General features: G+C 43.3%; 3 protein-coding genes across 6 annotated transcripts; 2 read left to right on the plus strand and 1 right to left on the minus strand.

Annotated features, from left to right (window-relative positions):
• The first annotated feature begins 57481 nt into the window (after positions 1-57481).
• On the plus strand, positions 57482-729694 carry CPNE4 (copine 4). Of its 2 annotated transcripts, none has more exons than XM_068236266.1 (16): positions 57482-57828; positions 221649-221840; positions 464810-464989; positions 478694-478765; positions 497150-497224; positions 507700-507783; positions 514803-514892; positions 591492-591590; positions 606520-606606; positions 615482-615541; positions 636713-636846; positions 645177-645231; positions 656610-656661; positions 681194-681327; positions 690795-691031; positions 718338-729694. In XM_068236266.1, exons 2-16 carry the CDS (start codon positions 221670-221672, stop codon positions 718467-718469), a joined length of 1662 nt encoding a protein of 553 aa, XP_068092367.1. In that variant the 5' UTR covers positions 57482-57828; positions 221649-221669; the 3' UTR covers positions 718470-729694. The 2 variants fall into 2 exon arrangements, with proteins under 2 accessions (XP_068092367.1, XP_068092368.1); XM_068236267.1 differs by lacking the exon at positions 57482-57828 and adding an exon at positions 214713-214852.
• LOC137519328 (piggyBac transposable element-derived protein 4-like) lies at positions 95971-98958 on the minus strand. Its single transcript, XM_068238281.1, has 2 exons — positions 98937-98958; positions 95971-97550 (listed from the first exon to the last, which is right to left on the minus strand). Exons 1-2 carry the CDS (start codon positions 98956-98958, stop codon positions 95971-95973), a joined length of 1602 nt encoding a protein of 533 aa, XP_068094382.1.
• A 48880-nt stretch (positions 729695-778574) lies between the features above and the next one.
• On the plus strand, positions 778575-919450 carry MRPL3 (mitochondrial ribosomal protein L3). 3 transcript variants are annotated; one of them, XM_068234486.1, is made up of 11 exons: positions 778598-778749; positions 790470-790619; positions 791565-791746; positions 798716-798807; positions 815018-815116; positions 818398-818497; positions 820935-820995; positions 875221-875329; positions 888396-888473; positions 889906-889983; positions 909424-909627. In XM_068234486.1, the coding sequence occupies exons 3-11, from the start codon at positions 791569-791571 to the stop codon at positions 909589-909591; spliced, it is 963 nt and encodes a 320-aa protein (XP_068090587.1). In that variant the 5' UTR covers positions 778598-778749; positions 790470-790619; positions 791565-791568; the 3' UTR covers positions 909592-909627. The 3 variants fall into 3 exon arrangements, with proteins under 3 accessions (XP_068090586.1, XP_068090585.1, XP_068090587.1); XM_068234485.1 differs by lacking the exons at positions 790470-790619; positions 909424-909627 and adding an exon at positions 919007-919450 and having other exon boundaries at positions 778575-778749; XM_068234484.1 differs by lacking the exon at positions 790470-790619 and having other exon boundaries at positions 778575-778749; positions 909424-909626.
• The last annotated feature ends 99373 nt before the right edge of the window (positions 919451-1018823 follow it).

A 1018823-nucleotide genomic window follows, 5' to 3' on the forward strand; every position in this document is an offset into this window, starting at 1 on the left:
TGCCGTATTAAAAGCAAACACAGATGCCATGATCCCTCTAGAGGAATTGATAATTATTTCTGAGGCAGAAGTCACTAGAGGCAAAATAAAAGCATAGATTTGTTTTTACAACCTGTAATAACAACATGTTTTCTTTACTGTTGCTGATCTGTCTGCTGCTGCTGTGACTGATCTCCAGGCATCATGTAACAACACCCAGTAGTGCTGTAATGTTTATAAATGTACTCCAAATAATAGCGGGTATATCATCCTCTGGCATGGCATATGACAGAACACTAGAGGCTTGATTTACTGACGCTGTCATGCATTCCTTGGTGCTTAGTAGTAATCTAACAAAACTGACAATCACCACTTTAAATACAGTGGGTTACTGGCTTTTGCCAGTCAGCACAGTAGTCTGATATGACCCAAGTTATGATGTTGCTTTAGAACTATGCATTATGCATAGAAGATCTTTTTGTATACATTGCCACAGACTATGTATTTTAATATGTATATCTCAATATTTGTACGTTTTAAAAAGCGCCATTATAAATTGGTTTACGTATTCTATGCACTTTCTGCAAGCTTTCTTTTTTTACAGTAGCATTTTATCATTAAAATTGATTTGTGTAAGTATCATTTTTATTATTAAAGCACCACTTTTATATTTCTTCGAAACTAGTTCTTTTGTGCAATGCACTGGATACTACACATAAAGAAGTCATTTATTATAGCATAAATGTTTGATTTTGCAGCATGTGAACTGCATAAATCAAACATATCAATATTAATAGGGATGCTCAATGAAATTTCCACAATTCTAATCGTAATTCGGCATTTATGATCAGAAAACGAAATTGGATTTCTGCTGAAATATTGCATTACCACTACTAGATAAGTGTAGCCCAGTCATAGAACTCAGAAGAATTGGACCAACCAGAGAATGCAGAGTCAACTTGGAACTATTAACCATTTCAGCCCGCGGGGATTTTTCACCTTATGCATCAGAGCAATTTTCACCTCCCATTCATTCGCTAATAACTTTATCACTACTTAACACAATTTATTGATCTATATCTTATTTTTTTCCGCCACTAATTAGGCTTTCTTTGGGTGGTACATTTTGCTAAGAATTATTTTTTATAAATGCATTTTAACAGGATTAATAAGAAAAAAATTGAAAAAATTCATTATTTCTCAGAAAGACTAAAGCCTCTAGTAAGAGAGCTTGCACGGGGGCACGCCCGCGATCGCTCGCGGGAGTGCACCGAAGCATGGCACTGCAGCAGAGCAGCAGCCTGGACGTGAGGATCAAGTCCGGGTGGCTGAAATGCCAATCAGAGAATGCAAAAAAAAAATTTTGAAAACCTTAGCCAAGCAATAATCCTGGCTAGGGATGACGGAACACATTTGCTAGCAACGATTCCCGTTCCCATTCTCATGTGCTTCTTGGCGGCCATTTTCATTCTTCTGCACTAGTCAGTGTAGGGAGAGGAGCTGCTACTGCAGAGGGACAGTGAGAGAGTTAAGCTGTTTTTGTGATGTATGTGATTATTGTGCTGTGTAGCTGCTTCCTAGGTGCTCTGCTACTTGCAGTTCCCCAGCTAGGGACTCCCCCCCCCCCCAATTGTTGTTTTGAGGACTCTTCCTGACCACAAAAGTCCTTTTGAGGACTGACATTGACATCGACCACAATAGATAAATGGGTTAACTTACAAGGTAGGACATACAATGAGCTCACAACAAAAACAAGATCATGCAAATATCTTTGATAACAATAGTTTGATAGTAGTTACACCAGGCCTCATGTCCACTATGGCCACAGGCACAGCTGTCCGGCACCACCCCCAGCATGGCACCCAGTATCTTATTTGGTCATACTTCAATTGGCTGTACCCAAACAAAAATATATATTATTACACTGGCATATGCCTGTTACTCCAGACCTCATGCCTGCCCTGGCCACAGGCACAGAAATCCTGTACCACCACCAGCATGGTACACAGTATGCCATTTGTTCCTACTTAGATTAGCTGTACCCAAAACAAATAAATGATATTATTACACTGGTGCATGCTAGCTACTCCAGGCCTCATGCCTGCCCTGGCCACAAGCACAGCTATCTTGCACAACCTCCAGCATGGCACAAGTATGTAATCTGGTCCTACTTCCGGTGGTTGTAGGCCCAAAAAAATTATTACCCTGGCGCATGCCTGTTACTTCTGGCCTTATGTCTGCCCTGGTCATAGGCACAGCTATCTGGCACCACCACCAGCATGGCATCTAGTATGTAATTTAGTCCTAATTCGATTGGCTTTCTCCCCCCAAAAGTATTAATAGTATTAGTTTCCCTGGTGCATGCCAGTTACTTCAGGCCTCTGTCTCATGCAGAGGATTACATTCTGATATTTATTTGGCAGGTAATTGTCTCTGTCTCATACAGAGGCTAAAATTAAGATATTCGTCAGGTAATTGCCCAATTTGTATGGCTTCTGTATCATACAGAGGCTGAAATTCAAATATTTATGCAGCAAGTAATTGCCCAATTTTTAAGGCCTCCATTGTGGCTGTGAGAACAATGTTTTAGGCAGGTAGTTGCCCAATGTTTCAGGCCTCACATACTCGGACTGCAATTTAAAATGTTTAGGCAGATAAATGCTACATTTTTCAGGCATTTCAGACACTGGCTGCACATAACAATGTTTAGGCAGACACACAAGGTGGCCATTCTAAGAACATTTATTTGAGAAACCATGAAACTATATGGGATTTTTGTAATTACGCATGAAAACAATCCTCTAAATAAAATACGTATTTTGGAGGAACATTTTGCCCTTTACCCTCCACTGTTGATAAAATTATAATGTTGAAATATTTATACTCATCATTCAATTATTCTTCCCCTGATGATGATGGATAAAATTAATACAACTTGTTCTTTGATGACCTTGTTACACATTTGCATGTGGCACTTTATAAATCTATTTATTAATAATAATAATAATAATAATAATAATAATTATACACGAAGACTGCTGCCAATTTAGTTCCTGTGTCACCTGCTAAAATCACCAGCAAGGTTGCTCTCATGAGTGATGATTACCCGTGAATCAAATGAGGCTGAATTGCTGCAGGTGTGCGATGGAGATACAAGGGGTTATTTACCCATAATCCCGCCGTCCGCCCTGTGTTCCAATCATCTTGCATGTGTTTTATTGGTCACGTTGCAAGCCTCGCACCAGTTCACTTCCTCCTTCTGGCTTGACCAGCCGGTGTGAGTATTGCAACGCGACCAATAGGACGCATGCAAGCTGTTTGGGACGCAGGGCGGGTGGAGGAATTATGGGTAAATAACCCCTTGTGTCCCCGCATCAAACCTGAGCGAATTAAGCCTCATTTGAATCACGATTACTTGTCAGAGTAACCCTGATCACCAACAACCACTAAGTTCAAAAATAAAGAGTGTACTCTCTGGTAGCTACTTCAGCTGTAAACCAAATGGCACAATAAGAGATACTGTATGCATGTGCTATAGGTGACAATGGCCCATATCCTAATATAACTTTTAAGCTCCCGCCATGAACAAAAATAGATAAAACAAGTTTGAAATGTACTTTTACCTACTTTTTAACACTTTTTTAATTGCTAAGTATTGAATTTGTGATAAAAAAATATGAAAAATTATCTCCTGGGAGAAAAAGTGAATTGGATCAGGGCCAATAAGTATTATTCTCTATAGCAACAAATCAGTTTTCTGCTGTCATGTATACAGTCCAGGTCTGAAAGTAGATCAGTGCCTCTGAGCAGTTGATGGAGCATCAAGAAATGTGTAGCTCTCTTTTTCTCACAAAAAAAAGTATTATTATTGTAGAGAACAACATGTCAATAAACATTACAATAATACAACATCATAGAAATGCGAAAATAACAGGTACAGTCAATTTCCACACACAATGGAGAAATTTCACAAAAATACTAACTGGATGTTACTAGCACTTAGGGCCTGTTTCCACTAAACGTAGATTGGATGCAGAAAAACTGACTCCAATGAATGCCTATGGGAAAATCTTCATCAGAAAAATCGTGTTTAGTGGCATTCATTGGAGTCAGTTTTTCTGCATTCATTCTGCATCCAATCTGCGGGTAGTGGAAACAGGCCCTAAGCCTCTAATACCAACACCCTAACATAGTCCACATATAATCTATAAATAGTGCTCATACTTAGTGCCACCATGCAGAATCTGGACTGGACTATAAGCACCAGAGTCGGATCTGGACTATAAGTACCTAAAGTCGTAACGTTCAATTGGCTAGAAAATATGGGACATTCCATATAGTAAACGTATGTGTTTAAACCATTGAACCACTTACACCAAACAAGTCAAAATAGTACAATTCAATTAGGATATATCCCACCTCGAGAAAACACAAAAGAAGAAAAAGGAAGAAGGATAATATGTAGCAATAGACTAGAAAGAGAGAAAGAGTAAGAACGGAAGGGAAAAGTAAAAGAAAAGAGGGGAGAACAAGAAAGGTAGTCAATAGCCGGCCTGCTGCAGTTTCGTAGGTTTAGTTCTCTTTTTCTAAAAACACAGAATAGCAGTTAACTGCAGAGCAAAAAAATGTTCAATTCAAGGAGCACTACAAGGGGTCTTGTTATTATTTTTGGTATTCCACAAACACTCCCCAACAAATAAAGGAAACAACTTTTATAAGAGCCTATAAAAAAGAGTCTATGATACATACACCTGTCTCCTAACAGAGTAATTGAGACTGGATGAGCCACAGATGGGAGTTGCTGTACTACTTATTCAGTACACGGTGGACAGATATACTGAAACCAGTGCAAGGAAGATTGAAAAAAACTGAGCTAATTGCGTAGCAGCGACTTGGAGCATCCATTCACAATCCTTGAAAAAAACACAAAACGCTCACAAAATCGCTTTGTACAGCAAATGCGTTTGCGTTTTTAAGAATAAATACATTGTATTTATTATTTTCTGGGTCAAAGAGTTCACTTCCTGACTTGCGTCAGGGAGTGAATTACAAAACCGTTCTGGAAAAGCGCTTAGAAAAGCTCTTTTCCCAGAAAAGCAGCACGCAGTGGAGTGACGGGAGGGGGAAAAGAGAAGCGAACAAAAATGTAAAACGCTTGCGATTGCATTTTCGATTTTAGGTGTGAATGAGGCCTGACAAAGGCTTTGCATAATCACTCAGTATTGTCTTACATGCCCTTCAATGAGAGTTTATGTAGAAATCCATACAGTTTTCCTATATGGTTAAAATTGAAAAAGGAACCCTCAGAGTTAATCCCCCAAATAATTTTTTTCTTTTGCAAAACGAGTTTTTCTTGAAACATATTATCATACATATATCTGTTGGAAAGGAATCTGCATGTAAGTATCACCATGTTCTTAAGAAGTAACTTTTATTATCAGATATTAAAGCCCGCAGTGCCATTGAAAAATGTAATAGAACTATCTCTTTGCCACTAGATATATCATCGACCCTAAATTTGCTATTAAGCAGCAGTTCTATGGTATAAAGGTGGTGAAGATTCATTTTTCTCTCGCTACCCTCAAACCTTTTTCCAGCTTTTGAACTAATTTAAAAAGTTTGTGACTGTATTAAAATGTGAAATTAACCTTGTAATGTAGACTAGGAGCTACTAAGGCTAGCAAGCCGGAAGGATTCCTCATAGCCAAGGGTTTAATTTATGCCCCGCTTCAAAATATTGTAGGTCAGAATTTTATTAAGAACATTTTGTAGCAGCTGTGGTCTGGTCCCAGAGCTAAAATGGCACATGACAGATGAAGGTTATCCCCAGCACGCTGATGCAGAGTACTCTGCGTTCCTGTAAAGAGAGGCAATGTGCATACCAAGCTGGCAGGCCCTGTATGCGTGGCAGCCTTACAATATGTATAGTATATTTTGTCCTCAGGGAAGCCTGAACCTTAGTGTGTGAAATTATACTAGTCTATTAGAAAACTACATCTTGCACATACATGGAGCTAAAGGGTAATTTTACCTAAGGGCACTCGTGGCTCAAATCATTTTTTAAGGAAACCTGTAGAGATGTAGGATGTCAACTGTTGGCAAGGTGACATAGTTGGGCACACAAGAGTTTGTTTGTGATAGCAGCCAGTGCTGTTGAGTGCCAGTGCAGATCAACATAAGCAGTAACTGCTTCATGTGGCATCTCATGGCCAAGGCTCCTCTCACTCCTTTGTTGTTTTTCTTGGGCATCAGGATAATACATTGCCTCTTCTTCCCTTCGTTTTCAATGATCTGCACCATTATTTCGACATATGAAGCGGGATTGGAGTAGGATGATCATGGGAAACCACAGTTTCTCACTTAAAGCAGCTTAAATACCTTCTGTGTTAAGGAGGTAAATTATACTCAGAGTAGAACAACTGTAACGGTTATGAGATTCTACTCCTTATTAGTTACAGATAGTAGTGGTGATGCCAATGCCAGATTTATACTTTTTGTGCCCCTAGGCCAAGTATGTTGTGTCTTCCCTTTCATGTGCAGCAAACCCCTCCCCTTCTATATACAGCCCCCTCTTCCATGTGTATCATTCATGTACTGCACCCCATTCTTTCATCAACAGTTCCCTTGAGCATCAGTTTCCCCTTTTCATGTATTGATCCCCATTTTTCAGCATTTGGCCAGTTGATATCAGCCAGTGAGGTGACTGAAGACTGTCAGCTGGACAAGGTTACCCAGTCAATTATTGCTGCTGCTGCTATGGCTGTATGGATCTGTGGTACATTTCTTTGGCATCAGCAGTGGCACTTGGAGTGCAGTATGAGTTTCCCCTTGGCCTCTTCCAAAAGCAGTGTTGTTAGACTTGCCTCTGTTTCAAATTATTTTATCTACAAGGTTTGAAGGACACTGATGTAGAAGCAAACCACTGGCCTGCAGTGTACACTAATGTAATATATCACTTTAAATTATGTACAGATCTCTGGGAAATGATGGTATATACCAGGGCAAAAAGAAACAATTAGCTATAGAATGTAAAGTAAATACACTAATCACTCTGTGCAAAGGCTGGCAAACATCTGGTAGGCTGGGAGTACACAGTAATGTAATATATCATTTGTGCCCATGGTATGTTCCAGTGCAAAAAGAGTCATTTATTATTAAAATACAGAAATAGAGATAAACAAATCTGTTTAGATTTGTGATTTTTTTTGTGTGCGCAAAACTTCTGCATTTTTGCAAGTAATTTGCCATGAAGAAAATATAGCAAGTCTATAATTGTCTATAAAGTCTATTAATTGCACCGCTCCCATCCATGCTATTGTCCCAAAATTTACTATAGATGTCACTGTCACTGGGGGAAACATATTACAAATTTTTTTTTAAACATTTTGGGGGGAAAAGGTATGTAAGGGAACATGAAGTGAGAGTCATATGATGGCTTCTGTATTTATTTTCTTTTATACAATGCTGGTTGTCTGGCAGTGCTACTGATCTCTTTGGCTGCAGTAGTGTACATTACACACCTGGAACAAGCATGCAGCTAATCTAGTCAGATTTCAGTCAGAACACCTGATCTGCTAGTTTAGGGTCTGTGGCCTAATGTATTAGTGGCAGATAATCAACAGGACAGCCAGGCAATTTGCATTGTTTAAAAAGAGATACATATGTTAGCATCCATATTCCTCTCGTTTCAGTTGTGCTTTAACTCATGAGAAGCCTTAAAGGTCCCTCAGTTTCACCCTGTTGTGCTCTGCGGATCAGCTGAGCCCCTCCAAAAGATTGCAGACAGTTGGGAGCAACTGCGCAGGCGCATGGCATGGCACAAGTGGGGCCTGCACAGTAGCCAATGACAGATGACCTTTAGGAGGGGCACAGCTTAGCAGCGGAGTACAATCGGAGGAAACCGAGGGACCTGTAAAGTTTTGTGGGAAGAAGCCCCAGGTAAGTAAATTAAAACGTTTTCTCCCATCACAGGTTTACTTTACAACACACAAACTCTTGAAAATCTGTGTTTTGTTTACAGGTTTAGTTTAACATTAAAAAACAAAACAAAACAAACAAAAAAAAAAGACAGCACAGCATCCCCCTCCTGAGCACTGTTAACTCCTTTTCCTCCATGTAAGCTGGCATCACTTAGGGAATCTAATAAAGCTTCTAAAGACCCTGACATATGTGGCTAATTTGATGATGATGATGATGATGATAGCATATTTGGGGGCTTCAAAATGAGCCAAAAATAGTTTTTCTCAAAATATACAGGAGGGCAATGTAATGTTTTACATGTGTGCTCTTTAATACACAGTAATACTAAACTAATGGCATTTAAAATACAGGGCAGATTAGTTAAAATGAAAATAAGGTGTTAATGTTAGAATTACATTATTGTCACAAAATGCATCTGCTGGCAAATTTCCTGAACTATTGATGAACTTCCTCCATTTCGCCAGCAGATGTCCTCTGTGTCCTCAGTGTTTGAAACTGCTTGAAGTATTCTCTGCCACCAGCAGAGGTCTCACTCATATGAAGTGTTATTGCAGATTTAATGAGGGCAGCTCTGTGTTCACCTGGACTTTGTCATCTGACTTTCTTGCACACTGTATAAGCTGCTTTAACAGACCACCCTGTGCTAGCTCATCAATGTCAGTTCCTGGTCCTGAGTCCTAGCCTTCCTGTCTTGCTCAGCCTTGTATCTGCTCTTACCGTGTTTGACCTGTTTGCTGTATTTTTTGACTAACCCTTTGCCTAAGCGATTGTATCTTGATTGTTCCTCTGGTTTGACCCTGCATGTATGACGTTCCATTGCCTGCCGATTATATTCTGTTACTTTGCCTATGTATATAGTGTATATAATTCCTAAGTGTATATATCAGTCAGGTTCATGGTTCAGTGTGCACACTATTGTTATGCTTGGGATTCCTTTGCATATTATCCTATATGCAGGGGGCCCATAGAATATATACAATCCCTGATAGGTTCTGCTACTGTGTCAGTTTCCAGTTGCACCATTGCTTATACTAATAGCCTGACGTTTGTATGATTCTCTGCATAAACTTAATGCTATTGTTTATGCGTCCTGGTTGTAGGATTCTCTGCATAAACTTAATGCTAATTGTTTATGCGTCCTAATTGTATGATTCTCTGCAGAAACTTAATGCTAATTGTTTGTGTAAGCTGTTTGACAGTTTAGTTGCATACTCTGTACATGAGCTTAATGTACAACATTTATGCTGTTTATCTTTTGAGTGTGTTTGCAATAAATCTTTATATTCATTCCTTTAATTCCAGTCTCAGTGTTTCTTGCATAGTGACAGAACAATCTTCCTTGCGATTCCCTTGCATTGCATACCAATGCATTAGAATCATGACAATTATCTATGAAAACAAGTAATCACACAACAATAGAAGGGAACTGGCACCCCTGGTCAGTAAAAAAAAATAAAAACATTATATATATATATATATATATATATATATATATATATATATACACACACACACACACATAGTATATAAACTGGACATCATTTTTCAAATACATAATTACTTCTAGATGGCCAAAGCTACCAAAGCTATGACCTTTTAGTTCAGTTTGGTAGTAATATAGTAAGTAGTGTAGTAATATCATATAAAGCTCTGCATAGGCTATCCCCTTCATAACCATCACTTCTTCCAAGAGACCCTCTTGTTGTCCGACTCCATTTTGGTCACCTCCTCTCACTCTCGCATCCAGGACTTCTCACAAGTGTCCCCTCTCCCTTCTCACAAGTCTCCCCTCTCTACCAAAGCCGATCCTTCATGCTCCAAGTTTGGTAACCCTGGTACCCGTCAAGACACCTTTTCAGACAAGCTTATAATTTGCTATAGATACAACTTAAAGCTCACTGCCTCATCTGCTAACCCCTTTGTATTCTCTCCCAATGTCTCAACCCCACTACCCTTTAGATTGTAAGCTTGCAAGGGCAGGGACTTCCCCCTTTTGTATCCTGTTTCAGTGCAATTTATCAAATGAATGTCTAGCAGTTTTGGTGGTGATGTTATTCCAACTACACATTATTTGTATGTATTGGTACCTGTGTCACTGGTTGTCCTGATTGTGCAGTAGGTTGAAATGCTCATGTATCCATGCTTCCCATAGTTGTATGTTTTGCACGTTCTACAGCGCTACTAAATATGTTGGCGCTCCATAAATAAAAATAATAATATTTGGCAAAAATATTTTAACATTTTGACTGTATTTCAACCAGTTCGGCCAGATTTGCTAAGGCATTTCCAAAGATCTCCAAGCATCATATCAGAATCAGAATCAGAATCCTTTATTTCGCCAAGCATAACAGGGTTATACTCGGAATTGGATTTGGCACGATACATCGCTCAAAAAAAAAGAAAGAAGACATACATAAAGGGTACACAGCATGCAGGAAATGATCCTGCAAAATTGGACGGAATTAATTAACAGTTTCCTGCTATTAAGATGTTAAGATTTGACACCCTATCTTGGGTTGTATAAAATCATAGTCAACAGTGCAGTTTCTAGGCTAAATTTCTTCCAGGGCGAGTTTCAAAAAATGCGCCCCCCTCCTCTATTACACATTCTTCATTCACAATCTGAACATGGATCAGGCCCTAGGCAATGTAACTGTGGGTACATGTAAGAGTAATGTGCAGGTGCTCTGCAGGGGAATGAGGGGATTCCTCCTCTATTACACATTCTTCATGCACATAGATCAGGCCCTAGGCAATGTGTCCCCTCCGTAGCAGCCACCGAACTAACAATGTTGGCGGCTTCTGTGCTTGCACGCGTCCACATTGCTCGCGGTCATGCTTCCTTAGCTGGGAGCATTCTGCGCAGGTGCATATTACTGGAGCTGCGCACTTGTGCAGGCGCCACTGACGCTGCAAGGGGGGGGGGGACCCCAGGACACTGGCTGGGAGCAGAGCTGCGGCGAGGGACACATAGGCTGCCAGGGGCTGGGGGAAGCACCAGGTAAATAGAGCTATTTTTTTTAAATGCCTGATGTTTCCTTTGCACCCATTTAAATAAATTACAGCTCCTGTAAAATAAGGACCCTTTTGTATTGCTCCCTCCCCACATTTTGACTCCAGGTACCACAAAATTGCTCCATTGCCTCAAATACCTCTCAGCCAGAGAACCCCACCACCCCCTATCCCTTCCCAGTACAGGTGGTGTATGATATTTCAACTCTAGCTTAGGGGCCTGCCAGTCACAGTGCCATTGTGACCTGCACTTAGTAGGGCTCTCTGGCTGAGGGGGAGTTAGAGGACCTGCAAGTGTCACTTGGGGGGGGGGGGCTCTCTAGCTATGGGAGGTTTGTTGGCCTGTCAGAGCCACTGTCTGTAACCACCACTGAGTGGAGGTCTCTGGCTGAGGGGGTCCCAGGTGGTAGTTACAATACCGACCACACGCACCCTCAGCCAGACCCCCACTCAGTGCAGGTTTCAAAGGCACTGATAGGCCAACAAACCTCCTTTAGCTAGAGAGTCCCCCCCCTCCCAAGTGGCACAGGTCCTCCAACACCCGCTCAGCCAGAGGGACCCCTCCTTCTTCCCCACCCCCCCAAAAAAAGTAATTGTGGCAGCCACCCAAGCACCCAATCTGACACATCAGCCAGATCAGGGAGTCACAACACAAATAATTATTACAATAGAGAGCTGTAACGATCGGTGTAACACAGAGAAGGTCTGATTACCAGTGATCTGCAGTATCACCGAGAATACAGATATATACCCGATTATTGATGATCTGCAGTATCACCGATAATCAGATATATCTCTAACCTCTGGACACCTGAGTAATAAGAGTATTTGGTGCAACAGAAATACTTTGAGGACTGCACCTGAGGAGCAGGTGCACAGCAGTAAGGAGTACTGCACAGTAACACGTTCCTTCCGTAAGCCTGAGACTCTCCCAAGGGAGGGGTCAGGCTAGGAATAGGAAGGACAGAGTGTGAGTGACACCAAGGAAGGGTGTCACCCCCAGGTCTGTGAGCTATCTCTAAACTGGGGAGATAGTTCTCAAGGTCGGACAAGCCGGGTCGGCAACAGACAGACAGATCAGGGACAGAGACAGGAGACAGATACGGAAATCTAAGACAAGCAGAGATCGGCAACGGAATATCAGATATAGCGAAGTGCCTAATCAGAGATCAGAAGAGTAGTCAGGAAAGCAGAAGGTCATAACAAATAATCAACAATGCCTAGTCTTGGGTGTGAGCTCCTTGATCATCAACACCCTGGAACTAATCTAGGTAATAACACAGATAATATACAGTTTTCCCTAGTCTGAGGTGTGAGGTCCTTGATCGTCAACACCCAGGAACTGGTCTAGATAATAACACAGATAATATCACAGATACTGGCAAGGTCTAAGTGCTACCACGTAGCAGACAACCAGAGAATGACCAGCACCCAGTATATATAGCAAGGCGCTCTCCCGCGCCTCCCCTAAGTGCTGGACCAATGGGAAATGGTGGAATTGTCAGCTGACTGGCTTGGTCAGCTGACTCCCTTCTGGCTGTCATAAAAGCTCTGCCTCTCAGCGCGTGCGCGCGTCCTTCTAAACCTGTGTGGACTTTCAGTCCCAGCCACACCAGACCTATGCTGTAAACCATCCGCTGTGCTGGGCGCGGAACCAGCCGCACCGCTATCAGAGCATGCGGCGGTTCCTCCGCGTTCCGCCATACTGTCAGATGTAGGCCTATGCGTGCAAACTGCCGTGTCAGACGTGGAATCCGCCGCCTTGTTCTCAGGACATGCAGCGGTTTTTCCGCGTTCAATCATGCCAGCAGATGCAGGCCCATGCGCGCAACCTGCCGCGTTGGACACGGAATCAGCCGCCTTGCTCTGAACACTCGCGGCGGCTTTTCCGTGTTTTCTCACAAGAGCGCAACCCCGCCACCCCCCACTAAATCGGAGGACAGAGGCAAAGCCAGTCAGGACAGCCTGAGCCTGGTGACAGCCGGCAGGTCACAAGTAGAGAGCATTCTACTTACTGTGACCACCAGCCTAAGAAACGCCCATCCAGGGGAGAAAGCATGCATGGGTCACCAGGCAGGGGAACACAGACTGACAGGCGCGCAGCATGGCATGTGAAGAGAGCCAGGAGGAGTCATCAGCGCCACGCTCAGCCTGACCCGCAGATGTCAAGTTTCATCACGTGACGTACTTGACGTCAAACTGGAAGTAGAAAGCCGCAGGACGCCAGGAGGAGTGTGGGTAGGACGGTGATCGCGCTGGCATACTTTTGTTTGCCTGCAACGCGCATCAACGCGCATGCGCCCCCCGTCCTTCACCTGCCAGGCTGCGCTCTGTGCGGTCGCCCGGCCCGCACGGTGCAAAAAACGGCCATGATAGTCAAGGCTGGTGAGAGGTTGGTGAGTAGACAGTTGTGTGATTAAAACTGCATGCATCCTCCTAAACATGAGGGCTTTTTTTTAATTGTTATTGAGATTCCATGGTAAGGGCCTATTTCCACTACACACAGTTTTTCTGATGCAGATTTTCCCATAGGCATTCATTGGAGTCAGTTTTTCTGCATCCATTCTGCATCCAATCTGTGTGTAGTGAAAATAGGCCCTAAATCTGTCCAGTTGACTGCTGCCAAGAATGATTCCTTCCTGAACCGACTCTACATAGGCTAATAAGCTATTTGCCTGAATAAGGGCCATAAAAGTCTCCAAGCTATATTTTGTAGTAAGCTGTCGTGAAGCCATCAGCCTATGGGATTTTTATTGTTCCTTCAAATTTCAGAAGGCTAATTTCATATTATAGATTTCCGAATAGAGAAATCTTCCACTCAAAAATAGTATGCTTACCTGTCCTGAGCTCTTACAAAATGTTTATTACATGGTCATGGCATATGTTTTCTGTACTCCCCAAAAATATCTTTAAAATTATTTTGTGCTATTAGTTAATTTTGTTCTTGTTAAATCTCTTATTTATTTCAAGTAACATAAACCACAACCATAACACAGTGGAGGAGAAATTACAATTTAACATACATTAAAAAAATGGGACAGTATACTATGATCATAGAATCATGACAAAGACATGAACAATCTAGTTGTTATAAAAAGACAGAAGAGAAAAAATGAAGAAATAAAGGCAGAAGAAGAGAGGAAAGTAAGGAAAGAATAAAGGAATAAAAAGAAAGAGAATTAAGAGGAAAAAAAACAACCACAGCAGAGTGAGCCGGACAATAAACAGCCCCACCCAGAGTCGGGAGGAAAAAGGAAGGAAAAGAAAAGGAGAAAGGAGGAAAAATAGTAAAGAGAGACAGCAGGAAAAAGCCATAAAAAAGAGAACAAAACCTTAAGACCCCAATGCATAAATATGAAAAAAAGATGTATTAACTATAAAATGTACAAACAATAATAAAAATATTCTGCAGTATCATACACTATTATAAACCGTTATATCGTCATAAACCTTGTTAGTTAATCTTGTTCTATCTTTAGATGCTTTAGAATTGACGAGATGATCCATTTTTTCTCTGTCAACTCTTATTTTGCTGCCTCACATCTTGCATGCTTGGATGATTGAAGCATTCACTTTAATTAAAAAAAAATAAAATTGTTCAGCAGATAGATTATGCCAGTACTTCTTATATCTATACACTATGCCTGTATTGTAAATACACTATATATATATATTAATAATATCACCACTGCTTCTCTTGTATTTCTAGCTTATAATTTAGGTTAAGTAATTCTTTAATATATGTTGCTTCCTCCATTCAATTAAGTTTCAGCTGCACTTTTCATTACAGATCAGTGGTTGGTAAACAGGTTCTTGACCGGGTGTAAAATCTTTTATAGTGCTCTCCAAGTCTCTTAAGTGCACTTAAAACTGTGTTCCCCCACGCCGCGCACATCTGATCATTACACACTAAAGGTTTATTAGGCTTCTTTTCATTACTTTCTAATGTTGTTTAATGTGCTCCTTGTAATTGGTCAAGAATGTTCAGCAGAATATACAAACTTAAGGTGTTCCTCATGGAAAGCCTTAGTATGATTACTCATCACCAGCATATTAGCGATGGGGAGCATAAAAGTCACATTACACCTAGCAAAGCATTACAAAACTAAAGCCCGCAAAGTGTGTGTTTATATATATCTGGTCCATTGAGGCATGAACTACTCAAGGTGTCTTGCAGTATCTAGCTTTTGACACCCACTGGCAGCAGATCTATTTAGTCCTCTCCTAGGAAGAGTTGTATGTGGTGTACAATAATCCTTAGGTAGGTGGTGCGTGTCAGAGTGCTGTGCTGAATATGCACGTCTCTATATGCATAATATACTGTATATGCCTTCATTACAGACACTTAAAATGTAGTGTCTAACCTCTACCTGTATCACCAACAACTGTGAACCTCAGCCATGGCTGGAAGAAACAAGACTCACGTGACCCGATGGATCCTAGCAGGATAACAAGATGGATCAATCTTTTGGCCGCCGCTTAGTGTACGCTTCCATGTGCATAATCATCCGCAATAGCTGTATGCATGTGGCTCGTGCCTCAGCCGCTCTTCTTCCCTCCATACAGGGGCAGGTGGTGGTGAGGGAGGCAGACCGGATGAGGCACGAGCTTGGGCTCCTCCAGCCCCCCACTGCCTGCGAGGTCCCTTGGTGTGCTCTGTGTGTGCTCTGTGTACCCTCCGTTCTCCTGCTGGCAGCTTCGCCATGAGTTATGAGCAACTGCTCATGCACAGCCTGTCTGTGTGCCCAGCTTGATCATGCGCCGTTTTGCGCATACGTGGTTCTCGAAATAATTAAACTCACTTACGCAGAACGCTTAAGGTGATGGGAGTGTGATCGAGCCTGGGGTGCGGACTGCGGACAGGCCATGCATGTGCTGTTGCCCACGACTCCCGGTGAAGTTGCACGCCTTCCGGAGCTACCAGCGGGAGAATGGAAGGGACCCAGAGGCAGCAGAGAGACCTTGTGAGCTACAGGGGGGCTGAAGTAAGCCCCAGATAATGTCAGATTCCATTTTTATTGTCTGTTCAGGGTCACTTTAATAATAAAGTTCAAAATGCAAAGCAATTATTTTTTTCCTTTGAACTCAGCTCAGTACTCACCCAACTGGAAGGGAATAAAGAGGACTTTATCCTGATGCTGCTTTGTTGGGTCTCTATTTGCATAATTTGTTCAAAGTTACGTTTTGAAATTATCATACTATCCTTATTTATTTGATAAGTGTGTTACTTTATAATTGATCAAGAAAGAAAAGAAAAGAAGGACAAAAAAATGTACATATGTCAAAATACCTCTGTGACGGTTCTCATACAACCAAACCAAGAAACACAGTGTACAGCGGCAGATTAAACAAAACCCAACTGGGGGACATTTATTGGGCACACAATTTACACAAAATGTCCATAATATTGTTATACAATCGACAAGTGAGTATCACAGATTCCACTAACAAGGAAATACTTTTCTCGTCCATGTCCTTGCAATCCCCTCAAACGTAACTCCCAATGTTAAATTTAATCAAAGTCCTACATGAGTCCTTAGGTAAGACCTAGCATCCCTTTTTTTTTTTTTTAAACCCTCTTCCCTATGTAAAATAACTTTCCCCAAAACACTAATTAATGTAAATTAAAAAAAAAAACTAACTCCCCCCCACCACCACCACCAACACCACCGCCACAGGTCTTGGCAACCCTCCTCCTCATTCATCTCTCCAACGTCCAAATAAAAATTGAAAAGAATCCCACAATACTCACCTAATGAAGCAGTCCAGCTCTGAAGTCCCTGGTGCTGGGATGACTTATCCACAATGCCCTGGTGTCACAACAAAAAGGTCTGATATTAATACAAATATTACAATGGTTTGCAATCTCAGTGCCAGTAACCTTAGCACAGTTGTAAGCTAGCTAGCTATGTGCATGTGCCTATGTTGTCTGGACACAGTTGCGTTAGTGCAAGATTCAGGTGAATAATGCACTGGCTTCCAGACATTCACACTGCACTGAAGCTACGTCAGCACTGGATTCACTTCTTCCTGATTTGCAAGGTTCTGCTTACATCATTCCTGGAAAAATAAACTTGTCCTTTGGATTTGTGGGGCATTTTATGAAATATAAATATATTTTATTCTTATAACACAACAGTGCTGTATCCAAAAGACACATGTAACTCAACCAGATGAGCTTTCTGCCTGCCTAATTCTGAATGTTGATTATTACCAAAGGAACCTTATTGATCATCATGGTATGTTACACAGCTACATAAATCAGTGTAATTGTGCTGTTGAGTGACTTTAATTGCTATAGAAGAGTATATATTGAATAATGGAAACATATAGGATTACAGAGCAAACCAGGTCAGATAGCACACAGGATCTTTGGAAACACAGCAATTAAGCCTCCCCCATCTATAAAGCAATGCCTTCATATTGGTCCTGAGGTATTACTGAAGTCATTAGGGTTCCATTAATCAACTTGTCTAGTGGGATAGGAGTGGCAATATCTTTCTCTTGCTAGGTTTAATGTAATAATATTGCTTTGTTGTTGTGGGTGATTTATTTTTTTGACTACATGGGAAAGTTACAGAGAGACACATGAGGGATTTTTACTATAAGATTGATACATATAATAAAAAGTATTTGAGATGGGTAATGTAATAAATTGTCAAAATAAATATCCCTCAACTGGGAGAAAAGCGCAGGGGAGACACATTTCAGTATAGCTGTTCTCTTGATTACAGTAACGGTGGCAATACATCTAGTGATTTAATGGCCCAACCAATCTGATGATTTTATCGAAAGAAAATTGGTGCTGCATCAACCATGCCAGATTGATGATTTGACCGATTTCTGGCTCAAATCTATAGATCAAGCAAAAGCCTATTCCAAAGAGATTTCATGCTGAAATCGATCAGTAATCGGCCTGCGGTGTATGGGCAGCCACCAGATCTCTCTGATCGGATTAGATCAGAGAGAAAAATCTCTCTCTCTGAACAAATCTGCCCATACATCCCTAGATGTATGGGCAGCTTAAAGAAAACCTGAACTGAAAATTAAAGTCAAAATAAACATACACAAGTCATACTTACCTCCTGTGTAGTCTACTCCTCAATCTCTTTTTCCTCTCCTGCATCCTGTTTGTCCACTGTGACCAAGGGAATTTCCCGTCCCCCATTTTGAAAATGGCAATTACCCCATAACAGCTTCCTGGTCAGCACACTGTTAAACTGTAACATTGCCCGCTTGAGCCATAGGGAAACATGGACATTACCTGGTACATCAGTTTTCCTCTCAGCTATAACTAACAACAACTGATAAATAACTGACAGCAAATGATAAATAACTGACAGCAACTGATATATTTCAATTCTGACAAAATGTTGTCAGAACTGGAAGGGATTATTGTCAGAAGAAAATGGTGAGCTTCTGAGAGGAACTGATGGCAAGGTAACTATGTAATGTTCATTTGAAGTTACCTCATGTGTTTATTTTAAATAATTTTACTCAGTACAGGTTCTCTTTAAAGAAAACCTGTAACTAAAAAAAGTTCCCCTGAGGGGTACTCACCTTGGTAGGGGGAAGCCTCCGGATCCTATCAAGACTTCCCCCGTCCTCCTGTGTCCCACGGCGGTCTCACTGTGCCCCTCCGAACAGCGGGGGTGTAAATATTTACCTTCCCGGCTCCAGCGCAGGCGCAATATCGGCTCTCCGATCTGAGATAGGCGGAAATATCCGATCGCTGTCGGTCCGCTCTACTGCGCAGGTGCAAGTCTCCTGCGCCTGCGTAGTAGAGTGGACTCGACAGCGATCGGCTATTTCCACCTACCTCCATGCTGAGAGCCACAACATCGCCTCCGCTGGAGCCAGGGAAGGTAAATATATCAAGCCTTGCCAGGCTTGTCGAGCCAGGATCGCGGGACGCTTCGGGGGAGCCAGCGCTGGATTGCATGCAGCTACAGGGGAGGGGGAAGCCTCATTGGGACCCTGAGGCTTCCCCCTCCCGAGGTGAGTACCCCCCAGGGGAACTGAAGAGAGAGGTATATGGAGGCTGCCACGATTATTACCTCTTAAGCAATACCAGTTGCCCGGCAGCCCTGCTGACCCTCTAATACTTTCAGCCATAGACCCTGAACAAGCATGCAGCAGATCAGGTGTTTCAGAAATTATTGTCAGATCTGACAGATTAGCTGCATGCTTGTTTCTGGCGTTATTCAGACACTTCTGCTGTTAAACAGACCAACAGGGCTGCCGGGCAACTGGTATTTTTTAAAAGGAAATAAACATGGCAGCCTCCATAGTCTTCTCACTTCAGTTGCCCTTTAAAACAATTAAGAGTAATAAACATTAAGATATGATGGAATATTTCCCGGTTTGTTTCCATTACATTTCTGAAAACAGAAAATGTTATTGCATTAAATTTAGATTTAAAAAAATTAGAAATGCATTAGCATTTACACAGGGGCTTGCAATTACTGCCTAAACCGCACAAGACATGGCATTAAAGTGAACCTGAGGTGAGAGTGATATGGAGGATGCCATATTTATTTCCTTTTAAACAATACCAGTTCCCTGGCAGCCCTGTTGATCTGTTTGGCTGCAGCAGTGTCTGAATCACACCAGAAACAAGCATGCAGCTAACAATAATGTCAGAAACACCTGATCTGTTGAATGCTTGTTCAGGGTCTATGGCTGAAAGTATTAAAGGCACAGTATTAGCAGGACAGCCAGGCAACTGGTATAGCTTAAAAGTAAATAAATATGGCAGCCTCCATTTCACTCTCACCTTGGGTTATACATGAGGCATACGTTATCTTGTGGCGATCTCTCCTTCCCTCCGCTCCTTCACTTCTTCCATTAGTTCACTGTAGTCCTGCAGCCGGCCAATCACCATGTGGTTTCAGTCTCCGCATGGTGATTGGCCGGTTGCAGGACTACAGCAAACAAACTAGGAAGTGAAGGAGCGAAGGGAAGGAGCGATCCGCGGCCTGGGACATGGTAATGTATGCCTCTGCACACATCCGATGCCTATGCCCTCCATTGTCCCGCTGCCTCTCCCTCCCAACCCCCGCTGCCTTTACTAACAGCCCCCTGCATTTTTTCACCACTCTACAATAAATGTATCATAAAACAAAATATACCGTTTTATTGTATTTACATTGAAACGGTAAATAGCGTTTTATGATACATTTATCGGCAGAACAGTGCACCAATTTTTCTCCCTGCGCCATTTTCAGATGGACCGTAGTCTGGGCACTCTTGCCATGTTGTCCTCCGCCTCTATGACCCGGCGCGTGTTTACAATTAACCACTTGAGGACCACAGTCTTTTCGCCCCTTAAGGACCAGAGCCTTTTTTCCATTCAGACCACTGCAGCTTTCATGGTTTATTGCTCGCTCATACAACCTACCACCTAAATGAATTTTACCTCCTTTTCTTGTCACTAATACAGCTTTCTTTTGGTGCTATTTGATTGCTGCTGCGAGTTTTACTTTTTATTATATTCATCAAAAAAGACATGAATTTTGTCAAAAAAATTACTTTTTTAACTTTCGGTGCTGACATTTTTCAAATAAAGTTAAATTTCCTATACATTTGAGCGCGAAAGTTATTCTGCTACATGTCTTTGATAAAAAAAAACCATTCAGTGTATATTTATTGGATTGGGTAAAAGTTATAGCGTTTACAAACTATGGTGCCAAAAGTGAACTTTCCCATTTTGAAGCATCTCTGCCTTTTCTAACCACCTGTCATGTTTCATGAGGTACTAAAATTCCAGGATAGTATAAATACCCCCCAAATGACCCCATTTTGGAAAGAAGACATCCCAAAGTATTCAGTGAGAGGCATGGTGAGTTCATAGAAGTTTTTTTTTTTTGTCACAAGTTAGCGGAAAATGACACTTTGTGACAAAAAAAAAAGTTTCCATTTCTTCTAACTTGCGACAAAAAAAAAATGAAATCTGCCACGGACTCGCTATGCTCCTCTCTGAATACCTTGAAGTGTCTACTTTCCAAAATGGCGTCATTTGTGGGGTGTGTTCACTGTCCTGGCATTTTGGGGGGTGCCTAATTGTAAGCACCCCTGTAAAGCCTAAAGATGCTCATTGGACTTTGGGCCCCTTAGCGCAGTTAGGCTGCAAAAAAGTGCCACACATGTGGTATTGCCGTACTCAGGAGAAGTAGTATAATGTGTTTTGGGGTGTATTTTTACACATACCAATGCTGGGTGGGAGAAATATCTCCGTAAATGACAATTTTTTATTTTTTTACACACAATTGTCTATTTACAGAGATATTTCTCCCACTCAGCATGGGTATGTGTAAAAATACACCCCAAAACACATTATACTACTTCTCCTGAGTACGGAGATACCACATGTGTGGCACTTTTTTGCACCCTAACTGCGCTAAGGGGCCCAAAGTCCAATTAGTACCTTTAGGATTTCACAGGTCATTTTGCGACATTTGGTTTCAAGACTACTCCTCACGGTTTAGGGCCCCTAAAATGCCAGGGCAGTATAGGAACCCCACAAATGACCCCATTTTAGAAAGAAGACACCCCAAGGTATTCCGTTAGGAGTATGGTGAGTTCATAGAAGATTTTTTTTTTGTCACAAGTTAGCGGAAATTGATTTTAATTGTGTTTTTTCACAAAGTGTCATTTTCCGCTAACTTGTGACAAAAAATAAAATCTTCTATGAACTCACCATACTCCTAACGGAATACCTTTGGGTTTCTTCTTTCTAAAATGGGGTAATTCGTGGGGTTCCTATACTGCCCTAGCATTTTAGGGGCCCTAAACCGTGAGGAGTAGTCTTGAAACCAAATGTCGCAAAATGACCTGTGAAATCCTAAAGGTACTCATTGGACTTTGGGCCCCTTAGCGCACTTAGGGTGCAAAAAAGTGCCACACATGTGGTACCGCCATTCTCAGGAGAAGTAGTATAATGTGTTTTGTGGTGTATTTTTACACATACAGATGCTGGGCGGGAGAAATATCTCTGTAAATGACAATTGTTTGATTTTTTTTACACACAATTGTCCATTTACAGAGAGATTTCTCCCACCCAGCATGGGTATGTATAAAAATACACCCCAAAACACATTATACTACTTCTTCTGAGTACGGCGATACCACATGTGTGACACTTTTTTGCAACCTAGGTGCGCTAAGGGGCCTAACGTCCTATTCACAGGTCATTTTGAGGCATTTGGATTCTAGACTACTCCTCACGGTTTAGGGCCCCTAAAATGCCAGGGCAGTATAGGAACCCTACAAGTGACCCCATTTTAGAAAGAAGACACCCCAAGGTATTCTGTTAGGAGTATGGTGAGTTCATAGAAGATTTTATTTTTGTCACAAGTTAGCGGAAAATGACACTTTGCAGGGGCGTTTCTAGGGTCCCTGGAGATCAGTGGCACCTGTGGGCACCAGGAGGGGAGGTGCCGCGGCAAAAAATGGGCGTGGCCATGCGGTGAGTGGGCGTGGCCATGGGTGGGGCCAAATGTACATGAACTTAGCAGCGGTGTAAGCTACGGATAACGGGCCTGCCCATCGAAATATTGGACGGAGCCCCCTGTCCTTTATTTCGATCATTTACAATCAGTATAGGCATAGATCAAAGATGTATACGCACATACAATTTTGATTGGTCAATCACTGACCCCCAATTTCCCACCCCCGTGCAGTAAGTGGGCCAACAGACAATGAATTTTATGAACAGAGCTAAAATTGGCTAATCAAAATTGTATGTGTGTACCAGGCTTTACAGCTAATACTGTACATACTGAAAGTAGCAGGGATCAGCATACAATACAGCTGGTTTACAATCAATAAAGGCACAGAGTAACACCTTACACTGTACACACTGGAGGTAAATCAGCACACAGTGCAAGCACTAGAGAACAGCGTATACTGTACATACTGTAGGCAGCAGAATTCAGCACACTGCAGCTAGCGTGCCAAAAATATGACGATCACGTTGTGTGGCGTGCTTATCGCGCCGCACCAAAAAATGGGTGGGCCATGGACCAGAATATAGGTGTGGTAACGGGTGGAGACAAATTTACATGAACCTAGCAATGGTGGGACATCAGATTAGGACAGTGGTGGCGAACCTTTTGGAGGCCGAGTGCCCAAACTGCAACCCAAAAGTCACTTACCGGTATCTATCGCAAAGTGGCAACAGCAATTTAAACTAAATACTGTACAAACGTTTTAACTCATACATGAACATTATGGAAAATTCAAGTTGAAAATAAACTGTGAAGATAAACAATTTCATCCATCCTACTCCTGAAAAATGTATTCATTTTTTAGAACCTCCCAGTTTTATTTTCTGTTTTAAAACGCTAAAAAAGTAGGTTTAATGCTATTGTCTCATATGATAAGGATTCAGCTTTTCCCATAGTCTCGCAGTTAGCAATCATGTGACCCCCAACAAGACATATTCAGCAATCATGAGGCCCCCAACAAATCAGGAGGCCCCCAACAAGACAAATTCAGCAATCATGAGGCCTCCAACAAATCATGAGGCCCCCAACAAGACAAATTCAGCAATCATGAGGCCCCCAACAAGACAAATTCAGCAATCATGAGGCCCCCAACAAATCATGAGGCCCCCAACAAGACAAATTCAGCAATCATGAGGCCCCCAACAAATCATAAGGCTCCCAACAAGACACATTCAGCAGTCATGAGGCACATAAATAGACAGCATTTCACATAAATAGGCAGAATGCCCCCTTAATATGGTAGCCCCCCCAAGTTAGGTAGTGAGTGACAGGGACCCCCAGGTTAGCTAGTGAGTGACAGGCGCCTCCAGTTAGGTAGTGAGTGACAGGGACCCCGATAGTGAGTGACAGGGAGCACCTTTAGGTAGTGAGTGAGTGCCAGGGAGCCCCTTTAGGCAGTGAGTGAGTGCCAGGAAGCCCCTTTAGGCAGTGAGTGAGTGCCAGGGAGCCCCTTTAGGCAGTGAGTGAGTGACAGGAAGCCCCTTTAGGCAGTGAGTGAGTGACAGGAAGCCCCTTTAGGCAGTGAGTGAGTGACAGGGAGCCCCTTTAGGCAGTGAGTGAGTGACAGGGAGCCCCTTTAGGCAGTGAGTGAGTGACAGGGAGCCCCTTTAGGGAGTGAGTGAGTGACAGGGAGCCCCTTTAGGGAGTGAGTGAGTGCCAGGGAGCCCCTTTAGGGAGTGAGTGAGTGCCAGGGAGCCCCTTTAGGGAGTGAGTGCGTGCCAGGGAGCCCCTTTAGGGAGTGAGTGAGTGACAGGGAGCCCCTTTAGGGAGTGAGTGAGTGACAGGGAGCCCCTTTAGGGAGTGAGTGAGTGACAGGGAGCCCCTTTAGGGAGTGAGTGAGTGACAGGTAGCCCCTTTAGGGAGTGAGTGAGTGCCAGGGAGCCCCTTTAGGGAGTGAGTGCGTGCCAGGGAGCCCCTTTAGGGAGTGAGTGCGTGCCAGGGAGCCCCTTTAGTGAGTGAGTGAGTGAGTGACAGGGAGGCCCCCTCTCTAGCCGCCGCCGCTCCCCCCCTACCTCTCAGCAGACCTCAGGATCAGCGGCGACCCGACCAGATGTACGAGCGGGCGCTGGACGCACCCGCTCGATATGCGGAAGTGATGTCACTTCCGCATATCAGTGCGGGCGCTGGGTCCTAGCGCCCGCACGATTGGTCGCCGGCTCGCCGCCTGATCCTGAGGTCTGAGACTGTCAGTGACGCGGCGGCTGGAGGGAGCCGCTGAGTCTGACAGAGGGGGCGGCCGGGCGGAGATCCGTGGCACCCCAGGAAAGATTGGGGGCACGTGCCCCCCTAAAACAGGGCTAGCGACGCCCCTGACACTTTGTGAAAAAAAAGCCAATACAAATCAATTTCCGCTAACTTGTGACAAAAAATAAAATCTTCTATGAACTCATCATACACCTAACGGAATACCTTGGGGTGTCTTCTTTCTAAAATGGGGTCACTTGTGGGGTTCCTATACTGCCCTGGCATTTTAGGGGCCCTAAACCGTGAGGAGTAGTCTGGAAACTAAATCCCGAAAATGACCCTTGAAATCCTAAAGGTACTCATTGGACTTTGGGCCCCTTAGCGCAGTTAGGGTGCAAAAAAGTGTCACACATGTGGTATCTCCGTACTCAGGAGAAGTAGTATAATGTGTTTTGTGGTGTATTTTTACATATAACCATTTTTTTTTACACACAATTGTCCATTTACAGAGAGATTTCTCCCACCCAGCATGGGTATGTGTAAAAATACACCACAAAACACATTATACTACTTCTCCTGAGTACGGCGATACCACATGTGTGACACTTTTTTGCAGCCTAGGTGCGCTAAGGGGCCCAACGTCCTATTCACAGGTCATTTTGAGGCATTTGTTTTCTAGACTACTCCTCACGGTTTAGGGCCCCTAAAATGCCAGGGCAGTATAGGAACCCCACAAGTGACCCCATTTTAGAAAGAAGACACCCCAAGGTATTCCGTTAGGTGTATGGTGAGTTCATAGAAGATTTAATTTTTTGTCACAAGTTAGTGAAAAATGACACTTTGTGAAAAAACAAAATCAATTTCCGCTAACTGTTGACAAAAAATAAAATCTTCTATGAACTCATCATACACCTAACAGAATACCTTGGGGTCTTTTTTCTAAAATGGGGTCATTTGTGGGGTTCTTATACTGTCCTGGCCTTATACTGCCCTGCCCTGGCCCAAAACCGTGAGACCAAACCAAATTTCTCAAAATGACTGTTCAGGGGTATAAGCATCTGCAAATTTTGATGACAGGTGGTCTATGAGGGGGCAAACTTTGTGGAACAGGTCATAAGCAGGGTGGCCTCTTAGATGACAGGTTGTATTGGTCCTGATCTGATGGATAGGAGTGCTAGAGGGGGTGACAGGAAGTGATTGATGGATGTCTCAGGGGGTGGTTAGAGGGGAAAATAGATGCAATTAATGCACTGGGGAGGTGATCGGAAGGGGGTCTGAGGAGGGTCTGAGGGTTTGGCCGAGTGATCAAGAGCCCACACGGGGCAAATTAGGGCCTGATCTGAAGGGTAGGTGTGCTAGGGGGTGACAGGAGGTGATTGATGGGTGTCTCAAGATGTGATTAGAGGGGGGAAATAGATGCAAGCAATGCACTGGCGAAGTGATCAGGGCTGGGGTCTGAGGGCGTTCTGAGGGTGTGGGCGGGTGATTGGGTGCCCTAGGGGCAGATAGGGGTCTAATCTGATGGGTATCAGTGACAGGGGCTGATTGATGGGTGATCAGTGGGTGATTAGATGGCAGAACAGATGTAAACAATGCACTTTGGAGGTGATCTGAGGGTAGGTCTGGGGCAATCTGATGGTGTGGGTGGGTGATCAGATTGCCCGCAAGGGGCAGGTTAGGGGCTGATTGATGGGTGGCAGTGACAGGGGGTGATTGATGGGAGATTGATAGGTGATTGACAGGTGATTGACAGGTGATCAGTGGGTTATTACAAGGAAAAACATATGTAAATAATGCACTGGCGAATTGATAAGGGGGGGTCTGAGGGCAATCTGAGCGTGTGGGGCGGGTGATTGGGTGCCCGCAAGGGGCAGATTAGGGTCTATTCTGATCTGTAACAGTGACAATAGGGGGTGATTGATGGGTAATTAGTGGGTGTTTAGAGTAGAGAACAGATGTAAACACTGCACTTGGGAGGAGATCTGATGTCGGATCTGCGGGCGATCTATTGGTGTGGGTGGGTGATCAGATTGCCCGCAAGGGGCAGGTTAGGGGCTGATTGATGGGTGGCAGTGACAGGGGGTGATTGATGGGTGATTGACAGGTGATCAGTGGGATATTACAGGGGGGATAGAGGCATACAGTACACAGGGGGGGGGGGGGGGGGTCTGGGGAGAATATGAGGGGTGGGGGGTGATCAGGAGGGAGCAGGGGGCAGTTTAGGGTTAAAAAAAAATAGCGTTGACAGAAAGTGACAAGGAGTGATTGATGGGTGATTAGGGGGGTGATTGGGTGCTAAAATGGTCTGGGGGGTGGGCAGGGGGGGGGGTCTGAGGGGTGCTGTGGGCGATCAGGGGGCAGGGGGGGGGAAATCAGTGTGCTCGGGTGCAGACTAGGGTGGCTGCAGCCTGCCCTGGTGTTCCCTCGGACACTGGGACCACCAGGGCAGGAGGCAGCCTTTATGATAGGCTTTGTATACATTACAAAGCCTATTATACATACGTGCAGCGGCGACCCGGGTGCTAGTAACCCGCCGGCGCTTCCGAACGGCCGGCGGGTTACAGCGCGGTGGGGGGGGGCGAGCCAGTCGCCGGCGGCTGATCGCGTCACGAATGACGCGATCGCCGCATAACCACGCCTGCCGCCGCCTCCGCCGATGGGCGTATTGCGGTCGTTTAGGCCCAGTCTTTGCCGCCGCCCATCGACTGGGGGCGGTCGGCAAGTGGTTAAACAAATTCCTGCAGGTTGTGCTACTTAGCTGCCATGACTTTCTCTTTAACTAGTTAACGACCGCCCCACGCCAACTTGCGTGACCGCGGCGGAAGCCCCAGGACCGTTTAATGCCAATTGGCGTGCAGTCTTGGGGGCGTGTTTTGCAGGAGATCGCGCGCACCGATGTGCACACATCTCCGCTTGAATGATGGAGCTCCAGCCGCGATTGCCGCTAGGAGACTGTTAGACGCCGAAACCTCCGTCTATTTACACTGTACAGCGCTGCGATCCAAGGCAGCAGTGTACTGGGGACAGTTGTGTCACTTGGCTGTCCCCTTCAGAGGCACAAAGGCTGATGCCTAATTGCCTATGACAGCCGATCACACTGATTGGCTGGCGGGGGAAGGGAGGAAAAAAATATTTATATTAAAATAAATAAACATCCTGCGAGCGATCACAGGCCACCATCAGAAAGCTCTGTTGGTGGGCAGACAAGGTGGGGGGTGGGGGGGGGGGTGGGATCACTTGTGTACTGAGTTGTGCGGCCCTGCAGCGAACCCTTAAAGCTCCAGTGGCAGCTGGTCACTAGGGTAGTTTAAGACCGTGGTCCTCAAGAGGTTAAACTGTATTGCTGTTGACAATTTGGTTGCTATTTTGGAGAGCCGATCATCTAACGCTTTTTTTCTCCACTTTAGAGACTTCAACTTTGCGAAGCGTTTCTTTTAAACTCAATTTCATTATTGCTATAATGGTGCTCATCAATGAGAGGCCAGACAGGAAAAAGTAAACAATGGAGTGGCACATTCAGATAATATTCTGTCTGTGTAGGTTTTCTCAAAGCACTCCAGTTTCCTCTCACATCCAAAAAACATGCAGACAGTTTAATTGCCCCCCCCCCCCCTAAATTGGCCCTAGACTATGATACATACACTATATGATACATGCATAGACATATGACTGTAGTAGAGATTAGATTGTGAGCGCCTTTTAGCGACAGTTAGTGACAAGACTACAGTGGCTTGCAAAAGTATTCGGCTCCCTTGAAATTTTCCACATTTTGTCACATAACTACCACAAACATGAATCAATTTTATTGGAATTCCACGTGAAAGACCAATACAAAGTGGTGTACACATGAGAGGTGGAACTAAAATCGTACATGATTCCAAACATTTTTTACAAATAAATAACTGCAAAGTGGGGAGTGCGTAATTATTTGGCCCTTTTTGGTCTGAGTGCAGTCAGTTGCCCATAGACATTGCCTGATGAGTGCTAATGACTAAATAGAGTGCACCTGTGTGTAATCTAATGTCAGTACAAATACAGCTGCTTTGCGACTGCCTCAGAGGTTGTCTAAGAGAATATTGGGAACAACAACACCATGAAGTCCAAAGAACACACCAGACAGGTCAGGGATAAAGTTATTGAGAAATTTAAAGCAGGCTTAGGCTACAAAAAGTTTTCCAAAGCCTTGAACATCCCACGTAGCACTGTTAAGCGAGCATTCAGAAATGGAAGGGGTATGGCACAACTGTAAACCTACCAAGACAAGGCCGTCCACTTAAATTTACAGGCCGAACAAGGAGAGCGCTGATCAGAAATGCAGTCAAGAGGCCCATGGTGACTCAGGACGAGCTACAGAGATCTACAGCTCAGGTGGGGGAATCTGTCCATAGGACAACTATTAGTCGTGCACTGCACAAAGTTGGTCTTTATGGAAGAGTGGCAAGAAGAAAGCCATTGTTAACAGAAAAGGATAAGAAGTCCCATTTGCAGTTTGCCACAAGCCATGTGAGGGACACAGCAAACATGTTGAAGAAGGTGCTCTGGTCAGATGAGACCAAAATGGAACGTTTTGGCCAAAATGCAAAACGCTATGTGTGATGGAAAATGAACACTGCACATCTCTCTGAACATACCATCCCCACTGTCAAATATGGTGGTGGCAGCATCATGCTCTGGGGGTGCTTCTCTTCAGCAGGGACAGGGAAGCTAGTCAGGGATGATAGGAAGATGGATGGGCCGAATACTTTTGCAAGCCACTGTATATACTCTGTAAAGTAGTGCGGAAGATTTTGGCGCTATATAAATACATAATTATAATAATCTCCTTAGAAGCGTATAGTGTAGCTTACATATAAAAAGGATATTTCCCCCTATGTATCAACCAGCGTGAGTGGGTTTCCAATCGAGGACCAAGAACCTGTAAGATATCTTAGTACAACCGCCATTCTTATGTGCAATATTTTCCAAAGATAAGCTGATGTTCATAAGCCTTTTCCACTTAAGTATGGGGGAAAGTAGCACACTTTTTTCAATTTTTTCCGATTCTGCAAAAGGACCTCCTGTGTTTATCACATATTCAGTTGTTCCTCTTCTCTTATAAAGTTATAATCACCTTCTTCTCGGGAATCAGGCCCAGGACTCCAGGTCTGATGACTTCCGGCATGTAACCCTGCCCTACGCTTGAGTAGAGAAAACGCAATGGCATTCTTCATCGGGGGGCAGGGTTGCGTGTCGGAAGCCGGCAGACAGAGCCCAGGGACTGAGTGATTCCAAAGAAGAAGACCTGGCAGGTGATTATAGCTTGATAGGAGAAGAGGAAAAATGGAATACTGTATGTAATAAACACTGGAGGTCTACTTCAACGGGATTGATCTGTATTACCAAAAGATCTCATTGCCTTCTTTTAATGTGGAAATATATGTTACACTTCATAAGGTCCAGGCAGGGCATACCTAGAGGGGAGCAATCCCTGCATCTACAGCAGGGCCCAGAGCTATAAGGTGGCTCCAATTACTACTTCGCCCCCTCTGATAATGGGATACATCCTGCAGATCAGGTGTTTTGGGGGCAACACTTGTTATGGATGTGAAGATTACGATGTCCACATTTGCTTTAGGATCCTTGCAAGATGGGTCCCCAGGCTGTGTCACCTGGGGGGGGGGGCAAGGGAAAGGGTGTCAGTATTGGAGCGCCCCATCAAAGTTTTGCTGGTGAGCCCTATGATTTGTAGTTACGACCCTAGTTCCAGGACACAGGACAGGAGTCTAAGAAATATATTTATTGCTTACTCTTTAATCTTTTGAGTTTGACAATAAGTAGAATTATCTTTAATCAAATCTTTCTGCATGTAATGTACACCACAGCAGTTAGATGTCACTGGTCAGTATGCTTTAGTTATTCTAGTCTTATGACTCATCTTACCTCCAGGAATAGGAAAATAGTCTATTTAATAACCCTGATTTAGCCTAAACAAATACAAAGTTGCTATTTTTCTTTTCTGTCTTATAAATAGGTGTGACTCATAAGGCCACTTACCTAAGCGTCCTCCATTTTTGATGTCATGTCTATTTATTAAGTAAGCAGAGTACAGATATAATACGAAACTCCCCGGATCGTGATACAGTGATTTGTTAATACAGCAGCCTCTGGGGATTTCACATTTCTCTACAATGAACTAGATACATTTTTGCAAATGCTACAGGCTTTAAATATTAAACGACTATTTAAATCCCTTAGAAATCGTCACTCATCTGTGTGGATTAAGCATTCACATCTGGTGCTGCTGTTGTCTTCTTCATAAACATTTGCCTGCACACGATGTACATATGGTCACACTGTAGAAAAAGCAAAATACACCATTGTGGATTTTATTCCTCTAAATTGTTTTTTTTATACTTCCATTTGTTTAGATTTACAGCAAACCTATGGAATGTAGTAAAGGAATGGACCAAATAGTTCAAAGATAACTATTACAAAACTAAATGTAATGTTGAGTGAAAGAGCCACTAATGACTTTTTAAGAAAATTATGTGTTAACCTCTTAAGGACCACGGTGTTAAACCCCCCTAAAGACCAGGCCTTTTTTGTGTAATTGGCCACTGCAGATTTAAGGCCAAGCTGCAGGGCCGCACGACACAGCACACTAGTGATTCCCCCCTTTTCTCCCAACAAACAGAGCTCTCTGTTGGTGGGGTCTTATCCCCCCCCCCCCAGTTATTTGTTTGTTTATTTATAAACATTGATGTGTATTTTTTTATTAAAAATTGTTTTTTTTTAAAATTTACATTCCCTCCCCCCTCCCTCCCTCCCCCAGCCAGCCTATCACAGCGGATCGCTCCTGTGTCCCACGGGGGAGCTGTGTCACACGGCTGTCCCCAGTACAGCGCTGCTGTAGATCGCAGCACTGTACAGGTAAATAGATGGCGAAATTGTCGTCTAACAGTCTCCCGAGCGGCGATTGCCGCTCGGAGACTGAAGGCGGAGCTCTGCTCCGCCCATCAAGCAGAAGATGAGCGCACAGCCTGCACGCGATCTCCTGCAAAACAGAGCCCCAGGACTTTACGTGGCATTAGGCGGTCCTGGGGCTGCCGCCGCGGCCACACCCATCGGCGCGCCCAAGCGATGAAGATATCTCATTGACATTCAACCACAGTCTTTGAGAATGACTATAAAAGGCAGCAAGGTGGCGTAGTGGCTAGCACAGCACAGAGTTTTTATGTTCTCCCCGTGTCTGCGTGGGTTTCCTCCAGACACTTAAATTTCCTCCCACATCCCAAAAACATACAGATAAGCTAATTGGCTTCCCTCTAAATTGGCCCTAGACTACGATACATACACTACACAATACATATAGACATTTGACTAGGGTAGTGATTAGCTTGTGAGCCCCCCTGAGGGAGAGTTAACCACTCGAGGACCGCGGTTTTAAACGCCCCTAGTGACCAGGCCATTTTTAGCTAAAGAGGCCACTGCAGCTTTAAGGGCTTGCTGCAGGGCTGCACAACTCAGCACACAAGTGATTCCCCCCCCCCTCCCCTTTTCTCCTTTTCTCCCCACCAACAGAGCTTTCTGTTGGTGGGGTCTGAACGCTCCCCCAATGTTTCTTTATTTATTTGCCAAATACTTTTTTTTTGTGAATTTTTTTTTTTTATTTCCCTCTCCCTCCCTCCCCCTGTCAGCCTATCACTGCTGATCGCTTCTGTGTCCACCAGGGGGACAGACGTGTCACACGCAGGGCCGGATTTCTACTTTTTACCGCCCAAGGCCCACTGTAAACAGCCACCCCCTGATCAAACAGCATCTCAACCAATGACCCCCTCTCCCACCCCTGCATTAGGGGGACAGGAGCACCAGATCTGGGGGCCACAGTATGGGTAAGGGACCACTTGAGAAGAGCACATGAATGGGACCGTGCATGCGCAGTAGGAGAGCTTGGAATTCCAATCAACAAACTTACAGAGGACCAGGATAGAATGGGAGGCATACTTGAGGAGGCCGCGTGAATGGGACTGTGCATGCGCAGTCGGAGTGCCTGGAGTCCCAGTCACCAAACTTACAGAGCCGCAAGTGGGAGAATGGAGGGGGACCAGAGATTGCTGTGTGACCTCACAGACTATGTAAGTAAGCAGGGCCGGATTTGTACTCTTTACCGCCCAAGGCCACTGTCACCAGCCTCCCCCCTCCAGTATAGGTAGTGCGATGACCCCTCCCCAATTCTCTCCTGTATAGGTAGCCAGATGACCCCTCCCCCCTTCCCTCTAGTATAGTATCCCTTATTCACTCCTTTTCCCATTTTCCCCCTTTCAGTATAGGTAGCCAGCTTGCCTTCACACCGCAGCAGCCATCAGTGTCACTCATTTCTCAGCTCATCTCCAGTGCAGAAGCTTCCTTTTCTCCTCTGTCTCCAATGCTGCCCAAGTCCATACCCGCTGGCCACAATGCAAGTGTGTACAGAGAGCAAGGTGGCTGCTGCACAGGCGGCTGACAGCAGAGTACCACGGTCAGGTGCTCACCTGATCTCCCTGCATTGCAACATTTGCAAATGCTGTATAAGTTCAGCCTGCTGCTTTGGTGCCCTTGCTCCTGTGGTGCCCTAGGCCATGGCCTAGGTGGCCTTGTCCTAAATCCGGCCCTGTAAGTAAGTAAAGTAAGTAAGTAAGTAAGTAGAGTAAGTAAAAGTGCATAGTTTTAAGCACAGCTTAGGTGTGATTTAAAGAATGAAAAAAAAAATTCCAGAAAAACAGAACTAGGCAGAAACAAAACTGGATTTACACATACCTGGTGCTCCTTTCAGCAGGAGGGAGGGGGGGGGGGCAGGAATACTGCTTCTGGACCCTCAGTTCCTTTACATTCCTCTCAGTCTGCTGCAGCCACACTTCAAGAGCTGCAACTGGCCCTCAGTCGCAGCTATGGTACATGCAATCTCCTCCATTATGCTTCCAAGTGTCTGCACATGCATAGTTCGGAAATAATGCAAATCGCACATGCACACAACTTTACTGGCTGGCTACTGCGCACAGTCACTGGGAAGCATGACTGAGGAGGTTCTGTGTACATAGTACATACATGCATGTGTCACAGCTGTGACTGTGCCCAGTGTGGCAGCTTTTTAAGAGGGGTGACAGCTATATGATAGGAGTCCTAAGGAGCTGAGGGGCAAGAACGCTATGGGGGTGAGGGACTGGAAGAAGCTAGGAATGTGTAAATCCTGTTTGTGGCTTTTTTTGTTTGTTTGTTTTTTTAGGCTTTAGGTCTCATTCAAAACACATCCAGTACATCTTTATAAACTTACACTGTCCCAGGTCCCCTCCTCCACTGAATCATAATGTGCCCTCTCACTCTTACAGCTGAATGTGAGGCCTGGACTCGGTCACTCGGAGCACCGGCAGCTATTCAATTCCTGCAGGTTCAGCCATGTGGAAAAGAGGGATAGGAGTGGAGCCTCCTGTCACTTTCATGTTGGCTGAACTAAGAGCTTCTCTTGCGTGCTTAAAAATTGCCGGGCACACAAGCAAGGAGGAGGAAGTGGGGGCGGGGCAGCCTTACGATTTGACTTCTAATCTAAGAGAATGACAGCGAGCAGGGCTTCAGGGATACAGCCGCTGCTCCTGTCACACAGCCACACACTCAAGTAAGCTGCCCGCTCTGTCCCTGTCAATAGCCACTGCTGCTGCACACACAGACATGCTACTGTGTGCAGAGCAAAGCGGGGCGGCTGTGCACAAACATTGTACAGGTACTAGCAATACATCATAGTAGAGAATGGAGTCGGCAGCTTTGGGGACTCCGTTTGGAAGGTTGACTGCTTGTTTGTCAACCCGCCCCTTCCTTGTCTCCGCCCTAGGCATGGGCCTATGGAAGCCTTCCCACAAATCCGGCCCTGGTCACACAGCTGTCCCCAGTACAGGGCTGCCTTAGATCACAGTGCAGTACAGCCCTATTAGACGGCGGCCTCGCAGTCTAACAGTCTCCGAGCGGCGACCGCTGCTGGGAGACTGAACATCGGCGCGCGCACTCTCCTGCTAGCCCCATAGAAAGCCATTCATTCCAATTGGCGTGGAGCGGTCTTGGGGCTGCCGCCGCATTCATGCCAATTGGTGTGGCACGGTTGGCAAGGAGTCAAGTGACAAGGCAATATACTACTCTGTACAGCTCTGTGGAAGAAGTCAGTGTTAAACAAATACTAAATAATAATAATATATCTGCATGGTTGTCTATGGCCAGCTCACAGAGAGGCATAAAACCGTCAGTGCAGAGATGCTTAGTATTGTTTTGCTGGATCCCTGTGAGTACTGTGCTTGGAATTCAGTTGTCAAATCACAATTGTTTTTTTGCATGTCAACAACAGAGGTGTAATCTGCAGAAGCTTATGAAGTTAATAAACCTATTGCATATGTATATCGAGTCTTCTCTTCACAAAGACAGCGTCTGAGACACTATTGCTAGGAAAAATTCAGTTCACATGATGGCAGCATTGTGTTCCAATAATATATGGCACATAGTTTCACTGGGCATTGCAAGATTGTCTTCATTCAGTTCTCTGTTAATTATCCTTTGTCTACACCTAATTACTTAGATTTTAATGTAATTATATTTTTTTATCACTAACTGTCATATTTCATTCAGCATCTTCAGTCTGCTAGTTCAGTGTTAAGCTTGGAGGTGTAATCTCCACCGTCAGCATGCAACACATAAGCTGACGTGAAGGAGGTACACACACCAGCACAAGGAATCAGGATATCCCCAGTTTAGTGGAGGAGAGGACTGACTCCAATAGGAGATTGTGGTGCACAGAGCCGGTGCAGATCCGAACAGCCACAAACAACACTTTCGTAATAACGTCTCAGCGCAAGTAGTGCTGAGACGCATAAACCAGGACTGAGGAGATCAGGACAGGTAGACAGAATGAACGCTTGCTTAACTAGCCACTACTTAGTGACAGCAAGCGTCCACAATAAAACAGACTGGAATGAGGTAGCCAATGCGTTTGCAGCGATGGCGTGCCTCACCAAGACAGGACAGGATAGTCAGGAAATAGCAGGATCAAGATAGATGAACGTAACACAGATAAATATACAATAAGTATGATTTCCTAGCGTATTACAATTACAGCTATCAATGAAACTATTTGTAACGTCTGACTAACATATGTATATATCGGCAATGAACCGATATATGACATAAGCAGGAACTCTGACTAAGACTGGAGTAATACAGGGAACAGGACTCAGAAGGATTCGCTATCTCTTCGCAGAGATGAACGCAATCCACAAACAGGACCAGGAACAGGATAACTAGCTCAGCGTGCTGGAACGCTGACTAACGGAACACAGGATATAAACAGTTCGTGTACGTATATATCAGCGACACTGATGTATCAACGTAACACGAATACAAGGAAAATAATAAACGTGCAAGTATGCGTATATATTGGCGATGAACCAATATATGACACAAGACAAGCAAAGTAACAACTTCTAGAAACAAGAGCAGAACTAGGAGGACTCGCTGACCCCTTCGCAGGAGTCAGCGCAGTCCACACGGACTAGGAACGAGGTGGGGCACGGGCAGAGTAACAGACAGGATCTGAGACTATGGTAGCCCATGAGGCATTGCAGGAAGCAGTTCTTTATACTGAGGTCATCCAATGGGAGCAGACCTGCAGATTCCCACACAAGTGAATGGTAATTAATCACAGGCTGATAGCAGGAAAAGGCAGACAATGATATGCAGCCTGCAGGAAAGGGATTGCCCCTCCATTGCAGCAGACAATGTTAGTTTACACAAAAGCATATTAAACTGTCATTAACTTCAGAGCGACTGCAGATGGAATCAGCAACTAGTTTAAGTGCAAACCAAACTATGCAAGCAAATGCATGTAATGACATTAGAACTGCTTGGTTTGCAATACCACTGCAGTCAGCAGTAAACGCTGCAGAAGCGATCATAACAGTACCCCCTCCCTTAAACGCGGCCTCTGGACGCCTATGAAAACTGACATATTTCTCCTGAACCACCCAAACCAAAAAATCAGAAGTGGGAAATCCAGCAAACTGATCTGACTGAAAATTCATGAAGGTCGGATCAGCCAGACAAAACCAAATTCCCGAATCAGTCTCACCAAAACTAGACCAATTGGAACCAGAACCTACCGAACCATGCCCGTCAGCACTACAAGCCTCAGTGTGACACCCATCAGAACCACGACTTCCAGAAAACAACCCCAAGAAACTCTCTGAGCGATACCCACCGCCTTCCAAGGACTGTCCAAAAACGCCAAAGCCTTTGCAATGCCCACCGGAACTGTCCTTACCAACACAAAACCCACTGTTGAACCAGTCCAAGGTACCAGGACAAGTTTCCTCAGAGATCTCCCAGAACACTTGGAAGCTCCAAAGAGATCCCCACAGGTCAGAACGCCCCTTAGGCTCACATGGAGAACTATCAAGAACCCCTATGGAACCCAGGGCAACTCCAGAGTCAGGGTCACAAGGACAAACATCAAGATCAGGGCTTTTAGGGACCAGAACCATCTCCGGGCATGCAGGCCAACCGGCAACATCAGAACATGTCTCCACTAGGGAAGCACGTGAGCACGCTAACACAGACACATCTGGGCACTCTGGCATACGAAGCACATCTGGGCACACCGGCACAAGAGAAACCTCTGGGCATGTCAAGGAACTGCGAACCTCAAAGTCAGTCAAGACAGGACCGAAACCAGAACTGGGCAAAAAAAATTCATCATGACTAGACTTCACAGTTACTGGATTCTCACTAAAAACTGCAGGATCAGACTTAGATGTCGCTGATTCCAGCAGGGTTATTAACAAATCATGTTCAGGGGCATTTACAAGACAGGGCAAATCTTCTGATGTATGCACTGAACTAGACAGGGTTCCCATAGCTTCTTCTGGACTAGACAGAGACTCATCAAATACACTGGACTGGAGCTCATGAAGGGCTGCAAAACAAGTCAATATTGCAGCAATCCCCACTGAACTAGGCAAAACTGAGAAACTCACTGGACAGGAAGGGGACTCTGGAACTACTGCCACACCGGGCAGAAAACCAGAATTTTCCAGGATACAGGGCTGGGTTTCAGAAACACTCATTAACCCGGACTGAAATTCTGAGATTTCTACTATTTTTTCCAGCGAGTCAGAATTATCCATGTTACAGGGCAAGACTTCTGAAACATTCAGAGGACAGGGCTGGAGTTCCTCGGCTGTTACAACACTGGAGAGGGACTCAACAATATTGGTTAAATCAGACTGTGTACAGGGCAAGGTATCTAACACACTTGCTGACGAGGACAATATTTCAATGGCTTCTGCTTTGCTGGGCATAAATTCATCAAGTTTTATTAGAGCAGACTGTAATTCCAAAACAGCTGCTAGACAAGTGAATATTACTGCAGCACCAACTGAGGTAAGCAGTGCCTCAGACTCCTCTGCTAGAGGGTTTGAAGTATCCAAAGTACTGGGTGAAGCATAAGACTCTGCGACCACAGCTTCACTGGACAGGATCACTGAACAGTCCATATTGCAGGGCAAAACCATGGAAGCACCTGCTGGACAGCATAATGATTCTGTGACCTGAGTTTCATTGGAGAAATCTACTGCACAATTCATGGTACAGGGCAAATTCACTGGAACATTTTCTGAACAAGGTAATAATTCTACGATTTCAGGTTCACATAGCAGATGCTCTGAGCTATTCACGAAACTAGAGCAAGGTGTAGAGACAGGAAGATCAAGACACAAAGTTTGTGCATCTGAAGCACTATTCAATTGTAAAATTGGAAAATTCAGATGCTGGGGTTCTGAGGTTTCTAGACAGGATTGCTGGGACTCAGAAACTAATGTAGTGCATCTATTGGCATCTGCTGGATCAGACAGGAGTTGAACTTTATTAACACAGGTAAATTCTACAGAAGTGTTTGCAGAGGCAGGCAAAGATTTTCTAATGTCTGTTTCACTGAACAAAGACTCATGAGTACTGGCTAGGCTGGACTCAGAAGTCAGCAGGACCTCTGGATTCTCTGCTGAGAAATTTGTGCAGGGCAAAGTTAAGAAAGTATCAGTGGCTTCTGTTTTACTGGGAAGTAACACTGAGTTATCCATGGTACAGGGTGGAGTTACAGGAACATTCACAAGACATGGCAGGGACTCAGTAACTGGAGAAGTGGGACAGTCTCCAATTGACAGTGTGTCTTCCCTGGTATCAACTGATTGAATCGCATAAAAATCGTCCAAAATCATCTTCCACACATCGATCAATGGAGCCACAAAGTCATACCCACACACACCAGTTTTTATTAGGTTATAGGCAGACTTAATGCATGCATTCAATACTAATTCACTTTTTGCACTGTAAAACTGACAAAATGAACTTGCATCTTTCTTCCATTCATAGACCAGGGCTTCCATCTCTTCTTTCTTAAATGGAGGACCCCATGCATATTTAACAGCTGAGCATTCCGGCTGATCATAGTTTGCAAATGTGTTAGTGGCAGAAACATACATTGGGTTATTTAGCAGGTGATTGGCCGATTTCTTATTCCTAAGGATCTCCAATACCTGTAGCAAGTGTTGAACTGTAGTGTATGCAAATTTCCCTTGCTGCACGAATAAATTGATCTGTTCAATACTCTGTAATAATAATAATAATCCGAACATTTGTATAGCACTTTTCTCCTGTCGGACTCAAAGCGCTCAAGAGCTGCAGCCACTGGGACGCGCTCAGGAGGCCACCCTGCAGTGTTAGGGAGTCTTGCCTTGAACTCCTTACTGAATAGGTACTTGACCTAGCCAGGATTCGACCCCTGGTCTCCCATGTCAAAGGCGGAACCCTTAACCAGTACACTATCCAGCCACTACTGTAATATATCTTCATAATCATATTCAGATAATTCATTTAAACAAGAACTTTTATTTTCCCTGGCTAGCAATGAAAGTTCATTAGTAGTTTCATAGGTCCATTTGACTCCCCTGAATGGTGACTGAATTTCATTATCTGCTACTGGCGGAGTCTCATTACAGATCTGATGCGCAGTCGCCAAGGGCAACGACTCCGCTGATTGTAACGCTTTTCTTTTGGAGCGTTTACGTTTGGCTTTAGACCCTGCTGCCTTAGCAGTAGAAAAGTTATCAGAACAATTATCTGCTTGCTGATTATTTTTGTAGGCAGTAGAAGGAGCAGCTGATTGACAAGCTGCCAGGAGCTTATCAAAAGGGCTAGGCAAATCGGTTTTGCGCAGCCAGTTATGGATCACAAACGCTAGAAATTCCAGTGGTCTCTCTTTTAAATTGGTATGATCCAAGACATCGTAGGCCCACTGAAACAATCTTCCCTTAAATAAAACATAAACTAGCTGGGGGGCCCACGTTGAAACAGGAGTAGCCTGGAGCTCGGGATTGGCCAGGAACCTGGTACATTCAGAAAAAAACTCATTTTCTGTTTCAGAATTGAGTTTCTCAAATTTCTTAAAGTACCAGGAACCATAACAAACAGTGTCATTTTTGCTGGGAAACCCCCCCCCCCCCCCCACAATGGGGATTGGTAAGGGGGCTACCATAATGTTAAGCTTGGAGGTGTAATCTCCACCGTCAGCATTCAACACATAAGCTGACGTGAAGGAGGTACACACACCAGCACAAGGAATCAGGATATCCCCAGTTTAGTGGAGGAGAGGACTGACTCCAATAGGAGATTGTGGTGCACAGAGCCGGTGCAGATCCGAACAGCCACAAACAACACTTTCGTAATAACGTCTCAGCGCAAGTAGTGCTGAGACGCATAAACCAGGACTGAGGAGATCAGGACAGGTAGACAGAATGAACGCTTGCTTAACTAGCCACTACTTAGTGACAGCAAGCGTCCACAATAAAACAGACTGGAATGAGGTAGCCAATGCGTTTGCAGCGATGGCGTGCCTCACCAAGACAGGACAGGATAGTCAGGAAATAGCAGGATCAAGATAGATGAACGTAACACAGATAAATATACAATAAGCATGATTTCCTAGCGTATTACAATTACAGCTATCAATGAAACTATTTGTAACGTCTGACTAACATATGTATATATCGGCAATGAACCGATATATGACATAAGCAGGAACTCTGACTAAGACTGGAGTAATACAGGGAACAGTACTCAGAAGGATTCGCTATCTCTTCGCAGAGATGAACGCAATCCACAAACAGGACCAGGAACAGGATAACTAGCTCAGCGTGCTGGAACGCTGACTAACGGAACACAGGATATAAACAGTTCGTGTACGTATATATCAGCGACACTGATGTATCAACGTAACACGAATACAAGGAAAATAATAAACGTGCAAGTATGCGTATATATTGGCGATGAACCAATATATGACACAAGACAAGCAAAGTAACAACTTCTAGAAACAAGAGCAGAACTAGGAGGACTCGCTGACCCCTTCGCAGGAGTCAGCGCAGTCCACACGGACTAGGAACGAGGTGGGGCACGGGCAGAGTAACAGACAGGATCTGAGACTATGGTAGCCCATGAGGCATTGCAGGAAGCAGTTCTTTATACTGAGGTCATCCAATGGGAGCAGACCTGCAGATTCCCACACAAGTGAATGGTAATTAATCACAGGCTGATAGCAGGAAAAGGCAGACAATGATATGCAGCCTGCAGGAAAGGGATTGCCCCTCCATTGCAGCAGACAATGTTTGTTTACACAAAAGCATATTAAACTGTCATTAACTTCAGAGCGACTGCAGATGGAATCAGCAACTAGTTTAAGTGCAAACCAAACTATGCAAGCAAATGCATGTAATGACATTAGAACTGCTTGGTTTGCAATACCACTGCAGTCAGCAGTAAACGCTGCAGAAGCGATCATAACATTCAGTCTGTAAGACCCGGGGCAGACTACAGCACTTTGCACGTGCAGTTATTTGCAATTCAATACCGCAATTTTCTGCGAGATTCCAAGAGCTCTCTTTCTTGAAGGAATGTGATTTGCCTCATTCCTATGCTCTGAAAATGCTGCATGCAGCACTGCAGTGGGACCCCCCTTATAGGTTTCCATTGTTGCAGCACTGTGCTGGTTGCCAGCAATCAGGAAGCCCTGTAAAATCACTCATAGTGGGCCCCAGCCCATATTCAACTGAGTTTGGCCATCTATGGCATTTTCCAATTCCTAGATCTTTGCCCTTGCTCCACTTGCAACCCTTCATGTAATGTGAATTTTGTTACTGGCTACTGTCTTGTGATTGTTGATAGTTTGATACTGAGTTTGTCCTTTTGCTGCATTTTGTGCTACTTCTTACACTCAATTCAGTATTGATTGTATGTACACTACTGCATTAATGGAGAACTGAAGTCACAATTTTAAATAGAACAATCATAAGTCGGTATGTTCCTTTAAAGCGGAATATAAGCCAGAATTTCTTCTTTGCTCTAAAAGATTATGTACAGCATATAATATACTAACACAATGTTATTTTTAGTAAAACAGCATTCAAAGGGTTACATCACAAGGCTGACTCTTTCTTCTGCAGGGAGAACCCGCATCCGAACTGCTGTTAAGCTTATCTTGTGTACACATTCCAGGGATGCTGTCACAAGTAGATTCGAGTGGCCTAAGCACTCGAACTCGTGATTCAAATGAGCAATAATTAATGCAGGTGTGGAGCGAGACATAAGGGGTTATTTACCCATAAGGCTGTGTGTTCCCTGCGCTCCAAATAGGATCCACACGCATCCTATTCTTTGCGTTACAAGCCTCGCTGCAGGCACTGCGGGCACTTCCTCCTTCAAGCAGGGAGCACGCAGCCTTATGGGTAAATAACCCCTTATGTCCCGCTCCTCACCTGCATTAATTATTGCTCATTTGAATCACGAGTTTGAGTGCTTAGGCCACTCGAATCTACTCGTGACAGCATCCCTGACACATTCTTTACTTGATACATTTATGTAAACATTCTCTGGCTGTGCAGGACTTCAGCTGATGAGTCCTGGGGTGAAAGACAGGTCAGAAATCACTGGCGGCTGCATTCACAACAGAATTACAACAGTTATGAATACAATGCACCAGCAGCTTTAAAAATAAATTAAATGAACTTTGGGAAGTTATAATGTCTAAATGAATAATAATACTTGTGCACAAAAGCAAATATGATAATTGTATGGTTTATAAAAAGTAGGAAAACACATTTTTGTTGAAAATTTTGTCAGAGTTTTAAACCGCTTTAACCTCCCTAGCGTTCTAAACGAGCTGAGCGCGTCCAGAGACGCGGGAGGTCACCGCTCAGGCCCTGCTGGGCCGATTTGAATAATTTTTTTTTCAAACACGCAGCTAGCACTTTGCTAGCTGCATGTTTGCTGCGATTGCCGCCGATCCGCCGCTACCCGACGCGAAAGAGGGGCCCCCCGCAGACCCCGTGCGCAGCCTGGCCAATCAGTGTCAGGTAGCGCTGAGGGGTGGATCGGGACTCCCTATGACGTCACAACATCGATGACGTCACAACATCGATGACGTCGATAATGTCATTCTGTTCGTCTCCGTAGCAACGGGGAAAGCCCTGAAGGAAATCCCATTCAGAACGGGATTTCCTGATGGGCATAGGCGGAAGGGTGGGTGGGAATCGGAAGGGAGGGGGGTATCATGTAGCTAGCGCTAGGCTAGTTACATAATTTTTTAAAAAATTAGGTTTAAAAAAACCATGCGCAGCCATGCGGCTGCGCATAATCAAAACGCCAGGGAGGTTAATAGAGACCCACCGCTTTTTGCCTAGGTCTTCTCGTTAAATTGTTAAAAATGTGTTCAGTATTCTCAGCATTTATCATTCATCAATAAAGTCAAATCAGTGTAGTAAAGGAAGAGGCCGATCTTCTACTTATGACCTGCCCCCGCTCCACCCATTTACGCCCGCTGCTGCTCTGTCAGCAAAGACACCATTCCCCCTTGTGCGCTCGTATATGTGACAGCGCAGTGCACTAAAGGGCATACAATGCACACCCAAGGCTGATGTCCTCTCCTGAATGCCAGTATGTATGAGTGTACGAGCTCTGCGAGCACCGTGATGAACCGGAAGTACTTCCAGTGTCACACCCTTAAAAAATAGTTTTAAAAAGTTGATTTTTTTACATGAAGAGAGCTGGTGAGAGCAGTGAAATAAGGTCTGGGAGATTAGAGCACAAGGACAATGGTGATATTATGTTTTTTTAATTAACATAATACACCAATTCAGATCTACTTTAAAGGGACTCCGAGCAGTGCAGAAACTATGGAAAGATGCATATCATTTTAAAGCTCTCTTTCTCCTCTTTCCAATGATATATAAACCACTGCCCTACGCCTTTTAGTTTTTGTGATTTTCGCGATTGAAATTGCTGCGGACGCGATTTCAATCGCGAAAATAGAGAAAACTAAAAGGCGTAGAGCGACGATTTAGGTGTCGTCAGAAAGAGGAGAAAGAGAGCTTTAAAATGATATCCATCTTTCCATAGTTACATTGTATTACACAGGGCGACTTTTTCTGCTGAATGGAGCTGCTGACTTTGAGAAAAAGTCGCCCTGTGTAATACACTGTAACTATGGAAAGATGCATATCATTTTAAAGTTCTCTTTCTCCTCTTTCTGACGACCCCTAAATCGTCGCTCTACGTCTTTTAGCTTTCTTTATTTTCGCGATTGAAATCGCGGCCGCGGCAATTTCAATCGCGAAAATCGCGAAAACTAAAAGGCGTAGGGCGGCGGTTTATATATCATTGGAAAGAGGAGAAAGAGAGCTTTAAAATGATATCCATCTTTCCATAGTTTCCATACTGCTCGGAGTCCCTTTAAGAACATGTCTTGTCCCCACTTTTGGGCTGCGTGCAACACAGATTGCCATTGCAACGCACGGCACTTGCATTGCTATGTGATTTTTCACAACGTAATCCCATTCACTATTATGAATGAAATTGCACTGCATTGCACAAAAAGTGCATGTAACTATGTGTTGAGATTCCATGCTGAATTGCTACACATTTATGAAAACAGTCTATGTACTTCTGATGTCCTTGCGGATCGCATACCCTGTGTGCAAACACTGTGCGTTGCTGAAAAGCCGATCAGCAATTCAAAGATGGCGAGGAGGCCTTACACCTATTTGGGCAACTTGCTTGTAGAACCCCACTAAAGACTTGCCAGCACAATTCCCTTACTACTTCTGTTCTGTAGGTATAATGGTAGACCTTGTCAGTAAATTCTGTTAAGTACTTAAGCTTTACAACTGAGCTGAAAAAGCTTAATTTAATATCTATAAAATATTATAAACACGTAGGTGGGAACTTCTATATAAAGTTATGGAGCAGAAATTTATTTCTTACAGGGAAAATGTCATGCTTTAGTTTTGAGGTTACTATGACAAAACAGTGTAGCTCATCTGAGGATATAATTACATTTTCTAACTATGATATGAATAAATATATCTATAAATAAGCATAATGTGTAATTGCAATAAAAAAAGTTAGCAAACACTAAATCTGGTTTTAAAATTGGGTGTACATATCATAGCCTATGCTGTTAGCAATGAATAAAAATGCCAACAAAACAAATCAGCGGAATATAACTAGCATACAGTGTCCTGTTCTCTGTTCTAATTATCTTAATAGTAGAATTATTGTACCAGATTTACTGGAATTAAACTTTTGAACAAAAAATAAATAAGATTATTTGTGTTAATGTCCTCGATGGCAATTAACCTGGTTATTACTCTGTTTTTCGGAGTAGGCCATTGTAACTGTATGCAGGAGACATGAAAACCAATTCAGTACTAAGGATCATTTACATTAGTATACTAGTAATAAATGCCATCATGATATGAGTCATGTTAAGCGGGAATTTACATTTGTTTTGTTATAAACTGAATGTGTTATCTAGTATGTTTATCTGTATGTTTTTAGGGGATTTTTCTCTTGAAAATTATGGAAAAAATATGTGTTTTTTTTAATCCATTGTTGATATACTGTACATGCACAATATCATATTTATGAGAATATAGTTACTATATTATTACATATTTTTGAGAAATGAAATTTGTTTTAGATACATGTCATATTATGAAAACAACATTTTGCATCCTATAACCTTTTTTTGTCCAGATTCCGAAGCATGAGAAAAATGATGTTCGGTCCCATTCTATCTTTATAGCACAGTTTTTCACAGGATATTTTCATGTAAACCCATTTTGCAAAAGACTTACAACACTAAACCTGATGCGATGTTTAATGAAATCCACTGAAAGCACTAATATTGCCCATAAACTCCTACTTAAAAAAAACCTACAATATATTCTCTCCAATGTTCTTGTAGCACTTGCACAAAAATATAGGGTTGGGTGAAGGGGATGAGCCTTCTTAAGCTACTTTCATTATTCTCATTGTGTTTTCTAGCTGCCTGGTTATTGCTTGGAATACAGATTAAAACATTTTTAAGATAATGTATTCTCAACCATATCTTAGCATTCATTATAGTACCGTATATACTTGCGTGCAGACAAGCCAACAGGTTTATACTCAAAAATAGGGCTTAAACGGGGGTTGTCTTTTGCATGAGTGAAGACCCAGATTTGGTTTATGTGTGAGGATCCACCTTGCAGAGTGCACATTGGAAGCATAGGAAGCAAAGATGGGAGATGCAGATTGTGACTACAGAAGTATAATGCATTACCTGTTTTCAGTGGAGCTACACGTCCTCCTCACTCCTCTCCCGTACAGTCTATCTCCTTGCGGCCTCCGTCCCTGCATGTCATGTGTGGTGCACTAGGCACCGCATAGAGTTAGAATATACAGTGCAACTGAATACAGGAATGAGGATGACATGTACCTTGCTGAAAGCAGTTAATGTATATTACTTCTGGAGTGCTGGTCATCTGGGCGCCGGGCAGTTCGGCACAGGGCAAACCGAATGATGGCTCTCCCTGTTGCCGTTAAGCTCCCTGGGAGTGTTAAATACTATTCCCCTCAGAGTTGTTGCAACTAGGAGGGAGATGTAATCCAGGGTCTGGCAAGCCCAGAACTACCTTTACGCGGGGCGCGCAGCATAGCATTGCTGCTATGATGGCGCCCAGCCGAAGTGCCTGCCGCTTAGAGCCGCATGCCAAAATGAACTGCTTCGTTACTTCTGTACTATACTAATAGTTACTTCTGTACTATACTAATTTGAGGTAGGGGTTAATGTAGGAAACACCAGCCAAAATTTTGATCCTGGGGAGTTGCTCAGGGAGGGGCCAGCTCATGTCACTATGTGTACATGCTACAGAGTATGCAATGGAACAGTGCCTCTAACCATCTCTGGCAGCAGCTCTCACATCTCCCCTGCACTTTTAAACTTAAAACAAAAGAAACCTGGGGCTCACTGCCATGTGACTGCAGTGAAACCATGAAGCTCTGAAACCTTGAAGTTTTGGCGGAAAGCTTGAAGCTGAAGAGATAATGCAGGAAATGTTGATGGCAGAGCTGGGAGAAGTGTATTGGAAGCATGCTCAGAGCATTGCATGAGGAAACTAGGAGAACACATGGGGAGGTAGGACTGTTTTTCATGAATTTTTAACAAAAGTTGGTGGATGTGCTTATTCACAGATGGGCCTATTCACAAGCATATACAGTAAATGTATAGAACGGCTACATGGATGTCTATATTGAGTTGACCCTAAATGATGTGGAATGGCTAAACGAAGGCCAAAAGCCAAAAGGGACAGCCCTAAAAAAGATATAATGGAGACAGAACAAATTTGCTAACGGAAAGGAAAACATTCTTAAAACAGCCCTTATGAATTTTTGCATAGATGGTCAAGACTTGGAATCAACAGACAGTAGGACAGAACTGAAATGTATTTGCTTATAAGGAAAGTATTATTAGTGTACTTCTGTCTAATGTGTACATCTGAGTAGGGATGCTCATTCGGATTCTGTGGAAATGCAATTTACAAAATTCCGATCGGAAATTATAAGTGCGGTATGCGGTATCCGAAACTTCTGCCGGAAATCGCGGAAATTCCACCCGACTTTAACATCGATTTTCTCAAAAACTATAAGGTCTTTTTGAAAACTTTTTTTGCATCTTGTTCACAAGATTCAGTTTAAAAAACCCTGAAAATTTGGTGTTAATAGGACTTACGGGGGCTTTGTTATTAACCGCTAAATCGGATTTTTACTGTAATGTAAAATGCAGAAAATCTGCATCTGCCTATTTTCTGCATTTTACATTACAGTAAAAATCCACAGACTTTAGCAGTTAATAGCAAAGCCCCCGTAAGTCCTAGAAACACCACATGTTCAGGGTTTATTAAACAGAATCTTCTGAACAAGATGCAGAAAAAAGTTTTCAAAAACACCTTATAGTTTTTGAGAAAATCGATGTTAAAGTCGGGCGGAATTTACACGATTTCCTGCGGAAATTCCGCATTGAAATGCGGAAATTGGTAGCGGAAAGCAGAATCGGTAATTGGCAATGGCGGAATGCAGATTTACCGCAAATTAGCATTTCCGACCATCTCTACATCTGAGTACAATGTTACACTGTAGCAGCACTATGACACATGAGACCATAAGTGTGTGACTTAGTTTGTGCCAATTTTATAAGTTTGTGACTTAAACAACCCAGCAAACAATAAGGCCTCTTTCACATTAGACAACGTGTGCCGGAACCGTTTCCTGCACGCGTTGAATAGGCTGTGGCGTGTCGTCGGGAATCTGCGGTGAGACGCTGAGTAGCGGCGGTAGTAATTAATTTACCCGACAGGAAAATGCCGATTCCCGGCGATAAAATGCTCCCGGGTGCGTCGTACCACAACGCATCGAAACGCAGCGTCGGGTGTGAAAGGTAAAATGAAAGTCTATAGACTTTCATTTTACCTTGGTCAACGCAAAGTTTCGACTTGGCATTGAAACGCTGAAGAAGGGCTGTAGTGTGAAAGAACCTTTATGGATATTAGGGCAGAGGAGTGGCTCAGCAAATATAGTGGTAGAATGTCACACTGGAACATCAGTGGTTATTTTATATGGCTTGCTAGATCAAAGGAGGGACTTAATTGAAAATATGCCAGTTTATAAACAGTGTCAGCATGGAAGAAAAGCCAGAGATTTTTTTTTTTATTTTTATTTTTTTTTTTACAGTGAAACTCTGTAGTGTTGGTGTTTGATTTCAGGACTACTTGGTTCGGAACCCAAATAGCTGCATTCAGCACCAATTCAGTACTGGACAGAAGGGTGGTGTGTATTTCATTTAGCTCTGATACTTCCTGATTCCAAGCTGGAAGGAGGAAGTATCAGAGCTAAATGGAACGGACCCAGTACTACTGGCTGGTGCTAAAAGGGTGCTGAATCCAGCTTTTTTAAATCATGTGGTCCCAAATTCAAACACCAACACTATTATTTGGAAATATATTGAATGGCTTCTAGTTGAAGAGAGGAGCTTGACTGATTAAAATATGCCAGTTCCAATGAAGCATTGCAATAAAGAAACAGGGCTAGAGGATTGCTTTTTCACAGTGTTAGATATTAACTTGGACCAAGAGGACTCACTTAGACTAAAATCTTTGTATACTTTTCAATAGTCCAATACTTTTATTGATTATTTGGGGATAAGGTTGATTTCATTCTCCATCTATCAATCACTATTTAAGCATAATTTACTTTTCATTCCATGATGAAAACAGTAATGAAATGGCTAACAGGCCGGACCACTTATAACCTTTTTGGGTTGGGCTGCATCAATTCTTTAAAAATGACACTGTTGCCCAAAGTTTTATATTTATTTCCGGATTCTCCCGGTCAAAGTTCCATTATACTTTTCGGGCCCCTTTTACACTTGGATTGCAAGTGTGCATCGCGTTACCCTGTTTTCAGCAGGGTAATGCAATGTCAATGTAAGGCAATAGGCCCTAGCACACTTACCTTGTTGTGCGGAATTGCCCAATCTGCCGCCGAACTGGACTTCTGTGCCAGTATAAGTAATGAAAGTCACTCACTGGGTGATGCAAACCTTTTTGCGGCGGGAATCAGGGCCGGGCCGAGGCATAGGCTGGAGAGGCTCCAGCCTCAGGGCGCAGTGTAGGAGGGGGCGCACAATTCATTCAGCTGTCATTCCTAATTGTGTTTGAAGCAGAAATAAATAAGAAAATGGGATACATGGCAGTGACTGCAAGCCAGATAACTAGATATTAAGGTGTTTTGGAGGTTGTGGGCCCATGGGGGCCTGTTAGTCTAATAGCAATCAGTGTGTGATGGCTGGGGTGGCAGGGATGGAGGGGCGCACTTTGGTGTCTCAGCCTTGGGTGCTGGAGGACCTTGTCCCGGCTCTGGCGGGAATGCACGGAACAACAAAATACGTCGGGGATCCCTGGGAATCCCGGTGATGTATTTCCTGTCCAACAGGGAATATATGATGTATTTAAGTTAGAGAGCAGCAGATACAGCATAGATTATACTTACCCCAGTCCCAAACTGGTTAATCTCTTCCGCAAAATTAGTATATTATTATTAGTAGTAGTACATAAGGTTTGAATCTGAACCTTTTTAACCTGTAAGGAGGCCCAAAGTGTGGATCTGGAGTGCACAAGAGTAGGCGTCAGACATGGATGATCAGATGCGAATATTCCCGGTTCACATGCAAGTTGTAAGCAGCTTGGAATGCAATTAAACAAATGACTGAACGGCAGCATTTATTTGGCTGAATTCCAAGCAGCATGCAAATTTGCATCTAACTGAACATCTCTAGTCGGCATATGTTCATCAAAGATCGCTGCGGAGTATCACAGGAAGGAAACAATCAATAACCAGGGCTTGTTCTATCCAAAGAAAGAAAGAAAGTCGTGTATGCAGAAGACGTGGCCCTGTGTACAATGTTACACAATAGTGATGAGAGCACAAATTTTGCATAATCGTAATTTCACATCATAATTTGCAGTTACAATGCTAAATTGTAATGCAAAATTTCCGGAAAAATTGTAATTAATTTAATTTAGAAACAGAATCAGGAGCCGTAATTTCACAATTTCACGTAATTTTTGCATAATTTCGTACCGACTTTAGCCATTTTTGAGAAAATTGACTTAAAAATTCAAAAGAAAAATGTTTTTAAAACTGATCAAAAACTACTTTTTTTTCAAAAATGTCAGTCTTTTTGAAAAAAATTTTTTTGTATGTATTCCCACTATTCTCCTCAACATACGTAGCAATTTTGGTTAGCATTTATGGGGCTTGATTCACAAAGCGGTGCTAACCTACTTAGCACATCTAGGGCTTGATTCACAAAGCGGTGCTAACTGTTAGCACGCCTGTGAAAACCCCCTTAGCACATCTAAACAAGCTTTTCGCGTGCAAAACTTTCTGCGTGTAAAACTTTACGCGCGCACTGCACAGAGCGCAGGGTGCTCCGCGTGAAGTGCCCATTAAAGCTTATGGGACTTAGCGCGCGCATAGGACTTTGCGTGCACAAAACTGTGCGCGCGGTACTTAACGCGCGATCTGATTGAGAAAACCGGTGCTAACCTACTTAGCACCCTGGTTAGTGCGCCTAAAGACTTTAGACGTGCTAAGTAGGTTAGCACCGCATAGTAAATCAAGCCCCTAAAGTCTTTAGACGTGCTAACCAGGGTGCTAAGTAGGTTAGCACCGGATTTATCAATCAGTTCGCGCGTAAAGCTCGTTTAGACGTGCTATGGGGGTTTTCACAGGCGTGCTAACAGTTAGCACTGCTTTGTGAATCAAGCCCATGGGGGCTTTGCTATTAGCCACTAAAGTCAGCACTAAATTACGCAAATTTACAAATAGATTACACAAAATAATGCAAAATTACAGATGAATTACAAAAAATCTATTGAATGTCCAAATTGTTGTTACATATGGTGGTTTTTGCAAAGACATTTCACATAATTGTAATTAGCAGATTACTATTATCCTCACTATTACACAACAGGAACCATAATTACACTGATTTAAATGAGAGTGATTCTCTGCAGCAGATAAGGTCATTTACAATCCAATGTATTGTATGTCAGGAAAGAGATTGCTATCTCCCTGATATTGATTGTTTGCCTTATATGCCACATTGAACCACTCAATATCTGATAAGGTTTCAACCGAACTGATATATATCGATTGCCCTGCTGTTTATGAAGTACAACACACTCCATTCCCATCTAGGAACATGTCTCTTACCACAGGAAAATGTCTTACCACATCTATACAGTGTAAAGATACAATTAACATATAATGAATTCACATATAATGTCTTGAATAGGTTATGAAGGTAGGCTTTCATGCAAAGATGCTGTAAAGATGGCCACACACTGTTCGATATTTTTCATCAATATTTAGCTGCTTTGATAATTTGATCGAATATGCTAGAAAGCGATGCCACAAACGATTCACAATCATTTTTTGGCCAAAAGCAATCTGGTGGCAGGCCTGGAGTATATCACTACTAGCGGCGTTCTATTTCGGGATAACCAATACAGCAGCAGTGCTTACTCTCACCTATCTGCCGGTGCTTCAACCTGCTCTCTGTCTCTTCTATCCCAGGGCACCTTTGTCATGTGACAAAGACTAGAGGCCTCTAGTGGTCCCATAAGGTACATGTCACAGTGGCTCTAGAGCAGGGCTAGGCAAACTATCGCAGGCCAGGTTCGGCCAATGGCCGCTATGAACCCCAGCAATAGAGGGCAGGATTTTGCTCCTCTTCTCTCTCCCACAATTAATTCAATAATACATGCATCGCACGTACCAGGGAAGGACTTACCCAACTGCACTCTCCAGCGGAGGTCTCCATGGCAACAAAGGTGCCACCATGTAACCTGCCGTCAGTACATACCGGTGTGTCACATGACACCACCTTCGCTATGTAGATCGCAGCTGGAAAGGGGGATAGGATGAGTTACCACCCAATCGCCCCCTGCGCACACTTTCTCTGGAGGGATGGAGGGAGGTGGACACTGTTACTGTGGGCCGCATTCTGGATGAAATCAAAGAAGAGTTTGCTCACCCTAAAGGTGGCCACACACCATACAATTTTTTAAATATCTGTTCAATTTAAGAATTTCAATCAATTTTTCTGACAGATTGTAACATTTCAAAAATATGACAAATGTACCACACACCTATGTTCAATTTCTCCCCAATTATGATAAAAATGATTGGAAACTCTGACAAAATTGCTAGGGTGTGTATATTAATAAATTGACAATCTAACACACACCATACAATCTTGAGAAAGATTGAAGAAAAATATCTGGCATTCCGAATCTAAAAAATTCGAAGAAAACAGGAAATCCGATCGGATTTTTCAGTCAAATGAAAAAAAAATCTTTCGATTTTTACGGGAGATCCGATCATTTTTATCAAATTGCTGTAAAATCGGATCATTTTATTGTATCGTGTGGGGCCACCTTTACTCTAAAGTTTAGCCTCTAGCATAGCTTCTAGCATTTAGTGACGAGATAGAGACACCATGGGAGAGAAGAGACAGGGAGAAGTCGGCGCTGGACACAAGACATGTGCTGGCGGCCAGGTGAGTGTAAGCTCTGCTGCCTACACTCTGCACGGGGGATGGGGGCAAAGATGGGAAGACCCGGCAGGCAGTGCACCCAGATTTTCGATAGATTTCAGCATGAAAATCAGTGTGGAGGGATTCAATCAGATACAGTAGATCCCTCTCTCATAAGATAATGATCTGAGAGGGATCTATCTGTCGGCCACATCAACCTGTGTATGGCCACCTTAAGATTGAACAAAATGGCTATATTTTATTTTTAAACTATCTTTGAACAGTTCATCAACTCTAACAGTCACATCAGCTTACTCAGGAAGTGATACTAACTGATAAGCTGTAGGAAGCACATAAATAAATGCATGATCAGTGCGCAGCAATGTTAGCATGTAATCTGACCCACTTTTGTAAGGAGGCTGTCAGTCATGCTGTGTATTCTGCATCTGCCCCTATGCAAATTCATCCTGGCAATCAGCATCTGGAGAAATCTATACATTGTAAACACACAATTATTAGTGTTACATTTAACGGAACAAGATTCCTAATATCAGGTTTAAACATCAATGTTAATGTAGCCTTTCATCTAGGCTAGACTTGTCAGAAAACCTGCTCATTCTATTAAATAAAATAATTATGTATAAAAGTCACAAAGTCGAGTATAAATACAGCAGCTGTCCTGCATGGCTTTACCCATCTGCCATGACTCGACTCTTTAAAGCAAACCTGAAGTGAAAATAAACAGATGAGATAACCAACTGTATTTATAGTCCATATGTATCATGTTTCACAGGTTTTCGCTTTTTCCCACTGAATGAAATATTACTGCTTGGCTGCTGCTTGTTTCCCATGTAGTATTTTTGTTGAAATCATAATGAAAGTACCCTTGAAAAGTTACCTATACAGTTCCCTGGTGCCATTTACCTTTTTTTTTTTTTTTTTACCTAAAACAAAGTAATGAAGCCCATAGTGGGTTAGATTACCTCTTTCTAGTGTCCTGATGCTGCTTATGTTGTCTTCCAACCCCCTAATGCTAGGCCTAATGCAAGGGTAATTCATGGTTCCGGAAATCACTGGGCCCCGTTACTTCTCCCTCCGAGTTGCTATGACTTGGAGGGGGGATAGTATTTTGCACCGCCGCAAATTTAAGTGGCAGCAGGGCTCAATTTGAGCGGCAGCAGGGCTCACCCTGAGCCCCACCCTTGGCGGCATATTTATATACGTACGCCCCCCCCCCTTTTTTCCCCATTCCTGGTCCTCAAAATATTCAACAGAATCCTCCAGTCAAATACTTAAAGAGACACTGAAGCGAAAAAAAAATTATGATATTATGATTTGTATGTGTAGTACAGCTAAGGAATAAAACATTAAGATCAGATACATCAGTCTAATTGTTTCCAGTACAGGAAGAGTTGAGAAACTCCAGTTGTTATCTCTATGCAAACAAGCCATTAAGCTCTCCGACCAAGTTAGTCGTGGAGAGGGCTGTTATCTGACTTTTATTATCTCAACTGTTCCCGGACTATTTACTTTTCCTCTGCCAGAGGAGATGTCATTACTTCACAGACTGCGCTGAAAGAATCATTTTGAATGCTGAGTGTTGTGTAATCTGCACATATTATAGAATGATGCAATGCTAGAAAAAACACTATATACCTGAAAATAAAAGTATGGCCTGGGGCACACCAGAGGAGTTTTTCTGAGCGTTTTAAGTTTTTAAATCTGCTGCTAATGTTATCCTATGTGTCTGTGCACACTGCAGCAATGAGGTTTTGTAAAAAAAACCCATAGCATTACATTGGGAAGAGCTTTTAGAGGTTTCAAAAGCTCTTCCCAATGTAATGCTATGGGTTTTTTTTACAAAACCTCATTACTCCAGTGTGCACAGACACATAGGATAACATTAGCAGCAGATTTAAAAACTCAAAACGCTCAGAAAAACTCCTCTGGTGTGCACCAGGCCTATGAGAATATTTTCTTTGCTGCTAATCTTCTAGTAATTATTCATAGTACACAACCAATTCATTATATCATTTTTTTTTTCGCTTCAGGAAGTTCCCCTATGCAACGCCATGTGATTTTACAACTTTGTGGTTGCAGTTCCAAACCACACTCGTTCATCCACAAACACTTTCTTTCACTGTGCATACACAAAACTCACACCTGTAAACTCTGAGAACAACAAGCAATGTCAGGGCAACAAGCAAGAGGTAATCTAGTCCACCATGGGCTTCATTCAATAGATTTTTCCCCTGTTCAGTGATTCTTTAAGCCTTGGGCACATGCTAGACAGTTCGCGGCTGAGGTGGCTGGTTGGTGCTGCCTCTGTGAAGAATCTAGCATGTGTAACCAGGCAACACAAGGGGGGACTGGAACTGACACACAAAGGGGAGGGGGGTAACTTATTTGTAGCTGTTTGGAGGTCGGGATGCTTTAGGCTGGTTTATGTGTCAACATGTATGGCTCAATTGTTCGTGAGCCACTTGCACTGTTCGTTTTTTTTTTCTGTTTAACAAAAACTTTCAATAAAAAAATCACCTTTTAAAAAAATACTCTGCATATTGCTTTTACAAACAGCATTATTAATCTGACAGCTGTAATCATAATGACAGGTTATTAAGCTACTACATACATCTTCTGAGGGATTCTCCGGATTTCCTTTACAAAAGCACTGCCTGCCAAGGATTTCTCTGAAGATGCTGGCCAGCCTGCCATGCATGCTATTCTGGCAATTAAGACTTCTGTCCAGGGAATGCATTGTAAATAAAATATAATTCACCTGTGAGGAGTTGGACTAGTCCAAAACCCTACCTTATCCTTGGGCAGATATTGTGTAATCTGACACACCATCAGGTGTGTACAACGTCATTCAAATTACATTTCGTCATATAAGTTCCAGTGCATGGAAAGTCCACAGGCTTCCCCGATCTACCTACAACCCTCATGCTCTGGGACCCTTTAAGAAATCTATATTCATTTTAAAGATTGTTTGTGGCCATGCTTCCCTCCGTGTACAAGCGCGGCCACACTGCGCGTGCGCAAAGTACGATCCATGGCTGTGTAGTGGCATGGAACCACTCATGCACTGCTTTTTTCCCCATGTGAGAGCGACTCCGTGCTACTGCATAGGCATGAATCTCCTGGCGCCTGCACATTGAGGCCACGCTCATATACACCCTCTGCTATGAATAAGAGGGTATTGCCTGGTGGCGGAGGGGTTGTGGTGGATTACAGACGTAAATATGTAACTTTCTTCCTTATTACAGATTTAGTTTAAGTCAAATAAAAACCATTTAAAACCAAACCCCCCAAAAAATTGCGTTCATTGCCAATCGGTATGAAAAATGTAGCTTAACGACACTGAACAACAATGAAATATGGCCAATATCATGTACTGAAGCTGATTCAACAGGCAGACCGATTCTGATTATTATTGGGCAGATATCGTGTAGTTTGATGGTGTGTACAATGTCGTTTAAATGATCTTCCATCATACTAGTTCCAAAGCATGGGTAAAAAGCGCTGTCTACTATGCAGTATTCGAATGACAAATCTTTGGAATTTTAGTGGAATATTGGTATGAGTGTACAATGTCATTTTATGTCTGTCGATGTTGACATTACTATTTGTGTGTGCAGATTTAGCTGCATAGTGTTTACATATTACACAGCTATTTGATGACTACACATGACCATTAACACATCTCTCTACCTATTTGGGCTTTTTCCGCTGAAAATCACACTACGCATTGCAAATATTCTGATCATAATTTTCTTCTTTTAAAACAAATGTATTTTTAGTGCCGATTTGAGACGGATATTGAAAAATGATTACAGGCCAATCGCAAATGGACAAAAAAATATGCAGCATGTACAGCGTTTGCGATTTGGTGATTACTTGCGGTAAGCAAAATGCGAGCCGCGATAACTGGATCGTGGGGTAGCCAGAGAAAAAGGGCCCTTAATGAACTTCCAATATTTAATTCCAACCACAGCCATATAGACATTAGTTTCAAAGTACCTACATTCAAACAGAAAACTTGTAACAGATAGTTAAATCTACGATTCTGCTGAAAAAAAACACCTGTGACACCATTTTCCCTGTAAGTGTTTTTTCCTCCCTTGAAGCAGCTGACGCTTCAGGAGCTAGAAGTCACAGACTACAGTATGTATACGAAAACGTTCAATAAGCACCCTTGGGACTTGCAGTGAATATTTGTCGTGATATATAAAAGAGCCACTAGAGGGCGCCCGTGTTCAGCGTTCAGTGGAATAGAAGGCTCTTCTAGCTTGAGAACGGTGATGAGCCGAAGAAGGTGGATAATTCTCATTGTGTGTGCCGTCTTCAGTCACAAACCTCTCACTCCTTTCATTCCACTTTCAGCACTCTACATCTCCTTCTTCCTCTTGACTGACTAGCACTCCAGCACAGTGATAAGATCTGGGAACAGCACCACACCCCCGGGCATCCCTTTAACTTCCTCGGGCACAGAACAGAGATGGGATTTCCAGAGGTATCCTCAAACTCGTCTGCTTACAAGATTATTATCTTCCTTATATAACTACAGCCAAAGGAACTGGGAGAGGTCTATGTGAAGGGAACTTTATGAAAGCATCTGGAGCAGTCATACCTGCAGTGAAATTCTACCTTGAGGTAGGTTAATCTCAAACACCTGAATAGCTTTTATTATCATATTAAATGCTAATGAATCACCATTGAAACATATGCATGGTTATCCTTTTAACTTTATTTTTTACAAGTGATATTGCCTGACCATTTTGCTGTAAGGACACATAGGTAGAACATAACTGATTGCATCCCAGACAAGGCTGGTAATATGATGCTTAACATAACCTCGTCAGCATCAGCACCAAATCTCAGTTTGATAACTGCTGTACTTTCAGTTCTCAGTATTGTACAACTACAACCAAACTATGGATAGACAGGCAGTGTTAAGACTTCAAGACAACACTTTATAGAAGCACACACATCTGTAGATGAATAGGATAGGTATAAAGCAACTCTGCATGTCATTATTATATCACACTTCTGCAAGCTTGAGCAGGCTGGTCATTCCTTTCAATAATTAAAACTGGCGGTGATGTTAAATGACAGCTGACGTTTACTATGCAGCAGAAAGGATACTTGTCAAAAATGATTAACAGCTATGTGTCAGTCTATAAACATTTTCTAAAGCAATTAAGGTGCAAAATCAGAGGAGACCCATGGGAAAAAATCACATTGGAGAGAAAAAGTTACCCCACTGTACTGTAATGCAAAATTAAAGTGATATAGCTGTCATCCAAAATATCCCGTTTGACGAGTTCCAGAGTGGGGGTGGGGGGTCCCCAAGTAGTGTAACTGCTTGTGATAATAGAGTCATATGCCTGTGATATGTCATTTATCTGTGAGCAATGAGCACAGCCCAAATGTGCCATGTGACAAATGTGAGATCGATCTTGTCTGATTTATATGTGATGAGCTGACAGATCTGAAGGTATTATATTTAAAAAAAGAAAAACTCTGTGCAAAAAAAAGGGGACTAAAATGAATATCTAATGCATATAAACTGGAATTAACCTAATTCGCAATAAAACCACCATTAGCGGTGAAACAAACAGCTGAAACAGATTAATATATAATGTGCGTGGAAACCCTGAGTGCATTATGTCAATCACATGTAGTACGTCGAGCAGCGCGGTCTGTTCCAGCACAAGGATGAGTGTAATGCCATTTACACACTGTTTGACTGTAATGGGGGCTTTCATTTGGAATAACTGCCAGCTTAAATTGAGTTTAGCAAATTTTACAGACTAGATAACAAGAGTGACTAAACTTTGTTGAAAATATGAAACAGCTTTAGTGTTGATTCCCTGCTCCACTGATTTAATTATGCAGTCGCTAGCGTTCGCGCTGAACGCTAGCGATTGCTGAATCGCAAAATGTAAAAAATGACCGGCGATTTCCCGACGTTTGCGGCCGCGATTTTGCTATGCTAAGCACTGCATAGCAAAATCGCGGCAATAATCGCTCCGCCGCGCGATCGCGATCAGGTCAAAAACGAATCGCGGTAGTGGAAATGACCTACCGCGATTCCTATGTTAAAAGCAAACTGTAGCGATTTGTAAAATCACTAGCGGTTTGCGGTTTTGCGATTCAGCCATCGCAAACGCCGTAGTGGAAAAGGGCCCTCAGGATAGTTTTCATGCATGCATTACCTTTTGATAGCTCATTTTAGGTCTAAAGACTGCCACTAATGATACAATTTGCCTAACGATCGTTTATGAACGATTTTTCATTTAAACAATTGACAATGATCAATGGGACCACTAATGGATGAAAATCTCCTAACCAATCTGATCAGATTAATGAAATTGATCTGAGTTTTGGATCGATTTCATTAATGGTGGCCACTAATGATACAATCTTTTTTCATCCAATCTTACTATTTCTATGTAATACAAGGGACTGCCTAAATTATCTATTCAATATAATTACTCAATTTACCCTTCTGCTACATAGATTTGTTAAAATTGGATGAAAAAGATTGGATCATTAGTGGCCTCCATCTGATCGGATTGGTTAGGAGATTTTTATCCATTAGTGGTCCCAAACAAGCATTTTCGATCATTCATATGAAGAATCGTTCATAAAGGATCGTTCTACAAATTGTATCGTTAGTGGCCACTTCTAAAGAGAACAGTAGCCCATTGTCTATTTTATTGCCTAAACAGTTGATTTCAGCATATAGCTGTAAGCTATACTTCTTTAAGTATCTTTATAATCCATTATAAAGGTTTTTATTAGAAACATTGTCTGATTATCTTATACACATAGAGATTTGGATTGTTTGCTTCACTTCTCAGTCAGTCATGTCACACACTATCCCTTCTATTGACAGATATTGATTTTTTTTTTCACTTTAAGCAATCAAATTCATCTATCTTGGTCCATTACATATATCTCTTGGCTGTGCTACGAGTTCTTGACAGGCGTCTGCATAATTCAAGTTAATTGTACTCAATTGTTCAACCCAACTGGAGCCTATATTTCAGCACTGATGCTATTTCATACATAATAACCACTGAACTGGTGTTTGGTTTAGACACCCACTTGGGTTAAAGGAAATTAAAAAATATAAATTACAACTTTATTTTACAGGACAACTGAAGTGAGGGGGATATGGAGGCTGCCATGTTTACAGTATTTCCTTTTAAGCCATGCCAGTTGCCCGGCTATCCTGCTGGTTCTCTGCCTCTAATACTTTTAGCCTTAGACCCAGAACAAGCATGCAGCAGATGGGGTGTTTCTGACATTAGTGTCCGATCTGACAAGATTAACTGCATGCTTGTTTCTGGTGTGATTCTGACACTACTGCATCCAAATAGACCAGCAGGACTGCCAGGCAACTGGTATTGTTTAAAAGGAAATAAATAGGGCAGCCTCCATATTCTTCTCAATTCAGTTTTTACTGGACTGGGCGTCTGAGTACCGGCTTAGATACTTTTACAAATGTTGACTGACTAATATCAAAGCTTTCTGGCTGGTCTGATAAGATAAATCATTAATAAGTTCCTATCAACTTTGAGTGTCTGACTGATTGTACTATTTGGTATCATATAACTCCCATCACTGATCAGCAAAATTATTGCTTTTATTGACAGCAGCAGAGGTGTAACTACAAATAATGGAGCCCCTCAGCAAAACTTGTATGTGGCCCCAATGGTCACACCCTTTCCCTTGCCTCCCCTCATAGTCTGGGGTCAATCTCACAAGGTTCATTCAATGTGGACTTCATAACCATCAGATTCATAACAAGTGTAGCCACACAACCCCCCCCCCCCCCCCTATGAAGGATGGACCCCATTTGTTGGAGGGAGGGAGGTAATACAGCTCTGGGCCCCCATGCAGTCGCAGGGGATGCTCCCCTGTAGTTATGCCCCTTCACAGTAGTGATCAAACTGCTTGGGAATTGAATTATCAATTGCCAAGTTAAAGGGAGCCTGAGATGGGGGGAATTTTAAAAAATGATACACACCTGGGCTTTTCTCCAGCCCCCTCCAGGCTGATCGCTTCCTCGCCGTTCTCCTGCGCTGCCTGGATCCTCCACAATTCGTTCCGAAAAGTCCTTTTGTCTGGGGCATACTACACATGTGTGGCCCGGCCGTGTGCGTGCCCCCATCCTGCTCCTACTATAATAGTAGTGCACAATACTAATGCGCAGGTGCAGAAAGCTCCCGACAACTGGAGCGCATTGGGGAAGTGCGCGCGGCCGGACTGTGCTGACTGCTCCCGAAAGAAGGACTATTGGGGCTGAATTGTGGAGGATCCAGGTGGAGCAAGAGGACGGTGAGGGAGCGAATAGCCTGGAGGGAGCTGGAGGAAGCCCCAGCTAAAGTCTCAGGTGCACTTTAACTGTAAAAAATGTTTTGCTCTCTGATGTACCGGTGCTGTACACATTCTAGGCAGCAGTCGTCAGAAAGAAACGATGTACGAAGGGTCGGACAATAATTGTTTAGAAGTAATGCCCCAATGACAGTAAAAGACAGCAATCATCATCCATGTAGCGTGGCAAATTTTTCACATCCGGGTCCTCATTTTCATGCTTCCGATAACAATCCGATCGGCAGACCGTGTGCCAATTCAAATGTGCAGTGAAGCCATTCGCTCCTCATGACCATCATACCATGGTATAGCAGGTGTACAGAGCTTCAACAAGTTGGAGAGTTTTTATTTGCTATTTACCTATGATATACTGTAGTATTTGATACGTGTGATGGCTTTAACCTGGATCAAAACAATACATCAATTCAATTTTAATAATCTATATATGATATTTAATTGCACTCAAAATGACAGATTTATCACAACAGATTCCAAGTAAACTGAAGAAGCGTTATTTAACAGTTTGAACCTGATTGGCTGTTCTGAGCAATAGTTCCTTTTATGATTCTCTTTTCTTTGCATCTCTCTTGATATTTAAATCCCTTATCCCACTGTTCTTTTATATTACGGCAAAAATAAATCATACCCTGAGCTGTACAGGGATACAAATTAGTCACTTGCACTATACTTTCTGAAAATTGCACTACATACATAGAAGAGCATTAGACCTCAACAGCTAATAGAAAAATAACTGATACATATGTTCAAACTGCATAAGCAGCCAACGTGTTGAATGCGACAGTTCAGCTAGTGTATAAAACTCTAGCAGTGTTCCACAATAAAAGGACCACTTTGAGGAATTCCAGATGAAAGTTGGAAAATCATGCAGTCAATTTCAAGATCTAAAGGGATGTTTTGTAAAAAAAAAAAAAAAAAAAGTGCAAGGGGGGTGCAAACTAGACATCACTGGGCCCCCCCTGTGAAAATTTGGATGCCCCAGGTATAGGTCCCGAAGCAGGTGGTTTCAGAGCATGGAGCTTACCGCCAGGTGCCCCCAGTACAGATAGCCAGGTATAGGTGCCCCCAGTATAGCCAGGGATAGGTACCCTTCCCCAGTATAGCCAGGTATAGGTGCCCAGTAGAGTGGGGCCGAACCTCCGATTTTAGGTTCGCGAACCGGGTTCACGAACTTCCGCTTAAGGTTCGGTTTGCGTAAAAGTTCGCGAACCGCCATAGACTTCAATGGGGATGCGAACTTTAAAACAAAAAAAATTATGCAGGCCACAAAAGTGATGGAAAAGATGTTTCAAGGGGTCTAACACCTGGACCCCCAGGTGGAGGAGTGGGATACATGCCAAAAGTCCCCGGGAAAAATCTGGATTTGACGCAAAGCAGCGTTTTAAGGGCAGAAATCACATTGAATGCTAAATGACAGGCCTAAAGTGCTTTAAAACATCTTGCATGCGTATACATCAATCAGGTAGTGTAATTAAGGTACTGCTTCACACTGACACACCAAACTCAACGTGTAACGCACCGCAAACAGCTGTTTGTGTAGTGACGGCCGTGCTGGTCTGGTGCGCACCATGGCGAGAACAGGTATGCAGTGGCGGGTTCACTGAACAGAACAGGTATGCAGTGGCGGGTTCACTGAACAGAACAGGTATGCAGTGGCGGGTTCACTGAACAGAACAGGTATGCAGTGGCAGGTTCACTGAACAGGTATGCAGTGGTGGGTTCACTGAACAGGTATGCAGTGGTGGGTTCACAGAACATGTATGCAGTGGTGGGTTCACAGAACAGGTATGCAGTGGTGGGTTCACAGAACAGGTATGCAGTGGCAGGTTCACTGAACAGTTATGCAGTGGTGGGTTCACTGAACAGGTATGCAGTGGTGGGTTCACAGTACAGGTATGCAGTGGCAGGTTCACAGAACAGGTATGCAGTGGTGGGTTCACTGAACAGGTATGCAGTGGTGGGTTCACTGAACAGGTATGCAGTGGTGGGTTCACAGTACAGGTATGCAGTGGTGGGTTCACAGAACAGGTATGCAGTGGTGGGTTCACAGAACAGGTATGCAGTGGCAGGTTCACTGAACAGGTATGCAGTGGTGGGTTCACTTAACAGGTATGCAGTGGTGGGTTCACAGAACAGGTATGCAGTGGCAGGTTCACTGAACAGGTATGCAGTGGTGGGTTCACTGAACAGGTATGCAGTGGTGGGTTCACTGAACAGGTATGCAGTGGTGGGTTCACAGTACAGGTATGCAGTGGCAGGTTCACAGAACAGGTATGCAGTGGTGGGTTCACAGAACAGGTATGCAGTGGTGGGTTCACAGAACAGGTATGCAGTGGCAGGTTCACTGAACAGGTATGCAGGTACTGAATAGAACAGGTATGCAGCCAGGAACAAGCTAAGCCTAACTAATCTTTCCCTATGAGAGACAGTCTGCAGCAGCTCGCCCTACTCTCACTAACGCAGGCACACGAGTGAGCGTAATGGCCACCGCTGCCTGCCTTGTATTAGGGGGGGAGTGGCTCCAGGGGCTAGTGTAGCCTAATTGGCTACACTGGGCCTGCTGACTGTGATGTAGAGGGTCAAAGTTGACCCTCATGGTGCATTATGGGGCGAACCGAACTTCCGCAAAACTTCGCCTGCGGGACGCGAACGCGAACCACTGAAGTTCGCATGGAACCATTCGCAGGCGAACCGTTCGGCCCAACTCTAGTGCCCATGCCCAGTATAGTCAGATCTGTGCAGTGCCCTCAGTATAGCCATGTATAGGTGCCCCTAGTATAGCTAGGTAAAAGTGCCCCCAGTATAGCGAGGTATAGGTGCCCTCATTATAGCCGCCCCTAGTATAGCTAGGTTTAGGTGTCCCCAGTATTGCCAGGTATAGATGCCCACAGTATTGCTAGGCATGGGTGCCCATAGTCAGGCATGGGTGCCCACAGTATAGCCAGGCATAGATGCCTCCAGTATAGCCAGGCATGGGTGCCCCCACTATAGCCAGGTATGGGTGCCCCAGGGTCGCAGCGCATGAGGGGAGAGCATTGGCCACCCACATCGGCGGGGGGCACTGCCCCCCCCTCACCTCAGGCTATCCCTTCAGTGCTTCCCCCTCCAGCATTAATCAGTGGCAGCAGCGACGGGCAGGAACACAGACATACCTCCATGCATTCCTCTCACACAGGGAGGTATGTCCGTGTTCCTGCCCGCTGCTGCTGCCACTGATTAATGCTGGAGGGAGAAGCACTGAGGGGTGAGCCTGAGGCGAGGGGGGGGGGGTGGCCCTGGCCCCCTCCCCACCGATGTGGGTGGCCAATGCTCTCTCCTCATGCACTGTGACCCTTCCTGCCCCCCCCCCCCCCCCAAAAAAAAAAACAACAACAAACGAGCGTGTAAGGGGCTAAAAAGGACCAAAGAGCCCTCTTAATAAATCAATATGCAAAACAAAAGTTTGCCTTCTTAAAACAGAGGGTATTTGTGATTATTCAGGTTGGAGTGAGCATGTGTCTCCCATAATGCGTCACTGCTGAATGTTGGTTCTGGAGGTGTGTTTAACTCTCAGGGACCACAAATTAATACTTTGCAATATTCAGCAGTGATGCATTGTGGGAAACATCATATGCTCACTTCAACCTGAATAATCGCAAATACCTTCTGTTTTAAGAAGGCAAATTTCTGTTTTGTATAGCATTTTAGTAAGAGGGCTTTTTGGTCCTTTGTAGCCCCTTACACACTCTTAGGAGTTCTGGTTCACCATGAGCTGCTGGACTATCTATAACTCTGGGTGTTATTGTAACGATTGGTGTCAGCACACAGAGTGTATCTGATTATTGATGATCTTCAGTATCACCAATAATACAGATGTTATACCTGCTTATATGGTGATCTGCAGAATCACCAATAATACAAGTATAGCTTGACACAGGACACCTAATGTAATGTGAGTGTTTGGTGCAACAGTAAGAAAGGTTATCTCCCGAGGAGCGGGAGATACAGACACTACTACAGCAAAGGATGCCCTGAAGAGCAGGGAATTGGACTGCGCTGCAGCCAGTGGACATCTGAGGTGCAGGTGACCTCTGACTGTGTAGACACTAACCTCCTTAAGAGGAGGAGATGGAGATTGTACTGCAGCCAGGGATTCCCTGATGGATCGGGAATCAGACTGTACTGCAGCCAAGGATTCCCTGATGGGCTGGGAATCAGACTGTACTGCAGCCAGTGGACTCCTAAAGGTAAAGTCCCCTGACTGGACTGTAAGAAGGACTTCCTGAGGAGCAGGCAGTCTTACAGCTAATGGACACCTATAGAGTTGGTGTCACAAGGAGGACAGAGTGACTGTTCACCCAAAGGACGGTTGACAGCCAGAGAGGTCAGCAAAGCCAGGGATCATAACAGGTATCAATAAAGCACAATCCTAGTCTGAGGTGTGAGGTCCTTGGTCTCAACACCTGGGAACTAGTCTGAAGTATAACAGTAATAACACAGTAATCTCCTAAAGCGGAATCTGGCTAAGTGTGAATTCCCAGTTCCAACTGGTTCTAACACACTGTAAGATCTGACTGAGGTCTGAGTGCTCACACGTGAGTATTCGCAATGGCAGACAACCAGCAACTGACAAGCAAGTCCTATATATACTTACAGCGCTCCGAAGCGCCGCCCCTGTCACTCAGCCAATCCAGAGTCCAGCTGGGATCAGCTAATCAGCCTGATCAGCTGATTCCCCTTCTGCTGGCATAAAGGTCCTGTCGCCTGGCGCGCGGGTAGCTCTCCATCTGTGTGCACTAGAAGGACCAGGTAAACCAGAGACATGTTGCTGCGCGAAAACGGCCGCCGGCTTGAACGCGGAGACAGCCGCCCTGCCGCTTGTCCGCGCCGCGGCATCTCCGCTATTCATTACAGTTATCCTATCGCTTAGTCTAGGTGAACACTTAGCAGAAACTCTAGCGTTGTGGAAAATGCTGCGTTTTTGCAGCTAATGGAAGTCTATGGGCCGCAGGAAAAAACGCATATAAAAAACACATATGCATTTTCTATGCGTGCGTTTTCAAAAACGCTGGTTTTGTTGTATAGTATGCAAAAGCACATCAAAAAACGCACATAATGAAAGTCAATGAAAACGCAATGGTATGCGTTTTTCTTGCGTTTTCCGTGTGTATTTGTACAAAAAAAAATGTTTTGTAAAGTATTTCCACTTCCTCTTGTCTTCCTACTTATTCGCATAAAACACAATAGTAAAACGCATGAACCGCAAACGCATTAAAACGCACGCAAAACCCTTGAAAAAACACATCTGCAGTTAAAAATGCTATCGCAAATGCACTACAAAACGCAGTAAAAATGCACCAAAAACGCACACACAAATAAACGCACATGACTTAAATCGCAGCCTTTCATGTTATGTTATGTGTGCACCTACCCTTAGAGCCACATTAATCCATGCCATGCACTAATGAGGACCAACCAGTCTGAAATAGTCTGTATGCATGTATTGGACCAACCAGTCTGAAATAGTCTGCATGCATGTTGGAATATTGTGGCTCTACAAGCTGACACATCATTGCATTCCAGCAGTTCTGGAGGTGTGTTTAGCTTTCAGGGACAAAACAGGGACAATTTGCATATTCAGCAGTGATGCATTCTGGGAAACATGAAAATCGGAATAATTGCGAATACCTTCTGTTTTAAGAAGGTACATTTCTGTTTTGCTATACTGCTTTGTGTTGCTTTTTTCATCAGCTTTGATGAAGTCTCTAGGTATAAGCTAATGCCTAGGTTCTCAACGTGTGGCACGCATACCCCAGGGGGTACTTCTGATGGTTCCAGGGGGTACTCAGGCTTGATATACTTAACCAAGCATAACAAATTTAGAGTTTTAGAAAATGATAAATCTTATTTAAACAACACCAAATTAGTGTTTTAGCTATTTATAAGCAATATTACATTCTTGGAAATTGTTTAGAACCAATTATCATGTACTTTGCTTAAATATTTATTTGTCAAGGGGTACTTGTGATAATGTTTACTATGCTAGGGGGTACTTAGTAAATACAGGGTTTTAAAAGGGGTACTTAACAATAAAATGTTGAGAAACACTGAGCTAATGCATTGTAGAGTGTTCAGCACTGTAGTCAAAGTTAATTGCCAGTGCTCTGCTTACTACTGTTGTGTAACTTATGTAGCGTGTTGTGCAATGCAGTTGATGATGAGCAATATCTTTTTATGTTAAAAGGCAGAAATAACTTGTTGTATATGTTTTGTAAGTAAGATCCCGTCACAGCATAGTGCCATATCTCACACCTCCCACCCTCCCGAGAGAAGAAGAAAGTTATCTAAGTGTAGTGTGATCAGGGGCTACAAATAGAAAGTGTACATGTCTGGAGTGAATCATGGATTAGGGACTGGGGATGTGTGAGATGGAGAGTGAGAGCAGAGTAGGATCCAGGTAGGTGAATCAGACTGCTGTATGTCTGGGCTGCACAGATATCACACAGACACTCAGCCAGCACAGCCTGCCTCACTCTGTCTTCTCTAGCAGCACTCAGTGCTCAGCGATAGGAATTGTGCTTAGCATTTATTTTGGAGACCTCAGGTTGGAGATCTGTGTGTACATTCAACCCCATAGACTAGAATCATTAAAATGATGTATAGGAAACCTGTGTTTTGTTCAAGAAATAGATCTAAAAAAAAATGGAAATTTCATAAGTAAAATGCATTTGCTTGTTTCTGGGGACAGGCACGGAACTCTGAAAGAAAAAGTGTGTTTATGGTGCTTAATGGTATCATCCTGATTTAAATCATCCTGATTTAAAACTTCTTGCATTTACTGATGGCTAACACGGTACAATACCCTACTGCTACTACAATGAAAATCTAGTTTGTCTTGAAAAAAACAATATATATTTTATTTGGGTGTCATAACTCATAAGTAGGTATCAAGTTATTGCTAATTAAATAGGGACATGGCTAAAATATCAAAATTGCTCTGGTCCAAAAGGTGAAAACAAGGTCTGGATGAGAAGTGGTTAAATAGGTTTTATAGGTTATCTATCCATCTATCTATCTATATTTTTATATACAGTATATATATGCACAGTACAGTCCCAGTTATCTGAAACTTATCTAACAAGCAGTCTCAACCGACCAGCACAAATCACTGGCAGTTCTCACAGTAGTGAAGGCCAAATTATTAGGCTATTTATGGGCTCTGTAGCTTAACTTACTAAGCCACATTTTAAAATATTAAAACATAACAAAAGACTATTTCTCAGGAATATTTGAATCTTGATCCAGCACCTGGGAAGAGACCAGCGCAAAATGAGTGGTTACAACTTGGTTATTTTGACTTTGGCCGAAATTAGCTAAAGTAAAAAGTACAGAGAGTGGTAAGGTATACTTACCTTGTAGTCCACCAAAATGTGCAAATGCTTGTACTATAACTTCAATGAGAGAACAGGGTTGCTACTTTGCAGCAGAGAAAGCACCAGGGCATGCTGCTGGGCAATTTCTAGTACAATTTCTGATAAAGTAAACTTCTGATATAGTAAACCACTTTTCATGGTCCCTCGGAGCTTACTGTAATGAGATTATACTGTATAGACATTTAAGTGGTTACTTGGCAGAGTTTAGCACTTTGGATCCATGACATGCCAGCAGATAAAACAACCTGAAGATGGTTTGACTCTGCTTATTAATCTTCATCTTTCTCAGTGCAAGTGGGAGGATTAGTTCTGACTCAAGGAATAAAATATATTCTTAGTGGAACTGATAATTTATCTGTTATCACTCATGGAATCAAAGCTGCTTTACTGATTTTCTGTAGTCTGTAACTTATAAATCTACAGATTTTATGCAATAAAGGCAGAGTAATAAAAAGGCATGGAAACAATGTGACAATCTCACTTGCAATTTCTTAGAGGTAAGACATTTAGTCCACACTCATTTAACATACACTGTAGTTCCCATTTACAATACTTTTTAAATTACGCTGATTTTTACAGACAAGTTTGTTTCAAACATTTTCAAACTGCCCCTCTAATGTAGCTACTCTGACAACATAGCATTTTCTTTAGTGAAATATCAAGCTGAGCCTCCCAATTATGCTTGAACGGATAGTGGGTTTAGGTGTGTCAATCAATCAAAAGATCTTAATAGAAAGAGGAGAGGAGATGTCCCTGGGATTTTCCAATCAAATATTCTCCCAATCACAGGGTGAGACAAAAAGCTTTCAATTGTAAATATGAGCAAGGAGACAACTGAAACTCCTGAAGGGAATTCAATCTGTCTCGTGTTATCAACCCAGTTTGGTCTACCAGACAGGGCCGGATTTGTACTTTTTACCACCCAAGGCCCACTGGCATCAACAACCGCCCCCTTTCTCCGGCAAACCACACTTAGGGCTCATTCACACTTTGTGCGCTTCTGTCCGCTTTTTTTCAGCACGTCATGTTACAGATACATGTTGCTGAAAAAAAGCAGACAAACGCACTGGTGTGAATGAGCCCTTAATCTGGATTTTTGCAGTGGGCTCCATGCAAAATACATAGATAAGTCTTCACTGCTATTGTCTATAGTTTTACCTGTTTTGTACCCCTTCCTTCTGCTCCGACCAACTAAAACGTTTGGGGCAGATCATTACCTCTCTCACGCATCCCAAGGAATCCTCCTCCAGTGCCGCCCTGCAGCTCAGTTAAAATTGCAGAGTAGCATGCTATTTTCAATAACTGAGTGGTGGGTCAGGTTCACACTCCTCTCCTCTTCACTGCAGTGGGGTGCTATGCTGCAGCATACCTCTTGATGGCACATGACATGCAAGAACACCTAGAAGCTGTACAGAAGTACACAAAATTAAAATGCCTCACTGCAATGAAGAACAGGAGAGTTTAGATCTGACCGGCCACTGGACCATTGTAGTCCCTTACACACTCCAATGAGTTCTGGGTCACCATGAGCTTGCTGGTTAGTCTGTGCCTCTTGGAGTAGATAAAATACTTTGCTCCACTGTGCTATTCTGATTGAAGGGAGATGGTGTCAGTGGTGGAGAGTGTCATGTCACACACTGGTTTTCAAAGGCATTTGCGCCAGGTACATGTTATGCCAAGGTATATATATCAGGCTGGGAAACACAGAACATTTACAGAAGTTAATATATACAGAATATTTACAGAAGTAAATGTAACTTTTTACTAGCACCTGAGCAGTGTGCTGTCCTGTCAGCCCCCCCTCCTGCTTAGAAGATTAAACATACTTTTTCTTTCATGGAGGTCTGCATCTCTGCCCTGGGATTCCATTTGTCACTCCCACCACTATTACTGAGGAGGAAGTGCTGCTGGAGTGCAGATGCCAGTGTTAATAATGGGAGAAAAGGGAATGCCAGCGTGACTAGACACACAAAAGCAGGGGAGTGTTTGTAGCAATACATTACAGACACGTTCCAGACACGAAGAGAATGTACATCTATAAAGGCAGACCATACCTCTTTGCAGCTTTCACTTACCTACCAGCTTTGGAGGTTAAAAAGCGTGCTTGAACCATCTCCTGTAACCCTGCCCCTCCGAATTTGCGATTGGCAGGAGCAAGGAGGAGGGCGGGATACAATGGGTTGCACTTTTGCTATTCCTCCGGCCAGGCTTCCGGAGGAACTATTGAGTGACAGCAGGCACGGCTGCAATGATGCAGACACTGTTCCTGTCACAATAGCAGAGATGCTCGCTCTGTCCTTGTCTGTAGCTGCTGCTGCACACACAGGTATGTTACTTTGTGTGCAGAGCAAAGTGAGGGACGGCCGCTGACAAAGGCAATCATTATTGTGAGAGATATCATGGGCAGCTGTTGGGACACTGTTAACCTGCCCTTCCCCAGACTTCCCCCTAGTCCTCGGCCTATGGGCCCTGCCCACAAATCCAGCCCTGCTACCAGGTCCATCAATATGAATTGGTGATCAGGAGGACATTGCTTGAAGAAGAACTTAGAAGGAACTCCAGGTTATCTTGAAGTTAGTGGCCCCGGAATGGTGGAAACTGCAGATTCCCACAAATGTGCCTGAAACCTTTAAGCACTGCCTGAATCAATGATATATCTGAGATACAAATTTAAGAGAAATAAAATGGAAAACAGCGATTAGTTAGCCATAGAAACCACTTCCAAGTGTCCTTCCACCACCCCAAAATCCACATTCACCAGGCATTTGTGTGGGTATGGCAATGCCAATCAGCTATAGGAGCCATATTAGAGGCATGGTAGTACCTCCATATGTCAGGTAGGCCGATCCAACCTTGGTCTATTGGGCAAGTGAGGCTATGGGCTTGATTCACAAAAGAGTGGTAACTGTTAGCACAGGCTTTTTTCACGAATTTTCGCGCACAATTAAACGGTTTCGCACAAAATCGTTATTGTTTGCGTGCGAAAACGATAACGATTTTGCGTGAAAATGTTTAATTGCGCACGAACGTGGAAATTCGCGCGAAAATGTCCGTGCTAACAGTTAGCACTCATTTGTAAATCAAGCCCTATGTCTGTTAAAGAGAAACTGTAACAAAAAAGATCCCCTGGGGGTACTTACCTTGGGAGGGAGGAGCCTCTGAGTCCTTAAGCAGCTTACCCCTTCCTCCTCAGTAGAGGGGATCCAGTGCTGGGACTCCCCAAAGATCTCCTTGTTGGCCACTTGTCGGCATGAGCACATGTGCAGTAGCGGCTCTTGAGCGGAAATAGCCGAGCCTGAATGGGTCTGATCTACTGCGCAGGCAGGAGCCGTATGCGCTTGTGCAGTAGAGCAGATTCAATTATGCTCGGCCATTTCCGCCGGAGCCTGAGAGAGGAGAGCCACTATTGTGCATGTGTGCAGCGGCAATTGTAAATAGTATTGCCGCTCTGTGTCCGGGGTAGCCAGCACTGGATCAAGATGGCTGAGCAGCACAGAGGGAGCCTCTTTAGGAACCAGAGGCTTCCCCCCACAGAGGTAAGAACACCCCATGGGCTTTTTTGTTACAGATTCTCTTTAGTCTGGAGTTTTTCCTCCATACAAAATGTACCAGCTGCTATTGAAGTGCCTGGACACAGTCATCTTCATGGCAGCTCCTCTGCCAATTGCCAAACCATGAGAGACATTTCCCTTCCCAGTTTGTCAAATTCTGTGATTTTCTTTTCCAAGTATCCGTAGTTAAGACAGTTGGTAAATAAGATACACTGAAGAATTCCACGGGACATCATTTAACATTGAATGCCTATTTACAGTATGAAATGTTATATCATCCAGGGATTCTCTGGAATTCCCAGAATCAGGTAATGCTAAAAATGTAATGTGCCTATCTATACACATTTAAAAAAAAGAATTAAAAAAAGGCAATATGAACCTTCATTTGGAGTTGCTAATTAGGAAAATAAAGGCTGTGGACCACTAACGGGCTCATTTCTGATTCGTTAATCACTTGCGAATAGAGAAGAACCAGGTTTTTTAGTGTGATTCCAAGGAGTGATCACAGTTTGCCCCTAATGCCCTTGAATTCGGTTGCTCCGAGACTATGGCAAAAATGCAGCACGCAGTGCTTTTGTGATCGCTCCGCAATAGCAACGCTGCTGTGCAACTACCCTCATAGGGTTCCACTGCTGCAACGCTTTTCTGATTGCCGGTGATTGGAAATTGCTGCTAAAGTGCCACTAATGACCCTCTGGCCTAAGAGCCAACTTAGCCATGCCAGCCCAAAATGCTTTTTGATGCTGGTGAGGCAAAACCTCATAGCCCCCTTTCTTGGGAGTGATCAGACATCTACCTGTTCCCAGGGTAAGGAATACTAAGTACCTCTTGCCCATTTCCACGCAAGGCTAAAAGTGAAAAAACAAAACAAAAGAAAAACATTGATTTAAAATGCTTTATTTAAAAAAATGCATGTCTCTATTTTAGAAAAAAATTTTTTATAGCTCTTGTAAATGTACATCAATCATGTCATACAGTCATGTATCCAATGTTCAAGCTGTCCAGCAATGTAATCCTCACCAGTCACAATGTCATCTTCCTTGATTGTGGAATTGCTGCCTGCCAATCTGGACCAGCGACAGCTCTGACACTAAATTATGCGTCCCTTGCAGTCAATTTAAACTTGCCATCAGGGATCCCCAAGAGACATCATCAAAATAGCTCATCACCACATATGGCTTTTGTAGTGTCCAGATTCAGGTAGAAACCATAACTGTTTGGTGAATAGGACCCAAATCTAACACAGCCATGGTTTAGCAACACTGTTCATGTTACCCTGTTGTCAGATAATATCAGATAATCATTATTCTGCTGATAAAATATGGAATCATTTCACCATTTTGTCATATGTTACTGAATTACCGCTTCTTGGGAACTGCATTCAAGAAATCCTTTTCAGTATTAGTTACAGAGAAATATAGCTCGCTTTTCCTATTGTTATACTTTTTTTTTTTGTAGACAAAAGATAATTCCTTAAAGCAGTAAAAATGGTTTCAGTTTTACAGTGTAAGCCTTGGATCTTGTACATTATGCATGAGTCTGACGATCTCTCGGTCCATTATACAATACACAATGACATCCATCACTAAAAGAAAGCATGTAGGCTAACAAAGATTGTTTACTAGAAATTAGATGTTCCATTGCATTTCAGCTTGAAAAGATTATTTGCCTATCTTTCATGGGTAAACTGGGGTCCATGGGAAGACCACATCAGCTTCTGAGTTTAGTCAGACTGCTGAACTGGAGCGTCAGTTGGATAAATTGCTTCTTTAGATCCTTGCATGGTTTTATGAATGTCTATGGCATAACTTTTTCTGACAAGCAGTCCGTCTCCAGCATAGTGGATTCCGGAAAGGTGTTAAGCAGTCAACTCTCCAGAAGACTTGCTTATTGCAAAAGTTAAATTAGTAGGACAAACCAAATCATAAAGTGTGTTTGAAATCTGTAACAGTTATGGTTGCCTCTATACTCACCCAGCTCTGCCCTAGTAAAAAGCACACTGCAGGTTATCAACCAATCAACTGGTAAAGAAATACTTTAACTTACTTAGGAACTCAACTGCAGCAGTTATGACTTGTTCCATATGGTAAGAAGTACTAATCCGTAGATCAACAAGTGAGTAAGATATGTATATCCTATTTATGACAGGGTCAGTGTGGCTTCACAATGTATTTACATAACGTGATGTGTCAGGCTGTGGTAAATTATAAGATGCCCCATTCGGGATTGCCTCCCTACTTTGCCCATATACTCCAACATGATAGAATCTCTGTTGTTACTGTAGCTTCTTTTTCTATTACACAGAAGATGCAGAAGAAGAATTGATGACCGTCGGTGATCCCAGGAGCCCAAATTACACCTCCCCCCTAGTTGCGACGACTCAGAAGGGGAATAGTATTTAACACCGCCGGGGAGTCTAGCGGCAGCAGGTAGAGCCATCATTCCGCTCGCCCTGTGCCCAACTCACCAACGGCGTACTAATACGTCCGATCCCTGGGGCCCTCCATGGTCATCATAATTTTCTCAACCATAACAAGCATCATGACAAAAACACCAGATCTGAAGTATAGTCCCCTGCATCGAAGAAAGGGAAGGTTATTAGTAGGAGCCTCAAAACAGCTCTGGGTCCCCCTGCAACCTCCTGCAGGGGCTGTTCCCCTCTAGTTACCCTCCCCCCTCCCCCAGGGACATCGATGTCCATTCAACACCCAAACAATTATTTTAACAGGTTTTACATTTAAAAGAGTGAGTCAATCCCTAAAATGTTTCAAACTGACAGGGCCGGTGCTCTCATGAAGCAAGGTGAAAAATTTGCATCAGGCACAGAGAGGGCAGCATTTTTGTACTGTGTTGACGCTAACAGCATGCAGTTAGCATAGAAGGAGAAGCGAAAGAAGAGCGAGGTAAAGAGTTCATCATTGGGGAAAAGCAGCTTGTTGTGCTGTGTGAGGAGTATGATAGAGAGTGAGGAGGGGGGAGTCAGGAGAGCAGCAGTGTTTCATTTGACTTGCACAGTAGAAGGGAGGATGTGGCACTGCTGTCCTGACTGAGGAGGAATGGAGTGGCTGAGGGTGAGTAGTTTGTTTTTCACAGACTCAAAGCTAGCGTGTTATTGTGTTCAGCTGCATGTCATGTGAGAACATTAAATGAAGCAGAGTAAATTGTTGGGTGCTCCACGAACATTCCAAATCGGGGTGAGGGGTGAGGGGGGGGGGCACATCCTCACAAGTTTGCCTCAGGTAGCAAAAAGTCTAGAACCGGCCCTGCATACTGAGATATACTGGCAGAGTTGGTTTATCAATTAGTAGAAGATCAAAATAGTTCAGAAAGTGCTTTATTCTCCAAAAACACCAATCCAAAGGTAATATAGTGCTGCTTAGAGAAATGTTCCTGTTGTCAGGGCTACTGTGCACAGATCATAGTTTCACTCGGAGCTTAACAATAGCCATGATATCATTGCACATTAGCGGTCACATTCATGTCTAACACTTACTCTTATTAAGTGCAATCTGAAAACTCCTTAAACCTTTAGACTGTAGGGCCTTTTGGCCAGGGCTCTCTTCCCCTTCTGTCTCACAATGCGGTGTAATGGGTGTACTGTACATACCTCCAGACAGGGGAGGACTGAGACCTTTTGGCCAGGAGGGAAAACACAAACTCGAGGCCTGTTTTCATGGCAGCCTCAGCTCAAATGATGTCACACACGCGCCCCATGTGCTATATGCCGATAGTTACGTGGGGTGCCAATGCAGAAATACAGCAAGGACATTTGAGGGACAGCATGACAGGTAACGTATAATGCACTGGCAATGGGAAGCACATAATACATTTTGAGAGACAACGGCTGGGGTTTCCTTCACGTTCATCATTCGTGATTATTGTACTTGATCACCAACATCAACCTGAGATTTCCCAGCATTTAAGACCAATACATTCAACTAATTTCCACCCAAAATCAGTCAAAACGTTGATTGAGCATGCTTGTGGTGCCACAGATTTTCATCTGATTTGATAATAATTATCGAAACGGTTGGTAGATCGGCCAGCCCTAAATCATTAAATTAGAGGCAGCCTGGGGGGAAATCTCCCCCCTTCCCCCCTGGCCAGTCCTCCCCTGCCTCCAGAGCCATGACAAGGTCCTCCAGCACCCAAGCTGAGACACCAAAGTGCGCCCCTTCATCCCTCCCACCCCAGCCATCATGCACTGATTGCTATTAGACTAAGAGGCGCTCCAGGGCCCCCAACTCCTTAATCTCTAGTTATCTGGCTTGCAGTCATTGCCATCTTTCCCCTTTTCTTATTTCTCTCTGCTGCAAACACAATAGGGGAATGATAGCTGAGTGAGTTGTGTGTCCCCTCCTAAAGTGCGCCCTGAGGCTCGAGCCTCTCTTGCCTTTGCCTCGGCCCGGCTTTGCATACCTCCCACCCCTGTGTAAAAATATGTAGTTAATTTGTTCACTGCATTAGCTGTTAACCAGTCTTATCTTGTATTAACTGTTGTATTGTTTATTTTGTATTGTTATACCCTGTATGCTGTTGTACAGCGCCACGGAAGATGCTGGCGCTATATAAATCAATACTAATAGTAAGGCCGTGACTCCATCTTAAGGTGGACCCAAACTCTTACACAAACAATGAAAAGTCAAGGATAACTTGTTTCATAGCTGAATGCTGCTTTATCAGGTCAATATAGTGCTAGATCTGGAGAACAGTGGAACCTGGAGCACTTTTGTCATGTGTAGAATAGTATTCTACACATTTTTATGAATTTTTCTTCTGAAACGAGTAGTAGGCATCACCAACTCCATGGACTTTAACATCATCAGGTGCAGGAAGGCAATATCTGGTTTAATTTGTGTAAAGCAGAGGTTGCCACTTAAAGGGAACCTGAACTGAGTAAAATTATTTAAAATAAATAGACACATGAAGTAACTTCAAAAGAACAATACATTGCCATCAGTTCCACTCAGAAGCTCAACATTTTCTTCTGACAATGATCCCTTCTAGTTTTGACAACATTTTGTCAGAACTGAAATATATGAGATTCTGTCAGTTATATATCAGTTGCTGTCAGTTATAGCTGAGAGGACAGTTGATGTGCCAGGTAATGCCCATGTTTCCCTATGGCTCAAGCGGGTGAGGTTACAGTTTAACAGTGTACTCATCAGAAAGCTGTTATGGGGTATTGGCCATTTTCAAAATGGAGGACGGAGAATTCCATTGATCACAGTGGACAAACAGGACGCAGGGAGGAGAAAGAGATTGAGGAGTAGCCTACACTGGAGGTAAGTATGACTTGTGTATGTTTATTTTGAATTTGAATTTTCAGTACAGGTTCTCTTTAAAGAGACACTGAAGCGAAAAAAAATTATGATATAATGAATTGGTTGTGTAGTACGGATAATTACTAGAAGATTAGTAGCAAAGAAAGACAGATCTCTCTGCAACTTTGAAAGTCATGGAGCTAAATGGCTTTTTTGCATAGATAACAACTGGAGTTTCTTAACCCTTCCTGTACTGGAAACAATATCAGACTTATGTCTCTGCTCCTAATGCTTTATTTCTTAGCTGTACTACACATACAAACAGGGCCGGATTTACAGCTCAGGAGCCTATAGGCACTCAAGCGCTGGCGCCCTAAACCCGCCCCTTAACACAGGCCACACCCCCTCAAATCACACCCCCTTTTCATATTAAATAAAACCACGCTAAGTAATGTAGAAAGTAGGTGGGGTGGTTAGTGTTAGGAATAAGTGGGGGTTAGGGCACACAGTCATCAGGATACAGGGGGCTCACACACAAACACACACACACATCAGGACACAGGGTGATCGCTCACATACAGACCCCAGGACACAGGGGGCACACACACACACACACACACACACCAGGACGCAGGGGGCTCACACACAGACCCCAGGACACAGGGGGCTCACACACACAGAAAGACACCAGGGGGCACACACACACACACACACACAGATAGACACCAGGACGCAGGGGGCTCACACACACAGATAGACACCAGGACGCAGGGGGCTCACACACACAGACAGACACCAGGATGCAGGGGGCTCACACACACACAGACAGACACCAGGACGCAGGGGGCTCACACACACACAGATAGACACCAGGACACAGGGAGCTCACACACACACGCACACACACACGCACACACACACAGACAGACACCAGGACGCAGGGGGCTCACACACACACAGACAGACACCAGGACGCAGGGGGCTCACACACACACACAGACAGACCCCAGGACGCAGGGAGCTCACACACACACACACACACACACACACACACACACACACACACAGACAGACACCAGGACGCAGGGGGCTCACACACACACAGACAGACACCAGGACGCAGGGGGCTCACACACACACAGACAGACCCCAGGACGCAGGGGGCTCACACACACACAGACAGACACCAAGACGCAGGGGGCTCACACACACACAGACACCAGGACGCAGGGGGCTCACACACACACACACACACACACACACAGACAGACACCAGGACGCAGGGGGCTCACACACACACAGACAGACACCAGGACGCAGGGGGCTCACACACACACAGACAGACACCAGGACGCAGGGGGCTCACACACACACAGACAGACACCAGGACGCAGGGGGCTCACACACACACACACAGACAGACACCAGGACGCAGGGGGCTCACACACACACAGACAGACACCAGGACGCAGGGGGCTCACACACACACAGACAGACACCAGGACGCAGGGGGCTCACACACACACAGACAGACACCAGGATGCAGGGGGCTCACACACACACAGACAGACACCAGGACGCAGGGGGCTCACACACACACAGACAGACACCAGGACGCAGGGGGCTCACACACACACAGACAGACACTAGGACGCAGGGGGCTCACACACACACAGATAGACAACAGGATGCAGGGGGTTCACACACACACACAGATAAACACACGGGGGACTCACACACACACCTATCCCTTATCCAGGAAGCAAAGATCAGCGGGTTGGAGCAGAGAGGCAGAGAAGAAACATTAAGCTGTGGGGGGTGGGCTCCAGCAGCAGGAGGCTAGTGAACCACCGCTGCATTTGTCTGGAGATAAGAAAGAGAGAGAGAGAGACACATTTACATGGCAAGGGAACACGGGGAGAGAGGGATAGTGCAATGGAAGCATTCACCTACCAAAAGCCTCACTGTCCTCAGCTGTCTTGTCTTCCTGGCTGACATCCCATGCAGCATTGCCGCTGCAAAGTTTCAATCTCCGCCTCCGCCTACTTTTCCCCTGGCAGATCCTGGGGTGGCACATGATTGGCCAGTGAGACAAGGCCATGTGAGAACGGGGAGCGAGCATTTTCTGTCCCCCCTTCCACAGCCCCCATGTTGATCCGTTCCCCCCTGGTTCCTGGTGGCCAGAGCAGGAAGAAAACAAATAGATGTCAGCGCGCACCGCCCCCTGCTGACTACGCTGGAGTGTATGACTACGGTTGCTGGGGACGCTGGCTGTGCGGCTGGGCTGATGAGCGGCGGTGAGTCACACTGCGAACTCACATCACTCTGCATAGGCAGGCACACATTCGGGGAAGAAGGAGAGCCGCCCTTGGAATGTTTGGCGCCTGTAGGCACGTGCCTACAGTGCCTTATGGTAAATCCGGCCCTGCATACAAATCATTAAATCATCATTTTTTTTTCTCGCTTCAGTGTCTCTTTAAGGATTGATATGGTCCTCAATGGCTAATAGTGTGTTCCCTTCTAGAGGGGTGTATTTTGTTTTTATGTGTTTTTGAGAGGACATATATCTACCCAAGAATATGCCATGTTATGAAACCTACTCTTTGTATTTAGTGCATAGTAGTATTTAATATACTCCAGCGATGGAGATCTAATAATAATAAATCATTTTCAGTGATCATGGAACTTTATGGTATGTTTTTGTTTAAACTCTCAGCAGTTGAAGATAGTTTACATATTTATGTGGCAAAACATCATCATTATTACACCATAGAGAAGATTCATGTGTTCATCAAGTCAACTATTTCATTCTTGAAGTGCATTTTCTCAGCATCTAATTGGAAGTCTGTTCCCTGAGCCAGCAATTACGCTCTGCTCCCATAGATTACATGTATTTACTGAGCCTAGCATTCAAAAGAACACTTTTTTTCTCTTAAGAATGGTAAAAGAATCTGTATATGTTAATTTACATCCTATGGCTGTTTACATTCAATACACAGTTTTGACATGAAACCTTGCATTCAAGTAGTATAGCGTAGTTTTTCCATGAAGAAAATGGTTATTCTGTGAATCAGAAGTCTGAATTAAGTGTTTTGTAAAATGATTATGGTATATATCCTCCATTGTGCTCAAGTGCAGCAATCTTAGCAACTCGCTGTAGGAATCTGATTATTTTCTTCTCTGGTATAATATGACTGATCACATCTAATTGCTGATTGGTTGCTGTTGTGACTGGAGGTAAGCAAGGTGGATTGTAGTAATACCTTGCATGGTGGAGTGAAAATATTTTAGATACTATTAAAATATAGAATATACTTATTCTACACGAAAGGAAAATAGTGCCTGGAAAATGATAAGCAGGCTTAAAGTGGATCCGAGATGAACTTTTACTCATTGCATAATTGTGTTCCTTTTCTATTGTTTAGAGGGCATTCCCCAAGCCAAATACTTTGTTGTTTTAAAACTCTAATTCCCTATAAACTAAAAATGCCCCACCCACAGTTTTTCAGAGAACCTTGGCAGTAGCAAGGGCTCATGGGAGCTCAGTCTGGGCAGGAGGAGGGGGAGGTATTACTAGCCAGAGATTTCAGAGGCAGAGGGGAGGAGAGGGAAGTAGGTTTTTTTCAGTCTGAGTGCTGACAGTGCAGATAAGCCTGCCTCTGTGTAATGTTTGCAAACAACATGGCTGCTGTCATTGTATCACAGGAAGAAATAATCATATTCTATTAAAGCTGTTTGCAGATAGATGTGCTGTGTAAACTATCTAAACTTTAGATAAGATATATAGACAAGTTACTGGTTATAGTTAGTTTTTCATCTCAAATCCGCTTTAAAGAGACTCAGAGATGAAATAAGTGCAAGATTTTTTACTTACCCGGGGCTTCCTCCAGCCCATAAGCACAGATGAGTCCCTCGCCATCCTCACACGGTCTCCCATTCAGCCCCAGTAACTGGCTCATGCAGCTTCAGTCTCGGTCTTCTGCGCATGTCCGGAGCTCCTGCGCATGCGCAGAAGACCCCGGCTGACGTCACTGAGCCATATACTGGGACTGATTGTGTCTGAACGGCAGACCACGGGAGGAATGCATCCGTGCTTATGGGCTGGAGGAAGCCCCGGGTAAGTAAAAAAGCTTGCACTTATTTCATCTCTAAATCTTTTTAAAGCAGATCTAGGACCATAAGCAATTTACTTTCTCTCAAATTGTCATCTTCTGCTTAAAATAACTTTTTAGCACTCTGCAATTAAAATAGTACTAAAAAGTCTGTGAAAAAGTACTGTCACAATACTCTGAGTATTGTATTGCTTGGTGGTGGCTGAAAAGGCATTTTATTGACAAGGTGTCCATAAATAATAAAATAAGGCGTGAAATATCATCTAGGAGAAAACTTAGGAGAAAAAGCAAACTGCATATGGCACCTAAAGTCTAAATATTTCTTTGCCACTTACCCCCCCCTAGTTATTGTAAAACAAGAAAACTCCCTTTACCATTCCATAGTGTGAGTGCCAGAAGGGAGTGCCAGGATGCAGTGATCATCTTCATTTGGCAACCTGTATTTCCCTATATTTAATTATCATAAGTTCTGTTTTGTTGCTCAAGGTGTTATCAAGTTATCATAAAAGAGCCCCGCAGTCTCCTCTGCCTGTAAAATAAAACAGTTGACCTACCATATAATCAGAAAAGGGTTGCTAAGATGGTAGCCAGATATTTGGAAATGTATGTCACTAAGCTGAAATTGCTTACATTAAGTTAGAGTGGGAGCCCTTCTTTATGTATTTTCACTAGTCCACATAAGTGTGGTGGAACATGATGAGAGAAGAGGCAGCAGTATAATGCTTGATTGAGGTTTTTTTTCCCCTTTTCCAGGTAAAGTAGTCAGTTAGTGACTTTACATGCTATTTTGTTATGTTTGCCTACACGTTTCAGATTAAGTTACACTGACCATATAGAGGGACACATGAACAACAAATCATTACACTGACACCACGTAGTAGGACACAGAAACAGCTAATCATTACATTGACCACATAGGGAAACACAGGAATAGTCAATGGCTGTTCCTGTGTCCCCCATGTGGTCAGTGTAATAAAGTACAGTACACACTTTCAGGTGAACCAAGTAATTTGTCTGGAACTGACTGCAATTTAATTTTAAGTAACATGGGTGCATATGATGGCACTAAAACTGGTGGCAAATTATAGCGGAATGTGGTGGGGGAATGGGATCGGTTAGGGTTTGGCATTGATTGGGGGGTTAGTTAGGCATTTTCTGGCTGGGGAATCAGTTAGGGCTAGGCATCAGTAGAGGGAGGGCTCTTGTGAAAACAGAATTAGGTTAGGTGTTAGTAAAATATGGGTGAAAATTACCAATATTTGCTTTCAGAATTAAGTAGTGGAATATTGGTAATTTTACCAATATTTCACTACACCTTGAATGTACACCTTTCAGCAAGCACTTAAACAATTGGCATCCGCATAACAATGTTAATTAATCTGACTATTTCCTGAAATAAGTAAATGATCTCATCTTATAAAAGCTCCTTCACTAGTTACCCTGGAGAAGCGACGGTCGGAGAGCATTCATCTAAAATACCATCTAAAAGCTTAGTACAGTAACAGATGTTCTCAGATGTTCTTAGACATTACTTAGACATTGTTTTGTGAAAGCAAGGCCAGCTTTCAGTAAAGGCCACAAAGGCCCGGGCCTTGGGAGGCTGCAGCCCAAGGGGGCACCTGGATGTGAAATAGGGGTTGCTACATGTGAAAGCGAAGGCTGCAAATGGGGAGAAACACATGAAAAGGGGAAGCCGTTGCCCAGGAGAGCTGTGCATAAAAGAGAGGGGCTGCAGTAAATGGATGATGCACATGAAAGAAGGGGCTACACAGAAGCGTTTCTATCCCCCAAAGAAGCACAAGCCCTGGATCTATTCTGGGGTGCCTCGGATGTCCCCCAGGCAGAGTCAGCTATGGTGCCTCAATGGCGGGCATGCTGGGAGCTGCGGTGCAACAAACGGGAATGCTGGGTGCTGTGGTGCCTCTATGTAGGCAAACTGGGTACTGTGATGCCATGCTGGGTGCTGCGATGCCTTTATGAGGGGGATGCAGGGAGCTATGGTTCTTCTATGAGGCATGCTGGGAGTTGTGGTGCCTTAATGGGAGGCCCGTGGGAGCATGGGAGGGGGTTCACTAAAAGGTAAGGGAATGCTATGGGAGGACTGCCAGATAACCTTGCAGCAGAAAGCCAGACCAGCCAGCACAGCACATTGCCTATTTATGTGATATATTCCATTTTTGGAGGGAGTTTTCTTTGAATTAACGACGAGGTGGCTTCATCCAACACTTTGCTGGACAGGCCTACTTAGACCGCTGTTCATGTAAATTTGGCTCCACCCATGACCACACCCACATTCTGATGCATGGCCACACCAATTTCCGGCTGGAGTGTCCAAAAGTGCCCCATATACATTAGGATCCTAGCAACGCTCCAGGGGCATTGCGAGGATCCTAAGATATATGGGGCACTTTTGGACACTCCAGCCGGAAATTGGAATGAATGGGCGCTGCTGCACATTGCAGTGGAACCTCAACATCCTTGGCCTGGAGGCGAAAGTATAAATCCAGCCTTGCGCGAAATGAGATTTCCACACAATTTTGGTCATGTGACCAAACCTACTTGGTTTGCACAATTCACTGTTCGTGCTGCATGGGGGTAACATTTGGATCTGTAAGGTTCAGGCTATAGCAATGGCAGTACAGTATTTACATTTATTGTAACCACTTCAGTGAAAGAGGAATTCTTCTGAATCCTGGTTGGCATTGATAGTTATCCTCCTACTCTGTATTTAGAGGTAATTAGTCCTCACATCACATGCACAGTTAGTCTAATGCAGTCCATGCATGGGAATGTTTTAGAAACATCTAATAAATGATGTATTTTCTTTGCAGTCTTTAAGAAAGGAAAAAATATTTTTTTTTAAGTCATGTAAATATTTCTTGATTTTCTATTTTAATTTACGTCATAGAAATGTCTAACATGGCAGATACTGATTGTTTCTCATCATCATGCGGGGGCAAGGGATTACTCTCAACTTCTTGATGTTCTTGTCATTTCATTAAAAATAGCTTACAGCATAAACTTAAAGCTGTTGGAGACACAGCTATTCACTGTTGTCTCAACATTTTCTATTTTATTCTGGTGTTTTATGCCACTGATATTACACAGACTGTATAAACCCATTCTGAAAGTAATGTTCAGCCTGATCTCCCCATTATCTCTGTCCTAGGCAGTGGAGTAGCAATAGGGAATGCAGAGGTAGCAACCACACCAAGGACATTGGACCAGACAGGCCCATCTTCAACCGCTTTCTTAGCTCTTAGTGCTGCTCAGCTGGCAATAGTCATGCTTTGATTAGTTGTAACCATTAATAGACTGTTCTCAACCCCAGTGGACACCTCTCTGACACTGTAGCTGTCCTTGGCAGGTTTTGGTGCCCCATATGAATTTTATAGAGCACTTAAGGGTGCCAAATGTAAAACTGGTACTGGGGCCAAGAGTAGTGTTGGGCGAACATCTAGATGTTCGGGTTCGGGCCGAACAGGCCGAACATGGCCGCGATGTTCGGGTGTTCGACCCGAACTCCGAACATAATGGAAGTCAATGGGGACCCGAACTTTTGTGGTTTGTAAAGCCTCCTTACATGCTACATACCCCAAATTTACAGGGTATGTGCACCTTGGGAGTGGGTACAAGAGGAAAAAAAAATTAGCAAAAAGAGCTTATAGTTTTTGAGAAAATCGATTTTAAAGTTTCAAAGGGAAAACTGTCTTTTAAATGCGGGAAATGTCTGTTTTCTTTGCACAGGTAACATGTTTTTTGTCGGCATGCAGTCATAAATGTAATACATATAAGAGGTTCCAGGAAAAGGGACCGGTAACGCTAACCCAGCAGCAGCACACGTGATGGAACAGGAGGAGGGTGGCGCAGGAGGAGAAGAAGGCCACGCTTTGTGAGACACAACAACCCCGGCCTTGCATGAGGGCAAGAAGCGTGCGGATAGCATGCTTTGTACCGCCATGCAGTCATAAATGTAATAAAGATAAGTGGTTCAATAAACAGGGACCACGCGGCAACGCTAACCCAGCAGCAGCAGACGTGATGGAACAGGAGCAGGCGCAGGAGGAGAAGGCCACGCTTTGTGAGACACAACAACCCAGGCCTTGCATGAGGGCAAGAAGCGTGCGGATAGCATGCTTTGTACCGCCATGCAGTCATAAATGTAATAAAGATAAGTGGTTCAATAAACAGGGACCACGCGGCAACGCTAACCCAGCAGCAGCAGACGTGATGGAACAGGAGCAGGCGCAGGAGGAGAAGGCCACGCTTTGTGAGACACAACAACCCAGGCCTTGCATGTGGACAAAAAGCGTGCGGATATAGCAGCAATGCTTTTTGCCGCCATGCAGTCATAATTGTAATACAGATGAGAGGTTCAATAAACAGGGCCCGGAAACGCAACACCATCCCAGATGTTCATTGGTCATGTTACTTGGTTGGGGTCCTGGAGTGTTGCGTAGTCATTTCCAATCCAGGATTGATTCATTTTAATTTGAGTCAGACGGTCTGCATTTTCTGTAGAGAGGCGGATACGCCGATCTGTGACGATGCCTCCGGCAGCACTGAAACAGCGTTCCGACATAACGCTGGCTGCCGGGCAAGCCAGCACCTCTATTGCGTACATTGCCAGTTCGTGCCAGGTGTCTAGCTTCGATACCCAATAGTTGAAGGGTGCAGATGGATGGTTCGACACAGCTACGCCATCTGACATGTAGTCCTTGACCATCTTCTCCAGGCGATCGGTGTTGGAGGTGGATCTGCACGCTTGCTGTTCAGTGGGCTGCGGCTGCATGGGTGTCAGAAAATTTTCCCACTCCAAGGACACTGCCGATACCATTCCCTTTTGGGTACTAGCTGCGGCTTGCGTTGTTTGCTGCCCTCCTGGTCGTCCTGGGTTTGCGGAAGTCAGTCTGTCTGCGTACAACTGGCTAGAGGAGGGGGAGGATGTCAATCTCCTCTCTAAAGTCTCCACAAGGGCCTGCTGGTATTCTTCCATTTTGACCTGTCTGACTCTTTCTTCAAGCAGTTTTGGAACATTGTGTTTGTACCGTGGATCCAGAAGGGTATAAACCCAGTAATTGGTGTTGTCCAGAATGCGCACAATGCGTGGGTCACGTTCAATGCAGTCTAGCATGAATTGAGCCATGTGTGCCAGAGTCCTACCAGAATCCTCATCATCCTCTTGTGAGCGTTGTGATAGTTGTTGTGATGCATCATAGTCGTCACCTTCCTCCTGGTCTGCTTCTGCTGACCATTCGCGTTGAATTGTGGAAGTCCAACGTGCACCGCTCTGGCCCTCGTCAGTGGTGGCATGAAATTCCTGCTCCAACTCCAGCTGTTCCTCCTCCTCTTCTTCGTCATAGCTGCTGGGGCCAGCGTTCCCTGAGGCGGATGGCCTGATGTTGGTACCATCACGCTGATCGTTTTCTCCTTCAGATTCCCCCAGTTGCATCATGACAGCTGTTTCCTTGATTTTTAACATCGACCTCTTCAGTAAACACAGCAGTGGTATGGTAATGCTGACTGAAGAGTTGTCACTGCTCACAAGCAACGTGGATTGCTCAAAATTTTGGAGGACTTGGCAGAGGTCCAACATGTTGGCCCAATCGGATCCACAGAAGCTTGGCAGCTGGCCGGATGCGCCTCGGTACTGCGCCGTCATGTACTGGACCACTGCACTCTTCTGCTCGCAAAAGCGGGCTAGCATGTGCAGCGTAGAATTCCAGCGCGTAGGGACATCACACAGCAAGCGATGGTGGGGGAGATTGAAGCGCTCCTGCATCTTGGCGAGTGCCCCCGAAGCAGTACTGGAATTTCTACAATGTTTGGACACTCGACGCACCTTCAACAGCAGATCGGGCACGCCTGGGTATGTCCTCAGGAACCGCTGAACTACTAGGTTCATCACGTGCGCCAGGCAAGGGATGTGTGTCAGCTTAGCCAACCTTAAAGCGCGAATGAGATTACTCCCATTATCACACACAACTATGCCCGGTTTCAGGTCCAGCGGTGCCAGCCACAAATCCGTCTGTTCCTTTATTCCCCTCCAAATTTCCTCCCCTGTGTGCTGCTTATCCCCAAGGCAGATTAGCTTCAGCAACGCTTGCTGACGCATGCCAACAGCTGTGCTGCACTGCTTCCACGATCCTACTGCTGCTGGGTTAGCGTTTCCGGATGAGGTACAGCTTTGAGATGCGTTGGAGGAGAAGGAGTCAGAGAGGTAGGTGCTGCTGTTATCCAGTGGGAGGGACGGCGGTGCAGCTGTTTGTGGCGTGGGCAACACCCGTGCCGTAGCAGGTGAGGAATCGCTGCCAGGCTCCACAAGGTTCACCCAGTGCGCGGTAAGGGAGATGTATCGACCCTGGCCGAACGCACTCGTCCAGGTGTCAGTGGTGAGGTGAACCTTGCAGGCAACGGCATTCTTCAAGCTTCGGGTTATTTTGCTGACCACGTGCTCATGCAACTCAGGCACTGCAGAGCGTGCAAAGTGGTAGCGGCTGGGAACCACGTAACGTGGGATGGCCACTGACATCATGCCCTTGAAGCTGTTTGTCTCCACCAATCGATATGGCAGCATTTCGCAGGCCAGAAGCTTGGCTATGCTGGCTGTTACTGCCACGGCCCGGGGGTCATTTGCTGGCAATTTCCTCTTGCGCTCAAACATCTCCGACACAGACAACTGAACCGTAGCGCTGCACACGGAAGGGCTGTTGGTTGTTGTGTTTGATGAACACTGGGAGACCTCAAGAGCACTACTCCGGAAAGTGACAGTGTCAGCGTCGTCTGATGTTTGTGAATGTTGTGAACCACGCAATGGCTGGGCTACTGCTGCTGCTGAGGCGGGTCTGGTGAACCCAAGGGAGGCAGTGTTGTTTCTGGTACCCTGTCCTGACGCGTTTGCCCAAAGAGTGGGATGTTTGGATAGCATGTGACGGCTCATGCTGGTGGTGGAGAGGTTGTTAATATTTTTCCCCCTGCTCAGGCGGGTCTTGCACACCTTGCAAATCGCCATGGTAACATCCTCAGTGCAGTCTTCAAAGAAAGCCCAGACTTTGGAGCACCTGCCTCCTTGCTGGCGATTTCTGTTTGCTCCTCTTTTGCCTCTCACTTGAACTTCCACGCTTGTGGTGCCTGAAATTGCGCGCCGCCTACCTTGTGGCACAAGGCGAACTCGTGCAGCAGTGTGTTCTTCAACAGACTCATCTGTGCTGCTGCTACGACGGCGATGTTCTCGTTCACAAACAAAATCTGGGTCTCTGTCCACATTGTCCATACCCTCCTCTTCCATTTCCTCAAACTCGTCATATGTCATTGTGGGCCACCGCCGTGGAGTAGAGCTCCCCACAACAACCTCTGCGCAGCACACTCCAACGTCGTCTTCCAGATCTTGTCGGCCGACCTCCTGCAATTGCAACCCCTCCTGCCCAAATTGCTCTGGGATTTGGGTTTCCGAGTCCTCTTCGGACGGTTGTGAATCCAGGCACAACATTTCTGGCTGTTCCTCCATTGACCTTTGAAAGGTGGAAGTTTGTTGGGCTGGGAATAGCTCCTGCGAATACCCCATTGTGTCCTGAGGTAATTCATCGGACTGGTTATCTGGCAGTTGTGTGCGTGGTGTCGCTGCCGGTTGTGTCAGCTTTGTGCCCACTGGCTCCTTGTAACTGGCTGAGGACTCGGACCTCGTGCGTGATGTGCTGGTGCTGCTTAACCCACTGCTGGACGCTTGAGAGGTCATCCAAGTAATTATCTGGTCCTGTTCTTTTGGATTTGTGAGGGTTGTTGTCCTGGACAACATGGGCGGTATTGAGTGGGTTTTCTTGGGTGCTCCCCTGTGGCCTGTACGTGAACCGTCAGGGGAAACACCTCTTCCCTTGCCCCTCCCTCTTTCACCGGATTTCTTCCTCATTTCTTCCTCATTTCACTTATCCTTACAGTACACGCTGACTGGCAGCAGTACAGTGGCAGTACAGAAATGCTATACAGTACCACTATTCCCAGCAGCGACACAGAGCACAATGCTATACAGTGACGGGTGAGCGGTGTACCACTATTCCCAGCAGCGACACAGAGCACAATGCTATACAGTGACGGGTGAGCGGTGTACCACTATTCCCAGCAGCGACACAGAGCACAATGCTATACAGTGGCGAACGAGCGGTGTACCACTATTCCCAGCAGACACAGAACAGTACACAGAATGCTATATAGTGTGGCTGAACGAGCGGTGTACCACTATTCCCAGCAGACACAGAACAGTACACAGAATGCTATATAGTGTGGCTGAACGAGCGGTGTACTACTGTTCCCAGCAGACACAGAACAGTACACAGAATGCTATATAGTGTGGCTGAACGAGCGGTGTACTACTGTTCCCAGCAGACACAGAACAGTACACAGAATGCTATATAGTGTGGCTGAACGAGCGGTGTACCACTGTTCCCAGCAGACACAGAACAGTACACAGAATGCTATATAGTGTGGCTGAACGAGCGGTGTACCACTATTCCCAGCAGACACAGAACAGTACACAGAATGCTATATAGTGTGGCTGAACGAGCGGTGTACTACTGTTCCCAGCAGACACAGAACAGTACACAGAATGCTATATAGTGTGGCTGAACGAGCGGTGTACCACTGTTCCCAGCAGACACAGAACAGTACACAGAATGCTATATAGTGTGGCTGAACGAGCGGTGTACCACTATTCCCAGCAGACACAGAACAGTACACAGAATGCTATATAGTGTGGCTGAACGAGCGGTGTACCACTATTCCCAGCAGACACAGAACAGTACACAGAATGCTATATAGTGTGGCTGAACGAGCGGTGTACTACTGTTCCCAGCAGACACAGAACAGTACACAGAATGCTATATAGTGTGGCTGAACGAGCGGTGTACTACTGTTCCCAGCAGACACAGAACAGTACACAGAATGCTATATAGTGTGGCTGAACGAGCGGTGTACCACTATTCCCAGCAGACACAGAACAGTACACAGAATGCTATATAGTGTGGCTGAACGAGCGGTGTACCACTATTCCCAGCAGACACAGAACAGTACACAGAATGCTATATAGTGTGGCTGAACGAGCGGTGTACCACTGTTCCCAGCAGACACAGAACAGTACACAGAATGCTATATAGTGTGGCTGAACGAGCGGTGTACTACTGTTCCCAGCAGACACAGAACAGTACACAGAATGCTATATAGTGTGGCTGAACGAGCGGTGTACTACTGTTCCCAGCAGACACAGAACAGTACACAGAATGCTATATAGTGTGGCTGAACGAGCGGTGTACTACTGTTCCCAGCAGACACAGAACAGTACACAGAATGCTATATAGTGTGGCTGAACGAGCGGTGTACTACTGTTCCCAGCAGACACAGAACAGTACACAGAATGCTATATAGTGTGGCTGAACGAGCGGTGTACTACTGTTCCCAGCAGACACAGAACAGTACACAGAATGCTATATAGTGTGGCTGAACGAGCGGTGTACTACTGTTTCCAGCAGACACAGAACAGTACACAGAATGCTATATAGTGTGGCTGAACGAGCGGTGTACTACTGTTCCCAGCAGTGACACACAATGACTGGGGGGGACCCTGGCTAGCGTGGCTGGAGCGCGAACTACCCTGCCTGCCTACCCAAAGCTAAACCCACAGACAAATGGCGGAGATATGACGTGGTTCGGGTATTTATTTACCCGAACCACGTGACAGTTCGGCCAATCAGAGCGCGTTCGGGTCCGAACCACGTGACCCGTTCGGCCAATCACAGCGCTAGCCGAACGTTCGGGGAACGTTCGGCCATGCGCTCTTAGTTCGGCCATATGGCCGAACGGTTTGGCCGAGCACCGTCAGGTGTTCGGCCGAACTCGAACATCACCCGAACAGGGTGATGTTCTGCAGAACCCGAACAGTGGCGAACACTGTTCGCCCAACACTAGCCAAGAGCTCCTAAGCTACACCACTGGTGCTAGCAGCTTACAGTCTAACATCCCTTACAATTTAATGTTTCTGCTGCACAGATTAAAAAAAGATGCTAGAATGGTTTGGGTCACCCACCAGGAAATCTCATAGGAGTAACATGATTGGTTGCTGTTTTCCAATGACAGCACTGAAATTTTAGTTTTCAGATAGGTTGTAGTAATAGTTAGGCCCGCACTGTTCGGCCAATTAAAAAAGGGTACTATGAAATGAGAATTATTCCCTGTGAGATTTCTCGGCAGGTCACCTAAGCCATACAAGCTCCAAAGAAAGCTCTTCATGCAGTTGGGGCAGGATCAGGGCAGGATCACCTACAAAACAACCTATGCAGGTTACTCAAGCCTAGTGGGTGTAAAGAGGCCCACCAAACACCTTCTCTGACCCCTCTCCACTTCAGCTTACCATTAGGACCATAAGAAGCGGCAAAGCTACTACCTTGCCTTGGGCTCCATTTCTTCTTAATCCTTCTCTGCATGCAGAAGAAGTGCCTGGCAGATTTTTAACTTAGGCAAGGTGAGAATGTTAACACCTTAGGCACCATGCAGCTCTAGCCTAGTTCTTGATTGACACAAGCAAATTAGATACAGCATCAGATTATCTGAGATTCTATACAGCCACCATTCTCTATAAAGTGGCATTGTGCTGCAAATGTGCATACCTCTCGCTTTACGCTAATGGACTATTTTTTGAAGTTATCCTAGCAAAGAGTTATCTCAGACATTGTTAACTATAGCAACCGATGAACATCTTTTTCCATTCTCCCATAATCCATTGAAGTACTTGGAAATCTTAGGTTGTTCCTACAATACAGACTTTCTGTGGTAATTCCCCATTCAGGTCATTTGATGTATGAGGATACAGGAAAAAAACATTATATTAGAATGAGAATTATTTGTTGCATTAAAATAGCCTGGACATCCTTTAAACCTTTTCCGTGTACTGTTAATAGGAACTAGAGGATGTATTATATCCCATTTGTTTTAGTGCTTGTTCTGTGTTGTGAAACTGCAGTGACCAGCCACCCACACACAATATACAGCAGTAAGAGTGTTCCATTAATAAACAAGGGGCACCAGAGCCAAAAAATGTGTAACTTCAGAGGTTGCCTTGTGTTTTTTTGTTTTATATACCTTCTTGACTGCAGTAACTCTGAAGGCTGACAATAGGACAGAAGGCTCAGCTCAACCAGTTTTCAGTTCAGACACTAGACTAGACTGCTGATAAGGGGTATTTCTCTCCCCAAGGCAATCAGAGATCTCTTTTAACTCTTTATGCGGGATCCAGTAGCCATGGAAACTTTATAAAGGTGATGATTAGGAGACAAACTAACATTAATGGTCCTAAGAAGTGTACTGTGATAGTAAGTGTTAAAGCGGATCCGAGATGAAAAACTAACTATAACAAGTAACTTGTCTATATATCTTATCTAAAGTTTAGATAGTTAGCAAATCTAGCTGCAAACAGCTTTAAAAGAATAAGAATATTTCTTCCTGTGATACAATGACAGCAGCCATGTTGTTTGTAAACATTACACAGAGGCAGGCTTATCTGCATCTTGAGCAAAGAAAACTAATCCCCCGTCCTCCTCCCTCCTCCCCTCTGCCTCTGAAATCTCTGGCTAGTAATACCTCCCCCTCCTCCTGCCCTGACTTCGCTCCCATGAGCCCTTGCTACTGTCTGAAAGTGCCTTGGCTCTCTGAAAACCTGTGGGAGTGGCTTATTTAGTTTATAGGGAATTAGAGCATTAAAACAAAAACAAAAAAGTATTTGGCTTGAGGAATGCCCTATAAACAATGGGAAAGGAATACAATTATGCAATGAGTAAAAGTTAATCTCAGATCCACTTTAAAATTAGGAGAGGAAAGAATCCTCGTCTTTGTATATTGTTTTATTGGGGTCACATGGGAACTCCAGTAGGACTTTCTTTAGCATCTTTGTTTTTAGGATATACTTATGAAAAAGCTACTTTGAGAATAGTGATGCAGCTGTGCTGAATGGAAAATGTTAAGCATGTATTTATATTATCCAAACTACTGTCCACTCTGAAGACTCTGCTTGTATATGTACTATGTATACAAGAAGAAACCAAGTCAGAGAAAGTATGTGACTAGGAATGCTTATTGGGATTTCTCGGAAATGAAATTTCGCCATTTCTGATCGGAAATTAGATTTCTGCGGGGAAATGCCGCATACCCGCAGTACCGAAATTTCCTTGCACTATTATTGATGAGTCTGATGTGGGGGCCCTGAACTGATGGCCAATTCACACCTGAGGGGCTTTGGCAGAGGTATGGAGCAGGGTGATCCAGCGCCAGCCATTGAGGGCCAAATCCATGCTAGGATTGTAAAATAAAGAGCCATTTTTCTTGTTGAACCATATCTTACCTCATTCTATTAATATGAACTGTAGTAAAAAACGACTGAAGATTTAGGCTGTCAAGATCTGGAGTTGGACAACCTGGTCCAGAGGAAGGATTTAGAAGTACACCTCTGTAGAGCGTGCCATTAGATTTGGATAATATAAAATATGCTTCTCCTTTCCCTTGAACACACAACTGCCTGTCCTTGTAAGTGACATTAATGTACCTGCATCATTATATAATGTGGTCAATGCATGAATGTCATTGCCAGGCTACCTCCCCAAACCTGTCACCATAGCTCCCAATTGTGCCTCTTTTGGAGGGACAGTCCCTCTTTGGGAGCCCTGTCCCTCTGTCCCTCTTTCCCCCTCATTTGTCCCTCTTTCAGGACTTTGTCCCTCTTTCTATGTAAATATATATATTTCTCTACTAAAAAATGTGTTTGATTGACTCTAAACTTTATTTCCATCCTTTCAATTGATACATCACTAAATTTAAAATTTTAATATGAAGGAAAATGAACCAGGATAGAAAGGACCAGTGTGGTTTGAATTAGAAAACAAAATATTTTTCTTATGAAATCTTTATGGTATGCGTGACTAGGGTGTGACAGGGTGTGTTCATGGGTGTGGCAGGGGCATGGCTTAAGTGTCCCTCTTTCTCATCTCAAAAAGTGGGGAGGTATGTATCATTATCACTAATAGCTGTATGGCCAGGACCCCAACACACACAATTACTGGTGACCTGCAGCTCAACCTAACTATGTATTTATACTTGTTGGTAATTTAATCCGCAGCACCAGGCATCAGAAGGGACCTACTAGATGCAACATTGTTAGAAAAGTCCAGGTTAAGAGGCTGGGTATGCTCGTAGCTGAAAACCCTTACTACAGACTAGGCCTGTAATTTACATTTGTACATATTTTATATCTTGTCTAACACTAACCAGGAGGTAACCTCTGTAGTACAACTCAATTTACTTTCACCTTAATTTAACTTTAAGGGAATTTTAGCCCATCTGTACTAATGAGTACAAAAAGTAGAAAAGGTGAGACTGCAGCGTATAATCCGAACAGCAGAAAACATAATTGGATGTAGCTTTCAAACTCTGCATGGTCTCTACGCCAGCAGGTGTAAAAAGAGAGTGACCAAGATTGCTTCTGACCCCTCTCACCCTACTCACTCCATCTTCCAGCTCTTGCCTTCAGGAGTAAGATTCTGGTCAATCGCAACTAAAACGTCTAGACACAGGAACAGCTTCTTACCTCAGGCAGTAGCTATGCTTAATGCAGAACTACGCTAGATCTTCTAGGACTTGAAATTGTTCATCACAAAACTGTAAATAAACACTTCTCACCCTATTCACTTCCACTAGAACTGAACTGACATACATTCCTTGACGTGTAATATATTTACTGTCTGTCCTTGTATTGTTCTGTTTGTGTCTATTAACCTCCTTGGCGGTGCATTTCTGTCAGGAATTAGGAGTCAAAAGCGGTACATTTTTTTTCATTAATTTTACGCCTCCGATTTTTAAGTCTTAACTCACCAAAATACATCAGAATAAAAGTGTGGTAGACATTCTGCATATAAATAAAAGTCAGGAACACAAAATTGTTGAAGTAAATAAATTTATCAATAATCTGAAATAAAATTGTATAAATAATGCAGCAGATTATGCAGTATGTACATATATACTCCTAATACACCTCCCGTGTGTGGTATATTTTAAAGCAAGGAATTGCACACAGGGCAACATCACAGTCTGGACAGTAGAATCGTGATTCTTTCCTGATTCTTTTCCCCTTCTCGTCGCTTTTGCTGCAGCACACATGACATGTCCTAGTTGGGGCATTTTTTTTGGGAGTTGGTGGAATGTATTCCATAAAATGACGGCCAGTGAGGCGCTCCGGATTAACCACATAAGAGGCACGGCGTCCAACTCTGGCATCCGATGCAGTCTGGTACCTTAGACAGATACATTCGCACAGTTTCCAGATGAAGTCAGCGTGCGTCACTGGCCTGTCACTTCCCTGCTTGTGCAGAATGTATGCATTCCAAATGCTTTGTTCCAGTAGGTGCCGGAAAATCTTCTTATAATACTTTTTCTGCTGTTTCCTGACAGCAGGATAAAAGGTCACCGCCTGGTCAGCTTTGTCCACACCACCCATGGTGTGGTTATAGTCCACCACGACCTGCGGTTTTACAATATCTTTTCCTCCTCTCGTTCTGGTGGGGACAGTGGAGGTGTCATGAACAGTAGAGAGGAGACAGACGTCTTTTTTGTCCCGCCACCGGAGGGCTAACATCTTCCCTTTCTGCCAAGCAGCTATGTCCCCAGTCTTCAGCTTCTGCTTGGCAAAGGCCGACGGCATCTCCCTCCTGTTAGGCCTAACAGTGCCATAGATGTCAGTCTTATGCTTTATAAGAATCTCAGACAGTTCAGGGGAGGTGTCGAAATTATCTGTGGTGAGACAGTAGCCTTTGTCCAACAAAGGCTCCAGAAGGGACAATACAGACGATGTCGCCACTCCAAACTCGCTAAACCTGGGACAAAATTTTGTGCCTTTTCCCGTATACAAAATAGTATTCCAGATGTATCCGGTACTTGACTCGCATAGCGTGTATGATTTTATCCCAAAGCGGGCCCGCTTTGAAGCAATATATTGGAGCCAGCTCAGCCTCCCCTTATAGGCCATCAGGCTCTCGTCCACGCTGATGTCCCTCTGTGGCACATACGTGGTCCTAAAATTTTCCACCACCATCTGGTAGACCTCCCAGATTTTTTTTAGTTTTGGAGCAGGGTGAGTCGACTCATCAAAAGTTTCATTGTTGGAAAAGTGGAGAAATTTCATTATAAGGGAAAAACGGTACTCGGACATAACTGTACCGAAGAAGGGGGTTGCAATGATCTTATTCGTGCTCCAGTACCATTTCTGCAGGGGCTTCCCCACCACTCCCTGCAGAATGATCAGGCCCAAAAACAGCCAAATATCCGCTGCTGTTACCGGCTCCCAGGTCCTGCTTCTGGAAAAGGGTCCTTGAGGAGTAGCCAATTGTTGGGTCGCATAGCGATTAGTCTCCTCCACTATCCTCTCAATAACCGCCTCCGAGAAGAAAAGCTGCAGGTATGCCAGGGGGTTGCACTCGCATTCCTTCTTCAGGCCAGGCTCCCCAGTAAAAGGGAAACGTGGGGGCGGTGGCGGAGCCTGAGAAAGGTCGATGGGGCACCAAACCCGGACATCACTAACTTCGCTGGTGATGGAGTCGCTGTCGCTATCTGGGTCGGATGACAGATCCCCAGGTGCGTCGCTGTCACTGGAGTCCGCCAGTGACTGCAGATCGCTGTCCTCAAACTCCGCCAGCGCTTCCGCGGTGAGACGCCTTCTGGAGGATGATGCCATAGTAAATCCAGGCAGAGGTCGGTGCAGGCAGCAGGCAAAGAGTAGTCCAAGTCCAGGCAAAAATCGTCAACAGGTAATCAATCAAATCCAGGCAGAAGGCAGAAAGAGTAGTCAAAGTCCAGGCAAAAATCGGCAACGGGTAATCAATCAAAATCCAGGCAGAAGGCAGAAAGAGTAGTCAAAGTCCAGGCAAAATCGGCAACGGGTAATCAATCAAATCCAGGCAGAAGGCAGAAAGAATAGTCAAAGTCCAGGCAAAAATCGGTAACAGGTAGGCAGAAATCAGATAAAATAAGCACTCACAAATCACAGCCAGCTCCTCTCCAGTTCAACAGCCACAACTCCTCTCAGCAATCCAGGAAGCAAAAGGCAACATTGCATTGGATACAAAATCCCATTGTATCCAATACAATGCTGTTTTGGGCCAATCAGAACTGTTTATTTTAAAAAAAAATTTTATACTCCCTCCCTCCCTCCCCTGTGACCCTACGCTGCCCCTACGTCACTTGCCGCTGATCGGCTGGGCTAATTGGCCGCCGGGTCCCCCAGGACCAGAGCAGTAATGGGGACTCCGGCCGGCCGGGTGGAAGAAGCCTGGGTCCCGCTGACAAGCGCTGATCGCGCGCGGGACCCAGGATTTGGCTGCAGGCACTTTTTCCAGCCACCCTCCCCGATGCCTTCTCGCCGCCCGCGACGTCACGACGCACCGCCGATCCTCCCAGCTAATGGCCGCCGGGTCCCGGAAGATCAAAAGGTAATGCGGACTCCGGCAGCCGGGGGGAAGAAGCCTGGGTCCCGCTGACAAGCGCTGATCGCGCGCGGGACCCAGGAATTAGCTGCAGACATTGTTTTTAGCCCACACGAGCAGAGCTCGGGCTTACCGCTCTTGACATGTGTCAGTCAGCCCGAGCTCTGCTCGTGAATACCGCCAAGGAGGTTAAGCAACTGACAAGTCAAATTCCTTGTAAGTGCAAACGTACTTGGCCAAATGAATTGATTATGGTTCTGATGAACATTGGGGGGCCTGGTGGGTGTGGTGCTTTGGGAAGAAGGAGAGGTGGATCTTGCTCATTCCCTGGACCATGTTGCTGTTCACAGTGCTCTGTACAGCACATGTCAGAATTATAAGCATGTGCAGTACACAGCACCGTCCCATGAATGGCTGAACAGAGCTTTCCAAGGCTGTGTCAGATCAAGTGCAGAAAGCCCTATAATATTTTAAAGGGAAGGTCCAAGCAAAATAAAAAATGAGTTTCACTTACCTGGGGCTTCTACCAACCCCATGCAGCCATCCTGTGCCCTTGTAGTAACTCACTGCTGCTCCAGTCCCCCGCTGGCAGCATGCCGACCTCGGCGAGCCACATTGCGTACATTTTTACGCATTCCCGCTAGTGCAGGAACATTAACAAATACATTTTTATGCGTTAGTGGTAAAGTGCGTAAATTTTTACGCATTGAACCACTAACGCGTAAAAATGTATGTGTTAATGTTCCTGCACTAGCGGGAATGCGTAAAAATGTACGCAATGCGGCCCGCCGACCTCCGAGTTCGGCAAGCTGCCAGCGGGGGACTGGAGCAGCAGTGAGTGACTATGAGGGCACAGGATGGCTACATGGGGCTGGTAGAAGCCCCAGGTAAGTGAAACTCATTTTTTTATTTTGCTTGGACCTTCCCTTTAAGGAGCAGGATGGCAAGTGGAAAACCGCATACAGTACATTTAAAAAAGCTGCACGTTAAAATGGGGGCGGATTAAGCAGCTTAGCACATTACCCCATCCCTACCTATACCTAACCCTAAATCCCCCTCCCCTCCCCCCCCCCCCCCGACACACACACCTATTTTACTTTATTCATTTGCACTCTAACAGTAGAAGAATATCAGTAAATTTACAGACATTCTACTACTGGCCTTTCTGAACATCCCAAAAGTGTACATGAAAGGAGGGCACCCAAAATTGGGGCACCCCTTTCTCATGTACACGTTGGGATGCTGATATTAGAGCTTTGACATTGGCACAGTTTTTGTTTTTTTCACGCAGACTCTATTTTTTCCATTTTTGTACATTAGTGCTGATGCTGAATTTCTTCCAGTTACACATTCCTTACAGTTATAAACTATATACCTAGCTATGGACTGGAGTGAGTACAGAAGAGAAGAAAGTCTTTACAGCCTTTTCTATCCCTTTCCATTCTCATGAGCTCCAGCAGCTCTGAGAGGTTTTCTGAAATGTCTTTCGAGTTGACAATGTTAAACTCCAATAGAGATCTGGTGTTAAAGAACAGAAGAATGGATTTGCCTCACTTTTAATGAAAAGCCAAGTCATATACGCGCCTCAGTAGATTACAATACTAGATTTCATAATGCACCCCTTTCACATGCCATTATCATAGTAGTTATATGATTAGGATGTTATAAAACTTATAATACATTATGTTAAAAAAAATCAGTAACCAATTTTTATCCAAAGGAAGGGAAAGCGGTAAAAGCTTTTTGCAGTGATTCTACAGAGTTAGGGCCTGATTCACAAAGCGGTGCAAAGTGTTTGCACACCAGTGAAAAGCCCCTTATCACGCCTAAACTCACTTTAGGCATGATAAGAAGCAACTCGCGCGAAGCTCCCATTAAGCCCTATGGGACTTTGCGCGCGCACGTACGCGCGGAAACGTCGCGCGAGTTAGAGCAAAAATCGGTGATAACTCAGTGGTGCAAAGGTTATCACGCCTAAAGTCTTTTAGGCGTGATAACTGAGTTATCACCGCTTTGTGAATCAAGCCCTTACTCTTAGTCAGCACTGTGTCACATTTCATACACTTTAATGTGAACCAAATTTTACCCAATATACTATATGTTTGATTTCTATATCAATACAAAGAATAATTCTCTTTTTCCCAAAGGTGAATGCATTTAAAGTTCAAGGACAACTTTCGTGAAAAAAATGTAAAATGCATATAAAGTGTACTTCTTCACAGGCCTTAGACTAGTTCATCTCCTCATGGGGAATTCCCAGTTATTTCTTTACTTATAAAAGCACTTACTGAACTGCTTTCATAATTAAAATAATATTGAGAATTCACCATGAGGAGATAAACAAATCCAAAATCTGTCAGATCTGTCAGACTTTTACTACCTATTGTAAGTGACTGCAACATGGGATAACATACATTTATAGTGCATATTACTCTTAGAGAAATGTACTTTTTATATGTATGTATTTTACATTTTAAAAATTTTTCATGATAGTTGTCCTTTAAAGAGACTCGGTAACAAAAATTGCATCCTGTTTTTTATCATCCTACAAGTTCCAAAAGCTATTCTAATGTGTTCTGGCTTACTGCAGCACGTTCTACTATCACCATCTCTGTAATAAATCAACTTATCTCTCTCTTGTCAGACTTGTCAGCCTGTGTCTGGAAGGCTGCCAAGTTCTTCAGTGTTGTGGTTCTGTGATGCATCTCCCCCCTCCAGGCCCCTCTGTGCACACTGCCTGTGTATTATTTAGATTAGGGAAGCTTCTCTCTTCTCTCTTATCTTTTACAAGCTGGATAAATCCTCCTCTGAGCTGGCTGGGCTTTCACATACTGAGGAATTACATACAGGCAGAGCTGTCTGCACTCTGCAGGAAGAAACAGCATAACACTTCAGTGGAAGATAGCTGCAGGGGGAAAGTAACACACAAATGATCTCTTGAGATTCAAAAGGAAGGGTGTATACAGCCTGCTTGTGTATGAATGTATTTTCTATGTGTGGACATACTGTACATCAACCTACTTCCTGTTTTGGTGGCCATTTTGTTTGTTTATAAACAAACTTTTAAAAACTGTTTTTAACCACTTTTAATGCGGCGAGGAGCGGCGAAATTGTGACAGAGGGTAATAGGAGATGTCCCCTAACGCACTGGTATGTTTACTTTTGTGCGATTTTAACAATACAGATTCTCTTTAAATCTTGCCTAAAATTGATAGTCAGAAGTGCAGTCTTCTCTTTTTTGTCACCTTTTTAACCGCATCCGGACTGCGTTTGTAGAAATCTACGTCCTGCAGGTGACTACGCAGCTCTGATAAAAAGTAGATTTCACCTTCCCCGCCGCGTGCTACTGCTGATCTCACTGCTCTGCACCCGCAGCAGTTCACTAGCCCTGCCGTTTATAAGATGGCAGAACTCTGTGCACCGGTCAGGAGACACTTTTATTGGCTCCTGACTGCCTGATCACTGTGAGCCAATCACATTGGCTTACATTGATGGACAGCGTCAGGAGCTAATGAAAGCGGCTCCTGACCGGTGCACAGAGTTCTGCCGTCATAGCCACAGAGAAAGGGGCATACGGCGATGGGAGAGTGTTGTGACCAGCGCCTTTTTCTGGTACAAGCAGTCTCTGGTCCTTAAGGGGCCAGAGACTGCTGGCTACGCAAGGGGTTAAAGCTTGTCTAATAAATAAATAAATAAATAAATAAATAAACCCCCCTATATGGTTTTCACACAGCTGGAGCCATTGGGCAGCAGAGTGATTTAGCTGGCTGTGTGAGCACATTCACTACACATGAACTGCTGCAGTAAATTCAGGGAATCATTGGAAAGACACATTTACACCATTTGCTCAGTACAGATAAAATAAAGATATGACAATCTTAACCACTTCTCTACCACAGGGTTTTTCACCTAAAAACCACAGCAATTTTCACATTTAAGGGAGGCAAGGGTTAATGGGCTTAATGGGGGTATCATTTATTTAAAAAAAAACCTCACTAATGCTGATCAGTCACTAATGCTGTGTTAGTTATCTGAGATCCTCTCACGAGTGATCTCAGTAACTGTAACAGCATAGAGACTGATGCAATGTTTACACACATTCTGCATGAATGAGCACCGTCATTGGCTTTGTGAACACATGTTCACATCAGCCAATCATGGACCAGCGGGTGCCCAACGCGTATGCAAATTCGCGGCACGCGGACGCGCACGCGAACGCGATCGCGCACAGCAGCAAAATAAACAGGAGATGCCTATCTACGCCCCTGTGACTCAGGTGAAGTTTAAAGGGGCGTAGATAAGCGTGGCAGAGGTTGTTAAGTGGTTTATTGTTACTGAGCAGTATAGAGGGCAGATTTTGTTTCCTAAATAAAAAGAAGATTTTTGATTTTTCACTGCTAGTCTGCTCAGCAACCTCTGATAGACAAGGGCTTGTGCATCTGTCACGGTGCGTCTCCTTTTCTATGGCAAGGGAAAAGAGAGGAGAAGCAGCAGAGCTCCCAGTGGGGGTAAAAACTAAAGACTCAATCGCAAAAATAATTCAATCTGGCCAGTTACAGTTTGCCAGATATAAATCTTCAAGGCAGAGAACAAAACTGTGCATCGCCCTGATGGTTGCAATGCAACACAGCAGAGTACAAATGCTTACACACTTCTTGGATAAAGGTAAAGCTATGTACCCATGTTATGATTTTGCAAGCAAATTTTCCCGTGACCGTCAATTTTTAGTGAATTTGTAACGTGGGTATATGTGCACGATTAAGCTGACAACGATTTGCAAAGCACGGCAATTACATCCATCACGGCAGATCAAATCTTTAAGATCCCTGACAACTCTCGCGCAAAGTGCCACAATCGTTAGACCTCTTCTTACCGCCCACCGTGTGCAGTCATGTGATGTTGCGTGTTCCTGCGGGTAGGAAGATGGATCAGGGAACGCTCATTCGTCAGGTCAATGTTGCTGATTGTTCCCCTGACCCATCTTCCAATGAATACAGACCTTAAGAATTGTGTACTGTTCAATGGAGGGGGCAGACAGGGCAGCACACCCCCGAGTGGCTTCTGGTGGGTGGGGCCAGTCATAACACGTTGTGCTCATCTGTTACTTCTTCGTGGGCACTGTCCAGTGTTCTGACATGCTGGATTGCTAAGCAGCATTGTGAGGCATCTGTCCAAATGCTAGATTCTCGGCCACCCTTCTCTAGTGTTCGGAAGTAGCTGTAGAGGATGCTTGTAATGATGAGGGATAAACACACTGCTTTCATGGAACTGCAAATTCCAACTCTTTCATTGGAATTTTACTAATTTTATTTGAAAGTCAGAGTCAAAATTCACAGAATTTCAATATCTATATTCTAAAAGTTCTTAAATTACGTTCATGTAATGCACAAACAATTTTTTCAACCAAAAATGAAAAAGGTCTTTTGAACATGCTCAAAGGACACAAATGTGAAATGTATACACAAAAATGTGAACATTTTATGCAAAGATTCAATGCAAAAATACAAAAATCGTTTTAACCTATGGTTGAAAATGTATTTGCAATAAGTTACAATTTTGTGACTTCGCAATGCAAAACTCAGAATCCACCAAATTCAGAATTTGTTCGGAATTTTGTGATACATTTTGGAGGATTTGAAGTTCTGCTAGAGCATGCCTGGGTAAACTATACGCGACCACGGCCACATGCTGCGGACCACGGGCCACATTCCTTTACAATACTTTACCTCCTTCCTCCCTCCCTGCAGAGTCTCGAGCTGGTGATAAGAGTGGGTTACAACTCACCCGATCACCGATTCCAGCGTCCCATCTCCATGGCCACAGGGCATCACGTGACACGCAGTGCAGACGTGCCAACCAGCGTATAATATGCTAGCACATCCTGATTGCATGTCACGTGATACCCTATCGCCCTGGAGATGCAACACTGGAATCTGCGATAAGGTGAGTTTTAACACACTCTTATCGCGCGCTCGTGACTCTGCATGGAGGGAGGGGGGAGGAGAGAAATTTACAGCGCAAGATCTGGGGGCCCTAGTTTTCCCAGCACTGGGCTAGGGATTAGTACGTATGACCGCAGACTGTTGCCTGAAATGGTACTTGGTAACTATTGTTTTTGCGAGTCTTTGTATGCCCTCAACTGAAGATTAAGTTACGTTTAGGCACCATTCATGAAGACTTATGACTGAGATAATTCCCAAAGCTAAAAAACTATAGAATCACAACTAGATATCACGCAGGACATGCTGTGCAGCATTTTACAACTGTGCAGAAATCACTGTTATTATAAGCCTTCTCTCATGAAGACAAAGAAAGCAGGGGGGCTCCTTGCCATGATATTCATATGTGACGCTAGCAGAAGCTGTTCTTCTTGTGTCCTGTCAGTAGGAACAATAGTTCACACGGTTTGCTACGAAATGTAACCTATAAATGACTATAGTTTATGCTTTTTATAAAAGACAACTGGCCACTGTTATTTTTTGAGGCTGTCAGAAATGAACTCTCCACAGGCTTAACCGCAGTTATCACAGAAAATAAAACAGACACATCTTGCAATGGTGGTTCAGTAGTTTTATTATTAAAGAATACCATTCGTCAAAACGGCTGTAGATGGAAGCAGGAAATCTGGGCACCTGCGGCAAAGGGACTAATGCAAACTATAGGCTGTTGGGTGCAGAAATTTGGGTGCCCGATAAATCGCGGACGCCAGGCTCATGCAACCAAAATTGTTATCGTTTTGAGAATTATCTTTTTGAAAATTATTGTTTTGAAATTCTTTTTGAGAATTATAATTTTTTGTAAATCATTGTTTTAAAATGTATAGTTTTAGAAAGGTATCATTTTTGTATTTACGTTATTTACGGTGCAGGAAGGGTGGTTTTAGGGTTAGGTGTCAGGAAGGAGGTGCCCAATATACAACAGTATTTATTGTTTACACTTATTTCAGCTTTACCCTGTGCCCTTATTTTACTATATTTATTAGTCTTATGGAGATATTCTTGAAAAAAAACAATAAAAACATTTTTATAAACAATATTTGGACATTTCGGATACACCCCGTGCCCTTTTTTCCTTTTTACCTCACCATTGCTGAAAGTCTAGTGGGTTAGTGGATAGCTGACAGTCTAGTACTACAGTGAATAGCTAATGAGGAGACAAAGCTTTTCCTGCAGACAGTAGTTTCCACATGGTGGAATTGTAAGTACAGTGCTGATTAGGAAGTACTGCTAATAATTTTTATTTCTTTCTGTTTGAACTGCGGATAATAGGAAAACATCAGTGAGTAAACAGACCCATAGGATAGACAGTTGGAAGAGAACTAAGGCCTCGTTCACATCTACCTAGCGCAGATGGCCATGCGATCCGAAAGCAACGCATACGATCGCACGCCATCTGCGCCGCTGCCCACTGCACTGCTGATCCCATCCATTGACAGTGATGGGATCAGCTCTGCGCTTCTGGGCAAAATGCAGGCAGCAGTATGCAAGCGCTTCCTAGCGCATCGTACTGCTGTGCAGCGCAGTAGATGTGAATGGTAGAAGGACTGTCTATGCCCTTCTGCCGTTCCTGCGTTTCAGCACATCATATGCGCTTCCAAATGCGCACGGAAGCGCGTATGATGTGAACGACGCCTGACAGTGGAAGTATACAGTGATCAGCAAGTCTGTTACTTCAACATGCAGAGAGTGTAACATTTTTACATTTATTAGAAGTATACTGTACATTAAGCACAGGTTTAGTTTAGGTTGTAAATTTACTCTGTAAAATAACGTGAAATATCACAAATTGAAATATCCCATCATCTCCCGGGGCACTTTATAGATTTATGGCAGCTATGCCTGCAACATTTCCTTTATGGTGTACCTGAACTGTGGATGTTTGTTATAAATAAAAGGTATTTGTATGTTCTCCTCTAAATCAAGATAAGATAAGGTAAATCATACCTTTACTTTATCTTTGTGAAGTCCCATTCCTCAGATAGTCTCACTTCCTGTCAATAGATTTATTCAAGCAGGAAGTGGGACGATCTGTAGAATAGGACTTAAAGATGAACTCTAGTAAAAATAATGTAATTTAAAAAGTGCTTCATTTTTACAATAATTATGTATAAATGATTTAGTCAGTGTTTGCACATTGTAAAATCTTTCCTCTCCCTGATTTACATTCTGAGATTTATCACATGGTGACATTTTTACTACTGGCAGGTGATGTCAGTGGAAGGAGATGCTGCTTGCTTTTTTGGCAATTGGAAACAGCTATAAACAGCTGTTATTTCCTACAATGCAACAAAGCTCCCACAATGTGATGTTAGGACCATGGTTTTGACATCACACTGTGGGAGGGTTTTCACCACAATATCAGCCAAACAGAGCCCCTGACGATCCGTTTGTGAAAAGGAAAAGATTTCTCATGGGAAAGGGGGTATCAGCTACAGCTACTGATTGGGATGAAGTTCAATTATTGGTTGAAGTTTCTCTTTAACCCTGTCCTGCACAAATTGCAGCTTCCATGTGCTTTTGCATGTACGCTCTCGCTTGTGCACTCAAGCACCCCCGTTGCGTGTGCCCATGCATGCTCATGCACACATTTTTATGTGTTAAAAAAATGTTAAGGAAAAAAAGTTTAAAAAAGGTTTTTTTTTTTTACAATTTATTAAAGTGAGAGTGTCACATTAAAAAATGTTTTTCCTGTATTGAAGTTTTAACCCTGACCAAGCTAATTAACCCCTTGTGTCACCTAAGATTGGCCTTAAAACCTGTTTACACCTGAAATGACTGTCACCCATAGCGATCAGATGCGATCGCTGGGGCGACAATTCTGGTACCCAACTCTGTATTATTCATCACTGTGTTCTTGCTTAGTGATGCATCTGAACAGCACTGGGGCCCTAAACTGTGCATGCATGGTATCATTTTAGTCGGGACAAGCCAAACAATATACTATGCCATGTTTTATAACTGTGGTACTTGTCATGTGACAATGAGCACATTGTTCTCCCCACTCACCACTCCCATGGCAAACTGCTCTGTTGAGCGCTGCTCTTTGTCCCCGCCCCTCCATAGCAACAGATGCATCGCTAGTCTGGAGGCTAGTGTTGCATCTGTACAGAATTGGCTATGCGCTGTCACCCGAGAGAACAAGTCTCAATCCCTGCTTGGGGACATTAACCCCTCGGTGTGTAAAAATCCTGAAAGTCCATACGAAATGCTGGCTCAGTGTTGACAGGCAGGGCTAATGTCAAGAATATCAAGACATGATTCTAATAACAATTCTAATGCTTTATTTGTACAGACAGCTTGTGCAGCAACAAAGAAATATTTCCATGTCCCTCAGATGTGTTCCTTGCAGTACTGGAGCCTGACTAGGGCATATGAACACTGCCTACAAAAGTAAAATGTCATTTATGGCTGTGGTCATGAGCGTAGCAATCACCCCTGCAACCTCTGCCATCACAGGGGGTCCAGGGGCCCTCCTTCTTCCTCTCCCCAACTGCAAGTGCAGCCAATTAGCAGAAAACCCTTGCCTTTTCTCACAATAAACGGCCATGCCAACTCCTCCCACTATACAGAGTAGCAAGTAGAGGGAGCGTCTGTAATTTTTTCCTGCTTCCAGATGCTGCTTCACAGCAGAACACTCTCTGCTGCCATACTCTGGCTCTCAATCATGTGCCTTTTATGGGGTTTGGGAACCATGCTATCATTTTTGCAAGGGGGCCCTATTAAGTCTAGTTACGCCACTGAGTGTGGTACCAGATTTTGCCACTAGGTGACACTGCAAATGAAGCCTGCAATAATAGTTTTCTTTTCCAGATGAATCCAGAACTGTAAGGGAAGGGTGTTGCTGCACATAGTGCCCTGAACTGGCATTTTCCAAGTCTCAAATTAAAACAGAATTTAAATGTTCTAGTGCAGTCCTCCCTGTAGCCTATTTTGTAGCCTTTTACCATTATCGATTTGGAAACAAAGGTAGAAAACCATTAATCTGGAATGACACTGAGGCGGACTGGATTTTGGACAGACTTTAAACATTAAAATGAGAACAGCACTGGTGTTTCAAGTTGGTATTGAATATAGGAAACAGCATAAGATAAAAAGTGACATTTCTTTGCATCATGAATATCATAAACCATCTCCTGTGTCTGCTTCCTATCTTAGTGATGCTAACAAGGAAAGTATTGTACCACTAGAGGGAGCTGTTACCTCACCCTTTATTTCAATAGACTATGCCTCTTATTAGGACATTACAGGCACTGTTATGAAAGGATGTGATTACTAAGGAAATAATACTAGATAATATGCAGGCAGATACTGCTAACGCATGAAAGTCAGGTGTTATTTGTTTAGCGTTCTCAGTGTGGCACTTTTATTGCCAAATGTCTGTCTTCATATTGCACCTCATGTGGTCACATTAAATTTGACATTAATAAACTCTGTCGTTTACAGTGGGATTCATTTTCATGATTGTATTTGTTTAGTTTATCTTAGCAAATTCTGAGGGAAAGAGCTAATCTGTGTTATATGGCGGTGAAAGGAGGAAGCTGAGGAAGCAAAAATAGAAAAAGCCAGCAGGACTAGTTGGTTTTATTTTTCAAGAAAAAAGCCACAATAAGAAGAACAGCAGCAACCAGCAGCACTCATACTCTGCTGTGCTGTCTCCACTGATGAACAAGCTGAAATGTGATTGGTTGCTATGGTTGCTATTGAATACTTGGCTGCATATCCCAGCTTTTCCTTAGCAATGAAGGAGCCATATGAGTTTTCTAGGGGTTCCATTCACAAAACAGCTGATTTTACTGACCATTTTGTAAAATATTAATTGCCTAGGGCTGTTACCACATGAAAAGCTAAATTACTGACTAGTGAGGTAAATTACAGACTTGTGTGGTAAATACCTTAAAGGACCACTATCGCAAAATTTATAAAAAATAAAACTAAAAATGATTTATACTGAAAAGAGAACTAGTAAAATGGATAGTAAAGTTAAAAAAAATCAATCACACTGCTGTTTACAAATTCATGACAGCCTGCATGTGAGTGGTCCTTTAGTGAGTGTCAGTTCATGAAGATTAGGGCATGCAAGATGTTCAGTATTTATCTCTAGCCTGGAACTGTCGGTTACTAACAAACAGCCATTCGCTAAGGTGATAGAAGGGAGGAATCAGAGCTGAATCACGTTGAAATGATAAAGGACAAGCACTGCTAAAAATGACACCGCCAATCCACCATAGGCGGCAATATTAAAAGCCACAATTAGCAGCTATGAACAGTATAATTACTATTCACTATGGCGGCAGAGGGGTAGTTTAGAGGGCTAAGGTTAGGCAGGAAGGATGGGGGGTATGGCATGGGGGTAGTTAAGTTTAGGCAGGGTAGGTGGTTAAGGGTTAGGCACCAGGGAGGGAGGTTAATTAAGGTTAGGTAGTGGGAGGGGGTTAAGGTTAGGCACCAGGTGGGGTCTTAGGATTAGGTATAGGTAGAGGGATGCTTCAGTGTGAGAGTAGGCAGGGGCGTAACTATATATTGCCTACTCCCGGGAATTGCATCTTCTCCGCTTCCTGGTTAGTGGTTAGTTTGCAAATGTCCAGCAGCCAGTCAATCACCATGTGGCTTCAGTCCCTGCATGGTGATTGGCTGGCTGCAGGGCACTTGCAAACTTACCAGGAAGCAATGCAGCAATAGACAAGCACAGCTATGAAACAGTTTTTAAATTTGAACGCAGTGCTAAATTAATACCGTACTACAAAACAAAATTGTGAAGCACTGTATATATCATTATTTTTTCTTTCTTTTCTTTTTTTTTTTTTTAATAAAGGTGAATTTCACTTAAAAGGTGCTTTCACATATGTGCAAGTGTGATTGACACGCAGCATAAGCCCAAACACAGTGCATCGCACCGCACTATTTCCTGTATTTTGTTCCCTGCGACAGACTGTGCCAATAGGGAAATCAGCATAACTCCATCCCCCACTCAGTAAAGAGCTACCTGCTGGACAGGAAGCAGTTCACATCAGTTTACCCGGTCTGCGCATGCTCGCCACATTGGTACAGCAACAATCTGCAAATACTGTTTGTGGGGCTGTGTACTCCTATAGAGTCATTCGCCGCTCGATACCGCAACGTGCTGCAGCTTTTGTGTCGGCCGCACCACTTCTGTTGCACCTCTCGCTTTGCAGGTACTATAGCCTGTCCCATAGAGACTAATGGCCACTGTGACGAGCTGTGACAGGAAAAGAGTACTGTGACGCGACATGTGGGCAGGGACCTTAAAGTGAACAATTTGGAGTTGGCCATAGCACTGTTGTAGGTCTCTTGCACACTGCAAGCAATTCAGATTCAGATTCCGCTTTTTAATCAGTTTTTACCTCCGATTCAGATTCAGATTTGCAGTGTGCAAAATGTTGGAGCAAACTGCAAAACTGAATCTGAATCGGAAGTAAAAACAGATTAAAAAGCGGAATCTGAATCTGAATTGCTTGCAGTGTGCAAGAGGCCGTAAATTGCATTAATCATATGTAGCGAATCAGGGATTAATCTGTTTTAATTTTGTGTCCATGATTCTTTGTTGGGTAAGTAGCAGGATAGACCAGATCTCCTCCTTGTAGAGAAAAAACTTTATGTAGCTGTAGACAGTCATGCTGCATTAACAGAATAATCACACGTTCCAGCAGCCGGAGGAAGAAACAAGATTTTCCTGCTGACATACAATTTGTTTCCGTCCAAACATTTTGCAGTGATTGAGAGAATTTGGATTGAGAGAAAGTAACAGTCACATCCTACATTTACCAATCCACAAATAAAGCTAATAGCAGTGCAGCGAGAAGCACACGGATATCTTTCTAGTCCTAGTTGACAGATTTCTCTATTGTGATTTCACTGTACGGAAACATTGATATGAGTTTTACAAACTTATTACAAGAGAAGCAGCTGGGGCAGGTTTGGGCTTCCTTGCTGTTTAGTGTTCATACTAGCAGCAAGCTTCTGGTGAACATTTTGCTTCACTGCACTATCTTTCATAACAATTATCCACCAGATGCTTAGATGGGACTGGTGATTTACTGTACACAAAGATAATTGCCCTGCTACAGTTTAAGGATTATGCTTTCTTCACCATGACATTCAACATGACACAGACAAAACATACACAAACAAACACACACACACACACACCTAAAAAAAAACCATTTACAACACTAAAGCAAACCTGTCACAAACCTTAGGAGCATAATCTGTAAATTTAGCATATGATGATAAAACACACAATTTGGAAGTTACTGTACTTTTGGTAGACACTGCCCACTATTCTTCAGAACTACTAGAATATTCTGGGAAAGTTGGCCACTGAAATCAAAGGCAAAGGATGAGTACATTGTGGGATGTTATTATTTTCTACTAGAGATGGTAGAGATAGTAGATGGTACAAGACACACATTTTCGTGTCTGGATAGAATGCAGAATCACAGCGTTCCAGCCAGCAGGAAGTGACAGGAAATTTCCTTTACAGTGGAATGACAATAAGTATTAATTATTGCTAATAAGACACTTAGATTGGCTTTGGGAACATATGTTCCCATTTACCAATTGGTGCACTACTGGTGGATGCAATGTACACGTTCTTGCATACACACAGCTTCTGATAGGGACGGATGAGTATCTACATCCCTGGGAGGTCAAGCGCAGATTTCAGGAATTAAGATATTTATCCCGTGGGAGGGCAAGTTGTTAGTAGCATTATGATTTACTCTGACTCATACTGAATTCATTTTATCTGGAGCTGCTTTTCATTTCATTCTAACTTTTGCTCTGTAGTTTCAGGGTTTCCTTAGCTGCAGTCTCCATTGCTAGAGGAATTTCAATGGCTGTCTTCAAAATAATGTTATCTTCTGTCAGCAACCTATTCGTATGCTATTACTCAAAACCAAGTCTGTCTCTTAAGCCAGGTACACATGCTAGATAACACTAAGGTGGCTTCCTGGACCATCTTGAGCTAGATTCTAGTATGTGTACAGGTGTCGCTGGTGTTGCATAATGATCTGGCATGTCAGATCTTTAGCAACAGCGTCTCCCCCCGAGCCCATTGTACTACCTTCTCATCCCACTTGCCGAAAGCTGTTCTGCATCACCCCTCCTCCATAATGCATGACCTTCAACACCATCCTCTACCGGTAAACTTCAACATAGCATGCATAGCTGGATTAAGGCCAGACAGGGCCCTAGGCAGAGTAACATCTTTGGGTGCCTTCTGCCTCTTAGTTTATTTACTGATAAGGGTGATCAGACATGTTGGAAAATCTGTCGACCAGGTGATGGGAGGCTGCAATGGCCACCCTGCATTATACTAGTTCTATGTAACTGTGTGCCCCAAGAATTGGTTAGCCATGTGCCTTCAAAATTAGATAGCTTTGGGCCTCCAGAATAAGTTGGTGGATGCACGTGGTGATCCAAGAATTAGGCAGCGATGTGCCCCCAGAATTAGGTAGTCGTGTGCGTGTGCCCCCTGTGTGAAGGGGCAGCATCTGTTGCCCCCATTACCAGTCAGCCATTGCTCCTCTAACGCAGAGTGAGCAGCGAGCAGTACAGGATGGATCAGTTCACTCACCACTCTTGCTGCTGTGTTCCCTTCTCCACTCATATCAGTGTGCCCAGGCCTCCTAAACTTCGAGCAGGCATCATGCCACTCTTACTGACCAGCATGTCTAACCCATCTCACATGCTGGAAGGTCATGGGACCAGTGACATGGCTGCACAGTGTCATGGAAAACAGAGATTTTATTAACCTACCAATAGCCTAGAAGTACTTTGTGAATTTAGATTTTACTACGAAACCCTAACTGCAAGAAGTCAAATTTAAATATGTTTCATATTTCCAATGTATCCACTTCTCTTATGTATTTTGAATTATAATGCAGTCAACACCACCATTAGTCCGAAGACATAGGTAGAGGAATACAGGCATGCTGCTTCTGTTTTAATAACTGATGCTTCCACCTCCAGGTTTATTAACTACATTATGGTTAATTTATGCATTTGCTACTGTTGAGTGGGAGAGGTTTTTTTTTTCAGATTACAAAGTAGATAAACTGTTGAACGAGGACATAGATTGTCGACCTTTCAGTGGGAAAATTAGTTATTCAATCCAGCCTATAATAAGATTTCTGCTTAATGATATGTAAAACATTTGCAATTTGTACGAAATGGGATTTGTATATAAAAGCAAACATCACTACACAACTATTTTTTATACATCTGGATCGGTTTAATTGATGTTAAGCTAATGTCATAAAATGTATTATTATGATATATTTACAGTATATAGCACTACATGTCCCACAGCATATCACTTTTCAGAGGAAATAGTTATGTTACTCACTGTCCCCAACTTATATGTATGTGTTTGGGATGTATAAGGAAATTGGAGTATCCAAAATTAACTCATACAAATCAACTGTGCCATTATATCTATAAAGGGTGATACATTTGCATTTCCTTCAGTCATCTGCTACATTTACATAGCTGGAAAATGTGCTGTAGTATTTGAATATTAAGGAAAATGGGCACAGACATATGTCTGAATGAGATCAATTCAAGGTCGGTCGGCACACCAATTCAAGTTTCCAAGTACATTTATTGAATGCACAGCATGACAATTGTTTCGGGGCCACGGAGGGTCCCCTTCATCAGATAAGTGCAGACATAGAGATATGTCTGCACTTATCTGATGAAGGGGACCCTCCGTGGCCCCGAAACAATTGTCATGCTGTGCATTCAATAAATGTACTTGGAAACTTGAATTGGTGTGCCGACCGACCTTGAATTGATCGTATTGAACTGATGTTGCTTCCACGTCAAGGTTGTGCACCCAACTACTCACGGCAAGGTGTGCCTTTCCTAAAATCGGTTACTGCATTGGAATATGTCTGAATGAGGAGACATTGCACCTCCCTCCTGTACATTCCCCATACAAGAAGTGGTTCAATATTTCCCCATTACTGCTCTGGGCTGCCAGACAAAACAGCAAATATGACAATACCTTCATCTTTAAAGCGGCATTACTCTATATTGCTCATGCAGTGTTTCTACTTGCTTTTGTCCCAGAGGAAATTCATCTGTAAAAAATGTCAATGATGACGTCATCATGAGAAGCGCATGTGAGGTGCGAAGTGGGAGAGGAGAGCAGTGTGATTCGGTGCTAGATCCAGGAAATGTGAGTTCCCAGTTGCCCAACTCTGCAGAACAGGAGGGGGCCATGGAGCAGCTAAACTAGGTGGGCAGGAGGGAGGCTATCTTACTATCTTTGGGGGGGGCAGGGGCGGAAGGAGCAGGGGTGGGTACCTCTGACTGTTTATACTGAGCTGGGGAGGGGAAGGAGCATATGACTATGTATACTGGGCTGGGGGAGGCAGGGGGAAAACATCTGACTATCTATACTGGGCTGGGGGGAGAGGAAGTGGAGGACATACTGTATGACTACTGTATGACTATACTGTGCTGGAGGACAAATTACTATCCGCGGCCTCGTGATTACAGGTAACCGTTGGTCACGAGCTTTGCTTCCTGATCACAAGGTCAGATTCCAAATTCGTGATCGCCTCTCGCTCACTGATCCAGTTCCGAATGCACTTGTGATCATGGTCCAAATCCGGCTCATGATCACGGATTTAGCCGTGATCACGGCCGTGATTATAACCTGAAAATCCACCAACTTTAACGGTTAATAGCATAGCCTCCTTACATGATATAAACAAACATTAAATTTGCAGGATATGTTAAGTAGGTTTTTTTTTTCAAAAAGACCTTATGGTTTTTGAGAAAATCAATTTTAAAGTTTCAAAGGAAAATAGTATACATTTAAATGCAGTAAATGACAGTTATTGTATTTACCGCATTTACATGTATACTTTTTTCCTTTGAAACTTCCTTTAAAACTTAAAAATCGATTTTCTCAAAAACTAAAAGGTCTTTTTGAGAAAAAAATGTCCCCTTGTTCCCACTGTTCTACTTTACATATCCTGCAAATTTGGTGTTTATATCATTTAACGAGGCTTTGCTATTAACCGTTAAAGTCGGCAGATTTCGGCGATTTTTAATCACAAATACTTTTTTCATTTGAAACTTTAAAATCGATTTTCTCAAAAACTATAAAGCCTTTTTGAAAAAAAAATTTTTTAGTTGTAGTCACTGATCACCTTTATAATCAGGGATGAGCAGAAACTACGCCAGTGCGAATTTACGCATCGTAATTCGCATCTACGCATCGAAGTTCATAGGAGAAGTTTCAAACCTACGCTTACGAATTTACGCGTAGCGAAGTACCACTACGCGTAGCTTACGCCCACTATGCGTAGTTAACATGTGTATTGCGTAGTGCATACAAATTTACGCATTGGAAAGGGGAATGTACGCATAGAAGGGTTCCCAATATATGCATTTCTAAAGAAATTAATGCGTACAATTTTCTGCATACGGGCATAAGTATCCGCATACACTACGCTTCGCACTACGCGTAATTGCGTATTTTAACGTGTATTCTACGAAATGCATACGAAGCGAATATTTGTTTTCGAAGCCGTAGTTTGGCGAAGCGTAATTGCGTAAAACTACGCGTATTTCCAGCGTAGCGAAGTTGGCTGACTACGACCATCCCTGTTTATAATCCATGCAATTTTGGTGATTGTAGTATGTATAGGGGCTTTGCTATTAACGTTAAAGTCAAATCTATGATCACGGCCGTGATCACGGATTCTACATGTAATCACGGCTAAAATCCGAGTCAGATACAGAGCTCCGATTCAAATCTGGATCACTATCATGGCATATCCGGATTTCGATTCTTCCATGGCCAGATTTACTCGAATTCGTGATTGGGGGTATCCGAGCATCACTAATTACTACCTAAACTGGGCTAGGCTCTACCCACGTTCTGTAATGGCCATGGCCTATTTTTCGCTGTGGTACATTTTGCATGCTGCTCTCTTGGATAGGGGTGGCCAAAAATGATCTGCTGCTAGGGGCCATAAAAATCTTAATCTTAATAGCAGCCACTATAAGCTAACACTATGATTTTATCTATCTTTTGTGATTGATATAAGTAATAATGCTCCAACTATACCTAGATACACATTTTACCATTGTGTCTTTACATAGTGCTTGTATATTTCACAGATCTTTTCAAAGTACATAGACAAGTCACTAACTGTCCCTCAGAGGAGCTCACAATCTAAACCCCTTAGTAGCTGTGATCTATTGTCCCTATCATAGCCTAATGTCAGTTTTGGGGGGAACCAATTGACTTATTGGTATGTTTTGGGGATTTGTATTGTTAGGGAGCTGCTATTGGGAACAGGCATCAACTTTTATACTTGGTTTCTTCCAGCTGACAAATCTTGTAATTGACATAAGTTCTCTGTACAACACTGCTATCCTTTCATTTACAGCTGTAAATTGATGAAAATTGATGAAATTAACAAGTTTGGTGGATGAAGTGGGATACATGTCTCTATCAGCAGCCCTCCTGATTGTTCAGCATCTGCTGGACATTAAAAAGTGTCATTTCTAAGCATTTTTTAATACAAGGTGTAAACAAAGCAGGTTGTAAGTGGAAACATATAAGCAATGGGAAAAAATAAGGTATGTAGCATATGCTCATGTTTCAAATAGAATGTACCAAGAGTTTTTTGGAGTTCAGGTACACTTTAAATCTGACTTTTTTCTGTTCTGTGCTTTCATACTTGTTGGCAGGGAAATAAATGGGCAAGCTTAAAGCGGAATATAACCCTGCATTTCAACTTTGCTCTAAAACATTATTTACAGCATATTATATGCAAAAAGCATTTTTTTTTTACTAGACCAGCATTGGAAGGGTTAAACACAGAGGTTTTAAGTTCCGTGCAGACATTCAGATGGTTACATTCTATTTAGTTAGTGTGTAACTGTTTATCAATAGATACATCTCTTTGGCTGTCCTCCAAGCTCTTTCTCAGTGAGAGAGATGAGTCATAATAAACACATATTTGTAAACAAAAAGTATCTAACTCAAGTTCGGATTCGGTTGCAGAAATCTCTAGGGACTTTAAAGCCCTGTGTAACCCTTCCAATGCTGGTCTAGTAAAAAAAAAAATGCTGGTTGCATATAATATGCTGTAAATAATGTTTTAGAGCAAAGTTGAAATGCAGGGTTGTATTCCGCTTTAATCAGTATAAAGAGGGAAGAAGTCCAGTGTGGTGCACAAGCCCTATGTGATCAGTCACTAGTCAGTGGGCAGTAATCATGAGCTGTTAGCAGCGCAGGTTCTCTCATGAAGCAAGGTAAAACATTTGCATCAGGCGCAGAGATTTCAGAGGCATCATTTTTGTACTGTGTGTACCTTCCTGAGGAGAAATGGAGTGGCTGGGGGTGAGCAGTTTGTTTGTCACAGACTCACAGCCAGCCAGTGTGCTATTGTGTTGAGCTGCAGCATGTCATGTGAGAACATTAGATTAAGCAGAGTAAATTGTTGGGTGCTGTGCGATAATAAAAATCGGGGGTTGGGGGCGCATTCTCACAAGTTTGCTTCAGATAGCAAAAAGTCTAGAACCGGCCCTGATTGGTAGAGCTGTCTTGGCCTGGCAATAGCACATGCTCAGTGCTAATTGAAGGAGGAAATGGAGATTCTTCCTGACAGCTTATTCCTCCTCACTGACACTATGGACAGAAGTAGAAGCCGTATATTTCCATAGACTGACCGGGAATTGTTGTCACTGACAAGCGTGAAACACTAGGGCCTGTTTCCACTAGACGCAGATTGGATGCAGAATTGATGCAGAAAAACTGACTCCATTGAAAGCCTATGGGCCTATTTCCACTAAACGCAATTTTTTCTGATGCAGATTTTCCCATAGGCATTCATTGGAGTCAGTTTTCCTGCATCCATTCTGCATCCAATCTGCGTGTAATGGAAACAGGCCCTAACAGAAATGCGCTATGAAGAGCAGTAAATGTTTGGTGTGCTATCGCAACTATCCAGTCATTTGCAGAGAAGCACATTTTGTTTAAATTCTGAGCTGGGGGGTTGAATATATTAATTTTGAAAAAAAAGGGAAACATCACAGTTCCTCTACTTTAGTGAATCACCCACAGTGACACTTTTGCTGACAGTTTAATGAATGTCACATGCAGCATGATTTCTCTTAGAACCATCAAGCATCACTGACAAGCATGTCCCTTCAGCTAGCAGCTGCCTCTGTCATGGACGTGTTTACAAGTACCGAGTGATTTATGAAAATGGAGGAAAGAAAGATGAAAGGGAACACGGCAACGAAGCAGACTCCATGTTTCATATTAGCAGTCCAGGTAACAGCCTGGCAACCAAAAGTGAATTGTTTTTTGAGTGTAGAACCTATGTTTCAGTTTTCTCTGCTTGTCACAAAGAACGAGATGCACTATCCTTGGGAGTGCCAGTGCCACATGCGGAATACTATCAGAAATATGGGCCTTGGTGTAGTGGCAGAGAATTTTAAAAACAAACCTTTATGGTTACATGGGTAACACTCACATTGGTATAGTAACGTGTGTTAAGTTACTCACGTAATATATGTTACCAAAGAAAGTAATCAAAAATTACCAATGTACAGTGGCGGCTCCAGGAATTTTTTTTAGGGGGTGCTATGCAGGTGCTGGACCAATTAATGGGGGAGCTGACGACCTATGTCACGCAAAGCACGCCACGTCAAAAATGGGTGTGACTACAACCTGCGGCGAGAAAATAGGCGTGGTCATGACCGGATGAGGGCGGGGCTAACTGTAATTTACAGTGAATCCAGGGTGAGAGTGATATGGTGGCTGCCATATTTATTTCCTTTTTAAACAATTCTAGTTGCCTGGAGTAGTGAACTGAATTACACCAGAAACAAGCATGCAGCTAATCTTGTCAGTTCTGACAATATTGTCAGAAACCCCTGACCTGCTGCATGCTTGTTCAGGGTCTATGGTTGAAAGAATTAGAGGCAGAGGACCAACACGGCAGCCAGGCAGCTGGTATTACTTAAAAGGAGATAAATATGGCAGCCTCAATATTATTCTCACCTCGGGTTCCCTTTAAAAGTGCAACGCAAAGACAGAATGCCCAAGTTTTGGTGACCCTTTCCCCAGAAAATTCACATAATTGTGCAGATTTTCTCAAGAAAATACACGTAATGTGAGCAGGTTTTCTCAAGAAAATACACGTAATGTGAGCAGGTTTTCTCAAGAAAATACGCGTAATGTGAGCAGATTTGAACAAAAAACACGTTCAATGACCCCAATATGCACAATCGTTATCAGATATGACCCCAATATGCACAATCGTTATCAGATATGACCCCAATATGCACAATCGTTATCAGATATGACACCAATATGCACAATCGTTATCAGATATGACCCCAATATGCACAATCGTTATCAGATATGACCCCAATATGCACAATCGTTATCAGATATGACCTCAATATGCACAATCGTTATCAGATATGACCCCAATATGCACAATCGTTATCAGATATGACCCCAATATGCACAATCGGTATCAGATATGACCCCAATATGCACAATCGTTATCAGATATGACCCCAATATGCACAATCGTTATCAGATATGACCCCAATATGCACAATCGTTATCAGATATGACCCCAATATGCACAATCGTTATCAGATATGACCCCAATATGCACAATCGCTATCAGATATGACCCCAATATGCACAATCGTTATCAGATATGACCCCAATATGCACACTCGTTATCAGATATGACCCCAATAAGCACAATCGTTATCAGATATGACCCCAATAAGCACAATCGTTATCAGATATGACCCCAATATGCACAACCGTTATCAGATATGACCCCAATATGCACAACCGTTATCAGATCTGACCCCAATATGCACAATCCTTATCAGATCTGACCCCAATCAGCAGCACCACCTGAAAAAGAAAAGAAAAACCCATTCACTCACCTAGTCAGAAGACCTCCTGTTCCGACCTCCTCCTCTTCCGACCTCCTTGTGGCGCGCAGCTCAGCTCCCACGATCCTCTTCCTTCCTGCAGCAGCCTGCATTACCCGGCGAGCAGGGCTACGGGAAAATGGCCGCCCGAAGCCCTGCACTGCAGACTCCAAGTCTGCAGAGCAGGGCTTTAGGTGGCCATCTTACCGTTGCCCTGCCTGCTGCTCCGGGCTGCTGCTGTGAACTGACTCGGCGTCTCTTAGACGCCTGAAGTCAGTTCACGCCAGGGGGTGCTTTGGGGGTGCTTGGACAAATTTAGGGGGTGCTTGAGCACCCCCAAGCATCCCCCTGGCGCCGCCACTGCCAATGTAACACAAGGTGTGCTGCGGATCTCTGATCGTTTTCCAGTTTCCAAGTTCCGATTTCCGGGTAGTGTTTTTTGGCCATTTTTTGCATTCTCTAATTGGCCAAATACTCCTGAGTTAACTCTGCAATCTCTGATTGGTCCAATGCTTCCGAGTTCTGTGATTGGGCTAAAATCACTTAGTGGTAATGCAGTATTTCCGCGTCAAATGCAGATTTTCGATCACAAATGCTTAAACTTCAATTCTGCGAAATCCGAATAAGCTTCCCTAGAAGATAGTGTGAGATTAGGGTTACAGTGGGCAGGGGCAAACCCAGGATTTTCAAAGAGGGGATTCCTGAAAGCTCTCCCTCATGCATGCACAATACAGTATAATAATATGGTAGGACATCATGCTGGGTACACATAATGCAATTTCCCGTCCGGCTGAAAGGATCTGACAATTATTTCCTAAATGTCCAATCTGCTCCCGATCAATAATGCGACCGATCAGGAGCAGTTTGGATACAGATAATAATGAGCCAACATTGGTAATGAAGGGGAAAGTGAAGCATTCACACAGCAGGGCACAGGGCTGTGCCTTAACCTCCTGAGCGGTATGGACGAGCTCAGCTCGTCCATCACCGCCGGAGGCTGCCGCTCAGGCCCTGCTGGGCCGATTTTTATCAAATAAAGTGCAGCACACGCAGCCGGCACTTTGCCAGCCGCGTGTGCTGCCTGATCGCCGCCGCTCTGCGGCGATTCGCCGCGAGCAGCGGCGAAAGAGGGCCCCCCTAGCCGCCTGAGCCCTGCGCAGCCGGAACAAAAAGTTCCGGCCAGCGCTAAGGGCTGGATCGGAGGCGGCTGACGTCAGGACGTCGGCTGACGTCCATGACGTCACTCCGCTCGTCGCCATGGCGACGATCTAAGCAAAACAAGGAAGGCCGCTCATTGCGGCCTTCCTTGTTTATTATGGGCGCCGGAGGCGATCGGAAGAACGCCTCCGGAGCGCCCTCTAGTGGGCTTTCATGCAGCCAACTTTCAGTTGGCTGCATGAAATAGTTTTTTTTTAATTAAAAAAAAACCCTCCCGCAGCCTCCCTGGCGATCTCAATAGAACGCCGAGGAGGTTAAAGAGAAACCATAACCGTAAAAAGAACTGAACTTCATCCCAATCAGTAGCTGATACCCCCTTTCCCATGAGAAATCTATTCCTTTTCTCAAACTGATCATTACAGGGCTCTGTATGGCTGATATTGTGGTGAAACCCCTCCCACAAATTTTGTAAGCGCTTCACAGCACAGAGGTATTGTCATCACACTGTGGGAGCCTTGTTGCATTCTGGGAAATAACAGCTGTTTATGACTGCCAAAAAAGCAAGCAACATCTCCTTCCAGTGACATCACTTGTCAGCAGTAAAAATGGCACCATGTGATAGATTTCATAGTGTAAATCAGGGAGAGGAAAGATTTTACAATGAGCAAACACTGACTAAATAATTTATCCATAATTATTGTAAAATTAAGTACTTTATTTTTTACAGTATTTTCACTGGAGTTCCTCTTTCAGTTCCCCAGAGCTGCTCCATGCACTGTACACACACTGCTGCTCCATGCTCTGTACGCACGCTGCTGCTGCACCATACTCTGTACACACGCTGCTGCACCATACACTGTACATGCGCTGCTGCTCCATCCAAAGTCAACTGTAGCTGGGAAAGAGGGGCAGTACTGTGAGCTGCAGGATGCTTGCAGATATTCTGGTGTCTCAACTTTTGCCTGTCCCCAGACACTACACCGGCCCATTTTCATCTTGCAGGTCAGCCCAAGATAGGAACTGATCTATAAATACCAAGTAGGAGTTTTGATGAATAACGTTAATGCCAAACCAGGCAACTTCCCGTTTGCTAAAATCTGCACTGAAATACCTTCAAAGATATATTGAAATTGCAAGGGACACAGGTTTCAATTATCAAATTAAATTGTATATTCTTCTAAATCTATCTTCGCAAAATAATATGATGTGTCCGGCACAATCCACCAGGTATATCTGATAAAGGATGGATTGCGGCTGGAACACCATACTGTTTTCCTTTGACATGACATTCCTGGAAGAATACATGGGTAATTTCATAAACGAAGTTGAGTTCTTGGCAGTTTCAATATACTTGGCTGCATTTCACACTTATAGTGGATTTGGGTATGCCTGGTTAACTCTTCACTGAAAAGTCATTTAAGTTGGCTCTTGTTCCTACTTCTGCTAAATCCATAGTTGCCCAAGCAACCGAACAAGGATTAGCCAGATCCTTCCCTATAAAGAACAGAGGGGGTCTGTAGTATATACAGTTTGCTGCTATTTTCTAGTGATCAAGGACAGATAGGGAGAACGGTTTTGTGACAGAGCGATAGAATATAAATGAATCAATAAAATTCCTTATTCATTCCAATTCCATTCCAAAATTTCAATATTCATTTGTAAATTAATTAGGCAATGTTTGCCCATTGTAACATTTTTCCTAATCTCGATTTACATTCTGAAATGTATCACAGGCAGCTACATCTTTACTGCTGGCAAAGTCACAGTGCAGCAGTAACGAGAAATAACAACTGGTCTCCTAGAGTGCACTGGGAGTAGAAGGCTTCATGACATCATAGCCTAAGCTAAACATCACTAGGAGGGCGGGGTTACTTAGCAATACAGCAACATATAGATATACATTAATAATAATAATATAGGAAGTATTTGTGACGCTGAAACATCAGCAAAATTAATGTAGCATTGGGTATCCTGAATAGTGGATTAAGTTCTACGTTATGCATTAGGGTGCCTTTTTAAGAATTTTCCATTTGTGTTTATTGCATATTACAGCTGTAACATATAAGCACTAAGGATGGTGCTCTCAAACCGATTGTTCCCGCTGTGCCCCACTGACTTTAATGGCAGGTGAACTTCTGAAACCTTCAGGGCATCTCTACAGTCTACAGCTACAATTTATTTAAAAAAGGAGTACTAAATGTACAAAACCCCAGAATCTATGAAATGAAGGTCTTCAGAAAGGCTGCCGTGGTTACCTGCCTAAAAATTGTTATCTGCAGCCACTTTAGCAGAGACCAGAAATTTGTGTCAAATTCATTTATTACATTTTGAAACTTTTTGTGTTTCAACTGAACGTGCCACATTGCCAACGACTCCACCCTAAAGCCACACCATCCTTCCTGCCAACATAAAAGAACGCCAGTACTCAGAGAGGCCTAAAATATGTGTCATTCCAATTTATGTATTACATTTTTTAAAAATTGTATGTCATCAACATTTTAAGGTTTAAATATGTCATGTCAAATGGTGTAAAATATTTCAATTGCACCCACTGTACGAGAAGCCTGAAATAAGTGGCGCATGCCACGTTACCAACTACTCCACCCCACAGCCACCCCATCTATCCTGCCAGATTAGAAAAGAACAGCAGTCTATAGAGATGCCTGATATATGCAATTCCAAATTTATGTATTACATTTTGTAAAAATTGTATGTCATCAAAATGTTTCCATTATAATGACACATTAGTTGCAGGCACTGTAGCATGGGCCTGGAGAAGGTGGCACTAGGAGGCGGCAACCTAAACATCTTAATTTTCTGCACTGTATGAGAGGCCAGAAATATCCGGAATTGTATACTAAAGTTTTACATTTATTTTATGAAATTTTTTAGCTTTTAAATGTTTCAGCGTTTATGCCATGTTAGTTGAAGACACTGTAGCACACTAGTAACATAAAACAAAAATAATAATAGCTGTTTGAAGTTTACTGAACTTTACACCCCTGTGTTGCTATCAGCAGAATTTTCGCAGCCAAACAGAAGTGTTTTTTTGTTTACCTTTCTGGAAAGCTGGAGCGGGGTTTGACTGCTGTTTGACTGTCCAATTTGCATAGATTAAAGCACTAGTTTCTTTTTAAAACTTTGGCACTGCAAAAAAAAAAAACAGAAAGGGACCTTAGGTAAGTTATTACACTATAGCCCATATTACACTATGGCCCATATGCAATCAACTCTTTTGCCCAAGTTATCTACTAGGAGATAATCTTCATCTTCTCTTTAAACTACAGTAACTTTTCAGCATTTTACAATTGCAAAAGTACCCCAAAAGTGGTTGAAAAAGTACTATGAAATGTACTTTGAGTATTTTATTGCTTGCTGATGTCTTAAAGGGCATTTTATGACAAGTTGTGAAAATATAACCTTGGAGAAAAATTGAATTGTATATGGGCCCATTATCATGTCACATGGCAGTTCAGATACACTTTAACATTTAGAGGTGCTTTCGTAAATATCTTATGAGCTTTTGACCAATAATGTAGTATATTTGCATTGTTTTAATAGCAAGATGTCACTCCTAGTGTTTCACATACAAAAATGACACCTAGCTGATAGTTTTGCCTGCTTCTTTAAGCACTCAGAGAATGCATGTGATAAGTCTGTGATAGGTGTGTTAGGCAGCCTATACACCTATCCATGCAAATTCCACATGCAAATTTCAAAGCTTTGTCCTATTCAGTGTTTTGCTATTTTTCAAGTTTTGTCCTTTGAGGTTTTTCCTCGGCGATTATGTGATTTTTGTTAACGTTTTCATGCGGTTTTTCAGAGTGTGATTTTTTTTTTGTGTGCATACCAATGAAGAGATGCAATCTTTTTACATAAAACTGCTATTTCCTGCACTTTATTGACTTGCACTGAATGCAATGTGCATATTGTACATGGAAAAAAAGCAACACTTAAAAATTAAAAAAAATCACAAAATGCAAAAACACACAGAAATGAAAAAAAGGAAAAATGCATGTAAAGCCATGATAAATGTAAACAAGGCCTAAGGCTCTGGTTTACTGGTTAAGATCATGTGCTAAAGAAATTGCTTGCATCTTAGCATGGAACTAGAATAAATAGTATAAGCAGGCTGCATAACTGATCTGGGCCTATTTTACACTGACTTACACTTTATTTTTTCTATAAATTTTAATGTTATTATCATTAATTCATAGTATAATAGAGTAAATTGTTAACACAAGGCAGCACACCAAATACAAAAACATCTCCTTCTATAGCTTAATAAGATCATGCATTCTCGTCTTTTTCCCTATTCTGTCCCTGAGTATTATAATGGTCTTACCGTGTTGCAGAGTGACACTCACGTTTTTAAATAATAAATGTAGTCAAAAGATAGCTGCAGAAGCAGCTTTTCAGTGACGGTGTGTAGGCAGACCATCAAACATAGGAACTACTGTTCTAAATATTAATTTGCAAAATTAGTAAATTCTCAAGCATAAAGGCTTGCAAGACAATGTGTAGCAAGGCAATGGTATGTGTACTGTATAGGCAGAGCATTACCCAGAAAATCCCCCCCCCCCCCCCCATGGGCTCGAACAAAAGAAAAATTGTATACTTACCTTTTCCTTTCCTGGTGCAACTCCATGTCAGCATATGAATTGGAAGTTCCTCCTCCTATTTTTATGATGTCATGGAGGCAACAGGGAAACAGGAAAATTGTATACAAAGCAATTTTCCTTTCCTGGTGCAACTCCATGACAGCATACGAATTGGAGGAGGAACTGCCTATTTGTATGATGTCATGGAGGCACCAGGGAAATGTTATTTACGATGCAATATTTATAGGCCCCCCCGTATAAGTAGCAAGGTATAGGTGCCCCAGTGTAGTTAAGCCAGCCATAGGTGCCCAATTATAGGTTAGCCAGCCATAGGTGGTCCAGTATAGGTAGCCAGCCATAGGTGGCCCTGTATAGGTTAGCCAGCCATAAGTTCCTCAGTAAAGATTACCCACCTTCAGGCCGGGCTCCAGATGGCGTTTATGTGCCCACGGGCTGTTCTGTACACCATCGCTCACAGGAAGTAGACTATTACTTCCTGTGAGCCGCACTGTACAGAGCTGCCCAGTGGCACATGAGCATCGCCTGGAGCCCAGAAGGTGAGTATTTGCTAACACCCCACTGCCGGATATGGAGGGTGGAGCATAGAGGGGGACCCAAGGAGAGGGAGGGAGGAGTCTCTTTCGGTGGCTAAGTCCCATTGTACTGCTGCTCCCTCTATTTTATTGTGCCTCCCTCCCTCACTGCTCTCCGGGCGGTCACCCGTCCCACTCCCCTGTAAAAACGGGCCTGACTAGAGTTTACAAAAATGTGTAAGGTATGTGGGTGAGGAGGGAATTAGTGGAATCTAAAACACGGGAGACGAGGTCTCTGGACTTTAAGAGACAAAGGCTTTGTCAAGAACTGGGTTATAATCAACATTCAAATAAACAATATAAAAAAACAAAAATGTCCTCCTCCTAATTTGTTTAGTTACCTCCAACTCTTTGTGACCATATGAACTTTTTCCCCATAACTTTTTCTCCTAAGTCTTCTCTTAGAAGATAATTTTACATGTTCAATTTAAAATAACTTCCCATCATTTTACAATTGAAAAAGTACCAAAAATTAGGTTAACAAGTACTATCAAAATGATGTTGAGTATTTTCTTGCTTGCTTGTGGTTTATAAGGTATTTTATTGTCAAGTTTAAAAATAACGCCTAAGAGAGAACTCAGGAGAAAAAAAAATAATTTCATATATATTCCAATATGTGTCTGTCAATCATTGCTTCTCTCAGCTGTTGCATAGGCATGTTCATAGCTTCACATATTGGCCCATATGCAATTCACTTTTTCTCCTGAGTTTTCTCCTAGGTGATAATTTTTCATCTTGTTTTTAAAATAGCTTTCCAGCACTTTTCAACTGAAAAAGTACTGAGAAGTAAGTACAAAAGTATTATCAAATTTATTTTTAGTATTTTCTTGCTTGCTGGTGGCTTAGCATGCATTTTATTGACAATTTAAAAAAATATCTCCTAGGAGAAAACTCAGGTGAAAAAGTGAATTGCATATGGCCCATAATGTCTATCCATCTTAGCCACTGCTGTCCTCTTCTTTTTTCCTTGTTTTTTCCTAGCATCAAGGATTTCTCCAAAGAATCTAGTCTTCTCATTATGGGCCATATGCAATTCCCTTTTTCTCCTGAGTTTACTCCTAGGAGATAATTTTTCATGTTCGATCTAAAATAACTTTTTGGCACTTTGCAATGGAAAAAGTACCAAAAAGTAGGTGAAAAAGTACTATCAGAATTATTTTGAGTATTTGTCGGCTGTTGGTTTAAAATGCATTTTATTTACGAGTTGTGTAAAGATCACCTAGGAGAAAACTAAGATGAAAAAGAAAATTGCATATGGGCCTATGTGACCAAAGTGTATGAGTTTTAATAGTAAAAGAATATTTGCTCCTCTCTTAATTGTGTACTTATGCATTTAGCCACGCCCATCACCAAAATCCTTCCAGTTTCTAGCAACAGACTGGATTTTCATTGTTCTATGTTCCTAACCCCTTACTTACCTAAATATGAGTCATACAGGAATGTGTCTGCTAAAGCCAGAATTCTCACACCCTCTGGGAAATGCATAACATTTTTCACATGCTGGCTCACACCTTTATATAAATAAATTACATTATACAGTATATATGTTATTATGACAGCTCGAAAAAAAAATCGTAAAGCAAAAATCATAGTATATCATGAAAAATAATGCAATATTTTTTGAAAGTTCAGGGGAATAGACAGGCTTAGTGTACGGTGCAGCACTGGTACAGGAGTGGCCGCTGCTAGACTTGCAAATCAAATATTTATGGTATTATTTTTTATAAAGAATGGTTTACAAATGTTGTGTTGTTGCATGTTATTAGATATACAGTGTGTATCAAATAGTCATATTTGCTGAAATCGTGATGTAATGTGTGTAATGATACTAGTGTGTAAGTACCGCTTTCAGAATTTATAGAGCTGCATCCCACAATCAGTCCTGAACAAGAGTAGAAGGAGTGCGTGAATCCCATGCCTTTGCATCATGCTTCTCTTTTGGCCTAGATGCTCCATATGTTTCTTTGTCTTGCATAGGGATCTTGTGATGCTGGCAATGACAGGCAGTTTCCAGCATTGCAGGATCTCAATGTGATGCAAGGGATCTCAGCTTCAGCCCTGGAGTTGCTTTCATTCTCACGCAGTGAATGCATCAGAACAGAAGACACCAATGTATTCTCCTCTTTTTTTCTTTTTTTTTTTATGAAACAACTTGAGTTTATTTTGTTTATGTTGGTTGAATGTTGTTATTGAAAGATACACTGTATATAACTACTTGATTATAAGACCGGAAAATGCGCTGGAACTTTTGATTTGAAAAAATAAAAATAATAATGCCATTTATCATGCTTGCTAGGCAGCAGCTATGTTGATTTTTCTTATTATGTTTTTGTTTATTTTTGTACAAAATATGACATATTGCAGCGGCCACACCGACTTTCTGATCTAATTTGATAGACACAGGGGTGTATCTATAAAGGAGCAGCCCCTACAACCGTTGGAGGGCGTCCTTGTGATCTCGCCGCCGGGAGACTTGGGCGCAGGATACAGCTGGTATATGGCTTATCCTGCTGCTGCACAAGTTCCCGGCGACGTTAAATACTATTCCCCCTCTAGGTCCACGTGGATAGTGGGGAATGATGTAATTCGGCTTCCAGCTGGAGGCCGAATTACAGTGTATTAAATGTAACTGCAGCTCCGACTTCTGACGGCACCGAAATGACGCACTGTGTGCCACTATAGCCGTAATTCCTATTACGGTCTATGGTGGCGCCAGCTGTGCCCAAATCTCCTGCGTTATTGTTACAGCGCTTGGCTGGAGGGCCCAGAGCTGTAGGGGCCTCCAACTACTAACCTATCTTCCCTGAGATAAGGGTCCATCCTCCAGATCAGGTGTTTTGTGGCTACAATTGTTATAGGTGTGAAAGTCATGATGACACAATCAAGTTAGAAAAGAGCAGGCTGGCACTTGCAGATTCCAAAAGTATAAAACAGCTTTATTTTGTCCGGCTGATACATTAAAAAGTGCATAAATATATAGCATATATTCTGTTTCCTACCCTGACTCTGTTGGCTGTGGGGTGAGGTGGGGGGCAGCGGTGCCGCCTAACGAACGTTTCACTCACTTGAGCGTCTTCAGAGGCTTCTGCGCACGCCGAGGCACCGATCTCCGGTGGCACGCCGAGGCACCGATCATTGCGGGGCTTAGATCAACGAATGGGAATGGATTTTCCCATTCATTGATCTCCGAACAGGCGGCGGCGTGCACTAGCGTGGGGGCAGCGGATATCTCCGTCCCTGGGGGTGAAAGGATGAAAAAAGGGACGGAGATATCCGTACAGCTGGGGGTAAAGTGGTTAAAAATGCAGAGGACCGCATCTTTTACAGCAAAGTAATAGATTTTGAGAGTGGGGGGCCGGTAAAAAAGCCTCAGGGGGCCACATTCGGCCTGCGGGCCTTAGTTTGAGGACCACTGGTTTAGTGTAACTAGACACATTTTAGAGGCAGCTCAGCTGCTGACAGAAGAGGTCTACGACTGATAGCATCAAACCCCACTGCAATTTGATGGGAGGGGTGCACTACCATCCGTTCTGTTTGCTGTTGTTGTGGCCTGTCTATCCTAGGGCATAAATACAAATCCTGCCCCCCCCTCCCCCGCAAATCTTTTGTGGGCTCCTCATTGTTCATACCTGTTCTCTTGCTCTCCCTGCTGACTCTCACAGCCTGGGGCCTCCTCTTTCTGACGACCCCTAAACCGCCGCCCTACGCCTTTTAGTTTTCTCTATTTTCGCTATCGAAATTGCAGCGCTATCGAAATTGCAGAGCTTTAAAATGATATGCATCTTCCCATAGTTTCTGCACTGCTCAGAGTCCCTTTAATGTCAGCTTTAGTTTTGGTGATATTTTAGATTCAGCTCACCCTGTCTTGATGCCAAATCTGACAGAAACAAGAAGTGGGGTTAAACCTCAGTAATAAAGACACAGGCAGCAATTCAAACCATTTTTGCTTTAACCATTCCTCATACTATTTGGAACTAAATAGAAATATTTTAGCTGAAGTTATAGTTCAATCTTAGACCTGCTTTAATGTCAATTATGTCCTATGAAGATTGCAATTCTCTGGACTACACCTGTAGATAACAAATTTGATTTTAAATTGCTTCACCCTGACGCAACCTATCTGGGTTACAGCACTGTGGTCATTTCCATTTAGCATTTCTCTGCTATGTGTCTGACAGTCAAAGAATAATTCCTGACTTTTGATCTGCCAGAAATATGATAGCACATCACAACCAAAGTGGCTGACCTCAGGTCGCATAAAACAAGTTCAGGCATTACAGGGGCCACACTGCTATTATAGAGACTGTGTTTGATGTGAAATAGAACATATGATAGTGAGGCATGCCTGGAGCCATTAGTATTTGAGGTAGAGAAAAGCATGTGAGGCAGGAATGAATTATGAACTTTGAGGATATTGTGCATTCACGTGAGTTTTCTCTACTGCATTGAGCTGATGCTTCCTAAATGCAATACTTGGAAACAGGCCCGGATTTACCTCACAGGAGCCTATAGGCACAGATATCCTGGCAACTTGGGTTTTGCCCTTGATGAACCTACAAACCACCACTCCCTTACTTCCCTTGCCCATCATAGGTAGCTACAGGTGCCCCTCAGTATAAGGTAACCAGAAGTACCCTCAGTACTAAGTAGCCAGTGGTGCTCCCAAGTATTAAGTAGCTAGAAGAAGCTCAGTATTAAATAGCTAGTGGTGCCCCTGGATGAAAGGAGATCTAGTCCGGGGAATGCAGGGTGAGCAACCTCTCATTTACATTTACATCAGGATCGTGCATAGGGAAGGAGTGAGCAGCCTTTCCATCATCAGGCGCCTGTAGTCACGTGCCTACAGTGCCTTATGGTAAATCTGGTCCTGCTTGGAAACATCAATTCTACCTATTGTATTTTGATGAGAACCTTATGTAGTAGAATTAACAGTGATACCATGAACAGGATCATACAGTTCTCAGCATGGAGCTTCCAGCTCCAAAAACAACTCCACTAGTAGCATTGTAATAAGAGATGACGTAGTATAAAGGGGAAGTGTTTGTATATAATAGTGAGTAGAAATATTTCCACTTTGCAAGAATATCTGCTTTAGTGTCAAAGTACACTGAAATCAATTACAGAAGTAAAATGTCTCCCACCCCTTCAGGGGCATAGTTAGAAATCACTGGGCCCCCCTGCAAAATGTTTGAATGGGGCCCCCCCATTATACGCTTGCTTTTAGCAGATGCGGTGGTATGCAGCATTTTTCACCCGCTGCAGGGGACATGGAAAAGAGATCCTGGAAGCAAGATTTTACTTCCAGGATCAGCAAAGCACTGGGCAGACAACGCGGAAAATAGGGGGAAAATATGCAGCCTTTTCACAAACCCAATGGTAGATGGTAGTATCGCTAAACGACAAACACCACCTCCTGCATATGCAATTCACTTTTTCACCTGAGTTTTCTCCTAGGTGATAATTTTCCATCTTTGATTTAAAATAACTTTCCAGCACTTTTCAAATAAAAGAGTACCAAAAAGTAGGTGCAAAAGTACTTTCAAAATTATTTTGAGTATTTTCTTGCTTTCTGGTGGTTTAAAATGCATTTTATTGACAAGTTTAAAATTATCACCCAGGAGAAAACTCAGTTGAAATAGTGAATTGCATATGGGCCTAAGACTGCTACCACATCACTTTAATATTTCCTTATTTTAAACTATACTGTGGGAATGGGGATGCAGGGCACAGCAGGGATGATCCATATCTTTTCACATGATGCTAAGCCTGCACAGTCTTCCCATTCCCTGAGTGCAGGAGATGAGAAGCTCCTGTCAGCTGTCAGCACTCCGTGGCCAACGAGAGAAGTCATCCACATTCTTCACTGAACGCTGCCCCAGACAGGACTGAGCTATCCCAGCAGCATCCAGCGGGCATCACAGAGCAGAGGAGCAGAAGCCATCGGCTCCAACAACAAGCAGGATGTAACTTCCTGTGAATAAGCATGTGAGTAGCTCTCTGATGCTGGCCCAATGCCTGCTGGGATATCTCTGTCCTGTCGGGGCAGCGATCAGCGCAAGGTGCAGGTTACTTCACTCACTGGATATGCATGCCGCTTGTACAATCTGGACGGACCCCAGACAGCTTTTCTCCCACTTCAGTCTGCTAAGATTTATCACCTTATTATGCAGGCAGCCAGCATGGAAGGCCCCTCCATGAGCCCCTGAGTCCTCCTGCCATTGCAAGGCCTGCAGGGTCTATAGTTACGCCACTGCACCCCTTCCCCAAAAGATTATCAGAGAGAATCATAAGACCTTCCTTGGAATGCCTAGTTCCCCTCCCCACTCATGAAGTGGCAATCACTCTGCTGATTAGTAGGTCTGAGTCACCTTAGCAGCAGCTGGCTAAAAATAGAAATGAAAGTTTTGGTTTCAATATACATCAGTCACCAGAAGATAGTGATGTATTTTCTGGTCTGTTAAAGAGAGCCCAAGGTGGGCTCAAAAAAATTAAAAAAGTAGGCTACCTGATCCGTGGGGCTGAGCGGATAAGGTAGCCCCAAAAACCGCCTCTCCACGCCGGTCCTGTGGGCAGCACTGGCTCACTTTCACTTTAGTGACCTATAGGGTCACAACACTGGGATGAGAGATGCATTCTCTCATCCAGCGTGTAGGGAGGAGAGGGAGCAGCAGGGGGCATGACCAGGGAGAGAGAGCTGCCCAATGGCAGCTCTGGAAATCTGGTAAGAACTCCCCTGGCGGGTGTTTTGAACAGGGCCTTTTCCTGTGTTTACCTTTGAGATGGCGACAAATAATATTGTCAATCTCGGGGGGCTATAGCGCAGCGGTGTAGGGGCAATGGGGGGGGGGGACATAGAGGCATGTTATGGGGCAGAGAACATGCCTCTGTGTCCCATCTGTTCTCTTTAATGGTAGCCATCCTGTCACTGACCCCTGAGCAGTGTTGCTTTGTATAATCAGCATCCTTTCTATAACTGTAATCCTAATTGGTGGGGGAACCATCTGAAACTGATTTCATACATTCCTGCTATAAATACATTTATAATTTAACCCCCAATTATTTCATTACACCAATCTTATAGTAAACCTATGGTGAAAAAAAAAGAAAGAGAAGTTACATAGGGGAAATGGATAGTTCAGAAGCTTCTCTGATCCTCCTCAATTCTACCGTTGCTCCCCGGGACCCTCTTCTTGTTCATGGCTGTGCACCCAATTGTGTATGCATGTGGCTGCACTAAACAGGTGCAAGTATGGCCCGTGCCTGCACAGTAGCATGGTGGAAAAAGTCATGCACAAACAGCTCCATGCAGCTGCAGTGTGGCTGCAGTCTTACATTGATGGGAGTGCAGCCATATGAACATATCGCAGAAACCCTTGTTGAATATGTTCAGAGGTCCAGTACTGGATCGGTGGGGTTAAGGAGGATAGGGGAAGCCTCTGGAGGCTTACAACCACTGAAGTAAGTTTTTTACATTGACACTTCTCTACTCCAAGATCTCACAATTCGGAGATTATCAATGATGTGCAACTGATCTGCTCTCATAGTACACTTGATTGATGGCTTAAGTCTCTACTCAAATAATAGCCCCAATGCTCCCATAGCCATCTTATGATCTTTAAAGAGGTTGATGCATCTTATTTATACTATAAAAGGTCTACTGATATTCTGATTAGGGAATATCATCAACTGGCTCTCTTGTAATTAAAACAGAAACGAGGAAAGCGCACTGTGGATATGTTTAGAAGTAACAACCTGCTATCATTTAGTTAATACCATATGGATTATTCTTGGCTTCCGTCCCACTTCTGAAGGTAAAGCTGTGGCTCTGTACAATATTCTGTCAGCTTAATATCTCTGCTTTTATTATGTGCGATGACATGTAACACCACAATATGCCTGAACGCATCAGATGGTGGACTGATTAAAGTCGGAACAAAATGTCATGTTTTGTTTACTGCCATTCAAAATAGATATTAAAACAGAGCTTAACTGTCGTGTAAAAGGGCAACCTACCATATAGCACAGTTACCATACTAATAATGTGAAAAAATGTATTTACAACATTTTGTAGATAGCATAAACAGGTATCAAAAGAACTTGTCTGTTTCATTGAAAGTGCAGTTCTAAATAGATTCTACATATGCTGCTGCTGGGTCAGTCTGTGCAACACGCTAGAGAGCAATAAGTATTTTATATGTATATCCAAAGTAGTATAACTCACTAGGGCTATTTAGCAAACCATAATCATACAAAAAAAAGGAAGCCCATGTGGGTCCACACAAATCAATAAAAACTAGTCACATGCCAATAATTGGTGAAAACAATGTCCAAAAAAAAATATTTGTGGACTTGTCCAGTGACTTAAAACTAATAAAAACATTTAAAATCTCCCCAAGAACTGATCGTTATCAGAACACTCACAGTGTCCAGATATGTATATGTCACAATACAGGTCAAGGCAAGAATGTAATCAAACATGAGGGCCAGCAATAGTAATCATTTGCATAAATGTGTATTAACAACAAACCAATCAAAAAGTGTTTCAAAAAACCTCATACTAAAAACATATAAAAAACAGGCAACGCAAAAAACATCAGTCAATTTGCAAAAAGAAAGTGTCCTGTGCATTCATTTGGTGCATGTATATGGACATGTGTATATCAGTTTGTGATAAAAGCAGTACAGATAAAGTGCAATAGATAAGGTGCTAATGTGCTTAAGTGCAGGAGTGCAGATGAGCTGACACTTGTGGAGAGGCAGGGAGACAGCCCAGTCCCTGTTCCTAACTGTACCAATGTTAACCTTGGTGTTTCCTATTAAAGTAATCCTGAAAATAAAAATAAAACAAGAAATAGACACTTAACTAAGTAGTGGGAAGTGAAATAACAGTCCTGCAGTCATAGTGGGCTTGTTACCAGATGTGTAGCTATGGAGGGGCAGAGGGGACAAATGTTCCTGGGCCCTGGGACTAGAGAGCGCTGAGCCATCCTTGCTTTCTCCCAAGGGGCATCAGTTTTAAAACACAGATACTAAGAAGAGACAGCACGGAGGACAGCTACATGCTCCTTCCTCTTCCAACCCCTCCCCTCTATTGTGCTGCGTGATGATTGGATGAGTTACGCTGATGAGGGGAGGAAAAAGGAAGGAAGAAGAGTGGCATAAGCTTTTCATACAAGGAGCCAGCGTGGGGACAGGAGGAGGATGGGTGAGACTGGGGCTGCTGCTATTACTGGGATCTGAATTGAAAGGCAGGGCTGAAGGGCTGTTAATTCCCCCTCTTCTCTCCTCTGTGCAGCCTGCTGTGCGTGTGACAGGATCTGCAGACCGGGTCCAGTCAAAAATGGTGTGGGATAAAAAACGGCGCACGGAGACGCCGATAAAATGATTTAAAACGCCATTTATCGTTGTAATGAAAGTGCGCTGCAGCTTACCCCTCTTGCTTGTAGTATAGCACCGGCAGACTTTGCAGGATGATCGGCTCAGCAAGTGCCTGCAGCCGCGATGATTGCAGAGGCTGGGCTGTGCGCTGATAGCCCCATAGTTCCGGTGTTCCAACTAACTAGCATACATTGACAAAACAGCATACATTTAAAGTGATATACCCCTTTTTAGTATAATCAGTGTCCCCTTGCCCGCTCGCTTCGCTCGCTGGGCTGCGGGCTCGGTCCTCGAATGACTTTGCACATGCTCAGTAGCATTTGTATGCTATTTTGTCGGGTATGCTAAAATGTTGGAACACCGGTGCTGTTACTGCTCCTCTGCCTGACCAAAAATCATGGTGCACACACAGTGCAAGCTGGTCTGGCAGAGGAGCGGTAACAGCTCCGGAACTGTGGGGCTATCAGTGCACAGCCCAGCCTCTGCAATCATCGTGGCAGCAGGCACTTGTTGAGCCGATCATCCTGCAAAGTCTGCCGGTGCTATACTACAAGCAGGAGGGGTAAGCTGCAGCGCACTTTCATTACAACGATAAATAGCGTTGTAAATAACCTGCGCCATTTTGTAACAGTGAAAACGCTAAATAGCGTTTAATAAGGTAATTGAATGGGCGCCATTATTTTACCTGCGGTGCTGTGCGCCATTATTATCTGCTCCCCTGCAAGACCTATTCAGGGACACTGGCTGGCAATAGCACACAGGACACACAGGATTGCAAAGCCCTGACCCTGGTGACTGGTGAGAGGACTCCCTGACAGGCAGTATTTGTTCAATAAAATGATCATATATTTTGTGTGACCTATAGTGTAAACATTGTCTTCCTGATACAATCAGCCATATCTTTGCAATCCACAGCTGTTTTGTTTACTAATTGCAATACCTTTAAAGAAACTGTGCAAGCTTTGACCTGCTTGCTGTTTGACCTGCTAGGACTGTCTTTTGTATATATATATATATATATATATATATATATATATATATATATATATATATATATATATATATATATATATATAATTTATATATATATATATATATATATATATATATATATATACAGGGCCGGAGCTACCATAGGAAAAAATAGGCAGTTGCCCCAGGGCCCCAGAGCCTGTAGGGGCCCCCAAGGTGTCTTTTGTATATATATATATATATATATATATATATATATATATATATATATATATATATATATATAATATATATATATATATATATATATACAGGGCCGGAGCTACCATAGGAAAAAATAGGCAGTTGCCCCAGGGCCCCAGAGCCTGTAGGGGCCCCCAAGGTGTCCCTCCCCATCTTAAATGTTGCTCCCCAGGGCCTCTGCAGAGTCTGTTAAGTTGGGAGGTGATTGGGGGAGGGTCAGCAGCCAGCTCAGGGACCTAGGATGGAAATTTGGCTGCAAAAAAGGGCCTCTAATGGCACTCTTTGGTCGGGGGGTGTCTGTTGGGGGGCCCCAGGCTAATTTTGCCCTAGGGCCCAATTGTTACTTGAACCGGCCCTGTACATATATATATATACACGCGCCTGCTACCTGCATGCTTAGTTCTGCTTGCTGCTATACTTTCACATGCTAGGATTGTTTTTTTTTTTTTGCCTAAACGCTGATATAGGAAACCTCTGGATATAGTAATCTCAGTCCCTGGACTATACAATGCATGACCAATCATGATATACAATTGTAATCTTAGGTCCCGTACATGCGCCTGTATTACTGTACAATGGATGACCAATCCTGATATACAGTAGTAAACTCTGTCCTCAGGTCCCGACCATATGCCTGTATGAATATACAATGTATGAACAATCCTAATATAGTAATCTCAGTCCCTGGGTCCCGAAAATTAGTTTGTATGAATATACAATGTATGCCCAATTCTGATATAATAAACTACTTAGCCCCATCCCTTGTCTATAAAGTTCAGTATAAAGGGACTGTACTGTATATGGAGCCTGCTGTTATACAGATGGACTATGTATATTTCGCTCCACCTATGACCACACCCACATTCTGATGCATGACCATGGTCTTTGTCCCCCAAACCCAAGCTATGCCTCTGCTTGTTACAGAGAAATGTAATTCCAGAAGACCTAAAAGAGGATTGCAACCTTTTGCCATTTAACAACTGGCAATTTCTAGCAAATCCAGAATAATCCAAAATGCAGGTTTGCTGTATGGTTTAAAGTGTATCGGAGGAGAACCTCAGGCATGAAACACATACTTATCTAAGAAGAAGGAAGCCTCTGGATCTTATAGAGGCTTCCCATCCATCCTCCAGTCCCCCCTCCCTCAGCACGGACCGCCCAAAAAATTACAGACAAGGGCATCTTGGTAATCTCATTGGAGCAGTGCTCCCTTTCAGGCACAAATGCAGCCATACTGTGTGCATGGATCATATTCAAAATTGTTGACTGTTAGCAGTGGGGTGCCACAGGGTTAAGTACTGGGTCCAATACCCTTCAATGCATGTATTAATGGCCTGGTAAAAAAAAAGTAGAAAGTAATGTTGCTATTTTTGCAGATGTGACTCCCCACATGCCACTTTCCTGTGTGCACAAAAAATACTCTCCACATAGGGTAATACTGTTCAAGATTTGTGATAAGGTTCAGGGCTTTATTTTGGAGACATCATAAGCTCAGAATCCACCTGCAAGTATAGGTGGGCTACATCTGGTGAGCATTTTTTGCATGTAGTGTTGAGGGATTGGCACCAGCACAGAGTGAGATCACAAAAAGCACAGAGGTCATATATTGCATGGAATTTGCTGAAGTCTGAACAGTATTACCCTATGTGGAGAGTATTTTTTGTTGCAGAACCAGGAACAGGAGTGAGCTGTGTATGAGCAATGCCTATGATCCACCTGGAAACTGAGGTGGCTCATATCTGGTGAGCATCTAGTGAGAAGGGGACGAGGGTGCACACAGGAAAGTGGCGTGTGGGGAGTCACGAGACACACTGGCACTTGAGGGGTGCACTTGTGGAAGTATACTTTATTGAACGTTATTACCCTATGTGGAGCTTATGCATTGCAGGTTCTGGAGAGCGCAGCAGTGTTATTGAACTATTGTACGGACTATTGGATTTTCTGCAGCGATCCCAGTAACGGGTGAAGTGCAACAGCTATAGAACTCTTTGAACTGTGTCGCAATAACTGTATTTACCAGATGCCACCATGAAACACCCCCCGCCCGCACCCACCTCCTCCTGGGGGACCGGATTGTCAGCCACAAAATTACATTTAAACACTGCACTTTGTTTATAATGCTGCCAGGAATCTCACCTTACAGTGAAAGCTCTCCAACCTATTTAGACATGTCTCTGCTGTAATTATCTTATCTCAGTATACCAAGCTCTATTCTTAGCTCCAGTTAGTTCCGCTTAATGGTCACACCCATTTTCACCATGGTGTGCACACTCACCTCTTTCCTTTCTTACTTTTTTTTTTTTTGGGGGGGGGGGGGGGGGGCCGGATATAATCTGCAATCAAATACCCTAGCTATGCCACTGTAATGAGCTAGTGTATTTGCGCTCCCAACTTTCTGCCGACTCTGTCGAGTTGAGAGCTAATATGTAAACGCAGGAGTTTAACCATGTGCTCCCAGCGGGTCTATTAAAAATGGCGCCAGATACCGTTTTTAAAAAATGGCGCCCCATATAAATGCATTATTCAACGATATTTATCGTTTTTGAGTGTTAAAAAATGGCGCCGCCGGCCAAAACGTTATTTATCGTTTTTGTGTTAATTTGTTTATCGTTTTGAATGTTAGCCCTAACTAATCCGCTGCATTCCCGACGCTCTAATGTAACTAAATCCCCCCCTAAATCCCCGGGGGGCAATCTGGCTGCGTTTCCGAGTGAAGCAGGGCTATGAGCTGAAGCCCTGCCCCACAGGTGTCTGTCATCGGCGGATCTCCGCCTCTCCACGCCCCTTTCAGTCTTCCTCCTCTGAGAGGGGCGAGGGAGAGGCGGAGTTCCGCAGATGACAGACACCTGTGGGGCAGGGCTTCAGCTCATAGCCCTGTCTCACTCTGAAGCTAATACTGTCAGCAAAATCCACGACCGAGAAATTCGTGGATTTTGCAGGTGGACAGTGAGGGGGGAGTTTGGGGGGCTCTACATAGTTTCATGTGGCCGTTTTCTTAGGGCTATTAGGTAATATATGTATTTAAATAAAATTAGGTTTTTACACAATTTTTCTCATTAAAGCAATAAAATTAATTCATTTGTTTAATATAAATGGATATTTAACTTAATTGACAATTGTATATTCCATTTTAATTATTTTAATTAAAAAAAAAATCAGAACCTAGAGTCTCGAACTTAAAAAGTTGTGAGCCCATTCTTACACGCCCTTTCATCTACTCACTACGCTATTTTTTTTTCGCTGTTAACAGAGCTAGTAATGTTTTAGTTCTTTTGTTTTTACATACACATTAGTTCAATAGCGCCATCTAGCGATTACATTAAATTCAGACTGTTGTAAAGATAAATTAGCTGCTTATATTAATTTAATAATACTTGTAATAGACCAATATGTATGTATCAATATATCTTTATCTCTATATCTCTGTGTGTGTGTGTGTGAATATATATATATATATATATATATATAAATATATATATATTAATATTTATAAATATAATTTATGGAAGAGGGTTCATACATGTATTTATACATGTATTCATGTATATTTTTATCCCCTTCCCGACCGCCCACAGCCGATAGGCGGGGTGAAAGTGGTGTCTGCAACGACCACAATACGCCCTTCGTTGGCGGCTCGTTGCGTAGTAGCTGGCTGTGGATCGTGCGCTCGGATGCGCGTGCATCCGTCGGCAATAGGCTCCGCCTACCCACAACGTCAGCCCGCTGTCCGTTCGGCCGCGGGTTGTTAACCCCTTGATCAACGCATACAATGCGTATAATACGCTTTCTAATGTAAACAAAGCGTATTGTACAGGCTGCCTCCTTCCCTGGTGGTCCAAGTGACTGAGGGACCACCAGGGCAGGCTGCAACCCCCTATTATGCACCCAAACACACTGATCCTCCCCCCCTGCCCCCTGATCGCCCACAGCACTCCTCATACACCCCCCCCCCCCTGAACACCCTCTCAGACCGCTGTTTGCACCCAATCACCCCCCTACTCACCCATCAATCACTCCCTGTCACTATCATTCAACGCTATTTTTTAGATTAGGCCCTAAACTACCCCCTGGGTGCTCCTAAACACCTCTCACCCTCATATCCTCCACAGATCACCCCCTCCCCCCCCCCCCCCCCCCACCAGGTGTACTGTATACATCTATTCTCCCCTATAATCACCACTTATCACCTGTCAATCACCTGTCAATCACCCATCAATCACCCCCTGTCACCACCTGTCACTGCCACCCATCAGATCAGACCCTAACCTGCCCCTTATGGGCACCCTATCACCCGCCCACACCTTTAGATCGCCCTCAGACACCCCCCCTCCTGATCACCTCGCCAGTGCATTGCTTGCATCTATTCCCCCCCTCTTATCACCCCCTGAGACACCCTTCAATCACCTACTGTCAACACCTGTCACCACCTAGCACACATACCCATCAGATCATGCCTTATTTTGCCCCGTGTTTACTCCTGATCAATCAGCCAAACCCTCAGATCCCCTTCAGACCCCCTTCCGATCACCTACCCAGTGCATTGATTGCATCTATTCTCCTCTTTAATCACCCAAAGAGACAACCGTTAATCACCTCCTGTCATATCTGTCACCCCCTACCACTCCTATCCATCAGATCAGGCCGTAATCTTCCCCCTGCAGTCTTCTGATCACCCGGCCAAGCCCTCACCCGCCCCACCGCAGTGACAGAATTTTTTTTATGATCACTGCTGGTCAGTACGACTTCATTGTGGCTGAGACCAACCGTTAGGCCACACAATATGTAACTGCCAATCCAATAAGCTACCATTCCCAGTCTTTTCGGTGGAAACCACTCAAAGTTTCCGAACGTAACATTTTTGTGTGCCTTTTCCTTAACATGGGTGTAGTAAAAAAAGAATGTATTGTGGTCTTATAGGTCTACGCACCCAAAACATCACATGCCCATGTTCTCTGCTGCCATGTCCAGGTCACGATTTGAGAAAATCCTGCGCTTCCTGCACTTCAGTGCCAATACAACCTTTCAGTCATCTAAGAGGACACCCTGCTTATGACCGGTTCCACAACATTATGTCCCGCATAGACCATCTGTCATCAAAATTTTCAGATGCTTATACCCCAGAACAGTCATTTGGAGGCATTTGGTTTCCAGACTACTCATCAATATTTTGGCCCACTTAAATGCCATGGCAGTATAGGAACCCGTAAGTGACACAGTTTTAGAAAGAAGACACCCCAAGGTATTTCGTTCGGTGTATGGTCAGTTAATAGAAGAGTTCATTTTTTTGGCACAAGTCAGCGCAAAATGACACTTTGTGTAAAAAAAAAAAATATGAAAATCAATTTCCGCTAACTTGTGACAAAAAAAATTAACTCTTTATTAACTTACCATATACCGAACAAAAATACCTTGGGGTGTCTTCTTTCTAACATTGTGGACTTACGGGTTCCTATACTGCCATGGCATTTAAGTGGGCCAAAATATTGATGAGTAGTCTGGAAACCAAATGCCTCCAAATGACTGTTCTGGGGTATAAGCATCTGAAAATTTTGATGACAGATGGTCTATGCGGGACATAATGTTGTGGAACCGGTCATAAGCAGGGTGTCCTCTTAGATGACTGACATGTTGTATTGGCACTGAAGTGCAGGAAGCACAGGATTTTCTCAAATCGTGACCTGGACATGGCAGCAGAGAACATGGGCATGTGATGTTTTGGGTGCGTAGACCTATAAGACCACAATACATTCTTTTTTTACTACACCCATGTTAAGGAAAAGGCACACAAAAATGTTACGTTCGGAAACTTTGAGTGGTTTCCACCGAAAAGACTGGGCATGGTAGCTTATTGGATTGGCAGTTACATATTGTGTGGCCTAACGGTTGGTCTCAGCCACAATGAAGTCGTACTGACCAGCAGTGATCATAAAAAAAAATTCTGTCACTGCGGTGGGGCGGGTGAGGGCTTGGCCGGGTGATCAGAAGACCGCAGAGGGGAGATTACGGCCTGATCTGATGGATAGGAGTGCTAGGGGGTGACAGATATGACAGGAGGTGATTAATGGATGTCTCTTTGGGTGATTAAAGAGGAGAATAGATGCAATCAATGCACTGGGTAGGTGATCGGAAGGGGGTCTGAAGGGGATCTGAGGGTTTGGCTGATTGATCAGGAGTAAACACGGGGCAAAATAAGGCATGATCTGATGGGTATGTGTGCTAGGTGGTGACAGGTGTTGACAGTAGGTGATTGAAGGGTGTCTCAGGGGGTGATAAGAGGGGGGGGGGGGGGAATAGATACAAGCAATGCACTGGCGAGGTGATCAGGAGGGGGGGGTGTCTGAGGGCGATCTAAAGGTGTGGGCGGGTGATAGGGTGCCCATAAGGGGCAGGTTAGGGTCTGATCTGATGGGTGGCAGTGACAGGTGGTGACAGGGGGTGATTGATGGGTGATTGACAGGTGATAAGTGGTGATTATAGGGGAGAATAGATGTATACAGTACACCTGGTGGGGGGGAGGGGGTGTTCTGTGGAGGATATGAGGGTGAGAGGTGGTGATCAGGAGCACCCAGGGGGTAGTTTAGGGCCTAATCTAAAAAATAGCGTTGAATGATAGTGACAGGGAGTGATTGATGGGTGAGTAGGGGGGTGATTGGGTGCAAACAGGGGTCTGAGAGGGTGTTCAGGGGGGGGGGGTGTATGAGGAGTGCTGCAAGCGATCAGGGGGCAGGGGGGGAGGATCAGTGTGTTTGGGTGCATAATAGGGGGCTGCAGCCTGCCCTGGTGGTCCCTCAGTTACTTGGACCACCAGGGAAGGAGGCAGCCTGTACAATACGCTTTGTTTACATTAGAAAGCGTATTATACACATTGTATGCGTTGATCAAGGGGTTAACAACCCGCGGCCGAACGGACAGCGGGCTGACGTTGTGGGTGGGCGGAGCCTATTGCCAACGGATGCACGCGCATCCGAGCGCACGATCCACAGCCAGCTACTACGCAACGAGCCACCAACGAAGGGCGTATTGTGGTCGTTGCAGACACCACTTTCACCCCGCCTATCGGCTGTGGGCGGTCGGGAAGGGGATAAAAATATACGTGAATACATGTATAAATACATGTATGAACCCTCTTCCATAAATTATATTTATAAATATTTATATATATATATATATATATATATATATATATATTCACACACACACAGAGATATAGAGATAAAGATATATTGATACATACATATTGGTCTATTACAAGTATTATTAAATTAATATAAGCAGCTAATTTATCTTTACAACAGTCTGAATTTAATGTAATCGCTAGATGGCGCTATTGAACTAATGTGTATGTAAAAAAGAAAGAACTAAAACATTACTAGCTCTGTTAACAGTGAAAAAAAAAATAGCGTAGTGGGTAGATGAAAGGGCTTGTAGGAATGGGCTCACAACTTTTTAAGTTCGGGACTCAAGGTTCTGAATTTTTTTTTTATTAAAATAATTAAAATGGAATATACAATTGTCAATTAAGTTAAATATCCATTTATATTAAACAAATGAATTAATTTTATTGCTTTAATGAGAAAAATTGTGTAAAAACCTAATTTTATTTAAATACATATATTACCTAATAGCCCTAAGAAAACGGCCACATGAAACTATGTAGAGCCCCCCAAACTCCCCCCTCACTGTCCACCTGCAAAATCCACGAATTTCTCGGTCGTGGATTTTGCTGACAGTATTAGCTTTAGAGTGAGACAGGGCTATGAGCTGAAGCCCTGCCCCACAGGTGTCTGTCATCTGCGGAACTCCGCCTCTCCCCCGCCCCTCTCAGAGGAGGAAGACTGAAAGGGGCGGGGAGAGGCGGAGATCCGCCGATGACAGACACCTGTGGGGCAGGGCTTCAGCTCATAGCCCTGCTTCACTCGGAAACGCAGCCAGATTGCCCCCCGGGGATTTAGGGGGTATTTAGTTACATTAGAGCGTCAGGAATGCGGCGGATTAGTTAGGGCTAACATTCAAAACGATATATTTTGTGCAGAGCTATTCAAAACTATAATTATCGTTTTTATATAAAACGATAAATATCGTTTTAAAATATCGTTCTAAAAATGGCGCCATTATTCGGCTGGCGCCATTTTTAACTAGACGCGCTCCCAGCAGTAATTACACTGTAGCATCACTGAGGGAGCTCTATATGCTGTAACAAGGAATGTTTTTCTGTAAAGATTATTATGCTGTTGCTTATCTTTTAGAGCAAAGAGAACGTTTTGAGTTCAGGTCCACTTTAACGCTTTTGTAAGGCCGCATCTGGAATATGGAATACAGTTCTGGGCACTGTATATAAATGCTTTAAATTGTGAACTATTAGCATGCTTGCTGGCTAGAATGCTGCTGTCACTACTGCTAAGCAACGCTCACAAGCATCATAACTCATGTAGAAACAGGTGATCAGGTTAAACAAGTGATAGGTCCTCATTTTCTATGATCACTTAATCATGACAAGCAACACATGACAAGCAAATCAGAACCTTAGAAATGATCATCTGATCAAATGCCTCTCCATTGGTCTTGCTACACTGGCATCTGTTTCCTTTTAGAGAAAACGTTTAGCAGTGGATGTCTTGATTTGTGCACCAAAATGTTCAGAAAGGGTATTGATCTGATGTCTGTAGATATCAAGTCAGGACAAGGAAAATAAGTATCCAAAATATATTTTAAAAAAATAGACAAAGGACAAAGGACAGTAAGAATTCTATTTTAAAATAAAAACATATACCTAGGTTTATTTTCTCTGTCATAAATCATTCCGTGTTTTTATTTCTTATCATACTTTAACAATACCACGTCCCTTATGTATTTCTCAATATGTTTTATCTTTATACAGTTGTACAGTTATTTCAAGCCCATTGAGGGATGCTCAGTGTTATTGCTATTATTATCAAGATTAGACTCATTGCCTATTGCCCAATCAGAAACAGGATTTTGGTTGGCTCTGTGGGGCTTTGTGCTAGAAGGCTGCGAACACATTCGTGTTTGTGACTCACAATTAGTTTACTTTCCTCCAGGCACAAAGCTTCACATCCTGCCTTTTATTATAGAATCATGAAATGCAACCAGCAAGGAAAATGGTTGCTAAGCAGATCAAGGCCCCCGAGCATACAGCTTGATATGCATTGAATGATACCAACGTGTGTCTATACACTACTCACACACACACACACACGCACACACGCACACAAACACGCACACAAACACACACACACACACACGCGCGCGCGCACATACACACACACACGCGCGCGCGCACGCGCACATACACACACACACTCACACACACACACGCGCGCGCACATACACACACACGGACACGCGTGCACATACACACACACACACGCACACACACACGCACACGCGCACACATACACACACACTCACTGGTCACTTTATTAGGTTCATCTTCATCTCTAGTATTGAGTTGGAACCGCTTTTGCCTTTAGCACTGTCTTATTTCTTCATGATGAAGCTTCAACAAGATGTTGAAAACCTAAGGGCTGATTCACACTACAAGAGCTTTTTAAACGCTAGAGATTTGAAAAGCTCTTGCTAATGCAAAACTATGCGAGCTTTTTACTAAATCACATCACTCCAGTGTGAACACTCACATAGGATAACATTAGCAAGAGCTTTTAAAATCACAAAGTGCTTAGAAAAGCTCTTGCAGTGTGAACGTGCCCTTAGTGCTGGTTCACACTGCACAAGCTTTTCTGAGCGTTTTGTGATTTGAAAAGCTCTTGCTAATGTTATCCTATGTGTGTGTTCACACTGGAACGATGTGCTTTTCTAAAAATCCCCCATAGCATTGTATTAGCAAGAGCTTTTCAAATCACTAGCACTTAAAAAGCTCTTGCAGTGTGAACTAGGCCTGCAATTTTGGTCCATATCGACATGATAGCATTCCATAGCTGCTGCAGAGGCGTAGCTATGGGTGGGCAAGGGGGAGCGTTCAGAAGGCCGTTGCACCTCCACATGCATGAAAGGTGGCTCACTGGCTGCCCGAAGTGTCCCTGCTTCTCCCACTCCCTCTGCAGAGGAGTGCAGAAGCGTTAGCAGCAGAAAAAGGTTATTTAAAGGGGGCACATCTGGCTATCTAAAAGGGTTGGCTTTCTGAAAGGGTAAGGGGGCACATATGGCTATTTTAATAATGTTTGACTCCACCCATGACTACGACCACATTCTGATGTGTGGCTACACCCATTTTGTCCAGGGGGGCACAAAAACTGTCTTTGTCCCTGGGCGCTGAAAACCCTAGCTATGCCTCTGAGCTGCTGCAGCTTTGTCGGCTGCCGATTGATGAAGCGAATCTCCCATTCCACCATGTTCCAAAAGTGCTTTATTGGATAGAGGTCTGGTGACTGAGGAGGCCATTGCAGGTAGAGATGGCCCTAACGGTTCGCCGGCGAACGGTTCCCAGCGAACCTCCGTGGTTTGCGATCGCGGAGAACCGCAAACTATTCCGGAAGTTCGGTTCGCCCCCATAGTGCATCATGAGGGTCAACTTTGACCCTCTACATCACAGTCAGCAGGCACATTGGAGCCAATCAGGCTACACTCCCTCCCTAAGCCCCACCCCCCTTATAAAAGGTAGGCAGCGTCAGGCTCTTCACTCACTCGTGTGCCTGCAGTAATTAGTGAAGGGATAGCTGCTGCAGACTCTCATAGGGAAAGCTTAGTTAGGCTCTTGTAGGCTTCTTAGCTTGCTCCTTGCTGATTCTTATTGCTAAAAAAGCACCCCACAACAGCTCTTTTGAGAGCTAATCTTGTTCTTGTGATCTATTTCTTTGGTTTGTGTGTGTGTGCGTGTCCCAACACTGGTGTTAGACCCCTTGAAACATCTTTTCCATCACTTTTCTGGCCAGCATAAGTGTTTCTAGTTTTCAAAATTCGCCTCCCCATTGAAGTCTATTGCGGTTCGCGAACCGAACTTTTGCGGAAGTTCGCGAACCGAAAATCGGAGGTTTGGGCCATCTCTAATTGGAGGCCATTGGTTTAGAGGGATCACAAAATCTGATAGTACCTCATACTACATTGAGGTGGCAAAATTGGCCAGTCATTCACCAATCAAAATTTTTCACCTACTTTTTTGGTACTTTTTCAATTGCAGAGTGCTGAAAAGTTATTTTAAACAGAATATGTAAATGATATCCTAGGAGAAAGCTCCTTGGGTCTATTGTCTATTATAGTTGGGACAGACCAATGTGTTATACAGTTTTATGTTCAACACTTTTGGATGTCTTGTTTTGTGTCATGTTATGCTACACTTTATAAATGCATTTATTTTCCTAAGCTTAGCATTCCTGTATAATAACAAGTGAAATGGCTAAGGGAAAATGCTTTGAAGCACCTAGCAGGAACCTCCTGCTTACTAAGCAGCCTGGGTGCTCCCCATGTGGCTCTCCTATCCTGTATTACATCAAGCAAAGTGATTAATTATACTGTGCTTTCTAATTAGATAAAATCCTGGGAATTCCTAAGACAAAAATTCAAATTAGAAAGTGAGATTATAAATCTTTAACCCCCTCACAGCTGTAGTGGGAATAAGAATTAGCTTGTGGCATTTGTTTTAATTTATGGGTTTACCGAGCACTATCCATCAATTTACACCAATAAAAAAGTGACATTCTAAACCTTGATTGAAAACATGAAGGCTAAAAACAATATCACTGGACGTCACATCACATCACTGGACGACTGTTTGGTTCGAAATTCTTTATATGCTGCTTTTTGGCTATGGTGCACATTACTAACAATCATAAAATAGGTGTTAAGTCCTTATTTAATTAAAAAATAATAATTCTTACGTATTGACCAGTGCCGGCTGTGCATTTCCCCTACAGAAAAGCCTGGTGTCAGGCAGAATAGCAGCTGATTTATTACAAAACAAACAGCTAATTTATTCCACAGACGGCAGCTTAGTGCTACCCGAGGGTGCTGAGACCCAGCAGGAATTACCATCCATGCCACCAATTTTAATAAAGTTGTGAATGAGGGTCCTGATGTGTAATTTTAGAGTTTGTTTTGGGACTTACGGATAGTGTTTCCTGCTGGGTCTACGCACCCTCAGGCAGCACTAAGCTGTGGAATTGATCAGCTGTTTGTTCTGCTTCCATCCTGTCTGACACTAGACCTTTCTGTGCAGAAAATACAGAGTGGCCGCTGTATTTAGGGTCGATTGCCTCATATGTAAGTACCAAAAATCAGTTAAACAATTTCTCAATTCCCTGTGAATTTCTGATATTCCTGTAGGAAGTTGAAGAGAACTGACACGAGTGACAAAGCAAAATCGCAAAAAAAAGTTTAATCTTATAGCACATCTGAACTGGGTTTCCACTGGCAAAATAGGCATCCCCACAAAGAGCAAATCTCTTCCCCCAAAGTTGGACCTGACATTTTCACTTCTGGAATCTTTACAAGTGAGATGCTTTTAGCCTTTGAAAATGTATTCCTCAGTTTTAAAAATGGCGTAGACTCTGGCATAGCTTCTGTATCGGCACCATGTGCACATCATTGCGAGTGTTCAGTATCCTACACTGAGATGTGCGCGCAGAGAGAAGTGGGAGGGGAGGGAATTGCCATAAAGTAGGGCAAAAGTGAATTACACCAGGCATTTTCATGGATTCTAAATATGCCTACCAGATAGCCTTGAATTAATTGACAATAATGTATATTAAAGCGGACCTTTATACTACATGTCAGCCAGCCAACCTTGCAGGTCAATATAATATCCACATATCTTTTTACTTCAAATGTACAAATGTGGGCATTTCTGGAAAGGATTTGATGACTTCTCATACACAACTTGAAGTTGTGTATGTTGTATGTATCTATAAGTCAATCTAAATAAGTGTTCTAACTTGCAGCAGTGTATGTGCATGTCGGGCTATGTCCTGCCACTGGTGGTCCTTATACTGCTGCACTGGCAAAACATTTCTACAGCACACACATTCTTCTTCTTACAGATAGTAGATTAAAAGGATAACCAGACAGGGTCTATTGGTACTGCTTTTCACAGCTCATATTTATGGACTCACTCATTAATAATGCAATAATCCTACTGTTTTGTTCTTGTGTCCTGTTTGTGTTCTCTATACTGTAGTAGTATGTAAAAACCCTGGAAATTTACATTTATGACTTATAGCCCGAGAACGAGTGTTCTCAAAATCTTCCTTCTGGAAATGTATCTAATAAGTCAATACAAATATTTTGGCTTAAAGAATATTTTTTTTTCTCTCTCTGTCTAACACAGTATAACCACTCCTTTTTTCACACCAAACTATATTGAAAAATGATACTTAGAAAATTAAACTTCTACTCTGATTGTTAAAGAGACTCTGTAACAAAATTTTCAGCCTTATTTCTTCTATCCTATAAGTTCCTATACCTGTTCTAATGTGCTCTGGCTTACTGCAGCATTTCCTAGTTGCACAGTGGCTGTGTTATCTCTGTTATATAATCTAATCTTCTTTCCTCTGTCAGCTCTGTCGGGCTCAGGCACTCAGGCTGGAATGTGCAGGTCTGCTTGTGATAGGATAGAAGCTATACACACCTCTCCAGGCCCCCTCTAAGCTCTGTATGACTCACACAGTGAGCTACTCTCAGCCTATCACATGCTGTTAGCAGCCATGTCTTTTGTTAGTAAACACTGCCTAAAACTGGCAATTACAAGCCAGGATTGTAGCATGTTATTGCAGAAACAGCACAGAGGGGCCCAGGAGAACATAATGATTAGAATGGTATGCTTTATATTGTAAGAATTTTAGAGTACAGATTCTCTTTAAGAGTCAATAGAGCATGAAGGAGATATTTCATCCATCAGGTTTTTTTTTATAAAATGATATTTATATAATAGTAAGAGGTGTGCTGGACATAAGTAATCACTTATTTATTAAATGCAGGGCAACATTGGCTACAGATTTTGTTTATTTTACTAACATAAAGCAAGCACTCTGTTAGCACTATGTGTGTATTGAACAATTGCCTAAGTGCATTATTTAGGCCACAGGAGGCATCAGTGTACAAGCCACAGGCAGAGTATAAGCTTTGCTCTTTTAGCACAGAATTTCGATGTTTACCTTTACAGGACCTATGAAACAGTCTGTATTTTGTAAATATTCATAATGTAAACAGATGTAAAACCATATTTGTAAGAAAAATCTAAATCCTACAAAGGGCTTTGGTAAAATTATTTTATAATTTTTCTTCTTTGTGTAAAACTTCCTCTTCTGTAAATGTAGTGTAGAGTAAAGGAGCCTAAACCCCTGTGCTGGACAGAGGGAGCGATCTAAACAATACTGTGCAAGTCTGTGTAGTTGTCGTCAGATGGTGCTGCTCTCTTGGGTGCCACTCTAGATGATATGAAATCTAAAGGAGATGGGATAGGTGAAAATTCTGTAAATGTAGTTATAAAATGCACTATCCTAATTGATGTCACTCTGTCCCTTTGTTACTCTTCTCTATGCTCCTTTCCATGCACCTACATGGTTTAGAGATATAGTGGACAGCACAGGGAGTCCCTAACATGGCGTCGGGTCAGCGGTTCATATTGGCGGGCACTCGTAAGTCCCTGTGTTCGTACTATTAGACTCAGTTAATTTTTTCCCTTAGCTTTTGCTGGAGGAAAAGGGCGTCTTATAGTCCGAAAAATATGGTATCTTTTTTTGCATGTCATTTGGAGTCAGAAACCAATAATGTATTTTCCTATTTGATCCTAATTGGCAAATATTCATTTGTTTTGCCTTCCTTCTGCTCAGCTAAATATTCTGAGAGCTGAACTCGTCTTTTCCCAGCCATACTAATCTGTTGTTTGTCTTTTTTACTAAAACACTTTAACATTTGCTGTAGGTGTTTATTGTTTAAGTGTAACCCTTCTTGGTGATAGTGAATGGATAACTGCCTTTACAGGACCCCTCTACTTATATTTTTGGAATAGAGTTCCTGCTTGCCTCCTGGGCAGTGGGGAGGTGGGGGTGGGGGAGCAGGTACAACACACCACCACCCTTAACCCATTTAGTTACAGCCTCCTGTTTGGCACCAAAGTTTAACGATGAGTTAGGGTCTGTCCTCGCCAGTGTTTTGAGAAGTAGGGTATACTTACAAGGCACCTTCCTGATGCTAAAAGACATGTGCTCTGACCAACAGTGAGAAGCACACATTTGCTGGGTCTGTTTCTGTTGACCAACAGTCTGAATGCCTACAGGTTGGGCTGACTGACATCTACAAAAGGTGTTGCACACAAGCTACTTAATTCCTAATTCATTAAAATCTCCCTTGACATCCTGTGTAACAATAAAACCCACACTATCAGCTCAAGTAGCAGAAGTTATAACAGAGTAGTAAGGAAAACATGTTTAAAAACTGACCACTTGTGCCATAAAACACAGGTTCTGTTAGTCACGCCCACTTTCTGAAAAACTGTTATGGTAGTTTGCTGCATTTGCAAAGACTTAAGAGATTGTGTCAACTGTTGGTGGGAAGTGCCTCATAAAGCAGCCCAGTAGGGGTTGTCTGAGACCTATTGTTTCAACCTGTTCCACTCACTGAGACAGCCTACCGCAGAGAGGAGCAGTGAAGAGTGAAGTAATTCAGTGCCAGCCACTTTATGTCAAATTCCAGAGCGGCCATCGCACTTCACTTCTGCTTAAAGGGAACCTTAATTGAACGGGGGGTAAAGAGTTTCACTTACCTGGGGCTATTACCAGCCCCCTGCAGCAGTCCTGTGCCCTCGGAGCCACTCTGTAATCCTCTGGTCCCCCGCTGTTACTTAGTTTCGTTTTTGACGACTCACCAGTCGGCCGGCCTCCATGCGAATTATTGGACGCATTCCCTACTGCAATTAGCGCTGGTGCGGACCGTTGCCGTATTTCGCACGTGTAGATATGCGGCAACATGTATTTTTGTACGCGTTGCGGTCCGCAACAGCTCTTTACCCCCCGTTCAGTTAAGGTTCCCTTTAATGCAGAAGTCAGCTATTTCTGCTATAAGAGGGGACGATCATAAGTCTCATTCTGGCTCTCTCACTTTAGAATTTACAGCGGTGGTCCACTTTAATGCAGAGCTTCTGCTGGCAGTAGATGTCAGAAGTACAGCAGTCAGCTCTATGGAGAGTACTTGGCTCTGGTGAGCTCTATTTATGTCTCATGTTATGAGTGAATTTTAGGAAACCCAAGGAGAAATATCATATGATAATCAATGCTGCTGGAATAACATAATTTACAACTGTGAATGCATCAGCCCCATATCCCTTTTATAGTGAAACTCCATTCCCTCTCCCTGCTATAAACATGTATTTTAATGTTATTAAACATTACATTTCCAGTTCAATTTGAAGCCAGCTATCAATGTCCAAAATTGGCGATGTACATTTCACTTACTTTTAAGCCTGGAATCTGTAATCCATGGTTCACCTCAGTAATCCCAAGTATCCCCTTTAGAGCAGCATGAGCATAAATGATATATTCAGAGCAGCATAGTGGAAAAGCCACACCATGCATTACTGTTATGGTGCAACCATATACTGAGGCATGCATGACAATGAAAGTATACTTCACTGCCACTGTAAACGCAGACTTTTTCAATGCACGGCATGCTGGGCCTTGTTGTGTCAGAGCCTGCCGCACTACACAAGTTGTGTAAGGCCCCATAGGTAGTGATGAACATTTTGCATAGTCATCATTTTACAATGAAATTCGCAATTACGATGCAAAATGGTAATGCAAAAATTCAGGAAAAATAGTAATTTCTTCTGTAATTAAAATCAGGAACTGTAATTTTTGCATTTTCATGAAATATTTGTGTAATTCCGTGCCAACTTTAGTGGTAAATAGCAAAGCCCCCATACATGCTATTGTCACCAAAAGTGCTACATATGTTCAGAATAATAAATAGAGAATAGTGGGTACAAGTTCAAAAATAACTTTTCAAAAAGACCCTTGTAGTTTTTGAGAAGATGGATTTTAAATATGCAAAGGGAAAACGGTTTTTAAAGGGGCACTACAGCGAAAAATTGTAAAATTTTAAATATGTGCAAACATATACAAATAAGAAGTACGGTATGTTTTTTTCCAGAGTAAAATGAGCCATAAATTACTTTTCTCTTATGTTGCTGTCACTTACAGTAGGTAGTAGAAATCTGACAGAAGCAACAGGTTTTGGACTAGTCCATCTCTTTATAGGGGATTCTCAGCAAGGCTTTTATTCTTTATAAAGATATTCCCGAAAAAGGATTTAAACAATGATGCTGGCCAGCTTCCCTGCTTGCTACAGTTTTTTGGCAGTTGGACAGAGCAACTGCCATTCACTAAGTGCTTTTGAAAATAAATATATCCCTGAGAATCCCCTATAAAGAGATGGGCTAGTCCAAAACCTGTCACTTCTGTCAGATTTCTACTACCTACTGTAAGTGACAGCAACATAGGAGAAAAATAATTTATGGCTCATTTTACTCTGGAAAAAAATGTACTTCTTATTTGTATTGTATTTGTATTTTACATTTTACAGTTTCCCGCTGTAGTGCCCCTTTAAACTTAGAAAAATTACAGTTTAAGAACCATTTTTCTTTGCATTTTTAAAATCAGTTTTCTCAAAAACTACAAGGTCTTTTTGAAACATTAAAATATTTTTTCAACTTGTACACACTGTTCTCCTTATAGCATGTCTGATGGCTTTGCTGTCAGTACAAAATTACGCAAACATTGCGTAAAAATTATGAGAAATTCTTAATGGATTACCCGAAATCAATTTAATTTACAAATCCTAATTCCATATAGGCATAATTGCGAAAATTTACACAAAATTTTGTGTAATTGTAATTAACTGATTACGGTCATTACTACCCATAGGTATATCATTGCATTGTGTTGCAATGTGGTGATATTCTCCATTCAAAGCAATGGACTTCGTGTGGAAGGGCCCTAAAGGAACCCTGAAGTCCTCCAATACTTTTAGCCACGGACCAAGAACAAGCATGCAGATCAGATTTGACTAAAGTTTGACTGGATTTGCTGCATACTTGTTTCAGGTGTGTGACTCAGACAATACTTATGTATGAAAGAACAGCAGGGCTGCCAGACAACTGGTATTGTTCCAAATTCATAAATATGGCAGCTTCCATATCCCTCTCACTAGAAGGTTTCCTGATCTTCCTGGCTCACAGTTTCACAGATTTGGCATTCCAAGAATCTTTGCCCGCCCACAGTATTAACTTTACCTGAACTACAGTTTCCAGCAAAAACATGTAACACCACCACATTTTACGGAAAACCTGCTTATTCACACGTATTTGTGATTGGTGATGTGGTTGACCTCCACAAATGTTAAAAATTCAAAACAATTTCACACAGAACAGGTCCTCATTTCTCAGAAATAGTAGTGAAAGTAAATTTCTCCCTTTTGCTCATTTCCAGTGTTAACGGGAACATTCATAGTCTGAAATCTGCTGGTACAGAAAAGGATGGCAACTTTTGTTTTGGATGTAGATAAAGCTTATTTATAATGGAAGCTTTTTATTTGAGGATGTGCATATCATTTGCTATTTTTGAGCATAACCCTTTTTTTATTACTATTTGTAAAGCGATCTGTTATGAAAGCAAAGATCTTTTTATTCAGGTCTTCAGAGCCTGGTGTGAAACATTTATAAATTATAGGTCTTCTGTGATGAAGACCCCTATTCATGCTCTGTAATAATTATGGAGTGACTGTATGCTTTTTCTGTAGAAAAGTACATTTCATTTGCATTCACTTGCAAGCTATGATTTTTCCCCTCCAAGAACTATAATAATCTAGTCCATTCAGGAAAATAATAATGTTTCCTTGTGACTGTAATAACCAGGCACTAAGATCTGACAAGTGTACAATTCAGCTCCCATTATCTTTATTCTTGTAAAGTTACCTTATAATTATTTTTATTTGTGTTTTTTGTTTGCCTCTGAAAAGAATCAGGAGGTTACATGGTCTGTGCAGGTGCAACGGATGTTATGGATCATTTCTGGAAGATCAGGCTGTAAAAAAACCGAAAGAAAAGATTCTACTCTACAGATGAGTTCTCAGTCCTCCAGTTCTGTATAATATAAGTGTATTCTCTGGTTCTGATTTGATAATGGAGCTGTAGACCAATGTATATCCATGCAGCAAAAAGCCTGTAGCCTGATAGATTTAATCACTGGACCAGTTCCAAGTACAATAAACAAATGACAAATTCTCTAATCATGAAGGATTATCCATTGTATCTCAGTAAGTGCTTCCAGCCCCACTGTATCAACCAGACCTGTGATACACTCAGGGCACCTCAGTGGAATATTTTCAGAATTGTTTTTTATCCAGACAACGTTACTCACATTAGAGGATCCCAATCCACATAGGCCCTAAAATGGAAAATAGAGCTTCCCATACACAACTGGTACTACTTCCATAGACATAATTTGGCAGTTGCCCACTCTAAACCCAACCCAACCGGTTTCGACCTCTCGCCGTCCACAGGTCGCTTTGTTATGCTTAGCAAAAGTGACTCTCCCCCCCACTCACACCTTTTGTGATGGAGTTTTTTGACAAAGCTGGGAGAGACAGCGATGTAACCAGGGGCGTAACTAGACATCACTGGACCCCCCTGCGAAACTTTGGATGGGGCCCTCCACCCCCCTCGAAACTTTGGATGGGGCCCCCAACCCCCCTCGCTTTCTGCACAAGAAAACTGAGGACCAATGTGTTTTCCCCATGCAGATAAAAACACTTAGACTTAAAGGAAATGTCAGGCAATCTATGCTACCCCCAGATCTACTTACCCGGGGCTTCCTCCAGCCCCTTGCAGCTGACAAGTCCCTCGTTGCAGCTCTGCTTCCATTACATACATACACACACAGCTGTATTATTTTACTACATGAGAGCACATGCTATATGGAGGAACAACAATGACATGCTGAACATAAGATATAGTATTCACTGTAATGCTGGGTTTACACCGTGACCATACAATTTTCTGTTAGATTTACCTGCCAGATAGATAAAGTTCAACATGTTGGAAATTTATCTATCGTACAATCTATCTGCAGAGCAATTAGGCGTTGTTCTACTCAGCAGGAGATAAACAAAAGACAATGCACCAAAGATAATGACCATTCCCTACAGAAAATAATCTAATTATGCAGTCTAACAGAAAATCTAACAGAAAAATCTAACAAAAGGATGTAACAGAAAATTGTATGGTGTAAACCCAGCATAACTTTGGCAAAACATTTAGAATGTCACTGATTGATACTGTTATTACAAGTTCTTGGACCATGAGACAACAAGCTCTCAATGAAGCAGCAACAGTAAAGACATCAATCTCCACTCCATTGTGTTGTAAAAGTAATCCGAGGCCATAAGGTCAGCATGTGTGATAAGAATCTAGGAATGCTTTCAGAGTGAAAGCAAGGAGTTTAAGGGAAAGTGTACAACTTTTTTTCAAATTATGACTCGTTTGGTTTTAAGGTTGTACTTGAAATCATCAGAACTGTGTAGCAGTGAGAGACAGATGTTTTTTACGAACCCTAGGGAGCAGGGACAGTGTACAAATTCCAAAGTGTGTATGAGTCCTTATCTGTGTGGTGGACACATGCAGTCAAAATAACAATGGTGCGAGAGCAGAATACGTTCTTTTTCTCCATGCCCTTAGCTGTCATTCTCTCAAACCTTTCCCCCCACGGGCCCCCTGTGGCTTCTGGGCCCCCCTGCGGAGGCATCCCTTGCAGGGTCTATTGTTATGCCCCTGGACGTAACTACAAATCATGGGGCCTCTTGCAAAACTTTGATGGGGCCCCCAAATATTCACACCCTTTCCCTTGCCTACCACTTATGACCCTCACATCCTGGGGGCCCATCATACGAGGGTGAGAAAACAAGTGTAGAAATCATAATCTTCACACCCATAACAAGTGTAGCCACAAAAACACTGATCTGAAGGATGGACCCTTAATTGGAGGGAGTGAAGTAGTAGGTGGGGCCCCCTCACAGCTCTGCCCCCCCCAGGGTTGCAGGGGCTGCTCCCCTGTAGTTATGCCCCTGGGGAGAGGCCTGTCTTTCCACTCTCGGCTTCTGGAAAGGGAGGTTTACCCCAGGAACATAGAAGTAACTGAACAACCATGTCCCTAAAAAGTGTGGGAGGGAGCTTGGCTGACCAATCACTGCGGAGAAGGGGGAGGGGGGGGCACTGCTGCAGGTTTCTAGTGGTCAGAAAACCTAGTTGCCCATATTTTAAAACAACCATACTGCTACTTATTGTGTATGTGTGTGTATGTGTGTGTGTGTGTGTGTATGTGTGTGTGTGTGTGTGTATGTGTGTGTAAGTGTGTGTGGAAGTCTGTGTGTGTTTGGGTGGGGGATGCAGTGGATACTTTTCTTCCTTATAATGTTGCAAGTATGCTTCTGTATAATCAATAGTTTGGAGTACACAATTGGGGCATAGTGGTGTAGTTTTCAAATTTTTTGTAGCTCTGCCAATTGTCATTTTGTAAGCCTTTTTAATAGATGTGTTAAAATGTCTATACCTGTTGTTTTAAAGCCCTAGCTCACCTCCCTGGATTTTTCATTGAAAGAAAAAGGTGCATAGGAGACTATGTGATTATTCACACAATTGTCAAATTTGATGCAGCTGTTCCAGAGAAGTTCCCTTTGGGAATATGAGCCACATAACTCAGAGACCTGTGCACAGAGTATTGACCTAAACAGAGTGGGAGATTCTTCCTCAGCATAAAGCCATCACCTGATATAACACAGCTCCTCCTTCTGCTCCATGCTGTGCAGTACAGGGGGCAAATGGGCAGGGTCAGCTCTGTGTTCACAAGGAAACAAATTGAGTGATAATAAGGAATGGATACCTTAAAAAAAATCAGAGACAACAGATGGTGCAGTATGTTCAGGCAGTGGGAAACAAAAGGTTGAAAGGGGGGAGTACTCCCAAAATGAGATTGCTATAACGGGCAACCATCAAATTTGGCTTTTGGAGAATTACGATTTCCAGTTGAGTATAAAGATCTTTGCTGAACTTAAAGAGAAACTCCAACTTAGAATTGAACTTTATCCCAATCAGTAGCTGATACCCCCTTTTACATGAGAAATATAATGCATTTCACAAACAGACCATCAGGGGGCGCTGTATCACTGATTTTGTGCTAAAACCCCTCCCACAAGAAGCTCTGGGACCGCGGTACTTTTGGCAGTTTGTTACAATGTAACAAGGTTCACAGACAGGAAATAGCTGTTTACAGTTGTCTCTAACAGCCAAAACAGCTAGGAGCAGCTACATATCCTGCCCACAGTAAAAATGTCACCATGTAATAAATGTCAGAATGTAAATCAGGGAGAGGAAAGATTTTACAATGAGCAAACACTGACTAGATCATTTATACATAATTATGGTAAAACTGAAGCACTTTTTTTACTACATTATTTTCACTGGAGTTCCACTTTAAAGTGAACCTGAGGTGAGAATGATATGGAAGCTGCCATCTTTGTTTCCTTTTAAACAATACCAGTTGCCTGGCAGCCCCGCTGATCTATTTGGCTGCAGTAGTGTGTGAAGTACACAAGCCAAGCATGTAGCTAATCTTGTCAGTTCTGACAATATTGTCAGAAACACCTGATATGCAGCCTCAGCCTATCTGCCTTATGCCCCAGTCTTGGATCTAGAAATAAAAACAAACAAATATTTATGAGGAAGAATCAGAGGAGAGCTTTGCGGGAGTGATGCACATGTCCGGCAGGGTAGGGGTACAATGCTCTCGCCTGTCACTTGGCCAAAGTGATCTGCTAGGAAGGTTCACTGGCTGAATGGTCGAGAGGGGTTTGTGGCTGCTGTATATTCACTGGATTCTCAGCAGAGGTGGTCGTTATCGGATGCCTTGGCTGAGCTTCATCTGTGTACAGAGTTAAATTATTAGCAAGATGGGCAAATGTTAAAAATCATAAAGAAGGATCTCTACAAACCAAATCTTTAAATTTAGTTATTTGAAATACAGTTTTTGTTTTGTGAGTCTCAACACAACATACACAAGAAAACCTGCCAATTTGTAGCCAACTCGTCTACAAAAAACTAAAACAGATTGTGCTGCATTCGTTTTTTAGCTGCCAAACTTCAGATCTATTAGAGCATTCCTATCTCAACCAAAGCTAGGCTCCAGGCTCCAACAGGCAACCTTCCACGAAGATGCAGCCTATTTAATGATTCAAATAATTTGAGAATTTTAAAACATCCAGCCCCCACTCTTTCCCTGACACAATTCCTGCAGTAGATAGAAACACGCACTATTGGTTTGGGTTAAGGCATGGCTGGCTGTTTTCGATGTGTTGCTATTTACCATATCTCATTACCTATTAATAATATTGTCTTTTATTTTACACCATCAGAAGAAATGACCAGGTAGTTTTCTCTCTGCTGTCTGTTAGATGAAGATAGAGGAATATTTAGTGATTATTTATAAAAATAGGATTGTTGTCTGGATTTCCGCAAGATGCATTTACAGCAATATTCTTGTGAAGGTTCTTATTTGAGGATGTGCATAGGTATTACAGTATGGGAGTGGCACATTGTGTTTTGAAAGACTTTGTAAGATTTATGTAATCCTGGGTATTTTTATCTATGTTTTTGTGTAGGTGTTTGTTAATAGGTTTCTTGAGGAGAATGATCTAAAATTACATGTTTGTGTGTTGCAAAAATATGTGAACAGTTCAGTAACTGGTGTGACTCCCTTAGGCATCACTAACTGTCATTCATCTTCATACAACAGGTTCAACTCTTCCCTTAGGTTGTTCCATAAACATTTCCGTACAATTTGATGTAGTCATTCCAAAACCTTGAATAATTTTGCTTTTACAATTCTTTAAGAGATCAGTTTGTGTGCTAAGGGTTGTTGTATGATCCAATATTTTTCTCCAGCTTCAGCTGGTGTTACAATTTAGAATAGCTATTGACACATTTATACAAACACACAAATATATGCTCCCAAGTGATGAACTTTCCTAAACATAATTAGGGATGTGATCAGGAAGTCTACTGAGCAAGTGAGGTATGGTCTGATGACAGCCATTAAGCAGATCTTCCAACATCAAACCAACAAATGTTGATTTAGCTTTGCTGTAAAATTACTTGGCATCATATACAAACCAGTAAAAAGAGTCAGGAAGCAAAACAAGGAGGAGAGCAGGCCAATAAATTGGTGCACAAGACCTGCCTGACCTACATCTTTGAACTTGTCCACAAGCACACACTTGCCTGCCCCCTCTGCACCACACACTTCTCACTCCTACGTGCAACTGCAAGACTTCACTAGAGCTACCCCAACTCTCTGGAACTCGCTCACACCAGTCATCAGACTCACCCTCTCCTATAATTTCTTCAAAAGAGCTCCCAAACTCATTTTTTCATGCTCAAGTCAGAGTACCTGATCTGCTGCAGGCTTGTTCAGGGTCTATGGCTAAAAGTATCAGAGACACAGGATCAGGAGGACTGCCAGGCGATGATGTTGTTTAAAGGAAATAAATATGGCAGCCTCCATATACCTCTCACTTCGGGTTCTCTTTAAGAACTACTTGTAACGTTTGCGGAATAGTTTTCGTGGTCAGCGCACAAGATGCGCACTGACACAACGAAAAAACCCCACAAGTGTATAATTAAGGGAACCCAGGCTAGGTGCAATACACCAGCAGAGGGCAATTCCCACCGGCAGATGGCGTTGTGGAGTGCAGACGAGCACAATCGCTGCACGGCCACAGATGTCAGATGGGGATTGTACAGATCTAAGACACGCAGGGCTGAACAGCCCTTAAAGAGAAAGAGCACAGATATAGGATGAATGTGTATCCACCAATCTAGTCGCGACCCAGCGACGGTGAACACACATCAGCAGAAACCAAAGCAAGAACGCAATCGCAGAGAATGGCGATTGCCAAGAGACACCAGACAGGAAAAGGACAGGGCACGAGAGGAGCAAAGGCACAGCAAACAACAATGAGAAAACAACGAAAATAACAAACGCTAACTAAACGCGAACACCGCACTCATTTGCAACAGCGAACGTGTTTACAGCGCGGTCTCTGCGTGTTAAGCACAACAGAGACAAGCACGCCTAACTAACCACCGACAAACAAACACGAAACAGAGAACGCGAGCGCTTGCTTAAGGGTTACCTCACCGAGCCTACAGCAAGCGTTCGTATCAGACAAGACGGACAAACGGAAAAAAGGAATAAGCTAGGAAGGATCCACAGCCGCTACCGCTAGGGGCTAGTGCGATCCAAGCAAGACAGGCAGATGAGATAGCTGGTAGCAACCGCTGCTCCAGCTAAACTCCAAGAAAACAGAACAGAAGGATCCACAGCACTAGCGCAAGGCTAGTGCGATCCAGGCAAGACAGATCAGAAGGATCCACAGCACTACCGCAAGAGGCTAGTGCGATCCAGGAAAACAGAACAGAAGGATCCACAGCGCTAGCGCAAGACTAGTGCGATCCAGGCAAGACAGATCAGAAGGGACTACCGGTAGCAACCGCTGTCCCGGTTAGCACCCAGACAAACAGAACGATTTCCTGTCACCCACCGCTGGGACAGGACAATCGCAACAGACAGACAAAACAGATATGCAATCTAACTGCACTAGGGAAGCTGCGAACTGCAGTCCCAGGAATTACTCTAAGATAACTTCGACAAGAAATAGCATGGCTGACACTCTAGGAGTGTTTCAACAAACCCAGAAGGAATGACCAGCAAAGGATTGTGGGTGATCCCAACCTTTATACTGCCAGCAGCTAGATGATTTGCATAACCAATGTATGCAAATCTCTCAGCAGCAGAGCAGGTCTGGATTTTGCAAGACAGAGCCAGGTCTCTTATCCAGAGACCTGCATCCCTCAGACACAAGGAATGGTCAAACAGCTGTCTGCCTGTGCAGCCAGCTGAGCGGATCCTTACACTACTACTCCCAAAGTTATTTTGTTTCCTGTGCACTTAGAGATGGCTCGGTTTTGCCTTGCAGCAATGTTTAGGTACTGACTACTAAATATTGAGGACATGGCAATAATATGTGCCTATTTTAGGGTTGCTTTGAAAGTAATCCAACAAAAGTCCATATAAATATCAGCCTATTGTAAACAACATGTTGAAGTCAATGTAATTATAAGCCGATTGTAAACAACATGTTGAAGAGTGTGGACTGCAGAATGAGAAGACGATGTTTTGAATCTAATATTTTGATTTTGAACTGTGCTCTTATATTGAAGTATGTTTGATTCGATTGTCCATCTGCTATGTGTTACTAAACTGAAAAACATTGCTAAATCTACTCACCTTGTCACTGAAAGAAATACTTTTGTTCTGTATATGTGTGATTCTTTAATGTTCAACAGAGGCTATCTGCCAGTTTTCACTGTAGTGATGTCTTTGTGTGTACGCATTATTTAAAGCATAGGTGTTCTTATAAACACATAAGAGAATTTAGAGCAGACCTTACAACTGCATGAAGTTTCCATTAAGGGCTCTTTCACAAGAACATCTGACAACAGTACAACAACAACAAAACATTTGTAAAGCGCTTTTCGCCTGTAGGACCCAAAGCGCATAAGCTTGTCTCAGATGAGTACATAGTGATGTGTACAGAGGAAAACCTTATGTAATCATAAATGCCAGATTTAAACAGGTGGCTTTTCAGTTTTGATTTAAAGGTATCCAGGGGTGGAGCTGTCTTGGTTGTTTAACACTTAAAGAGGGGGGGGGGGGGGGGGGATAAATCAATACATTACAAAGTGAGAAATTAGAAAATAGACAATAGATCAAGAAATTGTGTTTTTTGCATCTTGTTTTTTTTTAATCACACTCAGTATGCAGGTCAGCATCTTTACTACTGCCAGACAAGAATAAACTCAGACAGCACCAGCTGCCATTATCTATAAACACACAAACTAACAGTATGATAGGCTAAAAAGTTGTTTTTTTAACACATACTGTATACATGCACAGAGGGAGATACTGCTTGCTTGGCAGGTGGAAACAGACATTATTTCCCACAATGCAACAAGGTTCACAGACATGTAACTGTCAGGGCCATGACCCATACATCACACTGTGGGAGGCGTATCGGCTATTGACTGGGATGAAGTTAATTCCTCTACAACTGTTTCTTCAGCGGCTCCTGTCTAAGGCCCAGTGCACACCAAAACCGCTAGCAGATCCACAAAATGCTAGCGGTTTTTAGTGCGGATTTCAGATAATTGGCCCAGTGCACACCGAGCGGATTTGGATGCGATGTGATGAGTGCTTGCACAGAATTATTGCACCATGGTCCATATGCAATTCTTTTTTTTCACCTGAGTTTTCTCCGAGGAGATAATCTTCATCTTCAATTAAAATTAACGTTTTATCACTTTGCAATGGAAAAAGTACCAAAAGGTAAATTAAAAAGTACTGTCAAAATTATTTTGAGTATTAGTTTGCTTGCTGGTGGTGTAAAAAGCATTTTATTTACGTTTTATTTAAGTTGTAAAAATATAACCTGGAAGAAAACTCAGGTGAAAAAGTGAATTGCATATGGGCTCATGTGTCACTGCTGACACACAGGTGCCTACAAATGCTCCCATTAGGTTGCATTATTCTGCAACCGATTACTCCCTGTAATTGGGTGGCAAAATGGAACATTAAACACATCTTTTTGCTGCCTGTGGGAAAGTGGCCTAAAAGCATGGGGTTAAACTGCCTCCAATTATCACAGTCTTTGAACCTCCTATTATCTGCAGCTCTGTATGTTGTAAATAAAATGTCTCTCTACCTTCCAAAAATAGATTAGCCATTGTTTTCAAGGGAGATACAGTAGCAACTGGACTGTAACTGGTCAGGCTACACAGGAAAGGAATTGGCTTCTCTCTGTTGCAGTTTTTAATGTTTGACATCAGTAGAATGCTTGTGCAGCAATGCTGATTTGATATTGCTTGAATGCTTCCTTTTTCCATTGATGTAAAAATGTTTCCCTGCTCCTGTGAATCAATTCCTATTTATTGTAGCATAAATACACTACCACTTTAATATTTCAACTTAAAATGATAGCACCATCTATAAGCTTGGCAGCTATACAGTGGTATTTTGCATATTTTATTATAGATTGTGTCTGATTATCCAGCAGGCTAAGATTAATAGAGACTCATTAGTAGGATTCAGGATCTTTATATTCTGTTCTTAGCGTTAAAGCAGGAGCTGCTAATTCTTCACCATTAACTTTTTGATTAAACTTTCATTTTAATTATATTCTGACCTATTAACGTACCTCTTCCTGTAAGTTAATTTTAGAAAGCTTAGGAAGCTGATCTTCCATGGCCACCGTTAACTATCTTACTCAAATTGCTCAATCCCATTAAGTTGCCTGTACCTATTTTTAATTATCAATTTAAATATCAATTAAGGATGCACTCATTTGTGGGCAATTATTTTACGCACATTGCTCATTGACAGAACTCTAAAATAGCCTGTAAATAGCCTGTAAATACATATTTCTTTTTTTTCCAGATAAATTAACTCTTGCTTATACATCTGGGGTTTTTTTTCAGATGTTAAATTTAGTCTGCTCTTTAAAATATTTCAAAGCGCAATAGCAGAAATAGAAATAAATTGCACGTGTCCCACAGAGTGCGCTGTCACCAGACCTAGGCAAGTCTTTCCAACATTAATACATTTATGTTAAGCTCACATCCTCCAATTTCCATAAACTTCTAGTCTTCTAAAACCATATTCACGATTTCCTGTGTCTTGCAGCTTTAAAAGTGACCTTCACATTGTTTATAGCCTACTCCCAAAGCTAATCAAATCTACCCCATCAAGGAATAATGAGCTCAGGTATTAACACCTCCTACGGTATTGTTCTTTGCCCTGCCAAATTAAACCAAACCAATCCAGCTGAATTTAATTCAACTGGTTGCCTACTGGTTAGGCTAGTACGATGCCCAAGGTGCGGGCAGTTCTAGTTCTAGTTATTGTTAATGTTATAATTTTATCCTGCATATGTGTAGAAGATGTTTCTCCTCCTGAACTTTTCCCTACTTCAGTGCTTATCATCAAGTTACTGGACACTTTTCTCAGCTTATTTCTGCGAAATAAATCCTCAGTCCATGGACTGTACTCTGGACTCTATTCTCATGGATAACTCCTCCAGACTAATCTACTGCAGAGTAGTAGTGTCTACCCTAGTGACGAACTTTAGATGATTATATACTCTGGGATTATGTCTTTGCATAATTCTCTGACTTTTGCACTGTATGTATGTACTTCTCCGTGATTGCATTCTTCAATAAAAAGAGTTAAAAAAAAAAAAAAAGTGACCTTCACCATAAGCACCTGACAGTAAACAGACTCACCAGACGTATTGGCCACTGTTAGACTGGCCAATCATGCACAAGTCCAGGAAGCCTAGGAACCTCAGGATCCTAGTGTCAACTTTGCCAAAGTGTCACTCTCCTCCTTCATATTCTCTATGCAATACCTCAGAAAACAACCTCACATAGCGTGATACTGTTACCACTAAAAAAGCTTTTATATTACACATTATCCACGCTTTCAACAAGGCACAGAGTTTTTCCACAGGCTTTCCCCCGTTGCCAAGCTGGGCGTGACATTTACTGGCTCCCACCACCTTCTAGCTGTTCATTTCTGCCTGTACCACCAGTCGAGGGTAGCTGCTCATTTCCTGGTATGTCCACCTCCGCCCGATCGATTTCGTCGCTTACTTACAACTCATCAGGGGCACGGAGATTGGACAAACACCAGGACATTTGTATCTTACAATGCGCGGCTATTGGCCGCCTCCATCCTCCCATCTGCCCCTGCTCCGATGCGCCTCCAATAGCCGTCCTAGCTGATGGTGTACGGCATCTGCCGCCTACAATTCCCAGCTGTCCCTGCTCGAATGCGCTGCATTAGCCAATGCACGGGGGAGAGCCCGTGGAAAAACTCTGTGCCTTGTTGAAGTTTATGGTAATTGGAGGATGTGCTCTTAACATAAATGTATTAAATTTAGTCTGTTGGTGGTAACTGTACAATCTCTTAACCTCCCTGGTGGTACGCAGTTTCAGAGGCTGCGTCTGCGGTAGAATTTTTTAAAATAAAATGTAATTTAAATGCTTAAGCTAGCACTTCGCTAGCTAACTATGCCCCCCAAGCCTCGCCGGGCCTAACAGAACCACCCGATCGCCGCTGGAAATATTTACCCCTCCGCGATCCCGCAAGAGCCACAGCTTCACCATTTAGCTTCACTCGTCGCTATGGCGACGATTGAACATGACGTCTGACGTCATCAACGTCATAATGTCATGCCCAGTCCCGATCCTCCCCATAACGAAGCCTGGAGCTGATTGGGAGGCTGCACAATTGTGGGATCCCTGGGGGTACGTATAACGGCGGCGATCGTGGAGGATCGGAGCAGAGCGGCGAAACTGGCCAAGTGCTAGCTTAACCATATAATGCACATTTTATTTAAAAAAAATCGTCCGGGGGCCATGTGATCCTCTCCAGCGGCTAGCCTGAGCATAGGTCGGGCTTACCGCCAGGGAGGGTAAAAGACCACTATCGTGAAAAAAGTAAAAATGCTAAATACATGTAAGCACATACATATTAAATGTATATTTCTCCTAAAGTAAAATGTACTTTAAATTACTTTTTCTTTCCTATGTGGCTGTCACTTACCAAAGATAGTAAAATATGACAGATCTGACAGACTTTAAACTAGTCCTTCTTCTCTTGGACTTTCCTTATTCTTTTCAAACACAGTTTCTGGAAAGGTTAAATACATCTTTGCCAGCACTCTACTAGTTTTTACATCTTGGCAGTTGGATTGAGCAACTGACATACAGTAAATGCTTTTGAAAATAAACAAAAAACCCTGGTAAGAATCCCCCATAAGGAGATGGACTAGTCCAAAACCTGTCAGCTAGGTCAGATTTTTACTACCTACAGTATAAACAGTAACATAAAAAAGAAATTCATAGTGCATTTTATTCTGGAACAAACCTAAATTTTATATGTATGGATACCAATGGATTTTAACCACTTCCTGCAAAATGGATGCTTATAAAGGATGCTTGTAAAAGTACATGTGCCATGGGACTGCGCGCATTTGATCCCCTCAGCTTATGGCATAAAGGGGTTACATTTTACAATATTTCTTGATAGTGGTCCTTTAAATATGATAGATAAATGGTTTTGTATCTAGTAAGTGGTTTTTAATCTAGTTAACTGCACATTATATTAAACATTACTTTTTTAATGAATAACAAAGAAATTCTAGTCATACGATACTATGTACAGGTTTTTTTTACTATGCTAGAGAACTAGTGCCAAGTTTTAATATTACTGAAGCACAACAGGATGACATCACCATGTTTTACAGTGACTGCACAGGGACACTACTGAATGAGCTGAACTATCCAACTGACAGCTCAGAGCACACAAGTCGACTCCCAACCTAGTTTCATGTGGCCTCCTGTGCCATCTCATATGCCTGCTTGCCTTGCTTTCTTCTTAGTGCATGGAATGAAACTCTGTTGTGGACCGATTCCCATAGAATCCCTGTGGTCTGTCTATTGTTATTACCATAGCAACAGAGATGCTTTCATAGAATGCCCTCAGCTCCATGCTGGCATGACAAAACTTATGTGAATGTGCTGGGAAGTTTTATGCAGAAAATATGACTTTTCTATTGTCATCAGGATTTCTAGGCAGATTTAGAACACCAAAATGTGCCTGAAAGTGAAGGCATTATTCAGATGAGTTGAATCTTTGCAGGTTAACCAAACAGTTACCTGTTTGCTTAAAGAGGACCTCCAGGTTGATGTACAAAAGTTACCTGCACTGTGATGTCCCGCAAAACCATCCTGAAGACTATGCATCACTCCAGTTACGTTGCCTGGCCCTGCCTCCCCTCTCTCCTTGGAAAAAAAAAGCCTGGCTATTTACTGCAGTAAGGCGGGGCCAAGCAACGGAAGTGGAGTTATGCGGCATCTTGAGAACGGCTTTGTGGGACATCACACCACAGTTTTCTTACAGCAAGGCTGCAGGTTTTTGTACATCAGCCTGGAGGTCCTTTTTAAGTGCAAATACTCCTTGCCTACTATGACTTTTTGCATTTATTTTTTTTTAAACATTTTTATTAGATTTTCTTTTTTATATTGGACAAGACAAAACATCACATAACAATGAAAACAGGTGAAAGGGCATACAAAACTATATACTTAATTCAACACAGAACACAGTAGGAACAATAAACACCCAAGAAAAACATCTAGGTCTTTTGAGTCAACCTATCACCCCCACCCCCCTTCCCCTCTACGCAGAATCATCAGAATACCTCACTCTCTTTTTCAAAGTTATATATCAATATTGAACATTTTTAGCCATTTTTTCCATGTTTTATATAACTTTTTTGTAGAGCCGCGCCCTTCATAGACCTTTTTATAAATTATAAGGTCTGCATTTACCTGAGCTTTGAAGTCAAAAATATTAGGTGCATCCCTTTTTTTCCATGCTATAGCGATTGCCCTTCTGGCATAGAATAATAATAGTTTAGTAAGGTACAATTTATGTTCATTAAGAGTAGTGTCTCCAAAGTGACTTAGGAGCATAGCTTCCGCTGTATATGGGATTTGTGGGCCCACAACCTCCACCAGCAGGTCATGAGTTTGCCACCAGAAATTACGAATTTATTGGCAAGCCCAAAAGATACGGAAAAAACCTGCCTTATCCATAGTACACCTCCAGCATGAGTCAGATGCATCCTGTTTCATTTTGGATATTCTCCGGGGGGGTAAAATAAGCTCTGTAGAGAAATGTAAGTGCACAGAATGGGACTTTCACAAAGTCAGCAGTTATCCCCTCCCAATTTGGAAGGTCTCTCCTCCAGGCTTCGAGTGGTTTACCAGGCTCAATTGTTGTGTGAGAAATCAGAATACTATATAATTGTGATGTGATTCCAGTGAAGCCTGAGTGCATCATCAGCTTCTCTATCTCACTAAAAGAGAATGTCTTAGATTGAGACGAGAATTGAGTAGTAAACGCATGGCGAAGTTGGAGATGCCTAAAATACATGGAGTTAGGGAGAGCGAAATGGGCCTTTAGCACGTCAAAAGAAAGGAGTTCCTGTTGATCAACTATATCCTTAAGTTTGTAGATACCTCTATGTGCCCATACCGCAGGATCAGGGATGGTAAGGAACTCTTTAAGTTTTACATTATTCCATAAGGGGGTAAATGGAAACCAGTGATTATTTTTGAGTTGACACTGATGAGCTATATCTCAAATTCTAGCAGTGGTTTTCATTGGAGTTGTCAAGGAGGGAAGTGCTTTAGGGCCTCTATATGGAGAGCTGATAGAGCCATACTGGAACCAAAGATCGAAGCTTCTAGAGCTGTAGCGGGATTGTATTCTGATTGTGCAAACCACCAGTAGACCGTACAGAGCACCGTTGCCCAATAAAAGAAATTAAAATTAGGCAAAGCAATACCCCTCCTGTCCACTGGAAGCTGGAGATTATGCATTTATTATTTAATATATCTGCCTGTCACGCACCTGCTCTACTCTATTAAAAAAAAGAGAGAAATCCATTTATTAATGGCTAATATTTGTGCCAGATGCTGTTAACAAGAATTTTATGCTTGAAGATCTCCATTGTAATATGCCAGCAGTGAAGGGGTTCTTATTGGTGTGGTTATGTTTACAAAAGAGGTGTAAAATAGGTTGCATGTTGTAGGGACAGGATATGTGCAAGTCTTCAGAGGCTTCCTAAGAAACTATGATAACAACAACAATGAAATATTTGTGAACTTACTTTCTCCTGCAGGACCCAAGCTTAAGCTTGTCTGAGATACATAGTGATGTGTACAGGTGAAAAAGTTATGTGATCATACATGCTATACTAAACAGGTGGCTTTTCAGCTTTGATTTAAACATATGCAGGGTTAGAGCTTTCTTGATTAAGTTTGGCAAAACATTCCACAGGGTAGTGGCAGCATGACAGAAAGCTCTTGCTCCAAAGTTTTTTAGTTGTATTCTGAAGGTTATCAAGTTATTGGATCCTTTTGATCTGGGGTTGTGGGGGACGTGTGAAACAGTTGCAACAACTCCATCAGGTATGCAGGGCTTAGGTCATGTAGGGATTTGAATGTTGGCATGACAATTTTATGGGTAGCCAGTGTAGGGAACAAAGGATTGGTGTTATGTGGCAGTGGTGGGGTTGGTTTATTAAAGTGGACCCAAATTAAAAATACAAGATTTGAGAAATAAAATCTATTTTCTAAATTATAATAATAAATAGCTGCTTTTTTCAGCTGCATGATGACAAATATAAAATATTTTACATTTATTGGAGGAACCCCTCCCTTCCTTTCATATTGCCGGGACAGAATCCGGCAAACTGGTGGAGTAGGTGGTGTGTGGCAATGGAGGAATTGCTGATGGCTGCCACCTGTATAACCCTAGTTATGAAAAGAGAAGGGTGAAAAGCATGCACTGAAATGCTCATAGGCTTGAAGGAGTGTTTATTTATCTTTGTATGTGTCAGAGTGGTGCAACGAAATATTTTTAATTAAATAATTGTTTGGTTTGGGTCCGATTAAACAGTCTAGCAGCAGCATTCTGTATCAGCTGCAGGTGGTGTAGGTCTTAATTTGGAAGGCCTGCATAGAGGGCACTGCAATAGTCCATCCGTAATGTGATGAAGGCGTGAATTAGGGTTGGAAGATCCTCTGAAGGAAAGGCTTTTTTTTCAATCAAAATTGTGAATGGCATTCCCAACTCACTGCAATGAAATCACATTTTTTTTTCTGTTTATACTGCGTGCGTTGCAGCATGATTACCTTGCTTTTGGTCGGGATACACTGTGCAGCTGCATTCATTATTTCTGACAGTGGGAAAAAAAACAAGTTAAAAACCTTTACATCGGTAGTTTGCAAGATGATCACAGAACACTCATTTGTTATGCAAATTTCTTGCACTCCCACTGACCAAAAATTATAGCATGGGCCCCCCTTGGGCCCTGAGACCCATGTGGCTCATGTGATCGGGAATCGGTGAATGGCAGCAGTGAGTGTTCTGCTGTGAAGTAGCGTCTGGAGGCAAGAAACAATTACACATGCTCCTGTGCACGGTTTTTGTGAGCAAACAGAGTTTTTATGTTAATTGGCTGCACTTGCGGTTGGGGAGAGAGAGAAGGGGTCCCCAAAGCCTCTGGGCACCCCTGTGATAGCAGGGATTGCAGAGGTGATTGTTACGCCCATGACGCCACTGCTGGTAAATACTGTATGCCCTGCATTTGAGGAAAATCAGATTGCACCTGTGGAAATAGGGCACTACAATTACTATATTAATCACGATTCCTTTGCGATTGGCAAATTGTGTGCAGTCCAAAAAATTGGATCAAAACACAGTCAATGGGAAAATGAGCATGAAATTATCCACATGGACAACAAAATGCTGATGCATAATTGCATATATTAAATTCAGTTTTCTATGCAGACAATGATCCTCTGAATGCCAATGCAAGGGATCCTAATTGCATTTTCTTATCATGGAATCTGGAAAGTCTGAAGATGTAACTTTTTCTGAATAAAGGGCATTTCTAAAGGAAAAATATTCCAGCTTCTTACAATGAGATTTCTATAATGTAATTTCTTTTTATCATTGCATCTATTTTTATGCTCACCACATAAGAGAGTTTAGATGACAACATTTTCAGATGAAGAAAAACATTTATCCTTGTGTAGGAGTAGCTCGGTAATGCGGATTTGTATGCTGATCCAAAAATAAATTCATTTAGAGCAAAATGATTATCAAACTCTAGGCTAGAGTGGGTGCTCATATGGGGAAGATTCCTGTCTAGTGAAAAAGCACACAAGAGAATCATTTCATTTACATTAGAAATGAAATAAACGCCACTTATTGGATTACTGAGGAGGGATGTGGCATGTCGCCGTTGGGGATTCGTACCCGATCTCTCGAGCCGAGGCTGACACAGGCATTGTTAGCCTGCAAGCTAGTGACCTGTTCTATTCCTATGTGTGTGTGGGGGAGCAGTGCATTAAGTGGACAGACCAATGCTCTCAGCTGTTAGTCGGCCGAAGCACCCAATAGGTGTCAGGGCTACACACACTGGATTTCTGGCACAGGTGGTCCGTAACACCACGGCTTAGTTTCATCTAGCGTGTGTATAGTCCTCCCCCGATTCAGTCCAGTTTTAAATTATGAAAAAGCCAAACCATTCAAGCACCTTGGAATTGTTTTAACGATCCTGATGACATCACCATTCTAGCCACACTACACTATCTTAGCATCGGGAGATTTTGGCAGGAATGAGTGCAGCCACCTTTGTCAACTAATTGTTAAATACGGAACTACCCTTCCCATGATCCCTAGAGCAGACTGGTAGCTACTACTATTATTATTATTTATTGTATTTATAAAGCGCCAATATATTACGCAGAGCTGGACAATAAATATATACAACAATACAAGGATGACAGACATAACAAGGTTATACAACATAGAACAAAGTTATACATGCAAATTGTTCAAAATACATAATCGTGTGATATGGGCTGGTTAGGTAGGCCCAGTAATACAAGTACAGGTTGTCATAGGACAGGAGCATATGATACTGTAGATTACACTAGGGAAGGGAGGACCCTGCCAGAGGCTTACAATTTACAATCTACTATTACACCATTCCTTGGGAGGCATGTCAGAGAGCAGTCAACGACTGACAGAGCAGTGGTGCTGGAGAGACAATGGCCACAATTCACTAAGATCATGCTGGTGATATTGAGGTAAGTGAAGACTTATCAGCACACAATCAGTATTGTAAGTGTTAATTCACTAAATAAGCTTGTCTTATTTACATGTAGTGATAAACTTCCACAGTGAGTGTTTTCTTATTACTTCAGTCCTTGAGTTATCACCTCTGTAGTTATTCGCTCATGAAATAGATAGGGAGGGGAGGAGCACACACAGGCAGGATGTAACTCCACCCCTTCTGCTGCCAAGACGATTACAGGTAGCCTGTGTAGGACAGCCAGGGTAGGAGAGAGAGAGAGCGAGAGAGGCTGAGTCTGTGTGTTACTGTGTCTCTTTATTTTCATATAACAATATACAGTATGCTGTTATTGTTTTTCTAAGAAACAGTACAATTCATTAGTAAAAAGCACCCAAAGTTTTTCATTAGATGATTTCTGAATAAAGCTAAGGGATTCGCTAAATTTTACTTAATATAACCAACTAGGTTTAGTGCAGCTCTGAAATAGATTTTTTTGTTTCTGTTTTGTTTTGCCCTTTTCCCACACCTCCTTATAATATAAGGGTTGGGTCATATATTGATTAAAAAGGTTAGGAAATACCATGCCCATTTTTAGGGCCGTGCGGCCCGTGCCACCGCCTTGGGCGCTGTTGGGAGGGGGGCGCTGTAATGGAGGGGGGAGCAGGAGCCGCGGGGAGGGCAGCCCGACCTCTCCCTCCCTCTCCCCGCGCCGCCCTCCGTGCTCCCCCCTCAGATGCAGAGTAATTAATTAGCGCAGCAGGAAGAGTACATAACTACTCACCTCCCTTTGTTCCACTGGCCGCTCACTCGCCGCTAATCTCCTCTCGGCATAGACACTGATACACACGCTGCTTTCTGTTTAGCCGGAAGCAGCGTGTGTATCAGCGTCTATGCCGAGAGGGGAAGATCAGCGGCGAGTGAGCGGCCAGTGGAACGCAGGGAGGTGAGTAGTTATGTATGCTTCCTGCTGCGCTAATTAATTACTCTGCATCTGATCTGAGGGGGGGCACGGAGGGCGGCCCGGGGAGAGGGAGGGAGAGGTCGGGCTGCCCTCCCCGCGGCTCCGGCTCCCCCCTCCATTATGGGGGGAAGCTGCCTATCTAACCTATATTGGGGGACACCTACCTAATCTCACCTATACTTGGGGGCAGCTACCTATCTCACCTATACTGGGGGGCAGCAACCTATCTAACCTATACTGGGGGGCACCTACCTAATCTAACCTATACTGGGGGGCACCTACCTAATCTAACCTATATTGGGGGACACCTACCTAATCTAACCTATACTGGGGGGCAGCTACCTATCTAACCTATACTGGGGGGCAGCTATGTAATCTAACCAATACTGGGGGGCACCTACCTAATCTAACCTATATTGGGGGACACCTACCTAATCTAACACCATCTAACACATAACACCAACCCTGTGCTCACTCCACTGGCTACCGATAAAATGGAGAATTCTGTTTAAGATTGGCTTACTGACATTCAAATCCGTGCACAATCTGGGCCCTGGATACCTGAAGGACTTGTTGCAACTGCATCACACCCCCCACAATCTTAGATCAAAAGGACGTAACACCTTGGTCACCCCCAGAGTCCACCTCAAAACCTTTGGAGACAGAGCCTTTTGTCATGCTGCCCCTACACTTTGGAACTCCCTGCCACACCCAATCAGAACAGCTCCATCCCTGGATGCATTTAAGTCTAAACTGAAAACCTACCTCTTCAGTCTGGCATTCATGAACATCTGACTATCTCCTCTGTAACACAACCCAGCCTGCAACCCTGTATTAATCTGAGACACAGCTATGCACTTTGAGTCCTATGGGAGAAAAGCGCTTTACAAATGTTATTGTTATTATTTTTATCTAACCTATACTGGGGGGCAGCTACCTATCTCACCTATACTGGGGGGCAGCTACCTAATCTAACCTATACTGGGGGGCACCTACCTAATGAAACCTATACGGGGGGCACCTACCTAATCTAACCTTTACTGGGGGGCAGCTACCTAATCTAACCTTTACTGGGGGGCACCTACCTAATCTAACCTATACTGGGGGGCACCTACCTATCTAACCTATACTGGGGGGCACCTACCTATCTAACCTATACTGGGGGGCACCTACCTATCTAACCTATACTGGGGGCACCTACCTATCTAACCTATACTGGGGGCACCTACCTACTTAGCCTATACAGGTGGCAACTATACTGGTTACCTATATTGCAGGCACCTACCTATCTAACCTATACTGGGGGGCACATACCTATCAAACCTATACTGGGGGCACTTACTTATCTAACCTGTATTGGGGGTACTTACCTATCTAACCTGTATTGGGGGCACCTACCTACCTAGTTAGCCTATACAGGTGGCAACTATACTGGCTACCTATATTGCAGGCACCTACCTAACTAACCTATACTGGGGGGCACATACCTATCAAACCTATACTGGGGGCACTTACTTATCTAACCTGTATTGGGGGCACTTACCTATCTAATCTGTATTGGGGGCACCTACCTACCTAGTTAGCCTATACAGGTGGCAACTATACTGGCTACCTATATTGCAGGCACCTACCTAACTAACCTATACCAGGGGCGCCTGCCTATCTAACCTATACTGGGGGCAACTATACTGGCTACCTATACTGGAGGCACCTACCTGGCTAACCTATACCGGGGGCAACTATACTGGCTCACCTATGCCTGGCTACCTATACTGGGGGACCTGGGGGAGGGGCGCAATTTTTACACTCTCGCCCTGGGTGCAGTTTAGCCTAGAAACTGCACTGGGAAATACCTATTATTAAAAGCAATGGGCTAGGCTGTACATTCTATATACTGGAGGAGTGGTGCTGCATTATTCACTTAGGGAATGTGTGTCCAGGACTGTCATATTCCTTAAAAGTGCAACAGCTTACATGGCTTCATATTAAAATAGGGTATACACCAAGATATTTTGCTTATAGAAGACCTTTACCTGATGAGTTGGGTAGATGGGGAATGCTAGTCTCCAAAAGAATATTGGACATGAATTTCGAAGTTGAGCATCATGTAGCTTTGAAGTTGAAATATGGCCTATGGGGCATAGTGGTTAGCACTCTTGCCTTGCAGTACTGGGTCCCTGGCTTGGATTGCAGCCAGAGCACTATCTGCACAGAGTTTGTTTGTTTTCCCTGCGTCTGTGTGGGTTTCCTCCGGGCACTCTGGTTTCATCCCAAAAACATATAGAGAAGTTATTTGACATCCACCTAAAATTGGCCCTAGACAATACAGTACACAATATAGACATATGACTGGGTAAGGATTCGACTGTGGGCCCCTCTGAGGGACAGTTAAATGACAAGACAATACACTCTGTACAGCGCTGAGAAAGATGTGACTGCTATATACTAAACAATAATAATGTTAATTAAATGTCATAATATTGGTAATTATTTCCAATCAGTGCTTTGATTTAGATAGCCAAACAACATGACACATCAAGTATAGCTAACTTGCAGCTGGACAACACAGTATTGGCAAAGCTCCTCCTTCATCTTACTGACTGAATACACAGGAATAGCAGTATCAATACACACACACACACACACACACACACACACACACACACACACACACACACACACACACACACACACACACACACACACACACACACACACACACACACACACACACTTTCACATCTTTATTTTATATAGTTTTAAATGCTCAGAAAGATTACCAATGCAGTATAACATTTCTTGGATGTCTGTTTTTGGTTCTTCCAAAGTTTAAAATCTCTATGTCACCTTTTCCATTTGTGCTATTCCTCTGTTCTAAAAGTATGGAGCTGTGCTAAAAGGTGTTGATTAATCTGCCAGACTTCAAAATGCTGCACCATAGTCATAGCTTTAGGGGATTTCGCTGATAGCGCACAGTTTTGTCATCTCTGTCACTTCTTTTCTCTAGCCTGTACACACATTTCCCACAAGTTAGAAAAAAACTCTCATTTTAGCACCGTGTAACAGTCTAAAAATATGCAGAATCAGACTTCAGCTGCTTGGATGGATGAGACAATTTAACACCGGAGAAAAATTAGAATGCTAAATTCACTCTGGTATATAATTTGCAAATATATCAAATACATTCTACACTAAACTGGGTGAGAGGAGGCACCCTAATTGTATGGATATATTGTAAATGTGTCATACAATGACTAAGGAACAGTCTTACCACAATTTAGAGGTTTAAAAGACACAAAGAGCGTTTTTATGTCTAATAAATCTTCTAAACCTCCAAATTGTGGTAAGATTGTTCCTTAGTCATTGTATGGCCAAATGTCCTCTAGTCATACAATAAGGATGCTTCCTTCCACCCAGTTTAACTAAAAAGTTTGGCCTACTACAAAAATGAGTGGTGCAGTTCTTTACTGTGATCATTGAATCCATCATGACATCATCTATGACTGTCTGGTTCAGCTCATGTTCCGTACGAGAAAAAGTGAGACTGCAGCGCATCATCCAATCAGCAGAAAGAATAATTGGCTTTGGCTACATGGGGGGGGGCTCTAGGGTTCTTCTTATTCTCCCAGATGCAGCGGCAGAAGATGGCGACGGATGTTCGGCGGGTGTGCGCATGTGTGGGGAGCGAGGCCGTGGTGCTGAAGGACAGAAGCACCACAGTGAAAAACCTCGCTCCCCATCACCCAGAAAAAGAGCATCGCTCAGGCTTTCGCCTGAGTAATGCTTCCTAATGTTCGGCCATGGCACGAGTGAAGCTGGCAATAGGATTTGCCGGTAATCTTCGTGCAATGGCAAGGAGAGATGGCTCGAACCTCTGATTTTAGGTTCGCGAACCTCGAACACGAACTTCCGCAAAAGTTCGGGTTTGCGCGCAATAGACTTCATTGGAGAGGTGCACTTTGAAAACTACAAACATTTATGCTGGCCACAAAAGTGATGGAAAAGATGTTTCAAGGGGTCTAACACCTGGAGGGGGGCATGGAAGAGTGGGATACACGCCAAAAGTCCCGGGGAAAAATAAAGATTTGATTCACAGCAGCATTTTAAGGGCAGAAATCACATTGCATGCTAAATTGGAGGCCTAAACTGCTTTAAAACATCTTGGATGTGTATATGTTACGGCCAGAACCCGAAGTTTGGCCAGAACTAGAAGTGGCCGGCCACTTCGGGTTCTGGCCGGCCAATGTGCGAACTGGCCGCTGCGCTGCGGCCAATGTGAGAAATGCAACAATTCCTGTAAGGTTAATGGGATGTTGTGGCCGCAGCGCAGCGGGCAAATGTATCACACATCTTTACTTTATTCAATGACATTAAGCCGCCCGGCTTTTTCTCTGCCTCTCTCCTCCCCCCCCCCCCCCCGCCTCTCTCTCCTCCCCCCGCCTCTCTCTCTTCTTCTCTTATGGGCAGCCGGGCGGGGGACACGCGTGTCCCTCCGGAGTCGTTCGTCGCGGCAGGGGAATCCTGCCGTTCTTGCAGAGCGGGTGCTGGCAGAAGCGATGTCTGCAGCCTCCCCGCTCTGCTCTCCTGCCGCGACGAACGACTCTCCTGGACACGCGTGTCCCCCGCCCGGCTGCCCATAAGAGAAGGAAGAGAGAGAGGCGAGGGGAGGAGAGAGAGGCGAGGGGAAGAGAGAAAGCGGGGAAAAAGCCGGTCGGCTTAATGTCATTGAATAAAGTAAAGATGTGTGATACATTTGCCCGCTGCGCTGCGGCCACAACATCCCATTAACTTTACAGGAATTGTTGCATTTCTCACATTGGCCGCAGCGCAGCGGCCAGTTCGCACATTGGCCGGCCAGAACCCGAAGTGGCCGGCCACTTCTAGTTCTGGCCAAACTTCGGGTTCTGGCCGTAACATATACATCAATCAGGTAGTGTAATTAGTTTACTGCTTCACACTGACAGACCAAACTCACTGTGTAACGCATCGCAAACAGCTGTTTGTGTAGTAACGGTCGTGCTGGACTGGTGCGCGCCATGGCGAGAGTGCAGGCGATAGCGGTTTTCAAGCCCATATGGTCACCGGGCTAAGGTAGCTCAATGATAGAACAACAGTGACTGTCCAGCTGATCGAATTTGGTCTGTCCACAATAAAGCAACTACCTTATTATCTTGGGTGTGCCCCCGACACACTCATATAGCCGACGGTCATTGCTTCATTGTGATACGCAAGCCCCTTCACCACGGCAAGGTAACGATCATGAAGGGGAATTGACACATGTACATGCCTTTTGTTTTGTTGTTGCAGCTGCTGTGCAGCCCGAAAAATTAGGCAGGCATGTACACACACCATAAAAAAATTGTTATTGGTTTTGTTAGCGGCCGCTGCTAGCAGCAGCCTTAAAAATTCAGGAATCCGCCTAGAGTCCTGAACCCTGTTGGTGGTGGCGGAGAAGGCAGAGATGCTGTGTAGGGACCGACTTAGTCTTGGGGCAGGCAGTCACACGGCGTGGAGGCAGAGATGCTGTGTGTGTGGGGATTGACTTAGTCTTTGTGCAGGCAGTAGCCCTCCGGGATCCATGCGTCATTCATTTTAATGAAGGTGAGGTACTGAACACTTTTTTTGACCTTGGCGACTTCTCTTCTCACTGACAATGCCTCCAGCTGCGCTGAAGGTCCTTTCTGACAGGACGCTTGAGGCAGGGCAAGCCAGAAGTTGGATGGCAAATTGTGACAGCTCTGGCCACAGGTCAAGCCTGCGCACCCAGTAGTCTGGTAGTTCATCGCTGCTCAGACTGTCAATGGTTCTTTCTCTACCATTGTTAAAGAAAGGGTACAGCCAGGGAATTAAGGTTCAATTCCGGTCCGGAGTGGGAGCCTGAGAAACTGCTACCACCACACATCCAAGGAAGGCAGCAAGCACGGAACGCAAGTCCCTCTTTCAAGGCCCTGTATAATGATGAGTACACTTGATTTAAATCCTTTAACGGGCTTATGATTACAGTCAAGATGTTAACTGAAGTACCACTGGAACCGACTAACGATGGACAATTTGAGACTATCCTGGTAAACCAGACGAAATATGTTATAGCCAGACACAACTGATGTGATATGCAAGTCCTCCTTGCACAGTCTATACGCTATGTAAACTTGAAAATTTTCAATAAAAATTTTGAAATAGAAATCCTTTAACGGGAATCTTTTATAGAGGGCAAGTCTGCCATTAATTCAACTGTGTGGTCAACTCTCTTTGGTACTTGCTGCACCATGGTGACCACGGGTAATGCCTGGGGAATCAGGGTTCGATTCCAGTCCGGAGTGGGAGCCTGAGAAACGGCTACCACCACACATGCAAGGAAGGACCCAATATGCTGTATAAGTAATGTACCTGCCCTGACCGTGCTTTGCAGACCAGGCATCTGTGGTCAGATGGACCCTTGACCCAATGCTGTGTGCCACAGATTACACCACTTGCCTTTAACGAGAATTTGTTATGGAGGGCAAGTCTGCCATCCATTCAAGTGAAAGGTATGCACTGACTCCCAGGTATAATACAATGTGCAGTGACAGATGCAGTGAAAGGTATTCAGTGACTGCTGGTATAACAATGTGCAGTCATACAGGTGCAGTGAACAGATATGCAGTGACTGGTATATAACACTGCATGCTGTCACACAGGTGCACTGAACAGGTATGTAGTGACTGGTATTACAAATGAGCAGCTGTCTCACACACAGGTGCAGTGAACAGTTATGCAGTGACTGGTATTACAAATGTGCAGCTGTCACACACACAGGTACCGTAAACAGGTATGCAGTGACTGGTATATAATATAACACTGCGTGCTGTCATGTAGGTGCACTGAACAGGTATGCAGTGACTGGTATCAATACAATGTGCAGTAGTCACACACACAGGTACTGTGAACAGGTATGCAGTGACTGGTATATATAACACTGTGTGCTGTGTGCTGTCACTCAGGTGCAGTAAACATGAACATGTATGCAGTGACAAATATTACAAATATGCAGCTGTCCCACACAGGTGCAGTGAAAAGGTAGTCACTGAACGTACTGGGCCTTGCACAGTATAGCAATTACCAAGGGCCAGCTGCGACTGACAGGGCTGTATATGCAAGTGTCAGTGGGACACACACACACACACAAAAAAAAACACTTCAAAAGAACAATAGCTCTCAAAAGAGTTGCTTTCGGGTGCTTCTTAGCAATAAGTATCAGCAAGGAGCAAGCTAAAAAGCCTAACAGCCTAACTAAGGAGGAGAACTGAGAGCCCAATACAGTGTAGTATGTTAAGACAACAGGTAAGTAGTTTCGTGAGAAAATGTATACTCACAAACATGGGTTACCACTTAGGCAACCACTGTATAGGCAGGAGAGGAGATTAGACCCGTCCTCACTCAGGATTAACCACTTGCCGACCGCACGCTTATACCGTGCGTCGGCAAAGTGGCAGCTGCAGGACCAGCGACGCAGTACTGCGTCGCCAGCTGCAGGCTGATTAATCAGGAAGCAGCCGCTCGCGCGAGCACCTTCTTCCTGTCAATTCACGGCGGGGGGCTCCGTGAATAGCCTGCGGGCCGCCGATGGCGGCTCGCAGGCTAAATGTAAACACAAGCGGAAATAATCCGCTTTTGTTTACATTGTACGGCGCTGCTGCGCAGCAGCGCCGTAAGGCAGATCGGCGATCCCCGGCCAATCAGCGGCTGGGGATCGCCGCCATGTGACAGGGGACGTCCTGTCACTGGCTGCACAGGACGGATAGCGTCCTGTGCAGCCCCGATCACCGGGGATGAGCAGGTAGGAGAGGGAGGGGGGAATTTCGCCGCGGAGGGGGGCTTTGAGGTGCCCCTCCCCCCCGCAACTAGCCTGCCCACCAGAGCGATCAGACCCCCCCTGCACACCATCCCCATAGGGGGGAAAAAAGGGGGGCGATCTGATCGCTCTGCATGAAACCTGATCTGTGCTGGGGGCTGCAGAGCCCACCCAGCACAGATCACAAAAAAGAGCGCTGGTCCTTAAGGGGGGGTAAAGGGTGGGTCCTCAAGTGGTTAAGAAGTCGCTCTCTGTAGTAAAGAAAAAGGGGGTAACACTCCCCTCCACCGGGAGTGGACACAGTGTACTTGTATATGGAACAGAGGCGCCAGCAGGATAAAAATTAATTAAAAACTTAAAAAATTGCTTGGAGGAAGTGGTGGGCTTGCCTCCCAAAAGCAGACACGAGATCCTGTCTTCATATAAATCAATACATTTATTATACGGTACCCCAAAATACAGTGCAACGCGTTTCGCAGGTCAAACCCGCTTCATTGGGCAAACAAAATGTGGACAACAGGATATCTGCAGTATTGAGTTTAGCGCCCCAATGTTGAAGAATAGGGTAATGGTAATAAAAAACAGTCTTACCTCAATATGGAGCTTTAAAAAATATTTATTGAACACCATTTATAAGACAACAGAGGCGCTGGTGTCACCTGGACATGTTACTGTTGTGTGCTCCTATATTTTATTGCCTGAGGAAGTGGATTTATACCTGTGAAACGCATTGCAACCCCCTTTGGAGTATGCCAATAAAATTTGTATCTATCTAAATAGACAGTTTGCAGTGTCTGCTTGCAGGAGGTAAGTCCACCACTGCCTCCTTAGCATTTTAACCTTTTTATCATTGTGGTTTTATTCTTTTGGCGTCTCTGTTTTCCTACATAGAGTTTATAAGACAACATGTTTCTCAGGATTCGCTCCCTTCCTAAGGTCAATAAACTAGTGTCTTTGCACGCAGCAGCACGGATTCATAGCTATTGAGCCTATATACCCAATATATAATTCTTCAACATTGGGGCACCTCCTTCCACCCTGTACAGCCAATTTCCAAGACTTTTTAGGGGTCAAGTAAAAGTTATTGTGCCAGGATCCTGATCCTAAAGTGACCATGTCCAGAGTCAGTATACCCAGACCTAAATATTTTTTTGAATCAACAAATCCAGATGAAGCTGGTTTTTCAGTTACCGATTATCCTGCAAAATGATTATATAAATTCTACAGCAACTCTGAGGGCCCTTTTCCACTAGCAGTCGCTAGCGTTCACGCTGAACGCTAGCGATTGCTGAATCAAAAAGCTAAAAAATTACCGGCGATTTCCAGGCGTTTGCGGCCACGATTTTGCTATGCTATGCACTGCATAGCAAAATCGTGGCAAATATCGCTCTGCCGGGCATTCGCGTTCCTGTAAAAAATGAATCGCGGTAGTGGAAATGACCTACTGCGATTCCTATGTTAAAAAGCAAACCGTAGCGATTGTAAAATCGCTAGCGGTTTGCGACTTTCCGATTCAGCCAGTGCAAACGCGCTAGTGGAAAAGGGCCCTCGCTACGGTTTGCTTTTTAACATAGGAATCGCGGTAGGTCATTTCCACTACCGCGATTCGTTTTTTACAGGAACGTGAACGCGCGGCGGAGCGATATTTGCCGCGATTTTGCTATGCAGTGCATAGCATAGCAAAATCGCGGCCGCAAACGTCGGGAAATCGACGGTAATTTTTTAGCTTTTCGATTCAGCAATCGCTAGCATTCAGCGTGAACGCTAGCGACTGCTAGTGGAAAAGGGCCCTAAGGGCTCATTTACTCTAGTCAGTGAGTTGAATGCATGAAAATGGATGAATAAAAAACGTGAATACGTTTGTGAGTTGCTGTGCATTTCCATGCATTTCCATGAGGTTTAACTCCCAACGAGTTGAAATGCACTGCACAGCAACTCACTGCTGTAGTGTGAATGATAAGTCTATGTGCAGTGAGTCAAAACTCCCTACAACTCACTCAGTGCGAATAATCCCTTACTGCACTTTCCCAGGGTAATGGACATGCATTTGATTGTCTAGAAAACAATTTAAAATCCGTTTAAATGTGAATACCATGTGTTTGGACTACTTTCCTGAAGATGATGCATGTATAATTTCAAAGAGAAAGCAAAGGGGAAAATGTGTTTCACAGCTCAAGGTGGAAGCAGGAGATTTGGGCGCATGAGACAAGTGGACAAAAAGGGCGCCCCATTCACTCCTATTATAAATATCGTTTACCGGGCGCCGAACAGGGAAAAAAAGGCGCCGGAGATTATTAACGTTTTAACAAACGGCGCCCGGAGATTTTTAAGGATTTATAACTATGTTTGTGATGATTTAACTTTACAAAATGAGCCCGTGACGAATAACGTTTATAAAGATACTAAATCACTATTTCTAAAACATTTCTAAAACATTTTTCGCCCAAAAAAATTAATTACATTTTTTTATTTACATTTTTTATTTATTAATGTCTGTAAAACATTATTATCCATAGGGGGTCTTAGGTTTAGGCACCAACAGGGGGGTCTTAGGTTTAGGCACCAACAGGGGGGTCTTAGGTTTAGGAACCAACTGGGGTGTCTTAGGTTTAGGCACCAACAGGGGGGTCTTAGGTTTAGGCACCAACAGGGGGTCTTAGGTTTAGGCACCAACTGGGGGGTCGTAGGTTTAGGCACCAACAGGGGGGTCTTAGGTTTAGGCACCAACAGGGGGGTCTTAGGTTTAGGCACCAACTGGGGGGTCTTAGGTTTAGGCACCAACAGGGGGGTCTTAGGTTTAGGCACCAACAGGGGGGTCTTAGGTTTAGGCACCAACAGGGGGGTCTTAGGTTTAGGCACCAACAGGGGGTCTAGGGGTTAGGGATAGGTACAGGGAGGGTTTTAACAAACGTAAATATAAGTTTCAGTTTACAAATACGGAAGATTAACGTTTTAAGAATTGCCGATCTCATACACATTATTTAGTGATTTATAAATTCTTAAAACACTATTTCTAAACGAAATTCTACAAAATATTTCAATAAACGATAATATTGTTTATCGTTTACACCACGCGCCCTTTTTTCCCGACGCCCTTTTTTGATGTACGCGCTCAAGGTTGCTTCATCAGGTCAGTACAGTGCCAGATAGGTTGAGTATTGGAGCTCCTTTGAAGGTAGGCTAGCATGTACCATCAGTCATTTATTAACAATTATTAAATTGTTTTAAGATTTTGAGGTGCCTCCAGCTATTTCTTTCTTTCAGTCATAGTTATCCCTGTTTGGTGGTTTTAATTTTATGACTTCATTATAAGGTTTACCCTTTTGGAGCAGCAACCACCTATTACTCACAAGGCTGAGTGGGGACGGTACTCCCCCACAAGCGGTACTTCCCAACTTCCCCACAAGCAGTACTTCCCCACAAGTGGTACTTCCCAACTTCCCCATAAGCAACCATCAATTACTCACAAGGCTGAGTGGGGGCAGTACTTCCCCACTTCCCCAAAAGCGGTACTTCTGAATTTCCCCACAAGCGGTACTTCCCCACTTACCCAAAAGCGGTACTTCCGAAATTCCCCACAAGTAGTACTTCCCCACAAGCGGTACTTCCCCACTTTCCCACAAGTAGTACTTCCCAACTTCCCCACAAGCGATAAATCCACACAAGCAAATTTTAGTGGTCGCTTTTCACAGCAACCCAGACTGATGAGCATTACATTTTTATGTTTAAATATTCTCCGGCCTAGATCCACTAACCATACTCCACTATATTGGGTTACTGGTGTTATTGAGCGCAGGGCTGATTCTGATTCCTGCAGGAAATTAAGATTAAAATTCAGGTGTCTTGGGGCATTGGACCTTGGGCTCAGTTGCAGACATTTGATTCTGTATACTTGAGAAACACAGTAACAAGCAGCTCTGGGTGACCCAAAACCACAAGGAGAGTATAGAGGACTAAAAGAGACCAAAAAGCCCTCCTACTAAAAAGCAATCCTTAGGTTTGTTTGCCTTCTTAAAACAGAAGGAATTACTGCATGTGGGGTTGATGTGACTGTGTAAAATTTACAGCTATAGGCTTGCTACACACCAGCAGTTCTGGCAGTTAGCCTGGCTTTTAGGGGCATAAGGAGATAATTTGTATATTCAGTAGCAGTGCATTGTGGGTAACCACAGATGTTCACTTAAAGAGAAACTCTGACCAAGAATTGAACTTCATCCCAATCAGTAGCTGATACCCCCTTTTACATGAGAAATCTATTCCTTTTCACAAACACACCATCAGGGGGTGGTGTATGGCTGATTTTGTGTTGAAACCCCTCCCACAAAGAAATTCTGAGTACATACTCTTGGCAGTTTCCTGTCTGTGAACCCTGTTGCATTGTGGGAAATAGCTGTTTAGAGCTGTTTCCAACTGCCAAAACAGCAAGCAGCAGCTACATCACTTGCCAGCAGTAAAAATGTCACCATGTGATAAATGTCAGACTATAAATCAGGGATTTAAAATATTTTACAATGGGCAAACACTGACTAAATCATGTATACATAATTATTGTAAAAATGAAGCACTTTTTTAATACATTATTTTCACTGGAGTTCCTCTTTAAGCTGAATTATTGTAAATTCCTTCTGTTTTAACGCAAACCAACCTTTACTTGAGAAAGAAACTATAAACTTTCTTTATCCTAACTTTTTTTTATAACATGAATATGTGTACAGTGGATTTGTGATTATTTTAGATGGATACCCTTTTGAATACATATGGGCAAGCAGAAAGAATTATTCTGTGAGGACCTTTAGGGAAGTTTGTACCATATGGCATGTTTTTGGCTTTGTCAATAGCCTGAATCTGTTCTTTGTTTACACATAGAGTGATTCCTGCTCATGACTTGGAGGGATTCACATATATCCTCAAGTCTCCGTCTGTCATGTGTCAGATCTCTTAATTTCTCCTCAGTACCATTTCCTCACATGTCCTTGTAACTGAACCAGCTGGTTGTATGATAATGAGGCCTCTAGGATTGTCAGCATCTGTATATTTCCAATTATACTGTTGCCACTTTGTTCTGTGACCTTCTGGGCCGCTGTCTGAATGCATTGCCTGCTTGAAGATATTTCTCAGATATGGATCCTTTTTTTTTACTCCATATACTCGAGGATCTTACTGTGCCTTTTTTCCCCCATGCTATATGGCTCAGCAGCTAATAAGCTGCCTCAATATTTCTCCACAGCTGTCATTTTTAATATTGCCTCCTAGTATTTATTAGAGTCAAAGGAGCTGGAAAATGAAAGAGCACTTTATATAGCTCATAGAATTCACCATCAGGTTTAAAGACCTGTTTCACAGGCAACTGGTATCAATTTTTTGCTTTCATAAATGTTCCTGTAGTGGATTTTATTAAGGATCTGTTGGTTTATAATACAACTAACAAGTCCTTTCCAACTTTCTTGTTGTAATCCATGTTAAAGAGGACTTGGAATGCCTTTGTACGCTTTTTTTTTTTTTTTTTACATATTTCCTTATTGTATTGCTGACTGAAGATTGATTCAGTTCAAAGAGTAAAAAACTCACTGCAAATAGACCAACAGTCTTGCATTGCACACACATTGTTGGATACTGTAATTTAATTGCTAATTTAAAGTTTATGTTGCATTTGCAAAGTTTGATCCATTTGTGCATTAAAATATGAGCTCAGCCATTAGGATGCTGCTTCAGGAGTATTGGGGGGCAATTGTACCCCCTCCCTAGCCTTTGTAAACCCTTGTCCCTCAGGAAGGCTGGTTTGTCCCATGATAGCAGAGCTCATAATATACTCTGGGAATACTAAAGGTGGCCATACACTTATAGATTTGCAGCAGAGTCATCCATCAGATAGATTTCTGTCAGATGCCTGTCAAGTCGAATCTGACAGGAATCTATCTGATGTGTGCCACATACTAGGAGAAGATTTCCAATAGATTTCAGAATGAAATCTATTGGAAATCTATCTAAATGCATTAGTGGACCATTAGATCCAACGCAACTCTATGTGCCATCGATCTGCCAGCAGCAGATCGACCTAGATCTTCCATCCTGTCAGATAGATCAAATCAATCGAAATCGATCGAAATCGGCCGCAAATTGATTGATCGATAGATTTGATAGAATCGATTTCCAATTGATTGATCAATGGCTGAAATCGAGCAGTGTATGGGCCCCTTAACTCTAATTGCTTATACTCAATAAATGATTTTTCAAATGATTTTGCGCGACAAATGATTTTATCACACAACATTGTTTAACAAAAATGAATTAAACGATGTTGCATGATGCATGCCACCCACTGTTATGTCCAATTAAGCCTTCGAGGGTCTTTCCGATCCTCATTGACTTTCGCGGGTTTTGCCGCAATTGTGTAAACAACAGGCAGATGGATCGGGAAATGATTGTTTGCTGGAGGAGATCCCCGATCCATCTGGCCGTGATGTGTCATTAGGTACTTAGCTTAAGAGGGGGCTGAAATCCTGAGTTCACTGCCTTTAATTGGTCTTCTATCAAAATTTAACAAAGACCCTTACAATGACTGGGACAGACCCGAACAGTTCGACCGCGAACTTATTCATGCAAACTTCGGTGGTTCGCGTTCGCGGTGAACCGCAAACTATATGCGAGTTCGAGCCGCCCCCTATACTACATCATTAGGGTCAACTTTAACCCTATACATCACAGTCAGCAGACACAGGGTAGCCAATCAGGCTACACTCCCTCCTGGAGTCCCCTCCCCCCCTTATAAAACGCAGGCAGCGTCAGCCTTTTTACTCACTCGTATGGCTGCAGTAATTAGAGAAGGGAGAGAACCTGCTGACATAGGGAAAGCTTAGTTAGCCTCTTGTGTTAGGCTTGTTAGGTTGCTCCTTCTTGCTGATACTTATTGCTAAAAAGCACTCCTCATCCTTCAAAGCTCTTTTGAGAGTTAATGTTGTTCTTGTGATCTATTTGTGTGTGTGTGTGTGTGTGTGTGTGTGTGTGTGTGTGTGTGTGTGTGTGTGTGTGTGTGTGTGTCACAGACACTTGTATTGCATATACAGCCCTGTCAGTCAGTCTTAGCTGCTGGACCTTGGCCCCTTGGTAATTCCCACTGTGCCACTGCCAGGCCCAGCACATTCAGTGACTACCTGTGTGTGTGACAGCTGCACATTTGTGAGCGCACACACTGTTATATACCAGTCAGTCGCTGCATCTGTATACGGTATTTGTGTGTGAGACAGCTGCACATTTGTAATACCAATCACTGCATACCCACCTGTTCAGAGCAACTACCTACCTACGAGAGCACACGCAGTGTCACTGCACCTGTTCACGTTACCTGTGTGTGTGACAGCTGCACATTTGTAATACCAATCACTGCATACCTACCTGTTCAGTGCACCTACCTAATTATGTGAGCGCATGCAGTGTTATATACCACCAGTCACTGCACCTGTTCACGATACCTGTGTGTGTGACAGCTGCACATTGTATTGATACCAGTCACTGCATACCTGTTCACTGCACCTGTGTGACGGCACATTGTATTAGTCAAGCCAGTGCACATACCTTTCACTTCACCCCCCCCCCCCCCCCCAATATGGGCAAAACAGGCAGAGGCAGGCCACCCAGCAGGTCTGTTCGAGGTCGTGCTGTTGTGATTTTGTGCGGCCCTGGACCAAAGTACAGTGTTCAGAAGGGGCTTGCCATCAACCCCCAAGATTGTCAGGACGTAGTTGACTATTTAACAGAGAACACCTCATCTTCCTCAGCTTCCGCACGGAAGTGTGACATATCTTCCTCCTCCTGCTCTGATTCTGGCACAACACTTAACACTCAGTCAGCCACCACCACCTAAGTGCCATCACCCCAGGGCTCAGCGGTGTTTATATTTTTTTGTGTGTCTGCTTCAGATGAGAGCAATGCCATCTGTACTCTCTGCCACCAAAAATTGAGCCATGCAAAGACCAAGACCCGCGTAGGGACAACTTCCTGACGAAGGCACATGATGACAAAGCACAAACTGCAATGGAATGACCACCTGAGGAAAAGCAGCACACAAAAGCAAAGCCACACACTATAGTGGAAGATACCAGGCTGCAATTATTTCTCCAAAAAGGTGATACCCAAACTGTACCATGATGTTGAAAGGCAAGTGGTGTCATCTCAGGCACACAGCATTGGGTCAAGGGTCCATCTGACCACGTGATCTGCAAAGCACGGTCAGGCCTGCCTGAAGACTAAGTCAGTCCCCACACACAGCATCTCTGCCTGCACGCCGTGTGAGTGCCTGCCCCAAGACTCCCCACACAGCATCTCTGCCTGCAGGCCGCTTGACTGCCTTCTCCGCCACCACCAACAGGGCCCAGGACTCCAGGCAGATTCCTGGATTTTTAAGGATGCTGCTAGCAGGGGCCGCTATAATAATTTTTCTGGTGCCTGTACATGCCTGCCTAATTTTTCTGGCTGCACTGCAGCTGCAACAACAAGACAAAAGGCATGTACATGTGCCAATTCCCCTTCGTGATTGTTACCTTGCCGCAGTGAAGGGGCTTGCGTATCACAATGAAGCACTGACCGAAGGCTATATGAGTGTCCTGGGGGGGGGGGGGGAGGAGGCACACCCAAGATAATAAGGTTGTTGCTTAATTGTGGACAGACCAAATTTGATCAGCTGGACAGTCACTGTTCTGTCATTGAGCTACCTCAGCGACCATGCGGGCTGGAAAGCCACCATCACCAGCCACTCTCGTCACAGTCTCCAGCTCGGCCGTCACTACACTATAGCCATTTATTTAGGAAAGTGTTCTTTACAGTAAGAGTGATTAAGATGTGGAATGCATTACCACAGGAAGTAGTTATGGCAAATTCTATACCTGCATTTAAAGGGGGCTTAAATGCTTTCCTTGCGTTGAAAGACATCCATGGCTACAATTACTAGGAATGCCCAATGATGTTGATCCAGGGATTTCATCTGATTGCCATCTGGAGTTGGGAAGGAATTTTTTTCTCTTTTGGGGATAATTGGACCATGCCTTGTAAGGGTTTTTCGTCTTCCTCTGGATCAACAGGGATATATGAGGGAGTCTGGTGTTTGGTGTACTTTGCTCTCTGGTTGAACTCGATGAACGTATGTCTTTTTTCAACCCAAGTTACTATATACCCTATTTTTCGCCGTATAAGACGCACTTTTTCTCCCCCAAAAATGGGGAGAAAAAGTCCCTGCGTCTTATACGGCAAAGGCAGGGAATCCCCGACTTCCACGCGCCCGCCGATAAGGCCCACCGACTCGACGCCATCGGGGATTCCCTGCCTGTGTCCCCCCAGCGTCCTCATGTGTCCCCGCTGGCCTGGCCTGTCCCCCGTTTATGTCTTCGGTCCCCCCCGCTTATGTCTCCGGGTCCCCTGCAGTCAGCGTCAGCAGCTTACCTCCTCCATCTTGCCCGCGGCGATTGAAGACATCCGGCTTCCCCGTGCGGCTTCCTCTAGTGCTGGCTTCTAATGACGCGTCATCAATGCTGCTGCCGCCGCTGACTGCAGGGGACCCGGAGACATAAGCGGGGGGGACCGGAGACATCAGCGGGGGGCAGGCCAGGCCAGCGGGGACACATGGAGGAGGTAAGCTGCCGCTGCCGCTGACTTCAGGGGACCCGGAGACATAAGCGGGGGGGACCGGAGACATAAGCGAGGGGCAGGCCAGGCCAGCGGGGACACATGAGGATGCTGGGAGGGGGGGGGCAAGAGGACACAGCAGGGCGACCACAGGGGACAGGAGGACACAGGAGGTGGACCACAGGGTACAGAGGGGACAAGAGGACACAGGGGGGCGACCACAGGGGGGACCAGATGACACAGGGGGGTGACCACAGGGTACAGGGGGGGCAAGAGGACACAGGAGGGGGACCAGAGGACACAGGGGGACCACAGAGTACAGGGGGGGGACAAGAGGACACGGGGGCAATCACAGGGGGGACCAGAGGACACGGGGGTGACCACAGGGGGGCAGAGGACACAGGGGGGCAACCGCAGGGGACAGGAGGGGACCAGAGGACAACCACAGGGCACAGGGGGGGACCAGAGGACACAGGGGAAACCACAGGGCACAGGGGGGACCAGAGGACACAGGGGGGCAACCACAGGGTACAAGGGAGACCACAGGGGGGTAACTACAGGGGGGGGACCAGAAGGCACAGGGGGGAGACCAGAGGACACGGGGGGACCAGAGGGCACAGGGGGGAGACCACAAGACACTTAGGGTAGACAGGGTGAGATAAGAGGGCACATGAGGTACACAGGAGGACACCATTTGGGGGAGGTCATGTATAAGACACTCCTGAAATATGGACGCACCAGGTTTAGTTTATATTTTTTTTTCCCTGTTTTTTACCCTCTAAACCTGGGTGCATCTTATATTCCGGAGCGTCTTATACGGCGCGAAATACGGAACAGCTGTGTGCGGTGCGTTACACAGTGCGTTTGGTCTGTCAGTGTGAAGCAGTACACTAATTACACTACCTGATTGATGTATACACATGCAAGATGTTTTAAAGCATTTTAGGTCTCCAATTTAGCATGCAATGTGATTTCTGCCCTTTAAATTCTGCTGTGCGTCAACTCCAGATTTTTCTCGGGGGCTTTTGGCATCTATCCCTCTTATCCATGCAAAACTCAAATGTTAGACCACTTGAAACATCTTTTCCATCACTTTTGTGGCCAGCATAAATGTTTCTAGTTTTCAAAGTTCACCTCCCCATTGAAGTCTATTGCGGTTCGAACTTTTTGCGGAGGTTCGCGTTTGAGGTTCGCGTACCTAAAATCGCAGGTTCGAGCCATCTCTAATCTTGGGTTATGACTAGAGAGTTAGTAAGTTATTTTCACATTGAAAGTTGCATTTTTGCCAGTGACAAAATGTTTTCTAAAACAAAATATACATATTTTCATGAAAATTTGTACTTTCTTGAAAATGTGTTTTCTCATGCCCGTTGGCTTCAATGTATTTGGAAAAAATGTGTTTTTGCATGCATGCCCATACATTTTTCCATATGTACTGATTTGTGTGGAAATGTTTTCATACGTCCAAAGACTTCAATGATTTGGTGAAAATCAGTTTTCTGATGCCCATATGTTTTGGTAAATATTCTCAATGTGAAAATGTGACATTATTGCCTATAATAAGGGAATCACTAGTTATGACTAATTTTATTTTGACTTCATTGCCTCTAACTATTCCTGGAGATGGGTAAGGGGTTCTTATGCAGCCTTGTACCCATTCCTTGGATCCTTGAGCACCTTGCCCAAGCCCAAGTCAGTGGGAGATAAAAGTTGGAGGATAGATAAATATATTGCTTATAGCATGTTCTGTCCACATTGATCTCTATATGGAGTTAAGGTCTGCCTCTGCCATTGCTAATATGGGCACTATAATAGGAGAATGCAATAATGTGGGAATACTGTAATGCATAAACACTATAATATTAATGTACTGTGATTACAGAACAATGTGATAATAGGCTCTATAACTGTGAGCACTATAATAGCTGAACAGTATAATGGGAACACTACAATGGAGAAACACAATCATGAGGGACACTGTAAAGAGAAGACTGTGATAGAGTCACATGGAATAGAGGCATGTGATAGGGGCACTGTAATGGACAGCATGCAATGGAGGCTGGTGGAATGATGGTGATTGCATTAGAAAAAGTGTTTAGTCATGTCTTATAATCATACAAGATTGAAAACTCCCAAACACCTCTGACATAAGTACAAACATAACCAGCTCTCTCCCTTATTAACTTCATCTTCCTTTATAACTGTTGTAAATGTTTCTGTATTATTGTTGATAGATTACATAGATTAACTCACTTAAAGGAAACCCAATGTAAAAATAAACAGAGATAAATATTTGTACCTATCCTTCTGTTCCCAAAAATTACCTTTTTTTTAGAATCTTGCAGTTTTCTGTTCTGTATATCAGCTAGGAAAATAATGTTTATTAGTATTGTGTAACGAATGGGGAATTATCTCCGTGGTCAGCGCAGAAGATGTGCGCTGACACTGCGGAAATCCTCCACAAGCGTTTCAATAACAGAACCCAGCCTTGGTGCAATGCACCTGTAGAGAGGAATTCCCACCGGCAGATGGAGCTGTAGAGTGCAGAGGAATAAACCCTCTGCACTGCCACAGGTGACATATGGAAATTGTACGATGTGAAACAATACAGGGCAAGATAGCCCCTAGAGAGAGAGTGAGCACAGAGACAGAATGTATGTATGTCCATCAATCCAGTCGCCACCCGGCGATGGTTGACATACAACAGCGAAAACCAAAGTGAGAAAGCAATTGCCAGAATGGCGATTGCTAATAGAGACACAAGACTGAATAAAACAGAGCGTGACTGAGTAGAGAAGACACAGCAAAGAACCACAATCTGAACGTCAAAGAAAATAACAAACAAACTACCTAAACGCACGATATGCGCAACAGAGACAAGCGCGTTAACGGTACGGTCAGCGCACGAACAGCGCAACAGTGACAAAACGTACCAACCCTAACTAACACATGAACCTAACAATGACGACAGACAAATAACGTGAACACTTGCTAATCGGTTGCCTCCCACCAGACAACAGCAAGCGTTTGTGCTAGACAAGACAGACTAAAGGAGTAACCAGTAGCAACCGCAGCTAAGGTTATACTCCAAGACAGACAAAGGAGATCCACCGCCTCTACCGCCAGGGCAAATGCGATCTAGGAACGAGACCAAACGATTTACTGCCAGCCGCCGCAGGCGACAGTACAATCGCAGGGACCAGACAAAACAGCACAGGAATAAACAGTACAAATAATACAAAGCCTGACTGCACTATAGAGAATGCAAGATGCACTCCCCAATAATTAACTACACTAGAATATTCGCAAACAATCAGCAGAGGGGCTGAAACTCAAGGTAAGTCCAGCAGAACCAAACCTTTATGACCAGCAGGGAATTCTGAGAGGACATGGTATTTATACTGCAAGCCTTCAAAGGAAGCAGATAAGCAATTTGCATGACAAGTGGATGCAAATCCCTCAGCAGAACAGCAGCTCTGAAACTTACAGAATGAAGACAGGTCTCCTTTCCAGGGACCTGCAGCATACAGACCTAAATGGTCAAAAAGCTGCCTGCCTGTGCAGACAGCAGAGCAGATCATTATATATTGTCTCATATGTTTCAAACTGTTACACTGCCATTCAGGGAAATGGTTGGCAGCCACGGCCACAGGATTCTTGCCCTTTCTTGTTTTTGTCCCTTTTTCCTAACAATTCACCTTGTTTTCCCCCCTGAAGGTGTGCAGTGTGGCCCGGTGCAGCCTGATGCGCTGGTGCGGGTTGTGGGGAGTTCGGGATCTGGAGTTTTCTCTGCCTTGCTGCCTCAGTCCATTGTCTGTGCAGGTACAGGCCACTGCTGCTACCCAGGCGGTCAGGACTCCACCAAGGTCGGAAGACACTGGCCTCACTGGATGCCGGCTCCATCTATCGGCTGCTGCGGCTACACCGTAACAGAAACCCCCTTGATTTAGCCACTCCATGATGCCAGCTGCTAGTCCGGAAGTAAGCGCCTCTACGAATGGACGTTTCTGTGACAGCCAGATTATCTTGACCAGCCCTGCTGAATGTTTCCCAGGACTAGGGACCCACCACAGAAATTAACACTACTTCTCCTTTTGAACTGGAACACCTTGGTCAGCACTGCTAGATGCCAGATATCAGCAATTGGGATCCTCAGCAGCATCAGCCATTACCGCCAGTTTCTTTCATGAAGAACTGGTCCATCACTGCTGAACCTTTGCCTTCCTCTGCTGCCTCCAAGCCCGCCCCTCCCCCCTGATGTCTCCTTGGGGTTAACAGATGATTGCCAAGTGTGACTGGTGGTGCCGTAGTATGGCAGCCTCGGCTCTTGGCTTTCGAATATTTTCCCCACTTACTCTCACCACCAACCCCCCCCCCCCCTCCTTCCAGAACCTGTATGAGCTAAAACTAAATCTGGGTACAACTCCTTTCCTTTGTACTTGCTTCGTACTTGATGAAATAAATGATTCCGATATAACAGTCTTTCAGTGTCCCACAATCAAAAATATCTGAACTATTGACCTTTTTCATTGATCCCTGCACTCAGAAGCCCATTCCAACAAGGAAAGAGTTTTATAGCTGTAATTCCTTATCATTGAGGGTTGAGCTGTAGTCTGACTAAGTTCTGACTTGAAAGAGTCTGGATTAGCAATGTACATACACGTCCATCTCTTCATGTCACCTGTCACTTCGGGTATCCTCTCAGTGCAAAAAGGCAGTATCCAAAGATAAGCAGTACATTTATTTTTACCTAGATAGAGCAGGTGAATTTTGCTCTCATTTGCCCTTGTTTTTTACATTTAAAAAGCCTTCATCAGACAGCACCAATTGAATCGAGTCTTTACAACTGCCAGCAATATTAGAAAATGATGTTTTCCCTGCAAAATAGATGCACAAGGTGCTTCCTTTTTAATTGAATTGAATCAGTCAAAAGGTACTTTTGCCAGCTATAGGCTATTGTTAGCCAATGGTTATATTTGATTCGGACACTTTAACTCACTTCCTACCATCTGTTAATGAGAGCTATACAAGATTGTGTGAGGATCTCACCCCTCCATAGCTGGAGCAAATCACACCTTACATACATATTACATACATATTACACCTTACAAACATATTTCTCCAAAGGGAAGAAATAGTTGGCCGAAAGTATACCTCAGCATATAATAGCATGGCAAGAAAACTAGGAAGGAACATTGACCAAGTGAAAATACACAGCTATCAAGATTTAATATGAATCCTGCTCTGTAACAGAGTGTGAAATTACTTGTTTACATCTCTTATCTGTGAGGATGCTGGATATGGGCAATTCTCAGGATGGCTTAAATATAAGCCAGGTTTGTGCTCAGTTGAATAAAGCCGTGTCCTCGACAGACTGGGAAATGCTTTTATGCCCTACTAGCAGCCAGAAGATTAAAGTCATTTCTCCAGTCAGCGCAGCAGCACTGGGTAATGTTTTGTCCCTTTATATCTGGCAAGAAGTTATAGCAACATATACTTGAAGCACAGAATCTTTTAAAGTACATGCCTGTCGTCATTTTCACTGCAAATATAAAATAGTTATTTGGCCAAAACTGCTTCTTGTGTTGGTCTGTAGGACAAGGGCTAGCAATATTTAAACACATGTGCTTGTTGGATCTATGGCTCTCTATTTCAACCACAGCTCTTAAAATCGTGGGCAAACGTGACAAATGATTTAAAAATTAATTGTGGATACATTTAGGTAAAACAGCATGTCAAAATAATTAGCTGTAACAGACATGGGTTCTTAACCACTTCGCATCCAGACCTTGTTTCCCCCTTATTGACCAGAGCAATTTTGACATTTTAGCTATGTCCCTTTTTAATCAGCCATAACTTTATCCCTACTCACGACACCTAAATGATCTAGGTATCATTTTTTTCAGGACAAACTACACTTTCATTGGCGGGTATTTTGTCAATACAACAAAAAAAAATTTCTATGCATTTTAATGGGAAAAAGAGGGGAAAAATGAAAAAAATTCATTTTTGCTCAGTTTTTATCAATTCCAGTTTAAAAATAAAAAGTGCCACAGAAGATAAAAACATGTCACCAGTATTATGTCCCCCAGTATAGATAGCAAAATGTGTCCCGAGGATCAGGCCCCCCCCTATAGCCCGATGTGTCCCCAATATCAATCACCCCCAGTATAGCCCGATGTGTCCTCTGTTTGGCACCTCCCAGTATAGATAGACAGATGTATCCCCAGGATTACTGCCCCTCATTATAACTAAATGTGTCCCCAGGAATAGTGTTCCCCCATTATAGCCAGATGCGCCCTCAGGATTAGCGGGTGCACCCTGGATTAGGGCCCCCACCATTATAGCCAGATCTGCCCCCAGTATAAAATTATACACATAAAATAAAATTGTATCCCCTCTTACTTTATCCTCCCCCCCAGCTGCACATTTTACCCCCCACCAGGGGTTCACACACCCCCATAAGGGCCAGCCAGATGCCCCCCCCCCCCCCCTGGCAGCCCCCTTGGTGGCCAGATCTGTTAAAAAAAAGGATTAGAAAGCAGCCTGACTCACCTTATCTAGTTCCTGCGATCAGCCTGCAGCCCGAGCCTCCGATCGCCGCTCTGCTCGCAGCCCTGTGATGCCGGTTACCGGGTCCCGGCTTGATGACGTCATCAAGCCGGGACCCGGCTATTCAGCATCACAGGGCTGCGTGCAGAGCGGGGATCGGAGCCTCGGGCTGCAGGCTGATTGCTGGAACAGGAAAAGGTGAGTCGGGCTGCTTTCTAATCCTTTTTTTTTAACAGATCTGGCCACCGAGGGGAGAGATGAAGGATTACCGCTGTTTGCTACAGCGGTAATCGTTCATCTGCAGGGGGGTTACTAATTGGCTACAAGGGAACATTTTCCCTTTCACCAATTAGTATTGCAGCTGTTAGTGCCGGGAGGTGCGCTCTAAAGCACACCTGTTCCTGCACAACAGGGCTGCAAGCAGGTCAGTATATCTACGTGGCTGTGGCTTGGAGAGAGCCACAGCTGACGTAGATATACTGTATCAAAGGACAAAGTGGTTAAAGTCAAAGCAAGTAAAAACCCCAAGCTTCGCTGTTGGCATGGGATGTGGAAGAATAATGAGAGAGGTCAACAGGGGGTCAGGACTTGGGAGGTGTAAGGATAGATTAGGAGTGGATGAGTACGTGAGGATCAGAAGATATAACACAGTATGGTGGTAGGATAAATGAAGGGGAAATGGGGGTGATGGTAGAGAGGTAGCATAGGGGGGAGGTTATATTAGAGGTTTTTGAGTAGGTGAGGGTCAGAAGAGGCAACATGGGTGGATGGGATTTTGATAAGAGGTGGGGAGGAGACATGGGTGGAGGCAAAGATGAAAGGTGAGAGTGTAGACAAGGGTCAATGGAGGTCAGAAGGTGGTAGGACTATAGATTAAGAGTGGTTAGATAGGATCAAGATATGTCACATGGAGTTAATGGGGATCAGAAAAGGACACATCGGAGTGCAAGAAGACATGAGAGGTGGGAGGGTAAAGGAGGGTCAAGGAAGGTAACATAGGTGATGGGAGGATAGATGAGATGTGTTTAGGTGAAGTTCAAGAAACATCAATGCGGGGTAAGTGAGGTTCAGTAGAGGAGACATGGGGGTAGAAGGATGGATGAGGAGTAGTTGGGGTGATGGAAGTGAGGGGAGGGAAGATAACAATTTGGAGCAAGAAAATAGATGAGGGGTGGGTATGTGGAAATGAGGAAAGGTGAAGAGGAGTAGCCCAATCTGAATTGAATTTTCATCCCGTTTTGAGGTCAGTTTGATGAATGTTGTTGAAATTTGACCAGCCGAACATAGTAAGGTGTCAAAATTACTGATTATTACTGATGGCCTTGTTTTTTGTACCACATTTTGATCTACTACTACTTTTAAATTGATGGGGAAACCTCCTTTGAACTATAAGGAAGAGGATGAATTTGGTAATTTCCTTCCATTTCTTATTGGTTTTATTTTTGTTCATGTAGTAATATTAGATAAATAGCTGAGTCCTGTCACCAAGAATGCTAACAAGCTTTTTCATTGATCATGATCCTTGTCACTTATCGTTTAAGTATAGCCAAGCTAAGCATTGATTCTTTGGATTTAATCTTTTTCATGTTCTTTATAACATTTATTACATTTTTGAATACTGCTTAGCGTTGTGTCACCTTGCTGGCCAGAGCTGCAGAATGTGCTGTCTCTGATTCATGGAGGCTGCCATCTTACTTTCTGAAAATTGTGAAAATGTTATTTTCTGTTTGTAAGGACAGTTTAGTAGATTTTTATAGTAGATTTTTTGGTAAATTTAATGATCTTATTTACAATATCTGAATGATTCATTTTCTTACTCTGTCTTTTAAGCTAAACACACATGCTAGATTAAACTCAGTCGGGGTGGCCATCAAGGACTGTTTAGGCTGGGAGTTTAGCATATGTACAAGAGCCCCACATCATTGCCTAAGTATCTGGTATGACAGATCACTAGCAACATTGATGCAGATCTCCAAGGGCATTGTTCTCCTTCTCATCCCGCCCTCCAGATACTGCTCCATCATGTGCCACGTATGTCCCTCCTCCCCCTCCATAGCAACAGATGCACTGCAAGCCTCTAGGTTAGGAATGGATCTATACTGCACTCAGCCCTGAACTATCACTCAAGGGATTAGTTCCCGATCCCTGCAGGTGTCAGCTCTCCTACATATGCATGATGCTTAAGAATCAAAATGACAAGGATGTAATGTCACTGCCTAAAGACTAAGCATATTATCTTACTGCCCAGTTGTCACATTTATGATTGGCTTAGGATTGAGAAGACCAGGAGGCACCAGGCTTATTAAAAGCACACTGGAGGTACTCCTTCTGTACGGTATTTTGACTGATGAAGTGGGGCAAGCCTGTGAAATGCGTGCAACTGTTAAGTATCTTAAATATCTATTTTTCTGAATAAAATTTTTTTGTGTGAAAAACACTGACAGTAGTTCTGATCTGGAGAGGTAATTCCATCCTTACCCAAATTACTACTACCCACTACTCAAATAACAAGGTATACTATGCAGTTGTAGTATGACCAAGGTGTTTTTCTCCAGGTGTGACAGAGCCCAACTTTCAAAACTTTTCCCAGCTTCAAGTGGAATTCAACCTTCCTCAGCATATGTATTCTAGATAATTTCTGCTAAGGCTTGCTTTGAATGCCCAGTTGCCCACTATGTATATCAGCCGCTGGAGATTTAACTGATTTCTTTTTTTATTGTATTTATAAAGCGCCAACATATTACATATTATGAATATGCTCTGGTTCTACTACTACAAAGTCACTTTTCTCCTTTATAGTCTAATTTGCCTAGGGCATCAATTTAATCTTAAATGTTTTAAATCCTATGGGAGACTGGCACTGGGAGAAAAGAGAGAAGAGTTATAACACTTGTATGTGCTCCAAAGCAAACATGTTACACTTATTTAGGTTTCTAAATCTGAAGCTAGCCACATGCCTCTGCCCAAAATACCAAGTAGAGTTGGAAACCTTAGTTTCGTCTTTTCTAGGCATGTCTTGTATTGCATGAATATTGGGAATACATTACGTAATTCCTTTCTGACGTATTGACATAATTGAAGCAAAACAATATCAAACTTTCCATTTTAAAGGGAACCGTAAAGAAAATATGAACTAAAAAATAAAAGTCAAAATAAATATACACAGGTCATACTTACCTCCTGTGTAGTCTACGCAACAATCTCTTTCTCCTCTCCTGCGTCCTGTTTGTGCACTGTGATTGATGGAATTTTGAATCCTAATTTTAAAAATGGTGATGACTTTGTAGCAGTTTCCTGGTCAGCAGCAGTGCGTTAACCTGTAATATCACCTACTTGAGCCATAGGGAAACATAGACATTACCTTGCACATCAGTTTTACTTTTAGTGTTAATTGACAGCGACTGATATAATGGAAAAAGGGTCCTAGGACTTTCAGCTTTCAGAAAGACAAGTATGACTAAATCTAGTCGGAACTGGAAAGAATCTTTGTTAGAAGAAAATTGTGAGCTTCTGAGAGGAACTACCAGCAAGGTAAGTATGTAATATTCATTTGCAGGTACATCATGTGTTTATGTTAACTGCTTCCCAGCCGCCTAACGCCGAAAGGCGTCAAGTCCTGGGCCAGGGTGTTTGCAGGGGATCACCACTTGAATGATGGAGCTCTGCTCCATCATCAGTCTCCCAGCGCCGATTGCGAAACCGCTGTCTATTTACATGGTACAGAGCTGCAATGTACTGCAGCGCTGTACTGGGGATAGCTGTGTCACTCGGCTGTCCCCTGGGGAGGCTCAGGAGCGATCAGCTCTCATAGGCTAATGCCTATGACAGCCGATCGCTGTGATTGGCTGGCGGGGGGAGGGGGGAAAACAAAAAGAAAAATGCAGCTGCAATCAGGCAGAAAAGGGGGAGGGATTGATTTGTGTGCTCAGTTGTATGGCTCTGCAGCGAGCCTTTAAAGCTGCAGAGCACAAAATTGTAAAAAATAGCCTGGTCACTAGGGGGGTGGTGTAAGCCTACGGTCCTCAAGCGGTTAAATAATTTTACTTGGTTCAAGTTTCCTTTACAGGAAACTTAAACTGAAGTAAATCAAAACAAGTTTAGTTTACCTTGGGCTTCTACTAGCTCCCTGCAGCCACCCTGTGCCATGCTGTCACAAAGTGTTCCTCCAGTCCCCCGCAGCGACCATCTTCCGGCGAGCCGGCTGGCGAGTTGACGGGCCACTGCGAATGCGTGGCCGTGCACATCCTCGATCCTCTAGATGCTGTGCATGTTCGGTAGATAATCTCCGCACTGTGCATGCACAGAGTGCTCCTGTCCACAGGAGTGCGATCAGGAGGGGCGCGGGCCAGGGCTTGGCATCCAAATCACAGAAGGTCGCTGCGGGAGACTGGAGGATCACTTTGTGATGGCGCAGGACAGCTGCAGGGGTCTGGTAGAAGCCCCAGGTAGGTTTTTTTTCTACGGTTACGGTTCACTTTAAGTGGCGTGTGAGAGGATGAGATAGACATGTGTATGTACAGTGTCGAGCATACAAATAACTATGCTGTGTTCATTTTACTTTTTCTCAAAGCAGTTCATTTCGAGCCCTGAAGCTGGGTGCCATCATAGCAGCAATGCTGTTCTGCGCGCTCCATGTAAAGGTGGCCACACATGATACAATAAAATGATTGGATTTTTCGGCAATTTGATAAATATGATCGGATCCCTCAAAAATATTCAAACCTTTTTTTCATTCAACTGAAAAATCTGATCAGATTTCCCGTTTTTTTCCATTTTTATCGATCTGGAATGCTGGAAATTTGGGGGGAGCGGCGGAGAGCGCACTTACAGATAAGGGGAGCTCGCTCACCCCCGCCCTCCAGCAGAGTGGCATCGGCCGGCCAGGACATGATCCTTAACTCTGCATGCCGCCGCCTGGTCTAGTGACGTCACTAGACCAGGCGGCGGCATGCAGAGTTAAGGATCACGTCCTGGGCCTAGCCAACAGCTGCCGCTCTGCTGGAGGGCGGGAGCGAGTCGGGAAAAGCCGGGAGACACACGAAGGAGCCGCTGGCAACTGCAGCCCAGCTACCAGGCCAGGAGCCAGCTCGCCCAGCCAGGTAGGTACCCAGTCAGCCCACTGCCCAGCCAGGTACCCAGCCAGCCCGCATGCCCAGCCAGGTACCCAGTCAGCCCGCATGCCCAGCCAGGTACCCAGCCAGCCCGCATGCCCAGCCAGGTACCCAGCCAGCCCGCATGCTCAGCCAGGTACCCAGCCAGCATGCCCAGCCAGGTACCCAGCCAGCCAGCATGCCCAGCCAGGTACCCAGCCAGCCTGCATGCCCAGCCAGGGACCCAGCCAGCCTGCATGCCCAGCCAGGTACCCAGCCCACATGCCCAGCCAGGTACCCAGCCCGCATACCCAGCCAGGTACCCAGCCAGCACGCATGCTGAGCCAGGTACCCAGCCAGCCCGCATGCTCAGCCAGGTACCCAGCCAGCCCGCATGCCCAGCCAGGTACCCAGCCAGCCCGCTGCCCAGCCAGGTACCCAGCCGGCCCGCACGCTGCCCAGCCAGCCCGCATGCCCAGCCAGGTACCCAGCCAGCCCGCTGCCCAGCCAGGTACCCAGCCGTCACTAGACGCCGCCTGGTCTAGTGACGTCACTAGACCAGGCGGCGGCATGCAGAGTTAAGGATCACGTCCTGGGCCTAGCCAACAGCTGCCGCTCTGCTGGAGGGCGAGAGCGAGTCGGGAAAAGCCGGGAGACACGCGAAGGAGCCGCTGGCAACTGCAGCCCAGCTACCCAGCCAGGAGCCAGCTCACCCAGCCAGGTAGGTACCCAGCCAGCCCACTGCCCAGCCAGGTACCCAGCCAGCCTGCTGCCCAGCCAGGTACCCAGCCAGCCCGCATGCCCAGCCAGGTACCCAGCCAGCCCGCATGCCCAGCCAGGTACCCAGCCAGCCCGTATGCCCAGCCAGGTACCCAGCCAGCCAGCATGCCCAGCCAGGGACTCAGCCAGCCAGCATGCCCAGCCTGGTACCCAGCCGGCCAGCATGCCCAGCCAGGGACCCAGCCGGCCCGCATGCCCAGCCAGGTACCCAGCTGGCCCGCATGCCCAGCCAGCCCGCATGCCCAGCCAGGTACCCAGCCAGCCCGCATGCTCAGCCAGGTACCCAGCCAGCCCGCATGCTCAGCCAGGTACCCAGCCAGCCCGCATGCCCAGCCAGGTACCCAGCCAGCCCGCTGCCCAGCCAGGTACCCAGCCAGCACGCTGCCCAGCCAGCCCGCATGCCCAGCCAGGTACCCAGCCAGCCCGCTGCCCAGCCAGGTACCCAGCCAGCCCACATGCCCAGCCAGGTACCCAGCCAGCACGCTGCCCAGCCAGGTACCCAGCCAGCACGCTGCCCAGCCAGCCTGCCTGCCCAGCCAGGTACCCAGCCAGCCCGCTGCCCAGCCAGGTACCCAGCCAGCCCGCTGCCCAGCCAGGTACCCAGCCAGCATGCCCAGCCAGGTACCCAGCCAGCCCGCATGCCCAGCCAGGTACCCAGCCAGCATGCTGCCCAGCCAGCCCGCATGCCCAGCCAGGTACCCAGCCAGCCCGCATGCCCAGCCAGGTACCCAGCCAGCCAGCATGCCCAGCCAGGAACCCAGCCAGCCAGCATGCCCAGCCAGGTACCCAGCCGGCCCGCATGCCCAGCCAGCCCGCATGCCCAGCCAGGTACCCAGCCAGCCCACATGCCCAGCCAGGTACCCAGCCAGCCCGCATGCCCAGCCAGGTACCCAGCCAGCCCGCATGCCCAGCTAGGTACCCAGCCAGCCCGCATGCCCAGCCAGGTCCCCAGCCAGCCCGCTGCCCAGCCTGGTACCCAGCCCACTGCCCGCTCGCTTAGCCAGGCAGTGGCTGGAAAGTATAATGGTTAAGGGCTCTGCCTCTGACACAGGAGACCTGGGTTCAAATCTCGGCTCTGCCTGTTCAGTAAGCCAGCACCTACTCAGTAAGAAGTTTCTTGGGCAAGTCTCCTTAACACTGCTACTGCCTACTGAGTGCGCTCTAGTGGCTGCCTCGCAAGTGCTTTGAGTCCAACAGGAGAAAGGCGCTATACAAATACTGCAATTAATTACTCAGCCAGCCCACTGCTTGCTCACCCAGCTACCCAGCCAGCCCACTACCCGCTCACCCAGCCAGGTACTCAGCCAGCCCACTGGTGTTATGCTGCCCACTGTGTGATTTACTGCTGAAATGCTGCCCACATTGTGATTATTTTCTGGTGAAATGTTGCCCACATTGCAATTATTCTCTGCTGAAATGTTGCACTCATTGCGATTATTTTCTGGTGAAATGTTGCCCACATTGCGATAATTTTCTGGTGAAATGTTGCCCACATTGCGATTATTCTCTGCTGAAATGTTGCACTCATTGCGATTATTTTCTGGTGAAATGTTGCCCACATTGCGATTATTTTCTGGTGAAATGTTGCCCACATTGCGATTATTCTTTGCTGAAATGTTGCACTCATTGCGATTATTTTCTGGTGAAATGTTGCCCACATTGCGATTATTTTCTGGTGAAATGTTGCCCACATTGCGATTATTCTCTGCTGAAATGTTGCACTCATTGCGATTATTTTCTGGTGAAATGTTGCCCACATTGAGATTATTTTCTGGTGAAATGTTGCCCACATTGCGATTATTTTCTGGTGAAATGTTGCCCACATTGCGATTATTCTCTGCTGAAATGTTGCACTCATTGCGATTATTCTTTGCTGAAATGTTGCCCACATTGCGATTATTTTCTGGTGAAATGTTGCCCACATTGCGATTATTCTTTGCTGAAATGTTGCACTTGTGATTATTCTCTGCTGAAATGCTGCACACATTGCGATTATTTATGGTGAAATGCTGCCCCATTATGATTATTTGGCACCTATGGGGGGGGGGGGGCATCCAAATTCTCGCAAGGGGGCCCAGTGATTTCTAGTTACGCCCCTGACTACTGATATCTATACTGGGGACACCTATAGTATGTCTACATTTGGACACCTATAGACCTGGCTACTGTACTTATACTAATTATTTATATAGCGCCAACATATTACGCAGCGCTGTACAGAGTATGTATTGGTTTGTCACATAACTGTCCCACAGAGGGGCTCACAATCTAATCCCTACCATAGTCATATGTCTATGTATGTATCGTAGTCTAGGGCCAATTTTTAGGGGAAGCCAATTAACATTATACTTATCTGTATCGTATGTTGTTGGGATGTGGGAGGAAACCAGAGTGTCTTAAGGAAAGCCACACAGACAAAGGGAGAACATACAAACTCCTTGCAGATGTTGACCTGGCTAGGATTCGAACCAGGAACCCAGCGCTGCAAGGCGAGAGCGCTAACCACTACGCCATCATGCTGCCATACCACTGTACTATATTGCACTTACATCTTCAGCAGTACTTCACGGAGTACGTAGTCATGTCACTGACTATCCTCTGAGGAGCTTACAATCTAATTCTCCCATAGTCTAATGTCCTACCATATTATTATGTATTTATATAGCATTGGCATCTCCTGCAGCACCTTACAGAGTACATAGTCATGTCACTGACTTTTCTCAGGGGAGCTCACACTCTAATACCTACCACTATTTTGTGCGAGAGAACACTGGCTAATGTGTGTGTGTGTGTGTGTGTGTGGGGGGGGGGGGGGGGCATTTCCTACTTACTTTTTTAAGGTCACTTTACTTATACCCAGGGAGAAACCATGCTCCCACTGACTTTGGGCTGCACTCTTACTAGGATATTTTAATTGGCCACACCCACTGTGTTATGGACATGCCCACTGCATTCTGTGGCCACGCCCATTTTCTCCTGAGGGGGCGCCGTAGGTTTGGGGTGCCTAGGGGAGCCCAAACCCTAAATACAGCCCTGTACACACCCTAGCAATTTTCTTGGAGTGTCCAATCATTTTTATCATAATTGGGGAAAATTTTAACGTGTGTGTGGTACATTGGTCAGATTTTTGAAATGCTACAATCAGTCAGAAAAATTGATTACAATTCTTAAATTGAACAAATATTTAAAAAATGGTATGGTGTGTGGCCACCTTTATGGTGGCCATACATGGTACAATTTTTTCATCCAATCTTACCATTTCTATGTAATATAAGGGAACTGCCTAAATTATCCTTTCAGTATATTCACTTAATTTACCCTTATACTACATAGAAATGGTAAGATTGGATGAAAAAATTGTACCATGTATGGCCACCATTAGGGTAATTTGGGGCTGTGGCCACCGCCAGACCCTGAATTACATCTCCCTCCGAGTTGCTACAACTCGGAGGGGGAATAGTATGTAATGCCGCCAGGGAGTTAGCGACAGCAGGGAGAGCCGTCATATGGCGCCGAACTGCCTGGTGCCTACAAACTATGTACTCCCTTTTTCTTCTCTGCCTGAAAGAGTTAACCATTCAGGCATGCAAGTGACAGTTTCTCTTGAGTCAGGACCCTTCTTGGGCTATAAGGTAGACCTCAATGATAAGGAAATACAGCCATAAAATATTTTTCAGGCAGAGAATGGCTTTTGAGTGCAGGGGATATAAAAATGGTCAATAGTTCATATATTTAGCTCTCTTGGACACAAAACACTTTATTATTGAGCAGAAACAATACAATAAAAACACTTTTTATAGTATTTGCAAAATTGATAGATGTATGGCCACCTTAAGTTAGCACAATGAAGATACTTGCAGCTCTTCACTGTAGACCTCAACAAAGATAAAACAAAAAAAAAGTGTGTTACCAGGACAGCTTGAGAGGTGCAAATTAAAGCCATGAGTGGAACTGTCTCTGTGAGCGGAATTTATCAATAGCCATTGTTTGCAAAAGTGTTCCTGGGTTTAGATACTCATTAAATAACTCTGTTTTAAGCAGTCAAATTTCCGCAATTTTGCAGTCACAAGCTTAGCAGGTGTGAATATGTTGTTGCACATATGATAAATAAACTCCACAGTGCAATAGGGGTGGGTAGAGGCTGGGTATTTATTGAGGATCAAACAACCTGGAATGAGATGGAGGGCATCCTTTGATTAGGGTAGGGACAGTGCAACTACATAAAATCTTACACAACACAACATTCTATTACATAACTCCCAAATTTTTGAGATGAGAAAGAGGGATATTTAAGCCACACCCCTACCATACCCCTGAGCACGCCCCCATCACATCCTTAGTCACACATACCATAAAGATTTCATAAGAAAAATATGTTGTTTTATAATGCAAACCACACTGGTCCTTTCTATCCTGGTTCATTTTCCTTCATATTCACATTTTAAAATGAGTAAAATATCAATTTAAAGGATGGGAATAAAGTTTAGAGTCAAACACATTTTTTAGAAGAGAAATATATATATGTTTACATAGAAAGAGAGGCGCTCATGCTTGCTATACAGCCATAGCAGTTAAGGCACCTGTTTTTTACACTGACCTGAGGAAGCGGGCAAGTACCCGCAAAATGCGTTGTCAATTTTATGTGCGCTAATAAAATACCTTTTTTCAATAAACTGGTCCAAATTCTTCAAGAGAGGTAAGATTCTCTTTCTGTTTATAAGATTAATAGCTAATTAGCCTATCCTTTATGCTTTGGGCGCCTCCACCCCTGTTTTAAGTACATAGAAAGAGGGACAAAGTCCTGAAAGAGGAACAAATGAGGAGGAAAGAGGGACATAGGGGCAGGGCTCCCAAAGAGGGAGTGTCCCTCCAAAAGAGGGACAGTTGGGAGCTATGTATTACTCAGAAATAACATCAATGCTAATACAGTGGCAGCATTATCACAGGTAACCGCATTATGCATAACGTGTCCATCATATCTGCCACATGCAATGCCCTAACAGCACTGCAATGAGTATCAGGTAAGCTGCTCTCATCTCTTTCTCTAGCACGAGAGATCAGGGAGATGTGTGACAAGTAAAGTTTAGTAAAGCTAAACCTTAGAAAAATAATCACCATACCTGGAATGACATGGAGGGTATCCTTTGATTAGGGGAGGGACCGTGCAACGAGGAAAAACTTCCCACCAACTAAGTAATACAAGTGGTTCCCCTACACAGGAAGTGCAGCAGGTAGGCTGGGGGGAATTTGTTTCCTCTCTGTAGAATCCCAGGAATGCAAATCTGGATCTATTATGATTATATCAATATATGAAACTATCAGTAAAACATTTATTTTGGGGGTGCCTGTTTTATACATGCCTTATAATGTACATAATCAAACTTTGTAAATTATTAGGATGAGGATTCAAAAAACTATGAAAAGAAAATGTGCATAAGTTTATTGGTAATAAACAATGTAATTATTTATACAGTATACTGCAGATAATTGTATACAAACATCCAGAAAGATGTGGTACATGGTACCCCTTTGTCCGTAGCCCCCAAAAATTACAAACTTGCTGTCCTTTAGAACATTTATGTATTTTGTTTCACCATGTACTTCGGCAGAATTGGCCTGGATTTTGAAAGGTGGGCAAAGTAAAAAATCACTTACCCAGAATGCATACAGGCGATTCATCATTGTTAGCCATTGTCAGTGCAGGTTATGAATGACATGGCATCCCTGATTTACGTGGTTCCGAAACAACAGTATGTCAAAAGACCTCCACTACCTGAAATGTACACAAGATGGGTAACTAACTGTATTCATAGGATTTATTATTTGTGTAACAGAAGTCCTGGATGCTGAGTTGACTTCTGGGGCGTAAAGGAATGGTTAGCATGACATCCGCATGCCACATCTAATGCAGTTTTGTATGCCATAACTGCGCAGTTTGAGGGTTTTTTTTATTATAGGCCCAGTGCACACCAAAAACCACTAGCAGATCCGCAAAACGCTAGAGGTTTTTGAAGCAGATTTCAGAGCAATTCTAGGCATGTTTAGAGACGTTTTCTAAACATGCTTAGCGTTTTTTGGGGAGTTTTTGTCTAGCAGATTACAAATATTGTTACAGTAAAGCTGTTACTGAACAGCTACTGTAACAAAAACGCCTGAAAAACCGCTCTGATCTAGAGTTTTTCAGAGCTGTCTTCCACTTTCCTATACTTTAACATTGAGGCAGAAACGCCTCAGAAATCTAAAAAATGCTGCAGCCCCCGAGTTTGCGTTTGTGGAAAAAACGAACTGCTCTGGTGTGCACCAGTCCACAGAGAGTGTATTGTCTGACAAATAGGGCTTTTCATATCCAACAGAAAAATAGTTCCTGATTCACCACTGGATTTACTCTCCTTGTTGTCCTGCTCCAAATCTAAGAATTTAAAAAATAGTATATAAACAAATATTTTTCTTATCTTGCTACATTTCTGTTTTGCTCCATGACATCTTGTGTAATGGTGCACAAAGCTGCATAAAGCTGCCAAACAAGTCATCTCTGCTTACCTTTTTGTTGCCTTATCTATAAATAAAAACTTTTCAGCACCTAAAAGGCAAAAAAGGTACCCAAAATAGGTTGTTTCTAATTAGCTTAACTTTCGTATTACTTTTCTCACATTATTTTTTACTACATTTTAGCTTGCAAGGTGTTGAAAAGATATTACATTTGTAAGGTGTGAAAGAGATAAGGGGGAGTTTGAAAAATAGTGGAGATCATTGAAGAATTTAAAGGAAACCTGAGGTGAGAAGGATATGGAGGCTGACATGTTTCTTTCCTTTTAAAATATGCACATTACCTGGCTGTACTGCTGATCCTCTGCCTCTAATACTATTAGCCATAGACCCTGAATAAGCATGCAGATTAGATGTCTATGACAAATCTGTCAAGATAAGCTGCATGCTTGTTTCAGATGTGTGATTTGTGGTACGTACACACCTGCGATAACGATCGTTCGTTAGGAACGATAGTTCCGCGACGAACGATAGCTGGCCGAGCAGAGCAGTAAATGCAAATTATGCAACTGAGAATGTAGCGCAGCGATTGTTATTGCAGAAACGAACGATCAGTGAAGAATGGTTGCGTGCGCACACGGATATGACGTAATTAATGTTTTACAAAACATTTGGATTAACATCAAGATTGATGTTTTTTGTTTTTTTTGTCAAAATTCTCACAGAACGATCGTTATGAAACACAATACACTGGAAATACGTAGGTTCCAGCTATATGCGCAGTTGCACACTACATTCTGTAACAATATAATAATACAATACAATAACATTTCTATAGCGCTTTTCTCCCATAGGACTCAAAGCGCTTAGGCTCTCTCAGATTTAGTAATTAGTAGGATGAAGTATTCACACAACAAAAGTTATATTTCTGCAAATGCCAGACTGAACAGGTGGGTTTTCAGTCTGGATTTAAACACGTCCAGGGATGGGGCTGTCCTGATCTGTTGAGGTAAGGAGTTCCAAAACGTAGGGGCAGCATGACAGAAGGCTCTGGGACCAAAAGTTTCCAAGTGGACTCTGGGTATGACTATATATTATTATTAGAACCTGTGGATCTGAGAATGCGGAGATTGCTACGCAGCTGTAACATATCTTTCATGTATCCAGGGCCTAGATTATTCAGGGATTTAAATGTCAGTAGGCCGATCTTGAATAGGACCCTCCATTCTATAGGTAGCCAGTGAAGGGAATGCAGGACTGGCGTTATGTGGCAGTGACGGGGTTGGTTGGTTAGCAGTCTGGCAGCAGTATTCTGTATCAGCTGTAGGCGGTACAAGACCTTTTTTGGAAGGCCAGTGTAGAGAGCATTGCAGTAGTCCAGTCGGGATGTGATGAAGGCGTGGACTAAGGTTGGCAGATCTTCTGGGGGTATGAGGTGCTTGATTTTTGCAATGTTCTTCAGGTGAAAATCGGATGATTTCACCACAGCAGAGATTTGAGTTCTGAAGTTTAAATCCCCATCAATTAGAACTCCCAGGCTACGCACATGATCAGAGCTGCGTAGATCCGTGCCTCCTATTCCCAGTGGTGAAGACTGCAAGTTAAGTTGTTTTGTTATCATGCTCTGCCCTCCAATCAGTTTTGTCTGCATTTAGTTTCAGCCAGTTGTCATTCAACGATCGTTCTCGCACGATTGCTGTACACACCTTTTTTTAACAGCGATGATCGCGCGATAGGATCCAACTTGTTGTAAAATTCGCTCGTGCAATGATTGCACTTTCCTCGCTCTCCTTAACGATCGCTTCTGATCACGACGGAAAGAACTTTATGCAATTGTCGGACGAGCGATCGTTAATTGGTGTTTACAAACGATCGTTATCTGGTCTACTGACCAGAAAGATCAGCAGGACTGCCAAGCAACTGGTATTGTTTAAAAGGAAATAAGTATGGCAGGCTTCATAGATCTCCCACTCCGGTTCCGTTTAAGTTACTATAACTTCTCTTATAGCAAACATGTTTTTTGGCCCGTACGTGATGCTGTTGCTGGCTATAGAAAACCGTGGGTGGCGCATGCATCATGCGTATGTGGGAAACCCATGGTTGGTTGCTCTCTTCAGGCTGTTTGCAGGTGAGTTGATGTCTAAAGGTGGCCACTAATGATCCAATCTTTTTCATCCAATCTTACCAAATCTATGTAGTAGAAGAGTAAACTGAGTGAATATATTGAATGAATACTATAGGCTGTCCCTTATATTACATAGAAATGGTAAAATTGGATGAAAAAGATTGGATCATTAGTGGCCACCTTAATAACATTTGTAAGACAAGAAGAAAGGCACCGGTGCTGGATATACAGTCCTGGACCAATAAGCAGCCGGGGAAAATGAGGAATAATGTGAATGTAAACAAAAACGTAGTGCAAAAGGAGGCAGTGTTGCCACTTTCACGTTGCAATCACCGATAAAAGTATTGTAACAGTCCGATCACAGGATTGTAGGCACTCTTGGGTATCTTTTCCCTTGTTAGGGATGAGGCTCCTGGTAGCGTGTGGAGCGCAGTACAGGCTACTTTCACTTGTAGTGCGGATCAGAGCGGGCTGTCTTGCTGCAAAACTAGGGAGAGTGAAGAGGAAAGTGCAATGTCCCACCCATGGAGGTATTGAAGCCACTCACATTACAGATGCTTATCATGATTGGCTGCATTCTGAAGATGGCTTCATGATTGGCCCAAGTATGAGCAGAAAGTTTTTCAGGACACATTTTGCAGGGCTGCAATTTTTAAGGTTTCTTGGATATTGCACCAGCGATTCGGCCAGCCTGGCAATACAGCCCTAAGGTACACTTAACCTTGTAGTCCACCAATTGTGGAAGTGCGTCTACTGTACCTCCAGTGGGACAGCAGAGAATGTACCAGGGCATGCTGGGTAATTTCTGGGGACAATGTCTGATATATACAACAAGACTCACAGTATATCTTGTTAAAATTTAAAATACATACAAATAGGAAGTACATTTTTCCCAGAGTTAAATGAACCATACATTTATTTTCTCCTATGTTTCTGTCACTTACAGGAAGTAGTAAAAATCTGACATTACAGACAGATTTTGGATTAGCCCATTTTCTCATAGGGGGGTGGAGGGGGGGGGGGTTCTCAGGGTTTTCTTTATTTTTAAAAGCACTTAGTAAATGGCAGTTGCTCCATCCAACTGCCAAATAGTGTAGTATGGAGGCTGGCCAGCATCTTTGTATTAATCATTTTCAGGGAATGTCTTTACAAAGAATAAAGGCCATGCAGAGAATCCCCCATGAAGAGATGGATTAGCCCAAAACTTGTCGTTAATATCAGAGTTCTACTGCCTAATGTAAGTGACAGCAACATAGGAGAAAAGTAATTTATGGCTCATTTTACTCTGGGAGAAATGTACTTCTTAGGCCACATACACACATCAGACCATAGTCTTTGGAAAATGAAAGATCACAGACCAATCTTACCACCCTTCCTGTAGTATAAGAGCTACTCTACACAGTCTTTTCTATGGAGCTGAACTCCCCATCAGAAAAAATCTTTGCAAGATGCTGCACACACAGATGCTGTACAGACACAAAAGATCAGTAGCTGCAAAAGATCTGTTCCTGCCAAAAATCCATTCCTGCAAATTGCAATGATAGTCTATGAGATATGCAGATCATCATACACACATGATTTAACTGACATTCATCTGCAGATCTGCAGATCTGAAAATCCATCCTGGTGGATCTGACCTGCAGATGAATGTCAGTTAAATCATGTGTGTATGATGATCTGCAGATCTCATAGACTATCATTGCAATTTCCAGGAATGGATTTTTGGTAGGAACAGATCTTTTGCAGCTACTGATCTTTTGCGTCTGTACAGCATCTGTGTGTGCAGCATCTTGCAAAGATTTTTTCTGATGGGGAGTTCAGCTCCATAGAAAAGACTGGGAAGGTATGGTTCTCATACTACATGAAGGGTGGTAAGATTGGTCTGTGATCTTTCATTTTCCAAAGACTATAGTCTGATGTGTGTATGTGGCCTTATATGTATGGTAGAGCAGCAAGGAGAACGCCAGCGCATACCACTAAGGCTGCATCTGAAATGACCACCAGCTCAGTGTGTAGCACCTATATAGACTTTCTGCACACTTCGCATTCAATTCAGATGCAAATCATATGCAAATCTGCTACTACTTATCATGCAAACAGGAAACTCAGGAGGAGGGGCTGGGAGCAGCTAACCTGACAGTTACATAGTTACAAAGTTAAGGAAGGTGGGGGGAAAAGGCTGCGCATCCCTAAACACATGTTGCAATTGAATAGTTAATCGCACAGGCATACACCGCCTCTGCCAGACTAAAAAATGCACGCCCTGCATCCAAGACATGTGCTAACATTAATTAAACTAGGAGGTGCTTTAGCTTCCAACATGGTTTGCATGCAAAGCAGTGGCGTAGCTACAAACCTCTGGGCCCCGATGCGGAATCTGGATGTGGGCCCCCCCCCCCACAGCAACAACAGCCCCCCTCCCCCGGCAACACCCGACGCACACACCACACATATCCGAATCCCTATAGCCAGCTATAGGTCCCCCCAGTATAGGTAGCCAGGCATAGGTACGCCAGTATAGTTGCCCCCGGTATAGGTTAGCCAGGTAGGTGCCTCCAGCATAGGTAGCCAGAACAGTTGCCCCCAGTATAGGTTAGATAGGCAGGCGCCGCCAGTATAAGTTAGATAGATAGGTGCCCCCAGTACAAGTTAGCTAGGTGGGTGCCTCTAATATAGGTAGCCAGAATAGTTGCCCCCAGCATAGGTTAGATAGGTAGGTGCCCCCAGTATAGGTTAGTTAGGTAGGTGCCTCCAATATAGGTAGCCAGTATAGTTGCCACCTGTATAGGCTAGCTAGGTGCCCCGAATACAGGTTAGACAAGTAAGTGCCCCCAGGTTAGATTAGGTAGCTGCCCCCCAGTATAGGTTAGATGAGGTAGGTGCCCCCAGTATTGGTTAGGTTAGGTAGCTGCCCCCCAGGATAGATTAGGTAGCTTTCCCCCAGGATAGGTTAGATTATGTAGCTGCCCCCAGGATAGGTTAGAGTAGGTAGCTGCCCCCCAGGATAGGTTAGGTAGGTAGCTGGCCCCCCAGGATAGGTTAGGTAGGTAGCTGGCCCCCCAGGATAGGTTAGGTAGGTAGCTGGCCCCCCAGGATAGGTTAGGTAGGTAGCTGGCCCCCCAGGATAGGTTAGGTAGGTAGCTGCCCCCCCAGGATAGGTTAGGTAGGTAGCTGGCCCCCCAGGATAGGTTAGGTAGGTAGCTGGCCCCCCAGGATAGGTTAGGTAGGTAGCTGGCCCCCCAGGATAGGTTAGGTAGGTAGCTGGCCCCCCAGGATAGGTTAGGTAGGTAGCTGCCCCCCAGGATAGGTTAGGTATGTAGCTGGCCCCCCAGGATAGGTTAGGTAGGTAGCTGGCCCCCCAGGATAGGTTAGGTAGGTAGCTGCCCCCCCAGGATAGGTTAGGTAGGTAGCTGGCCCCCCAGGATAGGTTAAGTAGGTAGCTGGCCCCCCAGGATAGGTTAGGTAGGTAGCTGGCCCCCCAGGATAGGTTAGGTAGGTAGCTGGCCCCCCAGGATAGGTTAGGTAGGTAGCTGGCCCCTCAGGATAGGTTAGGTAGGTAGCTGCCCTCCACCCGGCTGTACTGTACAGGCTGCGGAGTGCGGAGAGTGATGTCTCAGTCAGTCACTCACCACCGCAGTAGATTAGAGGCCAGCCAGCACCAGGGGGGAGAGAGCGAGTGACGTCATTAGTCACAGACAGTGACATGAGTCATCTCGCCAGACGCTCCGCCGGCCGCCGCTAATGACTGCTGTGCTGTTGTCACTGCTGTGACTGTCTCTGCTGCTGACGCTGGGGAGGTGGGAGAGACGGGGAGAGGGAGAGAATCTGCTGCACTCTGCTCTGCCGGAGCCGGCGCTGCCGCAATTAGTAAGGAATGGATGCCGGCGGCCCGGCAGCACACACCATTAGATTATGCAAACAGGGAGGGGGGGCCCGGCGGCCGGGCCCCCCCTCAAGGCTTCAGGTGGCGGGCCCCGTCGCCAATGCGACCTCTGCGACCTCTATTGCTACGCCCCTGATGCAAAGTATATTATACTAGACACTTGCGCCACGGTGAGGCAGACCTCCGGGCAAGTGACCTAACCTAAATGTAAAACCTCGGGAGCAGCTATGCAAAAAAAATGTGTAACTTACATTTGGTAAAGCAGCAAGGAGAACGCCAGCGCATACCACTAAGGCTGCATCTGAAATGACCACCAGCTCAGTGTGTAGCACCTATATAGACTTTCTGCACACTTCGCATTCAATTCAGATGCAAATCATATGCAAATCTGCTACTACTTATCATGCAAACAGGAAACTCAGGAGGAGGCGCTGGGAGCAGCTAACCTGACAGTGGGGGGAAAGGCTGCGCATCCCTAAACAGTGGGGGGAAAGGCTGCGCATCCCTAAACACATGTTGCAATTGAATGGTTAATCGCACAGGCATACACCGCCTCTGCCAGACTGAAAAATGCACGCCCTGCATCCAAGACAAGTGCTAACATTTATTAAACTAGGAGGTACTTTAGCTTCCAACATGGTTTGCATGCAAAGTATATTATACTAGACACTTGCGCCACGGTGAGGCAGACCTCCGGGCAAGTGACCTAACCTAAATTTAAAACCTCGGGAGCAGCTATGCAAAAAAAATGTGTAACTTACATTTGGTAGAGCAGCAAGGAGAACGCCAGCGCATACCATTAAAGAGAACCCGAGGTGTGTTTAAAGAATGTTATCTGCATACAGAGGCTGGATCTGCCTATACAGCCCAGCCTCTGTTGCTATCCCAAACCCCACTAAGGTCCCTCTGCACTCTGCAATCCCTGATAAATTACAGCCGTGCTTGGAGGCTTTGTTTACATCTGTAGTGTCAGTCTCAGCTGCTCCCCCGCCTCCTGCAGAGCTCCGGTCCCTGCCCTCGTCCCTTCCCTCCAATCAGCAGGGAGGGAAGGGATGCAGGCGGAGACTGGAGTTCTGCAGGAGGCGGGAAGAGCAGCAGACTGACACTATAGAGATAAACACAGCCAGCTCTGACAAGCTGTTTGTCAGCAGCGTGGCTGTGATTTATGAGGGATTGCAGAGTGCAGGGGGATCTTAGGGGGGTTTGGGATAGCAACAGAGGCTGGGCTGTATAGGCAGATCCAGCCTCTGTATGCAGATAATATTCTTCAAACCCACCTCGGGTTCTCTTTAAGGCTGCATCTGAAATGACCACCAGCTCAGTGTGTAGCACCTATATAGACTTTCTGCACACTTCGCATTCAATTCAGATGCAAATCATATGCAAATCTGCTACTACTTATCATGCAAACAGGAAACTCAGGAGGAGGGGCTGGGAGCAGCTAACCTGACAGTTACATAGTTACAAAGTTAAGGAAGGTGGGGGGAAAAGGCTGCGCATCCCTAAACACATGTTGCAATTGAATGGTTAATCGCACAGGCATACACCGCCTCTGCCAGACTGAAAAATGCACGCCCTGCATCCAAGACAAGTGCTAACATTTATTAAACTAGGAGGTACTTTAGCTTCCAACATGGTTTGCATGCAAAGTATATTATACTAGACACTTGCGCCACGGTGAGTTAGACCTCCGGGCAAGTGACCTAACCTAAATTTAAAACCTCGGGAGCAGCTATGCAAAAAAAATGTGTAACTTACATTTGGTAGAGCAGCAAGGAGACCGCCAGCGCATACCACTAAGGCTGCATCTGAAATGACCACCAGCTCAGTGTGTAGCACCTATATAGACTTTCTGCACACTTCGCATTTAATTCAGATGCAAATCATATGCAAATCTGCTACTACTTATCATGCAAACAGGAAACTCAGGAGGAGGGGCTGGGAGCAGCTAACCTGACAGTTACATAGTTACAAAGTTAAGGAAGGTGGGGGGAAAAGGCTGCGCATCCCTAAACACATGTTGCAATTGAATGGTTAATCGCACAGGCATACACCGCCTCTGCCAGACTGAAAAATGCATGCCCTGCATCCAAGACAAGTGCTAACATTTATTAAACTAGGAAGTACTTTAGCTTCCAACATGGTTTGCATGCAAAAGTACCTCCTAGTTTAATAAATGTTAGCACTTGTCTTGGATGCAGGGCGTGCATTTTTCAGTCTGGCAGAGGCGGTGTATGCCTGTGCGATTAACCATTCAATTGCAACATGTGTTTAGGGATGCGCAGCCTTTTCCCCCCACCTTCCTTAACTTTGTAACTATGTAACTGTCAGGTTAGCTGCTCCCAGCGTCTCCTCCTGAGTTTCCTGTTTGCATGATAAGTAGTAGCAGATTTGCATATGATTTGCATCTGAATTGAATGCGAAGTGTGCAGAAAGTCTATATAGGTGCTACACACTGAGCTGGTGGTCATTTCAGATGCAGCCTTAGTGGTATGCGCTGGCGTTCTCCTTGCTGCTCTACCAAATGTAAGTTACACATTTTTTTTGCATAGCTGCTCCCGAGGTTTTAAATTTAGGTTAGGTCACTTGCCCGGAGGTCTGCCTTACCGTGGCGCAAGTGTCTAGTATAATATACTTTGCATGCAAACCATGTTGGAAGCTAAAGTACCTCCTAGTTTAATAAATGTTAGCACTTGTCTTGGATGCAGGGCGTGCATTTTTCAGTCTGGCAGAGGCGGTGTATGCCTGTGCGATTAACCATTCAATTGCAACATGTGTTTAGGGATGCGCAGCCTTTTCCCCCCACCTTCTTATATGTATGGGTTTTAAATTTTAAGATTTTTGCGATAGTTCCTCTTTAAGCTCTTCGCAGTCTGCATGTCCGAAGGTGTAGCAGTGGTGTGACTGAAAGTGAGGCAGGTTTGTGAGGTGGCAACCTTGGTCATTCTTATGGTGGGGACATATGTTTTCTTTCTTATGATGTTGATAAATGTTCCTTTTCTCCTCTCTGGAAGTTGGCAAGTATGGCAGTGCACACTTCCTTACCTGAATAGAGTTAAAGCAAACCTGTACTGAAGAATAAAAGCGAAAATAAACATATACACATCATACTTACTTACTGCATAGTCTACTTTTAAGTCTCTTTCTCCTCTCACACATCCCGTTTGTCCACTGTAATCAAAGGAATTCTCTGTTCTCCATTTTGAAAATGGTGATGACCCCGTAAAAGCTTCCGAGTCAGCATACCGTTAGCTAGTAATATCGCTTGAGCCATAGGCAAACATGGACATTACCTAGCACATCAGTTGTCTTTTCATTATAACTGACAGCAACTGATGTAATTGCTGTGAGTTAAAGGTTTCAGCTTCTTGAGAGACAAATCTGGCAACATCTTGTCAGAAGTGGACGGAATTATTGTTAGAAGAAAGTAGAGAGCTTCTGAAAGGAACTGACAGCAAGGTAAGTATGTAATATTTATTTGCAGATACATCATGTGTTTAATTTAAATAATTTTACTCGGTTCAGATTCACTTTCTAGAAAACACTTTAAAACCACTGTAATAGGACATACTGTGATGTTGGGTTTAATAAATTCCACATAAAGCAACTCTTTCCAGAGGTAACTCTGTTTCCAAGATCTTTCTAAAATGTTTCAGAAACACATGCCAGCTGCAGACCTCAGATATCCATGAAGTCCTGAAAGGAATTTGACATTTCAAACTTTATTTAGTTATTTTATGTTATGTTAAATGGGAACATAGATTTACTATACTCAGCTTGAAAGCACAAAGTAAAAGTTCCATTTTTGTGACAGGCATAGAGCTCCATTAAGTATTTGATTGTTTTTTGATTGACATGTTGTTGGAATGTTGTTTTCTATACACTGTTCTCAAGGGAGAGGGCTCAGTACACGTGGCCCCTTCTGGGAGAATAAAAGGCGGCAGGATTGATTTGAAGGACTAAATCTCTTTAATATTGTGTTATAATGGCCATGAAGTGAGGGTGAAATAAATTGATGATTGAATCAATCTACTTCTTTGTCAGATGAAGAAGATTTAAAAATAGAAAACCTCATTAAACATGAAACATCCTTTTCATTTATTGAAAGAAAGGAATCTAATAGCAACTTATTTTTTTCCCTTTTATTTAGATTTAATACACTACTGTGAAGATGAGCAACATTTATGAATCAGCTGCCAACACTCTCGGGATTTTCAACAGCCCATGTCTGGCGAAGGTGGAACTTAGAGTATCCTGTAAAGGTATATCAGACAGAGACGCACTTTCCAAGCCTGATCCCTGCGTCATCCTGAAAATGCAGTCACACGGACAGTGGTTTGAGGTAAGACCAAAGAATCCAGTGCTCACTTGAGTGAAACTAAGTCATGTCTTTATAGTTTCTGGTTTGGTACAGAGATTATGTCATTGTCACTTAATCCAGAAGTCTAGCTTCAGGCAGTAGGCCTTAGAGCAAAGTAGTGGAACAAACTAGTAAAAAAACAGTGGTTTTATTACAACTGAGATCAAATAGTTCCATCAACAGAGTTTTTAACAAAATAATGTATGTTTAGTAAAAATTACAAGAAAAATAGGGCTTAGCAATATGAAGATGTTGATTTTGTAATGTAAGATTTATTTTTATATGGTAGTATGTTACTTTTCTGTTGTTTCTGTTAAATGTAACTGACGCAAATGTACTTTTTGTGGTCGATAAGAGGGCATTTCAAGCTTAGGCCATTTCATCAGGGGTACACTGGTTTAGATCACAGTATTTGTTTAGCTTTTTCCCTTGCTGGGCATTATGGGATATTGTCCGGGAGGAATGGTTCTTGTTTTACTCAGACACTTTTCACTGTTCTCCCAGAAATACTGGAGACACCACAACATAATGTTCCTTTGATGCTTGATACAGAAGAGTGTGATAATAATATGATACATGTGATGAAAGCTTCTGTTTAAACAATTAAACATAGTTACAAAAAATGTACAAAATGGTAATGATGATTCATTATATAAAATGCTCCAGTTTGATTGTCTATAATTTCATAAAGTTCAATCTTGAAAGTGTCTTCCCTACACCAGAATAAAACAGAGAACACAGAGGCTGCACCTGTTTTAATAATAGAAAACTCCAAAGTGCTATTTTGGATGCACAGTCTCAAACCATTCACTAAGTGGGATCGAAGGTCGAAAAAATCCAGTGAAAGGTTGTACTGGGTTAATGATCCTCACAGCCCACTCCACTGAAGACAACACCAAAAAGGAAAAGCTCCACATAGCATAAAACTGCATATATACTGAGAGTCACTTCCATCCTGTGATATCAGTCACCTTCACTGATCAGTGCCTGTTAGTGAGATCCATCAGCCACCCCCCACATCACAAACCAGGTGGATCTACTGTATTTTGTGTTCCAGTATAACTCCTAGTAAATCGCTTCGGTAGTGTGGACTCCAAAAGATTTTTTAATCAATCTCCATGAGGTAAAAGTTGACAGATTTTGCAGACAGGCAGAGGGAGAGCCCCTATTGGCTGTCTGCAACATCTGTCAGCTTGTAGGTGTTGTCTTCAGTGGAGAGCACGGTGAGTGAACACTTGTCATTGATCTGAATAAGTGGACGGCGTCTGCAAAAATGTGTTATCTCATTAGTGTCTGAGTTACTTATACAGGCTTTGGCCTCAATTCACTAAGCTTGTCCCCTGTCTTTAATAACTCTTCTAGAGTTGTTACCATGGTAATAAGGCATGTAGTATTCAGGAAACATTTTACCTCAGGCAAACCTAAAGTTAACTCTTCTGTCTTTAAGTTAACTCTTCAATCCTTAAAATAACTCCAGAGTTAAAGACAGGCTGTTAACTGCGTGTGAAAATAACTACAGAGGAGGTAAAATTAACTACAGAGGAGGTAAATTAACTACAGAGGAGGTAAAATACCTACAGAGGAGGTAACTTAACTACAGAGGAGGTAACTTAAGGAATGAAGAGATAAGATAACTCTCTCTTATGTGGAGGTAAGTTTTCTCTTGCCGTATTATCTCCTGCATGATCTTAGTGAATTGAGGCCTATGTCTTTTGGAGGTGAGCTTTTTAATTCATTCTATGAGAAGTGATGACTGCCACAATAGACTTTTGGGGCACCACCCCCTCTCCAGTTTTGGATTGGTAACAGTTCTAAACAGGTTTTTTTTACTGTAAAGCACACTGAGAAGTGTATTCACAAAACTATGACAACTTATACCAGAGTTTACGCAAACTGCACAAATGTTATGTACACAATGTGAGCATTACTTGTATAATGTAAGTTACGCTTTTTGTGGAACATGCATTATACTCTACAAGCTATGATTGCACTACGTACAGTGGCGGCTCCAGGATTTTTTTTTGGGGGGGGGTGCTATGCAGGTGCTGGAACAATTTGTGGGGTAGCTGATGACCCACAGTACGCAAAGCGCGCCACGGCAAAAAATGGGTGTGACTATAACCTGCGGCGCGTTAAATGGGCATGGCCCTGACCGGATGAGGGCAGAGCTTATTGTAATTTAAAGTGAACCCGAGGTGAGAGTGATATGGAGGCTGCCATATTTATTTCCTTTTAAGTTGCCTGGCAACTCTGCTGATCTATGTGGCTGCAGTCGTGAACTACACCAGAAACAAGCATCAGCTAAACTTGTCAGTTCTGACAATATTGTCAGAAACCCTTGACCTGCTGCATGCTTGTTCGGGGTCTATGGTTGAAAGAATTAAAGGCAGAGGACAAGCACGGCAGCCAGGCAACTGGTATTGCTTAAAAGGAGATAAATATGGCAGCCTCAATATTAATCTCACCTCGGGTTCCCTTTAAAAGTGCAACGCAAAGACAGTGGGCCCAAGTTTTGGTGACCCTTTCCCCAGAAAATTCACATAATCATGTGGCAGATTTGACCAGAAAATACGTTCAATCATGGCGGCAGATTTGACTAGAAAACACAATCATGTGGCAGACTTGCCCAGAAAACACTTCAATCATGTGGCAGACTTGACCAGAAAACACCTTCAATCATGTGGCAGACTTGCCCAGAAAATACATCTGTTGATAAATAATAATAAAAAAAAACATTTACTCACCTGCTGAGGAACTCCTGTCCCGGCCTCCGTCCGGCGTGCAGCTCCCACGATCCTCTGCCAGCCAGCAACTGAACCTCCCGCGCTGAGAGCAGGGCTACGGGAAAATGGCGCCCAAAGCCCTGCACTGCAGACTCGAAGTCTCCAGAGCAGGGCTTCAGATGCCATTTTACTGTAACCCTGCTCTGCCACTGCCAGAGCTGTGGGCTTCTGCTGCCGGTGAACTGACGCGGCGTCTATTAGACGCCGAAAGTCAGTTCATGCTGGGGGGTGCCAAAGCACCCCCCTGGCGCCACCACTGACTACGTATGTATCACAAGTTGCGTTATTTGCAGATAGCCCATTAAAGGGAAGATCCACGGAGTTGTTTAAAAAAATAAAAATACTAATCCACTTACCTGGGGCTTCCTTCAGCCCGTGGCAGGCAGGACGTGCCCTCGACGCTGCTCCGGAGGCTCCCAGTCTTCTCCGGTGGCTCACCCGACCTGGCCAAGCCGGCTTCCTGGTCGGGCTTCTCCTTGCGCTTCAACGTGTGTCTCACGCGGTTGCGTTTGCCTGTCCTACGGACTGTACTGCACAGGCGCAGAAGTACTGCACCTGCGCAGAACAGCCTGGAGGACGTCCGATGATGTCAGCGCGACCGAGTGAGACGCACGTTGGAGTGAACAAGAGCCCGACCTGGAAGCCGGCCTGGCCAGGTCGGGTGAGCCACCGGAGAAGACCGGGAGCCTCCACAGCGGCGTCGAGGGCACGTCCTGCCTGCCACTGGCTGGAGGAAGCCCCAGGTAAGTGGATTAGTATTTTTATTTCTCCATGAACCCTCCCTTTAAGTAGTCAATGTACACATATGTAAAATTTATGTGCACCGTGTTTCTGTAAATATTACCAGATTTTGTGAATCTGCCACTGTATTGCTTTTATTTGTTTTATCATAATTCATGTATGCAATTGTAGAGGGCACCTGCTGTTAATTAAATAAAAGAAATGAATACTGCTTAATATTGCTTCCTGTAGTATTTAAAGTGTAGTAACCTTCAACAATGGCCTCAATTCACTAAGCAGTTTAGACTAGTCTACAGATGTTTTTTACTCTACTGATGGTTGTAATGTACTGACCGGTGTAATGGTTTGGTGTAATGTTTTAGACCTGTTTTTAGACCTGGTCTAACATTCAGCAATTACACAATTCACAAAGGCAGGGATGGTCGTAGTCAGCCAACTTCGCTACACTGGAACTACGCGTATTTTTACGCAAATACGCTTCGCAATCTACGGCTCCGAAATCAGCAACTTTGCTACGTTAGCATACCGTAGACTACGCGTTAAAATACGCAAGCTTCACGTAGTGTGTAGTGTAGTTGATGCAACCGCTTATGCCCTTATGCCCTTATGCGGAAAAATTTCCGCAATAATCTGCTAACTATGCGCATTTATAAACTAATATAAGCATACATTCCACCATCCGATGCGGAATTGTATGCGTATAAAGGACAAAAAAATTTCTGTGCATGCGCAATGATCTATGTAGATACAGTTACCGCACGCGTAGTCTACTTCGCAATACATACGTCAACTACGCGTAGCGGGCGAAGCTTCGCATAGCGGGACTACGACTACGCGGAAATGCGTCTGTGTAGCTCTTAAACTTCGCCTACGAACTACGATGCGTAGTTGCGTACTACGATGCGTAGATTCGCGCTGGCGTAGTTTACGAGCAACCCTGCACAAAGGCAAACAAGGAGTAACCACGCCCACTTTTTCTGACAGAGATTAGACCAGCTGATTTCTTGTTGGTAAAGTAATTCTGTGAGGTATTTTAGATGTGAGGATGGAACCTTTTGAATTAATTATGCAGGAGTTTAATTGTATGCAGAGTAGAGCTTGTTTGTGAATTGCATCTTTTGATCATTTCCCCTGCTTTACTGACCTAATTACCAAATGGTTTAGACCAGGTCTAAAAACAGGTCTAAAACATTTGATAATAGTGAATTCCCCTTTGATGCAACTGACCAAACCATCAGTAGACTAAAAACCATCAATAGACTAGTCTAAATTGCTTAGTGAATTGAGGCCAATGAATCAAAAGCCACTTTACAATAATCATACTTCTATAAAGTGCAGTCTTATTGCGTGTGTTGGCATATTATCAGTGTTCTTTCTATTTCTTCAGACTAGCTTGATATTTATTTTAGCTTTCTCTTGGGTTTCATAAATGTTGACTCCGTAGGATAAGTCACTGAAAATATCTATGTACTGGATTTAGGCTTTTGTGGAATGGTGGCCGGTCCTCATGTGATAAGTAATATTATTTGTATTTACATATCATAGATGCATTTACTGGTGGTGGTTGGATGGTATTTAGATTCAGTCTGAGGTTCTTCTTTCCTTTTAGATCATCAAGATCTTTATTTCTGATAGCTGTAATAGATTTGATGCTATTTGCATCCACTGAATGTAACATTTTAATTGGTATACATTTGAAGCAGGCTGTGAGTCACACATCGCTGTGCGGATGAGTGGCATGCAAAAACATAAAGCAACGTTCATGGATTTCATTCTTTGGGTAAAGGTTGCGTTATGCATGTTTTGTGAAGTATGAAAATCTAAACATATACTGCATGCCCCACCAGTGATATATTGACTAGGCTACAACAGTGGTTTCTGCAGTAAAGCCAATGCAATTAATCTAGTGATGTGGCTACATTGAAGCAGGTAATGTGGGCACCAACTCTCCCTGATTTACTCTTTGAAGTTTATCATGGGTGGGATTAGTTCCCTGATATGGTATGACATCTTTAGTGCTGTCAGGTGCAGCTCTGCAGAATGTTTGTGTTCTGGAGTAAGTTGACAAAAATACCTGAGCCCAAATGCAATTCACTTTTCCTTCTGAGGTAAAATGCTTTTTAAACCACCAGCAAGCAAGAAAATACTTAAAATAATTTAAAGCATTTTACAAATGAAAAAGTAACCAAAAGTTGGTAAAAAAAAGTACATTTTACTTTTTCAATTGTAAAATGCTTAAAAGTTATTTTAAACAGAATGTGAAATGTATCTCTGAGGAGATAACTCAAGAGAAAACGTTAATTGCATATGGGCCCTGGTCTCCCAGAATGTTCTGGTAGGAGAATTTCACAAAGCTAAACAGCCTAGACTGTGACATCACTGGGAGGGCAGGGCAAACCAGAATAATTAACGTAAAAGTGGGTATCCTGAATCATTTACTATATTCTACTATACAGTATGTCACTAGGGTGCCTCTTTAACACAGTTTGTCATATTAAATATTGTGTTAATATTATCAGTAAAGGTGGCCACACACGATACAATGAAATGATCCGATTTTACAGTAATTCGATAAAAACGATCGTATCTCTCGAAAAAATCGAAAGCTTTTTTTTCATTCGACTGAAAAATCCGATCATATTTCCCGTTTTTTTCGATTTAAATCGATCCAGAATGCCAGATATTTCTCTTCAATTTCTACTAAAGATTGTATGGTGTGTGTTGGATTGTTAATCTATTAATATACACACCCTAGCAATTTTCTCTGAGTTTCCAGTCAGTTTTATCATAATTGAGGAAAAAATTGAACATAGGTGTGTGGTACATTGGTCATATTTTTGAAATGTTACAATTAGTCAGAAAAATTGATTTGCAATTCTTAAGTTGAACAGATATTTAAAAAAATTGTACGGTGTGTGGCCACCTTAAAGCTGGTTACAGGGTAATACTCTGTGTGACACTAGCCAATAGGAAAACCTGAGGACAGGGACGTCTGTAGTGCCTATGCCTTGATAATCTCATTCATTACATTACATGTATACTTTTCAGTTCTAGTTTGTCCTACTTGAAATCATAAAATGCAAGTATATGTATTTAAAATGGCAAATATTGATAAATGTTGATGATGCATAATTAATTCGAGTGGCAAGTTCTTGTGTGTTTTTTTTTTATTATTATTTTCTCAAGTAAAACGTGAATTAATTTCGATATGCCACTGATCTTTCCATCTCCAAAAATTATTAATTTTCTTCAAGCTGAATGAATTTTCATCTCTTTAATCAAAGATTCTTTTGTTCTCCGTACTTTTAAAAGTAATTATAACTTATGCATCTTGATTGAGTTTTGTTTTTAGTGTTCATTGTCTTCAAGGCATTTTAGTTTTGCTTTTCAGTATTCTCTATAAATGGTGCAACATTTCAATGTTAAGTTTGTTTTATGAAATATGAATGCAGAATTTACTAAATGTAAAGGACCAGAATCATTAAAAATGGTAAAAGTACAAAATACATTGGTTGGGTAATCCCCTCCATCCTGAGCCGCACGCGTCACTTCCGATCCGCGTCTTCGCTCCCGACATGCGGATTGGCTAGAAGAGTGTATATATATGAATGATGGACGCTTGAGGGCACGCCTTCTGATGACACCGTGAGATCGGCCAAACATGTAAAGGCGGTGTCCTTTGATGAGATGCTGTCCCGTCCCGCGGGCCACCTCGTTACACCTTCCATCCACTGGCCGCTCATACGTGTGACAGCAACTCTGATGGGAAACCTCCTTGAATACTGTCACAATTTGGCTTGCAGAGGACTCGGTTTGCGCTAAGCTGGTACACATCTGATACTTATCATCATACAGCGACAGCACAAGCAGTGTTTGTGGACCATCACATGCAGTGTGAACTAAGTTGAAGGGAACCCCGTGCAGCGCTTGGCTGACTGGCATGATAGCGCACACCACCTCAAGCTCCAGACATCGTGGTAAAACGACGGAGTGGGGAGATAACTGCTTTTTGCACTAAGTGTCTTTACCCTATGCTGGGAACTGTTCCGCTTGCTCATGCTGCTGTGAACTCTTTGCTGATCTGCTTTAAAGAGAATCTGTACTCTAAAATTTTTACAGCAAAAAGCATAGGGGATGGCCATCGAATGCTGTTTTTAGCTTTTACAGTCATGTATAGTTTCTGATATTTAATACATTTCTATTGTGTATTTTGGCTTAAGGCTTTCCCTGGCAGTTATTGGGTACACCTGTAACCTTTATCCCACTCCCAATTATTGCGGTTATTATAAAATACATGTGTTAGTATTCATATAAAATGTACATTTTTTCCCCTGGCTATAATGCATGATAAATGCTATGTTGCTTTTGTGGAGTGACATCAAACTGCAGTGTGCATACTGTACGTTTTATGTTTCTTTTGTTTTGTTTTGCTGCCTTACACTGCAGTAAATTGATGGTAACAGGAAGTCCCAGAATATTAAAACTTTTTCCTTACCAGGCCATATTTTCCATTTTAGCTCTGTGAATACATAGCTTATTATGTCTCATTATATATATATATATTTTTAGATTAAACTAGAACAAATGTGATGTTATCTGTTCTAGTTGGGAACATATATGTACTGTACATGGAGATGCTTACTTTTTATGTTTCAAGTTAAAAATATGTTTTATATAGTTATTACTCAGAAAATATGTACCGGTAATCATATTTTTTTTAATATTCCTTATAAATTAGTGCAATCATAATGATGCCCCTATAACAAGTGCAGCTTACCCCTGCCCTCTACCCATAGCAATCATAATGTCCTTACATAAAAAGTCTCACAACTATGTCCTCTTTGCATCAACTGTTGTCTTCATCTCCCCAACATGTGCAGGGCTAATATCACCCATAACAAGCCGAAGACTTAACAACAGAAGTTGTTTGGGTGATACCTTTAAAGAGACTCTGTAACAAAATTTTCAGCCTTATTTCTTCCATACTATAAGTTCCTATACATGTTCTAATGTGCTCTGTTTAACTGCAGCCTTTCCTAGTTGCACAGTGGCTGTATTATCTCTGTTATATGATCTAATCTTTCCTCTGTCGGCTCTGTCGGGCTCAGGCACTCAGGCTGAAATGTGCAGCTCTGCTTGTGACTGGATAGAAGCTATACACACCCTCTCCAGGCCCCCTGCAAGCTCTGTATGAGTCACAGACACTGCTTATCTGAGCCTATCACATGCTATGTCTTTTGTTTGTAAACACTGCCTAAAACTGGCAATTACAAGCCAGGATTGCAGCAGGGAGAGGCAGAAACAGCACAGAGGGGCCCAGGAGAACATAATGAATAGAATGGTATGCTTTTTATTGTAAGAATTTTAGAGTACAGATTCTCTTTAATGACTAACTGCACAAGATTTCTTTGCAAGCTTTCAGAAATTTAAGTTTCTTCTTCAGGCATGATAGAGAACTGGATCAGAACCGTTCTGATACGGTTCTGTATCATGCCTGAAGACGTTACAAAAGCTTGTAAAGAAATCTTGTCTAGTTAGTCATTAAAGGTATCACCTAAGCAACTTTCGTTATGTCTTCGTATTCTCTCTATGACTACTGCCGGACCACACGCAACTAGCTTTCCCATAACAGGCATATCCCATGTATAACAAATGTTGGCCTCCCAACAAGAGCTGTCTTGTCCATCCTCACCCCTGACACAAGTATAACAATAATGTATCTCCATCATTCAATGCAACCAGAATATCCTTTTGCAGCAGGTTCTCTCACATAATGCCAAGAGGGCAGGAACATAACTATAACCCCTGGGACCCCTGCCATGTAGGATTAGCTGCCCCTGCCAGCAGGGGTGTTGCTAGGATCCTAAGCGATCCGGGGCACTTGAGATGAAAAATGGTTGTGGCCACGCACCAGAATGTGGGTGTGGTCATGAGGGGAGCCAAATTTACATGAACTTGACAGCAGTCTAAGTAGGCCTGCCCAGCAAAATATTGGATGAAGCTCCCTCTACAGTAATACAAAAAATGCAGCATATCACATAAATAGGCAGTGTCACTAAAACCACTGGTCCCCAACCCTATCCTCAGGGCCCACCAACAGTGCATGTTTTGTGGAAATCCACAGAGGTAGTTAATCAGCTCTGCATGAGACTAGTTACCCCACCTGTGATTGTGTGTGGTTTTCTGCAAAACATGTACTGTTGATGGGCCTTGAGGACAGGGTTGGGGAACTTTAACTTAAACATAACTAGGCAGAGTTACCTGGCTTCTGTGCTGGCTGGTCTGGCTTTCTGCTGGGTGGGCTGGCCTGCTGCCAGGTTATCTGTCAGTTCCTAGATAGCATTCTTTGAGCTTCTACTTGAGCCCCTCCCATGCTCCCACGGACCTCCCATTTAGGCACCACAACTCCCAGCATCCCCCCATAGTAGAACCACAGCTCCCTGCATGCCCCCATAAAGGCATCATAGCACCACAGCACCCAGTATGCCCATATAGAGGCACCACAGCACCCAGCATAACCCTTATATATGCACCACAGCTCCTAGCATGCCTGCCATTGAGACACCACAGCTGACTCTGCCTGGGGGACATCCCAGAATAGATACGGGGCACGTGCCACTGATCTTTGGAGCTAGCAATGCCCCTGCCTGCCAGCAAACACAACCATCACTGACAGGGCCGGTCCGCCCATAAAGCGAACTGAAACATTTACCTCAGGCGGCACATCTTGGGGGCCGGCACCCACCTGTCCATGGGTGTGGGGGGGGGGGGGGCCGCTAAGCTGGAGGGGGTAGCGGGCAGGAAGGGGGTATAGGGGCCTAGCAGCGGGGAGGGGGGTCAGACCCCCCTCCCTCGCCTGGATCCCCCGATCTGCACTCCCCCTCCAGCTTTAAAAAGTAAAGTAGCAGCCGCTAGTAAGAGGCAACAGGCGGGGATCACTCACCTCTTCCACGTTCCAGCATGCGCTCCACTGTCGTTACTTCCTGCAATGCCGTCCACTTACAATACAGTGGGCGGCATTGCAGGAAAAGATGACAGTGGAACGCACGCTGGAACGCTGAAGAGGTGAGTGATCCCCACACGTTGCCTCTTACTAGCGGCTGCTACTTAACTTTTTAAAGCTGGAGGTGGAGCGCAGATCTGGGACCCAGGCGAAGGAGGGGTTTGCCCAATACCCCCTTCCTGCCCGCTACCCCCTCCAGCTCGGCGGCCCCCCACCCACGTCTTGAGGGGGGGTGTCGATTTTTTTCTAAGTTTGCCTCAGGCGACAAAAAGTCTAGGGCCGGCCCTGATCACTGAGTCAGGAAATAGTACACTGGGTTGCACTGTCAGGTGACCAGTGAAAGCTACCTCATTGTGGGAATGCACACGTGGCTATGCTGCCAGCCACAAGTAGTAGTTGTGGCAACCAGTTAAGGAAATTAGCTCCCTGGCATGGTGTTAATATACTCATAGCACTAAGATAGGAGTTGAAACGAAATCAGAAGATTGGTGTTGCTGCATTGTAAAAGGTGTTGTTGCTGCACTGTAAAATGAGTCTCAGTATCTGACATTGGGAGTTCACATCTATAGTATATTTTAATCTGACGCACATCCCTTAGAAAGACAGATGAATAGGAATGATAGATGGAAGTTTGGAATAACATCACATTAACGCTTGATGATTTTCCTTACGAGGGGTTAAGCGAAACAGTTCTTGAAAATCACACAATCCATCTACTTGTTGAAAATTGGTTTAGCGGCAGACCTGTCAGTCATAGGAAGAACATCAAGGATGCATTTCAGAAACAGACAGCAATGTCTGTGGCTGGAGGCAGAGATTGAAAACAACTTTGTAGCTCTGATTCTGTGGCTGTATAAAAGTCAATAACAGGAAGTCTAACATTTCCAACTCTGGGTCTGAAGCAAATATTAAATCTGTTTGTTATATGTCACAGTGTTATACCGTATATCTTTTATTGTAAGGACAATAAGTGTGAGTTTCATCATTTCATCATTTTATTAGTGGTTTGAGGGGATGAGCAATTCATTCCTTATTTAAGTAGAGATTTCATAGCTAGCTGACTCATTTTGATAAAAGATCAACACGAAGCAAAAACAAAAAGCACATGCATAGTAGCCGCTGACCTCCCCAGGTCGCTGGCTGCTACGGAGGGGACCCCTGAGAACTAGCTTGGAGTGGAGCTGTGGCAAGGCACACACAGCCTTCCAGGGGCTAGAGGAAGCCCCAGATAAGTAGATTGCATGTTCTTTAAATCCCCTGATGTTTCCTTTGAAGGACAATCTATTTGGCTGCTGTAGTGTCTGAATACTACCAGAAACAAGCATGCAGCTAATCTTATTAAATCTGACAATAATATCAGAAACACCTGACCTGCTGCATGCTTGTTCTGGGTCTAGGGGCTAAAAGTATTAGAGGCAGAAAGATCAGCAGGGCTGCCAGGCAACTGGTATTGAATAAAAAGAAATAAATATGGTAGCCTCCATATCCCTCTCACTTCAGTTGTCCTTTAAGCTCAGTGAATCAGGCTGCTCATGTCAGTTTTGTGACACCAGTGTAAAATGAAGTTCAGTTTAGATGCAAACAGTATTTGACATAGTTCTGTTAAACATTCTCCATATAAAGAAACCATCTCGATTTATCGTCTTCATTCTTTACATAAGAATTGTAAGTCTTTTCTGGAATAGCCTGGAAGACAGTGCTGCTTGCTTTTCTGCCATCTCTTTTGTCAGCACATGAAAATGTACATGTGGCAGCGATGTGCCTTTCAGGAGTCTCTGCTATCGGTCCTGGTTAGTGCATCCATTGTGGTAATAAAAAGAAACCGTATTTCTTTGTGGGAATTACAATTCCTGGAACCCAGTGGAGGATTTTAAGACCAAAGTGGATGGGAAGCCGGGGTGCATAATGTGCTTCATATCTTCTAGCTTCAATGGAATTTCAAGAGACATTTAAAAGACTCCAAGCTTTCATTGTTATGAAAAACGACCAATAATGTATGGTGCTAGATAGCAGGAACCGCAAGGCAAGGGTTGTTGTAATTCTGACAGCTGCATTTTATTACTAGCGGGAATCTGGGCAGTATCTTCTCTTTGAAGATCTTTCAAATCCATTCGATGACATTTAATTATAAACTCACAAATTTCACAATCTCTTGTCAAACTACTTTAACCATGTTATTGAGTATGATTCTCCATTTACCAGTTCATCCAGAGTGAATAATGATAATTCATATGGATAAGGCCGGTTAGTAATAAGGCTAGCAATAGGTAGCAGTGTACAATGGACAGGGTGGTGCAGGACGACTCCATTCCACAGATACAAAACACAAAGTTTTGCTCCACACTCAAAGCCCATGAACACAATGTTTTAATTAAAAACATCTAGAGCAAGCTGTTGAAGGTAGTTTGAGGATTACAATCCCAATATTCAGCATAACTGTGAACAGTACGTCACCACAAGAATATACACCTCATTCACTTCCCCCTAAGGGTTAATGACTCACAAGATGTCCTGGCCCAAATCAGGCAATTCAGCACGTGTGGAGTATTAGGCCACCTCCAAGCTTCTGCTCATAAACTGAATTAGGTAGGGAAAGGTAGATGGAGTTCTAACCGACAGACAGGTACAGTGTTCTACTCACTAATTGTCGGTCCACCAAAGTTATTGTTTATTGATAGTCAAATCCCATTTTCATCTTGACTATCAATAAACCATTTTTGCAATGACTTTGGTGTGCCGACAATTAGTTGATCTACTGAAGCACAGTGGAATTGTGCACCATCATCCTTTGGGGCCAGAGCTGGGACAAGGTCCTCCAGCACCCAAGGTTGAGACGCCAAAGTGCGCCCCTCCAATCTTCCCACCCCAGCTGTCACTCACTGATTGCTATTAGACTTAAGGGGCCAATACACGGGTCGATTTCAGCCATCGATTGACCAATCGATTGGCCGATCAATCGATTTGCGGCCGATTTCAATCGATTTCGATCGATTTGATCGATCTGACAGGATGGAAAATCTAGGTCGATCTGCTGCTGCCAGCAGATCGATGGCCAATAGAGTTGCATTGGCTCTAATGGTCCAATAATGCCTTTAGATCAATTTCCAATAGATTTCATTCTGAAATCTGTTGGAAATCTGTTCCTAGTTTGTGGCACACATCAGATAGATTCCTGTCAAATTCCGACTTGACAGACATCTGACAGAAATCTATCTGATGGTCGAATCTGCTGCAAATCTATAAGTGTATGGCCACCTTAAGAGGCGCCCCAGGGCCTCCAAACCCCCAACACCTTAATCTGTAGTTATTTGGCTTGCAGTCACTGCCATCTATCCCCTATTCTTATTTCTCTTTGCTTCAAACACAATAGGGGAATGATAGCTTTGAAATTTGGGCGCCAACTGGAAGCTATCAGAGCTGCAGTGCAGAGATCTAATACCATGTGCTGCTGCAAAGGAAAGGGCATTCTTCCATCACTGAAAAATAAATAAGGTATTAAAACGGTAGCAGGAAATTTCGGTACATTTGGGTGTCCAATAGGCGCTAATACAAATAATGACGTGCCATTAACTCACCTGCTACACTCCCGGAGTCTAGCGATGTCCGATATCCTCTCAGCGCTCAGCTCTCCCCCAGTGCTGGCATGTGCTCATCTCTCCCCCAGTCCTGCATATGTGTATTCACGTGATGCAGGAAGACACACCAGGCGCTAGGTTGAGAGCTGAACGGTGACAGGAGGACACATCGTGGACTCCGGTCGTGGAACAAGTGAGCTAATAGCACGCCGTGGCTTCCTTCCACTTGCAATACTCTGCAGTACTTATACTGGGGCAAGTATTCCAGGCTAGCTATACTGGGGGCAATTATTCCAGATTACCTATAATGGGGGCAACTATTCCAGGTTACCTATACTGGGGGCAACTATTGCATGCTACTTATACAGAGTGCCCCTATACCTGGCATTACCCACCGTGACACGCTTAGCATGCCACACTCACTACTTTCATTTTTTTGGGTGGAGGGTGTCATTTAACACCCAGCACTGGGTGTCAAATGCCGTAGGTACGCCACTGCACCTACAACACCGGAAATGAAAGTGCAGTGTGTAAACCTTATTATGCTATGTGGTCTGTATTTTATATTATATCAGAGGATACTGGTATATGAGTAGTGTATGAGCAGATTTGGAGACTAGAATAACGTGATCTGAGCTGTCTGCAACTAATCAGCCATTACTGTTGTTGAGCTCAATCTGTCCACCCTACGCTGATGTGGTCTGGACACAATTATTAGTCAAGAGCACAGATGAAGGAATATCATTAAGAGTGCGTGTGTTATATTGATTTGCAATACTTCACTATTGTGCGGGCTTTTGTTTATTTTTGAGTATATAAAAAAGCATTAAGAGGATTAAGAAGAAAGGACTGTAGAGTATATTTCTTGTGATGGACTCCTTAGAAACAAGTGGGGCTCTTTTACAGTGATCTGAATATTTTGCGATATTCTCGAACTGTTGAGCGCTTAAGGCCTTGTTCACATTATTCACACTGCTGTGCGCATTTCGGCAATGCGTATAATGTGGGACATGCAGGAACATCAGAAGTGCATACACTGCACTGTCTGATGTTCACACTACATGCGCTGTGCAGCAGTGCGATGTGTTATCACACTGCTGCATGCATTTTTCAGCAAAACGCAGCGCTGACCCATTCACTGTAGAGAATGGGATCAGCATCGCAATGCATGGAAGTGCAGATGGCAGTGCGATTGCGCATGTTGCGTTCCGATCACATTGCCATCTGCTTCTCACAGTGTAAAAGAGGCCTTACATAGCTTACCTCACATAATGTATTGCAATAGCATCGTATACAAATTAGCATATGAGATTTTTCTGCATTTCTAACTGAGGCAGCACGTCTGCAATTCTTAATTTAATGCAAGTGAGTAGGAATGCAAAAAAAATTGTGATTTGCACAAAACAAATGACTTGTGATGGGCAATACAATGTCTAGGATGGGATTCAGACCTAAGACTGCAGTATTGCAAGGTGGCGGTTCTATCTGCACAGTGATCATAGCAGAATATTGATTGCTACTGCTAGTATGTCTTTAATGCCAGGTTAACATCTCATTTGTCTAGCTATAAATATACATACACAAAACATAAATACACATATATAAAAACAGAGGTGTGAAGTGTGTGATTTTACAAGTCTGTCACAGCTCAGAGAAAACTGTCGTCACATTCACATTTGCTTGGACATCGTGAAGGAAACAGCACAACAGGGTCTGATTGCTGCTGGAAATTATAACAAAATACACATTCTGTCAAGATGGCATCCGAGGCTACAGAACACCAGACAAAGCAATAATGATAATTAACATTTATAACGTGCTGTGTTCTCTCTTTGGGTTATTCTTCTTTTACCTGAGATTACATATTAGGGTTACTAGTAATGGGCCATACTTATGCTAGGATAATTTCACAATTACTAGCACATAAGAACATAATGCGAGTTCACACAAGGGGATATTGTTATATGCAGTGACAATCACCAAAAATGCTTGCTTCAAAATGGTTTCTGAGTGCTTCTAACCCCCATCACCATCATTCTGAACTCATGCAACATTCATAATCACGTGTACACAGGAAAGTGATTATTACTTTTCCTGTGATGAAAGGAAGTAGCAAAAGTAACCCCTTGTTTAGGCTTTGTCCCTACCCATTCTGTACACTGCAGCACTGCCACTAGTCATAGTTCAGTCATTTGTGTCATTTAAGTATAACTGAATGTAAACCCTAAATATACATCAACTCCGGCAGCACGGTGGCATAGTGGTTAGCGCTCTTGCCTTGCAACACTGGGTCCCTGATTTGAATCCCAGCCAGGTCAACATCTGCAAGGAGTTTGTATGTTCTCCCCGTGTCTGTGTGGGGTTTCTCCGGGCACTTCAGTTTCCTCCCACATCACAAAAACATACAGATAAGTTAATTGGCTTCCCCTAAATTGGCCCTAGAATATGACACATACACTACATGATACATAGATTGACATATGACTATGGTAGGGAGTAGATTGTGAACCCCTCTGAGGGACAGTTACTGACAAGACAATATACTCTGTTCAGCACTGCGTAATATGTCGGCGCTATGTAAATACTAGAATAAATAAATAAACTCCAAGCTGTCTCCCAATCAGCTTCCTTCTGCTAGGAATACTCTGCATTTGGGGGACTGCAGGAGGTCTCCAGTGTCACCCCCCTGCCATGGTGACACCCGGAGCAGATCACTACTGCCGCCAGACTGTTGTACGCCACTGTGTAGGTGTTCACCACTGCACACTTCCCTTAATCCAGTGTTCACACGTTGCCCACATCTCTGCACTTAGCCATACACTATGCTCACCATAGACTATGGCTGACCCTCAGAAGACCAGCAGTCAGTGCTCAGTTCTTTTTAGGGATTTGCAGATGTCCGTTTTCCTCATGCTCTCTCTCTCAAAAAAAAAAAAAAAGAAAAAAGCCCTATAGTAAGGTTTATTATATAAAAGCTTAAAAATAACTGCACTAAGATATCTCTTGTAAAAATGTGCATATCATGCACGTCTCCCCTCTGCTCCGTCCAAGCTCCACCCAAGAGGCATTGTCACTTATTCTTCAGAGACCTTGGTGACCGCACAATTTGCCAAGCATTCCATTCCCAGAAGCGGGATGCTTCTATACAGTCTACTATTCCCATGATCCTTCGTGTCACTATAGCAATGCTACCTCAAACCCACTCACTACCTCATGCAGATTTACCATTATCAAGGTGATTATTGCATAGCCTTAATTTCCCAAAAAACCTCATTGGGCAAGGAAGAGGTGGAGCGCACACACACACTTCCCATATACATGTATATACATTTATATATGAAATACATTATGTGTGTGATGACCACATTTTTGAATAACCGCACATGAGTTTTACCAAGCGTGAACCCTACCTCAAGGGCGACTTTTACTAGGAAGCATGAAAGTATCCAGTAGCGTGTAATGAGAAGGAGGCTGCTGTAATCTTTACCACTACATCAGTATCACAAAAGGACCCTGCATATACACTATCTGGACCCCTCTAGCTATCAAGCTCTAGCTAGGGTTGCAGTTAAAGGAATACTATCGATACCCAAGTGTTCTAAAATGACAGTGTGCAAATAATGTCTAAGTAGCTGTGTAAACATTTTCCTACTTTTCATGTTAAATATCAGAGGCAAAAGCTGTAATTTATTGAGGGTAGGATTTAGCTATATTGGGACAAATCAATTGCAGAAGGGGTGTCTGCTTCAATGCACAGCCAGAGTTGCATATCAGACTACAGAAAGCAAATATCAAGCATATCAAACTCTGAAAGCAAAAACAGTATGAAAAGCTGTGAGAGTTATTTCCTCTGCTCTCTTCAGACACGCCAGTCAGAAACACAGGACACAGGAGCTGCAACTGTTGGGAGCTCTCTTCTCTGTCACACACAGAGCTACACATAGAGTTAACTGATCAAGTGTGAGGGGAATTTCCCCTCTCCTGGTGGCTCAGTCAGCCGTCAGTGTTGGCGTCAGTAAAGATTGAATCAATTGATGTAGAATAAGCGCAACAGGTAAGTGTTCAAACTGTATATAATATATATTTACAACTGTATAATGCTATGTATCAAAGTCCGCACGGATCACTTGCTCACATTGAAGCCAGTGTATAGCACATATGCAGAGGCTTTCTTAATGAATGTCCCAATCACATAAATTGTTTCAAACAGTGTATAAAAGTCTGTTCAATCACGCTCTTCATATATGTATGCGCTTCTTATTGGTGTCAGCTTCACCTTAATCTTGAACTCTCAGGGTATAAAAGACAGCGCTCCACACCAAACCTTTGATCTTATATAAGTGAAAACACTCACCAGATCCTATTGACCACTATGAGACTGGTCAAAAAACGCATTCAGCCATATCCTATTCGATCAATACACTTCTCCCCAGTTGATCAGTGGCTCCACCTGTCCTTCTTCCTTGATGTCAGCGTTGTATCAGTGCAGATTTACCTCATTAAAGAGGGCCCCTGATGAGTCACACGCTGTGACGAAACGCGTCGGGTGGAGCTACCACGGACTGTCAGGACACTACAAGCGCACAACGCGGAAGCGAGGGCAATAGCAACTACTGACTAGCGGCGGAGTTGGAGCGGCACCTGCGGGCCTGACCGGGAGGCACGGGGGAGAGCCCGTTCTTAAACTCTATGCGCTGTCTTTGATCCCACGCTTGTGAGTATTTTAAAGCAATAAATGTCGTTTTTTACAAACGGAGCTGTACTATGTGAGGTTCTCTTTAATGAGGTAAATCTGCACTGATACAACGCTGACATCAAGGAAGAAGGACAGGTGGAGCCACTGATCAACTGGGGAGAAGTGTATTGATCGAATAGGATATGGCTGAATGCGTTTTTTGACCAGTCTCATAGTGGTCAATAGGATCTGGTGAGTGTTTTCACTTATATAAGATCAAAGGATTTGTGTGGAGCGCTGTCTTTTATACCCTGAGAGTAAAGATTGAATGTATTTTGATAACAGTAAACAAAGAAGTTGCTACTAAAATGTATACACCAGTACTTAGCAGCACTTCCCAAACAATTCCTGTGTCAATTGAAAAAAATATGTGAATCGATAGTATTCCTTTAAGTGAATGGAACTAAGATGACCAAAACTGTGGGGTCCAGTGATTTAGAACAAGAGTTGCAACCTTAGCTATATTTTTATATCTACATATTAATATCCAATTTAGCTAAGGCAGGGGACACACTAGCCTTTCAGTTTTCTGCACACATTTTTCTGCATGCGTTTTCTGCACACCATGTGTGTTTCTATGCAGAAAAACCTGCACATTTTTTCAAAGTAGCTAATGTAATTGATAGAGAAAACTGAAAAAATGTTCAGAATTATCCTGCAGGATGTCAGCTTTTTTTCTGTGTACAAATATTGCATTAAGTGTGAACTAGCCTATTGATTAACATGAGTTCTCAGTTTTTCTGTGCAGAAAACGCGCACGAAAACAGTAAAGTGTATCCCCTGCTTATAGCCAGCATCAGCATAACTGCTACTAGAATTTCAATTTAGTAGTTTTTGGCAGTCAGGAGACCTAATGAAAATTAGAAGGAAAGATAAGTTATGTATTTAAGAAAATATGGATTTATAGGCAAGTAACTAAATCTAGACAAAACGGAATTTATGATCTTCCCACCCCGGCCATCCATGAATCTCCCAGATGGTCATGTCACTGTTAACCACACTACCATTCGCCATACCTCTCAAGCCCGCTGTCTGGGTGTCACCCTGGACTCCGCACTCTCCTTCACTCCCCACATCCAAAACCTCACAAAGTCCTGTAACTTCCAACTTCGTAACATCTGTAAGATTCGCCCTTTCCTGACCTCTGCCACCACCAAACTCCTCATCCATACCCTCATAATTTCCTGCCTTGACTACTGCAATGCTCTTCTGTCTGGTCTCCCTATGACCCGAACAGCCCCACTGCAGTCCATCATGAATGCGGCAGCCAGAATTATCCACTGCTCCCATCGCTCCACCACGGCGGATCCCCTCCTTGAATCCCTCCACTGGCTTCCTATCCAGTCCAGAATCAGATTCAAGATACTGTGTCTGACCTACAAATCTGTCCACAAAACCTGTCCAACCTACATTTCCGATCTTACTCAGAGGTACACACCTAGCCGCTCACTCCGCTCTTCCAATGAACTTCACCTGACCGCCCCCCGCATCACCCAGTCCCATGCACGCCTCCAGGACTTCTCAAGAGCTGCTTCAACACTATTGAACTCCCTACCTCCACCCAATAGGGCAGCCCTCTCCTTCAACATCTTCAAGAAGGCCCTCAAAACTCACCTTTTCACTCTGGTCTACTACTCCTCACAAGTGCTCTAATCCCACAGCTGAACTCTGGTCTCCTACCTTTCGTGTCCTTACCTCTCCCTCTAGATTGTAAGCCTTTGGGCAGGGTCCTCCTCCTTTTGTGTCCTACCTGATCATGCACCTCCATTACTGTGAACCCATGCTATGCATCTGAGTGAACCTAACTTGCCTAATCTCCATGCTCCCCTCCAGTGACTAGGCATTACCTTGTACTCATACTGTGCTGCATGATCTGGTCTTTCTTGTATTCCTGTATTGTCATTTTGCTGTATGTTACCCCTAAATATTGTCTGTAACCTAAACTAATGTCCAGCGCTGCGTAATATGTTGGCACTTTATAAATAAAATAAATAAATAAAAACTAAGAGCCCCTGTTGAGTTAGACAATGTTAGGTAATTAGATCTAGTGAAATGATACTCACAAAGCCGGGTTACCACTAAGGTAACCACTGTATAGACAGGTGGGGAGATTAAACCCAACCCCACTTGGGTTAAAATGTAGCTCTCTTTAGATATTGAAAAACAACAAAAAAGAGGGTAACCTCTTCCACCAAGGAAGGACTAATAGTAGTTAAATTGCTGGAACAGAGGTTCCTAAACAGAGTGAAATACACTAAAAGTATAAAAAGGGAGGCATTGGTGGACATACCTCCTCCAAAAGACTCAGAAAGTCAAGATTCAGCACAAATAAAACTTAAATCATAAGCTCCAAAGAGGCAACGCATTTCACAAGTATTCACCCACTTCTTCAGGCAATAAAAGAAAGCAAACTGCACACCCTATTCCTAGATATGCTGGTTACTAGATACATCTGCTTCTTATTTGGATTTTAAAGCAGGTAAGAAATGAAAGTTTTCATAAATTCAGGGATAACTATTTTTGTAGTTAATCATGAGATATCAGCAGGCACTCACGACACAAATATCTCCTGGTGATAATTGTTTATGCATAAATTATCATCTTAAGCACTCAATCACATTCATATGTACAGTCTAATGAAAAAGCAGAAAAATGCAACATTTTTTATCTTATTACGTTGAAGGGCAACACAAAATTTATGCAACATGGAATGCGAGCAGAATTAATTCAGAAATTCAAATCAAACAGAAATATACAGTGCTGAAAATATCTAGAATCATTTTTTTTTTTTTGTATTAAATTCCCAAATTAAGACCAATAGTTGTTATAGAAGTAACTGGGGTTCCAATGCTGAGCAGAGCTGGATTTTAGGTCATAGGAACAGCAATGGCTTTGTCCCCCAGATTTCATCCTCCCAGTTTATTGAGGCAGGGATGGTCAGAAATGCAGATTTTCTGTCCAGTGGTCATTTTGTGCATTCTCTGATTGGCTAAATACTTCTGAGTTGACTCTGCATTCTCTGATTGGTCCAATGCTTCTGAGTTCTGTGAATGGGCTAAAATTACCGAGTTGCACTAATGCAGTATTACCGCAGAAATCTGATTTCTGATTGGAAATGCAGAAATTACATTTCTGCGGAATCCGAATGAGCATCCCTACTGGTCAGACATGCTGGAAAATCTCAGCCAAGTGGGTGGAGAAAGACTGCAGTGCATTATGCTGCCACAGAGGCCGTTTGTCTGAAGTCCATGTTACAGTAGTTAGACTGCAGTGTTTCCTTCTGATTACAGAATTAAGCAGTTGGGTTCAGCAGATACAGATACCAGTATAGAGCCTTGTACCCCTTGATATCAGTATAAGATTGCCATGTGCCCCCGATATCAGCATTAGGTAGGCATGTGTGCTCCCAGTTATCAGTATTATGTAGTTGTGTACCAAAAGATGTCAGTTTTAGGTAAAGAATGTGCCCCCCAGATATTAGTATTACATGAAATGTGTGCCCCCATATACCGATATTAACCACTTGAGGACCCACCCTTTACCCCCCCTTAAGGACCAGCATTGAATTATGTGATCTGTGCTGGGTGGGCTCTACAGCCCCCAGCACAGATCAGGGTGCAGGCAGAGAGATCAGATCACCCCCCTTCTTTCCCCACTAGGGGGATGATGTGCTGGGGGGGGTCCGATCTCTCCTGCCTGCGTGTGGCTGGCGGGGGGGGGCACCTCAAAGCCCCCCTCCGCGGCGACATTCACCCCCCTCCCTCTCCTACCTGTCCCCCCAGTGATCGGGGCTGCACAGGATGCTATCCGTCCTGTGCAGCCTGTGACAGGACGTCCCCTGTCACATGGCGGCGATCCCCGGCCGCTGATTGGCCGGGGATCGCCGATCTGCCTTACAGCGCTGCTGCGCAGCAGCGCCGTACAATGTAAACAAAGCGGATTATTTCCGCTTGTGTTTACATTTAGCCTGCGAGCCGCCATCGGCGGCCCGCAGGCTATTCAAGGAGCCCCCCGCCGTGATTTGACAGGAAGCAGCCGCTCGTGCGAGCGGCTGCTTCCTTATTAATCAGCCTGCAGCTGGCGACGCAGTACTGCGTCGCTGGTCCTGCAGCTGCCACTTTGCCGACGCACGGTATAAGCGTGCGGTCGGCAAGTGGTTAAATAGCCATGCTGTTGCCCTGTAATGCAATGCAAGAAAGCACTAAGCAGGAGAACGTTTTTTACTTTCCTGCCACTGTGTTCCACAATCCAGGCCAATCACCAGCTTCCTGATGTTTAGATGCTGGAACTACATCATTGTTTCTGTCACTGCCGGCATGAACACATTTCTGTCACATGCCAACAGGTCACAGGAGTCATACAGCTGTGGGGTGCCATGGAGATCAAACATGCTGACTGGAAAGAAGGAAAAAAGAATGCACCAGCAGGACAAGTGAGTTGCCCACAGCTGGGCTTCCCAACCCTATCCTCAAGTACCATCAACAGTACATGTTTTGCAGAAAACCACGAACATTTACAGGTGAGGTAATTAGTGTCTCAGCAGAGCTGGTTAACGACCTCTGTGGATTTCCACAAATCATGTATTGTTGGTGGTACTTTAGGACAGCATTGGGAAGCCCTGACCTACAGGATGCTCTGCTTGCAATTCTGCATTTTCAGTTGACATTCTTTGCACAAGCACCTCTCCTACAATCCTCAAATGGACACGTATTACATTAATAGCACAGACCTATCAGCCAATAGGAAGCCTTAAAAGCAGATATAAGGTGCTGATTAGTGATCAGCTTTGGAAAAATAGTTTTTGCACCAGAAACAGACTACCTATCCTATGTGAATATGTGAGCGTATTTCCTGGTGAACTCAGAGAGGGAAGATAAACGACATAAAACGCAGGAGCCTTCTAAACAAAGTATTGAGTTTTTGTATATACCATCAGCATTAAAGAAAATAGGATCCTACTCACATTTGTAGTTTGCCAAGTTGTAACTTCAGAGATTATTTCTGGGTCCTGTCCTGGATGCTAGGACAAATCTGCATGCAATTGTGTGGTGCAATACACAGTGGTATGCTCTTCTGCCAGGTGCAAATCGCACCATAACATGTTAGCAACCAGCCTTAAAACTGACCTCTCTGACTCAATGGGAAAACAATGGGAGTTTAGTGTTATACTTACCTCCATTAACTGATAAGCTATTGTAATTCACCTTCAAGGAGAAAGTGATGATGTATATTCATTTGAGAATTACAATGTATTATTTTTAACAAAGTTTTAATAAACCCACTCTCCACTTATGGGCTTGGACTCCACAATTCTAGCAGGGATTACACCTAGGTAACTGGAGCTATGATGACTAAATAGTGCAGTACAGTGTGTCAGAACAGGAGTTGGATCCTTAGCTATATTTATATAACACAGTGCGGTATCAGTATCAGATAGTGTTTGCATGAAGTTGTGACCGTGCACCTTCATTCTCTGTACTCCTGATGTTTTCAGTAAGTCTACACAGAAAATCTGGCTTCTGCATGTGTTATAAGTGATTGTGATTGATATAAATTTGATCAGTCAGTGGTTTATTGCTAAATGTTTTGAATCAGGATGAGACCATTGAATGACTTATCGCACCATCTGTCTCTTTTTGAGTGACAGTGAGCTCAGTGGAAGAAGACCCAAGAGGGCTCCATGGTTAAAAGAAAATCATAAAAAAAAGCCAAAGTGAAAGTTGCTAAAATGTATAATGACAAGCCATGCTGCTTCTGGGAGAATGTCTTAGATGAAATAACTAAGGTTTTTTTGGCAAGTCACATCAGCTGTATGTCTGTAGACAAAGGAAAAACAACCAGCAAACTCCTCTCATGCCATTAATGACTCTTTACCGCCTGTTTTAAGCGTTTGGCTGCCTTCATATTATTTCCAGTTTTAGGAAGATTTTACAGCTTGAACAAACTTTTGAGTTAATTTAGCGCCTAATTATGCACATAAATTAATGCATTTGTGTAATTAGCAAATAAATGAATGTTCCTTGAGCTCTCAAGGGATTTACTGTATCTAACTTGGGCAGCGACTGCTATGTTCTGCTTTAGGACCTGGAATAGAAGAACGCATTCTGTGATAATTTACAGAGGACATAATAATGTCACTATCTGTCCTCCAGAGAAGTTACGTCATGCCACCTTTTTGGAGCCACACCTCCTCTGGCATGGGACAGGCATGAGATCAAAGGTGTAACTATATGGAAAGCAATCTCTTCAACAGGAGGCCCCAGAGTTGTGGGGGCCCCTATTAATTCACTCTGGTGCAGCCATCCATCCTGCAGATTAGGTCTTGATGTAATGAATCGAGGGGAGAGGGGGGAAGAGGAGTGTGAATGCTAGCAAGTAGGCTCATCAAAGTTTTGCTAGTGGGTTCCATAACTGAATCTCATTTTAAGTTTTTTGCACTGATCCCACTGATAGCAGCCGTAACTGCCTCTAGGTCAACGGTCCAATCATCTTTGCCCATTCTGTCCATGGTGTTTCATTTGCATTATTATTAGAAATATTAGAAATATTCTCTAAAGCAAAGTCAGATTTTTTGTTAAATCATTATTTCTGAGACAGCTATTGATTCTTTTTTCTCGTAAACAGTTACCAACACCTGTACTGAAAGTTCTCTCTTCCACCTTTGTAGGCTTTAGGACATAATACATGGTCCGGGAATTTGATAGGACCAGGATTTTGTATTGGAATATCTGTAGCGTACAGCCCAGAAGTGAGTATAAATAGAACTATTACACTTCTGTGATTCTTGGGCACACATCTGGCACTAATAACGTTTCTTAGTAGAAGAATGAACTACGGTATTTTATTATGTTTTGTGCAGGTTGTATAATCAGCCATTGTGTACCTGTGAAACATTTGTATGCAAGTGGAACTTTTTGTACCGCATTCAAAAAAGATTCTATGTGACATTTATGACTACAACGATTAGCCCACGTCAAGGCTGTTTTGCTCACATGTGAACTCTGTAAAGGCTGCATGCTGTCTATGAATAATGGGTGGACTTAAAAATATTTTGAATTATTTTGATTATTTATTTAGGGTTTGTTTGTTTTGTGGCCTCTGAATCCTTTTTATATACCAATAAAAATCATTTTCAGTTGTGGTAGTCAGGGGCGTAACTAGAAGTCACCAGGTCCCCCTGCAAGAATTTGTATGGGCCCCTGGGTGCCCGCTCAGAGCCGTTTTAGGGGGGCAGGAGGGGTCGCAGCATGAGGGGAGAGCATTGGACACCTCAGGCTCTCCTCTCAGTGCTCCCCCTCCAGCATTTATCATTGGCAGCAGCGGTGGCAGGCAGGACACATACCTCCATCCACCGCCGGAGGTTCCGATCTCTAAGAGCTTCATGCTACTTCCTGTTTAAACAGCACTTAGAGATCGGGGACCTCCGCGGTTTATGGAGGTATGTGTTGCTGCCGCAGCGGCTGCCAGTGATAGGTGCTGGAGGGGGAGCGCTGAGAGGGGAGCCTAAGGTGAGGGAGCGGGGACTGTCCCCCCTCCCCACTGATGTCCAATGCTCTCCCCTCATGCTGCGACCCCTCCTGCCCCCCCCCCCCCAAATGCCTCTGAACAGGCACCCGGGGAGCCCATACGAATTCTTGACTGTCCCCCCTCCCCGCAGATGTGCGATGCTCTCCCCTCATGCTGCAACCCCTCCTGCCCCCATCCCCTATTGTTACACCCCTGGTGGTAGTAGAGCTAAGAGCCATGAGCTTTCACTGTGTTAACCTTAAACATCTAGGCATGGGCAGAGAAGCCAGTATTTTTAAAATCTATGTGCACCTGGCTGGATGCTTCAAATGAACACAATGGATTTTTGTTACTATTATTGGACTTCTGTTTTTGTACATCATCATCTTAAAGGGAACCCGAGATGAGAGGGGTATGGAGGCTGACATATTATTCCCTTTTAAACAATACCAGTTGTCTGGCAGTCCTCCTGTTTCTTTAATACTTTTAGCTATAAACCCTAAACAGGTATGCAGAAGATCAGGTACTCCGAAACACCTTACTCAAGTTGTACTGTATTTGCCATAGGCTTGTTCAAGGGTTTTGACTCAGACACTACTTATGCCAGAAGGTGAACAGGGCTGCCAGGCAACTGGCATTGTTTACAAGGAAATAAATATGGCAACCTTCATAGCCCTCTTATAAGAAATATAACGATATTCTGGGCACTTTAGCAGATCTTCTTTTATAATGTTACATAAATAATATGAATCAAAAGATTTGTTTTAAAGTGCAAAACTGCATACAAGTATGTGCTAGTGACTAACTTTTGAAACACCTACAGTGGGTTGCAAAAGTATTCGGCCCCATTGAAGTTTTCCACATTTTGTCACATTACTGCCACAAACATGCATCAATTTTATTGGAATTCCACGTGAAAGACCAATACAAAGTGTTGTACACGTGAGAAGTGGATAGAAAATCCTACATCATTCCAAACATTTTTTACAAATAAATAACTGCAAAGTGCGGTGTGCGGTATTATTCGGCCCCCTGAGTCAATACTTTGTAGAACCACCTTTTGCTGCAATTACAGCTGCCAGTCTCTTAGGGTATGTCTCTACCAGCTTTGCACATCTAGAGACTGAAATCCTTGCCCATTCTTCTTTGCAAAACAGCTCCAGCTCAGTCTGATTAGAGGGACAGCGTTTGTGAACAGCAGTTTTCAGATCTTGCCACATATTCTCGATAGGATTTAGATCTGGACTTTGACTGGGCCATTCTAACACATAGATATGTTTTGTTTTAAACCATTCCGTTGTTGCCCTGGCTTTATGTTTAGGGTCATTGTCCTGCTGGAAGGTGAACCTCCGCCCCAGTCTCAAGTCTTTTGCAGTCTCCAAGAGGTTTTCTTCCAAGTTTGCCCTGTATTTGGCTCCATCCATCTTCCCATCAACTCTGACCAGCTTCCCTGTCCCTGCTGAAGAGAAGCACCCCCAGAACATGATGCTGCCACCACCATATTTGACAGTGTGGATGGTGTGTTCAGAATGATGTGCAGTGTTAGTTTTCTGCCACACATAGCATTTTGCATTTTGGTCTCATCTGACCAGAGCACCTTCTTCCACATGGTTGCTGTGTCCCCCACATGGCTTGTGGCAAACTGCAAACGGGACTTCTTATGCTTTTCTGTTAACAATGGCTTTCTTCTTGCCACTCTTCCATAAAGGCCAACTTTGTACAGTGCATGACTAATAGTTGTCCTATGGATAGAGTCTCCCACCTGAGCTGAGGCCCTCACAGAGCAGCTGTATTTGTACTGATATTAGATTACATACAGGTGCACTCTATTTAGTCATTAGCACTCATCAGGCAATGTCTATGGGCAACTGACTGCACTCAGATCAAAGGGGGCTGAATAATTATGCACACACCACCTTTGCAGTTATTTATTTGTAAAAAATGTTTGGAATCATGTAGGATTTCCGTTCCACTTCTCATGTGTACACCACTTTGTGTTGGTCTTTCATGTGGAATTCCAATAAAATTGATTCATGTTTGTGGCAGTAATATGACAAAATGTGGAAAACTTCAAGGGGGCCGAATACTTTTGCAACCCACTGTACATCCCAAATAATGTATGTTCAAATAATAGGAAGACAAACCCGTGGAACTTTAAATCAGGAAGTAATGCAGACAAGGATGTACTAACTGCCATAATAGTATTAAACAAAAAACTTTATTCACAAAGCCAATGCTCAACACAAGGGACACGGTGGAGATAGTTAGATAGTCCTCTATTATGTGTCTGTTAAGATAATGTATATATATTTCATACTCATAGGTAGGGTTCACAATAAAAATTTGAATGCGTTTTGCAAATGTGCGATAATGTGTTCGCCGCTCATCTTATAAAAGTCCATGGAGAATCACATTTCTGCTAAAATTAGAGTTTTTGTGTTCACGTTTTTGCATGTGGGAAAATTTGTGGTTTTTACAGCATACTGTAAATTTACACATTGCATGTGAATTCCCACTGACTTTCAGCCAATCAGAGTAGGACTAAATGAGATACTGGGCACCGTTCTGGTGGTGCAGGATCATTGTGCCTGTGGCTAGGGCAGACATGAGGCCTGGAGTAACTGGCATGCGTAAGGGTATAGGTAATAATATAATTTTTGTTTCGGATCCAGCCAATCAAAGTAGGACCAAATGAGATACTGGGTGGTGGGGGTGGGGTGTCATGCTGGTGGTGGTGCTTTGGAATAGCTGTGCCTGTGGCCAAGGTGGACATGAGGCCTGGAGTAACCAGCATACAACAGGGTAATAATATATTTTTGGGGGTTTGGGTACAGCCAATCAAATTAGGAACAAATGAGATACTGGGTGTCGTGCCGGTGGTGTTGCAGGATAGCTATGCCTGTGGCCAGACCCTGCACCAGGGTAATAATGCACAACATTCGAACCCTGGCCGAAGGATCAAACCCGGCATTAAAGGCAACAGACTTAACATGTACGGTAACTGACCATAAGCTAGTCTTCAGTGTTTGGCTCTGGCAACATTAAAGAGACTCTATAACAAAATTTTGAGCCTTATTTCTTCTATCCTATAAGTTCCTATGCCTGTTCTAATGTGGTCCGTCTTACTGCAACCTTTTCTAGTTACACTGTCTCTGTAATAAATCTTATCTTCTGTCGGCTCTGTCGGCTGAGGCTGGAATGTGTGGAATGTGCAGCACTGCTTGTCATTGGCATAAGCTTTACACACCCTCTCAAAGCTCTGCATGAGTCACACAGTAAGCTGTTCTCAGCCTATGATACTCTGGTTAGAAGCCATGTCTTTTGTTTGTAAACACTGCCTAAAACTGTTAATAACAAGGCAGGATTGCAGCAGGGAGTGGCAGAAAAAGCACAGAGGGGCCCAGGAGAACATAATGAAGAGAATGGTATGCTTTTTATCGTAAGAATTTTAGAGTACAGATTCTCTTTAAAAATGGCAACAGGATGATATACCTTTGGTGAAGGATTTTGCAGTTCCCACTGACATGTTGGTAGCTGCACTCTCTTACCCTCTGGCACAAGACAAGACAAGACAAATAACATTTATATTGTGCTTTTCTCCTGGCGGACTCAAAGCGCCAGAGCAGCAGCCACTAGGGCGCACTCTATAGGTAGTAACCATCACCATCCAGCCACTCTTCGTTGGAATGAGCAACTCCTCTTCCAGCATGCCAGCCCCAAAGGTAGCAAGAACATATCTGTATCAACAAGTAACTGTGCAGATGCACATTACATTAAGCGGATAAAGCAAAAGCTTTCACTAAATGCATGGCCTACTTTTTTATATTCTATGTTGCTACCCTGCCAAAGTCAGAAAGCTAAAATGTAAGCTAAAAGCAATTATTCTTACAATAAATGCCATTTTTTGTATGTTGTCTATTAGGGTTGGTGTTTGAATTCAGGTCAGCATTAAGTTCAACCTGAATATGGCTATTTGGATTCAGGCCTTGCCAGCCTAAAAAATTGTGATATACAGTGGACAAATTCAGCTTTTTTTTTGGCACCGTTCCCACAATGCCCAGTAGCCCAGATAGGCTCCTACATAATGTCTAGAGCACTCACCGGTACCATCCTCTCCTCCATCTTGGTGGTAGCATGAAGCCGATTGGCTATCGGACACCACAGCACCACAGACTACCATAGCCCTATATACAGTGGCTTGCAAAAGTATTCGTCCCCCTTGAAATTTTCCACATTTTGTAACATAACTGCCACAAACATGAATCAATTTTATTGGAATTCCACATGAAAGATTAATACAAAGTGGTGTACACGTGAGAAGTGGAACGAAAATCATACATGATTCCAAATTTTTTTTTTTACAAATAAATAACTGCAAAGTGGAGTGTGCGTAATTATTGGGCCCCTTTTGATCTGAGTGCAGTCAGTTGCCCATAGACATTGCCTGATGAGTGCTAATGACTAAATAGAGTGCACCTGTGTGTAATATAATATCAGTACAAATACAGCTGCTCTGTGATGGCCTCAGAGGTTGTCTAAGAGAATATTGGGAGGAACAACACCATGAAGTGTAAAGAACACACCAGACAGGTCAGGGACAAAGTTATTGAGACATTTAAAGCAGGCTTAGGCTACAAAAAGGTTTCCAAAGCCTTGAACATCCTACGGAGCACTGTTTAAGCGATCATTCAGAAATGGAAGGGGTATGGCACAACTGTAAACCTACCAAGACAAGGCCGTCCACCTAAATTTACAGGCCGAACAAGGAGAGCACTGATCAGAAATGCAGTCAAGAGGCCCATGGTGACTGAGGATGAGCTACAGAGATATACAGCTCAGGTGGGGGAATCTGTCCATAGGACAACTATTAGTCGTGCACTGCACAAAGTTGGCCTTTATGGAAGAGTGGCAAGAAGAAAGCCATTGTTAACAGAAAAGCATAAGAAGTCCTGTTTGCAGTTTGCCACAAGCCATGTGGGGGACACAGCAAACATGTTGAAGAAGGTGCTCTAGTCAGATGAGACCAAAATGGAACGTTTTGGCCAAGATGAAAAACGCTATGTGTGACGGAAAATGAACACTGCACATCTCTCTAAACACACCATCCCCACTGTCAAATATGATGGTGGCAGCATTATGCTCTGGGGGTGCTTCTCTTCAGCAGGGACAGGGAAGCTTGTCAGAGTTGATAGGAAGATGGATGGAGCCATATACAGTGCAATCTTGGAAGAAAACCTCTTGGAGTCTGCAAAAGACTTGAGACTGGGGTGGAGGTTCACCTTCCAGCAAGACAACGACCCTAAACATATATCCAGGGCAACAATGGAATGGTGTAAAACAAAACATATTCATGTGTTAGAATGGCCCAGTCAAAGTCCAGATCTAAATCAAATCGAGAATCTGTGGCAAGATCTGAAAACTGCTGTTCACAAACGCTGTCCATCTAATCTGACTGAGCTGGAGGTGTTTTGTAAAGAAGAATGGGCAAGGATTTCAGTCTCTAGATGTGCAAAGCTGGTAGAGACATACTCTAAAAGACTGGCAGCTGTAATTGCAGCAAAAGGTGGTTCTACAGAGTATTGACTCAGGGGGCTGAATAATTACACACACCCCACTTTGCAGTTATTTATTTGTAAAAAAAATGTTTGGAATGATGTATGATTTTCTATCCACTTCTCATGTGTACACCACTTTGTGTTGGTCTTTCACATGGAATTCCAATAAAATTGATTCATGTTTGTGGCAGTAATGTGACAAAATGTGGAAAACTTCAAGGGGACCGAATACTTTTGCAAGCCACTGTAATCAATGTAAACAACTATGCAGAAACATCCCAAATTTGTCAACTCTCTGTCAACACCCTAAAGACAAGAAGCAGAGTAAACAAGAAAAAAAACGAGTATATTGCACTGATAAGCAATAATGCAAAGAAGTTTACTGTTTCAACAATCAATCTAAAATTGCAGTCTTAGCAAACTTGAGAATTTAAATGCTAATAAAACAATTGAATTCCCTATACACCCAATTGAGGAGCCAGGCCACATGCACATATGTTGGTTTCTGTCTGATATAGCTGCTCAAAAAATAGAACACCATAAACACACCTTACAGAGTATCTGTTAACCTCCCTGGCGATCAGTTTTTGTTGGATTTCTGTGCAAAAAGTGATCCCATTAATGTTCATAACCTTTTTTCCTGTAAGTTACCAAAATGTGTCAAGCAAGGGTCTAGTATAGATTTTGAGTATAATAAAAGTTTGAAGCACAGAATCAAATCAAAACTAAATTTCAAAATGACTCTCCAAAATCTCTGACCATTTACACTTCCAAGCTGCAGCTGCTCAAACTGCACTAATATGAATGTAAAGGTAGGCATATATCTAGAGATGATGGGCAGATTCAACCAAGAGACAAATCTCTCTCTGATCATGTCTGATTAGAGAGAGATCTGTCAGCTGCCCGTACACCACAGGCCGATTCCTGATCAATTTCAGCATGAAATGGAATCATCCGCTGCCTCGCTGCTGCTCCCCAGTGTATAACTGTACCTCCATGTATGCATTCAAACATTACCAATCCTCTGTCACCCATCGCGTGGTGCCCATCTGTCCTCTGAAACTCCCGCAGTTTATTGTATTCATTACAAAAAATTGAATTCATAAGATTGCCGCCAGATGTTGATGAAACTGTGTGACCTTGGCGTCATCAACACTGATCGCCGGGAAACATGTCACACTCGGAGGTACATGGTGAGGGATGAGCACGCTAATGGTGAGTATAAGTACCCCCAGTATAAGTAGCCAAGTATAGGTGCCCCCAGTATTGTTTAGCCAGCAATAGGTGCCCCAGTACAGGTTAGGCAGCTCTAGGATCCCAAGCACAGGTTAGCCAGGTAAAGGTGCCCCAAGTATAGATAGCCAGGTATAGGTGCTCCAGTATAGGTAGCCAGGTATAGGTGCTCCAGTATAGATAGCCAGGTATAGGTACCACCGATATTGGTATCCAGGTATAGGTCTCCCCAGTATAGGTAGCCAAGTATATGTGCCCCCAATATAGGTAGCCAGGTATAGGTGCCACCAATATAGGTAACCAGCTATAGGTCCCCCTGTATATGTGGCACCAATATAGGTAGCCAGATATAGGGTAGCAAGGTATAGGTACCCCTAGTAAAGATAGCTAGTGCAGTGTACCCAGACTAATTTAGCATGGTATAAGGGTCCCCACTAAAGTTATCTAGCTATAGGTACTATTGTATAGGTGCCCCCCAGCCCCTTACCCCCCCTGCTGCAATCCCCAGCGCCATTTATCCCCAAGCCTCTCACCTCTGATTGTTGCATCCCAGACGAACACAGCCCCGGTCTTTTCTGTATGGCGCCTGGCGCAACGGGGGTGGCGTCACGGCATGATCAACCTCTTCCATCTCACTCCTATGGACATGGGTTTGACCAGGACCACCAGTCTCTGAGATAAATCAAGACATTGCTTGGTGATCGAAATTGAAATAAAAGACCCTGTAGGATTCACAGGTCTGTATTATTTAATTTGCTTTTTCTGGAGGGTGCTAAGGGGATGAAGGAACATTTGGCAGATATCAGATTTGCATGGAATTGGTCAATAATTGTGAATTCCAATAACCCACTGACCAAATAAGATATATCTTTAATTTGGAGGTGACAGGAGGAAGATTCCCTATTGGTTACAGCGGGTCACTGAACTATGCATATTGATCTCTGATTTCTAAAATAAGGTGCCTTGGAGAACATTGGAAAGGTGCCCATCAAACAACTATAACTCCAGCTTGCCTAATGCAATTCTTACCGGGAGAGCACCTCTTCTGCACCAGAACTGATTATTAAAGTAATGCTGAGTGATATTACATTCAAGTCGTACTACTGGCATCTCTGCAGCTGACTCTGATTTACATTGCCATGTCATCACCTTGATTTATTAAAATATAGAAACAGCAGTGACCTTAAAATAAGGAAGGTAATATATTCACTGTAAATTACAGCCTTTGGAATACCAGAGCTTTCAGAATTTGTAAAGGTTACAGGGATCTCTGATGTTATAAGAATGCTAATCCTTTTAAATTGCTTTAGCGTCGTGTTGTCATTGCACAGCAGTTCCTAAAGAGTAAAATGCATCTGTACAGATTCAGATGGAGCATCAGGGAAATGTTTAGAGGAATTTTAGGTTCTAACCTTGGAAGCAATAATAGTCATTTAAAAAATGTGTTTTATGTGCAGAGCACAGCAATATAGAACAGGCAGTCAGAGATCGTAAATCTAGCTCAACCAAGGCAAGAAATATAACCCATCTCCAGCCCTAGCATAACTGATACTGAACCTTTTTTTTTAGCATTCCCCAGTTCTCCCCATTTCTAGGCTGAACTAGCAGTACACAAATACTCAGTAATATATCCTCACAGACTAGCCACCAAAGCGCTACGCTATACATGACTATGCCATCCTCCCATATAGGCATACATGAAAAAGGGGCACAAGGAAAAAAGGGCGTGGGGTTTTGTTAATAAAAATATTAACCTCCCTGGCGGTAAGCCCGAGCTGAGCTCGGGCTATGCCGCGCAGGGGGAGATCTCAGCCCCTGGTGGGGCGATTTTTATTCTGTAAATTGCTGTGCGCGCAGCCAGCACTTTGCTAGCCGCGCGCACAGCTTGATCGCCGCCGCTCTGCGGCGATCGGCCGCACGCAGCGATCGGCCGCACGCAGCAGCGAAAGAGGGGCCCCCCCCGCCAGAGCCCTGCGCTGCCCGGACCAATGAGTTCCGGGCAGCGCTATGGGCTGGATCGGAGGTGTCTGACGTCAGGACGTCGGCTGACGTCCATGACGTCATCCCGATCGTCGCCATGGCGACAGGAGAAGCCAAACAGGGGAACGCGTTGTATACGCGTTCCCCTGTTTGCTATAGATGCCGGCGACGATCGCACTAGAGGGACACATGCGCCCTCTAGTGGTGTTTCATGTAGCTACCACTCTGGTAGCTTTACATGAAACAAAAAAAAAATAAAAAAAAAAAGTTTTTTTGCCAATTTGGCAAAAAAAATTAACCGCCAGGGAGGTTAATATCCATTTTGTTAATGAAAATATTGTTAATATCTACCAATATTCTTTGCAAAGTAATACAATAGTAGCAAATCTTACCAATCATTTACTACAGATTAACCTAACCCTACTATCATAGAGAACCCCCCTGGTGGTGCCTAACACTAAGACCCCACCTGGTGGTGCCTAACCCTTAGGAACCCCCCCCCCCGGTGGTACCTAACCCTAAAACCTCCCCAGGTGGTGTCTAACTCTATGACCCCCCTGGTGGTGCCTAACCCTAAGACACCCCCCGTGGTGCCAAGCCTTAAGATCCCCCTAGTGGTGCTTAACCCTAAGACCATCCCCCTCCATGGTGGTGCCTAAAGCTACCCCCCCCACACACACACACACACACTTACAAACTTAACATTTGTACATACAAACAAAATAATATTACAGAAACTATAATGTTGCAAGATTCAAAATGATAACATATTTCAAAAACTTGAATGTTCTAATGCTGAAAACCATATTTATTGGGTGACCAAATTTCTGTTTTGTGTGCCGCATTAATGATATTTGCATTAGTGCCTATGGGGTGCTTAAATCATCCATTAACCGTGGGCCCCCAAATTTCCTTCTACCCCCTATAGAGGTGAATAGATGGCTTTCATTATAAGCTTCAAGCAAAGCATTCCCATTCTAAAACTTAGGCTATGAACTTTTTTGACTATCATCATTATTAAAAAAATTAACATGACTAATGGGTGTGGGGTTTAAGGCGGGAAAAATATTTTGCCTACAGTGGAGTTGTATTGGTGTGATTGGCTGAAACAATGGTATGTTCCTACCTTCTGAAGATACCTCAAGCTGCTGTCAATGACTGTACCTAGCTATGCTACTTTTAATAGCCCCCATCACTGAAGCAGGCTCTTTTGTGGACGCCTTTCCACCCACCACATGAGTGTACTGCGTATGTCTGTTATTCTTTCATGTGCAGTACACTCGAGATGGGGACAGACACAGAGAGCCTGCTCAAGTGACTGGGCCTCAGAAGCTACACGTGAGAGACCTCCAGAAGATAGGAATGTACCACTATTCCTACCACATCTTTGAAGGGAGGAAAATTAATTTAAAAAATGGCAGTTATAATTGTTGTCCCCTACAAGTGAATGAGCTGAAAGCCAATCACGCTGATTGGCTGGCGGGGAGAGGGGGGGGGGGGGGGGGGGAGTGGGGAATATAAAATAAATTAAAAAATAGTTACATTTATTAACCTGCCTGGCGTTCTATTAAGATCGCCAGGCAGGCTGCGGGAGGGTTTTTTTTTAATAAAAAAAAAAACTATTTCATGCAGCCAACTGAAAGTTGGCTGCATGAAAGCCCACTAGAGGGCGCTCCGGAGGCGTTCTTCCGATCGCCTCCGGCGCCCAGAATAAACAAGGAAGGCCGCAATGAGCAGCCTTCCTTGTTTTGCTTACATCGTCGCCATAGCGACGAGCGGAGTGACGTCATCGACGTCAGCCGACGTCCTGACGTCAGCCGCCTCCGATCCAGCCCTTAGCGCTGGCCAGAACTTTTTGTTCCGGCTATGCTGGGCTCAGGCGGCTGGGGGGACCCTCTTTCGCCGCTGCTCGCGGCGGATCACCGCAGAGCGGCGGCGATCAGGCAGCACACGCGGCTGGCAAAGTGCCGGCTGCGTGTGCTGCTTTTTATTTGAGCCAAATCGGCCCAGCAGGGCCTGAGCGGCAGGCTCCGGCGGTACTGGACAAGCTGAGCTCGTCCAGACCGCCCAGCAGGTTAAAAAAATAATAGAATAAATATTTATATATAAAAAACAACAACTGGGAGCAATCAGACCCCACCAACATAGAGCTCTGCTGGTGGGGAGAAAGGGGGGGGGGGACCACTTCCGTGCTGAGTTGTGTGGCTCTGCAGCTAGGCCTTAAAGCTGCAGTGGCCCAATTAGTAAAAAATGGCCTGGTCACTAGGGGGTTTAACACCGCGGTCCTAAAGTGGTTAATGGCGACCTACAATTGGTGAGTACTGAGAGGGTCACAAAAGTTCTTGCCTTATTATTTTTTGTGTGTGGCTTCAACCAAAACTTTGCTATGAGGTCACATGGTTTCTAGCTCCGCCCCAGGGATTTATATTATGGCGAGGGCAGAGATCCCGCAGAAAGCTTGGAATCCAGAACTAAATTCTCACATACGTGACAGTCTGGATTTACTGTTACTTGAGTAAAAAGGGATTAAAAGGGCTCCTGCAATTATAGATGTGGCTAAATGGAAGTGCTTCAGCCAGCAAAACTATATGTTATGTTACATGTCTTGATAGCTGGACCAAGTTCAAGACAAGACATTTATATCGCGCTTTTCTCCTGGCGGACTCAAAGCGCCAGAGCTGCAGCCGCGCTCTATAGACAGTAGCAGTGTTAGGGAGAATTGCCTAAGGTCTCCTACTGAATAGGTGCTGGCTTACTGAACAGGCAGAGCCAAGATTCGAACCCTGGTCTCCTGTGTCAGAGGCAGAGCCCTTAACCATTACACATTCCAGTTGAATATAAAATGAATGAATGAATGAATGAATGAATGAATGAATGAATGAATGAAAATAGTGCAAATTCAAGACACAAAAATCATTGCTTTTTCTGAGGCCAAATGTGCACATTTGTCTTAAGAAGAAGCAACGATATTTGTATATATGCAGGGATGTGGGTTTTTTACAATATCACATCCCTGCATACCCAATTCTTGGTAACCCCATTTACTTTGTGTGCCTGCCATTCCTATAGTGTATTAAAATTAAAATAGAGTGTATTTAAGAAATGTTTCAGGAAAAAAAAAACATTTTGTTTTAATACAACATATAATACATTTGCTGTATTGTTCAAAATACTATAAGAGCTAACTTTGGGGTTGATTTAGCAAGCCTTGGTAAATTGTGATGCCTCAAGGACATTACTGAAGGGTACTGTAGCAGCTAACTGTACGCTGAACTCAAAAAACTAGCATAATCTTTACTGGTGCATTTTGACTAAGCACTGCTCGGATTGTGCTGAACTGTCTTGCTCAATGATTGGTGGTCAAGCAGCTGCTATCCATGGTGCTGAATATGTTCAGCTCCATAGAAAGCTATTCCTAAAGTTATGCCAACCCTAACCATGTCAGCAGTGGGGTTATAGCTCCAAAACAAAGGGTACTATAGGCTCCCTCTCTGTTCCAGGGCACTGGTGAGCACAAAAGCTCTTCAGGAAATTCCCAGTGGGGTGCTTGGTAATCAGAGTGAGAGTTTATGGCACTATCTGATCAGCCTGAAATTGGAGTGACTAGAGAAGTACTTATGCCCCAGCTCCAGATGAACCTTTCCCATTTGCCCAGTTTGTAATCATAGAGTCAGTAAAAAAAAACCATTAATTAGTAATACTGTATTACCCGTAACTTGCTAGAAGTCTTTGGGGTTCTTCAACAGAACCACCTTTCTTCAGCAGCACCTTTGATTGATTGTAGTATGGCTCATTTTTTGTTGATTTCAGTCTTTATTACATGTTGGTTGCTGTTTGGATCCTGTCCTGTTGATTGTCACTTTGCCAGCTTGCTTGAAGAGCCCGTGGATGAGATTTGTCCTCTTTGAGCTCTCTGTTCAACTAACTTCTAAAGGTTGTGCAACAAAATACAACTTAAATGTCCCATCATTTTTCTCCCATGCCATTTTCATTCTTGCTTTTATATAACATATCCTTCTGAATTAAGATTCTAAAACAAAGTCTTAGTCTTAGTTTGCTCTATTCGGTTCGCCCCTATAGTGCACCATTAGGGTCAACTTTGACCCTCTACATCACAGTCAGCAGGCACATTGTAGCCAATCAGGCTACACTCCCTCCTGGAGCCACTCCCCCCATTATAAAAGGAAGGCACCACCGGCCATTATATTCACTGGTGTGCCTGCAGTCAATAGAGAAGTGACAGCTGCTGCAGACTCTCTCATAGGGAAAGATTAGTTCGGCTCTTGTAGGCTTGTTAGCTTGCTCCTTGCTGATTCCTATTGCTAAAATAGCACCCCACAACAGCTATTTTGAGACCTAATCTTGTTCTTGTGATCTATTTTTTTTTTCTGTGTCCCCCACTGACACTTGTGTTGCATAGACAGCCTTGATAATACATACTGTGTGTGTGCCACTGCCAGGCCCAGCACATTTAGTGACTACCTGTGTGTGTGACAGGTGCACATTGTAATACCCATTACTACATATACCTACCTACCTGTTGTTCACAGTGCATCCACCCACCTACCTACGTGAGTTGAGCGCACGCAGTGTCACTGTGCCTGTCCGCTACCTGTCTGTGTGTGACAGGTGCACATTGTAATACCCAGTACTGCATATAACTACCTATCTGTTGTTCACAGTGCACCCACCCACCTACCTACGTGAGTTGAACGCATGCAGTGTCACTGTGCCTGTCCGCTACCTGTCTGTGTGTGACAGGTGTACATTGTAATACCCAGTACTGCATATACCTACCTACCTGTTGTTCACAGTGCACCCACCCACCTACCTACGTGAGTTGAACGCACGCAGTGTCACTGTGCCTGTCCGTTACCTGTCTGTGTGATGTCACAGCACAACGCAATAAAGGGACCACTGCCAATAATCCTCCTCCCATGTCCAAGCAGGCAAGGACAGGACGCTCCAGTGATCTCATGGTGATGTCGGACATGCGGACATTCTTTAGTCCAACGCCTCGCCTTATCGTTTCCGGTTCCACCCTCCACCAATGCCTGGACCGGCAGGTAGCCGACTACCTGGCCTTTAGTGGCGATGTAGACACTGTGAGCAGCGATGAACCCTTGGACTACTGGGTGCGCAGCCTTGACCTGTGGCCAGAGTTGTCCCAGTTTGCCATCCAACTTCTGTCTTGCCCTGCCTCAAGCGTCCTGTCAGAAAGGACCTTCAGCGCAGCTGGGGGCATTGTCACTGAGAAGAGAAGTCACAAAAGTGTTCAGTACCTGACCTTTATCAAAATGAATGAGGCATGGATCCCGGAGGGCTACTGCCCACCCGAAGACTAAGTCACTCTCCGCACAGCATCTCTGCCTGCAGGCCGCTTGCCTTCTCCGCCACCACCAACAGGGTCCAGGACTCCAGGCGGATTCCTTAATTTTTAAGGCTGCTGCTAGCAGCGGCCGCTATACAAATTTTTCTGGTGCGTGTACATGCCTGCCTAATTTTTCTTGCTGCACTGCAGCTGTAACAACAAAACAAAAGGCATGTACATGTGCCCATTCCCCTTCGTGATCATTACCTTGCCGTGGTGAAGGGGCTTGCATATCACAATGAAGCAATGACCGCCGGCTATATGAGTGTCTCGGGAGGTGGCACACCAAAGATAATAAGGTCGTTGCTTCATTGTGGACAGACCAAATTTGATCAGCTGGACAGTCACTGTTGTTCTATCATTCAGCTACCACAGCCCGGCGACCATATGGGCTTGAAAATCGCAAGGGCCTGCACTCTCGCCATGGTGCGCACCAGTCCAGCACAGCCGTCACTACGCAAACAGCAGTTTGCGGTGCGTTACACAGTGAGTTTGGTGTGTCAGTGTGAAGCAGTACTCTAATTACACTCCCTGATTGATGTATACACATGCAAAATGTTTTAAAGCACTTTAGGCCTGCAATGTAGCATTCAATGTGATTTCTGCCCTTAAAACGCTGCTTTGCGTGAAATACAGACTTTTGGCGTCTATCCCACTCATCCATGCAAAATCTCAGATGTTAGACCCCTTGAAACATCTTTTCCATCACTTTTGTGGCCAGCATAAATTTTTCTAGTTTTCAATGTTTGCCTCCTGACTGAAGTCTATTGCGGTTCGCAAAAGTTCACGCAAACCGAACTTTCGCGGGAGGTTTGTGAACCGAAAATCGGAGGTTCGGGCCATCTCTACTGCAGAGAGGGTTATTTGTTTTACACAACAAAAGCACATCTAGACAAGACATTAGTAATAAATGCTTGGAGTCTGCAGTTCTTCTTAATTTAGCCCATAAGGCATGCTACAAAGCTGGCTGAAAAGTTAATTTCATTGTTTGGTAATTGGTACTACAAATCAACTTAACTTATATGAAAATGATACAAGTATGTTAATTTATGCATATCATTAAACTCAAAATGAATGTAAAACTTTATTTATGGTTGTTGGGTTTGGAGATAATGTAAATGTAGCAAAATCCTGAAAATAGGCATTAAACAAGTGTTAGTGGCAACCGCAAAAGTTGCTGAGTCAGCTCCCTTGTTACTGCTTTCTATGTACTGAAAGCCTCTGCACTGTTTTTCATCTTTTTTTATGGAGGGATTAGAGTGGTACGGATTGTATAAGTTATCTTTGAGCTGCGTGGAGATAACCAAAGATTGACAAATATAACAAATGATGGCGAAAAACTAGCTTAAATTTATAAAAAAAAAAATATTTTAAGTATTTATATATCGCTGACATATTACGCAGCGCTGTACAGAGTATATTGTCTTGTCACTAACTGTCCCTCATAATCCAGACCAGCCTTTCTCAACCTTTCTACCCTGGAGGAACCCTGCAAATAACTTTGGGATATCAGGGAACCCCTGCAAACAATTTTTTGATCTCGAGGAACCCCCGCATTTATTTTGCAGGAGGCATGGTCTTTAAAAGTATGTGTGGCTGTTTATTTTACTACCCCCTATTACAGTGCCCCTCATTATACTGTCTCCTGAGCCCCCAATTTAGTGCTTCTTGTTGAAGTATCACCTATTATAATGTGCTCTATTATACTACCCCCACGATGGGGGAAAATGCCAAGGAACCCCTGCAGAGTCCTCTAGGAACCCTGGGGTTCCAGGGAACCCTGGTTGAGAAAGCCTGATCTAGACTCTACCATAGTCATATGTCTACAGTGCTGCCCATAATTATTCATACTCCTGGCAAATTTTGACTTAAAGTGAATTTTATTCAACCAGCAAGTACGTTTTTGACGGGAAATGACAGGTGTCTCTCAAAAGATAATAAGACGATGTACAAGAGGCATTGTTGAGGAAAAAATAAAATGTCTCTGCTTTTATTCACATTTGAGCAAAAAGTGTCCAGTCCAAAATTATTCATACCCTTCTCAATAATCAATAGAAAAGTCTTTACTGGCTATTACAGCAAACAAATGAGCTCCAAATCTTTCAGGTTGGAGGGTCTTCTTGCCATCACCCTGATCTTTAGCTCCCTCCACAGATTCTCAATTGGATTCAAGTCGGGACTCTGGCTGGGCCACTCCACAAGTTAATTTTGTCTGATAACCATTTCTTCACCACTTTTGCTGTGTATTTTGGGTCATTGTCATGCTGAAATGTCCACTGGTGCCCAAGGCCAAGTTTTTCTGCAGACTACTTGATGTTGTCGTTGAGAATCCTCAAGTCGCCTGCGCAGTAGAGCGGACCCGACGGAGACGGCTATTTCCGCACATCTCCGTCAGAAGAGCCGAAACAGCACCCCCACTGGAGCCTGGAAAGGTAAATATTGAACAGGCTGTCGGATTTGTCACGCCGGCTTTGAAGGGCTGCAGCGAGACCCCCGTGGGACAGAGGAGGACGGGAAAGCCTTATTAGGATCCTGAGGCTTCCCCCTCCCGTGGTGAGTACCCCCCAGAGGTTGTTTTTCTTTTTTTTTTAAACAAATTTTATTTTATTTTCTGTTACAAACATCCAGTATATCTAGAGATGAACATGAGAAATCGAACACATTTAGATACAGTTATATGGGATGGAATGCTTTAAGCTTCACATGTTAAACGCTCATTTATTCGTATATCGAAAACTATATATTTCTAGCATATTTCCCCCACCTTCCCCTCCTCCCCCCTTCCCCCTCTGTCATCTCTGTGTGTGTTTATTAATTGGCATTGCTCTTAGGAAATAGCCAACTTGCCCAATGTTCCTTGTAGGTGACTCGTCAGGTACCATTTAGTGTATTTAAAATGTTCCATTATGTTTTTGATCTCCGTGTCCGAAAAAGAGATTAAAATAAACATCTTCCATTTTTTGAAGAAGCCTGTTGTCTTTTTGTCTTTTTGGATGATTGCTTCCAATTTGTCCTGATTGAAAAGATGATACAGCTCTTCCTTGACGTCCCAGACCGTTGGGACATTGGGATAAATCCATTTATTGAAAATGACTTTGCGGGAGGCTATTATGATCAAATGTACTAGTTTGCTAGGATTAGATATTTGTGGACCTGGGTTTTCCCTTTCCTGAGGTTCGACATAATTGAACAATAGCATAAGTGGATCCAAAGTCAGCTGGGTTTTACACATATGTTTAACATAGATAATAATATCACTCCAGAATTTTACAATCATCGGGCAGGCCCACAAACAATGAAAGGTATCCGCATCTTGTAATGAGCATTTGGGGCATCTAGACGAGTAGTACGCCGGGGGAGTTTTATATTTGATGTTAAAAGCGTATTTTGCTCTGTGAATCAGCTTCAATTGCGATTCCCTCCATTGTTCCCCTGGTACTATTTTGTGTACTGTTCTAAACCCCTCTAAGATTTTCCTTTCAATATCGTCTATGGGCATGTCCTTTTTCCATTTTGATAGATTGTTCAGCGATTTATCTGCAATTGTTATTTCCTGAAGTCTGTGGTGGACTTCAGAAAGTGATACCTGATAAGTTTGTGGGGAGATAAATCTGTCAAATGCATTTGGCAACGCTATATCCTTGACATTAGCTATTTTGCTGTGTATGAAGGATTTTACCTGGCAATAGTAAAGAAAATGACTTTTGGGGATATTGAATTTAGCTCTTAATTCCTGGAATGATAGGATCCTCCCCCTACGCATATCACAGAGCTGTCCCAAACGCTCGATTCCCCTATCCAACCATGACAGGAACCCTCCATGGGCTATGCTGGCAGGAAACCCTGGTGTTCCCCAGAATGGCATGTATTTTGAGACCTGCTGCGGTACCCCATAGATTTTCCTTATCGCTCTCCATGCTTGAATGGTATCCTTGATGACTTTACTATTTTTTAGTTTTGGCGGCATATGTTTTTGGGGGGTATGCAGGAGGCCAGATAAGGACCACGGGTCCGCAAAGGCCGCTTCAAGTGAGTAGTTGGAGTAGATGCTGGTCTTATTGAGCCAGTCTCTCACGTGTCTAGCAAGACAAGCAAGGTTGTAACGGCGAATATCTGGAATTGCCAGGCCTCCCCATATTCTGGGAAGTGTTAGTTTGGTTAGAGCTATCCTGGGTTTCTTATTTCTCCACAGGAACCTGGAGAAGGCTCTGTTAAGTTCTTTTATATCTGTGTGTCTCAGCAGTAAAGGAATAGTCTGTAAGGGGTAGAGGAGTCTGCCAAACGTGACCGATTTTATCAGGGCTGCCCTGCCTGCCAAGTTAATAGGTAAGTTCTCCCACCTTATTAGTTGCCGTTTTAGGTCTCCGATCAAGGGACCATAGTTAAGGGTATATAACATGTTTGGGTCTTTATGAATTTTAATTCCTAGGTATGTAATGACCGATTTACAGAGGTTGTTTTTCTCGTTACAGTGTCTCTTTAAGTCCAAATTTGCCAGGGGTATGAATAATTATGGGCAGCACTGTATGTATGTTTCATGTAGTGCATGTATCATAGTCTAGGACCAATTTAGGGTAAGCCATTGAACTTATCTGTATGTTTTTTGGGATTTGAGAGGAAACCGGAAAGCCCGGAGGAAGCCCACGAGGAGGACATACGAACTCCTTGCAGATGTTGACATGGCTGGTATTCTAACGCTAACCCCCGTGCTGCCCATCTTTTGTGATTAGGTGACATTGGCAACCCTCCCCTGGATCATCTCAGTTTGTAGTCAGTATTACTGAAAGGATAGAATAAGCAGTTTGTGTTTCCCATTGTGTACACGGTCCAACAATAGAAACATTTATTATTAAATTCTGGATTTTGTGAATGTATTAACAGGAAATGATTCACTGAAGATGCATGCATGAGACTGTATACTGTAAGTGGTCACTAACCATTCTCCAACCCTTGATATGATCTAATATTTCTAGGCAGGGGCTTCAGATGCCTCACACCTGACAGTGGATGAAATTTATACTGTTTACAGACAAGTGTTGCAGCATTATTTCCTCTGATGATCTATGCCTCAGAGAGACATACCAAATTAGGCCCGTGGTGTTGTCATAAAGAGATTAACTTACAGTGCCGGATTAATTTTGCTGCCCAGGCTTGCCATCCTGTACATTCAGATAATCACCTGTGCTTTGTTTCTACTCACAAACCAGCATAGGTATTCAGCTCTGGCATTTGAACAAACATGACCCACAAAACAAATATCTTTCCAGCTGGGATCTGATAGGGAAAAGACAGCTGCATTCTGTGTGAAATAACAGAAATAAACCCATCCTCCAGGAACCAAAAGAGGGCTGTTGTTTTTCTGCAACCAAATCTTGGGATTTCACAACTGAATTCCAACAGTTTACTAAGGACAAGCTGGCAAAATATGCAAAATCTTGCCAAAGGAGAGATACATTGGCCATCATTCATAAAGCATTTCTGCATGCAGAAATGCTGAAAACAGCCGACTTTACCGAACACATAGCAAGATCTTCATTCATAAAGGCTCTTTCCGCATGGAAAGCCGACACTACCGAGCAGAGCGATAAATCACTGCCTTGTGTGGTGACTATCGTAACAAATGTAACAAAATGTTAATTCATAAAGATTTACGCAAGCGGTATGAGGACAGGAAATACTGCTCCCTTGGATGTGGCGATAACCATGTTAAGTTAATGGAGACACAGACCTCCCAGGCAGCTGCAGTAGAGCGGAACTGGGAGAAATGTAGAAACACGGAGAAACTCGGCAGCTTCCTGTGTCAAGCCTACCGCCTGCCTACCGCCAGCCTAGTTCGGGGAATCTCCGCACTGCTATCGCAACTGTGCACTTTTTTATGAATGACCACACAGAAGTGTAAAATACCGGCAGCTGTGTTTTCCCGCACTAATTTGCATTACCGACCACACTTTTATGAATGATAGCCATTGTGGGATGTGGGAGTCCCTGGAGGAAACCCATGGAAACATGGGGAGAACATACAAACTTCTTACAGATAGTGTCCCATCACACATGCAAACCAGTGACCATAGTGCTGCAATACGAGAATGCTATGCACTACACAACACAGAAACCTAGTGCACACCAGAGCGGTTCGGTCACGTTTTCAGATCCGATTGCGGATGTGGAAACGCTAGGGTAATGTATTTCATTACTCTAGCGTTTCTAGGGTAATGTATTTCAATGGGCTGGTGCACACCAGAGCGGGAGGCGTTTTGCAGAAACGCATACTCCCGGGCTGCTGCAGATTTTGGATTGCGGAGGCGTTTCTGCCTCCAATGTAAAGTATAGGAAAAACGCAAACCGCTCTGAAAAACGGCAGTTCAGAGCGGTTTTGCAGGCGTTTTTGTTACAGAAGCTGTTCAGTAACAGCTTTACTGTAACAATATATGAAATCTACTACACCAAAAACGCTTCCCAAAACCGCAAAATGCTAGGTGAAACGCTACAGAAAAATAAGAAAAAGCGTTTCAAAATCTGCTAGCATTTTGCGGATCTGCTAGCGGTTTTTGGTGTGCACTAGGCCATATTCATGCTTCATTGACTTGACAGTGCATATCATGAAAAATGTCCTTATCGCAAAAATGCAACATGCTTTGAATATGTTCACAAAAAAATGGCCGTATTCCCTCATCAATACAGTTCACCCTGAAATTGGTTCGGGCATATTTTTTTTGTAGCAATCAAAGAAACTACAGTAGAATAGTATATAGTATACTCCAAGGGACCAGGAAAAGTAGTTTACTATATCAGAATTGGTGGTCATACATTTTATATTTATATAGACGCAGTTGCTGGGACCTGAGGACTGTGTTTACTATATCCAGAGTTTACTATGACAAATTCTACTGTACTATAAACATGGGTAGCATTCTAAAAAAAAACATTTATACAGTAGTAAAAGTGATGCTGAGTTTTTCATTACACACTTCACTTCCTTAAGTTGAGGAATTCAGAAGATTGTAAAGTATAGGTGAGGATACTACTCACCCTCCCTCATTCAGAAGTCTTTACAGGAAACCTGGCCCACAGCAGACTCTCAATAATGAAACCTTTATTGCAATGTAACAGTAATGGCAGAAACTACTATTAATATATGTTGACTACAGAGAGTGGAAAATAGTGGAAGGTTATGTCTTTTCTCTCAAACAGACATCTGCAGAAAGAGAGTTAGTCATTCATCTGCGCTTGTTTGCCTGAAAGGTCGTATACTGCAGCATATTACAAATTACTATCTATTAATAGAACAAGGGATTGTTAAAAATAAGTACATCTTTTAAAGCAGAAATTAAGTGTAAATTCCTCACTTTCTTCTCTTCTGTTGTACTTCTTCCTTCTTTCTTCCTTTTCTTCATTTTTAATGTTCTCTTCCTATACTAGCTGAGCGTTCCATGGTTTATGTCAACAAACAGTTTACTTTTTGGGCTTTTTACCACCTATATAATGTTTTGCATATAAACGCATCTGTTATCTGATCTGTTATTAACTTTTGACGTATAGTATTCCATTTTCTGTTTGTTGACCACTGTAGGATATAATGTTGTATGTACTTAAAGTGACACTGAAGCAAAAAAATAAAATAAAAATGATATAATGAATTGGTTGTGTAGTACGGATAATTACTAGAGCATTAGTAGCAAAGAAAATATTCTCATATTTTTATTTTCAGTTATATAGCTTTTTTTTATAACATTGTATCATTCTCTAATATTTGCAGTTTACACATTACACTCAGCATTCTAAATGATTTCACAGCTGGCTAGTGAACCTTTGAACTTTCCTCTGCAGAAAAAAACAAAATACAGTGACAGGCACTTGAGATAATAAGCTTTAAAGAACAGAGCTCTCTGCAACTTTGAAAGTCAGAGAGATCAGTGGCTCTTTTGAATAGATAACTGGAGTTTCTTAACTTGTCCTGTGCTGGAAACAACATTAGACTCATATCACTGCTGCTAATGTTTGATTTCTTAGCTGTACTACACATACAAATCATTACATCATAAGTTTATTTTCACTACAGATTCCATTTAAAGAGAACCTGAGGCGGCTATTTGAACTCTTAAGAGACCACAGAGGCATGTCCTGTGCATAATGACATGCCTCTGGGTCTCGCTATTGCTGCCTCTTCCCCCCCCCCCCCCCCCCAGGGTTTCCTGTGCTCCTCTGTAAAAAGCGCCCGGCTAGCGACAGTCTCCTTGTCGCTAGCCATCTAATTACCTTCTGTATGTCATTCAATGCACGCTTCCCTGCCGCTGCCCGCCTCCTGTGAGCTCCTCCAAATCGGAAGCTAAGCTGAAACCCAAGAAGTACCTCCCAGGTTGTGACTTAGCTTTCGATTGGAGGAAGCTCACAGGAGGCGTACAGCGGCGGGGACAGAGGCAGGGGAGCACACATTGAATGACATACAGAAGGTAAGTAGATGCTAGCCGGGCACTTTTTACAGGGGGGCACAGGAGACCCTGGGGTGAGGGGGGGACTAGACGCGGCAATAGCGAGATCCAGAGGCATGTCGTTATGCACAGAACATGCCTCTGTGGTCTCTTAAGATTTCACATACCCGCCTCAGTGAGAAAATTTGCCTTACTGCAGGGCCAGGCCAAGGCAAAGGGGAGAGAGGCTCCAGCCTCAGGACACAGTGTAGAAGGAGCGCACAACTCAGTCAACCATCATTCCCCTATTGTGTTTGAAGCAGAGAGAAATAAGAAAAGGGGATACATGGCAGTGACTGCAAGCCAGATAACTAGAGATTAAGATGTTGGAAGCCCTGGGGAGCCTCTTAGTCTGATAGCAATCAGTGTGTGGCGGTTGGGGTGGGAGGGATGGGGGGGCACATTTTGGTGTCTCAGCTTTGGGTGCTGGAGGACCTTGTCCTGGCTCTGCCTTACTTTACCACATTATAGGAATGCTTTCATTGTTTTCTTTTAGCGTAGTTTGGATACAGAGGCGTCAAAAGGATAAAAGTATCTAAAAAGTTTAAAACATGAGGAGGCAGTGGCGGACTCCCCCAAGCAGACACAAAAATTGTCAATGTTATTGTCAAATAGAACAAGTGTATTTACATACTCTGGGGTAACGCGTTTCGCAGGTTTGATCCTGCTTCATCAGGCAATAACAACGGAGTAATAGCAAATGTGGTCAGTAGAAGAGCCAGGCACCTCTGATTAGACCTATTATCGTGATGGTTTTGTCCATTTACTCTAGTGGAAATATCAAATAACTTATACATTTCATTACATTATAACTAATTGCCTGTATTCCTAGAAATCAGAAGTCCTCCCTCTGACACTGTAAATCTCTCGCTAGGAGGCGATTGCTCAGGTACCTTCTAGTAAAAGAGCCCTTACATAAGTAGATCAAGTGCCTTCTCAGCAAGAAATAAGAATCTCGCTATGATCTATTGTTTGTGGCTTTTTAAAATGTGTTATCCTCCTTCCATTAAGTACATTCATCCCACAAGTGATGAACAAGAATGAGGAAAGCTTAATCTCAGGGTTTTTTCTTCCTGTCCCACAAGAATTTAGCCTAAGATAGCAGCAATCATTTCTTTTTGCTGACTGTGAAAGTAGGATATTGCAAAGAGCACTTTTGCCAAATTGTAGAAAGCACCGCTGGCAGCCTAGGGATTTGACAATATTAAATAATAATTAACAAACGAAAAGCCTTGTGGCTGACTTTGAAAGTCTGAAGTACCCAGTGGAGCCCAGTCATTTACATATGAAGCATGGAGTGGAAATTATATGAAGTTTGGGGACGTACGGTACAGTTTATATCTAATAAAAATAAATACAGTTAACAAGTCAATCAGTAGGAAAAGTGTGCTGACAGCTGTGTACATTGTGGAGACTTCTAAAATATATTTAAGACTGAATTCCAGGAATCCTAGTGTTCAGCTGATAGCTAGTCCACCCACTGACACACCGAAAGTACTTGTGCATTAATTTGAAAAATCAGATAAACACATGATGGAATCTGCAGCGATTGCTGCCTCTCAGCAATACACAAAGGTGCCAATTTCCAAGTTAAAGTAGAACTGTTGTCAACATTTCCCCCTGTTCTAGGATCAGAGCCGGGACAAGGTCCTCCAGCACCCAAGGCTGAGACACCACAGTGCGCACCCCTATCCCTTCCACTCCAGCTGTCACACACTGATTGCTATTAGACTAAGAGGTGCCCCAGGGCCCCCCAACCCCCCCCCCCACACACACACACACCTAAATCTCTAGTTATCTGGCTTGCAGTCACTGCCATGTTTCACCTTTTCTTATTTATCTCTGCTTCAAACTCAATAGGGGAATGATGGCCGAGTGAGTTGTGCGCCACCTCCTACACTGCGCCCCGAGACTGGGGCCTCTCTCGCCTCTGCCTCGGCAAAACTCAATGCTGAGGTTTAGAACTGTAATGTTATTGATCCACATTAACAAACCTCTCAAAGACAGTGGTGAAGCAATAGGGGTTGCAGAGGTAGCGACCGCATCAGGGTCCTTGGGCTCAAATACAGTATTAGTTCTTTATTGGTCCTGTGCAGATAATATTCACTTCTATACTTGATTTCAATAGTAGTGATCATTAACACACAGTTTCCCATCCCCTTCTTGCACCTCTGACACTGTGGTTGTCCTTGGTTGGTTTTGGAGTGTTGTATCAATTGTTATCTATAGCATGCTTGGGGGGCCCCAAAGCTAAACTTGCACTGGGGCCCAGGGCTTCTTAGCTACGCCACTGCTCATAGATTGCAGCACAATTCTCAGGACTGGATTCTCGCTTATTCAGGCATATACAGGGAGCAAAATCCCCAATGAGGCATAGTAGAGCCTAGCACTTTGTGTAGTCTAGAGGGCAAATCTTTTGTTATTTTGTTCATAACTACAGAGAGTAACTTTTTAACCTGAGTGGAGTTGTTGTTGTTGTTTTTTTCTCTCTACCATCCTATTGTGCCACTGCTGTGACACACAAATGGGAACATAGGAGTTGCAAGATGAAAGTAAAATATGCAGATTTACTTACCCGGGATCCCCACACGGTGTCTCACCAGGCTGTCCTCTACTGAGCCAGCGTGAGCGCCACTGTCAATAAAGTCCACGTTGTCTGGATTGTACTGCGCAGGTGCAGAACTAATGTGCCTGCACAGTACATTCTGGACAACATGGACTTGATTGACAGCTGTGCAGGTGCAGTAGAGGACGACCTCGAGGTCACCCTCTGCACTGGCAGGGAGTCAGGGCTGGCGGCTGAGAGCGGAGCTGCGGCGTGGGACATGTCAGCTGCAAGGGGCTGGAGGAAGCCCTAGGTAAGTAGATCGGGGAGTAGGGGAGATTGCTTTTGTCATTTTCTGGTTTACAGGATCTTCGAACAAAAAGGTAAAGAAGCAAGGCTTACCAGATTCCAACAACCCACATTATAAGGTTGTAAACGAGTTTGATAGATGGTCCGCAGAAGTTTCAAATGGTGTCGTTTCACCAGCGATGTTGCACACCACAGATTCCTCCGAAATATATTAGATATCCTGAGGTTGCAGAGACTCGCCAAAGAGGAGTCCAGTAGGATAGTGACATGAAAGAGATGTACGGCACATCTAAGTGTAAACCGTCTTTATTACATAACAAGTAAAACAATTTAAAAACAAGGATAGAAGAAACTCACATACGGGGCCCGTGCACTGGGAACCCCGAAAAAGTAGCGCACATAAAATGGTCAATAGAAGACCTCAAATAAAATAGTGCCGCCTGTCGCCTTCCCGACCGGTTTCGCAATCTTGCATCATCAGGGGCGCAAGATTGCGAAACCGGTCGGGAGGGCGACAGGCAGCACCATTTTATTTGAGGTCTTCTATTGACCATTTTATGCGTGCTACTTTTTCGGGGTTCCCAGTGCACGGGCCCCGTATGTGAGTTTCTTCTATCCTTGTTTTTAAATTGTTTTACTTGTTATGTAATAAAGACGGTTTACACTTACATGTGCCGTACATCTCTTTCATGTCACTATCCTACTGGACTCCTCTTTGGCGAGTCTCTGCAACCTCAGGATATCTAATATATTCCGGAGTAATCTGTGGTGTGCAACATCGCTGGTGAAACGACACCATTTGAAAGTTCTGCGGACCATCTATCAAACTCGTTTACAACCTTATAATGTGGGTTGTTGGAATCCGGTAAGCCTTGCTTCTTTACCTTTTTGTTCGAAGATCCTGTATACCAGAAAATGACGAAAGCTGTATTACTATAGACCTGCGCTGACTTTATATATTCATTGCTTGTGTGGACTTTTGGACATTGTCCTTCTCGGCTGCAGTCGCCTTCTGCCTTGGCGCTGACACTTGTTGTTTATTTAGGGGAGATTGCTTGATGACTTCTTTTAAGTGCCTGAAATGGTTATGGTTGTATATTTACCTTAATCTCCCACTGGTAGTTTTGTACTGCACTAGGCTTTCCAGACTGGACAGAGATGTTGTTGTTTCTCTGACTGTAGGAAATAAGGATGATAACTTTTGTGTGCAAGGTAACCTGAAAATCCTGTCTTGTAATTTTGATCATATAGACATAGGGAGGAGGAAGCAAGGATTTTGGGTGCAAGGGCTTCAATCGCAAATCATTGGTACAACGGAGCCCAATACACATTTGCGTCCATGGTGCATTTGGCTATCATATAGTCAAAATGCACACAAGGGTAGTGACACAGAATGGTTATGAGCTCGGCTACACTGTAGCCAGACTGATATGAGGTAGGGATACCACGTGAAATGAATTGTGAGTTTGGCTACAGTGTAATGGAACTCACGAAGCAGCATGGCCGGTGGGTTAGGGTGAGGGAATAGGAATTGGTTTAACTATGTGTAGCCAAACCCCAAGAGTTGGGTCACCGTTAGGCTCAGGTCAGATGGGTGTCCTGCAGTGTCTCGTTCAAATGCTGAGAGCTTTCAGCAGCTTCATGCATCGCTTCCCAGCAAGCGTCATTTTTAACTCCCACAGGGAGAGGTGTGGCACTTAGCAATCCTGAAAGCTGCAAGTTGCTTCCTGGATCACCTAAAACCATGAGGAAAATTGGTATCGGAATGCAGCATTCGTGCAAACCTCAGTAAGTGGCTGTAATCCATCACTGTCCATTCATTTAAATGGACAACAACGAGCGCCGTGGCCTGTCGTTTAGTGCTGCAGGCTCCCATGGTGAGGGAGGGTAGTGTTAGGAATGGAGAGGGAGTGTAGTAGTAGGCACAGAGAAGGGAGGTTAGAGATAGGTGTGGGATGGAGAGGTTAGTGTGAGGACGGGAGAAAGTGTTTTTACCAATATTTTAAATATCGGTTAGATCTCGCATCAAAATTCAGCCATGGTAGTTCTAATAAATGAACACAACGGGGGTTGTCCACAGACCTCAGGAATCACTCTGTTAATCTCGGGGAGTCACAGATCATCGTAGGAGGTCCGTCAAGCCTCCAATCATAATTCAGTCCATACACAATCAATCGATTCCGGACTCAACCCTTGCACGAATAATCTTCAGAATTTATTGTGATAATGTATGCGGTTATACAGCAGACAAAAAAGCACTTTTTGTCTGCTGTATAACCGCATACATTATCACAATAAATTCTGAAGATTATTCGTGCAAGGGTTGAGTCCGGAATCGATTGATTGTGTAAGTTCTAATAAATGTACATAGTAGAGGAGTTGAGAGGTTTTTTTTTCCAAATATGGTCAATGTTCAATGCTCTTTTCTCTGAAAAGATTGTAGCATGTATTCCAAACAGTCTGTGGTGCAGGAAACGGACCAGTCTTTGTTCGCTTACTAGGTACTTTAGAAAAGATTTGTTTGACATTAGCTAATCATGGAATTTATACGTAGAAAAGAAAGCAGATTCTGCAACTGAATGCCTACTCAGATATAATGAAAAAATTGGTACCTGGAGTGGGTCTTAAAATGCAAACTAAAATGCACATGGCATCATGAGACAATGATTTTCAGGACAGGAGATTGTATTGGATATTTAACTTCTGTCAACAGACGGAAATCCAAAAAGCGCAGATCTGTTAGGGCTATGTTGGGAGAAAAATGCTCAACATAAATATATAATTTTAACCACTTGAGGACCTAGGGCTTTCTACCCCTTAAGGACCGGCCACTTTTTTTCCATTCAGACCACTGCAGCTTTCACGGTTTATTGCTCGCTCATACAACCTACCACCTAAATGAATTTTGGCTCCTTTTCTTGTCACTAATAAAGCTTTCTTTTGGTGCTATTTGATTGCTCCTGCGATTTTTACTTTTTATTATATTCATCAAAAAAGACATGAATTTTGGCAAAAAAATGATTTTTTTAACTTTCTGTGCTGACATTTTTCAAATAAAGTAAAATTTCTGTATACATGCTGCGCGAAAAATGTGGACAAACATGTTTTTGATAAAAAAAAACCCATTCAGTGTATATTTATTGGTTTGGGTAAAAGTTATAGCATTTACAAACTATGGTGCAAAAAGTGAATTTTCCCATTTTCAAGCATCTCTGACTTTTCTGACCCCCTGTCATGTTTCATGAGGGGCTAGAATTCCAGGATAGTATAAATACCCCCCAAATGACCCCATTTTGGAAAGAAGACATCCCAAAGTATTCACTGAGAGGCATAGTGAGTTCATAGAAGATATTATTTTTTGTCACAAGTAAGCGGAAAATGACACTTTGTGAGGAAAAAAAAAAAAAAAAAAGTTTCCATTTCTTCTAACTTGCGACAAAAAAAAATGAAATCTGCCACGGACTCACCATGCCCCTCTCTGAATACCTTGAAGGGTCTACTTTCCAAAATGGGGTCATTTGTGGGGTGTGTTTACTGTCCTGACATTTTGGGGGGTGCTAAATTGTAAGCACCCCTGTAAAGCCTAAAGGTGCTCATTGGACTTTGGACCCCTTAGCGCAGTTAGGCTGCAAAAAAGTGCCACACATGTGGTATTGCCGTACTCAGGAGAAGTAGTATAATGTGTTTTGGGGTGTATTTTTACACATACCCATGCTGGGTGGGAGAAATATCTATGTAAATGACAATTTGTTAATTTTTTTTACACACAATTGTCCATTTACAGAGATATTTCTCCCACTCAGCATGGGTATGTGTAAAAATACATCACAAAACCCATTATACTACTTCTCCTGAGTACGGCGATACCGCATGTGTGGCACTTTTTTGCACCCTAACTGCGCTAAAGGGCCCAAAGTCCAATGAGTACCTTTAGGATTTCACAGGTCATTTTGAGAAATTTCGTTTCAAGACTACTCCTCACGGTTTAGGGCCCCTAAAATGCCAGGGCAGTATAGGAACCCCACAAATGACCCCATTTTAGAAAGAAGACACCCCAAGGTATTCCGTTAGGAGTATGGTGAGTTCATAGAAGATTTTATTTTTTGTCAAAAGTTAGCGGAAAATGACACTTTGTGAAAAAACACAATTAAAATCAATTTCCGCTAACTTTTGACAAAAAATAAAATCTTCTATGAACTCACCATACTCCTAACGGAATACCTTGGGGTGTCTTCTTTCTAAAATGGGGTAATTTGTGGGGTTCCGATACTGCCCTGGCATTTTAGGGCCCTAAACCGTGAGGAGTAGTCTTGAAACGAAATTTCTCAAAATGACCTGTGAAATCCTAAAGGTACTCATTGGACTTTGGGCCCTTTAGCGCAGTTAGGGTGCAAAAAAGTGCCACACATGTGGTATCGCCATACTCGGGAGAAGTAGTACAATGTGTTTTGTGGTGTATTTTTACACATACCCATGCTGGGTGGGAGAAATACCTCTGTAAATGGACAATTGTGTGTAAAAAAATCAAGATTGTCATTTACAGAGGTATTTCTCCCACCCAGCATGGGTATGTGTAAAAATACACCCCAAAACACATTGTACTACTTCTCCCGAGTACGGCGATACCACATGTGTGGCACTTTTTTGCACCCTAACTGCACTAAGGGGCCCAAAGTCCAATGAGTACCTTTAGGATTTCACAGGTCATTTTTGTTTCAAGACTACTCCTCACGGTTTAGGGCCCCTTAAATGCCAGGGCAGTATAGGAACCCCACTAATGACCCCATTTTAGAAAGAAGACACCCCAAGGTATTCCGTTAGGAGTATGGTGAGTTAATAGAAGTTTTTATTTATTTGTCACAAGTTAGCGGAAATTGATTTTAATAGTTTTTTTTCACAAAGTGTCATTTTCCGCTAACTTGTGACAAAAAATAAAATCTTCTATGAACTCACCATACTCCGTACGGAATATCTTTGGGTGTCTTCTTTCTAGAATGGGGTCATTTGTGGGGTTCCTATACTGCCCTGGCATTTTAGGGGCCCTAAACCGTGAGGAGTAGTCTTGAAACCAAATGTCGCAAAATGACCTGTGAAATCCTAAAGGTACTCATTGGACTTTGGGCCCCTTAGCGTACTTAGGGTGTAAAAAAGTGCCACACATGTGGTACCGCCGTACTCAGGAGAAGTAGTATAATGCGTTTTGGGGTGTATTTTTACACATACCCATGCTAAGTGGGAGAAATATCTCTGTAAATGACAATTGTTTGATTTTTTTACACACAATTGTCCATTTACATAGAAATTTCTCCCACCCAGCATGGGTATGTGTAAAAATACACCCCAAAACACATTATACTACTTTTCCTGAGTACGGCGGTACCACATGTGTGACACTTTTTTGCAGCCTAGGTGCGCTAAGGGGCCCAACGTCCTATTCACAGGTCATTTTGAAGCATTTGTTTTCTAGACTACTCCTCGCGGTTTAGGGCCCCTAAAATGCCAGGGCAGTATAGGAACCCCACAAGTGACCCCATTTTAGAAAGAGGACACCCCAAGGTATTCCGTTAGGTGTATGGCGAGTTCATAGAAGATTTTATTTTTTGTCACAAGTTAGTGAAAAATGACACTTTGTGAAAAAAAACCAATAAAAATTAATTTCCGCTAACTTTTGACAAAAAATAAAATCTTCTATGAACTCGTCATACACCTAACAGAATACCTTGGGGTGTCTTTTTTTCTAAAATGGGGTCACTTGTGGGGTTCCTATACCGCCCTGGCATTTTACAGGCCCAAAACCGTGAGTAGTCTGGAAACCAAATGTCTCAAAATGACTGTTCAGGGGTATAAGCATCTGCAAATGTTGATGACAGGTGGTCTATGGGGGGGTGAATTTTGTGGAACCGGTCATAAGCAGGGTGGCCTTTTAGATGACAGGTTGTATTGGGCCTGATCTGATGGATAGGAGTGCTAGGGGGGTGACAGGTGATTGATGGGTGTCTCAGGGGGTGGTTAGAGGGGAAAATAGATGCAATCAATGCACTGGGTAGGTGATCGGAAGGGGGTCTGAGGGGGATCTGAGGGTTTGGCCGAGTGATCAGGAGCCCACACGGGGCAAATTGGGGCCTGATCTGATGGGTAGGTGTGCTAGGGGGTGACAGGAGGTGATTGATGGGTGTCTCAAGGTGTGATTAGAGGGGGGAATAGATGCAAGCAATGCACTGGCGAGGTGATCAGGGCTGGGGTCTGAGGGCATTCTGAGGGTGTGGGCGGGTGATTGAGTGCCCTAGGGGCAGATAGGGGTCTAATCTGATAGGTAGCAGTGACAGGGAGTAATTGATGGGTAATTAGTGGGTGTTTAGGGTAGAGAATAGATGGAAACACTGCGCTTGGGTGGTGATCTGATGTCGGATCTGTGGGCGATCTATTGGTGTGGGTGGGTGATCAGTTTGCCCGCAAGGGGCAGGTTAGGGGCTGATTGATGGGTGGCAGTGACAGCGGGTGATTGATGGGTGGCAGTGACAGGGGGTGATTGATGGGTGATTGATAGGTGATTGACAGGTAATCAGTGGGTTATTACAGGGGAGAACAGATGTAAATATTGCACTGGCGAATTGATAAGGGGGGGTCTGAGGGCAATCTGAGCGTGTAGGCGGGCGATTGGGTGCCCGCAAGGGGCAGATTAGGGTCTGATCTGATGGGTAACAGTGACAGGTGGTGATAGGGGGTGATTGATGGGTGATTGATGGGTAATTAGTGGGTGTTTAGAGGAGAGAATAGATGGAAACACTGCGCTTGGGTGGTGATCTGATGTCGGATCTGCGGGCGATCTATTGGTGTGGGTGGGTGATCAGTTTGCCCGCAAGGGGCAGGTTAGGGGATGATTGTTGGGTGGCAGTGACAGGGGGTGATTGATGGGTGATAGGTGATTGGCAGGTGATTGACAGGTGATCAGTGGGTTATTACAGGGAAGGACAGATGTAAATATTGCACTGGCGAATTGATAAGGGGGGGTCTGAGGGCAATCTGAGCGTGTAGGCGGGTGATTGGGTGCCCGCAAGGGGCAGATTAGGGTCTGATCTGATAGGTAACAGTGACAGGTGGTGATAGGGAGTGATTGATGGGTAATTAGTGGGTGTTTAGAGGAGAGAATAGATGTAAACACTGCGCTTGGGTGGTGATCTGATGTCGGATCTGCGGGCGATCTATTGGTGTGGGTGGGTGATCAGATTGCCCGCAAGGGGCAGGTTAGGGGCTGATTGTTGGGTGGCAGTGACAGGGGGTGATTGATGGGTGATAGGTGATTGGCAGGTGATTGACAGGTGATCAGTGGGTTATTACAGGGAAGGACAGATGTAATTAATGCACTGGCGAATTGATAAGGGGGGGGGTCTGAGGGCAATCTGAGCGTGTGGGCGGGTGATTGGGTGCCCGCAAGGGGCAGATTAGGGTCTGATCTGATAGGTAACAGTGACAGGTGGTGATAGGGGGTGATTGATGGGTGATTGATGGGTAATTAGTGGGTGTTTAGAGAAGATAACAGATGTAAACGATACATTTGGGAGGTAATCTGACGGCGGGTTTGCGGGCGATCTAATGGTGTGGGTGGGTGATCAGATTGCCCGCAAGGGGCAGGTTAGGGGCTGATTGATGGGTGGCAGTGACAGGGGGTGACAGGGGGTGATTGATGGGTGATAGGTGATTGGCAGGTGATTGACAGGTGATCAGTGGGTTATTACAGGGAAGAACAGATGTAATTAATGCACTGGCGAATTGATAAGGGGGGGTCTGAGGGCAATCTGAGCGTGTAGGCGGGTGATTGGGTGCCCGCAAGGGGCAGATTAGGGTCTGATCTGATAGGTAACAGTGACAGGTGGTGATAGGGAGTGATTGATGGGTAATTAGTGGGTGTTTAGAGGAGAGAATAGATGTAAACACTGCGCTTGGGTGGTGATCTGATGTCGGATCTGCGGGCGATCTATTGGTGTGGGTGGGTGATCAGATTGCCCGCAAGGGGCAGGTTAGGGGCTGATTGTTGGGTGGCAGTGACAGGGGGTGATTGATGGGTGATAGGTGATTGGCAGGTGATTGACAGGTGATCAGTGGGTTATTACAGGGAAGGACAGATGTAATTAATGCACTGGCGAATTGATAAGGGGGGGGGGGGGGTCTGAGGGCAATCTGAGCGTGTGGGCGGGTGATTGGGTGCCCGCAAGGGGCAGATTAGGGTCTGATCTGATAGGTAAAAGTGACAGGTGGTGATAGGGGGTGATTGATGGGTGATTGATGGGTAATTAGTGGGTGTTTAGAGGAGAGAATAGATGTAAACAATGGATTTGGGAGGTGATCTGATGTCGGATCTGCGGGCGATCTATTGGTGTGGGGGGGTGATCAGATTGCCCGCAAGGGGCAGGTTAGGGGCTGATTGATGGGTGGCAGTGACAGGGGGTGATTGACGGGTGATTGACGGGTGATTGACGGGTGATTGACGGGTGATTGACAGGTGATTGACAGGTGATTGACAGGTGATCAGGGGGATAGATGCATACAGTAAACAGGGGGTGGTGGTCTGGGGGGGGGGGGGTCTGGGGAGAATCTGAGGGGTGGGGGGTGATCAGGAGGGGGGCAGGGAGCAGGGGGGGGATAAAAAAAAATAGCGTTGACAGATAGTGACAGGGAGTGATTGATGGGTGATTAGGGGGGTGATTGGGTGCAAACAGGGGTCTGGGGGGTGGGCAGGGGGGGGTTTGATGGGTGCTGTGGGCGATCTGGGGCAGGGGGGGGAGAAATCAGTGTGCTTGGGTGCAGACTAGGGTGGCTGCAGCCTGCCCTGGTGGTCCCTCGGACACTGGGACCACCAGGGCAGGAGGCAGCCTGTATAATACATTTTGTAAACATTACAAAGTGTATTATACACTTTGTATGCGGCGATCGCGGGGTTAACATCCCACCGGCGCTTCCGTATAGCCGGCGGGATGTTGCGGCGGGCGAACGGTGACAGGAGCCGGCGGAGGATCGCGTCACGGATGACGCGATCGCTCCGCCCATGCCCTTAGAAGGACCGCCGCCTCTGTGGGTGAGCCGGTCCTTCAGGGCTCCACTTCCCGGCCGCCTCTGTGCGTTAGGCGGTCGGGAAGTGGTTAAATATGCCACTTAGTGACTTTTGTGCTTTCCCTGATATTGTTCTACTTAAGGGCTCCCTATTGCTTTTTCACACATGGTGAGCTGAAGTTAGTTTTCTCATCCAAGATTTCGGCTTAGTGCGGCTGCACTCATCTTTTCAAATCAATGAGTCTGCTTCAAATCCAGGAGGAAAAAAACTCACTTGACAAGAGTATAAGTATCAGCACACATGCCATACACATCAATAGCTGATCCAAATGCATGTGATGTTGGTGCGATGCTAATATTAATTTATCTGCTGTGTTAATGTATTCCTGTTCAGCTTCAGGATGTTGTTTTTAGAGCGAACCTGAACTCAGAACTTCCTCTCTGTTTTGAAAAATAAGCAACAGCATAATAACTTTTAAATAAAAAATATTTCTTTATTACAGCCCACAGAACTCCTACAAAAAATCTGCAGTGTGTTTACGTCTTGCTTTCATGGAAGCAGACAAAGGGTTAACATCCTTTGTTTACAAATCTAGAAAGGAAGGGACACCGAGAGCCCAATATAGTGTAGTATGTACTGGTATTGGTTGATAAATGTAGAGTAAATAAGTAATACTCACAAACCAGGGTTACCTCCAAGGCAACGACTGTAAATGCAGGTAGAGAGATTAGACCTGTCCCCACTCAGGTTTAAGAAGTGTCTCTCTGTAGATCAGAAGAAAGAAGAGGGTAAAACACCCCTCCACCCGGGGTGGACGCCAGTATAGTAAACAGCATACAGAGGTGCCAAAAGAATACAAAATCACTAAAAGTTTTAAAAGGATAAGGAGGAAGTGGTGGACTTACCTCCTTGAAGCAGACTCATAGACTGTCAGATTCAAGAAAGACAAATTTATTGACATACTCCAAATACAATGTTGCAACGCATTTCACAGGCGTGATCCTGCTTCATCAGGAAATAAAAAGGGAGAGTATATAACTGTGAAAACCAGAGACAAATGGCTATATCAGACACATGGGTAAACGACTGATTGTGGATATGATGACAACTAAAATACGTGACATTAAATGTTTTATGAAGATAACTGAAATATGTGGCATTAATTGTTTCATAAGTCTTTCACAAGTAAATGAGCGTGTTTTTTTTTCTTGGGTAGCGTGAGGGAAAATGGGGGGGGGGGGGAAGAGAGGGTTTTAAGGAGGCAGAGGAGAAGGGGGAGAAAAAGAGAGGGTTAAGGGGCAGGGGGGGGGATGTGAATGAGGCAGTAAATCAAAAAGTAGCCTAAGGGGGGAAGTGTATAGAACCTTATGATCATATATGTATATCGGCTATCAGAGCGATTCAGTCACTATTGTATGGATAAGGGCCTGCATGCAGATTTGCATAGACAATACAAGTGAATAGGACTGTTTCCACTTGTCAGGATTTCTGAGCGTTTTTCTGTGCAGAAAAAAATCTGCACGGCAGAGCTATCAGAATTTGCATACCGCATACCGCTATGCGATTCGCATACAATGTATTTAATAGGAAATTTGCATGCGGTTTTGGTATGCGAATTTTCATGCGAATTCGCATACGAAATTATGGCACAGAGGTGCTAAGCGTATATTGGACCTGTGCGAGTGCAATACTTCCATTGTTGAATGCCTGATGAAGCGGGACTGTGCCCGTGAAACGCATTGCGATATTGTTCGTGGAGTATGTGAATAAATTGCTTGTATCTCAAGTGACAGATTTAAGTCCATTTTTGAGTGGTTGGTCCACCACCACCACCCGAATGTTTTAAACATTATATTTTTTACTCTATTGGCGCCTCTGTACATCTACAAGTCAAAGGAAATGCTACTGCTCTCCTGCCTTCCCCCTCCTCACTCACTGTCAGACTCCTCACACAGCACAACAGGCTGCTTTTCCCCAATGATTACCTCTTCACCTCGCTCGCTCTCCTCTTGCTTCTCCTTCTACTCTGACTGCATGCTGTAAGTGTAAACACACAGTACATACAAACATACTGCCCCTGTAATCTCTGCACCTGGTGCAAGTGTTTCACCTTGCTTCATGAGAGAACGGCCCTGCCTGGTGCCAGCGATGGTGACAATAGTTTCCACAGCAGCGCTATTAATTTCCACAACAGTTTGCATAACTGACGATTGCTTCCCTTCATACTGATAGCAGTTGTATGGCTATTCTTTCCAAATCCACTTGCTTTGTTTCTTTCTCTCCCAAAAGTGTAAACACAGTAAGGATGAAATTACAGTCAGGCTGTTGTATGCCATATTCTGGAAGCAGCCTCGGGTTTATTGTACAGGTGATTACTTCTTTGGAAAGTAACTTGCACATTCGCAGAGAGCTTTGTAGTACCTTTGTTCTTATTACAAGTTAATGATTAGGATGAATTGTGATTATAGTGAATACAAAACCTTACACTTAGCATTACCATGCATTTTAATAGGAATTGTGACCGTCAAACCCCCACAAATAAATATGTTGTATGTAGACTGGGAGACCGAGAGGAATCTTAGCATAAGTTTGTCTTTAGAAGTACTCTGTTGCACTATTTCTATAAAAACCTGCAGCATGGATGCTTCGCTTCAGATCTCCTGGGAGAGCTTGCTAGATTTGCCAACTGCTTCATTCCAGCCGCCTGGTGTGACACTTCAGTTTTCTAGGGCCTTGGTAGTTATGAGTCACCCTTTGCAGATTATATAAATTTCCATAGCAACCAAATGATCCAAGGGGAAAATGTGCCGGAAATAATAACTTCCTCTTTTTATGTACTGCCACTTAGGCTACTTTTATTTTAGATAGAAGTTGCTTGTTCTTTTGTGAACAGAGATACAGCTTTGGCCGCAATCCCAAGAGTTGCATTTTATTGCTGTAGTCTGAAGGTTTGATAATTACCTTTCTGATTATATCTTCAGGAGCTGTTTTTCTGCAGAAAGAAAGCTTTTGGTCCAATATAGCAACTGTTTATTCAGAAGGAACTGTAGTGTATTTTTAGTGAGCAGCTATTATTGCAGCGATGGTGACCTAAAATTGGTTTTTGAAGTAACCCTATCATTTTGACAAGTATAATCCATATATAATAATGTTATATGAAGACACATATCTTACTGGACTTAAAGAGAAACTCCGACCAAGAATTGAACTTTATCCCAATCAGTAGCTGATGCCCCCTTTTACATGAGAAATCTATTCCTTTTCACAAACAGACCATCAGGGGGCTCTGTATGGCTGCTATTGTGGTGAAACCCCTCCCACAAAGAAATTCTGAGTACGTACTCTTGGCAGTTTCCTGTCTGTGAACCTTGCTGCATTGTGGGAAATAACTGTTTACAGATGTTTCCAACTGCAAAAAAAGCATGCAGCAGCTACATCATCTGCCAACAGTAAAAATGTCACCATGTAATAAATGTCAGAATGTAAAGCAGAGATTTAAAAGATTTTACAATGGGCAAACACTGACTAAATCATTTATACATAATTATTGTAAATACGAAGCACTTTTTTTTATTACATTATTTTCACTGGAGTTTCTCTTTAAAGGATATGGTGGCTCTGCTTATTCATGCAAATCAGTTAGCTGTTTGCAACTCAGTTGTTCTGGAACCCCCAGCAGCCAACCCCCCCCCCCCCCCCCCCAGCCGCCTGTTATCATTAACTAATGTATCTGAGAACATGATAGCTTTCATAATGAAACATAGTAGCTTTCATAATGAAAGCTGTGCTACTGACATAGATGGGGATGACACAGGTTAAAGGATTACAATTACAAGTGTATGCTAGAGAGGGGGGGGGGGGGGAGGGTAGGGCATTGTGGCTGGCTCTCATTATTGGAACCTAATGGATAAGCACCTGCACAAACATTTAGACAGCGTTCTGGACTTGCCGTATCCACGGTAGCCAGCATGCATCTCTGCGACACACACTGGTACTTGCTGTGATGTGACAATGCATCCAAATTCCTCTAGCAGTTCCATGCATGGCTATAGAAATGTGCATGTGTGACACGATGTTTTGCGGCATGCTGTCTGTTTTTTTTCCCCACATCCAAATCAGATGGCAGTCTTTTGATTTCAATAAGCTGTGTTTCCTTGTCCAAATGCAATTTGGCCCAAGGATTGGTCCACACTATGACTGAAATTTCTTGTTAAAACTTTTGGGCCAGATCCAATTAACTTTTTCTCCTAAATCTTCTCCTAGGACATCATTTTTCATCTTGTGTTTAAAATAACCCAGCACTGCAATTAAAGGAGTTCTTTCACGGAAAAAAGTAGGCAGTTAAAAAATGTGACAGATGACATGTTTTGGGCCAGTCCATCTTTTTAAGGGGGATTCTCAGGGCTTTCTTTGTTTTCAACAGCATTTCCTGAACAACAGTTGCAAAATCTAACTGACATAATAGTGTGCAAGTGATTAGGGAGGCCGGCTGGTATCTTGCTATTTTTTCAGTTAAACTGTTGTTCAGGAAATGCTGTTGAAAACAAAGAAAGCCCTGAGAATCCCCCTTAAAAAGATGGACTGGCCCAAAACATGTCATCTGTCACATTTTTTAACTGCCTACTTTTTTTGCGAAAGAACCCCTTTAAAAAAGCACCAAAAAGTAAGCAAAAAAGTACTGATAAAATTATTCTCAATGGTCTTGGGGCCGGTGGGTTAAACATTGACACCTCCTCCGCACCGTTCTACTCTCAATTCAGGCATAACTCATGAGGTATTGCTGCAACGTGTGCTGTCCTATCTGAGGACTGATGTATGTAATTTTTTTGCGCAAAAGATGGATCAGCGCATCACCAGACCGCCTCCGAATGGCCTCCAATCAGAGGTGCGCTGAGCCCCCCCAGAAACTGCAAACGCACCTTGAACCCAAACAGAAGCTCTGCATGTACACCAAAAGCAAGGCTGTTAAGTGGGAGCAGCTGACCAAAAACGAATTAAATTAGTACATAGCAGGGAAATGAGCAGCGCTACTTAAAAACAGACAAGGGCCTACCTGCAAAAGAGTGCAAGCCCCACTTGTGGGGTAAAATACACGCCTAGCATACACACGACCTGTCTACCACTGGAGGATGTTGGTTTCCTGTAACATCTTGCATGCAACTTGTTAAGTACTCGTCCCTCCCACTGTGGAGAAATCATCCTCGGTGGGAGGGGACCTAACACTAACTAAAACCTAACCTATGCATATGCATAGCCTGGGTGCGCCACCAAGTAAAATTGAAAATTGCGCAAAAGGTGGATCAGCGCATCACCAGGCCGCCTACAAATGGCCTCCAATCAGAGGTGCGCTTTTCTTGCAAAAAAAATAAATAAAAGTCAAGTTTTATACCTCTATAGAGATGTGATGTGCCTGAACATTTTTGAGGGAATATTGGCATTCATCTTCATTTTGGTTTCGATGCGGCTCCATATTGTGGTCGGTTATCTCAGGAGGATCATAAATATTTGATGTGAGCAGCGCTTTGACACTTTCTATGTAGATATTTATGTATCAGATCAGTTTAGAAGCAGAAAGCCTATGATAGGGTCACTCTAAGTAGAAAAATAAAATATACATTTTTTCCTTGATTTCATTTTTTTAGGTAGAGGGGAGGAGGTGTATGGAGTTTGAAGTGAGGTGACCCATAGTGAATTATCTACTCTACTAAATCATCGTCAGGTTGTGCTTGAAATAGATGGCCGACACCACATTTAAGAAATGGCACACATGCTTTGCCTCTTTTAAGGTTCCAAGCCATATTGTAACTTGGTTGTGCTAATTGAGAAACCAATTTCCCCTAAATCCCTTGCCATCTCTATGCCTACTTCAGCTGCTCCTCCTGTTGGTCTTCCTACAAAATACATCTTATTATTTTGTGTTTGATGTGCAAGAAAAGTATGATAGCCTCCAAGAATTGTTCACTTAACTTATTGATTTTTTTTAACAGCAGTAAGCCTAATTTGTTATGTAAAGTCATATACAAGAGAAACGACTCCCTGGTTAGACTGTTTTGTTGCACTAAGTTGTGTTTTTTCTTTAATGATAACCCAAAGCTTTTATTATTAATAATATGCGCTAGTAACAGCACTACTTTCTTTAGACATATTCTTAAAGGAAAGGTCAGAAGTGATTAAAAAACAATAAATCTACTTACCTGGGGGTTCCTCCAGCCCCTAGCAGCTGTCCTGTGCCCTCTTGACAATACCAGTTGCCTGGCAGTCCTGCTGATCTCTTTGACTGTAGTAGTGTCTGAATCACACACCTGTGCAGACATGCAGCTAATCTTTTTGGCAGAAACATGCTATCTGCAGACTAGTTCTAGGTCTATGTCTAGAAGTATTAAGCCCCATACACACACTCAACAGCGGTCTTTTATGCAGCACAATTATCAAACAACTTTTGTTGTGAAACAAGTTGAACAACCAAAAAAAGTTGCTTGCTATTGTTCAAAGAACTAATAAGATGGATTAGAAGTCAATCCAACAGTTGGATTGATGGCTTATCAGTCTTGTCAGTTATGTGAACAATAGCAAGCAACTTTTTTTCGGTGGTTCAACTTGTTTCACAGCAAAAGTTGTTTGATAATTGTGCTGCGGCTTTAGAAGCAGTGGCAGCCTCCATATCCCTCTCACTTCAATTGTCCTGTAAAGTGATTGTGCTCAAAAGGAAGAGGGGTTGCTGCCAACACTCATTTCTGACTACCTCATATGGGTGATGATTGTATAGGGGAATGTGTTAGAGCAGTTTAAGGACTGCTGTTCACTCTAGCTGAAGCATCACCTGACATTGACACAGAAAGTCAGCCAGCTTATAATAAATTATGTAATTCACATAATATGCATTTAAAATGATGGCAAGATCTTATTTATAATAAAGTCAGTTCAGTTCTGGTGGATGTATGCAGCTGCAATCAAACAATTGCTGATCCACTAATCTATCAACAACCCATTGCTATGTACTGATTTGACCCAGGTAAGGGTTGGAAATATTTCCCCGCTTTATACATAACAGCAGCCATCATTTTATTATTATTTTGGATTGATATAGTGCCAGCATGTTCTGTGTCGATGTTCTTTAAACAAAAAAACCAAAACACTTTTATCGGGATCAGTTGAAAAGGGCGCCCGAGCTGCCTGTATGAAAAGGGCGCCGCCATAGACATCAATGTTATTTCTGGAAATATGGGCTACAAGGTGTAGAAAAGGGCGCCCGAGTTTTGATATAGGCTACAAGTGGGCTCCCCTTTGTAGCCCATATTTTTTCGGCTACAAGGTTTTCGGCTACAAGCGGGCTCCCCTTTGTAGCCCATATTTTTTTCGGCTACAGTAAGGTGCCCCTCTGTAGCCCATATTATTGACTTTTTTTTGTAGCCGAAGTTTTTATATGGGCTACAAGCACTGTAAGCCGAATTATTTCATTTCCCCACTATCCATGGCGGCCTGGAGGGGGAATAGTAATTAACACATCCCGGAGTTTTTTTCTAGCCGAAGTTTGTATATGGGCTACAAGCGCTGGAAGCCGAATTATTTCATTCCCCCACTATCCATGGCGGCCTGGAGGGGGAATAGTAATTAACACATCCCGGAGTTTTTTTGTAGCCTATGTTTTTATATGGGCTACAAGCACTGTAAGCCGAATTATTTCATTTCCCCACTATCCATGGCGGCCTGGAGGGGGAATAGTAATTAACACATCCCGGAGTTTTATTCTAGCCGAAGTTTGTATATGGGCTACAAGCGCTGGAAGCCGAATTATTTCATTCCCCCACTATCCATGGCGGCCTGGAGGGGGAATAGTAATTAACACATCCCGGAGTTTTTTTCTAGCCAAAGTTTTTATATGGGCTACAAGCGCTGGAAGCCGAATTATTTCATTCCCCCACTATCCATGGCGGCCTGGAGGGGGAATAGTAATTAACACATCCCGGAGTTTTTTTCTAGCCGAAGTTTTTATATGGGCTACACCAGGCGCCTTGGTTTTTTTGTAGCCGAAGTTTTTATATGGGCTACACCAAGCGTCTTTTTTGTAGCCGAACTTTATATGGGCTACACCAGGCACCTTTTTTGTAGCCGAAGTTGGTATATATATGGGCTCCACCAGGCGCCCTTTTTTACCGGCGCCCTTTTCATATAGACCCCTTTTATCCTTTATTGTTCTCCAGCTCTGGAGATTCTAAGTAAAAAAAAAAGTCCAAAGTTTCCAATGTCCTCATACTTTCTTTGCTATTTTTAAAGCACTTGCTAAATTATTGTATTAACATTTTTTTGCTTAAACTGTGAAATTGTGTTTTATCATCGTTTCCTTGGGCTTACAAAGCACCTATTTAAATATAGACTAGAAAGTCTATGAATCTATTTGTGCATTTGGTTGCTAGGGAGCTATACGAATACATTGAAATTTCCAACGCTGAATAAATTACTACTTCTCACTTACACTGAGCATTTAATTATGCATATTCATGAAGAACTGTGTTTGGCTCAAAAAATATCATGTGTACAATTTCCTGCAAGCTGTGTTCCCATGAACCTATTTCCGCAACTTGTCAAACTGCCCCCTTGGTCCTTAGATCATACACTGTATATACTACAGACAAGAGGGGAGCTTAGGGTAAATTCATAATCACTGCACAAATACAGATGATCTTCCATCAATGGCTATTCCTCCAAGTAGCTCAAATTGTTGAAAGTGAAGTTTAATGGTATTCTATTGTTTCTTGTCATGTCAGTGAGTATCGAGATAGTGTTTTGCTAGTATTACGCATCTGCTTGTCAGGGTTATGTTGACAGCCTATAAAATATGTAACTGACAATCTGAGAGCAAAGCTTGGGAAGAATTCTGAACAGCTGTTCACATTACATTAAAGTCAATGTTTGATAATCACTGAATACACAAAACAGATAAAACAAATTACTGTAAACAGAAAATAACATTGAGTAAAGTTAACCCACTGACCTCCTAACAATAAAATGACTGTACAGCACAAACGTGAATTCATTTAAATTCATTTGAAAGATATAAAAGTGGCGTACATTCAAAAGCACCGCAAAGCTAATTTGGGAGAGGGGTTTACTGGGAAAAAAAAGTTGCTTTAAAGGTGCAGGAGATAGCCTGCAGTAGAATATTGATAATATTTGCTGATATTACTCTGTGATCTAATCTCTCCCTACTCTTCCACATAGAGCACCCCTGGTTGTGACAAACCTTAACCTTCCTCTGGTGAGTGCCTAACCTTAACCTCCCCCCCCCCCCCCCCGGTGGGCACTGGGCACCAAACCTTAACCCCCCCGGTGGGCACCAAACATTAAGTCCCCCCCCCCCCCGATGGGTACCTAACTGTATCCCCTTTCCTAGTGGGGGCACCTAACTTCAATCCCCCCGGTGGGCAACTAACCTTTAACCCTTCTAGTGGGCAACTAACCGTAACCTGTGGCCACCTAACCTTAAAACCTCCTGCCTAACCTTACCACTAAATAGCGGACGCCAAGGCTGCTTGATATGCGAACTGAGATAACAAATAGTGGGCACAAAGCGCCCGCAATTAGTAGCTGAAGTTTACATTGCGGGTGGCCACTGTGCCTGCTATTTAGCGTGCACCTAAACTTTTTTTTGCGCTTTTTTAAGCTGTTCCGATAAAAGTGTGGTTTGAGAAAAATATTATTCTGTGAAGTTCTATTCAAGAAATATAAATGGGAAAATCTGCCATGGATTTAATGCTGTGATTGATGTGAAAGTCTTTGATTCTCTGGCCATGATCACACAATCTCTTCTGCTTCCTGTTTTAGCCTACACAGGAAGCAGAAGGAATGATGATGTCATCCTTACCAGCCAATAAGAGACTTTCAATGAAGTCCCCAGTTCAGATTAATCTCATACTTCTTCATACATTGTTCTATAATAAAGTGATTATCTCAAGGGAGGCACTGCACTAGTGTCCTCATTTTTAATAATCTTGAAGTCATGAATACAAATTAAATCAATAAACCTTCAAGACATCTATTGAGGGCAAGACATTTGCAAGCATATCTTTCCACAATCATCTGTTCTGTGTTCATAAAATAATTCTTAACGTGCTGCAATATACAGCTATTCAGGACACTAGAAAAAAATTAATAACTGCCTTTCCACTACAAGAAATCTGTCCAAGAGAGTATTACTCCAATGTAGCACATTTTCTGTAGTCCATTCCTTTGTAGTCTTAAGGTGCTCAGTCATTAATGGTACAATTTGTTGTGAGCAATCATATTTTCATTCAGATTATTCAGATTGCATTGTATGAAAACATAGAAGCCGGTGGGTGCAATCAATTGGGAACAATCGCATTATTGACCAGTTTCTTAAATAACTGGCTTATCATAGATACAATCACAACTGGTTTTGATATTGAAAATAGTTTGGATTCAATGCTCTGGATAGATTAGTAAATCCTTTTAATCTGAATGATCTTATTGAAAATACTATCATTCACTAAAAATTGCACCGTTAATAGACATTGTAAAGGGAATGTGAAGAGAGAGAAATATGGAGGCTGCCATTTTCATTCTTTAATAAACAATGCCAGTTGCCTGACTTCTGTGCTGATTTAGGGTACTTCCTCTTATACTTTTAAGAAGATTTTTTTTTTTACAAAACAAAAGAAAATAGAGTATGTTTTGAGAAGAGATAACCAAAAGAGTGAAAGCAAATCCTTTTACTTTGTCAGTGTCAATTAGAAAAAGTGCTTCATACAATATGGGAGGAATCAAATGTATTACTGGCATGCAGTGCTAGAGGTTTTTGTTCTACATTCCCTTTGTTGAAGACACGTCCCTTTTTTCCTTATATAGATACCCAAGTTTATCCAGATTGCATAGGGCCCTGTTTCACACTGAAAAAAAAACACCTCTATTTTTCCACAATTCTGTTTGTAATTCTCGTTCAGAGAGCGATTTTTGTTCCCTGAATGAGAATTGCAAATGCAATTGCAAAAAAATGTTGCCACAATTTTCAGTATGAAACAGACTGCTTTTCTCACTGTGTTATTTTCTGCTATTTTTCTGCTCTCCACAAGGCTTCTATGTCAGTGCTGTGTCTGATCTGGTGTTGCTGCTATTTCCCTGCGCTCCACTAGGTTGCTATGCTGAAAAATCATTTGCCAGTAAATTTTTTGATCTTAGTCAGTAAAAAATTATTGAAAAGGTTGGCAACAGTGGTTGATAGCGCTTATTCAGAGGTAGAACTACTGTGCAAAAAAAGGTAATTCACTGCTTGCACAATAACTGTGTATGTTGTCTCTGTAGAAGTACTGTCCATGTGAAGCTGTTAGGCACAGACCCCTACTGTCATCTGTTTTGTTCTTGGGTGTTGGGGTGCAAATAAACAGTTTCTCACATAATATTTAGTGCTCAGAGCTCCTTCTTCTCTGAGAGCATGGATGTTGGCTGAGGGGCCTGTGAACATAGATATTCTGCTGAGGGGCCTTCTTGCTGTATGGTTGCTTACACTTTACCCTCTGAGAGCACGGATGTTGGCTGAGGGGCCTGGGAGCATGGATGTACTGCTGGGGTGCCTTGGAACATGGATGTTCTGCTGGGGGGGCTTCTTGCTGTATGTTTGCTTACACTTTACCCTCTGAGAGCACGAATGTTGGCTGAGGGGCCTGGGAGCATGGATGTTCTGCTGGCAAGCCTGGGAGCATGGATGTTCTGCTGGCAAGCCTGGGAGCATGGATGTTCTGCTGGCAAGCCTGGGAACATGGATGTTCTGCTGGCAAGCCTGGGAACATGGATGTTCTGCTGGGGGGGGGGGGGCTTCTTGCTGGATGGTTGCTTACACTTTACCCTCTGAAAACATGGATGTTGACTGATGGGACTGGGAACATGGATGTTCTGCTGGGGTGCCTGGCAATTCTAAGTTAAACCCTTGCACCAGACCCCCATAAAGCCAAGTAGTAAATGTAACATGCCAGTGGAAGCATCAGCTTTATTTGTATTTTGCAGAGCAGGAAGAGACATTTACCCCTCTGTTATCTTATGAATTTATGCACAGTAGCGTGGCAACCATTCTTTCAGAGCTGGCCATGTACTAAAGTCATAACTGTGCTTCAACCTGATCTAATCTGCTTAGGGGTTCAGTTCTTTTAGGGCTCTTTCACATTAGGGCAGACTTTCTGCGTTAACGCAAACGGAAGCCGTTTGCGTTAACCAAGGTAAGATGAAAGTCCATAGACTTTCATTTTACCTTTCACACTTGACGCTGCGTTTCGATGCGTTGCGGTTCCGACGCACCCGGGCGCAGTTTTTCCTCCAACGCACCCGCGAGCCGGCGGTTTCCGTCGGGTTTAATTACCAGCTACCGCCGCTGATTGCGTCGCACCGCAGATACCCGACGACACGCCGCAGGCAGACAACGCGTGCAGGAGAACGGCTCCTGTTCGCGTTGTCTGATGTGAAAGAGCCCTTAGCGTAGTATACACTATGGGCCATCCTTCTCTGATACTGCTGTCTGCCTGACTTACACAGACATTGCAGTATAATGTGATTCCAATACAAAGCAATAACACTGCAATATTTCTGCAGAAGCTTTAGACAAATCACCTATATGATCCAAAAGAATATTTTCCTTCCCACAAAAAAGCTAAACTTAATGAACATAATTAGAAAGTTTTTCCCACACAATTAGACTGATGTATTAGGTGATTTGCCGATATCTCCCAATCCACTAACAAGAGGTTACTAGATACTACCCCATTACTGTGCTGAGGAAACCACCCAAACAAATGTCCAGAAGGTAAATACATGCTGTAACATCAATCAAATCATCTTGACAGCTTATTTATATTCATGAAGTGCTAACTAGTGTTATAGGGATGGTCGGAAATGCCAATTTCCGATTTCGCGGTAAATCCGCATTCCGCCATTGGCAATTACCGATTCCGCTTTCCGCTACCAATTTCCGCATTCCAATTCGGAATTTCCGCCGGAAATCGTGGAAATTCCACCCGACTTTAACATCGATTTTCTCAAAAACTATAGGATCTTTTTGAAAACTTTTTTTCTTGCATCTTGTTCACAAGATTCTGTTTAATAAACCGTGAAAATTTGGTGTTTCTAGGACTTACGGGGAATTTGCTATTACCCGCTCAATTCGGCGGATTTTTACTGTAATGTAAAATGCAGAAAATAGGCAGATGCAGATTTTTTGCATTTTACATTACAGTAAAAATCCGTCAACTTTAGCGGTTAATAGCAAAGCCCCCGTAAGTCCTAGAAACACCAAATTTTTAGGGTTTATTAAACTGAATCTTGTGAACAAGATGCAAAAAAAAAGTTTTCAAAAAGACCTTATAGTTTTTGAGAAAATCGATGTTAAAGTCGGGTGGAATTTCCGCAATTTCCGGCGGAAATTTCCGCAATTTCCGGCGGAAATCCGCCTACCGCATTTGCATTACCGATTTCCGCATTCCGATGCGGAAATACAATTTCCGATCGGAATTTCGGAAATTGCATTTCCGCGGAATCCGAATGAGCATCCCTATGTATTCACATCAGGAATAGAGAAGATATAGGAGATGCAAATATATGAGTTAATCATGCAAAGAGCATGCAACTTGGAAGTGAGCCAAACATGCGCTGCAGTTGCTGCATTTCTTTGACTCAGTTCCCAGCCACAAACTGTTAGCAAGCCAACCTGGAATATTTTTGTTATAAAGATGTTTATTATTGTTGCATACAAAAAGCTGCACATCAAAAATATCTCAGAGATTTCAGTAAAGAAAATAATATTTTATATACTTTTGGAGACAGAGCCTTCTGTTATGCTGCCCCTACACTTTGGAACTCCCTGACGCACCCAATCAGGACTTCTCCGATCCCTGGAGATATGTTGACTTGACTATCATATGTTGACTTGCCCTTGCAAGAAATCTTACAATGGCATGAAATAAGAAAAAGGATTTTAGAACATGCAGGTTATATTGCAGATGGAGCTGAGTCTAGCCCTATTTCCATGCACTTGCTGTCCCGCCATGGTGGAAATGAAAATTTACTTGGATTCAAGGGGGTTGGGAAACTTCAAAAGCCCATAAGATGGGCTTTTGACAACATACTCCTTAGAATTGAGAGCAGGTGGATGTTTCTATTGAAATGTATGGAGCTCATGGGGTTAAATTGTGATCTTGATCTAAAATGTTTTTTATTTGGGGGGGGGGGGGGGCAGGGGACATAGAGTGCATGTGGCTTTAATTGTAATAAAGCAATAATCATCTCTATCTATGTCGTCTTGTTGTATAACTGCCTTGGTGAGCTTCACTTTTAGTGCTGGAAGCCTTAAAGTTTACTTGATGGGGGCCCCGCAATAAAATATACATACCTGGGGCTTTCTCCAGCCCCCTCTGACCTGATCGCTCCCACGGCGTCCTCTTCTGCTTTCAATAAAATTTACATTAATTATACAACCAGACATATATCGATATGCAATCATTACTAAACCATACAAATTAGAACAAAGACAAAAAAAGTCACAATTTGCTGCATTAAGCCTAACTTAACCAATTAGAGATGGCAGGCTCTGGTCCCTTTAAAGGTCCACCGTCCCCAAAATTTTAAAATGTAACCACTTCAGGATCACAGGTTTTTTCCCTTAAAAACCAAAACAACTTTCACATTTCAGCGCTGATCTCATTTATTCAGCAATAACTTTATTGTTACTTATCACACTGAAATGATCTATATATTGTTATTTTCGCCACAAATTAGGCTTTCTTTGGGTGGTAGTTTTTGCTATGAATTATTTTATTTTATATGCATTGTAAAGGGAATAAGAAAGAAAAAATTATTATTTCTCAGTTTTCAGCCATTATAGTTTTAAAATAAAACATGCTTCCATACATAAAACCCACACGTTTTATTTGCCCATTTGTCCCGGTTATTACAACGTTTAAATTGTGTCCCTAGTACAATGTATGGTGATAATATTTTGTATGGAAATAAAGGAGCATTTTTCCATTTAGGGATTTTTTAATACTATTTCACTTATTACAATACTTTTTTTTTGCAAAATTAACAGTAATATAATCTCATGACATCCATATTAGGTAACTATTTATGTAAAAAAAATTAAATGATGTAATTTTTTTTCATTTTTTTTTAAACAAGTGTTTTATTTCTGTAACTGTGGGGCAGGGTTGGAAGGGGATAAAAGTGATAAAAAAAATAATAAACTTTCTATGTAAAACAGTATACTGGTATGCATAGGTGTATTTTACTTTTTGACCACAAGATGGTGCTACTGAGACCGTGTTTCTATTTATAGAACACGGAAGAACAGGGAAGTGTCAGGTCTGAGAGCTTGAGTGATGTTTTCAAGCTCTCCAAAGACACGGGAACAGTGATCGAGATTGAAAATCAAAAGATTCTCACATCCTGATCACAGATGGAGGGGGCTGCGACGGTGGATCGACGGAAAACAGCGCGGGGATGGTGAACGCGTTCGTAACATAGCAGTACGCATATCTACCCCCCTGATCCGCACATGAAGTTTAAAGGGGCGTAGATATGCTTACCAAGGATCCTAAAGTGGTTAAAATATATGTAAACATATACGGATAAGAAGTATGTTTCTTCCAGAGTAAAGCGAGCCATAAATAATTTTTCTCCTATGTTGCTGTCACTTAAAGTAAGTAGTAGAAATCTGACTAGCCCATCTCCTCATGGGGGATCTCAGGGTTTTCTTCATTTTCAAAAACACTTAGTGAATGGCAGTTGCTCTGTCAACTACCGAAAAAAAGTGTACGGTGAGCAGGGAGGCTGGCCAGCATCTTTGCATAAATCTTTTTCAGGGAATGTCTTTATAGAGAATAAAGACCATACTTAAAAATTCCCTATGGAGAGATGGACTAGGTCAGATTTCTACTACTTACTGTAAGTGACAGCAACATAGGAGCAAAGTAATCTCTGGCTCATTTTACTCTGGAAGAAACATACTTCCTATCTGTATATGTTTACATATACTTTAAATTTTAAGATTTTTGCGACAGTGGCGCTTTAAAGCGAACCAGAGACGATGTAATAACATATTTATACATACCTGGGGCTTCCTCTAGCTCCATCAGCCTGGATCGCTCCCACGCCGCCTTTCTGCGCTGCCTCTGTTGGCCGATAACGGGTCCCGTCATTTCGGTCAGTCGAGCCAGTCGACGCAAGTGCAGTGCACTCCCTCCACACTGCACAGGTGCATGCATAAAGAGCCGGAGGGAACCCCTGTGAATGCAGAAAACTGGCTGCATCCAGCGGAGGTGACGGGACCCAGTACCGGTGATAGAGGCAGAGGAGGATGGCGGCGTGGGAGCGATCCAAGCTTATGGGGCTGGAGGAAGCCCCAGGTATGTATAACATATTTTTTCATTTTGAAACGTTGTTCGTATCTGGTTCGCTTTAAGGACCAGAGCCTTTGTTTTATTTTACCTTCTGTGATTACTGAGATTGGCTCACATTGATCACTAGAGATGTTAGCAAACACTTCGCCAGCGAATAGCTATGGGCAGCCTAGCCCCTGTACTACTTTCGGGTTGCAATGACCCGCAGTAGTACGCATGCCCTGGGCCGGATGCGTCTTTGATTGCGCTCTTGTGGCCGGACATACTCTGCGCATGAGCGTGACATCACGAAGCGTGCCTGGCCACAGGCGCACAATCAAGGATGCGCACTGCTGAGCCACGGCATGCATACTAATTAAAACATTCGGCCCAGGGCATGCGTACTAATGCGGGCCATTATTGATTACATGGTAAGGAGTCAATAAAATGTCTCAGAAAGCCCGGGCATAGAATTGGAGAGCCGCAGATGCGCCGTAGATTCTATATCACTCCCCAGCTGTTTAGACTGTACAAAAAAGTAGAAATTACAGTTAAAACGGTAGGTCCAGTTTTCGAAATGTGTTTACACACTCATATAGTTATTACCTCTATAAGCAAGCCATTCCTCTCATATTGAGTAAAAATTATTTGTAAATTAGCATAGTGCATTATCTCCATTAGCATGATAACATCTACCCTCTACACCTTAAATGGGAACTGAACTCTCACAGAGCACCCAGTGAAAGGTTTTTATTTTACAAATAGTTGCTGAAGAAATTTACTTCTCTATGTTCTTTGCTTACTTAGGCAGAACAAAGTGTCTAATGAGGTCATACAGTATAAGCAACTGTGAACAGACTGCAGGAGCTTTGCCAAGGCAGCTCTCCATAGAGTAAACACTGAGCACCTTTCAGTGATCCCTGCAAAAGTGAAACCAAGTAAAACTTCAGTTTTTTTGTTTTTGTTTGTTTTTTTAAACATAAATTGTAATTAATATTTTTTCCCCATAAAGGTTATTATGCTGTGGCTAATCTTTTACAACAGAGAGAAAGCTCTGAGTTTGCATTGTTTAAAAATAAATAAATATTTTGGATTCCATATTTTGCTTCCCTCGGGTTCCCTTTAAAGCGGCCCTAACTTCATCTCAGCTCTAAAAGATAAACAGCATAATAAGCTTTAACCTCCCTGGCGGTACGCAGTTTATGAGGCTGCGTCCGCGGGAGGGATTTTTAGAATAAAACTTATTGTAATAGTTGTAGCCTAGCACTAAGCTAGCTACCTGTGGCCCCCAAGTCCCCCAGCACCTATCTGATCCCCCCGATTGCCGCCGGTAGTATTTACCCAGCCGCGATCCCGCGAGAGCCGCAGCTTCCCATTTAGCTTCAGTCGTCGCTAGGGCGACGATTGGACATGACATCATGACATCATCGATGTCATGACGTCATGCGCAGTCCAAATCCTCCCCATAGCAAAGCCTGGAGCTGATCGGGAGGCTGTGCCATCACGGGATCCCTGGGGGGTATGTATTGCGGCAGGTATCGGGGGGAGAGCGGAGGCACTTGAAGGGCAAAGGTAGCTAGCCAAGTGCTAGCTGAAGACTATTGAACTAATTCTATTTTTAAAAAATCCTCCCGGAACCATGCGATCCCCTGCGGCGGCTAGCCTGACACTGTGTTGGGCTTACCGCCAGGGAGGTTATAGAAAAACATTTCTTTGTTACAGCTGATACAAATCCTAAAATAAATCTGCAGTGTTTCTACTTCCTGCTCTCATGGAAACTGACATATTGGCCCATATGCAATTCACTTTTTCTCCTGAGTTTTCTTGTCTGTAATATTTTCACAACGTGTCATACCTTTTAAGCCAGCAGCAAGCAAGAAAATACTCAAAATAAATTTGATTGTACCTTTTCACTAACTTTTGGGTACTTTTTCAATTGTAAAATGCTGAAAATTTAGTTTAAAGATAAGTTGAAAATTATCTCCTAGGAGATAACTCAGGTGAAAGAGTTATTGCACATGGGCCATTGTTTCTATTTGTTGTTTCTAATTTGCTTTCAAATAAGCTTATCTGCCATCTCTGCCATTGGCAGTCAGCTGACTCAGGGGACAGATCAAATTACAACTTGTGATTAGTAACAGATAAGGGGGAATTAGACAGCCTAAACTCTCTAAATACATACACGGTGCATTTCTCTGTTTTCCATCTGTCCTGTTCAAGCGTTCAGGTCCACTTTAAGTTTAGAATACATCAAAGAATTCTGCTTTCCAACTTCTGGGAATGCCATACAATACAGTTTTGGAAAAAGTTAGTAAATTGTATGGCAACAAACCTATGAAATGATCTCTTCTATCATTCCAGACATTGTTCTATTAAATCTAACAGAAACTGACAATTTGAGAATTACAAGAGGCAGTAACAGATCTTTAAGTATTTCAGCTGTAGCTCAGTATACAGTTTTACAGATTCTGGATATTCCCTCTCTCCAACTTCAAAGCAATTCCTGGATCAACTGAGAATTTTTTTTATTCTTGTTATATATATCTGTACGATAAGTGCTTCTTAGGCAATTTTAAAGATTGGTTTATTCATTTCAGGCACTCGACAGATTAGACTTTACCTAGACATTTTATAGAATGCCTAGGAACCAGGCAAAGTATACATTTCTTCTAGGAAGAATGTTTCAGCTTCAACTTTTCAACACTCTGAAATGTAAAAAGTAGGTTCAAATCTACAGTCAAAATTATCACCTAGGCCAGAATGTTGGAGAAAATTGAATTGAATAAGAGCCATATTGTGAAAAAGTGAACTGATTATTAGATTTACTTACTGATTATCATGGTACCCTTTATGGTGTTAAATTCCTGGATTTCTGGTGGTCCATGTTGGTAAAATGTAATAAAATGAATGCATCATGGACTATCAGCAGAGGCTATTAAAGTGGGATGCAGCTGGACTTTGAAAACTCTTGTGCCCATTGCTAGGTACAAATGTATTAGTTTAACGTGGTTTCTTCCCATCACTTTGGCCCACAGCGTGTTATGGCCACCCGTAGCTATGCAGTTTAGGTCGGTGGATATACCCATCTGATACCAGTCTGTCAAGAGGTGCAGCATTTAACTGACTGACCAATCAATTGAAAAATGGTTGGAGACTGTTGGTGGTTTACCACCTTGAGGCAGGGAACACACTTGTCTTTCAGTTTTCTGCGCACGTTTTTCTGCATACTTTTTCTGCACACCAAGTGTGATTGTATGCAGGAAAACTCACGCGTTTTTTCACAGCAGCTGATGTAATTGGTAGAGAAAACTGACAAAATGTGCCATGAGTCATCATGCAAAGAAAAAAAAAATTCTGTGATTAGCATGAGTTCTCAGTTTTTCTGCGCAAGCATATTTATTTGTGTGCTTGGCACTGTACATACTCATGTCAATTGTCACTTAAGCTTCCCTTTAAGGCAATGTGCCTTTTTCAAGCAGAAAAATAAAGCAGCTATGGCAATAAGTGCAAAGGTGGGGAGAGGTTCAACATGAAGGAAAGGTCCAAGACACAACTTACATTTATCAGGTTCCACCATTCACTGCTTACTGTGAAACAAAAGCCTCATACACACGTACGAGGCATGTCACCCGGTGGGGATTGGTACCATATTCCTTAGGTCGGCATTGCAAGGTCGAGGAAGTACAAATGTATCGCTAGACTTCTGCTGTGTTCTGTTGCTATGAGAGTGGGGCGGAGGGCTGACAGAGCAGTGTAGGTGTACGCAAGAGCTAGGTGAGTGGGGAGAACAATTCACTCGGCCATCGCTCGGCAGAACAATCTGCCAAACTGGTCACCGAGGGTGGTTGGGGGCTGCTGTGCACTCGCTAGATTGTCAGCAGAAGTGGTCATTATCTAGTTTCATCTAGCGTGTGTAAACAGCTTTAGTTCAGCCAGTAGAGGGTATAAGAGGAGGAAAAAGATGATGAGATGCATAGCCAAACATGGAACCAGCAGGGTAAGGAGGAGAAGCAAGCTGCACAGCAGCAGCGTCATAGAAGGAGTTGGCATATAAAAAACAAAAGCATGTCTCTTTTTGAGGCATTTTTTATAGCTTAAACTTTGACAAACTATTGTCATCTGTGTTCAATGCTGTGCTGTAATTTTTGTGCTCAATGTATGAATTGAGACAAGCATATTAAGATCCTGGGCCTTTATGTCCATGTTTAACCATACAAAGAGCCATCACCAGGTTTAGTGGACAATGTGACCCAGAGAAAGTCTACAACTGCTAGCATTGATGTATTGCAAAGTATATACTACCGACTGTGAAGGATTGCGGAAAAGCCGCCGCGTGCTCTGATGGCGCGGCGGCTATTTCCGCGTTCAGCCCAGCGGTTTCTGCGCACCGACATGTGTCTGATGTTGTTCAGCCTTCCTGTGCACATAGGCTGAGGAATACGCGCGCGTGCGCCGAGAGGCAGCAGCTTTATGGGAAGCAGAAAGGGGTCAGCTGACTCTACTGGTCAGCTGATCCCAGAACGAACGGCGGTTGGCTGAAGGGGACTGGGCGGCGCTGATCTGCGCTGCACTATATAGCTGCTTGTCCTTCAGTCTCACGTTGTCTGCCGTTGCAAATGCTTATGTGTTGGCACACAGACCACAGTCAGATCCTACAGTGTGTTAAGAGCCAGGTGGACCTGGGGATTCACACTGAGCTAGATTACTATTGTGGCTTTACTGTTATGCTTTAGACCAGTTCCGGGGTGTTGTGACTACGGACCTCACACCCAAGACTAGGATACTGTGTCAGTTCTATGTTATGCTTTAGACCAGTTCCAGGGTGTTGTGACTACGGACCTCACACCCAAGACTAGGATACTGTGTCAGTTCTATGTTATGCATTAGCCCGGTTCCAGGGCATAGAGAATAGGCCCTCACACCTAGTTAGGGCAAGTCTGTTCATATTAGCAGCAGGGATTCCTGCAACCCAGCCTGGGTCCCTCTTCTAAGGAGTCCTCAGGCTACAGGAATATTCCCCACAGTCAGGGGAGTATTCCTCAAGTCACGCAGGCCACCGGGGTCCCTGGTGGTCTATGCTCAGAGTTGTACTGTTACACCAAACACTCACATTATACTGGTGTCCAGAGGTTAGACATACCCGGATTATTGGTGATACTGCAGATCATCCATAATCTGGTGTATATCTGCATTGCGGGTGATTCTGCAGATCACCAGTAATCAGATTCTCTCTGCGTGTTGACACCCATCGTTACACCGACACATGGGGCTTGCTTCACAAACCAGTGTTAACTGTTAGCACGGGCGTGCTAAACAGTTAGCACATGAAGTGCCGCTCGTGGACTTTTGCGCACGCAAAGCCCCATGATAGCGGACATTTGCATGCAATAACACTGACTTTTGCTCGAGATCGCATTATCGTGTGCAAATGTCCATGATCACAGGGCTTTGCGCGCACAAAGGTCCGCGAGTGGCACTTCACGTGCTAACTGTTTAGCACGCCCATGCTAACAGTTAGCACCGGTTTGTGAATCAAGCCCCTGGTGTCCCAAACAGCATGTATACCATTATGAGATCCTACAAAGCTGCAAAATGAAGGAGCTGTGTCTTTCCTATGTTGCCCTAATAGGCCACATAAAATAGCCCCTCAAATTATTACACTGACTTTTCCCATTTATTTCAGCAGCTTATCAGCTTATTCTCCAGTCTCACTAAATAATATGAACAGTGGCTAACAGTGGTCTGGACCACCTAGCCAGCACTTCTAAATTTATTAAGTAAATCCATCTGTTTTCAATCGGAGTCATAAACTGGTTTTGGTTCCTTATAATGTCCTGATAATTAAGTATTCTGCAAAATACATTTTATGAAGTGAAACATTTACAAGTCATATACAGTAGATTGCTATTGCTGTTATTATTAATTACTTACATTAGCAAACATTAGTTACATGTGCAGGTTTGGGATGCTTTGTTGTCTATGCCAGAGCAGCAGTCTTAGACGGTTTATTGTGATTAATGTGCCCTTCAGTAAAAGAATCGAATATTAAATTAGCCAGTTCCACAGATCAATGAAGACATTACTGTTTCTAGTCCTTGTGTGGGTGTTACTTTCAATGTATAAATGCAATCTTGATTTAACTTGTCTATGTACTTGGCAAGAATAGAAGTACTATATATATTATCTCTCAATGTCCTATCCTACATTAATTCTTACACTGTGCGGGGGAAATTTTAAGTATTTAATTCCGTGTTTAATTTAACTATTTACATGTATAGTATCTGGTTAAAAGAGCACTTCTAATACAGCAATGTTTTAAAGAGAATCTATAACAAACAAAAATAAATGCTCCCGGGGGGGGGGGGGTACTTACCTCAGGAGGGGAAAGCCTCTGAATCCTAAAGTAGAGAGTAGATCCTCCTCAGTAGAAAGGACCCAGCACTGGCACCCCCAATGCTCTCCTTGTCAGCGTGAGCACATGCACAGTAACCACTCCCAACTTTTCTCCAGAGGAAATAGCTGAGCCCGATTGGGTCTGCAGTCTGCTCTATTGCTCTATATTACTGCTGCTCTGTGTCCGGGGAGCCAGTGCTGGATCCAGATGGCTGAGTGGGATGGGGAAAGCCTATTTAGGATCCAGAGGCTCCCCCCCCCCCCAGTTAAGTACCCCTCAGGGGTTCTTTTTTTTGTTACAGATTCTCTTTAAAGTGACCCTGAGATGGTACACTTGGCTTTATTTATACTGACTTGGGGCTTCCTCCAGCCCCATGAGCACCGTGGCCTCCCTCAGCTTCCTCTTCAGGCCCTCCGTTCTCTTGAAAATGCTCTCAGTAGTCTGGCCGGCCACGCCCTTCTGTGCACGCACAGGCACAGAACGTTCCCAGGGACGGGAGCACCAAGGGGGCACACGCGGCTGAGTCACGCATGTGCAGAGGCTCATGACTCGTGGTGACTGAACGGATTACTGTTAGTCACAGCACCAGAATGGGGGGCCGAAGATTACGCAAAGGAGGCCACTGTGCTCATGGGGCTGGAGGAACCCCTAGGTAAGTATAAATAAAGCCCAGTGTATCATCTCAGGTACACTTTAAGCCAAACCCCAGTTACATTGTCATAGTCATTGAAATCTCTGAATGATCTAATTTTGTGCTTGTAGAACACATCTATGATAAGCCATTTTGAAAGGAAGCACTTTCAAAGCACCTGGTAACTTAATATGTGGGTACTCTGCTTATTAAGCTGTCAGATGGTGTATATAGATCTCTAGAGCATATGCGCAGTACAGAAAGCCGCTGGGATGGGAGGTGAGGCCAGGGAGCAGGGCGGCGGGTGCGCGCGCGGGCAGGCGGGTGCGCGCGCCGGGCGAGCGGCGATAATTTCACTACCTAGAGCCCGTTTTTATACGGGCTTAGGTAGACTAGTAATAATAATAAAATAATAATAATGCTTGATAGCAACAGGCAGCTGTATTACAGATTACACACAAAACAGTGGTAGAAATGTAAAAATGTAATCCCTTAACTACTTCCCGACCGCCGTATAGACAAATGGCGGCCGGGAAGCAGACGCCGCAAGGACCGCCGTATTGACAAAATGCGGCGGTCCTTGTTTGGGCATGGGCGGAGCGATCGCGTCATCCGTGACGCGATCCTCCGCCTCCGCCTGTCGCCGCTCACTCGCCACAACATCCCGCCGGCCATACGGAAGCGCCGGCGGGATGTTAACCCGACGATCGCCGCATACAAAGTGTATAATACACTTTGTAATGTTTACAAAGTGTATTATACAGGCTGCCTCCTGCCCTGGTGGTCCCAGTGTCCGAGGGACCACCAGGGCAGGCTGCAGCCACCCTAGTCTGCACCAAGCACACTGATTTTCTCCCCCCCGCCCCAGATCGCCCACAGCACCCATCAGACCCCCCCCTGCCCACCCCCCAGACCCCTGTTTGCACCCAATCACCCCCTAATCACCCATCAATCACTCCCTGTCACTATCTGTCAACGCTATTTTTTTTTATACCCCCCCCCCTGCCCCCTGCTCCCTCCTGATCACCCCCCCACCCCCCAGATTCTCCCCAGACCCCCCCCCAGACCCCCCCCCCCCATGTACTGTATGCATCTATCCCCCCTGATCACCTGTCAATCACCTGTCAATCACCTGTCAATCACCCGTCAATCACCCATCAATCACCCCCTGTCACTGCCACCCATCAATCAGCCCCTAACCTGCCCCTTGCGGGCAATCTGATCACCCCCCACACCAATAGATCGCCCGCAGATCCGACATCAGATCACCTCCCAAATCCATTGTTTACATCTATTCTCTCCTCTAAACACACACTAATTACCCATCAATCACCCATCAATCACCCCCTATCACCACCTGTCACTTTTACCTATCAGATCAGACCCTAATCTGCCCCTTGCGGGCACCCAATCACCCGCCCACACGCTCAGATTGCCCTCAGACCCCCCCCCTTATCAATTCACCAGTGCATTCATTACATCTGTTCTTCCCTGTAATAACCCACTGATCACCTGTCAATCACCTGCCAATCACCTATCACCCATCAATCACCCCCTGTCACTGCCACCCATCAATCAGCCCCTAACCTGCCCCTTGCGGGCAATCTGATCACCCACCCACACCATTAGATCGCCCGCAAACCCGCCGTCAGATTACCTCCCAAATGTATTGTTTACATCTGTTATCTTCTCTAAACACCCACTAATTACCCATCAATCACCCATCAATCACCCCCTATCACTGTTACCTATCAGATCAGACCCTAATCTGCCCCTTGCGGGCACCCAATCACCCGCCTACACGCTCAGATTACCCTCAGACCCCCTGTCACTGCCACCCAACAATCAGCCCCTAACCTGCCCCTTGCGGGCAATCTGATTACCCATCCACACCAATAGATCGCCCGCAGATCCGACATCAGATCACCACCCAAGCGCAGCGTTTACTCTCCTCTAAACACCCACTAATTACCCATCAATCACCCATCAATCACCCCCTATCACCACCTGTCACTGTTACCCATCAGATCAGACCCTAATCTGCCCCTTGCGGGCACCCAATCACCCGCCTACACGCTCAGATTACCCTCAGACCCCCCCTTATCAATTCGCCAGTGCAATATTTACATCTGTTCTCCCCTGTAATAACCCACTGATTACCTGTCAATCACCTGTCAATCACCTATCAATCACCCATCAATCACCCCCTGTCACTGCCACCCATCAATCACCCCCTGTCACTGCCACCCATCAATCACCCGCTGTCACTGCCACCCATCAATCAGCCCCTAACCTGCCCCTTGCGGGCAATCTGATCACCCACCCACACCAATAGATCGCTCGCAGATCCGACGTCCGATCACCTCCCAAGTGCAGTGTTTACATCTGTTCTCTACCCTAAACACCCACTAATTACCCATCAATCACCCCCTGTCACTGCTACCTATCAGATTAGACCCCTATCTGCCCCTAGGGCACTCAATCACCCGCCCACACCCTCAGAATGCCCTCAGACCCCAGCCCTGATCACCTCGCCAGTGCATTGCTTGCATCTATTCCCCCCTCTAATCACACCTTGAGACACCCATCAATCACCTCCTGTCACCCCCTAGCACACCTACCCATCAGATCAGGCCCTAATTTGCCCCGTGTGGGCTCCTGATCACTCGGCCAAACCCTCAGATCCCCCTCAGACCCCCTTCCGATCACCTCCCCAGTGCATTGATTGCATCTATTTTCCCCTCTAACCACCCCCTGAGACACCCATCAATCACCTCCTGTCACCCCCCTAGCACTCCTATCCATCAGATCAGGCCCAATACAACCTGTCATCTAAAAGGCCACCCTGCTTATGACCGGTTCCACAAAATTCGCCCCCTCATAGACCACCTGTCATCAAAATTTGCAGATGCTTATACCCCTGAACAGTCATTTTGAGACATTTGGTTTCCAGACTACTCACGGTTCTGGGCCCGTAAAATGCCAGGGCGGTATAGGAACCCCACAAGTGTCCCCATTTTAGAAAAAAAGACACCCCAAGGTATTCTGTTAGGTGTATGACGAGTTCATAGAAGATTTTATTTTTTGTCAAAAGTTAGCGGAAATTGATTTTTATTGTTTTTTTTCCACAAAGTGTCACTTTCTGCTAACTTTTGACAAAAAATAAAATCTTCTATGAACTCGTCATACACCTAACAGAATACCTTGGGGTGTCTTCTTTCTAAAATGGGGTCACTTGTGGGGTTCCTATACTGCCCTGGCATTTTAGGGGCCCTAAACCGCGACGAGTAGTCTAGAAAACAAATGCCTCAAAATGACCTGTGAATAGGACGTTGGGCCCCTTAGCGCACCTAGGCTGCAAAAAAGTGTCACACATGTGGTACCGCCGTACTCAGGAAAAGTAGTATAATGTGTTTTGGGGTGTATTTTTACACATACCCATGCTGGGTGGGAGAAATTTCTATGTAAATGGACAATTGTATGTAAAAAAATCAAACAATTGTCATTTACAGAGATATTTCTCCCACTTAGCATGGGTATGTGTAAAAATACACCCCAAAACGCATTATACTACTTCTCCTGAGTACGGTGGTACCACATGTGTGGCACTTTTTTACACCCTAAGTACGCTAAGGGGCCCAAAGTCCAATGAGTACCTTTTGGATTTCACAGGTCATTTTGCGACATTTGGTTTCAAGACTACTCCTCACGGTTTAGGGCCCCTAAAATGCAAGGGCAGTATAGGAACCCCACAAATGACCCCATTCTAGAAAGAAGACACCCAAAGGTATTCCGTACGGAGTATGGCGAGTTCATAGAAGATTTTATTTTTTGTCACAAGTTAGCGGAAAATGACACTTTGTGAAAAAAAACTATTAAAATCAATTTCCGCTAACTTGTGACAAAAAAATAAAAACTTCTATGAACTCACCATACTCCTAACGGAATACCTTGGGGTGTCTTCTTTCTAAAATGGGGTCATTAGTGGGGTTCCTATACTGCCCTGGCATTTTAGGGGCCCTAAACCGCGAGGAGTAGTCTTGAAACAAAAATGACCTGTGAAATCCTAAAGGTACTCATTGGACTTTGGGCCCCTTAGTGCAGTTAGGGTGCAAAAAAGTGCCACACATGTGGTATTGCCGTACTCGGGAGAAGTAGTATAATGTGTTTTGGGTTGTATTTTTACACATACCCATGCTGGGTGGGAGAAATACCTCTGTAAATGACAATCTTTTGATTTTTTTACACACAATTGTCCATTTCCCGAGGTATTTCTCCCACCCAGCATGGGTATGTGTAAAAATACACCCCAAAACACATTGTACTACTTCTCCCGAGTATGGCGATACCACATGTGTGGCACTTTTTTGCACCCTAACTGCGCTAAAGGGCCCAAAGTCCAATGAGTACCTTTAGGATTTCACAGGTCATTTTGAGAAATTTCGTTTCAAGACTACTCCTCACGGTTTAGGGCCCCTAAAATGCCAGGGCAGTATAGGAACCCCACAAATGACCCCATTTTAGAAAGAAGACACCCCAAGGTATTCCGTTAGTAGTATGGCGAGTTCATAGAAGATTTTATTTTTTGTCACAAGTTAGCGGAAATTGATTTTAATTGTGTTTTTTCACAAAGTGTCATTTTCCGCTAACTTTTGACAAAAAATAAAATCTTCTATGAACTCACCATACTCCTAACGGAATACCTTGGGGTGTCTTCTTTCTAAAATAGGGTCATTTGTGGGGTTCCTATACTGCCCTGGCATTTTAGGGGCCCTAAACCGTGAGGAGTAGTCTTGAAACGAAATTTCTCAAAATGACCTGTGAAATCCTAAAGGTACTCATTGGACTTTGGACCCTTTAGCGCAGTTAGGGTGCAAAAAAGTGCCACACATGTGGTATCGCCGTACTCAGGAGAAGTAGTATAATGTGTTTTGTGGTGTATTTTTACACATACCCATGCTGAGTGGGAGAAAGATCTCTGGAAATGGACAATTGTGTGTAAAAAAAAATTAACAAATTGTCATTTACAGAGATATTTCTCCCACCCAGCATGGGTATGTGTAAAAATACACCCCAAAACACATTATACTACTTCTCCTGAGTACGGCAATACCACATGTGTGGCACTTTTTTGCAGCCTAACTGCGCTAAGGGGTCCAAAGTCCAATGAGCACCTTTAGGCTTTACAGGGGTGCTTACAATTTAGCACCCCCCAAAATGTCAGGACAGTAAACACACCCCACAAATGACCCCATTTTGGAAAGTAGACCCTTCAAGGTATTCAGAGAGGGGCATGGTGAGTCCGTGGCAGATTTCATTTTTTTTTGTCGCAAGTTAGAAGAAATGGAAACTTTTTTTTTTTTTTTTTTTTCTCACAAAGTGTCATTTTCCGCTTACTTGTGACAAAAAATAATATCTTCTATGAACTCACTATGCCTCTCAGTGAATACTTTGGGATGTCTTCTTTCCAAAATGGGGTCATTTGGGGGGGTATTTATACTATCCTGGAATTCTAGCCCCTCATGAAACATGACAGGGGGTCAGAAAAGTCAGAGATGCTTGAAAATGGGAAAATTCACTTTTTGCACCATAGTTTGTAAACGCTATAACTTTTACCCAAACCAATAAATATACACTGAATGGGGTTTTTTTTTATCAAAAACATGTTTGTCCACATTTTTCGCGCTGCATGTATACAGAAATTTTACTTTATTTGAAAAATGTCAGCACAGAAAGTTAAAAAAATCATTTTTTTGCCAAAATTCATGTCTTTTTTGATGAATATAATAAAAAGTAAAAATCGCAGGAGCAATCAAATAGCATCAAAAGAAAGCTTTATTAGTGACAAGAAAAGGAGCCAAAATTCATTTACGTGGTAGGTTGTATGAGCGAGCAATAAACCGTGAAAGCTGCAGTGGTCTGAATGGAAAAAAAGTGGCCGGTCCTTAAGGGGTAGAAAGCCCTAGGTCCTCAAGTGGTTAAGGACCGTAGGCTTACACCTCCCTAGTGACCAGGTTCTTGTTACTGACCCCTGTGGCCAGGGTTTTAATCCAGTGCACTCCCTCCTTACTCTGTCTGTGTTTTTTGTCAGCATACACACAGCTTATGCTGGTGTTTGTGCATGGTGCGCATGGAACCATTACGTTAGCTCCCTTGTGCGATTGGTAAGATGCACTGTCCCAGGAGAGGACATCAGGATGTGTGCTCCTAATCCCTAGATAGGTTTAATGCAATGAATGTTTCCAAATTATAAGATCTGACTGGAGTTGATCATTTATTTGGGTGCTGACATGCATGCCACTATCTTTGTTGAGGTCAATCCAGTCCAAAGCTATACCTCAAGCACTTGACGTGAGCACCTGGTCAATGGATGACATGTCTCAATAAATATCGTATATGATAACATTATCATTCCGATATGCCTTTGTTTTATAGATGTTCTTATGATTTAATGTTTTGTTATGAATTTTTTGTTTTTAAAACATCTAACGCTGGTATGGTGATCTTTGCTCAATCTGGATGGCTAATTAGTCTTGATGGAAATAGAATGCTATCCAAAAGCCTGCCAGTTCAATCAGCTTTGGATACAAGTTCTGTATTCTGTTATTATACACTTAGTAAATATTTGGAGCTAGTTAATTTTTTCCTTAATGTCCTCTAACAGAAAACAGCTGTTATACATTAAAAATGTGTATGTTTGTATCCTTACTGCATCTCTGCTTTTCACTCAGGATAAAAAATGTTCAGCTCACTTCCACAATGCTAATATTTAATTTGGAGCCATCAATCTTAACATTCCTATTCCCGGCCCTTTTTAAATAATATAAATGAATAATGATTCATGCAGATGCCTTTGCCATGTCTCTGCTATGTGGGTGTTTTATTTATGGGTCTCTACAGTAATATATCCCAATTAAAAACAGTAATTGAAGTCTAACATCAAACATTCCCTTTCTTCATTATTATAATGTTTTTTTAATCATATGTGGCAAACATAAGTAGCAACTAAAATATCAAAATCTAGCAAAATATTAAAACAATACATTTGTATTTCATGTAGAGAGTTCTGTACAGCTAGATTGTCGCAACCTAGTTAGATCTCAGACCTTTTTTTAAAAAAAGTTGAAAGCAATGATTTCAAGCGAATCCGAGTTGAGAAGTATATGGGGGATGCCATATTTCTTTTAAACAATACCAGTTGCCTGGCAATCCTGTTTATCTGTTTGGCTGCAGTAGTGTCTGAATTACACCAGATACAAGCATGCAGCTAATCTTGTTACATCTGACAATAAAGTCGGAAACATCTGATTTGCTGCATGCTTGTTCAGGGTCTATGGCTAAAAGTATTCGAAGCAGAGGATCAGCAGGGCAGCCAGACACCTAGTATTGCTGAAAAGGAAATAAATAGCCTCCGTATCACTCTCACCTCAGGTTCACTATGAACTATGCAGTTTTAATTGGCTAATGATTGGCCAATTTTACTCCATACAGTATGAGGGCCAACAGATTTTCAATTCTATGAACAGAATGTACAGGAAAGCTTTCATACTACAAGGTAGTGGTAAATGTGGCCAATGATTGGTCAATCAATATTTGAAGTACAGTGGGATGCGAAAGTTTGGGTAACCTTGTTAATCGTCATGATTTTCCTGTATAAATCGTTGGTTGTTACGATAAAAAAATGTCAGTTAAATATATCATATAGGAGACACACACAGTGATTTTTGAAAAGTGAAATAAAGTTTATTGGATTTACAGAAAGTGAGCAATAATTGTTTAAACAAAATTAGGCAGGTGCATAAATTTGGGCACTACAAAAAATAAATGAAATCAATATTTAGTAGATTCTCCTTTTGCAGAAATTACAGCCTCTAAACGCTTCCTGTAGGTTCCAATGAGAGTCTGGATTCTGGTTGAAGGTATTTTTGACCATTCCTCTTTACAAAACATCTCTAGTTCATTCAGGTTTGATGGCTTCCGAGCATAGACAGCTCTCTTTAAGGCTTCTTGCACACCAAGACGTTGCATTAGGTGCCACGTTAAGGTCGCATAACGTGCACCTAACACAATGTATGGTGCTGCAAGAGCCGACGGTAGAGTGAGCCGCGTTAGGCGGCTCGATTCCTATAATGTCTCCCAGAGTGGCGCTGATTGGCCAGCGGGACCACGTGATGCGGAGCGAGACACTCCGCATCACGTGGTCCCGCCGGCCAATCAGCGCCCGCCAGTGCAGTGAATATTAAGTAACCATGTGCGCGGCTACTGTAGCTGGCTCTCCCTGCCTCCTCTCCGCCCCCCACTGCGCATGTGCAAACAGTCTAACGCGGCTATAGCCGCTCCAACGCCGTAGCATGCTGCACTTTGCGCAGAACGTGCAGCGTTACATGTAACGCAACGTGAGCTGTGTGAACAGCCCACTTGTGTTACATTGCTGTGCGTTGGGGGAGCGTTACAGGCGCACTAACGTGCGCCTGTAATGTCTTGGTGTGTAAGCAGCCTAACTCTCACACCACAGATTTTCAATTATATTCAGGTCTGGGGACTGAGATGGCCATTCCAGAATGCTGTACTTGTTCCTCTGCATGAATGCGTTAGTGGATTTTGAGCAGAGTTTAGGGTCGTTGTCTTGTTGAAAGATCCAGCCCCGGCACAGCTGCAGCTTTGTTACTGATTCCTGAAAATTGGTCTCCAGAATCTGCTGATACTGAGTGGAATCCATGCGTCCCTCAACTTTGACAAGATTCCCAGTCCCTGCACTAGCCACACAGCCCCACGGCATGATGGAACCACCACCATATTTTACTGTAGGTAGCAGGTGTTTTTCTTGGAATGCTGTGTTTTTCCTCCATGCATAACACCACTTGTTATGGCCAAATAACTCAATTTTAGTTTCAGCCGTCCACAGCACCTTATTCCAAAAAGAAGCTGGCTTGTCCAAATGTGGTTTAGCGGCTCTGTTTGTGCTGTGGGTGAAGAAAAGGCTTCCTCTGCATCACTCTCGCATATGGCATCTCCTTGTGTAAAGTGCGCCAAATGGTTCAACAATGCACAGTGACTACATCTGCAGCAAAATTATGTTGCAGGTCTTTGGTGCTGGTCTGTGGGTTGGCACTGACTGTTCTCACCATTCGTCACTTCTGTCTGACCGAGATTTTTCTTGGTCTGTCACTTTGAGCCTTAACTTGAACTGAGCCTATGGTCTTCCATTTCCTCAATATGTTCCTAACTGTGGAAACAGACAGCTGAAATCTCTGAGACAGCTTTCTGCATCCTTCCCCTAAACCATGATGGTGAACAATCTATGTCTTAAGGTCATTTGAGAGTTGTTTTGAGACCCCCCATGTTGCTTCTCTTCAGAGAAAATTAAAATAGGAGGGAAACTTACAATTGACTCCCTTAAATACTCTTTCTCATAATTGGATTCACCTGTGTATGTAGGTCAGGGGTCACTGAGCTTACCAAGCCAATTTGAGCTCCAATAATTAGTTCTAAAGGTTTTGGAATCAATAAAATGACAAATAAAGTGCCCAAATTTATGCACCTGCCTAATTTTATTTAAACAATTATTGTGCATGTGCACGTTCTGTAAATCCAATACATTTCATTTCACTTGATTGATTCAATGATTTATAGAGGAAAATTATGACAATAAACAAGGTTGCCCAAACTAACTGTTTTTTTTAAGATCATCTGTTGATCGGGTTTTGATCTTTTGTATTCCAAAGACTTTTATATCACGTGTGGTGAGGTGAGATGAAAAAGAAAGATGTCATTGATGCTATGTTAAAAATGTCTGCAATTTTCAAAAGTGCTCTTGCAAACATGCAAAGTGCTGCAGAAAAGTAGGTGTAACGGCGTCTGAAGTGTATAAAATAAAATATGATTAATGTTTTCAGGTAAATGCCATGGAAATGTCAGATCTCTATAAATCTGTAAAATAGATTACTACAAATAGTGATGGTCGTGTCTAGGAGGCATCCATCAAAAAAGGGCGCACGGAAATTCGGGTGCCTACAAAAGTTGATAGTAGAATATTGGTAAGAAATATAGATATTTTATTAAAATAACCCTATTTTCACATTCTCTACTGATGCCTAACCTTAGCCATCCCCCCACGGCTAGCCTTAACCACTTCCCCTCCTGCAGGATGAGACATCCCTTGAAACTTCCATTTAGTTCCCAGAGACATAAATACTGTATCTTCCCATATACGAGTGGCATACCCGCTGAGTCACACAGCAGTGCACAGATTGATGAATGGGAAAATATGTTCCCAAAGCCAGTCAACGTGTCTAATGAATGAATGATTACTGTTGCAATGAGCAAAACAAACTGTCACTTACTGCTAGTTAGAATGCTGTAATTCAGCATTCTAACCAGACAGGAGACTGTGTGGGGACATCTAGTGCCCAAACAAAATGACAATAAAAAAATATTACAAAACAAATTTCCTATAACAAGCCCTTTAACCCCTTCTGCCTCCTCACTGCTCCCATATAACATACTTTGGCAAAAAGAGCCAAAGTGATGGATTTAAAAGGCAATACATACATTATTACCTTAGGGACTTAGCTTTTTAAATATGTATGCCATGAGGGTATTTTACTGTTATTTTTTTGCAAATTAGAGCTTGTAATTATTGATAAGGTACAATGAGAAAACCAAAAACCTGGTTGTAATAACCAGGACAAATAAAATGTGTGGGTTTTATCTACAGTAGCACATTTTATTTTAAAACTGTAATAGTTGAAAACTGAGAAATTATGAATCTAATTTTTTCTATTTTTTTTTTCTTATTCCCTTTAAAATGCGTATACAATAAAATACTTCTTAGCAAAAAGTACCACTCAAAGAAAGTCTAATTTGTGTCAAAAACAACAGTGTATAGATCATTTAGGTGATAAAGTTATTGCCGAAGCAATGGAAGCAGCACTGAAAAGTGAAAATTACTCTAGATTTTAGGGGATTAAACCCTTAGTCGTGAAGTGGCTAACCAACCTTCCCCCCCTAACTTTAATCCCCACCTCCAAAGCTAATCTTAACCATCCCTATGCCTAACTTCCATGGCTAACCTTAACTGCCCCATTCAAATATGAGCATTCAGGGGAAATTTGGGTCATGTGCAATGCAAAATATGGCTACTAACAGCAGTTGCAAACATACAAATATACCAAATTAGTGGACATGCTGTCCTGAATAGCCATTGATGAGCACACATTTCCTCTAATATGCAAATTTCCAATGACCCAGGGAAATAATCAATGTAGTCAAAGACTTAAGCTGCAGGTCAAACACGGTCATTACTTGTTGTTCTATCCATCACACATTCAAATCCATTCACTACCAGTGTTTTACATTTTTTATTACTACTGTAAGGAAATTAAATAACTTGCTGGGAATTTTGTCAAGAAAGCAGTTTTCATGCACTTGTTAAATATATTGTTTTTCTGAAGTATCTTTTAAAACGTATTTAGGTAGAGTTGCCGTATCTTTACTACACAGCAGTGAAACAAACCCTGCTTGTACTTCTTAAGTTCAATCCAAAGTAAGTGTTGGCGTTCCCAAAACATCACATTTCCATTTGTTATATATATCATTTTCTGGCCAACAAAGATCTGTTTTAGACTTACCCCCCAAAAATAGATTTACCAAAGAAAAAAAAAAGTATTTATATAATTTTTTTAAGTTAGAAAATTGCTCCGGTGATGTAGTGTCTATTTTTTGCATTTCTTCTTGAGCTGAACACCCACATCTTTTATAAATATTACTTTCAAAAAAGATGAAGGTTGAGATGAGATCTTTAGAGCTATAGAAAGCATGTTTGTTATGTTGATCAAAGTTCATGATCAGAGATATTTCCTAACATAATAAGAAATCTTATTTCATTGAAGGTTTGCATGATTTCTCCCGGCAGCTCAGTTAATACCGAGAATAAGCACACCATGTTTCATACACCATGGACCTTTATAAGGGCATTTCCTACTAAAAAAAAAAAAACACACACAAAATGAACATAATTCAAAGGATCCTTTAGCAAGTACTCTTCAGGGAGCAGAATGGATACCTAGGCAGATCAAGGGCCACAAAAATCAATAGAATCCATAGGGAGCTCAGATGCTCCTTTTAATTACTTTGTATGGTCATGAATCCGCCATAATCCAGTATTCAGAGGAGTCACAAACAAACATGTTTCTGGCTAACTGCCCCTTACAAGAAAGAGTCCAATTGATTTGTATCCAGTCTGCTAATCTAGTGTATTTCTTTCCGGTTGAGTGCTTTACAAGGATCTTCTTGAGAAGACACAAACAGGGTTATATTTTATTTTGTTTTGTTTTTTTGTTCAAAGTAAATGTTGGACTTCTGTATGTGTGGGTGGGTTTGAGATTTGCCCATATACTTGTGAATATATATTGTGCTAAACCCACACTTTCAGTTTTTGTTGAGGCAGGTCAAGAGTCCATTATGAAGGACAACTGTGAGTCTGATCTGTAAGGGTCAATACTTAATTATTTTGAAAAGATATTGTGATTAAAATCTTCCACATGCATCTCCTTTACACAAATTAGTTGTGTATTATTTGGACCACAGATTACAATGAATGAATCGAAAGAATTGTTTGTGCATGTTTTGATATTTAGTGCATACACTGAAGAAGCAGACCTATGAATAGAGATGGCTTGAACTTCCGATTTTCGGTTCGCGAACCTACCGCGAAAGTTCGGTTTGCGCGAACTTTCGCGAACCGCAATAGACTTCAATGGGGAGGCGAACTTTCAAAACTAGAAAAAAATTATGCTGGTCAAAAAAGTGATGAAAAAGATGTTTCAAGGGGTCTAACACCTGGAGGGGGCCATAGCGGAGTGGGATACACGCCAAAAGTCCCGGGGAAAAATCCGGATTGGACGCAAAGCAGGGTTTTGAGGGCAGAAATCACATTGCATGCTAAATTGCAGGCCTAAAGTGCTTTAAAACATCTTACATGTGTATACATCAGTCAGGGAGTGTAATTAGAGTACTGCTTCACACTGACACACCAAACTCACTGTGTAACGCACTGCAAACTGCTGTCTTACGTAGTGACAGCCGTGCTGGACTGGTGCGCATCATGGCTAAAGTGCAGGCCGTGGCGGTTTTCAAGCCCATATGGTCGCCGGGCTGTGGTAGCTCAATGACAGAACAACAGTGACTGTCCAGCTGATCAAATTTGGTCTGTCCACAATGAAGCAACGACCTTATTATCTTTGGTGTGCCCCCCCCCGAGACACTCATATAGCCGGCAGTCATTGCTTCATTGTAATACGCTAGCCCCTTCACCGCGGCAAGATAATGATCACGAAGCGGAATGGGCACATGTACATGCCTTTTGTTTTGTTGTGAAGAAAGGATCCGCAAACCAGGGTTGGCTTAGTGAAAAAATGTCCATTCTTTATTAGAAAAATCCACATGACAGAAAATGTGCAATAAAATCACAGGAACATTGCACATTTTCTGTCATGTGGATTTTTCTAATAAAGAATGGACATTTTTTCACTAAGCCAACCCTGGTTTGCGGATCCTTTCTTCACTGTATTTGCTAAAAGACTGGCTCTCTAGATCCTGCACCGATTGGTATGTGTTGTCATGGGGGTTGAGCGTTTATGAACTTGTTCTCTGCTTGCCTTTTGTTTTGTTGTTGCAGACGCAATGCAGCTGGAAAAATTAGGCAGGCATGTACACGCACCAGAAAAATTATTATAAATTCAGGAATCCGCCTGGAGTCCTGGACCCTGCTGGTGGTGGCGGAGAAGGCAGTCAAGCGGCCTGCGGGCAGATATGCTGTGTGGGGAGCGACTTAGTCTTAGGGAGGCAGTCACACGGCGTGCAGGCAGAGATGCTGTGTGCGGGGACTGACATAGTCTTTGGGCAGGCCTGAGCGTGCTTAGCAGACCAGGCATCCGTGGTCAGATGGAACCTTGACCCAACGCTGTGTGCCAGAGATGTTACCACTTGCTTTTCAACATCACGATACAGTTTAGGTGTCACCTTTTTTGAGAAAAAATTGCAGCCTGGTATCTTCCACTGCGGTGTGTGGCTTTGCTTTTGTGGGCTGCTTTTCCTCAGGTGGTCATCCCATTGCAGTTTGTGCTTTGTAATCATGTGCCTTTGTAAGGTAGCTGTCCCTACGCAGGTCTTGGTCTTTCCACGGCTCAATTTTTGGTGGCAGAGAGAACAGATTGCATTGCTCTCATCTGAGGCAGACACACAAAAAAATTTCCACACTGCTGAGCCCTGGGGTGATGGCAATTTGGTGGTGGTGGCCGACTGAGTGTTAAGTGGGGTGCCAGAATCAGAGCAGGAGGAGGAAGATATGTCGTGCTTACGAGCAGAAGCTGAGAAAGATGAGTTGTTCTGTGTTAAATAGTCAACTACGTCCTGACAATATTGGGGGTTGAGGGCACGTGCCTTCTTCTGAACACTGTACTTTGGACGAGGGCCGCACGAAATCACGACAGCGGAACCTCGAACAGACCTGCCAGGTGGCCTGCCTCTGCCTTTTGTTTTGTCCATATTGGGGGGGATGAAGTGAAAGGTATGCACTGACTTGACTAATACAATGTGCAGTCACACAGGTGCAGTTAACAGGTATGCATGGGGTGGTATATCACACTGCGTGCACTCACATAGGTAGGTGCGTGCACTGAACACAGATAGATATATGCAGTGATGAGGTGAGTGCACTGAACACAACAGGTAAGTATATGCAGTTATGGGTATTACATTGTGCACCTGTCACACACAGACAGGTAGCGGACAGGCACAGTGACACTGTGTCTGCTCAGCTCACATAGGTAGGTGGGTGCACTGTGAACAACAGGTAGGCAGGTATATGTGGTACTGGGTATTACAATGTGCACCTGTCACACACACAGGTAGTCACTGAATGTGCTGGGCCTGGCAGTGGCACACACACAGTATGAATTATCAAGGCTGTCTATGCAACACAAATGTGGGACACACAGAAAAAAAAATAGATCACAAGAACAAGATTATCTCTCAAAAGAGCTGTTGTGGGGTGCTATTTTAGCAATAAGAATCAGCAAGGAGCAAGCTAACAAGCCTACAAGAGCCTAACTAATCTTTCCCTAAGAGAGTCTGCAGCAGCAGCAGCTGTCCCTTCTCTATTTACTGCAGGCACACAAGTGAGTAAAATGGCCGGCGATGCCTGCCTTTTATAAGGGGGGAGTGGCTCCAGGAGGGAGTGTAGCCTGATTGGCTACAATGTGCGTGCTGACTGTGATGTAGAGGGTCAAAGTTGACCCTAATGGTGAATTATGGGGGCGAACCGAACTTCCGGAAAAGTTCATGGTTCTCCGTGAACGCGAACCACGGAAGTTCGCCGGGAACCGTTCGAGCCATCTCTACCTATGAAACAAGCGTTAGGCTGGGTATTGGAGATGCTAATTGTTGTGGGCATCCATATTACCTTGTGTTAGCAAATGCCTGATATGTAACAACACCATTTTGACCCGTAAATGCAAATTAGCTGAATTTGCTGCACCACTGCTCAGCTATTTTAGGAGTTTGCTTTGGGAGGGACGTCACTGTCAGGTTATAGACAAGAGAATAACCAAGCAGCTCGGGGTGACCCAAAACCACTTGGAAAGTATAGGGGACCAAAAAGAGACCGAAAAGTCCTCATACTAAAAAGCAATGCTTAGTGTGTTTTGCCTTCTTAAAACAGAAGGTATTTGCGATAATTAAGCTTTAAATTAACATCTGTTAGGTTAATGCATTGCAACTAAATATGCAAATTATCACTATGCCCCTGAAGCCAGGCTTACATCCAGAACCACTAGTGTGCAGCAAGCCTATAGCTTTAAATTTTACAGAGCCACATCAACCCCACATGCAGACAGCCTGTTTCTGACTGGTCCTCCTCAGTGCATGGCAGGTATTTATATGGCTCTATAGGATAGGGCTTGCACCAGTACAACAGAGTAACTAAGCAGCTCGGGGTGACCTAAAACTACTAGGAATGTATAGGGGACTAAAAGAGACCGCAAAGCCCTCCTACTAAAAGACAATGCTTAGTGTGTTTTGCCTTCTTAAAACAGAAGGTACTTAAGCTGTGGCAAAAATCTGTGAGGACCTCGGCTCTTGAGGAGTGAGGGCTGGTGTTTGACATCTTTGATATAAGTGAATTATCAGAAATATTAAAATAATTTGATAGGCAAATGGTAGTTAAAAACATTATTTGCCAAGTGTTCCACCCCCCCCCCCCACATTCTCAAGAAAGTGGAGAGCCCCTGCAGAACACATGGCAAATAAAGTTTTTTAAATTCCATTTGCCTATTTCGTTAGGAGCTAGCCCTGCTGTGACACCTCTGCCCGCTCACTGCCGGTAAACCTGTTGGTACTAACCGTACGCATTCCACCTTTGCACACGGTCCAGTATACATCTCACCACTCCCGCAGCACAACAACTGATTGCAGACTTCCAGCCTTGGAGAACTGTGCAAGTCAGACCCAGATAACACCGACCACCTCCTCAAGTATCCAGTGAACTTCAAACCAAGTCCCTGGCCAAAGTGGGACACAAGCGTGACAGCTGGCAGCCCATAGTGGTACTCTAGCATCACCTAAACAGGTGATATCGTTCCTTGTGGGGCCCGTTCCCTCTTTGCTTTACAAGTGGTTATAGGGTGTGCTTTCTTTTTATTGTCTTTTTCCACAGAGCCACTGTTTATCCAACAGTGAGAAGCACCAACCACCCAGTAGTACGCTCACTGATCGCCACTAATGGTCTTCGACCCTAGAACAAACTCTGTAAAAATTAATTTGGGATAAAACAGGCATCAAAGGCACTAAGGAAGTTTAATTAACCACTTCCTGCCCCATGATGTGAAAATAAGTCTTTGCACTCCCCTCCCTACGAAATCCTAAATAACACTGTTCATTTATCTCTGAGCAGATAACATCGCTACACAGTTGTAAAGGTATGACGGTAAACCCCTCTCTTCCTCCCAGGGAATTCAATGGCAGGATTAATGTTTAAACAAGTGAAAAATAAACATTCCAGGAGCAGACAGATGTAACAAGAGAGTAGGGTATACACTGTTGCCAATGCATATTAAAGCAAATTAATTGTTTAGATAAACAGGAGAGATAGACAAATAAAATGTGTGGGTTTAATGTACAAAAGACGCTATTTACATTAAAGCTATAATGTATGAAAGTGAATTGTGTATTTTTTCACTTTTTTCCCTTATTTTCCATTTAAAATACATAGAAAATTAGGTCATTGCTAAAATCAAATATCAGCCACAAAAAGCCTAATTTGTCCTGAATAAAACAATATATTGATCATTTAGTTGTGATAAATATTTATAAAGTTATTTACAAAGTAATCAGAGCTGAGCTGAACTGTGAAAATGACCAGTGTAGAGAAGTGGTTTATAACACATGTGGCAAAATAATTTGTTCCCTCCTCTCAATGACTGAATAGAAGCTTGATGGGACTTTTAAAATAAGCAAGTCCAATTGGTATGTGCAAGTCTTGCCAGATTGCCAATCTTGAAGTGACTACAACTACAACATACATTTTATGCAGTATAATTGCAAACTCCCAGAACAGAATGCTGTGAAATAAAATGTATACATTACTTAATTCCCTTTTGAGGAGACTGGAAAATGCAGTTTTTCTTTCTGTGATTTTTATCTTTTATCTCAATTTTGTTGTAAGTAATATCAATGAAGGTCTCAAGCAACTGAATTTTAACAAACAGATTTATTGTAGTAGAGAAAACATAGCTTTTTCATTCCCCAGAGAGGAAGCTACTGAAAGCAGGGTTGGTATCTTGTCACATATGATTGTAGATGAATATATTGCTTCTAAGTGATCTGCAAACAGATTATTTTACTGTGAAGGTTCGGAGATGAAAGATGCAAGTTTAAAAAATGAATTCGGCCTCTTGCACACTGCAAGCGATTCAGATTCCGCTTTTTAATCTGTTTTTACTTCCGATTCAGATTCAGATTTGCAGTTTGCTCCTTGCACACTGCAAATCTGAATCTGAATCGGAGGTAAAAACTGATTAAAAAGCGGAATCTGAATCTAAATCGCTTGCAGTGTGCAAGAAGCCTTCCAGTGATATTTAAGCAAAGTTCCAGCATCTGAAAAAAAATTACACGTACCCAATACTCTTCAGATATGTCTTCCAAGATGGCCACCACCCACATTCTGCCACTTCCATTCATTTGCTCTGTAGGAAGGTAAGGGGAGCCAATTCAGCTGTCAGGTTCACCATCATCTTACCTTTCTCATAGTTCTAATCACCAGACGTGGCATTGTGGATGGCATTGAAGACTCAATCAATATTTATGATAAGTAGGAAAGATGTTGAAAGATGTTAAAGAGCAGCATGAGGATGATACACCGACAAAGTAAAGAAAAAGCTCAATAGCTATGTTTGCCTGGAGCAACACTTTAAAGTTATCAACAATTGTTAATAGAATAGAATCACTTTATTTGCCAAGTGCGCCGTTGGGCATACTTGGAATTGGTTGTGGTACACATGGCAATGGCAGAACAATACAGTGCAACACAGTACAAAAAGAACAGACATGGCATAGTCAATATGACAAAAGACAGACATTGTCAATATGTGAAATGTCCTCACAGTTCTCACAGCAAGCATTCAAAAGCAGGGTGGACAAACAAAACTTTTAACAGCATAGGAGTGGGGTAGAGTTCCGGAACAGGAGTGCTGGTGGTTAGAGGAGGGCTTTAGGTTAAGTGATGTGATGCTTCCCATAGGACTAGAGTGAGTTCAGGAGGACAGCCTGGGGGAAGAACGTGCACTTGCACCTGGTGGTCCTAGAGGGTATGACTCTGAAACATTGACTTGACAGGAGCAGTTAGAAGAAGCGACTGCCTGGATGGGAGGGTTCATACGAGATCCTGGTGGCCCTTGACCTTATTCTGATAGTCTGGAGGAGATCCAAGGGGGGCAGGGTGATCCTATGATCTTTTCCATAGCACTGATTATCCTGTGGAGTTTATGTTTGTCGCTGATGGATGCCCCTGCATACCAGACAATGAGGGAGGAGCAAAAAATGGATTCGACTGTGGCTGTGTAGAAGATGATATTATTACTGTTACAGCATTTCAGTTTATTAGTAATTAGTAGTTTCTAAATGTGGATCTGAGTGTTACATTACTGATTCCCTTTTGGGAGTGGCATGATATCTTTGTCAGTCTGAAAATTTGGGGAGAGGATCTAGTAAGGTAATGGGCATGTGAAGGTTATAGTTCTGTAGGGATAAGATACAGGGATGAGAGGCAGAATTCTGATATTCCAGTTTTAGGGATGGATTTTCAGGTTTCACTCAAAAATCTAAAACGTGCTGATAAAGTTCAGGCTCTAATTTTCTTTCGTTTGCATTGAAGTCTATGGCATCAAATTTTAAATTTAATTGTAAAACCCTCAAGCACAGTATTGGCACCAAATTTGCAGTGTGTGTGAGGGTCACTTGTGGCAACATGTCCACCTTGCAGTTTTATTTATTTATTTTTTAGCATGATGGTGTAGTGAATACTAGCACTCTAACCACCTCCTGGCATAAATCTGCATAAGTCTATACGTATGCATTGATTTCCCATGCTTGTGAAGGTTTTCACCTTCATCCCAAAAACATACAGATACGTTTATTAGCTTCCCGGACAATTTGGCCTTATGCCGGGAATACACGGTTGAGCCATTAGATGGCTCTATTGATAATTTCCGACATGTCCGATCAATTCCGCTCTCGGTACAGTGGGCAGGACAATGAAAAATGATAAGGAAAATGAGCAGAAGATAAGAGAATCGCCCGCAGGGACTAGCAGGAATCGATCCGATCGATGACAGCGCTATCTAAATGTAACGATTGAGGAACTTTCTCCGTGATCAGCGCACAACACGTGCGCTGATGCGGCAGAAATCCTCCACAAGCGTATAATTGCAGGAACCCAGCAAAAGGTGCTACGCACCCATAGAGGGAAATTCCTGTCGGCAGATGGCCCTGAGGAGTTCAGAGGAACCAATCCTCTGTACCTCCACAAATGCCAGACAGGAATTGTACGAAGCGCAGAACGAATGAGAACGAGCAAAGGGACAGGTTGTATGTGTGTGTGCCAATCTAGTCGCCACCCCGCGACAGCGCACACACAAAAGCAGATACGAAACAGAAACGCAACCGCAAGAAAGGCGATTGCCAAAAGTGACACAAGGCAGATCAGAACAGAATACGAGGATAGCAAAGGCACAGCAAATCATACAATGAGGAGATACGGAAAATAACAAACGCTAACTGAACGCGAACACCGCACTCATTCGCAACAGAGCATGCGTTCATGCGCGGTCTCCACGTGATAAGCACAATAGAGACAAGCACGCCTAACTAACCATCGACAGACAAACATGTAACAGAGGACGCGAGTGCTTGCTTAACGGTTACCTCACCGAGCCTCCAGCAAGCGTTCGTAGCAGACAAGACAGACACACGAAAACAGGGACAAGCGAGACATAGGATCCACAGCACTAGCAAAAGTGGCTAGCGCGATCCAGGTACAAAGTTGCAGGACAGAAGGATCCACAGCACTAGCGCTAGGCGAGTGCAATCCAGGTACAGAGTAGCAGAACAGAAGGATCCACAGCACTAGCGCTAGGCGAGTGCGATCCAGGCAGAAAAGAAGGATCCACAGCACTAGCGCAGGATGCGAGTGCGATCCAGGAAGGCAGAACAGAAGGATCCACAGCACTAGCGGAAAGTGGCTAGCGCGATCCAAGGAGACAGAACAGAAGGATCCACAGCGCTAGCGCAAGATGCTAGTGTGATCCAAGTGAGACAGATCAGAAGAGATAGCTGGTAGCAACCGCTGCACCAGCTATACTCCAAGAACAGAGATCAGAACCATTTCCTGTCGACCACCGCTGGGACAGGACAATCGCAACAGAACAAACAAACAAACAGATAAGCAATCCTAACTGCACTAAGGAAACCTGCCTAGTGCAGTTTTCCAGGAATTACTCTAAGCTGATCTTCAAACAGAGAGTAAGGCTGACACTCCTCCAGGAGTGTTTCTCAGGAAGAAATCCTTATGACCAGCCAAGCATTGTGGGAAACACATAGTACTTATAGTACACGCCTCCAATGAATGTGGCCAGGCAATTTGCATGACAACGTATGCAAATTCCTCAGCAAGCACAAGCTGCAAAACTGACAGAAGCTCTCCTTTCCAGAGTCCTGCAGCATGCAAACCTAAACAATGGTCAAAAAGCTGCCTGCCTACACAGGCAGCTGAGCAGATCATTACAGTACCCCCTCCTCCAGGGTCAAATTCCAGACGACCCTCAAAACTGCTATTAGCAAAAGACTCCAACCGAAGACTCATGAAGGTCGGGACAGCCCGACAAGGTCCAATTCCAGAGTCAGTCCACCCGAAACCGACCTCATCGGAAACAGAAGCCACCGAAACATGCCCATCAGCACTACAAGTCTCAGCATAACACCCATCAGGACTGTGGATACCAGAGAAGAAGCCATCGACACCCTCCAGACAATACCCACCACCTTCCAAGGAGCGTCCGAAAATACCAAATCTGCCACAAAACCTGTTCGAAGTGTCTCTTTCAAAACAAAAGCTGCTGTTGATAGTATTCAGGGTACCAAGCAAAACTTCTCTCGGAATCTCCCAGAACGCCTTGAAGCTCCGCAGAGATTCCAAGAAGCCAGAACGCTCACCAGGCCCACATGGAGAGCTACCAAGCACCCCCATGGAACCTATGACAGTTCCAGATTCAGAATTAGCAGGACACCCATCAAGATCAGGACTTTCAGGGACCACTTCTGGGCATGCAAGCAGGCAGGCTAAATCAGAACATGTCTCCACCGAGGAAGCATCTGAGTACGCTGGTAACCGAGGCACACTTGGGCTTTCTGGGTCACAGAGCACACTGGGGTACACCAGCACAGGAGAAACCTCAGGACACGTCGGGGAACTGCCAACCTCACAGCCCGGCACGACCAGAGCAAAACCAGGACCGGGCAGAAAATCATCACGAGTAGAGGTCACAGGTACTGGTATTTCAAAAGAAGACTCGGTCTCAAGCTTAGAGATCTCAATGACTGTAATGGTATCTGACAGAAATTCATCATTGACTACCCATGACTGAAGCTCCACCAGAGCTGAAAAGGTAGCCAGCAAGGCAGCATTCCCTACGGAAGAGGGCAACACCTCAGAAGGACTTGGGGGGCAGGAGACATCTCCTACAAGTTCTGCACCCTTTGGGAGGAACTCGGAGACCTCCAGAACATCAAACAAGACCTCAGGAACATCATTTTCCAGGTTTTCTAAGAAGGATTCTGAACTATCCATGTTACAGGTCAAGAGAATGCGTCCGCTACTCCCACAAAACCTGTAGTGTGCTGGGGTTTGCACAAAATTTGTAAAGGGGAAGAAAAAGACAACCCCTAAAATAGCACCACTCAGGACAATCAGAAATCTCAAAAATGTATAAATCTTTATTAGTAAATCAACATAATGTGAGCTACTATACTTCACAATTGATCCATGATATAAAAACAATTAAAATACGAAAAACAAACACATCAAAACCTCTGCCCCATCATAATAAATCCGCAATGCTTGGTAGGTACCTTCTCATGATAAAATATCAACTCCTCAAAGGGCTCAGTGAATGAGCCCTAATCGGACAGAACCCGGGTTCAGTAAACATAAGTGTTTTAGGATGAGAATCTCTCAAAGTGCATGAGTGTCAAAAATATATAATAATCATACAATTATCAACAGTGTACCCACAATAACAGTACAATAAGTTATTATAAAGTGCTAATAATAGATAGACAGGCAGGACCAGTGAATGTGCAGTACGCCCTATAGTGAAAGGAAAAAAAGGTAAATAGGATACTTAGCCGGATAGGTAGTGGAGGCAACAGGCAGAGCGGAGGCAGGGTGCGGCCAAGGACCCCTCAAACGGACCCACTAGTTTCGCGGGAGTGATCCCGCTTTTTCAAGGTAGGAGGGAGACGGCGTCTCCCTCCTACCTTGAAAAAGCGGGATCACTCCCGCGAAACTAGTGGGTCCGTTTGAGGGGTCCTTGGCCGCACCCTGCCTCCGCTCTGCCTGTTGCCTCCACTACCTATCCGGCTAAGTATCCTATTTACCTTTTTTTCCTTTCACTATAGGGCGTACTGCACATTCACTGGTCCTGCCTGTCTATCTATTATTAGCACTTTATAATAACTTATTGTACTGTTATTGTGGGTACACTGTTGATAATTGTATGATTATTATATATTTTTGACACTCATGCACTTTGAGAGATTCTCATCCTAAAACACTTATGTTTACTGAACCCGGGTTCTGTCCGATTAGGGCTCATTCACTGAGCCCTTTGAGGAGTTGATATTTTATCATGAGAAGGTACCTACCAAGCATTGCGGATTTATTATGATGGGGCAGAGGTTTTGATGTGTTTGTTTTTCGTATTTTAATTGTTTTTATATCATGGATCAATTGTGAAGTATAGTAGCTCACATTATGTTGATTTACTAATAAAGATTTATACATTTTTGAGATTTCTGATTGTCCTGAGTGGTGCTATTTTAGGGGTTGTCTTTTTCTTCCCCTTTACAAATATCCATGTTACAGGGCTGAACATTAAATACCTCCTGCAGGCAGGGCAGATGTCCCAGGAATGGTTCCACCATAACCTGAGACTGAACTTCATCATAATTACAGGATGTACAGGAATATTTACTGGAACACACACTGACTCCCTAACTTCATTCTCACTGTACCCAGAATTCTGTGTGGCAGTCAAACTAGCTTGTAACTCCCAAACTGCAGAAAAACAGGTGAGTATAGTGGCAATACCTAGACGAGCCTCTAGGGACACTGCAGGGGATTCTAAGCAAGGCCACATTGACTCATCCAGAGTACAGGGTGCAGAATCAGCACTTCCCTCAAAGCAAGAAAGGGGCTCACAAACGTCAGTGTGAAAGGAAAACATGTTTTCAATCATGGTACAGGGCAGGTTCAGAGAAAGCGTCTCTGAATAAGGCAAAGAAGGTTCAGTATCACATTCGCAAAACCGAAGCGCTGTCTCACTCTTAGATTCGGCTAACAATGTCGATTCCGAGGAGTCAGAACGCAAAACCTGCGAATCAAAAATCACTTTAGGTTGTGAAACTGACGCTTCCATAACGCAAACCTCCGCGATCTGCGGAGCAGACTGCAAGGTGTTCAGGACAGAAACACTGGAGCAACTGTCACCAAGCAACGGGCCCTTACAGGTGTGAACAGGGTGAGACAGAGACTCATCTGCAGAAGAAATAGCGACATCAACAGGAGAAAACTTTATTAGGCATATTAATTTTACTTTTGAAGCTGCATAGTCGAGAAATTTTCCCCATAGCAGGGTCACAGACGGAAGATCTCAAAGATCTGTTTCTAAATGACAAAGGATTCCACACATCCTTGAGGAAACCGGCAGACTCATGCCGATCACAATCTGCAGGAACATCCGAGAAACAGGCATCAGATCGCACAGATTCAAACTGCACACTGTCAGGAGCGAATCCTTCAGGATTCGCACAGGAATCAACCACAGCGGCACACTCATTCATTTCAGATTGCACAAAGTCAAGACTCACATGCTTTACCCCAGAAAGGCAGGAACAATCATCCGACAACGATGTCTCTTTATTGGAATCAATTGGTTGGTGTGTGTGCAACTCATCCAAAATCGTCTGCCACACATAAATCACCAGATCCACATCACCCTCGTCACATTCATCGGAATCAATCAAAAGGTACATAGAATCGAGACAAGCATTCAAGACAACTTCGCTTTTTGCGATGTAAAAATCGCAAAAGGCTTTCCAATCAAAATCGAATTCCTCCAGCAAGACCCCAACATCCCAGGAAGCAAATGGGGGTTCAAAGAGGCCAGTATCCAGATAATCTCCATAGGGGTGGAGTTCAGGAACAAGAACAGATTTTTTAACTGCTTTAATATAGTGTGCGATCCTACCTATAGTAGGATCCACATAAGCTTGGGATTGAGGCAAAAAAACAGGAGACAGATCAACATCATGGTAAACATCAATAGGGAGTGTTTTATTCCGATGCTTGCGTTTTTTAGTTTTTCTCTTTTTAGCCACTTTGCATGTCTGCTGTTTAAAACCTGAAGTGGCAGCAGACACATTGAACTGATTGTCATACTGAAAAGTTTTGCATGGAAGGGAAAGATCAGCTGACTTATCAGCAGCTACACATTCAATCAGAGCAGGTGGTAAGCCAGGCAGTTTAAACCAGTGAGAGAATATCACTGCAAGAAACTGATACATATTATCATTCCAAGAATTGTTTTTTAGCACATTATACGCCTAGGTGAACAAATCGTCTTTTAAGAGCACATAGGCAAACTGAAGAGCCGACGTAGACGGATCAGCAATCTGAAAGGTGGGATCCAGGCAAAACCTCACACATTCAGAGAGAAATTCCGCTTTGGTCTCTGAGTTTAGCCTTTTAAAGCTCTTAAAGACACAGGACCCATACTCGACAAAATCGTACAAATCAGAAATTCCCTCTACACTGGGAATTTTGGTTGGGCTGGTCATACTGTAACGATTGTGGAACTTTCTCCGTGATCAGCGCACAACGCGAGCGCTGATACGGCGGAAATCCTCCACAAGCGTATAGTTGCAGGAACCCAGCAAAAGGTGCTACGCACCCGTAGAGGGAAATTCCTGTCGGCAGATGGCGCTGAGGAGTGCAGAGGAACCAATCCTCTGTACCTCCACAAATGCCAGACAGGAATTGTACGAAGCGCAGAACGCAATCGCAAGAGAAGTGATTGCGAATGAGAACGAGCAAAGGGACAGGTTGTATGTGTGTGTGCCAATCTAGTCGCCACCCCACGACAGCGCACACACAACAGCAGATACGAAACAGAAACGCAACCGCAAGAAAGGCGATCGTCAAAAGTGACACAAGGCAGATCAGAACAGAATACGAGGATAGCAAAGGCACAGCAAATCATACAATGAGGAGATACGGAAAATAACAAACGCTAACTGAACGCGAACACCGCACTCATTCGCAACAGTGCACGCGTTCATGCGCGGTCTCCACGTGATAAGCACAATAGAAACAAGCACGCCTAACTAACCATCGACAGACAAACATGTAACAGAGGACACGAGCGCTTGCTTAACAGTTACCTCACCGAGCCTCCAGCAAGCGTTCGTAGCAGACAAGACAGACACACGAAAACAGGGACAAGCGAGAGATAGGATCCACAGGACTAGCGAAAGTGGCTAGCGCGATCCAGGTACAAAGTAGCAGAACAGAAGGATCCACAGCACTAGCGCTAGGCGAGTGCGATCCAGGTACAGAGTAGCAGAACAGAAGGATCCACAGCACTAGCGCTAGGCGAGTGCAATCCAGGCAGACAGAGTAGCAGAACAGAAGGATCCACAGCACTAGCGCAGGATGCGAGTGCGATCCAGGAAGGCAGAACAGAAGGATCCACAGCACTAGCGGAAAGTGGCTAGCGCGATCCAAGGAGACAGAACAGAAGGATCCACAGCGCTAGCGCAAGATGCTAGTGTGATCCAAGTGAGACAGATCAGAAGAGATAGCTGGTAGCAACCGCTGCACCAGCTATACTCCAAGAACAGAGATCAGAACCATTTCCTGTCGACCACCGCTGGGACAGGACAATCGCAACAGAACAAACAAACAAACAGATAAGCAATCTTAACTGCAATAAGGAAACCTGCCTAGTGCAGTTTTCTAGGAATTACTCTAAGCTGATCTTCAAACAGAGAGTAAGGCTGACACTCCTCCAGGAGTGTTTCTCAGGAAGGAATCCTTATGACCAGCCAAGCATTGTGGGAAACACATAGTACTTATAGTACACGCCTCCAATGAATGTGGCCAGGCAATTTGCATGACAACGTATGCAAATTCCTCAGCAAGCACAAGCTGCAAAACTGACAGAAGCTCTCCTTTCCAGAGTCCTGCAGCATGCAAACCTAAACAATGGTCAAAAAGCTGCCTGCCTGCACAGGCAGCTGAGCAGATCATTACACTAAATCATTAAAAAAATGTTTTTTTTTAAGAAAATCAATTTTAAAGTTTGTCTGATTAGCTAATGATTTTGAGAAAACATTTGCAAAAATGCATCATATTTTCACAATATGGTCAAAGGAAAAAAATGTTTTCTTTCCGATGCAAAAATTTGCGAAAAGCAAAAATGTGTTATTTTTACCATAAAAATGAGTGAAGAGAGCAAAAACATTTTTTTCTACGAAAATTCGCGAAAATGCGAACAATCACAAACTTTTTACAAAATGATTGTTAATGGCATTTTTGTTTGAGGTAGAATTTTTCATTTTTTTCACGAAAAATCAATGCGAAAAGAATATCATCATTTCTGCTAATCACTGATTGTTATTCCTAAGTGAATTTTTAGCTTATTAACATGGGACTCCACCCCCTTAGCAATACTAGCACACATAGGGCTTGATTTACTAAGAGGTGCTAACCTACTTAGCACGTCTAAAGTCTTAAGGCGCGCTAACCGCGCTAACCAGGGTGCTAAGTAGATTAGCACCAGTTTTCTCAATCAGATCGTGCACTAAGTACCGCACGCAAAACTCCTATGCACGTGCTAAGTCCCATAGGCTTTAGTGGGCACTTCGTGCGGAGCGCCCTGCGCTCTGTGCAGTGCGCGCGCAAAACTTTGCGCGCGGTACTTTGCGCACGATCACTACTTCTCACATTTCAACTGAGTTTAGACGTGCTAAGGGCCAGTGCTAAAGTTAGCACCGTTTTGTAAATCAAGCCCATAGTCTATAAGAGGCTTCCCTCTCCCTCTGCAAAGCACTCTTGTACAAAATTATGGACAATGGGCTCTCTTCCACCTCCAGCATAGCCAGTGCATGGTAGGTGGTGGGTGGTAGCCAGGAAAATAAGGTGGGGGGGGGGGGGGACTGTAGTGGAATATAGGAGCCACTTTTATTGTCCAGCTACCCCCTCCCCACACCACCACCAACACGCACGCGCGTGCACACACACACACACACACACAACATGGGTATAGGGGTGTATTAGCGAAAGAAAATATAAGCCCTATGTCATTCCATTTACAAAACTTAAAAATATATATTAAACTTTGGCAAGACTTACACTATAAAGGCCCAATGGTAAGTGCATTTGCACATTTCTATCTTTAAAAATATTCATATTCAGGCGTCAGCTTATATCTAAAGTATTGTTCAAAGAGGTATTACACTCATGGCTACTAATCTGAATTGGGTAGTTTAATAAGTGTGCAAAGGGATAGATAGATAGATAGATAGATAGATAGATAGATAGATAGATAGATAGATAGATAGATAGATAGATAGATAGAATAAATGTAAATATATGGACCTATTCTTTCAATTTATACGATAATGTTGCCCTTGAAGGCCATTGTTCCATTGAAGGTCTACATGATAAGAAAAATGACATACAAACAGGATTTATACATTGCAAACATTGCATGTTATGTTACAGAGAAGATAAACATTTTACAACAGTTCCTATAAAGACTTTGCAAACATCACAGTTGAAGAAATGGGGCTGTATAACACAGCTTGGTAATGGATGCTGCATTGTTTCCTAGCTTGCCAGACACAGCTCTCTGTTGATTGCACAAGGTGCTTCATGTACACAATTACCTTCATAATGGAACATCAAAGTCATAAACAACCAAAAAGTAATAATGTTAGATATGACTTTCTATTCCTCCGAAGAGTGTGAGAAGGCACTAAATATTATTTGTCAGAGTTAAATAAGAATTAAAGGGAGAAAAGGCTTTAAAGCGACACTTTCCCACACGATGACGTAAATTTACTTTCTGAAACAACTCATGGTGATTTTTTTTAGTATTCTTCCTGTTGTTTTCAAACTATTGTTCACTTTCCCACATACAAGGTAGTAAAGTCTTTCTACTGTGTATGCTTCATAATCTTGTCAGCTTGTAATTATAAGAACAAACTGTTTTTTCTTTTCCTTATTATTATGTATCTACAGTATATGGTGTGAACGTCTTCCAGTGGACCTTATCAGCTCCCAGAGTAAACCTAGGCTATCATAGGAAGAGCAAATAAATTACATGCAGATAATGTCCTGGGCTGGCCAGGGATCCAACATGGGACTCCACCGCTGCACGGCACATGTTTCATCCACCACACCATGATGTCCATCCATCATTATTTTAGGGGAAGGCATATAAGAATGTTTACAAACAGTTCAATAAGGCATAAATTAGGTCTCCTTGTGACACAGGGCCTGATGTGTAAATTGTTATTAACGGTGGGGGAGCACCGCGCACGTTAACCCTTTAATGCCATGGGCGTTAGCACAGTAATGCGTGTGTTGCTATGGTAACACGTGTTTCACAGCACCTTACCATAGCAACGCACATGTTATCCCAGTAAGGCCCATGTCGCTGAAGTGTTTGCGTGCGGTGCTCCCCTGACATTAATAACAATAAGATTTCCATGATAAACAAAGAGTGACAAGACACTTGCGTCAGGGAGTGAATTACAAAACTGCTCTGGAAAAGCGCTTAGGAAAGCGCTTTTTCCAGAAACACAGTGCGCAGGGGAGCGCCGGGAGGGGGGAAAAAAACAGCACACAAAAATGCAAAACGTTGGTGTTTGCACTTTTGTTTTTAGATGTGAATGAGGCCTAAGTGTCTATATTTGTTTTACAGAGGAACTGAAGTGCAAACAACATAGGGCTTGATTCACTAACTGGTGCTAAGTGTTAGCGCCGATGTGAAAAGCCACTTTCTGCCCCTAATGCGCGCAAAGCTACTTCGCGCACAGCCCCGCTCAGTGCGCGCACAGTGCTGTGCGCCTGTATTAGTGCACGGTGCAACGATAACGTCGCACCCACTGCTCTGTAAACGTTGCACCCGGTGCGACAAAAACGGCTCTGCGGGTGCCCCCCAAAACGGCACATCAATGCGCTGTTTTAGGGGCACCCGATGTGCCGTTTTCGTCGCACATTTACAGAGCAGTGGGTGCGACGATAACGTTGCACCGCGCACTATTGCCCGCGATGCGTGCTGCGTGCGCACTGAGCGGCGCTATACTTAGTGTGTGGGTGCAAACCACCTAATGCCCTGGTTTGCGCACACAAAGCGCCGGTTAGTGAATCAAGCTCATAATGTATAAAATTGCTTATTTATTACAATATTAATTTATAGATTATTCAGTCAATGTGTGCCCATTGTAAAATCTTTTCTCTCCTTGATTTCCATTCTGAAATTTATCACAGGTGGTGACATCTTTAGTTCTGTCTGGTGATCTGTACTGAATGTTCGTTACTGAGAGTTCTATGTACAGAGGGAGATACTGCTTGCTTGGCAGTTGGAAACAGCTGTCATTTCCCCCAATGCAATGAGGTTCACAGACAGCAAACTGTCAGGACCATGGTCATGACATCACACTGTGGGAGGGGTTATACTAAAGTATCAGCCATACAGATGAACCAGATGATCTATGTGAGAGAAAGTAAAGACTTCTTGTGGTAAAGAGGGTATCAGGTACTGTTTGGGATGAAGTTCAATCCTTGATTAAAGCTTCTATTTAAATCTTTTAAAAGATACCCCAACGTAGCTTTTCGGGTATAGCATCTGTCACTGCATTAAAACACTGCATTGCAGTAGCTGTAAATCTTTCAATTAACATTTGTCCATGTCATTTGTAAGTAATACAAAGACTGCAGTTTATTTCCTATGTAACGGGCAATGATTGAGTTTTGCCCTCTGTAATGGGCTTGCAGAGCTGTCACAGTTTGTTCCAATTTCACCAACTCCTTTATTTAAACACTTGTAAGACTATTCACAACATTTACACTGTAGAAAAAACCCAAAATGAAATCCTAGCCATCCGAATGCTAACTAACTTGAACAAAGAAAATGTCACTATCTAGCACACTAAAGGAAAAAAAAACTCTCAAACTGATGGCTCTAGCACAAGCAGCCCCAGGATGAGCATCTGCCCACCCAACATTTCCTCCATTTAACTGATCTCCCAGGTCAGACCCAGCTGATGCTGCCATGACCTTCTACCCGGCTGTCCGCAAGCAGCAAAAAAAAATACTATAAAAAAATTTCAGGCACCTCCTGGAACAGTGCATGTGGAATGCCTATGTCCTGTTCAAACAAAACAATGAAAGACCTGTTACACACCATGATTTCATTTGGCAGTTGTGCGAAAAGATTTACCTAAAGCACCCCCATACGACGGGGACCTGCGCGCCAAGTATTCTGGGAAGTTTCCCACTCATTAAATACGGCGAGAGCTGACATTATGGCGTGCGCATTGCCTCAGAAGACGCTCAGGAGAGCGAAACGGTCGTTAGGCGGCCCCCACCGCTTCCACCTCACCCCACAGCCACCATAGTAACGGGTAGGACCATTTTTATTATGGACTCTGTCATTATGCAATCTGCATGAAGCCTCAGAAATAAAGCTTTTTTAATGCTATCTTGCTTGCATGTGCCGACTATCTTCTCGCTTTCTACATACTATACTCTGCTGCAATCCAAGTCTGAGCACGCAAATTGAAGCATGACCTGTTACTATAACCTCTAGCAACCATCTATAGCTTTCAAGCACGCCATTTTCAAGCAGCTGCAGTGCAGGTTCTGTTGTGTTTACTTTTTCTTGTAGTAATATTGATCTGTTTAACCTGAGCACGCAAAATGCAAAGTTGTGCAAGAAATGATGATTTAAGCATATTGGAAGATGCGGAAGAGGATTATAGTTCAGACAGTGATAATGTGGTGGAAGAAGCCATAGAAGCTGGGAGAGCTGATGCTGACAACCTATTTGAGAATCCGGCCACATCCACTGTAAAGAACAAGGCTGTGGGGGCTAGAGTGGTGGAGTTGAAGTTAAGGAGGCTCTGCGAAAGAGAAATTAAGATATTCTGGACTGTAACTACCCTAAATAAATACAAAAACAAGCAGATAACAGCACGTGGGTTCAGACGTTACCAAGAGCCCGCAGAGTATCGAGATGATGCCAAATTTATGCAGAGATGGAAAGACGCCCATCAAGCACAGGCAATGATACTACAAACTATTGTCCTAGAAAGGACAGAAGAAGAGCACATTACACTGTCCAGGGAAATTAAAACCCTAAAAGAACAGTATAAAAATCTAGTAACAGAGGAGACTTATAATATAACTATGAAGAAAATACAAAGTAAATTGGTGCCTATACAGGAAGAAATTAAACAAAGAAAACTCCAGAAGTATCAGAGAGACACTGAGGACTACAAAACTGGACATCTCTTTACATGGGGTGTGAAAAAAACACAGTACGGCAGACCTAACGGCCACCCTAAGAAACCATATCACAAGAAGGTTGGACTACAGATACAGATTCAAGTGAAGAAGATGAAATTAAGAAGGGAGATGGAAAAAGCCCGAAAGAACCCAAACAAATACAGAAGAAGCCCCCTTTAGGAAAAGGATACGAAGGGGCAGGAGCAAGACCAAAAGACAAACAAAACAAACAAGTAAGCTGGAAAGGCCAGAAGGTGGAGAACGATCAGAGATCAAAAAAGAGGAAATACCACAAGGAAAACAACAAATAGAAGTGATTAATCTAACGGACAGCCCACTACCTCAAGAATGTGAAAATCTACTCAGAAAAGGCCTTAATTTCTCCTGTACCCAGGATTTCAATTTCTGTGACTTCAAAGTGGATCTATATAAAGGCGTAAGACGCATGAACATCAGGCAATTTTTTTACTAAAAGAGAACAACAACAAATATCAAGCAGCTTTACAGAGGAGATAGGCTCTATCGGCTTTATACCAGGAACAGAATGGACACAAACAGATGCAGATGTCTTAAAAAATCTGGAGGAACTGTGGCAAGAAATCAATCAAGACGATACCTCAGAGGGGAATCCCCCTGAAGAAAAGCAACAAATATCCTTCAGACCCTGTAAATCCATTAAACCATTCCCTGTAACACAGGGTTCAGCAATAGACATTTTTCAGTTACAGGTAGAGGAGGAGCTAAAGGCTCTGCAATATAAAAAAGTACACCCTAACCTCAGTAAAGAGGAAACAAAAGCATTAGCATGGCTAAAAGGGAGAACTGACCTTGTCGTGAAAAGAGCCGATAAGGGAGGAGCCATAGTAGTTATGACATCTGCATACTACAATGAAGAAGCAATGCGCCAACTACAAGATCAGGAAACATACAAATTATTGAACACTAACCCAACCATGAAATTCAAACGAGCTATGCAAACTCTCCTGAGGAAAGGAGTAGAATTAGGATTTTTGAAACAAAAAATGGCAGAAGATCTATTACCAGAGTACCCCAGGAAACCTATATGGTACCATCTACCTAAAGTCCACAAGTCCCGCTGCAGACCACCGGGACGTCCGATAGTCTCCGGTATTGGCTCTCTTACCGAGAGACTGTCTAAGTTCCTGGACCATCTCCTGAGGCCATTGCTCGTACACGTGCCATCCCACCTCCAGGACACGCTAGACGTACTGAACAGTGTGGAAAGCCAGTCCTGGAAGGAGGGAGATTCCATTGTCACGATTGACGTGGTCAGCCTCTATAATAGAATCCCCCACAAAGATGGGGTAGCTGCAATAAGATTTTTCCTAGAGAAAAATAATCATGATACTGCATATATCGATTATATATGCGATTGTCTTTTGTTCGTTTTAGAACACAATGTCTTTACGTACGACGGGAGGTGGTATTGGCAGGTGTCGGGCACAGCCATGGGGACGTCGATATCATGCACATATGCCAATCTTTTTTTGGCATGGTGGGAGAACCAATATGTGTATGGTCCCGCCGTTCCCCATGGCAAATGCCTCAGGAGATGGTCCAGATATGTGGACGATATCCTGGTGTTCTGGAGCGGGACTCGAGAAGCCTTCACAGAATTCTTTGATTATCTAAATAGTGGAAAACACAATATGCAGTTCACATATGAATTCAGCAATAAACAGGTACCTTACCTAGATTTAATTTTAGATATACAAGAAGGAAGGCTGATCTCTAAAGGCTATAAAAAACCGATATCAGGTAACTCCTTATTACACCGCCAAAGCTACCACCCGGAGCATACTTTTAGATCACTACCATATGGTCAATTTCTGAGATTAAGAAGGAATAACACAAAAGAAGAGGACTTTGAGCAACAAGCACAGGACTTGAAAATCGACCTGGAAAGGAGAGGATATGATGCGATAGAATTGGAACAATCTCTAGTTAGAGCTAGAACAGCAAATAGAATGGAGTTGCTCCACAGAAAAAGAAATACATTAAATACCAAGACCGGGGAGGAAAGAGCAACGTTCACATTTGAATATACCCCCATGCCTAGAGAAGTTAAAAAAAGTATTTTAAACAATTGGAAAGTCATCAGGAGAGACCCTATTTTAGGAGCTATATATAAACAGCCACCACTAATTTCATTTAAAAGAGCCCCAACCATAGGAGATAGAATTACCAATAATGAATATAAACCACCAAAAAGTAGTAACTGGTTAGAGGAGCTGCAACCAAAAGGAAACTACAGGTGTGGCCGCTGCTCAGTCTGTCCCCTCATGAAGCAATGCCCTCGTATACAATTAGGCCCAATTGATAAAAAATTCAATACCCTAATTACCTGTCAAACCAAATATGTAGTATATGTAATCTGGTGTCCCTGTCATCGATTTTATATAGGTATGACTACAAGAAAATTAAAAGAAAGAATTCAGGACCATGTAAGATCAATAGGCTCAGGTAAAGGCTCACCCCGGTTGATAGAACATGTAAGATCGGACCACCAGAGTAACCCAAATTGCTTAAGGTTTGTAGGTTTAGACCAAATTAATCTACCTTCAAGGGGAGGAAATAGAGAACAACTTCTATTAAGAAAAGAATCCCGCTGGATTATCCAGACTGATGCAATGGGAGCACTAGGTCTTAACGACCATATAGACATGGCCTGTTTTCTGGATCCCTAGACAGTGTATATGTATGTTGTACTATCTGCACAAATGAATAGGTAGTTTAATCGAGAATATATATTATGCTTCTATGTGTATATGACATCTTTGTACTCCTATTAATTATTTATGTAGATATGTGGTTATGTTGGGGTGAGAGAGGATCGAGTGTAAAGTAAAGGGAATGTGGAATAATAAAAGGTATATAAGGTATTATCCCATTTAATAGATGTTGAAACACATTACGTGAAATGAATAATATAAATTTATATTCTTTCTCCTCTCCCCCTCTTACCACTGTTCATCTAATACACCCCTTTGACAGTTAGTTTGAAGTAATGGTATACTGTTCAAGTTAGTAATAATCATAACAAGATCACCACATACTAGGAGATACTGTTAATAGTACACATGTAGCATAGTTTTTAATTCTGTTTTTAGAGTTAGCAAGACTCTATCAGCTGTCTGTTGCGTCCCAACACATGCAGAGATACAGTCTTGCTATTCCCTTTACTTTGCTGCCATCTAGTAGCTGCAATGCCAGCAGACGCACATGGTGATGTGCGTAGGTGGCTGCAACCAGCGTGGAACGCCCGAACTTCCGGGCGGAAGCTGTCAGAGGACGGCGACCGCCCGGAATGGAAGGGCATACGACGGGGACCTGCGCGCCAAGTATTCTGGGAAGACATTATGGCGTGCGCATTGCCTCAGAAGACGCTCAGGAGAGCGAAACGGTCGTTAGGCGGCCCCCACTGCTTCCACCTCACCCCACAGCCACCATAGTAACGGGTAGGACCATTTTATTATGGACTCTGTCATTATGCAATCTGCATGAAGCCTCAGAAATAAAGCTTTTTTAATGCTATCTTGCTTGCATGACTATCTTCTCGCTTTCTACTTCTACCCGGCTGTCCGCAAGCAGCAAAAAAAAATACTATAAAAAAAATTTCAGGCACCTCCTGGAACAGTGCATGTGGAATGCCTATGTCCTGTTCAAACAAAACAATGAAAGACCTGTTAAACACCATGATTTCATTTGGCAGTTGTGCGAAAAGATTTACCTAAAGCACCCCCCACCGGAGTCCAGTAGAGTGGGGCGCAGAGCCTCATATGTTGTAAATCCGGAGAGACTGACTGGATGCCACTTTCCTAAATGTTTGCCTCCGACCGCACAAAAGCTTCAACCTACAAAAAGGTGTGCTGCTCCAAAAAAGGCCCTGAAGGTAAAAAAGTGCGCAAGGAGACAGACACTTATTGCCCGTACTGTGACATTGCACTTTGTGCAATACCTTGTTTCAGGTATATCACACGAAGGAGGTATTTTGAGGTATATCATGCATTTGTTTCTCTACCTCCATTTATTTCTGCCTTTATTTTCAGCATATTACTGCATTTATTTATTTGTATTACTTATTATTTATTACTGCATTGATTAAAAATGCAAGCTATTTTTGTTTGTCATTAATACATTTTATTTTATTTTTGCCAAGAATTTGTGTTGGACACTTTTATTATACTCCTATTGTATATTAAACTCTTGCTTGACTCATTTTGGTAAGTTACAGGAACAAGGTTATGAAAATTAATTGTACCACTTTTTGCATGGAAATCCTGGGGAAATTGAATGCCAGGGTGGTTAAGGAGAACAGTGGGAACAAGGAGAAAAAAATTCAAAAACTACACAGTCTTTTTGAACGATTTTTCGCTTGTTCCCACTGTTCCCCTTAACATACATATCATATTCTAGCATGTATTGGGGCTTTGCTATTAACCACTAAAGTCAGTGGTGTTCTTCAATGCAAATTTGCTGAATTTGTGTCGTCAAGTCATGTGACGGGTTGAATATAAGGACAGCCAAATTTGAACACCAACACCACTGGTTAACAATGTAGAGAAAAAAATATTAGGATGTATAAATAGGCTCATTAAAGAGTCGTGCAAATAAATTAATGTCTCTGCAAAAATCACTTCTAGATTATGGAAAATAAATATATCCAGAGACACTATACCCCTTTTGAAAATGAACAATTTGTTCAGAGAGCTGTATAAAACACAGGGGGACATCAGCAGCATGTGAAGGACAGGGCATTTTATCAACAGCATAGGGAGCTTTTTTTCTTTATAGAAAAATGTTAAAGAGGTGAAACATTTTATTAGAGAAGGTGGTACCAGCAAATCATAACTGATCTTGATGGATGAGCGGTTAGTTTCTGACCTTGTAAGGACATGTTTGTATCTTCTCCTTCCATTCATATAAGTTTACACTAGACAAGGCAGTTAATTTTAGCAGGGGAATATGGGATATCGATAGTGGGGTGCTTTATTTTAAACAAATAAACACAGAACTTTTATATCGCGCTTTTCTCCTGGCGGACTCAAAGCGCCAGAGCTGCAGCCACAAGGACGCACTCTATAGGCAGTAGCAGTGTTAGGGAGTCTTGCCCAAGGTCTCCTATTGAATAGGTGCTAGTTTACTGAACAGGCAGAGCCAAAATTCGAACCCCTGGTCACCCATGTCAGAGGCAGAGCCCTTAACCATTACACTATCCAGCCACATTTGAGCATTCAACTACAATGTTGCCATAGCATAGGGAACTGAAGATGATGGCATTGCTAATGATAGCAGTGAAAGTGCTTTGCTTTCTTCCTTTTCAAGTCTAGAACCTGAGTTTGAATAAATCCAAAGAGACAATCAGCATGGAGCTTGAACGTTCATCCTACGCAACCTCAATGCCCGTCACCCAGCAGGGATGATGGCTCAATGCTTTGAGTGACAGTTTGTGGCCCAGTTCTGCAGTTCCTGCAGACAACCAATGCATCTGTTGCATTGGAGGGAGGAGGAGGGACGACAAGCAGAGTAAATAGGAGCGGCTTCATTCCCAGCGCTGTTAAAACAGCACAGGATATTTGGGCTCAGCTGGCGCCACCATAGGCTGTAATAGGAATTACGGCTATAACGGAGCACAGTGAGTAACTTCGGCGCAGTCAGAAGACGGAGCTTAACTTACTTTTAAAACACTGTAATTCGGCCACCAGCCATAGCTGGAAGCTGAATTGCTTCTTACCCCCATTATCCATGCCAGCCTGGAGGGGGTATATTAACGGCGTCGGGACTTGTACAGGAGCAGGGTAAGCCGTACATCGACCATATCCTGCGCCAAAGTCTCCCGGCGGCTATTTCATAGGTACGCCTTCCTTCAGGTATAGTAAGTGGGGAGAAAAATGCATCCATGGGTAGTTTGGGTGACAGGGGTCGATAAGGATCCAGCATGTCAGATCTTTAGGCGGTATTGGCCGACCACTGTATTCACACTAGATTCGTGCACTATTCTCACCCGAGGTGGTCTTTATCAGCCGCCATAACTGAGTGATCTGACCGACTAACTGGCCTGGTTGTGCCAGGGGTGCAACTACAGTGGGCTGGGCCCTCCCTGCATAGACCTGTCAGCCGCCCCCCAACTCCTGGATCCAGGAGCTAGGGGGGCCCAGACTTGTACATAACTGCAGAGGGTTATGCATTACCTGCTCCTGATGGTGATACACAAGATCCCCCTTCACTTCGGTTTGCAGGGGCCGTGCAGGCAGCCGATCACCTTGTGGCTAAACTGAAGAGGAGGCGAAGAGGACTTGTATTGCCGCTCAGAACAGGTAATATATAACACTCCGCTCCACTATCACTCTGCATTAAATATGTACAAGGCTGCACCCCTCCCCCCAGCTCCCTCTCCTGGGTGCCCCCATGATGGTGGGGACTATGGCTACACCCCTGGTGTGTGCAGTTCGTGATTGTGTATTTATGTATTCATGGTGTCTGTCTGCATTGTACAGTATGTGTGCAGGTAGAGTGTGTGGGTGTAGTTGATAGGATATTAAGCTGATGTAAATACCCATACATAGGGCTTGATTCACTAAGACAACTAGCATGTCATATCAACGTTAGCACGCCTTATCAAAGTTAACATGCCTTATCAGAGTAGCACAGCGAGCACTACAAACCCACAGGGGCTCAGGGCAGGACGTGTAGAGCACTAGTCATTGCCAATTAGCAGGCATAAGTTGGCTATGGTACTCTGATAAGGCGTGTTACCTTTGGTAAGGCGTGCTAACTTTGATAAGGCATGCTATTTGTCTTAGTGAATCAAGCCCATACTCTGAAAAGTGTGTCTAAATTGTTGTTGTGTCGGCAATATCCTGTCATATAACCCATGTTTTTGTACACATATAAGAGGATAACGTTTTGAATGACTGATTCGCTTGCAGGTTTTCAAGTCATATCAGCTGTCTTTGCCAGACATAGACCAGACTTTTTCCAATTTGAAAATATGTAGTTTAAAGTACTCAGTCGTTAAAAGGCATCCAGCTCTCTATATTTTGCTCTCTTCTCTTTCCCTCTGGCAGTGAATACAGTACAGCGCTTGACTACAATAGTGGGCTGACAGCTATGTTTTGTGTTGGAGATCTAGTATTGCAGTGTATGCAGTTCTTCTTGCTTTCTACGCTATTAGCAGCATGTATCCTACTGTAAGCAGTAATTAGATGACTTTCCAACAATGCTAACGTGCCAAACCCACCACTTTGTAGTGTAAATGCTGTTCAGCGGTCGAACCTGTAAGAAGATACAAAATTTATTATACGCCAGGGACCCATTACTGATTGACTTCAAACCATCCACTCTATCTATCCATCTGAGCTTTCTAAAATAATAACTTTCACTAGCCAGTGCATCCAAAGTAGTATATTGCCACAGAGTGAGAGACAACCTGATGATCAGCAAGTTGTTTCTTCAGTTCACTTGTCTAGTCCATATGGGCAGTGCTAGATTACTGATCAGGCAATCGAATCAATTGATTGGGGCAGCAGGAGGTCAAGGGGCCCCATAAAGATTTATTGCCTCTATTCATGTAGCCCTTAAAGAGGAACTCCGGTGAAAATAATGTAGTAATAAAAAGTGCTTCATTTTTTTACCATAATTATGTATAAATGATTTAGTCAGTGTTTGCTCATTGTAAAATATTTCCTCTCCCCGATTTACATTCTGACATTTATTACATGGTGACATTTTTACTGTGGGCAGGTTATGTAGCTGCTTCTAGCTGTTTTGGCTGTTAGAGACAGCTGTAAACAGTTAATTCCTGTCTGTGAACATTGTTACATTGTGGCAGTTTGCCCAGAGTACCGCGGTACTCAGAGCTTCTTGTGGGAGGGGTTTCAGCACAAAATCAATCATACAGCGCCCCTGGTCTGTTTGTGAAAATCATTATATTTCTCATGTAAAAGGAGGTATCAGCTACTGATTGGGATAAAGTTCAATTCTAGGTTGGAGTTTCTCTTTAAGTAACTCAGTCTGTAAAAAACAAGATATCTGCACCAAATTGTTTTGCTCTGCTTGGGGCCCTGTATGGTTATACTCCGACTCTGCATATGTGGGAGTAATGTCAACATTGTATGCAAGTGTCAACATTGTATGTAAGGCTATGTTCACATTATAAATTGCCAGCACTATCGCAAGCGCTGAGCAATTTATTGAGAGTTTTTTTAGACGCATTTCCCTGCGCTTTGCGCTTAGAAAGCGCTTTTCTAAGCTCTTTTGCAGAGCGATTACTTTTTCACTTCCTGACGTCAATCAGGAAGTGAACTTTTTCACCCAGAAATGAATAAATAAAATATAATCATTTATTGAAGCACTCAGGAAATCGCTATACAAAGTACGTCAAGGGCTTTGTGATTTCTCTGGATCAACAGGGATATGTGAGGGAGCAGGCTGGTGTTGTACTTTATACTGGTTGAACTCGATGGACGTATGTCTTTTTTCAACCAAAATAACTATGTAACTATGTAACTCTATATCTTCCATTGAGCCAAAGTGCTCAGAAAATGGAAACCGAAATCGAAACGCTTACATGTGAACACTCTCATAGGGAATCATTGCACAAATGCAGGGGCATAGCAATAGGGGTTGCAGAGTTAGCCACCGTATCGGGGCTCTTGGTCCAGAGGGGCCCGAAGGGCCCTCCCTCAACTACAATATTAGCTCTATATTGGTCCTGTGCTCATAATAATCACTTCTATATGTAATTGGAATAGTGGTAATTATTAACAAACTGTTCCCCATTCCCTTCTTACACCTTAGACACTGTAGTTGCCATTGGCAGGTTTTGGTGCGCCGTATCAATTGCTATGTATAGAGTGCTTGGGGAGCCCCATTGTAAAACTTGCATCGGGGCCCACAGCTCCTTAGCTACGCCACTGCACATATGCTTTTGATGGGGCGATTTCTAAAATCGCAATGGTAACAAAGTGGGAATAAAATGCCTATTTGACTTCATGAGATGAATCCATGTTCTGCATCAATCACTTATTAGAGGTTGTGTCCTAAAAGACAGTGAATAGCTGGTGTGTTCACTTGGGGCATACAGTATAGCACAGTGGATTAAAGAAAAATCATTATCTTCTAAGTGAATTTAGATGCACTCCACTACTCTTTAGTGTACTTTATCTTCATGTGAGAAAATCAATATCTTAGTGAAGCCACAGGGTAAGCGTGACAACTATGAAGCAAGCCACATCCTTGCTTTCCTGTAATACCCAACATTACGTACAAGTGTTTTGCTAGTCCTGAGCGGCCAGACAGTGACAGAGCTTGTTTCTTATTTGTGCATAAGATCCTTGATTAACTGATGTCAGATCAATCATATGCAATTTTCCTAGTCACATGTAGATATGGTCAATGGGATGCAAATAATAATGAGTTGATGCAAGATTATGCAAATTTCATATGCCAATTTATACAACTTCAAAATAGACCACATCAGTGTGATTGGATTGGTCTATTTTCAAGCTGAATATATTTGCGTAATCCTGAATGAACTTGGAACTACAGTATTTGCATCTCATTAACCATTCCTAGGCAGGGGCAAATCAGCACACAGAATAGTTGTAGATGACAAAGTTTTCAAAGACTTTGTCTGTGCCCTAACCCACTATATTCCCACTATATTCTGAGCAGCAGGATGAGCAGTGGCCAGCGCACATTTACATAGAGACCTTAGTAAGATTAGAACTATATGTATCCATGTTTACCTCTTATGTCACGTGTCACTTCACTTCAGGTACTCTGTAAACTGACCCTTTATTGACATGTATCTGGAAGCTGCCATTTACAAAGGTCCTCCAAAAAGTAACTGCCGTTATCAATTAATCAATTAAAGAAATATTTATTTTATTTTCAACACACTGTATCTTCTGATTATTTCGTCACATAATCACCTGCTTAATTTATTAATGTATTGTATTTTTTTCGAAGATTTTCTATGCCTATTGATAGAGAAACACCTCTCGACCTCCCTCACCTCGACCCAAAGTACTGGACTCCAGGTTGCAGGAGTTATAACTTTTTCAAAACAAAGTCTGCAGCACACTCCAGGATTAGAACAGTCCAAAACGCTTTATTAGGCAGATAGCAGGTAGAGAATAAAATTAGCCAATTTGATGCTGTACCCGCTATCTGCCTAATAAAGTATTTGGACTTCTCTAATCCTGGAGTGTGCGTACTTCATGATGAAAAAAATGTCTATACCTTTGTTGTAGTAACTTTACACTCCTCACCTATGGGTTGGGGAGTAGATTCAAGTTAATACTGCTGAAGTAATAGTTACTGGCATTCTCCAATCCTGTGACGAGGAGGTGTAGGGAGAAAAGAGGTTAACCTGACAGATGTAAGTTAAATTCCCCACTAAAATGTGTGGCAGATAAAAGAAAATGACTGTTACTTTCTGGGTAGCAGAAATCGAGGTGTGTGTGGGGGGGGGAGGGGCCTTAACAAACAGTTTCCTGTGCTCTACTGTCAGCACAGGACCCCATCTGTCAGATGGGGTTAGTCTGACAGATGTAAGTTAAAATAATACATTGCATGAATACCTTGCAATACCTTGACTAGTACAAGCAAGCGGCTGCTACTTTCTGGATGACCCTCATATATTTCCTTTTTTAAATAAAATGCCAATCGCCTAATTGTCCTGCTGGTCACTTTGGCATCAGTATTGTCTGAATCACACATCTGAAACAAGCTTACAGTCAGCTCCTGGAAACCTTAGTTAGAGCCAGCAGGGGCGTAGCAACAGGGGTTGCAGAGGTTGCGACCGCATCGGGGCCCTTGGGCCAGAGGGGCCTCAATGGGCCCTCCCTCAACTGCAGTATTAGCTCTCTATTGGTCCTGTTCTCATAATAATCACTTCTATAGATACTTTGAATAGTGGTAATCATTAACAAACTGTTCCCCATCCCCTTCTTGCACCTCTGACACCGTGGTTGCCATTGGCAGGTTTTGGTGCGCCGTATCAATAGTTATGCATACAGTGCTTGGGGCGCCCCATTGTAAAACTTGCATTGGGGCCCACAGTTCCTTAGCTACGCCACTGAGAGCCAGACATTGTTTAACAGAAAATAAATATGGCAGCCTCCATATTACTCTCACTGCATGGCCACTTTAACAAAGTGTGGATAACAGGATGCATAACTAGCATTGATGCTGACATCTTAAAGAGACTCTGAAGTTTCCCTAAAGTGAGGTTTAACTCATTATAGTCTGACCTAAAACGCTGCAGAACCGCAGCTGAAAACCCCCTCAATCACCCCAAACTCACGGGGTACAGGGCAGGCAAAGTCCCCGACTTTCTTGGTCGGGGATTTTGCTGCCACCTCTATGCGCGTCAATCAGCTTGTATCTCCGCCTCTCCCCCGCCCCTCTCAGTGAAGGAAGACTGAGAGGGGCGGGGGAGAAGCGGCAATCGGCACTGATTGACGCGCATAGAGGCAGAGCTGCACAGCCTCTATGCGGAAGTTGCCTCCGTGTACCCCCGTGAGTTTGGGGTGACCGAGGGGGTTTTCAGCCATGGTTCTGCTGCATTTTAGGTCGGACTATAATGTTAATAAGGTTTGTAAACTAAAAACCTCATTATAGGGAGACTTCAGAGTCTCTTTAACAAACAACCCCATTCAATGCGCTGTGGGGCTGATTCACAAAACTTCTTTGCTGAATTATCTAACCTTACTTCTTTACACACAATTTATCTCTCCTTAACCACCCTGGCGTTTAATTGTTTTGCGGCGCTCGCTCGGCCGCGGGTGGTTTTTTTCACATTTTTTTTCTTTTTTAAATTCCCCCCTCCCTGCGCTATCCCTCCCACCCCTCCGATCGCCGCCGGCGACCATACCCAACAGGAAATCACGCTCTGAACGGGATTTCCTGTTAGGGCTTCCCTCATCGTCATGGTGACAATCGAAATTATGTCATCGACGTCATGATGTCAAGGGGCGTCCCGATCCACCCTTAGCGCAGACTGGTGGTGATTGGCCAGACTGTGGAATGGGTCTGGGATGGCCCTCTTTTGCGGCGCGTAGCGGCGGATCGGCAGCAGCGATCGAGCAAACCACGCAGCTAGCAAAGTGCTAGCTACGTGTTTTACAAAAAAATTGTCAAAAAAGACCCACCAGGGGCTGAGATATTCAGCATGGCGGTACTGGCTTGGCGGTACCACCGCCAAGGTGGTTAAATGAATTAACATCCGAATTTATCTCTCCTTAACTGACTTAAAGAGAACCCGAAGTGGGTTCTAAGAATCCAATTAGCATACAGAGGCTTGGTCTGCATATAATACCCAGCCTCTGTTGCTATACCATCTCCCCCGGTCTCCCCCCCTGCGCTTTGCTATGCCCCATAAATCAATCGCCATGCTGGCGACGGCTGTTTACATGTGAAGTGTCAGTATGCCGCTCCCCCGCCTCCTCCATAGCGCTGGTCCTCGCCCACGTCTCTTCCCTCCCCGCTGATTGGAGGGAAGGGACGCGGGCGGGGACTGGTGGTATGGAGGAGGCAGGGGAGCGGCAGACTGACACTTCACATGTAAACAGCCGGCTGGCGACACTCTGCGTGTTGCCAACACGGCAATTGATTTATGGGGACAGCAGAGGGCAGAGGGGGCTGGGGTGAAACAGTATAGCAACAGAGGCTAATCATTGTATGCAGAACCAGCCTCTGTATGCTAATAGGATTCTTAGAACCCACCTCGGGTTCTCTTTAAAGGGAATCTGAAGTGAAAATAAACGTATGATATAAATATTTCAATGTGTTATCTGAAGTGAAAATAAACTTATGATATAATTATTTCAATGTGCTATGCAGCTAAAAAATAAAACATTATTAACACAGATGCAGTATGAGTCTGTATTGTTTCCAGTACTGTAAGAATTAAGAAACTTTACTTGTTATCTATGGAAAAGAGCTTCTGTGAGCTCTGCATCTTTATAAAGTCGTGGACAGCACTGTCTTTTGAAGCTCTCAACTCCCTTTGTTTCTTCTTTGTATATGGTTTTCCTGCAGAGAAAAGTTAAAAGGGGTATCAGCCTGCTCTGTGAAATCATTTAAAATGCTGAGTGTAGCGTGAAAACTGCAATTACTAGAGAATGATGCAATGTTATAAAAAAAAGCTATATACCTGAAAATAAAAATATGACACTATTTTCTTTGGTACTAATGTTCTGTTAATTATCCATATTACACAACCAATTCATTGTATCATGAGTTTTTAAATTCGCTTCAGTGTCACTTTAACTCATGGTTTATCTCTCCTTATTTGATTGAGGGCCTATTTCCACTGCTGCGAAATCCGCAGTGTTTCCGACCCAAAAGTGAGTGGGGAAAGCTGGCTTTCCCGCCAATAGCCGCGTCATACGAATCGCATGACGGAACGATTCGGACTGTATGCTGCATTTTTTTTTTAAAGAGACTTTTTTTTGAAATGTTATGCACATAAAAATACAAAAAACATCCCCATCCCAAGCCCCCACAAACCGCCCTATAACCGCCCTATATACCCAACAAACCAAGAACCCAACAGGGCCCATACACTGCAAAGCAATATACATTCCAGCAATTAGACAAAGCTGCTACATACATCATATCAGAAGGTAAACAATAGATGAAATTAAATTGACCAAAACAGTTGGAATCCTTTAGAGAATTGGGAGCTACAAGTGCAGATGTGACACACTGACCATAATATCCAAATTGTGAACAACAGACTTACCACTCTCTACCCACCTACACCAGACTTTGTCAAATGTAGTAGGATGACCACGGGTCTGATAGGTAAGACAATATAAGGGCAGGTTTGGATTAATCAGTTTTTTAAAATCATCCAGTGATGGAACGGTGGTAGATTTTTCTTGCATAGAAAAAGGCTATCCTGAGAAATAATTGTTTGTATTTACCACAGGTGGTATTACCAATTATACTCAACATTGAGGCTTTAAATGAAAGATCGATTGGTCTCTGCAGTACTTGAGCAAGGAAATGCGTCACGTGATTCCAAAATCTCTGAACAGGTTCGCAGTTCCACACACAGGGAATAAAATCTGCATCGGGGCATCCGCACTTATAACACCTAGAACTGACATCCCGACCCATTTTAGAAAGTTTCAAAGGAATATAATATATTTGGTGTAGCCATTTGATCTGGATTAATTTGTCATGGGCACTAATCACACTGGACATGTAATGTCCCTCCAATTCTGATCAATCAGATACCGTAAACTCGTAGGCCCCAGACTGCCATCTCGATTTAGCTTCAAATCTTTGGAAACCCAGTTTTTGTGACAAAGCTAGATAGTAACTAGAGATTTGTTTAGCAGTGTCTTTCTTCAATACTAATAGTTCCAGTTCAGAGGGTATAATGCGGATGCCCGAGGTACACATCTGAGATCTTATAGCATCACGAAGCTGGAAGTAGCAGAACAGAGAATGACGCGGAAGACCGCATTCAGGTTTAAGAGTGGCAAAAGATTTGAATTCACCCTACAAAAACATGGTTAACATATTTAACCCCATGATGAATCCACAATTGACTATCTTCCATCTTAAAGAGAACCTGAGGTGGGGTTCTGACAATGCTATCTGCACACAGAGGCTGGTTCTGCCTATACTGCGCAGCCTCTGTTGCTATACAGTTCCCCCTAAGGTCCCCCTGCGCTCTGCTGTCCTCCATAAATCACAGCCGCACTGTTGACACGCAGCGGGCTGTGTTTACATCTGCAGCTGTCACTCTTGCCTCTCCCCCGCCTCCTGCATAGCTCCGGTCCCCGCCCGCGTCCCTTCCCTCCAATCAGCGGGGAGAGAAGGGACGTGGGCGGGGACCGGAGCTATGCAGGAGGCGGGGGCAGTGTCGAGACTGACACTGAATAGGTAAACACAGCCCACTGTGTGTCGACAGCTCGGCTGCGATTTATGGGGGACAACATAGTGCAGCGGGAACTTAGGGGGGATTGAGATAGCAACAGAGGCTGGGCAGTATAGGCAAACCCAGCCTCTTTGTGCAGCTAGCATTGTCAGAACCCCACCTCGGGTTCTCTTTAAGGAGCTCAGGTAAGCGAGGATGCATGCTGCATTTTACCGCAGCATGCACCCAAATCCCTATAGTGATGCATGGCACAGCTACTGGTATCCGGATGCATTCTCTCATCACTGCAAGTGCCGGTGTGCATCCTGCAAGACGCACGCCAACACAGTGGAAACTGGCCTTTTAACTGATGATTTATCTGTCTTTGTCTGTTTAACTCATGCATTAGATCTACTTTTTAAGGAACAAGCGACACCCATGCTAACCTAGAAATAAAAAACACATATATAAGTAGATAAATACTACTTCTACTTACATAACAGATGTATTGTGCTATCCACGTAACGATTCCTGTGAATTTTATAAAGGAAAAGCAGAGAATCCTACTCTAGGCAGTGGCCATCTTGCCAAGCTTAATGCTGACATCATATCCTCCCTGACTTTGTTTTCCCCTCCCTCCATTCTCTTGCTCATTGTGAATTTATTAGCTGCCCTCCTCCCAGAGTCTTTTATTTATTTACACATCCAATCACTGAGTCACCTCAGCCTTGCTTGTAAACACAAGTGATCAGCTAGGCAGTGAAATAAATGGAAGAGGAGGAATATATTATAGATAAAAAAAAACTCCCAGCATTCAAAAGAACTCCCAGCATTCAACTTTTTGGCACTGTTTGGCACTAGGGCCAGTGCTCCTAAAGTATGTGATAACTGCAAACCATAACAGCAGAAAAAGTTTTGAATGCAGGATTAGCATCTTTATCACTTAATACACTCAGACCAGTTGCTGTTGAAATTTGATTTTTATGGTGACAATACCGCTTTAAGGTGAAAAATAAATAAGCTTTGTGAATCAGCACCTATATATGTAGAAGAGTTTACCAAGGGTGAAAAAAATGTATAGTACAGAGATATTTTACAATATACATTATTTTGAACAAATCCTATTGTGAATTTTTACCAACACTTTTTTCAAAGAAAATTGATTTTTTCTTTTCTTCAGTGTTAACAGATGCAGAATCTGGAATGGATATCAAGCTGAGAAACTACTTTTGAGATATTTCAATAAATTTGAATAGTCTATTTCTTGAACATGGCCAGCCTGGCAGCAATTAATAATAGATTTCCTTTTGATATGCCAAAGTTCTACTTGTCTTCCAGAAAATTACCAAGTCTCTTCTATTAACTAAAGTCCTTTTTGAACTATAAGTATGAATGCATAAATAGTACCTTTCAGATTCCCATAGTAATACATATATTAGGAGAGGAAAGCATAAAAGGGAAACATAACATAATTAACCATGATTTGGCAAATCAAAATGACAGCTAAAATGGTTGTTAAGCAGCCGATACCTTTACATCGTATTTAAAATATGAAATTATTTTACGGTGGCTGAACTTGGAAGAAAAAAAAAAGCTGCATATTAATTTAGAAGCGAAGGAGGAATGATTTCTTGATAAAAGAAGTCATTTTTTATTTCCTCTAAAATCTGGTTGACTCAAATGATTTAAATATAAATGAGGCATAAAGCAAATCATATCAGCAATAGCAGATGTTAGCTAAAGTTCTCCATGATCAGAACGGAATATGTTTTAATAATATTTCAGAGCATATCACTCATTTCAATAAAACATTTAAACTTTCAGCATTCTTATCATCAGAAAAAAGCATTCTCTCATTTTTCTATAATACCCTTTTCAGAGAATAATACTTTTAAAGTCATCTTCATGGAAAGCATTAAGCGTAGGCCCTGAAAGATGCTGTGAATATATTACACCACTGATTTGTCTCCTATAAGGAGATAGGAGAAGACAGCAGAGTCCCCCTTGTTACAACACAAAGCCTTGCCTGCATGCTTATATGTTATTTCAGACTAGCTGCATGGTGATGATGTTGGGCAGAAAGATCAAGCAAGTAATGGAACTTTTCACATCACTACCATTGCCTCCAGCATTATTGGCTCTTTCCTGGTATACACCTAAAATTTTGATTGGCCAATGATTGACCCATTTTACCACCTCCATGTAGTATAAGTGTCAACAGATTTTGAAAGCCATGAGAAGATTGTGTAGGTAAACTCTCAAACTACATGGTGGTCAAATTGGTCAGTGATTGGACAATAAAAATTGAAGGTGTGTACCAGGCTTTAGTTTTCACCTTTCTGTCCTTTTACTTACTGCAACCACCTAGCTGAACTGAAGGCTTCTGTTTAAGGAGTGGTCACACTATGACATGTTTACTACAGCAATCAAATGACCCCTACATGTAAAACAAATGTAGCAAACTAGCAATAGGCATTAAAGGCAAGTATCTAAAGGTGGGGCAGAGGTGGGCAAATCTGCCCAGCCTTAAGACCCCACCACCACCACCACCACCACTACCATCAGAACCACCTTTATTTCCTGCTGCTCTCACACCTGGAAGAATGTCAACATTGGTTAATATTTAGACAAGATGTGGGATTTTACATCACTCATTAAGCTATTGCACGGTGTGCATGGCACTGCCAGTGCAGTTCACCCACAGGGCAGACAACTGCCCCATCCTCTACCACCGTGTATGTCACAATGTTGCCTGCAGCTTCATTCATTGGTTGTGTGTTTCTGTCCTTTCGAAATGAACCTTGCATTGTATGTGTATGTGTGCATGGCTTGTGTGCATTCTGCATGTATGTAATAATGGCATATGGGATAATCCTGCGGCTTGGCTGCACTCTTATTTGGTGACTGCACATGTTGCATGGTAACATGTGAGAACCTATGGTATAGCACATACAGTGAATTACATAAATATTATTAGTATACAATGGCTTTTGTTGGTTTCCAAGTCTGAGACAATATCATGCTAGATGGATGTCCCCAGATGGGGATCAAGACCCTATCCTTTGGGGGACATCATTGGGTCAAGGTATGCAGACGTGTAGTCATCCTGCAGGCTAACAACGCATTCTGTTGCAAAAGCTCATGGGAAAGGGGGGAGGGGCGTAGGCCAATGGAGCAGTGCAGATGGGACATCAGCGGAGGGCAGAGAGAACCAAGCTACCAGTCATTGCTGTGCCGAGTTCATACCTCTGGCTGATCACTGGTTGGGCAGCAGTTGGGGGCTGCTGTACACACACTGGATTATTGGCAGAGGCGGTTGTTATCGACCGCCTCTGCACACTTTAATCCAGTGTGTGTATGGGGTTTTACAGTAGTTTCAGGGCCTGTTCACAAGGGCAGTGGATGCGCAAGTCTCAGAACTTCCTTGTCCTGAATGTGCGTTCCACAGTGCAAGTCTCTTTTCAAAGCCCATTTACAGAGGTGATGGATGGCGTTTTGGTGGGATGTAGTTGGGGGGTGTGGCAGAGACATGATATAAACTGCATGGCGTAAACTCTATAGTCTAGTCAATGGCAATACATGTTCAAGCAGTGGGTTATGCCCCAATGTGTACTGAGCCTTTCATATAAGTTTGAGTTCAACCTCAAATGAGTGGGGGGTACTTGGCACATTACAAGAATGTACAGCAGGAGACATTGGCAGCGTTTCCAAACAGAGGCTGCACCCGAATTGACTACCTGCAATAGATGTGCAGAGCTCCACAATTGTGGACTAAAATACACAACATGCATTCAAACCAGGTACAGCAAAGGAGGACGTTAGCTTCAGTATAAATAATATGTGCACAAATTATTCCCTACTAGACTTCCCCACGGCGGTGACGGGTCCTCTCGGGGAAGACCTACCGCTATTCTACTGATAAAAACACAATTTTTTTCCAAGTGCTGCTAGTCATAAAATGGTATACACATTTCTCTCAAACAGACATCAAACAAATGACAGCGCTCATAGGCTGCAACTGAATTGTAGACCAACAGAGGCATGCAGAGCCCCACAGGGCTAAATACATGCCTTGAATGCAAATCAGATGCAAATCATGTACTAGTCCTAATCTATAATTTGAATGCAAATTGATGCACATGGATGCAGCTAGCCATAAGTATACTTACATGAGTTTTGTACAGCAGGAGACATTGGCAGCGCTTCCAAACAGAGGCTGCACCCGAATTGACCACCTGCAATAGATGTGCATTACAAGAATGGTCACTGAACCAAGTGCAGAAACTAGGTGCCCCGTAGCATGGGGCGGGTAATACCCAGGCATGGTCGGAATAGCCGATTTCCGTTTCCGGCACAATTCCGCATTCCGACATATAGAAATTCCGTTACCGTTCCATTCCGACAGTATACCGGGTCAGTTCCGCGGAATTCCGATTTATACGGAATTCCGTCGGAAAAATTTCTCTCTCTCTCTCTCTCTCTCTCTCGCAGTAGGGAATTGCAGATTTTCAAAACAGCTTATATACCATAGCTGGGATTTGAACCCAGAACCTAGTGTGTAGTAGGTATGTGTCTTACCCTCTAGACCATGACCCACACTGCATGCTAAAGCTGCCGGTAGCATAAACCATACTTCCATTATGATCAATTCGATAGAAAAAGTAGCATGATTAAGGATATCTACTTTTTGAAAAGCATGCTTATTTATATACCATAGCTGGGATTTGAACCCAGGACCTAGTGTGTAGTAGGTATCTGTCTTACCCTCTATACCATGAGCCACACTGCATGGAAGTAGGTATCTGTCTTACCCACTAGTAAGGCTGAGGCTGGAGAGGCTGCAGCCTCAGGGCGCAGTGTAGGAGGGGGTGCACAATTCATTCAGCTGTCATTCCCAATTGTGTTTGAAGCAGAAAGAAATAAGAAAAGGTGATACATGGCAGCGACAGCAAGCCAGATAAGTAGAGATTAAGGTGTTGGGGGTGGGGGGGGGGAGGCCCTGGGGCACCTCTTAGTGTAATAGCAATCAGTGTGTGACAGCTGGGGTGGGAGGGATGGGGGGGCGCACTTTGCTGTCTCAGCCTTGGGTGCTGAAGGACCTTGTCCCACCTCTGACCACACTACATGCTAAAGCCTGGCCCTGAGTGTGGTTGATGGTCTAGAGCAGTGGTCCTCAAACTAAGGCCCGCGGGCCGAATGTGGCCCCCTAAGGCTTTCTTACCGGCCCCCCACACAGAAAATGTATTGCTTATAAATGCAGTCAGCTACATCTTTAAATATTGGTGGTCCACATATGGAATAGCAGTGCAGCACCCCCCATCCACATGGAAGCCAGAAAGCAGAAATTTTGCTGGTTTCCAATCAAATTCCACATCAGGTGACACTGCTGTCCAATTGGCTTGCAGATTGTCACCTGGGTATGCTTCACTGTCTGGTCCACAAAGACTTCTACATCATTTTATGTTTACTCCGGCCCACCAGTGGTCTAGAGGGTAAGACAGATACCTACTACACACTAGGTCCTGGGTTCAAATCCCAGCTATGGTATATAAGCATGCTTTTCAAAAAGTACAAATCCTTAATCATGCTACTTTTTCTATCGAATTGATCATAATGGAAGTATGGTTTATGCTACCGGCAGCTTTAGCATGCAGTGTGGGTCATGGTCTAGAGGGTAAGACACATACCTACTACACACTAGGTTCTGGGTTCAAATCCCAGCTATGGTATATAAGCTGTTTTGAAAATCTGCAATTCCCTAATGCATGAGATGGATGGATGGATGGAAGGAGGGAGGAGGGAGAGAGATTTTTATGCTATTGCTAACTTCAGAAACGTTATTGTATGATAAATTATAACATGAACACTGATGTTCATAATGTCCAAAGAAAACCCATAAACTGAAACAAGCAGGTGCAAACGACATGCTTCCTATATCCTCCACACATTGTATTATTGTGTTATAAACTGTTACATTTTAATGACTACTCTAATTATTCGGTGAATATGGAAAACAGGATAGTGTAGCCAATGCAGCAACTATGGAAAATGAACAGTGTCACTGAAAATTTTCTGGCAAAGCGAGAACTAAGATTTAAGTTGCACATTTTGTTTTTCAAAGTCATGCGTTCTTACAGAAGTAATACAATTACCCGTAAATAAGATTATGAATAAACATGTAAACGGAGAAATTAGCATGGTTGCCATTTTAAAAGAAAAGTGATTAGAATTCAAATAATTTACATGATATTTGTACTTCATCACTTAAGTGCACAAAAAGTCAGACTTAGCATTTTAATAATTCACATTCAAATCTTAACTAATAAACAATACTCCGCCTTTGAAATGGATAGACAATTTAGCATATTTGACTTTGGAACATTGTGTATTCTGCCAATTTGAGACTGAATCTTCATGCATACGTATTGCGGCAGGGGTTGTTAACTCCAAAACAATTAATTTGAAATGATAAAATGGCTGCTGCATAGACTGCAGCTACACAGTGCTTAGGGGGTCATTTAGGTGGCACCCAAGAAATATCACTGGGCTGTCAGCGCCCAATAATTACCCTATGCAGTGTTGAAGTTGGCGGTTGTATTAGCGCAGATTGTGACAGGAGGTGGTAGGTTAGTGTTAGGCATCATTATTGGTGGATATTGTGGTGAGGGAATGGTTAAGGTTAGGCACAGGGGGACGGGGGAGGTAGTTGGTTATTGTTTGGTAATGGCAGGGGTGTTATTTGGTGTTAAGCATCGAGAGGGAGGGCTCGTGTGAGAGTAAGGTTAGCAAGGGCCATAGTAGTATTCAGATTTATACAGAGATTAATTGTAGAATATTCTACAAGCAGCCATCTCCAGCACCCAGATTCCCGCAGTACCCATTCTAAATGTATGTGTTAACTCACCCTTGGTGCCCCCTCTGTACTTCCTCCTACATACTTCCTTCTTAACAAGGTAGTGTATGAAAAATGTCCCCCAGAGGGATCTAGAATCGAGACCTCTGGTGACAGTTAGTGGCCAAGGTATGTACAGGTGCGTCATAGTGATGTGGCTATCGAGGGAGAGGAGGGGCGACAATGCCGCGCATGACTGAGCAGCTTCACGTGGGAGTGGTAGGGAGGAGAACAATGCACTCAACCTGCACTCAGCTGAGATGATGGCTGGCACTTTAGATCTCATGGTGATGAATTGGAGGGGATGTACACATGCTAGATTCTAAGCATAGATGGCCCCAACTGGCCGCCTTGGTCAAGAACCTCTAGCATGTTTACAAGGCTTTAGCCTTTTGCCAACAAAGCTCGACTTGAAAATGGAAGTTCTTCATTTTGATCTGTTCCAGATTTACAGCATTGCACATCCCTACATTTTAGGAGCCACGTATTGCCATTTCCTGCCTGCTGGTGGCAGTATGGACTTTGACTGTCACTCACTATCCACCAGCAGGTGGCTTTATCCTGTTTCTGGCTGACCTGGACAATGTACCAGTAAGTGGCCCTTCAGTGATTTTTTTGGAGAACGTGCCGTTCCCTGTCTGGCCTGCGGACGGCTCCAAAAAACCCTTTCAGAACAATCACATGCCATCAGCTGCATAGGACTGCAGTTTCCTCCATTCAATTGCCAGAACTTTGTGCTGTGTAACCAGGATACGCCTGCATCTGTTCCTTGATCTTGATAAATACCTGTACTTGTACCTACAGTATATCTGCTGACCTGTTGCCAAACCTGTTATTCTGTCCTGACTTTACTTTTTGCCTGCCTCCATTGTACCGTTGCCTGATTGTGATTGTACAGTATATACTGTATGCTGTATATATTATGTGTATTGTATATATTCCCTGTGTGTTGAGTTAGAAAGATAGTTAGGGCTTGTGATTGTGTGTGCACACTGCATTTCTGTGTTCCCCTGTATATAGATTGATTGTACATATGTTTTGCATTGAATTTGCATTATGCTTTGATATTTTTCTATGCGTGCCTTTGCACGTTCTTGCCTTGCAATAAACACTATTGCACATTATTACCTTGTCTCAGTGTCTGCATTTCTGCAAACTGCGTCCTCCCCTGGTCTTCTGTCCAGTTTCATAACACTAACTATTAAGCATAGGCATACACTGTTAGATATAGACAGATATCAAGCTGATATCACTTGTTTTTTTCCTGGATTACCAGTTTGCATCTTTTGATTCTAATCAGATTTTAGCAGAAAAATAAGAAAATGTATTTTGGTATGCTGCCATTGCTAGATTTTTTTGTGCTGTGCACAATTTCTGTACTGCATTCTGGCTGGATAGTGTACCGGTTAAGGGCTCTGACTCTGACACAGGAGACTAGGGTTCGAATCTTGGCTCTTCCTGCTCCTATTCAGTAAGTCAGCAGGCAATCAAAGAGTACCCAAAGCTGGGGGGCGTGGCCAAGATGGCGCTGTGAGCGGACGCATATAACGAGAGCTCCGAACCCTGAACTTATCCTGCTGATATCCTGACGCTTCTTAGACCCACCTTGCACGGCAAGATCTGTACAGCAACCTCCCGACACCTTGGCGATACATGGCGGGTCAGCAAGGGAAGAATAAGACGGGCACTATGGACAAATTCCTGCAGGCCTCGGCTCTGGAGGCAGACGGCCTACCACGCCGCACCCGGTCACAAGCCCCGCAACAGTTGGCCGATGATTCCTCCTGCCCGGAGCCAATTTCCACGGATCCGGTATCCACTGAGCAGGCCACTGCTGAAGGAGACTGGGAAACATCCTCTAGTGTCTCGTTGTCAGACCAGCCGAGAGAACTAACACTTCAAGACTCCCACATGCAGCTCCTGGCCGCCATCATGGAAAGTCGTACAGCGGTAACAGGTATGATAGAGGAGGTCAAAATAGAAGTTGGGCTGCTTAGACAAGATGTCCAAAACCTGAGGGAAAGGACAAGGACTCTGGAAACAAGAGTCTCAGAGGCTGAGGATAGACTGACGCCATTGGAAAGAGATATGGGCCGCGTGTCAGGAGTCTCTGACGCAGCTAAATTTAAAATGGACGACATGGAGAACCGTCTTAGGCGGAACAACTTGAGAGTCATTGGAATACCAGAGAAAGCAGAGGGAAACAACCCTGAAGAATTCATTGAGAAATGGTTTAAAGATACCTTCACTAACGATGGTTTATCCGTGGCATTTACAGTGGAGAGAGCGCACCGTATCCCATCCAGGAACCCGCGGCCTGGTACCCTGCCGAGACCCTTTATCTTAAGAATCCTAAATAGCAGAGACAGAGACGCCATATTGCGGATGGCAAGGCTCAAGAAGGATCTCCGTATTGCAAACGCTACTGTTTCTATTTTTCCTGATTTTTCTCTGGACTTACAGAAGAAAAGGGCCACTTATATCGAGGTCAAGAAACGTCTGCGAAATGCAAACCTAGTTTATTCGCTTCAGTATCCGGCAAGGCTGCGGGTAGTGGATGGAGAAGAAACCATCTTTTTTGATACCTCCAAAGAAGCCTCGGACTGGCTTGATGCAAGACCACGCAATGCTTAAATATTCCTAAATACAGAGTAATGTGGTATGGTACTCTGCTGACCCTTCGATACGGAGGGGGTAATGTATATGGGAAACTGCCTAATGACTTATGCTAACCAAGCTTTTTTACAGGCGGACTAAGCTGCTTTAACTAAAAGAGACCCATTTAGGGTAACAAACCATCAGATATATATAATTAATGTCACTGGGCTGGCCCGTAGCTTAAGATTTCCCAAATGGATCAGTCTTTGTTCTATTTTTTCTCTATTACTTTTGATGTTTATATGCTATAATAGATGTTCTCTTCCTTTCCTGCACCACTAATTATTATGTTCCCCTGACGACTACTGGTCGGATAGACCCGCACTATGCAATACTACAAGATAAGGTGCTAGATCAAGGTTATAGGGATACAAATGGGTTATGCTTGGTGGGTGGAAGTGTTGTATTATAATTAATGCTCTTGTTGTACATGCTATACTGTACTTCTGTTATTGTAGTACTGTTATAAGAAGCTCACTGCTCTGTATGCCAAGCAGATTAGCTGCAAATTCAGAAACTGCTGAATTGTAGCCCCAGTGTGTTTTAGACAGTTTGGGATTCAAGCTCTGGTGGTACAGTTATGTTGTTGTTTAGCCACCAAGGCAGGGTTGTTCGGGTTATATACTGCTGTGTCTGTGCTGGTTTCTCCCTCCCCTGGATTCTTTACCGCCACCCCTCCCTGACAGATAGACCAACTTGCTGCGACATCTGTGTCTTATACTCCTTATACACACTTAAAAATGGGGAAACTTAAACTTACTATTTTATCATGGAATGTTAGGGGGCTAAATGATCCTATAAAAAGACGGTTAATTAATAATTATGTTAACAAAGTTAAACCAGACATTTTATGCCTTCAAGAGACCCACCTCATACCAGAAACCTGTGTGTGGCTTCATAAATCTTGGACAGCACACAGATTTCACAGCACACACTCTAGTTTCTCGAGTGGAGTTACCATATTAACCTGCTGAGCGGTCTGGACGAGCTCAGCTCGTCCAACACCGCCAGAGGCTGCCGCTCAGGCCCTGCTGGGCCGATTTTCGTCAAATAAAAAGCAGCACACGCAGCCGGCACTTTGCCAGCCGCGTGTGCTGCCTGATCGCCGCCGCTCTGCGGCGATCCGCCGCGAGCAGCGGCGAAAGAGGGTCCCCCCAGCCGCCTGAGCCCAGCGTAGCCGGAACAAAAAGTTCCGGCCAGCGCTAAGGGCTGGATCGGAGGCGGCTGACGTCAGGACGTCGGCTGACGTCGATGACGTCACTATGCTCGTCGCTATGGCGACGATGTAAGCAAAACAAGGAAGGCCGCTCATTGCGGCCTTCCTTGTTTATTCTGGGCACCGGAGGCGATCGGAAGAACGCCTCCGGAGCGCCCTCTAGTGGGCTTTCATGCAGCCAACTTTCAGTTGGCTGCATGAAATAGTTTTTTTTTAATTTAAAAAAACCCCTCCCGCAGCCACCCTGGCGATTTAATCAGAACGCCAGGGTGGTTAACACACAAAAGGTTAAATCTACAGATCAAACAAGTACAGATTGATGAACGTGGTAGATATGTGCTACTGGCGGTCACTCTGGAGCATATGCTTTTCGTACTAGCTGGAATTTATAATCCTCCTCCTGCATCAAAGGACATTTTAAACCGTATAGCCCTATTTACCTCTACATATCCAGAGGCCAATGTAATATGTATGGGAGATTTCAATATGTTAATGGATACCAGTAAAGACAAATTTCAAATGACACCTCTTAAAATTCACCCTACTACTTATATACACAGATTCATGAAAGAAATGGACTGGGTAGATGCATGGAGATATAGGAACCCTAATACTATATCTTTCTCATGTCATACAATACAGAAGCATATGCTCTCGAGAATAGACTATTTTTTTTCTAAATAGGAGGGTACTCCCAATGATAGAAAAAGTGGAATATATGCCTAGAGCGATATCTGACTATTCTCCCATGATTCTTAGCTTAGATTTAGGTGAGCAGCCGCAATCTATAAATTGGAGACTAAATTCCTTTTGGCTAGCACAACTGCCAGTCCCTGACCCAATCAACACCGAGCTAGAGTTATATACAAGCTCTGATCCAGGTGTTGAAGACCCCTATATTATTTGGGAAGCATTAAGATCCTTTTTAAGGGGAGCATTCAATAATGCTATTGCAGGCATCAAGAAGGCAAACAGACTAGAAGGGGAGCAATTAGCTATACAAGTCACCTTGACCGAAGCTACATACATACGTCAGCCTTCGGATGCGACTAAATTGGCCTGGAGATCAGCATGCAGGAAACTAGATAACCATCTTAAAACTCAGGTTCAGAGACAGCAATTTTTCTCTAAGCAAAAATTTTTTGAGCTGGGTAATCAATCTGCCAAGTTACTAGCGCAATTAGCCAACAATAACCGTGGTGCAACAGTAATTACAGAGATCAGGAACATGCAAAACACTGTTCGACACTCCACCCCAGAGATATCTAGCTGCTTTGTATCATACTATACTGATCTTTATAAATCACAACTTTTTAAATCTCAAGCAGAATTAGAAGCATATATCACAGATCCAACTCCCTTGTTTATCTGAGGAACAATCTACTGAACTAGATAAACCTTTTGACCTAGACGAAATCAAAACAGCCATACTCTCCCTAGCCAGTGGCAAATCCCCAGGCCCAGATGGCTTCCCAGTTGAAACCTATAAAAAATACCTTGACATAATTGCTCCAATTATGCTTCAAACCTTTCAAGCCCTTACTGATAGGGGATCGCTACCAGAATCCTTTTATGACGCAAATATTATACTCCTAGCTAAACCTGGGAAAGATCATCTGGACTGTTCTGCATACCGTCCTATTTCACTGCTTAACTGTGACTACAAAATCTTAGCTAAACTTCTGGCAAACAGAATACAAAAGGTTATCCTGGATCTGATCCATCCAGACCAGACTGGATTTATGCCTGGTAAATCCACTTCAATAAATATACGGAAAACGATGGTACATATGCAGTTAGACCATGATGATAAAGGAGATAGAGCTTTACTATCACTAGACACAGCCCGTGCGTTTGATACAGTAGAGTGGCCCTTGCTCTGGGCCGCCCTGCGTAAATTTGGTTTTAGTCCACAATTTATTGGCTGGATCCAAGCACTATATGCTAAGCCCAGAGCTCAGCTATTGATCAATGGTATACTCACAGATCCATTCCCGTTAAAAAGAGGAACCAGGCAGGGTTGCCCCCTTTCGCCATACCTATTTTCATTTACTATTGAACTGCTTGCAACACAGATCAGGTCCAATGTTCGCATCCGTGGGCTGAGGTTAAACTCCTTGACTGATAAAATCGCATTATATGCGGATGATATGATAGTATATCTAAATGATACAAATGATTCATTGTCAGAAACATTTGCTGTAATAGAGGTATTTTCTACATATTCTGGCCTAAAGATAAACTGGCAGAAGTCAGTAATTTACTGTCTGGATGGCCAAAATATACAGAAAACACACCTGGCAAACAAACTGCTTAAAGTTGACAGTTTTAAATATCTAGGAATACACATGGTAACATCTTCACATCAGTTCTTTGAACTAAATTTAAAACCATTATTGGAATTTATTAAAAATAAAGTCAGGATATGGTCTCACTTGCCCTTAAATGTCACTGGTCGAGTAAATCTTATTAAAATAATAATTTTACCCAAACTTCTTTATACCCTGGAGCATGCCTTAGCATATATCCCTAAATGGTTCTTCAACAAAATAGATAGTATACTAAGTTCTTTTGTATGGACAAAGTCCAGAGCAAGGGTAGGAATTAAAAAACTACAATGTCCCAAGGTGTTGGGTGGGTTGGCCTTGCCCAACTTTCGTCTCTACTACATTTCTGGGCAACTGAGATACTTTCAATCTTGGCTAACACAACAATCTGAGGTACCTATCTCTGAACAATTTCTAGCACAGTATGTTCGTGCACAAGATCTACACTCCTATCTGCAGACACCTAAACTACAGAGTCCTGGTACAGTGACTATATTACATACTCACGCTGTTAAAGTGTGGAACATAGTAAACCAGATATTAAAATTTGATGGTATTCTAGATAGTTGCTCATTGTGGTACAATAGGCGCTTTGAACATCTCAACAATTTTGTTGATGCAGAATTATGGGCCACAAAAGGTATTACCCAAATTGGGCAAGTGTTTGTAAATGGAATCTTCAGAGAATTTACTGACCTCCAACAAGCTTACCAGTTACCCCTACACTATTTCTATAGATACCTGCAATTTAGACATTGTATTAAAGCACAGTTTTTAATGTTAACCCTCTCCTTTACGGAACATCCATTAATTGGAGTACTAAAAACACAAGGAATGCAAGGTCTGATATCAAATCTACATGGCCGTTTCTACCCCCGTGCGGGGCGTGCCGCCGCCCGGGGCACTGCTGGGAGGGGGGCGCTGTGATGGAGGGGGGAGCCGCAGCCGCGGGGAGGGCAGCCCGACCTCTCCCTCCCTCTCCCTGGGCCGCCCTCCATGCGATCCCCCCTCGGACGGAGTGCAGAGTAATGCGCAGGGAAGCGCTACAGAAAACTACTCACCTCGCTGGCTCCAAGCGCTGCTCTCTCGCCGCCAGTCTCCTCTCTCTGCCTACACGCTGATACACACACACGCTGCTTCCTGTTTAGCAGCGTGTGTGTGTATCAGCGTGTAAGCAGAGATGAGACTGGCGGCGAGAGAGCAGCGCTTGGAGCCAGCGAGGTGAGTAGTTTTCTGTAGCGCTTCCCTGCGCATTACTCTGCACTCCGTCCGAGGGGGGATCGCATGGAGGGCGGCCCGGGGAGAGGGAGGGAGAGGTCGGGCTGCCCTCCCCGCAGCTGCGGCTCCCCCCTCCATCATGGGGGGCACCTACCTAACCTATACTGGGGCAGCTACCTATCTAACCTATCCTGGGGGGCACCTACCTATCTAACCTATCCTGGGGGGCACCTACCTAATCTAACCTATACTGGGGGCACCTACCTATCTAACCTATACTGGGGGGCAGCTACCTAATCTAACCTATACTGGGGGGCACCTACCTAATCTAACCTATACTGGGGGGCACCTACCTAATCTAACCTATACTGGGGGGCACCTACCTAATCTAACCTATACTGGGTGGCAGCTACCTAATCTAACCTATACTGAGGGGGCAGCTACCTTATCTAACCTATACTGGGGGGCACCTACCTATCTAACCTATACTGGGGGGCACCTACCTATCTAACCTATACTGGGGGGCAGCTACCTATCTAACCTATACTGGGGAGCAGCTACCTATCTAACCTATACTGGGGGAAGCTACCTATCTAACCTATCCTGGGGGGCACCTACCTAATCTAACCTATACTGGGTGGCAGCTACCTAATCTAACCTATACTGAGGGGGCAGCTACCTAATCTAACCTATACTGGGGGGCACCTACCTATCTAACCTATACTGGGGGGCAGCTACCTATCTAACCTATACTGGGGGCAGCTACCTATCTAACCTATACTGGGGCACCTACCTAACCTATACTGGGGGGCAGCTACCTATCTAACCTGGGGGGCAGCTACCTAATCTAACCTATACTGAGGGGGCAGCTACCTAATCTAACCTATACTGGGGGGCAGCTACCTATCTAACCTATACTGGGGGGCACCTACCTATCTAACCTATACTGGGGGGCAGCTACCTATCTAACCTATACTGGGGGGCACCTTCCTAACCTATACTGGGGGGCACCTTCCTATCTAACCTATAGTGGGAGCATTAACTTATCTAACCTGTATTGGGGGCACCTACTTACCTAGCTAGTCTATACAGGTGACAACTATACTGGCTACCTATATTGGAGGCACCTACCTAACTAACCTATACTGGGGGCATCTACCTATCTAACCTATGCGGTGGGGAACTATTCTGGCTAACTATATTAGAGGCACCCACCTAGCTAACCTGTAGTGGGGGCACCTAACTATCTAACTTATACCGGGGACGCCTGCCTATCTAACCTATACTGTGGGCAACTATACTGGCTACCTATACTGGAGGCACCTACCTGGCTAACCTATACCGGAGGCAACTATACTGACTCACCTATGCCTGGCTACTTATACTGGGGGGACCTATAGCTGGCTACCTATACTGGGGTACCTATTCTGGGGGAATCTATACTGAGTGCAACTAGACCTGGCTAACCTACACTGTGGGCACCCATACCTTGCTTCGGGGGGGGGGGGGGGGGGGGGCAATTTTTACACCCTCGCCCTGGGTGCATTTTAGCCTAGAAACTGCACTGCAAATCTATATACATCTATGATACAAGCTATATCTGAACCACCTGCAGATAAACTTAAGGAACTCTGGGATAGGTTTATACCTAACATAGATGAAGAAGAATGGGAAGATGCTTTGGTCTCCCCAACACAGGCATCCCCTGCGGCACAAAATAAGCTTATCCAATTCTATATTATACAACAAGCATACTTAACTCCAAATATCCTTTCTAGATTTGGAAGAGGCCCCTCCTCATGCTGCCCAAGATGCCAACTCATAGATGCCAATTTTTGGCACCTTATATGGGAATGTCCACCTATTCAGAACTATTGGAAACATATTATTAAAATACTAACGGAGATTCTTAAAATTCCAGTCTCCTTGGACCCCAAGCTCTGCATCCTGGGTATATGTGAGGAAGAAATGGGCAACAAATTTCAGAAGATATTTCTAAAAGAAACATTATTCATGGCCCGGAAGGCGGTTGTGCTGCACTGGATGGCTGGTACATGTCCTACTACCCAACAATGGATGGGACTGTTAAACCAGGTCCTACCATTTCATAAATTAATATATATGCACAGAGGATGTCCTGATAAATACATGGCAATCTGGTCTGAGTGGTTGAGGTCGCCTTTAACAGCTGGATCTGAATAAAAACCCTGACTACGCACGGATTTCTTTCCCCCTTTTTGAAATTTTGAAATTTTGAAGTTTTGAAATTTTAAAAATTTAAAAATTTAAAATAAAAAATACAAAGAAACCGACAGACCAAAGGAATCTTGTAAATATTGCAATATGGGCAGCACTAGATATACACCCTAGGTTGTTAAAATACGGTTGGGGGGTGGGGGGAGTGAGGGAGGCCAGCACAAAAAAGATACAAGGTTATACGTTATTTAGTTTTAAGTTTTATTTCAATATTTGTTTAATACTTGAACAATGTATGGATGGCTTAGATATCTTGCACAGAATAGATATAACATCTTCTGGATAATCAATAAGACAAATGTAAAATGTGATTTGTATTTAAAAAGAATAATAATCTATATGGATTAATTGTACACTATCTGATAGTCCGTCACTATGGATGCCACTGATATACCAAATGTACACCCTGTACTGGACTCTATAATCAATATTTGTAAATGATTGGAAAATGCGGCTTTTTGTATTATCCGTGCATTTGTTCAATAAACGTGTTTAAAAAAAGAGTACCCAAAGCTTGAGTACAAAATTAGATATTTACCTAAAGAGAGGAAAGCCTCAGGATGCTATTGAGGCTTCCCTCAGTGCTCTGATGTCCCCCTCACTGAGCACAGCCCCTGGAAGATTGGCGGCAAGGCACTGTTGGCAATCATATCAGTGCCGCACCCCTTCTCTTCTATCAGGATGGCCATGCCCACGCAGTAAGTTGGCACTACTGTGCATGTGCGGCCACACTCGTAACAGTGGAGGAGAGAGGTCCCGATGTGGAGGTAGACCGGGCTGATTAAGTGGGGTCATCGGAGCACAGATGGAAGCCTCAAAAGAATTCTGAGGCTTCCCTCTCTTCAGGTAAATAACTCTTTTTGAACCCGTGCTTCAGATTGGGTTCCCTTTAAGTTAATTAGCTTGGAAAAAAGACAACTGAGAGTTGACCTAATTAACATGTATAAATACATACAAGGGCGAAATAAAACCTTGACAGTTAAGCATTTTACCCATAGGTCTGTACCACCAGTGGGCAAAGGGGTTCTTCACAACTTAAATGTGAGATATGTTACCACAGGATGTAACAATGGAAAATTCTATACTTGCATGTAAAAAGGATTTTCTCTAGATTTGCCTCTGAAGAAGCTTTCTTAGCGAAACAGCTGTCAGGCATCCCCTCACCCCCACTGTGTACCCTGTTGTCTGTTACACTGTGGATTAAAGGTACTTTTCTTTGCTACCACAGTGCCTCCTTTTTCTCCTTCTCTCTATGCAAATGTATGTTTCTGAGAGCACGTCCTAGCATACAGTACAGGATCCGGTGCACCCAATGTTTTCCGCGCTCATCTAGTGCCAGTCTTTTGCCTGTCCATATTGTATAATCCATAACATGTAGAGGCTTTTTGAGAAGAGGTCAGAATACACCCCGCCCTCTTGCAGAGTCCCTTTTTCTTGTCGAGGAAACCTCTGTGTGTTAGAGGTGGACATATGTCAGCCCCCTTAAAAAGGAGGCTCCAGGTTCCACCATAAGTCACCTCAACTCATGAATCTATCTCCACAGGAGAAGAATTTGCTGCCTCCACCCACCTTAGCAGGAAGAGATGAGAATGATTACCCTTTTCATTGACCAGGAACATTTCCAGGGGAAGGAAACCTTTCTCTCCATTTGAGATGTCCCTCCTCCCCTATCATGCCATGGGCTATGTAAACTGGTATTGTTCAAATGAGGGAACCCGACACAGCTTGCCCCGGCTGTGCTGCCAATACCAGCCTACATGGGGGTCAACAGGATAAAAGGGGTGGGGTCACGCTGAATATTTTTAACTTGTAATAAAAAATGTTGAGGAAAATAAATGAAAACTATATTACAACCATAACAGTTAAGTGATACAGTGGACAATGACTGATGAGTGTGATGCCACAGTAAGCTCAGTGAAAGCAATAAACACCAATTAATATGCCTGAAAACAGCTCTCTGACACTGAAGATTATTAATCTAACACACTAGCTTATTTGCAAATCCAACAGGCAAGGCAATGCATATGCTAAACTAGCTGAATAAGCCAGTAAATTTAGTGTAATGCTAGGCAATAGGAAACTCACACACAGCCTTAAGGGTTATGCTTTCATTTGTGTTGCATTTATACTCCATAATGAACCTGGATACCTTCCCCAATGTGCAGCTGAAATTGCTGTCTGTACAACCCTTATTATAATTAGGGCCGGATTTAGGCCAAGGCCTCCTAGGCCATGGCCTAGGGCACCACAGGAGGAAGCACACCAGAGCAGCAGGCTAAACTGATGCAGCATTTGCAAACTTGCAAATACTGCAATGCAGGGAGATCATGCGAGCGCCTGACCATGGTACTCTGCTGCTAGCTGCCTGTGCAGCAGCCACCTTTTTCTCTGTGCACGTTTGCATTGTGGCCGGCAGCTATGGGCAGCATTGGAGACGGAAAGGAAGAGGAAGCTTCTGCACTGGAGTCGAGCGGAGAAATGAGTGACACAGACTGCTGCTGTGGTGTGAAGGCGTGCTGGCTATCTATACTGAAAAGGGGGGGGAGGCATTAAGGGAGTCATCTGGTTACCTATACTGGAGGGAAAGGGGGGGGAGTCATCTGGCTACATATACTAGAGGGAAGGAGGAGGGGTCATCTGTCTACCTATACTGGAAGGAAAGGGGAGGAGTCATCTGCCTACCTATACTGGGGGTGTCATCAGGCTACCTATACTAGAGGGAAGAGGGGAGGGGGTCATCTCGATAACTATACTGAAGGGGGCAGCTGATGACAAAGGCCTAGGGTGGTAAACAGTACAAATCCGGCCCAGATTATAATAACTCTACTACAGCTGCCACTGCTTCTCTACTCTAGCTCCTTACAACCTGTTACGTCTCTCTGTTTGGATGTCACACTTGTATTTAATCTGCCTAGACTGAGAGTCACATCTTAGGGATATATTTTTTTATAAGTTAGTTTTCAAGATATGAGATTAGCAGAGTATCCTTTCACAAAGTCTCTTTGATGTTTAAACATTCAGGTTAAGATTTAACTAGGTCTTTGCCTTTAGAAATGTATGGCATGAATAATGCTGACTAGGCTGCAAAAATGCTTAATAAAGGAAAGAATACGAAAAAGAATCCTGACAAAGCCATTGACGCAAATGTAGTAATTATATACAGGACTCAGGCGGCTAAGCATCTTTTAAACATTTCTTAATCATTTTCTGCCAGATATTTAATTGTAAAGGGTAACTAAAGTTTCATTAAACGTTTAATATAACCTACATTACTGATACACAAGCCATTCTGTAATTTAATGATATTTAAAACTATTTTTCCACTTGACACTGCAGACAGCTATGTTCCTTGGTGTTCTGAATTATTCTCTTTTTATTGTAGCTATGAAAACAGCACAACATTGGGCTGATGCTCACTCACTTCACTTGTCTCATAATTACTGTAAGATAATCAAGACATGACCTGTTGACTCCTATACCGGTGGTAGGTGTTGGTTCTGCCAAGGCTGGTCCTCAGCAGAGCACCCACTGAGCCACTACCCTTAGTAGGCAGTGGAGTACTTTGCTGCAAATGGCTTCCACCACCACCACCAGGAGACCGGATGGAAGAGCGGAAGTAGTGGGACAGGCTAAGATAAGAGCTGGCAGCAATCAAGATTAGGTCATAATACTAGTAAGGGTCGAGGCAGGTGGCAAACAAGCGAGATCAATAACAGAATTTTGTTTGAGGGCAGAAGTCCATACAACCTGGGTCATTCACAAATAAATCAATATGCAAAAAAAAAAGTTTTAAGAGGAACCAGAGTTGGTCAGAACTGTCAACAATAGTTGGAGGACTAGGCTCCTTTATATACCTTTTGACCAGAAGCGGTCAAAAGGGCAGACCAGAGAGCATAAGAAGGTACAGGAGCTAGGGGTGAGCAGGTAAAATTCCCGAACTTGATTTTGCAATGGAGAGTTAAAAATTAAATTAGAATGCACAGAGGGGAGTGGGGCCATGGGAACAATGTCCAACAAGCTCTTGTCACATATACTGTATGTTCGGAGGGACACTGCGCAGGAGTAGTGGGCTCCTGAATGGCCTCTGGACCAAACAGAGGTAAATATTAAATATTGGGGAAATATTGTTTTTGGGGAAGTTACATATTCAGTTTAATTGTACCACATTTTTGCACTATGAGGGCCTAAATAATCTGTTGAAAGTAGATATAATTTGTTGGCCCTTATTCTACCAGATAGCTGTAAGACTGAACAAGATAGTAACATGAAAACTGCATGGTGTATTGGGAACTTTAGAGTTACCAAATCAAACTTTCTAAATAGAAAAAAAGTTCACACATATGCCTGCACATTTTTAGTTATGTAGAATGTATTTGGTCCACTTTAAAATAGTTAATCAGTATTTTAAGTATAACACCAATAACAGCTACTCTTTATGTAAAGTGATTTTGAATGATCAATACTAATGTGCTGTGTAAACAGTACAAGACATGCACACATAAGTCTAACACTAACCCTCCACCTACGCCTAAAGGTGGCCACTAATGGTCCAATTTCTATCGAAAAATCGTTCGAGCGATCAGAAATTTTGATCGGATTGGTTGTAATTAATCTCAGTTGGTGGACTCAATCTATTATGAACGAGTGAAAAAAATGTCGGCCGAATGAATTTTCATCAAACCCAAATTTGGATTTTCTTGTTGGTTGTGATACATAGGAAGCAAAGAGTGGTTCGTTGATGGTGTAGTGAACAATGTATTGCAATATTTTACTTCCGATCAGAATTTCTGATCGCTCAAATGATTTTTCGCTAGAAATTGGATTGTTAGTGGCCACCTTAACTCTGACCTCCCTCTACATATGTCTTTCACTAACCCCCTCCCCCCTAAAGGCACCCAAGGAACCCCGAGTGCTGTCTACTCAGCCCCACTGCTATGTCCACTGGCATCCAGAGTTTGGCTGCATGAGAATGCTTTTATCTCAGGCAGGGAACACACTTGACTATTTTCGTGCGCGTTTTCTGCACAGAAAAACAGAACTCATGTTAATCAATGGACTAGTTCACACTTAATGTGTTTTCGCATGCAGAAAAAAAACTGACATTCTGCATGATGATTCTGCACATTTTGTCAGTTTTCTGTATCAATTACATCAGCTGCTGTGAAAAAACGCGCATGTTTTCCTGCATGGAAACACACTTGGTGTGCAGGAAAAGTATGCAGAAAAATACATACATGTAGGAATGTCTGGACTCACATTAAAATATCATGTTTTCACTGTACATTTGATTAAAGGCACGACAGAGGTGCCTTTAAACTCCAGTTTCAGTATATTTGCTGTTTTGAAAGAAGATGTTATAGTAAGCCAGAATGTAATCCCAGTCTGCATGACAAGTCTATTATTCAGAAAAAGAGAAAGGTAGTTTCTTTGTAACATGCTAGTGTTTATTCTCTCTAGAAATGTCATTTCTCTTCTATTGAAGTGAATATCATGTTGATATCCCAGAAGCCCCGGGATAGTGGTCCAATGCTGCTATCTGTAAAGCTAGATGAATAGCCGTTCTTATTGTGCTGATGTGTAGTTATTCTTATGAAACCATGCAAGCTTCCTTTAGGATGTGAACTATATTTAGTGAGGATAGATTTTCACAAATCCCTGCCAAATAGGTATCCACTACAGGGCAAAATCTATTTTTACCTATTTGTATTGATTTGTTCTGTTTCTGAGGAAGTCTGCATGTTAGCTGCAATCTGTGCTGCCTGAAACCTTTGTTTTAGACATTGATTGAGCTCAAAGTCTGCCAGTATGGCAGTGTATGGCATACCATCTTTGCCAGCCAGGCACTCTGCCACCATGGTGGCAAGTAAAAGGGTACTTATGCTATGTGTGTTGTGGTGTGTTATAACACATGCTATAGTCACACAGCAATGCAATGTAATGTGCTCACAATGGGCTTGATTCACAAAGCGATGCAAACTGTTTAGCACGCACGGGAGTGCTAAACAGTTAGCACGTGAAGTGCTTTTTGCGGACTTTTGCGCGCGCAAAGTGCCGCGATACGCGCGATTGCTGACTTTTGCGCGCCGCTTTGTGAATCAAGCCCATTGGATGCTTTCACATGGTACCTCGGCGATGCGTTGAATTCCGTTATTAGAATGTGAGCCATGCTGTATGCTACTGGCCACTGCACACATACACCCAGGTTGCAAAAGAATGTCAATGTTACCCTGTCTTGCGACATACACTTTACCGAAAGAGGATAATGTTGAAATATGTTGTTATGTACTGTGTGGGCATTGCAACAGATTTAGTGTGAATGCGGTGAACAAGCGCTTGCTGCGCGAAACGGACGTCCGCAGGGGGACATAGACCTGGCGCCCACCTCCCCGCATTTGCATCTGATCTCGCTGACTGTAAGTGTCTTTGCTTTATTTGACCAATAAATTACCCTAACTGCAGTGCTGGCTCTACCTCGTCTCTCCCTCCAATACATGAATGTAGATTATGCTAGCAATGGGCAGATACTTTGTAGTCATCCTTATGAAGTAAATCAAGTGCAATAGCTATAAAGTTCTGTTTATGGAAGAACATGCTAGGTTCTAGGAAGCAAAACTGATTTGTATCCTCTAAATTGGTAAAAAGTCTGTTTTGCACCTTGGTCCTAGAAGAAGCGAAAGGCAAAATAAACGTCGGCCGTGCGTCTCTCCCCTTACATCCACCTGCACTCGAACGTGGAATGTAATGCAAGTTGGGCATAACTGAATGTTTTGCAACTGCCATGTAAATTACAAGTAGACAAGACAAATAACATTTATATCGCGCTTTTCCCCTGGCGGACTCAAAGCGCCAGAGCAGCAGCCACTAGGGCGCGCTCTATAGGCAGTAGCAGTGTTAGGGAGACTTGCCAAAGGTCTCCTACTGAATAGGTGGTGGCTTACTGAACAGGCAGAGCCGAGATTCGAACCCTGGTCTCCTGTGTCAGAGGCAGAGCCCTTAACCACTACACCATCCAGGCCACAACTTATACCCTTTCTACCTGCCAGCTACAACCAACTGTAACCTCCAGTCATAGCTGCAAACTGAATTCCATAATTTTACAGTACTCTTAACCCCCCCCCCCCCCCCCCCCCCATTCTTTAAAGTGCAGTCTCTAGACCCTTGCACACTCTGATTTCCTGTCCAGAAATGGGGGGTGTCTGAACCACTTTTCTCTAGTTTTGGATTACATTTAGTGATGGGCTCATGGGTAGAAAAGTATCCGAATCTGTGATTCTAATGAGGCTTAATTGCCTCAGGTGTGTGCATGGGGGACAGGGGGTTAAATACCCAGATGTCCGGGCACTACTATGTGTATCAAACGCTCGCACGCGTCCAATGGGCTGCATTCCACGACTCAATACCGCACACTTCTTCCGGTCGAAGGAGGAAGTGCACGGTATTGAGTCATGGAATGCGTCTCGTTGGACGCGTGCGAGCATTTGATACACATAGAAGTGCCCGGACATCTGGGTAATTAACCCCCTGTCCCCCATGCACACACCTGAGGCAATTAAGCCTCATTAGAATCACGGATTCGGATACTTTTCTACCCGTGAGCCCATCACTAATTACATTTAAAGTGAACCTCCGGACTAAACATCTACTCCGCATAACTGAAAAGGCTTGGTGTTTCTTTAACAGTTTCACAGCATCAGAACTTTGTTTTTCTTACCAAAGCATCATTTTTAGCTGCATTTTTAGCTAAGCTCCACCCATCAAGGAAAACTGCACCGCCCTTTTTTTCCCTGATGCTGTGCAAAGCATGATGGGATTTCCTATGTTGTTATTCACGTTGCCTAGCAACTGGGAGGGGTGATCAGCACACGGGACAGTTGGAACTGTGTCTCATGCTCCTGTCACCTCCTTTCAACCAAAAAGGTGGCTGCTCTCATGAAATCAAACATTTGCCTGTTCTTTTATAACAAGGTGGGTAAGAGATTATATTACCTATCTATTTTAATTAACATAACTAATGTAACTTAATGACAGTATGTTTGTTAGGGCTGAAGTTCCTATTTAAAGTAACTGAGCCCACCCACTTGGGATTACAGTGGGAAATAGGTCGCATTGTGATGATATGCTATACTAACTGATAACTAAACTGCAATATATTCAAATATTGGATTGATAGTTTAAGGGGGCATCTGAAAATAACTGTTTCCTATGTTCTAAAGGAGAATGATAACTTAAAATGCTACAAATAAATGTTTCACTTTGTGAGGGGAACTCCTGCTGCTGGTTTGACTGATAACGTTTAACATAATGACTAAGGTAGAGATCACACGTGTGTCTGTGGGAATCACAGACAATCCCTTCCAAGCATTTTGCCCGACGATACATGCATTTTGTGTGCATTTTAACATATGTGTTTTTTACAGTAGCCAGTAATTGTATGGGGAAACCCAAGCACTGTGTGGAAAAGTAGGGCAGGTTATATTTTTTTTGAATGCTAAGTTGCCAAATCGCAGATGTCTCCTGAAAACACCGTGGCACCATAGACATTCTTGCATGCGTTTTCGCATGCGTTTTCCCAATGCAGCAAAAGACTCTTTATGGATGTAGAAGCCTCTAACATTACAGAAGAATATCCATAGTCAACGTATCCATAGACAGCGTAATTAATAACCTAAATCTGTTGTTATCTTTGGGAATATTTCATTTTTAATAAACAACAGGACTTTTTTTTTAATTTTCAAATCTTTCCAGTCAAACGGGTTCTGAACAAATATAAAATTTTCAACTGAGGCATTCCCTATTTCCTGAAAATAAAATAAAGAATGCTTTACATCCTCATTCTCTTTAATTTTTGTATGTGTGTTCTAATTCGCGTTGGAATAAATATATATGTTTGCTTCTGTGCTTTTCTTTTGTACAGAAGATCCAACAAATAATACCAGCGATGAAGTATTTTATTTTTGAATTCATTTTGTACTGTTAATTATAACAGCTAAAACAATGAAAAACGTGTTAAAGATTTCATTCCAATCAATTTACAGCACTTATTTGAAGAATTACTTCAGGAAAGCTGAACATATGTTCTACTGGCTCCCAACATAAATGTCTGAACAGAAAGTGACCTGAGAAGTGCTCCATTCTGAGACTCTTAAAATGTCAAGTCTATTATCTTTAATAGCATTTGAACTTTATTTTCAATTGTGCATGTAAATGATATTCCATTAGGTAGGATCCTGTGTCTAGGAATAAATGAGGGCTGGGTTTAGATACAGGGCCATTATGTTGGTGCATGGTAGATTTCAGACACGTTCACAGGGGTGTGCCACAATGCAGCATAATGGCCACTTTGTAACGCAGCATTATACGGCATATGGCATGGTAATGCACAGTGAAGCATACTTTTCATGTGATTCAAGGCACGTTTATTCATTAACCGACACTTTGATTGGCTCAGGAAACACTTGCTCCTCTTTACCAGTCGAGGACATGTAAATCCCGATGTGAACGAGCAGTGGGAGTACACGCATGCGCGTGCACCCACCCCAACCACGCTGGATGGATATCTCCATCCAGAATAATTTACAGCGGCTCAATCTGGATGCACATATCCATCCAGATAACTGGTTAAAATTGCAGCACAAACCACAAACGCAAAAAGTGAATTAACGCAAAAATGTGCAATTCCCAAGTGGGACATTGACTGTAATGCAACGTGAAACGTACCTGCCGGCCACAGAGGATGCTCTATATCATACGGGGAGTCCAGTGTAGTGAGAGGCCCATCACACCTCACAAACAAAGTCCAATCTGCAGTAACGATCCACACAGGACTCAACCCTTCAAGGAGTGATTTCCAGCAGAGTATTTATTATTTATACATAGCGGTCATACAGCATACAGATAAGCACAACGTTTCGGGCAGAGGCCCTTTCTCAAGTGCTCTAAGTAATCTGGTAACACCATGTGAAATATAAAACCAACCTTAACACACCACACCCAAATCATTGGGGGGCGGGCACATACTTAAAGGTACAATAACCCTTTTAGGGTCAGAGAGCGGCCAACAATATTCATAAGAAGCATCTGAGACTGAAGTCTTCGTTTAAGCCATAAGGTGACTGAGTACCCAGCCTCTCCATCCACCACGCCTCGCGTCTAAGCAGGGCAGTTCTGCGATCCTGGCCCTCATGTAATTGCACTATCTCCAAAACCAACCATCTCAGCTGGCTAACACTATGCCCTAAATCCCTGAAATGTCTTGCTAAAGGGGGGTCCCGATTTCTCTCCTCCTCCCCCCTTTTGTTTTTATTGGGGTTTTGAATGTTGCTTCTATGCTCATTTAATCGAGACCTAATATCTCTTTTAGTCTGACCTACATAGGCCAACCCACAGGGACATTTTATACAGTAAACCACCCCCTTAGTGTCACAAGTGGCATAGTCTCTTAGTTGTATTGGGGTTCCCTGCCGAGGATGTCTGACTTCGGCCCCCCTAATAATGCCATTGCAATTTTGGCAATGCAAACAAGGAAAGGTGCCTACTTTCGGTGGCCCCAAAAATCGTTGTACGGGCCCACTCGTTCTCCCAATATCTGCACGGACCAAATGGTCCCTGATGGACTTACTCTTTCTATATACAAATCTTGGGGGGGTCCTACATACAGGAGACAGCTGGGCGTCCGCCTCAATCACCGGCCAAAACTTCAACATCGTGTCGTGGCTTAAACGAAGACTTCAGTCTCAGATGCTTCTTATGAATATTGTTGGCCGCTCTCTGACCCTAAAAGGGTTATTGTACCTTTAAGTATGTGCCCGCCCCCCAATGATTTGGGTGTGGTGTGTTAAGGTTGGTTTTATATTTCACATGGTGTTACCAGATTACTTAGAGCACTTGAGAAAGGGCCTCTGCCCGAAACGTTGTGCTTATCTGTATGCTGTATGACCGCTATGCATAAATAATAAATACTCTGCTGGAAATCACTCCTTGAAGGGTTGAGTCCTGTGTGGATCGTTACTGCACATTGACTGTAATGGCCAGTTAGGAAGTGCTCATTTTTTCATGTGTGTCAAAACACACACAATTTTAACATGGGTGCTCCCTACTTTGTTGACATATCGGGGTGATTTTTAGATATGTGCAATCTGAAAAATATTTCAGTTGAGAATCGGATGGTTGCAAATTGCTAGAAATAAAATGTATTTATATTTTTACCCAGAAAGTTACTAATACATTTATTTATATCTTAACTAGTTAAATACCTCAACAGATATTTTCAAAGGAACGACAATAAAGAAGACATTCCCAGCATGCCTTACATACATCCTGACAACAGAGTTACAAGAGGAAGCTATAGAAGCAATCAAAATCCTTTTCTGCCTCCCAGAGTGTCATTATAATGGTGCTTATCCATATTTGCTGGAGGCACCTGACTCACAGGTTTTACAATGCTGTCTTCTATCTCTCTTCTTTTGAAAATTGCTTTCTTTTCTGGTCCACTGCTCGACTAAGGATTGTAAAACCCCGAGGTGTACATTATCACAAAGGTGAAAAGCCTAGTCACCACAATAGCCTGCTTTTAACAGCCTCCAAACATTGTACTGCTGCCAAATAGAGCTACTTAAGGCTGAAAAATGTGTGCAGCAGATTTCATTTATCCAAGGCTGAATCCCCCACCCTCTGCGCTTTGCTGTCTTCCTCATCTGTATCAAAAAATTACATTATTATTAAAGTTTATTAATATTATTGTTGTTATTATTATCCTCATAATTATAGATTATAGATAATAATTACATACTAATAAGTTGCGTACATGCCTTTCTGGCGCCCAGGGCTTTCAGTGCAGGGCGAGCTGAATGACGGCTCACCCTGCTGCTGCACAAATTCAGGGGAGGTGTTAAATACTGTTCCGACGACTCGCAGGGAGAAGTAATTTGAGGTCCAGCAATCGCTAGATCGCCGAATTACCCCATGCGTGGGGCGCAGACTTTAGCATTACTGCTATAGCCGCGCCAAGCTTCAGCACTACGCGACTTTGCGTCAGGCCTGCTTCGAATAATTTATACTGATAGTAAAGTAGGAAAAGAAAACACAAACTACATGAGCCTGATTTGGTGAAGGATGTTATCCTATATAATAAAACCGCTGGTGTCCCTGCGTCATCACTGTCTTTGTGTCCGTGTGTTTTTCTACTGCTCATGTGCGGGGCACGGACAGCCTAGGAGAGAAGCAGGATGTTTCAGGAGGATGGTGGGGTGGGCGGGTGCACGCGCAGCGGTCACGTGCGCGCACGGCAGGTGCGAGTGGCGGGCAAGTGTGCGGGCATGCGTGCTGGCATGTGGCGATGACTAGAGCCCTGTTTTTAAATGGGCAAAGGCCACTAGTGTTACAATAATGCCACAGACAGTAGACACCGTGAATAAATACTCACAAAGGTAGGTTGTTATTATGGAAACCACCAGTAGAATCATGTGGGGAAGTACCATCCCCACCCGACCTTTGAACTTGGGCTCTGGTTTCATAGTTCAAAAAAGTGTATTTTAAAATTGGAAAACAATTACAACTCTGGACCCATTGGAGTAATAGCAATGTTAAAGAAACACGAGAGGGGCCCATATATATTTTTTTCAATAAAATAAGAGATATGGTAAGTCTCCCCTTACCTTAGTGATTCCCTGAACGCTAGATTTAGACTTTTATTCAGCACAAAAAAATGACAATACGTTTCATGGCCAACAGCCGCTTCATCGGGTCAGTAAACAGTGCAGAGATTGCTGTACTGTAAAGTTCTAGCGTATTTTCAGTGAATCATTAAGGTAATCGGAGACTTACCATATCTCTTATATTAACAATTATTTTATTTAATCGAAAAAAAAAATATGGGTTTCTTTAACATAATAATTTAGGCTGCAATGCAACTTTCATGTTAATTTTATGCAGCTCAAATTGGTTTTCGCTAAACAAATCCAGTAGCTGATGATTATCACTGATCCCATTCCAGGCTGCATAAAAGTTAAATATTTTTTGCATCAACTCAAAATGATTGGCATCTTATTTACTTCTACTAAAGGTGGGTACACACGTCAGATAAAAGTCTTTGGAAAATGAAAGATCACAGACCAATTTTACCCCCTTCCATGTAGTATGAGAGCCACACTCTACACAGTCTTTTCTATGGAGCTGAACTCCCTATCAGATAAAAAATCTTTGCAAGATGCTGCACACACAGATGCTGTACACACGCAACAGATCAGTATCTGCAAAGATCAGTCCCTGCAAAAGATCCATTCCTGCAGAATGCATTCAAAGTCTATGACATCTGCATATTTCATACACACCTTGTTTAATGGACATTCATCTGCAGATCAGACAATTATCTGCCGATCTGAAGATCCAACCTGGTGGATCTGATCTACAGATAATTGTCCGTTAAACAAGGTGTGTATGAGATCTGCAGATATCATAGACTATGAATGCGTTTTGCAGGAATGGATCTTTTGCAGGAACAGATCTTTTGCAGATACTGATCTGTTGCGTGTGTACAGCATCTTTGTGTGCAGCATCTTGCAAAGATTTTTATCTGATGGGGAGTTCAGCTCCATAGAATAGACTGTGTAGAGTATGGCTCTCATACTACTTGAAAGGGGGTAAAATTGGTCTGTGATCTTTCATTTTCCAAAGACTTTTATCTGACGTGTGTATTGAAAGGCCTTATTCAGCTTCCAATGTTGATGCATATGATAGTAAATTAACAATGCCAATGCATACGGTTTTTCTGTGAATTGCAATATGTACTTTGTACAATCAGTGCATTTAAAGTGCATCTGAAGTGAGAGATATATGAAGGCTGACATATATATGTTCTTCACACTTTTTGTGTGTTTTTGTGCGTTTTGTGCACAGAACATATTTTACATTTGTTGGAGGAACCCCTCCCCTTCCTTTCATATTGCCGGGACAGAGTCCGGCAAACTGATGGAGTAGGTGGTGTTCTGCAAAGGAGGAATTGCTGATGGCTGCCACCTGTATAACCCTAGTTATAAAAAGAGAAGGGTGAAAGGTATGCACTGAAATGCTCATAGGCTTGAAGGAGTGTTTATTTATTTTTGTATGTGTCAGAGTAGTGCAACTAAATATTTTAAATCAAAAAAATGTTTGGTGTGGGTCCGCTTTAACAACTGGTATTGTTTAAAATGAAATAAGTATGTCAGCCCATCTCTTTAGGGGTCCTTTAAAATACCTGGTTGGCTGGGTCCTGTTGCTTTTTTTACTGATGAGATTACATCATTTTTTTATACATAAAAAAATGGGAGGTTGAAGGACTGTGTAAGTAACTGAAGCGTAACCTCACTAATGTCTCGGTTTTATTCTTATGTGCTCACTGCAGTGCTCACCATAAACTTCCACAAGGATATCAAGAATCCCTATCATGAGTTTCCCAGAGCAATGATTTTCACACTTCTGTTCTATTCCAGCAAACCAAATCAAATATGCCAAGGATGCTTTCCTTCATGGCTCGTATCACGTGACCCTGTGTTATATTACACCTCACAGTGCAGAGTTGCAAGAAATGTTGGGACGCACAGCTTCCTGTTTCTATAGCTGCCACATACTGTGCTGATCCAGAGGTCTCACTCGATGCAAGATAGATAGCTCATTGTATTTGGATAGAAAAGGACTAGAGAAGTTAAAGTATTGCTATTAACCAATCATGGTGTGATTGTCAGTGCTGTAAAAAATAATAATAATAAGTGTTGCTGTACCATTAACAATAAAGTACAAGATGATTGGCACACTAGGCATGGCTCCTTTTTTGACTGCACAGGTCACGCAAGCCAAAGGGCAGCGGCTGAAATGTCAGTCAGTATGAACTAGTACACAGAAGTACAAGAGATGTAGAGGTTCATGCAAAAAGGTCAGAAGAAATTCTACAGTAACATAACAAAAGCAGTGTTGAAAAGGAAAAAGATAAATATCTGCAGACAAACAAGGGACATACAGTGTACTTTCTTGCTTACCAAATTCAAGAATATCTATTTCCTACTATGAAGTTAAAGTGGACCCAAATTAAAAATACAAGATTTCAGAAATAAAATCCATTTCCTAACTTATAATAACAAATAGCAGCCTTTTTTTCAGCTGCATGATGACAAATATAAAATATTTTACATTTATTGGAGGAACCCCTCCCTTCCTTTCATATTGCCAGGAAATAATTCGGCAAACTGGTGGAGTAGATGGTGTCCAGCAATGGAGGAATTGCTAATGGCTGCCACCTGTATAACCCTAGTTATGAAAAGAGAAGGGTGAAAAGCATGCACTGAAATGCTCATAGGCTTGAAGGAGTGTTTATTTATCTTTGTATGTGTCAGAGTGGTGCAACTAAATATTTTAAATTAAAAAAAATGTTTGGTTTGGGCAGGGCCGGCCTTTGACCTAAGCGACCGGAGCGATTGCTCAGGGTGCCGGCTTCCAGGGGGCGCTCCTGCCACCCTGGCCGCATATGTTATGGAGCTGGCTGCAGCCTCCAGGCTCCGACTGTGTCCTTCTCGCATGGTAGCTCCGCCCCCTGGTGCCGCTGGGGGTGATGGGGGCGAAGACCAGGAAGAGAATTGTGACACTCATTGGATACATTGGACGCGCCACCACGCCCCCTTTCTTCCCGGCTGCTTTTGAAAGTAGCAGCATTCTGCGATTTCCCAGGCCAGGCTGCTAGAAGGTGAGTTTACAGATTGGTGAGTGTTCTTATCTATATAGGCAGGGGCGCCTCTAGCCATTTTGTCACTCCAGGTGAGAAAACCTGTGGTGCGCCCCCCCCCCCGATAAAACTCAGATAATGTGGCACCCATAAGTCAAAACAGACAACATGTCCTCCGCAGATCATATGCAGATAACAAGTCCCTCACAGGTAAAATGCATATACCATGCCCCCCGCACATCGAACGCAGTTACCATGATCCCCGCACATCAAACGCAGTTACCATGTCCCCTGCACATCAAATGCAGTTACCATGTCCCCTGCACATCAAACGCAGTTACCATGTCCCCTGCACATCAAACGCAGTTACCATGTCCCCCGCACATCAAACGCAGTTACCATGTCCCCCGCACATCAAACGCAGTTACCATGTCCCCCGCACATCAGACACAGATACCATGTCCCCCGCACATCAAACGCAGTTACCATGTCCCCCGCACATCAAACACAGATACAATGTCCCCCACACATCAAACGCAGATACCACGTCCCCCGCAGGTCATACGCAAATACCATGTCCCCCGCAGGTCATACGCAGATACCATGTCCCCCGCAGGTCATACGCAGATACCATGTCCCCCGCAGGTCATACGCAGATACCATGTCCCCCGCAGGTCATACGCAGAAACCATGTCCCCCGCAGGTCATACGCAGACACCATGTCCCCCGCAGATCATACGCAGATACCATGTCCCCCGCAGGTCATACGCAGATACCATGTCCCCCGCAGGTCATACGCAGATACCATGTCCTCCGCAGGTCAAAACGCAGATACCATGTCCCCCGCAGATCATATGCAGATACCATGTCCCCCGCAGGTCATACGCAGATACCATGTCCCCCGCAGGTCATACGCAGATACCATGTCCTCCGCAGGTCATACGCAGATACCATGTCCTACGCAGGTCGTAGATAGATAACAAGTCCCCTTCACATCAAACGCAGATAATATGTCCCCCACATGTGAAACACAGACAACATGCCCCCAACAGATCAAGTGCAAATTTTAAATCATTTTTACACATAGGATCAGTGCTGGTCGTAATGGAGAAAGCTACGCTTACGGATCATTACGCGTAATTTTACGCTATTACGCATTACGAAATTACGCTTACGGCATAGACATACAATTTCGTTACATGTCTATAATTACGCATAGCACTTACGCAATTACGCGTAAGTATACCGTAATTCAGGTTGTTACGTTATAGGATTACACGTAAAATCCTACTAGCAATTAATGCGTAAGGTCATGCTGCCAAGCGGAAAAGTTGACGCATGGATCAATGTTAGGTAGCCGCCGACTTTAAGGGTTAATAGCAAAGCCCCCTTAAGTGCTAAGAGCCTCAAATTTGGAGAATATATTAAGGAGATCAGAAGGAATAAGAGGAAAAAAAATTTTTTCAAAAAGACCTTATAGTTTTTGAGAAAATCGATGTTAAAGTTTCAAAGGAAAAATATATACATTTAAAAACCCGCCGACTTTAACGGTTAATAGCAAAGCCTGCTTAAAATTTAGGAACACCAAATTCACAGGGTATATTAAGGGGATCAGTGGGAATAAGAGGAAAACATTTTTTTTCAAAAAGACCTTATAGTTTTTGAGAAAATCGATTTTTAAGTTTCAAGGGCGAAAATGTCTTTTAAATGCGGAAAATGTCAGTTTTTTTTGCACAGGTAACAATAGTGTTTTATTTTCATAGATTCCCCCAAGTGGGAAGAGTTTTACTTACTTCGTTCTGAGTGTGGGAAATATAAAAAAAAAACGACGTGGGGTCCCCCCTCCCAGACCTCTTTAACCCCTTGTCCCCCATGCAGACTGGGATAGCCAGAATGCGGAGCACCGGCCGCGTGGGGCTCCACACCCTGACTATACCAGCCCGCATGGTCCATGGATTGGGGGGTCTCGGAAGGGGAGGGGCAGCCAAGCTTTCCCCTCCCCCTCCGAGCCCTTGTCCAATCCAAGGACAAGGGGCTCTTCTCCACCTCCGATGGGCGGTGGAGGTGGAGGCTGCGATTTCCTGGGGAGGGGTTCATGGTGGCATCTGGGAGTCCCCTTTAAAAAGGGGTCCCCCAGATGCCCACCCCCCTCCCAGGAGAAATGAGTATAGAGGTACTTGTAGTACCCCTTACCCATTTCCTTTAAGAGTTAAAAGTAAATAAACACACAAACACATAGAAAAAGTATTTTAATTGAACAAAAAACATAACCACGAAAAAAAGTCCTTTAATATTCTTAATTAACCATTAATACTTACCTGTCCCTTTAAAAGCCAGTTCCCACGCAATATCCTCGGAAATATACTAATCAGTTACAATGTAACAAAGTTATTACAATGTAACAACTTTGTTACTTTGTAACACCACCGCACCCGACGTCACTCGCCGCTCACCCGCCGGCCGCCGCATACACGCTAGTCCCCGCCGGCTCCCGCCGTCCACTCCGCCCACACCTGTCACTCATATACATGCTGGCACCCATGGGTGCCAGCATGTATATAGGTGACATGTGGGAGAGGCGGGGAGGGCAGCGGAGCCGGCGGGGACTTAGCGTCCCTTCACCCGACAGAGCTCTGAGCTATATTAGCTCAGAGCTCTCGAAAGCATCTTTGTATTTGGGCTCCAAGGAGCCCCATTGGTCCTTAGCAGACCAATGGGGTTCCTTCAAATCAGAAGGAACCCCATTGGTCTGCTAAGGACCAATGGGGCTCCTTGGAGCCCAAATACAAAGATGCTTAGAGAGCTCTGAGCTATAGCTCAGAGCTCTGTCGGGTCCTGCAGCACAGACGTGGAGGCGGCGGCGGCGGTGAGTGACGTCGGGTGCGGCGTAGTTACAATGTAACAAAGTTGTTACATTGTAATAACTTTGTTACATTGTAACTGATTAGTATATTTCCGAGGATATTGCGTGGGAACTGGCTTTTAAAGGGACAGGTAAGTATTAATGGTTAATTAAGAATATTAAAGGACTTTTTTCGTGGTTATGTTTTTTGTTCAATTAAAATACTTTTTCTGTGTGTTTGTGTGTTTATTTACTTTTAACTCTTAAAGGAAATGGGTAAGGGGTACTACAAGTACCTCTATACTCATTTCTCCTGGGAGGGGGGTGGGCATCTGGGGGACCCCTTTTTAAAGGGGACTCCCAGATGCCACCATGAACCCCTCCCCAGGAAATCGCGGCCTCCACCTCCACCGCCCATCGGAGGTGGAGAAGAGCCCCTTGTCCTTGGATTGGACAAGGGCTCGGAGGGGGAGGGGAAAGCTTGGCTGCCCCTCCCCTTCCGAGACCCCCCAATCCATGGAACATGCGGGCTGGTATAGTCAGGGTGCGGAGCCCCACGCGGCCGGTGCTCCGCATTCTGGCTATCCCAGTCTGCATGGGGGACAAGGGGTTAAAGAGGTCTGGGAGGGGGGACCCCACGTCGTTTTTTTTTTATATTTCCCACACTCAGAACGAAGTAAGTAAAACTCTTCCCACTTGGGGGAATCTATGAAAATAAAACATTATTGTTACCTGTGCAAAAAAACCTGACATTTTCCGCATTTAAAAGACATTTTCGCCCTTGAAACTTAAAAATCGATTTTCTCAAAAACTATAAGGTCTTTTTGAAAATTTTTTTTTCCTCTTATTCCCACTGATCCCCTTAATATACCCTGTGAATTTGGTGTTCCTAAATTTTAAGCAGGCTTTGCTATTAACCGTTAAAGTCGGCGGGTTTTTAAATGTATATATTTTTCCTTTGAAACTTTAAAGAGAATCTGTAACGTTAAAACGTCCCCTGGGGGGTACTCACCTCGGATGGGGGAAGCCTCAGGATCCTAATAAGGCTTCCCACGCCGTCTGCCGTCCCTCGGGGGTCTCGCTGTAGCCCTCCGTACAGCGGTGACGTAATATTTACCTTTGCAGGCTCCTGCGCAGGCGCTCTGGCTGCTTTCGCTCCGAAGGAGGCGGAAATACCCGATCTCAGTCGGGTCCGCTCTACTGCGCAGGCGCAAGTCTCCGGCGCCTGCGCAGTAGAGCGGACCCGACTGAGATCGGGTATTTCCGCCTCCTTCGGAGCGAAAGCAGCCACAGCGCCCCCGCTGGAGCCTGCAAAGGTAAATATTGAATTGAACAGTCGGCACAGTCGCCGGCTGTTCGGAGGGCTGCAGCGAGACCTCCGTGGGACAGAGGACGGCGTGGGAAGCCTCATTAGGATCCTGAGGCTTCCCCCACCCGAGGTGAGTACCCCCCAGGGGATCTTTTTGTCGTTACAGAGTCTCTTTAACATTGATTTTCTCAAAAACTATAAGGTCTTTTTGAAAAAAAAATTTTTCCTCTTATTCCTTCTGATCTCCTTAATATATTCTCCAAATTTGAGGCTCTTAGCACTTAAGGGGGCTTTGCTATTAACCCTTAAAGTCGGCGGCTTTTTTATATTATACGGGAGCGTAATATTACGCGATTACGGCAGACTGTGTAATATCAATGGGAGTTTACTGTCTTACGCGTAATTTGTTACGCGTAAAACGTAACCCTACGGTCTACGCGTAATTAATTACGCGTAATACCGTAACCTTACACGTAACGCTTACGGTGCATTTGTAGTGAATTACGATGCGTAATTACGCTAATGCGTAATTTCGGCCCAGCACTGCATAGGATACTTAATCATCCATGTAATCATGGATCAACTCCAACACAGATATCATAGTAACTTTACCAACAAATCCAACACTACCTCCCAGCAGAATGACAAGTTGTGGCTGCATCATGAATATTAAGGAGGCTAGGCTAATAACGTTCACAGCAAAAGCAGATAACTGTACCACACAGAGGAGTAGTAGCAGCAGCAGCAGCAGCACAATAACAACACACTTATAAGAGAGATCTTCGCTCACCACCTGCTCTGATCCTGTATTTCAGGACGTCACACCCCTCTGGCAGCTCTTTGATGAAATCAGCAGTGGGGGCTGGCCAGTGAATGCAGGAAGGAGATAGTGACTGTAGGATGTTGGAGGATCTGTGCAGACTCTGTCCGGAGCTGTGCCAGCCGCCCATCTGTTCTACTCGCTCTCCTCTCCCTCCAGCTGCTGTCCGTCAGTCCTCCTTGGCAGCACTGCTGCGCAGACAAGCAGTGCCAGGGGGCTCAGCAGGAGGGCACAGTTTCTGTCACACCGGCAATTAGCACTCGGAATCCGTCGGGCGGCGGAGAGTCAAGCTTGCGAGGGGGCGGAGCTAGAGGCGGCACCACGCACGAGGTAAACAGAGTACTCGTGCGGCTGCTACTATGGAGAGGGGGCCAGCCGGGCTACTAGAGGAGGAGAAAAGGGTGGGACTGGGAGGTGGCTAGCGTGCTAGGTCATGCCTATTGGCTGGGGGCATGCATAGAGGCGGCAGCAGCGGCGGAGCATGTGGTTACAAGTGTAAACAAACCACGGAGGGCTCCAAGTTGTCACAGACGGTGACTGTAGTAGCGGCGAATTCCCCCCTGCGGCGGCGCTTCCCCTTCCCTTGGCTCTCCAAGCCGCTGCCTAGAATGCCTGCAGCTAGGAGCGCCCCTGTATATAGGCATCGGGACCTGCTGCAGAGTGTGTCATCTCCAGACACTGCATAGAGCATCGGATTTCATCATGTCCAGTGACTGCTGCAGCCATACTATCTGTATTGCAGCCTGTCACGGATAATGATGATGACTGCCCATACTTGGAGAAGGTGACAGCAGGAGTCCTGATGCCTATTTAGATATGTTGATTTCCTACAGTTGCAGCCAGCTAGATTGTCCTTGTCCCGCGGACACCCCATGTGATTGCTGTAACCGTCTCTCTCCTCTCCCTTCCTCCTCTTCCTCTTGTTTTTTTCCCTAGTGCAGGCTGTCTGCCTGCTGTGTGTGACATGCCCCTGCTGCCCCTGCAGTGCCTGCACAGTACAGCTGACTAAAACTAAATTTATGTTGCTGTTGCTAAATTTCTCTCCCCTGCCTCCCCACCACAACACCCTCTCTCCCAATCCTCTCTCTCTTTGTCCTCTCTTCTATTTCCTATTTCCCTGTCCTCTCCTTTCCATAGCTCTGTGTGTCTCTATCTTCTTTCATCTCATGGTTTACTTTCTCCTTTCTTTCCCTCCCTCTCTATTCTGCCTTTCTGCCACACAGTCACTCTTCCCTTTACATTCTCTGCTTTCTTGCTCTCTCCTCCTCCCTGCTCCACTCTCTAGCTTTTGCCTTTAGATCTGCCTAAAAGCGGACCTGAACTCAGAACTTCCTCTCTGCTCTAAAAGCATAACCACCTTTACAGAAAAACCTTTCTTTGTTACAGCTGATACAATAAATCTGCAGTCTGTTTACTTCCTGCTTTCATGGAAGCAGTAATAATAGTAATATCCTGTGTTTTCAAATGAGATTATCTCATCTGTGAGATCAAATTACAACTTGTGATTACAATTGCGTTTGCGTTGGGTTTTTTTTTACGCTTTTTCCCCCCTTCCCGGCGATTTGTCTTTGATCCGGAAAAGAATAAATACAATTTATTTATTCTTAAAAACACAATCGCCGCACAAAGCGATTTTGTGAGCGTTTTGCGTTTTTCCTATACCTTCCATTGAGGCGGAATCACCTCAAAAATGGTCCATGCAGTGTTTCTCTGAGCAGATTGGAAATGAACTGTCTCATAGAGAATCATTGCACCAGCGATTTCAGGGTGATTTTAAAAAATCGCCAGCGTTTAAAAAGTCCAAAAGCGTCTCCAGTGTGAACGAGCCCTAAAGGGGATCTGACTATATGGGGGGGGCACCAAAATCTGGTTACGCTCAGGGCGCTGTGAAACCTAAGGCCGGCCCTGGGTTTGGGTCCGCTTTAAGGTACTGTCAAAAAGTAGAGGGTTTAGAGCACAGGTGTCGAACTCTTAGGCCTGGAGGGCCAGATCCATGCCAGTGTTTAGGATGGACTGAGAAAGAGAGGAATGTGTTCTACCTGATGGACCACCCCTTTCCTGATTCTGGTCTATCAATTAATTTGAGCTGTGTCGAAAATGTGTGAAGACCTCGGCCCTCGAAGGACCGGTTTGACATCCCTGGTTTAGAGGGAAAAGCACTGCGTGCATCAAAATTATGGGTGAAACTTGGAAAATTAGAATATTGTCCATTTATTTCAATAATTCAACTTAAAAGGTGAAAGTAATCTAAGAAATAGACTCATTACATGCAAAGCAAGATATTTTAAGCCTTTATTTGTTATAATGTTGATGATTATAGCTTACAGCTTATGAAAACCCCAAAGTCAAAATCTCAGACCTATAGAATATTCAATATTCTAGGCTCGAAGTGTCAGACTCTAATAAGTTAATTAATCCAAAACACCTGCAAAGGGTTCCTCTTTTATATATTAGTTTCACCTTTAAAGTTGAACTACTGAAATACATTTTTGCCTGATATTCACATTTTTCGAGTTTCACCTGTAAGTTTACTAATAAGACAAATTTTAAAAAGCTTTATTTGATAGCAGAAACATTATCAGTTTTACATTGAAACGTGGCAAAACTTTTTGCATGCTTTACTTGTATCTAAGACTTGTAGCCACCTACTAAATCTGAGACCCATGGGTGTGGCAGTTAAGTCAAGTGATTTATTTGGCCAAAGCTAATGGCCATTGGCCAGTGAGACCAACGCCATTCCTTGATTTACACGTCCATTAGCAAAGCCCTTGTTTGCAGTTGCCTCTCTATGAATAAGAAAGGATAAGGAGGTTTACAGAATGCTTGAGGTGCCACATTGAGGAGGAAGACCTATGCTTATTATTATGCTGATCATAATGGCCCTCAGCTATTGCATCATTAAGAAATTCTGTAAGACACCTTTAATGATTCAGATGCATTATAAAAATGCACTTGCAAATTATACGTCTGAGGAATGCTGTCTACATTAATTTGGTATAAAAGAAAGTAAACATCCACTCCTACAAAGTAAATGGTCCAGAGACTGGAAAATAAGGAGAACCCAGAGCTTAACAAGACCCACTTGGTTCATATTTGTATACACTGAGTGCAGTCTCTATTGTGTGTTGATATGCTGGTGGATTGTAGTGGGCACGGAGGGGGCTGGATTTGATGAAGCGTCATGTTTCTAAGGATTAGGTGTTCTGGTTTGAAGATAGTGAGACGGTGCAGAACTTATCCTCAGTTTTTGTTTGGTTAATAAGAGGTTCCAAGTCCAACATCGGTATAAGCTTTAGTTTACACTGACTGAACTTTAGTCAGATAAAAATATGGTAGTAATTTTAAATGTATCTACACAAAGGAAAATATATGGAAAGAATGTCTCTAAATAATGATCCTCCAGACTTTGCGGTGAGAGTAGGATTATACTAGAGTACCTGTAAAATGTAAATGTAATATTTAGTGCACTTTAAAGTTGTAGTTAAAATTCCAATTAGTAAATAATTTGCTCGTTGAAGCAGAGTATATACACAAACTGTATATATTTATGACTCTTCCTGTGATTGACTATATAAAAACATCAGCAAGATTGATAAACTGTCATCAGCGGAGCAATCATCGGAATCTTTACAACACTGTAAAAACTGATGCCAAGAGTCGGCGAATCACTACAGTCTTAAATACATTAATGAGTCCATTTACTGTGTGTTCTAAAGACAAGCAGTACATCAATTATTCAGTAAGGCGAGAGGAAATGTTGATGCTTCCAAAAGCAATGTGAAAATCGTTTTCAGCATTTGCATGATTACCATAAAATCTGATTGGTTGCTATGGGTCACAACACTTATCACTTCATGATTAAGACTGCTTTGTGGCACAGTGTTTGCTAATGGCTGTCTGATTCATCTACTCATAAACAGCAGTAATCACAGTGGAAAATGTTTGTCAGTGACTGTGTCTGCTGTATTTGGAATGATGCTGTGCTTTGTTCATTTTCAATGTATAAGTTAGGACTGAGTCTAGAGTTAGAGCTGGAGATAGGGTAGTTTAAGGCTGTGTCTAGAGCCAGTCACAGGGCAAAGACTGGTGTTAAAGGAGCACTATCGCAAAAAAAATTGTAACGAGTGACTAGATATGTCGTGAACGGTTCGCCTGCGAACGGTTCCAAGCGAACTTTGGGGGTTGGCGAACTTTTGCGGAAGTTCGATTTGCCCCATAATGCTCTATTGAGCAAATCTTTGACCCTCCATATCACTGTCAGCAGACACATTATTGCCAAACACACTGGTCTCACTGCTGTAAGCCCGCCCACCCTCCTAAGCAAGGTCCTTATACCATTTGACTCAGTTGTCTGCCTACACTAATTAGTTATGGGACAGCTGCTACACACTCTGCTAGGGAGATTTCAATTAGCCTCTTGTGGGTCTCCTCCCACCTCCCTCCTCCCCTTCTACCCTTCTACCTATTCCCTCCTCCCTCCTACCGGAGGGAGGAGGGTCTCATCTGCCAGGGAATTATCCTATTTCAAAAACCAGTATACATCATACCATGGCTGGGAATCTAACCCAGATCTCACTGTGTGGTGGGCAAGCACACTAACCACTGTACCACTACAGTAGTAACTGAAGCTGGCCTAAAATTTACCATTTATGCTCAATGCAATAGAAACATTAGGTTGCTTAAAGGTAACCTTAAATGAGAGTGATATGGATGTTTCCTGCAAACAATACCAGTTGCCTGGCAGTCCAGCTGATCTTTGTGACTGCAATAGTGGCTGAATCACACCCTGAAACAAGCATGCAGCTAATCCAGTCTGACTTCAGTCAGAGCACCTGATCTGCATGCTTGTTCAGAGGTTGTGGCTAAAAGTATTAGAGACACAGGATCAGCAGGCGATTCAGGCAACTGGTATTTTTTTAAAAGGAAAAATCCATATCCTTCTCCGTTTAGGTTCCCTTTAAGGATTTGTAGCATAAAAGCCAACTCACATTGGCTGGGATTTGAACCTGGGTCTCACTGTGTGGTGGGCAAGCACACTAACCACTGTACCACTACAGTAGTAACTGAAGCTGGCCTAATATTTCGAATCTCAGCTCTGTCTGTTCAGTAAGCCAGCACCTATTCAGTAGGAGACCTTAGGCAAGTCTTCCTAACACTGCTACTGCCTATAGAGCATGCCCTAGTGGCTGCAGCTCTGGTGCTTTGAGTCCGCCAGGAGAAAAGTGTGATATAAATGTTATTTGTCTTGTCTACTTTTTCTCTTGTATTGAGCATAAATGGTAATTTTTAGGCCAGCTTCAGTTACTACTGTAGTGGTACAGAACAGGGTTCGCGAACCTAAAATCGGAGGATCGCGACATCTCTACGAGTGACAGGAAAACGAGAAAATAAATTTATGGTGCATTTTAATAGCAGAGAAATGTACTTGTCATACATAATGAGAGAAATGTACTCTCTGTAAAATGTACTTGTGATAAATACGCTATCCTAACAATCAGGGCAGCTTCTAGTAACAATGGGGCCTCAGGGCAAAATGAGCTCAGGGGCCCCCCAACAGGCACCCCTCGACCAAAAAGCGGCATTATGGGCCCTTTGTTGCAGCCAAAATTTTCCTCCTGGGCCCCTGAGCCAGCTGCGGACCCTCCCTCCCAATCAACTCCCAACCTAACTGTGCTCCCCGGGGCCCCTGCAAAGTCTTTGGCAGTGCAGTGTCTCACCTGCCCACCACCACAGATGATATGCTACTCTGCCAAAGACTCTGCAGAGGCCCTGGGGAGCAAAGATTAAGATGGGAGGAGACACCTTGGGGGTCCCTACATGTTCTGGGGCTATGAGGCCCTGGGGCAATTGCCCCCTTTGCCTCTATGGTTGCTCCGGCCCCGCTAACAATGACGCATTAGGTTAGCATGCATGCATGTGTGGGGTGGAGCTAGAGCAAGCCAGCGAGCAAGTGCCTTCATAGATCACACATGTGGTATACCTCCACCCCACCCCCATAGCAGACTGAAACAACATAAATGCTGTGGCGAGGGAATTATCTACATAGAAAAGAGGAAAGGCTAAATAAGTTTTGCCTGGAAGTGGACTCCCTGGCCTATATGCAAATCATTCTTCACCTGAGTTTTCTCCTAGGTGGTATCTTCAAACTTGTTTTTAAACCACCAGCAAGCAAATACATACTCAAAATAATATTGTTAGTACTTTGCCACATACCTTTTGGTACTTTTTCCATTGCAAAATGCTAAAACGTTATCATAAATCTAAGATTAAAAATTGAGAAAACTCAATTGTATATGATACAATAATACATAACATTTGTAAAGAGCTTTCCTCCCATCGGACTCAAAGCGCATATGGCCCTATGAGCTTAATTCACTAAGACAAATAGCACACCTTATCAGCGTTAACACGCCTTATCAGAGTAGCATAGTGAGCGCTACAAACGTATGCCTGCTAATTGCCAATGACGAGAGCTCCACTCATCCTGCCCTTAGTCCCTGCAGGTCCAAGTCCTTTAAAGGACATTGTTCCCGCACTTTGATTGGCCCAATAGGCTGCCTGTCAAGTTTCCTGTCAAATGACAGGCAGCCTATTGGGACAATGATAAGGTGTGTTAACTCTGATAGGGCATGTTAACTCTGATAAGGCATGCTATTTGTCTTAGTGAATAAAGCCCATAGTTTTTAAATCCAGCATCCTGTTGTGCTGAAACATTGTTTTGATATGCAGTTTTAACTGAACATTACTTCAGATTATATACTGTACTTCCTAAACACGCTCTCACTTTCTACTGGGCAGACTTATGATTGATTGGTTTCCTTTAAGTGATCACATCATCCTAAGTCATTATAATGATAGTTTCAAATTCGCTAATGGTGTAATGTGCTACATTCTTTGAGAGAAAGTTGTTACAGATCTCTTACGTGTATAGAACTTTCTTTTATCTGCAGCATTTGTTCCTGCTGTCTGCTGTTTCATTTACAGCTTAGCACAGCAAGATAAAGCAGTGTGAACATGACAGAAGCCCATGTACAGTACAGTATAGTTTCCTTAAAATATCAGCTAAAAATAACCTAGGCTATTATGTTACTACATTGTTCCTGTATGAATAATAAAAAGCGAAGAGGCTAAACCCATCTTTTCACTTATTGTCATACAATCTCTGCAGCTTGTGGGACATTCAAATTATTCACACTGTGCAGTGTGCTATTTCTCTCATAATTAATATAGAGTTTGTGCACTATATGGGAAAGAATAGCTTTGTTCTATTTTAGTAAGCCATCTGTCTAAGGTGTCTGGTGATTCACCCACAGAAATATTTCATTGTTTTCCACCCATGTTTTCCGGCACACATTCATCTTATGCAGTTTATAAAAGTCCAATTAGGTGTTTGAATATTATTACATACTTGTGTATTTTTACATAACGAGCAGCTCATGAGCAGAAGGATTAATTTCCTTTGTAGGAAGAAACACAGATACTCACCTTCCCCACAGGGCACCTATTGGACACCAGACACCTTATTTATTTTGCATGTTTGTACACAAAATAAGGAGGATAATTGTATTTTCCAAGATGGTTTCCATGTCCTACCCTTTCCAGTAATTGTCAATATGGAAAGGTAAATAAAGGGAGGCACAGACATGGGCGTACGCAGAAAATGTTCCAGGGGGGGGCAAAAAAGGGGGGGGGGGACTCAGCAATCATGAGGCCCCCAACAAGACAAATTCAGCAATCGTGAGGCCCCCAACAAGACAAATTCAGCGATCTTGAGGCCCCCAACAAATCATGAGGCCCCCAACAAGACAAATTCAGCAGTCATGGGGCACATAAATAGACAGCATTTTACATAAATAGGCAGAATGCCCCCTTAATATGGTAGACACCTCTCACCTGGCAGCAGTTCCCCAAAATACACTCACTCTGACAGCAGTGGTTCCCAAAAAATAGGTAGCCCCAGGTCTATAGGTGTCCCCAGAGTAGGTGGCCAGCGGTATAGATGTCCCCAGAACAGGTAGCCAGGGGTAGAGATGTCCTCAGAACAGGTAGCCAGGGGTATATGTGCCCAGTATATGTAGGCAGGGGTATATGTGCCCAGTATATGTAGTCAGGGGTATATGTCCCCAGTATATGTAGCCAGTGGTATATTTCCCCAGTATATGTAGCCAGAGGTATAGATGACCCCAGTATATGTAGTCAGGGGTATATGTGCCCAGTATATGTAGCCAGGGGTATATGTGCCCAGTATATGTAGTCAGGTGTATATGTGCCCAGTATATGTAGTCAGGGGTATATGTGCCCAGTATATGTAGTCAGGGGTATATGTGCCAAGTATATGAAGCCAAGGGTATATGTACCCAGTATATGTAGCCAGGGGTATATGTGCCCCGTATATGTAGCCAGGGGTATATGTGCCCAGTATATGTAGTCAGCGGTATATGTCCCCAGTATATGTAGCCAGGGGTATATGTGCCCAGTATATGTAGCCAGGGGTATATGTGCCCAGTATATGTAGCCAGGGGTATATGTGCCCAGTATATGTAGCCAGGGGTATATGTGCCCAGTATATGTTGTCAGGGGTATATGTCCCCAGTATATGTAGTCAGGGTCATTTGTGCCCAGTATATGTAACCAGGGGTATATGTGCCCAGTATATGTAGCCAGGGGTATATGTGCCCAGTATATGTAGCCAGGGGTATATGTGCCCAATATACATAGCCAGGGGTATATGTGCCCAGTATATGTAGCCAGGGGTATATGTGTCCAGTATATAAAGCCAGAGGTATATGTCCCAGTATATGTAGCCAGGGGTATATGTGCCCAGCATATGTAGACAGGGGTATATGTGCCCAGTATATGTAGCCAGGGGTATATGTAGCCAGGGGTATATGTGCCCAATATATGTAGCCAGGGGTATATGTGCCCAGTATATGTAGGCAGGGTTATATGTGCCCAGTATATGTAGCCAGAGGTATATGTGCCCAGTATATGTAGTCAGGGGTATATGTGCCCAGTATATGTAGGCAGGGTTATATGTGCCCAGTATATGTAGTCAGGGGTATATGTTCCCAGTATATGTAGCCAGGGGTACATGTGCCCAGCATATGTAGGCAGGGTTATATGTGCCCAGTACATGTAGGCAGGAGAGGGGTATATGTCCCCAGAATAAGTAGCCAGGTGTGCCCCTAGCAGGAGGGGTGCAGCGCAGAGAAGAGGGAGAGCTATGAGCACAGTGGGGAAGGGCAGACGTCTCCCCCCCTTCCCTCTCCTTAGGGGGCTCTCCCTTCCTCGCTGTCCCCTCCGGAACAAAGTGTTGTGCAGCGCTGGGCAGCGGGCGGAACTTACCTCCATTTCGTTCAGGTGCCGGATGGATTTGCTGCTAGTCTGGTCTGGACCAGACCAGACAGCGGCACCAGAACTTCCGGTGCTTGGAGCGAGACGGAGGTGAGTTCCGCCCGCTGCCCAGCGCTGCACAGCACTTCATTCCGGAGGGGACAGCGAGCGAGGGAGAGCCCCCTAAGGTGAGGGAAGGGGGGGAGACGTCCGCCCTTCCCCACTGTGCCCATAGCTCTCCCTCTTCTCTGCGGTGCTCCTCTCCTGCTGGCCACACGAGCACGCGGCCAGGGAAGGAGGGGCAGCGGGCGGCCAGGGTCGGGCAGATGCCCAAATTTGCCATATATGCGGACGCCCATGGGCACAGCTTAACATATCTGCCTCCCTCTTACATTTTCCATAGTTCCAATGACTTTCGGTGGCAGGGTGAATAGCTCTGAAGATGAGGGACAGTGTAATCTCATTAAATAGAAGTGACCTAAAATGTAAACAGGAAGTGGACAGAAGACCAGTGGGGGCCTCTCCGTATGAAAACAATTTTTCTTCCTACAGGTGTATTTTAGTTGAATACACAGGTTTTTTTTTTACTTACACATTGTTTTGCTTTTCTAAGTACAGTATAAAGAACAATCAAATACAAATTAACATAGTAGTTATTTGAGGTTACAGTGACTTTTATACAGTAAGCATTTTCCTTAACCACTTGAGGACCCACCCTTTACCCCCCCTTAAGGACCAGCGCTGTTTTAGCTGATCTGTGCTGGGTGGGCTCTGCAGCCCCCAGCACAGATCAGGGTGCAGGCAGAGCGACCAGATCGCCCCCCTTTTTTCCCCACTAGGGGGATGATGTGCTGGGGGGGTCTGATCGCTCCTGCCTGCCGGGTGTTGCGGGGGGGGGGCACCTCAAAGCCCCCCTCCGTGGCGAAATCCCCCCCTCCCTCTCCTACCTGGCCCCCCCTGGTGAACCGGGCTGCACAGGACGCTATCCGTCCTGTGCAGCCAGTGACAGGCTGTCCCCTGTCACATGGCGGCGATCCCCGGCCGCTGATTGGCCGGGGATCGTCGATCTGCCTTACGGCGCTGCTGCGCAGCAGCGCCGTACAATGTAAACAAAGCGGATTATTTCCGCTTGTGTTTACATTTAGCCTGCGAGCCGCCATCGGCGGCCCGCAGGCTATTCACGGAGCCCCCCGCCGTGAATTGACAGGAAGCAGCCGCTCGCGCGAGCGGCTGCTTCCTGATTAATCAGCTTGCAGCTGGCGACGCAATACTGCGTCGCTGGTCCTGCAGCTGCCACTTTGCCGACGCACGGTATAAGCGTGCGGTCGGCAAGTGATTAAAGAGGAGCTGTTAGGCATAAGGTCTCAGAGAAGAAAAAAACATATATCAGTAGCTAAATATTGGCTGTACTTACATTACATATGCATTTCACTGTCCACGTTTGGATTTCACAGAATTTTTATATAGTGTTTGCAGAGAATGATGATCCTAACAGCTCATGGCAGGTTCCATGTTTGTCTGTCTTGTATGAAGCCAATTGTGATGTAATATCCTCCCTTACCTTGCTTCCTGATGATTACTCACAAAAAAGATCAGGATCAAAGATCCTAATGGTTCATGATGCGGACAACACTACTGTGCAGTGAATATTAATTAGCCATGTGGCTAGGAACAATAGCGGACTCATGCAGTATACTCTAACAGAACATGTGCCCTGTGAACAGCACATTGATTTTTCAGTGCTGTGAGCTGGGCTGCAAATTACAAGCTGCTGTAACATGAGCCTGTAACTTCTCACCGTGAAAGCAACCTTAGGGCGGGATAGGGAAATGAAGGAGAGGACCAAGGGAGTGCAGTGGGGAAAAGAAGCAGCCCCAGAATGCTCTGCAGTATCTGTTATGCATCCTGCCGGCCTCCTTAGGAGCTTGGGAATAAAGAGCCTTGCTGTTCAGTAAAAATCAAAGTAAACAGTTTAGAAGGAAGCCAAAAAGGCAATACTGAAGTTAAAAATCTCTCTTAACACAGGAGAATAGAGGTTTAAATTAGCTTTTGCAGCCTGACAGTTACTCTTTAAAACCCTCCATTGTGTTGTTGCTCTCCTGGGAAAGAACTGTGACTGGTACTTAAGTTGTGGCTACTGCACATGCGCAGTCCTGTCCGCACACCTCCTTGATCATGCTCCTAATGCTGGGGAGGTTCTGCGCATGCACATTTCTCAAAACAATTGTACCATGCATGAACAGAATGCAGTGGGAGCATGATTAAGGAGGCGCATGGACGGGACTGCTCATACACAGTAGCCATGACTGGAGTTCCAGTTGCAGATCTTGTGGAGGAGACAGTGACACAAGGAAGGGGAGCCGGAGGACACAGAGGAACATGACAGACTATGGCGGGCTAGAAGAAGCCCCAGGTAAGTGAAAAAAAAAGTTTTGTACCTATTCAGGTGTGCTTTAACTACATCCTTGTTTCAGGGTTGTAACTAGACTTTTTAAACCCCCCCCCCCCCCCCCCCGCAAAAATGTTAGCATGGGGCCCCCTTTGTACCCAAACCCCACGGACTGGGAGCCGGCAAATGGCAGCAGAGAGTGTTAGAGTGTTGGCTGCACTTGCGGTTAGGGAGACGGAGGTGGAAGGGCCCCAAAGCCTCTGGGCCCCCTGCCATGGCCCAGAGGCTCAAAGGGGAGCAGGGGTGATTGCTACGCCCATGTTCATATCCCTCTCGCTTCAGTTGTTTTGTTTTTTTGTAAGCTATCAGCAGGGTTTATTGCACTCCTACACAATATAAAAATCATACAATGCACCTTCAATCCTCTGTGCCCTCAAACACAAGGACATATTTTGATATCAAAGCTTACTCTATTTAACTATTCAAATGTAACAAACACAACCCCATATAAGATAAAAGCAAAAAAAGAAAACACATATTGAGGCTAGTGGCAGACTAGGCAGAATCACTAGCATGAAAGTCTATTGGCAACATAAACAATGCATATATGGTTCACAATGTGTGTTTTTCAAAACGCACAACTTGCTGCAAACTACTCAAAAACACATGTAAAATGCACATAATTTATTTCAAGGGAGACGTAGAGTACTGCATTTTTCCATGTGATTTTGATGCTTGTTTTATGAAAAAAAGCAGGTTACTGTATTTTACTCCATTCAAAAGGGAAAATATTGAAAAAATGCAAACTGAACAAAAATGCATGAAAAATGGAAATGCAAATTTCACACACAAAAAATGCACCAAAAAATTATAAAAATTCACTATGCAGAAAACACATGGTTTTCCGCACTGCCTAGTGTGCTGCTAGCCTCATAGTCTAAATAATAAGAGTTAAATGGACATCTGTAAAAAGCATCATGGTTTACAAAATTTAAATATTAAAAAAAAACGTTTAAAAGGTCAGCCTAAACCAAGAGCAATGTAGAGCACATCCTCATAGTAAATGAATGTCTATAAATAATGCAGAGGCATATAATAAAGAAAGCCATGCACACAACTAATGGCAAACTTTACTTAGAACATAGCCAAATACTCCTACATTTCTCCCAGTGGAAGCAGATTTCTACTACCTACTGTAAGTGACAGCAACATAGGAGAAAAGTAATTTATGGCTTATTTTACTCTGAAAAAAAGTACTTCTTATTAGTTTATGTTTGCACATATTTTAAATTTTACAATTTTTCGCCATAGTGCCCCTTTAATAGTATGGAGCTCAGCAAGATTAATCAAGTTGGATAGCTCTCTGCTAGCATCTTCTAACCATAGCTGAAGACTAAATATCAGGCTAGGCTAAAGAGAACCAGTTCTAGAATAGTTCTGTCTATATCTGCACACTCACAAATAAAGTATTTATTTTATTAAAGCACTAGGAACATCACAGTGGTCGTGACATTTCGGAAGTAATGCTTTACGTAGCATTTTCCAGACATTGCCATGGATATAGTCTGTGATAAACAGTAGTGGCGACCCACTAAGCAACCCACATCTCAATGATTAATCATTGAGTCTGAAAAGTGCACAATTGACCTGCAAATCTGAACAGTCTGAACAATGGACCTGCAAATAAGACATACAAAACACTTTTTTTAAAATCACAAGTACACTCTTTTTGGCTTTTGTGGAGAGAAACCAGCAGATTTTATTGTCCACACTCATTAAATTCTATGCCTCTTGGGAATTATTATAAAATGAACTAAATGGGGCCAAATAATAAATATAATAAAATATCTACAACAAGTATACATGAATTTCATACACTTGTACTATGCATATATATTTTATATAATCCTACTGCTCAAAAGTAAATAATTAATTAGCAGGTCACTAATTAGGAGCAAATCCTACCAGTGTATGAATCTCAAACAGCAAACCAGTATTTTTAAAGTGCCAGAGATTCCACATTTAGTATAATATTATATAAAGAAAATATCAGTTGTACCCCTTATTTAGAGTAGAACTGCCATTATTGCTTATACACTTGCTTTTTAAAAGAGGTGCGTGTTAATGGCTTCAGGATTGGCAATATTTTGAATATTGTTAATGATATTGTATTAACGGCTTAACATTGGAAATCAAGACCAATAAAAAAAATAGTTTTTATACACCCCACCTTGAGAAAGCTGGAAGACTTCTGGCAAAACATGTCAGATCCCTAACCATATGGGATTGTCCTTTCCAATGCACCCACCATGTCATCCACTGCATCGGCAACACAGTGAGTTGGCACCATAGCTCTGCTGGACTGTTTCCTTGGATGTGCAGAGGTGAGTCCTTGCGTTCTGTGGAACTGTTTGCCTGAGCGATTGCCGGATTTCTGGCTGGACTTCCTGGATGCTCGCTATATTGCCAACTGATTGCCTATATTTTTAGTGTGAATACTTTGGGATGCCTTTGGAGCTCTTTTGATGTTGAACTGCACTATCCAGATCGGAGGGTATTGTATATATCATCAGTGATGTTATTACAGACTGTGCACAACCAATAAGTTATTTAAACTGTCTCATATGCTTCTCTGTATGGCTTGCACAAGGCTGACCTGCTTGTTTTCATGCCGGCTTCATTGACCGTGCATATAGACTGGCATTCAGATCATTGAGAAACATCTCATCAGCAGCTCATGTGCACATTTTTTGAACTTATCCTTGTGTGTTTGGTGACAAGTGTTGATTGGTGTGGTGGTGCCATGTGTGCAAGGGATGGCCATTCTGCATTTTTTTAAATTGTATTCTGGATTTTGTTATTTTTTTATATTCATCTAATAAAATTATGATATTTTATATGTAACTTGTTTGCAAATTTCCTGATTTGTACTCCTCCATTTAGTTACCCTATCATTTGCTTTTGATTTTTAATACAGTAATATCAGCTTACTGAAAAGTATGTCCATGTACACTCTGAGTATTTGGTCAGGGTTCCTTTTGCATGAATTACTGCTTCAGTGCAATGTGGCATGGAGTCAATTAGCCTATGGCACTACTGAGATATTATGGAAGCCTTGGATGCATTGATAGCAGCCTTCAGCTCGTCCACATTTTTTGGGGTCTGGTGTCTCTCATCTTCCCCTTCAAAACACCCTATAGATTTCCTAGGGAATTTAGGTGAAGCGAGTTTGCTGGCCAATCAAACACAGTGATACTATGGTCATTAAACCCGTTATTGGTGCTTTTGACAGTGTAGGCAGGTGCCAGGTCCTAATGAAACATTAAATCAGCATCTCTATAAAGTTTGTCAGCAGTGCTCTTAAAATACCCGGTACATGGCTGTGCTGATTTTGACTTAGAAAATAGTGGGCCAACAACACCAGCAAATGGCATTGTTTAATGATTATATAAAGTCAGCGCAGGTCTATAGTAATACAGCTTTCGTCATTTTCTGGTATACAGAATCTTCGAACAAAAGGGTAAAGAAGCAAGGCTTACCAGATTCCAACAACCCACATTATAAGGTTGTAAACGAGATTGATAGATGGTCTGCAGAGCTTTCAAATGGTGTCGTTTCACCAGCGATGTTGCACACCACAACTTCCTCCGGAATATAGTAGATGTCCTGAGGTCGCAGAGACTCGCCAAAGGAGAGTCCAGTAGGATAGTGACATGAAAGAGATGTACGGCACATCTAAGTGTAAACCGTCTTTATTACATAACAAGTAAAACAATTTAAAAACAAGGATAAAAGAAACTCACATACGGGGCCCGTGCACTGGGAACCCCGAAAAAGTAGCGCGCATAAAATGGTCAATAGAAGACCTCAAATAAAATGGTGCCGCCTGTCGCCTTCCCGACCGGTTTCGCAGTCTTGCGTCATCAGTTTAATGATTGTGGAAACTTCACAATAGGCCTCAAGCAACTTGGATTCCGTGTCTGTCCACTCTTCCGCAAGAATTTAATTACAACCGAAAAATAGAACTTTGGCCAGCTGATCGGCAGTCAGTTTTTCTCCTTAGCCCAGGTAATATGCTTCTGATGTTGTGTCTGGTTCAGGAGTAGCTTCTCATATCCCGGATACATCTGTGTAAGGTGACTCTTGAAGCACTGACTCTAGCCGCAGTCTACAATATTGAACTTTTTCACAATATTCTAATTTTCTGAGATACTGAATTTAGGGTTTTCATTGCCTGTAGGTCAAAGCCATAATCAGCAATTAAAATAAATAAATCACCCTGTGTGTAATGAATCTCTATTATATAAGCAGTTCACTTTCCAAATTGAATTTCTAAAATAAATTAACTTTTCAATGATATTCTTATTTAATGAGATGCACTAGTATAACTGTTAGGAGAGGATTTTTTTTCATTACTATCTATTTATGTGTTTTTTCTGTCTTCGAGTGTCAAGCTACTCTATGACAGTTTTGATGTTTTGTTCAGTGTGATTTTGAGAATCTTTTTTTTACAATTCCCACTATTTATTAGCATGACTATTACAAAGCGCTTAAAAAAAAATCACATTCAGCTTTATTAATGAAAAAATGTCAGTACGAGAGTACGTAAACAGTAGAAGGCATATAACCAGGCACAATAAGCAAAGAAGCAAAAAGTTCCAGCATCTTTTGAAAGTCTTGTCTTCCTATCACCCTCCTTTCATAGTTTGAGATTGGATCCTGCATGTGGTATTGAAGTAGATTTACCTAGTGAATTTAAAAATCTCACCCCCTCTACTGAAAGCAACATGTCATTCCTAAGGCAGAAGTGAATAGCAGGTTATCCCTGCCAGCATATCCAGCACCAAAATGTATCACTTTAGGATAGGAGGCAAAGCCAGGGAAACATTCCATTAATAATGGGCAGAGCTTCCCATACTGTATACATGTAATGCACAGGGGCAGGAGCATAACTAGAAATCACTGGGTCCCCCTGCAAAACTTTGGATGGGGCCCCATAGACCCTGCTGAACACCGAATAGGGACTGTCCACAAATCTTTGTCTGCAAAACTTTGTATGATTCCTTATCAGTGGCTGAGCAGACATAGTCATTACAAAAATTCTGCAACTCACAGAAAGTGTTCTCTCTCCTTGCCCTTAGTTGTCAGTCTCTCAGGATTGTGCCCCCTGTGGCTTCCTTCCTCCCCCCCCCCCCCCCGTGGCTGCATTCCTTGCAAGGTCTATTGTTACACCCCTAAGGTTGCTTTTTATAGAAAGTGAAGAACAGAAAATTTTAGCTCTTCGATTTGAAAACCCAAATGCCACTTTCACAACACCATTCTTATAGTGGAAAGAGACTTATTACCTGTCTGTCAGGATTTCAACAGTGTCATAGTCTAATTGTAAGTATTAATGTTTACTGATAATTAATGGTCAATATGGCATTTAGAAGCTCCATTCCTTAAACTGTGTACGTTTTTGCCTTTTGTCACCATTTGTATTTTACCATACTTGTTATTTGGGAAGTAGCAGTATGTGGCTCATTGGCTTTAATTGTGTCTATATGCCACTATTTTCTAGTGTGACAATGATCTGTGGCACAAGTGGAGGTGTTTAAAACTATTAGGTCACCTCAATAGGTTTACGATCCTGTGCCTTATCCTTTTAACCCTCTATAATCTATACTTATAATTAAAAAACTTGCTTTTGAAGATCTGTGCCATGTTACTTTGTGTTATCGTCACTGTTATATGATATCTAACCAGTTCAGCTCATATGTGTAATCTGCAAATATGCCCTTTGTTAAGGGCTTGACCAACTGCATGTTTGTTTTTGTTGAAAATTTCTCAATAAAACGTTTGAAACTAAAACTATTAGATCTACATTTTTTTTTCAAAGGAGATCACCAGTATCAAAATGGAAATCTCCAATGGCCTATCCAATGTAGTGATCAGGTTTCCTCACTATTTTATACATGTCGCCAAAAGAGCTTTAAATAATGGTGAAGTAGCTGAAATGCAAACTGGTGACCATGCAGAAAAGTGGCTTTTGCCACTTAATAAATGTGGGAAGCATTCACCTGCAATGTTCTTTAGTTGTAAACTTTATTTTTTATACTACTCTATATTTAGCAAATTGAAACCGAGAAGCAGTATGACTTATCTACAAGATGAGCTGTTAGAGGCTGATCAATGAGACTATTGCAGAAGGCAGATTTGTGCACTAGCATACAGTCTCTGACACACTGGGGGATCTCTCCCACTTACGCGAAACCATGTGGGGATTTAACATAGTAAACAGTAAACCGTGATTGCAATACATGGCTTGCTGTTTGCTATATTAAATGTCCCTGTGGTCTGCAGTGTCCCAGTGTGTCAGACAGTGAATATCAGCACATAAATCCAGCTTCTAAATAAATAATTGATCAGGTTATGCTATCACATTTTTCTGCATAAGAGTCATACTGTTTCAACATAAATTTCAAACTCCAGATAGTCAAACTTTTAGTCTGGAAAAACAGAAGGTATAGATACTGACAAGCTTGATCACCTGTGGTCAGAAAACTCAAGGTTAAAACCTAAAGAAAATCTTAAGGGACAGAAAGTTATTCAATTAAACTTACCTGGGGCTTCCTCCAGCCCTTGTAATCCCTCATTGTCCTCCCGTTCCCTTGGTTGTGCCGCTGTCACCGAATGTGCTGTCCCAGCAGTTGCGCCATCTCGTTTTCCCTCCTGTAATCACATGTGTTCTGCACATGTGCAGTTCGTAGACCTTGCAATTGTGGCTGGAAGCGTGAATGAGGAGACGAGTGGACTAAGCCATGCATGCACAGTAGTCCGCAACTGAGCCAGTTGTGGACTTTCCCAGGGCTGACAGCAGCACAATGGTGTAGCCCGGGAGGATAATGAGGGACCTGAAGCACTATTGGGGGCATGAAGAAGCCCCAGGTTTGTTAAAATGAACTTCTCTCCCTCACTTACGATTTCCATTAATCTTTATTTTTATCTAACAATGAAAAGGAGGCCACTAGTGGATAAGGACTGGAATGGTGTTAGTGGATGTCTTAAGGTGGAACTAAACTCAGAACTTCCTCTCTGCTCTTAAAGATTAGCCACAGTGTGATGACTTTTTTTGGAGGGGGGGGGGGGATCATCATTACAGTTTATGGAAATCCTAAAAAATCTTAAGTTTTACTTGGTTTCACTTCACTCAAAGCACTGAAAGGGTTAAGCCTATGTTTACACAGGCCAGAGAGCTGCTGCAGCACAGCTTACAGCACTGATTCACAGCTGCTAATAAGACACTATGATCTAGCTCAGGCATGGGCAAGCTTGGCCCTCCAGCTGTTAAGGAACTACAAATCCCACAATGCATTTGCCTTTATGAGTCATGACTGTGGCTGTCAGACTCCTGCAATGCATTGTGGGACTTGTAGTTCCTCAACAGATGGAGGGCTAAGTTTGCCCATGCCTGATCTAGCTAAACAAGCACAGAGCACAGTCCAGTGAATTTATTCAGCAGCAACCAAACGTGAAATGAAGACTTAAATATTGGTACAGGTTTGAATGCAGGGAACAAATGTAAGGCCCAAGGGCCTATGCACAGTGTTGCATTGCTGAGCTGATTTCAGCAATGTGTCTCAGTGTATGATATGCAAGGATATCAGACAATGCATGGACAGCTCTGTCTAATGGGCACACTTATATGGTGCACAGCAGTGTGCTGAGACAACATTCTGCTGCTTGCTTTTCTGAGTGCAATGCAGACAGTGTAGTTGAATTAGGTCAGCGCTGCAAGAGAGAGCAATGAATGTGCCATGTATTTCTGTAAATTGCATGGCTACCTGTGTTGTCTTTACTATGCAACAGTGTCCCCAGGCTCTTAGCCTATCAAAGGGGTCCTATGCAACTCTTATGTTTCTCATGTGTATAATTACACCATATGAAGGCTTTTCTATACTTACTTGTAATCCATGAAGAAGGTGTTTTTCAAAGGTGCAAGATAAACTGCACCAGTGCTTTACTTGCAAAACCACAGGGGTGCACACAATCAAATCAAAACAAATCAAAGATAGCTTTATTGGCATGACCAAGATTCATTACAGGTATTGCCAAAGCAAGGGGAAATAGGGGACATGGGAGGGGGTGGGGTAGGGGGACAATGGCTAAGCAGTCTGTGGACATTTTTAGGTTTACAGTTCCGTTATGCTCCTCTCAGTCTGTGGCATGCTGTGACATAGTGTGCAGCGATTGTCACTGTGGATTTATCTTCTCCAGTAGAATATATATTTTTCTCTCATCTTCTAGTGTGAGAAAGTCTGGGAATAGTTCCAACAATTTCTTAAAGTAAGTGTCCCTGGTTGCAGTATATTTGGGGCAGTGCAATAGGAAGTGGCTTTCATCCTCTGTGTGCGTGTGTCACCCTTAGCAATCCTTCCTTGATCATTAAAGAGAAACTCCAATCTAGAATTGAACTTTATCCCAATCAGTAGCTGATACCCCCATTTACATGAGAAATATAATGATTTTCACAAACAGACCATCAGGGGGAGCTGTATGCCTGATTTTGTGCTGAAACCCCTCCCACAAGAAGCTCTGAGTACCGCGGTACTCTGGGCAAACTGCCACAATGTAACAATGTTCACAGACAGGAATTAGCTGTTTACAGCTGTCTCTAACAGCCAAAACAGCTAGGAGCAGCTACATAACCTGCCCACAGTAAAAATGTCACCATGTAATAAATGTCAAAATGTAAATCGGGGGGAGGAAAGATTTTACATTGAGCAAACACTGACTAAATCATTTATACATAATTATGGTAAAAAATGAAGCCGTTTTCAAAGTTCGCTTCCCCATTGAAGTCTATTGCGGTTCGCGAAAGTTCGCGAGAACCGAACTTTTGCACAAGTTCGCGAACCGAAAATCTGAGGTTCGGGCCATCTCTACAGGCCATTGGTTGATACCAGGAAATCTGAGAAACAGGTCAGGAAGAGGTACAGGTAACTAGATTTCACCAGCATTAAGGAGGAATGGCCAACATGTTTGCTGAGTGGAAATCAATTCCTACACAAGGAGTACTGAATGGAGGTCTAGCCCTACACAAGGGGGTAGTAGCTCAGTCCTATATGGGCAGCATGGTGGCGTAGTGGTTAGCACTCACGCCTTGCAGAACTGGGTCCCAGGTTCGAATCCCAGCCAGGGCTGTGAGAATCTGCTCAGCTGCCTGTGCAGACAGGCAGCTTTTTGACCACTGTTCAGGTCTGCATTCTGCAGGTCTCTTTAAGAGAGACTTTTTGTCAGTATTGCAAAAGTAGTACAGAGGCGCCAACAGGGTAAAAACAATATTTCTTTAAAATGGTTAAAATGAAGTAGGTAGCGGTGGACTTACCCCTCCAAAACAGACACAAAAATTGCTGTTTTAAGCAAAAATCAGTTTATTTACATACTCCAAACAAGATGCAATGCGTTTCGCGGGTATATCCCACTTCCTCAGGCAATAAATAGGAGCATATCACTGTTGACAGAAGACAGTATGCTAAGTACTCATACAGACAGCCAAGATATATAACAAAATTATTATACAAAAATTAATTTCAATTTTTTTTATATATAGAATATTTTCATAAAATGGCTAAAATCGGCTTTGAATTGAATATATATCTGTGTATATGCGTGCTCATATTTTTGTCTCTCACACATATTAACACAGGGGTATATAGTGTATTCCAAGTATAATAGGTTGTGGGGAAAGAAACTGGGGGGGGAATGTTGTGTTTTTTCTCTCGGGGGGGGGGGGGGGGGAAAGCGATCAATGTGTGGACTAGTAAGAGAAGCAATCCTATATGCATATGGGTCTTACATGTGCAAACATAGGGACTGGTGAGGTGTGTGGATAAAGAGTATTCTTACATACAACAAATTAAAATTAAGTGCTTAAAAAGGGGTTAAATAAAGTAATCAAAAGACTCACCCAATGCGGTCCGGTACATAGCCTGGCGCCTCTGTACCAAGCAATGTTGGAATGAGGCCTCTTATACTGTGTTAATCCCCTATTAGGGTGTAATTAGCCAATGGGAGGGAGAGTGTGGGTGTGCATCATCAGTGTGGGCCGTCGCTCTGTGTATGACATCACTCACATGTCTAATGCACTCCTCATAATAAGAGCTGGTGAGGGCAGGATTTTTGTGTCTGATGTTGTGGTGGCTGGATAGTGCACTGGTCAAGGGTTCCGTCTCTGACACAAGAGACCCGAGTTCGAATCCCGGCAGTTTCTTTAGTACCGTTAGGATTGCTTATCTGTTTGTTTGTCTGTTGCGACTGTCCTGTCCCAGCGGTGGTCGATAGGAAGTCGTTCGGTGTGTATGGGGGCTAACCGGAACAGCGGTTGTTACTGGTAGCCCCTTCTGATCTGTCTTCCCTGGATCGCACTCGCCTTGCGCTAGTGCTGTGGATCCTTCTGTTCTGTCTACCTGGATCGCACTAATCCGCCGCGTCAGCGCACGTCTGGTGCGCTGACCACGGAGACGATCCCACATTCGTTACAGAATGACCAGCCAAACCAAAATTCCCAGGGCAGAGGGAACCTTTGATTTGCTTCAGATGTCATTGACTGAGACAAAAGCGTATGTGGATCCTATTATAGGTAGGATCACACGCTATATTAAAGCAGTTAAAAAAATCTGTACTCGTTCCTGATCCCCACCCATATGGGGATTATCTAGATACCGGGTTTTTGAGCCACCATTCGCCTCATGGGAAATCGGGGCCTTGGTGGAAGAATTTGATTGTGATTGGAAAACCTTTTGCGATTTTTACATCGCAAAAAGCGAAGATGTCTTGAATGATTGTCTTGACTCTATGTACCTTTTGATTGATTCTGATGAATGTGACGAGTGTGTTGTGGATCTGGTGATGTTTGTATGGCAGACAATTTTGGATGAATTACACACACACCAATCAATTGATCCCAATAAAGAGGTAAAAGTTTCCCGTTCTGTTCCTGCTCCAGTTCCATCTGTAGACTGTGCGCACTATGATTGTTCATCCTTTGTTAAGTGTGCATGGGAGCCCCCGTTTGAGAAATGGGAGATCGAGCTCCTGGTCTATGAATTGGAAGGTGATTGGAGATCGTTTTGCAATCATTACCTTTCTAAAAATGAAGCAGTTTTGTATGCGTGCATTGAGTCTGCCTGCACTTTAATCAAGACTGGTGAATGTATCTCTGACTTTGTGACTCCGCTGTTTGACGTGTGGAGAATGATTTTGGATGAACTACATGCGCTTCAATCTGCTAATTCTTGTAAAAACACATTGTCAACGGACGATTGTCCCAATCCTCTGGATTTAAAGAAAGTGAGTTTTGAATGCATTTCCTTTCCCAAAGCAACTGAGTGTTTGAAGCCTGAGTGCAAGTCGTTCAGAGCAGTTGCTTGTGTGGAAGTTGAACCAGTGCGGTCTGATGTCGCCACCGCACGTATGGCTGCAAAAGGTTTGTGTGGTCCTTTGTCTAAGAAAGACAGATCTTTTCCCTCAGGTTCTCTGAGATCGTCCATTTATGAACCTGCTATGGGGAAAATTCCTAAGTTATGCAACTTTAAGAAAATTATTGATGTGTCTAATAAAGTATCTTCTGTTGTTGTCGCCACTTCTTTTGCAAATGAATCTATGTCTTATTCTGTTCACACCTGTGAAGGCCTGTTGTCTAATGACAGTTGCTCCAGTGTTTCTGTCCTAGATGCCTTGCAGTCTGCTCCGCAGATCGCGGAGGTTTGCGCTATGGAAGCATCAGTTTCGCAACCTAAAGCGGTCTTGGATCTGCAAATTTTGCGTTCTGTCTCCTCGGATTCGACATCGTTAGCCGAGTCTAAGAGTGAGACAGCACTTTGGTTTCACGAATCTGACTCTGAAGCATCTTTGCTAGTTGCCAGAGAAGGTTTCTCTGAGCCTGCCCTGTACCATGAATAACAATATGATGTCCAATCACACTGACATTTGGGAACCCCTTTCTTGCTTTGAAGAAAGTTCTGACTCTCCACTCTGTATTCTGGATGAGTCAATATTGCCTTGTACAATATCTCCTGCAGTGTCCCTAGAGGCTCGTCTAGGTATTGCTGCTATTTTCACCTGTTTTTCTGCACTTTTGGAATTGCAAGCTAGTTTGACTGCTACGCAGAATTCTGGGTACAGTGAGAATGAAGTTAGGGAGTCAGTGTGTGTTCCAGTAAATATTCCTGTACATCTCGCTAATTATGATGAAGTTCAGTCTCAGTTTATGGTGGAACCTTCCCTGGGACATCTGCCCTGTCCACAAAATAAAGTTCCAGTTTTGCCCTGTAACTTGGATAGTTCAGAATCCTTCTTAGAAAACCTGGAAAATGATGTTCTGAGGTCTTGTTTGATGTTCTGGAGGTCTCCAAATTCCTCCCAAAGGGAGCAGAACTTGTAGGAGATGTCTCCTGCCCCCCAAGTCCTTCTGAGGTGTTGCCCACTTCAGTAGGCATTGCTGTTGTGCTGACTACCTTTGCAGCTCTGGTGGAGCTTCACTCATATGTAGTCAATGATGATATTACAGTCACAGAAAATTCTGAATTTATGTCCGACTCTTCTTTTGAAATACCAGTACCTGTGACCTCTACTCGTGATGATTTTCTGCCCAGTCCTGGTTTTGGTCTGGTCGTGCCGGACTCTGAGGTTGGCAGTTCCCTGACATGTCCTGAGGTTTCTCCTGTGCTGGTGTACCCCAGTGTGCTCTGTGACCCAGAAAGCCCAAGTGTGCCTCGGTTACCAGCGTACTCAGATGCTTCCTCGGTGGAGACATGTTCTGATTTAGCCTGCCTGCTTGCATGCCCAGAAGTGGTCCCTGAAAGTCCTGATCTTGATGGGTGTCCTGCTAATTCTGAATCTGGAACTGTCATAGGTTCCATGGGGGTGCTTGGTAGCTCTCCATGTGAGCCTGGTGAGCGTTCTGGCTTCTTGGAATCTCTGCGGAGCTTCAAGGCGTTCTGGGAGATTCCGAGAGAAGTTTTGCTTGGTACCCCGAATACGATCAACAGCGGCTTTTGTTTTGAAAGAGACACTTCGAACAAGTTTTGTGGCAGATTTGGTATTTTCGGACGCTCCTTGGAAGGTGGTGGGTATTGTCTGGAGGGTGTCGATGGCTTCTTCTCTGGGATCCACAGTCCTGATGGGTGTTACGCTGAGACTTGTAGTGCTGATGGGCATGTTTCGGTGGCTTCTGTTTCCAATAAGACCTTGTCTTGCTGTCCCGACCTTCATGAGTCTTCTGTTAGAGTTGTTTGGAGATATCAGTTTTGAGGGTCGTCTGGAATTCGACCCTAGAAGGGGGGGGGGGGTACTGTGAGAATCTGCTCAGCTGCCTGTGCAGACAGGCAGCTTTTTGACCACTGCTCAGGTCTGCATTCTGCAGGTCTCTTTAAGAGAGACTTTTTGTCAGTACTGCAGCTTGCTGCTGAGGAATTTGCATACATTCGTTATGCAAATCCCCTACCTGCCTCCTGTGATGACTGGCAGTATAAAGGTTGGGATTACCCACAGTCCTTTGCTGGTCATTCCTTCAGGGTTTGTAGTAAACACTCCTAGAGAGTGTCAGCCATGCTACTTCTTATTGAAGTTATCTTAGAGTAATTCTGGGGACTGCACTAGGCAGTTTCTTTAGTACCGTTAGGATTGCTTATCTGTTTGTTTGTCTGTTGCGACTGTCCTGTCCCAGCGGTGGTCGATAGGAAGTCGTTCGGTGTGTCTGGGGGCTAACCGGAACAGCGGTTGTTACTGGTAGCCCCTTCTGATCTGTCTTCCCTGGATCGCACTCGCCTTGCGCTAGTGCTGTGGATCCTTCTGTTCTGTCTACCTGGATCGCACTCGCCTTGAGCTAGTGCTGTGGATCCTTCTGATCTGTGTTTCTGCTTGGATCACACTTGCTCTGACGGAAGAGCGGTGGATCCTTTCTGCCTAGTTCCTGTTTCACGTTTGTCTGTCTTGTCTGATACGAACACTTGCTGTAGGCTCGGTGAGGTAACCGTTAAGCAAGCACTCGCGTTCTCTGTTTCGTGTTTGTCTGTCTTTGGTTAGTTAGGCGTGCTTGTCTCTGTTGTGCGTAACACGCGGAGACCGCGCACGAACCCGTGCACTGTTGCGAATGAGTGCGGTGTTCACGTTCAGCTAGCGTTTGTTATTTTCCTTATCTTTCTCTTTGTATGATTTGCTGTGCCTTTGCTACCCTGGTGCTCTGTCCTGCTCAGTCTTGTGTCGCTATTGGCAATCGCCATTCTTGCGATTGCATTTCCTACTTCATTTCCGCCTTTGTGTGTTCGCCGTTGCTGGGTGGCGACTAGTTTGGTGGGCACACATTGGTTCTGTCCCTTTGCTCTGTTCCCTGTGGGCTATCCAGCCCTGCCTGATTGTACCTTGTCCTGGATCTGTACAATTCCCATTTGGCATCTGTGGCTGTGCAGCGGCTGTGTTCGCCTGCACTCCACAGCGCCATCTGCCGGTGGGAATTGCCCTCTGCGGGTGCATAGCACCTAGCCTGGGTGTCCTCAATTATACGCTTGTGGAGGAAATCCGCCGCGTCAGCGCACGTCTGGTGCGCTGACCACGGAGACGATCCCACATTCGTTACAAGGGCACTATCTGCATGGAGTGATAAACAGAAGAAAAAACCTTGATGCACACCTAATGATTGCTTCCTAAACCAAATCGATTCCAGTGCCACAGAATGTGCAACTTCCAGACAGAAACCAAATATTACGTAAAACTGCAGTAGAGAGAATCCAGGAGCACACGTCAAAACTCCTTTAATCAATCTTCTCTTAAAAAAACTGCTCTCAGCAATCAACAATGTAGAATGTAAAAAAAACATATACTTATCAGCCACATGACACAGATTTAGAGGTGTGGAGGATGGTTGTTGATTTTTCCGCCCAGTTTCTCAAGACTGTGTCTATCTGCATGGAGTTTCAATGTTGTCTGCCTGGGCTTCCTCCCACATTCCAAAAAACAAACATATAAGTTAATTGGCTTCCGTCTAAATTGGCCCTAGCCTACAATACATACACTACAGGATATAAACATAGACATATGACTACGGTAGGAATTAGATTGTGAGCCCCTCTAAGGCACAGTTAAGTGACAAGAAAGATACACTTTGTACAGCGCTGTGGAAGATGCCGGCACTATATAAATACTAAATAATAATCTTAATAAACCGGGAGAGCTGAATGGAAGTCCAATCATATATGGTGGTCAAACAGGTGTGTCTGTAGATGACAGGCAGGGATAAGCTCCGGATAAAATTCAGATGAAATCCGAATGAGTTGCATTCGGATTTAACCCTCTAAATACTGCAACTGAGCGGGTGTGTGTGGGGATGGGGGGGGGTAAAATTTACCCAGCAGCCTTTTTCTTTAGCCCATCCCACAGCGTGTCCCACACTGCGTTCCAAGCCGTGTCACGTGACTACTACGCTTCCTCCTTCAACTCGGAAGGATGAAATGTTTGTAGTCACAAGACCACGGCTTGGAACGCAGTGTGGGACGACCCGAAGAACGGGTTAAAGAAGAAGGCTGCTGGGTAAGTTTATGCCCCGCCCCCGCAACCACACACGCTCAGGTGCAGTAATAAGAGGATGAAATCAAAATTAAACTCATTCGGAGTTCATCAGAATTTTATCCAGAGCTCATCCCTGATGACAGGTCTTCAGTCCATAGAAGGTCTCTAACAATTATTTTGGTTTTATGTTGAAATGAATAATTTTGTAGTGTCTCAGATAGAAAGCGGGGAGCAGGAATGTCAAAGCTTGTCAGTCAATAGATTAGTTCAAGCGTTGAAACAAAGGGGTGTGTTCACTCAGAGTCGGTTCTAACTACAATTGGTCCCTGGGGAAAAAGTAATGGGGGGGGGGGGTCCCTGAAGACTTCATTCCAACCAAATCACTCTCAGGACCCCTGAGTCGGGAGCAGCAAGGCCCAATCCAACCCCCCCCCCCCTCTCCCCACTGGTCACTCAATATCATTAGGTGTTCATCATATGTCTCCTAAAAAGCATTTTGAGGGTTCCCATTATTCACCTCCTCCTTTTCATATACAGAGTAAACACACAGCATTTCTGCTCTCATGGCTCGCTGTAGCTGGAGGAGAGGAGAGGCACCTTGGGGGGCCCACACAAACTCTGGGGCCCTGGGGCTACTACTAGTATCTGTACATGTAAAATGGGTGGAATGGAAATTTGGGTGCCAGAAATAGCCACTAGTTGAATTATCACATGAGCCTTCCCTCTATCAATGCCTAACCCTAACCAACCTCCCCCCCAACACACACACCGTTACATAACCCTAACTAACCCCCCCACCCACCCACCCATGCCTAACCAAACCTACCCTCTACCTATGCCTAACCCTAACTGGACCCCCACCCAGCAAAGCCTAACCCTTATTACCAACTCCACCACCCATGCCCTACTCTAACTGTCCACCCCACTGAAAACTCGCCGATACTTGCACTGCTTTGACTGATGTATACAATCAATATCGGACACCCATGTTATGTGTGGCTATAAGTGGAAATGTGGGTGCCGGGGGAGCTCTTTAAAATAGTGTTTCTGATGTGTGATGTGTGTGTGTGATTCTGGTGTGTGTGTGTGTGTGTGTGTGTGTGTGTGTGTGTGTGTGTGTGTGTGTGTGTCTGTGTGTGTGTGTGTGTGTGTGTGTTTGACATCCACATTGATCTAGTTTTGATCCACTTCTGCATCATTCCATTTCAATTTTGAAAGTTTTTAAACTATCTACTGTCATTAAATGTATTATCTACAGCATCTTTCGAAATATTTACAAAAAGTTATGTTTCAAACCACTTATACCAGACCACACCTCGCTAGTAAGTTTTGGAAATTCTTAGCTGCGTCCAAATTAACATTAAATTACAAAAAGACTTCTGTGGAACTTTTATAATGAAAGCGGAATCTCCCTTTAATAACCAGTTGAAAAACTGTTATTAGTAAGAAATGCCATGATGATGAATCTGCACTGAAGCTTAAGAAGGATTACGTTTTAATATACAGAAAGTTCATGTTTGTACATGAAAGCAGTCAGAAGCATCAGTCAGATATATTGATATTTTGCAAAAGGAGAATAACGCTCGGCATCAGGATCAGGACTAGTAGGCTGATATTTTTTCTGTACTGCAGATGAAGCAAATGAAAAGGATTGCTCAGCTATAACCATCTGAAGGCTGAATTGCTTTGCATAGATCAGGGTGGCAGCGCCACAAAGCCACAACTGTGATTGAATGTCTTTTATTCTTCCTAATGCAGAGATGGGCAGAGCAGAATTCTTTGGTGATTTAATGAAATACTTTAGTGAATTAATATTTGGTTTTGATGATTTGGGATGAAAGGAAAAGTAGCAATTCATCATTCCGATGCACTGATTACATCTCTGGAAGGGAAATCAGACTTATATTCATATAGTCCAGGTTTCTACAGAGTTATTGTTTTGGAGGAATAGCTCACTAGGAATGGTTCTCTAGTCATGTGTGGCAGGCAGCTACCTCCCTATAAGGATACAGCAATATCTTAACTACTGTACATTTTTTGGAGCATAAAACTACCCATATAGGACAGTAGTCTGAATATACAAATGTCTAGCTTAAAGCCAACCTCCAGTGAATATCACATATTCACTGGATCCTCTTCTTCTACAAAGCTCTAATCACCTGCCATGTGTTCTTTTTGTACATTACCCCTGGGGCTGCATGTCCGCTGACTGCCATAGTAGTCTACCAAAGTTCATATACTCCAGAAAGTCTACTATATTAGTCATCTGTTTTATATCCTCTATAATAAAACCTAACTGTCTCTGCATCCCATCCCTGCACTTCCTGTTTGTGTGTGTGTGTCCCGTGTTTTACGCTACTGCGCATGTGCAGGGAGGGACGCAGAGACTGACGGCATGGGTGCGCGCGCGGCGGGCTCACGCATGCGCGGTGAGTGCGGCGTTCATGGGGAGAGTGAGAGGGGAGTGAAGGAGAGGGGAGGGGAAGCGAGGGGATTCAACACAGACCTAGAGCCTGTTTTGAAACGGGCTTAGGTCTACTAGTCTATAATATAATATCTGCATATATATAATCTTAGTTTGATATGTTTTGTTTGAACAGTTTAGCACTGCACTATGTTCTGACCTCTAAAACTATATTGCCAAGGCGCATCTCTTTATATACTTTATCATACAGTATATTGTATCTCCTTACCTTACATGAGACCAAATATACAATTGGCTGTGTATCATTGAGGATACACATTGAAGGATCGATCAATGCTTGTCTCATATCTAAAATGTCTTCTGCCTTCTTCATGTATGGTCCTAGACTTAATGCAAAGTTATAATTTTCACAACTGGCATGGTGTAAGGCACAAACAGCCTCCTGCATGGAGTTTAATACCCCTGTTTCAAAATTGTCCAGTGATCTTACAACACCCCCTCCTCTGGTACTTACGTATTATACCACCCAGCACATTTGGGAGCCTCCTGTTAAAAATATATTTACTTCTCTTGCGAGATTGAACCATCTTTAGGAAGCTGAATGTCTTGGCTTTCATTTGCACCAGGTTCCAAGTCGGTATGACTCACGGTTCCCGAATTAGTGGGTTTTGAAGGAGAGCTATCCACTGCATTTGGCTGTCGCTGTTGCCTTTAGAAGTCTTCGGTCTCTTTAGTGGGTGGCCAGTATCTTTAATGCCTAGTGCCAGTCAGGTTAATAAATGAGGAACTCCGGCTCCTGTTTATCATCCCTCGTCTTGTCCTCAGACTTGTTGACTCCAGCTCTTCCTGTATCGTCCCTCGACCCCCCCACCCCCATTGTTTCCTGCACTCTGCGTAGGGTCGCCGTGCAGAAAGCTGTTCTGTTTCTGCAAGTATATTACTTGCCCAGGCCCCTGGAAAACAGATCTTATCACTACACTCCACAGTTTCTGAGTTTGGGCTGCCGGGGTCACTGTGATTTGTTTCTGCAGGCAAGAAGAGGCCAGCCTCCAGCCGCCTAATATAGTGATTGGAGGCTTCTAATAGTAACAGTGACAGCCAAGTGTGGAGGGCACCTGTCTTTCAGCACCCACTTATTCAGAAACCGTGTGTCATGCCGACTTGGGACATAGTATAAATAAAAGCCAAGACATTCAGCTTTCTAAAGATGGTTCACCCTTGCAAGAAAAGTAAATATAATTTTAACAGGAGGCTTCCAAATGTGCTGGACGTTATAATATATATAATATGTAAGTACCCCTCTCTTTCCTCTTGCAACCTGTCTACCACTTTGTGATGCTGGTCCTGTTGTTGGTGTTGGTGGTGGACTGGAGACATTAATTTTGGTTGACTTGAGTTTGATGTGTCATCACTCGGTAAGGTCTACGGCATCTTCCTTATCTTCATGCTCTGAAACCTCCTTTTCAACAGGATAGTTGTCGTGTGTCTTATGAAAGGACAATATGGTGTTAACTACACAGAATTTGAAATGACCTATGACAGAAAATTACATCCTTCTTATAGAGAAACTCCTCCTTTTCTGTATTTGGTAGGAGTGTTATAGACCATAACTTTTGCATTTCTGCAACCACTGCTATACTGGGCATAACAGACCAAGAAGAAAGCAGGGAGAGCAGATTTTTGAAGGAAATAGGCACTTTAGTGGTTAAAAACATATTAGCGAAATATTGGAAAAGCTCAGAAGCCCCAGCCTTTTCTGAATGGCTTATGAGAATGGAAGATCTGTGTGAAAGCCCAGGGATGGATGTGGATGAGATTCACAGAGTTTCAAATCAATTCATAGCTATGAGAGAAATTTGGAGGGCGCTGAAACCCTAGAGAGGAGTAAGGAAAAATCAAAAGAGGGAGACCAAAGAGTAGAGTAGTGTATGTGTGCATGTGACTGTGATCTAAGTTTGAATGAAAAGTTGAATGTAGAATGCATGGATGTATGGATGTGTGTCAGTTGGAAGGGGCAAAAAAATAAGTGTGTGGTGCTGCCCGTGATTGTTTGTGTCCATGGTGGATCTTGACTTGGGGTTGCTTTCGGTCAGCTGGAGGGTGTTTTTGTCTTGTTTTGTTTTCTTTTGTCTGTTTTGACAGGGGGTGGTATGGGTGTCTCCCGGGGTGTGGTGGGTCGGTGTGCGGGAGGCACTGTTGAGCAGGGAGAGTATTTCTTGGCTTTTGTCTGCATTTGAGTGGAGAGTGTCCGGTCCGGGATTGTTTGCACCCTTCTCAATGGTCAATGGAGAGGCCTTTATTGGCTATGGTAGCGGCCAGACGCTTACTATGATAGCAGACCAGCTTTTTGCATGTGGTACAGGTATGTCTGCCCTTTTATCCCTGGTAATGAGCTTGAAATCTTCCAGGTTGGAGGGTCTTGCTGTTTGTTTTTGATTAATATGATGTTGAAATGTCCACTGGTGCCCAGGGCGGGGTTGCTCTGTAGATTGCCTGGTGGTTTCGTTGAGAGTCCCCACGTTTTGCTCTTTTTTCAGGCTGCCATTTGCTGGGGTTGGGTTCCCTGGTCCATTAGCTGAGGAGTAGCCTCGGGGCATTGGGTTTCCGCCTCCATGTTTGACAGTGGGGATGGTGTTCCTTAGATTTAAGACTTTCCCGCCTGGAACTTGGAGGCATTTGGGGACGGCCTTGTGGCCCTTTCCTGGCTGGGAACGATTGTGGTGTGCAGCCGCAGGTCCTCACTAGGCTGTTGTCATGGCCTGGGCTGACTGCTGACCGGCTGTGGAGAGCTGCTGCTTTGCACCTGTTGAGCTGGTTGACACAGCCTGGTTAGTCGCGGTGGTTGGGATGCTTCGGCACAGTTTGGAGTTTATGGAGAGGTGTGGAGCTTTGGATTGTCCCTTTGGATTGTCCCAATGTGGAAGTTTGTGGGGGGTGTGGATGATTTTGGGCTGGGCGCTTTCTGCTTGGATGTGGGTGGGAGCCGTTTGTCTGTTTAGCCATTTATTTTTCCTTCCCTGTGGTGCCTCTTGTGCATCGCCCTGTTGTCTCCCTGTGGGCGCTTGTATCTGTTATTGTCGGGAAGCAGCTTGCTGGCTGGACGGAGGTGACTTAAGGTCGGGGTTGCCGGGGAGGGGGTGATTGGGGACAGTACTGAATGGATGTGTGGATATGTAGTGCACTATTTATTGTAATATACAGCATAATCACTATATCACCTCATGTTGGCTGTTATTATTGGTATTTTCTTTTGATTATCATTAATAAAATACAACTCTTCAAACTGTGATGCAAACTTTACCCGACATGAGGAGCACTGCTGTGAAGCCTTAAAATCAGTCGGGATATACCCTGTAGGTATGCTGAGTTTGAAAGAAAAAAAAAAAAAAAGAGAAAATTACATCCTTCTTACCTTTACATGTAATGTAATAAAAAAATTATGTAAAAAAGTTATGTGATCTTTGAAAAGTCTGTAATTTATTACATTACTTTCAAAACATATTGGAGTAATTTTGTTATATGTTAGCCACACACAATGCATAAAATAAAGTCAAATGGGCCCAGATCCACTTCAACTCTCTTTTTTTCTAAAAAAAAATTACTTATCTACAGAAATTATTATGGACTTCCATCGTCTTTTAATATCTTGAACTGCAAAAATAAAGAAAAAATAGCATTTTTTTCAGACACAAGAGAAGTGCGCTTTTTTCGTATCTCTCTTGCGCAGACTGGCCGCGACTGGCTGAAGTTACGGGACCTGGTACCGGAGCAGTAGAAGGCTGAGGACGGCAGCGTGAGGGCGATCCGTGCGCATGGGGCTGGAGGAAGCCCCAGGTATGTATAAAAATGTTATCATTCATTTTTTATAATTAAGGCCACTGCAGATTCCCCCTCCCCCCTTTTCTGCCCACCAACAGAGCTTTCTGTTGGTGGGCTGTGATCGCTCCCACAATGTTTATTTATTTTTTTCTAAATATTTATTTTTTTATTTTTGTTACCCTCCCCCCACCAGCCAATCAGCGCGATCAGCTGTCATGGGCTTCTTTGCCGCCCAGGGGGACAGCCATGTCACACAGCTACCCCCAGTACAGTGCTGCCATAGATCGCTGTGCTGTACAAAGTAAATAGATGGCAGCTTCGCTGTCTAACAGTCTCCTAGCTGGGAGACTGATGATGGAGTGGAGATGCATGTGCATGGCGTGCGCGATCTTCTGCAAAACCCCGCACCAGGACTTCATGCCAATTGGCGTTGAGTGGTCCTGGGGCTGCCGCCGCGTTGGTGTGGAGCGGTCGCCAAGGGGTTAAGCTATCACATTCTCAGTAGTAAACCACTTTTTGCGGGGCATTTTTCTGATTTTATCTGTAGGAATTGATCTGTAAAAAGCTGTGGCCTGTTCTTCATCCAGGAGCGATCCAGGAGACAGGAAACAAAGTTACAGGCTGTTTTCAATGCATTATGGGTACAAAGAGAATTCTGGGTAATTCAAGGGCTTTAAAATTACATATAAATTGATTACAATACTGATTTCCGCATGCTTTGCCTGCGCTCCTATACTTTGCATTGAAGCAAAAAAGCTCACAAAGTGCTGCATGACTTGTGATTGCAATTTCTAAAATCGCATTAGCAAAGCATTTTTTAAAAGAGAGAGTGATTCTCCAAACTCCTAGTTCTCCCTATCCCTAAGTAGGAGGTAATACCACAATAACAGCAATGTATATCACCATCTCCCTGGTCAATAGGCTGTGATGTTTTGCGGTCTCCTTGTGTCCAATTCTGCATGTGTGACCCAGAGCCGGCCTTTGGGGGTGGCAAGTGGGGCAATCGCTCCAGGCCCCGCGTCTGAGGAGGCCCTGCACCCTCTGCAGTGCTGGGGAGAGCGGGAAAAACTCACGTGTCTCCGATGCTCACAGTTACCATCTATTTCCTCTCCCAGCATTTGTGTATTGGTAACAGCGCCCCCTATGATGACATGACTGCATGTCACCACAGGGGGGCACTGTTACCAATACACAGATGCGATGCTGGGAGAGGAAATAGATGGTAGCTGGAGCATCGGAGACACGTGAGTTTTAACAACTATGCCCGCTCTCCCCAGCACTGCAGCCACCTTATCTAACCTGTACTGGCACCTACGTATCTAATCTATACTGCAGGGCATCTACCTATCTAATCTATACTGCAGGGCATCGACATATATAATCTATACTACAGGCACCTATCTAACCTATACTGCAGGCACCTATCTAACCTATACTGCAGGCTGGCACCTACCTATATAATCTATACTACAGGCACCTATCTAACCTATACTGCAGGCACCTATCTAACCTATACTGCAGGCTGGCACACCTATCTAATCTATACTGCAGGCTGGCACCTATCTAACCTATACTGCAGGCTAATCTATACTGCAGGCACCTATCTAATCTATACTGCAGGCACCTATCTAATCTATACTGCAGGCACCTATCTAACCTATACTGCAGACTGGCACCTATCTAATCTATACTGCAGGCTGGCACCTATCTAACCTATACTGCAGGCACCTATCTAACCTATACTGCAGGTTGGCACCTATCTAATCTATACTGCAGGCTGGCACCTATCTAACCTATACTGCAGGCACCTATTTAACCTATACTGCAGACTGGCACCTATCTAATCTATACTGCAGGCACCTATCTAACCTATACTGCAGACTGGCACCTATCTAATCTATACTGCAGGCTGGCACCTATCTAATCTATACTGCAGGCTGGCACCTATCTAACCTATACTGCAGGCACCTATCTAACCTATACTGCAGGTTGGCACCTATCTAATCTATACTGCAGGCTGGCACCTATCTAATCTATACTGCAGGCACCTATTTAACCTATACTGCAGACTGGCACCTATCTAATCTATACTGCAGGCACCTATCTAACCTATACTGCAGACTGGCACCTATCTAACCTATACTGCAGACTAGCACCTATCTAATCTATACTGCAGGCTGGCACCTATATAACCTATACTGCAGGCACCTATCTAACCTATACTGCAGGTTGGCACCTATATAATCTATACTGCAGGCTGGCACCCATCTAATCTATACTGCAGGCACCTATTTAACCTATACTGCAAACTGGCACCTATCTAATCTATACTGCAGGCACCTATCTAACCTATACTGCAGACTGGCACCTATCTAATCTATACTGCAGGCTGGCACCTATCTAACCTATACTGCAGGCACCTATCTAACCTATACTGCAGGTTGGCACCTATCTAATCTATACTGCAGGCTGGCACCTATCTAACCTATACTGCAGGCACCTATTTAACCTATACTGCAGGCTGGCACCTATCTAATCTATACTGCAGGGCACCTATCTAATCTATACTGCAGGCACCTATCTAACCTATACTGCAGGCTGGCACCTATCTAATCTATACTGCAGGCTAGCACCTATCTAACCTATACTGCAGGCACCTATCTAACCTATACTGCAGGTTGGCACCTATCTAATCTATACTGCAGGCTGGCACCTATCTAACCTATACTGCAGGCACCTATTTAACCTATACTGCAGGCTGGCACCTATCTAATCTATACTGCAGGCACCTATCTAATCTATACTGCAGGCACCTACCTATCTAATCTATACTGCAGGCACCTATCTAACCTATACTGCAGACACCTATATATGTAATCTATACTGCAGGCACCTATTTAATCTATACTGCAGGCACCTATTTAATCTATACTGCAGGCACCTATCTATTCTATACTGCAGGCACCTATCTAATCTATACTGCAGCCACCTTCCTATCTAACCTATACTGCAGGCTCCTACCTATCTAATCTATACTGCAGCCACCTTCCTATCTAATCTATACTGCAGACACTTACCTATCTAATCTATACTACAGCCACCTTCCTATCTAATCTATACTGCAGGCTGGCACCTATCTAATCTATACTGCAGGCTGGCACCTATTTATCTAATCTATACTGCTGCACGGGCTGCACGGTGGCGTAGTGGTTAGCTCTCTCGCCTTGCAGCGCTGGGTCCCTGGTTCGAATCCCAGCCAGGGCACTATCTGCAAATAGTTTGTATGTTCTCTCCGTGTCTGCGTGGGTTTCCTCCGGGCACTCCGGTTTCCTCCCACATTCCAAAAACATACAGATAAGTTAATTGGCAACCTCTAAAAATTGGCCCTAGACTACAGTACTTACACTACATAATATAGACATATGGCAATGGTAGGGGTTAGATTGTGAGCTCCTTTGAGGGACAGTTAGTGACAAGATATATATATATATACACTGTACAGCGCTGCGTAATATGTCGGCGCTATATAAATAATAATAATAATAATAATACTGCAGGAACCTATCTAATCTGTACTGCAGGGCACCACCCTACCTACTCTATACTGCAGGCACCTATCTAATCTATACTGCGGGGTACCTACCTAACTAATCTATACTGCAGGCACCTTCCTATATAATCTGTACTGCAGGGCACCTACCTACCTATCTAATCTGTACTGCAGGGCACCTACCTGTCTAATCTATACTGCAGGGCACCTATCTATCTAATCTATATGGCAGGCACCTATCTAATCTATACTGCGGGGTACCTACCTAACTAATCTATACTGCAGGCACCTTCCTATCTAATCTGTACTGCAGGGTACCTACCTACCTATCTAATCTGTAATGCAGGGCACCTACCTGTCTAATCTATACTGCAGGGCACCTATCTATCTAATCTATATGGCAGGCACCTATCTAATCTATACTGTGGGGTACCTACCTAACTAATCTATACTTCAGGCAGCTTCCTATCTAATCTGTACTGCAGGGTACCTACCTACCTATCTAATCTGTAATGCGGGGCACCTACCTGTCTAATCTATACTGCAGGCACCTATCTAATCTATACTGCAGGGCACCTACCTATGTAATCTATACTGCGGGCACCTACCTATCTAACCTATACTGGAGGCACCTACCTATCTAACCTATACAGAGTGTGGGCTTCCACAACGTGTGTATCCACAGCATATATCTCTAGGCCCCGCATATGACACTCCCCCAGGCCCCGAGTACTCTAAGGCCACCTCTGGTGTGACCCCTTGCTGCTGATTGGAGCAAAGTGGAATGACAGCAAGGAACCACAAGGCCTACAGGGGGCTAGAGTAAGCCCCAAGTAACTTACACTGGCCACCTTTAGTTCATTTTAGGTGTCCTTTAAAGCCTTCTGTAGACCTAAGCAGCTGATCAGGAATTAAATGCCACTTCCTGTTTACCTTAGTCCTTACCTGAAACTGTTATATCTCTTCTGAATACATTAATCTAACCAATGACCAGGGCTCAAACACTCTCCCATTTTTATTGTATTACATAATAAACATAGAAGCTGGTGGGCCTGGTTAATCCTGAATGATCGCATTATCAACCATGATGAGAATGAGATAAACATGTATATGTACAGTGCCAAGCATACAAATAGCTATGTTGTGTTCCTTTTTCTTCTTTTTCTTCCTGAAAGAGTTTTTTAATAAATATGATCATGAACTAGTGGAGACATGATCAAAAGTTGAATTCTTTATTGGTGTGGCTCGATTAAGTATAATCTTTTCTGTCAATCGAAATGATCCAATTCAAAATCTGATCATTGCTGAAAACTTTACCAATAATGGCCACCTTTATGGTGCACACACAGGCACAATTACTGTCGCTTGCAAGGATCAGGACCCAATCCCTCAGGCAACAGTTCAGGGCAAAGTTCTGTACAGACACAGTGCTAGCCTACAGGCTAGTGAGGCATTATGTTGCTGTGGTGGAAGACGGAGCAACAATGGCGTGGCGGATGAGAGAGTGGCACAGTGTGAGAGAAGCACAAAAATAGCCTTGGCCTGTGCTTGGACGAGATGACCTGGTAGGCTGGATCACTCGCCAACGCATCGGGGCTACCCTGACTGGCTAGAGTGTGTGCAAGGCTTAAGGATGATTTGGAATGACCATATCAATATTTTTTAAAGACGCAGGAGAAAATTCCTGCAAACACAAAAAGAATACAAATTCCAAGTTGATATTTCTCTGCAAACATTTGAATTTGGGACTCAAATTATCTAGTGTGGCAGTGTACTGTCCAAAGCTGATAGTAACCAATAGTTCATTCTGTTTGTTTTTATCATTTATTTTTTAATGAGTACTTTTTTCAAATAAAAAAATGTTTACAGTAAACATGATATCAGGCATTACATTGTAATATATTGGTGAAAGCAGCTTGCATAGCAGCTGTTATAGCATATGCTGTGAGGTATCACTTATATTAGTGTGTCATCCTTATACAGGCTACAGAATAAAAGTGATCCAAGTGATGACAGCATCTCTGGTAAACCTGCAGGAAATGCACAATATATGCAACAGCTCTTGGAATTATTTAACTGTTCTCTTAAAGCAGAACTGTTATTCTGTTTATTTTTAAAATGTACTTGTGAAAGAGATCAGCTACATATATTCTAACAATGTAAATAAGACTTTTGAAAGCCTTATAGTGTACCCGAGGTAAAATAATAATAATAATAGTATTTGTATACACAAAAGAAACATGAAATGGGGCCATAGGCAAACAACTTTGGGCCCAACCTTGATAGTCACTTGTATTCTTTTTGGGTAAGATTTGTTCGGGGCTAGCATCAACTAGGTCCCTATTCTCTTTCCAGGCCCTAGACAACGGCCTATGTTGCCTTGTGGTGAATCTGGCTCTGAATATATACTCAGTATTCTAGAGCCAGTTCAGACCCCTCCAGGCTTCTTCTTTTGTCCCTTCTCTTATCCGTCTTACCACTGTATGCCACAAACCTGGTTTTAACTGGGACCAGTCAAAGACCGGTGAATGCGCAGTACACTCCGTGCGATCTCTTTCACAGCTGTGCACAGCAGCCATGGCCGAAAGCATCCTGGGCATGTGCAGTTTGGAAATTGGAATTACGCATTCCCAGGACACTCCTGGTAATGGCTGCCAGACTCACAGCCACATGACCAGAGTTTCAAACAGGGCATTCAGCGGCAAGACAGAGGGATGGCCAGACAAAAGTAGTAGTCTGGAGGGGTCTGAAGAGCTTATAGAACATTGAGGTAAGTATAAATTAATACTTTTATTTTTTATTATTATTATTATTATTTAGTATTTATATAGCCGACATATTACGCAGTGCTGTACAGTGTATATATATATATATATATATATATATATATATGTATATATATATATATATATATATATATATATATATATATATATATATATATATATATATATATATATATATATATATATATATATCTTGTCACTAACTGTCCCTCAAAGGAGCTCACAATCTAATCCCTACCATTGCCATATGTCTATATTATGTAGTATAAGTACTGTAGTCTAGGGCCATTTTTTTAGGGGGAGTCAATTAACTTATCCGTATGTTTTTGGAATGTGGGAGGAAACCGAAGTGCCGGAGGAAACCCACACAGACATGGAGAGAACATACAAACTCTTTGCAGATAGTGCCCTGGCTGGGATTCAAACCAGGGACCCAGCGCTGCAAGGCGAGAGAGCTAACCACTACGCCACCGTGCTATTTCACCTCAGGTTTACTTTAATACTCTATGCTTTTCAATTACATGAATGTACATTGGCCCAGCCATATTTAGATGTGCTTTACTCTCTGCCCTTTGCCTCTGCTAGAAGTCTAGCCTTCTATGTGTAATGATATGAAACACCCACAACAAAGCTTCTACACTTAGACAGAATATTCATCTCCAAGTAACTGTGCAGTTTCATCATGCTGACACATGTCTGAATGATTTGTGTAATATATCCAGAACACACTTTGGGCCCGATTAAATTCACTTTTTCTCCAAAGTATTTCTCTTAGAAAATTATTTTTCATCTTCTGCTTAAAGGATACCAGAGCCCCCAAATGAGAAACGGCTCCCCCCGTTCTCCTTTCTGCCCCCTCCTGTACCTGGAATTGCCCCGTGGCCCCGTCTTCCGTTTGGCTTGGTCAAGAAGCATTGCGTCTTTCTGGCAAGGTTGCATGCGAACAACAGCATGCAAACGCTGCCGGCATGCGTTTCACAGCACGCAACCGCAGCCAGGAGCGATTTGCACATGACGTCACACGCATATGCAGAACACTCCCAGCCACGGTTGTATGCTGTGATATGCATGCCGGCAGCGGTTGCATGCTGTAGTACACGTGCAGCCCAGCCAGAAAGATGCAATGCTTTCCAACCAAGCAGACTGGAAGACGGGACCACGGGGCAATTACAAGTGCAAAAGGGTGCAAAAAGGAGAATGGGGGGAGCAGTGAGCATCAGGACCGCTCACCATACATGCCTTCTCCTTCCGTTTCTCATTTTTTTGGAGCGCTGGTATCCTTTAACCAGTAGCTGCGGCAGTATATCTATGCCCCACGGGAGTACTCTTCCCATCCTAGGGGCGTAGATATTTGACCTCTGCTTGAAATGGGCACTGTGCATGCTCGCACCCGTGATAGCGATCGGCAGAGCAGTGATTGGTGAACCAGTATTCCCAAAGACAATCAAAGAGCCTGATTCATAAATGAACACTGCTGTAACCAACAGCAGTGTTCATTTGTTGAAAAGTCTGTATAAACATACAAACATTGACTTTCGCTTTGGATGCTCTGATCCAGCTTCCTAAGCTGTGATTCAGCTTCCTAAGCAGTAGGCGCCATCGTGTGTTGAAAATCATTATGGCACAATAATAAAAAAAAAATCATACACCAAAAAACTAAAAGCAAATTAACCCATGAAATGACACCATAAGCCCTATAATTACCCCCCAAAAACTGTAAAGTAACAGAAATTCAAAGATAATAAATAAATTGTTACGTTAGGGACCTAGCTTTTATTATATGTATGCTTTAAGGGTATATTATTGTTATTTTTTTTTTTTTTTTTTTTACAAATTAGGGCTTGTACAAACTAAGAACACCAACCAAGAAAATATTGTTGCCATACATTGTACTAGGGACATAATTTAAACAATGTAATAACCAGGAAAAATAGGCAAATTAAATGTGTGGGTTTTAATTACAGTAGCATGTATTATTTTAAACCTATAGAGTCTGAAAACTGAAAAATATATTTTTTTTAATTCTACTTATTTCCTTTAAAATGCATGTATAATAATATAATTCTTAGCAAAAAGTACCACCCAAACAAAACCTAATTGGTGGCAAACAAAACAAAACAAAACAAAACAAGATATAGACCATTTCGATGCAATAAGTAGTAATTAAGTTATTGGCAAATGAATGGAAGAAGCACTGCAAGGTAAAAATTGCTCTTGTCCATTAGTGAAGTGGTGAAGTGGTTAAAATAACTTTCCAGCACTTTGCAATTGAAAAAGTACCAAAAAGTAGGTGAAATGTACTGTCAAAATCTGAATATTTTCTTGCTTGCTGGTAGCTTAAAAGGCAGTAAGAAATGCCTTAGGAGGCAGCCGACACGACTTGACCCAACTTGACCCTATATTTACCCACCCTCCCCTACCTGTATTTCCTACCCCTTAAATTTCTACTTCGCTCCTTTATCCCTCCCCTTCCTTTTCTGCTCTACTGCTTTCTTTCTACTTTCTACAATCCTCCCTTACAAAATGGTTCTGGGGAACAAAGATACCCATTTTTAATGGTACATGATCCAGAGAATATGTCAAATCAATCAAAGCACAAAATTATGTCTCATGGAAACTATATACTTTGTAAACTGTTATGTCTACATGTCCATTTCTGCTGACTGTATTGACAATATAGTTGACCAATGTTTGTACCTTTTTCCTGTTTGAACTTAACAGAATAAAAAAAAAAAAAAGGAAATGCCTGAAGAGAAAACTGGATCAGGTGAGTGGCGTAGCAATAGGGGGTGCATGCAGAGGTAGCGATCGCACCGGGGCCCTTGGGCCAGAGGGGCTCACTGGGGCCCCCGTTCATCCATTTTATTAGCTTTTTATTGGTGCTATGCTGATAATGAACTCCTCTATATGTGCATTACATAGTGGTAATCCTTAATGAGAGCCCAAGGTGAAAAAAAAGTAGGCTACTTGACCTGGGGGGGGGGGGGGGGCTGAGTGGATCAAGTAGCCTCAAAAACCGCCACTCCCCGCCACTCCTGTGGACCTCAATGGCCTACTTTCACTTTCGTGACCTCTGGGTCATGACCCTGGAAAGAGAGATTCATTCTCTCAACAGCACGCAGGGAGGTGGGGGAGCAGCAGGGGCGTGGCTAGGGAAAGCTGCCCAATGGCAGTTCTGGAGACCCTTTAGGAACGCCCCTGGTGGGTGTTTTGAACAGGGAATCCCTCTCCACTGTGTTTACCTCCAAGATGGTGTCAAATAATGTTGCCAATCTCGGGGGGGGGGGGGGGGGGGGCTATAGTGCGGTGGTGGGGGGCAGAGAGTGGCGGTGTGGGGACACAGAGGCATGTCATGAGGCAAAGAATATGCCTCTGTGTCCCATCTGCCCCCCCAAGAACCACCTTAGGTTCTCTTTAACAAGCTATTTTCTTACTCTAAATACTCCTCTCTGCCACTGCAGCTGTCTTGAACGCATGCTGAGCCATATCTTCAGACTCCATGCTGTCATGCTGACAGCCGACAGCAAACATTGGCTTACTTGAATCATCATAATAAGGAAGTTACCTGCGTACTGTGGGTTCTTCATGTACTTCTAATTTGACATAACTGTGATTATTTGAATCCTGCTATGAAGCATACCTTTTACCTGACATTTTGATTAATTTCACCAATTACGTGATAGAATTTAGTCGGGAAATTCATTATTCCTGAAAAAGTGAATATAATATGGTGCAATGTTTCACGAAAGGCATCGAGAAAATTGATTGTTTACCTCGGCTTTACATAAACTAAGTGTTAAATATATGGATATATTTGTCCCAAAGAGAATTACCATGATACTTTTATAATGGTGGACATGATATATGGGACAATTTCCAGTTTCCTGGTACCCTTATCGGGAACTATGCATAATGTTAGTAAACTGTTTAATCATGACTTTGCTGTAATGGCTATGTGGATACTGTGTATCTGTATTTATGTCAATTTTTTTTAAAAGAGATGTATAATAAACTGATGTTTTCATTGGTTATTGAATGATTTGGGTCAATACTTACCTATTGAGGTTGATGACAAGGTTTTGTCTATAGTTCATCCCCATTAAGGTCCCTGTTTACCCACAAATAAGACTTACATCTTAAAGGGGGACACATAAGGGGGTCACTTCTACATATTCTAGTATGTCAACTTGACTAGTCCCCATTGGTCAAGTTTCTCTTGGGTAATTTGTTTCAAAACTGCAGCTGTTCTTGGTAGGTTTGGGGCTTCATATTAATAGAGTGCTCGGGGCCCCATGTAAAACTCAAACCAGGGCCCCATGCTCCTAAGCTACGCCTCTGGATCAGGCCCTTTTTCTCCTAAGGTTTCTCCTAGGTGATATTTTCACACCTAATCAGGAAAATGCTTTTTAAACCACCAACCAGCAAGAACATACCGTATATACTCGACTATAAGGCGACCCGCATATAAGCCAACCCCCCAACTTTTACCCCAAAATACATTAAAAAAATGGTTGATCCGCATATAAGCCAAGGGTAAGAAATGCTGGACTGGTGCAGATGGAAATGATAATCCAAGACTCAGGAAAATGCTAAAAGAGTGCTCCACTGTGCTGAATTTGTTGCAGGCTTTGGCAAAAGATGAGGAAGGAAGGTGCATTTATGGATTTCAGGACAGTCATTCGTGCCTCCCTCTCCTGATGCAACCCCCACTACAATACAGTATATGGTAAAAGACAAAGCTATGCTATGAAGGCTGCATGACCCCCCAGGTAGTGAACTCCGAGTGCAGCACCCATCACAATGTAAAAGAAAAAGCTATCTGCTGCCTGCTGCATGACCCCCCTCCCCTACTCATGTGCTTAGTGCTTCAGGTACAATTAGGTGGCCGTGTTACCCCCCCGCCCCCCCAGTGTGCCACCAAATAAGAATGTTTGGCAGCTTTGAAGTGCCCCCCCCCCCTGGAGTGTCTCCGCAGACTTATGCAAAGTGGTGTGGTTTATTTGTACAATCAGGTGGCCGTGTTACCCTCCCAGCATGCCACCAGACAATAATGTCTGGCAGCTTTGAAGTGTCCTGTTTGTGTCTCTCTGTCCCTCCTAGACTTTCCGCAGGCATAGCAAAGTGGTGCAGCTTCTTACCTCCGGGCCGCCCCCGCCAAGACTCGTTGATATGACCCTCTCTAGTGGCACCTTGTGTGATGTGGGGTGGGTATCATAGAGACGAGACTGTTATGGATTTCCGTTACGGAGGAGTCTCTGTGGCAGCCCGGAGGCAAGGAGCCACACCACTTTGCATAAGTTTGCGGAGACACTCGGGGGAGAGAGACGCAGCGGGCACTTCAAAGCAATCTTGTCTGGTGGCGCACTTAAGGGGAACACGGCCACCTGATTGTACCTCCAGCACACAGTAAGCACATGACAGGGTGGTTACGCTGCCGTCAGTGGACAGCTTTTTATTTTACATTGTGGTGGGTGTTGTACTCGGGGGGGGGGGGCTTTGGGGGGACCCACTACACACATGACTCCCATATAAATCGACCCCCCCACACACACACACACACACACACACTTTTGGGACTTTTTTTTCCAAAAATTCGGCTTATATGCGAGTATATACGGTACTCGGAATTATTTATTTGTCAAGTTATTTTGAATGAATCAAGTGCAGCATAGAAACACACATTTTTCTATTGCTCTCTATGGTGCAATACAGTGTGGACAAAGGCATTGATTTTATGAGAACTGCAGGTAAGTGCAGTCTTGTCTGAGCTCAGTCAATTGCTGCCATGAGTAATAACGTACAATACGTCTCTTTATTACTGTAATCAATTGCAAATATATTACCAGATCAGCTTAGTGACTGAACAGCATATCACTAAATTGCACTGGGACGTGTAATTTACCTATCTTGAGACTGTTCTTGCTAAGTCTGTTTTCTTTCTTTTTTTTTTCTATTATATAATTAGAGGTGAGCATAAATACTTTTTTATGAATGTTGATTTTATGCTATTGTCTCGGTTTTAGCAAATCTCTCTTCCAGAAAATGTAACACTTTATTACTAATGTGAGTCCGTCATTAACCTGTCTGTCACAGTCTGTCTGCTGAGGAATCCTTGCTGTTCTTAATGGACTCTAATAAAAGTTGATTTTAATTTGGCTGCATATGATTGAGTTCTGGGTGATGCAGGCTCATTATCTGTGCCATTAACCCAGACCTCATATGTGATACATGATTATTGCAGTTATGATATTGTTATATTGCAAAGGCAGCCCCTGGTTAATCATTTAGACCTATGCTCAGCTATCCGGGACTCATGTGAGAAGCAGATGCTCTCTTTATAGAAGAATGATTTGATCTCGAAAGAAATCAGAGAAAATCAAATGACCTATAAAGTCTGTTCATCCTCTTCAGTTTAACAAATATTACTGCTTACCATTTAGAAGAGGAGCAATATGGGAAGCGCTTGTGATTTTGAAATGCTCTTGCTAATTTAATGCATTAGCAAGAGTTTCCAAATCACTAGCGCTTAGAAAAGGCTGCTAGTGGGTTTGAGCCCTTAGAAAAGCAAACTATTGTATAATGAAGCTAGAAAACACAAGATAAATGCCTACACTGCTCGTGAAAACTGGAGATCTGAGTTCTAAGCATGAACAAGCAACATTTTCAAGTTCGAAATTGACAACCATTTTGGACCAAATTTCATATTGTTGCAAAATGCATTGGAGCTAATAGTGCCGACTGCTTTGGATAAATAGGAAAGACCCCACACATGCTGTCTTTGCCATATTTACTGGGTATGTTAAGAAAAATTGTGGGAAGAAGTAAGACATTTTTTTTTAAAAGATCTAGTAATTTTTTTTTAGAAATTTTATATTTACAATAAAATAAATATTTTAAATGTGGTTAAATGAAAAATAATATATCTTAAACATCGGTATTACAGCAGTACAGGGATCCCCAGCAAAAGCAGTGATTTTACTGCTGCCAAATTACAATGCTTTTGCCAGGGATCACTGTACAATACCAATGTATAAAGATACCTGGCAAATATACCATAAAATCCCTTTAAAATTGTAAACCCTGCAGTCAGAATCGTTTCAAATACTTCTGTAATCAGAGTCAAACGAATCTATGTGTGCTCTAGTCCTTCAACATTTACTATAAAAACTAAATTAAATGCTTTAGCTGAAGTTACTAGCATACAAAAGGTGGAAATCCAAGCAAACAGTACTTTACATTACTGTGAGGCTGGAAGCACACTAGACAGTTTCTACATTTTTCAGTGTGTTTTTGTATGCGTTTTTCATGCATTTTGGTGTGTTTGCATTTTCAATATTTCCCATTATCAACAGTATAAAATACAGTATCGAATTAAAACAAAAACGCAGTCATCTACTTCTTCACTAAAAGAAATGTCAGAGGAAAAAAAATTAAGTTAAACTTACCCGGGGCTTCCTCCAGCCCCTGGCAGCCGATATGTTGCCGCAGCTCTGGTGTCCAGGGGTCCCCTCCGTTGCAGATGCCGACCTCGCCAGGTTGGCATCTTCTGAACCTGTGCTAACATGGCCTGGAGCGTGGCCGCGTGCTCGTGCAGGCGGAAAAGATGCTGACCTGGGGAGGTCAGCATCTGCAGAGGAGGGGACCCTGGGACACCAGAGATGCGGCAAGGGACATATCAGCTGCCAGGGGCTGGAGGAAGCCCTAGGTAAGTAGAACTTCATTTTTTTCCTCTGACCTTCTCTTTAAGATACTGTTTAAGGTTTATTGCACGGCATTATTAGTGCAAGACGTTTCTAAAAACATAAATGCAAATTAAATGCAAACAACATGCAATCACACAATGCAAGAAAGATCGACCAAAGTGATACAGGGTCCACATGAACCCCAGACGCTAACTATTCTACTATATATATACAAAATATACATACAAATATACTACAGGCAGCAATACAGGAAGGAACAGACAAGCTCAAGGTCAGGACGTAATACTAGGTTCAGCAGCAGAATATCAGATTTGAGTGTAATACAAGGAAGCAAGCAGAGTAAGGCCCGGTTCACACTGGCACTAAAAAAATGGTCTGTCAGCAGATTGTAATAGAATGGATCCTGACAGATGCAAACGGATCCACTGTTAACCTATGGATCCGCTCACACATTGGTCCGTTCGAATGTGTCCGTTCTACACACTCCGCTGAACGGACCCCAAGTTTGGTGCTGCAGCAATTTGTCTGGACAGCAGAGCCCAGAGGAACGGAAACGGAGGCTGAAGCACTGCATGGGAGGCAATGAGAAACAGATCTTTCTCAACATGAACACATACAGTTTACACAGTACTGGAATTTTTCCTAGCAGCTATTCAGCAACTCCCATTGTAAAACAGATACCAACGGAACAGAAACGGAATGGAAACCGATCTGTTGGAATGGAAATCGGGTCCGTTCTCAGTGTGTATCGGCCCTAAGGACAAGAGTGTCCTGAATTGTCAGACCTGGGAGCACAAAGTTCTGGCAACTAACAGGAGGAAGAGGCAGCTCTTAAATAGTCCATGTAATTGGTAACAGGGAGTAGCTGTGGTGTGCTTCTGCAAACAGTGCTCCTAAATCACCCACTGGCCAGAATGGGAACTGGAAGTCCTTCTTAGTTACTGAAAGGACACCTGCTGGTGGATGGTGGAAATCCAGGGTTGCCAGGATCAAGATATAGCCACTTGCTAGTGGATAGTGGAAGTCCATGGCAATGAAAGTCAATACTGCCACCAGCGGGCAGGAAATAACAGTACATTATTCCTAAGGGCTCTTTTACACTTAATCAGTTGCTCTCAGTTAAAACGGAAAGAAAACTGATTTTCAAAGTAATGCCCATGTTTTCCTATGGCACCTTTCACACTTAACGCGTTTTAACTGAAATCTTTGTCACAATGCACTGCTATGGAAAAAACGCGTACTAACGCACACTAACGCACACCAACTGATTAAGTGTAAAAGGGGCCTGAGGGCAGTGGCTGGATAGTGTAATGGTTAAGGGCTCTGCCTCTGACACAGGAGACCTGGGTTCGAATCATGGCTCTGCCTGTTCAGTAAGCCAGCGCCTATTCAGTAAGGAGTTTCTTGGGCAAGTCTCCTTAACACTGCTACTGCCTACTGAGTGCGCTCTAGTGGCTGCCTTGCAAGCGCTTTGAGTCCGACAGGAGAAAGGCGCTATACAAATACTGCCATTACTGCCATTATTTCTGGAAACGCGATCTTAGGCCCAGGGCACACCAAAAACTTCTAGCAGATCTGCAAAACGCTAGAGGTTTTTGAAGCAGATTTCAGAGCGATTCTAGGCATGTTTTCTAAACATTCCTAGCGTTTTTTGGATCGTTATTGTGTAGCACATTTCAAATATTGTTACAGTAAATCTGTTACTGAGCAGCTTCTGTAACAAAGACGCCTGGAAAACCGCTCTAATCTAGCATTTTTCAGAGCGGTTTTCCACTTTCCTTTTCTTTAACATTGAGGCAGAAACGCCTCAGAAATCTAAAAAGTGCTGCAGCCCCCAAGTTTGCGTTTGTGGAAAAAACGAACCGCTCTGGTGTGCACCATCCCATTCACTTTCATTAGCCAAGCAGTTTTCCCCCTGCAATCGTTTTATAAAATGCTCCAGAACCGCTTTGGTGTGCACCAGCCCCTAGGGACACCAGAGAGAGCATAGACTGCACTGTCTAATGTTTTCATACATGCGCTGCGATTGCACCTGTGATCACATTCATTAGAATGAATGGGATCGCAAGCAATGCCTTGGGGAATCATGTGATGCAATGGAGAGCCGCACTGACGCGCAGCCACCTGCGTTGCAATGGAAACGAGCCCTTAACAGACACATTATGTGTGTTTTACATGTGTTTTTGAAAATAGTGTAGCAAGTTGTGCATTTTCAAAAATGCACTTTCTAAAATGCACATATATGCATTTTTACATGTGGTCCATAGACTTCCATTATTGGCAAAAATGCTAGCATTTTCCGCAAGGCTACCGTTTCTGCCTAGTGTGTTCCTGGCCTAAAGCTAGCTAGTTCTTGTGTTTGTGTGCACACAACTGGTGTTTCTGTATCATAGGCCAATGGACACATATGGTCTCAGAGCCACCGACAAATTCTAAAGGACAACTATCCTAAAATTGTAAAATTTAAAATACATATACATAGAATTCCTCCCAGAGTAAAATGTACTATTCTGAAGTTGTTCAGTGCAACTGCCAAAAGGAAACAAGTAGGGAATCTGGTCGGCATCTCTGCATAGATCCTTTCCAGAAACTTTTGTAAAGAACAAAGGTAATACTGAGAATCTCCCATGAGGAGATGAACTAGTTCAAAATCTGTCAGACATGCCAGGTTTTTCACTACCTACTGTGAGTGACAGCAACATAAAAATAGTAATGTATAGTGCATTTTACCCTGGGAAAAATGTATATTTTATATGTACAGTATTTATTTATCTGTGAACAGCTTTTACATTGACATTCATGCTTTGCATTTTGATACTGATCTAATACAAATTCATGTTACTGTTTTCCTGCCTCTGTTCTGTTAACGTATATGGAAGCCAGGTGCTCTAATAAGGAGGTAGCTTTAGCTGTCCTGCTATAAAATGCTGAATTGGTCCCTATCTGATTGTTGTGATTGTGTGTGTTACAATATATTATGGGCTGCATGTTCACTATGGGAAGAGGATATTATCCAACGTATCTGATTTGTATATTTAGGTATAATCAGATCATGGCAATATTTCTGTGATGCAACCCTCATGTCATTCCAAGAGGTAAATGCTGTTTAATGAGCACCAGCTGTCTTTTCTGGTTCATGAATATTTCTAGGGGACAAAATTAAGATGTGTAATAAAAATAAACAAATAAAAAAACATTTCACCTTTTAGCATGCTGGAATAAAAAAATATGCATTCTAAATGACTGAATAGAATGCCAATTATATGGAATTTTTAACCAGCTTCCCCCCACTGGCACATTTATCTACACCCCTGGAATCTTCACTTAACAACCAGGGACGTAGATACATGTTCCTGTTTGTTTACCTGTTTATCTCCGATCGCTGCCCTCGCAGACCCGCCATTCCACCGCAATCTCGCTTTTCCATGATCAGGGAATAAGAACAGCTTGTTCTCAAGCCCGATCACAGTGCCTGTAATGAATGAGAGCCTGCGGCAGTGAGACGCAGACTTTCCGTAATGATCCGCTCAGCTGCCTGCGCAGGCAGGCAGCTTTTTGACCACTGTTCAGGTCTGCATTCTGCAGGTCTCTGGAAAAGAGGCCTCTTGTCAGTTTTGCAGCTTGCTGCTGCTGAGGAATTTGCATACGTTTGTAATGCAAATTGCCTAGCCACATCCTTTGTATGCTTGCTCTATAAATACCATGTGATTCCACAGTACTTCGCTGGTCATAAGGGTTTGTCCTGTGTAACACTCCTGGAGTGTCAGCCATGCTTATCGTTTAAAGATTAGCTTAGAGTAATTCTCGGGACTGCACAAGGCATCCTTGCTAGAGCAGTCAGGATTGTATTATTTGTATTGCCTGTTCTGTCTGTCTGTGGGGTGCTAACCAGAGCAGCGGTTGTTACTGGTAGGCCCTTCTGTTCATCTGTCTGTCGTGCTTGGATCGCACTAGCCTCTAGCGGTAGCGGCTGTGGATCCTTCTGATCTACTACTCTCTTGCTGTACTTGGATCACACTTGCTCTGGCGGAAAGAGCAGTGGATCCAGCTCGCTCTGTTGCCTTACTTGGATCGCACTCGCTCTGGCGGAAGGAGCAGTGGATCGTATCTCTCACTTATTCCTGTTTTCGTGTATCTGTCTTGTCTGATACGAACGCTTGCTGGAGGCTCGGTGAGGTAACCGTTAAGCGTTCTTTGTTTCGTGTTTGTCTGTCGGTGGTTAGTTAGGCGTGCTTGTCTCTGTTGTGCTTAACACGCGGAGACCGCGCTGTAAACGCGTTCACTGTTGCGAATGAGTGCGGTGTTCGCGTTTAGTTAGCGTTTGTTATTTTCCTTATCTTCTCATTGTATGATTTGCTGTGCCTTTGCTACTCTCGTCCCCTGTCTTGCTTAAACCTTGTGTCACCTCTGGCAATCGCCTCTCTCGCGATTGCGTTCCTACTTTGTTTCAGCTGTTGTGTGTGCACCGTCGCGGGTTGGCGACTAGATTGGTGCACATATATACATTCTGTCCCTGTGCTCATTCTCATTCGCAATCGCTTCCCTTGCGATTGCGTTCTCACTTGGTTTCCTCTGTTGTGTGTCCACAGTCGCAGGTTGGCGGCTAAATTGGTGGGCATACATACATTCCTCATCTGTGCTTATTCGGTCTTGTGTCGCTGTTAGCGGTCGCCATCTCTTTCGATTGCCTTCTCACTTGATCTTCATGGTTGTGTGTTCATCATCGCAGGGTGGCGACTAGATTGGTGGACACACATACCCTCTGTCGCTTTGATCTCTCTCTTTCAGGGCTATCTTGTCCTGCGTTTCTTCCCTTCGTACAATTTCTGTCTGGCGTCAGTGGCAGGGCAGAGGAGCTGTTCCTCTGCACTCCACAGCTCCATCTGCCGACAGGAATTTCCCTCTACAGGTGCGTTGCACCTTTTGCTGGGTTCCCTCAAATTATACGCTTGTGGAGGATTTCCGCAGTGTCAGCGCACGTCCTGTGTGCTGATCACGGAGAGAATTCCACAATCGTTACACTTTCATTTACAAAACCCAAATGGTAAACACTACTTCCGTCTTCTATTAATAGAACACAGTTCAATGTAGTGCCATTTTGTGGCCAAAAAGTAAAATTCAGCCTAACACACCATTACATTCATAAAATACATTTACTTACATACATTTTTATGAATTTTTAACCACTTAAACCCCTACCCTATAGTTACCAAAATAAAACGCTTGTAAAATAAAATCAGATAAAAAAAATTACACATTTAAAATATAATAATACATAAATAGTTACCTTATGGACTTTTTAATATGTATGTCATGAGGGTATATCACTTTACTTTTGCAAATGAAGGCTCATAATTATTGTTATTATATTAAACAGAAAAAAATACATCTTTATTTCCAGATAATATTATCGCCATACATTGTACTATGGGCACAATTTAAACATTGTAATAACAGGGACAAATGGGCAAATAAAATAAAATGTAGGTTTTATGTAACGAAGCACATTTTATTTTAAAACTATAATGGCTGAAAACTGCGAAATAATGATTTTTTTCCTTTTTGTTCTTATTATCCCTTTAAAATGCATATAAAATAAAATAATTCTCAGCAAAAAGGACCACCCAAAGCCTAATTTGTGGCACATAAAACAAGATATTTTAGATGCGATAAATAGTGATAATGTTATTGGCGAATGAATGGGAAGAGCGTGATGTGAAAATCTCTTTGGTTTTTAGGGGGGAAAACCTGTGATTGGGAAGTGGTAAAAGGGCACCCAAACTGACAAAATACATTGCAGCTAGTTTTTTTATACTTTAATAGGTATGAGGTAGAGCTGTATGTGGCCGTCAGGGTCTCCTGTTCTGGCCATCTTTATTTCTGGGACTGGGTACAGGCCAACAGGAAGTGCACTAGGCATATGCAAATTCATGAACTACACATGCATAGTAAAAGGAGGTGTTTGTGTATATGCTCTTCCTTTTACTTGGCAGTTTGTGAACTGGAACTTATCCAGTTCAAATGGGCTGGTTTACAGCCACAGAGGTTTTCAGTCCAGCATCAGGAGAAAATAGGAGAAAATATGCTGAACCAGGGAAAACGGAACTGAGGAGCCCACAGACACCGCCAACTGAAGTTAGTGAGTTAGTAAGTCAATCAGATTGGGCACAATTTTATATAGGAAGATTTTAGTCAGTTCAGGTGTGCTTTAACAGAGGTAACATGATCCGCAGAGAAGGCTATTTATCACCATAAAAATTCACATGAATTCATTTCAAACTGCATAAAAATGGGCATATAGCAGTCTTTAAATAATAAGAACAAAGGCTCCATGTTAAATTATCTTGTGCCCAAGCTTAGTTTCTAGCAAATTAGCCACAGTGGAGTGTAGCAGTGAAGATATCAGTGGGCACAGCACGATAATGACGGTGGAGTTCCGCTATGGCACTTTTAACTCTTTCCGAATCACTGTCAGACTTATAAATATTACATGGGCACGTTTGGGCTCCCCCTGTCTGCCCGCCATTGGATCTATTCCAACACTATGTTAGGCCCCTCAGATCAAAGTGTCAGACTGGGTCTGACACCTTGATCTCCCTCGGCACCATGCCACTCTTAGTGATGGGTCACCTCATCGCATTAGTGCTAAGAGGTGGCGACCCCACCAGCTCTCCCTGGAACAGATCCCCGAAGTCACCCATGTCCCCCCGCACAGCAGATGAAAGGTAACTGTTTGGGGAGCTGAGTGATCTGCACTACACTGTTGCTAGGGAAATGTTTTTATTGTTGCAGCACAGAAAGAGACACTACAGTTTGCAACCCTTCCATTGGCTACCTATATATCGTATATGAATCTCCTTAGTACCTGTTGTAATAGTCCACCTGTGTGAGCATAATCCTAAACAAAACAATGGGCATTTGCAAGGCATTAACATAGCAGTTGGAAATAAAATGCATGTACAGGAACAAATTCCACCCAACAAAGTCAGGCAACACTTCAATTAAAACGTCCACTTTATTGATTAAGCATTAAAACAACAATAGGCAACAGGACAAAGTTGCAGCGTGGCTGCGGCCTGCTGTTTCTGGTCCTTTCCATTGCCCCAGGGGCTGCGAGTCGTGAACAAGGCAAAGGACCTGAAATGGCAGGCCATAGCCACACTGCAGCTATGTCCTGTTGCCTACTGTTTTATTTTAATGTTTCATCAATAAAGTGGACGTTTTAATTAAAGTGGTGCCAGACTTCAAGAGTGTCCTGGTGGTACACAGAACAGTTCCATAGCACACTTCTGCCCAGTGGCGTAGCTAAGGAGTTGTGAACCCCGACGCAAGTTTTACAATGGGGCCCCCAAGCACTCTATACATAGCAATTGATACGGCGCTCCAAAACCTGCCAATGGCAACTACAGTGTCTAAGGTGCAACTAGGGGATGGGGAACAGTTTGTTAATAATTACCACTGTTCAAAGTATCTATAGAAGTAATTAGCACAGGACCAATAGAGAGCTAATACTGTAGTTGAGGGAGGGCCCTTCAGGGCCCCTCTGGCCCAAGGGCCCAGATGTGGTGGCTACCTCTGCAACCCCGATTGCTACTCCCCTGCTTCTGCACGGTCATTTGAGTGCGGCTCGATCCCATTTGGTGACTGTACAGGAACTAAAACGGTAGTAAATTCCAGGTGCATATAGGAGCATTACCATAACACTTGCAGTCATTTTAATAGCATGGTAAGTAAAATGAAGAACAAATACCACCACCAAATGTCCAATCAAACTGTCCCTGGTTGTGTTACGGCCCTTGGTGTCATTGTAGTAACACAATGGAAAACTGTGATGGATTGCGGAGAAGCCGCCGTGCGCTCTGACAGTGAGGTGGCACTATCCGCGCACAGAGCGGCGGTTTCCCCGCAGCAACATGCGTCTGACTCGTCTGAACCTAGTAGTGTACACAGATGGGCCGCAAGACAGGCTCTTTATGCCAATAGGAGAAGGGTCAGCTGATCGAGGCGGTCAGCTGATCCCAGCTCAGCAGGTGATTGGTTGATGGGAGCTGGGTGGCGCTGTGGAGCGCTTTACTATATATATCTCTTGCTGTTCAGTTGCTGGTTGTCTGGCGTTGCAAATACATATGTGTTAGCACTCAGACCTTAGTCAGATCCTTCAGTGTGGTGGAACCAGGTGGACCTGGGAATCCACACTTAGCCAGTTTACTGTGTATCATCTGAGTTATTCTCTAGCATAGTTCCAGGGTGTAGAGACCACGGACCTCACACCTCAGGCTAGGAATACTGTGTATCATCTGTGTTATTCCTTAGACCAGTTCCAGGGTGTAGAGACCAGGGACCTCACACCCCAGACTAGGAATACTGTATATCATCTGTGTTATTCCTTAGACCAGTTCCAGGGTGTAGAGACCACGGATCTCACACCCCAGACTAGGAATACTGTATACCATCTGTGTTATTCCTTAGACCAGATCATGGGTGTGGGACCTCGGATCTCACACCCTAGACCAGGCATTATTGGTTATCTGTTTATGAGTATCCCCTGCCTGTCCCTGGTTACTAAATCAGTCTCCTGTCTCTGTACTTTACATGCTGGTGTGTGGCCGACCCGGCCTGCCCGAGCTGTTTGGCTGGCACCCTCTCCTGGGGTGCTCAGCCTTCCTGCAGGGGTCCCCTGCTCCTCAGAGGGGGCGCTGCTGCAATATAGTTAGGGACTCCCCCTCCTGGAGTCCTTGACCACAGTAGAGTCTCTCTCTACTTATTGGACCACCTGCTACCCCGGTGGCCCAATTTCTACCGTTACACCAAACACTTACACGCTTCAGGTGTCCAGAGGTTATCAATATATCTGTATTATCGGTGATTCTGCAGATCATCAATAATCAGGTATATATCTGTATTCTTGGTGATACTGCAGATCACCAATAATCAGATTCTCTCTGCGTGCTGACACCGATCGTTACAAAAACCACTAGGAAGGTGCATGTAGTGCTATCAATGTGTTGACAGACATACGGACCTGCATACACTGGAAGAGTCAGCACTTTTGTCTCTATATGCATTCAGCATGGCTTATCAATTTAAATGACTTTACTGCTAGTTCACTGCTATACAACTAATTGCCTTTTAATGCTGTCTAAATCATCAGATTTATTTGGTTGGTTTTGTAATTCTCAAAGGTTTACATGATCATCCAATAAAATTCTGTCACAAATGTCTGTTCCTGTGTCAAAGGGCTGCCAGGATAATTTATTTTATATCTCTATTTTCTATCTCTTGTATCAGTCATTACACTTTTTTCCTGTGCCAGTTAGACTGGATGCTCTGTTATTTATTGAGGTCAGCAGCTATTCTGCAGAAGGCCAGAGTCGCAGTCAGTGCGCTGTACAAAGCGAAAGATCTCTTGACTGAATCAGCCGTATAGCATGGATTCCGTATCTCTTGATCACCAAAATTCACTCATGTAGTTTAATTTAAGATCTTACTGATTGGCATGGTGATATAACATTGTGACATTACAGGTTCGGTAATCTGTGCTGCACAAGTGATTCAATTTTCTATCTTATATATAGCCAACAAGCTAAATATACCTTAAGGCATTGCTGGATTGACAAGTGACATGATGGCATAAACAAACATGTATACATATAATACCAATCTTACTAAGAAATTGCTTGTTCGATTTTTTTTAATTGCAAGGGTTAATAAGTCCAAGAAATATAGCCCCTCGCCCCCCAAAAAATACCTGTATTTTGTATATTGGTGTATACCATTGACTGCATTATTATGTACCCCATGTTTGTTTCTTCTTACTTGGCCACGGAATATGTCTGCACTTTTTAAATCAATAATAATAATAATAATAATAATACCATTAACAAACTGAAGCTCATAAGTCATATCTCGTATGTAAAAAGAGAAGTGTTAAACCTAATCTAAAAAATAAAAGGGACTATACTATAAAACAAGAAGTAGGTTCAACTTGTTGCTGCAGTTAGTTTACATTGTTTAAAGAGACTCTGTAACAAAATTTTCAGCCTGATTTCTTCTATACTACAAGTTCTAATGCGGTCTGGCTTACTGCAGCCTTTTCTTGTTGCACTGTCTCTATAATATATCTAGTCTTCTTTTCTTTGTCAAGCTTTGTGGACCCAGGGAGGAATGGGTTGCCTCTGTTGTAATGAATAAAAGTTATGCACGCCCCCTGCAGGCTCTGTGTGCTTTGTTTACTCCTCACAGACGCTGCTCTCAGTTACAGTTTCTGTGATGCAGTTTGTGAGGCTAAGGGGGGAGGGTGCTGATATATATATATATATATATATATATATATATATATATATATATATACACACACACACATTTAGTGTATGTGTGCACATGTGTGTGTGTGTGTGTGTGTGTGTGTGTGTGTGTGTGTGTGTGTGTGTGTGTGTGTGTATATATATATATATATATATATATATATGTATGTATATATATATATATATAGATATATATATATATATATGTATGTATATATATATATATATAGATATATATATATATATACATAGATAGATAGATAGATAGATAGATAGATAGATAGATAGATAGATAGATAGATAGATAGATATACACAAACACATAAACACAGACACAGACATCACTTCCTGGTTAGCAGCCATTTTTTTTTGTTTGTAAACACTGACTAAAACTGGCAATTAAAAGCCAGGATCGCGGTGGGGAGCAGCAGGAATGGCAAAGCGGGATCCAGGAGATCACAGTAACTAGATTGGTATGTTTTTTTTATTGTACAAATCGGACAGTACAGACTCTCTTTAAAGTAGGATTCAACTCCCAAAACTAAAACTGAATTACCTGCTCTCAGGTACATAAAAGAACATTTGAAAGCATTCCCTGTGTAAAAATGATTACTTTCAATGCAGAGAACGGTAACTGTTTGTACTGCTCTGCTAAACTATGTTATTCTGCAAATGTAATTATTGTTGGCCAGGGTAAGGTCTCTGCCCAGATCAACTTGTTTCGGCACAGGGCTGCGCTGATCATTTGGGTGCCGCTATAATAATAATTACGGATATATCAGTGCTCATTGACTAATTTGGGCACCAGCAATCACTGGAGCTCAAATAAGAAAAAAAAAATAATAAGTCGCAGAGAGCTCTGAGTTGTGTAGGTTGTTATCTCAATTGTCAGTCAAGGATTTTCTTTTTCTCTGCCAGAGGACAGGTCAATAGTTCACAGCATGCTCTGTAAAAACATTTAGAATGCTGAATGTTGTGTAAACTGCACATATTAGAGAATGATGCAATGTTACAAAAAAAAACACTATATAACTGAAAATAAAAATATGAGAATATTTTCTTTGCTACCAATGTTCTAGTAATTATCCACAATGCACAACCAATTCATTATATAATATTTTTTTTTTCAGCTTCAGTGTCACCACTACCTATGGGCGTCGGCAAAGTGGCACCCCCAGGACCGCGTAACGCCAAGCGGTGGCGGCTCCTGGGGGACTGAATTGCCGGGGATTGCGCGCAGTGATGCGCGTGCATCCGCCGGCATTAGGCTCCGCCCACCCACGATGTCAACCCGCCAGCCAATTAGCAGCACTGGCGGGTTGTTAACCCCCAATCTGCCGCATAGTAAGCGTATAATACGCTTTGTAATGTATACAAAACGTATTATACAGGCTGCCTCCTTCCCTGGTGGTCCCAGTGATCGAGGGACCACCAGGGCAGGAGGCAGCCCCCTATTAAGCACACACAAACACTGATCCTGCCTCCCCTGCCCCCTGATCGCCCACAGCACCCCTCAGACCCCCCCTGATCACCCCCTCAGACCACTTTTTGCAGCCAATCACCTCCCTGATCACCCATCAATCACTCCCTGTCACTATTTGTCAACGCTATATTTTAGATTAGGTCCTAAACTGCCCCCCTGGGGCTCCTGATCACCCCCCACACCCTCAGATCCTCCCCAGACCCCACCTGTGTACTGTATACATCTATCCTCCCCTGTACTCACCCACTGATCACCTGCCAATCACCCATCAATCCCCCCTTATCACCACCTGTCACTGCCACCCATCAGATCAGACCCTAACCTGCCCCTTGCGGGCACCTGATCACCCGCCCTTACCTGCAGATCACCCGCAGACCCGCCCTCAGATCACCTCCCAAGTGCATTGTTTACATCTGTTCTCCCCTCTAATCACCCACTGATCACCCATCAATCACCCATCAATCACCCCCTGTCACCACCTGTCACTGCTACCCATTAAATCAGACCCTAATCTGCCCCGTGCGGGCACCCAATTACCCGCCCACACCCTCAGATCACCCTCAGACCCCCCCGATAACCTCGCCAGTGCATTGCTTGCATCTATTCTCCCCTCTAATCACACCCTGATCACCTATCAATCACCCCGTCACCCCCTGTCACCACCTGTCACTGCTACCCATCAGATCAGACCCTAATCTGCCCCTTGCGGGCACCCAAAAACCCGCCCACACCCTCAGATTGTCCTCAGACGCCCCCTTATCACCTCCCCAGTACATTATTCACATCTGTTCTCCCCTCTAATCACCCACTGATCACCCATCAATCACCCCCTGTCACCATCTGTCACTGCTACCCCTCATATCCATCAGATCAGACCATCATCTGCCCCTTGCGGGCACCCAATCACCCGCCCACACCCTCAGACTGCCCTCAGACACCCCCCCCCCCCGATCACCTCGCCAGTGCATTGCTCACATCTATTCTCCCCTCTAATCACACCCTGATCACCTATCAATCACCCCGTCACCACCTGTCACTGCTACCCATCAAATCAGACCCTAATCTGCCCCGTGCGGGCACCCAATTACCCGCCCACACCCTCAGATCACCCTCAGACCCCCCCCCCCCCGATAACCTCGCCAGTGCATTGCTTGCATCTATTCTCCCCTCTAATCACACCCTGATCACCTATCAATCACCCCGTCACCCCCTGTCACCACCTGTCACTGCTACCCATCAGCTCAGACCCTAATCTGCCCCTTGCGGGCACCCAAACACCCACCCACACCCTCAGATTGTCCTCAGACGCCCCCTTATCACCTCCCCAGTACATTATTCACATCTGTTCTCCCCTCTAATCACCCACTGATCACCCATCAATCACCCCATGTCACCATCTGTCACTGCTACCCCTCATATCCATCAGATCAGACCCTCATCTGCCCCCTGCGGGCACCCAAACACCCGCCCACACCCTCAGATCGGCCTCAGAGCCCCCTGATCACTTCCCCAGTGCATAGTGCATTATTTACATCTGTTCTCCCCTCTAATCACCCACTGATCACCCATCAATCACCCATCAATCACCCCCTGTCACTGCTACCCATCATACCCATCAGATCAGACCCTCATCTGCCCCTTGCGGGCACCCAATCACCCACCCACACCCTCAGATCGCCCTCAGACCCCCCCCCCCCCGATCACCTCGCCAGTGCATTGCTTGCATCTATTCTCCCCTCTAATCACACCCTGATCACCTATCAATCACCCCGTCACCACCTGTCACTGCTACCCATCAGATCAGTCCCTAATCTGCCCCTTGCGGGCACCCAAACACCCACCCACACCCTCAGACCTCCCCGATCACCTCCCCAGTGCATTATTTACATCTGTTCTCCCCTCTAATTACCCACTGATCACCCATCAATCACCCATCAATCACCCCCTGTCACCACCCGTCACTGCTACCCATCAGATCAGACCCTAATCTGCCCCTTGCGGGCACCCAATTACACGCCCACACCCTCAGATCACCCTCAGACCCCCCTGATCACCTCCCAAGTGCATTGCTTGCATCTATTCCCCCTCTAATCACACCCTGAGACACCCATCAATCACCTCCTGTCACCACCTGTCACCCCCTAGCACACCTACCCATCAGATCAGGCCCTAATTTACCCCGTGTGGGCTCCTGATCACTCGGCCAAACCCTCAGATCCCCCTTAGACCCTCTTCCGATCACCTCCCCAGTGCATTGATTGCATCTATTCTCCCCTCTAATCACCCCCTGAGACACCCATCAATCACCTCCTGTCACCACCTGTCACCCCCTAGCACTCCTATCCATCAGATCAGGCCCTAATCTGCCCCCTGCGGGCTTCTGATTACCCGGCCAAACCCTCACCCGCCGCACCGCAGTGACAGATTTTTTTTTCTGATCATTGCTGGTCTCTACAACTTAATTGTGGCTGAGACCAACCGTTATGCCACACAATACGCAACCGCCAATCCAAGAAGCTACCATGCCCAGCCCAGGGGTGTATTTTTACACATACCCATGCTGGGTGGGATAAATATCTCTGTAAATGGACAATTGTGTGTAAAAAAAATCAAAAAAACCTAATTTACAGAGATTTCTCCCACCCAGCATGGGTAAGTGTAAAAATACACCCCAAAACACATTATACCATTTCTCCTGAGTACGGCGATACCACGTGTGACACTTTTTTGCAGCCTAGGTGCGCTAAGGGGCCCAAAGTCCTATGAGCACCCCAAGGTATTCCGTTAGGTGTATGATGAGTTCATAGAAGATTTTATTTTTTGTCACAAGTTAGTGGAAAAGGACACTTTGTGAAAAAAATAATAATAAAAATCAATTTCCGCTAACTTGTGACAAAAAAATAAAATCTTCTATGAACTCACCATACACCTAACGGAATACCTTGGGGTGTCTTCTTTCTAAAATGAGGTCACTTGTGGGGTTCCTAAACTGCCCTGGCATTTTAGGGGCCCTAAACCATGAGGAGTAGTCTAAAACCAAATGCCTCAAAATGACCTGTGAAATCCTAAAGGTACTCATAGGACTTTGGGCCCCTTAGCGCACCTAGGCTGCAAAAAAGTGTCACACATGTGGTATCGCCGTACGCAGGAGAAGTAGTATAATGTGTTTTGGGGAGTATTTTTACACATACTAAAATGCTAGGACAGTAAAACACCCCACAAATGACCCCATTTTAGAAAGTAGACACCCCAAAGTATTCAGAGAGGAACACGGTGAGTCCGTGGCAGATTTCATTTTTTTTTTGTCACAAGTTAGCTGAAATGGAAACTTTTTTTATTTTATTTTTTTGTCACAAAGTGTCATTTTCCGCTAACTTGTGACAAAAATAAAATCTTCTATGAACTCACAATGCCTCTTAGTTAATACTTTGGGATGTCTTCTTTCCAAAATGGGGTCATTTGGGGGGTATCAGATCCGCCATACACTCAATTTCTGCCCAAGGTGGTCTTTTGCTGCTGCCTCGGCTGAGTTTAATCTACAGTGTGTACGAACCTTTAGCCACTGGTTTCTCAGTTTTTTATAAATAGGACCCTCAGTTTCAAGCTCACTGATCCTTGAATAATTCTATCCAGGCTCCAGCATTGTATGTAATTTCAGTTTACTGATTTTACCGCAGACTTCAAGATAGCAGCAGGTAGGTATAAATAGTAAATACATTTTCATTTTAGAATGATCAGCCTATGCCTTTAATATTTTGTAAATGTATTTCTATTTAACCTATTTTGGTTCCTGGACGTAGAAACTACGTCCAGGAACCATGCGCGCTGCCGCGCGCTCCCGCGGCCGATCGCGCGCGTGCACACGCACTCCCGGCCGCAGATTCGGTAGCCAGGGAATCAATGTATCTGGCTATGGTGCCCGATCACTGATTCCTTTCCCCCGCTGAAAAAGCGACAGCTTCTCTCGGAAGCTGCGCCTTTTCTGGCCGTTGCCTCCCCGATGCGCCACTCTAAGCGTGTGTTACGCTTAGAGTGATGTCATGTAAACAAACTCATGGCCGCCATCTTGTGGCCAAAAAGTAATACTACAACTGAAAATAAAAATAAATTCAAATGAACACACATTTACATTATAAATCTATTGTTTACCCCCACCCTCCCAAAACTACCCAAATAAAATGTTTACTATAAAAAAAAAAAAAACATTACAATAAAAAAAACCATGTAAATATTTACCTAAGGGTCTAAACTTTTTAAATATCAATGTAAAGATGAAATATTTCTATATTTTTTTATTTTAAACTTGTTAATAGTGATAGAATCAAAATGGAAAAAATGCCCCTTTATTTCCAAATAAAATATTGTCGCCATACATTGTGATAGGGACATAATTTTAACGGTGTAATAACCGGGACATATGGGCAAATACAATACGTGAGTTTTAATTATGGAGGCATGTATTATTTTAAAACTATAATGGCTGAAAACTGAGAAATAATGAATTTTTCCATTTTTTCTTATTCTTCCTGTTAAAATGCGTTTACAGTCCCAACCCAATATAGAAGCACAATCTCACAAATTCTACTCTTCACTAGACAAGCAGTAGTCAGTAACTGGGGCACCAGCGACCTCCCCAATTACTTAAAACTCAAAATGAACTTGGAATATTTACAAGAAATGGAAGCCCATCTCCATAAGATCTAACCAATTTCAAAATAAATAGCCCCTATTGGTGTTAAATCTTATATTCCTCTCAAATATTCCCAGCCGAGACCTCCCCCCTTACCATCCAGCTCCTTACCCGAGATATCGAGAAAATGCCAGCCCTTTATTCTCTCTACACTCTTTTCCTTCTCTTTAGTAGTTTTAGTATCTCACTCCACCTGACTAGGAGATAGGACATGTTCAGCTGTACGAGATATCCATATAAGTGACAGCTCTGCCTAATTTATCCCCACATAGGAACACCTGCCCTATGGGCTCTGCTGGTGATTCCTCTTTAACCAAACTATCCCACCATTGGTCTAATACTCAATTCTCCACCCTCTGACTTATTAGTTCTGAACCAATCGACATATGATGGCCCTGCCTGTCGATGGTACAGACTAGATACCGAACTAGACCCACTCACGAGGCCTCCTTAATACCAAACCTAACAATGTCCCCTACAGCTGAACAATCTCAAAATCTGATGTAACAGGAAAAGAAGGTATTCCTTATTTAGTCAACCTCACTTCCATATAAGCACAGGCCCCCCTTGGGAGTCAGCTAAAGCTAAACAATCCGATCAAGACAAGTTATAACCACACCTCCTTTCACAGAAAGACAAAAGTTCCGTCCTATAGCACATGTTCTATGCTATGTACTATCTTTTGTATCTTATATGAAGCACATGTTTTGTAAAGCATAATGTTCATTATATATGCTGTACTTCTTACAAAATGTTTCAATACATTTTTAAATTGGAAAAAAAGAAAAAAAATGCGTTTACAATAAAGTGGCTCTTAGCAAAATGTACCCCCCAAAGAAAGCCTAATTGGTGGCGGAAAAAACAAGATATAGATCAGTTCATTGTGATAAGTAGTGATAAAGTTATAGGCTAATGAATGGGAGGTGAAAATTTCTCACGTGAAAACCACGGAACCTGAATGGGTTAATGAAACACCTGTTTTGGAATCAAGCCAAATTGCAAAAGGCTAGTGTTAGACAACTCTGCCAGAAGGCAATACCAATACTCCTGTCCTGTGTGTGGTGCTAAAATCCAGAGTTGGATCATCTGCAAGCAAACCAGGGCAGTTACCTAGGCCTGGAGAGAGTTTAGGGGCCTTGTGGATGCTAGCCTGAACCAAATATTACTAAAAAAGTCCAGGTAACCTTCAGTGGTAGGCAAAAACTTGCACAGAGCCCCATTTCATCTTTATCCTTTTCTGCTGAAATCTACTTTTCATAGACCTCAAATACTGAGGAAAATGTAATTTATTATAATACAGCAAAAACAACGTATTTTAAAAGACGCATTTGACAACTGTATTCCACACAGAGATGCAGTCATTTAACTTGTAACCTCTCACATATGAAGCACTCTTCAAATGACAAAGTGGCCACTTCAATCTAAAAAGTGGCATCTTTTTACAAAGCTGAACTGGGTTCTGAAATGTGCTTTTTAAATGAATTTTTGTGTTATGGCATTCCAATTATATTGTTTATGCAAAATGTATTATTGTTGCCATAGCAGTACTGCTGCAATTGCCTCTCGCACTATATTTTGTATGCTCTATGGAGAGGTATCAGACCTCAGGGAACAGTTTCTCAATAGATATAAGTTCAATATAATCATCTGAAGTTAAAAAGAATAGCAACAGACTTTTAAAAATAGAAAAAACAACTTTTGCATGGAAGTATTTTTTTTCTGCTCGAATTTAGCTGCAGTACTTTCTTGAACCACATATAACTAGGTCTCAAGAAAAGTCAATGACAGAAGTGCGACAAAAATCCCCGGGTCCCAAAGCAAAGTTATAATAATGGGGTACCCTGACCACACACACACACACACACACACACACACACACACACACACTTGAGCCGAAATTTTCGTAATTTCGCATTACTATAATTACGCATGCGAAATTTGCGATTACGATGCGAAATTACGGTAGCGTAATTGCCATTAAAATCGTAATTGAAAATACCGTAAGTGTAATTTTCAACGCGTAATTTCGCGTTTCGTTCATACCGTAATTTCGCATTAAACCGTAACGCTCCCGCATAAAAAAGCCGCCGACTTTAAGGGTTAATAGCAAAGCCCCCTTAAATGCTAAGAGCCTCAAATTTGGAGAATATATTAAGGAGATCAAAAGGAATAAGAGGAAAAAAAATTTTTCAAAAAGACTTTATAGTTTTTCAGAAAATCGATGTTAAAGTTTCAAAGGAAAAATGTATACATTTAAAAACCCGCCGACTTTAACGGTTAATAGCAAAGCCTGCTTAAAGTTTAGGAACACCAAATTCCCAGGGTATATTAAGGGGATCAGTGGGAATAAGAGGAAGAACATTTTTTCAAAAAGACCTTATAGTTTTTGAGAAAATCGATTTTTAAGTTTCAAGGGGGAAAATGTCTTTCAAATGCGGAAAATGTCAGTTTTTTTTTCTGCACAGGTAACAATAGTTTATTTTCATAGATTCCCCCAAGTGGGAAGAGTTTTACTTACTTTGTTCTGAGTGTGGGAAATATAAAAAAAAAATGACGTGGGGTCCCCCCTCCCAGACCTCTTTAACCCCTTGTCCCCCATGCAGGCTGGGATAGCCAGAATGCGGAGCACCGGCCGCGTGGGGCTCCGCACCCTGACTATACCAGCCCGCATGGTCCATGGATTGGGGGGTCTCGGAAGGGGAGGGGCAGCCAAGCTTTCCCCTCCCCCTCTGAGCCCTTGTCCAATCCAAGGACAAGGGGCTCTTCTCCACCTCCGATGGGCGATGGAGGTGGAGGCCGCGATTTCCAGGGGGGGGGATCATGGTGGCATCTGGGAGTCCCCTTTAAAAAGGGGTCCCCCAGATGCCCACCCCCCCTCCCAGGAGAAATGAGTATAGAGGTACTTGTACCCTTTACCCATTTCCTTTAAGAGTTAAAAGTAAATAAACACACAAACACATAGAAAAAGTATTTTAATTGAACAAAAAACATAACCACGAAAAAAGTCCTTTAATATTCTTAATTAACCATTAATACTTACCTGTCCCTTTAAATAAATGATCCCTCGCAATAGCCTCAGAAATGTTCTATCAGTTACAATGTAACAAAGTTATTACAATGTAACAACTTTGTTACATTGTAACTACGCCGCACCTGACGTCACTCGCCGCTTGTAACTTAAAAATCGATTTTCTCAAAAACTATAAGGTCTTTTTGAAAAAAAAAAATTCCTCTTATTCCCACTGATCCCCTTACTATACCCTGGGAATTTGGTGTTCCTAAACTTTAAGCAGGCTTTGCTATTAACCGTTAAAGTCGGCGGGTTTTTAAATGTATACATTTTTCCTTTGAAACTTTAAAATCGATTTTCTGAAAAACTATAAGGTCTTTTTGAAAAAAAAATTTTTCCTCTTATTCCTTCTGATCTCCTTAATATATTCTCCAAATTTGAGGCTCTTAGCATTTAAGGGGGCTTTGCTATTAACCCTTAAAGTCGGCGGCTACCTAACATTGATCCATGCGTCAACTTTTCCGCTTGGGAGCATGACCATACGCATTAATTTCGTAATACCCACTGTAATGCGAAAATTACACGAAAATTAAGCTTACGTGAAATTTCGCGAAATCCTTCTTCATTACGATTATGTACTTACGGCCATAATCGTAATTACACTAATTACGCGAAATTTCGCGAAATCGTAATTACGTCATTACGCTCATCTCTACACACACACACACACACACACACACACACACACACACACACACACACACACACACACACACACACACACACACACACACCCCTGCAGGTCAGTGAAGTAGCGCAGGAAGGAGTGTAATATTTACCTAACAGGAGCAAGAGGAGACCTGATGCAGCTCTGGAACAGGTAAGTATTACAATTCCCCCTGCGCTATTCTGCAAGGCTGGCGGGAGGCCCATAGCCCCTGGGCCTCCTGGACCCCCAGCCAAGAGGGCTATTGTTACGCTGGTGGTCAATGAGATGCAAATAGTTCTGAGTTGAAGCCAGGTTATGCAAATTTTGAAAGCAAATTAAGCTTTAAGAATTGCCAATCTAATTAAACGTTGGTGGGATTTTTCAAGCTGCAAATATTTGCATACCAAATTTGCATAATCCTACTTCAACTCATAATTCTTTGCCACTCATTTACTATACGTCTCATTGAGCATCCCACTAGATGACAGTCCACTCAAACCAGGTAAATTAAATTATGGCTGGGCTGAAATACCCAGTGCAGTGGTTTCTTATTTCTCCAACAGACTACAGTGTCAAAATATTTTCATCAGAGTGGTCTGTTTCCTTAAAGGAGAACTGTAGTGGGAGGTATATAGAGGCTGCCATATTGATTTCCTTTTAAGCAATACCAGTTGCCTGGCTATCCTGCTGATCATTTGCCTCTAATACTTTTTGCGGTACTTATCCGTTAGCCGGGCGCATCCGGCAGGTGGCGCTAATTACTATTCCCCCTCCAGGCCGCCATGGATAGTAGGGAAAGATGTAACTCTGGTGGAGTTTTGTCGCCACCTGCCGGATGCGCCCGGCTAACGGATAAGTACCCTTTTTGCACTAGACCCTGAACAAGCATGCTGCAGATCAGCTGTTTCTGATATTTTTGTCAGATCTGACAAGATTGGCTGCATGCTTGTTTCTGGTGTGATTCTGCTGGCAGATAGCTCAGCAGGGCTGCCAGGTAACTGGTATTGCTTAAAAGGAAATCAATATGGCAGCCTCCATATACCTCTCACTACAGTTCTCCTTTAATGGAATCTCACTCCTTCTGCTTCAGCGGGCAGTCTCACTTCTGCGATGTAACATAAAGTAAGAATGGAGCGGTGCTTGTGAGCAGAGGCTGTGGCAAGTGGATTAAGCTGGGGATTCAGATGCAGATATCCCCAATACAGGACTTTGTGGGGCGACTTAACTCAATAGGATTGCTGTGAAAGAATGAAAACAGCTTCCTTAAACCGGGATTTATTTAGTTTGCAGTTTTGTAAAAATGTCTGCAATTATGGACTACATATTACATTCATTTTGGAACACAATATGCAAAGCACAGAAACTACGCAGTGTTCAGCCAGCACTAGCTCTATAAATGTCCATCATTATCTCCAGTGACTAATTTCAAATTGTTTATATCTGGAACCCACACAGACAAACGTGGAAGAGAGGAATCATTTCCCGTTACAGGCTTCAGAACAGTGCATAATAATACAAAGAGCAGACACAGATAAAGACACAGTACCATGATTACAACTGAACTTTGTTTTGCCCAGACATTTTTGTAAAGGCAATGCACAATATATATGAGTATGTATACCGAGTCACCTATTCCTGGCTATCTATAATGAGGCACCTATGCCTGACTATCTATACTGAGGAGCTTATTCCTGGCTATGTATACTGAGACACCTATTCCTAGCTACCTATTGTGAGGAAACGCGGAAAAGCCGCCGCAAGTGCTCAGAGTGAGGCGGCTGTTTCCGCGTCTAACATGGAGGCACAACGCAAAGAAACCGCCACATGCCGCATGGGCAGAGCGGTGGAGTCCGCGTTGGATGCAGCGGATTGCGCGCATAGCAATACTACTGACATTGTGGTTGGACGCGGGGAAGCCGCCACTTGCTTGGAGAGCGGGGCGGCGGCCCCCGCGCCCGAATCAGCGGATACATTGCAAGACATGTCTGGTGTGGCTGGGACTGCTAGTCCACACAGGTTCAGAAGGACGCGCGCTGAGAGGCAGAGCTTATATGACAGCCAGAGAAGAGTCAGCTGACCAAGCGGGTCAGCTGACATTTTCACCACCTTCCATTGGTCCAGCACTTAGGGGTGGCGCTGGTGAGCGCTATAGTATATATACTGGGTGCTGGTCATTTCTCTGGTGTCTGGCGTTGCGATCACTACATGGTAGCACTCAGACCTTGTCTGTATCTGTGTTCTAGTATAGTTTCCAAAGGTGTTGATGATCAAGGAACTCACACCTTAGCATTAGGAATATTGATCTGTATTATTTGTTATGGCCTGACTATTCCGCTGAACTCTGATTCTGTACCTTACTATTTCTGATATCCTGTTGCCAAACTCTGCTCGTTCCTGGGCTCTGTATTTGCCTCCTGATTCTGTACCTTGCTATTCTGATACTCCGTTGCCAAACCCTGCCTGTTTATTGGATTCCGTATCTGTCTTCTAAAACTGTACCTTATCTGTCTGTGTGTTAACGACCTGGCTTGCCCGACCTCGAGAACTGGCCTTACTGTTAGAGACCCTCTCACTGGTGTCACTCACGCTCTGTCCTTCCTACTCTCAGCCTAGCTCCTCCCCCGGGAGAGTTTAGGCCATCAGAAGGAACTTACTTCTGTGCCGTACTCAAAGTATACTGTTGCATCTAACACTCACTTGCTACCTCAGGTGTCCAGAGGTTAGTAGATATATCTGATTATCGGTGATACTGCAGATCACCAATAATCGGGTATATTCTGTATTCTCGGTGATACTGCAGTTCACCGGTAATCAGACCTCTCTGTGTTACACCGATCGTTACACCTATACTGAGGCACCTATTCCTGAATACCTATACTGCATGCACCTATTCCTGGCTACCTATACCGAAGCACCTATTTCTTGCTATCTATACAGGGAGCATCTATTCCTGGCTACCTATACTAATACACCTATGCCTGGCTACCTATACTGAGGCATCTATTTCTGGCTACCTATACTGGGAGAACCTATTCCTGGGTTACCTATACTGGGGCCCCTATTCCTGGCTACCTATACTGGGGGCACCTTTTTCTGGCTACCTATACTGGGGCACTGATTTCTGGATACCTATATTAAGTCGCCTATACCTGGCTATTTAATGTAGGGTGGGGGACCCAGGTCCAAATTCCGCATCGGGGTCCCGAGGTTTGTAGCTATGCCACTGGTAAAAATCAATCTTATTGGCTCAGGGAACATATATTCCCTTTCAGCAATTGGTGCTTCATATGATAGTGCCAGAGGTTTTGCGCAGGAGCAAGCCCAATTGTGCATAGCTGTGCTTCAGCTATATCTATGTCCTCATGGCTTAGATGAAGCCCCAGAGAACATAGATATACTATAGTGGTGGAAAAAGTGGTTAAAATAGCTTCTTTTTACAAAGCAAAAAATGAATGAAATGATGAGTAGGTAAACAGAGGCACGAACACAATAAAATACACTAAAAACCATTTAAAATGGAGGCAGTGGTGGACTTCTCTAGAGGTAGAGGACAAATATGGTCTATTTCAAAAACAGCTTTATTCAGACAGTAAAACTCCACTTGCAATGCGTTTCAAAGGAGATTCGTGCTTCTTTGGGTAAAAAGTTATGAGAGAATTATTATTATTATTATTTTTTATTTATATAGCGCCAACATATTCCGCAGCGCTTTACAAAGCACAATAAGACGACAAGGGGAGCATACATACAACTAACAAATGTACAGCAGAGTTCCAAGCAGCACAAATATTGTTACAAAAACAGTAAACATTAGGAGGATGACCCTGCCCTTGCGAGCTTACAATCTAATGGGTTGTGGGGGACACACTAGGTAGGGGGTGGAGAATGGATGAGGCAGTGATCCTTTGCCTCTGATTACATTGTGACAAATAAGTAAATAAGGGCTATAGAATGTTATAAGCTTGTCTGAAAAGGGTGTGTTTTAAGAGTGTGTTTGAAGATGTCCAGGTTTGCCCAGAGATTAAGGTGTTGGGGGGAGGGGCTGGGCGCACTTTGGCGTCTCAGCCTTTGGTGCTGGAGGACCTTGTCCTGGCTCTGGTATTCATAAGACTGTTATTTATATCATTATATGCATCGATCAAAGGACAGTAAGGCTGGATTCACAGTTGTGGGGTTGCATAATGCATGTGTTATGAGTGCGATCTGCAACGTAGACTGGACATAGACTTTAATACAAAGCCTGCATGCAGCGAGTTAGAATAACGTAGCATTGTATGGGCAGTGAGTTGACATGCAGAATTATCCTGCAACGCGATTGATGACTGTGAACTAGGCCTTAAAGTTGAACATGATTTATACATTGTATTAGTGTCCTCTTATTAATGACTGTCAGCGGGAACCGGCCAACATGGACGTTTGGAAATAGCTATATGTGCTTTGCATTAAAGGGCAGGTTCCGCACTATTAATACTCATTAGATGTATCCTTGTATTACAAATTACTAAGCTACAGGCTAGAACAGACATGCAGGAAGGAAGGGTCAGGTCACCTGACCTGTGTATGCTTCTGCTCAGTGACTCACTAAGCAGCGAGGCAATAATGTATATACAGTGGGTTGCAAAAGTATTCGGCCTCCTTGAAGTTTTCCACATTTTGTCACATTACTGCCACAAACATGCATAGATTTTATTGGAATTCCACGTGAAAGACCAATACAAAGTGGTGTACACGTGGGAAGTGGAACGAAAATCATACATCATTCTAAACATTTTTTTCAAATAAATAACTGCAAAGTGGGGTGTGCGTAATTATTCGGCCCCGTGAGTCAATACTTTGTAGAACCACCTTTTGCTGCAATTACAGCTGCCAGTCTTTTAGAATATGTCTCTACCAGCTTTGCACATCTAGAGACTGAAATCCTTGCCCATTCTTCTTTGCAAAACAGCTCCAGCGCAGTCAGATTAGATGAACAGCGTTTGTGAACAGCAGTTTTTAGATCTTGCCACAGATTCTCGATTGGATTTAGATCTGGACTTTGACTGGGCCATTCTAACACATAGATATGTTTTGTTTTAAACCATTCAATTGTTGCCCTGGCTTTATGTTTAGGGTCATAGTCCTGCTGGAAGGTGAACCTCCGCCCCAGTCTCAAGTCTTTTGCAGTCTCCAAGAGGTTTTCTTCCAAGTTTTCCCTGTATTTGGCTCCATCCATCTTCCCATCACCTCTGACCAGCTTCCCTGTCCCCGCTGAGGAGATGCACCCCCGAGCATGATGCTGCCACCACCATATTTGACAGTGGGGATGGTGTGTTCAGAGTGATGTGCAGTGTTAGTTTTCTGACACACATAGCGTTTTGCATTTTGGCCAAAAAGTTCCATTTTGGTCTCATCTGACCAGAGCACCTTCTTCCACATGGTTGCTGTGTCCCCCACATGGCTTGTGGCAAACTGCAAACGGGACTTCTTATGCTTTAATGCCTTTCTTCTTGCCACTCTTCCATAAAGGTCAACTTTGTACAGTGCATGACTAATAGTTGTCCTATGGACAAAGTCTCCCACCTGAGCTGTAGATCTCTGCAGCTCGTCCAGAGTCACCATGGGCCTCTTGACTGCATTTCTGATCAGCGCTTTCCTTGTTCGGCCTGTGAGTTTAGGTGGATGGCCTTGTCTTGGTAGGTTTACAGTTGTGCCATACTCCTTCCATTTCTGAATGATCGCTTGAACAGTGCTCCATGGGATGTTCAAGGCTTTGGAAATCTTTTTGTAGCCTAAGCCTGCTTTAAATTTCTCAATAATTTGATCCCTGACCTGTCTTGTGTGTTCTTTGGACTTCACGGTGTAGTTGCTCCCAATATTCTCTTAGACAACTTCTGAGGCCCTCACAGAGCAGCTATATTTGTACTGACATTAGATTACACACAGGTGCACTCTATTTAGTCATTAGCACTCATCAGGCAATGTCTATAGGCAACTGACTGCATTTAGATCAAATGGGGCTGAATAATTATGCACACACCACTTTGCAGTTATTTATTTGTAAAAAATGTTTGGAATCATGTATAATTTTCGTTCCACTTCTCATGTGTACACCACTTTGTGTTGGTCTTTCATGTGGAATTCCAATAAAATTGATTCATGTTTGTGGCAGTAATATGACAAAATGTGGAAAACATTAAGGGGGCCGAATACTTTTGCAACCCACTGTAATAGCCTTAAGGTGGGCATTGTCAAACACAAGTCCTTTATTTACAGAAAAGGAATGAGACTGCTATATTCTGTTTGTATTTTATAGAATAGTTTTATAGCAATATTTAGCTGGAGAACTGTAGCTGCTTCAAGTCGCTATCCATGTATGACCATTGCCCATTGACATTGAATATACATTTCTGTTGCTAAGGTTTCTTGAATCTTTCTTCTGCAGGTGGATAGAACAGAGATCATCAGAACATGCATCAACCCCATCTTTTCCAAAGTTTTCACCGTCGACTTTTATTTTGAAGAAGTTCAGCGCCTACGTTTTGAAGTTCATGACATCAGCAGCAATCACAATGGCCTGAAAGATGCAGACTTCCTGGGTGGCATGGAGTGCACTTTGGGGCAGGTCAGTAAAAAATACATTTTTAACGAAGTTAAGATGAACTAAAGATTTGTGAAACATGTTATACTACTCCTGGAAAGTTAAAGCAAATTAAGATATTTTAGTATTTAATCTTTAAGCAGGATTAAACTCTGTTTTCCAATAATGGAATATTAATTCTTCATTTATTAAAATGTATATAAATCATATGTCTCTTTATAGGGGTCTTAGTTTACACAATACTAAGAGGGAATGATTAGCATGTATTTGACAGTGTTATATGAATTTATAAACTAAACAACTGCATAATATAAACATGACATGTACAAGATTAAGGGAACACTTTGAAAACACATCAGATCGCGATGGGTAAACAAATCATGCTGATATCTATACTGATATGGAGTGGGTAATGATTCTAAGAATCCTATTAGCACACAGAGGCTGGGTCTGCATATAATGCCCAGCCCCTGTTATTTAGGTGATACCTTTAATGACTAAGGGCTTGATTCACAAAGCGGTGCTAACTGTTAGCACGCCTGTGAAAACCCCCTTAGCACGTCTAAACTAGCTTTTCGCACGCAAAACTTTATGCGCGTAAAACTTTACGCGTGCACTGCACAGAGCGCAGGGCGCTCCGCGCGAAGTGCCCATTAAAGCCTATGGGACTTAGCACGCATAGAACTTTGCGCGTGTAAAACTTTGCGCGCGATCTGATTGAGAAATGCGGTGCTAACCTACTTAGCACCCAGGTTAGCACGTCTGAAGACTTTAGACGTGCTAAGTAGGTTATGTAACGATCGGTGTAACACAGAGAGGATCTGATTACCGGTGATCTGCAGTATCACCGAGAATACAGATATATACCCGATCATTGATGATCTGCAGTATCACCGATAATCAGATATATCTCTAACCTCTGGACACCTGAGTGATATGAGTGTTTGGTGCAACAGTAATACTTTGAGGAGGGTCCCCGTAAGGGGATACAAGACAGTATGGGATACTGCCCAAAGGACAGGCTCCTTCCTCGGCCTGAGGCTTCCAAAGGGGGGGAGTCAGGCTGAGTGAGGGAAGGACCAGAGTGTGAGTGACACCAAGGGTGGAGTGTCACTGACAGATCTGTGAACTATCTCTAAACAGAGGAGATAGTTCTCGAGGTCGGACTAGCCAGGTCGGCAACAGACAGACAGATAAGGTACAAAGACAGAAGGCTGATTCGGTATCCAAGACAGGCAGGGTTTGGCAACGTGATATCAGATATGCGTAGTACCGAATCAGAAAGCAGAGGGATGGTCAGGAAAGCAGAAGGTCATAACAGATAATATACAATGCCTAGTCTTGGTGTGAGCTCCGTGGTCATCAACACCCTGGAAGTAGTCTGAAGAATAACAGAATGATAACACAAGTCCCTAATCTGGATGTGAGGTCCTTGATCATCAACACCCTGGAACTAGTCTGAAGTATAACAGAATGATAACACAAGTCCCTAATCTGGGTGTGAGGTCCTTGATCATCAACACCCTGGAACTAGTCTGAAGTATAACAGAGATAACACAAGTCCCTAATCTGGGTGTGAGGTCCTTGATCATCAACACCCTGGAACTAGTCTGAAGTATAACAGAGATATAACAGAGAATCTGACAAAAGGTCTGAGTGCTTCCACGTAGTGATCGCAACGGCAGACAACCAGAGAATGACCAGCACCCAGTATATATAGCAAAGCGCTCTCCAACGCCTCCCCTAAGTGCTGGACCAATGGGAACTGGTTGAATCTTCAGCTGACCGGCTTGGTCAGCTGACTCCCTTCTGGCTGTCATAAAAGTTCTGCCCCTCTGCGCGCGCGTGCGTCCTTCTGAACCTGTGTGGACTATCAGTCCCAGCCACACCAGACATGTGTTGCAAATCACCCGCCGTGCTGGACGCGAAATCCGCCGCACTGCTATCAAGGCATGCGGCGGTTCATCCGCGTTCGGCCATCTTACTGGATGTAGGCCTATGCGTGCAAACCGCCGCGTTGGACGCGGAATCAGCCGCCCCGTTCTGAGTACACGCGGCGGCTTTTCTGCGTTTCCTCACAGTACCCCCCCCTCCCCCCCCCCCCCCCCGAGGAGTGGACTCCGGACAGCTCCTACCCGGTTTCTCAGGATGTAGGGCGTGGAATTCCTTCTTTAATTCATCCGCATGCATGCGGCAATCAGGTACCCATGTTCTTTCCTCAATACCATAACCCTTCCAGTGAACCAAATACTGTACTGAGTTCTGTACAATGCATGAATCTAAAATCTTTTCCACTTCATACTCAGGTTGGTCATCCACCATCACAGGGGGAGGAGGAGTGGAACCTACATGCACTGCTGGCTTAAGCAGGGATACATGGAACGATCTTACACCACGCATGCTGGCAGGAAGATCAATGGCATAAGTAACATTGTTGATTTTCCTGGTTACTGGGAAAGGGCCCACAAATCTGCAAATGGCAAGAACTTGACCCAATCATTTTGCGCATCCGCAACATAACACCTTAGAAATTGTTCCAGTGACTGATTAATTCTCTCGGTCTGACCATTCGTCCGTGGGTGGTAGCCCGATGAAAATGACAGTTCCATGCCCAATTGATGACAAAATGCCCTCCAAAATTTAGAAACAAATTGGACACTATATTTTCCGGGATGCCGTGTAGCCGGAAAATGTGCATGATGAAAAGATCGGCCAACTCCTGGGCCGAGGGGAGTCCTTTCAAGGGCACGAAATGGGCCATTTTGCTGAATCTGTCGACTACCACCCAAATGACCGACATGCCTTCAGACCTCGGGAGCTCACCCACAAAATCCATGGATAAGTGGGTCCATGGTTCACTTGGGGTGGGCAAAGGCTGCAATGTTCCCACAGGTGCCAGACGGGAGGGTTTGCTTTTCGCACACACTGCACATTCTCTCACATACTCCTTACAGTCAGTTGCCAATGAAGGCCACCAAGCACACCTAGCAACAAGGTCCTGTGTTCTGGAGGCCCCAGGGTGTCCAGCATTTTTGTGGGAGTGGAACATCTGCAATATCTGGAGATGAAACGGCAATGGTACAAACATGACCCCTTCAGGTTTTCCCTCAGGAACATCCTGCTGGAAGGGACTTAAAGTCTCCATCCAGTTCTTCCAGGTCTCTGTGGCTGCCAATACCACTTTCTGTGGGATAATAGTCTCTGGGTCTGAGGGCTGCGCTGTCTCTGGCTCAAAGCATCTGGATAAAGCATCTGCTTTAATGTTTTTACTACCCGGAGTATACGTAATTACAAATCTGAATCTCGAGAAAAATAGTGACCATCGAGCCTGACGGGGACTCAATCTCTTAGCCCCCTCAATGTATTCCAAATTTTTGTGATCAGTGTAAACTGTAATCGTATGTTCTGCTCCTTCTAGCCAATGACGCCATTCTTCAAAGGCCAATTTAATGGCTAGGAGCTCCCTGTTGCCTATATCGTAGTTTTTCTCCGCTGGTGAAAACCTACGAGAAAAATAGGCACACGGGTGTAATCTTCCCTGCAACCCAGATCGTTGAGACAGCACAGCCCCTACCCCAACCTCTGAGGTATCCACCTCTACAATAAAGGGATAGGATGTGTCGACGTGTCTCAAGATGGGTGCAGAACAAAACAGCTCTTTCAGAGTGAAGAAAGCAGCCAGAGCTTCGGGGGACCAGTGGTTGGTATCTGCCCCTTTCTTAGTGAGACTGGTGAGGGGTGCAATGACTGTGGAGTACCCCTTTATGAACCTTCTATAGTAATTTGCGAACCCTAAGAACCTCTGGAGGGCCTTCAATCCTACTGGCTGAGGCCACTCCAGGACAGCAGAGACTTTGGCAGGGTCCATAGAAAGACCCGAGGTGGAAATTATATACCCCAGAAAGGCGACAGATGTTAACTCAAAAATGCATTTCTCCAACTTAGCATAAAGCATGTCTTGTCTTAGCTTGTGCAACACAAATCTGACATGGGCCCTGTGCTCTGTGAGGTTAGCTGAGAAGATTAGTATATCATCTAGATATACCAGGACAAATTTACCTAAAACCTCCCTGAACACCTCATTGATGAGTTCCTGAAAGACGGCCGGGGCGTTACACAACCCGAAGGGCATCACCAGGTACTCGTAATGCCCATCGGGTGTGTTAAAGGCCGTCTTCCACTCATCGCCCTCTCTGATCCGTACCAGGTTGTATGCACCCCGCAAATCCAATTTTGAGAAAATCTTAGCATTGGTGACCTGAGTAAACAAATCGTCTTTTAAAGGTAATGGATAGCAATTTTTTACTGTGATTTTATTCAGACCCCGATAATCAATGCACGGTCGAAGGCCTCCATCTTTTTTTTTTCACAAAAAAGAAACCTGCTCCTGCAGGTGACCGGGAAGGGCGAATGAACCCCTTAGCTAAGTTCTCGCGGATATACTCCTGCATGGCCAATTTTTCCGGCCCAGATAAATTGTAGAGGTGACCTCTAGGGGGCATACAACCAGACCAGAGATCGAAGGGACAATCGAAAGGGCGATGTGGAGGAAGTTTATCGGCTGATCTAGGACAAAACACGTCTGAGAATTCTGAATACTGAACTGGTACTCCCTCCACGTGAATCTTGGTCTGGCCCAAGGTTACCTTCGCCAAACAGTGATGAAAGCAATGGGACGACCAGCTCGTTAGCTGACCCGTGGCCCAATTTATCTGAGGGGAGTGGAGTTGTAACCAAGGCATGCCCAGAATGATCGTGGAGGTTGTTATGTGTAACACAAAAAAATGCAAATCTTCTCTATGCAACACCCCAATAGCGACTCCCACCTCTGGAGTCTGCGACAGTGGACTGTTACCCTGCAGTGGGGAGTCATCCACTGCAGTAACTTGAATTGGTGGTTTAACCGGTGTGAGCGGAATTCCCAATTTCTTAGCAAATTCGTAATCCATAAAATTAGCCGCTGAGCCTGAGTCAATGAAGGCTTCAGTGACTTCAGACTTATCTTCCCATGAAATAGTACAAGGAAGAAGCAAACGTTTCTCATCTAGGGGTAAAAATTGTACGCCTAGTGTATTACCCCCAACTACACCTAGGCAGTAGAGTTCCCCGATTTCTTAGGGCAGTTCTGCACTCTATGACCCCTTTCTGCACAATACAGACAGAGCTGCTCTGATATTCTGCGTTTCCGCTCCACCTGAGACAATTTAGACCGACCAATCTGCATTGGCTCAGGGGGAGGTGATGCTGGGGGAGTAGGAGTTACTGGGGGTGCAGCATGGGACACCATTCTCACGTGGTTTTTACCCCGGGTCTGCTTCTGATAGCGCAGCCGACGATCTATTCTAATAGCTGATGAAATGGCCTCATCGATGGATTTGGGTTCAGGCTGACTTAACATAAGATCAGAGACCTCGTCTGACAACCCTGATAAAAAACAATCTAAAAGGGCAAAAGTATCCCACCTGGCCGATACCGACCATCTCCTAAATTCAGCAGCATAATCTTCAACCAGACCCTTGCCTTGACGCAAAAGTTTGAGCTTCCGCTCAGAAGTCGAGGCAATGTCTGGGTCGTCGTAAATTACAGCCATAGCTTGAAAATAATCTTCTACAGAGGCCAGGGCTGGGTGACCAATGGGGAGACTGTATGCCCAGGTCTGGGAATCGCCGGATAATAAAGTTTTGATAAATGTAACCCTTTGGGCCATAGTGCCTGAAGACTTAGGTCTTAACTCAAAGTATGATAACACTCTACTTCTAAAATTTTGGAAGTCAGATCTGTGACCAGAAAATCTTTCGAGTACAGGCATACGTATGTCTGTGCTAGGAGGAGATCGCACTTCATCCACAGCCGTCTGGAGGGTTTGTACAGATCCAGATAAGGCGTCTATTAACGTCCGGTGGCTACCCAGCACTTGGTTGATGTTATCCACCGAGGTGGTAAGTGTGCCCAGAAGGCTGGTGAGTGCGTCCATTTGTGTTTGGTGTGCCGTTCTGTAACGATCGGTGTAACACAGAGAGGATCTGATTACCGGTGATCTGCAGTATCACCGAGAATACAGATATATACCCGATCATTGATGATCTGCAGTATCACCGATAATCAGATATATCTCTAACCTCTGGACACCTGAGTGATATGAGTGTTTGGTGCAACAGTAATACTTTGAGGAGGGTCCCCGTAAGGGGATACAAGACAGTATGGGATACTGCCCAAAGGTAGAGTGACCAGACGTCCCGGATTGCCCGGGACACGTCCCGGATTCGGGGTCCACTGTCCCAGGCAGCATGAGGTCCCGGGAAACATCCCGCTTTCAGCAGCGGGACGTCCCGGCCTCGGGACTCTGGTCACTCTCCTCATGAACTGGCAGCGGCGTCTATAGACACTGTGCCAGTTCATTGCCCGCAGCCCCGCTCCAGCCTCCTCTTCCGGTGTCTGTTCCGACACCGGCAGGCAAGCAGGGCTACGGCAAGATGGCTGCCGGAGCCCTGTACTGGAGACTATTTGTGTCTTCAGTACAGGGCTTCGGGCGCCATCTTGCCGTAGCCCTGCTCTGCCAGTCAGCGTGGGAGACTTCAGGAGGAAGGTGGTCCCGGGAGCAGCGCGCCAGAGGCCGGAGACTTCTGCCAGGTGAGTAAATGCTTTCCTTTTCAGGTGAAATGTTTGCCCACATTGCGTTTTTATTTCCAGGTGAAATGTTTGCCCGCATTGCGTTTCTTGTGAAATGTTTGCCCGCATTGCGTTTCTTTTCTGGTGAAATGTTTGCCCGCATTGCGTTTTTTTTCCAGGTGAAATGTTTGCCCGCATTGCGTTTCTTTTCTGGTGAAATGTTTGCCCGCATTGCGTTTATTTTCTGGTGAAATGTTTGCCTGCATTGCGTTCATTTTCTGGTGAAATGTTTGCCCGCATTGCGTTTCTTTTCTGGTGAAATGTTTGCCTGCATTGCGTTTCTTTTCTGGTGCAATGTTTGCCCGCATTGCGTTTCTTTTCTGGTGAAATGTTTGCCCGCATTGCGTTTCTTTTCTGGTGAAATGTTTGCCCGCAATGCGTTTCTTTTCTGGTGAAATGTTTGCCCGCATTGCATTTATTTTGTACTGACATGTTGCCCGCATTGCATTTATTTTATACTGACATGTTGCCCGCATTTCGTTTATTTTGTGCTGACATGTTGCCCATTGTGTTTATTTTCTGGTGTCCGGGGTAACTGTTACTGCATTTATTATTCAATGGTCATAGATGGCTATGTTTGCTGCTTTGTGGTTACGGTATACTATTAACACTATTAGCATCACACAGTTTCTGCACACCCATGATGCAAAGTCTTGTTTGTCCACATCATGGTGCAAACACTGCTTTCTTATGCCTGGCTGTTACATCATTACGTTAGCTCCGCCCATACAACGGCATGGCCACGCCCATTTTTCGCTGCGGCAGCCCCCTCCCCAGTCTTCGTCGCTGCGCGTTCCTCAGTCCTCCCCACTTTACACCCCCCACGCCCCCCCTCCCCGTCCCAGGTTGGACCCACAAAAATCTGGTCACTCTACCAAAGGACAGGCTCCTTCCTCGGCCTGAGGCTCCCAAAGGGGGGGAGTCAGGCTAAGTGAGGGAAGGACCAGAGTGTGAGTGACACCAAGGGTGGAGTGTCACTAACAGATCTGTGTACTATCTCTAAACAGAGGAGATAGTTCTCGAGGTCGGCCTAGCCAGGTCGGCAACAGACAGACAGATAAGGTACAAAGACAGAAGGCTGATTCGGTATCCAAGACAGGCAGGGTTTGGCAACGTGATATCAGATATGCGTGGTACCGAATCAGAAAGCAGAGGGATGGTCAGGAAAGCAGAAGGTCATAACAGATAATATACAATGCCTAGTCTTGGTGTGAGCTCCGTGATCATCAACACCCTGGAACTAGTCTAAAGAATAACAGAATGATAACACAAGTCCCTAATCTGGGTGTGAGGTCCTTGATCATCAACACCCTGGAACTAGTCTGAAGTATAACAGAGATAACACAAGTCCCTAATCTGGGTGTGAGGTCCTTGATCATCAACACCCTGGAACTAGTCTGAAGTATAACAGAGATATAACAGAGAATCTGACAAAAGGTCTGAGTGCTTCCACGTAGTGATCGCAATGGCAGACAACCAGAGAATGACCAGCACCCAGTATATATAGCAAAGCGCTCTCCAGCGCCTCCCCTACGTGCTGGACCAATGGGAACTGGTTGAATCGTCAGCTGACCGGCTTGGTCAGCTGACTCCCTTCTGGCTGTCATAAAAGTTCTGCCTCTCTACGCGCGCGCGCGTCCTTCTGAACCTGTGTGGACTATCAGTCCCAGCCACACCAGACATGTGTTACAAATCACCCGCCGTGCTGGACGCGGAATCCGCCGCACCGCTATCAAGGCATGCGGCGGTTCCTCCGCGTTCGGCCATCTTACTAGATGTAGGCCTATGCGTGCAAATCACCGCGTTGGATGCGGAATCAGCCGCCCCGTTCTGAGTACACGCGGCGGCTTTTCCGCGTTTCCTCACAGGTTAGCACTGCTTTGTGAATCAAGCCCTAACTGTACAAGATTCCTTTGCAAACTTTCGAAACTTTAGGGTTCTTCTTCAGGCATGTTTCAGAGCTAGATCTGATCCAGCTCTGAAACATGCCTGAAGAAAAAACGTAAAGTTTCAAAAGCTTGCAAAGGAATCTTGTACAGTTCATCATCATAGGTATCACCTAAACAACTTTTGTTGCTATGTCTTCGGATTCTCTCCATGACTAATGCCGGACCACACACAACCAGCCTCTGTTACTATACTGTCTCCCCCAGGCCCCCCCCCTGCCCTCTGCTGGCCCCCATATATGAAACCGCCGTGCTAGCGACATGCAGCGTGTCGATAGCAGGCTGTTTACATCCACACTGTCACTCTCCGCCACTCCCCTGCCTCCTCTACAGTGGTGTGAAAAACTATTTGCCCCCTTCCTGATTTCTTATTCTTTCGCATGTTTGTCACACTTAAATGTTTCTGCTCATCAAAAACCGTTAACTATTAGTCAAAGATAACATAATTGAACACAAAATGCAGTTTTAAATGATGGTTTTTATTATTTAGTGAGAAAAATAACTCAAAACCTACATGGCCCTGTGTGAAAAAGAAATTGCCCCCTGAACCTAATAACTGGTTGGGCCACCCTTAGCAGCAATAACTGCAATCGAGCGTTTGCGATAACTTGCAACGAGTCTTTTACAGCGCTCTGGAGGAATTTTGGCCCACTCGTCTTTGCAGAATTGTTGTAATTCAGCTTTATTTGAGGGTTTTCTAGCATGAACCGCCTTTTTAAGGTCATGCCACAACATCTCAATAGGATTCAGGTCAGGACTTTGACTAGGCCACTCCAAAGTCTTCATTTTGTTTTTCTTCAGCCATTCAGAGGTGGATTTGCTGGTGTGTTTTGGGTCATTGTCCTGCTGCAGCACCCAAGATCGCTTCAGCTTGAGTTGACAATCAGATGGCCGGACATTCTCCTTCAGGATTTTTTGGTAGACAGTAGAATTCATGGTTCCATCTATCACAGCAAGCCTTCCAGGTCCTGAAGCAGCAAAACAACCCCAGACCATCACACTACCACCACCATATTTTACTGTTGGTATGATGTTCTTTTGCTGAAATGCTGTGTTACTTCTACGCCAGATGTAACGGGACACGCACCTTCCAAAAACTTTTGACTCGTCGGTCCACAAGGTATTTTCCCAAAAGTCTTGCCAATCATTGAGATTTTTTTTAGCAAAACTGAGACGAGCCTTAATGTTCTTTTTGCTTAAAAGTGGTTTGCGCCTTGGATATCTGCCATGCAGACCGTTTTTGCCCAGTCTCTTTCTTATGGTGGAGTCATGAACAATGACTTTAATTGAGGCAAGTGAGGTCTGCAGTTCTTTAGATGTTGTCCTGGGGTCTTTTGTGGCCTCTCGGATGAGTTTTCTCTGCGCTCTTGGGGTAATTTTGGTCGGCCAGCCACTCCTGGGAAGGTTCATCACTGTTCCATGTTTTTGCCATTTGTGGATAATGGCTCTCACTGTGGTTCGCTGGAGTCCCAAAGCTTTAGAAATGGCTTTATAACCTTTACCAGACTGATAGATCTCAATTACAGTACTTTGTTCTCATTTGTTCCTGAATTTCTTTGGATCTTGGCATGATGTCTAGCTTTTGAGGTGCTTTTGGTCTACTTCTCTGTGTCAGATAGCTCCTATTTAAAGGAATACTATCGATGTATGCATTTATTTTTAAATGCTGTATGTTGTAGCACACATTAGGGCAAGTACTAGGAGCAATTTGATTCCTCACACAGCTGTTCCTCTCAGCTGTAAAATCCTCCGTCAGTTTTGGCGTCAGTGTTGGATACAAAATGTATCTAATACTGAGCTCCCAGAGGGCTAGACCATATCTCTGCAAAGGGGAGATGCTATCAACTCCTCAGTTTATAGTTTAATTATCACCTTGCTGAAAGAATCTTGTTGATATGGTGGTAAGGGGTTAAAGATTCTAGCAATGTGTGCTTATTATCTTTGCTTCTCTTTACTGATAAATATACTAATAATGCTAATTGTAGACAGTGGTCTGCCCCTCTCAGCAGCTTGTAAAGTGGATGCAGCCTGGAGTGAATCGCCTCAAGCAGGCAGCCAGTCTGAGTGTAAACACAGACTAGTGTTATTTATCTTATATTCCAGCAATATTCCAGCTCATTTAGTTACCTGTTACCACCTCAGATCAGCCTATTTCTCCTCATGGCTGCTGCATGCTGTGAGTGACACAGTGAAATATATTTGTGAGCTGTGTGACAGAGTAACCAAGCAGCTCAGGGTGACCCAAACTACTATGAGCTGTGTGAGAAATGAATTTTTAAGCAGGGATAGTGAGAGAGAGACCTGGCTAAATAAATAAAGTGCCCCTAGCACTAGTGGTAATGTGTACACTAATATAGAGTATTAAAAAAAAAAGTCGTTTCAATCGATAGTACTCCTTTAAGTGATTTCTTGATTGAAACAGGTGTGGCAATAATCAGGCCTGGGGGTGACTACAGAAATTGAACTCAGGTGTGATAAACCACAGTTAAGTTATTTTTTAACAAGGGGGGCAATCACTTTTTCACACAGGGCCATGTAGATTTGGAGGTTTTTTTTCTCACTAAATAATAAAAACCATCATTTAAAACTGCATTTTGTGTTCAATTATGTTATCTTTGACTAATAGTTAACGGTTTTTGATGAGCAGAAACATTTAAGTGTGACAAACATGCAAAAGAATAAGAAATCAGGAAGGGGGCAAATAGTTTTTCACACCACTGTATATTGCCGCTCCCCGCCTGCGTCCCTTCCCTCTCCGCTGATTGGAGACAAGGGACGCAGGCGGGGAGCGGTGATATAGAGGAGGCGGGGGAGCAGTGGAGAGTGACAGTGTGGATGTAAACAGCCTGCTATCGACACGCTGCATGTCGCTAGCATGGCATTTTGATCTATGGGGACTAGCAGAGCGCTGGGGGGCCTGGGGGGAGACAGTATAGCAACAAAGGCTGGGCATTATAGCAGACCCAGCCTCAGTGTGCTAATAGGATGATTAGGACCCACCTTGGGTTCTCTTTAAGAGCAAAGGGATGCCAAATTGTTTGAGGCTGGTTTCACACTGTGCATTGGTGATAGCATTGCAGTGCAATCCGGAAACCGCACCACACTGCCAAAAACAACCCTTCGGGGATTACCATGTTAGTATGCGGTAATCCTCATCTGGCAGCAGGCCAAGCAGGAAGTGGCGCTCACTTCCTGTGGCCGAATCGATGATGTGCACAGAATCATATTGCTAAAACACGTTTCCGCATATGTGCAATGCGTAAAACTGCGGCTGTCTGTTTAAGACATGCGCGTTGCCATAGACTTACATGAATTTTGGTCCCCGTCCCAGGAGCCGCTCATGTTAGATAGGGTATTTCCAGTGCAGCGCACTGCACTGCAGGCAATGTGACCTACCCCATAGACTTTCATTGCACTAGCAGTAGGCTGCTGTAAAATGCCACACCACACCAGTGTGAAGGGGCCCTGAGGGAAATGCAAAAGGCTGAAGTCAAAGAGAACCCAAAAATCAAAGTAAAAACGTCCTATGGGAGAAAAGTACTTTACAAATGTTATTGCATTGTATATTGTATATATTGTATGTGCTTCTATACATGCCTGACAACATCGGGGCATACTCCTGATGAGATGATGACTGGAGTCCTGGGGGATCTCCTCCTAGATCTTGACCAGGGCATCACCGAGCTCCTGGGCAGTCTGAGGTGCAACCTGGTAGTGTAGATAGACCAAAACTTGATGTCCCAGAGGTGTTCCATTGGCTTTAGGTCAGATGAGCATGGGGGCCCCGGGCCAGTCAATGGTATCAATTTCTTCATCCTCCAGGAACTGCCTGCATACTCTCGCCACATGAAGCTGGGCATTGTTGTGCACCAGGAGATACTCAGGACTCACTGCACCAGAAGTAAAGGTCCGTTTACTGAAATCATGTCACATGACACTTTCCTTTTTTGACTACTTTTGTCTTCATATAAGCATCTTAGCATAAGCAACAGAGATGGTCAATGAGATGCTATTAATTCGGCCAAGCATGCAAGTTTAAGACAAATTGCATGCAGCTTACAAATGGGCCAGTCCAAAACAACAGGAAGCTGCATACAATTTGCATACATGTTTTATTATCGGTACTACACATACACTTCATTATCTTATCACTTAATTTTCAGTTCACGTTTGCTTTAAGATGTCCAACTCCATTCCTCAAGGGTCATGATCCTCACATATATTTGGTTCTGCTCAAACTAATTGAGACTGAATCAAGAAAGGTGTGCTTCATCAAGTACAACACGTCTCCATCTCTCTGCCCATCATAACAGGGCTGGTTCAAGTTCCAATGGTGCCCCAGGACAAAGGTAACCCCCCCCCCCCCCCCCCCCAGTCTGAATGAGGAAGTCCGATACTGAGTGGGTGAGGGAAAAAATTAACAGTGAAAGGGAGAGCAGCAGCCATTAGGTAGTCTGTGCTTTCAGAAAGTCACTCCCTGTAATATCCTCCTGTTGATGGATACGCTTGTTTCTTCTCCATTGATCTCTGATGCCGGGTGCCAGCAAGGTCTGACGAAGAGTCACTTACGGGAGGAAGTTGTGCTGCTGACAAGTGCACTGCACACTTGCTTCTCCTCAGCTCGCTGATTTTGGGTGGTAGCTGAGAACTGAAGGTCTGTCAGGGCAGCACACTGCAAGGATGTTTTTGCATCGAGGCAGACCTGCTCAGCTCCATTTGCTTTAGTGGTAGCACCGACCCTGCATCCTAAACACTGGCATGGATATGACCCTCGGAGACTAGCTTTGGATATCCCTGTTTTAAGTAAATCGGCCCACAGTCTCTGAACCTGCAGCATTTATCATATAATACGAACAGATCTGCACTAGACATCTCCTTCTATCTTTTTCTGCCACAGTGTTTGTAGAACATCATCAATATCCTGACAGAAATTCCATTTGACTGGTGAATCATGTGAACAATAGGAAACAATTCCATGTGAAGAGATGTTTTACATAAATCTGTTTGTTATCAAACTTTACAGCATCACAGCCCAAAACCATTACTTAGAAATGATGAGTATGCGCCTGTTTTGCATGAGTAGTCTGTTCTTATTTTATCTGTGTCTTCACAGATTGTATCACAAAGGAAGCTGTCAAAATCACTGCTGAAGCATGGAAACACAGCAGGGAAATCATCTATAACGGTAGGACTTCTGGAGAATTTCACACCTTGGCAAAGAGTGATGCTATTTATATCATCTATTCTGTAGTATGGCTAATAATTATTCTTATACTGGCCCAGGGCTGCTGTCTGCAAATATCTACCTGGGTTATGCTTTATTTGTCTTTAACCAGCTGTTGAATAGCGGGATGAGTCAAATTTATAATGAATATATTTAAACTTAATCTGTCATCAGTGTTGAAACTAAATGTGAAGTAAAAAAAAATAGATGCTGCCATTTGGATGCACAAAATAAAAAGTTTTAACTGAAAATTACAGTTTAATTTACCCGCTGGTATAAATTGTATTGAACTGTGGCATTAACAAAGGATCACACAACATTCTAGAGAGCAGAGTCTCCAGAAGGATCGGCACCACACAAATAGTATTTATAGCTCAAGTATTTATGACAGCAACGACAGCCCGCTGTTTCGGCCCATGTGGCCTTTCTCAAGTTTCTCAAATAGTCAAATGCCATTTGTGAGCAACTTGAGAAAGGCCACATGGGCCGAAACAACGGGCTGTTGTTGCTGTCATGTTCTATGACTGAATAAATACTTGAGCTATAAATACTATTTGTGTGGTGCCGATCCTTCTGGGGACTCTGCTGCATACGACCCCTTGGTACAGGGGTGAGGATCGAGGCACACACTTCAACTTTGACACCCAACAAGTGGGTGCTCCTGGAAGCAAGTTTCCAGCATTCTAGAGAGAACATAAATGCAGCTGCTGGAGAAGGGAACATGGGACGAAATCAATCTAAGCAGGTCCACACATTTCCGTTTCAACAATAGTTTATTGTCCTATAGTGCATGCAACCCTTTTCATCCAAACACCAGCAATAGTTATAGAGCCACAGTGTAATGCTGGGGGGTCATACTTTCTGACCACCCAGCACAACAAGGCTATGAGCTGGATAATGGAAGAGGTTACACAGGCTGCCCAGAGCAACTGCAGCTCTGGGCTTCCGATATCGCTATGAATAAAACACAATGGCAGCGCAGTGCGATGTTGCACTGCCTTAGTTTGCACTGTGCTGCCTTAGCGATAGCAAGTATTCAGTCATTCTCACAGTCACGTCCACAGAAGCAGAGCAAGCTGGCTAACAACAATCACCAGCAAGCATCCACTCGGGCAAGACTACAGTATAGAGCGTAACTAATAGCAACTGCAGCCTATAGTTACATTCCCAGAAACTTAAGTAGCAGGAATACTACCAGTCACCAACATGGTGATGGCAGAAACCAAGTTATCTGGATAATGGACTTCCCTGATCCACCGCAGATGCAGCGAACGTCCATCAAGCATGGAACTAGGCAATACACAATGATAAGAAAAATAACAAACAGCTCAACTAACGGATAAATATATATTAGCAAGTCTGCATATATATTTATCAAGAACTAGCTAAAGCACAAGTAATAAGGTTGCATAGAACTACAATAACAGAACTATACAGAATAACAAGGTGCCCAGTAGATCAGCGTAGTGACCACTATGATGGGCGGGGTATGAAATGGGAGGCAGACCTTTATGCTGGCATCTGCCAATGGATGCAGGTATGAAAATCGCCACACAGCTGAATGGTAATCACTCAATCCTGAGCTGGCTTGATTACCATTTGCTAGCTGGTTGTGAATGCAATTATGAATTATGTAACAACATGCATGCAGGAAATCCAGGCCTATCTGGCCGCAGCTCAGCTGCAACAAGCAATTGGTGGAATGAGGACAGCATCCTGAGCTGCCCAGAACTGCAGAGCAATTGCAAATGACAATGAGACCCATTGCAAATGCACAACCGAATGCAAGCAGATAAGCCAGAACTGTCTGTTTGCAGCTCCACTGCAACTGACAGAATACGCTACAGGAGGGATCCTTAAACACAGAAGGTTCCCCCCTAGCAGGGCCAGCCTTAGATTTCACAACACCCTGAAACCTGATGCCGCCCTGGATTTTGACCTCCATATGAATCATTAAACGATACCAACAAACATGTGACAAATGAGCACATTGGGGCATATTTACTAAACAGAGGTAAAATTGCCATGTGTATGAAGCCTCAGTTATGTAGCGCATGTTACACTAGCAACACGCACATTATTTAGATAGGTGCTAATATGCAACTGGCATGTGTAGCGCTGGGCATGGCAATTTTACCGCTATTTAGTGAATATGTCTTATTGCGCTTTTGCTTAACCAGATAAATAGTTGAAACGCATGTCTGTATAGCGGGCAGGCCCAAAACTGTTGCCCTAACAAACAATGTACGATTGTTAAGGACAACGGTTACTGTATGTCTGTGCACACCTTTATTGAGGGTCTGGGGAAAGAGTGAAGGCTGGTTAGAGGGTGCTGTGGAATGAGTGAGAACAAAGGGATCTGGTGAGAGATGGGGGGACTGCAGACTCAGGCACACTGTTGTGATGTGGCTGCTGGAGGTACTCCCCCAGTGTTAGGTAACATGCCCCCCCTCCCAGTAGTTGATAGCCAACAGTAGTCCGATATGACCACCCCATTAAAGTTGGCCGGAGAAGCCCACAGTATTATGTGGCAAGAGAGGGTGAACCCAATATAAGTATCCAGACAGCCCCCCAGTATAGGAGGTGATAGAGGGCCTTCAGCATTAAGTAGGCAGAAATGTGTCCCCCATGTATGGGGGATGGAGTTTCACACCCATGAGTGCCCTGAGTGACCAGCCCTGCCACCTATTCATGCCACCTAGTCAATATTCTGTCCAGTGCCATGGCAAAGGGGTACCTCTGTGGCCGTGAAAAGATTTCTGGTGATCAGATGAATATTCCTGTATGCACTATGATCTAAAGTGTCCATACCTGCTTGGATTAATTGAACTTTGGTTCTGTCATATGGAAACATTATGACTAAATTCTCACTATTTTCATAAAGGAGATTGACTTGGGAAAAAAAAGGAGGGTATAGAAAGTACTTGTTTCATATGTGTACTGATCCTGTTACAAAACAGTATCAGCACTGGACAGCTCCTACTGTGTATATGGAAAAAAAGGTGTTTGGTAATTTAGGTGCCCGAGGAAGCTGACAGTAAAATTCTGGTAATTGTACTGATATTCTACTATCAACTTCACTAACCCAACTCTCACATTACATTACCTCTTCCCTATCTATGCATAACATTAACTCCCTCCTTCCCTACTAACCTCAGCTACACTGTAGCTCAGTTCCTGGCTATCCTGCTACAGCAAAAACCCCAGGTATCCTCCCGTGCTTAGCTATACTATAACTAAACACCCATTGACAGCGTCCATTGTCATTGCTGGAGTCCCAGGGATAAATTAATAACAATTAGATGTATTGTTCCAGACAATATTTACATCCATGGTTGACTAGTAAAATAACAGTAGTTTAAGTGCACAGCTTACATTTTATGTTCCAGCCTGTTGGCAGAAGCTAACATAGAGCTATAGGCTGCATGACAGATGATGTAAATGGTAGGTGTCTCAGTATCAAAGTCTGGGAAATTTTGGTCAAAACCTTGCAGCATAATTTAAATTGTGCAATGTATTTGATTAATGCATACTGGTTCTTTTATGTTCACTTTAATTAAAAAAGATAGTTAATGTACTTTTAGTTTAGTGTGGCTACATGTGTAAAAATTAGGCTCTTAAGCTTGCATTACTGATTGCAGTTAAGTTAAAAACCACTAGACTAGTGATCCTTGTGACAATTTTCTCACAAGGTTTACTCAAAGAAATTACTCCGTACTTAACCTTCCTGGCGGTTTAATTTTTCTGCAAAACAGGCAGAAATCCTTTTTTTTTTTAATTTTTTTTTGTGTTTCATGTAAAGCTACCAGAGTGGTAGCTACATGAAACACCACTATAGGACGCATGTGTCCCTCTAGAGCGATCCTCGCCGGCATCAATAGCAAACAGGGGAATGCGTATATAACGCGCTCCCCTGTTTGGCTGCTCCTGTCGCCATGGCGACGATCGGAATGATGTCATGGACGTCAGCCGACATCCTGACGTCAGACGCCTCCGATCCAGCCCATAGCGCTGCCTGGAACTCATTGGTCCGTGCAGTGCAGGGCTCTGGCGGGGGCCCTCTTCCGCCGCTGCGTGCGGGCGATCGCCGCAGAGCGGCAGCGATCAAGCTGTACACGCGGCTAGCAAAGTGCTAGCTGCGCGTACAGCACGTTAAATGGACCAAATCGCCCCACCAGGGACTGAGATATCTTCCTGCGCGGCATAGCCCGAGCTCAGCTAGGGCTTACCGCCAGGAAGGTTAAAGGACACCTGAAATGAGAGGGATAAGAAGGCTGCCATATTTATTTCCTATTAACCCATGCAAATTGCCTGACTATCCTGTTTATCCTCTGCCTCTAATACTTTTAGTCACAGCCCCTGAACAAGTATGCAGATCTGATGTTTCTGACTGAAGTCTGACTGGATTACCCACATGCTTGTTTTAGGTGTGTGATTCAGACAATACTGCGGCCAAAGAGACCAGCAGGACTGCAAGTGGTATTGTTTAAAAGGAAATAAATATGGCAGCTTCCATATCCCTCTCGCTTCAGGTGTCCTTTAAGCCATGGACACATTTTCAATCACTGTCCCTCAAAATAATCTGTTAAGAACATTTCCATTTAAGGTTGTAGTTGCAGGGTTAGATTTCTGGAAAGGCCACAAAGGCTCTGGCCTTGGGCAGCTGCTACCCAAGGGGGGGGGGAGCTGAGCATGGATGAGGAGTGGCTTTATATGAAGGATTAGGCTCCAAATAGGCACAACACATAGAAGAAGGGGACAGCAGTACTTAAAAGAGAAGGACTGCTTCACATTGGTGTTACACATGTAAGAGGGAGCAGCACAAGAAATGGGAATGGGGCTGTTGCATGTATAAAGGGAGCCACAAGAAGGTTGGCCTACGTAGGGGAAAAATATAAATCTGGCCTTGTGTAGCTGTTTAGCTCCCGGCGCAGTACTGCCTGCCAGGCTAACAATCAGGGAAGCAGGAAGATGTGGAAGTTAATTTGTTTTTGTGCCGAGTTTATGGTGGGGTGGTGGTTAAAGTTAGGCCTTGGTGGGGAATTTTTGTAAGGTTAGGAACCGGTGAGGGGGCTTTAAAGGTTATGCATGTGTGGGGGGAAAGAGGGGGGGTTTAAGGTTAGGCATTGACCAGGGGATTGGTTAGAGTTAGATATTGGAGTGAGTTGATTAGGGTTAGGCATCAGCAGGGGGTTGGTTAGAGTTAGGCATCGGAAGGGGGCTGGTTAGGGTTAGGCAGCGTCAGAGGGTGGACTTTGTAGAGTTAGCTTTAGCTGTAGTAAAACATTGGTAACATTTACCTAGTTTTTATAAACCATATTAACACTGCAAAATAGTGAAATATCAATATTAACACTGCAAAATAGTAAAATTTCAATAAAGATACCGATATTCTTCTAGAGGCTATTTCTGGCACCAAAATTTCTGGGTCCCCTTTTTGGATGTACACGCCATCAATTCTATACTACTTTGCCCACTTGATCTCAATTAGATTTCAGCAGAAATTAAGTAGAAAATTGCACTGCTCATGTTTCTATTTAGCTCAATATCGTGCCATGCAGCATCTACCCCTTACCACTGCTCCATCTGCATGCTCCACAAAGATCTTCCAACATGCCCAGTCAATCTTTTGATAAACTGCCCAAAGTTGATAGAAGAATTGGTTGATCTGGCATGTTAGGGGCAAGAATTGTGATTCTACAACTAAGGTGGTGTTACAAAAATATTTAATATTCTTCCAAATAATTTTCTATTATGAACACAGGATTTCATTTTAAATGAAACCTTCTAACTGCTTCCACTGGAGAAACCTGGATCAATACAATCAATGAGACATTGCCCTTTTACTAATTAACCTTCCTAAGCAGACGGTGCAAGAATAAATATGATAATGTTTGATCACCGTGCTCAGAAGATATATTGACATTCCCTCTAGAGAAGCTTTAAACCTGTTTTAGTCTTAGGACAGTTTAGAACGTTATGTGTCAACTGAAACACAAGGGGAGAGATGTGGGCTGTGTACAAATTATATTATTGATAATAATTCTTCCTGTTTTTTTATTTTTTTTATTTAATCGTTTAATCACACAGTTGTGATTTGGGGAATTTAAATCAATGGAAAGTTTAGAGCAGCTGATAATATGTACTGCAGATACTACATCGGAGGAGGCAACTTTTGAAGGGTAATTTCATTAACCACAAAATTGCCATAAACATATGCTGGTGCCATACAAGTCTTTTTGAAATGAAAAGTTTTTGTTTGTTTTTTTTTTGTATTTTTTATCATTTTTGAATTTCAGCCAGATAATAATTTCCCAAACTGTCAGTAAGTTTGAATTGCTCTTCTGTGCAACAGTACTCTGTGGGGGACATTTATCAAGAGTGTCTGAGAAAAAATATTGGTAGTTTTTTTAGAAATCCATGCAGAACTGTCTCAGACATCTTAAGAAATCAGTAGATAGTGCAGATTCCTTCTAAAACTGTTATAAAATAGGAGGAGCTAGGACGGTCTCTCAGACAGTGCAGTGTGTGAAGGGAATTGCTGTTGCTGAGGTAACCAATACATCTGCTATATTGATACCAGCAGGCTCTGTGGAGGAATTCAGCAGGAGGGATCAGCACCTCACATATCATGTCTAACCTGCACTCTGCATTATCTGTAGAACTGCTATGAAGCACTTTTTAATCAGCAGCAGTTTAGGGATGGATTTGCACTTTTCTTAACTGTAGTGCTGCTTTGGAAATTCATGCTAAACTGCCACTATTACCTAGGATTTAAGAAGGTTCTTATTATCATGCAGAACTGTTTTCCCTGCTGGTTAGAACAGTTTAAGAAGAAAAATCTGTCAGTAATGCTTTGATAAATCTGGCCCTGTGTTCTTTGTTTGGAGTAGTGTTGCCATGACATTGTACAAAAAGTTCCACCATGCTGAAGGAGTGCAGCAGCCTTTGCATGAAAAATGCCAAGTATGATTGTACATTTGGGGTGTTTTGGCACATTTTCCAGCCTTTCTCATCATTTTTTGTGGGGTAATGGTGGGTGGTTGGGGGCCATTGTTTGTTGCTGAGATCGCACACCTTGACAAAGCCGTATAGATGAAACATGTTTGTTTTTAGCGCTTTGTACGGAACTCGTACTTTATCTGTTTACTCCTATTTGATGTTATAGTTACGACTTACAGAGCAGAGATCTTTTTTTCTGGAGCCTGTGCTACCATATTGAAGGCCTAGGGGCCGTTTTACCAACCCTCCAGACTAAAGTATATATGGAGCTTGGATCTGCCTTGTAGTTTCAATGTGATCTGCCCTATATGGGAGTGTATTATGTTAACAAGTTATATGTTTGTACCCTATCTTTTTAATATGAACAATTAAATTTAATATTTTATCCTGTCATAAGGGTTAATCCATTAGGGAACACATAAATAGGTTATATTTTCCCTGACAACCTTTGGATCAAGTTTTTCAATGTTTTTGGAAAAGAAGCTTTATTTTATTCATTTTTTATATATGAAGGTCACCCAGAAAGTACCCACCATTTTCATTGAATACATTAAAGGAATCATCAGGTTAAAAATAAAAAAACAGCTTTCCTTACCTGGGGCTTTCTCCAGCCCCTTGCAGCAGACTGTCCCATGCTGACGGCTCCGCTCTCCGGCGCCCTGCATGGTGCAGAGGACGACCTCGAGGCCGTCCTTACTGCGCCTGCGTGAAGCGCCGCTGTCACTGGCACAGTAGTTCAGCGTCTCAGTGCTTGTTTCGCAGCACTCTGCTGGCTTTTTTCCACTGCTAATGGGAATGAAGATTAAGAGATCGCTACTGGGTGGCCCAGTCAGGTACTGCCTCTGTCTGCTGTTGGTGTTGTATAATGGGCAGAAATGGATTAAGATGTAATGGGCCCTAGGCAAAGTAGTAGATTTTGGGCCCCCTTGTGGTCTTTTTGGTATTGCCCAGTTCTACTGCTTGTGCTTCTCACAAAGTTGTGTGCACTATGGGTCTGTGTAACACACCCCATCCTATCCAGCAGTGGTTCTCCTTGATTTGTTTCTGCCTCATGATTTTATCTGAAACATTTAAGAATATCAGAGGAAAAATGGGGTAACACTGTACCATGGAAATAAACGCATGAAAGAGGAATAGTTGGTAGAGAGCTGTCAACATGCTTGGTACAATGAAGTACAATAACTTGAAAAAAATGTAAAATGAACCCCATGTGGCTTCATGGAGTGAATGTCATGTGACTGGCAGCAAAGGCTTGCCTGAGTATTCCACAGAGTATAGAAAAATACTAGTGCTACTGTGTGGCTTCATGAAGTGAATGTCATGAAGTCCCCTACCTTTCGTGTCCTTACCTCTCCCTCTAGATTGTAAACCTTCGGGCAGGGTCCTTCTCTTTATGTCTCCTACCAATTCATGCACCTTCATTACCAATATCTGTAAAGGACCGGCACCACACAATGTATTATAGCCAGGGGCATCTCACCCACCAGGCAAGTATAGGCGGTTGCCTGGGGCGCCATGAGGTGGTCAGGCGCATTCCCCCACTGCTGCTACCGAGACCATATTTTTTTTAAAAAAAATATATAATATAACCTCCCGACTCCGGTGCTCGGCACGCTACCCCCATGTGCTCAGCAGTGCCTCCACCTCCATAGATGCCCCCTCCTTCTCCCCAGCCAATAAAGCAATTAATACTGCTCTTCTCCGCTAGGCTCCTCCTTTAAAGCCGCCCCCTTCTTCTCAGTAGCTACACGGGTAAAGTGTTTACCTCATGTGGCCCTGCGTTTAACTCCGCCCCCTGCCAGTCAAACCAGGAGCCAGCGGTCAGCCAGCTTATGCCCCCGACAGTCTGACCCCCTACCTTTGTCACTGGCTGCACACAGACACTGGAGCGAGACAGCAAGGGGGCAGATGCAGTCACAGAGAGAAGAATGTGAAGTGTCCTGTTGGAGCCCCACCCCCCGCACAAGACATCAACACAGCTCCGGGAGCCAGGAAGTTTCTGCTCCAGAGATGATAAGCTGCATGCACAGGCAGAAGAGGAGGTATGCTGAGAACACTTCCTGTCCTGTGTGCAGACTCCCATTACTGTTATAATTGGTAGAATGTGCCCTGCTCTTTTGATTCTAGAGTTTTCTTTAAAAGCTGGTTAGGCTGTAGGCTGGTAAAGCTGTAAACATGTGCTTTAGTGCTGCCTCTCCCTCTCCCCTCTCTGTTCCTCTACCCTCTCTTCCATCTTATGCTGTCTCTTTCCTTTCCCCTCTTTGTTCCTCTGGACTCTCTTCCATCTTATGCTGTCTCTCCCTCCCCCTCTTTGTTCCTCTGCCCCCCTCTTTCATCTTATGCTGCCACTCCCCCTCTTCTCTTTCCCTCTGCCCGGATTATGTGTATTTTCTGGTGAAAAGCTTCCGCATTACGATTATTTTCTGACATAACGTTTCCCCATTACAATTATTTTCTGGTGAAACGATTCCACATTACGATTATTTTCTGACAAAACGCTGCCGCCTTACGATTGAATTCTGGTGAAAAAATGCTGCTGCAATAAGTGTATTTTCTGGTGAAACACTGCCACATTACGATTATTTTCTGGTGAAACTAATCTGAATTACGATTATGTGGGGGCACCACAGGTTTTCTCGCCTGGAGTGACAAAATGGCTAGATGCACCCCTGATTATAGCTCAGTAGTAATTTATTGCAGCATCTCAGCAATCATCAGCAACGACAGTCCGCTGTTTCCGCCTTACGACCTTTGTCAAGTTGCACAAGAGATCATCTCTTGTGCAACTTGACATAGGCTGTAAGGACAAAACAGCAGGCTGTCGTTGCTGATGATTGCTGAGATGCTGCAATAAATTACTACTGAGCTATAATACATCATGTGATGCCGGTCCTTTACAGATATTGGACTATTGTGACCCCTTGGTACTGGGGTGAGGACCTTTGGCACACTGTACTTTTGACTTTTGGTTGGCGCTCCTGGAGTCTTGTTTCTACATGCACCATTATTATCGTGCACCCAAAGTATGGCAAAGCTCTGATAATCTGCAGAAACACTGACTGACAATCTTTACTACAGCTGTCTTTGAGTCTGACAAGTACAGTATCTCTCAGTGCTTTAACTGCAATGGCAGCACACAACAGCAAGCACAGTCTGCCTCCCGAATCCTCTCTGTCCCTTCAAAAGACTTTCAAATGAGCTAGATAACAAGAGATCATCTCTTGTGCAACTTGACAAAGGCCATAAGGCCGAAACAGCAGGCTGTCGTTGCTGATGATTGCTGAGATGCTGCAATAAATTACTACTGAGCTATAATACATCGTGTGATGCCGGTCCTTTACAGATATTGGACTATTGTGACCCCTTGGTACTGGGGTGAGGACCTTTGGCACACTGTACTTTTGACTTTTGGTTGGCGCTCCTGGAGTCTTGTTTCTACATGCACCTTCATTATCGTGCACCCATCCTATGGATCTGAGTGAACTCGACTTGCCTAATCACCACGCTCCCATCCAGTGACTGACTAAGCTTTACCATGTACTCATACTGTGCTACGTGATCTGGATTGCATGTATTCCTGTATTGTCATATTGCTGTATGTCACCTCTAAATATTGTCTGTAACCTTAACTAATGTCCAGCACTGCGTAATATGTTGGTGCTTTATAAATATATATAATAAATAAATAAATAAGTGAATGCCATGTGACTGGAAGCAAAGACTTGCCTGAGTATTCCACATAGCACAGAAAAATACTAGTGTTACAGTGTAAAGCCCAAAGTTTTGCAGGGAATGAGAGATTAACCTCAAAAACCCACTATGTTACTCATTAATCACTTTTCTGATAATTCTTCCACTACAGAAAAATGCTATATGTCTGATAAATACTGTAAAGAATGGGTACAAATAATGGAAAAATAATTAAACATTACAAAAAGACAGATAACTGAACATGACTGCAAGATTGATGGGAAAAAGTATGGCAAAGCTCTGATAATCTGCAGAAACACTGACTGACAATCTTTACTACAGCTGTCTTTGAGTCTGAGAAGTACAGTATCTCTCAGTGCTTTAACTGCAATGGCAGCACACAACAGCAAGCACAGTCTGCCTCCCGAATCCTCTCTGTCCCTTCAAAAGACTTTCAAATGAGCTAGATAACAGCAATTGTCTTTTTAAGCAATTGTTACTGACTTTCTGATTCACAGCACAGCAACTGACTCAGAATACAGAATGATCCTTGCCTAGACTTACAGTGCCTTATGTAGAGAGGAAAATGACTAATTAAAGTGGTATGAAACTCAGCATTTCTTCTTCTTTGCTCTAAACGATTATTTACAGCCTTAAAGAGAACCTGAGCCGGTTCGTGGGGGGGGGGGGGGGGGGGGATGGGACACAGCGGCATGTTCTCTGCCTCATGACAGCCGCCGCACTATGGCTCCCGGAGATTAGCAAAATTGTAATTATTTGTCGCTGTCTAGGAGGTAAACATGGGGGAGAGGGATTCCCTGCTCAAAACGCCCACTAGGGTCATTCCTGCAGGCTTTCCAGAGTTGCCATTGGGTAGCGCTCTCTCCCTGGCCACGACCCCCCCCCCCCCCCCCCCCCCCCTGCCTCCCTGCACACTGTGAATGAGAGACACAATTTCTCTTTCCAGCGTCGTGACCCAGAGGTCACAAAAGTGAAAGTGGGCCAGTGCGGCCCACAGGTGCGGCTAACAAGAGTGGCGGTTTTGAGGCTACTTGATTCGAACAGCCCCCCGAATTAGATAGCCTAGTGTTTTATTTTTTTATTTTATGAGCCCACCTCGAGCTCTCTTTCACCTCTTCCTGATGGCCTAACGCCGATGGGCGTCGGGAAGATGCCAGCCCCAAGACCACTTAACGCTGAAAGGCGTCAAGTCCTGGGGCGGGGTTTTACAGGGGATTGCCTGCGCCGATGCGCGCGCATCCCCACTTCAGTGACAGAGCTCTGCACCGTCATCAGTCTACCAGTGGCCAGACTATTAGACGGTCATCTATTTACATTGTTCAGCGCTGCGATCTACTGCAGCGCTGTACTGGAGACAGCCGTGTTACTCGGCTGTCCCCTAGAGAGGCTCCGATCACAATTCCCTCTCATAGACTGATATGTATAAGAGAGTATTGCTGTGACTGGCTGACGGGGGGAGGAAGGGAGGGGGGAAATAAAAGAAATACAAAAATGGCGAATTTTATAAAAAAAAAAAATTACAAATAAAGTAATAAAAAAAAAAAATAAACATGGCAACAGCGATCAGAGGAGCCCACCAACAGAAATCTCTGTTGATGGGCAGAAAAGGGGGGATTCACTTGTGTGCTAAGTTGTATGGCTCTGCAGCGAGCTATTAAAGCTGCAGAGCACAAAATTATAAAAAATAGCCTGGTCACTAAGGGGTGTAAGCCGATGGTCCTGAAGTGGTTAAACCTATTACTGCAACAAAAAAAAATTGTAGCAAAACAGCATTTGAACAGTTAAACAGAGGACTTTGTTCTTCCGTGGAAAGCTTCTTGCTTCAGTGTAAAGCCTTCTGGCTGCCTTCTGTCAGATTTCTACTACCTACTGTAAGTGACAGCAACATAGGAGAGAAGTCATTTATGGCTCATTTTACTCTGGAAGAAATGTACTTCCTATTTGTATGTGTTAACATGTATTCTAAATTTTCAAATTTTTTGCGATAGTGGTCCTTTAAATTCAAAGCACTTTAAAATCACCAGAAATCGCTTCTGGAAAATACTGCTAAAATTGCTACTAAAAGTGCTTAGTGATTGTGATTTCTAGTGGGCCCCAGCCCTAAGCCTCATACATATCTAGTAATGTGTCCGGAAAAGAAGATAAGATGTTTCAGAGACTGAGACCCTATTCCTCCGATGATGATCAGTCTCAAACTGACTCTGTGATTTCTCTATCTAACTGCAATCTATATTGTATATGAGATTGCTGAATTTATATTGTCCAGTGGTTCTGGCCAATAAGCACACAAAGCATTCTCAGGCTGTTTACTGCTGACTGGCCAAGCTCTGGTTATAAATAGAAGGCAGTATTATCATAATATCTTTTATATAAATAGCTGAGATGACAGTCGAAGAGAGTCATTTGGGAGCAGGGCCGGTTTAAGCAACAATGGGGCCCCGGGGCAAAATAAACCTGGGGGGCCCCCCCAACATATACCCCGGAACAAAAATCGGCATTAGGGGACCTTTTTTGCAGCTGGTATAGTCAGGGTGTGAAGTCCCAATCGGTCGGAGCTCCACATTCTGGCTATCCCAGCCTGCATGGGGGACAAGGGGTTAAAAAGTTTCAGGACGGGGGACCCCACATAATTTTTTTTTTTTTAAATTCCCACACTCTAAACATAAAAAAAAAATTGGGAAAATAGGAAAAAATGCCAGGGATCTTCATACAGCCATATTGCGGCTGCGTATAGACCCCCTGGAAACCTCATCAGGAAATTTATTGCGCTTTCGTTTGATGCATGTAAAATTACACTACCCTTGGGTTTGCTACTAAAAGTGACATTTACCGCATTTAAAAGTATACTTTTTTCCCTCGAAACTTTAAAAACGATTTTCTCAAAAATTATAAGGTCTTTTTGAAAAAAAATTTTTTCCTCTTATTCCTAATGATCTCCTTAAAGGGAAGGTTCAAGCAAAAAAAAAAAATGAGATTCACTTACCTGGGGCTTCTACCAGCCCCATGTAGCCATCCTGTGCCCTTGTAGTCACTCACTGCTGCTCCAGTTCCCCGCTGGCAGCTTTCTGACCTCGGAGGTCAGGGCCACATTGCATACATTTTTACGCATTCCAGCTAGTGCAGTAACAAAAATTTACGCGTTTCACCACTAACGCGTAAAAATGTATGTGTTAATGTTCCTGCACTAGCGGGAATGTGTAAAAATGTACGCAATTTGGCCCTGACCTCCGAGGTCAGAAAGCTGCCAGCGGGGGACTGGAGCAGCAGTGAGTGACTACGAGGGCACAGGATGGCTGCATGGGGCTGGTAGAAGCCCCAGGTAAGTGAATCTCATTTTTTTTTTTTGCTTGGACCTTCCCTTTAACATATCCTGCAAATTTAGGGTTTCTAGCATTTAAGATGGATTTGCTATTAACCATTAAAGTCAGCAAGTTTTTAAATGTGATTTTTTTTTTCCTTTGAAACTTTAAAATCGATTTTCTCAAAAACTATAAGGCCGATTTGAAATTTTTTTTCCTCTTGTAGCCACTGAGGGGCCCCTAAAAGCTCTGCGGCCCTGGGGCAGCTGCCTCCTTTGCCTCTATGGTAGCGCTGGCCCTGTTTGGGAGACACGATTCTAGTGTCTAATATATTTAATATGTCTTACAGTCAGAGCAGGATTATCCACTGGGCAAGCTATGCAGGTGCCTGGGGACTAGTGGGTGTCAAGGGGCCCACATGCCACCTTATGTCTGTCCTCTTTCCACTTCAGCTTGCCAAATACACCACAAGGGGACCCCACAACTACTATCTTGCCCCATTACATCTTAATCCATCTCTGCTTATAGTGTATGATGGCCTCAAGTTGATCTCACGTAATGGTTCTGATTGCTTTACTGGAGACCGCTAGATATCCACACAAGTGATGCCAGCAAAGTCATGAAACAAGTTACTTTATACTGCTAATCAGACAGCTTTGCTTTGTGGTGTCAAGCACAGCTACATCAGTAATAACAATGTAAACCGTAGATCTTCTTCCACAGCCAACAAAGAAAAAGGTACAAAAACAGCAGCTCATTTGTCCCTTCCAGACTTCTGCCTCTTGTCAGCTGGGTTCATCCCAGGGAATGTGAAAAACACCCAGACGAATGCTTAGCACTTGACCCTGCCAGCATGAGAGCAATCTGTTCACTGAGCTTTCAGTACAAGATGGCTTTCCGTATGATTCCTGAGTCAGTTTGTATTGATATATGACAAGCTTGGTGCCATTAATAGCTGATCTGATATCATACCACTTGCGGAAACAGAAGTGGGTTTAATATAGTTAGCAAATCATTAATGACGATGATAACAATCCGTGATCTTTTCATCTTTGGAAATGTGCTATTTAAATTTCAAGGGTGTACTCACATTATGGACAATTAAAGAGGAACTCCAGTGAAAATAATGTAGTAAAAAAGTGCTTCATTTTTACAATAATTATGTATAAATGATTTAGTCAGTGTTTGCTCATTGTAAAATCTTTCCTCTCCCCGATTTACATTCTGACATTTATTACATGGTGACATTTTTACTGTGGGCAGGTTATGTAGCTGCTCCTAGCTGTTTTGGCTTTTAGAGACAGCTGTAAACAGCTAATTCCTGTCTGTGAACATTGTTACATTGTGGCAGTTTGCCCAGAGTACTGTGGTACTCAGAGCTTCTTGTGAGAGGGGTTTCAGCACAAAATCAGTCATACAGCGCCCCCTGATGGTCTGTTTGTGAAAAGCATTTTATTTCTCATGTAAAAGGGGGTATCAGCTACTGATTGGGATAAAGTTCAATTCTAGGTTGGAGTTTCTCTTTAAGTATACACAAAACCATGCAAACATGTTTTCAAAAGGACAAAAAAATGCTGTTATTAAAATATGAGGATCTTCTGGAAAGTAACAGCTGTTTGCTTTTTTTATCTGTCACGGAAAATTTCCTTTCTGTGTAATGTAACTTGTATCCAGGTCCGGATTTGTACTCCTTACCACCTAAGGCCACTGTCACCAGCCGCCCCCCTTCAGTATAGGTAGCGAGATGACCCCTCCCCCCTTCCCTCCAGTATAGGTCGCCAGATGACCCCTCCCCCCTTTCCTTCCACTATAGGTAGCCAGATGACTCCCTTTATTTCTCCTTTTCCCACCCCCCTTTTCAGTATAAGTAGCCAGCTTGCCTTCACATCACAGCAGCCATCAGTGTCACTCATTTCTCCACTCATCTCCAGTGCAGAAGCTTCCTCTTCCTTTCTGTCTTCAATGCTGTCCAAGTCTATAGCCACTGGCCACAATGCAAATGTGCACAGAGAGCAAGGTGGCTGCTGCACTGGCGGCTAGCAGCAGAGTACCACGGTCAGGCGTTCGCCTGATCTTCCTGCATTGCAGCATTTGCAAGCTTGCAAATGCTGTACCAGTTTAGCCTGCTGCTTTGCTGCCCTTGCTTGTCTGGTGCCCTAAGCCATGGCCTAGGTGGCCTTGGCTTAAATCAAGCCTTGCTTGTATCCATGAAGTTAACCTCTCTGTGCCACTTGTTACATCACTGCAGAATGCCAGTAACTATTTGTTCAGCAGCATTAACATGTGGGGGAGGAGTGTGTAAAATAAAGAAAAAAATGTTTCCTTTTTTGATTAAATGAAATAAGTGTATTAAATGAAAATAGCTGTTACTTTCCCGATGACCCTTATATGTGATCCCATGCTTTCTGCAGTTACAAAAGTCCTAGAACCTCTAGGCGGATCATAATATTTGGAATTTACTGTTGTGACTACGTTATTCCTTAGCATATAAATTCATTCTTACAAACCCGTAAATCATGGAGAGAATGCTGGGCAGAAATAGATGGCTTTTAATGGATGTATCCTTTAATTAATAGGCACAGACAGCAATTAATGTACACACAATGGCAAGGCTGACAAAATGCTGAGTGTGCCTGTCAGTTGCAGATAAATACAGTGAAGGATAGACAGAGGATGACAGCCATTAATGGATAAATAAACCATAATTCATTCCCATCTCAAAAAGCGCTACCAAACTGTCCAATCGTCAGTGAGGTGTCAATCACCCATTGGGAGCCAGCCAAATCATGCCAGCAAAGGATAAGGCATCACACAGCACCACAAGAATAATTTACAAGTAATGGCACTTATTAGAAATTGTATGTGATAATTATAATTACTCATAAATAATGCATGTCTAAGCAAGTAGGAAAATAGTTCATGATTGATATATACATAAATAGAAGATAATAGCTGCGCTTCTGTTTGTGCTTGTGTTTCTTCCAGTATAGAACAATCAACGGGTAATACAACACCCCCCCCCCCCCCCCGGTCAGGTGGGGACTCACCGGATGGTGCGGCCTTCAGGGCCCGATGTCGTGTTTGGGGTATTGGCCACCCCACAGCCTCTCTGGCACCTCCCGTACGGTCCTTCAGGGACTCAAGTTCATCACCAGCTGTTTGTAATAACAATGGAGACTCCTCATCGCGTAAAAGTCTACTTATGGCTTTATTCGTTTTAAAATATGCATATATATGCAAGAATGATCAGCAAAAACGTAAAAAAGTTCCAGTAATAAGTGTTCCCAACATGGGATGGTAACAACTCAATCTGAGCAATTAGGGATCACTTAAAGCAAAGTAATGCACTTAGCTGGGGTGGTTAGAGCACCCAGGGACCACCTAACAGCCTGTCCGGTGTCCACAGATGTCACTCCCACTATCAGTGCTAATACTGCTCACTGGAAGGAATAAAAACAGCTCCTACGCGAATACCACCGGTCGCGTCCGACCAGACATTCGTGCTGACGTTACGCCGCGACTCCGTCCAACGTTTCGTTGCTATGGCAACTCTTCAGGGGCCCTCTGGGTGAGTCCGCATCCGGTGATTCCCCACCTGACGGGGGGGGGGGGTGTGGTGGTGTTGTATTACCCGTTGATTGTGTTATACCGGAAGAAACACAAGCACAAACAGAAGCGCAGCTATTATCTTCTATTTATGTCTATGAGTGGTAAACACTGAATAGCAGCACTCCACACCTGTTACATGATATAGGACTGTAGTGTGTATGTGGTGCTTGGACATGGACTTTTGCACAAATTCTTAACTGACTCACGGTACAATTTCCTTGAGGATTGAGGAGTCCTCTATATGAGTGCAGTTTTCCAAGTGTGATTTTATTCTATATTGTGTATATTGAATATAGCAGCACCCTATTGGTTATTTGGTGCTTGTACATGGACTTTAGCATGACATTGTAAATTGATTCACAGCATAAATTCCTTGAGGATTGAGTAGTCCCTTATATGAGCGCAGTGTTCCAAGTGTGATTTCATTCTATAAATTTATATATACATAACTGGATTTTCTTAACATATCCCCACATGACACATTTGTTTTCATACCTCAAGATAAAAGTATTTCTGGTTGTATTATGTAGGAAATATTGTTCTCCACACTCAGGGTCATGTGACCTTCTTACAAATCCCATTTATATATTGAGGTCAGATGAAGTCAAAGCTTTTCCTCAGACTCATAACTGCACTTAGCTCTGTACAAATTGGTTAAAGTGTGGCTAAGAGTGCATAACGCAAATAAATAAAAACGTTAATAATAAATAAAACTTTCTTGCAGGTGATTGCAGAAGAGCTATCTGGGAACGATGACTACGTTGAACTTTCCTTCAGTGCCCGGAAATTAGATGACAAGGTACTGCTCCATTCTTTAACCTTTCTGAAATGTGAAATTAAACTTGTGAAGAAGTCCCAGTAAGATTTCTCCTCAGACTCAGATGTTAGCTCAGCTTGATGTTGTGAATCAATTAAAAAGTCTAAATGCCTGTCAGTTTCTTCCATGGAATCTGTGGATATACACATACCACAAGAGTTTCACCAAGGAGTGTTTGCTGCAATGAATGGTTAAGAATTCCACAGAATATGCTATACTATACTATAAAGGGGACAGTGTCAGGTTGCTTACAATAACCAGTCCTATTCCATTTGTCACTTGAATTAAGTTATAAGTAATTATTCAGTAAAATATTTAAAGTTCTCTGATCATCTGATTTGTGACCCTATAGTAACTTGTCTTAAAGCGGAATATAACCCTGCATTTCAACTTTGCTCTAAAACATTATTTACAGCATATTATATGCAACCAGCATTTTTTTTTACTAGACCAGCATTGGAAGGGTTAAACACAGAGGTTTAAAGTTCCGTGGAGAGATATGCAGAAGTTCAGATAGATACATTTAACTAAATAGAATGTAACAAGTGATAAATGTTACACACTCTTTGGCTGTCCTCCAGCTCCTTCTCAGTCAGACAGAGTGAGTCACATGCCACACTTAGATACATTTTGTTTACATAAATGTATCTATGTCAGCTTCGGATGCGTCTGCAGTTCTGTCCAGGAACTTTAAAGCTCTGTGTAACCCTTCCAATGCTGGTCTAGTAAAAAAAAAAATGCTGGTTGCATATAATATACTGTAAATAATGTTTTAGAGCAAAGTTGAAATGCACGGTTATATTCCGCTTTAAAGTGGTCTGAAAGTTAGCATTTCTACTTTGCTTGAAAATATTCCTCACAGCTTGAAAGCTACTATCCCAGAATTTTTTTTAGCAGAACATCACTGAAATGGTTAAACAAAGCACTTTATCCTGGTATCAGCTTAAAATCCGCATCCAAACTGGAGATAACAGTATCGTTGTTTGCATTCCAATGTTGATACTTTTGTGTAAACACAGTGTAACAAGTGAAAACGAGCTCTATTTGAACCTCTCTGTGCTTCAAGCACACAAACAGCTCAGAACAGCCTGTATAGCTGATTCTGTTCTGATATACAAACTTCACTTTGCCTATGTTTTAATTAAAAACAAAAAGGATCCACTTGTACACTTCCGTGTTTGTGGCATTTCATCAATATTTTGCTAATGAGTTTTCAGAGTCAATTTAACATTGTTGAAGCAGCAGGTATAATCTCAAAGCATATTGCTTAAGCAGAAATCAGCACAGTCTGTAGCATGTCTAGTGTCAGTAGCAACAACACACTTATCCAAGTGACAAAGCTGTCTACCATCCAACTGATAGAGAGCTGTCTACTACTATCCAACTGACATAGCTGTCTACCATCTAACTGCCAGAGAGCAGTCTACTACTATCCAACTGACATAGCTGTCTACCATCCAACTGATAGAGAGCTGTCTACTACTATCCAACTGACATAGCTGTCTACCATCCAATTGACAGAGAGCTGTCTACTACTATCTAACTGGCATAGGTGTCTACCATCCAACTGACAGAGAGCTGTCTACTACTATCAAACTGACATAGCTATCTACCATCCAATTGACAGAGAGCTGTCTACTACTATCCAACTGACATAGCTGTCTACCAACCAACTGACAGAGAGCTGTCTACTACTATCTAACTGACATAGCTGTCTACTATCCAATTGACAGAGAGCTGTCTACTACTATCCAACGGATATAGCTGTCTACCATCCAACTGACAGAGATTTGTCTACTGCTATACAACTGACAGAGAGACGTCTACTGCTATCCAACTGTCATAGCTGTCTACCATCCAACTGACAGAGAGCTGCTCCACACTGTAAAAATAAGCAGTCATTACATAAGGTTGTCAACAGTGTGCAGGTCTGGACCAAGTAACATCTTGAGATTTAACTGCTTAGTGCACCAGGTGCAGTATAACCACGCCCTGGAAAACTTCACTTGAAGTCCCAGGGATACGATCAGAGCCGGATTTACCATAAGGCACTGTAGGCACATGCCTACAGGCGACTGATAATGGAAAGGCGGCTCACTCCCCTCCCAGAACGCCTCCCTCCTTCCTTCCTTATACAGTCTTGATGAGAGTGTAAATGAGAGGTTACTCACCTACCTAATACTTGGGGGCACCTCTAGCTACTTAGTATTAGGTAGCCAGGTGTACCCTCAATATTAATGGAAACCTGTAGCTACCTATGAGGGGCAAGGGAGGTGAGGGAGAAGTGACATCTGGGACAGCCAGCATACTTGCGGTGCGGTTTGGCGGGGTTTGTAGGTTCATGAAAGGTGAGATTGAAGGTGCCAGGACATCTGTGCCTATAGGCTCCTGAGAGGTAAATCCGGGCCTGGACGCGATAATTAGTCAATGAGAGCGCTACCGTTACCGCCGGTTAGCGAGGACATCAATGAATGGGAACGCAGTTTTAAAAGTCAAAATAAACATAAACACTCATACTTACCTTCTGTGTAGTCTACTCATCAATCCCTTTCTCCACTCCTGCATCCTGTTTGTCCACTGTGATCGATGGAATTCTCTGCCCTCCATTTTGAAAATGGCCATTACCCCATAGCAGCTTCCTGGTCAGCACACAGTTAAACTGTAATATTGCCCACTTGAGGTCCTGTTTCACTACACGCAGATTGGATGCAGAATGGATGCAGAAAAACTGACTCCAATGAAAGGTTATGGGACTGTTTCCACTAAATGCGATTTTTCTGATGCAGATTTTTCCATAGGCATTCATTGGAATCAGTTTTTCTGCATCCATTCTGCATCAATTCTGCATCCAATCTGCGCGTAGTGGAAATAGGCCCTAAGCCATAGGGAAACAGGGACATTACCTTGCATATTCAGTTGTAACTGACAGTAGCTGATATATAACTGACAGCAACTGGTATATTTTAGTTCTGACAAAATATTGTCAGAACTGGAAGGGATCACCGTAAGAAGAAAATGGTGAGCTTCTGAAAGGAACTGAGGGTGAGGTAAGAATGTAATATTCATCTGCAGCTACATCACGTAAATAATTTTACTCAGACAGGCAGACACAGAACATTTATATTGCGCTTTCCTCCTGGCGGACTCAAAGCGCCAGAACTGCAGCCACTAGGACGTGCTCTATAGGCAGTAGCTGTGTTAGGGAGACTTGCCTAAGGTCTCCTACTGAATAGGTGCAAGCTTACTGAACAGGCAGAGAGAGATTCGAACCCTAGTATCCTGTGTCAGAAGCAGAACCCTTAACCATTACACCATCCAGCCACACTTACTCAGTTACTCAGTTCAGGTTCCCTTAAAGGAACACTATCAATTAAAACAAATTTTTTAATACTCTATATTATGGTACACATTGCCACTAGTGTTAGGGGAACTTTACTTATTTACCCAGCTCTCTCTCGCTCTCACCCTGATTAAAAATCATCTTTCATTCCACACACAGCTTACAAATATACTTCACTGTGTCACAGCATGCAGGAGACATGAGGAGGAGGAGGCTGATCTGAGGTAACATGTAGCTAGATGTGCTGTAATATTGCTGTAATGTAACTAGCAGGGAGAAGTGTATACACTATTCCTGAGTGACTGTCTTGCTTGTGACTTTTCACTCCAGGCTGCATCTACTTTGTAGGCTGCTATGTGGTGCAGTGCTGAGAGGGAGAGATCAGGGGCGTAACTACAATTCAATGGGTCCCATAGCAAATTTTGTAGTTGCCCCCACCCCCTTCTTCCCTAGTACTATACATACTGGAGGAAGCAGAGATCAGAACACACTAGTTTACTCTCAGTACAGGCTCAGAGTAACTGCTTATACTGTACTTACTGGAGGTAGGAGAGCTCAGCAAGCACTGCAGATAGTTTACTGTCGTTACAGGCACAGAGTAACAGCTTATCCTGAACATACTGGAGGTAGCAAAGATCAGCACACACTGCAGTTAGTATAATATCAGTACAGGCGCAGAGTAACAGCTTATACTGTACATACTGGAGGTAACAGAGATCAGCACACACTGCAGCTAGTTTACTATCAGTACAGGCACAGAGTAACAGCTTATACTGTACATAATGGAGGTAGGAGAGCTCAGCAAGCACTGCAGCTAGTTTACTGTCATTACAGGCACAGAGTAACAGTTTATCCTGAACATACTGGAGGTAGCAGAGATCAGCACACACTGCAGCTAGTTTACTATCAGTACAGGCACATAGTAACAGCTCATGCTGTACATACTGAAGGCAGCAGAGATCAGCACACACTGCAGCTGGTTTACTATCCGTACAGGCACATAGTAACAGCTTATAGTGTACATACTGCAGGTAGCAAAGATCAACACTTTTTTTTCTCATAGGTACACTTGAAACACCATAAACAGCATAGATTTGCAGTTTATGACTGAACCCAATTTAAGTTAACCTGTGAATTCAGCAAAGAGAATAGTCAGATACTTACATCAGTAGATGGAAGCCTGTGGATCCTCCAGAGGCTTCCCACAGCCTACTTCAGACCACTGCTGCTGAGAAGTGGTGCTCTCACGAGTAATCACAAGCAATGACTCGTGATTAAAATGAGCTTTAGTTGGCGCGGGTGTGCGGTGGGATACTAGAGGTTAATTACCCATAATGCTGCTGTCTGCTCTGTGTTCCAAACAGCTTGCACGCGTCCTATTGGTCGTGTTGCAAGCCTCACCACAGCGCACTTCCTCCTTCAAGCCGGAAGGAAGATGTGCGCCAGTGTGAGGCTTGCAACACGACCAATAGGATGCGTGCAAGCTGTTTGGAACGCAGAGCAGACAGCAGCATTATGGGTAATTAACTCCTAGTATCCCACCGCACACCCGCGCCAATTAAAGCTCATTTTAATCACAAGTCATCGCTTGTGATTACTCGTGAGAGCACCACTGCTGCTGAGAGCGCGTTCATGAACAAGCACAGCCACAAAGTACAGACGCAGAATGGCTCCTGTCTGTGCAGTAGCACAGAGCCACTCAAGCGCTGCAGAAAAAACGGGCATGAGCAACTCCATGCTTTTGTGCAGGCGAAAGCTGCCTTAAATTTGCCCACGCGGCCCCACTGGAACACAGACAGGAGTGTTCTTTTCAACAAGCTTTTGTCAGTTTTGAGGGTGTACCAAATGCTGGGACAGCAAGGTGAAGGGGGAAGGGGGATGGGCGAAGCCTCTGGATTATTCAGAGGCTTCCCTGTACTGAGATACATATCAATTTCGTGCACTTGTTTCCACTACATGTACATAGCATTGCACGGCACATAAATGACCTGCATTGTTGTCTTGCTTCTCCAAGCTGACTGGCAGGCTGGCTTGCTTCTGGCAGGACACTTCAGATTTCCGGCTAGTGCAATCTCTGATGGGTATGGAAATGGAGACACATGTTCGCTCCAGCGTGCAGGAGGTGGAGGTACAAAAAGTCAAACCAAAAGCACTGCCTGTAACTTTCAAGCCCGCCCCCTACGAAGATTAGCACTGCCAGCAGCTAATAGCATTGCTGGCTGCTCTGCAGTGTCGGCGCAGCTGAGATGTACTGGAGTATGATACAGTTTTTGCGGGGATGCAGGCAAGGAGAATAATATTTAAATATCCTGTGCCGCCCATGGTGATGACGCTGCTAGCCGGGCACTATGAATCCTGTTAAGTTGCATGTGCGCAACTCTTTAAACATTTGGGGCACTGTGATTAGCTTTGGGGCCCTTAAGATTCGGAACCCGAGGGGCCCCTGTGCGGCTGCACGGCCCTATGTCCGCCACTGACCGGCTAGTCTCCCTGTCAGGTGGACCAAGCTAGGGGCTCCTCCAGCACTTTAGCAGGCAGCCTCTTCCGATCTGGCCAGGACGCCACTCCTCCTTCCCTCCCTGGCCGGAACTACAAAGTAATTGTCGGGTCTGGCAGCCGGCCAGGGAGGTATTCAGCCGCAAAAATAGTCCCCCCTCACCTGCTATTTTCGGGGACTGGGGGGTGGGAGGAGGGATGTAGGGAGGGTTATAAATATATAAAAGTAAGAAAAAACATCCTCTCAGCTGCGGGCCCCCTGTGGCGTAGGGCTGGGGGCGGGCCCCGTAGCATTGCTATGGTCGCTATGGCGATTTCTACGCCACTGGGAGAGATGCTGTTTACAAAGGCATTATCAGGATCTTTATCAGTCAGAGAAGCAAAGATATTAAACACACAATGCTGGAATCTTTAAAGCGGATCCTAGATGAAAAACTAACTATAACAATTAACTTGTCTTTAAATCTTATCTAAAGTTTAGATAGTTTACACAGCATATCTAGCTGCAAACAGCTTCAAAACTTTATGATTATTTATTCCTGTGATACAATGAAAGCAGCCATGTTGTTTGTCACATTGTCACAGGCTGAGGGCTGGAGATGCTATCAACTTGCCTGTGTGTAAATTCAGTCCCCTCTCCTCCTCCCTCCTCTCCTTATTGCATACCAAAAACTGTAATATGTTAAAGGAGGCACTCCACAGGCTGGAACTTTTGTTCTCTGGTTTATTGCAATGTCAGTACACCACATGTTTGAGGCTCCGCCCTTCATCAGTTGTGGAGCCCGAAACATGTAGTGTACTGACATTGCAATAAACAAGAGAACGAAAGTTCCAGCCTGTGGAGTCCTTCCTTTAAAGAGAGTCTGAAGTGTTTTTTTTCTTTTTTATTTATCAGTCATCTTTTGCATTACAAGCTGATTCGCTGCATACAAGTGCCAGAACGAGGTATTTATCCCCCTGAAATACCGTGGCAAAATTTTCCACGACTTTTTAAGTCGCAAATTTTGCTGCCTGGTAGAGGCTCTGGCTCTTATCCAGTTAATCTCCACTGATCTCCGTCTCTTCCTGCCGCTCTCAGTGAAAGAAGACTGAGAGCGGCAGGGAGAGGCGGAGATCTCCGGTAGCACAAAGCTCCGCCTCACGAAGAAAAATTCTGCAATCGTAGAATTTTGCTCCGGTATTTCGAGGGGATAAATACCTCGCTCTGGCGCAGGGATGCAGCGACTCAGCTTGTATCATAATGCTGAAGCTGGCTGATTAATAAAAAGAGAACAAAAAAACACTTCAAACTCTCTTTAACATATTATACTGTCATGTTATGGAGAGGGGGCGGTGAACCTACCTGGAGGAGTGCACTGTCTTTGCTGCTCTCCAAGAAAGGATAGAGCGGAGACAGGAGATAACAACCCATCCTCCAATAGATTGCATGCCAGAAACTGACATGGAGATATTTGTAAATGCAGGGCTCACAAGTTAATTTAGAAACAGTAATTCTAGGCTGAAAAAAAATGTTCCAATTGAATTCCATCAACATCACGCCAGCATAAAAATTGTATCCTTGTTCAAAAGCTCTGTCTACAGTTCTAAACCAATCTATACATTTGTCTCTCCTATTAGTCTCTATATGTGAATTGAAGTTACCCATTAGAACCGCAAATCTTGAAAATTGTTTTCCGTACTGGATTTCGGATGCGGAATCACAGCCTATTAAAATCAATAGGCTGCATCTGAAATCACATGCAGCCAAAATAAATAGTGCCAGCTGCAGTTTTCTGCAGGTCACATCTGAATCCTAATAGCAGTGCATGGCAGGGCTATAGCAATTTGGCTGCAGATTCTCAACGCTCATACACTCACGAGTTTGTCCTGTTTCTCCCACATAAATACCTTAGGAGCATTTTGCACACCTGATCAGGTGTACCAGATTAGTAGATCTACAGGGAAATGTGCCTTGTATTTTGTACTCCTGTTGTGAACCTAGTATTGATATCCTGTTAGTGGATGTCAGTGCTGGTGGTTAACAAGACTCTACTTAGCCTTCAAAAATCTAGCTATGGGCTTCACTGATAACTCCACCCGCTCCATCACCTGACTGCTGCCAGGCATTTGTGGACAAGCAAAGCTATAACACAGTGGCGTAGCTAAGAAGCTGTGGGCCCCGATGCAAGTTTTACAATGGGGCCCCCCAAGCACTCTATATATAACAATTGATACGGCGCACCAACACCTGCCAATGGCAACTACAGTGTCTGAGGTGCAAGAAGGGAATGGGGAACAGTTTGTTAATGATTACCACTATTCAAAGTATATATAGAAGTGATTATTATGAGCACAGGACAAATAGAGAGCTAATACTTCAGCTGAGGGAGGGCCCTTCGGGGCCCCTCTGGCTCAAGGGCCCCAATGTGGTCACTACCTCTGCAACCCCTATTGCTACGCCCCTGCTATAACATGATAAGAGGGTCAGGAGGTTGTGTGGTCAGTGCAAGAGAGGTGTGGTTTGAGCAGAGAGAAGATTGGTAGGGGATAGAAGCATTGCTGAATTTGCAGAACAGGCAACTACCAGAACGCACTGGAATTCAGGGCAGCCCATACGTCACGGCAGATTGTGCTGCTAAAGTGGTGATATTTTACAGCCTTACCATCAGTTGCCCATTATGTGGTCCTCTACAGCAGGGCATTTCAACCCTGTCCTCAAGAACCACCAACAGTGCATGTTTTGCAGAAAACCACAAACATTCACAGGTGAGGTAATTAGTGTCTCAGCAGAGCTGATTAACTGCCTGTGGATTTCCACAAAACATGCACTGTTGGTGGTACTTAAGGACAGGGTTGAAAAGCCCTGCTCTATAGGATCACTTTTAGTTTGGTTACGGTATGGAGGGTTGTAAGACATTTTCATATAATTATAAGGGTGAAAAATCTATCCCCGCATTTATGTGGAATCCATGAGGTTAATAACAGTTTAAAAACTTCTTCACAAATACATTTGTGGCTCAAGTATAAATGAAGCTATCAAAGGAAGGTAGGATAGAAAGGTGCTGGCACTGCATCTAGGGGTTCAGGGAGGGTTGCAGGGGTGCAGACCAAGTATCCGGTGCGATGCAGATAGACCAGCGTGCTCAGGCTCAGATAGACATCATATGCAGGCAGAGAAAAGGATGAGAAATGCCGGCACTGCTGTAAACTGCTTGTTTATTCATAACATATGGTGCAACATACGGCAGTTTCGCGCAGATGCGCTTCTACGCAGGCAGCCTCCATAGAAGCGCATCTGCCTGAAACGGCCGTAAGGCTCTCATCCCCCAGCACCCACCGCACAGCTTTACCAGCAAACCGGTATGTTACGTCTCAATATGCATGCAATTGAATCCCTGATGTTGCACCATATGTTATGAATAAACAAGCAGTTTACAGCAGTGCCGGCATTTCTCATCCTTTTCTCTGCCTGCATAAATGAAGCTATGTTTTGTGATCTCACCTCCTTCCGTTTCCATTCATTCACTTGTGCAGGGGTGGTGTCATGATTATAGTGTCCTGTTTGAATCTGGGCAAGGTTGAAAGACAGGCAGTGCTGGCTTGTCGGTTACCTATATAATCCAGGGCCAGTTCTACAGTGGCATCCTGAGCAAAAATTACATGGGGGGGTCCCTGACCCTCAAAACTCCCTTCCCTAGAAGCGACATGAGGGGGCTCCCAGATAGTATTGGGTGTACTCCTGGGGCAACAGAGCCAACTGGCGGTCCCTCAGGTCTACCCCAAAGGAATAGTGGTCCCCAGCGTCCCTGCAGATTAATCTTAGTGGAACAAACTCACCTTTCAAGCTGGCGCACTCCTCCATCAGTCTGTGTGCTTCCATCTCCACTCTGGTGGGCACTTCTTTTCCGTGACCATGTTACGTACCACTATTCAATTGAGGGGGAAGACCTGGGGGATGTCAGCTGGCTCTGGGGCCAGCTGAACCTGATGTAATCATATTCCATATTTGCAGTATATGCTTTGAATCTTGACAAACATTGTTTATCTGTTCTCTGATTATACATAGCAATACGGAATCAAAAATAAAATCCATTTTACTTTTTACTAATTTGTCCTACACTCTTTTTGATTGATATTAGTATCCTAGTTATAATCTTCAATAATTTATACTCTCTATTCCAATGAAATGTTGACTATCAACATGTCAGGATTTTTAAGGTAATTGTATCACGGCAGATCAGAAAATATTGTCCTCTGTAAATAGTAATTTTACAAATATGTGTCTATATACTAGCGTTGGCTGGATTTATCTACTGAACCAAGAGGTTTCGATTCGCTGAGTTTCCATTTATTCAACAACAGAGGATCGTTATTTGATTCGCAGATAAGCAGGAACACATGTCTTTGGCATGACTGTCTAAAATGAATGTGAATGACAGACAATGCTACAATATCGCATGTTTAAATCCCCAACTTGTAAAGCAGAGTTAAATTGAATAAACCTGTATATATTAAAGAAGCAAACAGTATAACAAATGTAAGAATGATTCAATCTGCCATTTCTATCAATCCAAACACAACAGACATAAACAGACAAAATGGAACCTGCCAGTTCAGTAAATTGAATTACATTACATTTCAGGACTTTTTCAGCAAATCCGACCCATTCTTGGAAACCTTCAGGATGAATGATGATGGCACACAGCAGCTGGTTCATAGGACTGAGGTAAGAGCCTCCAGTGTTTTGTGGATTTAGAAATGGATGCACAGAGTGTGTCTTAGCTCTGGCTCTCCCTAAGACAGTTCTTTAAACAAACGGGGATGTTTCATCATTTGCATTGTCAGGAACATATGGTATATTAAAATGATTCTGTTGTTCCCTCATTTAAAACAATTATATAACATAACATCTGTTTGGGACTTGAGGGAAGTTTTACGAGTAATACAAGTCCTTACAGAAAGTTGAAATAAAGCTTGTACTGTATTCTCTGCACATCCCAAATAAATAATACAGTAAGCGATTGATACTTCCATCCTAATGATAATCTACCTGTATATATGGATGGCAATATAGGAGCTGTTAGATCGCTTATATGCAATTGTGTAAGATTTCATGTAGGTGTCTTCACCCCATGAGAGCTAATGCAAATCAAACCAGAGATGACAGGAACCAAGGACAGCACAATTGTCAAAAGCTTGCATTTATTCATCTGCTCAGTAGTGATGGACGAACATCAAATTTTCATGTTCATGAACGCGTTTGTGAATTTACCACAATAATTTGTTGATTTTTCACTAAGGTCTTACCAAGAAAACAGCTTATCCAACCCATGGGTCATCCCAGTCATCCAGAGAATTGAAGGAAGCTTTTTGTTGAGCTTCAGTTCTCAATCATCTTGATAATAGACACTCTTTTTCCATTGAAGTTGATGCTTCCAAGCTTGGCTTAGGGGCGGTCCTTTCCCAGTATTTGTGGATTCCTCTAACTATGGATTCCTCCAACTATGGCAAGCTCCTGGATATTGGCTTTGATGTTTTGCTGGTTAAATGAGATCATTTATCTTTAGCTTCCAAACTTCTGCCATAATGAGTTGGTTTTGCCATTCACATCTATAGCTGTTTTACAGGCAACCAAGTAAATTTCAAAAATTATATTTAAGTAAATCTGTGAGGTTTTTTTTGGGTGGGGGGCACAGATACTTACATCCAGAAGGTGAAGCCGCGAAGCCTCTGGATCCTCCACAGGCATCCCCATTTTCCTCCATCAAACCATTCAGGAATAAGAACCTCCAAAGTGCATCCGCACTGTGTCTGCACAGTAGTACGGACATTCTTGGGCTTTGGAGGGAAAAGTCCAGCCTGATCTGGTCTGTGCTACTTACTGAACATGCGCAAGCTGTTTTCATGCAGTAACAGCGCTAGAATGGGCCGATGGAGGAGGATGGAAAAGCTACTAGACACATAATTCTGATTATGAGAAAATTCACATAATTTTTCATAATTACGGCCATACATACAATTACGATTTGGACATTTAATTGATTTTGTGTTATCCATTTGTGTAATTTTGTGCCAAATTTAGCTGACATTTTTTCTGAGTTTAAAAATAATTTTTCCTTTGCATTATCAAAATCGATTATCTCAAAAACTACAAAGTCTTTTTGAAAACTTATTTCTTTGACTTGCTCCTATTCTTCCCATACGATGCAATTCTGGTGACAACAGCATGTATGGGGGCTTGTCTATTACCACTAAATTCAGCAAATAATTATGCGAAATTACAAAAAATTGTGAAATGATGGTTCCTGATCATGTTTACAAACGAAATGAATTATGATTTTTCCTGAAATTTCTCATTCAATTTAGAATTGTAATAGCGATATACAATGCAAAATTACAATTATGCGAAATTCGTGCTTGTCACAATTTTTTTCCTTTAATGTTGCAAACATTAACAAAATGCCTTTATTTTAAATGATTTGAGAAATTTAAAGAAAATAACATAATGAAAAAAAAGTGCTTAATTTGTACAATAATTATGTATAAATGATTTAGTCAGTGTGTGCCCATTGTAAAATCTTTCCTCTCCCTGATTTGCATTCTGACATTTATCACACGGTGACATTTATACTGCTGGCAGGTGATGTCAGTAGAAGGAGATGCTACTTGCTTTTTTTGGCAGTTGGAAACGGCTGTTATTTCCCACAATGCAACAAGTCTCCCACAGTGTGATGTCAGAACCCTGATGCTCACATAACACTATGGGAGGGGTTTCACCACAATATCAGCCATACAGAGCCCCCTGATGATCCGTTTAAGGAAAGGAAAAGATTTCTCATGGGAAAGGGGGTATCAGCTACTGATTGGGATGAAGTTCAATTCTTGGTTATGATTTCTCTTTAATTCTTGTAAAATTCTTTGTTGAAAAGACATAGTAATATTCATGGATCGTTTCAAGAGTTTATTCTGATGGAACATTTAGATGCCGACACATACTTTATTGCTACTTTCTGAGATATGTCAATTATTTTATTTTGTCTTTACTGCGTACTGTTCTTTGCATGGAAGCAGATCATTTGCCCATCAATTATACACCCCATCCTTCACATTTTAAAATAAATAACTTTGGAAAGGAACCTCATAAGCATGGAGGACAATGCTTACACTGAGGTCTCAGAATTCTCATCAATATGTAAATATTGTGCTCCAGAGGGTGCAGCACACAGCTGTATGCCAGTTCACAGTGTGCCTGGAAAACTTAAAACTCTGACAACCTTCTACTGATTATTTTATCATGAGCTCATTCGCAGTTTATGTATTTTTCATATTTGCTTTAAGGAAAATCTTTATTAAACTATATCAATAGCTGAAAATAATTCTGGACTTCTAAGGGTCTTCTACCTCTGATTCCAGTTGTTGTTCTGTATGCCGATAATACATATTTAGCATAAACAGCTTTACATTTTATAAACAAAACTAACATTTAAAGGACACCTGAAGTAAGAGGGATATGGAGGCTGCCATGTTTATTTCTTTGTAAACAATACCAGTTGCCTGGCGTTCGGCTGATATTTCCTTCATCAGTAGTGTATTTATCATCCACCTCAAACAAGGATGTGGCAAATCCAGTCAAACTTTTTGTCAAACATCTGATCGGCATGCTTGTTCAGAGACTATGGCTCAAAGTATTAGAGGAAGATGATCAGCAAGACAGCCAGGCAACTGGCATTGTTTAAAAGGAAATAACAGTGTCCGTATCTGTTGTGTTCATGCTTCTGGCCTGTAGATGGCATTGTGAAATCACTGTGATGCTACTGTGATACTACATGATTGTTTGGAACCTTTCTATTCTGTTCTGGTGTTGTTATTTCCTGTTCCTGTCTGCCTGTCTGTGTGTGCTGGAGATGGAAAGCAAAGCATTGCTTGATGTTTTACAGAGCTGCAGTAACTTGTCAATAAACCTAGTTATCCTGCATCAGTGATTACTGAACACAATTGGCTACGAGGATGGCACTTCTGGCCCTACAACCACCTCCATGTTTCCTTTAATGGCCGGGTGAGCCTGGCTACAATGCACTTCACTGCTTGGATTAGAATGTTTGACAATTATGTACTTGCATTACATGAAAATTACTTTCTTGATGGCAGAAAGTGAGCTTTGCTAACTCACTGCTTAGGAGGAGAAGGTCACCACAACTTCAAGTGCTTCTAAAATCTTCAGTTACCAAGACAGTTAAATTGCATCAAGTTAAAGAAAGGCGGATACTGATCTGAAACTCAGTGCTACAGAATGTGACTTTCAGTCTGGATCTCTATTTAGAGTGAAAAGTCCTGAAATGTTGAAATAGGCACAGTACAAATTTCCTAACCTGCTTAGAGTGACAAGGCAACAATAACCTTACACCAATGAACTCTGATGGATGTATTTGGAATGCCAGTCATCTTGCACTTGTTCAGGACTTGTTTGATGCTTCATTTGATGAAATACATGGTTATATTGTGACTGATAAATGATGACCAAGTTGGAGAACTGGAAACAGAACTAACCAGATCTACTCAAAGAAGTAGAAGACCACCTGTGTGGACAAAGGATTATGTGATGTAGTTAACTTGCATAGTATTACTTTGTATTTTAAATGAATATCTGCATACTTGACATTCATTGAAAGAAGCTGGCAATTTCCATATCTGCGGTGTTCATGCTTCTGGCCTGTAGATGGCATTGTGAAATCACTGTGATGCTACTGTGATACTACATGATTGTTTGGAACCTTTCTATTCTGTTCTGGTGTTGTTATTTCCTGTTCCTGTCTGCCTGTCTGTGTGTGCTGGAGATGGAAAGCAAAGCATTGCTTGATGTTTTACAGAGCTGCAGTAACTTGTCAATAAACCTAGTTATCCTGCATCAGTGATTACTGAACACATTTGGCTATGAGGATGGCACTTCTGGCCCTACAACCACCTCCATGTTTCCTTTAATGGCCGGGTGAGCCTGGCTACAATGCATTTCACTGCTTGGATTAGAATGTTTGACAATTACATACTTGCATTACATGAAAATGACTTTCTTGATGGCAGAAAGTGAGCTTTGCTAACTCACTGCTTAGGAGCAGAAGGTCACCACAACTTCACAAGTGCTTCTAAAATCTTCAGTTACCAAGACAGTTAAATTGCATCAAGTTAAAGAAAGGTGGATACTGATCGGAAACTCAGTGCTACAGAATGTGACTTTCAGTCTGGATCTCTAGTTAGAGTTAAAAGTCCTGATATGTTGAAATAGGCAAAATACAAATTTCCTAACCTGCTTAGAGTGACAAGGCAACAATAACCTTACACCAATGAACTCTGATGGATGTATTTGGAATGCCAGTCATCTTGCACTTGTTCAGGACTTGTTTGATGCTTCATTTGATAAAATACATGGTTATATTGAGACTGATGATGACCAAGTTGGAGAACTGGAAACAGAACTAACCAGATCTACTCAAAGAAATAGAAGACCACCTGTGTGGACAAAGGACTATATGATGTAGTTAACTTGCATAGTATTGCTTTGTGTTTTAAATGAATATCTGCATACTTGACATTCATTGAAAGAAGCTGGCAATCTCCATATTTGTGGTGTTCATGCTTCTGGCCTGTAGATAGCCCTGTGAAATTACTGTGATGCTGCTGTGATACTACATGATTGTATTGGATCTTTCTATGCTGTTTTGGTGTTGTTTCCTGTTCCTGCCTGTCTTTGTGTGCTGGAGATGCAAAGCAATGCATGGATTAATGTTTTACAGAGCTGCAGAACCTTATAAATAAGCCAAGATCCAGTTATTCTGCATCAGTGATTGCTGAACACAACAATATCCCCCTCACTTCAACTGTACTTTAAAAGGCCATTTCATACCTTAGAACTTGCAAATTTAATTTCAGTACACTTTATGTAAAATAATAGGTTACAGTGGGTCTTTAGGTGACCTACAGTAGCTTTAGATGACTTGGTATATCTCTTCTTGACAAAGACTAACCAAGAGCTTCAAGCATGGAAAGTATATGCTCTTGTCTTGTTTCACATAGTTGTATTCCGTTTCTAGCTTTCAAATAAGCACTGTAAAACATTTGGAAGGTGCACAAAAAATAAATAAAATAAAGTATTCAAAACAGAAAAACAACCAAAATTCCGAATGTGCTAAAACTTCAAGGGAACCAAAGACCATTCTCACATACACTAAGGAACTCAAATGCACATAGTTGTATTCCATTTTTTGCTTTAAAACCAGCACTATAAAACATTTGGAAGGTGTAGAAAAAATAAATAAAATAACCTATCCAAAAGAACAAGAAGCAAAATTCCAACTTCAAGGGAACCAAAGACTTTTGTCACATACACTGCGGAACTCAGATCCAGAGGTACGCTTCCTCTAATCACATGTAAAAGTGAGGTGTTTGAAAAATGAATTTGACCACAAAAAAAGAAAACAGACGGTCGGCAAGTCAGTATAGTCACACATCATATGTATTCCTGTATGTAACTTACTTAGTTTTGTAGAAGTAAACAGAGGCACCAAAAGAATAAAAGTAGCAAAACTTTTAAAACAGGGAGTGTATAAATAAATCTCTTTGTTGATTTAATATCAACCTTTTCTGTGTCTGCTTGGAGTAGGTAAATTAACCACTCCCTCTCCCAGTTTATATAGTTTTAGCTACTTGTATCATTTTGGCGCCTCTGTTCACTTCTACATTGTACGAGTCCATCCCAAGTGGAGGGGTGTTAACCCCTTTTTTTCAGATCTACAGAGAGCAACTTCCTAATCCTGAGTGGGGACAGGTCTAATCTCCCCATCTGCATCTATATTGGTTGCCTCAGTGGTAACCCATGTTTGTTAGTATAACATAATATACTTAATGTATATACTCGAATATAACTCTAGAAATTTAGGTCTGATTCACTTCATAAAAGTATAGGGGTCGACTAATACACAAGTCACGGGCAACACCGAGCTCACTGACTAATGTGTGTACTAATAGTGACATTCCCATTTGCAGCAATTTACCCAGTGGTAAGTGATACTTTTAGGAAAGGAAATGCCAAGAAAACACAGTGAAATCCTGGCCACAACAATTAACAAGGAAAGGGCAGGGGGTAAATACTGGGCTGCACAAGGAGGAGTGAATAATTGCTGCACTTGGGAGCCTGGAGGAGTTACTGGCCGCATTTAAAGTGAACCTAAAGCCGGTTAAAAAAATGAGATTAACTCACCTGGGGCTTCCCTCAGCCCCCTGCAGCCGATCGGTGCCCTCACAGCCCTGCTCTGACGCTCCAGGACCCGCCGGCGAACACTTCCGGTTTCGCGGTCATCGGACGACAGGCATGGGAACGCGAGTGATTGTTCGCGTTCCCAGCCTGTATATCGCCCCCTATGCTGCTATTGCGGCCAAATTCTGGCTTAAGAGGGTTGATTATTGTAGTCGACTTATACACGAGGTCAATTTGTATACGAGTATATATTGTACCCTATCATAATTACACCACTCCAGTACATACTACACTATATCGGGCTCTCTGTGTTCTCTTCTGTTTTTTCATATCGTTACTTAGTTTTGTGCCCACTTTAACGTATTCTTTTCTTCCGGTTTACAGTGACTATGTTATAACATTAATGTTTGTGAAGACTAAAAATTCTTGCAGGAAAGCTGTGTTTTCAAACTGATGCTTGATGAACATCTCTGCTTTGTCCTGTAATTCTATCCTAGGTGGTCATGAATAATTTGAATCCAGCCTGGAAAACCTTTAAAGTCTCAGTAAACTCCCTGTGCAGTGGTGATCATGATCGAAAACTAAAGGTAGGACATCAGCATTTAGTCTACCTATGTGTTACATCTTAACAGTCCAAGACTGTTACTCTTAATTAACATGGCTTAGGATCACTGTATATATGGTCAATCACTGCAATGCAAAGTTTATGTCTGCACAATTTGATGAAGGGGACCCTCCGTGGCCACAAAACAATTGTCATACTCTGTGTTGTCTTGGACTGTTTGTTTTGCATTGGATGTGACTTGCATCCGGGCTATGCACCCAATCTTCTATGGTAAGGTGTGCCTTTTCCATAACGTTTTTTGCATACGTGTTACACCTTAGGAACTTTGGATCATCACACATTTTGCATTTGATAAGAACAGTACTTATACTAGTGCCACTGATTATATAATCATATAAAGTACAGTAGTTCTGGAGGCTAGCGATGAATCTGTTTAGCGTTGGCCCTGCACTGTTGCCTAAGGGATTGAGTCTCGATCCCTGCTAGGCGACTTGCCTCACACATGCGTCTGAAGCTTTACACTTGTAATTTCCCATGGTTTGCTGTGGAATCTGCTATATGGGCTTAGAAGAGTTTAGTCCATATGCTGTGCTTATGTTCTTGTACAAAATACCAGCCACTTGGTTGTGGTGTTCAGTGTATGCTGTTCCTGCCTGCATCTTACCGCCTGCCAGAATCAGAATCAGAATCAGAATTCTCTTTATTGTCGCCAAGTACACCGATTGGTGTGCCCGGAATTGCTTGTGGTTCACATGGCAAATGGCAGTTCGGGAACATATAACAACGCAAGGCAAACATACAAAGCAAACATTTAAAGCAACAGCAAACATATAAAGCAATAGCAGGATTGAGTCTTTGGAGGGTCAGAGTTTACAGCTATGAGGGAGGGTTTCCCTGAGGGCTAGAGTGTCTCAGTGGTCAGACCTGGTGGTGGTGGGGGGGGGGGGGTCTTGAGTTTAGCGAGTTCATCAGGAGGACCGCTTGGGGGAAGAAGGTGTTCATGCGCCTGGTGGTTTTTGGAGGGGATGGATCTGAAACGGCGTCCTAATGGTAGGGGCTCGAAGTAGCGCCTGCCTGGGTGGGAGGGATCGAGTAAGATCTTGGAGGCCCTTGCCTTCATTCTCATGGAGTGGAGGAAATCTAGCGAGGGTAGGTGGGCGCCAATGATCTTTTCTGCTGCGTTTAGCACTCTGTTAAGTTTGTATTTGTCCCTGGCGGTTGCTCCTGCATACCAGACGATGATGGAGTATATATCATGTATATATCATGCAAAGTTTTGTCTACTCCTGTGAATCTGGAGCTTAGTCACTTGCCAGCCAGAGTTCACGCCCTGTTGTTAGTGTTTGAGTCCAGTTCTTTCCAGCTATTGTAAAGATTCCCAGTATCAGCCACCTCAGCTATCTGTCAATGGTAAATCATATGCAGTGAATTGTCTTACCATGGCAATAACTCTACTTTGTGTTCCTTTCATATCTTTTCAGCCTAAGGCATTCTCTCAGCAGCTCATCTTTAAATGCTAGTTTATTAACGTACCCCTCGATTCTCTGGGTATCATCGAAGGCAGTAACTTTCACAATCACCAAACTTCTTTACAGTTGGTGTACACTTACTGATTGTACATCTCAACCTTGTTTGCAAACCCCCATACATTGTAAGGAGCTTCCAATTCTTCCCATCAGCAGCCTCCATGTCCTCCTTTGGCAAGATTACCATACCGGTGGATATCTGGTGACTGGCAGGGTGTGTATGTTGATAGAGTGGATCTTCTTCCTCTGACTTTGCTGGTTCTTTAGAATCTGTCTTATCCTTTGGTGTTACCTTGATGTTACCATCTTCCTTGCCTACTCACTGTGGTTCCAATATGGCCATGGGACACCAAGGTGATTAACTACCTTTAACTATATTTTCTCCAAACTACTAGCTGGCCTCCCTTCTATATATAGACAGTGCCACTATGAAGAAAGTAGATAGACCTTTGAAAAAAAAAACAAATTGCCACCACCCCTAACCTTCTAACTGACTATGCATTGTAAGCAGTGTGCAATTTACTTTACTGTAATAATATAGGTAGTGACATTACCAAATAAATAACAAAAACAGACAAATAAATGTTTAGTTTAAAGTTTAAAGCAACTCCGATACTCACCTATGTAGAGGGAAGGCTCTGGATCTCATAGAGCCTTCCTGGTTCTCTCTCCTTGCCCTCTTTCCACCACTGTCCCAGTGCCAAGCTGTGTTTTCGGGACACCGCGTACACACTTCGGAAGTACTTCTCTCCATGCCCTCTTTCGACCACTGTCCCAGTGCCAAGCTGTGTTTTCGGGACTCCGCATACACACTTCGGAAGTACTTCTGAGGACGGGTGCATCTGTACTGTGCATGTGCCAGCAGAGGTTCACGCGTTCACAATACACATCCGCTTGTCTTCAAAAGTACTCAGGGACGCAAGTACTTATGAAGCCCGCACCAGGAGGCCTGAAGAGTTATTCCACCAAGCTGGTTAATTAACTTCACCTGGGACACCAGTGGAACAAGGGGGTGGAGAGAGGACCGGGAAGGCTCCTTAGGATCCAGAACCTTCCCTTACCATATGTAAATATTTAACTCTTTTTTTTCCGCTTCAGAGTTGCTTTAAGGCAGACCTGTCTAGTTTGATTGTCAGTGAAGCACAAATTAAAACTGAACAGCAGAATTCTAGGGTTGCTTGCATATACTTTATTAGCTTTAATAGCCAAAGATCTTCAGACCAGAATTTGAACATTTGTACATTTGAAAATAGCTGGATTCAGTTGTGTAGCTGTAGCTCTGCTTGGACACGCTGCATCTGTAGTGCACCATACAGTGCACCATACAGTGCTTTTTACATTAAACACAGAGCTATTATATCTTCTAAATGTACTTTGAATGCAGCCCTTATACAATAGAAATGTACTTTCAAAATGCCAAAAATCTAAATATAGAGATGTGATATTTGTAATGTGGAATAACAGTGCAGAGTCTGACCGGGCGTTTCAGAATGTTCTGAAAAGAACGTATGAGAAGGAAGTGCAGCTGTGCTGATTAGGGTGCACTGACATATATTTCAGGAGATGTCATTTTCAAGCCATTAAAAGCATCCCAGCAAGGTCTGAGAAGTTCTAGTTTTTTATTGGCTGTTGTTGTGGTGATCATTTTTGCATCAATACATCGGGTATAAGTGGCTATTTTAGGAGCTTTTAGAATTGGCCTGCACTGCTGATTATGTGATGGACTGGGTGCTCATTCATGCTAACACTTCCAATGTGCTTATTCCATCCTTAGTTTTTCTAGTCTTTTTACATGGGTATTAAAAGTGTATTTTCATCTGACTGGACTAACTGGCATTAGCATACAGAAAATACAGAATAACAGAATGCACATAGGGCTTGATTCATTAAGCTGCACTGCTAAAGCAGTGCACCTTAATGTGAAGGAGCGGCCACTAATGCATGGCTTACATAGCAGCGTTTGCTGCTATGTAAGGAGCGTGCCTTCCTTAGGAGTGTGCCTTCCTTAGAGGAGAGTGCCTTCCTTAGGAGCGTGGCTTACTTAGAGAGGAGTGTGCCTTCCTTAGATAGTAACTATGTATAGTAAGGCACGCTCCTCTCTAAGTAAGGCACACGCCTTACATAGAAGAGCACTGCTACTTAAGGCATGCATTAGCGGCCGCTGCTTCACATTAAAGTGCACTGCTTAACAGTGCAGCTTAATGAATCAAGCCCATAGTCAGTTTAACCACTTCCCCACCGAGGGGATTTACCCCTGAAACACCAGAGCAATTTTCACCTTTCAGCGCTCCTTCCATTCATTCGTCTATAACTTTATTATTACTTATCACAATGAAATCAACTATATCTTGTTTTTTTCGCCACCAATTAGGCTTTCTTTAGGTGGGACATTATGCCAAGAATTATTTTATTAGAACACAAAAGAGTTTGTTAGCACCCCAAGTAATAATGACTGCGTGTGCTGGGGTAGAGCATGTATACATAGTACTAAAAAGAAAAGATACCCCTATACACAGCACCACTGCAGACCATATGTATCAATCAAAAAAATATATTTTTATTACAAGCTTTGCAAACACATATCAATGATACACAAAAATTTAAAAACATCTAAAAACAGCATAATATTGTATTTCCAGCCATATTTAACATAATGGGCCTGCTAGATATAATAATCTATTATGTTCAGTCTCAGTGGATGTACAACCTGTAACCACTGGGGGCTCAGAGAATGAGCCCCCTCGTGGATGAACCCGGGTTCAGTAAGAATTATAAAGTGCAAAAAATTGGAACCATGAAAGTGCATATAGTGCTACACAAACAAACAATCATTCAACATATGCAATAACTGTGCAACCTATCAGTCTAAAAGTGCAGTTTAAATACTGTCAGAGTCACTAATGACCAAGTGGAAGCAGCCTATTAGTCGTCACGGCTATCTACCTCACCTTTCAAAGCGGAGTGACGACCGCGGAGCATGTGGGCTATGTCCTGAGGGGATACTTCAGTCTTTCCAAGCCAGTCTGCCTGCCTTTCTATTCATACCCGGCTAAGTATCTTTTACTTATTCACTTCTTTGCAGATCCTAATAGGCTGCTTCCACTTGGTCATTAGTGACTCTGACAGTATTTAAACTGCACTTTTAGACTGATAGGTTGCACAGTTATTGCATATGTTGAATGATTGTTTGTTTGTGTAGCACTATATGCACTTTCATGGTTCCAATTTTTTGCACTTTATAATTCTTACTGAACCCGGGTTCATCCACGAGGGGGCTCATTATCTGAGCCCCCAGTGGTTACAGGTGTTACATCCACTGAGACTGAACATAATAGATTATTATATCTAGCAGGCCCATTATGTTGAATATGGCTGGAAATACAATATTATGCTGTTTTTAGATGTTTTTAAATTTTTGTGTATCATTGATATGTGTTTGCAAAGCTTGTAATAAAAATATATTTTTTTGATTGATACATATGGTCTGCAGTGGTGCTGTGTATAGGGGTATCTTTTCTTTTTAGTACTAAGAATTATTTTATTCTAAATGTGTTTTAATGGGAAAATAGGAAAAAATGTGGGGAAAAAATCCATATTTTTCAGTTTTCGGCCATTATAGTTTTTCAATAATGCATGCTACTGTAATTAAAACCCATCAAATGTATTTGCCCATTTGTCACGGTTATAAAACCATTTAAATTATGTCCCTAGCACAATGTTTGGCGCCAATATTTTATTTGGAAATAAAGGTGCATTTTTTTCAGTTTTGCATCCATCCCTAATTACAAGCCCATAGTATAACCGGTTCAGCGCCGCAGTGCCGAAAATCTCATGCATCCGAGCAACGTTCACCTCCCATTCATTCGCCTATAACTTTATTGCTACTTATCCCAATGAATTGATCTATATCTTGTTTTTTCCGCCACTAATTAGGCTTTCTTTGGGTACTACATTTTGCTAAGAATTATTTTTTTCTAAATCCATTTTAACAGGAAGATTAAGAAAGAAATTAAAAAAATTCATTATTTCTCAGTTTTTGGCCATTATAGTTTGAAATTAATATACGCTACCGTAATTAAAACCCATGTATTTTATTTGCCCATCTGTCCCGTTAATTACACCATTTAAACGATGTCCCTATCACAATTTATGGTGCCGATATTTCATTTAGAAATAAAAGTGCATTTTTTCAATTTGTGTCCATCACTATTTATAAGCTTATAATTTTAAATAATATAATAACATACTCTCTTGACATGTATATTTAAAAAGTTTAGACCCTTGGGTAACTATTTATGTTGTTTGTTTGTTTTTTATTGTATTTTTTTTTTTTTTTTATAAAAAATGTATGTGGGTAATTTTTGGTGTGGGAGGGAAACTGCTTATTTTACGTGTAAAATAAGCAAATTCTTTAATTAAAAATGTATGTGGGTGCAGTTTACTATTTGGCCACAAGTGAGAAAAGTCCTGGATGCGAACGATCTCGCATCCAGGAACCAAAATTCAGAGGAGTTGTTTCCTGGGGGCAGAAATACTGCGCTCTCTGGATAGAAAGCGTCGGTATTTCTGCGGGGAAGTTAGATCAGTGAATGGGAATTATATTCCCATTGACTGATCGGGGGGCTAGCGGCGGGCGGCGGGGGCGCGCGCCCGATCGCGCGCACCACGCATTGAAAGCAGCAGTGCCTTTCTGGACAAGAAAGCTCGTCCAGAAAGGCCGAACTGGTTATAAAGTAACAGTGTTATACCCTCTTGATATAAATATTTAAAAAGTTCAGTCCCTAAGGAAACTATTTATGTTTTTTTTATTGTATTTTTTTTTTATTACAAAAAAAAAAAATTGGGGAGTGTGGGAGGTAATGAGTTAATTTTATTGTGTAAAACTAATGTATTTGTATATGTAAAATGCTTTAGGGTGTAGTTTTACTATTTGGCCACAAGATGGCCACAGTGAGTATTTGTTCATGCGACCTGTAAGCGTCCGGAAGGACGCTTACAGGAAGCACTATGAGGCTGGGAAAATCACAATGATCGCGCTGTTTCTCATAGAAGCAGCAGATCATTGTGGGGGCTTAGATCAACGAACGGGAATGGATTTTCCTGTTCATTGATCTCCGGTCGAGCGGGCAGCAGGCGTGCACGAGTGGCGGAAGCGCGCGCACGAGTGGCGGGACCGCGGACAGAAGCGGTAGCGCGGGAAGTACGGATTTCTCCGTCCCTTGGTTTTATAAGGATGGAAAAAGGGACAGAGAAATCAGTACTGCGGGGGGTAAAGTGGTTAAGAGCCAGGAAATGAACGTGTCTAAAAAAATCAGAGGGTGTTGTGATGCCAATAAAGTTATGTTCACATGCTAGATTTTTGTCATTTGAAACAACCATTCCTGGTTGTTTGGGTAACAGCCTATTGGAAGAACGTGTATCCCCCGTTGATTGAGGTATCCCATTTCATAGTCCACTGAGATGTGTAATAACTAACTTTGAATGCACTGCATTGGGGCACCTTTTGCATATCGACCTCCCTCTTCATTCATAAGACAGAAAGGGCTGAGCAGCTCATTTGTCAACTTGTCATCCAAAGCAATCACAATAGGTAATTTCAGGTGACATTGGGGTTAATGCATGGCAATTTTACTAGTACAGTACCAGTTCAGAGTACTTAAACCTGTGATACCTATGTAATGCAAACGTTGCTCTGATAATGGACATTATGCAAGTAGCATAACACATGGTACCGTAGCAACAGTTGTAATATACTGGTACCATGGGTTGTGCTAATTGCGTCACATACGCTACTCTGCTGGCATCAGTACCGGTAAAATTGCTGAGCTCTGTTTGTGCATCTGGATGCGGTATCAAGGAGGCGCCCTAGGACTGGTATAGAGGCATAAAGATTTTACTATACAAAAAGAGGTACCTTACCTCTGCCACAAATTCATAAAAGGTATAAAAAGATTCTTTATATTTAAAAGGCACGTTTAATTGTAGACAATGCGTTTCACGGGTCTCAGTCCACTTCCTCAGGTTAATAACAACAGATACACCTACCCCACCACCAAGAAGTAAAGAGTTTGCTGCACTGACGATCGCATCTATCTCAAGGTGGGTAATGTCTCCCTTGTAGAGCGACACTTTGCCACACAGGCAGTTCACGTTCACATTTTGACTGTCATCCTCTGGTGAGCCACCTGCGTACTCATCCAACAAGATCGGGACTTTTTCCAGTAGAATATAATCCTTGTACTCTTGGCGCCTCTCTTCCAATGTCAAACTCAACAGCTACTCATGCAGCACATCTACTTCGAAGTGATTTTCTTACAGGTCCGCTGTGGTGACTGGAGGTGGGGGAGGTGTATCTGTTGTTATTGACCTGAGGAAGCGGGCTGAGATGCATGAAACGCGTTGTCTACAATTAAACCTGCTTTTTAGAAATAAAGAATCTTTTTATACCTATCATGAATTCGTGACAGAGGTAAGCTACCTCTTTTTATATAGTAAAATCTTTATGCCGCTATACCAGTCCTAGGGCGCCTCCTTGATACCACATACAGTTGTTACAGTACACCTCCTAGTGAGGTGAGAATCCCCTGTTATTTGCAGTCACATGCAGATAGACAGGAACACGCAAGGAGAGCGACCGCCCAGTTCCAGAAGGACCCGGGATACCGAGTGGGGACGGTTTATTCCCGCATGTGCATATTGTGGTTGCAGGACGGCAACCCGATCTTGTGAGTATAATCTCTCACAGAACTTTAGTCCACCCATAATAACGATACTGCACCGTCAGGCTCCTCTCTCCCTTCATTCTACAGGTTAAGGGACCCCCAATTACATTGAGGGAACATCCCAGGTTCCTGATTCATGCTTGTGCATGGCAATTTTACTGACTTTTAGTGAATCAGCTCCAGTATCACTTGTGTGTATTTAACTTCATACATGGAAACAGGTTAGATATCATGTGACAATACCAGATTTCTGAATGTGAAACCTGTTTGCCGTCTACATGAAGTACCATTTTAGTATTCATTGTTGTATTTATGTACCTTTTTATCATGTGTTCTCCATGGGGCACTTCTGTTTGGCTCAGTGGTTGCAGTCAGCTCATTATAATAAGTAGTAGTACTCAACTATGGAGTTCTACCAACAAATACCTGTATATACATGCCAAGGGGTATTCGAGATGACCTCACCAAGAACTTAGTAAGCAAAATTACAGTGTATAGATCTGCAGCAGCCCCTGTGCAAACTCACCACCCCAGGATTACCACTCCCAGCAACCTTTTCCTGTTACTTTGAACCTTGGGATAACAGCCAAGGAAAATAATAAGGGATTGACCTGTATTTTGTATCGACTTTGTATTTGTCGCCAACTATGTATTTTGTATATTGATGTACACCACTGTCTGTATTATTATGTACCCCATGTTTGTTTCTTACTGTGTATAGCACCACGGAATATGTTGGTACTTTATGAATCAATAATAATAATAAAATCACTATTAAATGTATTTATTTTATATTTAAATTTTACTATTCCACCACAAGATGGCGCTATTCCCTATCCCGGAAGTTACCAGGTAGTGTTTAATCCTAAGAATGAACATGGCTCCTGATAGGAATCATGTTTTTTCTTATACAAGGACTTTGATTGGCTCAGGGAACTCATGTTCCTTGAACTAATCCCTTGGCTGTAAGTCCCACCGTGAACAAGCAGCGGGAGCGTGCATGCTCCCGCCAGAGCAACACTGGACAGACATAAACACCCCAATTGAGTTAACTGGTTAAAGAAAACAAAATGATGGGAAAATGAGCAAAAAAAAAACATGATGGGGGGAGGTGTTACATTATTTTAAACTGTTTAAATTGTAAGAATATAGACTCAAACATGGGTGTGGATATAATATAAGAGATGACTGAACAGTATTTTCATTGTAGTAGCCCCCATGTTTAGTACTGTTCTGTCCTGTCTTTCATAGTGTTCTACTGTCTACATAGTCTTCCAATGCATGTCTTGCACTTGCAATGCTTCCATTATAGTGCCCACTGTTTTAGTGTTGCTTAATTATAGTGCTTCCACATAATGTCTCTGTCATAGACCGCACGGGCCGGTGCTTGATCGGATCAATTGCTCAGAGTTAGAAACTCGGTCTCGCTGTCGCTTTGCGCATAGATGCCTATATGTGGATTTGCAATCTATGAACCGACTAGCCGAGAGGAGCGTCCTGACTCCAAAGGATTCACCACACACGTACAATTCAAATACTTGCCACCACATGCGAGTCAGCACATGACTATAAATATATTAGCACACTGTCGAACACTGTAAGTTAACCCTTAGCTGTATGCAGGGATCGGTGCCAGGCCTGTCTATCCATGCCCGATTCAAGCATACGGGTTGTAAATACAAGATACTCTAAACACAAGGTAACGTTTTCGGAGGAGTAAGTACGATTGTGTATGTTCAGGAACAGGTCATAACCGTAAAACTATTTTTTAAACATTTTAATAACAAAAATGCATTACACACATTTACATACACTAATTAACATATACACACAAAGCTTAAAATAAAAGGGAATAATTGTGAAGTGTTTGCTTAGCCGAAATGCAGTCTGTGTGAGAATATTTCCTTCTGGGAAAAGAAATGCAAAGTCCTTGGTTTCAGAATCATAGGCCTTTAGGTATATTTTGTAATCCAAGCAGATGGTACAGTTCCAAGATGGCTGCTAACCACATGGTCCTCTGGTTAGCAGCAGCAGGCTCTCCTGAAGATGAGATTTGGAGGACTAAAGTCTGCCTGCTGGCAATGTGCTTTTGATGAAGCTGGTTTGGGGGTGAGGCAACGCCTGCCCCCTCTGAATTACCCACCAATGACAGTCCACCTCCTCCTAGGAGGATTTTGAGCTTAAATTGTAAAACACTGTAACTCATAAACTATACATGTCATATGTAGGTGGATAGCAGATTCACACAAATACCGATTAATATGACATCTTGCATGAGTGTGTTAGGCTGTCCTGTCCCCGAGAAGGGTCGTACACCAATAACCGGACGGGTTATGGTTAAGAATTTTATATCAGCACATTGGGCAGATTTTAACGAGTAAGATTATATTAATTTCATAGCTGTGCTATACACGGTTTTCATTTAACAGACCTAAATCATAAACTACATGCATTTAAATCTGTTCCCTAGCGGTGCCAATGTGTCTGAGATTGGCAGTGGACCCCTGTGGAGCTAGCTTCCTTTGGCTTCCCCTGGATGAAAGGACCTTTTGGTGCTCAATTAGCAGCTGAGTGTGACCAGCTAGAACAACCTTTGACATATTACACCAGGCTAGGGTTTCACACCCCTTGGCTAAATAACAAGTCACTGGGCAGGAAAGGGACACTGATTCAGTGTGGGTGATGGGTTTGCTTTCACTCAGAAGAGAAGGAAAAGACATCTGTTGTACATTTAAACAGAAAGTGACATTCTGCTCTGCTGTGCAGAATGCTACAGAATCGCTAATCATCTCGACATCTGTATCATTCATGACAGTCTCCATTTACAATGTCCACTATATAGTGTCCCACAGTAACAAGTTTACCATGCCTTTTTATAGCCAACATGAGGCTGCCTCTAATTTATAGTGCCCCCAATGTGGTTAATTTTGTATAATGCTTTCCATTCACAGTTGCTTCATGCATAATGCACCCAGTACATGTTAGCCTTCCCTGCCCACAGCACCTTAGCACCTTTTCAATAGAGTCCCTCCCATTTAATAGTGATTCATATGTAGTAGGGCCCAAGCAAATATCTTCTACAGAGTGCCCCTTATATAATGTACTATAATAGTGCTCCCTAGTGGACCATGGCTGTCTAGTAGAGCCATCCCAAGATCCTGACTGGAAGCAGTGCTAGTAAAAGTCTTTTAATCCCCACTTCTGCTTCCAGTCATAATTGTGTTGGACAGGTTCCTCTACTGTTTGTACTGACTCCCAGAATGATGATGTCGTCATTAGAAAACACTCGGGTCACCTTATGAGTGATAATGTTTATTAGATACTTGTAATCCAACATTTTGGGACCATGCAGGATTCCTTTATCAAGGCAAAGGCTCCACAGGCCAATTCTGTTCAAAGCATCTGTACCGCTCAGTGTGGGGATAGTTTACCCCTGGCATCAAGGCACCTCTGTACTAGTTCTACAGTGATGGGCACCCTGCCACAGCAGTCACCACTATTTTTCAGAGACATAACATAATATTTTTCATAACTCATTTTAAAAATGTACTTCCAAGTATAGCTTTATCATTTAGGGAAAATTATGAAAATAGCTTTTTTTTGCACTATTCTCTGATTTCTCCATTAAAATGTTATTTTATTGCCCAGAGAGTGTTCTAAACATAATTATGTGTTTAGGACAGGTTCCAAACATAGATGTGTGGTTCACAAACTAAATTCATTACCTGTCTTCAGATACACTCATTTTTTTCCTGAATTTGATAGCTTTGTAATTTGGCATATTTTTCTGATGTGTGGTGGAGTAAATAGTTTAAAATCTTTTTCAAATGTAGAAATTTTGGAAACTGCAGAACAGAGCTGGAAGAACATCGGGACTGTCAGGTCCCTGAAATGTATTAAGGTGAGGAGAGGGGTCCCCAGGATCGAGAAAAGAAGAAAGACGGGGCTAAGTGGGTAAAGCAGAGCATATTAGGGAGAGTTTACTGAGCTGAAAATCCTGTCCTATAGCTTGGGCAGCGCAACAGAGGGTGAGCAGCTTGTGTTTGTGTCAAGGACGAGCACAAAGGCTTGTGGTGTAGGTCTATAAGCAGTGGAAGAACCACACCTGCATGTTAGTCTGTTCTATGACTTAGGCAGCCAGTACAAAGGGTGACCAATATATGGAGTGGTGGGGCAACAAGAGTTGCATATATTCACCAGTGGAGTGCTTAAGGCTGCCTTTATTTATGGAGTACACTATGTGGTCGACTTATTTATTTTTGTCTCCAAGATGTATTGGAGTTAAAAGTGAAAAGAGAAACTTTGAGGATAAAATTAGATATGGGTTATTGTTTTTTTCTGAATAGCTTTAACAGCTTCCTATCTCCTGGCAGAGGAAATATTTCCTTATGTGATTTACAACAGCTAAAAGGGACTATGCTGCTTATAAGTTACAATAGGACTATCCGACTCAAATCCTTGGTGGCCCTATCCATGTCAGTGTTTAGGATGGACTGAGAGAATTGGATAAATGGGTTCTACTTGATGAACCACACCTGTTGAGGACCTTGTCCCTTGACAGCCCTGAATTTGAAGAAGCCGATGACCAGATATTTCAAATACGCAAGTACCAAGGGGAAAATAGTGTGAAGGACAAGCTGTAGGAAGGTGGGGACAGGACTATCAACTTTTTCCTACTGCAAAATACTATTTTAGTTATATATTTATTTATATGTATATTATTGTTTTACTGTTTTCTCTGCCTTTGTTTTCATTACAAGTACATTTGTCTCCCTTTCCTCACAAAGAACCATCAGGGAGCAGGCACATATGGCACCGTAGCAGCCTGGCCATGCATTCATAAATAAATCAGAATACTCTTAACCGGGTGCCACTATAATTTGGTCTTGAAGGAACCTTCAGGATTCAAGGCATTAAGCTTGGATAAGGAGGTAGAGGTGGAAAAATACAAAAAGGAGAGCAGAATATCTGCTGCAAGGCATTTCCATGTGTTTACCATGTCATAGCTGTGAAGCTAATCCAGTAGTGCTACTTAGTGTCCAATTATTATTTATGAAGTTTAGCAACTACTAAGATGTCAATTTTGTTAGTTTTAGAGTATCTTAAAACTATGTTTACAGACTTGTTGTACCTGTTACGGTATTTGCAAATTGCTTTCTTTTCAAATAGAACTTATAGATTAGAATTTGAAGAGAATTCATTATGAGAGGTTTTTTTTTTCCTTTTAATGCAGTACTATTACGGTTTACTATCATTACTCTGAATTATGTTATTTAGGTTACATTATATATTACTAAATTAAAAAAAAGAAAACTTTTTCATTTTGGCATTTGCACGCTGTGTTGTCTATCCAAAAGCCAGTGCCTGTAGGCTAGGCTTAATAAAAGCAGAGCAGAACAGAATTATTACCTACTCTGTGGCTAGGCAGCTGTTTCTCTGAAGTGGCTCAGTCCCTGCTGGAGACTATTGATGAATGTGGAATATTAATATGACATTGTGTTTACAACTTTACACCATCTTTATTCAAATTTATTGTATACTATATGGTATTTTACTATTATATTGTTATATTTTAAATTAAATATTTTTGATAAAGAGCTATAAACCGAAATACTTGGAATAATCTATCGAAATGCTGTGTTTTCTATCCAGAATCAGAATCAGAATCATTTTTATTTCGCCAAGCACGACTGGGTCGTGCCCGGAATTGGACTTGGCATATAGGGCTGAGAAAAACACAAAACACAGTGTAAATGTTAAACAAAACACAATCCAAACCCCACTGCCTGTAGGCTAGAAGTAAACAGGCAGGACAGAGCAGCATTATTACCTATTATTACCTATGCTAATGCCAAGCGGTAAGCTGAAATATTTTTTTAACTTGAAGCGTCTCAACTATAGCTAGAGACTATTGGTACATTCCAAATATTAATATCATTTTTTACAAAGAAATCAAATTAAGAAAAACATATTTCCTCTAAAGGGAACATGCATTACATTCATTGTTTCATTGAAACATGCCTTTATGTGTTATTTTTCAGTTGTTGTTTCATGCTTTGTCCTTTATTTGTGTTATTTTGTGTGAATAATCTTTTTATGTAGCCTGGCTTATTTGAAGCAGGAACATTTTGAGGCATGAAATAACACTTCTGGGTAGGCTGGAAACGTATCCATACAGAAAAGCACGAGTTTTAAGGCATGTGTGTCTGAAGTTTTCTCTGTATTTACATTTTGCATGTTTGCTTCCAGTGTGCGTATGTATGTATTTTTCATTTTTTGTGTTCATCATTCTGATTATGTAATTCCACTTCTGTTACATTTGATGGAGCTTTTGTTGTTTTTCTGTTGATCCATGACCATGTTGTTTACTTACCACAACTTTTCATGACATATCCATCTATGCCCCACTACTATGCAATGCTGTTATTAGAGGCAAGTCACACCTAATCCTTTATAAAATATATTACTCAGCCTTCCACCCCCATCTTAGTACTGGAGTGTGGCGCCTTCTCTCTTCCCTCAAGAACCACTGCCATTACCTAGTTCCTCTTTGTTCCTTCCCTTGCTGGCATCTTAGGGCCACTAAAATAAATGCAGCACACCCCTCTTTTCAATGTGCAAACCACCATTTTCAATGTGCAAACCTTAAAGAAAACCTGAACTGAAAATTAAAAGTCAAAATAAGCATACACAAGTCATACTTACCTTTCATGTAGTCTACTCCTCAGTGTCTTTCTCCTGTCCCGCATACTGTTTCTTCACTGTGATCAAGGGAATTTTCCGTGCTCCATTTCTGGTCAGCACACAGTTAAACTGTAACATCGCCCACTTGAGCCATAGGGAAACATGGACATTACCTGGTACATCAGTTTTCCTCTCAGCTATAACTGACAGCAACTGATATTTTACTGACAGCAACTGATATATTTCAGATCTGACAAAATATTGTCAGAACTGGAAGGTATTATTATCAGAAGAAAATGGTGAGCTTCTGAAAGGAACTGATGGCAAGATAACTATGTAATGTTCATTTGAAGTTACCTCATGTGTTTATTTTAAATATTTTTACTCAGTACAGGTTCTCTTTAAAGGCAATACTATGAATTAACAAGAAACATTAATACACCTATTTAATACAAACTGTTAATTGCCTTGGGGAGATACACCCCTTGAGATATCATGACAATCATGACCACACCATTGGAATTGAGTAACAACATCTTCAGTTTCTCGGTAATGAATTTAGAAAGAAGCCAATGCAGTCATAAATAATTTGTAGAAAAGGGAAAATTATGGGTGTTTTGTCAACATATTTGAATCTGTCTAAAACATCATTTAATTTCACACAAACACTGGTGCACATGACAGGTAAGGGAACCCGGGCTCTGCCACAACCTAGGACCCCCCAAACCCGCATGCAACACCAAAGGGGGAGCGTAGGTGAGCCCCGGAGCAGTCACCACCAGGGAATTCACCCATGCTACCCTTTCAAGCTGATTGCCAAACACAAGAGGAGCAAATGCTCACTCCCAGACAGCACTCTGCCATTTATATAGGTCTGCAGACTGCACCTTTTATTGGCTGACTGGCAAATAACTCACACCTATGTCTGCAATAAACAATTTGATTTGTGAAATAGTCCTAGTTCTTTAACACTTCAAAAAAAACAAAAAACTTTACTTTATAATTGTATATAACTTCTTAATGCTGCCTCTCTATTTGGTTAACATGTTCTACATAAGCAGACAGTTAACATTATGCTAGGTAACAAGCATTATTAAAAATATAGAAATTGGGCTCTTTATAATTCAAAACCTCTATCTTTAGAGATTTCTACATTACAGGGCAACTTTTAACACAAAAGCTCTAAAGCAGCCCTAACTGCAACTACAATTAATGAGGCAGTAATAATGTAGTTCTGATTTTGGCCCCTTGATGAGATCTGAGAGTCCCTTGGCTGCCATGCACTTGCATGTCCATCCCTTTCCCAGCATTCTGTGTACTCTACTGTTGTTTTAGCTACAGGATACTGGTTTGATAGGTTTGAGGTGCCCTGCACTGCTCTCTTCACTTCTCCCCACATTGGACATTAGCAAGAAAGATGTGGAGAAAGTTTCAAGGTAGGATGAAGCTCATGAGAAGTCCTGGATGCTAGAATAAGAGGAGGTGGATTGTAGGAGAGTTTTTGTATGCAGAGCAGAAGTTGCAGGAAGAATGGTTTCTTATAAATCAGTGAGCTAATATATGGAGAAGACAGTTTATAGAGAGCTTTGTCAGAGAGGGTTAGGCTTTTCATCAGCATTTTCAGGTTAATTGGCAGACAATGGACAGATTGGACAAGTGCTCCAGAGAAATGGTATTAGAGGTGGGTGGGATGAGAGGCAACGTTCAATAGGGATTGGACCAGTTTGTCTTTAGGTAGGCCACATTGGCTATCATTCATAAAAGTGTGTTCGGTAAAAAAAATCCAGGCGGGAAAATCCCCTTTTGGGTATGTTAGACTTCTGTGTGCTCATTCATAAAAATGTTTACAGTTGCGATAGCAGTGTGGTATTTTCCCGAACTAGGCAGGCTCTAGGCTAGTGGTAGGCTTGCGGAAACAGGAGAAGCTGCCTGAGTTGATACATTTTCTCCTCCAGACACAGCGTTACAATGGAAGAGGCAGCCCCAGCATCCCTTTAGATGTGCATTTTTTTTAAACTGCCTCTGTTTGCCCTGAATCTGTGCTGAATCTGTCCATTAGTCTTTCTAAACAATCTATTTAATTGCCACAGCTTAGAAGAACGTCAAGAAAGGTTACACATGCAGGATTTCTGATGTGAAATATATCTGAAAACAGGTACCCAAGGGGTTAAAAAACATAGCCTGGGCATTCTGGGATGCCTTTTTTTGTTTGTTCTCACTGCTGCTGCCTGGGAGGTCTGTCTCCATTAACTTAGCTGGTATCCACATGCTTATCACCACATCCAAGGGAGTGGTATTCTCCGTACTGATTCCACCTGCTCTAATCTTTATGAACTGACATATGGTGACATGTGTTGAGATAATCACCGCACAAGGCAGTAATTTATCGCTCTGCTCGGGAATGTCAGCTTTTCATGCGGAAACCGCTTTTATGAATAGACATTTTGCTAAGTGCTCAGTAAAGTCAGCTGTTTTCAGCATTTCCGCATATGGGAATGCTTTATGAATGATAGTCATAGTAGGATTTCCAGAAGCTGAGATGGCAAAAGATTAGGTCATGTACACGCATCTTAGGAGCCTCTTGTGTCTCTTGAGTGAAGGGGGGGGGGGGTAATTTAATTAAAGATATGAGGCTGAAATGAAATTTTGGTGTCAAATTTTACCAAAAGACTGCAGAAATTAAAGGACAATTGAAGAGAGAGGAATGTGGAGGCTGCCATATTGGTTTTCTTTCAAGCAACATCAGTTGCCTGGCTATCCTGCTAATCCTCTACCTCGAATACTTTTATCCATAAACCCTGAACAAGTATGCAGCAAATCAACTGTTTCTAACATTATTGTTAGATCTGAAAGAATAGCTTCATGCTTGTTTCGGGCATTATTGTAATGAATAGTGGAGATGCCGCCGCGTGGGCAAATGGCAGGGCGGCTATCTCCACGTTCCAGCCAGCGGCCTCTGCCGCGTGGCTACATGCTGCTGGTTCACCTGGTCCTTCTAGTGCACACAGGTTGAGAGCTACGTGCGCGCGGGCCAGGCGACAGGACCTTTATGTCAGTAGACGGGGAGTCAGCTGATCAGGCCAGTCAGCTGACTCCGGCTGTGCTCCGGATTGGCTGAGTGACTGGGGCGGGGCTGGTGAGAGCTCTGAGTATTTATAGGACTTGCTTGTCAGTTGCAGGTTGTCTGCCGTTGCGAATACTCATGTGTGAGCACTCAGACCTCAGTCAGATCCTACAGTGTGTTAGAACCAGTTGGAACTGGGAATTCACACTTAGCCAGATTCCGCTTTAGGAGATTACTATGTTATTACTGTGTTATACTTCAGACTAGTTCCCGGGTGTTGAGACCAAGGACCTCACACCCAAGTCTAGGATATTACTGCGGTATACTTCAGACTAGTTCCCGGGTGTTGAGACCAAGGACCTCACACCTAAGTCTAGGATATTGCTGTGTTATACTCCAGACTAGTTCTTGGGTGTTGAGACCAAGGACCTCCCACCCAAGTCTAGGATATTACTGTATTATATTCAGACTAGTTCCCGGGTGTCGAGACCAAGGACCTCACACCTCAGACTAGGATTGTGCTATATTGATACTTGTTATGATCTCTAGCTTTGCTGACCTCTCTTCTGCTTTCTGATTCGGTACCTCGCCTATCTGTCTACCCGTTGCCAACCTTGCCTGTACCCTGACACCGAATCAGCCTTCTGTCTCTGTACCTTATCTGCTCGTGTGTTGCCGACCTGGCTTGTATGACCTTTCTGGCTGTCACCCGTCCCTTGGGTGAACAGCCACTCTGTCATCCTTGTGGCACCAACTCTATAGGTGTCCATTAGCTGTAAGACTGCCTGCTCCTCAGGTAGTCCTCCTTACAGTGCAGTCAGGAGACTTTACCTATAGAAGTCCACTGGTTGTATTCAGTCTGATTCCCAGTCCATCAGGGAATCCTTGGCTGCAGTACAGTCTGATTCCCAGTCCATCAGGGAATCCTTGGCTGCAGTACAGTCTGATTCCCAATCCATCAGGGAACTCCTGGCTGCAGTACACTATCCACCTCTTCCTCTTAAGGAGGCGAGGATTTACACAGTCAGAGGTCACCTGCGCCATCTTTAAGGGGTTAAAGATTCTAGCAATGTGTGTTTATTATCTTTGCTTCTCTTGACTGATAAAGATACAAATACTGCTAATTGTAGACAGTGGTCAGCCCCTCTCAGCAGCTTGCAAAGTGAATGCAGCCTGGAGTGACTCACCACAAGCAGGCAGCCAGTCTGAGTGTAAACACAGACTAGTGTTATAGCTAGTTATATTCCAGCAATATTACAGCTCATTTAGTTACGTGTTACCTCCTCAGATCAGCCTATTTATCCTCATGTCTCCTGCATGCTGTGAGTGACACAGTGAAATATATTTGTGAGTTGTGTGACAGAGTAACCAAGCAGCTCAGGGTGACTATGAGCTGTGTGAGAAATGAATTTTTAGGCAGGGATAGCGAGAGAGAGACCTGGGTGAATAAATAAAGTGCCCCTAGCACTAGTGGTAATGTGTACACTAATATAGAGTATTAAAAAAAAAGTTGTTTCAATCGATAGTATCCCTTTAAGTAATGAAGAGATAAGATAACTCTCTCACTGTGTGGTGGCAAGTTTTCTCTTGCCTTATTATATCCAGCAGGATCTTAGTGAATTGAGGCCAATATCCATATCCAAACATAAATTTTGATTTACGCTGTTCAGTCAAGTAATTGTTTCTGTTGACTGTCCGCGGTACTTTATCTCTTATAAACAAGTTGTGCGGAAGGTACAGATGGGCCTGTCGCTTTTAGGTAAATAGTGATTATAAATTTTAATTTGAAGGCATTTTATTGCTTTGAAAAACAAATAAGGCTGGACTTGCTGAAATGATTTTCCTGGATGAATGATGTGAAATGCCTGTGTTCTGCAGATAATGCAATACTGTATTCATCTATTCTCAGCATTTACCTTGCTCTACTTGAAAATTCATCATTTCATATTCTAGTGGTGCTAGAATGAGTAATGTTTAATTAATTGTCTAAAGTCTATAAACAATGTCTAGAAAGTTCTTTGTACCTCTGTCACTATATAGAGAGTTGGTTAAACAACAAGGCAATCTATTGCCTCAATTATAATATCATTAAGACACATATCCCTCTAAAATAGAATTCTTCGTGATATTATTCATTTGTGCTGATGCTATTTGAATAAATATTTTGTCTGCAACAAAGAATATATGAACATATTTTACTAAAAAAAAAATAATGCTTACTGAAAATACTGATTAACACCATTCAGAACTATAAGCATAAAATATTCATTATTCCTTCTGACAAACATCTTAGCATCTTAGGCATGGATTGGCCAATATTACCACTTCCATGTAGTATGAGGTCCAACAGATTTTGTATACTTTGAAAAGATTGTGCAGGTAAGCTTTCATACTACATAGAATTCAATAAATTGGCCAATTGAGATTGGATGTGTATATGCATCTTTAGGCTGCTCATTGTAACCTAGAGTGTTTGCCTGCTGTTGTGATTGTTAGACAACTGCTGTACAGAAAAAATGAACTATTTGAAAATACAGATGTTTAATGAGATGTAAATACTGTAATTCCAATGTGATGTAGGATTATGCAAATTGCTTAAGAAAAGTCGTGTAGCTTAAAAATTGACCAATTAAATTCCACCTCGGTGATATCTGATTGGTCAATTTGCAAAGGGAATGAATTTGCATTAAAATTTGTATAGTCCTGCATCAACTCAGAATTATTTGCATCTCATTGACCACCCCTATTTGAAAAAAATATGCAGCTTGAGGATCCTCAGATCTTTTCAGGGGGCAACAATAGGAAATTGCACTATAATTGCATTGTTGACTAGAGGGCCTTGTGCGATGGGATTTAATATAATTATTTAAAGGTTTCATAAAATCTAGCTAGTTTTAAAATTGATACATGATAACAAACCTGATACATAGAACACAGACTCAAATCTAAATTTATCAGTTTAAGATCTAAATCCTAAACAGCAGCCATGACAATCTGACATAATATCTGCTTCATCCAGTTACAGAACAAACAGAAAAAATGACTCTTTGAACTTCTCAGCGAGAAAAAAAAAAAATTGCCACCTGAATCACGTGATTCAGGTGGCAGAATACAGGGGGCAGCGTTTGGACAAAACAGTTTGGGCCAGCTGGTGCCTGCTTTCTCTCCACTCTCCTGCCTGCTTTCCTGGCACACAGACTACCGTTCTCATCCACGCATTCCCAAATCCCCATCCAAATCCCCAAATTGCCGCGACCAGACAGACAGGGGTGCTGGCACCAGACTGGCCAATCACAGCTGCCCGCTACTCCTTTTGCTAACTGTTGCCAATGGTTTTGCTGGTGGAACTATGGCACCGTCATTGGCCAATCACTGCACTCAATCAGTAGCAGTGACATCATCCCCGTCTGAATGGGTACGTGCCAAAGCTTCCCCTCTGACTGGCCATGGTGATCTCTTGCTGGTGATGGGGTTTATATGGGGGTATATTTGACATGAGGTGTAGGATGGGAGGTTATATATATATATATATATATATATATATATATATATATATATATATATATATATATATATATATATATATATATATTTATATATATATATATATATATATACATATATATATATATATATATACATATATATATATATATATATACACATATATACATACATGTACAGTGGGTTGCAAAAGTATTCAGCCCCCTTGCCGGTTCCACATTTTGTCATTTTACTGCCACAAACATGAATCAATTTTATTGGAATTCCACATGAAAGACCAGCACAAAGTGGTGTACACGTGAGAAGTGGAACGAAAATCATACATGATTCCAAACATTTTTTACAAATAAATAACTGCAACGTGGTGTGTGCATAATTATTCGGCCCCCTTTGATCTGAGTGCAGTCAGTTGCCTATAGACATTGCCTGATGAGTGCTAATGACTAAATAGAGTGCACCTGTGTGTAATCTAATGTCAGTACAAATACAGCTGCTCTGTGAGGGTCTCAGAGGTTGTCTAAGAGAATATTGAGAGCAACAACACTGTGAAGTCAAAGAACACACAAGACAGGTCCAAGAAAGGTCAGGAACCAAGTTATTGAGAAATTTAAAGCAGGCTTAGGCTACAAAAAGATTTCCAAAGCCTTGAACATCCCAAGGAGCACTGTTCAAGCCATCATTTAGAAATGGAAGACGTATGGCACAACTGTAAACCTACCAAGAAAAGGCCGTCCACCTAAACTCATAGGCCGAACAAGGAGAGCACTGATTAGAAATGCAGTCAAGAGGCCCATGGTGACTCTGGACGAGCTGCAGAGATCTACAGATCAGGTGGGAGACTCTGTCCATAGGACAACTATTAGTCATGCACTGTACAAAGTTGGCCTTTATGGAAGAGTGGCAAGAAGAAAGGCATTGTTAACAGAAAGCATAAGAAGTCCCGTTTGCAGTTTGCCACAAGCCATGTGGGGGAAACAGCAACCATGTGGAAGAAGGTGCTCTGGTCAGATGAGACTAAAATGAAACTTTTTGGCCAAAATGCAAAACGCTATGTGTGGCAGAAAACTATCACTGCACATCACTCTGAACACACCATCCCCACTGTCAAATATGGTGGTGGCAGCATCATGCTCGGGGGGTGCATCTCTTCAGCAGGGACAGGGAAGCTGGTCAGAGTTGATTGGAAGATGGATGGAGCCAAATACAGGGCAAACTTGGAAGAAAACCTCTTGGAGACTGCAAAAGACTTGAGACTGGGTCGGAGGTTCACCTTCCAGCAGGACAATGACCCTAAACATAAAGCCAGGGCAACAATGGAATGGTTTAAAACAAAACATATCTTTGTGTTAGAATGGCCCAGTCAAAGTCCAGATCTAAATCCTCTGCCCCGGCTCCTGCTCCTCCCCCTGCCCCCCTCCTATTGACTTCTGGCAGCTGAGGACACACTCAATGCACCCAGGGTCACCGGTCGCGGCAGGAAAGCAGAGATTTGTGCCATTTGTTCCAGCAGAGCGGGTGCTGGCAGGAGCAATGTCTGCGGCGTTTCCACTGTGCTTCCTTGCCACAACGAACGACTCTGTCTGTGGGCATGTGTGTGTCCCTGGCTGCCTGGTGCATTGTGTGTGTCCCCGGGTGCCAGGAGTCAATAGGAGGGGGCAGGGGGAGGAGCCATGGGAGAGGAACGGAGCTGCCAGGAATCTATTCATTTTGGATGTTGGCCACAGTAAGACGGCAACTTCTAGTTTTGACCGGTGAAATTTCAAATAAAATGTCATGTCATTATTGAAAACTTTTGTTGTCTGGGTGGTATAACAGATCTTCTCAGGCTACGCCCATTATTTACAGTTTCATTTGCATTGCCACTAAAGCTAGCAGCTTTAGTGGCAATGCAATGCACTAGGGGTTATAAGGAACCCCTAGTGGTTCCTTATAACAATGCAGGGAAGCACTCATAAGGCATGAGCAGTGTTGCCAACTTATCCCTTTAATTACTGACACATCTAAGTTATACAGGTTCTGGAGCTATTAGCACATAATCAGTGCCTTAACTGCATCTACCTAGCCACAAAACCTGTATAATTCATATGTGTCAGTAATTAAAGGGATGAGTTGGCAACACTGGGCATGAGACAGCAACTATCATTGAGAAAGCTACTCTGTTATATTGTATTTTACTGATTTCCCTGTGTTGCTTCACATGCTACATGGAAAGACCAGTTGTATCAGACCATTCAGCCTACAAAATATTATTAATGTACACCGTGAATCAAATAAGACAACACTTTGCTGATGTAAAGTTTGAATTCACATTTCTTTTGGACACTTTATGTAAGAACAGAATGGACTGGGATGAATTTCAAGGAGCCATTGCAAGAGCAGAAAATTAAGCTTTTTTACCTTGATACTCTGAAATACCACTCCCCACTCATAGTTCTGCTATAGAACCGTATCAGTCAGTGCCTTGAAGGCTGAAACAGCCTGAAGCTTCTGTTTGTAAGCTGGATTTAATGGCCTTGTAAAATGAATAGGCTATAGGTTTGCAATCGATCAGCAGTTATGGGTGTAAAAAAAAAAACCACAGGCGTGTTTCCTAGCTGAATTATGCTACACTGCTTCAATGCAAGGCATCGACCAATGGTAAAGACCATGTTGGTTGGTTGGTAATGGCCAGGAATGAGGAGTCTTCTCCAACCATCCAAACTACAAAGTAAATAAATGGGCTAATAAGGCTTGGGGATGTGGGAGCTATACTGTTTTTTTTCTTAGCCTTTTTTGAACCGCATTGCTCTAGCCACTTAAGACATGACGAGACAAATAGCATTTATATTGCACTTTTCTATTGGCGGACTCAAATCACTTTCAGTAGGCAGTAGCAGTGTTAGGTAGTCGTGCCCAAGGATTCCTTACTGAATAGGGCCTGGTTTACTGAGCAGGAAGAGCCGAGATTTGAACCCTGGGCTCCCGTGTCTCAGGCAGTACACTATTCAGCCAATAAAGATCAGAGCTGGGTTTAGCAGTGATGGAAGTACAATGATAGTGAGAACACATGGAGCCTGGATATTAATATCAACACCCTGGAAAAGATTAGAAGGGTGCAAACAGGGGCATTTATTTCAATATGCTGAATCTGGAAGAGGTTAATAATACTTATTTGTCAATGTAATAGTAATTTCAGCTTGCAGGTACAGTATGTTTTATAAAACATTTTCCTGTAAACATTTTTAAAAATGTTATTAGCTGGTGATGGCTGCAGCCGTGTACTGATGTACTATTGCGAGTTGTGTGCTCAGTCTATTTTATTTAATGAGTCTGTGATTGGGGTTTGTTCACAATTACAGATTAACACTGCATACCCTGGGAATAGTAAATCAGGCTCATTCTGTTGCTGTCAGACATTTGAATGTATCAGTCAAATTCCCACAGACCTCTTTACAGATCTGACTAGACAGACAACATAAGGACTTTTCAATATTTTAGCAGTTGCTGACTTTTGAAAGATATTAACTTTAAAAAATAGACATGATAGATATTATTATATCTATAAGATATTTTTAAAGTGGAATTACAGGAAAATGTCCTCTCTGCATCATCACATTAGCCACACCATTATAACTTCCCAAGCTGCATTCACATCCTAACTTTTCATTGGTCAGTTCTTTTGTGACAAGATTGCTCTAGTGTGAGTACAGGTGTCCCCCGACACCATATGTTATTTGTCATGTTGGATCACTAATGACCAACATGTATTGTCCCTCAATTCTAGTCCCCACAATAGAGCACCACCCATTTATTCTCCTCCCTCCTCTCTCCATAGAACAGAACTGGCTGTCAAGCAGTACGTCTGTATAGTGATCACTCCCAGAATGTTCTCAGAACAATCTTTCAGCGTGGTATGTAACTTCAGAGAACAATTTTTTTTTTTAAATGCTTAAACAAAAACTTGGAATCCTATATTGTGAGAAATACATTGGTTCTGGCCACCATTTCTGCTGAATTACAGATGCCCTGTAGGTTCTTAAATCAAGGGCGCTCAAAACTCAGCTGCATTATAGTTTTGGCACGAATGCTTGACCTGAAGAAGTAGGTTGTGCCCACGAAATGCATCGCAATTGTCTGATAAAAAACGTTTTCACACTACCAGTAGTGTCATCAGTCGAGGTAAGCCACCTCTTCTTCAATTTATTATTGCTTATTATTTAGACCATATTAGACTAGGCAGGGAAGGACTACTTCTTCATTTTATATAACTGTTCTAAACCACTATCATTATTCATTACTATGTGCTCATTGCTATTGGTTTGCTATGTACTGTAGGGCTTACTTAACTTCATACAGACCATATTAGAATATGCGAGGAAGGACGGACTGCTGTAGATTTGTGCAGATTGTCCACATCGCTATGAGGTTCTTATTCAAGTGAATTTATACCGGTAGCAGGAAAAAGGGCGCCGGCTGAGGGTGGCCGGAAAGGGACCACAGACTTTACTGCAATTCTTGTTAATACGGCAAAAAAAAAAAGCAGAAAAAAAGATGCTGCGATAAATATCGTTAACAACATTTTTTAGCAGCTTGCAACGTTATTGTTTTTATCATACTATTTCGTTTGAATGTACATAATTTACGTTATCAAAGATATAATCCTTTCTATGTGGAAAAGGTTTTTTCTGCAGAGGGAGCGGTTAGTTTTAGGCAACACCAGGGGGGTGGTTAGGGATAGGCACCAGCAGGGGAGTGGTTAGTTTTACGTACCACCAGGGGAGGGTTCTGTGTGAGAGTAGAGTTTGATTAAGCTGTATTGTTGAATTACGTAACAATTTTTATCATTAATATCTTTTCGTTATTATTTCCTGTCTGTTTTAACAATGGTATTTATCGTTAACCAAGTTTGAAAACGATGTTTATCGTTATCAGATTTCGTTATCCACTGGTGCAATTTCATTATCCAGCCGGGCCTTTTTTTCACGGCGCCCTTTTTTCATGCACGCTTTATACCACATTTGAGCAGGAACATCAACAGTTGCCACATTTTAAACAATACATTTTTCCTCCTGGGGAAAAAGTGACACTTTGACATTGGTTGCTGATATTAAAGCAAAAACATTAAAATCTGTCATTAAATTACAACATTTTACAAGACTAATACATTCTTTCCTCAAGTGACACTGTGACATTGCTTGTGGCTTTCCACGCTTTTCACTGTTCTTGTTATCACTGTTCAAACAATAAGAAATAATTCTGAACATTTCAAAAATTTTAGAAGACTTTTATCTTACCAGCAACATGCTTTTAGGCATATATAAAGGGAAGTGACAGTGGTGGTAGGAGTTGGAGTTTAAGGAAAGTGCTGCACATCAAATATGAAATAGGAGTTCACAAATCCACAAGGTCAATCATTTTTGCTATTTCTTAATACGCATGGTGTTTGCAGAAACAGGAAATGTGGGTGAATGTTTGGGCGTCAGCATTGGCATATGTAAATAGTATGCCTATGGTGGCATGCAAAAATTTGCAGGTTTTTTTTTCAATGGATTGGTGTGTGTGGGGGGGGGGGGGGGGTCAGGAGAGGTTAGAGTTAGGTGTGGGGAAGAAAGGTTAAGGTTAGACGTGCAGGAAGGTTAAGGTTAGGCGAGGGTGGGCAGTAAAGGTTAGGTATTAATAGGGGAAATTTGAAGTTTGGCTTCAGGGTAGTTATGCTAGGTATTGGTAGAGGGAGGGTTCAATGTGAGGATATGGTTAGGTTTATCTAATACCAATCTTTTACAATCATCAATTAGCATTGTAAGACTAGCATATCTGTAAATTTACCAACATTATACTATTGGCTATTTCTGTGCGTCCAAATTTCCAGGTGCCCTTTTTTCATGTAAGCGTGGTTTGCTCTCTCATATACTCGCAACCTATTTATGTACCAGAGTGGATGACCAAGCATGGGTCCCCATGTATCCCCCCCTTTTTTCTCTTACGTGTACTCCATTTTCGAGTTCTTTTTAACAAGGAGACCGCCTCATCCACAACAAGTATTTGGCCCTTAATCAATTTACAGTTAATATATACAGTATTTCCCGCCATATAAGACACACTTTTTCTCTCCAAAGAATGGGGCGAAATAGTCCCTTTGTCTTATAAGGTGAATGCAGGGAACCCCTGACTTATTTATTTTTTGTATTTATTAAGCGCCAACATATTACGCAGCGCTGTACATTAAGATTACAGACAATATTTAGGGGTGACATACAGCAATAAGACAACACAGGAATACAAGAAAAAACAGATCATGCAGCACAGAATGAGTACAAGGTAAGGCTTAGTCAGTCACTGGATGGGAGCATGGAGATTACGCATGTCGAGCTCACTCTGATCCATAGTATGGGTGTAATGGAGGTGCGTGATCAGGTAGGAGACATAAGGAGGACCCTGCCTGAAGGCTTACAATCTAGAGACTGGACTTAGAACAATCGTTTGCTTCCAGCCTTGGGAGAAAACGGTCCTCACCCGGCCATCCGGGGACCAGTGTCCTCAGGTCCAGCGCCTGCCCACCTCCCGTGTCTCTTCTCCCCCCTACCCCCGCTAACCCAGTGTAATTAACAGTGTAGCAGCATGTGTCTTTGCTAAACCAGCAGCTCCTGTGGGGAACGCAGACCTCTCTTTCAGCTCCCCCAGTGGCTTCTACTGATGACGTGATCAGCAGAAGCCATCACTAGTGGAGCAGTGCAGGAGAGAAGAGAGGTCTGCGATTCCCACAGGAACTGCTGGATGAGACACTCCCACTACACTGTTAATTACACGGGGAGGAGCGGAGACACAAGGGGGAGCAGAGATGGGAGAGCAGACACACACGGGGGGGCACACTGGAGACAGAAGGGGAAATACTGGGGACAGAAAGGGACACTTGGGGACAGAAGGGGACACACTGGGAACAGAAGGGGACATTCGGGAATACAGGAGGACATATGGGGGACATAGGAGGGCACCCATTGGGGAGAACATCTACAAGACGCACCTAGAATATGTCGTCAAGGGACCATATACATCCAGACCCATTGGACTGGGATGTATTCCCATTGGTTGCTATGGACGCACTGTGCGTCATTAGCATTTCGTTGCCTGGAACGCCTTCTGCGTCATTGGCACGTGGCGTCTATTACGCTTGCCGGTGGGGGTGTGCGCGTCCATGTGGTTTCCATGGACGCGTGGCGCATCATAGGCATGCGACTAGAATTTCGCATGGAGTATGGTCGCGTCATTATGACGCTAACCAATCAGGAGGCGAGGATTACGATCTCCGCTCGCTCGTGACAGCAGCGGGCGGAATCATTTGCCCGTTGCTGATGGGACACATGACAACTAACGGCTGGAGGGGGCAGGTTAACATTCAAAAGTTACCTAAGGATTGGCAACAAGTGTAACCTGGCACAGTGCGGGCATCTCCATAAGGTATGGTCACAAGTCACAGTAGCACAGAGTGTACTGATAACATTACATTACTATAATGAATTATAGATCGTTATTATTTGCAGATCATCTAGTATGTTTACTACTGTCAATCATTGTTATGTGCTGATGAGGTCACTAAAAAAGGGTAACCACATGCCTTGATAAAGGGGGACCCTGTGTGGCCCCGAAACAATTGTTGGATTTCTTGTGGAAACTGGCACAATACAGTGCGTTTCATAACCCTTGGTGTGCTGGTAATATCTGCGAACTGTACTAATTGGTGGCACTGCCTATGCCACTTTACCAAGCACCCAGAAATAATAGATGGTGTGCCAGCTTTATCTTGTGACATTGCACCTAGAATATGGACGCACCAGGTGTAGTATATTTTATTTTCCTGTTTTTGGCCCTCTAAACCTAGGTGCGTCTTATATTTCGGAGCATCTTATCCGGCGCAAAATACAGTATTTTTTAAGCTCCACCATTTCCTCCATCTACAAAACATGTATGTTAATTGAAATTGTTTCCCAGGCATTGCACTGCGTATTCATAGTGTATTGCTTTCATAAACAGTGCAGGCCAATTGCAGCAGGAGCAATGCTTCAAACCCAGCACATCTATTTATCATTCTTTCTTCTTGTTTGCTAATACATATAAATGTCACCTGCATAAATTAAAATCATAAACTGGATTAGTCCTAACAAAGTAAGGCTCTACAATTCTAGCATGGTGGTTTTTCAGTGTTTTGATAAGCTTTGGAGGAATCAAAAGTGTATAGCTTTTAATCATAATTTAAAAAAAAGGAAACATATAAGTTGAACATCTCTTAAAATACAGGCCATAGAAAACATGATAATATCCAATTAAAAGGTTTTCAAAGCAGTAAACAGCAGAGGTGTATGATGCCTGATGCGTATTTGGTGGTACACGACTGCTGCTTCAGAGGACAATGGTATAGAATTGAGAATGCTGTTCTACAAGGCAATCCCATCTGATGGAAAGAAATACAAGAAAAAATTAACATTAGTCACAACGTGCTATTCTCTCATTACAATCGTCATGATAAATATATTATTTACTTGTAACACAGTATCTTAGATACTATACTGTTGGCCTCTGAAGAAGTGGTTGTGTACCGCAAAACATGCATCATGTAAATGTCTCTGTTTGCTGATGTAAAAGCCCTACACTGCAAATGATCATAGCCTCTGTGGATTGTATTATAAATAATGTATAACTTATACGTCACTTTCTGTGTTTATGATTTAAGGTGAATTTTAAAGATGCACTGTAAAAGCATATAGTAGAATGCACTAAATGATTTAGGATACACAATTTTACCTTTCATTAACCTGGTTTCAGCATCAGAAACACCTCCTGTACCTATATATTGCTGTATATTGGTTTGTAACCCCTCCTAGCCTAGGCTATTTAGTTATGCAGCTTTCTCCTCCCAGTGCACTCTGGGAGACCAGGGTCCGTATGCAATTATCTTTTTCTCCTGAATTTTCTCCTAGGAGATAATTTTCAACTTATTTTTAAAATAACTTTTCTGTACCTTCCAATTTAAAAAGGAACAAAAAGTAGACGAAAAAAGTACTATGAAAATTATTCTGAGTATTGTCTTGCTTGCTGGTGATTTAAAAAAGCATTTTATTGACTAGTTTAAAAATATCACCTAGTAGAAAGCTCAGGAGAAAAAGTTAATTGCATATGAGCCCAAGTGTTGTTTCTGCTTACTTTGGAATACATAACAATCAAACATTCTGCAGTAATGCACCTTTCCAGCACTAGAGATATTGCCACCACCTGTGATACATTTAAGAATGTAAATCAATGTGAGGAAAAATGTTACCTTGGGCAAGCACTGACTAAATAAGGTAATTTATAAATGAATACAGTCAAACATAAGCAATTTTAATCTTTTAGTTACATCCAGTAAAGTTCTTTAAAAGTCTTTCTTCCCCACACCCCATTACTATTATGGTATAAATCTGCATATAGTAACATAAATGCGTAATGTGGTTATATTATCATGATACTAGTAATAATTATGTCACACAGTCTTGTCAGATAGCTACACATCACTTCCAAGGTCTGGTATTGCACCTGACTCTGCATCTTTATGAGTAGACTCCGCATTTTTCAGTAGATGTCTCCTCTGTGTACAGAATGTGCAGTGTTGTACAGTTCCATGATCAACGTAGGTTACTCACTGAATCTGCAGGTAGCATGCATACTTCAATAATTAATTTTGCTATAAGTTATAGCAAGTTCTCTAAATATGTAGTTCTAACTCCAACTCCATTGTGTGTGTGACCTCCAACTGTGACTATGACTCCATCCACTCTATGTTTAATATACTGTACTAATACATTTTCCATGTTAATTAGAAGAACACAAAATACAAGTCATTTTATTATTGCTAAAGCTCAGGAATTATAAAGCTATATGCAAATGATGTTTCTTTTGTGGACAAACCAAACAACAACTGCCTAGGAGGCTGACACACTATCCTTCTGGCCATCCAAAATAGTGAATGAGGATCCTGTTTAAGTTTGGGATCCTGTTGGGATCCCACTTATCTAATTGCTCTGTAGTACAGTACTGCAAAAAGATATTCTTGAAGGACCACTATCGCAAAATTTATAAAAAATAAAACTAAAAATGATTTATACTGAAAAGAAAGCTAGTACAATGGATAATAAAGGGTTAAGAATTAGTTAAAAAATAAATCACACTGCTTTTTACAAATTTGTGGCAGCCTGAATGAGAGGGACTCTTAGGCCCGGTTCACACTTGCGGTGGCCCTCCGGAATCGCCATGCCGGAGCCGCACCGCTTGCAGAACGGACGGAACGGACGCACGGCATAGCAATGAAAGCCTATGCGTCTGTTCACATGCGTCCGTTCTGCCAAACCGGAGCCGGACCGGATCCGGGCCGGATCCGGACTCCGGCCTCCGTTCCAACATGCGCTATTTTTTCATCCGGGGCGGAGCCGGACTGCACCATCCGGCCAATACAAACCAATGGGAACCGGAGAGCGCACAACACACTGGCTGAGAAATCCGGATGTTCTACCCCACTTCCTATGGGGATTGTTGCGGCGATATTGGATGGGGACACATGGGCAAGCATTTTGGAGTGGAGCAGCACAGCTGGATCCGGATCCGGAGATGTTGGCAGCATGTCGGAGGTGGAGGTGAGTGCTAAACAGCAGAGGGCCTGATTCCACAGGTCCCCCTTCTGCTGACCTCCCAGACCCCAACTTTTTTTTTGTTTTTAACGAACTTTTGCCAAACGGATCCGGATCGCATCCTGATGGACACCTGATGCAACCTGACCGGATCCGGATCGGATCCGGATCAGAACCGTACGGTTCCGATCCGGATCAGGTCATCCGGTCCGTTTGGCAAACAACCGCTAATGTGAACCGGGCCTTATTGATGGAGGCTGTAATGGGGATGCTAGCTGCGAAACGGCATTTCAGCTAGTTGTAAAGCTGTCTCATGATTTTAGCCAGGCAGATACATGCAGCTGGAGTACAGCCTCCGGCGGAAAGAGTCCCTCTCATGCAGGCTGTCATGAATTTGTAAACAGCAGAGTGATTTAACACTAATTCTTAACCCTTTATTATCCATTGTACTAGCTTTCTTTTCAGTATAAATCATTTTTAGTTTTATTTTTTATAAATTTTGCGATAGCCGTCCTTTAAGTACAGCCTTGGATAGAAGGATATGTGGAGTGCCGACAAGCCCCCTGAGACTTGTTGGATCTAGGAAGGCACCTAGGTCACCTTGAGTAATCTGACTCGGGGGAACATCTGAAAGCAATATGTTCCTAAATGTAATCTGCAAGGGAAATAAAGGGACTGTTCCTCTATTCCATATTTTTCTCACACTAGTTGCACTGGGTTTGTGGTTGATGGACAATAACTCTACGTTCTACATGCACAATATTCTCAGTGGATTCACAAACGATCTGCAAGGAATGTAGATGAAGAACACAGTAGTAATGTTAATTCCTGATTAAATTATATACGGTAAACACAAAGACCAACTTTAATAACATATCAAATTAATGTATTTAAAACACCAAGGGTCATATGCAATTATTAATTAATTAACTTTTTCTCCTGAGTTTTCTACTAGTAGATATTTTTTTATCTTCTATTTAGAATAACTTTACAGCACCTTGCAATTGAAAACGTACCGAAAAGTAGGTGAAAATGTACTCTAAAAACTATTTTAATTATGTTCTTGCTTGCCGGTGATTTAAAAGGCATTTTATTGAAAAGTTTGATCATTTCACTTTGGAAAAAAACTCAGGAGAAAAAGTAAATTGCATATGGGCTGAAGCGTTGGTTTGGATGATCTTTGCTGCGGGGGCTCTTCAGCCCGCAGCACAGATCAGATAGCAGGCAGGGCGATCAGACTTCCCCCCCTTTTTTCCCCACTAGGGGGATGTCCTGCTGGGGGGTCTGATTGCCGCCGCGCTGCTGTGCCTCCTCAAAGCCCCCCCTCCGCAGCACTATTCCTCCCTCTGCCTCCTTCCCTCCCTCCCCCTTCATTAATGGGCTTCAGCCTATCAGATGCCGGCGATCCCCGGCCAATCAGAGGCCGGGGATCGCCGATCTCCTCTACTGCGCTGCTGCGCAGCAGCGCCGTATGTATGTAAACAGCGGGGAAGATCTTCCCCGCGTGTTTAGATTTACCCTGCGAGCGGCCGTTTCCATGGAAACCGCTTCAGGATTCAGGGGCGTACTTATGCGTACGCAGAATCCTGAAGTGGTTAAACTCATGTGGAACTGGTCCACGTGCTGGCAATAGTTAAATGCGTGTACACTCAAATGAACTTGTCCAAACATAGTACGGCTCAAATAAAGCAAAAACACCACTTGTAATTACTGCAATCCAGAACAAAGTTTATGGATGATTGTCAGGTTGCATAATAGCTTATCTGGATTTCACAAAAGTGAAACCATTACACTCTGACTTTATTCTTATAGCAGAGAAGTACTTAAGTAAAACTATTATTTGTGAAGTAGGACATTTTAACATATTGTATTTTTATAATGATTTAAAATTACTAGGAGTCAATATGTATAGAGTATTTTTGGCCAACTTAGTCAACTCGACTCCAACAGCCTTGCATAAATTTCATACTTGTATCCATACAAATGTAATCACCTTGTTAAATTAATTTAATGTTTATACACTGAAAAATGTATAAATGAAAGCCAGTAAATAATTGAAAGAGTAGTTTTCATGAGCTTGCAGGAATCTTGACCATATTTGGATCACAATATAAGATCCAACAATAAGCAGCTTGACATATCATGTGCGGCTCTGTGGTGATGTCAAGGTCCATACTTGAGTACCTCTTAATCTAGAAACTTTTCCGCTACACTATACACATGTTAATTGATCAAGTTGTATGATAACATTGTATTTTATGTTGATGATAAACAGTGTTGAACAGTGTTCCCAAATATGTAATTTACCAATTGCAATGTTCTCCTTAAAGGGGCACTACAGCGAAAAACTGTAAAATTTAAAATATGTGCAAACATATACAAATTAGAAGTACATTTTTTCCAGAGTAAAATGAGCCATAAATTATTTTTCTCCTATAATGCTGTCACTTACAGTAGGCAGTAGAAATTTGACAGAAGTGACAGGTTTTGGACCAGTCCATCTCTTCATAGGGGACTCTCAGCAAGGCTTTTATTCTTTATAAGGATATTCCCTAAAACGGATTTAAACAATGATGCTGGCCAGCTTCCCTGCTCCCTACACAGTTTTTTGGCAGCTGGACAGAGCAACTGCCATTCACTAAGTACTTTTGAAGATAAATGCATCCCTGAGAATCCCCTATAAAGAGATGGACTAGTCCAAAACCTGTCACTTCTGTCAGATTTCTACTACCTACTGTAAGTGACAGCAACATAGGAGAAAAGTAATTTATGGCTCATTTTACTCTGGAAAAAATTGTACTTCTTATTTGTAAATGTTTGCACATCTTTTAAATTTTACAGTTTTTCGCTGTAGTGCCCCTTTAAGTTCCTCCTTGAGTTGTAGATAGCCCTGTAAAGCAAACCCTCCTGTGCTGGACAATGCACTTACTCAGGGCTTCTTTGTCCCCCAAGTACAAATACTTGATGCCCTCAGTACACTGCTCTACATACACCAAATGGCTTTACTTGCGTTTGTGTGTTGGATCCTTTAGATGTTTACATTTCTGCCAGTCTGTTACTGGTCTTGAAGATGAAGAACACAATGCTATGATGGTCGTTAAATATCCACCTGCGTATTGCCAACACTGACAATTGTGACCTCTATTTCTATTGGTCTTAGTGTAATGGGGTTAAAACCCAGCTGTAAAGAAACAAAACTATTCTCATTTGGATGGCAAGGAATGAGATTATGACCTTTCTGGGGTTCTTTGACTTAATCTATGTCCTCACTGTGGATATTTTCCAATATTCCTGCGTCTGGAAACTGTGAACCTCCTTGTTGGTAGCTCCGAGCCTAGGTGAAAAAAAAAGATGCTAGGAGTGGTTATCCTGAGCCTAGCGCCATGGAGACGCAGCTGCGGTAATACTGTAACTCAGCTCCCCCAGGATCTGGACACTCACAACCCGTCTTCTTTCAGTCCTCAGAGGCTCTCGAACCCTTTGTTGAGATTACCATTTGGGTCACATGATAACAGACAGTGATCTCTCCATAGGGTAGAGCGCTACTTGGAGGACAGGAGGAAAAATCCCAGGTAGGCAAGTTCTGTGCAGGGGTCTCTGCGGATCTCTTTTGGAGTATAATTTTTTTCTGCTTTTAGGTTCTAAAAGCACATAAAAAATTGTACCACTTTTAGACCCTAAAATCAGGAAAGAATCAAACCTCCAGGGAGGTTAAAATGTATCCTGGTGGTCTCACTGAGCAGGATCATCCACAAAGGAACCTAGACAGGTGCCTGGTGCCCCGTAGGTGTCAGAAAGCCAAACTGACTTTCTCTGACCCTTTTCCCATCTCACATTACCAAAAAGTCCATAAGGGGGAGCCAAAGCTACTACCTTCCCTAGGGCCCCATTTCATCTTAATCCATCTCTGGGTCTCATGTACAGGTAATGACGGGCAGCAGTGGCTCCAACTCTTCTCCAGTCTGAAAAATATGGTTTGATCGATCAGGCCTAAACCAACACCCAATCCTAAGAACCCTCAGATACCGACTGCAGTCGAGTCGGACTCTTCTGTAGGTGCGTCGGCTCCGGCTGAGTCCCAAAGCTCAAGCTCACTTAATACTACCCCTATAAGTAATAATACTAGGAAGAAAAAACTAGAACAACAATTACGATCTAGAAGACCTACAGGTGGCAATAAAGGAAAAAAGGCACGAGAACCATATCAGGGCCAATACAATACTGCTCAGGAGGGCGACGACGACTGCTCAGGGGGGCGACGGATATTCAGCTTCAGGTGGATCATCGGGCTCATCATCCTTACAGTCTTTTTTTTAAGACCTGGCAAGAAGCCAGGGGGCGATATCGAAGAAATTACCCAAACCTCCCAGGGTCAGGACCTGCAGGTCATTAACTTGACAGATTCTATTTTACCAGACCCAGTAGTATCTTTGCTTTCAAAGGGCCTGGGCTTTTGTCCATTTTACAAAGCTAATATTTTGACTTGGTTACAGATTTAAATCTATTTGGGAGACATGTACTGTTACAATGTTTGGCCATTAAAGGCAAAATCCCCTCGTGAAAAGACATCTGGAAATGAGTGGACAGAGGAGGACCTTAAAGCATTGGAGGCCTTAGAAAGTCTCCAGAATGAGTCGTTAGACTCACAAATTACACAATCTGAGCATTTGGGGGCAGGAATATCCAAGTCTTTGGTTCGCCCCCCTTCTTTATCGGATTTAGGTTTATACAAAAGGCCCACATTCTTTCCATCCCTCTCCATGAATGCTAGCCTTAAAACCTTTATATCAGTGGTTGAAGATGAATTTACATCCCTTGGAACTAATCGACATAGACCCCCTTCGGTGACTAATCTGAAAGTGGATGAACTGGAAGCCCTTGAGTTTCTTAAAACTCAAGACCAATGGGTGATAAAACCCTCTGATAAGGGGGGTAATGTCGTTGTGATGACTGTGCCAGCATATAGAGACATGTGCCTTGATGTCCTGAGCAGGCGGGATTGCTATGTGCGGGCCTCTCCGTTGAGGGCCTCGCGGTGCCAGACTTTGCTTCTTACGATCATTGATGATGCCCTGGAACGTGGGGTGATAGATGGACACACTGCGGAGTTCTCAAAAAAGTCAGGGACACAGTTATGCCTACGTTCTATGCTTTACCTAAAATACATAAAAAACTTGAGAGACCCCCAGGGCACCCCATAGTATCAGGGTGCGGTTCTCTCATAGAAAAAGTTAGCGTATATCTTGACAGACATCTACAATCCCACGTCCAGGCACTCCCATCTTATACGAGGTATACTTCACATTTATTGCAGATTTTGAATGGTCTACAGGTGTTGGCACCGTGTTGGTGGCCCTTGATGTGGAGTCCCTATATTATAGTATTCCGTATGCGAAGGGCATTCGGGCTGTTGAGCTGTTTTTGAGTGAATTGGGCATTCAATTCATACCACATAATATCTTTTTGACGTCACTCTTAGAGTTTCTGCTGACAAATAACTTTTTTGTTTTTGAGGGGTCCCACTACCTCCAGGTGCAGGGGACGGCGATGGGGACAACGTGTGCCCCGTCATATGCTAACCTGTACCTGGGGGAGTGGGAAAGGGAGATTTTCTCCAATGAGGGCCTCTCTATGTACCTGTGCTACATTTTGTCATGGCACAGATACATAGATTACATCCTCATACTGTGGTCTGGTACCACATCCCTCCTTAAAGCCTTCATCGAACTCTTGAACATTAATGAACGGATTTTTCCTGTCGCAGTATCCCCTTTCTCGATTTGTTGATCTCGGTTGATGCCTCTGGAGTTGTAGCTACAACACTTTATAGGAAGAGTACTGCTACCAACTCTCTCATCCATCGCATACCATCAGGGGCATCCCCACTGGTCAATATTTTCGTATACGACAAAATTGCTCTGAAGAAGAAACCTTTCAGCAGCAAGCCAACCAACTTCGAACTCAATTCAGAGAGAGGGGATACGGTGATAAATGTTTGAGAAAGGCATATGAGAGAGTGCGGCATTGTAATAGGGATTCTTTGATTTGTAAGCCATCGGCTCAGAAGCAATCTCACGATAATACCTTAAGATTTGTAACCCGATTTTGTACTGAACATTCTGAAGTTTCTCTCTATCCTAAAATATTTTTGATTTTGATCGATCATTGTCTGTGTTCTTGCTGGAGAGAACAGGACAAGAAATAGAAAACTTCTCCCAAAATTCTCCAAAAAAGGGACACAGACCTCTAAAAATACAAATGAGTCTCTAATTCCTGTTAAAAAATAGAATAAGAAATGGTATATCTGGGGTTTTATTCTGGTGTAAATTTTAAAAAAAGTGACATCATTGATGTGGTTAATTATATTGACTGAAAGTCATGTAAGCATATTGACTCTGACTCAGATTTTAATGTGATGTATTGATGATAGCATTCTTGCCAGCACGTTAAAGCCAGCACTAATGTAAACATGCTGAATCTAGAAGTTGATATATTGACTAAGGCATTGATGTAGGTTTAACATTGGTTCTTAAGAAGTCAATTTCCAGTCCCACTGGCATCTATGCCGCTTTCTAGTATTTTAGTAGCCATTTACTCAGTTTATATTTCCTAATTATATTTATTGGATTTATAAAAAATAACTATTATATAACAAAGAAGCTTAAGCATGTGGTAGATCAAAATTGTTTTTATGTTACTCTAGCATAATTTACCAGAAGCTAACTGCTATTGATAAAACAGTAAAGAATTCGATGCTATAAACCTCAAAGCTGTTCTGTCAATGCCAAACAGGAATCTCTTGATGATTCCTTCAGTTCTGTAAGTAAAGATAATCAATTAAGAAAACTTATTTGGCATGGTATAGAATGGGGATGGTCAATGAGATGCAAATAATTTCAAGTTGATGCAGAATTATAAAAAAAAATTATGTAAATGTAGGCAGCTTGAAAATGGACCAATCGAATTTTACCTTATCAGGATTTGATTGGTTCATGTTCAAGCTGCATACATCTGTATACAAAATGTGCATAATGTTGCATCACCTCACAATTATTTGCATACCATTGACTATCCCTAGTATAGAATAGCAAGCTAATTTCCAGATTACATAATGTAATTATACAATCATTTCTTAAAGTGGACGTTTAGTCAAAATGTCCCCTCTGTTCCAACAGGTTACCTCCACCATGAAGCCTTACACACACAATGGTTGTTAATGTTCACACCTTAGTCTGATCAAAACCCTCTGGTGGGACCTGAGTATTTTAAGTCAAAATGACAGAGACTGTCAAGTGTAAATGATGGAGGATGGAGGGATTGCAGGGTTAAACACTCACTTGTCCTTGCGTCTTCCCTCCAGGCAGGTGATCGCTTTGCCTCCAACCCCCCTCCAAGAAGGGACCTGACAATTTTTTACACTGGCCTTCGAGGCCATTTGCAAGGCCGTGGCCCACCCCCAGATCAGCAGCCACAGCCTGATTGGTGGTTGCTGAGCTGGGGGCAGGCCAAGACCACGAAGAGCTCCAGCAGTCTTCAAAAACATGGTCACCGGCACACTGCTGAAGAGGGTGGTAGAGCACCCCCTTTGCCTCAAACAAGTCAGGACAGGTATGTATTTAGTCCCGCAACACACCCTCCCCCATCCATCCTTATTGTGGATGGATGGGGGAGGGTGATTGGGATGTTCTTCTCCATTTTGGCTTTATTTTTGTTCCGGCAATTGCCGGACCCAGAATTTCATCTCCCTCCAAGTTGTGACGATTCAGAGGGGGAATAGTAGTTAACCCTGCTGGGGATTTGAGTGGCAGCAGAGCAAGCTGTCATTCGACTCAACCTTCGCGGAGCTCACAGGCGGCGTACTAATGCATACGCCCATAGAGGAGATAAATGTGGCTTCATATCAGTTTTAATTTCTATGTTCAATTTGGTTACTGAAGCCACAAAGATGAATATCATGTGTCCTGTTTCATTTCCTTTTCCTGCCGCTATTTCCAGCCCCACTTTTCTACCTATGTATAAGTCCCGTTAATAATCAGTTAATAACACATGTGGGACACACAAATATGGTAACTCTGGACCTGTACAGAGGAGGAGGCAGCTAATGCAAAAGTCAGGCTGCAAAATGAAAATTAGTAAAATTATATTTCAAAATTGGGAGCACAGAGGTCAATGTGATTTGCTACATTGTATTCTTCAATACATAACCTACACTTCTTGTATTAAATAAATAACTGATGCTTGATGGATTGGTATTTCTGTATTTGCCAGTTTTTTTAGCATGTTCAATACATTAACTGGACAACTTGTAGAAAGCAAACAATGGTATTGCATTCGATACAATGGGATTTATTCAGCAAACTTTTCTGGTGATGCCACTTAAGCCAGTTTTAACTCCTGTTTTACAGATTGTACCGCCTTCTTCCGAATTCAAAAAGAGTGAACAACCATGAATAAAGTTTTGCATCAATTTAGTGCCTAATTATGTACTTATATTTACACATTTGAGTAATTTGCATTTTTTTAAATATCAAGTGATTCATTACTAATTGTGTACAGCCACTGCTGACATGAAGCTTAGGGGGTGAGTTAAAGGTAGCCATACACACACAGGTTTTTACCCAATGGTCATAAACAATCTATTCCTCACTGATCAAAATGCAGAGAAATTTAGCCTTGAAAAATAGAAGGACTCTTCAGCCTGGCTCCTGTCCTGTTGTTTGTCATCTAGTCAGCTTCCCTGTAAAGGGTCTAGAAGTTGGTCTGTCCTATTCAAGCTCTTCTGCTCAGCTAACAGCTTGTCATTGGCTCCTCCTCTTTTTATAGACCCAGGCCACTCAGTGTAGTTCATGGCTCTGCTAAGTATATAAATAGTAAGAAGAATGATTCTGTTGGAATTTAGATGGGTGGAAGATTTTAAAGAGTTCTGACCTCCTCCTGACCCTCTTCTGCAAGCGGACAAGTTATCAATGAGGAGAAGTTAATACATAGAAAATAAAATGTAAATATGCCAAAATCCATAAATTAACCAGCAGATAATATAAAGCTAATTATCAGTAAGCAGAGATAAAGGTATGAAAAAAAAGTTAGCATTAGCACAGTAGATTCTAAGTACGCATGTACTGTGTTTACCAGAACAGACCAAAGACTTGCATGAATTGTGTGCATGGTCTAGCCAGATTCCATATTACCAGGTCCAGATTTACCACAAGGCACTGTAGGTACGTGCCAACAGGCACCTCATGTTGGAAAGGCGGCTCACTCCACTCCCCGAGTGCCTCCCTCCCTCCATCCCTATGCAGAGTCCTGATGAGAGTACAAATGATAGGTTACTCACCCTATTCTTGGCATTCCACCGATGAGATTTCCCTTCAGTCAAGGGCACCTCTAGCTACTTAATACTGAGGTTCCTCTAGCTACCTAATACTTGGGGGCACCTCTAGCTACTTAACCACTTCGCCATATCTGGACGCATATATCCGTCCAGATAGGCAGTGGTGCTGCAGCCGTGTGGTGCGCGTGATCGGGCGCGCTCCCGCTGCCTCCCGCTGCCCCCCCCCCCCCGATCAGTGAATGGGAATATAATTCCCATTCACCGATCTAAGTCCCCGGCAGAAATACCGACGCTTTCTCATCAGAGAGCGTGGTATTTCTGCCCCCAGGAAACTTCTTCTCTTCATTTTAGTTCCTAGATGTGACATCGTTCACATCTAGGAATTTTTTGAATGTGGCCATCTTGTGGCCAAATAGTAAACTGCACCCACATACCTGTATTGAATAAAAAAATACATTATATTACATCTAAAATTGGCTATTTACCTCCCAAACTAAAATTACCCAAATACATTTTTGTATTAAAAAAAAAATAAAAAAAATTACAATTAAAAAAAAAAAACTACATAAATAGTTACCTAAGAGTCTGAACGTTTTAAATATACATGTCAAGAGAGTATCTTATTAAATTTTTTAAAATTATAAGCTTGTAAATAGTGATGGACGCAAATTGAAAAAATGCACCTTTATTTCTAAATAAAATATCGGCGCCATAAATTGTGATAGGGATGTAATTTAAATGGTGTAATAAGCGGGACAAATGGGCACATAAAATGCATGGGTTTTAATTACTGTAGCATGTATTAATTTTAAACTATAATGGCCAAAAACTGAGAAATAATGATTTTTTTCCATTTCTATCTTAATCTTCCTGTTAAAATGTATTTACAGTAAAGTGGCTCTTAGCAAAATGTACTACCTAAAGAAAGCCTAATTAGTGGCGGAAAAAACGAGATATAGATCAATTAATTTTGATAAGTAGCGATAAAGTTATTAGCGAATTAATGGAAGGTGAACATTGCTCGGATGCATAAGATTTTCGAAGCTGTAGGCTGAAGTGGTTAATATTGAGGGTACTTCTGGTTACCTAATACTAAGAGGCACCTGTAGCTACCTATGACGGCCAAGGGAAGCAACAGAGAAATGACAGCTGGGCCAGCCAGCACACTTGCGGTGCGATTCAGCAGGGGTTCGTAGGTTGATGGAGGGTTAAGTCTAAGGTGCCAGGACATCTGTGCCTATAGGCTCTTGTGAGGTAAATCCAGGCCTGCATATTACAGAAGAATATGACTATACTGAGTCTCAGTACTATAAGGTTGGTCTTCATACAACCCACTTATTACGCTTAAAGTAATGTATATAATTTATCCACTTGAATGATACTGACACGCGCTATATCCTAATTTTTTATTATTGTTATCTTCAAAACTTCAAAACTAATTTTCCTTAAAACATAGAAAGCACATACACTCACTCCAATATCTAAATGCAATCACATACACTCATCCCTAGAGAGGCCTCTCTTATATAAAAAAGGGAAAAAAAGGTTTTTCTATGGATCCTCATAAAATACAGTCTTAAAAAATCTTCCTTAAAAAATAGGTATTCATTCATCAATAAATTCTTATGGAAATAATCTCAAAGTCAAAATGTTAGAAAGATATGTGAAGTTCTGTATGTTATTTATGAATTTTGTATTGCCAAATTGCTCCTACCAATACATTTTATAGAGTCACATCTACTGTATATTGAATTATCTAATATTTATATAGTTTGTCATTTCACAGCCAATGAATAAATATTAATTAGAGCTAATGACTTGCTTATCTGAGCATATCATAACAAATTAATAACCTTTTAATTGCCCAGCTTAAGAAGGCAATCCTTAGACTGCCGCCTTATTTTTTTTTTAAAAAGCCACATGCCAGCGCTAGCAATGATTGTATTGTGTTTATTGAATCTCTTGCCCAAATTGACATGTACCAAAGTCCACACATTAGTAAGTTGGGATGTCATTGAGGTGCAGATGAATTTGAGATGATTGATAATTATGCAATAAGTATGATACAGAATGATGCTAATTATTATGCAAAGCTATAGTAAAAAGGACTTATCAAATCTTGCAGTGAAAACATTTGATTGGTTCATTTTCAAGCTGCATATATTTGCAGTAACATTTGCATAATTCTGCATCATCTTAGAATTATTGCAAATTTCAGGTAAGGGCCTTTCTTCACTCGTCACTCGTCAGTTTTTCTGTGCATTTTCTGCAAAGGAAAACCGCAACCAATGTTAATCAATGGGCTAGTTCACACTTCAGTGTGTTTCTCACATGCAGAAAAACAATTGACAGCAATGCAAAACTGGCACACAACTCATGCCGAAAAACTGACGCACAGAAAAACTGACGAGTGGAGACAGACCCTAAAGGAGAAAGTTGGCACTGAGCCAAAACTTTGTACTAAATGCTTTTTAGGGCTGGTGCACACCAGAGCGGTTCTGGAGTGTTTTTAACGACTTAAAGACCGCCCCACGCCAATGGGCATAGTTGCGGCGGCAGGCCCAGGACCGCCTAATGCCAATTGGCGTCAAGTCCTGGGGCTGCATTTTGTAGGAGATCGCGCGCAGGCTGCGCGCGCATCTCCTGCTCGGGGGGCGGACCTCCGCCCCCCTTCAGTCAACAAGTGGCAATCACCGCTCGGGAGACTGTTAGACGGCATGATCGCCGTCTATTTACATGTGCAGCGCTGCGATCGGCAGCAGTGCTGTACTGGGGACACTCGTGTGACACGGCTGTCCCCTTCTGAGGCTGCACAGTGATGGGCTGTCATAGGCTGAAGCCTATGACAGCTGATCACCCTGATTGGCTGGCGAGGGGAGGGAGGGAGGGAGCAGGGGAACACATATAAAAAAAGGCATTTTTATTTTTAAAAAATATATATTTATAAAAAAATACACAACTGTGGAGCAATCAGACCCCACCAACAGAGAGCTCTGTTGGTGGGGAGAAAAGGGGGGGGGGGGGGGGGGTAGGGTCCCTTGTGTGCTGTGTTGTGCGGCCCTGCAGCTTGGCCTTAAAGCTGCAGTGGCCAATTAACAATAAAAAGGCCTGGTCTTTAGGGGGGTTTAACACTGCAGTCCTCAAGTGGTTAAAAAACGCTAGCTGTTTGAAAACAGCTTGGGTAATATATTTCAATGGGATGGTGGGATTGCCATCTGCCTTGTAAGGGTTTTTTCGCCTTCCTCTGGATCAACAGGGATATGTGAGGGAGCAGGCTGGTGTTGTATTTTGTTCTCTGCTTGAACTCGATGGACGTATGTCTTTTTTCAACCAAAATAACTATGTAACTATGATGGTGCACAACAGAACGGTTTGTTTTTTCCACAAAAGCAAACTCGGAGGCTGCAGCATTTTTTAGATTTCTAGTATAGGGAAGTGGAAAACCGCTCTGAAAAACGCTAGATCAGAGCGGTTTTCCAAGTGTTTTTTTTTTGTTCAGTAACAGCTTTACTGTAACAATACATGAAATCTGCTACACAAAAACGCTCCAAAAAACGCTAGGCATGTTTAGAAAACCTCTCTACACATGACTAGAATCACTCTGAAAATCTGCTTCAAAAACCTCTAGCGTTAGCAGATCTGCTAGAGGTTTTTGGTGTGCACTGGCCTTTAGACATCCATGGCACAGTAATGTGGGGACCCCAAAAAAACAGTCCACATCAGGCAGAGGTAGTTTTGTAGTAAAATGTTTTTAGACATCCATGACGCATGGATGCGAAAACACAGAACATCAGTGAACATCTGTATTTGCTAAATATAGTCTTCCATTTCATAGGCAAACACTCATCTTTTTTTTAGTGATCAGCATACAGATACCATGGAATCCATTTTGTGGCAGAATATGTGTTTCCAGTACTGCAGGGTTACTAGGGAAAACACATTTAAAATATGCCAGGCAAATTTGCAAATTTTAAAATTCTGACATAATTTTGCCATATCTTTGCATGTACTGTAGGAAAAAGCCAGCTAGGACTGTGACATGTTGTATGCATTCAGTGTACTGTATCAAAATAACTGTGGATGTTTACAACATCTACAGAACACACAGCAGTGTAGGTTACTATCCTGCTGATCCTTTTCCCATAAGAAAACTGACCCTGCTCCTTAAAAAACTTATGTCTATTACTGAAATTGACAACAAATCCCACTTGTACAAGCTAATACAGTAAAATTCTAGTCACCTGCTAATCAAAGCAGCAGGTCTCTTAATGCTCTAGGTATTTTAGAAACACCACTGTTTTCCAAATGAAAAGCTGCATATATTTTATTATTTATATATTGAATTAAATATTACCATTACCATATATATGACATGGATTAGATTGTGAACTCATCTGAGGATAGTCAGTGACATGACTATGTATTTTGTAAAGTGCTGCATAAGATGCTAGTGCTTTAAATATATAATAATAATATGGTAGGACATTAGACTATGACTGTGGTAGGATTAGATTGTGAGCTCCACTGAGGACAGTCAATGACATGACTATGTACTTTGTAGAAAGCTGCAGAAGATAGCAGTGCTATATTAAAAAATTAGCAATAATGACAATAATAATATAGCACATTAGGCTACCTTTGGTAGAATAAAATAAATGACAAGTAATATCAAATGCCAGCAATCATGAGGCCTAAAAGTAATGTCAAATTCCAGCAATCGTGAGGCCTTGAAATAATGTAAAAATGCAGCTATCCGGAGACCTTCAAGTAATGAAAAATGCAGCAATCATGAGGCATTGAATGACAAATGCAGCAATCATGAGGTGTCTAGCTCCCCCATGTATTTCCCTGGTGTCTATTGGGCCCCTTCCTCTCATATGCAGTTCTCTGGTGTCTAGTTCCCCACCCCCCTACAGTTCCCTGGTGTCTGGTGCCCCCCATACAGTTTCTTGGAATCTTGTGGGGCTTCCTCCACTATATCATTCCCTGGTATCTAGTTCTACCCTCCCACCCTCATACTGTTCCCTTAATTAACAAACCAGTTGGTTCAGATCTAGATACAAATGAGACTATATTTAATCAGCAGGGAAAGTCCCCATATATTTCAACACATACTAATTTCACATGTGTAGGTCGTAGCACAACCTCTATCATAGAACCTAATAATCAAGTACCAGGTATAATGTGCAATACAAAATGTACATTTTATAAATGCAAATAATTAAAACAATTTAAAAACACTTTGCAGAGCCTGCCACACATCAGCAACAATAATGCAGACCACCATGCCAGACACGAACAATCAAAACTGCATCTGGGATCCCCCGCACTCTCTCTACCATGATGGGGCTGTCTGATGTGCGTTGATTAATCACATATAAAGGATTCCCTTAGTGTACGCCAGACAGCCCCATAGTGATATAGATATGCACTGAATGAGCTCTGCAAAGTGTTTTTAAATTATTCTAATTATCTGAATTAATAAAATGTACCTTTTTGTATTGCACATTATACCTGGGATTTGATTATTAGACTCCCCTATACAGTTCACTCATGTCTATTGGTTCCGCTCCCATACACATTTCCCTGAGGTTTAGTGGATCCTCTCCTTCCCCTCCCTGCATATCTCCCTGGTGTCTAGTGGACGCACTCCCTCCCATATACATTTCTAATCTGAGCCCCTCCTTCCTCTATAAACATCCATTGTGTCTAGTCCCCCCTCCTCTATACAGTTCCTTGGTGTCTAGTCCCCTATGGTCCCCCATGTGCTCCCCCCCCCCCGATATGCAGAGTTAAGCACAGGGGGTGGTATAAGATAGACACTCACCTCTTTAAGAATCCAGTCACTAAAGCTCCCACCTGTCTCCTGTAGCGCCTTCCACTCTCTACTTCCTGATTCTCAGGTCAGGAGGTAGGCAGTGGACGACAATGCTAAAGGCAGGTGGAGATGGGACCTCTAGTCCCTTAATCCTGCAGGAGGTGAGCATCACTGTCTAATTCCTGATCACTGCACTCTGCAATAGGGGAACAGAGGAGGGGAACCCGAGGAGAAGACAGAAGTTGGCCCAAAGAGCCCCTCCCCATGTCCCACAGACGCTGCCTCAACCCAAGCATGAGCTTCAGGAGTGGGGCCACCGGGAGGATGAACCGGCCCTTCCAGCAGCCCAGTATGACCCTGACTGCATGCATTCTAAAGCACCACTCTGCCACCAAGAATCCGCTGCATATAACCTCAAGCAGTGCACTTTCTCCCAGAATGCACTGCATATATTGTATTCTGAAGCTGTAGATTTCCCTAAGAACCTACTGCGTACATACAAAAGTATTGCTCTTCACATAAGAAGCCATTGAATGTACTTGGAATCAGTACTTTTTCTACAAGAAACTCCTGCATATATTCATATGCAACTGTGTTTCCCCATGGAAAAATTACATATAGTCACAAGTACTCTTACTAAATCACTGCATACTGTATATTCAGAAGCCATATATTCTTTCAATAAAATTTTTATTGAGTTTGCAAAAACACATATAATGTCAACATAACATTAAAACGAGGGTAAAAGGATAAATTGTCCATATGCAGGATACATTGAGATTAGTACAGCAATAAGAGTGCCAATGACATTTTCCATAAAGCAGAGCTAAACTCTAATATTGTTTAGTGTAGTTATTCAATACTATATGCTTAGATTGCGTGTCACTTATTTTGCTATATCTCAAAAAGGGGTTTGACGGGTATATAACATAAGGGTGCCATTGATTTGGGATGGCGTACCTGTCCAATCAGATAACCGATTTTGGGCTGGACAGGAATGCATCCCTTCTAAGTAAGGGGGGATAGCTACATTGACGCCTACCCTCCAGTGAGGGCAGGTAAAGGCTTTAGGTCATTACATTGCGAATGAGGGAAAATCCTGCAGTAGGAGTATCACCTTCAGATCACGTGCAATTAAAGAAGGGTGCGAAAAGGATGGAAAGAGAAAAGCTTAACTAAGCTTAGGAAGAAAGGAAGAAAAGAAAGAGGTAGTGACCAAGTTTTGGAACAGGGAGACCCCATGACCACACATTTGTTAATAAGAGTATTGTGATGCTAAGGACGCAATTCAAATTATAGTCTATTCACTCTAGCGCTACATTCCAGGCCTAGAAGATATTGCATGAAGGGTAGCCAAATTTTGTTAAATTTGTTAATTTTATCTAGCATCCTAGCTCGCAACTTTTCAAAGAATAATACGCGAGTCAGCCTGTTTCTAACCAACTCAAAAGATAAGGTGCGTGAGCGCCAGGCTGCTGCTATAGTTAATTTTGTGACTGTGAAGATGTGGGAGAGAAGTGAGTTCTGTGCTTTAGTTAAATCAGGGTAGGGAAGTCCTAACAAGACGTGTTTCGGGTCTCTAGGAACTGGCTTGGTTAGTAAAGAGGATGCCCATGTGCAAACTCTCAACCAAAGACGGCGGACTTTCGGACATTTCCACCAAATGTGATCGTGTGTTCCAAGGATGTTGCATCCCCTAAAAAAATATGGGGAGGTGGTTCGGCTGAATTTTGCTATGCGAGCAGGGACGTAGTACCACCTGAAGAGGAGTTTTTAGTTAACTTCAATTAGGTTGGCATTGACCGAAATTTTAGGGACATTGGCCCATATATCAGATAAGTCATCAGAGTCCAGTGTAATTCCAAGATCCCTTTCCCATGCTGTTATATACCCTGGCCTATAACGTGAAAATTCGTGGATAAGTGTTTTATACAGATGAGAAATGATGGCAGAGGAAAGGGGGTCAGAATAGCATATGTGTTCAAATGAGGTTCTAGTTAGTGGCGAGTCGGTGTATACCAGGTGGGCTTGAACAAAATGTGAAATCTGTAAATAACGAAATAATTCGGACCTAGGAAGATGTTTATGTTCACGTAGGGAAGCCAATGATTTCATTCCAGAGCCTGATGAGAGATCAAAGATTGTAGTGAGGTTTGCTCGAGACCACCAGTGGAAGCTGGCTGGGGAATCTAAGGCCGCTGGGAAGGAGGGGTTTCCTAGGAAAGATAACAAAGGCTTATGAGGGGATATAAGGGTCCCTGAGTATTTGTAATTGTCCCAGGTTGCGAGGGATGTTTTAATTATAGGATTGTTGATATGTTTCCTTAATGAAGGAGAAAGCCATAGGAGATTTGATAGGCTGATTGGCTTGACTAGTGACTCCTCTATTTCAACCCAACTGGGTTTATTGGAGTTGAGGTGCCACAAGGCTAGGGGAGCTATTTGTGCTGCTGCATAATAAAGTTTTAAATTTGGGGCTCCAAGACCTCCGTCATGTCGCAATCGGTAAAGATATAAATTGCGGAATCTAGGGTTTCTGGAGCCCCAAATAAATTCATTCATTTTCCTTTGTATATTAGCTAAGAAGGAGGAGGGCATTGGAATGGGAAGTAATCTAAAAGCATATAAAAGTTTTGGGAGAAAGGACATCTTGACTGCCGCAATCCTGCCCAACCATGAGATTGAGTATTTTTTCCAACATTCAAGTTGTGAGAGCAGTTCCTTTGCTAAGGCTGGGTAGTTATGAGAAAATAGTGTGTCGTGGGAGTTAGTAAGATACCCAGGTATGGGAGTTTGTTCTGATCTAATATAAATTCAAAGGTATCTTGCAAAGCTATCATGAGGTTATGAGGCAGGGAAATGTTTAATGCTCTAGATTTATTCGGATTCACCTTAAGTCCTGAGAAGTTGCCAAACTTATCCAGTAGTTTATTTAACGCTAAGATTGTACCTGTGGGGCGAGATATACAGAGTATAAGGTCATCAGCAAAAAGACTGAGTTTGTGAATTTTGTCCCCCTAATTAAATGCCTTGGATATCTGGGGAGTTCCTAATTTGGATGGCCAGGATCTCAATTGCTAGCGCAAATAGGAGTGGGGAAAGGGGGCAACCTTGTCGAGTACCTCTAGTAATTTTGAATGAGGAGGATTTAAAACCATTGTATTTTATGAAGGCCAATGGGGTAGAATATAGGGTTTTGATCCATGTGAGAAAATGGTCGCCAAAGCCCCATTTCTGTAATGCAGCAAACAGGAACTGCCATGAGATAGAATCAAATGCTTTAGTGATATCTAAAGAGAGTAACATTACTGGAATTTTACAGGAGTGGGCTTGGTGGATAAGGTGTAGCAAGCGTCTGACGCTATCGCCTGCATGTCTGTTTGGCATAAAGCCTACCTGATCATTATGGATGATTGAGGCGATTTCGACATTTAGGCGGGATACTAAAATTTTTGCTAGTAGTTTGACATCGATGTTAAGAAGTGATATGGGGCGGTAATTGGACCAGAGTGAATGGTTGGAATTGGGCTTGGGAAGCATACTGATCGTTGCTGAGGTGGAGTCCGTGTGAAAGGTAGCTCCTTTCCAGAAGCCATATATTCTAAATTTTCAGCTGAATATATGCAGAAGCAATACTTCTCTCCCCAGATGCAGATGCACAAACTTTAAAATGTAAAAACTTATCAGAGCACCTCTGGATGTGAATAGGTTAGCTGGCAGTGAATCTACTATAGATATACAGTTACATAAACCTTGTATTTTATTGGCCAGTTAACCCATTGTGTGTTTTTATGATTTTGTGGCTGTGAAAAAGCCCAAAATACCCTTTGCTGATTACACTGATTCTTCTAAATATCAGTTCTTTTTACCAGCATTCAGACAAGCACTCAGCACTTTTAGAGGCCCGACTTTTGAAATATGTGTCACTCCAAGTGTCAGGTGACATTAATGAAGAGTTTAATGTGTATCAACATAAATTTGCAAGCTTCAGAGGACCTCTTAGGGCTGGTAATAGTGAGGTCAAGGAAACGTATGTCTTTCCGAAAGGATACAGTTAGTAGACCCTTTAAATGAAATACAGGCACAGGATGACCCCTCTTTTGTTCAGCTCATTAGACTTAATACGACTTTGATCAATTGCAATTAAAATTCAGCCCAGAGCTCAGTAGTCTCAGCTCTGTTTAGAATTCTAATTCAAGGCAATTAGTGAGAGAAACTGTTAATCTCAGCTTTGTGTGTCCTCTAGGAAAACTCCCATGTGGTTTTCAAATTTATTGAGCTCTGGACAGAGTCCCTGCAGTCTTCGTATTCTTCACAGCTTTTCTACTATGATATTTCTAACCAGCAAGAAAGCATTTGATAAACAGAATGAGATTTTAACATTTTCATTCGTCATCTTACAAGAATGGCTTGGCATGACTGATCTGAGAACATGGCTCTAAAGTGACATGTCACGGGATAAGATAAATGCTGGTACATATAATACTAGCTCTAGTTAGAAATTATCTGAAGCTACTGTCTGTTTTCCAGTACAGCAAGAGTTTAAAAAAAAATTGCATTATCTATACAAAACAGCTTGTCGAATTCAGTCTTGTTTCCTGAAAAGTAAATAAAGGCTATAATAGCTTAGAGCCAATGAGATAAGGGTCCTAATGAGGTTGAAGTGCAAGAAAGTTCAGAGGGTAATTACTTCTCTTTCTCTTTTAGCTTAACCACTTGAGGACCACAGTCTTTTTGCCCCTTAAGGACCAGCGCCTTTTTTTCCATTCAGACCACTGCAGCTTTCACGGTTTAGTGCCTGGTCATACAACCTACCACCTAAATGAATTTTTCCTCCTTTTCTTGTCACTAATACAGCTTTCTTTTGGTGCTATTTGATTGCTGCTGCGAGTTTTAGTTTTTATTATATTGATCAAAAAAGACATGAATTTTGTCAAAAAAAATGACTTTTTTACTTTCTGGGCAGACAGTTTTCAAATAAAGTAAAATTTCGTATACATTTGAGCACGAAAGTTATTCTGCTACATGTCTTTGATAAAAAAAAACATTCAGTGTATATTTATTGGATTGGGTAAACGTTATAGCGTTTACAAACTATGGTGCCAAAAGTGAATTTTCCCATTTTGAAGCATCTCTGACTTTCTGACCACCTGTCATGTTTCATGAGGTGCTAAAATTCCAGGATAGTATAAATACCTCCCAAATGACCCCATTTTGGAAAGAAGACATCCCAAAGTATTCAGTGAGAGGCATGGTGAGTTCATAGAAGATTTTATTTTTTGTCACAAGTTAGCGGAAAATGACACTTTGTGAAAAAAAATGCCATTTCTTCTAACTTGCGACAAAAAAAATGAAATCTGCCACGGACTCACTATGCTCCTCTCTAAATACCTTGAAGTGTCTACTTTCCAAAATAGGGTCATTTGTGTGGTGTGTTCACTGTCCTGGCATTTTGGGGGGTGCCTAATTGTAAGCACCCCTGTAAAGCCTAAAGATGCTCATTGGACTTTGGGCCCCTTAGCGCAGTTAGGCTGCAAAAAAGTGCCACACATGTGGTATTGCGGTACTAAGGAGAAGTAGTATAATGTGTTTTGGGGTGTATTTTTACACATACCCATGCTGGGTGGGAGAAATATCTCCGTAAATGACAATTTTTTGTTTTTTTTTTACACACAATTGTCTATTTACAGAGATATTTCTCCCACTCAGCATGGGTATTTGTAAAAAATACACCCCAAAACACATTATACTACTTCTCCTGAGTACGGCGATACCACATGTGTGGCACTTTTTTGCACCCTAACTGCGCTAAGGGGCCCAAAGTCCAATGAGTAGCTTTAGGATTTCACAGGTCATTTTGCGACATTTGGTTTCAAGACTACTTCTCACGGTTTAGGGCCCCTAAAATGCCAGGGCAGTATAGGAACCCCACAAATGACCCCATTTTAGAAAGAAGACACCCCAAGGTATTCCGTTAGGAGTATGGTGAGTTCATAGAAGATTTTTTTTTGTCACAAGTTAGCGGAAATTGATTTTAATTGTTTTTTTTTTCATAAAGTGTCATTTTCCGCTAACTTGTGACAAAAATAAAATCTTCTATGAACTCACCATACTCCTTATAACAGAATACCTTGGGGTGTCTTCTTTCTAAAATGGGGTCATTTGTGGGGTTCTTATACTGCTCTGGCATTTTAGGGGCCCTAAACCGTGAGGAGTAGTCTTGAAACCAAATGTCGCAAAATGACCTGTGAAATCCTAAAGGTACTCATTGGACTTTGGGCTCCTTAGCGCACTTAGGGTGCAAAAAAGTGCCACACATGTGGTATCGCTGTACTCAAGAGAAGTAGTATAATGTGTTTTGTGGTGTATTTTTACACATACAGATGCTGGGTGGGAGAAATATCTCTGTAAATGACAATTATTTGATTTTTTTTACACACAATTGTCCATTTACAGAGAGATTTCTCCCACCCAGCATGGGTATGTATAAAAATACACCCCAAAACACATTATACTACTTATTCTGAGTACGGCGATACCACATGTGTGACACTTTTTTGCAACCTAGGTGCGCTAAGGGGCCTAACGTCCTATTCACAGGTCATTTTGAGGCATATGGATTCTAGACTACTCATCACGGTTTAGGGCCCTTAAAATGCCAGGGCAGTATAGGAACCCCACAAGTGACCCCATTTTAGAAAGAAGACACCCCAAGGTATTCTGTTAGGAGTATGGTGAGTTCATAGAAGATTTTTTTTTTGTCACAAGTTAGCGGAAAATGACACTTTGTGAAAAAAAAACAATAAAAATCAATTTCCGCTAACTTTTGACAAAAATAAAATCTTCTATGAACTCACCATACTCCTAACAGAATACCTTGGGGTGTCTTCTTTTTAAAATGGGGTCACTTGTGGGGTTCATATACTGCCCTGGCATTTTAGGGGCCCTAAACCGTGAGAAGTAGTCTTGAACCCAAATGTCTCAAAATGACCTGTGAAATCCTAAAGGTACTCATTGGACTTTGGGCCCCTTAGCACAGTTAGGCTGCAAAAAAGTTTCACACATGTGGTATCGCCGTACTCAGGAGAAGTAGTATAATGTGTTTTGTGGTGTATTTTTACATATAACCATGCTGGGTGGGAGAAATATCTCTGTAAATGACACATTTTTGATTTTTTTTTACACACAATTGTCCATTTACAGAGAGATTTCTCCCACCCAGCATGGGTATGTGTAAAAAATACACCACAAAACACATTATATTACTTCTCCTGAGTACGGCGATACCACATGTGTGACACTTTTTTTGCAGCCTAGGTGTGCTAAGGGGCCCAATGTCCTATTCACAGGTCATTTTGAGGCATTTGTTTTCTAGACTACTCCTCACTGTTTAGGGCCCCTAAAATGCCAGGGCAGTATAGGAACCCCACAAGTGACACCATTTTAGAAAGAAGACAAAAAATAAAATCTTCTATGAACTCGTCATACACCTAACAGAATACCTTGGGGTGTCTTTTTTCTAAAATGGGGTCACTTGTGGGGTTCCTATACTGCCCTGGCATTTTACGGGCCCTAAACCGTGAGTAGTCTGGAAACCAAATTTCTCAAAATGACTGTTCAGGGGTATAAGCATCTGCAAATTTTGATGACAGGTGGTCTATGAGGGGGCAAATTTTGTTGAACCGGTCATAAGCAGGGTGACCTTTTAGATGACAGGTTGTATTGGGCCTGATCTGATGGATAGGAGTGCTAGGGGGGTGACAGGAGGTGATTGATGGGTGTCTCAGGTGGTGGTTAGAGGGGAAAATAGATGCAATCAATGCACTGGGAAGGTGATTGGAAGGGGGTCTGAGGGGGATCTGAGGGTTTGGCCGGGTGATCAGGAGCCCACACGGGGCAAATTAGGGTCTGATCTGATGGGTAGCTGTGCTAGGGGGTGACAGGTGGTGATTGATGGGTGTCTCAAGGTGTGATTAGAGGGGGGAAATCGATGCAAGCAATGCACTGGCGAAGGGATCAGGGCTGGGGTCTGAGGGCGTTCTGAGGGTGTGGGCGGGTGATTGGGTGCCCTGGGGGCAAATTAGGGACTAATCTGATGGGTAACAGTGATAGGTGGTGATAGGGGGTGATTGATGGGTAATTAGTGGGTGTTTAGGGTAAAGAACAGATGTAAACACTGCACTTGGGAGGTGATCTGACGTTGGATCTGCGGGCGATCTATTGGTGTGGGTGGGTTATCAGATTGCCCGCAAGGGGCAGGTTAGGGGCTGATTGATGGGTGGCAGTGACAGGGGGTGATTGATGGGTGATTGACAGGTGATCAGTGGGTTATTATAGGGAAGAACAGATGTAAATAATGCACTGGCGAATCTGAGCGTGTGGATGAGTGATTGGGTGCCCGCAAGGGGCAGATTGGGGTCTAATCTTATGGGTAACAGTGACAGGTGGTGATAGGGGGTGATTGATGGGTGATTGATGGGTAATTAGTCGGTGTTTAGAGGAGAGAACAGATGTAAACACTGCACTTGGGAGGTGATCTGATGTCGGATCTGCGGGCGATCTATTGGTGTGGGTGGGTGATCAGATTGCCCGCAAGTGGCAGGTTAGGGGCTGATTGATGGGTGGCAGTGACAGGGGGTGATTGATGGGTGGCAGTGACAGGGGGTGATTGATGGGTGATTGATAGGTGATTGACAGGTGATCAGTGGGTTATTACAGGGAAGAACAGATGTAAATAATGCACTGGCAAATTGATAAGGGGGGGTCTGAGGGCAATCTGAGCGTGTGGGCGGGTGATTGGGTGCCCGCAAGGGGCAGATTAGGGTCTAATCTGATGGGTAACAGTGACAGGTGGTGATAGGGGTGATTGATGCGTGATTGATGGGTAATTAGTGGGTGTTTAGAGGAGAGAACAGATGTAAACACTGCACTTGGGAGGTGATCTGATGTCGGATCTGCGGGCGATCTATTGGTGTGGGTGGGTGATCAGACTGCCCGCAAGTGGCAGGTTAGGGGCTGATTGATGGGTGGCAGTGACAGGGGGTGATTGATGGGTGGCAGTGACAGGGGGTGATTGATGGGTGATTGATAGGTGATTGACAGGTGATCAGTGGGTTATTACAGGGAAGAACAGATGTAAATAATGCACTGGCGAATTGATAAGGGGGGGGGGGGGTCTGAGGGCAATCTGAGCGTGTGGGCGGGTGATTGGGTGCCCGCTAGGGGCAGATTAGGGTCTAATCTGATGGGTAACAGTGACAGGTGGTGATAGGGGGTGATTGATGGGGTGGGGGGGTGATCAGGAGGGAGCAGGGGGCAGTTTAGGGTTAAAAAAATAGCGTTGACAGATAGTGACAGGGAGTGATTGATGGATGATTAGGGGGGTGACTGGGTGCAAACAGTGGTCTGGGGGGTGGGCGGGGGGGGTCTGAGGGGTGCTGTGGGCGATCAGGGGGCAGGGGGGGGAATCAGTGTGCTTGGGTGCGACATAGGGTGGCTGCAGCTTGCCCTGGTGGTCCCTCGGACACTGGGACCACCAGGGCAGGAGGCAGCCTGTATAATAGGCTTTGTATACATTACAAAGCCTATTATACGTAATCCATGCGGCGATCCGGGTGCTAGTAACCTGCCGGCGCTTCCGAACGGCCGGCGGGTTACAGCGCGAGGGGGGGCGGAGCTAGTCACCGGCGGCTGATCGCGTCACGAATGACGCGATCGCCGCATAACCACGTCCGCCGCCGCCGCCGCCACCGCCGATGGGCGTATTGCGGTCGTTTGGGCCCAGCCCTTGCTGCCGCCCATCGGCTTAAGGCGGTCGGCAAGTGGTTAAAAGGCAGAGGCCCATATGCAATTCACTTTTTCTCCTGAGTTTTCTCCTAGGTGATAGTTTCACAACTTGTCACTTAATTGCCTTTTAAACCACTGGCAAGCAAGAAAATACTCAAAATAATTTTGACAATGTTCTTTCATCTACTTTTTGGTACTTTTTCAATTGCAGAGTGCTAAAAAGTTATTCAAAATAGAAGATGAAAAATTATCTCCTTGGAGAAAACTCAGGAGAAAAAGTGAATTGCATATGGGCCAGAGTGTGGATTCTAAACATCAACTGTGATAGTCTGATAACATCCTACAAGTTAAGCCAGTAAACTGAAAATACAAATATGAGACTCTTTTCTATGTTACTAATGGTCTATTTATCATCCATATTACACATAGAATTAATTGTCTAATATGTTAATTTTCACTTTAACTACCTAACGACCGCGTCACGCCAATGGGCATGAACGCGGCGGCAGCCCCAGGAGCGCCTAATGCCAATTGGCGTCAGGTCCTGGAGCCAGATACTGCAGGAGATCGCGCACAGGCTGCGCACGCATCTCCTGCTTGGGGGGCGGAGCTTCGCCCCGTCTTCAGTCTCCGAGCGGCAATCAGGACAGCCGTGTGGCACGGCTATTCCCCTGGGGGACAAGAGAGCTATCGGCTCTCATAGGCAGAAGCCTATGGCAGCCGATCGCCATGATTGGCTGGCTGGGGGGAGGGAGGGGTTTTGGAAAAAAAAATAAAAAAAGTAAAATTTATTAATAAAAAATTAATGTGAATATTTGGTAAAAAAAAAAAATACACTGTGGGGAGGATCAGACCCCACCAACAGAAAGCTCTGTTGGTGGGGGGAAAAGGGGGGGGGGAATCACTTGTGTGCTGTGTTGTGCACCCCTGCAGCTTGGCCTTAAAGCTGCAGTGGCCAATTTCAGGAAAAACAGCCTGGTCTTTAGGGGGGTTTAACACTGCATTCCTCAAGAGGTTAATGTGCCCATTTTCAGACATCTTTCCTCTTGCCAGCGCTCTGTGTCAGATTCTTCTTCTGTAGTGATAACATAGTAACCATAGCGAACAATAATAACATTGGAGTGGGATTTTGCCATGCACAATAGTAGAAAGTGGGATAACTTAAATCGTATTGATTCATTAGATCCCTGTACGGTGTCCAAGCTTTTATTGTAACAAGTGAGGATATACTGTATACTGAAATACAAGCTGGCTTTTTAAATAAAAGCAATAGACAATGATTATATGCAGAGCAAAGTAAACTGTAAAAGCTTTTATGGTCATATGAAATAGAGACAAGGAGGCTAATGTCATCATTATAGCATGTCTCTGTGATGTCATTAGTGTCAGAGTAAGAAACTGATAAAGCGTACAAATCTGTGCAAATCGCGAAATCAAATAAATAAAAAATTGCAGAGTAAAAATAAATATATTCGACTGATATATATATATATCAGTCGAATATATTTATTTTTACTCTGCAATTTCATATGACCATAAAAGCTTTTACAGTTTACTTTGCTTTTACTTTTGATATATATATATATATATATATATATATATATATATATATATATATATATATATATATATATATATATATATTAGTTTACTCATAAAATGTGTGTTTAAAAGCAACTACAGTTTCTTCAGCTAAATTGAAAGTTTTAGTGTTTTAGTGTGAGATGTATTTTGGCTTACTTGGCAGCTTATACTGCTTCAACTCCTTTCCTCCACACTGCGCAATCAATTGTGTTTCTCAGTAATGACAATTTTTTTCCAGAATTCCCTTATATATGATTGTTTTCTCCATTTCCCATCTTCTGTCTGTTGGTGCACTAATTAAAAAATATGTTGTGCTAAATGTTTTATACTACACCATCTTTGCTGGGTCTATTGTTTATGACCTAATGAGCGTTCTTGTCTCCTTAATGTGGCCTTAATGTACACGGTCCAATCTGACAGCTTGTTGTGGCAATTGGGACTAGAATCAAGCTCTTTAGAACTATCCTTGGAGGAGGGGGTGATGAGAACTCTTTACTGTTGGAAATACTCATTATAGCACAGACATTTTACAGCCTTTTAGATTCTTAGAGTAACAGACATTGATTCTCTGTGAGAATTGCTTAAAAGACAACTGAAGTGTGAGGGGTATGAAGGCTGCCATAATTATTTCCTTTTAAGCAATATCAGTTGCCTGGCTATCTTGCTGATCCTCTAGCACTAATACTTTTAGCCATAGACCCTGAACAAGCATGCAGCAGATCAGAGGTGTCTGACATTATCAGATCTGTCTTGGCTGCATGCTTGCTTCTGGCGTTATTCAGACACTACTGCAGACAGGTCAGCAGAGCTGGCCAGCAACTGGTATTGTTTAAAAGGAAGTAAATATGGCAACCTCCATATAGCTCCCAGTTCAGTTGTCCTTTAACTGTGTGCATGAGTGTGTGTGTGTGTGTGTGTGTGTGTGTGTGTGTGTGTGTGTGTGTGTGTGTGTGTGTGTGTGTGTGTGTGTGTGTGTATATGCAGAGGCGGCCTTTGGGGGGGGCAAGTGGGGCGACCGCCCCAGGCCCCGCACTTGAAGAGGGCCCCGCATGTCATGCCCACCATATAGGGTTGCCACGCAGCCGGTAAATCTTACACAAAGCCGGCACCAGTATTATATATTTTTACCGGCACAGAAAATTTCCATGCTCAGCTGCTGACTCCGAGACCCCCCACCTCACTTCCTAGATTGGCTTGCCTCTGGGTCAATTTCATCCATTCAGGAGAGAGTGTTGCCCCGCCCCCTGGCTGTTTGGGTATGGACGCAGGCTAGTGAGGACTGGGGTAGGAGGGGGATTTGAAAGGCTGCATTGCCCATCAGCAGCGTGTGCTGTTGCTGTACACGTCCCTGCAGGCTAGATAGCCAGGAAGGGAGAATGCAGAGATGCGCCATCAGCACAGCCAGCACGTAATTAATGTGCTGCTTCTGTGTGAGCTGGAATGTGTAGGAGAGGACCGGTGTGCCATCGTTTCTGCCTACATTGCGTGAATGACAGCGCTGAGCCAGCTCAGCCCCCCCAGGCAGCAGCCACCAGCAGTGTCATGTGTCAAGACAGGAGAGAGGTCCCCTAGACAACTTGTCACAGGTAGCAGAGTGGACACAGTGTGTGTGTGTGCGTGTCTCCCACCATCTCTCTCCTCCCCTCCACCCTCTCTTCTCTCCCTCCTCCTTTCTCTCGCCCCCCTTCTCTCTCCTTGTCTCTCTCCTCTTCTTTCTCTCCCCCTCTCTGTCTCACCCCCTCTCTCCACTCTTCCCCTCTCTCTCTCTCTCTCGCTCCCTACCCCTTTCCCCCCAACCCTACATCAGCCGATCGTTTCTGTGAAAATCAGGTAGAAACGATCGGTCACATCCATTAATGGCAGAATTACCACCAGCCAATTTGATGGGATCAATCCGAAACCTTTGATTCATTCAGCCTAGCACCCATCCCAGGCCAGCCTAGAACCCATCAGTTGGTTAAAGGCCACTAAATCAATATCAGAATTACAATACCTAATGTAATCAAATGGCAAATGGTAGTGCTATTGGCCATTTGATTACATTTTGTATTGTAATTGTTCCTATATTGGTTGGCTTAGTGTCCTTTAACACGTTTTAAAACAATAATAAGGCATACTGCATTAGAGGTGGACAAGCCCGTGAGTGTGGTGGTATAGTATATAGCCTACACTTATGGCTCTAGGCCCCGCATATGACACATGCCCCAGGCCCCGCATACTCTAAGGCCGCCTCTGTGTAAATGTATGTATATATATATATATATATATATATATATATATATATATATATATATATAAAGAAGCACAAGGAGTTGCAGCACACAGCTCTTTTCTTTATTGAGAGCAAAAACTTGCAAACAGCAACAGCAGACAGTTTCAGTCGTCCCCGACCTTTATCAATGCCAAATAACAAATGAATGCATGGTCATATATATACCCGCCCCAACAGGAAATGACATCATGGCAAAATGGGATCCACCCCTTAGTTTCATTACCAAGCAATGGGAAACAAAAAATACAGGAAGTGTCAATCATATACACTTATCTCCTTAATCATTAATCAGTCCATGATCCAAATCACGTAGTAATATTCTCTCAACCAGTGTACCAGTCAATTTCTTTATATAACCCTAAGAGAGGAAAAGATTATAAAAACAAGTGTAAGTCGAAATCCTTATTTAGGCCACCTGGATATAGACTACCTAATTTGTGAATCCACATGACTTCACAGCGTTTTAACATTAAGATCCTGTCACCCCCACGTCTAGGTTTTGGAATATGATCTATAACCATATATTTTAGGTCCACATCTCTATGTCCAGCTTCCTTCCAGTGTTTCGCGACTGGAAGATCAGAACTCACTGTCCTGACAGAGCTCCTACAAACACAGAGCACAGGAGAGGTCGCTTTAGCACCTCCAATAACACACGATCCACCGGAACGTCGGGTGACACGCAGCCAAAGACGATGACTGCCATAATGAACCTCTCGGATGCCCAATTATCGCAAGATGAGGTATGTGTCCTTGAAAAGGGACTTGGCTTTGCTCCTAACTTACACTTGTGTTTATAATCTTTTCCTCTCTTAGGGTTATATAAAGAAATTGACTGTTACACTGGTTGAGAGAATATTACTACGCGATTTGGATCATGGACTGATTAATGATTAAGGAGATAAGTGTATATGATTGACACTTCCTGTATTTTTTGTTTCCCATTGCTTGGTGATAAAACTAAGGGGTGGATCCTATTTTGCCATGATGTCATTTCCTGTTGCGTCGGGTATATATATGACCATGCATTCATTTGTTATTTGGCATTGATAAAGGTCGAGGAAGTCCGAAACTGTCTGCTGTTGCTGTTTGCAAGTTTTTGCTCTCAATAAAGAAAAGAGCTGTGTGCCACAACTCCTTGTGCTTCTTTGTATACCCTAAGGGGTTTGGGCACCCCCAGTTGCGAGCACCTTCAACCTCCAGCCTGTGATAGCTGCTGACCCCCCCTGGACTATATATATATATATATATATATATATATATATATATATATATATATATATATATATATATATATATATATATATATATATATACATATACACAGTGGGTTGCAAAAGTTTTCAGCCCCTTGAAGTTTTCCACATTTTGTCACATTACTGCCTCAAACATGCATCAATTTTATTGGAATTCCAAAGACCAATACAAAGTGGTGTACATGTGAGAAGTGGATCGAAAATCATACATCATTCCAAACATTTTTTACAAATAAATAACTGCAAAGTGGGGTGTGTGTAATTATTCGGCCCCCTGAGTCAATACTTTGTAGAACCACCTTTTGCTGCAATTACAGCTGCCAATCTTTTAGGGTATGTGTAATGATCGCTGCTGCAGCAGGCATTGCTGGAAGTAGTAGTGCTGCAGCTCAGGTAGTTCTGATCTCTTTTCATGCAAGCTGCATAGCTTTGTCTGCCTTTCCCTGCTGTCAGCTTGTGATTGATTATCATTCACCTGTGTGGGAATCTGCATGTCTGCTCCCATTGGATGACCTCAGTATAAAGATCTGCTTCCTGCAGGACTCCTCGGTTTTCATAGCTTCAGTTTAAGCTTGTCTTGCTGTCGCTTCAGCCCCCGATCGTGTTTCTTGTTCTAAAAGATACTTTGCTGGTTTTGCATCATATATTGGTTCATTGCCCATATATATGCATACCAGCACGTTTATTATTTTCCTTGTATTCGTGTTACGTTGATACATCAGTGTCGCTGATGTATACGTACACGAACTGTTTATATCCTGTGTGCAGTTAGTCAGCTTTCCAGCACGTTTTGGTAGGTTGCGCGTACCGTGACCACCCGTGCTGAGGTAGTTACCCTGCTCCTGGTTCTGTTTGTGGATTGCGTTCATCTCTGCGAAGAGATAATGAATCCTTCTGAATCCTGTTCTGTTACCGTTTGTGGATTGCGTTCATCTCTGCGAAGAGATAACGAATCCTTCTGAATCCTGTTCTGTTACCATTTGTGGATTGCGTTCATCTCTGCGAAGAGATAGCGAATCCTTCTGAGTCCTGTTCCCTGTATTGCTCCAGTCTAAGTCAGTGTTCCTGCTTATGTTATATATTGGTTCATTGCCGATATATACATATGTTAGTCAGACGTTACAAATAGTTTCATTGATAGCTGTAATTGTAATACGCTAGGAAAACATACTTATTGTATTTTTGTCTGTGTTACGTTCATCTATCTTGATCCTGCTATTTCCTGACTATCCTGTCCTGTCTTTGTGAGGCACGCCATCGCTGCTACGCATTGCTGCCTCATTCCAGTCTGTCTTGTTGTGGACGCTTGCTGTCACTAAGTAGCGGCAAGCTAGCAAGCGTTCATTCTGTCTACCTGTCCTGATCTCCTCAGTTCTGGTTTATGCGCTCAGCGCTACCTTGCGCTGAGACGTTATCGCAAAAGTATTGTTTGTGGCTGTCGGATCTGCACCGGCTCTGTGCGCCACAATCTCCTTCTGGAGTCAGTCCTCCCCTCCACTATACTAGGGATAGCCTGTTTCCTTGTGCTAGTGTGTGTACCTCCTCCGCGTCAGCTCATGCGTTGCATGCTGACTGTGGAGAATACACCACCAAGCCTCACATTATGAAAACCCCATTACCAATCCCCATTGTGGGGGGGATTCCCAGAAAGTATGACACTGTTAATTATGGTTCCTGTTCCTTTAAGAAATTTGAAGAACTTAACTCTGAAACAGAAAATGAGTTTTTCTCTGAATGTTCCAGGTTCCTGGCCAATCCCGATCTCCAAGCGACTCCTGTTTCAACCTGGGCACTCCAACTAAGTTATATTTTGTTTAAAGGGGAATTATTCCAGTGGGCATTTGATGTTCTCAATCATTCCGATTTGAAAGAGAGGCCGCTGGAATTTCTAGCGTTTGTGATCCATAACTGGTTGCGCATAGATCCATTGCCTTTTCCTCTTAATGAACTCCTGGCAGCAGGCCAATCAGCTTCTCCTTCAATTGCTTGCAAAAATGTTCAGCAAGCAGAAAGTGTTACTGATAATTTTCCTGCAGCCTTGAATAAATCACCAAAAACAGCAGGGTCTAAGGCAAAACGCAAACGTTCTAAGAAACGTGTCCGATCTGCAGAGTCGTTATCCTTAGCGACTGAGACCTATAATGAGATTCTGCCATTAACAGATAATGAAATGCAATTGTCTTTCAGGGGAGTTAAATGGACTTATGAAACTACTAATGAACTTTCCTCCCTGGCTAGGGAAAATAAAGATTTTTGTTTAAAAGAATTATCTGAGTATGATTATGAGGAGATATTACAGAGTATTGAACAAATCAACTTATTTGTGAAGCAAGGAAAGTTTGCATACACTACAGTTCAGCACTTGCTACAGGTATTGGAGATTCTTAGGAATAAGGAATCTGCCAATCACCTGCTAATTAACCCAATATATGTCCCTGCTACAATCATATCTGCAAACCATGATCTGCCTGTTAAGTATGCTTGGAATCCTCCATTTGAGAAAGGAGAGATGGAAGCTCTGGTCAATGAATGGAAGAATGATTCAAGTTCATTTTGTCAATTTTACAGTGCAAAAAGTGAATTAGTATTGAATGCATGCATTAAGTCTGCCTATAACCTAATAAAAACTGGTGTGTGTGGGTATGACTTTGTGGCTCCATTGATTGATGTGTGGGAACTGATTTTGGATGATTTTTATGTGACTCCGAATTCGCAAATTTGGCGTTCTGACCCGCCTGCTTCAGCACCTTTGGCTGATTCAGCAGGTGATTCGGAGCTCTTTTTGTGTGAAATTGAAGTTCCTGCAATTCCACCCTGTACCATGGATAACTCAGTGTTACTTACCAGTAAAACAGAAGCCACTGATACATTCTTAATCTTGCCCTGCGCAAATTTCTCAGCAGAGAATCCAGAGGTCCTGCTGACTTCCGAGTCCAGCCTAGCCAGTACTCATGACTCTTTGTTCAGTGAAACAGACACCAGAAAAATCTTGCCTGCCTCTGCAAACACTTCTGCAGAAATTACCTGTGTTAATAAAGTTCAACTCCTGTCTGATCCAGCAGATGCCAATAGATGCACTACATCAGTTTCCGAGTCCCAGCAATCCTGTCTAGAAACCTCAGAACCCCAGCATCTGAATTTTCCAATTTTACAAATGAATGGTGATTCAGATGCGCAAACATTGTGTCTTGATCTTCCTGTTTCTACACCTCGCTCTAGTTTTGTGAATAGCTCAGAGCATCTGCTATGTGAACCTGAAATCGTAGAATTATTACCTTGTTCAGAAAATGTTCCAGTAAATTTGCCCTGTACCATGAATTGTGCAGTAGATCTTTCCAATGAAACTCAGGTCACAGAATCATTATGCTGTCCAGCAGGTGCTTCCATGGTTTTGCCCTGCAATATGGACTGTTCAGTGATCCTGTCCAGTGAAGCTGGGGTCGCAGAGTCTTATGCTTCACCCAGTACTTTGGATACTTCAAACCCTCTAGCAGAGGAGTCTGAGGCACTGCTTACCTCAGTTGGTGTTGCAGTAATATTCACTTGTCTAGCAGCTGTTTTGGAATTACAGTCTGCTCTAATAAAACTTGATGAATTTCTGCCCAGCAAAGCAGAAGCCATTGAAATATTGTCCTCGTCAGCAAGTGTGTTAGATACCTTGCCCTGTACACAGTCTGATTTAACCAATGTTGTTGAGTCCCTCTCCAGTGTTGTAACAGCCGAGGAACTCCAGCCCTGTCCTCTGAATGTTTCAGAAGTCTTGCCCTGTAACATGGATAATTCTGATTCTCTGGTCAAAATAATAGAAATCTCAGAATTTCAATCCGGTCTGATGAGTGTTCCTGAAACCCAGCCCTGTATCCTGAAAGATTCTGGTTCTCTGGCCGCTGTGGCAGAGGTTCCAGAGTCCCCTTCCTGTCCAGGGAATTCCTCAGTTTTGCCTAGTCCAGTGGGGGCTGCTGCAATACTGACTTGTTCTGCAGCGCCTCATGAGCTCCAATCCAGTGTATTAGATGAGTCTCTGTCCAGTCCAGAGGTAGTTGTGGAGTCCCTATCTGGTTCAGTGCATACATCAGAAGATTTGTCCTGTCTTGTTAGTGCCCCTGAATCTGATTTGTTACTGACTTTGCTGGAATCAGCGACATCTAAGTCTGATCCTGCATTCTCGTGTAAAAGTCCAGTAGTTGCGAAGTCTAGTCATGATGATTTTTTTTTGGCCAGTCCTGGTTTTGGTCCTGTCTTGGCTGACCCTGAGGCTCACAGTTCCTTGACATGCCCAGAGGTTTCTCCTGTGCCAGTGTGCCCAGATGTTATTTGTGTGCCAGAATGCCCAAGTGTGTCTAAGGTGTTAGCGTGCTCTGATGCTTCCTTAGTGGGAACATGTTCTGATGTTGCCAGTCTGCCTGCATGCCCAGAGATGGTTCTGGTCCCTGAAAGCCCTGATCTTGATGTTTGTCCTTGTGGCCCTGACTCGGGAATTGCCCTAGGTTCCATAGGGGTTCTTGATAGTTCTCCATGTGAGCCTAAGGGGCGTTCTGACCTATGGGGATCTCTTTGGAGCTTCAAGGTGTTCTGGGAGGTCTCTGAGAAAACTTGTCCTGGTGCCTTGGACTGGTTCAACAGTGGGTTTTGTGTTGGTAAAGTCAGTCCCGGTGGGCATTGCAAAGGCTTTGGCGTTTTTGAACGGTTCCTGGAAGGCGGTGGGTATCGCTCAGGGAGTTTCGGAGGGCTTTCTTCTGGAAATCATGGTTCTGATGGGTGTCACACTGGGGCTTGTAGTACTGATGGGCATGGTTCTGTAGGTTCTGGTTCTGATGGGTCCAGTCTTGTGGGGACTGATTCTGGAATTCGGTCTTGCCGGGCTGTCCCGGTCATCATGAATTATCAGTCAGACTGTTTTGTTGGGAATTTCAGTTTTGAAAAGCGTCTGGAATCCGCTTTTAAGGGCGGGGGTACTGTAATGATCGCTGCTGCAGCAGGCATTGCTGGAAGTAGTAGTGCTGCAGCTCAGGTAGTTCTGATCTCTTTTCATGCAAGCTGCATAGCTTTGTCTGCCTTTCCCTGCTGTCAGCTTGTGATTGATTATCATTCACCTGTGTGGGAATCTGCATGTCTGCTCCCATTGGATGACCTCAGTATAAAGATCTGCTTCCTGCAGGACTCCTCGGGTTTTCATAGCTTCAGTTTAAGCTTGTCTTGCTGTCGCTTCAGCCCCCGATCGTGTTTCTTGTTCTAAAAGATACTTTGCTGGTTTTGCATCATATATTGGTTCATTGCCCATATATATGCATACCAGCACGTTTATTATTTTCCTTGTATTCGTGTTACGTTGATACATCAGTGTCGCTGATGTATACGTACACGAACTGTTTATATCCTGTGTGCAGTTAGTCAGCTTTCCAGCACGTTTTGGTAGGTTGCGCGTACCGTGACCACCCGTGCTGAGGTAGTTACCCTGCTCCTGGTTCTGTTTGTGGATTGCGTTCATCTCTGCGAAGAGATAATGAATCCTTCTGAATCCTGTTCTGTTACCGTTTGTGGATTGCGTTCATCTCTGCGAAGAGATAACGAATCCTTCTGAATCCTGTTCTGTTACCATTTGTGGATTGCGTTCATCTCTGCGAAGAGATAGCGAATCCTTCTGAGTCCTGTTCCCTGTATTGCTCCAGTCTAAGTCAGTGTTCCTGCTTATGTTATATATCGGTTCATTGCCGATATATACATATGTTAGTCAGACGTTACAAATAGTTTCATTGATAGCTGTAATTGTAATACGCTAGGAAAACATACTTATTGTATTTTTGTCTGTGTTACGTTCATCTATCTTGATCCTGCTATTTCCTGACTATCCTGTCCTGTCTTTGTGAGGCACGCCATCGCTGCTACGCATTGCTGCCTCATTCCAGTCTGTCTTGTTGTGGACGCTTGCTGTCACTAAGTAGCGGCTAGCTAGCAAGCGTTCATTCTGTCTACCTGTCCTGATCTCCTCAGTTCTGGTTTATGCGCTCAGCGCTACCTTGCGCTGAGACGTTATCGCAAAAGTATTGTTTGTGGCTGTCGGATCTGCACCGGCTCTGTGCGCCACAATCTCCTTCTGGAGTCAGTCCTCCCCTCCACTATACTAGGGATAGCCTGTTTCCTTGTGCTAGTGTGTGTACCTCCTCCACGTCAGCTCATGCGTTGCATGCTGACTGTGGAGAATACACCACCAAGCCTCACAGTATGTCTCTACCAGCTTTGCACATCTAGAGACTGAAATCCTTGCCCATTCTTCTTTGCAAAACAGCTCCAGCTCAGTTAGATTAGATGGACAGCGTTTGTGAACAGCAGTTTTCAGATCTTGCCACAGATTCTCGATTGGATTTAGATCTGGACTTTGACTGGGCCATTCTAACACATAGATATGTTTTTTTTAAACCATTCCATTGTTGCCCTGGCTTTATGTTTAGGGTCATTGTCCTGCTGGAAGGTGAACCTCCGCCCCAGTCTCAAGTCTTTTGCAGTCTCCAAGAGGTTTTCTTCCAAGTTTGCCCTGTATTTGGCTCCATCCATCTTCCCATCAACTCTGACCAGCTTCCCTGTCCCTGCTGAAGAGATGCACCCCCCAAGCATGATGCTGCCACCTCCATATTTGACAGTGGGGATGGTGTGTTCAGAGTGATGTGCAGTGTTAGTTTATTGCCACACATAGCGTTTTGCATTTTGGTCAAAAAGTTCGATTTTGGTCTCATCTGACCAGAGCACCTTCTTCCACATGGTTGCTGTGTCCCCCACATGGCTTGTGGCAAACTGCAAATGGGACTTCTTATGCTTTCTGTTAACAATGCCTTTCTTCTTGCCACTCTTCCATAAAGGCCAACTTTGTACAGTGCATGACTAATAGTTGTCCTATGGACAGAGTCTCCCAACTGAGCTGTGGATATCTGCAGCTCGTCCAGAGTCACCATGGGCCTCTTGACTGCATTTCTGATCAGCGCTCTCCTTGTTCGGCCTGTGAGTTTAGGTGGATGGCCTTGTCTTGGTAGGTTTACAGTTGTGCCATACTCCTTCCATTTCTGAATGATCGCTTGAACAGTGCTCCTTGGGATGTTCAAGGCTTTGGAAATCTTTTTGTAGCCTAAGCCTGCTTTAAATTTCTCAATAACTTTATCCCTGACCTGTCTTGGACCTGTCTTGTGTGTTCTTTGGACTTCACGGTGTTGTTGCTCCCAATATTCTCTTAGACAACCTCTGAGGCCCTCACAGAGCAGCTGTATTTGTACTGACGTTAGATTACACACAGGTGCACTCTATTTAGTCATTAGCACTCATCAGGCAATGTCTATAGGCAACTGACTGCACTCAGATCAAAGGGCGCCGAATATTTATGCACACACCACTTTGCAGTTATTTATTTGTAAAAAATGTTTGGAATCATTTATGATTTTTGTTTCCACTTCTCATGTGTACACCACTTTGTGTTGGTCTTTCATGTGGAATTCCAATAAAATTGATTCATGTTGTGGCAGTAATATGACAAAATGTGGAAAACTTCAAGGGGGCCGAATACTTTTGCAACCCACTGTGTATATATATATATATATATATATATATATATATATATATATATATATATATATATATATATATATATATATATACACACACATACAAATGAGATAGGCACTGTAGGCTTGTTCTTAACCTGAATCCATTCTTAAAGAGAAACTACGGTGAAAATAACATGATGAAAAATGTCCATAATTTTTTACAATAATTATTTATAAATGATTTAGTTATTGTTTGCCCATTGTAAAATCTTTCTTGCATGTTTTGCAGGCAACCTCACTCGTAGCAATATGTAGTATTGCAGTTTAGCCACTAGGGGCCATATTCTATTGCTGAACTCGAGTTCTTAACTTAGGCGATGGGGGCATCGCCTAATCTAATTAAACTTTAGACCCCCCCAGGCGGAAAAGAACTCGCTTGGGCGATTTAATCGCCCAGCGAGTTCTTAACACGGAATCCAATTACCCTTATCATGTCTCCGGGAAGCGATGCTTCCCGGCAGACATGAGCGTTAGCTTAGACCTGCAAAAAGCAGGTCTAAACTAGCTAACGCACGTCGTCGCCGCAGCATCTGGGGGTCTCCTTTAATAAGGAGACCCCCAGAGCTCCCCGTCGGGTCGCCGCACAGTTTAGAAGCCAGCGCGCAGCTCTGCCCGGCTCCTCTGTCATACGTACCGCCGCCGATCACCCGCCGCCTCTCGCCGCAAAATCCGTCACGTAATTACAGTGTATCTAACACTGTAATTACTGTGCGCATAGAAGGAGCCCGGGCAAAGCATCTTTGAATCTGCAGCCGGGCTCCCCATTGGTCTGCTGTGTGAGCTATTTTATTGGTTCAGACAGCAGACCAATGGGGAGCCCGGCTGCAGATTCAAAGATGCTTTGCCCGGGCTCCTTCTATGCGCACAGTAATTACAGTGTTAGATACACTGTAATTACGTGACGGATTTTGCGGCGAGAGGCGGCGGGTGATTGGCGGCGGTACGTATGACAGAGGAGCCCGGCAGAGCTGCGCGCTGGCTTCTAAACTGTGCGGCGACCCGACGGGGAGCTCTGGGGGTCTCCTTATTAAAGGAGACCCCCAGATGCTGCGCGGAAGATGTCGGCGATGTTCGGCGGACGAGTGCGCATGTGTGGGGAGTGAGGCCGTGGTGCTGATGGACAGCACCACAGCGTAAACCTCACTTCCCATCGCTCGGTAACAGGGAGCATCGCTCAGGCTTTCGCCTGAGTAATGCTCCCTAACGATCGGCCATCGCGCGAAGGATATGGGCAATAGGATTTGCCGGTAATCCTCGCGCGATGGCAAGGTGATAAGTAGCTCGCATCTGCAAGCTACTTATCACCTTGAATAGGATATGGCCCTAGGTGTCTCTCTACTATTATTAATGATTTCGTTTTGTTCAACTTGTTGGTTCCTCCCTGTGTGTGTAATAGACACAGTTCTTTGTGATAAGCATGATTAAAACCTACCAGTTATAATCTACCATGTGTGTTTGCAAATAGAAGCAACCTAGCAAAACAAACATGACCTATGCAGGTGGTGTAAATAGTGTCTCATCTACATGGAATCCACCTAGCTTAGACACTACTTACCCCACCTGTGCATAGGTGAGGTTGCCTGCAATATATGCACCATTGGGGAGTCATGAGGACATGTTTGAGAAGCACTCTATAGAGCCTTCCCGATCCTCTCTCCACACCCTCGGTCTATTGTTGTCCCCCAAAGTCCACGTCTTTGGTATTCCTCTGAAGGTTCACTCTCAAAGGCATGTTCGGCCACTTGGGGAGTCAATGGTGGACCCAGGGCGAGGACATGGGGAGTGGACTGGGAAGGCTCTATGGAACCCAGAGCCTTTCCTCTACATAGGTGAGTATATGACTTTCTTTCAGATTGGCTTAAGTTTTACTTTTATTTGGAAAATTTAGTTTAATGCCAATCTCAAATTATATGAATTCATGTTCTTCTTAATGTTTAAAAGTACTCTCATCCAGACAGTTTACTGAGCCCAGATGGTTTTTGAGATCGACCATTCGCTTTTGTTTGGAGCATTCCCCTTTGGAGCCAAACAACACCTATACGACCCATTCAACTTGCTCAGCTGCAACTTGAGACAAAGGGGCAGTTCCAAAAACAATTATTATAGTACAATAACATGTGATATTGTCCATCAGGAAGCTGAAAGAAAGCAAATAAACACATCCAGCAAATCTAGACCTCTCAGTATACCTCATAGAATGACCTGTGATACTTATTGATTCAGACGGATGGGCTACCTATATCATTCATTTCATAACATGTAATATAAGCTTGCAGGCACTGTAACAAATGTCAGCTGTCTTCATACAGCTGTCGTCTGATTTCACCAATGACAGAAAGAAAAAAATCATCTCTGGAGATTAAATGATTTTATGTGTACAGGTGTGTGAGCTTCTACAGATGCTTCTGATTAAAAATAGGATTTAAAATAGTCCTTTCTTCCATGTACTGTTCAAGCAAGAGAGAATGATCTGTACCTATCAATTGAGGATGTTCACATCATTGTGATTTAACTCTTTCATGATCCGGGTGAGATACTTAAAATTAACAAAAATAAAGTGCGGTTTGTAATTATGCCATTCAAACTTTTTTAACTGCTATTTAATATAATTCCTCTATTCGACTTTGTAGGATAAACCCAGGTGTGTCCATATCAAAACCATGACAGTGTTTTTCATCCTGTCATACTCTAGAGATGTCTGCTTGAAGTTAATGGATGTCTATACGATGTGAGGATGACAGTTGGTGCTTCTCAAGTATTATCATTGCATGTAAATGATACTACTGCATTTAACCTCACTGCTTTGAATTGTATCTGAACTTGGGAACTCTGAGGTAAACGAAAGCCATCACAGACATTATTCCACACAGCTTTTAGTTTTGCACACAAAGTGTAGCCAAACTCATAACCGTTATAGCTCTGGGCTATATTATAGCCAAGGTTCCATGTCCAAACTAAGCAATGCAGGTGGCCAAACTAAGCAATTGTCTATGTAGGTGTCGAGTTGTGAATAGCACAGCCGCACCAAAGCCACCTGCTTCAATCTGCCTGTAACAGTCCAGTATCTTTAAATGCCAGCTTCATTAAAGAGGCACTGTAACAACATAGATTGCAGTCCATTATCCAGGATACCCACTTAATTAAATACCCTGGTTTCAGCATCAGAAACACTTTCTGTAGCTATAAATTGCTGTATAATGGTATGTAGCCCGCCCTCCCACTGAGGCTGTTTATCCTGTGGAATTCTCCCCCAGAGCATTCTGGGAGATCAGCTATGTTTATGTACTGGTTTAGAGCTCTCAGTAATTGAACAATACTAAATACATTTCCGCCTGTGAGAAATTGCAGAAAAACACTGATAAAATAATTTATTAATGCATACAAAAAATGATTAATTATGTTATTTTGGTTACAATTCCTCTCCTTGGCATAGCTAAGGAGCAATGGACCCCAGTGCAAGTTTTATATTGCCCCCCCCCCCCCGTCCCCCAGCACTCTATACATAACAATTGATACGGTGCACTAAAATTACAGGGCAACCACAGTGTCAGAGGTGCAAGAGGGGGATGTGGAACAGCTTGTTTATGATTACTACTATTCAAAGCATCTATGGAAGTGATTATTATCAGCACAGGACTAATAAAGAGCTAATACTGAGGTTGAGGGAGGACCCTGCGGTGCCCCCCTGGCCCAAGGGACCCGGAGCGGTCCAGACCTCTGCAAACCCTATTGCTACGCCACTGGTTCCTTTATAAAAGTGAATGTGTCCCTAAGTAAAACAATTAATAGTAGCATTCCATTTAGGGCCCACTTCCACTAGCTGCGAATTCGCATCGCATTGTATCGCATCAAACCTGAAGCCAATCTATGTTAATGGAGTAGTTTCCATTACATGCAAATTTTGCAATGCGATGCGACCAGAGAAATTTATGGATGGCATGCTGCAGATATCCACAGCACACATCTGATTCCCCTAGGCAGAAACAGACGGCCGCATCCGTGGATAGCTGTGGAACGATGCGATCGGATCCGGGCAGAGGAAACGGGCTCTAAGTATCAATGAACTTGGAAGGAATTAAATAAGAACATTTTCATTATTTAACTAGGTATGTTTTTTTGTCCTTCAAAAGTTAAAAGGCTATTAGCAGCAAAACTTCTGAACAATGTTCATACTCCATCTTTAGTCAGAAGTCTGCTCCCCCTCCTTCCTAAGCTCCCACTTCCAGTTGTACTTTTATCAAGAGGGACGTCATTTGTAACATATTTTCATAAAAAATAATGGTTTATTAGAAATGTTGTATAGTGTATATAGAATACCTTAACACCTGCAAATTAGCCAAAGAGATATTTGGAGAGATATGTAAATTGGCTGATAGATCCACAATAGTAAAGCCTGGAAAAACATGATTATCTTACATTTGTTAATGAAGCAATGAGTATGAGTACCCAGATCACCCTTTGCAGTTCATCTACAGACAGCTCTAGTTTCTTTAAAGGTGCTCAGCCAAAGCACCTACCCCAGGATGGATTCTTTGTAAAAAAAAAAGTTAATTTTTTGTAAGTAAATTGGATCTTTTTTACCTCAAAATAAACTTGTTACTGCATAATTACTGCTATGGTGCCCAGTACGGTTTTAATGGTTCAGAATTGATGTAATATCATGCTAATTTTAGGGAAATGTATGGGGCTGGAAATTTTAAGTTTAATGATCTTCTCGTCGTATTAATGGGTGGCTTCAAATCGCGCAATGAAAGACTAATAAGAGAGACAAAGCTTATACATTGGTTCAAAACTGTAGATGAAGGTTTACAATGTCTAATGCAGATATGATGGGTTTTAAATCCCACTATTATTTTATTTTTCTTGTGCCCTAATTCTTTTTTAATTCTTGTGCTGGTGAGAAGGGTTTTAAATTCTACAATTCACTTTAGCCTACAACAAACATTGGCCTGATGCTATTCAAGGTGATAAGTAGCTTGCCAGATGCAAGCTACTTACCCCCTTGCCATTTCACGAGGATTACTGGCAAATCCTATTGCCAATTTCACTTGTGCGATGGCTGATCATTAGGGAGTATTACTCAGGCGAATGAGAAGCTAGGTTTTACCCGGTGGTGCTGTCCATCAGCACCACGGCCTCGCTCCCCACACATGCGCACACCCGCCGAACATCCGCCACCATCTTCCGTCGCTGCATCTGAAGGTCTCCTTTAATAAGGAGACCCCCAAAGCTCCCTGCCTGCCGCCGCTCGTCTCTGAAACCCCCCATTTAGCTGCACAGATACTGCTGAACACCCACCGCAAGTCCCCGACATGTAATTACAGTGTATGAGTCACTGTAATTACTCTCGCTATAGCAGAGTCCCGGCAAAGCATGAAAATGGCTCAGACTGTGAACCAATGGGGAGCCCAGGCGGCTGATTCAAAGATGCTTTGCCGGGACTCTGCTATACCGGGAGTAATTACAGTGACTCATACACTGTAATTACACGTCAGGGACTTGCGGTGGGTAGGAAATTGCTTCACAGTATCTGTGCAGCTACATGGGGGGTTGCAGAGATGAGCAGCAGGGTGAGAAGCTCTGGGGGCCTCCTTATTAAAGGAGACCCCCAGATGCAGCAGCGATGACGTGCGTTAGCATGTTTAGACCTGCTTTTTGCAGGTCTAAGCTAATGCTCATGTCTGCCGGGAAGCATCGATTCCCGGAGGCATGCAAAGTCTAATAGGATAGGGTGAAAGGAACTTGCTGGGCGATAACATCGCCCAAGCGAGTTTTTTTAACACCCTGCCTAGGGCTAAATGTAATTGGATCAGGCGACTTTATTGTCGCCTGATTATCGGACTCACCAGCGTTTAACGCTGGTGAGTCTGACAATTGCATCAGGCCCATTGTATGTAGTCTGACCAAGTTATGCTTGAATGAATTACATTGTCTCCTCACCACACTGTGGCCCATATGCAATTCACTTTTTTTTACCTGAGTTTTCTCCTAGGTGATATTTTTAAACTTGTCAAAAAAATGCCTTTTAAGCCACCAGAAAGCAAGAAAATACTCAACATAATTTTTATCTAACTTTTTCACCTACTTTTTGGTACTTTTTTGGTGAAAAAGTGCTGGAAAACTTTTTTAAATCGAAGATGAAACATTATCTCCCAGGTGAAAAAGTGAATTGCATATGGCCTTGAGTCTCTTGAATGTGATGTTTCAGCAGACAAGTGGTCCTATATTTTGGTCATAAATTAGCTAGCATCCCTGTGGGACCTTCTTGATGTTGTAATTAGGCATCCAATGACATGTATTGCAGAACAATGTATCTCCTTTTCAATGTCCAGTGTATATAAGCTGTGTTCTAAATTCTGTCAGTATACAGGAATCTGTCTGATGAAGGCTTCATAGCCGAAAGTTTACTGCGTTTCTTGTAAGTTAGCCAATAAATGGTATCATCCTGATTCAAAACTTCTTACATCTTTATGGTGACCTTTTTTTGTTACTATAAGAATTACCTATTCCCACATCTCTTTCTTATTGGCTAGGCCTCTCTTCAGGTTGGAGACACCCACTTCAAATCATAGCCTAGTCTCCAAGCCCATCGCCTTCCTCCTCAGGTGCAGATTCAGGTCTTGACCTAGGCTCTATTTCCCCCATAAACACCGCTGGTCTCTCCTCAAACTTACAAACTAAAGCAAACAGTTCAATTCCCTAACAAGTCTGCCAGACAGGTGTTTAGTCGGTCACATGGTAGTTTAGTAATACAACTGCAACTTATGAAAAATCTTTACAAGAATATTTAGTATTGCATGTACAGTCAATGCACGGCTCGCTCATTAATTTTCACTTTTATTTCATTTTTTTAGTGCATAGTGTGGGACTGGGACTCTAATGGAAAACACGACTTTATTGGAGAGTTTACATCGTCGTTTAAAGAAATGAGGGGAGCAATGGAAGGAAGACAGGTAAGAGAGCCCTTATTATAGTAAAACATTTACTACATATTAAAGCATACAATATAAATTACAGAAAGCAGTCAGTGTATCTTGTGAACCATCTCAGAAATCTACGCAGCTCTGATCATGTGCGTAGCCTGGGAGTTCTAATTGATGGGGATTTTAACTTTAGAACTCAAATCTCTGCTGTGGTGAAATCATCCTATTTTCACCTGAAGAACATTGCAAAAATCAAGCACCTCATCCCCCCCCAGAAGATCTGCCAACCTTAGTCCATGCCTTCATCACATCCCGACTGGACTACTGTAATGCTCTCTACATTGGCCTTCCAAAAAAGGTCTTGTACCGCCTACAGCTGATACAGAATACTGCTGCCAGACTGCTAACCAACCAACCCCGTCACTGCCACATAACGCCAGTCCTGCACTCCCTTCACTGGCTACCTATAGAATGGAGGGTCCTATTCAAGATAGGCCTACTGACATTTAAATCCCTGAATAATCTGGGCAGAGGATACATGAAAGATATGTTGCAGCTGCGTAGCAATCCCCGCATTCTCAGATCCACAGGTTCTAATAAGCTAGTCATACCCAGAGTCCACTTGGAAACTTTTGGTCCCAGAGCCTTCTGTCATGCTGCCCCCACGTTTTGGAACTCCTTACCTCAACAGATCAGGACAGCTCCATCCCTGGACGTGTTTAAATCCAGACTGAAAACCCACCTGTTCAGTTTGGCATTTGCAGAAATATAACTTTTGTTGTGTGAATACTTCATCCTACTACCAATTACTGAATCTGAGAGAGCCTAAGCGCTTTGAGCCCTATGGGAGAAAAGCGTTATAGAAATGTTATTGTATTGTATTATTGTATTGTATAATGATCTGTTTTTCCTGCAGTTTCCCATTTATTATTCCTAGTAGGTGCTAGCTGGACTCTAGTCCCAGAATAATAACAAAAACCGTGCCTAAAGTGTATGAGGTTTGGGGGGTCAGACTATGAATGGTGTACTATAAAGACTAGCTCACACTGGAATTGTCACTATTTCATATATACTACTACACCTAACTTGTTTTCAATGGCCTTATTTATACCAGTGTGGTGCAGTAGAGAATGCCAAATACAGTTCTGCAAATTGCATTCTTATACATTGTAGCTTTACATGTGGAAAGGAAACCTGAGACTTTTAACACACCAACAGCATTTATACATTTATACTTACCTGGGGCTTTCTCCAGGTAAGTATACCCTCTAGCCCCTCTCTCTCTCAGACAGGCACATACTTAAACTTCAGTTATAAATAGGAAGCCGCACACCACGTTTGGTACACACGTCAGATAAAAATATTTGCAAACAAAGCAATCAATCTGCCACAAAGATTTGTCAGGAAGGTTTGAATGACCAATCTTATTACAAACTTTTTTATAACGAGTGGCAGATGGATTGCTCATTTTACAAAGACTTTTATCTCACATGTATACACCGCTTCAGTAGCACTTTCTTCAGAGGCTTAAAGAGTTTTGGAATAGAAATTGATTAAAATTACAATCAGATGCCAAGTTGGGGCATCAATCTCAAACAGATTAGGTCACAGTGGTCGAACCTGCCAGGGAAAATTGATAAGTGTATAGGCACCCTTTAAAGGTGGCCACTAACGATACAATTAAGCGACCGATCATTTACGAATGATTACTCATTAATCCAATCAGATTAATGAAATAAATCTGATTTTCAAATCGATTCCGTCGATCTGATCAGATTGGTTAGTAGATTTTTGTCCATTAACCACTTGGGGACTGTGTACACCCCCCCCCCCCCCCCAGTGACCAGATCATTTTCACTTAATTGGCCCACTGCAGCTTTAAGGCAAACCTGCAGGGCCGCACAACAGAGCACACAAGTGATTCCCCCCTCCTTTTCCCCCCACCAACAGGGCTCTCTGTTGGTGGGGTCTGATCGCCCCCACATTGTTTATTTATTTTTTAATCAATATTTATATTAAAGATTTTTAAATAAATGTAACTTTTTTTTTGTTTTGCCCCATTCCCCTCCCTCACTCCCTCCCCCCAGCCAGCAAATCACGCGATCGGCTGTCATAGGCTTCAGGCTATGAGAGCCGATCGCTCTCCTGTGGGCCAGGGGGACAGCCCTGTCACACAGCTGTCCCCAGTACAGCGCTGCTGCAGATCGCAGTGCTGTACAAAGTAATTAGATGGCAAAACCACCGTCTAACAGTCTCCCAAGCGGCGATTGCTGCTCGGAGACTGAAGGCGGGGTGGAGCTTCGCCCCACAAGCAGGAGATGTGCGCGCATCGTTCGCACGATCTCCTGCTAGCCCCATAGAAGATCGTTCACGCCAATGGGCGTGGAGCGGTCCTGGGGCTGCCACACTGCTCACGCCGATTGGCGTGGAGCAGTCGGCAACAGGTTAATGGTCCCAATTAATCATTTCCGATCGTCCATATGAATAATCATTCATAAACAATCATTCTGCAAATTGTATAATTAGTGGCCACATTTAGCTTCAGTGATCATCTGCACTTACAGAAGTAGCGCATTTGGTAAATTCTGCCGATTGGCCAGATATTTGCAAGGTCAACTTACCAAATTATGTCCAGAATTATCAATAACCATATTAGCACCTCCCTTTCCTGCAGGTGTAACTATCTTTCATTCTTATATATGGCTTTATGTAGTACAATATAAAATAAAATAAAACAAACAAATGGTTATGTCCTTGCTCTGTTTCTTTGCATTGCATTATCCCTAAGGGCTGATGGTGATTATCAGCAATGCTAAAGTCGGGTACACACTTTTCATTGGCCAATCACTAGTCAATTTTATCACCTCCAAGTAGTATGAGGGCCAACAAATGTTGAATACTATGGTCAAATTGTGTAGGTAAGGTTAGTACTACAAGGAGGTGGTGGAATTAGCTGAACAATGGCCACTGAAAATTGGATGTGTGTACTGTATTAAGCCCCATCTACACGAAGGGACATTGCAGCGATCCGGCGGCTCGATTAGCCGCCGGATAGCCTCTTCCGCGTGCCCGCCGCGTCCCCGCTCGCCACGCATGCGCCGCATTCGATTCCCCGCTCGTGCCCGCTCGTCCCCGCCGGCGCCGCTTATCTCCCGCACGATTCCCTGCCATTGTCCCCTCGCGGGGATCGAGCAGGGAATCGGCGGTGCGGAGATCCGTCCTGTCGGATCTTATCAATCGAGCTGCATCAGCGGCTCGATTGATAAGCAGCATCGCGGCCGCATTTACTCGTGTAGATGCGGCTTAAGACTTTAGTGGCACAGTCACTTACCCTGAAACATCACGATGTAGGTTGCTCAACTAAAGTGTCCAGGCTTTAAGTTTTATGGGGAATAAATGAAGAATCCAGCAAGGTTGCAGTAACGGAATTGGTTGGCATAAAGCCTAGTAGAATAATCTATAGCTGGAGCTGGAGCAGAGCTAGAATTATTACTAGATATCTGTACCTTCTGTTACCTGCCAAATCTCTGCAGAATACTGATGGTTTAGTTTTCCAAGTGAACTTAAGCTGTAAAGAGAATGTATCATTATTTTTAGTGATTTTACATTGTTGATATATTTATTTTTATGTTAGTATTTATTTAAAAGTTTTTATTTTTTTTAAATTAGGAAAAAAATAAATATCGGAAATGACAATGTAATTTTATTATTGTGTTCCAGCAAAGATAAGACAGAGGAGAGCAAATTTTAGTTATCATTTACTAAAGGTGCCCATACACTATGCAATTGTCTCCAGTAGATTCAATCATTGAGATTGAATCTCCTGAGGACTGAGGCCCCAACATGACACCTGATCATGCCTGGCCAAAATTGACCAACATTAATAATTGGAAAGGACTTTTTTTGTGTGAATGTAAGGGGGCGGGCTGGGGTATACCAGGGACATGACGTTATCTATGCAAGTGGCCTAGATCCGCTGATAGGGCCTCCAGGTGTCCCCTCTGCTAACACTGCTCTTCCCAGTGCATTCATGTACGGGTCCTGGCGTGTCACTAGACCCACATCGGGTCACATGCATGCTTCGGGAGCTGTAAAGGAAGGATGCAGGAAAGCTGTTGGGAGCTGCATGTAGTGTAGAAGATAGCGGCAGTAGCTTTGGTAAGTTGCTTCTGCTGCACACAGATCTGCAAGGGGAGAGGTTAGTGTTATTTTAGGGCCGGTTGCTTGTCTTCTCAAGCAGCCAGCAAGAACACATATCTGGCAACAGGCACTCCTCGCCTGTGCTGGATAACAGGGATTCTACTGCAGTTGCTTCTCTAAAGAAGGGACACATTCAGGAAATATTTTCAAGATGGAAGTATCAGGAGGGGGTTAAGGTGGTAATCTGTGGTTTAAATGAAGGCTTTAAGGCAAATGCTATCCACAGACAATGAGCATTACATTTTCAGCGCTGCGTATTATGTTGCCTATTTACAAATGCAATAAATAATAATTTATGGTAATAACAGGTGAAGATAGCACAGAGAAAGTGGAACTAACACAGTCTCCATTTTACTCAAATTAAGTTTTAGGAAATGGGACATGAATGCAGAGACAGCAGATAGACAGTCAGGGACTCAAGATAATAGTGTAGAATGATTAGAAACTGAGAAATAGATATGGGTGTCATCAGCATAGAAATTATACTTGAAACCAAAAGAGTATATTAATTGTCTTAGGCAATAAGTGGGCATGTAAAGCAGTTCGTATTAGAGTAGGAGACAGTGAAAGAATTTCTAAACAGGTAAAGAGAAAATCCTCTAATGTGCCAGTTCCTTGATCCTTAGTGATGAGAAAATTTAGAGAAGCAGAGAATGATTGACAGTGCTAAAGGCAGAGAAAAGGTCGAAGAGTTGTAGTATGGAGAATTGGCCTTTGCATTTTGCAACCAGCACGTCATTAGTAACTTTAGTATGGACTGTTTCAGTGGAATGGAGCCAGACAGATTTGTGAGCTGTGCTTTAGGCCTCGTTTCCATCTATGCGCTTCTGTCCGCTTCTGTCCGCTTTTCAGCAACATGTATCAATCTGTAACATTGATGTGCTGATAAAAAGCGGATAGAAGCGGACAGATGGAAACAAGGCCTTAGGTATTAGCAAGGAAAAGTTCAGTTAAGGCAACAAAGGCTGTTACTGAGGGGGAGGTTAAAGTGAGAGGAGGAGGGGTAGTTTTGAATGGGTGAGCATTCAAGCAGGCAGGAGGAAGATGGAGGAGGTGCTTAGACTAGTGGATAGGGCTACATGTTAAATCAGTTACATATTGGATCAATTTTACTAGTAAAGTCTGATGCAAAGTCTTTAGCTGATATACATGTGGTTGGTGAAAGATTTGCGGGGAGGGGAGGGAGTTGTTTAGGATTGTGAGAAAAGGAGTAAGGAGAAGTATGGCTGCTTTGCAAGGGGAATGGCATCCCTGAGCTACTGCACAGCTTTTTTTGTAATTCTGACAGTCCTCTACAGTAGTGCTCATCCCCCTGCATCATTCTGACCAGCACCATTCTGCCACTCTGGAAAGCATTTTTAGTTATTTTATGGGTTAAGTCAGCCAGGACTGTCTGTTGATGTGTAGAGGGGCAGCTGAATGAATTACAGCTTAGACTAAGTTGGAGTAGTGAGTGGACACCCACGGTACTTGATAATTTCTGTGTGCAACTGGGAATAACAAGCTACAACAAAGATGGCGCCTAACGGCTGCCCCGGCACAGAGCTCCTGCTACTTTAATAGATTAGTTTGTTTCTTTTAGTGTTTTAGTCAGTTTCTTTTCTAGTTGTTAAGTTGTTAGCGGTCAGCTGTTAAGTTTAGCCAGCTCCGGCATCCCAACCTGGGTCCGGTCCTGCGGCAAGCCAGGCAGAAGGAACACAGAGCCGACCACCCATGTGGAGGACCCGAGGGGAACACGCTAGCCTAACAACCCTATCTACCTGCACTGCCTTACCTGGCCGACGGCACCACCTCCTTCACTGGCCCTGCAGATGAGCCTCGCAACCTGCGTCCTCCGTCTCCCTATGGTCTCCCGGCCCAAGCTCCATCACTGGCTAGCAGCAGCACGGGTCCCGCATCTGCCCTCCGTTCCGACCACGGACAGCCGCGGCCCACGTGCTTCCATCAGCGGCAAGAGAGGATTCTCGCACTACACCCGGGGACCACTGCAGCTACCGCCGCTCGGAAGCCCACTGCCGCCCCGGCTGCTCGGAAGTCTACTGCTGCCCCGGCTGCTCGGAAGTCTACTGCTGCCCCGTCTCTGCTGGCTGGCACATGCGCCTCACGTGGTCCTTCCACACTACTGAGCCTACGGAGGATTAAAGGCGCCCTCCACCACCGGCCTAGTACAACACCTGCCCCAGGAAGTGCAGGCCTGTTCACCGGGTCCCTGGACTACTGCTGCACACAGTTGGACTATCGGGTCCCTGGACTACCGCTGCACAAGCTGCCAAGCGTCTCCCCTGGGCATAGGAGTCAGCCTACCTGCACTAAGGCCACACCGCTGCCTGAAGCAACAGCTCAGCTGGTAAGAACCACTGGCCACATGTGCCCTTCCCATCCTGTCTGACCTGCATACTACTGGCTGTCTAAAACTCTTTCTGACCTGCACACTGTTGGCTCGCTAAAAACTCTTTCTGCACTCTCTGCTGCATTGCTCCCCTGCTGCATTGCTCCCCTGATGTGATCACTAGGCCTATTCCAAGCTACCTTTGTTCTACCTTTCCCTGCCACATCATTGGCATGCTCTATACTGGACTGATCTCCCTGCTGCCACACTGTGTGCACCCTGGGTGTACCTTGCTGGACCGTTATGCCAGGCTACGTCCAGATTGTCATGACACACTGATCTGACTCACCCTACCTGCAGCCTACGCACGGTAGCGCAGCTGCTTCCCCTATGCCCCCCCACATCCAGCACACCACCTACACCAGGTCACAGCTTCTGCAATGGGAGACTTACACCACCCACCCCGAGGACAGGCTGTTGTTCAACACCGTCCGGAAATATGCCCAACAACTCTCCGGCACTGCTCACGAACCCCTCGCAGGTTGGCGGAAGAGAGGTTGTCGTGCTGGGGCTCAAGTGAGACTTAGGAGGAAAGGACTGAGGTCGGCTGTCCCCTCAGTCCTCCTGGCAAATGTCCGCTCCCTCCCAAACAAGCTGGACGAACTCTGTCTCCTCAGCGACAAAAGGGAGCTCTGCAGCAATACCCCAATCCTCTGCTTCACAGAGACGTGGTTGCATGACGACATTCCAGACAATGCTCTTCACCTCCCTGGCTTCGGCCGTACTCGAGCAGACCGGGACACCATCCTCTCGGGTAAAAAGAAGGGTGGGGGCATCTGCTTTTACATCAGCCACTCGTGGTGCCCTAACACATCTGTACTGGCCAGGATCTGCTCCCCTGAGCTCGAACTCCTAATCGTCAATTGCAGGCCGATATACTCACCCAGAGAGTTCTCCTCCTACGTCCTTGTGGGAGTGTACATTCCACCCGACGCTGTAGTTAAACATGCCCTGCGTGACCTGAGTGACGCCATCATACAGTGGGAGTCATCCCTTCCTGACTCGCTGTTCATTGTACTGGGAGACTTCAATAGAGCCAACCTTCACCAGGAGCTGCCACGTTTTCACCAGCATATTACCTGCCCTACGAGGAACCTGAATACTCTCGACCATTGCTACACAGTGCTGAAAGATGCATATAAAGCGGTTCCTCGAGCAGCTCTAGGCTCCTCCGACCACTCTCTCATCCACCTGATCCCCACCTACAGGAGACGTCTGGAGTCAGCGAAACCAGCGCTAAAGTCCACCAAAGTGTGGTCGAGGGAGGCCAAACTCCAACTTCAAGCCTGCTTCGACTGCACAGACTGGACAGCCCTGGAAGCACCGAACCTGAATGAGTGGGCGGACAATGTCTCCTCGTACATCAGATTCTGTGAGGACTCCTGTATTCCATCCAAGTCCTTCAAGGTCTTTCCAAATAACAAACCGTGGTTCTCCAACAAACTACGGCAACTGAGGAGAAGCAAGGAAGCCGCGCACAAATCTGGCAACCAGGAGGACTTCAGGATGGCAAGAAACAACCTAAAGCATGAGCTGAGAGCCGCCAAGAGGAAGTATGCAGAGAAGATGCGACACAACCTTCACTCAAATGACCCTGGCACTGTCTGGAAGGGTCTAAAAGCTGCCACAAACTGCAAGCCTCCCCCACAACATGCGCCGCCTAGCATTGAGCTAGCCGAGAACCTCAGCAATTTCTATTGCAGGTTTGAGAACCAGGAGGCACTGGGGGGGCTAGCAACACCTACAGACACTCAGTCCTCAGCTGCTGAAGATAATGTCCGAGGGCTGAGCACACCACCTCCAGCTGTGAGCGAGGCAGATGTCTTACGCCACCTGACAACTCTGAACGCCAGGAAAGCCTCCGGCCCTGACGGTGTGTCACCAGCCTGCCTAAAAACCTGTTCACGGCAGCTCGCTCCCATTCTCTCCTCCATCTACACCAGGTCCCTCCAGGAAGGCAAAGTCCCTGTGTGCTTCAAAAGGTCCACCATCATCCCTGTCCCCAAGAAGCAGGGAATCTCTGACCTGAACAACTACAGGCCCGTGGCACTAACATCTGTCATCATGAAAACCTTCGAGAGGCTGGTCCTGTCCCACCTTAAGCTTTCTACCTCGGCCCTACTGGACCCGTTACAGTTTGCGTATAGAGCGAACAGATCCACTGATGATGCCATCAACATCTGCCTGGAGTTTACAAATAACCACCTGGACAAACCGAACACATATGTCAGAATCCTCCTGCTGGACTTTAGCTCAGCATTTAACACCATCTGCCCCCGCATACTCCAAAACAATCTCATGGCACTGAATGTCCATCCCACTCTTCACTTATGGATTACAGACTTCCTGACCAACAGGTCCCAAGCTGTCAAATTGGGGGATATCTCCTCTCATCCTAGGATAACAAACACAGGGGCCCCACAAGGCTGTGTCCTGTCACCGATCCTGTTCTCCCTCTATACGAACAACTGCAGATCCTCTGTGGACTCGGTAAAAGTCATCAAATTTGCTGATGATACCACCATTGTCGGACTAACAAACAATGATGAGCAGGACTATCGCCGTGAGGTTGACAGAGTTTGCCAGTGGTGTAAGGAGAACAGGCTGGTCCTCAATACAGCCAAGACTGTGGAGTTGATAGTGGACTTCAGGAAGCAGGCCCCCACCCCACCACCAATCTACATTGATGGCACAGAGGTTGAAAGAGTGGCTAGCGTCCGCCTTCTGGGCACTACCATCTCTAAGGACCTGAGATGGAAGGCAAACACTGCCTTGACCCAGAGGAAAGCCCAACAGAGGCTCTTTTTCCTCCGACAACTGAAGAAGTTTGGCATGGCTCAGGAGCTGCTGACGAACTTCTACACAGCCACCATTGAGTCCGTCCTCTGCTCATCCATCCTAGTCTGGTATGCTGGCTCCTCCAACAGCAACAGATACAAGCTACAGAGGGTCATTAGATCGGCGGAGAGAATCATTGGTAGACCTCTCCCCTCACTCGACCTCCTCCACAACTCCAGATTACGATCTAGAGCACTGAGGATTGCCAGCGACCCCTCACACCCGGGCCACTGCTTTTTCAGCCGGCTCCATTCAGGCCGCAGGTTCCGAGCCATTTACACCAGAACTTCGAGGCATAGAGACTCCTTCTTCCCCTCTGCCGTCAACCTCCTGAACTCCCTTCAGGCCATCCCATCTGTAGCTCTGTTCCCCCCCTAAAGTTGCAGTTGCTGACCTGAGGGACTGTCTAGTGTAAAACTGTTTAAACCGAACCCTGCAGTCTACCGTTATACCGCTGCACATCTAACTATTAATATGTACCACTGTTTATGTTGTATGATTGTAAGACTATGCTCTTTTCGTATGTTGTTACTACTTCTACTTCTCTCTCTGAGCAATTGAATGTGCCAAACCCAATTCCGGGCACGACCCAGTCGTGCTTGGCGATTAAAAGATTTCTGATTCTGATTCTGAATAAGACAGTGTGCCCAGGCCTTGAAGCTTTGTAATATTCTGTAACTTCCTATCAAAGAATGTGAAAATAAGTCATTGAACTATCTACAAAATCATAGATAACACTTATTCATCTCTGAGCTGGTAAAAAGGCTACAGAATGACAGCAAACCCCCCCCCCCCCCCCCCTCCCTCCAGGAAATCCAGAGGAAACTTGTAAAATAAACATTGCAGCAAAAGACAGAGGCTACTGTGACTAAAATATAGAGTCTGCGCCTGATACATAATGAACAAATTTATTGTTTTAATAAACTGGAGAAATAGACAAATAATCTGTATGGGTTTAATGTACAATAGAACTGTTTACATTAAAGTGATAATCGCTGAAAATGGTTAAATAGAGGGTTTTTTGTTTTGTTTTGTTTTGTTTTTTCATTTTGTAAGTTTCCCTTTAAAATGCATAGAAAATAAGGTTTTTATAAAATAAGGTATTATAAAATAAGTACAGTTGAATGTGAAAGTTTGGGCAACCTTGTTAATCGACATGATTTATTGTATAAATCGTTGGTTGTTACAATAAAAAATGTCAGTTAAATATATCATATAGGAGACACACACAGTGATATTTGAGAAGTGAAATAAAGTTTATTGGATTATCAGAAAGTGCACAATAATTGTTTAAATAAAATTAGGCAGGTGCATAAATTTGGGCACCACAAAAAAGAAATGAAATCAATATTTAGTAGATCCTCCTTTTGCAGAAATTACAGCCTCTAAACGCTTCCTGACGATTAACAAGGTTGCCCAAACTTTTGCATCCCACTGTATAGAAGGCAGTGATCTGCAAATCTGGCTCTCGAGCTGTTAACCTCCTTGGCGGTAACCCCGTGTGTGACATGGGGTAAGCCGCCGGAGGGTGCCGCTCAGGCCCTGCTGGGCCGATTTACATAATTTTTTTTTTCCAAACACTCAGCTAGCACTTTGCTAGCTGCGTGTTTGCTTTGATCGCCGCCGCCGATGCGCCGCTACCCGTCGCAGAAACAGGCCCCCCCACCGCATACCCCTTGCGCAGCCTGGCCAATCGCCGCCAGGCTGCGCTATGGGGTGGATCGGGACTCCCTGTGACGTCACGACGTCCATTCGTCGCCATGGCGACGGGGGAAGCCCTCAAGGAAATCCCGTTCAGAACGGGATTTCCTTATGGGCAAGCGGCGCCGTCGGCGATCGGAGGGGACGGGCGGACGCCGCGGGGAGGGGGGGAAGCATGTAGCTAGCGCTAGGCTAGCTACATGCTAAAAAAAAAAATGGCGAAAAAAACCCTCCCGCGGCTGCACAGTTATACCGCCAGGGGGGTTAAGGAACTACAAGTCCCACAATGCATTTGCCTTTATGAATCATCACTGTGGCTGTCAGACTCTTGCAATGCATTCAGGGGATTTGTAGTTCCTTAACAGCTGGAGAGCCAAGTTTGCAGATCACTGTAATAAGGTATTATTGAAAAAAAATATCTCCCACAAAAAGCCTAATTTGTCCTAAAAACATGATATAGATCATTTAGGTGTGATATGTAGTGATAAAGTTATTGCCAAAGTAATCAGAGCTGTGCCGAACTGTGAATAACAACCTCAGTAGCTAAGTGGTTGAGAAACATGTTTACTGGAACAATAGTGACTTTTCTTTAGCTTATAATATATTACCAAGTAGAGGTACACATGGACAGGGCCAGATTTGTACTCTTTACCGCCCTAGGCCCACTGCCACCAGCCGCCCCTGAGCAACAGCATCTTAACCAAAACTCCTGCCACTCCACCCCCCCCCCCCCCCATTGGTCTCCACCCCCTATACCTTTAGTATAGGTAGCCAGATGCCATTCTCTTTCCTCCCCTTCCAGCATATGTTCAATATTAGAAACACAGCTCAGCAGAAGCAGCCAGGAGACTCTGGGCTGGTCCCCAAGCTTGAAATGGGAACAGTGTCACTGTCCCTTAAACAGGTCCTAAACAATTTGAAAGGTATTCAAACTTGCAGCCTGCAACATTGTTGTCCCCTAGGTGGACAGACTATTTGAATGTAAATTACAATCACTCTGTGTGCTAACAGACAATTGTCCTAACGACTATGTGATAACTGTCACTCTGTGATGAAAGAAATCTGCAGCTGAGGGTGCAGTCTTCACAGTTCTTTTGTTTACTCAAGCTCACTTAGCAAACAACAACTCTAATCCCAAATGTAAATGCAGAGTTAAAAAAAAGCTTTCAAGTAGATCACACTCCAGCTGGCAATAGCCTGGAAGAAGTAAATACAATCACGGTCAGTACCTCCATAGCAGGATTACCTGATTTGCACAGAAGCTGTTGCAGGAAGTTCATCTTGACTCTGTGTTGCAGAAAGTCCGTGCTTGACATGTGCCTCCCTGCCTAACTGTATTTAGTGCCCGGGCTTTTTTCCTGTGTCCCTGTGCTGTCTGCTTGTTGTCTTAGCAGCAGAGGCACTCTCTTCACGTCTCTGCCAGGCTGAGGCTCCTGCACTGATACTTCATCCTCCCCGCTCTTCCAGCTCAGCAACGTTGCGACTCTCTCTCCAGCCAGCGTCTCTCAGATGTGACTCACCGGCACGTTACCGGCGAGTCACATGACAGTAATCACCGGAGAGAGAGGCGCAACATAGCTGAGCTAACAGAGCGGGGAGAATTAAGTATCGGCCCAGGAGCCTGGCAAATGGGTTAGTGCCTCTTCTGCTGCTGCTCATGAGCTCCACTCCTGCTGAGTTCGTAGCTGCCTGCAATGTGCGCAAAAAAAAAGCAGGGCAGTTGCGGACCAGCGGGAATCATGTACTGCGGCTTACACCTAATAATTCTGTAAGTGCTTGTCGCCCTTTCTTCTCATGCGCCCTAGTGCCCTAGGCAGTGACCTTGGTTGCCTTGCCACAAATCCGGCCCTGCACATGGAACACCAAAAGAAACACTGTTTTATAATATTTTAAACATTTCTAAGTTAAAATAAATATATACTGTATATTTTTTAAAATAGTATGATTATCTTCTGCTAAATATGGCAAATAAAATACTGTACTAAAAAGCTATATAACATATTACATTTAAGATATTGATTAATGTGTGATCTAATAAGATTTTGCAGAAAGCATCGGCTTATTGTACTGCTTTAATAAAAAGTGGCGTTATGAAGGTACAGCGATCCATCCTAAAGGTTAGACGAACAGCTGATACTTGCTCATCATGTCTGTCTGCTACCTCATTTAGAAAATCCATTACACTAGACTGATAATTGAGCTTTGGGGCAAAAGGAGAAATCAGCATCTGTGATCTCTGAGACAATAATATAGGACAAAATGTCCTTTTTAAAAACTAATTGACTTTCAGCATACCAGGTGTAGCAGGGGAATCCGAGACAGTGCAGAACAAATTGAATCACTAATGCCAATCTCTGAAATCAGCATCACAAACATTTTGACTATTTAGGGGACGTTAATGAAAATATTCAAAAGTTTTAAACTCAGCCGAGTTTTCTAAGTTTTCTACATATTGGTGGACATGCAATATGTGACTTGGCAAGCAATGCAATTGAGCTATTCTGAATCATTCATTACTAACAAATGAGGTAATTATTGCCCAATTTGTAACATATGTAGTAACTTATGCCCAAAGTTAATGAACACCTTTGCATGTACACCTATGTTGAATTAATAGAAAATAATCAAAAGATAACAAGGGGGGAGGTTAGTGTAGGCATCAAGTGAGAAAAGGTTACTTTTAGTGGTATTCTATTATCAGAATAAGCAACTGATCAACAGTAGAATATTGCTAGTTTACCAATATTCTGCTAGCGCTTAACTCTATCACTGCGTACTGTGCCCTGTCATGTGACACTCGCTACAATTACAAATGACGGCAGCACAAGTCCATGGAAACCACAGCTCTGTTCTGCAACACAAGTAACTTACCAGGACTAGTCTAATCAACCTATGGCCAGAAACATAAAGACCCTTTGACTACCTATGAGCGATTTAAGTTGAGAAATGTCTGTAATTTTCCTACTGCCATGAACAGTGTTGAGAACAGCACCTTCAGTGTCAGCGCCAAATCTACCATGCATTCTTTCCAACTGGTTCTAAGCTGAGATGACCTCTTTATAATTAATATAATGAAAGCAGTTAGTAGCGATGGGTTTCCGAGTAGGAAGCCATTCGAATTTGAAATTAAAATGAGGCCTAATTGCCTCAGGTGTGAGCACGCGGGACAGGGGGTTACTTACTCAGAAGTCCTTCGGCTTCTATGTGTCTCAATCCACCTCGCACGCAACCTATGGTATGCATTGCACGACTCACTTCCGGCTTGAAGGAGAAAGTGTGGTAGTGAGTTTGGGAACGCGTCCTACAGGTCGCGTGCATGTGAATTGAGAGGCATAGAAGCCGATGGACTCCTGAGTAAGTAAACCCTCTCTCATGACTGATGTCCTCTCCTTCAGGTGAAAAAGTACTGTCAAATTTATTTTCTTCCTTGCTGGTGGCATAAAAGGCATTTTATTGATTAGGTGTGAAAATATTACCTAGGAGAAAAAGTGAATTAAATAAGGGCCATTGTGTTTCACGATTGAAAGCAAGTAATAGCATCCACCAGCATTTCTGAGTACCAGTATTTGGTCTTTTCTACAGGGGTCTATATACCATTCTTTCCTCAGTACCTGCAAGCTCTAAGTGCACAAAGAGAGAAAAGTGAAATATTGCAATATCTTAGCTACATGACTAATTTAACAGAACTGTCCTAGGCACTAAATGGTACAAATGTATAATAAATGTAAAACAATTTGAACTCTTGGTTGATTCAGTTTAATGTCATATTTATGAATACAATTTACAATGTGATTTTTGCAATTATTTTGTCTTTGTTTGTATCTTATGCAGGTGCAATGGGAATGCATAAATCCAAAGTACAGAATGAAAAAGAAAAACTATAAAAATTCTGGCATTGTAATTCTCAACCAGTGTAAGGTAAGATGCTAGCCAGCAAAGTGTATATAAAAGCGTTCATTACAACAGCGTCATTATGGTGTCATTGGACTGCAATACAATGGCAATTTTAGCTCTGTTCAAGTATTCAAACACTAAACAAAAGTCTCAGAAAGGATTTGGAGAAACCCTCCTATGCTCCATTCAAAACATAAATGGATGAATCTTGTTGTTTGCTATGAACAACAAAAGGAGGCTGAGACTTGTACATGATCTCTGTGAAAGGAAGATAGCATTCCTCAACACCATGTCAACAAAAGAGAATTGTTAGTGCAGAAAAATGCTGTATATTATACAGCCTTATTTTTGAGATTACAATGCAGTGGCGTTGGCACTTCATTCCTTTGACTTGGACTCCTCAGTAGTTTATGATACCTCTGACTCCTCAACTTTTAATATACTCATGATTTTTCCATGTTGCCTTAAAGAGTCCAACACAAAAGGTAATTCATCATGAAGCAGTTAATTTTGGTGTGATGGGTATCATGGCGTCTCGCACCACTACAGACTGTAACATAAAAATATACATTTGTGGCAATGGGGCACATGGTGCTTTAGTTTGCCGCAAAAATCAGTATGAGTTGAAGTATTCTAGACAAACAAATATCCTGAAACAGTAAACACATTGGTAGGAGTTATGTTTACAATTAGGATGGATGATCGGTTAGCTGTATTGGTAGGAAGTTTAGTGTTAGGAGGCATATCAGCAACAAGTTAGCTGTTAGGTGTTTCAGTAGGAAGGTAATTGTTAAGTCTATAAGTAGGAGGATTTGTGTAAAAAAGGATAGGGTACGGGGTGTTTAGTTTAGTGCTTGGGGTGGGCCTTTTACGCATCCGACTCTTGGATAAAGTATAGCCAAAGGTAGTCTACTGGATACGTATTGTATAGGTCCTAGATAGTGTAATATTGGAAATATAATATTACATATACTATTACTATTGTGGCCAAATGCAGTAGCATCTATACAAAATGTACACATTTCATCACTGCAAAAGCTCAGCAGTTTTAAGGATATCTGCTTTTGGGAGCAAACCAGTGTCAGTGGCTAGACTGCTGAAATCTACTTGTCTTACAGTATGGATTTTTTTCTTCACTTTTCTTCATCTAGTTAACAAAAAAACAAAACTATATTTTGCAAAAAAAAGTGTTGAAATCCTTTTTCATAAATTGAACAAAAAAAATCCCTAAGGGCTCATTTTCACCAGTGGCAATTCAGAGCAATTCTCCACATGAATATTTGGATGGGAAAGCGCAGCCTATTAAAATGAATAGGCTGCTTCCAAATTTGTGTGCGGAGAAAACGAATGGTTGGCAGGATTTTTTTGCATTACACATGCAAAAATCCCCATAGACATGCATAACACGGGTAGAGGGATTCAGATGTGTAATTGCATCAGATCAAGTTCATTATGGAGATGGATGTCGGCACAAGTGGAAATGGGCCCTAATGGTTGCCATGGTTGACAGTGGTAACCATGGTTTCATGGGTGGATAATGGCTAGCATTATGATAGAATCAACCTAATGTACCAATAGTACGCAGCAATTAGTATGGTTACATTAGTGGACAATGGTTACTATACTAACAAAACTAGAACTACTAGTGGCTGAAAGGAGTAATGGTTAAGGGCTCTGCCTCTGACACAGGAGACCAGGGTTCGAATCTCGGCTCTGCCTGTTCAGTAAGCCAGCACCAATTCAGCAGGATACCTTGGGCAAGTCTCCCTAACACTGCTACTGCCTATAGAGCGCGTCCTAGTGGCTGCAGCTCTGGCGCTTTGAGTCCGGCAGGAGAAAAGCGTGATATAAGAGTTCTGTGTTTTAGATCTTGGTTACAGTAGTTAGTAACAATCACGAATATTACCACACTGAACAAGAGTGGAAAGTGGAAAATGTCTCCTGTGACAATCCCATCACAGAAACTTAGTCTACAAAATCAGCTGCAACTCTACGTAAATATATCTTAACCAGTTCACCCCATAGGGGTTTTTACCCTAACGGACTAGAGCAATTTTCCCCTGTCAGTGTTCCTCCCTTTTATTCCTTAATAACTTTATTACTACTTATCACAACAAAGTGATCTATACCTCGTTTTTTTCACCACCAATTAGGCTTTCTGTGGGTAGTACATTTTGCTAAGAATTTTTTTTATTCTAAATGCGTTTTAACAGGAAAAATAAGAAAATAATGGAAAAAATTAATTATTTCTCAGGCCATTATAGTTTTAAAATTAAACATTCTCATGTGGATAAAACCAACATATTTTATTTGCCCAGTTGTCCCTATCACAATGTATGGCGACAATATATTATTTGGAAGTAGAGGTGTTATTTTTCTGGGGTTTTTTTTCGTCCGGTCCATAATTACAAGCCACTATGTAGTTAAGTAAAAGTAATTTCCCCTCATAAAACATAGATTAACAAATCTAGCCCCTAAGGCAACTATTTATGTATATTTTTTTCACAAGTGTTTTTTTTTTGGGGGGGGGGGGGGGCTTTGGAAGTGTCAGTTATTAATTTTATTCATATTGTGTATGCTTGTATGTATACGAGTGGGATATCTACCTAAATTTATTACCTAAATTTATCCAAAGTCTCACCTATAAATATAGCTTAGAAACAATAGTAATGTTAGGGAGCCTCTATTGTCGTAGAAAAGGCACTTTATTTAAATACATGCAGAAAACCCCAAAATCCCTCCCTTTAAAAACACCTTTAAAAAGGCTGTAAACATTTGAGGTAAAGGACCTAATTTAAAGGAGTGCACTCCTAATGTTATTACGTGTATAGTTTATCTTCAGGGCCCTCTTGATAAAGTGACAGATGCAGTAAGTCGTTCCTCATAATGTTAGTGTCTGGCGACAATAGCTAATTCTCCAGGCAGCCAGTTAGTAAGCAGTAAAGCAAGCAGCAGTAGTAGCAATAGCCTGGCTTCTAATAGCTGGTCGTGTAGTTAGTAATACAGCTGAGCTTCTAATTCACCCCTCATTACATGCGTGGCTAATGAACCACTCGCATACCCGACTGCACAAGTCTCTGGATCGGCGTTCGTCAGGACTGACATGCCCATAGGGAAGTAGTTGCGCATTCCTGTTGGGGCGGGTACTGCCGGTGCTATCAGGCTGGCTAACCGGGTTCCCTGCGTGCCCCTTTGTAATGCGTCTCCAGGTGCCGCGCAGTATAGCGGTCTTCACAGTCGGGGAGTGAGCGGAGGCAATGGAGTTAGCGTGGTCACGTGACAACAGCCTGGAGAATTAGCTATTGTCGCCTGACACTAACATTATGAGGAACGACTTACTGCATCTGTCACTTTATCAAGGGGGCCCTGAAGATAAACTATATACGTATTAACATTAGGAGTGCACTCCTTTAAATTAGGTCCTTTACCTCAAATGTTTACAGCCTTTTTAAAGGTATTTTTAAAGGGAGGGATTTTGGGGTTTTCTGCATGTATTTAAATAAAGTGCCTTTTCTACGACAATAGAGGCTACCTAACATTACTATTGTTTGTATGCTTGTATGTGCCTGTATGTGTAATTTTACTTTTGGCCAGAAGATGGTGCTAGTGAACACTTTCCCGTTATAGGAAGTGTTCACATTTATTTTTTACATTTTACTAAGGGTGGCTACTAATGATTCAATCTTTTTCATCCAATCTTACCAAATCTATGTAGTAGAAGAGTAAACTGAGTGAATATATTGAATGAATACTATAGGCTGTCCCTTATATTACATAGAAATGGTAAGATTGGATGAAAAAGATTGGATCATTAGTGGCCACCTTAACTGTGACTGCTCGCTCCTCTTCCCCAATCACTGAACAGGGAATCCCAATGGAAACGGCGGTGGTAGCGGCGCACACACGTGCGGAGCGGCGCCGGGAACGCGCAACTTATTAAAACATCCTGTTGCCATTAACTGGCTCAAGCAGGACGTTTTAATAAGTCAGAATGCCATTAAATGGTTAATGGAGTTGCAAATAATGTTAATTAGTTATTAGCACTAGATTTTTGAGCTTAGCTTGCTCAGCAGTTAGCAAATAGTTGCTAGTGATTTAGCCTCTCCATGTGACATTGCCATTATTATGATTACAATTCTTACAATAGTGGATAATGGTTACAATGGTAACAGGAGAGGAGCTCTTACATGAGGATCATGATTCCCATTGTTACAGTAGTTAATCATGGTTATCATGGTATCACTAGGGACCAGGGTTTCTGTGGTTACATTAGTAGATCCAATATGCATTTGCACAGTAGTGAACCATAATTTATATGGTTATACTTTTGGCTAATGATTATCAGTGTTATTATTGTGGACAATGTTTACCATGCTCAAAGAAGTAAATACTGGTTACCGTGGTGACAATAGTAGACACTCGTTTCTATTATTGCTGAGAACTACCTTGGTACAGTAGTAAATAGTGATTATCATCATATTTTTGTATAATGGTTAGCATTGTTACAAAGGTGGACAATTATGTGCTTGGTAACAAATGAAACAAGGGCTTCAGCTGTAGATAATGGTTAATATTATATAGCAGTAGGACACTGCACAAATGGATACAATTAACCTGATAGTAATGGCTGTAGAATTAATATGACTATGGAAGAGGATAGTGGCTACTATTATTATTATTATTTAGTATTTATATAGCGCCGACATATTACGCAGCGCTGTACAGTGTATATATATATTGTCTTGTCACTAACTGTCCCTCAAAGGAGCTCATAATCTAATCCCTACCATTGCCATATGTCTATATTATGAAGTGTAAGTACTGTAGTCTAGGGCCAATTTTTAGGGGGAGCCAATTAACGTATCCGTATGTTTTTGGAATGTGGGAGGAAACCGGAGTACCCGGAGGAAACCCACACAGACACGGAGAGAACATACAAACTCTTTGCAGATAGTGCCCTAGCTGGGATTCGAACCAGGGACCCAGCGCTGCAAGGCGAGAGAGCTAACCACTACGCCACCGTGCTGCCCACTACGCCACCGTGCTGCCCCGTACTATTGTTTGGGAACAATGCTCCCAATAGTAAAAAAAAAATATTACCATGGTAACATTAGTGGACAGTGGTTACCATGATTACAAAAGTGAACATTGGTTACCAAGGTAACGAACATGGGCAATAGTTGCCTTGGTTTCTGTGTAGATGATTGTCACTAGTGACAAATAAACAAAATCTCTATTGATAGTGATGTTATAACGTCTTATGCAATACATTAAGGTGGACCCAAATTAAAAATACAAGATTTCAAATTATAATAATAAATAGCAGCCTTTTTTCAGCTGTATGATGACAAATATAAAATATTTTACATTTATTGGAGGAATCCCTACCTTCCTTTCATATTGCCGGGACATAATCCGGAAAACTGGTGGAGTAGATGATGTCCAGCAAAGGAGGAATTGCTAATGGCTGCCACTTTTATAACCCTAGTTATGGAAAGAGAAAGGTGAAAAGCATGCACTGAAATGCTCATAGGCTTGAAGGAGTGTTTATTTATCTTTGTATGTGTCAGAGTGGTGCAACTAAATATTTTGAATTAAAAAAATTTTTGGTTTGGGTCCGCTTTAAATGCTCTACTCATCATGCAGGAAGACTTTACACATGTAATTCTGCCTTAGTGCAGTTTAGTGCACAGACCACATAGTTCTTAGGATGGCCACACAGTCTATGAACAACTGGTCTCAACACTTTATTAACTAATCTTATCTGCACAAATCAAATTAAGCAAAATCACTTAACATTTTTATTGTAAATTGACTGATTTCCAATATCTTTTTCAAAAATAGGCTATGTTCAAAAGGTTATGTTGGGTACACACGATACGTTTTTCCGCTCGATTTTCCACCTGATCATTCTGCTCGATTCTGCGCTCAATTCTCTTATCTTCTGCTCGTTTTTCTTATCTTTTTCCATTCACTTCTATGAGAAATCGAGCGCAGAATCGATCGAAAGGAATATCGGACATGACGGGAATTATCTATCAAATCCATCTATCTAGCGGAAAAACGTATCGTGTGTACCCAGCATTAGATTCCATCTGTGTTGATCAATAGCGTGGACTAATGCTTTTCATTTGTGCTAATTTAAACTATTAATAAATCAAATAATAAATCATTCCAACTATATTGCTCATTTACAAATTTTCTGTATGGCCACCATTTGGATTATGGTTACCATAGTTCCAGTTATAGATGATGATGGTCTGGGATAGATAATTAGTTACACCTCAGAAATTCAGTTTTATTTTATTTTTTCCTTGAACTGTGGCTATGGTATGTTTCACTTGGTAAAGTAGTTACAAGCTGGACTTTTATGTGTGTTCATGTATGTCTTCATTTCAGACTACAATATGAATACTTTTGAAGACAGTGATTCGTTTCTATACCCTCTGTACGATTGAGATAACATTTGTAGCGATAACCAAATCAGAATGGAATTTAAATTCTTCTCTCTGCTTTTATTTAATTTCCTAAATAGTGTTAAGAGGTATGACAGATGTGGATTTATGGGCCACCATTAATGTTCTCATTAATCTTTTGCACAGTCTATAAATAAATATGTAACCCTTCCTGACCTGCCCTAGAAAGTCTATTCTTCAATTCCCAGTGATGTAGTAGGATTTAGCATGGTAGTCTCCTAGGGTTAAACAGAATGAAACAGTTCACTGCCATCAGGAATTTCCAATGCTTTTTATGTAGAGTCATTAAACGTTTCTCTACTGCTTATAGCATAACTTAGTCTCTGTTGACATAAAAAAAAGCATCACAAGAGGAGTGACAATATGAGAATATTAAATTCCATGTATGTAATTTACAAATGTGTGCAACACAGTAAACACTTGGGTTAAGGCTGGGCATTATGAAATGTTTTGCATTATATTTATAGGTCACTTCCATTTAATCTAAGTATGGTGTTTTCCGCCAGATAAAATACTGCGGTATATATGACGCACCTAGGTTTAGTGGGCAAAAACCAAGGAAATATATATATATATATATATATATATATATATATATATATATATATATATATATATTAAACCTGGTGCATCTAAATTCCAGGAGCGTCTCGTAGATGTTCTCTCCCAATTAATGTCCTACAGTGTCCTCAGGTGTCCCCATGTGTCCTCAGGTATCCTCAAGTGTCCCCTATGTGCCCTCAGGTGTCCCCAGTGCAGTCCCCATGTGCCCTTAGGTGTCCCCATGTGTCCTTAGGTGTCTCCAATGTTCCCTCAGGTGTCCCCCATGTGTCCCCAGTGTGGGCCCCATGTTTGTCCTTAGGTGTCCCCCATGTGTCCTCAGATGTCCCCCATGTGTCCTCAGGTATCCTCAAGTGTCCCCTATGTGCCCTCAGGTGTCCCCAGTGCGGTCCCCATGTGCCCTTAGGTGTCCCCATGTGTCCTTAGGTGTATCCCATGTTCCCTCAGGTGTCCCCCATGTGTCCTCATGTGTCCCCAGTGTGGTCCCCATGTGTCCTTAGGTGTCCCCCATGTGTCCTCAGGTGTCCCCATGTGTCCTCAGGTATCCTCAAGTGTCCCCTATGTGCCTCAGGTGTCCCCAGTGCGGTCCCCCATGTGCCCTTAGGTGTCCAGATGTGTCCTTATGTGTCTCCCATGTTCCCCCAGGTGTCCCCATGTGTCCTCAGGTGTCCCCCAGTGTGGTCCCCATGTGTCCTTAGGTGTCCTCCATGTGTCCTCAGATGTCCCCATGTGTCCTCAGGTATCATCAAGTGTCCCCTATGTGCCCTCAGGTGTACCCAGTGCGGTCCCCATGTGCCTTTAGGTGTCCTCATGTGTCCTTAGGTGTCTCCAATGTTCCCTCAGGTGTCCCACATGTGTCCTCAGGTGTCCCCAGTGTGGTCCCCATGTGTCCTTAGGTTTCCCCCATGTGTCCTTAGGTTTCCCCCATGTGTCCTCAGATGTCCCCCATGTGTCCTCAGGTATCATCAAGTGTCCCCCTATGTGCCCTCAGGTGTACCCAGTGCGATCCCCATGTGCCCTTAGGTGTCCTCATGTGTCCTTAGGTGTCTCCAATGTTCCCTCAGGTGTCCCCCATGGGCAGCGTCAGCTCTAAACTCAGCAAATCTTTTTCAGTCTCTCCCTCTGCTGTGCTGATTCTGCCTAACTCACAGAGCTTCCCTTGTGTGTGTGCTGCCCCAGCCACCCACCTCTCAGCCATACACCTATCAGCACCCACTTACCCACCTCTAGCATATCTGGCACCCCAGACTTTGCTAGCTGCATACCAGGCACATTACTTAACCTGATGAAGCAGCATTAAGCAGTGCAATGCTTATACTTGGATCCAGTACATCAGTACATGGTTCTTTCAATCCAATCCAAAAGAAATACTACATTTTGTATTTCAGATTTGCCGTTCCTTCGAGGTCCATTCAGGAATGCATTTTCAGTAGTTTTCTTTAAATCCTGTGGGAAACTCTACAAGAAACTGCAAATCTATATTTCGCTCCTGTCACTTTCTGTTACATGCCTTTAAATGGAGCTGAGCTATGTGGACAATGATCTGGTAATAGAACAGTGCTTACTGCAAATGGAGAATGGTATTGAAATTACAGCTGCTTCCAAACCCATTTTACCACAGATGTATTGTGCTGCTGACACAGATAACAATTAGTCGCCTGTTTTCTGTCGTTAGAATATACTTTGTTTCCGTTTCAGAATTCTGTTCTATCTGTTTATCCACTGATAAAAAACATATAATATAGCTATTGTTTTCTTTATTTTTCATGTTCTGAGTTCAACATCCTCTTTGTTCAGTTTTGATATTTGCATAATTATTTGTAATAAAATTAGATACAATAATGTTTTCATGTTTTCTACAGATCCACAAAATGCATTCATTTTTAGACTATATCATGGGTGGATGTCAAATCCAGTTTACAGTAAGTCACATTCATATATGTTTATGTTTTAAAAATAATGAGAGCTTAAAATAAAGGTGTGCTACAAAGAAATACTGTATATTGAATATTCTTAGATCTGGTGGTGCCCCTCTAATTTGCAGCAATGTAATTTGTGCCATCCAGTCAGGTCAAGCTTTGGCCAGTATCTGGCCCAGTGTAATCACTAAAAGATAGTGCCTGCATCTTCGGTGCCCATCTTCCAGACAGCAATCTTAATAAACTCTAAATCAGTTTATAAAAATAAGTTATTTACAGCTTCTGAGAAATTGTAATTATGTACTAGTCGGGGCGTGGCCGGGCCGCACATGGAGTAAGAAGCAGGAAAACAGAGCTCCGCTCGGCTGTCTAAAAACCCAGCTCTAGGCAACCCTCACAACAGCTAAAATGTCTCTATCGGACGGAGAATCACCTATGGATATGGAGGCTTCAAGAAAGAGAAAGAAGGGATTAGGGAAGCCGCAGAAATTGACTGCTTACTTTACTGAGCGGCAATCGGGCTCAGAACTAGGGGTGCTCGGATACCCCTTTTTAAAATCCGAATTGATTCAGATCCGGATACCCAGATATCCGGATCTGAATCGGATATCCGAATCCGAACTTTTTGGTATCCGAGTAAACTCTGATATCCGAACCCAATATCATGGATATGCGGCCGGATTCGGATATCCAGATAGAAAACCGGAAGTGACCTGAAAATGGCTTAAAATGCTTCCAAAAGTCTCTTCAAATGGCAAAAACCCCTTTTGGAGGTCTCTCTCTCTCTCTCTCTGCTCGGATAGTCTATTCGGATTTAAAAAAATATCCAAATTGCTATTCAAAGTTCGGATAGTGGCAAAAGTTTGGATTATCTGGGTAGTTCGTATATATCCGAAATCTTGCTGAGCACCACTGCACAGAACACTGCATCCAAAATGTCACCACGGCTCTCCCTTTCCTCCCACCCGCTCTCTCCAGCTCCTCGCTCGAACCAGGTTGGGACCGGCACTTAGCGCCGAATGACTCATTCTCTCTCCCTGAAGGATCCGCTGTGCAGGACGATGATTCCCCGCTCTCTGGCTCTCCTACATTATGCAGCCCTGGTGAAATCTAAGCCCAGGTTGACTGAACCTGCTGAGCTTCCAGCTGCCTTAGGCTCCGAGGTTAGTACACAATCTGCCACTGAATCGCTGTCCCTTGAAAGCTTGCCCACATCAGACCAGCTACTGATACAATACAGCATGAAAAGCATGCTCTTAATGCTGAAACAAGCACTAGCAAAATACTTTATTTCCCTATCCACCTCCATAGCGGGCATGGGAGACAGACTATCACTAGTAGAGGACAGCATCAGCGCTATTATCCTGGAGCACAAAAAAGTGGTAGACACACTAGAAGACAACTCAGATGAAATAAAACAAATAAAGCTTAAACTAATTGATATGGAAGATCGGAATAGGAGACAAAATCTCAAGATTAGAGGAGTCCCAGAGCAGATCGCTGGAGATCAGATTAAACCATACTTGTTTAAAATGTTCAAATCATTAATACCAAACACCCCTGACCGTGAAATCATAATTGAGAGAGCACACAGAGTGCCAAAGCCCAAACATCTTCCTGCATCCTCACCCAGAGATATTATAGCCCGCCTTGCCTTTTACCAAGTGAAATAAGCAATTCTCTTCGCCATGCAAAAACCAAATGCTCTGAGTGACCAGTACTAACAGGTACAGCTGTATCCAGACCTCTCTCAAGCAACTCTGAAATTTAGACGCTCCTTACAACAGGTGACACAAACCCTGAGAAATCACCAGTAAACTATAAATGGGGCTTCCCACTTAAATTACTCATTTCAAGAGCTGGTACCACTCACATTATTACCTTAGTTGAAGATGGCACCAAATGAATCAGAAGCTGGAAGATTAAACTTGATACCATCACTCCTAACCCAAGGGGCACCTCCGCTCCACCTAAATCTCATCAGGAGGGCAGACATAATAAGTGATCAGCTGTCCGAAGCTCTGAGTACAGTGTTTTATTCGCTTTTCCACTAACAGGCCACTGTTGCTGAGAAGTGCAGTTCTAATACTGCAGTTCACTCTCCCCTAATAGGTATTCACACCTCTCTACCGTGGTGACTTATCCTCACAGTAACAATCAACAAAATACTAAAAGATGACCAAGGAAGAACTCTAACCATTCTCTTGTGAGATCAACAACCACAAATTCACCATTGCCAACCTGTACGCTCCAAATGCTAACCAACTTAATTTCATCAAATCCGCCATCAAAAAAATAAAACAAATACAACAAGGCGCTCTTATACTGGGTGGCGACCTCAATATATGCGCAGACAATAAAATGGACTCCACACACCCCCACCGTTCCAAAACTCCCTCTTTAAAATCCACACTTCATACTGAGCAACTCTTTGACGTTTGGAGCGTGATGAACTCCAATGAAAGAGACTACTCCTTTTATTTCAATGTCCACAGAGCATGGTCTAGAATAGACTACCTAATAGTAGCTCCATATCTGCTCCAACAAGTCTCAAACGCTAAAATACTTAATATTACATGGTCTGACCACACGCCAATCACAATGTGCTTACATCTTGGTGGTCCATGCCTTAACAGACCCTCATGGAGACTAAATTCCACATTACTTCACCCCGAAGAAAATAAAAAATTGATTAATTTTTCGAAATGAATGATAATGGAGAGGTTGGAGTTGCTACTCTGTGGGCTTCCCACAAAGCTAATATTAGGGGACTACTTATTAACCCTCCTGGCGGTAAGCCCGAGCTGAGCTCGGGCTATGCCGCCAGAAGGCACCGCTCAGGCCCCGCTGGGCCGATTTGCATAATTTTTTGTTTGCTACACGCAGCTAGCACTTTGCTAGCTGTGTGCGCAATCCGATCGCCGCAGATCCGCCTCTATCCGTCGTGCCGCAGCCCCCCCCCCCCAGACCCCGTGCGCTGCCTGGCCAATCAGTGCCAGGCAGTGCTGAGGGGTGGATCAGTGACGTCATCCCGCCCGTCGCCATGTCGACGGGGGATCTCCTGATCTCCGATCGCCGGAAGCGATCGGAGGGGCTGGGGGATGCTGCTGAGCAGCGGCTATCATGTAGCAAAGGTCTCGCAACATTATATAAAAAAAAAAGTTCAAAAAACTGGCTGTGCTGCCCCCTGGCAGATTTTAATAACCTGCCAGGAGGGTTAAACTAGGAGCCCAAAAGAAATGTAAAACAATGGAAAAAATTAATGATTTATTAAAAGATATAGAAAAATTAGAGAAGGTTTCGAAAAGTTCTCAGAACCTCCAAACCCAAACTCTACTCTTTAAGCTTAGACATGATCTGAAACTGCTGCTGCAAGGGGAACATGAGTACCTGATAAAAAGATCTAATTAATATCCTACTCTGAAGGAAACAAAGCGAGCAAGAAACTAGCAAATATCATCAAACAGAAACAGGCAAAAACAAATATCAGAATGATTGTACACCCTTTCACCAAAAAATCTACATACAACCCTAAAGAAATAGAAAATGCCTTGATGATTATAATTAATCACTATACAACCTTAATAAAGATTCAGAGACAACCCAACCCACACGAGAAACAATCTCTGATTTTTTAAACTCTATAGACCTGCCACAATTATCTTCCATTGAACTAGAACTCCTCAATAGCATAATCACCGTAGAAGTTAAAAATGGAATAAATAAACCCAATATAGCTCCTGGGCCAAATGGCTTCAACAATGAGTATTACAAAACCTTTACAGCAACCATAGCCCCTAAATTAACAACCTTATTCAATTCATTCATGCAAAACGGACAAATTCCCCAAGAATATTTAGCAGGAAACATTAACATTCTTCCAAAACCTGGGAAGGACACAAGTAGCACCTCCAATTACAGATCCATCTCTCTCCTTAATGGGGATACAAAGTTGTATGCAAAAATAATTGCCACCAGACTTCTCAATATATTACCTGGTATAATTGGGAAAGAACAAGTAGGGTTTACAAAAGGCAGACAAACAAGTGACGGGACAAGAAGATTTATTAATATTCTTCGATATACGGAAATAAACAAAGTGCCTTCTCTGTATCTATCTTTGGATGCAGAGAAGGCATTTGACAGGGTACATTGGGGCACACTCAACAGCTTTGGTTTTAAAGGTAATATTGTCAAAGGTATTATGACACTTTACTCTCATCCATCTGCCACAGTGATATTTTCAGGTTTTCGCTTTAAACCATTCAAAATCACAAACGGAACCAGACAGGGCTGTCCCCTCTCCCCGCTAATTTTCACACTCATTATGCAGACTCTGGCTATTAAAATTAAATCAAACCCAGCAATAAAAGGAATAAACTGCCCCGATGCCATACACAAAATTAGACTCTTCGCTGATGACACCATCCTGGCTATATCAGACCCACTAAAGTCTCTACCTCATTTACTTCATGACCTAGATCTTTTCTCTAAGGTTTCTTACTATAAAATAAACTATTCTAAATCGTATATTCTAGGCGCCAATTTACATCCCTCCCTTAAAAGAACCATAAAAGAGAAGTACCAATTCCCCTGGGCCAAAGACTCCATACAATACCTTGGTATCAAACTTCCAAATACGACCAATATATTATTCCAATTAAACTTCGTCCCCCTACTCCACACCATCAAAAAGAACTATAAGACTTTTCTAAATTTCAACTTTCATGGGCAGGTAGATTAGCCGCCTTCAAAATGTTCTCTCTACCAAAACTAACGTACCTCTTGAGAACAATAAATATCCCCATAAACAATAAATACTTTACTGACCTGCACAACTACTATCATCCTTTCTTTGGAAAAACAAAAAGCATAGAATATCATTGACTACCTTATTCACCCCAAAGAAAAGTGGTGGTTTAGGGGTCCCTTGTTTCAAATCGCTATACCACGCCAGTATATTAAACATATCCAAAGATTGGTGGACAAATGCAAATAGTCCAATATGGGCAAATTTCGAAGCCAAATTATTGAAGAATAACTCCAAACATTTTTTAATGGCATGGATACTTAAACAACAAAATAAGCATACCCCCTTATCCTACCATTCAAGCAACAATTAATACCTGGAAATACGCCATGTCACTTTTCTTTTATAGCTCTTCAAATATATCCCTGAAGCTCCCACTTCAAATAGTTCCCTTCCTAATTGACAATATAAACATACAGAAATGGATAAATGTGGGAATTAATGACATCCAACAATTAGTATCTCCCCCTTCCATGCTTAATTTCCAACAAATCAAAGACAAATGTGACATTCCTAATTCCGAATTCCATACTTACCTACAATTAAGACACTTCTTAAATACATCGTACTCATGTCCACCCCAATGGTCAAAAACATTGCTATTTCTTTTTGAAAAAGATCTTCTATCCAAAAAAGGGATTTTAATCTGTTACAGCCATCTAACACACCACTACCAAGAAGGGCCACTTAAACACATCAAGTTTTGGGCCTCAGAAATGACAGATAGGATTGGTGAGCAAACAGTTTTGTTAGTTTTATTTAGACATTATAGGTATACTATAAGGTTTCTTTTTAGTATCTGTATTAAAATTTAGTTCTATCAACATTCAACAAAATCTCCTGTCTTATGCTGTATTGTTTCTTCTATTATACAACACAATGCTAAAATGTTTGTGCAACCTTTTCAGAAAAATTCAACAAAAATGTGAAGTTGAAAAAAAATTATGCACTAGTCATTGTCCTCGGTCTTACCATCCATTACAAACTGAATTCCATACATTGCACCATTCAGCCAGTGCACGCAGTCTACGCTCCTGGCCAGACAGATTTCCTTTGTAACCCAAGCTCAGGCGTATATCTGATAAAGGTGCCTGTTGAAAGAGGGTGCAGGAAAAAGCCGATTGTAGAATAAATGTACATTTACCAGTATTCTACTACTACATTCAATAAGTAAAACATTGGTAACTACCTTGACCTACTCTTGCACAGGACCACCCTTACCGCCCCCTCCCTCCCCCCCCCCCCCCCCCCCGTTATTGCCTAAATTTAAACCTCCCCCCATTGGTGGCTAATCTTTTTTTTTTCAAATTCTTTATTTATTAGAAAATTTTTCTTTCCATATAAAACTTCCATACACATTTTATATATATATATATATATATATATATATATATATATATATATATATATATATATATATATATATATATATATATATATATATATATATATATAAACATCTGGGCAAAAAAAAAGGGTGCATAGGTTATCGATATTACGTACATCGCATATATATACATACGAAACTCCATTATATATCCCAATAGGTTAATACATTATCATATTCTCTTCTGCACTCCTTAGCCTCTGCTCATAAAACTTCAAAACCTAAACTCAATCATCCACTTCAGAGGTTTTACCTGGGGGCTTTTAACCTTACACATCCCCAAATTACCCATTTCCTTCCCCCAATTACTCATGCATCCTCCATTCATTCTCACCCACATGGTCTTCTTTATATTTTGCTGTTCTATTCGCCCTTTCCCCCTCCTGCACCTTCCCCTGGACTTTTCCTTTTCTTTTCTCTTTTTCTCATATGTATTATATGTTTGTCCCCTCTCTCAGTCTGTTGTCCCCCTTAATTGTCTTTATCCATCTTTATCCAGTTCCCATTACCTGTCTATATTCCGCAGTCTTGGTAAATTCATCCCACTTCTCCCAGCTCACTTTAAATTGTTCCTCTTCACCTTTCAATGTACATATCATCTTTTCCATCCGTTGAATAAACAGTATTTCCCGGAACCACTCAATTAAAGGGGGGGCTAGATGTGATTTCCAATGCCTAGCAATGATAATTCTAGCCGCATTTAAAAAGTGTCGGCATATTGATTTTCTATATTGCTTTCTCCCATAGTCGTTATGATGTAGCAGGAAAAAAGCTGGATCATCTCCTGGAATTAGATCTGTCAATTCTACAATGTACTTTTTTACTTCCACCCAGAATCCCCTTATCCTTGAGCAGCTCCAAAAAACATGCATAAATGTTCCCTCCTCAAACTGACATCTCCAGCATCTCCTATCTGAGTCCGCATATATCCCTCCCAGCCTGACCGGAGTCATATACCATCTTGTAAGAATCTTAAAGCCGGATTCTTGTATCCTTGCTGATATTGAAGTTTTGTATGATCTTTCTATTATTCTTCCCCATTGTATATCCGTGAACGTATATTCTAAATCCTCCTGCCATTTTTCTCTATAATGGATTATCTGATCCTCCCTGTTCACCAATTCCCCATATATCATAGTCAAAACTTTTTTTGGTCTTTGTTTCATAGCACATATTTTTTCAAATTTAGTTAACTCTCTACAGAATTCCTCTTTTTTCCCCTGGGTCAGAACAAAATGATGGTACTGCATTAGTCTCCACCAATCCAGTCTAAGATCTCGGAACTCCTCTCTGATTTCATTTAGTGTTTTCCAATTCTTCCCGTTTAGTAGTGCACCAGCCCTAATCTCTATTTGAACACTTGCCTCCTCCTTTATATTCTTTCTGCAACCGGGTTCAAAGGCGGGGTTATCTAATATTGGGGAGGGACTAGGTGACAATTGTTGCTTTTCTTTGAATCTATTGTATATTGTTATTGTATGATTCACCAAAACACTGGCTGGGTGAGAACACCTGTACCTAGAACGGTACCATATTAGATTATTTAATGGATATTCAACCATATTTTGTTCTATCTCTACCCACATCTTCGTTCCACCACTACTATGCCAATCAATAGCTCTAGTTAAGACTGCTGCACTAAAATACAGGTATGGGTCTGGCACTGCCAATCCTCCCCTTGCTCTACTTTGGATCATTATTGAGAATTTCAATCTAGGGGGCTTGTCTTTCCAAACAAACCTCCCAAATTCCCTTCTCAATTCTTTAAAAAAACTCCTAGGCACAGGGATAGGTACTGTCTGGCATACATAAAGAAACCTAGGCATAGCATTCATTTTCAGTGTGTTAATTCGGTCCAACATTGTAAGATTAAGCTTTCTCCATTTAAGGAGATCTCTCTTAAGGGTAGAAAGCAGGGAACAATAATTTAATTGGTACATTTTTTGAATATCCACCGTTATTTTAATCCCCAAGTATGTAAGGGCCTCCCCCTCCCACCTAAATGGGTAATTGGCTTTTATATTATTTACTTCTTTAGGTGCTATTTTAATTCCCATGGCCTGACATTTATCCCAATTAATTCTCAAGTTTGATAATCTTCCATACCTCTCAAACTCCCGCATCAGGCAGGGTAGGGATATATGCGGACCCCTCAAATAAAAAAGCAGATCATCTGCGAATGCCGCTACCCGATGTTCCCTGTGCCCAATTTTCACCCCATTGATATCAGGATTATTCCTGATAATATTCAAAAAAGGTTCGAGGACCAGGGCAAATATCATCGGTGACAATGGGCATCCTTGGCGTACTCCATTCTGTATTGTCAGTGGTTCTGATAGGGTCCCATTGACCTTAACTCTAGCTGTTACCCCTCTATACAGGGCAAGGATCCATGCCTCCATATTCCCTCCCAGACCAATATGTTGTAATACCTTTCTCATGAAACCCCAGTCGACCCTGTCAAATGCCTTCTCCGCGTCTGTGGATAACAGCATGACAGGGTCGACCGAGGCCCCAGCCCACTGCACCACATCTATCGTCCTTATAGTATTATCTCGGGCCTCTCGCTCAGGAACAAATCCCACTTGATCTATATGAACAATACTACCCAACCATGGGGTCATCCGATTTGCCAATATTTTTGCATATACCTTTAAGTCAATATTGAGTAATGATATCGGCCTGTAATTTGCACACATGGATGGATCCTTGCCCTGCTTATGTATCACCACTATATGTGTGGTGGCTAATCTTAACCCACCCAGTGGTTCCGAATCTTAACCTGCCCCCGGTGGTGCCTAACCTTAACCCTCCTTGTGGTTCCTAACCTTAACCTCCCCACATTGGTGTCTAACCTTAACCCCCCCCCCCCCCCGCCTCCCAGTGGTGCCTAATTGTAAGCTCCTGTGGGCGCCTAACCTTAACCAACTTATCTTACCAAGTCTACTGACCCCCTGTTGAAAAGGGTGCCTGCCCCAGCACCTGCTATTTTAGCAGACCCCTTTTCAAAGAGACACATCTTGCACCCTTTTTAACTATTTCAAGGCTGCAGGTACTCCTGCGTGTACAGCATGCCAGTATGCATACTGCTGTGTCTTATATCTTACGGGTTTTCAGCTACTTATATGAATGGATTTACATATCATGCAAAAGCCTGAAATAAAATAGTAAAATAGTCCCTCTAGGCAACCATTCATTTCTATCACAGAACAGGCAGTCAGATCACGTGCTTCTTTGTATCTCCATAGGAATTACAGTTAATGAGTCGTCAAGTTTCAGTAATGAATGGAGATATCTGAACAGTTGTTATTTTTACAAATATATTGTATTACAGTTGTGTCATTACCTATAGAGGACTGCTGCTTGTTCTGGCTTATGACTTAGTATAAACTTACTTTCTTTCTTTTACATTTTTCCAGTCAATTAAAAGCATTATTGTATAGCGGTGGGAAAATAAACAGCCGAGTAGAATAGGGCGTTTGATGAGAAAAAACGATGTGATGAACAAAGAGCTTGTAAAAACATTCCCACTAATTTTAAAGCGTTAATGAGAACTTCCTCCTTGTCATGCTGGGTTCTCCAGTCTGCTCTATTGTATTTGTACAGTTTGTGGTGATAATAACTATTAAACATACCACTAATGTGCCTGCTTTGCTTCAGGACTCTTCCCAGAGCTTTTATGTTAAAAGAATATGATCAATATTAGTGATTCACCGGTATTCTGCATGTTAACCATTAATGGATGTTTTCCTCCGACTGAAAGACCTCCAGCTGTGTGCAGAGCGCTATACGCTACATAGCCATACAGAAAGCTGCCACTTACACTGATTTATTTCGCTGCTTGCAAAAACATGAGACACTTTGATTAAAAAGATGTATTTTCAGAATGTAGAAAACATGAAAAATGGATTATGAAGGTACGTCAAAAAAAGGAACACAGGGCAAATCTGAATCTCTTCAGATGAGAGACACGTTTGTTGAGAGAAGGTACAGGAAGCACAGTCATTCGTCTCACATTGCATTATATAAAAGGCAGTACAAATAGATTTATGGTATTGTGAAGAAACGCGGAAAAGCCGCCGCATGGACGCAGGATGAGGCGGCTGTTTCCGCGGCTGGCATAGCGGAACGCGGAGAAACCGCCGCGTCTGACGTGTCAGTTTGCGTGCACAGGCCTGCTACTGACAGTCTGACCAGGCGCGGGGAGGCCACCGCCTGTGCAGATAGCGGTGCGTCTCACCCCGCGTGCAGGCCAGCAGAGACATTGCAAAGAGTGACTGGTGTGGCTGGGACTGATAGTCCACACAGGTTCAGAATGACGTGCGCGCGCGCTGAGAGGCAAAGTTTATATGACAGCCAGAAGAAGGTCAGCTGACCAAGCTGGTCAGCTGACATTTCCACCACCTTTCATTGGTCCAGCACTTAGGGGAGGTGCTGGAAGCGCTGATGTATATATACTGGGTGCTGGTCAGTTCTCTGGTGTCTGGCGTTGCGATCACTACGTGGTAGCACTCAGACCTTGTCAGTATCTGTGTTCTAGCATAGTTTCCAAAGGTGTTGATGATCACGGAGCTCACACCTTAGCGTTAGGAATATTGAACTGTATTATTTGTTATGACCTTCTGCTTGCCTGACTAATCCGTCTGAATTCTGATTCTGTACCTTGCTTTTTCTGATATCCTGTTGCCAAACTCTGCTCGTTCCTGGACTCTGTATTTGCCTCCTGATTCTGTACCTTGCTATTCTGATACTCTGTTGCCAAACCCTGCCTGTTCATTGGATTCCCTATGTGTCTCCTGAATCTGTACCTTATCTGTCTGTGTGTTAACGACCTGGCTTGCTGACCTCGAGAACTGACCTTACTGTTAGAGGCAGTTCCCAGACCTGTTAGTGACACCCTCTCACTGGTGTCACTCACACTCTGTCCTTCCTACTCTCAGCCTAGCTCCTCCCCCGGGAGAGTCTGGGTCAACAGAAGGAACATACTTCTGTGCAGTACTCAAAGTATTGCTGTTGCACTTAACACTCACTTGTTATCTCAGGTGTCCAGAGGTTAGTAGATATATCTGATTATCGGTGATACTGCAAATCATCAATAATCGGGTATATTCTGTATTCTCGGTGATAGTGCAGTTCACCGGTAATCAGACCCTCTCCGTGTTACACCGATCGTTACAGGTATGTAATGGATATTTTCTCAAGAACTAAGACTGCTATAGCCATTGCATAAATTACTGCTGGTTATCATGTATTACTGATGCCTATGCTCAGGCTTGAGTTATCTAAACTTGAGATTTACCTTAGAAGTGAGTAGGTGCGAGGCAGCATTGGCCTTTTATCTGATGTGGCTTCCTGACTGAGCCTTATGGCCTAGCTGTTGTAGTGCAGATACTCTCCAAGGTGCAAAATATGTTCAGCTCTGAAGAAAGAAAAAAACAAAGAGCATGAGGATCGCCACATTGGAGCTAAACTAACCCCTTTTCCACCGACAAACAGCTGGCGATAAGCAGAAAGAGATCTTGTGAATGTGGTGGTCCCTTACAATGGCCAGCAGCATTTAGGGGGGGATGATTTGCAAAGGTGGCGGCTAAACCTACCCCATACAAAGCAACATACCAACTGCAGGTGACCAAAGAGGTCTTTGGTCATACCGTTTCATTTTCCCTTCCAGGCACCATAAATCCTCTGGCCCTGTTGGCTGCCCAACAATGGACACACACACCAAAATGTACAAAGGTCTTACTAAGATCTCTTAAAGAGGAGCTGTCAGCCATACTATCTCAGGAAAAAAAACAAATATATAAGTAGATAAATACTTGCTCTACTTACATAACATATGTATTGCACTGTCCATGCTATGATTCCTCTGAATTGTATAAAGGAAAAGTAGAGAATCCTATTCTAGACAGTTTCCATATTTACTGTGGCTATTTTGAAGCCAGTCGTGATGTAATATCCGCCCTTAATCTCCTCTGCCTGATTTGCCCACCCTTCACTATAGAAAGTGCATTGTTTCAGCCTGAGAAATGTTGGCTAATCAGAGAGGAACAGAGGTGTGGGAGGGGAAAACAGGAGGGAAAGAGGCTTCAGTCAATCAGGTTGCATTAATTAAGTCTGAGGGGAAGTAGAGAAGCAAAAAAAGACAACCCAGCATGCCCTGCAACTTCTCTTTTGTTTACCAAATTTTCTGGGGTACCAAATAAGGGTCATGTAAACTGGGGAATGATAATTTATCAACAAGAAAAATAATAGTGATTTTAACTTTTGGATTGTCTGGTTAGCATCCTTATTACTTGTTTACCAGATAAAAATAAAGAATTGATTTTTGATTTTATGCCCGACAGTTACTCTTTAAACAATTACCAGTCATATAAAAATTAGATTCAATAAGACCACAAAGGGCCCAAACCAATTCACTTTTTCTCCTATGTTTTCTCCTAGGTGATATTTTCACATCTTGTTAAAATGCCTTTTAAGCTACCAGCAAGCAAGAAAATACTCAAAATAATGTTGACAGTACTTTTTCACCTACTTTTTAGTACTTTTTTGATTGCTAATTGATGAAAAGTAATTTCAAAGTGAACCCAAGGTGAAAATAAACTATTAGATAAATAACTATTTATTTTCCTACTCTAAAAAAATATGTTTTGAAGATATCCCATGGTTTTATTTTATATTTAAACATTTACAAAGTAGACTGAATGTTTTATTGTCTGTGCTCAATGACAGTCTGTTAAGTGTCCCAGAGTTAAAATACATGAATTATTGATCTTTTTCTATCTCTTCCCTTCCCTCAGAAGTTGTATTCTGCCAGGAAGACTTTTAAAGCTGTAATTTGCTTATCAGTGAGATTTACTATATAGGTATTTACTGACAAGACAGAAGCTGTCACTTGCATGCCTGAAAAGTAACTTTTTTCAGGCAGCAAAAGTAAAAAAATAACAGCCTGGCTATTAATATATTTTGCACTGTACATACACATGTTTATCTTATCATGTCACAGAAGCTGAAAATATCTGCTAGGAGAAAAAGTGAATAGGATTGGGCTCAAGGTGGCAACTTTTTTTCATCCTAAAAGTGCTAAAATATTTCAGGGTTCTTCTCCCAGGCCCCAACTTGACCCGCCCCTTCCTCCATGCCCTTGTGTGTTGCTTTAAGTATCCTGTTCCCAGTTTGTTTCTTCCTGGCTTCTCCATGTTCTAAACTTTTGAGGAGATGTGGCTATTGATTACTTATCAAACTTTATAGGAAGAACTCTTGCAGTAGAGATCTAAACAGCTGCTATAAAAAGAAACAAGTGGTCACTTTTAGCTGCATATAGAAGACTCTGATTGTCAGCCTTTTCTCTTTTCTGAGTCTCGGCAGGCCAAGCTTAACCACTTGCCGACCGCCCACAGCCCATGGGCGGCGGCAAAGTGGATGCCTTAAGGACCGCAATACGCCTTAGGGCGTTGCGTCCTTTTCCTATGCCGGGGGAGCGATCGCGTCATTGATGACGCGCGCTTCCCCCGGCAACTGGCTCCGCCCACCCGCCGTAACATCCCGCCGGCCATACGGAAGCGCCGGCGGGATGTTAACCCCGCGATCGCCGCTACAAAGTGTATAATACACTTTGTAATGTATACAAAGTGTATTATACAGGCTGCCTCCTGCCCTGGTGGTCCCAGTGTCGGAGGGACCACCAGGGCAGGCTGCAGCCACCCTAGTCTGCACCCAAACACACTGATCTGCCCCCCCCGCCCACTGATCGCCCACAGCACCCCTCAGACCCCCCCCTGCCCACCCCCCAGACCCCTGTTTGCACCCAATCACCCCCCTAATAACCCATCAATCACTCCCTGTCACTATCTATCAACGCTAATTTTTTTTTTATCTCCCCCCCTGCCCCCTGCCCCCTCCTGATCACCCCCCCACCCCTCAGATTCTCCCCAGGACCCCCCCCCCCCAGACCGCCCCCCTGTGTACTGTATGCATCTATCCCCCCTGATAACCTGTCAATCACCTGTCAATCACCCATCAATCACCCATCAATGACCCCCTGTAACTGCCACCCAACAATCAGCCCCTAACCTGCCCCTTGCGGGCAATCTGATCACCCCCCCACACCAATAGATCGCCCGCAGATCCGACATCAGATCACCTCCCAAATCCATTGTTTACATCTATTCTCTCCTCTAAACACCCACTAATTACCCATCAATCACCCCCTATCACCACCTGTCACTGTTACCTATCAGATCAGACCCTAATCTGCCCCTTGCGGGCACCCAATCACCCGCCCACACGCTCAGATTGCCCTCAGACCCCCCCTCCCCCCCTTATCAATTCGCCAGTGCATTAATTACATCTGGTCTTCCCTGTAATAATCCACTGATCACCTGTCGATCACCTGCCAATCACCTATCACCCATCAATCACCCCCTGTCACCCCCTGTCACTGCCATCCATCAATCAGCCCCTAACCTGCCCCTTGCGGGCAATTTGATCACCCACCCACACCAATAGATCGCCCGCAGATCCGACATCAGATCACCTCCCAAATCCATTGTTTACATCTATTCTCTCCTCTAAACACCCACTAATTACCCATCAATCACCCCCTATCACTACCTGTCACTTTTACCTATCAGATCAGACCCTAATCTGACCCTTGCGGGCACCCAATCACCCGCCAACACGCTCAGATTGCCCTCTGACCCCCCCTTATCAATTTGCCAGTGCATTAATTACATCTGTTCTTCCCTGTAATAACCCACTGATCACCTGTCAATCACCTGCCAATCACCTATCACCCATCAATCACCCCCTGTCACCCCCTGTCACTGCCACCCATCAATCAGCCCCTAACCTGCCCCTTGCGGGCAATTTGATCACCCACCCACACCAATAGATCGCCCGCAGATCCGACATCAGATCACCTCCCAAATCCATTGTTTACATCTATTCTCTCCTCTAAACACCCACTAATTACCCATCAATCACCCCCTATCACCACCTGTCACTTTTACCTATCAGATCAGACCCTAATCTGCCCCTTGCGGGCACCCAATCACCCGCCAACACGCTCAGATTGCCCTCTGACCCCCCCTTATCAATTCGCCAGTGCATTAATTACATCTGTTCTTCCCTGTAATAACCCACTGATCACCTGTCAATCACCTGCCAATCACCTATCACCCATCAATCACCCCCTGTCACTGCCACCCATCAATCAGCCCCTAACCTGCCCCTTGCGGGCAATCTGATCACCCACCCACACCATCCGATCGCCTGCAGACCCGCAGTCAGATCACCTCCCAAGTGCATTGCATCTGTTCTCTCCTCTAAACACCCACTAATTACCCATCAATCACCCCCTGTCACTGCTACCCATCAGATTAGACCACCATCTGCCCCTAGGGCACCCAATCACCCGCCCACACCCTCAGACCCCAGCCCTGATCACCTCGCCATTGCATTACTTGCATCTATTCCCCCCACTAATCACACCTTGAGACACCCATCAATCACCTCCTGTCACTACCTGTCACCCCCTAGCACACCTACCCATCAGATCAGGCCCTAATTTGCCCCGTGTGGGCTCCTGATCACTCGGCCAAACCCTCAGATCCCCCTCAGACCCCCTTCCGATCACCTCCCCAGTGCATTGAGTGCATCTATTTTCCCCTCTAATCACCCCCTGAGACACCCATCAATCACCTCCTGTCACCCCCCTAGCACTCCTATCCATCAGATCAGGCCCAATACAACCTGTCATCTAAAAGGCCACCCTGCTTATGACCGGTTCCACAAAATTCGTCCCCTCATAGACCACCTGTCATCAAAATTTGCAGATGCTTATACCCCTGAACAGTCATTTTGAGACATTTGGTTTCCAGACTACTCACGGTTTTGGGCCCGTAAAATGCCAGGGCGGTATAGGAACCCCACAAGTGACCCCATTTTAGAAAAAAGACACCCCAAGGTATTCTGTTAGGTGTATGACGAGTTCATAGAAGATTTTATTTTTTGTCAAAAGTTAGCGGAAATTGATTTTTATTGGGTTTTTTTTCACAAAGTGTCATTTTTCACCAACTTGTGACTAAAAATAAAATCTTCGATGACCTCGCCATACACCTAATGGAATACCTTGGGGTGTCTTCTTTCTAAAATGGGGTCACTTGTGGGGTTCCTATACTGCCCTGGCATTTTAGGGGCCCTAAACCGTGAGGAGTAGTCTAGAAAACAAATGCCTCAAAATGACCTGGGAATAGGACGTTGGGCCCCTTAGCGCACCTAGGCTGCAAAAAAAGTGTCACACATGTGGTATCGCCGTACTCAGGATAAGTAGTATAATGTGTTTTGGGGTGTATTTTTACACATACCCATGCTGGGTGGGAGAAATCTCTCTGTAAATGGACAATTGTGTGTAAAAAAAAATCAAACAATTGTCATGTACAGAGATATTTCTACCACCCAGCATGGGTATGTGTAAAAATACACCACAAAACACATTATACTACTTCTCCTGAGTACGGCGGTACCACATGTGTGGCACTTTTTTACACCCTAAGTGCGCTAAGGGGCCCAAAGTCCAATGAGTACCTTTAGGATTTCACAGGTCATTTTGCGACATTTAGTTTCAAGACTACTCCTCGCGGTTTAGGGCCCCTAAAATGCCAGGGCAGTATAGGAACCCCACAAATGACCCCATTCTAGAAAGGAGACACCCAAAGGTATTCCGTTAGGAGTATGGTGAGTTCATAGAAGATTTTATTTTTTGTCACAAGTTAGCGGAATATGACACCTTGTGAAGAAAACCAATTTAAATCAATTTCCGCTAACTTGTGGCAAAAAATAAAATCTTCTATGAACTCACCATACTCCTAACGGAATACCTTGGGGTGTCTTCTTTGTAAAATGGGGTCATTAGTGGGGTTCCTATACTGCCCTGGCATTTTAGGGGCCCTAAACCGTGAGGAGTAGTCTTGAAACAAAAATGACCTGTGAAATCCTAAAGGTACTCATTGGACTTTGGGCCCTTTAGCGCAGTTAGGGTGCAAAAAAGTGCCACACATGTGGTATTGCCGTACTCAGGAGAAGTAGTATAATGTGTTTTGGGGTGTATTTTTACACATACCCATGCTGGGTGGGAGAAATACCTCTGTAAATGACAATCTTTTGATTTTTTTACACACAATTGTCCATTTACAGAGTTATTTCTCCCACCCAGCATGGGTATGTGTAAAAATACACCCCAAAACACATTGTACTACTTCTCCCGAGTACGGCGATACCACATGTGTGGCACTTTTTTGCACCCTAACTGCGCTAAAGGGCCCAAAGTCCAATGAGTACCTTTAGGATTTCACAGGTCATTTTGAGAAATTTCGTTTCAAGACTACTCCTCACGGTTTAGGTCCCCTTAAATGCCAGGGCAGTATAGGAACCCCACAAATGACCCCATTTTAGAAAGAAGACACCCCAAGGTATTCCGTTAGTAGTATGGCGAGTTCATAGAAGATTTTATTTTTTGTCACAAGTTAGCGGAAATTGATTTTAATTGTGTTTTTTTCACAAAGTGTCATTTTCCGCTAACTTTTGACAAAAAATACAATCTTCTATGAACTCACCATACTCCTAACGGAATACCTTGGGGTGTCTTGTTTCTAAAATGGGGTCATTTGTGGGGTTCCTATACTGCCCTGGCATTTTAGGGGCCCTAAACCGTGAGGAGTAGTCTTGAAACGAAATTTCTCAAAATGACCTGTGAAATCCTAAAGGTACTCATTGGACTTTGGGCCCTTTAGCCCAGTTTGGGTGCAAAAAAGTGCCACACATGTGGTATTGCCGTACTCAGGAGAAGTAGTATAATGTGTTTTGTGGTGTATTTTTACACATACCCATGCTGAGTGGGAGAAAGATCTCTGTAAATGAACAATTGTGTGTAAAAAAAATTAACAAATTGTCATTTACAGAGATATTTCTCCCACCCAGCATGGGTATGTGTAAAAATACACCCCAAAACACATTATACTACTTCTCCTGAGTACGGCAATACCACATGTGTGGCACTTTTTTGCAGCCTAACTGCGCTAAGGGGTCCAAAGTCCAATGAGCACCTTTAGGCTTTACAGGGGTGCTTACAATTTAGCACCCCCAAAATGTCAGGACAGTAAACACACCCCACAAATGACCCCATTTTGGAAAGTAGACCCTTCAAGGTATTCAGAGAGGGGCATGGTGAGTCCGTGGCAGATTTCATTTTTTTTTGTCGCAAGTTAGAAGAAATGGAAACTTTTTTTTTTTTTTTTTCTCACAAAGTGTCATTTTCTGCTTACTTGTGACAAAAAATAATATCTTCTATGAACTCACTATGCCTCTCAGTGAATACTTTGGGATGTCTTCTTTCCAAAATGGGGTCATTTGGGGGGTATTTATACTATCCTGGAATTCTAGCCCCTCATGAAACATGACAGGGGGTCAGAAAAGTCAGAGATGCTTGAAAATGGGAAAATTCACTTTTTGCACCATAGTTTGTAAACGCTATAACTTTTACCCAAACCAATAAATATACACTGAATGGGGTTTTTTTTATCAAAAACATGTTTGTCCACATTTTTCGCGCTGCATGTATACAGAAATTTTACTTTATTTGAAAAATGTCAGCACAGAAAGTTAAAAAAATCATTTTTTTGCCAAAATTCATGTCTTTTTTGATGAATATAATAAAAAGTAAAAATCGCAGGAGCAATCAAATAGCACCACAAGAAAGCTTTATTAGTGACAAGAAAAGGAGCCAAAATTCATTTAGGTGGTAGGTTGTATGAGCGAGCAATAAACCGTGAAAGCTGCAGTGGTCTGAATGGAAAAAAAGTGGCCGGTCCTTAAGGGGTAGAAAGCCCTAGGTCCTCAAGTGGTTAAAGCCTTAGTTCAGCTTCCTATTTTGCATGATTGTAAATTTAGTAACAATACACAATGTTTTGTGCATTATATAGCTGCACTTTCTGCAATGCATATATTGGCATGTCTGGCATGTGAGCAAAAGCTCAATTTCTATAGTGAATTAATCCCGGATTTGAATTAAAGCGGAATATAACCCTGCATTTCAACTTTGCTCTAAAACATTATTTACAGTATATTATATGCAACCAGCATTTTTTTTTTACTAGACCAGCATTGGAAGGGTTACACAGGGCTTTAAAGTCCCTGGAGATTTCTGCAGACGAATCCGAACTTGAGTTAGATACTTTTTGTTTACAAATATGTGTTTATTGTGACTCATCTCTCTCACTGAGAAGGAGCTTGGAGGACAGCCAAAGAGATGTATCTATTGATAAACAATTACACACTAACTAAATAGAATGTAACTATCTGAATGTCTGCACGGAACTTAAAACCTCTGTGTTTAACCCTTCCAATGCTGGTCTAGTAAAAAAAAAATGCTTTTTGCATATAATATGCTGTAAATAATGTTTTAGAGCAAAGTTGAAATGCAGGGTTATATTCCGCTTTAAGCCCAGATCTGGTTTTCAGTTAAGAACAATAATCAGTGGTATTCAGTGGCATAGTTAAGGAGCTATGGGTCCCAGTGCAAGTTTTACATGCCCCCCCCCAACCCCCCCAAGCACTCTATATATAACAATTGATAAAACCTGCCAAGGATTTCCACAGTGTCAGAGGTGCAAGAAGGGGATGAGAAACCGTTTGTTAATGATTACTACTATTTAAAGCATCTATAGAAGTGAGTATTAGCAGCACAGGGCCAATAGAGAGCTAATATTATGTTAGAGGGAGGGCCCCTCGGGGCCCCTCTGACCCAAGGGCCCCGATGCGGTCACTACCTCTGCACTCCCTATTGCTACGCTACTGGTGGTATTTAATATGCTGTTTACTGCAGCCAGACTAATTTAGTGGAATCAGGCGCCAAGTATTCATATGATATACTGGAGATGTGCTTAGCAGCCAGTGCCTATACATATGTGAAGAAGTTATACTGTATGTATGTCGTGTCATTTCTGAAAATAACTAATCAATCAGCTTCTGATCTCCTATGGTTTTTCTACAGCAATCAGGTAGGGAATGTTTAGCTTCCTAGTCAGTTGTTTATTGCTGTCTGGGTAAAGGAGATTTCCATTCATTTCCTAATCTACTAACATAGTACAGAAAACAGGAACTGGAATGAAAGCTTAACATTGGGAACTATACTGTAGTAAAAAAATAAATGTTTAATGCTATGGAAAAGTTTTAGGACATCTATTGCTAAAAATGCACAGAACTGTGCGAATGTCAGGCCTGTAGAGAGGCTTTACTGAAAAAGCACACAGAAAGAGTACCCCCTCCTGTTTCTCAGCCCTCCACTGATTTCTACTTGTATGAGAGTTCCTTCCCTAGCCCCCGACTAGATTTTTTATAAGAAGATTATGTAGACACAAATACTATATATTAGATAGTGTTAGAATGAGTGTTTCTCTAACCTCATTTAGGATATTTTTTTCCTATGTCCCAGTCTCTTACAATAGATTTTAAAAATATGACAGGTTGTGAACTAGTCCATCTCCTCATGGGGTTTTCTTCATTTTGATAAGCACTTCCTGGAAGGCAGTTGTACAGTCACACTGCCAAAATATTGTGCAACCTAGTAGGGAGGCTGTTTGGCATCTTGGTATAGATCCTCTCCATTTTGTGCTTTTGTAAATAATAAGGAGATGTACTATTCAACAACCTGTCAGATTTGTACTGCTTACTGGAAGTGACAGCTACATAAGAGAAGAGTAATTTACAGTGCATTTTACTCTGTCAGAAATGTACTTTCATGTGCATTTTAAATTGTTTGTGATGGTGGTCCTTTAAATTCATACCAGTGTGTGTTTGTGTGTCTATGGTAGACAAAGTAAATGTGAGCACTTTGGTGACAGGTACTGATATTACACAGAAGTGCAGAACTGGTATGTCCTATATAATTACAGGATAATAATATCTTTCTACTTTCATCTAGGTAGCAATTGACTTCACAGCTTCAAATGGAGACCCACGAAACAGCTGCTCCCTGCACTACATCCATCCTTATCAGCCCAATGAGTATCTGAAAGCACTGGTGGCTGTTGGGGAAATTTGCCAAGACTATGACAGGTAACATACTGTTTGTGGCAAGGCGCTTCTCAGGGGATGTTATTATATGTCTTTCTGTAATTGTTTACCAGGTTCTGATGACTGGCTTGTCGATTACTTTGTAATTATTTTGGAGAGTCTTGAGGCAAGAAGATGTTTATCTGCTGTGGCACTTGTACGGCTAGTCCCCATAGAATTCAATAAGCAACTAGATGTAGAGAGTGTATAATACTACCTGCATTCTTCTTTCATCTGCAGTACCCTGCCTACTGCTATCGCGCGGTTGTAGGAGAACTGACTCTAAGGCCTCGTTCACATCTACCTGACGCAGATGGCCGTGCGATCCGAACGCAGCGCATCCGATCGCACGCCATCTGCGCCGCTGATCCCATCCTTTGACAGTGATGGGATCAGCTCTGCGCTTCCGGGTAAAATGCATGCAGCAGTACGCAAGTGCTTCCCAGCACATCGTACTGCTGCGCAGCGCAGTAGATGTGAACGGTAGAAGGGCAGTCTATGCCCTTCTCCCATTCCGGCGGTACGCAGCAGTTGCGCAGCAGCGGTTAAAAGCGCCCCAGATGTGAACGAGGCCTGAGCTGAGAATAGACATTTTTTTGTCCATTCTTCACTTATCCCAAAACTGACAGTGAACGGCTCTTATTTTACCACATGGTTTCCAGCTTAATGTGGACATGTGTGTGTGATGTCACACACGTGCCCATGTTACAGCGTCATCCACGTGGGGCGTGCGTATTTGAAAAAAAGTGTGGAGATGAAGCCTGTGGCGGACACCAACAGGTAAAGTATTCATGCACGGCACAGGGGGGGGGGGGGGGGGCACATCATTTTACACTAGGGCGGACAGTCCCAGGTGCTCCGTTGCATCCGTTGCTAGTCCCGATATTGCAAGCCATTACCTCCGTGAACCCGATTGAGCACATCTTGCAGCATCCAATTCGATTATAATACTCAAATCGGATGATCGATTGGCCGCCAAGTCACCTGATGTATGGCCACCTTTATCCTCTGATGAGATTACAATATCTGTTCCATTGTGTCATTGGTGTAGCAATAGGGGATGCAGAGGTCACGATCACACTGGGGCCCTTGGGCCAGAGGAGCCCCAAGGGACCCCCCCCCCCCCCCTCAACCACAGTATTAGCTCTTTATTAGTCCTGTACTGATAATAATCACTTCTATAGATGCTTTGAATAGTAGTGATCTTTAAAAGGTATTATTTTTTACAAAACGTTGTTTTTTCTACCTATATAGTGATCTATAAAAAAAAAAGACAAACACTTATATAGCGCTTTTCTCCTGGCGGACTCAAAGCGCCAGAGCTGCAGCCACTAGGGCGCGCTCTATAGGCAGTAGCAGTGTTAGGGAGACTTGCCTAAGGTCTCCTGCTAAATTGGTGCTGGCTTACTGAACAGGCAGAGCTGAGATTCGAACCCTGGTCTCCCATGTCAGAGGCAGAGCCCTTAACCATTACACTATCCAGCCACAAACTGTTGCCCATCCTGCACTCCTAATACTGTGCTTGTCCTTGGCAAGTTTTGGTGCCCCGCATCAATTAATATGTATACAACGTTTGGGGGGCCCCAATGTAAAACTCGCACTGGGGCCCATAGCTCCTTAGCTATGCCACTGCATCGTATGTATCCAATTTACATATGCTTTTGGATCTGCTATTTGCCATCAGATAAAAAATAAATTCCATACAACCTTCTGCCCATTCCAGCTGTAAACACCTCACAAAAGATATGAGTTACCCGTACATGGCTGAGCTTCATGCAGCACAAAATGTAATTTGATTCAAGAATGACCACTCTTCTTTTCTGTTGACTTTAAATCTATACAGCAATGTGATATTGACTTTTTATGCTCAGTACAAGTATTACTCGTTTACTGACATTTTTCCATAGTCCATATAACACATCGTACACATAACACAGCAAAGCCACTAAGTACGACGGTATTGAATTTTCTTTCAGCGGCTCATAATCCCAAGAAAACCTTTAAATACCTTTCTATGGAGAACCATTTATACGTTTTATAGACAAACTGCTGAAAATGCACACTGCCATAATTTGATTTGGCCCTAAGTTACCTATATTACTTAACACTTATGAAGCCAGCAATTAAATTTATATGAACTACTACTTCAGTATGGAGCCCGGAAGATATCAATTTGTGTCTAAAGGTTACCGTTCCTCGAGCAGTAAATATCACTGTGCAACAGCTCCGCTTCCATATCCTAAGGCTACTATCACACTACGGGGTTGATTCATGAAACGGTGCCAACTCATAGCACAGCCGCACTAGTGTTTCGCACGCGTTACAACGCGCGTAACAGTTTCGCACGCGAATGCAAATTTTTGCACGCAAAGGCGGCATAACAAAGCGCGCAAAATTGTGCATTTGCGCATGAAAACCGTTACGCGAGTTACAACGCACGCAAAACGCTAGCGCGGCCGTGCTATGAGTTACCACGGTTTCGTGAATCAACCCCTACATCTGTTGCGCTGTAATGGACAATATCATTGTATTGCAATGCCATTGTACCTTCACATTTGCAATTTAGTGGTGCCATGGATTAGACTGCTTTTACACTAGGGGGCTGATTGCCAAAGCTTTTTTGTTAAATTAACTCACCTTACTTATTAACTCACAATTTATCGCTCCTTAAAGCAAACCTGAAGTGATTTTTAAATTAAAAAACAGATACTTACCTAAGGATAGGGAAGGCTCTGGGTCCTACTGAGCCTTCCCATTCCTCTCACGGTCCCCGCACTGTCTCCCCATTCAAATCTCACACTGCGAGAAGCTGCAGAAGTCTTCTGTAAGCCGAGTGCGCCCAAACACGGGTGGCCCCCATACTGTGCATGTACAAGTGTGCAAGAGAGTGTGCTTGCGCAGGAACAGTGTGGAGCAGCCCATCTTTGGGAGCACTCAGGCTCCCAAAGACAAAGCCTCCCACAATGGAAGAGAGCAGTCTTCGATCCATCAGTCGAAGACTGCTGACGGGGTTACGGCACTGGAACGACCAGGAGGACCAGGAGAGATCTATACAACCCAAAGCCTTCCCCCTTTTTAAGTAAGTATTTGTTGTTGTTTTTTTATTTCAAAATAACTTCAGGCTCACTTTAAATGACTTAACTCATGATTTATCTATCTCTCCTTAAAGAGAACCAGAGACGAAGCACCCTCATGTAGTCTACCTTATAAGTCAGTGGGAACATGACAGTAAACACCTAATCTGCTCTTTGTTTCATTGTTCTCTGTTTAATCTGACTGTTATCACCTCTGATAAGAATCCCCGACTGAGCATTCAGTCTGGCTTTGCTACGGAATGATTATAGCTGAGTCTGTCTTCTCTGGTGTCCTTTCAAGCCCAAGCCTGCCCCTTGTGGCTCTGCTATAATGACTAAGCTATAATCATTCCCGGCAAAGCCAGACTGAATGCTCAGTTGGGGATTCTTATCACAGCTGATAACAGACACTTTTAGCAGTGAGGATGAAATGGAGAGCAGGGTAGGTGTTTTCTCTAATGTTCCCACTGATATATATGGTAAAATACATGAGGGTGCTTCATCTCTGGTTCACTTTAACTGACTAAACTCATGGTTTATCACTCCCTATTTGACTTAACTGATTTATCTTTCCTCATCTTTTTCTCTCATGCATTAGCGCTCCTTATAATTAAGGTGAAAACGCTATGTGAATCAACCCCCATGTCCGATGCATCGCAGCACTCAATAATAACATTGCATCACAACCCTTGGGGCTGTCACATTGGTTGCAGTGTGGTACTATGCGGCAGGTTCCATAAAGATAACGCACAGCATGCAGTGCATTTATAGGGTACCGTGTGGATCTACAGTGGCAGCTAGTATTCAGCTATTAAAGTACCATTATCATGAAAATCTTAAAAAAAAATAAAATCTGTATAACAGGAATATTTTTTCCAGAGTAAAATACACTATTATTATTATTCATTATTGGGTTGTATCTAGTGCCGACATAGAACATGTATAATATAATAATAATAATAACATATAATAGGCATAGAACGCTGGACAATAAATAAAGTTACAGACAATAATAGAGGTGACAGACAACACAATACAGGTAATAAGCAGTAAGACACCAAATGCCAGATCTGGAGTGCTAGTCCCAGTAATTCAAGTTTACGCCATGCTGTGGGTAGGATGGACAATCAGGTAAAATATACAAGGAGGGAGGGCCCTGCAAAAGCTTACAATCTAAAGGACATTACTTTTCTCCATGGTGCTGTAACTTACAGTAGGCAGAAAAAAAAATCTGACAAATCTGACAGGTTTAGGACTAGACCATCTCCTTTTGGGGGATTCTCAGTATTTTCTTTATTCTTCATAGAAACAATTTACACAATTGGCTTTTTGTTATAGCCAATAGCTTGGGGTCAACAACATTAGGAAGGAAGGACAATTGCTACCAAAAACAGCATTGACACTGGCGCCAAATCAACTTTTGTGTCTCTTAGGACGTTGTATATTTTTGTTAATCGCTGTATAGTGATTAAATGTCACTGTTACTTACTATATATTATGGTATCTACTATTTCTATATCTTGTACTATTGTCTGTAATTTTATGTGCACTATTGTCTGTATATTTGTGATGGTATGCTGTATAGCACCAAGGAAGATAATAGCACTATATTACTCAATAATGATATCCCATTGATCCACTTTCACTCAGATCTTAACACTCTCAGGTACTGCAAAATAATGTTTGATGCTACCTCTACTCAGTCTCTAATCCGCTCCAATGCCATAGAGACAAGGCCTTAATTTTATATCCAGACCTAGTAACCTGCTGACAGCATAATTCAGAGATAAACCACAAGAGAGAGATTTCCTTGTTGAAGCCTACTGCTAAGTATGGCCTCTAAACACCCTAATAACTAGCAGGTCTGCACTTACATTGATCCAAATCTCATTTCATAACAGGCTTTGCTGAGTTACATCATGCCCCTACAGGCATTTCATCCATGCAATATGAGAAAACTCTAACAGGGAAACATAAGTACATATTAGACTGATTTTTTTTTCTTAGCCCTTTGTTATTGACTCAGGGAATTGAGTTCAGGGTGGCTGTGTCATTATAGATTTTCACCAGCTGTGAAGCAAAGTCCTTCATTTGCAAGCTGAGGTAGAAAAAGTCACATAGCAGTTCTTGAGGTTATGAGCTTGATATGAGTTGGCTAGAGGCCAGAAGCTTTGTCCAGCACGCATAGACTTTCTGGAGAGTCAACTACAGCAGTATCATCATTAGCATCTGCCACAGTGTGCCTAATGCCAAGAACTTACCCGCTAGCTATAGCATTAAAATATATGAAAGGGCTGGTATGGCATATTAAATAGCAAGTATGTACCATGTATATAAAATGTTGTTGGCTTTAGTTGGTTGGTGGAAAATGCCAGACAGAGAATGCTCAGTATTGATACTTATAGAAAGCCTGGGGTATTTTATTTTCCCCATCCTAAAAGCACAAGATAAGGGAGAGACAGTGGTAAGTGAGACAGTGGTAACTTGCACATGTATAGTTAGTCGCTCTTTCACAAAAGAATTTCTACAGTCATAAATAGGAAAAAAAATCACAACAACAAATCTAAAACAGAATCACAGAAAAATAAGAGAATCAAAGTGTTGCAGTAGTTCAAAGTCCAGATCTAAATCTGACTGAAATGCTGTATTGAGATATTATAATGGATGAAGATTTTAAAGTAATAAGGGCAAAAAAGCCCTTAAAGGGGAACTTCAGCCTAAACAAACATACTGTCATCAAGTTACATTAGTTATGTTAATTATAATAGATAGGTAATATAATCTCTTACCAACCCTGTTTTGAAAGAACAGGCAAATGTTTGTGATTCATGGGGGCTGCCATCTTTGTCATGGGGGCAGCCATCTTTTTGGTTGAAAGGAGGTGGCAGGGAGCAGGAGACACATTTCCAACTGTCCTGTGTCCTGATAACCCCTCCCAGCTGCACATACTAGGCTTCAAATGTCAAATTCAAAATGTAAAAAAAAATAAAAAATGCACCTAAACAGCAGAACGAGAACAGCAACATCAGAAATCCCATCATGCTTTGCACAGCATCAGGGGAAAAAAGCCCGGGCAGTTTTCTTCTGTGCAGCTAAAAATGAGGCTTGTATAAGAGAAACAAAGTTCTGATGCTGTGAAACTGTTAAAGAAACACCAAGCCTTTTCAGTGCTGCTGAGTCGATTTTTAGTCCGGAGGTTCACTTTAATGTAAAGCTCTGTGTCAGCAGGTGCCCTCCTCCATTGGCAAGACCGAAGTGTTTTGAAGCTACAATATACAACAATGCCCCTATTCCACCAGTGAATATGTTTAGAAAAGAGAGTAGAGGAAAAGTGTAAACATGTTATGTAACCTTTCAGTAGTCCTTAAAATCGTATACTTGCACAAGTCTTCAGGCGGAAGATGGCATCTTAGGCTAAGGCTATCCTTGCACCTGTTTGCTAAATAAATAAGCAGTAAGAAGACATCTGCATGTTTACCACAGTGTCAGTACATCTGTATTGGGTTTATTATAATATTCTATTTTATCTAAAAAGAAATCTGCTCAACTTTGTTAAAGCACCAAAACTTAAAAAAAATATATTTTTAATTCAAATTTACGGTACTTTGCATGCGTCTGTTTTGCTCATCTTGGCCACCTGCCACGGTATCATATTAACCAACCAGCATGTGTCGTATTGATTAAGTAGAAATGCTGTCTTTGGCTTCCGGGAGCATGAAGGTCATAGCAGAAAACCTCAGTTTCATTCATATTCTGTTGAAACACTGTGGCAAATAAAACTCTTCTTCTGGCGTTTCTAGTCTCTGACAGTGACCAAAGTTGAATGAAACGGATCCCTAAATAGTTGATGGAAAAGCTGTGAAAGCCATCCCTTTCATTCATTTAAAGTACATCAAAAAAGACATGTGACATTATGAGACAGACATGTGTAGGTACAGTGCTAAATGGCTATGCTACGTTCCGTTTTTTCCTTCTTTCTCTGCCTAAAAGAAATAAAGATTAGGTATGCGCCGGGTCGGGTCCGGGTCGGGACCAGGTTGGACCACAGCATAACACTCACTGATAAGGAATTACAGCCATAAACACTTTCTTTGTATGGCTTTTTAGTAGAAGGAGGATAGATACAATTGTTTATCTCATCAGTTTATTTTCACCTCGTATGCCCTTTAAGCAGTAAAGAGACTATGAAGCCTTACACAACAATAACAAAACAAATGGTAGCATCTTGATTTTGGTACAAATCATTCTGAGTTGGCCAAGTGCAAAAGACGTTATACCCGTACCAGTCAAATTTACTCCCTGTGGAAAATCAGATGTGACATAATGTGCACAGCTTTCGCTTTTTGGAGGCAAGGCTATTAATCAACACTCTTTGAAACTAATTATCTTTACAGGATGTCAGGATGTTGATAAAACTTTTGTGAAATGCTGTATTGCATTCTTTTTCCTTTTGTTCTGTTTGACAATGGTGATTTGAACTCAAGTCATCACACTTCTAAATTTCATAACAGTATATACAGTGCAAGGTTACTAACAGGTCTACAGCTGCGAACGTATATGTATGTCGCCGGTGAGTTGGGTGCAGGGTGAGCTGAATGACGGCTTACCCTGCTGCCACTCACATTCTGGTGACGTTAAATACAATTTCTCCTCCGAGTCATAGCAACTCGGAGGGGAAAGTAATTTGGGGTCTGGTGATGGCTGGAACCCCAAATTACCTGTGCACAGGCCGCGGACTATAGCATTGCTGCTATAGCACTCAGGTGCTACGCAGCTGGCCCACGGCGATGAAACCACTTGCTTCACTACAGCTGCCTATAAAACAGTTATATAAATCAGGAATCACACTGACACAAGTAATACTTATAATTAGCACTAATAACATACAGTATATTTTTCAGAAAGTAATAAATTAAATGTTGGCTTTAGTTGGGCTTTAACTATCGTTAATTTATTGTAAAGGGTAGAAAACATGCATTTCATTTTCACTTTCTTGAAAAGAACAGGCAGAACAAAATTAGTAAATTGCACTAATCAGTTTTCGCCATCGTTTTGCGACTCCCTTGTGATTGTTATACAAGTCCCACTAAGCTTGAATACAAATTAAGCAAGAAACATTCTTATACCTTGTAAGTGATATAGCCTAAAAGATTGTTCGGATCTATTGCACTAGAGACATAGCATTGCATTAGACTAATTTAAACCAATACTTTGCAGGCAGTTTACCTGGTGATTCATTTTTCATTCTCTATTTTCTAGTGACAAAATGTTTCCTGCCTTTGGTTTTGGTGCCAGAATACCTCCAGATTTCAAGGTAAGCAAATCCAAATGACTAAATATGTGTCATATGTGTTGTTTTTAAATAGATATTTGGAAAAGAGTATGCTACAGATTAAGCAGCTAATCTGGGAGTTGATTAATTATTAATTGTGGCTATAGTGGCACCCAGTGGGTAATATCAGAATCGGGCAGCACAGATATCAGCAGAGATGAGTTTAGCAGGAAATGCAATGCTGATATTGCTGGATATTCCAGCGTGTTTGTGTGCGTGTGTGTAGGGGGGGGGTCGATTAGGGTTAGGCATTAATGCATAAGTAAAATGTCATCCAAAGCAATCATGAAAAATAATTTGGGTAACATCTATCCATGGTTGGCATGCAACTTAAAAACCGAGGAGATAGTGAGTCAATTGCCAGCAGATGCAGAAGGAACTTGAAGGAAGGAAGGAACTTGATGCTAATGCAAGTCTGACCAGAACGAGGGGGCAGATGTGGTAGGGATGGTATCTGTAAGGGCCTGAGTCCACTGACACCGTTGTACACAGTTGTGTCTGCTTTTCAGCATCTGTAACATTGATGTGTTTCTGAAAAGCAGACACAACTGCGCACAACTGCGTTAGTGGGCTCAGCCCCTAAACTGGTAGAAGTATGAAAGAGACGGGGTATGGAGAGTTTTGTTAGTGGAGAGTTTTGGAAGTGTGAACCAGACTGTCTGGGTAATTGGCAGCCTATGGAGGGATAGGCACAGCATCAGTGGACAGAGATGAGATGGATTACATCTGCAACTGAATTTGGAATACATTGGAGTGATTATTATTAAGTATTTAAATAGTGCAAACATCTTTACAGAGTACTGTATATACTTGCGTATAAGCCTAATTTTTCAGCACAAAAAAATGTGCTGAAAAGTTACACCTCGGCTTATATGTGAGTCAGTGAAGCAGAACAGATGGTAAAGCTTGCTGGTAAACAGATGGTTACTGGCAGGTTTTATTACTGGCTCCCTGCTGTGTCCGTGCCCCTAGAGTTGAGCTGAAAATTTCGTAATTTCGCATTACTAAAATTACGCATGCGAAATTTTCGATTACGATGCGAAATTACAGTAGCGTAATTGCCATTAAAATCGTAATTGAAAATACCGTAAGCGTAATTTTCAACGCGTAATTTCGCGTTTCGTTCATGCCGTAATTTTGCATTAAACGCTACCGTAATTTCGCGTTAAACCGTAACGCTCCGTATAATATAAAAAAGCCGCCGACTTTAAGGGTTAATAGCAAAGCCCCCTTAAATGCTAAGAGCCTCAAATTTGGAGAATATATTAAGGAGATCAGGAGGAATAAGAGGAAAATTTTTTTTTCAAAAAGACCTTATAGTTTTTGAGAAAATCGATGTTAAAGTTTCAAAGGAAAAATGTAAACATTTAAAAACCCGCCGACTTTAACGGTTAATAGCAAAGCCTGCTTAAAGTTTAGGAACACCAAATTCCCAGGGTATATTAAGGGGATCAGTGGGAATAAGAGGAAACATTTTTTTTTCAAAAAGACCTTATAGTTTTTGAGAAAATCGATTTTTAAGTTTCAAGGGCGAAAATGTCTTTTAAATGCGGAAAATGTCATTTTTTTTGCACAGGTAACAATAGTGTATTATTTTCATAGATTCCCCCAAGTGGGAAGAGTTTTACTTACTTCGTTCTGAGTGTGGGAAATATATAAAAAAAACGACGTGGGGTCCCCCCTCCCAGACCTCTTTAACCCCTTGTCCCCCATGCAGGCTGGGATAGCCAGAATGCGGAGCACCGGCCGCGTGGGGCTCCGCACCCTGACTATACCAGCCCGCATGGTCCATGGATTGGGGGTCTCGGAAGGGGAGGGGCAGCCAAGCTTTCCCCTCCCCCTCCGAGCCCTTGTCCAATCCAAGGACAAGGGGCTCTTCTCCACCTCCGATGGGCGGTGGAGGTGGAGGCCGCGATTTCCTGGGGGGGGGGTGTTCATTCTGGAATCTGGGAGTCCCCTTTAAAAAGGGGTCCCCCAGATGCCCACCCCCCCTCCCAGGAGAAATGAGTATAGAGGTACTTGTACCCCTTACCCATTTCCTTTAAGAGTTAAAAGTAAATAAACACACAAACACTTAGAAAAAGTATTTTAATTGAACAAAAAACATAACCACGAAAAAAGTCCTTTAATATTCTTAATTAACCATTAATACTTACCTGTCCCTTTAAATAAATGGTCCCTCGAAATAGCCTCGGAAATGTTCTATCAGTTACAATGTAACAAAGTTATTACAATGTAACAACTTTGTTACATTGTAACTACGCCGCACCCGACGTCACTCGCCGCCGCCGCATACGCGTCTGCGCTGCACGGACCCGACAGAGCTCTGAGCTATATAGCTCAGAGCTCTGAGAAGCATCTTTGTATTTTGGCTCCAAGGAGCCCCATTGGTCCTTAGCAGACCAATGGGGTTCCTTCAAATCAGAAGGAACCCCATTGGTCTGCTAAGGACCAATGGGGCTCCTTGGAGCCCAAATACAAAGATGCTTAGAGAGCTCTGAGCTATATAGCTCAGAACTCTGTCGGGTCCGTGCAGGACGCTAAGTCCCCGCCGGCTCCGCTGCCCTCCCCGCCTCTCCCACATGTCACCCACATGTCACCTACATGTGTGACAGATGTGGGCGGGGTGGACAGCGGGGGCCAGCGGGGACTTAGCATCCTGCACGGACGCGTATGCGGCGGCTGAGCGGCGAGTGACGTCGGGTGCGGCGTAGTTACAATGTAACAAAGTTGTTACATTGTAATAACTTTGTTACATTGTAACTGATAGAACATTTCCGAGGATATTGCGTGGGATCATTTATTTAAAGGGACAGGTAAGTATTAATGGTTAATTAAGAATATTAAAGGACTTTTTTCGTGGTTATGTTTTTTGTTCAATTAAAATACTTTTTCTAAGTGTTTGTGTGTTTATTTACTTTTAACTCTTAAAGGAAATGGGTAAGGGGTACAAGTACCTCTATACTCATTTCTCCTGGGAGGGGGGGTGGGCATCTGGGGGACCCCTTTTTAAAGGGGACTCCCAGATTCCACCATGAACCCCCCCCCCCCCCAGGAAATCGCGGCCTCCACCTCCACCGCCCATCGGAGGTGGAGAAGAGCCCCTTGTCCTTGGATTGGACAAGGGCTCGAAGGGGGAGGGGAAAGCTTGGCTGCCCCTCCCCTTCCGAGACCCCCCAATCCATGGACCATGCGGGCTGGTATAGTCAGGGTGCGGAGCCCCACGCGGCCGGTGCTCCGCATTCTGGCTATCCCAGCCTGCATGGGGGACAAGGGGTTAAAGAGGTCTGGGAGGGGGGACCCCACGTCGTTTTTTTTTATATTTCCCACACTCAGAACGAAGTAAGTAAAACTCTTCCCACTTGGGGGAATCTATGAAAACAATACACTATTGTTACCTGTGCAAAAAAACCTGACATTTTCCGCATTTAAAAGACATTTTCGCCCTTGAAACTTAAAAATCGATTTTCTCAAAAACTATAAGGTCTTTTTGAAAAAAATGTTTTTCCTCTTATTCCCACTGATCCCCTTAATTTACCCTGGGAATTTGGTGTTCCTAAACTTTAAGCAGGCTTTGCTATTAAGTGTTAAAGTCGGCGGGTTTTTAAATGTTTACATTTTTCCTTTGAAACTTTAACATCGATTTTCTCAAAAACTATAAGGTCTTTTTGAAAAAAAATTTTTTCCTCTTATTCCTTCTGATCTCCTTAATATATTCTCCAAATTTGAGGCTCTTAGCATTTAAGGGGGCTTTGCTATTAACCCTTAAAGTCGGCGGCTACCTAACATTGATCCATGCGTCAACTTTTCCGCTTCGGGAGCATGGCCATACGCATTAATTTCGTAATACCCGTTGCAATGCGAAAATTACGCGAAAATTGCGCTTACGCGAAATTTCGCGAAATCCTTCTTCATTACGATTATGTACTTACGGGCATAAACGTAATTACACTAATTACGCGAAATCGTAATTACACCATTACGCTCATCTCTACGTGCCCCCCCATCCACTGCAACATGGTGTGTGCTGCCCAGGACTACCTGTGTCCCCTGGCTTGTGGAGCAGAGCGTGCACGCAATGTGTCAGCAGTGCAATGATTGGAGATTCTTCCTGTGTGGCAATCGCTTTGTCTCATATATATGACGCCATCTAGTGGGGCCTTCAGACACAGCTGTATCATCCTTGGGGTACATCTGGCTATGGGGATGGATGCTGACTTGTACTGGGGGCACATCTGGCTACTGTGGAGGGGGCTTTTATGCGAGTCAATCACCTTTTCCTGGTTTCTGAGGGAAAAGTGGGTACCTCGGCTTATACGCGGGTCGGCTTATATGCGACTATATCCGGTATATATAGTCTTATCGCTAACTGTCCTTTAGACGAGCTCACAATCTAATCTCTACCATAGTCTTATGTCCATTATAGTCTAGGGACAATTCAGGAGTAAGCAAATAAACGTATCTTTATGTTTTGGGGATGCGGGAGAAAACTGTATAGCTCAAAGGAAAACCACACAGACACAGGGAGAACATACAAATTCTGTGCAGATAGTGCCCTGGTTGGGATTCACTGCTAGAAGAGAGTGCTATCCAGTATGCCATCATGCTGCCCACGGTGATTCTACTATGTAATGCAAGTAGTAGCAAAAACCCTAGACGGGACTCAAATAAACCAAAGATGAATCAGTATTATTAAAAATATAACATTTGTTAAAATGCAGCATAAAAAAAATCAGATATAGTGAAGGATAGAAAAAGGAACTGGCTACATGTCCCCTTACTTGACCTATTTTCTACCACAAAAGGTGCCTTTATCCTAGTGATACTCTGTCTTATGAAGACCTAGGTCACATACTAATACAGTATTTGTTCATCATAAATTATTGCTGGATAAAGAAATATGATGTCCAAATATAGATGTAAGTAAATCAATACTGTATTGATCACAAGTGAAAATCCAACTTGATAAATGCACTGTTACAGTACTACAGTTACTCTATAAAAAGCAACTTGTGCAGGTTCCTTTGCAGCAATATATTTGCAATTAGCCCAGAAAGTAGTGACATGAAATTGTATTGTAGGACATAGCATCAGCACAAAAGCAGTACAACAACACTATTGCAAACCAATATGATCTATAGCACTGATTCCACTAGTTAAAAGACAGTCCTGTGGTCTTGTGTGATTGCTTGGATTCAGAAATCGCACATATTTCAGTTAGGTACATCTGAGACCATATGCTGCCAAAAGTATTTGGCCAGGGGCGTAGCAATAGCCATAGCAGCCATAGGACCTGCTATGGGGCCCTGGAGCATGGGGGGCCCAGGGGGTACTTTAACCATTTCTGCCGCCCGGACGTGAAGCTCATAATGCTATAATCTGTGAAGCTCATAATGCTATAATCTGTGACCATTTGTAAATCCAACTGGAGAATCCCGCTCCCATTTCGGTTGAGTTATCTGCCCCTAGGTGGTCTCTCTCCAGAACACAGACCCCTGCATGGAGGGAGATTGCAAGAAAAAAAAACTCCCAACAATGAAAGAAAACTAACTAACCTCAAACATAATCATATTTAACATTGCTCCACACATGTTTGTGTTGTTCATACTATTCACACTACAAATCCTTTAATTAATATATATATAGCCAGAGTGTAAGAGTTTCGCATCTCAACCACCCCTTGTAGGAAGAACACTAGTAATTAGGGTCCATTATACGGGAAGATTCATAATATATTTACAATCAGAAGTACCTAGTGACTGGAAAGTGGTTGTTGTGGCATTACTCTTCCAGTTTCAGTATGAGGTGTCTGGCAGCCGCAAAAATGTGGAAGCTAACTTGCCTGTACTGCAGATCAATAGTATCCATTCTGATATTGACCAAGTCCAGGGTGGACATTAAAGAAAATGATTTGTGCATAAGTGATGCAATTTTCATTTGAACCTCTTGCCAGAAATGAAGTAAGGCAGCAGGCAGGGCAGTTCCATACAATATGAGTCAGAGGGGGGATATGTTCCTAAGATGGGGATGTCATGACTTAAAGTAATTCATACAATGATGTGAGTCTTGAAAGAGCTCAAAGCCAAATCCTTCTCTCAACCCTGTCTTGCAATGGCATCCTTTCTGGACTTCCTGAGACCAGACTTTAACCCCTGTTATAAATAGAGCTGCCAGGCTCATTCTCTTCTCCCACTGCTCCTCTTCAGCTGCCCCTCATTGCAGGTTCCTCATTGGCTCCCTGCCCCCCTCAGATTTAAATGTAAATTGCTCTGCCTGGCATACAAATCCATTCACATGCCTCCCTTTCGTACATCTTGGATGTTGCCCATTGATACTTCCCAACCTGCTCTCTACGCTCCTTCAACACTCTATGGATGCCCACCCCTTGCATCGCTTGCTAACTCGCAAGGCTCCAGGACTTCTCCAGAGCAGCACCTTCCCTATTGAACTCCCCCCATCAGCCACACTCCAACTTCACCTCATTCAAGCAGGTCTTAAATACCTTTATGTTCACTTTTGCTCATCAGCCATCTTCATGGCTCTACCCCCCCCCCCCCTCCCCTTTCCTTGGACTAACTCTCTATGTCAAAATCCAATTAAAATCAAGGAAGATGACTATGGAAAAATAGCCTATTAAAATTTCACAATGACTGGTAACTTTGGTAAGGCCGGTTTCAGTGGACTAGTAGGGAGCAGAAGCAGGGCTGTGTAGTTGGAGTCAGGGAGTCGGAACAATTTTTGGGTACCTGGAGTCAGAGTCAGTGGTTTTATAAACTGAGGAGTCAGTGTCGGATGATTTTTGCACCGACTACACAGCCCTGGGAAGAAACCAGAAACAGAGGGGACAAACAATGAGTTAGAGAAATAGTTCTGAATCGATATGCCATTTAAGTAGTTTGAAGGTGAAGGGCTGAAATGCTAAAATTTCCTCTACTTCATTTCTCAAAAAAAGGGAAAATACTGATTTTTTGATCTCACTCAGGATATTCACAATCTTGTGATCAAGTTTGAATTTGGCTTTGTAGTCTATTACAGAAAAATTGTATACTGTAACTATAACAGAAAAAGACAATAATATTATTCTATCCAGCCATCAAAAAGAGACTTAGAAATCTATTACAGGATCAGATTAGTTACACTTCTTAGTGAGTTCTTCTTTATAATTTATATTGAAGCAATTGGCCATATTAACGACTAAAAGTATTTATACTCAAAATGTTGCCTCTTGCGTATTAATACTGGGATAAAGATGACTCTCTTTTGCTTCTCAGCAAGTGTGGCGGTATGAAGCCGAGAGAGATGCTCTGCAGCTTAAGCTCCCCACTAATGATACAATCTTGTATGTGCAATTCTACCAAATGGAGATGGGTAAATTGAATGAATATACTTTGAATGGATACTTAAAGTGGACCTAAACTCTTGCACAGCAGACAAGAAAAACATATATACTGTAGTTGCAGGTAAATTTGCCCTGTTTGTGTTTACAGAGAACAGCCTGTCTAATTCTCCCCCAAGTAATCAGCAAGTGTAAATCAGGGCTGTCAACTGTGTCTAAACTGTGCTGCAATGTGCTGAGGTTCTGTGCGAATATACAGTATAAACACTAGAAGTTAACTCTTTCTGTACTTCCAGGATATCAGGAAGTGAACACTACATGATCTCTGTAGGCGTTGTATACGTTGTAACAAAGACATTTTTTTCTTTAAAGGTTATTATGCTGCTGTTTATCTTTAAGAGCAGAGAGGAAGTTCTGAGTTTAGGTCCACTGTAAGCTAGTCTATCATATTACATAAATGTGGTAAGATTCAAGGTTGCATCATTAGTGGGCACCTTTAGCAAGATATATTTAGGAAAGCTAATTTCTGCCTCCAGTCAGTTTTAGCACAGATAGCGCTTGTTTCCCATTGGTTGCAAGGAGAACTATAAAATGTCAGCTCACCCTCCCTCTCTCATAATTTCTGCTGAGTCCTCTTTTCGTAGATTTGATGTTTCTGCATTGTTCTATGATACGGGGACTGTTACCGGCTTTACTTCTCTGTGCATGTCCGCACTGTACACTAGAAAATATGTGAAAATAAGTGAATGAGGCTTTTCAGTAAAAAAAAAAACCACTATGTCATTTGAAACCAGAGATCAAACATAGAAACATAGACGTGTTATACATTGTGACCTGTTAACCCCTTCATGTGAATGCAAGATGTAGTATTGGCCCAGTGATGCAGCACCTTGTGGGAAAGGCCATGTTAGGTAGGGCAATGGAAGGCAATGGAAGACTTCACTACAGACTCCTCATTATTAGGGTTACATAGTTACATAGTTATTTTGGTTGAAAAAAGACATACGTCCATCGAGTTCAACCAGTATAAAGTACAACACCAGCCTGCTCCCTCACATATCCCTGTTGATCCAGAGGAAGGCGAAAAAACCCTTACAAGGCATGGTCCAATTAGCCCCTAAAGGGAAAAATTCCTTCCCGACTCCAGATGGCAATCAGATAAAATCCCTGGATCAACATCATTAGGCATTACCTAGTAATTGTAGCCATGGATGTCTTTCAACGCAAGGAAAGCATCTAAGCCCCCTTTAAATGCAGGTATAGAGTTTGCCATAACGACTTCCTGTGGCAATGCATTCCACATCTTAATCACTCTTACTGTAAAGAACCCTTTCCTAAATAAATGGCTAAAACATTTTTCCTCCATGCGCAGATCATGTCCTCTAGTCCTTTGAGAAGGCCTAGGGACAAAAAGCTCATCCGCCAAGGTATTATATTGCCCTGTGATGTATTTATACATGTTAATTAGATCCCCTCTAAGGCGTCTTTTCTCTAGACTAAATAAACCCAGTTTATCTAACCTTTCTCGATAAGTGAGACCTTCCATCCCACGCATCAATTTTGTTGCTCGTCTCTGCACCGTCTCTGGTGTATGTAAATCTCGCACACGCCCAGTAGATGCAGGAAACACCATCATCGCTGTGTGGTGTCTGTGATAAGCTGCTAAGGGCAGAGAAGTGTAGCACTAGTTGTGAAGGGGTGATTATGTCTTTGTTTAACCACTTGAGGACCCTGGGCTTTACCCCCCTTAAGGACCAGACCCTTTTTTTCCATTCAGACCACTGCAGCTTTCACGGTTTATTGCTCGCTCATACAACCTACCACCTAAATGAATTTTGGCTCCTTTTCTTGTCACTAATAAAACTTTCTTTTGGTGCTATTTGATTGCTGCTGCGATTTTTACTTTTTATTAATTCATCAAAAAAGACATGAATTTTGTCAAAAAATTGATTTTTTTAACTTTCTGTGCTGACATTTTTCAAATAAAGTAAAATTTCTGTATACATGCAGCACGAAAAATGTGGACAAACATGTTTTTGATTAAAAAAAACCCATTCAGTCTATATTTATTGGTTTGGGTAAAAGTTATAGCGTTTACAAACTATGGTGCAAAAAGTGAATTTTCCCATTTTGAAGCATCTCTGACTTTTTTGACCACCTGACATGTTTCATGAGGGGCTAGAATTCCAGGATAGTAAAAATACCCCCCAAATGACCCCATTTTGGAAAGAAGACATCCCAAAGTATTCACTGAGAGGCATAGTGAGTTCATAGAAGATATTATTTTTTGTCACAAGTTAGCGGAAAATGACACTTTGTGACAAAAAAAAAAGTTTCCATTTCTTCTAACTTGCGACAAAAAAAAATGAAATCTGCCACAGGCTCACCATGCCCCTCTCTGAATACCTTGAAGTGTCTACTTTCCAAAATGGGGTCATTTGTGGGGTGTGTTTACTGTCCTCGCATTTTGGGGGTGCCTAATTGTAAGCACCCCTGTAAAGCCTAAAGGTGCTCATTGGACTTTGGGCCCCTTAGCGCAGTTAGGCTGCAAAAAAGTGCCACACGTGGTATTGCCGTACTCAGGAGAAGTAGTATAATGTGTTTTGGGATGTATTTTTACACATACCCATGCTGGGTGGGAGAAATCTCTCTGTAAATGAAAATGTTTTGATTTTTTTTTACACAATTGTCCATTTACAGAGATATTTCTCCCACTGAGCATGGGGATGTGTAAAAATACACCCCAAAACACATTATACTACTCCTGAGTACGGCGATACCACATGTGTGGCACTTTTTTGCACCCTAACTGCGCTAAGGGGCCCAAAGTCCAATGAGTACCTTTAGGATTTCACAGGTCATTTTGTGACATTTGGTTTCAAGACTACTCCTCACGGTTTAGGGCCCCTAAAATGCCAGATCAGTATAGGAACCCCACTAATGACCCCATTTTAGAAAGAAGACACCCCAAGGTAGTCTGGGATGGGGTCTGGGGGTGATCTAAAGGTAGGGGGGGATCAGGGGTGATTAGGAGGCAGTTAGGGACCTAATGTAGGTGATAGCGTTGATAGTTAGTGACAGGTGGGGGGGGATGGGGGTTTTAGAGGGGTGCAAGGGTGCTGGCAGGGGTCTGCTGGGGTGATCAGGGGGGGGGGGTCTGAAGGCTGGGGTGGGAGATCAGGGGGGATGTTTAAAAAAAAACAATGTGTGGTGTATTCTCACTTCTGCTTCCTGGTGGTCACTGGTGGTCTCTGGAACAATGAGACCACGAGGCGAGGAGGAAGCATGTATAAGGCACTTTGTTTACCTAACAAAGTGCCTTGTACGCATTGATTGGCGGAGATTTGTATTCCTCCGCCCGCCGGCGCTGCTAAGTGGCCGGCGGACTGGAGGCTAAATCCCCGGCCATCGATCCCCGGCGGAGGATCCCGTCATGGATGACGCGTTCGCTCCGCCCATGCCCGTACAAGGACCGCCGCCTCTGTGCATGCGGCGGGATCCACTTTCCGGCCGCCCCTGTGCAGTGGGCGGTCGTTAAGTGGTTAAGTATTATGGTGCCATGTGAAGTATTGGTGGTGATGGTTTGGAAGCTCTACAGAGAATAGATCAGCAGCAGTGTCAAGACAGAGAGCAGTGTGTGACAGGAAGACAGCATTGAGGAGGTGGGGTGAGCTGGAGGTTACATTCTTCCCATAAGCCACTGCAGTGCCATGGCCTTCTTTCCTACAGGGGGTGTGGCTTAACCTCATTTTTAGCCAACAACAGCAAGTGGGTATATTATGTACAAAAACCTTTTTACAGCCTTTTTAAACCTTTTAACAGCTTTGTATATCCTGACTATATAGAGGTTTACCCTGAATATCCAAGCAAGTACATGGGAATATATATATATAAAATTATCAGCATATTATTGGATGTATGAAGTTAAAGGAGAACTCCTTCAGAGAACCTGCATAATATGTTAATATGTATTCCCAGTTAAATAATGGCTGATGCATGCTTTTTTTTTCTTTCTTTCATTAAGGTTTCCCATGATTTTGCAATAAATTTCAATGAAGACAACCCAGAATGTGCAGGTAATATTATATACAGTGATTTCTGCATAGTAAAAGTTAATTACCTGGTATCGGTAACACAAAGGAACTGAAAACCTGGTCAGCATTTATTAAAGAGAACCAGAGACGAAGCACCCTCATGTATTTTATTACATTTATCAGTGGGAACATGACAGTAAACACCTACCCTGCTTTTAGTTTCATTCTTATCTGCTTAATTAGTCTATTAGCAGCTGTGATAAGAATCCCCTACTGGCTCAGTCTAGGTTTGACCTGGAATCATTATAGCTGAGTCACTCTTCTGTGGAGTCTTTTCAAGTCCAAGCCTGCCACCTCCTGGCATAGACTTCCTGCTTTGCATACTGTGAGCTGTGATGACATGGGAGGGGCTGCTGCTGCTGAGAGAGAATCTCTGAAACAGACAAGTGTGGCTGCAAGCCTGCAATATGATCTGTGTGCTCTGTGTGCTCTCAGCATAGATACTAATGATGACTGCAGTTTCATTCCTATGACAGACACTTTCTACAGGCAGCTGCACATCATATCAAAATGAAAGCACATAGCCTAAATAGCAGCCTACTCTCATATAGCCTAGACAGCACATCCAGAACAACCCATAACCCGGAAGCAGAAGGAATATGAGCCGGCGGCCATATTTGATTTTTCCTGGAGCAATAATGGATAAAAAAAACACTAAAAAAGGCACACCAGAGCGGTGAAATTATCAGGTAGAGCATTTGTTCTTTACAAGCTATCGACTGATATGGTTTTTTTGTGTGAAACGTACATCTCTGGTTCCCTTTAAAATGGTTAGTGGTTGTATGATAGTGGAAAATTATTTTAAACAGTTCTCACTGTACTCTGATATGACTCAGATGAGGGTTGCAACCATTGGCATAACTATGAGTCATAGCAGCTGCTACAGCACCAAAATCCAAGGGCGGCCCTACCAGGCTGCAGTCTTTTTTCATTTCATCTTCCTCAAATGTCCCCCCTACTATCCTTCTACGGGCCATTCACACTTGTTTAGCATTTTCTGCTTTCAATTTACTGCATGCACAAATCTGTGGTTGCAATTTCCCTGGTATTTTTTTGTTTGCGTTTTTGTAATTTTATTTGTTTGTATGTAATTTTTCATTTTGCATGTCATTTTTAAAACTCAACTTTTCTGAATACCCACTGAATTGCATTGAAACATGAATTGCGCATTGCGCACGTAAAAAAGCACATCTGCCCTCTGAATTTTGAAGGCATGCTAACACACAAAACATGGGATGCCATTAAAACCTCTATGGAAATCATGCTTTCAGAGATTAGCAAAATGCTTGTAATTTCTAAAAAGTGTGAATATGAAGGCTGGTGTAAGGATCCGCTCAGCTGGCTGCACAGGCAGACAGCTGTTTGACCATTCCTCCAGTCTGAAGGTTACAGGTCTCTGGAAGAGAGACCTGTTTTTCCATTTCAAGTTTCTGGTCTGTTCTGCTGCTGAGGCATTTGCATACATTCGTTATGCAAATCCCCTACCTGCCTCCTTTGATGACTGGCACTATAAGAGCTTTCTGCTCCCAGAATGCTTTGCTGGTCATTCCTTCAGGGTTTGTATTAAACACTCCTTGAGTGTCAGCCATGCTACTTCTTGTTAAAGTTATCTTAGAGTAATTCTTGGGACTGCACTAGGCAGGTTCCCTAGTGCAGTTAGGATTGCATATCTGTTTTGTTTGTCTGTTGCGATTGTCCTGTCCCAGCGATGGTCGACAGGAAATCGTTCTGATCTTTGTTCTTGGAGTCTAAGCTGGAGCAGCGGTTGCTACCGGCTACCTCATCTATCTGTCGTGTTTGGATCGCACAAGCCTCTAGCGATAGCAGCTGTGGATCCTTCTGATCTTTGTTCTTGGAGTATAGCTGGAGCAGCGGTTGCTACCAGCTATCTCATCTGATCTGTCTTGCCTGGATCGCACTCGCCTTGCGCTAGTGCTGTGGATCCTTCTGTTCTGTCTTCCTGGATCGCACTAGCCTCTAGCGCTAGCGCTGTGGATCCTTCTGATCTGTTTTCTTGTTCCTGAGTTTAGATCGCACTAGCCGCTAGCGTTAGCGGCTGTGGATCTTTCTGATCTGTGTTCCTGCTTGGATCACACTTGCTTTGGCGGAAAAGCGGTGGATCCTGTCTACCTAGTTCCTGTTTCTTGTTTGTCTGTCTTGTCTGATACGGGCGCTTGCTGTAGGCTCGGTGAGGTAACTGTTAAGCAAGTGTTCACGTTCTGTTTCGTGTTTGTCAGTCTTTGGTTAGTTAGGCGTGCTTGTCTCTGTTGTGCGTAACACGCGGAGACCGCGCTGTAAACGCGTTCGCTGTTGCAAATGAGTGCGGTGTTCGCGTTTAGTTATCGTTTGTTATTTTCTTTATCATTCTCATTGTATTATTTTGCTGTGCCTTTGCTCCTCTTGTGTTCTGTTCTAGTCTGTCTTATGTCACTTCTGGCTATCGCCTTTCTCGCGATCGCGTTCCTACTTTTGTTTCTGCTGATGTGTGTTTACCGTCTCAGGGTCGCGACTAGATTGGTGAACACACATTCGTCCTGTCCCTGTGCTCTTTCTCTTTATAGGCTGTTCAGCGCCACATTGTCTTGATCCGTACAATCCCCAACTGGCATCTGTGGCCGTGCAGCGATCGTACTCGTCTGCACTCCACAGAGCCATCTGCCGGTGGGAATTGCCCTCTGCTGGTGCATTGCACCTAGCCTGGGTTCACCCAATTATACGCTTGTGGAAGGTTTTCGCTGTGTCAGTGCTCATTTCGTGCGCTGAGCACGAAAACGATTCCGCAAACGTTACAGCTGGCACCTTTATTTCCTTCTAAACAATGCAAAATATCTGAAGGGCCAGACTTCTGGAAAGGCCTCAGAGGCCTGGGTCTTAGTTAGCTGCATCCCAAGGGGGTGGCTAGACATAGAGAGGCGGCTGTTGTACATGGATAGAACACATGGAATCGGGAGGCTGCACATACCATGTGGGGCACTGATGTACATGGAATGGAAGCAACAAGCTATCCTAGGGGTACTAAAAGTATAAATTCAGCCTTGATTGTCTGGCTGTTCTGCTGATCCTCTGCTTATAATACTTTTTAGCTATGCACCCTGAACAAGCAGATCAGGTGCTCTGACTGAAGTCTGACTGGATTAGCTGCATGCTTGTTTCAGGTGTGTGATTCAGATATTACTGAAGCTAGATCAATCAGCAGGACTGCCAGACAATTGGTATTGTTTAAAGGAACATCAACATGGCAGCCACCATGTGCCTCTCATTTCAGGTTCCCTTTAAAGGGGTTTTGTGGAGACTAATAAAAACAAAAAACTAACACTCACCTGGAGCATCCATCGGCCCCCTGCAGCTGTTGTGTTCTGCGCCGTCCTCCTACGATTCTCCGTTCCCCGCCACCGGTCCGGTCTAATTATGCTTCTAACTAGACGAATACTACTCACTCCCGCGCGCGTCATCAAGAGCTTACTGCGCAGGCGCAGTACGAAGTTTTCTTGTACTGCACCTACGCAGTAAGCTCCTGATGATGGCCACGGCCACGCAGCCGCAGTTTAGTTAGAAGCATAATTAAACTGGGACCGGCGGTGGGGAACGGAGGTTCGTAGGAGGTCGGCGCGGCGGGACATGACAGCTGCAGGGGGCCGATAGAAGCCCCAGGTAAGTGTCAGTTCTTTGTTTTTAATAGCCTCCACAGAACTCCTTTAAAGGGAACCTAAACTGAGAAGGATGCGTATTTTTCCTTTTAAAATAATACCAGGTGCCGGGCTCTCCTGCTGATCCTGTGTCTCTAATAATTTTAGCCACAGCCCCTGAACAAGCATGCAGATCAGGTGCTCTAACTAAAGTCAGACTGGATTAGCTGCATGCTTGTTTCAGCCACTACTGCAAACAAAGAGATCAGCAGGACTGCCAGGCAACTAGTATTGTTTAAAAGGAAACATCCATACTACTATCAGTTTAGGTTCCCATTAAGGACATAGGCCTCAACTCACTAAGCTTTTCTCCTGTCTAACTCTTCTAGAGTTGTTACCATGGTGATAAGGCATGTAGTATTCAGGAAACATTTTACCTCAGGCAAACCTAAAGTTAACTCTTCTGTCTTTAAGTTAACTCTTTAATCCTTAAAATAACTCCAGAGTTAAAGACAGGCTGTTCATTAACTGTGTGTGAAAATATCTACAGAGGAGGTAACTTAACTACAGAGGAGGTAAATTAACTACAGAGGAGGTAACGTAAGGAATGAAGAGATAAGTTAACTCTCTTACTGTGTGGAGGTAAGTTTTCTCTTGCCTTATTATCTCCAGCATGATCTTAGTGAATTGAGGCCATGGTCTCTTACTTTTTTTTTACTAACACCATCTGTAGATACACCTCTAATCAGGGCACCTGATTTCTGTTACTAGACGCAATGATGATGCAGTTACAGTGTACCCTTATTCTCACATTGCTGAAATCAATACTGCTCTGTGAATTTCATCTACACATATAGTACATAGTATGCCAGAATCTTTAGAGCCTAGTCACAATATATTCTCATTTTGCTTGTTGTCACTCTCCAGCAAAACCTGGCAAAAGTAACAAAAGATAGTATTATTTATTTTTCTATATGCACCAAATGTCTAGTGCCTTCTCAATTTTAATTAAATATTGATTAGATTATACTTCCTCCTACCACACAGCAGCTGTAAGAGTAATTACACAATGCTTAGGAAATGATAAGGTCTTTGAGAAACGTGAAATAAATTGGACGTTTCAGAGTGGATGCTGCAATTTTTCAGATGGTGAATGTGATTTTGATAGACTTGCTTAGCAAAATAAGCTACTGTTAAATGTATATTGTAGAAAATCACAGTAGGTGTTCTCCTTACACAGATCAGGGAGTCTCCAGCAATCACAGTTAACCTCCCTGGAGTTCAATGTCCCTGGGGTTTCTGTGCAAAAAGTGGTTCAATTAATTTCAAATAATTTTCAAGCATTTTTGTTTTTTGTGCTTACTTTTTTTTATATTGAATTCAATACAGATTATTGTATTTAATTTAAAAAAAAAGAGTTTGCTGCCAGATGTTGATGTTGCTGTGTGACCCTGGTGTTATGAACACCGATTGCCAGGGAACATGTTATCGCCGAGGGATAAGCAAATCCACCAAGGGACATGGAAGACACTGGGGAAGCTATCAGAGGTACACGACGAGGGATCAGCAAATCAATGGTGAGTATAAGTCGACTCGAGTATAATACCCCTCCCCTCCCCCCCCCCCAGGAACGGATCTAAATCAAGTTGCGCCTGGGGCAAGGTCAGGTTTTGGCGCTTAAACTGCCATTCCCCATCTAAATTTTGCCCCCTTTTTAAGAATTCAACAAACTGCGCCTGGGGCAAGATACCCTCTTGCCCCCCCCCCCCCCCCCCTAGATCCGCTAGGTTAGCCAGAATAAGTTCCCCCAGTATAGTTAGCAGCTATAGGTGCAGCAGTATTGGTTAGCCAGAAATAAGTGTCCCCAGTATAGTTCACAGCTATAGGTGCAAAGTGTAAGTTAGCCAGGAATAAGTATCCCCAGTATAGTTAGGTACATATAGGGGCTCCCCATCCCTACTGTTACTAGCCGCGGCCCGGCAGCATTCCTGATCCCCCCCCCCCCCACTGATCATCAATCCATCCCGCCCGATTTCCCCCCTCTCCTGAGCCCCCAGTGGCGCTGTGAGTATAGCACGGGGAATATTACTTACTGTGCCTCTCTCTAGTGATGGTCGCATATTCTCTTCCATGTCCAGCTTCGGGCTACTGTTTACACTACCAGGGACACGGCTGATGACATCATCAAGTCGCGTCCCCGGCACTGTGAACAGTAGCCTGGTCCTAGGGAAGCTCACAGAAGCAAAAAAAATTGGAGTCGGCGGCGCAGAGCAGATTTAAATCTCCCTCATGGCATGGATGAGCCTGACTCGTGCCTAAAGCTTTCAGCAACTTTTAGCAGGATGAGTCAGGCTTGTCCTTACCACTAAGGAGGTTAAAGTAGCAGGGATAGTTCGATATTTTTTGAAAGTGGACCTTAACTCTTGCACAGGAAAGAAGGAAAACATAGAGAAATGCTCCATGTATGTATTTAGAGAGTTTAGCCTGTCTAATTCATCTCATTTGTGACTAATCACAAATTGTAATTTAATCTCTTAGCTGTGTCAGCTGCCTACCACAGCAGCGAGATAATTGGTAAACACAGGATGTCAACAATATTTCTGCTTCCATGAAAGCAGGAAGATACACTGCAGATTTATTGTAGGACTTGTATCAGCTGTAATAAAGAAATGCGTTTCTTTAAACGTTATTATGCTGTTGCATATCTTTTAGAGCATATAAGTAGTTCTGAGTTCAGGTCCGCTTTAACTCCAGCTAATTTTTCCACCCCATAAGCCATTTTCCTATATGGGGCCTGCAATAGATAATGTAGATTTGGCCCCATCCCCTAACTTTATATAAATACAGAGGAATTATATAACAAGAGCAGAGACATTGCATTACGTTAGTTCCTACTGTAAAGTTGGAGGAAGCTTAGCTGAGTAGGACTGCACTGGATCTGTCATGTAACTAAACACCTGCTTTACAAAATGTTGCTGCATGCAGTACCTCCCAGCAACCCAAGGCACACTTTTAAGTGCAAACATATTTGGCCAAAAGACATGCCGCCATCACACTGCTGGCCACACCTTCATCTCACCTGTATCTAGACATTCATAGCACCTCAAGTCACACTTTATCACAGCTCCAGTCATACTTTAATCATACCTCCAGCTTTTTCATCACAGGTCTAGACAAGCCTTACTCACACCTCTATTCCTGTCTTTATTACTCCTCCAATTATGCCTTTATGACACTTCCTTGACACTTCCAGTCAAAAATCCAGCCATGTCTTCATCACACCTTTAGTCACACCTTCATCACACCTCCAGTCGCACCTTCATCACACCTCCAGTCATGCCTTAATCACACCTCCAGTAAGGTCTTCATGACACCACTAGCCAGAACTTCTTTATACCTCCAGTCTCGCCCTCATCACATCTCCAGTCAGGTTTCATTACATGTCTAGTCACACCTTAATCACACGTCTAGTTATGCCTTCTTTACTCCTCCAGTCACATCATCAACCTCCAGCTACACCTTCATCACACCTCCAGTCAGGCTCTCCTCACACTTCTAGTCAGGCTTTCTTCACACCTCCAGTCACATCTTCATTCACCTTCAGCCACACCTTCATTACGTCTATAGTCAGGAACTCCATTAACAGTTCATGAGAAAAAGACATTTTCATTTTGAAAATACACAAGTGATTACTTCCATCAATGTACCTCTCTATCCAGATTTTGGAGATAAGCAAGGCAATAATGTAGAGACTGAGCCCAAAGTATAGGACACCATAGCCACATTTTAGTAGGTAAATAAATGTATTTATACAGAGCTGTGAATTGGGTTGAAAAGTGGGCAATTAGAAAAATAAAGATCATGGGATAATTTGTTTCCAAAATAGTGACATTTGTGAGTTATTTTATTTATTTACCGTATAACTGGGAAAAGCAGTTAAGAAGGTTTGGCTAGAACAGGTTTGCTTAAATTGACTCTGAAGTTCAGACTTCAAGATTAGTGTCAATATCTGCTCTGGATAGAGGGGAGAAGGGTTTGAAGTACTATAATATATTTGAACTACTATAAGGTTTTTTGTTTTTTTTACTACTCATTAGAATCCTCATTTGGAGATCACGCTTTGTTTTGTTGCCTTCAGGGCATTTCTACAATCAGGCAAACTAAATAAAAAACACCTGGCCCACTAGAAAGGGTGTTGGGTGGCGGGGGTAGTGCTACACTCACAGCTGATAACCAATGCTAGAGGTTGCAGAGAATCAACTGGTCCAGAAGGTGCACTCATCTGTCAGTCCTTGGCTACATGCACTCTGTTCTTCATCCTCACAGGTGCACTTCTCCTAAGTGACCCGGCCCTTGTTATTATGTAATAACATGCCGTATGTCACAGAGAAGATGCAGCCAGCATGGATGAATTTGGGGAGCAAATGGAGCAATGAACTAACAGAAAAGCACACCCAACAGGACAGGTGATACACTATTCTGCCCAAGACATTGCAGGGGCACTGGGGAGCACAGTTAAGTTGAAGGGTGATGGGGGGGGGGCATGACAGCTGGCTCAGGGGCCCTGGTGGGGAATATGGCTGCAACAAGGGGTGCCTGATGCCACTTTTTGGTCAGAGAGGTTAATTTTGCCCAGGAGCCCCATTGTTACTAGAACCAGCCCTGCATGGACCATCACAATGTGAGTCTTCAGCAGGCTGAACAGAAGTCAGGGAGGACTGTCTACTTCATTGAAAAGACATTTACACTGTTACATGAAAAGCTAGAAGAAGCTGTAAAAGTTACGGTTATTCGTAGCACTGAATTTACATCAAAATACAAAAAAAGGCACACCAGTTTACTTGTGGCTGGATTAGAAATGAAAAATGGTTGGCCTCCTTTTTATAGCTGCACCCCACATGAGAATTCTTTCTCTAGATCATTGGAGCCAGGATCTGAAAACCACTTACTCTTTCATGAGTCAAGGATAGGGCAATGATGCCCAGCTGTGGGTTATTCACAGTTCTACAGCATTAAACTACTTATTAACACAGAAGCCAGCCTGGGAAATGGAACTTTATCTCTGCCACTAAATCTTTCTCAGCTTTACGTCAAGAAATGTGGTCTGGATTCTCCATTCCTACCTACACAGGATCCTGTAGCAAAAGAATGACAACATTGTGTAGCCTAATCAGAGGAGGATAAATTGCAGCTGCAGCATAGCATCCTGGATCTCCTTGGGAATATTTCGGAGCCTTGTAGAGTTATAATCAGACTCCCGTTTAACTTAGAACACATGCTTGTCTGTGAGATTTGATGGAGTGATTAAAGATTTCAAAAGCTGGAGAGTGAGGATTCCAGAGGAGGGGTGAGTCTCGTGAGAAATCTTATAGAGAAGAAGTGAGAACAGAAGAAGGTAGTGTACAGAGCAGAAATTGTGGTTGGGGTAGTCACTGGAAACTAGGAGATGTATGGGGAGAGTCAGAGAGAGACTGTGGAGAGCTTTGTACAGTATGTTAGAGTTAAGAGCTTACAGCTGAACCTCTGTTTAATAGGGATGATCAATGAAATGCAAATACATCCGAGTTTATGCAAATTGATGTACATTTTTATACAAGTATATGTAGCTTGAAACTGGACCAGTCAATTTAATCCCGAGTGGGACTTGTTTGGTCCATTTTCAAGCTGCATATATTTGCATAAAATGGTACATAAAGTTGCATAAACTCGGAAGTATTTGCATATCATTGATCATCCCTACTGATTAAAGCCAATGAAGAGCTTGACAGAGAGGAGCAGCATAGGAGGAGCAAAAAGAAAGATAAATGAGTCAGCAGCTGAGTTCTGTATAGATTGGAGGGGTGCAGGGGTTGTAGCAATAGGGATTGCAGAGGTTGCGACCGCATCGGGGCCCTTGGGTTAGAGGGGCCCTGGAAGGCCCTCCCTCAACTGCAGTATTCGCTTTGTCATGACTTCTATAGATACTTTGAATAGTGGTAATAATTAACAAACTGTTCCCCATTCCTTTCTTGCACCTCTGACACTGCAGCTGCCATTGGCAGGTTTTGGTGCACCATATCAATTGTTGCATTATATTACAATAGTCCAGATAAGATACTGTATAAGACCAAGTAGTAGAGAGTGATAACATTTCTCTAGAATTCCTCATTGCCACGGTTACTTATAGCTTTCTATCTGCACCTTGCCATTGCTTGGCCCTGTCTGTATCCTTTGTACTAAATAGCTGGAGACATTTCATGAATAGAAATGGCTCGAACCTCAAACTCGAACTTCCGAAAAAGTTCGCGAACTTTTCGAACCGCAATAGACTTCAATAAGCAGGCGAACTTGAAAAACTACAAACACTGTTTCTGGCCACAAAAAAAAGTGATGGAAAAGATGTTTCAAGGGGTCTAACACCTGGAGGGGGCATGGAGAAGTGGGATACAGGCCAAAAGTCCCAGGGAAAATTACGGATTTGATGCACAGCAGGGTTATAATCCCTAAAAGGCAGAAATCACATTGAATTGCTAAATTGGAGGTCTAAAGTGCTTGAAAACATCTTGCGTGTGTATACATGGATCAGCAGTTAGTGTACAGTAGGTAGTGTACTGCTTCACACTGATAGACCAAACTCACTGTGTTACGCACCGCAAACAGCTGTTTGTGTAGTGATGGCTGTGCTGGACTGGTGCTCAGGATGGTGAGAGTGCAGGCGATGGCGGTTTTCAAGCCCATATGGTCGGACTGAGGTAGCTCAATGACAGAACAACTGTCCACAATGAAGCAACGACTTTATTATCTTGGGTCAGGTGTGCCCCCCAACATACTCATATAGCCGGTCATTGCTTTATTGTGATACGCAAGCCCCTTCACCGCAGCAAGGTAACGATCGCAAAGGGGAATTGACACATGTATATTCCTTTTGTTTTGTTGTTGCAGCCGCAGTGCAGCCAGAAAAATTAGGCAGGCATGTACACGCACCAGCAAAAATTATTATTGTTTTTGTTAGCGGTCGCTGCTAGCAGCGGCCTTAAAAATTCAGGAATCCACCTGGAGTCCTGGTCTGGACCCTGTTGGTGGTGGCAGAGGAGGTAGTCAAGTGGCCGGCAGGTAGAGATGCTGTGTGGGGACTGACTTAGTCTTGGGGCAGGCAGTCACATGGCGTGCAGGCAGAGATGCTGTGTGTGAGGACTGACTTAGTCTTCTGGCAGGCAGAAGCCCTCTGGGATCCATGCCTCATTCATTTTGATAAAGGTGAGGTATTAAACACTTTTTTGACCTGACTGCTGGTGGTATAATACAAAGTGCAGTCACACAGAGGCAGTGAAAGGTATGCACTGAATGTGCTGGGCCTGGCACAGTACAGCAATTAGCAAGGGCCAGCTGCGACAGACAGGGCTGTATATTGCAGTGTCAGTGGCACACACACACAAAAAAAACCATCAGAAGAACATTAGCTCTCAAAAGAGCAGTTTTGGGGTGCTTTTCATCAACAAATATCAGCAAGGAGCAACCTAACAGACCTCCTAACTATCGCTTTCCCTATCTCTCCAATGTTTCTCCCTTCTCTCACTAATACAGCCGCACACAGAGTGAGAACATTGGCGAGGCTGCTGCCTTTTACAAGGGGGAGGGGGGCTCCAGGAGGGAGTCCAGCCTGATTGGCTGCTATGTGTCTGCTGACTGTGATGTAGAGGGTCAAAGTTTAGCCCAATGATGTAGTATAGGTGGCAGGTCAAACTCGCTAAGTGTTCGCCGCGAACTCGAACCAGCTAAGTCCGCGCGAACAAGTTCTCCGGCGAACCGTTCGGGCCATCTCTATTCATGAATGTAAGCGCAGATTTAACTTACAACATCATAACTGGATGTGATTCATGAATGGAAGCATAGATTTAGCTTGCAACAACATAGCTGGATATATTTCATGAATGGAAGCACAGACTTAACTTGTTACAACACTCATGCCCACTATACCACCTACCTACTGCTAATATTGTACAACACACTGTAATCCTACTCATGAACTGCAGTGTGCTATGTCTACATTCAGCATCATGATAAGTCACAGTGAGAGTTTAAAGCAGACCCAAACCAAACATTTTTTTAATTCAAAATATTTAGCTGCACCACTCTGACACATACAAAGATAAATAAACACTCCTTCAAGCCTATGAGCATTTCAGTGCATGCTTTTCACCCTTCTCTTTTCCTAACTAGGGTTATACAGGTGGCAGCCACTAGCAATTCCTCCTTTGCTGGACACCACCTACTCCACCAGTTTGCCGGATTCTGTCCCGGCAATTTGAAAGGAAGGGAGGGGTTCCTCCAATAAATGTAAAATATTTTATATTTGTCATCATGCAGCTGAAAAAAGGTTGCTATTTATCATTATAATTTAGAAAATAGATTTTATTTCTGAAATCTTGTATTTTTAATTTGGGTCCACTTTAAACTGTGTTTTTCTGTATCATGCAGTCTGATGTCACATTCAGCCCCTACACCTCAGAGCAAGTCCAGCAGCCTGTACAGTACATTCCATGTAGGGATGTGTGACATTGTTTTTTGTTTGTTTCCCTGCAGCTGATGCAAAAACCCAGGTCCCATCTGCTGCATGGAACAGAAGTTAATATACTAAACTGTATGTGTCTCACAATCCAGACACAACACCAAAGAAAACAGATGAATGCTTTCTAATTCGCATATATACAGCAACTTCCCTTATGCAAGGTTATTCAGTGCAGTGTGCTCTACCTTACAGCAGATCAGTGCTGGAGCTATTGCTTTCACGTTATTGATTTACTGCATATTATTGTTGTTTCAACTGTAAAAATATCCAAATCATAAGAGCAGCATTGAGGTCACCATTCCTCATTCTAGAAACTGGCAGTTTCCTGGCTGCAGTGCAGATCCTCTGGCTATGATATATTTTTGGGTCATTCAATTATAGCAATCAGGTGCTTTGCTTATTCTGTGACTGGGCTGTCTGATCTGCACACTCTGTGTTCTTGTTCAGGACTAATAATATAGAAAGTATAGTAAGTGATATGAGTCCATATGATCTCAATACCCTGCACCTGTATATAAATCAAGCAATTATTATTATTATTAATATTATTACTACTATTTAAAAATATAGTGCTTATAACGTCCACAATGCTAATCTCCCTATAAGGATTAATGGAAAATCAGATGATTTGTTTCACAATCCATAAACAGTTATAGAAAAATATTTAACCACTTGAGGACCACAGTCTTTTCGCCCCTTAAGGACCAGAGCCTTTTTCTCCAATCAGACCACTGCAGCTTTCACGGTTTATTGCTCGCTTATACAACCTACCACCTAAATGAATTTTACCTCCTTTTCTTGTCACTAATACAGCTTTCTTTTGGTGCTATTTGATTGCTGCTGCGAGTTTTAGTTTTTATTATATTCATCAAAAAAGACATGAATTATGTAAATAAAAATGATTTTTTTTTTTACTTTCTGTGCTGACATTTTTCAAATAAAGTAAAATTTCTGTATACATTTTTGTCCAAATTTATTCTGCTACATGTCTTTAATAAAAAAAAAATCCATTCAATGTATATTTATTGGTTTGGGTAAACGTTATAGCGTTTACAAACTATGGTGCCAAAAGTGAATTTTCCCATTTTGAAGCATCTCTGACTTTTCTGACCACCTGTCATGTTTCATGAGGTGCTAAAATTCCAGGATAGTATAAATACCCCCCGAATGACCCCATTTTGGAAAGAAGACATCCCAAAGTATTCACTAAGAGGCATGGTGAGTTCATAGAAGATTTTATCTTTTGTCACAAGTTAGTGTAAAATGACACTTTGTGACAAAAAAAAAAAAAAGTTTCCATTTCTTCTAACTTGCGACAAAAAAAGATGAAATCGGCCACGGACTCACTATGCTCCTCTCTGAATACCTTGAAGTGTCTACTTTCCAAAATGGGGTCATTTGTGGGGTATGTTTACTGTCCTGGCATTTTGGGGGGTGCCTAATTGTAAGCACCCCTGTAAAGCCTAAAGGTGCTCATTGGACTTTGGGCCCATTAGCGCAGTTAGGCTGCAAAAAAGTGCCACACGTGGTATTGCCGTACTCAGGAGAAGTAGTATAATGTGTTTTGGGATGTATTTTTACACATACCCATGCTGGGTGGGAGAAATCTCTCTGTAAATGAAAATGTTTTGATTTTTTTTTACACAATTGTCCATTTACAGAGATATTTCTCCCACTGAGCATGGGGATGTGTAAAAATACACCCCAAAACACATTATACTACTCCTGAGTACGGCGATACCACATGTGTGGCACTTTTTTGCACCCTAACTGCGCTAAGGGGCCCAAAGTCCAATGAGTACCTTTAGGATTTCACAGGTCATTTTGTGACATTTGGTTTCAAGACTACTCCTCACGGTTTAGGGCCCCTAAAATGCCAGATCAGTATAGGAACCCCACTAATGACCTCATTTTAGAAAGAAGACACCCCAAGGTATTCCGTTAGGGGTATGGTGAGTTCATAGAAGATTTTATTTTTTGTCACAAGTTAGCGGAAATTGATTTTAATTGTTTGTTTTTTTTCACAAAGTGTCATTTTCAGCTAACTTGTGACAAAAAATAAAATCTTCTATGAACTCACATTACTCCTAACGGAATACCTTTGGGTGTCTCCTTTCTAAAATGGGGTCATTTGTGGGGTTCCTATACTGCCCTGGCATTTTAGGGGCCCTAAACCGTGAGGAGTAGTCTTGAAACCAAATGTCGCAAAATGACCTGTGAAAACCTAAAGGTACTCATTGGACTTTGGGCCCTTAGCGCACTTAGGGTGCAAAAAAGTGCCACACATGTGATACCGCCTTACTCAGGAGAAGTAGTATAATGTGTTTTGTGGTGTATTTTTACACATACCCATGCTGGGTGGGAGAAATATCTCTGTAAATGACAATTTTTTGATTTTTTTTTTTACACACAATTGTCCATTTACAGAGAGATTTCTCTCACCCAGTATGGGTATGTGTAAAAATACACCCCAAAACACATTATACTAATTCTCCTGAGTACGGCGATACCACATGTGTGACACTTTTTTTGCAACCTAGGTGCGCTAAGGGGCCTAACGTCCTATTCACAGGTCATTTTGAGGCATTTGGATTCTAGACTACTCCTCACGGTTTAGGGCCCCTAAAATGCCAGGGCAGTATAGGAACCCCACAAGTGACCCCATTTTAGAAAGAAGACGCCCCAAGGTATTCTGTTAGGAGTATGGTGAGTCCATAGAAGATTGTATTTTTTGTCACAAGTTAGTGAAAAATGACACTCTGTGAAAAAAACAATTAAAATCAATTTCTAAAATGGGGTCACTTGTGGGGTTCCTATACTGCCCTGGCATTTTACGGGCCCAAAACCGTGAGTAGTCTGGAAACCAATTGTCTCAAAATGACTGTTCAGGGGTATAAGCATCTGCAAATTTTGATGACAGGTGGTCTATGAGGGGGATAATTTTGTGGAACCGGTCATAAGCAGGGTGGCCTTTTAGATGACAGGTTGTATCGGGCCTGATCTGATGGATAGGAGTGCTAGGGGGGTGACAGGAGGTGATTGATGGGTGTCTCAGGGGGTGGTTAGAGGGGAAAATAGATGCAATCAATGCACTGGGGAGGTGATCGGAAGGGGGTCTGAGGGGGATCTGAGGGTTTGGCCGAGTGATCAGGAGCCCACACGGGGCAAATTAGGGCCTGATATGATGGGTAGGTGTGCTAGGGGGTGACAGGTGGTGACAGGAGGTGATTGATGGGTGTCTCAAGGTGTGATTAGAGGGGGAATAGATGCAAGCAATGCACTGGCGAGGTGATCAGGGCTGGGTTCTGAGGGTGTGGGCGGGTGATTGGGTGCCCTAGGGGCAGATAGGGGTCTAATCTGATGGGTAGCAGTGACAGGTGGTGAGAAGGGGTGATTGATGGGTGATTGATGGGTAATTAGTGGGTGTTTAGAGATGTAAACAATGCACTTGGGAGGTGATGTGACGGCAGGTCTGCAGGCGATCTGATGGTGTGGGTGGGTGATCAGATTGCCCGCAAGAGGCAGGTTAGGGGCTGATTGATGGGTGGCAGTGACAGGAGGTGATTGATGGGTGGCAGTGACAGGGGGTGATTGATGGGTGATTGACAGGTGATCAGTGGGTTATTACAGGGAAGAACAGATGTAAATAATGCACTGGCGAATTGATAAGGGGGGTCTGAGGGCAATCTGAGCGTGTGGGCGGGTGATTGGGTGACCGCAAGGGGAAGATTAGGGTCTGATCTGATGGGTAACAGTGACAGGTGGTGATAGGGGGTGATTGATGGGTAATTAGTGGGTGTTTAGAGGAGAGAACAGATGTAAACAATGCACTTGGGAGGTGATCTGACGGCGGGTCTGCAGACAATCTGATGGTGTGGGTGGGTGATCAGATTGCCCGCAAGGGGCAGGTTAGGGGCTGATTGATGGGTGTCAGTGACAGGGGGTGATTGATGGGTGGCAGTGACAGGGGGTGATTGATAGGTGATTGACAGGTAATTGGCAGGTGATCAGTGGGTTATTACAGGGATGAACAGATGTAAATAATGCACTGGCGAATTGATAAGGGGGGTCTGAGGGCAATCTGAGCGTGTGGGCGGGTAAATGGGTGCCCGCAAGGGGCAGATTAGGGTCTGATCTGATGGGTAACAGTGACAGGTGGTGATAGGGGGTGATTGATGGGTAATTAGTGGGTGTTTAGAGGAGAGAACAGATGTAAACAATGCACTTGGGAGGTGATCTGACGGCGGGTCTGCAGGCGATCTGATGGTGTGGGTGGGTGATCAGATTGCCCGCAAGGGGCAGGTTAGGGGCTGATTGATGGGTGGCAGTGACAGGGGGTGATTGATGGGTGATTGACAGGTGATTGACAGGTGATTGACAAGTGATCAGTGGGTTATTACAGGGGGGATAGATGCATACAGTACACAGGGGGGGGGGTCTGGGGAGGGGTCTGGGGAGAATCTGAGGGGTGGGGGTGATCAGGAGCACCCAAGGGGCAGTTTAGGGCTTTAAAAAAATAGCTTTGACAGATAGTGACAGGGAGTGATTGATGGGTGATTAGGGGAGTGATTGGGTGTAAACAGTGGTCTGGGGGGTGGGCAGGGAGGGTCTGAGGGGTGCTGGGGGCGATCAGGGGGCAGGGGAGAGATCAGTGTGCTTGGGTGCAGACTAGGACACTGGGACCACCAGGGCAGGAGGCAGCCTGTATAATACACTTTGTATACATTACAAAGTGTATTATACACTTTGTGGCGGCGATCGTTCAGCTAGTAACCCGCCGGCGCTTCCGAACGGCCGGCGGGTTACAGCGCGAGGGGGGCGGAGCCTGTCACCGGCGGCTAATCGCATCACGAATGATGCAATCGCTGCATAACCACGCCCGCCACCGCCGATGGGTGTATTGCGGTCATTTGGGCCCAGCCCTTGCCTTCGGCTGTGGGCGGGCGGCAAGTGGTTAATACAAAGTATTATTATTATTTAGTATTTATATAGCGCCAACATCTTCTGCGGCGCTGTACTGAGTATATAGTCTAGTCACTTAACTGTCTCTCAGAGGGACGGGCTCACAATCTAATCCCTACCATAGTCATAGTCTATGTATGTATCGTATACACAAGTATACTGCACAGATAATAATCGGATGTAAAACCACTGGTGGAGCGCTTATTCACATAAAAAGTTAGCATCAAACAGGTTAGCGCTCAATGATTAAGAAGTCTCATAAAACACCAAAAAAAAAGGTCCATACACTTCATGACAGCCTCTGTAAGTTATCCTGACAGGAGCAATACAGTGACACTTTAGTATAGTCGACCACCACCACACCCCAAGCAGTGGCAACTCACCCTTAATGTATGGCCTTCTATTAGATAAGGTCTGCAGCGCCCAGGGGCGTTGCTAGCCCCAAAAATCAGTGGCATGTGCCCCGGATCTATTCTGGGGTGCCCCGGATGTCCCTCAGGCAGGCAGCGGGCAGCAGAACTTACCTCTGGCCGCTTGGTCTCCAGATTCTGCCGCCATCTCCTGTTCTGGGCTTCTTTCCCTTCTCTACCACAACACCCAGCATGCCCAACACAGGCACCACTACACCCAGCATGGCACCACACAGACAGGACATCTATGTGGGCTTACTAGGTACTGTGGTGCCATGATGCATGCTGTGATGCCTTTATGGGGGCATGTTTGGAGTTGTGGTGCCTCAATTCGAGGCCTGTGGGAGCATGGGAGGGGATCCACTAAAAGGTTAGGAAACGCTATGGGGGGACTGCCAGACAACCTGGCAGCAGGCCAACATGCCCATCAGAAAGCCAGACCAGCCAGCACAGAAGCCAGTAACTGTGCCTAGTTATGTTGAAGTGACACTGCCTATTTAAGTGATATGCTGCATTCTTTTTTAATTAATGGAGAGGGGGCTTCATCCCTCCCCATATGGCTTCCCTGGTGTTCTGGGGCTTAACCTCCGATCTAGCTTCCTGGGTGGTCTACAGGGGGCAAAACATAATGCAAAGTAGGGAGACCACTTGAGGGCCAAATTTAATGGCTCTCAAGGGACAGATTTGGCCCGCGTGCCGGAGTTTGACATGTATGGTGTGGATAGCTGCAAGGCAAGAGTGCTAACCACTATGTCACTCTGCTGCCATGCTATATAATAAGGATTTGTTCCACAATCCACAGACATTTATAGAAAAATATTTAAAGGACATCCGAGGTGAAAATAAACTGAAGAGAAAAACAATTGTATCTATCCTCCTTTGCCTAAAAATTACTTTTTAAACTATCCCCCAGTTTTATTTTATATTTAAATCTAGTTTTTAAGTTTGTATTGTTTCATTGTCCCTGCTCAATGACACCTTCATTGAAGTATGCTAGGGCTAAAATCTGTGAATTATTGACCCTTTTTTTCTATTTCTTGCTCCAGGAAGCCATTTACTGACAGGAAAGTATTTTATGGCTGTAATTACTTATCAGTGAGGGTTATGCTAAAGTCTCACCCAGTCCGACCCGGTCCCGACCTGGATAGAAACTGTCACTTGCATACCTGATGTTTAACTCTTTCAGACAGAGAAAGAAAACAAGGAACATAATCTAGTTATTTTTGTGCTTGGTACTATACATAGACATGTTTATCTCATGTCATATGTCACCTTGGTTATCCTTTAATACAAAGTACTGTGCTGTATAAAGTAAAAATGCATACAGTAAAACAAATTAACCTGCACCTGAAAGGAGTTGTGGCTGGTGTGAGGTAGATGAGAGGATAAAGATTATAGTGTAGGAAGACTTTCACCATAACAAACAGAATCACTGCTATCTGTTGGCTCCCCTGAATCTTTTCCTTTTTGTATGACTTTAATAAGAAACTTATCCAATTACAGTTCCTTTTGCCTCCTGTTGAGGATTTCATGGAAATTTGAAACTGAGCAGCAGGGCCGGGCTGAGGCAGAGGCAAGAGAGGCTCCAGCCTCAGGGCGCAGTGTAGGAGGGGGCGCACAACTCACTCAGCTGTCATTCCCCTATTGTGTTTGAAGCAGAGAGAAATAAGAAAAGAGGATACATGACAGTGACTGCAAGCCAGATAACTAGAGATTAAGGTGTTGGAGGGTTTGGGGCCCTAGGAATCAGTGTATGACGGCTGGGGTGGGAGGGATGGAGGGGCGCACTTTTAGTCTCAGCCTTGAGTGCTGGAAGACCTTGTCTGGTCTCTGTTGAACAGTCATTACACTTTGAATAGGTACAATCCTTCAGCATCAAAGAAGGGAAGCTCAGTTGTAATGTCATGACATATGTACATACAAGTAGTGATGGCAGAAACCAGTTCCTGGCAAACAGCTGCCGTTTGTGCCAGCTCACCTTAGTGGTGAACAGTACAGGCTGTATGCACCTGCCCTATACTTTCCCATAGGGCCATTCTTTGACCTTTCACATTGAAGTCAGGTGGGTTAGGACAGCCAATACAACCTGATCAACACCCAGGCCACCCCCCCCCCCCCCCCATAAAAGGCACAATCCCGTAGGCCATTTTCATTCTGCCTGTATTCAGTGTAGGGAGATGAGCTGCTGCTGCTGATACAGGGACAGTGTTAGATAGGCTGTATTGTGATATTGTGCTGTGTAGCTGATTCCCATGTGCACTGCTACTCGCTAGTTGCAATGCACCAGCTAGAGACCCCTTATAGTCCTTTTTAGGATTCTTCCTGACCGCATACTGTAGACTTTATTAATATTGTGTTGTTGCTTCCTAAGTGCACAGTGCACCAGCTAGGGAACCCACCAGGACTCATCTGGACCACAAAAGTCATTTTGTGTACTAACATTAACTCTGCTGTGTGCTGTTGCTATACTTATATTTTGTTATTACTGATATTCTGTTGTATATTGTGGTGCGTGTTGTAAAAACACAACACCTATATACAGTTATAAAGTGTAGTGTGTGGCTGGCTGCATCACTGTTCTAGCCCTCTGTTACTGTGTATAAGTGATTTATTGTTACTGACCTCCACACAGCATGACCCGTGTCACCTAACTTTGCATTATTTACAGTGTCTCGCACATTTTTGTTCTCTTCCACCACCACCCAGTACGTCGCTTGGCCCTACTGTAATTGGCTTTACCACCCCCCCCAAAAAATATATTATTATTATTACCCTGGTGCATGCCAGTTACTACAGGCCTCTGTGTCAGTGTGATCTTTCACACTGGGGTGGTGCAGTGCGGTAATTTTACCGCAGCCCAAAGAACGTCAGTTAATACCGATGCGGTGTGGTGTGATGTGATGGAAGTGACGCTTTCACCACATCCCGATGCGGTTCTGCGGCGACGTGCGGCAGACAGGAAGTCATGTAAGTCTGTGGCCACATGTGTGTGAAAACCAGCCACAAATTTTACGCGTCGTGCATGCACAGAAGCATATTTTTGGCAACACGCTTCCGCGCACATGATCGCTTCGGCCACAGGAAGTGAGCGTCACTTCCTGCTTGGCCGGCTGCCAGACGGGGATTACCGTGTACTAACCCGGGACGCACCGTTGCTGCCAATCCGCAGTGTGAAACTGGCCTGAAAGTTAAATATTAATTCAGCAGGTAACTGCTCATTTTTTCTGGCCTAACCTACTGTGGCTTTTATTTCTAATGTTAAGGCAACTGTTCAATTGTTCAGGCCTCACCTAGTGTGACTGCTATTTCTTATTTTTATCTAGAAACTATCTGTGATTTTTGACATTTATGTATGAAAAAAAGCCTCCGCGTGAAGAGGGTCCTGTCTGGAGCCTCTTCTTTTCACAGTGTCCTAGGTGGGGGCGGAGCGTATAGCGGGTGGGGGCAGAGCGTATAGCGGGTGGGGGCAGAGCGTATCGCGTTCGGGGGCGGAGCTTTATTTTCTCGACCAAAGGGGCCTTTTTATTGAAAATTTTAAAAAGGGGGTTGCCTGGGCACCCAGAGTCCCCCCACCTCTGCATGTGCCTTCTGGTTGCCCATATAATATATAATCACCTCCTCGCATTCACATTTACAAGATTTTGCGCGCGCTTCACCCCTCCTCTGGAATGCCCTCCCACAACACATCCGTCACTCGCCAGCCTTTGTTACCTCTAAAAACTCATTTGTTCCGACAAGCATATGCGCTACCTTAGGCCACTTCCCTTTGTCCTAAGACCAAATTGCAATCCTTCTAGATATCCTAAAACACACTGGCCCATATGCAATTAACTTTTTCTCCTGAGTTTTCTCCTAGGTGATATTTTTAAATTTGTCAATAAAATGCCCTTTAAGACACCAGAAAGCAAGAAAATACTCAAAATAAATTAAATAATACTTTTTCATTTACTTTTTGGTACTTTTTTAGTTGAAAAGTGCTGGAAAGTTATTTTAAAAAGAAGATGGAAAATTATCTCCTAGGAGAAAATTTGGGTGAAAAAGTGAATTGCATATGGCCCACTGCCTCTATATATTTGTTGCATACTACCTCTATTCTTGTCCCGCCCCCCCTCCATTCCCTTTAGATTGTAAGCTCGAAAGCGCAGGGCTCTCTTCCCTTTAGTGTCTTGTAAATCATTATACATTTTATTCATCATGTTACTTTTATCACTGTCATTACCAATTCTATATTTTGTATTCTGTATTTTGTATCATTTTTTGTATTTTGTCACTAATTATTTATCTTGTATATTGGTGTACACCATTGTCTGTATAATTATTTACCCCATGTTTGTTTCTTACTTTGTACAGCGCCACGGAATATGTTGGCGCTTTATAAATCAATAAATCAATCAATCAATATAGTAAAATCTTGGATTGTAAATAACTTGGTTTGCAAGTACTTTGTAAGACAAGCAAACTTTTTTTATGAAATGTTGACTTTATGAGCAAGCAACATCTTGATATACAAGCACAGAACTTGTATATATAGATAGTCGAACATCGCAGTTTCGTGTTCACAAACGTTCCTGCAAACGTTACCGTGATCGTTTGTGAACTAATTGTTTGCAGCGAGCCCTATCGACTTTAATGGCAGGCAAACTTCTGAAACCTTCATTGAATCTATGTAGCCACAATTTCTTTATGAAAGGTGTAGAAAGTGTACTTAAAGGAGTTCTGTTTATGTAAAAAAGTAAAACAAGCTGACACTTCCCTGGGGCTTCTATCAGCCCCTGCAGCGGTAATGTCCCACGCCGTCCTCTCCCGATGCGCCGTTCCCCACCGCCGGCCCCCGTGTAATCACGCGAGTGATTACACTGCGGCTGCACGGCCGAGCTCTCACTTCCGCACGCGTCATCAGAGCTTACTGCGCAGGTGCAGTACAAGAAAACTTTGTACAGTGCCTGCACAGTAAGCTCCCGATGACGCGAACGGGAGCGTGCATTATTCGTCTGTCATCAGACGAATAATGCCCGGTGCCAGCGGCGGGGAACGGCAGATCGGAGGAGGGCAGCGTGGGACATTACTGTTACAGGGGGCTGATAGATGCCCCAGGTAAGTGTCAGCTTGTTTTAGTTTTTGAGTACCACAGAACCCCTTTAAACCCAGGCAGTGGCATAGTGGAAGTGGATCAAGGACGAAATATTCCACAAAAAGTACCTGGACACTGTGTGGTAACTATTACCTCTTGATGCTGTCCATTTATCTGCCTCTACCTGGACACAGTGTGGTAACTACTATGCTTCAGCCCTGTCCATATGTCTGCCTATACCTACAGTATAAACTGTGTTATTTCAATCTATATTATGCTGTAATAATTCAGTACTACAGTATATGTAATGTTTGTAAAGATACATCTGATACAGGATATGGGCTTTCTCAACACTACCATGAATATTTTAAACCTCAGGAAAAATATTACCAATGTAAGGCCCGATTCACATTTGCGTTCTTTTGTGAAGCCGGCCATACGGATCCGGCCATCAGAATCAGGTAAAAACTGTCAGTTTTTACAGCCAGTGTGCTGAAACTGTCAGTTTTCTGTTAGTTCCTATACAGCTGCAAAATCTTCCATTTCCGTTCCGCTGGGCAAAATGGTCCGGAAAAATAGGTCCTGCGACATTTTTATGTCCGCAAAGCGGAACAGACAACAGATCCGTACAAGCGGATGGATGTGAACGGATCCATTGGTTAACATTGGATCCGTTCGCTTACCGGACTGTTTGTACAGTAAATGTTCCGCTTCCATTCCGCACAACGCTAATGTGAACCGTGCCTTATTCTGCCAAATCTAATGTTTTAGGGCTCTTCTACACCACACGTAATTTACCAATGCAATTTTAATTGTTTTAAATGTTTTATTTTTCTCCTTGTGTGCCTAGCATTCAGTAAAAATCGCAAAATGGAATCACATTGCTATTTGTAATGTAAAAGTAGCCATATGAATATTATGACATTAAAACAGGGGCATTTTTAGGCATAGGCATTACAGGCCACTGCCTGGAGTGCCATTGGTCTGGAGGGCACCATGCCCTTGATTAAGCCCCACGCCTGAAATTAAGCCATGCCTCCGGGCAAAGCCATGCCCCCGGTGAAGCAACGTCCCCACAAGTGTTTGTACCGCCTTCTGTCTCCGTGTGCCACCTTCAGTCCTCCTGTGCCACCTCCGAGATGGATTAAAGTTAAATGGTGCCCTAGGCAAGCAACTACTTTGGGCCCACGCTTGATGGCCACCTAGCTTTTTTGGCAAGATTTGTTGGGGGTTATCATAAACTGCCCCCTAGACTCTCTCCAGGCCCTACGCACCTGTCCAAGTTGCCTTGTGGATGATCCGACTCTGTGTGCCTCTCTCTGTCCCACTGTGCCTTTTTCTGTGCCCCTTCGTGCCTTCCTCTGTTCCCCTTCCTGTTCCCTTCCCCCTCCTGTGCTCCCCCTGTTCAGTGCTCTGGAGTCCAGTGCTGTGCCTGTGCAACCCTCCTGTGCCTGTGCAACCCTCCTGTCTGTTCTCTGCTCTCTCTAGTGCTGGCACCTCACTCTCCTCATGTAGCATGTAATCACCCTACATGCGGTAGGGAGAGTGGTGAGCAGACAGGCGGAAGCACAGCGATGGACTCCAGCTGAGAGGTAAAAGCACAGCTTCTGCTGCACTATACTCTGCACTTACACACTAAGCTGGGATAGTGCAGGGAGGGGTTATGGAATGAAATGTGACATGTTGTTTGTATCTCAGGGTCCCCCTGCATTAAGCATACACTCTATACAGCACATGGTTTAGATTATCTTGTGTGTGGTATTTTTATTTCAGGGTGGGGGGTTGTGACAGAGAACTTCTTGCCTGGAATGACCAAAAGGCTAGAAATGCATCTGCATTAAAATCAGCTACTTCTAGCAGTTAATACATGGCTAATTGTACAACTTACTTATTATAGGTATACAAGGGGTTGTGGAAGCGTATCAGAACTGTCTGCCAAAGCTGCAGCTCTATGGACCCACCAATATTGCTCCTATTATTCAGAAAGTAGCCAAGTCTGCCTCTGAGGAGACCCACACAATGGAAGCCACGGTAAAGAATGGGAATCTTTTACTTTTGCTTCAAATAGAAATTCAGAACATAGTTATAAAGAAATGCCTGTGTACAATGTATTAGAAAGTTGGTACAGTAGTTTTGCTTAAATGTTGGAATAGATTCAGAAAATCAATGCCTGCTAAGTTAATGTTTAATGTTTCCCCTCCAGCTTTTTAGATGTCTATTTGGCTGCTGACTCGCAAACATCTTGCCTGAGAATATTTTCAGAACAGCGTTTATAGCTAGATTTCTGTAAACTGAAACACTTTTTGCTGATGTTCAGCAACCCAGTTTAGTATTAAGTATTTATAAAATTACCAGTTTGTTAAAGGACCTTTATAGTGAAAAATATAGAATTTAAAATACATGTAAACGCATGCATATAGTACCGGTAAGTACAAGAGGAGACTTGCGTGGAGATTTAGGTTAAGAATAAAACAATCCCTTCAGTTCAGTTCTGTATACTGCAAGGATTAATAACCTTACTTATTACCGTATTCCTATTTGGAGGCAGGTGGGCCAACATAATACATGGACCAGGAAAACACACAAGGAGACGCAAATCAAAAACCAATAGTGCAATATGCTAGAACAGTAGGATGTATGAAAAGAAAGTTACTAACAAATTTTCCTTTGCAATAACATGCAATCACTAATAAGTCTCTTGGAGGAATTTCCTCCCACTTTTGGGCTTGCGAGGGTCCTCAGTATGTTGCACTCCTGGTAGTTGTGTAGGTTCTAAAAAAACAGAGCTACACTAAAAATACAACCTTTTCACAGAAGTGTAAACAGTAATAACGGGTCAGACTGAGGTGCTTGAATTGGCTTACTAGTTTCCAACAGCACATTTTTTGTTTGGGGAAACTGACCTGGGGAAGTGAGACATGCCCACAAAAACACATTGGGCTTGATTCACTAAGACAAATAGCATGCCTTATCAGAGATAACACACCTTATCAAAGTTAACACGCCTTATCGGAGTATCATAGAAAGAGCTACAAACGTATGCCTGCTAATTGGCAATGACGAGAGTTCCACTCGTCCTGCCTTGAAACCCTGCGGGTTCGTAGCGCTCGCTACTCTTCTGATAAGGCATGTTAACTTTGATAAGACGTGTTATCTCTGATAAGGCTTGCTATTTGTCTTAGTGAATCAAGCCCATTGGGTGACCTTATGGGCTTAATTCACTAAACCATGCTCACACTTAACATGACAGTGATAAGCCGCTTTGCATGTGATATCATGTGCGTAAAGGTTTGCGCACGTAAAGGTATGACTTTGCGTGCAAAGTATCATTATCACGTGAAGTCACTGCAGATCACGCGAACAGTATGCAGATATTGAATTATTACTGTATACAGTACATTACGCGACACGCGTTAAACTTTGCGCATCAGCAATAGTGCTTAGATTAACATGTGAGTTAATGTAATATTAACTCACATGTTAATGTAAGCACCATTGCTGATTTCATTGCCAAACTCTATCTTTTTATTGCGTGAAGCGTCATAGCTTTCAATGGCTTAGTGCGTGAAGCGTAACGCCGTTCGCACAATAAGACTTAACACACAAACGGTGGAAACTGTTTGCGTGCATAATGCTACGCGCGCTCGTTTGCACGTGCAAAGCCTTTACACATAATAACTGAGTTATCATGCTTTAGTGAATCAAGCCCTATGTGTGCAATAATAATTTTGGACTATTGTTGAGTTGTAGTGGCTGTTTGAGATCTACAGAAGAGATAAGTCAACCATAACTCTTCTTTTTAAACCATGTTTTAATTGTTTCATATATTTTGGGTGCAGTAACTGTTTGTTACTGTAACGATCGGTGTCAGCACACAGAGAGAATCTGATTATTGGTGATCTGCAGTATCACCAAGAATACAGATTATACCTGATTATTGATGATCTGCAGAATCACCGATAATCCAAGTATAACTAACCTCTGGACACCTTTATAGTGTGAGTGTTTGGTGCAACAGTAATGACTTTGAGTAAGACCACCCGAGGAGCAGGTGGTCTTTAGCAGTACGGGCGATACTGCCTTTTGGTAGGGACAGAGACCTTCAAGTAGCCTGAGAACTCCAAAAGGGGTGGAGTTTCAGGGTAAGGTAGGCTGAACCTGTGAGTGAGTGACACCTGAGGGTGGTAGTCACTACCAGGTCTGGAGACTATCTCTTAACGAGAGAGATAGCTCTCGAGGTCGGGCAAGCCAGGTCGGCGACACACAGACAGATAAGGTACAAAGACAGAAGGCTGATTCGGTATCCAAGACAGGCAGGGTTTGGCAACGTGATATCAGATATGCGTGGTACCAAATCAGAAAGCAGAGGGATAGTCAGGAAAGCAACAGGTCATAACAAATATCAAACAATGCCCAGTCTTGGGTGTGAGGTCCGTGGTCTCTACACCCTGGAACTAGTCTGATGTATAACAGAATGATAACACAAGTTCCCTAGTCTTGGGTGTGAGGTCCGTGGTCTCTACACCCTGGAACTAGTCTGAAGTATAACAGAATGATAACACAAGTTCCCTAGTCTTGGGTGTGAGGTCCGTGGTCTCTACACCCTGGAACTAGTCTGAAGTATAACAGAATAACAATATAAGTAATCTGGCTCAGTGTGAATATCCAGGTCCTCCTGGTTCTAACACAGTGTTGGATCTGACTAAGGTCTAAATGCTTCCACATAAGTGTTTGCAATGGCAGACAACCAGCAACTGACAAGCAACCTGAATATATAGTTGCAGGACTCTGCTGCCCCGCCCGAGCCACTCAGCCAATCAGGAGTCCAGCAGGAATCAGCTGATCATCCTGATCAGCTGATACATCTCCTGCTGGTATAAAAGGTCTGACTTCTGGCGCGCGCGCGTAGCTCCTCAGCCTGTGTGAACTAACAGACCCAGCCACACCAGACGCATGCTGCTGCGGACATCAGCCGCCTTGCCGCCAGTACACACGGCGGCTTTTCCACGTTTTCTCACAGTTGCACAATTAGTAATTAGTCATGTAGGAAGATGGGAGTTAGTATACTAATATCGCTTTTGTCTCCCCATTCTTAGTACTAGTTCATTCTGGTGTCAAACTCCTATTAGCAACATCAATTATCTATTTTAATTCATTCATTAAAATAGGTATTTTCACAGGTGAACTCTGACAGCAGAAGTAACAAATTTAGCTTTTTAGGCAGGGTTTACATGAAACAGGTCATTTGTGTGAAAATGCATTCGTTACACATATTATAAAAGTCAATGGAGAATCATATTTCTGTTAAAATTTGCAAAATTTTGTTTGCATTTTCGCATGCCTGGCTGATCCAGAAGAGGCTTCTGGGGGGCTTTAGCTAGCAAAGGAGGGGGACAGAGGAGAACAGGAAGGGGGGTGGCTGTGAGCATCAGGACAGCTGCCAGAACATGACTGCTTTTCCTACTCTCTTCAACTCTGGTATCCTTTAAAGTACACCAGTGGCTTATATACAGAATCAAGGGCCACAGAAAACTAGGGCAAGCTGACTTTAAGGGGAGAGTAAGAGGGAGCATGTCCAAAAGTGGGCAAGTCTACACGGAACAAATATTACTATGGCCTACTTTATTAGGCCTCAAAGGTTTTTGCAAAAAAAAAAAAAACAGCTTTACAAACGCAGGTCTGTTACAAGGGTTTCTCATGGCGTCCTGGCCTTTTACCAGCATATGTTATGGGGGCCTCATCTATTACTCAGGTCTGCACAGGAGTCTGGTCTGTTACAAGTGTCAGTCACTAGGAATCTAGTCTGTCACCTGGGATCTGTCACTATTGTCAGTCACTGTGGTCTGTTGCTAGGGTAGGGTAATTTTACTGGGGTCTGCCTACCAATTCTGCCTGTTAAGTTGCATATACTAGCTGGATTGAAAGCGGCCATGACAGCCGATAAAGACCGCTTTGAATCTAGTGAGTATCCGCCGTGTGCACAACAGGAATGTGACATCTGCTAAACATCCTGCATGCTAGTACATATGAGCCAATATTCACTCCCAATGAACAATAATTGTTCATCTACTTGATGAACAATACGATTAAATGATTGTATTGTCTGAGAAATAGGAGGACTTTTTCATAAAAATTTGACTTTAGCCGAAGGTCAAATTTTTCAAGGAGTGATTATAGGCACCATGGGAAAAGAGGAGCCGAATGGACAATGCACAGAGGTATGTGGATCCAGCATGAACATACATTTGTGCTTAGCTTGGCTAGCTTTGCTCAGGTGAGTTGTCCTTTAACCACTAGCTGCATTTGCAGCAGTATGTCTACGACCTGCAGGAAAACAGTTTCCGTACTAGGGTCGTAGATATGCATCAATGTCCACCGCTTGCTCCTGCACGTGTTCTCGTCGCCGATCATTCCCATTCATTGATGTAAGTCCCCCTGTCAAAGACCGCCAGCATCAATGAGATGCCTGTGGTCATTGTAACAAACTAAGTTACACTTAGACGTATTACTTCCTGTTCACGTACTACTAGTACGTGGCAGGAAGAAAATTGTGTAAGGACATCTTGTGGCCAAATAGTAAAATTACACCTTCATAAATTTATTTCAATAAAAAGACCTACACATAATTTAAAATTAACTCCTTACCTCCCACACTTTACCATAAATACTCAAATAAAACTTTTGCATAAAAAAATGACAATTAAAAAAAAGTTCATAAATACTTACCTTAGGGACTTAACTTTTTTTAAATATGTATGTCAAAAGGGTATATTAATGTTATTTTTGAAAATATGGGCTTGTATGTAGTGGTGGACGTAAAACTGAAAAAAATGCACCTTTATCTACAAATAAAATATTGGCGCCATACATTGTGATATGGACATAAATTAAATGGCGTAATAATCGTGACGAATGGGAAAATAAAATATGTGAGTTTTAATTATGGTAGCATGTATTATTTTAAAACTATAATGGCCAGAAACTACGAAATAATGAATTTCTTTCATTTTTTTCTTATTATTTCCATTAAAATGCATTTAGAATAAAATAATTCTTAGCAAAATGTACCACCCAAAGAAAGCCTAATTGGTGCTGAAAAAAAATATAGATCATTTTGTTGTGATAAGTAGTAATAAAGTTATAGGCAAATGAATGTAAGGAGCACTGAAAGGTGAAATTTCTCTGGTCAATAAGGGGAAAACCCCTCAATGGTGAAGTGGTTAATTATATTAACCTGTTACTCTAATCAGGCTGACTGTAAACTCTGCATTGCTGTGGAAACCACTTCACCATAGCAACCTTCTGATGTGGTTTTTACCTGTTAGTGGCCCCATCCACATTTTTTCATGGCCACACCCACTTCTCAGTGTATACACCACCCCTTTCCCTCTTTGGTGGAGGCAAGTGGTAAAGCATATATTTAGGAATGTTATCAACATCCCTAAACATACATTTGGGGTTTTTGGGTGCTATAAGGATTTCACGTTTCTAATTTGAGAGATCATCAGACACAACCACATGTAGGTGATCAAAAAGCAAAACAACTGCTTCACGCTGACAGTATTTTAAGACTTTATTCCTGATGCCAATTTAGCCTATACAATAAAATAACAACTTCTAACAACAGAACATTTTTATACAATTACAAACAATTACTGCCCTGCCTGGAGCTCTCATTGAAGAAAGCCATAAGTGCACTGATGTATTTTTGTAATGCAAATAATTACAGTTCCTTCTGTGAATAATTGTATAATGTATGGAACACAAACAATCACAGCTGATGGTCTTTGTAATAAACTAAAAATTAAATAAAATTGCGCTTACGCAGCAGTGGAAGATTTGGCCACAGTACACAGTTAGGATTGTTTAAAGCAAACCTCAACTAAAAAATTAAAGTAAAATAAACATATACACGTCATACTTACCTCACGTGTAGTCTACACAACAATTTATTTCTCCTCTCCCACATCCTGTTTGTCCACTCTGATTGCTGGAGTTCTCCATCCTCCATTTTAAAAATGGTGATGACCCTGTAACAGCTTCTGGGTCAGCACTCCCTTAACCTGTAATAACACCCACTTGAGTCATAGGGAAATATGGACATTACCTTGCGCATCAGTTGTCCTTTCAGTTATAACTGAAAGCAACTGATATAGTGGAAAAGGGCTCTAAGGCTTCCAGTTCTGACTAGATCTAGTCAGAACTGGAAGGAATCATTGTTAGTAGAAAATTGTGAGCTTTTGAGAGGAACTGATGGCGGAGCAAGTATGTAACGTTCATTTACATCATGTGTTTATTTTAAATAATTTTACTTGGTTCAGGTTCCCTTTAATAAAGCAATGCCATGAAGAGGTATTTGCTGTAGATTATAATAAAAATATCCACAAACATGAGATGACCCCACGTGCAGCCATAATCAGCAAAATGTCGATGCATTTCATGATTGCCAACTACAAAACCCTGGGGGGTCGGATATTGGATGTAAGTGTACATAAACTGACATGTGACATAGGGATGTATGCACAAAAGCTTGGTTAACTTACCATTTACACAATTTACGTAGCAAGTTATGCAAACTGCCTAGCTCACTAAATGCATGCATCACTTATTTTGCTTGCATAGTTTGATAAATACGGTTTTTTGTTTTTTTTTTGCATTGCAAGTGTTAAAAAATAGTGCTGTTATGTATGCAAATGAGATAGTTGAACAACCAAGTCAAATTCAGCCTAAACAGTAAACAGAAATAAAACACTTACCTGGCATTGTAAACAAGCAAGCTCTTAGGCCTCTTTCACAGTGGGACGTTGCGTTTTATGCGACGTTAAAGTCGCACAACGTGCCCCTAACGCAGCGCAAGTAGGTTATGAAATTGGACCTTATTTTGCACTGCGTTATGTGTCTCTTGGTGCACCGTTTTCGACGCATACTGATGGAACGAAAACGGAGCATGTGTTACATTTAAAAAAAAGAGACATTACTGAGCATGTGTAACACACATAACACAGCAAATGTATTTCTAAACGCACAGCATGCAGCACTTTCTAAATATTGCTACACGTTACACACAACGCAACGTGTGCACTGTGAATGTCGCACAGACTATGCATTGCTGTGCTTTAGTCTGCGTTATAATTTTTTATAACGTGCGACTTTAACGTCCCACTGTGAAAGATGCCTAAAGCTAATTATTTATTTTTTTCATTAAGAGCTGAATGAACCAGGGTTTATACTACACTGATATATCTGCAGCACATCTTTCTCAGTCAAAACCGAATCTCTTAAAATGAAAAAATAATATGAGACACCAGGAAAATATTACATATTTTTGCTATTACACATACAATCATCTCCTGAATTTGTTTTCGGTTTAGGCTTGCTTTAGGACAGATTACAAAACTAATGCTTAAAGTGAACCAAAGAAAGATCAAAGCTTATCCTGTATTTATACTTACCCGGGGCTTCCTCCTGTCCCATGACGTCCGTGGAGGGCTTCGCCATCCTCCTTGGCCCCTCCGTTTTGCCGCTACCTGGCCCAGTGATTAGGCCACCCAATCTCTTCAGCGCTTGCGTGGCCCAGCCACGTGCGCACCTCCCGTCACGCTCCTACTGCTGGGAGCATTCTACACCTGCACAGTAGTACTGCACAGGCTCAGAAAGCTACCAAATGCGGGAGCGTGATGGCGGCATGTGCAAGGCCGAGCCACACATGCGCTGAAGGGGCACAACTAACAGAGGGGCCGAGGTGGACAACAAGGGACTCCATGGACCTCATGGAGCAGGAGGAAGCCCCAGGTAAGTATACAGTAAATACAGGATAAGCTTTGATCTCAGGTTCATTTTAATGCAGTTGTTCTGCAAACAAAAACCCGTAGGAATGGTAGTGCCTGTATCCTCTCCCTAAACATGTACACTGATGCTTGTTAAAAACAGTAGAGCAGGAGAAAGTATTGAGGATATCAGATTTTGTCTGAACATTTGACTGCCTGCAAGCTTTACCAACTGGATTTCATAAGTGTATAGTAATCAATACAAATATCAGTTGCTAGTGCATGCTGAAGTTTGTACACTGCTCAGTGCCTTATTAAAGGGTAAATTATCTCCTCCCATCCAAGTGACTACATACGTCTTGGAACAGTCAAGATGTTTAACTGTGCAACGCTTTATTGGCACAATAAACAATGCATTTTGCAGAGCATTTGTCTGCTTCATCAGGTACAGTGCCACATGGCTAACTTTGCACAGTATGAACAAATCTGTATCTGAACAGAGGCTTTCATGCTGTCCAAGGTCAGCCATCTGGTGCTTTACCTGATGAAGCAGACATAAGCTCTGTTAAATGCATTGTTTATTTAGCCAATAAAGCGTTTGGAAAATGTACAATATTGGCTGTTCATTCTAGCAGATAAGTACGTACTTACACTTTTTAAAACATTTTGTAATTATTTAACCTCCTCCCAGGTGTCTACCTAGTAGCCTTGACAATATCATCTTTAAGCCCATATGCACTTTTTCTCTTAGTTGATATGTTCACACCTTGTCAATAAAACCGCCAGCAAGCAAGAAAATGCTCAAAATAATTTTGATAGTACTTTTTCACCTACTTTTGGTACTTTTTCAATTGTAAAATCCTGAAAAGTGTTTTTAAAGACAAGATGAAAATCATCTCCTAGGAGAAAATAAACTGCATATGAGCCTAAGTGTCTAATATTATTAGTACCATAGTAACCCCTACAGCCAGAAATGCAATCACCAACACCACTAGAACAAAGACCCTAGAGGGCAATAGGCAGTTCCCCATACACCTGAATACTGGTTGCAAATAGCAGCCAAATTTTGTGAGCAGAATACAAGTGAATACCCCTGGCTTGCCCTGCTCTCTACATTCAGAGGCTCCTGTATTCCTTGTGCCTATTTTCCTCTCTGGAGTAAATGAATAACATTCTTCTGGATAAAAGTACACTTAACATTTAAAGTGTACACTACCCAAAGGTCAAAAAGTAAATACTTACCTAAGGAGAGGGAAGCCTCTGGATCCTATAGAGGCTTTCCATACTGCCCTTTGGTCTCCGGTTGGTGAGCACAGATCAATCAAAGATTACTAAAAAGGCTTGTTGGTAAACACAATAGGGCCACGCTCCTCTTCAGGCACGAGTGCAGCCATACTGCGGGAGTGCGAGTACGGCTGTGCCTGTGCAGTAAGCCAGAGCAAATTTGATGTAACACGGCCATGATCATGCCAGAAGAGGAGCGCAGTCCCAATGTTAATGAGGGTTCCAGGCAGTGGCAGAGGACAGAAGGACTGCGTGGGGAGCCACTGGAGGTCCAGGTACATATTTACTTTTTGACATTGTGGAAGCCTCAGGTTCTCTTTAAATAAGCCCATATAAATTATTTCCTGTGTCAGAATAAAACACAAACGTGACTGAATCTGCTTGTACAACATGAACAACATGTTTTATGATATAATAGAATGATAGTCTTTTTCTATTCATTTGCAGCAATACTTTATCCTTCTCATCTTAACGGATGGTGTAATCACAGACATGGCTGACACAAGGGAAGCTATAGTTCATGCCTCACATCTCCCCATGTCCGTCATCATCGTCGGAGTAGGTAACGCAGATTTCAGCGATATGCAGATGCTGGATGGAGATGATGGGATATTGAGGTCACCTAAGGGAGAGCCAGTGCTTCGAGACATCGTTCAGTTTGTGCCATTCAGGAATTTTAAACACGTACGTATCTTCCAAGTATACGGGCTTCAAGATCTGACAGACAAAGGAAGCCATTTGTCATCTACTGCCATTTCCAAAAATAGAAATGTTTTGGGCCTAGGTGATTTATGAGGTGTATTTAAATCATATGTGACATTTATAAACATGCTAAATGTTAAAACTGCCACATTTAATTTACTTGCAGATAATTTACAAAAGTATACAATCATGTTATCCTACATTCATTGGAACAGATGAACGGCATTGCCCCACATAAGATCATGGTGCAGAAGGTTAATCAGGCTATCGCTGGAAACTGCTAAAATGCCAAGATAGAGCAAAGTGTTTGCAAAATGTGTCATTTATCTAAGTAAAGTATCCTTATGTGTAGTCAGTCCGTAGGCAATGAAAACATGGCCTTTCTATTAATCAGGAAGCAACATAATAAGGAATAAGGAACAACAAGGTTAATTTAATTTGTGTGAAGCGCAATATACCAGTTTCCAATTAATATGTATCTGGCCAGAGAAAACTAAAGGCGTTTGCATTAAAATCAATTCATCATAATAACCAATCACAATTTATCTTTCACTGATCTCACTTTATTAAACTGAATCTTCATTGGTAGCTATTACTGACTACATTTTGGATGCCACCCAAGTGCCTTGCCTTCAAAGCTATATAAAATATCAACCAATTTCCTTTTATTATTTTCAGTATCATTGATTTGCATAGCACCATTAGAAATAAATACAGGACCATAACAATAACTTTAGGTGGAATACTAGGCAGTAAATTCTAAATGGAAATAGGATTACTGCAAAATGCTACAAAAAAGTTTTTCCCAATTTTAACTCCTTGCCTCACCAAATTTATAATAGTATTCAAATCAAGATAACAAACAACCAACTCTTGAATTTCTTAATCACCCTTATCGCAAAACCAAATAATACCATTCCATATCTCTGCTAAAATACAATTATAAAATGCCTCAAATACAGCTAGCCATTTAAAGAGGTTGCTCCTCTACCACCAATAAAATAAAGATCAAGTCAGATTCATACCCCTTTGCCAAGCATCAGATAACATACATAATATCGTAAGCCAATAGACATAGATCCTCCTTGGTGATATTGGACTTAAAGGGGAACTAAAGCCTAAACAAACATACTGTCATCAAGTTACATTAGTTATGTTAATTAGAATAGATAGGTAATATAATCTCTTACCCACCCTGTTTTAAAAGAACATGCAAATATTTGTGATTCATGGGGGCTGCCATCTTTGTCATGAGGGCAGCCATCTTTTTGGTTGAAAGGAGGTGACAGGGAGCAGGAGACACAGTTCCAACTGTCCTGTGTCCTGATAACCCCTCCCAGCTGAATGTCAAATTCAAAATGTAAAAAAAAAATTGCACCAAAACAGCAGAACGAGAACAACAACATCAGAAATCCCATCATGCTTTGCACAGCATCAGGGGAAAAAAGCCCGGGCAGTTTTCTTCTGTGCAGCTAAAAATGAGGCTTGTATAAGAGAAACAAAGTTCTGATGCTGTGAAACAGTTAAAGAAACACCAGGCCTTTTCAGTGCTGCTGAGTCGATTTTTAGTCCGGAGGTTCACTTTAAGACATTGAAAAGCCTTTTGGCAGCATCTCATGGCAGTATATGTTTAACATCCTAGACACAATGAGCATGTAAGGAGGCTTTATGAACTGTATATAGGATTGCAAAAGACCCCCGCCATCCCAGCTGTCGCTTCTTCAACCACATGCGCACAGGCCGCCGCTACAGAACTATTCCAACTAAAACCTCCAGGCACAGGAACTCCTTTTTCCCCCAAGCTGTGCTCATTCTTAACTAGCGCCTCCCCACTCGGCACGCCCTCCGGGCATGGCCTCACGGTCACCGCGCTCTACAGCCTAATGCTATATAGGCCCCTATACTGTGCACGTGTGCTTCTATACTGTCTGTGTTTTTTGTATTTCTGTACTATGACTGTTTCTCTCACTTTATGTTTTTTTTGCTATGTCCATGCTATGTCCAATGCCAATGTGTACCAAAACACATCCATCACACTTAGCGAAATAAATCTGATTCTGATATTGTAGCTGTAATCGAGCCTACAGGCAGCTCTGAAATAGCCAAAACCAAAGGAAGCAAAGAAAATAAAGCTTTCACCATCATGCAGAATGCTAAATCAATAATCGGGACTATGAGTCACCTGGGATGCTTCCTCCCCACCCCATCAGTTTATCTGCAAACCTAATCCTTAATTGGATTTACCTATATGCCTGTCTAATTCTGGTATTTTCGGCAGTTTATTTCTGGTATGTAGGGGCACATGACTGATTAATCTGGTACGTAGAGAGAAAGGGTTTGCTTAGATTTGATATCTGGGGTGTAACGATTGTGGAACTTTCTCCGTGATCAGCGCACAACGCGTGCGCTGACACGGTGGAAATCCTCCACAAGCGTATATTTGCAGGCACCCAGCAAAAGGTGCTACGCACCTGTAGAGGGAAATTCCTGTCGGCAGATGGCGCTGGGGAGTGCAGAGGAACCAATCCTCTGTACCTCCACAAGTGCCAGACAGGAATTGTACGAAGCGCAGAACGCAATCGCAAGAGAGGCGATTGCGAATGAGATTGAGCAAAGGGACAGGTTGTATGTGTGTGCGCCAATCCAGTCGCCACCCCGCGACCGCGCACACACAACAGCAGACACGAAATAGGAACGCGATCGCGAGAGGTGCGATCGCCAGACGTGACACAAGGCAGATCAGAATAGAATACGAGGGTAGCAAAGGCACAGCAAATAATACAATAAGGAGATACGGAAAATAACAAACGCTAGCTAACCGCGAACACCGCACTCATTCGCAACAGTGCACGCGGTTATGCGCGATCTCCACGTAATAAGCACAATAGAGACAAGCACGCCTAACTAACCATTAACAGACAAACATGAAACAGAGGACGCGAGCGCTTGCTTAACGGTTACCTCACCGAGCCTCCAGCAAGCGTAGCGGACAAGACAGACACAGGAAAACAGGGACAAACAAGAGATAGGATCCACAGCACTAGCGAAAAGTAGCTAGAGCGATCCCAGGAGACAGAACAGAAGGATCCCCAGCGCTAGCGAAAAGTAGCTAGCGCGATCCCAGAAGACAGAACAGAAGGATCCCCAGCGCTAGCGCGATCCCAGGAAACAGAACAGAAGAGATAGCTGGTAGCAACCGCTGCACCAGCTATACTCCAAGAACAGAGATCAGAACCATTTCCTGTCGACCACCTTTGGGACAGGACAATGGCAACAGGCAAGACAAGACAGAACAGGCAAACAGATAATACAACCTGACTGGGCTAGAAGGGGAGCCTAAAGCAACCCCCAGGAATTAACTATACTAGATAGCAATGGCTGACACTCCAGCAGTGTCCATCAGGAACAGACCATGGAAAGGAAATGACCAGCAAACCCTTCTGGGAAACATAAAGCTCTTATAGTGCCAGTCATCAAAGAAGGCAGGTAGGGGATTTGCATAACAAATGTATGCAAATTCCCCAGCAAGAGAACAGACCAGAAACTTGCAATGGAAAGACAGGTCTCTGTTCCAGAGACCTGCAGCCCACAGACTAGAGGAATGGACAAACAGCTGTCTGCCTGTGCAGCCAGCTGAGCGGATCATCACAGTACACCCCCCCCTCTAGGGATGGATTCCAGACATCCCTCAAAACTGGTATCATCACAAAACTCTAACTGAAGACTCAAGAAGGTCGGGGCAGCCCGACAAGGCCCAATTCCAGAGTCAGTACATCCGAAACTGACCTCATCGGAAGCAGAAGCCACCGACACATGCCCATCAGCACTACAAGTCTCAGCGTAACACCCATCAGGACTGTGGACACCAGAGAAGAAGCCATCGACACCCTCCAGACAATACCCACCACCTTCCAAGGAGCGTCCAAGAATACCAAACCTGCCGCAATACCTGTTCGAAGTGTCCCTTACAACACCAAAGGCATTGCTGATCGTATTCAGGGCACCAAGCAAAACCTTTCCCGGAATCTCCCAGAACGCCTTGAAGCTCTGCAGAGATCCCAAGAAGCCAGAACGCTCACCAGGCTCACGTGGAGAACCACCAAGAACCCCTATGGAACCTATGATCATTCCAGACTCAAAATTAGCAGGACACCCATCAAGATCAGGACTTTCAGGGACCACTTCTGGGCATGCAAGCAGGCAGGCTATATCAGAACATGTCTCCACTGAGGAAGCATCTGAGTACGCTGGTAACCGAGGCACACTTGGGCTTTCTGGGTCACAGAGCACATCGGGGTACACTAGTACAGGAGAAACCTCAGGACATGTCGGGGAACTGCCAACCTCAGAGTCCGACACGACAAGACCAAAACCAGTACCGGGCAGAAAATCATCACGAGTAAAAGTCACAGGTACTGGTCTTTCAAAAGAAGACTCGGACTCAAATTCAGAATTTTCTGTAACTGCAATATCATCATTGATTACACATGACTGAAGCTCCACCAGAGCTGAAAAGGTAGCCAGCAAGACAGCAATGCCTACGGAAGAGGGCAAGACCTCAGAAGGACTTGGGGGGCAGGAGACATCTCCTACAAGTTCTGCACCCTTTGGGAGGAACTCGGAGACCTTCAGATCATCAAACAAGACCTCAGGAACATCATTTTTCAAGTTGTCTAAGAAGGATTCTGTACTATCCATGTTACAGGGCAAAACTGGAACTTTATTTTGAGAACATGGCAGATGTCCCAGGGAAGGTTCCACCATAAACTGAGACTGAATTTCATCATCATGAGTGGAACGTACAGGAATATTCACTGGACCACACACTGACCCCCTAACTTTAATCTCGCTGCACCCAGAATTCTGCGTAGTAGTCAAACTAGCTTGCAACTCCAAAACTGCAGAAAGACAGGTAAAAATAGCAGCAATACCTAGACGAGCCTCTAGGGGCAGGGCAGTAGATATTGTACAAGGCAATATTGATTAATCCAGAGTACAGGGTGGAGAGTCAGAACTTCCCTCAGAGCAAGAAAGGGGCTCACAAACGTCAGTGTGAAAGGAAAACATGTTTCTATTCATGGTACAGGGCAGGTTCAGAGAAAGCGTCTCTGAATAAGGCAAAGAGGGTTCAGCATCAGATTCGCAAAACCGAAGCGCTGTCTCACTCTTAGATTCGGCTAACAATGTCGAATCCGAGGAATCAGAACGCAAAACCTGCGAATCAAAATTCACTTTAGGTTGTGAAACTGACGCTTCTATAGCGCAAACCTCCGCGATCTGCGGAGCAGACTGCAAGGCATCTAAGACCGAAACACTGGAGCAACTGTCCCCAGGCAACGGGCCCTTACAGGTGTGAACAGGGTGAGACAGAGACTCATCTGCAGAAGAAATAGTGACATCAACAGGACAAACTTTATTAGGCATATTAATTTTACTTTTGACGCTGCATAGTCGAGAACTCTTCCCCATAGCAGGGTCACAGACGGAAGATCTCAAAGATCTGATACTAAATGACAAAGGATCCCACACATCCCTGAGGAAACCGGCAGACTCATGCCGATCACAATCTGCAGGAACATCCGAGAAACAGGCATCAGATCGCACAGATTCAAACTGCACACTGTCAGGAGAGAATCCTTCAGGATTCGCACAGGAATCAACCACAGCAGCACACTCATTCATTTCAGATTGCACAAAGTCAAGACTCTCATGCTTTACCCCAGAAAGGCAGGAACAATCATCCGACAACGATGTCTCTTTATTGGAATCAATTGGTTGGTGTGTGTGCAACTCATCCAAAATCGTTTGCCATACATAGATCACCAGATCCACATCATCCTTGTCACATTCATCGGAATCAATCAGAAGGTACATTGAATCGAGACAAGCATTCAAGACATTTTCGCTTTTTGCGATGTAAAAATCGCAAAAGGCTTTCCAATCAAAATCGAATTCTTCCAGCAAGGCCCCAATATCCCAGGAAGCAAATGGGGGTTCAAACAGGCCAGTATCCAAATAATCTCCATAGGGGTGGAGTTCAGGAACAAGAACAGATTTTTTAACTGCTTTAATGTAGTGTGCGATCCTACCTATAGCAGGATCCACATAAGCTTTGGATTGGGGCAAAAAACCTGGAAACTGATCAGCAGATGCATTATAAACATCATTATCATACTGCATGGTTTTGCCCATTTCAGACTTGACAGAAATAACCTCTCTATCTGTGGTTGCCATGGGCAACGGATCTTTCCGCTGGGAAGCCTTCCTAGATCTTTTACGTTTAGACTTAAAGGCTTTGGATGGCTGCTCTATGGATGAAAGAGTAGATGGAACAGCTGATTGAGCTGCTGACAACAACTCATTAAGGGGGTATGGTAATTGAGGTAATCTCAGCCAATTGTGAATTAAAAAGGCCAAGAATTCCAGGGGTCTTTGACTTAGGGTGGTATGATCTAACACATCATAACCCCACATTGACATTTCGCCCCCCAACAGAATGTAGACCATTTGGGGGGCCCAGGTAGACACTGGGGTGCATTGGAATTCAGGGTTCGCTAACAGTTTCGTACACTCAGACAAAAATTCGTCTGCTGATTCAGGTTCAAGTTTTTTAAATCTCTTAAAGGTACAAGAGCCATATTCGACAAAATCGTACAAATCGGAAATTCCGTCTACACTGGGGTTTTGGGTTAGGCTGGTCATTCTGTAACGATTGTGGAACTTTCTCCGTGATAAGCGCACAACGCGTGCGCTGACACGGCGGAAATCCTCCACAAGCGTATATTTGCAGGCACCCAGAAAAAGGTGCTACGCACCTGTAGAGGGAATTTCCTGTCGGCAGATGGCGCTGGGGAGTGCAGAGGAACCAATCCTCTGTACCTCCACAAGTGCCAGACAGGAATTGTACGAAGCGCAGAACGCAATCGCAAGAGAGGCGATTGCGAATGAGATTGAGCAAAGGGACAGGTTGTATGTGTGTGCGCCAATCCAGCCGCCACCCCGCGACCGCGCACACACAACAGCAGATACGAAATAGGAACGCGATCGCGAGAGGTGCGATCGCCAGATGTGACACAAGGCAGATCAGAATAGAATACGAGGGTAGCAAAGGCACAGCAAATAATACAATAAGGAGATACGGAAAATAACAAACGCTAGCTAACCGCGAACACCGCACTCATTCGCAACAGTGCACGCGGTTATGCGCGATCTCCACGTGATAAGCACAATAGAGACAAGCACGCCTAACTAACCATTAACAGACAAAGATGAAACAGAGGACGCGAGCGCTTGCTTAACGGTTACCTCACCGAGCCTCCAGCAAGCGTAGCGGACAAGACAGACACACGAAAACAGGGACAAACGAGAGATAGGATCCACAGCACTAGCGAAAAGTAGCTAGTGCGATCCCAGGAGACAGAACAGAAGGATCCCCAGCGCTAGCGAAAAGTAGCTAGCGCGATCCCAGAAGACAGAACAGAAGGATCCCCAGCGCTAGCGAAAAGTAGCTAGCGCGATCCCAGGAGACAGAACAGAAGATATAGCTGGTAGCAACCGCTGCACCAGCTATACTCCAAGAACAGAGATCAGAACCATTTCCTGTCGACCACCTTTGGGACAGGACAATGGCAACAGGCAAGACAAGACAGAACAGGCAATACAGATAATACAACCTGACTGGGCTAGAAGGGGAGCCTAAAGCAACCCCCAGGAATTAACTATACTAGATAGCAATGGCTGACACTCCAGCAGTGTCCATCAGGAACAGACCATGGAAAGGAAATTACCAGCAAAGCCTTCTGGGAAACATAAAGTTCTTATAGTGCCAGTCATCAAAGAAGGCAGGTAGGGGATTTGCATAACAAATGTATGCAAATTACCCAGCAAGAGAACAGACCAGAAACTTGCAATGGAAAGACAGGTCTCTGTTCCAGAGACCTGCAGCCCACAGACTAGAGGAATGGACAAACAGCTGTCTGCCTGTGTAGCCAGCTGAGCGGATCAACACATGGGGACAACTGCTTAATTCTGGTATCTAGGGTCATATAAAAACTTAATGCTGATATATGAGGCATATGGCTGCTTAATTCAGATAACTAAGGGACACACAGTTGTCTAATTACTGTAGTGTGGTCCACAAATAAAAGTCAAAATATCTCCATAGCTTTACAATGGATTGTGATCTCCCACTGCCAGTTAGACTGAGATTTTACAGCAAGCCTCATCACCCTTTCATTTAATAAACTAGGAGGCAGGTGTTGGGGTGGGCAAAGCAATTGCTCTATCTAGGGTCCAGCCTAGTCTAACATTTAATCTAGCTCTACCACTATGTCACTCCATAACAAGTGCAGAAAACAAGTTCAGACATAATGTATCCTCTCATAACAACAAGTTCTGTTGGTGACTCCCTCCCTCTCCTCATATGCAAAGTCACAAAGAAACACTTCATAATATTGCTCTGGTTGCTGTTGCTTGATGATACATTAACGTTCACATCCATTCCCCAGGGATTTTTATGTGATGTTGCTTAGGAGATGTCACATGAACTGCATCGAGGAAGTAGACCAAATCACTGACCACTAGCCCAGCCACTAGAGCCAGAAACTATGTCTTGTTTCCCTGTGGCTCTGCTAGTAGGCATTCGACAACAGAGAGCAGTGACACTTGTTATGGGGAAGGGAAGTCGTAGCACTTATTATAGGTCGCAAGTTCCTATCGATGATACTGCACTCCCAAATGCGGAGGTTTACCAGAAATGTGTGTGTGTATTGGGAGGGGGGGGGGGGGCATCATTATTAGAAAGTTTACCCCTAAAGTTTTCCCCTAGCAACAAAGAGTTCTGCTACTCCTCAGGTACATTTGTTACAGTTTATTTTTCTTACAAATGCATCATTTTAATTTGAACCTTTAAAATATATTATGTTGCCTTTTGATGCTTATCACTAGTGTTAGTGTTCATATTTGGCATAAGGAATTTGGTACACATAAATACTGCCAATCTCCGCACTTCAGTACCATTTCAGTGCCAAACAAGTGGACAGGGTCAGGGGAAGTTCACTACTTGCGCTTTACAACTCATTTCACATGACTCCGATACTTCCCCATTCCGGCTTTGTAAGGAGGAAGCATTGGAGTTACATTGTCATGATCTCACCTCAGCCTGGCTCCAGCTTCATTTTCCGGGAGCCGGCGCAGACAGATGCCTCTGCGTGCAGATGGCGTCACCGTAAGTCCTGCTGGCTTGCATGGATTGGCTTCCTCTGTTACCGCTAGGTGACATAGATGCTTGGCGTATGCCCTCCAGTGACGCCTCTGAACCAGGAAGTGCTTGACTAGTGCAGAGTCAATCACTAGAGCCGAGCTGTGTGTTCCATTGGCTGGCTTGCTGAGAGGGGCTTCCTGATTGGCTGGCTGGCTGAGAGGGGCTTCCTGATTGGCTGTTGGCATTATTCAAACCTGGATGGCACAGTTGTTAGTTGCCTGTGATAGTGTTATGTCGCTAGAGCTAGCTGTTTGGCACACCTTATGCATCTCTTGCCTGTTACCTTGCCTGATACCTGCTTGTTACCAGACTATTCTTCTGTTTGCTGCCTGGACCGACCTTTGCTAGTTTTGCTACTCTTCTGTCTCACCCCTTGTATCTGGTATTGTCTATTTGTGTATGACTTTTGGCTTGCTGACTACAATATTGTATACTCCTCTGAATAACTGCCATCTAATTACTGTGCATGACCCAGGACTGTGTGACTACAATAACTGCCTGTATCCCTGCCTAGCGAATAGTGGTGGTACCACTGTCTTACATTGTGCATTAAAGAGGAACAGTAACCAAGAATTTAACTTCATCCCAGGCAATAGCTGATACCCACTTTCTCATGAGAAATCTTTTCCTTTTTACATACAGATCATCAGGGGGCTCTGTATGGCTGATATTGAGGTGAAACCCCTCCCACAGTGTGATGTCAGGACCATGGTCCTGACGATTTCCGGTCTGTGAACCTCGCTGCATTGTGGGGAATAACAGCTGTTTACAGTTGTTTCCAACTGCTAAAAACGCAAGCAGGATCTCCTTCCAGTGATATCACCTGCCAGCAGTAAGAATATCACCATGTGATAAATATCTGAATGTAAATCAGGGAGAGGAAAGATTTTACAATGGGCAAACACTGACTAAATCATTTATACATAAATATTGTAAAAATTAAGCACTTTTTTATTACATTATTTTCACTGGAGTTTCTCTTTAAAGAGACTCTGTAACAAAAATTGCATCCTGTTTTTTATCATCCTACAAGTTCCAAAAGCTATTCTAATGTGTTCTGGCTTACTGCAGCACTTTGTACTATCACAGTCTCTGTAATAAATCAACTTATCTCTCTCTTGTCAGACTTGTCAGGCCTGTGTCTGGAAGGCTGCCAAGTTCTTCAGTGTTGTGGTTCTGCTATGAACTCCCCCTTCCAGGCCCCTCTATGATAACTGCCTGTGTGTTATTTAGATTAGAGCAGCTTCTCTCTTCTCTCTTATCTTTTACAAGCTGGATAAATCGTCCTCTGAGCTGGCTGGGCTTTCACATAGTGAGGAATTACAGACAAGGGCAAAGCTGTTTGCAGGAAAAAAAGAGCAGCCTGAAACTTCAGTGCATGAGAGATGCAGGGGAAAGAAACACACAAATGATCTCTTGAGATTCAAAAGGAAGGGTGTATACAGCCTGCTTGTGTAAGGATGTATTTTCTATGTGTTGACATACTGTACATCAACCTACTTCCTGTTTTGGTGACCATTTTGTTTATTTATAAACAAACTTTTTAAAACTGTTTTTAACCACTTTTAATGCGGCGGGGAGCGGCGAAATTGTGACAGAGGGGAATAGGAGATGTCCCCTAACACACTGGTATGTTTACTTTTGTGCGATTTTAACAATACAGATTCTCTTTAAGGCCTGGATGAAACCGTGTGCTAAGTAGACGCAACTTTCTCTGCCAAGGCGGTGGACCCACGAGGCCTTACACACATGAATTCCCCTGACCCTGTCCACTTGTGTACTTCAACGGTCCTGACGTGTGGGAGTTGGCAGTATTCGTGTGTTCCGGAATTCCTTATGATGAATTCAAACACTACTCACTGCTGTGTGCAAGTGGAATTTTTAACCATCATATTAACACACAAAAAAATGAGTTATTTGCATTCACTTTCACTAAACAAAATCAAGCAAGGAAAGGCCACTAGAAAACAATATTTTACAATTAGCACAATGCACAGAGGTCATGCTGTACAACAAATTCCTATTAATGGAATCTATTTACTGCTCTATAGATGTGTCAGGAACTTTTTGTAAATTACATTAATGAAATGGCTATCTAATGAGAGCTGCAGCTATTTCCCTCATAATCCTTTTTCCTAGACACCTTACCATTTGCCGCCTCTTTAAGTCTCTGGTGTTTTCAAAGGCAAACAGTGGAAAATTGAAGCTCTATGTTATCTATAATCCAATGCCTGCTTCTATGTGTGCAGATAATATCTCCCTGAGGTACTTTATACCTGCACGATGAAGGGATTGCTATCGGGGAAAAATGGCTGTTGTATTGTAGTCAGTGAGCAGAGACCTTACCCATTACATGGTAGCTGGCTAAAGAAAGGACTTGCTGAAAGTCCAGTATTTATACTGATAGTTCAAAACAGGTTCTGTCCCGGGAATTGATTGTTTGTAAGTTGAATTGTTTTGTAAGATGAGTCCTGTGTTAAACATGGTGAAATGTGGGTAAATGAATAACTTTTTGGTTTTGGACAACTTTGCATTTGGACATATAATATAAACTATGGTTTTTTTCCGGTTGTTTTCAAAGTGAGGTTTAGTATGAGAGATGCACTCTTTACATACCTCCTGGCTCTTAAAGGTTTTAGTGCAAGTGTTGCGGACGAGAAGGCAAAAATACTGGAACGGTCCACAAGAAGAGTAAAATCTGCAGCACATCATCAATGTTTTGGATTTTTATACAATAATGAAACCATTTTGTCATTGATGGTGTACTGCAGACCTTTCTCTTCTTATGCTTTAGAAGTGTTTTAAACTATTTATAACAGTTTATACAATACTATAACAGTTAACAACAAAAATATTGAATATCCTCAACTACAAGTTGACAAATTTGGGTCGGTCTCAATAGAGAAAAGTTGGGGGTTGCCTTATCTTTGAGTCAGACCTAAATTTCTGAGTTGTAGCTGGGATGTCTGCATGTGGGTGGCCGCTTCTCTCTTTTGCTATGTCTCCCAAGCTTCGGCCTCTCTCCTCCCATGACGTATGCAAAGCTACTGCAGAAGAAAGCCTATAACGAAACCACCGCTGGGTGCTTTATCTCCTCTCACTACTGCAGCAGAAAGCATACCGCGGTATACTGATTCCACAGCCAGGTGCTGGGACCTTCCTATACTCTCAGTGTGGCTCAGTCAGCATCAATTTGTTCCCCTCCATCGGCTCCCGATGATGTCCGCACATAAGCTTGTCTCAGATTAGTACATAGTGATGATTTACAGGAGAACGAGTTATGTGATCACTGTGATCATTGTATTGTTGAATGGCTTGCCTTGCAATGTAACTAAGGACTGATGTTAACATGTTATATTGGTTATGAAAGCTGCTCCATTTCTTCTGTGAGTATTCTGTCCACAATAGACAATCTGATGTATATCTGATGTAAAATGACCAGTAGAGATGGCTCGTACAGCAAAAATCTATTAACCCTTTGCACTCTCGCATTCAAATGTTCAAACAAATGTATTCACAGATGCACCTCCCTTTTCCTTAATAACTTATTTAATGTCCTAAGTAGAGGAGATGTCTCGAACCTCTGATTTTGGGTACGCAAATTTCCGCAAAAGCGAACCATGCGAACCGCAATAGACTTCAATGGGCAGGCGAACTTTAAAAACTATAAACACTGTTTCTGCCCACAAAAGTGATGGAAAAGATGTTTCAATTGGTCTAAAGGTGGGTTCACACATCAGATAAAAGTCTTTGGAAAATGAAAGATCGAAGACCAATTTTACCCCCTTCCATGTACTATATGAGCATTCTCTACACAGTCTATTCTATTGAGCTGAACTCCCCATGAGATACAAATCTTTGCAAGATGCTGAAAACAAGGATGCTGTACACATTCAACAGATCAGTATCTGCAAAAGATCTGTTCCTGCAAAAGATCAGTTCCTGCAAAATGCATTCATAGTCTATGATATCTGCAGATCTCATACACACCTTGTTTAACTGAGAATCATCTGCAGATCAGATCCACCAAGATGGATCTTCAGATCTGCAGATCATTGTCTGATCTGCAGAAGGATGTGTGTTATACAAGGTGTGTATGAGATCTGCAGATATCATAGACTATGAATGCATTTTGCAGGAACAGATCTTTTGCAGATACTGATCTGTTGAATGTGTACAGCATCTTTGTTTTCAGCATCTTGCAAAGATTTGTATCTCATGGGGAGTTCAGCTCAATAGAATAGACTGTGTAGAGAATGCTCATATAGTACATGGAAGGGGGTAAAATTGGTCTGTGATCTTTCATTTTCCAAAGACTTTTATCTGATGTGTGTACAAACCTTTAGACCCCTTGAAACATTTTTTTTCCATCACTTTTGTAGCCAGAAACAGTGTTTGTAGTTTTTAAAGTTCGCCTGCCCATTGAAGTCTATTGCGGTTCGCATGGTTCGCTTTTGCGGAAGTTTGCGTTCGAGGTTCGCGAACCCCAAATCAGAGGTTCAAGCCATCTCTACTGGTCATTTTACATCAGATATAGCCATGGATTGGACAAGGGCTCTGGGGGAGAGAGGAAGGCTTGGCCGCCCCTCTCCCCCAGAGCCCCCTCATACCATGGACCATACGGGCTGGTATAGCTCAGGGTGCGAAGCTCCACGCGGCCAGGACTCCGCATTCTGGCTATCCCAGCCTGCATGGGGGACAAGGGGTTACAGAGAGCTCAGAAGGGGGGACCACACATGATTTTTGGGGGGAAATTTCCCACTCTCTGAACATATAAAAAAAATTAAATGAAAAAAATAACATTTTTCATTTATTTTTTTTAAATATTGTTTCCCACTATCTTTTTAACATATCCTGCAAATTTGGTGTTGCTAGGATATAAGGGGCCTTTGCTATTAACTGCTAAAGTCGGCGTGAATTGTGTCCCACAGAAATGTAATTTATAGATTTAAATGTATACTATTTCTCTTTGAACTTTTAAAAATGATTTTCTCAAAAAGTATAAGGTCTTTTTGAAAAAAAAATTCTCTTGTTCCCACTGTTCATCTTAACCTTCCCATGCAAATTTGGTGTTTTTGGCATTTAAGGGGGCTTTGCTATTAACCATTAAAGTCGGCGGCGGTGGGAACATTTCCCACACGCAGCAGGAGATCTTTAAAATCGATTTTCTCAAAAAGTATAAGATCTTTTTGAAAAAAAAATCCTCTTGTAGCCACTGACCCCCTCCACATACCCTGCAAATTTGGTGTTTTTACTATGTAAGGAGGATTTGCTATTAACCTCTAAATTCGGCGCCATTAAAGTCTATGGGAAAATGCAAACCAGAACTTTTCTGAAAAAAGTTGCGGTTCCACTCGAACGCAAACCACTGAGGTTCGCAGGCGAACCATTCGGGCCATCTCTAATGAACAGCGCCTGTCCATTTTAGTTCACTTGTTCCCAGGATGTCAATGTTTATCCTTGCAATCTCATCTTTGATCATGACCAACTGTTCTTGATTTTTAGATCTTCCAAGTTCTGATACTATATTGTCTTTTGCAGTTTGGGACTGTACTTTTCATAATTCTGAGTATCTCAGCATTTGATATCCTCTTGGCTTTTATCAATCAGCATCATTAGCTCTTTCTCTATGTGTACTTGTCTTCTGCTCTTCCCCAGTAGCTTGTTGGGCATCTTCAGCCATGGGGACTTATGGACATAACTCTTGGTTGCTTCTGCTCATCTGTTTTTCTTGGCAAATGTTACCTAGAGTGGGCTGCAAGTACCTTTTTCAGTGGATTGTATTTAGTCTGATCTCTCTGAAATGACCTGCTCGTCTTGGCTGGTTCGACACAATATAGTTCATGTTTCATTGAGACACAAGCCCTTTCACCACAGCAAGGTAATGAACAAGAATAGATCAGTGTAAATACAGTGAAATGGCATCTCACCTAGAGTGCAGTCCTTACAGTATTTTCAATCCTGGACGTGCTCTGTACCTAATAAGAAAGGAGGGAGGTTAAAAATGAAACTTCAAAAGAAGACACAGGAATTAGCACCATTTAAATGTTTCATTTATTATAATCCAAAACGTACACGGTGACGAGAATATTCCACTGCAGTCACATCAACATGAACAGGAGAGACACCAGAGGAGGGTGCAGAGGCACAAATGAACAGCCACACCTGCCACTTCACTTGCTCAGGAGTGGTCAGGAGGCTTGCTGAATGCCATTGGCAAGCACTGCCTCTCGACACTCTCCCCTTTTCCGCGCCACTATAAGCATGTACATCATAAGATCTTGAAATTGTCTATGCTTGTCTTTAGGTTAAAGTCATTTGGGCTTGTTGTGATTTCCCTGAATTAATGTTTTCTTTTTTATAAACCATTGGAAAAACAAGCACAATCAGCAGCAAAAAGACCGCACAAAAATTGCACTGAAACATTACAAAAAAAATTTAGTGCAAAAATAAAAAGCCTTGCGTTTGCATCATTGTGCGTTTGGGATCATGATTTTTAGCAGAAACGCGCCTTTCTTAGCAATGTCTTGTGATAAAGTTGGTCTGTCCTCTTTCTTGTGATATTTTTGAAGAGTTTGGCTATTAAGTATGTGGAGCTGTTCTGTTGGTTAAGCACACAAACATCCATGTATGACCAGTGGGAAAAAATAATATACTGAAAAGTGTTTTTATTGTTTGCAGTATCCCAGGTGTTACTGTGATTCTCTTTATCACTAGCTCACAAGTGTAGTAAAGAAAAGCCTTCTTGCCACTAGTATTGTATAAGATTTGGTTATTGATACATGAAATTGGAAATGTAACTTAATGCCTTGGTGTATCATAATGATACTTTGGATATTACATCTTTTGTAAATTTAGTCCATTCTCAAAGCTATTATATTGAATTAAATAATGAATAAGAGACTAATTAAATTAGACATTCTTCTTTATGGAAAAAGCAACATGTCTGATTCAATAATTCCTGCATTAGCATCACAAAACAAACACTTTCAGAACTATTTACAGAATATTCCAAATTAAATAGCCACTAAAGTATTTTAATTAAAACGCTCTCATAATCTTTCAGTTAATTTTCATTTATCTTGACATATCCATGAAGGTTTATAATTAGTAATGGTTAACCTAATTTTCATACTCTTGTACAATATTTGCATTTGAGATTGTAATAAACCTCTCTCGCTCTTACTTGAGTGAAGAGTACAAAATCACTGCAATATGTAGCACCCAATCAGCACTGAAGCCGTGACCACTGTCAAGACTACTTTCAAGCAATAAAGTTGATGTTTCAGTGGATGAACGCCAAGCCCTACTATCTATCATTATTCTTTATATGACTTTATTACAGGAAACCTGAACTGAGAATAGTTTGGAGGATGCCATCTGCTTTCCGTTTTAAAAATTGCCTGTTCTTCAAGTTGAGCTTCTGGCTTTAGACATTTCTAAAACAAGCAGGGATTCAATGGAGTGAAAAACGTCTGATCTGAAGATTTGCTCTAGGTCAGTTGCTCAAGAGATATTACAGGCAGTAGATCTGAACTATAACTGCCATATCAATCACGTCATTTAGAAGTGATGGCACCTTCTATCCCTCTCACTTCAGAATTCCTTTAAACTAACCTGTATGCCCAAACTTTATATAAAATATGGTTATTTTTATTTGAAACCTTTAGGTACTCAAGGCTATTATTAATATTATAATTGATTTATAGCTGTTTGCTCAGAGCACTCTAGGCACACAACGGTAATGGATCCTCAATGGCAAACGTTAGCTATCGTTGGGCCAGATTAATCAATCTGCCCTGCTAAAGCAGCTTAATGTGCAGTAGTGCGCATTATTGTTACCGTGATACTTCACTCGCGGCCGCTACGGTGTTAACTTACATTGTTGCAACTATGTAAATTAACACAATAGTGGCCGTGGTAGTGATACTTCACAGGAGCAGGACTGCCCGCCGCTACTGTAATGCGCGTTGCTAAGAAAGCAATGTGCGTAATTAAGGGAAGGCATGCTCCTACATAGCAGTGAGCGCTGGTATGTAAGGTGTGCATAGCGCACACCACATGCTCCTACATAGCAGTGAGCGCTGCTATGTAAGGTGTGCATAGCGCGCACCACTTTAGCAGCGCAGCTTAATGAATCAGGCCCCTTATATTTCAGCATGTACCATTTATTATAATGACTGACCCTTTTGCATTTATTCCCAACTACTACATCTCTTTTAGCATCCTTGTGACTTGAGACCAGTGGTAAGGTTCAAGAGACAGGAAGGGTCAGGACCAGCCACATATGAGAAGAGCTAATTGCATACTTCAGCAGCATAGGATATTTGGATATCTGTGCTTTGAGATTCTTAGGTTCTCTACGAAATAGATGGAGATGTATCCAGGCACGTGTAAGTGCCTGCATGTTCCCTATCTTAGACGTTCTTAATATCTGGTACACATTTCCCAGGGATACAGCTGGAGTGTTTGAAGGGTACTTGTGCTTGTTATAATAATTATATCCTCCCACATTCCAAAAAGAGGCAGATGGGTAAATTGGTTACTGTCACATTATTGGTTCTAAAATGTGTTTGGGACATAAGACTATGACTAATTATGGTAACGATTAGGTTGTGACCTCCTCTGAGCCAAGGTACAGTTATTGGCATGTCTTTATACTGTTTAAAGTGCTGTAAAAGATGTAAAAAAAATGGTTACATTTTTACAAAATAGTAAATGTAAATATAACAGTTTAAGCATTTTTTTTAGTTTATTGAAGGCATTACGAAATGTTTGTAAATCATTAGTGGAAAGGGCATATTGCTAATAAAGGCATGTGTGTTGTGAAGAGATATTTGAGATAATGTAATCCTTAGGGCTCTTTCATACCAGAGCTGATTTCTGGCGCCTTGACACAAAGTCAATAATCTGCATTAACCAAGGTAAAATGAAAGTCCATAGACCAGCCTTTCTCAACCTTTTTACCCTGGAGGAACCCTGCAAATAACTTTTGGATGTCAAGGAACCCCTGCAAAAAATGTTTGGCCTCAAGGAACCCCTGCAAACAATTATTTGGTCTCGAGGAACCCCTGCATTTATTTTGCAGGGGGCATGGTTTTTAAAAGTAGGTGAGGCTGTTTATTTCACTACTACTGCCACTTATTATACTGTCTCCTTATCCTAGTGCTTTTTATTAATGTGCTGATTATTATTCTGACCCCCAATTTAGGGTTTCTTCTTACAGTACCCCCTATTATAATGTGCGCTTTTATACTTCCCCCACCATGGGTGGAAATGCCAAGGAACCCCTGCAGTGTACTCAAAGAACCCTGGGGTTCCAGGGAACCCTGGTTGAGAAAGCCTGCCATAGACTTTCATTTTACCTCTCAGATCCAATGCTGCGTTTTTTGCGGTATGACACAGCTGGGAGCTTTTAATCGTTCGGCATCAGCGTTTTTCCATCGGGTGAATTAGAACTACCGCTGCTAATCAGCATTGCACCGCAACATCCCAACTAGTGTTGGGCGAACATCTAGATGTTCGGGTTCGGGCCGAACAGGCCGAACATGGCCGCGATGTTCGGGTGTTCGACCCGAACTCCGAACATAATGGAAGTCAATGGGGACCCGAACTTTTGTGGTTTGTAAAGCCTCCTTACATGCTACATACCCCAAATTTACAGGGTATGTGCACCTTGGGAGTGGGTACAAGAGGAAAAAAAAATTTAGCAAAAAGAGCTTATAGTTTTTGAGAAAATCGATTTTAAAGTTTCAAAGGGAAAACTGTCTTTTAAATGCGGGAAATGTCTGTTTTCTTTGCACAGGTAACATGCTTTTTGTCGGCATGCAGTCATAAATGTAATACATATAAGAGGTTCCAGGAAAAGGGACCGGTAATGCTAACCCAGCAGCAGCACACGTGATGGAACAGGAGGAGGGTGGCGCAGGAGGAGAAGGCCACGCTTTGAGACACAACAACCCAGGCCTTGCATGAGGACAAGAAGCGTGCGGATAGCATGCTTTGTACCACCATGCAGTCATAAATGTAATAAAGATAAGTGGTTCAATAAACAGGGACCACGCGGCAACGCTAACCCAGCAGCAGCACACGTGATGGAACAGGAGGAGGCGCAGGAGGAGAAGGCCACGCTTTGTGAGACACAACAACCCAGGCCTTGCATGAGGACAAAAAGCGTGCGGATAGCATGCTTTGTACCGCCATGTAGTCATAAATGTAATAAAGATAAGAGGTTCCATAAACAGGGACCGGCAACGGTAACCCAGCAGCAGCAGCAGCAGCAGCAGCAGCAGCACACGTGATGGAACAGGAGGAGGCGCAGGAGGAGAAGGCCACGCTTTGTGAGACACAACAACCCAGGCCTTGCATGAGGACAAAAAGCGTGCGGATAGCATGCTTTGTACCGCCATGTAGTCATAAATGTAATAAAGATAAGAGGTTCAATAAACAGGGACCACGCGGCAACGGTAACCCAGCAGCAGCAGCAGCAGCAGCAGCACACGTGATGGAACAGGAGGAGGCGCAGGAGGAGAAGGCCACGCTTTGTGAGACACAACAACCCAGGCCTTGCATGAGGACAAAAAGCGTGCGGATAGCATGCTTTGTACCGCCATGTAGTCATAAATGTAATAAAGATAAGAGGTTCCATAAACAGGGACCACGCGGCAACGGTAACCCAGCAGCAGCAGCAGCAGCAGCAGCACACGTGATGGAACAGGAGGAGGCGCAGGAGGAGAAGGCCACGCTTTGTGAGACACAACAACCCAGGCCTTGCATGAGGACAAAAAGCGTGCGGATAGCATGCTTTGTACCGCCATGTAGTCATAAATGTAATAAAGATAAGAGGTTCCATAAACAGGGACCGGCAACGGTAACCCAGCAGCAGCAGCAGCAGCAGCAGCAGCAGCACACGTGATGGAACAGGAGGAGGCGCAGGAGGAGAAGGCCACGCTTTGTGAGACACAACAACCCAGGCCTTGCATGAGGACAAAAAGCGTGCGGATATAGCAGCAATGCTTTTTGCCGCCATGCAGTCATAAATGTAATACAGATGAGAGGTTCAATAAACAGGGACCGGAAACGCTAAACCATCCCAGATGTTCATCGGTCATGTTACTTGGTTGGGGTCCAGGAGTGTTGCGTAGTCGTTTCCAATCCAGGATTGATTCATTTTAATTTGAGTCAGACGGTCTGCATTTTCTGTGGAGAGGCGGATACGCCGATCTGTGATGATGCCTCCGGCAGCACTGAAACAGCGTTCCGACATAACGCTGGCTGCCGGGCAAGCCAGCACCTCTATTGCGTACATTGCCAGTTCGTGCCAGGTGTCTAGCTTCATGCCCGGTTTCAGGTCCAGCGGTGCCAGCCACAAATCCGTCTGTTCCTTTATTCCCCTCCAAATTTCCTCCCCTGTGTGCTGCTTATCCCCAAGGCAGATCAGCTTCAGCAACGCTTGCTGACGCATGCCAACAGCTGTGCTGCACTGCTTCCACGATCCTACTGCTGCTGGTGCTGGGTTAGCATTTCCGGATGAGGTACAGCTTTGAGATGCGTTGGAGGAGAAGGAGTCAGAGAGGTAGGTGCTGCTGTTGTTATCCAGCTGTTTGCGGCGTGGGCAACACCCGCGCCGTAGCAGGTGAGGAATCGCTGCCAGGCTCCACAAGGTTCACCCAGTGCGCGGTAAGGGAGATGTATCGACCCTGGCCGAACGCACTCGTCCAGGTGTCAGTGGTGAGGTGAACCTTGCAGGCAACGGCATTCTTCAAGCTTCGGGTTATTTAGCTGACCACGTGCTCATGCAACTCAGGCACTGCAGAGCGCGCAAAGTGGTAGCGGCTGGGAACAACGTAACGTGGGATGGCCACTGACATCATGCCCTTGAAGCTGTTTGTCTCCACCACTCGATATGGCAGCATTTCGCAGGCCAGAAGCTTGGCTATGCTGGCTGGCTGTTACTGCCACGGCCCGGGGGTCATTTGCTGGCAATTTCCTCTTGTGCTCAAACATCTCAGAGACAGACAACTCAACCGTAGCGCTGCACACCGAAGGGCTGTTGGTTGTTGTGTTTGATGAACACTGGGAGACCTCAAGAGCACTAGTCCGGAAAGTGACAGTGTCAGCATCGTCTGATGTTTGTGAATGTTGTGAACCACGCAATGGCTGGGCTACTGCTGCTGCTGAGGCGGGTCTGGTGGTGAGTCTGGTGAACCCAAGGGAGGCAGTGTTGCTGGTGGTACCCTGTCCTGCCGCGTTTGCCCACAGAGTGGGATGTTTGGATAGAATGTGGCGGCTCATGCTGGTGGTGGAGAGGTTGTTAATACTTTTCCCCCTGCTCAGGCGGGTCTTGCACACCTTGCAAATCGCCATGGTAACATCCTCAGTGCAGTCTTCAAAGAAAGCCCAGACTTTAACTGGCTGAGGACTCGGACCTCGTGCGTGATGTGCTGGTGCTGCTTAACCCACTGCTGGACGCTTGAGAGGTCATCCAAGTAATTATCTGGTCCTGTTCTTTTGGATCTGTGAGGGTTGTTGTCCTGGACAACATGGGCAGTATTGAGTGGGTTTTCTTGGGTGCTCCCCTGTGGCCTGTACGTGAACCGTCAGGGGAAACACCTCTTCCCTTGCCCCTCCCACTTTCACCGGATTTCTTCCTCATTTCACTTATCCTTAAAGTACACGCTGACTGGCAGCAGTACAGTGGCAGTACAGAAATGCTATACAGTGGTGGGTGAGCGGTGTACCACTATTGTCAGCAGTGACACAGAGCACAATGCTATACAGTGGCGGGTGAGCGGTGTACTACTGTTCCCAGCAGACACAGAGTGGAAGTAAACACAATGCTATATAGTGTGGCTGAGCCGTGTACACAGAGTGGCTTTAAACACAATGCTATATAGTCTGCTATATAGTCACCCCGAACAGGGTGATGTTCTGCAGAACCCGAACAGTGGCAAACACTGTTCGCCCAACACTACTGGGAGGGAACGCAGATTTTAGTACCTAAACACACGATACAACATGTTTTCCGGGGTCGGACTCTGAGGCACATACAGATGGTCCCGATCATCATCCTCATCATACAACTCTTCTCCTGAGTCTGACCCACCCACCACCTCTGCCACCCCAACATCCCCAGACACAGACCCCTCATCGTCCTCAACATTAACTTGGGATGCTGGCCTGAGCCAGACCTCCTCCTCCACATCAGGCCCCATCATCTCCTCAATGGCAGCCCTCATTAATCGCTCTGGCGACGGACTGATGGACACAACGTTCTCCTCCGGGGAGGGCTGCTGCTGACCACTGGCTGCTGGGGTGGATGTTATAGCTTGCGTGGGGCGTTGGCTGTTGCTGTTGTTGGGAGTGCTGCTCACAGCGGAGGTCTCTGGGGAACTCATGTTGAGCTCATATAGTGGTTGACGGTGAGTGGAGTATTACTGATCCCAGCAATATACACACTGACTGGCAGAGTACGCAATGCTATATAGTGTGGCTGAGCGGTGTACACAGAGTGGCAGTAAACACAATGCTATATAGTCTGGCTGAGCGAGCGGTGTACTACTGTTCCCAGCAGAATCAGAGTGGCAGTAAACAATGGTATATAGTCTGGCTGAGCGGTGTACACAGAGTGTCAGTAAACAATGGTATATAGTCTGGCTGAGCGAGCGGTGTACTACTGTTCCCAGCAGAATCAGAGTGGCAGTAAACAATGGTATATAGTCTGGCTGAGCGGTGTACACAGAGTGTCAGTAAACAATGGTATATAGTCTGGCTGAGCGGTGTACACACAATGCTATATAGTCTGCTATATAGTGTCAGTAAACAATGGTATATAGTCTGGCTGAGCGAGCGGTGTACTACTGTTCCCAGCAGAATCAGAGTGGCAGTAAACAATGGTATATAGTCTGGCTGAGCGGTGTACACAGAGTGTCAGTAAACAATGGTATATAGTCTGGCTGAGCGAGCGGTGTACTACTGTTCCCAGCAGAATCAGAGTGGCAGTAAACAATGGTATATAGTCTGGCTGAGCGGTGTACACAGAGTGTCAGTAAACAATGGTATATAGTCTGGCTGAGCGAGCGGTGTACTACTGTTCCCAGCAGAATCAGAGTGGCAGTAAACAATGGTATATAGTCTGGCTGAGCGGTGTACACAGAGTGTCAGTAAACAATGGTATATAGTCTGGCTGAGCGGTGTACACACAATGCTATATAGTCTGCTATATAGTGTCAGTAAACAATGGTATATAGTCTGGCTGAGCGAGCGGTGTACTACTGTTCCCAGCAGAATCAGAGTGGCAGTAAACAATGGTATATAGTCTGGCTGAGCGGTGTACACAGAGTTTCAGTAAACAATGGTATATAGTCTGGCTGAGCGGTGTACACAGAGTGTCAGTAAACAATGGTATATAGTCTGGCTGAGCGGTGTACACAGAGTGGCAGTAAACACAATGCTATATAGTCTGGCTGAGCGAGCGGTGTACTACTGTTCCCAGCAGAATCAGAGTGGCAGTAAACAATGGTATATAGTCTGGCTGAGCGGTGTACACAGAGTGTCAGTAAACAATGGTATATAGTCTGGCTGAGCGGTGTACACAGAGTGTCAGTAAACAATGGTATATAGTCTGGCTGAGCGGTGTACACAGAGTGGCAGTAAACACAATGCTATATACTCTGGCTGAGCGAGCGGTGTACTACTGTTCCCAGCAGACACAGAACAGTGAACAGAATGCTATATAGTGTGGCTGAGCGAGCGGTGTACCACTATTCCCAGCAGACACAGAACAGTGAACAGAATGCTATATAGTGTGGCTGAGCGGGCGGTGTACCACTATTCCCAGCAGACACAGAACAGTGAACAGAATGCTATATAGTGTGGATGAGCGAGCGGTGTACCACTATTCCCAGCAGACACAGAACAGTAAACAGAATGCTATATAGTGTGGCTGAGCGAGCGGTGTACCACTATTCCCAGCAGACACAGAACAGTGAACAGAATGCTATATAGTGTGGCTGAGCGAGCGGTGTACCACTATTCCCAGCAGACACAGAACAGTGCACAGAATGCTATATAGTGTGGCTGAGCGAGCGGTGTACCACTATTCCCAGCAGACACAGAACAGTAAACAGAATGCTATATAGTGTGGCTGAGCGAGCGGTGTACCACTATTCCCAGCAGACACAGAACAGTAAACAGAATGCTATATAGTGTGGCTGAGCGAGCGGTGTACCACTATTCCAAGCAGACACAGAACAGTGAACAGAATGCTATATAGTGTGGCTGAGCGAGCGGTGTACCACTATTCCCAGCAGACACAGAGTGGCAGTAAACAGAATGCTATATAGTGTGGCTGAGCGAGGTACACAGAGTGGCAGTAAACAGAATGCTATATAGTGTGGCTGAGCAAGCGGTGTACTACTATTCCCAGCAGACACAGAGTGGCAGTAAACAGAATGCTATATAGTGTGGCTGAGCGAGGTACACAGAGTGGCAGTAAACAGAATGCTATATAGTGTGGCTGAGCAAGCGGTGTACTACTGTTCCCAGCAGTGACACAATGACAGGGGGGACCCTGGCTAGCGTGGCTGGAGCGCGAACTACCCTGCCTGCCTACCCAAAGCTAAACCCACAGACAAATGGCGGAGATATGACGTGGTTCGGGTATTTATTTACCCGAACCACGTGACCGTTCGGCCAATCAGAGCGCGTTCGGGTCCGAACCACGTGACCCGTTCGGCCAATCACAGCGCTAGCCGAACGTTCGGGGAACGTTCGGCCATGCGCTCTTAGTTCGGCCATATGGCCGAACGGTTTGGCCGAGCACCGTCAGGTGTTCGGCCGAACTCGAACATCACCCGAACAGGGTGATGTTCTGCAGAACCCGAACAGTGGCGAACACTGTTCGCCCAACACTAATCCCAACATCGCCGCAGATCATACGCTTGCAGGAAATCGGCTCCTGCAAGCGTCATGTAATGTGAAAGAGCCCATAACAGAGGATGCTTGGCAAACATTGGTATTCATTGGGGTGTACATGCCTTGATGATGATAACAAACACTGGTATATGATAAGAAATTAGAAACCTGTAACTGGACAAGTTTATTGTTTGGTTAAAAATCTTTGTTGTTACCTGTATGTTGTCACTTTTTTTTTACTTTTATAAAAGCATTTTACATAAAGAATTTAAGTCACCCTCTGATATCTATTTTAATGTCCAAGGGTGCAAAGAAAAGTTACAGTTTGATTGTAGGTATTGTTCAACAATATTCATTTGAATGAACAATAAAAAGTTTGTTTGCCACTGCTGGCCCAACGTTGATTTGTCCATTCAGACTTCAGGGAATTTTGACCACGGATCAATGAACATTCATTGTTTTTTTTTAACCTATTTCTGGACCAGTGAAACCTACTTTTTGTAATACAAAGTGCATTGCTTGGTGTGTACTTCCTGATTATATTACGGGTGAAGTCTCATGTGCTGATGAGCAAAACAAGTTTGCCTTCTTAAAACAGAAGGTATTTGCGATAATTTAGGTTGGAGTGAGCATGTGATGTTTCCCACGGTGCCTCACTATTGAATATTCAAATCATCCTTTCTTGTCCCTGCAAGCTAACCACACAGCCAAAACCGCTGGAATGCAATGAGGTGTCAGCTTGTTAATTGCACAGAGCCACAATAATCCAACATGCATACAGACTGTTTCGGATTGGTTGATCCTCATCAGTGAATGGCATGTATTAATGTGGCTCTATGGAACACCCAGAGCTACAGACTACCCAGCAAGCTAATGTTGAACCAGAACTCATTGGAGTGTGTAAGGGGCTACTAAGGACCAAAAAGCCCTCTTGATAAGATGTTATGCAAAACAAAAATGTGCCTTCTTTAAGCAGAAGGTATTTGCGATAATTCAGGTTGGAGTGAGCATATGATGTCTCCCATGATGCATCACTGCTTGTGCTTACTAGATTCCAACAAAAGGGTGTTCTTTATAAAATGGACTCCACAAGATGTTGATGCTGAAAAAATTTCTTTACTAGAATGCAGCCAGTAACGTTCCATCTTTTAAATAAAGTTTGGATGCCAATGTTGTCCTCAGGCTCACTTTGGTTTTATTATTATTATAAATACTGAAAATACATAAAATATTACAAGTAAAGTAACATCTTTTAAATAAAGGTATGGTGCCAATGTTATCCTATGGCTCAATTTTTTTTTTTTTTTTTATAATAATACTGAAAATAGATGAAATATTAAACACAACAGATCTATTATATATCTGGATCTGTTATGCGTATCATCTATTTTCCTGATACTTTGGCTGAATATGAGCAGCTAGCTAAAACTGACTTGATTCAGTGTTAAAAATCATAGTAAAGAAATTGGAAGTATACAAACGCTCTCTCTATCAACACCAGATTTTAAAATCCAAGTTGCTGCCAGAGGTTACCACTCCACCGTGGACACAACAGAATGCAACACAAGATCCTTTTTGCTTGCACTGAATGGTCAAGCCAAAGAAGGTGACCACCACCCCAAAAAACACAGCTTTATTAAAGAACACACTGAATTTCAGTAGATACAGTACTCACATCGTGGGCCTTTGTGACAAGGACCATTCAGCTTTATAATTGCATGTAGTTAATTCAAAGTATGCAATAAAGCACAATAGTACACAAGTATTGATTGCCAAGTCTCACATGCCATCCAGTTTCAGCTTGTACCCTTGGCTGGATAGTGTAATGGTTAAGGGCTCTGTCTCTGACACAGGAGACCAGGGTTCGAATCTCTGCTTTGCCTGTTCAGTAAGCCAGCACCTATTCAGTAGGAGACCTTAGGCAAGTCTCCCTAACACTGCTACTGCCTATAGAGCGCGTCCTAGGGGCTGCTGCTTTGGTGCTTTCAGTCCGCCAGGAGAAAAGCGCAATATAAATGTTATTTGACTTGTCTTGTCAGGATTAAGAATCATAGTAAAACGACCGAAGATTGAAAATTATGTATTTATTTCATATTTACTTTTATTTTTAGGCCTCGCCAGCAGCCCTTGCAAAAAGTGTTCTGGCTGAAGTTCCAAACCAGGTTGTGGACTATTACAATGGCAAAGGGATCAAACCAAAATGTTCATCAGAATATGAGTCTTCCAGAACACTAGGACCTTGAACTTCTCTGCACACTTTTACAAAGTCTAAGATTAACAATAATAATCCTAATAATTCTATATAGCACGTTTTAGTGATTTCTAACTTAACAATATATTTTCTTCTTGCATGTATATCTGGAAGCTTGGAACAGCAAAACAGTTGTATTGTTCAAGACTTTTTATGGGAACAAATCAAAAAGTTACAGCATGTCATATTTAAAAAAAAAAGTTAACCAGTTATGTTTTTTATACAAGTTTGTTCAGATTTTGCTAAATTTCTTATCATATTTACACTGTAAAACCTTTTAAAATGTGTGTTGAAAGGTGATGGTCAATGTTGTTTTATCTTCTGGGAAACAAAACTTAAAAATATTTTTGGGATGGCAGGTGCATGCACTTGGTATGTGGCATGTCAGAAATAATATTATTTTTCATACGTAGAAAAGAAACTCTCGTAGTAACCATTCAATTTCATAAAAAACCTAGAAATGAATGACAAACAGGGTTTTTAAATTAACATTTGTAACGAGTCCAAAAATTGTCCATTTTAAAACATAATAACATGTATTTTACTACGTTAGTGCATTAGGGTAGAGGAAAATATCTAGAAAGTGGACAGTGCTTGGTATAAAATAAGAATCAGAAGGAAGAAAATTTGGCATAAAATTTGACATTTATATGGTATCGACAATATATTACCTCATATTTCAACCCCAAAATTGCACTATGTAGTCTATGGATGCCCAGGTATAACCTATTTTCAAGTAATTTTTCAAAATACTAAACTCTTCTTAAATATCCTGTCTTTCCTAAAATTTAAATAAGCAATATTATTTATTATAACTTTATAATAGTCACAGTGTGGCAAGAAACTGAGATATCTTACTAAAGGCTAACTCATGTTTTGATTAAACTGGTCAAATCTGTCCAGAGCTTATTTTACAGCTATTGATGAATTTTTATTGGCTTTCAAGACATAGCTAAGTCAATAGAGTGATTGAGATGAGTGCATAATTTAGATCATGTTGGATAGTGAGAAAGTGGGTTGTACAAAGCAATGTAGAGCTGGTTATTTTGATCAAATGTAATTGGATTTTGTTTAAAGTCTTAAAATGAAAAATCAGCAAATGCTGCCATGATGTCAATCAATATTTCTTGATCAATATTTTAATCAGAGATTATTGATTGTTGGTCCAATTGGGCTATTACTAGTCTTTGTATGAGAAAAGAATATCTAACTAGTACTGGATTTTTAAAAAATTGTTTCAATCTTGTAAGAATTTATTACTTTTATATTGAAACATAATTACTATTAATTGAATACTGAACATCACATATACTCAAGGCTAAATGTAATGCAACCTAAACACAGTTGCCTGGTATTCCCCACCCCACATCAGCATGGAGCATTTAAACAATTTAACAAAACAGTTCTTAAATATTAAATTTTTTGCAAGAAAACTTTGAACATAAGGTGATTATCTGCCTCTTCTTCTGAGTCGTGGCTTGAAAGGTGAGTCTAGTCAAGATGACACTAAAAGACATAGGTGCCGATGAACTAAAGTATGCCAAAGTTGCCATGCGCAGGGCGCACACAGCAAATTTTCCATTACTAGCACAGGTGGAGCATCGACCCATTAGCAGCATGTGCATTATGCCCTTCCTGCGCACAACAACTGTACTTTAGTGCATCAGGTTCCATATTGTCCTTCACGGAGTATTGCATAGTCATCTAAGAAAATTCAGCACTGCTGGTCTGGCTCTGGATTTGAAAGAGCTTCAGGAGGGTCCAACAATAATGGGATATTTTTTCCTAGCAAATGTTAAGAAATTTAAGAATCTGTTTTTAAGAAATTGCTATATCACCCAGTATGTGCTTCTAGTGCAGGCATAGGCAAACTTGGCCCTCCAGCTGTTACAGAACTACAAGTCCCACAATGCATTGCAGGAGTCTGACAGCCACAGTCATGACTCATAATGGCAAATGCATTGTGGGACTTGTAGTTCCTTAACAGCTGGAGGGCCAAGTCTCCCCATGCCTGTTCTAATGGGAACATTCTGTTACAACAATGATGTTTTAATAACAAACAATATTTATTACTATTTAATAATTAAGTATGTTTTCAGGGATACCATCCATTTTATCATCTAAGAGATTTATAAATTAGTGGGGGTTTTTCTCTGAAGGTTCTTATACTTCAATATTAAATATATTTTAACTACTAATTTTTATTAAAATGCACTGCAACTACTAATTCGTATTTGCAATATAAAATGCTATATGAGGTCATTATTCTGCATTTATGTAATGGTGGCATTATAATTTAGGGAACTTGATTTTATTTAAATGAGAATTCAAACAATTCACTTGATTTAACTGAGTCAAACCAATTTAATTGATTGCTGTCTCTGATTACATGCTGTGCAAAGAACAGAACCCCTGGACATGGCTGCAGAGTATACAAACTTAACAGCCTGCAGCTCTGGATTTCAAAAATGCATTTCAAGGACAACAAGAACTTATTTTGGGGGAGAATGTACCAAAAAACGCTGTAATGTAAAAAGTCGTTAAAGCAGAAGGTACTTGCAAATTTAATTTTTACACAAGCAAGATATAACATCAATAATGCCTCAATCCAGGGCAATACATTGAATAGTCAAATCATTGCATTATGCCCTTAAAAATGAATCCAAAAACACTGATTTTATAGTACACTGTAATTTATTACAGAACTGTTCAGGCTGTTTTGGCATTTATCAATGCAAACTATAGACTGGATATGGCTCTATGGATTCAATGGAATGAAATCGAAGCTAAATTCTCATAAAATAGGCCACAAATAAGCAGCCTTAACATTTTACCACAGCTCAGTTGATGGATTCAAATTGCAAAGGCTGCTGGACTTGCTTTCACACCACATCTTCCAAATATATTTCTGTAGACCCACAACCCAGTGGCACCTGAAAGAGAAAAACGTTATGGTTTTGGACTGCTTACAAATACACTGAGGAGAAGGTGACCTATAAAATATGTGTATAAGCGTTACCAAAGACTGATCTGTGACTACGTAAGAAAAACAAGAAATGCAAATGTTGGATTTCAGCTTTCATATAGTGGTTGTTCTACTAAATTCCATGCATAGTTGTACATTATGAAATAATAACAAACTAGATGGAAATCTGCAGTTCAATCACTAGTGTACAAATATTTTTAAAAAATTGGGGCTGCTGGCCATTGTAAATTTTCTTACTTGCACTAGAATATGAGCTAAAAATCCAATAAGTTGCTAATTCAATTCTTGAATTTCATGTCACAGTTCTTTCTTTTGGTGGATCTCTTTTTACTATGGTTGTACAGAATACAGTTTTCTTGATTAATACCCAAGCACATTGTAGCACATTCAAGTTGTAATATATTGTATGTATTTAAATATAACTTTGGCACAAGATAAAATAAGCACAGGATGAAGATGTCAATAGAAGTTTACTGCTGTTTTATAGCGACCTTCAGAAGACAGATTTATATCGTAATGTTTTGGGTATTGGTTTACTGCTATAGTCACTCAGATATTCGAGAAGGCAACACATCAATACATCAATGTAGCTTTCATTATTTTTAAATTATGTATAATTTCTCTAGTCAACATTATTTGCAATGTGCGCTAGAAAATCTAATTAGATTTTGGTCAGGTCAACTTCTTTTTCTGTCCAACCTCATTTAGTGGCATAATTGTAGATAAATCTTGACTCATAACAACAGCTGTAAAACATTATAAATTATGTTATTTTGTCCACCCATAATAGTTTGAAATATTATACTTTAAATCTTATATATGTATGCTGCTATGACAAAATAAGAAGGAAATATACTCATTTTCATATTAATAATCAACATTTAACAACCAAACTTCAGGGGGTAGATTGGTGAGGCAAAGAAAAAGAGCAAAAATCTATAACTACCAGTCAATTTACAATGTTAAATTCTTTTGTGTGTTTGGGTACGTATAGTAAAAAGATGTAACTGCATTGTGCTAAAGAGTATGTGCATCATCCGTAATGTTCTTCACCAACAGACTGAACATGCCGACAGGCTGATGAATAAATACACAAGCTGATTTATGAAGATTCAATTGGAGTAGAAATAAAATATTGTCCATATCCACCTGTCATCTTGCACTGACAAATGGAATAGGGAATTAGTAAGGCTAATGTGAGCCGCAGACAAATTATTTGTTTATTTTTATAAATCAGAAATAAGGTTCATGCCAGCCACATAGTTAAATTATTACAAGTAGCAATATTGTATTATTGGTATTTGATCGTTATTAATAATAATAATAATAACAAAACATGACAGCTTCCCTATGCCTTGCTGAGGGACCACATGATACCGATCAAATGCCTTGTGGGTTGTAAGCGGTCTCTGACTGCTCCTGCTTCCACACTGCAACGCTCCTTAAGACACTCAAACTTTCCAATTTGACACAAAGATTCATCAGTAGACAACACACCTTTTTGTAATTTATTATTATTAACCTCCCTGGCATTTTTGAAATGTTTGCCTGTAACTTACCAAAATGTGTCAAGCAAGGGTCTAGTATACATTTTGAGAATAATAAAAAAAAGTTTCAAATACAAAATCATGTCAAATAATTAATGTAATCTTGCATTCGAGTGCACATTTTTGCATGCAAGTTTTCAGAGCATGTAAAAATTTTAATGCGAAAAATGGAACCCTGCCTTAGAACTGGTGAACGAGCCTGACTCATCTACACTGTTTAACAGCTATTTTTCTGGACAACTCAGGCTTGTCCATATCACTAGGGAGGCTATAGCGCATTTTTCCAATACAATATGCAATCAGTTAGGAATTTACATAACTGACTGAAGCTGAAATTTCACTTCTTTTAGAAGACTGCAGCCTGTACTCTTTAAGCCTAGTACACACCATCAATTTTGATTGGCAAATCATTGATCGGTTTTACTGCTTCCATGTAGTACGAGGATCAACACATTTTGATTTCCAAATCTGTTGGCCTCATAGTATATGGTGGTGGTAAAATTGGCCAATCATTAGCCAATCAAAATTGAAGGTGAGTACCAGGTTTTAAATGGCCAATCACTGACCTATTTTACCACCTCCATGCAGTATAAGAGTATACCTACACAGTTTGTTCATAGTATTCAAAATATGTTGAATTGTACAATGGCGGTGGTAAACTTGGTCAGTGATTGGTCAATCATAATTGAAAGTGTGTACAAGGCTTTAGAAACTTCACCTCTTGTCACAGGAGTAATTAGCTGCACAGAGTCTGGCCTTGCTAGTCATTTTACACCCACTGGCTGCAAACCTGGACACTCTCCTATCACATTCTTTGTTAGGAACTGTGTTGAATATCTGTGTATTACCTGTTCATGCTTTACAGTCTTACATGTAAGCAAGTTGAAATCAAGCTCGCCATTATTCGCTGCAATGTACAGAGCTTATCTGAAGAGAGTTTCCTTTTCCCAGCAGCAATAGTGGAGTTCCAGTTTAAGGTGATTACACATGAATACATTTGAAACAAACTTTTAAAAGGCTGATTTTCAGAAAAGAACATTTCTGATATCTCACACAAAAACATCCTAATGCTTTGTGATGTGATCGATGCCTACAAGATAGCTGATCAATAAAACAATCATCACAGTCAGAAAGTTTTCAACTGAATGCTTTCCTGCTGGCTTTGACAATTATTGTATAGTATTTTGTATTGTATATTGTATTTTTCTGCTGATTGTCAGTATTTTTCTGAGTAAATACAATTAATAATTGCGCTTTTTAAAAACTCATTTTAGAATCTTCTGTGCTAGGCCACATTTAAGTTGTTTGCAGCACAAGAACATACAGTAAGAAGCAATGCATTTGTACCTTAAAGCAGTACGATCAGCCATACTATGCCAGGGAAAAAAACACATATATAAGTAGATAAATACTTGATCTACTTACATAACACATGTATTATACTGTCCACGTTTTGATTTCAGTGAATGTTATATAGTAAATGATGAGAATTCTGTTCCTGGTTGGGGCCATGTCCTTTGCCCACAGTTAAGGCTAACTCGTAATGTCATTTCTGCCCTTTACTTTTTTTCTTGTCTCCTCCAATCGCTGAGTCTCCTCAGCCTTGGTTGTAAACACAAGTGAGTAGGGGATTAGGTTTCAGATAAGCAGCTGGCAGGGAAATAAAGGGAAGAGGAGGAATAGATTATAGATAAAAAGAACCCCCAGCATGCAATTCTTTGGCACGACTACTAAAAGGACAGTGCTCCTTAAGTATGTGATAACTCCAGATCATAACAGCAGAAAAAGTTTTGAATGCAGGATTAGCATCTTTATCACTTAATACACTCAGAGCAGTTGCTGTTGAAATTTGAATTTTATGGTGACGATACCGCTTTAAAGTACCCCAGAAGCAGGTGGAAACAATGAATTAAGCCCATTGTGGCTTACATTACCCAATCCAAACACTCCTCATGCTACTCTTTGTCCTTGGGGTCCCCACTGTTCCCTGTTACCGTTCCTCTTCATATTTCACTGATTTCTTCTAGCAAATAGTCTCCTTGGAAGTTCCTCCCAATGGTGACATGTGATTCAGAACTGCACATGCATGAGTTCTGAACCGCACAGTAATAGGAAGCACTCCTCCACAAGCACTTTCTATCACTAGGCATGTGCGGGTTCAGAACTCGCACATGCACAGTTCAAAATCACTCCTTGCTGCTCTGAGGAACTTATGAGAGGCTGTGAGGAAAAGAGGACCCAAAATGGGGAACAAGAGGCATCTTGAAGATACCGAGCAGCATGAAAAGTCTGAGGCCAGATTCACACTTCTAACCGGCGTTGCAGTGTGCTGCAGCGCAATGATCGCATCGCACCACTAAATATAGCCTTTGAAGATTAGCACGGCAATGCTCAGTAATCTCCCTTCTGGCTGCAAGCTAAGCTGGAAGTGAGGTTCTCTAAAGCTCACTTCCTATGGCCAAAATTAGAATTGTGCATAAATATACACTTCCACACATGCGCGCTGCAATGCGAACGCCAAACAGCTTAAAAAAGCTGCATTGCCATAGACTAACGTTACTTCCAGTTGCCGCACATCACCGTGCATGCTGGCCCCTAACAGACTGTTGCCCAAGCGTAGAATTGGAGACTTTCGGCACATCACACCGCGACAGGTATGAAACGCCTCATAGACGTGCATTGGTTTAGCTTTACCCTGTGGCAAAACAAGGTAACGCAACTTGCCAGTGTGAAAGGGGCCTGAGGCTTAGGCAATCTAACCCCCTACGTGCCTAATTGATTTGTTTTTTCTCCGCTTCCGAGATACTTTAAGGATAGTTAACACTTTAACCAACTAACTAAGCTGTGAGGATGTCTGAGAAGTAGACAACAAAAAATGCCTTCAAGCATCCTCACATTCCCTAAACAACACAATGGGAGCAATGATGGCTTACATGCCCCAATACCAACTTTCTCTCAAGAATTGTGTGCTTCGTTGTTAGTTTTCCTCTCTCCGTTTCTGTTGGTGCATCAGCTTCACAAACCAATATTAAAAAGGAACTAAACTTTTGGGAAAAAAAACACTTATTTTTAATTATAGTCTGTGGTTAACTGTTATTTTCCAGCTATGCCAAATAGTTTAAAATTCACTTTTAACCATAATAGCAGTACAGCAACAGCATTTGGGAATATCACATTCAAATCCCCATTGGATAGAGTCAGATCTGTATCTCTGCTGACACAGAGTTACCACATTGAGGTGCTCAGTGAGATAATCAGTTCACACACAGGTAGAAATGTACTATAATACTTACTGGGGGAAATTATTTTTACTCCACAAATGTTTAATAGATTGTTTAAATAGATTGTAAGGCTTTGGGCGCAGGAAGAGACTGAAAAAAATATTCTAAAAATAAAAAATGTGTCATATGCATATTACAGCACACCTTATACCACAAAGATGCTCAAAAGGTGAATTTCTCATTTTAAACTGTCAGGCTTTAATGTGTTTGACCTCCTAGTACAGATGCATCACTTTTAGGCCTTGTTCACATCTAAAATCAAAATCGCTGATGCCAGTGTTTTGCGATTTTGTGCGCAATTATTTTTAGCGCCTCCCGGGGCTTACCTGTGCGTACTTACACTCAAAATTGTTCCAAGCGCAGATTATGGGATTACAAAATGAGCTTCCACGTTCTTTTTATCCTTAAAGTATAGAAACAACACAGGAACATACACTAGATAGATAACATTTTAGGGTGTTTTTTTGCAGTTTTGTCAGTGCCACTTTAGAAATAGTTTACCAACTATACCATTTAAACCCCTAAAATAGAGATTTCAAACGCCAGTCCTCAAGGCCAGAGGACTCACACATTTTTTGCACAGCTCAAATTGAATGAAAGATAGGACTTAATCAGGAAAGGTGTGGTCCATCAAGTAGAACACATTCCTCCATTTCGCAGTCCACCCTAAACACTGGCATGGATATGGCCCTGGAGGGCTGGAGTTTGACACCTGTGTTCCAGAAGGAGGAAAAGAGTCATCCTATTGAGTCTATGACCCTCCTTGTTACCCACATTGTTGGAAATCTAAAAGCTAACAGATTTTTTAAAAATATAATTACTAGTTACACATGATATATAATTGTGATCGGCTGTGTGTGTTTTGTACTGCCTTTTCTTTTGCATGTTGAACTTCCATGTTTAAAAAATAATATTGCACTATTTTAGGCTTTTCTATACTGCTTACACAGGTTTTCAAATAAGCTAAATATAGTAGTATTTCCTGTCGTGATCTATGCAGAAGACTAGCTGGTAAAAGATAATGGATACAACTCTGCAAGCACTTTTAGGGCTCAAACTCACTACAGCGATTTTGTGAGCGTTTAGGAAGTGATTCAAAATGCTCAGCTAATGTTAATGGATGGGCCAAATTCCACTGCAGCGATTGCGATCTGTAACAGAAAAACACATACCGTGATAATGTTTACTGAGTAGTCTGTATGGCAATGAAATTAAAAATGTTATTTCAACAATAGTAATACATTGTCAAATTAAAGTACACCTGACTTCTAAATATTAAGAATTACAGCATATAAATAAATAAACATATCAATTATATAAATAGTAATAGCAGAGTTACAGGTTTAGATGGATGCAGGCTTGTGGTCCTCCTTCAGTATGAGAAGACCCACCTGACAACTACCAGGGTTCTAAATATCCCAATTAAATGGTTTACAAAACTGCAATGTAAAAGACATGTTCTCTGATTCATAATACTTCTGAATTTTCTTACAGGAAATATTTTCTCACTTTACCTAAAAAATAAGTACCTTGTCTGGCCCAAACAAGGAAAAATTGCACAAAGTAAATTGTACAAAGGTAACTTAAGTTTTATATTGCAACTTTTACTAAGTTTTCTGTACTTTTCACTTTACTGGGTGTTGAAAAGGTATTCTGCACATAAGATGAGAAAACAACTCCTGCAAAGAATACAGAAGAAAAGTTTATAGATTCAGGGCCCCAGATAGTAGTGAACATGGGACAAATATTTTAAGGAATAATTCCCTTTTAAAAGGTATAAATTACAAGTGTCATGTCCATACACATGACCATACAAACTACACAGGCTGTTCTTAGGAGTGCACAAAGCATGTAATATGCACGCATTTGATGCAGCTAAAATACATCCATGGAATAAGGCAAGGAAAATCTCTTGATCCAGTGGTTGGCACCATCATTTACGTTAGGGTACAGAAATATCAATCATTTTGCAATGTTTTGCTTATATGTCATCCTACAGTAGCTGTCATAACCCTTCACCTAACATAAAAGTCTACATGGAGTTCTTTATATACTGCCACACAATGGTGAGCAATATACTGTATGAAGAAGCACAAGCAGCATGTGTACCTGCACCAGGCTTGCTCCCAGCCAATCAATGGGATTTATTACAAATGATACAAAAGTGGCAAAGGTCACCTAAGTCATATTAGACTACAGAGGTTTTTGAAAGCTTAGTCAACAAGAGATTGTGTGATCACGGTTGTATGCAAGCAGCCACAGGATATATATATTTGTAAATACAGGATAACCTAAATTTAAAAAAAATGCTTTCATTTTGGGTGTGCCCACAAGACTGTGACCACACTTCTGCTAATTCACGTTCCTTTCAGCAACCCCACAATATTCTGATATGACTCAGGTGGGAGCTAATAATTTTTGCCACCGAATATCAAACATTAAAAAAAATCCTCTTCAGGTTTGATGTGTCACTTGTGGTCTTCGCTGTTCTCCAATCAATGAGATCTTTAATAAGTCAACCTCAGTCTGCGCAGCTGGCACTAATCACTGTTTACAAAATGCACAAATGACTCAGAAACAATGGGAAATTGACCGTACATGATGTTAAATAATCAAAGCTTGTATTATTTCCTTATTTTCTCCCATATAAGGTCTTACATCTATAAGCCACATAAAAGACCAGCAAAATGTATTTTAAAAGAGCCCTGCATGCAAAAAAAAATAAAACTGTATCAGTGGTTTAGCATGGTGTTTATTGATTAACTCAATCATTTAGCCAAGTGCATAGGTTTGCCAAATGAGTGAGGTACAAAAGAAAGGTATTTCTGTATAAAATGATTTTTAAATTGCACCTTGATACTAGTATGGACCAGAAATAGGGCCAGCAAGTTTACAATTTCTTCTGAATTTAAGTTGGTTCCTAAAGATTTATGGGTCCTTAATTCCTGTGTAGGATTCCTTTGAATGTACCACAGTTTGTTGTCAAGTTCAGTAAACAACAAATTTGTATCCTTTTTGTGGTTTTGATCCGATTACAATTTTGCATGAAACAATACCTTGATGAATTTTGGCATGGGACATTTTTGTGAGATTATTGAACTGCCTATGCTTTTTTTCTTGTAAATAAAACATATAAGACAAAAATAAAAGAGATGTATGAATATATTTAAAAATTCTATAATAATATGTGATCTTTAGCTTGAGTGTTTGTCTCAAGCAAATGTTGACTTTTTTTTTCTTTTCTACATTTCTTTTCTTTTCTGAACAACTATGTATGAGATCTTCGTATCAGTGGGATGGGTGAAAAAGCACATTTGAGGAACTGTAAAATGTGAGGGGTAATATAATACTGTGACAAACAAGGATTTACAATAATTTTCCATGTTGGATTTTATGAATAAACTAAGCGCCTGTTAATCTGTTGGTGTTGTTGTTATTATTAATTTACAGTTTTAATCGCTTTAAAAAATTAAAATGCACTACACACCTGAGATTTGACTCACCATAGAATGCCATGTTGTGGCTTTCCACCGGTCACTAGTAAACACATATGTTAATGTTTCTATTTCAAAAACAAAAAGGAAGACCAGTGGGCCTTACTGTCCATTATAATGACATGGAAACTCCCTCCCCCATGTCTATTGTACTGTAGAATATTGCAGCAAGAATACCATGATCACTATATTAATTTACTAGCAATAGACTGCAGGAGGCAGCAGCAAGCCCATTGTTCAATTCTTAGAACCAACACTTCTAAGGCAGGTAGTTCCATTATTCATTTGCAGTAATCAAGGAGGTTAATAAGTAAATACTTTATTGTTTAAGTAAGTGCCCAATCCGTCAAATCCCCATAAATTAATTAAAACATTAATTTGAATTAATTATGATGAAAAATGTGTGAACAAAATAAAGTTTGCGCAAAATAATAAACACAAAATGATTGACAAACCAGTTCATAGATTCTCACCACCTCCTTCACTGCAAGCTGCGCTCCAGTGACAGGAAGCACTCTGCACTTGCGCAGTTTAAGTCTTTTTGAACTGCGCAAGCACAGAGGGCTCCCGTCTATCAGGCGGCGATAACAAGAGGCACGAGGTGTGCCCACACATGCGCAGAAGATCCTGACCCACCCACAGGTCACAATCTTACAGAGGGCGAAGCCTGGAGACGAGTAGAAAAGCAGCGTGGGCACTGATAGACTTCTAGGGACTTGAAAAGCCCCAGGTGAGTAAAACTTTCCTTTTTTCTCACCTCATGTATCCTTGCATGCATGCATCCAACTTTGATTGGTCAATCACTGGCCAGTGGTACCGCCTCCATGTAGTATGAGGGCCAACATATCCTGAATACAATGAACAGATTGTGTAGGTAGTCTCTCGTACTACATGAAAGTGGTAAAATTGGCCAATCAGAATTCTGGTACTTTAGTCACAGGGGCATACAGGTGGAATAATTGTTCTTTAGCCTAGTAAATACATACATGATTAGCCAATTTACCACTTCCATGTAGTATAAGATCTTACTTAAAGAGACACTGAAGCGAAAAAAAATATATGATATAATGAATTGGTTGTGTACTATGAATAATTACTAGAAGATTAGCAGCAAAGAAAATATTCTCATATTTTATTTTCAGGTATATAGTGTTTTTTCTAACATTGCATCATTCTCTAATATGTGCAGATTACACAACACTCAGCATTCAAAATGATTCTTTCAGAGCAGTCTGTGAACTAATGACCTCTCCTCTGCCAGAGGAAAAGTAAATAGTTAACTAACAGTTGAGATAATAAAAGTCAGAAAACAGCCCTCTCCAGGACTTTGAAAGTCGTAGAGATAATGGCTTTTTTGTATAGAGATAACAACTGGAGTTTCTTAACTCTTCCTGTACTGGAAACAATTAGACTGATGTATCTGATCTTAAGGTTTTATTTCTTAGCTGTACTACACATACAAATCATAATATCATAGTTTTTTGTCGCTTCAGTGTCTCTTTAAGGTGCGTACACATGTCCAATTTTTCGAACAACTTTTCGTCTGACTTGTTGTTTGAATGACTTGGAGTGCAAACAACAAGTCATTCAGACGTCATGTACACACTGACCAACAAAGCGGCTGATATGCAAATTCACCTAATTTACATGTCATTTAACCAACTTGATAATGGACAATGGACCGAATAGAACAATGGACTAGATTAAATCACTGATCAAACGACTTGTTGTTTGAACTTCTATTAGTTGGACAAATGACTAAAAGTCTTTTTTACACATGTACGGACCTAACAGTCGTTTGAATGACAGCTGGTCCAACAGATCCGCTGAGCGGATCGGCAAAATGGCTGTTATCAGTTGCTCGACAACGCATACACCTGTCCAACTTGTCATTCAAACGACAAGTCGGATGACAAGTTGTACGAAAAAGTTGGACGTGTGTATGTACCTTTACACAATCTGTTCAAAGCATTCAAAATCTGTTTTCCCTCATGTTACATAGAGATGGTAAAATTGGGCAGTCATTGGCCAATCAAAATAGGACGTGTGTACCAGGCTTTACAGCTGAAGGCATGTTCACATGCTATTAGACTGTCTACCTGTCATGACAGGCAGTGCTTAAGACTGACTGGGGGTGGAGGAAGAGTGAGCAGGCAGTTGGATTTAGATGAGGAGGAGTAGGGGATTTATGAATTGGTGCAGCAGGTATGTTCTTTATAAAGTTTTCAAAAGATTTTTAAAGGGGAACTGAAGAGAGAGGTATATGGAGGCTGCCATGTTTATTTCCTTTTAAGCAATACCAGTTGCCTGGCAGCCCTGCTGATCCTCGGACTCTAATACTATTAGCCATAGCCCCTGAACAAGCATGCAGCAGATCAGGTGTTTCAGACTTTAAAGTCAGATCTGACAAGACTAGCTGCATGCTTGTTTCTGGTGTTATTCAGATACTACTGCAGAGAAATAGACCAGCAGGGCTGCCAGGCAACTGGTATTAATTAAAAGGAAATAAATATGGCAGCCTCTGTATACCTCTTACTTCAGTTACCCTTTAACTTAACAAAACGTTTCATGCATAATTTATTTGAAATAATGTGCTACTGAATGGATATAAAAAGCTAAGTCCGGAGGGAAGCGTAATTATAGGAGGTGTTTTTTTTATCTGATCTTTTCAGATGTCAATGACAGATCCTCTCCTAAGGCTATAAAACACAAATACACAGTGGAGGCACAGTCCAGAAAATGCAGGAAGCTGATAAGAAATCATAAACATGTGGCTCTCTGAGGATTGTAAGATCTATTTTTCTCTTTCAAATTCCATTATTCTATCAGCATTACAACAGTGTGAAATCCAATAGCATGGTCTACCCATAATTTATTAACTTTACTTCTAAGATGGTGTTCTTAGAAGCCGTATAATTTACCTCATAATATTAGTGAAAGAAATTATCAGCGGAAATTGAAAGATGTCCTAGCTATCTACCAAGGATTTCTACTAATCAATCCCAGGCTTTAATTACTTTTTACTTTTAAAGAATTACGAAAGGTGTTGAAGAGACTTCTTAATTCAAAACCATTGGAGAAGATGGACTCCCTAATATCTAAAATTAAACAAAAATCTTACTAACTCATGGCTCATTTAGTTACAATTTTAATAAGCAAAGAGAACAAATTACAAATTGTATGTCAATTTATTGTTTAATAATTATAACTACAAATAAGAATGACCCACAAATGCGCGCAGTACTAAATATGGACCACAAGAGAAGGGCTAAAATACTGGCCAATAGGCTAAATTCAAATTTGACGTGATAGACAGGCAGCTGGTGACAACAAAAGGAATATTAAGCCCAGAAGCATTGAAGGCCATGGACAAACTATCCTGACCATTCCTTTTCTATTGAAAGAGTTTGGGTTTAACACGACTTTCACAACCACTTGGACACCATGATTTGCACAGCATCACAGCTGTCAAAAAATAATTTCAATCAATAGTGAGACTGTTCCTACTATCTACTCTGATTTTTGTATTGAGTGTTAAGTTTCTTGCAAGTTCCATTAAAATACACTTCAAGAGCATGGTATTAATTACAATGTCACTAAACACAGACAACATCCTGTAAACCTTTTACCAACACCTAATTGGTGATCCCACTTGTAATGGAGGGACTGGAGCATACATTTGAAATCGGCGCCGGTAGACTTGGACGCAGGATACAGCCGTATATGGCTGACCCTGCTTCTGCACAAGTCTGGGTCGTATTAATTACTATTCCTCCTCCAGGCCACCATGGATAGTGGGAAAATGATATAATTCTGCTTCCAGCAATTGCTGGAGGCCGAGTTATTGTGCTTTTTAAGCAACCTCGTCTCTGTCTTCTGACGGCGCAGACGTTACTCACTGAGCGCCGCTCAGTTGTGATTCCCTTTATAGTCTATGGTGGCGCCGGCTGCGCTCAAATCTAGCAGCACCGAAAAGCACTGCTTCGGGGAATGGAGGCACTTGTTATTGGGAGAGGAAAGGCTTGGCTTTGAGGGATTGGTAGTAAAATTGGTGATGCAGGGTTGGAAATGAAGAAAACTCTACTTATTTGTGAGTGGAAGTGGTAACAATGGACGTGGGAGGGTGGAGGCAGTGCTTATTTTTTTTTTTTTTTAAAGGGGGAAAGAGGGAATAATGATCATGTTGTCACACTTGGTACTGGGGGAAGAATGGTGGCAGCACTGGTTATATGACCCTGCAGGGATAACCATGGGGGTAGAACATAGGGAGTGAAGGCTTCACTGGGCAGCCCTATGATTGGTGGTTATACCTTGCCAATGACACAAACAGAAAAGTGTTCTGAGATGTCCCAAGTACAAACGTGTGTATTGTCTCTATGGTTTCCAGCAGGTTTTGTTTGTTTATGTTCTGTATGCATCAATGCATACCTTGCATTGCACATGTACTGGACAGTGCAATTTTCTTCTCTGTTGCATTATGACACTTTTGTGTGACACAACACCAAAGTGTGAAACTATCTTAATGCTAGCAGAAACCATGGTAAGGATCTGTGTAAGGCAGAGGACATGAGAAAAGGATGGGGGGTTGGCACTAGATGTACCTGGTCAGACAGATGAGGGTAACAAGTGTGTGTCTGTGCCTCCTGACAAACAGTTTTCAATGTGGAAAATGTAAAGCAAAGCTCCAGGCACCAGACCAAGAATTTCTCATGAAAACTTTTTAATACATCCTCATGCAGTACACAGACACTGAGTTAAGTGACAGCCTGGCAGCTGTTTCATGGGCAAAGCCCACATCTTCATCTGTGAAGAAGCAGGCTTTGCCCGTGAAACAGCTGTCAGGCTGTCACGTAACTCAGTATCTGTGTACTGCATGAAGATGTATTAAAAGTGTTTTCTTGAAAAAAAACTTGGTCTGGTGCCTAGGGCAGAGAACATTGCAGTCCTGGGCTTGGTAAGTTGAACACACACCTTACACTTTCTTTGGCATATATTGTTGTTCCTGCTTGTGTTGCCTGGAAATCTAAAGTGTGCACAGATGCCCTTGGGTGTTGTTGACCTACTCTTTTGTGACCTATGTAAAAAGGAGCTGCTGATTATGGAGAGACAATTAAATCCATAACTCTCTAAATATCTTGAATTTGTCATGTCTACTGAAGTAATGTGGAATTAAACAAGGCAGTTTTATTTTGCTCTACAATAAGAGGAAACAACTCTAGTATAAACAAGAATTTTAGTTGTTGGTGTACAGCACTAAATCCGAGGGAAAAAAAATAAAGTGCAGAAACATAATGATCTACAGGCTCTTCAGACCCCTGCAGGTTCCTTATTGCATACAACCTCTTCTCTTCCTTGCCACTTTATTCTCCGTTTAGAACTGCAGTGGGATCTCCAAACGTAAAGATGGCTCGAACCTCCGATTTTGGGTTAGCGAACCTCGAACGTGAACTTCCGCAAAAGTTTGTGTTCGCGCAAACCATGCGAACCGCAATAGACTTCAATGGGTAGGCGAACTTTGAAAAATACACTTTTTCTGGCCACAAAAGTGATAGAAAAGATGTGTCAAGGGGTCTAACACCTGGAGCGGGTCAGGCAGGGCCGTTTCTTGCCCCGTTCAGCCGGTTCTGCTGAACGGGGCGCCGATGAGAGACAGATGGGGGGGGGGGCGCCAGGCAGAAGCAGAAGGATGTGACTGCTAGGAGCCGGTGACGCGCGGATGCGGTGCAGCGAGAGGCAGGAGGAGCTGTGCGCACCAGCGCGATCACCGGCTTCAGTTCGCGTATGTCGCGTACCCCCCCCCCCCCGTGTGCCTCCCGTTGCTGCCTGCCTCTCTTGCAGACCTCAGCGCTGGCGGCGACCCGACCGGAGAGTGTCAGAGCAGAGCGCACACCCGCAGACAATGCACATGCGGAAGTGATGTCATTGACCATGACCACTTCCTGCATGAAGTGATGCTGGTGGTAGTGTGCGCTCTGCTCTGCCGTTCTCGGGTCGGGTCGCCGCCAGATCTGAGGTCTGTGTAAGCCCTGCATAGCACCCTGCACAGCCCCCAGCATCCCGCCCAGCAAAGCACCCTACAGAGCCCCCAGCATCCAGCCCAGCAAAGCACCCTGCAGAGCCCCCAGCATCCCGCCCAGCATAGCACCCTGCAGAGCCCCCAGCACAGCAAGGCACCTTGCACAGCCCCCGGCATCCAGCCCAGCATAGCACCCTGCAGAGCCCCCAGCATCCAGCCCAGCAAAGCACCCTGCAGAGCCCCCAGCATCCCGCCCAGCATAGCACCCTGCAGAGCCCCCAGCATGCAGCCCAGCAAAGCACCCTGCACAGCACCCAGCCCAGCAAAGCACCCTGAACAGCGCCCAGCATAGCACCCTGCATGCAGCTCAGCAACACCCTGCACAGCCCCCAGCATTCAGCCCAGCAAAGCGCCCTGCACAGCCCAAAGCCCAGCAAAGCACCCTGCACAGCACTCAGCCCAGCAAAGCACCCTGCATTCAGCCCAGCAAAGCACCCTGCACAGCACCCAGCCCAGCAAAGCGCCCTATTGCTGCTATTAGTGTGTGTGTCTTGCCCTTGCTGCCGCTGCCCGCTAGCACCTCTGGCTCCGTGGTCCCCCGCCCGGACCCCCACCGATCCTGGCCTGGCGCCTTCTTCCAGGACCAGAATCCAATTCCACCTGCCAGGATGGTGGACAACATCATGGTAAGTAGGCAGGCAGTCTGTGTACTGCACTGCCTCTCTCTTTCTGACGTGGCTGTTGGGGGAGGGTGGCGCTCTTTTTGCCCTGGGCTGGTGGTCAGACCACCATACCACCATGGTCTGATTTTGACTGTGACTCCCTGGCTGGACAGTTAAGTTATCTAAGGGGGTGGCTGTGGGGTCAGGCCAGTGTGATTGCAACATGTACTGGGGGGGAGGGGGGGGGGGTTGTGGGGTCAGGCCAGTGGGATTGCAACATGCACTGGGAGGGGGGCTGTGGGGTCAGGCCAGTGGGATTGCAGCATTATTATTATTTAGGATTTGTATAGAGCTGACATATTACGCAGCGCTGTACAGAGAATATAGTCTTGTCATTAACTGTCCCTCAGAGGAGCTCACAATCTAATCCCTACTTTAGTCCTATGTCTATGTATGTACAGTGTAGTGTATGTATCATAGTCTAGGGTCAATTTTTTAGAGTGAAGCCAAATAACTTATCTGTATGTTTTTGGTATGTGGGAGGAAACCGTAGTGCCCGGAGGAAACCCACGCAGACACGGGGAGAACATACAAACTCCTTGCAGATGTTAAACTGGCTGGGATTCGAACCGGGAACCCAGCGTTGCAAGGCGAGAGCGCTAACCACTATGCCACCGTGCTGTCCCATGTACTGGGAGGGGGGTTGTGGGGTCAGGCCAGTGGGATTGCAACATTTCTCTCAATAAACCTTGTGTTAAGCATAAGTAAAAAAAAATAAAAAATGGTGAGTTGGTTTCAAGAAGCCTTTTGACATGATTTCACTTAGCAGCTCTGATTTTGGGGAAGTAAGGGGGGGGGGGGGGGGGGGGGCATATTTTTTGACTCTCGAACTGGGTGAAATTTAGCCTAGAAACTGCCCTGGGGTCAGGGACTACAAGAGGATTTTTTTTTTCAAAAAGACCTTACAGTTTTTGAGAAAATCAATTTTAAAATTCTCCTTCTGACCGTGGGAAAATTAAACGCCCGCCGACTTTAGCGGTTAATAGCAAAGTCCCCTTACATAGTAGAAACACCAAATTTGCAGGGTATGTAGAGAGGGCAGTGACTACAAGACCTTATACTTTTTGAGAAAATCGATTTTAAAATTTCAAAGAAAAATAGTATACATTTGAATTAAATGACAGTTCTTAGGGAAACAATTCCCGCTGACTTTAGCAAATAGCAAAGGCCCCTTACATCCTAGCAACACCAAATTTGCAGGATATGTTAAAAAGATAGTGGGAAACAATATTTAACATTTTTTTAAAAATTGTATATATTTATTTTTTAATTAAATGTTTTTTTGGTACGTTCACAGTGTGGGAAATGTCCCCCCAAAAATGACGTGGGGTCCCCCTCCCGAGCTCTCTGTAACTCCTTGTCCCCCATGCAGGCTGGGATAGCCAGAATGCAGAGCCCCGGCCGTGTGGGGCTTCGCACCCTGAGCTATACAAGCCCGCATGGTCCATGGTATGGGGGGGCTCCGGGGGAGAGGGGTGGCCAAGCCTTCCCCTGTCCCCCCGAGCCCTTATCCAATCCATGGACAGGGGGCTCTTCCCCACCTCCAGTGCCCCAGGAGGAGGTGGGGGCGACGACTCCATGGAGGGATTCATGGTGGCATCTGGGAGTCCCCTTTAAGAAGGGGACCCCAGATGCCCACCCCCCTCCTAGCGGAAATGAGTATAGGGGTACAAAGTACCCCGTACCCATTTCCACAAAGGGTTAAATAAAAACACGACGACGAAAAGTCCTTTAATGTTCTTAACTACCTGCGGACCGCCGCAGTATAAATCTACGGCGGGCAGGGGGCGCTGCGGTTCTGACCTGACGTAAACTCTACATCCCATTGACCGCGCGCCCCCACGCTGTCGCCGCTCGATCTCCACCGCAATATGCTGCCCTGCCGCCTCTATGACGGCAGAGCACTGTGAGCCGGGCAGGAGCCATTTTTATTGGCTCCTGGCCCTGTCATTCATGTAAGAGTTTGCCATTAGCTTACATGGAGTGACAGGGTCAGGAGCCAATGAAAGCAACGGCAGAGAGAGCAGCCTGCGGCGGGGACAGAGCGGCGTGACCGTCGGGAGCGGCGATTCATCGGGAAGCGGCGGTTTACTGAACCAGCACCCTCTGGTCCTTAAGGGGGCAGAGGGTGCTGGTCCCGAAGTAGTTAATTAACCAGAAATACTTACCTGTACCTTTAAAAAAAAGTTCCCACGCCAATATCCTTGGAAATGTCCCACGCCAATATCCTCTCACCTTGCGATCTTCAATTAAGTTGATTGAAGATCTCCGCCGCCCCCCCCCCCCCCCCACATAGCAGAGAATGCGTCCGCATAGGACGCATAGCTGCTGGCTCCCGCTGTCCTTCTCGCCTCCTCACCTGTCACCCTCACCTAGCCTGGCACCTGGTGCACCCATGGGTGCTAAGCTATACTAACTGGTTCATGAATGATCCGGTTCTTTTTAATGAATTTAATCAAATTAATTGGCTCTGAACCGATTCATTTGATTCAATTCACTAAAAAGAACAGGATTTTTCCTCTTATACCCACTGTCCCTATCTACATACCCTGCAAATTTGGTGTTTATAGCATGTAAGGGAGCTTAGCTATTAACCGTTAAAGTCGGCGCCATTAAAGTCTATGGGAAAATGTGAACAAACTTTTTTGAAAAAAATTTGAATTTTGCGGCGAACTAGAACTACTGAGATTTGCGCGAACAAGTTAGCCGAACCATTCGGGCCATCTCTATACAAAATCCACTGTGTATGGCAAGCACCAATGGGGGAATCAAAAAACAGGCGTGCTGTACCTCCTATGGTCTGTGCACCTCAGACCAATCGTATATCAAAGTCCAAAATCGAGTCAGCACCGCCTTCAGTAGAAAAATAGCTCTTTTATTAATTAAAAAGCATGATGTCAAAGTAGCGGCGACAGCTCCGCTGTTTCGGGCGTGCAGCCCTTTTTCAAGCCAAAAGCAAGGATCATCACACTAACAAACATTACAAATCACCTTATATAGCATACAAACTTATGAGCTCACCTGTGATCGACCAATCAGAGGGAGGCAGGGGCTGGCGGACCTGATGGGGAACTAATCCCTTAGTATGCAAAGCGGAGTGTTCAGTACCCTCCCCCAGACGTCAGCAGTAACCCACCCAATCAGTGGGAAATATGGTTGCCATACGAGGAGACGCTTGAGGACGCCAGAGCCCAGCCGCCCCTTCCACCGGCATCCGCAGCGTCATACATGACGCAGTACCAGTCACATGGGATCAATCCTCCAATCAAACGAGCGCTCCGCTCTCCAATGCGGAAAACAGCTCGTCGTGGATAGAAGGGACGTCACTGATTACGTCTGGGCGATCCGCCCTCGCTGTCATGTGACTCCCAAAACATAAACATTATCCCCATGGCAATCCCCAAACAAAGGGCAATACCTATATTGTCGTTAGGGCAGCCTGGCCATGAAGTCCCCAGTCTCCCCCCGCACAGCAATCCATTGCGCACCCTGGATAATTTAAACTTGCCAGTCTCAGCCTCACTCCTCCTCGCCGATCCAATAAATCTGTAATAGATAAAAATAAACATATATACAAGATTAATATGTATCAATCACCTACACAGAAAAAGATACACTGCAGATCTAGATACACCCCGATAATTCATATTCCTTATTAAGCCCCCCTCTGCCAAAAGTACCCAATCTTCTAATCCACATCGCCTCTTTTCTCAATAACAATTTATGGCGGTCTCCCCTCTTTATACTAAACGGGACATTATCAATAACTTGAACTCTCAATTGCGAAACAGTGTGTCTGCAATCTTTAAAATGGCATGCAACTGCATGATCAGAGCTCTCACCTCTGATCGCAGATTTGTGCGATGAAATCCGGTCTCGAAGCGGTTGTGTGGTTTTGCCCACGTAACCTAGGCCACATGGGCACTTAATCAAGTAAACTACAAATGTTGACTCACAATTAAAGTATCTCCTGATGTAAAATCTCTTACCACTAGATGGATGCGTAAACATGTCTCCCTTTGTCACACAGCCACACATGTGGCAGTGCAAGCAAGGGAATGTCCCATTCCTGGGCACACCTACCCTCTCAACCGCAGACGTGTGTACCACCTTGTCTCTAATCCTGGGCGGCCGTCGGAAGGACATCAGTGGCGGATACCTGAATTCCTGTACATTAGGGAAGGATTCTTTAAGTATCTTCCAGTGTCTATTAATCACCCTAGCTATCTGTTGGCTCTGGCTATTGTAGGTACTAACAAAAGCAATTCTTGGCTCCTTAGATCTACTCCTGGTTCTGGTTCTACTTTTACTATCCAATAGAGTATTAGGATACCCTCTCTTTTTAAATTTATCCCTCATCTGTTTCAGTCTGTTCTCCCGTTTCTCTGGATCCGCCACCAATCTCTCAATCCGCATTAACTGTCCAGTCGGGATATTATTCCTAATATGTTGCGGATGAAAACTCTGAAACTCTAATATAGAGTTTCGATCAGTGGGTTTAGTGTACAGGTCAGTGAGCAATCTGTCACCCACCCTGTACACCCAAGTATCAAGGAAAGAGACACCCGTGGCATCCACATGTGCGGTCAAGATTATCTGGGGACACTTGTCTCTAAGTTGGACAATAAATTGTTCCAGGGACGAACGTGGCCCCGCCCATACGCAAAATATATCATCAATAAATCTCCACCAGCATTTAGCATGCTGGTGGAATAAGGGACTAGTATACACGAAACTTTCCTCGTATTGTCCCATAAACAGGTTTGCATAGGACGGGGCCACGTTCGAACCCATCGCAGTTCCTCTACGCTGCGCATAGAAATCCCCATCAAAATAAAAATAGTTTTCTCGCAATACTATCTGCAGCAGAGAGACAACAAACTTCCTCTGTTCATCTGTCAAATCCGTATGTAGCATTAAGAACCACTCTACAGCCTCTACACCCCCATCATGTGGGATGGAGGTGTAGAGGCTTTCAACATCCAGAGTAACCAAAACACACTCAGCGTCTAATGCACTTAGGCCATTTAATTTGTCTATAAACATTTTAGTATCTCGCAAGTAAGAGTCCAATGAAAGGACCAACGGTTGCAAAATCTTATCAACAAATTGTGCCAAAGGTACAAATACTGAATTTACACCCGACACTATGGGCCTACCAGGTGGTGCCTCCAAACTCTTGTGTATCTTTGGAAGGGTGTATAGCATAGGGGTTACAGGATGATCTTTCACTAAGAATTTTGCACATTCATCATCAATAATTCTACGCTGTAAAGCCTCATCAACTACTTGCTTAATCAGTCCCTGTATCCTAAATAAGGGGTCAATACTTAATTTCTCATAAACGCCACTCTGCGCCAATTGTTGTAAAATTTCTTGGCGATAGTAATCACTATTTAGCACCACCACTGCTCCTCCCTTATCTGCAGGGCGGACAACAATTTGTTCATTATTCTGTAAAGACCTAAGTGCCTCCCTTTCTCCTTTAGAGAGATTGGACATGATCTTAGGTGGATGTCTACTTAAATCTTCCTCCAATTGATTCAAGTCCTGCTTAACCTTGGAAATGAACAGTTCGATCATTGGATGACTCGGAGGTGTAAAGGAACTTTTATTCCGTAGTCCCAATGGTTTTAAAGATAATTCAGTTCTCTCATCTGATGTGTGTATTCCTGGCCATCTTGGCACACAAGAAAAGAACTGCTTCAACTTAATAGATCTAAAAAAGGAGAACAAGTCCAAGTCCAACTGAAAAAAGTCTGGACCCTTTGTTGGACAAAAACCCAGTCCATGATTCAATACTCTCGTCTCGTCTGTGGTAAGTATATAACGGGATAGATTGACAACTAATTGGCTTTGGGGTTCTTCTGACGTAGATTCATTTTCCCTGATGGATTCCTGTTCTTCACAGGTTTGTCTTTGCCTTTGTTTTTTCCACTGGTATCGCCTACCTCCTCTCCTTCTGTGTCTTGTGATGACTGAGAAGTGGTGTCCCTGGGGGTCACTAAAAAATCAGAAGAGCCACTCTCTCCATCACCCTGAGGTTTTGGCTTCTTACCCCTTTTAAACGGAGGATTACGTCCTCTTCTCCTAGGGTTATAGCCCTCTCTTTGCCAGGTATAGACATAACCACTTGTATAGTCCATCAAGTCACGATGGAATTTGGCTCTTTTTGTATCCTCCACTCCTGTACGGTATTTTCCCATTTTGGTCTCAAGGTCATCAAAATATGCCTGTCCAGTCGCAGGTGAAAGTAGCCTGTTCAGCTCTTTGGTGATTGTCTCGATTTTCAGAACCACTTTAGGGATTTCCTCTTGTATGCGGGCCACTGTATGTAACATGGCATCGAACGAGGCGCGATTCCAAATTCGCTCCCATACACCGCAGAAGATTTTGTCCCGTGGAAACATTACAGGTGCAACCTGTGCTCTAACCGCTCTGGGTATCTTTTTTTGTTGATGGTATTCCGCCAGGGTGGAGGCATGTAATTCGAGATTGATCTTCGTTTTATGCAAAGCCTCCAGATCACGTTTAAGAATTTTTTCATCAGGTTTCTTTAAAAATTGATTTTTACCCGTCACCGGTGCCAGGATCCGCACTGCATCGTCCTCTGAGTAAGAGAAGATCGCACTTGTACTTTCTTGTTCAACCTCCATTGTGCTTTCACCAAGTCGTGCAAGCAATCAAAATCCACTGTGGAAAACAGCTCGTCGTGGATAGAAGGGACGACGAGCTGTTTTCCGCATTGGAGAGCGGAGCGCTCGTTTGATTGGAGGATTGATCCCATGTGACTGGTACTGCGTCATGTATGACGCTGCGGATGCCGGTGGAAGGGGCGGCTGGGCTCTGGCGTCCTCAAGCGTCTCCTCGTATGGCAACCATATTTCCCACTGATTGGGTGGGTTACTGCTGACGTCTGGGGGAGGGTACTGAACACTCCGCTTTGCATACTAAGGGATTAGTTCCCCATCAGGTCCGCCAGCCCCTGCCTCCCTCTGATTGGTCGATCACAGGTGAGCTCATAAGTTTGTATGCTATATAAGGTGATTTGTAATGTTTGTTAGTGTGATGATCCTTGCTTTTGGCTTGAAAAAGGGCTGCACGCCCGAAACAGCGGAGCTGTCGCCGCTACTTTGACATCATGCTTTTTAATTAATAAAAGAGCTATTTTTCTACTGAAGGCGGTGCTGACTCGATTTTGGACTTTGATATACGTTTGGTCTGAGGTGCACAGACCATAGGAGGTACAGCACGCCTGTTTTTTGATTCCCCCATTGGTGCTTGCCATACACAGTGGATTTTGATTGCTTGCACGACTTGGTGAAAGCACAATGGAGGTTGAACAAGAAAGTACAAGTGCGATCTTCTCTTACTCAGAGGACGATGCAGTGCGGATCCTGGCACCGGTGACGGGTAAAAATCAATTTTTAAAGAAACCTGATGAAAAAATTCTTAAACGTGATCTGGAGGCTTTGCATAAAACGAAGATCAATCTCGAATTACATGCCTCCACCCTGGCGGAATACCATCAACAAAAAAAGATACCCAGAGCGGTTAGAGCACAGGTTGCACCTGTAATGTTTCCACGGGACAAAATCTTCTGCGGTGTATGGGAGCGAATTTGGAATCGCGCCTCGTTCGATGCCATGTTACATACAGTGGCCCGCATACAAGAGGAAATCCCTAAAGTGGTTCTGAAAATCGAGACAATCACCAAAGAGCTGAACAGGCTACTTTCACCTGCGACTGGACAGGCATATTTTGATGACCTTGAGACCAAAATGGGAAAATACCGTACAGGAGTGGAGGATACAAAAAGAGCCAAATTCCATCGTGACTTGATGGACTATACAAGTGGTTATGTCTATACCTGGCAAAGAGAGGGCTATAACCCTAGGAGAAGAGGACGTAATCCTCCGTTTAAAAGGGGTAAGAAGCCAAAACCTCAGGGTGATGGAGAGAGTGGCTCTTCTGATTTTTTAGTGACCCCCAGGGACACCACTTCTCAGTCATCACAAGACACAGAAGGAGAGGAGGTAGGCGATACCAGTGGAAAAAACAAAGGCAAAGACAAACCTGTGAAGAACAGGAATCCATCAGGGAAAATGAATCTACGTCAGAAGAACCCCAAAGCCAATTAGTTGTCAATCTATCCCGTTATATACTTACCACAGACGAGACGAGAGTATTGAATCATGGACTGGGTTTTTGTCCAACAAAGGGTCCAGACTTTTTTCAGTTGGACTTGGACTTGTTCTCCTTTTTTAGATCTATTAAGTTGAAGCAGTTCTTTTCTTGTGTGCCAAGATGGCCAGGAATACACACATCAGATGAGAGAACTGAATTATCTTTAAAACCATTGGGACTACGGAATAAAAGTTCCTTTACACCTCCGAGTCATCCAATGATCGAACTGTTCATTTCCAAGGTTAAGCAGGACTTGAATCAATTGGAGGAAGATTTAAGTAGACATCCACCTAAGATCATGTCCAATCTCTCTAAAGGAGAAAGGGAGGCACTTAGGTCTTTACAGAATAATGAACAAATTGTTGTCCGCCCTGCAGATAAGGGAGGAGCAGTGGTGGTGCTAAATAGTGATTACTATCGCCAAGAAATTTTACAACAATTGGCGCAGAGTGGCGTTTATGAGAAATTAAGTATTGACCCCTTATTTAGGATACAGGGACTGATTAAGCAAGTAGTTGATGAGGCTTTACAGCGTAGAATTATTGATGATGAATGTGCAAAATTCTTAGTGAAAGATCATCCTGTAACCCCTATGCTATACACCCTTCCAAAGATACACAAGAGTTTGGAGGCACCACCTGGTAGGCCCATAGTGTCGGGTGTAAATTCAGTATTTGTACCTTTGGCACAATTTGTTGATAAGATTTTGCAACCGTTGGTCCTTTCATTGGACTCTTACTTGCGAGATACTAAAATGTTTATAGACAAATTAAATGGCCTAAGTGCATTAGACGCTGAGTGTGTTTTGGTTACTCTGGATGTTGAAAGCCTCTACACCTCCATCCCACATGATGGGGGTGTAGAGGCTGTAGAGTGGTTCTTAATGCTACATACGGATTTGACAGATGAACAGAGGAAGTTTGTTGTCTCTCTGCTGCAGATAGTATTGCGAGAAAACTATTTTTATTTTGATGGGGATTTCTATGCGCAGCGTAGAGGAACTGCGATGGGTTCGAACGTGGCCCCGTCCTATGCAAACCTGTTTATGGGACAATACGAGGAAAGTTTCGTGTATACTAGTCCCTTATTCCACCAGCATGCTAAATGCTGGTGGAGATTTATTGATGATATATTTTGCGTATGGGCGGGGCCACGTTCGTCCCTGGAACAATTTATTGTCCAACTTAGAGACAAGTGTCCCCAGATAATCTTGACCGCACATGTGGATGCCACGGGTGTCTCTTTCCTTGATACTTGGGTGTACAGGGTGGGTGACAGATTGCTCACTGACCTGTACACTAAACCCACTGATCGAAACTCTATATTAGAGTTTCAGAGTTTTCATCCGCAACATATTAGGAATAATATCCCGACTGGACAGTTAATGCGGGTTGAGAGATTGGTGGCGGATCCAGAGAAACGGGAGAACAGACTGAAACAGATGAGGGATAAATTTAAAAAGAGAGGGTATCCTAATACTCTATTGGATAGTAAAAGTAGAACCAGAACCAGGAGTAGATCTAAGGAGCCAAGAATTGCTTTTGTTAGTACCTACAATAGCCAGAGCCAACAGATAGCTAGGGTGATTAATAGACACTGGAAGATACTTAAAGAATCCTTCCCTAATGTACAGGAATTCAGGTATCCGGCACTGATGTCCTTCCGACGGCCGCCCAGGATTAGAGACAAGGTGGTACACACGTCTGCGGTTGAGAGGGTAGGTGTGCCCAGGAATGGGACATTCCCTTGCTTGCACTGCCACATGTGTGGCTGTGTGACAAAGGGAGACATGTTTACGCATCCATCTAGTGGTAAGAGATTTTACATCAGGGGATACTTTAATTGTGAGTCAACATTTGTAGTTTACTTGATTAAGTGCCCATGTGGCCTAGGTTACGTGGGCAAAACCACACAACCGCTTCGAGACCGGATTTCATCGCACAAATCTGCGATCAGAGGTGAGAGCTCTGATCATGCAGTTGCATGCCATTTTAAAGATTGCAGACACACTGTTTCGCAATTGAGAGTTCAAGTTATTGATAATGTCCCGTTTAGTATAAAGAGGGGAGACCGCCATAAATTGTTATTGAGAAAAGAGGCGATGTGGATTAGAAGATTGGGTACTTTTGGCAGAGGGGGGCTTAATAAGGAATATGAATTATCGGGGTGTATCTAGATCTGCAGTGTATCTTTTTCTGTGTAGGTGATTGATACATATTAATCTTGTATATATGTTTATTTTTATCTATTACAGATTTATTGGATCGGCGAGGAGGAGTGAGGCTGAGACTGGCAAGTTTAAATTATCCAGGGTGCGCAATGGATTGCTGTGCGGGGGGAGACTGGGGACTTCATGGCCAGGCTGCCCTAACGACAATATAGGTATTGCCCTTTGTTTGGGGATTGCCATGGGGATAATGTTTATGTTTTGGGAGTCACATGACAGCGAGGGCGGATCGCCCAGACGTAATCAGTGACGTCCCTTCTATCCACGACGAGCTGTTTTCCGCATTGGAGAGCGGAGCGCTCGTTTGATTGGAGGATTGATCCCATGTGACTGGTACTGCGTCATGTATGACGCTGCGGATGCCGGTGGAAGGGGCGGCTGGGCTCTGGCGTCCTCAAGCGTCTCCTCGTATGGCAACCATATTTCCCACTGATTGGGTGGGTTACTGCTGACGTCTGGGGGAGGGTACTGAACACTCCGCTTTGCATACTAAGGGATTAGTTTCCCATCAGGTCCGCCAGCCCCTGCCTCCCTCTGATTGGTCGATCACAGGTGAGCTCATAAGTTTGTATGCTATATAAGGTGATTTGTAATGTTTGTTAGTGTGATGATCCTTGCTTTTGGCTTGAATAAGGGCTGCACGCCCGAAACAGCGGAGCTGTCGCCGCTACTTTGACATCATGCTTTTTAATTAATAAAAGAGCTATTTTTCTACTGAAGGCGGTGCTGACTCGATTTTGGACTTTGGCCATCTCTATACAAACGTATGCACTGTCTATCCACGCGTCCTCTCTGTGCTTGTTCTTGCATGGCTGTCTGTAGCAGCTGTTGCCCGGAGCATCCTGGGCATGCACAGTTCTAATTCTTTATGATCTGTCAATGAACAGGATGCTCTCAGTCATGGCTGTTGTGCACAGCTGTGTGGGAGCACAATACACAGGAGAGCATGGAGTGGACTGTCTGGTGCAGCTTCCCACTGGTGCTATAACAGCAAAATGGAGGTGAGGCTAGACTCAATAAGGAGCCTGGAAGGGTCTAAAGAGCCTATAGATCACTGAGGTAAATATAAATTTAATAGGGCAAACTTACCTTGTTGAAGCAGTGGAATGGGTTCTCCTTACTCCTCTACCTGCAACTCTGCACCGCCTACTTTGAGGCAGCCTCCATATCTCTCTCATCTCAGGTTGCCTTTAATCAGCAGAAGAATTGAAGTAACTATTCCCAGCAGGATCATTTATAAACCAGTGCCTACACCACAGGAATGATATTTATATATATTTGCTGTGATTTTGAGTGATTTGCACTCCAGGATATTTAAATTACGTCTTTATGTTAGGAGGGGTTGTGCACAGAGAGTTATCATCTTTTGGGAATAATATGGATTTATTGGCGCTGGTTTTAATCCTAGAAAACTGTCCAAATTAATTTGCCTTTCACATTGATGTTAATGCAGTTCGGGAAACTTTATCATAAACTGCTTTATGAATACTACTAAAGGAAAATTTCAGAATAATTTTATGATTTATACTCCTCTAGGTTTTATGTGTGAGGGAAAAAGGCAAACAGTTTATCTTTTATGACCAACGTTTTTCAACTGAACGACCAACCCATTTACATACAAGCAAAACGACGGACTGCACGACATGGCCACATTCAAAACAAGCACTCAAACAGCCCAACAGTTGTGTGAGTTGATCCGCCAGATGCATTGAGCAAACCGCCTGTTATCAGTCACTCGTCTAGTTTGCCACACGTAGACACGCCTGATTGCTGTCCAATCAGGCGTGATTGGACAACAAATGCATAGGGAATAAAATCATTCCTGGGGAAAAAAGCATCCATAAAAAGTCTAGTTTGACCTGAAAAAAAACCTATATATATCAGTAAAGTGTCATGACATCAGTAGTGATAAAGGTATTGGTGATTAAATAGGGACATAACTAAAATGTCAAAACTGCTGTAGCCCAAAAGGGGAAAACAGGTCTAGGTGGTCAAAGTCAGCGGAGGCAGTGATAAAGAACAACTCAGGTGAGAATCTAGCATGTGTAGAGCAATCCCCAACCTCTTTGGAGTGTCTGCGAGCATTCCACATTGCAGATCAAGTAGGTTAAGCGGTGTGGCTGCGGGCATTCCTCCCGCCACTCACCCTGCCCACACTGTCATGTGCCTCTCCGTTGGCCCTCCATAGCAACATAACTGTAGGCTAAGGACACATCTGTGCAGCATTGACCCCACATTGTCGCCCAAGGAATCGAGTCCCAATACCTCCCAGGTGACAGTCCTTGTATGTGTGTACGATACTTTAAGAGCAAAGGATCAACAAGACAGCCAGGCAATTTGCATTGTTTAAAAGAGCATTAATATGTCAGTCTCCATACCCTACTCACCCCAGGTTAAAAGCAATTTTCCTTCATCTGTCTTACTCTTTGTGAAGAGTTGTGGGCTCATTAGATAGAGGGATCCTAATCAGCCACTCCAAGACAAGAGGTGCATGTGAACTTGAGTTTGTCTTCACTAAAATGGCTGGGAAGAGTGGCAAGGGGGCCATATGCCAGAAAGGCCAGGCAACAAAATTTACATACATAAAAATGATGTTTAGCATTGCTCACTTTTAATCATGCTGAACTGTAAGTGCCTGGTGGGTGCACAAATCAACTCAATCGGTTTTACCTACAAAGTATTTAAACCTAAATTATTACCTGTTATATGTTATGTTGTTACCATGTATCCTGCTGTTATGCACCGTCATAATGAGTGATAGGAACATGGAATGTCACCCCAGGCTGTACAAATATACACAGGCTCATTCATGAATTTACTAATACCAAAGTAGATTCATTTCCTAAAAGACATCTTAAGAAATCACTAAGTAGTGCAGATTTCTTCTTAAAGCGGTATTGTCAACATAAAAATCAAATTTCAACAGCAACTGGTCTGAGTGTATTAAGTGATAAAGATGCTAATCCTGCATTTAAAACTTTTTCTGCTGTTATGGTTTGGAGTTATGACATACTTTAGGAGCACTGGCCCTAGTGCCAAACAGTGCCAAAAAGTTGAATGCTGGGAGTTCTTTTGAATGCTGGGAGTTTTTTATTTATAATATATTCCTCCTCTTCCATGTATTTCCTGTCTAGCTGATCACTTGTGTTTACAAGCAAGGCTGAGGTGACTCAGTGATTGGATGTGTAAATAAAAAAAAAAATACTCTGGGAGGAGGGCAGCTACTGAATACACAATGAGCAAGAGAAGGGAGGAGGGAAAACAAGAGTCAGGGAGGTTATGATGTCAGCATTAGCTTGGCAAAATGGCCACTGCCTACAATAGGATTTTCTGCTTTTCCTTTATAAAATTCACAGGAATCATTACGTGGATAGCACAATACATCTGTTATGTAAGTAGAAGTAATATTTATCTACTTATATATGTGTTTTTTATTACTAGGTTAGCATGGGTGTAGCTTCTTCTTTAAACTGTTGTAAACTAGGAGGAGGTAGGAAGGTTACAGTGCAGTGTGTGAGGGAAATTGCTGTTGCTGAGGTAACCAATACATCTGCTGTATTGCATCAATGCCCAGCACTGGAAGGGTTAAAGTGGACCCAAACTAAAAATACAAGATTTCAGAAATAAAATCTATTTTCTAAATTATAATAATAAATAGCAGCCTTTTTTCAGCTACATGATGACAAATATAAAATATTTTACATTTAATGGAGGAACCCCTCCCTTCCTTTAATTTTGCCGGGACAGAAACCGGCAAACTGGTGAGTAGTAGGTGTCTGGCAAAGGAGGAATTGCTAATGGCTGCCAACTGTATAATCCTAGTTATAAAAGAGAAGGGTGAAAAGCATGCACTGAAATGCTCATAGGCTTGAAGGAGTGTTTATTTATCTTTGTATGTGTCAGAGTGGTGCAACTAAATATTTTGAATTAAAAAAATGTTTGGTTTGGGTCCGCTTTAGGCACAGAACAGCTTCACAGGATTCAGTAGGGGGAGGAGCACTTCACAAATCATGTCTAGCCTGCACTGCACAACCTGGGTAGAAGTGCTATTAAGCACTTCTTAATCTGCTGCAGTTTAAGAGTGGATTTGTATTTTAACTGAAGTGCAGTTTTAGAAATTCACACTAAACTGCCACTATTAATTAGGATTTAAGAATTTTCATATTATCATGCAGAACAGTTCCCCCTGCTGGTTAGAACTGTTTAACAAGAAAAAACTGTTGGTAATGTTTTGATCAATCTGTTCCATTATTTGATAATGTCAGCACATCTGCTCCACGACTAACCCCAAATCACACCTCAATCACTCTAATATTAACCACTTTACCACCACCGGTGCGTGTATCTACGCCCCTTTTAACACCCTTTCCCCACCATGGGCGTAGATACACGCAGCCCCCCCCCCCCCCTGCTGCTGTCCGCGCACGCCGCCGCCCACCCGGAGATCAATGAATGGGAAAAACTGTTCCTGTTCGTTGATCTAAGCCCCCCAGCAATGATCGGCTGCTTCTCTGAGAAGCAGCGCGATCATTGTGAGAAAAAAAAGTTTCCCAGCTTCATAACACTTCCTGTAACACTTCCTGTAAGCGTACTTCCTACGCTTATAGGTCGCATGCACAAAAAAGTACTGTGGCCATCTTGTGGCCACATAGTAAAACTACACCCAAAAACATTTTTCATATATAAATACATGGTTTTAGATTATAAATTAACTCATTACCTCCTACACTCCCCAATTTTTTTTTTGGGTAATAAAAAGAAAAAAAAATTACAATTAAAAAAAAACATAAATAGATACCTTAGGGACTGAACTCTTTAAATATGTATGTCAAGAGGGTATAACACTGTTACTTTATAAACTGTGGGCTTGTAATTAGGGATGGATGCAAAACTGAAAAAAATGCACCTTTATTTCCAAATAAAATATTGGTGCCAAACATTGTGATAGGGACATAATTTAAACGGTGTAATAACCGGGACAAATGGGCAAATACATTTCATGGATTTTAATTACAGTAGCATGCATTATTTAAAAACTATAATGGCAGAAAACTGAAAAATGATTTTTTTTCCCCCACATTTTTTCCAATTTTCGCATTAAAACACATTTAGATTAAAATAATTCTTGGCATAATGTCCCACCTAAAGAAAGCCTAATTGGTGGCGAAAAAAACAAGATATAGTTAATTTCATTGCGATAAGTAATGATAAAGTTATAGATGAATAAATGGAAGGAGTGCTGAAAGGTGAAAATTGCTCTGGTGCTCAAGGGGTAAAAACCCCTCAGTTGAAGCGGTTAAATAGACAAGTAAGGAAATAATAGAACACAATATGGAGCTGATTATTAATGGAAAGATGCAATCCAGCATTACTCCTTAATGTGACATAGTAAATTTCAGTGGAGAAATATATTTGTTAAAACTATAGAAATAATATAGATGAAGAAATAAAGTGACCTTTTTAATCAAAGGCTGACTGTACTGTTGATTCTGTACCTATAATATGCTACATCACAGACCCAGAACTAGTAGGTTTCAGGTTGAAAGTCAGATACTGCTGATGCCAGAAAGATCATCAGGACAACAAGGCATTGTTTAAAGCGAACCTAAACTGAGAAGGATATGGATTTTTCCTTGTAAAATAATACCAGTTGACTTTTTTTATTAATCAAAACTTAGGCAACATACAAAGAAATAAATTAGGTAAAAGTATGCCAATAAGTCAAATAGTCATCACATAGCATACAATAATAATAAATAAAATAAAAGTATGCAATACAAATAATAACATAAATAACCAGAGAATAATCTTTCCTAAAAATGCCAGAAAATTACACAATACTATTGGCACATAGTATCTTGTAACATAACATAATATAAACTGAAAAACAATGAGTGCTATATTACTGCATAAAGAAACTCAGGAACACACTGTTCCATATAGACAGCAATCAATATATCCAAACAGCTCATGAGGGGACACCATACATTCCCATTCAACCACCTGGACAACCAGACAAAAAAAAAAAAAACAAACACCACCACCTAAAAAGTGAGATACAACACCAACACTACACCATACACTCCACATGCATACTGCGGGACTTTTACGCCCGTCAAGAAAAAATAATAAACAGACGTATAAGACTAAAGACACTACATAACACAAGACTAAAATAAACTAGACCCACAAAACGAGACAAACCACACCAACAAGCAGAAAGAAGCACAAAGGGATACTCCCTTTGTGCCTGCGGCCAGACTTCAAAAAATATCAATAAAAATCAAAAAAATCTACTGTGAGAAATAGAAGAGACAGACAAGCTCACACCCAGGGAAGGCCTCCACCGGCTCAAGGAGGCTTAATGTTCTGCCACGCCAGAACCCAAGCCCCTCTCCCCAGCTTCTTCCTCTCCAAGAACCGAATATTCCATACCTCACCCAGAATGTTGCTCACCACCACCTGGACGGGCAAGTCTTGCTTCCTAATGGCTAAATAACACCGTGCCAACCATAAGTGTCTCCTACCCACTAGACTAACTGCGTATAACGTGCATAAATCATAACCTTGGCGCTGATTGAAAGCCCCATAAGCCCACTCGGCATAACTGAGATGCGCCAGAAACGGGATATTGAGGGCCCTCCCCACCTGTTTATACACCTCCACGTTGAAGGGGCATGACATCAGGAAATGGTCCATGGTCTCCTCAACAGCACACCCCTGCCGAGGACAACCACGTTCCGCCACGTCCTGACACTTCATGTTCCCTCTAACATAGAATTTGCCCTGGAAGGTAAGCCAGGCGATGTCCCACAATTTGTTCGGTACCCGCGGTGAATTCAACAGACGCAAGCCCTCCTCCAAAGTTGTGCCTGGGCAATCCCTCAAGGCCAGTGAGTCAGGAAAGTTGGTGTCCACCACTCTAGCCAACAGGACTTTCCTGTCGACCGACCTGATGTCCTTCACCATCAATCCCCACTGCCGCAGTTTCTTCATGCAAGGCAAGACATAGGCCGGAAGATAGCCGTGACGTGCCTTCAGATTTTTCACTGGGCCACTGCTCATCCATTCTCCAAGGAAAGGCTCACACCAAGTCTGGAAGATACCTACCCAACCAGGTGGGCTCTCTAACAACAGGCTACCAAGATTGTGTTTGATGAAAATTAGAGAGAAAAACACAATTGGGTTGACCATACCTAAGCCACCCTCCTGCCTGGTTTTGTAGGTTATATTCATGTGCACATGGTTCAGCCTGTTTCCCCACAACAATAGGAAAAACAGGCCGTTAACCCTGGTGTACAGGGATGCTGGCAAAATTGCGACATAGCTGACATATAACAATATTGGCACCAGATAGGTCTTGATCAGGTCAACCCTTTCCCTGAAGGTCAAACTCCAACCTTTCCAGCGAACTACTTTCCTGTCGACATCAGACAGCTTGCTCTCCCAATTTCGCAGGCCGTAGTCGCCTGTGCCAAATTTGATGCCGAGAATCTTGATTTCTTCTTGAGGCATGGGAAAGGATCCGGGAAGTCTGAAGGACTCTCCAACTTTACCCATTCAAAACGTCTCACGTTTATCTGGATTGATCTTTGAACCAGACGCCAACGAGTACTCGGTGATCTCTTCAGCAACCACCAACGCCTCCTCTGCATCTGAGACCACCACAGTGACATTGTCGGCGTATGCCACTACCTACAAAGATGAGATGCCAGCCGGAACCCCACTAAGCACGCTGCCCTCTAGCCTCTTCACGAAGGGGTCGATGGCAAACACGTACAGCAGGGAACTCAACAGACACCCCTGGCGGACCCCCGAGCTCACCTTGAAAGGCTGGCCGACTCATCCATTGATCAACATGAAACTTTCGGCCTACTTGTATAAAGTTCGCAGCCAATCAACAAACCTCCCCTGCAAACCATACACAGTAAGTAGTCGCCAAAGGTACTTATGATTGACCTGATCAAAGGCCTTGGACTGGTCCAACGTCAGCAGGTACTTTCCCCAACCTTCAACCCTGCACCGTTCCAGGACTTCCCAGACAGATAACAGTGCTGAGAGCGTACTCCTACCTACAACAGAGCAGTGCTGATGGCGAGAAAGTACATCTGTCACCTGGGACAACCGCCAGAACAAAATCTTCGCCAAGATCTTCCTGTCGACATTGAGAAGGTTGATAGGACGCCAATTCTCAATCATCTCAGGATCACGACCTTTTGACAGCAGGATCACTGCAGATTGCCTCATGGAGGGCGGTAACTGGCCCTCTGCAAGACAATCATTAAAAGCACCGGCCAATTGAGGGGCCAAGATGGACACGAAAGCCTTGTAAAACTCGGCCGTCAGTCCATCTGGACGCGGAGTCTTTTTGGGCACAAGGCCACCAATGGCTCTCGCTACTTCATCTGCAGTGATCTCTGTCGTCAAGTCTGTGGCAGAGATATCAACATCTTCCAGACCCGGAGTGGAGACCAAGAAGCCTTCCATCCTCTTCTGGTCAAGTGGCATCTCCCCAAGCAGGTCAGCGTAAAACCCTCTAGCGATGTCTAGGATCTCCGACCTGGACTTTGCCAGAGACCCCGAGGCATCCTTGAGACCGATGACCGTCTTAAGCGCTGCACTTTGTTTGAAACTCTGGTAAGGATCCGGCAAGCGGTATTTACCATGATCCCTTTCCAGAGCCAAAGAAGCCAGCCGGTCGTACTGCTGCTGCTTGAGGCGAAGTTTGACCTCGGAGATCTCCCCAGGATCCCCGCCCTCAGAGACGAGGACAGTCAACCTCTCCCTTAGACGCTGGTAAGCTAAGTTTCTATCAAGACTCTTGCGAGACGCTAGACCCTTGAAAAATCTAACAGCATGTTTTTTGACCTCTTCCCACCACTCAGATCTATTGTCAAAGCAGTCCAGGATGGAGACCTGTGCCTGAAAAAACTCCTCAAAGGATTGTCTCACCTCATCTTCCAGTAGCAAGGTCGAATTCATCCTCCAAATACCCCGGCCTCTGGGAGGAGCATCTGAAGCATTCAAGCCCACCGACAGAATAAGGTGATCCGAGATTTCCACCGGCAACAACTTAGGAGTTGAAGTGATGAGGCCCTCTGAAACAAAAAATCTATCTATCCTAGACCTAGCACTACCTCTGTAAAAGGTGAACCCCGTGAGATCTGGGGAGTGACGAACGTGCACATCCACCAGATCTGCCTCACTAACCAATCTAGCTAAGTACCTACCATCTACGCCTATCTGGACCTGGGCCCTTGCCCTGTCCTTGGCCCTAGTGACTGTGTTGAAATCACCACCCAGGATCACAGGATAGGCTGAAAAAAGGAATGGCCTGATCTGCATAAAGAGGCGCTTTCTCCCCCCCCCCTAGACTGGGGGTCGGCATAGATGTTGATTAGCCTGAGATCCTGCCCCCCTATGCAGACGTCCAAAACCAGGCACCTACCCATCTCTACCTCAATTACTCGCCGGCACGTTACCATGTCGGCCCTAAAAAGGACCGCCACACCACTACCAGGCTCTCCCGCAAGAGACCAAAAACTCGGACCAGACACCCAGTCCCTCTCGGCCAACCAAAGGTCAGCCACAGAGGTGAGCCTGGTCTCTTGCAGGAAAAACACATCAGCCTCATGGGCAGCCAAAATCGAGAAAGCCAATTTTCGAGCTCTGGTGATTTTGATGCTGGCAACGTTGATCGTTGCCAACATGAGTGGTGGGGGAACAGCCATCAGAGTAATTAAGGTTTCCCTTCATACTTCTTTTGACAAGTTACAAAAATAAAAGCAATAGACAACATCAACAAAAAGTAAAAACACACAAACACACAGGACAATGCCCCCTCAAACAGCCTTAACAGCCTCGACTATCATCTCCTCTTCTCCCGAGGAAAGAGGGGAGGTAGCCAAGGGATCAAATCTATTTGAGAGTTTTAAACCCTCTTTTTTCTCCAGTCTCCTCTGAATAATCTTCTGCCTCAGAGTCTCTCTCTCTATCCCAGAGTGAGCACGAGACAAAGTCTTAGGCCCAGCTTTTTTTTTTTTGGGGTTCTAAATCTTTCGTCTAAATACTTCCTATCTTCAGCCGTTAAGTGCTCCCTTCCGCCTGCAGCAGAAGTTGCACTCTTCGGCTCAGGGGGGGGGAAAGACGTAGGCAACCCCGGAGGGTTTAGCAATATGAAGGGAAGTACTCCCTTCGTCAATGGGAGAAATGAGGGGAGGGACAGGGGAAGGAAGGGAGGAATCAGGAGGAGGACCACCAGAGGGGGCAGGAGGAGTGGGAGGGGGAAGGAGAGGATCAACAGAAGGGAGGGGGGAGGGAGGGTCCAGGGCAGGGGAAGAGAGGGAAGAGGGCTTGGCAGCCCTAGGAGGATTTCGCCTCCTGGGCGGAGGAATGGGAATGTTAGTTGGGGGATTTTTTGAAGTAGGTGGAGGGGCTCTAGTCCCCTCACCTCTTCTATCCCCCCCAGACCTGGTAGGCCTGGGTTGCTGCTCCTTGGGAGGAGGGTCCCCGCCACGAGCAGCATCCCGGATCTAAGTTGATGACCCGGGTCCAGGCTGCCCTACAAGGGCCACGCTAGCTGGAGGAGGAACAGAGGAGGGAGCAACAGAGGAAGGGTCAACAGCACACTCTAACACATCAAGGAGAGACATGGACTGGGTGGAAACACTGAGGTTAGACGCAGAGACTTCCTGTCCCTCCTCCATACGAGCCAACATGGCCCTCTTGAGATCCGAGGGCATAGTGTTCCAGGAGACCGGGCAGGCCGTGTATGGGTGACTATACTCGAAACAAAAGTTACATTTAATACGTTTGCACATAGAGGCCGTATGCCCGAACTCCTGGCACCTGCTGCACCTCGGATCTGGGCATCCGCTTGCCAAATGACCCCGCTTGCCACATTTGTTACAGGTCCTGGGCTGACCGGGGTAAAAGGTGACCACCTTGTCCCGCCCGATGAGGGCGGAATGAGGAATAAGGGTGACGACCCCCTCCTTAATGCGGAGCTTGATCGCCACCTCATACTCCCCCCACCAGATCCCCAGGTCATCCAGGACCCTGTGGGGCGGAGACATGAGGTCCGCGTAGTGCTGGACCCAGGTCATCAAGTCGCGCACCGGGATGCTCTCGTTCTGTACCACTATGTGCGCCTTCCTTTCCAACGATAGCCTAGAAAGAGGTACTACAGTGAAACCATGCCAGAGCCCATTTAAAGAATCTCCTAGCCTCTTCTCCAGAAAGGCCTCCATCCCCTGTTGGGAAAGGAAGGATACATCATAGTAAGGCGGTGGATCCCCTGGAGCCAGGATTGCGAATAAGTCGGCGGGCCTAAACCCCAGGTCGAACAGATAGCGCACAAATTCCCTCTTCGTGGGAATCGCAGAGGCGTGTTCCCACTTGAGTCGCACCACATTCCGCCGGCCTGGGGTATAGGCCTCCAATTCTGTCTCCAGGGGAGCCAGAACCCTCCTCCCAGAAGCAGCACTCCTAACTGCCCTTGAGTACGAAATCGGCCTAGCAGAGGATACACCCCCAGCTGGGGCTGCCATAGAGGCAAGGGCCTCCGGTCTCGCGGCAGGCCCCAGTTCTGGGAAGCCCACCCTTATTACACTCTCCAGTTCAGGAAGTACCACCTTACTCTCACCAGTTTTTTCTGCACCCACCTCATCCACCCCACCCACGATCACATCAGAGGCAGAAGCAGGGGTGGAAACAGGGGGGGAAGGAGGCTTACACCTGGGGGCATTAGGGCCCAACCCGAATATGGTCGCCATGAAATTCTGCCTACCCTGGAAATCAAAAACTTTGAACAATTCATTTTCGACAAGCATTCTTCTCCCACCCGCCCTGAATTCCAACAGCAGTATGGAATTCAGTAATCAATTCCTTTTTATCCACTGGTGGTGGATCTATATGTTTTTTCTTTTTTTTTTTTTTTTTTTCTTTTTCTCTTTTTTCTGCCTCTTTTTCTCCCTTTCCCCCTCACTTAAATCGTTATCAGAATCCGAGCACGAAATTAAGTTTCTTTCAAACATTATATCTAACAAAGTATTGTGTGGAGATCTAACTAATCCCCCCTTCTGAACTAGGAGTACCTTACCTCCCTCCTCCATTTGTACCAGTGACCCTTTCTGAGTACCCTCACTGTCTAAATCTGTTTCCTCAACAACAGGCTGTTCACCAAGTGGTAATTTCACGTACTTGCTTATCTTATTTCTCCCTTTTTTTGATTGTTTCTTATTAGGAGAAAAAGAAGAAATGTTCTCGCCCTCTGATGTATTCTCAGCTTCCACCACCAGAGGCTCTTGCTCCACCTCATTGTCATCTCCGGGGAAAAGTTCCTGAGCTAGCTGTTCCAGTCCAACACTAGGAGGAGTCCAACATCCAAGTAATTCAATTTTTTCTCTTTCGCTAGAGTCCCCCTTAAACAAGTCCTCCTGGGATACTCCCGGACTCGCATGACCAGTTCCTTGGACTCTTCTCATAGGCTTCTCCTCTTCCTGGGTTTCAGGCAACCCTTTATTATCATTCTCAATTATCTCCATGCTTTCTACGGCCATTGGTAGCCCCTCCTCCACATTAGCATGTTCCTCCGCGTCACCCGTTCTGGATTCCGCCTTTGGTTGCGGACTTTCATCCTTACCTTGCGCCTGCGCGTCACTGGGCGCTTCCTCCGCATTGAAAGTAATGTTGGAAGCCTGCGCATGCGTATTTACAGCCGCGTCTTCTTCCCTCCTACTTCCGCAAGATGGCGGCTTTTGCGTTCCACCGGCCGCGTTGCTTGCATTCAAACTTCCATGTGGCATCTGCGCATACGGACCGGCAGCCGCATCCTCCACATCAGATTCTCCGTGTGGCAGGCGTATAGGCGTTTCGGCGTCCGCATCCTCTGCATTGGTTTCAATGTTAGACGGCGGCTCACCCGGACAAATGGCCGCATTCGTCACTTCCGGCGGCTCTACCGGAACTTGACTCGCCGTCTTCTCGCCATTCAGGATCCCGGCGCCATTTTGGACAACATCGTGGATGACAGGTAGGCCTTCCCCGGAGCCCTGGGTGCATTTCTCCTCCCCCATCTTCACCCCAGACCCCGCAGGAGCCACAGGCAGTGACCCCGGTGCAGGCCCCGGGGGTCCGACAGGGGGGAATCCATGCGGGTGCCCGGGGAGGCCATTACAGCCCCAGCCAGTCCACCACCTCCAGGTGACATAGAGGGGGAGGCACAGCAACCACATCCTGGGTGCCAGAGGCACCCGCACTGCCACCCCCAGTCCCACCGTAGACCTCAGCAGCACTCACGCCGTCCGGACCCCCGGCAGTAGGGGCAACAGCACAGGCACCCCAGGCACCTTCCCGGGTACCCACCTCAGGGCTGGGTACTAACCTTTCCGCACTCCCGGCCACCTCCATAGGCTCTCCACCACCATGCTCTCCGGTCACAGTCTCACCGAAGGCCACCCCCTGCCCCAGGGGTATCGGGGACTGGGTATCTTCGTTCTTTACCCATGGGGGCCTGTCTTGCGGGGTGCTTTGCACCTCCAAGATCACACAGTCTTTGTCGGTGTCATCATCGGTGTCGATGTCGGTATCCGGCCCCAACATCTTTTTAAAGTGCCTCTTGTAGCGCATTTGCTCCACAAAGGGACCACCAGCCTCCTCCAGCCTGGCTAGTTTGGCTTTCTCCCTTTCGGATGTCTTTGCGGAGCTCCGCCAGGTCCTCATCCGTCTTGAGAAACTTCGGCCTCCAGCTAATTCCATAGCGGTACTTGTAGGTCTTGAAATTTCTTAATTCTGTTATTGTCTCTCACAGGCCTTGACGTCCTTCAGCCATCGGACCACATCATCGGCCACGGACTCCTCGGAAGAGGACCCATCCCCCGGGTGAGTTGGTGAAGCAGTAGGAGGGGTATGAGCTGGCCGCTTCATGCTTGGAGCGGCCAGTTAGCACAGGGAAAGTCCCTGCCCGGCACAGGCCCGGAGCAGGGACCTCAGGTGGAAACATCCCCAGCAAAGGTGCTTGAAAAGCGGATCCAGCCACGAAGCAAGAAGGCCTCCCCTGGAAGTCCAGCACAATACCAGTTGCCTGACTCCCCTGCTGATCCTGTGTCTCTAATACTTTTAGCCACAGCCCCTCAACAAGCTCAGGTGTTCTGACTGAAGTCAGACTGGATTAGCTGCAAGCTTGTTTCAGGTGTGTGATTCAGCCACTACTGCAGCCAAAGAGATCAGCAGGACTGCCAAGCAACAGGTATTGTTTAACCGGTTCAGCGCCGCGGTCCGAAAATCTCATGCATCCGAGCAACGTTCACCTCCCATTCATTCGCCTATAACTTTATTGCTACTTATCACAATGAATTGATCTATAGCTTGTTTTTTCCGCCACCAATTAGGCTTTCTGTGGGTGATACATTTTGCTAAGAGCCACTTTACTGTAAATGCATTTTAACAGGAAGAATAAGAAAAAAACGGAAGAAATTCATTATTTCTCAGTTTTTGGCCATTATAGTTTGAAATTAATATACGCTACCGTAATTAAAACGCATGTATTTTATTTGCCCATCTGTCCCGGTTATTATACCATTTAAAGAGACTCCGTAACAAAAATTGCATCCTGTTTTTTATCATCCTACAAGTTCCAAAAGCTATTCTAATGTGTTCTGGCTTACTGCAGCACTTTCTGCTATCACAGTCTCTGTAATAAATCAATGTATCTTTCCCTTGTCAGATTTGTCAGCCTGTGTCTGGAAGGCTGCCAAGTTCTTCAGTGTTGTGGTTCTGCTTTGCACTCCCCCCTCAGGGGGGGAAAAAAACACACAAATGATCTCTTGAGATTCAAAAGGAAGGCTGTATACAGCCTGCTTGTGTATGGATGTATTTTCTATGTGTGGACATACTGTACATCAACCTACTTCCTGTTTTGGTGGCCATTTTGTTTGTTTATAAACAAACTTTTAAAAACTGTTTTTAACCACTTTTAATGCGGCAGGGAGCGGCGAAATTGTGACAGAGGGTAATAGGAGATGTCCCCTAACGCACTGGTATGTTTACTTTTGTGCGATTTTAACAATACAGATTCTCTTTAAACGATGTCCCTATCACAATTTATGGTGCCGATATTTCATTTAGAAATAAAGGTGCATTTTTTCAATTTGCGTCCATCACTATTTATAAGCTTATAATTTTAAATAATATAATAACATATTCTCTTGACATGCATATTTAAAAAGTTCAGACCCTTGGGTAACTATTTATGTTGTTTTTTTTTTTTTTTAATTGTTTGTTTGTTTTTTTTAAATAAAAAAAGTGTATGTGGGTAATTTTTGGTGTGGGAGGGAAACTGCTAATTTTAAATGTAAAATAATGGTTTTTTTTAATCAAAAATGTATGTGGGTGCAGTTTACTATTTGGCCACAAGATGGCCACAGTGAAAAAAGTCCTAGATGCGAACCAGCTCGCATCTAGGAACTAAAATGCTGAGAAGTTGTTTCCTGGGGGCAGAAATACCGCGCTCTCTGGAGAGAAAGCGTCGGTATTTCTGCGGGGAAGTTAGATCGGTGAATGGGAATTATATTCCCATTCACTGATCGGGGGGCTAGCGGCGGGCAGCGGGAGCGCGCGCGGGGGCGCGCCCGATCGCGCGCACGAGCCGGCGGCAGCACCAGTGCCTATCTGGACGAGGAAGCTCGTCCAGATAGGCCGAACTGGTTAAAAGGAAACATCCATATTCCTCTCAGTTAAAGTGAACCTTAAGTCTCCCCAAAAAAGTGAGCTTTACTCACCTGGGGCTTCCCTCAGCCCCCTGCAGCCGATCGGTGCCCTCGCCGTGTCTCTGCGATCCTCCTGACCCCGCCGGCAACCACTTCCGGTTTCGCCGTCAGGACCCGACAGGCTGGGAACGCGAATAATCACTCGCGTTCCCAGCCTGTCGGGTCCTGACGGCGAAACCGGAAGTGGTCGCCGGCAGGGACGGGAGGATCGCAGAGACACGGCGAGGGCACCGATCGGCTGCAGGGGGCTGAGGGAAGCCCCAGGTGAGTAAAACTCATTTTTTTGGGGAGACTTAAGTGCCTCTTTAAGGTTCCCTTTAAAAAGAAATACGTGTGTCAGCTTTCATTTTCTTCTCATTACAAGATCACTTTAAGTTTGTTTGGGAGGAGACTCAACCCAATATTAGTCCCGGTAGTACCAGCGTGAAGATTTAAATAAAGGTGCCATGATAATTAGTGCGCTGAAGAACGCAGCTAGTTGAATATTGGTAAAATCTATTAATTTGGTAAAATACTCAATTCCCTTAGTAAAATATTGGTGCCCAAATAAACTGCTTCGGTACTAGCATAGTGTATTAGTAAAAAGTTCTTTAGACCCCCTCTTCAAGTTCATAGCAAGTAACTCATGAAAAGACATCAATTTTCTCCAAATTATGGAAACTGTCCCAAGTCAACCATGAACTGCAAAATGTGATGGACGCCAGTAAAAAGCAGACACCATACTTTGTTGGTTCTTTATAATTGTCCCCCATTGTACATTTTATTGGAAATTACCCCTAGCTACCTCAGCCAACTGTTGCATTCCAAAACTGACAAAATATTCCAATGTTACTCAGCCCCGGCTGCCCGTGAGGCGGGGTGAGGCAGGTTCCACAGGCGGCGGAAGTGGGGGGGGGTGCTGAGCTGGAGGGAATAGCAGCCAGGAAGGGGGAGCAGCGGGCAAGGCAGTGGTGAGGGGGGTCTGACCGCCCTCCCTCACCAGGGGCTCCCCCATCTGCGCTCCCCCTCCAGCTAATTGCACAGCATTCTCTCATGTGTCAGGAGGCAGCGAGCGGGGAAAGCAATTACTCACCTGCTTGCGTTCCACTGCTTGCATCACTTCCGCTCAGGCGCCCACTGTACTTCTTCAGTACAGTGGACGTCATTGCAGGAAGTGACTCGAGTGGTGGAACGCAAGCAGGTGAGTAATTGCTTACCCCGTTCGCTGCCTCCTGACATATGAGAGAAATGTTGCGCAATTAGCTTGCTGGGAAGCGTGGACAGGGGAGGGAGGGGGTTTGGCCCCACCTCCCCACTGCTGTGCCTGCTGGTCCCCCTTGCTGGCTGCTACCCCCTCCAGACTACCTATACTGAGGGGCAATGATACTAACTATGGTGGGGGGGGGGGGGCGCATCCTCACAAATTTGCCTCAGGCGATAAAAAGTCTATAACCAGCCCTGCTTTTACTTTCTTTTAACTATGCCAGTAATTCACAGTTTGCGTATAGTAGTTTACAGAATTGGAATCTTCCTGTCTACTTAACTGTCCTACAATGCCATAAATCTGTGGGGAGTCTGAGGTTAAATTACAGGCATCATCTGCACTATTTTTGGACTGTTTGCAGTAAGACCTTCCCCTACATGTATAAGGGTGAAATATTTGTCTATAAGTCAGAATCAGAATCAGAATCAGAATTTATTTCGCCAAGCATGAGGGGACATGCCCGGAATTGTTTTTGGCACAATACAATACAATACAGTACAGTGGCTCCGGAAGAGTGCATAGAAAGAGAAGGAAGGAAAGAGAGAGAGGCAAAATCAGATTAACACAACAAATCACAGTCCCAGTGTGTCCCTCCAATGTCCATAGTCAGTTAGTCTTGTGGGCTGGTTGGCTGTGCAGCCGTAGCGCTGCCGGCCTCGCCGCTCGTTGACGCTCGCTTTGATGGTAGAACGTGAAGAGAGTTTAGAAGATTGACTGCCGAGGGGAAGAACGAGTTCCTATGTCTCGTGGTTTTAGTGGAGATGGCTCGTAGTCTCCGTCCCAAGGGCAGAATGCTGAAGTAGCGGTGGCCAGGGTGTGAGGAGTCATTTGCAATCTTCAGTGCCCTGGTTTTTAGTCTTTTGCTGTGTAGTAGGGCAAGTGAGGGGAGGGGACACCCAATGATCCTCTCTGCTGACCTGATGACCCTCTGTAGTTTGTCCCTATCATTGACAGTGGCGCCAGCATACCACACCAAGATGGAAGAGCAGAGGATCGACTCAATGGTGGCGGAGTAAAAGTTGGTTAGAATTTCTTGAGTCATGCCGAACTTTCTCAGCTGGCGGAGGAAGAAGAGTCTCTGCTGAGCTTTACGTTGGGTGGCAGTGATGTTGGGCTTCCAGCTGAGGCCACTGGAGATGGTAGTACCTAGAAGCCGGGCGCAGGGCACTCTGGTTACCTCCTTGCCGTCAATGTAAATTGGGGGTGGGGTGGGAGCTGCCTTCCTGAAGTCGATTATTAACTCCACGGTCTTTGCGGTGTTCAGCACCAGCCTGTTCTCCTTGCTCCAATTGCAGATTCTCTCCACCTGCTGACGGTACTCCTGGACATCATCCTTGGTGACAAGGCCAATGATGGTGGTATCATCAGCAAACTTGATAACCTTGACAGAGTCTGCCTCGGACCTGCAGTTGTTCGTGTAGAGGGAGAACAGCAGTGGTGACAGTACGCAGCCTTGAGGAGCTCCTGTGTTCGTGGTCGCAGCTTGAGAGTGGATATCGCCCAGTCTGACGACTTGGGACCTGTTGGTAAGAAAGTCTGTGATCCAGAGTCATAGATTCGGATGGACTCCAAGTGCAGCTAGGACCCGTTGGAGAATACGTGGACAGATGGTGTTAAAGGCCGAGCTGAAGTCCAGAAGTAGTATTCTAGCGTAAGTGTCTGGATTATCAAGGTGGTCATTGATGAGCTCTAGGCAGATATTGATCGCGTCATCAGTGGACCTGTTTGTTCTGTATGCAAACTGAAAGGGGTCTAGGAGTGGCGACGTGGAGAGCTTGAGGTGGGCCAGGACTGCGCGCTCCATGGTTTTCATGACAACGGATGTCAGGGCCACGGGCCTAAAGTTGTTCAGTTCGGTGACCCCCTGTTTTTTAGGCACAGGTATGATGGTAGACTTCTTGAAGCACGCCGGGACCTTGCCTTCCCCTAAGGACTTGGTGAAGATAGCAAAGAGGATAGGAGCAAGCTGCCTACAGCAGGTTTTCAGGCAAGCTGGAGATACTCCGTCGGGGCCGGGGGCTTTCCTGGCGTTTAGGGTTGATAGGAGGCGCAGGACATCGGCTTCACTCATCACCGTGGAAGAGGGCAGTCTCAGGGCGGTGTCAGCAGGGGATGGAGGTGGGATAGCTGGTACCTGGTTCTCCTCCGGTTCTTCCTGTTTCTCAAACCTGCAGTAGAATCTGCTGAGTTCTTCTGCTAGTATCGGGCTGGGTGTTGCATGCTGGGTTTGGGGCTTGTAGTTTGTGGCGGCCTTTAGCCCCTTCCATACTGCGCGAGAGTCATTTGAGCGCAGGTTGAGTTTGATTTTCTCAGCATACTCCTTCTTGGCTGCTCCGAGCTCCCGCTTAAGGTCGTTTCTTGCCTTCCTATAGTCCTCCTGGTTGCCGGACTTGTGTGCAGCCTCCTTCTGCCTCCGCAGTTGCCGTAGCTTGTTGGTGAACCACGGCTTGTTATTCGGGTACACCTTGAAGGATTTCGTTGGTACACACAAGTCCTCGCAGAAACTAATGTATGAGGCAATGTTATCTGCCCATTCATCCAGGTCTGCCGCTTCCAGGGACTTCCAGTCGGTGCATTCGAAGCAGGCCTGAAGTTTCAGTTTGGCCTCAATTGACCACACCTTAGTAGACTTAATGATCGGTTTGGCTGATTCTAGGCGCCTCCTGTAGGTAGGGATAAGGTGGATGAGGCAGTGATCAGAGGAACCCAGGGCTGCCCATGGGGTCGCTTTGTATCCATCCTTTAGTGCCGTGTAGCAGTGGTCTAGGATGTTCGGGCCCCTGGTGGGGCAAGCTACATGCTGGTGATAGCGTGGCATCTCCTGGCGCAGGTTGGCTCTGTTGAAATCACCCACCACGATGAACAGGGAGTCCGGCAGGGACGTCTCCCACTGCGAGATGGTCTCGCTTAGGGTCAGTAGGGCTGATTTGACGTCGGCATCGGGGGGGATGTACACTCCAGCAAAGACATAAGAGGAAAACTCCCGTGGTGAGTAAGGCGGTCTGCAGTTAATTAGTAGTAGTTCCAGGTCTGGAGAACACTTCCTGTCGAGTATCGTCAAGGTGGGGCACCATGAGGAGCTGATGTAGAAGCAGATGCCACCGCCTCTTTTTTTCCCCGAGAGGGCAGGGTCCCGATCTGCTCGGATGATGCTGAAACCCGGGAGGAGGAGGGCGTCATCGGGGATGACCTCATGTAGCCATGTTTCTGTGAAGCAGAGGGCCGGAGTGTAACAGCCCAGATCTCTCCTGTCGCAGAGGAGGCGTAGTTCATCCATTTTGTTGGGGAGGGATTGTACATTTGCCAGGAGGACTGAGGGGATGGCTGAGCGAAGGCCCTTCTTCCATAGTCTCACGCGGGCTCCTGCCCGGCATCCTCTCTGCCGCTTACCTGGCCGGAGTCTCAGGGCTGGGTCTAGGACTTGCTGTATGTGGTCCCAGACCAGGGCAGTCAGGGGCGTGGCCTCAGGGAGAGGGGGGCCCCGTGGCTCCCACCCTAGAAGCTGTTCCCTGGTATAGGTGGTGCGTGTGGCAAGGGGCAGCCTGGGCAGGCCATGGCCGTTGGTGCAAGGGGTGGTGGTGGTGCGCCAGCGTGGGGTGGAGGGGCATGGCATATTGGTGCCCCAGCTTGCTCCGCAGGATTTTGCATTCAGTCACCAGATAGTCACTGGCTATGGGGGGGAAGAGGAGCATGAACGCTGTGGGTCAGTAGGAGTACCCGCAGGCTTGGCGGGCTGATAGCCGGGCCGCTGTAGGACGGCAAGCAGACAGGTCGGCAAGCAGAGTGGAGAAGACAGGCAGGAGGGTTGTAGTGCGCTACAAGTAGTCTATGTACTGCTCATAAATTATTAACCTAAATAGAAAAGCATTTTCCTTAACAAAACTGTAATTATGCTTAAAAAATCATGTAAAAATCTAAAAGAAACATTTGACAATCAGAGAAATACATATATTAAAGGGAAAACGCATATCATACAGGAGGTGTTAGTTTTATAAAAATCTCTTCTGGAAAAAGCACATATTACAATTAATTCCACAACAGATGATCTTACATGTAACAGGAGGTGAAAAGACAGAAAAGTCGTATTTATAACTGTACCCGCTAGTTCAAGTACATCGCTTGCAGCTTGCCTGAATGTCGACACATATGTCTCATTGACCTACTTTATGTAAAGATTACCAGTAACAGAACAAAAGAAGCTAATAGTTTTACTTTCAAACTTGACACGAATCTTAACCACTTTACAACCACAAGTTTTTCCCTTTAAAAACCAGAGCACTTTTCACATCACGCTCCTCCCATTCATTCGCCAATAACTTTATTGTTACTTATAACACCAAAATGAACTATATATTGTTATTTTTCCCCACAAATTAAGTTTTGTCTAGGTGGTACTATTTGCTAAAAATTATTTTATTTTATATGCAATAAGAAAAATAATTTTTCTCAGTTTTCAGCCCTTATAGGTTTCAATAAAATGTGCTGCAATAGAAATAAACCATTTGTCCTGGTTATTACAACATTTAAATTGTGTCCCTAGTAAAATGTATGGCAATAATATTTTCTCTGAAATAAAGTGTATTTTTTCCTGGTTACTGATTTTTATACTATATTAATAATTACGAGCCTTTATTTGCAAAAAATAACAGTAATATACCCTCATGGCATACATATTAAAAACTCTATAAAGTAACAATTTATGTACTTTTTTTAAATGGTGTCATTTATTTTGGTAACTATAGGTTAGGGGTGTAACAGTAAGTGGTTAAAAATTAATAAAAATATATGTATTTCTATTTGTAATAGTGTATGGGGCTGCATTTTTGCTTTCTGGTCACAAGATGGTGCTACACTTAATTGCCGAGTACTGTAAGCAGTACATGGAACTAGTAAGTGTATCTGTTTACTTTTGTTTTGTTAATAAAAGCCGACGTCTCACTGAGGCTGGCTCTCATTCAGGCACTGTAATCAGGTTTGGGAACAAGCTGTTCCCATTCACCGATCACGGAATGGTGGGATTCCAAAGCAAACAAATGGCAGCGGCGCAGCAGTCAGGAATGGCAGGTAAACAAACAAGTACATATATCTATGGCCCTGGTGCTGAAGTGAAGTCCACAGGGGCATAGCTATGCATACCAATGGTCGGGAAACGGTTAACTGTAAACTCCACTATTTTAATAAAAATGAGTCCTTTTTTTTCACCTTTATGAAGGCCAATTACCACCATGCCCATTGTGGAACTTTGCATCTAAATGCAATACACAGTGGACCTTGCCCCTCATTTTTACTTTTAACATGGAAACCCTGGCCCAGAAAATTAGTTCTCATCCCAGTATAGAAGGCATCACCAATAAAAAAAATGTTATTACAAGCCTGTAATCTCACTGAGGATCATACAAATTATATTTCCTCTCATTTTCCCTTCCCAATTGCTGAGACAACCAGGGGTGCTCGGATACCCCTTTTCAAAATCCGAATTGATCCGGATACCCAGATATCCCGTTCCAAATCGGATATCCGAATCCAAACTTTTTGTTATCCGAGTAAACTCGGATATCCAAACCCGATATCCGTCCGGATTCAGATATCAGGATAGAAAACCGGAAGTGACCTGAAAATGGCTTAAAATGCTTCCAAACGTCTCTCTCTCTCTCTCTAGGCCTGACTACCTTCGAAAGGGATTTTGCCATTGAAGGTGATTTTGGCTTCTGCGCTAAACTAACTATCCACCCGGATTTCAGATGGGAAAGTGCTATTCGGATTTTAAAAATATCCGAATTGCTATTCAAAGTTCGGATAGTGGAAAAAGTTTGGATATCCGGAATCCGGATGAGCACCACTGGAGACAACTATTTCCTACTTTGGCATTCACCTCCCCAAATCCACCTCTGATCATTATGAATACAATCGCATCCCATTATTTTCCACAGTTAAAGCGGACCTGAACTCAGAATGTCCTCTCTGCTCTAAAAGATACAAAACAGCATAAAAACCTTTAAACAAAAAAACATTTCTTTGTTACAGCTGATACAAATCCTAAAATACGGTAAATCTGCACTGTTTCTACTTCCTGATTCATGAAGTAGGCATATTGTTAACAGCTGTGCTTTCAAATGAGCTAATCTGCCATCTCTGCTGTGGCAGTCCTGTAACATAGGGGAGAGATCAACTTGCGATTAGACACAAATGAGGGGGAATTAGACTGGCTAAACTCTAAATACATGCAGGGAGCATTTCTCTATGTTTTCCTTTTGTCCTGTGCAAGAGTTCAAGTCCACTTTGAGAAAGTCCTAGACAATTTAGCTAAATTCAAATGTTCCATTCTTAAGAAAATGTTGATTCTCCCAAAAATCATATATATCTTCACAACTATCAATATTTCACTACCGAAAGTCAACTATTACTAATTTTTCTATGGAAGCTTTCTGGATGGCATTCTTAGTGTGGTAGTATGTGGAGGCTATTATGATGTCTTTTTCTTGTGAGAGTGGTCTGGGACCAAACGCTCTATGGATCCGATCAAATTCAAGCCTCTCTATAGGGATAGAGGACACTAGCTCTTGAAAGAGTGCTGTGGCTGTTAAAGTCAGGTCGTGGATGCTCTCCGAAAGCCTCCGGATTCTGAGGTGACCCCTCCGAGCTCTGTTTTCAGCACCTTCCTATCGTAGGTTAGCGGCAGCCAACTCTGCCCTCAAATTGACCACATCTTCTTTGTGGGCTTCTAGCACGGGAGTGATGTTGTTGATTCTTTCCTCCACTTCTTCTACTCTGGCCCCCAGCTTGGTGCATTCTCTGCTGAAGTGTACTGCCAGTTTGATTGTGGCAGAATCTAGTTCTGTGTAGTTCTTTCTGTAAAAGAGATTGAACTTGTGTAGCATGTTTGTGTCTCATTGCAAGAGATCAATGTAGGTTGATTGCGGGGAGTGCTGGTTTAGTCAGGTGCCGGACGTTTTGGCACCTTCGTCCCTCAGTCAAGGTGGTGCCTGTCATCTTAACTTTGCTGCGGGCCCATTGTGGGAGCCCGTGGTGTGAGTCTCCCTCTGCGTCCTCAAGTTGTTTGCAGCGCATTTTGATCCTGGGATGATACTCTATCTTAGGCTGTAAAAGTTGGCTGATATAACTGCCTCTAAAGGTGCTTAAACTAAGCCGATGCAGCGTGGCCATGCAGAGCTAGCTTAAAGCGGAATATAACCCAGAATTTTGTCTTTGCTCTACAAGATTATTTACAGCATATAATATACTAACACAATGTTGTTGTTTTTTTAGTAAAACAGAATTCAAAGGGTTACATCACAGGGCTGACTTTTTCTTCTGCAGGGAGAACCCGCATCCGAACTGCTTATAATCTTATCTTGTGTACGCATTCTTTACTTGATACATTTATGTAATTCTCTGGCTGTGCAGGACTTCAGCTGATGAGTTCTGAAGTGAAAAACAGATCAGAGATCACTGATGGCTGCATTTAAAACAGATTTACAACAGTTATGAATAAAATGCACCAGCAGCTTTCAAAGTAAATTAACTGAACTTTGGGAAGTTATAATATCTAAATGAATATTAATACTTGTGCACAAAAGCAAATATGATACCGTATTTTTCAGACTATAAGACGCTCCGGACTATAAGACGCAAAAAGTAGGAAAAACACATTTTTGTTGAAAAGTTTTAAACCTCTTTAAGAAGTGTCCATTCCCCGCCCCCTGACAGCATTTATTTTCACATATTTGTAACTCATTGCCTAACCCCTGATCACCACATTTTACTACACCGTGTTGCAAATTATTATGCAAATTTTATTTCCCTCTGATTTTCCTAAATAGTGGATGCAAATGGCAGTGAGCATCATATTTTAGTCATCCACCATTAGAGCATAATTTAATGTTGCTGAGCAAACCTTTGGAAATAATGTGATTTTTTCAAAAATAAAAAAAACTTAACATGCACTGTTCCAAATTATTAAGTACAACAGAGTTTTAAAACATTTTATAGACTGTTAAGATCTGAAAATGGTCATTTGTTGAACTTGCAGGATTAGGAGGTCATATTTACCATAATAAAAAGCTTTTTCAATCAAAAACATCTTAACAGGCAGGTCAAGTTATATATTAACATAGGACCCCGTATTTGATAACAGCTTCAGAATTCTTGCCCCCATTGCACTTGTGAGTTTTTGGAGAGTTTCTGCTTGAATTTCTTTTCAGGATTTCAGAATAGCCTCTCAGAGCTGCTTGTTTGGATGTAAACTGCCTCCAAAACCTCCCCACAACAACAACATCCATCAGGCATGCTGGTTAGTCGAGACTTCCGGTTGCCTGAGTTCCGGATAACGAGGACTTTGCTGTACTTAGGAGGTAGGGCTGGCCTTAGGTTTCACAATGCCCTCAGGGAAACTACACTTTGGTGCCATCCTCCCTGCCCTTGCAACCAACGATTACAACGACGATACCGAGAACATGGTAATAGTGGCTAAAAATGGAAATATGGCAGCCTGATGAAATAGCGGGTGTTGGAGCCGCCTGCTATACAAACCGTGGCAATTTATAGCCTCAATTTGTATAGCGGCCGGCCCCGCCACCTGATATTTTTTTCTGTTAATAGCCTGCTTTTAAAGAGACAATAGGAAAAAAAGCGCTCAATATTTTGAGCGTCGGACCGAGATCTACCCAGCGCTCCTTTGCAATGTACTGGTAGATCGTGATCAACACAATGGGCAGCTCTGATTTAACTCATTACTACCAACAACAAATCACAGTAGCAATTTATTGTTGGAAAATGTGTCGTTAAAGGTGCCCATGCACCTGTCAAATGTGCCACCAGATCGACCAACAGATAGATTCCCCTTGAGAGGGATATATTGCAACAAGTCCCGTTGGACAGGTGAAAGGTTTAGGCAAAAAGGATCATATGAGGGCTGAAGAAACAGCCCCAAGTCGGAAAGCATCAAGGAAAGAGCTTCAGCTTTGGGGTCCATTACAGGAAGTCACATGAAACTTAAACTTTAAAAAAAAGAGGAAAACCTGGCCTTTCTGGGTTTTACTCACTTGGTAGTACACAAGTATTCAATATATCGGGGTCTGTGAATACGAGGATTGGGTAATTTGCCTTTTCCAGGAGATATGGCCACCTCTCATGTAAGGACTTAATCACCTTTTATTTATGGGAGAAGACCAGTCAAAAATAGCTGCCAGCTTCTGAGGATGTAGCATCCTGTGATGTGCATGCATACAAGTGGGTGCACAAGACCCAGGCCAACAGGTAACTTATGATAGGCACCACCAATTACTAACTCCAGCATTACCTACAGCAGCTTCACAACTGATTACAACCCACCAGTGACACCTCCTAACCCCAAGTACTGCTCCCAGCATCCCCAATGGCGACCCAAAACCCCAGTGACATCTCTTCATCATCTCTACTCTTGAAATTTCCTCCACTCCCCTGCTAGTCGGCTTCAAGGATTCCCTTCCACATCTCAGACGATCCTTGTGTCACTCACATACCAGCCCTGGCCGCACTGGTAAACATCACTACTGTATAATCAGGAAAGATTTCCTAGGAACTCACACCATCAGCTACAATTGTTCTGACTTACATGACCCCATCACTATGTACTGGTCGCAGCAAGTGTCTAAGCATGGCTGGGCTGTGTAGGGCAGCGTCTGTGAAAATGGTGTACTATACACAGCAAGCTGTAGCCTGAGGATGATGCTTTTCTGCCTCACTATTGGTCTTGTGAGATTTCAAGTCTACAATCTTTACAGTAAGTTACTGACACATCCCATATCGAGAGTGCTATTTACAGCTTGGAGGCATGTCTGTGAAATTATAAATAACTCATCTTTCTGCTGCAGTTAGGCTTGGTTCACACTGCAATGCAAAACAGGTACTTTTGCTCATTTTGGGCTTAATTTACAAAGCAGTGCTAACCTACTTAGCACGTCTAAAGTCTTTAGACGTGTTAACTAGGGTGCTAATTAGGTTAGCACCGGATTTCTCAATCAGATTGCGCGCAAAGTTTTACGTGCGCAAAGTCCTATGCGCGCTAAGTCCCATAGGCTTTAATGGGCACTTCGCGCATAAAGTTTTACGCGCATAAAGTTTAGCGCGCGAAAAGCTGGTTTAGACGTGCTAACGGGGTTTTCACGGGCGTGCTAACAGTTAGCACCGCTTTGTGAATCAAGCCCTTTGCTGGAATGCAACAATGGATACTCAAACGGATATTATTTATAAATCGGATCTGTTCACATTGGAGTGCAGCTGAATGCAAAAATGTATAGCCGAAAGTATCCTATTCATTAATAGGATCCGTTCACACTAGTCAGTCTTCAACGGATCCAAAAGCAATGCAAAAATGCAACCTGCACGATTTTTGCAGACAGCGGAAATGTTTCCTAAAGAAGTTTGTGGTGGAAATGCATCAGCTCCACACTTCAGCCACACACAAAACACAATTGGAGCAGACACTTAGGTCCGATTCTCTCATGAAACAAGGTGAAACACTAGCATCGGGCACAGAGATTACAGGGGCAGCATGTTTGTACTATGTTTACACTTACAGCATGCAGCCAGAGTAGGAGGAGAAGCGAGAGGAGAGCGAGAGAAGGTGAAGAGGTCATCATTTGGGAAAAGCAGCTTGTTGTGGTGTGTGAGGAGTCTGACAGTGAGTGAGGAGGGGGGAAGCAGGAGATCAGCAGCGTTGCATTTACAGTTTGTGATACGGCTTGATGTGAGCCGAACCTATCCATAAGCAAAAACAGCAGCAAAAGCAGTGGTTTAGGATACTTCTTTTGTGCCGTTAGCAATGGGCCAGAGAATTGGTTAGAGGCTAGGGTCACACTTGACAGTTTAACATGCATTTTTTGGTAGCTTTTAGGTAACCTTTGTGTCCATTCCCCTTCCCCATTAGTATTAAGTTACATTTTGTGCCCTTCAAATATTACAGAGTGGAACAGGGAGTGCAGTATTTTACCTGATTCAAGCAGCGGGTCCGAATCACAGGCAACTCCTCTTTCTACTGCAGACATGTGATGTACTGCAGCATACCTCCGAACAACTCCCAGGTGGTCCTGCATGTCAACCGACATGCATCAGGATACGAAAAGGTGGGGGGAAAGGCTGCGCGTCCCTAAACATATGTTGCAATTGAATGGTTAATCGCACAGGCATACACCGCCTCTATTAGACTGAAAAATGCATGCCCTACATCCAAGACAAGTGCCAACATTTATTAAACTAGGAGGAACTTTAGCTTCCAATATGGTTTGCATGCAAAGTATATTATACTAGACACTTGCGCCACGGTGAGGCAAACCTCCGGGCAAGTGACCTAACCTAAATTTAAAACCTTGGGAGCAGCTAAGCAAAAAAATGTGTAACTTACATTTGGTTGAACAGCGAGGAGAACGCCAGCGCATACCACTAAGGCTGCATCTGAAATGACAACCAGCTCAGTGTGAAGCACCTAAATAGATTTTCTGCACACTTTGCATTCAATTCAGATGCAAATCTGCTACTACTTATTATGCAAACAGAAAACTCAGGAGGACGGGCTGGGAGCAGCTAACCTGACAGTTACATAGTTACAAAGTTAAGAAAAGGTGGGGGGAAAGCTGCGCGTCCCTAAACCTTTCCCCCACCTTTTCTTAACTTTGTAACTATGGGCTCTATTCATAAAACTTCTGAGTTGGAAAAAATCCTGGAGGTAAAATACCGCAGCGGTATTTTACACTTCTGGGTGGTCATTCAAAAAAATCTTGCCAGCAGCGATGCAAGAGCGGAGATCTCCCGCTGAAAGCTGGCGGTAAGCTGTCGGAAGACATGCGGAAACACTTCAGCCGGTAGAGTCCCTCCGTGCACTGCTCTCTCTGGGAGGTCTGTCCCATTCACTTGTATGTAATCCGCAAAATCAGAGGAAGCGGTATTTCCCATCCACATACCGCTTCCTCTAAACTTTATGAATGGCCATTTTGTTACTTTTTTCTAGATAAATCTAGAAAAACACTGGAGATGGCGGAAATTTCTCGCTCTGCTGGGGGATTGTAGATTTTCATGCGGGAACAGCTTTTATGAATGCCCACTTTGCTAAATGGACGGGAAAATCCGCTGTTTTGAGCGGAAAACTTGCGGTAAGGTTTTATGAATAGAGCCCTATGTAACTGTCAGGTTGGCTGCTCCCAGCCCCTCCTCCTGAGTTTCCTGTTTGCATAATAAGTAGCAGATTTGCATATGATTTGCATCTGAATTGAATGCAAAGTGTGCAGAAAATCTATTTAGGTGCTTCACACTTAGCCGGTGGTCATTTCAGATGCAGCCTTAGTGGTATGCGCTGGCGTTCTCCTCGATGCATCAGGATACATTCAGAGGAATGCTGCAGCCAGCTACAATGAACAGAGAGAAGGAGCGTTGACTGGACCTGCCGCTGGAAGCAAGTAGTGTACTCCGCTCAATACGCTACTCTGCAATTAACTTGACTAACACGAAGGGACAGTCCAGAAGGGGGACCTAGACAAGGAGAGGATAAGAGTGGGCCCCCCAGTTCTCCCCTCATCGTCCCACAGTTGTGGGGGCTGTTGGTATGCCCCTTGAAAAGTATGTAATCTTGACTGTGCTGAAGGAAGAGAAAAAAGGCTTTTTATTTAAAAAGACATCCAGTATTTACGTTCACTCCTCTGTATGCAAATTTCAGTTTGGCCAGATACAGAATTGTAAAAGGAAGAGCACGTAGGGTGGCACTAGATGCCCTGGTAGGCAGCCCCAAGGGAGTAGCAGGAGTTGAAGGCCGTGCCTCCGGATCAACCAGATTCAAATGTAGCAAAGAAAGAGCAAACAGACATCCGGGCACCAGCCAGCAAAAGTGCTGCATACAACTCCTTTAATTCTTCCCCAAGATCCCTGACAGAAAATTGCAAGGCCTAACAGCCGTTTCACAGACGAATCTGCTTCTTCAGAGGCAATTGTTGCCTCTGAAGAAGCAGATTCGTCTGTGAAACGGCTGTTAGGCCTTGCAATTTTCTGTCAGGGATCTTGGGGAAGAATTAAAGGAGATGTATGCAGCACTTTTGCTGGCTGGTGCCCGGATGTCTGTTTGCTCTTTCTTTGCTAGACACAGAATTGTGCAAGGGTTGGGAACAGCAATGCCAATTCATCAGCTAGCAGTTAATACAATCTGACTTGCCTCTGCACAATTCCAGTTCAGTCAAACTACATTTTTTTGCATACAGAGTAAAATTGAAACTAATCACTATAGTGATTTTAAAAACAGCATTTGTTTAAAGATATTATTTGAGTGGCTTTCTACAGGTTCTCCAGTCTCTCCCCATCCCAAAAAACATACAAGCTAATTGTTTTTTTTTTATCGTAAACTGATCTCAGATTATGGTATGGCAATAGAAGTTAATAGATTGTGGGCTTGTTTAAATTAAGCTAGCCATTCATCTAGCGATTATGATTCAATCGACAAAGCAATCGACTTTATTAAGGAATCAACTTCACTATGATTGATCGAAAGTCGACACGCTACAAACGATATCCTATGTTATTCACCTTCACATTTAATTTGACTAATCTGATATTGTGTCTCCATGCTCTGAATACAAAAATCAATTCAGAGTCGATCGAATGACATGAACCGTAGCTGATCCCTGTGCGATCAACAGATATCTTGCATCCTGCTCGATCGACTAAGCTGGTCAATTCGATTTAAAATTAGCCACTTTTCATTGATTGGGAATTCTGGAACACACTCGATTTTATAAAATGATAGAATTCGATCGTACAGCGAAACGTTAGATGTATGGCTAGCTTTACACTTGGTTAAGGGTCCTTTCACACTTTGTTGTGTCGGAATGGACAGAATCAGCGCACCACCATGCAAATGCAACGATAGTCCAATGGGGCTATCACATTAATCACGGTATGATGTGTTCCGTCTGAATATACAGTGGTTGCACTTGGCAGTACACTTGGCCTCGCTGTATTGTCACATCACACTGTTAACGTGCAATGTGACTAATCTGTTGCTTTTGAAGAATAATTGCATTAAGATAGTTAAAAGTGTGAAAAGAGCTTTTAGAACGTTACAATGCAGGCATAATCCGATATAGATTATACAACTGTAAAATATACTGTAAAATACACACACCCACATACATTTTAATAACTAAAAAACAAACCTTTCTTAAAACAAGTCCAAAGGAGACTAGCTCACCAAAAACTTTTCCGAAACTTGTTTTCAGTTCGCCATTAAAAGGTATCACTTTTTTAAACAATACATTTTGTTTTTCATAACTACAGGGAAAAAGACAGACATTCACAGAGAACAATCATACTTATAGACCAAAAATGTATACATTGCTTAGCTCCATATAAAACGTGACACATACAACATGCTATTGTCAATTCTTCTGATCACTATTATTCCTGATTTATATAGCGCCAGCATCTTATACACACAGTTATGCTTCAGACACAAAGCCCATGAAGAAAATGCTGCCACATTGGCACACACAGAATGTTTCCTGTCCCTACTACGCTATGAATACAAATGGAGCAACTCAGGAACAACCTTCCCACTTGCACCGTCTTTGCTGCTCAGACGGAACTCTTCTTTCTCACACAGTTTTTGCACGGAGTCCGTACAGAACGGACAGGAAGCGGCTAGTGACATTCTCATGCTTTTGCAGAGGACGAGTTTTGTTGGTGTCACTGTGGAGAGAAGCGTTGCACTGTTTTTCGGGCGGTAATGGCGAAGGTGCTGGTCAGGAGGTTGCTGGGCAGTGCTCGGGGCTGTGTTCTGACTGACAGGTGAGATCCATACACCGCACTATGCATATCACACATCTGGGGAAGCAGAGCTATGGCAGATACACTATAGCAACCTTCCACTTCACTCTAGCTCTGCATGGTTCCCCAAAGTTTGTTCCAGGTCACCCTGTACTGTACTGTGTATATCCATGTGTAGCCTCTAGCTAGAACTAGGGATGAGCACAGTTTCTGAGTTTGGAGCAACATTTGCCCTATAGGAGATAGCATTCACTAGAGAAAAACCAAGACTTTGAATGGGACAAAACATTCAGAACCCGGCAGATTAAGTTAGTCAGTAAATGGTACCATTTCAAAACTTCCTAATAGCTGTCAGGTATCACCTGCTGCATCTCATTAGCTCCATGTAAACTTTCAACTGAGCTCATTGTTGTACACACATCCATTTTTGATTGGCCAACCATACCACTTCGTGTAATGTGAGAGATTACCTACACAATCTTTTCATATTATTCAAAATATTTTGGCTCTCATACTACATGGAGGTCGTAAAATTGCCTAGGGATTGGCCAATCAAAACTGGATGTGTGTATGCAGCCTTAGATAACTGAGAAGTCTGAATCCAACATCACTAGTCTGTATTATGACTACAGAGACAGGTTCTGACCACAGTTTAACCACTTGAGGACCCTGGGCTTTAACCCCCTTAAGGACCAGGCACTTTTTTTTCCATTCAGACCACTGCAGCTTTCACGGTTTATTGCTCGCTCATACAACCTACCACCTAAATGAATTTTGGCTCCTTTTCTTGTCACTAATAAAGCTTTCTTTTGGTGCTATTTGATTGCTGCTGCGATTTTTACTTTTTATTATATTCATCAAAAAAGACATGAATTTTGGCAAAAAAAAAATGATTTTTTTAACTTTCTGTGCTGACATTTTTCAAATAAAGTAAAATTTCTGTATACATGCAGCGCGAAAAATGTGGACAAACATGTTTTTGAAGAAAAAAACCCATTCAGCCTATATTTATTGGTTTGGGTAAAAGTTATAGCATTTACAAACTATGGTGCAAAAAGTGAAATTTCCCATTTTCAAGCATCTATGACTTTTCTGACCCCCTGTCATGTTTCATGAGGGGCTAGAATTCCAGGATAGTATAAATACCCCCCAAATGACCCCATTTTGGAAAGAAGACATCCCAAAGTATTCACTGAGAGGCATAGTGAGTTCATAGAAGATATTATTTTTTGTTACAAGTAAGCGGAAAATGACACTTTGTGACAAAAAAAAAAAGTTTCCATTTCTTCTAACTTGCGACAAAAAAAAAATGAAATCTGCCACGGACTCACCATGCCCCTCTCTGAATACCTTGAAGTGTCTACTTTCCAAAATGGGGTCATTTGTGGGGTGTGTTTACTGTCCTGGCATTTTGGGGGTGCCTAATTGTAAGCACCCCTGTAAAGCCTAAAGGTGCTCATTGGACTTTGGACCCCTTAGCGCAGTTAGGCTGCAAAAAAGTGCCACACATGTGGTATTGCCGTACTCAGGAGAAGTAGTACAATGTGTTTTGAGGTGTATTTTCACACATACCCATGCTGGGTGGGAGAAATATCTCTGTAAATGACAATTTTTGGATTTTTTTTACACACAATTGTCCGTTTACAGAGAGATTTCTCCCACCTAGCATGGGTATGTGTAAAAATACACCCCAAAACACATTGTAGTACTTCTCCCGAGTACGGCGATACCACATGTGTGGCACTTTTTTGCACCCTAACTGTGCTAAGGGGCCCAAAGTCCAATGAGTACCTTTAGGATTTCACAGGTCATCTTGCGGAATTTGATTTCCAGACTACTACTCACGGTTTAGAGCCCCTAAAATGCCAGGGCAGTATAGGAACCCTGCAAATGACCCCATTTTAGAAAGAAGACACCCCAAGGTATTCCGTTAGGAGTATGGTGAGTTCATAGAAGATTTTATTTTTTGTCAAAAGTTAGCGGAAATTGATTTGTATTGTTTTTTTTCACAAAGTGTCACTTTCCGCTAACTTGTGACAAAAAATAAAATCTTCTATGAACTCACCATAGTCCTAACAGAATACCTTGGGGTGTCTTCTTTCTAAAATGGGGTCATTTGTGGGGTTCCTATACTGCCCTGGCATTTTAGGAGCCCTAAACCATGAGAAGTAGTCTTGAAACAAAAATGACCTGTGAAATCCTAAAGGTACTCATTGGACTTTGGGCCCCTTAGCGCACCTAAGAGAGATTTCTCCCACCCAGCATGGGTATGTGTAAAAATACACCCCAAAACACATTATACTACTTCTCCTGAGTACGGCGATTCCACATGTGTGACAATTTTTTGCAGCCTAGGTGCGCTAAGGGGCCCAACGTCCTATTCACAGGTCATTTTGAGGCATTTGTTTTGTAGATTACTCCTTAGTGAAAAATGACACTTTGTGAAAAAGAACAATAAAAGCTAACTTTTGACAAAAAATAAAATCTTCTATGAACTCGTCATACACCTAACAGAATACCTTGGGGTGTCTTTTTTTCTAAAATGGGGTCACTTGTGGGGTTCCTATACCGCCCTGGCATTTTACGGGCCCAAAACCGTGAGTAGTCTGGAAACCAAATGTCTCAAAATGACTGTTCAGGGGTATAAGCAACTGAAAATTTTGATGACAGGTGGTCTATGAGGGGGCGAATTTTGTGGAACCGGTCATAAGCAGGGTGGCCTTTTAGATGACAGGTTGTATTGGGCCTGATCTGATGGATAGGAGTGCTAGGGGGTGACAGGAGGTGGTTGATGGGTGTCTCAGGGGGTGGTTAGAGGGGAAAATAGATGCAATCAATGCACTGGGGAGGTGATCGGAAGGGGGTCTGAGGGGGATCTAAGGGTTTGGCCAAGTGATCAGGAGCCCACACGGGGCAAATTAGGGCCTGATCTGATGGGTAGGTGTGCTAGAGTGTGACAGGAGGTGATTGATGGGTGTCGCAAGGTGTGATTAGAGGGGGGAATAGATGCAAGCAATGCACTGGCGAAGTGATCAGGGCTGGGGTCTGAGGGCGTTCTGAGGGTATGGGTGGGTGATAAGATTGCCCGCAAGGGGCAGGTTAGGGGCTGATTGATGGGTGGCAGTGACAGGGGGTGATTGATGGGTGGCAGTGACAGGGGGTGATTGATGGGTGATTGACAGGTGATTGACAGTGGGTTATTACAGGGAAGGACAGATGTAAATAATGCCCTGGCGAATTGATAAGGGGTGGTCTGAGGGCAATCTGAGCGTGTAGGCGGGTGATTGGGTGCCCGCAAGGGGCAGATTAGGGTCTGATTCTGAGGGGTGGGGGGGTGATCAGGAAGGGGCAGGGGGCAGGGGGGGGGGGTAAAAAAAAATAGCGTTGATAGATAGTGACAGGGAGTGATTGATTGGTGATTAGGGGGGTGATTGGGTGCAAACAGGGGTCTGGGGGGTGGGCAGGGGGGTCTGAGGGGTGCTGTGGGCGATCTGGGGCAGGGGGGTGAGAAATCAGTGTGCTTGGGTGCGACATAGGGTGGCTGCAGCCTGCCCTGGTGGTCCCTCGGACACTGGGACCACCAGGGCAGGAGGCAGCCTGTATAATACACTTTGTAAACATTACAAAGTGTATTATACACTTTGTATGCGGCGATCGTCGGGTTAACATCCCGCCGGCGCTTCCGTATGGCCGGCGGGATGTTGCGGCGGGTGAGCGGAGACAGGCGCTGGCGGAGGATCGCGTCACGGATGACGCGATCGCTCCGCCCATGCCCTTACAAGGACCGCCGCCTCTGTGGGTGAGCTGGTCCTTGCAGGCTCCACTTCCCGGCCGCCCCTGTGCGTTAGGCGGTCGGGAAGTGGTTAAAGAGGAACTCCAGTGAAAATAATGTAATAAAAAAGTGCTTTATTTCACAATAATTATGTATGAATGATTTAGTCAGTGTTTGCCCATTGTTGAATCTTTTTTCTCCCTGATTTACATTCTGACATATCTAGTAGTCCTGCGCCTGCGCAGTCCGCTCCGGCCCACGTGGCGGTGATTGACAGTGCCGCTCGCGCAGGCGTAGTACAGGCCGACCTGGATCACTCGAGTATGCTGATATTGATGGATCCATGTTGTTGACTAAACAATGTGTTGGTAGATTTCAGGAAATGTTTTGTTCCGTCGCTTTTTCCTGTAGAAACAAGGAAATGATTTGTGGAAATATATGTAAACAAGCAAAAATGATATAAACATATATGTAACACAAAAACATATAGAGAAATTCAGGTGCACAGGATTGTTTCACTGGGCCTCTCCGGAGTGCTCCAGACCAATATCAGTTCCACTAGCCAAGTACTTAAAGTTGAAAGCAGTGGGCACATCCAGTAGTAAAAAAAACATTTATTTGAAAAAGTTTAAAATTGTATGCAAAAAATACAACAGCTACAGTTTGCAGGGAGAGCGAGAGGGGGACAAGCATGCACAAGACAGGTCGTCAGCTGTTTCGCACTCCTCTAACGAGCGCTTCCTCAGGACCCTGAGGAAGCACTCGTTAGAGGAGTGCGAAACAGCTGTCGACCTGTCTTGTGCATGCTTGTCCCCCTCTCGCTCTCCCTGCAAACTGTAGCTGTTGTATTTTTTGCATACAATTTTTTAAACTTTTTCAAATAAAGGCTTTTTTTACTACTGGATGTGCCCACCGCTTTCAACTTTAAGTACTTGACATATATGTAACACATATGCACACATCTGTGAACTTATAACAAACAGTACTTCATTATGTCATCTTGAGTCATCGTTCATTGCATGGGGGCGGGATGTTTAACCCTTTTATGATACTTCACTTAACATGCCCCATTTTCAAAATCACTCACGTGTATAATAATTGTTTGATGAAAAAAAAATTGTCTCCCCCTCTGTCCTTCCTGTGTTTTCCTTTGTTCTTCCAATGTCCCCCTGTGTCCAGATCACTCACTCTGCGGCAGTGTGTGTGATGCAAACAAAAAAGTGGTGCACAGGATCCACTAAGCTTGCTCATCGGAGTGCTCTAAGTCCAAATAAGACCCGTCGGTATAAGTACAAGAGAGCAAGCAGCTGGGCACCTCCAGTTAAAATGCCAATTTATTAGAAAATATATAAAACATATTGACAAATACAAAAAGACAGTCCACAGTGGAGAGAGGTTTACAGCACAGCTGTTTCGCACCCACGTAGGGGATGCTTCATCAGGACCTGTGGACTGCCTTTTTTGTATTTGTCAATATGTTTTATATATTTTCTAATAAATTGGCGTTTTAACTGGAGATGCCCAGTCGCTTGTTCTCTTATACTTATACTGCGGCAGTCAGGGCTGTGGAGTCGGTACAAACATTTTCCGACTCCTCAGTTTATGAAACCCCAACTCCGACTCCGGGTACCCAAAATGACTCCGACTCCTTAGTCTAATACTTAACAGGGCTGTGGATTTTGTACAAAAATCATCCGACTCCCGACTCCAACTCCTCAGTTTATGAAATCAACGACTCCGACTCCGGGTGCCCAAAATTGCTCCAACTCCGACTCCACAGCCCTGTCGGCAGTGTGTGTGTTTGTAAGTAGCTATGACAGCCTTCAGATGACCTGCAGCCAATCTTAACTGGTACTGAAGCCAATGATCTCAGGAGCAGGACCATGGCTACCTCATTGCAGCCAATCTCTGCACTTGCTGAGTCGCAGAAAAGGAGAAAAAAACAGAGATCCCAGCAGCTATCCTAGATATAATGTGTCAAAAACAGCTCAGATGTGGGAAAAATGGGTTTAAATGGGAAATGATTAAATCTATAAACTTTATTTATAAATTCCCTGCGATTTGGGGACATCTAAGACTGTGCAAGTTCAAGCTTTTATGCCATCAATTTACCAACTGCTGCTTCAACCAAATGATTGCATCTGCTTGCTGCTGCTCCACTCTACTGTTTGCTTTGCATCAAGAGCCTTTCCATGCCATATGTCCCTGCGATTGGGGGATATTTAAGATTCCTTGCTAGCTTGTGCATGCGCTATCATTCTATCTACTGCCGCTGTATTGGAATGCCCTCTCTGTCTAAGTGACATGGACGCCTGACAAGCACTGAGTTCATACTGTAGGTCGGCTGACTTCAGTGTTCCCCCTAGGCCAAGCAGCCATACTTTCCAGTGTTCTCTATTTCTCCGGGACTATTCACCAATAGATGTCCGGCAATTTTTGATGTGCATACCAATTAGTATCTTTTGGATACACCATTGCCATAGTTACCTGAACTCATGCCTCTGGAAGAAGTTGTTTGGCGAGGTTTCATGGGGATTTTTTGAGGACTGCAGCCTCATTAATTTTCCTGGGGGTGGACCTCGGGGGTGTTTGTATTAGAAATGTTCTTAAATTTTCTATTATGATGTTACTAATGTTTTGTATAGGTGTTTTCTAGTTAATAAAGGGTTTTGTAATTTTTCATGCACCCAAGAGCCAACTCTTTTTTTCATTGCTAGTATATCCTAGATATAACCACTGGGGTGTGCATCCGTGTCAGTGGAGTGTACAGGGCTGCGAGCATGTGGGTGGGCTGAGAGGCCTGATTCCTAGCGCCCGTTATGAAACAGGCTAAAATCTGTGTATGTAGATAGATAGAGAGAGAGATAGATAGATAAATAGATACAGTGGCTTGCAAAAGTATTCGGCCCCCTTGAAGTTTTCCACATTTTGTCACATTACTGCCACAATCATGAATCAATTTTATTGGAATGCCACATGAAAGCAGGGCTGTGGAGTCGGTCCAAAAATCCACCGACTCCGACTCCTCAGTTTAGGATTCCTCCGACTCCTCGACTCCGACTCCTCTAATTTGCATATTACAATTTTTTTGATTAAAAGTATGTAACATGAAATTTGTCTCTTAACTGCCAAAGCTTAGGAATTTTACAAGACAACTGAAGTGAGAAGGATATGTAGACTACTATATTTATTCCCTTTAGACTAAAACTAGTCCTTGGTAAGAGTACTTGTAAAAGGTACAAACCGGAACAAAGAACATCTATCAGGACCTAGGCAATGTAAGTGTGGGTACATGTAAGAATGATGTGCAGGTACTCTGCAGGGGAATGAGGAGATTGTAAACAGACAACACCTCTGTGTTCAATGTGCACAGCATTCTCAGTGGATTCCCTGCAGCTCTGTGGGGAGTGCATATGTATAGTACTACTGTGTAACAAAGTAAACCTGAGACAGATGAATTTAAATCAGCATCAATGCAGAATTATTTCCATCTCATTGACCATCTCTATTAGTGACACAGCTACACATCAGGCTTTATTCTTACAGCATAGATGTTATTTAGTATATATAAGAGATTCCTGTGTACACATCATATATACAGTCACACAATCAGATATGTACCTTAAAAATACGGTGACTGCTTTATTGAAGCAGCACAAGTAACTAATTTTGATTGGTTTATTTCATTTTTGTGGACTAAGCACAGCTATTACTGTATATATACTGTGTATATATACATTATTTTTAATGACTATTATCTGAGAAATAGAACATTTTATCATATTTTCTATTTTAATTACAGTTACAAATTCATTAGGAGTCGGAGTCGGTGCATTTTTTCCCGACTCCGACTCCAGGCACCCAAAATTGCCCGACTCCACGACTCCGACTCCACAGCCCTGCATGAAAGACCAATACAAAGTGGTGTACATGTGAGAAGTGGAACGAAAATCATACATGATTCCAAACATTTTTTTTACAAATCATTAACTGCAAAGTGGGGTGTGCGTAATTATTCAATTAGTCAATACTTTGTAGAACCACCTTTTGCTGCAATTACAGCTGCCAGTATTTTAGGGTATGTCTCTACCAGCTTTGCACATTTAGAAACTGAAATCCTTGCCCATTCTTCTTTGCAAAACAGCTCCAGCTCAGTCAGATTAGATGGACAGAGTTTGTGAACAGCAGTTTTCAGATCTTGCCACAGATTCTCGATTGGATTTAGATCTGAACTTTGACTGGGCCATTCTAACATATGGATATGTTTTTGTTTTAAACCATTCCATTGTTGCCCTGGCTTTATGTTTAGGGTCGTTGTCCTGCTGGAAGATGAACCTCTGCCCCAGTCTCAAGTCTTTTGCAGATTCCAAGAGGTTTTCTTCCAAAATTGCCCTGTATTTGGCTCCATCCATCTTCCCATCAACTCTGACCAGCTTCCCTGTCCCTGCTGAAGAGAAGCACCCCCAGAGCATGATGCTGCCACCACCATATTTGACAGTGGGGATGGTGTGTTCAGAGTCATGTGTAGTGTTAGTTTTCCACCACACATAGCGTTTCACATTTTGGCCAAAAAGTTCAATTTTTGGTCTCATCTGACCAGAGCACCTTCTTCCACATGTTTGCTGTGTCCCCCACATGGCTCGTGGCAAACTGCAAACGGGACTTCTTATGCTTTTCTGTTAACAATGGCTTTCTTCTTGCTACTCTTCCATAAAGGTCAACTTTGTGCATTGCACGACTAATAGTTGTCCTATGGACAGATTCCCCACCTGAGCTGTAGATCTCTGCAGCTCATCCAGAGTCACCATGGGCCTCTTGACTGCATTTCTGATCAGCGCTCTCCTTGTTCAGCCTGTGAGTTTAGGTGGACGGCCTTGTCTTGGTACGTTTACAGTTGTGCCATACTCCCTTCCATTTCTAAATGATCGCTTGAACAGTGCTCCATGGGATGTCCAAGGCTTTGGAAATCTTTTTGTAGCCAAAGCCTGCTTTAAATTTTTTAATAACTTTATCCCTGACCTGTCTGGTGTGCTCTTTGGACTTCGTGGTGGTGTTGCTCCCATTATTCTCTTAGACAACCTCTGTGGCTGTCACAGAGCAGCTGTATTTGTACTGACATTAGATTACACACAGGTGCACTCTATATAGTCATTAGCACTCATCAGGCAATGTATATGGGCAACTGACTGCACTCAGACCAAAGGGGGCTGAATAATTATGCACACCCCACTTTGCAGTTATTTGTAAAAAAAAATGTTTGGAATGATGTATGATTTTTTTTTTCCACTTCTCACATGTACACCACTTTGTATTGGTCTTTCACGTGGAATTCCAATAAAATTGATTCATGTTTGTGGCAGTAATATGACAAAATGTGGAAAACTTCAAGGGGGCTGAATACTTTTGCAAACCACTGTATAGATATAGATCTACATAATACCAGGGCTGTGGAGTCGGGACAAAAATCTTCCGACTCCAACTCCTCAGTTTATGAAACCATGACTCCGTCTCCGGGTACCAAAAATGGCTCCAACTCCTCGACTCTGACTCCTTAGCCTAATACTTAACAGGGCTGTGCATTTTGTACAAAATTCATCCGACTCCAACTCCTCAGTTTATGAAATCAACGACTCCAACTCCGACTCCGGGTGCCCAAAATTGCTCCAACTCCGACTCCACAGCCCTGTATAATACACTACTGACCTAAGCCCGTTTAAAAAACGGGCTCTAGGTCTGTCACTGCCGCGCACCTGCCCGGCCCGCCCCCTGATCCGTTCTGCATTCTGTCCTAACGGGTGTCAGTGCAGGACATGCGCAGTAGCACAAAAGCACTGACACAGGGACAGCACGCAGGGACACTTGCCTTTCATTAGGTAGTATATAAGTGTGTGTGTGTGTGTATATATATATATATATATATATATATATATATATATATATATATATATATATATATATATATATATATTCTTTAGCTCTATCTATCCTTTTCAGAAAATTAGCATAGTGTGATAAAGTTCATTATGTTCTGTAATGTACTGATAAACATTAGACTTTCATATATTTTACATTCATTACACACAACTGAAGTAGTTCAAGCCTTTTATTGTTTTAATATTGATGCTTTTGGCATACAGCTCATGAAAACCCAAAACTCCTATCTCAAAAAATTAGCATATCATGAAAAGGTTCGCTAAACGAGCTATTAACCTAATCATCTGGATCAACTAATTAACTCTAAACACCTGCAAAAGATTCCTGAGGCTTTTAAAAACTCCCAGCCTGGTTCATGACTCAAAACCGAAATCATGGGTAAGACTGCTGACCTGACTACTGTCCAGAAGGCCATCATTGACACGCTCAAGATAGAGGGTAAGACACAGAAAGAAATTTCTGAACGAATAGGCTGTTCCCAGAGTGCTGTATCAAGGCACCTCAGTGGGAAGTCTGTGGGAAGGAAAAAGTGTGGCAGAAAACGCTGCACAACGAGAAGAGGTGACCGGACCCTGAGGAAGATTGTGGAGAAGGACCGATTTCAGACCTTGGGGGACCTGCGGAAGCAGTGGACTGAGTCTGGAGTAGAAACATCCAGAGCCGCCGTGTACAGGCGTGTGCAGGAAATGGGCTACAGGTGCCGCATTCCCTAGGTCAAGCCACTTTTGAACCAGAAACAGCGGCTGAAGCACCTGACCTGAGCTACAGAGAAGCAGCACTGGACTGTTGCTCAGTGGTCCAAAGTACTTTTTTCGGATGAAAGCAACTTTTGCATGTCATTCGGAAATCAAGGTGCCAGAGTCTGGAGGAAGACTGGGGAGAGGGAAATGCCAAAATGCCTGAAGTCCAAATTATAGTCACATAGCAGACTCCAGCTGGAGCCAAACTGAATCCATGAACCATATAACTGCTCGGCTACTGACTCAAGATAATCACGACTCAACATGTCCTTGGGACACCATCAATCCGCTGTATAACAAGCTTATCTGTAACTGCAAGCATCCTGAATCTGCTGGCTATCAGCTCAGCATCCAACCTAGGAGCTGCAGGATGTCGCTGGAGGCTTGGTGAGTATTTTGTGGCTGAATCCAAACCTCAAAAGCTACCGCCACTCACTGAACTATAAAAATGCAAAAACCTTATTGGTTTAGAATTGCAGTATTGGATCAGATTTACCAGTGCCGGATACTGGGGACTCTGCTGTGGTAACCATCCGTATAAAGGAAAAGAGAGTTCGCTTACCTCTTATGTTGTCTTTGATGTAAGTGAACTGTCTTATCCCTTATATGGATTGGGATGTTTTTTTTTTTTTTTTTTTTTTTTTTTTTTTTTTTTCCTTTTTCCCTCCCATTGTATTGCATTGTGTTTTTCAGCTCGGCAAGGCAGATTTTGCATCACAGCTGCTGTTTGGATTGCAGTATTAAAGGCACCAGAGCACCTAATTGTAACCTGTAAACCTGGTTCACATTGTGCATAAAGAATGTGTAATAAAGGAAGAATTCCCTTATTTTCCTGCAGAGTACCTGCACATCACTCTTGCATGTACCCAGAGTTGGATTGCCTAGGGGCCCGGTCAATGTTTTTTGTTCCTATCTGCACTCTCTACATGTACTCCTACCAAGGGCTAGCTGAGGCAGTGATTAAATGCCTTTATGTTACATATTTTCAATGAATGGGATTGCTATATGTAAATTAGAGAAGTTAGAGTCAGTAGAATCATAAACTGAGGAGCTAGAGTGGCTGGATAGTGTAATGGTTAAGGGCTCTGCCTCTGACATGGGAGACCAGGGTTTAAATCTCGGCTCTGCCTGTTCAGTAAGCCAGCACCTATTTAGTAGAAGACCTTAGGCAAGTCTCCCTAACGCTGCTACTGCCTATAGAGCGCGTCCTAGCGGCTGCAGCTCTGGTGCTTTGAGTCCGCCAGAAGAAAAGCGCTATATAAGTGTTTGTCTTTGTCTTTTTTTTTTATTTTTAGAGTCAGAAGATTTTTGTACTGACACAGCTGGAGCAGTGTGCTCAGGAAGCATTAGCCAAACTACCTGTTGGCAGGGGCAGATGTCTTATTAAATTGCACAAATCCCACAGGTGTCTTTCAATGACAATGTAAACTTTATCACCTCTAAAAGTAAGTACTCTTCGTGATGTATTGTGGCCTAAGCATACACAGCCGGCTGCGCCAATCTCACCCACATACACTCGCACACACATGGATGTCCCTGAATACTCCCGGTAGTTTAATAGTGCAAAAATGCTACTTGTCCTCCTTCATTCATATAAGTATTTCCAAAGTGCATGTGCAATTCCCTGAATTGTCCTGCCCACTATGCCAGGTACTATATCTTGTGCACAATTGCAAAGTCCTCCACAACAGTGATAAGTAATGCTTGCTAACAAAGCAGTCTTGTGGCTAACCAGGTCGCCCGAGAGGGCTCTCACCACCTTCAGGGACTATCTTCGCCTTGATTCTGCTGTTACTCTATGTCCCAGGCTCTCTGCGCTTCCAGCATTTGGTTGCGTCTCCTCCACACTGCTGATGGAGCCTATAACCGGCTCCTCCGGCAGATGCAGGCAATTGTAAGACGTCTCATTTGTAGGCTTCAAGAATCACTTGTTTGCAGTGATTGCCTTTAAATGTTGTCAAACGAAATACAGTATAATCCCTTTTATAGTAAACTCCAAGGGATCAGGAAAAGTAGTTTACTATATCAGTTTTGGCCATACATTGTATATTCTTACTTAGTATACTATAGCCAGAGGTTTACTGTATCAGATTTTACTATAACGAGATTCTACTGTATTAGGTTAAGAGTTCCAACATTTGTCAATGCCTTTTTTCCTTCATGTTATTTTGTGTTATGTGTAATATCCTTTTGAATCAAACTAGCAAAGTCTGATTTCTGTTAAATATGTAATAAACCATGATTTTTTTACTTTTGTCAGTTATTTTAGAAACAATTGGGGATTCTTTTTTTTTTTTTTTTTGTTTTGTTTTTTTTATAGAGGGCTTCCAAGAAATAATTGTCACTACAGATGTAAAAATAAACATCTTTTTTGTTTTATTTATCGACAGCCGTATGTCCACTGTTCTGTTGGTCCGGGACAAGCACTCTGCCACCTGGTGGGACGAACACCTCACAGAAGAAAACAAAGACTACTTAAAACAATTGGCGGGATCGGATTATGCTGCTATGACTGCTAGCAAGCTTAACCCTCTTAAAGATGAGCCTTGGCCCATTAAACCTTGGCAGCCTGGTAGGTTTATTTGAATGGTCTCCAAATGAAAATTGCGGGGACACAAAAGATGCGTATACATGGGGCTTATACAATGTCATCAGTGGCTTCAATTGCATAACATTATTTGTAGATGGTTTTCTCTGTCTCAGTATATTTTAGTTACTATGTGGTGAAAGCAGCCTACCTTGTTGTGTGCCAATCTTTGCATAGTGACCTGAATGTGAACAGTTTTAAGATTAAAAAAAACAAAAAAACCCAGAACAACTGGCCTGTTCCCACAGGGTTGGTTCCTGCAGGCAACAATCACCCATTCCCATGTTTGTGTCATCGCTAGCTGGCTGAAGGTAGCATCAGTGATTGACTAAATGCTTGCTATATGCAGTGGTCCATCATAGGACTACAGAAGAATTTACCACTTACATAATTAAAACTTACATAATTGACAATCTGCTCCTCCCATCTATTCCAATCTAATCCCACACTTTTTGGGAAATTTACAACCTTTCAATCTTATCGGAAACAGAAAGAATTTTATTCACCAAGCACGACTGGGTCGTGCCCGGAATTGGGTTTGGCACATTACAATTGCTCATAGTAGACACAGGAAGTACAAAATAACAGAACATGCAGGAACAGGAGTGCAAATCAATAGTGCAAACGTAAATACAAAACTGGAGTGCAAAGTAGGATTAGAATTCAGTAAACCGTGTCCAGATTTGACATCGAGTTATGCTAGGTAGTTCAGTCCAGCGAGTTCAGGAGGTTGTTAGACTGAAATACTTCTGATCAGGAAGAATGACCCAAACTACCGGTTGGCAGAAACAGAAGTCTAATTGTATTACATTGTGTTGCATTACATGTAGTGTTTTTTTACACTAAAATGGGGACTGACTGGCAGTTTTTTTGTAGCTTTATGTGTGATTTCTAGTGCGAATGGGTCCTTAGGTTTGCTTCTGTTGACTGCCTCCTCATGCTTATTTCAAAAGCATGGGTCATTTTATCTTTTATGTATCTGTTTAAAAACCGTAAAAAATACAATTTTCAAAGTTACGGTTAAAATTTAGCAAAAATACAAATGTAACAAAATAACACTATCTGAGTAGGCCTGGCTGTCTAGTTTTCAGAATAGTGACATTTATCACTTTTATCCAATGTTCTGAAAAGAAAGAATGACATTGTTACATTTGGTGAAAACTGGCCTTGAAAAACCCATTGGTGCTACTAGTGGTTAACAATCTGCTGTGTGCCCAAAAAGCTGTCTGATTAGGTATATGTTGTATCATTTTAATTGTGACAAGCAAGAGAGTAGAATGTGGGTTGTTTTAAGCCCCGTCTACACGGGGAGATGTGGCGGCAATGTTCCTTATAAGTTCCGACAGGTCTGATCTGTGAGCCGCCGACTCCCTGCTCGTTCCCCACGAGGGGACAATGGCAGGGAATCGAGCAGAAGATAAGCGGCGCCGGGCGGGGACAATCGGGGGATCGAATACGACACACGCATGGTGAGCGGGTACGCGCGGGGATGCGGAAGAGGCGATCCTCGAGCCGCCGGAACGCCTCCACATCTCCCCGTGTAGACGGGGCTTTAGGGCTGAGGCCTATGTCGTGAATTATTTTTAGTGACAAACTGAATCAAAAGCAATAAAATAGTTTTCTTTTCCTATACTCTGTACTAAAATAAAACACTTGTAATAAAAACCGAAAGTAACAGAATTGAAAAGAAAAGACATAAATTGTTACCTTAGGCACTCAGCTTTTTAAATACTGTATGTATGCCATAAGAGTATAAAGGGGGGCAGAGGTGGCACAAAGGGACAGAAGGACAGATAGAGGAGGGCACAGAGGGACACACGGGGACTGAAGGAGTCACAAAAGGAGAACAGAAGGAGGGAAAGAGGGACACACAGGAGGGCAGAAGTGGCACGGGGAGTGAAGGAGGCACAAGGGGGCAGAAGCAGGCACAACGGGACAGAAGGAGGCACAAACACCTGTGGAGGTGGGGCTTAGTTCCAGGGTCTGGATTAATCAGGGACATGGCACCCCCCAGGACCAATGGCCTGGAATGCCTTTGCCTAAAAATGGCCCTGGGTTAGGTGGTTAAATAGCTATAAGTTAAATCTTTTCAATCTGTCTTCCCTGGGGGATAATTGTGTACTGTCAATCATTCATAAGAGTGATAACTATGATGCATCTGTTGGAATTGCTAAAGCATTACAAGACATGGCTACTCTATCTTCATAGCATTCTTGGGATAATATTTCATTGCTACAAAGTCTTTCATTTGTCTACAGTACAAACAGAATACTGTATATGCAAGATCTTATCTTCAGTTTGAATTTTGCTGCTTTTGTCTAGCATAGAGTTGTTTTGTGTGTTACATAAATAACAACCAACTAACCTAAATTCTTCAGCTTCTTGTAGCCAGCCTCTCTGTTTTGAAGGGGACCTGAACTCAGAACTTCCTTTCTGCTCGAAAAGATAAGCAACAGCATAAAAACCTTTTAGGGCCCGTTTCCACAATATACAGATTAGCAGCGTTTCCCTGAATGCGAGCTGCACTGAGAAATGCTGCCTATCTGTAACATGGCTTGCCACCCAGTTAACGTCCATCGCTCCAGGTGGGAATAAGCCCTTAAAGAGACCCTGAGCGTTGAGCGCAACATAAAAATGAAATTTGGACTTAACTGAGGGCTTCCTCTAGCCCCCATAGCATGCAAGGTCCCCCGCCTTCCTCCTTGTTCCTTCGGTGATCCTGGTCCAAGCTCCAGTAATCCAGCTACTTTGCCCGTTAAAGTCGCCTGTGCGTGCCCCCGCCTCACACCCTGTGCGTCATTACGCCAGAATCCTGCGCATGTGCGGTTCTTTAAGACTGAACCATGCAAGGTCCAAATTTCATTTTTATGTCACGCTTAGGGTTGCTTTAACCTCCTTGCCGATTATCCCGAGCTCAGCTCGGGGTAACCTGCGCAGGAGGATTTCTCAGGCCGCGCTGGGCCGATTTGCATAATTTTATTTTCCTACACGCAGCTAGCACTTTGCTAGCTGCGTGTGGTACGCGTTCGCCGCCGCGAACGGGATTTCCTGCTTACTCTGATCGGCGGAGGCGATCGGAGTGGGTGGGGGGATGCCGCCGCCCAGCGGCTATCATGTAGCGAGCCCTGGGCTCGCTACATGATTTGAAAAAAAAAATTTTAAAAGTGCTGCGCTGCCTCCTTGCCGGCGGGAATTGGACCGGCAAGAAGGTTAAAGAAAACATTTCTTTTTTATAACTTAAAAAGAAATCTTAAAGAACAAAACCCTGCAGTCCTGGTATCCTGGGAGCACAGAAAGTGTTAACCTCCAGTGTTAACATTTTGGCACAGAACAATGACACAGCATGGTGGCACACCTGACAGCCCTAATTTATACTTGCTGATTACTTACAGATAAAGGGGAATTAGACGGGCTAATCTCTTTAAAAACACACAGAGTGAATTATATGTGTTTTCCTTGTCTGTTGTGGAAGACTTTAGGCCCACTTCAAAGGTCCATACACACCTACCAACTATCTGTACAACTATCTGCCAAACTTGTCTGTTAAGCCCCATTCACACTCTCAACAGGGGTCTTTTATGCAGCACAATTGTCAAACAGCTTTTGTTGTGAAACAAGTTGAAACAACTAAAAAAAAGTATTTTGCTATTGTTCAAAAAGCTGATACGACTGATAAGAAGTCAATCCAACTGTTGGATTGACTTCTTATCAGCCTTATCAGCTGTTTGAACAATAGCAAAATACTTTTTTTAGTTGTTTCAACTTGTTTCATAACAAAAGTTGTATGGGGCTTAACAGACAAGTTTGATAGATAGTTGGACAGATAGTTGGTAGGTGTATATGAACCTTAATGCTGGGAATACACAATGAGTTTTTTTTTGGCAGATTTACTTTCTGATCATTTTTCTGATCAGTTTCCATTCACTTCTATGAGGAAATCGATCATAAAAATAATTGAAATCAGATTGGACCTGTCGGCAATTATCCATCGAGCCATCTATCTGCCCAAAAAACTCATTGTGTATTAACCGCATGAGAAGGAAGTACTACGTTTGTATAATTGTGAATTACTGCTCTTGTGGTTCTTTTCATAGCCAACATGATAAATGGGGGAAAAATATAAAAAGGGGTTAGTAACCTGACCTTGTATAACAGACAAAACCCTTATAGCTTCAGCTAGTTACAAGAGGGATGTAAAGGGTTAATGGGCTTTTAGCTCTCAATTCAAACCTTAGGGTTAATCAACTTGTTAAATGGGTCCAATCTTTTACATAATATGTCCCACACTACTGCTCAATTTAGCTCACCACATGACAAAGCTTATACAGTAGAATGCCTTTATATTAAACTTAAAGGGACCAGGAAAAGTAGTTTACTGTCTCAGAAGTTTTCTATATCAGGTCATACATTGTATATTTATACAGACACATTTGCAGGGACCCGAGGACTGAGTTTACTATATGCAGAGATTTAGTATATCAGAGTTTACTATGGTGAGATTTTACTTTATATAACCATTGCAATCTGTGGCTAGTTCAAGTTTAGATGGAGAAACATCTGGTGTGAGAGGGAAAGGGTGGATGTTTTGCATTACAGTAAATAATGAAATTAAGTATGGTATGCTCCTCCTTATAAGTATTATTGAGGATGTTCTCTCTCACATTAGCATTGCCATCTTCTCCTGCCAGTATCAGTACAATCTTACTGCTTTGCCCCTACCACCAACACCATTGCATACTTGTAAAAGCTCTGCTTTAATGACCTCATTACATTTGTTCTTGCACATGCACACTGACAGTGACAGTGCTTATCCCATTCACTTGGAGTGTTGACAAAAATGTGTTCAGTGCATTCTGAGAACTAACTGCTGCTCAGTGCATTCGTTTGAATATCAGACAGGTTATGCACTTTATACAAGAAAGGAGGGGCAATGCTGATCCTGCTTAAGGGACTGTGATTTTAATAGCGGGTGCAGAGGGGAGTGGTCAAATTTACATATAAACTATCGTTAACCATCTGCACTCATGACACTCACTTCAAGCTGGAACAGTAGCAGCTTTAAAAACAAATAGGTTGCAAAATTATGTGATTGTAGGAAGAGGAAATTAGTTTCCAAAATAGCATTGTGTACTAGTGGCTTAAAGGAATACTATCGATGTATGCATTTATTTTTAAATGCTGTATGTTGTAGCACACATTAGGGCAAGTACTAGGAGCAATTTGATTCCTCACACAGCTGTTCCTCTCAGCTGTAAAATCCTCCGTCAGTTTTGGCGTCAGTGTAGGATACCAAATGTATCTAAATACTGAGGGCTCCCAGAAGGCTAGACCATGTCTCTGCGCAGGGGAGTTGCTATCAACTCCTCAGTTTATAGTTTAATTATCACCTTGCTGAAAGAATCTTATTGATATGGTGGTAAGGGGTTAAAGATTCTAGCAATGTGTGTTTATTATCTTTGCTTCTCTTGACTGATAAAGATACTAATAATGCTAATTGTAGACAGTGGTCTGCCCCTCTCAGCAGCTTGTAAAGTGGATGCAGCCTGGAGTGAATCACCTCAAGCAGGCAGCCAGTCTGAGTGTAAACACAGACTAGTGTTATAGCTTGTTATATTCCAGCAATATTAAAGCTCATTTAGTTACCTGTTACCACCTCAGATCAGCCTATTTCTCCTCATGTCTGCTGCATGCTGTGAGTGACACAGTGAAATATATTTGTGAGTTGTGTGACAGAGTAACCAAGCAGCTCAGGGTGACCCAAACTACTATGAGCTGTGTGAGAAATGAATTTTTAAGCAAGGATAGCGACAGAGAGACCTGGGTGAATAAATAAAGTGCCCCTAGCACTAGTGGTAATGTGTACACTAATATAGAGTATTAAAAAAAATAGTTTCAATCAATAGTATTCCTTTAATCTAGAATGGTTGAACCTGACAGGCCCCAGCAGGAATCCCAGGTTATGAGCATAAAGTGTTTGCTTGCGTGCTGACTGGTATAGGCAGAGTAGGAACCCTTAGAGAGCCTAAGCGCTTTGAGTCCTATGGGAGAAAAGCGCTATAGAAATGTTATTGTATTGTATTATTGTATTGTATTAATGTTAACGGGGAGACCTCATCGCTGGTGTAAGGGTCTAGTACACAATGCTTTTACATGTAATCCATTTTAGAAGCTAACGTCCCCTTTCTACAGTCACATAATTTTGCCACCTAGTTTTTAATGCTGCTAGTGTAATAGCTTGATGTGAGTGTCATGAGTGCACAGGGTTATATAGGTTTCTGATGTCCTTTTATATTACGTGAAGAGGAGGTTACTGTACACTTTAAAAGGTAAGCACAGACGGGAAGCCCAAATAGCGCAACAGGTCACCAAAAAGGAATATGTATGAGAAATGAAAACTGGTACTCAAAAAGGTGTGTTTCTCAGAGAGGAACCAACCACATCAAGCAGGTAGAGATTCACGACCCCAACTCCTCGGGTGTCCAGAGTACACTGGATACGGTCGGTCTCTTATGAAAGAAAAGGGTACTCATGGTGGTGTAGCCACGTGAGATCAAAACATTCCTCCCAACATCCCTCATTTCAGGCTCTCCTTGCTCTTATGTTTGTCAGTTTGCACTACAATTTGGCCCAAGGAAGTGGGCTACACCCATGAAATGTGTTGCCAGTGCATAATACATTTCATTTATGTATGAAGTTACCTAGTTGTTTTTAGACCAATTTTATATATACCTGGGTGCCTCTTACCCCATTTGTGTTTTGTATTGTACGCTATTTGCGTTGCTGAAAAGTACACAGCAACACATTTGCTGGGTACAAGGCCTTAGTGACGTTTAGTTTCTAGCATATGGATGATATGCTCTGTATTGCTATAATTGTTGTTGATGCTTTTAGATGAAGTGGTTTAGGAAATTGGAAAGATAATTTATAATCTGTCATTCGTTGGATGTTTTACAGGAGCGAAGAGAGTTGGTTTAATAGCAGTAAAGTTGGGAATGGCACCACTGTGGACCAAATCAGGAGAAAAACATGCTGTTACCATGTTGCAAGTAAGTTTTTGTACGCCTGCATTTTTGTAGCTCAATTTTGAACATTTTTGATAACCTGGGATGACCCCTATGTCAGCATTTATACTTCGCTAAAGCTTCCTCCAGTCCCACGTATTCCATTTCCTCCCTCTCCGTTCTCCCCAGCTGATCCATTGGTTTACAATCTTCTCCGGTCGTGTCAATCTAACTGCAGTGCGCATGTCTTGGGGGTGCAAACACCAATGGGCTGCGCATGCATACTGCAGCCTGACTATTGCGACTGGAGCCCTTTTACCAGCGAAGATTGTAAACGATCCGAGCGACTGGGGAGGACGGCGATGAAGACAATGGGGCAGGAGGAAGCCCCAAGTAAGTATAAATGCTGGCATAAGGGTCGTGTCAGGTACGCTTTAAAGGACAACTGAAATGAGAAGGATATGGAGGCTGCCATATTTATTTACTTTTAACCAGTTCCCTGACTGTCCTCCTGTTCCTCTACCTCTACCTCTAATAATTTTAGTCATAGACCCTGAACAAGCAAATGCAGATCAGGTGTTTCTAACATTGTCAGATCTGACATGATTAGCTGCATGCTTCTTTCTGGTGTTATTCAGACACTACTGCAACCAAACAGATCAGCAGGGCTGCCAGACAACTAGTATTGTTTAAGAGGAAATAAATATGGAAACTTCCATCTACCTGTCATTTCAGTTGTCCTTCAAAAATTGTAGATTTCATGTCCTGTAGTATGCAGATTTTGACTCTGCTTTTGTACTTCTGTAATTATTTTTACTGTGTGTTTGTGGACAGATAGTTCAAGAGCTGCATCTTTCTTCCGATCAAGTTTTAGGCACCTATCACACAAAACACAATTTGCATACAATTTGCATTTTTGAGAATTCACGTTTGCCATCCAGCTAATGCAAGTGAATGGCGTCACATTTGACATGCATTGTTATGCAAATTCTCACGTGCTAATTTTCTGCAGAAAAAAAAAAGCCTTACAAGTAAACTATATTTTTTCACTCTTGAGATGCAATTCACATACATTGCAACTCAATGGGAATTGCAAATTTTTGCTCTAAATGTGAAAATTTGCATGCAATTGTGAAGTTAATCACACACAATTTCATGTACATTAACCACTTCCCCTTCCCCGGGACGAGTAACTATGTCCCTGCAAAATGCCATAACTGCTTGCAGGTGCGTAGCTACTACGTCCCTCTCTGACGCACGTTATACTCAACCCCCCAGCGCTGGTTACCGCCACTGATCGTCAGCCACTACATCAATGAATGGGAACACAGTTCCCATTCATTGATCTAAGTCCCCGTGTGAATGAACGCAGTCATTCATAAGACGGCGCCACCATTCACGAAGACCGTTCACGCATCACTTCCTCTTTACATAGTAATACTAGGCCTAAGGAAATAGTAAAATTGCATCTACTTTTTTTTTTTTTTTTTTTCCAACAAAAGACCTATTTTGACATTAGTTTTACATTTTAAATTAACCACTGACCTTCCACACTCCCCAATAGTTACCAAAAATTTGTTTTTTAAAAAAAAAATTACAAAAAAGAAAAAGGGACTGAACTTTTTTAGCCACCTTAGCAGTATGGACGAGCTCAGCTCGTCCATTACCGCCGCGGTGGATTGCTCAGCCCCTGGTGGGTCTTTTTTGACAATTTAAAAAAAAAAAAAACACGCAGCTAGCACTTTGCTAGCTGCATGTTTCACTCGATCGCTGCCGCTACGCGCCGCAAAAGAGGGCCCCCAAACCCATTGAGCAGCCTGGCCAATCACCGCCAGGCTGCGCTAAGGGGTGGATCAGGACTCCCGCTGACGTCGATGACGTCATTCCGATCGTTGCCATGTCGACGAGGGAAGCCCTAACAGGAAATGCTGTTCAGAGCGGGATTTCCTGTTGGGTATGATCGCCGGCGGCGACCGGAGGGGTGGGAGGGATGCCGCAGGGAGGGGGGAATCATGTAGCTAGCGCTAGGCTTGCTACATGATTAAAAAAAAAAAAGTGAAAAAAAAACCCACCTGCGGCCGAGCACCGCAAAACAAACACCAGGGTGGTTAATATGTATGTCAAGAGTTATATAGGGGAGAGTATGACCATATGCAGCACCATATGTATATAATGCAAAAAGTATAACAAGTTTATTCAATCTTCATAAAGCACCATAGAACAATTAAAGGATACCCAAAGTGACATGTGACATGATGAGATAGACATGGGTATGTACAGTGCCTAGCACACAAATAACTATGCTGTGTCCCTTTTTTCTTTCTCTGCTTGAAAGAGTTAAATATCAGGTATGTAAGTGGCTAAGTCCCGACTCGGACAGGAAGTGACTACAGTGTGACCATCACTGATAAGAAATTCCCCTTTTTATCTCTTTCTTGCTCTCAGAAGTCATTTTCTGCTAGACAAGGGTTTTATAGTTGGAATTTCTTATCAGCGAGGGTAACACTGTAGTCACTTCCTGTCTGAGTTAGCCACTTACATACTTGATATTTAACTCGTTCAGGCAGAGAAAGAGAAAAAAAGGAACACAGCATAGGTCAGTGGTTCTCCAACTTTTCCAGTTGAAGGCACCCTTGGCGATTTAGACATTTTTTTCGAGGCACCCCTATGGGCTTTCAATCTACCATTGCTTCCCCCGCTGCGTCCGACTGATTGAAATTTACAGTCCGATTGTAATTTATGATCGATTTTTACGATCAATGCAGCTCATGGAATCACAGATTTCACACACACACTTCATGAGAAAGTGACACTGATGAGAAAGGATCCTATCAACAATAATTTCCCCACACCAAACAGCATCACCACTTACATAACACATAGCCCTACCACACACACAATCATCCATCACAAGCCCTCTCTACAAACCCCTCTCTACCTCACAGAAAAGGCACCTTTATCCTTCAGAACCACTCAGACTCATGTCACCCCCACACATACACGGTGGTCATCATTAGAGTCACATTTCCCACAACAATCAGAGAGCAAAAGAATTACACCCTCCCTCCCCATGTAACATCACGTGCAGTCTGAGAGCAATGCCTCCCCTCGCCAGGTAACATCATGTGTGAGGCCTGAGAGTAACACCCCCCCCCCCCCAGATAAAAACGTGTTTGGCCTGAGAGCATCACCATACCCCCCCTCCCCATTAGAGATGTGTGTGCAGCTCTTAACTACGCTATTCGTGCACCCCCAACCCGAGGGGCAGGTGAAGAGCCTTACTTTGTGCTGGCTGGAGAAGACCGTACCCACTGCTGGCTCTACTAAGATGTTTGACGGCGCTACAGTTACAATGAATTTGTAACTGTAATTAAAATAGAAAATATGATAAAATGTTCTATTTCTCAGATAATAGTCATTAAAAATAATGTATATATACAGTATATATACAGTAATAGCTGTGCTTAGTCCACAAAAATGAAATAAACCAATCAAAATTAGTTTCTTGTGCTGCTTCAATCAAGCAGTCCCCGTATTTTTAAGGTCAGATATACATATCTGAGTGTGACTGTATATATGATGTGTACACAGGAATCTCTTATATATATATATACTAAATAACATCTATGCTGTAAGAATAAAGCCTGATGTGTAGCTGTGTCACTAATAGAGATGGTCAATGAGATGGAAATAATTCTGCACTGATGCTGATTTATGCAAATGTATGCACTCCCTTTGCTGATGAAATCAAATAATTTAATATGTTAAAATTTGGTTTGGTGACTACAAATTAAAGGGTACCTGAGACGGATGAAAAGTAAAGTTTTATACATACCTGGGGCTTCCTCCAGCCCCCTTCAGGCTAATCAGTCCCTCGCTGTCCTCCACCACCCGGATCTTCTGCTATGAGTCCTGGTAATTCAGCCAGTCAGCGCTGTCCGGCCGCATGCCGCTCCCACAGCCAGGAACATTCTGCACCTGCGCAATAGTGCTGCACAGGTGTAGTATGCTCCTGGTGGCGGAGTGTGTGCATGCGCACTACGCCCGACTGGCTCAAGTACCTGGACTCATAGCAGAAGATCCAGGTGGTGGAGGAGGACAACGAGGACTGATTATCCTGAAGGAAGCTGGAGGAAGCCCCAGGTCTGTATAAAACTTTAATTTCATCTGTCTCAGGTTTACTTTGTTACACAGTAGTACTATACTCTACATATGCACTCCCCACAGAGCTGCAGGGAATCCACTGAGAATGCTGTGCACATTGAACACAGAGGTGTTGTCTGTCACCCATAAACCTTGTTCAGATTGTGCGCGAAGAATGTGTAATAGAGGAAGAATCTCCTCATTCCCCTGTAGAGCACCTGCACATCATTCTTACATGTACCCACACTTACATTGCCTAGGGCCTGATAGATGTTCTTTGTTCCGGCCTGTACCTTTTACAAGTACTCTTACCAAGGACTAGTTTTAGTCTATGACTAAAGGGAATAAATATGGCAGTCTCCATATCCTTCTCATTTCAGTTGTCTTGTAAAATTCCTAAGCGTTGGCAGTTAAGAGACGAATTTCATGTTACATACTTTTAATCAACAAAATTGTAATATGCAAATTAGAGGAGTCGGAGTCGAGGAGTCGGAGTCGGTGGAATCCTAAACTGAGGAGTCGGTAGATTTTTGGACCGACTCCACAGCCCTGGTCAAAACACACACATCAGGGCAGAGCGCGGCACCCCTGGGAAGTGTCCGTGGCGCCCTAGTGCGCCGCGGCACCCGCTTTGAGAACCACCGCCATAGGTATTTGTGTGCTAGGCACTGTACATACACATGTCCTATGTCACTTCGGGTATCCTTTAACCACTTAAAGAGACACTGAAGCGAAAAAAAAAATATGATGAATTGGTTGTGTACTATGAATAATTTCTAGAAGATTAGCAGCAAAGAAAATATTCTCATACTTTTATTTTCAGGTATATAGTGTTTTTTCTAACATTGCATTATTCTATAATCTGTGCAGATTACACAACACTCAGCATTCAAAATGATTATTTCAGAGCAGTCTGTGAAGTAATGACCTCTCCTCTAGCAGAGAAAAAGTAAACAGTTCACTTACAGTTGAGATAATAAAAGTCAGATAACAGCCCTCTCCATGACTAACTTAGGGCTGGTTCACACGGGCGTCTGCTGAGCTTTTGCTTGGCATTGCGTTCAAACGCCAGCGTTTAAACGCCAGCGTTTAAAAGCTAGCTTTTGAAGGCTTTTGAAAAGCGTTCAAGGCTAGCAGTTCTGGTCTCTGCTATTGTTTCCTCGCGTTTACTGCCTCTGAAAGCAGCATGTTGCTTTTGAGACTAGACGCAACGCTGGGATCTACTGCCAGGCTTTCATGAAAGCCTGCAAAAGCCAGCTCTAAACGCTCCCATTCACTTGCATGGGATGGCAGTAGATCCCAAAAAACGCTGCGTCTGAAACGCTGCGTTAAACGCCACAAAAACGCCCGTCTGAACCAGCCCTTAGTCGGAGAGCTTAATGGCTTGTTTGCATAGAGATAACAACTGGAGTTTCTCAACTCTTCCTGTACTGGAAACAATTAGACTGATGTATCTGATTTTAATGTTTTATTTCTTAGCTGTACTACACATACAAATCCTAATATCATAATTTTTTTTTCGCTTCAGTGTCTCTTTAAGCCCACAGAGTTGAAATTTTTTTACATCCGAGCAACTTTCACCTCCCATTCATTTGCCAATAACTTTATCACTACTCATCACAATAAATTGATCTATATCTTGTTTTTTCCGCCACCAATTAGGCTTTCTGTGGGTGGTACATTTTGCTAAGAGCCACTTTATTGTAAAGGCATTTTAACAGGAAGAATAAGAAAAAAACGGAAAAAATTCATTATTTCTCAGTTTTCAGCCATTATAGTTTTAAAATAATACATGCCTCCATAATTAAAACTCACATATTGTATTTGCCCATATGCCCCGGGTATTACACCGTTAAAATTATGTCCCTATCACAATGTATGGCGACAATATTTTATTTGGAAATAAAGGTGCATTTTTTTCAATTTGCGTCCATCACTATTTAGAAGCCCATAATTTATTAAATCATATTGATATACTCCTTTGACAGGCATATTTAAAAAGTTCAGACCCTTAGGTAACTATTTATGTTTTTGTTTTTTTTTTATTATTATTGTAATTTTTTTTTTTATTTAAACTTGTATGTGGGTATTTTTTGGTGTGGGAGGTAAACAGGTTTTTTTTTTAATGTATTTAAATGTGTTTATTTAATACTGTGTGTTTTTGGTGTAATTTGCTATTTGGCCACAAGATGGCCACAATCAAAAAGTCCTGGGAGCGGTCGATCTCGCTCCCAGGCAGAAGAAAGGAGACAAGAGCTCAGAAAAGCCGCAGCGTCTGAAGAGACGCTGTCGGCTTTTCTCCCGGGGGGGTCCGATCAGCGAAAGGGATTTATAATCCCTTTCACTGATCGGTGGGCTAGCGGCCAGCAGCGGGGGCGCGCACGGGGGGGCCCGTGGGAGTGTGCGCGACCCGCGGGAGTGCGCGCAGCCTAACTGGACGAAAATTTTCGTCCAGTTAGGCTTAAGTGGTTAAAAACATTTAAAACCAAATCAGACACCTCATATTCAAGTATATCATATTGATCATTATAATAATATTTGTTAAATATCAAAGATTACCTGTGGAGCTCAATATAAGAGCTGCCATAGGGATTGAACCCTGGTTCAGTACACCTCACAAGTGCAGAAAAGTGCATAACAGGACATAGGGCATCCAAAAAAATTGTCAGTGCATATGTAAAAAACCAAAAAGAAATACAAAATATCATAAGAACCTATGAATAAAAGTGCATAAACCACAAAATCTCAAACCTCTAAAGCTCATGGATGCTAAATACCATGGATATGAAATGATGCTGGGACCGCTGTGGAGGTAATGCGGATGTACAAGTGAGGAGAGAGGCTTACGTGGCCCAGGGTCTATAGGATGGCCAGCAAGGTGTCCGGCGTAGCAGGTGAGCCCCCGGCAGACTTCCAGCCTGTCGCGCCGCTCATGTGCGGTTTTGCCCCGATTCACAAAGTTAACGGGGCATCTATTGGAGGATCCAGACAGCCTGTTCCTATTTGGCATGTTATAAGTGCATGCAGCTGCTTATTTGTTCTGTGAAGTGGATTTGTAAACGCTCTCTTCTCTTTAAATTCAGATTAAAATATTCAGTGCCTGTGATTGGCAATTGTGATATAATCTTAATTGTTTCAACAGTATGGAAAGCAACAGTGCCTCCTACCTGTGTAATCCATTCTCTATAAGTGACAATCACTTAGCCACAGTTTCAATGATCAATAAAGCTTCCAGAATGCTTCTAAAATAGCTTAAATAATTTCGTATTTAAAGAATTTCAGTGCTTCAGTTTCAGGTTTTGCTGAAGTGCAGCCGGTGTTTTCCTCTTGTAAAAGCAAATGTCAGTTATGCAATTAAATTTGCCAAACTCTGTACTTCAAATGTCAGTGTTGTTTAAAGGTTGCTGCGTCTCAATAAATTTTCTTTAGAATTCCTCACCGGTTAATGTGACAGTTTTTTTTCTTTTTTTCAGTAACTTTCATCACCAAATAGTAACAAACCTTTAATATCAGGAAAAAGTTTTCATAAACTTTTAGTACATGACCTTTCCTATGCTTTATTTAGGAAGCCAAATTGCAGAATCGCAGATTGTGCTATACTTCAAGGTGCTCCTGAGAAAGAATAAACAGCCTGAAACATTGTGCTGGCATAACTGTGCTCAGCTGCTAATTGAGCATTATCCCTCAATGGTGGAGCTCTGTTTCTTTGAGAATTCTGTACTTGAATCGGAATTGCAGTCTGGAATAGCATACATTTAGGGCCTGAGCCCACTGCTGCGTTTATAAAAACACATTCATTTTTCCTACGGCTTTGAAATTTGTTTTAACGTGTTTAAACGCATTAAATGCATTTCAAAAATGCATGAAAAACGCATGCATTTAATATGCGTTTTTATAAACGCAGAAGTGGGCTCATGTCCTAACAACTGTTGCCGACTCCTTACCTATACAAGTTTTTGCTTTTGACCCAAAGTTATTTTGTCTGTGTAAAAATCTTAGTTTACCTAAACCAAAGCAGAAAAAAGAGTTTTACTTACCTGGGCTTCCACCAGCCCCCTGCAGCTGCCCTGTGCCTGGGAAGTCCATCAACGATCCTCCAGTCCCCCGACTGGCCAGACTAGATAAAACTGAACTTTGCCCGGGCGGGGGACCAGAGCATCGTTGATGAACTTCGCGGGCACAGGGCAGCTGCAGCGGGCTGGTAGAAGCCCCAGGTAAGTGAAACTCCTTTTTCCTCCTTTGATTTAGGTTCACTTTAAGTACAATTTAGAACAATGCTGTGCTGACAACAACCACTTGGGTAAAACAATATCAAGGAGCGCTTCCAAAAATACAGAAGAAATGCATAAAAAGAAACACAGGAACAGCACTCAGTAGGCCTGAATGATTTTAGGAAAATATTGAATTGCACGATTTCTGTCAGAAATTGCGATTTCGATTTGGTTCACGATTTTCTTTATGGCATGCACAACAGCCACACATTGTGCCTCATTGAGACTTTATCTGTGCAAAGGAGGCGGGGCTATTATAATTCCTAAGCCTAGCCCTAAAGGCTTAATAACTGGCAAACTTTTCTTGACTGACAGGCCTGTGGATGGAGTCTGCTGCCCACCCAGCTGATAACACACTATGCGGAGGTAGGGAGAAATAGTGAGAGCCTGCGGGCGGAGTCTGAGTGAGATTTCGATCTAAAATTTGTAAATTGTTCAGGCACTCTCTGCACCCCCGCAACCCATTCAGGCACTCGGCACACCCGCAACCTATTCAGGCAGTCTCTGCACCCCTGCAGCCGATTCAGGCATTCTCTGCAACCCATTCTTGCACTCTTTGCAACCCATTCAGACACTCTCTGCAACCCATTCTAGCACTCTTTGCAACCCATTCAGACACTCTTTCTGCTGATCCTGTAACAACATCGTATGTTTTGTGCATCCCTGTATCCCAGACAGATGTTTTCTTTATTCCCGTGACACACTCTCTGCACTCTCTTATCCACATTTCATATCTCATAACCCCAAGCAGAGATCCTCCGATCGTCGCAGCGCAACGGCACTAAGAGTCACCTGGAGTGGCTGCTGCTGACTATGGCCCTCTGAACTTTTCGTCATGGTGCCGTGGAGATCTTCCGAACTTCCCGCGCTTCCGTCCTGCCACGTCCCCTCCCAATGCTGAGGGGAAAATAGCAACTGCTAAGGCCTGTGGGCGGAGTCTGCCCCCCACTCAGCTGTCGGAGCCAGAGGGAAAAAGAGTGAGAACCTGCAACAGGTGGAGTCTCGCAGCCAATGACGCAGGAAGAGGAGGTGGCACTAGGCGGAAGAAAGGAGGTAGTGAGCCGCCGAGAGTGAGAGCCGCTGCTACTTTTACACGGAGCGGCAAGCGGGAGCGCTAGACAGTTATTGCTGCACAGGGTGCGTAATATCGCTATGTCGATCACGGAATCACCATTTCCGTGATCGCGATTTCGATCCAAGATCGATAAACCGTTTGGGCCTATCGCTTAGTGTTAAAAGTTCCGAGATAAGAGTAGAATGTACAAAGTCTACACACGGAAACAGGCTGGCGTGGTGGCGTTGACTCTGGATCACAATAATGGCGGCACAGTCCTGAGTTGGCCAGTCGACCAACGCTAAGGTAGAGAGCCCTGCAAACTTTATGCTTAATGTAGAAGGTCAAATCATGTGGGTGACCATTTTTAACTGGTTTTATGCTATGAAGGGATGCTTTTTTTTATCTTTGAGTTGTTGTTTGTAGGAAGAGTACACTTGTTTCTGACATTGCTAAGGATCGTGACAGGCAGAGGTTGGCCTTCTAACAACCCTGAAAGCACTGCTGACCCAATCTTACAGAGGGTCATATGATAAGGGTGAATGTCTCCTTCTAGGGGTAAGGTGGTGGTATTCACTCTAAGGGAGAGCCTATTTGATCTGAAATAGCTCTTTAGTGAGGAAGATTCTCTTGATGTATGGCGCCCGTCAAGGATCAGGATCCGATCCACTTGGGCAACATCACTGGACCAGCCACTAAAGACATGCGTCGGCTATGTAGCTGACGACATGAACTGTTGCTATGCCTGGAGGGCGGAGAGATGACAGAGCGGCACGCGCTAAGTAAAGCGTCGGGGGAGAAAGTGGTGTCTTTAAATCAGTTGGCCGTATATCGGATGAGTTGATCCACTGGACAGATCGCTTGCGGGTTGGGAATCTGGGACTGCCGTACACACTCTTGATTATCGGCTGAGCCGGTTGTTATCGGCCACTTCAGCCGACTTTAGGCAAGCATGTGCCTTTCTACAGTCGCTGAATTATGCAGGGGGAAACTATCTGCTGTGTTTGCTCAGTCTTACCTATTGCAATTAGTGATAAAGGCGCAATCTAGGGAGCTACTGTGACTGATAAGCCTTGCAAGCAAAATGAAAATCACGTTTTAATAACCCTCACAATTTGTTTGTTAGTTTTCTGGCAACTAATTGTTTATCCCCTGGATCCTTTGACACATGCCACTTTCACATTGAGTGGCAAGTTGCCTCAGCAAAAAATCCAGTAGCTGCAAAAAACACTTACATGATATCTGTCATCTTCTACATGTTAAAAGGATCTGAGCCCTCCATCAATATGCTCTCTGCCATGTTCTCTGTGCCGCAGTTATGCAGCTTGAAGAAGCCGATGTGACAATGAGCGTCCCCCTTTCACCACAATGCATGCCGGGAGATGTAGTTTATCAGTGTGTTTACATTTCCTGGCTACTTTGAACTGCTTGAGCTGGAACAGAGAGAGCGTGCATTTACAATACAATAACATTTCTATAGCGCTTTTCTCCCATAGGACTCAAAAGCGCTTAGGCTCTCTCAGATTCAGTAATTGGTAGTAGGATGAAGTATTCACACAACAAAAGTTATATTTCTGCAAATGCCAAACTGAACAGGTGGGTTTTCAGTCTGGATTTAAACACGTCCAGGGATGGAGCGGTCCTGATCTGTTGAGGTAAGGAGTTCCAAAATGTAGGGGCAGCATGACAGAAGGCTCTGGGACCAAAAGTTTCCAAATGGACTCTGGGTATGACTAGATTAGAACCTGTGGATCTGAGAATGCGAAGATTGCTACGCAGCTGCAACATATCTTTCATAGATTATTCAGAGATTTAAATGTCAGTAGGCCGATCTTGAATAGGACCCTCCATTCTATAGGTAGCCAGTGAAGGGAGTGCAGGACTGGCGTTATGTGGCAGTGACGGGGTTGGTTGGTTAGCAGTCTGGCAGCAGTATTCTGTATCAGCTGTAGGCGGTACAAGACCTTTTTTGGATGGCCAGTGTAGAGAGCATTACAGTAGTCCAGTCGGGATGTGATAAAGGAGTGGGCTAAGGTTGGCAGATCTTCTGGGGGATGAGGTGCTTGATTTATGCAATGTTCTTCAGATGAAAATAGGATGATTTCACCACAGCAGAGATTTGAGTTCTGAAGTTTAAGTCCCCATCAATTAGAACTCCCTTTACTACCTATCCCCCCCCCCCCCCCATACCTGGTTATTAAATGCATACTCTTCCCCCTCCAAAAACAAAGCACAGTGTATAGCCCTTCCTTGGGGGGGAGAGGGGGGGTTGAATTTTTTTTTTTTTTTTTTTTTTACAAAGGTAGGTGCTCAGTCAACTTTTAATTTTCATGCTGGGTATCATTGGTAGTAGAATATAACTCTACAATCCAAAGTGTATCCCACACCTATGCCCTAGCACAAATCCCAAGTCTTAAAAGTGATTGGGGGGGGGGGTGTGACAAATACCCACACTTGCTAGAGTGCAGCTGCTGGGACTCCTTCCACACAGCCCAGTCAAAGTGGAGGAATCCGGCAGATGTACCAGGGAGAGAAAAAAACAAGGAAAAATGATTGTTTTGCAGCAATTGATACTTTTTATGAATTAAGTGTATGAGACTTTGCTTCTGTACATTGCACTTTTTGTTTTAGGTCCTCTTTAAAACAAAACAAACTACATAATAATAATGGAATTACCAGACTGTTTTTCCTCCTTTTGGCTGATATAGGAGGTTTCAGAGAAGAGGTATTGACCAGAGCTGAAAGCCTTGCTAAGCCATTATAATCCAGCTGGACCTAGCAGCCACGCGCATTCAGTAGTTCGATTAGATGCCTAGATGTGTACGGTGTATACGGCACTCACTTATAACAGGACTTGTGGGCTTTACTGCTGAGGAGTCTCTATGCACTCTGTTCTCTAAATGTAGAATGTGTCTCCTTTCATTAGTGTGTGTTCTGTGCAGAATAATTTAAAGCCGGCCTTGCTGTAGTTTTTCATTTACATTTGGAATAGTATTGGAACGTTGTAGTGCATATTTCACCACATCTGGGGCTGCAGATTGATTTCTGTGTTGTCTAATATAATCTCCGCGTGAGTCACTTTTAAAAGACATTTGAGGCTTTCTCTACTTTGCTTTGCCTAGTTTCCATTTCCACGCAGCATTCTAAGTGCATAGCATTGCCCCGTTCTTCCTGTGTTTTTGTATTTTCCTGTATAGCTCAAATATAAGGTTATCTTGTGTGTGAGCAGACTGTGGGAAAGGGTAATGGCTTGCAAGGTCCTATGGGTGTTGGGAGGAAGGTAGTCCCCGGTTAACGAACGAGATAGGGACTGTAGCTTCGTACTTAACTTGAATCTGTTCTTAAGTCGGAACATTGTGCCACCTCCGTCATCTTTACCTCCTCTATGCCTCCAGTGTCCCCCTCTGTGTTACCTCTGCGCTCTGCACCTGCTTATACAAGTTTAAAAGCCATTTTTTCTTTGAATTTTTTAAAATCGATTTTCTCAAAAACTACAAGTCCAATTTGAAGAAATTTTTTTTGACTTGTTCCCATGGGAACACAGAATCCATGCCGTTCGTATCGGCAGGTCGTTCTTACGTCGGGCGTTCGTAAGTCGGGGACTACCTGTATATGGTAGTAAAGTTGCATTAATCTACAATGCAAAATGTCACGCACTTTATATCTGTACATTTATCAGTAAATATATTAAAAAGACCTAGCAGGCTCCTGTAGTCCCATTTCTTGTCCTGCAGCCCCACTCCCTTGACAATTAAGTAGAACTAATGTAACACCTCTGTGATGCTTTAACTGTAAAGAAATCCTCCAGACACCAATCAAGTTCTTTTTAAGAAATGTTTGTATTAAATCATATGGATAAAAAAGTTCAGTGACAAAACACATTCATAAACTTCTTAGCAGATGAGTATAGGTAGGCCTCTTGTATACATCCGCCTGCTAGGATCAGGGCTAGTTCAGGAAACATATATGTGATACAGTTTATTAGCATTAGCTTGCCAGAATTTTCCTCTCACAGCACTCCGCTGTCTGGCACTTCTTCACCACTGTCTTTTTAAAGTGGACCTGAATTATTTCATAGGACAGAAGGAATAGTAGAAAAATGTCTGGCGGTTACCTAGCAACATCCAGGATGAAACAAATATGTTGAATTGCTGATTGTGAATGATCACTTAACATATAAGAAGCACTGCTGTTTCCTCTGTATTTTGTCTGCCAGCTGTTGTCACACCATCTCTTCAGATTCTGCACTGCAGTCTTCACTCCTTTTCTTTAATCCTGTCACTTGTTGCTCTGTCTCACTCTTGTATGCATTGCTGTCCTGCTGTCCCTGTGTCACTGTTCTGTATCTGCTGTTTTCTGTTATCTCTCTCTGTTACAGGTAAATTGTAATATCCTGGTCTTTCTTATTGCTTACTGTTTCTCTTCTGGCTTATCTCTCCAGTATCACTGCTCTTTACTGGCCTGTAGCTGTGAGTGGTCTCTCTCCTGTAATGTCTGCAGCTCTCTTTCTCATCCTTACTTTAGTTGTCAGTAGAGCTCTCTTATCTGTGGCTCTGACTTGCTCCGTCTGTCTCACCAATGGCTGGTCTCTGTTTTTGTCTCTCTGCTCTATATCCTCCACATCACACACTCATTTCTTGCTGCATCATCAATTCAGTCTCCATGGATTCTCAGGCTCCTCCCCCTAACTAGCCTTCAGCTGCTAAAACCCAACTGCCATTTCCCCTTGCACATGTCCAGCTTTTCTCTCCTCTTTTCTAATGGGCTCCCCCTGGTGGCACCTGCAAGCCCTCTTTACAGCAGCACTTTCCACAAAAAACAAAATGCATATTTAAAGAGACACTGAAGCAGAAAAAAAATTGATATTATGATGTGTATGTGTAGTACAGCTAAGAAATAAAACATTAAGATCAGATACATCAGTCTAATTGTCTCCAGTACAGGAAGAGTTAAGAAACTCCAGTTGTTATCTCTATGCAAAGAAGCCATTAAGCTCTACAACTATCAAAGTCGTGGAGAGGGCTGTCTTCTGACTTTTATTATCTCAACTGTAAGTAAACAAATGTCTTTTTCTCTGCCAGAGAAGAGGTCATTAGTTCACAGACTGCTCTGAAAGAATCATTTTGAATGCTGGGTGTTGTGTAATCTGCACATATTAGAGAATGATGCAATGTTAGAAAAAACACTATATACCTGAAAATAAAAATATGAGAATATTTTTTTGCTGCTAATCTTCTAGTAATTATTCATAGTACACAACCAATTCATTATATCATTTTTTTTTAGTCGCTTCAGTGTCTCTTTAACCCTTGGTGTGTTTGTCTGTTGCAATCACACACACACGGTTACACTATCAATAATCATGTGTTATAAAACTAAAATGTGCAAGTAATGTCTAAGCATTATTTTTAGCTGTGTAAGCATTTTTTCAATTTTTCATGTTAAATCAGAGCTAAATGCCCTGCATTATTTTGTGTAAGTTTTAGCTACACTGGAATGATCCATTAGGAGAGGTGAGTCTGTTTTTTATGTGAAATGTAGCATCAGCCAGCGCTGGTCTTCTCAGAAAGGTACAGTGAAAGATGTATAGCCTAACAAGAGAGCAACACATGAAGTTCACTGCCTGTATAGATTAGTCAATTCATCTATTAATTATCAAAAAGCACACATGATCAACTGCATGCAAATGTCTGCCAATAACAATTGGATTAAAAGTATTGGGGCAAGCTAGTTAGAGTACATAATTCATGCATTTAGCTGTAATACTGTGCAGCATTGCATAGAAAAGCTAAATCCGGCATAAACACACATCTACACGTGGCCTCCAAAACTGAAGCACAGCGATTTGCAAAGAGTGTAGTCACTGAAGCTTATCATTCGCAATTCCACAGTGAAGGGTTCATTCTTGGAATAATGCCACTGCAAAGATAAGGGCTGGTCTCACCAAATGGATGTACAAGACTGGGTAGTTGAAAAGATGATGGCAGTATGGTCACCTCAGACGCAGGTCAAGAGAGTCCACATGTGGCATAGTGCATGCTTTTAAATAGAACCCGAGGTGGGTTTGATAAATCATATTAGGACACAGAGGCACATTCTGTATTCAGTAACCAGGCTCTGTGCACTTCCAGCTTCCTCCAGCAATGCTCCCCCCCCCCCCCCCCCCCGGCTCTGCTTTCCCCCATTTAAAAAAGCGCGGGGCTAGCGGCACGAAGATTGCCGCTAGCCTGTTATTTACCTCTGCCTGTCATTCACCCACTGCTCCCCCGCCTCCTGTATAGCGAGGTACCCCGCCTGTGTCCTCTCTCTCTCCCCGCCTGTCCTCTCCCTCACTTTATCCTGGCTGGCATTTTTTGTCTGCCTTCTATCCCTCCCATTTATCAAGTCCCCACGATCCCTGTCCCATGCTGCTCAAAGTATTATGTGACTATATCCCCGTTCCCTGAATTGATTATACATCTCCATGGATTCCAAATTACGACATGTATTCTCTTCCTGTTATTTTAATATAGACCCTAATATGTATGGGCTTTGAAAGTAACAATAAAAATAATGCAAGTATCTTTCAATAAATGTATAACTGCTGAAGATGATTATAAACATATAGAATCCATCTGTGGACATTGCGCTGCTTTGCAGGAAATGCACAATATTCTGAAATTAAAGGAAATACAAGGCTCTGCCCAGTCCTGATTTGAGTGTGAAAAAAAGCATTTATATTAAATATATTCTAATTTGCTCCTAATTTTGGTTTATTTCCACTAATCTTTTGTTACTTGTCTTTCAGGTTCGAGACTGTCATGTGGTAAAATATACCTCAAAAGAAGAGGCTGCTGGTAGAAGTGCCTTGCTTGCAGTGGGAGGGAAGAATGTGTCTCCGTTTTATGTAAGTCCTTGTCTTGGTGTTTACGCTACAGTTGAGCACACACAAAATATTTCACACTCCCCTTAAGGGCAGAGACACATTGCAGAGCGCTTTATGATCCGTTTAAGTTTGTAAAAATACACCCCCGTTGCCTTAAATTGTGATTGATTGATTTATTTATTTTAAATTGTAATCACAGAAAATTTGCAATTTTGTGCTAACTTGCACTGGGAAAGGTGGCTTCTCTGCAGTAATTAGTATACAGTCCTGGCTTTCTTTCATTTTCTTATGATACATTTCCTACCTATGTATTTTTTTTCCCTAAAATACTGCTTATTGGCACAGAAATCCTGTATTTTATACTTGTTGTGTGTGCGAGACAGTGTATTGGAAAGCTGGTCTAACTGCCGAATTGTCTTTTACTAGACTAAAGGCCAACTTGATTAGAGAGTACAAAAATATAGGGAGGTGGCACAATCAATACTGGCCAAGATTTTTTTGTTGAAATCTTGTCCAAGATTGAGTGGTGCCAAGTGGAAATGTAAAGCTGCTGGGAAGTACAGATGGACCCTGACTTACGAACACCTTTCTTACGAACGACCTAAAAATGTAAAATTTGATTTTGCAGGAAACTGATCTTTTTCAAAAAAGTTTTTGAGCAAATACATTTTAAAAAAGTCAAACAAAATGTTTTTTAAACTAGTAAAATTAACTTATTCTGTGGTACATTGAGAGCATAGGAGGGCAGAGGGGAAATAGATGGCACGGCAGACAGAGGTGACACAGAGGGGGATACTGGAGGCACAGGGAGGCATAGAGGAGGGGGATTAAGATGGCACAGTTTTTCGACTAGTCTAAAGAATGGGGGTTATTGGAGCCGACACAGTTATTGTTTAAATAGGTATCGCATTTTTTTCCGGTAAAATCTTCATTTCATGCAAATTGGAGAGTAACATCCACGTTTTTGTGGTGAGACACTGCTTCCTCAGATGCACACGCAATATAAAAGTCAGTTTCAGACTTTAGGACAACTCAAACATATCTGTGATACTGTGACAGGATAGTGAGAAGAATATGGAGACTGCCTTCAATTGCCTGGCTATCAGGCTGAGCTTTAGTTGTTTTTGAGTCACATGCCTGCAAAAAGCATGCAGCCGGTGGAGTTAGACCAGGGGTTAAAGCATCTCATCTGCATGCTCATTCTGGATCAGTGACTTCAAGTATTAGAAGCAGGGCATCAATACAGAAGTTGGGTAATTGTCAGGAGTAGTAAACTTTTTTAAATACCTCGGGTCACTTATCTACCGCCACTCCTGCAGCACCCCATTCGAATTCGATTTTCAGTAAACATTGATCATATCACAATTGATCTAACGTGTCGTGCAATGATTCCCAAATTTTAACCTGATGAACTAAAGAATCCTGCTTTGTGTTCTTGCTACGGCATATAATTAGTCATTGTGGATAATGCATTTGAATAACCTCTTAAAGAAGAACTCCAGTGAAAATAATGTAATAAAAAAAGTGTTTCATTTTTACAATAATTATGTATAAATTATTTAGTCAGTGTTTGCCCATTATAAAAAGGGGAGAACCGAGAGCCCAATATAGTGTAGTAGGTTAAAGCAAAATGGTATAATGATGAGTAATGTATATACTCACAAACCATGGTTACTTCCAGGCAACCACTGTGTAGGCAGGTGAGGAGTTTAGCCTGTCCTCACTCAGGGCTAAGAAGTCGCTCTCTGTAGATGTGAAGAAAGAAAGGGGTATCCCCCTCCACCAAGGGTGGATATATATATATGGTATAAGGATGAACAGAGGCGCCAAAAAGTATAAAAACAGTATTTAAAACGTTAAACGTTGCTTAGGAGGCAGTGGTGGACTTACCTCCTTCAAGCAGACACAAAAAACTGTGTATTCAACAAAAAGTAAATTTATTGGTAGACTCCAGGGTATTGTTTACAACGCGTTTCGCAGGTCTATACCCGCTTCCTCAGGCAGTAGAGCTAGGAGTACACAGAGCAGTATCAGAGTCACACCTGACAAAGGGGCCAGGTGTGACTCTGATACTGCTCTGTGTACTCCTATCTCTACTGCCTGAGGAAGCGGGTATAGACCTGTGAAACGCGTTGTAAACAATACCCTGGAGTGTACCAATAAATTTACTTTTTGTTGAAATACAGTTTTTTGTGTCTGCTTGAAGGAGGTAAGTCCACCACTGCCTCCTAAGCAACTTTTAACGTTTAAATACTGTTTTTATACTTTTTGGCGCCTCTGTTCATCCTTATTCCAGTGTTTGCCCAATGTTAAAGCTCTCCTCTCTCTGATTTACATTCTGACATTTATCACATGGTGACATTTTTACTGCTGGCAGGTGGTGTTACTGGAAGTAGCTGCTGCTAGCTTTTTTGGCAGTTGGAAACAGCTATTTCCCACAATGCAATGAGGTTCGCAGACAGGAAACTGCCAGGATCATGGTCCTCATAGTTTCCTGTGGGAGAGGTTTCACCACAATATCAGCCATTCAGCACCCCCTGATGATCCGTTTGTGAAAAGGAATAGATGTCAGGACGGTGTAATGGCTTAGGGCTCTTCCTCTGACACAGGAGACCTGGGTTCGAATTTCGGCTCAGCCTGGTCAGTAAGCCAGAACCTATTCAGTAGGAGACCTTTGGCAAGTCTCCCTAACACTGCTACTGCCTATAGAGCGCGCCCTAGTGGCTGCTGCTCTGGCGCTTTGAGTCTGCCAGGAGAAAAGCGCGATATAAATGTTATTTGTCTTGTCTTGTCTTGTCTAGATTTCTCAGCTACTGATTGGGATGAAGTTAAATTCTTGGTCACGGTTTCTCTTTAAGCCATGTAACAGAAATGTATTTTTTTTTTGTACTTGCTAAGCTGCATGTCACTTATAAAGGATGTGCAGATTTAATGAAGGGCTTGTTTATGTGGGCTTTGAAAATGATCTCCCCCAGCTGACCGTGGCTCTGTATGGTTACTTCTGATTGCAGAGTGCAGAATTTTTAGAGCAGATATAATTGATCTCTATGGTGAACATAAATGTCAGTACAGCTTCTGGCTGCTGTTTGTATTGTAGGAATGATAATCGAGTGACATGCAAGGAAATCTCAAGCACTAGTTAAGCAGTTGCTCAGAGTAACCACTAAGGTTCCAGTCGGTAAATGAATCCAGGATTCTGATTGGTTGCTCTAGACAACTGCTCCACTTCTGCTTAATTGTTTTATTTATTTGTTTACCCTTTTCTTGATGTGCCCCAGTAACACGCTCTTGTTCCATTTCAGAAAAAGGAATCCACACTGGAGATGTACTATAAAGCTGGGATTCCACCAAAGCAGAAAGTCAGTATATTCAAAGTGTCTGAAAATGCCATACTCAAGCCAGGTATTACACCAGACAAACATCTGATTTTATCTACCATTAATTGAACTGTTACATTTATAGTCTGAAATAAACATTTGAACCTCGTAGGAAAAGCACACAGTATTGGAAGAGTGACACCACACTGATCTGTAATAGGTAACTTGCGGCCTGTTGCGGCTACAAGGAGGCTTGCCTGATGAGCTACTCTGTCTTTAGAGCCATTGTATAAGCAAGGGATGGGAATGTCTCCTCAAAGGATTGCATATGATTTATTAATCATTTCCATAAATATGACCGATTAGTTATTCACATATATCTGGACATGAGCTACAGACTTTAGAATAGGAAGTACCTTTATGGTATGTGGTAAGTTTGTTATGACTAGTACAGATATTGGGTCGCTTGAGTTTTCTTGAGGATCCAGACGCCGGCAGCCATTCTCCTTCCTGTTCTCAGGGTCTCTGCATCTCTCGGGTCAGATCACTGTTTGTCGTCATGATGACAGGTGGCGATCTCACTACAGGGTTACAGCGCCACCCGGAGGATGGAGGGAGAACTGCATTGCTGGATCCCAGGGAGGTGAGTAAGTGCTGAGGCTGCTACAGATCTCTCTGCAGTGGAATTTTTTTCTCAGGTTTTAGGGTCTGAAAGCCTGCCTAACAATCAGAAATAATCAGTCCGCCAGGGGGGTTAAAGGGATCTGAGCACCAAAATCTAGCAAAGCTAACAAATAAACCTCTCCCTGTAAGGGAGGTTCGTAAATGATGGGGGGTAGCAGCGAGCATTTACTTACCTTTGGGGGATGCTCCTTGGCTCTCCATTTTGATTTTCCCTGTGCCGCAGTGCCCCACCTTGAATTAGGCGTGGTGATGAAGTGTGCCCCAATCGCCACAATGCATGCCAGGAGCTGTAGTTCATTCATGTGATAACATCTCCTGGCTGGAGAACTATGCATCTCCTTATAATTGCTACATAAATAGTTGGCTTGTTTAATTTAATAAATCTTTATTGAACAAGCTAAACCATGGAACAGGTAAAACACCCTTTTTAGTCTGGTCCATAGTGTAAGCAACCATTGGATAGCAAGTTGTTAAATCCACTTTTCACATAAATCAGCTGGGTACGTTCCAACAATGCTTAATTTTTATGAGAAAGGAATACCGTATTTTTCGGACTATAAGGCGCTCCTGACCATAAGACGCACCTAGGTTAAGAGGACAAAAACCAGGGGAAAAAATATATACTAAACCTGGTGCATCCATGGTGAAGGGACATCTTGTGGATTGTGCCCCCTTTGTACTTCATGCCCCCTTGTACCTCTTGTATCTCCCTGTGTCCTCCTCTGTCCCACTTGTTTTCGCCATGTGTTCACCTCTGTCCTCCTTGTGTCCTCCTCTATGTTCCTTTGTGTCCCCCTGTGTCCTTCTCTGCATTGGCACAGTACAGGGACTCTTCCACATTGCGGCAGGTTGGAGGTTCATATTGGCAGACATTTAAAAGTCAGGACATCACTGCATTTGGGCTCTAAGACGCAGTGACTCAGCCCCCTCCCCACACACACACACTTTTGTGGGAGAAAAAGTGAGTCTTATAGTCCCAAAAATACAGTAGTTTTAATGTAAATAGTTTGACATCTCTGTGGAGAGATGAAGGGATAAAAATAGTGAATCTCCCACTATGCGGAATTATAATAGTAAGGGGCCTGGATCTTACAAAGCTGAGAATTATTACCAGAAGACTGCTTTGCAGTGCAGTGCAGATGGTCATTTACATGTAGATCTAGAGAATATTTAAGTAATCTATGTTTGATTCATTGAGCTGGACTGTTAATGCACATTAACTTACATACTGTACAACTATCTAGAGGGTCAGCTTTACATTAAAAAACCTGGCATTTTTAGTAGGTCACCAGTGGAGTATTCTATATTTATCTCATGCAGACATACTTTAGCTATAAATAATGTAAAGAAAGTTCATTTGAGGTCTGGCTTGGAGTTTTGCAGATGCAGAAGACCATGCAGTTGCGTTGGGCCCATGGCAGAGGCAGTGTAAATTGGGTGTACCCAGTCTTAGGCAAGACCTGTAATGCGTTATAAATATACTTCTTGCACATTGAATAGGTTTCTATTACAGTAGTTGTAATGTAAATAGCTACACACATCTACGATACTTGAGCTATGGAATCTGTTTTTATAGATAAATTTGATACAAATTGAGTCAAGCAAGATGCCAGTTTAGACTTGAAAAGATCAGTTAGGATTTGTTTTATTATTAACTAGATCTAAAGTATATTGACTGTGTTTAGTGGAGTTTACTGGTGCTTTTCTTTTGATTTGAGACATTTCAATACTTCACTTACATCATTTATACTTTACACTGATGTATGTATGACCATGATACGAATGATCAGGATTAAAGAATGAGTGGTTTCATGGTTTCTCTGTGCACTCCTCTCCAGGTACTCCTCTCTATGCTGCACATTTCCGCCCTGGTCAGTACGTGGATGTCACTGCTAAAACGTAAGCACTGCTGTTATTGTTTGGTAAAGTGTTCTAATATGTTATACAGCTTGCTGCCCAGGAATAGACATAGATTTAGTTTTGTTTTTTGGTTTTCATCACACAAAGTGTTTATAATTTTATTGGAGGTATTAGATAGTGGGGTTGTTAAATAAACTGTTTTGTATTACTGCTTGGAAAACCATCTTAGTGGGGCAGGTACAGTGCCCATAATTATTCATAACCCTGGCAAATTTGACTTAACCTCTTGAGGACCACAGGCTTTAGTGACCAGGCTATGTTTTACAAATTAGGGCTCTGCAGCTTTAAGTGCTCACTGCAGAGCCGTACAAGTCAGCACACAACTGAATTCCCTCCCCCTTTCTGAACACCAACAGAGCTTTCTGTTGGTGGGCTCTGATCGCTCCCCCAATGTTTGTTTATTTATTATTTTAATAAACATACCTATTTTTTGTATAATTTTTGTATCACTCCTCCCCCCCCCCCCCCTCACCTCCCCATCAGCCAATCAGTGCGACCGGCTGTCATAGGCATCAGCCTATGAGAGCCGATCGCTCCTGTGTCTCTCAGGGGAACAGCCGAGTGACACGGCTGTCCCCAGTACAGCGCTACTGTAGATTGCAGCGTTGTACAGTGTAAATAGATGGCGGTTTCGCTGTCTAACAGTCTCCTAGTGACGGTCGCCTCTGGGAGACTGACAGCCGAGCACATCGGCGCGCGATCTCCTGCAAATCCCCGCCCCAGGACTTGATGCTAATTGGCCGCCGTTACTTTTATTCAACTAGCAAGTAATTTTTATTTTTATGGGAAATCACATAGTTGGTTCCCAAAAGATAATACGTTGATGCACAAAAGGCATTATTGTGGGGGAAAAAAAATCTTATCTTTTATTTACATTTGAGCAAAAAGTGTACAGTCCAAAATTATTCATACCCTTCTTAATAATCAATAGAAAAGCCTGTTACAGCAATCAAACACTTACTATAATTTGCAGACCAGCTTTTTGCACGTCTCCACAGATATTTTTGCCCATTCATCTTTAGCAATGAGCTCCAAATTTTTCAGGTTGGAGGGTCTTCTTGCCATGACCCTGATCTTTAGCTCCCTCTACAGATTCTTAATTGGATTCAAGTCAGCACTCTGGGCCACCCCAAAATGTTAATGTTGTTGTCTGCTAACCATTTCTTCACCACTTTACTGTGTGTTTTGGGTCATTGTCATGCTGAAATGTCCTCTAGCGCCCAAGGCCAAGTTTCTCTGCAGACTGCCTGATGCGGTTGTTGAGAATCCTCATGTATTGCTCTTTTTTCATGGTGCCGTTTACTGTGATTATGGGTCATATCTATTCATGCCATGCACTGCAATTGGATCAGGGAATGCCCGCCGTGGGAACCCTGTATGCGAATACACATCCAGATAGACCAGAGAGAGCGGCTCCTACTGGCTGACTATAGTTGTCCGGATAGGATTAAGAGGTTAAACGCGGTGCTTGCGGTAACGCATTGCAGGCTTTGTGTCGGGATTGTGGTGCATTGGATACTTCCGGCGCATTGAATAATTCCTTGCGGTAAAAAAGGTTATAGCAGTGCACCTTTGCAATGCACGTGTAAAGCAGATGGGCAGTAACCAAGAGGTTAAGCTGAGGGTAACTCTACTGGATTGCCAAGATCAGCACATGTACACTTTACATTGCATGCATTCATTCTGTCTGCTGAAAAAGGTCAGCTTTTGCTTGAAGATACTCCTTTTGAGCACCGGAGATCTTTGGATGGCTAAATGGGTATACGCACGTTGTTGTTGAGAACTCAGTACAAAAGTTCTTGGAAGTATTATTGTTATTATGTATTTGTATAGTACTGACACATTTGACAGCGCTTTCCAAAAAAATGACATTTTTATGTTAGTTTCGTTTGGAGTCTCTATCAATCTAAGGTCCCCTTGTAACCTACCAGCGTGTTTTGGGGATATTGGAGTACACCTGAGTACCTGAAAGAAGAATGTTTAAACCTATGTGGTATCCTGGCTGTGCAAAACAGATGCTGCCAGTGAGTGACTTGTGATTCCCAGGTGGACAGACTTCCTTTACTCTCTGAGTATCCTTCATCTATTCAGTGCTGCGTTCCAAATCTTTGCAGTTGTAGTTGCTCTTTTTCAGTAAAGGTGATACATAATTTTCTTTTTGACCACTGCTGTATAGATTTTCCCAACTCTTGTACCTCATTTAATAATCTGAAATTCCAGCAATCTGAATGTTGTTGATATTAAAAAAAAACAATCAATATTGCTAAAAGGTGTTTTGATAGAATACAAGAGTAAAAATATCCATCATCTTTTGTGAAGCAAAAGGTTGCAATATTTGCAAAATGTCATTAATGTCAGTTAATGGTCTTTAATGGAGGCTTCCTACTTGGCCCAGAATGCTAGCAATTGTCCAGCCTTACATTTCTTGATCATCGGATTTGGAAGAGGAGCGACAAGGGCTCAGTTCGTTACTTACTGCTGTCCTAGGAATCGGTAGTCTAATTAGATGGATGAGGGCTGTTACGATTTTAAAGTAGAGAGCTTTGTTCCTATCTTGCTACGCTATTACACCACATGCGTGTCCATGTATGACTGTTGTGACATCTTTGCTGGCATTTATAATGGGTATGAAGGGAATATGACTGCTATTCTTGGGTATGTATACATGCTAGTATATAGATGATGAGGCAGACAGTTTGTAATGACACTGATTATGGTGGACAATGCCCTTGGAAAGATTTTCAGGTAAATTCTGTGAACAATGAGTTTTGAACGCTTAAGGTTCCCATATATCCACCGATTTTGTAGGCCAATCGCCCATCTGATTTTATTAAATCGGTGGCTTCAACGCCCGATTGATGATTCAACCAAAATTGTTGGAATGCATTGATCAGACATGCTGGAAATATCTCTGAACATGCTCAATCGTGTGGGCATTCAGTATCACAACAGACACCTGCCTGGCCACTAACAAGTGTAAATGTCCCCATGGTGCCCATGCAGTGTAAAATGTCCCTCTCTAGCTGCCGCTACTCCTGGCCTTATCTGCTAACCCCGTGTGCCATGTGTATGTGACGTCATATGCACAAACCACTGGTGGCTTTCAGTGCGATGGCAGACATGCTGGTAATGGCAGACAGAGGAAGCCGGGTGTCACAGCAGTGGGACAGGTGTGATTTTTACACTGCCCGTGCACCGAGGGGACATTTAGTACCCTTTTACACTTAATCAGTTGGTATGCGTTAGTACATGGTTTTTCCATAGCGGTGCATTGGGAAGAAGATTTCAGTTAAAATGTGTTAAAGAGAAACTCCAACCAATAATTGAACTTTATCCCAATCAGTAGCTGATACCCCCTTTTACACGAGAAATCGATTCCTTTTCACAAACAGACCATCAGGGGGTGCTGTATGGCTTATATTATGGTGAAACTCCTCCCACAAGAAACTCTGAGGACCGTGGTACTCCTAGCAGTTTCCTGTCTATGAACCTTGTTGCACTGTGGGAAATACTGTAGCTGTTTACAGCTGTTTCCAACTGCCAAAAAAGCATGCAGAAGCTACATCACCTGCCAACAGTAAAAATGTCACCATGTAATAAATGTCAGAATGTAAATCAGGGATTTAAAAGATTTTACAATAGGTACACACTGACTAAATCATTTATACATAATTATTGTAAAAATGAAGCACTTTTTTATTACATTATTTTTAATGGAGTTCATATTTTAAGTGTGAACAGTGCCATAGGAAAACATGGGCATTACTTTTCTTTCAGTTATAACTGAGAGCAACTGATTAAGTGTAAAAGGTGCTTTACACCCAACCCAAGACTACACTACAATAATCTATAGTGCACCTTAGCTGATTTCTTCCATCTGTAAAGGATACTTTCACATTGACACTGCTTTGCATTGCAAGGAATGGTGTGTTGTGCATTGTAATGTGTTACTGTTCAAAGTCTATGAAGTCTCATCAGTTGTGATGTGATGCATCCGATTCATGTATTATGCACATAGGGGGATCCCCCCGCCCACATAGCCATCAATGAAGGGGGATTCCCCCACCCGCACAGAGGGGGATCCCCCCCCCCCCCCCCCGCCCACATAGCCATCATTGAAGGGGATCCCCCCACCCGCACAGAGGGAATCCCCCGCCCACATAGCCATCATTGAAGGGGGATTCCCCCACCCGCACAGAGGGGGATTCCCCCCCCCGCCCACATAGCCATCATTGAAGGGGATCCCCCACCCGCACAAAGGGGGATCCCCCCGCCCACATAGCCATCATTGAAGGGGATCCCCCCACCCGCACAGAGGGAATCCCCCGCCCACATAGCCACCATTGAAGGGGGATCCCCCCACCCGCACAGAGGGGGATCCCCCACCACATAGCCTCTGCATACAAGGGGGAACCCCCGCACATTCTCTGCCCCGCTGGCTGCCCAGGGATTCCCTATGGTGGCTGGATGCTCGTTTTGCACGCTGTGGGTAGCACAGATCACTACCCACAGCGTGCTAGGATGGGGGGGGGGGGGGAAGACATCTGGCAAGCTATAAATCTGGCTAAACACCTGGCTGCAGCGCACTCCCACCTCCATCTCCGAAGTCTCGTTTGCCGTACAGTTACATTACAAGACTTGGTGACGTATTTCCCACAATGCAACAAGGTTCACAGACAGGAAACTGCCAGGGGGGGGATAGGGAGAGAGGGGATTTGGAGGGGGATAGGCCACCCAAATAGCCACCATTGAAGGGGGATCCCCCCACCAGCACAGAGGGGGATCCCCCCCCCGCCCACATAGCCATCATTGAAGGGGATCCCCCCACCCGCACAGAGGGGGATCCCCTCGCCCACATAGCCATCATTGAAGGGGATCCCCCCACCTGCACAGAGGGGGATCCCCCCGCCCACATAGCCATCATTGAAGGGGGATCCCCCACCCGCACAGAGGGGGATCCCCCCGCCCACATAGCCATCATTGAAGGGGAATCCCCCCCCACCCGCACAGAGGGGGATTCCCCCCCCACCCACATAGCCTTCATTGAAGGGGATCCCCCCACCCGCATAGAGGGGGATCCCCCCCGCCCACATAGCCATCATTGAAGGGGCGCAAAAGGTGGATCAGCGCATAGGTTAGGATTTAGTTAGTGTTAGGCCCCTCCCATGGAGGATTGACTTCTTCGCAGTGGGAGGGATGAGTACTTAATAGGTTGCATGCAAGCTGTTAATGGAAACCAACATCCTCCTCTAGTGGTAGACAGGTCATGTGTATGCTCTGTGTGTATTCGACCCCACAAGTGGGGCTTGCACTCTTTTGCAGGTAGGCACTAGTCTACTAGACTAGTTTTTAAGTAGCGCTGCTCATTTCCTTGCTATGCATCATTGAAGGGGATCCCCCCACCCGCACAGAGGAGGATCCCCCGCCCACATAGCCATCATTGAAGGGGATCCCCCACCCGCACAGAGGGGGATCCCCCGCCCACATAGCCTCTGCATACAAGGGGGAACCCCCGCACATTCTCTGCCCCGCTGGCTGCCCAGGGATTCCCTAGGGTGGCTGGATGCTTGTTCTGCACGCTGTGGGTAGCACAGATCACTACCCACAGCGTGCTAGGATTGGGGGGGATGACATCTGGCAACTTATAAATCTGGCTAAACACCTGGCTCACTATATACCTGGCTGCACATCTGGCTACCTATACATCTGGCTAATTATACGTGGCTGCACATCTGGCTACCTATACATCTGGGTCTTATACTCACCATTGGCGTGCTGATCCCTCGTCTCGTACCTCTGATAGCTTCCCCAGTGTCTTCTTCCATGTCCCTTGACGGATTTTGCTTCTTCCTCGGCAACCACATGTCCCCCGTTGATCGGCGTTGATGACACCAAGGTCATCGGCGTTGATGACAACAGGGTCATCAACATCTTGCAGAAAACACTTTTTTTTTAATTCAATACAATAACCTGTATTGAATTCAATAAAAGAAAAATTAATTGCAAAAAAAAAAAAAGGTTGAAAATTATTGGAAATTAATTGAAACACTTTTTGCACAGAAATCCTGGGAAATTGAACGCCAGGGTGGTTAATAACTATTGCTTGCAATATTTATCCTCCTATGTTAAATTTGTCATATCGCATCCCCTGCATGGGGTTTTGTAATGCTGATTTTATTTACTTTTTTGGTGTTTTTCACTCAATAAATTCTTTTGAAACTAAAACCGTAATCAGAAAGTGAGAATCTGAAAAGGCTTCCCGAAATTAATTGAGAAACAATAGATGTGGCCACAGCTACCCTTTGAAATCTAGCATCGTTGTTATTCTGAAATCCATACAGGCAGCAGCATTCTCTTTAAAAATTCCCTGGTTTGATCTGGCAGCTCAGTTAGTCAGTTCAGGTATCTCTTAATCTTCCAATATGCTTTCATATTGCAGTTACATTTGCAGATCTGCGTGGTAATCCTAAATGAGCATGTTTAAGTCCACAGACCTGCCTTCATTTCTAACGTGAACATTTTATCAGCCGTTCTTGGAATATTCTTGGCTCCGTGCTGTTTCCTTGATTATTATCCCTGAATCACACAGGACACGAGCAGCAGTAAGCGGGTTCCAGTGATTGATTGAGTCTGGCAGATCATTTCTATTTTATGAAGGTTTTCAGTCTTACACAGCGGACACAGAAAGTGTTTTTTTTTTTTTTTTTTTTTTTTAGTATTTACCAGGCAGACAAAATCACACCGTAAAGATGGTCCCGCATCTGGTTCAAAGGAATTTGATTTTCATTCCATAATGTTATAGAAATGTTTAGCTTCGCTGCATTGTAAAATATGCCATTTTTGGATGCAAGGCTAGTTATTCTGCAACAGCAAGCTGTATGTTCTGCCCTTGCTTTGGTTGCATTTGTAGCTCTTGAAGTATCTTTTTGTCCATCATTGTTAAAACTTCAGTAAGGATAGCGTGGAAAGCAGGCTTTGTGCATCCATGAGACATTTTACCTCCGTGCTAATGGCAATGTACACATCAGTCTCTAAATTCCCTGCTTGCATCTCCTGGCATTCATTAAGTTATGCTACTTAACCAGTAATGCTTACCCAGGGACCTGGAATTGGAGGCACAGCAATCCGTTACTAAGCTCTATCTGTTGCTGTGTCGTCTACTACTCTGTAGAAGGTACAAGTTAACCCATGTTTTTTAGCTCCCTAATTTATTCCTTAGTTGTGTTCTTTTCAAGTATTCATCAGGTTTATTGCTAAGTAAAGGATAGCTAGGCTTTAAATTAGAAATTGCTGCTACACTTAAAGGAAACCTGTAGCGTGAGAAATATGGAGTTTGCCACTTGAAAACCCGGCAGCTGCCTGGCTGATGCACCGATCGGCTGCCTCTAGCATGCTTGTTGAAGGTGTTTGAAATAACTGAAGCCAGAACATGAGCATGACCTGACCGCAAGGCAGTTATTTTTTAAGAGAGAATTCGGATGGTCCCCTCCATATCCCTCTCAGTTCAGGTTTCCTTTACAGGCGCTATCAACCAATAAATACATTTCAAAACCCATGTAAGACCTGCACGGTGTGCCAAAAGATTACATCTCCCCACTTGTTTTTTTTTTTAGAGGTGGGGCTAACACTGTTGTCTAGCAGTGCTGAATAAGGGTGGTCAATGTGATGTCAATAATTCAGAGTAAATGAAAATTCTGCATGCAAACGGTATGCAGCATGATCATCGAATTCCACCTTGGCGGGATTCAGTTGCCACGTTTTCAAGATGGATAATCTAGTATGCAAAATTTGCATAATCCTTCATCAGCTCCAGATTATTTGCATCTCCTTGACCATCCCTATTGCTTAACCCCTCTGACGTTATGATTCTTTCCAGATTTTGGGGTCTAAAAGCAATTTTTTGCAAGCTTGTAGACCCTAAAACCGGGGGGAAAAAATCATACTGCAGAAAGATCTGCAACAGCTCCAGCACAGACTTACTTCCCTTCAGAGTATCTATAGAAAAAATGGAGCGCACTATAGTGCATTACCTAAGTGGTTTTTTTATTTCAATATAAACGTTATACTCACAAGAGTTAAAAGAAATGGCGCTTTTCAGCGGTGGAGCCAACCGCTTGTATTCCCAGGCAGGGCGGCAGCAGCGCACTGTGGCCAGCAGCGCGAGTCCCGATGGCTGGGGAGAGCCGTCTCGCTGTCGGTATGGGCGTGGCTAGGATTCAGCATGCGTGCAGCGTCTTTACGCGTTTCGGCGCTCTGCGCCTTCGTCAGATGATGCATGCACGCCTTACGGGGAGTTTATAGTCAGATCCCCACAGGTAGTCATGGCAACAGTAAAGCCATGTCGGAAAGGAGAAAAGAAACACTTTATTTAAAATAGAAAAACTTTATTTAAAATAGAGAAGTTGAACGCATCCTGGGAGGCGGATAAAGGTAGAAGGCGAACACGCCTTCTATACTGGTAGCCATGGCAGCGAAGGAGCCATGAAGGGATGCTGTATTTAAATGAGTTAGGACGGGAACAGCGCGTCCTGGAGAGCGAATCAAGGTAGGGAGCGGGCGCGCACTGGGCGATGCTGGCTCACAGCGCGTTGCTCGCTCCAACCACAGTACATACATGTATATGCAATCCATATGGTATTTGCAGAATAAAAATAAACAATGAACATTAAAAATTAATAATTAATACACTGCTATAATTCCAAACACATTGAACCCCTTTTGTGGGTATTTTTAAAAAAAACACAAATAAAGATACTCCAACATCCTAAAAAGATGCATATTGTATAAATGCAACATACGTAACATTCTAACTAATATGTGACCAACCAAATTAAAAAGTGCTGGGTCAGCGCGGGAATTGGTGAGGGCTGAGAATGGGGCAAGTTCATAGCCTTATGGCTACAGCAATAAAATACTTGTAGGAGTGTTTCCATCAGCTCGTGAGCACTTTACATCAGGTTAATAATGCTATTCCTACCCATTATCCATGCAGATGTTTCACATGGGTATTGGTTGAAAGGCTGTAATCTAAAATCAAATAAAGTGGAACCCCACAAAATTCACTATGGTATAATCCAGGGACAACAACTGGCAATGGGGTGTGGGTTCACCTAGGTGAAGGACCATGGTGAATGGTGGGAGGGGAGTTTGGAAAAGGGAGGGAGGGTGGAAAAGAACCAGGGAAACCAGGGAGAGGGAGGAAGGAATTACGGGAGGGGGGGAGGGAGGGAGGGGGGGAGTGGAAGAGAGTAGGGAAAGGGGAGAGGAGGATGAAGAGGGGGTGAGGGGGGGGGGGGTAGTTTGTGTTGTAGGATGGATGGGGCATGTGCAGGTGATGGACCGCCCACAAGTTGCCAGACTTCTGGATATGGCGAAACTGTCAGAAGCCCGAGAGCTGATATGTCAAATCGGGCTCTGAATTGGACCTAAGGCTGACGGTATATGGTAGTAATCTTTGGTTCAATATGAAAAGGACATTCAATGAAAAAGCAGGAGCAGCACAGAGCATTAATCCTAACAGCTGAGAAGATTACTACTGTGTCGGTGTGACTGCAGCTTCCACGGAGGAGCGCAAGAACATTTTTTTCTTGTGTTGGGTTACCTCCCTGAGATCCACTGCTGTAGTTCTCCCTCCATCCTCCAGGCTGCGCTGTAACCCTGTAGTGAAATCGATGTCTGTTGTCATGATGACAAAGAGCGATCTTACCCGAAGGATGCAGAGACTCCAAGGAAAGGATGGCATCTGGATCCCGGGGGAGGTGAGTTAAAATGCACTCTATGCTTGGCACAGTCCTGCAGGCAGCTACCACGAGTCAAGCTAAGGGTTACCGCTCCTGGCTTATTTTTTCTACCCCGAGCCTGACTCTTGATAACCGCCAAGGAGGTTAAGTTCCAAGTTTTCATGTTTTTATAGTACAGTAAAACATTGGATTGAGAGTTACTTGGTTTGAGAGTAGGGCTGAACAATTTTTGGTTTTAAACCGAAAATCGTGATCAAGGGTAAGACGATCTTGAGATTGTCAGAGCTGCGGTTTTGCTGCGGTTTTCTCTGCCGCTGGTACATTACTCTGCTCCCTCCTCAGTGTGTAAACAAAACAGAAACTTTCCCCTGTAGGCGCTGGAGAGGAGGACCATGCCCCCTCCCCTCTCAGGATGACAGTCAGGCTGGTGAATGGGGAAGACGGGGAAGGAAGGCTGGTCCCGCCCCTACCCCCCCCCCCCCCCCCCGGAACCAGGGAGCCATTAACACAGTAATTAACTAAACTTCTGTCCGCTCTCTACCTGGCGGGGACACACACACACACAGTCTGGGACAATTACTATTACTGCGTGCCCCTCTCTGCCTATCCCATGTGTGCTGCTGGTTGGGGAATGATAGTGACCGACGCTGAAAATGTCACCTCGCTGCTGCTGGCTGGACAGCTTCTACTAATCACCCAACCACTGCTTCACACAACTATTACACTCATCATCTCCCCTGAGCACTGATAGGTTACATGGGGAGTCACTGCTGTCATGTCACACAGTACTGAGCAGTGTATAGATAGGAAGGCATTTTCATCGTCTGTCACTATCCTTCCCCAACCAGCAGCACACATGGGACAGGCAGAGAGGGGCACGCAGTAATAGTAATTGTCGCAGACTGTCCCCCACCAGGTAGAGAGCGGCTGGATGGTTGGAGCAATCTGATCCATCGTTGTATAGCAAAAATCGTGTACAGAATCAAAATCGCAATTTCTGACAAAAATCGTGCAATTCAATCTTTTCCTGAAATTGTTCAGGCCTATTTGAGAGGGCTTTGAAATATAAGCAAAATGTATTTTCCACAGTTTCCTCCAAGCACCTTGCTTTCCTCTCGCATTCAAAAGAGGTGCTGGTAGATGAATTATTTTCCCCAAATCAGCACCTACACTATGATTAGGAGATTAGACTATACATAAAGCAGACACGTGAGATCAGGCCTTCTCAATCAGGGACTTCTCAACTCCAGGTTTCCTTGAGCACTCTGCAGGGGTTCCTTGGCATTTTCTTACATGAGGGGGAGGGGGGTAGAGATATGATAAACACTATAATAGGGGGTACTGTAAAAAGAAACACTACACATTTAAAGAAGACCTCTGTGCTCAAAGGTTCTGCCTCTCTCCCCTAGTCCAGTACACATTTTTTGATCGTCTTCTAATGAAGCTCACTTTAAAAATGTTTTTTTTATAAAAATAGATACTGTAAAGCTATCCTAAAGTAAATTTAAAATAAAAACTTTGATACTTACCTCAGTAGTGCAAAGCCTCTTGATAGTCCAGAGCCTTTCTGGGTCCTTTTGCATACCACCCATCCAGTGCTGGGTCCCTCTAAACCTATTCAGCCCAGTGTTTTGTTTTTTTTATGGCTGGGAGGGCAGGAACATGTATGGACCGCACATGTCCGATCGAGAGAAGCTCTACTGGACATGAGCAGACTGTACTCGCACATGCCCAGTTCGGTTGAGCTCATCCATGGCCAGATTCCTGCCCAGAAGATAAAGAGGGACTGACTGGATCAATGGCATGTAGAAGGTCCCAGGAAAACTTTCCACTGCTGAGGGAAGGATCAACTTATTATTTTTAATTATTCAAGATTGCTTTAAATTGACCTTGTAGTGAGAGTTACATGGTGACTGCCATATTTAATTCCTGTTAAATCTTAGTTACCTGCCTGTACTGCTGATCTATTTCTGATTTCAGTAGAGTCTAAATCATGCACCTGGAACAAGCATTATATAGTGGTCAAACTTTTGTAGTGAACCTGATCTATGTATATACTGTACCTGTTCTGGGTCAGTGGCTTAATGTGTTGGAGTCAGGAAAGTCCAGCAAGAGTCAGAGAGGCTATATTTTTCTACTTTGCCCAGATTTCCTCTTTAAGGCATGGGTACCTAGAACATAATGTGATCCCAGATATGAATGTAAATGGTTTGCCTTCACCACTGTAATTACACCATCAGCTGGTGGAGACTGGAGGAAATGATCTGTGAGTTGGTACAGCAGGTAGTCTCCTTTAAAGTGGATCCGAGATGAAAAATGAACTATAACAAGTAACTTGTCTATATATGTTATCTAAAGTTTACACAGCAAATTTAGCTGCAAACAGATTTAATAGAAAATGATTATTTCTTCCTGTGATTCAATGACAGCAGCCATGTTGTTTGTAAACATTACACAGAGGCAGGCTTATCTGCACCATCAGCACTCAGACTGTGAAAAAAACCTAATCCCCCCCCTCCTCCCTCCTCCCCTCTGCCTCTGAAATCAATGGCTAGTAACACCTTCTCCTTCCCCAGCCCAGACTGAGCTCCCAAGAGCCCTTGCTACTGCCAAGGCTCTCTGAAAACCTGTGGGTGTGGTTTATTTAATTTATAGGGAATTATAGTATTAAAACAAAAACAAAAAAGTATTTGGCTTGAGGAATGCCCTATAAACAATAGGTAAGGAACACAATTATGCAATGAGTAAAAGTTCACCTCGGATCCACTTTAAGTAAATAAACTCTCGGGCATATGGTAAGCTTCATCATTGTCATCAGAGACAGTATGTCGCAATCAGTGTGATGTTAGTGACTATAAGTGGTGGAAGTTGCAGATGACCGCAGGACCCAGGCGAAGATACAGCAGTTTTGAGTTGTCAGCAAGAGGAGAAACCTACAGCAAACTTCATCAGTGTTGCTAAGTATTGAAATTGCCCAATGAAACACAAGAGACGGCACACCAATGGCTGCAATGAACTTTGCTGTAATTGGAACAAGTGCACCTGAAGAAGGATGTAATATCTGTAACATGTAGTGTGCACTTATTCCGATTACAGCAAAGTTCATTGCAGTCATTGGTGTACCGTCTCTTTTGTTTCATTGGTCAGTTCCTGAAGCCATAGGGGCAGTCCGGCTGAGACAAGGCACCGGCCAGCCATAGGACCAGTGGACCTAGTACACGTGTTCTCCAGGCATCTACTGTGCGTGGTTGCTAAGTATTGAAAACCTGGTTTTAATTCTGTTGTAGGCGCTTCAAGTAAAAGACAAGAAGCCAACCTACTTGAGTAAATATATACATTTTAAAAAAATAAACATCCTCCTGTTGCGTTCTTCCTCTGGATATAGCAGATGTTTATTTTAAAACCAAGGCATAAAATTGAAAGGTCACATCCCCACGGTGGCTCTTTCTTTCTAGGTGAGTGTGATTGTGCCAGCTTCATGCCGTGCATGGAAACATTGTGATAGCACTGAGGTGACATTTAGCAGGTAATGTCTTTGATGTACAGCAGCATAGAAGATCACTATCCCTGTGTGCCACTGCTGGAATTGTTTACTTGCATCAAACTTGTAAACAACTTTGTCAGCATAGCCAGAGGGTAAAATCTTCCCTTTTTTTTCCTATCTGTTAAGAATTGCAGTCTCTAGACTGATAAACTGACAGTTTGCAGAGAAGTCATTCGTTAGAAACTGTATATTATGTTCTTTTCTGACATTGCTTCTACTATTTAAAGCTGCCTAGACGTATTTGAGAAGGCAGTTGTGTGTGCAGCAGCATATGGCCATAAACTAATAGATTGCCACCCAATGTGGCAATATGCTCGATTCCTTTGTGATAGGCACTAATTCAGAAAAATATTGACTCCTACCACACACACACAAAACATCTATTTTCATTTATTCCAACAGAGAATCTATTGAAAATCGATCTATGGTCTATCGAAGTTTGATCGATTGGACATTTTAAGGGAATCAATATCTAGCAGATGTATCAAATCTGCAGAGAATGAAATGAATATAGGCTATTTGTGCAATATATTTTCTCACTGCATTTCACCACAATTATTCTTAGTAAAGTAGTACTGATCACTTTTAGTGAGTGCTATCTTGGTTGGACCATTCATCATTATTTTCCATTTAAGGGCCAATTTCACTAACTTCCCTGCTTCAAACACAGATTTGAGCCTTTTAAACTTTTTGCCACTGTAAACATGAATGAGTAACATGCAGATGTCATGATACTTGGTGTGACGAACATTACGGAAAGTCGTGCGCTAGGGCTGCACGGTTTTTCGGTTTAAAACCGAAACCGCGGTTCGTGGCAAGACGATCTGCTGATCGTCAGTGCCTTCGGTTTTTCGGTCCGCTGTCTGTAATACTTTGCTTCTGGCCCCGCTGTGCGCGGATTGGCCAGAAGCAGTGAATATGTATGAGTGTTAATGAGCGGGGGGGCGGATCCACTCGAGCAAGCGGCCAGGCACATACAGCATTACCAATCACTGACTAGCGCTGGAATGACGGCAGCGGTAGGCGGAGCTGTATGCTCTGTACAGCTCCGCCTACCACTGCCGTCATTCCATCGCTAGCCAGTGATTGGTAATGCTGCATGTGCCCGGCCGCTCGCTGGAGTGGATCCGCCCCCCCCCGCTCATTAACACTCATACATATTCACTGCTTCTGGCCAATCCGCGCACAGCGGGGCCAGAATCAAGGTATTACAGACAGCGAACTGGGTAGTGCGGACCGGATTGGCCAGAAGCAGTGAATATGTATGAGTGTTAATGAGCGGGGGGCGGATCCACTCGAGCGAGCGGCCGGGCACATACAGCAGCATTACCAATCACTGGCTAGCGATGGAATGACGGCAGTGGTAGGCGGAGCTGTACAGAGCATCCAGCTCCGCCTACCGCTGCCGTCATTCCATCGCTAGCCAGTGATTGGTAATGCTGTATGTGCCCGGCCGCTTGCTCGAGTGGATCCGCCGCTCATTAACACTCGTACATATTCACTGCTTCTGGCCAATCCGGTCCGCACTACCCGGTTGGCTGTCTGTATTACAAAGTATTACAGTCAGCGGACAACATTACCCCCCCCCCCCCCCCCCCCCCAGGATTTGAAAAAAGAAATCGGGGAAAAATCGAATCGAATTAATAATTCAAAATAGGTTTGGCACAGCAAGACAAAAATGACATTTCCTGATACCTAGAAATCAGTTCTATCATTCACCTGAATTGCAATTCTCTGGCTATCAGGAATCAGTAGAGAAACCACTTTATCCGGCCTGCGTAGAGCGAATGCGATAGACTAGGCATGTATAGCCTCGTTTACTACAGGGTCGCAGGCCGCTTCCGAGTATAGTCTCGGATTTGCGATGCGCCAATCTGGGGCGGAGTCACACAGATTATTAATAATTGGTACATTTTTTGCTCTGAGTCTGGGGGTCGGCAACCTGCTGATTAGGAGGTAACCCCGCCTTAAACACACCAACTTTCCAGGTAGTGACAGCCCAAAACTCAGGTCCTATAAAAGTGGGGCGGGACCAAACCCACCCAGTTCTCCAAATTCCATCGACCAGGCAAGTCCAGGCTGGCGTTTAAGGAGAGCCGACGCCTGGTGTGTTCAAGGACTATTAACATTAATGCCTACTTTTAAACTGGACTCTTTTTCTTCATTCTTCAAATGGACTGCTGAGCTAACTAAGTAAGAATTTTCTGATTTTATTCCATTTTATTTTTAAGCTCTGTGTGTATATGTTAATTGGTGTATATAACTGTATGTAATGCAATTTTGTTATTAAACGTTTTAAAAATCGTGACCTGTTGCTGAACATACACAATCATACCCATTCTCCTGAAACCGCTACCCTGTGTTTAATAGAAGTGTACATTTATAACCCGTATGCGTGAATCCGGCTCAGATAGTCAGAGCTGACCCAGATTCCTGCATACTGCAAAGGGTTAACAGAGCGTTCTCGAAGTATTAGCATAATTACAGTAGCGGGCTGTGTAACGCGCTTGGTGGCAGATCTTTGAATTGTATGTGTGCGGTGAGTCTGAATGACGTTGGCGTCTGAACGCTCCCTCCGCGAGTCGGTTCATCAAATTGCGAAGTCGGGTTACCCTTTGTGATGAACAAAATGACCGTGTGAGAGGATTTCTGACGCTAATCGATTGACCCCATCCGCAGACTGGCCTGTGGTCTGCAACCATTGCATTACCATTTATATAGACTAAACGTATAGCACAGAGTTCCCCCCAATCTCTTTTGCTATCCTATCTTTTATTTGGCAAAAATGGCTGCAGCAAGACACAAGAAAATGTCAGTGGCAGACCTAGTAAACTTGTGTGAGGAAAAAGGCATTGTGACTTATAGAAAAAAAAAAAGCGCAATTGGTCGAGGACTTGTTGCGACTGGATACTCAGCCGGAGCAGATGCTAGGAGAGCACACTCCTGGTTCAGACGGTGCTGTAACTGGGGCAGAGGGAAGTGAGCGGTTGGAGCAAGGTAACCCACTTCCAGACCCAGAGGAAAACGGAACCGCGTCTGAACCAATCGCTTTAAATGCTGAGGCGCATGGTGGCCGGCAGGAGCCCGCCCATGCCAACCGTTCCTGTGTTGATGAGGCTGGAATGCAGCATGCTTTACAAAGATTAGCGGATACAAATCCTGAGCTGTACCTGCAGATTGTCAGAGAAAACGCTGACAGAGCAGAACGAGACGCTGACCGTTTAGAACGCCAGGCGGAAAGGGAATCTTCAGAACGCCGGTGGCGGGCTGAGCAAGTAGCGGAAAGAGAGGAGAGAGAAGCCGCACGCAGACATGACCTTGAAATGGCCAAACTGCGAGTGCAAGGCCAAAATCCCTCGCAAAGTTCTCCGGAACCCCGGCCCACAGCAGGCCCATTTGGGACTCCCAAGTTTAAATTCCCAGAAATGGAGAAGGGAACCGACCCGGACACTTATTTACACTCCTTTGAAAAGACTTGTCGTCAGCATCATCTGCCCCACAAGCAGTGGGCGAGATTTCTGACACCCAACTTGCGGGACAAAGCGCTTGAGGCGTTTGTGGACTTACCCGTTGAGAAAGACAATGACTATGAGGCGATAAAAGCTGCAATTATCGCCAAATACCAGTTGACCCCAGAGGTCTATCGCAAAAAGTTTTACTCCCTGCAGAAAGGCCACACCGACTGTTACACCGACCTGGAGAGTCGCCTGCTGACTGTGTTCAGGCAGTGGTCGTGGGGCCTCAACAAAGACTTTCACCAAGGTCTGGAGGACCTTATCGTGCAGGAGCAGTTGCTGAACTGCTGCACTCCAGATGTCCGGCAGTTTGTCCTGGAGCGGAAGCCTGGATCCGCCAAAACTGCCGCAGAACTTTCAGACACTTTTGTGGCCACCCGTGTACCGGACAGCCGCAAACCTCCAGCCCAGAGCTGGAAAGGGGGGAGACCTATGCAACCCAGCTCTCCTCCCCCTGCTAACCGTGGGAATCGGATCCCACAGCCACAGAGGCCGGATGCTGCACCTGCTACTCATCCGCCTGATGCCACATATGTTACCATTGTGGACAGCGAGGACACCTCAAGTCTGCCTGCCCCGAGGTGAGGACGCCATCTCCAGAGCCTAGCGCAGAATCGGCATGCGCATCCTCTACTGCACACGCCTACCTCGTCATGGGAGCAGCAAATCCTCGACTTTCCGGAAATCATCAAGTCGTGGAAGTTAACGACCAGTTCACTGTTGGTTTCCGCGACACAGGGGTGAGCTTACCTTGGTTCGCTCTCATCTTGGAGCCAGGGAGAATTTCCTGCCTAATGAGCGTGTTACCCTTGTGGGAGTTGGTGGCACACCCGCACGCATCGCCAAAGCTCGTGTTGTTTTCGATTGGGGAAGGGGGCTCCAGACAAAAGTTGTGGGGGTGACAGATGACATCCCAGTGCCTGTGTCTTTGGGCACCGATCTGGGCACCCTACGATCCTTTTATGAACCTGTGATCAACACCCCGGATTGCCAGTCCGGACCCACTCAGGTACTGTACAAGCTTGGGGTGGGACAGAGGGAGGCAGCCAGGGTAATGGTACCTAGCTCTCCTAGGGAAGGAAGCAAGGAAGAGGTACCTGTTTCTAATGGACAGCTGTCTAATCACGGTTTGTCTGATTCTAAACCTGTCACTGTTGTTCCAGATTCCTCTGTACATGATGTGAAAAATGAACGTAACTGTGATGTTAATGTTGTACCAGATGTTGCTAATAGCTTTCATGCTGAATCTCACAGTGCTAAAAATGATGTTTGTTTAAATGTGACCATCTCTAATCTAAGAGGTAACAGTCTTGTTTTGCCTGGGTCATATCCGTGCAGGGCAGTGGAAGCAGGCCAGGTGTCAGAGCAGGCAGCTGGGGGCCTAGACCTCCCCTCCTGCTATGACAGCCAGGGTGCTCCACCATTGCCTGCTGTTAACAAACAGCTGGTGGAGACAGGCCGTGCCTTCCCTGTCTCCCCCTTGCATGTCTACCCCTTGTAGAAGCAACCCAGTGCAAAACTGCCCAGAGGGCCACCCTCTATCCTTCCTGGAAAAGGGGCAAGCCTCGCCACCCAGGTGAAGGCAAATTTGTTTTTTTAAAATGTGCTCTAATGTCCACCTAGGTTGTGCTGACCAAAATGTTGTGCCAAGGTGTAGTCAGTTAGAGCAGGGGTATGCTACGCTGCTTCCAGATTCGCAGGCTGACACCCGAGAGTCAGGAAGTGACCCGGATGTCAGCCAACGACTCTCTCCCTTACAGGAAGCGCTACGCAAACCCTTTAGAGGTAAGCCTGTTGGTGTGCATCGCACCGTCCACAAAGAGGACACTGGGACACACCGGACCATGAGGCCTTATGCCTCTGGTGAGTTGTCCAAAGTGCAGTCAGATAAGAAGTCGAGATCTCGTTCAGTCGCTAAGCGGCGCGTAGAGCAGGTCTGGCAGACCCACTCTGTGCGACCGACTGGTAGGGGAGAGATGTGGCGAACATTACGGAAAGTCGTGCGCAATCGGCAACAATTTTCGTATGGTCCTGCACAATTACTGTCAGTCCTGGGTAGAATAAAACAAAATACCTTTCCTTTGCTCTCTTCCACTGACAGCACAGCCCCTCACCCTCACATCCTGTGGGAATCAGTAGAGAAACCACTTTATCCGGCCTGCGTAGAGCGAATGCGATAGACTAGGCATGTATAGCCTCGTTTAATACAGGGTCGCAGGCCGCTTATGAATATAGGAGAGAAGAAACAGATTGCTGGCGCCACCCAGCGTTTGGAGCAGCACCTGGGAGCATCATCTTCCTCCATTTAGTGCTCAGCAGCGCAGGAATCACTACACCTATTTGCGCTTATGAATATAGTCTCGGATTTGCGATGTGCCAATCTGGGGCGGAGTCACACAGATTATTAATTAGTACATTTTTTGCTCTGAGTCTGGGGGGCGGCAACCTGCTGATTAGGAGGTAACCCCGCCTTAAACACACCTACTTTCCAGGTAGTGACAGCCCAAAACTCAGGTCCTATAAAAGTGGGGCGGGACCAAACCCACCCAGTTCTCCAAATTCCATCGACCAGGCAAGTCCAGGCAGGCGTTTAAGGAGAGCCGACGCCTGATGTGTTCAAGGACTATTAACATTAATGCCTACTTTTAAACTGGACTTTTTTTTTTTTTTTTTTTTTTTTTTTTTTTTTCATTCTTCAAATGGACTGCTGAGCTAACGAAGTAAGAATTTTCTGATTTTATTCCATTCTATTTTTAAGCTCTGTGTTTATATGTTAATTGGTGTATATAACTGTATGTAATGCAATTTTGTTATTAAACGTTTTAAAAATCGTTTAGCAGTTATTACCTGTTGCTGAACATACACAATCGTACCTATTCTCCTAAACTCGCTACCCTGTGTTTAATAGAAGTGTACATTTATAACCCGTATGCGTGAATCCGGCTCAGATAGTCAGATCTGACCCAGATTCCTGCATACCGCAAAGGGTTAACAGAGAGTTCTTGAAGTCCTAGTATAATTACAGTAGCGGGCTGTGTAACCCGCTTGGTGGCAGATCTTTGAATTGTATGTGTGCGGTGAGTCTGTTGGCGTCTGAACGCTCTCTCCGCGAGTCGGTTCATCAAATTGCGAAGTCGGGTTACCCTTCGTGATGAACAAAATGACCGTGTGAGAGGATTTCTGATCGATTGACCCCATCCGCAGATCGGCCTTGCGGTCTGTGACACTTGGTACTTAGGATCCTGAGGCATGTGGGGAAAATTGGGATGTTGAGCATTTAGCTCTATTTTTTTAACCCACAGGCAACACCCGATAACTTTCTTCGCTAGCAAGAAGCTGAAACGAAAAATCCTGAAGTGTGCTTTGGATGCTTGAGAAAAGTTATGCAAGTTATGCCATTTATTAGTAAAAACTTCTGGTAATTAAACAGTGCATCAGCACCCTTTCAACCTCCCTGGCGGTAAGCCCGAGCTGAGCTCGGGCTATGCCGCGCAGGAGGAGATCTCAGCCCCTGGTGGGGCGATTTGCACCATTTAAAGTGCTGTACGCGCAGCTAGCACTTTGCGATCGCCCGCACGCAGCGGCGGAAGAGGGCCCCCCGCCAGAGCCTTGCGCTGCCCGGACCAATGAGTTCAGGGCAGCGCTATGGGCTGGATCGGAGGCGTCTGACGTCAGGACGTCGGGTGACGTCCATGACCTCATTCCGATCGTCGCCATGGCGACAGGAGAAGCCAAATAGGGGAGCGCATTATATACGCGGTTCACTGTTTGCTATTGTTGCCGGTGGCGATCGAACTAGAGGGACACATGCGCCCTCTAGTGGAGTTTCATGTAGTTACCACTCTGGTAGCTTTACATGAAACATTAAAAAAAAAAATTGGATTTCTGCAATTTTTGCAGAAAAAATAAACTGCCAGGAAGGTTAAACTCTCTACCTCCTTTTATTTTTACGTTCTCCTCAGCCATAATATAAACACTTGTAATGCAATATCCGGCTCCCAATTTAAAAAAAATAAAATAAAACCGTATAATAAACATGAGGGGAGAACAAAAAGAAAATACTTCATAAACTTAATAATAATTTTTCATTTTCTATTAAAAATAACTTTTCAGTACTTTGCAAATGAAAAAGTATCAAAAAGTAGGTTAAAAGGGTACTATCAAAATTATTTATCCTGCCACCTAGAGGGATTGTATATAAAGAGATTTAAAAAAAAAACCCCCAAAAAAAACATTAGTTACAGGTCTCTTCAGGAATTGCAGGTTATTCTTCCAGACAGATAGAAGTCATTTAACACCCCCCTCCTCCCCTCACCCCATAAATCCAAAACAAAATAAAGGGACAAAATAGTTCACCATTAAAGAGTCTCTAAAGCGAATGAAATTTGCTATTTTTACCTTGTATTTCGCTTCAGAAGTCTCAGTAGTCTTCTGCAGTCTTCTGCAATTGATTTGTCCCAATATAGCTAAATCCTACCCTCAATAAATTACAGCTTTTGCCTCTGATATTTAACATGAAAAGTAGGAAAATGTTTACACAGCTACTTAGACATTATTTGCACACTGTCATTTTAGAACACTTGGGTATCGATAGTATCCCTTTAAGCCCTCGTTTTGCTGCGGGGATGCAGCAGTTTACCTCTAATAAGACTTCTGAAGAGAAATACAAGGTAAAAATAGCAAATTTTATTTGCTTCAGTCTCTTTAAAACCTACCACTTTCTGACCTTGTAGTTATCAAACTGTGTGGCACTTGGTCTTTTCTTCTGAAACTAACTGAATTTATGTTGATGTTAACCAGAAATTTCTATTTAAAGTAAAGGTGGCCATACATGGTACAATTTTTCAATTAGATAATTTAGTTCGATTATTCCATTAGATCGAATATAAAGATTTTTCCAGCATGTCCGATCATTTTTCCCGAAAAAACTGGATAATCGTTCGAATTTCTTGATCGAAAAAAAAAATATTTTCAACTTTCATTCAATTCGATCATTTAGATCGAATAAACGGGAAAATCGAACGTTTTTATTGTACCGTGTATGGCCACCATAAGAAAAACATACTTTACTTGGCATTTCTTCAGTTTGAGTTAGTAGAGTTGGAGAACTTTGAGTTGGTTGCTCTACAGATTGAATACAACTATTTAGATAAAGTAGCAGTTGCAGAAAATTGCATGTTCACACCTAGATACCGGATTGTTGAAATCTTAAAGCGGATCCGAGGTGAAAAACTAACTATAAAGGGGGCCATACACTAGACGACCAACCAATCGACCATCCAATTCGATTATTATAATCGAATTGGATGAAAATTGGAGCTGCCAAGTGCATGCCAGACTGGCAAAGCGACCAATTTCGGGACAGAAATTGGGCGCACAGTCGTTCGTGCATGTTGGTAAATTTCGGGCTGAGATTGGTTGGTCGGGTGTGCGGCGGTACGGCGGCCGATTTGCGGCGAGACGATAAACCCCCGCCGCTGCAGCCGCATTGTATAAATGTGTGTAATGCATTTATACATTACCTGTCCGGTGTGGGCCTCCACGCGGTTTCGGTCCATCTTGCCGGGTTTCGCATACACGCCAGCGGCGCTCTGACGCCACAAAGGCGCATAGCGGCTGACGTCAGACGCTATGCGCCGCTAGCGTGTATGCAGCTTACCCGGCGAGATGGACGGATGGACCCGGCGAGCTGCTTCAGGACAGATAATGTATAAATGCATAATTTACATACATTTTGGGGGCAGCGGCGGGGCGGACAGCATCGGCTCAGTCGATTCCTGGATGATTTCATGCTGAAATCGGAAGGGAATCGGCCTGTAGTGTATGGGCAGATTCGATTAGAGACATATTTATCGCTAATCAGATTCGATTAGAGATAAATTTGTCTCTTGGTCAAATCAGCCCATATTCATTCTATTGTATGGGCACCTTAACAAGTAACTTATCTTTATTTAGTTTAGTTAAGTTTAAATGGTTTACACAGTAAACTAGCTGCAAACAGCTTCATCAGTAAATAAATATTTTTTCCTGTTATACAATGAGAGCTGCCATTTTCTGCTGTAATCATTACACAGGTAATCTTATCTTTATCTCCACACCTCAGACTGTGCAAACTCCACTCCCCTACACTCCCCCTTCCCTCTCCTACACTCCCCTCTCCCTCCCCTTGCCTCCGAAATCCCGTGCATGCTCAGTGTGTGCTGGGGCTCTCCTGTGTGATAAGAAGCTGTGTATTGGAACACAAACTGGAAGACAGGCATACCTGCAGATACAACTGTTCCTGGATTTACACAGCTGTCACTCCTCTCCTGTCACTACCTCTGGCTGCAGGTGTGCTGTCACTCCTCTCCTGTCACTACCTCTGGCTGCAGGTGTGCTGTCACTCCTCTCCTGTCACTACCTCTGGCTGCAGGTGTGCTGTCACTCCTCTCCTGTCACTACCTCTGGCTGCAGGTGAACTGTCACTCTTCTCCTGTCACTACCTCTGGCTGCAGGTGAACTGTCACTCTTCTCCTGTCACTACCTCTGGCTGCAGGTGAACTGTCACTCTTCTCCTGTCACTACCTCTGGCTGCAGGTGAACTGTCACTCCTCTCCTGTCACTACCTCTGGCTGCAGATGTGCTGTCACTCCTCTCCTGTCACTACCTCTGGCTGCAGATGAACTGTCACTCCTCTCCTGTCACTACCTCTGGCTGCAGATGTGCAGTCACTCCTCTCCTGTCACTACCTCTGGCTGCAGGTGAACAGTCACTCCTCTCCTGTCACTACCTCTGGCTGCAGGTGAACTGTCACTCCTCTCCTGTCACTACCTCTGGCTGCAGGTGTGCTGTCACTCCTCTCCTGTCACTACCTCTGGCTGCAGGTGTGCTGTCACTCCTCTCCTGTCACTACCTCTGGCTGCAGGTGAACTGTCACTCCTCTCCTGTCACTACCTCTGGCTGCAGGTGAACTGTCACTCCTCTCCTGTCACTACCTCTGGCTGCAGGTGAACTGTCACTCTTCTCCTGTCACTACCTCTGGCTGCAGGTGAACTGTCACTCTTCTCCTGCCACTACCTCTGGCAGCAGGTGAACTGTCACTCCTCTCCTGTCACTACCTCTGGCTGCAGATGTGCTGTCACTCCTCTTCTGTCACTACCTCTGGCTGCAGATGTGCTGTCACTGCTCTCCTGTCACTACCTCTGGCTGCAGATGTGCTGTCACTCCTCTCCTGACACTACCTCTGGCTGCAGATGTGCTGTCACTCCTCTCCTGTCACTACCTCTGGCTGCAGATGTGCTGTCACTCCTCTCCTGACACTACCTCTGGCTGCAGATGTGCTGTCACTCCTCTCCTGACACTACCTCTGGCTGCAGATGTGCTGTCACTCCTCTCCTGTCACTACTTCTGGCTGCAGGTGAACTGTCACTCCTCTCCTGTCACTACCTCTGGCTGCAGATGTGCTGTCACTCCTCTTCTGTCACTACCTCTGGCTGCAGATGTGCTGTCACTGCTCTCCTGTCACTACCTCTGGCTGCAGATGTGCTGTCACTCCTCTCCTGACACTACCTCTGGCTGCAGATGTGCTGTCACTCCTCTCCTGTCACTACCTCTGGCTGCAGATGTGCTGTCACTCCTCTCCTGACACTACCTCTGGCTGCAGATGTGCTGTCACTCCTCTCCTGTCACTACTTCTGGCTGCAGATGTGCTGTCACTGCTCTCCTGTCACTACCTCTGGCTGCAGATGTGCTGTCACTCCTCTCCTGACACTACCTCTGGCTGCAGATGTGCTGTCACTCCTCTCCTGTCACTACTTCTGGCTGCAGGTGAACTGTCACTCCTCTCCTGTCACTACCTCTGGCTGCAGATGTGCAGTCACTCCTCTCCTGTCACTACCTCTGGCTGCAGGTGAACAGTCACTTATCTCCTGTCACTACCTCTGGCTGCAGGTGAACTGTCACTCCTCTCCTGTCACTACCTCTGGCTGCAGGTGTGCTGTCACTCCTCTCCTGTCACTACCTCTGGCTGCAGGTGTGCTGTCACTCCTCTCCTGTCACTACCTCTGGCTGCAGGTGAACTGTCACTCCTCTCCATATCAGCGCAGCTGACCCCCCTATATCACTGACAACAGTATGCCTCATAGTGCAAATATCTCCATGTAATAAGCAATAACATCAGACCTTATATCAACGTGTATGAAACCCCTATATGCCCGACAGCAGTAAGCCTCATAGTGCAAATGTCACAAAGCAGTATGCAGTATGCAATAACATCAGACTTCATGTCAGTGCAGCTGACCCCGCTGAATGATAGACAGCAGTGGGCCCCTTAGTGCAATTGTCACCACATTGCATGCAATGACATCAGACCTCATATCGGTGTCAGAGGAACTGGGGGGGAAGGCTTTCTGTCTTTATTAGGTAGAAAATATATATATATATATATATATATATATATATATATATATATATATATATATATATTATAGATATATAATTTGTAGGGTGTATTGCCCTAAAAAATATATCGAACAGGTACAAAAACGAGGACATCAAAACTTGGTCTCGGATCCTGTCAGCTGTCTGCCTGCACTGTATTCATTCATGCATGCTCAGGTGACAGGTCGCTTCAGAGAGTTGTCCCCATTGATAGCAGCCCCCCTGCAGGGCTCATATCTACTGGCAGCTAGGATAGGAGGATGTGTGACTTCTAGCCCGGCGAGAGGGGATCGTGGCTGCACTACACACAGTGCTCTTGCCAGGACAGACTCGCCCCCCTCTCCCTCTTTAGAATGAGCATCCAAATCCAAAAAAGCTTTATTGGCAGGACCAAATACATTTAGCATTGCCAAAGCAAAACAAAACATTAACATGGAGGGGGGGGGGGGGGGGGCTTGTGGGAATAAGAGAAGGATAAAGGGGGTTGGGGTATATAGTCCATAGGTGTGTGGAGGATGTAAGGGACAGCATGGGGGACTGGGATATACAGTCCATAGGGGGGTATTGGGAGGAATACAGTCCATGTGGTATCATGTTCCTCTCAGTTGGTGGCAGGCTGTGACATATCGGGCAGCTATTTGCACGGTTGTTCCCTCCTCCCCCAGTAGGATGTAGAGTTTCCTCTCTTCATCTGTGGAGGTAAAATCCTGGATGTGGGCGGAGAGTCTCTGGAAGTGGGCGGTCCTCACAGGTGCGTATTTGCTGCAGTGTAGCAGGAAGTGGGCCTCATCCTCCAAGACCTCCTGGTCGCATTGTCTGCACAGTCTCTCCTCCCGGGGCTTCCATGTCTGTCTGTGCCGCCCTGTCTCTATCTCCAGGCTGTGGGCACTCAGACGGTACAAACTCAAGACCTGTCTGTCTTTGTGGTGATGTAGCCTCCCCAGATATGGGGCCATTGTGTACTCCCTCTGTAGTGATTGATAGACAGCGAGTTTCTTGGAATTCTTTATGTCACTTCTCCATTCCTCTATGTATCGGTCTTTGCAGCTTTCTATAGTCTGTTTTATTTGGGCTTTTGTCAGCCTGTGTTGGTGGCCTTGGCTGGGCTGGCTGCTGATGCTTTGCTTGAGAGCGCGTGGTATGGCCTCGCCCCCCTGGCTCAGTGAGGCTTTATGGTGGTAAGTGCTGGGGTTGCTGCTCTGTATATGCGCCCAGTATGAGAGTGCCCTCTGCTGGATAGTAAGCCATAGTGGGAACCTGCCTAGATCTGCCCAGCAAGCTGTGTTTGAAGTGCTTCGATGGACTTGGAGGAGATACTTGCAGAACTCTAGATGGAAGATTTCTGTTGGGCTGGAGTCCCATTTTGATTGGTCAGGGTAGGTGACCGGGCCCCATACCTCACTGCTATAGAGCAGGATTGGGGTGATGATGCTGTCGAATATCTTTGCCCACACTCTCACTGGTGGTTTTAGGTGGTAAAGCTGTCTTCTGATGGCATAAAATGTTCTGCAGGCTTTGTCTTTCAGGGCCGGTACTGCTGGTTTAAAGCTTCCTGATTGGTTGATCTCCAGCCCCAGGTAGGTGTAGCTGTTAGTGGACACCAGTGGGGAGCCATTTAATATAAATGAGGAGGTGGGGGTTTTATTTCCATTCTTCCTCTGGAACACCATCACTTTTGTCTTCTTTGGGTTGATGGGCAGTGCCCATGTGGTACAGAAAGTCTCCAATACTGACAGGCTGTCCTGTAGTCCTTTCTCTGTTGGGGAGAGCAGCACAAGGTCATCTGCATACAGCAGGAACTTCACCTCACGGTCATGCAGGAGGAGGCCTGGAGCTGGGGAGGATTCCAGGGCTACAGCCAGTTGGTTAATGTATATGTTAAAGAGTGTTGGGCTCAGACTGCAGCCCTGCCTGACTCCTCGACCCTGCTTGAAGAACGCACTTCTCTTCCCATCTACTTTCACACTGCATTATTTCCCAGTATATGAACTCTTGATGACATCATAGGTTTTTCCTCTTATTCCACTTTCTAGGAGTTTTAGGAAAAGGCCTGGGTGCCACACTGAGTCAAACGCCTTCTTAAAATCAACAAAGCAAGCGTGTATTTTGCCACGTGAGCTGTGGACATGGGCCTTGACGAGGCTGTGCAGTGTGTAGATGTGGTCGGTTGTGCGGTGGTTTGGCATGAACCCTGTCTTGGCTTTTGCTGAGTACGTCCTGCTGTGTGAGGAAGGAGAGGATCCTCTTATTGATGATGCTGTTGTTAAACAGTTTCCCCAGTGTGCTGCTGACACAGATTCCTCTGTAGTTTGCTGGATCATATCTGTCTCCATTCTTGTAGATGGGTGTTATGAGGCCTTCACTCCAGGCCTGAGGAAAGGAGCCCGCACTCAGGATAAGGTTGAATAGTCTTGTGAGTGCCTCATGTATTTCCTGGGGGCTGTATTTGATCATCTCTGGCAGGATGCCATCGGTACCGCTAGCCTTCTTACATTTTATCAGCTTTGTTCTTTCTCTTATTTCCTGCACCGTGATTGGTGTATCCAGAGGGTTTTGAAAGTCCTTGATTGTCTCCTCCATGTCTTTCAGTTTTGCGGCTATTTGTTTCTGCTCCAGGGTTTGGGCATTTTCTGGGATGTCTTTGTAGAGGTTCCTGAAGTAGTGGAGCCAGATGTGGCCATTTTGGATATGAAGAGGGCTTTTTTTAGGCTTTGCACCGATATGGTTACAGGTCTCCCAGAATGAGTTGTCTTGGAGGGAGTCCTCCAGCTGTTGGAGTTTGTGGGAGATGTGGCTCTGTTTTTTCTGCCTGAGGGTGTCTTTGTATTGTCTCTGTAGGTGGTCATGGGTTTCCCTTAGGTCTCGGTTGTTGGGGTCTCTGTGTTTTTGGTTAGAGGCTGCCCTTAGCGAATTACGTAGAGCCTTGCATTCACTGTCAAACCATTTTTGGGACTGTTTATTTGTGGATCTCTTGAAGTTATGCTATGTAGTATGTTACTGAAGTCCTTCACTGCATGGCTGACACCTTGTTGGTTTGGTTCATATGGGTTGTTATAAAAGTTTGTCAGCAGTTCTTGGATTTTGGCAGTTTTGGTCATGTTGGTGTATTCGGTGGCAGACTGTTTGGGCCATTTGAGGGGTGGTGGCAGCTTGTAGAGCCCGGTCTGATGAGGCTGCTGTGTGGTTGGTTTGTCGGTGGATTTCAGGTACAGCAGGATTTGGCTGTGGTCTGACAGGTGTGTTTCAGGGGTGACTATGAGGGCATTGATGTTTATGGGATCTGTGTCTGTGACAGCATAATCTACCACACTGCTGCCTACGTGTGGGTTCATAGTGAATCTCCCAAGAGAGTCACCCCTGGTTCGCCCATTCATTATGTATAGGCCGAGGCTCCGACACAGGTTCAACAGGGATTTCCCGCTTTCGTTTACTGTTTTGTCATAGCTGTTTCTTGCTGTCTGCATTGGTTCCTGGTAATAGCTCTCTCCTCCAAGTATGTATGTGTTTCCCTCAGAGGTCAGATAGTCCTTCTCTGTGCCTGTTCTCGCATTAAGGTCTCCATAGATGAGTACTCTGCCCTAAGACTGGAAGTGGCTGGCTTCTCTTTGTAGGACCTCATAAATATCAGGTTTGTAGTAAGGGGACTCTGTTGGGGGGATATATGCTGCACACAGGTACATGTCAGACTGAGAGGTGAGGATGGAGCTGTTTATTTTGATCCAGATGTGGCTGTTTCCTCGTTTGATAGCTTTAATGTGCTCTGTAAGCTCCTCCTTGTACCAGATTAGTATGCCTCCTGAATGACGACCCTGTTTAACGTTCTTGTTTTACTGTGAAGATACAGAAAATTCCCTGTATCCCATGGGTGCAAGAGATTCATCCTCCATGTCTCCAGGAGGATTTGAATATCAATGTTTTCAAGTCTCTTTTTAAAGTCTGGATCATTTGTTTTGCATCCAAAAGCTGAGGCATTCAGCCCTTGAATGTTCCAGCTACTGATAATGAGTGATGTCATTTTGGGTCTGTATACCTTGTAATGAGCAGGGATTGTCATAGGACTCAATATTATCGGGGTGTCGCATCAGTATACTATATAAAGTGCTACACAAAGTCCTGATTTCCGCTGTGTTTCTGTCCTCCCTTGTTCCGTGTTGCCATTGTGGGTCAGGCGGTTTCCTCCGCATTTGTTGTGTTTGTGGGGGCTCTCTTTGGTAACGCTTTATTGGAGTTTGCCATCTGTGTGTTGGATTAGGTCTTTCTTGGGGTGTCCGAGGTCTATTAAGTACCATGTCCTTAAACTCCTTTGCAAGGAGGCTGACTCCTTGTTTGCTAAAGTGCTTGTTGTTGTACAGGTGGTGGGTTGTGATTGTGGTGTGCTGTGCCAGTTGTATGCCTGGTGAGGATCTGAGATTGGAGGTCAGCTTTGCATTGATTTGTTGGATTGTCTGGTGAGAGATATCTTTTCTTGGGAGCAGGGAAGAAAGGATAATCTTTGTATTGGGGAATTTCAGCTGTGCCCTTTTTGCAATTTGTGACAGTTTGTCTGTGATGGTTTCTTGGTCTATGGTGTTTTGTTTAATGTCATTGGTCCCGGTGTGCAGGATGAGATGTTTTGTGTCAGTGAAATGAGGCTCATTAATGACCCCTGCTACTTGTTCAATAGTTGAGCAGGTGATTTTAATGACATTCTTCCCTGGAAAGAGTCTCTTTATGTCCAGGTATGTCCCATTAGAGTCTATAATCAGCACAATGTCAGGACTGCGAGGTCTATAAGGAGCCATTTGCTTGGTGTTTAGGCTTAAGCTCTGGAGTGTTGGGTGGGGCAGTCTTGGCAGCATTTGGGGAGGGGTCTGGCTGGCAGTGGCTGGGCTCTGGGGTGTTGGGTGGGCATGTGTTGGTAGCATTTGGGGAGGGGTCCAGCTGGCTGTGGTGGTCTTTGGTGTTTACTGTATCTTGTGTGTGGTGCACAGTGCAGTCCTCAATCAGCGCACGACTTGTGGGAACCTTTGTACATTTTGTTGTCACTTCTTCTTTTGGCTGATTTAATATCTGTATTTTCCGGATCTCCATCCATCCATCCATCCCCTGGTGTGTGTGTCCCAGTCTTCAGAAGCTGCCCCTCCTTCTCCCTTTCAGCAGATCAGAGCGACAGAACGCCCCTGACTCCAGCGTGGAAGTCTTCTCTTATCTGCATTCCGATCCTGTAACTCTGCCTCTGTTCTCTGGTCTTCCTGCATGTCAGGTGAACTCACATGACATGCAGACCAGGAGCACAGACAAAGGCAGGGGCTACAGGATCGGAGTGCAGACAAGAGAAAACTTCCACGTTGGAGTCAGGGGAGTTATGCCGGGCTGATCTGCTGAAAGGGAGGAGGAGGGGCAGCTTCTGATACATAGTGTACAGCTGCTCATGCTAGTATCGCGTGAGCTCCAGACTGGAAACGCCGCCTCTGCCTCCTCTTTAGTCAAAGCCTCCTCCTCCCGATAATTAGGTCCCATGCGTCCTTGCAGCCTGGGAATGAACGCCGCGGCGTTAAGAGGAGCTGAGGGGGGGGGGGTGGCTTTCTGTTTTTATTAGGTTTTTACTATATAATATATAAAAAATGGGCATTTATAGGGTGTAATACCCTAAAAAATATGTCAAAAGGCATAAAAACGGGGACATCAGAACTTGGTCTCGGATCCATTGTAAACTGTTGTTTCCATCGTTAAAGGACAACTATTAAAGTTAACTAAAATTCTAAATGCCACATATATTTCCAGTAATTACTAGTGAATAGCATTACAAAGGGGGGTTTTTTTCATCTTTTCATGATTTATGTGAAGAAAATGACATTTACAGAAAACCGTTTTCTCTGTGGGCATTCCTGCGGAGGACTTTGTCCAGCACATCCAGCATACAGAAACAGTCTTTACTGGCTCTAATAATACTAAAATGTGTTCAGAATGATAGAAAGCAGAAATATAGCTTCAAGAAACCTCTGAAAAGCATTCTAGTGTTGCTGGCTAAAATCTCTATGGGTATGTGGGGTGTACAGGAAAACAGTTTCTTTGATAGTTTTTCTTTAAAGAACAAGTGACACCCGTGCTAACCTAGAAATAAAAAACACATATATAAGTAGATAAATACTACTTCTACTTACACATCAGATGTATTGTGCTATCCATGTACTGATTCCTGTAAATTTTATTTAGGAAAAGCAAAAAATCCTATTCTAGGCAGTGGCCATCTTGCCAAGCTAATGCTGACATATCCTCACCGACTCTTGTTTTCCCCCTTCCCTTCTCTTGCACATTGTGTATTCATTAGCTGCCCTCCTCCCAGAGTCTTCAGACACTCCCAGTAAGATGTACACTATGAACTGCACTGTCTTATCCTCCAATCACTGAGTCACCTCAGCCTTGCTTGTAAACACAAGTAATCAGAGGGTGTTTGTGATAAGCAGCTAGATAGGGAAATAAATGGAAGAGGCGGAATATATTATAGATAAAAAGAACTCCCAGCATGCAACTGAATGTCAATGGCAATTAAAGGGCCAGTGCTCCTAAAGTATGTGATAACGACAAACCATAACAGCAAAAAAAGTTTTGCAAGTTTTGAATGCAGGATTAGCATCTTTATCACTTAATACACTCAGACCAGTTGCTGTTGAAATTTGATTTTTATGGTGACAATACCGCTTTAAGGTTAATCCTTTTTTGCTGGTGAGAGCCCAGCATAGTCATTTAGCTGCTAATTTTTTTTTTTTTTGGGGGGGGGGGCACTGGGTTTTCCTGCTGAGTCCAAAGCTTCCACGCTGTTGATATTTTGTATTTATACAGCACTGAAATCTTCTGCAGCTCTTTACAGAAGAAATGGAGCAACTTCAGCATGTCTGTGTCACAATGTGACATCACTGGATTTACAGATCATTTGCTTCTCTTGTGCAAGAATGCAATGACTGGCTGTCAAATACTTTAGTATATAAAATCACTTTCTGGATTGGCACATAATATTAATTGTAGGTTGTAAGAAGCATCTTATCCATCTGCTGTACAGCTGGCACCAGTTCTCTTCTGAAACACCTTCAGTAACTCGCAGAATAGCAGGTTTAGTTTCCACTATTGCTTTGTGTTAGCAGGGCTGAGATTGAGGGGCAGTAAGTAGAGAAGTAAGCAGTATTTCAGAACAATGGCTCGGAGTCACAAGCCACTTTAGCCTGAGAAAAATCACTTGATGAGAACTGCCTTGTAAGAGTTTTTAATAATTCACCCTGTTCCATCTTAACACAAATTACCTGCTATGCACTTAAAGATGCTGGCTGTGCAGAGCACTCTGACATAACCCATTCCCTACCCAGTTTGTTAGATACAGTAGTGATGCGCATCAGGCCTTTTCACTGTCCTATCTGTTGCCCTGCCCACAATTTCTGAAGCCATGCTTTTTGGCAAGGAGATTAGATAATAGTATAACGTAATGATGGCTGGATGTTAGCAAGTGAATCAGCTATCTACTGGCCACGATTTTGGGTGTCTATCAGTTCTTATACAATTGCGTGGATGGATTGTGTTCTTGTCTGTTTCTAGTGCTGCAGAAACGTTGATGGTGTGCTTTAAAGCAGAGTTCCCCAACCCTGTCCTCAAGGCCCACCAACAGTGCATGTTTTGCAGAAAACCACAAACATTCACAGGTGGGGTAATTAGTTTCTCAGCAGAGCTGATCAACCACCTCTGTGGATTTCCACAAAACATGCACGGTTGGTGGGCCTTGAGGACAGGGTTGGGGAACACTGCTTTAAAGCATAAGGGACAGCCATACTATCCCAGGAAAAAAAACACATATATAAGTAGATAAATACGTGTTCTACTTTCATAACATATAGTGTACTGTCCATGTTTTGATTTCAGATAATTTTATATTGTAAATAAAGAGAAAACCATTCCAGGCATTTTTCATCTGACTGAAGCCAATCCTGATGTAATTTCCTCCCTTACTCTTTTTTTTTTTCCTTCCTAGAAACTACACTGTCCTATCTATCTTACTTTGTAAACACATGTGGGCACAGCATAAATCATATTTGAGCAGCTTTTGCATAAATAGTTTTCTCAGCCTGTCACACTGAACTGCCCTCAGCCAATCATTGAGGAGCAGGAATGTGGGAAGGCAGGTGACAAGCTTCCCTCTCCTCTGCAATGTACCAAATACAGCCAGGCTAAATGAGATAAGTTTTATTACAGCCGTAATATTTATAATTATAATGGAATGCTTGCAATGCAGGGTCAGCTTGTAGACTGCATAATAAACACCAAGCAGCGGGTAAATGGAATTTGATTTTATAATTGACTATTCCACTTTAAAACGAAAGATGATGTACTAAATAGGTTTATGGCTTGTTGCGTATCAGCTATTTCATTTTTATAAGTCACTTTAGAATATATTGTGTGGTTGCGTTGGTTTCTGTATTTATGTGTAGCATAATTCACAAATGCATAAAGTGTTTTGTGGTGTGGTTTTCACTTATTTTATTGTTGGCTTGAAATGTTCAATATGCACCAGAACAGTTATCTATGCTTCTTGTCAAACAGCCTGGTTAATGTAAGCTTAAATCTAAATGCATTTAGTGCCCTGGGGAGCCTATTTAGTCAGTCTCTTGGGGAGTGCAAAAGCGAACCTGACAGTAATTGATTGGGCTGTTGTGTTGTTTTCCCTGGTTATATCAAGTATATGGATTTTTACAAATTTGTCATTCCATACTTTAAGTGAACCTGTCAGCTGTGTGTTACAGCAACCCTGGTTTCTTTGAAAGCCTAATGGCTAAGAAAGCTTTGTGTCTAGTTTTATAGTGGTAAAATCATGTACCTTTCTGTTTCATCGTTGATTCATGGGGCCAATTTTGTAACTACCAACCGATATACCCAGGGCTGTGGAGTCGGAGTCGGGGCAATTTTGGTCACCCGGAGTCGGAGTTGGAGTCATTGATTTCATAAACTGAGGAGTCGGATGATTTTTGTACAAAATCCACAGCACTGTTAAGTATTAAACTAAGGAGTCGGAGTCTGGGCCATTTTGGGTACCCGGAGTCGGAGTTGGAGTCGTGGTTTCATAAACTGAGGAGTCGGAAGATTTTTGTACCGACTCCACAGCCCTGGATATACCAACCCAGATTTCCTGGCAACCACTGTAGATATTCAACACCTCATAAAGAGTGCTGGTATATTGTTGTGGCTCTTTATTTGGAACATTATATGTATGCTGTGTAGGATTCAGTTGTTCCTGGCATGAATACGCAAACATTTTTTATTGGAGACATTCAACTTGTATTCTAGTCCATGTTGACAAATAGTATCATTCAGTTACTACAGATTTGCTGTGTACACTTTCATGCTAAGACTCTACTACTCCGCCACATCCCAAAACCTCATTAGCCTGGCCCAGTGGTACCAAATCAAGGTAACTGGATAGATTGATGCTTTTGACACAAATTCTCACTTTGTTTGTGGGGGTCCTGAGAATTCAAAATTCATCAGGCCAGGCTTAATTTTTTTGCCCTCAATTTGTCCAGTGTTTGTGAGCAGTTTGTCCACAGCAACCTCGTCTTCCTGTTCTGGGCTGACAGAAGTGGAACCTGACATGGTTCGATATGTTATGCATTTTTTGAGATGCCTTACTGCTCACTACTGTTGTGGGGTGGTTATCTGAATTATTATAGTTTTTCTGTCATCCTCACCGTAGTTTGTTTTATCTGATCCCTCTCGTATATAAGGCAATTCTGTCTACAGAGCTACCACTAACTAAATGCCTTTCACGTAACTGAGTACATTTTATAGATTGGTGTACTTGATAACACCAGGAGGTCTACAGTTACTGAAATGTTTCACCAGTCATCCAGGCACCATTAAATCGTGCTATGGTCAGAATAATGTAGATTACATTTCTCCTCTTGTTCCTAAGTAAACATTGAGCATAACATGAATGATGGACGGTATCTTATAGGTTTGTAGAGGCTGGAGTGACCCATAAGGGTTTGCCAGCAATCGCGCTTTCATCAATCTTGAGCCGGGGACCAGGCTTAGGACTGGTGGGTCCTTGATAGTGGCCATGGTTCCTGGGTGATGCAGTTAGCTGTAGGAATCAGACATGCTGGAGGCGTGTTGTCAAATGCACCTGTCCGGTATGGGTGAGTTCCCCGGCAATGTGTGGAAGTATAGTCTGATAACAAGCAGACAGAGTGGATTTATGCACTATGAGAAACTAATGCTGTTTTTTGTGTTTACTTTTTGTTGCAACGCGTTTTGCAGTGGACACCTGTGCTATATCAAGCGTACGTGTTCAGTGCATCCACAAAGTAATTACAGCACATCACTTTTTCCCCATTTTATGTTTCAGCCTCATTCCATGATGGATTAAATTCATCTCTTTTTCCTCAGAATTCTACACACAACACCCCATTATGACAACGTGAAATAAAAATGACTTGAGGTTTTGGCAAATGTATTATAAATAGAAAAAACTTGGAATCACATGTACATATGTATTCACAGCCTTTGGTCAATACTTTATTGATGCACCTTTGACAGCAATTACAGTCTCAAGTCTTTTTGTATATGATGCCACAAGCTTGGCACACCTATCCTCGGGCAGTTTCGCCCATTCCTCTATCCCAGTGATGGCTAACCTTGGCACTCCAGCTGTGGTGGAACTACAAGTCCCATGAGGCATTGCAATACTATGACAGCTCTAAGCATAACTCAAGGAGGCAGAGGCATGATGGGATTTGTAGTTTTGTCACAGCTGGAGTGCCAAGGTTAGCCATCACTGCTCTATCCTCTTTGCAGCACCTTCCTTTCAAGCTCCATCAGGTTGGGTTGGATGCGTTCATCGACAGCCATTTTAAGATGGTATGGTGATGAGCAGTGCCTGGTTTCCTCCAAACATGACGCCTGGCATTTACACCAACAAGTTCAAACTTTGTTTCATCAGACAAGATAATTTTGTTTCTCATGGTCTGAGGGTCATTCGGATGCCTTTTGGCAAACTCCAGATGGGCTGCCATGTTCCTTTTACTAAGGAGTGGCTTCTGTCTGGCCACTCTACCATATACAGTGGGATGCGAAAGTTTGGGCAACCTTCTTAATCGTCATGATTTTCCTCTATAAATTGTTGGTTGTTAAGATAAAAAATTTCAGTTAAATATGACATATAGGAGACACACACAGTGATTATTTGAGAAGTGAAATGAAGTTAATTGGATTTACAGAAAGTGTGCAATGATTGTTTAAACAAAATTAGTCAGGTGCATAAATTTGGGCACCACAAAAAAGAAATGAAATCAATATTTAGCAGATCCTCCTTTTGCAGAAATTGCAGCCTCTAAATGCTTCCTGTAAGTTCCAATGAGAGTCTGGATTCTGGTTGAAGGTATTTTGGACCATTCTTCTTTACAAAACATCTCTAGTTCATTCAGGTTTGATGGCTTCGGAGCATGGACAGCTCGCTTTACTCACACCACAGATTTTCAATTATATCCAGGTCTGGGGACTGAGATGGCCATTCCAAAACATTGTACTTGTTCCTCTGCATGAATGCCTTAGTGGATTTTGAGCAGTGTTTAAGGTTGTTGTCTTGTTGAAAGATCCAGCCTCGGCACAGCTTCAGTTTTGTCACTGCTTCCTGGACATTGGTCTCCAGAATCTGCTGATACTGAGTACAATCCATGCGTCCCTCAACTTTGACAAGATTCCCAGTCCCTGCACTGGCCACACAGCCTCCAGACTGATGGAACCACCACCATATTTTGCTGTAGGTAGCAGGTGTTTTTCTTGGTATGTTGTGTTGTTTTTCATCCATGCATAACACCCCTTGTTATGCCCAAATAGCTCAATTTTAGTTTCATCAGTCCACAGAACCTTATTCCAAAATGAAGCTGGCTTGTCCAAATGTGCTTTAGCATACCTCAAGCGGCTCTGTTTGTGCTGTGGGTGGAGAAAAGGCTTTCTCTGCATCACTCTGGCATACAGCATCTCCTTGTGAAAAGTGCGCCAAATGGTTGAACTATGCACAGTAACTCCATCTGCAGCATGATGATGTTGTAGGTCTTTGGTGCTGGTCTTTGGGTTGACTCTGACTGTTCTCACCATTTGTTGCTTCTGTTTATCTGAGATTTTTCTTGGTCTGCCACTTCAAGCCTTAACTTGAACTGAGCCTGTGGTCTTCCATTTCCTCTGTTACTAACTGTGGAAATGGCTGAAATCTCTGAGACAGCTTTCTGTATCCTTTCCCTTAACCGTGATGGTGAACCATCTTTGTCTTCAAAGTTGTTTTGAGACTCCCATGTTGCTACTCTTCTTCAGAGAAAATTAACAGAGGAGGGAAACTTACAATTGACCCCCTTAAATACTCTTTCTTATAATTGGATTCACCTGTGTATGTAGGTCAGGGGTCACTGAGCTTACCAAGCCAATTTGAGTTCCAATAATTAGTTCTAAGGGCTCGTTCCCACTGTTGCGACGCGATTTCGGCCGCATTCCGACGCTTGTAAAAACGCATGCGGATGCGTTTCCACATGCGTTTTTACCCGCGATTTCGCATGCGATTTCGCATGGCAGGGTGCCATGCGAAATTAACCATGACACTGCCAGGGCTAAATAAAATTGAAAAAGGTGCGAAATCGCACGCGAAATCGCGGGTAAAAACGCATGTAACAAACGCATGCGTTTTTACTATTAAATACATTAGCGGCGATTCGCACGGATTCCCGACGCAGGCGAAATCGTTGGCTCTTTTGTGCGTTTTTTTCACGCTGGAAAAAACGCACCTCAACAACGCTACAGTGGAAACAGGCCCATCCACTTGTATTACATGTGCGGATCTGCATGCGTTGGACGCATGCAGATTCGCGATAGTGGAAACAAGCCCTAAAGGTTTTGGAATCAATAAAATGAAAACAGTGCCCAAATGTATGCACCTGCCTAATTTTATTTAAACAATTATTGCACACTTTCTGTAAATCCAATAAACTTCGTTTCACTTCTCAATATCACTGTGTGTGTCTCCTATATGATATATTTAACTGACATTTTTTATCATAACAACCAACGATTTATACAGGAAAATCATGATGATTAACAAGGTTGCCCAAACTTTTGCATCCCACTGTAGGCCTAATTGGTGGATTGCTGCAGAGATGGTTTTCCTTCTGAAAGATTCTCCTGTCTCCACAAAGGACCTCTGGAGCTCTGACAGAGTGACCACTAGGTTCTTGGTTACCTCCCTGATTAAGGCCCTTCTCTCCTTATCACTCAGTTTAGATGGCTGGCCAGCTGTAGGAAGAGTCTTGGTGGTTTTGAACTTCTTCCAGCTTCTTATGTATGATAGAGGCCACTGTGCACCTTGGGCCCTTCAAAGCAGCAGACATTTTTCTGTAGCCGTTCCCAAATTTGTACTTCGTGACAATCCTGTCTCGGAGGTCTACAGACAATTCCTTTCACTTCATGCTTGGTTTGTGCACTGACATAAACTGTCAACTGTCCAACTGTGGGACCTTTTAGAGACAGGTGTGTGCCTTTCCAAATCATGTCCAGTCAACTTAATTTACCACAAGTAAACTAATTAAGCTGCATAAACATCTCAAGGGTGATCGGAGGAAACGGTGCACCTGAGCTTCATGGCAAAAGCTGTGAATACTTATGTACATGTGCTTTTTAATTTTTTTTATTTTTAATAAATTTGTAAAAATCTCAAGTAAACCTTTTTTCCCGTTGTCATTATGGGGTCTTATGTGTAGAATTACGAGAGGAAAATGAATTTAATCTAATTTGGAATAAGGCTGTAACATGACAAGGAAAAAGTAATGCGCTGTGAATACATTCTGGATGCACTGTATGCCATCTCTCTTTGCCTAACTCCAGTTGCCTCATTGCTGTATTCAACTGACGAAGGAAGTCGTTCCGAAATGCCAGCATCTGGGTAATATAGCAGATAGATGTTCCTCCACTCACTCTGCTTGTCTTCGGCATTTTGCAAATTTTGTGCATCACATGGACTTTTCAGGGGGCTTCGTTCCTCTTTGGAAGAACACTAATTTATGCAGTTCTGGACTTTTTTGGGGGGGATTCTACCATCTGTAATATACTGTATATTTTGTATATATTGCATTTGTTTACAGTGTTGGTCCTTATCAGTCAGTTTGTTGTCATTGATTTCTTCTTGCAACAGAATATACTTGTACTTGCATTTAATACATGGTGTATGTTTCCTTGTATATATGCAGGAGTATTCAGGAATCCGATTCCTTTCATACATCAGTGACAGCAGCACTCGCACCAATAATTGTATATTATGGTAAATGGCACTCTGCTTTACATCATATACATGTTAATGTGTTATAATTTTCACAATAGTGCTGCTTTAAAATGTGTAGTTTACTTCATTGTGAGTTTTTCTTTAATTGTAGCTGACCTACTGGCTCCTAGTTTGGTCAGACTGGCTCCTAAACCCCATATTAATTTGCCCACTGAGAAGCTTCCCAAGGTGTTTGAAAGATCTTCTTGAGATAGATGGCAAATTAGCGGTTTTCAGTTTCCTGCAGCTCAGACTGAAGTAGTACTCAAATTTAACACAAGTGTCAGCTATATTAATCAGAGTAACCCAGTCATTACCGGTCTTGGTGATATCTTTTCCTTGTCCAATGTGTCAGATTCCATTTTTATTTTGTCATTGGTGGTGTTAAGTGAAGGAATGCCAGCAGAGTTCTCAATAGCACAGACTGCTCTTTTTGCACCATCCTTGATCTCTAATCTTCAAGCATGTAATTTAATTCTCATGACCGTGTGAAGGATGTTTTCTGTAGATGTGGTTCTGCTCATTCATCTTTGAGAAAAGAGTGCTTTTACATTTTATGCAATGCTATTTTCTGGGAAGAATTTACTGCAGTTATTTCAGCGCAAGAATCTCTGTGCATGCTCAAGCATTTGTTTTATTTGGTCTTTCATTGGAGGGCCCTGTTATCCAAGAAAATATATGTATATAATATATACGCTAACTGTTCGGCCAGCTGAAATGAATTTCTAGTCTGATTATATAACAGCATCTTTGAACGTTTTGATATTTTAAAGCTGAAAGTGCCCCCGGTAAAAGGGGTGCCAGCGATCTGGTTAATGGCAATGCTTTTATTAGCTGAGCCGGGGTAGGGATGGTTGGAGTTTCCAAATTCCCGAATACAACAGTAGTCGATCTAGTAATTTTAAATTTCGTGGAATTCCATCATTTACATTAAAGTCAATACCACTGACTTTAGTGGTTAATTGCAAAGCCCTCATACATGCTATTGTCGCCACATTTTCTAGGTATGTTAGGTAGAAAGGTGGGAACAAGTTAAAAACAACTGCAACAAAAAAACCCGACCTTGTAGTTTTTGATAAATTCATTTCAAAAAGTTCAAAGAATTATGGTTTTTAAATGGGTAAAATGACATTTTACTGAGGTACAGTTTTATTTCTCAGGCCACGTAAGGCCTACCAAAGGATTAGGTTTTTGATGTACAGCATTAACAATTACCATAATATCATAGTAACTTTAAGATTTAATTTAAGACAAGTTGAGATGGTCAAGTGTAGCATCCTACTTATTCATGGCAAAATTGGCATAAGAAGGGTCCAACAAGACATACTTACTATCTGTCTAGTATTGTACTAAATGGGAATAAGCAAGTCCTTCCTTCGCTGGAAGGCCAGCTCAAAAAGCAAAATACTTACTAATCTTAAATAGGGTCATCTCCACCCAACCTTAGAAGGCCCAGTAACTGGGTGGTTGATGCTCTTTTTTTTCTCCTTACTGCTTCCACTAATATTTAACTGCCACTTCTAAACCACCAAAATAAGTATAATCTAGCAAAAAGTAAGTACTTGCTTTCTCCACTTTATTAAGTCTGAGAAGGTTAACATACATCAATAAACAACCCATGAAATGTTTTAAATGCTTTTTTTCATGGTAACTCTCATCTGTATGTATTCAACAAAAACTGTCATATTTACTTAATTTATTGTAAACTTTTACATGTTACAATTCAATGTTGTATTACCCTTTTTTTGGAAGTCCCAATAAAAATTGATTGAAAATATATTACGGTATATATGGTATAGATAGAATTTGGAGCCCGGACTGCATGGGGCTCATCTAGGGGTCCTCTTTAACATTCATTGTCATAGTTGCATATAATTGAAATTTTGAAAGTGGAATTCACCTTTAAATATCCGTTTAGCATGTACTGATAATTTTTTTTGTCTGAGCCTTAAAGGAATTGTCAGAAAAAAAAGAGTTTCACTTACCTGGGGCTTCTACCAGCCCCATGCAGCCATCCTGTGCCATTGTAGTCACTCACTGATGCTCCAGTCCCCCGCTGCCAGCTAGTTTCATTTTTGCCGACCTTGGGGTCGGCAGGCAGAATTGCTTACATTTTTTAGCATACCCACTAGTGCAGGAACATTAACGCATACATTTTTTAGCGTTAGCGGTGTAACGCTAACAAATTTTGGCGTTACAACGCAAAAATTTGTTGGCGTTGCTTCACTAACGCTAAAAAATGCAGCAGCGAGTGACTACGAGGGCACAGGATGGCTGCATGGGGCTGGTAGAAGCCCCAGGTAAGTGAAACTTGTTTTTTTTCTTTGCCTGATAATTCCTTTAAGAGAACATTCGGTACTTTCCGGGGAGATCTAGGTTGCCAAACGGTTATTTTGTAGAAACCTCACTATTACAGCAATTTAACGTGTAATCAGCATCTGTGTACACCCTCATTATCTAGAGCCAGAGGGACGCTGACCAGCACAAGTTAAATAGATAAGAGGACATGCCAACCGGTGCTGGATTAGGTGTGTGACTTGGTTTCCCCTACTGCGCTTTGCATTATTACATGCACAGGAGGCCGGGGAAGGGGAGATATAAAGAGAAGGAGGCAGTCACAATTTGCCCAGTGTTCATATCTTTAGGCTAAGTCCAATTTAAGCTACCGTCATTCACAGTGTCTAGAATTTGAGGTTGTTCCCTATTAATATTTAGGACCATGTCACATAGGCAACTCTGCTGCTGCATATCATTTGTATAGAGCTTTTCTCCTGTGGGACTCGTGCTTGAGAGCTGAAACCGCTAAGGGTGTGCCCAGCAGGCCACCTTGGAGCATTAGGGAGTCTTGACCAAGCACTACTTACTGAATGCTCAAACCAGGATTCGAACCTTGTACACATTACTGTAACATGTAGTAAAAATATCTGCATAATTTTTAGAGATAGTCTACCAACTGGTTCTTTGCCTTTTGAGCAGAAACTTTGTAACTGGTTCTTTGCCTTTTGAGCAGAAACTTTGTAACTGGTGACATTTGCTAATAATGCAAGGCTATTGATAAATGCATATGACAGCCCCTAAAGACACGTTGTATAGTAGAGTCACAATTATCCAGATCTCAACTAACCAACAGTCTCAACCAACCAGCACATATTGTCGGCAGTACTAACAGTGGTGAAGGTGAACTTCTTGGGCTGATTGTGGGCTCTGCTGTGCTTAACCCTTTGGGGACCGGCTGCCTAACCCCCCTTAAAGACCAGGTGATTTTGCATGGGGGGGGGCGTTTGGGGGGGTCAGGCAACCGGAACCCCTTTAAGGCTAGCTGGGCTGTGCCTCATGTGTGGCTAGGTTTTTCTCCCCCCCCCCCCATCCCCCCGTAGACAGCAGCCTTAACTCTCCTCCCAAGCTCCGTCGATGAGCAGCTGTGGACCCCTCCGCTCCGGCCGGCATCCCCGCTCGTACTGCCGCTCAGTTCCGTGTCGCAGCTTGATAACGTCATCAAGCCGGGACTCGGCACTGACGTCAGAGAGAGCGGGGATGTTGAGCGGAGGGGAGCACCGATCGCCGTGCGAATGGCAGGGAGGTGAGTGGATCCTCTTCTTCCCATCCCCCCCACCGCCACATCACTAAACAGTGATCACTATGATCCACCGGCGATCATAGTTATCAGAAGCCATACGGGATGGCTTCTGATCACTGAAGGGACATGTCAGCTGTCATATGACAGCTTAATCTCACCTCTTGGGTGCGCATAATCGCATCGGGAGTGGAAACAGTGGGTGGCGTAGATCCCAGGGCTGTGGAGTCAAGGAGTCGGAGTAGAGGCAATTTTGGGCACTCGGAGTTGGAGTCAGAGTCGTGGTTTCATAAACTGAGTCGTCGGATTTGAAGTCGTAAGATTTTTGTACCGACTCCACAGCCCTGGTAGATCCTATGCCGCATCAGTCTAGAGCAGCCACAAGTGCAGCGTAGGATCTATATTATGCATTCCCCAAAAGGTTAAAGACTGGGTTTCATGGATCTATCAAGGTTAATATATATTCAGTTACTGTATTGTAACATTAATACAGAACTTATGGTATGTATATACAGTCATGGCTGAAATTGTTGGCATCTCAGAAAATCTTTCAGAAAATCAAGTATTTCTCACAGAAAAGTTTTGCAGTAACACGTTTTGCTATACTCACGTTTATTCCCTTTGTGTGTGTTGGAACAAAACAAAAAAGGAGGAAAAAAGCAAATTGGACATAATGTCACACAAAACTCCAAAAATGTTCTGGACAAAATTATTGGCACTCTTTCAAAATTGTGGATAAATAAGATTGTTTCAAGCATGTGATGCTCCTTTAAACTCACCTGGGGCAAGTAACAGGTGTGGGCAATTTAAAAATCACACCTGAAAACCGATAAAAAGGAGAAAAGTTCACTCAGTCTTTGCATTGTGTGTCTGTGTGTGCCACACTAAGCATGGACAACAGAAAGAGGAGAAGAGAACTGTCTGACGACTTGAAAACCAAAATTGTGGAAAATATTAACAATCTCAAGGTTATCAAGTCCATCTCCAGAGATCTAGATTTGCCTTTGTCCACAGTGCGCAAAATTATCAAGAAGTTTGCAACCCATGGCACTGTAACTAATCTTCCTGGGCAGTCCGGTTAGTGGATAAGCAGCCCCAAACAAGTTCCAAAGAAATTCAAGCTGTCCTGCAGGTTTAGGGAGCATCAGTGTCCGCTTGAACTATCCATCAACACTTGAAACGCTATGGCAGGAAACCCAGGAGGACCCCACTGCTGACACAGAGACATGAAAAAGCAAAAGGATGTACTTGAGTAAGCCAAAATCCTTCAGGAAAAACATCTTGTGGACAGACCAAGATAGAGATTTTTGGTAAAGCACATCATTCTACTGTTTACCGAAATGGAATGAGCCCAACAAAGAAAAGAACACAGTACCTACAGTGAAATATGGTGGTGGTTTAATTATGTTTTGGGGGTTGTTTAGCTACCTTTGGCACTGGGTGCCTTGAATGTGTGCAAGGCATCATGAAATCTGAGGATTACCAAAGGATTTTGGGTTGCACTGTAGAGCCCAGTGTCAGAAAGCTGGCTTTGCGTCCGAGATCTTGGGTCTTCCAGCAGGACAATGACCCCTAACATACATCAAAAAGCACCCAGAAATGGATGGCAACAAAGCGCTGGAGGGTTCCGAAGTGGACAGCCTTGAGTCCAGATCTAAATCCCATTGAACACCTGTGGAGAGTTCTTAAAATTGCTGTTAAGAAAAGACGCCGTTTCAATAAGAGAGACTTGTAGCAGTTTGCAAAAGAAGAATGGTCCAAAAATCCGGGTGAGAGTTGTAAGAAGCCTATTGATGATTATAGGATTTTTTCCAAAGGGTGTGCAACCAAATATTAAGTTAAGTGTGCCAAAAAGTTTGTCCAGCCCATTTTTGGAGTTTTGGGTGACATTATGTCCAATTTGCCTTTTTTTCTTCCTTTTTTGTTTTCTTCCAGTACACACAAGGGGAATAAACATGTTTATAGCAAAGCATGTTACTGCAATACTTTTCTGTGAGAAATATTTGATTTTCTGGAAAAATTTCTGGGGTGCCGTCAACTTTGTCCCCTGGATTATATGCGAGTCAGTGTCACCAAGTGCCCTCCCAACTACTTATTTTGGAGTGTAAGGGGTCACGCAATAATCACACTCATATGCTGCGTGCCCCTCCTGCCCACTGTCTCTTATTTCTCTGCATGCCCGCGGCTACATAGCATGTGACCAGCACGCTATGACCTTTTTCTCCTGGGTAAGGAGGAGCGGAGAGAGAAACATCCTCACTGCCCCATGGTTGCTGCCACAGTTCAAAACGGAGGTGCCGTTTCCTCCAGGGTTCCCCGCTGTGTTGTTTCCTTGGTGGCTACACCGGGATAGCTATGGGCAAAGAGCAGCCGCTTCATAAGCAGCTCTGGAGATTCCCTTGCCTCTCTCTCCGCTCGCTGTCTCATATGACACCATCTAGTGGCGCCTTGAGACACAGAGATCGGAGAAAGAGGCAAGGGAATCCTCGGCTTATACATGAATAGATATGGTATGATTCTCAAATATATGAGGTGTTCAACCACACTGGAGTTGTAAATAGGTTACAGTTGGCGCAGAGATTTTCCATATTAACCATTTTTATTTTGTTACATTGGGAAAGAAGAGAATATATTACAAGACAGGTACAACCATATAGCATTCACATTTTGGATTTGTGGTGCATTTGTACCACGGTTTATGTACACAGTTCCTTTAATTTGCAGTCTAGCAGTTGCATTGACTTTTATCCTGAAAGCAGAGAAGGGACGTGAAGAACTCTTGACAGTCTCTTGGGAGTTAGGTTTCCATAATCCTCACAGGCCAGTCAATTGTTCGCATACAACCTGAGCACCAACAGGGAAATCTGACAGCGGACCTACAAAAGGGGCCCATACACCTATCGATTTTCCTGCCGATATACAGCAGATTTGAACACTGTGATCGAATCTGCTGTGAAATCGTTACGCAAACGCTAACAGAACGATCGCTTTCCGTCCGAAATCAATCGCACCCGCTGATTCCCATCGATCCGCCCGTGCGGAAGGTTTTGGTGGATCGCCGGCGGGTTGGGAGTGCGTCGATAGCGGTGTTCGAATGCTCGACGACCGACGCTAGCGGCCATACATTACCTGCTCCGGCGCGAGTCCCACTCTGTCCCCACGGCTTCTTCTCCGTGCTGGGCTCCGGACCGGCTGCAGCCTCATTGAACTTTCTGTCCCGGCAGGAAGTTTAAACAGTAGAGCACCTTCTACTGTTTAAGCTTCCCGGGACAGGCTCCATCTGTTGGTCGAATCTGATGGCAAATCGACCAGTGTATGGCTACCTTTAGAAATGCAAGCAAATTTTCAAGTTTTGTTTGTTTCTTTTAAGAAAATTTGGATGGGATAGCAAAGCGAAAGACCTTTTTAATTTCTGAGTTACGGTAACTTTTAAACACAAATATGACTAAATTAAGAATAAGCCTTGCTGTAGGTGCTATGGCAATGAAAGGTAGCCTTTCTGCAGGTGGTCTGGCAATGAGGGATTATCCTGCTTTAGGAGCTCTGACAATGAGGGATTATCTTGCTACAGGAGGTCTGGCAGTGAGCGAGGTCTAGCAATGAGGAATTATTTTACTGCAGGTCTGGCAATGAGGAATTATCTTGCTGCAGGATATTTGGCAATGGATTATTTTACTGCAGGAGGTCTAGCATTGAGGGATTATTTTGCTGCAGGAGGTCTAGCAATGAGGTATTATCTTGCTGCAGTAGGTCTAGCAATGAGGTATTATCTTGCTGCAGGAGGTCTGAAAATTATTATCTTGCTGCAGGAGGTCTGAAAATGATTATCTTGCTGCAGGAGGTCTGGCAATAAGGGATTAGTTTGCTGCAGGGGGGTTGGCAATGAGTTTACCTTACTGCAGGTGGTCTGACCATGAGGGATTATTTTGCTGCAGGTGGTCTGGCCATGTGGAATTATTTTGCTGCAGGTGGTCTGGCCATGTGGAATTATTTTGCTGCAGGAGGTGTGGCAACGAGATATTATTTTACTGCAGGTGGTCTGGCACTGAGGGATTATCTTGCTGCAGGAGGTCTGGCAATGAGGGATTATTTTACTGCAGGAGGTCTGGCAATGAGGGATTATTTTACTGCAGGAGGTCTGGCAGTGAGGGATTATTTTGCTGCAAGAAGTCTGGCAATAAAGGATTATTTTACTGCAGGAGGTCTGGCAGTGGAGGGACTGCCTTCCTCTTGAGACTTTGGCAATGTGGGATTATCTTGCTAACATGCACATGCATCATGCTCTTTCCAGAAATGACTGTGGGTGGGGCCGCTGGTAGGCTGTGGCAGTCCTTCTGTGGAAGCAGACAGAGCCTCAGCAACACCATCACTGGAACTCCGGAGGGTTGTGCATTTGGGCACCTTAGAATTTGGCAGAGGTTGAGGAGTAGGGAGTTTAAAAGCAAAACATTAGTATACAAAGGGTTTAACTAAAATCCATTAGTGCAGCAACAGAACACAGTGAATGAAATGGTTCCATTCCTTATAGTGAGCCTCTTTGACGGACAGTGTTATAATTCAGCCTTCACTGTAAAGTGTTGTACTAAAACACATACCATGGGCATGTAAATAAAAATATGTAAACAGGGATTTCAGCTGATCTAAAAAACATATTTAATTCTACCATACTTTAATTTCATAAATGCTGTAAATCTATTTTTTTTTTAAGTCTGAAGTAAAATTCCACTTTAAAGTCACACAAGTGTATATGGGCCATGGTACATATGCTTCTGACTATTACTCTTAAGCTTTCATTCTCAAATGCTTTGGAAAGATCGTAAAAACAGTGTCTGTATTTTGAATAGGATCTTTGTAAGAAGCAGATCTGCATGCCTGTTGGTGCTTACACGGCTTCATTAGATCCCGATCAGAATTCTACACTGTATTCAGTATCCTTCCAAAAAGGTTCAGAAGCACGTGTCAGAAGTACAGCCCGTGTACTTTAATCCTCAGTCTTAACAAAATTCAAGCATGTAAACAGCGCCGTTGTCCTCAGTCCTTCTGTGTTTGGTTTGGGAATACAAGGAGAACTGAGCAAGACAGAGTGACACAGCTGTTCAGCAGAAAAAGCTAAGAGCTCTGGCATGCAGCCAGACTGCTCAACCGATAAAATAGCCTGCCTTTTATTTGCATATTATACAACAGTTGTAACAGTAAAGGTGGCCACTGACGGCTCAATATTAGTGAAAAATCGATTGAGCGCTCAGATAAATGCGATTGGAAATAACATGTCGTAATGCATTGATTATTTCACCATCAGCATCCAATCTGTACTTGCTATTTATTACAACCGATTATAAAAACAATTTTCCAATCGACAAAATTGCTGCCAAACTATTGCTTTAAGGAATCGTTCACAGTCGATTGGGAACATCAACGGAGTTTACTTTCTGCCGATCCGATCACAATTACTGTATGATAGTTTAAACGATTTGTTGTTAAAAATAGGACCACCTTAAAGTGTACCAGAGATGACATGTGACCTGGTGAGATATACATGTGTATATACAGTGGCAAGCATACAGACACTTATGCTGTGCTCCTTTTCTTTTTTTCCCCTGCCTGAAATAGTTTATAATTCGCTATGGAACTGACAGTTTTTCTCCAGTCAGCTCACTGATAACAAGTTACAGCTAAAAAAAACACTTTTCTAAGCAGATACCTGGGCTTTTTACTGTGAGAGGAATAGATAAAAAGGTCAATAGTATTTTCACTCTGGGACTCTTGAGACATTGCAATTGAGCAGACACTATGAAACATTAAATCTGCCTTGTAAATGTTTATACATAAAATAAAACCTTGAGAAATCAAGAGTCATTTTTAGGAGTAGAAGGACAGAACCAATTGTTTATCTCATTAGTTTATTTTCATTTCTGATTCACTTTAAACCTTTTAAACATGATGTACTTTACATAATCTTGAAGCAACAGACAATCACAGTATGTTTCTGATGTTACTTCCTTCTCATATCTGATTTCTGCTGCACCGACCCCCCCCCCCTACCCCGCATACACATCTCCCGCACACTACAGGATGTTCTCACTGTTTTCAGGAACATTATCACTTATCCTACTTCCAACTAGCAATAAGTTATGGTATTAAACATGAACAAGAAAACCTTGAACAATGCACTTTTTTTTACTCTTGGCATATATAAATTTTTTTGTTAAGTTATTAATGATGGTCAATGTGATACTACGGAAATTTAGTTACATGGTCACATAGTTATTTGGGTTGAAAAAAGACATACGTCCATCGAGTTCAACCAGAGAACACAGTACACCACCAGCCTGCTCCCTGAAATATCCCTGTTGATCCGAAAAACCCTTACAAGGCATGGTCCAATTAGCCCCAAAAGGGAAAAAAATTCCTTCCCGACTCCAGATGGCAATCCGATAAAATCCCTGGATCAACATCATTAGGCATTACCTAGTAATTGTAGCCATGGATGTCTTTCAACGCAAGGAAAGCATCTAAGCCCCCTTTAAATGCATGTATAGAATTTTCCATAACTATTTTCTGTGGCAATACATTCCATAATTCAATACATTCCATAATTCCTTAATCACTCTCACTCTTTGGCTAGCATGAAAATTGTATCCAGCTTTGAGTCAATCAGATGCACTTTTTGATTATTTGTATTGGCTCCTTTTCAAGCTGCATATGATGTGCATTCAAATGTGTATCAAACCGGACAAATTAATGTCAATGACCATCTCATGCATTATCAAATGTAAATTGGAGGAGCAGGCGACATTTGGCATGCTAATTATCCAAGTGGTTTATAGGTATTCAGGGATGTTATGTTAATTGTACAATAACTTGGGGACATGTTTGAAAGGGTCATAAAACACATCCTTAGTAAGAAAAGAACCTCTAGTGTAAGCTGCGGGAGCAAAGCCATGGGGAAACCCAGTTAAGTTGTGGCATGCACTACATTTTTGCTTAACCTACTTTCCACTGTGTGTTAGTAATATTATGTAGTGAGCACATTCCTTACTTAGGTTGGCATCATCAGGTGAGCTGTCCCACAGGACCTGCTAAAATGCATCCATAAATTCAGGGAAGCAGCTGCCGAAGACTGTGGCCAGTGAGTCTCCTAATTGACATTCTGCTGCACACGAATGTTCCACTTCAGTGCAAGCCTCGGAGCAGAGTCCTTTAGACTCAATGTTTCCGATGTTGCAGTGAGCAGTTAAATGATCACATATTGAGGCATTAGCCTAATTTCTGACACCTGATGCCAGCCATGTAACACCTGAGAAATGTGTGCGTGTCACGTTGACTGAACTTCAAGATTGTTAGTAGAGGGAATGTGTGTACACGGTTATGTTTTTTGAATATGATCCCTAGGGACACTTTTCCTGTGCAGGTGCAACTAATGAGCTGACAGGCTGCACACATCAAAATGTTTTTAGGAAACAAAATAAATGCAGGAGACTATACTCTGTACATGTGATAGTGAGAGGTGCTGGGTTACAAAGCCATTTACATTCTCAGTCCAAGGATGAAAATAGGGTAATTATAATGGCTCTTGATCACTGCAAAGGGACTTAAACTATTTATACACAACTTTATTTTACAATTTAAAAAAATCTGCTAGTTCAATGTAATTTATCATGCACTGCTTGGATAACTACGAGTATTTGGATAAATGGTGTTATTTACCTTTGCTGCTCACTTAGCCAAAACTGGACTGCACTTATGCATTTATAAACAGGATTATAGATGCACACTAAACCTATATTACAGCATTAACCCATCTGACATGACTCCTCTGTACAATGCTGCAGAGGAGAAAAGTTAAGAGTTTGTAGTACTTGCAGTAGTAAAGAGTAAAATGCACATCTTCCATGCCATTATTGCTTTACAACCATGTGAATCATCATTATCATATTTAATGTTATTCTCTAGTATTTTATATAGAACTGACATCTTCCACAGCACTTTACAGAGTATATAGTTATGTCACTGGCAGTACTTCAGAGGAGCTCACAATCTAATTCCAACCATAGTCATATGTCCAGCATAGTCAAGGGCCAAAGGGATGTGGGAGGAAACTGAAATGCTTGGAGGAAATCCACGCAGACACTGAGAGAACATACAAACTCTGTGCAGATAGTGCCCTGGCTGGGATTTGAACTGGGGACCCAGGATTGCAAAGCGTGAGTGCTATCCACTATGCCACCGTACCACCCTTATACTTTTTCTTACATAGCATGCCATGATGTGAATGTATTAAACATGCACATGTTGCCCTCCTGCACTTCTCTCTTTCTTTCTGTTTCTCTCTCTCTATCTCAGCACAAAGGCATCGTGACTGTGTAATCTCACGCGCTCCCTGTCCAAACAGCTAGTAGAACGTTGCTATTGACTCACTCTTAAGCTACCTCCTTACGAGAGCATGCATTCTCCACAACATGCTCAATACATGCAGGTTTAGGATGGTATTACTAAGTGACAGTGTTACACAGAGTACCCCAGGCAGGTCACAGCGCGGACATGCAATAGAGGTGTGTGGAAAAATGGGTGCAAGCTAATACCAATAGTACAATACATTTGCTCAATTTAACATGGCTGCCTATGGCGATGTCCAAAAATTCCCCAGCCTCGATCACGCTCAGATTTACAGTTTCGGTTCCCAGCATTAGTTGGACTTGTGAATGGGAATAATGTATTAAGCAGTTGACTTGTGATATTAAAGTGGCTGCAGGTTGACTCATCTGAGAAGCCACCTTAGAGTGTGATTAGTCTCTATTTTGACGGTAGCCTTTTTAAAAATTGCGAGCTTGCCCTAATGACAGCAGGAACGTCTATGTGACTAACTGCCTGGGATTTTCTCATCTTTTTGGCAAGCTGGCATCTGGGATCTTTCCATCAATGTATTATACTGTATGTTTAGACACTAAGATTCATACGTGGGAAGTAGTAATTAACACATTCACGGAGAGCTGCTCAGAGTTTCACTTTAAAGTAAACCTGAACTGAAAAATGAAAGTCAAAATAAAATACACACGTCCTACTTACCACCCGTGTAGTCTACTCATCAATCTCTCTCTTCTCTCCTGCATCCTGTTTGTCCACTGTGATCAATGGAATTCTACGTCTTCCATGTTGAAAATGACCATTACCCCAAAACAGCTTTCGGGTCAGCACACTGTTAAACTAATATTGCCCACTTGTGCCATAGGGGGGAAACATGGACTTTACCTTGCTCATCAGTTGTCCTTTCAGTTATAACTGACAGCAACTGGTATATATAATTTCGGGCAAAATCTTGTCAGAACTGGAAGGAATCATCGTAAGAAGAAAATGGTGAGCTTCTGAGAGGAACTACCAGCGAGGTAAGTATGTAATATTCATTTGCAGGTACATCATGTGTTTATTAAATATTTTTACTTGGTTCAGTATATAAAACAAAAAGAAAAACAATTGAAAACCCCAATTGTGTGTTATTGATGATGACAATTGGAGATTTTTTAGAAATAACTGTGTTATACTCACAAGGGTGGGTTGCCGAAGGCAGGCAACCACTATTTGCGCGTGGGGGGAAATTACACCTGTCCCCACTCAGGCTAAGAAATCGCTTTCCATAGATAGGAAAAAAAAAGGGTGATCACACCTATCCACCGGGTGGATAATAGATACTTGTGAAGGATACAGAGGTGCCAGATAGGCTAAAATATATTAAGGGCAGTATAACATGGGGGGAGGGGGTTAGGGATGGACTAACCTTCCAGAAGAGACACAACAATAGTGCATCACACAATAACATTTATTAAATTAATGTATTAATTTGCAACGCGTTTCACGGTTTCTTGTGCCCGCTTCCTCAGGCAAAATACAATAGGGAGCAACTATAATGTTTATAATGTTGTCAACGCGTGGAAATTGGTTGGAGTAAGAATAAATGTTATTTTGTGATACACAATTGTTGTCTTCTCTGGGGAGGTAAGTCCACCCCTTCCCCCCATTTATACTGCTTTTAATATATTTTATCCTATCTGGCGTCTATTTACTTGGTTCACTTTGTTATCTATTTGCAGACAATATTTTCAACATAATTCTTATCCATAATAATTCATCTTTGCAGAATTCCAGTGCAAGAGGCACATAGGTGTGATACTGACCTTGACAAGCTGGCAGATCTTTCAGATTTTTGTTTAACCTCCTTAGCGGTATGGACGAGCTCAGCTCGTCCATTACCGCCGGAGGGTGCCGCTCAGGCCCTGCTGGGCCGATTTGCTTCAAATAAAAAGGTGCACACGCAGCCGGCACTTTGCCAGCCGTGTGTGCTACCTGATCGCCGCCGCTCTGCGGCGATCCGCCGCGAGCAATGGCGAAAGAGGGTCCCCCTAGCAGCCCGAGCCCTGCGCAGCCGGACCAATCAGTTCCAGCCAGCGCTAAGTGCTGGATTGGAGGCGGCTGACGTCAGGATGTCGGCTGATGTCCATGACGTCACTCTGCTCGTCGCCATGGCGACGAGGAAAGCAAAACAAGGAGGGCCGCTCATCGCGGCTCTTCTTGTTACTTCTGATCGCCGGAGGCAGTCAGACGTACGCGGCAGGAGCACCCTCTAGTGGGCTTTCATGCGGCCAACTTTTAGTTGGCTGCATGTAATAGGTTTCTTTTTTACAAAAAAAAAAACCCTCCCGCAGCCGCCCTGGCCTGGTGGTTAAAGGTGGCCATACACAATTTAACCAAAACATAACATTTTCCTTGTATTTCGATAAAAATAATTGCTTGCATCGAAAAACTGAATGTAATTGTTTTAAATTACAATTTTAATTTCCGATCTTTTGATCCGGTATATTCTCTTGCTATTTTTGTGGGATTCATACAGGTGCTGCTGTTTCCTCCCACAACCTAACATGCTAGTAGTTTAACTAGCTTCCTCCCAAAAATCGGTTTTAGACTGTGGTAGATAGTATAGCTTGTGAATATCCTTGTGGGACAATGATAATTGTGAATTATTTATGTATACAATATATCTACGCTGTATAAATGCGGAAAGTGTTACCACTAGCTCATTGATACCCCTGCTTTTATTTCAGGATTGGTAAAGGTTTTCAAGGTGTGATGAAAAGATGGGGATTTAGTGGACAGCCAGCATCACATGGACAGACTAAGACACATCGAAGGCCTGGTGCTATTGGTGCTGGAGTAAGTAGAGTGTTCATGTTTATCCTTTGAGGGCCCTTTCACACTGGCCGGGTGCGGTGCAGCATTTTACCACAGCCTACCGCTAGGGCAATGAAAGTCTACGGGGTAGTTCACATTACCTGCGGTGTGCTGCGCCTGGAAGTACCCCATCTAACGCGAGCGCATACCTACATTACCGTGGGGCTCCTGCGGGAACATGGGGCGGACCAGAAGTCATGTAAATCTATTGCAATGCATGTTTTTTTTAAAAAGACAGCTGCAAGTTTTACGTGTCCCACATGAACAGAAGCATATTTTGTTAATGCATTTCCATGCATATCATCGATTCAGCCACAGGAAGTAAGCGCTAGATAGTCACTTCCTGTATGGCCTGCTTCCAGATTAAGATTACCACGTATTATCGCGGAAATCTCAGAAGGCCTGTTTTTTACGGTGCGGTGCAGTCTCTGGACCCCACCACACAGCTACCCGCCCATATGCAGTGTGAAACCAGCCTGAAGCATCACGCTAAGGACAGTCTGTATGTATGCAGCTGTTGTTTAAGTACGCTTTATGTACCCTCTGAAGGTTACGTATATCCATAATTAACCCTTCTTGAAAGCACCCTTTTTTTTACACGCACTTCTTTTTTGGCGGATCACCAAATGCCAGTGAATTAAATCCTTAGGTAAGCTTTCCATATTTGATTAGTATGATAGTAAATGTGCACTTATTGGCCCTGCACAAAGGTTTTTTCATTGCACATCTGTACTTTTTGCAATAAATGTATTAAAAGGGCCTACCAGAATGCACACAGTAGCTCTTTATGGTCAATGGAGTTCACCTGATACAGTCCTCCTTCCACTGCTGAAAGAGAGAAACTCTTTGTGAGCAGCACTGAAGCTACAGTTCAGCAGTTTTTTTCCTGCATTGGCTATCATTCATAAAGCATTTCCGCATGCAGGAAATGCTTAAAACAGCTGACTTTACCGCACACGTAGCAAAGTCAGCATTCATAAAGGCTCTTTCCGCATGAAAAAATTACACTACCGAGCAGAGTGATAAATCACCGCCTTGTGCGGTGATTATCGGAACAAATGTAGCAAAATGTTAATTCATGAAGATCACCGCAAGCGGTGTGAGGTCGGGAAGTACCGCTCCCTCTGATGTGGCGATACCAATGTAAGTGAATGGAGACACACAGACCTCCCAGGCAGCTGCAGCAGAGCGAAACACGGAGAAATGTATCAACTTGGCAGCTTCCGTGTCTCCGCAAGCCTACCGCCTGCCTACTGCCAGCCTAGTTCAGGGAATCTCCGCACTGCTACCGCACATGGATAGTTTTTTATGAATGCCCACCCAGAAGTCTAAAACATCGGCAGCGGTGTTTTCCCGCATTGATTCCCCTTACCGACAGCTCCTTTTATGAATGATAGCCATTGTGTAATAAAGCATGAATCCTCCCCACGCATTTCCCATTGTACAGCTAAGTCCCACTCTGGAACTTAGGCATCCAAAAGTCTCAACTACCCAGCATGGCTAAGGGGGATAATGGAGGTTGAGCTTTTGCAGTTTTTTTTTCTACATATTGCTCTGTAAATTAACCAACTTTATAAAGTAACCCCTCTAATTGTGGCAAACTACCAGTAGATTGACCTGGAAATGTTTTATTAGACCAACTAAATATTACACCATTGCAAGTGGTCTACTGAAGTAAATGTGCATTTAAGCTTTATTGTGTGGATTGAGTCAAGTGCAGAGGAAAAATAAAGTAGGATTTTGTCTGTATTGCAGCAGGTTTTTTTGTTTTTTAAAGGAATCCTGAAGTGAGAGGTATATAGAGGCTGCCATTTTTATTTTATTTTAAAGGTTTACTGTAAGAAAGAATAAAATCCCTGAGTGGTACTTAGCTTGGGAAGGGGAAGCCTCAGGATCCTAATGAGGCTTCCCCTGTCCTCCTAAGCCTCAGGAATCCAGCGCTGGCAGCCCCCGAAAAATGAGCCGACAAGCTTGTTGGCTGTGACGCAGGCGCAGTAGAGGTTGCAATATTTACTATCTGGATCATCAGAGAAAAGAAAAAGTTCCATCAGGCACTGCAGTTGATTCAGGTTTAATCGTGTTTTCAGTGTGATATGGATCACAACATGTAAATATCTTGCATTCAATTGGCAGGTGCAAAAGTCATGTGCAAACAACTTGTGCTTTTGAGATTATTGCATGAGATAGATGTCCTACCATATCAGAGGGTGGTGGTTGCAGGGCAAAAACGGTAGCCTAATGGCCGTTTCGCATGGCGGTGCTTCTTCCGAGGCTGATCAGCTTCCGAAGAAGCATTGCCGTGTCAAACGGCCTTTAGGCTACCGTTTTTGCCCTGCACCCACCGCCACCACCTTCTGATATGGTAGGACATCTATCTCATGCAATAATCTCAAAAGCACAAGTTGTTTGCACATGACTTTTGCACCTGCAAATTGAATGCAAAATATTTACATGTTGTGATCCATATCACACTGAAAACGTGATTAAACCTGAGTCAACTGCAGTGCCTGATGGAACTTTTTCTTTTCTCTGATGATCCATGTTATATACACCTGCTAGCAACATCATGAGCATGCAGTTTCTTTAATCAAGGTGGTGTTTGAATATCTGTCATTTCTTACCTTTAGTAATGCGACTGCATACCTTGTAGTGCCGGTAGACCCTACACGCTCTGACTTGATCCAATATTTACTATCTGCTCTACTACGCAAGTCACCTGCACAGTAGAGCGGGCCCAATCAGGCTCGACTGTTTCCACTAAAGCCCATCAGAAATGTTGTTTGGGAGCTGCCAGCACTGGATTGCCGATACTTAGGCCTTGTGTCCACTTGAGTGCTTCTGTCCGCTTTTCAGCAACATGTATATATCTGTAACATTGATGTGCTGATAAAAAGCAAACAGAAGCGTGGTAAGTGGAAATGAGGCCTTAGGAGGTTGTGAGAAGCCTCATTAGGCTCAAGAGGCTTCACCCTCCCAAGGTAAGTACCCCCCCAGGGGAAGTTTTCTTTATTACAAATTCACTTTAACCTCCCTGCCGGTTTTCCCGACCTGAGCTCGGGGTAGAAAAAAGAAGCTATTAGCGGTGATCCCGAGCTCAGGTCGGGGTAGGCATTGCAGAGCTTTACCTTTAGTTGTGGAGTCCCGCACGCGATCTCGCTGCGCAGCGGGACTCCAGCCTCTCTCCCCGGCAGTGTGGGGTCTTTCCCTGGCCGCCGGGATCCTCCATGTCCCCGCTATTCTTCCGGGGACCCGGAAGCCAGTTGGAGCAGCGCAGCCGTGGTGGTGGCAGCAGAGCGGTGGTGGCAGCGTGACATCATCGGGGGCGGGGCTAATATTGAAAACGAACATCTCTATATTAGAGAAATATAGAGAAGTTCGTTTATATGTATATTAGCGCCATCTTGTGGGCAAAGAGAAAACTGCATCACAGGAGCCCAGAATGGTAAATTTTTTTTATTTTGCTGCAGATCTCCCTGCCAGAATGATTTTTTTCAGGTTTTAGGGTCTGAAAGAGTGGAAAAAAATTGCACCGCTTTTAGACCCTAAAATCTGGAAAGAATCAGAACGGCAAGGAGGTTAAATAATGCCAGTTGCCTGACAGTCCTGCTGATCTGTTTGGCTGCAGTGATATTAAAGGGATCTGAGCAGCTCCTGCTTTCAAATAGCTGAAAGGGCTGCCATGTTTAAGAAACTACTCTCCCTGCTCCATTTTTACTGCAGTTATCCAGCCTTGGTGTGAAGTTGAACAAGTCCCTTATCTTCAGCAATGGGCTTCCGAGTAGGAAGCCATTCAAATTCAGAATTAAATTGAGACTTAATTAACACAGTTGTGAGCACAGGAGACAGGGGATTACTTACCCAGAAGTCCGTTGGCTTCTATGCGTCTCAATCCACTCGCACGCGACCTATGGGACATGTTCTAAGACTCGCTACCACACTTCAAGCCATCCCATAGGTTGCGTGTGAGTGGAGTGAGACGCATAGAACTTAAAGGACTTCTGGGTAAGTTACCGCCTACCTCCCGTGCTTACACCTGCGTTAATTAAGCATCATTTTAATTCCGAATGTGAATGGCTTCCTACTAGGAAGCCCATCGCTGTTTATCTTATCTCTTTGAAGTACAGTCTTCCCCCTCCTCCCACCTCCCTAATGCTTAATGGGTTTGTTTGAATTTTAGCTTGTGGTCATTTAAGTCAATGAGAGTCCTTATCAGCCTTCCATTGATGGTTGCTTGAAACCTACCACAGGGCCTGAGAAAGAGGAATACTGCCTGTAATTTTAACCATACATCTAGAAATTTTGCTGTACGATTGACCATTTGATTCCATTAATTTATTGAATCGAGAGTGAATCGAGAGAGGGTTGAGTGTGTTCCAGTCTGCTCAGTCAATGAAAAGTGGCTGATATCATGTTGAATCAACCAGCTTAGTCGAACTAGCAGGATGCAAGATATCAGTCAATCGCACAGAAATCGGCTACTGTTATGTATCATTCGATTTACTCTAAATCGATTTTTGTATTCAGAGCATGGAGGCACAACATCGGTCAAATTAATTAGTGAAGGTGAATCGCATAGGAATCCCTTTTAGTGTGTGGGACACTAGTTTATCGACTTTTGATCAACCATATTGAAGTTGTTTCCTTAATAAAGTTGATTGCTTTGTTATTTGAATCCGAATTGCTAGATATATGGCTACCTTAACCACTTGCCGACCGCCTAACACAGATGGGCGGCGGCAAAGTGGCTCCACCAGGACCGCCTAATGCCGATCGGTGGAGGCACCTAAGGCACTAATTAGCCGGGGATCGCGCATAGAAATGCGCGCGCATCCGCCGGCATTAGACTCTGCCCACCCGCGACGTCAACCCGAGGGCCAATTAGTAGCGCCGACGGCTTGTAAATACCCGATCTCGCCGCTACTAAATGTATAATACACTTTAAGTTAACAAAGTGTATTATACTGGCTGCCTCCTCCCCTGGTGGTCCCAGTGATAGAGCAACCACCAGGGGAGGAGGCAGCCCTTGTAGTAATCAAACAAGCACACTGATTCTACACCCCCTGCCCCCTGATCGCCCACGGCACCCCTCAGACCTCCCCCCGATCACCCCCTCAGACCACTGTTTGCACCCAATCACCCCCCTAATCACCCCCTGTCACTAACTGTCAACGCTATATTTTAGATTAGGCTCTAATCGGCCCCCTGGGGGCTCCTGATCACCCACACACACACACCCTCACCCTCAGATCCTCCCCAGACACCCCCCCCCCCCCCTGTGTACTGTATACATCTATTCTCCCCTGTAATCACCCACTGATCACCTGTCAATTACCCATCAATCACCACCTGTCACTGCCACCCATCGGATCAGACCCTAACCTGCCCCTTGCGGGCACCTGATCACCCGCCCACACCCTTAGATCGCCCGCAGACCCGCCCTCAGATCACCTCCCAAGTGCATTGTTTGCACCTGTTCTCCCCTCTAATCACCCACTGATCACCCATCAATCACCCCTTGTCACCACCTGTCACTGCTACCTATCAGATCAGACCCTAATCTTCCCCTTGCGGGCACCCAATCACCCGCCCACACCCTCAGATCGCCCACAGACTCCTTCTGATCAACTCGCCAGTGCATTGCTTGCATATATTCTCCCCTGTAATCACCTACTGATCACCTATCAATCACTCCGTCACCCCCTGTCACCACCTGTCACTGCTACCCATCAGATCAGACCCTAATCTGCCCCTTGCAAGCACCCAAACACCCACCCACACCCTCAGAGACCCCTCAGACCCCCCCGATCACCTACTCAGTGCATTGATTGCATCTATCCTCCCCTCTAATCACCCCGTGAGACACCCATCAATCATCTCCTGTCACCCCCTAGCACTCCTACCCATCAGATCAGGCCCTAATCTGCCCCCTGCTACTTCTGATCACCCACCCACAGCCTCAGATCCCCCTCAGAACCCCCCCCCCCCCCCCCCCCCCGATCACACACCCCTGTCACTATCCTAGTGATCTAAAAACCGTGATCAGTGAAAACTGTCACTGTTTTTTAGTATCACTAGTGTTAACAGTTGGGCCAGTTATTTAGCTAGGGCCCTTTGTTTGGTAGTTAGCGTCAGTTAGCACCCAGCCCACCACACCGCAGTCAATAATTAGTTGCTGATTAGCATCATCACTGTCGATAATCAATATTGCTACTATATAGTATCTGTAAGTGATCATTACTGATCGCAGTCAGATCTATGTTAGGGTCACTAGGATACACTAAAAACGCAGTGTTTGACCGATCAGGCCTGATCGTTCGCCCCACCGCAGTGACAGAATTTTTTTTCTGATCACTGCAAAAAACACTGTACAATAGCTGTGGTGCTGTAAAGATCAGTTTTGATTTTTTTTTTTAATCAAAACTCAGTGACCACAGCTTTCTACTCCACAAGTACTCCCTTTTACTAGGCAGGTGCTCTTTTTCCTGGGTAGTCTCAGAGGAATACCCCCCAAAATTTAGCAGTCCACCATGGCAAAAAAGGGGTATTCCGCTGAAGAGGCCGTCGAGATTCTGGCCCAGTGGGGTGAGTGCGATTGGGAAGCCTCATTCGGCGAATCATCCGGGTCAGAATACAAACCGGTGAACAGCAGTGGCTCTCTGATCGATAGCAATGACGAAGTTGAGGTCCTGGCTAGAGCCAGGCGTACCACACCCCATGTCACTGGACTGCAGGTGGCGCAGGATCAGACTCAAGGGCAGCAGAGTGGTGCTAGCGTTGATCCGAGTTTTCTTGGTGAAGCATGCACCAGCAGCGTAGCATCTGCTAGACCTAGCACCAGTACTAGCATAGACCCTGGTGAAGTGGCGAGCACCAGCATAGTAGTAGAAACTGGTTCGGTGGCACGTGCATTAAGACCCGAGTTGCAGCCCCCAGCAAAACGGTCCCGTACTACCCATAGTCTCCCGGAGGTGCTGGCAAATCCCAATTGGCAATCCCCTTGTTCCGCCGCACCCGTACTGCCCCCTTTCACCGCCCAGTCTGGAGTCCAGGTGGAGACAGATAATCTAGGATCGGCCCTAGACTTTTTTTTAATCTGTTCTGCACCGTGGATCTCTATGACTTAATTGTGGCTGAGACCAACCGTTATGCCACACAATATGCAACCGCCAATCTGAGAAGCTACCATGCCCAGCCTTTTTGGTGGAAACCACTTCAAGTTTCCAAACTTAACATTTTTTGTGGCCTTCTCCCTAACATGGGTCTAGTCATAATGAATGTATTACGGTCCTCTTGGTCTACGCACCCAATACATCACATGCCCATGTTCTCTGCTGCCATGTCCAGGTCACGATTTGAGAACATCCTGCGCTTTCTGCACTTCAGTGCCAATACAACCTGTCATCTAAGAGGTCACCCTGCTTATGACCGCCCCTCATAGACAACCTTTTATCAAAATTTGCAGATGCTTATACCCCTGAAAAGTCATTTTGAGGCATTTTATTTCCAGACTACTCCTTGCGGTCTTTGGCCCCTAAAATGCCAGGGCAGTATAGGAACCCCACAAGTGACCCCATTTTAGAAAGAAGACACCCCAAGGTATTCCGTTAGGTGTATGGTGAGTTCCTAAAAGATTTGTTTTTTTTTTTGACACAAGTTAGTGGAAAATGAAACTTTGTAAAAAAAAAAAAAACAAATATAAAAATCAATTTCCACTAACTTGTGGCAAAAAATAAAATCTATGAACTCACCATACTCCTAACAGAATACCTTGGGGTGTTGTCTTTCTAAAATGAGGTCACTTGTGGGGTTCCTATACTGCTCTGGCATTTTAGGGGTCTCTAAACCGTGAGGAGTAGTCTGGAAACCAAATGCCTCAAAATGACCTGTGATATCCTAAAAGTACTCATAGGACTTTGGGCCCCTTAGCGCACCTAGGCTGCAAAAAAGTGTCACACGTGGTATCGCCGTACTCAGGAGAAGTAGTATAATGTGTTTTGGGGTGTATTTTTACACATACCTATGCTGGGTGGGAGAAATATCTCTGTAAATGGACAATTGTGTAAAAAAATCAAAAAATTGTCATTTACAGAGACATTTCTCCCACCCAGCATGGGTATGTGTAAAAATACAGTACGGCGATACCACGTGTGACACTTTTTTGTAGGCTAGGTGCGCTAAGGGGCCCAAAGTCCAACTGAGCACCTTTAGGCTTTACAGGGGTGCTTACAATTTAGCACCCCCCAAAATGCCAGGACAGTAAACACACCCGACAAATGACCCCATTTTGAAAAGTAGACACCCCAAAGTATTCTGAGAGGGGCATGGTGAGTCCGTGGCAGATTTATTTATTTATTTATTTATTTTGTCACAAGTTAGCAGAAATGGAAGCTTTTGTTTTTATTTTTTTGTCACAATGTGTCATTTTTCGCTAACTTGTGACAAAAAAATAAAATCTTCTATGAACTCACCATGCCTCTCAGTGAATACTTTAGGATGTCTGCTTTCCATAATGTGAACATTTCAGGGGTATTTATACTATCCTAGAATTCTAGCACCTCCTGAAACATGACAGGTGGTCAGAAAAGTCAGAAATGCTTCAAACTGGGGAAATTCACTTTTTGCACCATAGTTTGTAAATGCTATAACTTTTACACAAACAAAAATTCAATAAGTGTCTATTTATTGATCAAAGACATGTAGCACAATAAATTTAGACAAACATTTATATAGAAATGTTACTTTATTTGAAAAATGTCACCACAGAAAGTTAAAAAAAATTTTTTTTTTGACAAAATTCATGTTTTTTTTGATGAATATAATAAAAACTAAACATCGCAGCAGCAATCAAATAGTACCAAAAGAAAGCTGTATTAGTGACAAGAAAAGGAGGTAAAATTAATTTAGGTGGTAGCCTGTATGACCGAGCAATAAACCGTTAAAGCTTCAGTGGTCTAAATGGAAAAAAAGTGTCTGGTCTTAAAGAGGAGCTGTTAGGTATAGGGTCTCAGAGAAAATAAACACATATATCAGTAGCTAAAGATTGGCTGTACTTACATTACATATGCATTTCACTGTCCACGTTTGGATTTCACAGAATTTGTATATAGTATATGCAGAGATAGATGCTCCTGACAGCTCATGGCAGGCTCCATGTTTGTGAAGCCAAATGTGTCGTCATGTCCTGCCTGCTTCTGATCACAGATAAGCTCATTCTTGAACAACACGGTGTGCAGTGAATATTAATGAGCCATGTGGCTAGGAACAATAGCTGACTCCTGCAGTGAAACTCTGCCCCGAGATTTATCAGTGTTTCGCGCTGGACTGATTAGAAGCTCCTGTACCGTCTCATTAGCAGCCGAGGGGAGGGCCCCAGAATGCTTTGCAGTTTAGCTGCGGCTTGCGTCTTTATGGGTCTATAACAGACTTTAAGATAAGCACACATCAAAGGTAACTGAAATGTTTATCTTCACTAATGGCTTTTGAGCTTCCTTCTAAACTGTTTAACACAGGAGAATAGAGGTTTAAATTAGCTTCTGCAGCCTGACAGTTACTCTTTAAGGCTCCCTGCACACTGCAAATCCGTGTTCCAATTCCGATTTTCAATTCCGATTTTCCCTGAATACATTCAACAGAAAAACTGATCAAAAAATGCAGCATGCGGTAAAGATTAAAAATCGGAATCGGATGTAAGAACGGATTAACCTCCTTGCCGGTCTAAAAAATCCGGCAAGGAGGCAGCGCCGCACATTTTTTTAATTTTTTTTTTTTTAAATCATGTAGCGAGCCAAGGGCTCGCTACATGATAGCCGCTAAGCAGCGGCATCCCCCCACCCACTCCGATCGCCTTCGGCGATCAGAGTATGCAGGGAATCCCGTTGAGAACGGGATTTCCTGCAGGGCTTCCCCGGTCGCCATGGCGACGGGGCGGGATGACGTCACGGACGTCATAGGGAATCCCGATCCGCCCCTCAACGCTGCCTGGCACTGATTGGCCAGGCAGCGCAGGGCTCTGGGGCGGGGGGGAGCGACTCGGCGCGGCGGATTGCGGCGGATCGTCAGCGAGCGGCGGCGATTGGAAGTTACAAGCAGCTAGCAAAGTGCTAGCTGCTTGTAACAAAAAAAAATTATGCAAATCGGCCCAGCGGGGCCTGAGATATCCTCCTGCGCAGGTTACCCCGAGCCGAGCTCGGGATAACCGGCAAGGAGGTTAAAAAGCGGAATGAATCAGAATCGCATGCAGTGTGCAGGGAGCCTTAAGAGGGTTTAAGGCTGCAGTCCTTAAGTGGTTAAAATGTAAAAAGATGAGGTAAAATGAAAGGTTTTTTTTTTTAAATAATGAACCATATTTTTAGCATGCGTTTTTAATTTGCTATCGATCTGACCTAGAAGTTAAAAATGATGCTTGGTTCACTTTAAATCACACACCTAAAACAAGCATGGGGCTAATCTTGCCAGATTTTTGTCCAAAACATCTCATCTGCATGCTTGTCCAAGTAACTGGTATTGTTTAAAATGAAATAAATAAGGCAGTCTCCATATCCCTCTCCCTTCAGGTTCCCTTTAAAGGGGTTCTTCCGCGAATGAGAAAAAAATAAAAAGTGGTTTATGCATTAAAAGAAGGACTATTAAACATCCTTCTAAAATACTGTAAAAAGTTTTTTTAAAAAAAAAAATTAATGGTTTCATCAATACAACATGTAACGTAAACAGTGACGTATGAAGTACTGGGAGGCTAATCCATTTGTTAGGGGTGGGGTTTTTTTTACTTTCTTTTCACAACCATAACTCCTGCCTAAGTAGTTTTCAGTGGTATAACCCACTTCTAGCAGGAATCGCCGTTACAGCCCTAATGGCTCCGCTGAGCTGCTGAATATGTGTTTACATTATTGCTAGGCAACCAGACCCCGGGTGCAGAGACTCCTTTGTGAAGAGTCATAAGCTGCTGGGAGAATGAATCAGTCCCATCTACACTATATGATTCTTTGTCAGATTTGATTCAATTATATTTGATTCAATCTGACATGTCCAATTCATGATTCGATTCAAATTAAATCGAATCAAGAATCGGACATGTCAGATTGAATCAAATCAAATCAATGAATCTAATCAAATTGAATCGAATCTGACAGAATCATATGGTGTAGATGGGACTGATTCTCCCAGCAGCTTATGGCTCTACACAAACCAGTCTCTGCACCCAGGGTCTGGTTGCCTAGCAACAATGTAAACACATATTCAGCAGCTCAGCGGAGTTCAGCGGTTAGGGCTATAACAGCGATTCCTGCTAGAAGTGGGTTATACCACTGAAAACTACTTAGGCACGAGTTATATTTGTGAAAAGAAAGTTAAAAAAAAAAAAAACACCCCTAACAAATGGATTAGCCTCCCAGCCGTCATCCGTCACTATTTACATTACATGTTGTATTGATGAAACCATTCATTTTTTTAAAAAAAAACCTTTTACTCTATTTTAGAAGGATGTTTAATAGTTTATGCATAAACCACTTTTTATTTTTTTCCTCATTCGCGGAAGAACCCCTTTCAGTTATCATAGTGAAACGTCACTGTTCCTTACTCTACATTTACCTTTGTGATTACTTGCACGGTTGGTGAATCTTCTTATTCTTACTGATATCATCCTGTTCAGTCTGCCTATGTGTGGCCAACACAGGTCTCATATTATTGGACAAGTTTTTCCATGTGCTATGAACACACTGTAGATTATCCTGAGCTGAAACAGATTTATAGGCATCCATTAATGTTGTTGGCCTCCGCTTTAGTGATATGTCCAGTTGGATTACTGTCTCCATATTTATTTCCCTAACTGTAGAATCTTCAAAGAAAATTCCTACATTGTGTTGCCTCTAATGTATCTCCCTCCTCCCCTCTCCAAAGAACAGTGCATGTTGCTCGCCCAGAAATTGAAAGGCATGTCTGTACATCGATCATTCCAAAAGTCATACCTGAAGTAATCTATAAAGGTGGTTTGGGTGATAAATAATGCTCGTCCATATATAGCTTAACCTTTTCTGGGTGCAGGTAATTGAAATGTGTGTCCTGTTTACTGCTTCTTATTCCTGCCAGAGCATAGACGTCAATTACTCTCGCCACGCAGTCCCGTCAGTCTTGTCACTCTGACGCTGCTGCAGTCTGCTTGCTCAGCTGTTAATGACAGCGGAGTCCAGTACGACGGTCAGGAACTGATTTCATTGGTGCTAGAGCCTACTGGTACTGAAAGAGTTAAGAAAAAGGAGAGGAGTGAGCCATTTCCCAGTCACTTTTAGTCTGTGTTTTCAGCTATGTAATGACATGGTGAGGTGTGTATGGAGCTGGATCTGTTGGATTTTCTAGTATATATATATGTGTGTATATATATATATATATATATATATATATATATATATATATATATATATATATATATATATATATATAAAATATACATATAGTTCATATTTACCTAAAAATATTTTCATACTGAATATAATAAATATAATTGGGCCCCAATGCAGATGGGGGTGGTCAGAGCCTCGGTGGTGTTTTAAAAAAAAAAATTGCCAGGAACACATTTTCGAGGGGGAGGAGCGATCGCCTGACAGGAGGGACATCAGAACAGGTAAGTATTTAACGCTAACACCCCTTTCCCTCCCAATCCTCCATCACTAAGACAGAGCCTGTCATGACAAGCTTTGTCATTTTTACCAGAGGTTTTCTTTAAGGGGGGCCCCCCTCTTGGTTATTACCCATGGATAAGCCACCACCCACACACATAAAAACACTTTACACTCAAAATCTGGGTGTCAAAAAGTCAGTTTATCTGCAGTGCTATACTGTAATATTCTTTTCAGAATGTAATGTGTGTGTTTTGCCTCAGTGATTTTCTAAGAAGGGAAAAACTACATAGTGCCATTGTAGAGAGCAATATCCTATGTTTAGTTACCTTTTTTGGAAGCAGATTGATGGTTTTTTTTTTAATGGATTATATAGCTGTGTTCAGCCATCACTTTATTGAGATCCTGTAAAATTCAATATTCATATCTTTAAACAGGATGCAGCACGCGTTTGGCCAGGAACAAAATTGCCAGGACCCTTGGGAAACTTCTACAGAACATCATATGCCCTTAAGGTTTGTTGGCTACTTAGTCTTTGAATTTTCTCATCTTTGCTTGAAATATATTAAACCATATCAGCAAAGCAGGAATCATGGGTCATGTTAGAGGACCTATACTCTTCCACAGGAGAGAAGGAAAACACAGAGAAACACACCCTGTGTGTATTTAGAGATTAGAGCCTGTCTAATTCTCCCTTATCTGGAAGTAATGAGCCACTGTTTTAGAGCTTTCCTCTCTGTCTGATTTGTGCTGAGGTTTGTGCCCTTCAGACAGGCTATATGTAAACACAGGAGGTTAACCATTTCTGTGCTCCTATGAAACCAGGAAGTAACCACTGCTGTGTGGTCTGTAACAAAGAAATGTTTTTCTGTAAATGTTATTATGCTGTTGCTTATCTTTTAGAGCCGAGATGAAGTCCTGGGTTTAGGTCTGCTTTTGTACACCATATGCTATTTTGTGTTATTTGGCCTTTATGGCAGAATCTGGGCTTGGGTATTTTTCTAACATAATCAGAGCTATAATGTGGGCCTTATATTACAAGCGTCTATAACAGCAACTCACATGCTCGGATATAAGTCGACTGCAATGTCTGACCCTCCGAAGCTGGAATTTTTTAATGACCCTAGTGTAAGTCTACCTAGGAAAGTTATTGGTTGAACTTGGTGACCAGGAGGGTTTAATGGCTGCACTGTATGAAGTATTGTAACCATTAACTCTGTTTGGTCCCCAATTGCAGCCAGTAAATCTCCTGGTTACAAAGTACAGCAATTGTCTACTCTCTGCCACCTCCTTAGTAACCCATCAACTAAGCAGCCAGTATCTTTTACCCACTCCCCAACAAGTCATCAGAACAGACAGCCTGTACCTGTCCCTGTTCCCCTCTGTAAGAACAGTAATCTATGTGGACTGTATCTGCCTTCCTGCATCCCCCCAGCATCTTTTATGTGAGGGGTGCCAGGATGAGGGAAAAGGTGTCTTCTGCAAAACAGCCACAGTAAAATCTTGGCAGGCTTCCACCACAGCTTACAACATGGGAAAGGGGGGGGGGGGGGTATAGAGAGAGGTGGGAGCAGAAGCAGGGAAAAATAAGCATGGCAAAGCCAGTGAGGACACGGCACCTGGTGCTGAAAGGCTCCCACTGCGGCTCACTCTGCTAAGTAACATAAGGAGAGTGAGGTTTCCAGCTATGAGTCAGATATTTAGGTCTGACTTGCATATAAGGCGACCCCTATTCTTCTTCTTTTTTTTTCTTTTTTTTTTTTTTTGTGAATCAGATGTAAATTTCTCGACTTATAGCCAAGGATATATGGTATATTTTATGCATAACTATTGTTAATGAAAACTATACCTTGTTTTTGGAGTTTGTTATATTGGGGTTGTCCTGTTTGTCTGCTTTAAATATGTCTGTTTTAATAAGTATTGTTATATATATGTCTGCTTTTCTAGGTATGGAGAATAAATACGAAGCACAATATCATTTACGTGAATGGTTCTGTTCCCGGGCACAGTAATTGTTTAGTAAAGGTAAGATTTCCTCTTGGAGTTTTTTTTGGTTCTGGTTTTTGTCAGAAAAACACTAATTTGGCAATTTGTAATATGAGCAGAGCTGTAAAGCAGGATCTATTGTTGTGATTGTCAACGTGTTTCTTTTCTACTTACCAAAATACAACTTTATTCCAATGGTGCAAGGCTGGGTTCACACATAAAAGGTGTACAATTCCATTCCAGTCCTGCCCTGTCTGTTTTCATCAGTTTTCATCAGTTTTGTATAATGTTTCTACGGCTGGGTTCACACACAAATCTATACAGCATTCCAGTCCTGTCAGTTTTCTACGGCTGAGTTCACACATAAAAGCTGTACTTGTTAGGTAATACTGATAGAAAACTAACAGGACTGGGATGGAATTGTACAGATTTATGTGTTACCCAAGCCTTAGGCCTGCCAGGCTGTTCTCTACTCACCCCTGCTGCCTAGTCGTTGTTTGTGTCCGGCAGACTATATACTTATGCATGCAGTGCCTCTCCTTCATTCGCCTGGAGTTGGTTTGCATGTCTCTGAGGGCCTAAAAAAGTCAACCTAAATTAGTGCTGTAAACAATTCTCAAACAAAGTGCCTTGTGTATAAATAACCTGAAATCACAGTGAAACGTATACCAGCTGAAAAATTATGAGGCCCGATTGGGAATATGTGAAGCATATAGTGCAGGAGTGCATTAGTGAAGAGGGGCTTACCCAAAGACCGACATCGGGAGAGAGACGGGGAGACAGCCTGGCAGCACCGTCTCTACCCCATCACCAGTCACACCACCAGTGGTACTGTGTAAGAAAGCATCTGCATGTTTTCTGCTGAATGAGGCAGCTCTGCTCCATGAGCCACTATAGTTCACTGATGGCAAATGAATGGTGCTGCCCATATCCACCACTGTAATAGAGTACAGATACATTTTCTACACATCGCTAGAGGTGAGGTGATGGGGGAGGAGCTTCTCCTTCCCCTTCTCACAATCACTTGCATCCTCCCTTCTTTTACTCCTCTGTATCTTCCTTTCTGTCTCCCCCTCCTAAATCACATCTAGCCTCTCTACCCTCACTCACTTCCAGGCTCTCTCCATCAAATATTTCCAGCCCCTTTCCCTCACTTATCTTCAGCTCTCTCTATTTTCTTGCTTATTTCCAGATCCCACTAGCTCTGGCCGTCTGCTTACTGTACTTACCCCTGCATCTCCAACCTCTTCTCTCCCTGCTGACCTCTAGCCTCTCCTCCCCACCGCTCTGAACTCCAGCCTCCTTTACTCCTCACACTCACGAACCTTTTGGAGGCCGAGTGCCCAAACTGCAACCCAAAAGTCACTTATCTATCGCAAAGTGGCAACAGCAATTTAAACTAAATACTGTACAAACGTTTTAACTCATACATGAACATTATGGAAAATCCAAGTTGAAAATAAACTGTGAAGATAAACCATTTCATCCATCCTACTCCTGAAAAATGTATTCAATTTTTTAGAACCTCACAGTTTTATTTTCTATTTTAAAAAGCTAAAAAAGTAGGTTTAATGCTATTGTCTCATATGATAAGGATTCAGCTTTTCCAATAGTCTCGCAGTTAGCAATCATGTGACCCCCAACAAGACAAATTCAGCAATCATGAGGCCCCTGACGAGACAAATTCAGCAATTGTGTGGGCCCCGACATGACAAATTCAGCAATCGTGAGGCCCCCGACATGACAAATTCAGCAGTCGTGAGGCCCCCAACATGACAAATTCAGCAATCGTGAGGCCCCCAACATGACAAATTCAGCAATCATGAGGCCCCCAACAAATCATGAGGCCCCCAACAAGACAAATTCAGCAATCATGAGCCCTCCAACAAATCATGAGGCCCCCAACAAGACAAATTCAGCAATCTTGAGGCCCCCAACAAATCATAAGGCTCCTAACAAGACAAATTCAGCAGTCATGAGGAACATGAATAGACAGCATTTCACATAAATAGGCAGAATTCCCCCTTAATATGGTAGCCCCCCCCCCCCCCCCCAAGTTAGGTAGTGAGTGACAGGGACCCCCAGGTTAGCTAGTGAGTTACAGGCACCTCCAGTTAGGTAATGAGTGACAGGGACCCCGATAGTGAGTGACAGGGAGCCCCTTTAGGTAGTGAGTGAGTGACAGGGAGCCCCTTTAGGTAGTGAGTGAGTGACAGGGAGCCCCTTTAGGTAGTGAGTGAGTGAGTGAGTGACAGGGAGCCTCTTTAGGCAGTGAGTGCCAGGGAGCCCCTTTAGGCAGTGAGTGCCAGGGAGCCCCTTTAGGCAGTGAGTGCCAGGGAGCCCCTTTAGGCAGTGAGTGCCAGGGAGCCCCTTTAGGCAGTGAGTGCCAGGGAGCCCCTTTAGGCAGTGAGTGCCAGGGAGCCCCTTTAGGCAGTGGGTGCCAGGGAGCCCCTTTAGGCAGTGAGTGAGTGCCAGGGAGCCCCTTTAGGTAGTGAGTGAGTGCCAGGGAGCCCCTTTAGGTAGTGAGTGAGTGCCAGGGAGCCCCTTTAGGTAGTGAGTGACAGGGAGCCCCTTTAGGTAGTGAGTGACAGGGAGCCCCTTTAGGTAGTGAGTGAGTGACAGGGAGCCCCTTTAGGTAGTGAGTGAGTGCCAGGGAGCCCCTTTAGGCAGTGAGTGAGTGCCAGGGAGCCCCTTTAGGCAGTGAGTGAGTGACAGGGAGCCCCTTTAGGCAGTGAGTGAGTGACAGGGAGCCCCTTTAGGCAGTGAGTGAGTGACAGGGAGCCCCTTTAGGTAGTGAGTGAGTGACAGGGAGCCCCTTTAGGTAGTGAGTGAGTGACAGGGAGCCCCTTTAGGTAGTGAGTGCCAGGGAGCCCCTTTAGGTAGTGAGTGCCAGGGAGCCGCTTTAGGTAGTGAGTGCCAGGGAGCCCCTTTAGGTAGTGAGTGAGTGCCAGGGAGCCCCTTTAGGCAGTGAGTGAGTGCCAGGGAGTCCCTTTAGGCAGTGAGTGAGTGCCAGGGAGCCCCTTTAGGTAGTAAGTGCCAGGGAGCCCCTTTAGGTAGTAAGTGCCAGGGAGCCCCTTTAGGTAGTAAGTGCCAGGGAGCCCCTTTAGGTAGTGAGTGAGTGACAGGGAGCCCCTGCCGCCACCGCCGCTCCCCCCCTTACCTCGAACTCGCAGCCAGCAGACCGACCTCAGGATCAGCAGCGACCCGACCAATACGAGCGGGCGCCGGACGCACCCGCTCTATATGCGGAAGTGATGTCACTTCCGCATATCAGTGTGGGCGCTGGGTCCTAGCGCCCGCACGATTGGTCGCCGCCTGATCGAGGTCTGAGTGACGCGGCGGCTGGAGGGAGCCGCGGACAGGGGGTGAACGGCGGCCGGGCGGCGCCTGTCGGAGACAGGCGCCAGGGTGCAATGCACCCGCCCAGTCGCGGCCCTGCGGGCACCCCTGGGGAAGAGATACGTGGCACCCCAGGACAGATTGGGGGCACGTGCCCCCCAAAATAGGGCTAGCGACGCCCCTGGTTCAAGGTATTGCCTGGTTGGTTCCAGCCCGGCTCAGCACAAGTAGCAGTCCGAGGATTGGGAACTCCTTCTTTAAACAGTTTGCAAACTACAGAAGTTCAGCTTTACTGGTCTATCATTTTTAAATGTAGTGTTTTTCTCTCATAATATTCTCTCTTTGCTATTTTATCAACCACAGGAGCTAGGGAAGGTTGGGGCACCATCATAGGTGCCCAGGTTAATAGCCTCGATTAGCGACTATAACAAGCTAAAATACAATTTCATTTACAAACTGCAGCTGCAAATAGCGGGTATTTTGTGGAGCCCAAATTTCCAGCTTTGCACAGCCACGTTGTGTGTCGTTAGCATCTTCTGTATGGAAATAGTAGTAGCAGTAGGGTATTGTATGGAAATAGATGACAGATTTATTTAAAAGCTTTGTTCACTAAATTATCTACTATACGGTTTATGTGTACAGACTGATTTTTGTTAATTGACTTGTATTTTTTAGATTTAATCTAATATCTTTAGCAATTGGGTTTCCAGTTGCAACCTTTGCTACCTTTATCTCATTTTGCATATATGCGATGATTAACTTTGTGTGTCGTTAATATCTCTTTAGTACCTGTAGCTCTAAGCAATTTCATGCTTTTCTTTTATCAAATCTTAAACTTTCTTTATAAACCATGCTGGTTTCTTTTTATTCTTAGATTTTTTTTTCACGGGGAATGTATTTTCTGCAGTGTTTTATGAAAAAAATGTTTTTAAATGTTTTTGTGTGCGTTTATTTAAAGCTAAACTAAACCCAAAATTGAACAAGACAAACTCTAATAGCTATCGAGAAGGTAAATTAATGTAAATCATGTGTAAAAGTAAAATTGTGGACAGAATACCTTTTTCATGGTCCAAATGTGCTTGGAGTATGAATTGGTTTCTGCCACTCCTGGATGGGGCAGTCATATGAGGCCTTATGACACATTAAGTAGGAAGAACAATAGTTGCCTGACTACAGAATAGCTTCATGCTACTGAACAGGCACAAACTGAACTCTTGTAGGAGAAATACAGTCGCACTCGTACATGGGCAAGAGGAAGCCTGACAAGTCCTTGTTTCCCAACGCTGCATAAGTTGGGGACAATAGGTGAAGCCCCTGTTTTTATCTACAGGTTTCCCTCTATCCAGGTACGTATCTAACTTTAAATGTGTGCCGCGCTTTAGGTTCACTTTAAGTCTCTGGAATCCTCTCTTTAACCATTGCCTGCTAGGTGTCCTTCATTCACTGCTGTCTTAACCTTGTAGCCAATGTAATCCAGCCTATCTCTGGGTCTCACTTGTTATTGCCAATAGGAACAATTTTCGACAGCTGCCCCTGAGACAAATGTGTTCCCATACTAGAAACTAGAAAGGAGTAGAAATTTCTTCATGTCCTCCCATATACTAATGAAAAAGGTTTAGAACAAGTTCCCCTTGCAGACCTCCGGTGTAAAAATAAAACCCACACTATCAGCACAGACAGCAGAATTTATAACAGAGTAGCAGGAAAAAATGGCTAATAATTGTGCCATAAAATCCAGGTTTTGTTGGTTAGCGTCTCCCCCTTTCTGAAAAAAATCCATGGAAATGATCTGCCTTTTTAAAGACCGCTAAGAGATTTTACCATCTGTGGGTAAAAGCTGCCATATAGTGTGGCCTGAGGGGTACTCTGCTTCTACCCGTGCCACTGAGGTAGCCTATCACAGAGAGAAGATATCAAGAGGGAAGTAGGGCAGTACCAGCCACAGTATGTTGCATTCTAGAGCTGCCACAATGCTTCTCTGCTGCTTAATACAGTTTTCAGCCGCAGCTGCATTATGAAAAAAAAAAAAAAAAAAAGTGGAACAGTCAGAGTAACGTTCATTCTGACACTTTTTTACTTCTGAATTTACTTCGGAGGTCCACTTTACCACAAATTTATGGTAGACCTACAAAGTTCACAGATGTAGTTCCATTTAAGGCCTGAGAGGATCCAGATAAAAACTGTGGCTTGTTCCTAAAGTTCTGGGTACCCAGTATGAGATGTGGCTGTTTGGACAATTCTTCAGGTCCAGTGATGCAGAGAAAGCTACATTTGTACCGTCAGAAGTAGTGTTTCAAGGGCACAGACTGGCAGAGCTACTTAGGCAGTAGAGTACAGAACAACCACTGTGTATTATAACATTATTGCATTAGCTCTGTACTAAACAGGGGAATTGGTAAGTCTATAAAGCATGGAAGCATAGCTGATAGTGATGTCTCTCAAACCTATTTTAATGCAATAGGGCCATGTGACCCAATGCTTTGTGCAGAATTAGAATGTTGTAGCTCTATTATATCAGGTGCATCAAAGAGCCATGTGTCATTGTGCGGAATGATAGAGGTCCTTGAAGTCAAGGTTCACGTTAACCATCGAGTGCATTTCCAGCAGTGAAGCAGGAAGTCTTTTCTCTTTGGAAGTATTGCCATTGTGAACATGCTTTGTATGCAGTAAAGGCCCCGTGATATGTTCCTTTATTTATATGTTTCCAATTCCGGCACTAAGAGTCTAGACCAGGTTCAGCTCAGCAAAGCAGAAGGGGAATAGCTCTGTCTTTTCAAGGACCTTCTAAATGCTTACTGATTGTTTTCTGGAAACTAGATATGCATATGGTGTGGTAATCTAATATAACTGGAAAATAGACAGACAGAAGATGGTATGTTCAGTAGAATAAAAATGAAACCATATCAGGAGTATTATCTTCTTCCTTTAAGCTGAAAAATAACATGTATGTGGTTTACTTTCTGTGCATATTAAGGGTATAAGAGGTGCCCTGGTGTGGTATAAAAGCATCTAAAAACAGTTTAAATGGAAAATAATTTTGAGGTAGCTTACCTCATTGACGAAAAATCTTTGTTTTAACAAAGGTTTTTATTAGTAGCACAGGCAACACGTTTCGCGGGTCTGAGGCCGCTTCCTCAGAGATTTTTCGTCATTGAGGTAAGCTTCCTCAAAATTATTTTCCTTTTAAACTGTTTTTAGATGCTTTTATACCACACCAGAGCGCCTCTTATCCCCATAGATTGTGCAATCTATGCCCCCATACCTCACCTGTTTGAGGGGTGAAGACAGAACACACGTGGCCTCCACCATGGTGGACATCTGTCCCCTTTCTTTCACCAAGGAGAGCGACCGCATCCAGGCCCCCAGTGACCACCCCTAGTGGAGTTGGGTTTATTGTCTCCATCTGCTTCCTGTGGTCGGTTGCTCCCCTGCAACCCACCTTTGTGAGTAGTATCTTACCTTTCACTATTTCCAATTGTTTTGACGTACCACACCATTGGGCTCCCACTTTTGTCTCCTGTACCTTTTTCCTAGAGGGTGCTTTTGACACCCACATTCCACTATTTCTGTGCATATGTCATCCTGCATACTTATGTTAAATTGGTACAGAAAGAGCATATGTGGTATTCATAACTGCCATTCCTAGGCTGTAGATACATCATATTTGTGATTGGTTGCATTATACAGCCAAGTCCCCAATATCCAGCACAGATGGGGTTTGCCTCATGCCGGAAACCTGCCGAAAATCGCATTGTACTGCATCAGTTTTATATCTAACACATATCCTTATGTGGACAGTCAAACATAATAAAACTAGGTATTTATGGTAGCTATAATGCCCTAACTTTAGGATGTGGTATCAATAGGTAGAACATATGTGCCAATAAGTCACATTCCATAGGCAGGATTTATCAACATTTATTGTAGAAATTACATAATGTAAATCAATGAATTTAAAAGTGTATGGGATGGCCATAAGTTTAATGGATATATGGATGGTAGTCCACAAGTAGTGCTAATATAACTCAGATTGTATATGGTTGGCAATAGCTGCAAAAAGTTACATAGCCTGATAATAAGCCAGAAGCTTTTAGCATATCCAGATCCAAGACAATCAAGCCAAGCATATGCAGCTGCATAGAACAAGCAGCAAAGCAACACCGCAGCAAAATTATAGCACGTGATAGCATAAAGAGTCTCTTGCAAGTAGATTGTATCTCTAAAATCGTTGCAGGCTCCCTGGACATCCATCAACATGACAGTCCCCATAGACGTGCACTGTAAACTTGATCACAGACTCAGGGGCAGGCAATGTCTATGTCCCATGTGATGTGAAGGCAGTCCCATGAGGCAAGGGCTCCCAACAGTTTTGCCGCCTTCTTTGGGGAGGGGGGGGGGGAAATAGACCATTCACTCTCACACTTATATCCAGGGCTGTGGAGTCTGAGTTGTAATCGGAGTCGGAGCAATTTTGGGTTTGAGTCTGTGATTTCATAAACTGAGGAGTCTGAGTCCAATGATTTTGTACAAAATCCACAGCCATGGTAAGTATTAGACTAAGGAGTCGAGGAGTTGGAGTCGGAAGCATTTTAGGTACCCGGAGTTGGAGTCTGAAGATTTTTGTATCGACTCCACAGCCCTGCTTATATCAGAATCAGAAAGGACTACAATGCGACTCCTGATGTCCATATGTTTTGTAAACAAAACCGATATTTGTAGATATGCTTATATAGCTGCACGCCACATCCCATCTACTGCTGCCAAGTCCAAGGCCTCCATCGCAACCCAGAAATATAACTACAAGTACTTCATAATTAAATATGAAGCAGATTGGCCCAACACACAATGCTTTACAGTGAGATTATCCAATGAAACAGCTAACTTTACCATACAGTGTGCCATCAGGTTTTGCAGATTCAATACGGTTCAATTGTCAGCAGAAACAGCCGTGGACACCAGCATTGTACTTAGTTGCTTTTAATGGAGCAAGATCTTTTACTCTCACCATGAGATGGCAAGGATTGAAACATCTGGCGGCAGTCTTACAATTGGTTTACGCTGCTCAATCACATCATCCGTGACCGCTTGGGGCTCAGAGATGGAACAAAAGCTTGCCATCTTGTTTGGGGCAGAACCGTTTAACCAAAGTATTGTGGCTCTGCCCTGCCCCTCCATGTCCTTTCAGAGAATCCCTGCACTGAATTCCACCAATCTCCTGGCAGAAGGCACTGCTCACAAAGTGATAATTTAATTAAATCATACACACCTCTCTCATCTATAGCTCAATAGCCGGGAGGAGTAGTCAACTCTAGCCGCTCTCGTGTCTACAGCGATCAACATAGGCCAGGCAATGGAATGCGTCGGGTAACGCGTATAGATATCTAGAGCACACGCGTGTGACGTCAGCGCGTTGTGCACAGTGCCATCTTGGAAAGGGGCAAAAGGAAGTGCAGGGATTCCCTGAAAGGACACAAAGGAGCAGGGCAGAGTCACAATACTTTGGTTAAATGGCTCTGCCCCCTACAAGATGGCAAACTTTCTCCCTATCTTGGAGCCCCACACAGTCTTGGATGATGCACGTAAGTAATGCAAAACAATTGTAAGACTGCCGATAGACATTCCTATTCTTGTCATCTCATGCTGAGAGTGTAACATCTTGCTCCATTTAAGGACAACTGAAGCAAGAGGGATATGGAGAATATGCCATATTTATTTCCTTTTAAGCAATGCCAGTTGCCTAGCAGTCCTGCTGATCCTCTGCCTCTAATACTTTTAGCCATAGACCCTGAACAAGCATGCAGCAGACCAGGTGGTGTGTGATATTATTGACAGATCTGACAAGATTAGCGGCACGCTTGTTTCTGTTCTGATTCAGACACTGCTGCAGCAAAATGGATCAGCAGGGCTGCCAGGCAACTGGTATTGTTTAAAAGGAAATAAATATGGCAGTCTCCATATAACTCTCACTTCAGTTGTCCTTTAAAAGTAACTTACCGGTAATACACAATTCTGCTCATAGCTTTTTCTGTTGACAATGGAACTTTGTAATTTAAAGGTTCGATAGTCTTAAAGCATCCAATGTTTTGTAAGTATTAGCTATGCAGGATTGCGGTGATAGAGAGAGAGAGTAGATAATTACAGGAAATAACCACATCTCAGCCTGTTTCATGAAACCTCATGAAACATTAATATCAGGAGAGTTTTTATCTCCTATACATATTGGTAATCTTCATAATAAAGGTAAATGTGTCATTCTTCCTGTAGTGTCACCGTAAGTGTAATGTCCACATAAAATATAAATGTATTCAGGTATCCAGTAGGATCCAGTAGGATAAAAAAGGAATGTGTTCTGTAATGAATAGTCTTGCCTGCTCATTAGTAAATATACATGACTGTTATATCTTGACATGTGTAGGGTGTATTCCCAGGGATGGGCAGAAATTGCCTGCCCTCAGGATAGTATGGTTCTTCATAAAGTACACATTGGCCTCAATTCACTAAGATCATGCTGGAGATAATAAGGCAAGAGAAAACTTACCTCCACATAGTGAGAGAGTTATCTTATCTCTTCATTCCTTACGTTACCTCTTCTGTAGTTAATTTACCTCCTCTGTAGTTAATTTACCTCCTCTGTAGTTATTTTCACATGCAGTTAATGAACATCCTGTCTTTAACTCTGGAGTTATTTTGAGGATTGAAGAGTTAACTTAAAGACAGAAGAGTTAACATTAGGTTTGCCTGAGGTAAAATGTTTCCTGAATACTGCATGCCTTATCACCATGGTAACAACTCTAGAAGAGTTATTAAAGACAGGAGATACGCTTAGTGAATTGAGGCCATTCTCTTAACTGCTTACACTTAAACTATGATGCAGTTGTATTTCCATTACTATTTCGTTCAGTTCAAGAAAAGAAAGACTATATCCAGCGGGAGGAATAGTATTCATCTTTTTCCTGCAGATTTCAGTCTTATTGAATACAAGCATAGGTGTGCTGGTGAGGACAGATGCTGCTTTCATGCTGACATTTACCAGTCTGCTTATGGCTTGGAAATCTTGGGCAATATTAGAACAGGTTTGTGATGAAAAATATATATGAACAAATAACAGGCTGCCTTCCTAAAAATAACCCTTGTATAAATCAATAAATCAAGCCTGTGAACGGATTATACACCTCCATTGTTTTCATAGTATTCCATCTACTGGAGCCAGTAAATGTGGAATCTTTAGGTCTTAGGTATCGATGGAGTGCAGGATGATAGCATTCCATTCAGTCACAGTACAAAAATACATAGCTGTCAATCTCCTGTCAGCCTTCCATGGAGCTCACAGCGACCATGCGACCAATTTTGGGCCAAAATTGTTTGCATGTATCAATTTGACAGGCTGCAAGATGTCGAGCCATCGTGGTCGATCGGGTGCGTGGCGGTAACGGTGAGCGATATCGGGATGAGAAAACCCTGGCGCTGTTCTCTCTAGTGTATAAATGTGACACCCTGACCCCCCCCCCCCTTCCCCATGTACATTTATACATTACCTGTCCTGTGTCGCCCACCACGGTGCTCATCCATCTTCGTAATCCCACAGTCACACACACGAGTCGTGCTATATGTCGGCAGTGGCGTGTATAGGGCTAATGTAAGAGCAGGGGATTCTGAAGACGGATGGGCACCACGTGGCGGGCGACATAAGACGGGTAATGTATAAATGCACACACAGGGGGCACATTTATACACTAGTGGGGCAGCAGTGGACTAGGCCGATTCCCGAGATATATCGTGCTGAAATTGGTCGGTAATCAGCCTGCAGTGTATGGGCAGTTGACAGATCTCTCTCTAATCAGAGACAGATCTGTCTCTTGGTCGAATCTGCCCATCCTCGCTAGATGTATGGGCACCTTAACTGAAGTCTAACATAGATTAGCCATATGCTAATTTTTTAGATTTGAGTTGAGAGCTGTCATTTGTTGGTCATTGTGAACGGATTTTGTCCACCAGCTGTCTAACACAAATCTAGTGACCAAGGTAATAGATACCTCAGATCAGATTTGATCAGAGAGGGCTCTACCTGATGGTCAATCTGGTTGCTGTTGTGTAATATATGGTCATCCTAACTGTTTGTTTTTAACCTCCTTGGTGGTAATCCCGAGCTAGGTTTGGGGTGGAAAACTGCAGCTGAGGCCTGGTGCACACCAAAACCCGCTAGCAGATCCGCAAAATGCTAGCAGATTTGAAACGCTTTTTCTGTAGCATTTCAGCTAGCGTTTTGCGGTTTTGTGTAGCGGTTTTGGTGTAGTAGATTTCATATATTGTTACAGTAAAGCTGTTACTGAACAGCTTCTGTAACAAAAACGCCGGCAAAACCGATCTGAACAGGCGTTTTTCAGAGCGGTTTGCGTTTTTCCTATACTTAACATTGAGGCAGAAACGCATCCGAAATCCAAAAAATGCCTCACCCCGGGAGTATGCGTTTCTGCAAAACGCCTCCCGCTCTGGTGTGCACCACCCCATTGAGATACATTGACCAAGCGGATCCGCAACCGCAAGCAGCAGCAGAAATGCTGAAAAAGCCGCTCGGTGTGCACCAGCCCTAAGAGTGGTAATCCCGACCTCAGGGTAGCCGCCGGAGGCTGTGTGCAGCGGGCGTTTCTACATACCTCCCGGGGGATCCTGACGTCGGCCGCCATTCTTTTTTTCTTCCTCTCCTCCGGGGCTCTGCTTCCTCCTGGTGAGATTGCCGGCTGTTGTCATGTCATGACGACAACCTGCAATTTCACTTTAGAGTTGCAGCACCACCCAGAGGATGAAGGTATAACTGTAGCGCTGGAGCCAGGGAGGTGAGTGATTGTTAAACTGCTGCAGATCTCCCTGGCAGCATGATTTTTTCCAGGTTTTAGGGTCTGAAAGAGTGCAAAAACATTGCACCGCTTTTAGACCCTAAAATCCAGAAAGAATCATACCGCCAAGGGGGTTAAGAGAATATGACTCAAGCCATTGACTGCCTCAAATTGAATACTCAAATTAACAAAAAGGAAAGAAGATGAAACTTTTTTTTTCTTTTTACTGATATTTATTTTATAGACGTGAATTGTTTATCATAAATAGTTGGATTTCACGTCAACCCTTTTAACCACTTAAGGACCACAGTCTTTTCGCCCCTTAAAGTGAACCGAGCACCTTTTTTTTCACTCAGGACATTTCTATAGCACATGAAAAATGTATGCCGACTATCTGTTTCATTATTAAAATAAACTTTAATTTTACCTTGTATTCTACATTCAAAGTTGTTAAATTGGCCTGTTTGAGCAGGCCTGCCGACCGTCCCCATCCGCAGAGAGTTCGGGAACCTCTAATTGTTTTATTGAGCTAATTACCAAGAGGTAAACAATGCCTTTCATCAGCAAAGGGGGTGAATAATTAGGAGTGTGTCTTCAAAGCCAGGGTGTGTGTCAATGTGTCAAGATAGCATCTCTGACTTCTGTAAATAAGGAATGTGAGAAGGGGAGGGGGGAACATGGCAGCTTCTATGTCAGGAGGGATTTCAGTGAAAGAGAATGTGGTCAGTTCCCTTTAAGGACCAGAGCCTTTTTTTCCATTCAGACCACTGCAGCTGTCACGGTTTATTGCTCGGTCATACAACCTACCACCTAAATGAATTTTGCCTCCTTTTCTTGTCACTAATGCAGCTTTCTTTTGGTGCTATTTGATTGCTGCTGCGAGTTTTACTTTTTATTATATTCATCAAAAAAGACATGAATTTTGTCAAAAAAATGACTTTTTTAACTTTCTGTGCTGACATTTTTCAAATAAAGTAAAATTTCCTATACATTTGAGCGCGAAAGTTATTCTGCTACATGTCTTTGATAAAAAAAAAAAAAAACATTCAGTGTATATTTATTGGATTGGGTAAAAGTTATAGCGTTTACAAACTATGGTGCCAAAAGTGAATTTTTTCCATTTTGAAGCATCTCTGCCTTTTCTAACCACCTGTCATGTTTCATGAGGTGCTAAAATTCCAGGATAGTATAAATACCCCCCAAATGACCACATTTTGGAAAGAAGACATCCCAAAGTATTCAGTGAGAGGCATGGTGAGTTCATAGAAGATTTTATTTTTTGTCACAAGTTAGCGGAAAATGACACTTTGTGACAAAAAATAAGTTTCCATTTCTTCTAACTTGCGACAAAAAAAAAATGAAATCTGCCACGGACTCACTATGCTCCTCTCTGAATAAAAGTGTCTACTTTCCAAGATGGGGTCATTTGTGGGGTGTGTTCACTGTCTTGGCATTTTGGGGGGGCCTAATTGTAAGCACCCCTGTAAAGCCTAAATATGCTCATTGGACTTTGGGCCCCTTAGCGCAGTTAGGCTGCAAAAAAGTGCCACACATGTGGTATTGCCGTACTCAGGAGAAGTAGTAAAATGTGTTTTGGGGTGTATTTTTACACATACCCATGCTGGGTGGGAGAAATATCTCCGTAAATGTCAATTTTTTATTTTTTTTACACACAATTGTCTATTCACAGAGATATTTCTCCCACTCAGCATGGGTATGTGTAAAAATACACCCCAAAACACATTATACTACTTCTCCTGAGTACGGCAATACCACGTGTGGCACTTTTTTGCACCCTAACTGCGCTAAGGGGCCCAAAGTCCAATGAGTACCTTTAGGATTTCACAGGTCATTTTGCGACATTTGGTTTCAAGACTACTCCTCACGGTTTAGGGCCCCCCTAAAATGCCAGGGCAGTATAGGAACCCCACAAATGACCCCATTTTAGAAAGAAGACACTCCAAGGTATTCCGTTAGGAGTATGGTGAGTTCATAGAAGATTTTTTTTTTGTCACAAGTTAGCGGAAATTGATTTTAATTGTGTTTTTTCACAAAGTGTCATTTTCCGCTAACATGTGACAAAAAATAAAATCTTCTGTGATCTCACCATACTCCTAACGGAATACCTTTGGGTGTCTTCTTTCTAAAATGGGGTAATTTGTGGGGTTCCTATACTGCCCTGGCATTTTAGGGGCCCTAAACCGTGAGGAGTAGTCTTGAAACCAAATGTCGCAAAATGACCTGTGAAACCCTAAAGGTACTCATTGGACTTTGGGCCCCTTAGCGCAGTTAGGGTGCAAAAAAGTACCGCCGTACTCAGGAGAAGTAGTATAATGTGTTTTGTGGTGTATTTTTACACATACAGATGCTGGGTGGGAAAAATATCTCTGTAAATGACAATTGTTTGATTTTTTTTTTTTTACACACAATTGTCCATTTACAGAGAGATTTCTCCCACCCAGCATGGGTATGTATAAAAATACACCCCAAAGCACATTCTACTACTTTTTCTGAGTACGGCGATACCACATGTGTGACACTTTTTTTGCAACCTAGGTGCGCTAAGGGGCCTAACGTCATATTCACAGGTCATTTTGAGGCATTTGGATTCTAGACTACTCCTCACGGTTTAGGGCCCCTAAAATGCCAGGGCAGTATAGGAACCCTACAAGTGACCCCATTTTAGAAAGAAGACACCCCAAGGTATTCTGTTAGGAGTATGGTGAGTTCATAGAAGATTTTTTTTTGTCACAAGTTAGCGGAAAATTACACTGTGTGAAAAAAAAACCAATACAAATCAATTTCCGCTAACTTGTGACAAAAAATAAAATCTTCTATGAACTCATCATACACCTAACAGAATACCTTGGGGTGTCTTCTTTCTAAAATGGGGTCACTTGTGGGGTTCCTATACTGCCCTGGCATTTTAGGGGCCCTAAACCGTGAGGAGTAGTCTGGAAACCAAATGCCGCAAAATGACCCTTGAAATCCTAAAGGTACTCATTGGACTTTGGGCCCCTTAGCGCAGTTAGGGTGCAAAAAAGTGTCACACATGTGGTATCGCCGTACTCAGGAGAAGTAGTATAATGTGTTTTGTGGTGTATTTTTACATATAACCATGCTGGGTGGGAGAAATATCTCTGTAAATGACACATTTTTGATTTTTTTTTTAAACACAATTGTCCATTTACAGAGATATTTCTCCCACCCAGCATGGGTATGTGTAAAAATACACTACAAAACACATTATACTACTTCTCCTGAGTACGGCGATACCACATGTGTGACACTTTTTTGCAGCCTAGGTGCGCTAAGGGGCCCAACGTCCTATTCACAGGTCATTTTGAGGCATTTGTTTTCTAGACTACTCCTCACGGTTTAGGGCCCCTAAAATGCCAGGGCAGTATAGGAACCCCACAAGTGACCCCATTTTAGAAAGAAGACACCCCAAGGTATTCTGTTAGGTGTATGGTGAGTTCATAGAAGATTTTATTTTTTGTCACAAGTTAGTGAAAAATGACACTTTGTGAAAAAAACCAATAAAAATCAATTTCCGCTAACTGTTGACAAAAAATAAAATCTTCTGTGAACTCGTCATACACCTAACAGAATACCTTGGGGTGTCTTTTTTCTAAAATGGGGTCACTTGTAGGGTTCCTATACTTCCCTGGCATTTTACAGGACCAAAACCGTGAGTAGTCTGGAAACCAAATTTCTCAAAATGACTGTTCAGGGGTATAAGCATCTGCAAATTTTGATGACAGGTGGTCTATGAGGGGGCAAATTTTGTGGAACCGGTCATAAGCAGGGTGGCCTCTTAGATGACAGGTTGTATTGGGCGTGATCTGATGGATAGGAGTGCTAGGGGGGTGACGGGAGGTGATTGATGGATGTCTCAGGGGGTGGTTAGAGGGGAAAATAGATGCAATCAATGCACTGGGGAGGTGATCGGAAGGGGGTCTGAGGGTTTGGCCGAGTGATCAAGAACCCACACGGGGCAAATTAGGGCCTGATAAGATGGGTAGGTGTGCTAGGGGGTGACAGGTGGTGAGAGGAGGTGATTGATGGGTGTCTCAAGGTGTGATTAGAGGGGGGAAATAGATGCAAGCAATGCACTGGCGAGGTGATCAGGGCTGGGGTCTGAGGGCGTTCTGAGGGTGTGGGCGGGTGATTGGGTGCCCTAGGGGCAGATAGGGGTCTAATCTGATGGGTATCAGTGACAGGGGCTGATTGATGGGTGATCAGTGGGTGATTAGATGGCAGAACAGATGTAAACATTGCACTTTGGAGGTGATCTGAGGGTAGGTTTGGGGCAATCTGATGGTGTGGGTGGGTGATTAGTTTGCCCGCAAGGGGCAGGTTAGGGGGTGATTGATGGGTGGCAGTGACAGGGGGTGATTGATGGGTGATTGATAGGTGATTGACAGGTGATCAGTGGGGTATTACAGGGAAGAACAGATGTAAATAATGCACTGGCGAATTGATAAGGGGGGGTCTGAGGGCAATCTGAGCATGTGGGGCGGGTGATTGGGTGCCCGCAAGGAGCAGATTAGGGTCTATTCTGATGGGGAACAGTGACAGGTGGTGATAGGGGGTGATTGATGGGTAATTAGTGGGTGTTTAGGGTAGAGAACAGATGTAAGCACTGCACTTGGGAGGTGATCTGATGTCGGATCTGCGGGCGATCTATTGGTGTGGGTGTTTGATCAGATTGCCCGCAAGGGGCAGGTTAGGGGCTGATTGATGGGTGGCGGTGACAGGGGGTGATTGATGGGTGGCAGTGACAGGGGTGATTGATGGGTGATTGACAGGTGATCAGTAGGTTATTACAGGGAAGAACAGATGTAAATAATGCACTGGCGAATTGATAAGGGGGGGTCTGAGGGCAATCTGAGCATGTGGGCGGGTGATTGGGTGCCCGCAAGGGGCAGATTAGGGTCTAATCTGATGGGTAACAGTGACAGGTGATGATAGGGAGTGATTGATGGGTAATTAGTGGGTGTTTAGGGTAGAGAACAGATGTAAACACTGCACTTGGGAGGTGATCTGACGTCGGATCTGCGGGCGATCTATTGGTGTGGGTGGGTGATCAGATTGCCCGCAAGGGGCAGGTTAGGGGCTGATTGATGGGTGGCAGTGACAGGGGGTGATTGATGGGTGATTGGCAGGTGATCAGGGGGGATAGATGCATACAGTACACGGGGGGGGGGGGTCTGGGGAGAATCTGAGGGGTGGGGGAGTGATCAGGGGGCAGTTTAGGGTTATAAAAAAATAGCGTTGACAGAAAGTGACAGGGAGTGATTGATGGGTGATTAGGGGGCTGATTGGGTGCTAACAGTGGTCTGGGGGGTGGGCAGGGGGGGGGGGTCTGAGGGGTGCTGTGGGCGATCAGGGGGCAGGGGGGGGGAATCGGTGTGCTTGGGTGCAGACTAGGGTGGCTGCAGCCTGCCCTGGTGGTCCCTCGGACACTGGGACCACCAGGGCAGGAAGCAGCCAGTATAATAGGCTTTGTATACATTACAAAGCCTATTATACATATTACATGCGGCGATCCGGGTGCTAGTAACCCGCCGGCACTTCCGAACGGCCGGCGGGTTACAGCGCGAGGGGGGCGGAGGCAGTCGCCAGCGGCTGATCGCGTCACGAATGACGCGATCGCCACATAACCACGCCTGCCGCCGCCTCCGCCAATGGGCGTATTGCGGTCGTTTAGGCCCAGTCTTTGCCGCCGCCCATCGGCTGGGGGCGGTCGGCAAGTGGTTTATGTACCCCTATATATGACACAAAGGTTTTCGATTCTGCATAGTTTTGTCTGCATAATGTAGTTGCTATTTGACTTCCTTGGATACTTTTTAGTTGAGGGGTTCCTTGATCTTTGAGGCTTTCCTTGATATGTTTTGGAAACAGCCATGTTTTCCTGCTTTCTACACAAAGCCATGACCATGAACGCTCAGTCTAATATTTTTTTGTTTTTTCAATCTACCAGAAAAGTAGGGTTAAACTAAAACTTTGCATAGGAATAATGAATGTGAAAGTTTCTGATCAATTAACCAAATCTGATTTGTCCCTTGCAAAGTACTGGTTAAGGCCATGCTAATTAATTTTCCAGTAGATCAAACGAATACCATAGAGATAAATTATGTTAACTTCACTGACAGTATGATTATTTCCAGATTTTAGGGTCTAAAAGCAGTGCAATTGTTTTCACAAGCTTTTAGACTCTAAAAGCAGGAAGATTTATCTGCAGTAGCCTTGCAATTTACTCACCTCCCCGGGATCCATTGCTGCAGTCCTCTTTCCTGTCCTCCCGGTGGCACTCTATCCCTATGGTGAGATCACTATTGTCATGTGACAAACGGCGATCTCACCCGAGGTATGGAGAGCCTCCGAGGATCGGAAGATGATGAGTGTCAAGCGTCCAGATCCCAGGGAGGTGAGTTACAAACGCTCACTGCGCTGCCGGCTCTGTATGCACCTCCTGGTGGCTACCCTGAGCCAGCCTCGGGATTACCGCGAAAACTAAAGCTAATAAGACACTTTCAGAATTGGCATGTTAGTCAGACTCACATCCAGTACTGCTGGTGTATAGTAGGGATGGTGGGTAATGGGCATTTCTGTTTAAATTCCGATTTACGCTAATGCCGATTTTTTTTTTTTTTTTTTTTTTTTTTTTTTTTTTTTTTTTTACCGACTTTGACATTTTTTGCATCCCAAAAAAAAAAATGGAAAAACAGTATCTTGTAATTGGTCTAAAATTACTGCGGTAATCCAATTATTGCTGAAAAAATCTGCATTCTCTGATTGGTCCAATGCTTCCGAATTCTGTGATTGGGCTAAAATTACTGAGTTGTGGGGAATTGGATATCCGACAAATTCAGATTTCCGAATATTGATCAGAAAAACTTTCTGTGGCATCCGAGTGAGCATCCCTAGTGTATAGTGAGCCTATAGTTTATCCATTTTGCAGAGCCACACTAATCCAACATGCTTACAGCTGTTTCGGACTGACTTAAACCTGAGCTAATCAAGCTTAGTAGCTGCTGACTAATTACAGTAGCTGGCAGCTGGTTGATTAAAGAGGCGTTGTAATGACATGTAGTAGATTGTAATGAATTATTCAGGATACTCATTTTTACTTTATCCTGTGTTCAGCATCAGGAACACTACAGCAATGTAATGTGCTGAATATTGTATGCAGGGACTAGATTGTGCGTCCCTCTGAGGGACGGTTTGTGACAAGACTATATGCTTTGTAATAGCACTGTAGAAGATGTTAACGCTGTGTACTGTATTTTTCATTCTATAGGTAGTAAAGGGAAGCCTGTGCGTCTCATGGATCAAAGAATACATTATTCAGGCTGGCGCCAGGTCTCCTCCCAAACTGTCTTTCCGCCAACTACAAGCAAATAGCAATACCCGCGGGCCCATGCAGAGTATATCGGCATCGCACTCCTCTCTCTGTCTTGTGTCCTAATATATTCATCATGGGTCTTATGGTCAGGTGTGTCTCATGGTGCAAAAAATACAGTAATAATAATGTAGCCCTGTCCTCCCAGTGATGTTTAGTCTCAGCTATGATGTCACGGCATTCTACCCCAGGCACTCTGGAAAATCATGTGGTGATCCTGCTTACTTCACAGTGGGGAGTTCCACTGTAAATCACCTTGCCAGCAATAAAGATTCCGACATCTCTGATACATTTAAGAATGTAAATCAGGGTGAGGAAAGATTTTAAAATAGGGAAACATTGAATAAATAATTTATAAATGAATATTTTAAACAAACAAAAAAGCAGTTTTACTCATTCGGTCATAGACAGTAAAGTTCCTCTTTAACCAGCAGCTACTGGGTTTGGCTGGCTCAATTTCAACAAATACTTTCTCTACAAGACCTCCTCATTTGTATAAAAATACTTTTAATGTACATTTTAGTGAACCTATGAGTAGCACTGCCATTTCCCATATATGATTTAGATGCACAGCTGTTAGCCTGTGTCTGCATTTATACTGTTTATATGTTGTTTGTGTTGCAATGTCAAATCTGAAATTTCCTGGTCTGACAGAAATGAATAATTGTAAGTTGTGCAGACTGCTCTCTGGCAGCTGTGGATAGGGCTCCCTTGTGCTGTCACATTCTGGACCTTGAGGGCTGCGATGGCAAAAGGCTCTGAAGGTTGCAGAGGATTGTTTTAGTGCAACATACAGTATATTGTTGCTGTTAAGATTTTCCTCACATCGCAAATAACAGCATTACATTATAACTTACTACTCAGTTATTGATTTCACAAATTAATTGGACATAAAATCATGTTTTTATTAGAGATTATACTAAAAACCAAGGCTACATCAAATTACATTTACATATTAAGAACCAATTAAAATGCATGTACTGTATAGTAAAGGATGATGATTTATTAGAAATAGGATAAACTTTATAATCCATCAGTGATCAGGGATAATATTGTACAGTTATGACTAAAAATTAAAAAGTTTACAAATCTGACTACAATTGTTTTGGTATAAAGTCTTCTTGCTCTCCGGTGCTGATTGCCAGGATGTCTTCAAACTCTTTCAGGCTAATGCAATCTGTAGGACTGACAGACACACAGCCAGGGCTAGGGTTGTAAACTGTGGTTGGCACAGGTGGGTGTATGTGGTACAGTCCCAGTGTGGTTCCCATTGTGCTTAAGACAAAGCAACATGTAAAATGCAATGAAAAATGAAGGTAGATAAAGTTCTGGCAATATTGAGTTGATTTATTTCACCATTTTTAAATCTTCCTACAGATGTGGATTTACAATTCCAAGCTACATTAAATTTGCATACAGGTAGAAATTTATTTGAATCTCATTGGTCAGCTCTACCATGGACAGCTCCCATGACGCATAATTAACAGGCATTCTGGTGTCTTGGGTACATTTCCTGACATTACTCTTGTTTATATTTTGAAAATCCACTACACTCCTATTATAAAATAGAAGAGAGAGATGCTTCCCGAAAGGCAAGAGATACAGTGGTTTGCAAAAGTTTTTGGCCCCTTGAAGTTTTACACATTTTGTCCCATTACTGCCACAAACATGAGTCAATTTTATTGGAATTCCGTGTGAACGACCAATACAAAGTGGTGTACATGTGAGAAGTGGAACAAAAATCATACATGATTCCAAACATATTTTTTTTACAAATAAATAACTGCAAAGTGGGGTGTGCATAATTATTCAGCCCCCTGAGTCAATACTTTGTAGAACCACCTTTTGCTGCAATTACAGCTGCCAGTCATTTAGGGTATGTTTCTACCAGCTTTGCACATTTAGAGTCTGAAATCCTTGCCCATTCTTTCTTGCAAAACACCTCAAGCTCAGTCAGATTAGATGTACAGCGTTTGTGAACAGCAGTTTTCAGATCTTGCCACTGATTCTCGATTGGATTTAGATCTGGACTTTGACTGGGCCATTCTAACACATGAATATGTTTTGTTTTAAACCATTCCATTGTTGCCCTGGCTTTATGTTTAGGGTCGTTGTCCTGCTGGAAGGTGAACCTTCGCCCCAGTTTTAAGTCTTTTGCAGACTCCAAGAGGTTTTCTTCCAAGATTGCCCTGTATTTGGCTCCATCCATCTTCCCATCAACTCTGACCAGCTTCCCTGTCCCTGCTGAAGAGAAGCACCCCCAGAGCATGATGCTGCCACCACCATATTTGACAGTGGGGATGGTGTGTTCAGAGTGATGGGTAGTGTTAGTTTTCCGCCACACATAGCGTTTTGCATTTTGGCCAAAAAGCTCTATTTTGGGCTCATCTGACCAGAGCACCTTCTTCCACATGTTTGCTGTGTCCCCCACATGGCTTGTGGCAAACTGCAAACTGTAAATGAAGTGCATATTTAAATGCTAAATACAACTCAACTATTGGAATTAACAAAACTACCTTCTGGACACTGCACACCAGTCCAATCACCTCGTACTTTCTCCTCTCTGCCTGGTTGCTCACCAACTAGAATCTGCTAACTCCTGTGTCTCCACCCCTGTTGTTTCCACCCACTACTTTCTAGATACCATATATACTCGAGTATAAGCCGAGATTTTGAGACCAAAAAAGTGGTCCCGAAGTGGGGGTCTTGGCTTATACTCGAGTCGCTATTTTTGCAGACCCCCCCTCCCATGCTGGCTGTGACGGCTATGTGTCCCCCGGCATGAGCAGACTGCTCTTTGTTGTCCGCTGTCTTTAGATGGCCGTGCGCTGCTTCCCTCACCAGATCGGTACTGAACTTCCCCTGCCCCCCTCAAAAGCAGAGCGCTTTTACCAGTCTGCACCGCTGTCCACCTGCAGTCGTCTATCCGTGCAGAGGAATGTCTTCACAGGTTAATCCGTGTTCCCCCTCCCCCCCCCCCCCCCGGCGGGTGCACGCCGGCAACAGCAGAACGCTACATGGTACTTCATGTACCAGTCTGCACCGCGATGATTGCACGTGTTCACAGGCATCATAGCAACGGTTGCTATGATGCCCTCTAATGGCGCCTATGAACAAGTGCAATGATCGCAGCGCTCTGCTGTTGCCGGAGGGAATCCTCCGGGGGGAACACGGATGAACCTGTGAAGACGTGCATCTGCACGGACGGATGACTGGAGGAGAGTGCAGTACAGACTGGTAAATAAAAGTGCCCACAGAGCTGTGCTTTTCCCGGGGGACACTCAGAGGGGGCGGGGGACACACTGAGGTCTGTAAAACTACCACATACTACTCCAGTCTGGTGAAGGGCCGGCGCACGGACATCTAATGGCAGTGCACAGCACAGAGCAGTCAGCTCATGCCGGGGGACATTAAGTAAATACAAACACCACATAGTTATCTTCTTGTGACGGGGGACAATTGGAGGGGGAAACAGATGTGTGTATAACTACTGCATTCTTAATTTGCATGGTCTGGCAGGGGTGGAAGGGGGTTGCACATGGCAATCTGATGCTGACAAATGGCTCATGCATGCTGCACAGGACATGCATTAGCAATTAGGCCATCAGGAGAGGCTTGGTACACTGGACAGCTTTGACCCATCTCTTCAGAGGATTTTTGCAATTTACTAAGTGTGCTTACTGACCTTGTGTACCCCCAGGAATTATTGTGCCAAAATCTGCACAATATTGGCAAACAACCATCAAAATCTGCACAAGACAGGGGCCCCACAATGCCATGCACATGTGGGGGCTGTATACCCTCGGTTTATATTCGAGTCAATCATTTTTTCCATATTTTTTAGGAAAAAGTTGGGGGGGGGGCTTATACTCGGGTCGGCTTATACTCGAGTATATACGGTAGTTAACTCAGTAGGGCAGGGACCTCCTATTGTTTATTATTTTGCTGTAATTTATCATATGAATGTGTATCAATTTTAGTGATATCTCAAACCAGCCATAACCATGTATGCATTTGTACTTGTATTGCTGGATGTCGTGATCTTACAGTGTCTTGAACTTCTCATGTATCTATGCTCCCCAATATTTGTTTTGTACTATGTACTGCGCTATGGAAGATGTTGGCACTATATAAATAAAGAATAATTTATAATATGACAAAATCCGGAGATGTCCAAAAGTAAATCATTTATAGACACATGCCAGTAGATCGTATATATGACCGTTTTTAAGTAGGGTTGTCTGTGGGGAGTAAGGATGTGCACCACTGCATACTTGACAAAAATACAGTTTTCAAACTTTCAACCAACCATCAGCAATCTACTGTTTCCTTTTTCCGATCTTAGTAGTGCAAGTAAGGACACTGGAAAAATATGAAGCTTTATTTCTATATCTAATTCTGTTAATTATGATTTGCACAGCTCTTTGCAGCCCAAGGGAGAATTCTGTAATAATATTACTGTGCGAGTTTTCTGGTGCGTTATATTTGGTCTTTGTGCTGTGTCTGCTTTCCCCTCTTTCAATTTAACAACTTCAATATTTCAAGCCCCGTTATTTACATTTCCCCGTATCTCTTTCTCACATAGCCGTATGCACTGTCAGCTCTGCTGTAGGGTTTCTAGAAAGCCTGTAAATCTGTAGAGAGTGAACTAATATGATTTCAAATCTCACTAAAAGAAACAAAAAGCTGCTGAAATGATACCCAAGGCATGTTTCCAGAACTGGAGTGCTGCAAAATTCAACAAAGACGTAGCCAGCAGAGGAAATGCCCAGAGCAGGATTTAGGTATACAAGTAATCCAGCTTAAAGTATTGTTCAGAAAACCTTCTTTTTGCCATGCTGAAACCTGGAATACAAATCAGATTTCAGAAACCGTGTCCACAGATTAAACGTATTTGAATCAGCTGCTAACAGTTGTTAGAAATGTCATTCCTGGGTACATGACTGGTTGCTTTTAAAGCTCTAAGTTCTAAGACCATGAGGTGTGGGTGTCCACGCGCATGCATGGGTGCTTGCACACACGCTTTACAATCTAAGTCACGTGTGTATTTGTGTTTTGGGGGGGTTTTTGGAATGCCCATCAGGTAAAATTAATAGCATTGGTTATCTCATTACAATGACACTTGTCAAGTGTTGGGATATATTAGGCAGAGAGTCACTTCTTATAGACTATGTACAAGAGCCAGATTGTGATGACTGGGTCAGAGCATCTCCATAGTGGCATATTTTTTTGTCCCCTCATTTATACCACACTTTACATTACAAAGCCTGATGAATTCTGGGTGTAAGAATTTTCATAGAAAGCTAGAAATTTGGGTGCTGCCGTGGTGGCCCATGACATTTATCGGTAAGGAGGGGAAATTTGCCCGTGGCCCTCGACTCCCGATAATTAGTAGAGGCTTAAATTTCCCCTCAATGGGCCCCTATTGGTTGTGCCTGAAAATTCAAGGTTTTTGCGCTTTTCTTTTTATTCGCAGGGGTGGTTAAGGTTCACAATGGTGGAGGATGGGTTAGGGTAAGCCGTGGGTGCAGGCTTTGCAGCAGCAGGGACCGTCAAGGTTAGGCGTGGGGTAAGAACAAATAGGGTAAGCCGTGGGTGCAGGTTTTGCAGCAGCAGGGACCGTCGAGGTTAGGCGTGGGGTAAGAAGGAATAAAGTTAGCTGTGGGTGCAGGTTTTTGGGTGGGTGTTTAAGGTTAGCGATGGGCAGGGGGTGGCTAAGGTTAGGCACCAGGAGTGTGAGAATAGGATTGTTTAGCTATAGTAAATTTAATACTGATATTTTGCAATAGTTTTTTTTACAGTCTTATAGTAAAACTAGGGACATTAGCCCGTTTAATAACGGGCCCTAGGTTTGTCACCGCTGCCACCTGTCAGCGCGCGCACGCACATACCTGCCTGGCCCCCTGGCTGTCCTGCTCCGTCCGAACAACAGCTGTCTCTGTGGCACATGCTCAGTAGAGCAAAGCAGGGACACATACACAGGTAGGATATCAGTACATTTACCCATATTCTTCAATCTGGTTTCCTGTAAATGTACTGATATTCTACTGTCTGGTTTCCTGAATACCCAGATTACCGGGTGCCCTTTTTTTGATGTACGCTTTCCATGTACCTTGCAAAAAGTTTCTAATTTGCCATTTTATCCCTAGTTTGTTTTCATGGACTCAAATGTCATTGGTGATGTTTGTAGATAACCCATTTTTGCAGTTATGATTATGTTTTTTCCTTTTCTTAGATTAAAAAAATGGCAATTTAGCAAAACTTGAAATTTTATGGAATTGTGCATTGTCCTGAAAATGTGCGTTCTCATAAGCTTCAGTGCATTTCCCTTTTAAATTCACATTTTCTCAAAAAATCTTTTTGTAAAAATGTCTGCTAATCCAAAATAGCCATATTTATTCAACATCAGCGCTGTGGTGGAGATTTGCTGTCAAGCGCCATTAGACCCTAAACAGTGACAGGCTGACTGAGATTTAATCTGTGCGGTGCAAAATAATGAATATTCATTTTACTCAGCTGAGTTATTGAAGGTTCTATTGACAGTCTGAACACACTGAGCCTTGTTCCCACTTCCACCTTTTATTACAATATGGAGGATTATAGGATATGGCAGATTCATCACGTCTCTAATGTAGACACCTTACTGTGAATGGTTTCCTGTTCTTTGTGGTAATGACATAAACAAGTTCCCTTGCTTACCAGTGAAACTATGTCGTACCTATGTTTTGTACTAAAATGCTTTAATTGAGAGGAGTCAGCAGCCAGTGTTTCCTGTGAAAAACCGAGATGACCCTGCCCATCTTCCCCATGTGCTTCACAGGAGGGAGCAGATGGAGGAGGTGGGTGTGGTCAGTGTGATGGCTCTGTGCGGAGGAAGAAACTCGCATTCTGCTGGCAGCTCTTTACTTCATGCACATATCTTTGTCATGTGACTGAGGCTATGTACACACAAACAATTACCAACACCTGCAGGGACTAGAGCTTGATACGTTGGGCGAAAGTTTTGGGCCGAGCTTTGTACACTGGCCTAGAGGCTAGCAACACATCTATTGCTATCAAACTGTAGGAAAATTGCAAGCAGTTTAATTCAGTTATGCACTACTCAATCGAGGAGGGCTTTCCTGTATAATTAATGCAATACAAAAATAAAGCAGAAAGGCCCTACATGTGCATTATAGAAAAACTTTATTGGTACAAAAAATATATGAACGTGGGAAAGTAGACTGTTTACCCATTAAAAACATTAAAACCCTGTCAGAACAGGAGAGAGCGCTACATCACATATACATGTAAATCACTCCACGGGCCACCAAGAGGCCTCTTGGTGTGCGCAGGTGGTGGGTCCAAACATGGCCGGACCAAACGGGTGGCGGAAGCGATTAGCATAGGCTGATGCCGGGCGATCGCCACATGCAGTAACCCATTGGTGGCCCGTGGAGTGATTTACATGTATATGTGATGTAGCGCTCTCTCCTGTTCTGACAGGGTTTTAATGGGTAAACAATCTGCTTTCCCACGTTCATATATTTTTTGTACCAATAAAGTTTTTCTATAATGCACATGTAGGGCCTTTCTGCTTTATTTTTCTATTACATCTATTGCTATGTATAGGGGAGAAGAGACACCGTGCACGACAGAGCGGCTTTTGGTGGGTGGGGTGATTATGGGAACCGTACTTGGGTGTCCTTTTGGAAGGGTCAAGCTAAGTACACACACTGGATTAAATCAAGGGAGGTAGCTATTGAGGACCACTTCCTCCAAGAATCTGTGTAGAGGACCCTCCCCACCCCCAACGCTGCCTGAAGATCTGAAATGCTGGATCTTTGGCAGCGCTGGAAGGCTCCATAAAGAGGTGGACTAGCCAAAAACCTGTCAGTTCCATCAGATTTCTACTACTTACTGTAAGTGGCAGCAACATAGGAGAAAAGTAATTTAAAGTTCATGTTACTTTGAAAGAAACCTTGTTCTTATTTATATTTGTTTACATGTATTTAAAATTTTACTGTTTTTTGTTATTGTTGTTTTTTTATGATAGTGGTGCTTTAATGAAGCCATAAGGGAAGTATGATGGCCAGTAAAATGTTATCATTGGAAGCAGTCATCCTTGTCTTGACAGGTTCACTTTTGCAGTTGTCATAGAAGTCAGTGGAATGTAATGATCTGAATTTCTTTGCATAGCGCGATCCTCTATCCTAGCCTGTTTGGTGTGTGTGCTACCACTGGGTTGGATGTTAAGCCCACCTGCACATCAAGTGGTGAGACAGTGTGCAGATACTAAAGACATCTGTGGCTTTCTGCACATCAGAAGCCACAGTTGACTCCATTTAATTGAACAGGGAAATTATGAATACACCCACATTCTTTATTAGGCTAGGTTCGCACCGCACCAAAAAAAGTTCATTTGAACGGAACAGATCATCAGGCATGCGAATAAATCTTATGCAAAGTAGTGCATCAGTCTATTCGGAATGGATCCGTTAGTTCCGATACGATGAGCAAAACACATTGATGTGTAGTATTCCATAATTCCGTATGTGGCTATGTATCGCTGAAAGATTCCTTTTTAAGCCGGTCACCAAGTTGGTTGCTGCGTTTGTTTCACTGATTTTTCTCACTCGCTACCATCCATTTGGTTCCACCACCGCATGGTTCTGCTGCACGGGAGAAGCACTGGTTTACAGATCAGAGTCCCGGCAGAAGCATTACGGTAGGCTCCAATTGGATTGCAAATCCCCTATTCCCTGTCCCCAAGGAGGATTCTCATTGGCTCACTGAGTGGTAGATCTATGAGAATCCTCCCTGGTGGAAGGGAGGGCCTGTTGCAATCCGGCTTCTGCCAGGATTCTGTATGCCAGTGTTTCTCCCCTGCAGTGGATCCGAGCAGCATTGCCAGCAGTGATAATGGAACCAAATGGATGGTGGTTGGTGAACCAGACAGGAGACAATGCGAGCACATTAGATGCAAAATGTAAGGTAATGTGAACAATGTATATTCTGAGTGTATCCACTGTGAAAGTGTTATTGTGCATTTGTACGGTGTGAACCCAGCCTTACCTAAACAAGTGCCCACCAGCAGGGTAATGCTTGATTTTTTTTTTTATTTCTGTTCACACTGTAGCCCTACTTTAAGGTAGAAGATATGTAGCAAAGACTGCCATTCTTATTGTGATCTCAGCTTGTGTATACTAAACGAACAGATATTTTAGTGAAGCCGAGATTCCTAAATCAGGACTAGTCATATATCTACACCATTCTTATAAGTATGGTAAGACAGCCAGTTTAATGCCCTAATGTTAACATATTTTACTGTGTCTATGTCTGGAATCTGAATTTTATGAGTGCCAAATTCATTTTTCAGAAGTAATTAGCCCAATTTATTGTGGTTTTAATTTAAGCATTTTGCTATAGAACTACATGTAGGATGAAATGCAAAGCTTTGTCAGTTTGCAATGTAAAGTTCATGTTCTCTTGTGTTTTGTAGGTCACAGACACGACTCTACGAGTGAAGCAGAAAGGCATTGAAAACCTTCCATTTCCTACCTTTTTTGCTGATGGAGATGAAGAGTTGCCAGAAGACCTTTACGATGAGGAGGTGTTCCAGTTCAATGAACCCTCTGTCACATACTCTTAGTATCTCTGACATCTATTTTTCCTATAGATGTTGTCATCAATGGCTGTGCTCTCTGTAATATAAGGACAGCCCAAGTTACAGAAGGGATATCCTATCTATTGCAACCAGTCTTGTTCTGAATGACACAGTCCAACTTCCCTGCTGAACGCAACCAAGATGGTGTATGTAACAATAATTTGCTTTATATTATGGATCTTGTGGATCCACAGAAGCCTTTTCAAAGAATATTGTCATGGCTTTTACACTGTCATTTGCTCATCATGTTTTGTGTTAATAATAAAGACAGTTTGATAATTTTGTTTGTTTTTCATTAAGGGACCCTCATACTGTATACACCTGTGCATGTAGAGAACTGACCAAAACTGCAGCAGCATCTTTTAGTTTTTTTGTAATAAGACTAACATACTCCATTATATTTCTTCTGGAATATGAAAATGTGCCAGACTAGTTCTTACTCAAATGAGAAATGCATCATCTGATTTTGCATTCATTTACAAATTTTGGCTGTCAATACACTCTTGAGTACCTGGAGTTGACATGATGAGATAAACCTGTACTCATATATATATATAGTACTAGCCTTACTAAGAAATGACGTGAAGTCACTTTCTGTACAGCAAGAATTTAAAAAAACAGAAAACTAAAACTTGTTATCCATGCAAAATAATTTGTCGAACAGCTTGTTTAATTCATACTGTTTTTTTTAAAGTAAATAGAAGCTAGAGAAACTGAAAAACAAGGAGAGACAGCTTGAGATTTCAGTGCAGGAAGGGTCATCACTACTTTTTTTTTTTTAGGTTAAAAAGCAGAAATGCAGAATGTAGATTATACAATCTTAAAAATAAAGCAATAAAATTAGACTGTTCTATGCTACTAATGTTCTGTTTATCATCTGTACATGTACAATTACTATTCCATAAGTTTATTTTCACTTTAAAGGGAACCAAGCACCGCTTTTTTTTCCTGGTTTCTAAAAGCTATAGGAGCTGCCATGTTAGCTGCCCATTATTTATCCAGGGGAAGGTGTGAACATATCATCTGTGACTTCTGTAAACTCTTTGAAGTACATTGCCCAATTTGTTTTCTATTCTAACCATTTCAGAAAATGATAGATCTTTATTCATGGAGTTAACAACTAATAACAATTCATTACTTTGAAGCTTAATTCTATGGTTTTATTGGTCTGCTGGATTTGTTCCTCTCTTGGGTCCAAGTAGTCACATTGCAGAACAATAAGATGGTCTACATCAGTTCTTCTCCTGTTAAATTATACTTTCAATATTTTTAATTGGTTAAAAAATAGATGATCTTTGGCTTGTGCCTCCTCTGAGCATTAGCAGTGCGACCTGACCTAGTTATGATGAAACATATTATCTACTAGCTATGTCTGAGATTATCTTCAAGCTTTAGGAGAGGTATCAATGTTTTGGTACATTAACCTCCTTGCCGGTTATCCCGAGCTCAGCTCGGGGTAACCTGCGCAGGAGGATATCTCAGGCCCCGCTGGGCCGATTTGCATAATTTTTTTTTTGTTACAAGCAGCTAGCACTTTGCTAGCTGCTTGTAACTTCCGATCCGCCGCGCCGAGTTGCTCCCCCCCGCCTCAGAGCCCTGCGCTGCCTGGCCAATCAGTGCCAGGCAGCGTTGAGGGGCGGATCGGGATTCCCTATGACGTCCATGACGTCGGTGACGTCATCCCGCCCCGTCGCCATGGCGACCGGGGAAGCCCTGCAGGAAATCCCGTTCTCAACGGGATTCCCTGCATACTCTGATCGCCGAAGGCGATCGGAGTGGGTGGGGGGATGCCGCCGCTTAGCGGCTATCATGTAGCGAGCCCTTGGCTCGCTACATGATTTAAAAAAAAAAAAAAATGTGCGGCGCTGCCTCCTTGCCGGATTTTTTAGACCGGCAAGGAGGTTAATCCTTTATAAAGGTACACTAGAGGAGAGGTCCATTTATAATTTGTACACTGACTGGGCTATAACTAGACTTATTTGTTATTCAGTGGGGGTGTGTAACGATTAATGTAGCAACACAGACGTCTGATTATGTGTGTTATGCAGAATCACCAATAATACAGACGCTATACCTGATTATGTGGTGATCTGCAGTATCACCAATACCAAGTATAGCTGGCAGAATACAAAGTATGTAGTGCTTGGTGCAACAATAACAGAATAGTTTAGCTAGACCTCACCAGAGGAGCTGGTAGGCACTATTGGTACACAGTAACTGAATAGTTTGACAAAACCTCACCAGATGAGCTGGTGGGTACTATTAGAACACAGTAACTGATTAGTTTGGCTTAATCTCACCAGAGGAGCTGGTGGGTACTATTGGAAGAGCACCTCACCAGTGACAAGGGATCACTGGTGAGTAGAAAGGTCAGACCGGCTAGGATCAGTAACAGGCGGGCAGGTACAGTGCAGAATCGGCAGGCAAGAGAGTAGTAAGATATCAGGCAGGGTTCAGCAACAGAGTCAGATAAGCAGAAGTACAGAAACTATAAGCAAGAGCAGAGTCAGAGGGTAGCCAGAGTCATACACAGAATATCAAAATACAGTAATACAATAATCCTAGTCTTGTGTGAAATCCCTGGTTTCCTCCCAGATCAAAGCACACCGGATACTATCTAAGGTCTGAGCGCTAACACGTGAGTATTCGCAACAGCAGACAAGTTGCGAGTGAACAGTGAAGGCTTATGAAGCAGAGGAGACCCTTATGGCCGCGCCCACAACAATCAGCCAATCCTTAGCGCTGTGAGTCTCCTCTGACGTCAGCCAACCGGCTGGTCAGCTGACGCGCCTCCTCCTCGCATAACGGTCCAGTCTCCGCGCGCCCGCGCAATACGGCAACCCTATGTGCAAAAGACAAACCCGTCCTCGATGTACTAGATGCCAGAGGCACGGGCGAAGTCCCTGAACAGCGTGCCCGCAGCCGCCATTACTGCGGATGTTACAGGGTGAGTTTGCAGCGCAGTAGGCACTGTAATGTGGGCTTAGGTCTCACTAGGAAAAATGTGCAGTGAGATATTTATTGATCTGTGGTCCCACCATGATCTCTAGTTCACCTCAGCCAATGTTTAGTGAGGCATAGGCTAAAATAAGAAGTTTTTAATCAGGATGATACCATTTATTGGCTAACTTAAAAGAATAATAGTAAGCTTTCAGCTTTTTGTAGCCTTCTTTCAGAGTTCAATCCTGTACATGGGCTACTTGAAGCAATACTTGAAGCAATTTATGGGAAGGCATTAAGTAAATTTGATTCGATTCATTGATTTGATTTGATTCAATCTGACATGTCCGATTCAATATTCGATTCAAATTGAATTGAATCATGAATCGGACATGTCAGATTGAATCAAATCCTATCAATGAATCGAATCTGACAAAGAATCATATGGAATCGGAAATGCATCCAGTGTGTAAGAGGCCTTTCAATCGATTTTCCGATCCATTTCCATAGAAGTGAACAGAAATCGATCGAAATTCAGATCGGACATGTTGGAAAAAATCAATCTGGCAGGTAAATCTGCCACAAAATTGTATCGTGTGTACCTAGCATTGGGGCCCATTCTCGCTAGGGCAATAAGCGGGTGATTCCCGCTAATCACCGAAGCGCTAGTGCAATATTAACCTATGGCAGTGATCTCACTGCCGCGATTGCCGCCGATTGCGGATTTTTTCGTGATTAGTGGCAATAGCAAAACATTGCAGCATTTTGCCGCGATTCAGGAGAGATCGCGGTACAATGCTTATAAAAGCGCTGATCGTAATTGCTCTGAATCGCGAAAGTATACAGTGATTTTACTGCACTAATCATGGTAAAATCACCCGCGCAAAATGGTAGTGCTAAGCGCCTGGTCCTCATGCGTGTATGTGCATGAAGACCAGGAAGTAGAGAGTAAGATGAGGCCACTGGAAGATAGATCAGAGGAGAGACCCTATGCAATGTCATCTGTTGCTAGTGCAGGTTAGGCTGTAATCAGTTGTTATTTCAGGCTGGGAACACACTAAGCAGAAACGCTATATGTATAATGTTAAGTCAATGGGGCACATGCTTTAATCAGAAAATGTGTCTTCTCCATGTACAAATAAAATTACAATTAATACATAAAGCAAACCCTTCAATACATTACCACCTACTGATAAGATCATTTAAGCGGATTACACACAATGTACGGTATGTCTATGTAGATTACACACACACGGACTAAGTTTTTTTTTTTTTTCTTTCAGCTTGTTAAATAAAATCTAAATCCATTTTTATGTAATATTCCCTATTTCCCTGCACTCTAAAATCCTGTGTGCTAAAATATGCTCATTACATGGAGAGATGTTGGTGATTAAGGTCACACAGGAATATGTTTTTCACCTGCATACAAATGTGTGTATGTAGTGGATTGGAAATCCGTAGAGATTTGCTGACCTAGAAGGAATCGCACATTGCTTACGTACCAGAAATGTGCCTTTTTGTAGTTCCTTTAGGCTGATGCAAAACATTTAAAAAAAACTACAAAGGATGAAGTACACCATAAACAAAATATTAGGGCTGCATGTGACCTATTGGAACCTGGTAACGAGGCATATTTAACACAAGAGCAAGCTCTGATGACAGGTTTCTTTGCTCTCGAGAAGTAGAAAGACTTAAAGAGGAACTCCAGTGAAAATAATTTAATAAACAAAGTGCTTCATTTTTACAATAATTATGTATAAATGATTTAGTCAGTGTTTGCTCATTGTAAAATCTTTCCTCTCCAGATTCACATTCTGACATTTATTACATGGTGACATTGTTACTGTGGGCAGATTATTTAGCTGTTTCTAGCTGTTAGACAGCTGTAAACAGCCATTTCCTGTCTGTGAACATTGTTACATTGTGGCAGTTTGCCAGGAGTACCGCGGTATTCAGAGCCTCTCGTAGGAGGGGTTTCAGCACAAAATTAGTCACACAGCGCCCCCTGATGGTCTGTTTGTGAAAATCATTCTCTTTCTCATGTAAAAGGGGGTATCAGCTACTGATTGGGATAAAGTTCAATTCTTGGTTGCAGTTTCTCTTTAAGTTTTATTTTCATTGAAGTGATCTGCATTCCTAATGTAACCTTATAAAAGGTTTAAGTGTATCTTCATACATCATATACTTGTGATAATGGTAGGGTCTGCTTAACATGGTGACATTATGATGAAGCTCACCTGAATGTTTAATGCAAAACCTGGCCTGGTGGACAAATTGCCTTTACCGTTAAGAATTCTGGAGGATTGAGCTAGAGGAGGGCAGACACATGGGTGAATAATGCATTAAGCTTTGAGGTTGACGGGGCTAGTCTGGCAGGCTGTCAGCTTTGGTGTCTGCTGTTCTCAGGCTAGAATACCTGCGAATGTAGATGGTTTGTCAGCAAACTCTCTACGCGCTTGCTTTAATGAAGTCTAAAGTGGAACTTTAGGTCGCAACAACCAGTCAAATGTAGACTTTTTTGGTAGAACATAATGATGCCCAATTAGTTAAGGTACGCTAGTGCTTCATTTTTCTCCAGTTTTCGTAAAAACTCAGTGAAACGTTAACTGAGTAGAATTTGGACAGCACCATTTCTAATACACTTTTGAAAATGCTACTAGCTTTATTGTGCACTATATCCTTCCTGAATAGCTAACCCAGAATGTATATAAAAAGGAGTTGTACTGACTCCACTTTACTACTTAAAGTGAACCCGAGGTGAGAATAAACTGATGAGATAAACAATTTTAATTATTCTCCTACTCCTAAAAATGACCTTTTTTTAGATATCCCATTGTTTTATTTTATATTTAAACATTTAAAAACTAAATTGAATGTTTTGTTGCCTCTGCTCAGTGCCAGCCTAATAAGTGTCCCAGAGTTAGAAAAAGGTCAATCGTTCATGTATTTGATCTCCCTCTGCTCTCAGAAGTTGTATTCTGCCAGGAAAACTTTTATGGCTGAAATTAGCTTATCGGTGATGTTTACTATGGGCTGGTGCACACCGAGCGGCTTTTTGGGCGTTTTCAGATCCGCTTGCGGCTGCGGATCTGCTTGGTCAATGTATCTCAATGGGGTGGTGCACACCAGAGCGGCAGGCGTTTTGCAGAAACGAAAAATGCCTGGGTGAGGCATTTTTTGGATTGCGGATGCGTTTCTGCCTCAATGTTAAGTATAGGAAAAACGCAAACCGCTCTGAAAAACGCCTGTTCAGAGCGGTTTTGCAGGCGTTTTTGTTACAGAAGCTGTTCAGTAACAGCTTTACTGTAACAATATATGAAATCTACTATACTGAAAACCGCAGCAGCAATCCGCAAAACGCTAGCAAAACGCCTCATAAAAATAAAAAAAAGCGTTTAAAAATCTGCTAGCATTTTGCGGATCTGCTAGCGGGTTTTGGTGTGCACCAGCCCTATATCCCAACAAGGTACCAACAAGACAGAAGCTGTCACTTCCATGCCTAAATATTAACTCTTTCAAGCAGCAAAATAAAACAAGTAAAACAGCCTGGTTGCTATGTTTTTCACTGTACATACACGTTTAGTTCATCATGTCACATGTTGCCTTGTGTACACTTTAATGATTGTTTAAAATGTGTGATTTAAAAAGTACTAAAGTCAAAAGGAATTTTATTTGACTGCCATCTGGAGTTGGGAAGTATTTTTTTCCACTTAAAGAGAACCAGAGATGAAGCACCATCATGTATTTTATTACATTTATCAGTGGGAACATGACAGTAAACACCTACCCTGCTTTTAGTTTCATTGTTATCTGCTTAATTAGTCTATTAGCAACTGTGATAAGAATCCACCAACTATTCAGTCGAGGTTTGACCTGGAATCATTATAGCTGAGTCACTCTTCTGTGTAGTCTTTTCAAGCCCAAGCCTTCCCCTCTCCTGGCTTAGATTTCATGCTTTGCATACTGAGAGCTGTGACATGGGAGAGGCTGCTGCTCCTGAGAGAGAAGCTCTGTGGCTGTAATATGATCCCTGTGTGCTCTGTGTGCACTAGATACTGATAATAACGGCAGTTTCATTCCTATGAGAGACACTTCCTACAGGCAGCTGTACATCATACCAAAATGAAAGCACATAGATGAAAGGCTGCATTTAGCCTAAATAGCAGCATAGTCTCATATGGCCTAGACAGCACATCCAGAACACCTCATAACCTGGAAGCAGAAGGGATATGAGCCGGCGGCCATATTTGATTTTTCCTGGAGCAATAATGGATAAAAAACACTCAAAAAGGCACACCAGAGCGGCAAAATTATCAGGTAGAGCATTTATTCTTTACAAGCTATCAACTGATATGCTTATTTTGTGTGAATCGTTCATCTCTGGTTCCCTTTAAAGGTTGATTGTCTAATTTCAACTAAACTAACTATGTAACTTACTGGCAAGTAATGAGCGTATACAAATATATTTGATTCAGTTCACGTACCCTTTAATCTCCCTTTGAAATAATTATAATTAAAAATGTATTTCATAATATTATCTAATATGGCTCATTCCCAGGGTGTGATAAGGCTTAATCCCCTATCCCTTCTTGTGTTTTACTTTATTTTGCCTAGCATTGTTTTAGCAGTTTATATGGTATGAACATTACCAGTAACTAAAATTCTTACAACACCATGACCATTCCTAGCCACAGTTACATCATTTCAGTGGGCAATTCTGCAAAACAACTGTTTGTAATGAATAAGAGCAGTCCAGCTAATGATCAGCCTGGAGTTACATATGACTTTCCCGTGTTCCATACCAGGACTCAATGAGGAAATCACTTGCCCAAAATACAGCAGGAGGATGACCAAGAGGTCTGCAATCTTCCTGGTGGTAGTTCCACAAGTGCCAGTTGGATATTCTCTGGGTTGGATAATGTCTCTTTGTCTTGGAATTGCAAATCAGTGCAGTAACCAAAAATCTCAGATCAATTTACGGAAAATCTTTCAACCTAGGCATGTTAGTTCTTGTACTGCACTACAGTCCCAAAATACAGTTTGTCCAGGCTCATCTAAATAAGGGAGGACCATATATTGCATAAAAGTGTATAATAAACATATTGATCAAGAATAAAACCATTACTTGTAGATTTCCCTGTATATGTTCTTCGGGCGTGGAGAGTAGAAGTAACAGTGACAACAAATGCATTAGGTTTCTTACATACATAAATGTAGGGTAAAGCCTAATGAGGTAAGCCATTGGCCTTCTAATATTAGTGTTCCAAATAGGTTATAGTACCACGCTGCCTGTTACCTGTCACTAGTTCCCCGAGAAGTGCACTAGTTCCGTCTCTGCTTTCTTTAGAGAAACACGAAGAACACTTGCTTTGATTTATGTAGTGAGTTCCTGCATGTGAGAGGTGGGTGCGATGGCCTATTTTCATATTCCTTGTATAGCTCATCACAGTGGGATACTGATTTGCCATTCTCGCAACGCATACATTGAGGTGTCATTTCATAGCCACGTTTCTTAGCCCTGATTGCGTAGCTAATTAGAAACATCTGTAGCTGCTCATTTGCTTCTTATTTTAAATATAGTGTGAGTATCTTTAGTTCATGTCAATCAGGATACTGGGATCTTTCCTTTCTTTATTCCCTAAACGTATAGACTTTTCACAACCTTCTGATATTTGAAAATGTACTATGTTTACAGTTTCTGGCTATTTACTGCCAAAAACAGACATTCAAAATTTCAAGAGTACAAGCAGTATTATGGAAATGTATAAGCTCCTGCTCCCAAGATGCTAAGAACAAAAATGTTCTGCCTTAGCTTTCAGTTTTCCTCTCTAGATTTAGAAGCCTCTGGTTAAAATATCAGTGGTTTGTGATTTGATTATCTACAAGAATATGCAGAGTAGAGTAGTTTGTCTCACAGTGGAACCCTTGGAGATTGGAAGTGAGAGGAAACAGGAACAGCCTGGCAAAGGTTTCAACCTTCCTCATTTTCAAAGCTTCAACACTTTTGAGAAGTTCTCCATCAAAAGAAGAGTTTATTGATTGAATTAAATATGATAAAAATGGAGCCCACTATAAGTTTGGGAAATTGGCCTGTCCTCCTCAGGTTAAGAATTAGCTCTCTGTAGAAGCAGGGGTGAAACCCCTCCACCAGGGTGGATAGCTGAAGTATTGCAGGTCGAAACAGAGGTGCCAGTATAGGATAAAACCTATTAAAAACAGTTAAGAAAGGAAGGCAGTGGTGGACTCGCCTACCCAATGAAGACTCAATATGACAATATCAGATGAAAACAAATACTTATTGATTACGCCAAGAATGTTGCAAAGTGTTTCACGGATGTATAACCCGCTTCATAATGCATAATGCAGGGTCGCAGCGCTTTGAGTCCCCAGGGAGAAAAGCGCTATATAAATATTATTGTTATTGTTATCAATTTAAAAAAGGAGTAACTGAAAAGAATAAACATTTAATCAGGTGCTGGTGTTTATACACTGTGCAGGCATAAAAACAATTATTATTATTATTTATTGTATTTATAAAGCGCCAACATATTACGCAGTGCTGGACAATAAATAGGGATACATACAAGGGTGACAGACAGAGAGGTAGCAAACGGTTATACAACATAGCACAAGGTTATACATACAATCGGTATAAAATGCGGTTTACAGAGACCCGGCAAAACAAGTATGAGTTATGCTTGATACACACCATGCGTTTCCGCGTCGAATGCGTCCGTCGATACGCGTCGATTAGATTATTTCCGAGCATTTCCGAACGAATTTCGATGATTTTTAGGTCGATTGCCATGTAAAGTATGGCAAATCGACCTAACGATCCATCGAAGCTTGAATCGGACATGTCGGAAATAATCGAATTGATGTGTATCGACGGACGCATCGAACGCGGAAACGCATGGTGTGTATCCACCATTAGTCCATGAGAAGGATGTACTTGCCGGGGTAGTAAAATTAAGAAGGACACACTAAGTGATGGGGGAGGCCCTGCCTAGGCCTACAATCTAAAGGGTGGGGGGACACATAAGGTAGGACTGTGGAAAGGGTGATTGACAGAGAGTTAGAGTGTGGTAGATGTGGGGTAGGCTATCAAAACAATGTTGATAAAAGCATACATGCAAGCATAAAACAATGTGAACCATTAACCACTTAACCCCCCGCGGTACGAATTTCTCAGTTCCTTTTTCCCCCCCTAAAAACCCAGGGATGGAGAAATCCGTACCTTCCACGCTACTGACGCTGTCCGCGCTCCTGCCGCTCGTGCGCGCCACCGCCCGCTCTCCCGGAGATCAATGACCGGGAAAATCCATTCCCGTTCGTTGATCTAAGCCCCCGCAATGATCCGCTGCTTCTATTAGAAACAGCGCGATCATTGTGATCTTCTCAGCCTCCTACTGCTTCCTATAAGCGTCCTTCCGGATGCTTACAGGTCGCATGTAAACAAACACACTGGCCTCAATTCACTAAGCTTTATCAAACACTTTATCAAACGTTTGATAATTTACCTCATGAGTAAAATCTAATTTTGAATTCACTAAGGTGTTATAGATTTGTTGAACATTTTAGCGATAAAACATTCGATAAATCTATAACACCTTAGTGAATTTAAAATTAGATTTTACTTATGAGGTAAATTATCAAACGTTTGATAAAGCGTTTGATAAAGCTTAGTGAATTGAGGCCAGTGTGGCCATCTTGTGGCCAAATAATAATTTTTTCCCACATTTTTTCCTATTTTCCCATTAAAACACATTTAGAATAAAATAATTCTTTGCATAATGTCCTACTTAAAGAAAGCCTAATTGGTGGTGAAAAAAACAAGATATAGTTCATTTCATTGCGATAAGTAATAATAAAGTTATAGACGAATGAATGGAAGGAGCGCTGAAAGGTGAAAATTGCTCTGGTGTTCAAGGGATAAAACCCCTCAGTGGTAAAGTGGTTAAATATGATATTTTCTTTAAAAGAAAAAAAAATGCCTGAACTCTCCCTTTACATTTGCAATTGGCATGTTTTTGTTTGTTTCTTTTACAGGATCTCATAAGAAGCCTTTTCTGGCTGTTCATGGTAACATCTACTACTTGATTTTTATGAAAGTAAGCCCTGAGAAATGTATTTTGTTTTCTCTTGCACAGTTCTTCTCATTAGTAGTGTTGAGCATGAGTAAGTCATTTTTGCATTCATGGTTCTAATCGTAACTATGATTTTGTAAGTAATCTGGAATTTGCATAATTTGTGCAAACCATGGTGATCCACCTACATAATTTTGCCTAACTTGTGAAAGTACGTTAATGCTAAGCGTGCCACGTGTCTACTGAGTAGTGATGATCGAATATGGCCATTTTATTTCTCACAGATGACAATATTGCCAAAATACTGTAAATGGGCATGAATCCATACAAGGAAAAAAATCACGAAATGCATGCAAATCAGTGAGCATGAGAAAACATTGGTAAGTTGTCATTTTTGTGAAAAATCCAAAATTGCTAAATTATGCATTGTAATTATGATTACGTGCAAAACTAATTTTGCAGTTCTTTTACATTTTGTATAACAGTTTTGCATCCTAATTGGGCATTTCACGGCAAAATGACTACTATGAAAAATTAAAGCTCATAAATACTCATTTGCATGTACCAAGGTGCATGAGCTAAGCATTAGCTTGCAAACTATGATAAGTAAATTCTGGTTTGAATCTGGACATTGCTAAAATTACAACAAGCATTAAAATAAACCTGAGTTGGGCAGAAGAAAAAAATTATGCATACCTGGGGCTTCCTCCAGCCCCCTCCAGGTTGATCACTCCCTCGCCATCCTCCTCCACCTCCTGGATCATCCGCAATTGGTCCAGGACAGTCCTCCAGTCCAGGGCCAACTGCACATGCATGGCCCGACTGCACATGCACATGCCCCCGTCTGGAGCGTGTGGCCAGTTTGCGCCAACTGGAGGACTTTCTGGGTTCAGTTGCGGATGATCCAGGCAGCGAATTAGGACAGTGAGGGAGTAATCAGCCTGGAGGGGGCTGGTGGAAGCCCCAGGTATGCATAATTTTTTTCTCCTGCTCCATCTCAGGTACGCTTTAAAGCGGAATATAACCCTGCATTTCAACTTTGCTCTAAAACATTATTTACAGTATATTATATGCAACCAGCATTTTTTTTTTACTAGACCAGCATTGGAAGGGTTACACAGGGCTTTAAAGTTCCTGGAGATTTCTGCAGACGCATCCGAAGCTCAGATAGTTACATTTTGTTTACATAAATGTATCTAAGTGTTGAATGTTACACACTTTGGCTGGCCTCCAGCTCAGTCAGAGAGAGTGAGTCACATTCAACACTTAGATACATTTATGTAAACAAAATGTAACTATCTGAGCTTCGGATGCGTCTGCAGAAATCTCCAGGAACTTTAAAGCCCTGTGTAACCCTTCCAATGCTGGTCTAGTTAAAAAAAAAATGCTGGTTGCATATAATATACTGTAAATAATGTTTTAGAGCAAAGTTAAAATGCAGGGTTATATTCCGCTTTAAGGGCCCTTTTCCACAAGCAGTTGATAGGCAGTGAATAGACTGTCAAACTAGCACAACTGCTTGCTGCTGCCTGGTAACTGCTCACTGCTGCTTGGTAACTGCTCACTGAGCGCACAGTTCAGCTGCCTGTGGAAAAGGGCCCTAAGTTTACTGGTTTGCAGTGGTCTTATGCTAAAATATTTTCTCCATTTTGAGAAGCATGCCTACTTTCTTTGAAAGATAAACATCTAAACCTTTCCAGGTGACTTATCAAGCCCTGTGGCCACCCAAAGCCGCCTCTCACACGCCACACCTCATTTTTGCTGTGTCGGACTGATATGTAGCATAAATTCACGGCTAGTTATTGCGTGTTTTTTTTTTGTTTGTTTGTTTATGGCATATGTGCAATTCATTGTTTTTCATTCATATGGTTATCTTGGTTTACTATTGTGTACTATTATGTTACTTGTGTGTACTATTTAAGTTTTAGTTACTGAACTCATTTATATATATATATATATATATATATATATATATACCCATTTTTTAAGCACAAAAACCTTCTCGGCTTCAGGGTTGCTTGCCAGAGATCGTGAATTCGAATTTACCCGTGATAACGGGTAGATTTTCATGATTGCAGAACTGGAATTCGAAGAGCGATACTCCTCCCGAATTCGAATATACCCGAATAGTCACTCTCAAATTCGGCCATGATCACGGGTGTTAACGCGTGATCATGAATTCGACTTCAGTATCCAGGGGATGACGTCATTGGGCCAATCAGAAGGCCCCCAGCCGAGGTCCTAGCAACCAATCAGAGGAGGGGAGCCTGGCCCTCCCCTCTATATAAGGCGGCGGCCATCTTAGGGAGCGCGTCCTTGCTTGTGACTCTGCGGTACTGAGAGCATCTTCAGTGCTGCTGTGTGTCTTAGCAAGTGCTTTTCACCTTGTAAACATAGCGTTTTACCTCCTGAACACATTCTCTACACATATATTATATTGTTTTATAGATAGCTAGTGATTTGATTGTTATAGTTCAGTCAGCTAGTGTAGTGTATATACTGTATACTGTGCTAGGTTAGTGTTAGGTCTGTGTGCAGGCTAGGCCTGCTAGCCTAGGTAGTCTTAGCCTACTACTAGCTTAGGTAGGTTAGGGATGATAGCGTATATCAAAAAAGGGCGCCTGGAAAAAAGGGCGCGGGGTGTAGCCGAAATTAGAAGTTTGAATGCAAAACCGTATTTTTCGTTTAAGAGGTTATAAACGATAATTTAGTGCTAAATACGTTAATAAACGGAAATGAAATGGCAAAATACCGTCTATAACACTAAACGAATTCTGAAATGAAACGTCAAATAGCGTCTATAGCAAAAACGATATTTACACTTGTATTAAGCATAGTACTAGAATGGTAGGTTTTACAGGTATTTTACTACAATTATACCTAACTTTAGGGTCACAGATATCTCTCCTTATCCCTATCCCTCACACCTAGACCCCCCTTTGTGTAAATACACATAATGTAATAAATTGTATATATTACATATATTGTACTATAACTATACCTAACCTTACTCTCATACAGAGCCCTCCCTGTACCTATCCCTAACCCCTAGACCCCCCTGGTGGTGCCTAAACCTAAGACTCCCCTGGTGGTGCCTAAACCTAAGACCCCCCTGGTGGTGCCTAAACCTAAGACTCCCCTGGTGGTGCCTAAACCTAAGACCCCCCTGTTGGTGCCTAAACCTAAGACCCCCCTGTTGGTGCCTAAACCTAAGACCCCCCAGTTGGTGCCTAAACCTAAGACCCCCCTGGTGGTGCCTAAACCTAAGACCCCCCTGGTGGTGCCTAAACCTAAGACTCCCCTGGTGGTGCCTAAATCTAAGACCCCCCTGTTGGTGCCTAAACCTAAGACTAGACTCCCCTGGTGGTGCCTAAACCTAAGACCCCCCTGTTGGTGCCTAAACCTAAGACTCCCCTGGCGGTGCCTAAACCTAAGACCCCCCTGTTGGTTCCCTAAACCTAAGACTCCCCTTCTGGTGCCTAAACCTAAGACCCCCCTGGTGGTGCCTAAACCTAAGACCCCCCTGTTGGTGCCTAAACCTAAGACTCCCCTGGTGGTGCCTAAACCTAAGACCCCCCTGTTGGTGCCTAAACCTAAGACTCCCCTTCTGGTGCCTAAACCTAAGACCCCCCTGGTGGTGCCTAAAACTAACCACCACCCTGGTCCTAACCCTCCCTGTACCTATCCCTAACCCCTAGACCCCCTAGTAATGCCTAAACCTAACCATCCCCACTGCACAAAACACGCTAAACACATATAAACAATAATATATTTAATCCTTAAAATACTTCACTCCAAATAACATGAATAAAATAATTTATATATTTGTAATAGAATAACTAGCCTTAAAATCACGTAGAAATCTTAAAATAACAGTAATTTGTAATAGAATAACTAGCCTTAAAATCACGTAGAAATCGTAAAATAACAGTAATATTTAAAGCGATATTTTAGTAACTATAATCAACGCATTAGAAGTGTAAAAACAAAGTTAATACCATAAGCGATGTATTTCTAATACAATCAGCTTTAGAAACGTTATTTAAGCATCATACATATGAAAACGAATTTTAAATGATAAAAGAAGTGTAAACGAAATTTTAGTTGTTCTAGTTTTATAAGCGCATTTTTAAATCAAAAAAACTAGTTAAAACCCATATAAGCGAAATTTACAAACGAAAAAATAAGTATAATACAAAGTCAAAACGAACTTGTAAACGATATTTGTTATAAACTTTATCCTGTAAACGAAAACCTTTGTTAACACGATCCCTGTAACCGCTATTTCTCGTGCGCCCTTTTTTCCTGTCGGGCGCCGAATAGCCGATATTTTGCATTGCAGTCTATGGCGGCGCCCTTTTTGTCCACTATCCCTGTGCGCCCTTTTTTACTAGTTCCGGGATGATAGATAGTTGTGTACTAGTACTAGTTTAGTTAATTTGTACTGTTAGTCTGTGAGTTTATTAGCTTCAGTACTGTGTTAGTTACTGTAAAGGCTAGCATCTGTTGTGATCTGTGACTGTCATCTGCCCGACCCTATTGATTGCGTGCGTGTGTGACAGACTTTTATTGTCACTCACTGTCTGTCACAGAGTTAGTTATCAACTACTACACTACTACTAGGGGTTATAGTTAGTTGTTACCTACGTACTAGTTTACTTAATTTGTACTGCTATTGCTGTAGTCTGTGAGTTTATTTAGTGCCGCAGGCTTCACTACTACCGTGTAATAGTTACTTCACAGGCCACTAGGCCAGGCCAGCATCTGTTGTGATCTGAGACAGTCATCTGCCCTAAACTATTGATTGCGTCCGTGTGTGACAGACTTTTATTGTCACTGTCTGTCACATGAGTTAGTTATCAACTACCACTAGGGATTGTAGTTAGTTGTTACCTACGTACTAGTTTACTTAATTTGTACTGCTATAGTCTGTGAGTTTATTTAGTGCCGCAGGCTTCACTACTACTGTGTAATAGTTACTTCACAGGCCACTAGGCCAGACCAGGATCTGTTGTGATCTGTGACTGTCATCTGCCCGACCCTATTGATTGCGTCCGTGTATGACAGACTTTTATTGTCACTGTCTGACTGTCACATGAGTTAGTTATCGACTACTACACTACTACTAGGGGTTATAGTTAGTTGTTACCTACGTACTAATTTACTCAATTTGTACTGCTATAGTCTGTGAGTTTATTTAGTGCCGCAGGCTTCACTACTACTGTGTAATAGTTACTTGACAGGCCACTAGGCCAGACCAGGATCTGTTGTGATCTGTGACTGTCATCTGCCCGACCCTATTGATTGCGTCCATTTGTGAAAGACTTTTATTGTCACTGTCTGACTGTCACATGAGTTAGTTATCCACTACTACTAGGGGTTATAGTTTGTTGTTACCTAAGTAATAGTTTACTTAATTTGTACTGCTATAGACTGTGAGTTTATTTACTGACGCAGGCTTCACTACTACTGTGCAATAGTTACTTCACAGGCCAGTGACCACTAGGCTAGGCCAGCATCTGTTGTGATCTGTGACGGTCATCTGCCCGACCCTATTGATTGCGTCCATGTGTGACAGACTTTTATTTGTCACTGTCTGTCACACGAGTTAGTTGTCGACTACTGTAGACTACACTACTGTGAGCACTACTACTCTATTAAAAAAAAACTTTTTTTGGTCACTCACCACCAGTCACCACCAACCCAGACTCTTTATTATTTCCTGCCCTATATATATATATATATATATATATATATATATATATATATATATATATATTTTGTTTTTCCTATTGTGTTTGTATATTATTGCACAATGACTGGCAGAGGTAGAGGGTGAGGCACCACCAGGAGAGGCAGCGCCATTGCTGCTGCCACTGGCAGCACCAGCAGGTCTGTGACTGGTCCGCAGCCAGCCACTGACCGCAGAGTTGTGGAGGAGGGAGCAGAGGCGCAGCAGCAGCGTGTTGCGCCCATCTTTGAGACTGGTCGTCGCCCCCGGCCCATTGCGGAGAGTCAGGCGCAGGCTGTCGTTGAAATGATGGCGGAGTAGCAAGCCACCGTTTCCAGCCCGACCTCCAGCACCAGCGAGACCAGTGCCACCAGCAGCACTCCGATCCGCAGCAGGCCTCCACGACCGCTTGAGGTCACATCGACCCCAGCGACCAGCCTGCCCTCACTGAGCTCGCTCTTCACCCAAGGGACCACGAGCGTTTTGAGGGATGTTGTGGAACAGTTTGAGGAGTAGATGACGGGGGCATGCGAGGAGGAGGAGTATGAGGTGGAGGAGTTTGTTGTTGGCGCACAACAACCAAAATTTCATGAGGAGGAGGAGTTTTCCATCAATTTTTTTTAATTAAACCTATTTAATTGTGATTTCCTGGTAAAAAAAAAAAATTTGCTTTAGGGCCATCCGAATTCGTGATCACGACTATTACCCAAATTCAATTACCGATCATGACTCGAATTCGAATCGAATTCTATGGTTGTGATCACGGCCAACCTGGACCCGAATTCGAATGTACTCGAATCGAATTTGGGTACATTCGAGCATGACTGCTCGGTTTATTTGCGTGTCACACTGTACATTAAGGCAGGGAACACACTTGACGGTTTTCGTGCGCGTTTTCTGCACAGAAAAACTGAGAACTCATGTTAATCAATGGACTAGTACACACTTAATGTGTTGTTCGCACGCAGAAAAAAAACTGACATTCTGCATCCTGATTCTGCACATTTTGTCAGTTTTCTCTATCAGCTGCTGTGAAAAAACGTGCGCGTTTTCCTGCATAGAAACACACTTGGTGTGCAGAAAAAGTATGCAGGAAAACGCGCGCAGAAAACTGAAAGACAAGTGTGTTCCCTGCCTTAATGTCACACTGTAGGCCTCTCACACTGCACACTAAAAAACTGATTCATTTTAACTGATCAGATGTCCTGCAGCTGTGGATTGTGAAAAAATGTTCAGTTAGCTGGTTCACATCTATGCGCTGCGCTGAGCAGCGTTACAGAAACGTAGTGTTGCATGCATTTCTGTGCGCTGAGCTGGAAAGCGCACAGCAATGCAAGTGAATGGGTCCGCTTTTTTAGCGCATAGAAGCGCGTACAAGCGCATAGAAGCGCATGCGTTTTTTACCCCTAATTGGAGAAAAAAATACATTAACATACAAAAACAAAGTTTTATTGACAACTGCTGCTGCTACAGTAAGCAAAACGTGCTTTAAAGAAGCGCAGCGCAACGCATAGAAACGCGGACTAAAGCGCGCACAAGCGCATGCGTTTTTTACCCTGCGCTTTAACACGTTTTTCAGCGCAGCAGATGTGAACGAGGCCTGCGCGCTTTAGTCCGCGTTTCTATGCGTTGCGCTGCGCTTCTTTAAAGCACGTTTTGCTTACTGTAGCAGCAGCAGTTGTCAATAAAACTTTGTTTTTGTATGTTAATGTATTTTTTTCTCCAATTAGGGGTAAAAACGCATGCGCTTCTATGCGCTTGTACGCGCTTCTATGCGCTAAAAAAGCGGACCCATTCACTTGCATTGCTGTGCGCTTTCCAGCTCAGCGCACAGAAATGCATGCAACACTACGTTTCTGTAACGCTGCTCAGCGCAGCGCATAGATGTGAACCAGCTACATTTAGTTACATGGAAAAATGAATACCTTGCTGATCGCACAGGGCAGTGCGCTGTGGAAAGCGCACAGAAACGGCCCTGATGTGAACGAGGCCTTAAGACGCATACAATTTAAACTGAGCTATAGGGACATGGACATTACCTTCACCTGGGCTGCACATCAGTCGTTTAGTTATTACTGACAGCAACTGATTTTGTGTAAAGGGACCCAGAACATAGTTAGGCCGCTTTTTCACTTAGGGCCGGTTCACACAGGCGGCAAGCAGCGTTGGGGCGGCCAGGAAGTTGCGTCGTCCTGTGACGTCTCGTTCGGTGTCGGCAGTACGGAGATCGTCGCGATCAGCGTTTCTCGTCCCCGCAGGGGGACATGAAGCCACGCCGGCTAGCCGTCCCTGGACGTTGCATGCGGCTTCTAGGGACGGCCGAAACGATGCGTTAAATCGGGATCAGAACGCCGTGTTTATGTAATCGGTAACCGCGCAATGCTAAACGCTCCCATTCACTTGAATGGGAGAGTTTAGCCGATGGGTCCCGAACGCTTGACGGTAGACGCCGCCAAGCGTCCGTGTGAACTGGCCCTAAATCAGTTGCTTTCAGTTATAACGGAAAAGAAAACTGATTTTCAAAATAATGCCCATGTTTTCCTATGGTACAGTTTCCACTGTACGCAATTTAACCTCCCTGGCGGTGCATTTCTGTCTGGAATTATGAGTCAAAAGCGGTGCATTTATTTCAAAAATTTTAGGCCTTCAATTTTTCAGTCATAACTCAGCAAAATATGTCTGAATAAAAGCCTGGTAGACATTCTGCATATAAATAAAATAATGGAACACAAATTTGTTGATTTAATTAAATTTATTAATAAACTTTAAAAATTGTGAAACTGCACAAATAAGTCAGGCAGAGAGTAGTCAAAATCCAGACAAAAATCAGTAACTGTAATTGGACATACTGTCATCCTGTGCTTTCAAATGAGCTTACCTGCCATCCCTGCCTTTGCAGTCAGGTGACACGGGAGAGATCAAATTTTGTGAATATAGAGAAATGAGGAGGAATTAGACACGCTAATATATATATACAGTGTATGTATATATATATATATATACACACACACACACACACACACACACACACACACACACACACACACACACACCACACACCACACACCACACACCACACACCACACACCACACACCACACACCACACACCACACACCACACACCACACACACACACCACACACACACACCACACACACACCCCACACACACACCGCCCACACACACCACCCACACACACCACACACACACACCACACACACACCACACACACACACCACACACACACCACACACACCACACACACCACACACACACACACCACACACACACCACACACACACACACCACACACACACCACACCACACACACACACACACACACACACACGTTAATTGTCATGATTTTCCTGTATAAATCGTTGGTTGTTACGATAAAAAGTGTTAGTTAAAGATATCATATAGGAGACACACTCAGTGATATTTGAGATGTGAAATGAAGTTTATTGCATTTACAGAAAGTGCACAATAATTGTTTAACTAAAATTAGGCAGGTGCATACATTTGGGCACTGTTGTCATTTTATTGATTCCAAAACTTGTAGAACTAATTATTGGAACTCAAATTGGCTTGATAAGCAGTGCATTGGGAAGAAGATTTCAGTTAAAACGCGTTAAGTGTGAAAGGTTCCATAGGAAAACATGGGCATTACTTTGTAAATCCGTTTTCTTTAAGTTATAACTAAAAGCAACTGATTAAGTGTAAAAGGGGCCTAAGACATTCATGCAGAGGAACAAGTACAATGTTCTGGAATGGCCTTCTCAGTCCCCAGACCTGAATATAATTGAAAATCGGTGGTGTGAGTTAAAGAGAGCTGTCCATGCTCGAAAGCCATCAAACCTGAATAAACTACAGATGTTTTGAGAGGAATGGTCCAAAATACCTTCAACCAGAATCTAGACTCTCATTGAAACCTACAGGAAGCATTTAGAGGCTGTAATTTCTGCAAAAGGCGATCTACTAAATTTTGATTTCATTATTTTTTTTTTGTGGTGCCCAAATGTATGCACCTGCCTAATTATGTTTAAACAATTATTGTACACTCTCTGTAAATCCAATAAACTTCATTTCACTTCTCAAATATAACAGTGTGTGCCTACTATATGATATATTTAACTGACATTTTTTATCGTAACAACCAACGATTTATACAGGAAAATCATGACGATTGACAAGGTTGCCCAAACTTTCACATCCCACTGTACACACACACACACACACACCACGCTGGAGCTCACGGAAGGTATGTATCTGCCACTGCCACGCCTGCATACGCTGTATTCAGTGCTGGAGGGGAGCGCAGAGGGGAGAGCCCGAGGTGAGGGAGGGGGGGGGACCATCCACCCTCCCCGCCGACGTGCTACCAGGCTCTCCCCTCATGCTGCGACCCCTCCAGCCCCCAAAAACGTCCCTGAGCGGGCAGGGGGGGCCCGCTCAGAATTTCTGCAGGGGGGGCGATTCCTAGTTACGCCCCTGGCCGGGTCTGACGCTGGCTGTCAAGGTAAGGGGGGCGCCTGTCACTACCTTACTGGGGGTCCCTGTCACTACCTTACTGGGGGCGCCTGTCACTCACTACCTAACCTTTGGGGTCCCTGTCACTCACTACCTAACCTGGAGGTCCCTGTCACTCACTACCTAACCTGGGGGTCCCTGTCACTCACTACCTAACCTGGGGGTCTCTGTCATTCACTACCTAACCTGGGGGTCCCTGTCACTCACTACCTAACCTGGGGGTTCCTGTCACTCACTACCTAATCTGGGGGTCCCTGTCACTCATTACCTAACCTGGGGGGGTGCCTGTCACTCACTACCTAACCTGGGGGTACCTGTCACTCACTACCTAACCTGGGGTCCCTGTCACTCACTACCTAACCTGTGGGTCACCGTCACTCACTACCTAACCTGGGGGTCCCTGTCACTCACTACCTAAACTGGGGGGGGGGGGGTCCCTGTCACTCACTACCTAAACTGGGGGGTCCCTGTCACTCACTACCTAACCTGGGGGTCCCTTTCACTTACTACCTAACCTGGGGGTCCCTGTCACTCACTACCTAAACTTTGGACTCCTGGCACTACCTTAACTAGGGGGCACCTGTCACTACCTAAACTAACCAGGCCAGCCAGCCCAGCATCACCACCAGCCAACCAGCCCAGAATCGCTGTCAAAAATGCCACAGCATCACCACCAGTCAGGCCAGCATTTAACTTTAACCAGCCAAGCACAGCCCAGCATTACTGCCAGCCAGGTCACAGCATCACCGCCAGCCAACCCAGCCACAGCATCGGCCACAGCATCACCGCCAGCCAACCCGGCTACAGCATCACCGCCAGCCAGGCCACAGCATCACTGCCAGACCTTTCAGCCCACACATCATCTCCAATCCAGCGGAAAACAGTATTGCCAGGCTCAGCAGCCAGTAGAGGAGAATTCAGAAGCCAGGTGAGAAGTGTCTACCTTATTAAAGGGGCACTCTGCCTATTTATTTGAAATGCTGTCTATTTATATGCCTCATGACTTCTGAATTTGTCTTGTTGGGGGCCTCATGATTGCTGAATTTGTCTTGTTGGGGGCCTCATGATTAGTTGGGGGCCTCAAGATTGCTGAATTTGTCTTGTTGGGGGCCTCACGATTGCTGAATTTGTCATGTTGGGGGCCTCATGATTGCTGAATTTGTCTTGTTGGAAGCCTCATGATTGCTGAATTTAGCTTGATAGGGGCCTCATGATTGCTGAATTTGTCTTGTTGGGGGTCACATGATTGCTAACTGCGAGACTATGGGACAAGCTGAATCATCATCATATGAGACAATAGCATTAAACCTACTTTTTAGCTTTTTAAAACAGAAAATAAAACTGGGAGGTTCTAAAAAAAAATGAATACATACATTTTTTGAGGAGTAGGATGGATGAAATTGTTTATCTTAACAGTTTTTCAACTTGGATTTTCCATAATGTTCATGTATGAGTTAAAACGTTTGTACAGTATTTAGTTTAAATTGCTTTTGCCACTTTGCAATAGGTAAGTGACTTTTGGGTTGCAGTTTGGACACTTGGCTTCCAAAAGGTTCGCCACCACTGTCCTAATCTAATGTCCCACCATTGCTAGGTTCATGTAAATTTGTCTCCACCCGTGACCACACCCACATTCTGATCGATGGCCACACCCATTTTCCATCTGCGCGCATAGCGCACCGCACAATGTAACCTTCATATTTTTGGGCACGCTAGCTGCAGTGTGCTAATCTCTGCTGCCTACAGTATGTACAGTATACGCTGTTCTCTAGTGCCTGCACTGTGTGCTGATCTACCTCCAGTGTGTACAGTATAAGGTGTTACTCTGTGCCTTTACTGATTTTAAACCAGCTGTATTGTATGCTGATCCCTGCAACTTTCAGTATGTACAGTATTAGCTGTAAAGCCTGGTACACACATACAATTTTGATTAGCCAATTTTAGCTCTGTTCATCAAATGCATTGTCTGTTGGCCCACTTACTGCATAGGGGTGGTAAAATTGGTCAGTGATTGACCACTCAAAATTGTATGTATGTGCGTATATATATTTGATCTATGCCTATACTGATTGTAAATGATCTAAATAAAGGACAGGGGGCTCCATCCAATATTTTGAAGGGCAGGCCCATTATCTGTAGCTTACATTGCTGCTAAGTTCGTGTAAAGTTGGCCCCGCCCACTCACTGTATGGCCACACCAATTTTTGCCGCTGCGCACGCCGCATACACCTCCCGCCTAGTACCCACAGGTGCCTCCGATCTCCAAGGACCCTAGGAACGCCCCTGTGTTACATCATCAATAACTACTAGTGTCCCAGTGCCACTGGCAGCCATGCACACCTAAGCCATCACACTGCCTCCATGGGGTTTTACAGATGATGTGGTATGCTTTGGATTATGAGCTGTTCCATGCCTTCTCCATACTTTTTTCTTGCCATCATTCTGGTAAAGTTTGATCTTTGCTTCATCAGTCCAAAGAATGTTTTTCAAGAACTGTGTTGGATTTTAAGATGTTCTTTAGCAAAGTCCAATCTAGCCTTTCTATTCTTGATGCTTATGAGTGGCTTGTACCTTGCAGTGTACCCTCTGTATTTTCTTATTTTAATGAAGTCTTCTCTTTATGGTAGACTTGATTATTGAAAGCCTACCCCATGGAGAGTGTTGATCACTTGGGTGGCTGTTGTGAACGGGGTTCTCTTCACCAAGGAATTGATTCTACAATCATGATGAATTTACCAGTGCTTGCTGTCTTTCTCAGGATGTACCAAATTGGAGATTTTTGCCATTTAGAATATTGTGGCAATTTCAGGGATGGTTTTTTTCTGTTTTTGCAGGAGAGCATGTTGTCTGTTCACAGCAATATCTTACATGCGTGTACCACACCTCAAATCAATTCCACGCCTTTTATCTGCTTAATTGATAATGACATAACAACGGGCTTGCCCACACCTACCCATGAAATAGCCTTTGAGTCAATTGCCCAATTACTTTTGAGCCCCTGAAATGAAGGGATTGAATTGAAAAATTCTTTAGTTGCCTCACATTTTTATACAGTCGTTTTGTTTACCCGTCTGAATGTAAGCTGAAAGTCTGCACTTCAAATGCATCTGAGTAGTTTTACTTAAAATTTATTGTGGTAATGTGCAGAACCAAAATTAGAAAAAAAAAATCTCTGTCCAAGTATTTATGGACCTAACTGTATAAATGGAATTGGCAATGTGCCTGTCTTTATTTGGAAAAAGACTTGGCACCGTGAGATATCTCATCATATCTCTGCTTTCTGTTGGTAGTAAAGCATTTTTGGTAGAATCTGCTACGAAAGTCTTCAAAGTCGTACATTGCTTTATAGTAACTTACCAAAAATATTTTTTGAAATGCATCCGCTTGTCTCCATAAATTACACACATTTTATTATAATTTTGACGTGTACAAAACCCATAGGCGGGAGATTAATTTTGCTAATTTTTCCTTCTGAAGATGTCTGTTATTTGAAGTTGTGAGGCAGCGTTATTTAAACTCATATTTAGCTTTCTGATATGTCTGCTTCATAACTCTCATTTGATTCATTAGGCAGCTTTTCACAGAAGGGATATAACCCACATTCTGCTGTCAGGCACACTTCATCTTGTTGTGGATTTTTTATAACTTTGCTCTGAGTACTTATGTTATAAAGTTTTCCATGAAGGGCACATTGAGATTATTTTTTTATCTAAATCTTTTAATAAAGTCTAAGAACACAAGAGATTATGTCTTGTGGATTTACAGCTCGGAATGGGGATCCGGCTGCTTTTGAACTTGACTTAGATGGACAGACTTAGGTCATATTATCATATTAAGACTTGGGAAGGGGCCTGTCAGTGGAGTCATTAAATCAAAGTCTTCATTTGTCATCCTCATCCACATACGACAACACTTGCTCAGGGAATCCTTATTACTATAGGGAGATTTGTTTTTTTAATATGCCACGTTTTAATTTAACCGCAAGATTGAACATTCGTATATGGAAAATATGTCTCTGCAATAACAACCAATTATATTCAGCATTTAGGTTACCATAACGATTGATTCAGTCCATCAAGCTTTTCCCAAATCATTGGATCTCTCCTCCGCTAGCAATTTCCCTTTTTTTCAGGAAGTTAATGCAGTTTATGAAGTGAAATGTGTTCAATATAAAATATGTTTTCCAGGAAATAACATTTTTTATTGAATCTGCTTATGCTGCCTTCTTACTACATATCTGGTATACAGAATGCTGAATCTGCTGTTCTATTAAGTGCATTACATTTACATCGTTGTTGTTATCTTCTTCTTCCCTACCTATGCTAAATACACGTTTCCAGACCCTAAGCTTGTATCTGATTTTTTGATATTCTCACAAATACAGCAAAATGTATCTCATTCTTCTTGACAGTGGGTAAAGCAGTCCCCAGCTGACTTCAAAAGCAATGCCTACCATATATGGAACATGTATTCTGCTTCATTGAGAACAGGTTCAATTCCCCCCCACCCCCCACCCCCCATGACAGCTGGTTGGTGAGTGAGGGTTCTCTAGTCAGTTCATACTAAATTTGGTACAGCACTATTCATTGCATTTTACTTTAATGCACAGCACACAGTGCTGACAGGACCAGTTGTTTCAAATGGAGAAGACATGGAATTGTAAAGGATTACTTTCATGTCTTTATGGCTTACAGGGTTTGTGCATAAGGCAACCAGTGATGGGGGTAAAAACTGTATGGTGTGCAAAGGAAAACCTGCACATAAAATGAATCGACACAAGTCGTTAAATGAAGGAACCAGTAGGGGCATCCAAAGATTAGAAAAATAATATGTTTACTAGAAATTACTGTTATGTTACAGTTTGGGCCATTCTTGGAAACTGCATACAATTTGAGTGGGGCGATGGATGCTGCAGTCACTAGAGATTTTATTGGGTATGCCTGTTAGTATCAGGTTGGGCCCACTTTTTGCTTTCAGAACATGACATGGATTCTACAGTTGTTGGAAATATTACTCAGAGATTTTGGTCGATATGGACATATATTATCAATGATATCATTAACATGCAGTTTCTGCAGATTTCTCGGTTGCACATCCTTGATGCAAATCTCCCATTCTACCACATCCCAAAAGTGCTCTAAAAGGGCTGAGGTTTGGTAACTGAGGACGCCATTGGAGTACAGTGAACTCCCTGTCATGTTCAAGAAACTAGGTTCATATGGTGTAAGCTTTGTGACATGATACATTATCCTTCTGTAATTAGCCATTAGAAGACTTGTACATATAATAAAGAATTGGACAAGGTCAGTAGTATTGTTGTTCAACTTCGGCAATGCATGGTTTGGAACCCGTACACACGCATTCAGGACTATTTTAACGTGAAACAGCAGGATGGGTTGTGTTTTATACTTCCTCCTTACAAGCTCGAAGGAGGAAGTATCAGAGTTAAAGGAACACTGTCAATAACCAAGTGTTCTAAAATGACAATGTACAAATAATGTCTAAGTAGCTGTGTAAGCATTTTCCTGCTTTTCATGTTAAATATTAGTGGCAAAAGTTGTAATTAGTTGTGTGTAGGTTGTAGTGGCAGTGGAAAAAATCATTAGCAAAGGGGAGTCTGTGCTTCAATAGTTACAGAGTACCCAGCATGCTTATGGTGAACCAGAACTCCTAGGAGTGTGTAAGGGGCTAAAATGGACCAAAAAGCCCTCTTAAAAGTTTGCTTTCTTAAAACAGAAAGTATTTGCGATAATTCTGGTTGGAGTGAGCTTCAAGATGTCTCCCAGTAAAACACTGCTGGAATATGCAAATCACCCATTGTTCTCCTTGTAAAGGCATGTACAACGCCATACTGTAGCTAACAATGGGTCTGTCAGACCCTCCCGCCGGGCGGGCATTCTGCCGACAGTAGGACGTGTGTACACACTGTCGGCAGACTGATTAAGGATGGGTTGTGGTTAGTAGAGGGTGTACATAATTATTAGGGGGTGTACATCGTTAAATAGGGTGAAATCAGATGAGATCAGAGTCTGGTGATGCTCAGTGCTGGCATTGCTGACTTTGCACAAGCAGTCACTTTCTTGACACCACATAGCATCTTGTGGTTGATCTCCAGTGCTGACCATATGTCTGTCTTTTTGTGTCCTGGGGTTGGGTATTTCCACTAACATAAGCTAAAATATAATTGCAACACATTACACAAGTGAATAAGCAATTGAGCACGATATATTGAGAGATATGAGCAGTGGCTGTTTTGGGGGTTTAATAAATCAATCTCGTATTAGTCAATAGTCTATAAGGTAAAGGTATAGTGACACCTGTCATAGAGATATCATTGCTAGGTATTGAACAACATGCTCAATACCTAGCAATGATATCTCTATGACAGGTGTCACTATAATCAATGCTGACAGCATATCCCTCCCTACATCTTCTCTGTGAGATGGTCTAGCAAGATAGTAGTCCCTCTTTCTCATTCTCTCTCTTTTTCTCTGTAGAGTAATCCAGCTTGGCTTGAGTGATACCCGGGAGGATGACGGGTATTTATGATTGGTACTTTTCTTTGGAAAAAATCATATCAAGCTTGAGACTTACAAGAAGACACATTATGAATGGGAGAGCTATAAGCATTAGCTTAGTGTAGATAAAGTAGTACAAGCGTGCACCTTCCGTCCCACAGATGACAGTCTATTATTCAAACAGCGGCAAACTGTCAAATATGATTCAGGTGCAACAACACTGTGGTATCGTATCGTGGCTTACGTGTCAAGTAGCAAAGTCATAGGTACAGGAGGTGGGTGGTAGGCACCAGAGTGGTGGAGCGACGGCCGTTTCGCGTCTATGTGACGCTTGATCACGCTGCGTACCATTGAAGAAAGAGAAGGAAGTCTTCCGGCATACAGTATAACGGAGTTAAGTTCCGCCTCTTCCGGATGACGTCACTTCCCATGGAACTAGACTCTGCTGTCATGGAAATGAGAGCGGCGCTACAACACACGTCAGCAGTGGTGGAACGCAATCCACCACTGTATCCAAGGCAACGTAGCCAGGCTGGCTAACAGGGAAGCGAAAATTAGCATCCCATAGTCATTTATGACATGCGTGCAGCCCCAAGGCTATTAAGCCAATGGATTTTCAGTAGCTGTGCTAAACCTGCCCATTGCGAAAAAGTTTATAGCCTCAGTAGTGTGTATAGACGCCCTCTCCCGTTAGCCAGTACAGCATAGCAAATAGTGAATTTTAAAGTGACAGTGATAAAAAACTAAAATGACATAGAAGACAACATTATTGTAATGATCTGCTCTGCTTTCTGCACAGGCAGACAGCATTTTGACCATTTTTTAGGTTTGAGTGCTGCAGGTCTCTGGAAAAGAGACCTGTCTTCACTCTGCAAGTTTCAGAGTTACTCTGCTGGTGGGGAATTTGCATCCACTTGTCATGCAAATTGCTTAGCTGCTTCCTTTGATGGCTTGCAGTATAAATGCCATTTCCTCCCAGAATCCCCTGCTGGTCATAAAGGTTTGTTCCTGCTAAACTTACCTGGAGTTTCAGCCCTCTGATATTGTTTACTAATATTGTCTTGGAGTGTAAACCAGAGCAGCGGTTGCTACTGGTTACTCCTTCTGTCTGTCTGTCTGTTTGGATGGCATCCGCCCTAGCGGTAGTGGTGGTGGATCCTTCTGTACTCTGTCTTGGAGTTTAACCTTAGCTGCGGTTGCTATTGGTTACTCCTTCTGTCTGTTTGGATCGCATCCGCCCTAGCGGTAGTGGCGGTGGATCCTTCTGTAGTCTGTATCTTGGAGTATAACCTTGGCTACGGTTGCTATTGGTTACTCCTTCTGTCTGTCTTGTTGTGCGGATCGCACTCGCTCTTGCGGAAGAGCGGTGGATCCCTTCAGTCCTGTTCTTGTGTACAGATCACACTGGCTCTTGCGGAAGAGTAGTGGATCCTATCTGACCTGTTCCTGTTGTCTGCTTGTCTGTCGGTCTGGAGCAAACGCTTACTGTTGCCTGAGGTAAGGCAACCGATTAGCAAGCGTTTCTGTTATTTGTTTGTTTGTGTTTTTGTGTTACATTGGTTAGTTAGGGTTGGCGCGTTTTGTCTCTGTTGCGCTTTTCGTGCGGCGACCGCGCTTAGCGAGTGCGTTTGTTATTTTCCTTGGCGTTCTGATCATTGTTTGCTGTGTCTTTCTTTCTACACTTATGCTCTGTCTATACTCGGTTTTGTGTCACTGTTGGCAATCGCCATTCTTGCACTTGCGTTCCCGCTTGGTTTCTGCTGTTGTGTGTTCGCCGTCGCCGAGTGGCGACTAGATTGGTGGACACACATACATTCTGTCTCTGTGCTCACTTTCCCTCCACAGGTGTTTTGCATCACAGCTGGGTTCTGTTATTTTATACACTTGTGGAGGATTTCCGCAGTGTCAGCGCACCTCTTGTGCGCTGACCACAGAGATAATTCCACAATCGTTACAATTATGTTTTGTAAAAACAGTGGAAAAAAAAACCACAAAAGAAAAAATACACCTTTATTTTCAAATACTATATTGTCACTGTACATTGTACTAGGAACAATTACAATCTTGTGATAACCAGAAAAAAATAGCAGATAAAATATGTGGGTTTTATGCACAGTAGCAGTTTTTATTTTAAAACTATAGGAGATGAAATTGGAGAAATAGTGTATTTTTTCATTTTTTCTTGTTTTTCCCTTTAAAATGCATAGAAAATAAAGTAATTACTGAAAACAAATATCAACCCCAAAAAGTCCAATTGGTGGGGAAAAAAACAAGATATAGATTATTTATTGTGATTAGTAGTGATTAAGCTATTGGCAAATGAAAGGGATGAGCACTGAAAGGTGAAAATCGCTCTTGTCCGTTAGGGTAAATACACCTTTGGGGTGTATTGGTTAATCTTGTTTCTTTCCTCAGCAACAGTCTCTCTCTGTCTCCTCCCTTGCGAGGTATGTCTTGCTTTTCCAGTCCTGCAAACTTAATATTCCCACCATTGCTATTGTATACTTCTCTCATATGGGAGATAAATGGGGTGCATCCTTTACCTGACTTAATAGAGCTAATGTGTTCCCCTATTCTCACTTTCATTGGTCTCGTCTGCCCGTTGTAAAAACGATCACAAGGGCATATAATAGCATAAACCACGAAGTCTGTCTGACGTGTAAAAAAACCACTTCGTTTGCAAGATCTCTTTGCCCAATCTTATACATTTCCTCATCCATATATTGTTACATAGATTGCAGTGACCGCATCTGAAATTACTTTTTTGTAATGTAGCACTCAGCCAATCTTTCGGTTTACATGTCGTGAACACACTACTGGTCAGCAGATTACCCAATGTTGGAGCTCGCCTAAATGCCACTCGAGGGTGTTTTTTCTTTTGCTATACGTGTCAAGTTTGGGTCTTTAGATATCATGGACCAATTGGAATACACATTCCTAATCCTGTTAGCAATAGGGGAGAAATCAAAAGTAAAAGTCATCCTTTCATACATCAAAGGTCAGCGCAGGTTTAGAAAGTCATTGTATGTAGGGAATGGTAAATTCTTCACCACAATATATCAAATGCTCAGAGGTAGGTATCCGCCAAACATCAAAACTAGAAAAGGCTTACCAGCTCCCAACAACCCACATTATAAGGTTGTGAAATGGCTCATGTCACAGATAACGTCCAGGGAACATCAGACGTCGTGAAGATCCAGTGGACATCCGTGTGGAGGTAAAGTTTCAGGAATTTATATAGGAAAACAAAAACGGCAATATCTAAGCGTAACCCGTTTATTTAGATAAAATTTCTTTAAAAGGCAGTAGACATAAAAACGATAACTCACATACGGGGCCCATAAACAGGGAACCCCAGAAGATTAGCGCACATGTAATGGTCAATCGAAGATCAATAGACAATGGTGCCGCCTGTTACCTTCCCGACCGGTTTCGCAGTCTTGCGTCATCAGGGGAGAAAAGGCGAACAGGCGGCAGGCACCAAATTTATAGCTTTTAGTCTGGGAAAAGAAGGTGGGGTGAAAGAAAACTTCCTCAGAAGGGCATCACTAATCAAAGTAGGAAAGAGTCACCCAAATGTGTAAATAAAGTGAAAAACAGAACAATATGTAAATAGCATATTAATGCTATTTACATATTGTTCTGTTTTTCACTTTATTTACACATTTGGGTGACTCTTTCCTACTTTGATTAGTGATGCCCTTCTGAGGAAGTTTTCTTTCACCCCACCTTCTTTTCCCAGACTAAAAGCTATAAATTTGGTGCCTGCCGCCTGTTCGCCTTTTCTCCCCTGATGACGCAAGACTGCGAAACCGGTATTCTCATTCAAAAACTGCATAAGTTGAGTAAACTGCTCCTTCGAGCCTGACCACACCACCAGGACGTCGTCCACATACCTCGCCCATTGTCTGACGTGTCCCCGGAATGGATTTTCTTCCGAGTGCACGGCAGACTCCTCCCACGCCCCAAAGAAGAGGTAAGCGTAGGAGCAACGCTGTTTGAATAATAGACTGTCATATCACTACAATAAATCTGTGGAACGGAAGGTGTACGCTTGTACTACTTTATCTACGCTAAGTTGTGTTGAAGCATCTGCTCCTTCTACTTGATGCAGGGCACTACTATAGCAACGCATGGTTCTGCATGGTCACGGAATAAGTATACCTGTGTGATTTGCTAAGCTCACAAATACGATTGATTGGAAGTGTCTCACGCATCTGCTTTTTTAAGAGCTATAAGCATTACAATAGACTATTTTATGAACTAAACACCATCTTGCTCACTTGTTGTGCTTCTCTGCCGCTACTAAATGGAACCCGAGATTAGGGTCATATGGAGGCTGCCATATTTATTTCCATTTGAACAATGCACATTGCCTGGCTGTCCCGCTTATCTCGTGTCTCTAATACTTTTAGCTATAGACCCTGAACAAGCATGCAGTTAAGGTGCTCTAATTCAAGCTTGACTGGTTTAGTCACATGCTTGTTTCAGGGTTGTGAATCAGACACTACTGATGATAGAAGGGCAGTACTGCAAGGCAACTGGCATTGTTTAAAAGGAAATAAATATGGCAGCCTCCATATCACTCTCCCCTTGGGTTCACTTCAAGTATTGTGCATGTACAGGGTTGTGAAATAATGATACAAACAAAAAAATAAAAAAATAAGGAGTCTCACAAATGAGCAAATGTCTGGGGTTCCCAATGCCTCATTTCATTAGATGGTTTGTTTGTACTCACATGCAGGCATGATTTTAGCTGTAAGGGCAGCACACTGGCATAGTGAATAGCACTCTTGCCTTGCAATGCTAGCTACCCAAGTTCAAATATGACGCAGGACAATATCTCCACTGAGTTTGGATGACACCCCCCACCCTCCTTGTTTGTTTTGGTTTCCTCCCACATCCCTAAAAGATACTTATAAGTTAAAGGACCACTATTGCAAAAAAAAATGTAAATTTTCATTTCTGTATGTGTGAAAGCATATGTATAAAATGCACATTTGCTCCAGAGTAAAGTGAGCTAGAAATTACTTTTCTATTATATTTCTGTCACTTACAAAATGTTGACAGAACTGACCAGTCCATCTCCTCAAGGGGGATTCCCAGGGTTTTCTTTGTTTTCAAAAGCGTTTCCAGAGGCGCGATTGCTCTGTCCAACTGCAGTGCAGTGGTCTTTTAATTGTCTTTCCTGCAAAACTGGCCTTATACTGTGGTAGGGGGTACAGGCTAGACAGGGTTTACATTGTGAGCTCCTCTGTGGAATAGATAGTGAAGTGAATTTGGACTCTGTAAAGCACTATGGAAACTGTCAGTACTATATAAATAATAATAACAAGGAATCCCTGAACTCTTTTTGTGTCATAAAACGCAATTAACTACTTTTGGCATGTGTTCATATTTAGGTGATTTCATGAAGTCATCCTCCATTTGTTCATCTAGTGACTGTCTACTATCACTTCATAATACTAAGCATCGGAACTTATTGAATAATTCATAACCACAAGTTGCATGTGCATATTTAGCATAAATGATTTGTTTCTGAACAGGAAGAAAAAAATAGCTGATTAAACCTAAAACCTGAATTTTTTCTGCTGATAATAAATCCTAAAGCTGAACTCCATGCAACAATATTATTATCTTTCAAGTGTCATCTGTGTTTCTAAATACGGCAATCTAACCTATTATTTAGATTTTTCATAAAATTTGCTGGGATCACTTCTCTATGGCACAGGTGTCAAACTCGAGGCCCCCGAGCTGAATCCATCCCAGCTGTTTTCATACTGTGCAGCTTCTGCAGCTGCTACGTGACATTGCTCTGTGTATGGTAATTTATGGAGGGAGCATGAGCTTAGTATCAGCAAGTAAAACATTCTCCCACATTTATTTATTTCTGAATCCTGTAGCATCTTCTCTGTCCTCTCTCTGTCCTGTTGTTCCAATGATGTCACCCCCATTCAAATTTGCCACCTCCATGAGCCCTCAGAAGGCTTCAGAAGCACTGGTGACCCTAAGTGCTTATGAAGATGTGCGGTTCCGTACTGCACATGCGTAAATGTGCACTTACATGTGAGCTGTACAGAGCCGCCTGTCTTAGGAAGCTCACAGGGACACAAGTGCTACCAAAGCCTTCCAAGGGCTTACAGAGGTGTATTCTACTAGTTGGTTGAATAGCCGCAATAGGAATGACAGCCCGAGCGGACTGATAGAACACAAGGAAGGCTGTAACGATTGAGGAATTGTCTCCGTGGTCAGCGCACAACATGTGCACTGACACTGCGGAGACCCTCCACAAGCGTTTGGATAAGGAAACCCAGCTTTGGTGCAAATGCACCTGCAGAGAGGAATTCCAACCGGCAGATGGAGCTATGGAGTACAGAGGAACTTGGTCTCTGTACTACCACAGATGCCAGATGGAGATTGTACGAAGTGAAGCAAAACAGGGAAAGATAGCCACTCAAGAGAGAGTGAGCACAGAGACAGAATGTACCTCCACCCATTAGGGCAGCCCCCTCCTTCAACATCTTCAAGAAAGTCCTCAAAACTCACCTTTTCACTCTGGTCTACTACCCCTCACAAGTGCTCTAAACCTACAGCTGAACTCTGGTCCCCTACCATTCGTGTCCTTACCTCTCCCTCTAGATTGTAAGCCTTTGGGCAGGGTCCTCCTCCTTTTGTGTCCTACCTGATCTTGCACCTCCATTACTGTGAACCCATGCTATGCATCTGAGTGAACCTAACTTGCCTAATCTCCATGCTCCATCCAGTCACTGACTAAGCATTACCTGGTACTCATACTATGGTGTGTGATCTGGTTTTCTTGTATTCCTATATTGTCATATTGCTGTATGTCACCCCTAAATATTGTCTGTAACCTAAATTAATGTTCAGCGCTGCGTAATATGTTGGCGCTTTATAAATACAATAAATAAATAAAATAAATAATGTATGTCCACCAATCTAGTCGCCACCCAGCGACGGTTGACATACAACAGCGAAGACCAAAGCGAGAAAGCAATCGCAAGAATGGCGATCGCTGGCAGAGACAAGACGGAGCAAAGACAGGACATAGAATGAATAAAGACAGAACCAATTTGCAAACTGCAATCCAACACGAAGGAACAGACAGGACTAGCTAAACGCGGTCACCACACGTTAAGCGCAATAGCGACATAGCGCGCTCATGGCACGGTCACCGCATGTTAAGCGCAACAGTGACAAAACGTACCAACCCTGACTAACAAATGAAACACGGAAAAATGAAAGTAAACAGAGAACGCGAACGCTTGCTAATCGGTTGCCTCACCCGGAAAACAGCAAGCGTTCGTTCCAGACAAGACAGACAGAAGGAGTAACCAGTAGCAACCACAGCCCTGGCTTACACTCCAAGACAGAGTACAGAAGGATCCACCGCCTCTACCGCTAGGGCAAATGCAATCCAAACAGACAGACAGAAGGAGTAACCAGTAGCAACCGCTGCTCTGGCTTACACTCCAAGACAGAGTACAGAAGGATCCACCGCCTCTACCGCTAGGGCGAATGCAATCCAAACAGACAAGACAGAACTAGGCAATACAGATAATAAGCAACCTGACTGCGCTAGAAAGAATGCTAGTGCACTCCCAAGGATAACTACTCTAAGACAACATTAGCAAACAATAGCAGAGGGCTGAAACTCAAGGTAAGTCTAGCAGAACCAAACCTTTATGACCAGCAGGGAATTCTGGTAGGAAATGGTATTTATACTGCAAGCCTTCAAAAGAGGCAGAGCTATCAATAGGCAGATAAGTGAATGCAAATCCCTCACCAGAACAGCAACTCTGAAACTTGCAGAGTGAAGACAGGTCTCCTTTCCAGGGACCTGCAGCATACAGACCTGAAAACTGGTCAAAAAGCTGCCTGCCTGTGCAGACAACAGAGCAAATCATTACAAAGGCTCTATAGGATCCAGATCCTTCCCTGTCCATAGGTGAGTACTTTTCTCTTTCCTTCACATTTACTTACCAGTTGCCTGGCAGTCCTGCTGATCTCTTTTGCTGCTGCAGTAGTGACTGAATCACACCTGATTCAAGAATGCAGCTAATTAGATCAGACTTGGGTCAGAGCACCTGATCGGCACGCTTGTTCACGGCCTGTGGCTAAAAGTATAAAAGGCAGAGGATCAGCAAGACAGCCAGGAAATTTGCAAGATAACATAGGTCAGGCTCCATATTCCCCTCGCGTCAGGTGTGCTTTAACCTCCCCCTGGCGTTCAATTCCCCCAGGATTTCTGTGAAAAAAGTGATCCAATTAATTTTCATTACTTTTTTTCCCTGTAACTTGCCAAAATGTGTCAAACAAGAGTCTAGTATACAGTGCAGGAGATTGAGGTGTATGCATATTAACCACTTAACCCCCCGCGGTACGGATTTCTCCGTCCCTTTTTTCCCCCCTATAAAACCAGGGACGGAGAAATCCGTACCTTCCGCGCTACCGCCGCTGTCTGCGCTCCCGCCGCTCGTGCACGCCGTCGCCCGCTCGCCCGGAGATCAATGACCGGGAAAATCCATTCCCGTTCGTTGATCTAAGCCCCCGCAATGATCCGCTGCTTCTATTAGAAACAGCGCGATCATTGTGATCTTCTCAGCCTCGTACTGCTTCCTGTAAGCGTCCTTCCGGACGCTTACAGGTCGCATGTAAACAAACACACTGTGGCCATCTTGTGGCCAAATAGTAAAACTACACCCTAAAGCATTTTACATATACAAACACATTACATTTACACAGTAAATTAACTCATTACCTCCCACACTCCCCAATTTATTTATTTTATGTAATTAAAAAAAAAATACAATAAAAAAAAAACATAAATAGTTAGCTTAGGGACTGAACTTTTTAAATATTTATGTCAGGAGGGTGTAACACTGTTACTTTATAAACTGTGGGCTTGTAATTAGGGATGGATGCAAAACTGAAAAAAATGCACCTTTATTTCCAAATAAAATATTGTCGCCAAACATTGTGATAGGTACATAATTTAAACGGTTTTATAACCGGGACAAATGGGCAAATACATTTCATGGGTTTTAATTACAGTAGAATGCATTATTTAAAAACTATAATGGCCAAAAACTGAAAAATAATATTTTTTTCCTATTTCCCCATTAAAACACATTTAGAATAAAATAATTCTTGGCATAATGTCCCACCTAAAGAAAGCCTAATTGGTGGCGAAAAAAACAAGATATAGTTCATTTCATTGCGATAAGTGATGATAAAGTTATAGACGAATGAATGGAAGGAGCGCTGAAAGGTGAAAATTGCTCTGGTGTTCAAGGGGTAAAACCCCTCAGTGGTGAAGTGGTTAATACTGCTCACAGCATGTTTTGTATTGACGTGCATAACCGTCAATACCGCTAGGGAGGTTAAAGGAATTCTGCATTGAGAGGGATAGGGAAGCTATCAATTTTACTTTCTTTTTAACCATTTTGGCCACTACTGAGTATAAACAGTTTGAAATAGCAGCAGCCTCACTGTCCATGCTGCAGTGCGCTGGGCTTTCCAGAACACCTATAGGGCCCTGTAAGGCAAAGCTCCCAATTGTCTGTTTTCCCAATCCCTCTGTCCCTCTTTCTTCTTCCTTTGTCCCTCTTTCAGGAGTGATGTACAGGTCTTTGTAAATATTTGTATTTTTCTGCTGAAAAATGTATTTATGGTAATCAAATATTTATCATTTTGCAAAGTTAATATGAAGGACAATGACAGAACAGACCAGAGTGGTTTGAATGATACAACTACATCCTTTGCTTATAAATTCTGTGGCATGACTGGGGGTGTGACAAAGGTGTGATTAGAGGTATGTCAAGGGTATGTCATAAAGCTATACCTCTCTCTTATCTCAACATGTTGTGAGGTATGCTGTAAGTCTCTCTTATCCCAGCACCTCTTTCCTCGTATTGTGCATGCAGTTTGTCAAAAGTATATGCAAGTATAGTGGATGGCTGCACTGCACAGCTCCACCCCAGGTCAGCATGCTACTGTATGCTATATGCTTGAATGTGTTCATTGAAATGCTTGAGCCTTCTGACAAAAGAGTCACTGTTGTTACAGTCTATGGAATAGTGTCTTTTTGAAGGATTTCAAGTAAAGAAGTGTCATTTAAATTATATTGTGTTTGTCTGTCTTGTCTTTTCATCTTTATGTAGAGCAACCATTCTTTCATGAATTATAGGTGTATTTATACTTATTGATACCCGGGGTGTCCTCCAGCCCCATGAGGTGCGTGGGCCCCCTGCTTTCCTCTCTGTCTGCTCTGTTCTTCTGCTATCCCCCTGTGAAAGGAAAAATAAACTCACAGACTCTCCTCTTAAAGAGGAACTCCAGTGAACATTTTAGTGTTGGCAGGCAATGTAGCTGCTGCATGGTTTTTGGCAGTTGGAAACTAGTCTCCACAATGCAACAAGGTTCACAGACAGGAAACTGCCAAAAAAGTATGTACTTTTCTTGTGGGAGGGGTTTCATGTGGGAGGGGTTTCACCACAATATCAGTCGTACAACGCCCCCTGATGGTCTGTTTGTGAAAAGGAAAATATTGCTCATGTTAAAGGGGGTATTAGCTACTGATTGGGAAAAAGTTAAATTTTTGGTCAGAGGTTCTCTTTAAGTTCCACAAAGGACTGGCACCACAATGACGTATTATAGCTCTAATACTTTATTTGCTCATGCCAAGGAAGCAATTACAGACTGCTGTTTTGGCCATGTATGGCCTTTGTCAAGTTGCACAAAAAGCATTACATAGACAAATGCACCCAGTATCATATACAGGTCCTTCTAAAAAAAATTAGCATATTGGTATTTCAAGTAGTTCAAGCCTTTTATTGTTTTAATATTGATGATTTTGGCATACAGCTTATGAAAACCCAAAATTCCTATCTCAAAAAATTAGCATATTTCATCCGACCAATAAAAGAAAAATGTTTTTAAAACAAAAAAGTCAACCTTCAAACAATTATGTTCAGTTATGCACTCAATACTTGGTCAGGAATCCTTTTGCAGAAATGACTGCTTCAATGCGGCGTGGCATGGAGGCAATCAGCCTGTGGCACTGCTCAGGTGTTATGGAGGCCCAGGATGCTTCGATAGCAGCCTTAAGCTCATCCAGAGTGTTGGGTCTTGCGTCTCTCAACTTTCTCTTCACAATATCCCACAGATTCTCTATGGGGTTCGGGTCAGGAGAGTTGGCAGGCCAATTGAGCACAGTAATACCATGGTCAGTAAACCATTTACCAGTGGTTTTGGCACTGTGAGCAGGTGCCAGGTGGTGCTGAAAAATGAAATCTTCATCTCCATAAATCTTTTCAGCAGATGGAAGCATGAAGTGCTCCAAAATCTCCTGATAGCTAGCTGCATTGACCCTGCCCTTGATAAAACACAGTGGACCAACACCAGCAGCTGACATGGCACCCCAGACCATCACTGACTGTGGGTACTTGACACTGGACTTCAGGCATTTTGGCATTTCCCTCTCCCCAGTCTTCCTTCAGACTCTGGCACCTTGATTTCCGAATGACATGCAAAAGTTGCTTTCATCCGAAAAAAGTACTTTGGACCACTGAGCAACAGTCCAGTGCTGCTTCTCTGTAGCCCAGGTCAGGCGCTTCTGCCGCTGTTTCTGGTTCAAAAGTGGCTTGACCTGGGGAATGCGGCACCTGTAGCCCATTTCCTGCACATCCCTGTACACGGTGGCTCTGGATGTTTCTACTCCAGACTCAGTTCACTGCTTCCGCAGGTCCCCCAAGGTCTGGAATCGGTCTCCACAATCTTCCTCAGGGTCCGGTCACCTCTTCTCGTTGTTCAGCGTTTTCTGTCTTTTTCCTTCCCACAGACTTCCCACAGAGGTGCCTTGATACAGCACTCTGGGAACAGCCTATTCGTTCAGAAATTTCTTTCTGTGTCTTACCCTCTTGCTTGAGGGTGTCAATGATGGCCTTCTGGACAGCAGTCAGATCGGCAGTCTTACCCATGATTGCAGTTTTGAGTAATGAACCAGGCTGGGAGTTTTTAAAAGCCTCAGGAATCTTTTGCAAGTGTTTAGAGTTAATTAGTTGATTCAGATGATTAGGTTAATAGCTCGTTTAGTGAACCTTTTCATGATATGCTATTTTTTTGAGATAGGAATTTGGGGTTTTCATGAGCTGTATGCCAAAATCATCAATATTAAAAAAAAATAAAAGACTTGAACTACTTCAGTTGTATGTAATGAATGTAAAATATATGAAAGTCTAATGTTTATCAGTACATTACAGAAAATAATGAACTTTATCACAATATGCTAATTTTTTGAGAAGGACCTATATATACACAACTGAATCACACCCACAAAGACTGAATAGCCAATCAAATCAGACCAGCAGCAGAGGACCTGATAGAGAACTTCAAGCGCATGCAGCGACCAATAAAGTCATACAAATTCAAATGGTCACTCACCAATGATGGGAGGGCAAAAACGCCGTTCTGCAATGAGGAGTAATGGCACTACATCGCTCAAAAGCGCCGCTGTCTCCTCTGTGACAACCGGAAGTGACATCACCGTCACATGACTGCAACTGGCCAATCACGGCAGTGGAGCGCCGACCAATCAAAAGCAGAGCTGGTCTGGCATACGAGCGGTGGGGGAATGCAACAACGTGTCGCCATAGTAACATAAATAAACATGGCAAATGGCCCTATATACTCACACCCACCGCTCGCCATATAAGGAGCCTTTACCATCAGAGGGGATCGCATGCTGCTGCCTGTAAAAGACATAAAATACATATAAAATACAAAAATAAAATATAAGAGCAAAACACCTCATATAAATATATAGCACAGAGAAAGCTATCAAATAAGTTAATTATATACAGAAGCAGAAATCAATTTCCCTGTTCAAGCCTGCCCTCCCCATGGCGTCCAGTCTCCTGATCCACCCTGCTTCTCGCTGGAGAAGTTCTTTAACACAATCACCCCCTTTCCAATTTCTGTGCACCCCATCAATTATATCCCTAAGCTGAGCCTCATTAGGGTTGCATGCCGTAAAGTGCTCAGCAACTGCCTGCCCAGCGGTGGAATTTCTGATAGCAGTTTTGTGGGCAGAAATGTGGTTTTTAAACTCTGGGTTGTCATCCCCACATAAATATAGCTACAGGGGCATTTGAGGAGGTACACAACAAAAGTGGAATCACATGTGTACCTTACCCTCACATAGAAAGTAGTGCCTGAAGTGGGATCTTGAAACTGATTACCCCGCATGACACTGCCACACATGTGGCATGACATGCAGGGAAACATCCCACTTCTACCCTCTTGATCCTGTTGCCTGGAGATATTATGTACCCGAAATGTATCCCTAACAGTGGGTGCCCGACGGAATGACATAAGGGGATAGAGAAATTCGGGTACTTTCGGTAAACATCTCGCAGAATATGCCAATGTTTACGTAGAGTTCTAGCCAGCATCTCGCTGCAAACATTGTACGTAGAGACAAACGGGATGCGCATAGCTTGTCTCTGTCCTTCTCGACGTGATTGTGCCTCATAATTTAGACAATGGGCAGGATATCCACGGCAACAAAAAAAATTTGTAATCTCTATCTTGCGCATCTCACAGGTCACAGATTCACTTACAATCCTGTCCACCCTGACCAATTGACTCCGGGGAATGCTGTTCTTGACCCCTTCAGGGGGGAAACTTTGGTAGTGCAGGGTAGAGTTTCTGTCGGTAGGCTTGTATAAATTGGTGGAAATTGAGGTTCCATTCCGACAGACCAAGACATCAAGGAAAGAAATACAGTTGACATCCCAATTAACTGTGAGCTGAATGGCCGGACACTGCTCATAGATCTGGTGGATAAAATCATCCAACACAGAATGTGGCCCCTTCATATGCAAAACACATCATCTATGTACCTCCACCAGCATATCGAGTGCCGGGGGAAAAGGGGATTCAAGTAGACAAAAGTCTCCACGTACAACCCCATGTATACATTTGCATAGGAGGGGGCCACGTTCAATCCCATGGCAGTGCCACGACGTTGACCATAAAAGTGCCCCTTGAACTCAAAGTAATTGTATTTTAAAACAATCTTGATCAAAGACATCAAGAACTTATGTTGCTCAACCGTATAATGAGTGCAAGTCATGAGGTACCAGTCAATCGCCACTTACAACTACACTTCTGGCAGTGGCAGCCTACAACTAGGGTGACCTCAGGTTTGTAGTGATCTGCACAATCGTGCACAACTTCAGTACCTTCACCCACGCCTACTTATTGTGGATCCTGGTGTCTCTGGGGACACTGTCGGACCAGATGACCTTTTCTTGCCACATACAAAACATTTCTCCACGTTCTTTCCGACCTTCATAATCCTTGCATCTGCGCCTTTGTGGGTGTAGAAAACATCCACTGTCATTCACAATTCACATAAAAATCATTTTCATCATCACTGCAATAAACAACATACTTAGTAACTTTCTTCACTTTCTCTCACCATATCTGGCATACTCCAGAAACCCACTCACTCTACTCTCTGAGCTACATCATCACTTCTTACACCTACAATCCGCTCAGACAGTTTTCTTGAATCATTGAGCCAAAGAACCATTTAAGATGAATCAGTCATGAGTCAAAAAGTCAGGACTCGGAAGCAACTGCTGTAATCTGATTCCTGAGTGAGCTGGGAGGGGCTCCGTCTCCCTCAACTTGCAAAAAGAACCGGTTCAAATGAACCAGCTGCCCATGAACCGGACAACACTACTTCTCCATAAACTGCAATATTTTACACAGTACTTATTTCTTCTGCACATAATATATATATTTATTATCAGTAGCCTTCACCTTGGCTGCGCCTCTTATATGCTTCCTTGAGCCATATTTTAGCTTCTGCTAACCCAAACTGTCCTTCTAACTTTTTATCACCTTGAGCTTCACAATTAATTTGAGAAACAAGTTTTTTACACCCCTTGGGATGCAGGTGCCCCGAAAATTCATATTTACTTCTCCACAGGCTGCAGTACTTTACCCAGCTTTTGTTCCTTCTGCGCATGACATACTCATCATTGGGGGCCTTAATCTTGTCTGTACCTTGACCAATTTTCAACACTCCCCCGTTCACACACTTATTTAGAGGATTATTAGTCACCTGATTCCCCCCCCCCCCCCCCACTCCCTGGAAACGATACTGCCTGCACAAAGATCTAACAATTCCTGCTGAGGCACCTCAGGGCTGCTGCTGGGGGCCTGACACAACTATGTGTGCTGAACTCATACTGACACAATCCCTGATCTGCGTTCCTCTCCGCCTTGTACTGCAGCACCTAAAGAATTACTATGTCACAGGTCACGCTTTTCTGACTGACACAACTTAACTGAGAAACCAGACCACGGTTTATGTTACATGCAAAACAACACATCAAAACTTATGCTCTATTTTTGGTGCAGCCCTGAGTATGAGAAGGTGCAGAAATAAAAGTAGTACTTACAATTAAGGAGTTTTCAGGACACCTGGAGCCTGAGGAACCCTAACCAGTTGACTCCACCACACCTTGGGCCGAAGAGAGTCCTGTGGTTCGCTGGCAAACCATATGCCGAGGGCACAAGACCTGGCTCTGCATCTGGCCTCCTGTTTGAAGAGAACTTTGCTCCGGAGGTCTTTTACCGGGCCTGGTGGATGTTGCCGGTCTCAGACGCTCGTCCAGGCGGGGTCCTGGCAATAGGTTTCTGGCTCGGAAGGACCAAGATGTGAAAGGAAAAATAAACTCAGACTCTCCTCTTAGTGCCACGATACAGTGGAACCTTTATTCTTGATCAAGGGCGTTCCTGTGCCAGCTTACCAAGGCAGCAGTCTGACCACAACTTCACTGACACAGAAAAGCAAAGTTATTTTTCCCTTCTTTCTTTTTTAAACCCTCTTTAACATATTCCTCCCTTTAGGCGGTCTCACTGGCAAGTGGCCAGGAACGGATCTAGACCAAGGTGCGTCTGGGGCAAGGTCAGGTTTTGGCGCCTAAACTGCCATTCCCTATCCAAATTTTGCTGCCTTCTTAAGAATTCAACAAACTGCGCCTGGGGCAAGATACCCGCTTGCCCCCAGCCCCCCCCCCCCCCCCCAGATCCGTCCCTGCAAGTAGCAGCTTCCACCTTCTGACTGGGTGGGCCTACCATGTCTTTCAGGATGACCTCAGAAGAATTCCTTGTAGGATAAGTTTCAACTTTAGTTTTCCTTCCCTCACACCGTGTCTGACTGGTTTCCATTTTCTCTGTATGACATCAGAGGTAGCCAGTCCTGGACACAATCATCTGGTTCAAACCGCCCTTTCAATAGACTCCCATTTCTCCTCTGGAAGGTCACTGTAACAGAATAAGAAGCTTGGCACAATAACTGAGTTCCATATTCATATTCATTTGGTTATATCATAATAATTCTTAAAACAATACAATAATCATATTCTTAAATCATCACTCTAGCACACTAGTTTGATTATATCAGAGCAATTATTTCAGTAGCATAGGAATATAAAAGGTATACACACAATTAACTTTAAAACTTTTATTGATTCTTTCCACACAAACCCCCCACACCCAGTATTGTGGGCAGCTGTGCTCTTCTTCATTCAGGGCTCGGCCATGCGCACAACCCCTCCGAACTCCCACAGCCAGGAGCATTCTGTGCAGTAGTAATGGGAGTGTGGCATGTGAGAGCAGCAGGGCTGCGCTTGAGCAAAGGCCCACGACTGGCCAAATTTACCAGAAGGGGATAACAAGTGAACTGATTGGCTGGAGAGGAAAGTGAGGAAGCCTAACGCACCTCATGGGGCCCGCAGGGCCTCAAGCAAATAAATTGTGGGTTTTTATATTCTAATCAATACAGAAAACATAACAGACCATGAAATGTGATTTTGGTAGAGGGCAGGAACACACTAGACAGAAATGCTAGTGTTGTGGAAAACACACATAATGTGAGTCAATGGGCCAAATGGAAAAACGCATATGTTTGGGTTCTTCAATGTGCATTTTTTAAAATGCAGGACTTGCTGCATATTTTTCCAAAACGCTCCTAAAAAGCACATAATGAATGTCAAGGTATTGCTTTTTATTGCATTTTTGTATGCTTTACAAAAAAAACAAAAAAAAAACAAGTTTGATTATGTATTTCCGCTTCCTGTTGACTTCCTACTAGTGATTAGCATAAAACACATATACAAAACGCATACAAAATGCATATGCGAACCGCAAGCGCATTAAAACGCACGCAAAATGCAAGAAAAACGCATGTGCGGAACAAAAACGCAAAATGCAAACTCGCTGACAATGCACAAACGCATTGCAGCAAAACGCTAACTTTCACGCACTGCCTAGTGCATTCCCAGCCTCAATGAATACAATGCAAAGTAAAAAAAAAAAAAAAAAACAACTTTCTAAAACCTATAAAATGAAGTGCCAGAATTTCACAGGGATGAACCTGTGTGCGCAACATTTGACAACTTAATGAAAAGGCAGAGGAAATAGAAGTCCCTGGAGAAGTGTATCGGTATTAAATGATCGCTGTACCCCATTTCCTGTCACATAAACAGTACGTCGAGCAGAGAGAGCTTCAAAGGATTAGTGTTACCTTTAGGGCTCTTTCACATTAGGGCAGATTTTCTGCGTTTCAACGCAAAGGATAAAGTTTGCGTTACCCAAGGTGAAATGAAAGTCCATAGACTTTCATTTTAGCTTTCACATATAACGCAGCCTTTTTGTGCGTTGCGTTCCACTGCACCCAGGCGCAGTTTTTTGGCCAACGCTAGCTTTATGCGTTACAATGTTAGTCAATGTAAAACGCACACTATGCGCGTTTTTAATCCGTTAACGCAGGCAATCAGTCCCAGAATGCAACAGAGGAACAATGTAGAAAGTTGAAAACTAAAAGAAAAAAAAATTCTCTGCGTTTTTCTATGTCCTGTAACGCATTGAAAACGGATTAAAAACGCACACTCACTGCAGTGCAACGCATATCAAAACGCATTAAAACGCATACAACAAAACGTATGCTTTGAGCGTTCTCCAATGCAAGCTCTGATGTGAAAGAGCCCTTAGCATTACTGAAGGCAAACACTGGACTTGCAGCTGATGTTATTACCAGTGTGATGGTACACACCTGAGCAGGTCACTTGACGTTAGGATCTCTTCTTCAGTTGGTAATAATGGGAATAAATCCAGAGGCTGATTAAACAGAAAGACATCTCGAGCAACTAACTCAAACAGTTCCATCTGACCCACAAATTCACCCGGAAATCTTTCATCTTACGTTGTTTTCCCTGCTCTGGTTTTTGAAATAATTGAACCGAGTGAAGCTGAAGGAACACAGTTGGGCATTTTGTAGAATGCATTCTTGTTTATGTCTCAGGGATGTGCAGGTTAGAGATGGTCAATGATATGCAAATAATTCAGGCTTCAATGGCAAATTTTATAAAATTGTAAACAGCATGGAGTTAAAGGGAACCAGAGGTGAGAGGGATATGGAGGCTGCCATATTTATGCATTGTAAGCAATGCCAGTTGCCTGGCAGCCCTGTTGATCTTCTTGCATAAATAGTGCCTGAATCAAGTCAGAGTACCTGATCTACATATGCTTATTCAGGGTCTAAAAGCTAACAGTATTATAGACACTGCATAAGGAGGACAGCCAGGTAGCTGGTATTGTTTAAAAGGAAATAAATATGGCATCCTCCATATCCCTCTCACTTTGGGTTCCCTTTAAGACAATGAAATGAAATGAGGCAACACGTGGAGTAGAGGTTAGCACTCTGGCCTTGCAGCGATGGAAAGTGCTCGGTTCGAAAACTGGTGAACTATCTTCAAGGAATTAATATGATCTCCCTGTGTCTGCGTGGATTTCAACTCTGGGCACTCCAGTTCCCTTCCACATCCGAAAAAACATATGCATAAGTTAATTGGCTTCCCCCTAAATAGGCCCTAGACTACAATACATACACTACATGATACATACATGGACATATGACTATGGCAGGGATGACATCAGGGGTGGAACAATAGACCCTGCAAAAGATTCAGCTTCAGGAGGGCCCAGGAGCTGCAGGGGGCCCTATGTGGGAAGAAGTTTTACCTGTCCTGAGACACTGACAACTAACTAAGGGCAGAGAGAAAAAACGTTCTGCTCCCTGCACAATTGTTCTAATGACTGCATCTGCTCAGCCACTGTTAAAGAATCATACAAAGATTTGTAGACAGTCGTCCCTATTCAGTGTGCAACAGCCCCCAACCTCTCTACCCCTCCCCAAGTACTCTGTACTGTAGTGATGCTGGAGAAGTCTGCAGAGCCAGTTCTGCTCCATCAGAGATGGACAGAGTGGGTGTAATAAGCTGAGGCTGGGAGCACACTCGTCTGTTGGTTTTCAGTGTGTGTTTTCTGCAAACCACATGTCTGTATGTGTGAAACCATGCATGTTTTATCACAGAAGCTAATGTAATTGATAGAGAAAATGCGTGCAGTGCTTCACTGCTGTTAGTTTTTATCTGCATGGGGAATCCACAATCAAGTGTGCACTAGCCAATTGAATAACATTGTTTCTCAGTCCTGTGCAGACAACGAGGAAAGGGGACCCATCCAAAGTTTTGCAGGGGGGCCCAGTGATTTTTTAGTTACGCCCCTGGATTACATTGTGAGCCCCTTTGAAGGACAGTTATGTGACAAGACAATGTACTCTGTACAGCACTGAGGAAGATGCCAGTGCTATATAAATACTAAATAATAATAATAATACACTTTCTGATATTTCTGATTGGTCCAGTTCCAAGCTATATACAATTGCAAGCTGGAATTATCTGCATCTCATTAAAGGGAACCAGAGAGGAAGCACCCTTGTGTATTTTACCATATATATCAGTGGGGAGATTAGAGGAAACACCTACCCTGCTCTCTGTTTCATTCTTCACTGCTCCACCTGCTTCTTATCAGCCCTGATAAAATCCCCGACTGAGCATTCCGTCTAGCTCTGCTCAGGAATCATTATAGCTGAGTCTGTCTTCTCTGGTGTCTTTTCAAGCCCAAGCCTGCCACCTTCTGGCTCTGCTATAATGACTCAGCTATAATGATTCCTGAGCAAAGCCAGACTGTATGCTCAGTCTGAGATTTTATCAGGGCTGGTAAGCAATTGCTATAACAGTTCTAATTACTCTGTACACAGTCAGGGCCGTTTCTTGCATGAAGCAAGGTGAAACATTTGCATCAGGCAGCAGAGATTACAGGAGCAGAATTTTTGTACTGTGTTTACACTAACAGCATGTAGTCAGAGTAGGAAGAGAATGAGACTCACAGCCAGCCAGTGTGCTATTGTGTTGAGCTGCAGCATGTCATGTGAGAACATTAATTGAAGCAGAATAAATTGTCAGGTGCTGTGCGATCATTCCAAACCAGGTGGGGGTGGGGGATGCATCCTCACAAGTTTGCCTCAGGTAGGAAAAAAAGTCTAGAATGGGCCCTGTACACAGTATGCTTTAGGCCAGAAACCCACTAGGAGCGATTTCTAACCGCTAGCGGAGAATTTTTATAAAATCAAATTGCTCAAGTGGGATCACACCCATAGCATTACATTACCAAGAGTTTTCAAATCGCAAAGCGCTCAGAAAATCGCTCCTAGTGGGTTTCTTGCCTTACTGTCTGATTTAAAGTTGTGTTAAAATTCTTGTTTAATAAAAAGAAAGTTGAGAAAAAAAAGTGATAGCGCCAGTGACAGAGTGGAAATAGAGACAGAACACAGAGATGTTACATATGCTAAAGGAATCCAAAAGACTATGCGAGTGGGAGCAAACAAAGGAAGGGGTAGTGGAGTTTGAATACACTCCTTTATACTGTGGTTACATTATTTTAGAAGCCTCCAAACACATGAGCTCTACATTATTCACATTTGCTGCACTTCAGATTTATAAACACCAAACCTTCTATGATTTAAAATTTTAAACTTCTCAGATAACAAATTCTATTTTTCATTTTCTGAAACAATGTAGTGAAGCATGTGTATTCAGCTAGCAATTACATATAATAACTGACTGCCTAGTAACCTGAAGACGTCTCCTCCCTCATATGTTATGCTCTTTAATTGCACCTTTGGGGTTGTCATAAAAAGTAATTGTGGTGTGTTACACAGTGACAAAATGACAATGAAGTGCTTGAACTTGAACTATATTTTCAAAATCTGATTTTTTTATTATGATATCCCGCACTAGTAATACCCAAAATGCAGAGGAATAAAGGTCCAATAATAACACTACAAAAGGACTGGCAAAGTCAGTGCATTCAGCAAGTTCCCAGGCATATAATGGCCAAACAGGGGGAGGTTAAAGCTATTGAAACTGTTGATGCTACAGAGATAGATCATTGGAGAGGCATTATTGCTTTAATAAATAATCTTCATACAACATTGCCAGGAAAAAAATGGGTCAGATGATACTGAAAATAGAAACAGATATAATAATTTGAGGATTATCAGCCTACTAGAAGGAGTAGAAGATGCTGACACTTCTGTTTCTACTGAATATTTCATATGCAGTTTACTAGCAGAGGCCAAGATTACGGTAGTTCACAGTTCAGCCCATAGGATTCTGGATAAACCTAATCTACTTGGGGTTCCATCACGTGTACGTATGTATACACCGACGGTAAGCTGGGCGTAGGGTGAGCTCACCCTGCTGCCACTATAATCCCCGACGGTGGGGATACCAATACTATCCCCCTTCCGAGTCTTAGCAAATCGGAGGGAGGAGTAATTCAGGGTCTGACAATCGCTGAAACCTCGAATTACCATTACACTGTGCAGTATAACACTGCTATGGTGGCGCCTAGTTTCGGTGCTCGCCGCTGATCACCGTGTGCTGAAACCACCTGCTTAGTCCAATATATTCTTACCAAAATTTGTAAATTGGCATGAATTCCAGTTTCCAGCGCAAAGATCTTCTACTGATCAACCAGTTAAGGACAGAAGTGCTGAAAAATATTTATTAAAAGTATCTTGTATGCAAACATATTTCCACATATCAAATAGTATCCAAAGCACCATGGTGTCCAATTAAAGGAAGTGCTCCCGACACCATAAATGAAAAGAGGCTTACCAGCGACTGACAACACACATAATAAGGCGGACGAGCCAGATGCGTTAGGCGGAACATGTAGGTGGCATCACTGGGGACATGCCTGTTACCACATGGTGCACTACGCTAGACAGGAGTCAGAGGGTTCCCTACATGCTGCCAACAGCCCTGTAAGTAGTCTGGAGACACAGCAGTGGTATGCATGAGCATATTTGTTCCAAGTCATGAACCCGGACCCAGAAATCCTTGTCAGACCATTCATATTGGGACACGTTTGACCACGTCTACATCATTTGGGACAGTACTACAATGGTTTGTGCTGGCTCACTGCGAATATATTTGCATGCATGGAGACCTAAGTCTGTGGTGTGTGTGCAAAGGGTGAGTGAGCGGACTGGTCCAAACCAGTTCAGAAGTGGGTGGTGGGGGACTACTTCCCCTTGGCTGCACCTTAGTGGTAGGTCAAATACATTTTAGAAGGGGGTGGCGGTGGGAATTGTGTACGGTAGGCTTAAAGAGAACCTAAACCAAAAATAACTTTCTAAACTAAACACATGAGCAAGTAGCCTACCTTCCCTTATCCCTATTGATCATGTTTTCGCCACTCCTCAGTGGCTGTAACAGCTGTAATGCAGGCTTGTTATTCTGTATATCAAAGATGGCGCCTAAACTGCTCTGCTTCCTGTTAGAATTTAAGTAGGCCTCAGTTACTTGGCCTGGGTTTTATGTAAAAGGCTCTTCCGCAGAGTATGCCTTTAAAATAAATAGAGTTTCTTGTGATGCAGGCAGAAGCATCTCAGGGTCTGTGTGTAGCAGAGGATACACGCAGATACTGAGAACATGTTCCTGAAAGAAGGCCACCGGCCTACACTGACCTCAACACGTACACCACAAGAACAATCAACATAGGCCATGTTTACCAAAATACCAAATTCCAGTAAGTAAGGGAAAAGTGGCATTGAATATTAATCGAGTAGGTGGGTATTATGATACCACGAGGGGGCTCAACCAATAGTCTGGTCTAGGGGATGGCGAAGATGATGTCACATTTAACTCTTTCCTAGTCGGTATTAAAGCCCGGGTGGGCGATCGGAGCTCACTCTGCTTCTTACTTTCACACTAGCTCTAAATGCTGACTGGAACCTCTAAGTATTTCATTCCTTTCTGTAATCTGATATGATGTATGCTGTACATAGGTAGTCTAGTGTAACGTAGTTTAGAAAGAAGGTACCTGATTGACTTCAGCAGGAAGTTTAATCAAGAAGCTGCAACACAACGGAATGACTAAATGAGATTCTTGCTTGGCTAGGATATGATGAACTATATCTGTATATATGTTTCCTGAATAAACTCCTTAAACATTGAAGAAGCCTGAGAAAAGTCTATCTCCTGCTTGCTGTGATGAGTCGTGTGTGCAACTCTTGCTGATGAGTTTACTGGTGCCGGAAAAAAGGTGATTTAGAACAGTTTATAACACTTTCCAGCGCAGAGCGGGAATCTTCCTCTCTGAGCTCGTGCGCAGTTCCACTTCAGTGCACGAGCGCCTTCCTGTCGGGCGTGCGGCTGTGCGGTGGGACTGCCGACGCATGCGCATTGCGTAGAAGGGGCCTGCTGTGTTTCTCCTGGAACGCTGCACGCTGTGTGCGGTGCAGCGCACAGTCACCGCTAGATGGTCACGTGAATGGGTCCGCATGTGTCATGAGAGGTGACGCGCACGCACTAAAACAAGCTGCGCATGTACCTCATTAGAGGAGAAAGCGATCGGCGCTAAGACCCAGGGAGGTCTTGGCAAAATTGAGTGACTGACTCATCGACTGGCCAGTCAATGGGGAACCTGATGGGGCACCACAGAGGCAATTAGAGAGAACGGGGGCAAAACTAAAAGTACAGACACTGCAGTAAGTGCCTGCTTTACTTGAAAAAAATATGTATTGAGATATTTTTGCATAAAACCATTGGTTTAGGTTTCCTTTAAGCACAATTATTTGTGGAAACAACACTGTTTTTGGACAACAATAAAGTTTTGCATTGCTTTTTCAAACCGGCACTGCTTCTTTTTTTCTGGTAAGTTTTTTCCTCAGAAGACCCTATGTGCATACATATACAGTTTATATAACCAAGGGAGGGGGTGCAATGCACTATTTCATTATAGTAAGTGGTCCAAAAGGTGGAGCTGCTCATGTTTGGAAGAACTCATGGAAAAGCATGTGATCAGATGGATCAGTTGATAGATTTGTAAAGTCTGATTTTCTGTGAAGACTTCCTGCTGTTGCCTATAGAGGAAACGGTATTGACAAATGACTGTGACCAGCAAAGCAGAGCCTGAGCCTGATAAATCTATCAGCTCATAAACATGAGCAAATCAGTTTAAAGGGGTTACGTAAACATCAAGGGAACAGGGGGGTTTGGAGGGCATGTGCAACAAATCAGTCAAAAAAGGATTGCTTTAGTATAAAAAAATACAAAATCTTTATTAATCATAAGTCTCGATAATGTAAAATACACACAGACAATCTCGCCTGGAGCAACCGTACTCCCCATCCACATACACATGCAACCACACCTAGCTACGATTACCTGGTGTGATCAGGGATCCCAAATGTCACAAACAATTAGGCCTACACAAAAAGGAGCAATGGGCAAATCCGCTTCAGGTGTAAAGTTTAAAGGGGCCCATACACTGGTCGATTTCAGCCATAGAATCAATCGATCAGAAATCGATTCAATCAAATTCCCCATTCGATCAATTTGCGGCCGATTATCGATCTGACAGAATGTAAAATCTAGGTCGATCTGCTGATGGCCCATAAAGTTGGATTTGATCTAATGGTCCAATAATGCATTTAGATCGATTTCCAATAGATTTCATTCTGAAATCTATTGGAAATCTGTTCCTAGTGTGTGGCACAAATCAGATTCCTGTCAGATTGGACTTGACAGACACCTGACAGAAATCTATCTGATGGTCGAACCTGCTGCAAATCTATAAATGTATAGTCACCTTACTTGAAGTATTATCTGGTTAAACTAACATAAAACCACTTAGTTTAAAAAAAAACAGTGTTGCGTGTGAGTATGTGTGTGTGAGCAAAGATCTTGAAGTATTTTATAAGCTTGGATAAACTCAGTTTCACATACACTAAAAATGTTTTCTCTTTAACCCTCCTGGTGGTCTATTAAAAACCACCAGGGGGCAGCGCAGCCATTTTTTTTTAAATCATGTAGCGAGCCTAGGGCTCGCTACATGATAGCCGCTATGCAGCGGCACCCCTCTACCCTCTTCGATCGCCTCCGGCGATCGGCGATCAGGAAATCCCGTTCAAAGAACGGGATTTCCTGGAGGGCTTCCCCCATCGCCATGGCGACGGGGCGGGATGACGTCACCGACGTCATGGACGTCATGACATGTAAGGGAGTCCCGATCCACCCTTCAGTGTTGCCTGGCGCTGATAGGCCAGGCAGCGCACGGGGTCTAGGAGGGGGGCTCTGCGGCGCGGCGGATAGCGGCGAATCGGCGCGGGGCGGCGGCGATCAGTGTGCTCACGCAGCTAGCAGAGTGCTAGCTGCGTGCAGCAAAAAAAAATTGTGCAAATCGGCCCAGCAGGGCCTGAGAAAACCTCCTGCGCGGCTTGCCCCGAGTTACCCGGGGTTACCGCCAGGAAGGTGAAAGGAACACTATCGATTAACATATTTTTTTCAATTAAGATAGGAATTGTTTGGGAAGTGCTGCTAAGTACTAGTGTATACATTTCACTGGCAACCTCTTTGTTTACTGTTATCAGAATACTTTCACACTGATGCCAAAACTGAAGGCAGAATGAACCATGAGGGGAGGGGGAATTCCCCTCACACTTCATTTGTTAACCCTGTGTGTAACTGTGTGTGTGAGAGAAAGCTCTCAGCAACTGCAGCTGCTGTGTCCTGTGTCTCTGAATGAACTGTATGCAGAGAGCAGAGGAAATGTAACTTGTTATAAACATTTGTAATAGTCTGTGACACCACAGCTTTTCATACTTTTTTTGCTTTCAGAGAAAAATACTCTGTAGTCTGATACAGACCCAGGACAAGGTCCTCCAGCACCTAAGGCTGAGAAACCAAAATACGCCCCCCATCCCTCCCACCCCAGCCGTCACACACTGATTGCTATTAGACTAAGAGGTGCCCCTGGGCCCCCAACCCCTTAATCTCTAGTTATCTGGCTTGCAGTCACAGCCATGTATCCCCTTTTCTTATTTCTCTCTGCTTTAAACACAATAGGAGAATTGGAGAAAAGCAGCGCTATGAGGCTTGACAAAGCTGCAGGTTCCAAAAGGAGGATTCCCAAAACCCTTAAAATTAGGTAAAACAAATCAAAAAATAGAGGAACACGCGCTAATAATACTCCAACTAATTTTAATCTATAAAAATACAATAAAAACCATTATCAAGTTCAAAAAGGCACACTCACCAAACCCACTTTCATACCATTCCTAGCAAGCACAGCCACTCGAACATAACAACCACATTGAGTGTTATAAAATACACCAGGAGGAAAGGGTAACATCCAGATCCTGTATAAAAGCAATGTGATCTATGATCGGTATTGCAATCTCAGCATTTTCAATAGAAGCAGCTTTCTATGTGTGATTCTTATTGGTATGAAGCAGATTGCAGTCCGTTTTTAGTATGATCAGGATTCCAATCCTGCCTATTGCTATATTGATTTCAGTAAACACAGTCCTTTATGCATATGTTTGGCGGATTTTGTTTAGGTCTTTTGACTCCTTGGACTATAGATCAATGAGTACATTCAGTCAAAGTACCTCAATAAGATAGAAGCTTGTTTTTCCGTCCTTCAGCCGTACGTACAGCCAGGAACTTCAGAGCTCTCTCTTTTGCCGTTCAGCTATCAGCAGTATTCGGCGGCATACGTCACTTCCTGTTGTTAGGTCCAGAGTGACGCTCGCTCCTTTTCCCGAATCACACTGCGCGCTTTCTGCTGGTGACATCACCTTAAAGCTAAAGAAACTTTTTGAATGCGGTTGGCCACTGAGCGCTACCGCAGCCCACAACGTTCTGAAATGCTTTGAAAACGGATAGTACAATCTTTGATAACACCTCTACGCGTTTCAGCTAATTATCGTTAGCCTTCTTCAGGAGGATCAATCTCACTGGACTGAGCTCATCAGCTATATAGGATGTTTTTCCTATTATCTGCCCATATGCAAATTTGACTACTCCCACAGCCTCAACATGACGTTGTGGGTTTATGCAAATCTTTCCACACCATTTTTTTAACCTTTTCCATGCTTCCATACCTTTAATATCAGATCAAATGCTTTTTCACTATGGTGGCTGGCAATACTGATCATAAAATACTATTTATTACAAAATCCAAATGTCTCGATTTCGCTGTTAAGACCTTTTGGAATTAATGTATCTAATTGAAAAATCCACTTAGATTCATTCCACGACATTTTTTTAAATAAAATCCCCCCCCCCCCCCCCTGGACTCCTTTTAATTACTTCCAAGCCAAAGAAAATAATTCCCTTCACAGTTCCCCCATGTTTTTCCTTGTAATGATTAGAGAGTGGGTGTTTTTCATTCTTCTTTATAATGTTTTTAAAATCTTCACCAATTCCTTTATGTAATAACCTTTTGGTCCTACCCACATACAACTTATGACATGGACATTGGATTCAATATATAACACAGTGTTACAGGTGATAGTATCCTTTATTCTATATGTCACTCCTCCTGCTGTTGTAACCTCCACAATCCTACCAGGATTATGTGTTACTCTACATCCAACACACAGTCCACATCTAGTGACTCCACTCCTCCACCTTACTTCTGGTAGTGGATCATTCCTTTTTTCATTCGCGGCTGTAGCTATAGAAAGTCCTATATTGGGGGCTTTTCTAAAAATTAATTTCGGTACCACTGGCAATAAATCACCTAGAATTTTGTCCTCCTTTAACACACTCCAATGCTTTTTTATAAACCCAGCTATCAGTTTCAATTGGGAGGTGTATTGGAGTACCATAGAGAAATCTACATTGTTCCGTTCTATCCTAGTCTTTGGACCTAACGGGTCGCTTTATTTTTTTTGTCGAATCACACTCTTCGATTCTTCTATCTGATCTCTAGGATAACCTTTTTCCAGGAGGCAGTCTGCAAGTCTCTCCGCCTCAATATTGTAATTCGCAATTTCAGTGCAATTGCACCGTAGCCTTGTGAACTGCCCCCTGGGAATGCCATCTAGCCATTGTGGCAGGTGGCAGCTAGTATAAAGAATGTAACTATTAACATCAACTGTTTTCTGGAAGGTTTTAGTTTTCAAAACCCCTGACTCAATATATATTTCCAGATCCAAAAAGTTAACCTTTTGATTGCTAATATTGGCAGAGAATTTTATATTCCAGTCATTCTCATTGGCGGCATTCACAAATTGCTCCAGTGAGTTTCGGTCACCCTTCCAGATCAGCAGCACGTCGTCTATAAAGCGACGCCATAGGACCCGATTTGCACCGAGGCCACCTATCCCATAGATATGGTGGGCCTCCCAATAAGACATAAGCACATTTGCATAAGCCGATGCGAACCGGGTGCCCATTGCCGTCCCGCTGACCTGTAGGTACCATGCCACCTCATACTGGAAATAGTTATGTTCCAAAAAAAATTGGATTGCCTCCAAGATAAAATCTATCTGCAGTGGGTTCATAGCATCATCCCCTTCCAGATAATGCTTAACCGCTTCCAACCCTCTCCGGTGCTATATAATAGTATATAATGATGATTATCCAATAGGACCCTGAGTTCCCTCACAAATCCAAAAGTTGGATCGTTCCTCAGAGCACAATAGGTGTCCCTATCCTCCAACAATCGCATTGCTTCTTGGTGGTATGCACTTGTCCGCTGGTCGTACAGTGATCGCTGGATCATCGCGTATTGCTCTCATAGCTGTACGTTCCCCTTTTGTTAGGTTATCATTATAGATCCTCTTAGATTTTATACACCTGATGTCTTTTTCAACTGAATTTTCAAACGCCGTCATTGCGTCACTACTAACAACGGACTGCAATCTGCTTCATACCAATAAGAATCACACATAGAAAGCTGCTTCTATTGAAAATGCTGAGATTGCAATACTGATCATAGATCACATTGCTTTTATACAGGATCTGGATGTTACCCTTTCCTCCTGGTGTATTTTATAACACTCAATGTGGTTGTTATGTTGTGGGTTTGGTGAGTGTGCCTTTTTGAACTTGATATTGGTTTTTATCGTGTTTTTATAGATTAAAAGTAGTTGGAGTATTATTAACGCATGTTCCTCTATTTTTTTATTTGTTTTACACAATAGGAGAATTATAACAATGTGAGTTGTGTGCCCCCTCCTACACTGCGCACTGAGGCTGGAGCCTCTCTCACCTCTGCCTCGGCCTGGCCCTGGTCTGATATGCAACACTGGCTGTGTATTGAAGCAGATACCCCTTTGCAATTAATTTGTCCCAATAGAGCTAAATCCTACACACAATGAATTAAAGCTTTTGCCTCTGATATTTAACATTAAAAGTAGGAAAATGTTTACACTGCTACATAGACATTATTTGTACATTGTCATTTTAGAACACTTGGGAATTTATAGTGTTCCTTTAATCCAAAAGCTAAAACTTGCATCAGTTTATTGTGTTTAATAGCAGGTCAAAGACTGCATCTTACTTAGCATGTTCATATACAGGTAGATATATAAATCCTGAGAACATCATTCCTGATGTGAGCAGAATTATCCATCTAAGAACATCCATACAACAGAGGGATAAGGGTCAAGGTGTCACTGGAGTGAATGGGTGGGGTATGGCAGAACCCTTTTGTGCGATTATAATAAAGACCACATCAGGGGTCCACTTTAGGTTTCTAATGAAAAATGCATCCAATGGGTTTATTTATCAATGGCCTGTATTATTTTTTGAGATTTAATGTATAGATTTCTGTATCTAACAATGAGTGCAGTTCATAGACACTGCAATTCACCAACATGGAACCACCAGGCCATTATAGAAGCTAAACCCAGCTTGTAATCCATGTTGTGGGTGGGTTGGACGATTTTTTTTTTACATTCCATTATATTGGCGTGGTGTGCTTGTCTTTCCATAGAACAGTAATCTATATTTTAAGCCTTCTGAATGTAAGAGGAAAATGTGAGCACAGGCTTACACACTTATAGAAGTCACCGAATGCTGAGATGTTGTTGTTGCAGATTTATCATTTCTTATAGTAACAAAAAATTGCTTTCTCACATCAGGTAACTGTTCCGGCTTGACTTGAAATTGGTGAGGATGGGAGGTATCGTTTAAGGATAATAAAATGGTAGGTAGGGCATAAGGTGGCCATACACAAAATTAATAGATTTTCCAGTTTTTTAATGAAAATAATTGATTATATAAGAGATTAAAAATATGTTTTCTTCAACAAAAATTTAATCAGATGTTTTAGCAAAAAATGGATAGAAAAACATTAAACCTCGGGAGTTATTCAATCTTTTTTTTTTCTTGGAAAAAATAAATCATATTGGTTCAATGTTCATATTATTCCATCAGTCAGAAAAAATGATCAAATGTCTCTGGTCAAAAAAAAAAATTGAATCATGTATGGCCACCCTTATATTGATAGCAGACAAGACAGTTGCTTTTTTTGATGCTGACATATGCTATATGATTTGCAACACCTTCTTATACTAGGCCCTTACCTTAGATGTTTCTGACCCAACATGATCCTTCGTATCAGAATTGCAGGTAGGTAAACAAAGGCGCCAATAAGGATAAAAATGCTTTAAAAAAACTTTAAAAGGGGGACGTTTGGTGGACTTACCACCCTCGTAGGAAAACAGACTGAGACGTTACTCTAATTCACACTAACATTTATTAGATACTCCAAACATGCAACGCGTTTCGCAGGTCACAATCCTGCTTCATCAGGCAATAAATTGTAGAATGCAAAACGGGTCTGTAATGTGGCCAAGCGTCTCTGACAGAGACGCTTGGCCACGTTACAGACCCAATTTTTGCATTCAACAATTTATTGCCAATTTATTGCGTTCTCCAATTTATCCTTATTGGTGCCTCTGTTTACCTACCTGCAATCAGTTTAGTCCTCCCTTGGTGGAGGGGTGTATCCTCATTTTCTTCCTAACGTGCTTTGCCAGTGGTTTGCCTTTGTGGTGACCTTTGTTTGTGAGTATAACCATTGATATTATATAAAAATCTACACTTTATCTAAATACTACACTATATTGGGCTCTCGGTTTTGTTCTTTGTTTCAAGCATTCGTATCAGGAGTCTTTATATAACCCTTCCTTATCAAGACTGCTCCAAAAACTGCCCCAATTTTTTTTGTTTTATGTATTAATTTAGTGGCTCTTAACAGTTTATTTTCCTACTAAATAGTAAGACAATATTTACGGAGGTGATTTTAAACGTCTGGCATAAGTTGTGTTTTTATGTTCATTCAAAACCATTAATATAGCGTATTTATTCATGTACATTATTTGGTTTAAAGGTAATCTGAAGTGCAAATAAACAGATAACCAATTGTATAAATAGATCTAATCCTAAATAGGGCTTTCTTGGATTCCCATATTTTTGTTTTGGTTCTAAGGGTCCAAAATCTACATATGCATACTTCTTTGTCACACGATGAGTAATGATGACCTATTGCATTTTTTATATGATTATCCTGCTTGTGTTTGCACAACTACACAGACATTTTATTTCCTCTAATTAGTTATCTGGGAGAATTGCTGCTGCAACTGACAGCAAAGAAACAATGGCTGTTTAGTTCTATGTAGTTTATGAACCCTTAGGCCTGGAACCTTTTCTAAGCCTTTTCTAAGCGCTTGTGATTTAAAACACTCTTGCTGATGTAATGCTGTGTGTGTGATCACAGTTGAGGGATGTGATTTTTAGAAATCCCCCAAAGCATTGCATTAGCAAGAGCTTTTCATATCACTAGCGCTTAGAAAAGAGCTGCTAGTGGATCCCAGGCCCCACAGAGAGAAAAAAGGAAACACAGGCAAGCTCTTAGAAGGATCTGGACAATATGTACACAAGTTTATTTCACCCTGTTACATGTCACTTCAGGTACACATTAAAGGAGAATTGCATGAATTGTCATTAGATTAGGCATTAAATGGGAATAATATATGTAAATTATACCAATTCAAAATGTACTTTACTGGTTGATTTCAATCTAATATTGATGCAAGTTTGTCTGCTATTTAAGAAAGGAGTCATACAACAAATGTGTATAAATATATAGCAGATCAGGAATAGGCAATTATTGCTGAATCAATCCTATTATCAGACCCAGAGGCTCTTTTACTGCTTAGCAACAGCCTTGTCAGTGGGTGAGATCATCAAAGAAGAGGAATTAGGGAAGCACATTTAAAAGATTTGTGTTACCTACCGACACATGGCAGATTGTTTTACAAAAGTCTGGGTCTAGGTATATAAGCTATTAAGGCAGGGGTTCTCAAACGGGGTGCCGTGGCACGCTGGTGCGCCTCGGGCACCTTTCAGGGGTGCCTCGGCATGCATCCCCATCCTTTATGCAATACCATCAGGTAATGCAACCGCACATTGATATACAATGTGGCTGCATTACCTGCTAGTTAACCTTTAGTCCCTGCAACCATGGTTGAAGTTGAACATGAGAGGAATTGCAGTGCCTAATAAGCATCACTAGCTACTTGGAGTGAGTCGTCACCTGCTAAGGGTCATAACGGCATTTTTGTAGTTGTTTTTGCTGAGGGGTGCTTTGAAAAAAAATTCAAAGCCATCAAGGGTGCCTTCACCCAAAAAAGTTTGGTAACCACTGTATTAAGGGCAGGACCTACTCCCTATTGCATCTTGTCATTATTTTCAGTGTTCTGCTATAACTTCCGATAGGATGACCTTTTTGCGGTGGAAGGGCCTAGTATGAAATCCTTTGCATGCAAATTATTTTGGAAGTGAACATCCTCCATTAGTGTAGGTGTATAGCTGTAACAAGTGCAGTTGTGTCTTCCAGCTCTATGCAGCAAATGTCAGTCAGGCGGAGCTTGGTTTGGATACTCCGCCATTCCTCTCTACTGTGTGCAAAACTGTAAGTTCTACCTTTTTGTTCTGCTATAACTAACTGTTTGAACTTGTCAACCTGTCATTCACTGTATGTATATGTACAATGTACAATGCTGCCCATAATTATTCATACCCCTGGCAAATTTTGACTTAAAGTTACTTTTATTCAACAAGTAATTTTTTGATGGGAAATGACATAGGTTTCTCCCAAAAGATAATAGGACGATGTACAAGAGGCATTATTGTGTAAAAAAAAATTTCTCAACTTTTATTTACATTTGAACAAAAAGTGTCCAGTCCAAAACTATTCATACTCTTCACAAACTGCCACAGTCTGTGGGAAAATCCAAAGTTCTAGGTGATTCACCATTGTTTTCTTCTTGATATTTACAGTGATGTGAAAAACTATTTGCCCCCTTCCTGATTTCTTATTCTTTTGCATGTTTGTCACACTTAAATGTTTCTGCTCATCAAAAACCGTTAACTATTAGTCAAAGATAACATCATTGAACACAAAATGCAGTTTTAAATGATGGTGTTTATTATTTAGTGAGAAGAAAAATTCAAAACCTACATGGCCCTGTGTGAAAAAGAAATTGCCACCTGAACCTAATAACTGGTTGGGCCACCCTTAGCAGCAATAACTGCAATTAAGCGTTTGCGATAACTTGCAACGAGTCTTTTACAGCGCTCTGGAGGAATTTTGGCCCAGTCATCTTTGCAGAATTGTTGTAATTCAGCTTTATTTGAGGGTTTTCTAGCATGAACCACCTTTTTAAGGTCATGTCACAACATCTCAATAGGATTCAGGTCAGGACTTTGACTAGGCCACTCCAAAGTCTTCATTTTGTTTTTCTTCAGCCATTCTGAGGTGGATTTGCTGGTGTGTTTTGGGTCATTGTCCTGCTGCAGCACCCAAGATCGCTTCAGCTTGAGTTGACGAACAGATGGCCGGACATTCTCCTTCAGGATTTTTTGGTAGACTAGAATAGAATAGAATTCATGGTTCCATCTATCACAGCAAGCCTTCCCGGTCCTGAAGCAGCAAAACAACCCCAGACCATCACACTACCGCCACTATATTTTACTGTTGGTATGAGGTATGATGTTCTTTTGCTGAAATGCTGTGTTACTTCTACGCCAGATGTAACGGGACATGCACCTTCCAAAAAGTTCAACTTTTGTCTCATCGGTCCACAATGTATTTTCCCCAAAGTCTTGGCAATCATTGAGATGTTTTTTAGCAAAATTGAGACAAGCCTTAATATTTTTTTTGCTTAAAAGTGGTTTGCGCCTTGGATATCTGCCATGCAGGCCGTTTTTGCCCAGTCTCTTTCTTATGGTGGAGTCGTGAACACTGACCTTAATTGAGGCAAGTGAGGCCTGCAGTTCTTTAGAAGTTGTCCTGGGGTCTTTTGTGGCCTTTTGGATGAGTTTTCTCTGCGCTCTTGGGGTAATTTTAGTCGGCCGGCCACTCCTGGGAAGGTTCATCACTGTTCCGTGTTTTTGCCATTTGTGGATAATGGCTCTCACTGTGGTTCGCTGGAGTCCCAAAGCTTTAGAAATGACTTTATAACCTTTACCAGACTGATAGATCTCAATTACTTTTGTTCTCATTTGTTCGTGAATTTCTTTGGATCTTGGCATGATGTCTAGCTTTTGAGGTGCTTTTGGTCTACTTCTCTGTGTCAGATACCTCCTATTTAAGTGATTTCTTGATTGAAACAGGTGTGGCAGTAATCAGGCCTGGGGGTGACAACAGAAATTGAACTCAGGTGTGATAAACCACAGTTAAGTTATTTTTTTAACAAGGGGGGCAATCACTTTTTCACAGAGGGCCATGTAGATTTGGAGTTTTTTTTCTCACTAAATAATAAAAACCATCATTTAAAACTGCATTTTGTGTTCAATTATGTTATCTTTGACTAATAGTTGACGGTTTTTGATAAGCAGAAACATTTAAGTGGACAAACATGCAAAGGAATAAGAAATCAGGAAGTGGGCAAATAGTTTTTCACATCACTGTAGCTCACCATGACAGATAACAGCAATACATAAATTAATAAAATTATTCTTGATTGTTTTATTGAGCTTTGTTTGAAACCAAATCTTTAAAGGATCCACAGCAATATCAAATTGAAATATGAGGTTCCAAAATAATCCCTACGGTGCGCTATGAGGACATAATATTGAAAATGAGGAGATCTATTGCTTTACAGTATCTAAATTGTCTAAAATAAGACTTGCCTGTCTTTTTCCAACCCTTAAGTACCAATCAGCTGTTAAATTGTCATTCTTATAGTTGAAATCCTTCACCAGTTAAACATACTACTGATTAAATGCAAGCATTAAAATCTTGAGCCTTTTCTTGTCCTGAAGCGGTTACTCTTTTCCAATAACGTCCGCTGATTTCTGCTTCCCCTGGTATGGATCTTATTTATATGAGAAATTCAGTGGCTTGATTGACAGTGTCCAAAATAATGACAGCAAACCGTACACATGCTAGAAGCCGTCTCATTTAATCTGATAACAGCAAACACTGTCCTTCAGATACATGTGGCACAAACAGTTATGCTTCACTGACATGTTCACCTCATTACAGGGGAGGTTATGTATAGAAATGTTGTCAATTGGACTTAATGTAGATGTAGCACATTTGCCACGTTCACTTACATGAATTTTATGAATATGAAATGTTGAATTCTATCAACAAATGTGGCTCTTTTTGGTTTCTGCAGGTGAAATAAGCTAGATACGAAAAGCAGCCACCTACTGAAGATGTGGGACATATAATCCCAATATCTCCCTGCTGCTATTTCCACAGCATGTTGTATTTATAGCATCGTCCTTCCTTGATGTTCTGTCGAAATATGTAAAGTAAAATGATTTCTAAGTTTGTTCTGCATAGCCCATTGTCTTTTAACATTAACAAGGTAACACTCAAGGGGGATCTACCGAAATCTTCATAGTAAGCTGTATCATACTGTAGTTCATCTACATTGTGCAGTGAAAAACAATGAAAGGCCAGGAAACTTTTTTTTTCTGTGATAAGATGGGCCCTCCCTCTCTCCTTAAAAAATAAAACCCTAAATGCTCATAAAATTGCCAGAGAAAATACAGTGATGATGTCATGGTTCATCTCCTTGCCTGGTCCCCTGGGTACTGCAGAGATGGGCTATCATCTTTGCAATACAATGGTTCCATTTGCCTCAGATGAAAGAAACACTTCTCATAGTGTAATAAAGTTTTAATAAATATGTTAAGATTAGATAAAACACTCACAAGTGTCGGGCTTATCTGGACAGCATAGAGTTATAACCGGGCTCTTTCCCGTGCGCCGCTTCAGATCGGTGCTCAACAAAGCATCCAGTCCTCTCATACAGCCAGTATCGCCGCGACCCGTGACTCCACCTCTTCGCACGTAACCATAATTATTTTAACCTTTTTTTAACAAATGTTTTGGGTGACCTATGTTGCAAGTAAGTGCAAGCCTTTATGCTAGGTACACACCATGAGATTTTCTGGCAGATTTACTGCCAGATTGATTATTTCCAACATGTTTGATTTGATTTTCAGATCGATTTTCTGTTCACTCCTATGGAAAATCGATCTGAAAATCAATCGGAAATCAGATGGGACATGTTGAAAATAATCTATCCGGCAGTAAATCTGCCAGAAAATCTCATCATATGTACTATGCATTAGAGAGTGTGTGTGCCACTAGCATGTAGTAGAAAAGATTGGTTAGCACTCAGGGTCTCCTTCTTCAGAACAGTCTGCACCCTGAGTGGCCCTGAAACAATTGTTAACCTTAGGGTTGACATATGATTGGAAAATAAATTATGCTCATTGAGAAGCTGGAGTGCTAACTGATATTTTCTACTTGAACTTTGATGGGATGTTGCTTAGCATCCATGGTATTGCACCCAAAGTAACACGGAAAAGTGTGCCTTTCCGCATCCTCCTACCTTTCTTCTGCCACTAGCATGTGGTTAGGCAGCTAGGACACCAGCAAATGTAAGGCTACATAAGACAGTTTCAAACTCACACTCAATGCAATCAAAGTAAATACCGTAGCTGTAAACAGAGAAAATGTAATATGTGTACAGGTGTCCCCTAACATCAGTGGTCACCCCTTTGGCTAAGCTGGGAAATCATTGACTGCCACTACTATCATCCTTACATCAACCTATTATCACACTGCTCTGCTCTGCTCTGCTCCGCTCTTTCAGTCTGTGATCACTGTGATTGGCTCACAGAGAGTGATCACGGAGTCAGGTGCCAATTAAATAGATTTTCAGATTGGCGCAAGGAACATAGCTTTTATTAGCTAAGTTTAGCCGCAGTGCATGTGAACGATCACAGTATTGTTTAATGTACACCATGTCAGGATTAAACATCTATAAGCAGGGCGTAGATCTAACATGTGCTCCCAAAGCAGTGAAGGCTCCCCCCACTCATCCACCCTACTTGCCATAGAACAGAGCATGTTGCTTTTTCAGGTGTGCGTGCATGCGTGCGTGCGTACATACGTACGTACGTACGTACATACGTATGGATGGGAGATTTTGGGAAGAAACACTTACTTGCAGCCATCTATATGAACTGGGCCAAAGCCATGTTTTTCTCTCTTTAAAACCTTGGGCATAGGAACAGACCTGCTAAAGACCCCAGTATTTTCTTCCATGGTCTATAAATCTTTAGCTTGTATACACATAAGCATGTAATTATGTGAAGCTATATGTGTAATGCATAGCGGTTATTGATCATGAAACCTCGACATAACAAAAGTCGCTGCAGGATCATTGAGTTTGATGCAGCTTTTATTGACTAGGTTTCAAGGGATAACGGCTTTGATAAACTGACCCTCTGAATCCCTAATTAGTCTGGTTGCTGAGCAAGGGATTTCTCCATGCAGCAATATTATGATTTATACCCATCTATTCAAACTAGAAGAATAGCTTCAAATACAGCTTTTATTTAAAAAAAGATGCTTCGCTTTTATTTAAAAAAAGATGCTTCACTTTTATTTAAAAAAAGATGCTTCATTAAGTATTTATAAATATTATTTTACTGGTCATACTAAGTGTCAAAATTCAGAAATCTGACTCCGTCTTTTCTGACCAGGCTTTAATATCATTATACTGTAATTAAAGCACACCTGAACTGATAGGAATATGGAGGCTGACATTTCCCTTTCACAAAGCAGATTGCCTGGCTGTCCTGCTGAGCTTCTGCCTCTAATACATTTATCCATACACCCTGAACAAGCATGCAGATCAAGTACTCTGACTGAAGTCTGTTTCTGGTGTGATTCAGACACTACTGGGCCCAAAGCGATCAGCAGGACTGCCAGGCAACTGGTATTGTTAAAAAGGAAATCAATATTTTTCTCAGTTAAGGTGTACATTAAAGAGAATCTGTACTCTACAATTCTTACAATAAAAAGCATACCATTCTATTCATTATGTTCTCGTGGGCCCCTCTGTGCTGTTTCTGCCACTCCCTGCTGCAATCCTGGCTTGTAATTGCCAGTTTTAGGCAGTGTTTACAAACAAAAGACATGGCTGCTAACCAGCATATGATAGGCTGAGAGGAGTTCAGTCTGTGACTCACACAGAGCCTTGAGGGGGCATGGAGAGGGTGTGTATAGCTTCTTGTAGAGCAAAAATAGAAGACGGCACACAGAAAGCTTCTTTCAAGTAATCTGTATTATGTGCATACAGTTACAGAGTGTCAGGACACAACATGTATTGGGCTCCGCCCTTCCTCAGCTGATAGCTTCTTCCTATCACAAGCAGAGCAGCACATTCCTGCCTGAGTGCCTGAGCCAGACAAAGCTGACAAAGGAAAGAAGATTAGATTATATAACAGAGATAATACAGCCACTGTGCAACTAGGAAAGGCTGCAGTAAGACAGACAACATTAGAACATTTTGTTACAGAGTCTCTTTAAGCTATTTATGTTAGGCACATCAGTAATAATATCATGTTAACTCTCCCTCTACCAATGATTTCTACTTAAAATTAAAAACACAGTTATTTAGAAAATATTTTTCTCAGCAAAACACTACAACAAAGTGCAGAGATCTAGGAATTCCCTCAACCCATCTTTATCTTTGTGAAGTCCAGCTAAGCCTCTTCCCAGGACATACCAGTACCACCCCCACCCAACACCCATTATAAACAAAATTACTATATCATCTACATCTTTTTATAAACAAAATCATGTTTATTAGCTCTATTCAGCACCCTTTTACAAATAAAATCACATTTATTGGCTCTATTCAGCACCCTTTTATAAATAAAATCATGTTTATTGGCTATATCTGGTGCCCTTTTATGAATGAAATTATGTTTATCGGCTACATCTGGCACCATTTTATAAACAAATCATGTTTATCGGCTACATCTGGGGCCCTTTTTACATGTATGCCTTGGGGTGGCCGGTGATAAAGATTTATGGTGCTATTCAATTGCCCTAATAGCGATGCTCGGATACCCCCCATCCATGGATTTGAAACCATGGCCGTGGTTAAAAAAAAACCCCGGAACCGTCGTGATTCCTTTCCGGATTTGAAACTGATCCACGAATTAGGTAGGATTTTTGCCGTGAATGAGTCAATCACGGTTGGATTCACGGCCGGATCCGGATTTTCTTTTAACGCTTATAGCAAAGCCCCTATACATACTACAATCCCCAAAATTGCATGGATTATAAACGTGATAAGGGGCTATAATTTAAAAAAAATCAAAAGGAACTTTTACTTTTTGAGAAAATGGATTTTAAAGTGAAATCAACACTTGCGAAATGCGGCTATTGGTAATAATTGTTTTTAAACAGGGAAATACACTTTAATCAAATGCAGAGGTGATGGTGAGTCCCAATGGCACCTGGCGGTGGCGGTACCACTGGAGGGAGGAGGATGAGACAAGTGGGCGATGCCACAAAATACCAAGAGAGGTTTTTGTCAATGTTTTTTTTTATTTTCCTTGTAGCGATAGCAATGACATGGCAGCAGAGTTGTCAGTGGACCCTGAGAACGCAGACTTTAGTAGCGAGTCAGGAGGACTAAGCGGTCAGCGCGGCAGCACAGAACGACCATGGCACCTCACCGGTAGTACCATAGTTTGATAGTGCTGCCCAAAAATTATATGCATCCATGGACCCTGGCAGTGGGAACGCAGACTTTAGTAGCGAGTCAGAAGGAATAAGCGGTCAGTGCGGCAGCACAGAACGACCATGGCACCTCACTGGTAGTACCACAGTTTAATAGTGCTGCCCAAAAATTATATGCACCAGTGGACCCTGGCAGTGGAAATGCAGGCTTTAGTAGCGACTGAGTCAGGAGGACTAAGTGGCCGGTCAGGGTGGCAGCACAAAAGGACCATGGCAACTCACTGGTAGTACCACAGCCACAAAAATGAATCAAGGCAGGCAGGTTCTAACTTGCTTGGAAAGGCAGGCATGGTTAAATTGCAGAAAAAAAAGAAAAAAAATAATATATATATGTATGTATGTATATATATATATATATATATATATATATATATATATATATATATATATATGTGTATATATATATATATATATATATATACTTAATTTGAACTATACTGCAGTCTAATGCAGGTGCTAGCACTGGAAAAAAAATTCCATTTGACAAACAGCCCACAGACAACTATACCAGCATAAACTGCACACTGCAAAATCTCCCAAAAAAATCTAATCAACTGCAACTAGAATCACTAGAAAATTGTAATTTTATTGTTCACATTAGATAATAAGAACCATGTTCAAACAAACAGTCCACAGTACCGTGCCATAATCAGGCACTCCACACCTATCCCAACTCCCCAAAGCTATACCCCATAAAAACTTAGTTGACTAATATGATGGTCATTCAGAAGATGATCCTATAAATCATAAATATGTGACTGCTGTCTAAAAAATCATTTCAGCAGATAAAATTGACAAGCTCATACCTGGGTCATTGAAAAAGTATGTATGAATGATCCTCATCAATTTGCACGTGTTAATGCCTTATAACGTGACCGTATTGATCAATCTCTTGGGAAAACCCATTAAATATGTGAGGTGCACCAGCCACAGGGCATATTATGCCCACCAAATTGCAAAATCAGGCTGGAAGAGAAAAACACTCTCACAGAGGTAATACAAAAAATAAGTAAGTACAGACCAATATGATCACCTATAGGCATATACACCGACTGTATAACAGTCATAAAATCGCGTAACCCAGGGCCGGGATGAACAGAGCACATAGAATCCACTAACTCGCCAATGATTGAATTAAATGATGTATGCCCCCATGATTATTATTCATTTAAAGCAAACATAGCATAGCCTATCAAGTACTAATCGCTGAAAGAGGAGAATATATCCACTTCAGCCAATATACAATGGACTGCTTTTTGTTTTGAACATCTGTGCATATGATATAAAAGATGGCCAAGTTTATTATCTGAGACCAATGCTATATACAACTATTGCAGTATATGATTTACATGCCCCTATGGTTTTGCTGGTTTTGGAGAATCGACAGTAAAACTTTAGCACAGCTATATACATGATGCCTTGGCTAACGGCTGCTGCTTTACTATGAGCCTGCAAGAAGTGGAATGCTATGCTATGTCTGAATGACTCTATTCATATACTTGTGTCTTTCAAAGTGATTCTGAGCCAGCAAGAACTGAAATTCTATTCTTTGCCTGAATGACGCTATGTATACCCTTGGGCTCAGCAAAGTGACTCTGAGCTCTATAAAAGTATTTGAACAGTGGCATCCATCTGGGCTCTACCACTGTATATTGGCTGAAGTGGATATATTCTCCTCTTTCTTATTGGAACTCAGTTTGAAGAAAAATATGCATAAGATCTTATACATGGAGCCCAACAATTATGATATCTTATGAGTCTGAAAAGTGATAAAAATCTACATGCATGTCTTGGAGATTTCAGCGATATTCTCCTCTTTCAGTGATTAGTACTTGATAGGCTATGCTATGTTTGCTTTATATGAATAATAATCATTAGTTGGGGGCATACATCATTTAATTCAATCATTGGCTAGTTAGTGGATTCTATGTGCTCTGTTTATCCCGGCCCTGGGTTACGCGATTTTATGACTGTTATACAGTCGGTGTATATGCCTATAGGTGATCATATTGGTCTGTACTTACTTATTTTTTGTATTACCTCTGTGTGAGTGTTTTTCTCTCCAGCCTGATTTTGCAATTTGGTGGGCATAATATGCCCTGTGGCTGGTGCACCTCACATATTTAATGGGTTTTCCCAAGAGATTGATCAATACGGTCACATTATATGGCATTAACACGTGCAAATTGATGAGGATCATTCATACATACTTTTTCAATGACCCAGGTATGAGCTTGTCAATTTTTTCTGCTGAAATAATTTTTTAGACAGCAGTCACATATCTATGATTTATGGGATCATCTTTTGAATGACTGTCACCATCATATTAGTCAACTAAGTTTTTATGGGGTATAGCTTTGGGGAGTTGGGATAGGTGTGCAGTGCCTGATTATGGCACGGTACTGTGGACTGTTTGTTTGAACATGGTTCTTATTATCTAATGTGAACAATAAAATTACAATTTTCTAGTGATTCTAGTTGCAGTTGATTAGATTTTTTTGGAGATTTTGCAGTGTGCAGTTTATGCTGGCATAATTCTTGGTGGGCTGTTTGTCAAATGGTTAAATTGCAGCAGCCACTTTATGTCCTGCTGTTGCCGACAATAGGGGCCAGGAACTCACCTTCCACCCAAGCCTGGTTGATTTTAAAGAAGGTGAGTTTGTCCACAGAGGCGTGGGACAGCCGAGAGCGCTTCTCGGTGAGGACACTGTAAAGGGGGCAGGACAGGACTTCTAGGGCGTACTGGGCAAGCTCCCTCCAGATGTCCAGTCTCTTGACCCTCTACTCCAAGGGGTCCACGGGGCTGTCGGTGTCATTAAGCCTGCTGAATGACCCCATGTAGTCAGACACCATGCTGGTCAGTCGCTGGTAGTGGTTGGAGGAGGATGCTGCTGTGTCTGCTGGCACCTCTGTTCTGGGCATCTGCACTGCATACAGGCTCTTGCTTAGGCTCCTCAGGTCTCTAGGGCGCTGGCTGCTGCTTCTGCTGCTGGTGGCGGTCTCAGTCACCTGTTGCTGGGTTGGCAGAACAGCAGCAGTGGGGGTGGAAGGCTGGGGGAATGCTTCCAGTCGTCTGTGCACAAGGGCCTCCTGCAACTCCCTTGTGTGTTGCTCGGTGGTGGATGGCATCATGAACTCTCCCAGCTTCCCTTTCAGACGTGGGTCCAGCATCAAGATGATCCAGATGTCCTCCCTTTGACACATCTGGATCACTCGGGGGTCCCTGTGAAGGCAGCATAACATGTGCGCAGACATGGGAAGCACGTGGGCATTGGCAAACACCTCTTCGTCGTTCGCAATCCCATTGGACATGCCTGTCCTCTTCCTGTGCTGCGTCCTCCTCCTGATGCCAAAATCCCCGTAAAATGGCAGTGGTGCTCTGCTCCTCCTCCTCATTCAGGTTAGGGACCTCCAACTCCTACACTATCTGTAAGGCTCAGTGTACACCAAAAACCTCTAGCAGATCTGCAAAACGCTAGAGGTTTTTGAAGCAGGATTTCAGAGTGATTCTAGGCATGTTTAGAGACGTTTTTCTAAACATGCCTAGCGTTTTTTGAAGCGTTTTTGTGTAGCAGATTACAAATATTGTTACAGTAAAGCTGTTACTGAACAGCTTCTCTAACAAAAGGAAGGTAGACAGGAGTACCGCTACACCGTACTGGGTGGGACAGTGCAGGAACACGAGCGGCCAAGCCCAATAAGCAACGGTAGAAAAGGAAGGTCCGCACTAATGTCTCCACTCCAATGTACTTTATTCAGGACATATCCAGTTCAGGTAAAACACTTTGACTAACATGTTTCAGACTCCAAGTCCTTAAGGACTTGGAGTCCGAAACATGTTAGTCAAAGTGTTTTACCTGAACTGGATATGTCCTGAATAAAGTACATTGGAGTGGAGACATTAGTGCAGACCTTCCTTTTGTACCTTCTCTGAAAAAAAGCCTGGAAAACCGCTCTGATCTAGCATTCTTCAGAGCGGTTTTCCACTTTCCTACACTTTAACATTGAGGCAGAAATGCCTCAGAAATCTAAAAACTGCTGCAGCCCCCGAATTTGCGTTTGTGGAAAAAAACGACTCGCTCTGGTGTGCACCATCCCATTCACATAAATTAGCCAAGCGGTTTTCCTCCTGCAAGTGTTTCAAAAAACACTTCAGAACCATTCTGGTGTGCACCAGCCCTAAGTCCTCCTGTGAGCTTAACTGTACTGCCAACTGTTCCTGCTCCACCTGGCTCTGGGCTGCCTCCCCCACTTCCATCAGATCGCACATTGCCCTGTCCAGCAGGCAAACCATGGGCACCCACTCACACACGGAGGCCCGCTCCTCGCTGATCATCTTGATTGCATCCAGGAAGGGGGGCAGCACCAGGCACACTTGCTTAATCAGTGTCCACTGAGTTGAAGTGATCATGAGGAATTGCCGGTTGCTGGGGATGTCTTGGTACAAAATGTAGGCCCTGAGAGACACTCTGTGCTGGCACAGCAGCTCCAACATGGCCAGAGTTGAATTCCAGCGAGTTGGCACATCAATAATTAGGCGGTGCTGTGGCTTGCCATATTGCCGCTGTAGGCCGGACAGGTGTGCAGAGGCAGTGGCTGAGCGGCGGAAATAGCACACCACCTCCCGGGCATCTTGCAGCAGGTCGCTCATCCCCCTGTAGGTGCACAGAAAGCACTGCACCACGAGATTGAGAACGTGGGCCAAGCAGGGGATGTCCTGGAGGTTTCCCTGCTGCACTGCGGCCACCAGGTTGGCCCCATTATCGCACGTCACATAACCCACTTTCAGGCCTCTGGGGGTCAGCCACCTCCGCTCCTGCAGCCTGAGGATGGCCAGAGTGTGGGCGGCCGTCAGTTTGTCCTTTCCCAGGCTGACCAATTTCAGCAGTGCTTGGCAGTGGCGAGGCTTGGCGCTGCTGCTGCTGAGGCGGTCTTGCTTGCTTTGGGGTGTGGAGGGAATGGGATTACAGGAGCCTGCTGCATCCCCCCTGATCCCACATGGTGGCACCACCAAGTGGTGTGCTGTTGCTCTCTTGTCCTCCCCCCTTCCACCAATGTCACCCAGTGCGCCGTAAAGGACAGGTAGTGGCCTGCCCCAAATCGGTTGCTCTACAAGTCCATTGTTATGTGGACCCGCTCGCCCATGGCGTAGTCGAGCAAACGGGAAACATTTGCTATCCCGAACTTGTGGAGCGCTGGGATGGCGTTCCTCAAGAAATATTTGCGGCTGGGGATTTGCCACTCGGGGATGCCAAACTGGAGCAGCGTGCGGATATTGCTCCTCTCCTGCGCTAGAGAATAGGGAAGGAGCTGTGATGCCATGGCCTGGGCCAGTAACCCATTTAAGTTTCTGATGCGCTTGTGATTAGGAAGCAGAGGCTTGGTCAGACCTGCTGCGGTGGTGGGTCTTGTGCTCTGAGCACCCCCTGCTTGCAGTGCCTGCATCTTCTTGAACTCAGCATGCTCATCGCAGTGGTAGCTCTTTAGGTGCCCCTGCAGGCATGAGGTACCCATCTTGGACCTTCGGTCGGTAACCATGTCCCACAGTACTCCTTGACTGATTTTTCCTGCCTGGTGAGCATCCGGTATTCTGTTCTCCCTACTCTCTCCTTGCACTACTCTGCACCTTTTCTTCATGCGATTTTGCACATGTCACTTTATTTACTCCGTTATGGACCCTTTGCACACATGAACTGTTTATCTATGTTTGCCCTTTTTTGCACAATATATATGCTCTTTATTGTACAGAGTACTGTGTCTTGTCCAGGTTGTTCATTGTTAATGGGACTACAGGGAATTGTCTTCATTTTTTGATTCCCTGTAGCCATTTATTCCTTTATTTATATATGAATTGTGAGTCTGTGGTGTTTGGAACTTGGCCATTTGGCTATATATTTATTGTCATTGATTAACATATTTTTGTACAAGTTCCTTAACATGGCCATCCGTGATACTTGTTTTTAAGTGTTTTTATTCCCTTTTGAATAAAGATGATTTTGGAGTGGTGCGGTCTTTGGAGGGAATGTCTGTTCTTTTGACTTTCACATGATCTTGGTTTAGTTCCTTTCTGCACACTCTTATATCTATCCTATTAACCTCCCTGGCGGTAAGCCCGAGCTGAGCTCGGGCTATGCCGCCGGGAGGCACCGCTCAGGCCCCGCTGGGCCGATTTGCATAATTTTTATTTGTTACACGCAGCTAGCACTTTGCTAGCTGGGTGTAACCTCCGATCGCCGCCGCTACCCGCTGATCCGCCGCTATACCCGTCGCCGCAGCCGCCCCCCCTCCCAGACCCCTTGCGCTGCCTGGCACTGATTGGCCAGGCAGCGCAAGGGGTCTGGGGGGGGGGGGGGCGGCTGCGGCGACGGGTATAGCCGCAGCCGCCCCCCCCCCCAGACCCCTTGCGCTGCCTGGCCAATCAGTGCCAGGCAGCGCTGTGGGGTGGATCGGATTCCCCTTTGACGTCACGATGCCCCGGGGAAGCCCTCCAAGAGCTCCCGTTCTTTGAACAGGATCTCTTGATCTCCGTTCGCCGAAGGCGATCGGAGGGGCTGGGGGGATGCCGCTCAGCAGCGGCTATCATGTAGCGAGACATTAAAAGGTATTTGCTGCCCCCTGGCGGATTTTAACAAACCGCCAGGGAGGTTAAGGTGTTGTGGTTGATGGTGCTTGCCCAACTTGTGGAGTGTACTACTCATCTTGGACTCAATGGGCCAATGACTCAATTTTTTTCCGCATTTATTGCAGATAGTATAGGTTCTGTCCTGGCTTGACACTTCAAAAAAGTTCCATATTGGGGACGTTAATGACCTGTGACCCTGGCCGCTATGGCAAGTTGAGGGTGCATTGGCTCTCTCTGTGGTTGGGGTTTGCGTAGAGGTGGTGATGGTGGTAGTAGTGGTGCTACTGCTGGTGGTGGTACTAGCTGAAGCAGCTGCCTGTCTTCTTCCATGCCCACTGCTGGACCTGCCCCTGCCTGACATACGGCGGTGTCCTTGCCTAGGTGACTCATCATCCTGCTCTAAGCTTTCTTCCACGGACTCAGGCTGCACATACGGGTGGTCCACAACAACATCATCATCATCATCATCATCTTCCTCAGGATAAAGCTTTCTTCTGTCTCCCCCACCTCCTCTTCCGCCCCTACATCCCCAGACACAGACCTCTCATCATCGTCAAAAAAGACTTGTGATTCTGGCACAAGCAAAATCTCCTCCACATCAGTCCCCATTATGCCCTGAGATTCAGCCAATAACACGTTCCCAGATGTCGAACTGAGGGACAGAACGCTCTCGTTCGGGGAGGGCTGCTGACCACTGGCTGCTGGGGTGGATGTCACGCAAGCGTGCGACATTGGCTGCTGCTGCTGCTGAGAGTGCTGCTTACAGCGGAGGTTTGGGATGAAGTCATGATCTCCATCAACAACTCAGGTTGAAGCTGCTCAACCACCACACGGGGACCAAAAGGTTTGAAATATTGTGATACCGGTGTGGGCTGACTCGGCCCAGGCTCTGTTGCACCCCGACCCCGTACAGCTGAGAGCCCTCTCCCTGGCTGTGGAGCAGTCCCAGAAGCGGCGGATGCAATGGCACTCCCTTTCCTGACACCCCCACGACCCCTGCCAGACATGTTGTATGACAAATATTTGAAGGTGGAGAAAGTGTGCTGATTTTTACAGTCACTGTGTGTGGGCCTGGGGACAGACGGAATATAACAGGCCCCCTGATTTTTCAGTAAAGGGAAAAAATAAATAAAAAAAATGAGTACATTAATAGAACTCGAAAATCAGTGGACAGCACCGTGGTCTGCCTGCCCTATGCGCAAAACAAACGGTTGCACGCTACTAGCATAGTACAATGTCACTGACTTAACTTAGTGACTGAACAACAGTGGCAGTGATTGTCTGCAAGTAGTAAGTGAAGATTATCACTGGCTAGTGAGCTGAATATAAGTGATCAGTGATAAAGTAAAATAAAATAATAAACAGCACAAACAGTAGTGGACAGCTGTCTGCCTGCACCATGTGCAAAGCAAACTAACAGCCAGGCTGCACACTAGACTAGTACCTCACAGAGTAGACTTAGTGACTGACCAGTGACAGTAACTGCAACTAACTGAAGATGATTAAAAACACACGATTGGTTCGCACTATGGCCAGGGGCCCTGGACCTCTCTCACTGGCCGGGGCCCCAAGGCCAACATGCGATACCTGGAGGGGAGTGCAGGTGGGCCTGGACCTCTCACACCCAGGCTCTGGACCTCTCACATCCAGAAAACCCACCAACACTGCCGCCATACTGAATGCTAAATTTAACACACACAAGCAATAGAACACAGCAGTACATGCATCCAGGTACATTTAAGTGGTCAGCAGGTGCTCGTCAGCCAATCAGGATGCACTATCATACACCCTTTACCTGCCATACCACATCTAGCAGCCATTAGAATTCAGGCCATAGTGCGAACCAATCGTGTGTTTTAAAACATTTTCTTTCAGCTCTAGGACATGGCGGACAGGTGAGTGGTTAGGGAGGGACCCCTGTGGGAGGGATGCCTGCACGGGGCGGTCCTGCTAGCGACGCAATCTTGCGATGGCGTCCAACTAAAGCCTCCCACCTGAATGCTAATGGCTGCTAGATGTGGTATGGCAGGTAAAGGGTGTAGGATAGTGCATCCTGATTGGCTGACGAGCACCTGCTGACCACTTAAATGTAGCTGGATGCATGTACTACTGTGTTCTATTGCTTGTGTGTGTTGAATTTAGCATTCAGTATGGAGGCAGTGTTGGTGGGTTTTCTGGATGTGAGAGGTCCAGAGCCTGGGTGTGAGAGGTCCAGGCCCACCTGCACTCTTCTCCAGGTATCGCATGTTGGCCTTGGGGCCCCGGCCAGTGAGAGAGGTCCGGGGCCCCTGGCCATAGTGCCAACCAATCGTGCATTTTTAAACGTTTTCTTTCAGCTCTAGGACATGGCGGACAGGTGAGCAGTTAGGGAGGGACCCCTGTGGGAGGGATGCCTGCATGGGGCGGTCCTGCTAGCGACGCAATTTTGCGATGGCATCCAACTGAAGCCTCCCACCTGAATGCTAATGGCTGCTAGATGTGGTATGGCAGGTAAAGGGTGTATGATAGTGCATCCTGATTGGCTGACGAGCACCTGCTGACCACTTAAATGTAGCTGGATGCATGTACTGCTGTGTTCTATTGCTTGTGTGTGTTGAATTTAGCATTCAGTATGGAGGCAGTGTTGGTGGGTTTTCTGGATGTGAGAGGTCCAGAGCCTGAGTGTGAGAGGTCCAGGCCCACCTGCACTCCCCTCCAGGTATCGCATGTTGGCCTTGGGGCCCCGGCCAGTGAGAAAGGTCCGGGGCCCCTGGCCATAGTGCGAACCAATCGTGTGTTTTTAAACGTTTTCTTTCAGCTCTAGGACATGGCGGACAGGTGAGCGGTTAGGGAGGGACCCCTGTGGGAGGGATGCCTGCACGGGGCGGTCCTGCTAGCGACGCAATCTTGCGATGGCGTCCAACTGAAGCCTCCCACCTGAATCCTAATGGCTGCTAGATGTGGTATGGCAGGTAAAGGGTGTATGATAGTGCATCCTGATTGGCTGACGAGCACCTGCTGACCACTAAAATGTAGCTGGATGCATGTACTGCTGTGTTCTATTGCTTGTGTGTTGAATTTAGCATTCAGTATGGAGACAGTGTTGGTGGGTTTTTTGGATGTGAGAGGTCCAGAGCCTGGGTGTGAGAGGTCCAGGCCCACCTGCACTCCCCTCCAGGTATCGCATGTTGGCCTTGGGGCCCCGGCCAGTGAGAGAGGTCCGGGGCCCCTGGCCATAGTGCGAACCAATCGTGTGTTTTTAAACGTTTTCTTTCAGCTCTAGGACATGGCAGACAGGTGAGCGGTTAGGGGGGGACCCCTGTGGGAGGGATGCCTGCACGGGGCGGTCCTGCTAGCGACGCAATCTTGCGATGGCGTCCAACTGAAGCCTCCCACCTGAATGCTAATGTCTGCTAGATGTGGTATGGCAGGTAAAGGGTGTATGATAGTGCATCCTGATTGGCTGACGAGCACCTGCTGACCACTAAAATGTAGCTGGATGCATGTACTGCTGTGTTCTATTGCTTGTGTGTGCTAACTGAAGATGATCACTGGCTGGCTCAGCTAGCTAACGAGTATACAGTACGGCAGTATAAGCCGTCTGAACCTGCCTGCCTGCACTAAGCACAGTAATCACTAGTACACTCTCTCACTATGACTACACTCATTGACTACAGCTAACTGAAGTAAAAACTCACTAACAGGATAGCTAACTAAATACAACTAACAATTACAGTATCAGAGCAATGTAAGGACTGAAAACGCTGGGTTTTGACACGCAAAACGCTCTTGCTTTAGCAACAATGGCCTGGAGATGATCCTCTCAGTGCCAGTCTCAGCAAGGACGGAGCTTTTCATTATGGCCGCCACTTTTTATAGAGGAGGGGAGGGCATAGCCTCCCCTCCTATGATTGGTGGCTGGGGGCCTCTGATTGGCCCAGGGACGTCATTTCCACCCATTTCCGCCCAATCACGACCTAACCCCGGATTTTTGCTGCGTCCACGATCGTGAATGGATCTGGATTTTAAAAAAAACCACGGCATGTTGTGGCTGTGTTCCATGGTTCAATTTCAATCCACGATCCGGATTCCGGAGCCTAATAGTTAAAAAATGATCGTGGTCCACGGGTAGCCGTGGACCACGAGTTCGTGGTGAGCACCACTATGCCCTAATAGTGGAGCAAGCAGATTAGCACGTACACCCTGGCAAGTGAGTAATCGCCCCTGTCTTAACACATTACAGTGCCCAAAGTGTGATTACTGGGATCAGAGAGGTTGTGGTGGTATTTTATTTTCTGTTATTTACTAGAAGTCTGGAATTCTTCTCTGGGCTACTTCACCACATCACCTGTCCAAAGCCTGGCACACACCATACAATTTCTCTTGAGATAGATGGGTCAAATAGATAATTACCTAAAGGTCCAATCTGATTTCTGATGGTTTTTCTGATCAAATTCTGATCACTTTTATACAAAATTGATCAGAAAACCTGAAATAGATCGGACCTGTTGGAAATTATCTATTCGACCCATCAATCTGAAGGGAAATTGTATGGTGTGTACCAGGCACAAGTCTATAGATATAGGTGGGGTCTGCATTAGTACAGTAGTTAAGTAGAATAGTTCAAAGTTGATGGACATTTCTCCAAGCAAAGATAGCAATCAATACAAAACGTGATTAACTGCAATCAACAGAAGATAAGGCTTCAGTGACACGGTGGATCTAAACAATAGTATTAATCGTAATGGAGCATTTCGCTTTTGTTAATTTTCATAATTACCATCTTAATCCTACCGGTAATTATGATTTCACGTAATGATATTCACTAAATATATTTTCACTGAACATATTTTCACATGGGTGAATGTTTGTGTGACAATTTATGGGCATAAAAATTTATTTTCACCAAATGCACTGAAGTCAATGGGCATGAGAAAACACATTTTCACAAAGATGACTATTTTTGCAAAAATAAAAGTAAATGCAAAATGAGGCATTCTAATTATGATTACATCCAAAATTAATTTTGTAAGTTTGACATTTTGCATTGTACTTGTGAGTTTCGCTGCAAAATGACTACTGTGTGAAATTCAAGTTCATCACTACTAAACAGGGATCTCCAAGAAGAACTCCTAACAGGCCCGGATTTAGGCCTTGGCCTAGGGCACCACATGAGCAAGGGCACCAAAAGCAGTAGTCTAAACTGGTGCAGCATTTGCAGGCTTGCAAATGCTGCCTGTAATGCAGGGAGATCAGGCGAGCACCTGACCATAGTACTCTGATGCCAGCTACCTGTGCAGTGGCCACCTTGCTCTCTGTGCACGTTGGCGTTGTGGTGGGTGGCTACGGACTTGGGAAGCATTGGAGACAAAGACTAAGCTTCTGCACTGGAGATGAGCGGAGAAGTGAGTGATACTGATGGCTGCTGCAGTGTGGAGGTGAGCTGGCTACCTATAATGAAAGGGGGTTGGAAAGGGAAGGATTAAGGGAGTCATCTGGCTACCTATACTAGAGGGAAGGGGCCATGTGGCTAACTATTCTGGAGGGAAGGGGGAGGGGTCATCTCGCTACCTATACTGAAGGGGGCAGCTGGTGACAGTGGCCTTGGGCGGTAAAGAGAACAAATTCGGGCCTGACTCCAAAGATGTGTAGGAATTTGCAGTAAATAAAATACTACCACACCTGTGTAATGTTCTGACTGGGCAAATGTTTACGAGGCCCAGTTCAGGCTATGGATTGGCGGCAGCGGTGCGGCTCCTGGGCAGCAACGCACTGCCAAAAACAGGCCTTCGGGGATTATCGCGTTAGTACGTGGTAATCCCCATTTGGCTTCCGACCAAGCAGGAAGTGATGCTCACTTCCTGTTGGGCAATTGATGACGTGCCCAAAAGCGCATTGCTAAAACACGCTTCTGCACATGTGTGACTTGAAAAACTTTGGCGGGTTTTTTAAATACGTACGGGCTGCCATAGACTTACATGACTTCCAGTCCGATGCAGACCGCCGCAGGAGCTGCACAGTAACATAGGTATGGGTGCGCGTTAGATAGGGCACCTTCAGCGTAGCATACCGCAACTTGGGTAGTATGAACTACTACGTAGACTAACAATAAGCTGCGTTGGGGTGCGGTACTGCCACACAATACAATAAACTGATCCGATGTATGGAAATTCAACTAAAACTATCTGTTGTACAGAAAAGTTGAAAGTTTATTTTCTTATTTGTGTGAAAAAAATCAAATTAAATTTCAAATTTTTTTTTTCAATAAAAGTCGAGTGGCAGATTTTCATGATCAATATTTATGAAAATTGAATGGTGTAGTGTAGATTGTAACATTCTAGATTTAAAGGATACTCGAACTGACATTTGACATGATGAGATAGACATGTGTATGTACAGTGCCTAGCACACAAATAACTATGCTGAGTTCCTTTTTTTTCTTTCTCTGCCTGAAAGAGTTAAATATCAGGCATGTAAGTGGCTGACTTAGTCCTGACTCAGACAGGAAGTGACTACAGTGTGACCCTCACTGATAAGATTTTCCCCTTTTTTATCTCTTTCTTGCTCTCAGAAGCCATTTTTCTGCTAGGAAAGTGTTTTATTGTTGAAATTTCTTATCAGTGAGGGTCACACTGTAGTCACTTCCTGTCTGAGTCAGGACTGAGTCAGCCACTTACATGCCTGATATTTAACTCTTTCAGGCAGAGAAAGAAAAAAAGGAACACAGCATAGTTATTTGTGTGCTAGGCACTGTACATACACATGTCTATCTCATCATGTCACATGTCAGTTCGGGTATCCTTTAACCTCCTTAGCGGTAACCCCGTGTGTGACACGGGGTAAGCCGCCGGAGGGTGCCGCTCAGGCCCTGCTGGGCCGATTTACTTAATTTTTTTTTTGCTGGACGCAGCTAGCACTTTGCTAGCTGCGCCAGCACCCCGATCGCCGCCGCCGCGCGCCCGATCGCCGCTATCCGGTGCGGCGCGCGGCCCCCCCCCCCAGACCCCGAGCGCTGCCTGGCCAATCAGTGCCAGGCAGCGCCGAGGGGTGGATCGGGTCTCCCAATGACGTCCCGACGTCGCTGACGTCGGTGACGTCATCCCGCCCCGTCGCCATTCTTTGAACGGGATTTCCTGATCGCCTATCGCCGGAGGCGATCGGCGGGGCTGGGGGGATGCCGCTGAGCAGCGGCTATCATGTAGCGAGCCCTCGGCTCGCTACATGATAAAAAAAAAATTTTTTTTAAAAAACTGTTGCGCTTCCCCCTGGCGGTATTTTTCATACCGCCAAGGGGGTTAAAGACCCCAGACATTTTCATTTTTATTTTCATAATTGGGGAAAAATTAAACACGTGTGTTTGGTCAGATTTTTCAAATGTTACAACCAATCATAAAAATGTATTGTAGGTTTTGAATTGAAAAGAAATATAAAAATTGTATGGTGTGTGGCCACCTTTAGGTAGACCTTTGTAAATCTTTCCAGCACCTTGGATTGCTTTCTTCTCTGCAGCAACTTATAGAGAGGACTCAGCCATAGTGCATAATGAGCAGTGATTGCACTGGTTTAATCATGAGTTGTATAGAAACAGGTTTTGCAGGCTCAACCAATCCGATACAAATTCTTCTTTATTCCATGATAATAAAAAGGGTTACAAAAGGGGTGCAAAACAGTGCACAACATTTTAGGGTGACAAAGTTCCTCACCCTGAAATGTTGTGCTCTGTTTTGCCTGTGGTTATGTAACCTTTATTATTATAATGGAGTAAAGAAGAATTTGTAATGGATTAGTTGAGCCAGCATCACCTGTTTCTATGTAGCCGTGTATAAAGGAGGACTGTGATGGTACACTTCATTGTAATGTGGCGAGCACCCTAAATATACACATGTGGAATTCAGTTAGTGACCCGTGGACTATTAAATTGCTCAAACATTAGTTATATCAAACATAGTGTTTGGGTTGCCTGAGCACAATCTCACGTTACTGTGGAACGCAGGTAGGGTGGCCATGTGAGTTGCAGAAAAACCCCGCACTTATGCTGCTGACCCCATTTATTTGTATTGAATGGGGCAGCACAGTGTTGTGCACACAAATGCATGTAGCAGTGTATAGTCCAATGCACTACTGTGCAGCGCATTAATAAGCCCATTAGACAGTGCTGTATATGCATTTTCTGATATCCCTGCGTGTTTCACAGTTGACAGACATTGCTGAAATCAGCTCAGCAATGCATACGTTTGCTCAGGTCCTTTCTGACATCCGTGTTGTGAATCTGCCCAATGGCCTCAATTCATCATTGTCTTTGAGATAACTTTTTCCAGTTTGTTAAATTACCGAATTCGCAGTTTATCGATTTCTAGTTGTATTCATCAAGGCTTTTCCGCATTCAGTTTGAATTCGATAAAATATCGATAACAATTCAGTAATCATTCGGTAACGTGTCAATATTTCCATTTTACAGCGGTAATTTAACACAAAGCCATAAGATTCCCATGGAATTGTGGGTAAAAGACAGTCCTTTGAACACTACGCAGGGTAGCCAAACCCCCAGGTATAGAAAAAGCAACATTCTGAATAGGGCTTAACACCTGGACCAGGATTCTGGAAGTGGCTTGGGACAATCCCACAATTTCGCCAGCTACAGCTTGATAGGAGCCTGGCACTGCCTGTGTTCTCTTACAAGATGATTAAAGAGAAATGCAGATGTCCTGTTATAGCAAATAAATCTATTCTCTTACAAATTGATATGGTTATAGACCTTATTCTTGCCCTTCTGAGCCTTTGAATCACTCTCAGCTGATACATAACCATTTCAAATGGCTCCATCTTCTCTGTCAGCAATGATCTGACAGGAATAACGACAGAGCAGTGAAGGAGATCTAATCCTAAATGTAACGCTTAACAACCACGTCCACTTTCATGAATTGCACTTTCTTCCGTTTTAACACATCACTAACGATGATTACCGAATTATTACCGAATGCTCGCTAACAGCTGTAGATAAATTTGATGAATACTGAAATCAACTTAACCACTTGAGGACCCACCCTTTACCCCCCCTTAAGGACCAGCGCTGTTTTAGCTGATCTGTGCTGGGTGGGCTCTGCAGCCCCCAGCACAGATCAGGGTGCAGGCAGAGCGACCAGATCGCCCCCCTTTTTTCCCCACTAGGGGGATGATGTGCTGGGGGGGTCTGATCGCTCCTGCCTGCCGGGTGTTGCGGGGGGGGGGGGCACCTCAAAGCCCCCCTCCGCGGCGAAATCCCCCCTCCCTCTCCTACCTGGCCCCCCTGGTGAACCGGGCTACACAGGACGCTATCCGTCCTGTGCAGCCAGTGACAGGCTGTCCCCTGTCACATGGCGGCGATCCCCGGCCGCTGATTGGCCGGGGATCGCCGATCTGCCTTACGGCGCTGCTGCGCAGCAGCGCCGTACAATGTAAACAAAGCGGATTATTTCCGCTTGTGTTTACATTTAGCCTGCGAGCCGCCATCGGCGGCCCGCAGGCTATTCACGGAGCCCCCCGCCGTGAATTGACAGGAAGCAGCCGCTCGCGCGAGCGGCTGCTTCCTGATTAATCAGCCTGCAGCTGGCGACGCAATACTGCGTCGCTGGTCCTGCAGCTGCCACTTTGCCGACGCACGGTATAAGCGTGCGGTCGGCAAGGGTTAATGAATTCGGTATTTTACCGAACTGTCGTTAACCAATTCGATAAGTCTTGATGAATCGAGGCCACGTGTCAAATCAGCACTTGTATGGAAAATAGATGTGACAGAGGCTTTTTTTTGTTTTGTGAGAAATGAGGGCCCCTATTATACTTTTGGTATGGGTCCTGTGATTTCTACTGTATTCTTAATTTATTTTTGTATAAGCACAGGTATTCTTTCAGGTATTCATAAACAAAGCTTATAATTTACAGCTTGTTGTACCTAAAGCAATGTTCAGGATGCCAATGTTGTGTTAAAGATCATCCAATATTGTTACACGTTAAATCATCACAATACAATATATGGTTTATAACATTTTATTGAAATAGTTTGTATCACATTCACCAAAAGAAACACCCATACAATAGTTACTAATCCCTAAGATACCATAGTTTGAACTACGGATTATACTTCTCTTTATATAAAAAGTGGTTGTTCCACACGGTAATGTAAACATGCAACATGATTTTATCCAGCAAATATCAATATACTATATTATTTCACTGTTTCTCATTTGCACTAAACCACTTTACCTGATGTGTGGGAAAGCTCAAGAAATTCAACACCAATATCCATAGAAATTCACATTTACCAGGGGAAACAGATAGATTGCAAATATACATATACAATGTGAAAATTGTACAAGGTTTTAAAGATATTCATTCAATGATTTTAAATATCATGAGATCCACAATTGTGCAGAACAGTTAATCCATATTTATTAATGTAGACATACAACCAAGAACTGAACATTACATATATTAGCAGGGTGCAAAATAACATTTCCAGTTTTCATTTGGTTGATTGAATTATCTTCCATAGTAAAAGCAAATCTGAAAAACTCAGACTGGGCTTCTGATCATGTGTCTATACCAACTAGATACTGCCTACCAATGTGCTTGCTGGGAGATTTACATCAGCTGCAGAGAATATTTGTTGTCCCGAAAAAAGCTGTTCTCTTCAGAAGCTGCTCTTTTTTCTTTTTCCAACAAATCTTTATTGAACACTTAACAAATGGTACTCTTGAATACACTCTGAAAAATATTACCTAGAATAGGTCACATTACAAATGTGTCCTCAGGGAAAAAAAAGCTTAGTGTGAGTTTAGGTACACTTTAACCAAAACCAACCAGAATGATAGGTTTATTCCATTGACAGGAAACAGTGTTTAATTTGTATTTTCGTAGTGTAAGTATTCTGTAGATAATGTTTTTAAGTTTGAATGTGTTCTCTGTACATATCTATGGAATAACAATGTTCTAGTGAGAAGCTAGGCTTCTCAGTCCCACTCAGATGTACTTAAATTGTAGCTCTCATATTTCAACTAATTTTCTTGTAAGGGTAGACTGAGCTTCCTTGACTTCCATCTCAGCCCCCTTGTGGAACTCCTGGCCTCCTCTGTACTGTGCATAAGGCTAAATTTCCACAGGTACATTTGTATGTGTATTTCTGCACACACAATTCGCATAAGAACTGACAGCTCAATAAAAATCAGTGGGCTGTCTTTCGTTTGTAATGTGTTCTTTTGTGCATCTTTGAGATTGGAATAAAAACACCTGACAGCTGTCTTCCTGGACACTGTACACATTTATCCATTGACAAAGCTGCAACGCTATGGAGAACACACATTACAATATAAATGAAGGCACACAGAGTCCAGAAAAATGTGCAGGAAAAAGCACTCGCAGACACTGCAGCCACTGATGAAAATTCACCCATACTCTGTGCATTTCCACAACTGATGTCAAGAGATCAGAACCTAGAAGAAAAAGAAGACTTTCCCCACTAAGTATTAATTGGATAAAGTATGCAGTGGATGGCTTTGAGCAGGCACTCTGTCGGGAAGATTGGATGCTTGATACAGTGGTGTAGGCAATACCACACATGATAATGTTCACAAGAGATAGCAGCACAATTTTGCAGAAAATAGCACTCTTGTTTACTGTGCCCAGGTTCCACAAGGAACCAACAATTGTTTTGAGGGATGTGCAGGGTGCCCCTTTATCAAAGCGTGTGGTTTACCACATAACATGAATAGCAGTACACCTCTCTCACACAATGACTGTCCTTGGACCCTGCAAAGCTGTTCTTGGTGGGCTATATCATGTGATTTTTATACAAAGGGTGCCCAGTGTAGATTCTGCACTAAAGTCAGCATCCCTCCCCACAAACACCTACCTTCACCAGCGAAACCCTGCCACTCCCCACCCCCTACAAAGCCACAGTATTACCTGATAAGGAAAAGCGACAGTGAAGCGTTATATTTTACCTACTTCCAGTGATAAGACAGGTCCTCCTCTCTCCTGCAGCTCCGCATCAGGCATCCTATCACCTTGCAGATCCCGATTCTGCATGTCATATGACAGGCATCGAAAGTCACATGGTGATAGGCCGTATGGTGGCTACACTGAACAGAGGGGTGAAGAGGACCTGTCCTGCTGTTGGAAGCTGGTAAAGTGTGATGCTCTGTTGCTGTAAGATCAGGAGCAGGACCCCCTAGCCCCCAGCAATGGGGAGCCCATGGCTCTGTAGCTACGCCACTGCATACAATTGTATGGTAATATATATAAATATATACACACATACACACACATTTTATTGACATGAGGCATTAATGCATATCCATCTTTACATCCTAAGTAATTATAGTTTACTTTTGATCATAGTTTATGCAGAAACTGATATTCAGATGGGCGATACTTAAATTATAGTTTAAAATAGGAAAAAAAAGATAGATTCTACTGTAATGGATACCACTGCTTAACCACTTGCCGACCGCACACTCATACTGTGCGGCGGCAAAGTGGTAGCTGGAGGACCAGCGACGCAGATCTGCGTCGCCAGGTGCCTCCCTGATTAATCAGGAAAGGCCGCTCACGCGAGCGGCCGTTTCCTGTTAGATCACGGAGCGGGTCTCCGTGAATAGCCTGCGAGCCACTGATCGCGGCTCGCAGACTAAATGTAAACGTAGGAGACGCATGTCTCCTTTGTTTGCATTGTACGGCGCTGCTGCGCAGCAGCGCCGTAAGGCAGATCGGCGATCCCCGGCCAATCAGCGGCCGGGGATCGCCGCCATGTGACAGGGGACAGCCTGTCACTGGCTGCACAGGACGGATAGCGTCCTGTGCAGCCCCGATCACCGGGGGGGAGCAGGTAGGAGAGGGAGGGGGGAATTTCGCTGCGGAGGGGGGCTTTGAGGTGCCCCCCTCCCGCAACATGCCTGCAGACCGGAGCGATCAGACCCCCCTGCACATCATCCCCATAGGGGGGAAAAAAGGTGGGCGATCTGATCGCTCTGCATGTAACATGATCTGTGCTGGGGGCTGCAGAGCCCACCCAGCACAGATCATAAAAAGTAGCGCTGGTCCTTAAGGGGGGGGGGGGTAAAGGCTGGGTCCTCAAGTGGTTAATAATTGCAGTTCTTGTGTGCCACTGTCAGTGTATTGCCCTGTCTTGAGACCGTATTTCTCTGTACTTGTACAATTGAAAATCTTTGCTGCCTTTAAGTGGATGTTGCTTTTACTGCAGGCACAACAGGAAGCATCATAGGCATGCTCAATGGCATGTAGTAGGTTGTGATGGCAATGGTGTGACCCATCACAACGCATTTTACTTTTTGTAGAATTTAACCATGTGCCACCATGCGACATCTGTTGGTCTATTGTTACCAGCTGGGAGCGTTATGCCTAGAACACAACAAGCAAATTTCCCATCATTTGATAATTTCTGCCATGGCTGATCTGCTTCTGATCCAGAAAGGGATCACTTTTTTTTTGCAGTACTGACCTCGCAGTCCACTCCTTTCTCAATCGGAATTAGATCAGACATGTTAGAAATTATCGATCTGATGGGAAATTGTATGGTGTGTACCAGGCATAACACAGGGTGAGGTAATTAGACCAATCATCAAGTTCTATCTAAAGGAGATCCTTGGCTAACTCACATCAGATCTGCATAAGTTGATTGTATTTATATTAAAACCCAGATATCAGTTGTACATGATTTAAGAAACTGATAGTTGAGATAGGTACACTTACAGGCTTGGTGTGGGTGACCCTTAAGATTATAGTTCCTTCAAAAGAGATTATCTTGATGACGATACCTGAATCTGCTATACCAAGCACTTGACATAATGCTTTTGCGTCTTTTTTTCTCAAATCTATGGCTTGTGTGTGAATTGGCTATGTGGGAGCTTTGAAGGAGGAGATGAGCCATCTCAGGGGAAGAAGTGAAGTCTCATTACGGGAAATGTGTTGGTTTGTTTCCCTAATCTGGGTATTGTTATTGTTTGCTTTACAGTTAGCTTTCCGGGGTTTAAAGTGGAAGTTTCTTAAGGGAAGAGGGTTTGTGGGTGGAAACGAGTCACTTTTGGGTAAAGGAAAATTGATATCTGATAATTATATTTCTATTTTACGTTTTATGTCTTGCTCATTCTGCCATAGAGATCCTGTCATTATATGCGAATAGTATCATGGAACGTAAAGGGACTTCAATCTCCAGGAAATCGTTCTAGAATTTTGAACCATCTTAAGAAATTGAATCCTGATATTTGCTTTCTACAGGAGACGCATTTGGAACAACATCAGTTCAATTATATGAAAAAAAAATGGATTGGGCAAGTATACGGGGCTTCGGCCTATCACAAAAAGGCAGGAACTTTAATACTGATTCACAAACGTTTGCAATCAGAAGTACAAGCATATGAGGCTGACCAATATGGCAGATGGGTATCTATTACACTGACCCTGGCGGGTGATTCATTTGTCCTGTGGAATGTTTATGCTCCAAATGAAAAAAATCAGAATTTCTTTGACAGTTTACTCTCCAAGCTCTCTAAAGTGGTTTCCTCGAATCTTATAGTTGGAGGAGACATGCATTCTGTGGTAGACGTGATTGAAGACAGATCCAGTAGGAGGGGTCAGGCCAAAGCACATGACAAAAGACTCTCAGTCCTAATAGAAGCCACCAATCTCATAGACTCCTGGAGATTTCTAAATCCATCTCTCCAAGAGTATACCTATTACTCACACAGACACAGATCTCATTCTCGTATAGACCTCTTAATGATTAGAGCAAACCTCTTAACAAGATTGCAAACTGCAACCATTGAAGATATGGTTATATCGGACCACGCGCCCATTACTTTAGACTTACTAGATATGACGCCACACGGAACCGAGATGGAGGTTTCCAGCCTAATTGGATCAGGATGAAAATTTTACTAGTATGATGAAAAACTGGTGGCTTGAATTCACGGGGGACAATTCTCAACACATTGATGATATACTTCTATTCTGGGAAACATCAAAAGTGGTGATTAGAGGCAAAATTATTTCTTATTTGAAAGCTAAAAAGACTGAAACAAACAAACAATATGCAAATGCAGTAAAGATGGTCAGAGATGCATACAAAATTTATAGAGCTGATCCAACAGAGAATAACCGTAGAGCTTGGATTAAGAGTAAACTCAACGGAGACACATGGTTCAGAGTAAGAGAAGAGCTGCATATGCCTTATAATAGCCTCTATTTTTATAAACATGGAGATAAAATAGGCAGATTATTAGCTTCTTTAGCTAAAAACAATCTCACTAACAGGAAACCTACAATAGTCAAAGATAAACAAGGGACCTTGACACATCACCCATCTAAGGTTTGTGAACATTTTGCTGAATACTACAAGGAATTATATTCCTCAAAGTCCATGTCATGTACAGATCTAAATGCCTTCTTAGACCGTCTTAGTTTTAAAACGTTAAAACAAGAGGAGTGTGAAGCCTTAAATGAGGATGTCACCCTGCCAGAAGTCAATGCAGCCATTACATCACTAGCTCTGGGTAAAGCCCCAGGCCATGATGGCCTTTCGTCCGAATATTTCAAAATACTAAAACCTGACATATCCCCGACTCTAGTTTGAGTCTATAATAAAATTATCCGAACAGGGACTTACCCCTCTACAGGCCATCTAGCCCACATCAAGCTCATACCAAAAGAGGGCAGGGATCCTCATCAGGTTGGCTCTTTCCGTCCCATATCGTTAATTGATCTTGATGTAAAACTCCTTTCTAAAATATTGGCAAACAGACTAGCAGTGATCATGCCACGATTGATACACCCAAATCAAGTTGGGTTCATTAAGGGTAGAGCAGCAGTGGCAAACATTCGCAGATTAATTACAGTAATGGAGCAGATCAGGGCCTATCCGATAACACATCGATCAGCTGCACTCCTGAGTATTGATGCCGAAAAGGCGTTTGACCAGGTGGAGTGGGATTGACTTTTTGGAGTACTCACACGCCAAGGGTTTCAGGGACACTTTATCAATGCAATCAAAGCCATGTACGCAAACCCAAGAGCTCAAATCTCTTTGCCAGGATTTCTTTCTAGACCAATAGACTTGAGAAGAGGAACGAGGCCGGGGTGCCCCTTGTCACCCCTCCTTTTCAACTTAGCGTTAGAGCCTTTGGCAGTTTTACTTAGAAAAAAGCTTGGTGGTATCCATATTGGAGAAGTAAAAGTCCAACAGGCTCTATTTGCAGACGATATTTTGTTGTTCTTATCTGACCCACTTACTCAGCTCCCTATAGCATTCCGCACAATTGAAGAAGTGGGTAAGTTTTCAGGGTTTACAATGAACAAATTAAAAAAGTGAACTTCTGCCTTTATCGTCAAGGGCAAACAGCGCTTCTTGGGCTTCCCTGGGAGTTAAATTGACTACTACTACTATAAAATATCTGGGAATTACCTTTTCTAGGGACCCTTCTCAACTGTACAATTTGAACTTCACACCTCTAATAAGAAGCATAAAAGCTCAACTAGAGAAATGGCAAAATTTACCTTTGGGCTTTGCTGGTAGAGTTGCGTTGATCAAGATGGTATCTATGGGGAGGCTTCTGTATCCTTTACAGACAGTCCCCCTCCTCTTAAAACATAGTGATGTATCGCTGCTTAACTCACTTTGGTCCAAATTCATTTGGCGTGCACGAAAACCTAGAGTATCAAGGTCTAAATTGGCTCTACCAAACATATTGGGTGGTCTTAATCTTCCTTCTATTAGAGAATATAATTTGGCGTCCCTCTTGCGACATGTTCATGACTGGGTTACAGGAAATGAATCTTACTCCAACACGAAGCTGGAAAGTGAACAGGCACTTCCATGGTCACTCAATGGCCTTTTACACGCTCAATATAAAAATTTGCCCTTACACCTGAAACAAAATGCCGTTTTCAAAGACACGATTGCAACATGGAAGGTAGTTCAGAAAAAATGTTCACTACCATTTAAGATATCTAAATACCTCCCACTTTGGGGCAACCCCAACTTTCCTGTTAGTATTCAGCAGAAAGACTTCGCGCGTTGGGAGGAAAGGGGCTTAAAAAATTTGGGCAACATGTTCGATATCCTGAATGGGAAATGGCTAGCCTTTAGAGAGTTAAGGGAGAAAATTGGATTGCCCCCAAGTGACTTTCTGCCCTATGCTCAAGTACGCTCCATGGTTTCACATAACCTTTGCTCACCAAATATTATTATGACTCCCACAAAATTTGACACAATCTTGAAACCTGGGAGCTCTGCTCGCACATTAGCAGAATTTTACCAGGCTCTCAGAGATCTAGATAGTAAAACTATTGCTGACAAAGCCATGAGTAAATGGGAAGATATACTCCAGGAAGACGATGTGGGGGACATTTATTTAGCAGGTAACATGGTTGTTAGAAAGCTCATCAAAGATGAAAAATGGAGATCGTCCCTGTAACGATCGGTGTAACACAGAGAGGATCTGATTACCGGTGATCTGCAGTATCACAGAGAATACAGATATATACCCGATTATTGATGATCTGCAGTATCACCGATAATCAGATATATCTCTAACCTCTGGACACCTGAGTAATATGAGTGTTTGGTGCAACAGTAATACTTTGAGGAGAGCACCCGTATAGAGGGTGCAGGGCAGTAGAGATACTGCCCAAAGAACAGGCTCCTTCCAAAAGCCTGAGGCTCCCCAAGGGGAGGAGTCAGGCTGAAAATGGGAAGGACCAGAGTGTGAGTGACACCAATGGTGGAGTGTCACTGACAGATCTGTGAACTATCTCTAAACAGAGGAGATAGTTCTCGAGGTCGGACAAGCCAGGTCGGCAACAGACAGACAGATCAGATACAGAGGAAGGAGACAGACTCAGAATCCTAAGGCAAGCAAGGTTTGGCAACAGAGTATCAGATATAGCAGAGATCAGAAGAGAGGTCAGGAAAGCAGAAGGTCATAACAAATAATCAACAATGTCTAGTCTATAGGTGGGAGCTCCTTGATCATCAACACCCTGGATCTAGTCTGAAGTATAACAGGATGGTTAAGCTAATTCCTAGTCTTGGGTGTGAGCTCCGTAGTCATAAACACCCTGGAACTAGTCTGAATGATAACACAGATAATACACAGTATTCCTAGTCTTGGGTGTGAGCTCCGTAGTCATCAACACCCTGGAACTAGTCTAGAGAATAACACAGATTCTGACAAACAGGTCTGAGTGCTACCACGTAGTGATCGCAATGGCAGACAACCAGAGAATGACCAGCACCCAGTATATATAGCAAGGCGCTCTCCGGCGCCTCCCCTAAGTGCTGGACCAATGGGAAGTGGTAGAATTGTCAGCTGACCGGCTTGGTCAGCTGACTCCCTTCTGGCTGTCATAAAAGCTCTGCCTCTCAGCGCGCGCGCGCGCGTCCTTCTGAACCTGTGTGGACTATCAGTCCCAGCCACACCAGACATGTGTTGCAAAGTACCCGCCGCGCTGGACGCGGAATCCGCCGCACCGCTATCAAGGCATGCGGCGGTTTCTCCGCGTTCGGCCATACTACTGTAGGCCTACGCGTGCAGACCGCCGCGTTGGACGCGGAATCAGCCGCCTTGTTCTGAGTACACGCGGCGGCTTTTCCGCGTTTTCTCACAGTCCCATCTCTTATTTATGCACAGAGGCAAATTTGCTTTCAACATTAAATATAAAAATCCCCCTACTCACTATAATCCTTGGCGTCCTAAGTGCAAACTAAGAGATGCAGACCTTTTTCATTGCATATAGGAATGTCCTAGCATACAAAATTTTTGGGACAAAGTCATCAGGTACGCTAACAAGCTATGTAAAAAAAGAAACCTGGGAGCTCTGCTCGCACATTGGCAGAATTTTACCAGGCTCTCAGAGATCTAGATAGTAAAACTATTGCTGACAAAGCCATGAGTAAATGGGAAGATATACTCCAGGAAGACGATGTGAGGGAAAATTTTTTAGCAGGTAACATGGTTGTTAGAAAGCTCATCAAAGATGAAAAATGGAGATCGTCCCATCTCTTATTTATGCACAGAGGCAAATTTGCTTTCAACATTAAATATAAAAATCCCCCTACTCACTATAATCCTTGGTGTCCTAAGTGCAAACTAAGAGATGCAGACCTTTTTCATTGCATATGGGAATGTCCTAGCATACAAAATTTTTGGGACAAAGTCATTAGGTACGCTAACAAGCTATGTAAAAAAAAGAATTTTGAAATCCAATCTTTTGTTATTATTTAACTATTCAAGTCCTGCCTCTGCTGATCCCTTGGCTGTTCCCTCAGCTTTATACCACATTATTTTAATAGCGGCACGCTGAGCTATACTATGTAAATGGCTTAACTCAACTCCACCAGATATCAAGTTAATACAACAGGAACTCTCTTATATCTTTTTAATGGAACGATTAAACACTCTTCAGGCAAAAGAACAACGAACAAAGTCTTTCTTTAAAACCTGGAGGAACTGTATTCTTCATCAGTTTACACCACAACAGATTGAGGCTCTTATAAGAGACTTTATGTACACTTCCTGGTACTGCTTGGAGGACATTGGAGAAACTCTAGGTGCTTTGAAAGTACCTACTACACGCTAAATTTTCAACTTAATCGGATATAGACTACAGGAGAACTACCCCAAAGAGTCACTCGTGGGGGTGGGAGGGGAGGGGAGGGAATCCGGGGGGGGGGGGGGGGGGAAGGGGGGATAGAATAGAGGTTAAGGGAGGGTGAAAACAGAAATGTATAGTTTGTCTCTTCTGTATATTGCTAATATTGCTAACTATTGTTTTTTATGTTCCACTATAAGCAAACTTAATAAAAAAGTTTAAAAAAGAAAAAAGAGATCATCTTTTTTATAACGTCTTAAATATAAAAAAGCATCATCATGAGGTACCTACACATATTAAAGTTTTGGATCTGGAGGTGTGTTTAGCTTACAGGGACAACAATGGTTAATTTGCATATTTCAGTAGTGATGCACAGGGAGACATCTCGGAGCTCACTCCAACCTAAATTATTGCAAATACTTTCTGTCTTAAGAAAGCAAACTTTTTCTGTAAGAGGGCTTTTTGGTCCATTGTAGCCCCTTACACACTCCTAGGAGTTCTGGTTCAGAATGAGCTTGCTGGGTACTCTGTAACGCCACACATGCAATGACATTTGTCTCACTGATTTCATGTTTCACCCACAGAAACTACGGACTGAGTGCTTGTGGAAGGTTACAAGTCTTTTCCATTGTTTTCCGGACTGGGTGCTTGTGGAAGGTTATGAGTCTTTGCTATTGTTTCCCCATGACAAGCCGGTGTAGCAGTGTGTCCATAAAGCAGACAGGAAACCACACTGATTTGAGTATATCTGTTTATAGAACAGTCAACTGATGCAAAGCCCTAAAGAAGCAGGAAGGTTGAATCTCGCCCACTGCATATCTGACTGCCCCTTGCTGTTTGTATGGCAGCTTTAGTGCAGTAATTATCACTCTTGTGGAGTACTCCTTTCTGCCAACAAATGCTACTTATGTACACTTACATTCTAGTGCAACATGCCTTAAAGCAAACCTAAAGCAAACATAAACTGATGAAATCAATTTCCACTAGCAATCACAATCACAAATGCAAGCAATTGCGATTTTTGATTAATTTTGGTATGAGATTGCAATTTTTCATTTGCGTTGCATTATCACTCTTAAAATCGCTCCAGAAAGTGATTGAGATTTGCGATTTACTAATCGAATCACTATAGTGGAAAATACTTCTCATGATTTCTATGATAAAGTAGCAACCCTAGCGATTTGCAATTCAGCTGTGTAGTGGAAAAGGGCCCTAAATCACCCTCATTCAACAATGGGCTGCATTTTTTTCTGACTGCCTTCAACCACACTGCCCTTCAGCCGCTGGCATGTGGACACAGATGGCAGTTTTCAATTTGTTTTCATGGTGTGTAGTTGGAAAAATACCCTCAAAACTTTCCCCCAAAAAGCACATTGTTAATGCTAAAAGAAACTGCTTTTGATATCCCCAAAATGCTGGAATGTAGCTATATGGAGCTTGTTTTATAGGATGGAATATGAAACACATTTTGTTTTTTCAGGTAGGTCTTATAGCATTTGACTGAATACTCTCTAGCAACACCTGACCTGGGGCAGTTGGTGAATTCAGAGTATTGCATGTGATCACTCATCAATTATGCCCACCCCACCACACACAAACACAAAACAGAAAAACACACAAACACATGCAAAGAAACATGCACACATACAAATGAAATAATTAAATTAAAATTTCTTAAAGGCTGAAAAATGAAATAAACCTTAAATTTCACAAGCCCAAGTTGTATCACACTTAAAGGACAAACAATAGTGCCTATTCTCCTTTTCCTAAAAACACATTTTTTTAGGTATCCCACAGTTTTATTTCATGTTTAAACTTAGTTTTTAACTTTTTACTGTTTCATTGTCTCTGCTCAATGACACCTTCATTAAATTATGCCAAAGCTCAAATCTATGAACTATTGATCCTTTTCATTTTTTTTCCTACTCACAGAAGCCATTTACTGACAGGAAAGTGTTTTATGGCTGTAATTACTTATCATTGAGGGTTATGCTATAGTTTGACCCAGTCCGACCCAGTCCTGGCCCGGACAGAAACTGTTACTTGCATACTTGATTTTTAACTTTTTCAGGCATAGAAAGAAAAAAAGGAACACAGCATAGTTATTTGTGTGCTAGACACTGTACATACACATGTCCTTCTCATCATGTCACATGTCACTTCGGGTGTCCTTTAAAAGCTATAACATCTGCTGTTCAGATGGGTTAGAGTTGATCCAAGACAGCTGATAGGCAGGGATGCTCTTTTGAATTTTGTGGAATTTAAATTTCCGTATTTCTAAACGGAATTCAGGAAACAGAGATCATATTTCTGCAGAAATGTTGCATTACCACAACTCAGTGGTTTTAGCCCAATCACACTCACAGTACTCAGAAGCATTGGACTAATCAGAGTCAACTCGAAAGTATTTGGCCAGTCAGAGAATGCAGAAAAATGACCAAAAATACTCCTTGAAAATCAGTAATCGGAAATCAGCTGAATCTGTAATCGGCATTTCCGACCATCCCTACTGATAGCCACTGGAAGGTTGCTGTTGGAATACTAGGAACTGAACAACACCGCACCACTCTGATATAATCTCAAAAAAACACATCTTTATGTATATATCAAAAATTATATAAATATATCAACAGAAAACCATAAAAACAATTAAAAACCAAATGAATAGGTGAACCACTAGTGTCTTACATAACATGAGATAAGAGCAATAAAGTGCATCTCGGTGAATAATCAAGTCGGCAGCTCTGACCACAAACAATTAATATTCAGGTACAAGGAAGTTTACCAAAGGAATAAAATAGGAGCTTGCATATATATATATATATACAGTGGGATGCAAAAGTTTGGGCAACCTTGTTGATCGTCATGATTTCCCTGTATAAATCATTGGTTGTCAGTTAAATATATCATATAGGACAGGTATCCCCAAACACCAGGCCACGGCCCACTGCCACTGCGGCGGGTCTGGCCTCTCCCCCTCCCTCCCCCCGCGGCCGCCGCTCCTGTTACCTTATGAGCGGGCGGCGGCTTCCTCTCTCAGATTCCCCCCGTAGCTCCTCTCCTCTTTGCAGCATCTTCTATTTACAGCAGTGCGTCCTACGGCCGATGTAAGGAGGGAAGGAAGTGAGACATGGTAACGGCAATCGCCGCTACAGGAAGGCTTCCTCTGCATCACTGTCATATACAGCATCTCCTTGTGTAAAGTGTGCCGAATGGTTGAACCGTTCACGGTACTCCATCTGCAGAAAGTTGATGTTGTAGATCTTTGGTGCTGGTCTGTGTTTTGACTCTGACTGTTCTCACCATTCGTCGCTACTGTTTATCCGAGATTTTTCTTGGTCTGCCACTTCGAGCCTTAACTTGAACTGAGCCTGTGGTCTTCCATTTCCTCAATATGTTCCTAACTGTGAAAACAGACATCTGAAATATCTGAGACAGCTTTCTGTATCCTTCCCCTAAACCATGATGGTGAACATTCTTTATCTTCAGGTCATTTGACAGTTGTTTTCAGACCCCCATGCTGCTACTCTTCAGAGAAAATTAAAAGAGGAGGGAAACTTACAATTGACCCCCTTACATACTCTTTCTCATAATTGGATTCACCTGTGTATGTAGGTCAGGGGTCACTGAGCTTACCAAGCCAATTTGAGTTCAAATAATTAGTTCTAAAGGTTTTGGAATCAATAAAATGACAACAGTGCCCACATTTATGCACCTGCCTAATTTTGTTTAAACAATTATTGCACACTTTCTGTAAATCCAATAAATTTCATTTCACTTCTCAAATATCTCTGTGTGTGTCTCCTATATGATATATTTAACTGACATTTTTTATCGTAACAACCAACGATTTATACAAAAAAATCATGGCAATTAACAAGGTTGCCCAAACTTTCGCATCCCACTGTACATATATTGCACTATGATCCAAAAAAGTCTCATAAATGTTCCAAAGCATAAGTATCAACATGTAAAGTTGTGAACAACATACACCCAAGCTAATTTACAAATGAAGAAACACAGAGTGTCGGCTGGCATAGTGAAAGACTGGCATAGAAAGTGAGCAAATCAGGAGCCTATGGTTAGGACACAATATATCAGTGAGAGGAAAAACCAGGCTGTGCAGGGGATGCGGGAGTGTGTGAGTAGGGAGTGGATTGGATGAGGAAAGTAAAGATGGGGCAAGTAGGAGGCTGCCAAGAGCCGTGTGGTAAAAGGCTGAGGAGCAGTGGAGCAGAGAGGAGTGGAGGGCAGAGCTTACTGGCAAGAATCATGGAGGAGAGCAGGCCACCCAACGTCGTCACAATTCGCCGCTGTCTAGCGGCTTCTTCCGGGCTACGTAACTACTGTTGACCGCCCATATTTGAATGAAAGGAGGAGGGGGGTGGCGTAACCTCTCTATTCGGTATGTGCACGGCCGTGCACATAGGATACCAGCTGATGCAACTAAAAAGGCGCATCCCCAGCATCCCTCCTACTACTAAGAAACTAAAGACTAGAATTGAAAAACATTTTTCTACGACTTGACTAGCATCCAGAGATTCACAAGAGGGAAAAACCCTCACATCAGTGGCAGAACATGCCTTGAAAAAACATGGAGAATCAACAAGAGGGTGGACAGTGTGTGGACTGAAACATGTTTTTCCATCTCCTAGAGGGGGTGACATCACACGGCAATTATTGAATTATGAAACCCAGGCTCACACTCTCCGGTAGGTCCCAATGTGGATTTTTACACCGATTTCATATATTTTTGAGTGATAAAACAAGAATGACAGAGGCGCCAACAAGTATAAAATAGTTAAAACCCGCTTAAAAGGAGGGGTGCAGGTGGACACACTACTCAGGTAAAAATAGACCAGCCAATAAGCCGTTAATTAATAACAGTAAAATTTATTGGGGATTCTCCAAAAAATGCTGCGGCATTTTTTGGAGAATCCCCAATAAATTTGACTGTTATTAATTAACGGCTTATTGGCTGGTCTATTTTTACCTGAGTGGTGTGTCCACCTGCACCCCTCCTTTTAAGCGGGTTTTAACTATTTTATACTTGTTGGCGCCTCTGTCATTCTTGTTTTATCACTGAATAGTCCACCCCAGGTGGAGGGGGTTTTCCCCATTTTTCTGTCTACAGAGAGCGACAATTTTAAACACCTGAGTGGGGTCAGGTTCTAATCGTCCCCACCTGCAGTTACAGTGGTTGCCTTGGAGGTAACCCAGACTTGTGAGT

This window comes from Hyperolius riggenbachi, chromosome 5 (genome assembly GCF_040937935.1).
Source record: "Hyperolius riggenbachi isolate aHypRig1 chromosome 5, aHypRig1.pri, whole genome shotgun sequence".
Lineage (NCBI taxonomy): Eukaryota > Metazoa > Chordata > Amphibia > Anura > Hyperoliidae > Hyperolius > Hyperolius riggenbachi.

Bases quoted from the DNA above. Each gene is read 5' to 3' on its own strand.
- MRPL3 (XM_068234484.1), top strand. From the start codon at position 778,688: ATGGCGAAGGTGCTGGTCAGGAGGTTGCTGGGCAGTGCTCGGGGCTGT. The intron at 778,750-791,564 runs GTGAGATCCATA...ATTTATCGACAG, and splicing joins GGCTGTGTTCTGACTGACAG to CCGTATGTCCACTGTTCTGT. The intron at 888,474-889,905 runs GTTTGTTGGCTA...CTGCTTTTCTAG, and splicing joins GAACATCATATGCCCTTAAG to GTATGGAGAATAAATACGAA.
- CPNE4 (XM_068236266.1), top strand. From the start codon at position 221,670: ATGAGCAACATTTATGAATCAGCTGCCAACACTCTCGGGATTTTCAAC. The intron at 497,225-507,699 runs GTACTGCTCCAT...ATTACATTTCAG, and splicing joins CCCGGAAATTAGATGACAAG to GACTTTTTCAGCAAATCCGA. The intron at 606,607-615,481 runs GTAAGATGCTAG...TGTTTTCTACAG, and splicing joins TAATTCTCAACCAGTGTAAG to ATCCACAAAATGCATTCATT.
- LOC137519328 (XM_068238281.1), bottom strand. From the start codon at position 98,958: ATGGGGTTGGTAGAAGCCCCAG. The intron at 97,551-98,936 runs GTAAGTGAAACT...CATCCGACCCAG, and splicing joins GGGGTTGGTAGAAGCCCCAG to ATAGCGACAGCGACTCCATC.